Raw genomic sequence first — 1,153,433 nt, forward strand, 5'->3', positions numbered from 1 at the left:
CTGCCGTCTGGGGTCTCACAGAGTCGGACACGACTGAAGCGACTTAGCAGCAGCAGCAGCAGCAGCAGCAGCAGCAGCAGCAGCAGCAGCAGCAGCAGCAGCAGCAGCCATACCCATTATCATACCTCGTGGTTTGAAATACTCCTAGTCAGCCTTTGTCTGTGCAACCAAAATACTCCTAGAGTCTCCCTGTTGATAAAATTGATCTGAAAGTTAAATGTATATACCTTTTAATCCAATTATTTCATAATTTGAGCAGCCCTGACACCTGAAATTCTGTAATAATGGTTATTTGATAAATGTGGAGGAGCTGTCTCTGCTATTTAACGCATGGTGCTGAAGTGTTGATTTGCAAACACCTCTTGGCTGAGTGTTGGAGAAGGGCATGGCAAACCACTCCAGTATTCATGCCTGAAGAATCCCATGGACAGAGGAGCCTGGTGGGTTGCAGTCCATGGGGTCACACAGAGTTGGACACGACTGCAGCGACTCAGCATGCACACGTTTGGCTGAGTGTAAAAATGGTTGACACGATACTAATATGCAAAGGATGGTTTTCTTTACTGTTGTTGTATCAAACAAGGCATCTAAAATTTTCAACCGCCTGACAAATTCAATATGGATCCGTTTATAGTAATGAACATCTTCTCTAAGGAAGGTATTTTCTAAATTCTCTGAAACTGACAGTCATTCATTCATTAAAATGTCACTTAAGATGCAGAAAGTAATAAACTTCTTTTCCTAAATAAACAAATCCTTTACAATGCACAAAGATTAAGAAAATTTTGTTTCTCATTTTGTCTCAGCATAAAACTTGTGGGCTAGATTTTATTAACTCCTCAGTTACACAATCTGGTTAGGCGCCTGGCAGCTTCAGAATTTTGTTTACTACAGTTGTTAGATAGCATCACTGACTCAATGGACATGGATCTGAGCAAACTCTGGGAGATAGTGATGTACAGGGAAGCCTAGTGTTCTTCAGTCCATGGGGTCGCAGAGTCAGACACTACTTAGTAGCTGAACAACAACAATTCTTTCAGTTTTTTCCTATCTAGTGGAGTTGTACCTTATACTTTTGCTTTCAATACCTTGATGACCAATGGAATTGAACACATTTTCATACATTTTATTAATTGATAGAATACCCTTTTTTGTTTGGCCTCTATCATGGCTTTTGCCCATTTGCTCTATTGGTAGTCTGTGTTTTCCTTAATGACTTGTAGGAGTTTTGTTTCGTACATGAGTCCTTTGTCAGCTATATGTATTACAAATACATTTTCTCACTCTCTGACTTACCTGTTCGTTCTCTTAGCAGCCTTCGAATGAAAAGAAATTCCCAATTTTTAAGAATTAAAAATAAATTTACTTTTGGCCATGCCTCATGTGTTGTAGGACCATGGTTTCCCAACCAAGAACTGAACCTAGGCCCTCGGCAGTGAAAGCATGGAGTCCTAACCACTGAACCACTAGGGATTCCCGGAAACTCCTAACTTTAATGTTGTCATTATCAACTTTTTCTTCCATGATTAGGATTTTTGTTTCCTGCTTATTAAACATTTACCATCATATATCCATAAAATGCCTAATACCCATGCCCCAATATAAAATGTTAACTAGGGTGAAGAGGAATCTGAATCCTGCTGGTAAAGTGTGAATGGCTATAATCATTTTGGAAACTATTTTAGAAAACAAATAATAACAAACACACATAATTCCTATGATTAAGCAATCCCATTCATGGTTATTTCTCAAATGAAATGCATACATATATGGACCAAGATGAATCTTCATGGAACATTATTTGTAATAGTAAGAAAGACTACCAATGACCTATACTTTCTTCAATAACAATATAGATATGAAATTATGACTTACTTATGCACTGGAATACTACACAGCAATAAAAATCATCAAATTACCATTACATCCAATAGCATATATGACTCTCCAAAGGCTAATGTAGTGTGAAAGACATCAGTCATTAAAAAATATATATATATATATACATATATATATTTATATATATATATATATGTATATATAGTGGCAGACTTCTGTGGTGGTCTAGTGGTTAAGGTTCCACTATGGGGGGTACAGGTTTGATTCCTAATTGTGGAACTAAGATCCTGCTTGTAGTGACATGTGGCGAAAAAACAAAACATATTGTGTGGTTCCATTTATATAAAGTTCAGACAAAGGTAAGTCAGCATGATGTTAGAGGTAGGTCATGGCAATGGTTACTTTGGTGGAAAATAAGAAGGCCCAAGGAGGGTTTCAGAGATGTAGCGAGATTTTTGACTTGCATGGGGATTAAATGAATATTGTTCTCTTTGTGCAATAAGCTGAAACTTACAACTTGTGAAATTTTCTGCATGTGTTACATTTTAATAAAAGAAGTTTACAAAAAATAAAATTAGCACATAAGACAAAAATCATATTAAAATTCTTTTTGGAAATATTTGTCTCTACATTTTATTCTCTCATCTCATATACAGTGTACATATATCAGTGTAATTTGCTATTTCTTGGGCACAGATCAGTGTTTAGTTTTTAATTCTGAACTCAGATGACCTTCTACTTTAGATTTCTTTAAAAATCTTAGGTACTAGATTCTAGAAACAGAAATAATATGGACCTTAAAAATCACTTTTAAATCCCTTGATAAAGAGTTGAAGTAGAGCAATGAGAATAGAAGTAGATACAGAAATAATTCTTATTTCAGAAGCAAAATTGATAAAAATTGGCAAAGGATGGGAGGAATAATGTGGGACAGATTGTAGCTGATTTTTATTTTTTGGTCAAGCCATTCATCCAAATTTGTTAACAGTAGAGGCATAGAAGGCAGAGCCCACAGAAGGCTCCTGATCCTTGCAGAATATATTTCTCTTATTGCTCCTATAACAAATGACCACAAATTAAGTTACTTAAAGCAACACGAATATTTACTATCTCACATTTCTGGAGGTCAGAGTCTAAAAAGTATCTCCATAGGTTAAAAACTGGGGATGGGCTGAGCTTCATTCCTTTCTAGATTCTCTAGAGGCAAGTCCATTTTCTTGCTTGTTCCAGCCTCTAGAGGTGCTTTCTTTTCCTGCCTTGTGACCCTGCTTCCATCTTCAAAGCCTTAAGTGACCAGTTGAGTATTTCTCCATTGCATCACTCTGACATTCTTTCTCTTCTGCCTCCTTCTTCCACTTATTGAGGACTCTTGTGATTACATTCAGCTCACCCAGATGGTCTAGGATAATCTTCCTATGACACCCCACTCCAGTACTCTTGCCTGGAAAATGCCATGAATGGAGGAGCCTTGTGGGCTGCAGTCCATGGAGTCGCTGAGGGTTGGACACGACTGAGCGACTTCACTTTGACTTTTCACTTTGATGCATTGGAGAAGGAAATGGCAACTCACTCCAGTGTTCTTGCCTGGAGAATCCTAGGGATGGGGGAGCCTGGTGGGCTGCTGTCTATGGGGTCGCGTAGAGTCGGACACGACTGAAGCGACTTAGCAGCAGCAGCAGCAGCAGCAGATTAGCAACATTAATTCTATACAGTACTTATTTTCTCCTCTTGCCGAGTGTTATAGTTGCTCAGTCATGTCATGTAGCATGATAGTCACTCACTCACTTGCCATGTAGCATGATAACTTCACGGGATCCAGACATTAGGACATAAGCTGTTTGGGGAGGGGACATTATTTTGCCTACCACACAACATGATCTTATTTGTTGTGATACAACAAAGATGATGTGAACTTTGAGCTCCAGGGGTCATATGTGGAATTTGACAATAAAGCCACATAAGCAGAATGGAGAGATGAAGGGAATCTGAGTTCTGTCAATGCCATTATTTAAAATTCTGCATCCAACAAACACTACCTCTGTGTTTTTAGATGCATAAGCCAATAACATTCTTTTCCTAAAATAGTTTGAATTGGGTTTTCTGTCACTTGAAATTAAGCTTCCTGACTGACATGGGGCAGGAAGGAAAGGAAAAGTTTATTGTTATTTTAATGGGCAATCCTGAGTGACTAGAAGAGGAGAAAATCTTCAAAAACTGCCAGCTGTATATGAATTTGAATTCATTAATGATAGTGGAATAGAGAAGGCAGGGACCCAGAAGCCTCTTGATGTTTACAGAACACAACATACGGAAAAGCACTACATAAATTCTGTAAATAAATAACTGTACAGGTACATTAATTAAGATAACTCACTACTGTAGAATTTAGAAGAATAGTAAATATGAGGACAATAATAAACAATATCACAGTTCATAAATGCTGTAGATCAGTTAATGAAAGGCAAATATACTTAGAGGGACAACTAGCCATGCAAGTTTCCAAGCTAAATGGGACTACTCACATTAAAAAGGTCATTTGTAATTTAAAAAATTTAAGCAGAAAATTTGTACTAGTTAATTAAAGAGGGAAAGAGGTACCATAGTAATTAATGTTATCATATTAATTAATAAAAAAGTTAGACTACATGAATCTCCCAGGATCATTAAAGATCTGGTCCAAATTTTTACTCTGCATGCAGTTTGCTGAATTGTGTGCATCTGCGGATAAAAGGGAAAGTCACAGCTCTGGGTGGATAATAGTGTGTCTAATGGCTTTCCTGTTAATGAATTAACTTCATAGGACAGAAGTAGACCAGATCCTGCCAGGTAATAATCTCATTTCTAAGGACTGTATCTTAACCCTTTCAGACTATGGTTATTACACAATTTCTTCAAGTCATTAAAAGGCACCTTAGGACCACAAAAAGTGAATAAAGCATCTGCAAATATTCGTATTGTATAAAAATAGATAATATCCACTTAGCAAAATGAGCTGGAAGAGAAAGCATCATCTGAAATTTAAGTCAGCTGAGCTTCATTTCTAAATATGACAATTGGAGATATATATATATATATATATATATATATATATATGTATATATGTCAAAGAATGTTCAGCTACCACACAATCGCATTTATCTCACACACTAGCAAAATAATGCTCAAAATTCTCCAAGCTAGGCTTCAGCGGTATGTGAACCATGAACTTCTAGATGTTCTAGCTGAATTTAGAAAAGGCAGAGGAACCAGACATCAAATTGCCAACATCAGTTGGATCATAGAAAAAGCAATAGAGTTCCAGAAAAAATCTACTTTTGCTTTATTGACTATGCCAGAGCCTTTCACTGTGTGGATCACACCAAACTAGAAAATTCTGAAAGAGATGGGCATACCAAACCACATGACCTGCCTCCTGAGAAATCTGTGTGCAGGTCAAGAAGCAACAGTTAAAACTGGACATGGAACAACAGACTGGTTCCAAATAGGGAACGGAGTACATCAAAGCTCTATATTGTCACCCTGCTTATTTAACTTATATGCAGAGTACATCATGTGAAATGCTGGGCTGGATGAAGCACCAGCTGGAGTCAAGATTGCCAGGAAAAATATCTATAACCTCAGATATGCAGATGACACCACTCTTATGGCAGAAAGTAAAGAAGAACTAAACAGCCTTTAGATGAAAGTGAAAGAGGAGAGTGAAAAAGTTGGCTTAAAATAGAACATTCAGAAAACTAAGATCATGGCATCCAGTTCCATCATTTCATGGCAAATAGAAGGGGAAACAATGGAAACAGTGAGACTTATTTACTTGAGCTCCAAAATCACCGCAGATGGTGACAGCAGCCATGAAATTAAAAGACACTTGCTCCTTGAAAGAAATGATCAACCTAGACAGCATATGAAAAAGCAGAGACATTACTTGACTAACCAAGGTCTGTCTAGTCAAAGCTATGGTTTTTCCAGTGGTCATGTATGGATGTGAGAGTTGGACTATAAAGAAAGCTGAGCGCTGAAGAACTGATGCTTTTGAACAGTGGTGTTGTAGAAGACTCTTGGGAGTCCTTTGGACTGCAAGGAAGTCCAACTAGTCCAACCTAAAGGAAATCAGTCCTGAATATTCACTGGAAGTATTGATGCTGAAACTGAAACTCCAATACTTTGGCTACCTGAGGCAAAGAACAGACTCATTGGAAAGACCTTCATCCTGGGAAAGGTTGAAGGCGGGAGGATAAGGGGATGACAGAGGACAAGATGGTTGAATGGCACCACTGACTCGATGGACATGAGTTTGAGTAGGCTCTGGAAGTTGGTGATGGACAGGGAAGACTGGCATGCTGCAGTCCATGGGGTCGCGAAGAGTCAGAAAATAACTGAGTGACCGAACCAACTGAACTGATATATGTTGTTTTATAACTGAATTCTTTCATTTTTATTAGTATTATTAGTTATCTTACTCTCTTTTAAAAAGAATATTGATTTTTCAACTGCTTGGAATGTCTTTTTCCCGATTGCTAAGATGATGAATGAATGCTTAGAAGGTCATTCCACCAGTTAATACTAAGACAGTCTGACTTTGAGTCTATCAAATGTAAATTTTTGCTAGAAGGCTTTTATCCCTTTAAAGTGTATTTGAAATTTCTTTGTTCATAAACACAAATTTCTATATTTAACACAAATGATATCTAATGTATTAAATGCAAAGCTATTATCTTCATATTACAGATGAGGAAATTGAGGTTCAGTGGTACAGTTAAAGTATCCAAGTTCATGCACTTGGCAAGCACCTGATTTAGGTTCTAATTACGTGTGTAAGATGAAAAATGTTTTTCATATTTGTAGGAAGGTTTGAGAGGTGCGAATGAAAATGGGGAACAAGGACTGTAGGCTGTGTAGTGAGGGGAGCTCAGTATTAGATTTAAATATGGACTTTGCCCTCTTCAATGTATGGTCTTAGGTAAATTGCATTAACCCTTTGAGCCTTGGTTTTTCATCTATGAAATGGGGCTAATAACCTCTAATCTGATTAGATTACTATATGCTTAAATGAGACGTTTTATTTACATTTCAATTTTGGTTTGCTGCTGTTGTTTGGTTGATAGAGTTTTATTTATTTTTTTAATTTAAGTATTTTAATTGGAGGTTAATTACTTTACAATATTGTATTGATTTTGCCATACATCAACATGAATCCGCCACAGGTATACACGTGTTCCCCATCCTGAACCCCCTCTCCCTCCTCCCTCCCCGTACCATCCTTCTGGGTCATCCTAGTGCACCAGCCCCAAGCATCCAGTATCATGCATTGAACCTGGACTGGAGATTTGTTTCATATGATATTATACATGTTTCAGTGCCATTCTCCCAAATCATCCCACCCTCTCCCTCTCCCACAGAGTCCAAGAGACTGTTCTATACATCTGTGTCTATTTTGCTGTCTCGCATATAAGGTTATCATTACCATCTTTCTAAACTCCATATATATGCATTAGTATACTGTATTGGTGTTTTTCTTTCTGGCTTACTTCACTCTGAATAATCGGCTCCAGTTTCATCCACCTCATTAGAACTGATTCAAATGTATTCTTTTTAATGGCTGAGTAATACTCCATTGTGTATATGTACCACAGCTTTCTTATCCATTCATCTGCTGATGGACATCTAGGTTGTTTCCATGTCCTGGCTATTATAAACAGTGCTGAGATGAACATTGGGGTACACGTGTCTCTTTCAATTCTGGTTTCCTCAGTGTGTATGCCCAGCAGGCAGTTCCAGTTCCTGTTTTTTCAGGAATCTCCACACTGTTCTCCATAGTGGCTGTACTAGTTTGCATTCCCACCAACAGTGTAAGAGGGTTTCCTTTTCTCCACACCCTCTCCAGCATTTATTGCTTGTAGACTTTTGGATCGCAGCCATTCTGACTGGCATGAAATGGTACGTCATTGTGGTTTTGATTTGCATTTCTCTGATAATGAGTGATGTTGAGCATCTTTTCATGTGTTTGTTAGCCATCTGTATGTCTTCTTTGGAGAAAGGTCTGTTTAGTTCTCTGGCCCATTATTTGATTGGGTCATTTATTTTTCTGGAATTGAGCTGCAGGAATTGCTTGTATATTTTTGAGACTAGTTGTTTGTCAGTTGCTTCATTTGCTATTATTTTCTCCCATTCTGAAGGCTGTCTTTTCACCTTGCTTAGAGTTTCCTTTGTTGTGCAGAGGCTTTTAATTTTAGGTAGGTCCCATTTGTTTATTTTTGCTTTTATTTCCAATATTGTGGGAGGAGGGTCATAGAGGATCCTGCTGTGATGTATGTCAGAGAGTGTTTTGCCTATGTTTTCCTCTAGGAGTTTTATAGTTTCTGGTCTTACGTTTAGATCTTTAATCCATTTTGAGTTTATTTTTGTGTATGGTGTTAGAAAGTGTTCTAGTTTCATTCTTTTACAGGTGGTTGACCAGTTTTCCCAGCATCACTTGTTAAAGAGATTGTCTTTTCTCCATTGCATATTCTTGCCTCCTTTGTCAAAGATAAGGTGTCCATATGTGTGTGGATTTATCTCTGGGCTTTCTATTTTGTTTCATTGATCTATACGTCTGTCTTTGTGCCAGTCCCATACTGTCTTGATGACTGTGGCTTTGTAGTATAGCCTGAAGTCAGGCAGGTTGATTCCTCCAGTTTCATTCTTCTTTCTCAGAAATACATGCACAAGAAACAAAAGAGACCATAGCAAAAATCAACAAAGCCCAAAACTGGTCCTTTGAAAGGATAAATAAAATTGACCAACCATTATCCAGACTCATCAAGAAACAAAGGGAGAAAAATCAAATCAATAAAATTAGAAATGAAAATGGAGAGATCACAACAGACAACACAGAAATACAAGGGATCAACAATTACATGCCAATAAAATGGACAACGTGAAAGAAATGGACAAATTCTTAGAAAAGTACAACTTTCCAAAACTGAACCAGGAAGAAATAGAAAACCTTAACAGACCCATCACAAGCACGGAAATTGAAACTGTAATCAGAAATCTTCCAGCAAACAAATGCCCAGGTCCAGCTGGCTTCATAGCTGAATTCTACCAAAAATTTAGAGAACAGCTAACACCTATCCTACTCAAACTCTTCCAGAAAATTGCAGAGGAAGGTAAACTTCCAAACTCATTCTATGAGGTCACCATCACCCTAATACCAAAACCTGACAAAGATGCCACAAAAAAAGAAAACTACAGGAAAATATCACTGATGAACATAGATGCAAAAATCCTTAACAGACTTCTAGCAATCAGAATCCAGCAACACATTAGAAAGATCATACATCATGGCCAAGTGGGCTTTATCCCAGGGATGCAAGGATTTTTCAATATCCACAAATCAATCAATGTAATACACCACATTAACAAATTGAAAAATAAAAGCCATATGATTATCTCAATAGATGCAGAGAAAGCCTTTGACAAAATTCAACATCCTTTTATGATAAAAACTCTCCAGAAAGCAGGAGTAGAAGGAACATAACTCAACATAATAAAAGCTATATATGACAAACCCACAGCAAACATTATCCTCAATGGTGAAAAACTGAAAGCATTTCCCCTAAAGTCAGGAATAAGACAAGGGTGTCCACTTTCACCGCTACTATTCAACATAGTTTTGGGAGTTTTGCCCACAGCAATCAGAGCAGAAGAAGAAATAAAAGGAATCCAAATTGGAAAAGAAGAAGTAAAACTCTCACTGTTTGCAGATGATATGATCCTCTACATAGAAAACCTAAAGACTTCACCAGAAAATTACTAGAGCTAATCAATGAATATAGTAAAGTTGCAGGATATAAAATCAACACACAGAAATCCCTTGCATTCCTATACACTAATAATGAGAAAATAGAGAAATTAAGGAAACAATTCCATTCACTATTGCAATGAAAAGAATAAAATACTTAGGAATATATCTACCTAAAGAAACTAAAGACCTATATATAGAAAACTATAAAACACTGGTGAAAGAAATTAAAGAGGACACTAATAGACGAAGAAACATGCCATGTTCATGGATCGGAAGAATCAATATAGTGAAAATGAGTGTACTACCCAAAGCAATCTACAGATTCAATGCAATCCCTATCAGGCTACCAACGATATTTTTCAGAGAGCTATAACAAATAATTTCACAATTTGTATGGAAATACAAAAAACCTCAAATAGCCAAAGCAATCTTGAGGTTGATAGAGTTTCAAAACAATGGTAAAAGAACTTCCTCTGCATTAAATGTGTGGCATATAAAGAATTGTTTAGTCTACTTTCTACTTTTGCTTTCCAATTTCCTATGATGAACAGAACATCTGTTTTTGTTGTTAGTTCTAGCAGGTTTCGTAGGACTTCATAGAACTGATCAACTTCAGCTTCTTTGGCGTTAGTGGTAGGGCATAGACTTGGATTCCTGTAATATTGAATTGTTTGCCTTGGAAACACATTTTGGATTCTTTTGTTGATTATGATAGCTACTCTATTTGTTCTAAGGGATTCTTGCCCACAGTAGTAAATATAATGATCATCTGAATTAAATTCGCCCATTCTCGTCCATGTCCATTTTAGTTCACTGATTCCTACCATGTCAATGGTCAATCTTGCCATCTCCTGCTTGACCACATCCAATTTACCTTGATTCATGGACCTAACATTATAGGTTCCTATGCAATATTTTTCTTTACAGCACTGGAATTTACTTTAACCACCAGATACACCCAGAACTGAGCATTGCTTCCGATTAGGTCTAGCCACTTCATTCTTTCTGGAGCTATTAGTAATTGCTCTCTACTCTTCCCTGTAGCATATTGGACATCTTTTGACCTAGGGGGCTCATCTTCCAGGGTTATATCTTTTTCCTTTTTCATACTGTTTTTTGGATTCTTTTGGCAAGAATATTAGCGTGAATTGCCATTTCCTTCTCCATTTCCTCTTCAGGTTTTGTCAGAATTCTTCACTATGACTCATCTGTTGGGGTGGCTCTGCCTGGCATGGCTCATAGCTTCACTGAATTTTGAAAGCCCCTTCACCACAATAAAGCTGTGATCCATGAAGGGGATGTAAACAATATTTACAGGTGACTTTTTTGTTAATATACAAGTCAACAAGAATTTTTAAGTTATTTTATTGCAATGACAGTCTCTCACATGAGTAATATAAGACAGACCTTTGATGGATCCTCAGACAATATTAAGAAGATCTTACTAACTGTCATTTTATTATTGAAATTATGTATAGATTATAAAGTATAACCTGATTATATGAGCTCCGGAATAAACATATTTTTAGGTGAACAGATGTTAAAAATTTGATGAACTCATTATTGACAAGGGAACCAGTAAGATTTACAACTTGTTCTAGTATAAACATTTTAATTTCAAAATAATAACACATAAGAGAAGAGACAGAAGATGATTTGTATTCAAGACATATCTTTATTTTCTAAATTGTTTCATTATAGGATGCTTTTAGGTAAGTAAAAATAATTGCTTATTCAGTGAATTGTTTAATTAACCTGTAGTATTATTTTTATTATCCTCACAATAACCTTGGGAATTAGAAACTGTTTCAATGCCAGTTTTCAAGATTAGACAGTTGAGGTTGGTTGTCTGAGGTAACAAGCAATTAAGTGACAGACAGATATCAAACTCCAGAAACTGTAGTTATCTTCCAACTTTGGCTAAAGCTCAGTTATGTAAGGGACATATATTTGGAATAGTAGTGGGGGTGTCTTAGCAGGAGATTATTATATTCCATTTTAATGGTGGTGGTTTAGTTGCCAAGTCATGTCTGACTCTTGAGACCCCATGGACTGTGGCCTGCCAAGCTCCTCTGTCCATGGGGTTCTCGAGGCAAGAACACTGGAGTGGGTTGCCATTTCCTTCTCCAGGGGATCTTCCCCACCTAGGGATCAAACCCAGGTCTCCGGGTTGTATGCAGATTCTTTATCAGCTAAGCCACAAGGAAAGCTCAAGAATACTGGAGTGGGTAGCTGATCCTTTCTCCAGCGGATCTTCTTGACCAAGGAATCGAAACTGGATCTCCTGCATTGCAGACAGATTCTTTACCAACTAAGATACAATGAGACTGCATTTAATTTGTTAACACATGAAAGGATCTGGAGGTTTTTATGATGGTGGAGAAATATGATGGGACAATCATGTTCGTAAGTAAAGTAGCATAACACCCGAAAAAGTGAGCAGGGATGTCAGATGACCCATTAGGAAGTTATCACAAGAGCTGGATAATACATGTTAGAGGAATGAACTATGGCAGTTTCTACAATTTAAAGCTGGGGAAAGCCTTGGGGAATGTTTTAGGAGTAAAATTATTGGACATGGTAAAGGACTGGATGAAAACAGGGAAGACAAAAAGTAGGAGAAGTAACTATTTTGACTTTTGAAATTGAGTTTAAAATGCTTAAATACAGCAAGTGGTCAGATACATGGATAGAAGTCCAACTTGGAGGTATAGATGTTAATATCATCTGTACAGAAGGGGTGATCAATCAGCGTAGAGGAGTGGGAAGAAGTCTCAAGGACACCTTCATTAGATCTGAACTAACTTTATTATATGTATTACTGAATGTGAATGGAATTTACAACAGAGTTAACCCCAAACTACTCTACCTCAAAATCTAAAGGGTTGACATAAGATTGTATTTGCAAAAGAGACAGCAAATGACCACGTTATTTAAAATGCTTTATAAAATTTTATTTAATATTATTTGATCATACAGATTTTGTGGTAAATGTGCATTTCTAAAAGTGCATAATCAAACATTTATTTTTTTCTTGATCTGCATTTGTCATAGAAAGGTGCTATGGATGATTACATGAAGATTTACTACTTATGGATTCATATTAAAATATTCCACAAAGAAGAGATAAACAAGTTTATAAGATGCTATTTGCTGATTTTGAAAATAGAGGAATATAAAAATATTATTTGGCAGTAACAGAAAATACCATTTCTTTTTTAATTACTTTCAAATTCAACATGAACATTAAAATAAAGAGTTGGTAAAGTGGTATCACCCATATAATATATATTACCCATACTGTATTTCTCATTCTTGAATAATGAAGCACATGACCCCACTTCTGTATAATCTGTGCTATGTTCAAACATTAATTGCTGGGATCATGAAGGTGACTATATTAGAAGCAGATAGAACAGATCTGTGCATAGCAAAAGAGTGGCTTTAATCAGAGTTCCATCCTAATGTCTTATTTTGTTAGGAACATAGTTTAAATATTTAAAGAAGAATGTCATGTTGATTCATTGGTAGCATTTGGACACCCATCTCAGGCCTGAGTGGTGAATAGCATAGCTTGATACAAATGGTTACTGAACACTCTCACCTTCAGTACCCAGTTACTTCAGTGAAGAGACCTTAACGAAAGTTTCCCAAAACCTCATTGGCTTTCTTTTCCTACCACAGTAAATAATTATTTGACTTCATCTGAGCTTTATGGAGCTAATTGCTTTTGCTTAGAAATACAGTTAAAATTAAATGTAATTTTTAATTATAAAATGTTTCCTTGGAAACATTTGTTGTAAGTTAAATTGTACTTTGTTCTAAAATACTTAATTTCCCTTACAATTAGAAATCAAAGACAGAACTCAGCATAGGGCAATTTGAAAAGTGTAGCATTAATTGCTACAAAAAAGTTAATTTTTTCATAATGGACAACTGATGGTGAACATCCAATTAACTGCTACATAGTTATATTGAACAATTCTGCTCAGAAAAAAAGAATTATTCTATTTTATGACCATTAATTGAATGATCACTGGAAGCAGACATTTTTAAAATTTAGAAATTTCTTTAGAAATAATCTTTTTTTAAATTTAGAAATTATATGTTTGAATTTAGAAAAAGCTGAGCATAATGATCACAATTGAAAAGATCAGCATAAGTAGGTGACCTCGAAGTTCACCGCAACTGTTTCACAAATCACCTTAACACACAGGATTCACAGCCAAGGGCAAGCCTCTCTTTGGTTCGTAAGGTGTTGTCCTGGAAACCATTTTGATGCAGTCGATAATAGGGCAGACGGAGAGACACAGGGTACAGCCTGTACAAGTGTCAGTAATGGTGGGCAGGTGGGTTTCAGGATCAAACTGGATAGCCTGCAAACAGAAATAAAGAGTCTTGCTGTCACTGCCCACAAAGGGCAAGAACGCCCCTATTTTAGCATCAACGTTTTTCTCCACTGCAGGAGAGCTGCACTTGGAGACAGCTACGCCCAGACTGTGGTGCAGCTATAGCAACAGTTGAGCTGCTAGAGAAGAGGGGGGAAAAAAGACAGGAAAAAAAATCTTTTTAAATTAGAAACACGATGTTTAAAATTTCTTAGAGGTATTTTTCTTGCTTTGTGCGAGGAAAATATTTCATAACATAGTAACTCTCTAGTTTCCTGCGCTGTGAGCAGAGTGTGGGTCCTGCCAGTCTGACCATGACCTGGTGGGTCAGCTGTGGGCAGGGTGCTTCCACACCTTTTCACACTCCTGGTTCTTGACAGTGGAGAAGTGTCACTGTCAGATGAGGCAATGAATGCACTTGTTTGGGTTTTATATTATGGGTATAGTGCTTACATAAAGTCAATAGAAAAAAAAATTAGCTTAAGAGCCAGCTTTCAGGTTTGAGGGTTTCCAAGCTGATTCTAGGCATTCCTCCACCACCAAGGGGAAAAGCACTGAAAGACAGGAGCCTGGACACCTGGCTTCTGGTCCTGGCCCGACACTCTTCGGCTTGGAGAACCAGGATAAAGATTTCAGTTCTCAAACTGCTCAGGATTTTGAGAAACTCAATAATTTATTCCTTTCTCCCTGCTTCTCTCTCATCTTTCTCTCCTTCCTTTCTTCTAACATGATTTAATTTATAATATGGTGCAGCAATTGAACAACAACAATCTGTAAAATGCAATGAAAATACCTACTGTGAAATTTACAATTGAGATTTTTATTTAAAGTCATGATGACTGTTTGCCTGTTATGGAAACAACAGACAAGAATTTCCATCTAGGAAAGAATTCAGGGCAGCTACACGGGGGCCAGAGAGGACTTGAGGGCTCATCGAGAAGTCTCTCTTGCAGAACAAGTCAATGTTTTAACTCAGACTGCGTGCTAATCTGGAGGGATGAGTGAGGGGGCTGAGAAAAATTACGAGGGTCAGTAAGCTCCCACCTCACCCCAGATACTCCTGGAGGTCAAAATCTTACATTTTCAAATAACTACTGAGTTCTGATTTTTTTTCCTGTGTCATATACAACATGTTATAAAATCCAATTAAAGTATTTGTTATTTTTAAGAATTTCCCTCCCTCAAATAAGGTTCCTTGCAACTTTTTTTTCTCTTTTATGAACATAACAAATTAAAATGGTCTCAGAGTAAATTATGTCAGAGTGCTTAATATTTTTTAAAAATTCTGAGCTTTAAGGAAACAACCATATATCTGAACAAGTACTGTAGCTATGACAAACCATTAAGAAATTTGGTCTAACCAAATTGCTGCCATGTTTTGTAAAACAACATCTCAGATGACTGTTTAAATGAGTAAAAGCTATTCTCTTCCTTATGTACCCTTTTATAAACAGAAATCCAAGAAACAATTGATGAAAATAAAATAATACTTACAGCTTAGAAATTTTACACTTTGAAATTTTGCAAACATGTAAAACTTCACATTTATTTGAAGATTTTGATTTTCTATTTTTTATCTTTGAGAGACAGAAGAGCCAAAGAAAGGCTTTTAAAAATCTTTTTTGAATGCATACCTGCAATCTCCCCCCTACTAATAAGATTATTTTTGCTGAAGTTTTGCCAAGGCTACAATTCCAAGGTGGGAGTCATGACCTCTAAAATTTAAGATGTTAGAACTCTGGTGCTGTGATTTTAGTGTTAGAACTTCCTGATTTATCTCTGTTTGGTTAATGAGAGGAAAGATGAAATGAAAATGAATATGATATGATTCGTACTTTCAAAATAACTGCTAGAGATGTTTTCAGGTGTAGAAAAAGAGTAAATATGGGTAAATGGGTAAAAATTGGGTATGGAACAGTGTTAAATTAAGGAGGAAGAGGTTTTATAAAAATAAAACTTATGTCTGTCATACCTCTATTAGGTGGTTAGAAGAATACATAAAATCATATCACAAGCAAATAGGACCTTTCTCCAAGCTAAATAAGGTAAATGAAATATAGTTTTTTTTTTTAAACGGCCCATTTTATCTATCTTGAAAATTCATTAATCATCTTAAAGGGATCTTATTTTTACTTTATTATACTTCTTTATAGTGTGAAATATTTAATGAAAACAATATTATTCTGTAGTTCTTAACCTACAGCTGAATGTCCACTTTTTTCTTCATTGTTCCATGGCAGACTCTCAGCTGAGGGCTCAGCAACAGGGAAGAAGCTTTGGGCTCACTTTATGCGGTAGGAATACAACTTGTTCAGCTTTTCCAGCTACAGAAGAATTTCGGGTCCCAACCAGCACAACTAGTTGGTGGTAAAATGCTTTTTCTTTCTAACTGTGGTAAAAGCCCTATCGACACTGAATGGAAGAGCATAGAAGGAAGCCGGTTCTTTCAGGATCATGGAAATAAGTGGTGGTTCTTCTCCCTTCTTTCTCCTTTAAGGTATGATGCTTCCTTATGGCCACAATTGTGTGAATTGTTTGAATTTTTCCTTCCAATTTTATGAGTGATGAAATGACACTAAAACAATACTGTGCATTGAATGGTGGCATCAGTCATATGAGTTATTAGCTTCCTTTAAAAAAAAATCACTAGAAAAATGGTATGGATGAACCTGTTTGCATGGCATGAAGACAGATGCAGATGTAGAAAACACAGGTGCGGACAAGCGGTGAGGGGAAAGAGGAGGTGAATGAACTGGGAGACTGGGATTGACATATCTGTACTACCACGTGTCAAACAGAGAGCTAGGGGGACCCTACTCTACAGTTCAGGGAGTTCAGCTCAGTGCTCTCTGGTGATCTAGATGGTGGGACAGGGGAGGTGTGAGCAAGGTCCATGAGGGAGGGGATATACGTACATATAAACTGATCCACTTTGTTGTAGAACAAAAATTAACCTGACATTGTAAAGCAACTGTTACTCCAATTATAAAGGAAAATCACCACTGTGCTATGAATGCGAGAGGATGGAAAGCTATGTCACTGCTGAGAAGCAACGTTTGGCATGTCTGGTCTGAATCCCACACTTCACAACAAAAAATGCTTTCTGCTACAAAAGCCAGAAGAAACATGCCTCACAGCATCCTAACAACAGCATGATTCTTACCTGGTAGCCAGAGTCATTACAGGTCATGTAGCATTTGCCACAGTTGATACACATCTCTTCATCTATCACAGCCACAACCTGCTCTATGTTGCTCAGTTCACCGTATGTTCCAAGGTACTGCAGAGCTTTTCCAATCACATCCTAAAAGATAGGCACCGGATTACTTACGGGGCTCATTTTAAAACATTACTGTGTTATGACTAATATCGGTCCAAATCTCCCTGTCTTTATAGAATGTTGCATTATCTAACTTAGAAGATTTTAGATACTGTAGCTCTCATGGATATACTTTTTATAATTGTAGCTTACATACTTCTGTCTCCTGAAAGATGGATCCTCTCTATATATCTAGCTCAGAAACACAAGACTTAATTCAACAGGTTTTCCACAAATGATCTAAATCAATGTTTCTGCGGGCAGGAGAAATGACACATTTTCAATGGTTGTGGCTTCCTTTTCCTCAGGTTTGGACTCTGAATGATCCAAGTAATGAGGAGCAACAAAGGGAAATGCATTGATACTAGAAAATGTTAGATTGCTAGGAATGAGAATAAAAACGTGAACACTATGCATTTATAGCATGGCATTTGAAGTCTCAGTTCAGTTCAAAAAAATGCTTTGATGGCATACCCACCTGTCATGTTTTGAAGAGTTATTTCATTATTTAAAAATTCTAATTTATGTTAATTAATTAGGTTAATCTAGTAGCTAAATAAGATGCTTTTTACTATTAAAGAACTAGGATTTTCTTCATTCACTGTTGAAGATTCTTCATGCCATTACACATCTTTGTTCTTCATATTAATTGGAAGTGTGCTTAATATGTGAAGCACAGAAGATGTTTCATCAACAATAAGAAACACTTTGTTTCATAAAACAAAACAAGAGAATGTAACAATGTTTGTCAAATTAGTATGCTGTCAAGATTTTCTGCTTCTGTTTTTAACTTAACAAGACAATCTTTTGTTTGAATTCAAGGTCCATGTTCAAGGAGGTTTCACTCTTATTTAAAGCCATCTTCTGATATTCCCTTTGGTATTTTATTTCTTGCTCTTCTTTTTATGACCTTGGTTACCCTTTTTAACTTTTTTTTTCCTGTTTCCACTCTAAATGACAATATGCTCATGACTTTGAGCTTTCAAACTGAAACAAAGTTTACATTATTATCTACTGTTTATTGGTATAGCTCTCAAGGAATAAGAAGATCAGAAACTTACTGTCTTTTACTATTTTCTTTTCAGGGTGCTGAAGATACAATCTCAACAATCTCACTGTCTGTTTGTAGGGGGCTGCCTGGGGTCCAAATCAATATCTCCGTCCTGAGTTTCTCTCACAAACTTAAGATCTTTATCAGTGGCATGATGAACACCATTCCTAGAATTTGGTACAATAAACTCACCACTCACTGAACTTTTCATCAACATCACAAAATTGGATCTTCTTTCTGATTTCCTTAGTCATAGAAACACTGTTAAGATTTCTTCGATCACCGAGGCTTGAAATTTCAGAGTTGCATTTTACTTCTATTTCTCCCTACTCCAATATCTCAATGGTTGCCAAGTCTTTTGAGTTCTGGATTTGCAAAATCTTTTGAATATTCTTTCCATGTCCACTATAGTCTTTAACCACTATTAATTAATTTCCCATTACTGCTAAGATAGTTACAAGAGCCTACACAGTAAGTTTCATCATTATATTCTTCCTTTCCCATCCTATCTGATGCAGTGTTGTCGTCTTAATCTGTGCTGTATAGCACAAGCTAAATTTCCTACTACCTTACTAAAAAAAAAAAAATAAATCTACTGAATTAAATACAGTTTCACATTTAAGTCTAGCATTTAAGGCGTTCACTGGCATGCCTTTTTTGGTCTGATTTCTCACTTTCAAACACCATGTGCTTTAGCTATACTGGACACATGTCCTGTAGTGAACACACTTATCAATCAACTCTTCTGGAACCTAATTTTATCTTGGGTTCTCTGTCCAGAATACTCTTCCTTCCCTTTTTTATTTTGAAAAATCTTGTCCATCCTTCAAAGACAGCTGACACACCACTACTCCAAGAATATTTCCTCAAGCTTTCCTTCTTTTCTAACCAAGAAAGGTGTGATCTCTCTTTTCCTCTTTCTCTTTTTCTTCGTGTCCTACCTCTTTCCTTCCTACACACCCACAATGGCTCATAGTATTTTATCTATTATGTGGAACTAATGATTATAGATTACTTTGAGTTCCTACCATGTATTGGGCCAGTGCCATAATTTTAAAACATTTTCTCACTTAAATTTCACATATATTATAGAGGATGAGGTGCCTAACATTTAAGGTATAAGAGTAAGTAAATGAAAAAGCAGGCATTCAGACTAGTGCTGCCTAATTTCAAAATCTATGATTGTAAGCACTCTGTTATGCTGACTTATCTGTTACTTCTCTGTTTAGCAAATTCTGCTTCACCGTATACATATTTCTATATTTGCTTCCTATATGCAGTATTTTACTAGGCTTTATTCATCTCTGTGTCACATGTGGTATATCTTGCTCCTGAGATCACTGAAATCTAATGGGTACTTGAATATTTGTTAAAATAAGTGCATCTTTCATTTCTTTATATATTAAATATATGACAAAATATTAGGCTAAAATATTAGTTTTATTACACCTAAAATATTAGTTGTATGGGCCTAAAGCTATTTGTCAATTTATTAATTTTTTTAAAAATATGAGATTCACAAAACGATTTGAGTACTTTTTTAAAATCATTTTTTATGGGAGGATAATTGCTTTACAAGATTGTGTTCAGTTCAGTTGCTCAGTCGTGTCCAGCTCTTTGTAACCCCATGGACTGCAGCAAGCCAGGCTTCCCTGTTCATCACCAACTCCCAGAGCTTACTCAAACTCATGTCCATTGCGTCAGTGATGCCATCCAACCATTTCATCCTCTGCCGTCCCCTTCTCCTCCCGCCTTCAACCTTTCCCAGCATCAGGGTCTTTTCCAATGAGTTAGTTCTTCACATCAGGTGGCCAAAGTATTGGAGTTTTAGCTTCAGCATCAGTCCTTCCAATGAATGTTCAGGACTGGTTTCCTTTAGGATGGACTGGTATGATCTCTTTGCTGTCCAACGGACTCTCAAGAGTCTTCTCCAACACCACAGTTCAAAAGCATCGATTCTTCTGCACTCAGCTTTCTTTATAGTCCAACTCTCACATCCAAACATGACTCTGGAAAAACCATAGCATTGACTAGACAGACCTTTGCTTTTTAATATGCTGTCTAGGTTTGTCATAGATTTTCTTTGAAGGAGCAAGCATTTTTTAAATTTCATGGCTGCTGTCACCATCTGCAGTGATTTTGGAGCCCCCACAAAATAAAGCCTCTCACTGTTTCCATGTCTGTTTGCCATGAAGTGATGGCACCAGAAGCCATGATCTTAGTTTTCTGAATGCTGAGTTTAAGCCAACTTTTTCACTCTTCTCAAGAGGCATACAGATTTCTTAGGAGGCAGGTAAGGTGGTCTGGTATTCCTGTCTCTTGAAGAATTTTCCACAGTTTGTTGTGATCCACATAGTCAAAAGCTTTGGCGTAGTCAATAAATTAGAAGTAGATGTTTTTCTGGAACTCTCACTTTTTTGATGATCCACCTGAACTGCCTCTTGAGAAACCTATATGCAGGTCAGGAAGCAACAGTTAGAACTCCACATAGAACCACAGACTGGTTCCAAATAGGAAAAGGAGTATGTCAAGACTGTATATTGTCACCCTGCTTATTTAACTTATATGCAGAGTACATCATGAGAAATACTGGGCTGGAAGAAGCACAAGCTGGACTCAAGATTGCCAGGAGAAATATCAATAACCTCAGATATGCAGATGATACTACCCTATGGCAGAAAGTGAAGAGGAACTAAAATCCCTCTTGATGAAAGTGAAAGAAGAGCGAAAAAGTTGGCTTAAAGCTCAACATTCAGAAAATGAAGATCATGACATCTGGTCCCATCACTTCATGGGAAATAGATGGGGAAATAGCGGAAACAGTGTCAGACATCATTTTTCTGGGCTCGAAAATCACTGCAGATGGTGACAGCAGCCATGAAATTACTCCTTGGAAGGAAAGTTATGACCAACCTAGATAGCATATTCAAAAGCAGAGACATTACTTTGTCAACAAAGGTCTGTCTAGTGAAGGCTATGGTTTTTCCTGTGGTCATGTATGGATGTGAGAGTTGGACTGTGAAGAAGGCTGAGCGCTGAAGAATTGATGCTTTTGAACTGTGGTGTTGGAGAAGACTCTTGAGAGACCCCTGGACTGCAAGGAGATCCAACCAGTCCATTCTAAAGGAGATTGTTTTCCTGGGTGTTCTTTGGAAGGAATGATGCTAAAGCTGAAACTCCAATACTTTGGCCACCTCATGCAAAGATTTGACTCATTGGAAAAGACTCTGATGCTGGGAGGGATTGAGGGCAGGAGGAGAAGGGGACAACAGAGGATGAGATGGTTGGATGGCATCACCGACTCGATGGACATAAGTCTGAGTGAACTCCAGCAGTTGGTGATGGACAAGGAGGCCTGGCGTGCTGCAATTCATGGGGTCACAAAGAGTCAGACACAATTGAGCAAGTGAACTGAACTGAACTGAAAGGATGTTGGCTATTTGATTAACAATATTATGTTGGTTTCTGTCATACATCAACATGAATCAGCCACAGCTATACATATGTCCCCTCCCTCCTGAAGTCCCCCCCACCGCCGCCCCCGCCACCGCCATTTCCTACTCCATCCCACCCCTCTAGGTTGTCCCAGAACACTGGGCTGAGTTCACTTTGTCACACAGTAAATTCCCACTTGCTATCTATTTTCCATATGATAATGTATATGTTTCCATGCTATCCTTTCAATTTTTCCCACTGTCTCCTTCCCCCACTGTGTCTACAAGTCTGTTCTCTGTTTCTGTGGAGAGGTTAAAGCATCTGCCTTCAATGTGGGAGACCAGGGTTTGATCCCTGGGTCAGGAAGATCCCCTGGAGAAGGAAACAGTAACCCACTCCAGTACTCTCGCCTGGAGAATCCCATGGACGGAGAAGACTGGTAGGCTACAGTCCACGGGGTTGCAAAGAGTCAGACATGACCGAGCAACTTCACTACACTATACTTTACTGCTACCCTGAAAATAGGTTCATCAACATCATCTTTCTAGATTCCATACACATGCATTAATATACAACATTTGTCTTTTGCTTTCTTACTTCTTCACTCTGTATAATGGGGCTGTGTTTACCCACCTCATTAGAACTGACTCAAATGTGTTCTTTTTTATAGCTGAGTCCTTGGAAGAAAAGTTATGACCAACCTAGATAGTATATTCAAAAGCAGAGACATTACTTTGCCGACTAAGGTCCGTCTAGTCAAGGCTATGGTTTTTCCAGTAGTCATGTATGATTGTGAGAGTTGGACTGTGAAGAAGCCTGAGTGCCGAAGAATTGATGCTTTTGAACTGTGGTGTTGGAGAAGACTCTTGAGAGTCCCTTGGACTGCAAGGAGATCCAACTAATCCATTCTGAAGGAGATCAGCCCTGGGATTTCTTTGGAAGGAATGATGCTAATGCTGAAACTCCAGTACTTTGGCCATCTCATGCAAAGAGTTGACTCATTGGAAAAGACTCTGATGCTGTGAGAGATTGGGGGCAAGAGGAGAAGGGGACGACAGAGGATGAGATGGCTGGATGGCATCACTAACTCAATGGACATGAGTCTGAGTGAACTCCGGGAGTTGGTGATGGACAGGAGGCCTGGTGTGCTGCAATTCATGGGGTCACAAAGAGTCAGACACGACTGAGCGACTCAACTGAACTGAACTGAATATTCTATTGTATTGATGTACCGCGATTTCTGTAGCCATTCATCTGTCAATGGACATCTAGGTTGCTTCCATATCCTAGCTGTTGTAAAAAGTGCTGCAACAAACATTGGGGTCCGTATGTCTCTTTCAATTCTGGTTTTCTCAGGGTATTTGCCCAGTAGTGGGATTGGTGGGTCATATGATAGTTTTTTTCCTAGCTTCTTAAGGAATCTTGAATACTTCTTTAAAAACAAAATAATCATAGTCAAAGAATCTGAGTATATTTAATATTTTCTGATACTATTTTAAGTCAGTAAATGGATGAGGTTCTTCTATGACTGTAAAAGATAATATGTGATAGAAAATAAGTTTTTCAGTCTAGTAAACAACCCAGTCAAAATGGTTGCTTCACTGGATTAGAGCATGACTTGACTGAAATAATCAGTAAATATTCAAAAGATGATTAAATAGGAAACTCCCTAGAAAGCAATCCAGCCTATAAGGTTTATTCCAAAGAAACAATGCATATTTCTAAGAAATGTTATGGTAGGAAGAAAATTCACATTCTGTATATATCAAATACGGTTTTTGCACTTTATTGGAGAATTGTTCTTGTCATTTATTAAAACGCCATTTTTTAAATGTGAAACTAAATAAAACAAAGACTTTGGAGCCTCTAAAGTTATTAACACATGGTGTTAAATTGAGTCATTTGCAGTGATCTGATGAACCTCGAGTACATCACACAGAGTGAAGCAAGTCAGAAAGAGAAAGAAAAAGAATGTATATTAATGCATACATATGGAACCCAGGAAAACAGTAACTGATGAAACTATTTGCAGGGCAGAAGCAGAGATGCAGACATAGAGAACCGACATGTGGGCACAGCGGGGGAGGGGAGGGTGGGATGAATTGAGAGGGCAGCTCTGGCATACATACATTTGTGTTCGTGCAGTCACTCAGTCATGTCCAACTCTTTGTGACCCCCTCAACCATAGCCTGCCAAGCTCTTTTGCCCATGGAATTTTCCAGGCATGAATACTGGAGCAGATGGCTATTTCTACTCCAGGGCATCTTCTCAAGCTAGGGATTGAACCCACATCGCCTGTGTCTCCTGCATTTGGCAGGTGGATTTGTTACGACTGAACACCTGGGAAGCCTATATATACACTATCATGTGTAAAATAGATAGTTGGTGGGAAGTTGCTATATAGCAGAGTGAGCTAAGCTCAGTGCTCTGTGACGACCTAAGGGGTAGGATAAGGGAGTGGAGAGGAGGCTCAAGAGGGAGGGCATATATGTATATACTTATGGCTGATTCACAGTGTTGTACAGCAGAAACTAACACAACATTGTAAAGCAATTATTTCCCAATTAAAAAGAAGTCACCTCTCTCTCATCATAGTTCTTAAGAAAATTATATATTATATATCTTTTAATCTAAAAAATGATACAAGAATGACAACTATTTTAAATTATTTTGGAGAGAGCATAAAAGAAAATTAATTATCATTCTATGCAGTGGAAAATGTGGACGTTTGTTTAAACTCAAAGCTTCCATGTAGTACTGTCAGCTTACGAAAACCCTTGAGTCCACATTCTGGAATTTGGAGTTTGCTGAAAGGTTCATATAATCAGTGAAGCACATATGGCTAGTCTAGTCCCTGTTGGGCACACATCTGCGGAGATTAGGGAAACTACATTCATTATTACAAGTAAGGTATGGCTATACAAAGGTCACGTGATATGCTATAGTAATCCCTGATTAGTGGAAAAGTTTGGTAAAACATCTGCTTGCAATGCAGGAGACCAGAGTTTGATACCTAGGTTGGGAAGATCCCCTGGAGAAGGGAATGGCAACCCACTCCAGTACTCTTGCCTGGAAAATCCCATGGACAGAGGAGCCTCGTAGACTACATTCCATGGGGTAGCAAAGAGTCGGACACAACTGAGCGACTTCACTTATGTATGAATGTGTATGTGGGAAAAAGTGATGCTAAACTATAGATGATACATTTGATTTAAATATCTGTTCCCAAAATTAATGTTGGAAAAGAGTACAGAATTCTAGAATCACATCTTTGTCAATTAATTATTTGTTTGGGATAATCAAAAGAATTTTGTAAAAACAGATCAGTCAATATTTCTGTTTAATACAAACTTTAGGATCAAAGAATGAAGAACTAGAGGACCCCCATCTCATCTATCCGAAACAGCCAATATTTAAATTATTTGACATAGGTGTTTAATTACTTTACTATTTCCTTTTCTGTACTGTTACCAATGTCACAAATTCTTATTTTTTATATCAGGTTCACTGCTTGCTTAATTATCCTATCAAAATAGGAAATGAGATAATTTGGTTTGTTTCTACTGAATTTATGCTGATACTTCATAATTTCTCCTTTAACTAATGTTCTCAAATCAAAAGTTCAATGATCCTTAATGAAGCTTTTCTACTTCTATCTTTTCCTCACTCTCCTTGCAACATCCACTTTTTTCTTTTCTAAAAAACCTGGTGTGTTCCTGCTCAGTCGCTCATCATGTCCAACTCTTTGCTATCCAATGGGCTATAGGCCGCCAGGCTCCTCTGTCCATAGAATTTTCCAGGCAAGAATACTGGAGTGGGTTGCTGTTTTCTTCTCCAGTGGATCTTCCCAACCCAAGGATGGAACCCACATCTTCTGCATTGGCAAGTGGATTCTTGACCACTGGGAAGAATGTGGGAAGCCCAAGAGAACCCAGAGCGCCATTTATTTTTCAGCAGTGTGATAGAGCAATATCATACAAAAATACTCTCAAAATATTGCATACAATTTATTTCTGATATATAATGTCCTCTGAGGAAGGAGATAAGGAGGGTGACTGCACAATTAGAGAAAGAGGTCTAAATTCTTTAAATTTAGAGTTTAAATTCAGTTGAACTCTGATAACAGGACTCAGGATGAATAAGGTAAACTGGGAGGGCAGAGACAAAGCATGATTCAGGAAATAAAGAAGTAGGTTAGTGGAGAAGGTGAGAGAAGCAAGAAAACCAAGAGATGGGATAGAAACTAATGGAGTGTTAGTCACTCAGTTGTGTCCAACTGTTTGTAATCCCATGGACTATAGCCTGCCAGGATCCTCTGTCCATGGGATTCTGCAGATAAGAACACTGGAGTGGGTTGCCATTCCCTTTTCCAGGTGATCTTCCTGACCCAGGAATTGATCCCAGGTCTCCTATACTGCAGGCACATTCATTACTGTCTGAGCCACTAGGGAAGCCCCAAAGCTAATGAAGATCTGGGAAATGAAGTGGGTGAGGTGAGAGGGTAGAGTGGGAGATAGACAAATGGGTATGATTTAGGTGTGGTGAAGGTTGGTTCAGTACAGATTTGTGGCCCTGATCACTGTATTCTTTTTATGTGGGTTGGTTCAGGCTTTAAAGTAGCAAGTTCTTGCCAGACACTTTATATTTAAATGCATTTAATGAGGCTAAATATAATGTGTTTTTACTGTATCCTTACCTTATTCAATTCTTGAATATTTTTTCCCTGTTCTTTTCGGTTCTGAGAGCATTCTTTATGGGGATGCTAGACAGATACACTTTCACTTTTCACTTCCGTGCATTGGAGAAAGAAATGGCAGCTCACTCCAGTGTTCTTGCCTGGAGAATCCCAGGGATGGCGGAGCTTGGTGGGCTGCCGTCTATGGGGTCGCACAGAGTTGGACACAACTGAAGCGACTTAGCAGCAGCAGCAGACAGATAATAGGAATTGAACAGTTCTGATTGTAAATTAATTATATACCATCTATTCAAAGTAATAGGTGTTTCCTCTTTCCCTTTTTTAAAAAAAATTTAACAAACTACATTCTACAATGTTCAAGTTAGAGCTCTGACTACAGGATTGTTTTCTATTGTTTCTGAATTTCCTGAAAGTAGATTCACTTAAGGTGGCATACTTGTACATTTTACCTCAGACTTCCTTTATATGGCCTAATGAACTCTAAGATGATATAGAATGGTTACTTTTCTTTAAGATTCTTTTAGCTGCCATTTTCCACAAACAGATTTTTATAAAGAGCCAGAAATAAGCCAGTGCAGTAAGTCCCTCATTTGCTTCTTTCTCTTTTGTGAGATTAAATTTCCAACAAGGCAATTCAATAATTTTTCCGATGTTTTGCCTTTAGTGGAGTGGGACTTTCATCTGAAGTCTATAAAGGCTTACATTGCTGCTCTATCTTGCCCGTCCATATTAACCATCTGGTTACGAGATCTCTGATGTAATCCCAGGATAACACTTCTGCTCTCCTTTCATACTCTCCTGCAGCTGCTTCCTCCATGCTTTACCTTCAGGTATGTGGATTTCCATGCATGTGCACATCTTTTTGACATATATTGCTTCTCCTCTAGCCCTTTGATTAGACCTATTTATTTCAAACAAGATACACCTTTCCATCATCATATTCCAGTCAAGAATCACATTTCAAAATATCCTCACAAGACTTAAGAGATGATTTTTTACCAAAAATTCTTTTCGCGTGTTTTAAAGTTCTGTTTGACAATTTTTCATCTCCTACTTGTCTGTATGCAGACAACTGAGAATGTGAATACCTCCTGCCCATTTCTCTGGTATCTTCTGAAAATTGCTGGGGAAGTCCTCCAGTATTTTTTTTGCTCTGCCATCCCTTTTATGCTTCATAGTATATAATATGGCCTTACAGTTTTCTCTGAGTACTTTTCTCCTTCCCCTCACAACTCAGTTGAAATAATAAACCACTCGATCAGGCTGACTGGTCTCCTGCCCACAGTCTTGCCAGTCTTATGAGATGCAGTCCATCTCTTACTAGAAGCAGCAGGAAGAAGAGATGAAAACATCACTAGTGCCCCTAAACCATTCATTTTCCTTCGCAGAAATTCAAAGACGTTAGAGATACATTCCTGACTTCATAAAGAGAATGAAAATTCATTCTCATATATATCAACAGAAGTGGGAAGCATTCGGGGAACTTTATAAGTCTTGGCAGAATCTCAGATCTCTGTTATACGCTGCCTGGGAATAAAGCATGTTTCTTATTTAGCAGGGCCAAATATGCACACTGTCACTTCAGTTTTCTTCAGCCAAGAGACAAAACTGCCTCCTGTTTGGCTTCTTTTCTCTAGCACAGGGACCCTGTGGAATGTCAGGAGCTTCTTCAGAAGGTCCTGGTTCATCTTTGAGAAGACTTTTTTCTATTGCTGGAGGCCAGCTCTCTTTTGCTTACTTTATCTCATTCTTCCCCTTCAGTCTTCCAATACTGATTTGGATTACCCTCCTCTTCCTCAGAATCCTTTTCTTTCAATTTCTTTCACAAGAGTGAAAGCCACACCATATGGCAATATGTACAATAAAGGCTGTGTCACGGATGAAGTAGAAGCCAAGATGTAGGGTTGGTAAAGAGGAAACTGACTGGATGCTAAGCAGACTCTAGTGAAAGTGAAGTCGCTCAGTCGTGTCCGACTTTTGAGACCCCATGGACTGTAGTCTACCAGGTTCCTCTGTCCATGGGATTTTCCAGGTAAGAGTGCTGGAGTGGGCTGCCATTTCTTTCTCTAGGGGATTGTCCCAATCCAGGGATTGAACCTGGGTCTCCCACACTGCAGACAGGCACTTTACCATCTGAGCCACCAGGGAAGCCCAGCTGACTCTAGGGCCCTAGACTATTCCTTGCTGTAGGACGGACAGTCTCTGAGACCAGTTTTTAGTTTCCAAGGATGCAAGGAGAACCTGGACACCATGTTGGCTAGCAAAGACCTCTAGCTCTTAGGGACCCCTTAGTCACTGTGTACCACTGTGTAACGCCTGGCGCTCCAGCTGAAATTCTTTGAAGTGTAATCAGTACATCCCCTTGCCCTTTCACATTATATTAAGACCAATGGAGAAAACTGGGTTATTTTCCTCATTATTACCTCTTAGTTTGGTCCTTTCTATAAATCTTATTGAACAAAAGAATGAGTTGCATTGGATTTAAGATCTCATGGTTGCAAATTATTCCAAGTATGTATTAATACTATGCTTGGCCAACATACTCTTATGCTTAAAATGCCATCTTCCTTTTTTTTTTCCCCCTCCCTTTCATGAGAGACAGTAGAAGATCGTGATTAAGGGCTCAAATTCTAGAGCCAGATTTTGGAATCAAATCTTAGTTTTGACATCTTCCTAGCTGTGTGACCTTAGATAAGTTATTTAACCTCTCTGTTTATTAATTACTTAATCAGTAAACTAGGGAAAATATGGGTACCTGATAGGGCTATAGCGAGGCTTAAATGAGTTAATTCATAGGCATGCAGAACAGTGCCTGAAACCTCATAAGTACTCAATAAATATTAGCTTTTATTATTAATTCTCTGCTTAATTAACACTAATTTATTAAACTCCATGTTAAATATCACCATCTCTGTGAAGCTTTCCACAATTACCCGAGGCAGAACTAATCCCTTTCACTCCTCTCTGTTCCCAGAGCATTTTGTACACATTTGAATGAACTGTAAATAATTTTTAACATGTGTCTTTCTCCCTTGTTAGATTATGAGCTCCACAAAGATAGATATCTTTCTTTTTAAAATTCATGTTGTATTCCCAGTTTCTAGCACAATTCCTGGATTGCAGTGAGTGCATAATAAATATACGTTGGCACTACGTCTCCTCCGAGATCAGGAAAACTGTGGTGCCTTGGACTGTGTACCTTGTATGTCTCTGGAAATAGACCCAGTCCTTAGCACACTGCCAGTCACATAGCAAATACCCAATAAATATTTACTGAGTGACTGATATTGAAACTGCCTACCTCTGTAGCAGCAGACCATTACTTCTTATCTGAGGTATTTGAAAGAAAAAGAAGAACAAAAGATGAGATCTATTGAGCATGGCTTGCTTAGAAATAATATTGTCACACTCATAACCAGGGAAGATGGGGGTAGATTAGAAACTTGAATGCATGGCTGAAAAACTTGTTCAGACAAGAGGGGCTTAGTTAACTTTGTGGGGCACTGGGGCCCTCTTTATAGCAGATGGGGAATAATATACTGTGCTAGCTGAGAGGATAAACAAAGCATTGTCATGGAGTTTAAACTATTGAACAGAGGAATCTATAAAGAGGCCAGCAGAGGAGAGAACAAACAAGCTAAAATAAACAGATGGGTGGACAGAAAAAATATTAAGCATGAAAACAGATAACCCAGAGCCTCAGGAAAAAGGGAAGAATGAAAAATGGTTATGTCAAGCATGGAAGAAACTGTACAGAAAACATGGAAGTAATGATGAAGCAGCAGAGGGAGGAGCGTAGTGTGCCGGGGTAAGTGTGGTACAGTGAGACAGTAAAAGCACGGGGAAGCGGTGTCTGGTTCACATGCAGAGATAAAATGACTCTTAAAGGGAATGTGACTATTAATTTCAATGTCATCCAGATGGAGTGGGAATTAATGGGGAATGGGCGAGGAGTTTGTATGAAAGGGACAATAACTGTGTCCCCTTACATTTGAATAGAACTATGCTTTAGGCAATGGCACCCCACTCCAGTACTCTTGTCTGGGAAATCCCATGGATGGAAGAGCCTGGTAGGCTACAGTCCATGGGGTCGCGAAGAGTCAGACACGACTGAGCAACTTCACTTTCACTTTTCACTTTCATGCACTGGAGAAGGAAATGGCAACCCACTCCATTATTCTTGCCTGGAGAATCCCAGGGACGGGAGCCTGGTGGGCCGCCGTCTATGGGGTCGCACAGAGTCGGACACGACTGATGTGACTTAGCAGCAGCATGCTCTAGGTGAGGGGGCTTCCCAGGTGGCTCAGTGGTAAAGAATCCACCTGCCAGTGCTGGAGATACAAGAGCTGCAGGTTTGATCCTTTGGTTGGGAAGATGCCGGGGAGAAGGAAATGGCAACCGGTTACGATATTCTTGCCTGGAGAATCCAATGGACAGAGGAACTTCACGGACTACAGCCCATGGGGTTACAAACAGTTGGACACAACTGAGCCGCTGGGCAAACATGCTTAGTACGATACTTTCACACACATCACTTCATTGAGAACAATGGAGTTGTGGCCTTCTGACATCTAGTATGTATTCTCCCTCCTGCCAATGTCTCCCCTATCTTGTTGCAATAGCCTTCTAACTAGTCTCCCTGCTTTTGTCCTTGCCCATCTAGGGTCTTGCTCAACGCTGCAGTCAGATGATCCTTTGAAAAACTGAGTCTGATTACATCATTCATCCTTTAAAAAAGCCTCCATAGTTTCCTGCCAAGGACTTTCCTACTTCAGAGTCTTTGCATTTTCTGTTGCTTCTGAATGGAATGTTGTACCCTCAGGTGCTTATCCGCGTTTATCACTCTCTCTCTGTGAAGTGTCTACTCATGCCATTTAACCAGGCAGGCAACCCCTGACCAACCTCTCCAGCAATTCCTTTTCTCCAAACCCTGCTGAATCTTCTCCACAGCACTGTGACCATCTGATAACAGTATGTATCCACTTGCTCATTTGTTTATTGTCTGTTCTCACTAAAATGTAGGCACCCTCAGAACTGGGCTTTTGTTTTGTTCACTACTGACTTGCTGGTGACTAGATCATTGCTGGAACATAGTGAGTGGATATTAATAGTCATTGGATGAATGACAAAATGGATGTGTGGGTATATAGGACAATTACTGCCAATTGGAAATTGAAATCTCAGTGGTTACATGTGAAAGACACAATAAAACAGTATTGGATACCTTTGCTAAGATGAGTAGCACTTTCTGACCTGTGGTCCGCGTCCTCAGACTTCCTCTTCCCCACCCCCTCCACATCACCATGTCCTTCTGGTTATTCTCTTATTTCTTTGATCACTTGATCCCATTTTCTTCCCCAGAATTTCCTATTCCCTCATAGGCTATTAGGTTAAGCAAGAAATGAAAATATATGAGAAGCTACTGTCTTGTGTCTGGCAACTGGTAGGCGGTCAGTATGTTAGTTCTTTTCTCTTTATATCCTCCAGCACAGGTCCATAATTAGCCTGAGTTCACTAACTTCAGTATGTTCAAATCTATATTTTTCATCCACATCAAAAAACTCATCAAACCTAAAAACACCAAGAAAAAAACCCTGATTCATTATCTTTTATTTTTCTTTATTTTAGTTAGTGGTACTATCAATAATCTAAGCATCTTAATCTCCTTAATTGCAACTCCTTACCATTCCTTATATCCCAGTGTATAAAAGAATCACTACGTTTTAGAAGAATTAACAGGACTTCATCAATTTCGCCTCTGTGTCTGTTTCCATTACCCTATCACTGGGAATATCCCCTTTTCTTCTTAACCTTCTAGTCACTACCCAGTCGACAGTCCTTAAATGCCACTTCCTTAAAGAGGCTTTCCTCATCCCCTTCAATCTAAACTAGGTCATGCTATGAAAAAGACTGCATACATCTTGCATTTTTTCTTTACAGTGTGTACTATGAACATAATTTTATGTTTCTTTCTCTGTTCTATATGTTTCATGAGGATAGAGGCTGTATCTGCTTTATTTTTTGTGCTATAGATGTCCAATTCTTAGCACATTGCTTGTCTCATGGTAAGTATACAATAAAGATTTCCTGAAAAATACATGAACTTCTTCAAAACTTTCAGCTTGGTTGACCTCCAGAGCTTTACACTCTTAAGCTCATTTTATTGGATATAAGGAAATGGAAAGTCACCCTAACCGGTTACCTCCTTCAACTTGTCCATTCCTAACATCATAACTAATAGCAGATAACATTTATTTAGGATATATTTAGGTGTAGACTAAAAAGCTGTAAAAGGAAATGGCAACCCCACTCCAGTATACTTGCCTGGAAAATTCTATGGACAGAGAAACTTGGCGGGCTACAGTTCATGGGGTCACAGAGAGTTGGCCATGACTGAGCACATCAGCACAGACTAAAATGCACTCCACACACTACCTAATTTATAACTCCATGAGGCAGACTCTTTTATTATGCCCATCTTACAGATTAGTTAGCTGAGGCAAGTTCATATAGCTGCTAAATGGCAGTGCCATGAGTTGAACCCAAGCAGGGTGATAGAGGGGTTTCCCAGGTGGTGCAGTGGTAAAAGAACCCACCTGCCAATGCAGGAGATGCAAGAGACACAGGTTCAGTCCCTGGGTCAGAAAGATTCCCTGAAAGAGGAAATGGCAACCCACTCCAGTATTCTTGGCAAGTCAGGGAGGAATGGAGTCCAGATAATACACGAAGTCATCTTGGATAAAACAATGACATATCTTAAGATTGTCTACTTACTGCAATGCCATAAACATTTAATGAAATTGAATTTGGGTGTACCAGTGCCATTTTAGGAAGTAGCCCATGTTTGAAGAAAGTCACTGCAAGGAATTCTTAAGAAGCTGTTTCCTTCATTGAAATACATAGCAAAGTTTGTAAGATTTTAGCAAATTACATTAATGGGAAAATAGTTTTCTGAATTAAGCCTAGAACAACTCTGTCACACAGAGTTGTTGTGTGGTCAGTTGCTCAGTTGTGTCCAGTGCTTTGTGATCCCATGGACGGTAGCCCACAAGGCTCCTCTGTCCATGGGGTTCTCCTGGCAAGAATACTGGAGTGGGTTGCCATTTCTTCCTCCAGGGGATCTTCCTGATTCAGGGGTTGAACCCACATCTCCTGCATCTCCTGCACTGGCAGGTAGATTCTTTATCACTGACCCACCTGGGAAGCCCATATATATACACCTTTATACATAATATATGTTGGAGAAGGAAATGGCAACCCACTCCAGTATTCTTGCCTGGAGAATCCCATGAACAGAAGAGCCTGGAGGGCTTCAGTCCATGGGGTCACAGAGAGTCAGACACAACTGAGTCACTGACACATACGTAATATATACCTATCCCAGGTATTGTGAAGATTAATTAAATTATTGTTCTCTTTTTGTTTTGCTTCTATATTTCCTGAAGGAATTTGTTGTTGTTTAGTTGCTAAATTGTGATCCACTCTTTGCAACCCCATGAAGTGCAGCACAGTAGGCTTCCCTAGTGTTCTTCACTATCTCCCGGAGTTTGCTCAAATTCATGCCCATTGAGTCAGTGATGCCATCCAACTATCTTATTCTCTGTCACCCCCTTCTCCTCCTGCCCTCAATCTTTCCCAGCATCAAGGTCTTTCCCAATGAGTGGGCTCTTTGCATCAGGTGGCCAAAGTATCAGAGCTTCAGCTTCAGTCCCTCCAATGAATATTTAGGGTTGATTTCCTTCAGGATTGACTAGTTTCATCTCCTCACTGTCCAAGAGACTCTCAAGAGTCTTCTCTAGCACCACAATTTGAAAGCATCAGTTCTTCAGTGCTCAGCCTTCTTTATGGTCCAACTCTCACATCTATACATAACTACTGGAAAAACCATAGCTTTGAGTATAAAGACCTTTGTTGGCAAAGTGATGTCTCTGCTTTATAATATGCTATCTAGGTTTGTCATAGCTTTTCTTCCAAGGGGCAAGTGTCTTTAATTTCATGGCTGTAGTCACCATCCACAGTGATGTTAGAGCCAAAGAAAATAAAGTCTGTCATTGTTTCTACTTTCCCCCATTTATTTGCCATGAAGTGATAGGATTGGATGCTATGAAGGAATAGAAGACTGGAAAAAGTTGCAATGCTTTTACATTGCAATTCTTTTATTTCAAATATAAATAATATTTTTCTTTTGATTCTTTTATACATACAGAAAAGATGGAGATCTTATGTTTACTTCAAACTAATTAACTAGAGAAACAGACCCACAATTCCCACTTAACCCCAAATCATATAGTAGTTACAGTCAAACATGGGGGGCAGTTGTGAAGAGCTGAAGGATCCAGCTTCTTCTTTACCATCTGTGTCCACATCATCCTTTCAGTAGCACACAAATAATTTAGAGGAAACAACTCAAGAGACTCTTTGGGGCTATTTCATTATTGAAAGTCCCAAGTATTCACTTTATTTGGAATTATGGCATTGAAGTGCTGGTAGATTTTGTGTTCAGCCACTTCCATATTTCGTTTCAGAACTCTGACTCATTTAACCCTCCCAACATCAAGTCAAAATTCCACTGTTTTTTTTTTTTTTTATAGGGTACACTTTTTCCTCTCTCATAGTTATAAGACATGTTTAAGGGTTCCAATTTGACTACTAAAGAGAGGTAACAGAGGAATTCCAGAAAACTCCTAAGAGCAAGCTTTTCAACTGATGCTTCAACCAGAAAATGGGGATGTAGGAGTAGATAGTCACTGAACAGAGAAGAACAGGTTTCAGTGAATGCAAAGCACATTCAGTGACCGTGATTTCAGAGAAAATATAGGCCTGTAATACCACACCGTTTCCTTTTGTTTTCATTATGATTGCTTTAAAATAATTCTATCTTGAGGGAGGTGGGCAGGAGTGAAGTAGATGCGGCTATAAAGGGGCAAGCTGAGGGATCTTTATGCTGATAGAAATCTTGTATCTGACTGTGGTGCACACAGGACACAAGACCCTACACATGGGGTGAAACTGCATGAACTAAAAACACATGTATGCACACATGCAAATGAGGAGAGTACAACTGAAGAAATCTGAATAAGATCAGTAGGTTGTATCTCTGTCATTTTCCTGGTTGTGTTACTGTACTACAGTTTTACAACATGTTACATTGCCTAGAGCCAGACATCCTGGAATGTGGAGTCAAGTGGGCCTTAGAAAGCATCACTACAAACAAAGCTAGTGGAGGTGATGGAATTCCAGTTGAGCTGTTTCAAATCCTGAAAGATGATGCTGTGAAAGTGCTGCACTCAATATGCCAGCAACTTTGGAAAATTCAGCAGTGGCCACAGGACTGGAATAGGTCAGCTTTCATTCCAATCCCAAAGAAAGGCAATGCCAAAGAATGCTCAAACTACTGCACAATTGCACTCATCTCACATGCTAGTAAAGTAATGCTCAAAATTCTCCAAGCCAGGCTTCAGCAATACGTGAACCGTGAATGTCCAGATGTTCAAGGTGGATTTAGAAAAGGCAGAGGAATCAGAGATCAAATTGCCAACATCTGCTGGATCATCAAAAAAGCAAGAGAGTTCCAGAAAAACATCTATTTCTGCTTTATTGACTGCCAAAGCCTTTGACTGTGTGGATCACAATAAACTGTGGAAAATTCTGAAAGAGATGGGAATACCAGACCACCTGACCTGCTTCTTGAGAAACCTATATGCAGGTTAGGAAGCAACAGTTAGAACTCCACATGGAACCACAGACTGGTTCCAAATAGGAAAAGGAGTACGCCAAGGCTGTATATTGTCACCCTGCTTCTTTAACTTCTATGCAGAGTACATCATGAGAAATGCTGGGCTGGAAGAAACACAAGCTGGAATCAAGATTGCCGGAAGAAATATCAATAACCTCAGATATGCAGATGACACCATCCTTATGGCAGAAAGTGAAGAGGAACTAAAAAGCCTCTTGATGAAAGTGAGAGAGGAGAGTGAAAAATATGGCTTAAAGCTCAACATTCAGAAAACCAAGATCATGGCATCTAGTCCCATCACTTCATGGGAAATAGATGGGGAAATAGTGGAAATAGTGTCAGACTTTATTTTTGGGGGCCCCAAAATCACTGCAGATGGTGACTGCAGCCATGAAATTAAAAGACGCTTACTCCTTGGAAGAAAAGTTATGACCAACCTAGAGAGCATATTCAAAAGCAGAGACATTACTTTGCCAACAAAGGTCCATCTAGTCAAGGCTATGGTTTTTCCAGTGGTCATGTATGCCTGTGAGAGTTGGACTGTGAAGAAAGCTGAGCGCCGAAGAATTGATGTTTTTGAACTGTGGTGTTGCAGAAGACTCTTGAGAGTCCCTTGGACTGCAAGGAGATCCAATCAGTCCATTCTGAAGGAGATCAACCCTGGGATTTCTTTGGAAGGAATGATGCTAAAGCTGAAGCTCCAGTACTTTGGCCACCTCATGCGAAGAGTTGACTCATTGGAAAAGACTCTGATGCTGGGAGGGATTGGGGGCAGGAGGAGAAGGGGACAACCCAGGATGAGATGGCTGGATGGTATCACTGACTTGATGGACGTGAGTCTGAGTGAACCCCGGGAGTTGGTGATGGACAGGGAGGCCTGGCCTGCTGGGATTCATGGGGTCGCAAATAGTCGGGACATGACTGAGCGACTGAACTGAGCTGAACTGAACATTGCAGACACTATGTAAAGGGTACACAAGACCTCTCTGTATTATTTCTTACACTTGTATGTGAATCTACATCTGTTTCAAATGAAAAAGTTGAAGAAAAACAAGAGATATAATGCATATATAATTCCATCTTAATAATAATTTTTGATATTATCCAGAAAATTATTATAAAACCCAAATCTGAACAGACTTTCCCAGGCTAAACCAGAGAAAGGTTTCTACAATATAAAGTATCATGTTGGTATTGATGGTGCATATTGATCATGCAGGGCTCCCCCAGCGGCTCAGTGGTAAAGAATCTGCTTGCAATGCAGAAAACACAGATTCAATCGCCGGGACAGGAAGATCTCCTGGAAGAGGAAATGGCAACCCACTCCAGTATACTTGTCTGGGAAATTTCATGGACAGAGGAGCCTGGTGGGCCACAGTCCATATAATGCAAAAGAGTCAAACACAGCTTAGCAACTGAGCATGCATGCATACAAAATAGGCTATCTTGTCATCAGAGACCAAAATTTTTTAAACTTTCAATATATTTTAAAAACAAAACCAGTGATGTATTTAAGCAGGAAATAAACACAAACTAAACAGTAAAATAGACATATATATAAAAACACACATAGCTTAATCTTTACCTTAACAGAAGGAATAGGTTTTTTGGGGATAAAATGGTTTCTTGCAAGTGGTGGAAAGGTCGCATTTTCTTCTTTCAGTCTAAACTTTTCCTCTGCTATGATTTTCTTGCGCTTCTCAAGATAAGGTCCAAAGCTTGGCAGTTTCTAATAGGAAAACACACAAATAACAAAGCATGTTAGTTCACAGGATAGAAAAAGTGAGAATATAAACACATAAATATATGAACAAACAAAATGTGTGTTTGAAGATTGGTTCAGGTAAACTGCAACAAGGTCTTCATTCTTGGACCATTAGTCTTCTAGGTATTAGATTTCATTAATTATTAAAAAGAACACAATATCACAATACCTTTACCAAATATGTATGTGTTAGATATACAAATGTTAATTTAAAATACATCCCTAAAAACAGAATAAAATTCACAATGGCAAAAGCAGACCATTCACTTAAAACAATAGCTATTAGTCAGACCATTTGTTTAGTTCATATGGACAGAAGGTGAAACCTATTGATGATTTTTTTCCTCTTCATCAGGTTTTTAGCACAGTATAGACACAGCCCAGTCTCTGACAAATGCTTTTGTCAATAGCAAAGATACTTTGCCAAAGTTCTAATCTGTATCTCTATTTTATTGTGTTCAAATTCTTACTACATCTCTTTAAAGATGGTAACTAAGATTATTGATTGCAGTCTACTGGAATAGCTGAAAAACAGAATGGTAAAAATATTGATTTCTCTGTACAGAAAAGGAAAATAAACTTTATTTGCATGAAGGTGGCAAAAATAGAAACAAAAAGCAGAAGAAATATCACATTGCTTAAACTCCATCAGTATTCAAAATCACATTGTGTAGTTTTAAATCTCAAGGTTATTTAATTGTACTTTACAAAGTTCATTTAGAAAGATACCTGGGTGTCATGGAAAAATGCTAAGTGGTTTCAAGTTAACATGAATATGCCCTCCTATTATTCATTATCCTACAATTATTTCCTCTTCACTTTGTCCTTCTCTTCTAGAACCTTTGATCTTCACTTTTACTGACATATACTGCTGAGGATAGGCGCCATTGAATTCCAAATGTTTTGTGTTTGTTTGTAACCTGGAACTGCTAGGTCTCTTTTCTAAGACTGCAAAAATAACCCCCTCCCGCCTCTTCTGCAGAATAAAGCACATTTATCTAGCCGAGGAAGGCTTGGGAAACTACAGCACTCCAAGGTCATACTGATCTCTGACCTAGCAAGTACTCTGGTACAAAATTATAGTTGTTTCAAAACACTGGCCTCTACATGCCAGGTTGCATAATGCCCTAGGAAAGTGAGTTCTCTGGCCCTTTAGAGATGTCAATAGGGTAGGTAAACCAAACTTAAACTATGCTACAATTCAGCCAAACTGCAACTGGAAATTTATATTGGCAGAAAATACTCATGTGTAACTATCTGAGATTGTTACTTCCATTATCAATTTACTGTAATTATGTCAAGTCGAGCAAATAGAAACAATGTTATGAATGCCAATTTAATTTACATACAATTAAACCTGAACTATACACTTCATCTCTGCACCTTAATGCTTTCCTAAATTACTATATTTAATGATTACAGTAATATGTGAAATGATATGATGGAGGGAGAGAATATATGAATATATTGTATCTATTTTATCATAAAATAAGTGATGCTATCCTATTAAAATGCATACAGTATAAAAAAATCCTTAATATTATCACATATTTAAGGCACTTTAATATAGAAAAGATAAGCTTGCTTAGAGTATCCTCTACTGAAATGACTCTTCCCCTGGCACATGAGGTGTTAGGGATTACACTTGGTGCCAGTGCCCCTTAGGGTCCTGATAACACCTCAGAAGGCGGTAAATGCATGTCCACTTGATACAAATCTTGTCAGAATATCACTCTCACCACACTTTTACATTAAGGATACTTGCACCCTAATCTTACATCCTTGAAGATTATCAAGATTTGTTAGTGTGAAACACATGACCTCTGAGGCTAGCAGATCCCTCATGAGGATGGCAAGTTTTATGAAAATCTGACCCATTATCCTCTTCCTTGACAGGTCTTACCTTATTCAACACTGTCTCATTCCACCAAAAATGTTCTATAAAGTTATTCAAAAGAAATCATTCTTGGAACTTGTTAATCTACTTTTAAACATAGACCAGAGGAGATATTTCTTTTCCACTTAAATTATTGCTTATCCAAAGAGAAATAAAGTAGTTACATTTAAACTGTGATGATTTAAGTGTTCCAATAACGATAATAGTAATTAATAATAATAATAGAAAAATCGTTTGATTTAGAATAGAATACAGCTTGCACCAACCCCTTGTTATTTGGTGCATTTTTTTTTTTTTGCAGTGGCTGACAATATTTGCCATATTTAACTAATGCAGCCTTTTCATGACTAATCGTGCTATAATTATAATGTTACTCTTTTATAATTTATCCAAAGGAGAGGTTCTCAATTTAACATAAAGGTTCTTACAGGATTTTCTCTGTGTGTTGAAGAAAACAGTGGAAAAGCAAGAAAACTCTTGTCAAAGTTTTCTTTAAATTGACAGCACATCCACACAGATCACTGACTGCCCCTTCGATGTTCTGCCATTTATCTCCAAATCAATGAGGGTCTATTCGCATGTAGTTTCTCACTGCCATATGGAGACTGAAGTGTTGTAGGAGCAGCTTCCAAAACTTCAAGGTTGCCATACATAGTCATTTTGCTTTCTGCATTAGTATAAGAAATTTCAGTGCTTTTAAAACATCATTACTATGTTGCTCATATTTAAATGCCTCTAAGATAGCCTAGAACTGAACATTTGAAAAGTTAAGTTTTCTGAAAATAAAAAGATCAATTGCCCCTTGCATCTGAGGACCATATATTACACTTAGGCATATGTCTGTGTTTAGATCTTGCCAAGGGGACAAACCAGAGCAAAAAAAAAAAAAAGAGTGAAGGTGAAGGCATAGTGGGCCACTGTATATGTGTGCAATCAGTGATGATTAATAAAGCATTTAGCTCAAATCTCTGCCTGAACATACAGTTAATTGATTTCCTATTGCAGGAGGAGAAGCAGCAGGCCCTGACAGAGCCAGCAGCAGGAGCTTTTCCTCTTCATTCATTATTTTCTTGCAGAAAAAGTTGTAGCCTGCGGTAACTCCAAGTGAGAGGTTTGAGCGTCATGCTATATTTCTTAAACAAAAGAAAAAGTTCTTTAGGACTCTCAAAAGCTGCTTCGTAATTGATGAGCTGAACAAAGCTCAGAAATGGTGTGATTTTTGTTTCAATAGTTTCTCCAGGGATTCATCATTGATGAAATTGTCCTCACCAGAAAAGCTAAATCCTACTCATTTAAAGATAACAGTATCTCACACTAAAACTGTCTCTATCCAGATATTAAAAGCATTACATTGCCGATAGAAAAGTGACAACATAATGAATCAACAAGGATACCTTAAGCCAGCAAAGCTTTAAGGTAAAGAAGTCTATTTGGATTATAATTTATTCATGGATCAATCTAAAGGTAATTGAGCATATTATGAAGTAGAAGAGGATTCTTATTTCTAATAGAAGCAAGCACTAGTATCTCCCAGTTTAAATTGCATATTTTTTATGAGAATGGCAGGAAGTTGGCTAATAGCTTCGGTCTACAGTGCTGTACGGAGAAGGCAATGGCACCCCACTCCAGTACTCTTGCCTGGAAAATCTCATGGGCAGAGGAGCCGGGGGGGGGGGGGCGTCGGACACGACTGAGGGACTTCACTTTCACTTTTCACTTTCCTGCATTGGAGAAGGAAATGGCAACCCACGCCAGTGCTCTTGCCTGGAGAATCCCAGGGACGGGGGAGCATCCATCTATGGGGTCGCACAGAGTCGGGCACAACTGAAGCAACTTAGCAGCAGCAGTAACAGCAGCACAGTGCTGTAAGAGATCAACTCTATTTTTCAATCGTACCCTCTTACCTGATTTGAAACAATGAAGGCAAGAAAGGTAATTTCTTTGATAACCAAATGGTAATAAGTTAAAAGACAAAATGATTTCAAGTTTATACTGAGTGTGATATAAATATATATATTTCATATACTGTTAAAACACACACACACATATATATACACACACTGAGTGCAATATATATGTGTGTGTTACAAATGGCATATATATTTTGCACTCAGTATAAACCTGAAATCCATGTATATATATGTGTGTGTGCATATATATATAAATATAGTGTGTGTGTATACACACTGACAGATTGAAGAATAAATTAAGTGTAAATGATATAGTATGCTTCATGACTAAGAATTAATTTTTTCACAAAAACATGTTCACATACGACTTAGTTACACTATCTTTTGTCATTTATTCAACATATACAATATCAAATGCCTATTCTGCACAAGGAACTGTCCCTTGCTACATTAAAGGTTGAATAATTTCTATACGTAATGTGTGTAATTATCACTGCTAGTAATTCTATAAGTATCTCTTATTCACTAGGGCTAGTGTCACACTGAATTATATATCAAGCATATCTAGTGTTGTTGTTATCTAAAGGAGAGTGAAAAAGTTGGCTTAAAGCTCAACATTCAGAAAATGAAGATCATGGCATCTGGCCCCATCACTTCATGGGAAATAGATTGGGAAACAGTGGAAACAGTATCAGACTTCATTTTGGGGGGCTCCAAAATCACTGCAGATGGTGACTGTAGCCATGAAATTAAAAGACGCTTACTCCTTGGAAGAAAAGTTATGACCAACCTAGATAGTATATTCAAAAGCAGAGACATTACTTTGCCAACTAAGGTCCGTCTAGTCAAGGCTATGGTTTTTCCAGTAGTCGTGTATGGATGTGAGAGTTAGACTGTGAAGAAGGCTGAGTCCGAAGAATTGATGCTTTTGAACTGTGGTGTTGGAGAAGACTCTTGAGAGACCCTTGGACTGCAAGAAGATCCAACCAATCCATTCTGAAGGAGATCAGCCCTGGGATTTCTTTGGAAGGAATGATGCTGAAGCTGAAACTCCAGTACTTTGGCCACCTCATGGGAAGTTGACTCATTGGAAAAGACCCTGATGCTGGGAGGGATTGGGGGCAGGAGGAGAAGGGGACGACAGAGGATGAGATGGCTGGATGGCATCACTGACTTTATGAATGTGAGTCTGAGTGAACTCTGGGAGTTGGTAATGGACAAGGAGGCCTGGCGTGCTGCGATTCATGGGGTCACAGAGTCAGACATGACTGAGCGACTGAACTGAACTGAAATGAACTGAACTGAACTGAAAGGCATTGTATATGAAGATCCTTGGAAAACTATTTATTTAATCTCAATCAAATGATCAACAAAACAAAAAGTAAAGACAATAAACCTTCCAAGACTTAGTCTTTAACAAAATTCAGAAAGGCAATGGAGTACTTTTGGATACTTAAAATAAAAATGTAGGAGCACAATGATTGGGAGCCTGGGTTCTCTTAGTGTGTTCCTAACACACCCTAATTAAATCACTACGTGCTTGGTGTGATGCAAGAAAGTATGGGAAACAGAAATGAAAGGTCTGTTCTGTTCTGTTCTGTCTGAATTCACTAATTTTTCTTCTTCCCTCCCTTCAATTATGATAGCAATTAATTGCTTACATTGGATCCTGCATTTTATTCCATAATCTGCTTTAATGTGGCTTACATTTAGAAACTTGGGTTTTCCCCATGAATAACTGGCTTGTAATACTTTATCACTGATATAATAGTAAGCATTTTTTCAAGATATTATCAAATTTGGACAGTGGAAAACAGTAAGGAGAAAGAGAGAGGACCATCTGTACATTATGTTATCATAATACTACATGGTGCCCAGTATTACAAATTGGGACACTGGGGCTGGACATGCAAAATATATGATATCAGTGAAATGTAACCATTAGTTTAACCTGATAAATTTAAGTGGACAACTTATGATCAAAAATTTGATGTCTGTGGCAGTCAGAAGCAATGATAACTCATGCTTCACAGTGAAAGCAGAAAGGCAACATTTGAATAGTGGTTAGGATACTGATTTAGAAGTCAAATTTGCATTAAAATCACAGTTTTACACCCATTCGCTATTGACTATGTGCCAATTACTTAACCATTCTGCTACTAATTTTCCTTATCAATGAAATGAAAATGATAATATCTAACTCACGATGTTGGTATAAGCATTAAATGGAATAACATTTGTAAAGTTCATCCCTGCCAATTTATTCCCACAAGCTTTAACTGCTTACATTGCACTGTGTACCATGCTCTGTATGACCGTGTTTGCTCATGCTAGGAAGGAGCTCACCCTGTGATTTTAACCTGGGACATGTCCATTTGGTGTTTTGTCTCAGTTCAGTATTCACAGGATCTTAATAATGTCCTCTACTGACTTCCCACTCTCCCCAGTATTAAGAGCCCCTTGAAGCACTCTGGATACTTCTATCCTTGCATTTATGCCACTGTTGTATCATTAGTAGCCTCTGACTTCATCTTCCCCGTTTGCGGTCCCGGCTAGTTTTTGATCTAGCTACTCAATGTATTTTCTTCCCCCTTGTTTTTGGCTTGGTGCTTAGTTTTTTGTTTTTTTGTTTTTTTTTTTTTTCTCAATAAGTTTTTCAAACTTGAAAAATTGCTGAATGAATGCATGCATGAATATCTTGAATGTGAGTTAAAAATCCTGCTGGTTGTTTGAAATGTCAGACAATCCCAAACAATTACTTTCAGAAAGGAATTAACTTACAGAAATCGGTTCTTTTAAAATTAAAAATTATATATACTTACACAACATCTGTGATTCACAAATTAAATAAAAAACAGTGCAAGACACTTACTTTATATATAAAAAACAATCTGTCATCTTAAAGAACCTGTAGTTAATAACAACAGCAGTACGCCAAGACAAAGGCTGTGGCAGAGGTGACCTCAGATGGCAGATGAGCAATGACAATGTGCACCTAACCCAGGCCGAGAGGGTGAAACTTTTCTAGAGGAAATGACATTAGAGCTAAGTTCTGAAGGATAAAGTGAAAGTTGATTGACGAGTAGTGAAGACAGAGATATGAGGGTTAGGAAAGGGAAAGAAAATCTTCCAAGTAAACGAAATACCAGGGGGAGAAGAGTAACATTTTGGAAGAAGCGCTGGGGGGCCAGGAGGCTGCTGACCCTCTGCTCTGTGTTTAATAAGATATAAGAGAGTGTGGAGCTTCTTCAGTGAAGGGCAAGCAGAGCATGTTTTGTTGTGAAGTGATGACACTGGGATGTATGTTAAGAAGAATGTCAATCAAGAGAAGAAAATCTAACATGAATGGAATGCCAGAAAAGGGTAAAGGAGGAAAGACTTGCTTTTGGCTAAAGATTGTGCAGGTGCTGGAGCTGCAAAGACAATGTGGTTCTTTCCAAAGGCAGCTTATGGCCTGTGAGGAAGACTGACTCATATTTGATAAAACTGAGGTAAGATCATTACTGTTTTATACTGACATATTATTTAAATGATGTATAGCAGATTTCTCTAAAGAAACAAACATTGCTTACAGTGATAACTTTTAAAGCAGTATCTTTAGCTTGGAGTTCAGGAGATTAAGTTCTGATGTAGTGATTGAAAAGAAATAAAACCAAAGAGATGTCCAAACCACTATGCCTGAGAAATGCAGAAAAATCTGAAGCAGAGGGTGAAGAAAGGAGAGAAGAGAGGGAAGAGGATAGATCATTAAGAGAAGGAAAAGAGAGACAGAGAGAGAGGGAGCAGAACCTGACTGTGTGATGGCTGGAGGACTTTCATAAAGAGGAAGAGCTAATATTCAACTTTAAGCTGTTTCTATTGCTGCAGCCCAAATCCTCCTCTATGAACCCCTAAAACTTTAATAACATCTCCTGCCCAGCTGCGATTCATGGGATCACAAAGAGTTGGACACAACTGAGCGACTGAACTGACTGACTGACTGACCCACTTACCTGACCTGGAGAAAAATCTGGCAGATAGTCAGGAAAATAGGATTCAGTTTCATGGCTGGATTACAGAATTCCTGAGGGTGGCCTCAAGAATAGAGACTAATGAGAGGTGAGATTTGAGGGAGACTCAGAAATCAGTGGGAGTAAGAACTTATTGCCAAAAGTGATGTAGAGAGCACAACCTCTAGGAATTTTGTAGCAAAATCCAGAGGATGGGACTGGGTGATCTCAGCTGACATCTGGGTCATGTAGATAATTATAAGGAGGAAAGAGATAAGCAGAGGAAGAGGTGCACAGTTTGACATAATCCTGGCCTAATGAGCACTTTATTTCAACTAAGAGCTTCCCAGGCAAGTGCAGTGGTAAAGAATCTGCCTGCTAATACAGGAGACGCAGGAGACATGGGTTCTATCCATGAGTCAGGAAGATCCCCTGGAGCTAGGAAATGGCAACCCGCTCCAGCATTCTTGCCTGGAGAATCCCATGGACAGAGGAGGGCTAAGTCCACGGGGTCACAAAAGAGTCGGACATAACTGAGAAACTGAGCATGCACGTAGCAGGCACGCAAGAGATTAAAGACTTTCTAGTAAAGGAGGAATTCAAGCTGTGAAGAAAGATTATAAAAAGGAGAAAGAGCATGTGGTGCTCAAAAAGGGGAAAAAAGAGAAAGGAATGGTTGAGTAAAGGGATGGAAAGGTAAGAAACTACAGGATGAACTCATTCTTAGACAACCTGCTGCTGCTAAGTCGCTTCAGTCATGTCCGACTCTGTGCGACCCCACCAAGCTCCCCCGTCCCTGGGATTCTCCAGGCAAGAACACTGAAGTGGGTTGCCATTTCCTTCTCCAATGCATGAGAGTGAAAAGTGAAAGTGAAGTCGCTCAGTTGTGTCCGACTCTTAGCAACCTCATGGACTGCAGCCTACCAGGCTCCTCCGTCCATGGGATTTTCCAGGCAAGAGTACTGGAGTGGGGTGCCATTGCCTTCTCCGTTAGACAACCTAAACATAGTAAATACCTGAAGAATAGTAGCAAGTGAAGCCGGGAAATCTATGGAGGGCTCTGAATTTAGGGCAAAGTGGTTTTAATTTTTATTCTTCAGGGTGTAGGGAAACACGTACCCTAATATGCTTTTATGTAATCAGGTCTCTGTGGTGGCAGACAGAAGGATGAATTGTTGGGAGAATGCTTGTGGCATAAAGAGGAGAATGATCCAGAATGTTGGAGATGGTGAGTTCAATAAGTATATTGGATTCCAGAGCACTGGAAAAAATTTAAATAGAAAGAAAAAGAAAAAAAAATGAAAGAAAGAGTGGGGTGGAGTGAGGAAGTAAAGGAAGGAGGCAAGGACAAAAAAGGGAATGAAGAGCAAAATCAATCAAAAAAATGGATTTTTATGCATAGGAAAATATCTTTTAAATATTGTATACTCTGAAAAATAGAGGCCCAATAGTGACTACACATACCAACCCCAAGAATTCACATGGGTCTTCATTCCCTCACAACTCACCAACTTGTGCGCCCCTGCTCTGACAATGACTGCTGCCTGAAACCACATCGCTTTCATCCTTTCTGAGCCAGAACTCCTCTCTGACTAACTTCTGCTTTTACCTTTTTACTGCTTATCTCCCTGCAAATGACCTCTCCTCTCTCACCGTCCCCCACTCAATCAGAGTCTCAAGCGTTTTCAAACTCATGTGGGAACTGTGTTAACGGGTGACTGCACAGAAGAGTTACATCCTCATGAAAATGAACGTAAAACAATGTGGGCAGGGAATCTGGGAGGGACAAAATAGGATTCCATTTCCTTTCCTTGCACACTGGAGAACTGTTAGTGTTTTGTACTGGTGATGAAGTACAGGGAGAAGGCTTGGGAAAATCGGCTTCCTCAACAATAGCTCTAGTGAGAGGTGACTGTAAGTTCTATACAGGAAGCAATTGTACCATCATTGTTTTATCTTCCTCAAAATCAACATATTTATCTAGCATCCGTCACAACAAGCCCTTTGCAAAGTGCAGGAGTACATCAACTCTTCTTCACTGAAAACCCATGAGGTGGGTATTGTTCTTGTCCCCACTTACAGTTGAGAAAACTGAGGTTTGGAAAGGCTGAATAACCTGCTCCAGTTCTTATTTATTAGTCAACAACAGATCCAGCATTCAATTTCCAGCCTGCCAGATGCTAGACTCTGTGCTGTGCTGTCACTGATGCCTCTTTGTAGTCCTTACAAAGCCTATTAAATGAGTATTTACTCCATTTTTTGATTGATGTAAAGACGAATACCACACACATATTCCGTTCCTTGAAATCTATGCTTCTTATTTTTCTTATTCCACAAACTGTGAAGAGAAAAATGCCTCAAAAGAATGCCGAACACATGCAAGGCAAAATATCTGTATTAGTTGAGTCCTTTTTATTACTGGCCTCAAGTTTAATGAGCCCACGTTAATACAGGTGAAAGGCCAGCATGTTACATGCAGTGGTTAATGAAATACCATACAGCTGCTGAGAGAATGATTAGCAGCCAAATATGAATTTAATATCCTTCACTCTCAAGACGCAGCACCCCATGGGAGGCATCTTTTGGGGGAGACTGTGATATATTGCAAACAGTACTTTCTTGAGAGTTAGGAGATATGGCTCCAACTGTAACCTTGCTACCGGCTCTTTTTGTGACCTCTGACAGTGCACTGACTTTCTCGGTTTTCTCATCTATAAAATGAGGAGGTTGGACCAGATGATATATAATATTCCTTCCAGTGTCACATTTTGTTTTGTTTTCAAATTCAGTTAGAAATCCTCAGGCTTTATGCCCAGGTAGCAACACATAGTCTGTGGAGGAAATGTTGGATTGAGTCATAACTTACATAACTCTTTCCCTCTTAGTGATCGAACATTCTGAATCCATTTAAGTAGAAAAATATGGATAGTGTGGCTAATATTTACCAAACTCCTGAGGCTGGATGAGTTCTTACACTGCTTTAGGCTTCATTGGTAAAACCACATATAGCATTGCTATTTTATCTCACTAAGTAATAAAGTCTGTATGGATAATTAAGAGAAAGAAAACATTTTTTACAAAGAAAGCTAGAAATAATCTGTATAAATTGGGAAATTCCTACAGATCACAACTAACACTACACTGTAATTATCTTTACAAAGTTTGACGTTTACTGACAAAGTCACCTGAGACACACTGTCTACAAAATCAACCATGCACATTTAGAAGTAGATATAAATATTGGAGAAGGAAATGGCAACCCACACCAGTATTCTTGCCTGCAGAATCCCAGGGACAGAGGAGTCTACTGGGGTCGCACAGAGTCGGACACGCCTGAAGCGACTTAGCAGCAGCAGCAGCATAAATGATACTGGGCATGAACTTGCCAAGTAAGGAAGAATAAAACGTAGATACACTTGTGACTGCATTTGTGTATACTGGAAGTTTTAGGCTGCTAAAAGAAGATAACAGTGTGTGTGTGTGTGTGTGTGTGTGTGTGTGTGTGCTCAGTTGTGTCTGACTCTTCGCAACCTCATGGACTGTAAGCTGCCAGGCTCCTCTGCCCACGGAATCTTCCAGGCAAGAACATTGCAGTAGGTTGCCATTTCCTACTCCAAGAGATCTTCCTGAACTAGGGATTGAACCTGTGTCTCTTGCTTCTCCTGCATTGGCAGGTGGATTCTTTACTGCTGCACCACATGGGAAGCCCCAAAGAAAACAGAACCTCCTATAACACTAAAACAGTGCAATATACAGAATGGTCACTCATCATGGATGCAGAGACGAAGACACTTAGTCTCTAAGACAAGTCACTTGCCCTCTGTGAGCCTCAGTTATTATCTATGTAAAAAAGAAATAATAATGATCACTCTTACCTCCTCATTCTTCACAATTGTTTGAAATAGGAAGGCACTAATAGATTATTAAAATAGAGCTTTTACTGTTTTATAAACTATAAAGCAGCCTAGAACTCAAGTGTTATTTTAATATATTGAGTATAAATATGATTTGCGCTCAATATAGCAAACAATATAAAGATGAAGTGGGTATGCTGAATTATAAAAATGTCACAAAAAAACTACACATGAAGAAAGACTTCCTGAGCTATAGTTCTTCCAGTGCTTTAGGAGGACTTGGATGCAATAATATGTTTTGAAATCCACCTTCAAAATGCCACTGCTTTCATGGCAAAATATTGCATAGAATGTCAAGGGCAAAAACCAATGAGGGAAAATGGAATAAAAATTATTTCATAAAATGTGATAGAAATAAAGGAAAACAGAAAAGTGGAGTGATGAAGAAAATGGGACTGCTATACATATGCAAAAAGGCACTCAGGTTTCAGGCTATATTTGGAGCCACATTAGAAGATTAATCAATCTTTTTTAGATTTACATACTACAATACCTAATATATTCCTACATGGAAACACCTGGATGACAGCTTTAAAAACCTTCTTACCTCAAAGTGTGGCACAAGATATAAAGTATTACATGTTGATTCAATCAAAAACCCTATTGTGGTTACATTTCAGGATATATTAAAAAAATGATCATCATTTTGAAAGTCAATTTTTAGGGTTTCTATGCTAAGCAGGAGATTTATATTGGAGAGAAAATGAAAGTGCATGCACATTTTTAGTTGAAAGGAAAAGAATTTTGTAACATAATTAATTACCATGAGGGTAGGAAGTATTTAACAGGGGGAAAGAATCTTTTACATGAGTGGCAAAGGGCTCTATAAACAACAGATTCTTCATGCAGGTTAGAATACACTAGCTAACTTCTGTCTGTAACATCAGACTTGCATCCAGACCTGGGTCACTGCTGAAGGCAGTCATTGTCCCATAGATTTGGATTTTCCCCTGTCTCTCCCACACACATCACTTTCTAAACTATAATACCATTATTTGTGCATTTTCTTTTTTTCTGTATAGATCATAAACATTTTGAGAATGTGCTGATTCTTCATCATTCCTCTTAATTCTTTGCATCTAGTTGGCATTAATTAAATATCTGATGAATGAAGGAAGGATTAAAATTGACAGAAAACTATACTGACAAGTAATTTCAGCTAACCTTAAGTGGTCACAGCTTAATGATGACAACACGTGATCTAGTCTGAACACTTTTGTACAAAATATTCAAAAAGATTCCCTCTATGCACAGTGTTTGGCAGGAGTGGGATTGACCTAACACTTAATGACCAGATCCATGCATGATATTTGGCCTGGTCCATAGTATTGCATAAACCAATCCCTGGTAATAACATTTACTTTGAATTGTGAAAACATCCTATAGCTGAATAAGTAATAAGGTATTGTAGGCTGAGAGCTCAATACAAATAATTTCTGTGTATTTTCCAGGTTCTTTGCTTTAAGTTTTTAATAAGAAAATAGTAATGACCCACTATTTCATTCTCTTTGTTAGGCAGTTAGAATAGGGAAAAGGAGTCCAAAATGGCAGTGGTTAAAAGACAAGGAAGAGAAAAGCCCACCAAAATAGAATGGAGGAAGGTCAAAGGAAGATCCGAGGACCTAAGTGAGGACTTCAGGTAGAACAGCACTCCTGACTAAGCTCAATTTACATAGGGCAGGCTGGGGGGAAGGAAAAAACATATAAAAAGAGGAGCCAAAGGGCTCTCTCTCTCCCGCATGCTGGGGTGCTCTTCCCTTCGCGTCTTTGGATCGACGTGCCCTCACACCTCAAAGATGGATTTTCCTGCTATCTTCTAACTAAAATAGAGCTGTAACACTGAGCTATAACACTGATTTGTCTAAGAGCTATAACACGGTCCATTCGAGACCTGAGAGCTATAACATGGTCTGTCCAAGACCTGAGAGCTGTTACACGACAAGGGGGCTTTAATGTCCGTCACTCCAAATCTTTGTTGTGACGAGACAAAAACTGAGGAGCATACACTGGTCTGACGTCTTCTTCATAAAAATATCAAACAACAAAATATTCTACAAATCATAGTTATAAAAATCATTATTTCATTGAAAATATACTTAAAACAATTGTGAACCTAGGCAATTATCACTTTAGGTCAAATACCCCTGAAGGTACAATCCAGTTGATTCTGTGGCCTTTACAAAGGGCAAATGGTTGTGTAGTCCATGCTGTGGTTCTTTTTATCCCCTACCCCAGCCCTTGGGCCTAAAGATGAGCCTAATGCTTGGCATTGACTAATACTACAAAATGAAGACAGCAAAGAAATCACCTATTAGTTACACAATTATCTGAGCTTCACCAGACATCAACCAGTTGTTGAATATCACATGTCCCAAGAAGAATTAGTACCAAATTCTAAAACCAATTAACATGGTTATAGATCTTTAAGTTTTAGAAATGGTTCTTGTGTATGATCTCAATTTCTATCATAACATAATTATTATAATACTGATGAAACTTGAAGCCCACTGATGTGGCGAACACTTAATGCCCAAGGCCACATAACAGTAGGCAGCAGAGCAAACTCAGACCTCAGTCTCCCAACTCCAAGCTTAACCCCATTGCCTTCTACATTGACCATGTTCTTCCCAAGCTTTTTGGCTGCCATTTCACCTAAAACTACTGCAAGGTTTTTGGCATTTTTAGTAGTTTGTAGTAGTTTTTCATGTAATAGGATTAAACGTAAATAAATAATGCTATAAATACATATAACATTCATCACAATTTTCATTGATATATATTTATCTAACCATTTGTTTAAGGTTAAGTTCTAATCCTATCAGACAACAACTTCTAACCTTTGTTGAACTAACCAAGCAAAATCTTTGCCTGTATTTAACCCAAATACCCAATTATTTTATGTTTACACTTGAAAACTATACATGGATAGAGAATATAACTGCTCCTTGTCCCCAGCTGGGCACTCAGTCCTGTCCAATAAGCCTTGGTATGTTACCACTGTCAACCTGGGGCTTTCTCATTACAAAATGACATTTTTATACCTCCTTCTTTCTTCTCAAATCTAAAGTGCCACTCCTCATTGTTAGTTGATAGTCTTAGTTAAAAATCATTACATTATTGGTTAAAATATTCGAAGCAATTTTTCTATCCTGAATCTTATAAATCTACCTCATTTGTACTCTCATCCTCGCATCCTGGTTCTTTTCAACAATTCATCGAGGGCTCTATCTCATCTACACCTGATGATCTGAAGGAATTTGCTTCTGTAATTTTCATCTATGCTCATCCTGTGATTCAATCTCATTTAAAAAAATATTATTTCTATTAACACACAATATGCTTTATTGATTGCACCAAAGTCTTTGACTGCGTAGATGACAACAAACTGTGGAAAATTATTCAAGAGATGTGAATACCAGACCACCTTACCTGCCTCCTGAAAAACTTGTATACAGGTCAAGAAGCAACAATTAGAACCAGACATGGAACAACAGACTGGTTCCAAATAGGGAAAGGAGTATGTCAAGGCTGTATATTGTCACCCTGCTTATTTAACTTATATGCAGAGTTCATCATGAGAAATGCCAGGCTGGATGAAACCCCAGCTGGAATCAAGATTGCTGGGAGAAATATCAATAACCTCAGATATGCAGATGACACCACCTTTATGGCAGAAAGTGAAGAGGAACTGAAGAGCCTCTTGATGAAAGTGAAAAAGGAGAGTGAAAAAGCTGGCTTAAAACTCAACATTCAAAAAACTAAGATCATGGCATCCAGTCCTATAACTTCACGCAAATAGATGGGGAAACAATGGAAAGAGTGAGAGACTTTTATTTTCTTGGGCTCGAAAATCACTGCAGATGGTGACTGCAGCCATGAAATTAAAAGACCCTTGCTCTTTGGAAGAAAAGCTATGACCAACCTAGACAGCATGTTAAAAAGCAGAAACATTACTAACCAAGGTCCGTCTAGTCAAAGCTATGGTTTTACCAGCAGTCATGTATGGATGTGAGAGTCGGACTATAAAGAAAGCTGAGTACTGAAGAATTGATACTTTTGAACTGTGGTGTTGGAGAAGAATCTTGAGAAAGTTCCTTGGACTGCAAGGAGATCCAACCAGTCCATTCTAAAGGAGATCAGTCTTGGGTGTTCTTTGAAAGGACTGATGTTGAAGTTGAAACTCCAATACTTTGGCCACCTGATGCGAAGAGCTGACTCATTGGAAAAGACCCTGATGCTGGGAGGGATTGAAGGCGGGAGGAGAAGGGGACGACAGAGGATGAGATGGTTGGATGGCATCACCGACTCAACGGAGATGAATTTGAGTAAACTCCAGAGGTTGGTGATGGACAGGGGGGCCTGACGTGCTGCAGTTCATGGGGTTGCAGAGAGTCGGACATGGACACGATTGAGCTACTGAACTGAACTGATATTCCTTTCAGGAATCTGTCCTCTTTTCCAAACTAAGGAAATGCTTTGGTAATGAGGTCAAAAAGCACTACATGGCCATTATTTTGTGCTCATTTTACTTTGTGTGCTTTGTCGCTCAGTAGTGTCTGACTCTTTGTGACTTAGAATACTGGAGTGGGTTGCCATTTCCTCCCCTGGGGGATCCTCCCAACCCAGGGATCTCCTTTGTCTACTGCACTGCAGGTGGGCAGATTCTTTACCTTCTGAGCCATAGGGGAAGCCCTTCATTTTACTTTATCTTTCAGTAATATTCAACCTAGGAAAAACCCCTCCTTCTTTCTTAAAATACTACCCTTCTTTTCCTCCTACATCACTTCTGTAACCCTTTTGCTGGTTAAACTTTTCTTTATGAAACCTATAACTTAGAATATCCAAGACTCAGTCCTAGACACTCTTTTTTCCCCCCTCTATCAACATACTCTTTCTAAGTGATTTAATCTTGTCTCATGGCCTTAAATATTATTTCAGCTGTGGCTTTCAAATTTATAGCTCTGATACTGTTCTTTATACTGGGCTTCAGACTCTTAAGTCCAGCACCTCAATTAACATATTTAATTAAATGTTGGGAAGCAATCTCAAAATTAACGTATCTTAAGTAGATTTCTTACTATTTCACTCCAAATAGATTTCTTTCTAATCTTCTCCATCTCAGATAATGGAGTGACTGCTCACCCATTTGCTCAAGTGGAAAACCTAGGGTTATTCTAGGTTCTTTCTTTCCCTTACCATCCTGCTTAGATTATTCCTTCAGCAAAATACCTAGGCTGCACCCTCAACAGACATCCCCAAATTTTCCGCTTCTCACTGTCTTCACTGATAAGGTACTAGTCTGGGTTTCACTGTCTCTCACAGGGAACAGAGCAGTAGCCTCCTAACTCATCTGCCTCCTTTCTTTTTTGACTTGCTATAAAGTATTCTCCACATAGCAACCAGAGCAATTGTCTCCAACAGAAATGAGAACAGGTCACCCCTCTGCTTAAAATTCTCCAATGATTTCCCAGTGTCTTTAAAATAAAATATAGAAGCTTCACGACAACTGCAGATTTATCTGGTCTCTGACTACTTCAGTTCTGTTTTCTTTGTTTTCTTAATTTGCTATACTGCTGCCATACTGGTCTTCTTGCTTTTCTCAAGTCTTATAAATTCCTAGAGCCTTATACTTAATGTAGGCCCTCCAAATCATAATCTGCATATCTCACTTTAAAAAATAATCCTTTAATTAATTAATTAATTAATATTTTTTCTCTATCTTCTCTAGAAGGTATAGACTACCAGGTTAAATTGTTTATCAATTTTGTTCATTGATATTTCCCAAGAACCTTGAACTCTGGCTGGCTTATTGAATATTCTTAGTGAATGAAGGTATCGGGTAGCAGTATATAGTATATGTAGGATAAACAGTGCAGTCCTTGACGTGAACTTAGCTTCCAGTCCTGGTTCCATTATTTACTAGGTTTTTGACCTAGGCAAATTTTGTTTAACCTTCATGTCTCAGTTGCCTAATTCATAATATGGGAATAATTTTTCATAGGGCTGTAGTAAGGATTATATAATTTATACTTAGTATATAAAACAAAGTCAGAGCTTTGTACATATTAGGCACTTAATAAATACTATCTCTTATCTTCAATATCATTATTTTTATAGAAATCCCGGCAGGGTGTTACAGTTTTTACTATTACTATCTTACATGTGCTTTAGCATATTTTGCTATGCGCTTAATATTACCTTAGAATTAATTTTTCCCTCCCTCCAGTAAACTTTTTTCCCCAGTGTTTACAAAGGAAGTCAATGGATTAAGCATGTTTTACATCATGGAAGATTATTTTACATTTAGACTGCATACATTCTATAGAGTAAGAATCGCTCACATACAACTTTAAGCTCTTCATGTTTAAGTAAGTAAAATTAAGGAAATGAAGATTTGATAGTTGAGAAGTAAATATAAACACTAGTGCTTAAAGAATGAAGACAAGCCCATTCTGAAGCCTAAAGTAAATGCTGTCATCTGTGGGGGTGGGGAAGAGCCTCAGATCTGAGCCCATTACCGTGCTACTCCATGAACATCTGGCAGTCTGTCACTTCACAGGCAACAACATCTTCTCCAAACAGAAGAGACTTGAATTCATCAGGGATTCTCATAGTACAGTATATGCTTAACTTAAGTACCTGCTTTCCGTGATTTCCATAGATTATCATATTCATGACACTGTGGAGTGAAAGCATTCTCCTCACTCTCTAACCAGAACATGAAAAAGAAATTAAGACACTGGCAGGCACTTTGTCTCCAGTTTGTTGGACAAGGAAGAAAAGGACTTTCTACCCATTTATGTAAATGAAATTCTGTCAACTCAGAGCATTTTAACAAAGATAACAGCCATCTGTCTATTAATAAATACCAGGCAAGATAACAATTACATTTGGAGTTGACTGTTTTTTCTTTCCATAAATGTAGGTCAGTGGATATTTTTAAAGATGATGTTATAAATAAATTTGCAAACCCCCAATAACTTTTCCCCTTATTTCATCAAACCAGTAAGAAGTTTCAGCATGTACATTTTATGTTTGTTTTCTTAGTAGTGGTTTTGGAACGTACCAGTCAAAGTCATTTTAGGAAATAAACCCTGAATATTCATTGGAAGGACTGATCCTGAAGCTGAAGCTCTAATACTTTGGCCACCTGATGTGAAGAGCCAATGCATTGGAAAAGACCCTGGTTCTGGGAAAGATTGAACGCAAAAGGAGCAGGGGCAGCAGAGGGTGAGATGGTTAGATAGCATCATCGACACAATGGACATGAATTTGAGCAAACTTCTGGAGATAGTGGAGGACAGAGGAGCCTGGTGTGTTACAACCCATAGGGTCACAAAGAGTCAGACATGACTTAGCAACTGAACAACAAGAACAAAATGTAATTAAATAGGTATGTGCTTACACACACACACACACACACACACACACACACACACACACACATATTAGTAAGACATCCATACTCTAATCCAATATTTTGAATTCAACAGAAAGACATAAAGCATAGTAGGTTCCCTGTTGTCCAGGGGTGGTTATCCAGTTAGAAATTATCTGGGTCCTTGTATTTCATTGACTATCAGAAGAGAAGGATAAAGATATGTAACAGAATAATTAATCTGGTTACCCATTAAGCTTTAGGAATATAATTAGGAATAATATATTAATGAACAAATTGAGTTTGGGGGGATTATCTATAGAATCAATTAATCCATCCTGGTCCAGTGTTCTATTAGTTAGATTTCAGAAAGTGACTTTTTAAATGGGTGAGATGAGATTCTGAATTTCCTTTTGTGGGAGATCATTCCAAGAAAATGTGTTTTTCTCTGTCTAGTGAAGTTTGGGACAGAGACTATGTTGCTGTATTAGAATGCCAGTTAAAAGTACTGGATAATTTTGTTTTTATTTATGACAAATTAAAAGCACAGCATTATATTTAATCACATTTAAGATGTTATCATATTTTATGAAGAAAAATAAGCAGAATAAATTGTTTAAAATGTTAATAAAACTTTTTCCCCTTCAGAGTCTGCTAATTTAAAGATACCATCAATTAATTGCAAGGCATCCAGATTCAGAGGTATTAAAATGTGAAAAAAAAATGCCTGTCTTATGGGATATACTATGTTCCCCAAATATTTACTGGCTCAAATATTTCTAAGTTTCTTTCTTATCACTGTTAATAGCTATAACAATGGTATTTCATTATTCCTAGAGCAATGCTAAGTGAAAATTACATCATCATTCCTAAAATTCCACTCATAAATAAGAGTCCAAATTTAGAAGTATAAAACCACAACAAAACCTTATCATCAGAAAAAGGCAGGGAATAAACACTGTTTTATTTCCAGCTTTATCCCCCCAAACAATGTGAGTATCTAAAAGAAAGAGAAGGCAGAGAGAACTCTCTTTGTGACCCCATGGACTGTAGCCTACCAGGCTCCTCCCTCCATGGGATTCTCCAGGCAAGAGTACTGGAGTGGTTTGCCATTTCCTTCTCCAGGGGATCTTCCTAACTCAGGGATCGAACCCAGGTCTCCCACATTCCAGGCAGACGCTTTAACCTCTGAGCCACCAGGGAAGCCCTTTTCCAGGTCTGCACACGTCTGAGACAGGTATCTTTGTTTCCTGAATTCTATATCCCCCCATATCTAATCTAGACATAGGTAATGCCATTTAACAAAAGATTACTGTGAGTTCAAGGAGAAATTATCATAAGCAATAGTGCTCCTTCAAAGAAAATAATATGTGATTATTTTTTTAAGAGCAAAATTCACCTCCTGTATTTCTTATGTATGTCTCTGCATGAGCTAAATACCTGAACAGTTGATGGACTTAGTTATTTCTAGAAGAAATGTCTGTTGATCAGAGTGCAGGGAATAATTCTAGCACTGCCCCTTGGAGATATTTTTTCTAGGACAGAATGAGCCACAGGAGAAAGCTACACCAGACAGTGTCAAAAGATAGAGCATCATTATGCTGTTTATAATGGCTGGTGTGGGTTACATCAGCCAATAGTCCTGGGAAAGTAGGTTATCCCTGAATAAGAATGAATCAAAACGGTAATGTCTTAATTTATAAGAATCAGTAAAGTCATAAGCAAATACTATAGACTCCTGTTAGTCATCGCGTGATGGAACTGTGTATGTGATGGCACTAATGGATTCCTTAAATGCAAATTGCTGCTAAATTCCTAAATAAACCGTCCCTCACTTCAGAGCCATTGTAATCCATCTCTTATGTCAGATGAACTGTGAGACTTATCCCTTTGATCGCACAGGATTTACTGCTTTTCTTCATTCATCTCTCATACTCAGTAACACTTTTACTTCTCCTTTCCAAGTTTATAATATAAAAGCAACCTATTCACCATTGAAAAAAGGACCCTAGTGTAAATAGGATGTCTTCGACTTATGGCCAAAGAAGCCATTACTGGTTATACAATGGTCCAGGTTCTATTACACATAAGACAATGTGGGGAGCTTCACGGCTCGCTCACACTCAGCAATGCTTCCTGTCAACACACAGAATCAAGGTTGGGTACTGACTTTGGGGGTCTATTCCTGCTCCTATTTTTTTTCATATGATCTCACATTTCAAGTTTGAGAGAAAATTCCCAGAGGGCCAGGACTCGCTGCAGTAAGTTCTTTGGTTGGTCATCAAAATGGATTTTGATTTTTTAAAAGTTCCAATACAGTAGGTTGGCTAAACTTGCATTCATTCCTCAAAATCCTTGACAGCCACTAAAAAGAAAAGCACATACAGGAGGAATATAAGAAGTATAAGGAATGCTTACGCAATATATTTTTAAGAGAAATAAAAAGTAGAATTAGATCAGTATATGCAGTATGATACCAAAGTAGTTTGAGAAATTATTGTCTATATCTGTATACACACACCTGCACACACAGTTGGGGTATTTGAGTAGTAAGACTAGCAATGATCTTTTTTATACTCCAAGTATTTTGCTAATTTTCTGCAGTGAGCATATATTACTTTCATAATCAGAAAAATGTTATTAAAACAAGTACTGCCTTAAAAGATATACTAGTAGAAAATATTATAAAACTTTTTAAAATGTATTTTAATTGGAGGCTAATTACTTTACAACATTGTATTGGTTTTGCCATACATCAACATGAATCCGCCACGGGTGTACATGTGCTCCCCATCCTGAACCCCTCACCCATCTCCCTCCCCATACCACCCCTCTGGGTCATCCCAGTGCACCAGCCCCAAGCATATAGTATCATGCATCGAACCTAGACTGGAGATTCGTTTCATATGTGATATTATACATGTTTCAATTCCATTCTCCCAAATCATTCCATCTTCTTCCTCTCCCACAGAGTCCAAGAGACTGTTCTATACATCTGTGTTTCTTTTGCTGTCACACATACAGGGTTATCGTTACCATCTTTTTAAATTCCATATATATGCATTAGTATACTGTATTGGTGTTTTTCTTTCTGGCTTAATTCACTCTGTATAATAGGCTCCAGTTTCATCCACCTCATTAGAACTGATTCAAACGTATTCTTTTTAATGGCTGAGTAATACTCCATTGTGTATATGTACCACAGCTTTCTTATCCATTCATTTGCTGATGGACATCTAGGTGGCTTCCATGTCCTGGCTATTATAAACAGTACTGTGATGAACATTGGGGTACATGTGTCTCTTTCAATTCTGGTTTCCTCGGTGTGTATGCCCAGCAGTGGGATTGCTGGGTCATAAGGCAGTTCTAGTTCCAGTTTTCAAAGGAGTCTCCACACTGTTCTCCATAGTGGCTGTACTAGTTTGCATTCCCACCAACAGTGTAAGAGGGTTCCCTTTTCTCCACACCCTCTTCAGCATTTATTGCTTGTAGACTTTTGGATCGCAGCCATTCTGACTGGCGTGAAATGGTATACGTCATTGTGGTTTTGATTTGCATTTCTCTGATAATGAGTGATGTTGAGCATCTTTTCATGTGTTTGTTAGCCATCTGTATGTCTTCTTTGGAGAAAGGTCTGTTTAGTTCTTTGGCCCATTATTTGATTGGGTCATTTATTTTTCTGGAATTGAGCTGCAGGAGTTGCTTGTATATTTTTGAGACTAGTTGTTTGTCAGTTGCTTCATTTGCTATTATTTTCTCCCATTCCAAAGGCTGTCTTTTCACCTTACTTATAGTTTCCTTTGTAGTGCAGAAGCTTTTAATTTTAGGTAGGTCCCATTTGTTTATTTTTGCTTTTATTTCCAATATTCTGGGAGGTGGGTCATAGAGGATCCTGCTGTGATGTATGTCAGAGAGTGTTTTGCCTATGTTCTCCTCTAGGAGTTTTATAGTTTCTGGTCTTACATTTAGATCTTTAATTCATTTTGAGTTTATTTTTGTGTATGGTGTTAGAAAGTGTTCTAGTTTCATTCTTTTATAGGTGGTTGACCAGTTTTCCCAGCATCATTTGTTAAAGAGATTGTCTTTTCTCCATTGTATATTCTTGCCTCCTTTGTCAAAGATAAGGTGTCCATAGGTGCATGGATTTATCTCTGGGCTTTCTATTTTGTTCCATTGATCTATATTTCTGTCTTTGTGCCAGTCCCATACTGTCTTGATGACTGTGGCTTTGTAGTAGAGCCTGAAGTCAGGCAGGTTGATTCCTCCAGTTCTATTCTTCTTTCTCAAGATTGCTTTTGTGGGATTAAATAACAGTTAAAATTGTGGGGAAAAATTGCTATTCTTTTTTAAAACTACAAGCTTCAAACATAAATTTGGGATGGTAGCTACCAAGTAAATCTAAGTGGGAGAAACCATATGCAATCAGTTTAGTTCAGTAGCTCAGTAGTGTCCAATTCTTTGAGACCCCATGAACTGCAGCATGCCAGGGCTCCATGTCCATCACCAACTGCTGTAGTCTACCCAAACTCATGTCCATTGAGTTGGTGATGCCATCCAACCATCACATCCTCTATCGGTCCCTTCTCCTCCTGCCCTCAATCTTTCCCAGCATCAGGGTCTTTTCCAATGAGTCAGCTCTTCGCATCGGGTGGCCAAAGTATTAGAGTCTCAGCTTCAACATCAGTCCTTCCAATGAACACCTAGGACTGATTTGTTTTAGGATGGACTGGTTGGATCTCCTTGCAATCCAAGGGACTCTCAAGAGTCTTCTCCAACACCATAGTTCAAAAGTATAACTAGACCTAAATATGATAAGCAGATCTCAGGCCAGGTTCTAAAAAAATGGTTAAATACACATTAAATCAGAAATATTCATCCACTCTATCAAGGCACTGAATACAATTTGAGATTACATATGTTTATTTTATAGCTGTGAAAAGAAGGGAAGTGAAAAGCAAAGGAGAAAAGGAAAGATATACTCATTTGAATGCAGAGTTCCAAAGAATAGCAAGGAGAGACAAGAAAGCCTTCCTCAGTGATCAGTGCAAAGAAATAGAGGAAAACAACAGAATGGAAAAGACTAGAGATCTCTTCAAGAAAATTAGAGAGACCAAGGGAAAATCTCATGCAAAGATGGGCTCAATAAAGGACAGAAATGGTATGAACCTAACAGAAGCAGAAAATATTAAGAAGGGGTAGCAAGAAAACACAGAAGAACTGTACAAAAAAAGATATCTGCAACCCAGATAATCATGATGGTGTGATCACTCACCTAAGAGCCAGATGCTTGAAATGAAAAGTCAAGTGGGCCTTAGGAAGCATCACTACAAACAAAGCTAGAGGAGGTGATAGAATTCACCTAGAGGAGGTGATAGAATAGTTGAGCTATTTCAAATGTTGAAAGATGATGCTGTGAAAGTACCACGCTCAATATGCCAGTAAATTTGGAAAACTCAGCAGTGGCCACAGGACTGGAAAAGGTCAGTTTTCATTCCCATCCCTAAAAAAGGCAATGCCAAAGAATGCTCAAACTACTGCACAATTGCACTCATCTCACGGGCTAGTAAAGTAATGCTCAAAATTCTTCAAGCCAGACTTCAATAGTACATGAACCATGAACTTCAAGATGTTCAAATGGATTTAGAAAAGACAGAGGAACCAGAGATCAAATTGCCAACACCCATAGAATTATCGAAAAAGCAAGAGAGTACCAGAAAAACATCTATTTCTGCTTTATTGACAATGCCAAAGCCTTTGGCTGTGTGGATGACAACAATCTGTGGAAAATTCTTCAAGAGATTGGAATACCAGACCACTGGACCTGACTCTGGAGAAATCTGAATGCAGGTCAGGAAGCAACAGTTAGAACTGGACATGGAGGAACAGACTGGTTCGAAATAGGGAAAGGAGTACGTCAAGGCTGTGTATGGTCACCTTGCTTATTTAACTTATATGCAGAGTATGTCATGAGAAACCCTGGGCTGGATGAAGCACAAGCTTGAATCAAGATTGCCAGGAGAAATATCAATAACCTCGGATATGCAGGTGACACCACCTTATGGCAGAAAATGAAGAACTAAAGAGCCTCTTGATGAAAATGAAAGAGAAGAGTGAAAAAATTGGCTTAAAGCTCAACATTCAGAAAACGAAGATCATGGCATCTGGTTCCATCACTTCATGGCAAATAGAGGGGAAACAGTGGCTGACTTTATTTTTTGGAGTCTCCAAACTCCCTGCAGTTGGTGACAGAAGCCATGAAATTAAAAGACACTTACTCCTTGGAAGGAAAGTTATGACCAGCCTAGACAGCGTTTTAAAAAGCAGAGACATTACTTTACCAACAAAGGTCCTTCTAGTCAAAGCTATGGTTTTTCCAGTAGTTGTGGATGGATGTGAGAGTTGGGACTGTGAAGAAAGCTGAGAACCAAAGAATTGATGCTTTTGAACTGTGGTGTTGGATAAGACATTTGAGAGTCCCTTGGACTGCAAGGAGATCCAACTAGTCCATCCTAAAGGAGATCAGTCCTGGGTGTTCACTGGAAGGACTGATGTTGAAACTGAAACTCCAGTACTTTGGCCTCCTGATGCAAAGAGCTGACTTATTTGAAAAGACCGTGATTCTAGGAAAGATTGAAGGCAGGAGGAGAAGGGGACGACAGAGGATGTGATGGTTGGATGGCATCACTGACTCAATGGACACGAGTTTGGGTAAACTCTGGGAGTTGGTGATGGCCAGGGAAGCCTGGTGTACTGCAATCCATGGGGTCACAAAGTCGGACATGACTCAGCGACTTAATTGAAATTGATACTGAATGTTTATTTCTGAATATATAACTAAATATCTGTCCTATGGGGTGGTGGCAAATTAATATGCTTCCAAAGAATTGAACTGTAATGTAAACTTTAAGAATTAAAAAGCTAACTCTAATACTAGCTTTTATTACAGTGATATATTTATTCATTTTATATATCTGAAAGGAGACATACATTTAGACAGATGCAAAATAAAGCACTTATACACATACTGGCTTCTCTGATAGCTCAGGTGGTAAAGAATCTGCCTGCAGTACAGGAGTTCGATCCCTGGGTTGGGAAGTTCCCCTGGTGAAGGGAAGGCTACCCACTCCAGTATTCTGGCCTGGAGAATTCCATGGACTGTATAGTCTATGGGGTCCCAAAGAGTTGGACAGGACTGAGAGATTTTTACTTTCACATTCACACATAATCATATTCAGAATAAAACTTTGTCCCTCCAAAGTTGAGTTTAACAGCTAAACAACTGTAGTTTCCTCAATGTCCCTGAGCCTAAAAATACTGCATCTCTGGAAGAAGTTTTGGTGTAAGTATCATCTGCTGAGAGGAGCTACTCCACGTTCAAGGTCAAGAGGGGTGGCCATGAGGAGATACCTCTCCTCCAAGGTAAGGAGCAGTGGCTGTGCTTTTCTGGAGCAGCCGTGAAGAGATACCCCACGTCCAAGGTAAGAGAAACCCAAGTAAGATGGTAGATGTTGCAAGAGGGCATCAGAGGGCAGACACATTGAAAGCATAATCACAGAAAACTAGTCAATCTAATCATATGGACCACAGCTTTGCCTAACTTAATGAAACTAAGCCATGCCCGTGGGGCCACCGAAGGTGGGCGGGTCATGGTGGAGAGGTCTGACAGAATGTGGTCCACTGGAGAAGGGAATGACAAACCACTTCAGTATTCTTGCCTTGAGAACCCCATGAACAGTATGAAAAGGCAAAATGATAGGACACTGAAAGAGGAACTCCCCAGGTCAGTAGGTGCCCAATATGCTACTGGAGATCAGTGGAGAAATAACTCCAGAAAGAATGAAGGGATGGAGCCAAAGCAAAAACAATACCCAGCTGTGGATGTGACTGGTGATAGAAGCAAGGTCCGATGCTGTAAAGAGCAATATTGCATAGGAACCTGGAATGTCAGGTCCATGAATCAAGGCAAATTGGAAGTGGTCAAACAAGAGATGGCAAGAGTGAACGCTGACATTCTAGGAATCAGCGAACTAAAATGGACTGGAATGGGTGAATTTAACTCAGATGATCATTATATCTACTACTGCAGGCAGGAATCCCTCAGAAGAAATGGAGTAGCCATCATGGTCAACAAAAGAGTCCGAAATGCAGTACTTGGATGCAATCTCAAAAACGACAGAATGATCTCTGTTCATCTCCAAGACAAACCATTCAAGATCACAGTAATCCAAGTTTATGTCCCAACCAGTAACACTGAAGAAACTGAAGTTGAATGGTTTTATGAAGACCTACAAGACTTTTTAGAACTAACCCCCAAAAAGATGTCCTTTTCATTATAGGGGACTGGAATGCAAAAGTAGGAAGTCAAGAAAAACCTGGAGTAACAGGTAAATTTGGCCTTGGAGTATAGAATGAAGCAGGTCAAAGACTAATAGAGTTTTGCCAAGAGAATGCACTAGTCATAGCAAACATCCGCTTCCAACAACACAAGAGAGGACTACTCATGGACATCACCAGATGGTCAACACTGAAATCAGATTGATTATATTCTATGCAGCCAAAGATGGAGAAGCTCTATACAGCCAACAAAAACAAGACCGGGAGCTGACTGTGGCTCAGATCATGAACTCCTTATTGCCAAATTCAGACTTAAATTGAAGAAAGTCGGTAAAACCACTAGACCATTCAAGTACGACCTCAATCAAATCCCTTATGATTATACAGTGGAAGTGAGAAATAGATTTAAGGGTCTAGATCTGATAGATAGAGTGCCTGATGAACTATGGAATGAGATTCGTGATATTGTATAGGAGACAGGGATCAAGACCATCTCCATGGAAAAGAAATGCTAAAAAGCAAAATGGTTGTCTGGGGAGGCCTTACAAATAGCTGTGAAAAGAAGAGAGGAGAAGAGCAAAGGAGAAAAGGAAAGATATAAGCATCTGAATGCAGAGTTCCAAAGAATAGCAAGGAGAGATAAGAAAGCCTTCCTCAGAGATCAATGCAAAGAAATAGAGGAAAACAACAGAATAGGAAAGACTAGAGATTTCAAGAAAATGAGAGATACCAAGGGAACATTTCATGCAAAGATGGGCTCGATAAAGGACAGAAATGGTATGGACCTAACAAAAGCAGAAGTTATTAAGAAGAGGTGGCAAGAATACATGGAAGAACTGTACAAAAAGATCTTCATGACCAAGATAATAAGATAATCACGATGGTGTGATCACTCACCTAGAGCCAGATATCCTGGAATGTGAAGTCAAGTGGGCCTTAGAAAGCATCACTATGAACAAAGCTAGTGGAGGTGATGGAATTCCAGTTGAGCTGTTTCAAATCCTGAAAGATGATGCTGTGAAAGTGCTGCACTCAATATGCCAGCAAGTTTGGAAAACTCAGCAGTGGCCACAGGACTGGAAAAGGTCAGTTTTCATTCCAATCCCAAAGAAAGGCAATGCCAAAGAATGCTCAAACTACTGCACAATTGCACTCATCTCACACGCTAGTAAAGTAATTTTCAAAATTCTCCAAGCCAGGCTTCAGAAGTACATGAAAAGTGAACTTCCTGATGTTCAAGCTGGTTTTAGAAAAGGCAGAGGAACCAGAGGTCAAATTGCCAACATCTGCTGGATCATTGAAAAAGCAAGAGAATTCCAGAAAAACATCTATTTCTGCTTTATTGACTATGCCAAAGCCTTTGACTGTGTGGATCACAATAAACTGTGGAAAATTCTGAAAGAGATGGGACCACCTGACCTGCCTCTTGAGAAATCTGTATGCAGGTCAGGAAGTGACAGTTAGAACTGGACATGGAACAACAGACTGGTTTCAAATAGGAAAAGGAGTACGTCAAGGCTGTATATTGTCACGCTGCTTATTTAACTTATATGCAGAGTACATCATGAGAAATTCTGGGCTGGAAGAAGCACAAGTTGTAATCAAGATTACCGGGAGAAATATCAATAACCTCAGATATGCAGATGACACCACCCTTATGGCAGAAAGTGAAGAGGAGCTAAAAAGCCTCTTGATGAAAGTGAAAGAGGAGAGTGAAAAAGTTGGCTTAAAGCTCAACATTCAGAAAACAAAGATCATGGCATCTGGTCCCATCACTTCATGGGAAATAGATGGGGAAACAGTGGAAACAGTGTCAGACTTTATTCTTTGGGGGCTCCAAAATCACTACAGATGGTGATAGCAGCCATGAAATTAAATTCACTTGCTCCTTGGAAGGAAAGTTATGGCCAACCTAGATAGCATATTCAAAAGCAGAGATATTACTTTGCCTACAAAGGTCCATCTAGTCAAGGCTATTGTTTTCCCAGAAGTCATGTATGGATGTGAGAGTTGGACTGTGAAGAAAGCTGAGTGCTGAAGATGCGTTTGAACTGTGGTGTTGGAGAAGACTCTTGAAAGTCCCTTGGACTGCAAGGAGATCCAACCAATCCATCCTAAAAGAGATCAGCCCTGGGTGTTCTTTGGAAGGACTGATGCTAAAGCTGAAACTCCAGTACTTTTGCCACCTCATGCGAAGAGTTGACTCACTGGAAAAGACTCTGATGCTGGGAGGGATTGGGGGCAGGAGGAGAAGGGGACGACAGAGGATGAGATGACTGGACGGCATCACCAACGTGATGGACATGAGTTTGAGTGAACTCTGGGAGTTGGTGATGACAGGGAGGCCTGGCATGCTGGAATTCATGGGGTCGCAAAGAGTCGGACACGACTGAGCGACTGAACTGAACTGATCATCTGCATTGAACAGAGTTGAGAAGCGCTATCAAGCTAAGTAATACCCTCACACTTAGTTTCAATAGGACTGTTTGTGGATGAAAAAGAACACTTTTTACTGGCTAGTGATGTCTTTTGTAAGAAAGACTTTTATGTAGAAGTCAGTGAGTATGAGAGAAGTTTCACTAGAATAATGAAAAAGTGAAGTCGCTCAGTTGTGTCTGACTCTTTCCGACACTATGGGCTGTAGCCTGCCAGGCTCCTCAATCCATGGGATTTTTCAGGCAAGAATACTGGGGTGGGTTGCCGTTTCTTTCTCTAGGGGATCTTCCCAACCTAGGGATTGAACCCAGGTCTCCCACACTGCAAGCAGACTCTTTACCATCTGAGCTACCAGGGAACCCCATGAATAATAAAACCAGTTTTTTAAAAAATGAAACAATGACTATGTACATAAATTAGAGGCCATAGCAGCAAATACATTGATGCAGAAAAATAAGGTCAACCCACTCCAGTGTTCTTGCCTGGAGAATCCCAGGGACAGGGGAGCCTGGTGGGCTGCGGTCTCTGGGGTCGCACAGAGTCAGACACAACTGAAGTAACTTAGCAGCAGCAGAGAGAGGATTATAAACAATAGCTGATGAGACACAGTGAAGACTGGTACTTTACAAACATCGAAGACCCATTAAGACAATATCTACTTCACAAACATTTAAAAATGGGTATTTGTACTTTACTCAGGCTGCTATACACACATATACAGCATGTATAAACAAAATATATACTATACACACTACACACTATGTATACATACACACAGGTAAGTACACATGGAGAGAAGCCAACTGTAATTTAAACTCCACCTTCCTCTGGAAGCAAAGGACAAATACATAAAGGGGAAATTGGGCATGTGAACATGATCTAAAAAAAGGTAAATGAAGGAAATTATTGAATCAATAAAACATTAATTTCCCATTATACATGATATTGAAGTTCAGGAAAAGTAGCTGTTGAAACTCTGCAAATGCTGAGTCATCTGACATGATTTGAAAGCTGGAGAATCTTCTGTCTGAATAATTCAATTAAGTTACATCAATGTGTATGCAGAGTACATCATGCAAAATGCCAGGCTGGATGAAGCACAAGCTGGAATCAAGATTGCTGGGAGAAATATGAATCACCTGAGATATGCAGATGATACCACCCTTATGGCAGAAAGAGAAGAAGACCTAAAGAGCTTCTTGATGAAGGTAAAAGAGGAGAGTCACAAAGCTCGCTTAAAACTCAACATTCAAAAAGTAAGATTCTGGCATACAGTTCTATCACTTCATTGCAAATAGATGGGGAAACAGTGAGAGACGTTATTTTCTTGGGCTCCAAAATCACTGCAGATGGTGACTTTAGCCATGAAATTAAAAGACGTCATGCTCAGTGGAAGACAAACTACGAGAAACCTAGACAGCATATTGAAAAGCAGAGACATTACTTCGCCTACAAAGGTCCACCTAGTCAAAGCTATGGTTTTTCCATCAGTCATGTATGAATGTGACAGCTGGACCATAAAGAAGGCTGAACACCTAACAACTGAGGCTTTTGAACTGTGGTGTTGGAAAAGACTCTTGAGAATTCCTTGGACTGCAAGGAGATCAAACCAGTCAATCCTAAAGTGAATCAGTCCTGAATATTCTTTGGAAGGACTGCTGCTGAAGTTGAAACTCCAGTACTTTGGCCACCTGATGCAAAGAGCTGACTCGTTAGAAAAGACCATGATGCTGGGAAAGGTTGAAGGGAGGAGGAAAAGGGGATGTCAGAGAAGAAGATGGTTGGATGGCATCACTGACTCAATGGAAATTAGTGTGAGCAAGTTCTGGGAGTTGGTGATGGACAGGGAAGCCTTGCATGATGCAGTCCATGGGGTCACAAAGAGTTGGACATGACTGAGCAACTGAACAACAGCAACAAATGTTTGGGCTTCCCAGGTGGCACAGCGGTAAAGAATTTGCCTGCCAATGCAGGAGACACAAGAAATGCAGGTTCGATCCTTTGGTTGGAAAGATCCCCTGGAGTGGGAAATAGTAACCCACTTCAATACTCTTGCCTGGAAAATTCCATGGACAGAGGAGCATGGCAGGCTACAGTCCATGGGGTCGCAAAAAATCAGACACCACTTAGTAGGCACATGTGCACACCAATGTTTACTGAGAATCCACAGTATTTTAGGCATTGCCTTTTCTCACTGATTCACTGTTCTGCAAGGAGACCCAGGCTAAGTGCATCATCGTGTGCATGGGCATACCTTCTCATGCGTCCGACTCTTTGAGACCTCCTGGATTATAGCCCACCAGGCTCCTTTATCCATGGTGTTTTCCAGACATGAATACTGGAATGGGTTGCCATTTCCTACTCCAGGGGATCTTCCAAACCCAGGGATGGACCCTGAGTTTCTTGCATCTCCTTCAGTGGCAGGTGGGTTCTTTACCATTGTGTCACCTGGGAAGCCATGGACACCTTCTAAAGGTGGCTAAGTTATGTTGCACTGAGACACCAGCTTAGGAGGCCTAGAGACATACAACTGGTATGAAATGACAGTCCTGGGTCTGTTCTCACAAAATTCATTTCTGTACACAATCTCCTTCTTGCAACATTTTGTAGCGACAATTTCCAATTTTGGTTATTGTCCTCTAAAATATATCCCAGCAGTTGCTTGAAGAAAAAACTCACATCTCCGTGGGACAAAAGCATAATGACAGGTTGAATGTACTAATACTACAGGTTTCCCAAATAAAACTTTTATTGATTGAATGCCTTATCATTATCAAAAGTCAATCATTTATCTGACCTTTCAAGTACATGTGAATGTATTGATGAACACAGATTTTTTTTCCTGAACAATCTTCACTAAAAGATCACTTCAGAATTGTAGCCTGAAGCTTTATTATTACCGTATAATTGCACAGGACAGTTAGAGGAAGTTAGGTCAAGCACCGTTACCATCTTTCTCATATACTGATTCAACCTATATACTGGGGTTTATTCACAGTCTAGAAAGTCATACAGAGATTAGAAGAGAAAGATAATCCATTGGAGAGATATGCTGTATAAAACAGGCAGTATCATTAAAACATCAAAGATGAAGTTTTAAACATTATTTGATTTAGAATTTTGCATCATTATTCATAAGTTAAAAATTGTCTATATTTTTTTTATTGTAGTACTATTAGGTCTTAGCAGTAAAGTTCATCAAGTTTCATAAGTTTTGGGGAGTCTGTATCTTTTTATAAGCAGTAATTGTTTAAATAACATAGAAACCGATAAAATTATCAGCTATTCAACTGCAAAACTACTCATGACTAATATGCTTCTCATGGTAAAATTTAAAGTTTGCATTCCAGCTCTATCCATAACTTGTTACATGTTTTCAAAACTTTGGTCATTTATATTTGATTAGAAATTGGCTATTCTCTCTAGATTTTATTGCCAAAGAGTTATACATAACACATTATTATTCCTACTAATTCTCCGATATCTGAGGTTACTTCTGTTTTCATTCTTACAGAATATATTTTGATTCTCTACTTTTAAATTTTTAATAATTTTATGTATTTATTGGCTTTTCTTTTCACGTGACATTTTTTTGTTTTGTACTTTTTTCTTTTCTGTTATTGTTGTCATTTCCCAAACATATCTTTCTGATATCCAGGAGAAGTTGATATTCTTAGATCCAATGTATCTTCCTGGTATAGGTTCACCTTCCCTTCTTTGAGCATTGTGAGCTCTCTTGACGATCTTCAGTCTCTAACATGAGTACACCTTCTTTTCCCTTCTACTTTATCCCTGTCCTTAACCTTCTGTGTAGATGCTCTTTCTTTTTAAGATTAGATTTTTCTTTCTCTCAACATTTCAAGCCAGAAACTTTGGCTTTCAAGGATACAGAGCATGTGCTCATACATGTGTAGAAAGCAATAGATGGTTGTAAAATAGATTCCATGTTCCTTGGCTTCTGCAAAGAAGTAGGGATGGGAAGGGAATAAAAAATCAGGTCCAGGAGTAATGAGTGACATTAGTGAGTTTTCTGTTTATTTAAGTACCAGTAAACAGCAGCATCTGAAACAGTTCTGAAAAGAGTATTGAGTTTAGAATCAGTTGGGAAAATTAAGACTTTAGGTTTTTGCTTAAATTATTTTTTCTGCCAGATTCAAAAATTAAGACTTCTCTAAGGGATCTTAGACTCTTTGCAACCCCATGGGCTGTAGCCCACCAGGCTCCTTTGTCCATGGAATTTTCCAGGTGAGAAACTGGAGTGGGTTGTCATTTCCTCCTCCAGGGGATCTTCCCGACCCAGGGATCAAACTTGTGTCTCCTGAGTTTACTGCATTGCAGGCAGATTCTTTACCATTGAGCCACCAGGGAAGTCTAAGGGATCTTTTACAAAAATCGTTTTATTTACTCAAAAGATTAGAGAAGGACATAAAGTCAAACTGAAAATAAAAACCAAAAAAATTAATTGTTACTTTTATAGTCCCTTGAATCTGTTTCAAAACCTTATAAAAGCTTATTTGCTTGTGTTTAATGATTTATTTTACATTTCAGTGGTCTAGACCAGGTCATCGGAGGATTGAAGTTGAGTGAGAACGTTCCCATGCTAGTTGCAAATGGAAAAGAAATTTCTAAATTTAGGTGCGTGGCTTTGGAGATCTCTGACTCTGGAATGAAGCTATTTGCACGTTGTCCTGGGCAAGGAGCACAGCTCCCACAAGGATGCCTCTTCTGTGTGTAAGACAAATTGTCTACATCATTAAAAAAAATAATGAGATGAAAAGTAATATACTATTATTTAGTAATAAAGGGAAAAAAAAACCTCATTGTTTTTTTCTCTACAGGCTTTGTAGACAAAAGGTTCTTGCCTTCAGGTGCTGGCAATTTTGAACAAAAGGCCTTCAGTATAAAAGCACACTGGATGTGTTATTTATTGTGATTTTTAGTGGTGCTTTAGAGGCCAGAACAGTATTTGAAAAGAATGCCCAATACCATGCATTCTATAACTGGTTCACAAACATTAGGAAGTCAATTTTATGCCCATTGACAACACATCTCATCCCTTCAGCGTGTCCCCAGAAGTCAGGTAAGAGTCCCGTGTAACAGCTCTGCACGAGAAGACTGCTGAAAGGCAGTGACATGGAAATTAGCACACTGCGTGTCCTGCTTTGCAGCCCAGTCCCTTGATTTCCATGATTTGACAGGAAGATGGTATCAAAGGCTGCGGAAAGGTGTTAAGGATAGGTGAGCAGTTAGGATCGTGTGTCACAGGCTGACAGCAGAGGGAGTGTCAGACTACCTGGGGAGTGAAGCCGAGAACACGGGCCCTATCATAGAAAATATGCTTCTTGTTCAAATTCGCAGTATGGTGAGGGAGGGGCAACCTTTCTGGCATGAATGCTCTACTGCTGTGAGGATCCAGTGAAAGGTCTTCTCAGGGTTTGTTTAAAAAGGTCAGCTCAGGAACTACTGACCCCCATGACTTCACCCTGACAGTTGCAGCCCTCTCACAAAATCACTCTTGTCACTTCTAGCCTCCTGTGCTTTTCTGAAAACAAAACCCTCTACCACCTGCCGTCCATTATTCCGTCAGCGAGCAACACACGCTCTCTTCAGCTGATATTTCAATTTATTTGTGGTTAGATGTGCAATAATCCTCTGACCGAAGCGGAGGGAACAGTTTAAAGATTTAAAACAAAACAAAGCCAGTGCTTCAAACATTTCTTCATGCAAAGCTTACCAGACACAAAAATGTGGCTAATTCTCCTTCACACAAAAGCAAAACTAAGACACGCAGATGGTCAGTGCCTGCCCTCTGCAGAGGGAGAAGCGGGGTTGGCTCCAAGTAACAAATAATTATCCAGGTCCTTTGTAACTCAAGTTGTACCACTTCTCCTGTGAGCATCCACAAAGACGGCTGCATATATTTGCTATTAGCTCCTCCTTTGTCTGGGGATTTGGTTAAAGCCCTTTCTTCATATAAGTTTGTGTCGCCTTGTTCTCACATTTGACACCAACTGAAATAGCCTCGCAGAACCTTTGTTTCTATTTTCTTCAAAATGTGTATTCCTCAATGAGGAATTTCATCCTAATCTCTTCTTTTCAAAAGGATATGAATTGAACATGCAGAGAAGCAGCCTAACAGGGCCGATTATCAATTTCCATTTCCTTTCAGCGCTTGTGCCACCCGTGGGCCCCTAGACAGCATTCCTTGAAGACAAAGGGTGTCTGAAATGGACAACTTTATTTTCTACACTGGTCTCTCTTAGTGGGCGACAGAGACTCATCGCCCATAATAAATCCTTCCTCTGACCCTTTTATATAATGCACAGCTGAGCTAAAAAGGAAATCAATGTGGCAATTTTAATTTAGCACTTTCATTCTGTTAATTTAGCTAAAAAATCCTATGCCATGACTTCCCCTTGTCAAAAGAGCCAATTCCCGTCAATGTAAAAATGTGAAAATGCTTTGAGCTTCTTCTCTTTTTAAAAATAGTATGGCTGTGTAAAACATGGGTCACATACTAAGCCCTCTGTGATTTTCTTGTGAATGCAAAGCTCCTATTGAAATCAATGTGAGCACAGCAAGTTGGAGAAATGTAGAAGAGCTCTAGGGAGAAAAAATCTTGGCCTACACTTTGTTAGCTTTGCTAAGGATGCTTGGAAAACGCTGTAAAAATGGGATGCCAAGTGTCTGAAATGTGCACGAGGTAGCGAAGCCCAGTCATTTTTAGTAAACTGGGGCTGTTTAATCATAATTAATCCTTGGGGAGAGTTCTAAGTGAACAACACTGCGTTTTCTGTCCACCATAAAATGACTCATCAGTTTCATTCCTTCTCTCTGTATTTTATAGCAGAATGACTGGCAGACAGAGATTTACTCTTCTTGGAAATTGCACTGTCATAGGGGAAGGACGCCACCTCAAAGCCATATGGCAACCAGTGCCATGGTGGATGAGCAAACCCCACAAGGGAGGTGGTCAACGGGAAGTGAAAGTGAAAGTATTAGTCACTCAGTCTCAGTCCTGTCCGACTCTTTACAACCCCATGGACTGTAGGCTGCCAGGTTCCTCTGTCCATGGAATTCTCCAGGCAAGCACACTGAACTGGGTTGCCATTTCCTTCTCCAGGGGATCTTCCCAACCCAGGTACTGAACCCAGGTCTCCTATACTTCAGGCAGATTCTTTACCATCTCAGCCACTAGGGAAGCCCTTTCAACAGGAATCTCATGTCAAATGAATCGCTTCTTCAAGTCTTTGTTCAAACCTGACCTTCCCTAAGCATCCTTTTAAACTGAAAAGTCTTCCTGCTTTGTGTCATTCCCCAGCTCCACCTATCTGTACAACTTACACGGCTTCTTTTTCTCCTCAACACTTATGACTTTCAACCTCTTTTATAATTTATTTTCACTGTCTATCTCCATTTCAGGTAAAATGTTAAGTACCTTGACTAAATTATCCTCAGAGCATGGCATAGCATTTGGCACACTGTAGGTACCTTGTAATAATTTCCCAAAGACATGCTACAAGGCCATATCTGCGGATTTGTTCTTTGCAGGTAGGAATGGCGGCACTGCACCTCTACTCTCATCCTAGACCAAGGCCTGCTGTAGAGGGTTACTGGAGGCTGACACATTATGGCTGTGTCTATGAAGAAAGGCACCTCTTAATCTGAGAATCCTTAGAAATTCCATAAGAACTGAGACTAGTAGAGGAGAGGAAGCCCAACTCCACACCAGACCAATGAACTAGTCTAAATGTGGGCTTGTGAACAATCGGATCCTGGGACTTGGGAACTGTAGACACAAAACTAGCTGGTTTCAGGTTGACACAGTTCAGTTCAGTTCCGTCGCTCAGTTGTGTCCGACTCTTTGAGACCCCATGAATCGCAGCACGTCAGGCCTTCCTGTCCATCACCAACTCCGGGAGTTCACTCTGATTCACGTCCATCGAGTCAGTGATGCCATCCAGCCATCTCATCCTCTGTTGTCCCCTTCTTCTCCTGCCCCCAATCCCTCCCAGCATCAGAGACTTTTCCAATGAGTCACCTCTTCGCATGAGGTGGCCAAAGTACTGGAGTTTCAGCTTTAGCATCATTCCTTCCAAAGAAATCCCAGGGTTAATCTCACAAGGCTTCAGCTATTGGGCCATTTAATGAGGGTCATTATGGTGTAGGTATGGAGGATCCCCCTGGAGAAGGAAACGGCACCCCATTCCAGTATTCTTGCCTGGAGAATTCCAAGGGTGAAGGAGCCTAGTGGGCTGCAATCTATGGGGCCACAAAGAGTCAGACATGACTGAGAGAATGAGCACATTACTTACATTACCATGTCTGGCACTGGGAAAGAGATGCATCTGGCCTGTGTCTACAAGTAGATTATGATCTATAGCAGTTAGCTTATATATTTTAAGACTGGAGCAGGATATGGAGTTTTACTACCTTGAATCTTGAAGAATGGCAAAGCTCTCAGCAGCAGAGATGAGATGAATGGCATTAAAAGCAATGGGAATGGTGTTCCAAGAAGCAGAATGCATTTGAAGAATAGCAATTAGCTTCACGTAGTCCACTTAACTTGCAGACATGTTTACTGGAGGGATGTTGAAAAGGGAGATAAATCTAGAAAGACAGGTGGCTAATTATATCGGAGATTTGATTTTATATGTGGTTTTATATGTTGTATTATTTTACTGGGGAACCAGCAGTATCTTTTAAGGAGAGAACAGACTCCTTCTAAAGTCTGTGCTTTAGGTAGGATATTTTATTTTATTCTGGTTTTGTGGGGGTAATGGGGTGGTGGTAAACATAATTAGCTAAGCAAATAAATATTTATGAGTGTTAAATCATAAAACTTAAAAACTATGAAATTCATCCAACTTCTAATCTTTAAGTGACAAAAGAATATTCTAGAATAGAGTCACATCTGTTTTTCAGAGGCTTCCTAGATAGGCACTTTGCAACTTTTCTCACTAATCTTTCCAGTACTCTGAACCATTAAGAAATTCTTTCTTATGTTCAAACCAAACCTCTTAACCTTCATTATAGCCAATTTTATCTGATTCCATCCTATATGTATACAGAGAATTACCATATGCCATATAAAAGTTAGCCTCCTAAATGCCTGAAGAGAGTAAGGAAGAACATTTTGTTGAAATAATCTACTGTTCTCGAAAACCTTGTTGCTAGAATTTTTCCTAATGTCACTCATTTTATCCCTTTAGCCAAAAAAAAAAAAAAAAGGCAAAAGTCTTAGGTCTCTTTGCTGTCTTTATATTTCCTTCTGAAGAGTAACAATAAAACTGTATCTTGAAGAGTATGCCTATTGAAGAGACCAGCGGATGACCATTTGGTGGTGGTTTAATGTCACTGATTGACTTTTTAGTCCTCAATTGCATTGCTCTGATTAGCCTAATTAAATATAAGATTGCCTATAACCTCAGACTTTTCTTCTTTCTATACTTAGACCTAGTTAGGTCAGATCATCCTTCGTTACCTTCAGAGTAAACGTTAACTATCACGTGACCAAATAAGAGGGAAATGTAGTCTTGACATATTAATTTAAATTTGAAATGTAGAGCTCTCAGTTTTAAGGCAGTTAAATGTAGACTACAATTTTTAATGCCAACTATAACATTTTAGGTTCTCATTTGAGTTCTGAAAACTGGGAATCAGAAACATATTTACCTTGCATACCAGCCAGGACAAAGATAGACACACCAAGAGTTTACCACAGTTCCTGTAGATAAAATGTATTTTTAAAATAAATTCTGCCTCTAATAATAAGGTTGGCGTTTGACCAGTTCATTGAGACTTGGTCCTTTATTACCCTCTGAAATTGGTACTATGAAATGAATTTAAGAAAACCTTGAAATATGGCACCTTCAATAGCCCAGAGGTCTCTGCTACTTTCTAAATCTGATAAACAAAGTAAATATATGAAGAAAAATACATGTGCTCCTTGACATCACATTTATATACTAGCTTATTTATGAAATTTGTCTTTATTGGTCCTTTGAATGTAAGAAAATAAGAAACCTAAATGCTTTTAAAATGGATGAGAGTATTTATTCACCAAGAAAATATACATGAACGTTTACCAATATTTACTTTTGGTTTTTATTCTTTCATTGTTCCTCAATTTTTCTTTTATTTCCTATCTAATCTTTAACAGCTTAAAAAAATGCTACATTACATCATCCTAAGCATCCTATTTCCTATTTAGCGACTGCTGGGCTCGGGTGGATACCTTTATTGAGTTGTCAGGACGATGCAGGTTCTGAGCCCTCAGCACACAGAAGTCAATATGCAGTAATGAATCTGGGTCCCTGCCAAATATGGCCTGCCATGGCGAAGTTCCATCCCTGTATTTCAAATCATGCTGGAGTTTCTTGTGTTTCATTTTTCCTTGGATTTTGTTTCATTAAACAACTTTGAGAGAAGTAGTTTACACTTTAAACCTCTGCATGAGAGTCGCTGATCAATCAGTGAGTTTACAGTTTAAAATGACACAATGACTGATGTGTAGGAACCAGAAAAAAATTTCAGAATGAACTCCTTTCTAATTTTACTGAAGCCAATGGCTTCCCCTGCCCTGCTCCCAACAGCACATATTTCTGGCATTTTAATATGTCATTAGTGGAACTAGATAGATTTTAATCCCTAATAAAATAATTCTCCCTACACCTGAGCTTATTTATTTCTCTTAATGCTTTGCTATGAGAAAAGGCAAATAGTCATGCTAACTGGGTCACAATGTTTTAATATTTTAACTTTTAGTAACTTTTCTCAGTAATTTTAAAATCACAGAGAGGCACAGTTTCCCAGCAGACAGCCAAGGGAAACCAAAGAACTAAATTTATTCCAAGCACAGATTCAATAGGTCAATGTCCATATGCAAATTTGTGTTTTGCATTTTATATTATTTTCTTCAACTTGTTTCAGTGTCTCCCAAGAATGGAAAATATACTATCCATGGTCCAGTCGGAATTTATTCCTCCATATTTGGACAGATACTAGAGGTAAAATATTTGGTTTCCAAGGATAGAGGCCCACAGAGAAAAATTAGATGTTACTAAAATTTGCCTGCATTTTTGGACATCCTGTATGATCCATCTCTTACTTGCCTCCTGTTCCAAATGTCTATGCATCCACACAGAAAATAGAGTGGTTTTCAGGATCTTTTCTTAGTGAAATGCTGGGCAATCTTTGTTTTATGAATTTAGGAAAGGCATTCTCCTTCTGTCTGTGCACCCTGACTTTTTCTACTTGGTGTGAAAGAAAAACTCTAGTTTCATGCTAAATACCTACATAGGCCTGAGATTTAAAAGCCTTGGACACCTCTGGTGGTCCACTGGTTAAGACTCCACGCTTACAATATAGGGGCTATGGGCTTGATCCCTGTTTAGGGAAATTCTGCATGCCTTATGGCATGGCCCAAAAGAGACATTAAAAAAAAAAAAAAAAAAAAACTTCTCAGGCGGTCCAGTGTGCAGTGGTTAAGAATCTCCCTGTCAGTGCAGGGGATACAGGTTCAGTCCCTGGTTTGGTAAGATCCCACATGCTTCAGGGCAACTGAGCCCACGCACCACAACTACAGAAGCCTGCTCGCCTCAGAGCCTGTGCTCCACGACAAGAGAAGCCATGGCAATGAGTAGCCCATGCACCACAACTAGAGGGTAGACCCCACCTGCTGTGACCAGAGGAAGCTCTCCTGTAGCACCAAAGACCCAGTGTAGCCAAAAATAAATAAATAAAATTCAAAAGAAAATAAAAGCTTTGATTTAATGAATAGGCCAGAACAAACCATGATAAGCAATAAATTATTTTTATATAAATGCTTGGGAATCGTTCATTCTGTTTGTTGTTGTTGGTTAATTGTTAAGTTGTGTCCGACTCTTTGTGAGCCTATGGACTGTAGCCTGCCAGGCTCCTCCGTCCATGGGATTCCTCAGGCAAGAATACTGGAGTGGGTTGCCATGTCCTCCTCCAGGGGATCTTCCCCACCCACGGATTGAGCCCATGTTTCCTGCATTGCAGGTGGATTCTTTACTGCTTAGTGGAGATGTAATTTATATCATTTCTTTCTCCTGATACTACTAATGGCTTATAAATCTATTTGAGATTAATAAAATAAGGATTAACTTTAGCCTTGCTCTTGCCTGATCTGTCACAGATTCTCAATTTGGGGGATAAAAATGAGTGAAATTTACTATATGTGCGAGACTTTTTCCAAAACTGTTCTTTAGCTCTCATTTTAACAGATGTGGTATTAAGTGATGAATAGCTGGAGAAATTGAGAGGCAGTAGCTACTATTTCTCCACGTTTAGTACAAGGTTCCCAAATGATTTAAGTTGGGATATCTTTTCTTTAGATTCTAATATCTAAACATAAATCTGATAAATTTGCTTGAGTAGAACTTCCAAATGTGAATATCTGGCAAACTTGATTCTATCCTAGTAATTTTTATTATCTGTAGATTATGAAGCATTTGTATATAGATGTCTTCTCAAAAGCTCTGGATCTTAACAAAACAAGCACTTGCTTTGACGTGCCTGCCTGGGCCCTTCTTCCAATCATCCGTACTTAAACTGAAACCAAACTCAATTCCTTTCAATCCCCAAAGGCTCCATTATATCTCAGGCCTCTCCATGTATACATATGCTGTTCTCTGGGCCCTAAACATCTTTCTTCTAGTCTTAATCTAGTGAATCCTAGCTCTTTCTTTCTAAGCTGCTTCAGTCATGTCTGACTCTTTGTGACCCCATGGATTGTACCTTGATGGGCTTCTCTGTCCAGGGGATTCTCCAGGCAAGAACACTGTCGCGGGTTGCTACACCCTCAGGGATCGAACCTGCGTCACCACTAGCACCACGCGCTGCTTCCTCTAGGAGGCACTCTTGTCAACACTTATTTATATAACACTTGAGGTTAACCCATTCGTAACATTCACTCCACTCCCCTGAGTACTTTACATTCTCCCTAGGCTAGTTTCTCAAAGAGCAAGGACTGACTATGATAGTATTAATTAAAACCATGCCTGTCACACAGCTGTGCTCAAATATGCGTGTTGAGTAAATATAGGGAGGACTAGATAGTAAACAGAGAAGGCGATGGCATCCCACTCCAGTACTCTTGCCTGGAAAATCCATGGACGGAGGAGCCTGGTAGGCTCCAGTCCATGGGGTCGTGAAGAGTCGGACACGACTGAGCAATCTCACTTTCACTTTCACTTTCCTGCATTGGAGAAGGAAATGGCAACCCACTCCAGTGTTCTTGCCTGGAGAACCCCCGGGACGGTGGAACCTGGTGGGCTGCTGTCTATGCGGTCGCAGAGTCGGACATGACTGAAGCGACTTAGCAGCAGCAGCAGCAGATAGTAAAAGTATCATCTTTTCTTTGATGTGCTGTCTGCACATGACTTCCCCATTTCAGTTCTTTTTAATGCCCTGGAAATAGAAGCTTGAAATTTACTCAAATCCTTTGTTTTCTTTGGGACTTTTCTACCTACTCTGCCTGAACAGTTATTTATTCATTCAATAAATATTTTTGAGTTTTATTTGTGTACAAGTCATCTGTCAAGGTTGTGGGAAAAAACTCCAAGGGAAATCATACTTGAGTATTGCCCTTCAAAAGTTTACAGTCTAATAGAAAAGGAAAGACTGGCATAAAGAACACGATAACTGAAATAGAGTGTCATGCAAGAGAAATGATGTATTTAGTTGGAGAGATAAGGCAGGTCTTCCTAAACATGAACAAGGTCCTGAAGCACGTTCAGGGTCTGGACATTATGGCATACAGAGAAAAGACATTGCAAACGATGAGGCAATGTGTGCAAAGAAGAAAGAGGAAAATAGAGAGCACGTAAACACGGACAACACAGCTTCCCTGGTGCTTCAGATGGTAAAGAATCCACCTGTAGTGCAGGAGACCCAAGTTCAATCCCTGAGTCAGGAAGATCCCCTGGAGAAGGGCATAGCAATCTACTCCAGTACTCCTGCCTGGAGAATTCCATGGACAGAGGAGCCTGGCAGGCTACAGTACATAGGGTTGCAAAGAGTTGGACATGACTGAGTTACTAACACTTAAAGCACGGGCAAAAGCTTAGTTGGGGCTCCAGGTTTATGAATGAGAACAATGTTGTAGTATGCTGAGAGGGAGCCTGGGTTTAGATATTGGAGCTCTTTCAGTGCTAAGCTACAGAGTTAGATTTTTGGTTGACAAAGGGGACAACTGAAGCTTATGAGCAGAGCTATAAATCTCTCATTGTCTGGCTTCATCTTTCTATATAATATTTCTGTAGCTTACTTTTTTCCCTACAAAGCCACACAAATATGTATTTTGTTCCTTTCCTTATTATTTTATGACATAGTCATTGATTCCTCTAAAAGCCCTATTTGAAGGCTGCTGGAAAGGTCATTGTCAAACCATTTCCCCCCATCCCCATTCAGCTTTATTACTCACATCAGGTTAAAACAATTTCAATAATTAGCATCTTTTGCAGTTTCTTACTGGCATCCGTCCAATTCTAATTTGCCTGCTACACATTTTCCTGGTCCTTATGAGAACTCTGACTCCAACTTTGCCATTTCTGGAGTCATTTCCTTGTCTTATATACCTCTGTGTTGCCTGTCTTTCAAAACACTAACTTGTGGCCAAGCTTCCTCGAACATCTTGGATTATGGAAAAAGCATATTAAATGGAAGCTGTTAATCTCACCTGCATGATGCTATATATTGTAGTAATAAACCTTGTCTGTATAGCTGATTTTGGATGAACCAAGCACGTAGTAGTAGGTATTTAATAAGTGCTTAGTGAATAAATGAATGGAATGACTGTTGATTCATGTTGGAATACATGCTTCTTAGGAATAAGAATTAGTTATTCTATTCTAGACCCTCCTACACTCTCACTGGTACAGACAACTCAATAAAAGCTAATTAAACGAATGTAATTAATCCTTTCAGAAAAAGGAAAAGTCCCAAAGAGGTACAAAAGAGAATAAATTTTCTCACCTCCAAATACACAGAGCTTCATATATGGTATTTAAGATAATACAGAAACATACTCTTTAAAAAATATAGCCATTACTGATTTTTTTAAGCCCAACTCAAAGGCTTCATATCTTTGAACTAAACAAGAGTTCTGGGTTTTTATGGATTGCACAAACAAACAGAAGCTGGATGTGGTTAGAGTTATCCGTGCCTAATATTTTAATTCCATTGTTCAATAATTCCCATTCCTTTGCATTACTTTTGCTTTATTATACTCTTATAATACTCTCAAATATATCTATAAAACTTTACAACCCTTTTCCAATGGCATATGGTGTGTGTTCTGAAGAGAAACATGTTTATGAGCTGAAAGATGGGAAGAAAATGTAAAGTGCTCTTACGGGACTTGGGGAGGGAATGCTGCCTGCTTGCATGGCAGGAACATTGCAATATATCAGACTCTCGCAACCTGAATCAGAGCTCGTCTGTTTCTGCAATGAACAGAAGTCTGGGAATGTACTATGCTAACTTTGATGCCTTTACAGTTTCCTTGTTTTGGTTTTATTGTTGTTGTTGTTTTTCTTGCTGGAAATAGAAGTCAATAGTTCCTGGAACAATATTTTAATTTCATAAGCTATAGCATAATATCTATCAGGAAGAGGAGACACTTAGCATGTGGACAGAGGCGTGAAACCAAATACAATTTCACTGTCCTCTCCCACTGGAGCCCATCCAGATTTTGGCAGGCCACAGGTAGTTCCTTGGAGAACCTGTTGTCCTGTAATCATTCTTGTAAGCCTACAGAAGGTTCTGAAAGAGCCTGCTGAGTTCTTGAAATGCTTCACTTGCTGAGCTCTAGATTCAAATTTTTAGCTTCTTCCTAAATGATAAATTGCTTCAGTTGTGTCTGACCTTGTGCGACCCCATGGACTGTAGCCCGCCTGGCTCCTCTCTCCGTGGGATTCTCCTGGCAAGTATACTGGAGTGGGTTGCCATGCCCTTCTCTAGGGGATCTTTGCCACCCAGGGATCTAACCCACCTCTCTTGCGTCTCCATCCTGCATTGGCAGGTGGGTTCTTACCACTAGCACCACCTGGGAAGCCTATATAGAGTTCTTGTCTTCCTCTTCACAATCATGGATCTAATCATGGAGACACAGAGTCTAGAAATCTTAGCACAGTTTCTAACTTCTCACTCTGCTTTCTAGTTGATCAACAAGTACAGCTCATTTATCCTCTCAGTTCTCTCCTATCCACTTCTCCCCTCTATCTTCTTTGCACTTCCCTAGTTTCAGGCCTCGACCTTATCGTGTGTGTGTGTGTGTGTGTGTGTGCGTGCACATGCATGCGTGCACACACGTGCACACTCAGTTGCTCAGTCATGTCCAACTCTTTGCAGTCCCATAGACTGTAGCCTGCCTGGCTCCTCTGTCCCCTGGGATTCTCCAGGCAGGAATACTGGAGCAGGTTGCCATTTCCAACTCCAGGGGATCTTCCCATCCCAGGGATCGAACCTGCATCTCTTGTGTCTCCTGCATTGGCAGGCGGATTCTTTATCACTAACACCACCTGGGAAGCCTTATCTCCCATGGCCTACTTCAATCATATCTTAATCGGTAGGACTCTAGCCTTATCCACTCAAATAACCCTTCAACATGCCACCCATAGGATGACTATTCCTTTAAGAAATCCTTATAACAGCAGCACCGAATGCACTCAGGTTCTGCACATTCTGCTAAACCTTAAACTTGAAACTTGAACTTCTTCATTCTGTGAAATAGGCTCCTCTGTCAAACTGTGGTTCAAAAGATTCTTGTAATATTCCTGGATTTCTCCAATTAGAAATAGTCTCACAGTTAGTTGCTAGGCAGCTTAGAGTCTCAGTCTCTACATTCTTTTATTAGCACACATAAGGCCACTCACAGACCCTTGCCTAATAACTCCATTCTTTTTCCATTTTATTTTCCTCACTTTAATATCCATCTTCTGAGTTTTCCTTAATGTCTATCTAGCTATAAATTGTTTATCACCTACTTATCCAGTTATTACAGATTGAAATCACTGTAATAAGTTTTAAAATATAAATAGAGTTGAGAAAAATATGCTAGTGAGTTTAACTTCATACAAAGTACATAAGATGCCACTTTATACATAGAAGGTACTCAAAGGTTTTGTGATAGAACCCAAAGAATTTTGAAGCATGAAAAAATTCCACAGAAAAAGATTACAAGTAAGATGTAATCGTTCACTAGAAGGAAGACAAACACAGTAATATGGTATTCATCCTTATTGGCTTTCATGTGTTTATAGTGAGGCATACTTCATAATTTTTACATGAAAGGGTGAGGCAAAATATGCAGCATTTTCTCCCTACTATAATCCTCACAAAGAGGATCTGAAAGAGAATGTTACTCTTCACATATGTAATAATACTCAGGCACCACCATATTCACTAACTCTGTTAAACAGCAGTCATTAAAAACAGTCATCAATATCTCTCTTACCTCCACCTGAGAAATGTTAGTGTTATGGGATGTGCACAAAAGAAGGACAAGGAGCATAGATGGCTGGCCCCTGATCTATGTCAGAGCAAGAGAACTGAAAGACACTGAGAAGGTCAAGAGCAGTGGAAGCTGAAGAGAAAACTATTTGTGTTTGTGTGTGTGCGAATGTTCATAGGACCTGAAGAAACTTGAGTTCAAATGCCAGTCATCATGACATGACTGTGTATGACTCAATACAACGGTGAAATCAAGATGTCCCTACTGAGAAGTTCAAAGCATAGTCTCCTAAAGAATGAGGCTACAAGTCGAGATCCAGTCATAACAGGAAGGAAATCCACCTTTCATATTATGCTCAGTTGGACTAGCAATGAAGAAAGATCATTAAAAACTAAATTATTCTAGTTTCTAGGGTTACCTTAATGTATTTTTTCTTATACTACAAAACTTTTCATTCATTTATTTACTTTGGCTTGGTTGCTAAGGTGTCTATAATTTGAAATACATTTGAAAAGATTTCTGTGACCTTACAATTACCACATTATTAAGAGTGAACACAACTAAAATTGGGAGGAACGTGGAGAAAGAAGCCTGGGGTGGGAGGAGGGGAACAAAAAACCTGTTTTTAAAGATATTTTTAAAGATACACACAAATAATGTAATTCTTTCATTATCTTCATCAGACTTTCTTACATCTAAGCATTCTTTAGTTCAATCAGTTAAATCTCTGCTAATGCTTTCATCAAAAGGAACATCATGATTGAGGTTAACACTTCAGCGCAAGAGCTGTTACTACTAATAAAGAAATATAATGCTAAGAACTTTTTCCCTTTAGTGATATAGAAAATGGCCCTACAGATAAACTACTATATCATTTCACTAATATATTTAACATCCATTAACTTGACTATAGAATAGTTTACTGGGATAGAAACTCAATAAGATGCAGGAAATCCTTACAGCAGAAGAAATATGCATAAACCATCTTGTTTCTATATTTTTCAATTATAAAGGTAAAATAATACTATAGAAAAAACTGACATGGAGAAAAGTAAAACACACACACACAAAATTAATGCTCTAAAAATTCTTACCATTCTTATAGGTCCTCCTTTCATCTTTTTCATGTGCAGGTCATCATGATGTAAAACGACTGAGAATATGTTTACTCATTTTGCAGTTTATCATGTGGAGTGTGCCAGAACACTGCTTAGAAACTGAAATATTTTATTCAATGATGCACCATATTTTAATCAATTTTCCATATTGCTTCCAAGTTTTTATAGTTATATTTGATTATGAAATAATGGTGAGGTGAACTTGTGTGCACATTAAAAAAAATGTATTTGGGAATATTTCCTTAGAATTAATTAAAAGGGTTTCTCAGGTGGCGCAATAGCAGAGAATCTGCCTGCCAATGCAGAAGATGCAAGAGATGTAGGTTCAGTCCCTGGGTTGGGAAGATCTCCTGCAGTAGGAAATGGCAACCCACTCTAGTGTTCTTGGCTGGAAAATTCCATAGACAGAGGAGCCTGTCAGAGGCTACAGTTCATGGGGTCACAGAACATCACACACAACTCAGCATGCATACACACACACAGATCATAGGATTTCTTTTCCAAAGAGTTGAAACAATTAATATTTCCAAAGTGATCGATTTTTATGATATCACTAGTTACATACTGATATACTTGATATTATCTTAATATACATAAATATGATTTTTCTGCTGCCTATTTGTTATGTGATATAAAAATGATATCTATTTTCCTTCAATTTTTTTCAAAAACTAGTGGGTTTAAAAATCTTTTATATGTTCTTTATAAGTTGTACGTTTGTTCATGAATTTGATTATAGAGTTATCAAGGTATATTTCTTAAAATTTTAATTTAACCTTAAAAACATTAACTCTGCCATGTTTTTTATACTCTCCCTAAATCTACTGCTGAAGTTTGATAAATATTCAGTTTTCATTTCTACCTATTCATTGGTTTGTTTTTATATCTAATTATTTAGTCCTTTTGGAATTTGCTTTGGTGTTTGGCATAAGACATTTTAGATTTCTTTCCATGTAACTGCTATACATTATCATATAATATATTTTAAGTAAAAATACTTTCCAATTGTATGAAGCTTTCTGTAATACACAGAATTCACAGAACTTATTATACATTCTAGGTTCCATTTTTAATTTAAAATTATATTCTACATAGGTGGAGGCTGGTTTTTAAGGGTTAATTACATCGATAATATAATTATGGGAAGCAATATTATACTGATAATAATTTACTTATCTTCTATTAATAGATAATGACTTTTGACCAAGCCAGAACTTCATAGAATTGGTGCTGGGCTGATCATAAGTTTTCAAGAAATGAGAAGATTATTGCCTCCAATTTTTAAACTAAGTTATGATTCAATCCAAAATGAAAATAACCATTTTCATTAAATTTGAGTATAAATGTTTGTTTTCCTTTGGTAAATGATCTGTTTAAAATAAGACTGCATTTTGTATCACAACATAGTATTGTTAGCATGGATTCTGAAGCCAGACTGGCTGAGTACAATTCTTTGTGTTGCTACTGACAGGCTGGATAGTTTAGGGTAAATTATTTAACCTCTTTGTGTACTATTTTCCTCATATATAAAATGACAACAATAACAGTCATTATCTTCTGGGGTTGTTATAGACTTAATATGTATGTATGTATATATATATATATAACTTTACATAGTTTTGGAGGAAAAGGGGAAACTGTGTTAACAAAGTTTTCCTAGAAAAGGTTATCATTTGGCTAAATCTTAAAATATAAGTAGATGTTCACTACTTAAATTTTTTATTTTGACATTAAGTTTTAGAAGCTGGTGGTTGCTGATTTAGCAGTGAATTTATACTACATACTTTTAGAAAGTTCTGCCCAGTTCTGCTGGGACAAGCTGAATGTTTCTTTTTAAAAGAAGTCCTAGGCCTAATGATGAAGTATGTCAGTACTGCCTTTGACATGTATCTTCTCTCAGGAGAACTAGTATTGAAGAGTAACCCAATGTTGAGAGCATAAATGGTAAAAATCTAACAGAATAATTTACACAAAGGTGAACAGTAGCTAGTGGGTTACTTCTTACAGGCAGGATCTCATGTACATTTTTTTATTTAAAAAGTGTCTCAGAAATAATTGATATTAAAAAAAATCTTCCTAAAGGGCAGCTTTATCCATCATTTTTCTAGGTTTCTCTAAAGCATTAAGTTTGGCCACCATGAAGCAATAATCCTAGAGTTTATTAGCTCAGCTCTGCATATAGATACTTTTACTGAGCTGACTTGGCTAGGGTCAGTGGTAAAGAATCTGCCTGCAGTGCAGGAGATACAGCAGATATAGGTTCAATCCCTGGGTCAGGAAGATCCCATAGAGAAAGGAATGGCAATCCATTTCAGTATTCTTGCCTGGAGAATCCCATGGACAGAGGAGCCTGGAGGATACATTCCATGGGGTCTCAAAGAGTTGGACATGACTGAGTGACTAATACTTTCACTTTAGCTTCTACTAAAAATTGCAGTGATGTAGTTAATCGAAAGACATTTTTGTTTCTTTCACAAAATAGCAGCTGTAGGCATTGTACATTATACTAAAGAATGTTTCTTAAATATGGATCCATGTAACAAAATTTCCCAGTATTAAGTGCCTGCCAAGAACAAAATGTTGTCTCTTAAGACAAACCTAGTCATCCTCTTTTATTAGACAACAAGCACTGCAAAGCCAACTGCTACTATTAACTTCAGAGCTAAACTTGGTATTCTGTTTTAGTCATATAGCTTATCTTTGATTTCTGATACAAGTACTTTTTACTTCCTAAATGCTTCCTGATCACTCTTGACTTTTAAAAAATTGTATTGTCTCAAATAATTTAAATTTGTAAACTGCTTTAAAAACCATGTTGTTGTTGTTGTTGTTTAGTTGCTAAGTCGCGTCTGACTCTTTTGTGACCCTATGGACTACAGCCTGCCAGGCTCCTCTGTCCATGGGATTTTCCAGGCAAGAATACTGTAGGGGGTTGCCATTTCCTTCTCCAGGGGATCTTCCTGACCCAGGGACTGAAACTGAGTCTCCTTCTTGACAGGCAGATTCCTTACCACTGAGCCACCAGATAAGCCCATTTGGGCTTTATTAAATGGAAAAAGAAAATTTTAAAAGACAGTGGTAATTTTTTTCTTTCCAGGTAAATTTCAGGGCCCTACAGCAGGATGTTTTTGTTTTATACCTTCTATACCATTCACTTTTAGGTAGTCAATAAATAACTTGACTGATTGACAGCTGTCTTTTAAAAGCGGATGTCTAGAGAGGATTTTTACCAATGAATTTTCATTTAAAAATGACAGGTTAATAGGAGAAATATTAAACTGAGAGAGGCTTTCTGTTATTTTCAAATTCCTCCACAATGGACTATGGTTATTTTCTATATGTAAGAGAGTATATCCAGGATCACCATTCTTTAAGCTGGAAAGGATTTCGATAGAGTCCAATTCCTTCATTTCAGAGATTAGGAAACCAAGGCCCAAAGAGCTTACATCATTTGCAAAGGTAGCATGCTAAGTCATTAGAAAGCCAAAACTAGAATTGAGGCGTCTCATTTCCAATTGAGTCAGCTGAGGCCAATTCATTTATTTACTTTCTGTGTCTACACAGTAAAAATGAATTGCATTAAGGTTTGAAATCAGGCATGACCCTAATTAGAATCTCTATTCATAACCTCTAAGCTTTGAAAGTGCTAGGAATCATGACATAAATAACAAAATCCGGAGTGCTCATTGTGCCAGACCCTGTGTTAAACATGTTTCATTATTTCCTATAATCTTCACAATAACCTCTGATGTAAGCATTGCCATTATTCCCATTTTACGGACGAGAAAATGAGCAGCAGACCCCATGCTTAGCACCAAGATTTAGCTGAGCTCTCATTTACCCCAAGTACTGCCTCACAAATCCATTACAGTAAATCCATTGCTTTCTTTTTTAGATACACAGAGATTTCACCAGGCCAGATTGAGCTACCTTAATATTCCTCTGATAGAATTCTTACTTCCTATCCACTTAAGCCTTTCCCCTGGAAACTTCCCGCATCAGAACAGAAATTTATACTCAGCACTTGATGACTGAAGTCACAAACCGTGCTGGAACCCAAGAAAACACCAAGTATTTGGACAAGTCAAGCAGGAATAGTCTGAATTCCACCCAAAAGATGTGAAAAGAATGTGCCACAATTAAGGGGGACCTTGGAAGAATGTAGAAATCAAATTTGTAAAGGAAAGGAAGGAATCTAAGCTGAAAGCAACTGGCTCCTTTCTTTGTTTATACCATCTGTATGCAGGTCAGGAAGCAACAGTTAGAACTGGATATGGAACAACAGACTGGTTCCAGATAAGAAAAGGAGTACGTCAAGGCTGTGTATTGTCACCCTGCTTATTTAACTTATATGCAGAGTACATCATGAGAAATTCTGGGCTGGAAGAAGCACAAGTTGGAATCAAGATTGCCGGGAGAAACATCAATAAGCTCAGATATGCAGATGACACCACCCATATGGCAGAAAGTGAAGAGGAACTAAAAAGCCTCTTGATGAAAGTGAAAGAGGAGAGTGAAAAAGTTGGCTTAAAGCTCAACATTCAGAAAACTAAGATCATGGCATCTGGTCCCATCACTTCATGGCAAATAGATGAGGAAACAGTGGAAACAGTGTCAGACTTCATTTTGGGGGGCTCCAAAATCACTGCAGGCGGTGAGTGCAGCCATGAAATTAAAAGGCACTTACTCCTTGGAAGAAAACTTATGACCAACCTAGACAGCATATTGAAAAGCAGAGACATTACTTTGCCAACAAAGCTCCGTCTAGTCAAGGCTATGGTTTTCCAGTGGTCATGTATGGATGTGAGAGTTGGACTGTGAAGAAAGCTGAGGGCCGAGGAATTGATGCTTTTGAACTGTAGTGCTGGAGAAGACTCTTGAGAGTCCCTTGGACTGCAAGGCAATCTAACCAGCCCATTCTGAAGGAGATCAGTCCTGGGTGTTCCTTGGAAGCAATGATGCTAAAGCTGAAACTCCAGTACTTTGGCCACCTCATGCGAAGAGTTGACTCACTGGAAAAGACTCTGATGCTGGGAGGGATTAGGGCCAGGAGGAGAAGGGGACGACAGAGGATGAGATGGCTGGATGGCATCACTGACTCGATGGACATGAGTCTGAGTGAACTCTGGGAGTTGGTGATGGACAGGGAGGCCTGGCGTGCTGTGGTTCATGTGGTCGCAAGGAGTCGGACACGACTGAGCGACTGAACTGAACTGAACTGAACTGAACACCAGAAAAGAGTTCACTAGGTTGTCTCAGAATAGAAAGAATAAAATGGACAATAAGCACTATAATATTTAAAAGTGATGCAAATCAAAGAAAGTCTCAGTTAACAAATCTCTCCGTTCCATAATTATGATATTTTCCAAAGGTGATTTGCCTATTAATTTTTCTCATGAAGCGTAAGGAATCATGTAGCAAATGCAAATGAAACGGTTCACTTTGAAGCATGTTAATTGTTCAGCTGTTGGTACCACAGCACTGTGTAGTGTTTGGAGGTCTTTTGTAGCTGTGGAATAGTGGGTCATTTAAAAATGCTAAGATTATAGTGTCTTCCCAGAGCTGACTATGCTGGATGCCAGCCTCAGTGACACAGGTCCCACCTAATACCATGCTACACAACCCCATAATGTTTTCAGCGGATTTAAACATCTGCCTTGGAGAGAAAGAACATATTACTATTGATTTAGCTTGGTGTTTAATGTGGTTGTTAAATTTTAAATTGCTGTACAATGACAAATACTTTGGGTAGTAATGTAATTCTTCCAGGTTTATCATCTGTCTTGAAGCTTGACTATTCACTACTTTGTGTAGCATTAAATTCCAGACAGAGGAAGAGTTTTTCTTTTTTTTTTTTTTAATACACAAACACCTAATAGAACTTTTCAGTAAGCTTTCTCATTATGGTTTTAAGAGGAAAAGACAATTTCCCTCATTGTGTGCCTCTGAGGACATTCTGCCAGCTCTATATCTCTACCAGTTTTTCCATAATATGCTCTTGGCACACTTACTTTGGTATGGCTGGTTTGAGAGCACTGCTTTTTTTTTTTTAAATTCTTGTCACCAAATGTGATGTTTTCAGCACTGAAGAAACACTGCAAGTGGGGATAAATACTGAGACTAATTAATATTGAGACTACAACAGAGAACACGTAGGATCACCTACCTCTTTATAAAATGAGCCTTTAGGAAATTACTTCATCTTGGGAATATGTCTGGCTATTCTACACAAGTTTTTAAAGGGTTAATAGTTAATGTGCCAAGCAGCACTGCTTTCATTCCCACTGCCTACAAGCAGAGTGGTCTCGGTGGGTATACACCTTAACATAATGTAACGCCTACTTTTGCCTTTCCCACAGGGAGACTGATGGCTTCACTGACTACACATGCCTGATCCAAGATGTTAGTGAACACTCTCAGATCGGCAGCGGAGCTCTCAAAGGACTTTTCCAGTATCCACCAACCACATTCCAGTCTGGATGAAGGATGTTAGCTAGGTATGGGGCTAAGCACAGATACAACCTGGGTATTCAAACTGACCCTACTGGTGGATGTTGGCTGCACACTGAATGTGGCCTGGCTGAAACCTGTTCCTATGTGAAGTGTGGCACGTGGAAAGTGGGACAGATGGTGGGGTCAGTAATAAGGAACTTGTTTGTTGTTGCCGATTGGAGGCCATTTCTTCTGCCAGCATGACTCCACAGATTTATCCTGGCATTGCTGACCAAGGGGAGACAAACAACGTTGTTCAACAAGCATTCTGAAAGATAGCATATGGCCTGGAATAAATCTCTGGAGTATACCAGGATGTGTTGTGTTGTGTTACACTGCGGTAGTATTGCTCCTAAGCAGTAGGGGGCATGATGAGTTTATCCAGTTAGAAGCATAAATAGAAGTGACTGAAAACAGCAGCAAATATAATCTCATGTGCTTGTGAGCTATTGTGCGGTGTGTTGTCTCTAAGATTAATTGCTTAATAAACTGCAATACTTTCATTCTTTCTCATTTACTACCAGAAAATATACATATGGGTTGGGTTTTAGGGTGACAAAGTGTTGAGAATGTTTGTTGATTATATATATATATATATATATGTAAGATATATATATAAAATGTGTGTATATATGTGTGTATATATCTATCTATACATGAACTAATAAGAGGGAAGTATTAATGATGTTAGTCTAGAAGCTTAGTTAATTGGGAGTCTCTAAGGGAGTCACTCAAGTTGGTGTCTGCTAATTAAGGCGATGCATTTTCCAGGGATTTAGAAAACCGAGAGCCCGTCTGACTTTATGACCACTTGTGGGTTATTATGCAGAAGCAGTGACCAGCTTTCACTGATCCTACTCACATGGCTGACTTAGACACATTTTACTTTCACCAAAAAACTTGTGGACAGTAATACAGTAACATTAGTCATAGAATAAAATACCAAGGTCATTCCACTTCAACTTTTTTTAAAGAAATCTGGAAATTCTGTCATTTAGTTTGATCTTTTTGAAAAAAAGAAAGAAAGAAAGAAATCTGCCACAACTGCATACTTCTTCTGAAGCTTTGTGGATTCATGAATCTTGTTTAGCCTGAGATAGTGCCTAATTAGGAATCCTGAAATTCCATTGGTCCCGTTCTGATCCGTGCCAGCTTTGGTTCATTAGTGCTGCGCAAATCCTGGTGCCTCAGATACCTCTTCCTCATTTCTGATGTTACAGCAATCAATTGATTAAGTAAATGGGATTTTTAGAAGACTGCAAAGTACTTTTCATTCTACTGGGAACAAGTTATTAAAATGAAAATAATTATTATTAAAGTGGTTTCATAAGGTGAATCAAAGAAAATTCAAAACATTGTGAAAAACTCAATATCACAACTTCCATATATGCAATAGAACAATAAAATAGCACCAAATCCAAAGACTGAGTTTTATTTGTGGATTTGAAAAATCTTGGACTTCCAGTATTTAAAACTTATCTCCCTAGAATTTGGGTTTAACCTTAACATCTGAGAATGAGTGACCAGAAGAACTCTGGGATCTGCCCAGGGTTTTATCCAAAAGCAAAAAGAGAACCCACTGGGTCTGAGAGAGAATAGAGATTTTCCTGGCTTGTCATGAAAGCGCAGCTCATTCAGTTAACTGTAGTATCAGTTTTTCTAATTCCCAAGTAATTTAGTTTTGTGTTATACTACAAATATGACCATGGGGCTTCCCAGGTGGCTAGGGGCAAAGAATCTGCCTACCAATACAGGAGATGCAAGAGCCACGGATTCAATCTCTGGGTCGTGAAGATCCCTTAGAAGAAATGGCAGCTTGCTCCAGTTGCTCCTGCTGCTGCTGCTAAGTCACTTCAGTAGTGTCCGACCCTGTGCGACCCCATAAACCACAGTCCACCAGGGTCCTCTGTCCCTGGGATTCTCTAGGCAAGAATACTGGAGAGGGTTGTCATTTCCTTCTCCAAGGCATGAGAGTGAAAAGTGAAAGTGAAGTCGCTCAGTCGTGTCTGACTCTTTGTGACCCCATGGACTGTAGCCTACCAGGCTCCTTTGTCTACGGGATTTACCAGGCAAGAGTATTGGAGTGGGGTGTCATTTCCTTCTGCCCTGCTCCAGTATTGCCTGGGAAATCCCATGGACAGAGGAGCCTGGCGGGCTACAATCCATGGTATCGCAAAAGTCAGACGTGACTGAGCAACTACGCATGTGTCCACAAATCTAAACATTGGTGTGAGTCAAGAGTGGGCCTTAAGTCATGTAGGTTTGCAAACACATGGAGGGTAAGGAAGGCTCTCTTCTGAGTACACATGACATATGCAAATCTTATCATTAAAATATCAAACAGGGACGTGCTACTGTGGGGACTTGGCTTCATGGAGGAGGTGCTTGCATTTTCCAGCACAGTTCCTGACAGATAATGGAAGCTGGATAAATGTATGTCAAACTGAACTTGGAAGCTTGAGAGACAACAGGACAGATGGACACAGAAAGTGACTGGTAGGTTCATGAGGGGAAATAAGTTGGGCATAAAGATGGGCACCCTGGCTCTACTCTGCCTTACTTCCCTGACTTTATCTGTTGCTTCTCCCAGTTATTCTACTCCAGCACACTGCTCCTTGCTGTTTCTTCAGGCTCTCACACTGCATGCTCCTTTGGCTTGAAAACCTCTTCACAGGCGTCCACATGGCTTATTCTTCACATCCTTCACAACTGTGCTCAGATGTCGCCTTCTCAATGAACTGCAACCAGTTTCCTCACTCCCATACTTCTGATGACTTTGTCCTACTCTATTCTGTTTACATAGCCCTGTCTTGAAACATACTTTCACTTGTTATTCTTAATGTTCATTTTTATGTCCCCTTTCTTGAATATAAGTTCTAAAAGGATAGGACTTATGTTTATTGATGTGTCCTAATTGTCAAAGATGATGCTGTGAAAGTGCTGCACTCAATATGCCAGCAAATTTGGAAAACTCAGCAGTGGCCACAGGACTGGAAAAGGTCAGTTTTCATTCCAATCCCAAAGAAAGGCAATGCCAAAGAATGTTCAAACTACCACACAATTGCACTCATCTCACACGCTAGCAAAGTAATGCTCAAAATTCTTCAAGCCAGATTTCAACAATATGTGAACCGTGAACTTTCAGATGTTCAGGCTGGATTTAGAAAAGGCAGAGGAACCAGGAATCAAATTGCCAACACCCTTCAGATCATCGCAAAAGCAAGAGAGTTCCAGAAACACATCTGAAGTGAAGTGAAGTGAAAGTGAAGAGAAGTCACTTAGCCGTGTCCGACTCTTTGCGACCCCATGGACTGTAGCCTACCAGGCTTCTCTGTCCATGGGATTCTCCAGGCAAGAATACTGGAGTGGGTTACTATTTCCTTCTGCAGGGGATCTTCCTGACCCAGGGATTGAACTCAGGTCTCCCGCATTGGAGGCAGACTCTTTAACCTCTGACCCGCCAGGGAAGAAACACATCTACTTCTGCTTTATTGACTATGCCAAAGCCTTTGACTGTGTGGATCACAACAAACTGTGGAAAACTCTTCAAGAGATGGGAATACCAGACCATCTGACATGCCTCCTGAGAAACCTGTATGCAGGTCAAGAAGCAACAGCTAGAACTGGACATGGATAACACACTGGTTCCAAATTGGGAAAGCAGTACGTCAAGGCTGTGTATTGTCACCCTGCTTATTTAACTTATATGCAGAGTACATCATGAGAAACGTTGGACTGGATAAAGCACAAGCTGGAATCAAGATTGCCAGCAGAAATATCAATAACCTCAGATATGCAGATGATACCACCCTTATGGCAGAAAGTGAAGAACTAAAGAGTCTCTTGATGAAAGTGAAAGAGGAGAGCAAAAAAGTTGGCTTAAAGCTCAATATTCAGAAAACTAAGATCATGGCATTTGATCCCATCACTTCATGGCAAATAGGGAAACAATGGAAACCATGAGAAACTTTATTTTGGGGGGCTCCAAAATCACTGCAGATGGTGACAGCAGCCATGAAATTAAAAGATGCTTGCTCCTTGGTAGAAAAGCTATAACCAACCTAGACAGCTTATTAAAAAGCAGAGACATTACTTTATCAACAAAGGTCCACCTAGTCAAAGCTATGGTTTTTCCAGTAGTCATGCATGGATGTGAGAGTTGGACTATAAAGAAAGCTGAGCACCAAAGAATTGAGGCTTTGAACTGTGGTGTTAAAGACTCTTGAGAGTCCCTTGGACTGCAAGGAGATACAACCAGTCCATCCTAAAGGAAATCAGTCCTGAATATTCATTGGAAGGACTGATGCTGAAGCTGAAACTACAATACTTTGGCCACCTGATGCAAAGAACTGACTCATTGGAAAAGATCCTGATGCTGGGAAAGACTGAAGGCAGGAAGAGAAGGGGACAACAGAGAATGACATGGTTGGACGGCATCACCAACTCAATGAACATCAGTTGGTGCTGGACAGGGAGGCCTGGTGTGCTGTAGTCCAAGGAGTCACAAAGAGTCGGACATGACTGAGTGACTGAACTGAACTGAACTGAATTGTCTAGGGTGGTGTCTGGCAAATAGTAAGGATTCAATAGCTATCCTAAGCTGATGAAGAATGATTATAGGTGGCCTGAGGTTTCTGTGCCATGTTAACTGAATTCCCTTTGAAATACAACAGAACATATATATACTGTGGGCAACTAAGAAATTACTGATCTCTAAGACAAGTAACTGCAATGTGTATCCATAACCTCCTACCAAAAGCCAGTATCCTGGGTATTTGAAAATCACATTCAAATACTACTCAGGCGCTCTTGAAGAGATACCTGCATTCCTATGTTCCCCGCGGAAGTTTTCAAACACACACACACACATACACACACACACACACACACACACACACACACACACACACAGAGGAATATTATTCAGCAATTAGAAAGAAGGAAATTCTGACACTTGCAACAAAATGGATGAACCTTGAGGGCATTTGACCAGGTAAAATAAGCAAGACAGACAAAGACAAATACTACACATATCAATTATATGTTAACTCTAGATAAAAAGGAAAAAGAAAAATCAAACTGAGAGAAACAGAGTAGAAACGTGCTTGACAGGGGGCTGGGAGGAGGTTGAGGAGGAAATTGAGAGAAGTTGGTGAAAGGCAAACCTAGCGATAAAATGAATAAAGTCTCTCATACAGGGAGGGAGGAGGGAGGGGGTTCAGGATGGGGAACACGTGTATACCTGCGGTGGATTCATGTTGATGTATGGCAAAACCAATACATATTGTAAAGTAATTAACCTCCAATTAAAATGAATAAATTTATATTTTAAAGAATGAATAAAGTCTGAGGAACTAATGTATAAGTGATGACTACAGTTGATAACACTGCATTATATTACTGAAATTTACTAAGAAAGTAAGACTTAAATATCATCACAAAAGTAAAAGAAAATGTAAATATGTGAGGTGATAAGTGTATTAATTAACTCTGCAGTGAGGGAGGGATCCTTTAACAATGTATACAAATATCAAATAATCACATTGTACATTTTAAATATCTTACAGTTTTATCTGTCAAATTACATTTCAATACAGCTGGGAAAAAAAGAATTACTCAGGAGCTTTGAAGTCAAATGGCAGGTGGAAGAACTGCTTTGGACGCCTACTTGGTTGTTTGGAAGTGATTTGAGGTACTCAAGATTTGAGATCTATCCCTATATTATGCGGAGAGAACAGGATTTAGACTACAAAGTTCTTCGAATCAACTTGCATTCAGAGAACATCAAGTGCACCAAAAATAGTAACACATTACATTAAGGAAAAATAAATCTATTTTCAGTAGGATTTCACCAAATATTTCTGGTGTTACCTTGAATAGCTAATGAGAATTCTGGTGAATGCATTTTAAAGAAAACTTCATGTAACATTAGGGAAGGAAAAGACACTAGCATCCATAACTATATATATATATATAGTTCTACAAATATATATATATTTATACAAATAAACTATATATATATATATATAGTTTGTAGAATTATAGATACGTGAGAATCTCTCTTTTTCTCAAAGACCAAAGAAAAAATAAAGATAAAAAAAATAGTTTCTAGGGATTGTTTTTTCAGTCCTTTTCACATAACTTATTCACATAGCTTATTCACATAACTCCTATCAGATTTAGCTTCTTTGTATTGATTTAATTTTCCTTCTTCAGTGGTAGACTTAGAAAACTGTACTCTTAAAAAAAAACTTTACATAATAACATATATATTTTTTAAAGTAGCAATTTTTCTTCAGACTTTCTTTTGTGGCTAAACTAAGTTCAATTTATTCTACAAGCTAAATACTGCCAGTTCTTTACACCCTTCCTGATTGTACTTTCTGCCACTTGAATAGTCTTGATTCTTTTAAATTTGGTTCTTCCAGGACGTTTTAATGAAATATTTGATCAATATTCTTTAGAGACTCCTACAAGACATTCTATAGCTACTACTTTCATTTTTAGACTTTGTCACTATAAAATATTTATGTTCACTATGGGAAATTGAGGAAATACAGAAAAGAAAAAGCAGGAAACCAAAATCTCCCAAAATGTTTGCTCTAAGAAATGCCAGTTAATATATGGGTATCATCATAGCTGTTTCTTTCTATCCCCACATACATGTTTTTTGAACAAAATTGGAATTACATTTAGATATAATTTAGTTTCCTGGGTTTTAACCTAATATGTACATTTCCTAGGTACAGTGTACATTCTTTTTAAATATTGTATTTATTTTAAAAAGGAGTCACTTTCACTCTGCTAAAGTTGTTTATAACAAGATATATTTTTGAAATCCTGCTTGGTAGAACAGTTATATAAGAAGAGGAGTATCTCAGCCTTTGCTTTAAACACACCAAAATAACTAATGGTGAGTATTTGGAACGGAGACTACTTAACCAATTAGAGTAAACTGTTTGAACTGCAAAGGAAATAAACCCAGAAAAGTGACATGATGACCATCACTGATTGAGATATTTGAATCTTTTACCCAAAGAAACCTCAAGGATGCATGGACCTAGACTCTTGAGCAAGACATTTTAGCATCATCCAATGACTGCAGCAATTAGGCAGACCCTTGAATGTAGTGACTCAGTATCAACAACTATAAAAGAGCAAATATATTTTCATCTATATTCTACAAGGATTTTCTTAGAATTTAAGTCTGTCAAGTATTCACAGATTAAAAATTAGTTCTTTTTAATCATAAGAACTTTTTTTTTAACTATAGCATAGTACCAGGAAACAGCTATTCATTACCTTACAGATTTATTTTCTGATATGAGCAAAATTATAAACCAAAAAGCATTCTGAAAATAAAATTTATAACCCAACTTTGTAGAGCCTTTTCTTATATGGTATCTTACAAATTTTTGTTCTACCAGAATTTGGGCAAAGAGACTGCTATTATTTTTTCTTTTATTAAATTATGTATATGCTGGGTTTTCATTGCTACATAGGCTTTTGTCTAGTTCTAACAAGTAGGGGCTCCCCTCTAGTTGCCATGGGCGGGCTTCTCTTATTGCAGAGCTCAGGCTTTAGGCTCATGCGCTTCAGTAGTTGTGGTACATGAGCTCAGTAGCTGCGGTTCCCAGGCTCTAGAGCATAACCTCAATAGTTGTGTTACACAGGCTTAGGTGACCCACAACATGTAGGATTTTCTTACACAGGATCAAACCTGTGTCTTCTGCATTGGCAGGTGGATTCTCTACCACTGAGTCACCAGGAAAGCTCGAGTTACTCTTAGGAAGTATGTATAGGCAGCCTTTCTGTGTCATCAAGATGAGGTATCCCCCAGCCAGCAATGACTGACTCCTTTAGTGTATAACAGTATTCCCAGTTGCAGACCTTTCCTACATGGTAATCTTTATTTCTGATTTGCTTTTCTGGTCATCAAACCCCAATATGTATAACCATGAATCAAATATCCGATAAACGGTCCTTTCAGGATAACCCCAGAGCTGAACTTCTGACTCTCAGATTTTGGAACAATATTCTCTGACTTTACAGCCTTTGACAATAATAATTCAAGTAATTTTTTAAGGCAGAAGGACAAGAAATGCTTGTCATGCATGTTTCCTTCTGCCCGCCAATGCAGGAGATGCAAGAGACTCGGGTTTGATCCCTGGGTGGGGAAGATCCTTGGAGGAGGAAATGGCAACCCACTCCAGTATTCTTGCCTGGAAAATCCCAAGGATAGAGGAGCCTGGAGAGCTAGAGTCCATGGGGTCACAGAGAGTTGAACACAACTGAATGCACCTGCTATATCTACATCCTTAAAGTAGATACTTACACAAGTTCTTGACTTTCTGCTTTACACAAATGCAGTAGAAGAATTTTTTGATTCTGGGCAACCAACCGGAACTTAATTAACTAGCAGATGAAGTAAACTATATGTTCCAGATGTAACAGGGAACAAGTGCACTCAATTAATGGAAGGTAAAGTCACAGCCCCCAAATGAAAAAGAACTAAGAGTCATCAGGTCATTCTACATGAAAAGTCCATTTTGACATTTCCGTTGTATTAACAATCTGTTCCTACTTTGGTGGCCTTGGAAGAATAAACAGCAATAGTCATAATCTCTACTATCGGTTTTATTAATTTTTTTGAAGACCACTGGAAAGGTAGTAACCTAAAACTTCTCACTAAAGTGCTCTCATTTCTGTAACAAATGGATTAAAATCAACAGAGAAAGTTCCAAAGAGTGACAAAATTCTTGGGTTTTCTTGAGATTGTTACGCTTACTTCTTTATATGGAAATTTTCTGAGTCATGGTGAAATATTACCTATTTGGAGTCACGTGCTATGTTGCACGCCTTTGGTAGATCAGAAAGAGAGAAGACTCAACTCCATCACTGCAATTTGATGCAGCAGAATGGAGTGACAACTGAAGTAGCCTTAGACAAGTTATCACTTTTCTCCTACAAATTACATTCTTATTCATTTTACAGATATGCCAAAATAGCATTTGTTCTCTCAGCAAATTTAACAAATAAAATAATATACCTTTCAATGCAGTGGCTAAGATTCAGTCATGTTGAGGGAAGGGTGATGTATAGAGAGATGTTAGCATGGTACAGGGTGTTGGGGTGGGGGCAAGTATGCACCGTTAATAGGAGAAGATGTCAAAAAAAAATGAAGCATAATAATAGTGCAATTTATCCTTGCTAAACGTACTGCAGTGTGCTATAATTAAATATGAAAACCTAAATTTATCTCTATGTTCGGTTGTCATTAATTTAACAGGGAGTGCACATGTTCTAATCTAATGGCTGATTTTTTTTTCTCCATGTGAAGCATATTAAAATGTATATTAGCCTCAAGGTGCATAAACACAAAATAATAGACCAAAGGTTTTGGCCTGTGGAGAAAAAAATCCATGCTCAAAGGCCGTCAAGTAGCTGTGATGCAGGGGAGACACTCACTTAGCCTCATTAAGCCAAAGCTCTCTTTTGCTTGTCTTTTGTTCTGCATGACAGCAGCCTCTTTGTTGTATAATAATTCATTCCAAGTTCGTTCCAAGCTACCGAAACTGGTGAACTGTGGCCATTTTAATGAGAAGTATTGGTGGTATGCATAATCTGGAAGCCACGTGGGCCAGACAATCACAGAGCACTGCAGCCAGCAAAATGAGATATTGTCGAAATCACAAATTTGTCAAGTTGTTTTTGGACAGGGTATTATAATAAGCACTAAAATATGCATCCTATTACTCTGCATCTGCCACTCAAAGATCACAGTAATGAATGCGTGCTGCAGGGTAAAACCAGGCCGCTTTCCTAAGTAAAACAAACCGCAGAGTACAGAAAAGAATCATGTGGTAGTGGTTTTTTGTTGTTGTTGTTGTTGATGTTGTTGTTTTTTCTTGGCATTGCTCAAATTTTTTTTTTTTAATCCTTTTCCACCCGGAATCAGGTTCTCCTGGCATGGTGTCCACTGCAAGCAGTGAATACACAGAGCCTCCTGATGCCAGGGAGTATACGTGAATACATTGCTTTTTAATAGGTGTGCTTACCAATGGAGAATGCAAAATCTCAAATTCAAGGCTTAAATTGAGTCTAATGAAGAATTCCTTGGAGACAAAAGAAAAAAATGAAGGCTAAGAAAATCTCTCCCAATGATATGAAGCTTTATGTTTTATCCTTTTCTACTTCAAATGACTTAACCTTTGGGGCTTGTGTTTTGCTTGCTTGTTTTCCTAGTTGGTTTTTTTTTTTTTTTGTCTGTTGGTGTCTTCTTTTTTATGGGGCTTCCCTGGTAGCTCTTTTCCCTGTGTCTTGCTTTCTTGCTTTTTTTGTCTGTCTGTTGGTTGGTTTGGTTTTTAGACTAACCTGAAGCTTCCATACTAGCCAGTTTAAGAAAACAAATACAAGGTATAAGGTAAATATTTTCACTTGTCATTAAAAATGGTCCTCAAGGAGAGTGACTGTATAATTTCTCATCTAGACTGGAACTCTTCTGAGAATGAAAGAGAGAGGGGTATCAACAACTGGAAACATAAAAGCCAGCTTTGTCACATGCAAACTGGCTTACATGACCCACTTAACCATAAGTTCTTAGATTGGTAAATGTGGAAGAAACTCAACCATGGCCAAAGGCAGTGCAATACATTCCCTTATTTCAGACAGTCTGTATTAAACATGTAGGGGTTTTGTTTGTGCCTTCAACCAATGGATACTCCATAAGTTCTGGCTAGAAGTACAAAGATTGGAAGACAGTGGTAGACTAGAGCAAAACTCCATTGTTACACTACTTTCTAATCACTCATTGAAACAAATCTTTTTGAACCTTTATTTAATGATCAGCAGGCACTATGAGAGACAACAATTTATAAAAAGTATGGTCCTTGTGATGTTTATAAACCGGCCTGAAGGTGGAAAGATGGTTAAAGACAGGTAGCACGATGACTCAAACAAATACACACATAGTAAATGTTAATGTAGGTATAAGCCAGATAGTCCCTTAGTCCAGAGGAGAGAACTATCCTAGCTGGTGAGGAAAAATGAACAAAGCTTCCTAAAGTAGGTGATGACATCAGGATGAGTGGAACTTCATTAGGCAAGGACAATCAAGTCTGGGGAATTAATTGCATGTCAAAAGCCGAGATGTTGTGATTGTGATAAGAAGGGGCAGGGAATGTTTTGGGACCACTTGACTCAGAGGTGATGTGCAGAGGAATAACAAAAGTAAGGTTGGTATAATAAGCTGCACCAAGATCACAAAGAGCCTTGAATGCCAAATGAAAGAATCCCTTTGCCTATTGATCATGCAGTATCATTGAGACTCTGAACAGGAAAATGAGTTTCAGAAAGAATAAGTTGGCAGTGATATGTGAGAGGACTGGAATGGGAAAAGCTGAGAGGAGAAAGCCTCTTAGTTGCAGAGCAGGAGAGTGGTCTTAAAAACCTACACTAGAATATTGATATTTGAGTTGGATAAATGGGCCTGATCCAAGTGTTTCTGTTCTTTTTGAAATATTCCTACTGTGAGGCTTATAACATTTCCCAAGTTGCATTGTAACTTCTCAGTGTCTTCTCTGTCCTCAGCCCACCAGCCTCTCTTGCTTCCATGTCCATCTCTTACTGGAGAGCAGGTCTTGAGCTCTACTTTGAGAATGCTCAAGACCAAGAGGGTGAGTCTATTTATTCTTTTGCTTTAATATTTAAAAGTGTGAGCACTCTGGGGACATAACTACTTTATTTTACAGGTGCAGCTTTGAAAAGGAAGATAAATGCAAGGCAAACCAGAGCTTGTTTTGGGTGGAAGAAGTCAGAAGTTCTGCCCACAGCTGAATCATGGAAGCCTGAAAGTGTAACAAATGTCTTGGGATGTAATGTCTAGAGTCTTAAAGCTGTGATGCATGACAAGTTAAGCTCTTCAGTGCCAGAGGTCTCTGTCTCTGTGGTACTAATATATCCCTCCATTGCCCAAATGTCTTCTGCTTGGTGTGTATCTCTGTAGGGGTGTGTGTGTGTGTGTGTGTGTGTGTGTGTGTGTGTTTTCCTTTGGGACATTTGCTTTGAAGTCTGGTCATCAAACCGGCTGTTCCCTGGGGAGAGCACCATCTTATAGAAAAAACATCTACATCAGCCTGCGGTTAGTGTAACTTGCTAAACTGAAGACCGATAACACTGCATGGCAACTGGAATGCTTTCATCTATCTCTTAATTTCATTAGATTTTTCATCTAATGGTCAAATTTCCAGTTTTCTTTTTTCAACTCTGATGATGAATATTCAGAATTATTTTACTCACAGCTCTATTTCCTTCTGTAGGGAATAAGAAGCATTCTAAATTTTTTTCTTTAAAGACCTCAATAATATTTATCTCCTAAATGGAATCTTCAAATACACCAGGGCTATCTTACAGCTTGCTACATACTGGGACATGTCTACTATGAGATCTCTGGAAATAGCTGGTTTTAATTAAAATGAAATGCCACAATAATATCATTCCATATTCTGATGTCATAACAAAAATCATTTGATAAAACTTCTAATGATTGTTCTACATAAATGGAATCCCCTACAGTGCATTGCTTGTATTTCCTTTATATTCTTCTGGTATATTCTTCCTTGCATTATAGCTATTTAAGTCTTACCTTTCAACTAAATTATAAGTTCTCAATAGATAACATCTGCTGCATTCTAAGTTCACAGCACAGAGCTATTCATGTGCTTTGGGCTCAATAGTTATTAGTGGAATAGAAAGGTAAATCTAAATGTTTCACCCTCCTCCGAGTTCATTTCTATTATAGAAACATAATATGTTGATGTGCTAACACAGGATGACAATAAATAGCAGTCTTTTGAAAACTTTCCCTTCTCCAGGGTATCTTCCCAACCCAGGGATAGAACCAGGTCTCTCAAATTGCAGGGTTGGGAAGATCCCCTGCAGAAGGGAAAAGCTACTCACTCCACTACTCTGGCCTGAAGAATTCCATGGACTGTATAATCCATGACTTGCAAAGAGGTGGACACGACTGAGTGACTTTCACTTTGAAAACTAGCATTTATTAAATGGATATAGGGTATGCATTATCTGAAGATAACATTGCACAAATAAAATGCTCCATGTGGACCAAACTGAAAGCTCATATTGGCGGCAATGATATTGGATTCTAACTGTATTTCACCTGCAAAAGACAGATTACCTTGCTTCATCCCCAGTGCCATCATCCTAGTCTATGGCAACAACTGTCTTGCAACTAAATTTCTGTAACAGCCAGTCCCACCTGCCTCATGCAAAATAAAAATGCAAGCTCAGTTTCAAAAGTATTACAAACTTCAAGATGGAGTTAGTAGGGCAGTAAACAAAGAGCAGAACTCTTTTGAAGAAGGGAGAGCTGTGAGACTGCACAGGTCACACATCCATGGAGCTGGCCCTGATAATAGTCTCCTAATGATTTCTCTGATTTGATTTTGCATATTTTCTGTTTTCCCATAGCGGAACAATGATGTATTTAAAATGAAATTTAGATAATGTCATTGTTTCTGGGCTAAACCATTTGAAAGTTTCCCTTTGCACATTTAATATAATCCAAATTCTTTATCATCACCAATAAAGCTCTATACAATGTGGCCACTGCCAGCCTCTCTAATCCTATGCAGAGTGACTTTTACCCTTTTCCTCTAACTTTGGCCATACAAGTCTTCTTTCAGTCTATTAAACTGAATCACAAATGCTTTTCTCTCCCAGGAAATGCTGTTCTCTGAGTCTTTCTCATCCTTCAGATCTCCTTTCAAATATCACTCTCTCAGAGAACCATTTCCTGATCCCCAAACCAAAGTAGCTACACATTCCACACATTCTCCTAAACACATCTTTCTCTCCTTCATTATAGTATCACAAACTTTAACTTTAAAAAAAATTAAAATTCTCTCCATTATCTGACTATAACCTCCAAGAGGGTCAGAACCCAGTTGATCTTATTCACTACAGTATAACAACATTTGGCACAAAGCCTAGCTTACAACAGGAGCTTAATAAGCATTTGCTGAATGAATGAATGCGTAAATGAATGAATGCAAGGTACATTCAAATGCTCAGTGACTCTTTTCTCATTATTATCATTCTTTTCACGAAGTTAAGATGTAATTTGCTTGGGCATCCAGAAACATAACATCACTTTGGCATTTGGAGGGGGCCGGGTACTTACTAGGCTCTACTGTACCCAGGAAGAAGCTATTTTCTCAGAACAACGAGCATTTATCAATATTTATTTCTGTTATACAAAATAAGACCCCAAACTAAGTATGTTCTCACATCATCTGCGTTCATGACTCCTAGATGGTCTGAGATATAATATCTCTTTCTAGGGCTTTCTCCTCACTTTCTATTCTATTTCAGAACAATGGGCTGCTATTTTTCATAAGCCATCTTGTTTTTCTTTGGCTTCAAATAGAATTAGGACCATTTTTAAGAAACCACACGCAAATAGAATACACTGCTTCTTCCTGGAACTCTAGTACACTATTATGACAAATGTTTTTCATAGCAATATTCACTGTATTATGTTCAACTGTTTTGTTGTTGGCCTGTAAATACTAGAAGTATAATTACTAGCTTTGACAAAGTAATAAAGTCAGTAGAATAAAACTATGCTAGGATTATGGCATCTTGTTATAAGATAGGCAGCAAAATCAGTACACACATGGAAAATTAACATTGATAACAAATCCAGCTATCTTATGGTCAAAATAAAAAATCATTGCATTCTTAAAATATTCTTCTGTGAAATTTATTCCATTTATAACGTGAATGCTAAGAACACATTAAAATAGTTAACATATATATATGGCACCTATTAGGAACTTTTTATTATATATATTTATGTATATTATGCTTATATAAAAATATACTAAATATATAAACATATATATACGTGTGTGTAAAATTTCTTTTGATTCTCTATCATAGTTCTATGAAATCAGCAGGGGAACATTTAACTATCTCCATTCTCTAGATGAGAAAATTGAGGCTCAGAAATACTATCTATGACCACACAGTCAGCCAACAGTAAAGTTAGAATTCAGATCTTCAGAGTCCTATTCTTTCTATTTTACCATTCTACATTTAACAAACACAGCAGACATAAAATGTATTTTAAATTTAAAATGTTCTGATGAACATATTCTACTATTCCATGGAAAACTTAATAGCAAAAAGTTAATTCATGAGGGAATCTTACAATAATTCATGAAGATTTACCATAGTACATGATCTGAATTTGTCTAGTATTATTTACTAAGCCCTCATCAACCTTTCCCCATCAAAACAGAAGTGTATTAAATTAACATTACAGTTATTTAAGAAGTAACTTTTCCTAGCCTGATTTCATATTATCAATAAAGTATTCATTATCTTGATGTCTTCGTTTCCCATCAAAATGCATTTAAATGGTATTTCTAGCAAATCTCTTGTGGTAACTTTGTAAAGCAGTTACTTCATGGGAAACATTTTCAATACTTTCAGTAGAAAAATACACTATGCAATTTTGTCCAAAGTTTCCAGGGATATGAAGGATTTATTTCTTGGACTAAACCATCTCTAAATGAGATTTAAGAGTTTAAAAACTGAGAGTGAATATATGGCTGGATTACATTAAATTCAGATGAATGAGATGTGCAAGGTCATTGTCAGTATCAAATTTAGGTGTAAAATGCAAAGGTAGGAAGTTTGATGTTTTCACTTTGGTACACGATGTCTGTGCATGCTAAGTCGCTTCAGTCGTGTCTGACTCTTTGCAACCCCACGGACTGTAGCCTGCCAGGCTTCTCTGTCCATGGGATTCTCCAGCCAAGAATACTGGAGTGGGTTGCCATTTCCTCCTCCAGGGGGATCTTGCTGACTCAGATATCGAACCAGCATCTCTCTAAGCCTTCTGAGTTGGCTGGAGGGATTTTTACCACTAGCGCCACCTGGGAAGCCATTGTTAGGTGACATCTGACTCACAAATATGTATACGTATATACGGACACATACATATGCAGATTCCCATATTTATATTATTAAATGATGGTGGGATATCACATATACATATATATATACTCATTTAATATTTATGTTATATATAATACATGTTATTATATATGTAGATAGGCACACATATAATAGATATTGACATATACAATAGAAAAGAAATATTAACATACAATATTTTATATATTAATATATGTAACTATCTATATGATGTTAACATTATCAAGTTTTTTTTGTCAAGTTGTTCCTTTCTCAGGTATTGCATAACTAACAAATGGATACTTTTTTAAGCTTATGTCCGATCCCTGGGTCAGGAAGATCCCCTGGAGAAGAAAATGGCAACCCACTCCAGTATTCTGCCTGGAGAATTCCATGGACAGAGGAGCCTGGCGGGCTACAGTCTATGGGGTCGCAAAGAGTCAGACACGACTGAGCGATTTCACTTTCACTTTCACTTTGATAATTTTTGTTGTATTTTCCCACTGATAAAGTAGAATTTTAAATATGACTTGTTTTATTTTTATCTGTCCTCAATTTGAGTGCTTCTTAGTTCATTAAATTTAGAAATCCCTTCTCATTGCCCCTCTGCCATGTACTTAATGATCTGTAAAACACTTAAAAACACAAGAGGAGATCGATTTTTTAAAAAAAATCCTACACAGAAGCCTTCTGAAATGTGAGAAAAATTTTTTGTAATCAGCAATTTATTTATTTGTGTTTTAACTACTGTTGTTCATATAACAGAGGTACTATTTTGCAGGGCAAACCTAAATATGCTCTGTAGCTCAATCTGATGATAGCTGATAAGATCCTGTTTAATTTTTTTTTTTTTTTTGCATTACTATTGTAACAACTAATTTAGAGCCTAATGAGCAGAATTACAATCCAGAGGAATAGGATTTAGGTTCAGCTGGGGGAAAACAGGACAACAGCTACCCTACTTCTGCACTCCCTTTCCACCATTACCATGCTTGTGGACTATTTGTTGACACGGTGTGATAGATGAATTGAAGCCTGGCTGTAGGCTGTGGAATATAGTGAAGACAGTGTTAAGAGCGTGTGTCTAGGCCACCTGCACACTAGGTACCACTGTCCTAGGTAAATTAAATGCGTTTCTACCTGTGTCATCATGAGAGTGGAACAGGCTAGAGCTGTATTAGACTGAACTTTGCTCAAGTGGGGAGTTGGCCTCAACTAGTTATCTTCTGTTTGGAAGAATGCTTACCTGCCTGAATATCTGAGTACACAGACTTGGGCTGGATACTATTAAGTACGTAAGAAGTACATTTGGGACATAGTTTTCTGTTTGATTTCATTACTATACTTCAAATTTCATGCTTCCTAGAATCAAAGGCTTTTCACATTTCATATTTCCATATGCTGTCAGATGTCTGACCTTGGGATCATCATTTAAACTATTCGTAGTTCTTTTCATCTATCAAACTTTATAACCTGTTGTTCTCTGGATCCTGTATGAAGCATGAACCTTTCTGCTTTTGTGGCCAAATATTCTCTTTGAATTTTCACTGGAGTCATTAAAAAACAACCATTATCTGCCTCTTCCATAATTTGTCTCTGGGTAGGAGGCCCCAAATTGCATTAGTTGTTTTTATTATCCTAATACATTGAAAGTTGATTTTACTATAATTTGTTCTTTACTTTCATCCCAGCTCTAGGTCTCCTGATACTACTGTTTTCTAAATTGTATCTATTAAATGTCTTACTGTGTCTATTAAATGTCTTATTTGGCATTATTATTTCACAGATTCATATCTTACATTTAACCAGGTTTCATTTCATTTCTTCTTCCTTATTTGTAACGTCTTCAGATTCATTTGTGTAAGTTAGCTTTTTCTGAAAATTGAAAAGTTTTCAGAAAACTACAAGTTTTATAACCATCTACAAGTTTCCTTACTGTTTTTTGGCCTCATTTTCCAATGAGAGCTCTAAATAAGACCTAGAAAGTGCTTCTTACTTTGAGATTTTACTTTATTGTATTATCTATACCAGCACTCCTTAAATTTTAATGTACATGTCAAACGCCTGGGATTCTTGTTAAACTACAGGTTGTAATTCAGTAGATCTGAGGTTGGACCTGAGATTATGCATTTCAGACAAGCTGCAGGTGACGTGATGTTGCTGGTTCAGATACCAGGCTTTGAGCAGCATTCATCTAGACCATTTTAATTCATGCAAATTACATAAATAACCTAACTGATTTCAAATAAAAATTTAATGAAAATGCTCCTGTTTTTTACACTTGGATTTTAATTTGAAATGGTGTTTATTTGAGATGAATTTATTTGACTTTGGATTAGAGAAAAGTTCTCACTTCAAAATGACCTACAAGGGTGATGAGAATTTGGTTTTCCCTTCTTCAGAATCTAGGGTTCTGCTTTGGGGTAAGAAAATGCTTATGTGGTTCTTTCAAGCTCTTCTTGATGGTAAGCTATATTACCTAACGTTTACTCATGTTCAAACACATGTCACCTTTCTGCCCATTCATTCAATTTTAGAGATCCCTTTCCAAAGTCTTATCCCCCTCTTGTCTTCTGCTTATTGGGGAGAATTATCTACTTATGTGAGATTTTATTCCTCAAATAAGTTAGGTTTCATTACTGACCCCTGAGGAAGACAAATGCCTAGCTATCCCTATTATTAAGGCAGCACTCTGTAGAGGACATCAAAGTTCCTCTCATTACCATGCTGACTGAATGAAAAAGCAATGATTACAAGGAGCCAGCCAGAGCATATGAGACAGAAAAAAAGGGGCCTTGAACTTTCTCAAGACTCAGGAAATGTATATTCCATGGCACAGAATGGAGTATCACTTCTGAAATATTTTACTTTCTGTGAAAACTGCCCACACATCTTGATGGATATATTTTCAAGTTGTACAAGCATTCCCATACCTGTAATATGTGTATAAGCTCTCCTTTATTTTTGACATTTTTATTCACCCTTAATGGTACATGGAGCTAAAAGTGATATATTTTCTAGACATGGCTTGATTTCAGGTGATGTATATCTGCAGCCAGAGAATAAGATTCTTTACAATGAGCAGTGTTGAATAAGTGCTTCCATAATAATCAGGCATCATGTATTTGGACTTGACTGCTCAGGGTAACCATATATATTCTTATTGAAGTGCTGGGTGCTTACAAATGTTTTTCTTCATTCTTCAGTTAACAAAAATGACCCTGAAAAGTACACCGATAGCAAGCAGTATTGCACCAATTATACCCTTCACTGCATTTGATTGTAGGGTTTTCTCGTTATTAGCTTAAAAGTGAGCAATACCAAGTCCAATTCCCCAGTGCCTTTTGTGCTTCTACAAATCATGTCAAGTTGCTCACAACCACTGAATTCATTGCTCTGATTTAGAGATAGCTATACATTGGATGATAATTTAAAAACAACAATAGCAGAAAACATTTTCAAATTGTACAAATCCACAATCTCAGAGAGTTTTATATATAGGTAAATGTTCTTTTTATGAGGATTCTTCATGTTTCTCACTTACTAGGGATGATTTTTGGAGAGTCTACTTCTGCTAATGGCAAAGTACCTTGTGTTGGAGTTCTTCAGCAGGTAACTCACCACAAGCGCACGTGTGCATGCACACACACACACACACACACACAAACACACTCACACACACAGTCATCCAAAGGCAGTGAAGAATGATTAAAAGAAAATGGAAAATGAAGGGAAGTGGGCATTTGGAAGAAGGGGATGATGTCATTCTTTCAGCTTGAGGATGGGTTCAGTGGTATTAATCAGAGAGGTTAAAATACAGAGAGAAATCCACAGTCCTAATTGGGTGAGAAACCAGATTTAGTGCCCTCAAAGCCCCGAGAAACTGGGTGAATTTCTAGGAAAGGGGAAAGTTATAGAGCAGAGGATTCTACATACATACTTGACCGAAATCTCTGACTGACTTCTAAGACATGCACACACTTCGAAGACTTCAAGCAGCCCAACTAAAGCTCAAATAACTAAGAAACATGTTTTGATTTCCACTAAGTGGACAGAAGGACAAGGAAGCCTGGTGTGCTACAGTCCATGGGGTCGCAAAGAGTCGGACATGACCAAACAATAAAAAAGTGGAGATAAAACAGAGTTCCAGATTTGCATTTACATAAGTTAACCGTCTGCTAAAACAAATGAAAATCACCACTCTTAGGTAGCAAATAATAGAGTCCAGAGTCTATACAACACATCATTCATACAATCCAGAAACAATAAAAAAAATTGCAGACACATGACAAAGCATGAAATTGTGTCAGTTCTCAATAGAAAGGGCTGTCAATATAGACCAGTCTTGAGACAATCCAGATATTAGAATTAGAGGTCAAGGTTAAGGCAGCTATTATAATCATATATATAGAAACAAACACAGAAAACTAACCAATCTTAAACACATGGACCACAGCCTTGTCTAACTCAATGAAACTATGAGCCATGCCATGTAGGGCCACCCAAGATGGATGGGTCATGGTGGAGAGTTCTGATAAAACGTGGTCCACTGGAGAAGACAATGGCAAACAACTTCAGAATTCCTGCCTTGAGAATCCCATGAATAGTATGAAAAGGCAAAAAGATAAGACATTGAAAGATGAACACTCCAGGTCAGTAGGTGCCCAGTTGAAATCAGTTTTGAAATAACTGCAGAAAGAATGAAGAGACAGAGCCAAAGCAAAAACAATACCCAGTTGTGGATGTGACTGGTGATAAGTAAAGTCTGATACTGTAAAGAGTAGTATTGCATAGAAACTTGGAATGGTAAGTTCATGAATCAAGGCAAATTGGAAGTGGTCAAACAGGAGATGGCAAGAGTGTACATCAACATTTTAGGAATCAGCAAACTACAATGGACTGGAATGGGTGAATTTAACTAAGATGACCATTATATCTACTACTGTCGCCAAGAATCCCTTAGAAGAAATGGTGTAACCATCATAGTCTACAAAAGAGTCTGAAATGCAGTACCTGGATGCAATCTCAAAAACGACAGAATGATCTCTGTTCTATCCCAAGGCAAATCATTCAGTATCACAGTAATCCAAGTCTATGTCCTTGGATTATGACCATTAATGTTGAAGAAGCTGAAGCTGAATGGTTCTATGAAGACCTACAAGACCTTCTAGAACTAACACTCAAAAAAGATGTCCTTTTCAGTATAGGGACTGGAATGCAAAAGTAGGAAGTCAAGAAATACTTGGAATAACAGGCCAATTTGGCCTTGGAGTACAGAATGAAGAAGGGCAAAGGTTAACAGAGTTTTGCCAAGGGAGTGCACTGGTCATAGCAAACACCCTTTTCCAACAACACAAGAGAAGACTCTACATATGGACATAACTAGATGGTCAATAATGAAATCAGATTAATTATATTCGTTGCAGCAAAAGATGGAGAGGCTCTATACAGTCAGCAAAAACAAGAATGGGAGCTGACTGTGGCTCAGAAAATGAACTCCTTATCACCAAGTTCAGACTTAAATTGAAAAAGTAGGGAAAACCACTAGACCATTCAGGTATGGCCTAAAGCAAATCCCTTACAATTATACAGTGAAAGTGACAAATAGATTCAAGGGATTAGATGTGATAGACAGAGTACCTGAAGAACTATGGAAGGATGTTTGTGATATTGTACAAAAGGGAGTGATCAAGACAATCCCCAAGAAAAAGAAATGCAAAAAAAGGAAAAATGGTTGTCTGAAGAGTCTTACAAATAGCTGTGAAAAGAAGAGAAGCAAAAAGCAAAGGAGAAAAGGAAAGATATACCCATCTGAATGCAGAGTTCCAAAAGAATAGCAAGGAGAGATAAGAAAGACATACCAAGGGAACATTTCATGCAAAGATGGTAACGATAACCCTGTATGAGAGACAGAAAAGAGACACAGATATATGGAACAGTCTTTTGGACTCTGTGGGAGAGGGAAAGGGTGGGATGGTTTGGGAGAATGGCATTGAAACATGTATAATATCATACGTGAAATGAATCGCCAGTCCCGGTTTGATGCATGATACAGGATGCTCGGGGCTGGTGCACTGGGAAGACCCAGAGGGATGGCATGGGGAGGGAGGTGGCAGGGGGGTTCAGGATGGGGAACACGTGTACACCCGTGACAGATTCATGTTGATGTATGGCAAAACCAATACAATATTGTAAAGTAATTAGCCTTCAATTAAAATAAATATATATATATATATAAAAGATGGACACAATAATAAAGGACAGAAATAGTATGGACCTAACAAGCAGACGATATTAAGAAGAGGTGGCAAGAATACACAGAAGAACTGTACAGAAAAGATCTTCATGACCCAGATAATCACAATGGTGTGATCACTCACCTAGAGCCAGACATCCTGGAATGCGAAGTCAAGTGGGCCTTAGGAAGCACCACTACAAACAAAGCTAGTGGAGGGAGGTGATGGAATTCCAGCTGAGCTATTTCAAATACTAAAAGATGATGCTGTGAAAGTACTCCACTCAATACACCACAGCAAAATTGGAAAACTCAGCAGTAGCCACAGGACTGGAAAAGGTCAGTTTTCATTCCAATCCCAAAGAAAGACAATGACAAAGAATGCTCAAACTACCACACAATTGCACTCATCTCACATGCTACCAAAGTAATGCTCAAAATTCTTCAACCACGCTTCAACAGTGTGTGAAACATGAACTTCCAGATGTTTAGGCTGGATTTAGAAAAGGCAGAGGAATTGGAGATCAAATTGCCAACAAATGCTGGATCATTGAAAAAGCAAGAGAGTTCCAGAAACACATCTACTTTTGCTTTATTGACTATGCCAAAGCATTTGACCCTGTGGATCACAACAAACTGTGGAAAATTCTTCACGAGATGGGAATACCAGACCACCTGACATGCCTCCTGAGAAACTTGTATGCAGGTCAGGAAGCAATAGTTAGAATTGGACATGGGACAACAGACTGGTTCCAGATCACGAAAGTAGTACGTAAAGGATGCATATTGTCACCCTGCTTATTTAACTTAAACGCAGAGTACATCATGAGAAATGCTGGACTGGATGAAGCACAAGCTGGAATCAAGATTGCCGGGAGAAATTTCAATATCCTCAGATATGCAGATGACACCATCCTTATGGCAGAAAGTGAAGAGGAACTAAAAAGCCTCTTGATGAAAGTGAAAGAGGAGAGCAAAAAAGTTGGCTTAAAGCTCGGCATTCAGAAAATGAAGATCATGGCATCTGGTCCCATCACTTCATGGGAAATAGATGGGAAACAGTAGAAACAGTGTCAGATTTTAATTTGGGTGGCTCCAAAATCACTGCAGATGGTGACTGCAGCCATGAAATTAAAAGACGCTTACTCCTTGGAAGGAAAGTTATGACCATATCTATAAACCTTGATAGTATATTCAAAAGCAGAAACATTACTTTGCCAATAAGGTCTGTCTAGTCAAGGCTATGGTTTTTCCTGTGGTCACGTATAGATGTGAGAGTTGGACTGTGAAGAAGACTGAGCGCTGAAGAATTGATGCATTTGAACTGTGGTGTTGGAGAAGACTCTTGAGAGTCCCTTGGACTGCAAGGAGATTCAACCAGTCCATTCTGAAGGAGATCAGCCCTGGAATTTCTTTGGAAGGAATGATGCTAAAGCTGAAGCTCCAGTACTTTGGCCATCTCTTGCGAAGAGTTGACTCATTGGAAAAGACTCTGATGCTGGGAGAGATTGGGGGCACAAGGAGAAGGGGACGACCCAGGATGAGATGGCTGGATGGCATCACTGACTCGATGGATGTGAGTCTGAGTGAACTCCGGGAGATGGTGATTGACAGGGAGGCCTGGGGTGCTGCGATCATGGGGTTGTAAAGAGTCGGACATGACTGAGTGACTGAACCAACCAACCAACCATTGTTTCATGTGCGGTTCTAACTGCTGCTTATTGACCTGCATACAGATTTCTCAGGAGGCATGTCAGGTGGTCTAGTATTCCCATCTCTTGAAGAATTTTCCAGTTTGTTGTGATCCACAGAGTCAAACGCTTTGGCATAGTCAATAAAGCAAAAGTAGATGTGTTTCTGGAACTCTCTTGCTTTTTCAATGATCCAGTGGATGTTGGCAAATTGATCTCTGGTTCCTCTGCCTTTTCTAAATCCAGCCTGAATATCTGGAAGGTCACAGTTCACATACTGTTGAAGTGTGGCTTGAAAAATTTTGAGCATTACTTTGGTAGCGTGTGAAATGAGTGCAATTGTGTGGTAGTTTGAGTGCTCTTTGGCATTGCCTTTGTTTGGAACTGGAATGAAAATTGACCTTTTCCAGTCCTGTGACTACTGCTGTGTGCCGGGAGCCAGCATGAGGAATTCCACCCTTGACAAGGTCATGCGGCAAGGCTCTGATGGCAAGGCTAATCAGACCTCAGGTTTTCCCACTGGAATTTCCTGAGCATCCACCCCCCTCAAAAAATAAGAATCTTCCTGCTTTTCCACTCTTCTGACATTCTCTGGAAAAAGTCAAATCAGGGCTTTAGCCTTCTGCATTTGAAAGGGATGTTTCAGTTAAAACCCCTCTGATAGCTCTCTAGCTTGCCTAACAGGTTCCCCAGACCTCTTACAGCTTGTGAATTTGCTTACAACCCCCCAACTGCAAGAAGCACAAAGCTTAAAAGCATCTTAAAGATACAGAGCCTTTTCTAAAGAGTTAAAAATCATATTGGTGATGGGTTTTCACTGTTGACTCAAGGATTGCTGCCAGACCTCCATATACTTTATCTTTTAGGCACCTGGAAGGATGTTACTCAATGTAAGCAGGATGTAGAAAAAGATACATAGTAGTTTTGATGTTAGCAACACTAGACTTTTGAGTTAATTGCTTCTCTTTTGCTGTAAATCACTGTACTCCCTCTACTTGTTATAAGTTGCTGTATCTTTGCTGTGTAAGAATGTAACTTTATTTAGTGCTTTCTGAGAGTGGCACCAGACCTTGGGAAGATCAACACAAATAAGTCTTCTGGTTGACAAACCCTTATCAGAAAAAAAGCTGTAAAATGTTAATTGGCCCTTTTGGCTGGAAGATGATGTAAATTACCTAAGACTTGTGTATACAATTAGGTATGCAGAGAGAAAAGCCTGGTTTTGATAAGAGTCTGGACTGCTAATGTTGCATAACTTTGTGTTACCCATTGATCGCCATGCTTTATCAAAAGTATAAAAGGCCTTCTGAACAATAGAGGACGGAGCTAGTTGCTGGACTGGCTTCCCCCGTGTCTCTCTCTCTTTCCTCTCCTCTTCACTCTAATTTCAGGCTGAATTTCCATCTGGGGCGTGGAGGCTCGCCAAGTCTTCTTACTTGCCCTGGCTGTTAAGACCCGTGCGAAAGGAGCCTAAGGTGAGGCACCCTTAGATATTCAAGCGAGCGCCGGTGGCCCAACATAGATGGTGCAAATTCCTTGTCTGGAATTTTATTGGTCTTCCACGTAATCCAAGTTATTCAGCCCTCTTCTTCCACTTAATTTTCCTACTACACTATTGTTTCTTAATCTAATCTTATATCAATCAATAAATAAGTTTTTCTCACACCAACGCCGTCCACCCTTCAAATTCCCTGGATCCACCGGGGCTGGACCCTGGCAGCTGTGTTTTCTAAATGTGCTGGCATACTGAGTGGAGCACTTTCACAACATCATCTTTTAGGATTTGAAATGGCTCAACTGGAATTCCATTACTTTCACTAGGTTTGATCCTAGTGATGCTTCCTAAGGCCCACTTGACTTTGGACTCCAGGATATCTGGCTCTAGGTGAGTGATCACACCATGGTGGTTATCTGGGTCATGAAGATCTTCTTTTTATAGTTCTGTGTATTCTTGCCACCTCTTCTTGATATCTTCTACTTATTTTAGGTCCATACTGTTTCTGCCCTTTATTGAGCCCATCTTTGCATGAAATGTTCCTTTGGTATCTCTAATTTTCTTGAAGAGATCTCTAGTCTTTTCCATTCTATTGATTCCTTTTTTTTTTTTTTTCATTGTTCACTGAAAAAGGCTTTCTTATCTCTCCCTGCTATTCTATTCTTTTGATAGCTATTTGTAAGGCTTCCTCTGACAGTATTTTGCTTTTCCACATTTCTTTTTCTTGGGGATGGTCTTGATCAGTGCCTCTTGTACAGTGTCATGAACCTCTTTCCATAGTTCTTCAGGCACTCTGTCTATCAGATCTAATCACTTAAATCTATTTCTCACTTCTACTATATAATTATAAGGGGTTTGATACAGGTCATACCTGAATGGTGTAGTGATTTCCCCTACTTTTTCCAATTTAATCTGAACTTGGCAATAAGGAGTTCATGATCTGAGCCACAGTCAGCTCCTGGTCTTGTTTTTGCTGACTGTATAGAGCTTCTCCATCTTTGGCTGTAAAGAATATAATCAACCTGATTTCAGTATTGCTGGTGATGTCCATGTGTAGAGTCTTCTCTTGTGTTGTGGGAAGAGGGTGTTTGCTATGACCAGTGTGTTCTCTTGGATAAATTCTGTTAGGCTTTTCTCTGCTTCATTGTGTACCTCAAGGCCAGACTTCCTTGTTTGGCCAGATATCTCTTTCCCTTATTTCATAAAGCTTGAACATCAGAATTTCAGGGGGAGCACAACAGCTTTACACACAGAATCAGTCAGAGTTTGAGGTGTACCATCCAAATTATTTACTTTGTTTATGATAGACACTACCATTACTGGAATTTAAGAATGTGGTATATGAAGAAAAGCCTTACTTTAATTACTTCTTTTTTTTTTTTCAAAGCCCAGTTCTTAACAAATTCTGGAAACATAAATTTGGACTCAGTCATTGTTTGTTCTCCAGTTAATTCTTCAAATAGCTTCAGGATAGCTTTAGTTAACTTGGCAAAATGCCCTCAAAAGTGAATTAGCATGTTTAACAACCAGGCCAATCCCTCCCTCATCCCCACCCCAAGCAAAGTCTGTATCATTTCAAGCAGGCATTTTAGCATATAGTGGACTAAATTTCATCCTGTGTTCCTATCTTGAATTGGCTGATTTAGAGGCAGGCAGACTTCCTGTATCTCATGCAATTTAGAAACAACAGCAGATTAGTGATTAAATTGGCTCAACAGCTTCTGGCTTGTATCAATTAATTTCTCCAAGGATTTTCCTTAAATAAAGCATCTTTTCTACACAGCTGCAGGGAGTGTCTCAAACAGCCCGATATATAATACACCACTATCTTTGAATACTTTCATTTTTAATGTTACAAGCTCTACCACAGAAAACAGCCTGGAAACTTTATGGGGGTAATCCATCATTATTCAACATGAATACAAGTATAAGAAACAACAGTATCAATGTTCCAATAAATTGAGACTTTGTAAAGAACTCTCACTTTCTGAAAGCATCTGCAATCATGAGGGATATGAGAGTATTTCTAAGCCAATCAAGAAAGAGTTGTATATTTGGTATCTATAGAGATATTCTCCTTCTTAATTTCATATTCAACATGAAACCTAAACCACGCTGTTGTTGTTTAGTCAATAAGTCTTGTTCTACTCTTTTGCGACCCCCTGGACTGTAGCCGCCAAGCTCCCCTGTCCATGCAACTTCCCAGGCAAGAATACTGGAGTGGGTTGCCATTTCCTTCTCAGGGGATCTTCCTGACCCAGGGATCAAACCTGCATCTCTTCCTTGGCAGGTGGATTCTTTACCACTGAGTCACCAGGGAAGCCCAAACCATGTGTAGTTAAAGTGATTTTCCAAGAGGAAAGAAAACAACAAACCTCCCAAGACCACACACTGTGAACAGTAGTAGAAGAATGGATGACCCTTCTTTGGAAACAGGATTGAGAGGGTAAGGCTGTGACCTTCACTTGCTTCTGGTCCCTAGAGTTTGATTCTAGAAAAAAAAAATGTAGAAGGTAAAAAAAGAGCTGTATAGTAAAACAGAGTCTTTACTCAGATGGGGGAAAAAATACTTTCCTCTTGGGGTTTTCTTCAAATGCTTGATGCTTTACCTGTACTGTTCCCTCAGCCTTTGGCAGCTAATCAACTCAGCTATCTACTCCTTCCAAACTTCTCTATTCTCCCAATTCCCAGATACTAGGAATTACCTGTCAGGAGTTATATTTTGTGTTGACAGTTCTCCAAACATAATGAAGAGTGCAGAAATTTGCCAAATGGGTCAGATCTTGTGCTTTCAAGTTAAAAAACAGAATTTAATGCAGAAACAGGAAAATTACCTATGTACCCTACTATCTGAGCATTTTGGAAATTTTCCTTATATTTTATTTTCAGTGCCTTTTATTACCACTAGTGTTTTCAACAACTTCAGAGAGCATATTAGTGGTAAATTAGAAAATAGGAGTGCTTCTGATAGCAAAAGTTTAGATTTATTAAAAAGTGGAAGAAGGGATTTATATATTAATTTTTTTTCTTTTCAGAGGATATTCATGAAAATATTATATTTATCAAAAGTTTTAGTGCTGATGGAAAGTTAAAATTATTCTTGCTATAGGAAAAACATGGTAAATACTTCTGCAGAATGTCCTCCTCATATTCATACACTCCCTGAATTCATTTAGTATTAGATTTAAAAATTAAAAGCCATATCACTCCATTTCCTGTAAGTTGCTACTTCTTGACACCGTACAATTCTTGGACATAATTACTCTGAGTCTCTAGAGTAAGATCAGTAAGCAACTAATGAAAGATTCCTAGTAGAAGGAGATGGAATGAGACAACGACTACATAACTGAGATCAAATTATATCCAAGGGGAATATGGTGCTCTCTATAGTCCATAAAGTCTACAGTAAAAGCTCACTAATTTGGATGAATTGTGTGAAGAGTTCTTTTGAATTGGTGAAAAGTCTGAATTATAGATTACTGAGAAAGAAATACACGTCCACTGGAAAAAATTGCTAACAAATGCTCATTTAAAACAGCACATTCATTGTTGGTTTTCCTAAGAATTTTGATAGCATACTTGAAAGCTGTTAATTATCTTAAGTAGGTTAAACAGTTTCTGGAAATGTGTTTATACTGATAATTTATTTAGCAAGGCAGTATTTTTTATATCAAATAGCATAAAGGTATACTACAGCTGCTGCTGCTGCATAAAGGTATACTACAGCTACTAATGAATAAGCATCCTGCATTTTAGTTATATCTAAACTTTACAACTGTGGTGTTGGAGAAGACTCTTGAGAGTCCCTTGGACAGAAAGGAGATCCAACCAGTCCATCCTAAAGGAAATCAGCCCTGAATATTCATTGGAAGGACTGATGCTAAAGCTGACACTCCAATACTTTGGCCACCTGATGCGAAGAGCTGGCTCATTTGTAAAAGAGCCTGATGCTGGGAAAGACTGAAGGTGGGAGGAGTAGGGGATGACAGGATGAGATGGTTGGATGGCATCACTGACTCAATGGACATGAGTTTGAGTAAGCTCTGGGAGTTGGTGATGGATAAGGAAGTCTGGCATGCTGCAGTCCATGGGGTCACAAAGAGTTGGACACGATTAAGTGACTGAACTGAATTGAACTGAAACTTTACAAGTTTGTAGTTTTCCATGACTAGTCTCTGAAACAATTTGAGGCCTTTCTTTCAGAAGTCCACTACTCTTATTTAATATTCATAAATATATAACTTTAATTAAATATGATCATATTCTGAGTTTGGTTTTCAAATTTGGATGACAGATTTCTATAATGCATGAGAAGCCTAAACTTTTCCTTTCAAAAGTCACAGATTCTAATTGTAAATCTGAAGAACTCTGAGAATATGAAAACATTTTATAAGTCTGGTAATTCTCCAGACAGCAAGTTAAGCTTTTCACAGGGAAATAAGAATATTATGAGGCTTAACTAATATCTATCTTGTTCTGTGATAGTCATCCCCTATAGGGTTCAACAGGCTATCATAGTTAAGTGGCAAATCCATTCTGGGAATCAAAGTACATTTTGCCAGCAGCCATTCTCTTTTGAGAGGGATGTGGAATGGTTTGGGGTTTGTGTTCTGATTTCCTGCTAACTGGGTTCAAATCCCAGCTCAACTATTTACTAGCATTGAGTGTCTTCCCATCTGTAAGACAGGGATGCCAGCAAGACCTATTTCATAGGCTGTTCTGAGGCTTAAATGAGGCACTCAGTCCAGCACATGGTACTTTGTAGGAGCCAGGAGAATGTTAACAATAGTTATCTGTTTGCTAGAGATATATCAAAAAGAAGTTGGGTTCTTTTGGCATGAATTGTTTTTAATAAGTTTTCATTTCTCCCTACCTCTGGGGCTTCCTTGGTGGCTCAGAGAGTAAAAAACCTGCCTGCAATGCCAGAGACCTGAGTTTGATGCCTGAGTTGGGAAGATCCCCTAGAGAAGAAAATGGCAACCCACTCAGTAATTTTGCCTGGAGAAATCCATGGACAGAAAACCCTGGCAGGCTACAGTTCTTGGGGTCACAAAGATCCCAACACAATTGGGCAACTATACAACAAAAACTACCTCTACCCAGGAGCATTGTTTTAGACAAATCCTGCTTCCAAAAGAATAGTCTTTCTTTTCACAATTTATATATATATATAAACCAGTGAGTTCAAGTAGTTTCCAGAAGGCCAAAGTCAACTTTAATATTCAGAAATTTTCGAAATTCACATTTTTCCCCCTTTGGTAAAATCGATGTATCTTCAAAGTTATTTGTGTGTGATTTCTTCCCCTGTGTGTGATAATTTCTTAGAGATGACCAGTACTGTGCTTGATCAGATTTTCAAGCTCACTCAGTTCCTTGGATGCAATTTGTCTGGGGCTGGAAAGTTACATTTAAAGTAGTTCAGTACTACCTGACTGCTGCTGCTGCTGCTGCTAAGTCGCTTCAGTTGTGTCCGACTCTGTGTGACCCTATAGACGGCAGTCCACCAGGCTCCCCCGTCCCTGGGATTCTCCAGGTAAGAACACTGGAGTGGGTTGCCATTTCCTTCTCCAATGCATCAAAGTGAAAAGTGAAAGTGAAGTCGCTCAGTCGTGTCCGACTCTTAGCAACCTCATGGACTGTAGCCCACCAGGCTCCTCCATCCATGGGATTTTCCAGGCAAGAGTACTGGAGTGGGGTGACATTGTCTACACTTGTTCATATTGAAAGAGGGCTTCAGTTTGGATTTAGTGATTTTTGCTCTGCTGTTTCCAGACTGAGATGATCCTTCTTGGTGGAGAAGATGGAAACCAAATAGGAGTTGAGTAGTTCTGTCAATTTTGTATCACCAGTGAACACCTAATTTTATATTTACTTTCCTAAGAAATGATCTGATCACTAGCATTTTCATCTGGTAGCTCTTTGTATATATATTACTGATGAGATGGATACCATCCACATTATTCTTTTCTCTCCAAACTGAAATAACTTCATATCATCACCCTTCTTACAATTTGTCTTAGATGAAGCATCTATTTCTTTCTAAGGAAAAATATTTGGAGGAAATACTCTTAGTATGAATATATGTTTACAAATACTTGTGGTGATGACCAGATTTTCTTCTTTTTTTTTTTTTTGGATGAATTGGGTTAAGTTTTGAAACACTGTCATACTTTGCTCTTTAGATGAACTTATTCTCAGCTTGTAGCAGTTTATCACTACTGAATCAAGTTACATTGTTCTAACCTGAATTCTGTACACATTTAGTATAATATATTAAAAAAGTTAAAAAATACCCTTTGATGCTACTGCTGCTAAGTCCCTTCAGTCGTGTCTGACTCTGTGTGACCCCACAGATGGCAGCCCACCAGGCTCCCCTGTCCCTGGGATTCTCCAGGCAAGAACACTAGAGTGGGTTGCCATTTCCTTCTCCAATGTACCAAAGTGAAAAGTGAAAGTGAAGTCTCTCAGTTGTGTCTGACTCTTCATGACCCCATAGACGGCAGCCTACCAGGCTCCTCCATCCATGGGATTTTCCAGGCAAGAGTAGTGGAGTGGGGTGCCATTGATCAGTGATATAACTCTTGTATGCACAGCTACACCCTGCCTGGGATTATTGCTTGACTTTATATACTCACTACACTGACATCTTCTCAAATGCACCTTTAGAGCTTGCCCCTCCACCCCCAAATCCTGTTGCTGCTTCATCTCACCCCACCCAGCTCTGGCATGTTATACCTTGTAACACCAAATGAAAGTAAAAAATGAATGCAAAACTTTAATTGTTTTCCTGGAATTTTTCTAAGGTTAAAGAGTATAAGGCCAGGTTTCTCTAGGACTTCCAGAAAGAACCTTATAGAAGTAAATACAGGAAGTATACAAGCATTGCAAAACTAGGGCATAGTACCTACATACAGATCTAGGGAGTTTTCAAGTACCACTTGTAGGTTTAATTTTGGTTTGCTGCAGCCCACAATGCTTGAATAAGGACTACAGGAATGGAAGCTTCGTCTGGAATATAATGAAAATGTTTCAGTATTCTTGGAAAGTGTATGGAGGGGTTTGCATACCATTAATAAACCTGTATAAACCTGTCACTGCCTGGTACTCTGGACAGTGGCAGGCATTAGAAGCCCATAGGAGACTGTGTACCCTAGGAGAGTCTCAAGTCCATTCAAATATACAGCTACTGCCTAGATGGCTGATTTTATATGGAATTGAGATGACTTAAGAGAGAAAGACGGCAATGTTCACAGTTTGGCTGGGCATCCAGCCAGACATGCACACAAATCGAGACAGGCACGGCAGCTGCTGGAGAAGAGGCCTGATGCTGGGAGAACAAAGCAGTCTGCTGGAGCCTCTGCAGACTTCGGGGCCTGGCTCCTCCCTGTTGTCTGAAGGCTCTCTCTTCTCCATTACACTCTGGCTCCCTTTATCTTCAACATGATTGAAGACAAAAATGAGCAGACAAGAAGGACTAGATTCATTAAGGCAGTTGGTGGAGAAAATATACGCCTATAAATATGTAAATTCATAACCCAAACTGGATTTGTGGTAGAGGAGCTAAAAGTCAAGAAATCCAAAATAAAGAGACAGAACTGAAGGGAGAGATGAGTTCACAACCTCTGCCAGTAAACAGAGTACACGGAGGATCAGTCCAGTAAGCAAGATGACAATGTGGCTGATAATCTTAGTGCTAGTGGTTAAGGGCCTAGGGAAAGATGTGATGTGTCTGCAAAAGTAATGATTTATCCTGAGTCCACTGAATACAGGTGAGCAAGCAGGTGTCAAGTTATTCCCAGTACAATCCACTACCACAGGTCACTGGAAGGGAGGTGGAAAGTTCACCACATTGCCCACAGATTAATAGAATCCTAGTCTGCTATCTGTCAAACCAGGATCAAATCTAAAGTGTTCAAACCAAGGACTGCCTTAGCACAGGGTGATAAGAGGCAGTGAAGCACAGAAGGCAAGTGTGCAGGTTTTGTGAGCAAATACACCCAGGCCTAAATGTTGCCTTTGCTTTTACACTAGCATGGGAACTTGTATGACTTTCTTCACCCTCCTGACTCTTACTTTTCTCAGTAGAAAGAGAATAATGGTTGAAACTTTGCATGGATTATTATTAGGATTAAAGTAGCTAATATACAGACCCTCAAAACAACACTACATGACACCCAATTGAAAGTGTTTTTATCATATCATCGTAATTACTGGGCAAAGAACCAAGTGTGAAATCATGCACTGACTCTAACAGTTTAGTCTGTGTTATAAGATGAACACATAATCAATGAATGGCAGAAACAGGACTTCACCAGCTACGTATTCAGTGGGTACAGCTGAGGGGCCTTACTGGACCCCAGGAATAATAAGACTGATCCCACTGACAAGACAGGGAATGGTGAGACCAGGGAAAAGGAAGTGCATTGGAACAAATGAACTCTTGGAATGCTAGTATCTGGAGAAGATACAAGAAAATTTTCAAGCTAAGCAACCACTGGGTTTATGATCACGACACAGGAGTTAAGAAATGAGATGAAAGTAGATTCTGTGTCCCATAGAATCCAAAGCAGTACATTGTCACAATCATAGGTGGATGATGCTATCATCATCTTTCTTCATAGCCTTTAGAGACTCTAGAAGTGGGTTGGAGAAGGGGATTCATATTTTATAAACTCCAGAGTTTGTATATTAGTGAGTAAAAACTGCCTTACTCTGGTTAACACTTTTTTTGGACAATCTTCAAGTAGTAAATAAAGTACTTAAAACTTATTGGATTAAGCTCTGATGAGCCTAGAAATGCTAAGAAGGAGAAAGATAGGCATGATCTGATACAGAGTTATAGATCTGATTTCTGTGTGTGAAAATTCATATAAATTTGTTTTGTCGCAATGATTTTGATAACCTGCCATAAAACTTTTGTTAATGCTAAGAGGAAAGACACAGCTAATGCTATAAATTCATGTAGATATCTCTGCCTTACATATTTTGGTAGCAAATTAAATTTATCACTTCATTATCCCTTTCTGGCAGTTGGAAGTTGTAGACTTTAATGGAAGGTGCCAGGGTTGCTAATAGAATCTTCTCGTCACAGATGAAGGAAATGTAAAAGCAAAACTCACAAAGATTTGATGGGATTTAAGCTAAAAGACAATGGCACCCAAAAGCACAAGCTAAGAATGAAGCCTGTACCCTATCAGGGGATGGAATTAATCATCTAACAGATCGGTAACTGTTTCTCTGCTATAAATAAAGACACAGGAATTTTCATGTGATCACTTGGCCACAGCCATTGCCTAGTATAGACTGGAATTAACAAGGACATTTACATAAAGCTTGTACTACTATTTTCATCCCTCAAGACAGTTCATCTGTCCCTTCTCAATTGCTCCTAATTTTCCCAGGTTGAGATGGACACATTACTTTCTGCTTTTATAACTCTGATATCATAAAAGCAGTTATGCTGAAAGAAGGTATAATTAAGTGGTTAAAGGCACAGTTTTTGCAATAAACAAAACATGGGTTTGTATCATGCTTCCACTAGTAACAACTAAACCTCTTTAAGCCTTCAATTCAGGGCAGTTCTGTTGCTCAGCCATGTCCAACTCTTTGAGACTTTAAGCTTTAGCTTTCACCTTTATAAAATAAGGATATAAATATATGTGTGTGTGTATAAGCAAATGCATATATATATATATGTGTGTATATAGTTATGTAAAGCATTTAATGAGTTTATTACTATTGTCGTATTTTTTGCAATTGACCATCCCTTGATGATAAAGTGTTTGTCTTGTTTATCACTCAACCTCAATTATCTACCACAATGCCTGGTATGTAACAGATATTCAATATTTGTTGAATGAACAGATATATATTTAAATGATTAAAAGTCAGACTCGAAGCTTCTGAGCTAGGCAGAGAGACAAAATAAATTCTAGTTAATACTCAAAATGAAAGCTGACAACAAAAGTTATGAGTTCAGAAAAGATATGTGGTATTTGTTTCTAGCCATATGTTTTTAGGAGATGAGACTTAGATGACAAGAAGCACAAAAGCAGAATTTGAAAGAAAAAAACTACCTGCATCAAAACATAGCTTTGAACCATTTATACTTTGCCACAGTAACGCCCCACAAAATGCAGAAAATGTACCTGTATGAATGGAAATTCAAACTCAAGAGTTTTGTCTTTATTTTAGTAAATGTTGTATATAATTTTATTGTCCATTATTAACAGTGCTATTACAAGACAAAATGTCAGTGCGTATATTAAAGCATTAGAAAGGCATTTGGCTTAAATTTCCAGACAGATGTCCCACTGGATTTGTTTGTATAAAGGTGGGTAGGACATTAGGGCAAAAGAGCCCAGCCCTGCATGTAACAATCTACGATCGATTTAAAGTTCTGCTCTGGGAGCTGTGGCCTCGGGCAAGGCCAGCTTTTACTAACAGAGGCTACAGGCTCTGGATGATCCTACAAAGCAAAGCAAGTTGAAGGTCTACCAAAGGACCTAATCAAATTTTCCATCTTGACGAAACAGCTTCTCATTTGCATTGTGATGCCACATCCCTTACCTGTGTCACTCCTCAAGGAGCCAGCTGTTCCCCTTCTTGATTTCTAAGACCTAGCCAGCCTCCCTGATATGCAAGGCCTGAAGTATTCCAATTCCACGCCCAGCTGCTGCAGGGGAGTTGGCAGAGGGAAATACATTTGTTTATGCCCCCAGCCATCCATTTTCTTTAAGCTAGTTTCCAGCCAAGGTTGTTATCTAGGTACCACTTATTATTTTCCAATGGTTAAATTCATAAGGTTTTTATTTCCCAAAAGCTATCTGATTAAAAGGAATTTGGACACAAAAAATGTCTTTAGTATTTCTTGTATAATAGATATATCTTGCTTTGTCCCTATAAATATTACTGAATGTTTCTTCTCTAGTTTCTTTCAGGGCCAGTTGTTTACTTTTTTAAAAGTAATTTAATGTATTTATGTATATTAACACATAGAAAAATACACAGGAACAGTATACAGTTGGAGGAATTTGAATAAATAAATATATCCATGAAACTATAACCCTATCAAGGTATAGGACATTTTTTATCACTCCAGAAAATTCCCTTATGCTTTACTCCAGTAAATTTCTACTTATCACTGTTGTGATTTTGAGACTGAGCAGGACCCTATGGGGTTCCTGGGAATGGAAGACTTTCTATGTCCCCATTTCTTGTTTGTAGGGAATAGGTTCAGCCTCCATGACCTTCTCTGAGTTCCAAAGAGCAGGACCCTATGGGGTTTCTGGGAATGGAAGCCTTTCTGTGTCCCCATTTCTTGTTTGTAGGGAATAGGTTCAGCCTCCATGACCTTCTCTGAGTTCCAAACAGCAGGTTCAAACTGTTGCTAACCAGGGCAGGGAGGGGATGCAGAGACAGTGGAGGAGCAGTCAAGAAACAGTCGTGCAGCCTTGGGACAGGATCCTGGTTCTGCCTCAAGGGATACACCTAACAATATTTTTGAGCTCTTCTGCATAAATAAAGTGAAGTCGCTCAGTCATGTCCCACTCTTTGCGACCCTGTGGACTGTAGCCCACCAGGCTCCTCCGCCCATGTGATTCTCCAGACAAGAATACTGGAGTGGGTTGCCATTTCCTTCTCCATCTGCATAAATAAACCCCCCAACAAACTGAAGATGTTAGCTACTTGGTGAAGCATTCTTCATTCTAAAGAGAAGGTTGGTCACAGTTTGGTAACCTCAAGAACCACAGAAGCACATCAGGAGATTGCCTGAGGTCAGATTAAAGGCGTGTAGGCCCTGAACATCCCTGATCCTTATCAGCAGCCTCACTCTTGAACCACTGCTATCAAATTCTTCACCATATCCCCACCAGTTGGGACACAGAGTTTCGGAGCACCATCCTGCTGTGCCCCAACTTTGCCTCACAAAGCAATAAAGCTATTCTTTGCTGCTTCACCCAAACCACTGAGATTTGATTCAGCATTGGCGCACAGTGGCCGAGGTTTTAGTATCAATTTCTAATAACATAGACTTATTTTTCCCATACTTAAATTTCACGTAAATGGAATTATTTTCTAAGTATGCTTTTGTGTCCGGCTTCTTTCTCTTAACATAATGTTTCTGAAATTTGTCTATCTCAAACTTTAAGGACATATGCTTTTATTTCTCTTGGGCAAATACCCAGGAGAATAGTTTGGTCTTATAAGAAAGTGTTCATCCTTGCATGAAATGTTCCCTTGATATCTCCAATTTTCTGAAAAGATCTCTAGTCTTTCCCATTCTATGATTTTCCTCTATTTCTTTGCATTGTTCACTTAAGACTTTCTTATCTCTCCTTACTATTCTCTGGAACTCTGCATTCAGTTGGGTGGTGTATCTTTCCCTTTTTCCCTTGTCTTTTTCTTCTCTTCCCAGATTTTTGTAAAGCCTGCTCAGACAACCACTTTGCCCTCTTGCATTCTTTTTTCTTTGGGATGGTTTTGGGTACTTCCTCCTGTAAAGTGTTACAAACCTCCATCTATAGTTCTTCAGGCAGTCTGTCTACAAGATCTAATCCCTCAGATCTATTTGTCACCTCCACTGTATTTAGGTTGTACCTGAAAGGCCTAGTGTTTTTCCATATTCTTCTATTTAAGCCTGAATTTTGCAATAAGGAGCTCATGATCTGAGCCACAGTCAGCTTCAGGTCTTGTTTTTGCTGACTGTATAGAGCTTCTCCATCTTCAGCTGCCAAGAATATAATCAATTTGATTTCAGTATTGACCACTTGGTGATGTCTACGTATAGAGTTGTCTTTTGTGTTGCTGGAAGAGGGTATTTGCTATGATCAGTGTGTTCTCTTGATAAAAACTCTGTTATCCTTTGCCCTGCTTCATTTTTGTACTCCAAGGCCAAACTTGCTGTTACTCCCGGTATCTCTTGACATCATACTTTTGCATTCCAATCTCCTATGATGAAAAAGACATCTTTTTTTGGTGTTAGTTCTAGAAGGTCTTGTAAGTCTTCATAGAACCAGTAAACTTTAGCTTCTTCAGCATTAGTGGGTGGGACATAGAGGATTATTGTGATGCTCAATGGTTGGCCTTGGAAACCACCTGATGCGAAGAGCCAACTCATTGGAAAAGCCCTTGATATTGGGAAACAATGAGGGTGGGAGGAGAAGGGTGTGGCAGAGGATGAGATAATTGGATAGCATCACTGACTCATTGGCTTCCCTGATAGCTCATTTGGTAAAGAATCTGTCCGCAATGCAGCAGACCCCAGTTTGACTCCTGGGTCAGGAAGATCCCCTGGAGAAGAGACAGGCTACACACTCCATTATTCTGGCCTGGAGAATTCCATGGACTACATAGTCCATGGGGTCACAAAGAGTCGGACACAACTGAGCGACTTTCATTTTCACTGACTCAATGCACATGAGTTTGAGCAAACTCCGGGAGACAGTGAAGGACAGGGAAGCCTGGTGTGCTGCAATCCATGAGGTCACAGAGTTGGATATGGGTTAGTGAGTAAACAACAACAACATAAGAAAGTGCCAAAGAGTTCTGCAAAGTGGTTATAGCATTTTATATATCCACGGGTCTAGTTGTTCCATATTATTGCCAACATTTGATGTTATCAGTCTTTTTAATTTTAGCCATTACAGTGGGTGTGAAGGGGGTGTGAAGCGGTATCTCATTATAGTAATTTGCTGCAATTTCCAAAGTCACCTAAACATTTTTCTCTTTTTTCTTATCCAGGTTTATCTGTTTTTACCTAGTGCTGTCCTTTACTTAAAAGAATATCATTCCTAATCACCAATCTACCTAAACTCTAGTGATGTGAAAGACCACTGGTGTGATGGAACAGAAGTTTGTGATGACAAAAGATACATCTACCAAAACATTTCCTTAACTCATTCCTGCTAAGCTTCCTTTGAGTTCCCAGGAGGGGCAGAATGAACCACCATCAACATAGCATCACAGATAGGCTTTTCAGGATTTTGGTGAACTAATTAAACAGGTGGTTTAGTTGCTAAGTCATGTCCAACTCTTGCGACCCTGTGGACTGTAGCAGGCCAGGCTCCTCTGTCCAAGGGATTCTCCAGGCAAGAATATTGGTGTGCCATTTTCCTCTCCAGGGGATCTTCCCAACCCAGGAATTAAACCCAGGTCTCTTGCATTGTAGGCAGATCCTCTACCATCTGAGCTACAGTGGAAGCCCCTAATTAAATTAAACAGAGGTCTGCTCAATTGTGAGGTCAAAAGACTAATGAAAAAATAAAGGCAATGGTGTGGGGCTATAGAATAACTGTTATTGAGCTCTCTACCTTGTTTCTTTTATTCAATTGCTTCTTTCTTAGGCCTTGACTTCTACTTAACCAGCTAATGCATTCCTCTTTAGCCCAGGGAAATTATCCTTGAAGCTCATTACAATCAAGTGTATCTCTTATTAATTGATTCAAAGTAGAAAAAAAAAAACTTACCACATTTCATACAATTTAGGCTAAATAAAATTTTTGAATACAGTGCAAATCAACTGAACTGTCCTTTCATGTTGCATCCTTCAACTGCTGAATATTCTATATGGCATTTCACAGAAATATGATTTGATTTGAGAACATCTGCAGCAGTCTGGAACATATTTTCCCCTGTACTTGACTTTTAGCTCATTATAGCTCTCAGATGTTCTCTCAGCAATCCTGTGACATATTGGAGTGTTACTGAACAAACATCAGTGAAGCCTATGTCTTGAGTAGTGTCAATCTCAGTTGAAAATGTTTCAGCTTTCTTAGCATCAACACTGGAAGAATTTAATTAACCCACTGAAACTTTCAAAATGATAGTTAATGCATGTAAGAAACGAGAAATCTGAAATGTAGGAGGAGAGTGGATAAGTGCTTAACCTCCCACAAGCTGATGCCTGCCACCCTCAGTCTGCACTGAGCCAACCCATGAGAAGCCTTGCTCTCTGTACAGCCTCCTAGATTTTGCTACGAAACCTCTGGCTTGCTCTATAGCCCCTCCAGAGATGGAGAAGGTGGAGGTGACAACTACTGCTGTCACATTCCCCTGGTCCCCAAACAAGGTCAGCTTCCAGCCTCTAATCAGCTCCCATCCAGCTGCTCTCCTGTGTTCAGTAGGTGGGGCTGGGATACCAAGGTCAGAAAAGCGCTGTTGGCAGTGACACGGTTTTTTGCCCACTGCTGCTATTACATTAAGGAAGCAGCTGGTGAGATAATGTATGCCAAAGTGCTTTGTAAATTATAAAGTGCTTATATAATTGTCAAAAATAATCACTACTGTTATTTCATTCCTAGGTTGCAGGAAGAGCACTGAACTGGACCATTGGGTGGCAAAGTCCACCATTAAGCTGGCTAGATGGGTGTGTGGGGTCCAGAGAGGGGGGTCTCTGGTGAGAGTACAAATTTGGATGATAACAGCAAGGAGAGCCATGGATAGGCAAATTTTCGTATTTGAGAGCCAGGAAAAGGAGAGGTGTCCTGAAAGATTAAGTTCAGGAAGGTTCTCTTCACACATAGAAATGTCATTTGCCTCCAAGCCTCTGCAGACTTTCTGCCTTAGCCCGGGGTATTCTTCCGATATTTACTAGACCTTCATTTCAAATTACTTTGGGAAACACCCTCAAACTCCTTGATACCTCTGCTATCCTGTGCATATCTCTATATCACTGTCATCATCACACCATATTATACAAATAACTCTTCAATTGCTTGATTTCCATACTAGTCTGTGAACCTTTTAAGGAAGACAACATTATAATGCTTGGCACATACTAGGTGCTAACAATTGTTTGCTTGATAAAAGGAAAGGCAGAAACAAGTAGAAAAGCGTGTTCAAAAATCAAAGAAGACATTTCAAATAGGAAGAAGTGGTTGACTATGGAATGTGACAAGATGTGGTGAAGACAAGACTAGGAAATGACTGGATTTGGTGATCACTGTATCATGCAACCCTCACAAGAGTAGTTTTAGCGATTTTGGGGGGGTTGGGGATAGATAGAAATCTAATTTAAATGCATTGGAGACCGAAAAGCAAGTAAAGAATGAGAGAGTGAGTAGAGGCAATGTTTTCTGGAATCTCAACTCTGAAAGGAAGAAAAAAATTCAGAAAATATTGTTTATTTTTCTCAATAATCCTGTGGAATGCCTACTGTTATCTCAAGTTTTTCGATGAGGAAATGGTGGCTAAGACCAACTACGTAAGTTGCCCAAGGCCTTACTACTAACAAAAAGGCACACATTCTACTCAATTTCCTCAGTTGGATTAGGCCAATGGTTGGATCTCTTCATAACAATTTACTTATAACCAGGTACAGGACAGGAATAATTATCGTTGCTGTGTGGTTTGGAATAAACGTCTCTCTAGTATCTTCGGGCATTTTACTAAGAGATCAGACCCAGGGAGGGTAGGGTGATGTAATGGGAAATTGCATTATGATACCAGCTGCCAGCATGTGGAAAGAGGTGCAGAAAGAAAAGGGAAGGTCACTAAAGAAAAGCTCTTCCGTTTTATAATTTTTCAAAGGGCTACAGAGCTATCAATCCTCTGGCAACAGCTACAGGTTATTTGCAATTCTGTATTAATCCTCACTGGCTGGTAATAATAAACTTGAAATGTCAGTGACTTAATATAATAAAAGCTGATTTCTCACTCATTAAAAAAAAAGTTTGTTGTGTCTCTGGATATCTTCAATGTAGCAACTCAGCAATCTAGGCCAACCATTTTATGTTGCACTTTCTCAACTTGAGTCTTCAGAGTCTGCTATGGCAAAGGACAGGTAATTTAGAGATCTGAGCGCCCTCTGTGAAATGCTTCCCCTCTGAATCACATGCCACATCTCACTCACAGTGCAGCAACAAAAGCATGTCACCTGGTCATACAGAACATCTAAGAGGCAAAGAGGTTTACTTCTCATACAGACCGCTGAAATGCTAGTGAGCACCACCAATGCTGACCACAAACTCTGTAGGCATGAACACAGGAGAAATCAGCTTGCATGCTTGTTATATATCTCAGTGAAGACTGTATACAGTAGTCTTAGAAAAATTCTTAGGAGGCCTGGATTACCACAAGTGCTACATGTTTACTTCCATAACCTTCACTCGAGACCTACATTAAATCTAAAGAGATACTTAGCAACACTGGGTAACATTTAGGCTCTGAAAGGTAACCACCTTGATAGCCCTGAGATGATGGGTGCCATTGTACAGCTCAGATGGAATGGGCACATGCAGAGGATCTAGAGAAGCTTCTCCAGTTTGAGATGAAATAGGATAAAACTGATAAGCAGGAAAGACAAGACAAGTGATTTAAAGAGAAAAGGTAACAGAAGTTCAAGAGGCACAGTCTTGACATGATTATCTAGGAATAATCCACAGCAGATGGGCCAGTATGATGTGAGGCTTCGGGTGCTTCCAGGTCTATGAGACTACTTCACAGACAGAGCCTGAAGCTGTAAATCAAAGGCTCCAAGAATCAAAGGATTCTCAACGTAGCATGAGTCATGTTCTCTGAGCAGGTTGCAGTCACATCTTCTCAAACACATTTTTGGGGTCACTGGTGGCCATGAGGCATGGACTAATACAGGGCATGGATTTCAGACACTAGTAAGACTGCTTTCCAATGTCTATACAACATGAAATGGACGGGAGATTTAGAAATGAAATGGTTAATTAGATCAACATGGGCAACCAAACAAACTTGTCAGGTTTCTGAAGAGAACAGGAAAAGGGATAGATACTTCATATGGATATCTAAATGGATTTAGTTAATTGAAAGATTGATTGCCAATTATTCAGTAGAATTGAAGATATCTTCGCCTCTCCTTCCTGAACTTCCAGGGTTTTAGTAACGCTATTCAATGGCAGTCACAATGCATAAAATTTCGCAGGCAAAAAATACAAAACCAAAATGAAAAATAAAATACAAAAACAAAAGCAAAGTACTATGGTGTGTCTTGTTTGATTTTCTGGGGAGGAGGTAAATCAGATCCCTCTTTTGAATTTCAAAGAGCAGATATTTTATTTCTTTTCTCAAATCTTAGATTAAGACAACTTGGTATAAAGCTGAATATAACTAGAATTTCTGTTTGCTCTTTGCATTATCAAACTGACTCCTTTGACTCCCTTAATATCAGAAAAATGTATCTTTTCTTTAATACTCCCTTTATTTAAGTGGACAGAAGAGCTCAAACAGACATATAACAAATACCTGTTTTTTTTCCTCAGGGAGACTCTCAGGGGCACAGCTCAGAGTTACAGAGATATATTTTGCTTTATTCCATAAAATCAGGATATTCCATAAAGTTAGGAACAAAGCTAACTGGTTTGCAATAAATGTTCACTGATTTTGTAGAGTTCTTAGGAGTGAGTTCAAGGATAGTACTTGAATTCAAATTTTATCTTACATGCTTATAGTAATGGTTCCTTTACAAATCCTCAGTCCCCACCCAGAACAAGAGAAATCCTAGTCTTTTTTCCTGGCTTAAAAGTACCATCAAAATTAATGTGGGTAACTTGTGTTGAAGATGAAAAGCACTTTTGCACAAGTTCTAAGTATATAATTAATATTAATGAGATGCATTCTGATTAAAGTAGTATATTTGATGAAGTATGAGGAATTATACTTAACCACTTACTTTCATGAAAGTGACAAAGAGAATAATTTCATTTGTACTTGGCAATTAGATATCAATTTAATGAGTGAGAAAAAATAGGGAGTCATACTTTTTAAAAGCATGATGGAGTTCTGGCAGCAGTAAAAATGTTATATGGTTTATATTTTATTTCAGGCCTACAATGGCAGACTACAACAAGGTGGGTGCAATGGTTACAAACACAAGAGCTCATGGCTGCCCAAATTCCTAAACCAAGCTCCACATGCTGGGAAGTGAAAAGCCATGTCCTGAAACATCTTGTTCTGTGTCAGTGCCCATGTAGGCATTTCCATTCAATCACATACCTCTGCTGGGCTTAGCTTTGAGTTGGGCTTAGCACTCCTCTACAAAGTGCTCCCGGTAATTTCTACAAAGTGATCAGAGTTCCCTTGTGAAATGAGCCCACCCACCCCAGAGATGGGAGAAAACAAGGGAAGGTTTATAGAGGAAGAGCTATTCTGGTTATAAGCACTGCAATACTATCTTTTCCCATAGAATGAGAAACTTCTACCAGCCCCTCTCCTAATGGTTCACTTCACATTCTGACAGTTACTCTGTCAAAATAGAGGGCAAAAGTGGGCCCTTCTTCCTATTTTAGGACCAATGATGAGCCATTCAAACCAATTTATTGCCCAAACCCCCAATTAACAAATTTATCTCCATTTTGGGCTTCCCTGGTGGCTTAGATGGTAAAGTCTGCCGCGAAGTGGGAGACCTGAGTTTAATTTCTAGGTCGGGAATATCCCCTGGAGAAGGAAATGGAAACCCACTCCAGTATTTTTGCCTGGAGAATCCCATGGACAGGGGAGCCTGGTGGGCTACAGTTCATGGGGTCGCAAAGAATCAGACATGACTGATCAACTAATACTTTCATTCACTTCACTTTCCTTTCCATTTTACCTGCAAAGCAAACACTGATTTGTTCAAGAACTTTTTTATATGGGTATGAAAGGGAGTGCTTCAAAGGACAAAGTTGCCAGCTTTTAACCAGTTCTAATGAACCTAATAAGAGCATGTCATCAATAGAAGGCCAAGAGAATGTATAAAAATAATCTATGAATATCAGCTGGAAAATCTACACAAAATCTAGGAGAAATCAATTCATAAAGCATTCCTCAAATGTTCATATTTACCCTAAGATTATACATATATTATGGATACAAATATATCATATATCCAAATTACCCCCTATCTATCTATCTATCTAGCTATATTAGAATTAATTATAACAATAATTGCCATTGCTGCACATTGAATGCCTGCTATATGCTATACACACCACACATATGATTTCTAGTTCTCACAAAACACAAAGCACATACAAAATCAGTATCATTTTCTAAATATGTCATTTCAGGAAAGGATTCATGTGGCTGGCCCCAGTTCATCCAGCAGTAAGACACTGAACCAGGATTCAAACTCAGACCTGCTGGACTCTAAACACGGTGCTTTTACTACAGTAGTGCACTGACGTCATCGTGGGATCCTTACATGTTCATGAGATGATGAGACCCTCAGGACTACAAGACTATCGAGGACTATCAACACTTACCCAACGGCTTTTGCTTCTAAGGAATAATCACCATTTATAACAGGCGCTTGCCCTATTCTTAAAGGGTACTTGGCAGTACAGCATTCTACCTAAGATACCACTCAGACCATCTGATGATATTTAGAGACTTAAACAAGTTGCCACAATAACCATGAGGTAGACTGATTTACTAATTTGGGAAAGTCTGAATTTCCAGGAACCAATTTTTTTTTTGCCATGTCCTATGAAATGAACTAAAACAATAAAAAATATTTAGCCTCATATAATCAGTCATAGAAAGTGACCTCAGTAATACTGCTTTCTAATTCCATCATTATCCAAGTAACTGAAAGTAAGGTAACAATGCTATTTGGAACTTCTTTAACAATATAACGTAACTCCCCCCTTCCCATACACACACACAAATAATTGCAGGGACAAAGCTGAAATGAGAGAAGAAAACATGGACAAGAAATACAAGGCCATAGATGAACTTGAAAGAAACTGACCTTTATCTCCTTTGCACTCTCTTTTCTTGGTTAGCTCTGCAAGTGATCATTCAAGAAACTAGCAAAAACATGTTATCATCAAGCATAGCCCTGCCCATCAGGACAAGACCCAGTTTCCCCCTCAGTCAGTCTCTCTCATCAGGAAGCTTCCATAAGCCTCTTATCCTTCCCCATCAGAAGGCAGACAGAAAACCACAATCACAGAAAAGTAACCAGTCTTAAATACATGGACCACAGCCTTGTCTAACTCAATGAAACTATGAGCCATGCTGGGTAGGGCCATAAGAGACAGACAGGTCATGGTGGAGAGTTCTGACAAAACATGGCCCACTGGAGAAGGGACTTGGAAACCACCTCAGTATTCTTGCCTTGAGAACCCCATGAACAGTATAAAAAGGCAAAAAGATAGGACACTGAAAGATGAACTCCCCAGGTGGGTAGGTTCCCAACATGCTACTAGAGATCAGTAGAGAAATAACTCCAGAAAGAATGAAGGGATGGAGCCAAAGCAAAAACAACACCTAGTTGTGGACAGGACTGGTGATAGAAGCAAGGTCTGATGATGTAATGAGCAATATTGCATAGGAACCTGGAATGTTAGGTCCATGAATCAAGGCAAATTGGAAGTGGTCAAGCAGGAGATGGCAAGAGTGAACGTCGACATTCTAGGAATCAGTGAACTAAAATGGACTGGAATGGGTAAATTTAACTCAGATGACCATTATATCTACTACTGTGGGCAAGAATCCCTTAGAAGAAATGGAGTAGCCATCATGGTCAACAAAAGAGTCTGAAATGCAGTACCTGGATGCAATCTCAATGACAGAATGACAGAATGATCTAGGTTCATTTCCAAGGCAAACTATGCAATATCACAGTAATCCAAGTTTATACCCCGACTAGTAATGCTGAAGAAGCTGAAGCTCAATGGTGCTATGAAGGCCTACAAGACCTTCTGGAACTAACACTCAAAAAAGATATCCTTTTCATTACAGGGGACTGGAATGCAAAAGTAGGAAGTCAAGAAATACCTGGAGTAATAGATAAATTTGGCCTTGGAGTACAGAATCAAGCAGGGCAAAGGCTAACATTTTTGCCAAGAAATGCACTGGTCATAGCAAACACACTCTTCCAACAACACAAGAGAAGACTCTACACATGGACATAACCAGATGGTCAATACTGAAATCAGATTGATTATATTCTTTGCAGGCAAAGATGAATAAGCTCTATACAGTCAGCAAAAACAAGAACAGGAGCTGACTGTGGCTCAGATCAGGAACCCCTTACTGCCAAATTCAGACTTAAATTGAAGAAAGTAGGGAAAACCACTAGACTAACAGGTATGACCTAAAGCAAATCTCTTACAATTATATAGTGGAAGTGAGAAATAGATTTAAGGGATTAGATCTGATAGAGTGCCTGAAGAACTATGGATGAGGTTCCTGACATTGTACAGGAGAGAGGGATCAAGACCATCCCCAAGAAAAAGAAATGCAAAAAGGCAAAATGGCTGTCTGAGGAGGCCTTACAAATAACTGGAAAGAAGATAAGCAAAAGCAAAGGAGAAAAGGAAAGATATAACCATCTGAATGCAAAGTTACAAAGACTAGCAAGGAGAGATAAGAAAGACTTCCTCAGTGATCAGTGCAAGGAAATAGAGGAAAACAACAGAATGGGAAAGACTAAAGATTTCTTTTAGAAAATTAGCAATACCAAGGGAACATTTCACGCAGAGATGGCCTCGATAAAGGACAGAAATGGTATGGACCTAACAGAAGCAGAAGATATTAAAAAGAAGTGGCAAGAATGCACAGAACTGTATAAAAAAGATCATCATGACCTAGATAATCATGATGGTATAACCACTCACCTAGAGCCAAACATCCTGGAATGCGAAGTGGGCCTTCAGTTCAGTTCATTTCAGTTCAGTTGCTCAGTCATGTCCAACTCTTTATGACCCCATGAATCACAGCACTCCAGGCCTCCCTGTCCATCACCAACACTTGGAGCTCACTCAAACTCATGTCCATCGAGTCAGTGATGCCATCCAGCCATCTCATCCTCTGTTGTCCCCTTCTCCTGCCCCCAATCCCTCCCAGCATCAGGGTCTTTTCCAATGAGTCAACTCTTCGCATGAGGTGGCCAAAGTATTTAAGAAACATCATTACAAACAAAGCTAGTGGAGGTGATGGAATTCCAGTTGAGCTATTTCAAATCCTGAAAGATTATGCTGTGAAAGTGCTGCACTCAATATGCCAGCAAATTGGGAAAACTCAGCAGTGGCCACAGGACTGGAAAAGGTCAGTTTTCCTTCCAGTTCCAAAGAAAGGCAATGCCAAAGAATGCTCAGACTACCACACAATTGCATTAATCTCACACTAGTAAAATAATGTTCAAAATTCTCCAAGCAAGGCTTCAACAATACATAAACCATGAAGTTCCAGATGTTCAAGCTGGTGTTAAAAAAGGCAGAGGAACCAGAGATCAAATTGCCAACATCTGCTGGATCATCGAAAAAGTAAGAGTTCCAGAAAAACATCTATTTCTGCTTTATTGACTATGCCAAAGCCTTTGACTGTGTGGATCACAATAAACTGTGGAAAATTCTTCAAGAGATGGGAATACCAGACCACCTGACCTTCCTTTTGAAAAATCTGAATGCAGGTCAGGAGGCAATAGTTAGAACTGGACGTGGAACAACAAACTGGTTCCAAATAGGAAAATGAGTATGTCAAAGCTGTATATTTTCACCTTGCTTATTTAACCTATATGCAGAGTACCTCAGGAGAAATGCTGGACTGGATGAAGCCCAAGCTGGAATCAAGATTGCCAGGAGAAATAGTAATAACCTCAGATATGCAGATGACATCACCCTTATGGCAGAAAGTGAAGAAGAACTGAAGAGCCTCTTGATGAAAGTGAAAGTAGAGAGAGAAAAAGTTGGCTTAAAGCTCAACATTCAGAAGACTGAGATCATGGCATCTGGTCCCATCACTTTATGGCAAATAGATTGGGGGACAGTGGCAGACTTTAGTTTTTTGAACTCCAAAATCACTGCATATGGTAACTGCGGCCATGAAATTCAAAGACGCTTACTCCTTGGAAGGAAAGTTATGACCAACCTAGATGACATATTGAAAAGCAGAGACATTACTTTACCAACAAAGGTCTGTCTAGTAAAGGCTATGGTTTTTCCCGTAGTCATGTATGAATGTGAGAATTGGACTATAAAGAAAGTTAAGCACCGAAGAATTATTGCTTTTGAATTGTGGTGCTGGAAAAGACTCTTGAGAGTTCCCTTGGACTGCAAGGAGATCCAACCAGTCCATCCTAAAGGAAATCAGTCCTGAATATTCATTGGAAGGACTGATGTTGAAGCTGAAACTCCACCTGATGTGAAGAGCTGACTCATTTAAAAAGACCCTATTGCTTAATGTTCCCTGAATTCAAGAGTTCTCTAATGTTTTCAGGCTTTGGATTTAAGCCTCCTGCTTCTGGTTTTCAGTTTTATTTTTACAGTAGCCTCTAGACTTCTCCATCTATACAGCACCGATGATAAAACATCTAGGTTAAAGATGAAAAGTTTCTCCACATTGAGGGACACTCAGAGAGGTTCACTAGGTTATAAGGAGAAGAGAAGATGGAGGAGGTAGTTAGAGGTAACTGGAATGAGATGCGGTGAGATCAAAAGAGAAGAGAGCAAGCTAGCCAGTAGTCACTTCCTTATGTGCGCTCTATAGTCTGGACCGCTCAGAGGTATTTACAGAGTTATACGGGGAAGAGGAGAGGGAGGAAGTAGACAGAGGTGACCAGGAGGATCAGAGAGAGGAATGAGTAGGAGAGAGACAAATCCTGCCAGTAACCTGTTCCTTAGGTGTTCCCCACCGTCTGGAACACACAGAGATTCACAGAGTTGGATAGAGGAGAGATGGGGGAGAAAAGAGACAGAGGCCACCTGGTGGAGAAAAAGGAGAGTCCAGAGGAGGAGAGAGTGGTCAAGCCAGTAATCTCGCTCTCAGGTAAACTGGGGTAGTGAAGTTTGGGTTTTTAAATGTACAAAATTGGCAACAAAAACCTAAGAGCAAAGATTAAAAATCTAGAGTAGAGGTTGGATTTTCAAAGATACAATATTAAAGAGAAGCAGAAGGAAAAAGGAAGAAAGAAAAGAAAGAAAGAAAGAAAAAGAATTATTAAAAAACAAACAAACAAACAGACAAACAATCAAAAAAAAAAAAAACCATCAACAACCATCCAAAGACTATATATGGTGTTTGCCTTAAAAAAAAAAGTCTTTAAAAAAAATAGTAATAATAGGTTATAGAAATAAAAATTAGAGGAGAAATCGAAGACTTAACATTTAAAAAAAAGTTAGAAAAAAAAAAGCAAAAAAAAAAAAAAAGGAATGATTTTAAAAATATCAAAAATATACTGGCCCTTTCTGCACACCGAGGAAACCAGAATTGAAAGAGACACATGTACCCCAATGTTCATCGCAGCATTGTTTATAATAGCCAGGACATGGAAACAACCTAGATGTCCATCAGCAGATGAATGGATAAGAAAGCTGTGGTACATATACACAATGGAGTATTACTCAGCCATTAAAAATAATTCATTTGAATCAGTTCTGATGAGATGGATGAAACTGGAGCCAATTATACAGAGTGAAGTAAGCCAGAAAGAAAAACACCAATACAGTATACTAACACATATATATGGAATTTAGGAAGATGGCAATGACAACCCTGTATGCAAGACAGGAAAAAAGACACAGATATGTATAACGGACTTTTGGACTCAGAGGGAGAGGGAGAGGGTGGGATAATTTGGGAGAATGGGAATTCTAACATGTATACTATCATGTAAGAATTGAATCGCCAGTCCATGTCTGACGTAGGGTGCAGCATGCTTGGGGCTGGTGCATGGGGATGACCCAGAGAGATGTTGTGGGGAGGGAGGTGGGAGGGGGGGTCATGTTTGGGAACACATGTAAGAATTAAAGATTTTAAAATTTAAAAAATAAAAAAAAAAAAACTATATCATCCAGACATCCAAAAATAAAACAGGAAAAGATTCTGATACCTTTAAATAAAATAAAATAAATAAAAAATAAAAAGACCCTAGTGCTGGGAAATAGTAAAGGCAGGAGGAGAAGGGCACTACAGAGGATGAGACTGTTGGATGCCAACACCGATTCAATGGACTTGAGTTTTCGTAAGCTCCAGGAGCTGGTGATGGACAGGGTGGCCTGTTGTGCTGCAGTCCATGGGATCGCAAAGAGTAGGACACTACTGAGCAACTGAACTGAACTGAATTGATTGATGCAACAGCCCACAGGCAGGTCTCTAACCATGGATTTTTCATTTTAAGTTTCCATATACTTGTTGATAAGATTAAATTATTTCAAATAATTCCAGTTTACTTTAATAAAGTATTATATATATATTCTGGTCACAAGTTCTTTGTGTGATACAAGTATTATGGATAGTTTCTCCAATTCTGTCAATTAAATTTTCATTTCCTTAACTTGCTTTTTGTTGAGCATAAGTTAATTTTGATGAAGTGCAACTATTAATTTTTTTCTAGTATGTTTACTTTTTTTTGTATCTTAAATAAAAAAAATTTCTTATCCCAGAGGATATTTACCTACATTTTCTTTAAAAATTATATAGTATTGTTTTTACTTTTATATCTGTGATATATTTAAAGTTACTTTTGTGTCCTGTGTGAGGATAATACGAAGGTTCATTAAATATCTATATATCTATATCTATATATGGTTATCCCTTCATTCCAGCTCCATTTATCAAAAAGTCTTTCCTTTCTCCATTGTATTGCTTTGGTGTCTTTGTCAAAAATCAATTGAGTGTATATTTGTGGGTTTACTTCTAGATTTTCTATCTGTTCCATTGATCTATTTGTCTGTCCTGACACTAAAACAGACTTGCTTGACTACTCCAGATTTATAGAAAATCTTGAAGGCAGAGAGATCAAATCTTCCAAGTATGTTCTTTTCCAAGATTCTTTTGGCTACTGTTGGACCTTTGAAATCCAATATAAATTTTAGAATCAGTTTGTCAACTTCTACAAAAACATGTTCTGGGATTTTGATTAGGATTGTCATACAGCTACAGATCAATTTGAAGAGAATTGCATCTTAGCATATCTCTCTATTGACATTTCTTCATTAAGTTTTTTAGCAATTCTTTATAGTTTTGCAATTTGTAGTTTTCAGTGGATAGTTACTGCACAAATTTTAATTTGTTCCTAAGTATATTGTCACCCTGCTTATTTAACTTATATGCAGAGCACATCATGAGAAATGCTGGACTGGAAGAAACACAAGCTGGAATCAAGATTGGCGGAGGAAATATCAACAACCTCAGATATGCAAATGACACCACCCTTATGGCAGAAAGTGAAGAGGAACTAAAAAGCCTCTTGATGAAAGTGAAAGAGGAGAGTGAAAAATTTGGCTTAAAGCTCAACATTCAGAAAACGAAGATCATGGCATCTGGTCCCATCACTTCATGGCAAATAGATGGGGAAACAGTAGAAACAGTGTCAGACTTTATTTTTGGGGGCTCCAAAATCACTGCAGATGGTGACTGCAGCCTTGAAATTACTCCTTGGAAGGAAAGTTATGACCAACCTAGATAGCATATTCAAAAGCAGAGACATTACTTTGCTGACTAAGGTCCATCTAGTCAAGGCTATGGTTTTTCCTGTGGTCATGTATGGATGTGAGAGTTGGACTGTGAAGAAGGCTGAGCGCCAAAGAATTGATGCTTTTGAACTGTGGTGCTGGAGAAGGCTCTTGAGAGTCCCTTAGACAGCAAGGAGATCCAAGCAGTCCATTCTGAAGGAGATCAGCCCTGGGATTTCTTTCAAAGGAATGATGCTGAAGCTGAAAATCCAGTACTGTGGCTACCTCATGCGAAGAATTGACTCATTGGAAAAGACTCTGATGCTGGGAGGGATTGGGGGCAGGAGGAGAAGGGGACGACAGAGGATGAGACGGCTGGATGGCACCACTGACTTGATGGACGTGAGTCTGAGTGAACTCCGGGAGTTGGTGATGGACAGGGAGGCCTGGCGTGCTGCGATTCACGGGGTCGCCAAGAGTTGGACACAACCGAGTGACTGGACTGAACTGAAGTATTTAGTAGATTTTGAATGCTATTGTAAGTGGCATTTTAAAATTTAATTTTTGGGTTGTGTATATAAAAATACAACTGACTTTTGTATATTGTCTTTATCTTGTGAAACTCTGCTAAGTTCATTTATTGATTTTCAGTTCCAGAGAACAGAAAGGAGAAACAAGAAGTCCTTCTTAAATGAACAATGCAAAGAAATAGAAGAAAACAATAGAATGGGAAAGACTAGAGATCTCTTCAAAAAAACAAAATATCAAGGTATATTTCATGCAAGGATGGGCATAATAAATGACAAAGAGAGTAAGGACTAAACAGAAGCAGAAGGGATAAAGAGGTGGCAAGAACACACAGAAGAACTATACAAAAAAGGTTTCAATTACTTGGATAACAATGATGGTGTGATCACTTACCTAGATCCAGACACTCTGGAGTGTGAAGTCAAGAGGATATTAAGAGGCACTACAATAAACAAAGCGAGTGGAGGTGATAGAATTCTAGCTGAAAGCTATTAAAAATCCTACACAGTGATGCTGTTAAAGTACTACATTCAATATGTCAGCAAATTTGGAAAACTCAGCAGTGGCCATGGGACTGGAAAAGGTCAGTTTTTTATCCCAAAGAAGGGCAGTGCCAAAAAGTGTTCAAGCTATCGTACAACTGTGCATGTTTCACGCACTAGCAAGGTTATGCTCAAAATCCTTCAAGCTAGACTTCAGCAGTATGTGAATTGAAACTTCCAGATGTAAAGGCTGGGTATGGAAAAGGCAGAGGAACCAGAGACCAAATTGCCAAGATTCCTTGGATCATAGAGAAAGCAAGAGAGTTCCAGACAAACATCTACTTCTTCTTCATTGACTATGCTAAAGCCTTTGACTATGTGGATCAAAACAAACTATGGAAAATTCTTAAAGATATGGGAATACTGCCTCACTCGCCTCCTGAGAAACCTGTGTATGTGGTTTCAAGAAGCAACAGTTGGAACTAGACATGGAACAAAGAACTGGTTCAAAATTGGGAAGGGAGTATGTCAAGGCTATATACTGTCACCCTGCTTATTTAATTTCTATGCAGAGTACATCAGGCGAAATATAGCCTGGATGAATCACAAACTGAAATCAAGACTGCTGGGAGAAATATCAACAATCTCGGATATGCAGATAATATCATTCTAATGGCAGAAAGTGAAGAGGAACTAAAGAACCTCTGGATCAAGGTGAAAGAGGAGAGTGAAAAAGCTGGCTTAAAACTCAACATTCAAAAAACTAAGATCTTGGCATCTGGTCTCATCAGTTTATGGCAAACAGAAGGGGAAAAAGTGGAAGCAGTGACAGATCTTATTTTCTTGGGCTCCAAAATCATTGTGGACAGTGACTGCAGCCATGAAATTAAAAGACTCTTGCTCCTTGGAAAGAAAAACTGACAAACCTAGACAGCATTTTAAACAGCAGAAACATCACTTGGCCAACAAAGGTCCATATAGTCAAAGATAACATTTTTTTCCAGTAATCCTGTATGGATATGAGAGCTGAACCATAAAGATGGCTACATCAGGAAGAATCCTTTTGAATTGTGATGCAGGAGAAGACTCTTGAAGGAGCCTCTTAGACAGAAGGAGTTCCAATAAGTCAGTCTAAAGGAAATCTACCCGGAATATTCATTGAAAAGACTGATGCTGAAGTTTCAATATTTTGGCCACCTATTGCAAAGAGCTGACTCTTTGGAAAAGATTCTGATGGTGGGAAAAACTGACGTCAAAAGGAGAAGGGAGCAGTACAGGATAAGATGGTTAAATAGCATCACTGATTCAAGACATGAATTTGAGCAAACTTTGCAGGATCAGAAAGCCTGGTGTGCTGCAGCCCATAGGATCTTAAAGAGTTGGACACAACTTATTGACTGAACAAGAACAAAATAGTGTTTTTACAGGTGCTTTACAAGTTTTATGTACACAATATTACTACCTGCAAATTAAGACAGTCTTCATAGTCTTTGTTTCCAATTTGGATACCATTTATTTCTTTTTGTGTCCTTATTGCTGTAGTTAGGGCCTCCAGTATAATGTTGGATATAAGTAATGAGTGTAGATATTTATGCCTAGTTCTTGAGCTTAGGGGAAGTTGATTTTTTTCACCATTACATATAGTATGAACTATAGAATTTTTATACATGCTTTATCAGACTGAGGGTTTTCTTCCACTAGATTGCTTAGGTTTTTATGATGAGTAGTTGCTGGATTTTGTCAAATGCTTCTTCTGCCTCTAAGGACTTGTATATAAAACATATATAGAATTCCTAAAATTTAATTTAAAAAATCAACCCAGTTTTTAAGTAGGGGAAAGAACTGAACAGACTCTTCAGAGAAGAAGATATATGGATATGTAAAAAGAACACAAAGAAGTGGTGAACATCATGAATTTTCAGGGCAATGAAAATTACTATCACAGTATGGTACTCCTATACATACACTAAGATGTTTAAAATGGAAAAGAAAAAGAATACTAAATGCTGGCTGGAATGTGGAAAAACCAAAACACCCATCTGCCATTGTAGGAGTGTAAAATGCTGCAATCACTTTGGAGATCTGTTTGTAGGTTTCTTATAAAGCACACACATTACCTTATGATGCAGATATTACACACCTGGATTTTACTCAAGAGATGTAAAAATTTGTAATCACAAAACCTTTTATGCCTGAATGCCTATTTCAGATATATGTATAATATTGGAGAAGTGAACATAGCCCAAATGTTGATTTGAATGAATACTCAAATTGTGGTATATTTATACAATAAAATATTATTTCCCAATAAAAGTGAATTGCTTTACAGCCCCCCAAAACATGGATGAATCCCTGAAACACTGTATTGAGTGAGAATAACCACACACACAAAAAAGCATACATTATGGAATTCTAGTTGTATCATGCTAAAGAATATGAGCAAACTAACTTGCTTTTGAACTGTGGTGTTGGTGAAGACTCTTGAGAGTCCCTTGGACTGCAAGGAGATCCAAGCAGTCCATTCTGAAGGAGATCAGCCCTGGGATTTCTTTGGAAGGAATGATGCTGAAGCTGAAACTCCAGTACTTTGGCCACCTCATGCGAAGAGTTGACTCATTGGAAAAGACTCTGATGCTGGGAGGGATTGGGGACAGGAGGAGAAGGGGACGACAGAGGATGAGATGGCTGGATGGCATCACTGACTCGATGGACCTGAGTCTGAGTGAACTCCGGGAGTTGATGATGGACAAGGAGGCCTGGCGTGCTGCGATTCATGGGGTTGCAAAGAGTTGGACACGACCGAGCGACTGAACTGAACTGAACCTATGTTGATGGCAATTAGTGTTTGCTTCTGGTGGTAGGAAAGGCAGAGAGATAATGACTGGGAAAATGTAGAAGGGAATCCAAGAGGTGTTGGTAATGTTGTGTATCTTGATAGATATAAGGATTTTATTGGTGTTTTGTTGGCCAAAACTCATCAAATGGTTTATTTAAGATCTGTCCATTTTTATGTAAATTAAACTTCAATTTGGAAAAATGAAAAGCACAAAAAAATAAATAGCATGAAGACATAAAACTTGTAAAGTTTTTAGTAAACAGGAGATACCACTGTTATTATGAGGACTTTTGCGATAGTCATGCTTATGACATTATATATTCCTTGTGGATGCTTCTTTGTTTCCTGTATTGAAAAACATACCAGAGACAAGTAAATAGATAGACATCTACATATAAAGCACCACAACTAGATAGCAGTAGTTTTATAAAATCATATTCCTTTTGATTTTAAAAACATGAGAATGATGCATCTGGTCGTATAGATGCACAAATTTTGTTTTTTATCATCAAAATAAAACCTTGTATTATGAATCACTATACAAGCACAAGACAGTGTTTCTGATTTTATCCTAATGAAAGCTTTTTAATGAGTACACATTATGTTCACTTATTAATATCACTGATAGGTATTTCATCATATTTTAATACCTACTGAAAGTAATTTGGCACGTTTACTGTTTTCTTCTAAAATGCTTGCTATTCTTGAAAGGGCCTGGCTGGAATTTTAATTATAAACTGGCTTTCTTTTTTTCTTCTAAAGAAGGACACCACAGATAGTCTGTGCAACTTAATTCTATAAACATGGAGCATTGTGCGAGGTGCTTGAAAATTCAGATATAAATGAGACATGATCTCTGTTTTCAAGAAGCTCATAATGAGCTCAGTGATGGACAAGAAGTAATATAACTAGAAGATCATCTAATAACTGCAATACTCGTTATATGAACAAAAGGCTGAAGGAGAAAAGTGAAAGTCGCTCAGTTGTGTCTCTTTGCTACCCCATGGACTATATAGTCCATGGAATTCTCCAGGCCAGAATACTGGAGTGGGTAGCCCTCCCCTTCTCCAACCCAGGGATCGAACCCAGGCATCCTGCATTTCAGGCAGATTCTTTACCAGCTGAGCCACAAGGGAAGCCCAAGAAAACTGGAGTGGGTACCCTATCCCTTCTCCAGGGAATTTTCCCAACCCAGGAATCAAACCGGGGTCTCTTCCATTGCAGGCAGATTCTTTACCAACTGAGCTATCAAAGAAGCGACTCAATTTTCCTAGAGGGAGAGGAAGACAGTCATAGATGACTTCACAAAGGAAGTGACATTTAAGATAGATAACACATTTAAGATTTTTTTTTAAAAAAAGAGTGATTAATATATCATTCAGCAATTCAGCTACCATGCTGTTGCTCCTACATGATGAACAGTAGGTCAGGCACTGGCACACAGTGTGGTCTAGACCCTCAAGAAGCTTATAGTCTAGGTACGTGTTGCCAATTCTAGAAGGAATCAAGGTCGCTCACTTGCATAGCTCATTCTTTTCACTCTGGCTTCTTTCCATCTCATTTTACTAGACTCATACACTATAAAAGACTTTTAAGTTCAACGTTACTATTTTTCTTTTTTCATTTTTGATGTAATGGGGAAAATGATGGCATAGTAAATATCGACTGTTAGTTCTACCACTTAGCTGTTTTCTTACAACATTTATTTATTCCTTCATTTACTTATTCAAGCATCATTTATTAAGCCCTTACTGAGTATCAGTGGGTACCCAGGAATTGGGATACAAAGGGGAAGACTGTCTGGCAGAAGAATCAGAGATGCAAAAATTCAACTGCTGTGTGATACTGGTTGCAACTCAGATGGAAGAAGGAAAGGAGAAATTAACCCTGGTCAGAGAGGTCAGAGAATAACTCAAAGAGAAGAGGATGTTTTAATTACTCTTTAGTGAACTGGAAAGACTCCAGATGTAAAGAATAGCAGGTGAAAATGCACACAGACCCCAAGCAATCAGCTGTGTTGTCCTGTGTTGTTTTCTCTCAAGGGCTCTTGCTTACGAATTCTGCTTTTATCCTAAGCACAGAAAAGTGCAGTAATTTCCTTCCATGCTTTCTGATTGTAAAATTTTGTTTTTTTTTTTTTTCTTTTAGCATGCAATTTTTTCCATGTTTCTCAAGCAAATAATCGCAACATAATTCTTATTTTCACACCTTAAAATGCCAAATATTAGCATTTTATTTTCTAATGTCACTAAAATATATACTTCGCCTCCAACTCTAAAGAAGAATTTGTGGATAAAGATATAATCGCAGTTACATTTTCATTTAAGTATTCTTCACAACACTTTATCTAAAATACTTAGGGCGAATCGTATTTCAAAATTCAGAAACTTTTTTGGACTTCAGCAAAGAAAAATGGTACATTTACTACATTATACCTAATACCTCCAGCAAGATGCGAAGTGGCAACCTGGACTCAAACACATTAGTCTCTCTGCAGTAAACATGCAAATGTTCACTCTAAGAGGAATAAATAAAGATTATAAATGGCCTCATATCAGTTCAGGCCAGGTTTGCTGCCAAATGAGTTATGTGAAACATTTGGTTACAGAGTTTTTTGGGTTTCAGAATTGTTAATGAGAGAATGCGGACTTGTGGTTATCCTCATTTTATAGTTTAAGACACAGATTTAGAGAGATTAATTAACTCACTGGAGTTGCTTAGCTAGTAAGTGAGGAGGCCTCATAGAAACCCCACAGGCTTACTCTGAACTCTGCCAGTAACCACTGTCCCACATGCAGCAAGCAAACATTTCACTTTTATTGAGCTGCCAGGTTTCTGCCAGGTAAAGAGGGAATTAAGGTAACTGAGTATAAAATAAAAGGGTTTGGCTACAGATGCCCCTCCTTTTTTGATGATACTGTGAATAGTCTCAACTTCCTAATCCTCACAGACATCCTCATTGCTGACTGTCTGCATGGACTCTGGATGTCATGCCTTTGAGAACTGTCTCTGTCCTTACAATTCTTCTTGCTTATGTGTCTTTGATCCAACAGCTGAACTATCTCCCTGGCTCCTCAATGGGCATGTTCAACCACTGGCCATTCAGAACCCAGCGTGTTGCTTCTCTGGATTTCCTCTCCCTATTCTCTATGTCATTTCTCTTCCAGCTCAAAATCATTTCTTACCAGCTTTCTCCCACAAAAGAGGCTTGTATTGTGTCCATCACTATCTTCTCAGTCTCTGACTGTATTCAGTTGCTATTCTCTTCATTCCTCTTGGCAACATGGATCTTTGTGTTCTTCCATCAGAATCAGGATGTTAAAATGCAGATTCCTGGATGCACCTTTGACCAGTTAAATCGGGATCTCTGGGAGTGGAGCCGGGGAATCTACACTGTCAGACGCATGCCACATGGTATTCAAGCACCATGAGTTCGAGATCAACAGCTCTGTGGTGTAGCAGAGCTATGACTGCCCTTCCTGTGGAATCTACTCTCATGCTTGCAGGCACAAACTTATACAACTTGCACCATAAGACCAGAGCAAACTATAAATGCCTGACTTCTTGCTCTTCCAAAATCACATGAAGAAACATTGCTTGGGAAGTTTAATCAATTAATACGTGAGGCATGCATTAGGGAGAATATATTAAATATACTAATTACTTGAAAGATAACATGACTAATTTGGCCAAATCCTTGTTTCCATGGCTCAAGTCTCATTTTCCTCCATCTTCAAACACTGTACTGTAATTGGTTTCTTCTAAATTTCTACTCTAATTTATTCTAGCCTGACCTCTGAGTGAAAGATTAAGTAGAGTAACAATTATACTTTCCAAACAAATTTTTTTCCTGTCTAAAGAAGCCAGCTACTTCTAGCAGGGCTTTTTAAAAGCGTCTACATCTTCTCTTGTTTCCCTATAGCATGAAAACATGGTAAGAAGCAGCATCCTACTCTTTTAGCTAATGAGACTATAATATGAATTACTGTCAAAGATACACACACATACACACACCAGGAAAGAACAGCTAGGAAGCCACCTGTACTGTGGACCCAGAGTGCTTTGATTCACTATTAGGAATATTAACCTAAAGGAGATAGTCACCTATTGTTTGAGTCATGTCAGCCCTCACCGGAGACTCTGGGGCATAGATCTATTTACCAGACCATCTGCTTGTTCTTCAACTTAGTGCTGAGAAATGAATTAGTAATACAATCACATAGGCAAGATCTTCTTCTTCTTTTTTTTTTTTTTAACAAATGATAATACTGGAAATTACACTTACAATTTTGATGAAGGCTGGGCTTACCAAAATAAAGTCTAAACCTAGATTCAAACCATCTGAAAATCAGTTTCCACTTATGTTATTGACACAAGTGTCTCCATCATTCCCTATCTTTTATTTGAATATGTAAGTTTTGAAATGAGTGTGGAAGTCCTTTAGAGACAGAATGGCACAGTGCAATGCAGCCTCTCCCACTTCAGCTCTCACGATGACTGCATACATTTGAGACAATGCTTTGATAGATGGTCATAAACTATCAAAACTATCATGTCAGAAACAATTAACTTGATATATTTACATTGCATGAGCGTAAAGTTATTTATAATTTTTTTTTAGTTATGAACAACCTTGGGATATTGACGGTCATGATAAAGGCATGAACACTCACTGTCTAAATACTTTCAGACTCAGTTTATGATAATATGATTAGTTACACTAATAATACTGCTTAGGCACAGTCTTGCTAATTATAATATTATAAATATTAATGTCACCCAGCCTTTCTGTTTGATTGCCATTCATGGAGTCATTATCACGATATTTTCCTGGAAACCAGCAAGATTTTATTTTCCCCTCCTTTTATTTTTGATCACTGGACTTGCAGTCATTCATACACATTAATCTATAGGAAGCTCTTATTTTTGGCTGTCTGTTCAGAGAAGAATAGTGATATTTCCAATTAAAACTAGCCAAATGTATATCATTATATGATATTTCTCTTATTCTTTCTGAGTCCCTAACCATGCCATCGAAAGCACAGAACCCAGGGTTTTTGTTTTCCATTCTTTTTCATGTGACCTGTTTCAAGTTAAGATTCATTTGAATTATTAAATGCTTCCTTAAAGAATCTTTTTATACTTGCCTCTCTTTTTTTTAAGTTAATTATTGATGTAGTGACAAGCTGAAAAGACTAAGAATTATAATTTTTTCCTCCCCTCATTCAGGACTCAAGAAACGTCTTCTGACAATGGTTGTCTATTTAGAATAATACAAAGGAAATACAAAGGCAAAATACTGAATGTTGTTTCAGAAAAGATTTGCTAAAATCACTGTATTATACAAAATGTAAATGTAGTGTATATTTCTTTGAAAATAGCAGTTAGAGAGAAAGTTGGGACATAACCTTTTGAGCCCAGATTTAACCACACACATAGCAGAAGCAGTTACAAAAGATACTGATTAGATTTTAATTTTAAAAACTTTATCATATTATTCAGGGCTCCAGTGATTTGATTGTCTGAAAATAGAAAGGTAATGTTATAATTTCCAGAGCTGGTTAAAGAATAAAGAAATCTCCAGCCTCCCACTGGAAAGAATGCCAGTCATCACCACAGTAAGCAAGAATTTGGAGACATTTTACACTATAAACTTCAATCTTTCTCCTTTATATGACCTTGTGTTATACAGGTTTCATAAAAATATAGCTCAGAGACCTGTCATATAGTTGTAATCAAGGCTCCTTCAGAATGATTCTACTATGCAATCATATCCAATGGGGCATCTGTGTTTCCCCTGTTAGTAGGGTGGGTGGGAGGGCAAATAAGACCCAAAATGGAAAATGAAAAAGCCAGAGTTCTCAAGGACAACCCTAGAGAGGTGACCACATACCTTTCCCACAAGTTCAGCAATACAAGGAACTGGTTTCCCTTTCTGGTGACTTCTCGTGGCTGGACTCTGCCCATCCCAGTCCTGTAGTTCTTCAATGCTTTTCAGATAAAGCAAGGCTTTGAGGCCAGTGCAGTAGTCTTGGATGACAGTGAAATCCTGATTTTGAATAGCACTGCATACCTAGAAAAGGTAGAGCAACCAACAGAATGTCAGTTCAGTTCAGTTCAGTTCAGTCACTCAGTCCTGTCAGACTCTTTGAAGACCCCATGGACTGCAGCACACCAGGCCTCTCTGTCCATCATCAACTCCCAGAGTTTACTCAAACTCATGTCCATTGAGTTGATGATGCCATCCAACCATCTCATCCTCTGTTGTCCCCTTCTCCTCCCACCTTCAACCTTTCCCAGCATTAAGGTCCTTTCAAATGAGTCAGTTCTTTACATCAGGTGGCCAAAGTATTGGAGTACCAGCTTCAGTCAAACCAAGAGCTAATTCTCCAAACAGACTCACTTTTCAGACAGTCAACACAATTTATTTTATATGCCAGGCACTGGTCTAAGCATGACATGTCAGTCATTGCCTGCAGAGGATGGGAGTGTTAGGGAAGGAAAAACTGCCAAGAGGCACAGGGAAACTTTCAGGGAATATGGGTACTTTCATCAGCTTGATGTGGGGATAGTCTCACAGGTATATGCTTATTTCAAAACATCAGACTGTATACTTTAAATATGTGTAAAGTGTTAGTTGCTCAGTTGTGTCTGACTTTGCAACCCCATGCCTGTAGCCCTCCAGGCTCCTCTGTCCATGAAATTCTCCAGGCAAGAATACTGGATTGGTTTCCATTCCCTTATCCAGGAGATCTTTCCAATCCAGAGATTGAACCCAGGTATCCTGCATTGCAGGCAGATTCTTTACCTTCTAAGCCACCAGGGAAACCCTTAAATATGTGTAGTTTACTGCATGTCATGTATAGTCAGTATGGCTGTAAAAAATTAGGTCCAGTAGGTAGAATTTCCAAGGAGTTAAATTCAGCACAACATAAGAATGAACATTTTAATCTCTCATTTTCTCTCTGTTAAGATGTACTGCTTGGAGGTACATGTCTGGGCTGGTCATGTACCTTGTTTGAAGGTGGTCATGCTGGGCTGGAGTGCTCTCATCAGTTAACTCAGCCCTCAGGTACCAATGCCTACCTCTTCAGCCTCATATGTTGTTGTTCTTCTTTGTACTCACTATGCTCCAATCACCCAGGTCTTTCCTCTTTCCCTCAGATTTGCCACATTCCTTCTTTACCTTGACACCTCGTAAAACCTTGCTGCCTGGAAGGCCTTTGCCTTTTACACATGGCTGACTAACCCCCCAGCTTCAGTCTCATGGGAAATATTGCTTCTTCAAGGAGGCCTCTAGGAGCTCCATATATGGAGCTATAGGTTAAAGCCTCCTTAACTCATACAGTTTTGACTTCTAACTTTTGCAAGATTATTTGATTGACAGCTCCCTTCCCTGATAGTCTGAAGCTTTAGGAGGGAAGAACCTATATTTATTTTGGACAACGTATTATCCCCAGTGACTAGCATAGAGTTTGTCACTTATACGGCTCTTAATAGAGATAAGTTTAATGAATGCATATGCAGGGGAGATGTTTTTGTTTTGCATGACCATTTGTTAGAAAATAGAGATTTAATTCTAGAGTTAAGAAAGGCTGAATCTGAGAAATTAGGATCCTTCTAAAACAACGTATTTGGGAGTCTGTTAGGATTTGAGTTAGAGCTTGAATTTAGTGGATTTAGAGAAACACTTCCAGATTGATTACTTACAAAGATAGTTCTCCAATTTTTATACTACACAAAGACTCCAGAAACTCAGTTACATTTACTCATTGCTGGTAGGATCTCTTCATCCATATGGCCCACCATCACTTAAACAGAAAATTTATCACCTAGAATTCAATGACTCTCTACATCCGTATTTCAAATCAATCCAAAAACACAACCATCCAAACAAAAGTAAGCAAAAAAACACTCATTTCTTGCCTATCTTTCCAGATGTTAGATTCTTAGCATATATCATAGTGCCTGGTGATAGCAGCCAATAAAGAAGCTCCAATGCTTTGGCCACCTGATGCAAAGAGCTGACTCACTGGAAAAGACTCTGATGACAAAAAATTTAGGCCAAGAGGAGAAGGAGGTGATAAGGATGAGATGGTTGGATGGTATCACAGACTCAGTGGACATGAGTTTGAGCAAAGTCAAGGAGATAGTGATGGACAGAGAAGCCTGGCATGCTGCAGTTCACGGGGTTGCAAAGAATCGTACACTACTTAGCAACTGAAAGACAACAACAACGATGAAAACTCATGTCATATGTGAATGTAGATGAGGAAATACCTGAAAATAGAAGGATAAACCATCTTCTATTTCAAGGTCCCTTAAAGCCTTCTGGGTGTTTAATTAATATATTTCATTACAATCCTCATGCCTAGCACACCACCAGATACTTAGCTGTTGCTAGGCTGGTTGAGAAAAGTTACTGAAAACACACTGAGAGCCTCTAGAATAGCGAATGGGAACCAGATAGAAACAGAGAAAGGGCAAGATGTATGTATACCTAGCAGTTCTCAGCAAAGAGTGGTAGTAATTTCACGATGTATATATAAAAAGGCCAAATGTGGGATTCTGGGAATAGAAGCATTTAAAATGAAGGCTTATGGAAGACAATGAAGGACACTCAGAAGAGACCCAAGACAGCATCACCCAAGATGTCAAATGCTGCATGAAGGGTCCATAATCTCAGAAGTGAAAAGGTATCATTAAATTTATCAATCAAAAGACATTAGCATTTATGGTGGATAATTTCTGCAATAGGGCAAAAGCATGTTACGATGAATTGAGGAGTGGATGAGGATTGAGGAACTGAAGATATGAAGATGGAATGATCTGATGAGAAGTTTGGCTCATGTAAGAAAAAGAGTAGAGCTAGTGGTATAAGTAGGAGAATTTTGTATACTATTTTTATAAGGATGAAAATGGCTATGTTTTAAGGGAATGTGGCCATTTTATATTTCAGAATAAAACAGAATGGCTTCTTTATATTAAATTTTTGTCAAACTTGGTTTAATGATGATGTGGTAAGAATAAAACATTGCAATATATAACATGAGGTAGGCTCTTACTATGGGCCACATACTCTGTTCAACACTTTTTAATGTGTTATATCATGAAGTCCTCAAAATAACACTAAGAGGTAGGTTTAATTTTTAGCCCTATTTTACAAATGAGGCAAGTGAGATGCAGAGACATTAACTGACTTGTCCCAGGCAGGCCACATGGTTAGAAAGTGGATTATACGATATAATTCATGACCATGCAGGCTAAGGTGACTTAGATATAGACATCCACAGCAGAAAAACTTTTCATATAATGAAAATTATTTTTTCCATGAACCAAAACCATGCATATATTGTTTAAATGGTCAATTATCTTCAACCCAAATGTAACTATTGTTTTGAAAAACTGATACTAGTAGATAAAAACTGTCAATGTCTTCATGTTTTATTGACTTCTTACTTGTATAGTATGAGTAAGAACAACAAGCCAAAACCAAAAGCAGAAATAAAAACCTTTCATTTCCTTTTGTGAAGGGCTGTATGTTACCACAATGCAGGAAAGAACATTGAATAACTAAATACAGACAAGAATACTTTCTAGGAAGTCCATTTATATCACATAAAAAACCTGTTTCTCAGGAAGAACAATTTAAGCATTAATTAGGCCTGTTATAACTTTCTTAGAGTTGTTTTCTTTTCAAAACAATGATAAAGAACATCATTATAATCTCCTCCACGGGATTTTTTTTTTTAACTGTAAAAGCCAACTGATGCTTTACTTAATCTTCTTTGTTCACTGTGACATTCTATTTTTTTTGTAGTATATGCTAATGGGTACACTTTTACTATAGTCTTAAAACATTTACCCATGTGAACATAGAGATCAGATTTTGAAAATCACATCATGTCATGTAATTTATAGGATGTTCACGATTGCTGTGAAAACCTGCAGTTGAAAGGACTCCGAAAAGGACTCTAGCCACGTTGCAGTGCATGAATAATCGTTTAGTCGTAGTCCTCCCTAACTTTCCTGGTGAGAAGATACAGAAGCCACTACTTCCCTTAATCCACAATTTGTATAGAGTGGACTCAACCAAGTGTTGCCAGAGGGAACGGGGTGACTTGTGTATTTTAACTATGGAAGATCACATGGTACTAAAGACTAAAAAGACCTCCTCTTTTTCCCACCCTCTTGTATGCTCTTTATTCTACTGGGCTTACATAATTGGGAGCTGCATTGAGCATGTGAAGAGAACATAGAACTTGAAGAGGGAGGCGAGACTACCAGCTGTTGACTGAACATGGCTGGGATGGTGTGCTATGCTGGAAACCCTGGACGCCACCATTGGGTCAGAGGGGACCACTTCAGACATTTTTCATCATAAAGCAACTGTCACACTATTAATATACTTTTCTAAAATAATTTAACTTTTTTCCCATAAGATTAAACATTAATTTTCTGAAAGAATTTCTGATAATAGAAACTTTTAGATTGCTATCTCTTTGAAAAATGTGATATATATATATACATACATATACACACATACATACATACACACACATATATTATCAGAGGGTCTTATTAAATTGTAAATTCTGTTTCTGTAGGTTTGGAGTGAGTTCAAGTTCCAAGTTTCTGCCTTTGTGACAAGCTTCCAGGTGGTGCTAAGGTTGCCAACTACACTTAGAATAACAAAGATTTAAGCACCGGAGAAGGCAATGGCACCCCACTCCAGTACTCTTGCCTGGAAAATCCCATGGATGGAGGAGCCTGGTAGGCTGCAGTCCATGGGGTCGCGAAGAGTCAGACATGACTGAGCAACTTCACTTTCACTTTTCACTTTCATGCACTGGAGAGGGAAATGGCAACCCACTCCAGTGTTCTTGCCTGGAGAATCCCAGGGATGGAGAAGCCTGGTGGGCTGTCATCTATGGGGTCGCACAGAGTCGGATACGACTGAAGTGATTTAGCAGCAAGCATTGGTAGGGATGAATTTCTTCTTATCTTAGAAATGCCTTCTGCAAAGTAGATTTCTTCCAGACAAATAATTTCCTGCTTTTTATTATTAGACTGCAATATTTTGGCCCTTTAAAGCTCTACTTATAATAATGTTATATGTGAAAACACAAGAGTAGTTTTCTGATGAAGCAGTAATGAGACTGGAAATAAATCTTAGGATGCAAGCACACCATAGGGAACAGGGCTTTGTCCATGGGATTTGATGCTCAGAAAATGGATTTGCTCAGAAAGGTGCCTTGTTCTTGCCTAACCTGCACTGAGGGCTTTATCTCTATCTCAAAGGTAAATGGTTCCTTTTAAAACTCCAAACATGTAGCTGCTATTCCTAAATGGGTGTATTTTATATGACATCTCTTAATTGTTTGTTTAACAGCTCTGATTAGGACTCTTAATAGCTGTTAACATGTTTGCTCAGTATAATTTGTAAGTTCTTTATGGTGAAGGCTGGTTTATCTTTTTTCGCAGCAGGGCATCAGGTGCCATTATAAGGATCATTGCCACCATTAATTATTTCCATAAGCGTGAATCTCCCTACAGTGAGCTGTTCTAAATAGGGGCCCTTGATTCTCAGCAGGGCCAGCTGTATGCAGAAGCTGAGTATGTGGTGACCCCCTGTGAAGCATGATTTGAGGTGTGCCATAAAGTTCCCATGGCCACCAAACAGTCCCCTCCAGAGGTCTGACACAGTGCCCTGAATTTTCACTTTAGGTGCAGGCACATTTAATTGGAGCCTGTCTATGTAAAAATACCTGGGAGGTGACAGAGGGTTGCTGGGTGCTACTCCTTTCTCATTATTTTTCATTAAATGAGATTACCATATTAGTAGTAAATTACCTATTTACAGTGGTCTATATGTTTAAAATCTCCTTCACATACATTGAGAGAAATTCTCATTACTCAATGCAAAGCTACAAATTAGGCGGGTAAGAGGATAGTATCAATATTTGTGCTTTAACAATGGAAAGAGCTTGAACTTGAAGAACTATTTCTTAAAATCTAATTAAGTGGTTTTTATGCCAGATCAAGTAGTATAGCCTAGGGGTTAAGCGTATGGCTGTAGAAGTTTGGCAGAATTGGGTTTAAACTACATCTTAGCTGCCTAAGTATGTGCAACTTTCTTCACCTAAAAATGGAGATTGAATATTATGCACATAGGAGAGTAAAAGGTAACATATTTATAAGCACATAAACTAGTGAAAGTGAAGTCGCTCAATCGTGTCTGACTCTTTGTGACCCCATGGAAGGTAGCCTACCAGGCTCTTCTCTCCATGGGATTCTCCAGGCAAGAATACTGAAGTGGGTTGCCATTTCCTTCTCCAGGGAGTCTTCCTGGCCCAGGGATCGAACCAGGGTCTCCCGCATTGCAGGCAGATGCTTTAATCTCTGAGCCAGTAGCCAGCACTTTGTAAGCTAGATTGGCCCCCAAAATAAATTTCATAACATGTATAAATCATCATAGCATGAATTAGGCAGAATATAATTTTTTAAATCTGTATTTTTGTGGTCTAATGCAGTAAAAGGTCATGGATATTATTCTTATTTGCATTAAGCAAAAATCTCAGAAAAAACTTAGGTCTTGTTGTCAAAAGACATGTTTGAGACCCAGTTAAGTGCTTCAGTAGCTGTGGGACTGAAACTAGTCTTTGAGCTTTTTGAGTCCTCCTCTCCCACCTTCCAGTTTGAAAACACTAGATGATGATATCTGATTCATCACTGTGAGGATGAAATTACCTCATGAAGGTGGAACTACTGTGGAAATTGTAGTATTATTTAGACAGACTGGTATTAAACTCCACAGTTTTCATCAAGTAATCAAGAAGTTAAAGGGCTTGGTGGAGGTCAAAATGGAAACTTTTGCCTGTAAAGAATAAGCCAAAGTCCTTGAAATGTAAAAGACAATGTACTAGAAAACGAGCAAACAGAATTCAAACTGGCTTAAAAATACTAACCTCAGGCAACTAATTTGGCAAAGAAGAGTTCCAGAGAAGTAGAACTGTGGGGCTGGCATGGGTTTTAGTGTAGCGGAGTAGCACAACTTTCAAATGATATTTTGAAATGCCAAGATTTTTAAAATAGGGATCTTAGAGTATTAGACACAATTCAGATAAACCCATGATCATAATGATCCCTTTTCATTCTTACCACATAGATGGACAAACTACACTCCAGGTCTCAGAAATGTGTGCCACCACACTGCAAAATATACGGTTACAATTTAAGTCCAAAGTAGTCTCAAAGTTTCTGTAACTTCATTAGTAAGAGGAGTATTGGAGAGTAATTACATTTAAGTAAAAATGGAAATTATGCTGCAAGGCTTAACACATACCAAAATAATAAGAGAGTCTTCTGTGGTTGGAGGAAGTTTAAGAATATTCCCATTAAACAAACCATCAGTGAAACAGTGAATAAGAAGGATTATCTACTGAATTCTTAAAAGATTTCCCAAAAAAAGAAGGAGAAAAGTGATCCTATGATTTCCCTTTACCAATCCATTTTGATAAAGGGTTAATCTGTTTAAGCAATGTAAAACACCTGCAGTATTTTCATAGTGCTTTATTGTTTTCAAAGACAAAAGGGAATTTAGATATTTCTTTTTGTCACAGGTTAGGAGTCCAGAAAGGTTAAACTGTCCATAGGAACACACAATTGGAGGCACTGTTGGTCTTCTCACCCAGTCTGAAGTTTTCTAGCTAAGGCACTGACTTTTAATACCAGCACTTAGTCCATGTACCAATTCTAAGAGCAAGACAGAGAAGGTGCTATTAAATGTTTAGTTGAGTGAAGAAATGGAAACTCAACATTGAATGCTATGTTCCAACTCAAAAGATTAGTAGGTGATAGAGTCAATGGTCAGATTCAGGTCTTCAGACCTCTGCCTTTATCTTATTTCTATAAATTCCAAAATTCTAATTGTAATGTCTTCCAGAGTTAAATATGCTCATATTTGTGATTTTCATAAGAAGCACATTATTGAAAAATAATTTCAAATTTATTATTTAATGAATAATGTCAGAAATCCACAGATCTGTATAAGGATCTTAATAATTAGATGACTAGAGCAGGTTTACTATTGAAACTGGAAAACAGATCTCTATTGTTGTTGGCTGAAAATGCAGTTTCCAGCTCCATCTGTCCACACCCACTGATTAAAAACACCAGATTTTCTGAAGGCATGGAATCAAGTAATTCCTCACTGAATTGGGTTCTGACCAGTACTGATAAACATGTATAAAATTACAGTGTACTTTTGAAACTGGGGCACAATACATACTATTGAAGTAATAATTCAGAATAATAATATCCCCCTATGTGGTTTTGGTACTACATAAACATGGCACTGCTTACTGGAATTCATGAATAAAACACCCAAAATTATAATTTTATAAAGCTATAGGTGAAAAGACAGCCCCTGGAGACACACAGTACATAGGGAGCTAGACAGGGATGTATTTGTATATCCACATAAAACCACAAATCTTAGTTGTTCTATCACATTAGTTTCCATTTGTTGGAGCTGTACGACATCAAAGTTGTGATGTCCCTATATATTGCATTTAGCAGTAATGTAACAGACTATGTGAAGAAATCAAAGTGAGAGTTTCTAAGTAGTTTCCTGGCAATTGAGACAGCAGGCTCTTTCATCTGCTCTGTAACTGTAGCAATGCATTGATTTAAACTCCTTCTGAGATTTCAAATGCTTTTATACTCTTAGGTCTCTCAAGCAGCTTTTTTTTTTTTTTTTCAAAGTGATAAAATTCTAGCATTCAACAGAATACCATTTTGTTTCCCCCAAAAGGAGAGGGCTTATTTCAGCTTTGTTACTAACCTGCACAGGATCACTAAGTAAAATAGCTGTCCAAATGCCATCCTATTAAGAAATCTGGCTTTGGGTTCAGTTTTCTACGTTCTGACCGTAGCAAATTGGAAAGGAGGCAAAAAGGACAACAAACAAATAGCCCCACAAAAATTGTTTTTTTCAGTTTCAACTCAGGAAAAGTCTAATGGATAAGAAGCTAAGCTTATTAATTTTTCCAATTAACTTCTACTCATTGATAAATCCTAAAGCTATAAGAGTCACTTTGTTTTGTATATTCATCTATTTCATTGTAGATTACATTATTTATCCTCTTATCTAATCCTTAAAATTATATATTTTCTGAAAAATTCTAAGTGTCTAAATACCTCCTTTTTCCCAGTCAAGAATGAATTTTATGGAGCTTGAAAGGTTATTTTTCAATGTCCATCTGTGGTCATTCTTTTTCTGATGAACTTCTTAACCCACAATTCAGCTGAATACAGACCAAGAGTATGAAGTGTTTCCATGGTATTTTATACTGGGATCCAGACCACCTTTGCCAACCAGAATATATTCATCTATTCTCGAAGTATTTTCTCAAAGGCAGCACAGGTGATGGGTCACCCACTTGACTGTTATTCAGAATAGCACGTGGAACTGATCTTACTCATACTTTGTTGATGACACAACTTAACTGAAGATGGCCTGGGCTGATTAATTCCTCATGTGAGGCCACTTTTTTTTTAAAATGCCATGTCATATGGCATGTGGGATCTTAGTTCCTTGACCAGGGATTGAACCTGTGCCCCTTACAGTGAAAGTGCAGAGTCTATACTGGAGCGCCAGGGAAGTCACCAGCCTCAGCTGATTAGTCAAAGGGATATGCCTTGCAGATGAGATTGCCTCTGTTCCCCTCCTTGTCTCACCCATTACAAAGTCAGTTCCAGGTGAACTTAGATCTCAATTATGACCTGAACCAAGAAATAATAATAAAAAGAACCATACAGAGACACAGCACCTCTATTTGCCTTTTATGAGGGGCTAGAGAAAAAATGAGTGAACCAGGCACAACATGCAGAGCCAAAGAATGGTGACTTCTGTCCTGCCTCTTCAAGACACTACTGTGATGACCCCATGTCCTCACAGACATAAATACAAGGCTAAAAAGACTGGGGTAAGACCTGGAGTTTTCTGTACATCAGGGTCTTATGCAGCCCATTCTTTGGTTAGGTGCTATGGCTGCAGTTTGAGGAAGCTTGGTCACTTTTGCTTCAGAAGCAGTAGATTTTTCTACTAAAAAACTTCTCACCATCCTGGGCTATTGCTGCAGTGCAGCATCAGTTACCACAGTAATTTTCAATTACTCCGCGGCAGCACAGGTGGTGGTACAAGGGTTTCATGTAGCATTGTGCAAGCTCAGCACCTCCCATGATCAAAGTGGGGCAAGAAAAGGAAACTAAATATCTAAACAATAGCTGTCAGATGACTAAAATCCTTAATTTTAGGCAATCTCTCTTTTTAAACAGTCAACACAGCTGTGAAAACTTGACTTACGATATCATTTACTAAAATACCACATGGGGTTTGGATGACAGAAAGAGAATAAGTCATAAAGCCAAGAAAGGAAACGTCTATTGGGCAAATCATCCCATGGAAATTTTTTTCTGAACCTTGAAGATGAACAAAGGTATGTGGATACTCAACAATATAAGCAGACATTCATCATTCTAAGAAAAACGGACTATTTGGCTGCAGCGAGAAAAATGTTAACCTGAAAATTAGCATATTAAATAATACTGTCCCCTTCTGAACTCAAAGGATTCATAATTCAATAGTTGATTTTATGCTTAATTTATTATTGGTAAAAACACAAATTTGTGAGAGTGGTCTGTAACTATTATCAGTGAGTCAAGAATCTTGACTGAGTTGCCTGTGTAGTCTGGCACAGAAAGTTAGACAAAGTTCAGCTGATTAAGAGTAAGTACTTATGAAAGGGAAAGTTTCTCAGCCATGTCCGACTCTTTGTGACCCCACGGAATGTAGTCCATGGAATTCTCCAGGCCAGAATACTGGAGTGGGTAGCCTTTCACTCTCCCAGGGTATCTTCCCATCCCAGGGATCAAAGCCAGGTCTCCTGCATTGCAGGTGGATTCTTTACCAGCTGAGCCACAAAGGAAGCCCAAGAATACTGGAGCCTATCCCTTCTCCAGTGGATCTTTCCGACCCAGGCTGATTCTTTACTGAGTTATCAGGGAAGACCTAAGTACTTAAAAAGTGCTATAGAAAAAAAATCCTACCAATATCCAAGTTAATTTAATGAAAGCACTTGTATGTACTGATGGAAGGTTGGAAAAGCAAAGCAAAAAGGTTTATATTTTTTAAAAGAGGTGTTCTTTTTACACATTAAAGACCTAAAGACAAAGAGCATTAAAGACATTCTTAATTCCTTTACAATACAGCTGGAAAACATGAGGCACACAGAGTTTGTGACTTTGTGGAAAAATCAGGGAAATAAACTGAATGCTTGGGTTTTTAAAAAATTATTATTAATTTAAGGAAGACAAGAACCTAAAGACAAAAGGCCTGGCTTTCAGCTTCCAAAAATGGATCATTGGAATATGGTTACAGATGAATAACTGAAATGATCAAACAAGCAGTTTTATTTCTGCATTTCTCACTAAAAGGGCATATATTTTATGATGTGTGGAGTATGAGAATTAACCTGAGGGAAAATTACCAACACCATGAAAAATTCTAGGCTGAGGGTTTTAGGATACTCCAAGGTGATCATATGATTTACCATCAAAATTGTGACATTTGAGGGTAAATGGGGAAATTAGTAATGAAAACTCCAGGACAATCAGCATAAATTAAAACTGTCCTGGAGAAGTCTAGGTCTATGATTTTCTTCTTAGATGGCTTTCTTCCCTGTGTTTATATTGGAGGGAGATTTTTACTTATCCTCTTAGAACGCATTCTAAAATGTTTTGTTACTTTTGGCTTGGTTAAATATTCTGGTCCTTCAGGTACTTATGCAGACCTCAGAACAAAACACTGGATTGAAGTCACACGGCCTTCAGTGCTTAGGTAGGATTTTGGAATCTTGGATACCTGATCTGATCTAGAGAAGCCGAGGTATAAAGGGGCACTCTTGGCTGCCAAGGGTCTTTTGGCATAAAAAGAACTCAAGAAGTACAGAAACAGTAAGGACTGTCTTAAATCTGAATCTTGTAGGCCAAACAAAACCATCCTTAAGGGTGGAAAAATCTGATGTACTTTGCATATTTAATAGTCTGTTCTATTTTACTATCATTTCCTTACACTTTACCCAAATTCTTTTAGGCTTACTGCACTTTAAAATTCACTTAATAGTTAGTACATTTCAAGTATCGTGCTTAAAAAAGTTCATTTAAATATCACAATAACACCATGAAATAATTTTATTATTTTCTTCAATAGACAGATGGGAAACAGAGAGTCTGATTGGTTCAAAATTGGGAAAGGAGTATGACAAGGTTCTATGTTGTCATCCTGGTTATTTAACATATATGCAGAGTAAATCATGAGAAATGCCAGACTGGATGGATCACAAACTCGAAGAGCTGACTCATTGAAAAAGACCCTGATGATGGATAAGATTGAGGGCAGGAGAGGAAGAGGATGACAGAGAACGAGATGGTTGTATAGCATCACTGACTCAAAAGACATGAATTTGAGCAAACTCCTGGAGACAGTGGAGCATGGAGGAGCCTGGGGTGCTGCAGTCCATGGGGATCACAAAGCATTGGACCATTACTTAGTGACTGAACAACAACAGGGAGTCAGAGAACTAAGGACCTTGATTAAGATCATACAGCTAATAAATAGCAGAACAAAAGTTCAAATCCTGAGTCTATCTGCTTCTAGATCCCTTTCTCAAAATTCCTGTGTACTCTTGCTTTTCTGTTGTAACCACTACAATAACTCATGCAGAAACAGGGATAAATAAGTAACTGTGTGTATGTGCGCTCAGACGGGAAGGAGTCTGCATGCAGCTCAGGAGACCTGGGTTTGATCGCTGGGTCAGGAAGATCCCCTGGAGAAGGGAATGGCAACCTACTCCAGTATTCTTGCCTGGAGAATCCCATAGACAGAGGACTCTGGCAGGGCTACAGCCCGTGGGATCTCAAAGAGTCAGACATGACTGAACTACTGGCACACACATATACATATATTATGAATCTATTTATCTATCTATCTGAAATAGAACTCTTGTGAGGACTGTATCGAATAAAATGGCATGTATCTAGTTCAGTATCTAAAGTACATGCATAGCAGGTATCATTGCCTAGATCTCACCTTCAGCTTCCAGAGACACAGTAAAAAGATAGGTGCTATAGCTGTTTTGTTCATCACTGCACATTCACATAAAGATTTGTGGTTGGCATGTGATTTGTTCATTGAATAAATGAATGAAATAAATAGGATGAAGATATGAGAGTAATAGCAGTCAATGACGGGCATAGTTCTCTTTCATTTTCTGCTAATAACACATTTTCTCTTCCTCTACTTACAGAAATACATCATAATTCAGAATTCACACCAACCCACAATAAGATATTATTTTAATTCCTACTATATTAGAGTCTGTGCTATTCACTGCCCCATTAAACATTAACTTCTTTGTATTATCACTTAACTCTTTTTGGAGGTATCAATGTCTCTCTAGTATGCAAAGAAGCAGCTCTGCTTCTTTAACATTCTTCCTGATAATCAACATACTGTTTGTCACAGCCAAACTTGGCCTGTATATGGATTATTGCTTATGTGGGAGTCCCACTCTAGATACCTGAAACTTGACAGCAGCTGTCATTTAATTTTTCTCTTCTAGTAGTCTCTTATAATAACAACTGGATACATATGTAATTTATATATCATGTCCAACTTATGTAATGTTCTAAAATACTAATTTTCACTTGTATATGTATATATGTTGAAATATTCATATAGGGCAGTCTAGATTTTAGCCATTGGTGAAGAATAGATAAAATAGAGCCAAGAGAAGTTAAGGGAAAGGTTTCTGTGTTTTTCTGTGCCTGGGTTTTTTAATTTAATTTTTTCACTTCTGCAACACACGCATCCAGGTCAGGCCAGTGTCTCTTTGGACCAGGACCAATATTTCCATTTTAAAGAATTCTTTCTCTTTGATTATTTCAAATTTATAGTTAAATTTAAAGTTAAGAACTTAATCAACTTCCTCTAAACAGTTCGAGGTAAATAATCAAATTTACTATTGAACAGATTTGTGGAAATATTGGCATTTAATACATTTTGCCCTCCTTTAATATGTATCCTGCAAAATTGCTGCATCTTCCCAGTAAAGACCTTTTCTATTTGCTTGGGACATAGCCAGGAGTGTTTAATAGATCATTCTGAATTTTGATCATGAGAGAGCAATTTTATGACATCATTTCTTCAAAAAAAGTTTTTCCCTATTACTCAAAAATTACCCACTCACTCATGTATTCTTTCATTCAATGATACTAATTTATGAACCAGTCATCTGGTTTCTTTTCAAATTCTATTATCAAACAAAACTTCTGACTGCAGTCTCCGGAGAGTATGCTGTTTGTTTTATATCTATCACAGTGAGCCTTCCTCAAAAAGATGCTGTCAGGACCAAACGAGATGAAAATTATGAAGTACTATTTACAGGAAGGCTTTCTTGCTATATGTATGACACAGTGGATCTCATTAGAGGTAAGGATAACTATTCAAGTTCTTAATTGTGTATCTTGATGTGAAACTAGTGCCTTTTGAGTTTTGTTCCCATGATGATTAATTTCTAAGACAAGTTACTACATTGAGCCCCAGGACTAAAATGATCATTTCTACATTCTAAGTAAGTGACTGACATATCACACACAGGTGAATATATAAGATAAAATGTGAAGACCAAAAAACGAATGAATTTCAACTGTTATGCTTTGACAACATAAACTAAAATCTGATTGTTATCCCCTCTCCACATATCAATACATTGTAAGTTTTAAATCAATGATTGAATATGAACTAGACTATGTATATGAATTAAAGAAAAGACAAGTTAAATGCAGATAAGTGAATTTTATGTGTTTTACATTTCAGTCTTTCCTATGAAACGTTACACTATAAGTTCACGTATTACTTACATCCTGAAGTTGTTATAAGGAACATTCCCTAATTATGCTCTAAAATGCTATAGGGCTGGCTTATTTTTTTTAACTCTCTTTAGATTATTCACATTTACTTTGTGTGTTTCCAAGACATCAGGTCCTATAAATATGCAACATTATTCTTTATTTAGTAAAACCAGGCATGTGCAATGTCCGTGCTGAATTCACCAGTGATTAAATTGATTTTTAGCTTGCATCACTGTTTTCGAGCCCAATGATGAGTCATGGAATTTTTCTCTCACCTCATATATATTACTGCATCTGGTATCATTAGGATGGAGTTAACATCCAGGATGTAGTGACTGATTTAGGGAGATGATAATGAGATTATGGCTCATGCCCTTAAAGCATGACAACTGAAATCCTATCATTTTCCACATGAGGAAATATGCTAAATATTATAATATCTGACATGTCTATCACCGTAGGATTAAGCCAGCTATCTGAAACAGGTTTGATATTTTGATCCTTAGACATATTATTGTCTTTGTGTTACAAACAAAGCATAATTGATTCGGAGATAATGAGAGTTTACATTTGCAGACCCAAATTTCTAATTTCAAGAAGTTTTCAGGTCCTCTTGGTTCAAGTCTATCAGCTTAAACAAAAAAACAACATCACTATTTTTCTTTCCTCTGATTTCATGGGGTGGAATCAGGGTAAGAGAGGTGTTTAACTAGGGATGTGTATGTTTCAGACCAGAAGAATCTGGTCTGAAAGTCTTCAAAAGATCCACGAGTCATAAAAACATTAAATGTGTGGGTAATTTGACCACTTAAACACAACAGAGAAGCAATATTTCTTGAATGTTTGAAGAAAATGAGTTAAGAAAATGAACTAGTACAGCCACTATGGAGAACAGTGTGGAGATTCCTTAAAAAATTGCAAATAGAACTACCTTATGACCCAGCAATCCCACTGCTGGGCATACACACCGAGGAAACCAGAATTGAAAGAGACACATGTACCCCAATGTTCATCGCAGCACTGTTTATAGTAGCCAGGACATGGAAACAACCTAGATGTCCATCAGCAGATGAATGGATAAGAAAGCTGTGGTACATATACACAATGGAGTATTACTCAGCCGTTAAAAAGAATTCATTTGAATCAGTTCTGATGAGATGGATGAAACTGGAGCCGATTATACAGAGTGAAGTAAGCCAGAAAGAAAAACACCAATACAGTATACTAACACATATATATGGAATTTAGGAAGATGGCAATGACGACCCTGTATGCAAGACAGGGAAAGAGACACAGATGTGTATAACGGACTTTTGGACTCAGAGGGAGAGGGAGAGGGTGGGATGATTTGGGAGAATGACATTCTAACATGTATACTATCATGTGAATTGAATCGCCAGTCTATGTCTGACGCAGGATGCAGCATGCTTGGGGCTGGTGCATGGGGATGACCCAGAAAGATGTTATGGGGAGGGAGGTGGGAGGGGGGTCCATGTTTGGGAATGCATGTAAGAATTAAAGATTTTAAAATTTAAAAAAAAAAAAAAAAGAAAATGAATGAGAATGTTTTTAAACACTGACAAATTTAGTCTTTTCCCCCCCTTTGGACATTTTACCCTTTAGACATTTTATTTATTTTTTTAAAAATATACATTTGCATCACATTTTATTCTTTAAATCATTTCCTCTAACACAATCTTCTGGATCTCACCTTTGGGATATATAAATAACAAGGAGTAACTGAAACTGCCCTCTGAACTATTCAATACTTGATGCTTATTGTCTATTTCTACACATATACTGATATAGACATCTACCCAGTCACTCAATTCTCAGCATCTATCCACAAGCACTTATCCGTGTATCTACTGTGTGCCTAATACTGCCAAGCATTCATAAGAAATGGAAAAATATACATCCCAGTTGAGAGAGAAGACAAACATTTATGGGTTATACATGCATTTGAAGGCTTGGTACATTTCTGCAAAGTAGGATAAAGAAAAGGAGACACACAACTATCTGACTTCTCCACTAAGGTGTCTAGGACTCTGAACTATGGCCAGAAAAACATTCTTAATTTTCCAGCTCCTCACAACCTAATTCTCCAATAGTCCAAACTGAGGAATCATTTCTCATTCCTGTTGATTCCTGCCCACAAAATTCTAATCTCTCAGAAAGTCTTATTGCGCTCCTTTAAATATATTCTATGAATCATTTCATTTCTCTCCATATCTATTGATTTTTGTTATTCAAATCCATCATAATCTCTCATCTGGACTATTAGAATACTCACCTTTCACTGTTGACCATTCTCCAATCAATTATCTACACAACTAGAATAATTATCTTATAATATAAATTAGATCATATTTCAACACTGATTAAAACCAGAAATGTCTTATCTCACTTTCAAAACTGGGAATAGCTGATATAAAACCTGACAAAGCTCCGTATGACTTGGTTCCTGCCTACCTTTCTTTCTCATGCCTGCTATACATGCCTTTTATTTCGTCACTCATGCCTTTAGTTTTGCACTATCTGCCTATTTTACTCTTCTCTGTATTTTCACATAGCTGGGTGGTCTTCTCGTTTAATTCTCCTCTTAAATGTCACCGCTCCAGATCTCCAGTCAAACCAGCCACCCAGTCACTATCACAATTTCTAGTTAAAGAGCACTGCGGAGCACTTATCACTATTTGTGGCATTTTTTTTTATATGTTTGCTTCTTTTTACTATATTTGGTACTATCAGATACTAAATAACTATTCAGAGAATGAATGGGCATTATTTATAACCACTACCTAATACTGCTTGGTCACATGACTTTCATGACTAAAGCTCTCAACAGATGTTACTTATTGATCCCATCAAAGTTAATCTCTCCCTATCTATTTAACTTTTCCTATGTAACATATAGCTTTAAAAATTAAAATACTTGCATCAGACATAAGCATTTATATCAAGTATGATCATGTTTATTTGTAAAAAATAGTCTAATTTTAATACCTTAATGCATAGAATTATTTGTGAAATAATTCTTTTTGTGAACGTGCTTACTTTTAAATTAGGCAGGTTCATAAACATTTAATTTTATTACATTTGAGATAATAATAATAGTATAAATATTAATGGATTCCTTTAAAAGGTACTATGTCTTATTTCCCAGTAAAATTAAAGAAACAGAACTCTTAAGTGTTCTCAATATCCCTCTTGCTTACTTTCCAGGTTTTTCACTGTGAATCACTATTAATCCAAATTTCAAAACTTTATATTTAATAACTCTGTTACATACAGTATTTAACAATCTTAATCTATCTCTTTCTTGCTGTGTTGTTGTTTAGTCCCCAAGTCATGTCCGATTCTTTGAGACCCCATAGACTTTTGCCCACTCGGCTCCTCTGTCCATGGGATTTCCCAAGTAAGAACACTGGAATGGGTTGCCATTTCCTATTCCAGGGGATCTTCCCAACCCAGGGATTGAACCCACTTCTTCTATGCTGGTGGATGGAATCTTTACCACTGAGCTACCTGAGAAGCCCGATAATACATCTCTATATATGTACATTAAAAAAAGTAGTATCATTTAGGTATGGATGTGAGAGTTGGACTATAAAGAAAGCTGAGAGCCAAATAATTGATGCTTTTGAACTGTGGTAGTGGAGAAGACTCTTGAGAGTCCCTTGCACTGAGATCCAACCGGTCTATCCTAAAGGAGATCAATCCTGGGTGTTCGTTGGAAGGATTGATGGTGAAGCTGAATCTCTAATACTTTGGCCACCTGATGCAAAAAGCTGACTCATTTGAAAAGACCCTGATGCTGGGAAAGATTGAGGGCAGCAGGAGAAGGGGACGACAGAAGATGAGATGGGTGGATGGCATCATCGACTCGATGGACCTGGGTTTGGGTGGACTCCAGGAGTTGGTGATGGACAGGGAGGCCTGGCGTGCTGCGGTTCATGGGGTTGCAAAGAGTCAGACATGACTGAGCAACTGAACTGAACTGAATACCATAAAAATTATCTATACAAGTGTGTAAATCAGTGAGTTCTAATAAGCTTACAGAGTTGTAGAGCCATCAGCCAGCCCAATTTAAAGATATTTCTACCACCCAAATGTTCCCATGTACCCTTTTACAGTCTTTTTCCCACTTCCTCCCCAAGCTGCCAGCAGCTACTGATCAGTCTTCTATCTTTGTAGATTTACTCCTTTTGATCATTTTCATATAAATAGAATTAAATAATACAAATAGAACTGTATTTTCTGTCTGCTGGTCTTCGTTTAGCATAAGGTTTAACACACGTTAAACAATCTATGTTGTTATGACATCAGTCCATTTTATTGCTGAATGTTTTGCCATTGGACATACCACATTTTGTTTATCCATTCATCAGCTGATGGGAATTTGAATTTTATCCAATTTGAGGGTGTAAGGAACAATGCTGCCATGACCATATATGTATAACTCTTCTTGTGGATGTATGTTTTTATTTATTTTGGATAGATATGTAGAAGTGAAATTTCTTGATTGTGTGGTAAATTTATGATTAACTTTCTAAGAGCTTCCAAAATGTTTCTGAAAGTAGTTGCACCATTTGACATTCCCACAAGCAATACATGAGGGCTCCAGTTTGTCCACATTCTCACTAGCACTTAATACTGTCTGCCTTTTGAAAATATAGTTATTCTAGTGGGCAAATGCAAAGAGTCGGACACGACAGAGTGAGTGAACTGAACTGAACTGAACTGAGTGGGCAAAATGTCAATAAAGTATAGTGGTTAAAATCAGATATGCTAAGTCAAATTATGTGAGTTTAGATGACAGTTTTGCCACTTATCATCTTATAATTTGATATTTCTGTTTATAGAGTGGGAATGATACCAATAACTATCTCACAAGATTATTGGAGGAGTAAATGAATTAGTATAATATTAGCTTACAAAAGCATCTGACACATAGTAAATTCAATGTAAGCACTAGCCATTATAATAGTTTTGTTATTAGATTTGCAGAGTTAAAATGTATATATATCCTTATTGTGGATTATAGTAAGCCTTTGGTAAACTACTTATGTTCTCTTCATTATCAGTTCCTTATATGATGTTGGCTTAAGATAGTTATCACAATATGCAGTCACTAGAATGTCAAGTGTTACACAGATGGAACTAAATATCTTACATTTAATTAGAATGGGTAAGACCCCAAATGGCCAGAATGACCTACCAGACAACTCTGGCCAAAATTGGGACTTCTACTGATTTAAGCATTTATTCACTGACTCACCATTTATTCATAAAATGTATCTATCCATGAAAAAAATGGAAAGCTACTATAGACAAGTTGTTTTCCTATACAGAGTTGGATTCAGTTCCCAATCAATTGACCTTAAGGACCTTATTCCTTCTTCAGCAATCAATGAAAAAAAAAAAAAAGAGGAAAACAACAGAATGGGAAAGACTAGAGATCTCTTCAAGAAAATTAGAGATACCAAGGGAACAGTTCATCCAAAGATGGGCTCGATAAAGGACAGAAATGCTATGGACCTAACAGAAGCAGAAGATATTAAGAAGAGGTAGCAAGAATTCACAGAAGAACTGTACAAAAAGATCTTCACAACCCGGATAATCACAATGGTGTGATCACTCACCAAGAGCCAGACATCCTGGAATGTGAAGTCAAGTGGGCCTTAGAAAGCATCACTACGAACAAAGCTAGTGGAGGTGATGGAATTCCAGTTGAGCTATTTCAAATCCTGAAAGATATGCTGTGAAACTGCTGCACTCAATATGCCAGCAAATTGGGAAAACTCAGCAGTGGCCACAGGACTGGAAAAGGTCAGTTTTCATTCCAATCCCAAAGAAAGGCAATGCCAAAGAATGCTCAAACTACCGCACATTTGCACTCATCTCACATGCTAGTAAAATAACGCTCAAAATTCTCCAAGCCAGGCTTTAGCAATACGTGAACCGTGAACTTCCTGATGTTCAAGCTGGTTTTAGAATAGGCAGAGGCACCAGAGATCAAATTGCCAACATCTGCTGGATCATGGAAAAAACAAGAGAGTTCCAGAAAAACATCTATTTCTGCTTTATTGACTATGCCAAAGCCTTTAATTGTGTGGATCACAATAAACTGTGGAAAATACTGAGAGAGATGGGAATACTAGACCACCTGACATGCCTCTTGAGAAATCTGTATGCAGGTCAGGAAGCAACAGTTAGAACTGGACATGGAAAAACAGACTGGTTCCAAATAGGAAAAGGAGTACGTCAAGGCTGTATATTGTCACCCTGCTTATTTAACTTCTATGCAGAGTACATCATGAGAAATACTGGACTGGAAGAAACACAAGCTGGAATCAAGATTGCTGGGAGAAATATCAATAACCTCCACATATGCAGATGACACCATCCTTATGGCAGAAAGTGAAGAGGAACTAAAAAGCCTCTTGATGAAAGTGAAAGAGGAGAGTGAAAAAGTTGGCTTAAAGCTCAACATTCAGAAAATGAAGATCATGGCATCCGGTCCCATCACTTCATGGGAAATAGATGGGGAAATAGTGGAAACAGTGTCAGACTTTATTTCTTTGGGCTCCAAAGTCACTGCAGATGGTGATGCAGCCATGAAATTAAAAGACGCTTACTCCTTGGAAGGAAAGTTATGACCAAGCTAGATAATATATTCAAAAGCAGAGACATTACTTTGCCAACAAAGGTCCGTCTAGTCAAGGCTATGGTTTTTCCAGTGGTCATGTGTGGATGTGAGAGTTGGACTGTGAAGAAGGCTGAGCACCAAAGAATTGATGCGTTTGAACTGTGGTGTTGGAGAAGACTCTTGAGAGTCCCTTGGACTGCAGGGAGATCCAACCAGTCCATTCTAAAGGAGATCAGTCCTGGTATTTCTTTGGAAGGACTGATGCTAAAGCTGAAACTCCAGTACTTTGGCCACCTCATGTGAAGAGTTGACTCACTGGAAAAGACTTTTGATGCTGGGAGGATTGGGGGCAGGAGGAGAAGGGCACGACAGAGGATGAGATGGTTGGATGGCATCACCAACTCAATAGACATGGGTTTGGGTGGACTCTGGGAGTTGGTGATGGACAGGGAGGCCTGGTGTGCTGTGATTCATGGGATCATAAAGAGTCGACTGAACTGAACTGAACTGAACTGATCTTATTCCTCCCTTTTCTTTATCTGCGTATTTGTTTCTTTGTTCCCCTTTTCCTTTGACTGTTTGGATGATTAATGAATCATTGCTGCTTCACCCAAAAACTGAATGGAGAAAGAAGCAAGGATGAGAGTCCCCCTTCTTGAATCACTACAATACCTATTTTAGATACTTTTCTAGACAGACACAAGTCCCATGTGCTCTTCAGATATATTTCATTTTTTCAATAAATTTTTTCCCCTTTGGCCACACTGTGCGGCGTGTGTGATCTTAGTTCTCTGACCAGGGATCGAACCTGCATTCTTTGCATTGGAAGCAGAGTTCAACCACTGGCTCAATAGGGAAGTCCCTTTAGACTATGTTTTGAATGCAAGTTACTCAGTTTTAAAATATTACTGAGAGCATTTCAGAGCACTTCCCCTGGGTTTCTAGCTGTTAATAGAAGTGGGATCACTTCTGCATGCTTAGGTCACTGCTGTACTAATTTCCCCAAGTTATAGGGAGTCTTGGGGTACCATTTAATTCTCTCACAGCAAGCCAGTTTTACTTGAGATCACACAATTTCTTAGCTTTCTGTGTCTCATTCTGGGAGTGAAGTGATCTAGTGAAGTCATCATTTATAAGTGATCTTATGCTAAAAATTCACTTACTGACTGACAATACCACTTACATTTATAAAGCAAAGATATGAACAGTATGAATATGATATTTCACTATTACTGTTCACAGGAGTTTTCTTTTTTCTGAAATCCTATGCTTTTTAGAAAAATAACATGAATATATTCTGTCTGAAAAGAAGTAAGGCCAGTGGATGAAAGATACATGGAAGCAAGAATAAGGCATGGAAAGATGAGGCAGAACTTGCTTATAGTTTTAACTGGATACCTTGTAATGTAATACATTATCTGTCACTGTGAATATAGAGGCTTGATAACCAGATGTGCAGAAGAGATTAGAATCCTGGATGAAGTGCCACAATGGGCCACAGTACAGCTCATAGGAGTTTGCTTTTGCAGGGTGATAAAACCCACAAGGATGGGAAAGTTAACTCTCTGGAAGGATGAACTTTAACCAATGGGTAACAGAAGGCTGAAGGAAATGGGAGATAAATTTCTTCTTCATTTTCACTGAAATAGATTGTCCCAAGTCCTAAGGCATGGGTTTTTTTAATTTGTTTTTTTTTTTTTTTTTCATTCTTCTTCTTTTTTTTTTCTTTTTCTTTTCCTTCTGTGCCACCAGCTTGCAGGATCTCATTTCTATGGTGAGGGACTGAATCTGGGCCACCTCAGTGAAACAGCTGAGTCCTAACCACTGGACCACCAGGGAATTCCTTCAAGGCACTGGTTTTTATCTAGAGTGTCTGAAGGCAATCCACATTGCCAACTGCTCTTTGCTTGTCTTTGCATCTTGTGAAGCAGTGGCCAACTCAGTAACGCATTACTTTGTATTCAAATGGCATCTTCTTTCTCACTTCTATTTTCTTTTACTCTTGCTATCCTAGATTTTACCTTCCAACAAAACATCAGCACTTGATCTTTCCCTTAGACTGAACTAAGACTAGCTACCTGCAAGAATTGTTGTTGCTGTTGTTTAGTTGCTAAGTTGCGTCCAACTCTTTTGTGACCCCATGAACTGTAGCCCACAGGCTCCTCTGTCCATGGAATTTCCCAGGCAAGAATACTGGAGTGGGTTGCCATTTCCTTCTCCAGGGAATCTTCTCAACCCAGGGATTCAAACTTGCATCACCTGCACTTATAGGAGGAGTTTTTCATTTTTTAAATGCTGAGCCAGTGGGCAAGCCTACATGCTGGAATAAAGGGCTGTCAACTTTGTTTTAAAATTCTTTGTCAGTGCATACAAATGCTAGTGGGGGCATGATGATGAGGATCATTTCAGCCTAACATTTGTGGGGTATTTTGTTGCAGGTACTATTACAAATGCTTTACATTTGACGGTGTTTACTCTTCACCTCCATCTTACCAAGTAGGTATTGCTATTATTCCCACTTCATAGACAACAAAACTGAAGTGTAAAAAGTTCATAAACCTAATAAAGGCAAGGTCACACAGCTAGTGAGCAGCAAAGCTAGGATTTCACTCTGCAGAATGTATGCATTTTCATTAGTGTTGAGACATCTATCAGCAAGGTGCAGTTTCTAAGGTCTCCCATGCCTAGCTGGCAATTCTGAGGCTGATATCATTGCCTGTGTAGCAGACTCTGGACAAGACCCTTGGGCCCCTGACACATGTTTATGGTTAGAATAAGGTCTCTGAACAGCTGAGATCCACTTCCTTTCAAGAATGTGGTTGTTGGGGCATCAGACTCTACCTCCTGGGCTATCTAGCTCACATGTTCAAAATGAGTGAGTGAGTGAGTGAGTGAGTGAAGTCACTCAGTCGCGTCCGACTCTTTGTGACCCAGTGGACGGTAGCCTACCAGGCTCCTCTGTCCACAGGATTTTCTAGGCAAGAGTGCTGGAGTGGGTTGCCATTTCCTTCTCCAAGAGATCTTCCCAACCCAGGTCTCCCACGTTGTAGGCAGACGCTTTACCATCTGAGCCACCAGGGAAGAGTGAAGCATCGCTAAACACACATTTAGTGGCACCAAAGTTTCTCATATCTTCCTGTGTAGAGGTTTATTATAGGTCTATTTTATTTTATGCTTACTTTGTAGATTCTCCTTGAATCATTTTTGCTCACCATCATCCAGTGCATATTATATCCATTCTACACACAAACAGATATGCCCAGGCTCATTCTTCTCCCTTATGAGACTACTTGGGCTGTACTACAAAGATTCCCACTTTGTGGTGTGTAAGATACTTACGACTCAAAGTGACCTACTTTCACCTACAGAATACTTGCGTTTTGCTCTATTTAAAATAATGACCATAGAATCTCTTTTAACAAAAGGTCATCTGTGTCAATGGACAGAACACAGAGGATCAGATCACCTGCCGTAATTGTAAATTAATGCTCTCCTGGTAATGCATTAACTACACACTATTGATCTATAGTTGAATCATAGAAGAACTACTGAGAAGTGATTTTACTTTCCTATTTTTTGTGCTTTTATTGCTTTTTCCATAATGCATTCTTTCAACTGGAATTTTCTCTAATTGTATCCATTTTTAATTTCCCACAGTGAGATGACTTCTCACTTGTAATTAGAATCTGTAAAACTTCATGTCTCTGTCTTAAAAGCTGTTTCAAAATCTATTGAACTGTAACTTTTATGCCATAAAACACATATATGATGCAAAGATACATATTTTTAGAAAGGCAGGCTTTTGAATGATTTTTTAAAAACTTAGATAAAACCAAAATCCATTTGGTCCTCTATCTGAAATTACAATTCATTGAACAGTCTACAATAAAATATTCAAAAGTTTCCCCTAAAAGCATTTTACGTGGGAGTATTGATGATGTGATTTCCATTCCTTGAGCACACTTTTAACATATAAGTAAACAGTTTCTATCAGATACATTTTTTTTAAGGAGTGTAAGTGCAAGAGGAAGATGCCAAAATCCAGTAAATATTTATAGATATCTGCACAGAATACTTCCGACAAAATCCAGATTTTCTCATGTTCGTGTCCAATTCAATTGATAAAAATTGTTCTACTTAGTGGAACTGACTATAGTCTTGCATCTCAATGCTGAATTTGATCATGCTCCTAGTTTAGACATAGGTCATCTGGCCTTAGCCTGCTTTCTGAATTGTGAATTAGCAATTGCTTGAACCAGAGAGAGACTCTGAAATTTCCTTTACAACTTCTCAAACACCTTAAACTTATCACTGATTTTTAAAATTTCTAAATGGGAGACATAGTTGTGATTACTAAGCAGCAGCAGCAATGCTTTCTAACTCTCTATTCAGTCTGGATTCTGAACCCTAACTTAGTACCAAAATGAGTTTCTAAAATATTAAGGTGGATTTTTAAACAAATACACAATTATGCACATCTAAATTAGGTTGGGTTCTTCAAAATAATCACTTTGGTGGATGTTGGCACTCCTCAGAGTAATTTTGTTACACCCTTTTGGACTTGTTCATTAAAGTCAGTTTATGGACTGAGAGAAAAAGAGACTCGTGATTTTGTATATGTAACTCAGTTCAACAACCAACTTTGTTCACTCAACTTGGCTCTCCTTAGCTTTGTTTATAGGAAATGAGATTCATTCTCAAAGTATGAAGAGTTGTTACTTATGGAATTGAAAATACCTTAGCTCCCAAGTGACTATTTTAAATAGTCATTTGAGTGGATAAGTTATGAAATGATTACTTAAAAATTAGTTACATTCAATCACAATTCATTTCAAATAATAAATTGATAAAATGGAAAGATTCGGAGAAAACCAACATAGAAAACACAATGTTTGAAAAATAATATGAGAAAAAGAATATCTAAAATACTGGGATTTTTTTTAACTGAAGAATAAAAAGGTAAATAGTAGTTTAAAATATTTTGTCAAACATATGAAGATTCTCTGATGAAGAAGTAAAACTAGTAGTTAACCATAGCTCTGCACACAAAGCTAAAAGGAACAAACAACATAAAGGATCTGGCCAGAGTCAGGAAAAAATTTAGTCAAAGAACTTCACACAAGATCAGAAACTTCATATAGCTATATCTGCAAACATCTTAGCTAATTCATGGTTATTTTCTCACATAAAATAGTCATTGTGTGATATAGTTACTTTTACTTATAGTAAAACTATCATTCAAAAAGATTAATTTCAACTAATTTCTTTTGAATGTAGATATTAATCAATCAAGTGGTGAGTGTATAATAATTCAAAAGCCTAGCAGGCTTCCATTTAGTTTCCTCTATTTGCTTATAAACAACATTGCTGCCCTGGAATCAAGATGCTTTTCAAAAACTAAAACCTGTTCCATTAAAGAAACCATTTATTAAAGTAATTTAAAGATAATATAATAATTGACAGTAATTTGAGTTTTGTTGAATGGATACTAAGAGCATATTTTCCTTATACAGTATCCTAAGAATACAGGGTTTCTTTTATTTTTAAATAACTACTTGCATATTGTTCTTAACATTGTAAATGAAACACTCATTAAAGCTAGGAAACAAGAAATTGCATACTGGAAAGAAAACTATTAATATGTGTGTTTTAACTAGCTGTGTGAAATAGTTCTGATGCCATTTAAAATAACTTTGAATGGTATCCACTATTCTACACTACCTTCAGGTATCATATAGCCTGACTTCAAAGTGAATGATGATGAAATAAAAAATACAAAATAATTTAAAAAAATATTTTCCACTTACCCAACAAGAATTTAGAATACAGTAGGCAAAATTTTTATCATCCAAAACCCCCAACTTAAATGGTTGAAGCACTGAAGCCTTCCTGTGCATTATGACCAAGAAAGAATGTTCGCTATGCATCTGCATTCACGTGGAGATAGTGTCATCATGCTGCTTCAATTACTTCCTTTTCTCTAGTTTCAATAAAATAATACATCTCTTGATCACATTAAAAAAATTCCATTTAGCTGGAACTAGCTTCATCAGAGTGGCTGATTATTGTTAAAAATTGATTTGGTTATATAACTCTAGTGAGTGTCTGTCATTTGACCATGACTCACAGCAAATGCCCAGTACACTCTCTGTTTCTGTTGTATTTCAGGATTTTCTATTAATTTCAGTGACAAACCCACACAAAAGAAATGGGTTTTAAAAAAATACCCATACAATCTCAATGAAGGCGCAGGTCATAATTATACATGAATGAACTGATGGCTTCCTATAATTTCTGATGTCCTGAATCAAAGTCCTTAGAAGATTGAATTGTAATGGCAGTATCATTAAATTAAATTATAGAAAATCAAAGTAATTCAGTGGGAAAAAAAGGTAGTATAGTACTTATATCCTCTATATATATACAATAAAGGAGAGTGAACATTTTGTGATGAAACTTATCACTAAAAACAACTGACTCAGTCTCGGTTTTGGTTGTAATAGAAATTCCTAAGTAGCTTTTTATTAACAGAAATTTTAGACTAACACTTAAGTCAGATGAAGGGGATATAGAATTCTGAAGGCTAAGTCTCGGACAAATGATTTAAACTAAAAGTAAAAAAAAAAAAGAAAAAAAAGCCAGGGTTAATTTATTAACATAATCATTTCAAACTATTTTAAAGGGAAATTATTCAAATTGTTTATTTACTATCCCTTTTCTAAATAACTCATGAACATCCAGAAGCAAACCTCTTTTTTTCACAGTAGCCCTTCGAAAGATTTAAGACTGAAAGAGTTTATGAAGAGTTTGAAAGTGTAATTTAGCAAAGGGATATTTATAAATTTCAGCACTCAGTATCTGAAATTTACCAATAATATTCATTTAGAATTTTTATAGATCTAACTTGCATATTAAAACTAATGAGAGCCTATCAAAAAACATGAAAAATGAAATTTCAAGACACTGGGGTTCACAAATGAATTAAGTTAGTTGACTTGACTGACTAATACGAGCAGTTACCCAAGAAAACAGACCCATAATCAGTTTTGAACCTTATTTCTTGGCCAATGTGTTGCATCTTGTTCTGTTGTAATAGTCATTTTTACTCCAAAATTGTTTCAGGGAAATGCTCTGGAATATTGAAATTACTCTCCAGCTAACTGCTTAGTTTTTCTATTCAACATTAACTGAAGAATTTTTAAAGTAGGGTTATCCATAGGGTCACAAACAGTCAGACATGACTTAGCAACTGAACAACAATAAACTGGATATTTTACCACTAAAATGTTAAAATATTTGTCAAAGCATGTTGCAGAATAAGATAACAGAAATAAACAGTGCCAATGAGAAATGGTGAAAGTGAAAGTCACTCAGTCGTGTCCAATTTTTTGCGACCCCGTGGACTGTAGCCTGCAAGGCTCCTCTGTTCATGGAATTCTCCAGGCAAGAATACTGGAGTTGGTTGCCATGCCCTTCTCCAGAGCATCTTCCTGACCCAGGTCTTCTGCATTGCAGGCAGGCTTTTCACCAATGACACATTCTTAAAAATGGTAAAAGACTTTGAAAAGCAAAAAATTGCCTATTACAATGAATTCTGAAACCCTAAAGGACAATTTCCATTTATATAAACTGCAAGGTGGTCTAAAATATTTTGTGATTTTTTAATATTTCAGTTAAACTCTCAATTGGCAAAAATTTAAGCAAGTGATGTTACAACCTAAATATTTTTATTCAATAAAAATTTTCCTGACTCCCCACCTTCAGTTGTTTATACAAATGTTTCCTTTGCAGTGAAGCCTCGTTTTTCACATCATGTATCATCTTACATATCAGATAATATACTTATGTTCCATATTTATCATATCTTTGTCCTCACTAGAATGTAAGCGACATGAGGGAATGAACTTTTGCTTGTTCTACTCACAGAAGTACGTATTCCAAATTCCTAGAATAGGAATGCAGGCATGTAAATTCTCAATAAATATTTATTGAATAAATAAATGAATGATTCTCTGTGATATGTACTGATTAACAAGAAATGCATGTTCTGTCACACTTATCAAACCAAGGAAAAAAATCTTAATTTTTTATTTTTGAAATGTCATTACTTTTTCTAAAGTCACCTAGAAGGTCATGGTTATTGAATGCATTTAAAACTGAATTTGAAATTGCAACTTTGAGTATAATTCTTTATTCCAGCAGTGAATTCACCTATCTATGTAGTTTATATATGTGTATCAAGAATATTAGAATCAAATGTTTAAACATTAAATTTAGTTTAATCACAATTCTGTACCTATTACTTCTCTTTCTATACGCCAATGTATCAGCACCATCATGCTATTTAAATACAAGTCATTTGTATGATGGTGTCTTGTAAAAAATGTGTCTTGTCAGTACACATTTTACATTTGAGTAGAAATAGTTAGAAAAATAGATTTCATAGTAGTTCACCGTAAGATATATAAGTGGATGATCTTTTCAAAGGAAATATTACAGAACCAGAGAAGAGGATGATATAGGCAGTAAGATCCAGGGAAGAAATGGCAACAGAAAATGGGAGGGTGATGATGGAGGGATTTACGGCCTTGAAGTGTACAAAAAATTACCAGAGGGAATTTAATGGCGATTTTTTTTTAAGATGAATAAAAACTGATGCTTACAATCACCCGAGGCCCAGCTGACATTAAGCATTGTGAATTTGGAGAAAATTCAATTGACAGAGTTACCTGAATTTCTCTAATAATATTTAGCAGCCCAGAACCATAGCAAATGAAAGATTAGATTAACCCAGGTCTAAGAAGTAGAACAGGGTAAAATTTAGCTACAATGGAAGAGATATAGAAATATTATACATTTTCCACCCTATTCAAATGCCAGGCCAAAATTGTAAATTCAAGGATTTTCCCACTCATAACTGTCCTAAATATATCTTAATACTGTTTTTCTTCCCTGGTGGCTCAGACGGTAAAGCGTCTGCCTGCAATGTGGGAAACCTGGGTTTGATCCCTGGGTTGGGACGATCTCCTGGAGAAGGAAACGGCAACTCAGTCTAGTACTCTTGCCTGGAGAATCCCACGGATGGAGGAACCTAATAGGCTACAGTCCATGGGGTCGCAAAGAGTCGGACACGCCTGAGCGATTTCACTTTCACTTTTCACTTTCACTTTAGGTAAAATTGGTTTAAAATATTTTCTGGCTGAATAAAAACGTGACTAAAACTAATGACACATCAGTTCAGTTCAGTCGCTCAGTCATGCCTGACTATTTGCAACTCATGGACTGCAGCACTCCAGGCCTCCCTGTCCATCACCAACTCCTGGAGCTTACTCAAACTCGTGTCCATTGAGTTGGTGATGCCATCTAACTAGCTCATCCTCTGTCGTCCCCTTCTCCTCTTGCTTTCAATCTTTCCCAATAACAAGGTCTTTTCAAATGAGTCAGGTCTTTGCATCAGGTGGCCAAAGTGCTGGAGTTTCAGCTTCAGCATCAGTCCTTCCAATGAATATTCAGGACTGATTTCCTTTAGGATGGACTGGTTGAATCTCCGTGCAGTCCAGGGGTCTTTCAAGAGTCTTCTCCAACACCACAGTTCAAAAGCATCAATTCTTCAGTGCTCAGCTTTCTTTATAGTCCAACTCTCACATCCATATATGACCACTGGAAACACCATAGCCTTGACTAGATGGACCTCACTGGCAAAGTAATGTCTCTGCTTTTTAGTATGCTACCTAGGTTGGTTATAACTTTCCTTCCAAGAAGTAAACATCTTTTAATTTCATGACTGCAGACACCATCTGCAGTGATTTTGGAGCCCCCAAAACTAAAGTCTGCCACTGCTTCCACTGTTTCTCCATCTATTTGCCATGAAGTGATGTGACAAGATGCCAAGACCTTATTCTTCTGAATGTTGAACTTTAAGCCAACTTTTTTGCTTTCCTCTTTCACTTTCATCAAGAGGCTCTTTAGTTCTCCTTCATTTTCTGCCATAAGGGTGGTGTCATCTGCATATCTGAGGTTATTGGTATTTCTCCCGGCAATCTTGATTCCAGCTTGTGTTTCTTTCAGTCCAGCGTTTCTCATGATGTACTCTGCATAGAAGTTAAATAAGCAGGGTGACAATATACAGCCTTGTCATACTCCTTTTCCTATTTGGAACCAGTCTGTTGTTCCATGTCCAGTTCTAACTGTTGCTTCCTGACCTGCATATGGGTTTCTCAAGAGGCAGGTCACGTGGTCTGGTATTGCCATCTCTTTCAGAATTTTCCACAGTTTGTTGTGATCCACACAGTCAAAGGCTTTGGCATAGTCAATAAAGCAGAAATAGATGTTTTTCTGGAACTCTCTTGCTTTTTTGATGATCCAGCAGATGTTGGCAATTTGATCTCTGGTTCCTTTGCTTTTTCTAAAACCAGCTTGAACATTTGGAAGTTCACAGTTCACATATTGCTGGAGCCTGGCTTGGAGAATTTTAAGCATTACTTTACTAGCGTGTGAGCAGTGGGTTTTTAATACGCACCACACTAGATAATTCAGATCGAAAGACAACATAATATCTAGAAGGTATAGCAGCATACTATATAAGTAATTTTGAGCATTACTTTGCTAGTGTGTGAGATGAGTGCAATTATGCAGTAGCTTGAGCATTCTTTGACACTGCCTATCTTAGGGATTGGAATGGAAACTGACCTTTTTCAGTCCTGTGGCCACTGCTAAGTTTTCCAAATTAGCTGGCATATTGAGTGCAGCACTTTCACAGCATCATCTTTTAAGATTTGAAATAGGTCAACTGGAATTCCATCACCGCCACTAGCTTTGGCCCACTTGACTTCACATTCCAGGATGTCTGGCTCTAGGTGAGTGATCACATCATAGTGATTATCTGGGTCATGAAGATCTTTTTGTACAGTTCTTCTGTGTGTTCTTGCCACCTCTTCTTAACATCTTCTGCTTCTGTTAGGTCCATACCATTTCTGTCCTTTATTGAGTCTATATTTGAATGAAATGTTCCCTTGGTTTCACTAATTTTCTTGAAGAGATCTCTAGTCTTTCCTCTTCTATTGTTTTCCTCTATTTCTTTGCACTGAGCACCGAGGAAGGCTTTCTTATCTCTCCTTGCTATTCTTTGGAACTCTGCATTCAAATGGGTATATCTTTTCTCCTTTGCTTTTTGCTTCTCTTCTTTTCACAGCTATTTGTAAGGTTTTCTCAGACAGCCATTTTGCTTTTTTGCATTTCTTTTTTTGGGGATGGTCTTGTTCCCTGTCTCCTGTATTATGTTATGAACTTCCGTCCATACTTCACCAGGCACTCTGTCTATCAGATCTAGTCCCTTAATCTATTTCTCACTTCCACTGTATAGTCATTGGGATTTGACTTAGGTCCTACCTGAATGGTCTAGTGGTTTTCCCTACTTTCTTCAATTTAAGTCTGAACTTGCTAATAAGGAGTTCATGATCTGAGCCACAGTCATCTCCCGGTCTTGCTTTTGCTGCCTGTATAGAGCTTCTCCATCTTGGCTGCAAAGAATATAATCAATTTGAGTGATTCTTTCACCACATGTTTTCATGAGGACACATAGCACTTTCTATATTCACATATCTGCATTGTATTTACATATCTGTATATCTGCTCTGTATTCTTTCTTCCTTTCTGATGCCCCAAAGTACCTTCTTTCATAATTTTTCTTTTTCTTTTTTTTACATGTTGATGTATGGCAAAACCAATACAATATTGTAAAGTAATTAACCTCCAATTAAAATAAATAAATTTATATTAAAAATAAATAAATACATAAAAAAAAGAAAAAAGAGTATAACAAAGTGTAGTGAAATTTAGCAAACTTTAAAAAAATTTTTTTTTCTTTTCTTAAGGAACTTCTTCTGTCATTCATTTAGTTATGCTTCCTGGAAATAAATTCTTGGTATTTCTTGAGTTAAGAATGTTTTGTTTTATCTTTCTTTCTTGAAGGAAATAGGATTCTGGGTTGATCTTTTCTTTCAACAACTGAAAACTTTTGTCCCACTTTCTGGATTTCATGGTTTCTGATGAGAAATCTATTGTCATTAGAATTTTTTGTTCCTTATAAGTAAAATGTTTTCTTGTTTTCAAGGGATTGTTTGTCTTTAGTTTTCAGAAGTGTGATGATGATATGTTTTGGTATAGATTTCTTTATGCCTCTCAAATTTGGGATTCATTCAACTTCTTGAATCTTGTAAGTTTATGCCTCTTGCAAAAATTGAGAAGTTTTCAGATGTTATTTCCTTTTCATCCCCTCTTTCCTTGATCTCTCCTCTGGCATTCTGATAACACGAATATTAGGTCTTCTGCTGTACTCCAGCAGTTCTTTGATACTCTGTCCATTTTTTCCCTTTCAGTCTTTTTTCTCTCTCTTTTTCAGATGGGTTAATTTCTACTTCTCTATCTTCCATTTCACTGATAATTTCTCTGTCCTCCCATTCTGCTGTTGAGGCTGTCAACTGACTTTTGTATTTGCTATTGTATTTTTCAGTACTGAAGTTTTCATTTTTTCAGTACTGAAGTACTTTATATCCTCTATTTTTTGAGACCTTTCATATTTTCCATTTGTTTCAGGCATATTTGTAATCGCCATGTTAGAGAAATTTTATGATGACTGATTTCAAAATCTTCATCAGATCACTCTAAATCTCTGTTAGCTTGGTATTGACATCTATTAATTGTCTTTTACCATTCACCTTGAGATCTTCCTGAGTCTTGGTATGGTGAGTGATTTTCAATTGAAACACTGACATTTTGAGTACTATGTTAAGTGATTCTTCATCTTATTTAGAACAGTTTTAGCTGGTCTTTTCTGAATACCATTCTGGCAGGGGAGGGGGAGGTTGCTGCCTCCTTACTGCCCAGGTACCCTACTTGACCTCCATTGACTCTGAAGGACATTCTCCATGTTACTGCCAGGATAGGATAGGAGATCTGGCTCCCCACTAGGCCTCCGCTGACACCAGGGGACTGTGGTGGGAGGGACAGAGTGGCCTTGTTACCACTGGGTGGTGATAAAAGTCCTGATTTCTCATTAGTCTTCCTCTGACAGTGTCCCAAAGGGGAGGAGAAGGGATACCTCATCACTGTCAGTGCGGTGGAAGTCCATGCCTCCAACATGTGAGGAGATCATTACTGCCCACGGGCAATGCTAGTGTCTTGTTACAGCCTCCTGAGACTGGAAGTATAAGACTCATGCTTGTACTTTGTTTGTGTGGACAGGTTTGGCACTGCAGGTTTTAGCTGCAGCATTTGGCTGGAGTAGAGCAGTCATGGTCTAAAAGTTTTGTGTCTGCTAGGCTGCCCTTTCTTGGTTCTCTAGCTACAAAGGGTATGTGTGTATATATATATATATATATATATACTTTTTTGTTTTTTGGTGTGGGGAGGGTCTACCCCTGTTGTTGTTTTCCTGTTGCTGGCTTCTTTGGATCCAAGTCTGGATATATGAGGCAAAAAGAAAACCCAGGAAACTCTCCACTCTGTTGTGCCCTGGGTCCTGAGATTCCTAGCCAGACTGCCTTCTCCTCACATTTCAGAGTCTCTTTATGTTAGTTTTATATATAAAATTCAGAAGCATAGGAAAAATTACATCTACTCCATCTTCTTGGAAGCAGAAGTCTGACTCCATTAACATTTTGATATTTGTTGTTTTCACTTTATATTTCATAATGGGATGTTAACTCCAATTGTCAATTTGGCAACATATTATTTTACACTTCACATTCTTGCCAAAGAATATAAGAGATGCTAAACACTCTGCTCCCCAATTACCATCAATGCTAGGTAGTAAGAAGCCATATTAAAGGAATATGACCTCAGAAGTCACAGCCTACTTGCCATGTGAAAAATTTTACCTCTGGTTCACATCACATCACTGAAACCTGCATATCTAGCCCCTGAGAGTAATGCTTATACTATAAAATGCAGGGGCACTGTACTGCATCTACACTGAACAAGATTATAATGTAAAAAGCAAGTGTATAATTAATAAAAAATAAAGTGATTTCTAAGTTATTTGTAGAGGGTTAATAACAGTATGATGCACTACATCTCAAAGTATCCTTTTATGAAAACAATGAAAGAATCTCCCTCAGCTTTATATCACAAGGAGGTAAATAACCAATTTATTTCTATATTTTGAAAAACTGTGATTTCCTTGCTTTGGCTACCAGGAAGTTCAGAGTCACTTTGGTCAATCCTTACAGTACCATACAGCAGAGATTTTGTATTGGCCTTACCCTCAGCTTCTTTTATTTTTCAGTCAAGATTCTGCTTTTACCCAGGTTTCCTCATGTATTTGGTTTTTATCCAGTAGCACAGTATGCATTTTGGTACCTGATCCCATTTATTTTAGAAACATACAGGTGCACAAATATGTTAAAAAAAAAACAGAGGGTTTATAAGCTCTTAAAAGGATAGGAAATGATAGGAAAAGAACCTCAGGGTTGTTCTCAACTCATAATAGAAACTTAATAAGTGCCACCCATTTTGATCCCATAAGGATTCTTTCTTAAGAGACCCTACAAGAACATATTTGTGGTCACATAATTTACACTTTATTTGTTAGATGGAGCTTTATGAAGGGACAGACAAACACAAGTATTACCTGGAGCACCGAAGCACCACTGTGGAGAAACTGAAGACCACTTTCAGCTGAGTCAATTCCACCAGTGGCCAAAATGGGAAATCCAGGCAAAGCACGAGCAATGGTGGTCACAGCTCTCAAAGCAATAGGTCTGATGGCTATGCCTATGGAAAATAAGGGTGATCAATGGTTAGAATATTGACCACTTGAGCATATTGCCTTATAACACTACTGTGTGATGGTATAACACTACAGTGTTGTACTAGACAAAATTCAGTTTCATCTCTACTTAAGATATATGAGTATGAAAAACAGAAACATTGTCATGTTTCAAAGTATGTTAATTTATTAATGAATATATTCTTATTTTAAGGACGTTGATGCTATTATTGCATGCAGGAATGTTATGCAAGTGGGTAGAGCAGTGCAAACTCCTGCATAAAATACATACATACTACAATTTGATATATAGCACCGTGTAAAAGATTGTATGGAACACTCAAGCATCTGTTTGAGAAAGAACAAGGAATGGCAGATTTTGTAAAAGAAAAACAATCACATACAGTGCAGAAATAGACATACAGCTCTGTTATGTTTCCACGAAGTATAAAGCAGCTGGTGTGAATCGAGATAGTGCAAAACAAGTAAGGTGCTGATGAACTTACAGATTCCATATTGCATTTTACATGTATTTTCCCAAATCTGACGAAACATAGTGAGCCTAGTCTAATTTTTCATATGTTAGAAAATTTTAACCAAGTTAAAGAGAATTTACTAGAATTCAGTAATTAGAGAGTGTATATTTGATTTTTTATACATTATTTAACCAAACATTACCAATACATAATTTGCTAAGTGTAATAAAAGCTGCAGGGATGGACAGAAGACATCATTTTTTAGGTCATATTTCACATGATTACACTTTATAAGGCTGCTTAGACTCTCAAGGGTTAACACAATATGGAGTAAATTAATGTTCTCACAATATAGATATAATTTAATATTTCTGATGTACGCTCATAAGCCAATGGTCCCTTAAAGGCATTTTCTGAAGTAAAAGTAGTTTCTTTTGTGCAAGAATGTGGCATTGCCTCAACCAGACCCCTACAAACAACTAAACAAGTCAAAGGTAAAACAAGTCTTTTGTGGTGAGTACTTTGGCATCCTGTCCACCATTACCAGCATCTTTACCAGTGTTCTCAGTATGTATTTATTGGTGTTCCCATTAAGGAAGCACAAAGAGCTTTCATTAAAGTCAGTGGTTGGGCGTCTTTGGTCGCTCACTGGTAAAGAATCCACCTGCCAATGCAGGAGACATGAGTTCTATCATCGATCCAGGAAGATCCCACATGCCGAGGAGCAACTAAGCTTGTGTTCCAGAACTATTGCGCCTGTGCGCTAGAGCCTAGGAACCACAGCTACTGAGCCCATGGGCTGCAATGAGAAGTCTGCACACCACAGCTACAGAGCAGCCCTTATTCACTGCAACTAGAGACAAGCCCTCACATCAGTGAAGACCCAGCACAGCCAAGAGTAAGTAAACAGAAATAAATTAAAAAAAAAATAAAAATAATTAAAAAAATAAAATCAGTGGTTTTCTTTTCATCTTGTTCATTTCAGATGAAACTGAATTTATGTGTAACTAATGCTTTTGCATTCAACACCAAAATGTTTGTGGAAATGACTACTTGGTGCTCCCAAACCTAAAAATATCTTCCGCTGGATATTAGCATTCGTAGGCAAGAACATTCAATGCTGAAACTTCGAAATTCCATAACTGACATTTAAATACAAGGCAGTAAGTTAGGGCCATTAGAAACTGAGCATCAAAACCCTATTTCTATTTTAAAATACTTAGCAGTGACTTCTTAGTCTGAATGTTTTAATCACTGAAAAAGGCGAACACAGTGGACGGGAGGATGCATGGAAAGAATACACACACACATACTTATAAAAACATATCTTCAGCTATACAAAAAAGAAATTTGAGAGTAAAGGTGAGAGGGAAGCATTTTTAGGGAATTTGTAACTTGAATCTTTTAGACAGACATATAGCCATCTTGGCATAATATAAATGACATGTTTGATATATACTAAGTTGATGGCTCCTTTACACACATGTTACTTTGAAGCAATAAAGAAATATTGGGATTCTTTTTTATTTTTTTTTCTTATTCAGTTGACCCTAGAGAGCAAAGGAAATTTGTGCTAAGCAGATAAATGATTTATTTCTAACTGCACTGTTAGAAGACTATCATTAACACTAAGGGGTGAAGTTTCAGAGTGGTACACAGGGATTTGGCCACATATTCCAATTGATATTAATGGACATCAAATGGCAAAATCCCAGAACACAGCTTTGAAAATTTAACCAGTTCCTTTTAAAGGGCAACATTATTACACAGGCGTTAAAGAACATCAGCAAACCCTCAGTGGCATTTTAAAATGTTCAGTTAGGTCAATAAGATGTTTTCTACTTGATGTTTTCCTTCTTTTTCTAAAGCTTTTCTAATCTACCTAATGAACATGAAAACCTTTCAAACTAATAAAGGTATCTTTTTAAAAATTAAGAGTAATTATGTTCTCTGAGGAAATGTGATCCAAAAATGAAGAAATGGATCCTTCTGTTGCTGAGTAATAGTAAATTCAGTTTTAATTTCCATTATAAATTCTATTTGATTGGTTTGCTTAATTACTTGATTTAAATGAAATATAATCTACCTGTTCTCAGCATTTTTTTATGGGGAATAGGTTTTAAAAATGACTTTTATCTGCCGTGAAAGGTTTTTGGAAGGAAACTGAAGGTACATAAAAAGATCTCTCAAATTGTTATACAGAAATTTTTTAGTTTTAAAATGACAGAAATGAGGAATAATTGATTCAATATAAAAATAAAACTTCTGGTCACATATATCAATACTATGCAAGATTATACATATGTTAATTAAAATGCATAAAGATTTTCAGAATCATGACTATTGAGATAATTTTTTTAAAAATTTTGGCACTGCTATGGTAATTAATGATTTTAGATCAAAAACCAGGGAGGAAGAGTCCAGTTCGAGAAGCTCAAGGAATTAAAAGTAGACTCCATCCTAAAAAAAATTGAAATCCTATTAGCTTAAATTAACTATTAGGCAACGTGCAATTTAAATTAAGTCTTCATCTACATGGGATAACCAGATGGGCCTGATGGGGAATTCAGTTACATCAAGCGTTTCCATCTCAAATGTGTGGGATGCACCAAGGAAAGTTAGCCATCCTGAATCCTCACATTTTGAAAAAGCTGCAGGTTCAAACAAAGAAACAAACAAATGTGAACCAGACCTGTGAGTTCCAACACTGATGCCAAGACATGTACCATTAGGAAAACTTTACATTCATTTAAACATCATATATTTTATAATTACTCCTAGAGAGAAGGGAATTTGAAGATGAACTAGTTACAATATCAAAGAAACAACAGGGTCAACTTCTTAGGTTAAAATTCTAGCTCCACTATTTACAAGCTGTGTAATCTTGTGAAAATTTCTTAACATTTTAATCCATAAAATAATAAAATTTTAATAACTTCACAAAGCTGTTCTGAGGATTATATATATATATATTGCTGCTGCTGTTGCTGCTAAGTCACATCAGTCGTGTCTGACTCTGTGCGACTCCTTAGACGGCAGCCCACCAGGCTCCCCATCCCTGGGATTCTCCAGGCAAGAACACTGGAGTGGGTTGCCATTTCCTTCTCCAATGCATGAAAGTGAAAAGTGAAAGTGAAGTCGCTCAGTCGTGTCCGACTCTTCGCAACCCCACGGACTGTAGCCTACCAGGCTCTTCCGCCCATGGGATTCTCCAGGCAAGAGTACTGGAGTGGGGCGCCATTGCCTTCTCCGATATAAAGGGCTAGCTCATGATAAAGATTATATGTGTGTGCTAAGTCGTGTCAGTTGTGTCTGACTGTTTGCCACCTCATAGACTGTAGCCTGCCAGGTTCCTCTGTCCACAGGATTCTCCAGGCTAGAATACCGAAGTGGGTTGCCATTTCCTCCTCCATGGGATCTTCCTGACCCAGGTGTGGAACCTGGGTTTCTGGTATTGCAGACTGATTGAGTCACCAGGGAGGTGCCAAATATTATACAATGTTTGCTATTATAATCTGTACTACCCTGAAAGGACAATTAATTTCAGAGGGAGCATTTATTTAGTTTACTTCAAGCCTTCTATGTTGTTGCTATGTGCTTAGTAATGCAAATTTTTTTTTTAATTGTAGACAAAAGCATGATGCCTAGGGTGATGAAACTTTATAACCTCTGCTCCCTTAGAAGAACCATCTCCTGCTTCTTTTCGCCATCTCTATTGAGTGACGTCATGATGCTGGTAGGATTAACTGACTCCAAAGCTAAAAATCTCAAACACAGACATCCATATATTACATTTTTTTTTTTTTGAGAATCAAAAGGTCCACGTGCTAAATCAATATGCAAAATTTTTAACGCCATCAGAACTTGAGTTTATTTGTGAGAAGTAAGCATAACTTTACTTAGCATCACTAAATCCTTGAAGAGAAAAGACTTTTTTAATGGGCAAGATAGTGTAGAACATATGCTAATTTTGGATAACTGAAATTTTGAATAATTGAATTTAATTCTGTTTGGTTTTGCCTTAATCATTTGACTTCTAGGACAGCTACTGTTATAGAATTAATTGTTAAAGCTAAGTCCACAATAAACTCCCGGATAATAGCTCTAGCAGGCAATAAAACAGAAATTGGGTTATAATACTCACTCGTGCTCACTGTGTATACAAAAAGAAAATGTAGTTTTAATTTGCTTACATTAATTAAAATATAATGAATTAAGTGGATAACAAATTCCTTAGAAATTAAACTTTGACTACCTAATTGTTAACAGTTTTAACATCACCCAGAAGAAAGAAAATAGTAGCAAATCAAGACTTTCAAGGATTTAGGAGTTGAGAGATTGATTTTTATAAAACACATAAGTCAAGCACCAAAAATTTATATTTTAAAACAACTTTAAAATGTTAATGAACCTAATATACTGATAAATATGTAAAGCACAACTAATTAAAAATACATCTCTACACATGGATTAAAGTCCCCTGAGAAAATTAGCATAATTCAACCAGAAACTGAAGTACTAGAAGGATCAGGGTTATATCAAGAGATGTGAAATCTAAACAGGAGAAATGAGAGAGAGAAAACTAGTTGTTTTACGTTGTTATTTCAGGTTTATTGAAAAACTAAAATTTTTCTTATGAAATGTTTTAATTTTTGTTAAGTATTCCAAGAAAATTTCTCCCAGTCTTTATATCTTTATAACTGTTTATCTGCTTTATAACAGATTCAATATGGTCATAGTCAATTCATATTCAATAATTTGGTACCTAGAATGTTCTAGACATTTTATTTTAAAGCAATAGAATTAATACTATTTACCAAAGAAGGGGACATTTACCTCTGGGTGCTTGCTCATGAAGTGATTTCCAAATTCCCTGATACTTGATAGGGAGACTGGGGCTTCATATATAGCGTGTGTTTTAACCCTTGCAGCACTGTGCAGGTAGATGCTATCATGTATGTGAAGAAAGGGTAGTTCAACCTGAATAAAACTTGTTTGATGTCACAGTTTTTAAAGTTTAAAGAGCAAGTCTCTGTGTGGAGTCTATACTTTTGAACTGAGAGCTGACAGTGCAGCAATTATGATGAGCATCACCTTCAGAAAGCCAGTATCAGTGCTGCCTGTGGTCTAATGCTCAGACAGTTTCGAAAGTCCACCCAAGTAGGTGTAAATCTTGACTCTATTACTTTACACAATTGTGACTTTGAGCAAGCTCCTCGGCTTCCTAGAACATCAGTTTTTGGTATCTGTGAAACAGGAACATCAATAACAATATCATAGCAGCTTGGGGACTATTACATGACACAGTTTGTGGAAAACATTCAGTCCAGTGCCTGGTTTGTAGTGTATAAAGGTTGATATTACTACTGAAGTCACAGAAAATTGATCAGAGAAATAAGCATTCACTGTAAACATGTGGGGTTAAACACTTAATACTTAAGGGATGTTACTTAATATTCTAGATAGTAAATTTGGAGATCCTAAGTCATTTCATTTCCAAAAAATATAGTTTAAGTCCATGACTGCAAATGCATTTATTTGTGTGATGAACTTTTATTAGATTTATAATGCAATTGCAATGTCTAAAGGTATATGTCTTATCCTGAAACCCCATTTTGAGAAAAACAATCCATTAGTGCATAGATACAAAGTAACGTGTACAAAGATGTTTCTTGAAATACTGTTTTATATAACAAAACAGTGAAAAATAACCTAAATAATCACTAGTAGTTATGCTAGAAAATAAATTATAGTTCATTCATGTAGGATGCTGCAGGAAACCTTTAAAATTGACATGGAAATATCTCTAGGATACGTAGTTATGTGTTATATCACAAGTAGTAGAACAATATATAGGGTGTGGTCCCATTTTAGGTAAAGAAAAAATATGATTACACTTAGTATGTGGACATGTAAATGCACAAAATACTGTGTTTTAAACTGCTAATAATTATCTCTGGGGTAACAGGCTGAAGAAGAACTTTTACGTTTGATATCTATGCTTCCATATTATTTGATTCTCTTAGGTAAGAAAGTGTTTATGATTCACTTCTGCAATGAAAAATGACTTTTTTAATATAATGCATCTAAAACAATACAGGAATAGGATTCTATGCTGTGAAACTTTTATGTACAAGATGTGCAGTGCTTCTACTCTCTGTACATTCAGAAGAGCACTTTTGGTTCTATATCTAATATTTTAAGTAAAATATAAACAGAATATATCCAAAACAGGGTGAACAGGATGACTGTGATCTCTGTCCCTGTCTTTCTTTCACAGACACACACACATAATGAGATGGAACGAGAGATAGAAAAAGCACATAAATAGTTTTGTTTGGAATCAAAGGGTAAGCAAAATCAGTAAAGTTAAATTTCAGTAAAGCTAATTGTCAGTTTTATGAAGTAGTTTAGGCTACAGTGATTTAGCAGAACTCAAGAAAGCAAGAAAATGTATCACACTTATACCAATTAAGGATATTGAGTTATATTACTGAAGTATGCAATCTTAATTTTAACAATATCTGTCAAAATAAATTCTATTCCTATAATTTAAAACATGTATATATGTATATACGTACATACATACACATATATTATATGCAAATAGTTTATTATGTAAAGTTAATTCCACTGTTTCGGCTACAATAAAATTAATTTTTAAACAAAAATTTTAAACAATAATATGTATATATGTGGTGTATAAAATGGCTGAAAGTATTAATAATCTAATGGTTGTCTTCAAGTATTTTAAGAGGTAATCATGAAGAAAGATTCCATCTATGTTTTTTCTCAAAAGGTAACTAGAATTGATGGCACACACTTTTGGTTTTATTATTATTTTTTTATCATTAATTAATATCATTGCTAAGTCACTTCATTCGTGTCTGACTCTGTGCGACCCCATAGATGGAAGCCCACCAGGCTTCCCCGCCACTGGGATTCTCCAAGCAAGAACCCTGGAGTGGGTTGCCATTTCATTCTCCAATGCATGAAAATGAAAAATGAAAGTGAAGTCACTCAGTCTTATCTGACTCTTAGCAACCCCATGGACTGCAGCCTCCAGGCTCCTCCATCCATGGGATTTTCCAGGCAAGAGTACTGGAGTGGGGTGCCATTGCCTTCTCCGAATTAATATCATTAAAATTTGCCAATTGTAAATTCAGCGACAGAAATAGCTACATTGGTATGCCCCTATCACTTGAAACTAAATGGGTACTTGGCAGGTAGTGGCCAGTAGAAAAGACCTCTGTACTATAGAAAATAATGGATTATATGATCTCTTCCAATTAAAAATTCCAGGATACTATGAACTTTGTCATGGTATTTTAAGGAGTAATTTTATATGCTCTGTGGTTTCCCAATAGATACCAGTGATGAAGCTCACATATAACAGGATTGATTATAAGTGAAAGTCAAATTTTAACATTCAGTGCATTCAATATGGGCTTCCCTGGTGGCTCAGGTGGTAAAGCGTCCGCCCGCAAAGTGGGAGACCTGGGTTCGATCCCTGGATTGGGAAGATCCCCTGGAGAAGGATAAGTCAAATAAACTTCAATAAATTAAAAAAAATAAGACTAAATTTTGTAACTAATTTTGTAACTAATAAAGAATTGTTGTCCACATATGATAAAAGCAAGAATGCAAGTATAATTGTTGGCTAGGAATTAGATAGAAACAATAGTAATTTATGACCTAGCTTGCCTAGAAGTCCCAGTTTGTCACACCTATATTTATTTGTAATTACATGATGCAATTATAAATACCATCCTCTTTCACTCAAAAAGCACCTAGTTTGGATTACAAATTATAATGAAATTGCATTTAGGGATTATAGCACAAAAATAATTATGGAAGCAAATGAAATCTGATTTAGAAAAAAATCATAATCTATGAAAAAATTAGGAACTGACTGCATGGTCCAAGACTCAAAGGATGGCGTGAAGAGACATATTTCCTTGAATTTATTACTAGAAGGAAAAATATAGGGTATTTATATGTGATATCTGGGCATAATTATTCTATATGTTCTTTCTATTTTCAACCTGTAGGTGGCCACCACAAGCTACACTTATTAAACAACTCATTAGTAGCATTTTCAATACTGTCCTCTTCAGATAATTAGCAATTTATTTAAATAACCAATTTCTGTAGAAATAATTGCCATGAAATGCCCTGAACCTACTTTTTTATAAACTATAATAAAAGTGTTAAGATAATCCCTGACATTTGCAAATGCCATTAGTTCACCTTTCCTTTTGATAGTGCTATGGCATTATGCTTAAACAATTACCCGATAACACAGCGGTTTAATGAAACAGTACAGTAAGCACATTCTTCAATATGGTCAGCAAGGACATTCAGATTTAGAAAGAAATCCAGTATGCAGACATGTTAACATTGAGTAAAGACACACAGACAAAAGAAACAAGATTACTGAAATAAGTACATTGCTGCTATTTCCAACTTGGTTTAGTTTTCATAGTAGATGCTACAATATATGTATTCTCTTTGGAAACAAGAATGGAAAGTTTTGCAAATTGGTTCATGCAATTGGCTGGTGTTAATTAAAATCATGTGAATCTATGAATATGCAAAATATACTCATCATATTATTTGTTCAGCAACCTCTACAAAAGAGAAATAAGTAGAGAATTTTTCTTACTCTCATTTTTAAAATATTTAAGTATGTTTTTACTTACAAAATGATGCAAATTTTCAAAGCAGAGTTATCAAGAAAAACTATAAACTGCTTTTACATCTCAGCTGGTATTTAGCATTTAAAATGGACCAGGGTTTGGATCTCAGCTTCTTCCTTGTTATTCAGCTCCCTATTCTAAGACCTACTGATAAGGGCTCATGGTGTGTTTCTGAGTCACCAGAGATAAAACTCTCTGAGACTGTCACAATTTTAAACTGTAGGCCTTCATATGATAAAACCAGACCAGAATTCAAAACCAATGGCTGTATCATTTTATAGCAAAAAGAAAATATTGCTAAGAGTCTACTGAATACCAGGTGCTCTACTAAGACTAGAGATTTTTTTCAAGAAAATCAGAGATACCAAGCAAACATTTCATGCAAAGATGGGCTCTATAAAGGACAGAAATGGTATGGACCTAACAGAAGCAGAAGAGATTAAGAAGAGGTGACAAGAATGCACAGAAGAACTATACAAAAAAGATCTTCGTGACCCAGATAACCACGATGGTGTGATCACGCACCTAGACTAGATATCTTGGAGTCCAAAGTCAAGTGGGCTTTCGGAAACCACTATGAACAAAGCTAGTGGAGGTGATGGAATTCCAGTTGAGCTATTTCAGATCCTAAAAGATGATGCTGTGAAAGTGCTGCACTCAATATGCCAGCAAATTTGGAAAACTCAGCTGTGGCCACAGGACTGGAAAAGGTCAGTTTTCATTCCAATCCCAAAGAAAGGCAATGCCAAAGAATGCTCAAATTACTACACAGTTGTACTCATCCCACACTCTAGCAAAGTAATGCTCAAAATTCTCTTTTGTTGAAGTGTGAACTGAGAACTTCCAGATGTTCAGGCTGGATTTAGGAAAGCCAGCGGAACTAGAGACCAAATTGCCAACATCCACTGGATCATAGAAAAAGCAAGAGAATTCCAGAAAAAAACATCTACTTCCGCTTTATTGACTATGCCAAAGCCTTTGACTGTGTGGATCACAATAAACTGTGGAAAATTCTGAAAGAGATGGAAATACCAGACCACCTGACCTTCCTCTTGAGAAGTCTGTATGCAGGTCAGGAAGCAACAGTTAGAACTGGACATGGAACAATAGACTGGTTCCAAATTGGGAAAGGAGTATGTCAAGGCTATATATTGTCATCCTGCTTATTTAACTTATATGCAGAGTACATCATGTGAAATGCTGGGCTGGATGAAGCACAAACTGGAATCAAGACTGCTGGGAGAAATATCAATAACCTCAGATATGCAGATGACACCACCCTTATGGCAGAAAGTGAAGAAGAACTAAAGAGCCTCTTGATGAAAGTGAAAGAGGAGAGTGAAAAAGTTGGCTTAAAACTCAACATTCAAAAAACTAAGATCATGGCATCTGGTCCCACCACTTCGTGGCAAATAGATGGGGAAACAATGGAAACAGACACTTTATTTTCTTGGGTTCCAAAATCGCTGCAGATGGTGACTACAACCATGAAATTAGACGATGCTTGCTCCTTGGAAGAAAAACTATGACCAACCTAGACAGCATATTAGAAAGGAAACATTACTGTGCCATCAAAGGTCTGTCTAGTCAAAGCTATGGTTTTTCCAGTAGTCATGTATGGATATGACAGTTGGACTATAAAGAAGGCTGAGCGATTAAGAATTGATATGCTTTTGAACTGTGGTGTTGGAGAAGACTCTTGAGAGTTCCTTGGACTGCAAGGAGATCCAACCAGTCCATTCTAAAGGAAATCAGTCCTGAATATTCATTGGACAGACTGATGCTGAAACTGAAGGTCCAATACGTTGGCCGCCTAATGCAAAGAACTGAATCACTGAAAAAGACCCTGATGCTGGGAAAGACCGAAAGTAGGAGGAGAAGGGGACAACAGAGGATGAAATGGTTGGATGGCATCACGGACTCGACGGACATGAGTTTGAGCAAGCTCTAGGAGTTGGTGATGGACAGGGAAGCCTGGTGTTGTGTAGTCCATGGTGTCACAAAGAGTTGAACGTGACTGAGAGACTGAACTAAGCTGAACTACTAAGTTAGTTCAGATCGTAAAGTATCTGCCTACAATGTAGGAGACCTGGCTTTGATCCCTGGATTGGGAAGATCCACTCGAGAAGGGAATGGCAACTCACTCCAGTATTCTTGACTGGAGAATTCCATGGACAGAAGAGCCTGGCAGGCTACGGTCCATGGGTTTGCAAAGAGTTGTACCTAACTGAGCGACTAACATTTTCACTTTCACTACTAAGTTACTTACACATTATTTCTATCTTCACAACAAGTTGTATATGCATTATTCCCCCTGTACAGATGAAGAAATTCAGAAGAGTTAAATAGCAAATGTACATAAGGAAGACAGGGTCATGTAGTGAAGTAAAACATTATAGCAATAAAACAGTTCACAATGTGACCATAAAATACACTGATAGGTTTGAATTGGAGGGTTTTTTTTATTTCCAGATTGCCATATCCTTCTGTCCCTTTTGTTTAAGTACTTCTGGCAGTGCTATAAACCTATAAATACAACAAATGTACCTATATATATATATATATATGACTATTTAAAAATACACATATTTCCTTGGTGAAGAGATTCGGAACCATGAATTAGCAAATTTGGTGTATAAATATTTCTCATTTGATTTTGCTTAAGAATGCTCAGGACAAATGTTATGAAACCACATAAAAATCTCAAGTCTATGTGTGTTCAAAATGGTTATTTGAAGAAGAGAAAGAGGAAGTTTAAAATGATGGTAATGCTGATAACTAGAAGTAGGCTTTGCTCTTGGAGACCCAGGACAATTAAAAATGAGCCTTTTTCTGAAGACGTAAAAAATAACAAAAAGAGTTCTCACGTTTGTTAGGATCATATCATCCCTTTCTTTGGAATGCCATCTATTTCTTTCCTCTCTGAAATTCTGTCCTCAGTTTACACTGTGGGTGTTTCTATGCTCAGGGTGTCCGTCGTCGCACCTGCTCTACCGCCAAAATTTTCCTTTTATTCTCATTCTTTTTACTTGACAATGAATTACCAGTGTAAATTTCTGTGAACTATGATAAGGCTGTATTTCTCACAGCCTGATGAAACCCAGGTTGTACAGTAAGCACTGAGGTTTTGTTCTCTTCTCTGGGGTGGACACCTCTCAAACATAATAATGGGCTTAAAATTTTTTTCATTGAAGTATAGTTAATTTATAATAATATATTAATTTCAGGTGTACAGCACAATGATTCAGCATTTTCACAGACTATACTCCATGAAATGTTATCACAAGAGCATAGCTTAGTTTCCTGTGCTATACAATTCATCCTTGTTGCTTATCTATTTTATACACAGTAGTTTGTATCTCTTAATCTCATTCTCCTGTTTTGCCCCTTGCCCTTCCCCTCTCTTCATCAGAAACCACTAGCTTGTTTTTTATATTGTGAGTCTGTTTCTTTTTGCATATATTCATTTGTAATATATTTTAGATTCCACATATAAGTGATACACAGTATTCATTTTTCTCTGACTTATTTCAATAAATAAAATGTTCTCTATATCTGCATTGCTGCAAATGGCAGGATTTCACTTTTTATGGCTGAGTAGTAATCCACTGTGTATATCCCACCTTTTTATCCATTAGTCTATTGATGGGCATTTGGGCTGCTTCCATATCTCGGCTATTATAAATAGTACTGCTATAAACACTGGATGCATGTATATTTTTGAATTAGTGTTTACATTTGCTTCAGATGTGTACCCAGGAGTGGAACTGCTGGATCATATGGTAGTCTTGTTTTTTAGTTTTTTGGAAGAAACTCCACACTGTTTTCCATAGTAGCTGTACCAGTTTACATTCCCACCAACAGGTACAAGGGTTCCTTTTTCCTCACATTCTCTCCAACATTTGTTATCCATAAACTTTTTGAGGATAGGTGTTCTGACATGTGTTTAAAAATAATAATGTAGACAAGGTCATCTCCAGCTGGACCCTATCAGAACCCTCTGAGAACCAATGCTCCTGTAAACTGACTAGGCACTTTGCAAAGTAGGAGCTCTACTCACCAATATTTGCTCTACTGACCAGTAATTGCCTCTCAACTAATTGACAGTAAAATTTCTTCCTACATTTCAATAGGGTAAAAAATGAGAAATCATTGTTAGTCAAAATTATTTCTTGTACCTAGTATGATGTCAGTTGCTAAAAGGCAGCAATAAAAGTATTTCCTCTCATTGAGCTTATGAGACTAGGTAGCTATAATGAAGACACGGACAACATATGTTCACATCCTGATTATCTGAAGCAGACTGAAGAACTGCTGAAACTCAGAGAATAGGATGATCCAGGAAGACTGAAGTGGTTCAGAAAGGCTTTATGAGAAATGCAGGATACCAGCTGGGCTCTTGAGAGTCGAGTAGGTAGGTTTGGGGTTCAGAACTAGGATATTTCAAATTCTGGCAAGGGTTGCGGACAAGGTGGGCAAAACTGCAGTTACAGTAATGAATAATTTATGTTTCTGAGACTTTTGTATTAATAACAAAACTAAAGTAGCCCCTTAGGTTGGGGAACTATATACAATGAGTTTGGGTTGCATAAGGGTGTTGCCTGGTGAGCAGAGGGCAACACCCCCACTCCCCCGGATATTGTTATGAATTTCTATATGATAACTTTATTTTAAAAACTGATTTTTAAACTACTGAGTTGGCATGAGAATTTTTGAATTCTTAGGAATTTCAATAGTGTCTGAAAAAAAAGATATAATAAAATGAAAGAAGCCCAGATTTATCTCATTGTTAATAAAAAATATTTCTCCAAGGAAACTAAACAGAATATACAGTCTATGTAGTAGCTCAGATGGTAAAAGGATCTGCCTGCAATGGAGGAGACCCGGGTTTGATCCCTGGTTTGGGAAGACCCCTGGAAAAGGAAATGGCAACCCACTGCAGGATTCTTGCCAGAATTTCATGGACAGAGGAGCCTGTGGGCTACAATCCATGGGGTCACAAAGAGTCAGACATGACTGAGTGACAAACACATACACATGTCCCTGGTTGTAGCCTTTACATAGATCATAAGGATCTTTGTAGTCTGATTTTTAAAATAATAGGATTTTTATCTATCAGAAGGGACAAAAGTTGCAATTAAAATTAAAATAATGTTTCTTCTTTTTACAACTTAGGAAGCTTGTGTAATGGAAGAGTGTACAAGTTCCACTCCATTCAACAACTATTACTAGTATCATACATTTTCATCTTCATAAATGCATTTGTAGTCTTAAAAAACATCATAAATATTGCAGGAATCTGCAGCAAGCATTAAAACAGAGCACATGATCAAGCAATTCGGAAAGGGAAAATAAGTTAACATTACATTTCTTTACAAGATCTTCCAAACTATTACCTAGAGGCACTCTTACACTATGTTAGATCATGGGTATATTCTGGAAACTTCTTTTATTCCAGAGGGCAACTGGGGGCTTAAACTGGTCATCTAGTCTCAACATGTGCTTATCCATGTGTCCCCTGATATTTTAGTGCTTTGAACTATAAGCAAGGATGCTCCTCGGGCAAGTGAGTAGTTAGAAACCAGCAGCTATTTGGACAAGCCATATACTGGGAAGGAACACCTAATGGACATAATTAGAACTATGTAAAAATCAAATAAGATAATCTATGTAAAGCAGGTAGCTCTATGACAAGCACATATGAAGTGCTTAGCAAGCAGTCACAACAGATTTTTAAAACAATATAAATAAAGTAAGGACACTGTGAACAAACTTTAGGCAAAAAATTAAACAACTGCAATGAAATCGACAAATTCCAAGCAAACCACATCTAAGCAAAAATAACAACAAAAACCGGAAAATAAAAATTAAAAAACAACCTCATAACTATCATGAAATTGAATTAGTAATAATAATAATTATTATTATAATAAAACAATTGCAACAAAAAACTGAAGGCCCAGATGCCTTCACTGGTAAATTCTATCAAACTTAAGGGCTTCCCTGGTGGCTCAGAGGTTAAAGCATCTGCCTGCAATGCAAGAGACCCAGGTTTGATCCCTGGGTTGGGAAGATCACCTGGAGAAGGAAATGGCAACCCACTCCAGTATTCTTGCCTGAAGAATCCCATGGATGGAGGGAGGCTGGTGGGCTACAGTCCACGGGGTCCCAAACAGTTGGACACAACTGAGTGATTTCTCTTTTCTTTCTTAAGGAAAAAAGAATATTAATCTTATGGAAACATTTTCAGAAGACAGAACAAGAAGGAACAATTCCCAACTCATTTTATTAGGCCAGCATAATTCTGATACCAAAATATAACAAATATACTAAAAGAAAATAAAATTGTAGGCCAATATTCTTCATTAATATAGACTCAAATGTCTTTAATAAAATTCCAGCAAACTGTCTTTGAAGAAGCTGATAAGTTAATTCTAAAATGTATATAAAAATGCAAACTATCTAGAATAACCAAAACAATTATGAAAAATAAAACACAATTTGAGGATGCTATTTCACTTCAGGACTTGCATAAATATCCAGTATTGTGATAACAGTATAAAAATATATACCAGGATGGAATCCAAAAATAGTCACCACTATAAAGTCAACTGATTTTTGACCAAGTCACTAAGTTAGTTCAGTGGGGGAAAGAAAAACCATTCTAACAAATAGTGCAGAACAACTGGATATTTCTAAGAAAAGGTGATTTAAAAAACCTTAGTTGTTCTCTTACTGCATACAAAAACTTTTAAAGATTCAGAATAAATTAGGAAAACAAACAAACAAAACATAGGAAAGTATCTCCATAACCTAGAGTTAAGCAAGATATTTTTGGAAAGAATATTAAAACAAGTTACTAAATAATACTAAATAATAAAATATTGATATACTAGATTTTATTTAAAAAATCAGTAAAGAAGCCAAAATCTATAAAAATTATATATTCACATACATAAATTAAAAAAGAACTTATATCTAAAGTGTATAAAGAGTTCCTAAAAAACAATAATTACAAGATGAGTTATAACTAAAATAAGCAAAACTTGATCAGACTTTTTTTTTAAAAGACATATAAATGGACAATGAGTACATGGAAAGTTACTCCATGTTAGAGAAATACAAATCAAAACCTACATGAAAGATGTTATGGGGAGGGGAGGTGGGAGGGGGGTTCATGTTTGGGAATGCATGTAAGAATTAAAGATTTTAAAATTTAAAAAATAAAAAACTAAAATTAAAAAAAAAAAAGAAACAAACAAACAAAAAAAAACCTACATGAGCCTCCACTTCACACTTATTAGAAAATAGGTAAAAAGAAGACTGATAACACCAAACATTGACCCAAGTGTGGAACAAGTTGAATTCTCATATATAGCTCACTGGAGTACAAAATGGGAAAATCACTTTGGATAATTGTTTGAAATCTCTTTAAAAATTAAACATGTATCTATCCTATGACTCAGCAATTTCACTCCTAAACTTTTGCCCAGGAGAAATGAAAATAAGACTACAAAAGTGTACATACAAGAATGTTTATAATAGCCCCAAACTGGAAACCACCCAAATGTCCATCAACAAGAGAATGGATAAACAAATTGTGGTCAATTAATTTAGTGAAAATTATCAGCAATAAAAAGGACTTGCTTACTAGCACCTACAACAACATAGATGGATATGAAAAATGTGATAGCTGAATAAATGAACCCAAAAAGTACACACACACACACACACACACACACACACACACACACACACACACAAACACAGAGTAGTAGGGGTGTGAGGAAGAGGGAGACAGAGAGAATGAATACATTATTTCATTTATATGAAGTTTGCTGCTGCTGCTGTTGCTAAGTCAGTCACTTCAGTCGTGTCCGACTCTGTGCGACCCCATAGACGGCAGCACACCAGGCTCCCCCGTCCCTGGGATTCTCCAGGCAAGAACACTGGAGTGGGTTGCCATTTCCTTCTCCAATGCATGAAAGTGAAAAGTGACAGTGAAGTCGCTCAGTTGTGTCCGACTCGTGGCGACCCCATGGACCACAACCTACCAGGCTCCTCCGCCCATGGGATTTTCCAGCCAAGAGTACTAGAGTGGGATGCCATCGCCTTCTCCGTAAATAAATAAATAAATAAATATATATATATATATATATATATATACATATATATATATAGAGAGAGAGAGAGAGATTGGAGGAACTGATTGTTAAGCAGTACCAAGAGAATTTTCAGGTATGAAAGAAATATACTCTATTCTATTTCAAACTGTAGTCATTCCATGCCTGCTCGGTCGCTCAGCAGTGTCTGACGCTTTGTGACCCCATGGACTGTATCCGGCCAAACTTCTCTATCCATGGGATTTTCTAAGGAGGAATACTGAAGTGAGTTGCAATTTCCTCCTCCAGGGGATCTTCCTGACCCAGGGATTGAATATGTGTCTCCTGCACTGGCAGGTGGATTCTTTACCATTGAACCATCTGAGCCTCTGTAGTTACTAAAAATGCGGACAGTAGTCAATGGTAACTTAGCTGAACACAACATTTGTGTACTGTATCCTATATAAAATACTCTTCATACAAAAAATAAAAAATATGTAAATATATGTAAGAGGTAGCAAAAATATCCATCTTTTAAGTAAGCATCTCCCAGCTGGATCCACGTCTAAGAAGTTTTAGGTGGTTAGATCACTCAAAGACTTCATTTTACAAAATATGAGAGCATCCCTCCCATTAGTGGGCAGGAACTACATCTGAGAGAAAATGAATCTTACATTTTAAAACTAAACAGGACTAAAAATCATATCTGCAGTACATCACAGAAGAGAAATACAGAGAACAAGATGACCCATCACAAGTACTTTTTATGATGTTCTTGGCCTCTTCAATGCTTGTAATCTTCATAAAATATTCTTGAAAGCAGTGCTTTTAAAGATGCCATATACATCCTATATAAGCATTTACACAAACAAATACACACCATCAGTGATGTTACTGATTGTTAAGAAGATAGATGAATGGAGTACAAAAGTGATGTAAATATAAAGACAGGTATTATGGCCAGGCTGTAGACCTAAAGCACAGCCCCTGAATTAGCCAGGCATGCTAAGCACTGCTTCATGTAGAAAGAGACAACTCCAGTGAGCTGCAAAGGCTGTTTGGCTTTTTGCTAACTGTTGTACTGAGTAAGACTCCAGAGCCAAATTTCAGAAATGTCATCAACTGATCATAAATATTGCTAACATATAATGAGAGTTTCTGTTTCTGCACTTTATGTCCAAATTGCTATTTGAGTATATCTTTACCTCTCCAAAACAAGAGAGTGAGTGGTCGAGGGTGTTATTCCTATTAAAACCTTGTAATCATAAACTATCTTCCCAGCTGAATCTTTAAAGAATATTTGGCTTAGAGCTTATGTCAAGTCTATGATGGGTTTGAAACGAAAAAACCCTCTCCCTATTTGCTGCTTTTCCAATCTTTTATGTTTTCTGATGAAATTTCAGGCTCTTGTCAAATTGAGGTCATTACTTTGTCGATTGGCATGGCTATTTAGGCTGAATTGGCAAGTGTGCAACCCCGGATGATTCAACTCATTGCCAAATGGCATTTAGCTAACTTCTGCACGCATGAAAAGGAGACAGCCTATTATCAGGACCAACTTGGTAGAAAAGGGATATATAGTCAGTATCTAATACACATATCTAAGCAGAAATGTGATGCATATGTTTTTCCTCATTCATAGATGCTCATTCAGTTTATATTGTTGCCATAAGTGTTTCATCATCCAAATGCTTAAATTGTGCATAATGATTTCAAATAGCATTGGACCACTCAGAATCGGGCATGGGAATCACAGATGTGCTAAATCCAGTTCCAGAGGCATGGCTAGAACACAGTTTCTATGCCTCAAGGGGAGATACTTTTCTAAAGAGACTTTGCCAAAATTGCTATATGTTGATTTTCTCAACAGAGCTCAAAGACTCTGTAATTGTGTAGTAGCTGACTGAAGTCATCTAGGACTATATCAATCTTTCTAACATTTTCAAGGATATCTGCAATGGTTATAACTAGGGCCAGCAGTCACAATATATTTCTCTTTTCCAACACTAATATTTGTTTTACTCTAGGCAATAAGAATTGTAATTGTCATTGCTGTTTAGCTGCTAAGTTATGTGTGACTCTTTTGTGACCCAGTGGACTATAGCCCACCAGGCTCCTCTGTCCATGGGATTTCCTAGGCAAGGACACTGGAGTGGGTTGCCATTTCCTTCTCCAGGGGATATTCCTGACCCAAGGATTGAACCTGCATCTCCTGCATTGCAGGAAGATTCTTGACCACCGGCAAGCCACCAGGGAAGCCCAAAGGCAATAAGAATAAGTGAGAAATAGAATGCTCACAGGCAGTAAGTGGCTTGAAAAAGGTCTGTTTACATTCTAGAAGATTATTTATTTATAAACTCCAAAATACAAATCATAAGATTCCCAGAGTTATTCTTTACTAAAAGCTAAATTGTCACAGAACAGCTCTTAAGATTTGAAATTTTAAAATGGCAAACTTTTAAAAAGTTTCAAGAAAAAATGATATGTGTCCCATATCTAGCACACACTGAACTAGAGAAACATATTTGTGATTGCCAAAAAAAGGGCTAGCACTCTAAAGACTGTAGGCAAACAAAATGCTAACAAGTTTAATTATTCACAATGGCACATTTATGGAGAGTATAATGCCACAATCAATAATTACAAGCCCACACAAACAGCATTGTAATAATTCTACAAGGCATGTTCAGAAGTGAAATAATTTAGAATTTGAAATCAATGGCATTCATAGACATTGGAAAATGTCAAATGGAAAATGAATGTCAGCGTTTGTATTCTTTCTGGAACATTCTCACTATTTAGATTTTAGTCATTTCTTAAAAGATTTCCTAGTATCTAAAAGCAAAGGCAAACATTTGCCTGCTCATGTCTCAGTTAACTCTTCCAACAGATTCAGATTTTTCAGGGAGCTGTTTTATGCACAGCAAAGTGTCAAGTCTTCACGAGAACGCAAGTTAACCCCAATTTTCCTCCTTTAGTCTTTGTTCCTTTTGGCTTCTTTCCCTTATGACCTTCTCAGCCTCCAGTTTCACTTCGTCAGCTTGTCAGAATAAAGGCTTTCACATAAATATTTTCTACCATAAGATATTACTTTGGTAAATTTATAAATTAAAATACTTCTTATAATTAAAAATAAAAGAAATTGTGTGATGGACATATGGAAACTATGTATTATAATGCCAACTTTTCTGTTAATCCAAAATCATTTCAGAAAAAAAAAAAGAGTTTAAAAGAAATCCCTTATACAGCACTTGGATTCTTCCTGCTCGTACAAAAAATATCAGTTGATCTATACTGTTTGGCAGAAATGAAGACACAAATTTGTGAATACTGGAAATAGTTTTTCAAAAACATAACATTTATAACACAAGGAACTCTACTCAATGTCATGTGGTGGTCTGGAAAGGAGGGGAGTTTGGGGGAGAATGGCAACATGTTTATGCATGACTGAGTCCCTTTGCTGTCCATCTGAAACTATCATAACATTGTTGATGGCTATATTCCAATAAAAAATAAAAAGTTTTTAAAAATTAAAAAAATAGCATTTATAGTTGTTTTTATTAATTGCCATTTCCTATTAAGAAATAATAGTAATAATAATAACTATCTTTTATTAAGCTGTCTAGTAGCAGCAATATATATAAAGTTCCATCTAGTCAAGTCTATGGTTTTTCCAGTGGTCATGTATGGATGTGAGAGTTGGATTATAAAGAAAGCTGAGCGCCAAAGAACTGATGCTTTTGAACTGTGGTAGTGGAGAAGACTCTTGAGAGTCCCTTGGACTGCAAGGAGATTCAACTAGTCCATCCTAAAGGAGATCAGTCCTGGGTGTTCATTGGAGGGACTGATGTTGAAGCTGAAACTCCAATACTTTGGTCACCTGATGTAAAGGGCTGACTCATTGGAAAAGACCCTGATGCTGGGAAAGATTGAGGGCAGAAGGAAAAGGGGACGACAGAGGATGAGATGGTTGGATGGCATCACCGACTCAATGGATATGGGTTTGAGTGGACTCCGGGAGTTGGTGATGGACACGGAGGCCTGGCGTGCTGTGGTTCATGGGGATGCAAAGAGTCGGACACGACTGAGCGACTGAACTGAACTAAGTATATATAAAGCACTCTATTAAGGTTTTTACTTAAACAGTATCATTTAATCTTCAGAAAACCCTTAGGAGTTTTTACTTTAGATGTTCAAAGAGGTTAAATATCCCTCCCTTGTAATAATAAGTGAAAGATTTTAGATTCCAATCAAATCTGTTGACTCCTAAATTAGTGCCACTTTCCACATTGCCTCACTTCAAAAAGTTAGCATTTTTCTGTAATTATGCTCATATTAATATGATTCAGGCACCATTCTAGGTTACATATTTGAAAGAGTGCTCAAAAATAACCCTGAAAACAAGCTGCTATTTGTCCTAAAAACAAAAGGAAACACTCTGATATTTTCTAATAAAAGCTGTTCTAGTTATGAAAACATTTCACTATTCTTTGCTGACACTTCTTCAGGTTACTTTAAAAAAAGGACGTATTTAGCCTTTGTTCATTAATAGACTGATGTCCAATCACCTTGTGTATCACCAAATTGCCTATCAAATGAAAAAGAAAAAGCAGAAAATTTAATTTCAGATTACTCCAGAAACTATGGTAACCAGGCTGTTTGGCAGTCAAAGGGTGGAAAAACCAGATTAGATAGATGGATATATTTACATATTCACTTTTACATTAAACAAAGTAGATGACACATCCCTGTATAAAACCTATTATTTAAGCACTTCAAGTGAAAAGTGTTAAAATAAATGGCTCATGACTTATGAAGTGTTAAAATAAACGTTTATTTCAACACTATACATGTCATAAGCCATTTATTTCAACACTTTCTACTTCAGAAGATTTACTCAGACAAAAAGGAAAGATTTCCTTTGCTAAGATATGTCAAGAGGCCAAAACACAGAGGCTAATATCGGAGTTTCAGTGCTAGAGTCCTTGATTTGGAAAGGCTAGATCAGAAGATGTGATGGGAGTTTTGATGCTTCACACCTGGTAAAAGCTTTGAGAATGTGGTACACAGCATCACCTACAGTGGCTTCATTTAGGCATCACATTTATTTAAACCAATTTTGAGACTTCAAGGCCTGCCTGAGCATCAAATTACAAATGAAATGTACCATTTGGTGGTATTTCTACAAAGAAAACATATGTTCTATTTCATGAATCCAGTAATGAGAAGAGTCAGATGTATCCCAAACTCTCCAGGAAACGGAGCTTCCAAGAATAAAGGTAGAGTTTCATAATATATGTGCTTATGTGGCACTTCTTATCTGCTAATCTCCATCCTAAGTGCTGTACAGATATCAACCAATGTAATCCTCCCAACAGTTTGGCAAAATGGGTTCTCTTATTTTAGCCAACTTTTTCCCCACCTGAGAAAATTCTAAGTGGTTAAGTAACCTATCCAAGAGAAACTATTCAGTGGTGGCACCAGAATTTTACCAAAGCAGCTGCACCAGAGTTCTTGCACTTCACCCCTGGTCCGGGCTTCTGCCTTTTGGAAATAGGATAACAGATTATTTTGTGTTATGGTCTAGAAGTTACGTAAGTTTAAGAAGTTATCGAGTTCATGACTTCCTCTTTAGGCAGGGCCAGCCTAAATCAGTGAAAATTATCCTCTGTAAATAAGCTAACAACAGTAAAATCATTAATGATATTTCTATTAATATATTAACATTGACTTATGACTGATGACAGTTATGTATTCTTTCTGTTTTGCCGATATTAAAATTTCATTTTCCTACAAAAGGAAATGTTCACATCTATGAATAAAATAAGAATGTCTGGTAGTGACTAAATTATTTCCCTCTACGATGTTTTTATGGCCTCTAGACAAAAACACTGGCAATTCCGTTTTTAAGCAAAGCCAACAGTAGTAGACTTCATATTCTGAAGCTCTCTCTGGGGTCTCTTTTATAATGTGACTAATCCCATTCACCAGGGTGCCACCCTCTTGACTTAATCAGCTCCCAAAGGCCCTACCTCTTAAATACATTGGGGGTTGGGATTTTAGCATATGGATTTGGGGAGGACACAAACATTCTGTCCATGACACCAACCAATCCCTTTGACAATCTCAAGGCCAAAAATTGGTAAAAAGAAGTCAGAAGACAGAAGGCACTGTTACATATAAAGAAAAACTTTTAACCTATCAACAATGGGGGAAAATTTTCTTAAATCATGATAAGGGTCATTTCAAAAGAGAAAACTGAAGTATAGCAAAATTACAAAATGCATTTCTCAAAAATGATACAGAATTTTTTCCCCAATAATAACTTTGTTAATATTAAAAGCTGAGCACCAAAGAATTGATGCTTTTGAACTGTGGTGTTGGATAAGACTCTTGAGAGTCCCTTGGACTGCAAGGAGATCCAACTAGTCCATTCTGAAGGAGATCAGTCCTGGGTGTTCTTTAGAAGGAGTGATGCTAAAGCTGAAACTCCAATACTTTGGCCACCTCATGCGAAGAGTTGACTCGTTGGAAAAGACTCTGATGCTGGGAGGGATTGGGGGCAGGAGGAGAAGGGGACAACAGAGGATGAGATGGCTGGATAGTATCACTGACTCGATGGACGTGAGTTTGAGTGAACTCCGGGAGTTGGTGATGGACAGGGAGCCTGGCGTGCTGCGATTCATGGAGTCTCGAGAGTTGGACATGACTGAGTGGCTGAACTGAACTGAATATGTAAATGATCTCCATATTTGACATGCTATTATTAGAATATAAGCTATTTCAATAGTATAATTTTGGTAACATTTTATCATATAGTACATACACATACAAAAGATGAATGAGATCCATCTTTTCATAAATGAAAACCTGATATTTAAGCATTATTATTGAGAACAGATTTTTGTTTTTTACTACTGAGACTAAAATAAAGATTATATATACATATATGCAAGGCTTCCCTGATGGCCCAGCTGGTAAAGAATACACCTGTAATGTGGGAGACCGGGGTTCAATACCTGGATTGGAGAGATCCCCTGGAGGACAGCATGGCAACCCATTCCAGTATTCTTGCCTGGAGAATCCCCATTGACAGAGGAGCCTGGCAGGCTACAGTCCACGGGGTCACAAAGAATTAGACACGATTGAGTGACTAAGCACACATATATATATACACATATACCTGAGTTTGAATATCTTAACAACTTTTCCTTAATTTAAGAGGCACTGCAGACCTTCAACTGGAAAACAGTTTGAATTGAAAAAGAACTTTTACACAAATTTAAGACCACCTGACCTGCCTCTAAGAAACCTATATGCAGGTCAGGAAGCAACAGTTAGAACTGGACATGGAAAAACAGACTGGTTCCAAATAGGAAAAGGAGTACGTCAAGGCTGTATATTGTCACCCTGCTTATTTAACTTATGTGCAGAGTACATCATGAGAAATGCTGGGCTGGAAGAAGCACAAGCTAGAATCAAGATTGCTGGGAGAAATATCAATAAGCTCAGATATGCAGATGACACCACACTTATGGCAGAAATTGAAGAGGAACTAAAAAGCCTCTTGATGAAAGTGAAAGAGGAGAGTGAAAAAGTTGGCTTAAAGCTCAACATTCAGAAAACGAAGATCATAGCATCTGGTCCCATCACTTCATGGGAAATAGATGGGGAAACAGTGTCAGATTTTATTTTGGGGAGCTCCAAAATCACTGCAGATGGTGACTGCAGCCATGAAATTAAACGACGCTTACTCCTTGGAAGAAAAGTTATGACAAACCTAGATAGCATATTGAAAAGCAGAGACATTATTTTGCCAACAAAGGTCCATCTAGTCAAGGCTATGGTCTTTCCAGTGGTCATGTATGGATGTGAGAGTTGGACTGTGAAGAAGGCTGAGCACCGAAGAATTGATGCTTTTGAACTGTGGTGTTGGAGAAGACTCTTGAGAGTCCCTTGGACTGCAAGGAGATCCAATCAGTCCATTCTGAAGGAGATCCGCCCTGGGATTTCTTTGGAAGGAATGATGCTAAAGCTGAAACTCCAGTACTTTGGCCACCTCATGCGAAGAGTTGACTCATTGAAAAAGACTTTGATGCTGGGAGGGATTGGGGGCAGGAGGAGAAGGGGATGACCGAGGATGAGATGGCTGGACGGCATCACTGACCCAATGGACGTGAGTCTGAGTGAACTCCAGGAGTTGGTGATGGACAGAGAGGCCTGGCATGCTGTGATTCATGGGGTTGCAAAGAGTCAGACACGACTGAGCGACTGAACTGAACTGAATTTATATATAAGACTTCCCTGGTGGCTCAGTGGTAAAGAAAATGTCAATGCATGAGACATGGGTTTGATCCCTGGGTGGGGAAGATCCCCTGGAGAAGGAAATGGCAACTCACTCCTCCTCTGTTCTCACCTGGGAAATCCCAAGGACAGAGGAGCCTTCCAGGATACAGTCCATGGGTCGCAAAGAGTTGGACATGACTTTAAACACAAAAAAGTATACATGAAAAACTCAAATGTTTTCAGCTACTAAATCACTAGACGTTTCTTGAATGCTAACTATAAGGTAGCTATTGTGTTTGGAGGTGGTGAAATAACTTATTGTAATACACACTACTGGATCCAGAAACAGCTGAGCAAATGGCCGTGACAGCTCAGAGGAAGGTACCGTGTACTCTGTCTGGTCGGGTCATCTTTAAGATAACATGAGCTAAGTCTTAAAGGATAAGTGTCCTTTTAAAAGGCAGAGAAGGCAGGTAAAGAAATTATAGCTAGAAGTGCATGAGCAAAAGTTCAAAGATCTGGATGTAATTGGAACATGAGGTGTGTCACAAGGCCTAGAGTAAGGGTGAATTAGGTGAATTAGGTGAATTAGAAGGGACAGGAAGGGGAAAAGTCTGGAAGGAGAGTGTGGCAGGTATCTCTGGGACCCCCATCTCATCTCCTCAACTACCTCTGATTTCCACTATAGCTAAAGAGTTCCAGGCCAGCTATTACTAACCCAAGAATGCAAAAGCACACTGCACATTCTGCTAAGGCTTCTTTCAACTTTATGCACCAGGGTTGAGGCTGGCACAGTAAAAGCCTATTACATCTGCATAACTGCACCCACAGAAGTTCCAAGCAGTTAAAATTCCCTGGACAACTTTCAAGTAGGGGGTGATGGGTGCCACTGGATAAAAGCTTCAGCTTTCATCCTTCAGGTGGAAAATTCAGCAAGAACCTTTGCCGTCTCTATATTTCTTGGGAGTTTACAGTTATGGTCTCAGAATAATGCTCTTCATTGGCTTTTGCTTCTTCTTTGCCTCGTGTTCCCTCTTCCCAAATGAACTAGCTGCATCCGAGTTCCTGTCACAGGTTTGGTTTTCAGAAGAACTCAAGCTATGGCACTGAGAGTTACAATGGGGCCTGTCTGTGAAGGGTTCTACACTCCACTCAGCATTTTGGATGTTTTTCTCACAGGAGCAGGGAAAACCTCTGAGAATTTTGAGCAGAGTGGTCACCAGATCCAATGGTACTTCAGACTTTATAAATGGTATTGGTGTTAAGGATTATAAGGAGATGAAAGTGAAAGTGAAGAGATTATTAAAAGGTCATTGGATGACCTTTTAATAATAATCTGTTGGAGTAAAAGATGTAAGTCCCCAAGGATACACTATACAGTATCATGCCCTTTGTATAAACTGCAAATCCAAGCAAAATCAGATATCATATTGCTTAGGTATATTACACACACACACAGACAAATATATACAGAAAATAAAATTAAAGAAAAAACAAGAACTTGGTAGTCATAATGATAACGTTTAGAATGGCGGTTATCTCTGAGTGTGAGACAGGAGAATAGGATAGGGAGGAACAGAGAGGCTTGGTTGTGGGCAACTTTTAGTTCTTAAATTGGGTTAGTGGGATCATGGGCTTATAATATTAATGAAATAATGAATGAATAAGTAAATAAAAGAGTAGCACGCATGAACCAATCATGATAGTGTTTTGTGACTAAAGACCCATCTTTGTGAATCTGAGATAAATCCAAACAAATGAACCCCAAATTAGTGAGATAAGAAATAAGTATATTTTTGTAGATTTCTACTTGGCTGTTTGCTGGTGAAAAAAAAAATGTAGAATTGATTATTCTCCTGTTTCACTTGAGCTCTGAAAAACTACCCAGGAAGCTCCTAAAAAACCAGTAACAACTAAAATAGTAACTAGAGTGGAATTAAGTTACTTATGCACACTGATATCTGACTGGATAGTATCTAAAACAGACATGATTAAAGAAAATTTCATCATGTGTAAGTTTATGGGCTTGGACTAAATCAAGGTTATACACACAGAAAATGAGGTAAATGAAATTCTGTCACATTCAGAGATGGATCACATGGGAACCTGTCATTCTTAGATACAGAGTAAGAGGCCAAGAGGCATTGAGAAGACTCAAGAGGTTACCTCTACTAACTAGGATAATTTTTGGTTTGTAGAAGATAATTTGAAATTGAGTGAGTACCTGAGGTTATCTAGGTGGAAAACATCTGAGCTACTTAGGAACATGGAATATAGTCTATTATTTATATTTTGGTTTATCATGCATAATATGCACTGTATAAATTAGGATTCTGTAAATGTCTTCTATAGATATAGTAGCCTAGGCCTGAAAGAAGGTGTGACAGTGTTGACTACTGGAAAGCATTTCCCAAAATGTTGTCCAGTTGAAAAATCATCTTTGGATTTTAGGGTCATGAACTCAGTGTAAATTCTGCTTCCCTCTCGATAGCAACCGTGAACTGGATTTTAATCACTCTAAATATAAAGCTAACAACACCTATCTCATAAGCTTGTTGTGAGAATCAAATGAAATTCTGAAAATGCTTCAAAACAGTTAAAGTGTTACACAAATATCAGTTACCATATCATTTAGAAAGTCTTTGAAAATTGATGGATACTTGGCAGCATGAATTCTGTTTCTGGTGAGGATGATAAAAGCTAAAATTTATTACCTTTACTATATGCTAGCTAGATCTTCAGCTATTTCATGGTTATCCCTTAATGATGATGGCTGATGTCAGAGTGATAAAAACACCAGTGAACCAAGGACCAAAGTGTGCAGTCAAGGTGGGATAGTGACTTAAGGACAGTAGGTGAGAGCAAGCGACATAACTGAGGCAAGGCCAGTGCAAAAATTCAAGTGGTATAAAAAAGGCAAGAACTTCAAAAGATGACAATTGAAGGCAATTACAGCAGTAATTTGGAAGTAGTAAAATAATAAAATAATTATGTGAACATCATTAATTTTTGTTCACATTAAAACTCAACAAGCTTTAATTCTTGCTTTCTATTCTCATCCCTCCCCCATATCTGTTCAAGGCAGTCTAGCCAGACTAAAATAGGGAAAAGATACAGACTGTGCATGTATGGATATATACGAATGTACACATACCTCTACATATATATAAAGTTGCCTTTCACCACTGTCATTCTTGGCAGATAAACACTATAATCATTTTATAGTTGAATGGCATATAATGCAATGAAAGGTCTTCACAGGAAAAAAAATATTGTGTTTTCACCCTTTACTTTCTTTAGCAGTGATTAGTTCCAGAAATATAAGGTATCATCACTTCTCAAAAAGCGCTGTAGGTTATAAGACTGCTCCTCTGAAGTTGGCAACATGTAATAAATGTGCTTTATTTCTGAACATCAATCAGTTTCAAGAATGGCAGTTGCTTGTAGAATGGTAATAATAGAAATAGTCAGCTAATAAGTACTCTAGGCTTTAAAACACGGGATGACAGATGTGAAGCCTTCTTGTTATAAAAGAACACTCTCTTATATAATTATGGTTTTATAACTAGTTACATCAGTTTCTAAATATTTAGTTTTTGAGATTTCTGTATCTTTTTTGTAACGAAATTTATACGGCACTGTTCCATACTGACATAAGAAATAAGATATAGAGATATATTCTAGAACTACTTGAAAATATGCTGGAACAATGCAATGGCATTACATAGTTTAATATGAAGAGTTTTCCATTTTAATAACTACTAAAACATGATTTGAGAGTATTTTAATTTACTGCAAAAGTATGGACTTGAGGTAAGAATGTTTGATATATCTTGAAATTATCTGAAGTTAAAATATTTAAGTAATTTATGAAATAGTTAGATACATATACTTTATTGAATGTGCTCTTTGATAAAAAAAAAAAAGAGATGGTATTTTTTTCAAAAGTAAAACTTCTTTTTGTGTCAAATACAGAGAAAGAAGGTCCCTAACCTAATTTGCTGGAGAGAGGGTTTGCAAAGTGAACATAATTATATAATGTATCATATCTGAATGCCAAAGAAATACTGTGGACAGTTCCAAAGTAGATCAGAGAGCAGGTGAATTCCAAGATGTGCTGGGAAAAGGTGATCAGCAAAGCACAAATGAGATAAATAAACCTTAGGCATTCCAAACTTCAGAAACTGTTTTGAAAGAAGGCATGGAAGTGAGAATGTATAAATGATTTTATAGAACAAGATGATAAGTGTTCAACTTGAGTAGACATTCTGTGAAATGTTCACTGAGATGCAAATTGGGAAGCAGATGCTTGCTAGATTGCAGAGATTTAGTCTAGGATGGCTAAGAAGTTTGACAAATGAAGACACTGGCATAATACAGAGTTACTTCTAAGTAACATTGGTCAGATTTCAAAGGAGATTTTAATATAAAGGCGAAGGCAGAGAAAGGAAAGGTGAACTAACTAGGTGCCTCTATGTGCTGGGCACTGTGACAGACAACTTCGACTTTATGACATCTTTATAATTTACTTTATCACAAATATAGGTATTTGAAATCATATGAATTCAAAATTATTTTAGAAAACCAATCATACAAATATGGGAAAGTTTAGTACTAAATGACACTTGCTTGTAGGGATTAAATTATGTTAACCATCTTTGAGAAAGAGATAAAAGAACCTATTTATAAAGAAATATCAATAACCTCAGATATGTAGATGACACCACCCTTATGGCAGAAAGTGAAGAGGAACTAAAAAGCCTTTTGAAGTCGGTGACAGAGGAGAATGAAAAAGTTGGCTTAAAACTCAACATTCAAAAAACGAAGATCATGGCGTCCGGTCCCATCACTTCATGGCAAATGGATGGGGAGAAAGTAGAAACAGTGAGATACTTTATTTTCTTGGGCTACAAAATCACTTCAGATGGTGACTGCAGCCACAAAATTAAAAGATGCTTGTTCTTTGGAAGAGAGGCTATGACAAATCTAGACAGCATATTAAAAATCAGAGACATTACTTTGTCAACAAAGGTCTGTCTAGTCAAAGCTGTAGTTTTTCCAGTAGTCATGTATGTATGTGAGAGTTGGAACATAAAGAAGGCTGAGCACTGAACGATTGATGCTTTTGAACTGTGATGTTAGAGAAGACTCTTGAGAGTCCCTATGAATGCAAGGAGAGCAAACAAGTTAATCCTAAACGAAATCAATCCTGAATATTCACTGGACAGACTGATGCTGAAGCTGAAGGTCCAATACTTTGGCCACCTGATGCAAAGAGCTGACTCATTGGAAAAGACCCTGATGCTGGGAAATACTGAAGGCAGGAAGGGGATGACAGAGGATGAGATGGTTGGATGGCATCACTAATTCGATAGACATGAGTTTGAGCAAGATCCAGGAGTTGGTGAAGGACAGGGAAGCCTGGCATGCTGCAATCCAAGAGGCTCAAAAAGTTGGACATGCCTGAGTGACTGAACAACAACAACAATATATCAAGAAAGACCCAATTCACATCTCTTTCCTATAGAGGTGGCTTCCCTGGTAGCTCAGCTGGTAAAGAATCTGCCTGCAATGTAGGAGACCCCAGTTCAATTCGTGAATTGGGAAGATTCTCTGGATAAGGGATAGGCTACCCACTCCAGTATTCTTGGGCTTCCCTGGTGGCTTAGCTGGTAAAGAATCTTCCTGTAATGCAGGAGACCTGGGTTCAATCCCTGGGTTGGGAAAATCCCCTGGAGAAGGGAACAGCCACTCACGCCAGTATTCTGGCCCGGAGAATTCCACGGACTGTATACTACATGGGGTAGCAAAGAGTCAGACACGGCTGAGCAACTTTTACTTTCTTACAGGAGGTAGGAAAATTGTGCCAAGTGGCTATTTTATTTTAAAAAATTAATGTCAGAAGTTAGTTCAAAAATTATTTCTGAAGGTTAAGACGAGTGTGATTTTAACTTGAGAAAATGAAGCCGTGATCTCAAAATTGAGAAGTAAGACTAAGCCAGGCATTCAGCATGCATTATCTCATTCATCCCTCATAACAGCTCTGGGAGGTCTGATTTGGGTTATTATCTTCAATTCACAGTGAAGATACAGAGGTTATCAGCTGGTAAGTATGCCTTTGATGTTTAAACTCATTCAGTTCTTTGCATCATTTATGTGGCCTCCACCCAGTGACTCCTGAAACACTGAACTATCAGCAATTTCTTGAAGAGATTGTGTTTATTCCCACCTTTGTGTCAATTCTCTTGTTATTTCCACTGTCTGAAATGTTCTTCACCTTCTTTGCTTATTCTTCCTTTAAGGTCCCTACAGAATGTGATGTCCTTTTGGGGGCCCTCTTGGGTCATCCCCAGTCACCATGTTCCTTCCCTTTGTTCCCTCTAGCACTAGCAGTCATCGCCTTGAATGATAGAAGTACAGGCATGCATGCCTCTTCCTTTGTGGTATGCATTGTGTAAGGGCAGGAGAAGAATCTAGTTACTACCTTGACTGTGAGCATATTCATGGAAAAGAAAATAAGAGTGCCAGAATACTGTAAAGCAATTAGTCTCCAATTAAAATAAATTAATTAATTAAAAAAAGAAAAGTAGGCTTTAGGAAACATTGAGCATGACCAGATAAGTTTCTGAAGCTCTTTTCAGTCTGTTTCTTCAAGGGTTAAACAGGGCCAATGAAAATAACCACTCCATAGAGTTAAGTGGGAAAATGCATGTAAAGTGCTCCATATTGAATCTGTCACACAGTAAGCTGTTAATGAGTGTTAGTTCTTCCCACCACTACCACTACAACCTTATTCCTAGCTATTAATAAAATTCATTACTTAACTCCTGAAAGATTGTAAAGGGTTATGTTTTCCTCTAAAACTTAAAGACAGTTTTAAGTTTTACAAAAATAATCATCATTGGGAGATTGCCATTTGAGTTTGAATAGTCATGATGAAAAATAAATTAACTTTTATTTCTTTTATAATTTATATTTTAATTTTTGATCAAAGCCTTGAAAGAATTAGCAATTTGGGATAGATTAACCTTTACCTGGAAGATACATAAAGGACAATATTATCCTTCTTTTTTCTCTTTCTTTTTTAGGAGGTGGAAATTATAAGACATTTTCTAATAGAAAAGATACCAGACTTAGGCATATAGTTAGTTTTATTCTAGATCCATGCTGGGAGAGAAAACAATGAATGTTCCATTTCATTTATAATTTCCACTGTGAACATGATAAGGACTAGTATATTCTCAAATCAAATTAATCCACATGGTAGCATTTAAGATACAGTGAAAATCCCTAATTCAAGTGTACAGTATCACCTATAAAGCCAAAATAAATGGGGTGAGATAAGAGTTCTCAGTCTTGGGTTATAGTGTCAATGCAAGACTTGAGCTGTGTTAATTCAACAAGCTTGATCTTGATTGCCAAAGCATGCTTGTCAATATTTAGCTCCCAGGGGGCATGTCAGGGGTCTTCACAGAAACTAGCTTAAATACAAAATACTACACCAGGATTTGTGATCCTTTTCCTAAGACTCAGATTAAACCGCTGATTTTTTTTTTCTTTTAGCTTTTTAAACCAGGAACGTGTTTTTCATATTTCTATAGTAACAAGAAGAGGAAAAATTGCAAAGAAGAATTGTAAATGCTATTATTAGGATTTCTTGAAACCCAGATAAAATTCTGTCACATAGAATCACTATAAGGCTTTTATCTGAGGTTTGAAATAACATTTCCCCACCATGATTATAATACAGAAAAATGTTTGGAAAAAATGTTAATCCATACTGAGAAATAAATGTAAAACAGATGAGATTATGGGTAGTCACTCCTACAAACTTAAAAACAGATAGTTTTCAATTTTAATAACTCTATACTTAGAATCTTCTTCTCCAAAGATACTATGAAATTTCTAAGCTTCTGTAGCCATTATTCTTTACATTTAAGAAAATATAGTGAGGATCAATCTTATAATGAAGAAAACCAACACCCTCTATGGTGATTAAGAATAAATCACGATAAGAAAATTAGTATTTTGTCCTAGACTATTACATTTCTGTTTCCCATCCGACTTTTCTGGTTTAATAGATATTGGTTAGTAATCTACACTTCCCTTTTATTGAGCCTGACAAAGCATTTATGAAATTCAGTATGATGAAGATTATAGCAAAAATAAAAACAAAATGATAAACCTATTTCACATAATTGAAAAATTACTCCTTCATTTTGTGAAAAAAATTTCATATGTCAAGTTCCTTACATAATAGAACTGAAAATGGCCTTGATCTCACTTATCTTAGTGTTTTATCCAAATTAATGACTAAAGATGAAATCAGATCAATGCTGCATTAGTAAGAATCAGGCTGAAACCACCAGAGGAACCAGACCATGATCCAGCTATTTTCGGTTAGCTACAGACAGCTGTGATGCACGATTCTTACCTTTAATACAAAAAAGGCAAATTTTTTTCTCAGTCTATAAATTTCTGAATTGAAAACTCAAATGATTGACTGAAACAATACAGTTTTGATTTATCATACTTGTTTTCCTAAGGTATGACAAATATCTGAGCTACATTCTGAAATTCTACTTGAACTTTTATGTAATGATATATCTTCCCACCATTGGTCCCTAACTAGCTTCCTTGTCAGTTGACCCTCATATTTTATAGATGAGAGACTAGGCTTGGATGGCTCAAGTGAGACAAGGTAGCACCAGAAAGTTACAAGTACTTAAACCATGACTTGAACCTGGGTCTGTTGATTACAACCTTGGGGCTCTGTCTTTATCAACATATCAGAGATTACTCTATCAAAGGAAAGCTTGGATACAAACAATGATGAAATGTCTGGATCTAAATATAAATATAAATATATATATATATATATATATATATATATATATGTGTGTGTGTGTGTGTGTGTGTGTATGTATTTTAAGAGAAACATGACTCTCCAGCATGTGTTGAAGATTTCATTAGGGAAACAAAAAACCTAACCATTTCAGTTATACTGTGTGTAGTCTTGGAAAACCACTTCAATTTCCCCCTGATAGATAATGGTGGCAAATCAGTTTTTCTTCACTATCCCTTTTCACCATGGACACTGCCTTATTAGATGCTGGGAATCCTAGATACAAATGACACCATACTGCTTTGCTCTGGTTCACCACATTTCTGTCTCACTAGTATTTACTTTTTCTTAAATTCCTAAACTCATGTAGTATGTCCTTTGCATGTCCTCTTCCCTCTGCTCTAAGAATCCATATGATTGCATGATTGGCACCTTTTACTCACACAAGTCTCAGCTCAAATCTTATTTCTCAGAGATACCTACTCTGAACCCCAAACTAAATTTCCACTCCTTTCTTTCTTTAACAAAATTTTACCACCTAGTTTTTGTATATTCATAACAGTTAGAAGTATCTCAGATTATCTTCTTGCATGTACTTGGTCGCTGAGTTGTCTCCAACTCTTTGCAATCCCATGGAGTGTAGCTCAACCAGGCTCCTCTGTCCATGGGATTATCAAGGCAAGAATACTGGAGTGGGTTGCCATTTCTCACTCCAGGGATCTTACTTCCCAACCCAGGGATCGAACCTGCACTCCTGCGTCTCCTGCATCCACAGGCGATTCTTTACCACTGAGCCACTCTGAGATTATCCTTCCTAATTGTTAATTGTTCCTCTCCCCACCTTCTGCTCCTGGAGAGGAGTGCTCACCTTTGTTTGCTCAGAATCTAGAACAGTACCTAGCATATGATAAGCTCTCTTACAAATATGTTGAAGAATAAAGAATTGAATCAGTCTCTTTAATATCCAGATACAATATATCCCACAAAAATATTTTTAAGAAATAACGTTTGTCATTATCGGCCCCATCTCTGGGAAGCTGTGTCACTATGATGTATAAACAACCTCATTGCCTAGTTTCTATTATGTAATTTATTTTTTAATATAAATACTGACTATAAGATGAATCTGGTAGTTTAATCTTTCCATTATGCTTTCAAACACAGTATTTCCTTAATAATTTCAGGTCTCCCATTAACTAGCTCAATTTCAAACATGTCACCTATCTATTCATAAATCAGAATATTTTAGTATTCTCCACTTAGATGACCAATTTTCTAAGAAAATCCCATTCCTTTATTGTAGTATAAGTTTGATTCTTCCACTCAGAATTTTATAAATTATACATTCTTCATCAGATATATTCTACAACATTTTTATGGAGAAAAGTAACATTTTGCACTTTGAGTAAAAGTGAAAATTACTTTTAAGTCATATGAATTTAGACAAATAGTAGTATGGAATAAAGTTATTACCAATTACCAGACTTTTTTAGATAAAAAGATGGAGCTATCCAAAATAAAGAACTTTAATCTACGTTTCCCCAAAATTAGCTCATAACAATTTTAATAGAATATGAATTTCAGAGAAATACTGTGCTATAAAATCTATATGATTCGTCCCTCTGAGTTTGGAAGGTATTCATAAATGTCCCTAGACAGCTTAGTATGTCAAGGGAGAATACCAGCCAGGGAATAAAAAATAGTGCAGTTGAGCCCAGAATACTCAATTGTCAGGAGAAGAAAGCTCTGCACCATGGTCAGGGTGCACAGGAGGCATCGAGACAGACTCTAGGAAGGCAAACGAATACCTGATTAAATAACATTGCTGTGGCCTACCATTCAGGGTCCTGGAGCTTTGGCCTTCCCATGCAATTCAGTTAGGTATACTTCATTATACCTTGTCAAGTGACCTCTGCTGGATTTGCAATTTTCTTCATCTTTTATTGAATATTTCAAATGAAAGCTATTTAATCATGCTCTACCCTTCCCTTTAGAAGACTAGTTAGAAAGAAAACTTTTATTTAGGTCAGAGTAACTTATCTGACCCTCAGAAGAAAGTTCCTGAAGAGTTCACCATTTTAAATGGTGATTTAAAAAGAGAGATGGAGCTGGGAACATATCTTTTTTTCCTCTCTTAGCTGGGATAAGCCTTCAAGGCAGCCTGAAGTTGTAGGTTGCAAAGGATTATATTCCAGATCATTCTTCAGCTTTGGTGAGGATAAGGAGGATTAAGACCTGATTTCATGACTGTTGGTTTTGAAGAAGTGTGGAGTTAGAACACAACTTCACAAACTCCAGAATCAGGTGTTTGGTTCGTTTTTTTCAGTAGTGTTCTCTCTGCTAAGCCACTGAGGAGAAGTTTTATTGTCAATGAAAGAATATAGTACGTAATAACAAAGTCCTTTAATTCTGATCCCATCATTTAGCATACATGGACAACCAGATTCCCCTTTCAAAATTTTGGTACTCTTGAAGTGTTCACTAAGATTCCTCAGAGGCTTAAGTGAGAGAAAAGCATGGGATCTCTGAGTGTCACACAGAGGCACATTATTTGGCCATTCTGTCAACTTTGTTAGCTGAGCAAGGTTCCCCACTAGCTGTTGGGGGAGCTCAAAGTTTGTGCTCTGCACAAGAATCACACCAAGCAGAAACCTGACTGAGCATCCAGCTTTACTTTGGGAATTGTCACCATTAGTCCCTCAAGAAGAATACACTTGTCAACAGCTTTGGCTGGAACACCACTTGCTCCAAAGACTAGATCTTTGAACTAATAATAACTTTTCAATGTGTTTGCTATTTTTTCTTATATCCTAGACAAGCTAAGAATATTATCAGTTCAGTTCAGTTCAGTTCAGTTCAGTCACTCAGTCGTGTCCGACTCTTCGCGACCCCATGAACCGCAGCATGCCAGGCCTCCCTGTCCATCACCAACTCCCAGAGTCCACTCAGACTTGCATCCATCGAGTAAGTGATGCCATCCAGCCATCTCATCCTCGGTCATCCCCTTCTTCTCCTGCCCCCAATCCCTCCCAGCATCAAAGTCTTTTCCAATGAGTCAACTCTTCGCAACTATTAAAAATGATAATCATGATAATTTTTAATTGCATGACAAAACATGATGATATAATTTTAAGTGAAAAAGAATGAAAATAAAATTGAATATACAGTGGTTTTTAATGATGATAAAATATAAATTTCTTGTGTGCGTATAGACATACATGTATATAAACCAATGTATTCATGCATGCACCTGTATTAATAGTGAAGACAGCATAGAATTACTGAATTATATATTTTTAATATATATTTTTCTTTTATCCGGATAAAAATTTTAATAATAATGTCTTTGTTTTGATAATCATTTGAAGGTGTCAAATTTATTGGATTTAAGATTGCTACAATTTGAAATCATTTGGTATATGGGTATTTGTTATATTACCGGTAGCCTTGTCACTTACTGTTCAAGTCTCTTCCTTTTCCAAGCATCAACTAGGACCAATGCAGGCATGCAATTTTGGCCATCCAAGAATACTATACTTAGGCATAAAGAGGAAGAATGTTTTATATCTCTTCTCCCAGAGCTATTCCATGACAGCTTGCCTTTTACTATTAATACTTGCCTGCTGTAACTGTACTTAACCAGCTTGATTGGGCTGCCATACCAAAACACCATGGACAGAGTAGTTTAAACAGTAGAAATTTATGTCTCTCAGTTCTGGAGTCTGGGAAGTTCAAGATCAAGGTGCCAACTCACTGAGTTCCTTAGGAGGGGAGGGCTCTCTTCTTGGCTTTCAGTCAGCAGTCTTTTAGCTATGTCCTCATGCAGGAGAAAGAGAGCTCTGGGGTCTTTCCCTCTTCTTATAAGGGCACCACCACCCCTGTGACTTTATTTAGCTTTATTACCTTTTCACATGTCCTATCTTCAAATCCATCAGGTACTAGGGCTTCCTAATGAATATGAATTTTGAGGGGACGTAATTCAGTCCACTGCTAAATAATTCACTTAAACTGAGCAAAAGTACTCATATTTTCATAAATATTCAAATGGAAGATAAACTGTAACGCCTCAAATTAATCCCACTGAAAATAAAGTCATCTATATTCAAGCTCTTAAAGTCTTTCAATCATGTTGTACTTTCCCAACAAACTCATTCTGTCAAAGAAACAATATGATATTTTGGAGATTTCAGTATTTATCTGCTAGGATTATTTTAAATATTGAAAGTCGCTCAGTCATGTCCAGCTCTTTATGACCCCATGGACTGTCCAGTCAATGGAATTCTCCAGGGCAGAATACTGGAGTGGGTAGCCTGTCCCTTCTCCAGCGGATCTTCCCAACCCAGGGATTGAACCAAGGTCTCCTGCATTGCAGGTGGATTCTTTACCAGCTGAGCCACAAGGGAAGCCCTATTTTAAATAAGTAGGCAATATTTTTTATCATTATTTAAGTGTTATTCTTGCATAATGGAGAATAACCTCATAACTGAAAAGGCTGGATTTTAGAATCGAATTCAATACAAAATGAAAAGTTGTCAAGATCATGAATGTATCCTTATAGGATAAGGGGGGAAAGGACCAAAATTTAGGTGAACTGGCATTTGTAGCCTGACATAAAATTTTCACTGACAAAATATATATGATTTCAAAAATATTTTATTGAAAGTTTATTAGATATAAGTAAAAATGTCTTTGGGAAAACTGAACTGGTAACTAAAGTGTAGCTTCTTGATGATAAATCACTGTTATTGATGATGTGCTTAAGTCTGAATAAGATTGCTTATGAAGTGAACATGAGAAAGAGTACTTCCAAATTAACATTATTTACATACAATGTACTTTTATGTACATATGAGTAATGAAAGTAAGATATTAAATAATATCATTAAGCATTTGAAAATTTTCTTCACATTCATACAATTTATTTATACAAACTGGCTGAAAGCTCTTTTCTCAATCATCTCACTGGAAAAATGGAGGATTGCATTATAATCCTAGGTACCGAGTATTCGGACAGAAACTGCCTTTATCCAACACTTAATCCACAAAACTTATAGTGTGTTAACTATATACAAAATAGTTTTTAACACTAATTCTGTGGATACTGGGTGGCTCAGATGGTAAGGAATTTGCCTTCAATGTAGGAGACCTGGGTTCAGTCCCTGGGTTGGTAAGATCCCTTGGAGGAGGAAATGTCAACCCACTCCAGCATTCTTGCTGGGAGAATTCCATGGACAGAGGAGCCTGGCAGGTTGTTGTAGGCCAAATGAGTCAGCCACGACTCCGCGACTGAGCACAGACACACACTGTGGATATTACATTAAAACCCTGAAGACAGATGCTCGTCTAGTTGGTAGTTTTCTTCACACCACTTAGCACAATGGCAGTTATCTTCTAAATGTTCAACAGTTATTCCCTTACTAGAGTGATTATAAGCACCTTGAAGGCCTGAGGCCATACAAGTTTCCCTCACTTCATTCCTGCAGACTGCCTGGAATATATATTTATTAAAGGAAGGAAAGAGGGTAGAGAAGAAGGCAAGAAGGCAATGGAATCACTAAACACCTAATAATATCCCATTAGGAGCCTGAATTATTCAACAGTGGGAAAATGAGGTTTGCTTTTCCAAGGATCTATGCTACTGTGACGTTGAAAGGTAGTTTGGTACTGCAGAATGATGCCCACAGACTCTAAATCTCCATCCTTCTCCTTCCCAAAACTGCCTCCTTGCCCTTCTGAACCAAGTACTGTCACTCCCCATATATGAGCTACTCCTTTGGATTACATCACAGGTATCCAGAAGAATCTAATTAAAACAGACAGACATTATGTGTGGAAGTTAATTAGCCAAGCCACTTACGCTATTTCTCATTCACATGGACAGCTATGACGTCTGAGAGGGGATAACACACAGAAGAGGTAAAGTCTGCTGTGAGTGTGTAGGGGGCCAGAACATATTTAGAATATAAACAATCACTACCCCAAGGTGGGGCTTGGGAGACAAAAAACTGGGCTCAAACAAGGAAAGGTAATATGGCACTGGGAAGTTGTCTGCTAAAAGGGGAAGTAAAAGTAAGAGAGACAAAAACTTTTAGTTAGGTTCTCCACGAGCCAGCCCTGGAACTAGTTATATACTTTCACAAACGCTTTTATGTATTTTGAGTAGTTTTAGTAAGGATGACTTCTGTTATTAATATCCATCTCTTGTATTGATTCCCCAAGCAGTTATTGAGTATCCACTACTACTACTACTACATACAAGCAACTTTACTAACAGAAGAGTTTCCTTTAAATGACCAATACAGCATTTCTGTGCTAAAAGATCTTTCAGACTACTGAGAGAGAGATAGAAACAAATAACAACCACACAAAATGATTGATTTCTTTGATAGAGGCACATCAAGAGTACATGGAAGTCACTGAAGGGAACATTTAATTTAGCAAGAGAGTTTGCAGGAAAGATTTGTTTGCACAGTGAAGAAAAACTGGGATTTCCCCAGACAGGGAATAAACAAGAGAAAAGCAAGAAGCATGGGAACCAGGGAACATTATAAGATTCAGAGGGTGACAGCTTAGTCTAGGGAGGTAGACAGGTAGGAAAACAACAGCAACAGAAAAAAAAAAAAAACCTAAGGCTAGAATGATGACTAAGGATAAGTCTGTGCACATTAAGAAACTAGGGTATGGTGTAAAAGAATAGACAGAAGATGGGAGAGAAATCATGGTAGTAAAATCACGTAGGAGTTTACTTTAATATTCCCAATCAAAGATAATCTTGGACGTTAGAAGAAAAAGACAAGCTCAGAAAAACATCAATTAAGTAGGCTTTTTAGGCTTTAGAGACCAATCAGATATGATAATACTTTTCATAGGCTCTTATCATTTAAGAAGGGGTAATATGCATTGAGAGAGCATCCCAGGTTGCACTAGTGGTAAAGATTTCACCTACTGGAATTCCTCAAGCTGGAATCAAGATTGCAGGGAGAAATATCAATAACCTCAGATATTCATTTCATATTTCATGCAGATGACACCACCCTGATGACAGGAAGTGAAGAGGAAGTAAAGATCCTCTTGATGAAGGTGAAAGAGGAGAGTGAAAAAGTTGGCTTAAAACTCAACATTCAGAAAATTAAGAATATGGCATCCTGACCCATTACTTCATGCCGAATAGATGGGGAAACAATGGAAACAGTGACAGACTTCATTTTCTTGGGCTCCGAAATCACTGCGGATTACTAAAGCCATGAAATAAAAAAGATGCTTGCTCTTTGGAAGAAAAACAATGACAAACCTAGATAGTGTATCAAAAAGCAGAGACATCACTGCTGAGAAAAGTCTATATAGTCAAAGCTATGGTTTTTCCGGTAGTTATGTACAGATGTGAGAGTTGGACCATAAAGAAGGCTGAGCACTGAAGAACCGATGCTTTTGAACTGTGGTGTTGGAAAAGACTGTTGAGAGTCCCTTGGTGGCAAGGAGATCAAATCAGTCCATCCTAAAGGAAATCAACCCTGAAGATTCAATGGAAAGACTGATACTGTAACAGAAGCTCCAATACTTTGGCCACCTGATGTGAAGAGCCGACTCATTGGAAAAGACCCTGATGCTGGGAAAGACTCAGTGCAGGAGGAGAAGGGGGCAAGAGAGGATGAAATGGTTGTATGGCATCATAGATTCAATAGGCATGAGTTTGAGCAATCCCCAGGAGACAGAGAAGGACAGGGAAGCCTGGTATGCTACAGTCCATGGGGTCACAAGAGTCAGACACGACTGAGTGACTGAACAACAATAACACAGATGGGGCTTCCCTGGTAGCTCAGTTGGTAAAGAATCTGCCTGCAGTGCAAGAAACCTGGGTTTAATCCCTGGGTCGGAAAGATCCCCTGGAGAAGGGAATGGCTACCCACTCTAGTATTCTTGCCTTGGAAATCTCATGGACAGAGGAGCCTGGTGGGCTACAGTTCACAGGGTCACAAAGAGACAGACACGACTTAGTGAATAACACACACACACAAATATACAGTTCATTTTTTCAATCTAATGCCCACTCACCACTGTTTTCTACTTCACCACATCCCAAAATAATTGTCTGGATTCCTGTTCCCCACTTGGTGAACCACTGAATCACAGTGTTCAAATGGAATCACTTGCACACTTGGAATAATAATAATTGATCTCAAGCATGCTCCCTTGAAAGTGAAAGTATTAGCTGCTCAGTCATGTCCCACTCTTTGAAACCCCATGGACTGACAGGGTCCTCTGTCCATAGGATTCTCCAGGCAAGACTACTGCAGTGGGTTGTCATTTCCTTCTCCAGGGGATCTTCCTGACCCTTCAGGGACTGAACCAGTGTCTCCTGTGTCTCCTGCATTGCAGGGAAATTCTTCACCTGTACCATTAATTATAGTCTCTCTTACCAGTAATTGCAGTTTCCTTTGGCTTTATATCACAGTATTCCATTTTAAGAGGAAGGGATAATTGTGAGCTTTTTGAAAGATGTCTTGTTTTCTGCAGTTTGAACTTGGGACAACAGATTTTGTCAAAGGCAAAGAAGCACGTTTTCACCTTTTAAAACTGAAGTTTGGAACACATCTTTGAAAGGTCTTAATTCCATCTGATACTCTTTGAAGTCCTAGGAAAACCCAACTCACATTCATGTTTATTTCATCTCTACTTTTTCTCCAACTTCCACTACATTTTCAAATTACCTCCTAAATTAGTAAAAGCAAATAAAAAGACAGACGGCAGAGAGCACTGGCATATAAGCTTATTTTATTTGAGCATGCTACATTTAGCTACATTCTGATGCTTCTATTGGAACCTTTATTTACACAATAATTAATCAACTATATATGTCTTTTATCTGAGTAAATGATCAACAACCCTTTCTAAATATGTTAAGGAGTTCATTTCCATCTGAATTCTCCTGACAAATACTAAAATAGATAACCTTAATAAGGCATTAATGAGATCATTATAACTAGTTTTGTCTGTATTTAAAGCACAGATTTAAGATCTTCATTAATGATTAACTACTGGAAAACTTTGTCCAATCCCTTGAGTTATTTTTAAATCTTCATATACTATAATTACATATACTCAATCATAAAACTTTCCACGGTGCTGAGCACAATTGAACTTTGAATAAGAACAAGTACGTTACAAATCTTGGCTGTTTAAAAGGTTAATCTTTAAATAGATTAAAGACGTAGTGATCTTTACTTATTTCGAGCCTTTTTTTTTTTCTTTGACTGAAGAAAAGATACTTTATTACAAGCTATCTCTTTGACTAGATTTATGGGAATAATTTCTCTAGAATATTTACCAACAAACATCTTGAACTTTTTGATTATAAGGTATCCCTGAGGTCAGATAAATTGCATGTAGTGTGATCTTAGATCTTTATTTTCAGTTGTATTAAAATTTTTAAAAATGCACATTTTCTCATTGGTTTTTAAAGGAGTGACAGTTAGTTTTAAAATTATATTTGAGCCAAAATCAAACTGCAAAATTTTAACACTAAAGTTACCTGGCAGAAATGAAAACAAGGGTGTTTTACATATGGTACCACAAAATTAAAAACATAAGAATACTTGAGATTTCCTTTCTTTAAATACAAAATAGTTATTTCAAAAATAACTCATAGGTGACTATATTTTAAATTCATAATGTACAATTTCAGGCTTAAATTCAGTTTCAAGGCAAATTAATGTGCATGTGTGTGTGTGTGTGTGTGTGTTTGATCTCTCTGATTCATGTCTGATTCTTTCAACCCCACAGGCTGTAGCTCACCAGGCTCCTATGTCCGTAGGATTTCCCAGGCAGGAATACCTGAGTGGGTTGCCATTTCCTTCTCCAGGGAATCTTCCTGGATCAGGGATCAAACCTGTGTCTCCTGCATTGGCAGGTGGATTCTTTACCATTGGGCCACCAGGGAAGGCCCAAATTAGCTAAGAGTCTCCAGCAAAGACATGAACTTAAGAAATGTAATTTTCTAACATAATCAAGCCTTTCAAAAGATGATTCGCCATGAGCCTAATAGGGTTAAGGGTAAAACTCAGTATTTTCTGACCCCTGAAATCTTTACAAAAAAATGAATGCAGAAAATCAACACAGAAATTTATAAACTATGCTAATATGCTAATAGGATGACATAGATATTCGTATATACTCTAAACTATTTCCTTTTACAAGAGATCTTTTTTTAATATAGTCTAATTACCTCCACAGAAACTGCAAAATGGAAGTCAAGCCTTAAAAGTGTAAATCTGTGCTTCTGTGTGCTTACTAGCCAGAGTTTTAAAGTGCTGGAGAGGACGAAGGAAGGTGATAAGCTATTTATAAATTGGAAGGTGTTTTGTATTTTCCTGGGAATATATATTGTCAATATGTGATTTAATTATTGCACCACTTTTCCTGGAGGATTTCTGTACGTACTGGTTTTTGTTTTTGTTTTTTTTTTTTTTGGCAAAACACTTATCCCACTCTCTTAATCTTGTCTTCTTTCTTGCATGAATTCACATGTATTAAAATGCAGGGGTCTTGCTTGTCTGATATATGTCATTTGCATTGTTTGAAACCCTGAAGCCCCCAAATTTCTTGCAGTCTGTACAATTCAGGAACAAAATTATTTAGTAATATGATTCAAAGGATAAGATAATGTCTAATGAAACATACATACACAAGCCATTTTTTTTTTAACTTTCCCATCCAACTTTAGGGGCAAAGTTGGAGAAAATATCTCTTTTGAAGGAAGCACAGACTCTATCTAAATTACCATCATAGTCTGTGAATTATTATTTGATGCCCATTTTGCTCAGACTTTATACACCATAAAGTTACAGCAATCTTTACTTCAGAAGGATATACTTCAAAGAATAAAGTGAAATAAAATAAACTTTACTTTAAAGTAGGTACAATAAACCTCAGTTCAGATAATACATCTAAGCACAAGATGTGCTTATAAAATATGGATCTGGAACACTATGAGTATTTACTAAGTATTGCTATACTTGAAGCTCCATGGGGATAAGATGTGATCAGTGTGAGTGACCATTGTACCTTGGTACGTGGGACTAGCATCAGTTACATGCTTGACAAGTCCTTCTCTCCTGAAGTTCACAGTTTAAAGAAGACAGATAAGAAATTAGAAGTAGAATACCATAGAACTTAGTTTGAGAGACGCACAGTATGCATGGACTTAGGAGGAGGGGCTTCTAAATTGTTCGGGGGATGTGTAAGGAAAACACTGGACTTTGTCTGGAACAATACATGAAAGAGTGACTCTTACAGTAGGAATGCCTCTCTATATATAAGGGAGCAGTGTGACTGCAGGTACATCAGCAAGAGAGAGGTTGACATGATGTACAGCATGGTCAGACGTGGCATCCCGCAGCTGTAAGTAATGAAAACGGATGAGGGTGGCTTGGCGGGACGGAATCATGCATGAACTTGGAATGCCATGGTAAGGCAACTTTTATCCTGGAATTCTGTCCATTTTATAAATTCTAGTCCAAAATGGCACCTCTCCCACAAACCTCTGATCTTTCCAGAAAGAAGTAGGCTTTCCATGGAACTCCTCCAGAATGCTTTTTGAGTTGATCTTCTGGCATTCCCTGCATTCTCTGTTGCAATAGGTGGTGGAGTGAAAAGAAGAGGGATGTAGGATTCAGAAGGCAAGGGATCTACCCTCAGTTGTGTCACAAAGCTGTAGTCTACCTGCCTTTGGACAGATATTACTTTATTACTTCTGGGTAACAATACATACATTTACTACACAGAATTATTGTGAGAACATGAAAGTACTCTAGAAATGTTACTTGAGTTATTTGAGTATATATCATGTTATTTCCTATAAGAATGCACACTCCTTTAAAGGGGACTTGATTTAGACTCTAGGAGGGGTGGACAGTAGCTTGCCAATTATTTATAAGCCTAAAACCTTGAAGATCTATCTCAATCATGACTTCTTCCAGGAAACTTTTGCTTTGTCCCTCTCCCTAAGGGTTACTTCCCCTCTCCTCGATTTATAGATATGTGCACAGTTATTACATGGTGCTTGCTGTATTCTGCCTTCTAATCTTTCTTCTCTCACGTTCCTTTGCTGGATCCTCCTACTCTTTTTGAACACAGAAGTTGAGACAGTCTTTGGATCTCTTCTTCTCTTTATTAATATGCATATCTAGTCTAACTCATCAGGTCCCATGATTTTTAAATACTGCACATCCATCATAGTTGGAATGCTCTATGTATGTCTCAAGCTCTTCCTTTCCCCTGAGCTTCATAATCAAATATCCAATCAGTGACTCTAATCTTCACTTGCATTTCTAATAGACATCGTAAATCCAACACATCTGAAATAAACTACTGATCTTCCTCCCCACTCCCATGCCGTAAGACTGGTCTTCTCCAGGGTCCTCTATCACTTTAAGTGGTGCCATTGTTCATTCAGATCCTTGACCCAAACTACTTGGAGTCATCTGTAACATCCCATCCTCTCACTTCCAAAACCCAATCCATCACCCTGATTTACTTATAAAGCCTACTCTGAATGCAATATTCCCACTCTCCATTGTTACCTCACTAGTCTAAATGACCACCATCTTTTGCCTGGATTCCTGCATTAGCCATTAAAATGATCTCCCCATCTCCATTCTACCACAGAAGAGCTATTGTGACACTGGACTTAAAAATGGAAATCAGGTCATACAGGCATCCTAAAAACTAGGCTAAAATCCAAAATACACAGACGGCCTCCCTGATCTCTGTTTATACCTCTAATTGCATCTTCAACCACTTTCCTCCTCATTCACTTGACTTCACACCACACATCCTCACTGATGCTCCTGAGCATTCCACCGTTTCAGGGCCTGTGTGCTGTGCAGGTGGAAATATGGCTTGTACTTCAAGTCTTTTTTTTACCATTATCCTTTATAAAATTGTGATCACATATTTCCTTTGCCCCTTCTCCTGTCTTTTCTTTACAGAACTTGTATCCACATTGCATTAGGAATCTATTTACCTATTTACTTATTCCATGTCTCCCCTATTAAGATGTTAACCTTTGTGATAGCAAAAGAGCTCATCTATCTTAATCAGTCCTATATTCTTGAGCAATTGAAAATAGTAAGATGATATTTATTGGATAAATATTCAATTAATAAATATTTAATAAAACAGATACCATACATAGGTTTGAATAGCTGATTTCAAGTAATGGACCAGTTTAGCATTTGGATGCATTCTGATCAAGATCATGCTCATCTGTCTCCTGACACACCAATCTCTTCTTCATAGCTTAACTGAACATTCATGAGTGAGAGCTTACCTTTTCTGTTTCCTCTATAAGGCACTTTCTTCAAAATGTTTTCTTTGGTGGTACTGATCCATGTATTTAGTTTGCAATTTTTCAGTTCACTTTATGTAACTAACTCTGATTAATATGCCATATAACTATTTACTGTCATTCAACTCATGACTCAGCCTGTTCCAGGAAATGCAAAGATCAAAAAATATTAATTTCTCTTTGATTGTGGCTTAATATTTTTTCATCTTCAGAGATGTATTCCTCTCTAACTTGAACAATTTCTAATGTCAGTGAAAGACTGCCTACTCAGGGACTTCAAAGCCAAAAGTTAGTGTAATAGTCTATAAGAGAGCAATGTGCTTTGAGGTTCCAATTTTCAAAAGTTACATTTACTACTTGACTGCCCCTTTACCACATCATAATTCAGGGCAGGCCAACCAAAACCTCCAGAAAGTGAGTGGATAGGGAAAGAGATATACAATTGCTGTTGATAATATAAGAGCACATGACTAAGCTGAGTTAGTTCAATGTTCCCCAATATTCTTAACTCAATGCCTGGATATAGAAAGTGACAGACCAATGCTCCACTTTTGCTGAATTACCTGATGATATTACCAACCCCCAAGCAGACTTCCTACCGTTGCTCCCCTCTAAAAGTTTCAAAACTGTGTAGAGGAAAATGAGGACAACCAAATCAGGCTAATTTGATGTACATAATTGAAAAGAAGACATCATTTAAGAAAAAAAAAATAATTTCCTGTCATTTGGTTATGCTACAAAAAGCTAGAGAAATCTAAAACCCTGAGTTCTGTGCTGAGACTATTTTCCTTGCACAAGGAAATTTACTAGTTCCCACATCAACTTAAATTATGTGTGCATGTATATACACAAACACATACAATGCAACCACACACACAGGGCGTTTCACAGAAAAAATTTCCATAGCTCTTGGTAGACACCAAACTTGAGCTTAGGAATGGCAAGAATTTACTTTTAATATAATGTGGTGTGTTAGATTCCTAAGTATCAAGGTTCTTACTCTGAGATTTTTCAAATAATTTTTTCTTTATTATTCTGAAATGTAACACACATGTGAATGAACTGCAGATTCACCACATCTACTCAGTCCTTCCTGAAAACACCACCTGGGTGACGGAAAGTAAGTATTAAAGGAAAATAAGCACAGATGTATGAAGACAGGGAGAGTAAGGAAGGTACTTCTGCAGATGAAAAATTCTGGAACTTGGAAAGTGAACTGAAAAGTAGTAACTGACTTAGCAGAAACCTATGAACATTCATAGTGTGGAAATCCCAGGAAGGCTCAGGAGAGTGGGATATAGGGCTCACAGGGGATTGAAAATAGGACTATCGTTTGAAGATTGATACGTAAAATCAATCCCTAGGACCTTAGGTCCCCTCTCCCACTCTTTGCAGTCAAGCTGGTCCCTAGAGACCAGAGATTTATTTTTATGGAGAAAGTGTACTAGAGATACATCAGATATCAAACTAGTAGAAGGCTGTGATTGAGATGATCATGAAAAGTAGGGATATGAAATGAAAGCCTGCATATTGAACACTGAGACTATCGTTCACCCTTCTTTCTTTTTATATCGGGAAGACATGTGCTTTCCCTGTAGGACACTTGAGGATTCTTCTCCTAAGAAACTACTTATTTATAGAGAAAAGACCTCAAGATACTCACATTTGTGAGCCCCAATAAAAAGGAAAGCTTATTTTCCCATCATTTAACATTTAAATTCTATAGCTGATCAAGTTCACACACAAACTCAGAGCTTCCAATCAGCTTTTAATGCCTCATGCTCAAAACGGAATCAAGAAAAAGAGCCCTTCATCCTCAGGCATTTCAGAAAGTCTCCTACATGAACTAGACAAATTAAAAAAACAAAGCATCAAAATAATAAATCCATGAATAATGAGGAGGAAATAGTAAGAATATAAGAACTGAAGGAAAACAGAAAGAAAAAAAATGGAAACCGTTAAAATCCTTAGAAAGAGCAAGATAAAACATTGCATTCAAAAGATCAGGATGCAATTAAAAAAAACCATCAGAAAACAAAGAATTTTAAGAAAATTAAGCTGTAACTACCAATAAAATAATAGGTTAGGAGATTAGAAATTATATAAAAATATTTCCCAAAAGACAGAATAATTAATCTCCCAAAAGAGAGAACACTAAGATTCAGATGGAAGAACAATATTTTTTTAAATTAGACAGGAGAATTACTAAAAGAAATACCGGAAAAAAATGAAGACAAATTATAACAAAATAATACCAGAAAATTTTTTAGATCGAAAAGGTATAAATTTTCAGATACCAAAGCCCTGAAAGTTCAACAGAAAATTAAAAGGAAAATCTTCACTGAGAAAATCAGATCACAAGGGGTAAAGAGATCTGAAAGGAGTAATATATGTATCTTAAAAGGGGACTTCCCAGGTGGCAGATTTGTAAAAAATCCACCTGTAGGAGATACTAGTGACATGGATTCTATCCCTGGGTCGGTAAGATCCCCTGGAGAAGGAAATGGCAACCCACTTCCGAATCTTGCCTGGAAAATTCCATGGACAGAGGAGACTGGTGGGCTACAGTCCATGGGGTCACAAAGGGTCAGACTGTGCAAGCGCATTCACACACACAGTTTTGAAAGAGCAGGCATTCACTTCAATCATATTCCGCAATAACTGGCAGAATAAACTGGAATAATGTCTTAAATGTTAAGCTAAAATTACTTTAATGAGGGAATTTAAGCTCATTATTAAATATGAAGATAGAATAAACACTTTCAAATATGCATGAACTTAAAATTTATGAGAATGTTTAAACTATCTCAGGAAGTTCTCAAGCTGTTTCAGAAAAAAATATAAATAAATACACTAACTTAGCATGAGGAACAGGAGGACCCAGAAATAGAGAATCCAATACAAGTATTAAATTAAGTACTTGTATCATTCCTAAGTGATACCAGATGTACACATAGAGCATAGTTTTCTCTCTTTTTTTTAAAATATACCTCAAATTCTCTTTAATTCTTCCAATAGGCTGTCAAATTCTCTACTTCACTACCATCTTTTGAATCAAATATTCTCTTTAAAATATTTTAGCAATTTGATTCTTAAAAATAGCTCACTGCTACTTTGCATGTTTCTGTAAACTGAGTCAAAAGAGCTTTTTTTATTCTTTATTTTTTTTGCTCAAACAACTTTAAAACTGTACCTCTAGTTTAAGCCAGACCAGCAAAGAACTGCTTCTATTGAATTACACCTGGATACCATGCTAAAAACTGATGGATGTCATTAGAAAGACAACTCATTGGTGATAACATGTTGGCTCTAAAGCCTTTTGTCAACGATAGAGTTACTATATCCTATGGTATTCACTTAGTGAGAAGGCGTGCACCCTAGTTCTGAAACAACTGCAGTATCATCTTACAAACACTTTTTACATTCAGATTTTAATTTTGTTCACGTTTTTAAAAAATAAATATAAAATTCCATGCAAATACATTCAGTGTCTTCACTGTGATAATTTTTCATTTCTTTCATCTTTAGAAAGCTATTCTTTCCCATTTTCAAGTAGGGTAAATAGTCATCTTATTTTTTTTTTTCTTTTTTAAGTAATTTAATCTAGTACAGTACTTCTTTAAGTATTTAATATAAAACTTATTTTGATATATAGTATAAAGAATATACTTAGATTTTTTTCCCAAAGAGCTAATTTATCCATTGATTATATGTTTAATAAAACATCTTTTTCCAATTGACTTGAGAGTCTTCTTTCATAATATGTTATGTTGTTTGGAATACAGAGTTTCAGAATTTTCTGTTATGTTCCTTGGTTTGTCATCAATTGTTATGGTAGGAAACATTTAAAAATCACCATAATTTTGCAATTGGCTTATATAATCAACTGTGTATGTCCTTTTTCAACTTTCTTTCTGGTTAAAAATACTACTCAGTAACTTCTTTTTTCCTATTTGGTCTTTGTTCTGAACTTTAAAATAATGCATGTTTTAGTAAAAAAAAAACATTGTAATTCTATAATTGCATTAAACATACAACATTATTTGAAATATCATATTTACAATAATGAGTTTTTTACTCCAAGAATATACTATATTTTGTTGTTATTTAAGTTGCTAAGTCATAACTGACTCTTTTGCAACCCTATGGACTGCAGCCCACTAGACTCCTCTGTCCATGGTATTTCCCAGGCAAGGATACTGAGTGGATTGTCATTTCCTTCTCCAGGGGGATCGTCCCAACCCAGGGATTGAATCCATGTCTCCTGAATTGGCAGCTGGGTTCTTTACCACTGAACCACCGGGGAAACCCTTCAAATCTGCTTTTCCATGCTCTGCAGTTATATTGTTTCTTCCTTTCAATTCCATATGTTATCTGTTAAGGTTGAAAATTTTATGCTTTTTTCCCCTTACTAGTGTGAATGCTAGTGTATAGGAAAGCAATTCATGCTTGTATACCTGCTGTATGGTGTAGGCACTGCTACCCTAAAAGCATAGGCTTGTGAATCAGTCAGACTTGGCCTCAAATAACAATGACCTGAGTCTACGGCACAATTTTCCTCATTTATGAAATGATTCTTTGCAAAGGCTGCTAAGCTCAGTTCCTGGTACTCACTCAGAGGCCCTTGAATAAGAGGTAGCTGCTATAATATCTTAGTGCCACCACTGTCATTACAATGTCCTAAACTAAGATTTAATAGTTCATTTTGCATTTCCTAGGTATAGAAGCAAAGCACCTATAGGATAAGTAACAGTATTTTCTAAAAATTTATATCCTTTTTTTTCATGTTATGCATAATTTCCAGAAAAATATTAAGTAACAATCTGATGATACTATGTAGTTAATATTCATGAAATCAAGCCACCCTTGCATTCCTGGGACATCATTCTTTGGTTAAGATGGATTATTATAATATAGTATTGAATTCAACTTCTTAGTAATGTACATTTAGATTCACAACTGAAACTGATCTAAAATCTTTATATGGTGCCTTTAAAAAAATCATCTTTTTAGTATGCTGAGTTTCATAATGACTTTTCCATTACAGAAATATTCTGGGACTATTTCTGTAGTATTGGCAAAGAGGAAGCACCTTATAAATGCAACCATTTATTTTATATTATAATTTTGCTTAACCATCACAAAACTGCTTCTGAAATAAGCATTATTCTTATTCCTACTATGCAGATGAGAATATTCAGGCGATAAATATTTCCCAAGGTCTCAAAGTGCATTAATTCAAAAATCTGTGCTTTTGACACTACACTGCTTAACATGACTTTCAAAAATATTATTTTCTAATTATATTACCACACTACCATTCTTTACATCAGATAGTAATTTTGAAGATACATCATTCAGCAGTGTTTAATGAGCACCTACTATATGCCAGCCACCATTGTAGCAAAAGAAGATATATCATTAAGTAACACAGTAAAATATCTCTGCTCTTGGGAAGTTAACATTTTACTGAGTAGTGTCTGCATGCCTGCTCAGTCATGTCTGACTCTGTGACCCAACGGACTGCTAGGCGCCATTATCCATAGAATTTTCCAGACAGGAATACTAGGGTGGGTTCAGTTCAGTTCAGTCACTCAGTCATGTCTGACTCTTTGTGACCCCGTGAACTGCAGCACGCCAGGCCTCCCTGTCCATCACCAACTCCTGGAGTCCACCCAAACCCATGTTTACTGAGTCGGTGATGCCATCCAGCCATCTCATCCCCTGTCATTCCCTTCTCCTCCTGCCCTCACTCTTTCCCAGCATCAGGGTCTTTTCAAATGAGTCAGCACTTCACATCAGATGGTCAAAGTATTGGAGTTTCAGCTTCAGATTCAGTACTTCCAATGAATATTCAGGACTGATCTGCTTTAGAATGGACTGGTTGGATGTCCTTGCAGTCCAAGGGACTCTCAAGAGTCTTCTCCAACACCATGGTTCAAAAGTATCAATTCTTCTGCGCTCAGCTTTCTTTATAGTCCAACTCTTACATCCATACGTGACCACTGGAAAAACCATGGCCTTGACTAGACAGACCTTTGTTGACAAAGTAATGTCTCTGTCTATGCTGTCTAGGTTGGTCATACCTTTCCTTACGAGGAATAAGCGTCTTTTAATTGCATGGCTGCAATTACCATCTGCAGTGATTTTGGAGCCCAGAAAAATAAAGTCAGCCACTGTTTCCACTGTTTCCCCATCTATTTCCCATGAAGTGATGGGACCGGATGCCATGATCTTAGTTTTCTGAATGTTGAGCTTTAAACCAACTTTTTCACTCTCCTCTTTTACTTTCATCAAGAGGAACTTTAGTTCTTCAGTTTATGCGATAAGGGTGGTGTCATCTGCATATCTTTCTCATGATGTACTCTGCATATAAGTTAAATAAGCAGGGTGACAATGTACAGCCTTGACGTACTCCTTTTCCTATTTGGAATCAGTCTGTTCCATGTCCAGTTCTAACTGTTGCTTCCTGACCTGCATATAGGTTTCTCAAGAAGCAGGTCAGGTGATCTGGTATTCCCATATCTTTCAGAATTTTCCACAGTTTATTGTGATCCACACAGTCAAAGGCTTTGGCATAGTCAATAAAGCAGAAATAGATGTTTTCTGGAACTCTCTTGCTTTTTCCATGATCCATTGGCTGTTGGCAATTTGATCTCTGGTTCCTCTGTCTTTTCTAAAACCAGCTTGAACATCTGGAAGTTCACAGTTCACGTATTGCTGGAGCCTGGCTTGGAGAATTTTGAGCATTTCTTTGTTAGAGTGTGAGATGAGTGCAATTGTGTGGTAGTTTGAGCATTCTTTGGCATTGCCTTTCTTTGGGATTGGAATGAAAACTGCCTTTTCCAGTCCTGTGGCCACTGCTGAGTCTTCCACATTTGTTGGCATATTGATTGCAGCACTTTCACAGTGTCATCTTTCAGGATTGGAAACAGCTCTACTGGAATTCCATCAGCTCCACTAGCTTTGTTCATAGGGATGTGCCCTAAGGCCCATTTGACTTCACATTCCAGGATGTCTGGCTCTAGGGTGGGTTACCATTTATTAATTCAGGGGATCTTCCCAATACAGGGATGAAAACTGTGTCTCTTGCATTTCTTTCATTGGTAGTTGTATTCTTTAATACCGGGTCACCTGAAAAGCACTCACTGAGTAGTAGCAGATCATAAACATAATATGCAAGTAAAACTTTCGTGGAATGTGTCTAAATGCCCTTGGTGTTTTGATAGTGGCTGCACTGAATCTGCAGATTACCATGGGTGGTATGGCCATCTTAACAATATTAATTCTTCCAATCCATGAGCATGGTATATCCTTCCATTTTTGTGTTGTCTTCAGTTTCATTTGTGTCTTATAGTTTTCTGAGTACAGATCTTTTACCTCCTTAGATTTATTCCTAGGCATTTTATAGTATACGTCTTTTAAATTTCACTATTTCAAATAATATTTACCCTTAAGTTTTTCAAAGAGTTGTTTAACCTTTTTAAAATTATCGAAGTGAAGCCAAAAAAAAAAAAACAACAACAAAAACCCAAATCTCTAATTTAGGATAAGAAGCTTGAATACTGGAATTTTCACCAACAGCTTTAATTATTTATCATAAATTATACTTTGTTAAAATAATCTGGAATATAGATCTAAATTATTTCCTTTTAAAATTTTGCTAATATCTGTGGCTTCATTTTCAGGATTAAGTTTTGACATAAGCATTTAATTTTAAAACTCAATTTACAACAACTATTTAGAAAGTGAAAAGTGAAAGTGAAGTCGCTCAGTCATGTCCGACCCTCAGCCACCCCATGGACTGCAGCTTTCCAGGCTCCTCCATCCATGGGATTCTCCAGGCAAGAGTACTGGAGTGGGGTGCCATTGCCTTCTCCTTTAGGCCTACATATTTGGTTAATATTTTAAGAGCTTAACATTTATGCAATACCTTTCTAATTCTTAGATTCATAATTTAATTTAATGGTTCTCATACTTTAGTGCCCATCAGAATCACCTGGAGGGCTTGTTAAAACAGACTGCTGGGTGCTACACTTCAGAATTTCTGATTTAGTAAGTCTTGGGGTTTACCCTGAAAAGTCTGTGCTTCTAATAAGTTCCCAGGTGATGTTTGCTGCTGGTCCAGAAACCATAATTTGAAAACCACTGTTGTAATTGATCACTCAGTTATTTAGTACATATATCTTCAAGAATATTTTTAAAGAATGATATATTTTCTAAGCCCTGGAATATATGAGAATCTTTGCACATTAATATCTACTTGGATATTTGATTACCCTTTCTTCTAACATATGCCACTTCATTTTCTTCGGCTATTTCGTGTTGCTGAGACCATATCTGGTATTAGCCTAATTCGATCCATCTACTCTTATAATTCAAAATATTTTGTAGAATGTGCTAGGTAAGTCTCTTTACAGATTTTTCTGGTAATCAGTAAACTCTTTATACTTATTTTTCAATTTAGGAAAGGCTTTTAACAGTTTAAAAATATATGCCTTTCATTATGAAATAACAAATGGAAAGTGCCTATTAAAGAAACTAAAATATAGAAAGTAAGCTTAGAATAGTGATTTGTGTCTTTTCTCTAATTGCCTACTGCCCCACACCCATCTTGCTACCTTCAGCAAGAATTCTGTTTCAGTTGTCCGTATGTCCATCACCTTCTCTTTCATGATTTTGACTTCTTTTTGTAGTCTGTCTACACTGGGAGAGATTCCTAAGGTTACCCTTCACAACATTGATTCGAATTTCCATGGTTTTTATTTTTCTCTGTCATAAAAGCAGTGTGTATTTTGTTTGTGCTATTATATTTTCACTTTTTTACTATTTTTCCATTTCTTAACTATTTCCCTATCCATTCTGCATCTTCTCATCTCAGTCCAACATAAACTGACCCTGCTTTTTCTGTCTGCTTGGTTGGGCAAATCCCTTCTTCTGGACTAAAGGTACATGCATCATTGATGTTCATATTTCAAAGGTAAATTGGTAGGCTCTAGCAGACCATGGGAGTCTGTGAGACTCAAGTAGGAAAGTTTTATCTTTTCTTCCTTGCCTTGATCTCTGACAGTCTTTACAGATGGAATATATGTAAAACTACATAATTCCCAGTGAACAGATACTAGGAGTCTTGGAGTTTCTAATTCTACTTGAAGATCTTAGCTTATGAGGATTAGAGCTCTTAAGCATTAAGCATTGCCTCCAGCTCCTCCTTGCCACCCCTCACAGAGAGAGAGAGATGAAGTTTTCATTCATTCTAGAATCCATCTATGGCACTGACACAACAGCAATTCTGCTTGCCTTAAAGTAGGTATAAAAGTCCTTAGTACTTCTTGGCTCTGTTTTTGTCTACTCCTGGTTTAGAAAAATCTCAAAAAAATTATCAAAAATATTCTCATAAAAACAGCTCTTTTGATACATTCAATCTTATGCATATTCTCAGAAATACCAGGTCAGGAGTCCTATAGGAATGACAAAGAAGAGCCACTAAAGATGTATCCCATCCCCCAGATTTAATACTTATATGTAAAGCTCAACAAACAGAAAATTAGCAAAAATCATTTGACATGTGTGACATCTGGCTAAAAGTTAACTCAATGTTATGTTGCTTCTTTGAATTTTTGTCAGTCTTTATTGTTTCATTCCTGTTTCAGTGAGAATTTTGGAGAATCTATCTGTGGGTCTACTCATTTAAAATCTAAATTATTATTAGAAATATCAATGACTAAACTGAACCATCAAAGATATATTGGTTCATTTCATTTTCCTTAAAACAAACATCTCAAATTTTTATATGAATTATGATAACCTGTAATGGTGACATTAAAATCCCCTCCCAACCCTGCCAAATGAGGACTGAAGATCACAGGTGCTGAATCTCCTAAGATTCTTGTTGAGAAAAGTAAGTATTCCTGACCTCACCTCAGATCTACTGAATGAGATGCTCTCTGCACCCAGGACATGGCAGTCAACAAAGCCCTTAGGTTACAACATCACACTAAACCCTTTGGTGATCCCTGTTATAAACCTATATAAAAATGGTAAAACTAAACAAAAATCTTTTGGAAATGATTTAGAATAATGGACAAGGTATAAACATGCAAGTATACATACAAACACATACACTATTTCTACAAAAAAGTTATCATACCCCCATCAAGTATAAACTTGCTGTTAAAGATTTAGGAAGCTAGAAAAGCTGAAGCAAAAAGATGGTTCAACTACACAAACTGTTATTGTTAGCCCAATTCATTTCTATTATGTTTTATTTTACACTATTTAAGACAGAAATTTATAATTCCATTTTAACACTGGACTAAACACTAAAGTAAAAGAAAAAAATGTTTTAAACTAGTGAATAAAAACCCAGCACAGAAATAATTTGTTGCATTAAACCTTTGGCATCTGCCTTGAAAAGTACATATGTTTCTTTGTGTTATTTCTCAGTATATTAATATGAGAAATGCATGAAGCACAGAGGTTAATAGGAATACTGAGAGGTCTACCAGACCACTTACAGTATAATTGTGACCTGTCATTACTGTGGATTTTTTTTTAAAACAGTGATTAATCTTAGTGGCATATTTATAGGTTAGTTTCAGCCTAATTTGTTTTTTATTGTTAAAGAAAAAGTGGTTTTCTGTGTATTTTTGGCCTACAGTATGTTAAGAACATTACAAAAACATAATAATGTAAATTAATACAGGATGAATTGGAATAAGAAATCTGCTATAACACAGAACAATTTAAGGTTAAATTCATAATACCAAGAGTAGGACAACATAAATCCCAATATGCCTAGGTATCAGCTGTGTGACATTACAGAATTTACTTGGCCTTTCTGCGCCTCGGTTTCCTTTTCAGTAAAACAGGTCACTACCTGTGACCACTTGAGCAGACTGTAGTGATTAAATGATATCACATATGAAAAGCTTTTAGTATCTGGTGCATAGTAAAATAGCCTATTGTCTAGTAGAATTTCTTAGGTACCAAAAGCTCACCAGCAAGTCAAGATGGATGGCAGAGATTAAGAGGCAGTCTAATTCCAAAACTTTCTGCATTATACACAGCTGAAAATTAGGACTCAAAGGGCGTTTCTTTCTTTTTTTTTTTTTTAAAGTGTTTCTTGCAGGTCTAAAGCAAAATGTGTTAGTCACTCAGTGGTGTCCTACTCTTTGTGACCCCATGGACTGCAGACTGCCAGGCTCCTCTGCCCACAGAATTTCCCAGGCAAGAATATTGGAGTGGATTGCCATTTCCTTCTCCAGGGGATCTTCCTGACCCAGGGATCAAACTCGCATCTCCTACATTGCAGGCAGATTCTTTTGCAGGTCTAAAAGCTGCCTCTAACTTTCCTATGTTTGAGTGGAGATGACAAAGAAACAGCAAATGCCCCTGCTTTTAAGAAGTTTATAATCCAATTAGGTCAATCATTAAAGAGCTATGCTAGATGAACAAAGATGTCCAAGACACATTCCTTGGGACTGTTGATTTATGTCTATATACTTCTTTAAAATTAATGAAAAAAGGTTAAAATTTCTCATATCATATCATGCCCAATATATACTAAGAATGTCTCACCTTATTATTTTAATTATATGTTTATCTTCTTTTGTTTTAAACCAGGGGAAGTGAGAAATAATGTAGCTTACTTTTTCCCTTTCAGAAAGGGCTTAGCATTGATTTTTTGGCCCAATTTCTTCCCCACCGCATCATTTTCAAAATGTCCTTTTCTCTCTCCCCATTTAATGAAAAACAAACATCTCTGAATTACTTAGTAGTGCTTTTTGCAAGCTCAGTTGAAATTATGGAGGAGATAGTATTGCTCCTGTAGAAAAAGATGGATCTGTCCAAAACGAAGGTGAGACAGTTGTAGGAATACATGGTCATTTGTAACTGACTGAAGATTACAACGAAGGAATTAGGAAGGACACCCAAAGTTTGTTCTCAGCATCATAGCTGGATAAAACCCTCATACAGTTTATCTAAGTCAGTAACAAATAAGGTTATTTGTAGCTATATTGATGACAGTTTCATTTCAAGCAAATGCTGCATGATTACACTTTAAGAAAATGCCTGAATGCTTCCTGTCTTTTTTGGTGTTGTCGTTCAATTCAAGATTTTTTCCTAATTCACCTATTAGACTCAATTTTCCAATATGGAGATGAAGTGATACAGATAATAAGGGACACAGGTTTGAGAAAGTTCACAGGCTTTCAAATCCAGATAGAATAAATTTTAGATTACTAAGTGACATTTGTACCTTATTAGAATTTAATAAGTATACCATATTTATACTATTCAGATTTATTGTGGCAGATTTTGGATGAAAACATTGATAAAAATGCCTAGCAGTTCATCTTTGGAGACAGATCTTAGTTTGAATCTGACATGTCCTGGCTAAGTAAACTTTGGCAAGTCACTTAACTATCTGAAGTTTGAGCTTCTAAGACTGTAAAATGGGCCTAGTAATAACCACCTCATAGGGTTATTTACATAAGAATGCACTTAGAAGTGTTTAATACAGTGTTGGGCGCATAAAGATCATATTATTAAAAAGCCTTGATATTCCACACAGCTGTTACTAATTTTTTGGATAGCCAGGGCTAAGGAGTGCAGAAATACTGATCAAAATGCTAGTTCAAAGTCCTGGATTTTTGGTAAAAGTATAGCAAAGGAAATTAAGCCGCGAGACCAGATTCCTTTGCCTCCTCTATTTCAGCCTTAACTCTTCCTGTAGCATCACTCCTGTATCATCCTGGCAGTCTACACCTTTAATACATCAGATACTGCCTAGGCCTCCTCCAGGGGTTCACTATGCCCTGTACTTAAGGACCTCTTGGAACTTATCAGGTATTCACATGATACACAGTTGTCTGGGTTGCACACCAGGACACTCCTTCACCCAAGAAGACTGCAGGTAGCTTCCAAGGTTGATGAGCATTATGGCAAACAGGCTATAAACATGGCTGGGAGACTCTCAGCGCACAGTGTAATCCTGAGAACAACAGAGATCTTGTGCACTGGAACAGATCATCTCCACAGCATTGGTGTCCCCTCCCTTTCACTGATAAGAGGATACCATTGTATGGGGATGACAGGAAATAACTAAGTGAAGAGAGAACAGAAGGCTACCAATACTGTTGTCGTCTATATTTTAAGAATCTGAGAAAATAACTAGGTTCATTGATATTTAAGAGCCTGTCCTGGGAGAAAACTGTTATTATTCAATATGTTAGTATCTATACAAAGTCTAAAAGGAAAACATAGTATTTCATAATCATGAGCTTAATTTTACCCTTGTCTACCTCTGACACCTGTTTCCTCTTGAAAGGATTACTAATATCCATAAATGGTCTTTAGTGGCACTCAGAATGGATTCTCTTTGCATAAACAGTGGTTTGCATTCAACATTTAATCTGGAATGGGGTGATATTTTTTCTATAGTGAAACCTCAAATACTGTGTTCTACAAGTTTCCTAGAAATTATTTCTGACCCTATTAACTACAGTTTGTTTCAGATACTTTTGTATCTGTGACATGAGTCTCTAGTTTTATCATGGATTAAAGACTTTTAGGTTATTTTAGAAATAAGTTATTCAAACCAAATGCTCAGTGACACTAATTGTATGTCATCTACTGTTCAATGCATATTCTCTAGCCCAGGATTCATGTACCAGAAATTCAAGAGGAAGCCTCCAGTAAACTGTATTCCAATATGTCCTCCAGGTGCTGGTACACATTGACGTTTGAGAAGCACTGATCTCCTGGAGTCTTACCTCACCAACAGGACTCCATAAGCAAAGATTGGCTACAGTTTAGAAGCTAAATAGAAATATTTCCTTTATCACCATACATGAATCCTGGTACATAAAAGAATCACACATACAAATCTTAAGTCCAACAATTAAGAGTTTATATATTTTCTACTATGTGATCAGGTATTTGCTTCTAGAGGCTTTCAAGATCTTTTACTGAGAACAATTTTGATAGTTCTCTAGATGAAAGGAATAAATGCATTAGCTGTATAGTCAAAGTTTACTGGAGAGTTCAGACCAGTGCTTACGGATTTCAGCCAACGCATGGGTAAAGATGGCGAAGGATCGCATTCTAGTCATGCCCTCCTTTCCTAATTTCCCTTTTCATTGTTTGGTCTTCCACTTTTCCTTAGGGAGCTGGGTGATTGATAGCCTAATCCAATGACTGTATTACAGCTGCCTCAACTAGGACTCTTTTCCTTATCATTAGCAGTTAGCCTATGGTTAAATTCACAGCTCACTGCTTGGTACAGCCCCTGAGATTTAAGGGTCTGGCCTTTAGAAAATATTTAACATAAAACTGAAATCTTGACATACTGAGAACTCAGTTCTCTGCAAGGCTTCTTTAATTAATCCAATGTACTGTACCATTGTTCTGTATGAGACTGTGACATGGTGAACTGTTTCTGAAGCTTACAGAGATGTGTAGCTCTAAATTAAATAGTCACTGACGTGTACCTACACCGATTTTTTAGTACAGTAGATATGCATGAATCTGTGAATATTTAAATTCAAGCTCAAACAGTGACACAATACTCTCTAGTTTTACTTTCATAATAGAACATTTTTTATTAATTTCAAGCTTGAAATCATTATGAAAACACACACGGAGGAAAGAAATTTAATGATTCATTACCACCACTGCAGAGGTAAGTTTTCTTAATATGCTTGTCAGGGTCCTTTAGTTTACAAAGTCTATCAAATATTTTCTTAGGATCTGGTAACAGATATTATTTTACTAATTTTGAACAAAGAAAACATATATACTATCCAGATACCCAAGAATTTGTTGGCTCTTAAACAGTATTCGTTTTTATCATTTCTTTGCAGTTATTTTAAAATACCTAAGGAAATAACGTAGACCTTGATCTATGCTTTAAACCTGCCCTAGCTCCAGTCCGTCCATGAGCTGTAAGCATCTATGAATATGGCAGCTGAGTCCCAGATGAAAAATTATGCATCTCATAAACTGCTATTCTGCTGAAATGTCAAGCCAAGGCAAGGCTGTACCTCAAACTCAGCACTTGGCATTTTCCTTCTGTCTGCTTTGTTGCCATGAAGCAAACATGAACAGTGAGGATTTGTGTAGGGCAGGTAGCAGGCGAGCTCACTGTCAAAAATCTATTATTAAGGCTCTGATCTCCTGCATAGACCAATGATGGCCAAACAGTGAGAAACTCTGGCTTCAGAAAAAGCGATATAATGCAAAAGGAGATTCTTTGTCAACCTGTACATGAATATATTCAAACAAGCATGATTTAAATGAGAAGAGTTCTAATGGTGAGCTTCTCTCAACTAAACTGATAATTTATAAAGAAAATTGTAATTCAGCATCTTTATTTGATATGCCTCCTTTTGACTATCCTCCAAATATACTACTACATTTTTATAACAAATGCTTTAAGAATTTGATCAAACTTGTGAGAGTCTAAGAATGTTTTTAAATATGTGAATAACAGACTAGACTATTTTCCATTATGTTGGTACATACGAAAAAAAGAAAAGAAATAAATGAGTATAAAGTGAAAGGTTCTTCTTTTAATTATTCTCTTTGGCATGATTTATCACTACTTTTTTATCATTTAAATATTATTTTTATCAGGCTATTTTAGACATTTCAGTATTAAAAGCTAAGTTCTTATTGATAAAGATGGTTACAATAGAGAGCTGAGATTCTATGACATAGTAGGCGTGTTTTTCTGAAAGGATTTTGTGCATCAGTAATCATGAGATTGACACAAAATAATCCAGCCCATTAAAAACTACTTCTTATAAAAAAAATACCAGCACTGTATTTTAAGATATAATCCTAACGTATAGTATAAGAACTTCAAGCAATCTTACCAAAATTTTCAGTTGCTTGCACGTATAAAAATAGTTATTCAAAGGAAAATGAAACTGAAACTTTGGAGTTTCCAATCTAGTGTAAGTTTTGCTGTCTTCCCCATTTTACACAATAGTCACTAATAAATACAACAAAATAAGTTTATGATTAGAGCAGGTTACACTGAATTGTATTTACATAGTGCCTGGTAGTAGTGCATACTGCTAGGTCATTGCCCAGTACCAACAATCTTTCAGTAACTATTTTAAAGACAAACATAAAATATGCAGTGTGGAGCCAATGCTTAAGATTCTTTTTTAAGCTACTACATTGATCCCAGCAAGTTTGCTGAACTATACACTTTGTACTCATTTCTAGCACTACATTGGCCCAGAGTTATAAGTTGATGGCACATTTCTAACTTACACCTTCTTTTATTGGTAATTCCTATGCCATGTTGATTTTACAATAAGACACACACACATACATACTTTTAGGCTTGTAAATATAAGAGTTTAGTGTCCAATAGCCCACACTCCAAGATTTCAAATCATACATCATTTATTTGTAGAATGTGAGAGTATTTCTGGAGTATATCATTATCACTTGCTAAGAAATACAAAATTATTTAATCTCTGTAATAATTCTTCATATGACTTGAAAAATCTAGGTTCCTGGAAAGAAATCAAATCTTAAAAGCCATCTTTGATGAATTATTCAGAAATCAGTATAAAGATTGAAAGTATTAGTAGCGAATAATAATAGTGTTCTATTGTTTTAACTGAGTAACTTGATACAGTTTCAATAAATTCAAACATCTAAAATTTGAAATTGAGAACAAGAATTTCTCTTTTTTGACAAATAAAACAAAGTTAGCAAACAAATAAAAGTACAGGTTAATTTTTCAGCCTGTAGAAAGTAAATTTTATCAAACCTTCTGCAGATAACTTTCAGAACTTTTCCCTATATGTGGGTATGTATGTGTATGTGATTACATGTGAAAGAAAGGAAACATGTACTGGGCAACAGAATGACAATAACCTAAGGGGTATGCCCATTCCCCACTGATAAAAAGAACCTTTTAAAACACAATAAGGAACAATAACAAGACTCCTTCAAATGAGTTTACCCCATTCCTTGATTACTATTTCTCCTGATGCAGTTATAAATGAATAAAGGTTATCCTCATAAAGTCAGTTGTAAGAAAGACATAACTTTAGTTATGCCATAAAGGACTCATTTTTAACCATCTCTAAAAGTGTGGTCTTATCCACAGAGATGATTTCATGTGAAAACATCATACCACAGATGTATAAAACCATTTTTATAGGTGATAGTAATCACTGAGTTAGGAGTGGGCTTAAGTATCATTATTATTTGGGGATAAGATCAAGAAAAAAGTCAAAGTTTGAAACTAAATCAAGAAAAAAAAAACCCAACTAAAAGTAAGAAAAATAATGAATAATTCAGCTGAGGACAGAGCTAATAAATAATAATCCTGAAGAGATTAGTGTTTCTTCTGACCAAATAGAAGCAAAGATTTTTCTCCCCTCCCTTCGAATAAAGGAAAATCCAGTAATTTACTCAACTCTGTAGTAATACATAAAGTAACTGCTGTTTGATTTTTTAAAGTGTTTCACGTGGATTCTAGAATAAAGAAAAGTGGGTGGTAGCAACAGGGTATGAGGTCTCTACTGGTCAAAGAAAGGTAGAGAATATTGATCCTTTAGAGCCAATGATTTGGACAGAAGTACTTGTACGGTGGAAAGCTTAATTAGTCATCCTAGTTTCATGAAAATATTCCTTATGAATACTGAACACGATTTCTTTTGATACTATTCTCATTATGAAATCACCATTAGTAGACTCATACTGTTATCATGAATCTTACCAGGTATTTCTCCTATAAGTTAAATATAGGTTTATACATCATTCTTACTATGAATTCGTTCATATGTTTGACCATCTTCCCTACTCCAATTACCTAAAGATGACTTGGCAAATGAAGTTTCTAAAATAGCAAAGCTGAGGATGACACCTTGGGATGAAGTCCTTACTCTCCCTCTTGATATAAATTTTAAACTTCAACAGGTAGAATTTACCGCACTTAATGACGTCTATAGGCAAAATGACATTTCTATTTAACAAAGAAACCTCCCTCTAAAACAGCAGCTTTCCAAAATTTTTGAATTAACCACAGAAAAAAAAATTCATTTTATATCATGACCTGGTACTGAAATATACCTATGTGTGCATTACATGGATAACTAAAAAAGATGTTTAACCACTGCTTATCTCACTCATGAGCAAAGCATTCAGACATTTTTTCCTATCCAATTTCATTTAAAAAAATGATTACAGTTCATTAAGCTTGATTCCATAATACACTCATAAGCTGGGAACCAAAGTTTGAGAAATATTGCTTTAGAATCCTCTAGAATCCAGACTAATCATATTTAAAATAATGAACCTGACATTCCTTAGCTGAGGTTCTATTTCTGAAGCTAGCCCCTTAGCAGCTAACGTGTCTTAAACGAAGGACATTACTGAAATGCCAACATTCTTCTATAGCATGTACACTGCTCCAAGTTCCTCAGCTTTCCCCTGTTGAAACAAAACCAAAACCTCCATCTCAAATAACAGGAATCTTATTCTGAGGAAAAACAAAAACACAAAACAAAAACTGATCAAGAGTTAGAACGTGTTGAAAGAGAAAAATATCCTTTCTCAGCAATAAAAAGTATGTTTTGTATTTCAGGTGGCTATCCAAAACTGAACCCTTTCCAGCTTTCACTTTAAAAAAAGCCCAAAAACAACAACAACAAAAAACCCCTATGATTCCAGCAGTTTTTCTAAAAGTAGATATTCCAGTGTTCTGAGACAAGACTTGAATAAGTATCAGCACTGGAAATGAACTGTGGGAATATTTTTTTTTTAATTTTGTAAAAATACCTAGCATATTTTATGTGGTTTTCTATACCAAAACAGAGTAATTGATAAAACTAGGAACGGTATTTAGCCATTTTGATATTTTCATCATTCCTAAACTTTGAAGCCATTATTATTTAACACATTTTGCTAGGCTAGGTTTCGCTATAACTCATTCTGAAGGTACTTTGTTATAGAACTGACTTCTATCCTAAAATATACTATCATTGCCAGTTTAAACTGTTTTCCAGATTATATTACCTTTAAATTAAAGCAAACATTGCCTTAAAGGAGAAAAAACTATTAATTCTGTCAATATGGAGAGAGTCTATTTTCAAAACAAATGGTTTAATGTTAAAGGACTGAATATAGACCCTATTAGAAATGAGGTACAAAACGTTAAAAATGTTAGGGACATTTTGTTATTTAAAATTAAAGTTCCACACAGGCTTGGCTGAGTTTATAGCCCAAGTGAATATTTATACATGAATTTATAAATCTTAGAAAGAGAGTTTTATGGAAATGTTAACAGGCCCTGAGGTATAGCTGAACTTGTTTGCAGGTACCACTATAATTCCTAGGGTATGTATGCTTTAAAGACTGCGACACAAAAGACTTTTTCTAATGCTGTAATTCCATCATTTTATTAGACTGAGTTATACTATGGGAAAATATTCAGAAACTGCAGCTCAAATGAGAAAACGTGAATGGTGTTACTTATATAAAATACTACTGCAATAGTTCTTTTATTAATTTTTAATGTTCAGTACCCTCTGTGACCTCCTTTATTCTCTTGCTGTCAACATGGCAGGCTGGAAAAATTGAAATGGGCTGACAGAAAACATAGCGCACGTTACAGCCCAACTCTGGAATCTCGCAACTCTTTCTGAGACACAGGCTAACTCGCCCCTCCTTATTCTGCATTACAATAATATTTAAGGCCCTGTTTGATAGCTCCTGATAAAAGGGAGTTCTGTCTGGACCCTGAACAGGTGCTTCTCGTCAGCCTTCCTCTTTCTGACATTGTGGGAATGGCATTCAATTAAAAGCAGAATATACTCTTAAAAAAAAATCATGGCTTATAACCACACTTCACACTCTCAAAACATAATACCTCAGCATGGAGAGAGCTTTATTTGTGTCTATGCAGCCTCTTCCAAAGGCACATTTTGGTCTGATTCAGCAATGCTTTTCTTGAACAGTGGGACGCTGCTATGTTATGTATATTTACCACTGTCTCTATCACCAAGGAGACTAATCCCCATACCAGTACAGTCAAGAACCTCACAGCACCGTCTTTGCATGACCAAGTTCATGTTGTCACAGCAACAGAGTGCACAGAGCAAAGACACTGAACGGGACTTTGGGATTAAAACTTCTCTTTCTGTTTCAAATGCAAGTGTTTTATGATGAGAAAGTGTGCACGAAGGTATGAGGTCTGCAAGTATCTTGTCAGCTGAAGCTATAAATGGGATGTTTTAATGGTTTATTTCACTGTTGTGAAAGTAAGATTTTTGAAGAATGAAGATTTCAAACTTCTAGGAAGAGTGGAAACTAATCCAGACGATGGAAAAAGGTATTAAAATCACTGTGCTTATATTCTTCTTATAAGGCCTTGGTATTAGCTTTTACTAATTAGTAATGAGACAACTGTGACAATGAGAAATCCTGAGTAATAATGCACAGACCACAAGAGAATAGAATGTGTGTGTGAAGCCCTATCTTGGTATTCTCTCTTCTTGTGCCATCAGTCACTTGATGGATCTGTTCCATTTATCATAACTATTAGGAATTTTGACAAGCAGTGAGTTATAATAATTTGGGATCAAAAAAGACACAGCATTCTTGCTGGTAACATGATCTCTTGAGTTTTCACCAATCCTCAAGGAAGCAGAAATGCAAGGAGAGGGTAACACCTACCGGACACTCCGCCGTATGTAGTCCGCTTCCCAAGGCCCACTGCTGGCCAGGGTGTGCCATCAGCTTTTAATCCCATGAGACCTGAGACAGTGTTGGTGGCTGTAACACCATCTGCCCCACCTATGAAAAACATAGCATTCATCTGCAGCTCTTAAAGGGACAATGGTTAAAACCCATTCAAACCCACAAAATCCAGGAAAATGCACACACTACTTTCTCTTGACAGCCTTTCCTCTCCTCAAATGCATTCACTAATTTCATTCCCATAATTATGCTTAAAATGCTAGACATAAGAATTTTTAATTATCACCACTTTATTTTTCCAATTATTATACAGATTTGTGTTTTGTACTCAGGGTTATTTTCCAGGTAATTTACAATATCTTTACAAATCAGGATGCAATTTCCATTGGATAGCATGCAAGCACATATGATTTGTAAAACCATGCACTGATTGTACAATAGTTGTATTCAAGATATTTATTGAGTGTATGTTTAAGGCAGTGTGCTAGCTTCCATCAAATACAAAGGGAGATCATAAGAAATTTCACCTGTGGAAGCAGCTATCTTTTAGAAAAATTTCATTAAAAGTTCAAGTGCTGTTGCTGGACTGTTACATTATGAGGTCATTTATTTTGCAGTGGTCTGCTGTGACTGTGGCTTTGTTTCCTAATTCTTTGTGTGTAAAGCAGGTGCTTATTAGGAAAAATGACAGATATACTTGTATTCCTAGGCCAAAGTTTGAAGTCCACCCACTAGGTTGAGTATAGGTATGGATCTATTACATTTGTGAGATCAAGTGTTCAATTTAATAACTTCCTTAAAGTTTAAACAGAGATGTACACATAAAGTGGTAGGTGAGATACATTTTATTATGGCTACAAAATTTAGGCCCAGAATATAAGGAGGCAACTGACGTGAGTTGGGTTCTTACCTTCCTTTGCAGCTCTGGCTATGCTTACAATATCAGTGACATTTGGGGTCAACTTGGCAAAAAAAGGAATCCGAACAGCTTGCCTAACCCAGCGACAGATGTTCCGCACCAGCTCTGGATCCTGTTCAAATAGGTCAGTTAAATATAGAAAATAATTAAAGAATTGTGATCAAAATGTGTACTGGAACAACAGCAAAGCTGGAGATGTGCAAGACAAATCCAACCTGACAATGAGCTACATGATAAATTTCTCAAATTCTTCCTCAGTATTACACCTAGGCTCATTAGGGAACGAAGGTGAACACACTTCAAGTGAACTGCAAATTCATCACATAAAGGTTAAATTCCTCAAGGGAGCCTTTGGAAAATAAAATTACAAAGAACCAAATGGAAAGTGTTTCCCACTTGCAGTTAAATAATATTAGAAATAAAGCATAGACTTCTGGGGAGGTAAGTTTGAGAAACATCACAGAATTTCTAACGACCTCATTGGTTTAAGCCTATAAAAATATTTGAAGAGCTGACTCCCAGGCGAATGATATGAAATCTGAAGCTTATTGTTTTCATTATTAAAAGACTTAGTCTTGTTGAAGTATATTCAAAAGAAAATATGTGACTTCCTAGTCAATCTAATTATGATATATAGTATATGCTAATATGGGATAATTCAGCCTTAGGTTATACACGAGCTGATCAGTAACTTTAGCTTACTTCTGTAAATGTTACTAAGATCTTTGCAGTACTTTTCAACATTCACCTACTTGAAAGAATTGATCAAAATGACAAAAATGAAACAAAATATCAAACGCTCATTTTTAAAAGCAAGGCATAGACATTTTCCTGAGCCTGTTTCTTGTGATTTTTCAGGCTTCTAGTTTCTCATGGGACAAGTATCATTTAGAGGGCAATCACCTTCCTTTCCATTGAAAATAACTTAGCAGTAGTAATGTTCTTTGATTTCAACACATACAATAGTCCTTTTTTTCATTACTTTTAGTGCAAAATTTATTCTGACAGGTAATGATAATGTGCTTTGATAAATTACATTAAAATATGCAATAGCAATTCATTATTGAACTTGGTAATATTATCCTAGGAAGTTAAAATGCTTTATTTTTTTTTAATTAAAGATCCACCCAGAAAAATACAGACATATATTTAATCCATGGAACATGAGGCAAGTATTTCATTTCATTTGTAATTAATATTTTTATATGTAAGAAAGTTGTTTTTTGCATTTTAACCTTTCAAATTCTTTTAAGACAAGATTTCGAATGTTTTAACCTTTAGAAAGAACCTTTTCACTTAGGTTTAATGTATCTTGATCAGTCATCTTGTATTACTCTAAAAGTTACATATGTGCTAAGACACTGCAATGAGGTAATTTCTGTAGATTGTTATTGTCTCTATTCAACAAACTAATAATTTTAACAAGAAATCTTTGACTTGGCTTGTTCTCTTTTCAGAACAGTAATTTCTTCATTAAACATAAATATTAAAAAAGCACCATATAGAATGCTCTACAGGGCATACTGTGCATTATGAATAGTAAAATCTAGAGACTTAACCATACAAATTCTAACTCATGAAAATGGAGATCTGCCCCTGCCCATGCAATGTTCATGAAATATTTATAACCACTGCATTGGCATTATGAAGGCAGTTGCATCTTTGTGACTTTCATTTTTAAGTTATGAATTTCCATGGGACTTAGCCTAGAAATGACAGTAACTTCTAGATGATACAAATTGCATGTCCTTTGTGAAAGCTCTCTTTAAGGCAGAATTTACCAATAATTTAAAGATTATCGAATCTTTAAATTGCATAAGACAGGGCAGGTAGCCTGATAAGAATTAGTGAAACAAATTTAAAATATTATCTGGTTCAAATACAGGACACACTAATAATCATATATGTTTCTAAGTAGCTTTCAATACTATTGACCACCATGCCTGTATAGTTTACTTTGAACATTTGTCATACTGTCTTTGTTGATTCTCACTAGCTGAATACTTTGAATGAATGCCTTTTATTAATTTCAATTTGAAATTTGTTCAAAATTTTTCAGTTTATTTTTTAAGCTATGGTCCATTGGCCACCTTTATTTACTTGAATTATCTGCCACTATTTTGAGATAGCATAATTTAATCCTCCTATACTTCTAATAGGGCTTCCCTCATAGCTCAGTCGGTAAAGAATTTGCCTTCAGTGAAGGAAACCCAGGTTCAACTCTTGGGTCGGGAAGACTCCTGAATCCTGGGTCTGGAAGAATCCTGGAAAGAATTCCTGGGTTGGAAAGATCCCCTGGAGAAGGAAATGGCAACCCACTCCAGTACTCTTGCCTGGAGAACTCCATGGACAGGGGAGCCTGGCAGGCTACAGCTCATGGGGCAGCAAGGGTTGGACATGACTTAGCAACTAAACCACCATATTTCTATTGGTAAGATTTATGCTGTTAACCTTATGTTAACTTTATGGTGAGTAAGATACATGTTACCTATCCTTATACACAGTTGAGCTAGCTGTTTACTAATCCTCATACAAAGCTGAAACATAATTTGATTATCAGAATTTTACAAACAACTTCTAGCCAACATTATTATAAAACTTAATGACTACTTTGTAAATTGCAAAGTTTTGTTTGACAGGCATAATGGGGAATATTCTAATACTGCTAGAAATGTGGTGAGGCTAATAAATACAAAACAATGAATCTGTATACTTTGGGGAAACTATTCACATACTTCTAAAATCCTCTCACTTTTGCTATGAATGATCAAGATTTAAAAGCAATGAATAGTGCTTCTGCATCTTCTCATTTGCTACAGATAGCATCAGGTGGTGATGCCCTTCCTCAAAGGCCAATTTTCTGAATCTTATTGAGATGAATAAACTTTGGGCAATTTATAATTAACCCCTCTGAAAATTTTTCAGGATAAGAAATATACAAAGGTACTACAGTCTCTCAGACAAATCGAGACTTTAACATTATCCACACCAACAAAAAGTCAATAAAAGAAGACAGTTTTGGACTTCTTTTCCAATTCTAGGCATATAACACTGTAGGCACTCAAAAATTTCTCTTGTGTCAATGGAAGAAGGATAAGTGATAATTTCATAGATTTTCAATTGATTTCTTTATATATACATAAATTTATAGATTATATCTAGGTTTAAGAAAAACAAATACATTTTATGATAGACATTGTCTAAAAGGATGAAATTCATGAAGACTTTTTTACAAATCAGGAAAGATTTTGAAGAAAAATGGTTGATAATCGTGGAAAAATAACAGCCTAAGAAGTGAAAAAGCTGTCTTAAATCTCAGCATTCAAAAAACGAAGATCATGGCATCCAATCCCATCACTTCATGGCAAATAGATGGGCAAACAATGCAAACAGTAGCAAACTTTATTTTCTTGGGCTCTGAAATCACTGCAAATGGGGACTGCAGCCGTGAAATTAAAAGACCCTTGCTCCTTGGAAGAAAAGCTATGATAAACCTAGACAGCATATTAAAAAGCAGAGACATTACTTTGCCAACAAAGGTCTGTCTAGTCAAAGCTATGGTTTTTCCAGTGGTCCTGTATGGAGGTGAGAGTTGGACTGTAAAGAGAGCTGAGCACCGAAGAATTGATGCTTTTGAACTGTGTTATTGGAGAAGACTCTTGAGTCCCTTGGACTGCAAGGTGATCCAACCTGTCAGTCCTAAAAGAGATCAGTCCTGAATACTCATTGGAGGGACTGATGCTGAAGCTGAAACTCCAATACTTTGTCCACCTGATGTGAAGAACTGACTCACTGGAAAAGACCCTGATGTTGGGAAAGATTGAAGGCAGGAGGAGAAGGGAACAACAGAGGATGAGATGGTTGGATGGCATCACCAACTCAATGGATATGAGTTTGAGCAAGCTCTGGAAGTTGGAGATGGACAGGGAAGCCTGATGTCTGCAGTCCATGAGGGTCACAGAGAGTCGGACACGACTGAGCAACTAAATCGAACAAATCTTTTAAGGTGTCTAGTCCACAGAAAGTTCACCTGTATCACCAAGTTTTTATTGGCTTTTCCTACAGATATTCACAATGCCCATCCTTGATTGTGATTTGCAATTTCTCCCCCAGCAACCGCTTGTGTATATGTGTGTGTGCTACTTTAATATCTATTAACCCCTTTGTCATTCATGTGTTCACCAAAGAAAATCGAGAGGCAGCCGAATGGGTTGTCCTGTGTTGGAGGTGTGTGTTATCACAAGCAGGAAAGCAATGAAACCTTCAAGGATTGAATGACAGACCAGGAAAGCACCTGGTGGTCTTGAGGGTACTATGTGACATAAAAGCACCAGATTAAGCTTGTGAGACGCTAAGAAGAGGATAAAAGCGAACTAGAGCTAAATGTGACCTCTGGGACAATTTTAATGAGGAGCAGACCTATGTCTGCAATTAATACACTCTGGAATAGCTTCCTATGAAATATGAAACAACAATGATAATAGCAAAAAGCAAAAAATGTAGTTCTGAGAAGACTGTTGCAGAAATCTCCACTGTCCCAAACTGGCTGTCTTTAAAAGCTTAATTTTCTATCTGGGCCACAAGATAATAATTTTTAATTCCAGTAACTAGTATGTCTCTAGTTACACACGAAGGAGGCTCTACAAATGATGCACCCTGTTGCTTTTGAGGACCCTTAGATGACCTCTCCATTGTAGGACAGATATTTCCACCAATTACCTAGGACATCAAATCTCATTGATTTTGTGCCCTGGTACAAAGGAGTAAGCACTAGAGAATGAGACTCTGAGAATTTCTTGATAAGCTAAATTACAAGTGAAATTTCTGACTTTAAGAAACATTTTTCTCCAATTTCCCTGGTAATTTTCACTCTGTACAATTCTTTTCAAAATGGCTCTCTTAGAAGGTGGCATTTCAATGAATCCACTGAAAAATTTTACCGGTTATGAAATGTTTTCCACTAAGGAACTCCTAAGTCTTAATTCACATGACATGCCAGGAAGTAGCTAGCATTTTTATTATGTCCACTTTTCTGACAGAGAGAACTGGGGCCCAGAAGATCAATCTCAGTACCTATTTCACCTTTTTAATTTTCTTTCCCATTATCATGTCCTAAACCATCATCTTCTTTAGCAAAATTGTCCCCTAAAGTAAAATGCAGCCATCAATTGTAAACGAGAACTATAAAAGGCTTCTACTTCATCTGTAAGACTAGATGCAGGTTCAGAATAACAGGAAGAAGTGATATATTTATCCTTCTATGTTAATAAAGCAAGACAGGTAGAGTTAACTACTCCAGCTAAGCATAGGGATGCAGATGTTTTAATTTAACTTGTATTTTAGCATATGTCCTTCTTGTACCAGTTTTACTGACATAGAAGTTCTAATGATGGCACAGTCACTTTGGAAAATCACTTGGTACTTTCCTATGAAGGTAAATATACACGTACCAATCTAAGAAGCAATTCTATTCTGAGTTATATATCCAAGAGACATGAAAACATATAGGCACACAAAGTCTTGAACACAAAAGTTCATAGCAACTTTTTCAACATAGCTCCAAATTGAAAACAACTCAAATATCCATCAGTAAAATGAATTGGCATGTCTACACAATGGAATACTAATAAGAAATTAAAGAAAAAAAACAACTAAGAAATCATGCAACAGCTTGGACAGAATTAAGAAAATATTATTCTCAGTAAAAAGAGAAGTGATAGTCGCTCAGTTGTGTTCAATTCTTTGCAACCCCATGGAGCCTGCCAGGCTCCTCTGTCCAAGGAATTCTTTAGGCCAGAATCCTGGAGTGGGTTGTCATTCCTCTCTCCAGGGGGTCTTCCTGAGCCAGGGATTAAACCCCATCTCCTGCATTGCAGGCAGATTCTTTACTGTCTGAGCCACCAGGAGTATTTGCTATATGATTACATTTGTATGAAATTCCACAAAGGAAAACTATGCTGATAGAAAGCACAGAGTTGGTTGCTGTGACTGAGGTTTGGGGATGGGAGACAGATTAAATGGGAAAAGGTGTAAGGAAATTTTGTAAATTTTGTAAATTGAAAAGTGCTCTGTATCTTGATTGTGATAGTACTTACATGAGTATAGACATTTGTCAATATGTATCAATGTTTTGATTTGAATGTGTTTTTTCTGTTTTAAGTAAATTATACCACTACAAACTTCATTTAAAATTTTAATGGACTGTACAATCCATGGAATTCTTCAGGCTAGAATATTGGAATGGGTAGCTGTTTTCTTCTTCAGGGGATCTTCCCAACCCAGGGATCGAACTCAGGTCTCCCACATTGCAAGCAGATTCTTTACCAACTGAGCCACCAGGGAAGCCCAAGATAATTTCAAGGGTGTTTAAATATAAATAGGGTTTCCCTGGTGGCTCAGATGGTAAAGCATCTGTCTGCAGTGCGGAAGACCCAGGTTTGAGCCCTGGGTTGGGAAGATCCCCTGGAAAAGAAAATAACAAACCACTCCAGTTCTCTTGCCTGGAAAATCCCATGGACGGAGGAGCCTAGTACGCTACAGCCCATGGGGTTGCAAAGAGTCAGACACGACTTCACAATTTCACTTTCACTTTCTAAACATAAATAGAAAATTAAAGCCAGCGTCATTCTAGGCAATATGGGTTCTATTATTTTAACAAATATTTACTGACCACAAGGCACTGCAATTGGCCTCTGCTGGAGACAAAGATGAGTCAGATGAAGAAGGCAGAGTCTGCTAGGAAGTGCAGTCCAGGCACACACAGAAAAATGTATGGCTCAAGTGGTAAAGAATCCACCTGCAGTGCAGGAGACACAGGAGACAGGAGCTCAATCTTTGGGTCAAGAAGACCCCCTGGAGGAGGAAATGGCAACCCACTCCAGTATTCATTCTTGCCTGGAAAATCCCATGGACAGAGAAGTCTGGCAGGCTACAGTCCATGGAGTTCCAAACAGTCAGACATGACTAAGCATACATGCAATGGATGTTAAGTATGAAAAAGGAGATCCTGATATGCTCTCATTTCAGAACACTTCAGAGCATGCAGCTCAGTGTTTGGCACAAAGCAGGCACTTAAATACTGTTGAATTGATAGAGCTCACATTGCATAAATTAACATTGACTTTCTTATTTGTACTTACTTAGAAGAAAATTGGGAGTATAAAATTATTGGTCCAAGGTAACCTAATAACCATTTCAGGCACTATGAATTATGTCAGACAATGGTGTTAAAAATGTATAATACTCTATCCCCATTCTTGAAAATAAAACAAAATACAACACTTCATAATTGATGGGAGGATATAACAAACATGTAATATGAACATACAATGTTATAAGTGTATATACATGTCATGTATATATGTATAAAATATTTTATAGGTATACTTTTCTTCCTTCATGTCCCCTGTGCCTTAAGTTGAAGAAAGCGCAGAACTAACTGTTTGCGTGTTCTCTCCTCCCCAGGCACGCACAGCCTTCTCCATTCTGAGTCTAGCTTTGGGCCTTTCTCTTCTTCTGCCCAGAATGTCCTTTATCTCTTGTCCTATATATCATACTCCTTTATCCTGATCACTTTATATAAAGTCTGATATACTAAAGATAATGAATACTGTTTTGAACAAAAGAATGAAGAGCTCCTAAATGTGGACCAGTTTTCCACAGTGAGAAAGAAAACAATTGCCCCTTCCCTTCAAAGGAGCCAAAATAAGCTGGAGATATCCATAGCTCTGGTTCCACAAGCCAGTGGGATTTGGAAGCAGTCTTTTGTTGTCCTCTACCAGATAGTGAACTACTTTCAAGACATTGTGCCCTCCTGGGCCCGGCAACACACCAAAATCTCCCTGAGGTTCCATGCTGCCCATGGCCCTTTCTGCCTGAATCTTTAGGATATTGAAGGTTTTCCAGAGTTTATACCCCTAACCTTGCCTCAAGACCCAGTTATTGGTCACTGGGGTTTGGTGAAGAAGTCTACCCACAGTTTTGTCAGTTAAAGGGAACTTGTACTACTTTAAATACCATTCCCTGTGACTAGGGCTTAATGCTATTTTTTCTTCCATTCATACAGCATTTCTCTAGCATATATGATTCCTCTGATGTTTCTAGTGTCATTTTTTCCCCATTCCCACACACTTAGTTTCAGAAGCTTAAACTTTTAACAGATGGATGAAAATTGCCATGGACTATTTATACGTGATTCTTAAGAAATAAGTGTTATTTGAGTCATTATTTTTATCTCATCTGAGGACCCTCTGGTCTACCAGCTCACTTCATTGTTTCAAATGGCAATTGTTAACGGTAGAGGTCAGCTTTGAAAACTGTTCAAATTTTCTCCTCCGTAATTTGTTCCTACGGAAGCAGATTCAGACTTCTTTGATTTATCTTGATCCTATCTTAATCCCAACTATAAATCCGCTGCTTCTACTGACCATGGCAATAAAGCTGAAGAAGTATCTGATCAAAATGGACATCTCCTTCTCACAGTTCCATGTGCTATGCTAGCCAATGAATGTCTTGTGAAACTTCCTTGTAGCACTATTGCTATCTTATTATACAAATACCTTGACCCTCTATTCCAGGAACCCCAAATTATACCAAAACAAACAGAAAAATACAAGCTTAACTCAGATTCTGTAAGCGGATCAACTTTTTGAACTGTTGAAAAACTGTCTAATCTTTCACAAGAACAGATGAGTAGATACACAAGGTGACTTAACTGGGTTCTGAAATGTTCTTGTGAAGACACATGGAAGCTGGCAACTCTGATAAACTGAGTCAGGCACCACCAAGACCCTCCTTCAGGAAAAGACTTGTGTTCACTTGCAACAGTGTGGTGAGCTGACTGCTCACCTTTTCAAGTTACCTTCAGCTTATAAACTGAGGTCAGGGTCCTCTTGGGGAGGCCTCAGGCACTGGACAGCAAAACCATGGTATAAGGACGCAGCCATTCGATCCAATGCAGGATTCCTCTAGTCAGCCATCTCTGCCCTAGAGTTCTCTGTTGGGCTGGTGAAGATTCTTCTCATATCTGTTTCAGGGTCTGACTGGCCCTCTTCTTCAATCCTGAGTCCTCCCTATTTTTTCCATAGTTGTTACTCCTCAAGAACTCTTTTGCACTTCCAACTCCACCTATCTGCCTGATTCCTAGAGGCTTCAATTCCTTACTTGGATTTGAATTCTTTCTGTGATAGGATTAGGGTAAATTCTAAGAAAGTTAAGAAAAAGAAACTCACCCAAATGACCCCAGTGTATCTAACTGAGAGAAACTCAGGCAAACTAAATGGAATCCCAACAAATCTTTTAACCTCAGCTTTCCTGGAAGCTCCTGGAAAAAATCAAGCCACTTCACTCAACAATGGACAATGTATATACTCCTGAGTAAGAAAAGGCCCAATACCAAGAACCAGGACTAATTTTCTCCTGAAAAAGACTGTTTTAAGGGAATAGTAGCAGACAATGGTTGGGTGTCCTCCATTCAGACAGTTCAGAGGCATCACTGGAGAGTGTAGATAGCTACTTCATCTTTGATTTAGAACCTGCTGAAAGAGTCATTGCTGTGATGTGGGACACTGGAAATGACTGTGCGGAAGTCTATGGATAAGTAGATGGTACTTTTGTGTCTGAAAGGCCAAGTCTACCCATCAGGGGACTGCAGCCAGGGGAATCAGAGTATATGCTAGCCCTTACCTCACTGCCATGTCTCTTGTTGATAAAAGAAAGTAATGGCAATTAATAATATCATAAAGAGACCTTTGTAAACTTCCTACAGGTGCATTGGGTCTCTAACATTCTATCCTAAAGTCTGCTTTTGCTTTCATATCCATTCTGCTTGCCTGAACTCTTGCATTTCTGGACTTTATCCTTTGCCCACTCCTTTCTGGATAAGATCTCCTTGAGCCTTGCCTGAATTGACCTGCAGTTGCCCTGTTTGCACCCAGACTTGATCCGTGACCTGTTGGTCAGTTACAGCCAGTCATTCCCTTCTGCTTCACAATGATTTTCCTTGGCCTATGCTGGGTATTTCCATCACTACTTCCTTTGTTTTAGTGTTTATCATCCCTCTCCCCACCCAAATCAAGAATGACACAGGCTCCATGTCTATCTTCATAGGCAAACAAATGCCCTTTGAGAACCATATTCTGGCCATAGTTCAGAGAAATAGAGATGCTTCAAAATCCTCTACATTAAAACATTTTTGAAAATGGCTTATTCTTTTCAGCATTATTTATGCTGAGGCCCTGCAAAGACCTTGATCTTTCCTTATATGCAGGGTGTTATTATTTGTGAATTCAAAGGTTAGTATTGTCCATCACACAAAAAGAGTGTTGTCCATAGTTTGTTAATGAGGTTACTCAGAGTAACCTGAAAAACCTTACTCTATGGAAAAATAGGCTATGCACATATTTTGCTGATATCACCAGTAGGGGTTCAAAACTGTGGGCCAGCTGAGCCAAACTGAAACTCAGCAGGCTTCCCAATCACTGTTCAGAACACACTCAAAAGGCTTCAGTGGGTAATGAAATGCCAGCAGTCACTTGCACTACTGTGTATGGATTCATTTTAGATAAGGGCAAGTGAGTATTTAAGTGTATAACAAGGAGTTTGTATTCTTTGCAGACTTCAGGCAGCTTGACATTTGTTTTCTTAATGCAAAACATTAGTGTAAACAGTGTAACAATTGATATTTTACACATCTGTTGGTCTATTCACTTAGTCCATGTTTCTGAATGCTGGAGTTAAAAACAACCAGAAGCACAAAACCTCAGTATCTTTATAACCCCATATTGGTGTGAATGATTAACAGACACGGAGGAGACTTGTGTAAAACCGCCTTCTGCCCTGGAGCACCCATAATGCTGATACATTTAGGCTGAAGGGAGTCTAGGGAAGTCGTGCTTCTGTTCTGGGAACTTTATGAAATCCAAGCAAGAAGGAATTATTGCTGAGGGAATTTTAAATAACATAGCAGAGAAAACTGCAATCCCTTGGCAATGAATGGTTTCAGCTAAGGGAATGCATCCATAACAAGTTGGTACAGTTCCTTAAGGGATTTCTTCCTACTGCTGCTATGAGAGCTAGAAAGAGGTATCTAGCTAGGTCTTTGTTTGTCTTGCCAGTTTAGTAGACTGATTTCACTCTAGGAGCTGAAAAAGATTTTGAGATAACTAAAAGAAGGGTGACTTTATTGAAAAGTTTTTGTGTAAAAATATGGGATGGGGAAGATATAGAACGTGACCTGCAGGAAGTGTGATTTTTCACAAACTCTTGATAGAAAATTCATGGATTTTAGATTTTTCTCCCAAATTTTGAGCAATCTGAATGCAATTTAATTTTTATAAATGTATCTATTTATACTCATGGTTTATAAGAATATACATCACAAGGGCTGTGTGTGTGTGTGTGCACACGTGCGTGTATGTATGAACTTATGTGTGTAAAAAGAAGATTCTCAATTTTAAAGTCTTTCAAGTGTAAAGGAAAGGAACCATAGTGAGCCTACCCCCTCCCACCCCATTATGGAGGCTTCTTACAAGTATATATGGGGAAGTAAGAAGGTAAGTGAAATATTTTTGACAAAGGAAGAGCCAGGCCTCTGGGGTCTGGGATGTCTTTCGTGTCTGTAGGACAAACAGCAGCTCTGGTGACTCGTTGGTGAAATTAGTGGGAAAGAGCAGCTCTTACTCTCTTGTCTTCCTTTAAGAGTTGGTGTCTATGGTTTTTAGGATTAGAAATTCCGTGATATTAATGAATTGCTCTTATTTTTCAGTATCTATCTTTTCATTTCTACTTCTACTCCCTTTCTATTTTTTTCTATATTGCCTTTTGGTTCTCCAATTCAATTTTTCCATGATCTGCCACAGAATCTATATATTTCAAAACCAAGCCCATACAGAAGATTCACAGATACAAGCAGAATAATTCTTTTTTTTTTTTTTTTTGGCCATCCCTCCTACTTTGCACCCTTCTCATTTATTCTGTTAAATCTTCATTGCATGAAGTTTTGGTGGGACACAGAAAGTATCACCAATATGGAACACACTGAAGAGAGAATTTTTCTGTCCCTATTTTCTGTCAACAAAGAAACAATAATACAGTTTTAGGCATGGCCAACTGCTATTCTGTTCCAGCCAAAATTTCCCATCTCATAATCAGAAAAGCGGCTGAAGTTTCTTTGTGTAGTGTGTGGTGCAACATCTCCTGACAGTACCCAACAAAGGCACTGGTGGCACATATCAGCCCTGGTAGAGGCTGCATTGTGGGGAAAATCCTTGCTGCCTATTTTCCAGATCCATTTGGTTTCTGCCCCTCTTCTAAGCCTGATGTTCTTGCCTTCTCTGGTTCTCTTAGAAATCTTGTATACTTCCAATAAATTTCCTTTTCACTTCTGAGACCAGAATCAGTTTCTGTTTCTTACAATTAAGAGTGCTAAATGATAGCTAGTCAGCACCAGATGTAGAGTACCTTACTGCCCGAGTTATGACACCAGACTCCCTGATAGCCTGCTGATCTCCTTCTTTAGTCTGTATGTGGTCATTTTTTGCTCAGGATACAAAATCTATTCCAATGAATTATGGTCAAGATATCTAGCACACATACTTTTCTGACAGCAAGATATTGTCTTTGATAATTTTCCTTCAGAAAGGAGCTTTGGGTGGGGCAGGTCCTTAGCCGCATGGATTATATAGTATAAATAAATAATATTTTTATTTAATCCCCAATAATTAACCTGAAACTTTCCATGAAATGTGAAATTATTTTTAAAAATAAGGTATTAATTTATCCTCAAGTACAATCAGAATCACTTAGGGCACTAAAAATTGGTCAAAGTCAAGAGAATATATAAATGTCCTTTGGGATTACTATATGTCATTATTTGTCTATAAATCATTTAGCATTTGAATATGTCATGATAAGCAAGATATCATATTATTAAAGAGGCCCTTGCAGAAAGAAGTAATACATATCACCTACGTATAGGGAAGCTTGATTTGAAATGTATTAAGAGTAGCTATGATTTCTTAAAAGATGGATATGTAAACAGAGACTGGTAATACAGCCCATAAGAAAAAATATCTTGAAGCACTGAAATTAAATTAAAATAGGATCTCTCTTTCACTCTGAATACCTGCATGATTACCAATTCGACAAGGATCTTTCATTTATCCCAGCTCAACTTTACTAATGTGCCTGTAGCCTACACTGTTGATAAAACAGCTGATGAAGTTTGCATGAGGGAAAAATCTTCAAGCTGCTTGATGCACAAAATCATATTAGTATTAAAAGAGATAAGTATTTACTTTTGTAATATTCAACAAATGTAAAGTACCCAAAGGACTGCTAAATTTAGATAGTTTCTACTTTGCATTTTTTCACTTAAAAATAAGTGTGGTAAACCTTACTGGATCATACAATTAACATTCACATGCTGCAGCAAATAATTAGCTTTCTAGAATATTGGGCAAAGACAGAATCCAGCATTACAAAAAGACTTTACTCATGCATTTCCTAATATTCCTGCTAATATTCCTAGCTTTTAACATGGGGCAGTTGGAATCACAAATGCAATAGTCTTATTCTTACGTTGTCCTGTCCCTGCTCAATAAAGTGTCTGTGGGAATTCAAAAACTACAGAATCTAAACCTTTCTGAACATTTGCAATCACCCTGCAGCTAACCATGAAGACTTTATGAATGGTCTCATTTTGGAATAAGAAACAGACATAAAAAGAACTCCAAACAATTTTCTTCCCTTTTGAAGTGTGTACAAAAAAGGTGGGACATTAGTGGCAGAGTGATTACTTTTGTTTACTTCTAAAGTGTATGCCTTTGGGGTTGAAGGGAAAGACTGCAGTCTTGAAGGATTCACAATGTGGCAACAACTAGAGTAGGGCCTCTGGAGAAACACATGGATAACGAATACCTAGGAAGCCTCTAAAGCATAGGAATGCATGGTGTGATGGGAAATAGAGAAAAAAAATCATCCAAAATTATTGCTTTTGAAGGGAACAGAGAGGAGATATGTTTAAACTGTTCAACGAGAGTTTAGAGTCAGCTTCCTAAAGAGTCTGTGCCTTATCCTTTAAGCAATCAGAAAATATGAAAAGCCATATGATTAAATCCATGTTTTAGAAATATAATTCCATATATGTCTATGGGTTGGGTAGGATAAGACACAGTGCAAGCAGGGAGATCCTACGGTACAGGAGCGCTAGTGAAAATCAAGAACAGCAAAGTGGGCTGTAATATCATATTACGGAAGAATATTGAAAATTTTAAGGTGAGAACAAACTGTTGAATGAACATCAACAACAATTCTGTGGTTTGTCATTGTAGGCGGATAGCAATTTCATCAACCAAGTGAGGAAAAACTAGAGAAACAGGTTTAGGGGTAAAATGATGAATGAGGTTTAGATAACATTGAGCCTAAGGTCCCTACAGGACAGCTAGCTCAAAGAGTCCAGTTGAGAGTCAACAGGAATCTGGATCACAGGATCACTGGAGCATAGATTTAGGAGTTGTTAGTATGTAGTTCGGAGAAGGCAATGGCACCTCACTCCAGTACTCTTGCCTGGAAAATCCCATGGACGGAGGAGCCTGGTAGGCTGCAGTCCACGGGGTCACTAAGAGTCGGACACAACTGCGTGACTTCACTTTCACTTTTCACTGTCATGCATTGGAGAAGGAAATGGCAACCCACTCCAGTGTTCTTGCCTGGAGAATCCCAGGGATGGTGGAGCCTGATGGGCTGCCATCTATGTGGTTGCAGAGAGTCAGACATGACTGAAGCGACTTAGCAGCAGCAGCATGTAGTTGGCGGTTGAAGTCTTGTGAAACCTTTGTTATTTCAGAGAGAGAAGAGAACAACGAGGAAAAATTCAAGGAAGAAGAGCAACTCCAATAAAGAAAATGTAGATGTGGTTCTTGATATAAAATACACCAGAGAAATCAGGTAGGATGAGGACTGAAATGCAGGCAATAGATTATATCCCTTAGAGTCATTCGTGATTTATGGCACATATAGCTAGACATTATAGAGATGGAAGCAGATTACAATGGGTTAAGTAGTTATATTTATAGATACACATAGCCCGAGAAAACCAACAATAAAATTGGATTTTTCATTTGATGCAAAATAAATGAGAGGCCAACTTGTGTCTGACTCTTTGCAACCCTGTGGACTGTAGCCCACCAAGCTCCTCTGTCCATGGGATTCTCCAGGCAACAGTACTGGAGTAGGTTGCCATTTCCTTCTCCAGGGGATCTTCCTGACCCAGGGATCGAACCCAGGTCTCCCACATCTCGGGCAGACGCTTTAACCTCTGAGCCACCAGGGAAGCTAACTATAACCAAGCAATCAGCCTTTAGCACCCCCACTCCCCTCCAGAATACAGGGCTTCCATGTTTCACTCACAGATGGATCTCCCCTCAGTTAGCAGATGTACAACTTGGTTCCTCTAGAATGTTTAATTTAAGCCAATGTTATTCATAATGGGATTTTCCTGAACCTACATACCACAGAGGTCACTATTAAGAGATAAAATGACATGGCAGCCACAGTCATTTCTAAATAATCAGGAAACAGACAATAACCTATACTATACATATAAACCATAATATGTAGTCAAAATCAATCACTATATAATTTTAGAACAGTCATGTTAGTCCATTTATGTTAAACTACCAGATCAGAATTTATTAATATGTTTTATCCATCCACAATATACTTCCCCATTCATATCACACACATTAGTGTTAACCATTGAGAGAATTAATTTTGTCATTTATTTTTCCTTAGGATCTTATATATATTTGTATTTGGATGGCTCAATATAAATATATTACATAGATGAATGAATTAATATTATGTAACTAGATAATACAATGAAAATCATTTAAAATATCAATCAGTTCAGTTCAGTCACTCAGCCGTGTCTGACTCTTTGTGACCCCATGAATTGCAGCAAGCCAGGCCTCCCTGTCCATCACCAACTCCCGGAGTTCACTCAAACTCACATCCATCAAGTCGGTGATGCCATCCAGCCATCTCATCCTCTGTCATCCCCTTCTCCTCCTGCCCCCAATCCTTCCCAGCATCAGAGTCCTTTTCAATGAGTCAACTCTTCGCATGAGATGGCCAAAGTATTAGAGTTTCACCTTTAGCATCAGTCCTTCCAGTGAACACCCAGGGCTGATCTCCTTCAGAATGGACTGGCTGGATCTCCTTGCAGTCCAAGGGACTTTCAGGAGGCTTCTCCAACACCACAGTTCAAAAGCATCAATTCTCCAGCACTCAGCTTTCTTCACAGTCCAACTCTCACATCCATACATGACCACTGGAAAAACCATAGCCTTGACTAGATGGACCTTTGTTGGCAAAGTAATGTCTCTGCTTTTTAATACGCTATCTAGGTTGGTCGTAACTTCCCTTCCAAGGGGTAAACATCTTTTAATTTCATGGCTGCATCACCGTCTGCAGTGATTTGGGGTTGTACATTTCCAAAGAGATATTAGTTAGAAAAGAGAAAGACTACATACTACTAAGCAAAAAAAAGGTCAGTTCTCCATGTCTAAGGGGAGAAGGGAGAGGGTGAGATGTATGGAGAGAGTAACATGGAAATTAAAAATACCATATGTGAAAATGGGAATTTGCTATATGACTCAGGGAACTCAAACAGGGGCTCTGTGACAATCAACAAGGGTGGGATGGGGAGAGAGATGGGAGGGAGGCTTGGAAAGGTGGGGATATGGGTGTACCTATGGCTGATTCTGGTGATGTATGACAGAAAACCACAAAATTCTGTAAAGCAATTAACCTTCAATTAAAAAAATAGTCACAAAAAAGTCAAACTACATTAAATATAGCATGCTTTCAAAGAGCATCTTTATGTAATCTTTTGCTAATTATCTGAGAGTCATATATTTACTCTCTCACAATTAAATTTCTTTAAAATTTGCCAAAATTTTATTCTGATTATGTTGGAATCAATCTTTATAGAAAAGAGGTATAATTTATAAATGCTTAGGTTAATTTTATTATATCAGTTCTTCATACCCAAGATGCTTTTTAATTTATGCCTTTGTTTTATTTAACATTTAATTAAAGCTAACAATTTATTTAAGTGTGATAAATTAAAGAAAATGTTTCCCAAGTTGAGTAACAGACAACTTTTAAATGTTACTTCTGAGACTTCAGAGCACTATGGCAGGATGAAATTAATAGCCTAAAACAGCTATTAGAGAATAAGGGAAAAGAAGAAGAATAGTTATAAATCTGAATTTTGCTAAAATTGCATAAATATGAATAAGCATTAAAAAATATATGTTTTAGGATACAGAATTGCTACCAAACTGGATACTGCATACATTCAGTTTTATGGTTAAGACATTAACTTTGACTATCCATATTGGAGTTATAAGAGCTGTTTATATTATAAGCAAATTTAAAATCCAGTAAATTTCTCTTTGCCTTGTAACCAGGGAAAATGTACATTTTAAACTTTATTTCCAGTACAGTCCAGTCACTCAGTCGTGTTCGACTCTTTGCAACCCCATGAATTGCAGCCAGGCCTCCCTGTCCATCACCAACTGCCGGAGTCCACCCAAACTCATGTCCATTGAGTCGGTGACACCATCCAACCATCTCATCCTCTGTCGTCCCCTTTTCCTCCTGCCCTCAATCGTTTCCAGCATCAGGGTCTTCTCAAATGAGTCAGCTCTTCGCATCAGGTGACCAAAGTATTGGAGTTTCAGCTTCAACATCAGTCATTCTTTTTTTTTTTTTTTTTTTGGCTTTAAAGCAGAATTAGTTCTGTATATTTTATTTTTAAAATTTATTTATTATTATTTTTTTTAGTTTTTAATTTTTTTAATTTTAAAATCTTTAATTCTTACATGTGTTCCCAAACATGAACCCCCCTCCCACCTCCCATTCTAATGAACACCCAGGACTGATTTCCTTTAGGATGGACTAGTTGGATCTCCTTGCAGTCCAAGGGACTCTCAAGAGTCTCCTCCAACACCACTGTTCAAAATCATCAATTCTTCGGAGCTCATCTTTCTTTATAGTCCAACTCTCACATCCATACAAGACCACTGGAAAAACTATAGCTCTCACTAGATGGACCTTTGCTAACAAAGTAATGTCTCTGCTTTTTAATATGCTGTCTAGGTTGGTAATAACTCTCTTTCCAAGGAGTAAGAGTCTTTTAATTTCATGGCTGCAGTCACTATCTGCAGTGATTTTGAAGCCCCCCAAAATAAAGTCTGACACTGTTTCCACTGTTTCCTCATCTATTTGCCATGAAGTGATGGGACCAGATGCCATGATTTTAGTTTTCTGAATGTTGAGCTTTAAGCCAACTGTTTCACTCTCCTCTTTCACTTTCATCAAGATGCTCTTTAGTTCTTCTTCACTTTCTGCCATAAGGGTGGTATCATCTGCATATCTGAGGTTATTGATATTTCTTCCAGCAATCTTGATTCAAGCTTGTGCTTTCTCCACCCCAGCGTTTCTCATGATGTACTCTGCATATAAGTTAAATAAGCAGGGTGACAATATACAGCCCTGACGTACTCCTTTCCCTATTTGGAACCAGTCTGTTGTTACATGTCCAGTATTTATTAGTTCTAGTATTTAATTTTGAATTAAAGTGATACTTGAGAAGCATTCTGCTGGTTACTAACAGGTAAGGGTAAGAGATACCTTTGAGTCAGTATACATGAATGGACACTAAATAAATATTTTACTCTAGTTTTGAAACATAAATACACTTTCAAATTATCTTATATCATATTTGTGAGTTTGATAACTACAAGCTTCTATGACCTAGTATTATGAATGGAGAAGGCAATGGCACCCCACTCCAGTACTCCTGCGTGGAAAATCCCATGGTTGGAGGAGCCTGGTAGGCTGCAGTCCATGGGGTCGCTGAGGGTTGGACACAACTGAGTGACTTCACTTTCACTTTTCACTTTCATGCATTGGAGAAGGGAATGGAAACCCACTCTAGTGTTCTTGCCTGGAGAATCCCAGGGATGGGGGAGCCTGGTGGGCTGCCATCTATGGGGTCACACAGAGTTGGACACGACTGAAGTGACTTAGCAGCAGCAGCAGTATTATGTATGACAGATTCAAGGGATTAGTTCCGATAGACACAGTGCCTGAAGAACTATGGAAGAGGTTCTCGATATTGCACAAGGCAGTGATCAAACCATCTCCATGAAAAAGAAATGTAAAAAGGCAAATTGGTTGTCTGAAGAGGCCTTACAAATAGCTGCGAAAACAAGAGAAGCGAAAGTCAAAGGAGAAAAGGAAAGATATACCCATTTGAATGCAGAGTTCCAAAGAATAGAAAGGAGAGATAAGAAAGTCTTCCTCAGTGATCAATGCGAAGAAGTAGGGGGAAAAAATAGACTGGGAAAGACTAGAGATGTCTTCAAGAAAATTAGAGATACCAAGGGAACATTTAATGCAAAGATGGGCTCGATAAAGGACAGAAATGGTATGGACCTAACAGAAGCAGAAGATTCTAAGAAGAGGTGGCAAGAATACACAGATGAACTGTACAAAAAGATCTTCACAACCCGGATAATCACGATGGTGTGATCACTCATCTAGAGCCAGACATCCTGGAATGTGAAGTCAAGTGGGCCTTAGAAAGCATCACTACGAACAAAGCTAGTGGAGGTGATGGCATTCCAGTTGAGCTATTTCAAATCCTGAAAGATGATGCTATCAAAATGCTGCCCTCAATATGCCAGCAAATTTGGAAAACTCAGTAGTGGCCACAGGACTGGAAAAGGTCAGTTTTCATTCCAATTCCAAAGAAAGGCAATGCAAAAGAATGCTCAAACTACCGCACAATTGCACTCATCTCACATACTAGCAAAGTAATGCTCAAAATTCTCCAAGCCAGGCTTCAGTACTATGTAAACTGAGAAGTTCCAGATGTTTAAGCTGGATTTAGAAAAGACAGAGGAATTAGAGATCAAATTGCCAACATCCATTGGATCATCAAAAAAGCAAGAGAGTTTCAGAAAAACATCTACTTTTGCTTTATTGACTATGCCAAAGTCTTTGACTGTGTGGATCACAATAAACTGTAGAAAATTCTGAAAGAGATGGGAATACCAGATCATCTGACCTGCCTCTTGAGAAACCTGTATTTAGGTCAAGAAGCAACAGTTAGAACTGCACATGGAACAATGGTTTGGTTCTAAATTGGGAAAGGAGTACATCAAGGCTATATATTGTCACCTGCTTATTTAACTTACATGCAGAGTGCATAAGTACTCTGATTGGCTGGATTGATTGTCTGGATCTCCTTGCAGTCCAAGGGACTCTCAAGAGTCTTCTCCAACACCACAGTTCAAAAGCAGCAACTCTTTGGCACTCAGCTTTCTTTATAGTCTGACTCTCATATCTGTACACGACTACTGGAAAACCCATATCTTTGACTAGACATACCTTATTCAGCAAAGTAATATATCTGCTTTGAAACACTGGGCTGGATGAAGCAGAAGCTGGAATCAATATTGCCAGAAGAAATATCAATAACCTCAAACATGCAGATAACACCACCCTTATGGTAGAAAGCGAAGAAGAACTAAAAAGCCTCTTGATGAAAGTGAAAGAGGAGAGGGAAAAAGTTGGCTTAAAGCTCAACATTCAAAAAACGAAGATGGCATCCAGTCTCATCACTTCATGGCAATTATATGGGAAAACAATGGAAGCAGTGAGAGACTTTTGTTTTCTTGGGCTCTGACATCACTGCAGATAGTGACCGCAGCCATGAAATTAAAAGACACTTGCTCCTTGGTAGAAAAGCTATGACCAATCTAGACAGCATATTAAAAAGCAGAGACATTACTTTGCTGACTAAGATATGTCTAGTCAAAGATATGGGTTTTCAATAGTCATGTAGATATGAGAGTTGGACTATAAAAAAAGCTGAGTGCCAAAGAATTGATGCTTTTGAACTGCGGTGTTGGAAAAGACTCTTGAGAGTCCCTTGGATTGCAAGGAGATCCAGCCAATCAATCCTAAAGAAAATCAGTCCTGAATATTCTTTGGAAGGACTGATGCTGAAGCTGAACGTTCAATACTTTGACCACCTGATGCAAAGAACTGACTCATTGTAAAAGTCCCTGATGCTGGGAAAGACTGAAGGCAGGAGGAGAAGGGGTCGACAAAGGATGAGATTGTTGGATGGCATCACCGACTCGATGGTCATGAGTTTGAGAAAGCTCCAGGAGTTGGGGATGGACAGGAAGCCTGGCGTGCTGCAGTCCGTGGGGTTGTACAGGGTTGGACACAACTGAGCAACTGAACTGAACTGATGTATAACATGATAACAGGAAACTGAGATGCAGATGTTAGCTAGTAAAAAGCTTCTAAAAGTTAGACTAATTTTAGCCAAGTTATTCACTTACACTAACCTTACTGTATGACACAATTTTCTTAGAAAACTATATACTGCTATATTTTGTATGAGATCAGTCATCAGTAGCTAAAACTGCAAATGTTCACACTCATGTTCTAATGGATTATGTTTAGGTATTCTTGCCTGGAGAATCCCCATGGACATAGGAGCCTGGTGGGCTATAGTCTATGGGGTAGCAAAGAGTCAGATGTGATTGAGTGACTAAGCATACACATTGAGATTTAAGGAGGGAAGGAAGAAAGGAAGCAAAGTAGGAAAGTAGGCAGGCAGGTAGGCTAAAGAAGACGAAACCCAAGAAACTGAATTAACTCCTCCAAAGCATCATGACATTTTATTTTTGTTACAAATTAAGTGATAGTGCCATCTGTGTAAGAATAATGGGTAATTTTACTTTTTCAGACATAGATACAGAATGGTATAGCATTAATTGACTATCTGCCTTTATTCAGAAAATAACTTTGGGGAGGAGAACAAGATGGGGGAGGAGTAGGTGGATGTGGAATATATCTCTCCCCACGGATACATCAGGAATACACGTTCAGACACAGAAGTGCATGCAGAACACCAGCTGAGAGCGGACAGGAAGACGTGACCACTGGGAAAGAATATATAGAACCACACAAAACTTGGTAGGCCAAAGGAGCTAGGGGAAAAAACACGAGTATTGGTAGGACTGGACCTGCCCTCGGCAGGTAGGGGAAGTGAAGCAGGGGTCAGATCCTCACAGCTTGGCAACTGTCTGAGTCAGAGTAGAAGCGTTTAAGGCTGAGAGTGAAACAGCTGATATGTGGCAGCCTAAACGGAATAAGAATCAGACAGGCCTCGCTGCAGCCATACATATACTGGGCAGGAACACAGGTCTCCTGGAAGCGCCAGCAGCAGGGAGCTGGAGTTTAGGGATTGTGGAGCAAGGGCTGCAATCTACTGCTGAGAGACAGATCAAGAGGATGTGAGGGAGGAGATCGTGGTGAGAAATGCCTGTGGGGGAAAGCCAGGCAGACAGGAAAGCAAAGCAATACTGTAGAGTTACGTGTAGAGGGTGGAGCCACCACCATAGCCTCTCTCTCTCTCTGCAAGCTAGCATCGCAGCTGAACAATAGAGAGTCCGGCCCATCAAATGCCTGACGCACTGAACTACAGAGTAGGATCCCACCCAGGGTGCCTGATGTGCTGATCTACAGAGAAGCACCCCAGGCAAGGGATCCCTCTAAGTGCCTGAATGGGCGAAGCTACCGAGAAATACTACCCAAAGAGGCCTTCTGATTGCCAGCTACAAGAGGCTCTAAAAAAGACTCTGATAGGGCCATAATTCCTGACGCAGAGTCAGTTTGTGTCCCTGAACACTTGGCACTGCCAGGGTCCCTGGAAGCCAAGCAACTGCACTACCTTCATGCTCAACTCTCACTAGGGCAGACCTGCCACAGCCCAAAATAAAAAGGCACAGTGTCACTTTGGTCCTGACAGACTCTTTGTGACCCTGTAGACTGTGGCCTGCCAGGCTTCTCTGTCAGAGAGGGGGTTCTCTAGGCAAGAGCACTGGAGCATATTGGCCAATACTGGTTGCCATCCCCTTCTAGAGCACTGTATTTCCTGCTGCCCTAGCCGCCAATCCCCCTTGAGTACCTGGTGCTGCCAGAATCCCTGTGACCCAAGCAGCTGTATCACCTCCACACCTGGCCCTCACAGGGGCAAACCCAAGCCCTCCAGGGCAGCCTCAGGAGCTAAACCCCAGTGGATTACCCACATGCAGAGGTGGACAAAAACCACAATTGAAACCCAGGGGCAGTGTAGCTAAGGAAGAAGACCCAAAACCTTCCCACCAGCTGTACATGCTGCAGACTAAATCCACATGATCAACTAAACAGACTCTGTATCTATGGAATATATAAAAGGCCATCGAGAGCTCCCATAAAAGAAAGCACACTAGCTGTGATAGCTGTGGACGCTGGAGGCAAGAACACACAGGAGTAGGACCAGATTAGAATCAGAGTAGCCCCCACAGCTGGAGAAGGCAATGGCAACCCACTCCAGTACTCTTGCCTGGAAAATCCCCATGGATGGAGTAGCCTGGTAGGCTGCAGTCCCTGGGGTCGCTGCAAGTTGGACACAACTGAGCAGCTTCACTTTCACTTTTCACTTTCATGCACTGGAGAAGGAAATGGCAACCCACTCCAGTGTTCTGCCTGGAGAATCCCAGGGACGGGGGAGCCTGGTGGGATGCCGTCTATGGGTCGCACAGAGTTGGACACGACTAAAGTGACAGTAACAGCAGCAGCTGCAGCCCCCACAGCAGGTCCAGAGATCAGTACAGTGTTGGAGGGCATCCTAGGGAGGTAAGGTGGACTGTGATTCCCAGGGCGGCAAAGGACTCTGACAGCAGTGACTCAAGAAAAACATTTATTATTCTTATTTTGTGACGTGTTCTGTAGATTCTTTTTTTTTCTTTTCTTTTTTTTCCCTCTCTTCCCTCCTCTATTGTAGTTGTCAATTTTTTTGGCACTAAGAAATCCAATTAACCTTTTGAACTGTTGTTGTTTTTTTTTCTTTTTCCTCAGTCATATTTTTGACTGTTGTCAGAAACCTCTGCCTCTATGTTGGGCTTTTGCAGTTCTTTGGAGTTTTCCTTTTTTTTTTCTTAGTTATAATTTTTTAAACCTATTATTTATTTTTCTACATTTATTCCCTTGTTTGCTTTTCCTACTGTTCTTTTTCCCTGCAGTTAATCTTTAACATATATAAATCTTTTTTATCTACCTCTATTTAACTCTGAATATCTATTCTATCTTTCTTTCCTTTCTCTCCTTTCCTCTCAACATATTTGCTAGTTTTGTTTCATTGCTTTATTCCCCACTTGGCAGCTTGCTTTAGTTTTGTTTTCCAGTTTGTGCTTTAATTATTTTTGTTCTGGTAGATATAATTTTTGGTTTCCTTTGTTCACCGGGTCAATCTATTGTACTTATTTTTGTTGGACTATTTTATTTTTGCTTATGGGCATATATGTATATATGTATATTCAGTTACACTTTCTATCATTGTTATAAACCTCTGCCTCTACATTGAGCTTTTGCAGTTCTGTGGAGTTTTCCTTTTTTCCCCTTTTTTCTTTCTTCTTCTGTTTTTTTCTCTTTTCTCTTTTTTATAATTTTAATTTTTTAAAACCTATTTTATTGTTTCTATATTTATTCCTTCATTTGCCTTTCCTACTGTTCTATTTGCCTTGCAATTAATCTTTAACATATATAAATCTTCTTCATCTGTCTCTATTTAACTCTGCATATCTATTCTTTCTTTCTTTTCTTTCTTTCCTTTCCTCTCAACATATTTGTCTGTTTTGTGTTCACTGCTTTACTCCACTTTTGGCACCTTGCTTTAGTTTTGTTTTCCAATTTGTGCTTCAGTTAGTTTTGTTCTTCCTTGGTAAATATAATTTTTGATTTTCTTTGTTTGCCAGATCAATCTACTGTACTTTATTTTTGTTGGACTGTTTTCACTTTGCTCATGGGTATATATGTATATGTGTGTATTCCATTATTTTAATTATTACTTGCCTGATTTTGTAACTGCCATTTGTCTGGGGTTCATCTTTGGTTTCTTGATTTTGGATATTTGTTTTATTCTCCCGTAATGCCATAACAAAACACTTGTGGAATCTTCGTTCCTGACCAGAGATCAAACTCTGAGACTTTGGAGTGGAAGCACTGACTCCAAGGCCCTAGACTAGGAGAGAACTCACCCTAGGGAGTATCAAATGGTGAGAACTCACAAAAAGGATATAAGAGAACTCACTTGAACATAAGACCCGGCATCACCCAACCACTGGCAGCACCCAGTGCAGGACGCCTCACCTAAACAACAAACAAAACAAAAATACAAACCCAATCATCAGCAGACAAGAGTACCACCTCACTCACCTTGCCCATCAGAGGAAAGACAATCTAACAAACAAACAAAAATGCAGCACAAATCTCACCTATACGAACTTACACAAACCACCGGACCTACCTTAGGAGATCAGAAACCAAAAGGAAGAAAGCATTTAACCTTCTTCAAGGAAAGAATTCAACTTTCTTTGAAGCCTGGGAAAAAGAGACCTCAAACACAATAACTTAAAATAAAAAATGAAAAGGCAAAGAAATACTGCACAAATGAAGGAACAAACTAGAAACAAAGAAGTCCAAACAATACAAAAAAAGAAAACTACAGGCCAATAACACTGATGAACATAGGTGCAAAAATCTGCAACACAATTTTAGCAAACAGAATTCAGCAACACATCAAAAAGCTCATACACCATGATCAAGTTGGGTTTATTCCAGGGATGCAAGGATTCTTCAAAATATGGAAATCAATCAATGTGATACACCATATTAACAAACTGAAAGATAAAAACCATATGATCATCTCAATAGACGCAGAAGCCTTTGACAAAATTCAGTAATATTTATGATTAAAACTGTTCAAAAAATAGGCATAAAAGGAACCTACTTCAACAACATAAAGGCCATATATGAAAGGCCTACAGCAAACATTATTCTCAATGGTGAAAAACTGAAAGCATCCCCCCTAAGATCAGGAACAAGACAAGGGTGTCCACTTTCACCACTATTATTCAACATAGTTCTGGAAGTCCTAGCTACAACGATCAGAGAAGAAAAAGAAATAAAATGAATGTAGATTGGAAAAGAAGTAAAGCTCTCACTGTTTTCAGATGACATGATACTGTACATAGAAAACCCTAAAGATAGTATCAGAAAATTACTAGAGCTAGTCAGCGAATTTAGCAAAGTTGCAGGATACAAAATCAATACACAGAAATCACTTGCATTTCTATATACTAACAATGAAAAATCAGAAGGAGAAATTAAGGAATCAGTCCCATTCACCATTGAAATAAAAAGAATTAAATATCTAGGAATAAACTTACCTAAGGAGAACAAAAGAACTGTACACAGGAAATTATAAGACTGATGAAAGAAATCAAAGATGACATAAACAGATGGAGAGATATTCCATGTTCCTGGGTAGGAAGAATCAAAATTGTGAAAATGACTATACTACCAAATGCAATTTACAGATTCAATGTGATCCCTATCAAATTGCCAATGGCATTTTTCACAGAACTGGAATAAAAAATTTCACAATTCATATGGAAACATAAAAGACCCCAAATAGGCAAAGCAATATTGAGAAAGAAGAATGGAGATGGAGGAATCAAGCTTCCTGACTTCAGGCTATACCAGAAAGCTACAGTCATCAAGACATTATGGTACTGGCACAAAAACAGAAATATAGACCAATGGAACAAGACAGAAAGCCCAGAAATAAACCCATGCACCTATGGGTACTTTATTTTTGACAAAGGATGCAAGAATATTCACACAGTGGGGCAAAATATATTCATACAATGGGGCAAAGACACCCTCTTCAATAAATGGTGCTGGGAAAACTAGACAGCTACGTGTAAAAGAATGAAATTAGAACACTTCCTAACACCATACACAAAGAGAAACTCATAATAGATTAAAGACCTAAATGTAAGACCAAAAACTATAAAACTCTTAGAGGAAAACATAGGCAGAAAACTCGATGATATAAATCAAAGCAAGATCCTCTATGACCCACCTCCTAGAGTAATGGAAATAAAAACAAAAGTAAACAAGTGGGACCTGATTAAACGTAAAAGCTTCTGCACAGCAAAGGAAACTATAAGCAAGATGAAAAGACAACCCTCAGAATGGGAGAATATAATAGCAAATGAAACAACTAACAAAGGACTAATTTCCAAAATATACAAGCAGCTCATACAACTCGACACCAGAAAAACAAACAACCCAATCAAAAAGTGGGAAAAAGACCTAACCAGACATTTCTCCAAAGAAGACATACAGATGGCTAACAAACATGAAAAGGTGCTCATCATCGCTCATTATTAGAGAAATAAATGCAAATCAAAACCACAAAGATATATCACCTCAAACCAGTCAGAATGGCCCTCATCCAAAAGTCTACAAACAATAAATGCTGGAAAGGGTGTGGAGAAAAGGGAACACTCTTGCACTGTTGGTGGATATAAATTGATAAAGCCACTATGGAATACAGTATGGAGATTCCTTTAAACATTAGGAATAAAACCACCATATGACCCAGCAGTCCCACTCCTAGGCATATACCGTGAGGAAACCAAAATTGAGAGACACATGTGTCCCATTGTTCACTGCAGCACTATTTACAATAGCTAGAACATGGAAGCAACCTAGATGTCCATCAACAGATGAATGGTTAAAGAAGTTGTGGTACATATACACAATGGAATATTACTCAGCCATAAAAAGGAACACATTTTAGTCAGTTCTAATGAGGTGGATGAACCTAGAACCTATTATACAGAGTGTAGTGAGTCCGAAAGAGAAAGATAAATACTGTATTCTAACACATATATATGGAATCTAGAGAAATGGTACTGGAGAATCTATTTACAGGGCAACAATGGAGAAACAGACATAGAGACTTATGGACATGCGGAGAGGGGAGGGGAGGGTGAGTTATATGGAGAGTAACATGGAAACTGACATTAACACAGGTAAAATAGATAGTCAATGGGAATTTGCTGTATGGCTCAGGAAACTTAAACAGGGTCTCTGTAATCAAACTAGAGGGGTGGGATGGGGTGGCAGATGGGAGGGAGGTTCAAAAGGGAGGGGATATATGTATACCTATGGCAGATTCTTATTGAGGTTTGACAGAAAACAGCAAAATTGCGTAAAGCAATTATCCTTCAATAAAAAATAAATTAATTTTAAAAAAGAAAATAACTTTGATTAAATTCCACTTAAAGCTGTATAATACTTATGCTGGAGCAGGCGTTCAGAGAAATAGAACTTCACAGTACTAAGGGAATTTTCTTATACTATTTATTACCTAGGAATCTTTACATTAGAAGAAAGAATGCCTTATTTCTCCCAACTTCAGGTTCTATATTTCCAAGTCCTTCTTATTCCATCTGAAATGTTACTGAGATAATCACTGCTAATTGTTTTCTGATTGTGAACACTGAGAACACTCTTGGTGTTTCTGGGCCCCTCTTACCTTGCTGCACTGTCTTTCTCTCTGTGCTGTACCGTGCTTAGTCGCTGACTCTTTGCGACCCCACAGACTGTCGTCCACCAGGCTCCTCTATCCATGGAGATTCTCCAGGCAAGAATACTGGAGTGGGTTGCCAAGCTCTCCTCCGGGTATCTTCCCAACCCAGGTATCAAATCCAGGTCTCCCACATTGCAGGCAAGTTCTCTACCTTCTGAGTCACCAGGGAAGCCCATGTGGTACTCTGAGATCTGAGCTGTTTGTTTAAATTGATGACACATCCTATCTGCATATGGGGTCTTTGAGCCAGTTTTCCTGTTTCTGTTTTATAACACACACACATACACACACAGGGCTTCCCGGGGGTGCTAGTGGTAAACAATCCACCTACTAATGCAGGAGACGAGAGAGATGCAGGTTTGATCCCTAGGTTGGGAAGATCTCCTGGAGGAGGACATGGTAACCCACTCCAGTAGTCTTTCCTGGAGAATCCCATCGACAGAAGAGCCTGGTGGGCTATAGTCCATAGCATCACAGACAGTTGATCACGACTGAAGAGACTCAGCACACATGCATATATATATTTAGTAAATATATTAATGGTGGCAGTGATATGAAAGTAGGACTAGGACTAGCACTACTATAGGCAAATTTTTGGCAGTTTCTTTGCAGTAAGAAGTCTCTCTCTGAAGACCTGATCATTTTCTTTGGTTCTCTGTCTTAAAGGCATCTTCATTGGCTCCAAGCTGAGTACCCTGTCTTTCAGGCTTTAGCGTGACTGCAATCCAGGATAGTCATCAACAAATAATAGTGCTGTGGTACCATATGATGGAGACTAAATATTTACCATTTATTGGATCCTGGCATACCACAAGCAATAATATAAATCACAAACTCTGGGGAAATCAATTATAAGTGAATAGTCAATAAATGCATAAATTCCATATTATTACTGGTAGACAGTAAAAAACACAAAAGAAGCAAAAACTAAAACTACTCCTTCATACAGTAAGTCTCTGATATTCATAGATTAAATATTTGAAGTCTCAAGTGTTTGTGAATGATCCCATAGAATATATATTCATATATAATTTTTAAAGAAACTTGGATCATGTCATGAGGTTGGTGTGAATGAGGCACTTGGCTAGGAGTAAGCCTAATTTTTAAGAGCTTTTATAGTTAGCACCTACATTGCAGTGCAGCTTGTCATTTTTTTTTTTTTTACATAGAAGTATCAAGTAATTTTTGAATATATCAAAAAACTCATGTAGAGTGACCCCAAAAGAAGCCCACTAGCTAATTATTATGATGGAAATAAGGAAAAAGTGAAACAGTTTGATAAAGCTGATGCATCTTAGGAAATAGAAATTCTGGGTAAATTTGGTGATGACTCAGGCAAAAATGATTACACCATATGCTCTATATGGGAAACAAGAAAAAGTGATGCTTGAAAATGTTTCAGCCAGTGCTCAATTCAGAATTTATGTTAATAGCATTATAAATGACTTTAGTTCTGTTTCTATAGAATCATTAGGGTCTATAGGGATCATTGAAATATTTCAGTTACACTTAACTGCTTACTGCTTTTTATGAGGAAGATTATATATCACAGTGATACTTAGGGATTTGAGGCCATCTTGGGATCTGTCCCTCATTAATACTGAAGTCTCAGCACTTATAGATTTACTTTTCTTCTATAATTTCTTGTTAATTCCTCAATAATTGCTAAAATATGGCTTATTCAGTTTACTATGAAGCTCTTTTTGAAGGTACAGAGTTTTCTTGAAATTTATTTTTAAATTTGACAATACAATGGATAGACACTTAGGACTTAAGATGCCTTAAGAACTCCAATTTCTCCAAATGTCCAGGTGCCAGCATAACCCATGGTTAAAGTTATACGTGCAACTGCTGTTGACTGCTCCTGCTTGGTCATTTTTCGACTCATTTTCGAAAACTGTGGCAGGTTTTGTGGGATTTCTAACAAGTATATACATGGTCTGTGGCCACAAATAGTTTATATTCTAAGAGGGAAGCAAAGCACATCATCAGAGTATAGGCTGCTTTGGGGTGCTGGAAGCAGCATGATGATAGAATGAAGAAAAAAAAAAAAAAGTGGGATTGGAATGAATTAAGCCTTTGTTTTCCTGGCTCTGTCACTTAGCAGCTACATGACATGTTCCAAGCACACACTAGAAGCTCAACAGACAAGATAAGCAACAGAAATTCTGTTGAGTTTAGAGAAGGGAAAAGTCATTTTGGGACAGTGATTGGTAGATATTTTGACTCTGTCCTTGCAGAACAAGCTTGACTGGGCCGACGTTGGAGAAAATCTGTTCTGTGACCTAAACACAAACAAAGGTGTTGCAGGGAACAGGAATGCCACGTTCATAGTGGAAAAAGCAGAGTAAATGCTGTACCATGGAGGTTCTGCGGATGGGTGAGGGGAAATCAGATCAAAACTGTAGATTCCAAAAGAAAGACAGGTTGCTTGTCTCTCTGATAAGCTTCCAGAGAGGGAACTTCCTTTGTTTTTCATCATGCTTTCCTTTGCAACATGCACAGGAAGCTCTGCTGTCAGCTCTTTGTAGAGGCTGCTTCCTAAATTTAATTAGAAGATGCTTCTTAATGCGGAAGCAGAGCCTCCCTTCTTCTTTCCTTTATTGCAGTTTATCTAATCAAACTCAGCTCATCAAATTTCCAGCTTAGTTGTTTTCAACACTGTGCATCAGAATCACTTGTGCACTTAAACAGACACAGACACAGACACAGACACAGACACACACACACACACACACACACACACACACACACACACACACACAGAGGCCTTTGACTCAGCCGTTTGGGAGAATCTAGGGAAGAGAGGCCCATGCATCTTTTGGAAAGAGTTTCATCGGTGATTCTAATCTTCAGAAATGGTTGGGAAGGAACTTTTAGGTCATATCTTTTCTCTTAGCAATTCTTTAAAATGCGGGTCAAAGATACTTACCTGTTCAGATATAACAGTATCCTTGTTTCTCCCTGGAATAACTGTATATTTTCTCCCTAAAATAATGGAATATGTCACCTTGTGAAATTAACTGTAGAGATACCAATACCTGAAAGCTAACTTCATTCACCAGAGCTCTCTCTCTGACCCACTGGGTCCCCACAGTCTTCTGCATTACCTACCATTTGGCCAATTCAACAGATAGAAACAAAGTTAACTCTAAATTTCTTACATTTTAAAACAGCATGTTGGAAAGTACAACAGTGCAGTTGCTTCTCTCCTAAAAGCAATCCACAGACTTTTTTGAGGCAAGGACACAAGGCAGTGCACTTTCTCATTTCCTACAGTCTTCTCCTCCTCTGTCTTCTTCCTAGTGACATGAGGCCACTCAGACCGCCTCCGCACTTTACTCCCAAGGGCTCTGTTCTTGATCCATTTCCTTATGTTCTAACATCTCATTCTCTTTCTTCAAGGTAACTGGTTCCATAAATTTGTCATGAAGTTACCACTAGCTTAATGATTTTACCTTACAAAGAATAGTCACATTTTAAAAGGTAACTCCAGAAAACAACAACAAAATAATGTCTCCACCTCAGAGAATGACTTAGTAATAGTGGATAGTTTAGACACCATGGCACAATAGTAGAAAAGATTCATTTGACCAAGAAGACTTTACAAAGAGCCTCCTCAATTATACCTTGTAGACTATTCAACGCCTGACTAGTAGGTGCTCAATAACTGTTTAGAATGAAGGACTGTGCCAATATATTTAAATGCTAAGGAAAGACAGCTGAACCAGAAGCCAGGAAACCTGAGTTCTAGCTTAGGAACAAGATGAAAATGGACCTGAAAAGGAGGAAAACATGTGCTTAAGGGCATGGAAATGAGCCATAAAAATACAATTTTTAAAAGAAAGGAAATCTCAAAAAGCAATTATAAATAAGGTCAAATTCTGCGCAGGAGATAAGGAAATAGATGATTGTGAAAATGCCATTGGTGTTATTTCTAATAGTAGTTTGGCTAGAGTGAGAGGAAAGTCAGGCAAAAGAAGTTTGGGGGAGTGTAAGCTGTGAAGAAGTGAAGGCAGTTTTCTAGATGACTGGAAATGAAGAAATGAAAAAAAAAAGGACAGGTGTATTGAGACAGTGGTAGGATTGAAACAGGTTTATCTCAGGATGTTGATCACGCATGTTGGAGATGGGGAAGGACCAGGGCAAGGGAGAAATTAAAAATATAAGTATAGGGAAGAAAGTGAGACATTAAGGAAGTAGGCAAGTTTAGGATTGAGCACTTGAGAAGGGAGGTTTGTCTTGTAAAGGAGGAGGGACTCGTCTGATATTCAGCTTACAGGACAATGCGAACTAGAAAGAAATATTCCCAGGAGAGTCAGAGCAATGAGAAGGCAGAATTTCTCAGGACTCTACGAATACCTCCCACTATAGTCTCTGTCTCAGGAAAAGTATTCATTGTACCTTGTTCAGACCACCACACACGGGCTCAAACTCTCCGGTATAATGTACTTAGTTAGGTCTCCCAGGACAGATACCTACCATTTCCTACTGCTCTGAGGCAAAAGACCTTCAAAAGGCATATTAGCAGAGGGGTTCAACTTTTTGTTTTTTGCTCAGAAACTACTAAATTGCAGAATTTTGACTCAGTACATTGTTTTGGAAATTGGTGTCCAGCTAAGAAAGTGCTGCAAATGAAATCAGTATGGGGCTGAGTAGGATTTTGGAGGACTATATCACCAGGAATCTCTAAGTCTAGCAGAATGGCAAGAGGCAGCTTAATGGCTGAACACAACTTAATCACATTACAGGCGTGGCTGAGTTAATACTGGGCAAGAGCTATCTCCCAGCAACAGAACCTGAATCCATGGCAGCCAGACTGGCTAAGTGAAGAACTTGGTTTACTTCATAGGAAGAGAGTTACTAAACCAGCAAGCAGAAGGTGATCCCTGCTTAGCTCCACTGACAACTGTATCTTGACTCCCTTCTTTTCCTTTTCTAAATGAGCGGCTCCTCCATGTCAGTTTATTAAATGTGGCAATTACTCTGTTATAGAATTTTGTAGATGAAGTAACAAGATATCATGGTCTTGTTGTTTTGCCCTGCCATTTTAATCTCAAAAATATTTTGACTGAAATTAGGCTTAGTAGGAAAAAATAAACAAACAAAATAAAGGTGAAAGTGAAAAATCATACACATTAAACCTTCACACTTGATGCCAATATTTAAAACTGTGGAAACAGATTCTGGGAATATAGAAAGTTGCCAGAATAACTCAACACCTAAAGAAGCTCTGAGTTCCCCAGAGAAGACAGCAAGTGTGAGGCTTCATTAACCTTGGGAAGGGGAAAGAAGCAGAAGTCCCAGTAGATCTGAAATTAATACAGCAGATTTTTGTTGCCACTAGAGAGGGCTCAGCCAACATATCCCAGTGATGCTCCTATCTTGCACATCTGTCCTTTGGGAAGGTACCTGATCTGCTAGAGCAGACAGACCTGGAAGGGCTGGAGGCTGGGGATTAGATGGAATAAATTTCTCCAAGCATTCATCTTTTAGGAAGAACTGACTTTCTTCCACTTGTACCTGTAAAGTTTTAGGACCTGATCCTATACCCTTCTCAGAGAAGGGGTTCAGGGGTTTGTGTGATCACTAGCTCCTGAAGCAAAACCTGTGCATCATCCACAACCTTCCACTTGCTCCAGAGAACCTCAAGTCCTGGCCTGTTCCTGAGTGACAAAACCTAGGACATAGGGAAGTCAAAGAAGAATTAATACCTATTCCGTAGACTCTGTAAGTTGTGGGAAGGAGGTCAAGCTGAACAGGTAGCTATTATTAAGGAAGAGCTAATGAATTAGATAGAGAAGGATGTTAATTTACATGTAATGAGTGCTCTCAAGGAGCTGCAATTAGAAAATAAAAATCGCTTGAACTGACAATAATGATTTTCAGAATTCTAAAAACTAACAGAGAAATTGAAAGAGACAGTAGCCATTGCTGAGAACTGAATTAGTTGCCTGGATGATCAAATGAAAGGGAGGGGGAGCAGAAAATTAGCAATAAAATAAGAGACTTAGAGGAAGATCTAGGTGATAGAATATGCAAAGAAGTAGAGTTCCAGATGGGGAAAAATTGAGCATGGAATAGAAGTGATAATCAAAGAAATAATAGAATAAAAATTCCTTGGGTTAAAGAAAGACTTGTGCCTTTTGAATGAATGGGCTCACTAAGACTCAGACAGGATTAATTTTACAAAAAGCCACACACCTAGATATAATCAGGGGAAATGTCTGACCTCCGATGCTAATGAAAAAAAAAATTCTTTCTTCTACCCAGAACAAAAAATAGTTATCTTACAAAGGAAAGATTATCTGACTATGCTATTAAAAGAAAAGGACTGTGATCCAAGAATCTTTCAACCAGCCAATATAATACTCAAATGTTAAGGAAAAAGCACAATGGTTTTCAACATTCAAGGACTCAGAAAATATGCCACCCATGTACTGATATCTTATCTGTAGAAAATACTTGAGGAAGTACTCCCAACCTCATAAAAAATTCAACCAGAAGCAAATCGTTTCATTCTGAGGAAAGAAGAATACAACAATGAAACAATGTTAAGCAACTTGTTTTAATTATATGATGATAACTCCATGATTAAGATTTAGAATAGAAGTTATAATACAGGATTCTCTAAAAACACAGGGTGAGAGCCTCAGGAGTAAAATAAGCCAGTAGGTTGTTCTAGTAGAGTAATCATAATTATTGAACTTGATACACTAATTGAGAAATAGTGCTTTACATATCATTGTGAACTGAAGTTCATATTGGACTAAAAAATATATAAAAAGGAAAACAAGGGGGGGAAAATTCAACAAAGAAAGTAAATAGTAAACACAAAATAATATGAAATATTATATCAATTAGATCAGTTACCACTATATATGTGAGTAGGTGAATTCATTATCAAAATTTTAAAAAGATCCAGATTGGGCTTAAAAAATCAAATCAAATAGCTAAAATAGAAAAAAAAAAAAAAAAGAGAGAGAGAGAGAGAAAGTAGAAATAGTAATTTAATTTTAAGAGTGAAAATCTAGACCAAAAACTTTAGTGAGGATAAGGAGTAATATTATAGAGGGATAACTAACATATTCCCAAAACTATATTCATAAACTATACACCAAGAAAGAGAGTGCATTTAATATAACTTTAAGGCATAAGGTTTATTTAGCATAAGGCTCAGTTGGTAAAGAACCTGCCTGCAATGCAGGTTCAGTCCCCGGATCTGGGTCAGAAAGATTCCCTGGAGAAGGAAATGCAACCCACTTTCAATACTCTTGCCTAGAGAATTCCATGGACAGAAGAGCAGGGCAAGCTACAGTCCATGGGATCCCAAAGAGTCGGACACAACTGTGTGACTAACTTTCTCTTAGATGTTCCCTATTGGTCTAGAGGTTATGATTCTGCACTCTCACCACCGCAGCCTGGGTTTAATTCCCAGTCAGGTCAGGGAAGCCTTTTTTCTTGGGCATCCTTGGTGGTTCAGATGGTAAAGAATCTGCCTGCAATGCAGGAGACCTGGGTTCGATCCCTGGGCTGGGAAGATACCGTGGAGAAGGGAATGGCTACGCATTCAAGTATTCTGGCCTGGAGAATTCATGGACAGAGGAGCCTGGCAGGTTACAGTCTATGGGGTCGCAAAAAGTTGGACATGACTGGGTAACTTTCACTACAATTCTAGGAAACAAATAGGAAAATACTTAAAAAACAATAATGATCAGAGATCTGAATAAATCTTTTAGATATTGACTGAAAACTAAGTAAGGATACAGATCATTTGAATGATACAATTAAAAAGCTTGATAGATAATTGTGGAATTATTTAACATATGAAGCCCATGTATTTTTCTCTGTTAGCAGTGTGAATACCCTGGACTTACAATTGGCCACAAGAGCAATATCTCAGCAGTTTCCCCACCCCACCCCCCAACAGTGATCTTATTTACTGAGTTCTTTGACTAGAAACCAAAGAATTTTAGGCATTAACCACCAGTTAATGACCTACCACAGTCCTGAATCTACTGATGTGATTGTAGGAGAGTAACAACAGAGCTGAGTTACAGAGAGAAACTGATTCAATAGATAGAGAAGGTACTGAGGCATCAAATTCTTGTCTCCACTTTTCCCCAAGTTAGCTGTATTGTCATTCCTGTGGTTTGGCTATAGCCAACATTTCCCTCATTTAGCTTAAGCTTTTATATTTTCATCCAAAAAAGGGCCAACTAACTCAAAGTTCTTTCTCTCTTTTTCTCTCCACACATAAAATGCAAGCATGTATACCAAATTTATATAAACACTTTCATTCACATCAGTAGAATTGCAAAAACCCCAAATTAATGCAGAATGCCTCAGATTTAGGGGTTTCCCTTGTAACTCAGTTGGTAAAGAATCTGCCTGCAATGCTGGAGACCCAGGTTCGATTTCTGGTTTGGGAAGACCCCCCTGGAAAAGGAATTGGCAACCCACTCCAGTATTCTTGCCTGGAGAATCCCATGGACAGAGGATACTGGCAGGCTACAGTCCATGGGGTCATAACCACCACGATCCTCAGATTTATATCCCTATGCATAAGGCTTGACAACTTAGATTTCTCTTATGAACCTTTCTTTTCTTCCACAGCATAGAATAATTTAAGAAAAAATTTTTTGTTGCGTATAGAATATATTTGGGAACCCACGGAATTTTCAAGCTTCTAAATTCTTTCACTCAACAAAGACTACATCACTAAAAATGAACATTTTGAGTTATCTGGCTTAGCATTTTAAAAGGTGAAATTTACCTTAAAGACTTTTTCATTTTACCTACAAAGTTAAGGGTTCTCATTTCTTTTAGCTCAAAGCAGATAAGCATGATGATCTCATAAGGACATCTGGTTTCTTGGTCAGCAGTTTTATCACTCCGTGTTTCTCACCTTGATAACAATTGGCCTGTCTTTTCCTGTTGTCAGCGCTAATAGCAGCTGCAGAACTAAGTCTTTCATAGATGAAGCCTAACTACTCTGTGGGCTGGAGCCAACTCTCTATATTCAGTGACATCAGCTGTTACTTGAAATTGGCCATAGTGGAAGCATTTATATGACAGAAAGCACAAATACTACAAATCAGGGGTTTATTTTCCATAGAGCTAGTCAACAGCAACTACTGATTTTGTTCCAGGTAGTTGATTAGACAAAGTTTGGAATCTCATGCTCTAGTAGGAAGAAATAAAAAGTGGAAAAGGCCTATTAAAGACTGATTATGTTCCACTTGAGTAAATGAATTTATTTCTGAGAAGTATAACTTTTTAAAAAAAAGTCATGGAGTCCTTAAACTAATAATTTTAGGAAATGTTAAGTCTGAAAAATCATCTTATAAAATTACAAGCTAGAAAAGAATTGTACTTTTGCTTAAGGCAAGTTAAAAACATGATCTTTTCTACTTCCCTTTTTAATCTCTTATATTCTTGTACTAGTGAATCTTTTTAGTTTCTACTTCCAAGAACAACTAATTTAATTTTTCAAAGGACAGTTAGAATGGCATTTCAGTGAATAAGAATTTTTCATATTATGCCTTAATAAAACTTGGAGACCTGTTATTACTCTATGGAGAGAAAAAAATTACCAAAGCTTTTTCTTTCTGATAAAGCACTGAAACATTCTTATTACTTCATACAAGTTAACAATGCTAAGCAGAAGTGGACTTATGTTCTTAATAGAATTCATCAACGTCCAGCTGATTATAACCAGTATTAGGTTCAGACTTGGCAAAAATGCAAATCACTGTCATGTATGGGACCATGAACTGAAATCCCTTAATTTTCATCCACAAAATGTCCAGAAAAGTAAGAAAGGTAAATACAAGGTCAAAATCGAGCACAGAAAGTTTAACACTGATGAATGTGCAGAGTCTAAAAGATGGATTTGTGTTGGGAGCTGAAGTCATGATAAGGGGGTTGTCAGGAGGAGGCAGAGCCCTGGCTCTGAGGGGTCTGAGTTGTTTTTATTTAGCAGCCTTTGCAATTTCTGTCCTTGCCAGCTCATGAAGGGGCTTATCATCAGCACCCCTACCACTCACCATCATCACCACTTGAAGAAGGACAATTCAATTTACTTTTATGACAGAGACCAGTTTGAGGTCTGGATTAAGTCAGCAACTTCCTGTAAACAGTTTCAGGTATTTTTAAAACACTGCTAAAACAAAGAAGTAGAACTCCCCCCCAACAACTCCCCCACCAACACACACACATTAAAAAAAAAAACAAAGATAACACCAAACAACATTTAAAAAAAAAACCCACTTATAAAAATATTGAAAATCAGTGCATGTCTTTAACGTTATAAAGGTCTTCTGAGATGTGTGTGTGTGTGTTTAATTGTCTCAGTTATCTTCTATGAACCGAGAAAGACCTTCTTTTGTTTGAATGTGACAGATCAGTTAGAACTGTGGCAACTACCATTTACAGCTATTGATTTCAATGTGACATTAAAGGCCCCAAATTCAACCATTATTCTCTTCAATTGTCACAAACAAAGGTTAATAATAGTTGAGTTTGGACTGAAGGAATCAAGTAAAGATTGCCAACTGAAATTAGCACGTTGTTCCTCTCTGAGTCACAAGTCAGTATTAGGGTCTGTGTTCCACAGATTACATATATATTAACACGATTTTAAAATGTGTTTTTCTCCCCAAAGTAATATTTGAAATCCAGAGAAAGAAAATGTAGTTTCACAAGAAATCAAGCCATTTAAAATAATAAATAATTTACAAATATATTTCTCTTCGCACAGAGTAAAAACATTTTGTTTTGCAGCTTCTATTGCAGCAAAATAATGTTTCTCATAACTGTAAAAAGTGGTATGTAGCATGATTAAACAATATTTCAACCCTTTAGTTCATGCAGAGGTTACCAGCTAGAGGGGAGAAAGGTTTGATTAGGTTTATTTCTTCCATGAGAAATTTTAAAGGAAAGCATACAACTTCTTTAATATATGAGTGCTGAAGCTACAAATGGCATTCTCTTATGGGCAGGTATGAAAGAATAAAGTCCCTTTTCTATAATAAATAGGCAAAAAATAGCTGGTAAGATATTATAAATCTTCACAAAAGCAATGGCAAATTTAAAACGTCTATAAGTCTTTACAGTTTCAACTTGTTCATATTTGTATCATAACTTACTACCTGTTTGCCTATTTATAAATGGTAAATAAAGCTTTATGTGCTCTTTCCACTGTGAATTTTTCTTTAAACAGTATCTTAGTTTTTAAAATTACTCCAATAATTTTAATTATTTTTGACTGATACATTATCATTAAATAGTTATAGAGCATTATCAAATTATAATTCTCATTAGATGGAAACTAGTCATTTTTGGACTATTTCATAGGCAAGAATTCTAGATCAAGTAATGAGTTTAGCATAATTTATTGTAGATCATTATTGAAAATAATGAAACTCTTGCCAAAAGTTAACCTGCGATTATCAGTCCCAAACTCTAAGGAATTTTGAAAGTGAAGCAATATATTTCCAAATAAACCTGGTGCATTCTTTGAACAGGCAGCCCAAAATTGGGCTTGATTTAATGCCATGTAAAATATTTCGTAGCTTAATAACAATAGTGGTAGTGGAATCATTTTAACTACAGGGTCACATCTTGTGCACTCAAACATAATAATATCCTTTTAAAATCTGACATATTTTGAAACACACAAGAATTAACAATTGTTCCTATATAATTGTATAAAAGAAGTTTCCTCCTTCCTAATCCCACAGTTTCTAACCACTATGAGCATTAGTGTGTATTCTTTTCACTTTTTATCCGATATTTATATAGGCGGATATGGGCTTCCCTGGTGGCTCAGAACGGAAAGAATCTGCCTGCAATGAAGGAGCCCCAGGTTCGATCCCTGGTTCAGGAAGATCCCCTGGAGAAGGGAATGGCTGCCCACTTCAGTATTCTTGCCTGGAGAATCGCAAGGACAGAGGAGCCTGGTGGGCTACAGTCCATGGGGTTGCAAAGAGTCAGACATAGCTGAAGCAACTTAGCATGCACCGCATGCATGGGTGGTGCTAGCGGTAAGGAACCCGCCTGCCAGTGCAGGAGACATAAGAGATCCGGCTTCCATTCTGGGGTGGAGAAGATCCCCTGGAGAAGGGCATGGAGCTCACTCCATTATTCTTGCCTAGAAAATCCCCGTGGACATGGGAGCCTGGCGGCTACAGTCCTCAGGGTCGCAAAGAGTCCGACGTGACTGAAGCGATTTACCTACCATGCATGCATCTGTGTATATACTGTGTGGTATGTGTGTGCTCGGACTTCCCTGGTGGCTCAGACGGTAAAGCGTCTGTCTATAATGCAGGAGACCTGGGTTCGATCCCTGGGTCAGGAAGATTCCCTGCAGAAAAAAATGGCAACCCACTCCAGGACTCTTGCCTAAAAAAATCCATGGATGGAGGAGCTTGGTGCAGGCTACTGTCCATAGGGTCGCAAAGAGTCGGGACGACTGAGCGACCTCACTTTCTTCTTTCTTTCTTTCCTGTGTGTGCTCAGTTGTGTCCTACTCTTTGTGACCCTATGGATTGCAGCCCACCAGGCTCCTCTGTCCATGCAATTCTCCAGACAAGAATATTGGAGTGGGTTGCTGTACCCTCCTCCAGGGAATCGTCCCAACCCAGGGATAGAAGAACCTGCATCTCTCATGTCTTCTGCATTGGCAGACAGGTTCTTTACCACTAGCACCACCTGGGAAACCATATAAATACATATATATGTGTTTACATATATGGAAATATATATATATATACACACACACATACCACGTACATACATATATATACACACACACCACATACATTGATATACATGAAATATTCACTTCTTCCCTCTGATTAAGACATACAGACCTACCTCATTGTTTTTGATAATGGCAGAGTATCCTGTTGTATGGATCTGCCATTCCCTTAAACATGAACTTTTAAATTGCTTCTGGTTTTTGTCTTTTTACAAATAGTGTGGCACTGAACTATATTAAACATGTTTATGTACGTTCTAAGATTTTTATAGGATAGCTTCCTACAATTGGATTACTGGGCCTAAAAGTTCATGCCCTGAAATTTAGTTAGATTCAGCAAAGTACTTTCTCAAAGAGTGGTACGATTTACTTCCTCACTAACAAAACAGGAACGTGCCCGCTTCCCCCACGCTCTCAATAGCACAGAAGGCTAGGCTCGTTGCCAATTTAACCGATGAAAAATTTGATATCTGTGTTGGCTTAATTTGCATTTCCATGCTGACCAGCGAGTTGGAGTTGAATATCTTTTCATGTTTACTGGCCATTTGCAATTCTGCTTCTTTGAATTCACAACCCATTCTTTATAGGGTCGTTTGTCTTTTTTTTATTAATTGGCTAGAAATCTTTTCTTCTACGTCTTTTTTTTTCTCTGGCTTATATGGATAATGCATGTTCACTTTAGAAAACTCATATAGGCAAAACAAGATTAAAACTGTCCATATTTCTACCCACACAGAGATAAAATTTTTTTTGGCATATGTCTTGTTAGTAGCATCAATGATGAGATAAACTAATTGTATTTGTTCTGTTTTATCACCTCTCCAATTCACTCAGCACCATAGCCTTGGCATTATTCTATACTTTTACTACTCATCCATAACTCAAAATAAATGGTGAATCAAAGCAGAGCTGCTCAGTCAGCTTCCTCTCATAGATTTCATATCTTATACTGGATCATGATGACTATGGAGATACAAGGACATGGCTTTTTGTTGATAAGTGGAAAACTGCAGGAAGAAAATTGACAGGAACCTTAACTGCAATTACGTATGCAAACAGGCTCTGTTCTTCTAAATATTTACATGTATTATAATCTTCACTGAAATTCCATAGAATGAGTACTATTATTAACCCATTTAATAGAAGAGGAAATGAATGCAGCAATCTAGTCAGAGGATCTTAGTATCTGTTCAGTCTGCCTAACGGAAGTACAAAAGCACCAATGAAATTATTTGCACTTGGGTTGGTGTTTTCTGAATTATTTTTCTCAAGACCATTTCCCCCCAACACATTGCAGGGATTTTAAACAGATACTTTTTTCATTACTTAAATAGAATAAATACAAAAGAATATTTATGATGAGATGGTTGATTGGCATCACTGACTCAATGGACATGAGTTTAAGCAAGCTCCAAGAGATGGTGAGGAACAGGGAATCTTGGCCTGCTGCAGTCGATGGGAGTGAAAAGAGTTGGACACGACTGAGCAACTGAACAACAACTAAGAATTGTCTCAGTACTATTTAGTTATTCACTCAATATTTTCATATTTGTTTGCACATAATTTGGGTTTGTTTTTTTTTCCATGAATTTCCTATTCTGTAACTTTGTTCAACTATCTAAGCCAGTACCAAAATCACTATCTTAGGAGCTATAGCTTTATAACAATTGTTGATAGTGGTTAAGGCCCACTCAATATATATTAAGTGCTTAGAACAATGTTTAAAAGTGAATAAATGTTATATGAATCTTCACTATTATTATTAAAAGTCTTGGCTATTTTTGTGGGTTTGTTTATTTATTTTTTGTTATCCATATAAACTTTAGACTCAGTCAATATGAATAAAATAATTTTGCTGAGATTTTGACTGGATGTTCAATAAACATTGAAACCAATCTGGAAAAAAAGTGAAAATACTTATATGAAAGTCAAAGTGTTAGTTGCTCAGTCATGTCCAACTATTTGCAACCCCATGGACTGTAGCCAGGCTCCTTTGTCCATGCAATTCTCCAGGCAAGAATAGTGGAGTGGGTAGCCATTTCCTTTTCTAGGGGATCTTCCTCACTCAAGGATCAAACTTGGGTCTTCTGCACTCCAAGCGGGTTTGCAGGGAAGCCACAGAGAAGAAACTGATAATTTTCATTTTTTTACATCTTTTTAAAATGTCTTCAATCAAAAGTTTTAAATTTTCTACACAATGATTGTATATATCTTTTGTTAGATTAAATCTATTTATTTATAATTTTAATACTCTAATAGTGTATAGTTTAAAAAAATACATTCATAACATGTAGCTAGTGTATAAAGGCAAATTGATATTTCTATATAGAATTTTTTCCCTAGAAACTTGGTAAAATCCTTTTATTTCTAATAATTTACAGTGGATTAATTTAGAGTTTTATTTATTAGAATATATATTAATAAGTTTTTAAATGCTTATATTTAAACATTTTTACATTTTAGTTTCTTAAAATTCTTAAAAATTCTTAAACAGATGGGAATACTAGACTACCTTACCTGCCTCCTAAGAAATCTAATGTGAATACCAGACCACCTGACCTGCCTCCTGAGAAATCTAACAGTTGGAACCAGACATGGAACAACGGACTGGTTCCAAATTGGGAAAGGAGTACGTCAAGGCTGTATATTGTCACCCTGCTTATTTAACTTATATGCAGAGTACATCATGCCACATTCTGAGATGGATGAAGAACAAGATGGAACCAGCGTTGCCAGCAAAATATCAATAACCTCAGATATGTGGATGACACCACTCTTATGGGAGAAAATGAAGAGAAGCTAAACAGCCTCTTGATGAAAGTAAAAGAGGAGAGTGAAAAGGTTGGCTTAAAACTCAACATTCAAAAACAGAAGATAATGATATCTGGTCCCATCACTTCACAGCAAATAGATGGGGAGAAAATGGAAACATTGAGAGACTATTTTCTTGGGCTCCAAAATCACTGCAGATGATGACAGCAGCCATGAAATAAAAGATGCTTGCTTCTTGAAAGAAAAGCTATAAGAAACTCAGACAGCATATTAAAAAGCAGAGATATTACTTTGCCAACAAAGGTCCATCTAGTCAGAAAGCTATGGTTTTTTTCCAGTAGTCATGTATGGGTGTAAGAGTTGGACTAAAGAAAGCTGATCGCTGAACAAGAATTGATGCCTTTGAACTGTGGTGTTGGAGAAGACTCTTGAGATTCCCTTGGATTGCAAGGAGATCCAACCAGTCCATCCTAAAGGAAATCAGTCCTGAATATTTATTGAACAGACTGATGCTGAAGCTAAAGCTAAAAAACTTTGGCTACCTGACTCAATGATCAACTCATTGGAAAAGACCCTGATTCTGGGAAAGGCTAAAGGCAGGAGGAGAAGGGGACAACAGAGGATGAGGTAGTTTGATGGCATGACTAACTCAATGGACCTGAGTTTGAGCAAGCTCCAGGATTTGGGGATGGACAGAGAAGCCTGGCATGCTGCAGTCCATGGGTCACAAAGCTTCAATGGGTCAGGAAGCTTCCATAAGACTCTTATCCTTCGCCATCAGAGGGCAGACAAATTGAAAACCACAATCACAGAAAACTAATCAATCCAGTTGTGCGGCACTGGAGCAGCCAGTGGTGGCTGCGCGGTGCTGGTAGGCCAAGAAGAGATACCCCACATCCAAGGTCTAGAGCAGCGGCCTAAAGGAGATACCCTAGGTCCAAGGTCAGGAGCAGTGGCTGTGCTTTGCTGGAGCAGCCATGAAGAGATACCCCACATCCAAGGTACGAGAAACCCCACTAAGGGAGTAGTCACTGAGAAAGGGCATTAGAGGGCAGACAAACTGAAACCACAATCACAGAAACTAGCTAATCTGATCACATGGACCATGGCATTGTCTAACTCAATAAAACTAAGTCATGCCCTGTGGGGTCACCCAATAAGGACAGGTCCTGGTGCAGAGTTCTGACAAAATGTGGTTCACTGGAGAAGGGAATGGCAAACCACTTCTTGCCTTGAGAACCCCAAGAACAGTATGAAAAGGCAAAAAGATAGGATACTGAAAGATGAACTCCCTAGGTGGGTAGTTGCCCAACATGCCACTGGAGATCTATGGAGAAATAACTCCAGAAAAAATGAAGGGATGGAGTCAAAGCAAAAACATCACCCAGTTGTGGATGTGACTGATGACAGAAGCAAAGTCTGATGCTGTAAAGAGCAATATTGCATGGGAACTGGAATATTAGGTCCATGAATCAAAGCAAATTGGAAGTGGTCAAACAGGATATGGCAAGAGTGAACGTTGACATTCTAGGAATCAGCGAACTAAAAGGGACTGGAATGGGTGAATTTAACTCAGATGACCATTATATCTACTACTGCGGGCAGGAATCCCTTAGAAGAAATGGAGTAGCCATCACAGCCAACAAAAGAGTCCAAAATGCAGTACTTGGATGCGATCTCAAAAATGACAGAATGATTTCTGTTTGTTTCCAAGGTAAACCATTCAATATCATAGTAATCCAAGTCTATGCCCTGACCAGTAACACTGAAGAAGCTGAAGTTGAAGGTTCTATGAAGACCTAAAAATTCTGTAAGTAGAACTAACACCCAAAAAAGATGCCCTTTTCTTTATAGGGAACTGGAATGCAAAAGTAGGAAGTCAAGAAATACCTTGAATAACAGGCAAGTTTGCCTTGGAGTACAGAATGAAGCAGGGCAAAGGCTAATAGAGTTTTTCCAAGGAACACACTGGTCATAGCAAACACCCTCTTCCCACAACACAAGAAAAGACTCTATACATGGACATCACTAGATGGCCAACACCAAAATCAGATTGATTATGTTCTTTGCAGTCAAAGATGGAGAAGCTCTATACAGTCAGCAAAAACAAGACCGGGCGGTTACTATGGCTCAGATCATGAATGCCTCATTGCCAAATTCAGGCTTAAATTGAAGAAAGTTTGGAAAAGCACTAGACCATTCAGGTATGACCTAAATCAAATCCCTTATGATTATACAGTGGAAGTGACAGATTTAAGGGACTAGATCTGATAGACAGAGTGCCTGGTGAACTATGGACAGAGGTTCATGGCATTGCACAGGAGACAGGGAGCAAGACCATTCCCAAGAAAAAGAAATGCAAAAAAGCAAAATGACTGTCAGAAGAGGCCTTACAAATAGCTGTGAAAGGAAGAGAAGCGAAAAGTAAAGGAGAAAATGAAAGATATTACTGTTTGAATGGAGAGTTCCAAAGAATAGTAAGGAGAAATAAGAAAGTCTTCCTCAGTGATCAGTCCAAAGAAATATAGGAAAATAATAGAAGGGGAAAGACTAGATATGTCTTCAAGAAAATTAGAGATACCAAGGGAACATTTCATGAAAAGATGGGCTCAGTAAAGGACAGAAATGGTATGGACCTGACAGAAGCAGAAGATATCAAGAGGTGGCAAGAATATACAGAAGAACTGTACAAAAAAGATCTTCACAACCCAGATAATCACAATGGTGTGATCACTCATCTAGAGCCAGACATCCTGGGGTCCGAAGTCAAGTGGGCCTTAGGCAGTTTCACTACCAACAAAGCAGAGGAGGTAATGGAATTCCAGTTGAGCTATTTCAAATCCTAAAAGATGATGCTGTGAAAGTGCTGCACTCAATATGCCAGCAAATTTGGAAAACTCAGCTGTGGCCATAGGACTCAAAAATTCAGTTTTCATTCCAATCCCTAAGAAAGGCAATGCCAAAAAATGCTCAAACCACCACACAATTGCACTCATCTCACACGCTAGTAAAGTAATGCTCAAAATTCTCCAAGCCAGGCTCCGGCAATACATGAACCATGAACTTCCAGATTTTCAAGCTGGTTTTAGAAAAGGCAGAGGAACCAGAGATCAAATTTCCAACATCTGCTGGATCATCAAAAAAGCAAGAGAGTTCTAGAAAAACATCTATTTCTGCTTTATTGACTATGGCAAAGCCTTTGACAGTGTGGATCACAATAAACTGTTGAAAATTCTGGAAGAGATGGGAATACCAGACCACCTGACTTTCTTCTTGAGACATCTGTATGCAGGTCAGGAAGCAACAGTTAGAACTGGACACGGAACAACAGACTGGTTCCAAATCAGGAAAGGAGTATGTCAAGGCTGTATAGTGTCACCCTGCTTATTTCACTTATATGCAGAGTACATCCTGACAAATGCTGGGCTGCATGAAGAACAAGCTGGAATCAAGATTGCCAGGAGAAATATCAATAACCTCAGATATGCAGATGACACCACCCTTATGGCATAAAGTGAAGAAGAACTAAAGAGTCTCTTGATGAAAGTGAAAGAGGAGAGTGAAAAAGCTGGCTTAATACTTAACATTCAGGAAACAAAGATCATGGCAACTGGCTCCATCACTTCATGGCATATAGATGGGGAAACAGTGGAAATAGTGGCAGACTTTATTTTTTAGGGCTCCAAAATCATTGCAGATGTTGACTGCAGCCATGAAATTAAAAGATGCTTACTCCTTGGAAGGAAAGTTATGACCAACCTAGACAGCATATTAAAAAGCAGAGACATTACTTTGCCAACAAAGTCCATCTGATCAAGACTATGGTTTTTCCAGTGGTCATGTATAGATGTGAGAGTTGGACTATAAAGAAAACTGAGCGCCGAAGAATTGATGCTTTTGAGCTGTGGTATTGGAGAAGACTCTTGAGAGTCCCTTGGACTGCAAGGAGATCCAACCAGTCCATCCTAAAGGAGATCAGTCCTGGGTGTTCATTGGAAGGACTGATGCTGAAGCTGAAACTCCAATACTTTGGCCACCTGATGCGAAGAACTGACTCATTTAAAAAGACCCTGATGCTGGGAAAGATTGAGCGCAGGAGGAGAAGGGGACGACAGAGGATGAGATGGTTGGATGGCATCACTGACTCAGTGGACATGGGTTTGGGTAAACTCTGGGGGTTGGTGAAGGACAGGGAGTCCTTGTGTGCTGTAGTCCATGGGGTCCCAAAGAGTTGGCCACAACTGACCAACTGAACTGAACTGATATTTTAGTTTGCTTAAAATGAATTTTCTCACTGCATTGACATTTGTTTCTAGTGCAATGTAGAACAGATATTTTAACCAGCAACCATCTTTGTTTCACAGTGGCCTGAAAGAAATGCTTACCTTTAAGTCTGATATATATTGCAGTCATTTTGCACACGTTTGATTACTTTTAAGGAAATTCATTCCTGTTCATAGTTTTCTAGGATGGTTTTAAAATTATAAATAGATTTGAATTTTATCACATATTTTTTTCTGTAGCTATTGAGATAATCATGTGAATTTTCTCCCTTTTAACTGTTTATATGATAATTTACAGTAATTTATATATTTCTGGTTCAATCAAACTTGCTTCATTGAGATAAGCCCCAAGTGTCATTCCATGTTCACCTTTCTTAGGCCTAGTAGGATTCAACACGTTAATATTTTGTTTGGTGCTTTGTATCAGTGCTCATGAATAAGATTAGCCTGTAATTTCTCACACTGGCCTTTTAATATCAAGGTTATGCCTGTCTCATAAAATGAGTTGAGAGGCTGTTCCTTTTTTTGCTATGGTCTATTATATTTTAAGACCTTTTCTCCAAACACTTCCCATTTTTTAAAAGCCACTTTTGGAAGGTCTGCTTTTTTCCTATGCACTGAAGACCAATCTGAATGTAATGTTGGTTAGCAATTCTATAGTTAAAATGGAAATTAGGAGTCTTTTTGACTAATTAGGTTTCAAACAGCTTTTGGTTGCACAGTATATTCATGGATGTTAGGATGGCATTGTCACAATTAAGGTTTTTGAAAAAATCCTTTCCAAGAGGTTGTTTCCCATCAACAAACAGAAGTAAAATTAAATGCCCGATTAACAAACATAATGTCCTCTTTAATAATTCTCAGCACTCTGGTAATTCTGCTAATATTACTGTGCTATCTGCAATTCTTTCCTTTTGTTTCATGTTTTGAATAATTCAATTAAAAGTCTGACAAAGCAATAACAAGGGATTAAATGTTGTCAAATTGTAACTCGAAATAAAAACATAAGCTCTTTGGGAGTATTTATTAAAAATCTACAATGCCTTTTCAAGTGTATGAGGTTCTTGGATTCTCTAAAGTTAACTGCTTAGCCGAGTTATCCCGTTTCCTCTTTTGTGCCCAATTCCAATAAATGAAGAAAATAAAAACGTGTAAAACGGAATGACGTTCTAGCAAATAGACCACTTGGGAAAGACTCTGAAATGTCTCTACCTGGCCTATACTGAAGGAAGGATGATGCCTTCTTTTCCCCTGTATTGTGAAAAGATGGATCAGTTATACGATGAGTCCTGGACAGTAGGGTCTATAATTGTGACCCTTTATCTGGAAGCTATTAAGGTACAAGACAAGGTGGAGGATATAAAAAGGAATGTGATATAGATCTACTCTTTACTAAAGTAAAGTAGTATTTCCTCTAGTTAATGGAGGTAGGACAAGAGTCACTTTCATGCATAAACTAATCTCATCTGGTTGATGGGCCTAAGGCAGCCAGGAGAATACGTCAAGGAGTGTATGGATCAAGATGTCAGCACCACAGGATTCATACCACCTATACAGATACAACTCGGCGCTCATCAGGGTCTTCCCCCATGGCTAAGCAGTAAAGAATCCACCTTCAATGCAGGAGCTGCAGGAGATATAGTTTTGATCCCTGGGCTGGGAAGATCCCCTGGAGGAGGGCATGGCAACCCACTCCAGTATTCTTTTCTGGAGAATCCCATGGACAGAGGAGCCTGGCAGGCAACAGTCCATAGAGTCAAAAAGAGTCAGACACTACTGAAGCGACTTAGCACACACACACGCTGCTCTCATCAGATTTAATGATGAAGAAGGATACAGTGAGGAAATCACTTATTTTTACATCAGGATTAAAAATAAAGTAATACAATCGGGCATGATTTAAAAGCAGGAGCTATGGAGTAGTGGTGAAATGGGCAGGCCTGCAGACAGACACTCTGACTCTGAGGCCTAGCTTGGCTAGTTTTTAGCTGCTGGATTTTGCACAAATTGTTTAACCTTTCTATGCTTCTGTTTCTTTATCTGAAAAAATCAGGAACATGGTAATGCTAGCTCAGAGGGTTGTTTGAAAATTAAATAACATAATCTATGCAAAATGTTAATACATGTCTTGGTATATAATGAAATCTCATAAAAAACAAGATCTATTTGTTACTGCCAATGTATAGCAAACTATAAATTCTTAAAAAAAATCAGTGATGATTTGGGTTTCCCTCACAGTGCAGTGGTTCTAACTGTACTTCCAATACAGGGGGCATAGGTTCAGTCCCTGGTGAGGGAACTAAGATTTTACATGCTATGTGGTGCAGCCAAAAAAAAAAAAGTGATGATTCCACAAGAATAAGAAACCATGAGACACATTCACACAAGAAAAATGCTAAGGACTCAAAAAAAGAAGAAAAATATAATTAAAGAAATAAAAAGAAATTAAATGAACTTGGGCACACTCTGCGAGATGGTGAGGAACAAGGAGGCCTGGCATTCTGCAGTCTACGCGGTCAGGAAGAGTCAGACATAATTTAGCAACTCAACAACAAATCATGAGACTTTTTTTTTTTTTTAATTCTTGTGACATAAAAGTAATCTCAGACCTGGGACTGCCCCCCTTGAGAGCTGGAGAGGAAGGTAAGAATGACAGGAAAGGGTGACTGAAAAAGAAAGGAAGTCATAAGGAAATTACAACTTCCTTTTTAACTAAGGAAATTAAACTTTGTTATAATACTGACTGGGGCACTGGTGGTGAGAAGGAAGAAATTAAATATTCAAATATAAGATTTAGCCCAAAATATGTTACCTAAAAGCTTACTAATACGAAATGTACCCCTGTATAATATTTATAAAGTTATTTTTAAAATAATACTATAGCCCTCTATATTTACCAACTTTCTCTATTTTTATGTTCACAACTTATACCAGAATGTGGGTTGCCCAAGCCAATTTTATTTTTACTCATCTACATATAAGTAGATGATTTTTGTAGGCAACTATTCCACCTGACAAATTCAAAGGTGATCTGAAAGTTTGGGTTCAGGAGTTAGCAAAATAAACTAACTGATAAAATAATAGCTTATTTTTGATGATTTGTTTTAAGACTACAAGCTTTGTAATAAGACTGGCACCAGTCAATAAAGGCTCAGGAAGAACTAAGCTTCAATTATTAGTGATGTTATAAGTCACAAAATAAGGAGAAAATATATGACAATTTTTTGTCATTGTTTTATATGCTGATTTAAAAAATGTTAGCATTTAGTCAACTATTTATATCATGAGTGGAATCTGGTTGGTAAAAATGCAATAGGAGATTCGAAACAGATTGATACTGTCAATTTTTACAAATCAGGGCATCGTGCTATTGACACACAAAACAGAAGCAATGCCCAGCCAAGGCAGAACCATTTAGCAACGAGACGACTAAAACTCTAGAGGGTGAAATGGGTTCACCTAATAAAAAAAGTCAGTTTTGTTTGATGAATCAGTTATAAAAGCCCTGCTTTTTAGGAACAAATCTGTGGGAGGTTTCCTGAACTTCTCCTCTTCTATTTTGTCACCAAAAATATTTTCCTGCGGCATCTGTTAAGGATGCAAGTGTCCTAGTTACCACATTTCCTTATTTACTTTCAGTCTATTATCTCATTTTCACTTTCACAACATCTTCACAGCTCTTTATTTATATATGTTCCTCCCTCCTCTTCTCCCAACTTAGAAGGACAATATTAAAAATACAAGGGTGAAATACGTGAGAAAATAACATGAACATTGTAATGCATCGGGAAGCTGACAGGACAACTGACTTATTCTTGTGGCTACATTGTTGTTTAGTCGCTAAATTGTGTCCTACTTTTTCAGATCCCGTGGACTATGTGCTACACTATATTACAAGTTTGAGAGTTTACACTGAAAACCCAATTAGTAGAAATAAGAGTTGTTCCAATGGCATGTGTAAAATGATATTAATAGGACCAGTGTTTCTTGAAACAAATTATACAGGAAAAAAGTTAAGGGACAGAATTCAGAGTGGCATGAAAAGAAAAGTAAAATAGAATAAAAGAAATATAAATTTGGAGACATGAGGAAGAGTAGGGAGATTAAAAATATACGGGAAATGAATATAGAGATAGAAAAAAATCATTTAAGTGGCAAAAAGCAATATACTTATTTCTGAGCTACTGTTACAATTCTTATTTTAAATAACAAGTACAATTCAAAATAGCAATGACCCTGGAATACAATGAAATAAATAGACAATGGAAATATAAACACACAATAGGGACAGAAACATAAAATCAAAGGTGATTTAGGAGAAACCAAATTAGAATACCATTTACAAAAAAATAAAGAAGTAAAAAAGGGAAAACATTTAAAAGAAACAAGAAGTAAATACTACAAAAGGAAAAGTTTTGTAGATTTTGATTTAATTCATTAATATTTAATAAATATACATATTAGTACATTAAACTCAGCTACAGTAAATATTAAGAAAATCATGATCACAGCAGAGGTGAGAGTATTGTTTATATTTATCTTTAAATGCAACTCAAAAATGAGATTGGAGAATCTGGTATATTCTTGAGTGCTCACTGCCAAGGAAATTTGAGCCTCCTAATTCAATTTAGGAAGAAAATCAGAAGTTCTTTGTAAATAAGTCTGAATAAAAAACAGGAGTGCTAGATCCAAAATGATCAAGGAAGAGAAAATGGAGAAGGTGGAATGACAAATAGCAGTATGTGACCACAGAAAGAGGAAAGAAATTGGGAACACGGGACATAACTAAATTAAAGAACACAAAAATGCAGAAGAAAGCTGATAGTGTCCAGTATCTTCAACACCATCCTCACTCCTGCCTTGTAATAGTTGCTCAGTTAATAACTAATGAACTAATTAAGCAAATGGGTGTTTCAACTACCAAACAATCATTTCAGGCTGTGTTCATCAATGGAAAAAGGATGAAGGAAAAGCAAATCAGTAGATTTGCCAGGAATAGTGTCAAAATGACTGCCACTTTGGAATAATAGACCTATTCTTGGAGAAAGATGAAAACACTGAATAATCTGAAATTAGGAACAAAAACATACAGATTCTTTGTGACTTGATCTACAGGGAAGAAATAGGTCTTCACTGTTCTCAAAGCACTATTCTACTGGTTGCTTCAATTGCTTTTTTTTTGTCACCAACCTTGGCACTCCTCTGGCCATATGTGTGGGATTCTTGGAACGAAAATGAATATTACATACAGTAAAGTACACCTATCCTGAAGGGAAAATGACAACCACATAACACCACGCAAAAGAATGCCAACAAAAAAGAGAATTTGTTTTTGCATTTTATGAGACGATAAGCAGAAAGAGAAAGAAAAGTAAAGCGAACGACTGGGTGACAGAAAAGAGCGAGGCTCACAACACACAAGACCAAGAGAAGGGGGTGGGGAGCCCGCTAAGGCAGAAACAAGATAACAAAGGGACAAAACCAGCAGCAGAAAAGCACTGTCAGACACAAAACCCTCAAAACAATAGATAGGGAAAAAGGAACAAGATGACAGGAACAGAGCAGCACGGAATCTAGTAAGAAAAAGAAACAAAAATTTCAAATAATGGATTTTCTAACACCCCCGCTGTTCCGCCAGTGCACTGTGTCACAGCCTCACGGAACAGTGCATAATTTATTATGGTCACTCGCTGCCAGGCTGTTACAAAGGGCAACAGCTATACGAAAATACTCCCCACCGTTGGATGGCTTAATGATCTACCCTTTGTAGAGGGTAGGGCTGTGGAATGGCAGGCGAGGAGAGAACCACTTACAGGCAGGATGGTGTTATGCATATTTAGTGCTCTCCACCATGTGAAAGAAGGGTGAATTAACTCTGGGGGCACCTCTGTGGCGGGGGGTGTTTCACCCCTCTCCAGCGTCTCCTGGATAATCGCCATCTATCAGGGACAGTTTCTGAATGCCTGGTATCACACACTGCTTCCTTTAGGGGAGGGATGATGTAAAAATTGGAATGATGAAAAAATAGATTTTTAGAATAAAAACAGTCCTTGAAAATTAGCATTAATGACTGTAATACTGCATTATATTTTAGTCACGTCTGGCGATTTAACAAAGAACTGTTAGGGTTCCTCTTTATAATGAATTTGGATTCAGGAAAAATAAATAGGACATAAAAATAAACATCATTAAAATCACTTTTACCATTCATTTTCAGGAACACGGCCTTTTCAGTAGTAGTATTTATATAGAAGAGCTTTCATTACTTTCACAAATAGCACTGTCTTCAAAGACAGATACATCAGTAAGATAGGTATTCATTTCTATGGTCAGTAAAGCCAGGGATTACTTCTTTCAAATTCTTTTTTGAAAGACATTAGTACCCGAGGTTGGGAGCAGAGGTTCATGAATCAGATGCCCAGGATTTAGATCCTGATGCTACCCTTTGTGTGCTGTGTGGCCCTGCCACATTACTCACACTGGGTTCTCCCCTTTGTAAAACAGGAATTAATAATCCATACACCATAGAGTTGCAGTGTGGATTGCATGAGTTAGACCTTGAGTCAGAACATGGCAAACAGCAAGGCAGGTTTCACTGATTGTGTGAAAGTGAAAGAGCAGTTGCTCAGCTGTGTCTGACTCTTTTTTATCCTACAGACTATAGCCCACCAGGCTGCTTGGTCCATGGGATTCTCCAGGCAAGAAAACTGAAGTGGGTTGCTATTCCCTTATCCAGGGGATCTTCCTGACCCAGGGATCAAACCCAGATCCCCTGCATTACAGGCAGATTCTTTACTGTCTGAGCCACTAGGGAAGCCCAATCAGTGATTTGTACCTATTCTCAAATAACGTGGGGGATATTCAGGAAGCATTTGTAATCCAGAACTTTCTATCATTAGGTGGTGGGCATGGAGACAGGAGATAATAATGTCCTTAATCCTTCTGGAGGCCAAGCTGAGGTGGTATACTTTTTATTCCCTTCCCTCTTTCCTGGGTACATACCTTGCTTATACAGGATAGCAAATGTGCAAAAGGAAGTCGCAGTCAGACATTTTGACATTTTTCATCTTTCAAACACCTACAGTGACATGTGGAAATGCTTATTCTTACAAAATGATTAGTGAGTTCCAAAAATGGAATATTTGAAAAGGAGGTAGGTTCCTGCCCAGGGCACAGGGAATTAGGAATAATATGTATGTGTGAGTAGTATGTACTTTTAGACAAACATGTTTAGAATGGATTTGAGACATATTGAAGAAATCATGGCATCTGGTCCCATCACTTTATGGCAAATAGATGGAGAAACAGGGGAAACAGTGGCTGACTTTATTTTGGGGGGCTCAAAAATCACTGCAGATGGTGACTACAGCCATTAAAAGGTGCTTACTCCTTGGAAGGAAAGTTATGACCAACCTAGACAGCATATTGAAAAGCAGAGACATTACTTTGTCAACAAAGGTCCATCTAGTAAAGGCTATGGTTTTCCAGTGGTCATGTATGGATGTGAGAGTTGGACTATAAAGAAAGCTGAGCGCCAAAGAATTGATGCTTTTGACCTGTGGGGTTGGAGAAGACTCTTGAGAGTCCCTTGGGCTGCAAGGAGATCCAACCAGTCCATCCTAAAGGAGATCAGCCCTGGGTATTCATTGGAAGGACTGATGCTGAAGGTGAAACTCCAATACTTTGGCCACCTGATGCAAAGAGCTGACTCATTTGAAAAGCCCGATGCTGGGAAAGATTGAGGGCAGGAGGAGAAGGGGACGACGGAGGATGAGATGGTTGGATGGCATCACCGACTCAATGGACATGAGTTTGGGTAAAGTCCCGCAGTTGGTGATGGACAAGGAAGCATGGCATGCTGCGGTTCATGGGGTTGCAGAGTCAGACACAACTGAACAACTGAACTGTACTGAACTGAACTGAAGAAATCAGGCATATGAAACCTAAAATATTTGTGGTGCAAAGACAACAAAAATCAGAATAAGGAACTGTGATTGGTTTTACAGGCAAGTAAAATGACCTAAAATGTAAGTTCTTAAGCTACAAAAAATCAAGAACTGCTTTACTGAGTCATATTCATAAATCACTCTGCTCCAGACCTTCTTAATCTGAATAGCACAAAAATCCATTTTGCATGAAGGCTTAATTCATCAAATTACTCATTCATTCACTCATTCATTCATATCTTTATTAACCTGTCCAAAATATTTACTGAGCCTATAATGTGTCAGAATGACATTAATCCTGGGTGTTCAGTGTAGAGTAAGTCACTGTAGCCATAGTTCCTTTGTCTGTAATGTAGATGTTTATCTTCCCCCTCAAAGCTGATTGAGGAGTGGATGTGATTCCATGCACAGAAAGACCTAGCACATTGCCTAGAATAATATGGGCACTAAGTAAAATAAACTCAATTTCTACTGTTCATTAAAAAACTTTATGAATTGATTATCTTGGTATACATACACACACACACATACACACACACATACATACATACATACATACATACATACATATTAGTGGTATAAAATCTGCCTACCAGTGCAGGAGAGGTGGTCTTGAACCCTGTCCCCTGGAATAGGAAATAGTAACCTACTCTAGTATTCCTGCCTGGAAAACTCTATGGACAGAGTAACCTAGCAGGCTACAATCCATAGTGTTGTAAAAAGGCAGACATGACTGAGCATGCAACACACACACACACACACACACACACACACACACACACATCTATATATCTAGATATATCATGGTAACTTTATAGCCACCTCAAAAATATAATTCCTTATTTACTATTAGGAAAACTGTACACTTCACTTTACCATGTCTATCCTTTCTATTGAGAGAATAAATATTTGATACATTTTATACATCTTTAAGTTTTTAATTGTTTAAAATAAGCATGGCTCCCTTTAGGGGAAAGCTTTTAATAAGAGTTTAATAATAAGAAATGGAGAAAATACCAGAATCACAGATATCAGTGGATGGACCAGGACTGGAAAGGTAAAGGTCTCCTAAGAGCTGGAATTGCGTCTGCTTATGTGCAGTGTTAAGTCGCTTCAGTCATGTCAAACTCTTTGTGACCCCATGGACAGTAGCCCACCAGGCTCCTCTGTCCATGGGATTCTCCAAGCAAGAATACTGAAGTAGGATTATAAACCATTTATTTGTCTGAGGTGAGGTCATCAGATGAATAAAGAATGCTTATCTGTTCTGTGTAAGAATGCATCATTCACTACATCACGGAGCAAAGGAGAGTGAGGCAGAGAGTGAGAATGCTGAAAATATCTGTTTTCCTGGATCCAGACAATCACAAAGTCAACTTTAACCTTGTATCATCAATTACACGGGGAATATATCTGTCTTAGTTTACAATACCAGAATTTTGGCAAAAGCTAGAAGGCTAAGAACTATCTTTCCACTTGTTTCTTCCTTAGAACCTCCATACAATTTACCTTCAGATGCTGTTCAGTGTGATCCTTATCTTTGGCATATGTATTTCTCTCTCTCTACCACCGTTTTCCTAATCTAAGATACAAAGCACTGATATTTCTTACTTGAACTATTTATTGTAGGAGATTTTAGACTGTCTTCTCAAGTCTATTCCCATGTTCCTCTATTCTGTTCTTTCAAAATGAAAATATATGCTTATCATATCTACCACTATCACCAGTCAACTCACCACTTATTATTTGTGGGGTTATTTATCCAATATATCTCTACTTTACTAAATGGAAAGCTATGGGAGGACAGAGAGCATGTCTATTTTTATCACTGTATTCTTAGCATTTCACACAGTTCTTGGTACATTGTGCTATGCTCAGTCGTGTCTGACTTTCCCCAACCCCATGGACTGTAACCTGCTGGGACCCTCCGTCCACGGAATTTTCTGGCAAGAATACTGGAGCAGGTTGCCATTCCCTACTTCAGGAGATACTCCCAACCCAGCGATGGAACCCACGTCTTTTGTGCCTCCTGCATTGGCAGACAAATTCTTTACCACTGTACCACCTAGGAAGCCCTTGGACATAGTAGATACTCTAAAAATTTATTGAATGAATGAAAGTAGAGAAATAGTTGGTGATTTGGGGAGTGCCAAATAGGCTCTCTAGAATCTACTTCTCCTAAATAAAAAGGCTATTCTCTAAAAGTTTGAGACAGGTGCAGGATACAGAAGAAGAATCAACAGTGAACAAGGAAAGAGGAAGAGAGAACACTAGAAGTGAAGAGAACTGACTGCTCCTTCACACACTAAAGCATAACTATAGGGAAAACAGGAGTGGAATGCATACTATGGTGTTGCCATGCAATTTCTTAAGAAGAGAAAAATCTTGGCAATTGAAAACTGGTAACAGAAATCACAGTTGATAGAGGACTAGAAATTTTACAAAAAAGACAAAAACATCTGTCTGTTCTTTTTTGATGAGTGATTAGCATACAGAAAATGTAACCACATTTGCAACTTGACCTATCAAGACTTTTAAAGCTGGATACACCCAGGAATAACAGAGAGTTGAATAAACACTCAAACCATTAACTCTAGAAAAAGTAAAATAGCAAATATTATGAGAAAAGAACTAAAGATATTCAAGACATCTAAAAGTGGTTAAAATTGACAGTCATCTTAAAGTTGATATCCCTTTAAACAAAACTTTCTTTACAGAGTATATATTCATTAATCACATTGTTACTTGATTAATTAATTTTTTTGATGAAAGAACAAAAGCATCATTAGCTCCAAACATGAGTGTCATTAAGATTTCTGCAACGTAATTGACAACAAAACAGACTTCATGTTTATGTAGCATCCATGATTCCCAGTAAGGACCACTTCATGTGTTTGGGGGTGGGGGGTGCCTAACAGTTCTCTGGGAACGTAGCTGCCAAATGATGGTAACAAAAGCCATAGACGTTTCAATTTTGAATCAGTACTCCTAGGCTGTAAATGTTATGATTTGTTAAATCTATTTTCTTTGACTTTTGTGGGAAGAGGGCAATATTTTCACCTCTAGTCAGACAAACCTATGTACCGCCTTCCTAACATTGCTCCCCTATTCCCAGCTGGAAGACTTAAACTGATTGTACTTTAAAGATTACTTCTACCCCAGTGAGAAATGTGTAAAACCTGTCTCTGAAGTAGAAGTTGCTTTAATTTTACAGTCTTCTTAGAAGTGGTGTCTCTTATACCTTCCCTAGATTCCCCTTATTTATTATTCTCTCTCTTGCTTTATCTTGAACTCTGCTGCCTCTGAGTCTCTTAGCTCCTGAGTTCTTATTAGATTTCTGTCCAATCTTGCTTTTTAACTCCAAATTCAGTGTCCTTTTACCTGGGTCTTTCATCCATTTTAACATCAAATTCAAGCCCTGTTTGCTAGTTCTTCCAAATATTCTAGGCTAGCTGGATCCTATGACTGGACTCTCCATTTCTTTGCCAATATTTCTATTTTAATAATTACGGTTCCCAACTTTGTTTCCATTTCACACTGCTGATACCTATTTACTCAACGACATTATGCTTTACAAATTGTATGATATCACAGACTAAGTTCACAGCCTCTCCCTCACCTTACTCGCACATCCCTCTCTACAGGTCAAAGATTTTTTAGTTCATCTTTGTGCCCAAGTCAACAGACATATAGGAAACTCTCAAATTTACTGTGGTGTGACCATCTGAAAGTGATTCGTAAAAAAATTTAGAAATGCTATTGCTGCTTTATTTCAGCATAAGTATAATAAAAACCATGTTAAGTTTAAAAACACATATTTCGATGTTCTTCCTGCAACTATTCACCAGGTGGTACACCTATTTGCATAACATAATTATTTTTTAAATGACAGATACATGATTGTTATTATAGATAGCAACAATGATATTTCCCGATCTAGAACTAACATCTCAGTTAGTTAGATTTAAAGGATGTTGCTTTCTCCTAAACATTTATAATTTTTAAAAGAAAGCAATCATTTTTATATCATTAGCCAGTATTAATAACTAAAATTGAAAAACTCATAGAGAACCAGCTTAAGGCAAAATATTGGCAGTTGTAGAAATGCCTCTTACAGATCTCCTACAGTTATCTACTTATCCAAGCACCCATGTCTATGCAAATGGCTGAGAATTAAAATCAAATAAAAAGTTAGGCAACATAATATAGTGTAAAGCAAATATTTCTTTTTAATCAGAGATCCTTTTTCTCATAAACAAGTTGATAATCTATTTTAAAGCACTTCCAAAATTGTATCACCAAAAGGAAAATAAAAGAAGGCAGGCTAAGTAAAATGTGTTTGGGTAATATCGGATTTTAGTCGCTTTTGGCAGGAACTTATATCATGCAGCCATTTCTTGCCTCTCTTCCAGGAATGAGGTTATTTTACAGTGCAGCGATTTCCAAACCTATGATGTCTCAGGGATCAATGCACAGAGGCAAACCTAGCCTGGCCCATGTTTAGCCAATCAGCTCACAGACCTCAAGTACAATTTTCCAGCCTGAACTTACATTCATCCATGATGATTAAAGCAAAATTACGCATCACATTCAGGAACAAAGCAGCACTTTGACACCCAAGTTTCTTAGAGGAGGCAAGAGTCAGAAAGGGTGAGAAGAATCAAGAACCTAAAATAGAGGAGGTCTCGTGTGCACACATCTAACCAGTATCAAAAAGGAAATCTAACTCAGCAGTGATCCTCACCTTAGATCCCCCAAGACATACCAGAGAGAGCACTGTGGCTTCAGTTTGTTGTATTTTTACCACTGATGGGGCTCCTATGTTTGTTTCTTCTTTGTTAAGATTTCTCATATTCCCAAGTGCCTTCATTTCACCCTCTGGGGTATATAGAAGTGCCATGACTAGTCAGGTGTTTTGGCTTTAAAAGTAGTATCTTTATACTGTCCTCTCCACAGACATGCCATGGGAACCAGATGGAGGCAGAGCTGTGGTCTTTGTTCCCTAGACCTTGTACAGTATATGAGATAGAAGGACTGTTAGCCCAGCTGCTGGAAAAAGGTTTTATTTCCCAAGGGAAAGGATAGCACATCTGGGGCAATGTGGTCCTCATACTTAGTTTTGGATTCTCTTCCTGGTGACAGACATCTGCTCTCTGGCAAGGGAAAGAGCAATAATCTGTGTTTTTTGAAAGAAATGTTGGCATGTTGTAACAGAAACAAACATTCTTTTCTCTTTTTAAAAAAAAGATACCAAGTTTATGCAAATTAAATTTGGACACAGAACAGATCATGAGGGAAATATCAAAATCTTGCTTTAGGTGATATTAATATAAATCAATACTTATTTAAGATCACTGAACATATAAGATTTACCAATTTAAAATCTGTTTGTTTAAATCCATTTGTTTTGCCTAGCTAAATCATCATAAAAGCAGGACTGTATATGTGTATTTCCTGATGGTAACTGTTAAGATTGAGTTGAATATTCCAGTGTTCAGAAATTCTATGTAGAGAATGTATGTAAACAAATGGCTAGGGTTGTGAGAAAGCAAGACATAGCAAGTGATGAGAGTGGTGCACCATCTTTATTCAGGATTCTGCTCTGACTGTAAAGTTACAGCAGTTTTCCCTCCAATTATACACTATCATTTTGGAATTTTCCATTCAAAGGAATTGTTACTGAACTAGTTGGGCAGTGTTTAGCAATCACACCTATGATGAAGGCCAAATCATGGCTTGCAAATATGGAACAATGAGAATCCCTCAAGGGCCAGATAAACAACATCTTCGTAACTTCTTAGAATTTTCAGGTAAAGAAATCCAAATTCATTGACAGTGATTCTGTCTCTAGGTCACCACAGATTGAAATGAGAGTGTGTATATAGTGTCCATCTTTAACCTGTTCATATATAACATATTATTTTTTCTTTATCATGGACAATTTAATTGATAATATATACCCAACTGTGAAGAGGGCTGAGCGCTGAAAAATTGATGTTTTTGAACTGTGGTGTTGGAGAAGACTCTTGAGAGTCCCTTGGACTGCAAGGAGATCCAACCAGTCCATTCTGAAGGAGATCAGCCCTGGGATTTCTTTGGAAGGAATGATGTTAAAGCTGAAACTCCAGTACTTTGGCCACCTCATGCCAAGAGTTGACTCATTGGAAAAGACTCTGATGCTGGGAGGGATTGGGGGCGGGAGGAGAAGGGGACAACAGAGGATGAGATGGCTGGATGGCATCACTGACTCGATGGACGTGAGTCTGAGTGAACTCCAGGAGTTGGTGATGGACAGGGAGGCCTGGCATGCTGCGATTCATGGGGTCACAAAGAGTCAGACACGACTGAGTGACTGAACTGAACTGAACTGACCCAATTAATGAATTAGAGGCCATCCAACATAGAATTATACAGGTGAATTTTATTTGAATAATTTCAGTTGAAAAGATATGAATTCCAGGTGGAGAGAATAATGGTATTCAAAAAGGTACAGAGTAGGAAGTTTCCAGGGCAACTGACTGACTTGTTCAGTTGACTGGAGATTTGATTACACCACATGACATAGTAGAAAATACTGGCCAGAACACGGGGGGTCAATGACAAGGGCATTACAGGCATTGGCTCCGCTAGTTGGTTAGCTCAGATTAAGGCTATTTAGATCACTTCCCAGTCCCATATTCCTGTCCTCTAAATAAGGAGGTTGAATTGGGAAACCTTCATGGTTCCTTTCAATTCTGAGAGTCTGTGCCACATCATTGACTCAAAGCAAAGAAGAAAACATCTGGTATGAAAAATAAGAAGAAGCTTTAAAAATGTATGCTTTCTGAAGGCAAGGACAAAAAATCATCTTAAGGAGTTATGTAACTAGTATTATAAAGTCCTGTGGAACATGTTGCCTCCTGCTCTTCTTTTTTGCTATGTGGAAGATAAAATAGGAAGGTAGGAAGACAAGGCAACTTATCCCATACTCCACACCCTACTCCCTACTATCTTTCTTTTGGTAGCTGATGGAGGGTCTAAGAAGTAAGAGTACTTCTGGCTGAAGAAGGCAATCTAGAGAATCTTCAATGTCAAGAACCCAGAAAATTAGCAAAAAGCCTGGGAAGGCTTGGTTTCAATATTTTAAGGTTGAATCAGAGAGGTACATTGGAGAAGGCAATGGCACCTCACTCCAGTACTCTTGCCTGGAAAATCCCATGGATGGAGGAGCCTGGTAGGCTGCAGTCCATGGGGTCGCGAAGAGTTGGACACGACTGAGCTACTTCACTTTCGCTCTTCACTTTCATGCATTGGAGGAGGAAATGGCAACCCACTCCAGTGTTCTTGCCTGGAGAATCCCAGGGATGGGGGAGCCTGGTGGGCTGCCGTCTATGGGGTCGCACAGAGTCGGACACGACTTAAGTGACTTAGCAGTAGCAGTAGTGGAGAGGTACATACTGATAAAATCTGTATTGAGTGAGCACTTATCCTTGGTCAAATGTTTGCAGCTGTTTACGTGTACCACATAGAGGGTTAAAGGAGCCTAATGAAGCTCTAGTTCCTTGCTGCCACATGTCAGTATAGGTCAAGTGTGGCCATACCTTCTTCATTTCAAGAGATGAAAGAAGTAGATTTTTTTATTTTTTTTTGTCCAGCCACCTGTTTTTAAAATGTTGGCAATAATTTAAAAAACAAACACAATAACAATAGACAGCTATTCAAGGCCTTTTCAGCTCCTGTGTGAATCTAGGTTAGGAGGTTCTCTGAAGTGGAAGTAAAAATATTCAGCGCAATTCTGAAAGGACAGAAGAAGACTATTTACTTAATGCCCTACAGACACTTAGCATTTTAGAAAAGAAGACTTCAGAGAGGTGCCATTTCATCTGCACTTTATAGAATTTATTATAGTTCAAGTACTTTTATAAAGTAATATGCTGTCACAGAAATTAGTTTACATAGATTGCAGGTAGACAACTTTAAATTTGATTGTCAAGACATCAGCGCTCCCTCATTCCCGAGAGACAGAACACTTACATAGAACGTTCAGGTTTGTTTGGGAGTTTAGAGCTTAATCCTGCTCTTAATTTTAATTTAATAATGATAATATTTACACTAACATTCGAATACTGATTTCTTGGGAACTGCTCTCTGCACCTTCCCTATATTCAGGCTTGCATGCTAACTAAAGCTCAGGCCTCGTAGCCACTGACAGATTCGTGACCTGGGAAACATGGAAGATCAGGTTTTTTGTTTCTTCTTTTTTAATTTGTTAAATGGAATGGAAACTCATCCTACTTCAGAGGATTGTTATGAACTGAAGAAAAGTCGGAAAAAAAATTCATGTTGTAATATAACTCTGACTCTTTGAACTATATGCCACCCAAACTAGAACGTCTTTTTACCTTTGCTCGAGCATCAAGTTCATTGGGTGAAACCACTAACTAAAATGGAAAAAATGTGATAGAAGAGCAGGCTGACATATTAAAAGTACAAGGGTTCTATTTTAACTATGTAAAGTACGAAATGTCTATTAAACCAAAGTGTTTTAAAACAACTGATAGTTAGATATTCATCAAATAAGTAAAATACCAAAAAGTGAGCAGAATTGATTTGTGTAAAAAAAAAAAAAAGACATTAAATAAATAAAACATTGACTTTCATGCAAGCCAAGAAAATGTTAATGCTTTTAAAAAGAATAACATAATATGCAATTTTTATTTCTTTAGTTGTTCTTATTTTACCAATGGTCTTTATGAATAGTTTAAAAATGACATATTAGTTTGCTGCCTATAATGTTAGCATTTAAAGAATATTACAGCTGGATGGGGATTTAGAGACCATCTAATTCAAATTCCATATTAGAGAGATGGAAACTGATGCTTTAGGAGAGTAAGTGGCTTGATCAAGGTGACAAAGATGGTTGATGGAAAGAATAAAGAATGAGATTGCCTTTAAACACTTAGCAAGTGTCCTGCTAAGTGTTTAAGATTTTATATGAAGTTTCACCATGCAGGGAATACACAATTCAAATTCCCAGGTCAGCTTGAGATTTTATTTATTTCTATAAATTCCATAAATATATATGATGACTCTATGTCATAAAGGTTATAGCCTTTTCTATTCCTATACTTCACAACTTTTAGTCACTATGGGAACATATATAGAGTTTAAATTTACATGTGTATGTTTAAATATATACAGCTAATTAAACTCAGGTATAAAAGCAGTGTATTTCACTTAGTTGATATTTGTAAGAAAATATTTGAGATAAAGAAGAAAAAAATGTTTAGAGAGGAAAATGTATTGTATTACTATACTCTGCTTATACTCATCTTAGGGAGCTAAAATCATTATGATTTCTAGAAATACCAGAAATGGTCACAGTACAAGAGAATGTTTCTAATGGAAAAATATTCTAGCCATGGGACTAATGTCAGTTTGATTCATTGATGAAGCAAACGTTTCTCAGGCTCTGGTGATACACATAGCTCTTTACTTAGGACAAAGGGAGCTTTTAGCAAACGGGATGCAGATCATACTATGATGAGGAAGACAAACTGGAATGGCTCCTCGGTCTCCCAACACTGGGTACAAATTCCCTATCCCACCAACTTGCGAGTGTTTAAGACTATAAACCTTAGGGAGGGAGGAAGAAGCAATGGGAACAGGAGGCAGAGAAAAGGAAATAGGAAGTAAAGGAGAAAATGAATAAGCCCCAGATGTCTTCGCGCCCACTCTAAAAATTCAGAGGTATAGTTAAGTTTTTTCCCAGTGTGCTAATATTCTTCCTTCCCGATATCTAAAATATTGAACATGCATGTGTCCCGAGGCACAGTAATCATTTAAATTATGTTGGAGCAAACTAATTAAATTAGCTTTATTTTTCAATTATACAATGTACAAGAGAATATAATTCAAAAGAAAAATTCCAAAGTTGGCTAGTAGAATTGGTTATAGTTTTAGAGATTATAACTAATAAGAGAAATGGAAATGCTTCTAAGTTTCCTTCAGTCTAATACATAATAGTTTTGGGAACATATGTTTTCCATGAGTTTTAGAAATCTTAATGATAACTGACTGAAAAATTTTAGCACTTGCATCCTCATTCAGCCAAAGGCTGTTTTATGCAGCTAAATAACTCTGGGGAGGATCCACCTAAGACATTTAACAGCTGGGTAAGTTTTGAGGTGTTCACAGAGCAGAAGTCCGCTCTAAAAAATAAACTTATAGCTGGGTAACATTTTCAAAATAATTGCCATATTTGTGGCAAGAAATACATATGAAAATACATCTTTCTTTTAAAACTTAGTCAATAGATTCAAATTTTCCATTGTTGTTTTAATCCATGTAACTAAAAGATATTTGGGAAAGGTGTAAAGAGAGAAACTCGACTCCCTCGGGCTCTGCTCCAGGTGTCCTTTAAAGAATGTTCCTTGTTTTAACCGAGTTATCTGTCATGACACACTGACTGCTGCCTAATCACATGACTTATAAAAATTGTGATGTAACATAATGGTGTTTTCCCTCTACAGGTAATTCTGAGGCTTCTTCTGTTACCACACTGAACGATCTTCTGGATAATCTGCTGTGAGCGGAGTAGAGAGTACACTTGAACAACGTTTGACTTCTCCTGCTGCTACAAAAGAATGGTTTCTTCCCAGTCACAAACCTATCCTGAATGTTAATTAAATATTTACAAGGTACTTTAAAATCCTCCCTGAATGCTAATCCGAAAATAGCAACCTACGTTCATTTGAATAAGCAGAAATTTCTGCCTGTCCAAATTAAGTATCTCTGGCCTCTGAGTTTAATTCAGATAATTCTATGACTTGGGGGGGAAAAAAAAAAAGAACTGACTACCTACTATGTATAAAGCTCCATGTCAGATGTGGAAATAAAACTAAACTTTCTAGGACTAGGAAATTTGTCATAAATTACAACAATTTGTATTATTTAATTCACAACAATTCCCTCTGGGCTTAAAAGCTAAATTAGATGCAAAATCCTCACCTTTTTAGCATTAAACTTTTACATTGTTCCTTAACATATAACACTGTATCTAGTTACATAAAGATGCAGTATTTTCTCCATATTAATACAGATTTCCACATTTTATTCATGAAGTTTCTGAAAGAGTTTTAGCGTGAAGGTTCCATTTATTGTATCAAAAAATAAAAATATCATCAAAGTCTTTTTGCAACTCCCAAAACACAGTTAGAGAATAATGATCATATGCTAAAAAATGTAAAATGCAATTTGTGCTGTGCCCCATTTACTACAAAATCACTACGAACAATGCATTTTGTACAGTATATTGCTCCAGGGAAAGTGGATCAGCATCAGGAATGAATAAAGAACATTGCATTTGAAATCAGCTAATTCTGCCTCAGCGCTTTTAAAAACTATTTGTTATGATATTACCTCCTGTCAAGCACATAATGTGATATTTTCCTCAATAAAAACTAAACAGTTGCTGTAATTTCAGCTTCTCTAATTTTCTACTTTTTAAGCACTAAATATTTAAACAATACAGACCTGGAAGTCTCAAGCCAGTCATCTGATCTTCCCATCTTCTTGCCTAAAGTAGAGTATCCGTACAGGGGCCTGCTCTGTCACAGACATACATAACGGCAGCTGTTGAGGTCCTTACCTGCCCACAAGCCAGGCCCATTCCTCTTTCTCCCATGCCATGCGGACACGATAAATTCAACTCCAGGGCATCTGCTCCAGAAGCCTTTAAGATGAGGAAGGAAAATGAAAGAAAACACAAAGTTTTAATTGTGTACTAACAGGTTTTCACCACTGATAATACAATATAGGTCACATTTGACAAATTTTAACTACTGTTTTCTGCACCACGGCTATTTTATGAGGTATATTCTGACTCTCAAATGAGGGTATCTATACAAGGATAATTCAGTTCAGTCACTCAGTTGTGTCCAACGCTTTGTGACCCCATAGACTGAAGCTCGCCAGGCTTCCCTGTCCATCACCAACTCCCAGAGCCTACTCAAACTCATGTCCATCGCATCAGGGGTGCCATCCAACCATCTCATCCTCTGTCGCCCCCTTCTCCTCTCGCCTTCAATCCTTCCCAGCATCAGGGTTTTTTCCAGTGAGTTGGTTCTTTGCATCAGGTGGCCAAAGTATTGGAGCTTCAGCTTTAGCATCAGTCCTTCCAATGAATATTCAGGACTGATTTTCTTTAGGATTCACAGGTTGGATCTCCCTGCAGTCTTCTCCAACACCACAGTTCAAAAGCATCAATTTTTGGAACTCAGCTTTCTTTATAGTCCAACTCTCATATTCATACATAATTACTGGAAAAACCATAGCTTTGACTAGACAGACCTTTGTTGGCAAAGTACTGTCTCTGCTTTTTAATATGCTGTCTAGGTTGGTCGTAGCTTTTCTTCCAAGGAACAGCATCTTTTAATTTCATGGCTGCAATCACCATCTGCAGTGATTTTGGAGGCCCCCAAAATGAAGTCTGACACTGTTTCCATTATTTCCCCATCTCTTTGCCATGAACTGATGGGACCGGATGCCACGATCTTCGTTTTCTGAATGTTGAGCTTTAAGCTAACTTTTTCACTCTCCTCTTTCACTTTCATCAAGAGGCTCTTTAGTTCTTCGCTTTCTGCCATAACAGTGGTGTCATCTGCGTATCTGAGGTTATTGACATTTCTCCTGGCAATCTTGATTCCAGCTTTGTGCTTCATCCAGCCCGGCATTTCTCATGATGTACTCTGCATATAAGTTAAATAAGCAAGGTGATAATATACAGCCTTGATGTACTCCTTTCCCGATTTGGAACAAGTCTGTAGTTCCATGTTCAGTTCTAACTGTTGCTTCTTGACCTGCATACAGGTTTCTCAAGAGGCAGGTCAGGTGGTCTGGTATTCCCATCTCCTTCAGAATTTTCCACAGTTTTATTGTGATCCACACAGCCAAAGGCTTTGGCATAGCCAATAAAGCAAAAGTAGATGTTTTTCTGGAATTCCCTTGCTTTTTCCATGGTCCAGTGGATGCTGGCAATTTGATCTCTGGTTCCTCTGCCTTTTCTAAAACCAGCTTGAACATCTGAAAGTTCACGGTTCACGTACTGTTGAAGCCTGGCTAGGAGAATTTTGAGCATTACTTTACTAGTGAGTGAGATGAGTGCAATACGGGCTTCCCTGGTGGCTCAGAGGTTAAAGCATCTGACTCCAATGCAGGAAACCCGGGTTCAATCCCTGGGTCAGGAAGATCCCCTGGAGAAGGAAATGGCAATCCACTCCAGTATTCTTGCCTGGACAATCTCATGGACAGAGGAGCCTGGTAGGCTACTGTCCACGGGGTCGCAGAGTCGGACACGACTGAGCGACTTCACTTTCACTTTGAGCATTCTTTGGCATTGCCTTTCTTTGGAACTGGAAGGAAAACTGACCTTTTCTAGTCCTGTAGCCACAGCTGAGTTTTCCAAATTTGCTGACATATTGAGTGCAGCACTTTCACAGCATCATCTTTTAGCTCAACTGGAATTCCATCACCTCCACTAGCTTTGTTCCTAGCGATGTTTCCTAAAGCCCATTTGACTTCGCAACCCAGGATATCTGGCTCTAGGTTAGTGACCAGACCATAATGATTATCTGGGTCATAAAGATATTTTTTATATAGTTCTTCTGTGTATTCCTGCCACCTCTTCTTAATATCTTCTTCTTCTGTTAGGTCCATATCATTTCTGTCCTTTATTGAGTCTGTCTTTGAATGAAATGTTCCTTTGGTATCTCTAATTTTTGAAGAGATCATTAGTCTTTCCCATTCTGTTGTTTTCCTCTGTTTCTTTGCACTGATCACTGAGGAAGGCTTTCTTATCTCTCCTTGCTATTCTTTGGAACTCTGCATTCAAATGTATATGTCTTTTTTCTCCTTTGCCTTTAGCTTCTCTGCTTTTCTCAGCCATTTGTAAGGCCTCCTCAGACAGCCATTTTGCTTTTTTGCATTTCTTATTTGGGGGGATGGTCTTGAGCTCCACCTCCTGTACAATGTCACAAACCTCCGTCCATAGTTCTTCATGCACTCCATCAAATATAATCCCTTGAATCTATTTGTCACTTCCACTATATAATCGTAAGGGATTTGATTTAGGTCATACCTGAATGGTCTAGTGCTTTTCCCAACTTTCTTCAATTTAAGCCTGAATTTGGCAATAAGGAGTTCATGATCTGAGCCACAATCAGCTCCTAGTCTTGTTTTTGCTGACAGTATAGAGCTTCTCCACCTTTGACTGCAAAGAATATAATCAATCTGATTTCAGTATTGACCATCTAGTAATGTCCACATGTAGAATCTTCTCTTGTGTTGTTGGAAGAGGGTGTTTGCTATGACCAGTGCATTCTCTTAGCAAAACTCTGTTAGCCTTTGTCCTGCTTCATTCTGTACTCCAAAGCCAAATTTGCCTGTTACCCCAGGTAGCTCTTGACTTCCTACTTTTGCATTCCAGTCCCCTATAATGAAGAGGACATCTTTTTTTGGGTGTTAGTTCTAGAAGGTCTTATAGATCTTCATAGAACCATTCAACTTCAGCTTCTTCAGCGTTACTGGTCGGGGCACAGAACTGGATTACTGTGATATTGAATGGTTTGCCTTAACAAACAGAGATCATTCTGTCATTTTGAGATTGCATCCAGGTGCTGCATTTCAGACTCTTTTGTTGACGATGATGGCTATTCCATTTCTTCTAAGAGATTCTTGCCCACAGCAGTAGATATAATAGTTATCTGAGTTAAATTCACACATTCCAGTCCATTTTAGTTCACTGATTCCTGAAACGTCGATGTTCACTCTTGCCATCTCCTGTTTGACCACTTCTGATTTGCCTTGTTTCACAGACCTAACATTCCAGGTTCCTATACATATTGCTCTTTACAGTATCAGACTTTACTTTCATCACCTGGCATATCCACGACTGGGTGTTGTTTTTGCTTTGGCTTTGTCTCTTCATTCTTTCTGGAGTTGTTTCACCATTCTTCTCCAGTAGCATATCAGGCACCTAAAGACCTGGGGAGTTCATCTCTCATTGTTATACCTTTTTGCCTTTTCACAGTGTTCACAGGGTTCTCAAGGAAAGAATCCTGAAGCAGTTTACCATGCCATTCTCCAGTGGGCCACGTTTTGTCCGAACTCTCCACAATTACCTGTCCATATTGGGAGGCCCTACATGGTATGGCTCATATTTTCATCGAGCTAGACAAGGCTTGCTCCATGTGATCAGTTTGATTAGTTTTCTGTGATTGTGGTTTTCATTCTCTCTGCCTTCTGATGGAGAGGGAAAAGATCCTTATGGAAGTTTACTGATGGAAGAGACTGAAGGCAAAACTGGGTCCCATTTTGATGCACTGGGCCATGTTCAGTAAATCTTTAATCCAATTTTCCACTGATGGGCAGGGCTATGTTCCCTCCCTGTTGCTTGACCTGAGGGCAAACTATGGTGGAGGTGATGAAGATAATGGCAACCTCCTTCAAAAGTTCCCATGCAAGCACTGCTGCACTCAGTGCCTCCAACCCTGAAGCAGGCTACCACCAACCCATGTCTCCACCGGAGACTCCTGGACACTCACGGGCATGTCTGGGTCAGTTTCTTGTGGGGTCACTGCTCCTTTCTCCTGGGTCCTTGTGCACACAAGATTTTGTTTGTGCCCTCCAAGAGGGCTTATGTCATACCCAGGTCTGCTGCCCCCAGAGCCCCTGGAGCAGGCCATTGATGACCTGTACCTCTACAGGAGACATTCAGACACAGTTCTAATAACAAAAGCAAATAAGCATTGAGTTTATGACACTCACTACTCTCTGTGAGTTGCATTTCTTATCTCTAACTCTCATCCTTCTTGGAATAATCAGGTACCAGTTTTACAGATGGGGAGACTGATCCACAAGGGAATTAAATGACCAGTCTGGTTATCAAGTAACACAACAGAGATTTTTAACTCAGGTCTGTTTGATATCATGTTGATTCTGCCCTATACAGCTTCTATTTTTATAGAAACAAATCTTACTAATTCTGGATAATTGGTACTGAAGGTAGCAGGGCAAAGAAAAATGTATCAGGCTAGATGGAATAAATATGAATAAAATTTTAAATGTTCTTTTATCAATTAACTTTTATTATTTATTAATACTGCTTTCAAATGCTTCAGGGCATTCAAGCATCTTAATTACCCAAACTGGGAACACCATTCATTGTGTTCTATGTTGCTTTAAAAAAACTCAGGTGGAAAATAAGATTGTGGTAATAGTTCAAATTAAACCAAAATATATAGAAATATAAATAGTTTTTCTCCTCCTCTTTCAACTTCATACCTCTAAAGCAATCTATGTTAACAATTTAATGTATAATTTTCTACTTTTTTCTATATATTAAAAAAAGAAGCAAAGCATACATATAACACATGTATCAGGCTTATTTTTTCTTCTTGGTTTTGCTCTTTATATTTTCATTTTTTCTTCTAGTTTTATTGAGATACAACTGACATACAACAGTATATAAGTTTTTGGTGTATAGCATAATGATTTAACTTTAATGCACCATGGAATGATTACCACAGTAAGTTTAGAGCACATCCATCATCACATATAGACACAAGATAAAAGAAAAAAGTCCTTGTGATGAGAACTCTCAGGATTTTCTGTTACATACTGCAGTATTAATTATAGTAAGCAAGTTGTACATTACATCCCTAATACATCTTTTTTTATAACCAGAAGTTTAAGCCTTTTGACCGCCTTCACCCAATAACTCTGGTAACTACAAATCTGATCTATTTGTCTGTAAGTTTGTTTATTTTTGAAGTATAATTAACCAATATACTATGTTAATTCCTAGTGCACAACACAGTGATTCAATATTTTTATACATTTGTATACATTACAAATAATCATCATGATAAGCCTAGTCGCCATCTGTCATCATACAGAGATATTACATTACTACTGACTATATCATCCATTTCATACCTATGACTCATTTTTTTTGTAATTGAAAGTTTGTACCTCTTAATTTTCTTCACCTATTTCTCTCATCTTTTTAAACTGAATCAATCTTATTGTATTTTTAAAAAATCCATCCTAAGAAACATGAAGTACAGATAATTTTGTTTTAATTTAATAATTAAGTAGGAATCTTTCTTATTTAACTCATTAATTTATACAAATGGGTCCTATAGAAGTGAACAAAATATTTCACACTAAGCATTCCTAAAATAACTGGAGAACCATAGAATTCTTTCGAAGTCTTCTGCAAAAACTCTAAGAACAATTAAAACACTTTTTTTTTAATTTGAGAAATGGAAGATAAATTAATGATTCTTTAACCTAACTTGTAGAATTCCTTCAATGCCACCATTTCTTTTTGAGTAAGGTAAGCGTGGCTCAATTTCCATAATATTATAACATGTCTATCACATCATGGAAAGACTTTTTTAAAAGTTCATTATTTTCTAAGCATATCAGACCTTTCTTTAGTCCAACAGCTTTTCTTCAAATCTCTCTTTTCTTCCTAATCATTCAAGATTTTTTCCTATTTTATTAATTTTAAATAAGACCTCAACAAACAAGTATTCCATCGAGTTATATCTTTCTTGGTTGACTTTCTTACTCACTTTTACTCATTAGTGAGTCTGCTTTTCCTTCTGCACATTTGTGAAAGTTCATTGAATCATTCAGCCTATTTTCTAACATGGTTTTATGATGGTCTTTGTAAATGCTTCATGTTATTTGAAAATTATTTGAATCACAGTTTGGTGGTGAGTTTAGACAAAACACAACTGGCTAAACTCTGAGTTCTAATCCTAGATCTGCTAAGGCACTTGGGAAAGTAAGTTAACCTTCTTTGTTCCCATCTATTCAAGTGTGAGGGTTTCCCAGATGGCTCAGCAGTAATGAATCCATCTGCCTTGAAATGCAGGAGACTCAGGAGACATGGGTTCCATCCCTGGATCAGGAAAAGCCTCTGGAGGAGGAAACAGCAACCCACTCCAGTATTCTTGCCTGGAAAATCCCATGGACAGAGGAGCCTGGTGGGCTACAGTCCATGGGGCCTCAAAGAGTTGGACACAAGCAACTAAGCACACACACACTCAAGTGTAAACTGGAGACAATAGGACCTATCTCAAAACTGTGTCATGTGAGAATTTGCAGCTTAATTAAAAGATTGTACACTGCAAGTATATATTTTTTCTTATTATGTCTTAGTTATTTCAAATATTTCTTTTAGACTTATTTGCTTTAGACTGCTAGTTGAAATGCAGCAATTAACAGCAAATCAATTCAACAACATTTTGGAATAAGCTTTAGGTGTCATTTGTATTGATATTTACATTATACATATTTTCTAAAATGTAAGTGCAAGCTTACAATTAGATTCATAGTAGACAATAATAACTAACATTTGTCGAACACTTACAATATGTCAGACACTTTACTAGGCTGTTTATAATAGATATATCATTATTCCCATTTTGTAACTGATGGCTTTTTATAATGGATATATCATTATTCCCATTTTGTAACTGATAAAATCAAGGTCCAAAGAGTTCAAGTGACTAATTTATTAGCCTAAAGCTTGTAAATGAGAATAGGATCTTTAAATCAGGCATTTTAAGTACAGAACCCATATTCTTGGTCACTATCATAACTTATTAGAAATCAGGTAATTCATGGCTAGAATTGTTTTAACGTGATAACAAAATGTTACAACTTGACATCTTTCAAGTTTCTAAATATTAAATAGATATTAAAATCTTGAAGACCCCTTATTAAATTTAGTCTTTTCAGTGACTGTTAAAAATTTTCCCAGCACTATACACATATACAAATGCTAACCCACTAAACATACCCATAAAGATCTTTGAAATAAGGATCTAGGCCTCAAAAACAGATAATCCTGCTCAAAATAACACCAAGAGCTGGGGAATATTCATTTGGCCTCTGCTTCAATATTCTTGTCATATGATGTACACCACCTTAAAAGGCAGTTAATTCTATTTCCAAGCAACCACATGCATTCAAAAAGCCTTAATTGCTGAATTACCATGAAATGTTAAATTAACTGAAACTGGGCATGAATTCTGACTCCTGTTAGTCACAAGCTTTTTAGTTTAGTCATTTAGCCCAGAGTTTATTCTGCCTCACCTAAATGATTATACAATAAAATAATCTAGTGAAGGCAGTGACATAGAAAATGTGATGCTTCTAATTTCATACATTATCTATTTATCATCTGTTTATCAGCATGAAGTAGAATGATATGTTAATAGTGTGGACTATAGAGCCAGATTTCATGGGTTTGAATCCCACTTTACCACATACTAGCTGTGTGAACTTGGGCATATTATTTCACAACTTCTGGCCTCAGTCTCCTCATTTCCAAAACATGGAATACAGAAAAGAACCTCACAAGGTTGCGTTTCTAAGTTACAAATAAATTTAATAAAAGTGAATGACTTAGAACAGTGCCTGGACTGCAGTAAATATTATGTAAGTATAAGCAGTTAATCTAATCTAACTACCTGTTTCACTGTCTATCCATCTATCCATCCATCCATCTATCCATTCAGTTACAATCTCCAACTTGCCTTTCCTCAGCTTTGATCTGAAAAAGAATATAAAGTAGCTATACACACTTTGGGGGCTTTACAGGTGGCTCAGTGGTAAAGAATCTGCCTGCCAATGCAGGAGCTCCAGGAGACGAGGGTTCAATCACTAGGTTGGGAAGATCCCCTTGAGTAGAAAATGACAAACCACTCTGGTATTCTCGCTAGTATCCCCTGTCCATGGAGAATTCCATGACTGAGTGACTGAACAACAAAAATCCACATTTGAGGTTGGGGAAAGGGGTAGCAGAAAACTATTCTAAGAAATTCTCAGCATAGTGGTAGAAACGTGATTTCTAAAATTCTCTGACTCATTTTGTAAAACCTCTCGGAGAAATCAGGGAAGCAAAACCACAAACCCTTGTACAATCTATCCAACAAAAGGGGGAACACAGTTCTCTTCCCTCCCCTTTCCTTACCTCTCTCTTCCTTATCGATCTATGCAGTTCTAAAGTCACTGGCTGGGGGACGAGCAAGGTAGGTGACTAGGAGGTTCTGAGGAAGAGCCATGAGGGCGCAGAGGGGGTGGCAGAGCCTGAGCACAGTGAGAACGACAGGCATGTGGAGGTGGCTTGGGGCAGCACATCAGAGCCCCAGTGGGAAGAGAGTCTCCCACGGGTCAAGGGGAACAAGTAAGGACATAGGAGACCAAGCAGGGTAGCAAGACATGAAGCTACCTTTTTTGGTGCCTGCTCAGTCAGTCACTCAATCATGTTCAACTCTTTGTGAACCCATGGGCCATAGCCTGCCAGGCTCCTCTGTCCATGGAATTTTTCAGGCAAGGATACTGGAGTGGGTTGCCATTGCCTACTCCAGGGACACTTCTTGGATTCTCCCTAATTTTCTTCTGTTAAAAGAATACATGAGGCCCACTGCCAACTTTCTACATAGCAACACTGTCAATTAGTCTCAACTATTGGAGAAGGCAATGGCACCCCACTCCAGTCCTCTTGCCTGGAAAATCCCATGGACGGAGGAGCCTGGTAGGCTCCAGTCCATGGGGTCACTAGGAGTTGGACACGACTGAGCGACTTCCCTTTCACTTTTCACTTTCATGTATTGGAGAAGGAAATGGCAACCCACTCCAGTATTCTTGCCTGGAGAATCCCAGGGACAGGGGAGCCTGGTGGGCTGCCATCTACGGGGTCACACAAAGTTGGACACGACTGAAGTGACTTAGCAGCAGCAGCAGCCAAAACTGGGGACCCAAGTTCTCTGGGATCTTAGACCACTTTGAATTGGACCTGGGACAGGTAAACACTGGATTGGCTTGGGCCCCACTGGGCACTAAGTCTGTGACTATCTCTTATCTCCAACTAGACATCTATCTTTCCTGATTCTATTCTTTCCTGCTGACTGTTAGTGTCCAGGAATTTATATCCAACTGGTCCTATGTATTCCTATCATGTACCTCTGTCTGCTTTGTATCTCAGCCTATTTGAGATTTCCTAACTTCAACATCTATTTAATTTTATAAATAGTCCAGATCCTAGTTTAAAAAAGAACCTGGCTTCAAAGTGGTTTATTTGGACACTCTGCTAGGAATAGTATGGTCACCTGGTTTTGACACCTATGCCTCTCAGCTGGACCTTCCTTGTCTCGGCCTACCAGTTATAGTCAGACCCTTGGCAATCGCCCATCAAATCCCTGACCTAAAACCTTCAGCTTTGGATTTCAATCACCTCAAGTTCATTGTGCCAAACCAAATTCATTCTTCCCATTTACTCTGTAATTGCTTCCTTTTGTTTGTCATACGCCTGTATATCAGCTCTGTGCCTTTATTTTGCTTCATTCAACAAACATCTGAGGACTATCCACTGGCCAGCAAAGCCTTGTGTTTGGAACTGGGGGTTAAACAGTGAACCGGGCGAGGTCTCCACCCAGTTTGCTTTGGCATAAGACAGGTGAAAGAGCTGATGACATCACTGTTAATCACCAGTTTTATTAAATTCTGGGGAGGAAAGACACAAGCGGAGGTAGACCCAGATTTGGGGGAGGAGCCTGAAGTTCATACAGTTTTCAGATACTTCTTTAAAAATAAAAATGATTTAAAAATGAAAAAGAGAAAATCAGGTACAGGCCTTGGAAGTAGCTTGTACAAGTAAGGGCTCTGAAGCTTAAGCTTCATTAACTTTACGATAAACTAGCTTCTGAGGATAAGATTTCAGAAGGAGTAGGACAGCGGGTTAGCCTACTAGTCAGGGAGCTCCGAGCGGAGGAAGAGAGAACATTTCAGCCCAGGGTAATGGCAAAGGCTCTGAGGTACAAGTGTGTTGGAGGAGTAAAAGAAGGCCATTGGAGTCTGGAATGTGAAGAACAAACCCAAGGGGACACCAGGGGAATGGCCAGGTACCAGACCATACAGGTCAAGTGAAGAGTTTTACATGGTAAGAAAGCTAGTGGGAAGACTGGGGGTTGATTGAAAGCAAAGAGATTAATGAGGCTTTCAGATTAGGATGGTAGCAACTCATATTGAGGGCTTCCCACGTGGCACTAGTGGTAAAGAACCTGCCCGCCCATGCAGGTTAGATAGAAGAGCAGGTTTGATCCTTGGGTTGGGAAGATCCGCTGGAGGAGGACAAGGCCCCCCACTCCAGAATTCTTGTCTGGAGAATCCCATGGACAGAGGAGCCTGGCAGGCTGCAGTTCATAGGGTCACACAGAGTCAGACATGACTGAAATGACTTAGCATACACAAACGCAATGCATATTGAGCCACACCTAATTTATATGTCTCTTCAAATCTGATGGCCTTACTTGCCACCCAAGCTTTTGCCACTAGCTTAATAAAGAACCTTGGTCCCTGTTGCTGTCCTCAGCTTTCCTGTCATTGCCAGCTCTCATAGCTCCTCAGGAAGAGAGCAGGACTCTCCACTGAATGTGTCAGAGTGGGAGCTCCAGGAGGACCAGTGCTCTCAGCATGCTGTGGGATTTGGCTTCTGAAGCAGTTGCGTAAGGAGGGAAGGACACACAGCCCAAATGTGCAGAAGAAAGCAAGCCTTTGGGGTGTGAAGTGTGAGGAGTGAGAGAGAAGAAACAGAAGGAACCAGTAGATATGTCCTTCACTCATCTTCTTCTCTAAACTGTTGTGAGGCAGGATGATCCCACACAGCCCTCCCATCCCACACGGCTGAGCAATTGGCTCCATCTCCTTGCGAAGTGGCAGCCAGCTCTGGAACGCACCACGCTCCATCTGCTTTCCCTTCTTCCCATTGCCTTCACTCCCCTCACACCCCCCTTTAATCTTATTGCTTTGGAATTGAATCCTTCAGTGAAGCATCTTCACATTAACTTTGACTCAGGCTCTGTTTTCTAAGCTAACACACATTAAGAAAGAAATGGATTCCAAATCTATTCAAATGAGTTCAAGATCTATTTAAGATCTACTATGGGGTATGGTTCAATTTGGTATACACATTTAAACTGTTCTACCTAGCTGAGGCTATACCTTATTCACCTTTGTTCTGGATGGCCAGGTACTCTGCAAATAGTAAGTGCTTCAGAGATCTTGCCTCCACGGAACTGGAGTAGTTTATCAATGTCCCAGAAAATTAGGATAGCATGTGATCAGATACCTGAACCAAAGAAATTGAGCAGAGCCTAACAATGCTACTGATTTGACACCAAGCTGTAAAAACTTTTCTGGAGGCTGCTTCTGTTTTATGATGCTCAAAAAACAAGACAAATTAAAACCAGGTTGAGGAATAAGACATTAAAAGTACGTGTATTCTAGAGAGTTAGAGTGAAAAGGAAAGTTTGGTTCGACATGGTTCTATTTCCAAGAATATGCATGTGAAAAAAATGGTATACTGCATGCACACTGACTTTTAAAAACAGCATCTGGTAGATTTTACCATATTTTAAGAATGTACTAGGTTTCTGGTTTTTTTATAACTCCCCCCCACCAACATGGCCTTAAATGTTTATTCAAAATAATACAACAAAATGTTAGTTTCCAATGAAATAAATAATAATGATTCCTTCTTGTCCAAATTTTCATTCTGATATAGAGTTTCTCTCTCAATCTCTGTTCTTTCATGTTCTTGTACAACTGGATCTGCTCTGCTATTACCACATGCATTTCTGTTTTCAGATATAACAGTAAAGAGCTGATAGCAAGATTTTCTGAATTCCCTGTTGTGCAATTCAAGAATTAATCTACTCTATGGAGAGGAACTTCATGAATTTAAAGTATATCCATCATCATATTAAGTGATTTGCTGAACTTAAAAGCAATGGCTTGTAGAACAGCTGGTATGTTCTCTCAGATTCCTACCCTTCATTATCACCACCCCCAAACAAATGTACATTGTCAGTAGTACAGTAACTTTGGCTTGAACACTTTTGTTTTTGTTGATTTGTTTTAATGTGGGCTCTTCCATTGTAAGAAAATCTGTTTTAATCTGTTGTGAAGCATGTGTTCACAGAAACAAAACCAAATACTCACTCTACAAAGCTTTATTGGGTGTCTACCATATGAGCTATCATGGAATCATGCTGCCTATTGCTTCCCTCCAGGGAAATATGAAGACCTGGGGATAGTTCCTTCATGTGTTATGCCCTGAGCTGGTCCATATTTCAAAGATTAGAGGGAACTTTTTTTAATCAACACTATAGATCGAACTCCTTGATATGCAAATTGCTCTTCTGTTGAGAGACCTAACAGACTATTTTGACTGAGTGGAAGGCATATTTTTTTCCTTTTCTTTCTTTCAAACATATTTTCCTTTTTTTCTTCCTTCCCCTTTTACTTTGATTGATTGGTAATGAGAAGCTAGAAAATAATATTGAATAAAACTACAGTTAAAGAATTAGATGTGGAATGTATCTTTAAGCTGTATCTTTATACATATATAAAAGCTTTTGACTTTTTAAAAGTAAAATTGGCTTACCTAAAAATTAACACTTAATATTGACCAAAATACTTTCAGTATTTTATTTTACAGAAGGCAGAGGAGCAAGCAGTGTGATAAAGCCATTCATCATAGTCAGCTTTAAATTGGCAAAACTCATGCCAAACCTGGGCTCAGTGGAAAATTTCACGGTCAATTAGGTAAATACATGTGTAAAATGGACCCAGCAACAAAGATCACAAAGCCAATTACTGATCATATTTAATTTCATCTCTCTAAGTCCCAGAAAATATTTTTGCCCTCACAGATCTAAGATATCCAAATAAACTGTAAAATCACAATTTTTCAATGCTATACAAAGCTTTATAACATTTTATAAGGCAGACCTGTTAGTTCATAATTAGTGCTAGGTTTAGTCTTCACTTCTTAGAGGTTTTCAAGAAACCCCAGCTACAGTGTTTTTTGCGATAGGACGATGGACATAAGTACACAATTTTAAGTATGTATTTTTCTATTTGAAATAGAAATTTGAGGCACATGGTTAGTTGTTTGCATTTGTGCAAGATTCAATTTATATTATAGAAAGCTCGCTGACTAGTGTTCCATTCAGGAGCATTCTGTCCTACCATTTTATGCATGTCTGTATTCAAACTAGAATAGTATTAAATGAACCTTTTATATTTTAAATATTCAAGAGCTTTATATTCAAAATTTCTTTTCTTGCTGTCAAACTAGCTTGCCTAAAGGCAAGGTAAGATCAAGTTAGACTCTCAAAGGTAGAATTAAATTTTATCATGGCATCCATCATAATATACAGTTTGCTTAATATGCAAATAAAGAGTATATGGAGTCAAAGAATAAAGGATTTTTAGGCAGCGTGTGAAATCCAAGGGACTACTTTTATAGAATAGATTCCTTTTAAATTTACATTTCCATCATTTTAATGAAAACACAGGGTAAACAAATTGTAATATAAATGTTTTAAGTTACCATTTTTCACTCAATTTTTCTTCTACTGGGTTATTTTTCATGACAGCTCTTTATTTAAAACTAATAAAAATAGAAGGGAAGAAAGAAAATAAATATAAAGAAATAATTACCTCAGCCTTTCTGGAGAGTTCCATCCAGTCATTTCTGTTGTAACTGCACATGATGCTAGCAATCACAATCTTTAAAAAGAGAAAGGAAAGGAAATTAGTTCAAATAGTTATGTCTTGATACATAGGGGTCTATAATATTTACATACATATGTTTATAATGGAAAATTATATCATAAAAATTAGTTTTCCATCTGCTGAAAGAAATCAGTGCAGTACAGCATGGTATTATAGTGAAGCAAAGGATAAGATCTGGGGCTTCAGACTTAGGTTACAGACTTTCTCATTTACTGTCTTTGAATGCTTGAGCAAGTTACTTAATTTTCCAATCTTCAGCATTCTCATTTTTAAAATGGAGATAATAATACTGACTTTGCCGACCTCAAAAAGTGATAGTGAGAATTACGTGAATTTGCATATGCAAAGAGTTGTTTAAGTAATACAATGATGCAGTGCGTGCGTACTCAGTCATGTCCAACTCTTTGCGACCCCAGTAGGCTCCTTTGTCCATGGGATTTTTCAGGCAGGAATACTGGAGCAGGTTGTCATTTCCTACTCCAGGAGATCTTCCCGACTCAGGGAATGAACCCTGGTCTTCTGCATCTCCTGAAGTGGTAGGCAGATTCTTTACCACTGAGCCACCTCGGAAGCCCATAATGATGTGGAAATATTTATTAATGTAATTACTGGTATAGCTAAAAGCTTTCAAGGTATGGAAAGGAAATAAATTAGTGTCTTCTTCAATCATATCTTATTATAGTATGGATAATTACACCTTACATATTCAGAGTGAATTATAGTTTTAAAGTTTGTTAAATGTTGATTATTTAACTACAGTATTACAGTATTTTATAATGGAGGCTTCATAGCGTAGTAGTTACTAGTATCTGCTCTGAAGCCAGAATGTCTAGATTAGAGTTCAGACTCTATCACTAACTGTGTGGTCCTGGACAAGACATTCAATTTCTCATTGGTTAAATGTGGATAGCATTACTATCTACTCGCTGCTGTTGTGTCTGACTCTTTTGCAACCCCTGAGCTATAGCCCACCAGGCTCCTCTGTTCGTGGCATTTCTTGGGCAAGAATACTTGAGTGGTTGCCACTTCTTTCACCAGGGGATCTTCCTGACTTAGGGATAGAACCCATGTCTCCTGCACTGGCAGGTCCTTTACCATTGAGCCACCAGGGAAACCCACTATCTACTTAGAAGAGTGATAATCAAATTGCTAAGAGTTTATGACTCTAATAATGTACTAGGTAATGTTTTAATAGATTTTTTTCCTATTAACTCACTAAATCATTCTCAAATTATTCTCCCTGTTTTACAGATGAAGATGCTGAGGTACTGAGACATAAGATTACAGAGCTAATAAAGAGCAGAGCCAGGATCAGACCCAGAAATTTAACTGAGAATCTGTGTTTTTAACCATTAGTTTTTGCTGGCCTAATGTAAATATTCAGTATATGTCAGTAATTACTTTCTATTACTATCATTTAAAGACTATGAGATCATGACACAAAGTCTGTGCCAAATCTAAAGCCACAGAGTCTAGTGGAAGAGTCCACTAAAAGCCACTGGGCTCTCACCACATACAGCTTTTTTTTTTTTTTAATATGTCTAAAAAAAAACAAAACAAAGATGTGACGAACAAGTCAGATGAATGCTTTTATCAATAAAAGAAAGAGAATAAGCTATAATCCTACAGGAGAGAGTTCTGAATACCAGAGCTCTAAATACTGAATAAGCCTGTCCTTAACGTTGGGTCAATTTTTTCTTGATAGACTATAATCCTCCATGGGTGCCTGGACCGCTCTGCACCATTCATCATTTTATCTACAATAACCAGCATGATGTTTGGCACATAGCAGAATTGATTGAATAAATGTACGAGGTCACTAAAGGTTTAGGAATACAGAGTTGCATTTTCAGTTTATCCTTTTAAGATTAAGCAGAAATGAACACCATGAGTTAGAGAAGGGAAAAAATAAACAATGGTGAAAACTTTTGGCAAATGATTATTGTATTTTTCAGAGAGAAGAGTGAGCAGAACAGTTGTGAATGCTGATCTTGGTGACAGAGAAAGGGTCAGATGTCAAAATACACAGAAATTGTGTATATTAAGATTGAAAAAGAAGAATCAGGAGATCTGAGAGGCTGATTGTGAGTGACTGAGAAAATCTTACAACTTTAGTCAGACAAAAGTAAGATGATGCTGAGAAAAAAGGAAGCCAGGAGAAACAGTGTATTCAAACAGATTCCTGTGTAGAGAGAGGAACAAAGAGAGAAAAGTAAAAGTAGGTGAAGAATAGAGGAGGAAAATTAAGAATGCATGATTGTTTTTTATTGAGTTTAGGATTCCACTTTGGTGTAGCTTTTAAGAACTGGGGAGGAAAAAAAAAAATGTAAGAATGACCCTTGGCCTTTTCTATTGGGGCTGATCAAAAGTGAAAAGTCAACTTCCAAACTTGCCCATCTGCAAGCAAGAAAGGGTCACCAGCATAATTATGTATCTTCAATACACTCTTTCTGCCATTTTCACATGCTATAAAATCTTGATGTTATTCTGCCCCACCCTCCAGTTAGAAAACAGACCAGGGAAGAATTCCCCAGAGAGGTAACCAGATCTTCAGGGACTATACTATTACCTCCTCTTGAGTATTCCTTGCATGGGGGACTTCATTTGAAATGAAAACCAATTGGGATGAAGGCTGGGGGCAGGTGGACAGATTCTACTGTCCTCAGTGGCCTTGAGGTCAAGTCAAAAAATACACCTTTTTTTAATTTTTAAATTTTATTTATTTTAATTGGAGGCTAATTACTTTACAATATTGTAGTGGTTTTTGCCATACATTGACATGAATCAGCCATGGGTGTACATGTATTCCTCATCCTGAACCCCTCTCCCCACTCCCTCCCATCCCATCCCTCTGGGTCATCCCAGTGCACCAGCCTGAGCACCCTGTCTCATGCATCAAACCTGGACGGGCGATCTGTTTCACATATGATAATATACATGTTTCAATGCTATTCTCTCAGATCATCCCACCCTCGCCTTCTCCCACAGAGTCCAAAAGACTGTTCTATAAAGAAAGGTTAATCTAAGGATTTAGGGAAGGAGCAGACTTCCCAAGCTTGCTGGTAAAATGTCAACAGCAAGGTTAGATCCAAAGATTTAGACTGAAAAAATGACTTTTGCATTAGATACTGATTCTGTGGTAAAAGAGACAAACAGTAGACCTAGGTTTTTAGGGAGTTCTATTATTCAAAACCAAGAAAAGATAGGCAAAAAACAAAACCAAAACTTGCTTCCAGTTATGATAAAGTAACCCTCAAGTTTATCCTCCCATACAAATATGAAGTGACTGCTAAATCAGGATGGCATCCTCCTCCCGTGCCCCTTTCAGGTGCCACAGAGGGCAATGGGGAAGATCCTTCTAGCGGGCAGGATCCAGGTAGGCAGATGGGCTGACCAAGAAAGCCACTTCCAGGAAAGCAAGGTTTACTGGCCCTGACAAGTGGGCATGATATATGTTCTCAAGTAGGGACTAGCATAGTTCCTCTTTACTAAATGGTGATTTTTATTTTGACAAAGCTGTTTTTTCTTCGAATATATATAGATTGCGCCTGGATTGGTTAGAATCATCATTTACCTTTTAAGTCCCCAGGATTATGAGGAGCACATTTGGGCTTGATAGAGAAAAGTAAATAACACCCAGAGAACTGTCCTGAGGATTGAGAACATTGGTGCCACCAAATGCCTAGGAACACAATGACTGGGTATGATTTGGGGCACGCTGTCACTGGGGAGGGGTGGCCACAGGTGGGAGTGATAGATTATCCTGAGCAGACAGAAGTTTTGTGTGCTCTGAACAGCTAAGCACTACCCTGTTCTTCGTTTCTCATCTTCAAAAAACAGGCTCTACCTTCTTACCCGAAAAGCTGGGAAAATATCTCCAACCGGGTTAATCATAGTAATCAGCTACTCTACTCTCATTAAAGTCCTTCACTTGAACTGGGGAGATAGACTTTTTTCCTCTTTGGTCCCTAAGCTGGAATGAAGTGTGTTCATAGCAGCTAGCAATCACTGACTGATTCCTTACTTACCCCAGCCCACCCTCCCACTCCCACTCAAAGCTAGCTGTGCTAGGATGAAGAAAAGCGGAGGCAGAGGAAAGCAGAGATGCAAGATGGAGACACGGTTCTGTCACGTTTAAGTCTGGTGTACCACTAACATGCCTGTCCGAGTGAACCAACAAATATCACTTTTGACTTAAGAAAACTCAAGTTATATTCTGGTTTCTATCACTGACAGTCTTGACAATTACTACATGCAAAACTAAAATTGTCACTTTTAAAATAACTTCCTAAGCATTTTTTTCTGTCAAGTAAATTTAAAGGAAAAATAACTTTATACCTTATTTTTAAATGCTAAATTATCTAAGAAGTCTAAATATCTTTATCTAAAATCAAGGGATGGTTCATGAAAATATATGTTGACATTCTATTTCAGAGGAATAAAGATGACCCAAAATCATTTTATTCTTGATTAAAAGATATAAGGATTTCTCAAAAAGCCAAGCTAAAACACATCAAGAGTAAAAGAACACTGAACAGAATTTAATCTTTCTGTGAGGATTAGAAAGCCTTCCGTGTTTTGCAGTGCTTGGTTTTTAATCAAACAAAGGAAGACAGGTTACTTTTTTCCTATGGAAAAAAACTGTTAATGTATATTTCATATTGTGAAACATCATGAAAAGTTACTAGAAATGAATACCCAATGAAACATTTTTAAAAAAGAACAACATTTCCCTATATTTCATTTAATTTATGCCATTTTTAATGCTCCATTTTTATGGCTCATATTTTAAAACATTATTGGATGAGTTTATACATAAAAGCCAAATACTATATAGTGTTTTAACTAATCCTACACTTTATGAACATTTTAAGAGTCAAGTGAGAGATTCAAACAATATTAGTTAATCACTTAATATAGAAACTGAGTATCTACTGTCGTAGGCACTAAATGACATATAGAGAAGCTGAAGACACTGATTCAGAGTCTTTGATTATTCAACAATCAGTATTTCTTGGAGACCTATGTGCCAGTAACTGTAACTCTGAAGTGATGAAGGAAACAGGGAAAGTCCCTATATTTTTAAGAGGGGGAAGAAAAAGGCATTAACGAATACAGTATTTGGACTATTTTCGGGTCAAGATTTAAAAACAATACAGGCGAGCAAGATGGAGAATCATAGGGATGCATAAAGCCACATTAGATGATTTGGGTAAAAGTTGGCATTCCAGGTAGAGCAAACTGTAAGCAGGAACTCGGGAGGAGGAGTGATCATGATACACTTAAAAACAGAAGGCCTTTGTCATTGGTGCTTCATGACAGGGCAAGAAGAGTGCAAAAGGAAATGAGAGGAGAAGGAAGCAGTCACTTCTCTGGGAGCTGAAACCTGTGGGAGTTTGGTTTTTTTTATAGGGGTAATGGGGCTTCCCTGGCAGCTCAGTGGTAAAGAATTCACCTGCCATGCAAGAGACCCAGTTCCATCCCTGGGTGGGGAAGATCCCTTGGAGAAGGGCATGGCTACCCACTGCAGTATTCTTGCCCAGAGAATCCCACGTAGCCTGGCGGACTACAGTCCATGAGGTTGCAGAGTAGGACACAACTGGAATGACTGAGCAGACATGCATGCGTGCCTATGGGAGGTTCCAGGGCCACTGAAAAGCCTAAGGGACAGTAAGAAATGATCTGGTTTACCTTTTTAAAAGATGCTGGCTACTTTATAGGGAACAGAATGAGGGGGCTGCAGGGTAAAAGCAAAGAGTCCAGTTTAGTTGAAATAAGGTGACTTGTGTAATATTCATGGAAATGGCCAGACGTGGAAATCTGACCTAGATGCGTCAATGGTTATACTCAGGAGGTGAGAAAAAATAAGAAATTAAGGATGATCCCTAGACTATTGGCTTGAGCCACTGAATGGAACATAGATGTGTCACTGAGATGGGACAAAGCCTAGTGCAATTATAAGTCAGGAACTGTTAAGATGTTCGACCTTAATACATTACATATAAAGTGTTTGGAAAACTATCAGCAATGACATCAATTGTGACACTGGATACATGCGTATAGAATTCACTAAAGAAGTTAGTTAAGGCTATGGTTTTTCCAGTGGTCATGTATGGATGTGAGAGTTGGACTATAAAGAAAGATGAGTACCGAAGAATTGATGCTTTTGAACTATGGTGTTGAAGAAGACTCTTGAGAGTCCCTTGGACTGCAAGGAGATCCAACCAGTCCATCCTAAAGGAGATCAGTCCTGGGTGTTCATTGGTAGGACTGATTTTGAAGCTGAAACTCCAATACTTTGGCCACCTGATGCAAAGAGCTGACTCATTTGAAAAGACCCTGACACTGGGAAAGATTGAGGGCAGGAGGAGAAGGGGACGACAGAGGATGAGATGGTTGGATGGCATCACCAACTCAATGGACATGGGTTTGGGTGGACTCCGGGAGTTGGTGATGGACAGGGAGACCTGGTGTGCTGTGGTTCACGGGGTCACAAAGCATTGGACACGACTGAGCGACTGAACTGAACTGAACTGAACTGAAAGAAGTTAGGGTTGAAAGTGAATATTTCAGAGACTTCAACATTAATGGTGTTTAAAAGTCACTTGGCTTAGTGACTTTCCAAACAGAATAGAATAAAACAAGACAAAATGAAAGAGATGAAGATTGACTTAGAGTCACACTAAAATGTGGTGTCACAAACGGCAAGAGAGGCAAATGTTCCATAAAGAAAGGAGAAATTTATGGGGATGGATGCTTCTGAGAGCTGATGTAAGAAAACAGAAACCTGTGCACAGGATTTGGCAATACAGATGCCACTGGTAACTTTTACAAGAGAAGCGTCAGTGAAGCAGGGAGGACAGATGGTCAGACTAGAGTAGACTGAATAAAGAGGACATGAAGGAGTTAGGGAAGTGGTACACAAAGCCTTCTAATAGTTTCGGTGGGCTTGCTGAAAGAGAAATGAGGCAGTAAATGACGGGCTGTGGGAGGGCAGGTGAGAGTTTGTTCTTTTTTTTTTTTTAATGGGCTATATATTACATATGTTTTTATACTGGTGGAAGTGATATGGAAAAGAGGAGGAAACTGTTGAAAAGCCAAGAGGTGATGACAAATCTACCACATAAGCAGAGAACGTAAACTGTGCAAGGAGCAGAGGCATTGTTTCCAGTCTAACAAGGTGGAAAGGCAGAGCAGACAGAAAACAGGAATGGATGTGGTTGAGTTTACAGATTTGGTGTGGAAACGGTGAAATTATCTTCCATGGTGTTTAGATTTTCTTTACCATATAACAGATGAGGTCTCCTACTGACAGTTAAGAGAAGGAGAGACAGAGGTTTAGAAGGATGAGAGGGGGATGAAGGTATTGACCTAGACATCTAAGAAAACGGGAACAAAAATTTACCAAGGGGTTATGGTAAGATTACTAGGCTAGAAAGGCAAAAATATTTAATCAGGATATGTTTTTGTAAAATGAAATTAGTAAAAGGACAGTATAATTTTGAAAATTAGAACAAAGAAGAGAGCTGACCATAAAACAGGTTTTATAGATTACTTCAAAGTTGAAACTCATATTATCAAGATTTTTTTTGTTGCTTTGGTCACTAAACTTCGATGCATTCCATAAAAGGGCATTCTTATATCTAATTGTGTTGTTGAGAGAACACTTTTAAATTGCAGTTTTACATAGTTTTGACATTCATTTTGACTAATGCATGTAGCTTAAAATTACAATGTGTAAACATTCAATTTCTATTAAACATTAATGTTCTAAAGCATATAAAATGCCAACTATAATAATTTATGAATCAGATTTTGTGTTGTTTCTCCCTGAAAAAGACTTCATAAGTTAAAAAAAAAACAGGACATTTACTCTACAGAAAGAAAAAAAATTGTGCTAAATGGCTTCACCTGTCATCCTTCAAAGCTTTTAAATTAAAGAATCACAATTTCGGTCAAATTATTTTTTATATAATTCATTTCCTTATGGAATAAATAAAATGATTTTATTAAGCATTTTTTTCAAGCTGAATGACAAGGAAGTCTGCACTTCAAAAATTAAGGTGAAGAACAATATAAAACTTCCAAGTTTCATCTTTTGCTGTCTCATCAAATTTCCAAACATGTGCAGTCTATGCTTACATCACAGGCTGGAAATACTGTTTTGGTATTCTGTAATCATACTGTGAACTACAATGGAAATTTAGTCAACAGCCCAGTTTCAAGACAACCTAAAGTTTTTAGTAGGGAAAAACTGGCAAAGTGCAAAGTGACAAAGGGTAACAGTGTAAATTACAAGCAGTCAAGTTAGGTTTTCTCAAACAGTTTAGCAAAATCTTTCCTAACACTATGAGGATTATACTACATTGAGGAGGAAAAATAACATGGGACATGTGATTTTCAAAGGCATTTAAACTAAAAAAAATGTTCATTAAATATTAATTAATCGTACAATATTCAAATTGTAAATGTTCTTTATGCCATTATATGAATATAGTGAAAATGAGATTGGTACAACTTTCCTGAAATGTACACATTGAGAGAAGAACATTAAGAGTAAAACTCACAAGCTCTTCAAAATTTTATATAGTTATTGCTAACTTAATGGTTGCAAATGAGAATAGTACTCTTAAAATTCTCCTTTATATTGTTTTAAAATTTAGTGTTTTCTTTCTTTGCTTATTTTAGGATATACACATATCTCACTTATACAACTATTTCTAATATGGAAAAGCCATGTTCAAAGTTACAAAATGTGCACATAGTTTTCATAGATACTCATGTACCCCAGTGTTCATCGCAGCACAGTTTATAATAGCCAGGACATGGAAGCAACCTAGATGTCCATCAGCAGACGAATGGATAAGAAAGCTGTGGTACATATACACAATGGAGTATTACTCAGCCATTAAAAAGAATACATTTGAATCAGTGCTAATGAGGTGGATGAAACTGGAGTCTATTATACAGAGTGAAGTAAGCCAGAAAGAAAAGCACCAGTAGAGTATACTAATGCATATATATGGAATTTAGAAAGATGGTAACCCTATATGTGAGATTGCAAAAGAGACACAGATGTATAGAACAGTCTTTTGGACTCTGTGGGAGAAGACGAGGGTGGGATGATCTGAGAGAATAGCATTGAAACATATATATTATCATATGTGAAACAGAGAGCCAGTCCAGGTTCCATGCATGAGACAGGGTGCTCAGGGCTGGTGCACTGGGATGACCCTGAGGGATGGGATGGGAAGGGAAGAAGAAGGGGTGTTCACATGTAAACCCATGGCTGATTCATGTCAATGTATGGCAAAAACCACTACAATATTTTAATCAGCCTCCAATTAAAATAAAGCAATATGAGCAAAAAAAAAGATAGAAGAAAAAAAAAAAAGAAAATCAGAGATGTTTTCCACTAGAACAAGTAATAAACCACCACTGTAGACTACTCAGGAACTACAGTAACTGCTGTTTTTTCCCTCTTCTTTTGATCACTTCTTACTAGTTTTTGGGCTTCTCTTGTGGCTCAGCTGGTAAAGAACCCACCTGCAATGCAGGAGACCTAGGTTCGATCCCTGGGTTGGGAAGATCCCCTGGAGAAGGGAAAGGCAACCCATTCTAGTATTCTGGCCTGGAGAATTACACAGACTGTACAGTACAAGGGGTCGCAAACAGTCGGACATGTCTGACTGACTTTCACTTTCACTTTTGTAGTTTTTAATCTAATTTCCATCCCCTTTGTATCTAGAAACTGATCTACCGTTGGTCACCAGTTACAAAAATATTAGATACTTTTCAGCCCAAACCTTTACCAGAACTCTTTGCAGCACTGAGATGGTTAACCACCTCCAGCTTCCTGACTGAAACCCTCCTCATGTGGGCTCTTGAGATACAACCTTTTATCCTTATTGTTCCTATTTTTGCTATTCCTTCTCAGGCTCTTCTGCCCCAAGCGTCCTTTACATGTTAACATCCCCAGGTTGTACTCATGGTCCTCTTTTAGCATTGTTTCATGCACATCCCTTAGACATCATATTCATAATGATTTCAGATAATACCTATATGTAGAGACTTCAGAAACGCCTCCAATCAGTGTTTTTCTCCTGAGTATAAGAACAGCATATCCAACTACCTTAAAGAACCTGCATTCAACTTGCCCAAAATCAAACTTAAACTTCTCCACCCGGAATTTGCATTCTCTCTCCATTAAATATGCTTATACTCTATGCTTTTGTCCCAAGTTAGAAAACGAGATTTTCTTTCTACATTTCTCTCACTGCTTACATCCAACTATTTCCAAATACGCTCTAGTCCACAGGTTTTCAAATTTGCCTGAGCACTGAAATCATCTGGAGAGTTAGAAACATAACTCCTACATTTGTATGTAGTTAGGCCCAGACATTAGTGTTTCCTCAAGGATCTCCAGGTAATTCTCAACTGCAGGAAAGTTTGAGAAGTATTGCTCTAATTTACTCCTCAAATATCTCTTCTAGGTGTCTCTGACTCTTTCATCATAACTGTTTTAGTTAAGATGTTCATGCTTGCTCCCCTGGATTACTGAAATAGATTCGTATTAGTCTTCCCATCTCTAATATCAGCCTAAGCCATCTGCCAGATCTATCTAAAGAGACAAACCTAATCGTATCACACTTCTGCTTCAAATCTGACTTCAAGATAAAAATCCAACTCTTTAATATGCTATACAAGACCACAATGCAACATTTGCTCCAACCACAAAGAATTAAATACTTTGTTTCCTGAATATCACATGTATTCTGCATTCTCTTGACCATATGTCTACTCTTTTTGTCTGAATGAATAAGGAATGGTCCCTGTGCTCTAGGAGCATATGGTATAATAAAGCAGACATATGTAAATTGATACAAAAATAATTATAGTATATGAAACAGTGTACAGTGAGAGCAGAAAGGCAAGTGTGATTATTTGTACCTGTGTGAATCAGGGAAGGTCTCATGGAACAGTAACTCTTAATTGATTCTGAAATCATACGTGAGTATTTATTGGAAACCGATTAGAATAAAACAGTCAAGAGTACTCAGTGGTACTAAGCAGCAGAAACAAAGGCAAGGGGTGTTGCCTTTAAGAAATATGCTCTGTTTGGCAACCCACTCCAGTACTCTTGCCTGGAAAATCCCATGGGGGGAGGAGCCTGGTAGGCTGCAGTCCATGGAGTCGCGAAGAATCAGACACAACTGAGTGACTTCCCTTTCATTTTTCACTTTCATGCGTTGGAAAAGGAAATGGCAACCCACTCCAGTGTCCTTGCCTGGAGAATCCCAGGGATGGGGGAGCCTGGTGGGCTGCCGTCTATGGGGTCGCACAGAGTCGGACATGACTGAAGCGACTTAGCAGCAGCAGCAGCAAGTAATCTCGAGGAGTGCAGTTAGCTTTGGGGGAAATGAATGGCTTCACTTCATGGGCAATGGAGCTGCATACATAGGTAGAAATCAGGTTTATTCAAGCAAGGGGCTAAAACAATGGTTTCTAACCAGGTGATTATTTGGCTTTGAATTTTAGATTATTCAGCCTAGCAAATCCCTGCTCTTCTTTTGGACATTACCTCTCCTAGGAAGGCTTACCTGTTCACCCTTCCATCTCTTTGTCAAGCACCCCTCTTCTGACATCCCACAGCATCCTTTGCATTTCTTTATCATAACATTTGTTATATTGTATTAAATTGGTGTTTCTATGTTTTTCATAAGATGACCAAAGTTTAGTGGGTGAGAGCCCATATTTTTCATCACTGTATTGCTAGCATCTAGTTGCTGTTGTTTTTCAGTCAGTAAGCCATGTCCAACTTTTTGCAAACCCACGGACTACAGTACACCAGATTCCTCTGTCCTTCACTATCTCCCAGAGCTTGCTCAAATTTATCTCCATCGAGTTGGTGATGCTGTCCAATAATCTCATCCTTTGCCACCTCGTTCTCCTTTGCCTTCAACCTTTTGCAGCATCGGGGTCTTTTCCAGTGAAAATACTAGCATCTAGTATTGTACCTTATATTCCATTTGGATTAAAAAAATATTTGCCTCAAAGGAATACTGAAATAGGTGACTGAGAAAAGAGATTGAAAGTAACACACTTTGCAACTAATCCAAGTAGTTAAATAATGCATTGCATTACATTTACAACATATAAATATAGGTAAATTTTTATAGTCTACAGAGACAATAAGAACAGATAGATGGTTCAAAGTAAGAGTATTCAAGAACCTCTCATATTTAATAAAATATACTTTATATCAAAGAATAAAAATCATTTATTTATATTTTACACTTAATACACATTTTCACATCTATTATCTAATTTCTTTAACATAATAATTTTGAATGTAGAAAACCTTATATTGAGAATAATGAGCACAGATAATTTATTTTACCAGGGTCAAATAAATCAATAGGAGAGGCAGGGATTAAGCTCTGGTCTTTTGACTTGAAGTTCCTCTTGACTACATCAAGACAATATCATATTGATTTCCCATCCTTTCAATTTACATTAGAGATTCTAGTTGATTTTGTGTTCTCAGTTCTCTTGCAGTAAATCATTTGAACAAAGGTGTCCCTTCTCTGCATTCATACCCCTCTGCAATGTAGTGTGTTAGTTGCTCAGTCATGTCTGACTCTTTGGGACCCCATGGACTGTAGCCAGGCAGGCTCCTCTATCCATGGAATTCCCCAGGCAAGCATACTAGAGTGGGTTGCCATTGCCTTCTCCAGGGGATCTTCCCAACCCAGGGATGGAACCCAGTTCTCCCACATTGCAGGCAGATTCGTTACCAGCTGAGCCACCAGGGAAGCCACTGCAATGTAAATATGCAGCTACTCTTTAAGTGGGGGATTTATTTACATGCCTTTTGAATCCTGGCTTTGTAACTTGTTTCAATCAACAGAATTTGACAGAAGTGAGGTTGTGCCAGTATCAAGCCACAACTTGAAAGAGGCCTGTCCTTTTCTGTTTACCCTCTTGAAATCCTGCCTAGTCATATTATCAAGTTAGCATGACCTGCTGAAGGATCGGAGACCATACGGAACAGGGATAAGCCATCCAGCTGAGACTACTTGGGACCAGTCAGCCCATAGCCCACCTGGAAGTTGACTATAGATGGAGTAAGACAAGCTGAGACCAGAAGAACCACAGTTTACCTCAACCCAAATCACTCACATGCATGCAGAATTGTGAATTAAGTTAATAGTTGTTTCAAGCAACTAAGTCTGGGGTGTTCTGTTATGTAGCCAAAGTTAACTGATACCATTTTTATTAAGTGTAACAATAACAACAATAGCACTTGCTGTGTACTTGCATGTGCCAAGCACATGCATTACCGCTAATCATGATGAAGTGAGACTTGTCAGTCCCGATTTGCATGTAGGAAAGAAAAAATGTATTCAAAGAAGTTAAGTAACGCTCATGATTGTATAGCCAACAAGAGTAACTATAAATCTTGAACTCTCTACCTACAATATTTTTTTCTCTGAATCATTTTTTGTATTCCTTAAATACACATTTATAGAAAAACTTGTGGGTTTATTTTATACCCAGTAGATTTTATTCAATGTGTGTCAATTTTTATTACTTTCATTCTCAGAGACTAACATTATTACTGTGTTCTTGCTCAAAGTATTAGTTCACTGTAACTCTATAAATACCATCTAAGCTAGGATAGCCAGGTAGAACTCCCTAGGAAATCATGAAATCAAAGGAAGATCTAGTGAGAAAGACCCAGTGAGATGATTCGCTGTTTCCTAACCACCTAAAAGCATTAAAGAATGAAAATAGGGTAGTACTGGCCCCTTATAATCTGGCTCCAACTCATCTTGCTGTCCCTTATCTTGACCCACCAAACTGAGTTCACTATATATACTGGCCACCAGATTGTTTTCAGGCTTCCATTCTCTTCTGTGTGTGGATTCTTCTTGTTATAGTCCTCTCCATTCCTCTGACCATATATCTTCTATTCACTCTTCAAGTTTCTAACACAGAGCACTTCTATTCTACTGCACTCAATGAGCTCAGAGACAGAACTACTGTCTTTACTGATATCTCAGTGATGAATTTACTTCTCTACTCCAGTTCCTGTCACAGTATATCACAAATGTGTGCTTATTGATATCACTGTCTTCCCTTACTCCACTCAATGGAAAAACATGTTACCTTTTATTCACCTTTATTTTCTTATCTTTTGTTTCAGCATTGCATAGCATCTAATGAATTTAACAAATGTCTGTGGAAGGAAGGATGTCCTCTTGTTACTTATTATTAATTTTAAAAAAATTCTAGTTTATTCCTATAAAGATGATAGTACTTGCTGCAATAACGGAGAAAAAGTGCGTATATAAAACTACCAAGACTACTATATATTTTTATACCTATAAGCCATTTACTACCTTCATAGCATGATTTTGACACTGGCTTTGATCTATGATGTCCAACTGGATTTAGGTTGTTCTATCACTGTTGACCCTTCACTGAAGTTGCAGTAAGTCAGCTGAAGTCATAAAATTTGAATTCCATGTACACAAAAATGTTACCTACATAAAACCTGTGTATGAGATTTGATTTTTCTTCTATTTAAAAGGTCAAGATATGTTGCTGTATTGATGTAGTTCACTCAAGGACTTAGCCTTTCGAAGGCACATAAAGGAGTTGATTTGAAATAGAAAGTTTCTATATTTCAGTTGAAAACTCTTTCTATTTAGAGGAAATAAATATTCACTTAATTAAATACCTTCATACATTAATAAGGTTAATTAATACAGTGTTAAAATGTGACATAGGAATTTGAAGGTAAAAAAGAAATTAAAAATAAAATAGTAATAAAGACACTCTCAAGAAAATTACTTGGAATGATGCACTACACGAGACAGTTTGGGCACTTCCAAACATGTAGCACTTGGGTATTACAAAGATTACTTTCTGTTAAAGACTTTAAATCTCAAATGAAAATTTTATGTAAATACTAAACATTATTGTAATTATTTTATGAGATGTAGCTCTTTTGCTCTCATTAACTATGATTGCATGTTTAATGCAAGTTCAATTAGATAATCCTGTTGTGTAAGACAGTGGTATTGTGTCTTAAGAACGGGATGGTAAGCTTCTGGAGGATGTAGGTTGTATCTTCCATCTCAGCATATATCCCTTGTGGGCTGGGACTGCTTGTTCTGTTTACTAATGTACCTGACACATATTAGGAACGCAAAAGTATTTGTTGAATACAGAGATAAGTAGAATAGTTGAAATGTAGTAAGTGAATGCTTTTAGGAAGTCAGGGACTTCTAAAAACACACAGGTTACTCTTTCCCAACTATGTGCTATTACCTCAGAGAAATGCTGTCAGTTCAGTTCAGTTCAGTCGCTCAGTCATGTCTGACTCTTTGCGACCCCATGGACTTCAGTACGCCAGGCTTTCCTGTCCATCTCCCTGAGCTTACTCAAACTCATGTCCATCGAGTTGGTGATGCCATCCAACCATCTCATCCTCTGTCCCTTCTCTTCCTGCCTTCAATCTTTCCCAGCAACAGGGTCTTTTCAAATGAGTCAGTTCTTCACATCAGGTAGCCAAAGTATTGGAGTTTCAGCTTCAGCATCAGGCCTTGCAAAGAATATTCAGGATTGATTTCCTTTAGGATTGACTGGTTGGATCTCCTTGCAGTCCAAGGGACTCTCAAGAATCTTCTTCAACAGCATCAATTCTTCAGTGCTCAGCTATAGGAATGTTTAAATCCCACTTACTATGGGATAAGCTGCCCACCCTTGGGAGACTCTGACTCTGCCTCAACCTTCCATATTCTTCTCCAGATACCCACAGGCACTCTCCCATACTTCCTTCCTGTCTCTGTTCAAATGTCATTGCCTCAGTGACACTTTAAGAATGCAAACCATCCCCTCCCAGCTCTATTTTCTTTCCCATGGCATTATATCATTTTATTTAAAATAGTTAATGTCTTTCTCACCTCAGTGGGAATGCACACTCCACTGGAGGAAGAGTTTGGATACAGAACAGTGAGGGCATATAGTGATTCTACTTACTTGTTAAATGAATAATCAAATACTAACACATTATTTAAATATCTTTTTGCATCTGCTACCTGATCTATAAAATGGGAATAATTTGATTTACCACTCTTATTTCATAGGGATTATTCCAAGAATAACATAGTATTATAGATTTGACATTAAATACTTTTCAATGAAATTCAATTATTTTTATGACTAAAAGAATAATGTCTTATTCAGATTTGCCATTTTCTACAATTTAGTTAGAGAGCAAACTATGACATTTTGAAATAGCTCAACACTTTGGTTTTAAACATCCACAGGTAAGACTTAAAAACATGCCATTGGAAAGGGTAGAAAGCATCATCTTATGCATTCCTTTGATCTTTCAGTAGTATCATATTGTGGCCATATTTGTAGATTAACGTAGTTTAAAAAAAGGGGGCAGATCCACAGAATCAAATTGTATAGATCAATTCACATTTTGTAGATATTTAAAAATTATTTAGATTTCACTAAAATACTAGGAAATCAACTAATAGCTAGGATACCATTTATTAAATTTTATATTTTTTTGGCTTAAATTGCTTTATCAGAATTGAGATTACAATCTTTTTCCTACTCAGAAACAATTCTAAGGACTTAGATCTTCAGACATGTATATTTTCTTATTTGGAATACCCAAAGAGGACCAATACTGTAAACAAATTCCATGTTAAAGATAGAGCAGCACGCTGCAATCAGTTGTGATGTTGGATGAAGGAAGTCTGAAGAGTGGGAGAGGACTTAGGAACTATGCCCTTTCCCTGAGAAATCTAAGGAACATGCGCTCTAGACCACAAAGCTGGAAGCATTTCTTCTGACCCATGCTCTGCAGGAGAAACATGCACCTCCATTGCTCCTGTCTTTCCCCTATGCACTTCTGTAGGTACTCATTCATTCCCTTTCTCTCCATGAGACCACCTCTCTTCAGCTCCTGCTTTGAAACAGGCACAGAAGAGGAGCTGAGTGAAAACCAGATGACTAAATTAATGAAGGAGCCCGTGCGCCCTCCTTTCACACAAATCATTCCATCTTTGCTTTTGTTCCTTTCCTTCCTCCTCTTCATCAGACCCCAACCCCACCACAATTTCCCTCACCTTATCTGACCTTTCTTTACAAGAAGCTTTTCCCATGTTTGAACCCATATGCGTCCTCCTCCTCCACTTGGAGCTGCCACATCTGCCAACAATGGGCACCTTGGTTAACAGCAGCAGGACCAAACCCTCTAACGCGCTTCTCTTTTCAGGATAATGATGAATGATACTCAGCTAATAAAATTCTTTGTATCATTGAATAAATAATTCCCTTGCCTTCATATGCTGTTGATACTTGGGAATCAAATCAAAGATATTTCCACATTTTGTAAACATCTTAGGGTTTCATCTACATTCCAAATTTCAGTTTGAAATGTTCCTTCTCAGAAGCTTGGCATAGGGATTTACAACATAAATAATGACAGGATCTTTTTCAAAGTGATTGGAACCTTTCCGGTATAAACTTTATACAGCATAATGAATGTGTTGGCATTTTGAACTTATTTGCATACTATAAAAATACAACAGAGAGCACAGCAAAGTCCCTGTTAAATTCACATTACCTGTGAAATGAAGATACCAAAAGGCAGTGTAGCCTAATTAGAATCATGAAATGGTATTCAAGCCATACTTCTAAGAAAACACATATGCACGAATAGTTACAATGCATGAAATGGGTTTATCTCTCATTAAGCAAATGAGAAAATCCTCAAGTTTCTTTGCTTTCATCATTTCATAAGATATTTCTAATAGCAGTAGTGCTTATTTCAACTACTGAGCTAAAGTCACATTTGTCAATTATTAGTGTGCTAGGACTTCCAATGCAAAGCAAACTCTGAAGGACCTTTTCAGAGTTTAAAATTCGATGTTTTCAACAATAAAGTTTAAAAATTAGACATTTTCTTTCAAATATTCTTTTTCCTGATTGTTCATACTTTCCAGCTTCCTCATGATTGCACAGATGTGATAACAATGCTGTTTTTAAGTAACAAAAGGTGTTTGTTTTATAATCTTTACTCTCTTATATTCCACATATAATTATGTGATCTCTGAAACTTTCCAAACAAATAAGAGAACAGTAGCTTTTCAAAATAAACTGATTGTAAGGCTGGAGTTTGCAGTCCTCTAAATTAAGGGAAGATTATACATATTCCCTACTATGTAAGATTTGCCAACTTGAAAGTTTGTTTGAAAAATGAATTTATAAGCATAGCATGTCATGGGAATTATTATATAAAAGTATACACAATTAAGAGTTGGGAAAAGTCATAAGACTAAAATTTGGTCATTGAGCATTTTCTGTTTTGATAATTACCACTGTATTTCAAAAACATTATAAAACTATAGCACTGATTATTTTAATTACTTGAATATTGCAAAGAACAGCCTCTAGAATGATTTGATTTAAAAAACAAATTCCTGTTAAGATTTTTTCAATTATTTACAACAACTCCAACTGTTCTACCATTTGAGGAAGGAATGGAGAGTTGTCCTTATCTCCCCCATCAAACAAGTTATCATAGTAGATAACATAAAAGCGTGTGATCAGGATTTTAGTCTCAGATGCAGCCCATGTCCCCATATGTCTCATAAATTCTTCTAATGCATTTTCACATGCATGATCGTGAATACCTATTCAGTGAAAAGGTTTACCATATGCTACATTTTTCAACTACCAAGAACAAAGGGTGAATGGTTCCTGGACTTATATATGGAACAAAAAAGCATAAAAGCAAAACAAAAACCTCTTACATTTTTACTAAATAAAGGAAGGAATGAAGAATTGTAAAGACTGAGTGGAATCCTCTTTGGGCACCATGCTGTTCTTTTCTTGAGACAAAAGTGTTCAATGAGGGACACGGAGGAAAGGAGAAACAAATGTAGACCTCTCGTGTATGTCACCCAATCCATCTTCTCCTTAGTAAAGACCTATTTGCTACAGTATAGTATTAAATGCTTCCTTCAGCATATTTTCAGTAACATGAATTTTTATTCTTTCTTAAGGAACAATTCACAATAGGAAGTTACTGTCAAGAGTTTGTGTGTGTGTGTGTGTGTGTGTGTGTGTGTGTGTTTTCCTTTCCCTTTTCAAGATACTCTTGTGTACACCACCTATTGAATCAGGGTAAGCAATCCCTTTCCTCTTTTAAAATATTTTAATGACTTGGAGTATTATTTCTCAGTAGATATTATTCAGCCAAGCTAGAGATATTTATTGCACTGGTTAAATGTATAATATATTCCCCTGAATTATTTATGTAAGTAATACATATTATGATGCATCGAGGGCTTCCTAGGTGGCTTTAGAGGCAAAGAACCCACCTGCCGACGCAGGAGACATGAGACTGGGGTTCAATCCCTAGGTCGGGAAGATCCCCTGGAGGAGGGCATGGCAACTCACTCCAGACTCATGCCTGGAGAATCCCATGGACAGAGGAGCCTGGCGAGCTATGGTCCATGGGGTTGTGTAGAGTTGGACACAAAACAGCACACACACATGATGCACAGAAATCATATAGAGATTATATGCATACATATAGACATATACTTTCCCTCAGTCAACTACCCCAATTACGCTACAGTGAGTCAGCCACTTATGAGCCTTTATTACTCACACACACACACACACACACACACACACACACCATTCTCAGAACTGAAAGGAAAAAATCCTTGTATACAAATTTAACCTTAAGTTTTTGTCCTATCTAGGCAAAGTCCTTCTTTTTGAATTGTAATTTATTACACTAAGTCTTTTTATCAATTTAAGGTTATCACTCTTGATTGAATGCACAAGCAATTTCTGGTAAAGTACTCATTGTATCAAAATACCACAGCCAATAAGCTAGGTGCTGTGAAGCTCATTATATGGGGTATCATTTCTATCTTACACACATGGTCTTAGAACTGCCAGAATAAATTCACTCAAAGCAAATTAGCGGCTACATTTCATCTGTTAAAGGACATGTGTGGTTTTGCTCTGGTGTCAGTTTCATGGTGTCATTTTTTCAGTGTGCATCAGAAGGGACCCGTAGTGGAAAATTAACTTGGGCTTTTTAACTGTCAGAGCAAGATGCTCATCTCCTCAAAATACTTATGCCTTAATGGCAGTTTTTCTCCTCATGTAGAATTACTCTGCCCCACTCCTTTTCTTACTGCCTTCTTATTTATTTGCAGTAGAGCTATCGCTCTCCATTGAATATGCTGTAGCTATAAAATTACAAAGAGTCAAGTCTCTATAGGTGCAAAGTATTTTAGTTCACAACCTGTACCTCTTTGTGCATGCTAACAGCAAGCTATACTGAAGCATTTCTCTTGCCTGACTTGGCCTCTGGTCTGGTTTAAAGTGTCAGCTTCTTCCTCTGTTCATTTTATCTTAAATAACTGTGTTGATGAAAATTTTTTAGGCCACCCTAAAGAATCCTTATTAACTTAGGTATGTCAGTCTTGTTAAATAAACTCATCAACATTCCTTACTTTTCATTCAATTTTCCTTTATCAGACTAAAACTTCTTTGCCACTAGCATGGCTGTTTTTATTTCATATGAAACCACCCTCCCTAAAGCTATGAAGAAGGAAAAAAAAATTTAAGAAAAAGAAATTAAAAAACTCTAGGAGACTTTTAGAATGAAAATATGGGGAAATAACTATCAATCTATGTATTTTTCAAGGACTTCCTTTTTAAGCTAGTGTTATAGCAGTCATCAATCCTAATAAACTAATCAAATAATCTTTTCCATAGTCTCCATCTTTGATGAAACAAAACTTCATTTACAATAATAAAAACCACTATGCTTCCTGAGTCGTCCATATTTCAATGAGATACTAAACAGCAATACGGCATCTTCCATGACTTATTACTAATAAAGTTTTTCCTGACGCCTCTATGGCATCAGCCCTTTTCTGTGATAGAGATATCCTAGTAGGGTGTATGTGTGTGTGTGTGTGCATGTGTGTGTGTGTTTACTCTTGTAGCATTTATAGCCGGTAAAGATATGAATTTTACAAAATAGTCTCTTTAAAATAAATTATCTTGAATGTGTTTGACTTGTCTTCCCAAGTGTATACCCTTTTGATGGCAGGGATTCTTATATATGTGTTTTCCCATGTATAGTATCTTACATACATTAACTATTCCCCTGATTAGCAGATATAAAAACTATTCAATGTCACCTAGCTTACTATAAAAAGATGGAGGAAATGATTACTATGGTGAGAGAAATCCAGTTAAGGACTGTTAACGTTTTCAGTTCTCATTTAGTCAGAATTTGCTATTAAATTACTTTTTGTTGAGAACTTGAAGAATATGGTAGGATATAGGCTTCTTTATTGCTGCTCTCTAGGTTTGGATATATCTACTGTAATTAGAATTGTTGGCAGGATGAAATTTAATTTGTGTCAAAAATATTAAAAATGCCCTTTTTGGAAGGACTAAAGAAAGCATGTTATTTGCACTTAAACCACATTATAGATGTAAAAGCATAGGACACATATTTTGTATTTAAAACTAGAAGAAGGCAATCAAATTTCTTATAGTTTTGAAAAGATTTCAAAGCGTGTCATCCCATCCACCTGCAAGGACTAAATTCACATGAATTAGCCTCTCATGCAATGTGGTGCAGAAACTGATTGTCTTGTCAGTGGCTTATGTAGAGCTGTAATTTGGAACAGGCAAAGGAAATGCATCCAGTCACTGCGCACGGTGCTAGATTCTTCCAGAATCATTGAGCAAAAGCTTTACTCTCTGATTTGCCTTATCCATAAGCATCCAAATTTGGATCTACTTCATTTTTAACTTTGAAGATGCTATTTTATTTTAGCTTCTAGGTATATAGCCACATTTTTTCCATCAGAAATGGATTCTAGAATACTTTGAAGCAACTGACATAACACTTTTCTCACAGTACTTTTTGTGGTAATTAGCAGTTGCCAAAATGTCACATTATTCTTGGCGAAATAGAAAAACGCTCTATCTGGAAATCATTAGAGGTCCATGTCCTATAAAACTTTGCAAACTCAACACAGTTTTAAACAAATGTGAACAAACGTGAAAGTGCTGCTCCATTCATCACTGGGATGACAGAATTAATCCAAACCCTCTAGGATATCTTTAACTGAGAGGTGCTTCCTGAATTCCCTTTTAATTAGGTCCTGGTTTCATCTCCAACCCAAAGGATTTCTTATTGATTCATATCTTCCTACCATTCATTCTCAACATTTACCCTCTACTATTGTCACTAAGGTTAATTAATTTAATATTTTCTAGGGTATGAGAGACCTTTGACTACTGGCTCCATTGCTTGCTGTTTGAACACTGACAGGAAACATACTTCCCTAAAGTCTACAAAGGAGGTCACATGAAGTAGTGAAAAGAGCTTGGGCTTCCACCTTTATTAGCTGTGGAGTTTAGGTAAATTTCATAGTTCCTTGGTTACTAATCTCTGTGAGCCTCAGTTTCCTTATCTGTAACATGGGATTAATAATAACTGCCTTGGTGAATTCTTGAGCTGTTTTTTACAAAGCATTTATATTTATTTGTCTATTTCTCTATCTATTTGCTATCTCTAATCCTATCTCCATCTCTGCTTCTATACTTGTATTGCTAAATGATAAACATAAAACACCCCCAAAGTATTAGCTAGCTCCTTTGCCTCTGTAATTATGTAAAATTAGCATATATTTCTTATATATAAATATTAAATCAAATATGTAAATTTCAATGTCAACAAATAACCCATTATAACACATGCCTTTAAGCAGGAGAATGGCATTAGCAGAATGATTGAAGGTGATATAAAAAATGCATTTCTTTTAAACAAAGCTACATTAGTAAGAAGACCATTCTTTAAATATACATTCTATTGCCTGATATATCTGATTTTTATTTTATTTTACTGTGTTGTTTTGACTTTAATTTTTTTCAGTATTGAAATACAAATATGCTTCTTATTAAAAACTACCTAGAATATCAAATCCCATGCAATAAGAGTGTTAACCATTGTAAACCCTGTCATGTCTCTGAGAAGCAAAGGAATTATCTTGTTATCAATTTAATAATAGAACATAGAAGTAAATGACGCCATCCACTGACACCAGTAACACTGCCTCTCTGGGGAAATTCATGTCTGTGAGAACTGTCAATCTAGATGGATACGGACATATTAAACATACTTCCTGCAATCCATAATGCTACTCTTTCTGGGATGCCTTAATAAAAAGATTCCTTATTTTGGTAAAGACAAGCTGTGCAGAATATCTTGACATTACTGATCTATAATCCTTTTATTTGAAAAAATATTTTGTGGACGGGTTAGTAAATCATTTACCAAATGTTCTCCTCCTTCCTTTGTTTCCTATAGCATAATCTGCATGTAAAACATGTTTCTGAGGTTTTAGATGGTTGAAGTCCTACAATTACATAAGAGATATAAAAAGCAGATATAGGGTTATTGATTCAGCTATTTGCTTTAGCAAGCTTTCTGCAAAACACAGTTTACCTTTGTTGTGTTGCATTAAAATTGCCTCTAGTTCTAATTCAGAGGGATATAAGATGAAATAATGTGTCATACATTTTTCCATGAGAATATATGACAAGAAAAGTAAAAATCATAAGTATAAATATATCAGTCACATATACAGTACTAGAAAAGACTGAAAATCTTCTTGGTGTAAAAATACATTGAAAGAAGTAGAAAGCAAGAAATCAGTTCAGTTGTACTGTAAATTTACCAAGATGTTTTGGTATCTTAGATTGCTGATGCAGGTTAAACTGCATTAACAGACACTGACAGGTTTTGGCTGAAACGTAGAAGTAATGACATTATCAATGCCTAAGGACTGCAAAAGGAAGATCACACACTATAAGGGGCAAAAAAAGTTCAAGGAAGTAGGGATTCTGGAAAAGTTTCTTGAAATTTCCAGTTGGTTTTGAACTCTTACTCCTACTGTCTCGACCCCAGATGATGATATACCAGGATGAAAAGAGGGTCAGCTTGCCATGATATCATTCTACCTGCTCTTGTTCAAATGCCTTTGTAGGTAACCCAACCACATATCCTACAGGCAGCAGAGACACTCTGTACCCAAAGCCAAACTTACCATTTCTCTGCCCAGATCTGTATCTCTTACTATATTCTATCTTCAGTGAATAGAGCCATCAAATATAGTTAAGAGAACTAAGAATCATTCTATTATACTTTATTTCCCTTATGCAATAAACTCTACACTAGTTGAGTAGTACTTGAATAGTCACTATCTCTGGCAATTCTAATTCTTAGAGTTTCTAAAATTTATCACCTCTTCCATGTCCACTACTGCTGTCCAGTATCCCCATTTATTAACTACATGAGGTCCTTCTATAGATCTGGTACCTAATAGCTACTTAAGATATATTATGGCGTTAATCTCACAACAATGTTATGACATAGGTACAAATATTCCCATTTTAAAGGTTTTTTTGATAAATTAAAATTCATGTGTATTAAGGTTTAGATAATTAACAGTTTAGAAAAATGCAATATGAAGAGTAAAAACTTACCTCTAACTCTATTCTCTGCCACTAGAACCTTTTCCCACAAATATGAACATTATTATTATTAAAAACATATATTTTTACACCAAAGAGTTCATATCATGAAGATGGTTCTGCAACTTGAACTTAATCCCAAAATTTATCTTTAATATTTATTAAGTCAGCCTCTGTCTATATATTTTTCTTAGTTTTTTAAAAAATCATTAAATAATACCAAAAAATATTTTTGTACACATATGTTGGAGATTATATCCATTGAGTAAAACCTTAATGAAGAGATTTCTGGGTCAAAGGGCCCATGCATTCAAAATTTATTGCTATGGTCACACTGCTCTGTAGAAATAGTGTATAAAAAATACATACACTATTCATACACTATCAGTGTATGAAAATGCCCATTTTCTTATAATCTATTATATTAATCAGAGTCTTGGAAGAAACAGATGGTATACTTCATTTGGGTAATTTGAGTAAAGTTTCATAAAAGGGCCATTTACAAAGGTATAGACTTGTGTAGAAAAACCACAAGGGACCATGGGGGATACTAGAGAAGCCAGTAGGGAGCTATTGGCATCCCAAGACCTGAAAGCTGGTGAAGAAGGCCATCAGACGAGCTGACATTTAGTGGCATTCACAGTGACCCTTTAGGGAAGGATCTCCCCAACCTTTTCACAGTCTCTCTGGTCCCACTGACTGAGCCCAGCTGGAGGCCAGAGGACAAGGGGACCCATTGACACAGGTCAGCTTTCCAAATACAGATACTGTGTGAAAGGGGAGAGCAGATTTGAGCAGCACACTGAAGATGTTGACCATATCTTGTCATTTCACAGAGCTGAAGATTAGAAGGAGTTTGTGCATAATGCTGAGGCACGAGAGTATTTCTGTTCTGCCATGTTGCATTCTGAACCACTAAATACTCCTTTGCTAACTGGTTTTGGTGTCTCTGCTCTTGCTCTTTTTCCATTAAGTTTCTGCAGAGCTACTTAGGGATCGTTCCCAAATGCAAGTGGGGTTGTACAATTTCTGTGCATAAAATATCTCAGTAGTTCTCATTTTCCCAGATAAAGTTGAAATTCTTAGGCAAGAATAAATGTCTTTCATAATTGGGCCCCTGTGGTCTGGAGCCACCTCTCTAGCCATCATGCCTGCTGCCAAAAAACACCCATTTGTACTCAGCTCTCATGCAGTAAATGGGCTTGCCAGGCAAAGTGGTAAAGAATCTGCCGGCCAATGCAGTTTTTGCAAGAGACGCAGGTTTGAGCCCTGGGTCAGGAAAATCCCTTGGAGAAGGAAATGGCAACCCACTCCATTATTCTTGCCTGAGAAATCCCATGGAGGGAGGAAACTGGCAGGCTACAGTCCATGGGATTGCAAAACACTGAACACAACTGAGCGACTGAGCATATACACAGTCAAGCAGGATTGAGCCATTTGCAGTTCTCAGTTGTGAACCATTTTCTCACACTTGTATGTGACTGCATTTGGTCAGTAAAACCAGTTTCTCCTTTGCACACATGGCCAACTCTTATTCATTTTTCAAGATGGCACTCCAGAAGCTCTGCCTCTGGAAGGGTCATCCCAACCAACTCTCTTTTGGCAAAGATAGACACTCAGTACTCTCGATCTCTATGTGACACTGTACATTTCTGCTCATAGCTTTCTGAACCTGTTTGTTTGTTTATCTTCCCTTTATGCTGTGAACAACTTGAGAGAATGGCTTCTCGCTTGCTCACTTTATTCATCTCCCTCTTTGGTGCGCAGCAGAGATTCTAATGTCTGATGAGCATGAATCCTGAAGCCTTCGCTAATTTGCTGTGTGTACATGGTAAAGCTCCCTCTTTTCTCCAAGTTCTTTAGCTGCAAAATGGGTGTAATATAGTGCTTTGCTCTTACCATTGTTGTGAGAGTTAAGAGTTTTAACTGTGCCAAACCTTTACCACTATATCTGGTATAGAAGCACTCAATTAATTGTTAGTCATTAATCTTGTCTATGGACTTACCACGTGGCACTAGGGGTAAAGAACCTGCCAAGGCAGGAGACATACGAGACAATAAGACAAGATACATAAGACATAAGATTCAATCCCCAGGGATTGAATCCTTCCTCCCTCCCTGGAGAAGGAAACGGCAACCCCTCCAATATTTCTGGCTGGAAAAACACATGGACAGAGGAGCCTGGTGGGCTAGAGTCCATAGAGTTGGACACGACTGAAGTGACTTAGCACACACACAATCTTGCTTGCTCCAAATGTTTATGTATCATATCAAACGACCAAGGATTCCATTTCCAAGAGTTTTGGAGTAACTACTGCATGAAAACCCACTAGATTTCCCTGGTGTAATGTGAAAAGGTTTGGGACCTGACATTAAAACTCCTGAAGGCATCAAATTCTGGACAGACAAAAGAAACAGGTGGCTGCCTAAATCTCTGGGTACCTGTAGACTTTTTCTGGTCAGTTACTGTTCAATGTGTAATCCATAGCATACAAGTGTGTCTAGCATACAACAGGGGATAATAATATTTAATGGAAGAATGTATATACCTTAATTGGGACACAAATTGCATATCACATAAAGTGACACTCATGCCCTTTGTCTGAGTGACTGGGAAATTACTGCAACTCCTCAGGAGGGTGGAAACACTATTCAAAAAGCATGGCACCAATGTAGGGTCTTAAAAACTGTTATCTCTGGTGGGAAGTCTTCCTTAGCTTTGAAGACCTGATGGAAGAATCAATAGGAGGAGTGCTTCCAAGAGCAGAAGCAGGAAGAAGTTCTGTAAGAGATGAGGTTCTGAAAGGCAATGTATTTGCCTCTGAGGACAGAGGCAAGGAGATACATAACATAGGAACAACAGTGATTGAAATTCTCTCTATTCACACTGAGTGCTGCTACTGAGTTAAATGTTCCTGAATTCTGATTCATTCCTACTCCTTGTTTTATCTTTGTGAAAAGGCAGAGATATAGAAGAATTATCCTCACCATTAAGTCTAAGTGGTGTTCTGAAAAAAACAGAAAAAAAAAATTCCAAGTTTCAAATTATAATATTACAATATTAAAGAAAAGTACCAGTGTTTGGATAAAGAATTGTTTGCAGTTTAGAAAATGCACATCTTTTTAAAAAATAATATATTCATTAGGGAGGATTTTACAATTAAAGAAGGCTATCACAAGTTGCTTAGTCCTTATCAATGTACCATGAAAATGAGTAGATAGAGCTTCAAAGGGCAAATGACAGTAAGTGAACAGACTGAGGTCACATTTGCAGACTTCCTCTGATAACATGTCCACTGCTGTGCAGGGACTGTGGTAGGCAGGCTGACCTAGGAAAAGACTATGAAGTCAGCAAACCAAGGAGGAATAAAACACAATAAACTTTACTTTTCTCATTAGGGTCTACAACATCTCACTTCCTACTTCCTTGGTGCTGTTAGGTCAGTGGCATTGTCTCAAATCTTACAGGTCAGACTAGACTCTGAGCACAAGACAGGGTGGTGGGCTCTGGTGCTTCATTCACTGAGTACCTACTATCTGCCAGGAGTTGTGCTAGATTCTAGGTATACAGCAGTCATGAAAATATGTGATACCAGCATACACACTCAAGATTATGGTCCAGTAAGGAAAAGAAACACTCACATTCCTACAAACTGTGATGAATGCAAGTAAGTTGTTACGGTATCCAAACAAAGATATACAACAAGAACTTAATATGGGAACTTAATATGGTCTAACCAGTCCATCCTAAAGGAGATTAGTCCTGGGTGTTCATTGGAAGGATTGATGCTAAAGCTGAAACTCCAATACTTTGGTCACCTCATGTGAAGAGTTGACTCGTTGGAAAAACCCTGATGCTGGGAGGGATTGGGGGCAGGAGGAGAAGGGGAGGACAGAGGATGAGATGGCTGGATGGCATCACCGACTTGATGGATGTGAGTTTGAGTGAACTCCGGGAGTTGGTGAGTTGGGAGGCCTTGAGTTCTGTGATTCATGGGGTCGCAAAGAGTCGGACACGACTGAGCGACTGAACTGAACTGAACTGAACTGGATATAGATAATCCTTTTGGGTAATGTCTACCCGTAGAAGTGACTTGCAAGTGAAAGATCTATCAGATAAGTAGAATTTGGGGGGTGAAAAATGGCTGAATTCAACTAAGTGGACTATCATACATCAAGACCCAGATGCAGTGAGAAGACTAGTGTTACTGGATGGTACCCACAGGAGGAAATGGTATTAGATGCTGTCATGTAAGCAAATAGGAACCATAGTAAAATGTTGGTTTCAGCAAATGAAACCACATCATGATGATTTTACTAGGAATGAGCTAGAAAACTCTCGAGCTCTCCCATGCTGCCCATATGCCTATTTTCTTCAACTCGAGGGTAGAGTTGAACATCACTGAATTCGTGATTTCATTCAACTCTATAGGTAACCACACATTCATACTGTAAGCTCTTTTTCTTGTCTAGTTCATCATCTGGCCTAGTGGGAGGAGGGGTATGATTATGGCTCAGTGGGGTGGGTGAAAGGAAAGAAGCAACTTCTTTTGTTCCTTTCCTTTCAGACCTGATATTATCCTGAAGAAGAAAGTACAAAATGACATTGCAGCCCTCCTGCTGGGGAGAGTGCAGAATTGGTCATGGGCAATTGTGAGCACTGAGCTGACACAGTACCCTGGTGACCCGAGTGAGTTAATGTATTGTCCAGAAGCTCTAATTTACAACCAGGAAGAATTTGGGGTATTGAGAGGCAGATTGAATAGGTCCATTTTGGCCCATTGTGATTTCAGTGACAGGTCCAGTTTGCTCTAGTCTAAACCGACTCACCAAATCATGCATTCAGACAATTAAATCACCAGCCCTTTGACATACTGTATGATTTTTGCAATGTGACACAGCCCTGTCACTTCAGGTTCCAGCTTAATGTGCCCTTTACTTTCCAGTCCTTTTCTCTTTCCAGGCATTTTGCACTGAAAATCTTCTTTGACACTGATTTTAAAACCAGATATGCATAGTGTTGCTTATCATTCTATTAGCCTATGAATACAAAATCTTGCCTATAAGTCTGTAATAAAACCAGATACACAACCAGAAATACAGCTAGTCATCTTGATTCTAAGATTTGTGGCTTTTTAATTAATGAACACTATATCATATCTGTTTGGTCTTTTTGTGTGAAACTTTCTTAGTATATAATAAATATTACATTTAATTTTATCTACTGATGATAAGAGATAATTCCAAAAAAATATACAGTCAAAGAGAGTTTAAAAAATACTTCCAGAGTGGTTCATAAAACTAATAAGAATCATATCTGGGAAATATTTAATATTTTTTAATCAAAATACCTGTGGAAAAATAGTCCCTATAATAAAGGGTATTCAGTGGTTACATGGGAACACTTCAGAACTTTTGCTAGGGTGGTTTATTCAGAAGCAGCCATTGCATTGCTGGAAGGAGACAGGATGGAAATATGTCTTTCATCACTTGGGTAGAAAAAAACAACTGAGAGTGTTAGTCAGAATACTATTGGCAAAGAAAACACAGACATGTGGCTCAGAGAAGAAAGAAAACTGTCATGTGGAAATAAGACCAGCTAGATTTGTGAAAGAAAGATCCTTTGGCCCTACTGGTTAAACTATATCACCAGAACTACAGTAAGGGGTAAATGAACATTGATTACGAAATTATGTATCAATTATTATTTGTTATGCAAATACTTACAGTGAAATTCTTCATAACAAGCATTACAGAGTTTAGGCTCAGTAATTCTTCCAAGATCCTTCTGTCACTTTCATAAGATCAATTTCAAAAGAGTCTTCCTCTTCTCCTGACACTGATATTAGTATATGATCTAGTGTGCCCTTGAGTATTATACATCTCATGCCACAGTGAATAAAAACCTTTTCCACATGCTGTTTTAATTAAGGTTAAACTTTTCTTACAGTTTTCTAAAATACACAAACCAAGCAAGTAAGAGTTCTTAGTTGGCCATTCCCAGTTTCCCAACTCTTTATTCTAATATGTTCCAAATGCATTTACTAACTGATTCAGTTCTTCAGATTTAAAATTTTTCTTGTATTAAAAAATGTATAAAGTTATAAAAATAGAATCACATTTATTGAATATAGATTCAGATTTAAGGCAGATGAGTCTGCCTTAAAATTTTTAGGGCATATCATGACCATGCTTAGAGTAGTATATTATAAAAAAAAAATGGTAAAATTAATTTGAAATCCCTAGATGATAAATACATGTACATTTGGCATACATAATTAATTCTTTTATTAAGTGTATATTAAAATCAGCAGGATAACTAGATGTTACCAAAATATTTCAGTTCAAGAAAAACAAACTATCTCTTTCCTCTTTGTAACAATACAATAGATCATTAAGCTGGTATTTTAATAAACTGATGATTTGCCTCTTTAGTACATTTTGGTAGAACACAATTAGGCAAATCAAGATATTTTAGTATGGCAACAAGTTTTATCAAAGTAAATAGTATAATTATCATATTGTCTTATTAGTTAAATATTAGTTGGGAATATTCTGTTACTAAAAATAACACTATAGAGCTATCAGAAGAAAACAAAAAATCAGAAAAATCTATTCTTTTATGACTACAACTTTCTGAAAATCCCAATCTCCTATAATGATTCAGTTCTTCGTTACTCAAGAGGAAAGTTTAGAAGGGACATTTTACAGAAACAAATGTCTATGATTAGTAAGGTTTCATACATGATTATGCTCCTAGATAACAGAAAAACGTCAATGGAAATAAAAGTATATTTGACATTTTATAAAAGCAGGCTTCATCCAAACATGCTATGGCTTCTCCCATACATAGGTGACAGGCGTCACCTATCCCCCAATTCTGATCAAATCCTCTTACATTTGATTCTAAAAACATTCTTACTTGAATCGTTGACAGTATTCTTTTAATGATTCCCCTTTTCACAGCTTCCACTGCGTGCATGCATTTTAACTGTATCAGTTCAGTTCAGTCGCTCAGTTGTGTCCGACTCTTTGCGACCCCATGAATTGCAGCACGCCAGGCCTCCCTGTCCATCACCATCTCCCGGAGTTCACCCAGACTCACGTCCATCAAGTCCATGATGTCATCCAGTCATCTCATCCTGGGTTATCCCCTTCTTCTCCTGTCCCCAGTCTCTCCCAGCATCAGAGTTTTTTCCAATGAGTCAACTCTTCGCATGAGGTGTCCAAAGTACTGGAGCTTCATCTTTAGCATCATTCCTTCCAAAGAAATCCCAGGGTTGATCTCCTTCAGAATGGACTGGTTGGATCTCCTTGCAGTCCAAGGGACCTTCAAGAGTCTTCTCCAACACCACAATTCAAATGCATCAATTCTTCGGTGCTCAGCCTTCTTCACAGACCAACTCTCACATCCATACATGACCACTGGAAAAAACCATAGCCTTGACTAGGCGGATCTTAGTCAGCAAAGTAATGTCTCTGCTTTTGAATATACTATCTAGGTTGGTCATAACTTTTCTTCCAAGGAGTAAGCGTCTTTTAATTTCATGGCTGCAGTCAACATCTGCAGCGATTTTGGAGCCCCAAAAAATAAAGTCCGACACTGTTTCTACTGTTTCCCCATCTATTTCCCATGAAGTGATGGGACCAGATGCCATGATCTTCGTTTTCTGAATGTTGAGCTTTAAGCCAACTTTTTCACTCTCCTCTTTCACTTTCATCAAGAGGCTTTTTAGGTCCTCTTCACTTTCTGCCATAAGGGTGGTGTCATCTGCATATCTGAGGTTACTGATATTTCTCCCAGCAATCTTGATTCCAGCTTGTGTTTCTTCCAGTCCAGCGTTTCTCATGATGTACTCTGCATATAAGTTAAATAAGCAGGGTGACAATATACAGCCTTGACATACTCCTTTCCTGATTTGGAACCAGTCTGTTGTTCCATGTCCAGTTCTAACTGTTGCTTCCTGACCTGCATACAGGTTTTTCAAGAGGCATGTCAGGTGGTCTGGTATTCCCATCTCTTTCAGAATTTTCCACAGTTTATTGTGATCCACACAGTCAAAGGCTTCGGCATAGTCAATAAAGCAGAAATAGATGTTTTTCTGGAACTCTCTTGCTTTTTCCATGATCCAGCAGATGTTGGCAATTTGATTTCTGGTTCCTCTGCCTTTTCTAAAACCAGCTTGAACATCAGGGAGTTTACGGTTCACGTATTGCTGAAGCCTGGCTTGAGAATTTTGAGCATTACTTTACTAGCGTGTGAGATGAGTACAATTGTGCAGTAGTTTGAACATTCTTTGGCATTGCCTTTCTTTGGAATTGGAATGAAAACTGACCTTTTCCAGTCCTGTGGCCACTGCTGAGTTGTCCAAACTTGCTGGCATATTGAGTGCAGCACTTTCACAGCATCATCTTTCAGGATTTGAAACAGCTCAACTGGAATTCCATCACCTCTACTAGCTTTGTTTGTAGTGATGCTTTCTAAGGCCCACTTGGCTTCACATTCCAAGATGTCTGGCTCTAGATTAGTGATCACATCATCATGATTATCTGGGTCATGAAGATCTTTTTTGTACAGTTCTTCCATGTATTCTTGCCACCTCTTCTTAATATCTTCTGCTTCTGTTAGGTCCAGACCTTTATCGAGCCCATCTTTGCATGAAATGTTCCCTTGGTATCTCTAATTTTCTTGAAGAGATCTCTAGTCTTTCCCATTCTGTTGTTTTCCTCTATTTCTCTGCATTGATCACTGAAGAAGGCTTTCTTATCTCTTGCTATTCTTTGGAACTCTGCAACAGATGCTTATATCTTTCCTTTTCTCCTTTGCTTTTCACCTCTCTTCTTTTCACAGCTATTTGTAAGGCCTTCTCAGACAGCCATTTTGCTTTTTTTGCATTTCTTTTCCATGGGGATGATCTTGATCCCTGTCTCCTGTACAATGTCACAAACCTCATTCCATAGTTCATCAGGCACTCTATCTATCAGATCTAGACCCTTAAATCTATTTCTCACTTCCACTGTATAATCATAAGGGATTTGATTTAGGTCATACCTGAATGATCTAGCGGTTTTCTCTACTTTCTTCAATTTAAGTCTGAATTTGGCAATAAGGAGTTCATGATCTGAGCCACAGTCACCTCCCGGTCTTGTTTTTGTTGACTGTATAGAGCTTCTCCATCTTTGGCTGCAAAGAATATAATCAATCTGATTTCAGTGTTGACCATCTGGTGATGTCCATGTGTAGAGTCTTCTCTTGTGTTGTTGGAAGAGGGTTTTTGCTGTATACTTTCATAGATATTATATCTATTGGCTTCAGCTTACTGAAAAATAAACCTGTCTTCTTTACAGCTTTAATAAAAAACTCTAGTAAAATAAGTAGGAAAAAATCTTAGCATTGTTAGTCATGAGTAGTGCATACAAAGATGTTTGTTACATTATTTTCTATAATTTTCATTATTTTTCATTTTTAAAAAATACTAAAATAAAAGCACAAATTGAAATATGCTTATTGAATACACTACAGAAAAGGAGAACTACAGAACCCAGAGTGGGCTGAGAGGTGAAGAGAATGGAATGGAATTAAGAGGCAAGAAGTCATGGAGATATCCTCTCACATGTGGAGGGGGTTTAGAAGGAAAGGGCTTTTGTTCAGAAACAGGATCTCAGCCTTCAAGATGGTAGAGGCCACATAGTTCTTTGGGAAACAAAACCAGGTGCTGTCCATGGAAAAAAGCTAGTGAGACATGATAGCAAAATTATCCAGAGGATAAAAAGTTAAGACAAAGTAACAATGCTGAAAAAGTTGCCTAGAATGATAGCAGATGAAAGTTAAAAGCCATACACTAAAGGTCTCACGAATATTTGAAGATGAGGGAGAAGAAAAGGGAATACAGAGAAAGGGTCCACAAGGCTATAGGCTAGGAAGAGTGTGGCTTAATTTCATGGAATATGGTTCATTGATAAGGCACAGTTGAGTAGACAGCTAAAAAAGGGTAGTGGGAAGCTAGAATAATGCTGAATGCAACTACCGGCCTAAGAGTAGAGACATGACTGTGTAGGGGGTATGGCAAAGAGTAGGCAGGAAGAAAGGGGAAAGGTGACCTCTATTTGAGAGAGACTTAAAGAATGCTCCACTTTCTGAGGGGAAGGAGATATTTTTGTCAAGGCAAAGTGGTAGATGCAAGACTCTAGGAAAATATTAACGTTATCAGAAGATAGTAGAACATGGGTTTCACAGGGCAGAGCAAATTAGAAGGAAGGTACTCTGAGAAAGAATAAAGTTAAGTCCTACAGAGTAATAACTAATCGGAGAGATTTCACCTTCAGCAACAATGCAGGACTCAGGATAAAGTAAGAGGAGGAGTTCAGTCACTATTAGTAACACTAATAGACATCACTCTTCAGGCCATTTTGACCACTTAGGATTTTGTTTAATATGATGTTCGTGTTCCTGCAGTTCCCATGGCACGAGAGAGTTCAGATTCAGAGCTGGCAGTAGAACTTCATCATTTATGCAGCATTTAATATATGAACTAAGTTGTTTTAATTCTGCACTATTTCATATTTAATCTTCAAATACATAATTTGAGAAATTTTCTATCAATACCCACTGACTTGGGATACTCTGAGGCCAAAGGAAAGGCATATAGCCAAGGCTTTGTCCTTTGTTTTTTGAAATAATTATCTATTTGTTCATAAATACATTCAAAATATAAGCTTTCTGATTTGGGAAATCTTGAAAATTAGACAAAAACGACCTCCTTTATTTTTATTTTTTCTTTTACTGGTTATTATCTCAAGAGCCAACATAAACTTATTTCTGTTTGGGCTTGGTCAAATGATTGACATTTTTGAGTTCCCAAAGACTTATACCTTCATCACATACAAGCTGTAATACAAAACTCCTGTTTGTCTATTCTAGGAAATTACTAAGAAAACATAACCCCAATCCTTCACTCTACACTAGGTACCAAAATAATTTCACAGCTGATTTAAAACTCTTACCCTCATCTTCATGCCCCAAGTGCAATGTGACCTGTCTAGCCAGGAAACTAACAGAGCATTTTCTCCTTTCCTCTCTCTGCAGTGTGTTCCCCAGCTCCCAGCAGTGGTCCGTTCCCATAGTTAACCTCACAGACAAGATAAAGCTTTCTTGCCCAATGAAGCAAGAAGAAAAAAAAAAATCTCTCTCTGAAAATGTACCTCCATCTCAAATTTTTTCCAGAAATAGATATTAATCCTGCCCCTTTGCCCACTCAGCCAATAGTCAAAAAACCTCCGAATATAAAAATTCTCAGTAATTTTCTATGTCGCTCCCATCAAACTATTTCATTACACATGACTAAAATGGAGAGGAAATAGGAAAGAGTATGTATTCACCTCTGGAATGATCTCATATATTTTCTGAGCATGAGATCCCATTGGCTTCTCTTATGTGCAATTCAAAGATGCCTAAAAAATGACTAAGGGTTTATGGTTCAGTTAAAATGTAAAAGTGCTTTCTTCTACTGTTCAATACCCACTGCAACAAATACTACTGCTATCTACGCTACATGATACAATAAGACTTCTCAGCCTCAGTGAGAGATCTTTTTAATCAAATCAATGTCAGAAGTGCAGTATTATTAGGGTGGTGATAACATCGCTCAAGCTCTTTGTTTATGGATGAGACTGTGACTTGCCCAAGTTCATATGGTTGCCAACAGAGCTGCAAAAGACTGCAGTTCCCAGCTCATTTATTTCCTAAACTCCACTACTGTCCCCCAAACTCATCCTCCTCCCCTCCCCATCCCCCTCACAAAGTTGCAGACTCCCTAATCTCAGTTTCAATCAGTTCCTTGAAATTATTTTAGAAAGACAAGTACTTCTTCAAATGTGAAACCTGAAAAAGACACAAATTTGAAAAGTTAACAGCCAATAAATACTTGAGTGTTACCATGTGCCAGATACTGTAGAACAAAATTAATGAGCTAGAATCTTAGAGGTAGAAAGGGAGTAGGCTTTGTTCACATGAGGAAGTTTTACAGTTTGAGCTCATTACTTAAAATAGGTGGATCATGTGCTAGGAGACAGCCAAGACAGACATCCTATCAACCAACCAAGGAACTAGAACTAAAAGCAAACCAACCCGCAGTCCTGAAAAAAATACTTGACATCATCTACACTAATAAGTGATTCATACAATTTGAAATTTAACATGTTCAAAATCCATCATGCCCTTAAGTGTTTTTGAGTATGTTTGGATGTTTTTAAGTTTGTTCATGTGAGTACCAGTAAGAAAGGTTTCTTTTCAAAGTGTGCACATGGTTATGTGCAGTAATCATGCAGTATGAATTTGCAGTACAAACTGCAGTATTAATTTTAATTGAGAAAATGGCTTATTTTGTTAAACAGAATATTGGGTAACTAGAGTATCAACATTGTAAAGCATTTAGAAAATTTTACAAGAATGGAAATGACATCACAATATCAGTTCAGGAAAATTTAGGAGCGTAAGTAGCAAAACAGCATGTGTCTTTAAAAGTGGACATTAGACATAACTTGGATTTTGGTAGAATTAATACAAACTATTATGCATACTTTGTAACTATATAGAGAAATCTGTTAAATATTTAGCTCAAACTGTTAATAGTATAAAATGATATACATCTTTGTAAATTTGAGTTAATGAGGACTGTACATTTTGTACTATGTGTATGATGGTAAGGGCTTCCCTGGTGGCTCAGAGGTTAAAGCATCTGCCTGCAATGCAGGAGACCTGGGTTTGATCCCTGGGTTGGGAAGATCCCCTGGAGAAGGAAATGGCAACCCACTCCAGTATTCTTGCCCGGAAAATCCCATGGACAAAGGAGCCTGGTGGGTTATAGTCCACAGGGTAGCAAAGAGTCGGACATGACTGAGTGACTTCACTTTCTTATGATTGTAAAGATTGGTATGTTTTATAGCTTACTTTATTTCACATATTTGATTTTACATGCTAATTAACTTGTATGCTTTTTATATTTCAGTAATTCAATAATAACATTGGTGAAAATATTTTATATAAGAAATAAATCCAGCATATTTTCTTTAAGTGTGAAACTGTTAGTCACTCATTTGTGTCCAACTCTTTGTGACCCCATATTTTGTTTGCCTTAAACCTAAATATGCAAAAATATCTATCATTGTGGTCGGCAATTTCTTCCTTTATATTTTCTTTCCTTTCCTTTTTCTTCTTTTAGTATTGGTTTGTCTTGTTTTTGGATGAAGAATGACTAGGTAGATATTGTTACAGGTAACTGCTGTATATTGGAGAGACTGAAAACTTTAAAGTTCAATTCTTGGCTTTGCTATGTTCTATCACTTTTTTCTTAGGTATTAATAGTTTACTTCTCGTTTTTTAGGATTAGTTTCCACATTTGCAAAGCAGGGAAAATAATACTTTCTCTTTAAAACTATGATGGGCACTAGTGATCAAGTAGGTCTACTACTCAGCATAGCAACTGGCAAAATAATATGTAGTTATTACTAATACTAATAAATTTACTTATCATTAATTATGATACTCTTGCTAACAGATACTGGCAAAAAGTAAGTCTAAAGGACATGCACCTGAGTTTTAATACTATCCTCTTCAGTTTAGTTCAGTTCAGTCGCTCACTCATGTCTGACTCTTTGCAACCCCATGAACCACACCACAGCAGGCCTCCCTGTCCATCACCAACTCCTGGAGTCCACACAGAACCATGTCCATTGAGTCAGTGTTGCCATCCAACCATCTCATCCTCTGTCATCCCCTTCGCCTCCTGCCTTCCATTTTTCCCAGCATCAGGGTCTTTTCAAATGAGTCAGCTCTTTGCATCAGATGGCCAAAGTATTGGAGTTTCAGCTTCAACATCAGTCCTTCCAATGAACACCCAGGACTGATCTCCTTTAAGACGGACTGGTTGGATTTCCTTGCAGTCCAAGGGACTCTCAACAGTCTTCTCCAACACCATGGTTCAAAGCATCAATTCTTCAGTGCTCAGCTTTCTTTACAGTTCAATTCTCACATCCATACATGACCACTGGAAAAAACCATAGCCTTGACTAGATGGACCTTTGCTGATAAAGTAATGTTTCTGCTTTTTAATAAGCAGTGTAAGTTGGTCATAACTTTCCTTCCAAGGAGTGTCTTTTAATTTCATGGCTGCAATCACCATCTGCAGTGATTTTGGAGCCCAGAAAAATAAAGTCAGCCACTGTTTCCACTATTTCCCCATCTATTTGCCATGAAGTGATGGGACCAGATGCCATGATCTTCATTTTCTGAGTGTTGAGCTTTAAGCCAACTTTTTCACTCTCCTCTTTCACTTTCATCAAGAGGCTTTTAGCTCCTCTTCACTTTCTGCCATAAGGGTGGTGTCATCTGCATATCTGAGGTGATTGATATTTATCCCGGCAACCTTGATTCCAGCTTGTGCTTCCTCCAGCCCAGCGTTTCTCATGATGTACTCTGCATATAAGTTAAATAAGCAGGGTGACAATATACAGCCTTGACGTACTCCTTTTCCTATTTGGAACCAGTCTGTTGTTCCATGTCCAGTTCTAACTGTTGCTTCCTGACCTGCATACAGGTTTTTCAAGAGGCATGTCAGGTGGTCTGGTATTCCCATCTCTTTCAGAATTTTCCACAGTTTATTGTGATCCACACAGTCAAAGGCTTTGGCATAGTCAATAAAGCAGAAATAGATGTTTTTCTGGAACTCTCTTGCTTTTTCCATGATCCAGCAGATGTTGGCAATTTGATTTCTGGTTCCTCTGCCTTTTCTAAAACCAGCCTGAACATCTGGAAGTTCATGGTTCATGTATCGCTGAGGCCTGGCTTGGAGAATTTTAAGCATCACTTTACTAGCGTGTGAGATGAGCACAAATGTGCAGTAGTTTGAGCATTCTTTGGCATCGCCTTTCTTTGGGATTAGAATGAAAACTGACCTTTTCCAGTCCTGTGGCCACTGCTGAGTTTTCCAAACTTGCTGGCATATTGAGTGCAGTGCTTTCACAGCATCATCATTTAGGATTTGAAATAGCTCCACTGGAATTCCATCACCTCCACTAGCTTTGTTCATAGTGATGCTTCCTAAGGCCCACTTGATTTCACATTCCAGGATGTCTGGCTCTAGATTAGCGATCACACCATCATGATTATCTGGGTTATGAGATCTTTCCTGTACAGTTCTTCTTGGGCATGTCTTATGTTTGCCGGGGAAATGAGGGGTGGGAAGGGAACGTTAGTAACAACCAAAAATATGTATTTAGGAAAAGAGGCATGAGGTACTTAACAAATGTGGACAAACTGAACACTAGTTTGTATGACATTGGGATCAGTCTCCAATCTGCATTTTTCTCCTTAGTAAACAGACTGAGCCAGATGATGCTTGACAATTAATCATACAAAGATTATCTGGCATTCAACAACTCTATGGCTAACAATTCAATTACATTCATTGAGAATGCTAAAGAATGGCAACTCCAATTTTTTCTACCATCATCAGCTTTCCCTCTAAGATCAGAAGCCCGCTTCAGTGATAACTGGAAGCAAATCTTAACACAAATCAGACAATCACAGGAGATGGACAGAAGTTCCTTAGTTATATCTATGACAAAGGAATATTATTCTTGGAAAAGTCAAGTGTATGATTTGATATGTGCTATATATCAATTGGGCTTCCCAGGTGACAGTAGTGGTAAAGAACCCACCTGCCAATGCAGGAGATGTAAGAGATGCAGGTTCAATCCTTGGGTCAGGAAGATCCCCTGGAGGAGGGCGTGGTGACCCACTCCAGTACTGTGTCTGGAGACTCCCATGCATAGAGGATACTGGTGAGCTACAGTCCATGGGGTCTCAAAGACTCAGACACGACTGAAGCAACTTGATACACACTCATGTAATCAATTACTAATAGATTTTGACAGATTTAATCATCCGTTTTGTTAGACTCAGTCAACATGGTTAGGGACATGGATTCTTAAATAAGTAATAATTTAAACTAAGTATTTGATAGTTGTTTTTTTTAAAAACCAACACAAACAAAACAAAACAAAAAAGCTTTCATGGCATGTGTCATTTAATTATGTGTCTGATTTTTATAAATTATTGAAAATATTACGAAATATTCACTTCTATATGAAAATAACATATTATGATACATATGACAGAAAAACAATTAAACTGGGCTGGGCATGTGGTGTGGCCCTAGAAATATCGAGGGACCATTATCTAGAGGGAACAGAGACATATATGCAAATAATTACAAAGAAGAGTGATATATGCACAGACAGAAGTATGATTATCCTTCTCCCATAACTAGTTCCTCTTGTAAAAATTCTAGTTTACATTGACATACTTTTATATCTAAAAATTGGCTATGTGTGAATCAATCCTTTTGAGAATGTAAAAGTAGAGCCTGGAGGTTAGAAAGAACAAAGAAAGAGAAATGAAATATAATAGAACAAGCTAAAGTATTTTTGTCAATCTCTGGCCAAACAGTATAAAATAGGGCCTTAGAAATGACCCTTAGAAATATTCATTTATTCATTATTCTTGAGACATGTTAAATGAGTTCCTCCTGTACACAAGCTACTGTTCTATAAGACTGAGATTCAAGAGCAAAAAATAAAAAATAAAAAAGGTCCTTAACCTCATGAAATTTACACTCTAGAGAAGAAATAAATTTTATGAGAAAAGGGAGTAGGTGAATACTATGTTCTAAAATAGTTTCTGGCATGCAGTATATATTCAATAGCATTGGTAAAATTTTGTTTCTCTGGGTCTTTTTCTTGTCTTGTGTTTCTCATCTAGAAGAAGTTCCCTTAGCTGGTTTGGCGGTGCTGAATTCTCTTAGCTTTTACTTTTCTGTAAAGATTTTGTGTGGTGTAGTACAGGAAGCTCAGTTTAATGCTCTGTGATGACTTAGAGAGGTGGAATAGGGGTAGGGGTGGGAGGGAGGCTCAAGAAGAAAGGGCCATATGTATACATATGCTGACTTACTTCATTGTACAGCAGAAACTAACACAAGATTGTAAAATAATTATACTCCAATTTAAAAAAATACTGATAGAATAAACAAAAAAGAAACAATTTCAACAATAATGAGTGCTGCTGGAGTTTGTGATGGGGAATGCTCTCTACAGGATGGTCAAGGAAAACTATTATAAAATGGTATGATTCAAATTAATAACTTGTGCTTGAATTTCTCATTTCTTGATAAGATGCAATTACATGAATGTTAAGGGATGTGATATTGTCCTACAGACAATATCACTGTTGCTGACACTGTAACATATTTTTGTTTTTTAGTTTGAGTAATTTCTATTACCCTGTCTTCAACTTCACTGACTCTTTTCTCTGCTATACCCAGTCTCCCTCAAGTCTATATCATGAATCATTGATTTCTGAAATAGTATTCTTCATAAATTTCCATTTGGATCTTTTTCATATTTTATAACCATCTGATAAAATTCTAGTTATCTTTCCATGACTGTATTTCCCCTACCACCGCCCTCCTCCCCCACCACCTTTCACATTTATTATGATAATTCTAGAGTCTCTATCTGATCATTACAATTCTATTTCTGGATTTGCTTCTACAGACAACTCACAAGAAAACTCTCTTGACCTGGGTCACATTTTTTAACCTTATACTTTTAAATTGTATGCCAGATAGTTTATATAAAAGAACAGTAGAGACAAATAAAATGTTGTGGGGAGGGAGGTAGGAGGGGGTTCATGTTTGGGAACGCATGTAAGAATTATTAAAAAAAAAAAAAAGATCTCAGAAAAGGGTGCATCCCCTTCTGTTACCAGACTGCTAATGTAGGAGCATGAATCTGAGCAAACTCCAGGAGACAGTGAAGGACAGGGAAGTCTGGCATGCTGAAGTCCATGGGTTCTCAAAGAGTCAGACACGACTGAGTAACTGAACAATGACAACATAGGAGACGGAATTGCTCAAATCTGTAGTTGAACTATGCACTCCAATATATCTGCCCAGAGAATTCAATGGACAGAGGAAGTGGTGGGCTAGAGTCCACAAAGTTACAAACAGTTGGACATGACAGTGACTAACACTTCACTTTCACTTTTTGTGTTGGTTTTACCAGATCTAGTTCACTAGCTTCAAATATTGTGAGGGTTGGATCAAAGCTTTCTGTTCAGTACAACCTGGGAACTGGGCCACAGAAAGACTCCAGTGTCTCTTTATTATGATTAGTATAGCCTCCAACATTTCAAACCATGGGATAGCTCTAGCTGCTTGCAGGCCAGCTGGGAGCTTTTTCTGTTGCTGGGGAGTTCTCTTTGCTCTCTAGTTCTACAGTGCTTTTCTGTGCTTCAGAGTATCTTTCTGTTGAGCCTGCCTTCCTCAAACCTTCAAAGAGCTACTGCAGTATAATCAGTGAAGGCCTAGAATGCCTTGGAGAATACCTCACAGGACTCTCCCTACCCCAGAATTCAGCAGGCCTCTGCTTTGTAACTGGGAAAGGTCCTGCTTCCCTTTGGGATAAAGTCTCTGGGATCTCCTACCTCGGCTCTACATCTGGTAAGTAGCTCAGTGAAGTTGATAGAGATAGAATCAGATCGTTATACAGGTAGAAGTCCCAGTAAAGGACTAAAAATAGAGAAACCTAGGAAATTCTGGGAGACCACTGTAAGTTAATGATCATTCATGAAAGTTATTGGAATGTTGTGGAATGAAGCAGCCTTGCTTCATTCTATAAAACCATAAATAAAAGCACAAGATATGCCCCAGGCCATTAGGTGAAAGAAAAATGTCACTACCCTTCTCTACCGTTTTGAATAAGTGCTATGATAATCCTGGGCTTCCCTGGTGGCTCAGAGGTTAAAGGATCTGCCTGCCTCTGCCTGCAATGCAGGAGAGCTGGGTTCGATCCCTGGGTTGAGAAGATCACCTGGAGAAGGAAATGGCAACCCACTCCATTACTCCTGCCTGGAGAAGCCCATGGAAGGAGGAGCATGGTGGGCTACAGTCCACAGGGTCACAAGGAGTAGGACACAACTGAGCGACTTCACTTTAACTTCATTTATGATAATCCTAGTTCTGTATCATAGGGTCAGACACCCTCCTGCCCAATAAGAAAGGAAGAGCTAATGATGTAAGCCTGTTGTTCAGTCACTAACTCATGTCCAACTCTTTTTGACCCCATGGACCGAAGCAAGCTAGGCTCCCCTGTTCTCTATCTCCTAGAGTTTGCTCAGATTCTTATTCATTGAATTGGTGATGGTTTCTAACCATCTCATCATCTGCCACCCCCTTCTCCTTTTGCCTTCAGTCCTTCCCAGCATCAGGATCTTTTCCAAAGAGTCGGCTCTTCCCATCAAGTGGCCAAAGTACTGGAGCTCCAGCTTCAACATCAGTCCTTCCAATTCAGGGCTGATCTCCTTTAGGATTGACTGGTTTGATCTCCCTGCAGTCCAAGGGACTCTCAAGAGTCTTCTCCAGCACCACAATTTGAAAGCATCAGTTCTTCAGTGCTCAGCCTTCTTTATAGTCCTATTCTGACATCAGTACATGACTACTAGGAAAACCATAGCTTTGACAATATGGACCTTTGTCAGCAAAGTCATGTCTCTGCTTTTTAATACGCTGTCTAGGTTTGTCATAGCTTACCTTCCAAGACACATGATCTTTTAATATTAGGTTGCAGTCACCATCCCCAGTTATTTTGGAACCCAAGAATATCAAGTAGGTCATTGCTTCCACTTTTCTCCCTTCAATTTGCCATGAAGTGATGGGACTGGATGCCATGATCTTAGTTTTTGAATGTTGAGTTTTAAGCCAGCTTTTTTTACTTTCCTCTTTCACTTTCATCAAGAGACTTTTTAGTTCCTCTTCACTTTCTGCCATTACAGTGGTATCACCTGCATATGTGAGGTTATTGCTATTTCTCTTAACAATCTTGATTCCAGCTTGTGATTCATCTAGCCCAGCATTCTGCATGATGTACTCTTCATACATGTTAAATAATCAAGGTGACAATATACAGCCTTGTCACTTTGCCTGTCACTGAATTTCTTCTGCATTGATAGACAAAAAACCTGAGCTTCATTAAGTCCTAAAACCAGGTGTGTTATCTTAGACCACGAGTTTGGGGCAGGTTTGAGTTTGGTACATGGGTTCAAGTTCCAATCTGAGGTGAACGGTATCAAAACGACATGGCAAAGATTTGGTTGCTAACAGCTGACAAGTTCTCTGCCTGGGCTCTTTGAGATTCTCAAACATCATACCACTCCAGACACATCCACTAAATATTCTTTAAGTCTTTATTGGTTTCTCTATTGTGATTTCCTCCCCCTCCCACCATTCCTCTAAGAAGAAAGGCAGTCAAGAGTCTCTTCTCTCCCCAAAAGAGCTTATTGCTTTCTGGAATTTAGTTCATTGGGGTTAATCTGGATGGGTTAAAAAAAAAAAATCCAATTTTGGTGATTATCTGATTTGTTCTGGTTTTAGGGTGGGAGTGTAATCTCTTCTGGCTTTCCATCTCCTAACTAGAAGCAGAAGGCCTGCCTGAAATTCAGAGTCACAATCTAACCATATTGTATTTATCCTGGCTGAGTTTGAATTGGGAAAGTCTTGGAAGGTGTTAAGCAGAGATAAGGCAACAATTCTGAGTCATAAAACATGATACAAAACCCTGCAGTTGAACAGTAAGTACAAAAGTATATTAAATTTAAAGTATTTGAGGTATGATTATAGTAACAATGACAATTATTGTTATATACCATTTTATGTTGATTTCTAAGCTGTTTAATAATTCATCTAAACACTTATTGCACACATAGTTTTTCCAATATATAAATGTGTTCATTTCTTATATTAAGACATTTCCTCTCAACCTAACAATCCAAGAGCCATAACTAAATATATAATTTTAACTAAATCAACCACAAAACAGTTACTGATCATTTTAATATTGGAGATTTTAAAGGACATATTATGAAAAAATTAAAATGCAAAAAGCAGCACAAAGTTAAATTAAATTATTTAGTATGGAAAGATTAGTCAATCTAGTTACTTCACTAAATTTTTCATGAATAAAATATTATACAAAATTTCCTTTTGAGTGATCAGTACATAGATCAGAAACGCCTGAAAGAAGCTGTGTTAATAGTTAACTCATTCCTTATTAATATTCTAGGCATTATAACAACATGCGAAGTGAAGTATCTATCTAAAAAATGACTTTAATGATAAGTTATTTCTTTACTTCAAGTATATAATGGATAATTAGTTTAGGAAAAATCTCAAAGGGAGAAAAATACCCAACTGTGAAATCTCCAAATACTTTCCTTGGATTGGGTGAAAATGCTATTCAGGCCAATACCAGGGATGCATAAATTCTTTCTATCCTATTTACAATCCCATCTTGATTAGTTAGAAGCTCATTTTCCAGTTTGCAAATTATCTAGGTCTTTGATTCTTCTCTTCCCTCTGGCTGATTACCTTTCCCATTTCTCTGCTCATTAGCACCTCCACAAGAAAGGGAAGAAAAGCCAGGTGAGAAGAAAAAAAAGTAACTCAGACATGGGACAATTTTAGGTACTGTGAAGCTTGATTTTTAAAAATATATGCAGATATATTTATTCTATTGTGAGTGTATGTATATCAGACTTCTGTTATCAATTTGAAATTATACCTCTCACAGTCTGAGAAGTATCCTTGGGAAATTATCTTCATCTGGGTATCAGACTCTAACATGGATTAGGGATGATATTATCATGCATTCCCTACAAGGTTATTGTGATATCAACTCAGAGAAACGCAAATTTGTTTATTGTAAATGGCTATACAAAATTAATAAGTTGTTAGGTTTTGAATCCATAAAGCCTCTTTGTCAATTCTTGCTTCCTTTTCTTCTATTAAGATTCAAGGCTTGCCTTGGGAAAAGGTTCCTTGACAAAAAATGTGTTTTTGTTTTCTTCCTGCCTTGTTTTTTTGAGATCTCTTTTCTCTTAAAATGGTTATGAATTGTACTCTTGATAGAAAACCAGAAGTGACTGGTAAAAATACCATATGTTTACGAATGTATTTCACTCACCAATTCTTCTCTATCTTCTATTAAAATGGAAAGTCTCAAGTTGCCTGTATTAATATAGTCTTACCAAAATAGACCTCATTTTAAAATATATTTTCATGACTTTGATTGTTAAAATGAAGACACAAATTTTACGTAAATTAGAGGGTTCAATATCCGTATATTTATTCTATTAAGTTTGCCTCATTTGTGATAAAGAATTCCCCTGCCAAGGAAGGAGACACAAGGTGCAAGAAATACGGGTTCAATCCCTGGGTCAGGAAGATCCCCTGGAGAAGGAAATGGCAACCCACTCCAGTATTCTTGCCTAGAAAATTCCATGGACAGAGGAGCCTGGTGGGCTGCAGTCCATGGGATAACAAAGAGTCAGACATGACTGAGTACACACACACACACAAGGATGAAGTATCAAATTTTACTGGTGATTAAATTAGTCCAGTACCTCTGTGACCATTTCCCTTTAGATTATTTACAATTAATTAGATCACATTTGCTCATCACAGATATAGTTTTAAATTCTAATCAAATTGAATCAATTACTCAACCATAAATAATGGTTGAAATAAAAGACAGTTATTATAGCACAGTATATTAATCTTTAAAATAGTACTACGTATTTAGTTTTTAGAAAACTGTCTTAACGAATAAAGAGAATACTTTTAAGTAAATACCTCAGAAGACCTAAGGGGAAAAATATGAAATTTGTTCCTTGTGAAAAATAAATCTCTGGAATATTCCCTCTAGGAATGTTCTCTGTAAGGTACAGTATAAAAGAATAAAATAACTAGTGGCAAAAAAAGGAAAGTAAAATAGAATGAGTAGTTTGTAACAAAGTTAATGCAACACATATAACTATAGTGCAAGTGTCTAAGTCACTTCAGTTGTGTCCAACTCTTCACGAGCCCATGGGCTGTAGCCCACCAGGCTCCTCTGTCCATGGGATTCTCCAGGCAATAATACTAGAGTGGGTTGCCATTTCCTTCTCCAGAGGATCTTCCCAACCCAGGGATCGAACCTGGTCTCCTGCATTGCAGACAAATTCTTTACCGTCTGAACCACCAGGGAAGCCTCTGTCCATACCTTATGTTCAATAACAACCTCTATTTGACAACTTCTTACTTCTAGCCTCTCATAAAAATCTTGGTTCTTTTTAAAGAATTAATGCAGTAAATGGGCCATTTAAGATTGAAAAAAAAAAAGGAAAGAAAATGCATTTTGGGGACTTACAGGTTCAGGGACAGTAAGAGGTTTTATTTTATTCTTTCTCCTAGTTTCCCTAATATTTTAAGAGAAGAATGCATTAGAGTTGACTTCTCCACAAAAAGAGAACACTGACTGATGTGAAATATTACCAAAGTGATATTAATTAAATTGAGTCCACTGAACAAACCTCTGCAGTTATTTCAGTATGGACTTTGTTTGTATTTTATGACACGGTCTTATTATGTTGTAAACATATATAATTTACAAACAGTCTCCACTGTCCCTCTCATGAACTAAAGCTTATACCAATAGAGTCTAAATTCAATGGAACATCGCCATCCCCAGGGTCTCTTTCCACAGAGCTAACTGTGTGGGATGCTGTACTTCCAAACCGAGGAGGCAATGTGCATGTGGGTGCGTGCTCAGTAGTATCCAACTCTTTGCCACCCCATGGGCAGATATTGTTACCCAAAAGGCAGCCTGACAAATTACAAAGTAGAGGAGAATTTGAGAAAAAGTATGTTGTAGGCAGTTAATGCTTGTATACACAAAGTGATTGAAAAGCTTTGATGGATTTTCTTAAGATTTTTCCTTTACTGAATGAGACAAAGCACTAGCATTTTAATCTCCTACAAAGCAGAAACTTAAAAAAGCACACATTTCTTTTCCTTCTTAACACTGCATAAGGTCATCTTTAACCTTATGTTAATTCCCGTGTCCCCATATCAAAGTGAATATGATCAAAACACTAGAAAATTTCATGAAAGTAATAATTGACTGGTGGCTTAGGCAGTGGGTAGGTATTGAACAATTGGGCGATAGAGGTTTGGCCATTTAATCCAACATGGGATTAACTGACAGTACACATCCCATGAAAAGCACTTTTGTAATTTAAAGTTTAACCTACTGAGTCTGTTAAAATAGATTTACTGAAATATAATTGTATATGTTACATGAAGTATAACATACAATATTATGCACATATTTAGAACTTATATTTTTTTGAGTTTTGACATGTGTATATGCTTTGAAACTATTATCAGAATCAAGATAATGAATGTGTCTATCATGCCCCTGAATTTCCTTCTGACTCGTTATAATTCCTTCCTCCAACTCCTCGCCTGTCTATCAGGTAATCATTAACTTATTTTGTGTCCTTATAGATTAGTTAACTATTCCTACAATTTTATTATAAAATGTATACTTTTTGAAGGGAGGGAGGCTGGCTTTTTTCCCTCAGTGTAATTTTTGAGATTAATTCAAGCGGTATGTATCAATAGCTCATTCTTCTTACTGCTGAGTAGTATTTTATTGTATACATACACCAAATTTGTTGACCTACCCAGGTGGACATTTGAATCATTCAGAGTATTATGATTGCATTTATAGCATCTGTGAACAGTCCTGTACAAGTCCTTGCATGGACACATATTTTGGTACAAGAATTTGTAGTACATATGCAGAATGGAATATTATTTAGCCATAAAAAAGAACAAATTTGAGTCAGCTGACCTGAGATGGATGAATCTAGAGCCTGTTACATGAAGTGAAGTAAGCCAGAAAGAGAGAAACATAAATTGTGTATTAATGAATATATATGGAATCTAGAAAAATGGTACTGATGAACCTATTTTCAGGGCAAGAATAGAGACACTGGAGAAGGAAATGGCAACCCCACTCCAGTATTCTTGCCTGGAGAATTCCATGGACAGAGGTGCCTGGTGGGCTGCAGTTCATGGGATCACAAAGAGTCGAACACGACTTCGTAACTGAGGATAGAGACACAGATGTAAAGAATGGACTTGTGGACATAGTAGGGGGAAGTATAAGGAGGGACGAATTGAGAGAGTAACATTGAATTATATACTCTACCTGGTGGCTCAGATGGTAAAGCGTCTGTCTACAATGCGGGAGACCTGGGTTTGATCCCTGGGTTGGGAAGTTCCCTGGAGAAGGAAAAGGCAACCCACTCCAGTACTCTTACCTAGAAAATCCCATGGACGGAGGAGCCTGGTGTCCATGGGGTCGCAAAGAGTCAGACACGACTGAGCGACTTCACTCACTCACCATGTGTAAAATACCTACATGGGAGTTGCTGTACAACACAGGGTGCTGTACATCACAGCTTAGTGCTCTGTGATGACCTAGAGGGGTTAGATGGAGGGGTGGTGGGAGGAAGAGTCAAGAGGGAGGGGACATATGTACACTTATAGCTGATTCACATTGCTTTATGGCAGAAACCAACACAATATTGTAAAGCAATTATCCTTCAATTAAAATATATATTTTTTAATTGGATTATCTGGGTCATTTGGTAGCTGTGTGTTTAACTATTTAAGAAACTATTAAACTTTTTTCAAAAGTGGTTTTACCACTAACAATGTATGAGAGTTCTTGTAATTCCACATCCTTGCTAATATTTTAAAGTTTAGACACTCTAATAGATGCATATCTCACCATGGCTTTAATTTGGATTTCTACAATGACTAATGATATTGAACATCTTTTCATGTACTTATTTGTCTTTTATGGTCTTCTTTGGTTAAGTGTCTCTTTATATATTTTGCTCAAAGTGGGAAGAGTTGTTTGCTTCCTTATTACTGGGTTTTGAAGGTCCTTTAAACATTTTTGGATACAAGTCCTTTACCAGATATGATGTGCAAGTATTTTTTCCAGTGTGTAGTTTGTACTTTCATTTTCTTAGCAACAGGTTTGAAGAGCAAAAGTTTTAGCTTAGAAGAAATCACATTTATCATCTTTCTCTTTCACGGATTATACTTTTGGTATGCATCCAAGAAATATTTGCCTAACTTAAAGGTCATGAGACATTTTCCCTTCTTTATTTTTTTAAAGAAGTTTTATAATTTTAGGTTTGTCATATAGATCAATTGACTATTTTGAGTTAATTTTTATGTATTGTGTCGGATATGAGTGATTTATTTTTTTGCATGCGTGCATGCTCAGTCCCTTCAGTCTTGTCTGACTCTTTGTGACCCCATGGACCATAGCCAACCACGCTCCTTTGTCCCCAGGATTTTCTAGGAAAGAATTTTACCAGCATCGTATGTTGAAAAGACTATATGTTGTCCACTGGATTTCCTTTAAGTATCTCTGTCAAAAATTATTTGTTCATAAAACTAATTTGTATGTTGCTTTCTAGACTTGTTATTTTTCTCCAATAATCTAACTTTACACCAATACTATACTATTCTAATTACTGTAAGTCCTGAAGTCAGAAAGTTTTAAATTTCCAACTTGGTTCTTTTCCAGTTATTCTGGCTATGGTAAGCCCTTTGTACTTTCATATGAATTTCAGAATCAATTTGTCAAATTATGCAAAAAATCACGCTAATATTTTGATTGTAATTTCATTTTACCTTTAAATCAATATGAAGTTACTTGACACCTTAACAGTAGTGACTTTTTTGATAAGTGAACACAGCATGTTCAGAATGCTCATTTTCTAAGTTATGTCTGACTCTTTTGCGACCCCATGCACACCAGGATCCTCTTTCTATGGGATTTGCCAAGCAAGAGTACTGAAGGGGGTTGCCATTTCCTTCTCTAGGAGATCTTCCCAACCCAGACATCAAACCTGCATCTCCTGCAATACAGGTAGATTTTTTACCACTGAGCCAAGAGGGAAGTCCTCCCATGTATTTCATTCTTCTTTAATTTCTACCAGTAACATATGGTAGTTTTCAGGGTTCATATATTTCACACTTTATGTCAAATTTATCCCTGTTTCATTTTTTTGCTATATAGATGTGATATACTTATTTCAGCTTCTAATTGTTAATTACTAGTATATAAAAAGTAAGATTGATGTTTAAAAGTTGATCTTGTATCTTGCAGTCTTGCTAACCTCATTTATTATCTAAAGTTGCATTTTGGCAGGACAAGGCCAGATTGAGGCAAGTTAGGCATTTGCCTGGAGTGCAGAATTTAACAGAGTGCAAGAAAAGTCAATAATGAAAATAAACAGTATTTCAATGTATTTTTTAAGTCAAATGTGAAAACAAGAGCTTGTAAGCTAGCTACCTACTTTTGTAAATAAAATGGTTTTTATTGGTATATTTAGTCAGATTTTCTATATAAACAATTATGTCATCTGTGAATAAAGGCAGTTTTTCTTCTTCCTCTGCAATCTGGATATCTTATTTCTTTATCTTTCCTTAGTAAACAGTGTAGGAGCTCTAGTACAGTGTGTCCTAGAAATGACAAAAGCAAATATTGTTGTTTTACTTTTCTTAGGAAGAAAACATTCGGTTTTCTACCATTAACTTAGATGTTAGGTGTAGTGATTTAAAAAAATACAATTTATAATTTTTATAATGCATTAATTAAGTGTATTTAATTTAAGAAATTATTTTTCTATTCTTTATTTGCTGAAATTTCTTAAGACATTAGGAATACATTTTTGGATTTCTTGAAATGTTTTTGTTCTGTTTGTGTTTTTGGTGTTATTATTTAGTTTGCAATTTTTGTGAACAGCATTATTTTCAAATGTCAAACTTACTAGAATTCCTGGAATAAAACTTATTTGCTCACAATCTATTATATTCTTTATATATTATTGGTTAATATTTGTAAATTTGTTTAGATTTTTTGCATCTGTGCTGATGAGTGACATTGGTCCATACTTTTCTTGTTCTGCCTTTGTCTAGTTATGATATCAAAGTATTGACGTTATTTTAGTTAGGAAGTACTTCCTCTGCTTTTCTTTTCTGAAAAAGTATGTGTAGAATTAGCATTATTCTTTCTTAAAAGGTTGGTAGAATTCAATCATGAGGCCATCTGGGCCAGTAGTTGTAACCATGCAAGTATTTTGACAGAAATTCAACTTCCTTAATGCTATCCATTGCTTCCCTACTGCATTTTGAAAGCCTGCATCTTTAAAGGAATTTGTCCAGTTCACCTATGTTGACAGGTTTATTTCTATAAAATTGTTCATAATATCCTGTAATTTTCCTTTTACTATCTGTAAAGTCTGCAGTGGTGGTACCTCTCTCATCCCTTATATTGTTTTATGTTTCTTCTCCCTTTTTTCCCCAGGTCAGTCTGGTTAAAGTTTATCACTTTTATGTCTTCTTAACAAATCAGATTTATCTTCCTTGATATTTTCTACTACATTTCTGTTCTTTAATTCATCAGTTTCTTTCTCTGATCTTGATTATGTCCATTATGTTATTTATTTTGGGCTTAATGTTCTCTTGCCATAGTTTTTGAAAGTGGAAGCTGTGGTCATTTATTTGAGGTATTTGAGGCCTTTCTCAATTTCTGATACATGAATTTGATGCGATAGAATTTCCCTCAAGTAATGTTTTTATGATATACCATGAATTTTGATATTTCATGTTTTAAATTTCATTCAGTTAAAAATACTTCTTAATTTTCCTTATGATTTCCTCTTTCATCTAAGTGTTTTTGAGGTATATTATTTACTTTTTAAATATTTGAGGATTTTCCAAATACTTTCCCATTTTTTGATACAAATTTAATTCTACTTTGAGAAGAGTATATATCTTGGTTGACTTAAGTTTTTTTTAATTACCGAGACATCTTTTATGACCCAGAATATGGCCTATTTTAGTAAATGTTGAAATGACTGTGTATTCTGCCTCCTTTGGATGGCTAGTCCTACAAATGTCAACTAAATAAGGCAACTGTATTTTTCAAATCTGCAATAGCCTCATGGTATTGTTTAATTAATTACTGACAAGCATGTATGAAAATCTCCATTTATAATTTCTTCCCACTGCTCTTTGAAGTTGTTTCATTTTTTTGTATTCAGGTATCCTGAAGCTCTGCTATTGAGTGAGTGAAACAATTAGGACTGCTATCAACTCAGAGAAGGCAATGGCAACCCACTCCAGTACTCTTGCCTGGAAAATCCCATGGACGGAGGAGCCTGGTAGGCTGCAGTCCATGGGGTCGTGAAGTCGGACACGACTGAGTGACTTCACTTTCACTTTTCACTTTCACTTTTCACTTTCATGCACTAGAGAAGGAAATGGCAACCCACTCCAGTGTTCTTGCCTGGAGAATCCCAGGGACGGGGAACCCTGGTGGGCTGCCGTCTATGGGGTTGCACAGAGTTGGACATGACTGCAGCGACTTAGCAGCAGCAGCAGCAGCAGCAGCAACTCTAGATGAATTTATTTCTTAATCATTATAAAAAGATCATTTTTGTCCCTGATAATATTCTTTGCTTTTGTAACTACTTTATCTGCTATCAATATTACAAGATCTTATTTGAATAGAATTAGCATGACATATCTCCTTCCATTGCTTCAGTCTTCTCTTTGTATCCCCATATTTAAAATCATTTTTTTTCTAATTGGCAGCATATAGTTGAATGCCACTTTTTATCAAATATGGGCATCTCTCCTTTTTAATTCAGATGTTTAGACCATTTACATTTAATGCAATTATTGACATCAGTTCAATTCAGTTCAGTTCTGTCGCTCAGCCGTGTCTGACTCTTGGCGACCTGATGGACTGCAGCATGCCAGGCTTCTCTCTCCATCACCAACTCCTGGAGGGTGCTCAAACTCATGTCCATTGAGTCGGTGATGCCATCCAACCATTTCATTCTCGGTCATCCCCTTCTCCTCGTGCCTTCAATCTTTTCTTATGAGTCAGCTCTTTGCATCAGGTGGCCAAAGTACTAGAGCTTCAGCTTCAGCATCAGTCCTACCAATGAATATTCAGGACTGATTTCCTTTAGGATGGACTGGTTTGATCTCCCTGCAGTCCAAGGAAATCTCGAGTCTTCTCCAGCACCATGGTTCAAAAGTATCAGTTCTTTGGCTCAGCTTTCTTTATGGTCCTACTCTCACTTCCATACATGACTAATGGAAAAACAATAGTTTGGACTAGATTGATTTGGTTAGGTTTAACTCTTCTTTCTTTTGGTTTGAGTAACTGACTCTATTTCATACTTTATTGTTTATGATTTATCTGTAACTCAGTCACATAATTTGAATTATTTTTAGAGCTTTTAGTGTATATACCTTTAAATTATCATAGTCTGTCTTCAAGGGTTATAAAACTTTATATATGGTTTTAGACACTTATAGCAGTATACTTCCATTTCTTCCTCACAACTTTTGCATTATTGTTGTCATGCATTTTCCTTTCAGGTATGTTATATACCCTCATGCTATCTTATGCTTTTGTTTAAACAACAAATTCTTTTCTAAAGTAAGTTAAATGATTTTTAAAAAACCTATATTATCCATGTAGTTACAAATCCTAGTGCTCTTTACTCCTTTGTATAGATCAATATTTCAACCTGGCATCATTTTCCTTAACAAAAAACATTTTTTAACATTTCCTGTAGTGCAGATTTCCTGGTGATTTCTTACACTCTTTTTATGTTTGAAAAGTACTTACTTCACCTGCACTTTGAAAGACATGTTACTGAATTTTGAAATCTAGATTAACAGCTTTTGTTTGCTTGTTTTTTTTAACTTTCAGCACTTTAAAGATGACATTAGTTTGCATTGCTTCTGGTGATAAATTACAGCAGATTATTATGTTTTTCTTACATTATGTTTCTCTGTATGGAACATGCTTTCTGTCCCTAGCTGCTTTGAAGGGTTTATTTTTTTTTTTTTCTCCTTTACCACTGGTTTAATTAATCTGATTATGATGTACCACCTTGCTCTAATTTTCTTCCTGTTTCTTATACTTGGAGTTCATCAAGCTTCTTTTTTATTGTTTTTGTTTGTTTTTGCATTGTTTGTGGAGTGGGGAAGGCTTGTTGTTTTAAGAGAAATTGAGAAAGTTTGGTCCATTATTTCTTCAAATTTCAGGAATTCCAGTACATATAAGTTGTCCCCAGCTCACAAGGTATATGTTTAATTTCTTCTCTCTCTCTGTGTGCTTCATTTAGGATAGTTTTCATTGCTGCATCTTCAAGTTATTAACAGTTTCTTCTGCATTTTCTAACATGCTCCTAATAAATTTTATTGCATTCTTTACCCTTTGAAATGTAGTTTGCAGGCCTGTAATTTTGATATAGGTCTTTTATCTATCTTCCATAGTTTAACTTGGATTTTTGAAAGTATGGAATATAGACGTAAAAACAGCTTTAATGTATTTGTCTGCTAATTTTAACATAACACGGTTTTAACTGATTTTTTCTTTCTTATTTTGGGTTTATGTTCTGATTTCTTTATAGGCTAGGTAATTTTTTAATTAGATGTCAAAAATTGAATTTTATATTTTTTGGTAATAGATAGTTTGTATTCCTACAAATATTCTTGAGCATTCTTTCTCAGTTGCAGTTATACTCAGTTCAGTTCAGTTTCTCATTCATGTTCAACTCTTTGCAACCAACCCCTGGGCTGCAGCACCCCAGGCTTTGATATGGAAGCTTGATCAAACTCACATCCATCAAGTTGATGATGCCATCCAACCATCTCATCCTCTGCCATCCCCTTCTCCTCCTACCTTCAATCTTTCCCAGCATCAGGATCTTTTCTAATGAGTCAGCTCTTTGCATCAGGTGGCCAAAGTATTGGAGCTTCAGCTTCAGCATCAGTCCTACCAAGGAATATTGAGGACTGATTTCCTTTAGGATGGACTGGTTGGATCTCCTTGCAGTCCAAGAGTCTTCTCCAAGACCACAGTTCAAAAGCACCAATTCTTCAGTGTTCACCTTTCTTTATGGTCTGACTCTCACATCCATTCATGACTACTGGAAAAACCACAGCTTTGACTACATGGATCTTCATCGGCAAAGAAATGTCTCTGATGTTTAATACGCTGTCTAGGTTTGTCATAACTTTTCTTCCAAGGAGCAAGAATCTTTTTAATTCCATGGCGGCAGTCACCATCTGCAGTGGTTTTGGAGCCCAAGATAATAAAGTCTGCCACTGTTTCCATTGTTTCCCCACCTATTTGCCATGAAGCATGGCAACCCACTTCAGTATTCTTGCCTGGAGAATCCCATGGACGGAGAAGCCTGGTAGGCTACAGGCCATGGGGTCGCAAAGAGTCGGACATGACTGAGCGACTTCACTTTCCCTTTCAATGGGACTGGATGTCATGATCTTTGTTTTTTGAATGTTGAGTTTTAAGCCAGCTTTTTCACTCTCCTCTTTAACTTTAACCAAGAGCCTCTTCAGTTCCTCTTTGCTTTCTGCTGTAAGTGTGGTATCATCTACATACCTGAGATTATTGATATTTCTCCCAGGGATTTTGATTCCAGCTTGTGCTTCATTCAGCCAGGTATTTCACATGATGTACTCTGCATATAAATTGAATAAGCAGGGTGACAATATAAAGCATTGACCCACTCCTTTCCCAATTTTGAACCAGTCTGTTGCTCCATGTCTGGTTCTAACTGTTGCTTCCTGACCTGCATACATATTTCTCAGGAAGCAGGTAAGGTGGTCTGGTATTCCCATCTCTTTCAGAATTTTCCACAGTTTGTTGTGATCCACACAGTCAAAGGCAATAGTCCAAAGGCACAGTCAAAAGGTGTATTCAATAAAGCAGAAGTAGATATTTTTCTGGAATTCTCTTGGTTTTTCTATGATTCAATGGATGTTGGCAATTTGATCTCTGGTTCCTCTGCCTTTTCTAAATCCAGCGTGTACATCCGGAAGTTCTCAGTTCATGTACTGTTGAAGCCTAGCTTGATGAATTTTGAGCATTACTTTGCTAGCGTGTGAGATGAGTACAATTGTGCCATAGTTTGAACATTCTTTAACATTGCCTTTCTTTGGGATTGGAATGAAAACTGACCTTTTCCAGTCCTGTGGCCACTGCTGAGTTTTCCAAATTTGCTGGCATATTGAGTGCAGCACTTTGACCGCATCATCTTTTAGGACTTGAAATAGCTCAGCTGGAATACCATCACCTCCACTAGCTTTGTTCGTAGTGATGCTTTTAAGGCCCACTTGACTTTGCATTCCCGGATGTCTGGCTCTAGGTGAGTGATCACACCATTGTGGATATCTGGGTAATTAAGATCTTTTTTTGTATAGTTCTTCTGTGCATTCTTGTCACCTCTTCTTAGTATCTTCTGCTTCTGTTAGGTCCATACCATATCTGTCCTTTATTATGCCCATCCTTGTGTGAAATATTCCCTTGGGATCTCTCATTTTGTTGAAGAGATCTCTAGTCATTTTCATTCTATTGTTTTCCTCTATTTCTTTGCACTGATCAATAGGAAGGCTTTCTTATCTCTCCTCGCTATTCTTTGGAACTCTGTATTCAGTTGGGTATATCTTTCCTTTTTGTTTCCCTTCTCTTCTTTTCTCAGCTATTTGTAAGGCCTCCTCAGACACCATTTTGCCTTTCTTCATTTCTTTTTTGGGGATTGTTTTGATCACCACTTCCTGTACAATGTCATGAACCTCTCTCCATAGTTCTTTAGGCACTCTGTCTATCAGACCTAATCCCTTGAATCTATTTGTCACTTACACTGTATAATCATAAGGGATTTGATTTAGGTAATACCTGAGGGTCTAGTGGTTTCCCTATTTTCTTCAACTTAATCTTATTTTGCAATAAGTTCATGATCTGAGCCACAGTCAGCTCCTGGTCTTGTTTTCGCCTGCTGTATAGAGCTTCTCCATCTTTGGCTGCAAAGAATATAATCAATCTGATTTTGGTATTGACCATCTGGTAATGTCCACATGTAGAGACCTCTCTTGTGTTGCTTGAACAGGGTGTTTGCTATGACCAGTGCGTTCTCTTGGCAAAACTCTGTTAGTCTTTGCCCTGCTTCATTTTGTACTCCAAGGCTAAACTTGCCTGTTACTCCGGGTATCTCTTGACTTCCTACTTTTGCATTCCAGTCCCCTATGATAAAAAGGATGTCTTTTTTTGTACTGGTTCCTGAAGGTCTTGTAGGGCTTCATAGAACCACTCAACTTCAGCTTCTTCATCTTTGGTGTTTGGGGCATAGACTTGGATCACTGTGATATTGCATGGTTTGCCTTGAAATCAAACTGAGTTCATTCTGACATTTTTGAGACTACACCAAGTACTGCATTTAGGACTCTTCTGTTGACTATAAGAGCTACTCTGTTTCTTCTAAGGGATTCTTAGAAGTAGTAGTAGTAGATAATAGTCGTCTGAATTAAATTCTCCCATTCTGGTTCATTTTGGTTCACAGATTCCTAAAATGTTGATGTTCATGCTTTCCATCTCCTGTTTGACCACTTCAAAATTAGTTTGATTCATGGACCTAACATTCCAGGTTCCTATGTAATATTGTTCTTACAGCATTGGACTTTACTTCCATCACCCGGTCACATCCACAACTGGGTGTTGTTTTTCCTTCAGCTCCATCTCTTCATTCTTTGTGGAGTTATTTCTCCACTGTTCTCCAGTAGCATATTGGGCACCTATTGACCTGGGGAGTTCATCTTTAGTGTCATATCTTTTTGCCTTTTCATACTGTTCATGGGGTTCTCAAGGCAAGAATACTGAAGTGGTGTGCTACTCCCTTCTCCAGCAGACCAAGTTTTGTCAGAACTCTCCACCATGACCCATCTGTCCTGGGTAGCCCTGCATGGCATAGCTCATAGTTTCATTGAGTTAGACAAGGCTATGATCCATGTCATCAGTTTGGCTGGTTTTATGTGACTATGGTTTTCAAGTTGTCTGCCCTCTGATGGATAAAGATAAGAGGCTTATGGAAACTTCCTGATGGGAGGGGCTGGCTGTGGAGGAATCTGGGTCTTGTTTCGATGGGTGGCTCTATGTTCAGTAAATATTTAATCCAATTTTTTTGATGGGCTGTGTTCCCTTCCTTTGTTCTCTCTCTTCAAAAGGACTTATGCCAGCACTATTGTATTCAGTGCCGCTGACCCCATGGCAGGCCACTGTTGACTCACACTTCTGCCAGAAACTCCTGGACACTCACAGGTAGGTCTGGTCAGTCTCTTGTGGGATCACTGCTCCTTTCTTCTGGGTCTTGGTGTGCACAAGGTTTTTTTTTTGTGTGTGTGCTTTCCAAGAGTCTGTTTCCCAGTCCTGTGGAAGTTCTGTAATCAAATCCCACTGGCCTCCAAATCAAATTCCCTGGGGGTTCTCAGTCTCTTTGTCAGATCCCCAGGTTTGGGAAATCTGTTGTGGGTCCAAGAACTTGCATAACAGTGTGAGAACTTCTTTGGTATAATTGTTTTCCAGTTTGTGGGTTGTCTGCTGGGTGGCTCCGTGGTAGGTCTTATGGCGACCTCCTCCAAGAGGACTTAAGCCACACACCTTGCCTCCCAGATCTGCTGCAGCCAGAGCCCCTGTCCCCATGGCAAGCCACTGCTGACCTGTGCATCTGCAGGAGATGCTCAAACACTCAAAGGCAGCTCTGGCTCAGTCTCTGCACGGTCTCTGGGTCCTGGTGCACACAAGTTTTTACTTGAGCCCTCGAGTGTATCTGGCGGGCATGGAATTTGATTCTAAATGAGATTTCGCTCCTCCTGCTGTTGTGTAGGGGGTTCTCCTTCACCCTTGGATGTGGGGTATCTGTTTTTGGTAGGATCCAACATTCTCCTGTTGGTTGTTCAGCAGCAAATCGCAATTTTGAAGTTCTCACAGGAGAGAATGAACACATGTCCTTCTACTCCATTCTTAGCAGTTACATTACTTAGACATATTTTTATCCTTTCAGGTCTGGCTTTTAGGTTTGCTGGGCATACCTAAATAAGTGCTTGGCCTATGGCTAATTGTGATACATAAGGTTTTTCACTCTGGCTGTCAAGAAGAGTCATAATTTCCAGATATATGTGAAAATTGAATAATAGCCCCTCAAATCCATTCTGAAAGTTCTTTTTGTAGTCTGATTTACTAACAGGCACGAGCTGATCTGTACTCTGTTAAATACTCAAGGGATCTTTTGCAAATCTCCAAAGGTCTTTCTGTATACAGCTCTCTACTTTCTGATACTTTATTTTGTGAATGCTAGTCGCCCTTGTTCTCTCTGGACTCTCAGTTCTGCTTTTCTGATTTCTGACTGGGTTTTGCTGCCTGCCCTGTAGCCTGGAAATTTTCTTGGGCAATGGCAGAGTTCATTTCCTTTGCTTTCCATCTCTCAGTGACCACTGTCTTTACTGACTGATGTTCTCCTCTTAAGAATTGTTGTTTCATATATAAGTTTTTGGATGCTACTATTTCAATTGAGAGTAAATCCAATCCCATTGCTTCATCTAGGATGCTGCTGATGTTTTCTTTTAAGGAACTAGAAATGACTTATCTTAAGAAAATGCTTGGCTACATGGAGCCAGAAACAAATCATGTAACTATGAGCTATATTATGTTTTCTTATTAATTTTGGCTGCTCTTGTTTTGTGGAATTAAATATAGCTTAATTTTTCTTTGTTTCTATGCTGAAACCAAGAAAATAACTGTCATTATTCTAGTTTTATTTTAATCAGAAGCTAAGTCAAGTGAATGAATGATATTAAGGCAAAGAAGCACAATGAATGAAACATTGAGGAAAGAATCAGAAGACCTTACGTTCTACGTAACATATAATTAACTCAAATTCAGAATAATCACTAAAAATATATTTATTAACTTAGTATTTAATTTTTAATTGGTAATTATTTCTGAAATAGTGTCTTTTATATGAACTGTTTATAAATGTTTTGAAAATCAATTGGGCAATATGATTCAAGAGCTATACAAATGATGTTTCCTTTTATTTGCTAAATCTATCCCTCAGAATATTTCATGAAAACCAATTATTATTTTTAGTAGAAATAAAATCTAAATGCATAGTTATTCTATGAAGTGTTTCCCAGGTGGCTCAGTGGTAAAGAATCTGTCTGCCAATGTAGGAGATGTGAGAGCTATGGGTTTGATCCCTGGGTTGGGAAGATCCCTTGGAGAAGGAAATGGCAACCCACTCCAGTATACTTGCTGGGAGAATCCCAGGGACAAAGGAGCCTGGCCAGCTATAGTCCATGAGGTCTCAAAAGAGATACAACTGAGTGACTAAGGACACATTCTCTGCAGTATAATTTAAAATCACAAATACTTGCAATATGTCAAGCTCATTACCTATAATATCTCATTTAATTTTTACAACAAACTCTGAGAGATGGTATTATCATCATACTGATGAGAATGAGGCTAAGTATCAATAAAGTAACAAGTCAGAGGAGCTGCTGAGATTTAAATCCATTCTGATTCTAAACCCTACGCCTTCATCCCTGGACTCCATATACTCTAGAAAAGTGAAAACAGATACTTATTAAGATAACTGGACATGAACTGTTTTGCCCCATCCACTTTAATATTTTAAATTTCCATTTTATATTTTATTGTTTAGACTATGATGTATTTAAATATGATTTATTTTTATTTATACACACTAAATAGATCTTTTTTAAAAAAAATAATAATGTCACTGGAAAATTGTTTGAGATTTTAGCAAAAAAAAAGGAAGTTGGGAAATATCTGTCTTCTGGAATTCACAGTGTTACAAAATCACTACTTAAATGATGGTGTGAAAAAGGGAAGGGCTTCCTAGAGGATTTACTAGGCTTCCCTTCAATGCCTGATCCAGTAATTTTCTAACAAAGAGAAAAAAACAAAAACAAAAACCAGTTTTATTTAAAATAAACCAGCATGGGAACATGTAGAAATTTACAGAAATGTGAAAAATAAGCTCAAATAATTCTGGATAGAGCAAATGAATGAATGATATTAAGGAAAAGAAGTACAATGAATAAAACATTGAGGAAGAAATCAGAAGACCTTAGAGTCTACATAAAGTATAAGTAACTCAAATTCAGAAGAATCACTAAAAATACGAGATTCGTACATCTCTGTTGGTGAAACCCTTTTCTTGGGATACGAGGAGAGAAGAGCTAGGGTGCTATTTGTACTTCATAAACTCTGTGATAGGAAAGCAAAAGTAATGAGCGTGTACTGATCACTGCTGGCTAATAATATATTTATTGTAGTTTTATTTGTTACTAAATTTTATTTCTCTGACCAGATTGCATGAGTAACAGCTCCCCCCCCCCCAATTTCTAATTAGTTAGACTTAGTTACACATATGCCAAAGAAAAGAAAGCCCACTTCTTCTGAGTCAGCCTCCAGGACCCCTGTAAGAAGACTGTACGGGAATGATGGGGTGATGCACATCTGCCGAATAAACAGAGAGCATCCTCCTGTTTGGAAGATACCTAGATCTGACTCTCAACTTCCTATTTTCAAATACAGAACTTAAAAGGAGGCTGGGTAAACAGTTCAAATCAGTCCACACCAAGTTGCTGGTATTATTTTCTATAGATACACCTCCATCTCTGCAAAGCCAAAAGAGCTGAGCCATAAAATATTCTTCACTGGAATTAATGACAGAACTTTCTTTGTCAAGTGAAAAGATTTGGGGTTTTTAATTGTTTTTGGGAGTCTGCAGTTGAGAAAGCTCAATCTATTTGGCCCATATCAGCAAGGGAGGATTGTAACACATATGTTCTTAATTCCTCAGGTTCTTTATAGTCAAATGGAACCCGCTGCATGGTATAATGGGATGGTTTCCAGTTTCAATGCAGTAACTTACTAACTCTGTGATCCGGACAGTTAAAGCAATATCGCTAATGTCAGTTCCCTCATCTGTAAAATGGAGGAAATCTTTGTTTCACAGATACATAAAGCCCTTAGTACAGTTCCTGGCACAAATAAACAGCTCCCAATAAATAGTTCTGGTTTAGGAGTTTTATAAATATTTAATGATGTATGCAAAGTTCATGAGTGATATTGATTATATATATAGTACAATTAATTGAACTTTAAACACACATAAATATGTATCTATACACATACATACATATACATACACATAGATATATATTCACTTTATCCATGCCAGAATTACTGAAATGATTGAACTAGTATAGGGCCTAACTCTCCCAGAGATTCTTTTAAAAAAAAAAAAACAAAACAAAACACTGAATCATTTTTGTTTCATTTCCTTCTTACTTTCCAACATGGATCATCTGCAAAGCACAGAAATATTTTCAAAATTAACAAGTTAATGTACAAAATACATCTGAAAAAGATACAAACTTTGACATAGTGTTGAAACCTTGAGTCTTTGGTCCTAGAGCAGGTCATAAAGAGTAAAATAAGTCTGACAGAGAGAAACAATATCATATATTAATGCTGAGGCTAGTCTTAAAGACTGAACTTATGACTTAAGATGATAAAACGACGTGACCATTTTATTAATATATAGATATAATTTCCTAGAAGCCCAACACATCAGGTGTGTGCTAAGAGCCAGAAAAACACCTGACTTAGTAGTCCTCCTTTGCTGGGAGGCAGACATTGATAGACAGCACAAATGTCGACAGACCACCGTGATCAGTGTCATGAGGACTGAAAACCTTCTGACCACAGCAGAGGACCTGGCCAAACCCCAGAGGAAACAGGGAGGGCTCTCTTGACATGGAATCTGAGAAGGGGCTGCAAAGAGCATGAAAGTGAGGGAGGCATGGGGAACTGCATACCCATTAGATCATTGACATGATCTATCAACAAAGCGGGTACAGTTTAAACCCTTCATTCTTTTCAGACACTTGCAAGGGGCTCTGGATGTAGGGACAGGCTGATTTCTATGGCTCAGTTGTGAGAGGCTCTCCAAAACTCTCTCTGCAAACACCAGGCCAGAGGGTCTTCTGTTTGAAACCTATAGCATCCTTCTGAGTTGAGGGTGAACACTGTCTAGGGGGGCAGCAAGCAACCCTTCTAACAACTTGCTAAAGTAGTCTAAAACAAGGCAGTGTGGTGTGGCTTTACTTTTAAGTCTGTAATGCTAAATATTTCTCTAGTGACTTTCTTTTTCCTAAGAGGCTGGACTTAATTTCTTGGTGAAGTTAAGTTCACCCACAATGAAACTGGTAACTGAGTCATCATTTGGTCACATCATCATTTTGGTCACATCATCTCAGTCAAGCTAAGACTTGGTGCTGAACTTTTATTTCTTTTTTTAATTTAATATCTGGAGTATTTTTAATATTGAGAATTTTTATCACTGTCTTTCCCCTTTGATAGTATCTTGTTGCCTGGATGCCTAAAGAATTCTTTAATTTTTCCTTACAAGTATATCAGCTTAACTAGGACACATCTCAGATTCATGTTCTGATTATAAATTTCCTAGAACATACTGCGCTTTTTAACTTATCTTTTAATAGGAGGATAATTGCTTTACAATATTGTGTTGATTTCCTGTACAAAACCACAAATCAGCCATAATTATATATTTATATATATACACACACACACACAGTCCTACTCTCTCCCATGTCCCCAACCCAACTCACTCCAGTATTCTTGCCTGGAAAATCCCTGTGGACAGATGAGCCTAGCTGGCCAGAGTCCAAAAGGTCGCAAAGAGTTGAACATGACTGAGCGACTAAGCAGAGCACAGCACAGTGTATATACGTGAATGCTACTTTCTAAGTTCATCCTTCCCTCTCCTTTCCCCACTGTGTCCACAAGTCCATTCTCTGTGTCTATATTTCCATTTCTTTCCTGCAAATAGGTCCATCACTGCTAACATTCTAGTTTCCATAAATATGAATTAATATGCAATATTTGTTTTTCTCTTTCTGGCTGACTTCACCCTGCATAACAGGCTCCAGGTTCATCCACCTGACTACAACAGACTCAAACTCATTCTTTTTTAGGGCTGAGTAATATTCCATGGTAAATATGTACTATATTGTCTTTATCCATTCATCTGTTGATGGACACTTAGGTTGCTTCCATGTACTGGTTGTTGTAAACAGTGCTGCAATGAACACTGTCTCCTGGAGATCCTAATAGGCAACTAGAATTAGGAAATGCAAGACAGACATTCTTAATCTGAAGTTCTTAGAACTCTTGATAGAAAATAGTAAATTCATGAACTTGGATGGAAAAAAATTTACATCTTTATTTTCCTGAGACTCGCATTCAAATGTATCATTTCCTCTATCATGAAGCAACAAACCAGTGTAACACTATCAATACCTGTGACTTTGCACCAAAGGAAACCACGTAGAATCCTGTTGAGTTGTAGAGTTGCTGCAGATAGCTCAAGGTGTCACTTGAAGTCACCATTACATCGAGACTGCAGTAGGTATTAGATCTGCCATTAGACTGTATTTTTAGTCTCTTATTAAAGAGTACTATATATTACTAATATTTTTTAAAATAATTCAAGAATTTCATTTTAATATAATGGGAATATTTTATTACCTTGCAAATTTTGTTTTATGCACTCAAAATTGTATTCTGAAATGGGCTTTTAGGTTTCACCAGGGTACCTACAGAGGTCATGGCATCCACACAAACTTAAGAACTCTGTATTTAGAGGCTACTAATCAGGAATGCATCTTCAGAATGCTGACAAATGGCAACCTGAGTCATTTTGAACATAGTGTGTGCAGTGCTGGTCTTTCAGTCATAAACTGAGAAAGGGCTTCAGTAGAAATGACATATCTTATAACAGAAGTATTACATACCATTGTTCTTCCTTTGCTAATTTCTCTAACCAAGCCATCATTCCCTTTTCTACCTTCACTAGCCGACTCAGTGATAAATCCTTACCTTTTGCCTAACTCTCACTCTAACTGCCACAAATGATAGAAAATGTCAGTCTTTGCTTCCTAATTCAGTGCCTTCAGACAAAATGCAGCAGGTATTTGTTGGTAAAATTTTTTGTAAGCCTAAAATATATGATTTCTAAGGTTTTCGTAGTAAGAATGAAAGGATTCACTTAAAATTGATTTCTGCAAGCCTTAATTATACATTTCATAATAAGCATTGCAAAAAATCTCAGCTTAGGGAAAAAAAAACCCTTTGTAATAGATTGATTGATACAATTATCAGTGTGCCAAATTTAACTCACAGATAAATAAAAGGAAACCCTGAAAGCCAAGAAGTCTAGTATGTACGTGTGTATGTGTATGTGTGGGTGTGTGTGGGTGTGTTTGTGGGTGTGGGTGATCATTCGCTCAGTCATGCCTAACTCTTTGTGACCTCATGGACTACAGCCTGCCAGGCTCCCCTGTCCATGGAATTTTCCAGGAAAGAATACCAGAGTGGGTTGCCATTTCCTATTACAGGGGATCTTTTTGACCCAGGGATCAAACCCATGTCTCTTGCATTTCCTGCATTGGCAGGTGGGTTCTTTACCACTGTGCCACTGGGGAAGCCCATATAAGTGTAGGCTTTGGTATAATTCTGTGACAGTTAAGAAACAAGCCCCCTTACAAGACATTTCATCTTTATATTGAAGATGTTCTTCCTGCTGTCTCCTCTAGTCCATGGTCAACTGGTGCCTACTGTCTTTGGAAATAGAGATGCTGGTTACAGGTGTTAGCTGACCTATAAGCCCCCCAACACAATTTCTTTTTCAAAAAAGTTAGCCCTTGGTTAGAAGCTGCCACAATGGGTTGAATTATCCAATCCCTGTCATTAAAGGTGGCAGCCACGCACTTGAGAATGATGTGGGAAAACTCCAGTGAGAGTGATAATTAAACTTGGAAAATGAAGGGTCACCTTCTTTCATGCAGCTCATTGGGTTTGGCATCAGAGTAATTCTAAAACAGTGGGGGATATTCTACTCTCAGCATGGCAATATCTAGGTGCACACGCATTATTTCTATGAGTTCAAATGGGAATGCCATTTTAATTGTATTTAAAATGTTAACTTTAATATGGGGAGTAAAAATGTTAGAAATTAGTTCTAAGAATACAGAAAAAGAATAATGAGTGAAATCTAAATGGTGAAAGAATTAGAAACAAGAAAAGCATGTATTGTTTTCTCAGAAGAAGCAGCATTATAGGAGAAGAAAATTGTTTCCAGGGAAATTGAAAAGAACATTTAAATGCGTTCAAGTCTTTCTACTTGACTGTAGAATCACAAAGCAAGGAAGGGTTTTGTCTTAACTTTCTTAGAGGCCATTATTATAACATCTTATCCCTGCTCAAGAGAGGGTAGAAAGTATCAGATGAGCTTTAAGACAAGTTATTAATAGGAGTTATTGTCCAGAAAAAGGTTTTTTTAAAATTATATTGACTCATCTAAATACTATTGAAGGAATATTTCATACTATTCTTATTTTGCAGTAAATAAGTAATACTGAGCTTTTAAGAGGACCTGAAATGATATTGCATATAAGCAAGTATACTATGGAACACTATTACTAGAAAGGGCATGGATGCTAAAGTCAAATTTCAAGCTCAAATTTTGGCATCACCATATAACAGCTGTGAGCCTTAAGCATGCTACCTAATGCCACATGCCTCAGTTTCCTCATCTGTGAAATGGGAGGAATAGTACTACCTATCTTATAAAGGTATTAGAAAATCAAATGAGTATTAAAATATATAAAGTATTTATAACCATATCTAGTACAGAGTGATTATCATGTAAGTGCTCATTCTTACATAGGGTCATAGTGTCACAAAGAGTCAAACATGACTGAACCAACTAAGCATGCACACACACTTACTTATTACCATTATTATTTTATTTTATAAAACTGTAGACTATGTTTTAAAATATATTAATAATTATTTTTATGGTTGACCACTTTTGTCCTTGGCAGTATGAGAAGAGGTTTCCAAATCATATGGATTCTTTAAAATACATATAGTCCAACAAAATTGTTACTAGAGTTGATTGTATAATGCTCAAACTGATAATTGTAACATCAAGCTCCAAAATTAAAAAATTCCTAATAAGCAGAAGCTGTTGATTTCAGGTGGCCTTTATTTAGTTTCTTTCATATCTGAAGGGTTGAACTGAAGAAGCTAAATTGTATCTTACGTGATTATGTTTTAAGATAAGAGAGAATTTGGAAACAATTAGAGCTTTCTAAAATAGAAAAATAAACCTGATGAGCTAGGCAAATGTGTGATAGCTGAAGTCCCTTTGTAAAATTTTCTGATTTATCAATTTGTGGGCAAACATCCACATATTTCATTGGATTTTAAATTATTTATTATTATTATTATTAGAATATTTGAAGTCTTCTCATTTATCTCTAAAAGATCATCGCAGAAAAATCTTTTTACAATGCAAACATTGCCCCAAACCTCAACATCAATTCACCAGCAGCTCATTGAGAGAGAAACAGGGAGAAATGTGTGAGGGGGTGCGCGTGTGTGCACAGTGAAAGGGGCGAGGGGACAAGGAGGAGAATGAATGAATGACATTAAGGACAATCCTAACCAATATTGAAGAGAAAAATACTGTGGACTAAAAAAAAACACAGGCAATATATAAAAATCCACAAAGAAGCAAAATACTATCTGTAAGCCTGATTTGACTGTAATATTTGTATATAGTACTTTAGAAGGAAAAAAAGGTTTTATAAAAACTAGTTTGCTCATTCAGAATAAAGGTGTTAAAATATTTGGTAAGTTATTTCCCACTGAAAAATATAAACTACATAAGAAATTCTGCATCTGCTTCAGCTTTATATTTAAAATGATTTACAGTCTGCAATTTCTTCCTAAGGTCATCACCTTCATAAATACTAGCCACATACAGTGAAAACCAACTCAATAAAATGAGTATTTCATTTCTCTTCCTCCTGCTTATATAGATACTTCTTTCATCTACATGGCACCCATTTATAACAAAGCCTTACATTGTGTGGATTTTTATGAGTTCTTTAGCATTTCTTTCTTTTTTATCTTTCTATGCATCAGCAAAGCAACTGGCAGATTCTTTAATAAAATATATTATACACATTAATATTTATAAGCCTACGAATTGGATGTTTAAATAAACATTCACCAACTTATGCCAATTCTTTTGTTTTAGGCGTTAAATCACACTTACATTGTCTGGAAAGTCGGCTTTTAGTTCAGTGACACTTTGACACCAATATGCAGCCGTTTTTTCACTGATGAGCTCAATATTCAGGAAAGAGCTTTGTCCAGGGCCGTACATGGGGCCAGAGGTGGTCCCCCGGATGATTCTGGGTGAAACATTTGTCACTATATCCTGTTGAAAGAGTAAAGATATTGGGTCTCGTTTCTGCAAAGAAAAACTGTTATCTTCATTCTATGCTCATTTCCATATGACAGCATTCTACCAAGTCCTGTCTCACATTTTTAATATATTTTAAATTACAGCTGAACATAAACTACTTAATGAAAAAGTAAAATATAATATTTGTTAGCTTTATTTAAATTACTTCCTATAATTGAAAGGTTAGGATGGTGGAAAAAATACATAAATTCATTTACACTGGTTTGTGGCATATACATTTTAATTTGTTTGCAATTAAATAATAAATAAAAACACATCAAGTAAAATGTCAAAATATTATTTCAGTCTATTTAATCTAAATATCATTAGTGAGATTTTAACTCAAATAAGAGTTAATGTTTGCAAAGAAATTTCTTTTTTCTAAAAAGTAATTTCAATATAAATCAGCTAGAGTATATATTAGCACCACTGACTCATCACACCTTAAAACACATTCTAACAAACTAGGTTGACTTACCTATATGATTCTAACTATAAATTTACATTCAATAAGAACCAATTTTTCCCAAAACTGAAATGAGGATATCAATAACTTCCTGATAACTATAAACAGTAAACAGTCAAATTAACTTGCTTGTTAAGTGTAATTAACAATACATAACTGCTTCTAAAGCTGTATTAACAAAGAAGAGGAACATTCTTACATTACAAAAAACCAAAATGAAACAAAGAAGAAAAATGTTTCTTTAGCCAACTTCCAATTAAAATTAATTTTGAGTAAAGGTCATTTAGTTAAGGATTTATCAGAATTAGTCATTTAAGTACCCCTCCTCACCATCTTGTCACTTTTAGTGAGATAACATGAACCCCCATTAGTATATAGCAATTAAGGTCAATTTACATATTTTAATTAAGAACCACCCCATATAAAACAATTAGCGTAATAGGCATACTAACTGGATTTCATAACATTTGGACGTTTTTCCAACTAGATAGACAGGAAACCTTAATTAGCATTAATTAGTGCTGATCTGCATATGTTTGATAAGGCATACCCTTGCCACAAAAGATTATTTATTCCTGAATCTGCCAAATGCTACAGTTGCAGAGGATAAAAGGACTTTTCTACACATTGCATGTTAATTTCTGGCAATTTACATTCACTTTTACATTCGAATTAGTATATTATAAAATAAATGGTATAAATGTTACAATAAGCTGCCTTAAATATGTACGTTTTTACTTATAGGAATCCTGCCAGTTAATGTTTTACTAATTAAGCTATTTCACTTCTATTGTAACTGTAGGAACGTCAGCAGCCTTACTTTGATTTGCTGTTGTGAAACCATGTTACACAATCTTAACGGGTAAAATGACATGTACAGTCACTCCAGGAAGCTCATGCCTAGTGAGTCCAATTTCTTTCTTGGCAAATGCTTAAATGTGTGGAGTGTGTCTCTGCAGGTACCTTCTGTGCAGCTCATGGAGGTAGGGACTCTCAGGCTGTTATGGTCTGAGAGGACAATTCTAGAAATGTTTCATTCAAATCAGGCTGATTTTCTCTCATATTTCAATTTTCAAGAGCCATAATTTTAAGCTTTGAGCTCCTCCTTTCCTCTGCTATCTCCTCTACTCTAATTTTTCATCGCCTTGATAAGGCCAATCTAGGTCACAGGCTGTGCTCAGCACAGGAGAATTTGACCAAGGAAGCAAATATATTCAGGACAAGAATTCATATTCAGTTCATCAAGTCATGTGCCCTAGCACTGGGTAGTTCCACAAATGAAAGGCCACACGTTTTAAATGACTGTCTTATAATGTATTGGTTTGTGTTAAGGAGGAAAAAGGTTTCCTCTATGCTTCTAGATTTTTCAGACTAGTCTAAGAATTAAATTGACATGAGATAGACTAACAGGAGAAAATGAAATTCACTTCATATGTGCAGGAATTCCACATACGTGACAGTGTCAGAGTCGCCACATACATGAGAGGTTCAGAGACAGAAAAGTTAAATGAAATATACATGCCATTCAGAGTTAAGGAAAGGAATGGGGGTACAGGGCTTCCAAGAACAGAAGGGTCATTATAGGTCAATAAGAAAAGTAAATATTTGGTAAGCAGATGCTTGCCTTGTTGTATAGATGGGATCACTTTAGGTAAGTAACTTTTTTCTGGGAAAAATTCCCAATTTAAATTCTTCTATGTAGTTAAGGGAGGGCAATGGTTTTTCTTGAAGCTGAAGCATCTTGACTTCTTTTAGCTCAAAATAACCTTTATGCAAAAGTGACACATTTTGGGGAGGTTAATTCTGAACCCCTGCATCTGGAAGCGGCACTTTCTGCTTATTCAACAAAACTGACTCATGCGTTAGACTTGATGCTCCTGCCCATTCTTTAGGACTTAGCTTAGACTTCAGTCTATTTAGGAATCCCTTCTGATCTCTCCAACTCCATCAGGTCTTATTCACACCATCATCACAGTACATAACTTTCCCAATTGGTACTCTTAATACTCTATATTTTTTATTGTCTATATTCTTGTCAGTACATTCCAGTAGAGTGTAAATTTTGAAAGGAAGGAACTATATCCTGTTTACTATTACATAACCAGCTTCTAGCCTAGCTTTTAATGTGTTCAAATAATTTTTTTCAATTGAAGTACATCTGATTTATAATGCTGTGTTAGCTTTATGTGTAGAGCAAAATGATTCTTTCATATGTATGTGTGTGTGTGTGTGTGTGTGTGTGTGTGTGTGCGCGCGCGCGTGACCTTCCCAGGTGGTGCAATGGTAAAGAATCCTCCTGCCAATGTAGAAGTCACAGGAAACATGGGTTTTATCCCTGGGTAGTGAAGAGTCCCCTCAAGTAGGAAAAGGCAACCTACTCCAGTATTATTGCTTGGAAAGTTCCGTGAACAACAGAGCCTGGCATGGTCCATGGGGTTGTAAAGAGTTGGACACAAATGAGCATGATGCACAGTGTGTGTATTTTTTTCAGATTTTTTTCCATTATAGGTTATTATAAGACAGTTGCTATGCAGTAGATCCTTGTTGTTTCAAATAATGTTTTAAGAAGGAACCTAGACTAAAATCCTAGGTACTAGAATAGGGCTTGTCCTGAGGTATGGGAACTATAAGGTATTCGTTGTTGGCCTTATTCTGTTGGTGAACAAATGGGCTTGGACTTACATTCAGGGACTCATTCATTTGTGGCTTAAACAGGAAGATTCCCTGGAGGAGGGAATGGCAATCCACTCTAATATTCTTGCCTGGAGAATCCCATAGACAGAAGAGCCTGGCGGGTTACAGTCCACAATATCGCAGAGTCAGACACTACTGAAGTGACATAGCCTGCACACACACACACTAGTCCATTTACTTGCTTACCCTGATCCCTCAGAGACACTTTCTCTGAAAACAGTCCCCTAACCGACACTATAGCTACCTCCTGATGCCTGCAGGCAGTGATGTAATTTGCTTAATACTCCACTTCTCCCCATCCTAGCCTACTGCAGAGCTTCAGTGACACAAAGCGTAATTGAACTTGATCATCTTGTAACTTCTAAGACCTTCTTGACCATTGACCCTAAATTGCTGGAATTATCAGATCTCTAAGATCCAAACAGAATAACCTCATTCATATATAAACTAACTCATGCTTTTCCAGTTCAAGTGCATAAGAATTCCTAAGAGATTTCTTTGGGTAAGGTCCTGATAAGAAGATGATTTCTTCCTATCAAGACCTAAACCAATTATAGTTGCCTCTTCTATTTATTTGTTCCTAGGTTATGCTCACATCTTCACAGACTGTGCAGAGATTTTTTTATATAATAAAATAAAAAGACATGAATAGAAGAATAACAGCTGTACTGAGAAACGAAAAATTCAATAGTCCAGAAATTTTAAGCCATATGCTATTTTACAGGATTCTTCCTAATGATAATTTGGCCAGGAACTCATAACAGCCGAAAGGGACAATAAGCTGTGGCATTTAATCGAAGGCAAGTTAAGCAAATGCTTCTTCCTTCAAATGTCCTGCCTCAGTGATACCTTAAAACCTCAAATTCTTCCATTAGAGAATTTGTGTACTATGGGTCGAACTTATTGTTAATGTTGGAGGTGTTTCATTTTCCTCTTCTATAAACCAATGTTAAACTGTAATATACCATTTGAGGATTATCGATGATTTCCTTAACCAAGAATCAACAGGAAGTACAAGGCAAATCAAGAGAAATTTTGTCTACTTCATGACACGTATCGTTTATTCCTTTATGTTGATTTATGACTTAACAGCTTTCCCGGTGGCGCTAGTAGTAAAGAACTCGCGTGTCAGTGCAGGAGATATAACAGACATGGGTTCAATGCCTGGGTTGGGAAAATTTCCCTGGAGAGGGGAATGACAACCCACTCCAATATTCTTTCCTGGAGAATGCTATGGACAGAGGAGCCCGGATGGCTACAGTCCATAGGGGTCCAAAGAGTCAGACACGACTGAAGCAAGATAGCACACACACAAGTATGACTTAGTGACTGGACAACAATAGTGCTCCTCTAAATGGATCAGTTTTCTCTTTCCTTAACTCAAGCATAGAAGATCCTGAATAACTGCCCCAGTTACAGCCACCTATTGTGTAGAACTCAAATATCCATGAGTCAATTGTTACCATCACAGCAATTTAAAAATTCAGCATATGAATATTTCAAATTCATCTAAAGTGCCAAAATTCCAATATGGACACTCAGTGATAAATCAGTAACATAAACTTTATTTTAGATTTTGGTTTGCAAATTCAGTCATATATGCCACTGCTTTGTCAAAAAACCTTCTACACTGACTGGAGATTCAGACTTTTTTAATTAAATGAAAGATGAATGAAAACTTGGATACAATCAATAATCTTTAGTTATCTGATTAGAGTTAGAGCTTCAATAATTGGGCAATAACTTGCTAAAGCATTTGACCTGGGAATACTAGAATGTATTATTGAATAAGATAATATTTTGCTTTAATATTTAATAGATAAATCATATTAGCATTGCAAGGGAGTTAACAAAACAAAACAAACATATTAAAAAATCACTTCAGTTCAGTACAGCCGCTCAGGCGTGTCCGACTCTTTGCAACCCCATGGACCACAGCACGCCAGACCTCCCTATTCATCACCAACTCCCGCAGATTACTCAAACTCATGTATATTGAGTCAGTGATGCCATTCAACCATCTCATCCTCTGTTGTCCCCTTCTCCTCTCACCTTCAATCTTTCCCAGCATCAGGGTCTTTTCAAATGAGTCAGCTCTTCGCATCAGGTGGCCAACATATTAGAGTTTCAGCTTCAACATCAGTCCTTCCAATGAACATTCAGGACTGATTTCCTTTAGGATGGACTGGTTAGATCTCCTTGCAGTCCAAAGGACTCTCAAGACTCTTCTTCAACATCACAGTTCAAAAGCATCAATTCCTCGGTGCTCAGCTTTTTTTATGTCCAACTCTTACATCTGCACATGACTACTAGAAAAACCAAAGCCTTGACTAGATGGACCTTTGTTGGAAAGTAATGTCTCTGCTTTTCAAAATGCTACCTAGGTTGGTAATAACTTTCCTTCTAAGGAGCAAGCATCTTTTAATCTCATGGCTCCAGTCACCATCTGCAGTGATCTTGGAGCCCAAAAAAATAAAGTCTGACACTGTTTCTATTGTTTTGCCATCTATTTGCCATGAAGTGATGGGACCAGATGCCACGATCTTCATTTTCTGAATGTTGAGCTTTAAGCCAACTTTTTCACTCTCCTCTTTCACTTTCATCAAGAGGCTCTTTAGTTCTTCTTCAATTTCTGCCATAAGGGTGGAGTCATCTGCATATATGAGGTTATTGATATTTTTCCCGGCAATTTTGATTCCTTGGATCAGTTTCTGCTTCATCCAGCCCAGCGTTTCTCATGATGAGCTCTGCATATAAATTAAATAAGCACAGGGACAATACACAGCCTTGACATACTCCTTTTCCTATTTGGAACGAGTCTGTTTTTCCATGTCCAATCGTAACTGTTGCTTCCTGATCTGCATACTGATTTCTCAAGAGGTAGGTCAGGTGGTTTGGTATTTCCATCTCTTTCAGAATTTTCCACAATTTATTGTGATCCATACAGTCAGAGGTTTTGGCATAGTAAATAAAGCAGAAATATATATATATTTTTTCTGGAACTCCCTTGCTCTTTTGATGATCCAATGGATGTTGGCAATTTGATCTCTGGTTCCTCTGCCTTTTCTAAATCCAGCTTGAACATCTGGAAGTTCACGGTTCCCATACTGTTGAAGCCTGGCTTGGAGAATTTTGAGCATTACTTTGCTAGTGTGTGAGATGAGTGCAATTGCGCAGTAGTTTCAGCATTCTTTGGCATTGCCTTTTAGGAACTAGAGTGAAAACTGACCTTTCCCAGATCTATGGCCACTGCTGAGTTTTCCAAATTAGCTGGCATATTGAGTGCAGCACTTTCACAGTATCATCTTTTAGGATCTGGAATAGCTCAGCTGGAATTCCATCACCTCTAATACCTTTGTTCATAGTGATGCTTCCTAAGGCCCACTTGACTTCACATTCCAGGATGTCTGGCTCTAAGTGAGTGATCACACCATCGTGATTATTTGAGTCGTGAAGATCTTTTTTGTACAGTTCTTCTGTGTATTCTTAACACCTCTTGTTAATATTTTCTGCTTCTGTTAGGTCTATACCATTTCTGTCCTTTATTAAGCCTGTCTTTGCATGAAATGTTCCCTTGGTATCTCTAATTTTATTGAAGAGATCATTAGTCTTTCCCATTCTATTGTTTTCCTCGATTTCTTTGCATTGATCACTGAGGAAGGCTTTCTTATCTCTCCCTGCTCTTCTTTGGAACTCTGCATTCAAATGGGTATATCTTTCCTTTTCTCCTTTGTTTCTGGCTTCTCTTCTTTTCACAGCTATTTGTAAGTCCTCCTCAGACAGCCATTTTGCTTTTTTGCATTTGTTTTTCTTGTGGATGGTGTTGCTCCCTGTCTCCTGTACAATGTCATGAACCTCCATCGATAGTTCATCAGGCACTCTGTCTATCAGATCTAGTCCCTTAAATCTATTTCTCACTTCCACTGTATAATCATTAGGGATTTGATTTAGGTCATACCTGAATGGTCTAGTGGTTTTGCCTACTTTCTTCAACTTTAGTTTGAATTTGGCAATAAGGAGATCATGATCTAAGCCACAGTCAGCTCCCAGTCTTGTTTTTGCTGACTGTATAGAGCTTCTCCATCTTTGACTAAAAAGAATATAAGCAATCTGATTTCGGTGTTGACCATCTGGTGACATCCGTGTGTAGAGTCTTCTCTTGCATTGTTGGAAGAGGGTATTTGCTATGACCAGCGCATTTTCTTGGCAGAACTCTATTGGCTTTTCCCCTGCTTCATTCTGTACTCCAAGGCCAAATTTGCCTGTTAGGTCAGGTAGCTCTTGACTTCTTACCTTTGCATTCCAGTCCCCTATAATGAAGAGGACATCTCTTTTGAGTGTTAGTTCTCGAGGTCTTGTAGGTCTTCATAGAATCATTCAACTTCAGCTTCTTCAGCATTACTGGTCGGGGCATAGGCTTGGATTACCGTGATATTGAATGGTTTGTCTTGGAAACAAACACAGATCATTCTGTTGTTTTTGAGATTGCATCCAAGTACTGCATTTTGGCCTCTTTTGTTGACTATGATGGCTACTCCATTTCTTCTAAGGGATTCTTGCCCACAAAAGTAGATATAATGATCATCTGAGTTAAATTCACCCATTCCAGTCCATTTTAGTTCACTGATTCCTAAAATGTTGATGTTCACTCTTGCCATCTCCTTTGACCACTTCCAATTTGCCTTGATTCATGGACCTAACATTCCAGGTTCCTATGCAATATTGCTCTTTGCAGCATCAGACCTTACTTCTATTACCAGTCACATGCACAACTGGATGATATTTTTGCTTTGACTCTGTCTCTTCATTCTTTCTGGAGTTATTTCTCCACTGATCTCCAGTACCATATTGGGCACCTAAAAACCTGCGGAGTTCATCTTTCAGTGTCCTATCTCTTTGCCTTTTCATACTGTTCATGGGGTTCTTAATGCAGGAATACTGAAGTGGTTTGCCATTCCCTTCTCCAGTAGACCACATTTTGTCAGAACTCTCCACCATGACCCATTTGTCTTGGGTGGCCCTACATGGCATGGGTCATACTTTCAATGAGTTAGACAAAGTTGTGGTCCATGTGATTATATTGGTTGGTTTTCTGTGATTGTGGCTTTCAGTCTGTCTGCCCTCTGATGGAGAAGGATAGGAGGCTTATGAAAGCTTCCTGATGGGATAGACTGACTGAGGGGGATACGGAGTCTTGTTTTGATGAGCAGGGCCATGCTCAGTAAATACTGAATCCAATTTTCTGTTGATGGGTGGAGCTGTGTTCCCTCCCTGCTATTGACCTGGGGCCAAACTATAGTGGAGGTAATGAAGATAATGGTGACCTTCCTCAAAGGATCCCATGCATGTACTGCTACAGTCCTTGCCCCCAACCCTGCAGCAGGCTACCACTGACCCACGCCTTCCCTGGAGACTCCTGAACACCCACAGGCAAGTCTCCTGTGGGGTCACTGTGCCTTTCTCCTGATTCCTGGTGCACAAGGTTCTGTTGTGCCCCCCAAGAGTCCTTTCCCCAGCCCTATGTAAATTCTAGCACCTCTATGGCGGGGTTAATGGCGACCTCCTCCAAGAGGACTTATGCCACACCCACAGCCAGAGCCCCTGTCTCTGCGGCAGACCACTGCTGACCTGTACCTCCACAGGAAATGCTCAAACACAGTTCTGTCTCAGTGTCTGTGGGGTCCCTGGGTCCCAGTGTGCACAAGGCTTGTTTGAGCCCTCTGAGCATTTCTGGTGGGAATGGGGTGTGATTCTAAACATGAATTTGTCCCTCCGATCGTCTTTCTGGGGCTTCTCCTTTGCTCTTGGACATGAGGTATCTCCCCACAGCTGCTCCAGTGCCTACCATCTTATTGGGGTTTCTCTGACCTTGGCTGGTCCAGCGAAGCACTTACAACTTCCCCAGTGGCTGAGTAGGTAAAGCGACTGCCTACAACATGGGAGACCCAGGTTCAATCCCTGGGTTAGGAAGATCCCCTGGAGAAGGAAATGGCAACCTACTCCAGTACTCTTGCCTGGAGAATCTCATGGATGGAGGAGCCTAGTGGGCTACAGTCCATGGGGTTTCAAAGAGTTGGACACAACTGAGTGACTTCACTTTCTTTTCACTTTATTCAAAAATAGAACAGATAAAATTTATTTTCTATAAAAAAGAAGATGAATTACCATAGTTCTTGTGTTTGGTGCATTATAAATATTCAATTTTTAAATTTGATATTTATTGATATGAAAGCATTAGGTGATATCTCTGTTTCATCTGATACTGTAATTACCATTACAAAATGGAGTGCTAGTGACCTCTTAATATTCAGAGTGATGATAGTGATTTTTCAGTACTAGTAAAGAGATTTAAATGGTAAACTGGCTGATTATACTTGTTTGTTTAAGAACATTTACTTGACCTTTTTTATGCTTAAAAAAAACAACTATTCTGTTTCCATGGTTACTGCTGGAGTAAGATAATCACAATGCACTCAATGAAAAGGAAAAGGAAACTTTTCAGAGATGATTTGGTAAAAACTAGAAGAACTGGCATCCAAAAATGGTAGATGAAAATGAAAAACAAAATTTGCCAAGTGAACTGTAGCTACCATACTACAACAAAGAATTTTAAAAATATGTTAAGTGAAAAGAGCAAGATATAAAATATATATATATATATATATATATACTATGATACCTAAAACATGCTTCTGTGATGAAATATAAAAAATAATTCAGAGAATAACTTAAAACACCTACCACTGTTACTTTTTGGAGTAAGTTGGGGGAGAAATTAGGGGGTGGAGGAGCAACAGAGGTTTTCTACAGGCATTCATAATATGTAATTTTAAAGATTTATTCTAGAACTGCAGAAACACATGGTAGAATAAGAAATTTCCTTAATGAATTTTGTGACAGCATAGTGAATATTGTTATAAGCGATTGATAAAATTTTTTGGTTTACCTAGAAACCTGTAACATAAATCTTAGGTGTATTTATTCTTTTTTAATTTCCAAGATTCTGCTGTGAACTGGTTGTTTTCTATCCAAAAAAAGTCTTTTATTTGGTTGTAATAGTTAGAATTTCCAAAATGCCATGCACTACAGGAAAAAAAATGTCCTTTCAAGTATATCACCTTCTATACAAGTGGGATTTAACTATACATTATTCCATAAAGCATAGACTCACTTTATAGATAAACCTAATGACAAACATCCTGTTACATAATATGATTCCATCATTATAAATCTGGCATACTGCTACCCTGGGAATAGCAAAAAGTAAAATAAAATTCAACAGCGGCCCAGTTTCCAGTGCAACTCCACTATTATGCAAGAACTCTCTAACATTTTATTTTCTTCATGAACTTAGTTTATTAATATTTGATTAGTCCCTGAAATAAACTTTATAATGGTCAGAATAATTTCCATTTTGTTGTTTTGGATGAGTGACATGGGTAGTATGAGAATTTGTTGTTAATACATCAATTTTCCATCCTAGTATCTTGCACAAAGCACTCAAAATCTGAATTAGTGGTATTTACCCATTTGTCATCAGGAACTTTGAATCTGTCTATATCACTTTGCCAACAAAGGTCCGTATAGCCAAGGCTATGGTTCTTCCAGTGGTCATGTATGGATGTGAGAGTTGGACTGTAAAGAAAGCTGAGCACTGAAGAATTGATGCTTTTGAACTGTGGTGTTGGAGAAGACCCTTGAGAGTCCCTTGGACTGCAAGGAGATCCAACCGGTCCACTCTGAAGGAGATTAGCCCTGGGATTTCTTTGGAGGGAATGATGCTAAAGCTGAAACTCCAGTACTTTGGCCACCTCATGCAAAGAATTGACTCACTGGAAAAGACTCTGATGCTGGGAGGGATTGGGGGCAGGAGAAGGACACGACAGAGGATGAGATGGCTAGATGGCATCACTGACTTGATGGAGGTGAGTCTGAATGAACTCCAGGAGTTGGTGATGGACAGGGAGGCCTGGCGTGCTGCGAATCATTGGGTCACAAAGAGTCAGACACGACTGAGTGACTGAACTGAACTGAACTGATCCACATGGTTAAACACAGTAAACAAGATCAACAATGTTATCCTAAAAACACAAAACAATTTATCAGAGAAATAGTGGTGTTGAAAATGCAGAAACAATAATAATTTAGACTTTTATAGCACAGATATTTCACTTAGACCATTTATTTGATCTTTGCAACTCTATCACCGTGCAGTTAATGCTACAATCAGGGCTTAGAGAAATTAATGATTTGCCCACTGTTGCACAGTTCTAGTGAGCATTAGAAATGAGACTAGAATCTAGCTGTATTTATGTTATATGAGTAATAAAATTATTAGTGATTTAATGTTTATGTATATGATAATGATTAGGACTGACTTTAGTTGCAAGAAATATAAATTGACTTAACTTATATTTTAAAAGTGGGATGTGGCATGCGTGCTTTAAAGAATATATCACATAATGCCAGAAAGGATATTCAGTTAAGAATTAACTCTCTGTCTCTTCTCTGCTTCAATTTGTATATCTATTCATTCTTTTTCTTTCCTACAGATGGCTTCCTCTATCTCAGTGCTAATGACAGAACACAAGTCTGTGACAGGTCTCAGATTATAAATTGTGCGTATAGTCTCTCCCCAAAACTGATAAACTCAGGTTCTCCAACCATGGTGGCAGAGACTCTGATGTGTTTAACTTGGGTCTGAGAGTCCCTGTTTGTATAGTTAACTTTATCCAGTAAGATGGAGGGCTCCCCAGGAGGTGCTAGTCATAAAGAACCCACCTTCCAGTGCAGGAGATATAAGAGACTCAGGTTTGATCCCTGGGTCAGGAAGATTCCCTGGATGAGGTCATGGCAATCCACTTCAGTATTCTTGCCTGGAGGATCCCATGGACAGAGGAGCCTGGCAGGCTACAGTAAACACAGTCACGAAGAGCTGGACATAACTGAAGCGACTTACACACATAGCACAGTAGAGTTAATTAAGATTCACATAGATGCTCAGGGCTTCTCTTGTAGCTCAGCCAGTAAAGAATCTGCCTGCAGTGCGGGACACCCAGGTTTGATCCCTGGGTTGCGAGGATCCCCCGGAGAAGGAAACGGTGACCCACTCCAGTATCCTTGCCTGGAAAGACTTATGGACACAGGAGCCTGCTGGGCTGGAATCCATGGAGTCGCAAAGTCGGGCACAACTAAGTGACTAACACTTACTTACTTCAGTTCAGTTCAGTTCAGTTCACTCGCTCAGTCATGTTCGACTCTTTGCGAACCCATGGACTGCAGCACGCCAGGCCTCCCTGTCCATCAACAACTCCCAGAGTTTACTCAAACTCATGGTCATTGAGTCAGTGATGCCATCCAGGCTTCTCATCCTCTGTCATCCCCTTCTCCTCCTGCCTTCAGTCTTTCCCAGCATCAGCGTCCTTTCAAATGAGTCAGCTCTTCGCATCAGGTGGCCAAAGTATTTGACTTTAAGCTTCAACATCAGTCCTTCCAATGAATATTCAGGACTGATTTCCTTTAGGATTGACTGGTTGGGTCTCCTTGAAGTTCAAGGGACTCTCAAAAGTCTTCTCATCCATACATGACTACTGGAAAACCATAGCCTTGACTAAATGGAACTTTGTAGGCAAAGTAATGTCTCTGCTTTTTAATATGCTATCCAGGTTGGTCATAATTTTTCTTCCAAGTAGTAAACTTCTTTTAATTTCATGGCTGCAGTCACCATCTGCAGTGATTTTGGAGCCCCCCCAAAATAAAGTCTGCCACTGTTTCCACTGTTTCTCCATCTATTTGCCATAAATTGATGGATTTGGATGCCATGATCTTTGTTTTCTGAATGTTGAGCTTTAAGCCAACTTTTTTACTCTCCTCTTTCACTTTCATCAAGAGGCTCTTTAGTTCTTCTTCAATTTTTGCCATAAGGGAGGAGTCATCTGCATATCTGAGGTTACTGATATTTCTCCCAGAGATTTTGATTCCAGCTTTTGCTTCATCCAGCCCAGCGTTTCTCATGATGTACTCTGCATATAAGTTAAATAAGCAGGGTGACAATACACAGCTTTGACGTACTCCTTTTCCTATTTGGAACCAGTCTGTTGTTCCATGTCCAGTTGTAACTGTTGCTTCCTGACCTGCATATATGTTTCTCAAGAGGCAGGTCAGGTGGTCTGGTATTCCCATCTCTTGAAGAATTTCCCTCAGTTTACTGTGATCCACACAGTGAAAGGCTTTGGCATAGTCAATAAAGCAGAAATAGATGTTTTTCTGGAACTCTCTTGCTTTTTCCATGATCCAGCGGATGTTGGCAATTTGATCTCTGGTTCCTCTGTCTTTTCTAAATCCAGCTTGAACATCTGGAAGTTCATGGTTCCTGTACTGTTGAAGCCTGGCTTGGAGAAGTTTAAGTATCACTTTACTAGTGTGTGAGATGAGTGCAATTGTGTTGTAGTTTGAGCATTCTTTGGCATTGCCTTTCTTTGGGATTGGAATGAAAACTGACCTTTTCCAGTCCTGTGGTCACTGCTGAGTTTTCCCAATTTGCTGGCATATTGAGTGCAACACTTTCACAGCATCATCTTTTAGGATTTAAAATAGTTCAACTGGAATTCCATCACCTCCACTAGCTTTGTTCATAGTGATGCTTTCTAAGGCCCACTTGACTTCACATTCCAGGATGTCTGGCTCTAGGTGAGTGATCACATCATTGTGATTATCTGGGTCATGAAGATCTTTTTTTATACAGTTCTTCTGTGTATTCTTGCCACCTCTTGTTAATATCTTCTGCTTCTATTAGATCCATACCATTTCTGTTCTTTATTGAGCCCATCTTTGCATGAAATGTTCCCTTGGTATGTCTAATTTTCTTGAAGAGATCTCTAGTCTTTCCCATTCTATTGTTTCCCTCAATTTCTTTGCATTGATTACTGAGGAAGGCTTTCTTATCTCTCCTTGATATTCTTTGAAACTCTGCATTCAAATGGGTATATCTTCCCTTTTCCCCATTGCTTTTTTCACTTCTCTTCTTTTCACAGCTATTTGTAAGGCCTCCTCAGACCGCCATTTCACTTCTTTGCATTTCTTTTTCTTGTGCATGGTGTTGCTCCTTGTCTCCTGTACAATGCCATGAACCTCCGTCCATAGTTCATCAGATACTCTGTCTATCTTACTTACTTACTTACACATAGATGCTCATGTAACCAAACATGGAGTAACTGAGAGTTGAACAAGTAATCTTAAACAAGTGTTTTACAGTACGACTAGTTCACGTTAGAAAGAAGTTACAATATGGGCATTGATAAAGCCTCATTAAATAGGAAAAAGACAAATTTATTATCATTTAGTGAACTTAAACTTTCCAAAGTCTTGAGTCAATTATGATAATCCGTTTCTTATTCCTGTGGCCCCAAATGTTGCAAGTACAAAATTCTAAGAACCTTGAAACCCTCTCATGTTTTAGACCACACTGATAATTCTGTATTTTCAGTGACATATGTGCTGAAGACTGCCAACAAAAAATGGCCTAGAGTGCATTTAATCTCAGTCTTGGGTTGGACCGAACTGACTGAATGACTACTCTATGTAAGGAGGGTAAGAGAGTGGAAGGAGCAAGAAGAAAAACAAACAAACAGCAATAGTGCATTGTGCAGTAGAATAATTAGGGAGACAATTTAGAGCCTTATCAGGCTTTAAAAAGGGGCGGCACAGCGGTAAAAGTATCCATCTGCTAAAAGAATTCACCTGCCAGTGCAGGAGGCACAAGAGATGAGGTTTCGATTCCTGGGTCAGGAAGATCCCCCAGCGTAGGAAATGGCAACCTACTCAAGTATTCTTGCCTGGAATATTCCATAGACAGAGGAGCCTGGAAGGCTATAGTCCATGGGGTCAAAGAGTCAGATAAAACTGAGCGACTGCACAGGTGAGCAAGCTTAAAAAAGGGAAATGATAAATGGAAACTAAATATTCTGAATGTATATGTCTAGGAATGTATATGTCTATATGCTCTATAGGGCATACCTGGGCCAAATGTCTTTCACCTCCTGAATAGTGTCAGACATCTAGAGGATTTTGTTTCTCACACTACACAAGCATGATGGTTCAATTTTTAACTTAGCCATGTTTGATAGGTAAAATTCTAGGTCCCAGACTTGTGTAGCCTTTTGTCTTTCTTCTTGCCCCTTTTCAAGGAGTTTATAACTTTGCCAACAGGACATTGAAAAATAATTTGGTCTGCTCTTTGAATTTTTCATCTATCAAAATAGCTTCACGATATCACAGATAGGTTGTAAGATATTATATGGAATGATAGAGCACATGCCTGCTATGTGGTATCTGATAATATTTATTCATTCATCAATTTACCAACTTTGGAGACTAACTAGAAATTGTGACAGTTCAGGCAATTGGCCTTAACTAGTGCACAAGCTTGGAGAAGGCAATGGCAACCCACTCCAGTACTCTTGCCTGGAAAATCCCATGGACAGAGGAGCCTGCTAGGCTGCAGTCCATGGGGTCACGACTGAGCGACTTCACTTTCACTTTTCACATTCTTGCATTGGAGAAGGAAATGGCAACCCACTCCAGTGTTCTTGCCTGGAGAATCCCAGGGATGGCAGAGCCTGGTGGGCTGCCATCTATGGGGTCACACAGAGTCGGACACGACTGAAGTGACTTAGCAGCAGCAGCAGTGCACAAGCTGAAGCTGGGGATGAAACAGGAAATGAGGATATAGGAAGACTGCATAGAGTTGAGTCAGCTTAGTCGTGAATGACTGTTGTAGAGCCTAAAATTCTTCATACAGGCTTTGAGAATCTTTTGTGTTTTGTCTCCTATTCAAGTTAGCAATACCAATAGCTCATAGCAGCTGTGCATTCACAGAGGTAAGTTTTACAAAAAACAGATGAAGAGCTTTTTCAGTGCTGATATCAGATGGATTAGAACATGATTAATCAACACACAGACTGATTAAATTATTGGGTTCACTGTTCAGATAAGAGGTTTTGGATACACTCAGCCAAACTGTAATTAACTTAGAAATTTCTGCTGGCCTGCTCATAAGATGATCATGTGATATGCTTTGAAGAAATCTTTTAGAGCCCCAAACAGCAGCTGTGAAGGTGTAAGCATGAGTCAGTTCTAATAATTGTTAAACATCTTCAAGTATTAGAGCAGAATTTTCACTGAAAATGATAAACATTAAAAAAGCTTTACTTTTTGTAAAACTTGTATAAATATTGTGGCCTTACTCTAGAAGCCACTGTAAATGAAATGACTATTACTTAAGGAAGGGGGCATCCAAAAGAATTAGGCAGCAGTTCTCCATTTTTGCATTATAATTAACAAGATACTGAGAGAAAACCCTCACAACACAGGACATTTAAAAAGACTGGACATGGTACGAAAAAACAACAACCAAAGATGCACAACCATCCCTGTGTCAAAACATGGAAGTTTCTCAAGGATCAGAAATGACAACCCAGCAGAGATCCACATGGCAAACCAGTTGTAGGGTGATATTTGCCCTCAAGGTGTCTGCCAGTCCCAAGTGGCCTAGAGCATAAGTTCTGATGGCTTAGAAACGTCTGAGAGAGCTGGGAAAGTCAGGGCCCAAGTGCTGTAGCTGGGTGACAAGCCTCCACATATAGGTAGGACCAACAAAAAGCGATGCTCTCATCTCATTTTGTGAGCTAAAGAATTACTATAGGGCAATGATGGGATGTGTCCATTTGAGTCCTGATTTTGTGTGAGAAAGAAAATATCTCTTCTAAGACTACAAATTTGGCTGGGCCCCAAACAACAGATGGAAAATTTGGTTTAAAAGTAGTTCTTGCTCACAGTGTCTTCAGGTAACTAGTGTCCACATCACTCTGGAGAAATTTTTACCTCAGGGATGTGAGTTCACAATAGAATTCTACCAATCAAATGAGGGCAAAAAGCCTCATAAGTGAAAGTCAGTAGGAAGAAAATGCTAAAATGTCAGATCTACCAAAAAAAAAAAAAAAAAAGAACAAATACACAGATATTGAGATTTTCACATATGGAATCTAAAATTTAACATTCAAAGCTTACCATAATGGAACAAAATAGAAAGCCCAGAGATAAATCCACACACATATGGACACCTTATCTTTGACAAAGGAGGCAAGAATATACAATGGAGTAAGACAATCTCTTTAACAAGTGGTGCTGGGAAAACTGGTCAACCACTTGTAAAAGAATGAAACTAGATCACTTTCTAACACCGTACACAAAAATAAACTCAAAATGGATTAAAGATCTAAATGTAAGATCAGAAACTATAAAACTCCTAGAGGAGAATATAGGCAAAACACTCTCAGAAATAAATCACAGCAGGATCCTCTATGATCCACCTCCCAGAATTCTGGAAATAAAAGCAAAAATAAACAAATGGGATCTAATTAAAATTAAAAGCTTCTGCACAACAAAGGAAACTATAAGCAAGGTGAAAAGACAGCCTTCTGAATGGGAGAAAATAATAGCAAATGAAGCAACTGACAAACAACTAATCTCAAAAATATACAAGCAACTTCTGCAGCTCAACTCCAGAAAAATAAACGACCCAATCAAAAAATGGGCCAAAGAACTAAATAGACATTTCTCCAAAGAAGACATACGGATGGCTAACAAACACATGAAAAGATGTTCAACATCACTCATTATTAGAGAAATGCAAATCAAAACCACAATGAGGTACCACTTCACACCAGTCAGAATGGCTGCGATCCAAAAATCTGCAAGCAATAAATGCTGGAGAGGGTGTGGAGAAAAGGGAACCCTCCCACACTGTTGGTGGGAATGCAAACTAGTACAGCCACTATGGAGAACAGTGTGGAGATTCCTTAAAAAATTGCAAATAGAACTACCTTATGACCCAGCAATCCTTCTGCTGGGCATACACACCGAGGAAACCAGAATTGAAAGAGACACATGTACCCCAATGTTCATCGCAGCACTGTTTATAATAGCCAGGACATGGAAACAACCTAGATGTCCATCAGCAGATGAATGGATAAGAAAGCTGTGGTACATATACACAATGGAGTATTACTCAGCTGTTAAAAAGAATTCATTTGAATCAGTTCTGATGAGATGGATGAAACTGGAGCCAATTATACAGAGTGAAGTAAGCCAGAAAGAAAAACACCAATACAGTATGCTAACACATATATATGGAATTTAGGAAGATGGCAATGACGACCCTGTATGCAAGACAGGAAAAAAGACACAGATGTGTATAACGGACTTTTGGACTCAGAGGGAGAGGGAGAGGGTGGGATGACTTGGGAGAATGGGAATTCTAACATGTATACTATCATGTAAGAATTGAATCGCCAGTCCATGTCTGACGTAGGGTGCAGCTTGCTTGGGGCTGGTGCACGGGGATGACCCAGAGAGATGTTGTGGGGAGGGAGGTGGGAGGGGGGGTCATGTTTGGGAACGCATGTAAGAATTAAAGATTTTAAAATTAAAAAAATAAATAAATAAAAAATAAAATTAAATTAAAAAAAATAAAAATTTTAAAAAAATGAAAAAAAAATTTAAATATCAGAAAAATAATTTTTAGAAATAAAAAGCAGTAATTGGGAAAAAAAGAATCTTAATAGTTTATGGTAATTAAGAGACCAGACATAGTTGAAGAGAAGTAGTCAACTTGACTGTATATCTACGAAAATTACTTGAAAGGTAGCACAGACATAGGAGATGAAAGTAAAGAGAAATGAAAAATGGGGAATTAAATGAGAAATCTGACTGAAGTTCACAAGAAGATAATTGGAAGAATCAGGAAATGAAGTATCTCAGTATATATTGTCATAGAAATAATACAATTAAAGAAAGATGTTAATCTTCAGATCTAGGGACCTCAACAAACTCAAGGAAAGTCCATTGGATCAATGGAAAAGAATAGAGAGCCCAAAAATAAACCTATACTTATCTGGTCAATTAATCTACAACAAAGAAGGCAAGAATATACATGGGGAAAAGGTAGTCCCTTCAATAAATGATGTTGTGAAAACTTACCAACTACATGCAAAAGACTGAAACTAGACCTACTATATTACACCATATACAAAAATACACTCAAATTGTATTAAAGACTTAAATACAAGACCTGAAACCATTAAACTTCTAGAAGAAAATACAGACAGTAAGCTCTTTTACACTGGTATTAGCAATATTTTTGTGACTGTGTCTCCCTCAGGGAAGGCCAACTAAAGAAAAACATAAATAGGACTACATAAAACTAAAAACCTTTTGCATAGTGAAAGAAACCATCAACAAAATGAAAAGGCAGCCTATTGATTGGGAGAAGATATTTGCAAAAATATGTCCAATAAAGGATTAATATCCAAAATGTATAAAGAACTCATACGACAGTAACAAAAAACAACTTGAGGGGCTACGCTGGTGGCTCAGTCATAAAGAATTGGCCTGCCAACTCGGGAGACACTGGTTCAATCGCTGGTCTGGGAAGATCCTGCGTGCTGCAGAGCAGACTAATTCCATATACAACTATTGCCTGTGCTCTAGCGCCTGGGAGCCACAACTACTGAGCGCAGGTGTTGTAACCTCGGAAGCCCACGTGCCCTAGAGCCCACGCTCTGCAACAAGAGAGGTCACCACAATAAGTAGTCTGGGCACTGCAACTAGAGAGTAGCTCCCAATTGCCACAACTAAGGAAAAGCCACCACAGCAACTAAGACTCAGCACAGCCAAAAAGAAATAAATAAAATTATGTTTTAAAAAACTTTATTAAGAAATAGGCTGAGGACAGGAATAGACATGTTTCCACATAAGATGTATGGACGGCCAACAGACACACATGTAAAGATGCTCAAGATCACTAAACATCAGGGAAATGAAAATCAAACTCACTATGAGATATCATCCCATGCCTGTCAGAATGGCTGTTATCAAAAAGACAATAATGACAAGTGTTAGTGAAGACGTGGAGAAAAAGCAACCCTCGTGCACTGTTTGCGGGAATGTAGAACGGCACAACCAAAATGGGAAAAAAATATGTAAGTTTCTCATCAAATTAAAAACAGAAGTATCATATGACCCAGAATTTTCACTTTGGGGCATTAACTAAAGAAAAATAAAACATCCATTCAGAAACCTATTGCCCCCACCCAATGTTCACTGCAGCTTTATTTACACTAGCAAAGATATGGAAGCAGCCTATGTAGTCACTGATGAAGGAATGGATAAAGAAAATATGGCCTGTGTATACAATGGAATATGTTGTCGTTCAGTAAAGTCGTGTCTGGCTCTTTGCAACCTCATGAACTGCAGCATGCCAGGCTCCTCTCTTCTTCACTATCTCCCAGAATTTGCTCAAATTCATGTCCATCAAGTCAGTGATGCTATCTAACCATCTTATCCTCTGACATCCTCTTCTCCTGTTGCCTTCAGTCTTTCCCAAATCAGTATCTTTTCCAGTGAATTGGCTCTTCACATCAGGTGGCCAAAGGATTGGAGCTTCAGCTTCAGCATCAGTCCTTCCAATGAATATCCAGGGTTGCTTTCCTTTAGGATTGACTGGTTTGATCTCCTTGCTGTCCAAGGACTCTCAAGAGTCTTCTCCAGGACCACAATTCGAAAGCATCAATTCTTTGGCACTCAGCCATGTTTATGGTCCAACTCTCACATCCATACATGACTAATGGAAAAAATATACTTTTAACTATATGGACCTTTGCTGGTAAAGTGATGTCTCTGCTTTTTAATATACTGTAAAGGCTTGTCATAGCTTTCATTTCAAAGAGCAACTGTCTGTTAATTTTGTGGCTGTAGTCACTGTCTGCAGTGATTTTGAAACTCAATATAATAAAATCTGTCACTGTTTCCAATTCTTCCCCATCTATTTGTGATGCAATGATAGGATTGGAGGCCATATCTTAGTGTTTTGAATGCTGAATTTCAAGCCAACTTTTTCACTCTTTTCTTTCACCCTCATCAAGAGGCTTACTGTGATGCTGAACAGTTTTGCTTGGAAACAAACCAAGATCATTCTATTATTTTTGAGATTGTACCCAAGTACTGCATTTTAGACTCTTGTTGACTATGAGGGCAACTCGATTTCTTCTAAGGGATTCTTGCCCACAGTAGTAGATATAATGGTCATCTGAATTAAATTCCTCCATCCAGTCTATTTTAATTCACTGATTCCTAAGATGTTGATGTTCAATCTTGCCATCTTCTGCTTGTCTATGTCCAGTTTACCTTGATTCATGGACCTAACATTCCAGGTTCCTATGTAATATTATTATCAATAGTGCTGGACTTTATTCCCACCAAGAGACACATCCACAACTGACTGTAATCTCTGCTTTGGCCCAGTCACTTCATTCTTTCCAGAGCTATTAGTAATTGCCCTTGCTCTTTCCCAGTAGCATACTGGATACCTTTTGACCTAGGGGCTCATCTTCTGGTCTCATCTTTCTGCGTTTTCACACTGCCCATGGGGTTTTCACAGCAGGAATACTGGAGTGGTTTGCCATTCCCTCCTCCAGTTGACCACGATTGGTCAGAACCCTTCACTCTGACCCATCTGTCTTGCGTGGCATTGCATGGCATTGCTCATAACTTCATTGAGTTATACAAGCCCCTTTGCCACAACAAGGCTGTGATCCATGAAGGGGAATGGAATATTACCCAGACATAAAAAAGAACGAATTCTGCTGTTTGTGTCAAGATAGTTGCACCTAGAAGGTACTACGCCAAATGAAATAAATCACACAGAAAAAGAGAAGCACCATATGGTTTTATTTATTTGTTAAATATAAAAAGCAACAAACCTAACAAGAAAGAAACAGCCTCATAGAGACAGAGAATAAACTGGTGGTTGCCAGAAGTGTGGGGTATGTGGAGATGGGCGAAATAGTGGAGGGGGATTGGGTGGTAAAAAATCTAGTTATAAATAAGACACAGACATGCAACATACAGCATAAGGGATATAGTCAATAATACTATAGCACCTCTGTATGGTGACAGATGGTAACAAGATTAATCAAGATGAACATTCCATAATGTATAAAACTACTGAATCACTATGTGGTACCCCTGAAACTAATATAATATTGTAGATAAATTTTATTCAAAAATAAATAAGTAAATGTAGTTCCTTGTAGCAAAAATAAAGAGATTTAAAAAGAAACCAAAGATTAAAAAGACTACCTACAAGAAAAAGCAGATTGATAGTGAACTTCCTAGCATGCCAGTGGAAGTCAGAAAAGAGTAAATTATTTTCTTTAAAGAAGAAACGTTGACTGAGAATAACTGCATACCTTCAAAATTATAACTCAAGAATAAGAGTAAAATAAAGATGTTTTCAAATAAAAAAATGATGAGCAAATGAATGAACAGGGAAAATGAATGAACTAATGTGACTTCAACTGCAATAAATGTGAAAAACTAAAGATTGAACACTAAGAAGTGAAAAGCAAGTTGCATAAAATATAAATTGATTATGCTTACATAAAATATTAATATAGGCAAAACTAAACAACACACTATTTAGGGAGGCATATGTGGCAAAACATAAACAAAAGCAAGAAAATGATTATCACAGAATTCAATTCATTACCTCTAGAGGGAAGAATGGGACTTCCCTGGTGGCTTAGATGGTAAAGAATCTGCCTGTAATGCAGGAGACCCAGTTCCAATGTTGGGAAGATCCTCTGGAGAAGGGAATGGCAACCCACTCCAGTATTCTTATCTGTAGAACTCCATGGACTGAGGAGCTACAGTCTGCGGGGTCACAGAGACTGGACACGACTGAGTGACTAACACTTTCACTTTCACTTTTCAGATGGACGGACACACTGAGGAGGGGTACAGAGACTCAAAGGTACAGAAATGTCCTGCTCTGCATCTTAACTTGTGAAATGAAAGATATTCATTTTATTATTTCTTAAACTATATATCTAAATTAGACATGCCTTTTGGTATATTTTATGGTTTTAAAAAGAGTAAACAAAGAAAGCATAATGTATTCAGCAGGAAACAAAGGATAGGATGCAGACCCTATGGTGGAAGTTGTGGTGGCTTCTTTTATTGTAGAGCACGGATTTACATTCTAGTGTAAGCCATCTTGGAGAAGGCAATGGCGCCCCACTCCAGTACTCTTGCCTGGAAAATCCCATGGACAGAGGAGCCTGGTAGGCTGCAGTCCATGGGGTCACTAAGAGTCGGACACAACTGAGCGACTTCACTTTCACTTTTCACTTTCATGTATTGGAGAAAAAAATGGCAACCCACTCCAGTGTTCTTGCCTGGAGAATCCCAGGGACAGAGGGGCCTGGTAGGAGGCTGTCTATGGGGTCGCACAGAGTCGGACACGACTGAAGCAACTTAGCAGCAGCAGAAGCAGTAAGCCATCTAAGACTGAGATTGGCATGTTCGCCCTCAACCTTAACCACCTCTGTTGATATGGCCCTGAATGATGTTTTAGAGAACACTGATTCTACTGTTCCTCTAACAAAATAGTGACGTTGTATGACATGATTTTTCCCATCATTTTCAGTCATCACTGATTAGAATAACAAAAAGTCATTGATCTATAAAACTAAAACACATTCAACATATAAATATTTCTATCTGAATATTTTCAATTCATGATGCAAATTTATGATTTGGGGGTACTGTCAGACTCATATTAAAATCACTTTAGGACTTCCCTAGTAGCTCAGTGGTAAAGATACACCTGCCAATGTAGGAGACACTGCTTCAATACCTGGTCCAAGAAGATCCAACACACTGTGGAGCAAGTAAGCCCGTGTGTCACAACTCTTAAGCCTGTGCTCTAGAGCCCAGGAATCGCAATGGCTGAGACCAACTGCAGCAGCTCCTGAAACCTGCATACCCTAGAGTCCGTGCTCCCCAATAAAAGAAGCCACCACAAGGAGAAGCCTGGGCACCACAGCTAGAAAGTAGACTCTGCTCTCTGCAACTAGAGAAAAGCCTGCACAGCAGGGAAGACCCAGCACAGCCATAAATAAATACATTGAATTATTAGAAAAAAACACTTTACGTTACATACACACATGCTTTGGCTATCTTAGGGAATCCTCCCCACCAATATTCTACTGACTAAAATAAGAAGGCACAGTATGAGAGAGAGAAAAGAAGTTTATTACTGCCAAGAATCTGTGAAACCAATCAGCTAACCAAAAATCATTTATCTGAGCAAATATACAAAATCAGACTTCCCTAAATGTAAGTTAAGCAGCCATAAGATTTAATAATTGAAATAATGAAGTTTAAAGTCTATTTTCTCATAATTGTAACACCCCTCCTCAATAACATTCTTTCACATATTAGGCCATAAAGATGGTTATATTATAATTACAAAATGCCATTTAAAAAATGTATTCTGTCCTACAGCACTTAGCCTTGACAAACAATTACTGGATATCACATTCAACTGAATACAAAAAGCAATCTTTATCACAGGTTAAAATTAGCCACGGAACAATAAAAGCTTTCAAAGCTATTCTAAACTCTGAACCGCTTTGCAGCAGTCTCATTTGAGGAAATGCAAACAAGAAAACTGAAGGACATTTGAAAAACTTCCTGTCTGTGTCTTCTAGTTTTTCAAGTTGGTTTTTTTTTTCAGTTTCATAAGAGATAATCTTGTTGCAGTTATACTCTTAGAAGATGATCTATACAGCTTTATAGGGGAAGGCTTTACAAATCAGAACCAAAATAAAAGAAGAAAAACCGAGCAAAGAAACTGAGAATTCTGGACTTCAGAATGTGTTCACTTTTTAGGCATTATTGTAAAAAGGAAAATTAAATGGCAAAATCTTTGCTTTTGTCAGGTTCAGAACATGCTAACCCAAAATATGGCACCTTGGCATATTAAGTAACTCAAGCTGAAGAATCTGTTTAAAAAGGCAGAAGCAGAAAGGTCATATGGACCTCTTTCCCTTCACCCTCTTCCCCTGAAACATGTTATACAACTCTCTGCAAAAAGTACCCTTCCTGTACCTGGGGAATGGGAGGGCCAAGAAAACTGTACAAACAGACCTTGTTCAACTCATCCATATCTTCCTAGATATGCCTTCACCACTTATTACCCTAGCCCAAACCACTTTGTCTTGTCTGTTCTTCAAAAATACAGTGTTTCTTTGTCTGAAAGGTATTAATGCTTCCTGCTGTGGTCACTTCTTTAAGTCTTCATTCTCTTTTGAAGAATTCCATGTATACGTAAAAACTCAACAAAATGTGGATACTTTTCTCCTCTTAATCTGTCTTGTCAGTTTAATTTTCAGAACCCAGCCTGGAACCCTATGAGGTTTCAGGAAAACTTTTCTTCCCCTACAAATGGATTTGTGAGTTAGTTCAATCACAGTGTTCTGAGATATACTTTCTTGTTTACTTATTCTTCAGAAGACAGCACGAAATGGAGAATTTCACCGCTTAAATTGTTTAATGAATTACTTTAGTTATAATAGTTACTAATTCTGAAAATGGTATAATCAAAATCATAATAAAACAGTGGTGGGCAGATGAGAATGCTAGAGGTAACCATAAAATAAACATTCTTATATGCCGACCTAAAAATCAATTAGTTTCAGGTAGAGATGTGATAATCAAAATCTTCTAATCACTTTGATTAAAATGCTAATTTGAGACTCTACCACTAGCTTGCTGAAGTAGTGTTAGAGATCATTGGATGGTTAGAAGGAACAATCCAGTGATCAGTTTTTCTTTGGATAGTAATCACAATCTGACTTTAAGTCTATTCAAAATTAATGACAATAATAATGATAATGAATATATTTTAAGTAGCAATGAATTCAGTCACTTAAATGCTTGTCCAGATGCCAAGATTGGCAAAAGCCCCTCCAAATGATAGCTCATATTTGAATGGCGGTCTACAATATTATCTGTACTTTCACAGGTACAATAAAATTCAATGTACTTAAACATCCTCTGAAACATTTTTCCGAAGCTACTTGCTAGAATATTTGGGTATTATGGAAAGTTCTGTGGCTAGACTATCTTGGGATAACATCAAGTGATACCTCTTCTTGGTGATTCACAATACACTCTAACCATATGAAAGGTCTTAAGATATCCAGTACTAAACTTATCTGTCAACCTTTCTATAATTCATTATCTCACAAACCCATCAGACTCTGAAGCTTTTTCTCGTATATTGCCAAATAATATCCTGTATGCCTTTAATATTTTATAGAAAATAGATTATGGCATACAAATAGGGCAGTGGTCTTTAAAATTTTTTTATCTCATACCCATCATTATGAGCAAACATTTGACCATCCATCTCCAAATAAATCATTTACAAAAATAAAATATTCTCATGCTTTCTCATTATATCTCAATGCTCTAGAGACCTTTGAACTCACAATGGACAGGAGGGCACTGAAAAAGATCTCTCTGGAGTACAAAAAGAAGAGAAGTCTGTCCAGAGAGAAAGCTTCAAATCTTACAAAGGACAGGAAGATTGTCTAGAGCAGAGGTCAATGAACTTCTATTGTAAAGAGTCAGGTAATACTTAGTTGAGGCTCTGCAGGCAATACTATCTCTGTCACAACTACTCAATTCTGCCATTGTCACATGAAAGCAGCCACAGACAAAATATAACGACAGAGCAATCTGTGTTCCAATGAAAATGTATTTATGGACACTAAAATGTGAATTTCATGCTAAGTACTGGCCAACTATTTATTTCTTACTGCTACTTACATAAATTTCATGTAATTTTCACAAGTTACACATGTTATTTTTCCTTTGTTTCCCCCCAACATTTAAAAATGTAAAAATCATTCTCAGTTTACAGGCTGTATAAAAACAGACTGATCAGATTTAGCCAGTCAGCCACTGTACCCAGACCTCTTGTTCAAAGTGTAAAGGGGCAGATTAAAGAACAAACAAAGGATGACTTCAGAGGATGAGGGAAAGCACCATTCTGATTTTCCTGCAAAGCTTTAAAAGGCGAAATACAAATAATTAGTTAAAGATGATCCTGTTTCTTAAGTTTCAGGAAGGCTTAAGACATATAAGCTGTTTGACAGTAAGCAATAATACAAAGTACAGCTAGTCACTATAAAACAATCGATTCCAAAACATAAATGTATAGAGAAATACTGTCCAAAATATTTTTTTAAATGATGACAGTTTTGACAAGTTTTCAGGAAAGTCCAAGATCAGTCAGAGCTGGATCCGTGGTCCTTATGGCTCTCTGTGGACAGTCAGCACTGATGTTTATTAGCTGGAATGGTCCTCGCAAAAATGATGTAAAGGAATTGCCTTTTAATATATCAACCTCATTAGGAACAAAATGCTGTGCTAACATCTGTAATGTTTCATAGCACTACATATAATTATTTCCACGTTTAGGTGAGGGTTACATAAACATCATAGATCTCCAGAAGCCTTTTATCTGATATACGTAAATGTAATAAAAACCCATGGTTCTGATAACCAAAGGCTAAAGAATGAGTAATTTTTACACTGCAGGCCTGCAGATGTACAATTTGTGTGATAAAATAGCCCTAAGGGGAAGCTCTGATTGCAAAGACAAAGGACACAAATAAAATGCCATTATTTCCTCACAAACTTTTTTGGTTATGGTTGATTTTTTTTTAAATAGTATTTTTATTGCTGATTTTCTGGTAGCAAAAAATAAAACAATACTTACAGGCAACACTGCTTAATACTTAACAAACAAGAGCATGTTGAAATTCATTCATTAGCATATTGATAAGTTTCTGTTTCTATAACAAAATTAAGCTATACTAATGGTTCACAACTTAGACTGTAGATACTAACCATAGCACCATATAATGATCCTATAATTGGATTGCAATGTCTTGGATCAATTTTGTAATAGGCTAATTTCAAAATAATCTTATTTCTTTTTGAAATGGTTACAAATCTAATATATAGAGAAACGTGGAAGATCCCAAGTACCTAAATCACAGCAAGTAAGGTATCTGATTTTCCCCTTAGATAAAACGGAGGAGATGAACTAAGAAAAAAAGCAAACTTAAATTATTGCTATTCACATGAAAAAAGGATTTCTAATATTAAACAAAAGGGCTCCAAGTCATCTTTGTAATTGTTATAAATAACTGATGGATATTAAAGGACCTAACAGAGATACAGAGGCCATATTTATTAAATGTGCTGACTGGATTGAGAGGGATTAGAAGAAAATGCTTCAAAGGTGTAAGAGATCAGATTAAGAGACACAGGTCCATACTGATTACATTAATCCGACTGTGTACATTTGTCCTGCATTTTCAAAGACTTTTCTTTTTAATACCAGGAAACACTACGGTGTATTGGTTAAAAAAATAAAGTCAAATTACCTGAGTTCACACTCCAATTCTCTCATCATACTAACTGTGGCACCTAGACAAGCTACAACCTCCTTCCACTTCACTTTCCTCATTGGTAACATGAAGACAAAAATAAAAATTTTAAAAGCTATCTTGGGGGAAAAAAAACCACACCTTATCTTGGATAAGGTAGAACAAGGTACATGCAGACTTTAGAATAGTATGTGATACAGTACAAATATTTATTATAGTTCAATGGGCTTTTGTGCATTAACATGCTTTACATTTCTATAGTTTCAATATATCTGATTTAATATTGACATCTATCTTATTTTGGTGAATTGATACTGTGTATTAGGGATGTTGTGCATGGTTCTAAGTAGTACAATTGCACAAAGATACTGGAGAACTCTGGTCTTTAGGAGGGCTTCTGAGAATTTACTGAAGCTGCACGTGTTAGTTGACACAACTGTACCCACAAAAGGATTTTAAGATTTCTGAATGAGTTTCCTAATAACACGCCACACTGCTTGTTCTGGTAAAGGGAAAGAATTTAAGCTAGAGACTGTGAGTGCTACAATGCAGAAAAGATCTAGACCGTACATATCCTTTTAGGAAAACTTTGTACAAAGCTTGAGGTGCCCACTTCATTGATGCAAATCTGTACAGTGAGATCAATAAAGTTTCCCCAATAGTTACAAATTACACCGTCTCTACTTTCAATATGTTTTAAGGGAGATCACAAAGACTAACGTGGATTGTCCCAAGACAGGACAACAAGAAAAGAAACAAAGACTAGAATCAGAAAGGGAGACCAGTATGTTGGACACAGAATCAAATCCCAAGGAGATGCTGATGGGCCAGAATGATAGATTTAATTTATTAAAATAGCATGTGATGAGTAATTGTATTTTGGATCTAACACTCCAAATGCACAAGTGCAAGGCAGAATGGGAACAGTTCATCAACTGAAAATAATAAAATATCATGGCGCTTTTATTTCTGTATGGCTATAAAAAAGGAGGCCACACACAGAAACAGTGAATATATTTACAGTAAATTTGTATTAGAAAGGGGATGTGATCGTCCACCTCTTGTTATAGCTGTTAAGAGTACTGTTATCAATTTGGGGCAACAGTGCACTTTCATTAAAAAACAGTAAAAATGGTTAAGAGACTTAAAATGATATCACATGAGGAACAGTTCAAAGAAGTATCTTACAGAAGGGAAACCAAATGATATATAATAGTGTTAATCATTTATATGAAGGACAGTCATACACAGGAAGTTTAGACTATTTTTCAAATAATCCTAAGAAGGAATAACTTGCCCAATAACTAGGAACTACTCAAAATGATTTCAACTCTACTTTTAATATCCAAAGCTATTTAAAGAGGCCATACTTTGTACAGAGTTCCTCTTAGAAGAGTTCCAATTTTTCCACATCTTCACCAACCGTTGTTTCATAGTTTTTTGTGTTTTTTTTTTTTTTAAGGCAACCTAACAAGTGTGAGGTAATATCACTTGTGATTTTAGGTCCAAATCTCTCTGATTATTAGTGATGGGTATAAAGTTTCTCTTATGCAAGATGAGTTTTGGAGATCTGCTTTACAAAATTGTACCTATAGTTATAACAATGCGATATTGTGCACTTTAGAATATGTTGAGGATAAACCTCATATTAAGTGTTCCTATCAAAATATAAAAATATACACACACAAAAAAAGGATATTTCTAGAGATGATGAATATGCTGTTTCTTGGCACGTAGGGTGGTCTGGTATTCCCATCTCTTTCAGAACTTTCCATAGTTTATTGTTATACACACAGTCGAAGGCTTTAGTATAGTCAATGAAGCAGAAGTAGATGTTTTCTGAAATTCTCTTGCTTTATCAATGATCCAGTGAATGTTGGCAATTTGATCTCTGGTTCTCTGCCTTTTCTAAATCCAGCTTGAACATCTGAACTTCACGGTTCACATACTGTTGAAGCCTAGCTTGGCGTATTTTGAGCATTCCTTTGCTAGCATGTGAGATGAGTGTAATTGTGCGGTAGTTTGGACATTCTTTGGCAATGCCTTTCTTTGGGATTGGAATGAAAACTGACCTTTTCCAGTCCAGTGGCCACTGCTGACTATTCCAAATTTGATGGCATATTGAATGCAGCATTTTCACAGCATCATCTTTTAGGATTTTAAACAGCTGAGCTGGAATTCCATCACCTCCACTAGCTTTATTTGTAGTGATGCTTCCTAAGGCCCACTTCACTTTTTACTCCAGGATGTCTGGCTCTAGGTGAGTGATCACATCATCATGGTTATCTGGGTCATTAAGACCTTTTTTGGGTAGATCTTCTGTGTATTCAAATCACCTTTTCAGGAATACAGAATATAATGTTTCATGGTGGTATATAATGTAGAAAATGCATACAGATATGTAGTTTTGTCATTTTGAACATCTTTCCTAAAATTTTATTTAGCCTGAATGAAACATATAATTATAACGAAAATTGGACATCACTTTTTTTCTACAGAACTCAATAAATTGTGAATAAAATGCAATTTGAATATAAATTCTTTTGACTTTTGAAATTACATTAAAAAATGATTCCAAATTTTACCTATAAAAATAAAGCAGTGATAATAGCTAAAGAAGTGTAAAAAATAAGAAAAGTACAATGATGTATATTAGTAAAATTAACAGAAGAATAAAAATCAGTAATTTTATCAGCATGGTTTTATCACAAGAGGAGATTGAACAATGGAGCAAAATAGAAAGCCAGTGTATGTGGGCATGTTTGTGAATATGGTGGATGAAAGTGAAAGTGAAAGTGAAAGTGAAAGTGAAGTCACTCAGTTGTGTCTGACTCTTTACGACCCGCGGAGTGTAGCCCACCAGGCTCCTCTGTCCATGGGATTCTCCAGGCAAGAATACTGGAGTGGGTTGCCATTTCCTTCTCCAGGGGATCTTCTCGACTCAGGGATCAAACCCAAGTCTCTCGCATTGAAGGCAGACGCTTTAACCTCTGAGCCTCCAGGGATGCCCTGAGTATGGTGGATAGTTAGACCCTAATGTCCAATTTAAGGGAAATATTTATGAAATAGTCATCAATTGTACTAGGACAATTGACACATCATTTAGAGAAAAATAAATTAAAAATGGGCTTGCTTGGTGCAGGAGACACAGGAGATGCAGGTTCGATCCCTGGGTTGGGAAGATCCCGTAGAGGAGGAAATGGCAACCCACTCTAGTATTCTTGCCAGGAAAATTCCCTGGACAGAAGATCCTGATGGGCTACAGTCCATAGGGGAGCAAAGAGTCAGGCACAACTGAGAATGCGTGCACTTATGCATAAGCTAAAAATAATGATGATTGTCTATACACCAGAAAAGATATTAAATTTTATAAAGTAAAATAAGTAAACAAATAAGAGGAAATAGAAGAAATATATGTTAATATAAGTCTCAATTTTACACGTTGGTAAATTTTCTAAGTATAACAACAATGAAAGCAAACAAATAGGACAATCTAGACAATAAAAATTTTATTTTTTTTTTATTTTTTTTTATTTACTTATTTTTAGTTTTTTATTTTTAAATTTTAAAATCTTTAATTCTTACATGCAATCCCAAACATGAACCCCTCCCACCTCCCTCCCCACAACATCCCTCTGGGTCATCCCCATGCACCAGCCCCAAGCATGCTGCATCCTGCGTCAGACATAGACTGGCGATTCAATTCACATGATAGTATACATGTTAGAATGTCATTCTCCCAAATCATCACACCTCTCCCTCTCCCTCTGAGTCCAAAAGTCCGTTATACACATCTGTGTCTCTTTCCTGTCTTGCATACCATCTTCCTAAATTCCATATATATGTGTTAGTATACTGTATTGGTGTTTTTCTTTCTGGCTTACTTCACTCTGTATAATCGGCTCCAGTTTCATCCATCTCATCAGAACTGATTCAAATGAATTCTTTTTAACGTCTGAGTAATACTCCATTGTGTATATGTACCACAGCTTTCTTATCCATTCATCTGCTGATGGACATCTAGGTTGTTTCCATGTCCTGGCTGGGAAGGCAGTTCTATTTGCAATTTTAAGGAATCTCCACACTGTTCTCCATAGTGGCTGTACTAGTTTGCATTCCCACCAACAGTGTAGGAGGGTTCCTTTTCTCCACACCCTCCAGCATTTATTGCTTGCAGATTTTTGGATCGCAGCCATTCTGACTGGTGTGAAGTGGTACCTCATTGTGGTTTTGATTTGCATTTCTCTAATAGTGAGCATCTTTTCATGTGTTTGTTAGCCATCCGTATGTCTTCTTTGGAGAAATGTCTATTTAGTTCTTTATACTTTCATACCATCTAATTATAAAAATATAAATGAAAACCTGGGATAATATTTGCAGCATGGCTAACTTGGATTAATACTCTTGCTCAATTGGAAGGGAAGGATTAACAGCTGAGTTGCGGCCTCTCTTCTAGCTCCAGTATCAGCAAAATTTTTCTGTAAAGAGCTATTTAGTTAATATTTCAGTCTTTGTGATTCAACCAGTCTCTGTCATAACTATTCTGCAATTGTACCATGAAAGCTACCACAGACAAAATAAACTAATGGATGTGGCTGTGTTCCAATAAGACTTTATTCACAAAACTAAGCAAGGGGCCAGATTTGGCCCATGGGCCTGACTTTGCTGACCTTTGTTCTAGCTTCAGAGATGCTCAAAAACTTATCTTTGACCAAATTCTCCTTACAACAATAATTCAAAGAACGTATATCCCATCTACTTTAAACAAGAGTCCTGCTGAGATTATGCTCTACTCATTGGACAGTTGCCCCTTGTTAATGAGTTTGGTCATTAATTAATTGATGAGATGCAGCTACATCAAAGAATGGGAGCCACATACCTACCACTGAGAGAACCATAAACTAGCAAGGTAAAAAAGACTAAATGGATCCCAAAGAGGTGATGGTCACTCTGAATTGGGAGTCTTCACCCAGGTAGCCTCTTTTCTAGCGACCACGCAAATCCACAGTACAGAATGATTTGTGGATGTTGGAAACAGTGCCAGAGATTCGTGTCACTTCCACTCTGCTGCCACTCTGGATGCTGAACAGACCTGTCCCAGGTCTTCTTCAAATCTAAGTAAAGCTGATACTGAGTTTCTGAGCTAGACTACTAATTCAAATCCAAAGACAACTGCTGCTGATAAGAATAAATATAAGTGCAATTATAAAAGGTTTTAAATCAGTAAGAAAAAGATAAAACTTCTAAGAGAAAAATGACCAGTAAATATGAATAAGTAGCTGGTAAAATAAAAATTGATATGAAAAATGAAAAGAGCAACAATTAAAAAGTGTTATCTCATTAGTAATCAAAGAAGTTTAAAAGCTACCCCATTATTCATTATATGCCCATCAATACAGAATTTATTTTAATGATAATACTTGGTGAATACTGGTGAAACTTGAGGGAATAGGAAACTTCATGGGCTATCATTAGAGTTTACACTGGAAGACTTGAAGGAATTTAGCAACAGAGGTGCAATAAAATGTACTTTTTGAACAACAGTCTCACTTCTGGGATTTTATTTCAAATGTAAGTCATATAAAATATAAATTTATATGCATACATATAGTATGTATAGCATTATTTGTAACAGCAAACAAACTAAATACAGCTTTAAATATGAAATAGTAAATTATTAACCTTAAAATTATAATGAAACCAAATTCATCAGACATTGTTCACTGCCTATTTAGTGTTCACGTCTACTTTTGTTCTTACTCACAGATTCCAGATATCATTTAGGGAACAATGTGCCCAATTTAAGACTTGCCTCCCGATATTCCCTTGCACCTAAGGGAAGCCATCTGATATAGATCTGGCCAGTGAAAAGTAATCTGAGAATTTCTGAAAAAGCTTTGCTTCCTGATATAGACATTGCACGTCCCTGCTTTTCCTTTATTTCTGCCTAAAAAACTTATTTCTCAAGAGCATCATTTAAATTCTAGAAAGCAAGAAGAAATGCCTCAAATTTTTGAAGAGGCGTAACTTTTAAGCTAGAAATCTTAAATCAGGGAGAATTCTAAAAATGTTCCTGCTATACATCCTTTCTGAGGAGCTTTCTGGAGGACTGGTTTTAGGAAAATAAGAGATCTAACCAAGAAAGGAAGAAATGGGATTCAGGAAACATGCACAGTAGCATAAAGTAATTTGAAGATTCAGAAACAAGAGTCTAGATTAGAACAGAAGTGGGTGGTCTCCATAAGTCAGAACAAGCTGACTGAATCTTTGGAACTTTTTGTGGAAAATGGCTTATGCATATCTAAGAAATCAGGTAAAATACACAGGAAAAAGAATGAGAGTTATATAAAAAATAAAACATTTTTAAAAGGTGCAATTATTAAATCTATATAATACAAATATTTGTAAGTCAAAGGAAACAATCATTGCACACAACTTGAGTCAACAATGAACGATATTTACACAGACAAAGTAAGGTAAACATTAATAAGAGAATGAAATTCTTAGAAACTGTAATAGGAAGCCAATAGGAAATGTCCAACTAAAAAATGCAATGTAAGTATATTATTTAGAATCACAATGTTTTAAAAATCTCAAAAAAAAATGGTAAGAATTGAAAGAATTGCTCTGCAATAGCAAGAAAAGAAAGTGCTAAAAAGTGGGGCAGGGTACAGTTGAATTTCATAGAAATATTTTCAGTATTATTTGAGGTTTAACTCTGGGTACATACTTTGCTAACAACAAACTTTTGTTTTAAAATAGTTATAGAAAGTAGGTTTAAATGTGGTACAGAATCTACTATGTTAAAGATTACTATTCTCTGTGTCTAAAAATACCCCTCAATTGTTAGAGACAAATGACTCAACAGAAAAGAAGTCAATATTTGTCCTTAGTCTTTATTAAAGTTTTGCGGGAGAAAGGAAAAAACAAAAAAGCATAGTTAAAGGATGTGCACAGTCCTTTCACAGAGGAAGGAGAGCAAATAAAGATAACAGTATAAAAAGATGCTCAACTTTGCCAGTCCTCAGGAAAATGCACATGAATCAGGAGACATCATTTTTCAACCATAGGATTTTTGCAATACAGTGTGTGAAAACAAATAAAGGAAACCTCTTTTTAAATGAAGTGGCCAAGCCCTGAAGTGGGATCTCTCTTGCACCAGCACTCTCAAGATTTTCTCCTTGCCCAGCCAATAGCCCAACCAGTGAAAACCAGTGATGCTCAATCAATAAGAAGCTGCCACTATGCTGAACTCTTGCTTTCCTCCAGCGAAGTTTCAAACAGGCCCTCTCAACCCCATACTTTCCAAAAGATTGTTCCTCTACTTTGTTCTTCAGATATACTTGTGGTTCAGTAATAGTTGGCATGTCCTAAACTGCAATTCCTCTGCTGTTCTCAAATAAACACGCCTGTTGGGCTAAACTGCTTTCCTTTATCTTTTAAAGATTGAAAGCAAAAAAAAAAAAGGAAAGATTGATATAACATTCAATGGTAGAATTCATGGTGAATATGGATACTCTTACATCACCAGCTGTGTGAACTGCTAGGACATTTTTGAAAATTTAATCTTCAGTGTTTCTCAAAATTAAATAATACAGATATTTTTGAATCAACATTCCCCTTTAGGAATCTAGTTTAGAGAAATAATAGTCCAGGACATGAAATGTGAACATTATTAATGACAAAAATTTATAAAATCCAAATGTCCAGCAAGAAAAATGTAGTTGAATAAATCATGCTACATCTAATCCAAACAATGAGAATTGGGATGTCATTTTTTGAAAATGAGTGAATAATACCAATGAGGTGCTTACTTAGTACCTCATTGTACTAAGGCAGACTGCAAAAAGATAAATAAAACCACATGCATTAATATAACTATCTTGTTAGAACCTTAAAATCTTGATAAAGTTAAAGCTATGTTTTAAGTAAAAAAGCCATGGTTCTTTTGGCTGTTTCATTTAACTAATTGATACCTGCATTGGCATGTATTTTTATCCAACAAATATTTTAAATTACTAGTTCCTCTTAGAAAACTTTGTGAGCTCCACTTTCTCCCTCTCTCTTTGTATAGGTATGATCATTTACACACATAGATTCATCTAAACACACACACACATACACATTCCTAGAGAAATTTAAAGTACTGATAGTGGATTATAAATCACTATTGCATTGAAAGTATTTTTTTCCATATTGCTTCTATTAAAGCCAATGCATTACCTTCTCCTATTGGGGGTGACAGGGGTGAGGGGAGAAGGAAAGGTATATCACATTGAAAGTTATGAAAGTGATACTAGATGTCAACTTGACAACAATTGAAGAAAATAGCGCTGTTGTTGAGATAATGGTCTAGGGATACATACATATATAATCTAAGTATAAAGATTTACTGTCATTCAGTGAACTATACAGTTATTTAATATGTGGATGTATCCAGTTCATCCCATTGCATTAAACTGTCTTATTTCTCCTTTAAAGTGGTATTATCCACCTGAAAACATACTCAATTACACTTTCCACTAAGGATAAACTGTTAAAAATCAATGCACACATCATAGATACCTATATTTTCCCTTCCCCATTAGAGTTTAAGATTGCTACAATTCTGTAAGTATTGATTGACATCATTAGGTTATTTATGGTGAAGAACTTGAGGCAAAGATAGTTTCCACATGAGTTCTCTAATAGAAAATATACACTTAAATTCCACTGTTCCCCGCCCCACCCCCCCTCAGGTGAAGGCTGAACCAGATTCAGGTAAAACTGGTTTGGATAAATGAAGGCTATGGGCAGGCCAGTTTCATTAGTGATAATAAGAAAGAATTTTTAATGTTTTATTGGGAATCAAAGACAGCAAATTTAGTTCTCCTACTAGGAGTAGTTACTAAAAGTCTGTATTTATAGGTACTGAGTAGACCTTTTTTGCACAAAAAAAGTCCTCCACCTGCCTCTGCTTTCACCTGTAATTTCCTATTATGGAAGCTAAGATTTTAGTTCTTTTTACATTACCTGTCATGTAAATCCATCCTCCTCCAACCTCCCAACATAACAGATTTTCAGTTAAATCTCCAATCCACATTTTTATGTTTGGAGTCAGGTAAAGATTGGGAAAGAGAGAGAATGGGGGAAAGAACACAAATACAAGCTTGACTTCTTTGACTATATCTTGCATACATTTGTCTCTGGACCATATTTTGTATAATTGAATACCAGCTAGTGGAATAACCACACAGAGAGGTGCTATACAATACAGCTACTTTAAAACACTGTGATTTGTGTATCTCCTGTGGGATAAACATAATGTAAAGCAAAACAAAATAAAATATATGTCAACATTTTTTCAGTATTAAATTTGTTGGGATAATGGGATTGCTGTGTATAGTACAGAAGAAAGAAAGTATAAATGTAACATTGACAATGTTAACTAAAAATCATGCAGTTTTGAATTTGCATTGGAAATAATTTGTATTATTATTTATTTTATTCTAAAACAGTTAATATTCAGATGGCTGCCTTTTTAAAGCCTAGAGACAATGACCAACCTAGCATCAGTGGGTGGCCCTAAGATCCAGATTATGGTCTCTAAATACTACTTTTTTAATTAAAATTGCTTAGAGAAATGACTAATTCTATTTCAAGGCAGAAAGAAAGCAAAGTGAGCCTAAAATGTTTTATCCTATCAAAAAGCAAGGAAGCTGCCAAAAAATACAAGAGCACTAGTAGGGTCATGGGAAAACTTATAAATAAGTGGAAAAACTAAAGCATTTATCTTGCTTATCCATATGAACTCTAGCTCCAGGGTCATCAAATAATTCATGGTAGGAAATTACTCTTTACAGAATTCTAGTTAACATCTGAAGATGTAAGATAGAAATAAATTATTATGTTTATGCAATGCCAAACAAATTAACAGACCCATAACCAACAGAGTAATATGACAAAATTTGTTTTGCAAGTCAGGGTACTACTGAGACGTTAGAAAAAAACATGTAACCTGGGGCTTTTTGGGGTTTATAACCTCTTGAGATGACCACTAGCTACTTACAAGCATCATCAATACAGAAAAGTGGCTATTTTGTATACCCTGAGAAATGAGTATAGATAACTATTAGATATTCTTGCCAAAACAACACCACAAATACTATCAATTCTCTAGATCTAACCATATATTACATATATTACAATATATCTAAGAATCTACAGATAATTTAAAAAAAAAGATCAAGGAGACAACAAACAAAATTTTAAAAAAAAACTCTAAAGAACAGATTAGTTGGCTTCTCTAACAAAAATTTCAATTAAAAATTTTAAAGAGGTGGAAAATTTGTAAGAGATATAGAGAAACATCAAACAACTGCTATCTAGGGATCTTATTTGGATATACTAATTCAAATAAACAAACAAAATTTAAAACAAACAAAAAACTAGTTATTAAAAGCAAGAGAGTTCCAGAAAAACATCTATTTCTGCTTTATGGACTATGCCAAAGCCTTTGACTGTGTGGATCACAATAAACTGTGGAAAATTCTCAAAGAGATGGGAATACCAGAGCACCTGACCTGCCTCTTGAGAAATCTGTATGCAGGTCAGGAAGCAACAGTTAGAACTGGACCTGGAACAACAGACTGGTTCCAAATAGGAAAAGGAGTACATCAAGGCTGTATATTGTCACCCTGCTTATTTAACTTATATGCAAACAAAAAAAAAAAAAAAAGAAGAAAAACCTTATATGCAGACTACATCATGAGAAACACTAGGCTGAAGAAGCACAAGCTGGAATCAAGATTTCTGGGAGAAATATCAGTAACCTCAGATATGCAGATGACACCACCCTTATGGCAGAAAGTGAAGAGGAACTAAAAGCCTCTTGATGAAAGTGAAAGTGGAGAGTGAAAAAGCTGGCTTAAAGATCAACATTCAGAAAATGAAGATCATGGCATCTGGTCCCATCACTTCATGGGAAATAGATGGGGAAACAGTGTAAACAGTGTCAGACTATTTTTTTTGTACTCCAAAATCACTGCAGATGGTGACTGCAGCCATGAAATTAAAAGACGCTTACTTCTTGAAAGGAAAGTTATGACCAACCTAGATAGCACATTGAAAAGCAGACACATTACTTTGCCTACAAAGGTCCGTCTAGTCAAGGCTATGGTTTTTCCAGTGGTCATGTATGGATGTGAGAGTTGGACTGTGAAGAAAGCTGAGCACCGAATAATTGATGCTTTTGAACTGTGGTGTTGGAGAAGACTCCTGAGAGTCCCTTGGACTGCAAGGAGATCCAACCAGTCCATTCTGAAGGAGATCAGCCCTGGGATTTCTTTGGAGAGAATGATGCTAAAGCTGAAACTCTAGTACTTTGGCCATCTCATGCGATGAGTTGACTCATTGGAAAAGACTCTGATGCTGGGAGGGATTGGGGGCAGGAGGAGAAGGGGACGACTGAAGATGAGATGGCTGGATGGCATCACTGACTCGATGGACATGAGTCTGAGTGAACTCCAGGAGTTGGTGATGGACAGGGAGTCCTGGCGTGCTGGGATTCATGGGGTTGCAAAGAGTCGGACATGACTGAGCGACTGAACTGAACTGAAGGAATTTTTAAATTATTTTTAGCTATTATTCTAGTATCATTTTAATTTTAAAAGTGTTTTTGGACATATATTGACATATTTACCAATTAAATCATAAAACAACTGATATTTACTTCAACCCAGAATAGAAAAGGTGATGAGGTAAAAATGGATAAAAGTTGGCTATAAAGTTATAATTACTGCAGCTTAGGGGTGGGCATGTTTTCTGCATTTTGAAATTTTCTGTAAGTAAAAGTTTTTAATATGACATGAATACTAAGTTCCATTGTCCCTTTTCAGACATTCAGAAGAGGTCCCATAATAATCTGTATCTAATATTTCAATTTATGTCCCATATTTTATAATTTATATATATATATATATCAAAAGAATATTTGTGCCTATTATAAATTTAATCTCTAAATCATAAGCTAACCACAAACTGACATGACTTACAGGTGTAATGTCTGAAAAATGGGGAAGATGACAGGATAACACCACAATATGAGCACATAAAACTTGGTTGAAAAGACAAACCATAGCTTCATAAACTATTTACACTTGCTGATATCAGGAACCTTATTTTTAGGAGAAATTATTATAATGAAAAATGTATTTTTAAGGAACTAATGAGTTTGGGTCATGTGTCACCCTAAAGGGTTAATATCAGAAATATATAAACAGCTCATACAATTCAGTATCAAAACCCAAACAACCCAATGAAAAAATGGGGAGAATACCTGAATAGACATTTTTCAAAAAAAGATAGTCAACAGTTATAGGAAAAAATGCTGAATATTGCTAATTATTAGACAAAAGCAAATCAAAACCAGATGAGATAGCGTCTCATACTTATCAATGGCTGTCATCCAAAAATACCACAAATGACAAATGTTTACGAGGATATGGGGAAAAGGGAGGCCTTTTATACTGTTGGTGGTAATTTAGTATAGCCACTGTGGAAAATAGTATGGAGGTCCCTATAAAACTAAGTATACAACTACGATATGATTCAGCAATTCCACTTCTGGTTTTATCTGAAGTAAAAGAAAGCACTAATTTGAAAAGATACATGCACCCCAATGTTCAAAGCAGCATTATTTACAGTAGCCAAGATATGTAAGCAACCTAAGTGTCCATCAAGAGATGAAGGGATAAAGAAGATGTGGTGTATGTCTGTATGTATGTATGTATGTGTGTGAGTGTATACTAACAGCGAAATACTATCCACCTATGAATAAATAATGAAATTTTGGCACTAGCGCCAACATGAATGGACCTGGAAGGTACTATGCTTAGTGAAATAAATCAGACAGGGCAAGACAATATCAAAATGTCTGATATCGCTAATAAGTAGAATCCAAAAATCAACAAATGAATATAATGAAACAGAAGGGAAAAAAAAAAAAGGTTTGGAACCATGTTCTTACCTTGTCATCAAGGCAAAAGCCCAGTTCTAAAATCTGGGTGAATTTAGTACAGTAAAAGGCAAAGAATCCAGACTCAGAAATTCTCAGATTGTCCCTGTTGAGTCTATTTCCACCACAACTACATGTGCCAGAACTACTCGATGATATTATCACAGACTTGACCTGAGGTTACTAACCTGGTTAATCCTTCCCTACTATCACAAAGATGACAAAATGTATCACTAATGATAGTTACCGTTTGTTGAGCACTTGCTATGTTATAAACACTGTATAAGGTTTTACTTCTATTATTTGCTAGGAGTGTACTTGACCCATGGGTGAACTCAGTAACTTGTAGTTATTACTACTTCATTATAACACGTGTAGAAATAAGAAACTGAAACTTAGAGCTGAAATATCTTGGACAAAGTCCCCTAGCAAATTGGGACATGAAAGGGAAACTTGCTACTGAATACCTGAGATATAAGCATAAGTCGTCCCGTTGATGTTTAAATCAGCTTAAAAATTCATTCCCATTGTGTATATGTACCACAGCTTTCTTATCCATTCATCTGCTGATGGACATCTAGGTTGTTTCCATGTCCTGGCTATTATAAACAGTGCTGCGATGAACATTGGGGTACATGTGTCTCTTTCAATTCTGGTTTCCTCGGTGTGTATGCCCAGAAGTGGGATTGCTGGGTCATAAGGCAGGTCTATCTGCAATTTTTTAAGGAATCTCCACACTGTTTTCCATAGTGGTTGTACTAGTTTGCATTCCCACCAACAGCGTAAGAGGGTTCCCTTTTCTCCACACCCTCTCCAGGATTTATTGCTTGCAGATTTTTGGATCGCAGCCATTCTGACTGGTGTGAAGCGGTACCTCATTGTGGTTTTGATTTGCATTTCTATAATAATGAGTGATGTTGAGCATCTCATGTACACCTGTGGTGGATTCATGTCAATGTATGGCAAAACCAATACAGTATTATAAAGTAAAATAAAGTAAAAATAAAAAGTTAAAAAATAAATTCATTCCCCATGGCAGTGCTAGATGAAAAGTTGCTTGGTGAATCAGAAAAAAGAACAACAGTGCTTTATTCATTAATTCAAAATTGAACAAAATTTTGATTCATGCTCTAAATATGTACCTAGTACTGTTACCCTTAATATTTGGGGGGCAATTACTAGATGCCAAGAAATGTATTGAGTCCTTTCATCACTATGCCAGATCAACCACTGCATGATACTGGTTGGGCAGGTCACTAACTTTTCTATGAGTCCTTTCTATAAAGTATTAATTCCCTTTCTATAAAGTATTTACAATTACAGTATCTTTATATAGTGAGTGAAGTAGTACTTTATCATCATCATCACTATCATTAACTCAGTGCCTACTCACAGCAATTCCTTATGGTGTATACTCTCATCTGCTCTACCACTTACTAATAGCTTCTCTGAAAGCAAGCATTCTGTGTCTCATCCTCGTCTGCTGTATGGGACTAATGTTAATACATAGGCTTCATAGGCTTGCTGTGGATACTTAGTGAGGCAGTTAACCCACAGTTCCTGGAATATAAACGAATAAGAATTCCTTTCAATTGGGTAAACATTTAATGAATTGGAGAATGGAGCAGATATGCATGACTTTACCCCTGAAACCAAAAAGAATTAAACATTATATATACTGCACAATTATGAGGGCTCACTGATCTTTTGTGTCATTGTATTTTTTTAGAGTTTCTTTTGATACCATTTTTAGAGTAACATGATTAAAGAATAAGGGAAGATATTTTATAGTAGAAAAACAATTTATTTTGGAGTTAGATAAACGTGAGTAAGAATTCTGGCTTCATCATTTAATAGATATGTGACCCTGAATAGTTTACTTACTTCTCTGGGATTCTGATTCCCCATTATAGGATTATGAAATAATGTGAGAAGATACTGCATTCCCGTTTCTAAGGTCTATCATGATGATTAAATCAGATGATCAATGTCAATTATTTCAGTCATATTTTCCTCTGTATAATGTTTTTAGAGGAAGGTAGGAGATTTGATCCTAGAATTTTGCACCCTCAGATTAAATATTTTTCTTTCAAAGCTGCAACATCAGCAGATTATCCACCCAACTATCATAGTAGCACTGCCATTGAGAATGCATTTTCAAACTGGTTGAAACAACAGGACTTATTATGGATACATGATTATGGATACAGCTCCTGCATTCGGTATTCAGTAGCAGCTTTCCCTTTTATGTCCCAATGCCTCAAAAAGAGCGCTTCTGATATGGTGTTTTTAATTCATTTCCACTTATCAAGAAGGGAATATCAGGTTTTATTTCAAATTTGTGTCATCCCATTGCTGTGCGATACTTGACATCACAAAATATGATGCAACTCTTCACATATTAAGCTCAATACAGTCATAAATTTGCACTCGAAGCCCTCATTGACTTCAATAGAGCTTCGACTTGTAGAATGATTGCAGATCAAGGCATTTTGATATAATGTAATTTTTAAGTAGCTTTTCTCCATAAGTAGAAACATGCTGAGAATAGCAAACTACCTGCGCAGCATACACACAGCAGTCAGTAATCTCACTCCTTGTCAAAACATTTTCTGTTCATATGGGAGTGTTGACTGTGGTGAGAGACTTAAAAAGATTTTAAGGAAAATCTCTGTAGCCACACTCTACTCCCTATGAGCATAACACAAATTTGAGGAGCTTCAGTAAAATCCATCCTTACGGAACCATACCTTGGATGCTTTATTACAATAAACTAGCTATCATTCGACTGTTGACCTTCTATGTATGCCAATCACAATATGTTTCCCTTCATTTTAAATCAGGTTTTGTTTCCAAATGAAGATTTATTTTTCCAGTTGATCATAGTATGAACATACAGCATAAATCACAAAGAACACAGCCTGCAAAGATATGTTTCAAGTTCAAGCAGCAATGATCTGCTACTTATAATCCTGAAGACAATAAACAGTTTTATCCAATCAACCAGAGTCTAAAGAAATTCAAAGAATGAAAAGTCTTTGAAATATACAGGCTTTTGGATATCAAATTACCTTTGAAACCCCCACCCAGAAGTATCTCTAACAAAATCCATTTGAAATACTGCTTCAATATTCTAAAAAATCAATAATTTAAACCACAGGTTGAACATTTTTACTGCTTCTACTGCAGACTGTCATTTTTTGAAATGAAAATGCTAATGATACCGAAGGGGAAAGCACTAAGCAGAAGAGATGCATGAATGAAACCTTGGATTGTCTAGACTTGCTGGTTTGATCTCTTTCTCTCTCACTCATCTGTGACAAAATGTCTTTTAAAATCAACAACTTTCATTTTGCTGTTTCTAAAAAAATGCACTTTTCTGTTGTACATTATATTCTTCTCTATAAGAAGTTAAGGAATGTGCTATAGCAATACATTTTTTAGTAAATATGAATACAGAATGTAATACCAAGTAGGCTCTATTATTTCAGCATAATCTATAATGTCAGGACACCTTTAAAATATTGCACAGAGCACCAGGGAGAAGATAATCCCCTAGTACTAACGGTTTTCATATTCATACCACTGTACTAAAACATCAGCAGTGAAGAAAGCCATGGAAATCCAAGGCTCAGGGGAGTTCAATTCGAAAGAAACTTTTTCATTGCCTCTGAAATTATTTGCAGTACTTAAAAACGTTAAGAAATAAAGGAGTGATTCCAGGGTCATCGCCTTCCCTGTGGGGGCACTGGATTTAAATGAGCTCCACTTAACACAAAACCTCACTGGTAAAATGGGTGAATGTTGGAGGTGAGTCATTTTTGTCCAAGAACTGGGAATTCATAGTATATAAAACAACTTACTGGAACAAGGGCCAGAGAGATAAAACCAACAAAACATGGATGACTCACGAATAGTCAAACGTGATCCCAGGAACAATGGAATTTAAGAGGGAGTAATCTTGTCCCATAAAATAAGATGGCTTAAAAGGAGCCAATAGTAAATCTTTTAATAAATTTCTCACTTCTTTTCTAAAAACTTATAGCAACTTAAATTCAAACTATAGCTAAATCAGGACAAATGTGTTATTGACCAGTTTGTATCAAATGATAAATTACATCATGTTGCCACCGGAGAGAATTAAAAAAGTCCTAACTTGAAATAGAAGAGAACAGAGGAGAGGACTATGGTCTTTGCTGAGTGGTGACTGTGTCCGTGGCATTGAAATAAGACAGCAGAAGACACAACAAGGGAACTCAGAAACTAGTAAGCTAACATATACACACTGCTATATATAAATGAGATAAACAACAAGAACCTACTGAATAGCATAGGGATCTATATTCAGTAACTTGTAATAACATAAAATGGAAAATAATCTGAAAGAGAATATATATACATATATAACTGAATCACTTTGCTATACACTTGAAACTAATAATATACAATATTAGTTTCTCAGAGAGACATAAATCTGGTACTCAGGTAACTCTAAAAAGATTTTAAATGTTCTAATTAAACATTCAGCATGGTAGAGGAGAAAAGAGCTGGATAATAGTTCACTCACTACATTTTACAAGGCTACACAGTGTGTTGAAATTTCATTGCAATTTTTGTCTTTTTTTCCTATTAAAACAGGTAGTTCTAGAGTTCCAGTGGTTTATGGGAACACAATATTAAAGGAGTTAAGTTTTAAGGGACCTTAAGGCTAAGTTAAGTTTCTAGTAGGGGATAAAATGGGGAGGGCTCTTCAGGCGGGACCTGGCTGCATGAACAAGTGCTGGGGAAACATGAGGGTGCCCTTAGGCAGGTGTGGCTACAGCAGTGAGTAGTCTGTAAATCTTGTGCGCAAGCACAGTTTGGAGACTGGATAATAAAAAGGACACACGGGGTTTCAGAAATTGTATAATGCTACAAAGGGAACACTACTATTTTAAAAAATCTTAGGCTTTCTGTTACTAAACCTCCTTTTGTGAAACGGTGTAGTGGACATCTCAAGGCAAAGAAAAAGCTGGGTTAAGATGATAGAGGACTTTGTACAACATGCTAAGGAGTATGAACTTGCTCCTACAGGTAGACAAGAATAGTGACATCCAAAATCTACTTTAGGTGGGTAAATTCGGTTGAAAATAAGTATATTAATTTCTGTTGGGAAACACCAATGAAATTAGACCTTTTAAGGGGTTCATGAAGTGATCAAAGTGAAGACAAATGTGCCTTGAACAAGGAAAGCTAGTGCACAGATGTAAGATACATGTGTATGGAGTATTCTGGATTTGGAAGATGATTCTATGGGAATAGTCAATACTCCATTTGAGAAAGAAGGAGAGAAAGAAGGAAAGAGAGGGAGAGGAAAAGGGACACACAGAGAGAGACTGATCAGTTCCCCCACCTCAATAAACTGTGGAAATGTTTTTCTTGCCTTCTCTGTGTTCTCTCTCTCTCTCATAGAAAGTTAAGAGTCAAAATGTAAATATGGACTTAAATTGAGGAAGAGTTCTGTTGGTGGTACTTCATTCACTTGTGAACCCAAAGTTTTAACAAATTTCCCTTCCTAAGCTGCATCCAAGTGATTTGTTCCATTGTTGATTTTATTGACTATACTATTATTACCTTAGTATTTGAATCTGTCAAGTGCTGTAAGACAGTTTGTTAACAATTTGTCATGACACCTCTGCTGGGTGGGAGGATGACACACATCATTATCATTATTATTAAGATTTACTTTTACAGCTGGTGCCATGATAAATGATTTACAGATAAACATAGCAATACTCAAGTTATTTATATCAAGTTAATTAATCATATCGATTTAAAATCCTGATCTGTTATTTAACTTTTCCCTGTACATGTTAGTTTTAGATCTAATTTTGGAACAATTATATTGAGTTCAAACTTTCAAACCCTACATTAATACCTATATTTCATCTGAAAAATTATTAACATTTTCAGTTCAATTTTAATAACTGCAGTTCTTCTAGTAGGGTGACCTTTTCTTTCCAAATATTTGAAGTAATTAAGTTGGAGAATGAAAGTACCCATTGACAATTTTCTTTTGCTATTGAAAAATCCTACTTCAGTGACTGGCACAGAACAGAGAAACCAGGTTTTTCTCTTCGCTTCCTTTGTAAATGGCACAAACATAAACAGCTGCAGCCAGAGATCCAGGAGTTGTTCTTACCTTGTCCCTCCCCATCACTGGCTTCATGCTATCAATCACCAAGGCTGCTACTGTAGTTTCCTTTATATACACTAAATAAGTTGACATTACTCAGTCTACAGCCATGGGCCAATACCATTTCTTCCCTAACAGAATGTTCCTATATATTACATGCAGTCTGGAAGCTCCTTGTCATGTTCCTCCCTATTCTATCTTCAGTGCTCAAGTACAGTGCTTGGAAATAGAGTATTTGTTATAAGCATTTGTGGAGTGAATATATTGATCCTCCCACTCTTAAATGGCTATTTTCTAAAAACTGTCTGCCTAATACTAGAGAAATCTTTCCCCAAAAGACACATCTGATCTTGTCATTTTCACATGAAGTCCATCCATTACCCTTTAAGGAAAAAAAATTATAAAATCTTCCCCAATGAACAAATAAGGCCCTTTGTTACCTGATTCTAATTTAACTCGGCCTACACTGCAGATGGTGACTGCAGCCATGAAATTAAAAGACGCTTACTCCTTGGAAAAAAAGTTATGACCAACCTAGACAGTATATTGAAAAGCAGAGACATTACTTTGCCGACTAAGGTCCATCTAGTCAAGGCTATGGTTTTTCCTGTGGTCATGTATGGATGTGAGAGTTGGACTGTGAAGAAGGCTGAGCGCCGAAGAATTGATGCTTTTGAACTGTGGTGTTGGAGAAGACTCCTGAGAGTCCCTTGGACTGCAAGGAGAGCCAACCAGTCCATTCTGAAAGAGATCCACCCTGGGATTTCTTTGGAAGGAATGAAGCTGAAGCTGAAACTCCAGTACTTTGGCCACCTCATGCCAAGAGTTGACTCATTGGAAAAGACTCTGATGCTGGGAGGGATTGGGGGCAGGAGGAGAAAGGGACGAGCAAGGATGAGATGGCTGGATGGCATCACGGACTCAATGGATGTGATCTGAGTGAACTCCAGGAGATGGTGATGGACAGGGAGGCCTGGCGTGCTGCGATTCATGGGGTCACAAGGAGTCGGACACGACTGAGCGACTGAACTGAACTGAACCGATTCTCACTATATCATCCCTGTGAGGAAGCTCAGCCCTACTGGGCTTTCTCTCTCTACTTGACTTTGCACATGGTACTCATGCACCACGTGTTCCCTTTTCTTCTGACAGTTACTATTCAGAACTGCTCTTAAATATCATCTTTTTTTCTAATGACATCCCTTTCTTCCAATCTTGGTCTAGTATTTTTCTAGTTCCGTTTCTGCCTCTGTAAGCACGCTTTACAAAGTGTGTGCATTGGATACTGGTGTATCTCACCACCAGATGTCAACTTCTCTAAGAGCAAGGGTAGTGTAATAGTTCAACAATTTGTAATCCTTAAAAAATGAACAAAGAACTACAGAGATAATATAATTCTATTAAAAATACAGTGCTAAACAGGGAAATCTACTCAATGCTCTGTGGTGACCTAAATGGGAAGGAAATATAAAAAAGAGGGGATACAGGTATACACATAACTAATTCACTTTGCTGTACAGCAGAAATCAACACAACATTGTAAAGCAACTAATACCAATTAAAAAATTTTTAAATACAGTGCTAAGAGTACCAAATACATGGTTTGAGATTGCCCTATACCATCTACATAAACTTGAACAAAGCTGGTAACTAATTAATTTGAGACTAATTCTTCTTATCTATAAATGGGAGCTCTTAGACTAGAGTTATAGCTAAGGTTAAGTTTTTGTATTTTTTTAACTCTCATGATCTGTGCTATTGTAAACAGACTGAGAAAATTACCAAGTAGGGCAGCAAAAGCAGGGGAAAACATTTGATCCAGACTCCTAGAGCAATATTCTTTAATCTTGCTCTCAAGAGTGCATTTAAATGTTTCTCCTAAGGTGTCTAATTTTGTAAGTTAGGCTCATAATTTAGCTTGGAATATTTATTCATTCCCTTGAACTATATAAATGACCAAATAATAAGAGACTACTCTTTGAGTATATGACTTCCTATAATAATATCTCCCACAGGCCAGGGGTCCATATGAACTGGCTATTTTTTATAGGTTGCCTTCCACCCTCCACCCTAAACTCTTATTTTTCAGACCTGCTCTCACTTTATGTCTTCAATGGAAGTGCATCAACCTTTCCTAATGACCATACTTTGAAGATCAAGAGAGAAGAATGAAAAATGGCAGCTATGTTAACAGCTAGTATTAGCTGTCATGATGACATGTTATTAAGAATATTAATGCAATTATAAGGCCTTCATACTTTTACTATTTTAGTTACCAATTATCTTAGGAGTCAATATCGCAATGAGAGAAAACTTCAAATTCATTCTGATGGCTGTAATAAAAAAAGACAATCAACAATGCTGATTAGTGTGTGAAGATATTAGAGCCTTCACATACTGCTGGAGGTACTGCAAATTGGTGAAGCTATTTTGGAGAAAAGTTTGGTGATTCAGTGAAACTTAAACAGAGTCACCATATTACTCAGCAATTCTACTCCTAGATAAATTCACAAGAAAATTGAATATCCACTTAAAAACTTATACATGAGTGTTCAAGAAAACAGTACTTGTAATAGGCAAACAAATAGAAAAAAGATTCTATATATTTATGAACCAATGAATGGATAACAAGATGTTAATATAGCCACAGAAAAGAATGTAGTTTAGATACATGCTACAACATGAATGATATCTTGAAAATATTATGCTAGATAAAAGCAACTAGACACAAAAGGTACCATATTGTTTGATTCCATTTATATAAAATGCTCAAAATAGGCAAATCCATGGAGAGACAATGCATATTACTGTCCTCTAGGGACTGAGGGGTAAGGGAGGATAGGGAGCAATTGCTAACAGGTATAAAGTTTCTTTTCTGGAGTGATGGAAATGCTCTGAAATTAATTAGACAGTGGTGATGGTTATGCAATTCTGTGAGTACACTAAAAACTAAGGAAATCCATATTTTTAAAGAGTAAACTTTATGATGTATAAATTGTAACAGAAAAAATCTATAATGAAGTTGATAGCTAAGATTCCTAAATACTATATTTTTTACACTGATATTTTAATTGCAAAGAGAAAAAACTGTGATTACATAACACACACAAATATCTAGGCATGTAAAATATACACAAATATTTTATATACTATATACATGCTAAAGTAAAATATTATAAGTTCTCAGCAGATAATTACATGATATCAGGATATGTATAATTTATTCCTGTATTCAGTTCAGTTCAGTCAGTTGCTCAGTCGTGTCCAACTCTTTGCAACCCCATGAATTGCAGCACGCCAGGCCTCCCTGTCCATTACCAACTCCAGGAGTTCACTCAAATTCAAGTCCATCGAGTCGGTGATGCCATCCAGCCATCTCATCCTGTGTCATCCTCTTTTTCTCCTGCCCCCAATCCCTCCCAGTATCAGAGTCTTTTCCAATGAGTCAACTCTTCACATGAGGTGGCCAAAGTACTGGAGCTTCAGCTTTAGCATCATGCCCTCCAAAGAACACCCAGGGCTGATCTCCTTCAGAATGGAATGGTTGGATCTCCTTGCAGTCCAACGGACTCTCAGGAGTCTTCTCCAGCACCACAGTTCAAAAGCATCAATTCTTCGGTGCTCAGCTTTCTTCACAGTCCGACTCTCACATCCATACATGACCACTGCAAAAACCATAGCCTTGACTAGACGGATCTTTGTTGGCAAAGTAATGTCTCTGCTTTTCAATGTGCTATCTAGGTTGGTCATAACTTTCCTTCCAAGGAGTAAGCGTCTTTTAATTTCATGGCTGCAGTCACCATCTGCAGTGATTTTGGAGCCCCCCCAAAATAAAGTCTGACACTGTTTCCACTGTTTCCCCATCTGTTTGCCATGAAGTGATGGGACCAGATGCCATGATCTTTGTTTTCTGAATGTTGAGCTTTAAGCCAACATTTTCACTCTCATCTTTCACTTTCATCAAGAGACTTTTTAGTTCCTCTTCACTTTCTGCCATAAGGGTGGTGTCATCTGCATATCTGAGGTTATTGATATATCTCCCAGAAATCTTGATTCCAGCTTGTGCTTCTTCCAGCCCAGCTAGCTATATATAAATATAAACTATCTAGCTTTTGAAATAATAGACAAAACATTGAAATTTATATATAAACATAAACGAGGAATTTATTTTGAAGCTTGCGCTTTGTAAAAAGCGTTTTTTAAAACTTTACCTAGAATGATAGATATACTTGATTTCTTTTTATGCAAACTTATCTCACTAACAATAAATAAATTTTTCATATTACTCTCTAAGGAATAAAATGGAAAACTGAGTAAATCAAAAAGTAGAATGGTTGGCGTTTGAAACACTGACCTCTATATGATTTTTCTCCCTAAGGAGATCTAGTTTTAAATAAGCAATTTCAGTGTTTAGCCTTGTATTCCTTTGGTAAATTCACTTTTCTTCTATCTTGCATAATATCTTTAAAAAGACTTCATAACCTAAGACTCCATATGGAATGAATATGATTTTTCTTTACCCTTGAAATAAAGAATATTTTTATGTATCTGTGACTTAATATTTTAAGGTATCAGTTCAAAATATCTTGAAAAACATCTTATTTGTTAAAGTAGCAAAAAGTATCATTTGTCATGCAGTTCAGGTCAGTCGCTCCATAGTGTCTGACTCTCTGCAAACCTATGGACTGCAGCACCCCAGGCTTCCCTGTCCATCACCAACACCCGGAGCTTACTCAAACTCATATCCATCGAGTCAGTGATGGCATCCAACCACTTCATCCTCTGTTGTCCCCTTTTCCTTGTGCTTTCAATATTTCCCAGCATCAGGGTCTTTTCCAATGAGTCCATTCTCTGCATCAGGTGGCCAAAGTATTGGAGTTTCACCTTCAGCATCAGATCTTCCAGCGTATACTCAGGACTGATTTCCATTAGGATGGACTGGTTGTATCTCCTTGCAGTCCAAAGGACTCCCAAGAGTCTTCTCCAACACTACAGTTCAAAAGAATCAATTCTTCAGCTCTCAGCTTTCTTTACAGTCCAACTCTCACATCCATACATGACTACTGGAAAACCCATAGCTTCGACTGGACGGACTTTGGTGGCAAAGTAATGTCTCTGCTTTCGAATATGCTGTCTAGGTTGTCATAGCTTTTCTTCCAAAGAGCAAGGGTCTTTTAATTTCATGGCTGCAGTCACCATCTGCTGTGATTTTGGAGTACAGAAAAATAAAGTCTCTCACTGTTTCCATTGTTTCCCCATCTATTTGCCATGAAGTGACTGGACCGGATGCCTTGATCTTAGTTTTCTGAATGTTGAGTTTTAAGCCAACTTTTTTACTCTCTTTTTTCATTTTCATCAAAAGGCTCTTTAGTTCTTCTTCATTTTCTACCATAATGGGGTGTCATCTGCATATTTGAGGTTACTGATATTTCTCCCGGGAATCTTGATTCCAGCTTCTGCTTCATCCAGCCCGGCATTTCGTATGACATACTCTGCATATGACATACTCTGACATAACCTGCAATAAGCAGGTTGACAATATACGTACTCCTTTCCTGATTTGGAACCAGTCTGTTGTTCCATGTCCAGTCCTAACTGTTGCTTCCTGACCTGCATACAGGTTTCTCAAGAAGCAGGTCAGGTGGTCTGGTATTTCCATCTCTTTGAGAATTGTCCACAGTTTATTGTGATCCACACAGTCAAAGGCTTTGGCATAGTCAATAAAGCAGAAATAGATGTTTTTCTGGAACTCTATTGCTTTTTTGATGATCCAGCAGATGTTGGCAATTTGTTCTCTGGTTCCTCTGCCTTTTCTAAAGCCAGCTTGAACATCTGGAAGTTCACAGTTCACGTAATGCTGAAGCCTGGCTTGGAGAATTTTGAGCATTCCTTTGCTAGTGTGTGAGATAAATATAACTGTGTGGTAGTCTGATCATTATTTGGCATTGCCTTTCTTTGAGATTAGAATGAAAATTGACCTTTTCCAATTGTGGCCACTGCTGAGTTTTCCATATTTGTTGGCATGTTGAGTGCAGCACTTTCACAGCATCTTGTTTTCAGATTTGAAATAGCTCAACTGGAATTCCATCACCTCCACTAGCTTTGTTTATAGTGATACTTCTAATGCATTTGTGATGCATGCAACTTCAAAGTTAATATTAATTCAAAGATATTTTTCAGAGTATATAAGGTATATTTCTTTCTTTCTATTTAAAAACATATAGCATAAACACAACTTCAAATCTTCCATGGAAAACAGCGAGAATAAAAACATACACATTCATTTAATCAGAGGCATTAAAGTGAAAATGAAGTCACTCAGTTGTGTCTGACTCTTTGTGACCCCATGGATTGTAGTCTACCATGCTCCTCCGTCCATTGGATTTTCCAGGCAAGAGCACTGGAGTGGGTTGCCATTTCCTTCTCCAGAGGATCTTCCTGACCCAGGGATTGAACCCAAGTCTCCTGCATTGTAGGCAAATGCTTTACCATCTGAGCCACCAGAATCAGATGCATACATGTGGTTTATTTGCTAATAAATCAGAAAAAGAAACGTTGACACTATAATTTAATCAAGCGCTTCTTATCTTTCAAAAATCTAGTTTTGAAACACTTAAAATTTTATCTTTATTAACATAAAAGTATAAATACAAGATTTATATGCATCTATGACCTTTTGCTTCAAATGCAACCTAATGTTATATTCAAAATCTTATTTCAAAATCCTCAAAGATGTTGGAATCTGGAGGCAAATGGCAGAAACAATCATTTACTTCAGGTCTCTTAAAGGTGAGATGTATATGTATACCTCACTTCATTTATAAAGGGCCTATATTTTTCAAAGCATTAGTTTAATTTACTTACAGGAGAATTTTCATGTTTATTATTTCAACCATAGATAACTTTCTGAAATGAAAAGTTATATTTCCTTAGCTATAAAGAACAACAATAGCAACAAAACACATTTCTAGATCTTTTATTTTTAAAGTACTAAAATATTTTATAACTCCTCCAGCACTACTCACATGCATTTAGAAATGAAATACATATAATTTGATGTTAGACTACTCTGTTCTTACATTTTACTAAATTTAAGCAAAATCCATTTGCATGGTAAAATTGCATAAATAATAAAACTGAAATTCTCCCATTACAAATAATACTTTTTATTTCTTTAAAGCATTATTCAAACTTGTTTCTGTAGTATGTCTACTATTTTATGGTTCTTGGTGATGCATAAATGAAATATTAAATAATTCACCCAAGATTCAATTCCAAATCTTCCATCAGTCATATTTGCTATTTTTTATGTTATCATAAAGAGGCATTTTTTTCCTTAGATATGTGAGATATTTTTGGCACATGATACCAAATAACATATGTTAAAAGGAGGAACTGTAAAAACACAATGTGTACATTAATATAATGTGATAGAGTGTATCAGAGTTGATAACTTCCAGGCAAGCAGCATATTTAGATGTTAAAGCACATTTTAAGCCTTCCTTTACTCACATAATTTAGGTTTCAAATGTATTTCGCAATTGCTCACTGTAGAATAGCTGCAGAACTGAAACAAAACTTTCATATAAAACTGAAAGCCCTTTTGTTTCCACAAAACCCTTATTCTGTCATCCACTGGCAGTGAGTTTTCCAGTCATGTTCTCTGCCAGTCCTTACCAGTTTGCCAATTACACAAGCTGCTTCCCAGACATCAGACACAAATTCCACAAGACTGCTGTGCAAGCGTACCCTAATTAACCATCAGCTTAATTAGACAATTTACTGTGTAATTAGCAGGCAATTAGTCAACACCTCTCAGATCTTATTGACTGCTGTGACAGCCTTTCCGTCTCTCCACATTCCAATACACAACAGCAACCATGTTTCTAGCACTCTTCAACTCACTACAACATGGTTTTGGATGGAGAAGTGGGTAATATTATATAACAAAGGAAAAAAATCAATGTGTAGTCTGTCCAATTATTGAATTGTTTATAAACTTGTCTTTTATTTAATACTGGAAGTTCAATATTAAAGATATTTAAGTATCCACTCCAAAAATGGTGTTAGAGCAAACTTCTTACATCTTATTTCATGTTTTAATGTAAAACTGTAAATTACATGTGCTATGAATTATGCTCCATGATTGACTATGCCTGTAATAATTTGAGTGAATTTTCTGCTCTGTGTGTAAGAGAACTACTCGATTAGATCCTATTAATGTTAATAACAGTTACAGAACCAAACCCCACACATACTAACCGAATGTATTCTAGAGCTGGGAAGCATTTCCTAGTTCTCCGTGAATTATGAACAGGTTCAGAAATCAGAAAGGAATCATACATTGATGTTTTAACATTTACATTAACACATTAATTTTTACATGAAAAAGCATTTTTTAAAATGTTTTTCTCTGAGCCTATGTGTATATCACATAACATCCACTGCTCTTTGTAGGGCAATTTCTGATCCTTCTAAAAGACTTTCCCTTTTCTGGGGATTTTATGGTTAGAAACTAGTGGGATTCCAACAGCCATAAGAAACAATTCTTTACCTTTTTTCTTTTCAGAAATATTAAAGATGAAGTTTTAGGGATGATTTAAAAGTCACAAAATCCAGTGAGCCAACTTCATTCTCACCTATGGCTTTTCACTAATTGTTCTTCTTGCCTAGAACTTTTGGGCCCTTACATTAAAAAAAAAAAAAAAGAAAGAAAGGAAGAGAAAACCATTGCTAATAGGAAAATGTAAATAATATAGAAAAAATTGTCATAATAAATACATTAGCTTAATTGGTAAAAGTAGAATGAGATGAGTTCTGAGAGACAGGCAGAACCTATATGATAAAGTGATCTGTATAAGAATTTTGGAGCTTAGTTAAGAGCTATGAAAGCCATTAGACTATTTGAAGCAAAGGAGTGGCATGATGTGACTTAGGTCGTAAGAAACCAGTTAGACTACAGTAAGGAGGATGCCCTTTAGCCTATGGTATGCAGGTTCCCATGCAGGAAAGGCAGGAGCAGAAGCAGACAGGCTCTTGTAGGAAACTGGAATAGTATTTCTGTGAGAACTGATGGCGGCCCAGAGGTGGGTAATACTTACTAGTGGAGATAACTCCTTCAAGGAGATGGGCAAAATTATAGTGATTTTCTATGCTTTAATAAATGATTACATAACTATTAATGTTTTAGTTTGGCTTGAAGATGGTAATAATAATCATAACTCTTACTGACATGGTGTTTCACATGTTACAAATCATTTTTTACATCTACTATTTTTTTTAATTCAAACTGAGCTTCATTAGAAAACCATAAAAAAGGGAAAACAAAGGCTTTGCTGAAAACTGACTAACTGCAAGTTACTCTCGAATGCTTCCACTCACCCTTCCTTCCTCTCCTCCACTTGGGCCCAGTTTTACATTGCTGTCTTACAGCTCTCCCAGTCTTCTCTACCTTCATTCATATTTTTTCTCACAGGTATTTCACCTAATAACTTTCTAACACATTTAATCCCATCTCAGCAACTTTTTTGTGGAAGATCTGGACTAAAACAATTCTGATGCTATGTTAAACAGAAATAATCAATTAAGTGACAACCACAGCATCTAGAAAAATTTCTCAATATGAAAGAAATTTAAGAAATTTTTGTAATTTATTTTCACATAATTAATATCATAAAATGTCACAAAATTTTCACATAATTTAAATTTGGCACAGACTTTAGTAATGCGACTGTGTTAAAATAGAAATTTTGGTTGAGATTTTAAGGGGAATTGAAATAAATTATAAAAATAAATTCCCATTGAGTAAATTTCCAAATAGGTGACAAAAATATGCAAGTTTTCCTTATACCCTTCACCTTCAACAGAATACAAAAGCATTCTGGAAATTATAAAATTATTTCTTTGGAGGACATTAATGGTGTGTTTTGAGTCTCATTGCCATACCAAACTCCAAGAGAGTAGTTAAAAAGAGACTCTCACAACACTTGATATGTGTTCCCTGCAATTTTATTTCCCTCTTGAAGGGTAAAAGCACAATGCATGGTGCCTGACTCTGTTTGATATGTCTGAAGGGTAAAGCCTGAGCTGCCTGCTACAGAAAGATGAGCTATACGAGATGCAACTGTACCTTGACCAGTCCGTACTTCTAGGATTTGTCAGGGCAAAGGCACTATGGACAGTTTAGGAACCCTATAAAATAAGGCAGTGTGAGGCCACTTAAGCCCTATCCAATAGGGACACCTAGAGAGGCAATGAGGTCTCAGCAGAGGAAAGTTAATGAACCCAATGGGCTCCCAGGAGTTGTGCAGGGAGTAAGCAATAACCAAAGACGCAAAGAACCATTGCTGTGCTTAGTCATGCAGTCATGTCTGACTCTCTGTGACCCCATGGACTGGGGCCTGCCAAGCTCCTCTGTCCATGAGGATTCTCCAGGCAAGAATACTGGAGTGGGTTGCCATGCCCTCCTCCAGGGGGTCTTCCTAACCCAGGGATCAAACCCAGGTCTCCCACACTGCAGCAAATTCTTTACCGTCTGAGCCACCAGGGAAGCCCCAAAAGAACCATGGGGGAGAGTATTCCCTAATGACTAGAGGAATTTTTGTAGAACCCATGTGAGCCTAAAAAAGTATGGGTCCTAAAGAAGAAGAATATAGATGTAAAAATTCTATTTATCCAAGAAAATAAAATCACTCATCATGAACTGAGAGTGAAAAGTGAAAGTCAAAATCGCTCAGCCATGTCCAACTCTTTGTGACTCCATGGACTGTATAGTCCAGGCCAGAATGCTGGAGTGGGCAGCCTTTCCCTTCTCCAGGGGACCTTCCCAACCCTGGGATTGAACCCACGTCTCCCGCATTGCAGGCGGATTCTTCACCAGCTGAGCCACAAGGGAAGCCCATCGTGAAGTAGTGACATTTAAAAATTTATTCTTCACAATAATGCTTAATGCTATGTTAAATTCTAAAACATATTAGACTAGGGAAATAGTCAATAAGTAGGTACTTTCCAACTCCTTCATTTGGAGCTGCCTTCCAGAGGCTCACGTTTAAGAAAGGAAAAAAGGAACAAAAAAGAATCCATTCTATCTTATTTAATAAATCAATTTTATCAATTAAGTAAAATTTTATAAATGCTTAAAGAATGTAGAGAAGATAACCATTGGTCAACACAGTGACAGAGGACTTGCATCATCACTGGTCTTTAAATATTAGAATAGGAGAAGAAGCCTTTGTAAGCAGAAACGGTAAAATTAAAGTGTCGATAATGGAAACATAAACCCCATGACTAGAATGGATTAATTAGAAAAGAGAGACTTTGTCTGTTTGGGAGGGGAAGTGGAAGTAATCACTGAAATGGTGAATGGAAGCTACATCATGATTAATAGTGACTTCCAAACTGAATTACACAATTTCTCTGCTAAAAACTCCTTCAGGTCCCTGTTATCTATACAATCACATTTAAATTCACAGCACAACAGGCCTTTTCCATAGTCACCACAGCTACTTATACCACCTTGCAAAACATGCTGAATCTCACTTAAGATTCAGCTGCTGAAACTTAAATATGCTTGGCACACTCAAGACCATGGATGACCATGTGCTATTCCTTCTGCCTAGAATAAAGATACAGCTCAAATGTGAAGTCATTTTTCTTTTTAAAAAAGTAAAATACTTATTTGGAAGTCACATTTTTAGTCTAAGAATCTCTGCTGTCTTGTGTCAACATTTAGTCCTGCATCTTCGGTGCGTATTCTGAACGAGCTTAAATTTTCTAGAGCAAAACCATTTACACACACACATATACTCAGAGAGGCACACTATATGAATGGCCAGTGCCTAACAAATGTATGCTGAGTGAATAAGATTAAAAAAAAAAAAGTGTATATAAAGACAATTAACAGCAGCTCTCAGAATACATCTAGTCTAGTCCATATACCTAAAAGTGACACTTTTAGATAAATTTTAACTTTAATAGAGGGTGAATTTGGCAGAAACTAATGATAAATTGTTCCAAACATATGGGATATTGTGCGAAAACGTGCAAATGAATAAGCAGAGCAGGATAAAAAGGCCAGTGGACTTAGCTGAAATGAAAGAAGCAGATGGGGAAGTCGGGTAAGTAAAGGTAACTGATATATAAAGAGAAAGTGTTACTGAATGTTTCTCTAAAAAACTAGCTACTTCCTTCAGCATGTAGTGACACCTTATTTCAGAAACAGTGGTGAATATGAAGCAGTGAATACTGAATATAAGGCCCATTACAAATCATCTAAGAAAAAGAAGCATAAATACAACTACAATTTAAAACTGAACAAATTCTTATAAAATAACAAAATAGCCAATGCAGGCATGTTTTTAATAAAAATCTGAAAGTGAGGTAACCACTTGGCTTTTATATTTAAAGTTTTATTTTAAATGAAGGATTCTTTACTGGAAAATTACATGGATGGAGGAGCCTGGCTGGCTACAGTCCATGGGTTCGCAAAGAGCTGGACATGACTAAACAACTACCATACTTAAATGAAGGATAAAGAGTATCCTTATGCAGTATGACAAGCCTCTTGTGAAAAATCAAGACAGAAAATACAAATCCAAGGAGGGTATTATGGAATTCAAGTTATTTTAACTTTAACCAAGATTGTATCATTCAAATACACCTAGAATATGAATATTTTTCAGCTAGATAAATTTAAAATCTGCAATTGCAACTGAGACAGGATGAACGTGAAATCAGTTTCCCAACAGCAGGATTATACTTTGAGGAAATTTCCATTAGCCATAATTATGAAAATTTTCCATTAACCTTGATGCCATTTGCTTAAAAAAAAGGAACTGAATAAGAGGTATTTTCCACTACGTTAGGTTCTGCTACCAGCTAACTCAGATCAAAATTGTACACGTCAATTTATATTATTAAAAAACCTATTTGAGTCTCACTTTACCCATTCTACCAAAATGATTAACTAATTAACAAGTGTAAAATCACAGTCTGAAATGGAAAAAAGGTGGAAAAAAGACATAATTATATTGGAAAATTGATTGGTCTCCATAGTCAGCTAGCCCAAATGGTGAAATAGAAAGTAAAAAAACAAAAATTGAGAACACCTTAAATAACTTTAATAATGCACCAGGTTAAAAATACTACTTAGGTTATAATTGAAAGATTTATGCTTAATATTAGATGTGTGTTAATCTGTTTAGAAACATCACAATCTATATATTTTCTTGAATAAGCCTGGCATACATGACACGCTTGAAAATCATTCTTTTAGAACTTTGGTCTAACTTGCAAGATTTAGCTTCATCATTGCAAGTATAAACAATAATGGGCATGCAATATTCTTTTGTTGTTGGAGAAATCAAGGTTACATCAAAGGAGAGCTTGCTAAATTGTCTTGAAGTGAACACTTGGATGAAAATCTCTCATAGGACTACTACATGTGGACTGCAGCCTTTAATAAAATGCATTCTTTATAATCCGAGGATGCATCAATTTTACAAATTGTAAATTCAGTCAAATTTATGAATATAATTCATCTAAATAACAAAGGGCTTCCCTCATAGCTCCATCCATGGGATTTTCCAGGCAAGGCTACTGGAGTGGGTTGCCATTTCCTTCTCCAATGGGGTCACAAAGAGTCAGACAAGACTGAGTGACTTCACTTCAATTCCCTCATACCTCAGTTGGTAAAGAAACTGCCTGTAATGCAGGAGACCCTGGTTCGATTCCTGGGTCAGGAAGATCTGCTGGAGAAGGGATAGGCTAGCCACTCCAGTGTTCTTGGGCTTCCCTTTTGGCTCAGCTGGTAAAGAATCCACCTGCAATGAGGGAGGCCTGGGTTCGATTCCTGGGTTGACTAACCATATGAAAATCAAACTGTTACAACACAGAAATCATTGATGGTTTTATCATGCTAAAAGTTTCCGAGATGAAAAGTTTATATTGAATGTGTTTAAATAATTTTAAGTCCTTACTTACTGTATAGATCTATATTAGGAAAGCAATATCATACAGTAAAAACAAATTACTTATGTACTAAATTTAAAGCCAGAACTATAGCAGTGAAAATAATGCAGTGAACCATTGTTCATTTATTGTTTCACAGATTTTCATGATAAGATAATTTAGAAATGCAATAATAAAAAAATATTGGTTTTGATATAATCTTTTACAAACACGGATCTTCATTGCTCATAAGACTTTCCAAAAGGAGTTATGAGTAAATGTGATTTTCTATATTGTAATCCAAAGAGAATTAGCTAGGCACTAAAATATTATTGTGTAACTTATTTGTGAAATTCCCCTTAACAATGTTAAAGATTATTTTCAGTATTTATAGTCCTGACAGTGTTAGTCCTAATTTTTGTCTGGTTGATAGGTGCTAGCAATTTGTGCAAATGCAGGCAACTTCCTCTCAATTAAGATAATGTGGATTGAAACAAGATTCTGGAAATCCACATGGGAGAACAGACAACCGACATGGTAAAAAGTGTGCAAACCTTATTATGGGAAGGAAAACAGGACTATTTAGAAAGAAAAAAGACAAGACTTGTGGATAGGACATGAGAGCTGTCTCCAAGTAACTGAAGAGCTGTCATGTGGAATTGTGGTTTAAATTAGAAGCCTATAATTATTCATTCATCTAACAAGTATGGATTGCGTCCTTCTTATCTGCCAGACATGGTTCTTGGCACTGGGCATACAGTAGCGAGCAAGAAAGATAACATCTCTCTTCTTATGAAGCTTACTTCAAATGGCTAAAACAGAAAGTAGACACATAAATACATGAGTAAGAACACGGTAATTTCATATGGTGACAAGCACAGTGAAGAAAGAACAACCAAGGAAATGTGGGACAGACAGAATGAGATTTGAGTGGTCAGCAAAGAATTCCCTGAGGAAATGTTTCATGTGAAAACGGAAAGAGAAGCAGGAGCAGTTGTATAAAGAGGTGAAGGCAGAGCAAACACAAGTAAGCGGCCCTCAGAAAGGGAGGAGCTGCCCATGTCAGAGGGCAGGGACGGAGGACAGCATGGTTGGAGAAGGATGCTGCAGGACGACTGGCTCTTCATGAAAATGGATTCCCAGAGGTTTTTCATCAATCCATCTCTCCCCCGCCAGCCCTGCCTCTCAAGAACCAAAATAGACATAAACTCCTAAGTGCCACTTTGCGTGAAGCAAGGGGTTGGGAGACCCTTGGTGCACCTGTTCAAATGAACTCCAAATGCTGATGGAGACAAACTGCCTTCATTTTTAGACATGAATGTATCCAGAGAGGATATATAGATAAAAGAGTCTGGATTTGTATCAAATAGATGGTGGTTCAGAACAAGGCATAGCAGATTTAAACCACTGAGTGAGAGAAGCCACACCTACGCTCCTGGGTCCTGTTTGAGGACCCAAGAACATGAATGAAGCTCTCAGGGACCAGTCAGCCACCAAGAAGGCTGTCAAACAACAGACGCACTGGTGAGAACAAGTAACATATCACATGGGGCAAAAAGAAGCTTACCCAACTGAGCCTTGACCAGATTACCAAATTATAGGATCAAAAGAAGATTATTTATTGTTTTAAACCACTAAATTATGGGACAGTTTGATGTACAGCAATAAATAAGTGAGACAGAAATGCTTGCTAAAACATGTGGCAACAGATTTCAGATTGAGAGGCAGGCAGAAGCCTCTCTTGAAAACTCAAGAATAGTCTGCTAGTAACGTCTGGGAGAATGCTAGCGGAAGCTGGGAATGCAGTGTGAAAACTGTTATTGGCGACTGGGAAAAGAGTGGACTGTATTATGTAGTGACAGAACAATTGGCAAGAATGTCACTGGTGATAATTCAAAAGACAGAAAATGTACATAATGCATTTGTGGATCCGACTAAAGATATCTCTAGACAGAATGCTTTAAGTGTTGGTTGAGTGTTTCTTCCCAAGTATAATAAGGTACTGTAATAGAGAAAAAGAGCCAAAAAGGATATATTTGATTGCCAGAGTAAAGCAAATGAGACTAGCATTTGCTGGGTTGGAAAAAAAAAAAAGCTATTATTTATACTTTATCTCTCCTGGAAGGAGATTTTCAAACTAAGAAATGACCACAGGGTAAGGATGGCATCAAGGGCTTTGCTAGATGATACTTTGTTAGAACCTTACAAAGATTTTGCAGGAGTCCTAGTGGATTCTTTCACGTAGACAATATCGATTCTAAGCATCTCTAGGATGCTGTCATAGCAGCAACACATATTCAAAATGGAGAGAAGTCTGTCTCAAGGAATTATGGATGTGGCTCTGGGGCATGATTCAAAAGGTTTTTAAGAGAGTTTTTCGTGACATCACTATGATCTAGGATTAAAATGGATAATTCAAAATAAAGGAAAGAATAAGAATTCCTAACTTTCTATGGGCAGAAACATTCTGAAAAGGCTACTCAACTGCCAACATGGGCCATGATTGGTCCTTTCTAAATAAAAGAAAACAAAACTCAGAAGGCAGAATCAACAGCCCAGAAGGTAGGGCCAGTAATGGAGAGGAACAATGGATTAGGGAACCACTACTTGGGAGTCGAATGGGCTTCCCCGGTGGTGCTAGTGCTAAAGAATCTGCCTGCAATGCAGGAGACCTGGATTCGATCCCTGGGTCGGGAAGATCCCCTGGAGAAGGGAATGGCAACCCACTCCAGTATTCTTGCCTGGAGAATCCCATGGACATAGGATCCTGGCGGGCTACAGTCCATAGTGTTGCAAAGAATCGGACACAACTGAAGCGGCTTAGCATGCATGCATTTGAGAAATAGGTAAATACCATCTGCTCAATGGTGGGAAAAACAGCAAAATCAAATCACAAAGGGGCATACATGCAGCATGGAAGGATTATTGCAACTGTCTTTATAAACACACCACCTACAGCATGTATATTGCATCTTGTAACTTGTTTTGTCCCAAAATGTACAGTGGAAGTGACAGTGTGTGACTGGGGTCTCTGTCTCAATGGACCTTGAAGCTTCCACTCTTGCCTTCTTAGAACACCAAGAGGAAAGAGATATTATGAAGAGATGGATGGGGGCCAGCCATCTCAGCAATTATAGCAACTTCAACTAGACACATGAGTGGAGGCATCATGCCAGTCCCCAGGCATCCCTCCAATTGACTGCAAAGGCATGAATGAGCCCAGCAGACATCATGTGATGCAGAAGAACTTCCCATATGAGCTCAGCCAAACTGTGTGTGTAAGTGTGTGCGCTCAGTCATGTCTGACTTTTTGCAACCCCTTGGACTGTAGCTCACCACGCTCCTCTGTCCATGGAATTTCCCAAGCAAGAACGCTGGAATGGGTTGCCATTTCCTACTCCAGGGATCAAATCTGTGTCTCCTGCATCCCCTGCACTGGCAGGCAGATTCTTTACCACTGGGCCACCTGGGAAGCTCCTTCAACCAAACTACCAGTGTATATAACTGAGTGAAAAAGCAATTGTTCCAAGGCCTTGGCACCTTATTTAACTTTCTCAGACTATTATAGTTGATCCTTGAACAATGCAAATTTGAACTACACAGTCCACTTCTTTGCAGATTTTTTTTTTCAATACTTAAGTACTATAGTACTATATGGGCCCATCGTTGGTCCAATCTGTAGATGTGGAACCACAAATACAGAGAGTTGAACTATAAAGTTATAAGCAGATTTTCAACTTTGTAGGGGGTCAGTGCTCCTACCACCCATGGTGTTCAAGGGTCCAACTGTATTTCATCTAAAACACTTTACTATCTATCTTATAGAGATATTATGAAGATTCAATGAATAACTTATGAACAGTATTTGCCAATGTCCACGTCCATGCATTCTAAGCACTCAATAAATGGTAGTTAGTAATATGTATAAAAATAATAATCATAACAACGACCTCCAATTTCAAACAATAAGTTTAAGACGGTGATACAGAAGCAACCTTGAACAGAGACTGGAATTGCCCAGGTCAAATTTCTCTTCCCTAGATGGCACTACATGTCCATACTTGTTAGCCTTTCTCTGGGGTATTGATTTACTTGGAAGAAAAAAAAAAAAAAAACACCATATTTTAAAATCAACAATTCATTTATGTTAATAAGTTAGACTAATTTATGTCATGATGTCTCCGAAGGCAGAACTATAAAACATGGATGCAACTTGTGAGAAGGCTGATTTGGGGACAATAAATGGAATATATTTCTAAACTAGATCTTTCTATAGCTATAGCCGGCTGCATTGCCTTAAAGATCTAGCATGTTCTGTCACTAAAAGGATTCAAGAACAGGCTACATTTTTTTTTTTTTTTCGGTCAGGGCTCTTGACACATGAGCTTAGATAATTCAGCCAGGTAATCTTTATTTCCCTTGCTGATACCGTGTGATACTTACACTGTTTTCTAAAAAATTCTCTGTATTTTTAAAGGCTTAGTCAACAACCTAAAACTTAATATGCAGTCTATGCACTTAGAAATTCCACTGACATTTTCATTTTTAGACATATAAACATAAACTACAAAAGCAAACCTAGGATATGGAAATTTTAAATTGGCCTTTTCTCCCTTGATTGAGATCAATACTCAGAACAATCAATTTTTTTGTGTTAATTATCTGTTCATATGGCTAGAAAAAAAAAGCTCAATATGCTGTTGCCAAGAAATCTATGTATTCATTTACTAATTCATTTATCCAAAGAATATTTATGAAATATTTATCAAACTCTTCCTATACACTAAGCATTGTGCTGGGTGGTATAAGACTATTTTATGGCAACAGTTACAATCAATACTTTGATGCCAAAGAAATCATGAACAACCTTAAATATTTCTCAGATTTTAGTTTTCAGTATTTTATGTTGAGAGAAACTCATTATTTGTATATCTATTTACCTAATTATTTGATACTTAAAAATAAAATATATGCATTCAAGACATTAAAAAATCAATCACAAGTGTACTGTAATATATATATATAGAGAGAGGTATGTGTGTGTGTGTGTGTGTGTGTGTGTATATGAATAGCTTATAAATGAACAGAACTTCTGCTTAGGTTTGAATTTGATTTAAGATAGTGGTAAACTCTTCTGAGTTTATCTGTATAGTAAAGATATATACACCCTGCAGTTAGATATTATTATTTGAAGTATATATGTTGCTACCTAAGAGAAATAAATAAAATACAATTAACAAAGCCAAAACGTTATCTATTTTCTATCAGTATAATGCAAACACAGGTAAGGAGGTTATTTTATATGAAATATTAAGAATATCTAATATTCCCAGTTAAACAGAGCATTACATCAGTTTGTAAATATCATTTTATAGTGATATTTCCAATATTGTCTTTATAAACAGGACTTCAAGAAAAGCAATCTAGGTATTTTGGGAAACTAAGCAACTCTTATTTGGGAAGAAAGAATATAGTTAATAAAAGCCAATTTTTATATTATTTAACACAAAAGCAAACACAGGTCTTTGTTATATTTAACATTAAAAGACTGATCATTTGCCTCTCTAAAGAAAGCACATACAGCTTCTATATAGACTGCACAGTAAAGAATAATATATTTCTGTTTACTGAGATATCAACTGGCATTTCACTGTAAGTCAATGGTCTATCATTGCTATAGCATATTAGACCTCAATCTCTCATCTATAAATGTCAAGAGTATATATATGTGTGTGTGTATATATATATATATATATATATGATGAAAATCAAAGCATGCTCCAAATGCTCCAAAAATTAAAAAAAAAAAAAACAAGGGAAACAAAGTTCCCCTAAACATGCTTGCTGCAGAAATCAGTGTAATATTCAGCTGTCAATCTAGAAAAACAAAGAGGGACCCACACTGTCAGTAGGACAGGATAATAAAATTTCCAGCAGATGTTCAGACAGGGCTCTAATTTTTACTGAACTCCCTTGGTAAGCATTTAATTTCTTTATCATATGCAAGCTTGGCAAATTGTACTTCATCAAAACTGCATTGTGAAATATTAATATTTCATATGATAACAAAACTCCATAGAATAACCTTTGTCATATTAAAAGCATCCAAATTTCAAATGTCAGGACTCTGAATTTTAATACATTTTAAGTAGACTCTTGAAATTGCATACTAATTATAATGAGGATAATCTAAATTGGTATGCTATAATGTCACACAAATGTGTAGTACATACAGTACTTGAATAGATGTCTTTAGTAGGAGGCTGTGAAAAACACAAGTTGTATACTACAACATTTCACCAATAAGAAAGCACAAAAATCATAGGACAATAATATATTTGAAACATATCTAATCATTAAATAGAGACAATATAAAAAAACAAAACAAAAAGTAGATCTTCATGATACAAACTGACTATGTTGCAAAATCATATATGGGAAGTAATCATTTTTTAAAATAGACTTACAGAAGCCCAAGGTGGCATCCTTATTTATGTCACTACAATCTGCATGAGTGCATTTAAAATAGTTTTTGCACAAATATTTTGTTGTACCCATCATCAAAGTAAGTAAAATAAAGCTTCCTAAAACCCCCTATCATTATGTTTTATGTGCCAAATTTAATTTGCATTTGTCCATAACTCTCCTTTTGAAACATCATCACGGACTTCTGAATTGATAGATTAAATTCAAATTGGAGGTCTAGAAGGAAGTTAGCTTCCACATTCATTTCTGCTGGTGATCTTAATGAAGGCAACTGCTCTCAGGTTACTGAGAGAGACAGCTTCACAAATCAAACGCGTGTCACCAACGGAGTAAAGACAAATGTCTCTGATTAATCAGAATTCAATTTTTGTAAGCAAAGAAACCAGCATATTCGAAGCAGACATCCTTTTGCCTACAATTCTTCACTTATTCCTCATTAGCCACCCATTTTTGTTTACATATAAAATTTTTTCAGTAGCACAACTAGTCATTAAATGGTATCAGCGATTCAATTTTTCTCAATGGATTAAACATCGGATTAGAGCTTCTGAGTAATTCTTAAAGGAAGAATTGCAATACAAACAAATATAATGTCAATATTCTACAAAGCTGTAAACAACTGATTAAGGGTATTCTGAAGCTAAATTCAGTATGTTGTTTATTTTTACACTTTATTTAACCAAAGAATTTCTGAGAATTCAGCCAATTTATTAAAAAAAATCCTTTAGCTATTTAAATATAAAAATATTTAGGTACTTTTTTTTCATGCACTAGGTTTCTAACTTTTGAGGATTTCTAGATAATCGTGATCACATTTATACGTAGCATCTTGTGAAGCTGTCAGAATGAGACAGCCAAGATGTTTTAGCCATAATAATGCCAGCTATTGATCCTAGTAAGAGGAGAAAGAAGAGAATGTGCTTAATGGGGCATTTTGTTCTCTATTATTTTCTTTGCCTAAGGATAAGGCTGATTTAAATAATAATAGTCTTTTCTCAGTCACTAGATTCACACATTCTTATACATTAATTATTACTAACTACCAGTAAGTATTAAATAAACCAATAGGTGTATCATCTAAAATTTTATCAATAAAAGGTAGAAAAATGTTAAATTTTGCTGATCTTTTCTAATTCAAAGTCATATGAGGATGCAACCCTCTATTGCATAAATTATCCTACTTTTAAAATGTTCACTTATATACTTTCTATATTTTAAAGACTCAATCTTAACTTTAATATGTAATTAATTTTCTACTAAGTATGTCCACTTGCAATGTGAGTACACAGTCATAATGTCAAATTAAACTCAGGTCAATGCATTTGGGGAAACATTTCTCTATTTAAAAATTCAAGAAAAATCTTTTCCAGGCACCAATTAAGTTATACTGAGTGATTCATTTTTACATGAATTGGTTTCCAGGATTATGTACAAATCAAATTCATTGTCTTGAGTTGAGGCACATGTTCTCATTCACGCACATTCAGAAATCACAAAACAATTAATAATGCCAAAATAAGAGTTAGTCTGTGATTATTAAATGAAATAGACATTCTGTAGTATTTACATTTTTGATACTTCCTAGACAAAATACAGTGATTCCCTGTTGGTTCAGGATAAAGAGTCTGCCTACAATGCAAGAGACTGGGGTTTGATCCCTGGGTCGGGAAAATCCGTTAGAGAAGGGAATGGCTACCCACTCCAGCATCTTGCCTGGAGAATTCCATGGGACAGAGGAGCCTGGCAGGCTACAGTCCACGCGTCCTAAAGAGTCAGACATGACTGATTGACTAACACACACACAGACAAATGAGAAATAGAAATCTAACCCATTCCTCATCCTGAGACAGAAGAAATGTAATGAAATTAGCCCATTTGTAATAATAGGTCTTACCCAATAGTTTAATAACTGTTATATCTTGGTGAACCTTTGCATTATAATACTTATACCCTAATTAAAATAAATGATAAATATTTCAAAACAAATTCAAAAATAATTTCTTACCTTATCAAGAGAGAAAGTTTTGGTCAGAGCAAAGGCCCATCCAGCTTCAAAAGCTCTTCGAATCATTGATGAACTGGTAGTTGGAGTTGCACTGGCAAGACCAAAAGGATTTGCAAACTTCAATCCAGCCATTTCCACACTAATGTCCACCAGATCAATGGGAGTATAAAACAGGGGGAGTTCGGGCTTAGCAGAAACTGAAGCTCCATATTGTGACTGCAAAAAAAGACACATAGCCAATAATTATTCTTGAATCACATCTGATTTCTCCATATAATCTTTTACAAAAATCACTTCAGCACAGCATTAATATTAATATAGATTACACTGGTCTGTTTGGAATGATTAAGACTGGCCAATAAAGTCAGTTAGCAGAGAATAAAATTCATATATCATTTTTTTCTTATTTCAAAAGCAGTACAGAGTATATTAACAGAAATAATATCAATTAAATAAACAAAAAACTATACTTAAAATATACTGAGATTCAAACACAAAAAAGAATAATTTCAAAATTTATCTCCCTGAACCTATTAACCTAGCCTTTTTGTACTTAATTTGTAGAAGTGTCTGTAGTGCTCAGAAATATGTTAAAAAAAAAAAAACAAACCAGCAAGTCAGGAGACCTAAATTCAATTTCCAGTAACTTCATTCTATTTATGAGATTTTAGGAAAGCCACCTAATACATTCTTGCTTTTTCTCCTTTACTGTTTTCAGTACAGCAGCACAAATTCTGGCTGCCTAATTTCCTACCTCCTAGAGATACTGGAAATGCAGGAAATCATAAGCAATAGGGAGACATCTAATTTGGAAAGTGGATACTGTACTCATGTATACAGGGAGGCTTTCTTCAGCAAAAACAGGTACCAAACAGTTAATGTCGAAACCGTCCATTGGCTCTCAAACTGTAAAATTATATTTGTTAAATGGATATAGTATAAAGCTACCTTGAATTATTGGAAAAAAATCAATAAAAAATCCTTTACAAAGTGCATGGCCCACTGCAACATAGTAGGTGCTTGCCAAATGCCGTCTCTCTGCAGAGATTATTAAAGCTTTCATTGGGTTCTTTATAAAATGTCTGTTTCTCTCTTTTCCTCCCTCCCTTACTCTCTTTCTCTCTGTTTATCTTTGAAAGACAAATAATACTGGCAAATATAAAGAAGATGAATTTTCTTAGCCAAAGAAGTTACTGAATAGACCAGTCTAGTTAATTCTAAAGTAAGAACTCTTTTCTCTTGTGAATAATCACTCAAAAGTTGTTTGAGCAGAACTTTAATTTTACAGGAGTGTGTCTTGTGTAGATAAAGATTGCCATGACTTGCATAAAAATTATTTCTGGACCTCCACCATTTATAATGCAAAGTAAAGTTCACTTAATATGTAAAAAGGCATCAAACTTGTCAACTGAAAGACTAATGTGTCTCTGGTGCCTGCAAAGTGGTGCCTGATGGCATCTACACTTCTGCTGTGGCATGCATCTTCTGCCAAGAATGTTCTGGGTTTCAAGGTACATTTCTGAATATTGTGCAGTTCTATATCGTGTGGATAATTCTTCCAGTTCTCACGTGGATTGCAATATTATTAAAAGGATTATTAACAAAAACAAAGTTATAGTATATAATATAACAAAATGTGGGACAACCTGAGGCGTGTTAATTTGAGGCATGTGTGTCTGTGTGAGTGCGTGCAGGAATAGGTGAGGAAATAAACAGCTTCCATTAGATTTTCTCAGCTCTGTGTCTGCGTGCTCAGTCACTTCAGTTGTATCCAACACTTTGCAACTCTATGGACTGTAGCCCACCAGGCTCCTCTGTCCCTGGGATTCTCCAGGCAAGAACACTGGAGTGCTTTGCCATTTCCTCCTCCAGGGACTCTTTCCAACCCAGGAACTGAACCCGCATCTCCTGCGTCTCCTGCACTGCAGGCAGATTCTTTACCCACTGAGCCAACTGAGAAGCCCTTTCTTAACTCTAAATAATTCACACTGAATCAAGGATCAGATGAAGGAAGAATTTGCTGACACCACAGTTTGGTTAACACCAGAGAAATTTTACAAAACAATTTCCTTCCATGTCTGAGGAACCTAGAAACTTTGGGGAACCTTTCATCTGATGATAATGATAGAAATACTTCCAGTTCCATGTTCGCTGAAGTGATACAGTCTCTCATCTTTTTGTGGCTTTATACTGAAATAACTAACCTCTTGAATCTCACAGGTGAATTTTAGTTTGTCAAAAATTATAGTTATACAGCTTTGGGCAGTAGACCAAGGAGGTAGACATATATGTGTAGTTCAACTTGCATTTCTTAATTTATGTAGTTTTAAATACACAAAGCATTGCTTTGAAATTCTTAAACATGTTGGTACCTCAATATTTAGAAAGGAAATAATGTGGGCAAACGTTGCAATATTTTTCTTAAGTTTCAAAACAAAAATGAAAAGCAAACAACAAAACACATAACAAAAAAAAATCAATACACACAAAACTTTTTCAAATGAGAGGTATAACTTTTCATAAAATGTATATTTTATTTTATCAACAAAAATACTACTAATGTATAGGCAGATAAGATACAACCTTTAGCTGTAATTTGTTATTGTTAGTTTGGTCACTAAGTTGTGTCCAACTCTTTGCAACCCCAGGAACTGCAGCATACCAGGCTTCTCTGTCCATCATAATCTCCCTGAGTTAGCTCAAACTCATATCCATTGAGTCAGTGATGCCATCCAACCATCTCATCCTCTGAAATCCCCTTCTCCTCCCGCCTTCAATTTTTCACAGCATCAGGGTCTTTTCCAAGTGTCAGCTCTTCACATCAGGTGGCCAAAGTATTGGAGCTTCAGCTTCAATATCAGTCCATCCAAAGGCTTCCCTGGTAGCTCAGACAGTAAAGCGTCTGGCTGCAATTCAGGAGATCTGGGTTCGATCGCTGGGTGGGAAAATCCCCTGGAGAAGGAAATGGCAACCCACTCCAGTACCCTTGCCTGGAAAATTCCATGGATGGAAGAGCCAGGTAGGCTACAGTCCATGGGATCGCAAAGAGTCGGACACGACTGAGCACCTTCACTTTCAATGAATATTCACATTTGATTTCTTTAGGATTGACTGATTTGATCTCCTTACTGTCCAAGGGACCTCAGGACTCTTCTCCAACAGTTCAAAAGCATCAATTCTTCAATTCTCAGCCTTCTTTATGATCCAACTCTCACATACATACATGACTACTGGAAAAACCAGAGCTTTGATCACACAGACCTTTGTCGGCAAAGTGATGTCTCTGCTTTTTAATACACGTTTCCAGGTTTGTCATAGCTATTCTTCCAAGGAGCAAGTATCTTTTCATTTTGTGGCTGCAGTCACTGTCCACATTGATTTTGGAGGCCAGAAAAATGAAATCTGACACTGTTCCCTCATTATCCCCATCTATTTGCCATGAAGTGACTATTTTTCCAGTCATCCAGTGAAGTGAAGTGAAGTCGCTCAGTTGTGTCCAACTCTTTGTGACCCCATGGACTGTAGCCTATCAGGCTCCTTGGTCCATGGAATTTTCCAAGCAAGAGTACTGGAGTGGGTTGCCATTTTCTTCTCCAGGGGATCTTCCCAACCCAGGGATCGAACCCGGGTCTCCTAAACTACAAGCAGATGCTTTACTGTCTGAGCCACCGAACAAATGTAAGAAACAACCTAGATGTTGAATGATGAGGATTAGTTCCCCAGTGACACTACTGTACAAAGGATGTTATACTGGCATCAGGAACAACACAAAGAAAAAGAAAATATTGACACAGAAGACAGTCTATCCTATAATAAGTAAAAAATAGTGGTGAATAAAACAGATAAAAGTCTCTGAAGATTACATGTAGAAAAACATAAAGAAAGCTACCAACCAATCAAGTGAACACAAAATTTAAATCACAGATCATTCACCACACTATCCTTTACCTCATGCATTATCTGATGTATTCCCATTAGCTTGAAATATAATCTAACACATTCTTCACCCATCAGGCTCTTAGTGATTCTTTGAAACTCAACTCATGCGAGCATATGCTTCCTGGGGCATTTCCTTAATGGATTCTATACACTTGTCTAATGTAGCTGACTCTTTTCTTAGATGTTTTATGATTTAAAATATGGCTCCACCTCAATAGTCATCACACTCGGCTGCGCATGTTGATTTTTCTCTGCAAACAGAACGTATACTCCTTGAAGGCAGTGACTGTAGCATATTCAAATTAATATCTCCATTAGAATCAAAAATAATTGCAAAATATGTTTATATTATGTCATATTTTATATAAAACACTTATTCTTAAAGGCAGCTCTGCCCTTTGCAGAAAAAAAAGATAAATAAAATCACTTTTCCTCAAGGTAATCCTCATTATTTATTTGCTCATTTTTATTTTTAACATATAATGTTTTTCAAAAATCTCACTGTACTTTGTTAGATGGCTCATTTACCTTTTGTGCTCTAAAATGGCTGAACCAGCTAACATACTTAAATGGGCTAAATACAGAAACCTGAATTTAAAATTTCCCTCCTCCTTTCCCTTCTCTAATGAAGGAATCATCTTATAATCTGGACATCACCACAATCTCACTAGTTGTTCAAAATGCACTTTAAAAAGATTAAGGACTATTGTCATAATGGATGAATTCATTCATTAATGAGTTCAGTTAAGCATTTGTGCAATGCTTATTATATGCCAGGTACTAGTATAGTCACTGGGGATTTAGCACAGAGTAAGTCCAACGAGGTGCCCACTGTCATACAGTCTGTTTTTTATAGAGAAGCTCGGAGGGTTGATGGGAGTCAGACACCTAGAAACTAAAGGAAAACTACAGAATCAAAAAAAAGGTGAAGTAATAAAGAACTGAGATCAGGATGGAGGGCAAGAGTAAACCCAAAGACAAAGGAGAGACTAAATGTTCAGCAGAATTTTTGACAGCAAAGTAACACTTCTTTTATAAAACCCATTGTTAGACATGAGACACTGAGAATGAGAGCGATGTCTAAAGATGACTTTTACAAGTTTGCTTTTTCCACTTCAGAATTTTTTGTGGGAGATTGAGAAAAGATTTTAGTTACTTACAATTCAATCTAAAAAAAATAACTCTCCAGAAAGCAGGAATAGAAGGAACATACCTCAGCATAATAAAAGCCATCTACAATAAACCCACAGCAAACATTATCCTCAATGGCAAAAAAATTGAAAGCATTTCCTCTAAGTCAGGAACAAGACAAGCATGCCACTACTATTCAACATAGTTTTGGAAGTTTTAGCCACAGCAATCAGAGAAGAATAAGAAATAAAAGGGATCCAGATAGTAAAAGAAATAAAACTCTCACTGTTTCCAGATAACAGATCCTCTATATAGAAAACCCTAAAGACACCACCAGAAAATTACTAGTCGATGAATATAGTAAAGTTGCAAGATATAAAATTAATACACAGAAATCCCTTGCATTCCTTTACAGTAACAATGAGAAAACAGAAAGAGAAATTAAGGAAACAATCCCATTCACCATTGTGATGAACAGAATAAAATACTTAGGAATAAATTTACCTAAAGAAACAAAAGACCTATATATAGAAAACTATAAAACACTGATGAAAGAAATCAAAGAGGACACTAATAGATGGAGAAATATACCATGTTCATGGATCAGAAGAATCAATATGGTGAAAATGAGTATACCATCCAAAGCAATCTATAGATTCAATGCAATCCTTATCAAGCTACCAACAGTATTTTTCACAGAACTAGAACAAATAATTTCACATTTTTTATGGAAATACAAAAAACCTTGAATAGCCAATACAATCTTGAGAAAGAAGAATGGAACTGGAGGAATCAACTTGCCTAACTTCAGGCTATACTACAAAGCTACTATCATCAAGACAGTATGGCACTTGTATAAAGACAGAAATATAGATCAATGGAACAAAATAGAAAGCCCAGAGATGAATCCACACACCTATGAACACCTTATCTTTGACAAAGGAGGAAAAAATATGCAATGGAGGAAAGATAATCTCTTTAACAAGTGGTCCTGGAAAACTGGTCAATCACCTGTAAAAGAATGAAACTAGAACACTTGCTAACACCATACACAAAAATAACCTCAAAATGGATTAAAGATCTAAATATAAGACCAGTTCTTTGGCCCATTTTTAGACATTTCTCCAAAGAAGACATACGGATGGCTAACAAACACATGAAAAGATGTTCAACGTCACTCATTATCAGAGAAATGCAAATCAAACCACAATGAGGTACCATCTCATGCCAGTCAGAATGGCTGCCATCAAAAAGTCTACAAGCAATAAATGCTGGAGAGGGTGTGGAGAAAAGGGAACCCTCTTACACCGTTGGTGGGAATGCAAACTAGTACAGCCACTATGGAGAACAGTGTGGAGATTCCTTAAAAAATTGCAAATAGAACTGCCTTATGACCCAGCAATCCCACTTCTGGGCATACACACCGAGGAAACCAGAATGGAAAGAGACACATGTACCTTGCAGCACTGTTCATTGCAGCACTGTTTATAAGAGCCAGGACATGGAAACAACCTAGATGTCCATCAGCAGATGAATGGATAAGAAAGCTGTGGTACATATACACAATGGAGTATTACTCAGCCATTAAAAAGAATTCATTTGAATCAGTTCTGATGAGATGGATGAAACTGGAGCCGATTATACAGAGTGAAGTAAGCCAGAAAGAAAAACACCAATACAGTATACTAACACATATATATGGAATGTAGGAAGATGGCAATGACGACCCTGTATGCAAGACAGGAAAAAAGACACAGATGTGTATAACGGACTTTTGGACTCAGAGGGAGAGGGAGAGGGTGGGATGATTTGGGAGAATGGCATTCTAACATGTATACTATCATGTAAGAATTGAATCGCCAGTCTATGTCTGACGCAGGATACAGCATGCTTGGGGCTGGTGCATGGGGATGACCCAGAGAGATGTTATGGGGAGGGAGGTGGGAGGGGGTTCATGTTTGGGAACGCATGTAAGAATTAAAGATTTTAAAATTTAAAAAATAAATAAATAAATCAGCAACCTAAGAAGAAATGTACAAGCAAAGATGGAGCAAAAGTAAATTGCTTGATATCTGTTACTTCATGTATATCAAGTGCAGCAGTAAAACAAAACAAAAAAAAACCCATGTATTTTTTAAAAATAAATAAATAAGTAAATAAATAAATATAAGACCAGAAACTATAAAACTCCTAAATAGGAAGAACACTACTGACATAAATCATAGCAAGATCCTCTATAAACCACCTCCCAGACTAATAGAAATAAAAGCAAAAATAAACAAATGGGACCTAATTAAACTTAAAAGCTTTTGCACAACAAAGGAAATTATAAGCAAAGTGAAAAGACAGCCTTCAGAATGGGAGAAAATAATGGCAAATGAAACAACTGACAAAGAATTAAATCTCCAAAACATACAAGCAGCTCATGCAGCTCAATACCAGAAAAATAAATGACCCAATCAAATAATGGGCCAAGGAACTAAACAGATATTTCTCCAAAGAAGACATACAGATGGCTAACAAACACATGAAAAGATGTTCAACGTCACTCATTATCAGAGAAATGCAAATCAAACCACAATGAGGTACCATCTCATACCAGTCAGAATGGCTGCCATCAAAAAGTCTACAAGCAATAAATGCTGGAGAGGGTGTGGAGAAAAGGGAACCCTCTTACACTGTTGGTGGGAATGCAAACTAGTACAGCCACTATGGAGAACAGTGTGGAGATTCCTTTAAAAACTGAAAATAGAACTGCCATACAAACCAGCAATCCCACTGCTGGACATACACACCAAGGAAAACAGAACTGAAAGAGACACATGTACCCCAATGTTCACTGCAGCACTGTTTACAATAGCTAAGACATGAAAGGAACCTAGATGTCCAATGGCAGACAAATGGATAAAAAAACTGTGGTACATATACACAATGGAGTATTACTCAGCCATTAAAAAGAATGCATTTGAATCAGTTCTACTGAGGTGGATGAAACTGGAGCCTATTATACAGAGTGAAGTAAATCAAAAAGAAAAACACCAATACAGTATATTAACCCATACATATGGAATTTAGAAAGATGGTGACGACAACCCTATGTGCAGGACAGCAAAAGAGACACAGATATAAAGAACAGACTTTTGGACCCTGTGGGAGAAGGCGGGGGTGAGATGATTTGATAGAATAGCATTGAAATACGCATATTACCATATGTGAAATAGATCGCCAGCACAAATTCAATCCATGAAACAGGGCACTCAAAGCCAGTGCACTGGGATGATACAGATGGATGGGATGGGGACGAAGGTAGGAGGGGGGTTTGTGATGGAGGGACAAATGTACACCCATGGCTGATTCATGCCAATGTATGGCAAAACCCACCACAATATTATAATGCAATTAGCCTCCAATTAAAATAAACTAATAAAGAAAAAAATAACTCCATGACAATCATAGACCACGCTGCTGCTGCTGCTGCTGCTAAGTTGTTCCAGTCGTGTCCAACTCTGTGCGACCCCATAGACAGCAGCCCACCAGGCTCCCCTATCCCTGGGATTCTCCAGGCAAGAACACTGGAGTGGGTTGCCATTTCCTTCTCCAATGCATGAAAGTGAACAGTGAAAGTGAAGTCGCTCAGTCGTGTCTGACTCTTCACAGCCCCATGGACCGCAGCCTACCAGGCTCCTCCGTCCATGGGATTTCCCAAGCAAGAGTACTGGAGTGAGGTGCCATTGCCTTCTCTGATCATAGACCATGAGAGGTCCCAAATTTATAAAGGTTATACTTAAAATTTCTCATTTCATTTCCTCCAAAATCCTCCAAGGAGCTTCAATGCTTGCAGAATACAGAATACAGCATAATCTCTTTATTATTATATAATCTCAGTTGTGATCTGGGTTTTTCCCTTTCCTTACTTGTTCTAATCACATGTTTCAGCCCTTCTAATCTCACCTACTACCATTCCCTCACATCTGATACTTCAGTTTATTGAACCACTTATAATTTCTCATAAAAATCAGTACCACTAATGCATCTATGCATTATGATTTTTTTGCTACAATGTTTTTTCCTGCCTGGTTTTCCTGCTCTGAAAATTCCAACTAATCTTCTAAGAGTCAGTCTTATCTCCACCAGGACATTTCTGCAGCTATCCACAAGCACAGTTGTTTCTGAATCATACTTGTTTCTTGGTTGCTTACATGTATTGTGTCCCATCTAATTTACTTTCAGCACCTAGCATAAGACTTGGCAGAAAAATGATTACAATATTTGTCGAATGCATCATCCTAGTACTTACCTTTTTTATATCAGTTTCCATAAGATGATGATGATCAGTTTACATGAAATAATCATTAGCTATATTTCAGATATTTAAAAAATGTCCAATATTCTATTATTCTAATGTACAGTATATGTATCAATGTGAGAGTTGGACCATAGAATTAATGCACTCAAGAACTGATGCTTTCAAATTGTGGTGATGGAGAAGACTCTTGACAGTCCCTTGAACTGCAAGGAGATTAAATAAGTCAATACTAAAGGAAATCAACCCTGAATATTCATTGGAAGGACTGATGCTGAAGCTGAAACCTCAATACTCATATACTCAATATATACTCATATACTCAATACTCAATACCTCATGCAAAGAACTGACTCATCAGAAAAGACCCTGATGCTGGGAAAGATTAAAGGCAGGAGGAGAAGGGGATGACAGAAGACAAGATGGTTGGATGGCATTACCGACTCAAACTCATGAGTTTGTTCAAACTCATGTCCATCACTTGGTGATGCCATCCATCGGTCGAAGGGGGTGACAAATGGATGGCATCACCGAGAATGATGGACATGAGTTTGAGCAAACTCCAGCAGACACTGAAACTCGGGGAAGCCTGGTGTGCTGCAGTCCATGAGGTCGCAAAGAGTTGGATACAGCTTAGCAAGTGAACAAGAGTAACATTCAACTCTTACCTCTGGAAGACTATATAATTTAGCAAAGGCTCTCAAAAGAGCTACCTAGTAGAAATGATAAATAACTTTCTGGGCAATGTAAATATAGGTATTCTTTAATTCAGTCACAATAACTGACATAAAATTGACCTTACAATTTTGCCAGGATCCAGTTTAAAATAAGGCTTTGCTGGTAGCTCAGCTGGTTAAGAATTCACCTGCAATGCAGGAGACCCTGGTTTGATTCTTGGGTAGGGAAATTCCCCTGGAGAAGGGATAGGCCACTGACTCCAGTATCCTTGGGATTCCCTGGTGGCTCAAACAGTAAAGAATCTACATGCAGTGCAGGATACCTGGGTTTGATCCCTGGGTTGGGAAGATCCCCTGGAGAAGGGAACAGCTACCCACCCCAGGATTTTGGCCTAGAGAATTCCATGGACAGAGGAGCCTGGCAGGCTATAGTCCATAGGGGTCACATTTCTGCCTGCCATGATTTTGAACTTTCAGATTCAAATGGACTCCTTTGGTTCCAAGTAATAACTAGGTTCAGAAGGTTACTGTGATGGAATAGAAGTATCTCACGTAACTCAGAGGGAATGCATCATGTGTCCAGGAAATGCTGGGACTCCACTTGAAAAGCCATATGATTTATCTCTTCCTTTCTCCTCCTCTCTGTTTATCTAGAATTATTCTGTCTCTGCAAATTGACTTCCCTTGCTTCCTTATCCAGAATGGTTGATATTTTATAGGTCTAGCCCAGACATTTTTAAATCTACATGTTAAAATTTTGGAGAGGTTTTTGCTTTTTTTTTAAAATTCCAATGTCTTGGCAAGAGAGACTCCGTACCAATTACATCAGAATCACTCTGAGTAGGACTCAAACACTGTAATTTAAAAAAAATGTCTCCAAGAGATTGCACTGTGAACCCAAGCCTGAAAATCATTTCTTTAGCCATTGTAAAGCTTCTCCTAATTCTTATTCTCAAGTGAGACATTCAAGTTTAGCCACCATCATCTAAAATGCCTGCCTTATTCAAATAAGCTGGGCACATACTCTTAAAAAGTGTTCATATGGGGACATTTATCTGCTTAAAACGCATCAGTTCTGACAATCATCAATACATTTTCAAAATGTTAAGGCACACTGTAAAAATAGGTCACTTACTTTATAATCAAAATGAACAAGATACTTGAATGAATAAGCAAATAATACTTATTAGGAAACTGACCTAAAAATTATTCATGATAGTTTGATTAAACACACACATATAGCATATGTACACATGCATTGAAAACTATCATCAAATGTGAAAAGTACATACCATTCAGATATTAATGAGATAATCAATCATAATGCTTTTCATTTGAGAATAGAAATAAAAATAAGTACAATCCTGTAATACAATGACCAATTATTTTATTATTATATTATTACTCTTTATCACTAGTATTCTATTAACCTGGCTGGGTCATGCATTCATAGACAGAAAAACATGCATACATAACAGTTATGTCTCTGGGAGGAAAGCAAATTACATAATAATTATGTACCCCAATTGCATTTTTCCCTAATTTGCCTTAATAGAATGATTTTTTTAAAAAACACTGTTAAAAGCAAGTCTATTGCTAGTGTTATGTTGGACTAAAGAAGAGATAATAACTATTACTATGTTTCTTGCAATTTAAAATCATCAAATAGCTTTCACTCATGCATTTCACTTATATTTCGTTATGATATATCTACATTGCTTCCTGTCTTGGGGTACAACAGCTCTTGAAGCATCCATTCTGAGATTATTTTAAGGCAAAAAAAAAAATAACATTGTGTAGCTACTTATAGCTAGATTAATTCATAGGTTGGATTAATGCATTAACTCTAGCTCACTTACTTTGCTCTTTGAAGAAATATCTGGGGGAGGGGGGTGGAACTTGCAAAGCAGAAATTATTTGGATTAGCTGCTTCCTTGATGGAAAGGCCTAGGTATAGGATTATAACATAAAATCAGATTTCATTTCTCCATTTTGAGAAATGTTTATTTCTAATGAAAATTTTAGACAGATATGAGACTATGAAAAAGTTTTGAGGGGAGAACAAGATGGCAGAGGAGTAGGTGGACGTGGAGTACATCTTTCTACATGGATACCTCAGGAATACACCTTCAGGCACAGAAGTGCATGCAAGAACACCAACATCAAGAGTGGACAGGAGGACCTGACCAGAGGAAAAGAATATATAGAACCACGCTAAACTCAGTAGGATAAAGGAACTAGGGAGAAAAACAGGAGTGTTAGTAGGACTGGACATGGCCTCAGCAGGTGGGGGAACTGAAGCAGGGGTCTGATCCCCACAGCAGGGCAATTGTGTGAGTCAGAAGAGAAACACTAAAGGCTGAGAGCGAAACAGCTGATCTGTGGCAGCCTACATGGAATGAGAATAAGATAGCCCTTGCTGCTGCCATACATACTATGGACAGGGAAGCAGGTCCCCTGGAAGATGCAGCGGCTGAGAGCTGGAGTTTAGGGACTGTGGAGCAATCCCACCGTGAAGGCTGATATTGACTGAGGAAAGACGGATCAAAGGGATGTGAGGGAGGAGACTGTGGTGGGAAACGCCTGTGGAGGAAATCCGGGCAGCCATGAAAGCAAGGAGATACTGCTGAGTCATGTTTACGCATGGAGTGAAGCCATCAGGATAGCCTCTCTCTCCCCACACTCTCTCCCCACCAGCATTGGCAGCTGAACAATAGACAGGCTGGCTCATCAAACTCCTGATGCACTAAACTACAGAGTAGGACCCCACCCAGGGTGCCACTTTAAGTTCCCGGCACACAGATCTACAGAGTAGGACCCCAGCCAGAGGGCCCCTTTATGTGCTGGATACACCGAACAACAGAGAAGGACACCAGGCAAGGGAGTCTTCTAAGTGCCTGAACAGGAGGAGCTACAGGGAAAGACTGGCCAAAGAGGCCCTCTGATTGCCAGCTAAGAGGCTCAAAAAGACTCTGATAGGGCCATAACTCCTGCAGTGGAGGCAGTTTGTGTCCCAAACACTTGACATCACCAGGGTCCCTGCAAGGCAAGCAACTGCACCACCTTTATGCTCAACTGGTGTAGAGCTGCCACAGGCAAAAAAAAAGAAAAGTTTTGTGTTTATGCTCACAGAGTCACTTCGGTCCTGACAGACTCTTTGTGACCCTGTAGACTATGGCGTGCCAGGCTTCTCTGTCAGGGAGGGGGTCCTCCAGGCAAGAATAATGGGAAAGTATTGGCCAATACTGGTTGCCATACCTTTCCAGAGCACTATATTTCCTGCTGCCCTAGCCTCCAACCCCCCCACGCCCCGAGTACCTGGTTCTGCCAGAACCCCTGCGACACAAGAAGCTGCACCACCTCCACACCTGGTCCTCTTAGGGGCAGACCCAAGCCCTCCAGGGCAGCCCCAGGAGCACACCCCAGTGGACAACCCACATGCAGAGGTGGAAATAAAACCACAATTGAAACCCAGAGGCAGTGTGGCTAAGGAAGAAGACCCAAAACCTTCCCACCAGCTATATAAGCTGCAGATTAAATCCACATGATCAACTAGCCAGACTCTGTGTCTATGGAATATATAAAAGGTCATGGAGAGCTCCTACAAAAGAAAACACACTAGCTCTGATAACTGTGGACATTGGAAGCAAGAACACACAGGAGTAGGGCCAGATTAGAATCTGAGCAGCCCTCACAGCAGGTCCAGAGATCAGCACAGTGTTGGAGGGCATCCTAGGGAGGTGAGGTGGACTGTGATTCCCAGGGAGGGAAAGGACACTGACAGCAGGGACTCAAGAAAAACATTTATTATTCTTTACGTTGACTTGCTCTGTGGATTCTCTTGGATTTTTTCTTTTCTTATTTTTTTTCACGCTGTTTTAGTTGTTGATTTTTTTGGCACTATGAAATCTAATTAAGCTTGTGAAATTTTTTTATTTTGCTCAGTCACATTTTTTTTTATTGTTGTTATAAACCTCTTCCTCAATGTTGGGCTTTTGCAGTTTTGTGAAGTTTCCCTGTTTTTTTTTTTTTTCTCTCTTTTCTCTTTTTCTATTTTAATTTTTAATGTTTTAAACCTATTTTTTTCTACATTTATTCTTTTGTTTGCTTTTCCTACTGTTCTTTACCCCTTGCAGATAATCTTTATGCATATAAATCTTCTTTATCTACCTTTATCTACCTCTATTTAACACTGCATATCAACAAACAGTAAAGCTCTCACTGTTTGCAAATGACAGATACTGTACATAGAAAACCATAAAGATAGTATCAAAAAATTACTAGAATTAATCAGTGAATTTAGCAAAGTTGCAGGATATAAAATCAACATACAGAAATCACTTGTATTTATATATACTAACAACCAAAAATCAGAAAGAGAAATTAAGGAGTCAATCCTATTCACCATTGCAACAAAAAGAATTAAATATCAAGGAATAAACTTCCCTAAGGAGATTAAAGAACTGTACACAGAAAATTATAAGACACTGATGGAAGAAATCAAAGACAACATAAACTGATGGAGAGATATTCCATGTTCCTAGGTAGGAAGAATCAACATTGTGAAAATGACTATATTACCAAACACAATCTACAGATTCAATGTGATCCCTTATCAAATTACCGATGGTATTTTTCATAGAACTAGCACAAAAAATTTCACAATTCATATGGAAACACAAAAGACCCCGAATAGCCAAAGCAGTCTTGAGAAAGAAGAATGAAGCCAGAGGAATCAACCTTCCTAACTTCAGATTATACTACAAAGCTACAGTCATTAAGACAGTATGGTATTGGCACAAAAACAGAAATGTATACCAGTGGAACAAGATTGAAAGCCCAGAAATAAACCCATGAACCTATGGTTATCTTATTTTTGACAGAGGAGACAAGAATATACAATGGAGCAAAGACTGCCTCTTCAATAAGTGGTGCTGGAAAATTAGACAGCTACTTGTAAAAGAATGAATTTAGAACACTTCCTAACACCATACAAAAAAAGAAACTCAAAATGGATTAAAGACTTAAATGTAAGTTGAGAAACTATAAAACTCTTAGAGGAAAACATAGGCAGAACACTTGATGATATAAATCAAAGCAAGATCATCTATGACCCACCTCCTAGAGTAAGGAAATAAAAACAGAAGCAAACAAGTGGGACCTGATTAAACTTAAAAGCTTTTGCACAGCAAAGGAACCTATAAGCAAGATGAAGAGACAACCCTCAGCATGGGAGAAAATAATAGCAAATGAAACAACTGACAAAGGATTAATTTCCAAAATATACAAACAGCTCCTACAACTCAATGCCAGAAAAAGAAACAACTCAATCAAAAAGTGGGAAAAAGACCTAAACAGACATTTCTCCAAACAAGACATACAAATAGCTAACAAATACATGAAAAGATGCCACAAATCACTCATTATTCAGTTCAGTTCAGTTCAGTCACTCAGTCGTCTGACTCTTTGCGACCCATGAATTGCAGCACGCCAGGCCTCCCTGACCATCACCAACTTCCAGAGTTTACTCAGACTCATGCCCATCGAGTCGGTGATGCCATCCAGCCATCTCATCCTCAGTCATCCCCTTCTCCTCCTGCCCCCAATCCCTCCCAGCATCACAGTCTTTTTCAATGAGTCAACTCTTCGCATGAGGTGGCCAAAGTACTACAGTTTCAGCTTCAGCATCATTTCCTCCAAAGAAATCCCTGGGCTGATCTCCTTCAGAATGGACTGGTTGGATCTCCTTGCAGTCCAAGGGACTCTCAAGAGTCTTCCCCAACACCACAGTTCAAAAGCATCAATTCTTCAGTGCTCAGCCTTCTTCACAGTCCAACTCTCACATCCAAACATGACCACTGGAAAAATCATAGCCTTGACTAGATGGACCTTTGTTGACAAAGTAATGTCTCTGCTTTTGAATATGCTATCTAGGCTGGTCATAACTTGCAAGGAGTAAGCGTCTTTTAATTTCATGGGTGCAGTCACCATCTGCAGTGATTTTAGAGCCCCCCAAAATAAAGTCTGACACTGTTTACACTGTTTCCCCATCTATTTCCCATGAAGTGATGGGACGAGATGCCATGATCTTCGTTTTCCGAATGTTGAGCTTTAGGCCAACTTTTTCTCTCTCCTCTTTCACTTTCATCAAGAGACTTTGTACTTCCTCTTCACTTTCTATCATAAGGGTGGTGTCATCTGCATATCTGAGGTTATTGATATTTCTCCCGGCAATCTTGATTCCAGCTTGTGCTTCTTCCAGTCCAGCGTTTCTCATGATGTACTCTGCATATAAGTTAAATAAGCAGGGTGACAATATACAGCTTTGACATACTCCTTTTCCTGTTTGGAACCAGTGTGTTGTTCCATGTCCCATTCTAACTGTTGCTTCCTTACCTGCATATAGGTTTCTCAAGAGGCAGGTCAGGTGCTCTGGTATTCCCATCTCTTTCAGAATTTTCCACAGTTTATTGTGATCCACACAGTGAAAGGCTTTGGCATAGTCAATAAAGCAGAAATAGATGTTTTTCTGGAACTCTCTTGCTTTTTCGAACTTATTTACAATACAGAAAGAGACTCACAGATATAGAACCCAAACTTATGGTTTCCAAAGAGGAAGTGGGAGTGACAATGATAAATCAGGAGTTTCAGATTAGCAGATATAAATTAATATAAAACTGATAAACAATGATGCCATACTGTATACCACAGGGAACTATATTCAGTATCTTATAAAAAATTACCATGGAAAAGAATTTTAAAAAAGAATATATGTATATAGATATAGATATATAAACTAAATCACTTTGCTATACAACAGAAACTAAATAATACTATAAATCAACTATACCTCAATAAACTTAATTATTTTTAAAATTAATCAATTAGTTTATAAAAAAGAAAAGAGTATGTGGTATGTAGAACCTCTACTTTATACAACCATAGGGTTGGTTAAAAGAATAAAATAGTACTTTAAGAAAGGGCTTCTAAAGTAGTGAAGGATCCCTTGCCCCCGCCCTCTGTAAATAGTAACTAACATGTTGACAAATTTTCAAAAATGTCAGTCAAGAAGGTAACAATCGCCACATTCACAGGCCTGGGGCAAAGGTGTCAACACTGCTGACAAGATGTCAATGACTAGTATAAGAAAAGCCTGGTGACCAGCACAGGGTGGTGCCTGACAGCAAATCCATGTAGCACAAAGAAGTCAGTATGATCAAGGCGAGAGGGATGAAGGCAAATGAAAGAAGCTGACATTTAAGAAAGGTGGCAGCAGCAATGTTAAATATTAAGACTTGGAATAAAAAGCTCAATATTGTAAGTCAACAACCTACCAGGCTTTTGTGTTAACCTATTAACTCTTGTATTTCTGAGAGGAGAAGACTCTGATGTAAGTTAAGGTGGGGGTAGGAAGCAGGGAGAAAACTCATATGGTTTCTCAGAGGTCACATTGCCAATTCAACAGGTCAGTTAGGCTGCTTTGAAACTCATCTGTCTCATCTTTAAACCAGTAATTGTGAAGCATAATTGTGGGAATCAAATGAGAAAAATTATAGCACCCTTCAGTTTCCACATTAACTGTACCCCACCACCTGTTTTAGCAGGTGAAAGTAGTATTTATCACCAGTGATCTGACTGAATTTGTAAAAATCTATTTCCTAAACCTTATGTGCCCTGTAATCCTAAGCATATTCAATTTTTTAAACACAGTTATCAAGTGCGTACCACATGGTTGGCATTTGTTTGCCAACCACCTACTATGAGATAAGAGCTTTTCTAGGCATTAAGGAATCATAAAGAACAAACTGACAAAAACATATTGAAGGCTACATTCCCATGGGCCATTTTTCTTTTTATGGCAGATCTTATTGCTATTTTTGTCTCTTTGATTTTCTAAGTATTTATTGTAAAACCCTTTCAGAAGATAGTTCTATGATTCAATTGTTCTATTACTTGAATTTACTCTTTCAAAGTCTGTTCCTCACTTCCTGCCCTGTGTGTTAAGGGGTTGAATCAAATGACACCTGTATCCCTCTCAACCAACTTCAGCATTCAGTTCAGTTCATTTGCTCAGTCATGTCTGACTCCTTGTGACCCAATGGACAGCAGCACGCCAGGCTTCCTTGTCCATCATCAACTCCCAGAGTCTACTCAAACTCACGTCCATTGGGTCAGTGATACCATCCAACCATCTCATCTTCTGTCATCCCCTTCTCCTCCTGCCTTCAATCTTTCCCAGCATCAGGGTCATTTCAAATGAGTCAGTTGTTCACATTAGGTAGCCAAAGTATTGCAGTTTCAGCTTCACCATCAGTCTTTCCAAAGAACACCCAGGACTGATCTCCTTTAGGAATGATTGTTTGGATCTCCTTGCAGTCCAGAGGACTCTCAAGAGTGTTCTCCAACACCACAGTTCAAAAGCATCAATTATTTGGCTCTCAGCTTTCTTTATAGTCCAACTCTCACATCCATACATGACTACTGGAAAAACCATTGCTTTGATTAGACGGACCTTTGTTGGCAAAGTAATGTCTCTGCTTTTTAATATGCTGTCTATGTTGGTCATAACATTCTTCCAAGGAGCACATATCTTTTAATTTTATGGCTGCAGTCACCATCTGCAGTGATTTTGGAGCCCAAAAATAAAATCTGACACTGTTTCCACTGTTTCCCCATCTATTTGCCATGAAGTGATGGGACCAGATGCCATGATCTTCGTTTTCTGAATGTTGAGTTTTAAGCCAACTTTTTCACTTTCCTCTTTCACTTTCATCAAGAGGTTTTTTAGTTCTTCTTTGCTTTCTGCCATAAGGATAGTGTCATCTGCATATCTGAGGTTATTGATATTTCTCCCGGCAATCTTGATTCCAGCTTGTGCTTCTTCCAGCCCAGTGTTTCTCATGATGTACTCTGTACAGAAGTTAAATAAGCAGGGTGACAATATACAGCCTTGAAGTACTCCTTTTCCTATTTGGAACAAGTCTGTTGTTCCATGTCCAGTTCTAACTGTTGCTTCCTGACCTGCCTACAGATGTCTCAAGAGGCAGCTCAGGTAGTCTGGTATTCCATCTCTTTCAGAATTTTCCACAGTTTGTTGTGATCCATACAGTCAAAGGCTTTGGCATAGTCCATAAAGCAGAACTAGATATTTTCTGGAACTCTCTTGCTTTTTCAATGATCCAACGGATGTTGGCAATTTCATCTCTGGTTCCTCTGCCTTTTCTAAATCCAGCTTGAACATCTGGAATTTCACGGTTCACGTACTGTTGAAGCCTGGCTTGGAGAATTTTGAGCATTACTTTACTAGCATGTGAGATGAGAGCATAGGTTTTCCAATTTGTAAAATGGGGGAAACTGTTTACTCCCGAGGCAGTTTTTGAGTATAACATTAATGCTAAGCTTTTATAAAGGTATTCAATAAATTAGATTATTTGAAACATGTATTATTTGGGTTTCCAAACCATAAAGAATTTAATTTTGTCCTTTTTATGGATGAAAATAGTAAGGCCAAGATAACATATTGGAGACTTTATTGAACCAGGAATTTCACATCTATAAATATTAACACACTGTGCTGCCTCAAAGCCATTAATGAGATGATCAAAAGGCAACATGACATTCCCAAAGGTCTGAAGGCAGAATTCATGAGTAATTAAGTCAGAGCTTGAACCCAGGTATCCTGAATTTTAGCCTTCCATTACATCACTTTATCCAGATTTTTTTTCTTAATTTTTATTTTATATAGGAGTACATTTGATTAACAATATTGTGCTAGTTTCAGGTATGCAACAAACTGATTCAGCTTTACATATGCATGTATCTATTCTTTTTCAAATTCTTTTCCCTTTAGGTTGTTACAGAATATTGAAAAGAGTTCCCTGTGCTATACAGGAGGTCTCCGTTGGTTTTTTATTTTAAATATAGTATTGTGCACATGTCAATCCCAAACTCTAATGCTTTACAACTTGTTAAAGATTCAACTTTAATAAATCATTGAATGCAGAGAGCAAAATTCTAGGTAAAAATTTCAATTGAGTTTTTTGCAGGTGAATTTTCCCCAGGAAGCTAAAGATTTTTTAGGGCTCTGTTCTACTGTGATACTGTCCTTAGCACCATACAGCACCAGGCATCAAGGTGTTAGAGATTTGGTCTGGAATTCTTAACACATATATAGTGCATTTGAACCAAGTGACACTGAAGGGGCTAAGTTCTTTTATAAAACAGAAGCATACACTGAGATCAGGTTCTATATGGCATGGATCAGATTTTTCAGAGTTATTTTTCTACCCCTTCTAGAGTTAGCTGCCTGAAGTAGCAATCTACTGCTAGATTGGTAAGGGAATATTCTGCCTTTATGGAGACAATTTCATTTTAAATTACTTCTCAGGTCAAGTGCTGCCATTTAATAAGGCTTGGAACCTTATACAAAGTCAATAAATGGCATTAAAATTACTTATTAGTCATGGCATTTTCTTCTATCACCAACTGCATAGTTTTGTTTTGATAGCTCCATTAGATATAGATTCATTCCTCATTTTTTTCTTTGATATACTTTTACAACATACAGATGATATAAAAAATAAATCCCTCATCATACACAAAAACTATACATTATTAAAATTGAATTTTTAATAAAAAGTGTCATTTCTGATAATTAATAATTACTTTAAATATTAGCTAGGGAATACACCAAAAATTAACAGGAATATACCACCAAAAGGTGTCATTTCTCAATGACAGTAAGCCAATTTAACTTTTCTACTTCCCACTGAAAGGGATAAAAATGAGATCACAAGCACTTCTGATTCTTGTTCAGCCTAAAGGTCCAGTCTCCCAATGAGAAACTGAGCTGAAGTCATCACAATACTGTGATTCTGATCAAGTGGAAAAACTTGGCATGGAAACAGGATTTAGCCATGACATACTTCAATATTATTTTTCGGAGGCTATCACTATCTCAAACTAAATCCATTATGATTTAAAACTGTCTTTTTATTGATATTCATTGTTTTCCAACCTGACAGTGGCCAATGATTTATATCAATTTTCTCTTAACACAGAAATTAAAGAGTCTGAAATATATCTTAAACTAAAGAATGCTTTTTCAATAGGTCTCAAGATTTTAATACAGCTGTCATTTGTAAAGCCTTACCTCCTCTCAAGGGTAGAGGAAGGTTTAGGAGAAGAAGCCAGCTCCCTTGATAAGATCATTTTTATATGAAGCAGTGGAGGATTAAAAAAATTAGTATGACATATTGATGATGCTTTTTTATAAGGCATTTTTATTCTCTAAGTAGAAAGAACACTGCAGTTGGCTGTCAATCATTAAACCACAAATGAAGTCCTTTGCCTGGGTAGGAGATTTGCAACTATACCAATGCTGGTAAACTAACCACCAAATTATAGCCCTTTTCCTGCCTCACCCAGATTTCACAGGGGCTGCACACCCAAATAAATGCCTCTTGGCTACCCATTCATCTAACAGCTGGAAAGATGACACTTGACATTTGGAAACTTTCCTGTGAAGATTGCTGCAAGGCTTTCCCATTAGCTTCCTGGTGAGACTGTAAGGTCGAATAAGCTGCCTCAAAACCTGCAAAGGGTAACGGAAATACTCTAATATTAAGCCTGTGCAATTTAAATTTCTAATTCTCAAATCATAGTTCTCAGATATTGTAGAAACCACTGGTATATTTCAGGGCAAAATAATTTCTTTGAAGATGTGGAATTAAAGTGATATTTTAAGCAATGATGATGGTAAGTCCCTTTTATTTAAAGTTGGCACCAAAGGCCTTCTAAGCAAAAGAGACTTGGACATAGATAAGTTCTTCCAAGTTTGTTTTCTAAAATCCCAGACTGTCATATTTTTGGCAACCGTTCATTTTTGTCCAGAGTAGAAATCTTAAACATAAGGCCCCTGTTGTTACCATTCTTTAGGTTTTATTTTCACATCATAGAATAGCTATTAGCAATAGCTTTAAAATTCTAACAGTCTAACAATACTGGTTTGTTTCAAAAACCATTGACCTAAATATAAAATGAAACTGTAAATACCACAGTATTAAGAAAATGCTGTGATCTTATAAATCTTTCAAGTGTAAAGACAGGACTTTTTTTCTCTTTAGAAAGGGAACATTTAAAGAGATCCCCAAATCAAAAGTTTTAATAACCTGACTGTTCACTAAAGATATTAGAAAGACAAAATCCCTCACATAATCTCAAATCCTAAAAATGGCAGAAGGTGAAAGATTTCATTTATTGATATGAATATACATAATTCAATTAGCTTTATGACAATGATCCTTCCACATTGTGCTCAATTTTGAATTCCCCATCTACAAAATGCCCTTACAATTTTCTACTCTTGCTTGTTAACTCAGTATTTCCCATGTGAAAGATTGACAAGACTGAATAGGCCTCTCTAAATGTTCAGTCATATGTTCAAATGCAGATAAAATTAATAATATGATGAAAGAGGAAAATGAAACATTTAAAAATATATGCAGAAAGACACTGAAGAAACAGGAGACATGAAAGATATTTGAATCTTGAACTAATCACCATCTGAGGCTAAAATCACTTTTTAAAAGTTAATTTAGTGATGCTGAATTTTACCCAATTAGCAACAATCCCCATTGACAGATGGGGATTCCTCAGGATGGACATCTCATGGCCCCAAATCACAAACCAACACAAACACAAACCTAGCTTTCTCAAAACATTCCATCAACAAATCCACCAAAAAGGCTCTCAGCTCACAGAGAAAACTAAATACTTAGCAATGACTGGGAAGACGTCTTTCTCTTCAAACTAAAATCACAACTATCATGTTGTACTCACTCACTCTATGGTGGGACTATGACATGACTCTCTCTCCACTAGGTACTGAAATCACAAATTTGCTTCACATAGACTACTGAACTGCCAAGAGATGGTAATAACTTTCTGTCACTCTTGACCTGAGGCAGATCTGAACTAGTGACCAAGAGGTTAAAGGCTCTGTATCTCATTACCAAGCCCATGAGATATCTAGTTTCTTCAACAACTAGTGATTCCTTTGTGTCTCAATCAAACCAAAACAAAATACACAAAAACCTCACGTAATAGAGAAGCAGGTCATCAGTGAAAGGGATTTATGATAGTTGTGAAGGATATTACCGATCCATATACTATATACAACTGAGTAGGATCACATTAACTGTGGGAGAACTTCATTAAAACTTCACTAAAATATCATATAAATGTCACAGAAGGCACACAACACTGTAGAAAGTTGAGCTGAAAAACACTGTGGAAAGCTAAAACTTAAAAGACAACTGTGTTCTGTGATCTTACAGGATTAGGAAAGGCATTTTAGATCTAATATGATGCCAGAACATTCATGTGTGTATTTTGTACATATGTTCTAAGAAAATTTTGCCAAAAGAATTAGTTTCAGAAGGGATTGACAAATTAGAAAGAATGACATAAGAAATAATCATAAATAAAATAACACAACAGTATCAGGCACCAGGCTCCTCTGTCCAAGGGATTCTCCAGACAAGAATACTGGAGTGGGTTGCCATTTCCTTCTCTAGGGGAATCTTCCCAACCCAAGGATCGAATCCGGGTCGCCCCCATTGCGGGCAGATGCTTTACCATCTGAGCCACGAGGGAAGCCATTATAGGAATTCAGCATACCTAATTAAGGGTAAAATTTGAGAAAGAGAAAGAATAAAACATATTATTTGCAAACACGCATGTAGACAAACTCATGTGTATAGAAGGAACATCAAAACGAAACTAATAATAACATTAACTTTTTGTTGTTGAGAATTGACCTCAAGTGCTTATTCCCAATAAACAATATTCCGTAACTATTCAACTTTACTATCCTGTAACTTATTATTTAGTGACCCCTAAATCACTTGTAAACTCAGTAACCAAAACTTGTTTTTTAATTTAATCTTTAATGACCCAATGCCTCCTTCCTTATCCTTTGTAGTTTCTCAGGAATTCTACCTGGAAGAAACCAGGAATTATCTTTTCCATTCCTTGCCTATAGTTCAAGAAGCTCTACACAAATTCTCTCCCTTATTTGAATTTCTATACATTCCATATTTATCTTTCTACTAGTAACTCTTGTCTTCTGTTGTTCAGTATTTATCTTTGTACCACTATAACTGCTTTCATAGCAGCAACATATAAATTTAGTGAAACCCTTCCAGTGCAAGTAATAAATATTGTGCTTTTTTAAATATTCCATGTAAGAGAGAAAGGAGACGGAAATGGCAACCCACTCCAGTATTCTTGCATGAGAAATCCAATGAACAGAGGAACCTGGAGGGCTATAGTGCATGCGGTCGCAAAAAGTCAGACATGACTAAGCAACTAAGCACACACAGACACACAGAAGAGACAGTGAATTTAAAATAGAATTCTGAGTCACAGAATGACATGACAAGGGGATGTCATCATTACTCTAATTATGTAATAAAACTGTGAGTTTTGAGATTATAGCTTCCATATGTTTAGACTGCTTTATTTAATATAATGTCTCATGTCTATAGGGCTTCTCTTATGGCTCAGAGGTAAAGAATCCACCTGCAAACCAGGAGACATGGCTTCAGTCCCTGTGACTGGAAGATCACCTGGAGGAGAAAATGGCTACCAACTCCAGTATTCTTGCTGAAAATCTCATGGATAGAGGAGTCTGGCCTGCTACAGACCAAGAGGTCACACAGTCAGACACAACTAAACACGCACACACACAGCTCATATTTACAAGATCGTTTTCTAGGAACTCCCATGAATGCTGCTGCTGCTACTAAGTCGCTTCAGTCGTGTCCAACTCTGTGCGACCCCATAGACAGCAGCCCACCAGGCTCCCCCATCCCTGGGATTCTCCAGGCAAGAACACTGGAGTGGGTTGCCATTTCCTTCTCCAATGCATGAAAGTGAAAAGTGAAAGTCAAGTCGCTCAGTCGTGTCCAACTCTTCGCGACCCCATGGACTACAGCCTACCAGGCTCCTCCGTCCATGGGATTTTCCAGGCAAGAGTACTGGAGTGGGGTGCCATCGCCTTCTCCGAACTCCCATGAATACTTTAGGGAAAATGATCTTCTGATCTAGGATTAGATTTAGAAGAATCTGGCTTGTATTCTATGTCCAGTTTCTCAGAGGAGAACATAGCACATGATGAGATATCGTATAGCCTTTTCCCTCCTCTACTTTTTGTGGCTACATTTTTGTTTGTACGTTAATAGTAGAAGAAAGTAAGTGCTGAATCTTCTGAACGATTGCCTTTTGTAAATAAAGTTTGGTAGTAACGCCTCTCTCTGGTAAAGTAGGATCTTAAGCACCTTTTACACCGTCTTTATCAAGTTGGTTTTGCCAAACAGATTAACTGAACTAGTTTCTTCTCTCCTTTTCCTCTCTGAGACATACAAAGGAAGGCCAAGGAGTCCTACATTTTTGTAATGGGAGGGGTACCCCTATATGCCTATGAACCTTCTACTCTATCCACTGAGTTGTGTGCTTTATTAAGAGTGAGTTGTATGTTTCTTATCCCATTTGTGTTGGCTCTAAGTCTAAATAAAAATTACATAAATTGATGAGCTGTATGAATGTGAAAAGAAAGCGGGTTGATTCTATAAAAACTAAGTTGAATATTTTCAAAGGTATAATAAAAAGGTGAGATACTACAAAACAGTAGCTGTCAAATTAGGTGTGAGAGAAATAACTGAAATGACTTCAAGGCAATTATAGACATTCAGAAAATTACTCTGTATGTTCCTTGAAAATGTTGCTCCATTAAAAAAAAAAAAAAGGAAGTTGTAGACAATATATTATAGATAGGTTTAGAGAAGAAATATATTAGAACTCCAGAGACTAGATTGAAAAGATCCTGGCCTTGCTTATTTCTTTTAATAGAAATGAAAATGAGACAATCTCTAAATGCTTTAAAATCAAATGATATGCTTAAAGTATATGTATATTTTTCTTATATATTCCCATTTTAACTTTTTTGGATTAAGCAACAAATTGGTGATTATTGTTTCATAGGACAAGACAATATTTTTGTACTCTTGTGTTTTTAAATAAATGTTCTGGATTTAACCAATTTACCATTAATAAATTTTCCAAATTTACCTATATAATTGTTTAATTTTTACCCCAATTAATAATTAAATGGTCTTTAATCATACTAATTAATTGTCCCCTTATTTTCTTTCTCTGGAAAGTTCAAATTCCTAGAATTTTCCATCGAGTTAATCATTCCGGTTAAGGAATATTTTTAATAAGAATTAAGTTATACAAAGACTATAGCCTTCAATCACAATCTTCTAATTTCAACTACAGAGGAACTCTCAGGAGAAGTTCTATTGCATTATTTGATTTTTAAATTTTAACACATACAAGGGGAAGATGTTAATATCAAGGACTGCTGCTAATTGGCAAGAAAACTAACATTTCAGAGTTGAAAAGTATCAGGGAAGTAGTTTGGTATAAGGGAACAGGCACTTGTGTGTTCAAATTCTACCTTCATTTCTAACAAGACACTGACCTTGAAGATTTACCATTTAAGACTTTATTTTTACCAACTATGAAACACAGATAATGATGCCTGTTTAACAGGGTCATTTAATCCAAAAATGCACAATTTATGACAGACGCTAAACAACTGTGTGCTAGGTTGCTTCAGTCGTGTCCAACTCTTTCCAACACTATGGGCTGTATAGCCTGCTAGACTCCTCTGTCCATAAGATTTTCCAGGCAATAATTCTGGAATGGGTTGCCATGCCCTCCTACAGGGGATCTTCCTGGCCCGGGGATCAAATCCCCATATCTTATGTCTTCTGCACTGACAGTCAGGTTCTTCACCAGTGGCACCACCTGGGAAGCCCAGATACTAAAGAATTAGCTGTCGTTATTTCAACATTTGACAAGTGAATAAAACAGGCATGTTTCAAAGAGGATAAAAATCAGGGACTACTTTGGGGAGTCTTCTCGCCAAAGTCTAGCCAATATTGACTTGACTACATTAGCATTTACTAGTTGCAGTAAATTTAGCTATCTATTATGCCATACATAGTTTTCTCTAATTATTTCGCATGGATAAAATAACTAAATTCAAACAGTATCATAAGCTCCTTTAGAGAAGAAAGGCTGATGGGTTAATGTGGTCAATTTTCTTTTTCCCTAGTACAGAACTTTTTATCTATCTGTCTGTTAACAAACATGCACACATGCATACTGACACAAACATACACATATACACATTAAATAAATAAATACATTAGAAAGATATATTGTAGAAGTATAAATTTTAAATTTCATAGACTTTGTTTACCTGCAGTCATTCTTTCAGTTACATACTCTTTCTTTCGGTACATTGTCAAAATTATCTTAGTCAGTATTCTTACTTAAGTATAAGAAGAAAACTTATACTGGACTCCACTAACATAGTATTTCAAACAAGTAAGGTGAAGTCACATTGGATCACATTAGTATACAACCAAAGAAGAGTACGTTTAATATTTTAAAATAATGACTTACAAGGGGGGAGAAATGTTGACAAAATGAAAAATATTCCTCTCCTTGTTAATTCTACATCTGACATAAGCATTTTTTTATTCAAACAATTCTTACCACATTTCTGCCCCATTGCATACATCAAATTAAATTCCCAAGCTGGGTATTCTCATCGTTTTCTAACCCCAGTATTATAACAGATCCTTTCTCCTATTTTTTCTATATATTCTCCATGTTCACGGTCTCCACTAGCCCAGAAAGCCTTTCGGTGAAATAAAACGAAGCTGCTGCACAGGTGCAAAGTTTACGGAGCAGGCAGAAAACACCTTTGTGATAATCCAAGGAAGACACTCTTGCTCTGCATAGAAGCAGCACAACAAAAGGTACCACTGTTCAGTGAGTGCAGCTCGGTCTGGATTTCAGCCAACTGGTACCCTTGTTTGGGTACCCCTTACCCAGTAAGCAAGCTATGCAATCTTATCCAGCAGTGTTCTTTAAGTTCCAGCAATTCAAATCACTCAATATTCTTCCAGCTTTTCTTACCTTCCCTCTTTACTCGTATCTTGATTTTTATGAAGTCTGCTGACTCCATATCCTGATATCTACGGCCAGACAGAATCATCATCTCTTCCACACTTCCTTGTGCCTTTACACTTAATCTTACTGCAGTTGCTATTTTGTATTACATGTATGTTTACATAACTATTCTTAAAGCACCATTTAAAAAAATATTGTTTATTGGATGAATGAATGAATCCATGCAAGAATGACTACATGGAGAGACAGATTGATGTAAATGGATAAATAAGTGAATTATTAGATAAAATACTCTTATCATTATCTGAAATAGTCTCTTTCACTCTTCATCTATTAAAATACTATACTTTCACATTCTATTCAAATCTCCAATTTTATAACTTTTCTTGATACCATTTTAATTGTTCACAGGGAACAATCTCTAATAATTTACAAATAAATATTTATTATTTTACTAAGAGCTTTCCATAAATTCTCTTCTGTATTTTTCCCTGAAATCCAATAGAGTAGCAACTTTATCATTTCTCCTTTATTAATGACCATTAATAACTTGATATTGATATTAATAATTATTAATATTAATTCATTAATAATTCATTTATTTTCTTCTAAGAACTCCACGTCTTGGAATAATCATGTGATTTTACCAAAGTCATACAGTTTGAAACTGCTAGAATGGGATTTGAAATCTGGTCTGTTCAATCCACAACCCAAAAATCTAATGACTCTTTATACTTCCTTTAATTTATTCACTTTGGTACCCTCCCAAAGTCAAGAGTTGGACCAAGAGCTGGTACTCAATAAGTGGTAATTGATTAAATTAACTAATAAAATATAAGTAAAGATCACTTCAAGGGCTTCCCTGGTGGCTCAGAGGTTAAAGTGTCTGCCTCCAATGGAGAAGACTCAGGTTCGATCCCTGGGTCGGGAAGATCCCCTGGAGAAGGAAATGGTAACCCACTCCAAGTATTCTTGCCTGGGGAATCCCATGGATGGAGAAACCTGGTAGGCTACAGTCAGATAACTATGAGAATACTGAAATCTCAACTTGGGTGTCTTTAATAACCACATTTATCTAAAAAATATATTACAAAGAAAGTCTATCCAATTGCAATGACTGCATGCATGAAATAAGACTATAACATCCATGCACAATCTTTTTTTAAAAACCCATTATCCAGTGTTACATTTTTCCCTAAACAAAGCATAATATAAGACAAGGTATTATAAGCTTTCATTCATAAATATATTTCAGGTATTATAAAAAGTTTTCTAAATGAATACTACAGTTCTTACATTCATAAGAAAACACTACAGTGCTAATTAATTATATAACAAATTTTTAGTTCTCTTAACTCTTCTTTAAATTCCTTTAAAATCAATTATCACTATATATTTTTTCTATTTAATAAATAAATATATTTTTTATTTTGAGGATATATTAGTAAACAGCACACCACTGGCTAGTGCAGTATCAGACCAGTAAGAAGACCAATCGGGGAAAAACAGGATGCTAAAGAACACACCAGGAGGAATGTATTCCTGGAAGAGGAGGAGAAGGCAAAACCTGAAGGGCGAGAGGGATGCAGACTTGTGAAATGACTGGAGTTGGGAAAGGACCAGATGTAGGAGAAATCTTGATGTGTTAGGGGAAATTCAAATTGGCTTCACGAGCTAAGGAGTATAAAGGGGAGTATGGGCTTCCCAGGTGGCTCAGTGGTAAAGAACCCACTGGCTAATTTGAGAGACACAGAAGACATGAGTTTGATCCCTGGATTGGGAAGATCCCCGGGAGGAGGGGATGGCAACCCACTCCAGTATTCTTCCCTGGGAAATCCTATGGACAAAGGAACCTGGTGGGCTACAGTCCATGGGGTCCACAAAGAACCTGACATTACTGAGTGATTGAACACACAAAGAGGAGTATACTTCACTTGAATACAAAGAGGAACCTCTGAAGGGTTTTAAAAGAAGAACTTGTATTCTAGAAAGAAAACTCTGGCTTCAGAACAGGGGCCTTGAATTTGACAGGAGGAAATTGGAGACAATTTTAAGAGGTCACAGAGGCCAGAACTAAGATACTGACAGTACAGAAAGAAAAATCCTACTTCGTCTGTATATTCCTTTTTAGTCTCATAATTGCTTAGCACTTTGTATCTAGCACCCTCGCAGAAAGGTGGAAGTGTTAACTTTACCTGAGAGAGATTTTACCTACCTTCCATTTTAACTCTGTTTTAAAGTGCCAGTCAATACTTTGTTTGACTGATCTGAATCCTACAGTCAAATCCAAAATGCTTACTGGTCACTAATTTTTAATTCTCACATATTAAAAACTATCATCCCTAGAAATCATATACATATATATATATATATATCATATGCATTTTTTTCATCATACTTAAGAGTCTATATCTTTTATGAGTAAGTGGAAACTAAGTAAAATGACTGCTCATTTCTATCAGTTCACATTTATCAGATTTAGGGAAGTAGAAAGATAACAATGAATTTAAAAATACTCTTAAGATATAATGAAAATTGTGAAGAACCACAAAACCACCACCTCCATAAAGTATAGTAAATATTTCCTATGTCTTTATCTTCAAAGCTATAAATGGATTTAAATATATAGAAAACAATAACACAAACCGTTCTCCACTTGCCTGCGTTCAATTTTACCTTTTCAAATCTCTTTAGCATTGCTGCCTTCCCATCATTTTCACTTCTGCAAACTGAATTCACATCTTCAATAGGTTTTTGGCTGGCCTAGCACAAAAGCCTTTTCTCCTGAGTCCACTCTCATTTCTTCAAGGAGCTAACAGACTAGTCAGTGACATGTCTGGTCAACCAAAAATTGTATTTCACATAAAAAATAAGGAAATTAAAATAAGTTTATGAAAGTCTTTATAGGGATCGAATTGACCAGGTCTATATGAGAGAGGGAAGAAAAGAAAATTTAAACAAGTAGCTCATAAAAAAGAGTGTACACAATTGTGCTGTTTTATGAGAAAAAAATATATGTATAAGCACACTAGTGTAACTCTTTCAACTATGTATTCTTAAGAAATAACTCTATCCTGAGACTATGCTATTTCCTACTTTTCTCATGAAGTAGCCTATTAATAAATGAAAGTAAATATTATAATTTCATGTGTTTGGATGTCTATTTTAATGCCGTTATTCAGCAAAATAAGAAGCCATTGACCATATTTTGGTTTCCAAATTGACTTTGAAAGTTTTATTAGCCTGAGGAATCCAGAGTTTCTTTGCTTTCTGTCAAAAAGTGAAAGAAAATGGCAGAAAGCCCAGAAGAACTAAAGAGCCTCTAGATGAAAGTGAAAGAGGAGAGTGAAAATGCTGGTTTAAAACCCAACATTAAAAAAACTAAAATGATGGCATCCGGTCCCATCACTTACATCTGCCAATCCATGGCAAATGTTTCCCCGTGTTTCATGGGGAAACAATGGAGACAGTGACAGACTTTATTTTCTTGGGCTCCAAAATCACTATAGATGGTGACTACAGCCATGAAATTTAAAGATGCATGCTCCTTGGAAGAAAAGCTATGGCAAACCTAGATAGGATATTAAAAAGCAGAGACACTACTTTACTGACAAAGGTCTGTATAGTCAAAGCTATGTTTTTCCCAGTAATCATATATTGATATGAGAGTTGAACCATTAAGAAAGCTGAGCTTCTAAGAATTGATGCTTTTGAACTGTGCTGTTGGAGAAGACTCTTGAGAGTCCCATGGGCAGCAAGGAGATCCAACAAGTCAAGCCTAAAGGAAATCAGTCCTGAATATGGACTGACACTGAAGCTGGAACTCCAATACTTTTGCTACCTGATGAGGAGAACTGACTCAATGGGAAAGACCCTAATGCTGGGAAAGATTGAAGGCAGGAGAAGAAGGAGACAACAGAAGATGAGATGGTTGTATGGCATCACTGACTCAACGGATGTGAGTTTGAGCATGCTCTGGGACTTGGTGATGGACAGGGAAAGCAGGCATGCTGCAGTCTATTGGGTCGCGAAGAGTCAGATATGACTGAGTGACTGATCTGAACTGAATCCAGAGTTTGAGGACCACTGATGTAGAGGATTTGACTCTAGGAATCAGAAATTTTAAATACGGGAAGTAAAACAAGTTTAGGAGGTTGTGCTTGGTTTTAAAAGCAGTGAGTTTGAAGTGTAGGTAAAATATATATACAAGTGGAGTAGTGAATTTGAAATGTAGTTTAGACAAGTGAAGATGTTTAGCAGCCAGTGAGACCGACAGAATTTCCTACTGGAGATACACAGTAGGAAGTCGAGCACGTGGGTGCCCTGGGAGAATACTATGAATCTAAGAAGAGAAGAATGAGGAAATACAAAAAAGGGTGATAGGTTTGAGGACAGAAAAAGCAAAAAGAGCCAAAGCAAGAGTCCATCCTCGGTAGTTGTCATGAACTGCTCCTGCTGTGTTTCTGAGGTCGTGGGGACACTCCAAACTGCAGATGCTGCAAAGCCTGCAGTTGAAACCACCACCAATGCATCTCCCCAAACACTGAACAGCTTCCCCAGTGGCTCAGTGTAAAGAATCTGCCAGCAATGCCGGAGACATAAGAAACACAGGTCCTACCCCTGGGTTGGGAAGATCGCCTGGAGGAAAGCATGGCAATTCACGCCAGTATTCCTGCCTAGAGAATCACATAGACAGAGGAACCTGGCAGGCTATAGTCCATAAGATCTCAAAGAGTCAGACATGACTGAAGTGACTTAGCATGCATGCATGCAAAAACACTGCTTCCTAAATCACACTTTTGTCTCAGTGCACAGCCAGTAGGGTTTACAACCGTAACTGCTGCTGCTGCTGCTGCTGCTGCTGCTGCTGCTGCGTTGCTTCAGTCGTGTCCAACTATGTGCGACCCGATAGACGGCAGACCACCAGGCTCCCCTGTCCCTGGGATTCTCCAGGCAAGAACACTGGAGTGGGTTGCCATTTCCTTCTCCAATGCATGAAAGTGAAAAGTGAAAGTGAAGTCGCTCAGTCATGTCTGATTCTTCCCGACCCCATGGACTGCAGCCTACCAGGCTCCTCCGTCCATGGGATTTTACAGGCAAGAGTACAGGAATGGGGTGCCATTGCCCTCTCCATACAACCATAACTAGACCTTTATATTTCTGGGACACCACACTCTAGTCCACATCCTGGTATCTCAAGCTCCATTACTCAGAGACGCCAAAGTGAGGTGACAGTGAAAGTGACAGTCGCTCAGTCATGTCCAGCTCTTTGTGATCCCATGGACTGTACAGTCGATGGAGTTCTCCAGGCCAGCGTACAGGAATAGGTGGCCGCTCCCTTCTCTGGGGGATCTTCCCAACCCAAGAATGGAACCCAGGTCTCCCACATTGCAGGTGGATTGTTTTACCAGCTGAGCCACAAGGGAGGTGCAAGTAAGTTAACTAAACATAAAAATATGATGTAATCAGTACCAAGTCCAAGCCCTACTTAGGAAGTAAGTAGTCACGGATGAATTACAGAAAGAGTAGGAGAACAATCAGAACAGACTAAATAGTCAGGACAAAGAGGAAGAAAAACATTCAAGGAAACATTAAAGACAAAGTAAATCCTGTTAGAAAGAAAATATAAGAAACCAAAAATACCAAAAGGAGGCAGGCAGGAATTATATTTTGAATTTAGAGTTTTTCCTGAATAGCAAAGAAAAATAAGAATTTTACTTACAAAAACAAACTTTTCCAGATACATTTTATGTAAATTAGGTCACTGTGTCTACATTTAGTTAAAACATAGAGCAAGAGAATAGAGCATTTCATCAAAAAGGAAGACAACTGAAACCTAGTAGCTATGGCTTTTTATCCCCTAGACTACAAAGTTACTGTAGCAGAGTAGTTATTTTACATTTTATCATTTTTATGTTCTGCTTACGTATCACAAAACTCAATAGTGAAAAATATTAGAATGTATATTGATAAAATACTTGTTTTCTTTTCAATTAGGTGCATATAATTTAGGAAGTAAATAGGAGTTCACCTGTTCAAATGGACAGACAATATAATTTTCTGGATTGATAAATCTTTAGGAATATAGATTTTATTTCATACTGTATATCATCCAGATTTGATAAATATATTATCTATGTCCTAAAACATTGATGACTCCTTTAAACACAGAGGATAAATAACTTCATAGTATTTCACTGGTAGAAACGCACAATGAATTTTCAATCACCTAAACAGGTCTGCTATCCAGTCCACATTTAAAAACTTTTATCCAAGAAAATATATATGTGACATATATCACAGATATAGTTACTATACACCTTATAGAAATGCTCATACGAACAAGAAGCAAAGATAAATGAAGTACTAATCCACTGAAAAAAAATGAACTGAATTTGATGGTAAACGCCTACCTGTATATATCTGTGAATGTACCAAGAGGCTTGCTTTCCATCATTCACGGATTCCACTGTAGTGTTGGCTATACCAACAACATCACCACCTGCAAACACCCATGGTTCACTGGTTTGCATAGTTTCTGGATCTACTTCTGGGAGATCCCATCTGTTAAATTTTATAGGGCTCAAGGCTTCTTTTACTGCAAAAAGTGAAAGAAAGCAAGCAATGACTAATTTGTGCAACACATAACAATAATTTGAAAATTAAGAAAAATTATTATTTAATTATGATTCTAGGGACTCAAAAAACTGTTTTTAATGAACCATAAAAATGGAATGTTAATGAAATATCTGAGTTAACAATACCTTCAAAGTGTACTGACTTAATCAACTTAAAATAAAACTCACATGTACAGATACAGGCAATATTTCAGATCTGGTATTTTTGTCTAAGAAGTATGGAAGATTAGAGTCCTTTAAATATTCTAAATGTTATAAAAAGCATTTTCTAAAACTTTGTCCATAACCATTATTTTCACAAATGTATTACTTATATGACCCCAAATTTATTCCTGTGTAACACCAGTGTAAGTTATATTATGAATTTGAGTCAATTGCCAATATCTTCCATTTGCAGAAAGTCTTATAAACAAGAAAAAATCTTATACATTTTCATCAAGTTTTTTACACTTAATGTTAGGTGATTTAACAAATCCAGAATACAGTTAAAATTAGCCAGCAAAAATCAACAAATGCAAACATTAACATTAGTTCTTTGGGGAAATTTCTCTGTAAAAGAGATTTAAATTTTCTGCTAAATATGTTGTGTCCCAATGAATTTAAACATGTCAGAAAAAGGGAGAAATTGAATCCCATTAAGAAAATATTTCTAAAGAAGTTGACTAGACACATGATCTGGATATTAGGAAGAGATAAAAGAAAGTAAGTTAGGTAAAAAGTTGATCTAGAGAAGAAATGAAGAAAGGTAGATAGTACCATATATGATGGAGAAAATTGAGCCAATGTTTAGGATAAAATGTTCCTTTCAGATATTCATGTGATAAATTTTAAGCGAGCTTCTCGTGTGTCTGTGTATGTGCTAAGTCACCTTAGTCATGTCCAACTCTTTGCCACCAGAGTGTAGCCCACCAGGATCCTCTGTCCATGGGATTCTTAAGAATACTGGAGTGGGTTGCCATGCCCTTCTCTAGGTGATCTTCCCAACCCAGGGACTGAACTCACATCTCTTATGTCTCCTGCATTGACAGGTGGGTTCTTTACCACTAGCGCCACCTGGAAAACCCTACAGGTTCTCATGATATACTAGAGGGAGCTATTCTGTACTATAAATGAAAAGAAAATATAACTATGTAAACTAAGGGAGAAGACAATAGAAGTTCTTGGAGCACAAAAGTTAGTTGTTGAATAGATTGACAATTTAAGTTCAAAATTAAATAGCCAAGTGTAAAAACAAAAAAAAAAGTTATTTTAATTTTTTTTTTCTGAACAATCATAGAAAAAATATTAAAATAAATTTTGGTACATGTTTGTAGTTTTCTGCTTGAAACAAATTAGAATTCTAGAAAACCATTAAGGGACTATTGTTGATTGTGCTTTCTCCACAAGACTGTAGGTTCCATGAGAACAAGAATATATCCATGCTGTGGTGCTTACCACTGTGTCACTAAGCCTAGCATATCACTTAAAACATGGAAGACACTCAATTCAATGGATAGATGAATGGATGGATGGATGGATGGATGGATGGATGGATGAATAAAATAGTAGATGGGTCAATGCCATCATGCTCAGGTTTCTATTTAAAAATCTTCTACTGTTTTTATCTCTGATGCAATTTCACCTTTCAGTGAGAGCAAAATTTAATATTCATATAATTGTTTTCAATGCAGAATGGCATTATGAGAAGATTTTTCTAATGTTTTTAAAGGTCACATGGAAAGAAACCTTAACATTTGTTCCCTACTGCATAACAGATCATCACTACCATCTGTTGACAGTTATCTGAGTTGCAAAACTTTGATAGTGAGCATGACTCATCTGTTCAACTCATTATAATAATGGTAACTGTTAACACATCATCATTGAATGGTACAGCCTCAAGGGAAGCCCAAGAATACTGGAGTGGGTAGCCGATCTCTTCTCCAGGGGATCTTCCTGACCCAGGAATCAAACTGGGATCTCCTGCACTGCAGGCAGATTCTCTACCAACTGAGCTATCAGGGAAGCCCCATAGATAAGCATAAACATATGCAAGAGATAAAAAATAATTCTCCTGTATAAGAAATGACCTTATTTGTCCAAGACTTTGATAAAACCTTGTCCTGTATAGAGATTTGAAATAAAGATGATTTTTAAATGAGGAGGCATTCGAAACTATTTCACTAGGAGATCAAAGCCTTTTTATACATTTTTCTCATTTTTTATAGGAATACTCTTGAAGGTTAGCACAGATTTCACTTTAAGCTTGAGCAAGGCAGGGATTATGCCTTAGTTATCTTTGATTTCCCACAGCAGCTATTAGTCAAAGACATATATACTGTGAAGTTATTGAAGATTAAGCTCCAGGGTCCCTCACTTGCATGGGCCTCTTTCAAGACCTAAATTTGAATTTGCAATTTTTTTCTTTTTTATAAAAAGCCCTCAAATTATATAGGATTCAGGTCTCACAAAATCTGAATCTATTCAAGCTCAGTGAATCATAAATAGTAGGTGTCGAATAAATGCTTGAATTACAGTGAAATTCATGAGTAATGTGTTTTACAATTTTTTATGATTTAATGAACATGGTATGATTCACTTTAATATTAGAGTACCATCACTGATTCAGTCAATAAATAGTCAGGAGATGTTATTAGAAGTTTAATAAGTAATTATTGCATTTCTTAAAATATTTAGCACCAACACTATAAACCAGCCTAGGAATACGCATTTGTGAATTCAAAAGCACTAATTCTATTCACAGGTATTTCTGTTAGATACACCTTGTATTATTTTGTCTCTAGACATTTACATATACTCTTGTTTACTTTTTAAATTATGCTCTTTTTCCTTAATATTTGATTCAATTATAACTTGAAGTCTTAGATCTGACTACAAACTGTTTTAATTATATTCTATCATTTGTAACATCCAACTAACCTCATAAATAACCAAATTATTTCCTGATACTCTATTCCAAAAGAGAATTTATGTCTCATATTAAAAATTATCTCAGCTCTCTTTTAAAAATCATCTATTTAATTCCCCCCTACTCTTTTTTAGAGGCCTTCAAGTTTAAAATGTTCATAGCTTCATTTTAATAAATAAATAGAACACATTGAGAGACCAAGCATTTGATTATGCTGTTATGAAATAGTACAACAAAGCTTACATCAATCAAAATAAAAATCATTTCTTTTCATATTAATATCTAATAGTTCAACTTGTCCTTTATCATTTAGACAAACATTATCATTGAAAAAGTAGAACATGGACAGCTTGTAAGAATATAAGTGACCCTTAAGTGAGTCAGAAATGTTTTCTATCAGTGGCACTAAGCAGCTAACACAGGAATGACTGTTCATTACAACTAGAACAGCAAATGATTAGGATCATCTCCCTATAAGCACAACAGACTCGATATTTAAGCATGAGAGGTAGAGAGAAAGAAAGAGACAGAGAGAAAGAGGAGGGATCATTAATTTTCTGAAATTTTGTTGATTCTGACTGTGGATCCAAGTAATACTTTTCACACTTTCAATGACTCTTTTGAAAGACAGAAGTTATTTCCATCATTTAATCATACTTTAAAAGCTCCAAAGTATTTAAGTTAGAATGCAAATTAAAGATTCAGTGAAAAAAATACATGTGCTTTTATTCATAATTTGTCAGAAAGGAGTTCATTTATTTAGCTGCTTCTTACGAGGGAGACTTTCATCCTCGTCATTATAACCATCCTTCTATGAACTCCTCACAGCTCTCTTACATCTCTGCTGATACGTCTAACTTGGGATACAATAAAAATAAGTCTCAGAAGGATATCTTCTGTTCTGCCTTTATCTGGCTTGGAAAGAGTGAAAGCATAAGTGGATGAAAAATGTATATTTACATTTGCAAACCAAATAACTGCTTGTCATTTCCTGTGAAGTGTTAAATGAATATTAATAGAAGGATTGTATTATTTTCTTTCTTGTTTATAAAATAATGGGGGTGGGTAGAGTGGGATTTTCTGTTATGATCATACACAGTTTCCCCACAGATTTTCGTGAGATTGCATCTTGCTGGAGACTGCAGCATATGCCCTGGTAGCTCCATAGATGAACAGAAAAAGAACTTGAAAAAGAATCCCAAAATGTGCTTATTCACAGCCTATATTATTCTGCAAATGGGAGAGAAATGTGTTAAATGATATGGTGCCTGGAATTTTATGCAGTCTTTAAAAGGAACAAAAACATCCTTTATTCATACCAAACATTCAAGATTTATGTTAATTTTCGGCTTTAATTACTACTATGTTCCAATGAGCTGATTTAAAAAACAAAGACACTCTGAGGTAGCTTTAAAACAAGAAACGGTTTTGAAATAGGAACTTTTAGTCAACTTAATGTTATGCATGAAATGATTTTTTTATATAGACTTAATTGTATTGTGACACACAAGTTCTTCAATAAGCCACAGCTTAAAATTGCAGAAACCCTCCCTGAGGGACACATCACTAGCAGATGCAGATTGCCAAGGTCAATTAAACTGATGTAGCTGTGCTGTCATATATGTAGAAGAGAAACCCACGAGCATATGACAAGTATATTTCTCAGTATTTATAAAAAGATGTCAAAGATGTTATATTTTAGTATATAAATATAAATTAATTCTCCATAAACAATAAAACAATACAACAGAAATTGTAATGAAGAAGGATTATTAGTATTCTTCAGTGAATTTGAGATGCTATAAAACAATAGAGGGAATCAAAAAATTCCAACATTTATAAGAAAATGATATCTTGAAAACAGATGAATTCATCTGTGTGCTTGTTGCTTAATTGTACATAACCTATTAGCCAATAGGACCAAAGCACAATGAAACAAAAAGACAAGCGGAGACAATAATCTCAGTAAATCAGAGCTGAAAACAAAATATCAGCAAGAGCAAATAAATTCTAATTACAGGGCCAGGATATCAGAGCTGTTTAAATAGAATAACCTGGGGTGGGGAGGGGACAGAACCACAGAATGCCTAAGAATATCAAGTCCTGAAGGCATGAGCTCTGTCCTCACATCTCCCTCTTCCTCTAAGTATTCGAATCAATATGCAGTCCATTCCCAAACACAACGAAGAGAACAATGAAGATTCATCAACTTCTTTCTGTAAACCCCTTAAAAGTCAACCTTGATACTGTACCTTCCTCCCCCTTTTGGGCCTCAAGTAACTCTGGTTCTTTTTAGAATATCATCTTTCTCTTATTCTCCTCTTTCACCTCCTACATTGAATGAAAGCAAAAGCTGCTCAGTAGTGTCCGACTCTTTGCGACCCCATGAACCATACAGTCCATGAAATTCTCCAGGTCAGGGTACTGGCATGGGTAGCTTTTCCCTTCTCCAAGGGATCTTCCCAGCCCAGGGATCAAACCCAGGTCTCCCATATTGCAAGCGGACTCTTTACCAGCTGAGCCACAAGAGAAGCTCAAGAATACTGGAAAGGGTAGCCTACCCCTTCTCCAGTGGATCTTTCCGACCTAGGAATCGAACTGGGGTCTCCTGCATTGCAGGTGGATTCTTTACCAACTGAGCTATCAGGGAAGCCCTAGGTTGAATAACTGGTTTTAACCTGAGTCTCTCTTCTCATTGCAATTCTTATATCTTCTATCTAATTTCTTAATTGACACTGACTTCCTACCTTTTTCACCACCCAATTATTCCTTTCAGTTTATCCCTCTTATGAAAATATGGTGTTTATTGTCACCAAGTTCCATGACCTCAGTCCTCCTCGCTTTTGCCTTTCTATAGCACCCATTAGCTGAATCATGTTAATTTTGATCTCTTTCTCTGATTTGCAGAATGATACTCTATCTGGGCTCTCATTCTTTTTAAACTGCCCATGGACTCCATCTGGCTTCGCCTCATCTCATCCTCCTCCTCTTTCCAGCTCTCAAACATCGTCTGTTACACTTCACTGGGTCAGAAATTATAGTCATCTTCTGTCTTTAAGCTTCATCTCTCTGGAAGTGACCTCAATTGCTACCTTCCCCTTTTTTATTCTGACACTCCCACCTGCCTGTTAGAGATTCCAATGTGGATATTCTACTGTCCCTCCTAAATCATCACATCTAAAACCCAGTTCAACAGCTTCCTCTGGGCCTTTCACATTTGGCAAGTGATTATTAGCAAGCTTGGTTGTTCATGTCTCCTACTCATTGTGACCACCGGCGAAGCTTCACTGAAACTCTCTTCACTATGACGATCCAGAGGGCCACATCCAGAGACTCTTGCAGTGATCACCCCAGTTCAGGACCAGGACGAGGGTGAGGCGGGGTGAGGCACCCAAATAGTAAGGTTTAAGAAGGTCTTTAGGCACAAGATCATGCAAAGGCAGTTCAGTGCCTCAACTGTCTCAACCTAAGCATGGCACTGCCTTCCTTGACTTCTCAGGAGCTCTCAACAGATAACCACTTCCTCCTCATAAAAGTCCCTTATCTCGGCTTCAATGACACCACACTTTCTGCTTTTCCATGTGCCTCCATAATCACATTTTAACCTTTACTGCTGTTTTTTTCTACTCTCCTTTCCCAAAAAGCAAAAACCTGGAAATAGATCTTAATTTTGGTGTAATTTTTCAATCTTTTCTCTCCAGTCATCTCATCATGTGGCCAATTACCATATTCTAACAACTCAACAGAAAGAAATCCTCTCCTAGTTACTTCCTACATCTCGTTCACATCATCCTCACCTAATGTAGAATGTTAAGAAAAGCAATTAGCATTTATTGATCCCTTGTGTACGGCAGACATGATTCTGGATATTTCCATACAGTAATCTCATTTATACCACAACACAATTCTTTAAGACAGATATTATTAATACCATCCTAAATACAGCTAAGAGATGGCAAAGTCAGTATATCAGTTTAGTCACTTAGTCGTGTCCGACTCTTTGTGACCCCATGTACTGCAGCATGCCAGGCTTGCCTGTCCAAGACCAGCTCCTATGAAACCAGTTATTTCTCACTTCCAAGCTCTTTTTGCCACTGACCCTTGGTGTGAGGGAAAAAAAAAAAAAAAGCCAGGGATAGGCCAAAAACAGTCTCTCTACTGGGAACAATGGGAATAACTAAAATGAAGCAGGTTGGAGTTGAAGAGACAGTGATTATTTTTCTTGTAGGTCTTATTTCCACAATTTAAGAGTCAGTTCATTGTAAAGAAGAAGCCCAAATATTTCCCTTTAAAAATAAAGCTTCTAAAGAAAGTCTCTGGGCTTCTCAAGTGGCTCAGTGGTAAGGAATCTGCCTGCTAAGCAGGAGATACATGTTTGATCTCTGCATTGGGAAGATCCTCTGCAGAAGGAAATGGCAACCCACTACAGTATTCTTGCCTGGAAAATCCCATGTACAGAGGAGCCTGGCAGGTTACAGTTCGTGGGGTCTCAAAGAGTTGGACAGGACTTAGCAACCAACTAAACAGCAACAAAGAAAGTCTCTATGTGACAATTACGCTGACGAGTAGAATCGGCATCTGGCTAATACCTTTTGATTGATTTAACTATTTGAATTATCCACTGCTATATTAAAAAAAAATGTTCATTTGGATGTGCTTGTAGAACTCAGACAATGTAAAGTACAGATTTAATTTTCGTTCCCTCCTTGCCCAGAACAAGCTTAGGCTCCCCAAGTTAAATACAAAAGATAGATGTCAATAATAGCCGGTAGCAACTCCTTCTGTTTTACTTGTATTCTACAGGGAGTCTCCTTCTCATTTCCTAAACTGACCAACTAATCAATTCAGAATTAAAATTGCCTAAGCACTTCACCTTGATTTGCTTATTTCTCTGCAATAATTCCATCTATTTAAAACACTAAACTCCTTGAAGATTTGATTTCATTTTCTCTGGAAGAGATCTCTCAAGGAGGTCAGTGTCCTTGAAGAAAATATATGGGGATTGTTTTCAAATTCTCTGTTGGATTCCCAAATGCTACACTTTGATTTGCTTATTTATATTCAATGATACCATCTACTTAAGACTACAAACTCCTTGAAGGAATAGACCATCCTTTAATCTGATTTGGACTATAATCATCATAATTCTATGCACATTTGGGTGCTTAATACCTCTTGATAATTAGGACACAGTGAAAAAAAGTGGAAAGGCTGCTGAAATATTTTATATAACTTCTCCGTGAAAGAACATTTTAAAATGTTGAGTGATATCATCAAGTGTTAGAAATAATTACAGAAAGGGGTTAAAAATGTTTAATATAAAATCCTCATTTGCTGCATTTAAAGCATAAATAAAAACAAATAGAAAGCCAGAAGTAAATTATACTACTTGTGAAAACAATATTATTAAAATATAAGTGAATACTGAAAAATATTTTAATTAACAAAATAAATCAAATGGAAAAGATTCCCTAAATAGAGCTTTAAAAGTAAGTCTGTGTGTTTGACTGCCATGACTAATTATGTATCCATGTAATGTGTGTTCAATTTGGGCTTATTTAAATAGCAGAAATGCTCATTAGCTGCAGTATATCTGTGAAGCTTCAGTAAACAGTTTAATGGTTTTTATGTTTAACCAATTTCATAAGTTCCTGTAATTTTAGCTTTAGCAGCTCATTAATGTTATTTTTTGATATCCATCTTATGACTTTTTTTCCTTGTCAATCGGCTGCAGGCAGATTTCAGTGCAAATTTAAAACATACAATAGAATTTATTTTAAACAATTTTAGCATGTAAATAAATGCAAAAGTCAAAAATATAGGTTCTATATAGAGTATTGATTGTATTACTATGTAGTCAATAAATATCTTTGGTACTGACAAAGGCTATATATTAAGTAGAATTTGTGATGATAATAATGACAAACAACTTGAGTGGCCCCATGAACATGTAGCTGGTTCTGGACGAGTCAAGTCATGTTATCTCTTTGTATTTTCACAGAAGAGGTATTATTTTAATTTTATAGTTGAGGAAACTGAGACTAAGTTACACAGATTACTATCTCATAATTTGAACCTAACTACAAGCCACTATCGCTGTTCTAAGTGGGAATACCTGGAGTTTATGGGCATTTGGAGATAAACAACTAAACCTTAGGAGAGGGCCCTACAACTTAAGATTAGATATAGTCATAGGATGGAAGAAGTTCTTAGAGAAAGAGCACAAGTCTGAGTAAAAATAGAATGAACCATTTATTTTTAAAGTGGTAGCAGTCACTACCTGAGCTAAAGCCAGAAGAGGAATCATCAGAGTTTCATGAAGATCAAGGTATTTCTTTGCCACACGAGCCAAGAGGTGGTAATTTTAAGAAATGTCAAATACAAGAGAAATGTAAGGTAGATAACTAGATTTGAGGATCTGGAGGTCAATGAGCAGTAAAAAGAGGACATTTGTAGATAAATGATGAAGGCAAAAATCAGAATAAAAGGGGTTAAGGAGAAAAGGTCTGGCAAAGACAGCAAGGCAATGCATACAGGATATTCTTCTGGGAGTTTAATAATGATTGCACAGGGAAAAAAATTAAGGCAGTAGTTTGCATTCATTCATTCTATTAGCAAATTTATTTATTTATTTATTGTCTACTGTGTAGTAAATCCAGCTGTAGGCACTGTAGTAAAGCACAGATAAGGGGCATGTCCTTCTATGATGTACATTTCAGTTGGTAGAAGATAAAATATATAAAAGTAAATAAGTGAACCAAATGATGGTGAAAATGGCTATGAAGAGAATGACATGAATGAGAGTGTTATGTGGTGAGGGGTCTGAGAAGCAGAAGAGGTGCTGTAGAGCACGGTGGGGATGGAGGGGCACGGACGATTCTTTGATGAGATGCCATCTGAGCTAATACATAAAGGATAAGACAGGGATGGCATGTGAGGACCTTGAGGCAGATCATTCCAGGCAGAGGGAACCCTTACAGAGGAGTTAGAATGAACTGAAGTTGATGCATTTGGAGAGCTGAAGGGAGACTTTATGTGGGTAGAAGGAAGCAAGCAAGAAGAGAGGAGGCCGAGAGACAGGCAGAGGCTGATCGAAGAGGGCTTCAGAAGCTGGGAAGGATTTTATTCTAAATAAAGTAGAACAAAATAGAATTGATTTATGTATTTCATTCTAAAGAAACTAGGAAATCACTGGAAGGTTTGGAACAGGGGGATGAAATGATGTAATTTCTGTTTATAAAGCTGATTTTGATAGGATTATAAGGAAGAAAGAGTAAACGCAGGGTGACCAGTGAGAAGGTTACTAGTTTCTATGCAAGTGACAGTGTCCAGCATCTAACCATTGCCTCAGCAGAAGGAGGACTGCTTGTCTTCATGTGACACTTTACATAAACATTACTTTCAAATGCTCTTGTCTTTACCTTGAATTTTCTGTAGGGGCATTTAGAAAATAGCAATCATTTCATTCTGTTCATCCCAACATTTATCCATCTCTTCATTCATCCATTTATCCATTCATTCAGTGATCCCTTGAGACTGCTGGGTACTTTGGATTAAAATATGAATAAATTATCCTGCAGTCCTACTGTCAACATAATTAGAATATATAAAGTGTATGGATTGAAACAAGAGAAGACCAGGAGCCAATTAATTATATGTGGTGAGGGGAACATGTTTCCTCGACATGGCCCCTTAGATTTCAGGCACCCACCAACTTTAGAATAAAATTCAAATACTTTAGTCTTACACTAAAACATTTTGTGAATGAGCAATGATATATTTCTCCACCTTTACTTTTTCTTGTTGGATGCCTTATGATCTAGCCAAAGGAATTACCTCTTGTATTATCCACCCTGTTCACTCTGACAAAATGTGTTTTCCCCTTGTCTCTAGTCTCTTAATTCCAACCCAGTTCCCATCTCTATTACAAATACCCCTGCCTCCGTAAAACCTTCTTTGATGATTACAGCTGGAAGTCATCTCTCCATCCTGTGTGTTATGCAGGATATAACAGTGTATCTATTTCTCCTTGAGTCTACCTAATGGCATTTTAATGTGCATTTTCCCTCTCTTTTAGACTGCAAGCTCCTGTAGACAGGGTCAATGTATTCACTTTTTGTGAACTCAGGAGAACTTAACACAGAATCTAATAAAGCAAGAATGAAAGCATAGGAAATAAAGTCCCACAAGTATGTAGGAGGGCAGACTAGAAGGGTGTCAGAATTAAACAGAAGCATTTGGTTTCAATCCCACCATCAGGGGAGAATAACTTTAGATTCTAAAGCATGAGAGTAATGCAATGATACTGATGATCTGGTAGCTCATTTGGCATCAGTGTTCCAAACACTGAGCCATATTAAACCAAGTGAATCATCACTATGCTTTTCGGAGGACTTGGAAAATCATTGGATGTTTGCTGAATATAATATGCTTAGTACTCTTTCGTGCACTTGTATGGAAAAAGTGGTCATGTAATTGAAGGTTCCTTGAAAACATTTTAAAGAGCTTCATAATTACAAAATATTATAAGAATGGTTGGAATGGAAACAAGGTGAGCATGAGATAGCATTAGAACATACAAAGCTTGAGTGAGACCTCTGAATACATGTTCAAATACGAGCTGGCTTTCTACTCCAGCAATACCAGCATGTTGGGGAAATCTAATAAATTATATGAACATATTATACTTGCATTAGGTAGCTTCCATATTTGGGGGCTATATATTAAATATGCTTCCCCAGCAGCTATTTGGTAAATAATCCATCTGCATTTCATGAGACTCAAAAGACATGGGTTCAAACCCTGGGTCAGGAAGATCACCTGAAACCCACTCCAGTATTCCTGCCCACTCCCACTCCAGTATTCTTGCCTGGAGAAACCCATGGAGAGAGGAGCCTGGCTGGCTGCAGTTCACTGGGCTGCAAAGAGTCGGACACGATTGAAGCGAGTCAGCACATATTAAATATGATTCAATGTAATTTCCTAACTCATAAAATTACAACTTATAGGTCAATATCTAATTTATCTGTCTAAAATAGGTATATTGTTATTTTTATTTTGTGCTTTCAGCCAAGAACACAGATGCAAAGTAATTAACAATAATCTGTAATATGAAATATATACTACTAAGAGCATTAGGATAAAATCTATATCATTACTAAATTTATAATTTGACTAAATTTTGTATCTTGATTTTACATCATGGCAGCTTACTATAATTTAACACTTCACAAGAATATCAGGTTTCAGAATAAACTTTTAGTGTACCATGACTAACTAGTATTTAAAAGACAAATATAATAGGCTATGTCAATAAAGCTCTTGACATGTATTACAGTTACTGTATGCTGAATACCATTTTCCTACATTTGAAGATTTCTGTTCTCTGAAAAATTATGTTATTTTTCCATTTTCTACCTTCTTTTCCCAGCAAAACTTGTTACATGCCACTGCTCTACTTCTTGCATGTAATCTTTGATTTGATGGAAAAGTACTGATTTATCCACTGTCTCCCTGTAAGAATGCATATGATATCAACCACTAGTGAAACCTGGAAAATAAAGATAAGGGAAGGCTCTGAACAGAGCTATTCACTGGGGAAACAAACCTATTCCTATGCAGTTATTAGAGGGAAGTAAAATAATTACAGAAATATCATGTTATGCTTCAAATGGATGTCTAAGGCAGTTGTAAGTGATGTGATGTTGATTCCAAATCACTTTCAACACTGTTATCAGTTTGACCTCCTTCCTCATCACCTCCACCCCTTTACAGTAATTCCAAAGAAAAACTGTGCAAAGATTCCATTATTTTGGATGGTTATTCTGCAGAAATGCCAGTACTTGCTTTAAATTTTACCACTTTATCCTCACTCTGCACAGTATATTCTATAATAAAAAGATAATAAATTTTTCAGTGAGAAAAAAATCTGATAATTAGGGCAACTTTTAAGAAAATATGTACAGTTTTACTATTGGTTTTCTGAGAATGCTACTCTTCTAAAACGGGGCTAAAAGCAAGACAATGTACAGGGACTAAAAAAGGATTCATTCCATCACTGGGCCAACAATACAAAGGATATAACAATGTTTTATTTCTCAGGATAATGGACAGGTAGCATCAGGAACGACATGCATTAGTAAAACTGGGGGAGGTGCAGAATCACAGACTAAAACTGTCTTGATGCCCATGTCCTCCTAAAATATTTACCATCTAAAGATCAGCATAATTTTCCTGTTCACAATATGATAGATTCTTCTTGATTGCCAGAAGAAATGCCACATGTCCTCTTTATTCATACTTTTAAGAAACTGTCATCTAAACTATACGTTATAATAGTCTTTATTCATTAATTCAACCAATGAATAACCACTATTCTAGACACTAGGTTATGACAGTGAAAAGATAAATGATATATAATGATACCTACTGAAATGATATGGATCTAACAGAAGCAGAAGATATTAGGAAGAGGTGGCAAGAATACACAGAAGAACTGTACAAAAAAGATCTTCACGACCCAGATAATCACGATGGTGTGATCACTCACCTAGAGCCAGACATCCTGGAATGTGAAGTCAAGTGGGCCTTAGAAAGCATCACTACAAACAAAGCTAGTGGAGGTGATGGAATTCCAGTTGAGCTATTTCAAGTCCTGAAAGATGATGCTGTGAAAGTGCTGCACTCAATATGCCAGCAAATTTGGAAAACTCAGCAGTGGCCACAGGACTGGAAAAGGTCAGTTTTCATTCCAATCCCAAAGAAAGGCAATGCTCAAACTACCGCACTATTGCACTCATCTCACATGCTAGTAAAGTAATGCTCAAAATTCTCCAAGCCAGGCTTCAGCAATACATGAACTTCCTGATGTTCAAACTGGTTTTAGAGAAGGCAGAGGAACCAGAGATCAAATTGCCAGTATCTGCTGGATCATGGAAAAAGCAAGAGAGAGTTCCAGAAAAACACCTATTTCTGCTTTATTGACTATGCCAAAGCCTTTGACTGTGTGGATCACAATAAACTGAGGGAAATTCTGAGAGAGATGGGAATACCAGACCACCAGACCTGCCTCTTGAGACATCTGTATGCAGGTCAGGAAGCAACAGTTAGAACTAGACATGAAACAACAGACTGGTTCCAAATAGGAAAAGAAGTACATCAAGGCTGTATATTGTCACCCTGCTTATTTAACTTCTATGCAGAGTACATCATGAGAAATGCTGGACTGGAAGAAACAGAAGCTGGAATGAAGATTGCTGGGAGAAATCTCAATAACCACAGATGACACCACCCTTATGGCAGAAATTAAAGAGGAGCTAAAAAGCCTCTTGATGAAAGTAAAAGAGGAGAGTGAAAAAGTTGGCTTAAAGCTCAACATTCAGAAAATGAAGATCATGGCATTCGGTCCCATCACTCCATGGGAAATAGATCACTAAAGGAGTAAGTCGGCTTACTTTGCCGACTAAGATCATGGCATTCGGTCCCATCACTCCATGGGAAATAGATGGGGCTCCATTATTTTTCTGGGCTCCAAAATCACTGCAGATGGTGACTGCAGACATGAAATTAAAAGATGCTTATTCCTTGGAAGAAAAGTTATGACCAACCTAGACAACATATTCAAAAGCAGAGACATTACTTTGCCGACTAACGTCCGTCTAGTCAAGGCTATGGTTTTTCCTGTGGTCCTGTATGGATGTGAGAGTTGGACTGTGAAGAAGGCTGAGTGCTGAAGAATTGATGCTTTTGAACTGTGGTGTTGGAGAAGACTCTTGAGAGTCCCTTGGACTGCATGGAGATCCTACCAGTCCATTCTGAAGGAGATCAGCCCTGGGATTTCTTTGGAAGGAATGATGCTAAAGCTGAAACTCCAGTACTTTGGCCACCTCATGTGAAGAGTTGACTCATTGAAAAAGATTCTGATGCTGGGAGGGATTGGGGCCAGGATGAGAAGGGGACGACCGAGGATGAGATGGATGGATGGCATCACTGACTCGATGGACGTGAGTCTGAATGAACTCCTGGAGTTGGTGATGGACAGGGAGGCCTGACGTGCTGCGATTCATGGGGTCGCAAAGAGTCCGACACGACTGAGCGACTGAACTGAACTGAACTGAACTGTCTCTTTTGAATCTGAAACTTCTTAGTTGTAGTCCTATTTCCAGCTGTTGAATGGATTAGCAAATCCAAATGAAACCCATCACCACTTCCCTCAGATCTATTTGTTCTATCTGCTGCACTCATGAGTTCTTCGGGCACTATATGGACATATCTGACTATATCTAATCAGATCCCATGCTAGATTCTCCATATTCCACCTCTATCAAGCAGACGGCCAAATCATTAATGTCTGTGTAAAAACTACATCTGGATTCTGAATGGTCTTCAATAGTACTATGTCCTTTAACTTAACTTAAGCCTTAAGCAGTAACCATGCAAATTGACAGTTTTTAAACTGGTTTCATCAATACTATTCTGTCTTAATCCAAGGCCACCTTTATCACTATCACTGCCACCTTGGAGAAGCATGTTTATTTCACACTCCTGATGCTCCTTTCATGTACAGAGACAAATATTGGTATAAATCTTGTGATGTCACTCTGTATCTTACCTATCTTTAAAAAGCTGAAATCAGTAATTATAATTAGCAGATATGAAAGAAGAAATTAGGCATTTGTGGCATCACCAATGCAACGTACATGAACATGGGCAAACTCCAGGAGATGGTGAGGAAGAGGAAGGCATGGCACACTCCAATCCATGGGGCCACAAAGAGCAACTGGGCATCTGAACACCAGCACACCCTTGCCAAGAGTATAGCTTGACAGCTGCCCAGTTGAGGGTGCCTCCCTTCTTTAATACTAAAAGTCTTCCTGCTTCAGCTTCCCAACAGGGAACCTGCATTGTTGGATCACACCTGTGACTGGTGAGTAACTTACCTACTTCAGGCATCTAATAGCAGGAAACACATTTGCCTTCTGATAGGAAGCACCTCAAGTGTGACTTCATGGTTTCCCAACTATTTGAGGAATATTATAAATGGTTCAAACCCAAGCAGAGGGAAGGAAGATCCACCACCTACCAGAATTGCTACATTAACATAAAGATCTCTCCAATATTTAAGCCTCCTCATTTATCAGTTGGGTGTGTATAGGACAAAATTCACAACCCCTTGATTAGCATGTAAGTCTCCTATTTTCACCTAAATCTGTAGACAAATTTCCTCCAATCTTACCGCTATCCACTTCCCACCTTATTTTAACAGGCAGCATGTGCTCCAGCTACACAGAATTTCTCACTAGGGTCTGGTCACCTGAGGTCGTTTATCAGCTTGCACCTTGAGTATGATATTCCGTCTAAAAGAGAAAATCCTTGTTGTTCAGTCACTAAGTCGTTTCCAACTCTTTGTAACCCCATGGACTGATGCACACCAGGCTATCCTGTCCTTCACCATCTCCTGGAGCTTGCTCAAACTCATGTCCATTGAGCCGGTGATGCTCTCCAACCACCTCGTCCTCTGTTGTCCCCTTCTCCTTCTGCCTTCGATCTTTCCCAGCATCAGGGTCTTTTCTAATGAGTCAACTCTTTGCATCAGGTGGCCAAAGTATTAGAGCTTCAGCTTCAGCATCAGTCCTTCCAATGACTATTCCGGGTTTATTTCCTTTAAGATTGACTAGTTTGATACCCTTGCTGTCTAAGGAACTCTCAAGAGTCTTCTCCTACACCACAGTTCAAAAAGCATCAATTGTTTGACGATCAACCTTCTTTATGGCCCAAAGCTCACATTCATACATGACTACTGGAAAAAATATAGCTTTGACTAAATGGACCTTTGTTGACAAAGTGATGTCTCTACTTTCTAATACACTGTCTAGGTTTGTCATGGCTTTTCTTCCAAGGAGCAAGCATCTTTTAATTTCACGGCTGCAGTTAGCATGTGCAGTGATTTTGGAGCCCAAGAAAATAATGTCTGTCACTCTTTCCATTGTCTCCCCATCTATTTGCCATGAAGTGATAGGACTAGATGCCATGATCTTTGTTTTTCTGAATGTTGAGTTTTAAGGCAGCTTTTTACTCTCCTCTTTCACTTTCATCAAGAGGCTCTTTAGTTCCTCTTTGCTTTCTGCCATAGGGTGGTATCATAGCATATCTGAGGTTATTGATATTTCTTCCAGCAATCTTGATTCCAGTTTGTGCTTCATCCAGCCCGCCATTTTGCATGATGTACTCTGCATATAAGTTAAATAAGCAGGGTGACAATATACAGCCTTGATGTACTCCTTTCCCAATTTAGAACCAGTCTGTTGTTCCATGTCCAATTCTAACTTGTGCTTCTTAACCTGCATACAGGTTTCTCAGGAGGCAGATAAGGTGGTCTGGTATTCCCACCTCTTGAAGAATTTTCCACCATTTCTTTTGATTCACAGAGTCAAAGGCTTTAGTATAGTCAATGAAGCACTCAATGAGTAGAAGTCAATAGTCAATGAGGCAGAAGTAGAAATTTTTCTGGAATTCTCTTGCTTTTTCTATAATCTAACAGATGTTGGGAATTTGAACACTGGTTCCTCTGCCTTTTCTAAATCCAGCTTGAACATCTGCAAGTTCTTGGTTCATGATGAAGCCTATCTTGGAGAATTTTGAGCACTACTTTGCTAGCATGTGAGATGAGTGCAATTGTGTGGTAGTTTGAACATTCTTTGGTGTTGTCTTTCTTTGGGATTGAAATGAAAACTGACCTTTTCCAGTCCTGAGGCCATTGCTGAATTTTCCGAATTTGCTGACATATTGAGTGCAGCGCATTCACAGCATCATCTTTTCAGGCTTGAGCTTGAGAGACTCCTCCTCAAGCCCTACAACCCAGAACAAATATCACTTCAGATGACCACATTATGCTACAGTACGTGTATTATTTACTTGCCTGTTTATCTCATTAGCCTATATGAATCCCTGAAAGGCAAAGACTCCCTTTTACTCATATTCGTATTCTTAGTGCCTGGACAGTCCCTATAACATATTTGGGTATTAAGAAGTTATTCACTGAATGAAAAATAATGAGAGAATAAATAATAGAAATCATAAAATAAAAAGTTTGGGACATAAAAATGAAATATTCAGACCTCCATGTATAATGATGAGAAAGAACATGCATGAAATAAGTAGGATGATAACTTTCTAAAAACATGCTATTTTTTTAATATAGCTTTTAAAAATGACTGCAAAATGACTACTTAATCTAACAATGTGGTGCTGAGCAAGTTGCATAATCTCCCCCTGGCTCTCTCCCTTCCACCCCCATTCCACCTGGAAACTCCTACACATCACTCAGCCTTCAATTTACAACCCACTTCCTCCAGGAAGCTTCTCTGAACCTTCAGATTGTTCTCTCTCTGCTTCCCAGGGACTCTAAACTTCTCTCAGCACAATTTATTATGAATGTGAGTCTTGCCTGGTTAAACTGCTTTCCTAGATGCCAAGTTTGCATCTTCCTGTTCTCCACTTTATCCCGAGAACACACTCAGTGTCTGGAACAGCAGGCCATCAGAAACTATTGGCTAAACAGATAAACTTGTGAAATTAGGAGTCTGGAGTATATCTCTTAAGTCCCTTCTAGCAGTCTTCCTGGTGGCTCAATGGTAAAGAATCTGCCTGCAATCCATCTCTGGCTTGAGAAGACCCCCTAGAAAAGGAAAGGGCAACTCACTCCATTATTCTTGCCTGGAAAATCCCATGGACAGAGGAGCTCTGTGGGGTTGCAAAAGAGTCAGACAAGACTTAGACACTAAACAAAAACAGTAAGTCCCTTCCACAACATTTGTGAATGTAAGTAAGGAAAACAACAGTGCTAGTAGCTATATTGTCATGTATGCCTACTACTTTATTTTTCAATTCTATTTATCCATTCCTAGTCATATTAATCATTAGTGAGGCCCTTCCTCTAACATTTCTGCCATCAGTCAAAAAGTTCTCCTAGCTAGCATTAAAGTACAATATTCCTTAATCTGTAATTTGAAACTATATTGTAAACATTTCTGTTTATAAAAATGTATACACTAGGGAAAATTTGATCAACTATGACACATTCTCAACTTGGTATTTCATTCCATCCCTCTCCTCTTTATTTTTGGTAAGGCAGAAAAGGAATTCTGAAAGTTAAAAGCCATAAAAAGTAGACAGTTATTCAAAGAAAAGTTTGATGAATTTCTAAGTGCCATCAGTGGCTTCTGAAGGAGCTGTTTTATTGTTTGAAAGATGAAACATGCTTGTTAAAAAGGGTGCGTTATTAAAATGCCCTAGTGTTCCCACTTCCATTAGCGAAGTAGCATATAAATAACATTTTAATAAGAAAAAAAGCAAATTAAACATACTGATGCCATGTCTTTTCAAGCACAGATAACTATGACTATTGGGCACTTGACTCATGTACTACTCAATTTAAAATATTTTTCTAGGTTTTTCCCAACACCTAAAATAATGGAGGGAAATGGGCCCTTTTGAAAAAATTCCTGAATATCTGCATTGTCATGGATTCATGCACACTATTTCTTAAATACCTAGCCTTTCCAAGCTCTGGCTGAGGCCAGAATAAGGCAAATTAACCTATGGACTGCTGCTTTCTTCAGAGTGACAGCAAGTGAATCAAACTATACTTGAAGCTACAACTGGCAGAATCTTTTATTTACTTTTCATGAGGTTTTGAAAACACTTTCTGAGGGCCTTCTAATAAGAGGAGCTGGTAAGTCATTTTATAGCCTCCCCACCATCCTGCCAGCCCCTCCCCACAACCTACCTCCTCAAAAAAATAACACTTCCTTATGGAACTAATTGCTATTAATGCTATGAAGGCAGCTGTTTTCTGAGGGGTGCATTAAAGGTTCAGAAAGTGCTGGGCTTTGTATTTCCTTGTTGTCCCTAGTGAGATGAGCAGGAAGAAAATGTAGCCTCTGGGTGAAGTACACAAACTCCTTTCCTAGAAGCACTACACACTCATGCTATGCCGGAGAGCTCAGTCACCTCGTCACTTGCAAGCTTGAGCCGGCTGTGCAGCGTTTTCCTGAGTGGGTATTACTGCCGCCATTCATCCTATCTTTTTCTGAAAACAAAGGTTTTTAATCTCAATTATCTAATTCCATAATTTTTGAGTGCTTAAAGGCTCCAGTTTAGCAGCATCAACAGTGCTTCTCTCTTTCCTTTTTCACATAAAAATGAGCAATCATACAAAACAAAAATTTGCCCCAGACTTTACCTTGAATGTTCAAGAGGAGAAAACAAAGACTTTAAACATATCCTCTGCTCTTTAAATATCTGATTTATGGAAAACCCAAAATACAGATTTCTACCTACTAAAATTTGTTGAAAGAAAATTCCTCTCAATGGTATAAAAATCATCAGAATTGATAATAAAACATTTTGAAAACATATGATACAGTTACAAACTGTGTAATTTTTTTCTGCAAAGTAAAAATAATGAAATAAAGAAAACATTTTCTCATTTAAAAATTCATAATTTGTAAGGGCATTTGTTTTACTCACTTACAAAGAAATGTGGACAGAGCCTGCAAGGCCCCAGATGAAGTCCTAATTCTCAATGCTTTTATTCCTAGATAAGATTCATACCATCATAAGGGTGTACTATAACTCAACTATAACTCAATTTAATTATCAAAGTGTGATTTTGTTACACAAGGATAGTAACATCTACAATGTAAGAGATGCTCACTATGTGCTAGACATGTATCTAAGTGCCTTACATATATTATTAATTTATCTATTCTTAACACCAGAAGGTAGATACTATACTTTTCCTTCTTAAAAGATCAAGACCATGAAGTACAAAGAGACTAAGGGAGCCAGATTTCCAGCTGGGCAGCCTGGCTCCAGAGCCCCTGCTCTAAGCTGCTACACCAGACGGACTCTAATTAGTGTCATATTTATTGGATTATAAAGAATTCAACAGTTTATGCCAAAACAAGGGAAAAATCAATAGCGAAGAAAAAACAGAATTACTTTTCTAACACTTATGTTTTCTAAGAAAAATAAACCCCACAGCAGGAAAAAATATAACAACTAGGTATAATGAAACTGGAAAAGACTCTGAGGCTGGGAAAGATTGAAGGCAAAAGGAGAAGAGCGTGGCAGAGAATGAAGTGGTTAGATAGCATCACCGACTCAATGGACATGAAACTGAGCAAACTCTAGGAGACAGTGAAGGACAGAGGAGCTGGGCATGCGGCAGCCCATGAGATTGCAAAGAGTTGGACACAACAGAGTCACAAGTGACTGAGCAACAACAAATAAAGTAAAATTTTAACAAGGATCAAGTCAAATCAAACACACAAATATAATCTAAGCACCTATCATGGCTATTATTGGGATTACAATATACTGTAAAGATACATTCTCTGTCCTTTGGGGGTTTACAATCTAACTCGAAAATAAATTGTGACAGGTTCTGAAACATCAAAGCATATGGGTCTTTTCAAAGTAGATATTTCAAAGGAATGAGAGGATGACTTGGTGCAGTGTGTGAAAGAGGCACCGAGGTCATGGCATAGTTGCAAGCGCCTTCCTTCAGTTGTCGAAAAGCAGACAAAATATCATCTATACCTCCTAGGAATGTGCAAACAAGGACATATGTTATCATCTCCCCTGAAAAAATGAAACTGTGAGGTCAGTAAAAATGGTAACAGATTCTCCTTATCAATTCCAAACTAACAGTAGAGATTTGTACATTTTTTTCATAACTGGTAGTTTGGTTTAAAGCAGAAAGAAAAGGGAATAAAATAAGGAAAAAAGTATCTTAAACTTGACACTGTCCTAACAAAAAGAGGGAAAATTCAACTCCAAACACTGATGTTGGTGTTTAACAGAAGAAAAGACTTCTTACATTATGAAACATATGCTTTTACAATAAATAAATACATGTTTTAAAATTTCCAGTGAAGAGCAATATTTGTGGAGTAGAAATGCTACTTAGAGGTAGCCTGTGCTTAATTTACTGACAGCCTTTAAAATCAGACTTTAATACTAAAACTCAAATTAAATATGATTTGGGATCTCACATTCTTAGAGGAAATGGATGAGGATTTTGAAAAGGTGGAACCACCTTGAGTTTTTCATAGGAAAGATATTAAATAAGGCTAAGAATTTATCATCCCAATCAAATTAGAAATTGGACACCAAACTACCTTTAGAATTTGTAATAGTAGTTAATGAAGGATTCAATTAAATTGTGCTTATAATAAGCACACATAAATTTCATGCACAGGGATGTGGAATGTGTAGTCTTTTGTGCTTATTTTCTACTCACTGCTATAATCCAAAAAAACAAAAAAAAAAAGAGAGAGAGAGAGAAATAAAACAGAATTAAGTAAAATAATGATGATTACTTATAATTGTCATAAGCCTTGGAAAGAATGAAATAATTAGCATCTGTAATCTAAGGATATTATACAAATTTGTTTTATAAATTTGATACATTTTTCTTTTCCATAAGCTATTGAGGCAGTTACTATTTTTATGACATGAAATAAATATTAGAGATACATTGGGTGCTTAATACTAAAGCTATTTTACATTTTCCATTGTGAAACACAGAAATTAAGGGACTTACAAACTGATGTTGTATATAAGAAAAATTAGACAAATAATTTCCTTCAAATTTCCCAATTTAGTTTACCTTTACCAACACCTATTATTGATTTAATTGAGACACTACAATTTCATTTCATTATTTTCACTTAAAATATTATTGTAATCAGATAATGTGGAGAGAATAAATTATCACTGTACTGTCAAGTTTATTTCATTCCTTTAATTCTTCAGCATATATTTACATAATACATTCACCAAGGACTTTCCAAATTAACCACTATGGAATCCACCCTGTACTAGATACTAGGAGGAACAGTTCAATAGGGAATACTGGAAAGTAAAGCTAGGCACATAGTACATAAAATCATTTGCTGAAGTTCTCAGCCAGTCAGAAGGAGTTTCATCCTCTTGTATAGGGTAACACTGGTGACTTTAATGAAAAGCAAAATTGGAATTAGATATCTGAATCTGGGATATCATTTTTGAACTTTAGTGAGAAGAGAACTATTGTACCATTTCCAATAATAGCAAACTTGAAAGGCAATCAGTCTTAGGGCAATCTGACGAGGTGATCCTTATTTTGTGCATATCTCTCTAAATGTATTCTAAACTTTATAAAACAAACTTTTTGTTTGAAGGTCTGCCTCCAGCCCCAGTCTGTGAAATTTTTAAGTTCAAGAAATGCCTCATTCATCTTTGTACCCTCCAGAATACATTTCGGTACCTGGCACTCACTAGAAACTCACTAAATGCTTGTTACATGCATGAGCATAAACAGAGGATGAAATATGTTCTGAGAAATGAAGAGCAGAGAAAGAGACTTTAGAGTCATTTTATACAGAAGTGCAATAGTGCTTATTGTAAGTCTGGCTACCACTTGCCACATAGAAGTTGTCTGTTAAATATTCTTAAAAGGAATTAATGTATGTATGGATAAATGAATGAATGAGTTCACTGAAGAAATAAATATATTAAGAAAAGAGACAATGGGAAAAGTCTGAACTTTTTAGAGGAAGAAAACAATCAGTGACAGTGGAAAATGAACAGTTAAAAGAAAAAGCAAAAAAAAAATGGAGTGTCATAAACAATAATAATATGTTACAGTTTCAATTCCAAAGCACTTTCACATTACTTCATTTTAATTCTGATAACCATCCTGAGAGGTAGAAAGAGTATGTATTATTATCCATGTTTTGTTACAGAGGAAGAAGCTGAGGCTCAGAAAGGTTAAGTGACGTGGAAGAGTTTTTCAAACAGAAAGAAATATTTGACACTGTCAAATGCAGAAAATAGAATAAGGAGTGGAAAGATTACACTGAGTTTTGTGTGCAGTTCACTGGAGTTTGTGCAAAGAGAGCTTGCGAAGGAGCGAAGAAGGAGGGTAGAAAAGCAGATTGATGATTTAAGAAAGATGTTATATATATTGAAATATACACCACATATGCGATAATCACAAAAATATCACACATAAATCACATCACAGGAGTACTGAGATAGGATAAGATTCAGGGCAGAAGAGACATGAACAACTTCTCTTCTTACCCAAACTGACTTCCTACAGTTTGATTTTCACTCTATCTGATAACATGTGCACATGAAAGTTTTCTTTGAAATTATTGTTTCAAGATTTTAAATACCACTTGGGTAAGATCTTCTTGATCAACTTTTCACAAATGATGTTTCTCTATACCATTTTTTAAATGTTTTCCATTCAAAAAACAATATTAAATATATTTAGAAAGCAGTAGAGATGTGAAGGCTATTTAATATTGCAGCTCTTCCAGCTCCCCTCTAACTGGAAAGTAGCTCTCATTAATGTCAACGTTGAAGGTCCTCGTAAAGCAAGTAGTTCTATTTGAGGAAAATTTTCTCAAGCAGTTTGTTTTTCAAGTCAGGAGGAGGGGAAAAAAAGGGGAAAGGGAAGGTCTAATTATTTTTCCTTGATTTCTCTAATGTGTATGGGGTGAAACATATAAAGCACTGGAAGAAACATACACAAGTAAATTTTGGAACAAAATTCACAAATTTTTAAATGATTTAGTCAAATAAACACAAGTAAATCAGATTTTCTTTTCTTCTACTCAACATTTTAAATACTAAGTTAAATCTTTCACTCTTTACACACATACCAACATAAGCTTTAGGAAGCTGTATTCTGTGATTTTCTGAGTCACATCTACTTAAGTTTGCTAGGGAAAAGATATATTTTTCTTAATATTAGAGTTGTCAGTAATGGAACATAAATTTAAGTGGTAAGATAAATTGTTTTTTGATTGACAAAAATCAACAGAATTGCAAGTTAAGTGATTCAAATTTTTACTCAGTTTTCAGTCACATACAGAGCAGTAAGAACATTATGATCTTTTTTTAGATAACAGAATACAGTTTATATGTTGCTCTCTTTTTCCTTCCTGAACTCATCAATGAATAACAAAGCACACTGTGACTATATCTGCATATCACATAAATGTCTAGATGAAAAGTGACAAATTCAGGCCATCATCCAACTATTTGAAAACATTTATCTTGATGACATTAAACATCTGGATGTTTCCAAATACCAAGATGTTTGATGTCCTGCAGATAAAATATCCTGATGAGTGGTTAAACATTTTACTTATCTATTGAATAAAAATGCACATTTGCAAGCATTATCTTTTTCTGTTTCAGACACAAAATGTAATTTTAGCATGGATATAGTAGGAAGCTATAGGAATCATCAGGTTTACCTACTGTTTTTCCTAATGAATCTTGAAATTAGAGAAACATCTTTATTTTCTTTTTAGTTAATAAAATAGATGCCATTTTGACGGTGTGCAGTAAAAAGTAAAAGATTTGCAAACTGAAGGGTACAGAGGAACCTAAGCCTTTACGTAAAGTTGCCCACAGAAACACTGTGTGCGAGGAAAACAATGCAAACTAGTCTTAGTTGATTGACTTCTTATTCAGTTGGAATGTTATATATTTCTTCATCTCATATCTTGTTCAAAGCATTTTGTTCTTAGCATGTCCATTTATGCCACTTAGATGAAATGACAGAAGTTCAGACTTCCTAATTTGACAATTTTGCTATTTCTAGTGATAATTCAGTATGTAAATAATAGTAAACTTGAATTCTATTTTTGACTATTCATTAGATCTTACTTTGCTTGAATCACTGAAGATTGGCTATTACAAGTTCTCTGTCACAATTTCCTACTCTAGGTCTAATTGAAGAAAAAGCTGATTTTTATAGAGGAAACAAAGCAAACATTGTTACAAAGCAGGATATGTATTTTGACTATAAGCTTAAAAGAAAGATTAATGTTGTTTTCAATTCCCAGTACTTTAAAAATAATTTTGTATAAGTATTAAATACCATTTTTTAAGTCTTACAAATCAAGATTTCTTGCATTCCATACTAGAAGAAGGAAATGAATGTTCAAGTGAAAAACAATTCCCTGAAAGCTGGAAACCATTATGGCAGTAAAATAACAGACAATTGCATAACACATTTCAGCTCCCAAGCACTCTACCTTTAGGATCACTCAGAACTGAGCCAAAGGCACTGATGACCACATCGGCTTTCAGACAGACTATCTGATCTTCATCTTCATTCCATTTTCCAGTTTCATCTTGCTCTGTCCGAATAAATTGCATGGCAACAATTCTCCCACCTTTTACTATAACCTTCCGTGGAGACAAGAAAGGCAAAAATTCACATTTTTCTTCTCTAGCAAGCTCCATCTAAAATGAAACAGAACAGAGAAAAACTTGAAAATGTTTCTTCTTGATTTAATATTGATTTTTAATTCAATTATTCATGCTAAAGCTTATAATGTTTAAATCAACATGAAGTTTTTTCTTTCACCAGAGCTGAGATTCAGTTATCAGCTGTTCATATTTTGTAAATCACTGACACAGGAAGTCTTGGATTGAAGCTGTCATGTGGAATTTTATAGATCATGGTGAGCGTGCGTGCATGCTAAGTCACTTCAGTCATGTCTGACTCTGTGCTACGCTATGGACTTTTGCTCTCCAGGTTCCTCTGTCCATGAGATTCTCTAGGTAAGAATAATGGAGTGAGTTGCCATGCCCTCCTCCAGGAGATCTGCCAGACCCAGAGATTGAACCTGGGTCTCTTGTCTCCTGAACTGGCAGGTGAGTTCTTTACCACTAGCGCCATCTGGGAAGTCCAGATCATGACATCACAAGCTGTTTCTGAAGTTTTAGGTAGTACATGCCCTGTGGCCGGCAGTGTGTGAGGTTTCTCGCTATAATAGCGTGGTCTCCTTATGCTTTATATTTCTGTAGGTTAAGTTCTCTTTTTAATCATCCCTTTTATGAAAATAAATTCTGATTATTACCAGGTTGCATATATCTAAACTAGAAAAAAAGTCCATAAAGTGGGTGAGCAAGTCTCTGGAAGTAACTGATTGGAGTGGTAGGAAAGAGAAAAGATTAGAGAAATTCTGTAGAACAAAGAAATAAGCAATATTTATTTTTACTTTTGGAAAAAAAAATGAAGATTTCAAGAAAGAGAAACAAACATGTTCCTCTTGACAAATTCCCAGTTATTCCACCTATCTGACATAATTTATTCTGCCATAAAATTGGACACCCTAGTTTTTGTTTTTGTGCCCATAATGGGATATCTATTAATATAGAATATTAAAGATTTATTTATTCACTTCTTTTCCCACTTACTGTTTTGGGGGCCAGGCCTTTGTTAATGTGATCCTAACCAGTATGTTGACTAGTCTTTTCAGGAAATGTAAAAACATCCCACAGAAGAGGTTGTGAGTGTGTCTAGTCTCATTCTTTCCCTACCGGATGGAAGAAAGGTAGATTCTCAGTTGACAAGTGAGGTTGAGAAAGTTGAATGTGTAAGGCTTCTAACCAGGAATTATCTGGTCTACAACAAAATGAAAACACTGAGACAGAAAGTAGCTTTCTCACTGTTACGATGAAGCCATGGACCCATCTCTCAGCACTCCATCCACAAGTGGTGGTTCCATCTTTGCAGTACATCAGAATCACCTTAGAGGACCTGATAAAACCCTGCACAGGCTTACCCCCAGTTCTGTAGGACTGAATGAGGCCTGAGGATTTGCATTTCTAACAAATTGCTAGGTGATGCTTTGCTGCTGTTCCATAAGTGACACTTTGTGAACCACGTCATTTTAGACTATTGATCTATGCCATGAATTGTCAGTGAGATTAGTATCACCCATAAGGGAGTGAATTTTTTTTCCTCAGAGAAGAAAAATTCTTACATAACATAATAGCATAGAGTCGTGGCATATAAACAGATATACAGAATATTTATGATATGAAAATTACAATGTCATAAAAATCTAAAATTATCTAAAGCAACTCCTTCAAGGGATGATGTTTTTTTTTTTTGAAAAACACATTATCATATATTGGAATGAAGTTATTTCAGTCTATGTCTTAATTAAGATATTTTTTGAAAACTGGTTTTGAAGTCTTAGAAACAGCTCCAAAAACTATTGTCACACAATAGTTTTCCTTTTCATTATAAAATTAAGAGACTAACAATAGCAAAAATAATACATAAGTGGGTATTGTGGGTGGTAAATATACAAGCCAGGGCTCTCAAATTGCTCATGGTTTAGAAGGGAGAGAGAAGTGGAGTTGAATCAGTTTGAAATCTACTTCCACTGCTTATTTGGGATAGTTGCTGAATCGCTTTGACCTTACATATAAAAAGGGGATAACAATACCTAGCTACATTAATTGGAATGTGGTGTTGCTTAAGGCAATTCAGAAATGTAAAATACCTGAAGCAAACTTAACTTGTAGAAGGTGAAATAAATGCGATTTATTTGAAGTTGTCTTTTTCTGAATTCACTTTTCCTCCAAATCATTCTTCAACCTATTCAGTAACACTTAGCAGTAACATAAAGGTAACTCAACAGTAAAGGTAAGGAATTAAAAAAAAAAAAAGGAAAAGCTGAAAAAACTTATACTCCTCTTTAACTTTCTATAAAACAAAAATGTGTGATGTCTGGAAAGCAAAATATTCCTTAAATACTTCAAATTACAAAATAACTATAGTTCCATATAATGCTACGCTTTCTGTATCACTTTAGTCACCTTTGCACAAGAGAGTGTCTTATAGCTCACCAATATAAACCAGTTTATTGTGTTTCAAAAAATGTCAAGTGATGCTAATTTTAATGATAATGGCTAACTTGACTGGAGAACAGTGCCAAATCTTTATGGTTTGAGTAAGTCAATACATGATGTGTATTTATAATAGTACTCTTTTCTGTGGAGGGCAAAAATAAAATCCACATATTGGGAGCAGGTCTCAGACTCGTTTAGGGTGTGTTTCACTCCTTTCTAGTGTTCTCTATGAATACTTAAATAGTATAAATTATTATATGTAGATAATCTTATATACTTTTTACCAAATTTGGCATATAACTTATTGAACATTGCAAACAAATCAAAACTTTTAAGAATTTACAATAAGATTAAGGTTGAATAAGATTTAGTGGTACTCTTGCATGGCTTTTGAGTAAAACTTATAGTCTTAAAACTATGTAGAATTATGCACAAGAAAAAACTGTATTTTAATATGTCTTCAACTCACATAATAACTTTTCAAATGCACCAGGGTTTATAACTTGTATTCAAATATTCAGTATTTGTGCCAGCTATCTGACTGTGCACAGAAGTCAGAAGGTATACACACTGTCCGCCAAACAGACTATTCCAAAATTCTGCTTTTGAAACTTACAATGTCATTTAGTCTCTCAAACATTTAAGAGTTGAGCAGCAGACATAAATCTCACTCTGTCCTGCTATTTTGATATTCAGTTCAGTCGCTCAGTCGTGTCTGTCTTTGTGACCCCCATGAACCACAGCATGCCAGGCCTCCTTGTCCATCACCAACTCCTGGAGTCCACCCAAACCCATGTCCATTGAGTCGGTGATGCCATCCAACCATCTCATCCTCTGTCGTCCCCTTCTCCTCCTGCCCTCAATCTTTCCCAGCATCAGGGTCTTTTCCAATGAGTCTGCTCTTCGCATCAGGTGGCCAAAGTATTGGAGTTTCACCTTCAGCATCAGTCCTTCCAATGAACACCTAGGACTGATCTCCTTTAGGATGGACTGGTTGGATCTCCTTGCAGTCCAAGGGACTCTCAAGAGTCTTCTCCAACACCATCAGTTCAAAAGCATCAATTCATCTGTGCTCAGCTTTCTTTATAGTCCAACTTTCACATTACATGACTACGGGAAAAACCATAGCCTTGACTAGACAGACCTATTAGATACCTAGATTTTCCATTTTACATAAAAGAGAATAACTTTTAAAGAAAAGATAGGAAGACATGACTTGAACATATATAATTATTTGGAAAGTATTGATATTATATTGAAAAAAGAACTGAGATAATAAGGTTTACTGTAGTCAATAGGGAAATATTAGGAAAATGAGAAATTCAAAGTAAGTGAAGCCATATGTTAAGTGAAATATCCTATGACTTATTTGTGGAAAACAAAGGAATTTACTTCCATTACTATGAAATCTATCTGAAAATACAAAAGTAATAATAATAAATACTTATATTTATTTTTAAGTTCTTATGACATAATTCATTTTTTAAGTGCTTAACCCATAATTCATTTTAATTTTCACAAAGGAGATATAACATCTATGTATTAGTTGCTTATTTTAAGTATTTAGCTTCAAAATTTTCTCTCTGTTGCAGCTCAAAAAGCCAAAAACACAGTGGGTACCATCATGATTTACAGATTGATCACACAGCCTCAGTGATTCTCCTGCTTGCTGTCCTCACAAACAAACAATTGTGGGAAGAAATATTATTTCCTTCCTACAGAAGAGAAACTGATGCTCAGAGAAACGAAAGGAATGTTAAGAAATGACAAAGTTTATCTAAAAATTATGCTATGGCTAAATCAAAGCCCTGTGGTATTCAATTTTATTCAAAGACAGAAATTCTAGTATATTTGAAAGAATGAGACTTTGTATAGCTACAGTTGTTGAATTTCAAAACAAGGCTAATTGGAACAGGAAAGAAAGGATCAAGCCAAAGGCAAATTAAAGGTAAGGGTTTGGTTGGATAAAGGCTGTCCCCAGTGGAAAGAGGAAATCCAAGCTTCCTGGTCTAAGTAAGTTTAGAGGTGTAATCACAAAATACAGGAACCAGGTGATGGACTTATGAACTCAATGTTGTAGATTAGTTAATGGAGACTCCTTGAATACAAAGGAAGGGTAAGTTTAGAACAAAGAAGTACTACTTCATAAAGCAAACAGTAGAGACATAGAACACACTATCTAAAGATATAAAGATAGAAAAATAAAATAGGATTTAAATGTATTTCTTTGTTAGACAATAAACTGACACAAAGAGAATATCTTTCTTAACTTTCTATCTCCAATATCCAGCTGTGACATTCGAATATTTAAGAAATGATGAGTATAAGAAAATGAACATTTGGACAGATGCCTGGCAAATCAGGATATATTCTAGCCAATATGCCACATGAAAGGTTATCAGGTGAATTTCAGCCCTATCAGTATCTAATAAAATGGCTGGCACACAGTTGACACTGAATAACATTTTGTTTACCACAATGAATGACTAATATGAAAACCCCGAAGATATTCAAGCTAACCACATTACAACTGACTAGCAGTAAATGGAGTCGACAGTTACCAAACATTCATCTTAAAGCAAGGAACACTTAACATTTAGAAGACATGCTACCTGACCAGAACATCCTATACTGTGAGTTTGAAATTAAAAAGCAAATGGTACTCCTTGTCAGTCGTCAGTTTCAGTGCCATATGTTTACGATGGACCAGAGTGACCAATGGTCTAACTTCATGAAGTAGGTCTTAACATTTTGTTGTTCAAATGAATCAGGCTCCTGTGCTAATAACTGGTTCACAGATGTCAGTGTTAGTGCCTTTTAATACCTAATGTTTGCTTATGATCACTGTGTGTGTGCTCCATCACTCAGTCATGTCTGACTTCACAACCCTGTGGACTGTAGCCACCAGGCTCCTCATCCATGGAATTTTTCAGGCAAGCATACTGGAGTGGGTTGCCATTTCCTCCTCTAGGGGATCTTCCTGACCCGGGGATCGAAACTGTATCTCCTGCATCTCTTGCATTGCAGGTGGATTCTTTATCACTGAGCCATCAGGGAAGCCCCAATGATCATTAATAATCAACAATTCAGTGAGTTGAGTATATGGACATTTCTGTTCATGACACACATATTATTTATTTACTTGTCTGATAAGCCTATTTTCATGAGGAACAACTGGTACACCAAGCAAATATACACATGTCTCTTGTCTTTTTCCCCACCAATAAATATTCGAGGGAATTAGATACAAAACATCCATAAGTTTCCATTTTTGAAGTTCAACAAATCACTACTTTCTTTTCATACTGTATGAGGGAAAAAAAGGAAAAACACTTCTTGGCTTTGATTTTTACTTCCATATTCGGGGAAAATATGTGGTTGATGCAGAGTGAAATAAAAATAGAGTGCTATAGCATGCAATAAAGATTATCATTTTAATGATTAACTTTATGTAATGTGATGATTTGGTCTGATTAATATTACAGGCATCATACTGTGGAAATTATGAAACAACATAATTTACTATAATTAAAAGCATGATGTCAACTCATTTTTAGATTGCATATAGACAAAGTAAGCATAGGTTATAAACCATAATGAGCAGAACTCAAAACCAGCATACATTAAATTCTAATTGCCAAAGTTGGAGAAATTACGTGAAGAAACAATATTCTTTGTAAAGATTATCCTCTAACAGCTAGACGTTCAACAAGTGATCAGTTCTATCAATATATGAACATGAGGACCTCAGAGATGTTATTTCAAATCAAAATTGTTTGATAGTCTGTACTGGCCAGTGATAATCTTGGAAAATATTATCTTTTATTTCATCACTATTAAATTATTCAAACTATATAATAAGAATACTATCAATGTATTAACTTGCCAACATTTATTAAGTCCTTATTATGTACAAAAATGGTGCTGGGTGCTGTAGTTAATAAAATAATTCCTACTTTCAAAAATCTCAGAAAAAGAAACAAATATGCAACTATATTTTGTGATAACATATAAACACATTCTGTTTTAATGGCACATAAAAGGGTTATTGTAAACAGCAGTTGTGCAGGTCACAAAAGGGCTGCCTGAAAAATGTAAAATATAAACTAATCTTGAAAGATGAGCAGGAATTAGTTAGAAATTCTGGTATGAAACAGATTATCTTCCTTCCGTGAGAGAAGATGTAGGATGGCAAAAGTTTATCTCAAGAAAGAAAGCGACCTGGTCAAATCCCCTTGTAAGCATGCTAATGGAAACAAGCTATCAATCAGCATTTGCAAGTGGGAGAGCAGTTATCCTTGCAATGCTTTTGCCAAGGTATATTTGCTAGTCTAGGACTGCTAAGGTAAACAAAACCTGGGATTTATGCAGCATAGCTCTCTCTAAACAGTCATGTAAACTATGTGACTATCTGCATATAAACTGGAGATGTTTTATAGTTTAAAGCAACTTCCTTCTGTGTAAGTGATAGAGCTACTAATGTTACTTAGAGACTACGTTATTCTGGATAAAAGCATACCCTGATGCAACAAGATGGCAGTCTCGTACCTTTTCTTGTTTACCGCACACTTCATGTTTACTTGTATCCCTGAAATTATTAATAAAGCTGGATACAAGTTACAACTCTAATTCATGTGAGTTTGACTTCACAATCCAATCTTCTGGTTGTTTTGGTTACCAAGGAGACAAAGGAAGACACAGAAAGATACAGTAAACTCTGAAAATCTACTCCTTTTCACATCTCCTTTAATTTATTAAAAACAGCTTAATATAGTTTGTACTTTTTGACTTATACAGACTCACAGTCTGTGGTGGAATGCAGAGCAACTGATGTGCTTACCAGTCTCTGGAATATACAAGCTAACTCTGCAGTTATTCTTTTCTAGGCAAAAGTTTGCTGAAACCACAAGTTGAGGTTACTTTTTTAGTACTTCCTATAGTGTTACAAGTATTTGGCATCTTTTAACTGTAAGATTTTAAAACTGAAGAATCTTGAACAGAAAGAAACATTTCTCCACATGAGAGTTGTACTACACATTGGATACAGTTGCCCCTTAACTATGCTGCCTCATGATTAAGCTACAAAAACCAGAGATGCAATTTAGAGGCTTAAAATGCCTTTGCACGGGTATTATAAAATACATCATTTTTAAAAGGAGAGAGTATTTTTAAACATTACTCATTTATGACTGACAAAATGTTCTTAAATCTGATGAACTTTTATTCATCTTCATCTTAGATTTTGCTACAATCAAGCTATTAGTGGGATATCTCACAAGATATTTGTTAGAGTATTTGTTGGAATACAGTCAAGCTATTGTTGGAATCTCACTAGATTATCTTCTGTATTATCTTGGTGCCTTTGTAATACCTTCTTCAACCTTGAAATGCCTCTTCATACAAATTCTGTACAAATTAGGATCTTATGTCTTGTGCAACTTGCTAATCGTCTCTGATTCTACATTTTTACTGATTTTTAATTTTGATTTCATATATTGCTTGGTTGAATGTCTTTTTTTCTTTCTTTTTTCTAAATTCACAGCTATCTTTTAAGAGTTTGAAGGCCAAGGAAAATTGACATTTTCAATCTACTTGCAATGCTAGGTTGATATTGTAATAAAATAAACTTTAAAATTTAGATTAATATATATTGACAAATAATTGAATGAACTATTTATTCAAAAGCTCTCAGAAGTAATTTTGAAGTATATATATGTATAAAATATAAATTGTATATTTTAATAACTTAATATTTACTTAAAGTCTTTCTATAAGGTTTTCAATGCCCCTAAAGTACTGTATTCAACATGCTTCACTGATCTGTTGACTTGGATCAAGCACTATTCTATACTTTCAGTCAAACTCAAGTTGAATGAGCCAAACCATTTGAAGGAGACTTCACTTTGTGTGATGAGTATAAAGTAATAACTACTCTATAAGTGTCATAATATAGGAAGCATAAAGAACTGTAAGGTCTCACAGGAGGGAGAGGCTAATTAAGATGGAGCTAAGGAAGCCTTCAAAGAGAAAATGACATTTAGAACAGACCTTGAAGGATGAGTTTATCTTTTTTAAGAGGAAAAAAAAATCACTTTTAAAAAGAATGATAATTTTTTTTGGTTTTGTATTAACTCATATGTGCTTTTCATTTATTTTTATCTTTTAAACTGCATGTATGACACATATGTTTTTTAAAATTACACAAATTAGTTTTTAATATTTTCAATTTATAAAAAAGGGAAGAAGATATTGGGAAGCTGAGATGAATATTATTAATGGAAGAGGATCTTCTAAAATTCACATAAAATTTAACAGAGTAATAACAACATAAAGTTTAATAGAGTAGTAACAAAATGCCATTGTTTAGTACAGTTTGATAGTGAATTGACACCAGTTTAAAATGTGCACTGTTAATGAATCTGTGTGTATGTATGTGTGTATAATATATATTATATATAAAACTCCAGGAGATAGTGATGGACAGGGAAGCCTGGCATGCTGCAGTCCATGGGATCACAAACAGTTGGACATGACTTACCAACTGAACAACCACGGCATCAATACATACATGGGAAAGCTGGTAAACCTTTTTAAGAGGCACATTGTTTTTAGCTCTAGAGATATTCCTAAATAAACACGATGTAGCCATCTCTTGGGATTTTTGAAAATAAGTAAGCATTTAGAATATATATAATCTTGAATGGGCACGAGCGTTTTTTGGCTTCTGGCCTATTTGCAGTCCTTGTTTTTCACTTACCATCTAAATTATCACATGTAGTGTAGAATTCTGACAATCTCACCTGTCAGCTTCTTCAATATCCATGTCTTGATTGCAGCAGATTTTACCTCACCAACTGACTGGGGACACATTAATTGCAACTTGTTTCAAGTGTAGTATTTATAGATATTGCCAAAATTTTCAATACAGACTTCCTGTCACTTCATGAAGAGATAAAGCCTTCCTGTCCACATTCTGTATCATTCACATAACTTTCCTAAATGTTCAAAATACACAACTTGGGGAATAGAAGAAATTTTAGAAGCATATAGTTATAACACTGATTTTATAGATGGGCATATCAGACTAAAATATATAACCTAGACCCAAGTACTTCAACTTTGGGTTAATTCCTTTTGTGACTATTCCATTCTCTGAAATTTCAGTCTTTTCAAAAAGATAAACACATACAGATCCTTGGAATGTCATTCCCACATCATCATAAATTATTAAAGACATATTTAATATCTTAGTAGCAGGAAAGTCCTAACGACCATTAATTGACTTTGTGTGCCTGGGGACAATTGGGCATGTTTGTTTGTTTGCAGGCATCTTCATATCACTAACCTAGCTAGTGGGTCTCTGATTACTTTCCATGGAGACCACCAGCTCAAATGGTGTGCAGGTGCCAACTATTGAAGAGCTGCTGTAAGCATCACCCTTAACTAAGTAAAATTAATTTTGCCAGCTTATAAAGGTTATTTTCTAAAAATAGTCCCAGAGTCATATTTCTTAAAACTAAATAGAAACTAGAACGCATTAGCTACTGGTAAGAAAAGGTATATTTAGCTAGTAATATTTAGATGATGAAAGAAAATATGGATGTAGCTTCAACATGATCATTTGACCTTAAAAATACTTCAGAGGAGACCTGCAGGTCATGCCACATTAATGATCTAAAATGGGGAATGCTATGTGGTACCAGAAGGATTCAATTAAAAGATATATATTTTTCACATAAAATGCATTTTTTTCAGAGTTGTAGTAACAGATGAAGACATTTTTGACAAACAGACCAGTCAATCTGCTTCTGTTATTTTACTATTAAAAATAATAAAGCAGCATTATCAAAATAGCTGACCTTCTGTATAGCTAAAATACATGAAAACAGGCATTGTCAAAGTTAAATCAGTTATTATTCTGGCAAATGAACAGGTGGAATAAAATAGTGAGCCCAAATAAAACATAACAGAGGTAATGTATCTTGGGAATCTGCCGCATGATGCAGGGAACCCAAAGCTGGTGCTCTATGCAACATAAAGGGGTGGGAGGGGAAGGCAGGGGGGAGGGAGGTTTAAGAGCAAGTGGGCATGGGTATGCCTATGGACGATTCGTATTGATATTGGCAGAAGCCATCACAAAACTGCAAAATTATACTCCAATGAAAAATAATATAAAATATTTTTTAAAATCACGGAGGACTTCACTGGGGGACCACTCGTAAAGAATCCTCCTGCCAATGCATGGGACACAAGTTCAATCCCTGGTCCAGAAAGATCCCACATGTGCAGGATACTAAACCCATGCACAACAACTACTGAGCCCCCCACTCCCTAGAGTCCATGCTTCACAACAAGAGGAGCCACCACGACGGGAAGCCCATGCACCGCACCAAGAGAGTTGGCCCAGCTTGCCAGGACGAGAGAAAGCCCACATACAGCTACAAAACTCAGTGCAGCCAAAAATTAAAGCAACAGAATTAAAGATCTATCGTGTTTTTCTGCTATTGGGACACTGAGTATGTTTCTTGGTATGTTCCCTGTGTGTGGGACTGTGCTATTAAAATAATTTTGTACTGCATTCTTCTCAGTAATAATTAATAAGAACTACAAAGTCCTTCCTCAACCTTATCCATTAAATTTATCAACTCAAGTGGGTCTGTTGAGTCCTGACCTTCATGCCTCCTTTTAGGGATTCCCAACAGCCTAAAGCATTTCTGCAGTTCTATCTGATCTGTCAACAGCTTTTAATACCAGCATTTTGGGGGATTCTGTTATCCTGTGAAATTTAATCTCACCTATTTAAGCTTGCAGAAAGTTCTGGAGGGAATTATTAACAGATTTTCCCTCATCTTCTTAGAGGGTAGTGCTGAATGATTGGCTGGTTTCCCTAAGGACCCTTGGCTGCGAAGTGCTAGTTTTTCAGTAGCATCCTATTTAGCATGTGTGTGAGGCCACAGGGGAGACTGAAAGACATTTGGAATCAGAATTACATCAATATGCTGATGATGCCTCCACATCTTCGTTTCATCAAACCTTATATTCTGTAGCATTAATGCTTCCTTAACTAAGATGGAAAATGCCCCAAAACAGCACACTGCTTATGGCTCTAATTAGACAGCGGGAAACTAGATCGATGATACATTAGAGCAGTGGACCAGCAGCCTCAGCGTCACTAGGGAACTTGCCAAAAATGCAAATTCTCAGGCCCACCCCACACCTACCAAATCAGAAACTGGGACAGGAACCCAGTAAGCTGTGTTGAATAAGCCCCTCCAGGTTATTTTGATGCATACTAAAGTATGAAAACCTCTGATTAGTTAAGTGGGATGCGCTTGTCACTACAGCATCTATTGGGTAGTGATTCTTAACTTAGTAGATTAAAACATTTCTGGATCTAATTATATGGTTCTTTGTTATTAACCATGTAAAAATTCCTTGTTAAATCTAACTGGTCTATGTAGTCATTTATATTTGCCACTAAATGGTCAGAAAACTTTATATTATTCTCTAGTTCCCTCCTCTTTTTAAAATCACTTGAGGATTAGACCACAGCTTTAGATATATACACGCTGACATGCCTGACAGTGAGGCCTTTTACCAACAGACAAATTATGTTATTTTCAAATTCCATCCAAGAGTCAAAGCCCAATAAACAATATACATATTTGAGAAAAGCTCTAAATGTCAATCTTCATTGACTTCAGAGAAACCAAGTGTGAGTGCAATTTGTGTATATTTGGGGTAGAAAGCATATGAGAAATAGAAGAAATACAAAGAAATTAGATTTGGTATTACATTCTTCATATAGGTTAAAAATTTGTCTCAGGATATTCTCTCAAAATCTGTTATCTTAAAGTAGATACATGATATTGACTTAGCAGCTTCATAAGCATTATCACTACCATGTCCTGGGCCTCTTTGATGTATGCCAAATTAAATAATGGTCAAGAGATATTAACTCACCATCTCTACAAATACTGAAAGTCCTCAGTCTGAAAAATGCATATTCACGGGCCAGTGACCCAACCCTAAAATCCATGCAACTTCTGTTGCTGTGTTATTCCTTCTCTAACACTGAAAACTTTTGCCCAGAATTCGCAAAAGAAACTTCAAATGCCTTCTGCTGTTACAACTAAGCTAACTTGGTAAGTGTTAGCCTTTTTAATGCTAGAAGCCCTGGATGCTTATTTTCTCCTGAAAACATTCATTCCACAATTATTTATTGAACATTTTTAATGTGACATTCATTGCGCTAGGCAGGGGAAGAAAAAAATGATGACATAGCATCATTCTCATAGAGCTCACAGCCCAGGGGTTTTAAGACAGTGTAAATGTCTTAATTTCTTGTAAACTAATAATAAACATCTAAACATTTGTTCTTCTAGTTTTAATTAAGCCCTAGATCTGGTTGAGTCTACTAAGTTCTACTGCAGGCAATAAAACAAGTTATTCCACCAACCCATTGCTTCCTCCCAATACTTTTGTTACGGGAAGCACACTGATTGAAACCGCCCACCCTGGCCAGGTACCATAGTAACCATTTGCATGAGTTGTTTTATAACAGGAGATCCTGATAAGGAATATGGAACTAATAAGCCACCACCAACCGGAAGAATTTGGGAAAAGTCTAAAGGAGACACTGCGTGTCCGTCCATTTCCCAGAATCCCTCTCGCTAGCATCCATCTTGGCTGAGTGATGTGAGCGCCACCGGGGAAGACTGAATTAGAATGATTGGCCAAAGACCACCCAGAAACTAATCGTATCACCATAAAACCCGACGTTGGGAGCCACACGGCAGAGCAGTTCTCCTGGGTTTCCTTACCCTACTGCTCTCCACCCGGCTGCTCTTTCTCAATAAAATCTCTTGTTCTGTCAGCACGTGTGTCTCCTCGGACAATTTATTTCTGAGTGTTAGACAAGCGCCCAGTTTCAGGCCTTGGAAGGGGTCTGCCTTCCTGCAACACTTTGATGACCATAGTTCATCCCACCACAGCTTGACCTTCTGACTGAGCAATGCCTGCAGTTTGATCCTTTCCTTCCTATAAACCAGTCACATCAACTAATAGTCACTAAATTGTGCCTGACTCTTTCGTGACTTCATGGACTGTCCCCACCAGGCTCCTCTGTCCATGGCATTTCCTAGGCAAGAATATGAAGTGGGTGCCATTTCCTTCTTCAGGGAACCTTCCTGACCCTGGGATCATACCTGCATATCCTGCATTGCAGGCAGAGTCTTTACCACTGAGACACCTGGGAAGAATCTAACAGCCTACTCTCACAATTAGCCCCTGAGTAGCCTCCCTGCATCTAACTCAATACCCTCTTAGTCAATTATCAATAGAGCCATCCTTTTCAAATTTAACTCAGATCCTGATGTTTGTCTGCTCAAACCAGTTCAAGGGTTTTCTCTTTCCTCAGTAAATACTGGCCTTTGGAACACTTATAAGACCTCATCACATATAGGCACATATTATCCTCTCATACTCAGTTCCAATCACACTGACTTTTTTTTTTTTTTTTTCTATTTCTAGAAGTCCAGAAACTTCCTCAATCAAGGGTGAATGCATTTGCCTTGATCTGGAACATTTTTCTCCCAGATGTCTACATTTCCTCAATGTCTTCATTTCTATGCTCAAAAGTCATAGTAATAGAAAGGCTTTCCTGGGTCACCCTGTTTAAAATGGAAATCTCACCTTCTCTTTCACCATAACCTCTCCCCAAATTCACACTTCTTATAGTCCTGTTTAAATTTTTGTTCTGCATTGCATTAACCACTGTTCAACATACACTTGTGTGACAATCTACTTGCTTGATTATCTTTTCGTACCAGGTATGAGCTCCATGAGGACAAGATAATCTATCTGATATGTTCACTGCTGTATTCAAATTGCCTAAAACAGTGCTTGATACACAAAGGATGCTCAATAAACTTTAAGCTGATTAAACAAATAAGCAAACAAAACTTATACCCTCTCAAGTAATTAATTATCTGGTCTCATTGTGTTTGTGTGTGTGAATGTTTTCTACTTATGTATAAGAAACAGCCACCACTCATTTCTAGAGACCCTTGCCAATGGAAGATGACTATAATACAAAGTATGAAGTAAACTGACATTGCCATTCAGGGGTGTCTTCCCTTCCAAATTTCAAGGTGCTTTAGATTTAGAAAAATAAGATGTAAAGTACTTAGTTCAAAATTGTTCAAGTACTTATTACTTGCTGAGGTCCTATGCTATACATGTGGATATAAAGATGAATAACATTAGCTCCTGTCTTCTCTCATCTTAAGCAAGTCACTTTATTCCAGTATGACTATTTCCCCTGTATTTGTACCAATGTAAGATTGCACTTTTTATTTTCTTTTTTGCTCAGTCGTGTCCGACTCTCTGTGACCCCGTGGACTATACAGTCCATGGAATTCTCCAGGCCAGAATACTACAGTGGGTAGCCTTTCCCTTCTTCAGGGGATCTTCCCAACACAAGGATTGAACCCAGGTCTCCCTCATTGCACTAATTCATGCCTAAAATAGTGCTCCAGAAAAAACTCCTAGGATTACAAGACTATCTCCACCTTAGATTTGGGGGGAAAGTCTGAAAAAGAGTGGATTGAGAAAAGCCCTGGAGAATAAAGTTGACATTTTAAACTCAGTCATGAACCAATGGTGACTCTGATATTTCAGTGAGATTAATCTGTAATGTAGTTAGCCTACATGTGACAAATTACCTATTGACTACAGTTATAATTCTTGCCCAGTATAAAGACTCCAAATATGTTCAGGAATTCTAAAGCAAATCAAATTCACAACACTGATTTGTATAAAAGGAGTAATTTATCTCTCTATAAATACATTTGGTTCCTGTTCTCAGAACTAATATCCTTTATAAGGTATTATCTTTCTTAACATTAAAATTTGAGAACTCTATGGTCCATGTACCCAGCTGATGTCTCAATCAAGTTTAGTCACCAGTCACCTGTAAGAATGATATGATTTTAAATCTGTCATTTTTAGTAGTTAACTAATTATTAATTCTAAATAATGCTTACATTAGAGTTCTTTTAAAAAATAAACAGCAATCCCCTTGTTCTATTGGCTTCATAGCATAATGAATTGACTATGACATATATATATATGTGTGTATATATATATATTTGAATGTAGGCTGTAAATTTGGTTTACAGAAAATTTTGAATGTCTCTAATTACCACATTCTCCTAATATCCATGCATTTTGGGAAGAGTATCTATTGTTAGTATATGGAAGACTTAGCACATTCCACTGTTACTAGTTAAATACAACATCTTTCAATGATATTAACACAGAATAAGAAGCAAAGATAAATTGAAATGACAAAGATAAATTCATTTTATACAAATCAGTGTTATAAAATAATTTTTTTTCCTTTAAATGCCTGTACTAAAAAATAGCAACTATGGGTAACTCAGAAATTTTAAAATTTGCACTTCACAATCTGAAGAACATTCTAGTGATTTAAACTAAGAGCCTGCACATTAACAGTTATATCTTCTAAAATCTGTTGCATTACAACTCCATATTTTCTGACTTTTTTTTTTTTTTTTTTTTTACCTCCTCAGGGACAGCTCTTATATTAACAAAGCCTTTTCTGAAGACGATGAACACTCGGCGGGCTCCACAACGTAAAGCGGATGTTGCACAGTCGAAAGCTGTGTCTCCAGCTCCGAGTACAATCACGGCTCCCCGTATCGACAGCAATGGAGAGTGACAGGCACACATTCCTGAATGATGAAAGGAAAACCCCATTTTCAAGTAGAGAAACCATTTCTGCATGACAGCTCAAAAGATACTTGTACTCAAAGCAGTGTAAAATTGCATCTTGCAGTTTTCCAGGATGGAGTGTCACTATCAAATTATTCTGCTTCATTGAAAGACAGTTTTATTCCCACTTTAAAAATATGCTCATATATGTAATTTCATAGTCAATACCTTTAACTTCTTTTTTTTTTCTTTCTAGAAGGATATCTATAACACATTTTGAAGAGTTTGAGTCTTAAGAAGCTGGAATCAACCAATTAAAACTCTCTTTGTCAAAGTTGTGATGTGTATTTTTAACTTAATGCCATTAAGGTTTTTTTTTTTAGAAGGAAAACAGTGATCCTTGTGATCTGGGTTAATAATCTGCAGTATTTCATTACAACATTTTATTTAGATATCATAAGATTTCTAATGTGTAGCCCTGCTGTATATTATATTTGGTAAATTTTGAAAATTAACATGCTGAGTATGTTCCCTTTATGTAACTGAAGAATTTCTAAGAATTATTTTCTTCAAATAGTTAAAACAAACCTTTTTCCCTTTGTTTTTTAAATTTTGTTGCTTTTCCCTGGTTTTGTTTGTAAAATTGAACAATAAAAAATATTAATCTCCAAGTAAGCATTTTTCAACAGCATTTATATAAAGATTCAATGTCCACATGAAGATTCTTTTAAAAAAGTGAAAGACAGGTGTTTGCTACATATTAGTAGCATTGTATTATTGGATTAAATAAAATTGCTGACAAGATAAATTACTATAATTTTTGAAATGGTACCACAGATAACTTAGTGTTATCATTTTGCTTGAAAGTTTCTGTTTGGGGTTACATAATTAGCCCTCTGTAACTCTCAAATACGTACTATGTGTGCTAAGATATTTTTGCTTCCCTAGCAAGCATCATGTTCTCTAGGAAGAAAAAGATGAAGATGTACACAACTTTAGCTGTAAAATTCTGCAGATTGATCTAAGCGAGGCAGTTTCTTATATTTTTCAATTTTAGGAGCATAAATGTAAGTTCTTATGTTTTCGGTAGGTAATTATATGTTAGAACAGCTTAAAGTTCAGAATTCTTTAAAAGTATATATTTAAGGAGTTTGGCTATTGGTTTTTAGGGAATACCCTGTAGTTTCTTTCTCACTAAGATGATGACTCCAGCCCAGTCACAGCAGAAGAGAAGCATAGCTTCCAGTTCGTCTTCCTGTGGTATGTGAAGTGATAGCTCACAGAGACTAGGTATTAGGGTATTAATCAAAATGTTTTACTCTAATTTCATAAAACTGCGGTTTAAGGAGGGACTGAATCTTTCTGCTTGTGTGGATACAAATAAAACAAGACATGATCACTTGCCCCATTTTAAAACAAACAAACAAAAATAGTTCCCAAAGTGAAGTTGCTGCAGTTTCTTGTAAGAACACCTTCTGATGTTTGTTAAGACACTCTTATTTTGAAGCAACTTTTCATAATGCAATTTAGACCTGTATATAATACAATGAAAAATCCTTCTGATGATGTTTGATTAGGAGGATGGACAATTATGTGATTCTGGCTAACAATCATATCAGATTTTTTTTATTTTTCTTACCTTGCTATTATGAAAAGATGAACAGGAGATCTGGAAATTTTCCCACTGAGCCTGGATTTAACATAATTGTATAATACATATAACAACATAGACAATATTAGGAACAGAAGACAATTGGTGATACCTGGTTTACTGCTTTTGGCTACAAGAGGCAGAAAGTCTTTGGAAGTGTAAAACCCCTGGTCCTGTGTCAGGCCTTGGAATATGTGATCCTTCTTGGGTTCTGGCAAACCTAAGTAATACAAATTTATAAAATATTATTAGCAAGAGGAGTCACTTTTCTTACAGACCATTAGAAAGAAAGTAGAAAGCTACAGTCATTAAGATGATGTGGTTCTATAAGAAAAAAAATGTAGGCAAATTAACATAAAAGTGTACATACCACAATGTAACAGACCTCAGAGTGTACGTTTGATATATAATTTTTGTACTTGATAAATAACTTGTACTTTTGATGTATATGTAAAGCATACATCATAAATCACAGATTTATACACACATAAAAACGTGGATGCCCACATATAGTGTTAAGAGGGAAATCAGCTTATATTCTTTCCTCATAACATAAATAAAAATAATATTTCTAAGTATTAAAGTGCTAAGTATAAAAAATTCTTCACAAAAACTAAATGAAAATATGGATTTGTATTTATCTAGTTCCTGAATATAGAAGCTAACTATAAGAGGAAAAAAAGACTAAAAGACTTCAAAGGAAAACAGAGTTTTACCACAAAAATTCAACTACTTCTACATTTCAAAATATACACAAATTAAATAGTAAATGATTAACTAGAAGACTATTTTGACAAATGTCTTTTCTATATAAAGACATTTCTCAATTTTAATAAGAAACATATTCTCAATAGAAGAATAAACAAACAATAATAAAAATAGGATAAAAAAATACAGCTTATAAGCACCAAAAATCTTAAACCCTTTAGTAATATAAGAACTGTCAGTTAAAACAATAAGATATGATTTTTCTTCTATTAAAAAGTAAAAGATTTAAGAAAACTACACCATACAGCAAGGTTAAAAATGGGATTTGTTATGCCCCTTTGATAGAAATTTAGTAGAAACTGGTGCTCAACTTCTAAAAAAAGTTTTGAATCTATCATAAGAAAACACTAAGACATGCAAATAAAGGTTTAATGTACAAAAATGGTAATTGCAAAAAAAAAAAAAAAGCAAAGAGAGAGACAAAGAAAGGATAGTGGAATACAAAAATGTCAACCGAATGAATAATACAATTTTATTTTAAGAAAAGAAAAAGATTATAGAACAAAATGTAGTTATTAAAACAAACATTTGAAAAATGAGGTAACAGATTGCAGTAAAAAAAAAAAAATTAAATAAACCAGCAGGACACAAAGCATTGTATATTCAAGTTTTGTAACCTGAATAGTGATCATTTCTGGGAGTGGGATTAAAGATATTCCATTGTGGTTTTTTTTTCCTTATTTGCCAAATGGTCTGTAATATTCATGTATCAACAAATTAGGAAATAATTGCCAACAGTCTGAAAAGAATATGAATAGGCAGCTAAAATGTTTTCAAACTACGATTAAAACAAATCTGATAGCTTTCACTCCACTACAGGAAAGCTTTTCATCTCAATTCTATAAGGGAGAAATTTAAGTTTAATGTTATTTACTATCTAAAATTCAGTCAACCAATAGGCCATTCCAGAGAAGCAGGAGTTTATTTCAGACTTAAATGAAGGGCAATGGTAGTTGTTGGTGGACACAAAGAGCAAAAAGCATGGTGTAAGGGATGAGTTTTGTTGTGTGAGATAAGGTAGATACTATATTTGACCTGAAAACTGAATGGGCCTTGTGGATTGAGTTTGTAGCCAGCAATAAACCACTCCTGTCCCTTCAAATTAAATCAAACATTTTTTCTTCCCTGTCCATCACCTCCTCCATTTACTCCCTGAAAACATTTGCCTTTTGTATTTAGATTATTCTAAAAGCATTATTTTAAGTCATTTTAATTATTTAAGAAAGTTAGACAAATCATTTGACTTGCCTTTGTCTTACTTCTCTATAAATGAAAGGAGGATAAGTTTATTTCTTCATTTGCTGACATTGATGAATATACTTTAGTCTATTTGTAACATGGCAACTATTACATAGATGTGTGGTTATTAATGTAATTATTTTAGAAAGATTGAGATGGGATGGATACAGTTACATAAATAAGAGGTGACTAAGTACTTGAAGATCCTAATAACAAAATAATTTTTCTCAAAAGTTAAGATGATTGTAGTTTAAGCTACATCTGATTAGTCAAAGGAACATAAATCATTTAATATACATCTATATAAACAGACATATATATTTAAATAATGACCTGTCACCCCTCTTATATTACTATACCACAGAGATTGTGTATGTTCTATGATACTCATTTTCTCATTTTCCTGTTAAAAACCAATAAACAATAAGGAAAATAATGTGAAGTGTTTTGCAGTTTCAAGGTGATATGATAAGGAAAAATGCTTGAGGCAGATCAAAAACAAAGCACAGAGAATGTAAGTGGTGGATAAGAATTCCACAGTTTCTGGTAACAAAGTCTAAGATCATTCCTTTACTAATTCCTAATCTGATCTTTTTCACTATTTGCTAGGACTAAGGCAAAATGGAGATTTACATCTGTGCTTAATTTCTACAGACCCACTGCTGAAATAACTGTTCTATAAAGAAATGCAAGGCATTCTTATTAAGTGCACTAGCTGACCCACAGAAATGATGACTTTTTTTTCTCTCCACAAAAATTATTTCATGAGAAAAAAAGCTTTGGTAAAATTTAAATTTCTCTTTTTCACTTGAATCGGACACTGACAAAAATGACTGTGTTTCCTGTTTTCACCCCACTCTGCATTTATCACTGTAATGAATTTAACATTTACTAGCTCAGATTCTCCCTGTAAATGTTCAGGAGGGCACTAGTTACATATCCTGACCTATAGATATCGGCTTGAGGAGAGGAAAAATGAGTCAGTAACTAGACAGGGTCATTATGACTGGGTTATCTCTGCAGCCTATTTAGCCACAGCCCAGTTCATGCACACTTTCAGATTCCCAAGGTCCATGGAGCCCTTCTCTCCCACCTGGGTGGCAGGTCATCCAATAGGACCATGTATCTGAACCTCTTCTCACAGACTCTCAGGTAGTCCAGCCCAGCTGGCAGAAGTACCCTAATCCTCTGCTAACCATGATGGCCGTTGGGTGATTAGAAACAGGGTTTTGTCATCAGACTTTGACTGAATTCGTCCTCTCCCATATTTCCTGATTGTAATTTTCTATAAGTTTCTACGCTAGTTTTATGTATACCTAGCTAAGTATGCCTGTCAAAGTATCAACCAAACACTAATCTAGGTATAACTGTGAAGGCTATAGATATAGCTAATATTTATAATCACTTGATTTTAAGTAAAGGAGATTTCTTCAATAACCTGGGTAGGCCTCATCCAATAAGTTCAAGGTCTTAAGAACAAAAATGTTGTTTTTGTTGACAGAAGAAGAAGTTCTGTCTGTCTGCTGACCTGACCTGTACCTTTCAGATTTGTCAGCTTCCACAACTGCATAAGCCGAATTTTTCAAATAAATCATACCACTCTTTCTATCTTATATTTCCTAAAGTTTTTATCATTTGAGAGAGCCCTGAAATAATTCATTACTCTCTATGATCTTCTACCTCTGCATTTCTAAAACAGGAATAGTAATTATATTATCCCATATATGTGAGATTTAAAGGAATATCTACCTATCTATAACCTAGTACATAGTGAATGCTCAATAAATATTAGCTATTAAGATAGGGTTAGCTGTGAAAAGGGAGAAGGCAATGGCATCCCACTCCAGTACTCTTGCCTGGAAAATTCCATGGACGGAGAAGCCTGGCAGGCTGCAGTCCATGGGGTCGCTAGGAGTCAGACACAACTGAGCAACTCTACTTTCGCTTTTCACTTTCATGCATTGGAGAAGGAATTGGCAACCCACTCTAGTGTTCTTGCCTGGAGAATCCCAGGGACGGGGGAGCCTGGTGGGCTACCGTCTCTGGGGTCGCACAGAGTCGGACATGGCTGAAGCGACTTAGCAGCAGCAGCAGCAGCAGCAGCTGTGAAAAGAAGGGAAGAGAAAAGTAAAGGAGAAAAGGAAAGATATACCCGTTTGAATGCAGAGTTCCAAAGAATAGCAAGGAGAGATAAGAAAGCCTTCCTCAGCGATCAATGCAAAGAAATAGAGGAAAAGAATAGAATGGGAAAGACTAGAGATCTCTTCAAAAAAATTAGAGATACCGGGGGAACATTTCATGCAAAGATGGGCTCAATAAAGGACAGAAATGGTATGGACCCAACAGAAGCAGAGTTGGACTATAAAGAAAGCTGAGTGCAGAAGAATTGATGCTTTTGAACTGTGGTCTTGGAGAATGCTCTTGAGAGTCCCTTGGACTGTAAGGAGATCCACCCAGTACATCCTAGAGGAGATCAGTCCTGGGTGTTGAGGCTGAAACTCCAATACTTTGGCAACCTGATGCAAAGAGCTGACTCATTGGAAAAGACCCTGATGCTGGGAAAGATTGAGGGCAGGAGGAGAAGGGGACAGGAGAAGAGGATGAGATGGTTGGATGGCATCACCGACTTGATGGACATGGGTTTGGATGAATTCCAGGAGTTGGCGATGGACAGGGAGGCCTGGAGTGCTGCGGTTCATGGGGATGCAAGGAGTCAGGTATGATTGAGAGACTGAACTGATTATTTGGTACTTTCTTTTTTTTTTTTTTTTCAAATTCCACATCTTGTGGAAAGGAAGGAATAAAGCTTAAATCAAAGTAAAGTATTAAACTTTAGCAAATTTAAACAAAGTGCTACAAAAGAAGAAAAATGAAGCAACCTTAAGTGAAATATGAAAGATAATGAAACTTGCAAATACCCATCTATCAAAGGAAGATTTCCCTGAGAGTAGGAGGCATATTAATAAATAAAGTACATGTCTATACTAAGATGATTTCAAAATGGCACTGAAATGACTTTTTAATTCATTTTTCAGTGGGAAGAAGGAGGTTCATGGATAAAGAGAAATTGACAAAGATTTGACAAACAAAACAGCTCAGTAATAATATATGTATAGTGTTCTTTGTCTTTCAATAAGGCCAGATAGTTTCCTTGTTCCCCTAGAATAGTTACAGAAGTTTTTGGTTTTTCAGCATGTATTTATACAAAGGAACACCTTCTTAAGAAACACTGAAAGACTATCATTTTCAATTCTCCAAAAAGAGAAAAGACAGAAAATTTTGCTTACATTACAGAAAATCTGACTTAACATGTATTGATTATTTACATGCACTGTTTTAAGTGTCCGACTTTTGGCAGGTGATTTTTACATACAAACTCATTTAATTTTCCAAACAACTCTGTAAGACAACTCTTTATTATCTGCATTGCAGATATGAGAATTCTCATGAACATAAAGATTAAGTAACTCTGTGGAAGGTCATAGAAGAAGGAAGTGGCAATGCCAGTTTTTAACCTGGACGATCTGACTATAGAGTGTGTATGCTTGAACTTGAAAATGCTGCCTTTGCCATATACAAGGTTATAAATTAGGCCGTGTTATAATGCGTTGCTACATAACAAGTGATACCTAAATTAATCATTCAACTTTTGTGTTAAGATTCACCACAGAATGTTCCTCTCTAGTGGGAGAGAAAAGATTGGCTGCTTCTCTAGACTGTCTTTGTTTTGTGGTTACTTTCTCTAGCATAATTCCTTTCCAAAATGTTTTCCTCCTTTAGTGTATTCCTCTTGGCTGTCTACTGGTTATTTTTCAATGATTTGATATTCTTTGAAATCTGTATCTCTGCTTTGTTTCTGAAGCATCTCCCTCTGGAACAACTACGGGATAAACAACAGCAGGGTATACAGTAAATTATTTTTGCTCCATATTAAGTTCTACACAAATTCAATGAACATTAACATGATATTAAATATTCTGCTTCATGTTACCATCTAGTAGGTAATAGAGGAGGAATAAGTTTCAAAGGATGAGTCTTCATAGCTATTGTAGGATGTGCATGTTTATGAATTTCTCAGATTTTATATGCAATATCTGCGTGTGTTACTGGGTCCCTTATTCAGTGTTAATTGATTTGTGCAAGCATTAGTGTGATGCCTCTCATTCGAATGACAGCTAAGCTGTAATAGGAAAGATGGTGACCAGATAGACCTGTCACTGGAGACAGCCTCACACATCCCACAGAAGTGGAGAAGACAGCACAGAACACTGTGAGACTGCCTCAGGTACCTGGCAAAAGTGGTTTACGAGAAGAGGCAATACTCTAGGATACTGAACTGTCTCGGCAGGTTCTTCAAGTCTTGTTATTTCACACAAGTGCTTTGTTAATAAGATTTTAGTAGACACATAAAATCCCACTGACTATGTCCTCCTCTCAAGTTTACTGGCTGCACACAGCAAAATGTAGCTGATGGTGAACGTCCTAAGTGTTTGACTTTACCAAGTACTTCTGTATCTGAGACCTTGTTTTCTTCTCATAGAAGAAAGCATGTTGTGTGATCTCAGTCCTCACCGCTAAGCCTGGTTCGGGGAATGGTGCTGCATTAGGAAGAACAATAACATGTGAAGATTAAACATGGATTCATTAAACAAACTCTAAGGGACACTAAGCTATCTACCACAGCTATGCACCTGTGCCTCTGTAAGAACTGCTCCTGTGTAACCACTGGTTTTATTTCTGTTTATTAAATCTTTTTAAAGTATCTTAACGTCAACTTACTTATTTCTAGCATTTGTAAACACAGCATACCGAATAAGAGTGAAACTTCTAAGTCATTTCTGCATTAAAATTCTAGTTTTAGCACTTACTGGCAATTATGACCTTGGGCAAGCAAATTATTCTTTCTGGGCAGCTGCAGCCTCATCTTAGGTTTGTTAGGAGAATAAATGAAAACAATATATGTAAAGCTCTTTGCATAGATGTGAAATTCATGTTTCCTTCTATTTATATTCTTTCCCTGAAAGCCTTTGTTTAATATAATCAAATGATACATTTGGCTAGATATAAATTAAATGCTCATCTCATCCATGATATACACAGTTAACACTCCTGCACATTTAAACTGTCAGTACTGGACAGATTGGTTAGAATTATTAGGTAAGAAAATAGTCATGAGCAACGAGGGGTGGCCTAGCCCAAAAAGGTGCAAATTGATCTCTTCATCCCAACCCAGACAGGCCTAGGAGAGCGCAGAGATATGCTACAAAATAACCACAGAGACTTTTCCAGTTCCGGAACATGATCTAGGCACACAATGAATATCAAACTAACCACAGGGGCTTCCTCAAGTAACCTTCAGTTCAGTTCAGTTCAGTCCAGTCGCTCAGTCGTGTCCAGCTCTTTGCAACCCCATGAATCACAGCACTCCAGGCCTCTCTGTCCATCACCAACTCCCGGAGTTTACCCAAACTCTTGTCCATCAAGTTGCTGATGCCATCCAGCCATCTCATCCTCAGTCATCCCCTTCTCTTCCTTCCCCCAATCCCTTCCAGAACCTTAGGCAGCTAGAAGATCCTTCAGTTCAGTTTTCAGTTCAGTCATTCAGTCCTGTCTAACTCTTTGAGACCCCATAGACTGCAACATGCCACGCTTTCCTGTCCATCACCAACTCCTGGAACTTAATCAAACTCACGTCAATTGAGTGGGTGATGCCATTCAACCATCTCATCCTCTGTCATCCCCTTCTCCCGCCTTCAATCCTTCCTAACATCAGGTCTTTTCCAATGAGTCAGTTCTTTGCATCAGGTGACCAAAGCACTGGAGCTTCAACTTCAGCATCAGTCCTTCCAATGAATATTCAGGACTGATTTCCTTTAGGATTAACTGATTTGACCTCCTTGCAGTCCAACGGACTCTCAAGACTCTTCTCCAACACCACAGTTCAAAAGCATCAATTCTTTGGCACTCAGCTTTCTTTATGGTCCAACAATCTTACATACATAACTACTGGAAAAACCATAGCTTTGATTATATAGACCTTTGTTGGCAAAATAATGTCTCTGCTTTTTAATATGCTGTCTATGTTGGCCATAGCTTTTCTTCCAAGGAGCAAGCATCTTTTAATTTCATGGCTGAAGTCACCATCTGAAGTGGTTTTGGAGCCCAAGAAAATAAAGTCTGTCACTGTTTCCATTATTTTTCCATCTATTTGACATAAAGTGATGGGACCAGATGCTATGATCTTAAGTTTTTTGAATGTTGAGTTTTAAGACAGGCTTTCACTATCCTCTTTCATCAAGAGGCTCTTTAGTTCTCTTCTCTTCCTGCCATAAGGGTGGTATCATCTGCATATCTGAGGTTATTGATGTTTCTCCTGCAATCTTGATTCCAGCTTGTGTTTCATCCAGCCTGGCATTTCACATAATATAGTCTCCATATAAGTTAAATGAGCAGAGTGACAATATACAGCCTATATGGCTCTCAAATTAATTTCTTTAATGTATCTATGTTTTATTAAGCCATAATTGAAGCATATTAGTTTTAGGTGTACAACGTGATTCAATATTTGTATATACTGCAAAATGATTACCACAGTAAGTCAAGTTAACTGCCTTGCTTTTAGAATGAAGATATTCCTGACTTACTTACGTATGGGATTGTTCTGAAAATGAGGTAGAAAATTATGCATAAAAGCACTTTGGAAGGTTTTTTTCTAAAAAGCACTCTGACTAAATCTAAAATAACATTCACGTGAAAGCTATTATTACACGTCCGATAAAATTCAAAAGGGCTTCCCTGATAGCTCAGCTGGTAAACAATCTGCCTACAATGCGTGAGATCTGGGTCCAGTCCCTGGGTTGGGAAGATCCCCCGGAGATAGGTAAGGGTACCCACTCCAGTATTCTGACCTGGAGAATTCCAAGGACTGTATAGTCCAGGGGTATCAAAGAGTCAGACATGACTGAGTCACTTTCACTTTCACTTTCAAAATACAAAAACAGTGGATAATAAAGACTCATATTATAATAGATTCATAGTACACACTTTCACAAACAGAAAATATTGTAGTTAATTATAAGAAGGTATTTAAATGGCTGTACATAGATATGTAAATGTAGGAATGAGTCATAAATTCGTATATTTGTGGACATACATGTTTATATAATTATAATTTCTAATTATATAATTAGAAAAAGGAAACTATTTCCATATCAAGCCTGAACAGTTGAGATTACAATATGGAAGTAAAATATTCTTTTCAAGGGCCTAAGCATTTTACAATTCCACAATGGATTATAAAGGTCTTCATCTCACTTAAAAATCATTTATATGGCTCAAAGGATTTATATCTTATTTCCAAGGGAAAACAGTGCCATAAGGGTTATCATTCTAGGATCTATATATTGACTGGAAAGAGAACAGATCAATGATGCCCTATTGTGATTCTTTTCTCAATAAAACTCCCCTTCTTTTTTCCACAATCCCACTGTAAATATGTTTAGCTCTGAGTGTTCAGACTGAATTCAGAAAGAATGGAGTGATTCTATATAATACATATGAAATCAGATCACCATGCATCACAATAGTATTCATTTCACTGATTTTTAAATTCCCATTAAACATCTGTTCTGTATAACCACAGTCTAGTCCTTCTCTATGTGACCGACCACAAGCATTAATTGTATGGATCACATAATTTATTAGAGCATAGCAAGATGAAGACTTTCAAAAAATATTATGAATGAAATCATCTCATATTTTTTCCCATTTCACAAGGTCTTTTTCTGTACAAAAACATATAACAATAATGACATCCAGAACTAAGAGAAGTAATGAACCTTCATATAATTTTGGATAGAGGCTAAACTAAGATCTTTTTACTGGGGGGGGGGGGGGGGAGCATTGGAGAAGAGAATAAAGTAAACAAACATAATAATTCCTACAACATTACAAATGCATTTCACTTTGGTTTTATGATTTCATGTAGAAACTATCTACAAGTTCTATTATACCAATGATAGCAGTACATAAAACTTCATATTAAAACTTAAAATAAAGCTCCAATGTAGAGTTCATATGGGTGACAAACAATACATAAAATAAAGCATTGTATTCACAAGATCAACACATATGAAGTAAACTACTTGAATCCAAGGAGTTAAAATTCTTCTAGAAGATTTTTTAACCTGTTATAAAATATCATAAAATATCTAGCAATTTCATACAACACAACGAGAATACTGCTCACTATGCATTTCATTTGCACTCTCATAATTTTTACTTCTTTTATATATCTGGATAAAATGGAGAGAGAGAGGAAGACTTTATTTCATTAATACAATAATGTCTAAGAATTCAAAGATGGATAAAATATCCTTGAGTGTATTTTACTTTCCTGATAAATAATACTTATACTTAGGATTGTTAGGTAGTTAGAATAGGAAAAAGGAGTCCAGAATGGCAGTGGCTAAAAGACAAAGAAGGGAAAAGCCCACAGAAATAGAACAAAGGAAGGTCTGAGGACCAGAGTGAGGACCTCAGGTGAAGCAAACATCCTCCTCGTTAGCCCAGTTTACATAGTGCAGGCTCAGGGGGAGGAGAAAAAAACATAAAAAGAGGAGCCAAAATTGAGCCTCTGGCTCTCTTCTCTTTGCATCTTTTGGGTCAGCCCGCCCTCACGCCTCAAGGATTTTCCTTTGTTTTCCAAATAAAACTGAGCTGTAACACTGGGTCTGGCTATTGCTTCTAATTTTTGGTATGCTGAGACAGAACCAAGGAAACTACACACTCCCCAGACATCTGTGGTGCCGTTTCTCGTATTTAACCTGGCTGAAACAACCTTGGCCGCGTGAGGCAGAGGCCAAGCACAGCAGAAGCCCAACTCAGCAAAAGCTCCCTCAGTGGAAGCTGAACATGAAGAAAACCCAGCACAGAGGAGGTAACAAGAAGCCCAGCATGCTGGAAACTGGGACAGCAAAAACAAACTCGGCAGAACGTTCATGCAGCTCAGTCTCAGATTCCAGAAGACCTCCAGTTGGGGTAGGAAGTCCTTGCCCCTATGGCTGGAAAGACATGTGGCTAACAAAATTTTAATTCCTTTACAATCTCGCATTTCTTGTTTCCTCGAACCACCCGCACATGGGCAAGCAGCAGTGGGTGCAACTGAGGGACTCTGGAGAGGCTACTCCCCAGTGTGCCCTAAAGGCTCCACTATCCTCTGCATTCTAGTAGCTGTTACCCAAGTGGGTGGGGGTTCTTCTGTCTTTAATTTTCTTTGTGCCAAGGATCAAGCCAATGAAAACTGTGAGCATAGGTCAGGTATTTGGCAGGTTTTCCAGCAAGTTATGAAGAGGATTCCTTGGCATGTTTTTCCCACTGCTTTTTCCTCCCATCCTTCAGTTCTTTTCCAGGACTTGAGTCCAGCCAAAACCCAAGGTGCCTGGTTTTAGAACTTAATGAGGCTCAGGTTCTTGATGTCTCGTTGCAAAAAAAAATTCAGTGAGAGACACAGTGATAGGTGAGAGGCGGATTTGTTCAGATTTAGAGAGAAGCACACTCCACAGGTTGTGGGCCACTGCAGAGGGCCAGTGTGGCCGCCATGGAATGTGGTGTGGAGTCCAAAATGTCAGTGGCTAAAAGACAAAGAAGGGAAAAGCCCACAAAAATAGAAGAAAGGAAGGTCTGAGGACCAGAGTGAGGACCTCAGGTGAAGCAAACAGCCTCCTGGTTAGCCTAACTTACATAGGGTAAGCTCAGGGGGAGGAGGAAAAAAAAAAAGCGGAGCCAAAATCGAGCCTCTGGCTCTCTTCTCTTTGCATCTTTTAGGACAGCCTGCCCTCATGCCTCGAGGATGTGTTTTCATTTTCTTCCCAAATAAAACTGAACTGTAACACTGGGTCCATCCATCACGTCAAATTTTTGCTGCGGCGAGACAGAACCGAGGAAATTACACACTCACCTGACAGGATCTACCATATCTATTGTTCTCTATATAAAAGGACACATGAAGGAACCAAAAAAACAAACCAAAATCTTGGACAAAAAAAAAAAAGATGAAATATTTTTCTTTATATTTTCGTAATCTAACTTTCTTATAATTAGAAAAAATTATTTTACTAATTAAAATTTAATTTTAATATAAACATAAGAGCTCATTAAAAGCTCTCTTCCAGAAAAGATATATTAATGTAATTTTCTATTTCTATCACAAAAGTATACCTAGCCCTTTGATTCTTGGTATTATTTATTAAAGTGTGCTTTATCTCTTGGGCCTTTTCTATTTATTTTCCTCTCTTCTCTCTTCTCTGTTTCTCATTTTCATTTGGCTTTTGCTCTAAAACAATTTCCTTAAATTTTAATCCTCTCATCATGAAGTAAGGGTAAGCAAAAAAATTCAAAGAACATGCCTCAGGCAAAGGTTTTTTCCTTAATGACTGGAATTCTTAGACGGTGTTAGAAAATTACTATTTAGGACTATGTAGTATACTATAGTCCAAAGTAAAGAAATCATTAATAATAAAATACTAAAAGGAACAGTTATATTACAAAATAAATCTACCAGGCTTACAAAGAAAACAAATTTGCAACAGCCACCTGCTGTGGAGATGAGGCAGTAATCTCAACAGCAGGAAATAAAAGAGAAGAGAGGAGAAAAATACAAAAGCACAGACATTAAAAAAGTAATTAAAACACTTATCTCCATCGACATACATAACGAAAAAAACCCTCAACCAGCCACCTAAAAACATACTCTATTGAACTGCACAGCAGGAAATAGCATTAAAGCTGCCACCATAAACACACATTCTGTAGAAGGGAGAAGACCCCTTTAAAAACGTAATCTCAAAAGTATTACTAATGTGTTAATCACCAGTAAATGTACCTCACATTCATTGCATTGTATTAGTTACCTTCTCAAAGATATTTTTAATTTCATTTCTACACTTTTTATTCAAATAAATTCTTAACTATAGGTCCCGGTAACCTTTTTATTTGTAATCTTTCTAATGAATTTTACAACTATATTGTGAGGCTAAAGTATTCTGCATTATCAAAAACTTTATGCAAAACATTTTAATATAACATGCATTTAGATAATGCAGTAAAACTATGTCCTTTAAAGCCAAAATCATCTTTGCTATAGTACTGAAATAAAGAGTGAAACACAATGCAAGAGTTGAGGTCATGGATTATGGATTAAAACTGAAATGAAAGCCAAAAGTCATTCTGAATTACTCAAGTATGCCCTGGCCTTCAAAGCTCTGCAAAGTGAAACAATACAAGTTTAAGCAAACAAGTGGCAGACTTTAAAATAAAGACCATGCACTAAATGTGCCTGGTGACTCTCTCAGCTGCTGAAAGTTGTTTCTTCATCTATGTAATTCTCCACAGGCATGTCTGTGAAACAATAGAGAGCTGCCTGATTCAGACTCAAAAGACTTCTAATGGACTTCTGACCTTTACTTTTAAGCTATTAGCTATAAGCTCATGCCCAAATCATTAAATTTTAAACCTCAGTTTTCTCATCTTTGAAATCAAAACAATCACAAAAGTGCATTTCCTTACAGAAATTTCCTGCTACATGGACAAGTAAGCATAATGCAGCTCTATACTGCTGAAACAACTTAATTTTACATGTAGAAAAGCAATTCATAATTATAAATATTGGTTTTGCTATCATATAATTAATCTTTTAATTATGCATTTTGTTCTTTACTCAAATGATATATTTCTGAGGAAATTTATTTATCTTCCTCTAAATCACTACTGTGGTTTTATAAATCTTACAAGAAACACTTACCTCAGATTTTTTTTTTAAGAAATGTATATGATATAAGAAAAACATTAAATTATTTCCAAGATTAAATACACTTGGAATGCGTTTAGTACTACTGGTATATTGCTGAGCTAAGAGTCTTGAAATCAGAATACCTGTCTAGGAATTCAGAAAATTCCACAAAGTAATAATTTTCCAAGGACATTCTTTACGGATAGACATGGTCAACCATTTCAGAAACACATGGTTGACTTTGAACCTCAATTTGTTCATCCACAAAATATGCAGATTATCTAGAAACCAAGTTTTGAAACTTGCTTGTGTTTCTCAAAGAATCCAAGACTATGAAATGTATCTTTGTACATATGTGCATTTATCATATATGTGTGCAGAGGGTTCATACCTTTCATTACATACCCAAAGGAGCCTGCAACTCAAAAATGCTTGAAGAATCATATTCACCAAGATTAATTCAACTATATCATACCATTTGGGGCTTCCCTGGTGGCTCAAATGGTAAAGAACCTGCCTGCAATGCAGAAGACCCGGGTTTGATCCCTGGTTTGGGAAGATCCCCTGGAAAAGGGAATGGCAACCCACTCAGTATTCTTGCCTGGAAAATCCCATGGACAGAGGAGCCTGGTGGGCTACCATCCAGAGGGTCACAAAGAGTCAGACATGACTGATAGTCTAAACACACATACTGTATCATTTATCCAACTGCCATTCCAAGCACATGAAGTGCAGTCTCAAATGCCAAAATCTAATGTAATTATCCACACCTAACAACTGCTACACACCATGAATGAATACCAGTTTCTCTAAGAATGTGTAAATATACTAAGGCCTGATAAAATTAAGTAACAGTTTTGACATCAGACATAACTTTGTTCATGTTACTACTCCACTATATATTGACCATATAACTTACATCATGACAGCAACTTAAATTTCAATTCTCAGTTTCCTTATCTATGAAATCAGGTAGATTAACAGAGATAATATATCTTGATAATATGATAAGTGCTTACAATAGTGACTGGCATGTGGTAACACTAATCAAAGAACTGGCTTTTATATATTTTACCTTTCAAAATCCTATTACTTGCAATAGCTGAATAATAATTCCATTCTATCATATAAATCAGCCACTAAAAGGAACAAAATAGGATCATTTGTAGAGACATGGATGGACCTGCTACTGCTGCTGCTAAGTCGCTTCAGCCATGTCTGACTCTGTGCAACCCCAGAGACGGCAGCCCACCAGGCTTCCCTGTCCCTGGGATTCTCCAGGCAAGAACACTGGAGTGGGTTGCCATTTCCTTCTCCAATGCATGAAAGTGAAAAGTGAAAGTGAAGTCACTCAGTCGTGTCCAATTCTTCACGACCCCATGGACTGCAGCCTAGCAGGCTCCTCTGTCCATAGGATTTTCCAGGTAAGAGTACTGGAGTGGGGTGCCATCATGCTCCATGGATGGACCTAGAGACTGTCATATAGAGTGAAGTCAGAAAAACAAATACGATATATCAATGCATGTATATGGAATCCAGAACATGGCACAGGTGACCTTATTTCTAAGGCAGGAATAGAGGCACAGACATAAAGAACAGACATGCGGACGTGGGGGGAAGGGGAGGGTGGGACAAGCTGGGAGATTAAGATTGACACATATATACAACCATGTGTAAAATAGAGAGCTAATGGGAACCTGTTATAAAACACAGGAACCTTAGTTAGCTTAGTGCTCTGTGATGACCTAGAGGGGTGGGATGGAGTAGGATGGTGGGAGGGAGATCCAGGAGGAAGGGATATACATATACATATAGCTCACACACTTAACTGTACGGCAGAAACTAACACAACATTAGAAAGCAATTATATTCCAAATTTAAAAACCCTACTACTTTCAACTTGTACCTTCCTTGATATTTTTCTTTAATATTTAACATAATTTAAATCTAAAACACCACAACTACCAAAACTACGATAATTTATAACTTAAGTGTCAATCAACAATTCCTTAGGCATGGTAATTAACCATATAAAACTCAGCACATTAAATGTATATTCACTGTATAGCTAGTTCTAAAATTTTTCTTACATAAAAAAGTCAAGCAAAACTACAGTCTATCATGATCAACATTCAAATTTGGATACTAGTTGTGATTTTTAATTGTATTTAAGATCAGATGGAAATAGAAATCTTAGATGTTTCATTTATCTAAACACTTATTCATTAATATATATTGAGTGCCTACCATATGCCAGCTGACGCATAAGGTACTAGAGATACAAAGATAAATAGCCTCCAATCTAGTGGGAAAAGGACATATAATCAACAACGTCATAAAGCAAGGTAAGTACTACGACAAACAGACGCAAAGTAAGTGCACAGGAGCCCTTACAAAACACACTTCACCTGACCTGGTGACACTGGTAATTATGTTAAGTATTCAAAGTATTCTGGTAGTCACATATGGATGTGAGAGTTAGATCATAAAGAAGTTTGAGTGCCAAATAACTAATGCTTTCAAACTGTGGTTTTGAAGAAGACTCTTGAGGGTCCCCTGGAATACAAGGAGATCAAACCAGTCACTCCTAAAGGAAATAAACCCTGACTATTCATTGCAAGGACTGATGCTGAAGCTGAGGCTCCAATACTTTGGCCACCAGATGCAACGAGTTGACTCATTAGAAAACCGACCCTGATGGTGGGAAAGATTAAAGGCAAGAGGAGAAGGGGACGATAGAGGATGAGATGTTTGGATGGATCACTGACTCAATGGACATGAGTTTGAGCAAGTTCTGGGAGATGGTGAAATGCAGCCTGGTGTGCTGCAGTCCATGGGGTTGACAAGAGTTGGACACGGCTGATCAACTGAACAACAATTCTAAGATGAATGTTTCCTGTGGTAGAAAAACAAAGAGGAATAACAAGCAGCATATACAAAGATGCGAATGGGACAAGCATTAAATCTGACTGAAATGAGGGTATGGTAGGGGACCAGATAAGAGGGGAGCTGCTGATGTTGTTCAGTCGCTAAGTCTTGTCCAACACTTTGCAACCCCATAAACTGCAGCACTCCAGGCTCCTCTATCCTTCACTGTCTCGAGGAGTTTGCTCAGATTCATTTCTGTTGAGTCAGTAATGTTATCTAATCATCTCTAATCCTCTGCATCCTCTTCTTTTGCTTTCAATCTTTCCAGCATAAGAGTCTTTTACAGTAAGTCGGCTCTTTGTATCAGGTGGTCAAAGTATTGGAGCTTCAGCTTTAGCAACAGGGGAGAGGGTATAGCAAAATTTGAAATTTGACAGATAGGGTCCAGACTATAAAAGGCTATGCAAGCCACACTAAGGAGTTTGTATTTCATCTGGAGGAAACACTGCAGGGAAATAATATAGTCAGCTTTGTATATTAACAAGGACAAATTGGTAGCAGTGTGTAGAACTGATTTGCAGGTGGTGAGAATGAAGGAACTAGATAATGTAAGGGGATGCTGCATAAATCCAGATAAGAACGGAACACTAACCTTATACTTCTTAACCTGGATTATTAGTCATCTCTACTAACAAGGCATGGCAGGGAGTGTCCACAGCCTCAGTGCAAACACAGTCTACCTTCCTGGGGCAACAATTTCAATCAAAGATAGGTAATGTAAATTAGGGTGTTTATATTAAGACAAAAATGGAGATGCTGATGAATGAAATGCAAATTATGAAGAAAATTTTAATACTTCAAAGAAATTCTGTATGTGGGATTTGAAAATGTGCCTCAGGATTCCCTAGAGGTATGTTTTCTCTTTCTTCTCCTATTACAGTAACTTTAATGGAGAAAAAAAAGGGGGGGGGGAGTGTGGATACACATTAAGACACTGACAGTGGGGATACAGGAGAATAAAACCATATCCTAAAAGTCTTTAGGGGTTAATTTCAATGGATTTGGCACCTAGTGGATGAGAGGTGTAGAGCGAATAATGGGGCCAAAGCTGTGCTTCAACTTCCTGTTCTGGTGGCTTTCTCAACAGTAGGGTGCCTGACCACAGGCCAGGACAGCAAAGGAAGAGCAGATCCTAGGCAACAATATTATCCCATTTGGAACGTATTGAATGGAGTACAGGCAACCAGTAAAGTTATCCTACAGATAACAGACAAGTAAAAATTCAAGTCTGAATCTCATGAAAGAAATCTGGTCTGGACCAAGAGATCTGAAAAGTATCAGCCAACAGAATGTACTGGAAGCCCTGAATGCTAATGAGCTAATCCTGAGCTAAAGAAATCCCAGGGTGGAGCCCTACATAACATATCAATAGCACATTTAAAGGAAGAAAGAGGAGGAGGAGCCCAAATGGAAATTGAAGAGGGATCAGTCAGGAGGGGCAAGAGAAAGCAGTATGCTGAAAGCCAAGAGAAGAGAGGTGTGAGTCCATACCTTCTTGTCTGTAGAAGAAATATACAACATTAACAAAATACATATGTGTGTGTGTGTGTGTGTGCATCCAGTGTATAGAAATGTACCAAGAGACAGGTGTTTAAAGAGTACTTTTGATTTTAGAACTCAACCTACTTGAATTTTAAGTATAGTACAAGGTCATTATACTAGTATAATAGTATTAATTAATCATTTTGAGAAATAATATAATGAAAGTATATTTTCAAAAAAGAGACAAAACAGGACAGAAACAACAAAATTGAAACAGATTTACTGTAACTATAAAAATGAGGCAAATCAGAAGAGGCAGAAGGAACAGGATAAACCTTATGCTGACACCCACACTACAAGGTGTTCCAGAGGCAATGCCCACCAAAGTATGACAATATTTTGCTAGAAGAGGAATATACCACATGCCTTCCTAGGAATCAGTATCAATTGAGAATATATTTACACTAAAGTACTTTCTTAAGAAGAAAGAATTAGTTAACAATGGCAACTCTACATTAATGAAATTCTGAACGAATTTCTCAGGTAATGGATATAACAGCTTGCAAAATATTTGTCGATTAAGGACAGTCTTTAGGATGGTTCATAAAGAATTTCTCTCAAATAATTTTGTCAAAACTGAAGCTTTGAATTAGGGAGCTGTGTTCCACCTCCAGTAGGTTTGGAAATCCAACAAAAGTGGCTATTGATGTGTGATTCACTCTGCAACAAATTTTCTGACCTCTGAAAGCAAAAACCAAATTACGACTCCCAGACAGGTGAAAAACATGGCCAACCAAGGTAGTGACAGTTTGCTGTCAGTTCCTCCACCTACTGGCATGTGATATGCAGCATACTAGCCTATTTCTCTGTACCATAGCCTTTTCTTCTATAAACTGAAGCTTTTAAGCAACCCCTTCCCTGAGATTTTCCAAGAACTTCAATCATGAAGCATTATACAAATAAAAGAAATGTAATTAATAATCACTGAAAATACTTTCATTATAATGGACTCTATTACACAAAGGGTCTCATCTCTTTTACTACTATGAGATGAACAAACTACAGTAACTGGATGCTGGATTAATCAGGGAGATCAAGTTGAAATTCTGGGTTGCTCTTTAGAAATTATTTAAAATTACCTATGAACTATTAACACACATACAATCAAAAATTAAATTATACGCAAAAGCACCTGAACCACTCTAATCATAGTATATAGAACATATATCTTGACATTGTCAATAAAAAATTACACTTGTTAAAGTCATATAAAATAATAAATTCTATCCCAAATGCCTTTGGTTTAATGAACTGAGCAATCAATGTTTTGATCTTTTCTTTTTTTATCCAGTTTCTGAACAGGTCATATCTACTCTGAAATATGATTTTAGGGCCATTTCTTATCATTGTAAATACTTTCAGATATTTTTTTAAAGTCATATTCTAATGCTAAGCTGTTTGAGTTGTGCTGCTTAGAGCACGGTTCATGTAAAACCAATATTAGCGATCTAATCTAATTTAATAGTTTTACATTCTAGCCACAGTTAACTCTAACTTGCTGTCTGTATTCTGTAGATTACAAAGACAAGCAGATAGGATGTAGTTCAGAAGCTCTCTTCCCCACAACTGTCTTAAATACAGACTCAACTTCATACAAGCTCAGTAGTAATAAATATTTTAAGAGTTTACATTTGTAGAGTGTTTTACTACCTAAAAAAAAAATTTCTTGTATATTTGAGGTCCACAACAACTTTATCAGCTAGACATCTTTATGACTATTTAAAAAATGAGCAAACTGAGGTTCAAGGCAGTGAAAGAAGCTTTCTAAAATCTCATAGCTAATAAGTGCTAAAGCCAGATTTAATCCAGCAAAAGCTCTTAAATACAGTGTTTCTTCCACTATTACATAAAATATATATTTAGGGTAGCATATAGTCTTTATTATTAGGGGGAAAAAGGGAATGATAAGTTAGTCTTTATAAATTCAGCATTCAGCGATCTGTAGCACCTTAAATCTTCTGAATGTTAATACAGTAGTTTTATTCATAAGAAAGATAAAAACAGGCTTTAAAGATTAGTAGGTGATTATTCATGTATCATCCCACCTACACTACAGTTTTAAAGATTTTAGTAAAACTATGCCTACTTAATTTTAAATGATGTCTTGTAAAAGGATTTTCTAAGCATTATTCATTTGTTTAAAGCTCAGACCTACAACGACAAACCCATCATCAATTCATTTTGATGAAAGGGTAATAATGAAAGCATTATTTTCCTTTTTTCACTGCAAGTCATTTGACCTATGTTAGGTCAACTCTCAAATTTTCATTCATTATTTCTACATGAAGGATTTTGCCAGCTCAAAAAAGTATAAATCTTCATTTGTCAAATTTAAACTCTCCCTGTCCCAGTTGCTATCAGGGCCAATAGCTCTTATCCTTTAAAAACAGCAAAATATTGTCAAGTCATACAACCTCCCAACAGCCTCAGATGACCCCTGGAATCAATAATATTTGTAACTTGTAAGTGCACGGTTAAGGAGAACAGAAGGCAAGCGCTGTCCTCGTTAACCACATTGAGCTGTGATACTACAGCCAACTCCCTTGTGTGGTCTGTGATCAATTTTAATCTCTGGACCAAGAATAAAAGAACGCAGACTCCTGATTCTGGATTCATCTTAAAAGGAGGTTATAGATTTGTACTTCTGCAGTGGGAATGAAAGATTTAATTCAACTGGCATTTCAGGAAAAAATACATCTAAACTATCATTCCTCCTCATTACCCTCACTGCTTCCAGGGTTCTCTATCGACAGAGTTAAATACTGAAAAATGTATACACAATGGGTTAAAAAGGCAAAGCTGTCTTTGTGGACATGTGATCAACTGACTACAGAAACAGACTTTATAGTGATTTGTTTCACTACTATATCATTTAGAGTGGAATCACTTTTTATATCTCAAATTTCATCATAATTTTGCACCATACTTCTTTGAGTGAAAATCTTTATGTTTAAGCAATTAAGACTGTATCATTTACTAAAATCAGCATTTGAAAAAATGATTATTAATTGTTTCCAAATGCATATGTTCAGGTACACTGTAACATTTTTGGGAACTTTAAATGCAAACTGATATGAATAAGAAAGGTATCACCAGTTTATTAGTTTTATATCTTTATATCCATGTCTCTCTCTATATATTAGCATAAATATATATGATAATGCATTTACACACAAATGCAGAAACATTCTTATTTCTCTATAAAGATAATAAACTACATATTTTATTGTTAAACATAGAGCAAATACAAAGTGTTCTAGAAGTTTTGGGGAACAGTCAAGGTAACTATATTTGAAAATTCCCTAGTTACTATAGAATAGAATTTTCACTACATCAAATAAAAATTCCTGTTCCACATCATCATCACCATCGTTGCAACAGTTTGTGAGCATTAACAATCCATCATATATTGTGCTAGACAAAAAAAAAACAAAAAAAAAAACCAGAAAGGTGTTAGAGGCAGAGCCTAAGTTTTAATTTCCAACTGTGCTACCTTCCAGTTGTCTGATATTGAGTATATCAATTTGCCATCTTTGCCACAGATCCCTCATCTGTAAAGCAAGTATGTGGTCATTAATAGCAATGAATTTAGTAAGGCTTTTATAATGAGAAAATGAGAGAATGTAGGAAAATATGGAAGTATAGGTTGTACTTTATGGGCATAAAATAGTTGCTAGATATAATAAAATACATTCTAGTTCACTCATTCTTTCATTAATAAGCATCCAGTAAGAGCTCATTATGTAACAAGGACTGTGTTAGGAAACAAGATGAGCAGAAGACTCAACAACTTGATGTTTGCAAGTTGCTTAACTTTGGATATCAGCCTCCTTATTTACAAAATTAAGATAATATTTGTCTTGAAAGACTGCTGTGGGGATCAAATGAAATTAATTATGCAATGTGTCAATCATAACACCAGCTACATGGAGGAGATAGTCAATAAATACTTATTGAATGAAGGAATAAAGAACTGGACAAATGCGTGAATGGATAGACATATGTTATGCTTTAGGCAGAGAAGAAATAAGAGTGAATCAGTCAGGCATCAGCTCAGAGCACACATTTATAAGTGAATTTAAAATATTTCTAACAAGGCTTTTACATGAAGTCTTGGCAAAAAGCACATTTGCTCTGTTTCCTCCCATAGACAAATCAGCATTCAGTAAAAATGTAAAGGATAGATACAGATTCCTTTCATAGGAGCTGCCTTTTCTCTATTTATTGTGTTTGGGTTCACAGTTCAAAAGGCCCAAATTGGCAGTGGTAGGTGGTGCTACTGGTAAAGGACATGCCTGCCAACCCAGGAGACTAAAAGATGTGCTTTTGGAAGATCTTCTGGAGGAGGGCATGGCAACTGCCTCCACTATTCCTGCCTGGAGAATCCCATGGACAGAGGAGCTACAGTCCACAGTGTCACAAGGAGTCGAACACAACTAAGCAACTTAGCACACACGCACACAGTCGATACTCTAAAACCAATAAAGCAGGGTGTGGTGCTGGTTAACAGGGAGGAGTGATTTATTTTATCATTTGATTTAAAAATATTTAATGAAATCCGTGACATTTTGAACAGCTAGAAAACTCTGAAAAGAAAACAGAAATAGGAATGACTTTGACATTTTTATTTTAAGAAAAATGACGCCACATCAGCCAACAGAAGTGAATTTTCTATGTGAAATTTAGTAGCGGAAAATTATATTTATTCTTCTACTTAAAATAAATATTAATCTTAGTTAAAACATATATTGATCTGAAAAGGATAGCAACATTTTACCCTATCCAGTGAGGTTATCACTATCTATCAGTCCAGTTCTGTTCCATGTATGCTCAAATCTGATCAGTTTCAATGAGCTGTTCTCTGAAAGTAATATTCTCCCTAGGTAAAGCTATGCTATATTAAAGGTATAAAGAGAAAGAATCCAGGTATGGACCAGCACCTTATATGGTAATTAAGTTGGTAGATAACACACCCAGTCAAGTGGTAAATAGAATGATAAACATAACTGCAGTTTGTTCAAATAAAAGACACCCAGATTCGGGTTGAAGGGCATGAGACTCAGAGTTCAGATCTGGGAGTGATTGGCAAAGGGCAGAAAAGAGGGTGAGACACTGATATTCAATGAAAAATAAAGTACCACTTCTTGAACACTGGTTCAGGAAAACTTTGTGGAACTAAAAACATTATTTTAGATATCTTAAGAGTAATGGAATAGATGAATTTAACTCAGATGACCATTATATCTACTAATGTGGGCAGGAATCCCTTAGAAGAAATGGAGCAGCCATCATAGTCAGCAAAAGAGTCCGAAATGCAGTACTTGGATGCAATCTCAAAAACAACAGAATGATCTCTGTACATTTCCAAGGCAAACCATTCAATATCACGGTAATGCAAGTCTATGCCTGGCCAGTAATGCTGAAGAAGCTGAAGTTGAACTGTTCTATGAAGACCTACAAGACCTTTTAGAACTAACACAAAAAAAAGGATGTCTTTTTCTTAAAGGGAACTGCAATGCAAAAGTAGGAAGTCAAGAAACACCTGGAGTAACAGGCAAATTTGGCCTTTGAGTACAGAATGAACAGGGCAAAGGCTAATAGAGCTTTGCCAAGAGAATGCACTGGTTATAGCAAACACCCTCTTCCAATAACACACGAGAAGACTCTACACATGGACATCACCAGATGGTCAGTCTGATTGAAATCAGATTGATTATATCCTTTGCAGCCAAAGATGGAGAAGCTTGATACAGTCAGCAAAAACAAGACCAGGAGCTGACTGTGGCTCAGATCATGAACTCCTTATTAATAAATTCAGACTTAAATTGAAGAAAGTGGGGAAAAGCACTAGACCATTCAGGTATGACCTAACCTAATCAAATACAGTGGAAGTGAGAAATAGATTTAAGGGACTAGATTTGATATATAGAGTACCTGATGAACTAGTGATGGAGGTTCATGACATTGTACAGGAGACAGGGAGCAAAATCATCCCCAAGAAAAAGAAATGCAAAAAAGCAAAATGGCTGTCTGAGGAGGCCTTGCAAATAGCTGTGAAAAGAAGAGAAGCAAAAAGCAAAGGAGAAAAGGAAAGATATACCCATTTGAATGTAGAGTTCGAAAGAATAGCAAGTAGAGATAAGAAAGCCTTCTTCAGCAATCAGTGCAAAGAAATAGAGGGAAAAAAAGGGATACAAAAGACTAGAGATCTCTTCATGAAAAATTAGAGATAACAAGGGAACATTTCATGCAAAGACGGGATCAATAAAGGAGAGAAACAGTATGGACCTAACAGAAGCAGAAGATATTAAGAAGAGGTGGCAAGAATACACAGAAGAACTGTACAAAAAAGATCTTCACGACCCAGATAATCACGATGGTGTAATCACTCATCTAGAGCCAGACATCCTGGAATGTGAAGTCAGGTGGACCTTAGGAAGCATTACTATGAACAGAGCTAGTGGAGGTGATGGAATTCCAGTTAAGCTATTTCAAATTCTGAAAGATGATGCTGTGAAAGTGCTGCACTCAATATGCCAGCAAATTTGGAAAACTCAGCAGTGGCCACAGGACTGGAAAAGGTCAGTTTTCATTCCAAGCCCAAACAAAGGCAATGCCAAAGAATGCTCAAACTACTGCACAATTGTACTCATCTCACATGCTAGTAAAGTAATGATCAAAATTCTCAAAGCCAGGCTTCAGCAATACATGAACTGTGAACTTCAAGCTGGTTTTAGAAAAGGCAGAGGAACCAGAGATTAAATTGCCAACATTCACTGGATCATCAAAAAGCAAGAGAGTTCCAGGAAAACATCTATTTCTGCTTTATTGACTATGCCAAAGCCTTTGACTGTGTGGATCACAATAAACTTTGGAAAATTCTTCAAGAGGTGGGAATACCAGACCACCTGACCTGCCTCTTCAGAAACCTATATGCAGGTCAGGAAACAACAGTTAGAATTGGACATGGAACAACAGACTGGTTCCAAATAGGAAAAGGAGTACATCAAGGCTGTATGTTGTCACCCTGCTTATATGACTTATATGCATAGTACATCATGAGAAACACTGGGCTGGAAGAAACACAAGCTGGAATCAGCATTGTCAGCAAAATATCAATAACCTCAGATATGCATATGACACCATCCTTATGGCAGAAAGTGAAGAGGAACTAAAGAGCCTCTTGATGAAAGTGAAAGAGGAGAGTGAAAACGTTGGTTTAAAGCTCAACATTCAGAAAATGAAGATCATGGCATCTGGTCCCATCACTTCATGGGAAATAAATGGGGAAACAGTGAAAACAGTGTCAGACTTTATTTTTCTGGGCTCCAAAATCACTGCAGATGGTGACTGCTGCCATGAAATTAAAAGACGCTTACTCCTTGGAAGGAAAGTTATGACCAACCTAGACAGCATATTAAAAAGCAGAGACATTACTTTGCCAACAAAGGTCTGTCTAGTCAACGCTATGGTTTTTCCAGTAGTCATGTATGGATATGAGAGTTGGAGTATAAAGAAATCTGAGCGCAGAAGAATTGATGCTTTTGAACTGTGGTGTTGGAGAAAACTCTTGAGAGTCCCTTGGACTGCAAGGAGATCCAACCAGCCCACCATAAAGGAAATCAGTCCTGGATATTCATTGGAAAGAAAATGTTGAAGCTGAAACTCCAATATCTTGGCCACCTGATGCAAAGAGCTGACTCATTTGAAAATACCCTGATGCTGGGAAAGATTGAAGGCAGGAGGAGAAGAGAACGACAGAGGATGAGATGGTTGGATGACATCACCTACTCAATGGACATGAGTTTGGGTAAACTCTGGGAGTTGGTAATGGACAATGACACCTGGCATGCTGCGGTTCATGGGGTCACTAAGATTTGGACATAACTGAGCAACTGAACTGAACTGAACTGAATTGAGCTAACAGTAATATACTATCTGAAAAAAACTGCTATAAATTGATTACTGTAAATACCATCTTATGTACAGAATTTTGAGCCCAACTCACATTAACGGAAGACAGATTTTGCATATGAGTCTATATGTGTATATAAAACATATTAGTATCATATATGTATGCAAACATTCACAACTATAAATACACAGGTAACTCCATATCTACTTATCCAGCTGTATATGTATGTTTTAGAAGTATTAGTTAATAACACACATAGTATAGCTCTATCAAAAAGTAACACAGTTAATTAGCTTACCTGGTCCCCTCTAATGGTTTTGAAAATCATTCACAAGATTAAGCAGGTTTAGATGCTTTGGGTAGAATAGCCTCTCTTCTTCCCTACTTTTATCTCTTAACCTTTCTATAGGATAGACATCACCAAGAATCCATTGATTCACACTATCCAAGGTGGTTTAAGACACTCAGACCAATCAGGTATAAGGCGTCCACCAGACCAGGTTAATTTTTAGCCAAACAACCATGCCATCCATCATGAAGCCCTTCATAGACTATGCACCTCCTGATTGGTCATGCTCTGCTGGTTAATTAATATAAATAAATGTCACTCCTGGAATCTAGCCAAATTAAAGTGAGCATGAGGATGAGAGGCCAGGAAATATTTTCTGTGCTAACACGGCAACAGAGTAGAATGAGATGTGGTCGGGGTTGGACAACAAAGAAATGAGGAGACACAGAAATATTGTCCTTTTCCTCTTTCAAAATCTTGGAGTACATCTATTTTTCACTGACTTCTTAATCCCTCCTTCTATCAAACAAAAGTAAATATTCCCAGAGATGTATTGTTAAGATGGCTTTCAAGCATTAATTTACAACTAGAAAAAGCACCATGCCAAATATTTAGAGTATATCCTATTTCCACAGATCTCTCCTTAAAACCTGCAATAATAATATAGTAAATGACATTAAAAGTAGAAAGTGTTAAGAGACTAACAATTCTATGTTGCATTTTTTAAATTCAGCATATTAATGCAATATGATATTGTCTCTGTGGAGTTCCATTTCACATGATAACAGAAACAAGAAGCATCTGATCAATAAACAGAAAATCAAGTTACATATTCCCACTAGGTTGCTCTAACAAGGATTAATCTCAGAAATGTTGGTGCATGCCTAATGTTGTGGCTTTTAATCCTCTCACACCAGTGGGTCTAAAATACTTGCTATTAGCACTAATGTAAAAAGAATTAATACTTTACATATGGCTATCCACTCCACTCAAATGAAGGGGTTAATGGTAAAAATAAGCCTTTAAAGATGTAAATGATTCCTCCCATGTGGCTGGAAAATAGCTCAAGTGTTTTTCATTTAAAATTATTAACATATAGAAACATTATTATCTCTGCAGTTAATATGCACCTCACTTAAAATCTCATGGTCTGCAAAAATTAAGGAAGGTAGCATCCTTAATGAAGTTATAAAACATATATCATTTATTAAGCACAAATTATATCTTTAATTTTCACTTTAAAATATCTTTAAGTTTTAATGATTACATGTAAAATGCCTTCCACAGCCCCAGGACAAACTATGTCATGGCGACAGGGTTTGTTTCTTCTACCCCCCACCTTCTGCCCACCCCCGGGGCTAAACAAGGTTGTAATTTACCTCAAGCTTCCTTTTTATGAGTAGGCACTTCTTGAAATACTGAGAAAAATCAAGGTCAAGACAACAATGTATGAATGTTTTTTCATTAAGAGTCTAATTGTATCTAATTTTGACATTTCCTTACTGATTAACATAGACTATTAAATAACCCAGTGAATGTTATGAATCAAATTATCATTGGTGCCTTAAAATGTGATAAAGGTTAAAGTTGAATTAGGCAGGTATTTTTCTTCCCCCTCTCCTTCTCTCCCTACTTTCTTCCTCCCCTTCCCTATATTCCCTCATTCCTTCAGTAAATATTTATTAAGTGGCCTTGATATGAGAAGCGATGTTCTCTTCTGAGAAGTTATATAAATTTGCTTTAAATTTAGTGTAAAGTCTACTTGCACAATCAAAGCATAATTGCAGCTGTCAATAGCTGATAAAGTTTAAGTGTGCAAACTCTCTTTCAAAGGAAACAATTTTATGTCTTGATAATCCAAGGGGACAAACTCACTGTTCACTGCGCTCACAAAAATCAATCATACTTCTCTGGAAAAAACTAAGAAAGAATAAGCATGTCATTGAAATCTTTAATAATTTTATTATTGTTCATCCTCTAACACAATGCTCATCACCTGTTTTACATAAATGGTTAGGTCGTATCAATCACAAAATGTTAGCATTCTGATACTATATCTAGGAGTTTTGATTTCTCATTGAATAACCTAGCAAGAATGTTTTTCACTGTGAAGCCCGTCAAGGTGAAGGATGAGTCAACCGAAGGAGGAGAGATGAAGTGATCCTGAAGGAAGCAGGGAAAAAGGAGAAGGCAGAGGAAAGAGCACACTGATAGGTATTGGTGAAACTTCCAAAACTCCTGCTACCAACACTGACTTGCCAATATGTATCAAAATCTGTTCACTTATTAAATACGCATTCACAAATTAAAATTACAATTTAAAAACGCAGGCTATGAATATAAACATATGCAACAAATAAACTCTAATTTATAAATGTTTAGGCCAAATGACAAAACGTGTGTGTCTGTATGTGTGTGTGTTTGTGTCATCGGTCCTGTCCAACTCTTTGTGGCCCAATGCACCATAGCACATAAGGTTCCTCTGTGTGTGGGATTTTCCAGGCAAGAATACTGGAGTGGGTAGTCATTTCCCTACAACAGGGAATCTTCCTGACTCAGGGATCAAACCTGCATCTTATGTGTCTCCTACATTGGAAGGCAGGTTCTTTATCACTAGCGCCACCAGATATAGCATATGGTATTTACAACACAGCAAGGTGATTTCCTTCATGAGATTGACAGAGTAAAATCAAACATAAAAGCTTTTATAAGACCAGATAAAATTGATTTAAGGGTACTTCAAGGATGATTTTCTCTCAGAAGGGGCTTGACTTGCTCAAAATGCACAGTCAAATAAGTAACCAAGCTGGGGCCTGAAACCAATTACTTAAATCTCAAACCACTATATGTTCATTAACAATGAAAGCATCATGGTTACGCACCAAAATAAATCACACGAACATCTTCCCCACTCACCAAAACACACACTTTTCAATGAAGTTCTAAATCATGCTGAAGTATGAAAATACATAATTACTTAATGTAACAGGTTGCAGAGACCCCAGATATCATCAGGTCTCCTGTATCATTTAATAAATCAGTTCAGTTCAGTCAGTCACTCAGTCGTGTCCAACTCTCTGCGACCCCATGAACCACAGAAGCTGAAGTTGAATGATTCTATGAGACCTACAAGACCTTCCAGGACAAACACCCAAAAAAGATGTCCTTTTCATTATAGGGGACAAGAATGTAAAAGTAGGAAGTCAAGAAACACCTAGAGTAACAGGCAAGTTTGGCCTTGGAGTATAGAATGAAGAAGGGCAGAAACTAACAGAGTCCTGCCAGGAACGCACTGTTCATAGCAAACACCCTCTTCCAACAACACAAGAGAAGACTCTACACATGGACATCACCAGATGGTCAACACTGAAATCAGATTGATTATATCACTTGCAGCCAAAGATGGAGAAGCTCTATACAGTCAGCAAAACAAGACTGGGAGCAGACTATGGCTCAGATCATGAACTCCTTATTTCCAAATTCAGACTTAAATTGAAGAAAGTGGGCAAAACCACTAGACCATTCAGGTATGACCTAAATCAAATCCCTTATGACTATACAGCGGAAATGAGAAATACAGTTAAGGGACTAGATATGATAGACAGAGTGCCTGATGAACTATGGAGAAGGTTCGTGACATTGTACAGGAGACAGAGAGCAAGACCATCTCCAAGAAAAAGAAATGCAAAAAAGCAAAACGACTGTCTAAGGAGGCCTTGCAAATACCTGTGAAATGAAGACAAGCTAAAGACAAAGGAGAAAAGGAAAGATATACCTATTTGAATGCAGAGTTCCAAAGAATAGCAAGGAGAGATAAGAAAGCCTTCCTCAGAGATCAATGCAAAGAAATGGATGAAAACAATAGAATGGGAAAGACTAATGATCTCTTCAAGAAAATTAGAGATACTGAGGGAACATTTCAATGCAAAGACGGGCTCATTAAAGGACAGAAATGGTATGGACGTAACAGAAGCAGAAGATATTAAGAAGAGGTGGCAAGAATACACAGAAGAACTATACAAAAAAGATCTTCAAGACGCAGATCATCATGAAGGTGTGATCACTTACCCTTACCTAGAGCCGAACATCCCGGAATGTGAAGTCAGGTGGGGCTTAGGAAGCATCACTAAGAACAAAGTTAGAGGAGGTGATGGAATTCCAGTTGAGCTATTTCAAATCCTGGAAGATGATGCTGTGAAAGTGCTGCACTCAATATGCCAGCAAATTTGGAAACTCAGGAGTGGCCACAGGACTGGAAATGGTCAGTTTTCATTCCAATCCCAAAGAAAGACAATGCCAAAGAATGCTCAAACTACCGCACAATTGCACTCATCTCACAGGATAGTAAAGTAATGCTTAAAATTCTCCAAGCCAGGCTTCAGCAGTACGTGAACCGTGAACTTCCAGATGTTCAAGGTGGTTTTAGAAAAGGTGGAGGAACCATAGATCAAATTGCCAACATCCGCTGTATCATCAAAAACTCAAGAGAGTTCCAGAAAAACATCTACTTCTGCTTTATTAACTATGCCAAAGCCTTTGACTATGTAGATCACAATAAATTGTAAAAAATTCTGATAGAGATGGGAATACCATACCACCTGACTTGCCTCTTGAGAAACCTGTATACAGGTCAGGAATTAACAGTTAGAACTGGACATGGAACAATAGACTGCTTCCAAATATGAAAAGGAGTACGTCAAGGCTGTATATTGTTACCCTGCTTATTTAATTTATATGTAGAGTACATCATGGGAAACGCTGAGCTGGAAGAAGCACATGCTGGAATCAAGATTGCTGGGAGAAATATCAATAACCTCAGATATGCAGATGACACCACCCTTATGGCAGAAAGTGAAGAGGAACTAAGGAGCCTCTTGATGAAAGTGAAAGTGGAGAGTGAAACAGTTGGCTTAAAGCTCAACATTCAGAAAACTAAGATCATGGCATTCGGTCCCATCACTTCATGGGAAATAGATGGGGAAACAGTGGAAACAGTGTCAGACTTTATTTTCCTGGGCTCCAAAATCACTGCAGATGGTGATTGCAGCCATGAAATTAAAAGATGCTTGCTCCTTGGAAGGAAAGTTATGAACAATTGAGACAGCACATTAAAAAGCAGAGACATTACTTTGCCAACAAGGGTCCATAAAGTCAAAGCTATGGTTTTCCAGTAGTCATGTATGGAGTGAGAGTTGAAACATAAAGAAGGCTGAGCACCAAAGAATTGATGCTTTTGAACAATGGTATTGGTGAAAAGTCTTGAGAGTCCGTTGGACTGCAAGGAGATCAAAGCAATCAATTCTAAAGGAAATCAATCCTGAGTATTCATTGGAAGGACTGACGCTGAAGCTCCAATACTTGGAACATGTGATGCAAAGGGCGACTCACTAGAAAAGACCCTGATGTTGGGTAAGATTGAAGGAAGGAAGATAAGGGGAAGACAGAAGATGAGATATTTGGAATGGCATCACAGACTCAATGGACCTGAATTTGAGCAAGCTCAGGGAGATGGTGAAGGAGAGGGAAGCCTGGTGTGCTGCAGTCCATGGGGTCACAAAGAGTCTGACACGACTGAGCAACTGACTAACAACAACAAAGGTATTATTACTGTTTTTCAGACACTAAGTCATGTCCTCCTCTTTGGAATCCCATGGACGGTAGCATCTGCCCATGCAGGGGACATGGGTTCAGTCCCTAGGTCAGAAAGATTCCCTGAAGAAATGTCAACCCAATCCAGTATTCTTGCCTGGGTAAATCCCAAGGACAGAGGAGTTAGTGGGCTACAGTCCATGGGGTCACAAAGAATCAGACATGACTTAGCAACTATACAACAAGCTGTGTTCAAATATTTAAGCTGTATAATTGGCTCAGAGGGTAAAGTATTTGCCTGCAATGCAGGAGACCCAAGTTTAATCCCTGGGTCAGGAAGATCCCTTGGAGAAGGGAATAGCTACCCTCTCCAGTATTCTTGCATGGAATATTCCATGGAAAGAGGAGACTGGCAGGCTAGAGATCATGGAGTTGCAAACCAGACATAACTGAGCAACTAACACTTTCACTTTCAATGTGATGATTTAATGTACATACGGAATGAAACAATTATCATTACAAAATTAACACATCTCTCATCTCACATAGTTTGTGTGTGGGCGGGGGAGTACTTGAGATGCACTCTCTCAGCAAATTTCAAGTATACAGTACAGAATTGATGACTATAGTCACTGTGCTCTATATTAGAAATCCAGAACTTATTTAATTTATACTGAAAGCATGTACCTTTGACAAATATTTCCCCATATTCCCTACTCCTCAGTCTGTGGCATTCACCATTCTCCTCTCAGGTGCTCTGAGTCAGACCGATTTAGGGTTTCATATATAAGAATCACCCAGTATTTGTCTTTCTTGACTGACTTAACTTCACATCGTATGATGTCCTTCATATTATTGTTGTTCTCACACATAGAAGAATTGTTTTCTTCTTTTTCACTACTGAATGCTATTTCATTGTGTATTTGTAATAGTTTATTTATATACGTACATATTCAGCACTGGCCACAGGACTGGAAAAGGTCAGTTTTCATTCCCATCCCAAAGAAAGGCAATGCCAAAGAAAGCTCAAACTACTGCACAATTGCACTCATCTCACACGTTAGTAAGGTAATGCTCAAAATTCTCCAAGCCAGGCTTCAGCAATATGTGAACCGTGAACTTCCAGATGTTCAAGTTAGTTTTAGAAAAGGCAGACGAAACAGAGACCAAATTGCCAACATCCGTTGGATCATGGAAAAAGCAAGAGAGTTCCAGGAAAACATCTATCTGTGCTTTATTAACTATGCCAAAGCCTTTGACTGTGTGGATCACAATAAACTGTAGAAAATTCTGAAAGAGATAGGAATACAGACCACCTGACCTGCCTCTTGAAAAATTTGCATGCAGGTCAGGAAGCAACAGTTAGAACTCGACATGGAACAACAGACTGGTTCCAAATAGGAAAAGAAGTACATCAAGGCTATATATTGTTACCCTGCTTATTTAACTTATATGCAGAGTACATCATGAGAAATGCTGAGCTGGAGGAAGCATAAGCTGGAATCAAGATTGCCGGGAGAAATATCAATAACCTCAGATAGGTAAATGACACCACCCTTATGGCACAAAGTGAAGAGGAACTAAAAGCCTCTTGATGAAAGTGAAAGAGGAGAGTGAAAAAGCTGGCTTAAAGCTCAACATTCAGAAAATGAAGGTCATGGCATCCGGTCCCATCACTTCATGGGAAATAGATGGGGAAACAGTGGAAACAGTGTCAGACTTTGGGGCTCCAGAATCACTGCAGATGGTGATTGCAGCCATGAAATTAAAAGACGCATACTGCTTGGAAAAAAAGCTATGACCAACATAGTTAGCATATTGAAAAGCAGAGACATTACTTTGCCAAAAAGACGGACATTACTTTGTCCGTCTAGTCAAGGCTATGGTTTTTCCAGTGGTCATGTATGGATGTGAGAGTTGGACTGTTAAGAAAGCTGAGCGCCGAAGAATTGATGCTTTTGAACTGTGGTGTTGGAGAGGACTCTTGGGAGTCCCTTGGACTGCATGGAGATCCAACCAGTCCATTCTAAAGGAGATTAGTCATGGGTGTTCTTTGGAAGGACTGATGCTAAAGCTGAAACTCCAGTACTTTGGCCACCTCATGCGAAGAGTTGACTCATTGGAAAAGACTCTGATGCTGGGAAGGATTGAGGGCAGGAGGAGAAGGGGACGACAGAGGATGAGATGGCTGGATGGCATCACCGACTCGATGGACTTGAGTTTGAGTGAACTCTGGGAGTTGGTGATGGACAGAGAGGCCTGGCGTGCTGCGATTCATGGGGTCACAAAGAGTCAGACACGACTGAGCGACTGAACTGAAATGAGGGAAACAGACACTTGGAGGGCACAAACAAAACCTTGTGTACACCAGGACCCACGAGAAAGGATCAGTGACCCCACAAGACACTGACCCAGACTTGCTGGAGAGTGTCCAGGAGCCTTGGGCAAAGGCGTGGGTCAGCAGTGGCCTGCTGCAGGGTTGAAAGACACTGGATCTTTTGAAGGAGGTTGCCATTATCTTAATTACCTCCACCAAAGTTTGGCCTCAGGTCAAACAACAGGGAGGGAAGACAGCCCCAGCCTTCAAAAGAAAATTGGATTAAAGATTTACTGAGCATGGCCCCACTCATCAGAACAAGACAGAGTTTCCCCCTCAGTCAAGTCTCTCCCATAAGCTTCTTATCCTTATCCTAAAGAGGGCAGAGGGACTGAAAACCACAATCACAGAAAACTAACCAATCTGATCACAGGACCACAGCCTTGTGTAACTCAATGAAACTATGAGCCATACCTAATAGGGCCACCCAAGACGAACAGGTCATGGTTGAGAGTTCTGACAAAATGCTGTCCACTGGAGAAGGGAAAGGCAAGTTACTTCAGTATTCTTGCCTTGAGAACCCCATGAACAGTACGAAAAGGCAAAAAGATAGGACACTGAAAGATGAACTCCCCAGGTCAGTAGCTCAACATGATACTGGAGATCAGTGGAGAATAACTCCAGAAGAAATGAACAAAAGCAGCCAAAGCAAAAACAACACCCAGTTGTAGATGTGACTGGTGATGGAAGCAAGGTCTGATAATGAAAAGAGGACTATTGCATAGGATCCTGGAATGTGAAGTCCATGAATCAAGGCAAACTGGAAGTGGTCAAACAGGAGATGGCAAGAGTGAACATTGAAATTTTAGGAATCAGTGAACTGAAATGGACTGGAATAGGTGAATTTAACTCAGATGACCACTGTATCTACTACTGTGGGCAAGAATCCCTTAGAAAAAATGGAGTTTCCATCATAGTCAAAAAGAGTCTGAAATGCAGTACTTGGATGCAATCTCAAAAACGACAGAAGGATCGCTGTTCATTTCCAAGGCAAACCATTCAATATCACAGTAATCCAAGTCTATGCCCCGACCAGTAATGCTGAAGAACCTGAAGTTGAACAGGTTTACACAGAACCTTCATAAAACTGTAGAAGACCTTCTAGAACACCAAGAAAAAAGATGTCCTTTTCATTATAGAGTACTGGAATACAAAAGTAGGAAGTCAAGATATACCTAGAGTAAGAGACAAAGTTGGCCTTGAAGTTCAAAATGAATCATATCAAAGGCTAATAGAGTTTTGCCAAGGTAACACACTGGTCATAGCAAACACACTCTTCCAACAACACAAGAGAAGACTCTACACATGAACATCACCAGATTGTCAATACCAAAATCAGACTGACTGCGTTCTTTGCAGCCAAAGATGGAGAAGCTCTATACAGCCAGCGAAAAAAAAAAAAAAAAAAAAAGACCGGGAGCTGACTGTGGCTCAGATCATGAAATTCTTATTGCCAAATTCAGACTTAAATCAAAGAAAGTAAGGAAAACCACTAGACCATTCAGGTGTGACCTAAATCAAACCCCTTACACTTATACATTGGAAGTGACAGATTCAAGGGATTAGATCTGACAGACTGCCTGAAGAACTAAAGAGCCTCATGATGAAAGTGACAGAGAAGAGTGAAAAAGTTGGCTTAAAACTCAACATTCAGAAAACTAAGATCATGGCATCTGGTTCCATCACTTCATGGCAAATAGATAGCAAAACACTGGAAACAGTGAGAGACTGAATTTCCTTGGGCTCCAAAATCACTGCAGATGGTGATTGCAGCCATGAAATTAAAAGACGCTTGCTCTTTGGAAGAAAAACGGTGACAAATCTAGACAGCATATTTAAAAGCAGAGAGATTACATTGCCGACAAAGTCCGGCTAGTCAAAGCTATGGTTTTTCCAATAGGCATGTATGGATGTGAGAGTTGGACTATAAAGAAAGCTGAGCACAGAAGTATTGACCATTTTGAACTGTGGTATTGGAGAAGACTCTTGAGAGTCCCTTGGACTGTGAGGAGATCCAACTGGTTCATCCTAAAGCAGTTCAGTCCTGAATGTTCATTGAGAGCACTGATGCTGAAGCTGAGACTCCAATACCCTGGCCACCTGATGCCAAGAACTGACTCATTGGAAAAGACCCTGATGCTGGGAAAGATTGAAGGCAAGAGGAGAAGGGGATGACAGAGGATGAGATGGACGGATGGCATCACCAATTTGATGGACATGAATTCGTGTAAGCCCAGGGAGTCCACCCAAACCCATGTTCATTGAGTCAGTGATGCCATCCAACCATCTTTTCCTCTGCCATCTCCTTCTCCTCCTGCCTTCAATCTTTCCCAGCATCAGGGTCTTTTCAAATGAGTCAGCTCTTCACATCAGGAGGCCAAAGTATTGGAGTCTCAGCTTCAACATCAGTCCTTCCAATGAACACCCAGGACTGATCTCCTTTAGGATGGACTGGTTGGATCTCCTTGCAGTCCAAGGGACTCTCAAGAGTTTTCTCCAACACCACAGTTCAAAAGCATCAATTCTTCTGCGCTCAGATTTCTTTATACTCCAACTCTCACATCATACATGACCACTGGAAAAACCATAGCCTTGGCTAGACAGACCTTTGTTGGCAAAGTAATGTCTCTGCTTTTTAATATGCTGTCAAGGTTGGTCATAACTTTCCTTCCAAGGAGCAAGCATCTTTTAATTTCATGGCTGCAATCACCATCTGCAGTGATTTTGGAATCCCCAAAAATAAAGTCAGCCACTGTTTCAGTTTCCCCTTCTATTTGCCATGAAGTGATGGGACCAGATGCCATGATCTTCATTTTCTGAATGTTGAGCTTTAAGCCAACGTTCTCACTCTCCTCTTTCACTTTCATCAAGAGGCTCTTTAGTTCTTTTTCACTTTCTGCCATAAGGGTAGTGTCATCTGCATATCTGAGGTTATTGATATTTCTCCCAGCAATCTTGATTCCAGCTTGTGCTTCCTCCAGCCCAGAGTTTCTCATGATGTACTCTGCAGATAAGTTAAATAAGTAGGGTGACAATAACAGCCTTGACATAATCCTTTTCCTATTTGGAACCAGTCAGTTTTTTCATGTCCAGTTCTAAGTTTTGCTTTCTGAACTGGATACAGATTTCAGGCTTCTACAAATCTAAAACCATTTCAGATATTTCATATGTACTTAAAAGAACCATTTGGAGGAGGAAATGGCAACACACTCCAGCATTCTTGCTGGGAAAATCCCATGGATAGATGAGACTGGTAGGCTGCAGCCTATGCGGTCACAAATGGTTGGACATGACTGAGCAGCTAAGCTCACAAAGAACGATTAATAGCTTAGGCTGCTAAACTCTGAAATATTCCTTGAATATTGTTGGCAAGTATGATTCAAGTTAACACACATTTAAAAAGCTATATAAACAGTTTTCCGGTGAATGAAAAAATGTGATTAAGACACAATTCTTGTTTAAAAATATCATACATCCATTTACCCAACTACTTACTGAACATTTTCCACTGCTTGGCCTAATATCACATCAAATTCATTATGTGCACAATTTGACCCATCATTTTCCTCCTAAAATATAATATTGATCCTACCTTTCCTTTTACGAACGGTAAGGTTAGCATTCATTCAAAATGTATTTACACAGCACCTACTATGAGACAGTGTGCTGAGAACTCATGCTGACCAATATTGATTTGATGCATGGCTTCATGTAAAAAACCAAAAGATACTGCAAGGTTCACACCAACTACCCAGCTCAGCAGCTATGCAAAAAAGTAGGAATCATTCACCTAAACATCTCCTTCTTCATCAAACCTCATTTTATGTATTAAATCACAAAATCCTACTTGTTTTGACTTAATTTCTCAAGTTAACCTCAATTTCACTACCATAGTACAGGCTCTGTTTCCTGGCTGACAAAAATAATCTCCCAAACTGATCTTCCTGCTTGTAGCTCATCTTAGTGGAATCATTCAATACTGGCAGAGAGAAATGGAAAGTTTGTCACTGATCAGGGACTCCCCTCATTTAACTCCTTAGCATGGAATAGAAAACCCTTACTCAAGTTGTTTGAATTTTAGTCTCACATCTCCCAATCTTTTAATAACTACACTTCACTTCCTATAGACCAATTTGACTTTCATTGTGTAGTCTCCTGAATACAATATCCGTTTTCATTTCTCCACATATTATTTTGATTCTCTCTGATTGAATGTCTTGCCCTCCCTTTTTGTCTAGTTACTTCTTATCTTTTCTTTAAGAAGCAAATGATAAACCAATATCTTTGAGAAGATTTATAGATCAGTGTCAACACCTACCTCAAAGTGAGATATGAAATTCCCCCTCCGTATCCCCCCTCTTCATTATTATTACATAACTACTGTTTCAGTCTATTTTACCAATTTTTACACTCTAATTATTTTTTTATTTTTGTCTTTGAATTCCTTAAGGAGAAGTCCCTGCTTTGTTATTGTCTGTATACTTTCTGCTTAGTACACAGTAGGTACTCAATAAATTTTAGTCTAATGAAGGAATGGTAAATTCAGTTATTTCTTCATTTTTCATTTACTTTCACACTTTTTCTTAGCATCATAAAAGAAAAGCTCCCTACATATGTGAATGATTCATCCTTTTTTATTTTAATATTCAAGTATACGAATGTAATTTTAGGATAATAAGATTCAAAATTATTCTAAGAAAAGAATACTTCTTCAAAATATTATCTTTCTGAGACAAAATGGGATTACTATTCAGAGACCAGAGGGACAATACAGAGACTCTGGATAGTTACCTATTGTTCACTTAATTATTTATAAAAATAATTTGGATGTTGTGCTAGAACCCAAATTTCTAAGCATGGCAATATTATAAATCTAAGAATAAGAAATATTAATAAATGTCACTCCTCACATATCAGCTCAAATTACTTTGTGATGACACAATAAGGAGAAAACTGATTCATACAAAGTATATATCTGTATTATTTATATGTGTGTGTGTGTGTGTATACATATATATATCCCCGGGGAATGATTGGCACAATTTTCAACATTTAAATTTTTCATTTCAATGTTAATGCTATTGACAAAAGGAAAGCTCAAAGAATGAATATCCTGCTCTTGTATTAAAATTCCTAAGTTAATGAGACCAGAGATTTGTTCTAAAATAAAGTTATGAAATTTTTTTTCTTTCTTTTTTCCTCTTTCTCTCTCTCCCTTCGTCCTTCCATCTTTTCTCCTTTCCTTCCTCCCTCCCACCATTCCTTCTTGCCTTTCATAATTCATAAATGATCCAAAGACTCAATTCCTACACACTAAGATGAGGCTAAACCTCGAAGAAACACACACAAACACAATGTGCACACTTACAGCTCTCATACTTCTTCTTCACTAAAACCTCAAGCCCACGACTCCAAAGAACTAAGTTTTGAAAAGTGAAAGTGAAGTCTCTCTGTCGTTTCCGACTCTTTGCGACCCCTACCTGGCTCCTCCGTCCATGGGATTCTCCAGGCAAGAATACTGGAGTGGGTTGCTATTTCCTTCTCCAGGAGATCCTCCCAACCCAGGGATCGAACCCGGGTCTCCCGCATTGCAGGCAGACACTTCACCCTCTGGTGAGCCACCAGAGAATCTCACCCTGAGATTGAGTGTCTCATGCTCTACCGACTGAGCTAGCCGGGCTGCTTCAGTTTTGAAAACACCTACACAAGAACAGTAAACCAGGCCACAATAAAATGAAGTTCACTGACAATGGGCGATTGATTTCAGGCACAATTATAAGGCTTTTCCAAGCTTCTAGATCCGTAAGATATGGTGACTAAAACAGACCTGTCCTATCCATATCTGTAAGTTAGCATAAAAACAAAAAACAAGCTTTAATAAAGTCACATTTACACTAGAATTTCTAGACCCTTAGCTTTGCCAGATCTTTGACTTTTGGTAGTGTACATGTCCAGTGAAGAATACCATTACTGAGGATGACCAGGCTGACTGAGGATGAAATTGTTTTATGACCTAGGGATGGTTACAGAAAATTTCCAGGAGGTTCTTTCTCTGAGTAGAGTGTCTTCTGACAAACACTTAGGAGGAAAGGTGTACCAGAGAAACAACCCTCGTTAAATCCTTGCTTCTCTAAGCAAGGTCTGCAAATCTGAAGTATTTGCATCACATAAGGGCTTGAGAGAAATTCCAATCTCCACCCTAGCCCCTCAGCTGGAAGCAGATAAGAGGTAACTCATATTTACATTAAGCTTCCCTGGTGGCTCAGTTGGTAAAGAATCTGCCTGCAGTGTTGGAGACCTGGGTTCAATCCCTGAGTTGGGAAGATCCCCGGGAGGAGGGCATGGCAACCCACTCCAGTATTCTTGCCTGGAGAATCCTGAATGGAGTCGCAAAGACTTGGACACAACTGAGCAACTAAGCACAGCATTAAACCATTAGTTCTCACCCTGAAGTAAGAATAAATTTTTATAAAAAAAAGAAGTCTCAACCTACCTTCTCTTGAAAGACTCTTGGTTTGCCCCTTGTTCCCACCCAAACATAGGTCATACCATGGCCAGATCTGTTGTCGTTCTAATAACTGCATAAGAAACCAAATAGAGAAGTATACAGAGAAAGAATTTGGGGGTGCTACAGTAGACCCTTTTGTATGTTGTCACCTAAATTGTGTGAAAATCATTCCCCTGGTTTGCTTTTGTCTCATTTCACTGATGAGAAAATTGAAGCATCACTAGTGCCATTCTAGATCAGCGTTTCTCAAACTCTCTGCAGTGAGGGGGCAGTCTTTAATTCAAATCCACTTCAAAGAATAACTTTGGTAAAACAATATAAAAATAAATTACTAGAAATTGAAAAAACAGCAAGCATACAAATATATGCACTGATATTTTATTATTTGATTCATCAGACATGAACATAAACACCAGTTTATCATTGGTCGGTAACAACTACTTTAGAGTCTGGCACCAGTCAATGGTTACACTGTCAGTGGCACTGCTACAGACAACACAGAACTTGAACCCAGGTGGTCATACACTTCAGAAATAAATAGATTTCAATTCACATCGTCAGGCTTCAGAAGCACCATCTCAATCATGGTACTATAATCACTGACCCCTGAAAGGCACAGCTCGCCTGCAGCACAGGGTTCCTTGCTTATAGACCAGTACTTAGTTTTTGTCAGTGAACCAAATCAAGTCATAGGCTGTGCAGCACGGATGAAATCATAATGGACCAGAAACATCAGGTGGTTTTTGTTGCTAAGTCATGTCCGACTCTTGTGACCCCATGGACTGCAGCCCACCAGGCTCCTATGTCCATGGGATTCTCCAGGCAAGAATACTGGAGTGGGTTGCCATTTCCTTCATCAGGGTTTCTTCCTGACGCAGGAATTGAACACGGGTCTCCTGCATTGCAGGCAGATGATTTACTGACTGAGCTATGAGGGAAGCCCAGAAACATCAGAGGATGTAATTTTATGTCTCAGCTTTACAACTAGTATGTAGTTCAATGAAGATGTTTTTATTCATCTTCATATATACTCCAGTCTATAACAGACTAATATATCACATCACTGGGTTGTTATACGGATTCTTTGACAAAGTGTTAGTACTTTGTTTTATACATATTGTTAATTTACAAAATCTAATCTTATATAGAAACATAACCAATTAATTGTTTGATTCCCAATCAAAATTAAATAGTCAAAACATATTTGCATTTCTCTTAGAATTGCTAGAGATGCTTAATAAAATTATTCCTAGACAATTGATAACAAATTATATTCAAGAATCTTATTTATATCAAGCTGACAACTATCAGTTTATAATCAAAATGGATATGCTGGCTGTCATGATAAAATACAGTATTCTGTTGATTCACTTGCCTACACATTTAGAAATATGTAAAGATAACAAATTAACTACTTTCCATTATATTGGAATTAAGTCTGCTTTTGTGGTACTTTTGTACTTAATTGTTGAGTGTCACATGAGAACTCTGAAAAAACAATTTACTTCTCTTTCAAATATATTACATATATTCAATCTATATCCATGTTTTAATCAATGCAAGAGAAACTAACTAAAGATAGTGTTAGAACCATTGGTTCTACTTTTACAATATTGACCAATATTAACAATTCAGCAGCTGTGTTTCTTATTCCTTTAAAAAGTTTTTGTTTCCTTCCTTAATCTTGGTATTTTTTCAATTTTTTTTAACATATATGTGTGTGCACGTATGCATGTATACTCAGCTGTGTCCGACTCTTTGTGACCCCATGGCTCCTGGTGTGTCCACCAGGATCCTCTGCCCATGGAATTTTTCAGACTAGAATACTAGAGCGGGTTGCCATTTCCTTCTCTAGGGATCCTCCAGACCGAGGGACTGAATCTGAGTCTCTTGTGTCTCCTATACTAGCAGGCAGATTCTTTACCACTAGCACCACCTAAGAAGCACTTACATATATACAAAGTCTCATTTCACTCAGTTTCCAGGAAATTTGGAAGCAATTTTTATCCATTAAAAATGGATATTTTAAATATGTCAACATTCATTTCTAGACTTAGAGCATTTTTAAGTTTATATACTGTTTGACAGCTTTTTCTCATGTTGAAAAATAGATCTCGGTAAGTTAAATCAAAATCAAACATCTGTGATTGCCATAATTAATTCTAAACACAAAATAGCTGAACACTATGAGAACTGATTTAGTCACTGTTTTTTATTGAACTTTATAGTTAGGCAAAATTCCCCAGCATAAGTAAAAAAAATATACAGGAACTCTGGAATTATTACTATGAATCAAACTCAGGTTCCAGGGCTATTTGACAACATCACTATCTCAAGATATCTATAGGATATTAATCTTAAAGTTTTTATGTACTGGCGTTCTCAGATCCGTTTGAATATATTCAGATTTCCACTAGTAACATCTCATGGTTTATAAGAACATTTCCATATCATCTTCTTAAAAACAGGTAAATAAAATTGGCCAAAACATTTCACTTAAACTTCAAATAGCTTACACTATCACACATCAGACCAGAAATCCATATTTATTTTTTATATTATTCACAATTATATGACTTTTATTAGCATACACTTTAATTCTTTAGTCTCCAAACACATGGAGATTCAAGCTTTCGGCTTCCTGAATATTTTTGCCTTTATCTAATCATTTTAATTACACCTTTATGGTTCAGTTTTTACTATAATTTTTAAATAAAAAATCAGCCTCCCACTTGCAAAAGTATTATAGTTTTATATGAAATTGGATAATTAGAAGTTTTCATCCCATTAAGAGACATACCATATTTACTTCAAATTCAATTATCTAATAATTGGCAAATTTGTACATCTACAGTATAAGAGTACCTAAATTCATAATGATGGTCATGCCAGCATTGCAAGAAGCTGAATGTCTCTGGATAGCAAAGAATTCTGAGTATTAAACATATTAACTATTTCCAGCATAAACGTTGAGAACTTACTATAAATGTATCACTCTTCTGGGTAAACTTCGAGTAATACAGAAATATGATAGGTTCCTGGTGTGTGCACGTGCACGTGTGTGCTTGGTCGTGTCTGACTCTTGGCAGCCCTACAGACTGTAACCCACCAGATTCCTCTGTCCATGGGATTTGCCAGCCAAGAATACTGGAATGGGCTGCCATTTCCTACTCCAGGCGATTTTCACAACTCAGGGATATAACCCGTGTCTTCTGTGGCTCCTATGTTAGCAGGTAGTTTCTTTACCACTGAGCTACCTGGGAAATCACATGTACATGGTACTTACAAATTATTTTATATTAATGAGTTACGATAGGGATATAGTTAATTTGAAGACTACTATACATGTACACTGGGGCTTCCCAGGTGGTACTAGTGGTAAAGAACTCACCTGCCAGTGAAGGAGATGTAAGAAACAGGGGTCTGGGATGATCCTTGGGTCTGGAATGATCCCCTGGAGGAGGGCATGTCAATCCACTCCAGCATTCTCGCCTGGAGAATCATATGGACAGAGAAGCCTGGTGAGCTACTGTCCAGAGAGCCGCAAAGAGTAGGACATGACTGAAGCGACTTAGCACACATACATGTACACTGGAACTGAACAATTAGGCAAATCAATGTCAGATGATGGGAGTCAGCTTTCTCACATAGGAGGTATAGGAAGATACGGGCAAATAAAGGGAAGATGCTAAAATGACTGAGTGGCACTGAATTAGAGAGGGAGACAAGAATATATATTCATGTTCAAATTAGTATGAAAGTGAAAGTGTTAGTCACTCAGTCATGTTCGACTCTTTGTGACCCACAGTGGGGAGCCAACCAGGCTCCTCTGTCCATGGAATTCTCCAGGCAAGAATACTGGAGTGGGTAGCCATTTCCTTCTCCAGGGGATCTTCCTGACTCAGGGATCGAACCCAGGTCTCTTGCATTGCAGGCAGATTCTTTACCATTTGAGCCATCAGGAAAGTGCTTACAGATACAGATGATTATATATTTATAGGTATATGTATGTACACAGGTAAGCATACACATGTATCTTATTTTGTTCTGTCAGTTAAGAGGTCCTAGAAGCAGCAGGATTGCAATAGCAATTTGCATGCTTAGCTCTGAGATCTTGGTTTTAGTAAAAGGACCTTGGCAAAATGGCTGATTCCAGGACTAGGGTAAAAATCACACAAGAAATGCCTATAGTCTCTTGCAGTGCTAGAAGTTAAATGATAAAAACACAAATACACACACTCATACACACACTCCCCAGATAATGGGGATGTATCAAAGAAACACTGGAACCAACTTAAAGAACTTCTAATGGCCACAGATGGAAAAATTACAAAATAAATATATTCTATATAATATACCTAATATTAGATTATATCCCAGAGCACAAAATAAGTATCCACGAGTCCACCCTTATATAAATAAATGATTATATAAATAAATAAACAGGCAGAATAGGCAAATCTTCACACAGACTAATTCTAAATAATTTATGCAGATATTCTATTCTCAAAAAGGGAAAGGTAACTCCTCAGCTTTTAAGTATGGCCTGCTTACAGTGACTTCCTTCCAAAGAGTATGAAAAGAGAGAAAAAGAGTAACTTAATAGTAAGGAAACCTATCATACACTACTTTAGCCAAACAGACCAAAACAAGTTCGAAGGTGGAATATCAGAAAGTAAAAAGAATGACCAATCTAGAGTAGAGACGATTCAGTACAGAATAATTAGAAATAAAATTGTTACCATAGAGTGTTCAGTTGTTACCAAGACCCCAGAAAGTCAGCCCTGGGCAACAGAAGCATTTTAATGAGGGGGGTTTTGATAAGGGACACAATATAATTAAAAGAACTATTAAGGAAGGTAATTTTAGTTGAATGAACAAAATAAAAGAAGAAATTGTGATATAGAGAAGCTGTCATTAAGAGAAAATATTAACATGTATAAACATCTGGATTAGAGCAATAGCAGATAAACAGAAGAAAAAAAGGATATAGAATTATGATAGTTTAATTGTAGATGATATCCAGGATAGTAATGATAATGACCTGAATTTTGTGCTGCAAAAGTCATGTGTTGAAGTCTCAAACTTCAATAGCCAAAATCCCACTGTGTTTGGAGATAGGGTCTTCAAAGAGGTAGCTAAGCTAAAATGAATTTAAGGTCATGAGATAGGTCTTAATACATCATGTCTGGTATCCTTATTAGAAAAGGAAATTAAAACAATAAAAATGCACAGAGAAGAGAGCATGGGAAGACTGACACCGGGAGAGGATAGCCATCCACAAGCTATGGAGCCAGGACTCAGGAAACCAACCATACTGACATTTAGATCTGACTTCTAGCTCCCAAAATTGTGGGAAAACACACTGTGCTGTTTAGGCCACCCAGTTTGTGGTACTCTGTTACCACACTAACTTTGGAAAGCTAATATAATGATAAAATAATAATTTACACAATAATTTTCAATTCTGAAGTTTTGCAAACTTGTACAATAACCCTGACATCTCAAAAGTTACTGGGAAAATGGAGGAGGGACCTCATGCAGGCTGTAGCAGAAGATAAATCCCTCAACAGATAAATCATTGCCCTCTTGAGGTCATTTAAGAAATCAATGATAAAAAAAAAAAAAAAAACTTATCCTCTTGTCTGTGCACCTACTAGCCTGAGGGTAAAGTGAAATCTGAGGCCACTTCCTTCTTTTTTTTCACTCTCTGTGATCCTGAAATATAGCAAGAAATATACTAATATTGTTGAGTGAATAAGTTTATATTTCCCACAGTGCCAAGCCCAGAGTCTCCTGCATTTGTCAGTGCTTCATTAATGTTTGTTGAAACAAATCAATAGGAAAAAATGTTTTAAGCTCTAGTCAAAGTTGTAATTATTTTTAAATGTCAATGACACCAACATATCTTAAATGAGAAAACAATTATTAAAGTAATGGGAAAAATATCATGCAAATATCCAGCTACTTCAGGCACTTTAGTTTAAGATGATTTTAATCTTGATTTAATTTGGGAGTGAATACTTTCAATGCCTACCACTGGTTACTACAAATGACAAGGGAAAAAAAAAAAAAAGGAATGGCTTCTAAGCCCCTCCAAAAACCCTTGCCTAACTGAAAATAGGTTTGTGTTCTCTCTCACATTTCTATTTCAGTCTATAGTTTCTAAATATGATGTCTATATTTCCAACATCCACAAAAGTCTTCTAAAACAATGTTAAATTGGTATCAGTTGTTAATATTTGCCTGGTTTGCAGAGGTGAGAGGGATCAAGTGTTATCATGCTTCCTTTCTGTATTAGCTTGACAATTGTCAAAATGAAAAGACACAGACAGGGGAGAGATTGGAGGAGAACTAAATATAGTTCTTGAGATACATATTATGTGCCAGGTATTTTCTGTGTGCTCAGTGGCTCAGCTGTGTCCAACTCTGCAACCTCATAGACTGTGGCCTGCAAGGCTCTTCTGTCCATGGGATTTCCCAAGCAAGAATATAGGAGCAGGTGGCCATTTCCTTCTCCAAGGGATATTCCCAACCTAGGGTTCAAACCTGCACCCCCTGCACTGGTAGGTGGATTCTTTATGATTGTACCATCTGGGAAGACCTAGGTATTTCCGAGACGACATATATTCAGTTTCCGCAGAATCGGTGCTATGTTTAGTTGCTTAGTCATGTCCAACTCTTTGTGATCCCATGAACTTCAGTCCACCAGGCTGAATCCATGGGGATTCTCCAAGCAAGAATACTGGTGTGGGTTGCCATGCTCTCCTCCAGGGGATCTTCCCAACCCAGGGATCAAACCCAAGCCCCCTGCATTGCAGGCTGATTCTTTACTGTATGAACCACCAGGGAAGCCCATGAATACTGGAGTGGATAGCCTATCCCTTCTCCAGGAGATTTCCTGACCTAGGAATTGCACCAGGATCTCCTTCATTGCAGGCAGATTCTCTTCCAGCTGAGCTACCAGGGAAGCCACATTAGAAGCCATAGCATCTAATGAAATATTAATATGTTGTTTCTAGTTTATTTAAGGAAAAATCAGAGCTTAAATTAGTTGAAATAACTTCCCAAGTTAAAATATTCACTAAGCGGCAGATCCAGGATTTGGATCCAAAGCCTACATCCTTTAATTTACAACACACTGCCTTTCAGGATTAATGAAACTCTATGTCTAAATATTAACAACAATAATTTATTAGCTATAATCATTTCAATTGTCTCTTCCAGGTTAGTAAGCTGGGGTTACCCACCTAATCACTCCTTGCTGTATTATAAACTGACAGCATGCGGAGCCAGCTGGTGGCAACTCACATTGTTTCAGATATCCTTCCAGATCACCCTCCTGATTTTCGATTTCTCAGGTTTCTTGGTACCAATGCTGTTCAGGTGCTCAGACGTGTCCGACTCTTTGTGACCTCATGGACTGCAGCACATCGATGTCCCTGTCCTTCACCATCTCCCAGAGCTTGCTCAAACTCACGACCTTTTTCAGTCCTGTGGTCACTGATGAGTTCAAACTCCCGCACAATTGTAGTCATTCCAATGCTAGCAAAGTAATGCTCAAAATCCTCCAAGCTAAGCTTCACCAGTACATGAACTGAGGACTTCCAGACGTATAAGCTGGATTTAGAAAAGGCAGAGGAACCAGAGATCAAATTGTAACATCTGTTGGGTCACAGAAAAAGCAAGAGAATTTCGAAAAGCATCTACTTCTGATTCATTGACTACGCTAAAGCCTTTAGCTGTGTGGATCTCAACAAACTGTGGAAAATTCTTAAAGAGATGGGAATACCAGATTACCTTACCTGCCTCTTGAGAAACCTGTATGCAGGTCAAGAAGCAACAGTTAGAACTGGACATGGAACAATGGACTGGCTCCAAATCAGGAAAACTGGAATCAAATTTGCCGGGAGAAATGTCAATAACCTCAGATAGGCAGGTGACACCACCCTTATGGCAGAAAGCAAAGAGGAGCTAAGGTGTGTGTTAGTCACTAAGTCATGTCCAACTCTTTTGTGACCCCATGGACTGTAGCTGTCCAGGCCCCTCTGTCCATGGGATTTCCCAGACAAGAATACTGGAATGGGCTGTCATTTCCTTCTCCAGGGGAGTCTTCCCAACCCAGTGATCAAACTCGGGACTCCTGCATTAAAGGCGGATTCTTTATCATCTGAGTCCAGGAATCTACTTCCATAGCCTGCTAAAGGTCACTCCCAATGAATACTCATTATTCTTCTATGAATCTTGATGCATATTCCATCCCTAGTTATCACCCAGTATGCACAGTAATTCTTTTACTGTGTAAGCCAAAGAGTAAAAAAAAAAAAACAAAACCAAAACTCAGACATTAATGGTTAAATTGTCATTTGAAAATCAGCTAGTAATATGGAAAAATGTGTTTGGCATCCTGTGTTTTGCCTGCTGCTGTAGGTCCTGCAATCAAGCACATAGCAATATTCTCAAACAATTGTATCAAATAACAGTTAATTATAGGAAATCTAGTACCACTTAGGAAGCTTGCCAATAATAACAATAATGATAATAAATAATACCTCTTTACAATTTTTAGGAGATGAGAACAGCGATGATTTGGGAGGTGGTAGCCAAACACTACTTAGATTTTCAAAATGACTTATATATGCAAAAATATGGTTAGAAGAAGAAAAATTCTTGACTCTCATTTCATTGTATGCAAACAGAACTAGTAAATACTAACGTGTGACTGTGCTGTTTTATGGCCCATATATTACATGCAAAAGAGCATAGTGGTTACGTAGTTAGGCTTTAAAACTAGACACCTGTGTTCAAATCTTAGCCTCTACATACTAAGGAAATAACCTGCGATGGATTTTCAACTAGGAATCACAATCATGAGGAGATAAGTATAATTCATTTGAATTAACACATAAAACAGAATTAGAAGAGTGCCTAGCAATTAGCAAACTCTCATATATACTAGATATTATTACTGCTTTTTTTAAGTTAATAGCTATCTTTTTTGTAAAAAAAAAAAAAAATGCAAATCACTGACTTATTTGTTTTTCCATTTTCCTACCACTCCATAACTTTTCTAGTAGTAAAAGCTATCAGTCCATCTCTAAGTCACATGCTAGATCTAGCATCTTTTTACCACTTAGGTTGCTACCAGTTGGTTTAGGTTTTCCCAGAAACAAAGCCTGAGACAAGAAATCAATTGCATGTACTTTACTTGGGAGATGATTATATCCTTGGGGGTTGAGGACAGGAGTTGGGAAAGGGAAGAACAAAAACAAGAGGTGTTTTCCAAAAAGTTAACCCGTGAGTAATGAGCTCAGACCTGCTAGCGATTCTGAGAGGCAGTGTTGGATACTTGCCTCAGAGCTATTCTATCCCAGGGGTCTGGTAACTGGAGCATTCAGGGAGCATCCGTCATAGTTTGAAGGCTGCTTGTAGAGGCATTATTTCTTTCAGTGCATCCTGCGCCTCTCCACTGTCATCTCATCCTAGCTCCTTATTTTAGATTGATACAGCTATATTTTATCAAATGCAATAAGATCAGCATGACTGACATCCTCACATAATTCAATTACGCAAATGACTCTCCTCAGAGATGCCATTTCTGATCATTCTATTTTAAAATAGCACCCCACTCCCCTTAAAAGTCAAAAATTTATTTCAAACATTAGCAATCTTTTGTCCAAGATCAATATACACAGCAGATTCTATGAATGGATTTTAAAAACTAGGATCTAGATGACATTATGATTTATATAAATCTTATGATAAGTTTTAAGTCTTAATATGTCACCAAGAAAATGGGGATCATGAAATCTATTCCTAGGGTGTGAGAATTGAATGAAATAATATAAATATGCTATAAAGCACTATATAAATGTACTACAAAAACATTATTCTTATACTTTATTTCATTTCCATTTGCCTTCCTGAACCACTTACTTTTGTCTATTTTGTTTGGTTTGTTTCTTAAATCCCTTAGAATACTCTGTATGCCCCAACATCTCTTCCTGTGTCAATCTGACGCTGCCCTATTTCTCCATGACTTCTCAGTCACTCTATTTCTAGCTCCCTTCACATCCTCCTCCTGGGGGCCTTGTTCCATCCTCTGAGCATTCTGCCAGTATTGTCTCTCCTGCCGCTCGAAGCTAACAAGACCCTGAACTGCTGCTTCTCTAGGACCTTAGAGCTTAGTGTTTTGTCAGCTTCAAGCTGTTTTGGAGAAAGTGTTGGCTTATTTCTCAGCTGTAGCATTGACTTAGCAAGTCTTTCTTCTAAACCTGTAAATAATTCATTTCAGGTCAAGTTTTTGCTACTAGAAACTTTTCCCAGTAAATAACAAGTTTCTTTATCTCTAGTAAGACAGTAAGGCTTGGTGGTATAGTAGTAGGCAACTTATTAATGAAAGATAAGTTCTGTAATAGGAAGGGATAAGCCTTCCACTTTGGTACAGCACTACTTGCTACGATTTTTTTGATGGGGAGCAAAGCAAAGAATCACAGTGGTAATACAGCTTCCTGCTCCTTAGAAAGCCTGTTCAATAGGCAGTATCATCAAAAGCTTCAAGAGCTAAGCCAAACCTCAATGGGACTATAATACTCCTGTTGTCTCAATATGTTTCATTCTAGGTTCCATAATAAATAATTGAAGAAATGAAAGTAGCCGAAACTACAACAAAAAGGTAAGTACATAACAGGCTTCTGAGAGCAGCTCACCAATTCTCATTTTGCTGATATCACACCTAGTGTGGCTTACAGGTATCCCAGGGATTGGCTTAGAGGGATCCCAGAAAGACTTGCCATTCCTCAGACTGTCATTGTCTCAGCTACCCCAGTGATGGGACTGGGATCAAGAGTACTGGGTGTTCTGCTAGTCACTCCACACTCAAAGGACCACAAGTCAAAAAAAGGCACAAGCTTCTTCTGATCGGCAAAATTGAAAGCCCAGTCAGCCACTCTCAAGCCAGCTCAGAGCATAGTTTATTTTCTCTTGTCAATCTAGCAAACCCTGTTTGTTGCTGGCATTTCAACAAGCAAGATTTATTAAGGGTGAAATGTCAATCTTGGGCCTTGCTCCACCTTGTCCCAGGTCAGTAGGCAATGAAAGTGGTCACTCTACCAAGTGGCATTTTGCAATCACAAGCACTTACGTGCAACCAATCTGAGAAATGATTTATGTTGACAAAGAGTAAGAGATCAAATGCATAACACAATAAAGAGATGGACAAAAAAAATGTGCTTCTAAGAAATGCATTATTCAGAACTAAGTTGAAGGAATTTCATATATAAAAGAGGATATGAATTAATAACTTTTCTATGTTTTATTCAGAAAAAGGACACATATGCAAACTACTAAAGCATAAAAATAAATGACAGTGGAATATTACTGAACATAATTTGCAATTTTGGATAAATGTTTGTTCTTTAAAGTTAAGGGAATAGGAAAAAATTTGTGGAGATCTTTATAATACAGTACAGGAGTAAAAGAGTTAGAGAAACCATAACCATTAGAAGATGCAAAATAAGAATATTTGATCATTTTATGGATAACACAGCCATAGTTTTTAAAAATGACTTTCAAAGACCCCTTTGAAATTGAGATTTGAATTATACATAAATATAGCCATGGGATTGGACATCTAAAATTCCATACCACCACTCAATTGTAACCTAAAACTAATGCCAAGGGTACACAAGCGCAAGACCATGTAACTCCCTCCACAGTAAAAATAAATAATATAACAGGGAGTGAAGTGAAAAGAGCTGGCAATGCATTTACCCCCCAGCATATCAAGCAGGTTTTCATAAGGAAGCTGTGGTCATCAATCACTACCTCATTACCAGCCCGTCATCTGGGCTTAGGCTAAATGTATTCTGGCTGGCTGCCATACTAAATGTTCAATGAAACATCCTTAAGGCTCTCTACAAGTTCAGCTGAAGTCGCACATGCTATACATCAAAGAGGAACATTAGCGTTATCATAGCTTAATAAATAGTGCCATCCTGGCAATGTAATCTTGTGTTCTAGAGCTATCTACCATCTCCAGTATTTTACTGCTTAAGTAAACAATCTTGCTATCTCCTGTGAGCTTTATTTAATAATAAATGCATATAGAGATAATGAGTCAGGTGACTACAGATAACTTACTCAAAAGCTGGACATAAATGAGATTAACAAAATATTTTAATACACACATATGTAAAAAAAAAAAACTCTTTTGGAATATAAGTCATATGTGCCCATTGCTTTTCATCACGTTTGACTCTCACCAGAAAATTTTTAAGCCAAATAATGGCCCCAATCTTGCTGGTGACTTTCATAGTTTCAACTCATGCAGATTGGGTGGTATGTGCTTCATTGAAATGGTTGCTCATTATCATTAGTCTTATAATGATAGTCCCAGAATTTTTAATATAAATACAGCTATCATTACTTTCACTTGTGTAAACTATATTACTAGGTTTGAGGATGCATTATTATATTTTTTTAGGTGAAATGTTCAAAATGGTTTCACAGAAGTCAACATTTTTGCAGTCTGTGGTTATTCTTAGTTTGGTCTTTAAAGCCTAAGGATATAGGCAACATGCACATTACTAAGAAAAAATGTTCCTGGCTTCTTTCCAAGGTTCAAAAATGTAAGTAATCCTAAAACAAAACTGTAAGACATGCTTTTTTAACACCAACAAATTTACTGAAGCCACACTACCTTCTTTGGTTCTATTGCTAACTACATGCTTTTGATTAAAGTTTCAAAAAAAAAAAAAAGTGATTAAGAGGTCTGAAAGCTAAATCTAAAATGTGAGGTCAAACATATTAATGAGAATTTTGAATCATGATGCCAACAAGTAAATTTTTAAAAAGAAAACACTCAGTGTCAAATAAAAGATGAAAATCATCTTCGACCAGAAAATGAATAGAAATATAAAACAGCAAGCAAAATTAAGGCCCTAGTAAAGGGTACTGACAATGAGATGAAGATCTGGATCCAGCTTTCCCCTGAAAGTCTAGGCCTGAGGTTGGGCTAACCTCCCAGGAAAAAGTGGCCAAAACCATTGCCAACCCGCTGACCAGAAGTATGCCATTTTAAAATGTGGGCTAGAGAGGATAGTTGGGCATAGATACAGCCTCTTCACATTTATCAAACCAGGATGCCAATCACTTCAGACATTAGATCACTGGGCAAGAAGCTCCCAAACACCTTATTAAGATATTAAGAAGGAAAATACTTTGTTCTATCCTCTTAGATTCAGTATCTGGATCTTATGAATTCAGTCAATAAAAGATTAACAGAGAAATATGTATGATTTTTACTAATATTTACATAAACAGTTACATTAATATTAACATTCACAGAAAATAAGCAAAACTCAAAGAGGCAATTAGACTTGGAGGCTTATATACTCTTTTAACAATGGAAAAGAGGTTTGAACGACAAAGGAAGATAAATTATGAGGAAACAATTGAGAAATATATGGGGGAAATAAAGATAAGGGTTATTCTAGTAAAGTCTGCTTATGCAAACTCATGGTAAGTGTTGAAACCAATCTTTGGTTTGCAGTTCCTCTTCTCTCCTTTCCTGGTGGGCATGTTGGGGGGTATGACTAGAGTAGGGTATGACTTCATGAAGAGAAATTTATGTCCTGTCTTTAGGGAGAAAGGGAAGAGGAGAGTACTTTTCCTGTATCTGTGATTCTTAATTGCTTTCAACTGAAAATAATCCTTATACCTAAGTGGCATATTTGGTGATGGCATTTTCTGATTCTCTCAAAAGATCTGATTCAAGACTAAAATCCTAGAGAACAGATAAGGAAATTGCAAGACCACTGGATAGGGAAGAGAGCGTACAAATGAAGAGAAAGAGAAAAGTAAACCAACACAAAAACTTTTAATTCTATTAAAAATAAATCTGCAAAAACAACCCTAAGCGTTATAAAGAATTCTAATGCTAAAATAGAAAATGATCCAAGTCAATATGCAAAACAGGAATTACAAAAAAATAAACTAATTTTATGGAACAATCTGACAAAAACATTACAATAAGTATGTCCAGGATGCTCAGAATAGAATATTACATATTGGTTTTCCTTAACAAAGTATTAACTTTCCAATACAAAAAGAGGAATATTCAATATGAAACAACGGATTTGAAAAAAAATTCATATGAAATACTAGAAATAAAATACAATTAATAACATAACAATAAATGACAAAAAAACACACCTCTTGCTCTGAAGATGTCAAAAAGATAATTAGTAGTCATTTTGAAAAATTCATCCACAAAGCAGAAGAGAAAATAACGAATAAGCAGGTAGAAGATATGAAAGATACCAACAGATATCTTTAAAGTTCCAAGAATAAAATAGAAAAACAGAGAAGTATGACTCAAAAAAATAGTAGGTGAGTTATTTCACAGTATTTAACACTGGTGGGCAAAGCAGGCACATATGTTTCCACGGGGCTTATAGAACAGTGTCAGAACAAAACCTATTCATGTCTAGTGTAGTGCAACTGACAAGAGTAGGATTTTTAGGGACAAAGAAAAGCCCCTCAGGACCAAATCTAATCTCCTCCATCTAGTTGCAATTGCCTGAAATTCCTTTAACTGGAGACAAAGCCTTTCAATCTATAGCTAGAGATAAAAGGCTTAAAATGCAAATAACCAGAAAGAATGAATGTGTTCAGTCTATGCTCTGTTTACTTAGATGGAGTGTTAAAGTGAAGAGGCACAAAGCACCATGAGAGATCTGTTGAGAGTGATATGTTTCTGAAGAGAGAGTCTGGAACAGAACTGCCTTCAGGCCCAGGCTATCTGGGCCCCTGACTCTGGATCACAGAAGGCACTGCTCTAGTCATTTTTGGCTGTATTCCAAGAGATGAGGTGCTGTGGACCTTAAGCTAAGTGCCCACTCATCAGTCTGGAATTTCGTTCACCAAAAACCTGGGATTGCTTCCTGGGTCTGCAGCCTCTTTTCCGGTTATTATACCACCCTTAGTCTGCAAAGCTATTGCTCTCCCCATTTATAAGAGGAGAATGAGACTGTCTATTCTAGAATTGCCACAATGATTTAAGAAGTCATTATACATGATTGATATATGTAAACATTCAATCAATGTTCATTCCTTACCCTTTATTGATAACACTATTATCATAATATAAATGTATGTGTACTGAATTTAAGAATAACGTTCTATAATCTTCTGTTATCTGCTGTCCCATGGCTCAGACACCAAATAAAACTGCTGTAGTTAACATTAGCTGTTGTTTTGGGTATATATATTTGGCTGTTTCTTCCCATCCTATCTGTTCTTTTCCTACTATATACATTTTGGAAATAAGAAATTACAAGCGCCATGCATTTTAAAAAGTATAACTAAGAAACAGCTGATTGTTCTGAAGGTTTAAAAAATTTCCTTTCCTGATGATCATTAAAGTGATATGCAATATCAAATAATCAATGGTCTCATTAAAAACAAGACAGCGGTCTTACAAATAGTCTATGAAGCTGAGTCCTTGAGTTTCAGTGGTATATGTCTGTGTATTTAATTTCATATAATTGGTAGGTAAACAAAGAAATAAGATTTTCAGCTATGACATTGATTCCAATTATCTCATTGTTAATTTAAGGAGCCCCCTGGAGGCTTAAGTTCCATTAACAAAATATAACCAAATTAGATCCTCAAACACATGTACGCATCACGAGATGATGCTTCACATTCCTATGCGAGCTGCTGTGATTTCTGAGTGACACTGATAAGGTCAAGAGTCATGTGAAAGCTGGTTCTTATTCTACTTAACTTAATTGAACTATGGGGACAGAACTGTATTTTTATAGTATGATAAATAAGGAGTTACCTATCAAAACAGAAGAATCCAAGGGCAATCAGTCATCAGAGAATCTCTTTATCTAGACTGCATGTATAACTGACAACTCATCAAAATATTTAAATATATATGAATGAAGTCAGGTTACACAGTGACTTGCAGAATTTAAAGAGTACAAATTCACTGATTTGTTTTTAAAAAGAAATTCCTAAGGAGGAAAAAAAAAGGCATTCTTCAATTTTTTTGGCACATTTAAGGTTGTTTTTAGTGTTGTGTTCAGCCTCTGGCAGAGGTATGTTTATTTACATGTTTATTTTGTTAAAAGATTCTGTGTGTCTGTAATGGTACTGGCTGCATAACAACATCAAGGCCTAACCAGTGCAAGTGGCTCCCTGGTATCTGTAGAGAAGTTAGGACAGACTCTCCATCTGCAACAGTGGTCATTGCCTTGAGGCTCCTGACCTTTCACGGCAGCCATGTATCGTGGAAATTTTCCCTTGGTGAATAAAATGGTCATTTTTATAGAAAAGGCACAGAGGCCAATAGAGTAATAGCCAAAAAGGGTGACTCATACTTTACTCTGGTGCTCTAGCTCTGAGGTCTGAAAGTAAGTTTAAATAGCTTGTTTATTCTTGCCTGCTATGACTTTAAGAGGTCAAACCCCTTAAAGAGATCGATCCCAGCAGCTGGTCTTCTAGCATAAAATGCTTATTTATGAAGTCAATGCTTCACTTTTCCTCTTCAGTTTGAAAAGTGAGTTTTAGCCTCTCTGTCTTTCTTAGATGAAGATTAAGACTGTCTAGCTGACACATGCATGAAATATAAAAGACCTATGGCACTACTTAGCCTGTCCCAAGTCTTGCACCGGGAATAAACCAAATGATCCTCCTTTGGACACAACTGGTTAGATGGGGGATGATGAATGCTTAATCCAGGTCCTAACCTCTGACCAGTCCATCCAAATACTGTATGCAGTCTGTAGTGGGGAATTTGGCATTTGTAATGTACTAATAGAAGGTTAAAGACTTCTTTTGGAGACAAGTACAATAAGCCCAGGTAAGAGTTGTATAGAAAAGTAAAGGATGAAGATATCAGAAACAAAAAGAGAGATCAGACACAAGAGTATTTGGCCACCAAGAAATGAAGAGCTTTATTTCTATCCCTGATTCTTTCCACTTCCCATAAAGCCTGGCACTATTTCACGTCCTATATTTACTACGAATCACTCTTTACTTGAGCTAGCTGCAGTGGCTTTCTGCAAAGAAGACTACCTGTGAGAATAACACAAACAAACATTTGCTATTATTGATTGCAATGTCTATAAAATTTGAACTACAACTTTCAAGCTCCTTCATCTCTAAGATATAAGAAACAGAACTGTAACTTTGTATAACCACCAAAGAGTAATGTTAAAATATCATCCCACTGCTTTCTATCCTGGTTATCAGGGCTATGCATGCCTGTTTAGTTGCTCAGTCGTGTTTGACTCTGCTACCCCATGGACTGTAGTCCACCCTGCTCCACTGTCCATGGGATTCCCCAAGCAAGAATACTCGAGTGGATAGCTATTCCCCTCTCTAGGGGATCTTCCCGACCCAGGGATGGAATTCAGGTTTCCTGCATTTCAGGCAGATTCTTTATTGTCTGAGCCACCAGAGATGTTCTATCAGGTCTATACATGTTGCAAATATCTGTATATATATCAGATGATAATGCACTAGAGAGTGAAACTTATCACATGTTTTTAAAAGAAAATATTTTAAAGTTACATTTTGATATATGCGAGACATTCACTTAGTTCAAAGATAAGATACAAAATGGTACATTGTGAAAAGTTACCTTTCCATGTTGTCTTTTTAAAGTTTATTTTTGGGTAGCATTTAAAACATGGAATTTTCATCAGTACACAAGTAAATATTCTTATTGCTTTACTTGTTTTTGCACAAATGACAGCATATGCTGTTTTACATCAACTTTTTTTCACATTACTGATCCATCTCAGAGATATTTCCCAATTGATATATAAAGCTTTTCTTCATATTTTTAATGCTTCCTAATATTGTATAAATACACCATAATTTTTTTGTAGATTATTAGCTAGTTTCTCCCAATGGACACTTAGGTTGATTCCATTTCTTCACTACTCTAAAAAATATTGCAGTTAATAAACTAGTAGACACAACATTTCTTATGCATAAAGTAATTTCTCAGAAGTGGAATTGATGGTTTTACATAAGCATTGTATAAGAGTGTCTATTTTCTCACAGCCTCATCAAAAATCTGCCATTCTAAGAGATAAAATGGTAAGTCAGTGGAGTGTTAATTTGCATTTCTTTTATTATGAGTGATGTTCAGTATTTTTTCAAACTGTGTAAGGGTCATTTTTTATTTCTTTTTCTGTGAAAGATGCTATTCTTAGTGTAGGATGTGAAACACATATCCAACTTTATTGTAGAGGATACCCCAGTTATACCAAAACCATATAATGAATAATTTGGTTTTCCACCCTAATTTGGAATACTACCTTGTACATATACTAAATTCCTGTGTGCATCTGTGTCTGTCTCTGGATTTTCCTCGTCTATTCTATTGATCTGTCTTTTCATGCACTAAAACCATATTATTTTAATTGATGCAACAGTGATGTTTTAGGTTTCTCACAATATATTTTAAGTTCTCTTATAATAACATTCTTTCTAGTATATTAATTTTGAACTCCAATTTTACTGAAATTTGTTTGTAGAAGTTTATCAGTTGATTTTTCATTGATACTCATCTAGAATCAGTTTTTCTCAACCAACACAATTCTTGTATCTCTATCTCCTTTCTTTTCCCTCAATGTTCTGACAGTTATTCCAATATAGGTTAAATAATGATGATGATGGACACCATCACCTTGGTCCTGACTTTACTGAGAATGAGGATACTCTTTCTGCATCAGAGAAATGCTCCGTTAGATTTGCATTAGGATAGACATATGTTTGTATTAAGAATATATCCATATCATCCTACTTAACAGTGCATTTCTTTGAAAGTCAATAATGACTTTTGAACTCTGTTAAATGACCTCCTGATTTTGATAGAAATTATCATATTTTCCTTAGACATGTTAACATGTTATATCACTACTTTTCCTAATGTCAAACAAAAACTCATATTCTCTAATACACTTCCCTTTTTTCTAGTGTGTTATTCTTTAATTTTGTTAGTGGAGTCTGCTTGCAAAATTTTATTTAGCATTTTACAATAAAATTTATAAGTGAGACTGGTTAAGACTGGTACATAGCTTTTTTGGTTTTTCTTTTTTTCTTTTTGGGAGAATTGGAGAATTTGTTAGGTTTGTTACTGCTTTATTTCAGTAATTATGTTTTGTTTTCATTTTTGGTGTGGTTTTTTTTTTGGTCATCTTTCTTATATTCTGTCAACTCATCTTCTAGCTCCTCCTATTTTTCTGTGTTGTTCTGGCACTTAGGTTTTATAGCTTTTACTCATAGAACTAATGCTACAATAAGTTTTCTTCTTTTAAATAAACAGCAAAATATTAATCATTATTTGGGGGGCTTCCCAGATGACGCAGTGGTTAAGAATCTAACTGCCAATGCAGGAGACACAGGTTCGATCTCTGGGTCAGGAAGATCTCCTAGAGAAGGAAATGGCAACTCACTCCAGTATTCTTCTGTAGGAAATCCCATGGACAGAGGAGTCTGGTGGGCTATAGTCCATGGGATCACAAAAAGTCAGACACAATTTACCAGTTAAAGAACAAAAACGACGTCATTGTTTTTATTATAGAGCTTTCCCAGTGGCTCAGCGGTAAAGAATCTGCCTGCAACGCAGGAGCAACAGGAGATGCGGGTTCAATCCCTGAGTTGGGAAGATCCCCTGGAGAAGGAAATGGCAACCCACTACAGTATTCTTGCCTGGAGAATTCCCATGGACAGAGGAGCCTGGCAGGCTACTGTCCAAAGGGTCTCAAAGAGTTGGACAGGACTGAAGCAACTTAGTATGCACATTTTTCTTATATGTTTCTGCAGAGTGTGATTCATATATTGGTAAATACATTTGCTTTTTTCCACAATTTCTTATAGTGTTTTTGTTTTAATGCCACAATAGTATCTTACTAATTACCTAACATTTAATATTCATTTAGACTGATTATTTAGAGGATGATTTTGCAGAGGTTGGAGAAGGAAATGGCAACCCACTCTAGTACTCTTGCCTGGATAATCCATGTATGGAGGAGCCTGGTAGGCTGCAGTCCATGGGGTTGCTGAGAGTTGGAGGCGACTGAGTGACTTCACTTTCACTCTTCACTTTCACGCATTGGAGATGGAAATGGCAACCCACTCCAGTGCTCTTGCCTGGAGAATCCCAGGGACAGGGAAGCCTGGTGGGCTGCCATCTCTGGGGTCACACAGAGTCAGACACGACTGAAATGACCTAGCAGCAGCAGCAGCAGCAGCCTGCAGAGGTGGTTAGGCAGTGAAAGAAAGGAACCTTCCAAGATTATTAACCGTAAAATACTTTGGAGCATACATTATATTTACATTTTGATGTACTGAAAAAAATGTGTTTCGATGTTTTTGGTATTATTGATGTTGACTTTCAGAAGAAATGTGAATTTACTATAAAATATAAGTTTAAATATTTTAGTCTCCTTTTCTCAAATAAAGAAAAATTAAAGTAATATATATTATTCTTAACTTTTAACATGTTTATATATTTTATTCTAAGGAAATCTTATATTGATAGCCCATGCAATGAGAAGTCCAGAGCCCAATTATTTACCTGATTAGAAATGGAAGAGAAATTCCTAGAGGTGAGATATACTATGTACAGAACTATGATAACAAAAGAGTATAATATATAGGTTTTCTGCTAACATATACCTATATAGTATGTGTTTCTTACTAAAAGCAGGAAAATTAAATCCAAGATCAGACATGTTAAAAAGGGAGAAGTTTGCTCCCTTGTGTAATAAATGTGTAATAAACCATCGAGCATAACTTTATTCAACAGTGCTACATCTTTATACTTTCTCTGAATAAGCCAAAGAAACTTATCTCTGAATAAGCCAAAGGTACTTATCTTAAAGTATAATTATATACTTTGTATAATTATATAACTTCTGAAAATAAAGATATGTAAATTTACTATATATTTGTTTTCCTAATAAAATATTAAAATTATTACACTGCTAAGTACTATATCATAACCAAAACCATGTCCAATAGGCTTACTGAAATGAAAGTCTCCTCAGAATCTCTTCTACTTGTTGTCCAATTCATATATTTGATATTTTGCCAATTATTGATGAGTCAACTGTGCCCTTTCTGTTTCATTCCTCGTCTTATTCTCATTTCTGCTGCGACTACCAAATCAAATTATCATTATCTTTCACTTTGATGATAGCTTCATAGAAACATGAAAAGTTATCGTTAAAAGGAACTTTTCAATCATAACTAAGCTACCAAATGTCAGGTCTGGATTTAATTATGGGTGTTACTAGGTGATGGTTTGAGAATATTAATAAAGTTTTTGTCTAACAGAAATAGTTGTAAGGAATCATCTAGGTAATGAGATGCATCCTGGATTTCAATCAAGTAGCAGCTGTTATCCAGAAAAGCCAACCTTTCATAGAACTGTGGAGATCAATCTGGTGTTTAGAGAGAATGTCTAAGGCATTATAGGCAAACTAATCTAAAATCAAGGTAAAAGTGCGTCAGGTGCTGTGGACTGTGTTAACGTAATAGGAAATGGAATTAGCGAGCTGAGCTTTAAAAGCAGTTTAATGTCTGTAGATCATCTCACTAGGTATTATGTCTTATGCTTATTAGGAACACAGACACTTAGGGAATAAACTTTATTTCTGTTATATGATTATCGTTAAAATTAGTATTTTGAGAATAAAGTTTAGAACATAATTACTGAAAGTAGCTATACAAATAAAAAGTAAGAGAAAACAGGTAGAAACATAATCAAAACTAGAGTCCATTTGTTTATATCATAAGCACATATAGTTTTATTCACTGTAGAGAGCTGACATTAAGATATAACAATAGTTAACACGTTAAGCATTTATTTTATTCCAGATACTATTCTAAACATTCTATCTTTAACAAATATTTAATCCTATTATCCTATGTGTAAATTATATTATTTTTCAGATTTAAAAAGACTGAAACAAGGAGCCATTGAGTAACTTGTTCAAAAAAAAACAAACAAAACGAATTTTAGATCCAAGCACTACAGTTCTGAAACCTTCTATCATAATCATTCGGAATACAAGATTCTTTGAAACTACGCATAAGCATATGACCCCTGCTATCTTATTTCAGTCACACAAGATCCTCCATAGAACATTTTAATGTAGGAAGACTATGCTAAAAGAGAAACCACCTGGAAAAATTTCTACTATTTTTCTTGACATAACATGCTATCTGGATGGTAGATTGTTTGCACTGAAGGCCATAATAACTTCTTCCACCCTGGCATGCATGCCCTACTACAGATTACTTTGCCATTACTCCCCTTACAATCTTAGGGGAGTCTATGACCCTGTTCTTACATTTGGATTATTTTGCGACAAAGATAGTCTTTGGTCTGTTTTGACCGAAATAATAGAGTAAGAGCAACACTGTGTGTTACTTCAGCTTCAGCTTCTCTCTTCAAACCTCAAAATCATTTAGTCCAAATTATTGTGATATGATAACTTTATATGTGTGTATATGTAGGAAGGAATGGAGAGAGACTATTTAAATAGCTATTTAATACAGTTACTTAATATCCACTGCTACAATCACTTTCTGAACTATCTCCCCAAAGCACATAGGTATCCTTCTGAATATATACATTTCTTTTATACTTTTATTACAAAATAACATAAACTATGCTATTTCCTTGGATTCTTTCCTAGAACAAAAACCCTACTGAAAGTGTAAACTCTCAAATTTTCATCCATCATGAAAAATCTCTCAATATTGACAATTAGCTTTTAGTTGTTTAAATCACCAAGTGCTACCTTCTGCCCTCAAAGTCAGCCTAAAAAAAATGTCCCACAGTGTTAAGTTGAAGATACAAAACTTTACAAAAAATAATCTTAATGTAGGATTGGTTGCTGTTCAAATTTTCTTATGAAAGACCCATGTAAGGACATAGAGTTTGCTTATCCTACTCATATGAGCCTGAACCCGTGCTAGTTTTATAGGAGATGAAAAGTGGGAATCACTGTCAGCACCAACACTTAAAATTTATAAGGATTATAGACTGATGCATAATTATCAAGTTTGTACATGTGTCATTTCTTTTCATCATATCAACCCTGCATTTGGGACTGGGGAAGGATGTGACTTGTCCAAGGTTGCAGTTTAAAGATACAAAGAACCAGAAACCTGTATTTATTCTGAATTCTTATTAGATTCATACTAAGTATGCCCTGGATCTTAATTTTGTTTTACATATGTTATATCTACATAATTAGGAAGAAGAACATATCTCTATATATTCTTTGATGTTAAGGATGTTAGGCTATATTAATATTTGACATCTTAGCAAGGAGTTCTAAGAAAACTCTTAAATCTAGAAGGTTTATATTTTTACATGTTTGCCTACATATTTCAGTTTAATTGAGGAAGCAATTTTTAGTCTTTAATTAATTGGAACTGTAATTATTCAGCCTGGAGAAGTCAATTTAATGAAAATTTTCAGCTACATAAGGAGTTCTCAAGATGATCGTGCCTATTTTCACTTAAAAACTGATTCATAAGAAAAAAAAGATGAAAATATTCCTGACAGTGAAGGTTAGCAAATTTTAGAAAACATAAAAGTTATAGAAATTTGTTCTGTGAATGTTATTACATCTTCATATTTCTTATTCGAGTTATAATTTTGTCTGCACATGAATAAGTTACTTAAAATATGTTTCTTTTGCAGTTTTGAATGATTCTGTAGTTGTGTATAGCAATGTATTTAAATATGGTCACAATGCACTTAATCATGTATTATTACTTTGTAATTGAAAGATGGTATTACATTTTTTGACATTTCAGTGGAGTCGACTTTTTGAAAATTAGCAAAAAATACAAGAAAATTCTTCTGGGACTGTCTTATTGCCAGACAAGTGCTCCTGTGTTTAATTTAAATGGTAATTAAGATTTCATTAATAATTCTAAGTTAAATATAGGAAGTAGGAGTTGGGAGGTACCAAAAAGTAACGGTGAAAACCCCCTTATTTTCAGGCCATGAGCACTCCCAGAGAACAGAGAAAATGAGAGAAGAGGTTGAGAGACCTTAATAGGTAAACATCTCTGTTCCTGAAAAGAGTAGAATCAATGTCGTCATCTTGTGTTCCTATTACTAAAGCCTCTTAAATTCCCACTTTCACTCCTCCCACTCCATAGCTGCCAAAGTAATGCCTTTAAAATGGAAATCGAATCCTTTCACTTGCCAACTCAGCTACCTCACCTCTCAGGCCACCAGTCTCCTTTCTTTCCTTCCTGCACACTCAGCTAGCATGATCTTTTCTTATCGCCCTCTCAGTATAGGTGTCCTTGGAATGCAGTCACACAGTCTGCTGTGTGTGTATGTGTATTCAGTTGTGTCCAATTCTTTGAGACCCCATGGACTGTAGCCCACCAGGTGCCTCTGTCTATGGAATTTCCCAGATAAAAATACTGGAGTGGGTTGCCATTTCCTACTCTAGAGGATCTTCCTGACTCAGGGATCAAACCCACATCTCTTGTGTTTCCTGCACTGGCAGGTGGATTCTTTACCACTTGAGCCAACTGGGAAGCCCGCAGAGTTCTTTACACTTCATTATATCACTTTTCAACTTATTTCACAGTGTGATATGTATTGTATTTAATATCTATCTCCCACCAGTCTAAGAGCTCCTTAAGAGCAGGAATTATGTGTGTTCTCTTTATCTTGATTTTTCCAGAACCAGCTCAATGCTTGGCATGAAGCAGTTTCTCCAGTACACTACTAAATGAATACATAAATTTGCAATGAATATATTTTCTTTACTAAAGACCCTGATGCTGGGAAAGATTGAGGGCAGGAGGAGAAAGGGACAACAGAGGATGAGATGGTTGGATGGCATCACCGACTCAATGGACATGAATTTGGGTAAACTCCAGGAGTTAGTTGTGGACAGGGAGGCGTGGAGTGCTGCGGTCCATGAGGTCGCAAAGAGTCGGACACGACTGAGCGATTGAACTGAACTGAATCCCTTCATGTATTCAATCATTCAGTAAAATATTTAATAAGGATTTAGTTTATGCTCAGTCCAAAAGCTACCATGGGCAAAACGGATGCATAAACCTTGCCCCATTTCAGTTTCTAATTCATTAAGAATAACGCATGTAGTAAGTTCTATAAATCTAAACATTTTTATTTGACAGAATTTAGTTTGCTTATGATGGTGACTACATGTTTTAAAATCCTGTTGATCTGAAAAATATGTTCCTTATTGTGACAATACCCAACTTTGCAAAAGTATCTTTAGGTGGTGAGTTAAACAAGCAGACACATTTCACATATTACACAATAAAAAGGATTAAGAGTCCTGAAGGTGCAATTGTCCCATTGTTCCAAGTTTATTTGCACATTATTTCTCAGTGGATTTAACCCACTATCACTATTATCAGGTTACTAGTAACTTGGAAGAATTCTAAATTTTATTTCCTGAAATAACGATCTAGTACAGATGAAATATAAGGTAATAACATTTATAGAAAAGGTATAATTTTTACCTAAGTAACAGGGAATAATTCAAGGTGTGTACACAAAAACATACTCACACGCTCACATACACAATACACACACATACACACACATTAGAGCTTCAACAACAGTGCTTAAAATAGTACCATTCCATTCATTGCACTCTATTATTTATCATGAAACATGTCACCTAACTAAAAACTGTTCAATCATAAAATGATAGATTATTCCAATGTCTAGCTATAATAGTTTCAGTGAAATCCTTAACTCTGAGTATCTGATGAGTGTTCAATTAAGACCTCAAGACTTCACATCTTGTTTCTGTTTGGGGACTGTTGTTTTAAGTATCTACAAATTATTCATCTTTATACATAAAACATATGTGCAATTTTAACAGTGGTATATGATGCAAAATTTGAACATTTAAGGGATGTTACACCACATTAAGTTTAACCCTCATTTATGTCTTGGATGATAGATGCAAGAATTCCAACTGAGGCGATTTTATGAACCAGTTAAATGATTTGTATTCAGAGCAGCATTAAAAGTCCCCATGACAAAGTGTACTTGAACAAAAATACCCTGCTTGTGACACATCCTTTACAAGTAATGTGTTTTCATTTTTCACATGTTGCATCTCATTTATTTTACTCAGGCACACATACTTAAATCTGCAAGATACTGCAAGCTTCCAATACCTTTGAAATAATAAATCACTTCTCACAGATGTTTTCACCCGCTGTAAGGCTGCCGTTCATTAATCAAACATTATCAGTTTCTATCACTGCCCAGTGCTAAACAGAAAAGGCACTTCATTCTGAGTTCTGACTTTCATTCACTGGTTAGTCCCTGACCCCACAGTACTCACTGCTTGCATTTTAGAAATGTGAAACCTCCTACGGTGTAATAGATTTTCCAGCTAAAATGCTATGTGGTATTATATATTTGGATTCTATATTGCTTTATCCTGAGTGAAATCATACTACATATCTAAAATGGCAAATAAATGCAGTCATAATGTCCATTCAGAATTAGGTACACAAAAATAATAAATTTATAATGTAAGCTCTGGTTCTATGAATATATCTAACACATCACATTTCTAGAACACAGATGTAGGGATGCACTTTCTTAAAAATTTTTGCTTAAGCTATTTAAATCATTTCAAGAAACAATGAAAGGCAATTTGTCTACCCACAATAATTTTTAAGCCTCCAAAAGAAACTGGAGCAAAGTTAGAGACAACTGTAAAATTTTTCTCAATTTTTTCCTAAGGAAACACATTATGGAAAATGGATCGACTTGTAATACAAGATATTACAGATGATCTTATGGATCATGAGTCACTAGAGACACGCCATAACATCCTTATGACCTAAAGAACATATAACTGATGCAAACTGCATTTCTTTACTGCCTTAAAAATAGCTCAGCTATACAGAGAGTGCAAAGAGGAATTTCAGCAATCACTTTCATTTTCTTTTCAAAAGCATGGTCTCAAGTTATTTATTCTCTTTGATTAGTAAGTCTTGAACAATAAGAACTCAAAACCAATTCAAAGATCAAAATTGACTTACAATGAATTAATGAACTGGAGACTGCCATGCAATTAAACATAAAGGAAATCTTTCATAAATATTTCATTTCATCATTATGAATCAATATCATTACTAATTATTCATAAATTCTCTCTCATTAAGGTATGGTGCAAAAAGTCATACTTTCTTATATGGTCCTTTTTCAGTAAATTTGTAATAAAAATTATGTGAAATTTTGCAAGATCTTTTTTCAGATCAGATCTGAGGGATTCAAAATCAGTAAGAAAAGTGACATGAAAAGCATGTTACCATGATTTCAGTCAAGTCTCAGCTGACCGTATAGAATGTTAACTTGAGGGAAGAGGAAAGAGTGACACTACTATGGCATTTGTGCACGTGTGTGTGCATGGCAACACTCCTAAGCATCAGTTCAGTTCAGCCCAGTTGCTCAGTCTTGCCCAACTCTTTGCGACCCCATGGACTGCTGCAGGCCAGGCTTCCCTGTCCATCACCAACTCCCAGAGCTTGCTCAAACTCATGTCCATCGAGTCGGTGATGTCATCCAACCATCTCATCTGTCGTCCCCTTCTAATCCCCTTTTCAAGCTTTCCCAGCATCAGGGTCTTTTCGAATGAGTCAGTTCTTTGCATCAGATGGGCAAAGTATTGGAGTTTCATTTTAGCTTCAGCATCAGTCCTTTCAATGAATATTCAAGATCGATCTCTTTTAGGATGGACTGGTTGGATCTCCTTGTAATCCAAGGGACTTTCAAGAGTCTTCTCTAATACCACAGTTCAAAAGCATCAATTCTTCGGTGCTCAACTTTATTTATAGTCCAAATTTCAAATCCATACATGACTACTGGAAAAACCATAGCTTTGACTAGCTGGACCTTTGTTGGCAAAGTAACGTCTCTGCTTTTTAATATGCTGTCTAGGTTGGTCATAACTTTTCTTCCAAGGAGCAAGCGTCTTTTAATTTCATGGCTGCAGTCTCCATCTGCAGTAATTTTGGAGTCCCAAATATAAAGTCTCTGTTTCTATTGTTTCCCCATGGAGGCTCCAATAATATCAGTCCAGAAATCCAAATGCTTCCCACTGCCCCAGGGATAAATCCAAACTCCACAGACTTCTTAACTTCATATATGACCCATGACAATTTATTCATGCCCTACTCTCATGCCCTATCCACTCTACCCTTCAGCATGAACCCTGGAACACATCACTCAATACGTGTCATGATTTCCACTCAGTTCCTTCAAGTCTTGTCTTGTGGGGGACACTATCTTCTCTGCCAGTAGTGGAGTTACTTCACCTTTTCTGTCTAAAAAACTCCCACCCTACCAAGTTAAAGTCTCACCCTAGATAGTCATTCAATATCTTCTCTGTTCTCCCTTGTATGGATATTTTAGTACAGTATTTTTCCCCCCTTAAAGATTTACGAGTTTAGCTATGAAGAGAGTATATCTAAATAATCACAGAATTGCTAATGGCTAGTAGAGTACCTTGAACAATAACACTTGTTAAAAATGACAAATAATTGAATAAAATAATGAGTAAAAATAGTCTTTAGCAGTCAGAATTTGAATTTCTTACTTATGCCTTGATAATTTTTTTGTCTTTACATTTTTATAAGACCAAACTTTCCCCTCCTTTTCTTTCTCTACCCATTCTATATTCTTTTTTTAATTTCCTGCAAGAAAAGGATCTGAAATATTTTAGGTTTAAAATAAGTGATAATGCTAAAATTTTATTCTTCCAAGACAGATATATATTTAACAAGGATAGCATACAATGTTGTCCTTATGCTAAATAATAAGCCTTTAGTTGTGAAATTGTACATTTCGGTTTAGAAGAGTTTGAGGAAAGAAATCAGAATCAGATCTCTTTTAAAGCTGAACTTGATGTCTAGCTGATCATTATTGTGCATGTGCTCTCCATATGTATGTGCAATAACTTATCCAGAAGTCCTCTATAGTTTATAACCCCTATCTTATCTCAACTAACCCAATAATATCAAAAATTAATGGTGATAAATAGAGATGCCATTCACAAATTTGCATATGGCCAAACAGGTTGCAAACATGTAGCTATATTTTCTCCTGGTTTCATACTGTATTTGACATAATATAATATTTGAGATAATTACACTGATTGAATACTCCATTAACTCTGAGTTTCCTGGCAATGGAGTAAAAATGAAATGATTATAAACTACATAGATATCAATATCTAATGCAAGAAAATTTACCAGTGCATCAGGAGAGACTATTTTTAGCAAGAAATTTTGTTTTACCAGTCAATAGATAAAATTTACTGACCAATGTAACAGTATTCAATAGTAACTTTACAAAAGGAATAGAATGTATTTGGCTTTTTAATATTCAGAGAAGTGTAGGGAATTGTATAATAAAATGTCTATATACAGAGTGCCATATGATTTTCTAAATTTGTGAGATATCTTATTGTAATCTTTGTAAGAATATAATATCATATCCCTGTAACATTTCTACATAGAATCACTAACATATATTATCTGATTAGAGCAGCAAATACATATCTTTAAAAAAGGAATTTTTTGACTATATTATCCTATTTATTAGAAATATCTTTTATAAAAATTAGCAAAATATTAAATAGCAAACAATAATATAAAACTTAAAAACTAATGAATCAAAAAATGGGCTACCATAAAAGGGATATATTTCTATCTGTTGTGTCCTACTTGAATATATACAAATATGATTAAACACTTGCATTTCCTAAGAAAAATATCTTTACAATTAATTTTGAAATGAGGCATCTTGAAAATAAAATCCTACATGATTCCATAATGAAGTGTCATGGATTTGATTTTTCAAATTACTACATTACTTTCTTACAAATGAGTATGTATTTATTTTTCCTTAGAGGCTGAAACATGGTCAGAGTGAGACACATTTGTAACCGCTGTTTCAGCTCTCAGATGTTTTTTGTGAGTTTCTTCCCATGTTGCCTGCTGCAATAGATCTAGCCATCCCAGCTCCACAGTGAAAGCGGTCATCTCTTATGGAGTGTCATGGTTTATTTTCATTTAAACAAGTTGATTCTTAAAACTCAGCCAGAGCAAGGGAAATAAAACCTTCAGAACTCAATAATGAAAGTTAAAATATTTTAAAATAGTCTTTTTATAGAAGAAACAATCAAATGACTATAACACACACAAGTACACAAAGCACAGGCATCTCCTGCCACTCAAGGAAACAAAAACTTAAAAACTGTACACATTTGGGATAAATACAAATGGACTTGTGTTGTAAAGCAATTAATAAAAATATTGACTTTTAAGTGTTTTTTTGAGTCACCTAGCTTTCACTGTTTTAGATGAAATAAGGCTGAAAGTGGGATAACACGCCTAGGAAACTCAAAATAAAGACATTTTCCTCTTTAACTTAATGAAAAATAATTGATTAAGAATATCATTATTTTTTTTTAATAAGAATGAGGGCTTAGAAGATTGAAAGGACTTTTCAAAATAGCTACATCTCCTGAAGCTCTGACTTTATTGTATTCCATTTCTCTTATAAATTTAATGTACCATTTTCCATTAGCTACCAATCTCTTCACAAGTCATAACAACACAACTTGCAAGACAGACAACCACGCTGGACTGTCATATTCTACCTACAAAGCGGCTGCTCTGAAAGCCCAGTGAGAAGAGGGATAATAAGAATCATAACTTATAGAAAAATTCACTCACTCATAATGTAGAAATTCGCTTAATCCTCCTTTTTTTCTCACTAGAGTATACTTCTTTTCTTAATTTTTATTGCAGTATAGTTACTTTATAATGTTGTATTAGTTTCTGCTGTACAACAAAGTGAATCAGTTGCAGGTATATATATATAGATAGATAGATAGATAGATTCCCTCATTTTTGGATTTCCTTTCCATTTAGGTCACCACAGAGCATTGAGTAGAGTTCCTTGTGCTATACACTATGTCATTAGTTATCTCCTTTATACATAATATGGTGTATATAGGCTTTTTTTCACTAGAGTACATTTGTGTCTTGTGTCCTCCAGTCTAGGCACAGAGTTTACTGAACTAAACAGATACAGTTCTTGAGCTATTCAAGGTAGATGAGGGAATCAAGAGATTTAGCTACTTTTTAACAGACTTTTGGCAAAGTTCCTTCATTCCGACACCTACAGCTACACGGTATTATTAATATTGAAACACTAAGTGGATCCAGTGATGCACATCATGATATTCCTTGTCTGTCCAGTTCCGGACTCAGTTTCCTGGGGCCTGCTTATTCTGATCTCATATAGCCAGTGATTTTCAGCTTCTAAAATTTTATCATTGCTTCCTCTCCAACTCTTTTTTGGTGGGGTGGGCAGAACTTATGGCATTTGAAAAATTCTGTAGCTTTTATTTTAGCAGCAATTCAGTGTAGGATAGAAGGATATGCTTGTATTCAACCTGACATTTTCAAATGGAAGTCTCACTAAACTAATTATAAAAATAAGAACTTCTGTACTATATCTTACTTTGTGTTAATACTTGGAAACTTTTCTATTTTCTTTTAAATAACTTGAATAGAACTAGAAAATTTATTCGTAGGTGTAGCTTTTCTCTCTTTGGTCTATATTCCCAGACTTAACTTGAACTTTCAAGTTCAAATGTAATTTCTAAAATCATTGCATTAACTGTATTCTTTAGCACCTTCACTGTACAATTATCCAATAAGTATGAAAGACATAAGGCAAAAAAAAAAAAAATCAGCTGTGGCTTTCTATAAATATTTATTTACTAAAAATTCCAGAAAGTATTAGTATTTGTATATTTACATTTCTAAATTCAAAATACAGTCTTGCCCATGAGTTGGTTCATGCTTCTGACTTTTAAAGAAAGCTGTCAATATTTTATATGACTTAATAAAATATAAAATCAAATTTTTTTGACAGTGCTGGGGTTTTTGTCAATCAATGATATTACATCCTATTGACATTATAGATTAAACAGCCAGTTTTATTTTAAATACATTGAATATAAATGAAAAACTATCCATTTTCTTATAGTTACAGGTACATCTGATAAAAGATCATTCTCTAACAAAGGAATATGAGTTGTCCAGAAAATTAAGTTTATACTGCATTTTTCTTCTAACAATGGTATCAGAAAACTAATAAACATTGATAACATATTCCAAACAGAAATATATTTATTATATGACTAATGAGGGATATTGAAGATGATTGCTTACTCAGTTCTTCTCAGAGACCATTCTCTAGATGATATGACTATAAAAATTTCTAATTAGAATTATTCCTGAAGACTTTTAAAACCAGATACTCTTCAAATGCTGTTGAATTTCATATGAGAATTTAAACATTTTAAGGTCAATTAATGGTTCAAATATACCTACAGGACCACACTTAGAGAAATTAACTTAGAGAAATTCAGTTGCTTATTTCCATTCAAAATTTCTATTAGCTCTTATTCTATAGATAGTACCTGCAGTTTTTATCGAACCATAAGAACATCAAGAAAATACTTTGTTCAGTTATAGTAGAATTTAATTTTTGTTGATGCTCTATTAAGCATTTCAATTAGTTGCTATGTTTACATTTTAACTTTACAAATTAATTTTCTTGAATATCTAAATATACATTTCCTAATGAGCTTTAATATTCCAAGAGATAAATATGAAAAAGTGTTTTGAAACCAATTATAAGAATAATTTTACATAATCTGAAAATGCTGATCAAAGTATATCATTTCAATAATGTCAATGCCAGGGTAATATAGCTTCATTTGGTGAAAATAATGATTTTCACTTTTATGATAATGTTAGATTTTATGCTATGTACATAGAGATTAATACTACATTGAAAAGCCGAAGCTACAGGAACTTAAGAGCAAGACTGCAGATATAAGTCTAATAGCTGCTAAGTAGTCATTTGTTTTCCCAACTTCTCGTTAAGATTCCTAATTTTAAATTAAAAAAGACCTAAACCTTTAGACCTAAATATTGATTACATAACTCATCTTTGGCCCAAGTTTGATTTCTAATCATTTCTTATCTAGATTGTATAACAATTGACCACTTGTCTCCATATGCCCAGTCTTGTTACTCTCAAATGCATATCCTATTTGTATAGACTACGCTGCTTAAAACCTTTCAATCCTCTTTTGTATTCAACAGAATAAAGTGCAACTTCCTTAGCTTCCTAAGCAGTCTTTTAATATCTGCTTCTTGCCTAACTCTTCAAGCCAAACATTCAACAATAAGAGATTCACACACTTCAACAACATTAAAAGTACTCAGGATTTTCTATGCTAGTTCACTGAAAACTTGCTCTCTTGAGCCTTCTGGCAGAAATAACCTCTCCCTCCATCTTCTCTTTTCCTGCTACCTCTTAATCATTCTTTCATCTCAGTAAAGCTGCCATTCTCTCTAGGAAGTATCCATGACTCCCTTCCCCTACCCGAAAAAAAACACTCTTACACTTATATTCATCAGGGTCATGGATAATGTCAGGCAACCCCACTGTGCTCCCACAAAACTGGGCATCTTTCAGTCACTACATACAATATCAAGATGTTTTGAAACTGTTACTTTACACACAATGAGTCTTTAGTCTTCCTGAAGACAAGTACAATGTTTTCTCGGTTACTGAATGCTTAACAAGCAGTACCTACAATTTCTTTTGTTCAATACGTCAAGATTCAGCCATGTTGTTTCACGTATCACTAATACATTCTTTTTTCTTGTTCAGGATTATTTCATTGGTGAATATGCCAGAATTTGTTTAATCCATTTATCTACTAATAGATATTTGTGAAGAATTTATCTCCATTTTTGGCTAATATGAGTATTCATCTAGCAGTCTTTGTTGTGTTCATATTCTTATTTCTCCTGGTGAAATATCTGGCACTGGCATCACTGGGTAGGTATACGTTTAACCATATCAAAATTTACTAAACTGCTTTCCAAAGTACATTTTACACTCCAACCAGTAATGTACGAAAGTTCCAGTTGCGTTATACTCTTGGCAATTTTGGTATTATTAGTCTTTTTACCTTAGTCATGCCAGTGAGTGTGAAGTGGTTTTCCTGTGTAGTTTTCATTTCCATTTATCTAACGACTAATGATGTTTAGCGTCTTTTTCATATACATATTGGCTAGCCCTATGTATTTATTTGTCTGTTTAAAGCTTTTGCTTCTTTTTAAGCTGGATTGTTTTTCTTGTATAACATAAATAATTTCTAGCATATTCTAGAAATATATAAACACTATGTTGCTGTTCAATCACTAACTCATGTCCAACTCTTTGTGACCCCATTAACCGCAGCACACCAAGCTTCCCTGTCCTTCATTACCTCCCGGAGTTTGTTCAAACTCATGTCAATTATGTTGCTGATGTCATCCAACCATCTCATACTCTGCCCCCCGCCCCCTTCTCCTCCTGCCCTCAATCTTTCACAGCATCAGGGTCTTCTCCAGTGAGTTGGGTCTTCACATCAGGTGGCCAAAATATTGGAGCTTCAGCTTCAGCATGAGTCATTCCAATGAATATTCAGGATTGATTTCCTTTAGGATTGACTGTTTTGATCTCCTTGCTCTCTAAGGGTCTTCTCCAGGACCCACAATTTGAATCCATCAATTCTTCGGCGCTCAGCTTTCTTTATGGTCCAACTCTCATATACATACATGCCTACTGTATAATGGAAATGGCAACCCACTCCAGTACTCTTGCCTGGAAAATCCCGTGGACAGAAGAGCCTGGTAGGCTACAGTCCATGGGGTCGCAAAGAGTCGGACATGACTGAGTGACTTTCTTCTTCTTTCTTCTTTCTTTCTACTGTATAAACCATAGCTTTGACTATACCGAACTTTGTCAGCAAAGTGATATCTTTGCTTTTTAATACACTGTCTAGGTTTAAATATATATACAGATGCTTAAGTCACTTTTTCGTGTCTGACTCTTTGCAATGCTGTAGCCTGCTATGTTCCTCTGTCCATGAGATTCTCCAGGTAAGAATACTGGAGCGGGTTGCATGCTCTCCTCCAGGGGAATCTTCCCAACCCAGGGATCAAATCCACACCTCTTGTATCTCCTGCATTGGCAGGTGGGTTATTTACGACTAGCAGGAGATGCAAGAGACACGGGTTCAATCCCTGGGTCAGTAAGCTCCCCAGGAGGAGGAAATGGCAACCTGCTCCAGTATTCTGCCTGGAAAACCCATGGACAGAGAAGACTGGCAGGCTACATTCCATGGGGTTGCAAAGAGTTGGATGCAACTGAGCACACATATAATATATATTTCATGAAATATATATACATGTATGTATGAAATATTTTCTCTCAATCTGTGATTTGCTATTTCATTTAAAGGGCAGTTTTAAATTCTGATGAAGTACAATTTATTTATCAAATTTTAATGTTTCATTTTTAAAATTTCTTTCTCACAAGTGTTTTTTTCACCTATCTTATAATCACAAGGATTTTAAGGGAAATCCATAACTTCAATGAAAATTATACTAACAACCATTGAGCTCTTGGTACTAAGAACTGTATTAAATTAACATAATCATCAGAGTAAGACGCATGAGACAAATTACTATCTCCACTTAAAAGATGAGGAAACCTAAACAATGAGAAGGTAAAGAATTTATTCAAAGCGGGGACTTCTCTGGTAGCCCAATGGTTAAGACTCTGAGGTTCTCAATGCAGGGGGCCCAGGTTCAATCCCTGGTCAGGGAACTAGATCCCTTGTGTGGCAAGTAAGACTCAGCAAAGCCAAATAAATTTTGGGCTTCCCTGGTGGATCAACTGGTAAAGAATCTGCCTGCAATGTGAGAGACCTGAGTTTGGGTTATTCCCTGGGTTGGGAATATCCCGTGAAGAATGGAACTCCAGTATTCTGGCCTGGAGAATTCCATGGAATTTATAGTCCATGGGGTCACAAAGAGTCTGACATGGTTGAGCAACTTTCACTTCACACAGCTAATATTTAACAGTGAAGTGAAAGTCGCTCAGTCATGTATGACTGTGACCCCATGGACTCTATAGTCCATGGAGTTCTCCAGGCCAGAATACTGGAATGGGTAGCCTTTCCCTTCTCTAGGGGATCTTCCCAACCCAGGGATCGAACCCAGGTCTTCTGCATTGCAGGAGGATTCTTTACCAGTTGAGCCACATGGGAAGGCCAAGAATACTGGAATGGGTAGACTATGCCTTCTCCAGCAGATCTTCCTGACCCAGGAATCGAACCAGGAATATTTAACACAATTGGGATTATATTCATGTCTGTTTAACCTTGAATTCCCTGCTCCTATCCTTTACTGCTTTACTGCCTCTATAATTTTAAGCCCAGGTGATAATCTGACTATGCATTTTAAAAATCTAGAAGGTTCTTATTGCTATAGGAGATCATGGGAAATATCTGTAGGATGAATATATAATTTTGATATAATTAGATAAGTCCAAATAGGCCGCTTGTAAATTGGCACTGTGGAGATTCAGGAGAAATATTCCAATGATCACTTTTATATCACAGAATACAGCTTGTGCACCAGTACATGGGTAGTATCTGATCTACATATTCAATAATGGAAATTCTTTGGTTATCTGCAGTGTTCCAAATAGGTATAGTTTAAAAAGATCAATCTATAATGAGACATATTTTCCATACTACATATGTTGAACTATTGTCCTTTAACATATGGCTAATTAAGCCTTTGGCATAACCCACTCTTTTCTTTTGACTAAAGGTTTGGCCTAAAGGCTTAGCTCAAAACGAATTACCTCATTTTTCAAGTCAGCAAATAAGGCTGTTTTAACTTGTTATTTTTTTCACTCAAGCTCTATAGTTGACCTAGATTATTTAAAAGTGAAATGTATACACAGAGTGTAAGAACTCAAGTTTTTACATTAATGCTCAATTAGATCATTCTTCATTGAATTTCAAATACGTTTATTTTGCTCTCTCATCTCTCCTCATACTTTAACTTCTTCCTTTTCCACCTCATACATGAATATTGTACATTCATAGTCATCTGCTTTTCACATAAGCCCAGCCTACAAAGCTCCAGTAACACAGCATGATATGCTTAAGGATGAATTTATCTTTAATTTTTAACTTACAAAATGTCCTACATTTTCCTAATAGAAATATTCTCTAATGGCAAGGTATATTTCATCACTGTACCCAAGCAAAACACAAATTGTTGCTAAAGGCTAATAATACTGTATTTTTGAGGGTAATATATTTGTCATAATAATTTACTGTCGGGGTTATTCAGTGACCTGATAGAATTAACTCCTTTTCAAAGCAATAAATTACTTATAGCTGAGTATAACTTCTAGATAGACAAACGGGCTCAAATCAGCTTTTTGTGCTTTTGGCTTTATATATATATATATCTGCTTGAAGGGATAATAATTTTGTAGGTCTCTTACAATCCCATTGAAAAATAATAACTTATTTCACTGTAATAAATTCAAGAGATATTACTTTTGTTCTAAATACAAATAAAAAATGAAATTAATATTCAATAAAGGTATCAACGCAATGTGTTTCCTCTTTTACAATAAAGGGTTTTCTTTCCTTTTCTTCCTTTCATCCCATAAAAATAAACTGGTTAAGACTCCCGTAAATGTAAAAGTACTTCAGTAACACTTTAATGTTCTATGTCTATGTATCTCTATTTTGCTGAGCAGTTTCTTTTCTTTTACCTTCTTGAGACAAGGTTCTCTCTCCCCTCTCCCCACTACCTCACCCCCTCACTTGGCTATCATGTTCTACCGCAGAATTTTTCCCATCTTCACCAAACTGTCAGTGAGGAAAAACATCCTTATGACTTTCAAAAACTAACACATCTGCCTATGCTGTTCTTTCCTAGTCTCTTCTTACTCTTCCCCACCTTCTCCTCCTTAAATATCATCATTTCAAACTTTTGTTTTCCATTTTCTTCTTTGCCTTGCCATAAAATGTATTCAGATTTCTCTACTAAAACAGTAACTATAACTTTTTCACCTCTCCTCTTCCCTTAAGCCATTATACACCACTTTTAAGTTACTTCCCCATGATTACTCTATGGGATATAGTGGAATGGTAAGAAAACCATAAAGCTCGGATGTATGCCTCAGTTCTTGAGAATCTAGGTGATCTTAGGCAAGCAACTTTTCTACCCTAGACATGTTTTCTCAGCATTAAAACTGATGTAACAAACACCTACTCCATGGAAATACAGTGCAGTTTACATGAGATCCAATGAGATCATGGGTACAATAAGCCTCTAACACATAGTAAGCGTTCAAGAAGATGTTAGCAAAGCTCTTAGGCATTGATGATTCGTGCCAAATTTGACATTTATGATTCAACAGATGAGATTTATTTGCATTAGATAAGAAAACCTTTCAAAAACACCAAATGAACTTTCTAGAATGGTTTTTCTCAAGTTTATCAAGTTACTGATAGAACTTTTAAAGGTTGTTTTTTTTTTTTTTTTTTTTTCAAAATACTCAACAAAGACAATTCCCACAACTCAGATTCAGGACCCACCAGAGAAAGCTGCATTTCAAAACAGTCCTCACAAAGTAATCATGAAACATTCTCTAGACTGATTAATAGACATTTAAAACCTTCTAAATGACTTGGCTGAGGATTTTAGTTCATTTTCATTATAACTATTTGAGGAGCGCTGACATCTGTGATCAACAAGCTTGTGTTTAACTATTCAGTATCCTGGCACTCATCTACAATGGTTGGGATGATCAGGAACATGTTAAGAATTCCTACAGGATCCCAGAATCCTTTCAGCATCCTACTATAAATAAAAGGGAACTGTCCATTGCAACCAATTTGATAAGAAAAATATACAACACGTTTCAACTGAATGGTAGGTGATTTTAATGTCAAATTTAAGCATTTTTGGACAATTAGTTCTTTTTGAATAGAAATAAAACCAGTATAATTTTAAAAATTGAATAAAAATGAATGAATAATTTTACATATTGTTATCAGTATTCTAAAAAGTTATAATGTTGAGGAGAAAATAATTTAACACAACAACAATTACCAATGTTTAAAAGATCTGTTTAGTAAATTTAACAAAAATTATCTGTAGTAATAAGTATTGGGTAGAGTTTAGTGCAACTCATTACTACAAATTCATTTTGTTAAGAGGGTAAACATAAGCTCTGAGATAAGACTTGCCTAAGATATTCCTCCTTCCCTCTATTTTCTATACTAATCAACCTGCAGTGGTTTGTGAAGAGCATATGTTCAGTTATTCTGCATTGTGAAAACATATAGAATCTGTGAAGACTGATTTTACATTTCCATAATACATAATGCATATTTTACAGACATTAGGAGAATACAATACTAAACCCTAATGATGGCAAAAGATAATTTTAGAGCTGTATCTATCTAATAGTTGTGTAATTAAGAGAATTTCTAAATGTATTAAGCATATAGTAGTACTATATTTAGGTAAACTACAAAATACAGAAAGCCAGTAACAATGCTCTAGGGAAGAAGCAAAGTTAAAAATAAATTATGGAAAACTGAATTTTTTTTGCAAAATAATTTTATTGGTTATTGAAAATGTGTGGAAAACTCACATCTTACTTTATGTGATGAACATGTCTTTATGAAAAAAAATCAATAACCTTTGTAACTATATCTCATGTTAACCCTTGTTAACCATGTCCTTTGTAAGGACTCCAAGATTATTTTTTAAGTAAAAAATTGCTTTCCCAATTTCTTCTCTAAATATATATGTATTATACAAAATTTTGTTTTCAAAGGTATATTTTCAATATTATTTAGTATCCCAAGCTTACTTTTGACAGATATCTAACATTTCTAACTCCTTAGCAAATAATATCCAGGTTTGGGGATATTGGTTCTGTACATCAACAGCTAATACCAACATCCTATTAAAGAAATTCAGCTTCTTTATGTGAGCTAACATCACTTTTTCTTAAAAACCACAAAACTTTCCTCTTAGCAAAGATTTACCTAATTTATGCTGGGACAAAATAATGGGACAGAACAAAAGTAAAAATAACTATGAATAAGTCATGTTGAAATAATATTCATAGATAGAGAATTAGAATAAAGTCATTGCAATGTGTCTGAGTATCACACTCTTAATTGTGGGCAGTTATACAGTTTCACTGGGCCTTAGTTTCTCAGCCATATAGGGCAGTTATAAGAAACAAATACATAATCTCACTGATGCCAAGACTTCATATAATACATATAAGCTGATAAGAGTAAAGACTGCCATTTTTTAATTCCTTACCATATGCCAGTTTCACTGAAAAAACAACTTGCATTAGTTCTATTACTCCCAATAATTATGAATTGTGGGATATTGACGGAATATAACCAGCTTTAAGGCTTATCTATTTATTCATTTATTTTTGCTAAGGCACACAGCAAGTAATACCAAATTCAGCTCTCCTGCCCACACTTCACATTTGATTTACAGACATAATCAGCTACAGATGAGGGTTTATTGCATCTTTCCACCAGGATATCACAAGGAATCCCAAATGGAAGAGGTCAGATCAGAAATCATAATCTTCTCCTTTCTTATTCCATTGGTAAACTGATATCACCATCCAATTGGTCAAAAGAATTGTTGAAGCCATCCATGACTTATAGCTCTTCCTTCAATTCTGCACCTGCCTTGTTGATCCTTGCTCCTTTTCTCCATTGATCATATCTAATCAGGTGTTAACACCTACTCATTGCACTTCTTCATGTTTGTTCCCTGCTTTCAGCTCTCACAGCCCTACTTCAGGCCTTCAATTTTATTTTACCTGAATTAGGCACAATGTAAAAATCTCCGAGTGTCCGATCTGGACCTTCCACAATCCATTTCCACAGTGCCACCAAACTGTCTTTCATATCTCTTACCTCTCACATTACATTCTTTCATCTTCCACAGTACAAAAGGAATAAACTAACCAACTAAACTAAACTCATGTGCAAACCATGTAACATCTGCAGAATCTGACTATTTGTTTGAACCTGTCTTCCAGAACATACTCCTAGCAGTAAAAGCTACAGCAACAATAAGGAGCTGTTACATATGATATTCCCTATATCTGGGTGTCCTTCTCATCTCTTGCCCCTTACATAATCTTTGATTTGTCTTTTTCCTATAGAGGTTAATAGCCTAGGATGAATTAAATAGAAGCACATAAAAGTTAGAAAATACAATTTTTAGATGCTGTGCCACCATGTTACATATCATAGGAAAGAAAGAAACAGATACCTGGGGAATAATCAGGAAATGTTTGTATGTCTGTATTCCCTCAAAGCTGCAAGCTTCTTGATAGCAAGGCCATATTAATCACCTATTAAGAATTCAATATTTCCTGAATGAAACAACTAAATGAGGTGATATAAGCAATAACAGGAGTTAAAGATTTAGCATTATAAAAATTATAGAATGACTGTTGTTTAGTTGCTAAGTCATGTCCAGCTCTTTGCAATTCCATGTACTATAGCATACCTGGCTTCCCTGTGCTTCGCTGTCACCCTGAGTTTGCTCAAAATCACGTCCATTGAGTTGGCTATCCATCCATCTCATCCTCTGTTGCACCCTTCTCCTTCTGCCCTCATTCTTTCCCAACATCAGGGTCTTTTGCAGTGAATCAGCTCTTCCCATCAGAGCTGACCAAAGTACTGGATCTTCAGCTTCAGCATCAGTCCTTCCAATGAATATTCAGGGTTCATTTCCTTTAGGATTGACTGGCTTGATCTCCTTGCTGTCCAGGGACTCTCAAGAGTCTTCTCCAGAACCACAATTCAAAAGCATCAATTCTCCAGTGCTCAGCCTTCTTTATGGTCCATACATCCTATACCTGACTACTGGAAAAACCACAGCTCTGATTATGCAAACCTTTTTCAGCAAAGGCATGTCTCTGCTTTTTATTATGATGTCTAGATTTGAGAATGAAAGTCATTTATTATTGATAATACTTTAAGTATGTCTGTTGCTATTTTTCAGTGATGTCAGAGTTGGATTCGAAGAATAACACAAAAATACTAGATTTTTCAAATAACAGTTTCAGACAATATGGACACAGTTAGGTAAAAAATATAGCTACATATATTAAACTATTCAAAACTAATTTTTAATATAATACTGTGTCAAAGCATTTTTAAACTGTACCTTATTTTGTTCTTAGAGGTCCTGATACATAGAAAACTTCTAAACTCTACAAGTGAGGTTTGCTTCTCCTAGTTTCCCTAGGCTGCTTTCTGAATCTCATTCAACAGAAAAAAGGGGGTGACAGAAGAGAAATAACTTTAAGATTATGTTGCCTTCACAAAATTACTCTTTCCTCATATCCTCCTCAAGCTTCTATTTTTCAGAAAGTTGACTTTAAATTGCAAAAATATGGTAGTTCAGAATTAAAATGAAACAAACAACTCCACTCCAAAACACATGCCCAGAACCGAGGTGTTTTCATAACGAGTGTGTGTGTCTATAGCATGTGTATACCTGTATCCACAAACACATATATGTAGAAGGAAAAAGAACATATTTAAATATGATGAAAAATAGTCACAAGGAAACCTGACAGCTTCAGAGTCAAATCTATACCTAACAGGAAACTTCACTGTTGAACCAATTATTACAGACTTAGTCTTTTCTAGTCCTTATTTGATCCATGCTATAATAACCCAGAATTTTGCCCCTAGAAATTCTAGTCAATCACTACCAAAAATTTATTATAAGGGTGAACAAAAGATATACATAACAATGATTCAACTGTCTCTAGAGTCCCCCATTAATAAAGCATCTCTACAGTCAATAGCAGAGGAAAACATAGATATGGCCACACAACTTTAATAATTCATTTATTGACTGTATCAGAGTTCTCTTCCTTAGGAAGTAAATTTATATACAAAAATTTTTAATTTTATAATAACAACTGATTATACCTTTCCAAAATGACAATAGGATTTTTTCATTACTAATTATGATCAACATTTGGGTTTTAGTTTTTACTTTTCTTGGGGGAGGGTATTTTTCTAGGTAGCATAAAGGCAAACCTAAATCCAATTTAAGTCAAGTTTAAGAAAAAAACAAAAATTGAATAAATTAGTCTTGAATTCAATATATTTTTACAGTTGGTCAAACAGATACTGAACTAAAATAAAACGTGTTTTATTCCACTGAGTAGCACAGGAGAATGCATTTCTATTTTATCTTATTACCTTTAAAGCTAAGAAAAATCACAAATTCAATAGCCACATTTTTCATATTCAGTATTTAGTTTAATTTTATCCTCTTCATTTACCACTTATACTTTTCCTACAATCTTTAATAAACTTTGCTATATAACAAACACCTTACCTGTCTGTTGTAATAAAATGACGGATGCAGCTGCATAAAAACATAAGGGTATGTTTCGAATAATGACCAGCTTACTTCCCTGAGTACCGAAAATAAAAGAAACTATGGTCTGAATGGCTCTTTGCTACTTCCACGTTGAATCAGTAGGGGCTAACTCTTAGAAATTATAATGGAGAGTTGAGAGAAAAAACAAAATAAAATAGAAGTTACATAGATTTTATAAATCATATCCTAACCTAAAGCAAAGAAGATTTCTATTTCATATGCTCCTTTTTACCCTATCAAAAATCAATGAGAAAACATAAAACTAACCATGAATCACAATTTATAAGATTACACCTTTATAATCATCAGTCACTTCAAAAACACTGAGTAATTTCAATCTCAATCCTGATGTGATTTTAAATCTTGGCTGTGGTTTTATTTTTTTCTTTGGTTTGAAACCAAGCATATATTCATTTACCAAAGATTACTTTTAAAGAATGAAATTATAAACCTGAGAAAAACAGCAAGTTTACCCATGGTAATAATGCTTTTAAAAAACTAATTCAGGCGTGGCATCAGGAGGAAAATTATTTCTGGATACACTTTTCAGATAATCTATTTGCTAAAATAGTAACCAAGAAGCGAGGAAGTCAGGTGCATTAATGAACAAGAAAATGTGGGGACCCACTTAAGGTAGCCTATTTCAAAGAGCATTAAAAGAATAAACAGGCTTCCCTGGTGGCTTAGTGGTAAAGAATCCACCTGCCAATGCAGGAGATGCAGGTTCAGTCCCTGATCCTGATCCAGGAAGATCCTCTGGAGAAGGAAATGGCAACCCATTCCTGTATTCTTGCCTAAAGAACCCCAGGAAAAAGTAATCTGGCAGGCTACACGCTATGGGGTTGTAAAGAGTCAGACATGACTGAGCGACTGACCAATAACAACAGCAAACAAAATATACAGTGATAGATACATCTTCTGCTTCAAAGACAGGTTTTATATTGCTGTTCTTAGAAGTATTCTACAAACAGGTATACATTCTCAAAACAAGTTAGGTGGTTTGAGATAACTTGATAAAAATCAAGTTACTAAAAAGTTAACTTGATTTTTATTATATGTAGACTTCCATGTAAAACTTTCTCTTGTCTCAAAACTATGAGAAAATAAAGCAATTAATATTCTTAAGTAATTCCTTATTCTACGGTCTGCTGGCCAAATCTGGTCTTCTATCTACAATACAGTTTTACTGACACACAGCCATCTGTGTTCATGCGTTTACATATATTCTATTCTATGCCTGCTTTTTCACTATAAAGGCAGAGAGTTTGGTAGTTGGGACAGACACTATATGGCCTACAAAACCTAAAAGTAAATACTGATTTCTGTTTTTTAGAGAAAAATTTCGATGACTTCTCATTTGACTTTTTTTTTTTTACCAGTTAGAATCTCAAATAGATATTAATATTTAAGTTCTGTCTTTTAATATTCCCTGCCCCTTTTAAACTGAACTTCTTGCTGAATTTTGCACTCTCTTCCCATTTTGTCAGCTTATAATCTGAGGTCCTCATGAATTCAAAAAAGTAATTTTATTTTACTCAGAGAGGTTCTTCTAATTCATTCTCTGGATTAATTCTGCATTAACCTATATCTTTAACATTTATTACATCTAATACTATCACTGCAAGTTTCTGTTGGTGATAGTTAGGATGCAAATAAAAGTATTAAAAGTCCTTATATACCACCTCACACCCATTACTTTGGCTGCTAACAAAAAATCAAGTGTTGGCAAGAATGTGGAGAAATTGTAATCTTTGTGCATTGCTGGTGCAAATATAAAATAATGCAGTCATTATAGAAAACATTATGGAATTTCCTTGAAAAATTAAACATAGGATCACTGCATGATCCAGCAATTCCACTTCTGGGTATATACAAAAATCAGGTGAAGGCAGAGACTTGAAGAGATTATATGTATACCCATGTTCATAGCAGTATTATGCACAACAGCCAAAAGATGGAAATAACCCAAGGGTCCACTGACAGATGAAAAGATAAACAAATGTGGTAATACATAAAATAGAAAGTTGTTTAGCCTTAAAAATAACAGGAATTCCTGACACGTGCTAAAGCACAGATGAAGCTTAAAGCATGTGTCTGTGTGTGTGGCCAGCCACTCAGTTGTGCCTGTTTACGACTCCTCTGTCCACGGAATTTTCCAGGCAAGAATACTGGAGTTGGTTGAGATTTCCTCCCCCAGAGGATCTTCCCTAACCAGGAATCAAACTTGTGTCTCTTGTGTCTCCTACACTGGCAGGCAGTTTCTTTACTACTGGGACACCTGGGAAGCCCAAACCTTGAAGACATTATACTAAGTGAAATAAGTCAGCACAAAAGAACAAATACTGTATGATTCCACCTATACGAAGTACCTAGTATAGTTGAATTTATAGATATGGAAAGTAGAAGAGTAGTTACCAGAGAACAGGGGAAGGGAGAATAAGGCATTGTTAAATGGGTATACAGCCTCAGTTTCGCGTGTTGAAAGAGTTCTGTAGAGGAATGGTAGTGAGTGATCGTAGTGCAACAAGGTAACAGTACATAATGCCACTGAACAGCACACGTAAAAAATAGTTAAAATAATAAATTTCATGTTATGAGAACTTCACCACAATTTGTAAATGAATTTTAAAATTTAAATCATTATATATGACCAATACCATCTCACTGTATTGGTTAACGGTAAAACTTTGGTTTCAGATGGACCTGCATTCAAATCTTCTAGTAAAGACTAAATTACTTAATTTCTTTCAGACACAATTTATGTATGCATGAAATGAAAGAATCAAAAATATCTAAAATTACTTCAAGATAATTAAAACAATTCATATTAAAAACAAGTCAGTACTTCAAGAAATTTAGCTGCTATGTGTGTTATATTTATATGTGTTGCTCAGTCACCCAGTCGTATCCAACTCTTTGTGACCCCATGGACTGCAGCACACCAGGCCTCCCTGTCCCTCACCAACACCCAAAGTTTGTCCAAGTTCATGTCCATTGCATCAGTGGTGCCATCCAGCCATCTCATCCTCCTGACACCCTCTTCTCCTTATGCCCTCAATCTTTCCCAGCATCAGGGACTTTTCAAGGAGTTGGCTGTTTGCATCAAGTGACCAAAATACTGGAGCTTCAGCTTCAGCATCAATCCTTCCAATGATGCTGGAAGTCCTTCAATATATTCACATGTACACAATTCTTATTTATGAATAGCATTAAAGTAGACATTATTTTCTGGAGAAGGCAATGGCACCCCACTCCAGCACTCTTGCCTAGAAAATCCCATGGACGGAGGAGCCTGGTGGGCTGTAGTCTATGGGGTCGCTAAGAGTCCGACACGACTGAGCAACTTCACTTTCACTTCTCACTTTCATGCACTGGAGAAGGAAATGGCCACCCACTTCGGTGTTCTTGCCTGGAGAATCCCAGGGACGGGGGAGCCTGGTGGGCTGCCGTCTATGGGGTCGCACAGAGTCGGACACAACTGAAGCAACTTAGCAGCAGCAGCAGCAGCAGACATTATTTTCTAAATCAATCAAAACCCCTATATTTATTTTGCAATCTATAATCCTTAGCAGCTACGGTAGAAGTTTAATAACATACTTCGAAATATGATTAGCTGATGATAAGATTAAAAGAATAAGAACAGTGGCAATGCACCTGAATATTATATGGTCTTTATAAAATACAAAAGAAGACTATTTTCTTTCAGTAAAAGGAAAACAGTCATAGAGATATCAATTGCAGTAAATTTTAAAATAAATTATCCCAGCACTGATACATTTATCAGTAAAATATAAATATTAAGACTTAAAAAACAAAGCCATCAGGTACATAAGAAAGAAGTACAAAATAGGAACTTAAACAGCCAAGGTAGCAATTTTTCATTTAACATTACTTGTTTCCACTAAACTGGATGTACTGACATAATCTTTGACTAATTAACTCAATATCAACATCTTCTCCAAATTTAACTTACGAATTAAGAGTTGGATGCACAATTTATCTCCGTAACACAAGCAAAGTGAACATCTGTTAATTTCCTGTCATGGAAGTTTGTGTTTGGGGAGGGGGGGGTGTGAACAGAGCCTCTGATGTGCAATGTTCTTCCCATCTGCACACCAGGTGGCACTGCATGGCTAATCAGAAGATAACACACATCAAGTTTCTCACAATTTTGAGATAAAAAAAGTAAATAAATCAAAATTTTGTTTTGAAACTTGTTTCTTCAATGTCTATGGCAAATATGCTTTAAAGTGTTCTCTAAAGATTCATGTTGTTTTGAGTTAATAAAATAAATTAATCATGATTGTAGTACTGTTTTCTTCATATATTAACTCCTTATATAACTTAAATAATATTATGAATATGAGTTTAAAAAATCAAGAAAGAATAATGTAAGCAATCTAAGTCCTTCCCCACTGACTTCTATTTATTCACTGAAATAAATTTATGTCATACAAAAGAGCCTTGAGGAATTCAGAGAATGATTTTGCTTGAGGCCTCCTAAACCATTCAAAGATAGGATCTGAAGAAAAAACAATTTGATACCAATTTCAATTGAATTGTTTCTAAAATAAATGTATTACTTAAAATACAATATCTTAATGAAGTCTCTTCAAAGCACGTGTCCTTCTTTAGAACACACTGCTTGCTTTTAAGCATTTATGTCAAAGGTGTTCAAAAGCCCATGGAAAAGAGTATTTGTTCATCTGATCTAGTGCTTCTAGCCAAAGACTGTATAATCTAACCTGTATAAATAGTAAATAAGCGATAAATGAGACACAGATTAGCTTGCAAATTTTCTTATTTCTATTCTTTGGGAAAATTTACTTCTACTGATAGAACGCTAGAGCATATGTAGAAATATACCTAGTTTCCTCTAATTTACATCAACTCTGCCATTTCCATATCATTTCTCATGCCTCTTTTATATCTTTCAGTGTTTAATGGGCTCCTTTATCAAATTTTAAATACAGTGATTTACAAAAGGGTAAGATATACAGAGTTGTGTAGTTTGTAATGTGAATAAAGCTGTCTTTACCCCAATAGTATGCCTCAACTCTAATTGGAAATCACTGATGTTTTATACATGTGTGTTTGATACAGTCGTGAATTTTAGATACAAATTCATTGAACAGGGGGTTTGGAAATGGAGGTTGTGTACTGTGGCATTTCTTAATACTTCTATGATAATATCCACTATCTAAATGATTTCTAATTCTGTTAATTATTTCAAAGTTTATCCTCCAATATTAACATTCTACCTATAGAGGATAACCCATACCTACAGGATGATTACTATATTTAAGAAAATCCATCCTAACTTCCATAGTGAAAGTTCAATAATATCCCATTCCCAGATCAGATGATGATTTTCACCCACCAAAAAGATGTAATCATCAGTCATAAGCCAGTGTGTGCATGTGTGCTCAGTGGCTTTGTCGTGTCTGACTCTTTGTGACCCTTTGAACTGTATCCCATCATGCTGCCCTGTCCTTGAGATTTTCCCAGCAAGAACACTGGAGTGGATTTCCATGCCCTTCTCCAGGGCATCTTCCCGAGCCAGGGATGGAACCCATGACTGTTGCATGTCATGCATCACAGGTGCTTTAACAATGGGCTCCTGTTACATCAGCAACTACTGTGAGTGAAATATATTTTCATTCTATAAAAAATTTATAGAGAACTAAAATAGAAATGTCTCCATGTCTTTATCCAAAGAAATCCAAGGATGCATTCAATATTTAAAATATAATTACATTTCTTCATAAAATTTTAAATAAAAAGAACATGAGCTACAGAATACTCTAAAATAATCCTCTTGCTAAATAAATTACTTCCTTTTTGACTACTATATGGAAGTAGTAAATATGCTTAAAATCAATGGTTAGTTCAATAAATATTTATCGAGCACCTATAATATTCCAGGAATTCTACCAGCAGAAAAATCTATTTTTAGAAAAGATTTTCTTGTATCATCATCTTCACCATAAAATACGTATTAAACACCCTCAAGCAAATAGCTTTGCTTTTACTAAAAATGTTCAAAAATACCTAATATTCAATACAGCATTATAATATTTGGTATAATCATTTGGCATAAATGTAAAAATGTTATTAACTAAACCAGTTAGAATTAGAAACTTACTGCCCTGAATAGGTCTTCACAGGTGGCACTAGTGGTAAAGAATCTATCTGCCAATGCAAGATATAAGAATTGGGGTTCAGTCCCCGGGTTGGGAAGATACCCTGGAGGAGGGCATAGGAGCCTACTCCAGTGTTCTGGCCTGGAGAATCCCATAGACAGAGGAGCCTGAAGGGCTACAGTTCACAAGGTCACAAAGAGTCGGACACAACGGAAGCAACTTAGTATGCATGCACGCCTTTGAGCAGGTAATCAAAATCATGAACATATCTTTGTATTTTGTCAAAAATAAGATACCTGAAAAGTACATAAATTTTAAAAAAAGTTAATTGATCAAGTATAGTTTCAAACTTAAGAAGTCATTATGCCATTTTTCAACTTTTTCCTTTGTTTCTCTTTTCACTTTTTCAATTTATTGTTGTTCAGTCATTCAGTCATGTCCAATTCTTTGTGATCACACATACTGGAGCACACCAGGCTTCCCTGTTCTTCACTATTTCCCAGAGTTTGCTCATACTCAAGTCCACTGAGTCAATGATGCCATCCAACCATCTCATCCTCTGTCACCTGCTTCTCTTGCCCTCAAATTTTTCCAGCATCAGAGTCTTTTCCAATGAGTTGGCTCTTAGCATCAGGTGGTCAAAGAATTGCAGCTTAACTTCAGCATCAGTCCTTTCAAAAAACATTTAGGGTTCATTTCCTTTAGGATTGACTGGATTGATCTCCTTGCTGTCCAAGGGACTCTCAAGAGTCTTCTCCAGCACCACAGTTCTAAAGCATCAATTCTTTGGCACTCAGCCTTCTTCATGGTCCAACCCTCACATCCAAACATGACTACTGGAAAAACCATAGCTTTGACAATATGGACCTTTGTTGGTAAAGTGATGTCTCTCCTTTTTAATACGCTGTCTATGTTTGTCATAGCTTTTCTTTCAAGGAGTAAGCGTTTTTTAGTTTCATGGTTACAGTCCCTTTCCACAGTGATTTTGATCATTAAATTTCAAAAACTCATATTGACATACTAAATGTCTCAAGAAACATGCTAAAACTGTAGAATACACTTAAAAAACTAATCTCAGCTCTCACAGGTTTTTAATATTGTGTATTCATGCATGGGGTGTAGGAGTGAATATATGCACACAACAAAATTAAGAAAAATAAATTCAGCCCTATAAATAACAAATAAAACATTTTGCTATGTGTGAACATAGAGCAAACATTTATTTCAGCAGGATCAGTATGAGAGTTTCATGCAGGAAATATAATTTGAAGTTAATATTATAAGTATTCATTTTACCATATGGAGACAGACCAAAGTTTTTCTCAGAGTATAGCCAAGGTATAATGGTGGGAGACTATAGGTTACCCATGAGGAATGGCTAGAAATGTGGTAGTGGCAAGGTTAAAAAGGGGTATATTTTGGACAGCTATGATAGTCAGTTGAAAGTCATACTAAGAAAATATGACTTATTCTGAATGTACTGACAGTCAAAAAAAGTATCGAGACATACATAGCTTATTTTTATGTAGTGTTACCATAGGTGGAAAGTTCTTCATATCAGAGTATCATATAACAGCAAAGGATGAGATGGTTAGATAGCATCACCAACTCAGTGGACATGAATCTGAGCAAACTCTGGAGGGGAGAGAAGGACAAGGGAAGCCTGACATGCCGCAGTCCTTAGGGTTGCAAAGAGTCAGACATGACTTAGTGACTGAACAACAAAAAAGATTACTCAGAGAAGCAGTGATCCGCATCCTAGGGACCAGATTGACTCCTGCTGCCGTGATTAGAATGGTCTAATATAACTGAACTGTTTAGGAATCAGTGTCAGCTTGGTAAACTTAGAACAAGGAAGTGTAGAGGAGAATGGACTTAATATATATCTTCATGATAGGGGATCAAATAACTCCAGGTTCATTGACTTAGATGCCTTTAAAAAGACACCGCCAATTTCCTCAGATTCTTCCCCCCAACCCCCGCCGCCTTTTCTATGATTGGAAAGTTGACCAGCCCCTGTTAACTGCTTCTGCAGATTAAGATGCACTTTCTATAGATATGTTAATATGATCAAAGACTAATTGTCCTACATCTATTTTATCTCCTTCTGGGGGCTTTGCTTGAACCCATTAAGCGATGATTTAATGAACTCTCAGCTGGAATTCTATTTCCCTCATTTCTGAATTCTTGGGAGCCATCTCACAATTATACCGGAGTACTTACAAATGACACTAGAGTAGACATTACTGCAAATTAAAAAATGTGGATTGGCAAAATATCCATGCCCTTTCTTTCACTTACAATTAAGTCAGGTTTATTATTTTAAAATAATCTATTCAGAATTGTGCATAATTCTTAAACAACTTCAGTTTTTCAGAAATGGGTGGTCTAAAAACCCCATTTCATTTTCTTCTAAATAAATGGAAGTATATGTGATTGTGTACAATTTAGAAACTCCTGATTAAGAAGCTAATTAAGAATAACTTTTACAGAGAAGAATTCTGGCTCTAAGAAGGCACAAGAGATTTAACTAAAGGCCGCACAAGCAAATTTAATACCGAGGTCTCTCAATGGATTTCCTTAATTGTAATTATCTCTTCTTCAGCTGTTACAATATTTGGGCATCATCACATTAAAAAAATATTCTTTTCTGATAGCAATGGAAGAAACTCAATGGTGGTAACAATAAGAAAAGTAAGGCTAAGAATAAAGCCTAATTCTTTCAGATTACGAAGTTCCTTGTTCAAGATCATTAAGTAGAACTCCTCAATATAAACAGCTGTCGTCAACTAACATGTTGATTTTCAGTCATTGTGTCCGCCATAGTTTTTTTTCCTTTTTTAAATTTCTATTCTTTCTTTCTGTTTTTCGGCTATGCTGGGTCTTTGCTGCTGTGAAGGCTTTTCTCCAGTTGCAGTGGGCAGGGCGTACTCTCAAGTTGCGGTGCAAGGGCTTCTCATTGTGATGGTTTCTGTTGTTGCAAAGTATGGGATCTAGGGAACCCAGGCTTCAGTAGTAGCAGTTCTCGGACTCTAGAGGCTCAAGAGCTGTGGTGCTTGGGCTAGTTTTTCAGTGGCACGTGGGATCTCCTGGACCAGGGATCAAACTGGCATCTCCTGCATTAGCCACTAGGGAAGCGCTGCAACAGCTTTTTACGCCAAAGTCTTCCCAGGTGGCAAAGAACCTGCCTGCCAATACAGGAGATGTAAGACACTCGGATTTGATTCCAAGTCAGGTTTACTCTATGCTAAGTCACCAGTGGGGTCTCAAAGAGTTGCACATGACTGAAGCAACTTCACACACAGAGATGTTTGCATTTATTACACTTTTTCCACATTCTGTATAAAATTCTCTTTCCATGTTTTGATTGCTATTTACTAGTTTTCTTTAACATTGCCTAGCCTTAATTTTTTATCCATAGAGTTTATAATATGTACTTCAAAGGTCATCATAAAATTGAATGGCATAAATTATATTAAAGATTGAGAATAGAATATTTGAGCTAATACTGCTAGTACTATCATTATCACTACCACTAATATCACTGTCCCTACTTTTCATTTCATTTATATAATAACACTACCCTAAAACTAATGTAGTAGCTATTTCTCCTTGTGTTTGATTAATATTGTAATACCCTAAAACTCCAACATATTTTAACATCCTACTAACTTATTTTGGCAAATAGTCAAAACAGCTGCATTAATATCAATAATTTAAAAATACTTATAGAGTTCCTACTGTGTGCCAGGAACTGTGCTAGACATTGAAGATTTATCAATGAGTAAGGCACACAGACTCTTCAGACTACAAGAGTTTTAACATCTGGTGGTGGAAACAAATACATAACCAGTCTACTATGATACATGGAAATAAATGCTAGTATCGGATCTGGACATTCAGAGAGGGAACAGAAACATAATGGTGTGATGACTGATGATGGTGAAGCAGCTTTATTTGTCCACGGTAGCGGACAGATCATTACAAGCAAAGAGAATTACATGAAGTAGAAAAAAGGACATGGAAGAACACAAATATGAAAATAGTGGCAGTTCTGGGTTCAAGCAACACCCAGGTCCAAAAATTGATTTTAAAAAATTGAGATGAGGTAAAACTGAAAACATTTCAAATGTCTGCAACTCCTAATGTAATAAGTCACTAAAGACATAAGTTGTTAATAAATTACGAAAAGCCTCGACAGTCTATTTTAAGGGATTTTTCCTGTATTTTGAAGAAAACAGGGAGCTATTGAATGGGGGGATGGGGGAATCTAAATGAGAGAATGATGTGATGAGATCTAATTTTAGAAAGATCACTATTTCTGTTGTTTGGCTAATAGTGACCAAGGAGATTGGTTAGGAGGCTAAGGAGTAGCCTAGGAACATGAAAGGAGGAGAACAGTGACAGTCTCACGAGAAATCTTTGGAGTCGACACAAGTAAAGCATAGGGTGGTGATATTCAGCTTTTTAATTTCCTCCTGCAGTCTCTGCTCCCTTTGTATCTATTGTGATTATAATTATGCATTTTACTGCTATTTGCCCCATAATTCTTTCTCTCCCCAAGTATTAAAAACAAAAATTCAAGAAAGAAAACTACTTTGTCAAAAGAATATATAAAGCATTACACCTTCTCTGAGAGTGTCTTAGTGGATGTTCCTTCCCTTACATGCTTGTTTAGTTTTTTCATCACTGCCATGCTTTATGAGAATATAAGATGTAAATTACCATAAAATGGACGATCAGAAATGGGAAGAGAGGGACTTCCCTGGCAATCCAGTGGTTAAGAATCCACCTTCCAATGCAGAGGATGCAAGTGCGATCCCTGGTCAGGGAACTAAGATTCTACATGCCACGGGGCAAGTAAGCCTGTGCAACAAAACTAGAGAGCGCTCATGCCCCCAAAAGACCTAGTGTAGCCAAATTAAAAAAAAGGGGGGGGTAGGGGAGGGAAATAGGCTACTTTGAATCAAACCTTAAGGGTTTGATTCTTCAGTCACCTAGAACAGTGATACTCAGATTGGCTCTAGAATATAATCACCCAAAAGAACTAAAACAAAAAGAAACAAATACTTAGAATACTGTAATCATGCAAAACCTATTTAATTCACTCAGCAGCTGCTTATTGAGAGGGCTGTCGTGCTACGGGGAAAAGGCAATTAGTACTTTAGGTCCTTTACAATGTACAACAGTGGGTTTTGAGCACTGACTAATAAAACCATTTTAAAAACACATTTTCCATATAATGCAATATGCATGTGCAAGCACAGACACCAAAAACAAATACACATATGATGGAAAAACATTTTTCTCAAAATAATACTCACCCTAACGATGTGCAACACACTGATATTTTCTATTATTTTGTGCTCATTTTTAATAACAAAAAAATGATGATTGTCATCCATTATATTGATTTTAATACCAACCAAAGAAAGCCATCCAATACTTTGAAAAAACTTGTACAGAAGATGTTCTAACATTATTTCTAAACACTGACAGTAACACCCTGTGCCAGTGCTTTTATTTCAATAAAAATACCAAAAACTTAAAGTCTTTGAAATAAATACCAATTATCTCAAAGATAACTCAATCCAGTTTGAATAAGGCACAGAGCTTTATCTCACTTATTTTTATTTCACTTAGAAAAAACTAAACCTTTCATGGGTAAAGAGACATACTCTTTCAGTCTCACAGTGATGTATGTACAATGAGACAATTTCCTTAATGGATTCTGTTAGAACTTGGAAAAAACCTAAAAGTGAGCAAAGTTTCACCAGCAATAGCACAAACAATATTACAAATCAGTACTAACTTCAGAATCTGAGATGGACTGACATGCTATGGACTTATGCACAGATTTACAAAGCTATCCTTCATAAGTTATATTTAATTAAAATATAAGTTTTTATTTTTCTTTGAGACTAACAGAGAATGAGACATAGTTACAAACATAGGTCTAAAATATGATATTCGCAATGACAGAAAGAGAAAGTACTCCATTATCGTTATAACCAACAGGTTAAGTGCTAAGTTCTGAGTTTCTTTCTTGGTTATTACCTGCTCACCGATTTCTCTCAATAAGGATTTTATGTGTCAAATACAAATAATGATGCACATCAAGGGCAAGACTTCTATTTTTCACTCTCTATCTATCTATCATCCTCCTTCTATATAAAAATAGAAGTTTAATGAAGCACTATGTCCACTCAGCTAAAGGCTATATTTCCCAGCAACCTGTGCTGCCAGGTATGTTTATATTACTAGGATGTACACAATAAGATAAAAACAGAAGTAACATGTGCAGTTTCTGGGTCATAAATTTAAGAAGAAAGGAACTCCCTTTCTTATTTCCAATTTTTATTAGTAGGAATGTGGAAAGACTGGCCACCTAAGAACCAAAGATGGAAGACACGTGTTGAGGATGGTTCACACTGTTAAACTGAGAGAGGACTAAACATATATCTTGTTTAAGTCTTTATTATTTTCCTTTCTTAAAGTGGCCAAACCTATACCCTAAGTAATAGAGAATTCCTATTCCAAAATTTACTTCTCTATCCTGAGTAGGAAAAGGTAGGTAAACAAAGTGAGTGAAATCCAATTACAATATAGAAGCATGGTGAATGAACACAAGCATGGAAAGATGTGAGGCTGTCTAAGTAATAAGCTGTCAGATGGTAACAGAAAGGTCATAAATTCCCAACTTGGCAATCAAGAGTATCAAGGAAGTACTTCCTGGAGAGCAAGGCTACTTGTCTCCTATACACAGAACACCACTCTCCATTTTTTTTTTTTTTTGACAAGATGAAACTTTCTTGTACATATTTCATACAGAATACTCAAAGAGAACATAACTGCATTCTACACATCACTACACTAAAATGTCAAAAGATTCACTTCTCAGCATGAAAATGCACAGAAACATAAATATGAAAGGACTTCACATTTTAAGTGCTTTATTCACACCTCAATGCAGTCAAATGGAGTTTTGTGAATGGGATGTAGCACTATCAAATAACATATGGAAGGGGACTTAATGGAATAAAAGAAAACTCTGAAACATTCCTGATTCTTGCGATGGAAGATATCACTTTATAATTGAAACCACTCAGACTGATAAAACATTCAATTCTTCCCAATTTTGATATAATTTGCTTCTTGAGCAGTTAATTTGGAGATGTTTCAACGTATTGGCTGTTCATTTGGCCCGTATCTCTTTAGTACAGAGATTCTTTGTGGACAAAGTTCACAGAGATACATGAAACTGCATTAGCATATACAATTCCATGTCTTTTACATACAAATGCTATAGGAAACTCGGAGAAGGCAATGGCACCCCACTCCAGTACTCTTGCCTGGAAAATCCCATGGACAGAGGAGCCTGGAAGGCTGCAGTCCATGGGGTCGCGAAGAGTCAGACATGACTGAGCTACTTCACTGTCACTTTTCACTTTCATGCATTGGAGAAGGAAATGGCAACCCACTCCAGTGTTCTTGCCTGGAGAATCCCAGGGATGGGGGAGCCTGGTGGGCTGCTATATCTGGGGTCACATAGAGTCGGACACGACTGAAGCGACTTAGCAGCAGCAGCTATAGGAAACTACAATGGTGAATTTCAAATAGCTATCTGAAAACATTGCTAATGTTTCAGACCTATTGCTTGACTAAATTTTCATTTATTATTAACTAAACACACTTTCCCTGGAAAAGGAAATGCCAACCCACTCCAGTATTCTTGCCTGGGAAATCCCATGGACAGAGGAGCCTAGTAGGGGTACAGTCCACCATGTCACAAAGAGTTGCACACGACTTAGCAACTAAAGAACAACAAAACATATTTTAATATGCATTTGATGAAAGTAAAAGCAACTTAATGATTTAATTTTGCTGGTATTGGTATGTGAAAAAAATACTTTCCCTATTTCTTTATGTAGAATTCTCAGTACAAATGTAATGTTGAAAAATAAAGCCAAAGTCAGGGGTAATGCTGCTAAAAATGGAACCTAGGCAATATATTCCTATGTATTTTCTCTTTCCTGTTTTTATCTCACATAATTATACTTAAATAACCTACAGAAATATTGATGACAATGGCAATCAAGTTTATGAAAGAAAGGAGCTTGAATAAAGACATTTAGGAGCTAGAAGGCAGTGGAAATTTGTCTGCCTCTTCCTAATTTTTCACCTAAGTAAAGGGAGTGACAAGATGGTTTTAAGACTTTCTATCAACTAAGCAGCAAGAGAACACATACCATCTTGATAAAAATTTAGTAGGCGAAAAAGCATTCCTGATGATTTTACTCTAGAAACATATGAAAAATGACAGCCCCCAAACAAATGTTATCTGGCATGTGATTACTTAAAGAGATGGAACAGTTTTGACCTCTGTGTAGGTTTTCTAGACATTTATATTCAAAGAAAGTGAACTAGAGAGGAGACAGACAAACTAAAAGACCTGAGGATGTACTTCGTTTATAGGCCACTCACTGTTCAGACTATGATCATATAAGGGAATAAGTACAAAGTTCACAAGACAAAGAGTAAATTATATCAACAGTGTGTTCTCTTTGGTCTCGGTACAGAGTAAGAGAAAGGGGAACGTGTTAGAAAACTCAATCTTCCTGGGATACTTAGGCAAAATATGGAACCATAGGGCACATTGATTGCCTTAGCAGTTATACACTATGTGACATTCAGAACTGTGATCAAACATCTTTATAATTCATAAATTCATAATTTATAATTTATAAATCTTTAGAAAATATAAAAAGAAAGAAAATGAGCCAATTCTATCTCTTAATATCAATTTAACTAATTTGTTTTATCATAAAGAGAAAGCTATAGCATCTAGATATTTCTAAGCCGAGTTCTGAGCTTCTGTGGCATGACCTGAAAACACTTTGCATCTTAGATGTTTACTGGTGATGAGAAAATGGTGAGAGAATGGGAAGGTAAAGACTGTCTCGTCCAAGTCAATCTATAATGAGGTGAGGCAGCACAACTCATTATTAAACAGAAAATTTTCTTTGGCCATTCATTTCTATGTGCTCTTTTCTGAACAGAAACAACTTCTACCATAAAAATGTCTGAAGGTATTTATTCTTCTGAATACTGTCAGGAATTGAAAAAAAAAATTACAAAGAAAAATATTTGAAAATAAGCTACTCACCTATCCCAATGAAAGCAGCTTTATACCCTTCTTCTTTCAAAGTACTAAGAGTAATGTCATTCACTGAAACGCTTTTACCACAAATTATCTGTAAAGAAAGATTTTAGTAATTAGATTTTGGCATTTGAGTAATTAAAATCTTAATCTTTAACATCAAAAATAATTAGCTTAGTACACACATATATAATTCCATATATATGAAAATATTTTGTCTTTTAGTATATAGGCTTACATATACAAAATAGTATATAAATAGAACACTAACATATTCTTCTTAATGGATAAATGTATTTTTGCCTTTTAATTAAGTGGCAGAGGAAAAGTTAGCAATTTAAAATCAAGTCATTAAATTTTCACAGCTTTCTTAGTATGTTCAAGGCACTATGTGGGGTATTTTAAAGAATAAAATGATAAATGAGAGTTTTAACCTAATGTACAGTCAAGATCTGTGCAGAAGATGTGTACCCCAATGTTCATCGCAGCACTGTTTATAATAGCCAGGACATGGAAACAACCTAGATGTCCATTTGAATCAGTTCTGTTGAGATGGATAGGAGGGGGTTCATGTTTTGGGGAATGCATGTAAGAATTAAAGATTTTAAAATTTAAAAAAAATAAAAAAATAAATGCAGATTAGGGCATATTAATTATTAAAGTGAATAATATAAAAAAAAAAGAAATAAGTATAACAAACAACAGAGTGTGATCAGCATTATGTCTACAAGAATTCAGGTTCATGGCTGATCATACACATAGTATTTCAATAAAGCCTTTTTTTAAACTGAAGTATAGTTGATTTATAATATTTTGTTTGTTTCAGGTGTACAGCAAAGTGATTTGGATAAACATATATGTGTGCATATCTACATTCTTTTAAAAATTATTTTCCATTATATTTTAAGATACTGAATATAGTTCCCAGGCAATAAATCCCTTTTAAAAATCAATAGGATTTTGATTGTGGGCACTGTCCAGGGAAGATGAATAAAGTCAGGAGTCAGAGGGTGGACACTCCTATTAAAAGTCACAATACTTTGCTCAGTTCCCAGACATGAGCCAATTTTCAGATCCTGAACTTACTGACTGAAGAGGTGGTCAGGTCATATAGAAAGAAATACCCTGCAACATCCTGGCAAGTAAATACTATAAAGATTCCTCTGCTTCTTCAAAGGGAATTATGGCCATTTACCAATGTAACTGTATGCAACTGGGGAAGGGGGGAAATCACACATTTTCAAGGACACTGGAAAGGCTCTTCATTGACTTGATATCTGAGGAGTGGGACCTACAGAGACAGGGTGAAAAACAGGCCTAGATAAAGTTCACAGTGGGCCTAAGTGAAGCACAGCTCCAGGTGTTACAGCAGGTAAATAACCAGGTATGGGCAGAGAAATGGGGGCAAGGGCCTAAACCACCCAACCTATAAGCAGCAGGAGTCCATAGACAGACAAAGTAAAGTAGGAGCCTTCAGACTGATAGGAAACCATACATTTAGGGTGGTAAGAGTCCAAGTAGCAGACAAAGAAAGGCAGGGAAAAGGGTGAATCTCCTGAATCCAAAGGCAACCTTTTGCTCCTTGTGCCCTCATTACCATAAGATTAGTCTAACAGAAGCAATCATTGTATAAGGACGCCATGAGGCCATGACACTTTTAACTCAAGCTATGTGGCGACAAAAATCCCTCCTTCCCCAGTGAATATTCCACCCCTTCATTTGTAGGCCCCTCATAAGTGGCTTGGAGAAGGCACTGGAGACCCACTCCAGTACTCTGGCCTGGAAAATCCCATGGACGGAGGAGCCTGGTAGGCTGCAGTCTATGGGGGTCACTAAGAGTCAGACACGACTGAGCGACTTCACTTTTACTTTTCACTTTCACGCATTGGGGAAGGAAATGGCAACCCACTCCAGTGTTCTTGCCTGGAGATTCCCATGGAGGAAGGAGCCTGGTAGGCTACAGTCCATGGGGTCACAAAGAGTCGGACACGACTGAGCGACTTCACTTTCACTTTCTTAACCTCTTTGCCTCATCTCTGAATTCTTCTGCGATGAAGAAAGAACCTCAAATTCATTGGCAACCCAGGTAGTGGTTATAGCCAACCCTCTAGGTGTATAACCAAAATGTTAAATGTGTCAGTAGAAGTAACCCTCACAATGGGTCCCTGGTCTGCGAAGTAAGAGTTATTATAGCTACAAAAGTTGGGAAGGCCAGAAAACTTCTGAAACCCTGGTCAAGAGACTAAATCAAACACACTATCGTAGTCTGGAGTGGGTAGAATAGCGAGAGATGGCGGTAGTCTGTCTATCTTCTACTTCTGTTTCATTTCCCAGTCTGGCCCTGCTGAGACTAGTTGATTCCTGGAGAACAGAAACTACTGCAGATTTGACCAAAGTGCAGTCCGGACTGTGGTGTCTATGGCAAATGTGGTATTATTGCAGCCTACAGGTACACTGCACACGGCCATTGATTTGGTGAATGTGTACTTTTCATCCTGTTGCTGTGGAAAAGGGATCGGAAACAGCTCACATTCATGGGAGAAAAATACAAATATTCAGTTACTGGTTTGCCTCAAGAATATGAGAGTTATCTTTTGTAATAATATACATAATCTGAAACAATCTGGCCATACCATAGCATCTCATAATGATCCCTTACACTGAACACATCATGCAGACTGGACAACTTAAGCAAGGAGTAGCTGGTATGCTGGAGATTTTAAGAAGCGTACCTTCCACAGGGCAAAAGATCAATCTCATGAAGATCAGGGACTAGCCACTTTAAGGAGGTCTACTTTTCAGGTATCTGCCAGTATATACTTTAAAAATAAAAGAATTTACTGCAATTTTACACTCATTTACCATTATTAAATAAGGAAGCAAAATGTCTGGTAGGTTGCTTTGAGTTTTGAAGGCAATATGTTTCTAAAACAAAAGTCTCTAAATTGATTCATAGTGAAGAACAAAGCTTATCCATTAAAAATAATTGCACCTAAACTGCACAGAGTACTTAAATAAGTGCAAAACTCTCTTCTAAGCACTGCAAAGAGGACTTTTTTCATCCTCACAGTAGTGTTATGAAGTGGGATCATCTTTGAAAATGGATGGGAATGGGTGGATTTAAGATGATCACTGTATCTACTACTGCAGGCAAGAATCCCTTAGAAAAAATGGAGTGGCCCTCATAGTCAACAAAAGAGTCTGAAGTGCAGTATTTGGGTGCAATCTCAAAAATGACAGAATGATCTTCATTTTACAAATGATGATACTAAGGGACAAAAAAGCTTTGACAACCTTTACCAAAGTCAAATATGTACTTTTATTGCAGAAGCAACACATATAACAGCTACACGCTTACGTCTATTGAGGTTAAAAGGAGAACGAAGGCAGAGCAAGAACTATCCTCAGAGGCACAGAACAACATATTGCATGTGGAGAACTACTGAAAATGCAGTGTTTCTGGAGTGTAAAGCACAAAGCAAAGAATAGAAAGAGAAAGTAAGGGGATTTGGAATATAACATGGAGAGTACTTTTTTTTTTTTTTTTACTAAAATACTAGTTCTAATTTTATTATCAGATAGAGTAGCCATTTGAAAGTTTACAAGCAGGGGACAACCAAGATAAGATTAGTAACTGATAATTCAGAACTCTGGAATACATCAAATACCAAGAAATAAGCTGGACAATTAAACACATATTATTAAAAGTATATAATACTAAGTATCTAATAGTGGGTATTACTATTACAGTTAGTGGAATTAGATGCTATTAAAAGTGTTGAATAATGAATCTTTAGAATTGTAATTTACTTTGCCAAGAGTAGATGTTTTATTAAAATATTTCTGATCAGAAAGAATGATAAAAGTTCTAGTGCTTATTTTTTCTAATGATCTCAATCCCAATATATAATGAAGGCTAGACATAAAAGAAAACTACAGGTACAAACATTCTAAATAAAATTTTATTAATCTGAGTAAGCATATAGTTTCTAAAGCTGAGCAGTGGAATGCCCTATCAACGGGTTTATCAGTAGAATTGTTGCTCATAATACTTGACTTTAGGTTTGGTTTATTAATTGTCTCAGCAAAAAAAATTCAAGAAAGACCCCGCCGCCCTGAGGTGGTATTTGTGTGCCTGTGTGTGTTTGTGTGCATGGGTGTGTGTAGTTTCATAGGGATGTTATGTGATTTATCAAAGGGGAATGAAAATATCCCAAATTTTCCACCCCGATAGTGTAAACATGCCCCTGAATATGTAACATACAAGAAGGATGCACAAACATTTTGCATTTCTCAGTCTGTTTCCACCCTAGCAAGTAATAGTGTGAGACTGAGGAAGCAAAAGTAGGAATGCAAAGTAGGAAGTCAAGAAACACCTGGAGTAACAGGCAAATTTGGCCTTGGAATGTGGAATGAAGCAGGGCAAAGACTAATAGAGTTTTGCCAAGAAAATGCACTGGTCATAGCAAACACCCTCTTCCAACAACACAAGAGAACTATGGATGGAGATTCAGGACATTGTACAGGAGACAGGCATCAGGACCATCTCCATGGAAAAGACATGTAAAAAAGCAAAATGGCTGTCTGGGGAGGCCTTACAAATAGCTGTGAAAAGAAGAGAAGCGAAAAGGAAAGGAGAAAAAGAAAGATATAAGCATCTGAATGCAGAGTTCCAAAGAATAGCAAGAAGAGATAAGAAAGCCTTCTTCAGCGATCAATGCAAAGAAATAGAGGAAAACAACAGAATGGGAAAGACTAGAGATCTCTTCAAAAAAATTAGAGATACCAAGGGAACATTTCATGCATAGATGGGCTCGATAAAGGACAGAAACGGTATGGACCTAACAGAAGCAGAAGATATTAAGAAGAGGTGGCAAAAATACACAGAAGAACTGTACAAAAAGGATCTTCACGACCAAGATAATCATGATGGTGTGATCACTCACCTAGAGCCAGACATTCTGGAATGTGAAGTCAAGTGGGCCTTAGAAAACATCGCTGCGAACAAAGCTAGTAGACGTGATGGAATTCCAGTTGAGCTATTTCAAATCCTAAAAGATGATGCTGTGAAAGTGCTGCACTCAATATGCCAGCAAATTTGGAAAACTCAGCAGTGGCCACAGGACTGGAAAAAATCAGTTTTCATTCCAATCCCAAAGAAAGGCATTGACAAAGAATGCTCAGACTACCACACAATTCCACTCATCTCACATGCTAGTAAAGTAATGCTCAAACTTCTCCAAGCCAGGCTTCAGCAATACTTGAACCATGAATTTCCTGATGTTCAAGCTGGTTTTAGAAAAGGCAGAGGAACCAGAGATCAAATTACCAACATCTGCTGGATCATGGAAATCGCAAGAGAGTTCCAGGAAAACATCTATTTCTGCTTTCTTGACTATGCCAAAGCCTTTGACTGTGTGGATCAAAATAAACTGTGGAAAATTCTGAAAGAGATGGGAATACCAGACCACCTGACCTGCCTCTTGAGAAACCTGTATGCAGGTCAGGAAGAACAGTTAGAACTGGACATGGAACAACAGACTGGTTCCAAATAGGAAAAGGAGTATATCAAGGCTGTATATTGTCACCCTGCTTATTTAACTTCTATGCAGAGTACATAATGAGAAACACTGGGCTGGAAGAGGCACAAGCTGGAATCAAGATTGCCAGGAGAAATATGAATAACCTCAGATATGCAGATGACACCACCTTTATGGCAGAAAGTGAAGAGGAACTAAAAAGCCTCTTGATGAAAGTGAAAGAGGAGAGTGAAAAAGTTGGCTAAAAGCTCAACATTCAGAAAACGAAGATCATGGCATCTGGTCCCATCATTTCATGGCAAATAGATGGGGAAACAGTGTCAGACTTTTTTTGGGGGGGGGGCTCCAAAATCACTGCAGATGGTGACTGCAGCCATGAAATCAAAAGACACTTACTCCTTGGAAGGAAAATTATGACCAACCTAGATAGCATATTGAAAAGCAGAGACATTGCCAACAAAGTTCTGTCTAGTCAAGGCTATATTTTTCCAGTGGTCATGTATGGATGTGAGAGTTGGACTGTGAAGATAGCTGAGTGCTGAAGAATTGATGCTTTTGAACTGTGGTGTTGGAGAAGACTCCTAAGAGTCCCTTGGACTGCAAGGAGATCCAACCAGTCCATCCTAAAGGAGACCAGTCCTGGGTGTTCACTGGAAGGACTGATGCTAAAGCTGAAACTCCAGTACTTTGGCCACCTCCTGCAAAGAGTTGACTCATTGGAAAAGACCCTGATGCTAGGAGTGACTGTGGGTAGGAGAAGAGGATTAGATGGCTGGATGGCATCACCAACTCAATGGACGTGAGTTTGGGTAAACTCGGGAGTTGGTGATGGACAGGGAGGCCTGGAGTGCTGTGATTCATGGGGTCGCAAAGAGTGGGAACTGAACTGAACTGAGGACCATTAAGTCTTTACTTACTGTGGATAGACATGGAAAAGGGGGTGGGGGATAACCATCACTGTGAAGTAAGTAGCCCCATTGTACAAATGAGAACAAAGCGATAATAATTAGTGGCATGACAGGCACAAGGACTCTTCCCTGTCTATGCTGGGGAATATGGTCAAATTTCCCTTCTCTAAAAGCCTCAAACCCTCAAATATTTGTCATTAAATCGATAACTTATTCTCAGGAAGAGCAAGGAGACACATTCTCTGACAAAAAGTTAAAATTTTGCTTGTATTATATCTTGGGAAATTGGATCAAGATGTGCAATACTTAACTGAGATTATTATTATACGACAACTACAGAGATCAAAACCACTCTCTGGCTGATATAACTGTGAAGTCCTAACATTACTTGTTAAATACATGTATATGATGTTAGGTAAGTCGCATTAGGGGCATTTTGTCTGTGTTTTTGCTCCTTTACTCCCATATTTAACATTTTTTCATCATGATTTTCCTAGATATATATATAATAGAACATATTATACCTTCCTCTAATGGCTTTAGCATTATATGCCTGAGTACTCAAACATCCCAGCTAAATTCAGATAAAATTCACTTCACATCAATCTTAGTGTAAGTTGTTGGTTTGTTGTTCAGTCGTAAAGTTGTGTCCAACTCTGTGACCCCATTGACTGCAGCATGTTACGCCCTTTTTTTTCCATTATCTCCCAGAGTTTGTTCAGTTTCAAGTCCATTGAGTCAGTGATGCTACCTAACCATCTCATCCTCTGTCTCCCTTTTGCTTTCAATCTTTCCCGTCATCAGAGTCTTTTCTAATGAGTCTTCTTTTCGCATCAAGTGGCCAAAAGTGAAAAAGCTCCAATAATGAGCTTCAGCTTCAGCATCAGTCCTCCCAATGAATATTCAGGGTTGATTTGTTGGGGAGTGACTGGTTTGATCTCCTTTAAGTCCAAGGAACTCTCGAGAATCTTCTCCAGCACCATAACTAGTATTAATTCCTTGGTGCTCAGCCTACTTTGTGGTTCAACTCTTACATCAGTATATGGCTACTGGAAAAACGATGTCTTTGCTTTTTAATACACTGTCTAGGTTTGTCATAACTTTTCTTCCAAGGAACAAGTGTCTTTTAACTTAATGGCTACAGTCACCATCTGCAGTGATTTTGGAGCCAAAGAAAATAAAATCTGTCACTGCTTCCACTTTTTCCTTCTATTTGCCATGGGAATGGGACTGGATGCAATGATCTTAGTTTTTTAATACTGAGTTTCAAGCCAGCTTAAGTATAAGAATTAACACTATTTGACTAGAGGATTGAATATAATAAGCCCTGAGCCAAAGTTCCACCTAATATTCTGAGACCTGAAAATATTTTCTTTATAAAACTATATAGTATGTCCTCATATGTATAATGTTTTTAATGTAGGATTAAGGTTTACAACATATTTGGTGTGGAATTCTTTTTTGAAATGAACTATGTGATACCTGTTATTTAAAAAAAAATACAGATAACAATGTACATGCTCTTCACATTTTTCTGATATAAAATTGGCTAAATAGACCAAGTATTTCCAGAATCTCTAACATATAAAATAAGATAAAATAATTTAAAACATAAATTCAGCTCTCTTTGGAAACAAAATTATTGTGTTGGCTATTAATGCATATGGTCCTCAGCTTCCAGTAGAGATAAGACATGACTTTATATTAGCTGTCAGTAACAAGCTATAATGATGGAAATGTTTGCTTCAATTAAATACAATGACAAATATGATGATGTAGAGAATTTATCAAGAGGTATATTAGACATTTTTACTCAAATTATGAAGACAACTTCTTACAAATTTAGTTTAATCAAAATAGAATTCTATGAAAATATTGAGAAATGACAAATATACATATTTTACACATATTAAGAAAAATTAAAATCTTTATGCAGATTTACATTTTTAGCACTTACAAAATCATTAGAAATATTATAAAGACTATGAAAGGAGAATATTTCTATCTACCTAAATTCTGAATGGCAAGACAAACAGAAAAAGAGCATTCAATCACAAAGATTAGTAACATTTTCACACACATTTACAACAGAAGACTTTGCTAAAGTCCACCTAGGGTGAAATAACTGACAGTGTTTTATAAGGACCTTTTATTTTAAAATAAAGAGTTTTGTAAAAATGTAACAGCTTAGATGCTATTTCTTCCAAAGAATATTTCTTTATTGCACTAGGAATGATCTTTTGATGTGTAATCAGTTGAGAGTATACTTGACAAGTTAAACATCCTATAATCTGCTGATAGTAAAGTATAAAAAAAAAAAAGTGAATTCTATCACAAGAATATGGAAGCACATAAAAATATTATCCTAAAAACTGTTTTAAAGAGGAAAAACAAAACTGAAATAATAATGCCAAAGAAAACAGGTGAATGCTGAAAAGAGTTTATTCAAGGGAAATTATCAACTTTTAATGGTTTACTTATTCAACCTAGAAAGATAAAAATTAAATAGGAATGTAATTAAAAAGGTTAAGAAAGAATAACAAATAAGAGTAAGGATAGCAGGGGGAAAAAATAAAGACAGAGTCAGCAATTTGTGAAGAAGGAAACATTAAAAACCTGAGACTTGTTTTTTTCAAAGAATACATTAACTAGAGGAACCACTATCTAGTCATATCAAAAAAAGTTAACACACAATATATAAGTATTAAAATGTGAAAGTAAACACCATCACAGGTACAGATGAAGTATTGTACTGTATATTGAAATAGTATGGTAAATCTATGCTAATTAATTCAAAAGTCTCAATGAAACAGATTTTATCTAGAAAAATATATATTGACCAAATTAGCATGAGAATAAAATAGGTGGAAAGACTATGAAAAAAGTTTTTCAAAAGTCAATTTTTTCTTTCTTACCAAAACACTTTGAGATATCATAAGGATAAAAATTTCAAATTTAGTAAAAACATTAGAATCAAGACAATATTCTTACCAATAATAAAATAATGAAATGCTTAGAAGTTAATTTTTATAAAGTTAGCATAACTCTATAACCTAAATTGATAAAATAACCCATAATCACAAATATAACAAAAAATTAAACAAAATGAAGACTTTCAGTAGCTCTGAAACTGTACAAAGAAAGCAACAGAATCTGACTATTCTCTGTTGTATTACCAGTTTTAATATTCAGTGCATAAATACATGAATGCAAAAGAAATTTTTTTAAACTCATAAAACAAATCTAATTCTAGATGTACAGATATAATAAAACAGATGCAAAATTTATATTTAAGTAATGCAAAACTGAATATAACTCAATTTAAATTGGCAGTTAAAAATTTTAATACCCTTTCTTCATTGAAACAAAAAATAACTACAGAAATGTTACTATTATACTAATAAATCTAGAAAAAAATTTATTCAGTATGATAAAAATGTTATTTCATAGTTCTGAAAAGATGCCATGTATTATCACATTTACAACATACTAGAGATTCCAGACAATGAAACAGTGGAAGAAAAAAAAAATATATATATATGTATGTATGTATATATATATATGGATGTATATATATGTATATATATATAATATATGTACATATATACATACAGTGTACAAATAAAGTTTTATTGTAACATAATCTTTGATTGGAAAAATTCAGTTTAAAATAAATAATAACTAATCTATCAGCTATTAGATATGAAATAAGTTGAAATTACTCAATAAGAAATTTAGAAGAACATAGTTGGGAGGGAAGATAATTACGCTAAGTTTAGATATGATGAATGTATGTTATTTGGATGATAAATATGCTCATTAAACTACTAAGAATACAGGAGTTCAAAAGAAAGATGGTACTAGAAGAATCCTTAGTACATAACTTGGCCAAAGTAAATTCTTAATAATTTTATCAAATAATTGAAACAAATCTAATAGAGAAAAAAAACAGGTAATATCCAAGATTATGCTAGATCACAAAAGCTAAAAATACACATATACATATATAGATACATGCACATACATGCACAGTTACATACATACATATGAGAATACATCACATGCTGCCTAGGAGCCAAAGAAAATAAATCCAGAGAAAAACCCACTTCATTGCCAGTAAATTATTGTTGACTTTAAAATATACAGTGTTAGCTGAGAGGTAAAAACACGAGGCAGGTTATAAGAAGAATGTCGTGATGAGGAAAAAGTGGTAACAAGAGTAGACCATTTTTTAAAAGATATATCCTTTCATGGGTAAGTTTGATACGTCATAAAAGATGAAAGTACTTCATCAATGGATGCCAGTACTCAAAGCTGAAAACGAATCTTATTACTGTCTCTCTTCAGAATTGTACATAGAATTTACTGTTTACAAAGCCAGTTTGAATACTTCATTTCCTTCACATTTTAAAACAACCTGAGTGATGGACAAGATAGTATTAAGCCCCTCAATTCAGGTCCTAATTATTTCTTGATAATATAATAAATTCATAGGGTTTAAACTTCAAATGTACAAAATGATGATAAATGACTTCCTACATCTTCCCAAAGGCAGTCTACCCTACTGGATTATTACACATGTCCACAGCACATATATTTTCAGGCATATATAAGCAGATATGTTTATAAAAGTGGTAATAGCATACTTTTCCCTTTGAACAAATACTGACCAAGGTGAAGGACATTAATTGACTTCATCAAGGTTATCTGACTATAAAATTAGTAAGGGACAAAACTGTAGCTGAAATGTACATTTTCTGGCACTCAGTGCACTGACTACTACTATGTCACTGTGTCTTGATGAGTTTCCTAGTAAGAGTAATGGGTATGCCCTACTTTATGCAACATATCCAGTATGGTAGAAATTGAATGCAATTTTATAGTTATTCATAAGATGAATTTAGATGTGTCTTAAATTAATTTTTGATTTATCTTCAATTTCAAGTATCACCTAATATATTACTTTGAGGTCTCAAAATCATTTCCTTACTTAATGAGATTTAGGTAAGAACTTGCATTCAAAATGAAAGACATTTAAAGAACTTTTCAGGGTATATTTATATGAAGCAAGTAATCACCCTTAAATCTATTTCGAACATTATTTTGAACAGTTTTCATAAAGGTGTGCACATTTCTATTTCATATTTGCTAGAAGATTTTTTATTTGGTGATTATATATACATTTCATCACCTAACCACTGCCAAATAAAATTAATTATAAGTACAAAAACAAAATACTGCTAGAGTGTTTTTCTTTTTATTGGTTATTTTAATTTGTATTTCTAAATGCAAGAATCATGAATAGTTTGCTAACCACTTTTCAAAGCAGTTTTTATATGTACTTATAATAATTTATTGTGTAATTTACAATATTCCATTAATCTATTATTTTATATCTGTCATGGAAAGGTAAAAGTTTTGAAAAAAATAGTAATAAATTTAGGTGAACAGCCAGAATATATTCTTAAATATAATACAAAAGAATGGAAATTTCTAAAGCTATATCTAAAAGTAAAATGTATTGAGTTTTGATCATCTTTAAAAGAACAGCACAATATTTATTTCACAAAACAATTAAAAATACAGAATTGTTGCTTTCTACCTTGCTGAATTGCTGTTTATATTGAAAAACGATTATCACGTTAACATTATTGACATTATGCATACAGAAAATAAAATAAACCTCTGTAAGAAATGTTGTCCAAATTGTGTAATACAAATGTTTCAGAGTTCACATAACTTCCACAAAAAAAAAAAAAAATGTGATTAAAGAAACCAAATCCTTCTATTAGCTGCACTGAAACCCTAAAGCAATTTAGGAATTTGTTTCTTACAGACAATTAATCACATGCAGGCGTGCCAGATGAGAACTATTGATTGCCCTTTTCCAGGCTAGTGGCATTCAGACAGTAGACAGACAAATGCCCTAAGCAAGGAGAAGCATCTTTCTGCTTCTGCCTGGTGTAGCTTTTAATTGTTCTTTCCTAAAGTGTGTGACATTTTGCTGTTAATCTTCAATATGGAGCTTACTCCTTTCTTTTAAAGCAATACATAAATGTTATATTTTTCACTTACCTTTACACCAAGGTCCTTCATAAGCTCAATCTCAAAATTTACTACATCATATGGTAGCCGGAACTGAGGGATTTCAGAAGTACTAAAAAAAAAAAAGAGAGAAACATTTGTGGAAAAATCAGCAGTTTAAAAATGCAACACGTGTTACTGATCAGTATTAAAGGAATAAGTATTTCTTCTAAGGGTATTTTCATAATGTATAAGATGCGTGTGAGGAAATACACATTTTTATGTGCATGACAAAATATGAATGGGTTATACAGAAACAGTAAAAATTGATGTAAAAATAAAAACAATGAAAAACAAATACTGAGCAGATAATTCATCAAAAGTAATTCCTACACATTTAAGTTTATCACAATAGTTATTTGATCTATTTACTAGCAATTCCATAAATGTCTTAGGGAAGAAAATCTTAAAAATTATTTGAAAGTATACAGTTTTTTATATGTACATCATACATACATACGTATTCAATAACTATATAGAAAAGTAGATATATTTTCTATATAATTATAGAACATGTACGTATGTGTGTGTGATAATGCATACTAAAAACTGTATACTTTTACATAGGAAAAACTATATAGAAAAGCAAAAGAGTTCCAGAAAAACATATACTTCTGCTTCATCCATTAAGCTAAAGTCTTTGACTGTATGGGTCTCAAAACAAACTGTGGAAAATTCTTAAAGAGATGGGAATACCAGACCACCTGACTTGCCTCCTGAGAAAACTGCATGCAGGTCAAGAAGTTAACAGAAACAGATATGGAACAATGAACTGGTTCAAAATTGAGAAAGGGGTATGTCAAAGCTATATATTGCCACCCTGCTTATTTAACATATATGCAGAGTATATCATGTGAAATGCTGGGCTGGATGAAGCTCAAGCTGGGATCAAGATTGCCAGGAGAAATATCAATAACCTCAGATATGCAGATGACATCACCCTCATGGCAGAAAGCAAAGAAGAACCTGATGAAGAATTCTCATCAAAGAGCCTCTTGATGAAGGTGAAAGAGGAGAGTGAAAAAGCTGGCTTAAAAACAACTTTCAAAAAACTAAGATCATGGCATCTGGTCCCATCATTCATGGCAAATAGATGGGGAAACAATGGAAACAGTGACAAACTTTATTTTCTTGGGCTCTAAAATCATTGCAGATGGTGATTGCAGCCATGAAATTAAAAGACACTCCTTGGAAGAAAAGCTACGACTAACCTAGACAGCATATTGAAAAGCAGAGACATTACTTTGCCAACAAAGGTCCATCTAGTTAAGGCTATGGTTTTTCCAGTGGTCATGTGTGGATGCGAGAGTTGGACTGTGAAGAAAGCTGAGTGCCGAAGAATTGATGCTTTTGAACTGTGGTGTTGGAGAAGACTCTTGAGAGTCCCTTGGACTGCAAGGAGATCCAACCAGTCCATTCTGAAGGAGATCAGCCCTGGGATTTCTTTGGAAGGAATGATTGCTGAAGCTGAAACTTCAGTACTTTGGCCACCTGATGTGAAGAGTTGACTCACTGGAAAAGACTCTGATGCTGGGAGGGATTGGGGGCAGGAGGAAAAGGGGATGACAGAGGATGAGATGGCTGGATGGCATCACTGACTCAATGGAGGTGAGTTTGAGTGAACTTTGGGAGATGGTGATAGACAGGGAGGCCTGGCGTGCTGCGATTCATGGGGTCGCAAAGAGTCGGACACGACTGAGCGACTGAACTGAACTGAACTGATTCTGCATAAAAAATAGAGATGCTAACAACTACAAAAATCTTTTACCAAATTTGTCAACACAGTAATTCACAAACAGGGATTGTTTCTTTTCAAGCTGCTTGTGCAAATGCAAGTGTAAAAAGATTATGTCTAGTCTATAAGCAAAGCAAAGTCGCTCAGTTGTGTCCGACTCTGCGACCCCATGGACTGTAGCCCACCAGACTCCTCCATCCATGGAATTTTTTAGGCAAGAGTACTGGAGTGGGTTGCCATTTCTAGTCTATACAGCTACCCAATAATTAAGTTCATATTTTTTAAACTAGCTCACATATTTGTTGATGTGTATATCTGAAAAAACGTACAGTGTTTATATATATGTTGCTAATAGATTATGTTTTTCCTAATTAATGAAGCTGTGGTAAAATGCCATTAAAAATAAAAGCCTAAATAATTCCAGAAAAATAATATGTTAGGTATTTTACTCTCCAGCAGAAAAATTTACAAAGTATGTGTGATACCTTAAAACTCAAAGTAGTGAAACATCAATACAGAAAAATAATTACTTCTGGGCTATCAGGATATTTATTCTTCAGTTTAAGCTTCATATCCTCTCTAAAGGGTCTTCATACTATGTGATATTTTTGCTTGATGATTTAGTTTAATAGTTTTATATTAATAATAGCTTAGTTGGAGTTTAGCATATTGTCATTGTACCAATGTTGATATTTATATACCTATTAATACATATTTACAGGTGCCATATGATGTAAAAACAACATATATTTTAGTTGCAACTTAATTTATTCTGATTATTAAATATGACAAATCTGTTGCTTAAAAATAGTTCAGTAGCCATCAAAATTTAAATGCTAAGTAAAGCAACAGATATGCCAACTGAATATATTTTTATAATCAATGAGTTTCTTCTGCAAAATGACACACTTAGGGGAAAAAAATAAACTGAGTAATATTATCAAATTATCATGGAAATTCTTGCTCATTTTTATATCAAATGTTTTAAGGAATATCCAGTCCCTGCTTAAAATAAACTTCATTTTTTATGATCCTAAATAAAATACATGTTACTATAAAATTCCATTTAGTTTATAATTTTTAGGATTTTTTTTCCATTATAGGATATTACATGATATTGAAATAAGTTCTCTGTGCTACACAGTAAATCATTGTTGCTTATCTATTTGTAGAGCAGTTTGTATCTGTTAACCCCAAGCTCCTAATTTATCTCTCTCACCCTCCTTTTCCCCTCTGGTAACCATAAGTTTGTTTTCTATGTGAGTCTTGGTTTGTAAATAAGTTTATTTAAATTATTTTTAGGTTTCACATATAAGTGATATCAATATTTGTCTTTTTCTGTCTCACTTCACTTAGTGTGATAATCTTTACTGTAACTTCACTTAGTGTGATAATCTTTACTGCGAATGCCAATATTTCAATCTTTTTATGGCTGAGTAATATTACATTGTATACATATTTACCACAGCTCCTTTATCCATTCATCTGTCAATGAACACAGGTTGCTTCCATATCTTGGCTACTGTAAAGAGTGCTGCTATGAACACTGAGATGCATGCATTTTTGTCATATTAGAGTTTTCATATTTTGTGGCTATCTGTCCAGGGATGGAATTGAAGGATCATATGGCAGCTCTATTTTTAGTTTTCTAAGAAACCTCTATACTGTTTTCCATAGTGGCTCTACCAAATTACATTCCAAACAAGAGTGCAGACCAGTTCTCTTTTCTTCACTACTCCTCCAGCATTTGTTATTTGTAGACTTTTGAAGGATGACCATTCTGACCAGTGTGAGATGATACCTCACTGTCGTTTTGATTTGCATTTCTCTAATGATTATCAATGCTGAGCATCTTTACATGCGCCTGTTCCTTTCTGTATGTCTTTCTTAGAGAAATGTTTACTTAGGTCTTCTGCTCATTTTTTAATTGAGTTATTTATTTTATTTTGACATAGAGTTGTATGAGCTGTTTTGAAATTAAACTCTGTTGGTCATATTGTTTGCAAATATTTTCTCCCACTCCACAGATTGTATTTTTGTTTTGTGGATGGTTTCCTTTGCTATGCAAAAGCTTTCAAGCTTGATTAGGTTATATTTACTTATTTTTGTTGTTATTTATTTTACCTTGGGAGACTGATCTAAGAAAATATTCGTAAGATTTATACCAGATAGAGAATGCTTTGCTTATGTTTTCTTGTAGGAGTTTTATGGTGTCATGTCTTTTATTTACGTCTTTAAGCCATTTTGAGTTTATTTTTATATATATAGTGTGAGGAAGTGTTCTAAGTTTAATGATTTACATATAGTTGTCCAACTTGCCTAACATCACTCATTGAAAAGACTGCCTTTTTTCCACTATATATTCTACAGAGTCCATTTATCTTAAATAAAGTAAACTCCATTCATTGTCCAACCCGATATGAATATCTGAAAATCACTTATACACAGTGAATATTTTCCATACTAGTGTGTGGAACTTCAAGGGAATAAATGTTTATGTGATGAATCCTGGTTTACAACAATGATGTTGCTTAATAGCAAATAGTAATATGGTAGTTATGAGATAAAACACTGCATAAATGTACATTAAAATGGAACATTTTTAGTAGTCTCTAACTTAATTGTAATCAAACGCAAGATGTAAAGAGATTGGAGAATGAAAATACATGACCAAGACAACACATCTACATACACACTGAAATGAATCATCCAATATTCTGTGGAGGTAGGTTTCCCCATCTCTAATTTGCAAAACTCACATATATCTCCATTAAGGGAAAGATTCACAGGGATGAAATAAGCTTTCATATGATTGTTTCCTCTATTCATAAAATATTTTGCTGTGATTTTTCTTAAATTCACAGAACTAGAGAGAGAAATTTTAAAATAAATATTACTTAAAGCCAACTGCAAATTTAAAGTGAATGATGAAATCAAAATTTGAGCATTTGGAAAAAAGAAAAGTTAAAATACCATCTGTGAACCTGAAGTTCCTATATGATTACAAACCAACAATATTCATAATTGTTTTACCCCATTATTTTTAACACTATGAACATGAAATAAATGTAGGAATTACCTTAAACCACCAACGTATTCCTGTTTTTCAAATATGGTGATGTCATTGTAGCCTAATCGAGCCAAGAAGGAAGCACAACTTATACTTGCAGGCCCAGCACCCAAAAGAGCAATCTTTGCAGAATAGGCTTCAGGCATTTTTTCTGGGGGAGGCAGAGAAGGATTCCTGATTTGAGGGATATTCATTGCTTTGAATACCTACGGAGAAATCAATTGGCATGGTTAAAATTTTTAAGATAGCGTTTACATTCTCAAATGTATTTTTAATGTTTCAAATTCACTTATGGTTTTAATAGAAATAAACATATTTTAAGTACTAACATAGGATATTTAGAAGTCATATTGGGTGCAGTTGATGACAATTTATGCTCGACTAACTCTCTGTCAATCTTTGAAATTTCTGCCTAAGGTCACACTTCAGGGAAGCATTCCTGACTCACTCTTCCTACTCCACTCTCTGGGCCAACTTAAGCATTCCTCCTCTGAGCTCCTGAATCACATTTTGTACACTACTAAGAAAATCATCTACCATATGTGTCCATGTTAGTCAGCAGAACATTAGTTCTTGAGTCAGAGAATAGGTCAGATATAAAAATGTACACATATAACTTATTAACTGTTTTAAATATTTTAGACACATGTTACCATGTATAACCAGCAGTGAGCACTATCCTGGCAAGTAGACATTCAGAAAATAATTTATGGCATCTGTTTCTGGTTGTAACAGACTAGTTTTTTAAGGATAACTTTTCAAAAATATGTTGGAAGCACTGGATAACCTCTGAAGTAACCCTGACTAGAGGAGCCATGATCTCAGGAAAAAAGAGAACATCAGAGAAGTGAGATGATAGTATAGGAGTTAACTTTTATCCCGAGGGAATCGCTGACTTTTTAGCAAAATGAGGAATCTTGTAGATAGAAGACCAAGGCTCAGAAGAAAGAGCAAGAGAGATCTTAGGTAATCTAGGACTAGAGTGACACAGGGTTTGGGGAATGTAAGAGGCTAGAAACCAGAAGCAGAAAGTATAGAAAAGATTAATTCTTACATTTCATAAGAAAAAGACTAAGAATATAAATAACAATTCAAAAGGAAAGTCTCTATAAAGCAGAAGGGGGACTTCCCAGGTGGCTCAGAGGTAAAGAATCCACCTGCCAGTGCAGAATGCCCTGGAGACATGGGTTCGAGCTCTGGGTCGGGAAGATCCCAAGGAGGGCAAGGCAGTCCACTCCAGTATCTTTGCCTGGAGAATCCCATGGACAGAGGAACCTGCAGGGCTACAGCCTACGCGGTCACAAAGAGTCAGACACGACTAAAGCAACTTGGCATGCATGCAAACCAGAAGGGAGCCTTCTGCACTCTGATGGACCAAATGAAACAACTAGAGTACAGGAGTAGCTAAAGAAGAGAAAGTCCTAGTCAACATCTTAGCAGACAGATGAAACTTATGGAGGGTTATACTCTGCAAGTAGAGCAGACTAGAGGTAGACATGCAACCCAGCCTGAGTCAGCTCAGCTCCTGATTTAGATAAGGGTGATATGGTCTCACTCCTGTCTACCTACCAAATGAAATGGGGAACCTTGTGTGGTAAATAAGTCAACCACAATGTCTACAAATTTTCATATACAAGGCTTGGCTTCTGATCAAAAATCCCAGGTCTGCCATTAACTAAGAACTGCCAATAACTCAGAAAATAGATAGATATGAATACATAATTCAGTACATGTTATCACAAATGGACTTTATACAGAAAATCTACAATGAATTTATAAGAATGTGACTTCACCAGGAAACTTGAATTTGTGTAAAAAAGAGAAATTTTTAAAAAGAAGAAATTCAAAATTAAAATCAAAACCAAAATAAATGTCCTTTACAGTAGTTTGAACAGCTGAGCAAAAATGGACTCATAAATGGAAGATGGGTCAGTATTTTGTTATTTTTCCACTTGTTATTGCAACTGATTCCTCCCCTTCCCTTAGTTTGATAGCAGTAGTTTTTTCTGATGAAGTGAGAATTTAAATAAAACTTTGTAAACTTTATCTCAGAGGGCAATATATTTAGAGGACTGGCTTTAAAATTACACTCTCGGGGTTGAGTCTTGACCTCTATCATTCTCATGGTAAAGTCCTTGAATAAAGACTTTAATATCTCCATTCATGAGACTCCTCAAACTGTAGACTGGATCAGCAATAATGAAGGGATGGAGCCAAAGCAAAAACAATACCCAGTTGTGGATGTGACTGGTGATAGAAGCAAGGTCCGATGCTGTAAAGAGCAATATTGCATAGGAACCTGGAATGTCAGGTCCATGAATCAAGGCAAATCGGAAGTGGTCAAACAACAGATGGCAAGGGTGAATGTCGACATTCTAGGAATCAGTGAACTAAAATGGACTGGAATGGGTGAATTTAACTCAGATGACCATTATATCTACTACTGCGGGCAGGAATCCCTCAGAAGAAATGGAGTAGCCATCATGGTCAACAAAAGAGTCCGAAATGCAGTACTTGGATGCAATCTCAAAAACGACAGAATGATCTCTGTTCGTCTCCAAGGCAAACCATTCAATATCACAGTTATCCAAGTCTATGCCCCAACGAGTAACGCTGAAGAAACTGAAGTTGAACGGTTTTATGAAGACCTACAAGACCTTTTAGAACTAACACCCAAAAAAGATGTCCTTTTCATTATAGGGGACTGGAATGCAAAAGTAGGAAGTCAAGAAACACCTGGAGTAACAGGCAAATTTGGCCTTGGAATGCGGAATGAAGCAGGGCAAAGACTAATAGAGTTTTGCCAAGAAAATGCATTGGTCATAGCAAACACCCTCTTTCAACAACACAAGAGAAGACTCTACACATGGACATCACCAGATGGTCAACACTGAAATCAGATTGATTATATTCTTTGCAGCCAAAGATGGACAAGCTCTATACAGTCAGCAAAAACAAGACAAGGAGCTGACTGCGGCTCAGATCATGAACTACGTATTGCCAAATTCAGACTCAAATTGAAGAAAGTAGGGAAAACCACTAGACCATTCAGGTATGACCTAAACCAAATCCCTTATGATTATACAGTAGAAGTGAGAAATAGTTTTAAGGGACTAGATCTGATAGATAGAGTGCCTGATGAACTATGGACAGCGGTTCATGACACTGTACAGGAGATAGGGATCAAGACCATCCCCATGGAAAAGAAATGCAAAAAAGCAAAATGGCTGTCTGTGGAGGCCTTACAAATAGCTGTGAAAAGAAGAGAAGTAAAAAGCGAAGGAGAAAAGGAAAGATATAAGTATCTGAATGCAGAGTTCCAAAGAATAGCCAAGAAGAGATAAGAAAGCCTTCTTCAGCGATCAATGCAAAGAAATAGAGGAAAACAAAAGAATGGGAAAGACTAGAGATCTCGACAAGAAAATTAGAGATACCAAGGGAACATTTCATGCAAACAAGGGCTCGATAAAGGACAGAAATGGTATAGATCTAACAGAAGCAGAAGATATTAAGAAGAGGTGGCAAGAATACACAGAACTGTACAAAAAACATCTTCATGACCCAGATAATCATGATGATGTCATCACTAATCTAAAGCCAGAAATCTTGGAATGTGAAGTCAAGTAGGCCTTAGAAAGCATCACCATGAACAAAGCTAGTGGAGGTGATGGAGTTCCAGTTGAGCTGTTTCAAATCCTGAAAGATGATGCTGTGAAAGCACTGTACTCAATATGCCAGCACATTTGGAAAACTCAGCAGTGGCCACAGGACTGGAAAAGGTCAGTTTTCATTCCAATTCCAAACAAAGGCAATGCCAAAGAATGATCAAACTACCGCACAATTGCACTCATCTCACATGCTAGTAAAGTATTGCTCAAAATTCTCCAAGCCAGGCCTCAGAAATATGTGAACCATAAACTCCCTGATGTTCAAGCTGGTTTTAGAGTAGGCAGAGGAACCAGAGATCAAATTGCCAACATCCGCTGGATCATGGAAAAAGCAAGAGAGTTCCAGAAAAACATCTATTTCTGCTTTCTTGACTATGCCAAAGCCTTTGACTGAGTGGATCACAATAAACTGTGGAAAATTCTGAAAGAGATGGGAATACCAGACCACCTAACCTGCCTCTTGAGAAATCTGTATGCAGGTCAGGAAGCAACAGTTAAAATGGGACATGGAACAACAGACTGGTTCCAAATAGGAAAAGGAGTACATCAAGGCTGTATATTGTCACCCTGCTTATTTAACTTCTATGCAGAGTACATCATGAGAAACGCTGGGCTGGAAGGAGCACAAGTTGGAATCAAGATTGCTGGGAGAAATATCAATAACCTCAGATATGCAGATGACACCACCCTTATGGCAGAAACTGAAGAGGAGCTAAAAAGCCTCTTGATGAAAGTGAAAGAGGAGAGAGAAAAAGTTGGCCTAAAGCTCAACATTCAGAAAACGAAGATCATGGCATCTGGTCCCATCACTTCATGGGAAATAGATGGGAAACAGTAGAAACAGTGTCAGACTTTATTTTGGGGGGCTCCAAAATCACTGCAGATGATGACTGCAGCCATGAAATTAAAAGGCGCTTACTCCTTGGAAGAAAAGTTATGACAACCTAGATAGCATATTCAAAAGCAGAGACATTACTTTGCCAAATAAGGTCCGTCTAGTCAAGGCTATGGTTTTTCCTGTGGTCATGTATGGATATGAGAGTTGGACTGTGAAGAAGGCTGAGCGCCGAAGAATTGATGCTTTTGAACTGTGGTGTTGGAGAAGACTCTTGAGAGTCCCTTGGACTGCAAGGAGATCCAACCAGTCCATTCTGAAGGAGATCAGCCCTAGGATTTCTTTGGAAGGAATGATGCTAAAGCTGAAGCTCCAGTATTTTGGCCACCTGATGCAAAGAGCTGACTCATTGGAAAAGACTCTGATGCTGGGAGGGATTCGGGGCAGGAGGAGAAGGGGACGACCGAGGATGATATGACTGGATGGCATCACGGATTCGATGGACGTGAGTCTGAGTGAGGTCCGGGAGATGGTGATGGACAGGGAAGCCTGGCGTGCTGCGATTCATGGGGTCGCAAAGGGTCGGACACGACTGAGCGACTGAACTGAACTGAACTGAACTGAACTGAACTGAACTGAAGGCTGCTATGAGGATTGAATGAGTTAATACGTGCAAAGCTAATCTGAGTGTTTTTCCTCCCATCTGTAGTGAATGTCAGGGCATGGTGGAGTTATAACACATAGTAGGCATCCAACATGATTTTGATTAATTTCAAAATTCCTGTTTCTGAATTCCAGTGATAGGCCTCAATAAATGAGTACTACACATAGTTCTTTTTCAGTGATATAAAAGGATGGTTACCTATGTGTTATTTGTAAGGGACTAATCTTCTTGAGGAGTATTTAAAATAGATCTCCTTGCATAATAGTCCTGTGATTTCTAAACTTTCACCCATCTGGAAAGGGCATTGCTTTCATCACTCCATATTGACTTTATTATTATTTCCTCTATAATTTTCACATTTTGAGGCAAGGGAGAAATTATCCTGATTTTAAAGACTGAGACAGAGAGATGCCAGTATTTCACAAGGGGGTGATTTTTCCCCCAAGCCTCCTCACATTAAGGAGACAGAAAGAGTATAATTTCTAATAATTATATAGTCCTCTCTAAACGGAAAAGAACATAATATGGTAAATGCAAAGACATTTACCAACTCTAATCTGAGGGTAAGTTTTTCCTCATTTTAATCTTTCTTACTTTCTAAAATGATACACAGTGAAAACAGACAGAAATATTTGGTAGCTATAATTCTTCCCCAATTGCTCTACTTGTTGTTATTAACCAAGAAATACCACATGTAAACCACAGGGAAATCATGACAAATAAAATATTTTTGGAAATTCCAGAATATTTCCACCATTTGAAGGATACATGGTAAAAGGTTAGCTGTAGCCTACACATCCCATAAGAGTGTTATATTTTTGCAAGTATTTTAACTTGATTTTATTATAGAATAAAACATAATTTCTGGTCATTTCAAAAAGGATATTATTTCATCAGCGTAGGTCTAAGAGAAATCTTAACACAAAAATATTCTGGTTTTCACTTCACTGGTTTCAATTTCTTTGAGTTATTTAATTAGCAATATGCCAGTCTGGCTACCTTTTGAATGCCTGAATGGAGAGAGATTGTTATTTGTGCATCCAAAAGTACGTTACCTCAAATTACATGGCTTCTAGGAGACACTTCTATGTAATTTTCCTGATAACATGCTTCCTTTTGTGAAAGAAGTCAAAAGAAACATTGAGTACATAGTATGCCCTGCATTCATCCCTTGAAAAGAAATATTCTCGGGCTACCTGACAGTTTTTCCACAACAATTAAACAAGGGACACTAAAAGTGGGAAGTATATTTTAAACATATCTGAAATAAGGAAAACTTCATACAATGGTACATTTTTAGTTAACTGTCAATTCATTTAGTGATTTTTAAAATGTTGTTTCATTATTATCTTATTTTTAAAAGAGTCATTGTTGTAATACATATCTGGCATGCTAAAAATATTATATGATGCAAAATCAGAATGTTCTGTTCTATTCAATTTCCACCTTAATTTAGTAAATATCTTTATGTGCCCTCTAGACACAAGTATGAGTAAGACAAACATAGACCTTCCAGTAAGTAGTTCCCTGGGTAACAGAAGAATCATATGTCTTAAACACAGAAAAATTATTACAATGTAATCTGCCAATGTGTAGGGTTCATTTTTATACACGGTGCTCTTGGAACCAGTGAGAAAGAAAACTTATCCGAGAAGGGAGGAAAAATAACACCTTAACTAAATCTTTAAAAAAAAATGACACATGTTATTGTGGAGAAGATTTTACCTCTCTAAATGTCAGCTCTAAAATTCAGAGAGTAATAATTATTTCAATAATTTATTGTGAAGACTGAGTAAATCAATGATGATAACCTCCAGAGGTTAACACTTTCTCTTTATAAGGCACTCTCTTGAGTGCTTAACCCTTTATATCTTCAGCCTCCCAAACTCTTCAAAGTTAGGTACAATTGTTCATTTTATGCATAGCAGAACTGATTCCTAAATTATTGTTATTGCATTATAGTTCATATTTTTATTATGATTAGGCTATGTGTTCTATTCATGCTTTAAGGCTACAGTTGAAATAAATGGTTGACAAAAAACAATTCAAAGCATAGGTGTGTATACTTTGGTTGTGAGCAACGTTACTGATCCAAAATCATATGCAGGTTCAAACTAATCAGTACAAACACTTATGTGTCTTCAGGGATTTGCTCATGCTGTTCTCTGTGACTTGAATTCTCACCTATTCCTCACTCTACTGGACATGATGTATACCTTTCAGGACTCAGTTTAAATTTCACTTTCTCAACTCAGCTTACCCTCCCTGATAGGTTAGGGAATCTGTTAGGTTTCCTAGCTACTGGCTCCCACAGTACTGTCTGACTGCTCCCCTCAGCACTTCATTATAATTTGCCTAATAGTCTGTCTTTCTCAGTAAGCAATAAGCTACCTGAGGGTTAGCATCATTCTTATCTTGTTCATCACTGTGTCCTTAGCACCCAGACACTGCAAGCATCTAGTTAGTCACTCAAATATATTTTCAATGCTGGGTTTGGAAAATAAAGCTGTTGGGGGCCAAACAATCCATCTTACAGCTTGCTGGGGATGAAAGGAGAGCAGGCAGGCAACAGAGAGTGACGGAGACATGGTAGATTAGAGAGATCTTCCCCCATTCAGCTCCTATTGCTTGCTAACATGATTTTTCTAGAAAAATGATTAACTACTTAAGTACGATTAACTGCTCATAAGCAGTTCAATAAAATAATAAAAGAGCAGTAATTAGAAGGCAGCTGTAACTGAAATATACAGGTTACTATATGATATGGCCAGATAATCATTTACTAATCTATTTTCAGAGTCAGGTTTTCTTTGTAGGCCATCATCATTTTTGCTTTCATTTGTATTATTTGCATTATCTTTCTTCCATTTTCTTTTTCATAATTTACCACCCCACCACCACTAAAACATCCCTTCCCAACCTGTTTCCTCTCTCTCTAGCATCTTGAAATGAAACCCGCTTATCTTTATCTTTTTTGTTATAAACATGTAAAATCACAAATTTTCATTTAAAAATAACTGGCTACATTTTATGGTTGTCAATGGAAATTGTGTTATTCAGTCTAAATATTTTATTTAGACTGAACACAATTTCTATTGTGACAACCTCTTCAACAAATGCGCTTTAAATCTGTTGTTATTGCCTTCATTTTGATAATATTTTGATACTTTAAGTTCAATTCAGTTCAGTCACTCAGTCATGCCCGACTCTTTGTGACCCATGGACTGCAGCATGCCAGGCTTCCCTGTCCATCACCAATTCCTGGAGCTTGTTCAAACTCATGTCCATAAAGTTGGTGATGCCATCCACCCATCTCATCCTCTGTGATCCCCTTCTCCTCCTGTCTTTGATATTTTATATCTAGTTTAGTTGTGTTGTAGAAAAAAATGTAGTCCGTATGTATTTAACTTAAAACTATACATACACACACACACATATATATATATTTCTGAAAGTACATGGTCAATTTGGATAAATGTTCTTTCCACAGGTGCCTGAAAAGGTCACACTCACTCTGTTAGTTGGATACAGAAACTTTTATACATTTATTAAATCAATCTAATAAATTTAATTCAAATAATTCTTAAAAATTTTAAGTAAGGCCATGTTGTAATGTAATTTTAAGAATGTTTATTCTTCTTTTCACTATTTATTTTTCTCTTTATTTTTATTAATATATTTTCTCTGAAAGTCCACTTTTGTTACATATAAATACCACTACATTAACTTTTTTTTTTTTTTAGTTAACCATCTTTTATTCAGTGTTGTTAAATGAAGAGTACTTTCATACAGGTTTAACAAAAGGCACTGAAACTTCATTTAACAGCTGTGGCAAACTATCATGGTTAGTATTTGCATACTATTTCTTTTTTCAACACATTATTTTCAAGTTTGCTACAATAATGGCTTTCTCTTCTAAACATCTTATAGTTGTTTGAAGTATTCATTTTTAATCCGTAATAGAACCTCTTATGTTTTAATAGGTAAACTTGATAAAAGTAAGTTTTGTGGTTAATAATATATTTGCATTTATTTCTTCTATCTGCCTTGTGTTTCCTGTTTCCTGTGCTTTGTATTTGCTCCTCATGCTCCTGATTTTTATTTTCCCTTTTTTGTCTCTCACTGGATTAAGTTTTCTACCATCTCAGCCATCTTTGTTTCTATGACTGCTTACAAATAACAAATTGTATTTCTAGATTTTATGTGATTACCTTTTTTAATTTTTAACACAGATATTTCAATGTTTTAAAAAACATATTCCCGTTATCAAGTATTTCTCTTCTCTCAAAGGGCCCTTAGCACCCCTGACTACCTGACCCCTGACTCCCACCTCAAACACCTTCCTTGTCAATTTTATGTAAAATTTTTATCTCTATCTTTATTTTTCACCCCCCAAAATGAGTTGTCATTCTTTTCTAGTCAATAGTTAATTTTATTTATGACTATATTTTTTCTGGTTTCCTTGCATCATCATTTCTTACATCCCTCTTTCATTCCAAGTTTGTCTCAATTATGCTGAAGAATAATTTTCTTAAGAATTCTTATAATAAGGTGAGTGACAAACCACCTTAGATTTTAAATGCTTACAATATCTTTATTTATGTTTGTATTGTTGAGGGAGAAATACAGTCCTTTAAAGGACTAGAAATACTAGTCCTTTAAAACACTGTGTTCTTGGCTTCTAACATCTATGGATACTAATGAGAAGTCTGAGGGCAGATTGTTGATTTTAGAATAATCTTTTCTTTTTCCCCCAGAAGCTGATTCTTTCAAGAAACTTGGCATTTCACAATATTACAATTGTGTTCTAAATGAGGAACTTATATCTTTCCTCTCTTTTGGAAAACCATCTACAACTGCCTTAAGACTGCTTTAAGACTGCTCTACATCAATTTCTAACCTGGTTCTAAATTTAAAGTTTTACTTGTATTTTTATTTCAGTGAATATTTCTAATCAACTATTTCATATCAAATTCAGTTTTATTAATAATTTTACCTTATTTATGTGGATATGGTTTTCTATTTATTTTAAAAGGCCTGAACATGATATTATTTGGTTTCATTAGGATAAAATCATCTGTAGTTTGAGTCTTTTGATTATCACTGGTTAAGTAGTTTTTTAAACTGGTTGAACTAGTTTTTCTAACGTTGTTTTGAACTTTAGGTTTTAGAGTTACACTGAGAGAAAAATTTTCTGTTTTTGCACTTACCCTCCTGCTTCTTACATCAAGTACACAATAGCTTCCACCCAGTATCACTCCTCTCCCTCTCCACCACTGCAGAAACCAAGTTTCTTATTGGAGGCCCAGAGCTCCAGTCTCCAGGTAATATTTACAGACAATATAGAAGCAAGTTACTGGGCCACTAGGCACACACCTAAAACACTGAGACAGAGCCCTCTGCACCTTCATACCAGCCCAAGCCCTATTCTTTTTATTTTTTTTTTTTTAAACTTTCTCCCTGGGGTAGTTGAATCCAGTTCTCTACCATGCATAAAGCTTTTGGTATCTACTACCCCATAGCAATCAAACTCCCAAGCAGCCCCTGATGGTTTGCTTATGTAGAGACTAGTAGGCAGTGGTCCAAGTCCCCTATCTACTGTTGAATGTTTCCATATCAGGGCTTTCCTAGTGGCTAAGTGGTAAAGAAACCACCTGCCAAAGCAGCAGATGCAGAGTCTATCCCTGAGTTAGGAAGATCTCCTGGAAAAGGAAATGGCAACCCACTACACAATTTTTGCCTGAGATAATCCTGTGGACGAAGGAGCCTGGAGGCCTACAGTCCACAGGGTCGCAAAAGAGTTGGACATGACTTAAGTGACTAACCAGCAATAACAACAACATTTCTATACCATTTCTGGCCCCAAAAGGTATTTATCTACATTTTTATACTTCAGCTATTCATTTCCTTGTGTGCTTATCATGTGTCATTTATCATTACCATTTGGAGCAAATGGGTATTTAAATTTTAACTCACAGCATCATGGTTCATGCTGATACATTACTACTGCTTTATTCATCAAATATATTTATGAAAAACTACATATTTTAAGTTCTTAAGATTCAAATCAGTGAAAGTCCAGCCATCTACACAGTAAGGTGCCCCCAAGAGTATATATATTTGAACGTATAAAGAGCAAATTCAAAAACTTTAATAGCAAATAACCTTAAGAACCATGCGGTTTTGGTAAATTCAAATATTATTGCACCAAATCACTGAAACTTATTTTTTATGTGTTAAAATTCTAGATACTAATGTATAGCTTTAAGTCAAACTAAAATTTTGTGATAAAAATCATCTAGCAATCTGTCCAGTCATGCAGTCTTATTATCCATCACTGTGCCAGCACTGAAGATATTTAATAGATTTCCAAAGATTTTTGGAAAACAATGTCAAATATTTAAATCTATCAAGACATTATTCCTCCATATTAATCATTTCATTAAGACTGAAAGGGGAGACACAAATGAGGCCTGAACAAATTTTACTTGTGTTTGCATCTCCAAGAGCCACGCTCTTGATTTTATTGATATGAACTATTGATTTTATTAATGTTTAAAGTATATTCATGTACATCTTTATTTCTTTTAGAAACACTTTTTTTTCTTTCATGTGAACAGTACTCATAAACTATAACACTTTTAAGATAAGAGTAGTATTGAGAAATTTTATCAAAGACGATATAAGTTTGGGACAATAAAGAAAGTGTGAGGTATCAATCTAATAACTATTACTAATCCATATTCCATTTATAGGTGAACTGCAAAAATATTAGCCATAAGTACCATTACCCACAAAAATTGTTATTTCCCATTATCGTGATAATGTATCTTAACAGGCACGTGAACTGGCAGATCTTACTGATCACTTTGCCAAACTGTGACATAAATGTGACTGACACATTCTCAAATTTACTTACAAACCCGTTATCACAAAATCAAGCTTAGGTTTTGCTAATGAACATAAACTTAAGTCCTAAGGAACTTAAAAGCTTAAACTTCAGAACTCTCAATAGCATAGGCCTCTTCCAAGGCCCTGCATTGATATAGATAGTACTATTCTGTGTAATTCTTCAAAGAAGGGACTCAGAGTTTATCATCTCATACCCCACAAAACGTGAATACTGCCTGTATAATAATCCTTCAATGGCAAGGAAAAAAGAAAAAAAAAAAAAAAAGCTTTTTGGTAACATGTACAAATAAAGAAAATTACTAAGCCATGTATATTTATCTTACACAACCTAGTTTAATAGTTGATTCTTATATAACAGAAAATGATGTAGCGACCTCATTTTGGCTTCCCTGGTGGCTCAGCAGTAAAGAATCCTCTGCAACATAGAAGAGCCTGGGTCCAACTGCTGGGTTGGGAAGAACTCTTGGAGAAGAAATGTCAACCCACTCTAGTATTCTTGCGTGGGAAATCCCATGGGCAGAGGATCCTGGAGAGCTATAGTCAGTGGTGTCATGAAAGAGTCAGACATGACCACACGACTAACGACAGCAACAAGGCACAGTAACTGAGGTATTTGTGGTTGAGACAACAAGGTGTTAACACTGGCAGCTTGCAGCCAGAAAATTCAAGTTTACTTTGACTTTGTAATAATGACCTAATATTAGGTGGGGCAAGTGAGGATTTGTGAAATAAAAGGAATTTGAGGCTTTTTACTCTATATCTGCCCTTTATTACATGTGAATTTGTGTGAGCCTCTTGTTACTCATACATATAATGAGGATGATAACATTTATCTAGAGGGTTATTTTGAGTATCATCAAGTTCTAAGTACAGTACCTAACACTGTCCAGGGCTAAAGGAGTTTGTCTAATTAATCATCAGTTTAGAAGCATTTTGATCCTTCATTTCCTAAAGCCCAAAATGGGGAAAATATTAGCAAGTTTACATGTCTTAATGGTTATCAATATTTTTAAATGAGATATTACAAAAAAGCATTGAGGTGCTATGCAAGTATACAGTATTATGACTACATTTTCCCCCATCTGATCCTGTTTTTTTGTACTAAGATCTACTCACCTCTGGAACCAACAAGGAATATTAATGGAGATTGGATTATTAGTCTACAGATGCTAATGTAAATGCATATGCCTTATCAAGTCACTATGGAATTTCAGGACATGTAGTATGTAGAAGCAGCCTACAACAATGCTTAATTCTAATCAATGCTCAATCAGTGTTTGTTTGATGAATTAAGTCCTCACCTACCGGGAGTATAATACACTTGGTGTTCATATAAGCCAGTTTTCTTGGGATAGTGCTGGTTTGCTTCTGCTGCACTGCATTAATTGCTAACAGTGTTCTCATTCATTTTCCAGTCTTTTGCATGATTAACTTATAAAGCAACTGACATAAGACATAGAGTATACCTAATCTCACAGTTCAGTTTATGTGCTTTTTTGCAATAATTGATTTTAATATGAGGACTACACCTAATTTTTTCTTCTTCTATACTTATCTATTTAATAGATGGGAAGATGCATCACAAAAATACATTATTTGAAAAAAGACATAACATTCAATTATTTATTAGTGTACATGTGTCTCTATATCCTCCGCCAATATAACTGCGGACATCAGAAGTTTAAAGCTTCTAGCGACTCCATGTTCAAGTTGAAGATACCGTAGGAATATTTATCCTATTAAAATAATCACTAATTCAAGTAATCATGTTCCTTCTTCACTCACAATTCTTTAAACTATTGACTGCAGCATTTAACAAAACATGCTGATGTCATTCAAATAATTTTACTAGTTTACTTAATGTAGCCTCTTAATGTAGCCTCATAATATCTGATTGAATTATATCAGTGTATTTTTTATTATTTGACCAGTGCTTACTGTAAGCACTGGTCAATTTGATTTGAACTACGTCTATGCAATAAAATATAGAAATAAATACAAATAGCAAATGATAGTGTATAAATAGCATATGATGATGGGAAAAAATAGGGTATTTCAAATGAGAGCTGATAAAAGACCTGAAAAATACAGTTAAAGAAAAATCTAAAGAATAACTCAGTTCTGTTCTTAACTAAAAGTATAAAAAGTAAACTCAAAGTACAGTGCTAGGAGTATATGCCATGCAAAACAGTACGTTTAATGGGTATTAATATAATCCCATAGAACATTTACTGTGAAAAACAAGTACTGTTTTCCAATACCAATTTCATAATCTAATGTATTCCTAAAAATTCATAATTGAGGCAGCAACCTTAAGTACTAATCCTCTGAGCCTCATTCAAGATTTAAAGTCAAACTTTAGAACCTCGGAATTATAATTTTTCTAAATTGTTCCTAAAACTCTTTAACATCAGTGGAAAGGAAGTGATTTGACATGCAGTTAATTCTCTACTTACAGTTATTTTTCAAACTTTGGGAAATTAGTAGAAAGATGCATTCTTCATTATCCTTTTGTAGCAATTCATTAGTTAAATTTGAGAGGCAATGAGAGTCTAGCTAGTTACTTAAATGTGATAAATATATGATTTCTTAAGAAGTCAACTAAATGATCAAAGACATGTCATAATAAAAATTTCAAGTATTATATCTATGTAGAGAAATTTTAAGACCCTGATGAAATTGATAAGAAAATCCACAGCAAGCTATTATTTCCAAATTACTTATTTGAAGCACTACTGTTACACATAACTGAACTAAGAAAAAACTGCCCCCTAGAGAGATCTAGAATCATTCTGTAGCCTGTCTGTCTCACATGTACGCAAAAGTGTATGAAGCAAAGTCACTACAGATGTGGGCACAGCATAGGATTGACAATACAGGACAAAACAAAAGTAGTTAAAGTAGCTGGTCTCCTGATCCTCCTCATGCTATCCTTTATGTGGTTTATTCCTTTCCTACTACATACTACATACATTTCTGTTACATGTCCTAAATCATATGCCCATGTTTAAATGGAAAGGTATCATCTAAGGTATGGATTTAAATAATAGAGGTAGACTATGGAGTTGATATTTCAGAAATCACACATATAGGAATATATACACGTATAAACTATAGGAAAAACGTTTTTGAAAAATACCATACTATTTTACTCTGCTCTCCTAATCTTTGCTTAATTTGGTTGAAAAATAGATTTATAATCATTTAAAAGTCAAAAATCAATCATTATTTTATCAAACAAACAAGTTATTTGCATCATGTTCAGCTTTTACTTAAGTACTCCTATCAATAGTTTAGTAGTTTGAAAGCGTAATGGTATTTGCATACTATTATTTATAACATTTAATATTTTTATTTTAGAATTATTTTTTAAAGTCATACTGTTTATAGTGGCAGTCAATTAATTCACTGCATTATGCTTATTATTTTCATTGAGTTGATTTAGTGTTAGTTTCAGGTTATGTGTGTGTATACGTGCTCAGTCATGTCCAACTCTTTTGGAACCCACTGGCTGAAGCCCTCCAGGCTCCTCTGTCCATGGGATTTCCCAGACAAGAATTCTGGAATGGGTTGCCATTTCTTCCTCCAGGGAATCTTCCAGACCCAGGGATCAAACAAGCATCTCTTCCGTCTCCTGCATTGGCAGGCAGATTCTTTACCACTGCGTCATCTAGGAAGCCCTAGTTTCAGGATACAGCATAGTGATTCAGTATTTTTGCAGATTATACTCTACTTTAGGTCATTATAAAATAATAATTTCCTGTGCTATATAGTATATCCTTGTTGTTTATCTATTTTATACATAGTAGTTTGTATCTGCTAATCCCATATCCCCAATTTGTTACCCCCATTCCCTCTCCCTTTTGGTAACCACAAGTTTGTTTCCTATATCTGTGAATCCATTACTGCTTACCTTCACAACAACTTTGACTGTTGGGTAAATTTAAGTAAACAACCCTTTAAAGGAACTCTCTAAAATAAATTGCCCTAAGTGGTCAACTTAAAAAAAAAAAAAGAAAAAGAAAAGAAAAGCCTTCCTATGTAGTTCCACTAGGAGATTTTTATTTATAATTTGATAGATATATTTGAAGCCACAGTAATAAGAAGCATAAATGGAATGTAATAAGAAGATACATTCCTATCTAAATTCCATGAGTCTCTTAAAATGCATCTAATACCATCCTAATCTATGCTATGTCTGAAATAAGTAGACTTTGCTTTGGAAAGCAGTGGTACAACCTCATTAACACAAACAGAGTTCTCAGAGGAATGGTGTTTCCCTTACTCGCCACTCTCCCCACCCACCTTCACTGTTTCCTTTCTCTCTTTTCCCCTTCTTCCCTCTTCCTCCCGCCCTCTCTAGTCCAAACCACAGACAAATAACATTATTTTAACTGATTTTGCTTCGAAATGCAGTGTTAGTTTATATAGATACTGTGTGACCTTTTACTTACTACATCCTTGCAAGCCTGCCCCGCTTTAATGAAGAAACAATGAGTCCCCAAAGAAAAATGTGGAAGAATTCAAGTGAATCTTCTCCATCAACTAGGGATTGTCTCAGGTTGTAAAGATCATACCTTGCACTGGTCAGGTAAACTAATGCAATTTTGAATTTGGTAGGAAAAGAAATTAAATCCAAGAATTTATTGCAACAACTCACAACCTCAAATTGTTTCTCTTTTCTCACTCCCAGGAGCCCTTCCTTAGAATTAACCTGTCAGAAAGCAGGAAGGGAATAAAAACCTGATTTATTACTAAAAGCAAAGTAAGATTTAAGCTTGAGGGATATTATGAGAAGGGTCCTAAAAAGAAAGAATACGTTGTGTTTGAGTTGACAACATCAGACAGATAAGTCATTAATTAAAAATCTAGTGCTGACAGGTTATTTAATTCGGTCTTCTAGCCAAACAGACCCCAAGGATTACAAAATTCTACTGTATCCTCCATATAAGCTGATCATTTAAATGATACACAGGAATTGATCTGGTAGTTGACTCCAAAAAGGAGACCCCAGAGAGAATAAGATGTCTCCGAGCTTCAAAGTCATTTAAAAAGGATTCATTAAAAAAGAAAGACATGGCTCAAACTTATAAGAAAAATAGGGACAAAATGTTTTCATATTATTCCATTATAAATTTGCATACAATAAACACACCTGCTTTCAATCCATAGGTTCACAAATATAATGTTAAAAAATATTATTCAGTTTGAGGGTTTTTGATAATTCTATAACCTCTATTTCTCAAAAAATATTACAGAAGAATGCTGATGTATTCTTTCAAGCTGTGAAGATTAAAGATGGTTTCAGGAAAAAAAAACAGTTAAGATAGTTTGTTTCTTTTTTTCCATAATGGGACCCCCTAGCCACACTACAACGTAAAGTTAATGAATAAATTCTATTTTCAGATACTCCAATTTATATAACTTTCAGTGAAAGTATTTTAATAACCTTCTGGGATTACAATTAATTTGACATATGGTTTTAGAAATTTCATTTTTGAAGCCAAGTTGTTGAATAAAAACATCATTTATGGCACAAAATACTTAAACTGTAGCTGTATTTCACACTAAAAATGTTGGATATCAACAAAGCTCCAAAGATTAAAGTTATTTTAAGATTTTTGTGCTTCAGGGATAGAAAAAACAATTGTACATCTTACATACCTCAGTAGCATATTGCTGCAATCCACCAATATTAATTGGTCCCTCTTCAGTGGCATACAAATTACATCCACCTACACAAAGATCAGAGGTGGGGCATACCATTCCACAGGTCAGACCAAGTGGGTTGTCAGAAAAAATCATCTTAGCAGCTCCATAATAGTTCTGCAAAAATAAAATGTTCTTATGTAACAACGTACCTCTTAACATTCAAATTATGATGGCTTTTTTCTATTAGATCAGTGTATAAGATGCAGAGGTTATAATAGTCTTTAGCATCAGAAGCTATCAAGTTAGCATAGTAAAATATACACGTATCCAATACATATATATTAATAATGAATAATGAAATTTGGTAAATTGAAATTTAAAATAAACCATCTAATTCTATCCTGCTACAAATATTTCTTTTCAGTTTTATCAAAAGTTAGTTAAGTAGATTGCTTGAACAGGCTTAAAACCTAAACCTTAAAAGTAAAGAAAAAAATTACGCTCAGGTAATTCAGGATATACTCCATGTAACTATATTAAGCGTGGCCAGGGCTCTCTTTCCATTCAATTCATCTGGTTTGTCCATGGATACTATGTATTGTGACATTCTTGGGTTGAGTATCATCCTTCAATAACAACCTATTAACCAACTATGCAGATGAAACTCATTATACAAGACTAGACTGTAAAGCTCATCCCTCATCACTCCCTTCCACACATTTGACTATTATAGACTAGTTTAGAATCTTCTGCATTTCATTAAGAATTTTTAGAATCCTACTTGTTCATAAATTATACAAATACATCATTTTTTACTGAATAGTGAACAATACATTGAACATTTCAGAAATATGTTTTCCTTTCATGAAAACTTAAAATTGAATCTGACTAGTATTTTTCAAAGCTGTTAAGTATTTTGTCAAAAAAAAAGGATAATTTTGAGAAACTGTAACAGTCAAAAGATCCCCATGGAGATGTAACATCTAAATGCAATCTGTTATTTTAGAGAGGATCCTGGATCAGAAAAACGACATGAAGTAAAAACGAAGGAAACCTGAAGAAAATATAAACTTTAGTTAATAATAATAACATATTAGGCTTCCTTCAGAGCTCAGTCGGTCAAGAATCTGCCTGCACTGCAGACCTGGGTTCGACTCCTGGGTCGGGAAGATCCCCTAGAGAAGGAAATGTCAACCCACTCCAATATTCTTGCCTGGAAAATCCTATGGACAGAGGAGCTTGGCAGGCTACAGACCATGGGATCGAAAGAGTTGGACATGACTTAGCGACTAAACCACCACCAATAACACATTAATAATGTTTCATTAGTTGTAACAAATGTGCTATACAATGTTATATGTTAATAATAGGTGAAGCTGTAATAAAATTCTTTGTCCATTTTCACATATAAAAATACTCTAAAATACATTTTAAAAGAAGATAAGGAAAAATGTACCTAACAATATGAAACAGATGCATTTATTTCTTTCAGCTTTTATTTAAAGTACATTTGAAAGTCTTTGAAAACATACATTATTTCCACGACTAACTTCAATCATAAATACAAATTCCTAGATAAAATATTGAGGATAATAAAGAATAGCAATAATCTTTACTATTTATTAACTCTGTACTACATTTCTGACACTTTACCAGGTCTTTATCTAAGTTTTTAACATCAATCATCTTATTTAATATATCTAGCACTCAAGAAAAAATTTCTAGGCATGAGAAAAAATAGAATTAAATCTTTGATAACCAGATAAAAAATAAATTAATGAAGCACACCCACAGATGATGTGGAAAGTAATGCTAGCAGATAAACCTTTAATTTAATTTTAATAAAAATTCAGGCAAAAAGACACACAAAATACATGAAACAATAAAAATGCAATTGTAATATTATAATTACTTAAAAAAGAATCAAACTGATATTGAATAACTGAATGAAACATTTAAAAATGTAGGGCAAAACCAATACAGTATTGTAAAGTAAAATAAAGTAAAAAAAAAAAAGGAACAGAAATAAATAAATAAATAAATAGTCAAGTGCAAAAAAAAAAAGTGATAGCTAGCAAGAGAAAAAAATTTAAAAAAATTGCAACACACACACACAAAAATATAGATCTAAATGCATGATTTTAACAGCATCCATGGTGGATTAACAATATTTCTCTTATTCAGTGTCTACTTAGCAACCAACAGTCACATCTAACATATGTAAATGCCTCTTCAATACACATTTTCTGAATACCTAGTAGAAATGTGTTATGAGATTCAAGTTATAAATAAGGAAAGTGAAGTATAAAGGGTAAATAATTTGCCAAGGGATCATATAGTATATAAGTGGCAGAGTCAGAATCCAAAGCCATATTGTGGCTATATGTTCTTAGGTACCAAGGTATATTTTTATATGAAAGCCTACTGTTTATTACTCAATAGATTATAAAATTTTGTATGATATTATTATTCAGTTATAGCACATACCACAATGTAAAAGAAACACAAAGCTCTTTTCATTATAATTACGAAGGTAAACAGCAAGCCCATTAGATTATTCTTTATACTTCATCAGATGATTTTTGTTTATATAGTTTCTTTAGTTTTGATCCTTTCATTAGTCCATTTTAAAATTGTGAGATATGTCTTTTACTCTTAATTCAAAAGATTAAGATCTGCTTCTTTCTCTAAATTTGGTCACATTTACCAATATCTTTGTGACGGTATGCTAGTATCACTAATAAGGACCAATAATAAAGCATTTAAATGACAAAGTCTAATTTTCAAAAATTAACATTGGTCTCTCTTAAACATATAGAAAGAGCATATACAAAAAATAAGCCAAAGATATTATATCATACATTAATAAATAAAAACTCATTAAATAGCAAAGTTGATTAATAAAGCATTTGAAGATGATTTGGTTTTAATGATGAATTCTATAAAATATTCAAATATGTATATCAATTCTTAACAATTACCTCCAAAGTACACATATCTAATTTAACCAAGAAATGCAAGATTGGTTTATTATGCCAAATACACTGTATCAATAGGATAAAGAATAAAAATCACACAATCATCTCAAAAGATGCAGAAAAGCATTTGACAAACTCCAACAAAACTTATGGTAAAAACTTACAACAAACCACAAACACAAATCAACTTATTCTCTGATAAAGAACCTCTATGTAAATCCAACAGCTAACATCTTATTTTATGCTGAAAACTGAATGCTTCCTCCCAAAGATCAGGAACAAAGGATGTGTTTCTTATTAGCACAGTACAGAAAATCTTATCAGATAATTTGACAAGCAAGAGAAGTAAGTGCTATTCAGATTGCAAAGGAAGAAGTAAAATTATTTCCACTTCTGATGAATGCAAAATGCAACATGCCAGGCTGGATGGAGCATAAGCTAGGATCAAGATTGCTGGAAGAGATATCAGTAACCTCAGATATACAAATGAAATCACCCTTATGGCAGAAAGTGAAGAGGAACTAAAGAGCCTCTTGATGAAAGTGAAAAGAGGAGAGTGAAAAAGCTGCCTTAAAACTCAACATTCAAAAAACAAAGATTATGGCACCTGGTCCCATCACTTCACGGTAATTAGATGGGGAAACAATGGAAACAATGACAGACTTTATTTTCTTGGGATCTAAAATCACTGCAGATGGTGACTGCAGCCATGAAATTAAAACACACTTGCTCCTTGGAAGAAGAGCTATGACCAACCTAGATAGTGTATTAAGAAGCAGAGACATTACTTTGCCAACAAAGGTCTGTCTGGCCAAAGCTATGGTTTTTCCGGTAGCCATGTATGGATGTGAGTGTTGGACCATAAAGAAGGTTGAACACTGAAGAAGTGATGATTTTGAACTGTGGTGTTGGAGAAGACTCTTGAGAGTCCCTCGGACTGCAAGGAGATCAAACCAGTCAATCCTAACAGAAATCAATCCTAAATATTCATTACAAGGATTGATGCTGAAGCTGAAGTTTCAATATTTTCACCACCTAATGCAATGCAAAGAACTGACTCATTAGAAAAGACCCTGATGCTGGGAAAGATTGAAGGCAGGAGAACAAGAGGACGACAGAGGACAAGATGGTTGGGTGGCATCACTGACTCAATGGACATGAGTTTGAGCAGGCTCTGGGAGCTGGTGAAGGATAGCAAAGCCTGGCATGCTGTAGTCCATAAGGTCACAAAGAGTCAGACATGACTGAGCGAATCAACAACAACAAATGATAGAATAATATTTCACATAGAAAACTTAATAAAGTTAATTTAAAAATTATTAGCACTGTTATCTTTAATTTTATGAATCAATTGGTGCCTTGGGATGCTTAGATTGAGCATTACTTTGAGGCGTGGATATGAAGGTGTTTCTATATGAAATTAGTTTGAATTGGTGGATTCAGAGAAGTAGATTGCTCTCCTCAATGTGGGTAGGTAACATACAATCCATTGAGGACTTGAATAGCATAAAAATGGTAGAGAAAGGATAAACTTGTCTCTTTGGTTGAGCTAGGATATTAACGATATATACACTGATTTTATATGTATATCTATCTATCTATATATGATATATTCTGCTTCTCTGGAGAATACTAATAAGCTTCCTTGGTGTCCCAGATGGTAAAAGGCTGCCTAGAACGTGGGAGACATGGGTTTAATCCTTGGGTCAGGAAGATCCCCTGGAGAAAGGAATGGCAACCCACTCCAGTATTCTTGCCTAGAGAATTCCATGAACAGAGGAGTTCGGCAGGCTACAGTCCATGGGGTTGCAAAGAGTTGGACACAACTCAGCAACTAACACTTTTAACACACACACAAGAAACACAGCAACCGTAAATATATTACATAAATGCATAAAAATTAACTGTTATTTCTATATATTAGCAATTAACAAATCAAAAATAAAATCAAAAGAAAATGTTTATATTTAGAAGAGCATCAAAAATACTTAGAATTATATTAAGTAAAAAAGCGTAAAACATATATTCTGTAGACAACAAAACACTGATGAAAAAAACTAAGACTTAAAAATGGAAAATACATCCATGGTAATAAATTGGAAAGTTTCTTGTCAGGATAGTAATACACTCAAAGTAATCCCTCTAAATATCCTAGTTGGTTTGTACTTTGCTAAAATGATCATGCTGACCCTAAAATTCATGTGAATATCCAAGGGAATCAGAATAGCCAAAAGAACCTTGAAAAATAAGAACAGACTTAGAAGAATCACATTTTTCTGATTTCATAACTTATCACACAGCTATGGTAATCAAAATAAAGTCACAATGGCAAAATTATAAAAATATACCTCAACGGAATGAACTGAGAATCCAGTAAGACCTTTATATTTATGTTCAATTGATTTTTAAAAGGATTCCTAGAATTCCAGAGGTAAAGAACATTCTCTTCAACAAGTGATGCAGTAATAGCCAAATTTCACATAGAAAGGAATGAAGCTGAATCTCCACCTCATACCATTGATAAAAGTTAATTAAAAATAGATCAAATAGGTCAATCCTAAAGGAAATCAGTCCTGAATATTCATTGGAAGGACTGATTCTGAAGCTGAAACACCAATACTTTGGCCACCTGATGGGAACTGACTCACTGGAAAAGACCCTGATGCTGGGAAATATTGAAGGCAGGAGGAGAAGGGGATGACAGAGGATGAGGTGGTTGGATGGCATCACTGACTCAATGGACATGAGTTTGAGCAGGATCCAGGAATTGGTGATGGAAAGGGAAGCCTGGTGTGCTGCAGTCAATGGGGTCGCAAAGAGTCAGACACGACGAGCAACTGAACTGAACTGAACTGAAAAATAGGTCATAGATCTAAATTTTAGAGCTAAACCTATAAAACTCTTAGAAGACAACACACAAGTAAATCTTCATGACTAGGTTATGCAATGGTTTTTATATAAGACAACAAAGCACAAGCAACAGCAAAAAAAGATAAACTGGATTTCATCAAAATTAAAAGAATACCATCAGAAAAGTTAAAGGACAACCCAGGAGGAAACCAGTTAAGAAATCTCCGACTTGATTATATAAAGAAAATCTACAACTCACTAATAAAAAGCAAGTTTAAAAACTAATAAAAAATAAATACCCAATTAAAGTGAGCAAAGTATTAGTATAAATAGTCTTTCAAAAATATACAAATGATCAACAAGCATAAGAAATGATGCTCAATATTATCAGAGAAATGCAAGTCAAAATGACAAAGACATATCATTTCTCACGTACTTGAATGGCTATAATCAAGAAGACATACAGTAAAAGCTATTGGCAAGGATATGAAGAAATTGGAACCCTCATCTACTACTGATGGGATTGGAAAATGATGTAGCTGCTTTGAAAATTAGTTTGGCAGCTCTTAAGTTTTAAGAGTGAAGTTACCATGAGATTCAGGAATTTCACTCTTTGGTGTGCACTCAAGAACATTTACAAAATTTATCTATGCAAAACTTTGTACACTAATGCTCATAGCAGTGTTATTTCTAAGGCTAAAACAAAATACAACTCAATTATCCATCAACTGATATAAGGCTAAAAAACATATATCCATATAATCTATATTATTATGTTATTTGGCCATAAAAAGCAATGAAGTAATGATAAATCCTACAACATGGATGAACCTTAAAAATACTATGCTAAGTCAAAGAAGTTACTCATAAAAGACTACATATTCTGTGTTTCCGTTTATATAAAATATCTAGGATAGGCAAAAATAAAGAGACAGAAGACAGATTGATAATGGTCTCTGACTGGGACTCTGAGAAGAAATGGAAACAGCTGCTAATAGGTATACGATTTCATTTGGGGATGATAAAAATATGCTCAATTTGATTGCAGTAATGAGTATAACTGCAAATATATTTCCTATCACTGAACTATGCACTGTATACTGGCAAATTGTATGGAAAATGAATTATATCTCAAAAAAGCTGTTATATTTTTTGAAAGTATACATACAGGACTGGAAATTATATAGGCACTGTGGAAGGCAATAACAATAATTCTTGTAGAAAATTTAAAACTTTTAGCAAAGGGATATTTGAATAAGATTGCTAAACTAGATGCAAAACTGGACAATATCCTGTGGTTTAGTCTCTAAGTCATTTCCTACTCTTGCAACTCCATGGACTGTAGCCTGCCAGGCTCCTCTGTCCATGGAATTTCCAAGAGAGTTGCCTTTTCCTTCTCCAGGGGATTTCCCTGACCCAGGGATCAAACCCGGGTCTCCTACATTGCAGGACGTCTCTTACATTGCAGGACGTCTCCTGCATTGCAGGCAGATTCTTTATCAGTTGAGCCATCAGTATCCTGGAAGGGAATAAAATAAAATTTTTGGAATATTTTTTTCTACTAAAAAAAGATAAATTGCATCTCTACTGTACACAAATCTAAAAGAAAATATGTAAATTTACAGTTTAATATTTTAATTAATAAGTTCATATTTATTTTCCTAAAAATTAAGTAATACTTAGAAATCACCTTATATTTACTTACAAAATGCTTCAGTATAGCATCAAACAGATACAGACTTATTTCATTGTACTTAGTTATGGTTTTGGATAATTTTACCTAATAATGGCAAACATTAAACTGTTCTTACCAAACAGGTATTAACTTAAAATTAATCTTCTATTCCTAAGCAAACTTCCTTAGTTCCTACTTAAACCCCCTGATCCTCTAACTCACCACCTACAATTAAACTAGCAGTTAAATCACTGCTAGAGAAAAATCTCAAAGTCATTTTAAGTATTCTTTCCTCATCTTACTTGTCACCTCAGGAACATTTGACATGATTGATTAACAAATATGTATTGACTGACTCACTGAGTAAAATATCTTATTGCATAATTAGAAGTTTTTATAATATAAAAATAGTGTCATGGGAAAAAATGTCAATTGCAGATAACTTGTCAGGATATTTGAGGAAAAAAATGTAGAAAGAACATAATCTAATTAAACACTGAAGGATTTTTCCACAAGGGTGTTGGTTGTTTTAAGAGCCCCAAATTCATTTTAAGCACAAAAAATTAATGACAGAAGGAGAGAAATACATATATATATATATATATATCACAACAAATAAAATATAATGAAACAAAACATTTTAAATTACACTTATGGCTCACAATTTGCCACAGCTGTCAAACTACTAGGACCTGATCTATCACAGCCTATCATTGACAATAAAACTGTCTAGTAACTCATCAACAACCTCACAGCTTCAAGTGTAACCCTTATACCAAAATAAAATTATAGGATGCTTTAATTAATTTTTATTGGAATATAGTTGCCTTATAATATTGTGTTAGTTTCTGCTGTATAACAAAGTAAATCAGTTATACATATACACATATCCTCTTTTTGGGATTTCCTTCCCATTTAGGTTATCATATAGCACTGAGTAGGGTTCTTTGTGTTATATAGTATGTTCTCATTAATTATCTATTTTATACATAATATATATATAGATCAACTCAATCTCCCAATTTATCCCACCCCTCTTTCCTTCCGTGGTATCCATACATCCATTCTCTATTTCTATGTTTCTATGTCTGCTTTGCTAATAAGTTCATCTGTATCATTTTTCTAGATTCCATATATGTGATATTATATGATCTTTGTTTTTTCATTCTGATTTACTTCAATCTGTACCAGTCTCTATGTCCATCCACACCTCTGCAAATTGCACAATTGTGTTCCTTTTTATGGCTCAGTAATATTCCACTGCATATAGGTACCACATCTTCTTAATCTATTCATCTGTCAATGGATATCTAGGTTGCTTCCATGTCCTGGCTATTGCAAATGGTGCCACAATGAACACTGGGATATATGTATCTTTTGTAATTATGGTTTTATCTAGGAATCACCCAGGAGGGGGATTGTTGGGGCATATGGTAATCACATTTTTAGTTTTTTAAGAAACCTCCATACTGTTCTCCACAATGGCTGTATCAATTTACATTCCCACCAACAGTGCAAGGCAGTTGCCTTTTACCCACATGCTCTCCAGCATTTGTTATTGGTATATTTTTTGATGATGGTCATTCTGACCTCTGTTGGGTGATACATCATTGTAGTTCTGCTTTGCATTTCTCTGATAATTAGCAGTGTTGAACATTTTGTCATGTGTCTGTTGTCCGTCTGTCTGTCTTTTTGGAGAATGTCTATTTAGGTATTCCATCCATTTTCTTGATTGGGTTATTTGTTTTTGTTTTTTATATTGAGTTGCATAAGCTGTTTGTATATTTTGGGGATTAATCCCTTGTCAGTTGCTTCATTTGCAAATATTTGCTTCCATTCTGAGGCTGTCTTTTCATTTAATTTATGGTTTCTTTTGCTGTGCAAAAGCTTTTAAGTTATATTAGGTCTCATTTGTTTATTTTTGTTTTTATTTTCATTATTCTAACAGGTAGGTTACAAAAAATTTTGCTGTGATTCATGTCAAAGAGCATTCTGCCTATGGCTTCCTCTAAGAGTTTTATAGTGCCCAGCCTTACATTTAAGTTTTTAATCCATTTTGAGTTTATTTTTGTGTATGGTATTATAGAGGGTTTTAGTTTCATTCTTTCATATGCAGCTGTTCAGTTTTCCCAGTACCGCTTATTAAAGAAAATGTCTTTTCTCCATTATATATTCTTGTCTCCTCCTAGGTGACCATAGGCACATGGATTTCTCTTTGGGCTTTCTGTCCTGACCCATCGATCTATATTTCTATTTTTGTTCCATTACCATACTGTCTTGATTACTGTAGTTTTGTAGTTCAGTCTATGAACTTCCCAGGTGGTGCAGCAGTAAAGAATCTAACTGACCATCCAAGAAACACAGAGGCATAGGTTCGATCCCTGGCTCGACAAGATCCTCTGAGGAAATAGCAACCCATTTCAGTATTCTTGCCTGGAAATCCCAAGCACAGAGGAGCCTGGCAGGCTACAGTCCATGGAGAGCAGAGAGTCAGACACAACTGAGCAACTGACACAGCAGTTTATACTCTGAAGTCAGGGAGCTTGATTCTTCCAGCTTTGTTTTTCTTTCTTAAGATTGTTTTGGCTATCTGAGTTCTTTTGTATTTCCACACAAATTGTAATTTTTTTTTACTGTAATTCTGTGAGAAATATCCTTTGTAATTTGATAGACACTGCACTGAATCTGTAGATTGCTTTGGGTAGTAGAGTCATTTTCACAATATTGATTCTTCTAATCCAAGAACATAGTATATCTCTCCACCTGTTTGTGTTGTCCTTGATTTCTTTTGTCAATATCTTACAGTTTCTGAGTTCATGTCTTTTGACTCCTTAGGTAGGCTTATTACTAGATATTCTTTTTGTTGCAGTGGCAAATTGTATTATTTCCTTAATTTCTTTCTGATCTTTTGTGGTTAGTGTATAGAAAAGCAAGAGATTTCTGTGTATTAGTTTTGTGTACTGCAACATTACTAAATTCATTGATGAGCTCTAGTAGTTTTCTGGTAGCATCTTTAGGGTTTAGAGTTTTCTATGTATAGTATCACTCTATTATTTACAAACAGTGACAGTTTTACCTATTTTTTACTTTGCATTCTTTTAATTCTTTCTCTTCTATAACTGCCATGGCTAGGATTTCCAAAACTATCTTGAATAAAAGAGGTGAGAGTGGAAATCCTTCCCTTGTTCCTGATCTTACAGGAAATGCTTTCAATTTTTCACCGTTGAGAATGCTGTTTGCTATGGCATTATCATAGATGGCTTTTATTTTGTTGAGGTAAGTTCCCTCTATGTGCAATGTCTGGAGAGTTTAAATTATAAATGGATGTTGACTTTTGTCAAAAGCTTTTTCTGCATTGATTTATACAATCATATGGTTTTTATTCTTCAGTTTGTTATACGATGTATCACATTGATTTGTGTAGAATGAAAATTTCCTGCATCTCTGGGATAAATCCTACTTGATCAAGGTGTATGATCCTTTAAATGTGTTGCTGAATTCTTTTTGCTAGCATTCTATTGAGGATATTTTGTGTCTATGTTCATCAGTGATATTGGTCTATAATTATCATTTTTTGTGTGATATCTTTGGTTTTGGTATCAGGGTGATAGTAGCCTCACAGAATGAGCTTGGGAGTATACATGTAGGAGCCTATAAAATTCTTAAAAAATAATAAGTATTATTGAACATTTCTTAAATAAAAAAATCACCAAGACAATTTTTTTAAGGTGAATATTCACTCTCTGAAATCAAAATGGTTTGCTATCAGTATAAGAGGTCATTTCAGGCTAAGGTTTAGACTTAGTTTTAAAACTGGTGGCATTCAAATGACTCAAGTTGACAGAACTAAGAGATGAGAGGGAATGACATACAAGTTGTTGTGGACTGAAAAGAGTAAATAATCAAAATTAGGTGTAATGACTTGGCAGCTTGGCTAAGAGTTCATTCGTTCAGGAAATGATGATTAGGAGATATATTTGGAAAATATACTTTAACTATATTATGGAGAACCTTCACTGCCAGGGTAAGAATTTGGTACTTAGTTGAAGCTTTTTAATATTCATAGAAGGGTACTGGTACTAAGGGACTACCTGGGAAGATTTATGTATAGATTATGTGGAAATTCTCAAAAAGGGAGCGGAAATACTGAGAATGTGAAGAAGACACAGTTAAACCTAAAAAAATAAAGTATTGGCATATATCAGAGAACATAGAAACATGGTTTTGAAAATGGGCTGAAACAAAATTAGGCAATGATTCAGAAGTCATCTTTGCAATTCACCTCTTAGAAATAACTTTGAAGAAATGGCAGATAACTCTGTGGGTAGAGATCTGGTATTTAGAGTCAAAGACATTCAGGAATATATTACAAAGAGAACACTTCCTCAACTCTTCCCATCAGAACTTCACGATCAATATCAATTATTTCTCTCATAGTAAGTGGGAAGATTTTTTGAGCCCTCCTTCTAAATAAGAGTTCTGACTCTTATTCTGTGAGCTCTTAAACCTTTCTAATAGCAAAGGCTATAAAATTTAAATTTAGAAGGGTACTTTAAAGACACCCCAGCAGTCCCCTTGAAAATACACAACCACTTCACTAGTTTCTTCATGTTATTCAATCAGTCACATGTACATTAGTCTTCTATTGTGTGAAAGAAAAAAATGTACAAGGAAGGCTATATTAGGGGGGATACAAAATAAATATATAATCTTTTGTGCACAGATTTATTTTATACATATTGGATGTCAGCTTTTACCCTTCTTTAACTAAAATCTAGAGACAAAATGATGCTTGATATATTTGCTGCTTTTATAGCAACACAAAAGAATAGACATTGAATGCTGTCCAGTCCATTAGCTTACCCAGGATCTTGCTGGTACTGAATTTTCTATTACTCATTGAGATTTTTAAAGCAGAATTTAAGGTACACCATGTGCCATTTATGTGAGTTAATTTTAAGAAAACTTTAAGTTTTATTCTTTTTTATTTTAAAATTATAGCTTGAAACCTCATTAGTGTCATCCCTCTACAATTTAATGATTTTTAAAGTCAGTATCAAGAAACACAAAAAAACCCACAAGCTAGCTATTCTCTCATATGGTATAACTATTTTAACAAATAGTTCTATCATATTCAGGCCTTCATGTCACTACACCATTATCAATACAGCTGGTGGATTTATTTTAAAGTGTTCTTCCTTCTTCCAATGAGTGTTTTCACAGATGGAAGCACCCTTCCAAGATAAACTCCAATCTGTTGCATTTAAAAAATACTTGGGCTAAACTTCAGTAAGTTTGCATGTGTGAGAAGGGTGAATTAACATTGCTTGTATTTCTGGATGGAGCTATATAACGGTGATTGTAATGATGTACATTAGTTGAATAGAAAATATATCTAGTAGTACATACAAAAAGAAAGGGAAAAGGACATCTCTGCCAGTCACGATCCCTCAATAAATAATCTATGGATCTTCATGTATTTGGTAAAGGAGAGGTGGGAATAAATTATGAACAGAATACACAAAACCTCTTGCCCCTCTATTACTCACATTCTTGTGAAGACAAATGAGGATGGAAGAATAGATTTGGCTGCTTTTTTTCCAAAAATCCTTCGTTGTAATAAATATGCTAAGTTTTATAAGATTTTTTATAAGAGTAGACCAGAACTATGAATTTATTTTGGTCTCACTTAAGGAATTTTTTTTTTTAAACTTCTTATAGGAAATAAAGTTTTTATCTGACCTTGAGATGGTAAACTAGAAAACACATACTCAGGTACACACACACATACACACACACACACACACACATTTCAGAGCCATATGCTCCTGAATTTGAATCATATTTAAGCCATACGACTTGAGGAAAATGTATTATCTCTTAGCACAGGTTTTATCACTTAAGAAATACAGATCAAAATTCCTTTTTAATTAGTCATATTTATGTTAAATATTTTTAAAATGCTTGACAGATAAGATGCCTAGTACATTATGAAGCACAGGATAGATTTAATAAATTTAAGTCCCCACCCCTTCCCCTAGGCTTTTTCTCCTAAAAAGCTTTCCTAAAATATTAATTCTAACAGTTTAAGATTTTAACATCTATTAAAGAAACCTCATGTTAGGAAGTAGATTAAGAAAGACAGCAAATCAGAGCAAAAAGTACGGAAAGAAAAACTACCACAATCTACTAAGTCATGAAAAAGAAATGGCAGAGAAACATGCAAGTAAAGGCATAATAATTTATGTACATTGTAGAAATGCAAAAATCTCATTTCTAGATCTCCAGTTTTCTGCACCGTCCGCACCGATCTCTGTTTAACTGACTTGAGAATGTATACTTTTCCCTGAGTTAATTAATATGACTTAGTGCGCATGTGTGCATGTACTCAGTTCACCAGTCACCAAGTATTTATGAGCGCTACTCTGTGAGAGGCCCTTTGGTGAGCACTAGATATGCATGAAGAAGCAATGCTTTTGCCTGTAGATTGTTCTGGTTAAAAGGAATACAATTTTCATCCGTACCAATATCCATCCTGCTCATACCGTATAAGTTCAGTTCGTCGCTCAGTCGTGTCCGACTCTTTGCGACCCCATGAATCGCAGCATGCCAGGCCTCCCTGTTCATCACCAACTCCTGGAGTTCACTCAGACTCATGTCCATCAAGTTCGTGATGCCATCCAGCCATCTCATCCTCGGTCGTCCCCTTCTCCTCCTACCCCCAATCCCTCCCAGCATCAGAGTCTTTTCCAATGAGTCAATTCTTCGCATGAGGTGACCAAAGTACTGGAGTTTCAGCTTCAGCATCATTCCTTCCAAAGAAATCCCATGGTTGATCTCCTTCAGAATGGACTGGTTGGATCTCCTTGCAGTCCAAGGGACTCTCAAGAGTCTTCTCCAACACCACAGTTCAAAAGCATCAATTCTTTGGCGCTCAGCCTTCTTCACAGTCCAACTCTCACATCCATAAGTGACCACAGGAAAAACCATAGCCTTGACTAGGCGGACCTTAGTCGGCAAAGTAATGTCTCTGCTTTTGAATATGCTATCTAGGTTGGTCATAACTTTTTTCCAAGGAGTAAGCGTCTTTTAATTTCATGGCTGCAGTCACCATCTGCAGTGATTCTGGAGCCCAAAAAAATAAAGCCAGACACTGTTTCCACTCTTTCCCCATCTATTTCCCATGAAATGATGGGACCAGATGCCATGATCTTCGTTTTCTGAATGTTGAACTTTAAGCCAACTTTTTCACTCTCCTCTTTCACTTTCATCAAGAGGCTTTTTAGCTCCTCTTCACTTTCTGCCATAAGGGTGGTGTCATCTGCATACCTGAGGTTATTGATATTTCTTCCGGCAATCTTGATTCCAGCTTCTGCTTCTTCCAGCCTAGCGTTTCTCATGATGTACTCTGCATATAAGTTAAATAAGCAGGGTGACAATATACAGCCTTGATGGACTCCTTTTCCTATTTGGAACCAGTCTGTTGTTCCGTGTCCAGTTTTAACTGTTGCTTTCTGACCTGCATACAGATTTCTCAAGAGGCAGGTTAGGTGGTCTGGTATTCCCATCTCTTTCAGAATTTTCCACAGTTTATTGTGATCCACACAGTCAAAGGCTTTACCATTGCTCAAATAACATTTCCTTTAAAAAACTATGTTTTTCACCATTTTCCAACTAGAAACATAATGCCACAATATGCTCTGTTTGTACTATACTTTTTTGATCATTGATTTTTTTAATATAAATTTATGATAACAGTATATTTTTCTGATGTGTCTTTATTAGCTTTTTAAATTTTCTGAAGTTCAGAGACCATATCTAATCTATATTCTTTAAGCAAGTAGTAGAATTACTACTAGAAACTTAATTGATTAGCATTTATCTTTTAATATCAAAAACAAACACTCTTATAAAATTCAAATCATTAGCATCACCAACTCAAAGGGCATGAATTTGAGTGAACTTCAGGAGACAGTGGAAGGCAGAGGAGACTGGAGTGCTGCAGTCCATGGGGTCGCAAAGAGTCCAACACGACTCAGTGAATGAACAATAACAACAAAAAAAGTAATGTGATGATCTGTTGTGAATAATAAAATGCCCATTTTATCCACAGAAAATCATGAAATTTGCAATAGATTTTCTAAGAAATTTACAGAAGTATAATTTTTTATTCTTAGAGAGATATCACAAAACACAGAAATAAAGAACCAAATACAAGGTTATTTCATTTAGAGTGCCAGATTTCACATATATGAAATGAAAAATGATGCTCAGAGAAGATAGGTGATTTTCCTAAGGTCACACAGCCGACAGGTGAATTGAAAGACACTCAGTCATGTCCAACTCTTTGCAATCCCATGGACTGTAGCCCACCAGGCTCCACAGTCCATGAAATTTTCCAGGCCAGAACATTAGAGTGGTTGCCACTTCCTGCTCTAGGGGATCTTCCCAACCCAGGGGACGAATCCACTTCTCTTGCATCTCCTACACTGGTAGTCAGATTCTTAACCAGTAGTACCACCTGGGAAGACTCCCTTATAAGTTACAATAATTCATGATATACTGTCTTCAAGGAGATAGAATGCCTTTCTACATAGAAACTTCTAGGCCAACATAGAAATATATATGGTAGAGTCAAGATCATAATGTTAGAATGATCATTAAAGCTAAGAAAAATACACAAAAGTTGAAATCTAGAAGTTATCATTTATAAATACTACATAACTTGCAAGCAAAAAAAAGTTAATTTCATAAATTATTGAAGGAGAAGTAAAATTAATATTGATAGAATCACCTATTCGGTTACTATATAAAATGTTAAAAGATTTTCTCTAATCTGATATTATAAATTTCATCATTCACTGAGAATGTTTTTTCTTTATAACCCAACTAAACTGTACATCCTTTTAAAGGTAACCAGAAATATAGATTAAATCAGATTATTTTTACTGGAACAAAAATATAACACAAATTCTATATTAAAAGGGCATTTGTTGCCCAACATCAGAAATAGAAAATTAGTATCTGGATGTATTAGTGCACTTCATATATCTCCCTCTTCTGAAAGACGTTATACTAAAAACAAAACTATATCACATGTGCTGCTGCCTACTCGGTAAACTATTGAGAATTATTTCACATTTGATATAATTTAAATATACTGGTAATATTTGGCTACAAAGAGAAAACTGGAAATTCTGTTGTGTCTTTGTCCTTTAAAAATCATTTGTTATTAAGAAGGGCAAAAAATACAAGTCAATCAAATGATTGGCCAAGTTTTAAAAATAAGTTTATATTTTCAATAACAAGTATAAGTAATGGCAAAATTAAGAAAAAAAAACTGAAAGGTACAAAAGAGATCAAATTACCTCACTCCAAATAATCTTACCTTAAACAAGATTTAAAAAAACAAATTCAGAAATTATTGCTGGACATCATTGTATATATGTATATATAAAATAACTTAAGACAGAATTATTCCTTATGATAGTAGAGCTAGACTACAATTTAGCACTCCTATTATCTTTTATCCAGACAAAATAAAGTAAGACTATTTTATGAAGGTTTGCTCTTCACAGACAGAAATAAGATTTCTTAATCAACTGGGTGTTTTGCTGTCTAACATAGTGTGTTATTATATATTGCTCATAAAACCACCAGTCAGCTACAATCTGCACAGAGGATACAAACACAGTTTTCAGAAAGTCTCCATTCAAAGCGCATTAATTTAAGCCCATACAAATTTCAAAATTATAATTAGTTTTGTTTACAATTAGGGCTTCCATGATAGCTCAGTTGGTAAAGAATCCAGATGCAAAGCAGGAGACACTGGTTCAATTCCCAGGTCAGGAGATTTGCTGAAGAAGAGATAGCCTACCCACTCCACTATTCCTGGGCTTCCCTTGTGACTCACTGGTAAAGAATCCACCTGCAATGCAGGAGACCTGGGTTCGATTTCTGGGTTGGGAAGATCCCCTGGTGAAGGGAAAGGCAACCCACTCTAGTATTCTGGCCTGGAGAATTCCATGGGCTGTATAGCCCACGGGGTGGCAAAGAGTTGGACACGACTGAGCAACTTTCACTTGTTTACAATTATTTACTTAAAATTCTTCAATTTATCAAATAGTTGTCTAAAGATGAAACTCAAATTTCCTTAAGATAAAGTTTATTGTATTATATATTCTGCAACTATTTAAGATTTAATAGTACTTAAAATGGGAAACAATAGAATGGGAAAGACTAGAGATCTCCTCAAGAAAATTAGAGATACCAAGGGAACATTTCATGCAAAAAATGGGTTCAATAAAGGACAGAAATGGTAAGGACCTAAGAGAAACAGAAGATATTAAGAAGAGGTGGCAAGAATACACAGAAGAACTGTACAAAAAAGATCTTCATGACCCAGATAACCACGATGGTGTGATCACTCACCTAGAGCCAGACATCCTGGGAAGTGAAGTGGGTCTTAGAAAGCATCATTAAGAACAAAGCTAGTGGAGGTGATGGAATTCCAGTTGAGCTGTTTCAAATCCTGAAAGATGATGCTGTGAAAGTGCTGTACTCAATATGCCAGCAAATTTGGAAAACTCAGCAGTGGCCACAGGACTGGAAAAGGTCAGTTTTCATTCCAAGCCCAAACAAAGGCAATGCCAAAGAATGCTCATACTACTGCACAATTGTACTCATCTCACACGCTAGTAAAGTAATGATCAAAATTCTTGAAGCCAGGCTTCAGCAATGCATGAATTGTGAACTTCAAGCTGGTTTTAGAAAAGGCAGAGGAACCAGAGATTAAATTGCCAACATTCGCTGGATCATCAAAAAGCAAGAGAGTTCCAGAAAAACATCTATTTCTGCTTTCTTGACTATGCCAAAGCCTTTGACTGTGTGGATCACAATAAACTGTAGAAAATTCTGAAAGAGGTGGGAATACCAGACAACCTGACCTGCCTCTTGAGAAACCTATACGCAGGTCAGGAAGCAACAGTTAGAACTGGACATGGAACAACAGACTGGTTCCAAATAGGAAAAGGAGTACATCAAGGCTGTATATTGTCACCCTGCTTATTTAACTTCTATGCAGAGTACATCATGAGAACGCTGGGCTGGAAGAAGCACAAGGTGGAATCAAGATTGCCGGGAGAAATATCAATAACCTCAGATATGCAGATGACACCACCCTTATGGCAGAAAGTGAAGAGGAGCTAAAAAGCCTCTTGATGAAAGTGAAAGAGGAGAGTGAAAAAGTTGGCTTAAAGTTCAACATTCAGAAAACTAACATCATGGCATCCAGTCCCATCACTTCATGGGGAATAGATGGGGAAACAGTGGAAACAGTGGCTGATTTTATTTTTTCTGGGCTCCAAAATCACTGCAGATGGTAACTGCAGTCATGAAATTAAAAGATGCTTACTCCTTGGAAAGAAAGTTATGACCAACCTAGACAGCATATTAAGAAGCAGAGATATTACTTTGTCAACAAAGGTCCATCTAGTCAAGGCTATGGTTTTTCCAGTAGTTATGTATGGATGTGAGAGTTGGACTGTGAAGAAAGCTGAGTGCTGAAGAATTGATGCTTTTGAACTGTGGTGTTGGAGAAGACTCTTGTTAGTCCCTTGGACTGCAAGGAGATCCAACCAGTCCATCCTAAAGGAGATCAGTCCTGGGTTTTCATTGGAAGGACTGATGTTGAAGCTGAAACTCTAATAGTTCGGCCACCTGATGCGAAGAGCTAACTCATTGAAAAGACCCTGATATTGGCAAAGATTGAAGGCAGGAGGAGAAGGGGACTACAGAGGATGAGATGGTTGAATGGCATCACCAACTCAATGGACATGAGTTTGGGTGAACTCCGGGAATTGGTGATGGACAGGGAGGCCTGGCGTGCTGTGGTTCACAGGGTTGTAAAGAGTCAGACACAACTGAGAGACTGAACTGAACTTAACTGGGTACTTAGAAAAGTGTCATGATAGAAAATATGTTACTTATTTAGCAGTTCATATTTTAATAGTGACTTTTACATACTTTTTTCATATAAATAGTGCAGTATGATGCAAAGGAAAGTACATTGGACAAGAATTCAGGAAAATACTGTAACACTATCGAGTGGTTATGTGATCTGGGATAAACCATTTAACCTTTTTGGATTTCATATTTATCCACATAATGAGATGGTTAGTCAGATTAAAATTCCATTTGTATAGGTCAAGAATGTACCTCCAATGTTGGAGACCTTGGTTCAATCCCTGGGTAGGGCAGATCCCCTGGAGAAACAAATGGGCAACCCACTCCAGTATTCTTGCCTGGAGAATCCCCATGGACAGAGGACCTTGGCGGCCTACAGTCCATGGGGTGGCAAAGAGTCTGACACAACTGAGAGACTAAGCACAGCACGAACAATGTAATATCCATCTCTCTTTTCCGCCAGCACATTAGAAAAGAGGGGACATTTTGAAAATATTACAGCCATTGGTAATTTTAGCACTTAGTAAATTTACAATTTGCTGGTCTCAAAACTGAGAAGTTACATATTAAAATTCAAGGCTGAATTCTAGAAAATTGAGTTAATGTTACCAGCTGATAAGTGTATGAGGTAACATAAGCATAAATTTGCATTACTAAATTTAAATTAATACGTTACCACAATCTAGACACAGGGTTTCCTAGGTGGAGCTAGTTGTAAAGAACCTGCCTGATGATGCAGGAAATCACCTGCTGAGGCAAGAAACGTGGATTCAACCCCTGTGTGGGGAAGATCCCCTGCAGGAGGGCATAGCAACCCACTCCAGTATTCCTACCTGGAGAATTCCATGGACAGAGGAGGCTAGCAGGCTATAGTCCATGGGGTCACAAAGAGTCGGACACAACAGAAGCGACTTAACATGCATGCATAGTCCAGACACAGCATTCAATAATTACTCTGTAGAGCTTCTTTTCATTTCATGAAACTAGTTTTACATGTTGAGAAAAGTCGGATATTCTGAAAATAAATATACTTTCGGGGAATAGCCTTTATCAATGGTAAGATATATTACACAGCATAGTATAAAATATCTTGGTTCTGTCAAAGATATACAGATTGACAGGACAAATAAAGAGTGTGAAATAGACCTACATAAATATAGAATTAAGTATATGATAGATGTGGTATTTCAGAATAGAGGGAAAACATATTTTTCAATAAACAGATTTGGAACTATTAGTCATTTAGGGAAAAAAAAGCTGAATATTTTTCTCATTTTTTTGTACCAAAATAAAAACTAAGAGTAAGGTCTATACATGTTATTCTGTAACCCATTAGCTTTACTTATTTTACTATAGAATTTTAATCTATTATTTTTATTAAAAGTATACATCCTTACTGAGGATGTAAAATAATATGGCCATTTTTAGCAAAAATGTTAATAACCGCTTTACTCAACCTCAATCAACTGAGGAATCTAAAGTTTAAGTCCTTCTATGCCATGTTTAGCTTATATATAAATTAGAATTTTTTAAAGATAGTATTATGCTATTTATACTGCAACTCACTTTCTTCATTTAATAGGAATATCCTTTTAGATTAACAAATATAATAATAATGCAGAGCCACGTAACATTCCATAATATAAAAACAGGTTAACAGCTTGAACACTTTTCTTAAGGTTGGGCATTATTGTTGTCTCAAGTTTTTGCTACTTCAAACCATGCTATGATTGCTGTAATAAATACTACTGTACATATACCATTATATGGTTGTACTTTTATTTCTCTAGGAAGAACAGGTATCAAAGCATTGCTGCTGCTGCTGCTGCTAAGTCGCTTCAGCCATGTCCGACTCTGTGCGACCCCAGAGACAGCAGCCCACCAGGCTCCCCTGCCCCTGGGATTCTCCAGGCAAGAACACTGGAGTGGGTTGCCATTTCCTTCTCCAATGCATGAAAGTGAAAAGTGAAAGTGAAGTCGTTCAGTCATGTCTGACTCTTTGTGACCCCATGGACTGCAGCCTACCAGGCTCCTCTGCCCATGGGATTTTCCAGGCAAAAATACTGGAGTGGGGTGCCATTGCATTGCTAGTACAACTGTATAAATATTTGAAATTTTCAAATATATTACTACTGTATGAGATTTCTTGCTACCTTTCTGTTAGATAGCAAAGGAGGCTTTTAACTTTTTAACTTTAAAAATATGATGAGAGAAAACTGGCATCACCCTTTTATTTACATATTTCTGGCTAATATGGAAGTACGACATCTCTAGTATGGCCATTAATCATTTGCGTGACCTCTTTTTTAATGCTTATGAGAACACTGCCTATGCAAGGTTGGGTTATTTTTCTCATTTAAATTTTTAGGAACTCTGATTTAACAGAAGTTACCACTTAGCCTAAACATGCAGAACAACAACAACAACAAAAATGTTCACTCGGTTTCAAGTTTGGTTTGATTTTATTTTAAAATACATTTTTAAATGTGTGTAGTAAATTTTTTTCTCACATAGCTCACAGATTGAAAATTACCCTTAAACCTTTTCCTTTTTATATTTAAAAGTTCAGTACACCTAAAATGTATCTTAGATGGCCTGATGAAGTGTTCTAAAGGTAAACACAAAATTATGCCAGGACCACTGTTCAAAGAAGTCATCATTTTCCACTGAATTAAAATATTCTCTTCATTATATATTGTGTTCTCTTATTTACTTGGTTTCATTTACAGACTTTCATGTGTTTCAGAAATGTGTGTTCCTGTACCAATTCTATACTGACTACAGTGGATGTGCAGTGAGTTTCAGTATCTGACATGGCAAATCTTTTCGCCTTATTTTTCAACAGTCTATTTCTTCGATATGCCTTCTTGATTACCATCCCAGAATTTACCAATAAAAATGTAGGTTTCAATCATTCTAGACTACCCATTAGATCTTAAATATTTATAGGCACTTTTTCACATGTATTGAGAAGTAGTTACCTACTATGACTCTTCTAATTTATAAAGTTTAAATTATAGGTAAAATATATTTTTTAAGTATTGTGAATGCATCCATGAACTTTCATGTTCAGGGACAGAAAATGATAAGATGTAAGCAAAGAAATAAGTGGAACAACCTTAAAGCCATTTGCTAAACCAGGTTTAAAAAAGCCTTTAATTTTCAGGGTCTTTGACAACACAGCAAATATAGATTCCTTTTCTAAATAAACATCTTTATTACAGGATTTATTTTTTAAACTATGGTTGCTCATTTTCTTTGAGGCTTTATCTGTGAAAATTTTACAAGGACTGCAATAAAGACAAGCATTGAAATATGTATATTACCATGTGTAAAATAGATGACCAGTGCAAGTTCCATGCATGAAGCAGGGCACTCAAAGCTGGTGCTCTGGGACAAGCCAGACAGATGGGGTGGGGAGGGAGGTGGAGGGGGATTCAGAATGGGAGGACACATGTACACCCATGGCTGATTCATGTCGATGTATGGCAAAAACCATCACAATACTATAAAGTAATTAGCCTCCAAAAGGAAAAAAATAATAATAATAATTTAAAAAATTAAAAACAAACCTAAACAAAACACTATGTCTGGACCCACTAGACATCATAAGCAATATAATCATGTGCACAAATATTTTGGACATGGGATTCTCAAGAATATAAAAATAAGTAATTTCATCTGCTTTAAGAAATTATAGGTAGACTTGAAAAGTAAATAAAAAGCTAATAGGCTTTTTAAATGTGAAAAAGAACTCCTAGAAATGAAAGAGAAAATTGTAACTCAAAACTTAGCAGACAATTTTAAGAACATATTTGAAACTGGTGAAGAAGGTTTTAGTAAATTAGAAAGTAGAATTTAAGGAAATGATTTAAAATATAACCTCCAAAAAACAAAGAAATGAAAATTCAAAGAATAAGTTGAGTCATAGACAATAAAATAAGAATATTTAACATATATCTAATGAGAACTCCAGAAAATGAAGCAAAGACAATGAAACAGGCCCCCAAATGATGAAAAATATCAATCCACAGATTTGAGTCATAATGAAAACAAAGCAAAATAAATAAAAGAAATCCATATTGATATAAATAACTGTAACACTGTTGAACACTAAAGGTTAAAAGGTCTTTAAATCAGCCACTCTCCAGACATTATTCTGAAGTGAGCAATAACTAGAATGCTGGTGACATTCAAATAGCATGCATGACATCAGACACTAAAGTGATACTCTCTGAGAGGTGTAAAAAATAACTGCAAATCCTCTACTCTATGCACAAAGTATTTTATGAGAGTTAAGAAATGTATGAACATTTTCAGAAACAAAAAGTTGGTTAACAGCATATCCTTACCAAAAAGGATTTAAAGAACTGATATTTATTCTAAGCACAAATAAACTGCTTTTTCATGGAAATCTCAACAAGGGGGAAAAATACTGAAGAAAACTGCCAACAATTTGAATAAAACTATTCCAGAACTCTATTAATAAGTAATATAGTAATTAAGATACAATAATAAAGCATATAATTTTATTGATCAAGTTTTAAAAAGAAAGTATTTTTTTATAGTCCAATTGTTTTTATTTTTTTAATTTTTATTTTTACTTTATTTTACTTTACAATACTGTATTGGTTTTAGCATACATTGACATGAATCCGCCATGGGTGTACAAGAGTTCCCAAACGTGAACCCCCTCCCACCTCCCACCCCACATCATCCCTCCGGATCATCTCTGTGTACCAGCCGCAAGCATCCTGCATCCTGCATCATACGTAGACTGGCGATTTGTTTCTTACATGATAGTATACATGTTTCAATGCCATTTTCCCAAATCATCCCACCCTCTCCCTCTCCCTCACAGTCCAAAAGTCCGCTCTACACATCTGTGTCTCTTTTGCTGTCTTGCATACAGGGTCATCATTACCATCTTTCTAGATTCCATATATATGTGTTAGTATACTGTATTGGTGTTTTTCTTTCTGGCTTACTTCCCTCTGTATAATTGGCTCCAGTTTCATCCATCTCATTAGAACTGATTCAAATGTATTCTTTTTAATAGCTGAGTAATACTCCATTGTGTATATGTACCACAGATTTCTTATCCATTTATCTGCTGATGGACATCTAGGTTGTTTCCATGTCCTGGCTATTATAAACAGTGCTGCGATGAACATTGGGGTACATGTGTCTCTTTCCATTCTGGTTTCCTCCGTGTGTATGCCCAGCGGTGGGATTGCTGGGTCATAAGGCAGTTCTATTTGCAATTTTTTAAGGAATCTCCACACTGTTTTCCATAGTGGCTGTACTAGTTTGCATTCCCACCAACAGTGTAGGAGGGTTCCCTTTTCTCCACACCCTCTCCAGCATTTATTGCTTGCAGACATTTGGGTCGCAGCCATTCTGACTGGTGTGAAATGGTACCTCATTGTGGTCTTGATTTGCATTTCTCTAATAATGAGTGATGTTGAGCATCTTTTCATGTGTTTGTTAGCCATCCGTATGTCTTCTCTGGAGAAATGCCTATTTAGTTCTTTGGCCCATTTTTTGATTGGGTCGTTTATTTTTCTGGAATTGAGCTGCAGAAGTTGCTTGTATATTTTTGAGATTAGTTGTTTGTCAGTTGCTTCATTTGCTATTATTTTCTCCCATTCAGAAGGCTGTCTTTTCACCTTGCTTATAGTTTCCTTTGTTGTGCAGAAGCTTTTAATTTTAATTAGATCCCATTTGTTTATTTTTGCTTTTATTTCCAGAATTCTGGGAGGTGGATCATAGAGGATCCTGCTGTGATTTATGTCTGAGAGTGTTTTGCCTATGTTCTCCTCTAGGAGTTTTATAGTTTCTGGTCTTACATTTAGATCTTTAATCCATTTTGAGTTTATTTTTGTGTGTGGTGTTAGAAAGTGATCCAGTTTCAGTCTTTTACAAGTGGTTGACCAGTTTTCCCAGCACCACTTGTTAAAGAGATTGTCTTTACTCCATTGTATATTCTTGCCTCCTTTGTCAAAGATAAGGTGTCCATATGTGTGTGGATTTATCTCTGGGCTTTCTATTTTGTTCCATTGATCTATATTTCTGTCTTTGTGCCAGTACCATACTGTCTTGATGACTGTGGCTTTGTAGTAGAGCCTAAAGTCAATGTTAATTAGACAAGGAAGAGCTCATTAGAATTGCAGTACCTTAGTCTATGCCACAAGACCCACTCAGATTGGGCCCTGGAATGACACAGACCCATAATATTTAGCTGTTGTAAAATTTAGGAAAAATTACATATTTTACATTATTTAAAAATTGGCATCATGACTGTAAGGGGAACTGACACACAAGTTCAGAACTATTTATGTAAACCAAATGGCAGATTGAACTCTGAAGGATAATGACTTGTTAGTTCTCTAGGAGCATTACCTAAAGTTTTTAAAAGCTGTTCCCTTGAACACCATCTTACAGCAGGTAGGTAAGTTTCTGTCAGTCTTCTTGGGGTGCACAGAGGTGCTCCAAGTACCATCTGACAATAAAAGTGTGGGAACTAGCCTTGGGTATCAATGGAAACCTGAAATCTCAATTATCAAATTTTGTTTTACATATCTAAAATATTCATTTTTTAAAATTACTGATTAGTAAATTATGGACTTCCTAATACTTTTTTCATTTACTTACTTCTCTGTCATAAAAACGAGGGGTACCTAATTGGCTTTACTGTATAGGCAATGGCAAGCCACTGAAGCTTTTTGAACAAGGGTACAGTATAATTAAAGCTATGATTTTAGAAAATTATTCTGAAAATGATCAGTATTTTATTTGATAATGGCATAAACCACGTGGCCGTTGAAACTGAAAAGCAAACCCTAAAGTAGGATGGACTAAATCTGTTGATTGCAATTCTGCTTTATAATATCTGTGCACGCATGTGCATATATACACACATATATCAAGAAAACATTTTTAATAAAACTATTGTCATCAATAATATTTATCAATAAATAATGCTGGTTAAATTGTGCTGCTTCTCTGATTTCTAGTTACTTTCAATAGGAATCTATGATAAGAGCCTTTTATGTGACACTGAGTCAGTTTTTTTTCTAATGTATATAATTAAATGTATTTATCTAGCTATAAAAGCCACTAAATCTATATAGAGTCTGTAAAATCTATACAGATTGTATACAAAATGTATACAGATTCTGTAAAATATACAAGTCTGTGGAGAAGCCATTGCTTTACAACTTAATGTAAAATTTTGAAAAAGAAAATTAATATTTTTTATTAGAAAAGAAAGGATTGTGTAACTAAGGAAAAAATATTTTAAGTCAGTTTTTCACTACCTTTATAGGCTGACCTTATGAATTCTTACATAATGTAGTGGGGTTTTTTTTTCCAAAAGAAAACTATCCAAAAATATAACCCTTGTTTACAGTTTGATGAATCTGAAATGCGTGCTTTCCATTGAGAGATACAATTGCAAAGAACAACCTGCATGAAACAGAGAAAAACTGACCAAGGAGGTACAATAGAACTGAGTGTACCTTTAGAAACTAGAGCTGTAATCCAGTTTGTAAAAAAATAAAGAATGGAAGTATTGGTCTAAACTCCACTGAATCACAGAAACCTAACACAATACAATCCAAGTGACATGATTTTCTCAAAAAGGCTCAAGGCTCATTGAGTCTGATGATTCAATTACCCTCTCAACCTGGAAAGAACCCCCCTCCTGAGTTGAGGTCCACTGGTAGAGCAATGTGGGACAGCCTACATCGTACACCTGGTAAATATCTTAAAAGCTGCAGGCTTTAAAGTACAAGAATCTCGTACCTTTTATGATTGCTACAATGATTCTTCAACAAAATACTACTTACAATAGAGTTCCTTAAATGTCTGGCATAAGATTACATTTTCAATTAAATACCCCCAAATATCTTCTCTTCATATGGAAATTTATTTAAATAAATACCAAAGTGCAATGCTTCATCAGGTAGTAAGAAATATGAACAAACTAATGAAACAACATGATCCTAAAATAGAGATGATTCTGATCTTACTTAGACATTTTATAAGTTTTTCAAAGAATACCATTATTCTCATTTTCTTTTTTCATATAAAATTTTGTATAGCCTGAATGATTATGCTATACACTAATTAGAACAAAAAGCGCTACTAAATTATAGATTCTCTAGGGAAAATTTAGCTAGCATGGATCACAATTCTATTGCCTGATGCTTAAAGCCAGGAGTGCAACCTAAGATATAATTTTAGCCAAAACTCTTTCTACTTCAAATCTTGAACATTTTATTTTATTCTTTTTCTCATGAGATTTCATATACATGCTTCACATAAATTATTTATTTTCATATATAAGTCAGAGATTCTGTGATGATAAATGTTTATGATATTTCATTTAATAAATGAGATCTCTTTTCAGATTTTATCTTCTTAATTACAAAACAAATACAGAGCGTTAGTGATTTCCTACTATATACAGAATTGTCTCAAATATTGAGCATAGAATTCAAACATTTTCACAACTTAAAATCAATCTAAGAATAAATAAATAAATAAAATCAATCTAACTGCCTTGTCTCTTTCCCATCACTCTTCTTTATGTAATCAAGGCTCCATTCTAGCCACACTGAATTTATTATATTTCCCTACACATGCCATGTATAGCCCACATTCTTGCTTTTTCATATGCTGAATAATCTTCTTAAACTGAATGGTTTCAGCACTAATCACATTGAATTATCAGTAGGTTTTTGTGTTTGTTTTTTTTTTAATGTGTATGGTTTTGCTCAGAGTTATAATTTTCAGAAGGCAAGGTCATAGCAGGGATCCTTTTCACCCAGTATCTGTCACTGAGTTTGGTAGATAGTAGATGCTCAATAAGTAATACCAGAAACAAAAATAGTAATCACTTGTATAGTATCTAACATATCGAATGAATAGAAAAAATAATAATAATTCCACATCAATAAAATATTTGTTGAATAATTGCCATATCAGAGATTTTCACATGAAAATATTATTCAGTTCACAGCACCATCCTGTAAGACAGATGCTATTCTTCTTTCATAAATGAAAGTGAAGAGATAAGTCATTTTCCTTGGGTTCACAGAGGTTCAATGCAAAAATTCAACCTGGACTTCATATCTGACCATGTAGATTAATACCACATCCTATATCTAAGTAATAACCTCTAATTCTTTTGAAATCATAAACCTAACTTTTTTTTAATATTTTCTGTATTTTGTTTTTTGTTTCTTTTGTTTGTTTTTATTTTTTTATTTTTACTTTATTTTACTTTACATTTTTAAATCACTGACATACTGAGAAATAATCTTTATATGTAAAACGGTACCAGTTAGTTAAAGGGGCACTCACTGGATTTTAGCAGCATTTTAGCAAATAAGTACTAAATCCTGTGAAAAGAAGCAATCTCTACATCCTTACGGGAAGATGCCTTCAGTTTTTGATCAGTAGTTAAAGGATAGGATCCTTGGCTAAGAGTTCATAATGCTTCTTTCACAAATAAAAGATACTATTCATCATTTAATCAATCAACCATTCTCTTGTTTACTAAAAACTGGGCTTAGCCTTACATTGATTTAAAAAACAACATAAAGATCAAAATTCCTCTTTTTCTACTAATGCCCATAAAAGTCTGTTTTCTATTTTTTAGTTGTTGTAGGGGTTTTGGTTAAAATGCTATCAGTCTCTATGAATTATTCCAAGTCTTAGACAACTTCCTTTGATTTGTTTCAGGGCCCCAGAGTTAATATTAAAGTACATTTTAAAACAAAGATATCAAACTTGAAATGTGTTTTGATAGTCAAAGACAGTTCCTATCTGTAAGCATTTAGCATGCTTAAGCTAGAATCAATCTATTCAGTGAATGCTTTGTATTAAAAAATGATTCAATTCACCACAAACTAATTTTTAAGATAATAAACAATGAATACGGATTTCACAATAATCATTATCACAACTAGGATGAGACTAATTAATAAAATGTGCCACATTCTCACATGCCTACAGAAATCATACTTTTAATACTTTAACTTAATTTATTAAGACAAGCTTTATGCTTTAATCATGGTAATAATAGAGAACAAGATCAAAGGCTGCTATTAATTTTCATTTGCAGAGCTAAATCCAAATTTACCTTGTTTGAGATACTCGTGATGAACGATTTGATATCTAGATTTGTTGGACAGCTCTTCTGACAGGGGGCATCTGCACATTTCAGGCATCTAGGGAATAAAATAACTGAATTAAAGAAACTGTCAAGTAACATTCTATATATTCTCTACCATAAACACATTCAAAGTTAGTATCTGGTAAGAACAAATAAAACTATATTATTTTTAGGAACAAAAAGTGTTTAAGCAATAAACAAAGAGTACTTGTGTTTCACTTTTTGCACACATCCTAAGGTGTATAATATAGCACCATTCAGGTAAATAGCTACCCTTTCCCTTGGTGTTCCTCCTAGAGTTTAAGAAGATCATATTTACTTAAGATACATGATTCATCCGTTTACTAAATCAGTATTTTCTGGATCTCTCATTGCACTGATAATGCTTAGAGAATAGAGTCTTTTTATAGTTGCTCTTTGTTTATTTACATACTGCAGGATCTTAGTTCCCTGATCTGGGGTCTAACCTGTGTCCCATACTGTGGGAGCACATTGTTTTGACTACTGGACCACCAGGGAGGTCCTGAGAATAGAATCTTTTATGATGACAGTTTTGTATGTCTTTTAGACAGTAGTTATTACACAAATGGAAAGAAAAAGATCTCCTTTTACCACTTGTAAATTCCTTTCTTCCTCTCTTTATCCCTTCCACTTATCCTCCCACCTCTCTTCCCTGACTCCTTCTTCCTCTCTGATCATCCTACCCTTTCTCCATTTTTTTTTCTTTAACATACACACTATATACACAGCAATTGGGCTTTGTAGTAGATACTGCAATGCATAGACCAGATTCCCTGCCTTCCAGACTGAAACATTTATTCTCCCAGCTGCTGCGCTCTCAGGTAAAGAAAACAGGCTGAACCAAGGTCATGCCACCTTCCCAGGAGCAGCGAGTTTCCAATAACAGGTCACTGGTAGTAAGTAAAGACCCATTCTCCTTGCCCCTACTTGGGGAACAAGCCTTCAGGGATGCACTGCAGCCTTTACTGTGGCTATGTTTGTCCAATCTTGATTACATCACTCTTATACAGATATATGGACTTCCCTGGTGGCTCAGATGGTAAAGCGACTGTCTACAATGCGGGAGACCTGGGTTCGAGCCCTGGGTTGGGAAGATCCCCTGGAGAAGGAAATGGCAATCCACTCCAGTACTATTGCCTGGAAAATCCCATGGACAGAGGAGCCTGGTAGGCTACAGTCTCTGGGGTTGCAAAGAGTCAGACAATGTATATCTTCTAATAAACTTTCCATATATTAATTTCATCTGGAGAAGGCAATGGCACCCCACTCCAGTACTCTTGCCTGGAAAATCCCATGGATGGAGGAGCCTGGTGGGCTACAGTCCGTGGGGTCGCTAAGTCGGACATGACTGAGTGACTTCACTTTCACCTTTCGCTTTAATGCACTGGAGAAGGAAATGGTAACCTACTCCAGTGTTCTTGCCTGGAGAATCCCAGGAATGGGGGAGCCTGGTGGGCTGCCATCTATAGGGTCGCACAGAGTCGAACATGACTGAAGTGACTTAGCAATAGTAATACTAATTTCATATCAGAATTTGCTTCCTGGAGAAACAACCAGAGACATATTCAGACTTTAATGTGCCTAAGAACCACTTGGGAAGCCTGATAAATGTCATAATTTCCACAGAGAAGCCCCTCTTGAGTTTGAGCTATTGGCCCTCGTTATTTAGTCGCTCAGTTGTTTCTGACTCTTTGCAACCCCATGGACTGTAGCCTGCCAGGCTCCTATGTCCACAGGGTTCTCTAGACAAGAATACTGGAGTGGGTTGCCATTTCCTTCTCCAGGGGATCTTCCTAGTTCAGAGATTGATTCCACGTCTCCTACATTGGCAGGCGGATTCTAGTTAATGTCCTGGGAATCTGCATTTTGCTGCCACTTGAAATGACTGCCCTTTGTGGTGATTCTGATAAACATGATTGGAGCCACACAGTGAGAATCACAATTCTATAATTACTACTTTAGGACTGCAACCACTGGCTAGGATAGTCTTTAATTTCTACATTCTTATACTTTTTGTGTATTCATTTGATAAATATTTAATGAACTCTTGTTACATGTTAGAACCTGGGATATGAGGTTATAAAAATGATGAAAAGGACAACCATGGCCCTGCTCTCACGGACCATGCAGTTTGGAGGAAGTTCAAACATATAAAAGGCATTTGTAGTGTCAATGTGGTCAGTGTGAATTTGGGTAGAAACAGCAAGCTAATAGACCATAGAAGAGGAACAGCAGTCCAGGAGGGAGAGGTCAGGCAAAGCTTATTGGGAGAAATAATACATAAAGGGATGCTTGAAGAATGAAAGGGCATTAGGCGAGTGAAGGAGGGTGGGACTTTGAGCAGAAGATCACTCGAGAAAATGACCAAAACATAAAAACAGTATGTGCCAAGGACTAGAGAGAAAAGAACATGACAGGGCAGGTAGACTAATGCAGTCAGGTCTGGCATAAAGTGAGAGTAAGAATAGAGAGGAATTAGGCTGGTAACCTAAAATTTAAGATACATCATTGTCACATTTGTCAGAAGACGAGAGTTCTCTGAGAATCTCCCTCAGAATGAGTCCCACGTTGCTCAGTGACAAAGGTGACGAGCGAGCTCATTTTCTATCCACTTCCACGTGTAAAGACGTTGGTTCATTTCCTTTGAGAAAACAATACCAGTCTCCTTGTCATTCTTTTGTCAATCAGAGAGTCCTCTTCATTGTCGGGACCAATTTCTCAGTGCCTAATTAATATCTTGTTTTTAAATCTGATCTCTTTTCTCTGGTTTGTGCCCTTAGCCTTCTCTCTAAATTAAATTTTACACAATGAGGACCGAAAGCTTTTCATAATCAATTGTCCTCTCTGAAATGGAGTCATTAAACCTCTCCCCTATCATTTCTCTAAATGCCATTGTTAGACTCACAGCTATCATTCAGTTGAATTCTTATCTTCTAATACTTAAGATTTTTTTTTTTCCCTAAAACATTGTCACTGAGTTTAAAAAGAATTTCTTGGAAATTCTTGCTATGATCAGTAGCACAACAATCTAAAAAGAAGTTAAAAAAAGAAAAAGGTTTATTTGGTCCTCGATTCTGAAATATAACATATAGGTTAGCTTCACATGGATAAACATGTTGTAGATTAATAGTGTTTGAAAGGATATCCTATTATGAGGCAAAATAAAGTAGCTAAGCTAAAATAAAAAGCTATAAAATAATATGCAATAATAAATATCTTCTGACTTGTAAAAGTCATTTTGACAGTTTTTTAAATATCTGGAATTCCACAAGAACAAAACAACAAAAATACTTATGATAAAGATATAGACAGACAGACAGACAGATAGAGGATTCTGGCTTTCCCTAATAAGGCACAAGTTTTTGGCTTTTCTTTTTTCTAACACCCAACTTAAATAAAAGGCAATTAAAAAATAAAGTTATAATGTCAGCAGGTATGAATGAGCCAAATTAATGCAAAGTGTATTTTTCTGTTCTTCCAGATAAATCTTAAATTTAACATAAACAGATTCACTTAACAGCACTGACAACGTAAGGATTTTTAGTTGTGGTTATTAAGCCTCTTTACCAAATAACTCTCCTTTTATTATTGAGCTAGTTCACAAATAACAGCTGTTGGAAATGTCAGATGTTAATGAGGCAGGGCAACGCAAACCTGAATTGTAGCATTCTTTTTTTCTTTGGTGCCATGAATATGCCAGAATGGGCAGACTCTGATAATAATACCATCTTGCAATTCTCTAAGCGCTCTGCAGACTAAAGTGCATCAGGCTGCCATTAATCCCACTTATCACTCTGACAGCTCAGTAATTACACTACTGCTATAGCCAGGTAGTCCTAATAAAATATCAACCACTGCAGTGGAATGCATACTGGTGAGATGTTTTATTAAACTTGGGGGGGTTGATCATCAAGTGACATTAGTGTTGACCTATTTTTCTATTTGACAATAAATTATCCTTTGACCAAGCCATAATAGATATTACAGAGTGCATTTACTGTACCAAATCAGAAAGGTACTGCATTCCACTGATGTAGGCAAATGGTGTAAATAAAATAGCAGAAATGCATGGCAGAATGGTATTACCTAAATTGCTTTAAATGATTGATACCATGAAAAACCACAGACACAGTACTTAGGGGAATATGTCAACAATTATTGTAAACCACATTTCTACATAAATTTTTTGTTAGAAGTTAACATTTAAATTATGCTTGTTTTTATCTTCAGTCATTTAATTCCCCTTTTATGTTTCAAAGTTATCCTTTTATAGTGCCGTTTATTTTGAAATGCATTGTAAGAGGCAAAAGTTAATTCAGATAAACATTCATGTAATATTTTTAATCCCCAAATAATTACATTTATAAGGAGTATATTAAGTTATTTTAAAGCAATAAAACATCTTAGATTTTTTCCTAGTGATGAACTTCTTTCATTTTCATATTTAATAGAGAACATGACAATAGATTTCATTAAAAAGCAAAATATAGAATCTTTAATAACGTTAATCCTTCATGATTCAACATCACCATAAAAAATGTATGAAAAATTTAGTACCACTATTTAGGGGACAAAACTATTAAAGATATATTTATCCAGTATCTTTCTCTAGGGAAAGAGAGCTATGATTCCTCTCCCCAAATATCAGTGAGGCTGGAGAGTTTTATTCTATATTATGACACCAGAAACATTATAGTGAGTAACAGAAGCAGCAGCATTTCATCTTTCACACATTTAAGAATAGACACCTGCTTCTTTTATTGTTAAGCATCCATAACAGTTGGAATAGTAACCTAGGCTTGCTAAAGAATTTTCTAATCTTTGAGTCTAAATAATTTCTTTGCCAGTAAAAAAAAAAAATCACACAAATATATTTGAAAGACTTTAACCTCACATTGCACTGTCTTTGGGTTTTATTTGCTATACTTTGGTTCAATCAAGCCAGCATTGTTTCATCAGATTATGTATAATCTATATTAATTGATATAAATCTAACAAGGAAGTTAGCATTTACATTAAAAATTATTTTAATATTGATGTTGGTTTTCCACAGATCTTTGACGTGCAGCAGCTTTATCTGGAAGGTCTAACTAATTCAAATGCAGCAATGGGTACACGATGTAACTTCTCTACCCTATAAAACCAGTGTAGGCAAATCTATAGTCTAATATCCTTCCCCAGCTTCACAATAATTTCTACTGAAACCAAGCAGAATGGAGTATCAGATTGAATGGAAGGAGTGTGAGTCAAGAAATGAAGGTTAAATGTGTCATACCTATGTCTGAGTTTCCCAGCTTACCCAGTGATATATCTGGAACCCAGATATGGTCATAATAAAAGGACCCCAAAAAGGATGGTTGGCATCTTTAAAACATGATATCAATCCAACGTTCTGACACATCAAACACTCAAGGGCTATTCTCAGATCAAAGTAATTCTTTCTGCTTTCTCAGTATTCCATTAACAGCCATTCTTATACTTCTCTGTTTCTCTGATTACACCACAAATTCTTATTAACTCATGCATATTTGAAACTAACTTTTAATACCCCTAATATGCTTCCCAGGTGGCACTAGTGGTAAAGAAGCCACCTGCTAATACAGGAGATATAAGAGACTCAGGTTAGATTCCTGGGTCAGGAAGATTCCCTGGAGGAGGATATGACAACCCACTCCAGGATTCTTGCCTAGGAAATCCCATGACAGAGGAGGGTGGTGGGTTACAGTCCATAGGGTCTCAAAGAGTTAGACAAAAGTGAAGCAACTTAGCAATTAGCAATATGCATCTTGGCCCAGTTTCTACACTCCACTGGGTTGGAAAGCTATGGCAAAACTACTTACAGTAACTGAAATTTTCATCCTGTGCACCATTCTGCCTTTTTAACCACACCAATGATATTCATGATTTAAGGCTTTTAATATATATCTGATTGTATAGGCTAACAACAAAAATATTTTTAAGTAAAGCTATTTATCCACTAGAAATCTCCATTCACATGTTGGTGTTTCAAGACAGTTCAAAAGAAGCAAAATTTAGAATAATACACAATTCACACAATTGATGCTCAAAACATTTTGTTGGATGATCATGAATATATAAATAGAATATAGATATAAATTTTTCTATAATCTTCCTATAGCCTGACAGAAAATTATTGGTTTTCTAATAGTAATGGCTAAAAACAGTATATTTCACATTTTCTGTATAATTTGAATTACATGAAGGAACTTAAAGTAAAAAAATTAATATTCATTTTTACCCTTTTTATGTAACTGATTCTTAAATATTAATGATTACTTTTATTTCTGCTTCATCGATGAAAAAATTGACGTTCCAGAAATCTCCCAGAGACATAATGATACAAGTGGCTAAAGCATTTGAAGGAAATACTAGAACATATTTACCATCTTATACTCAGGATTATTCATGTATGAAGGCGGGTTAAAATTTTAAAAGATGATGTTTTACTGACCTTATACCTTGGCATCATCAATGCCTCTTTGCCACAGTAATTTGAAGACTGAGAAAAAAAGCAGTTAAGAAGTCTCAGCTAGAGACTCTCCTGGAGTCCAATTTTAGTTTAAGGAAAAAAATAAAAGAAAAAAGCAGAAGGTAGTTTTAACCTTACTCTCAAGAGACTTCTCAAGTCAAGATGAAAACATTAGAGTTTTATGATATTACACAATTTTGAAGGCTAATTCTATTACAACTTTAAACATATTTGATACAGACATACCTACTGAAAAGATAGTTTTCTAAAAAGCTTTGTATGCTACAAAAACCTCAACAGCATAAGAAGCCATTAATTTGCATGCATCTTATCCTGTAAGCAAATAAGACACTTCTATAAGAACTTAGCACATAGTACCACCTGGAAAATTTTAAACATATTGTTGTATTTTACTACACAAAGAGACCATCATCATGAGTATCTCAGAATATTGTTCTTAAACTTGGATTTTTCTTTCTTACAAGGGCAAATCAGACTTTAGGTTTCTGTTTTTGCTGTACAGAAGTGGAATAAGAAGAATGTGGTGGAATCAATGTACATTATAAGCTGCAGGAAAAGTCACTGTAAGGAAATAAACACACATCATGCATATATACATAAGACAGCACTAATTAGGTATGAAAAGAGAACTAAGCATGATTAAAGGAAGTGGAGTCAGTCCTTAAAGTTTTCAGAATCTACTGGGGCTTAAAGACACTAGAGATTGAAGTATTAAATAACAAGTCAAGATTTAAATACCAATACCAAAATCTAAGGATGTGGCAGGAATGGTAAAGAACCTGCCTGCCAATGCAGGAGGCAAAAGAGATGCAGGTTTGCTCCCTGGATTGGGAAGATCCCCTGGAGGAGGACATGGCAACCCACTCCAACACTCTCACCAGGAGAAGCACATGAACAGAGGAGCCTGGAAGGCTATAGTCCATAGGGTCACAAAGAGCTGGACACAACTGAACTGCCTTAGCACATACACTTGAAAATCTAAAGAAAATATGTGTATTTGCCAAATGCAGGTTATAGCAGTGAAGGGACAATGACCCCCTTTCTAATTTTTCTCTGCTACAAAGTTATTCAAAGAGTACAAAGTCATAACTTACAAAATGAATTGTTGAAATGGAATAAAGAATGCTATAATGTGACAAATACTAAAAAGTAATATTACGCATTCACGAGTTTTTAAAAATATGTCAGTAACACAGAAGCACTTAAGTAAATGAATACAGAACAAATCAGAGTATTTATTAAATGTTTCTCTTCCCAGTAGATAGCTAGGCCCTAAAATCTATGATATAATTTGATCCTTGCCACTTGAAGCTATAATAGAGGTATACTTTGATTAAAAAAACAGAGAATATTATAGATAAAAGTCCTTCTTCATGTCCTGGATGGATGGTGTCCTTGGAAAAACTCTCTTCGAAACCATTCTTTATTCAACTTAAAGATGGTAGGGATTGAAAGTATTCAAAGTGATTGAAGAAGATGGCCAGATTAAAGAAGATAGAGAGCTTCCTCCACCTTGCAGTAATGAGATAATCGTAAGTCATGTACCTGAATAGGGTTCAGTTGAGTTCAGTCACTCAGTCGTGTCCGACTCTTTGAGACCCCATGGACTGCAGCACACCAGGCCTCCCTGTCCATCACCATCTCCCGGAGTTCACTCAGACTCACGTCCATCGAGTCCGTGATGCCATCCAGCCATCTCATCCTCTGTAGTCCCCTTATCCTCCTGTCCTCAATCTTCCCCAGCATCAGGGTATTTTCAAATGAGTCACCTCTTCTCATCAGGTGGTCAAAGTATTGGAGTTTCAGCTTCAACATCAGTCCTTCCAAAAGAACACCCAGGGCTGATCTTCCTTAGAATGGACTGATTGGATCTCCTTGCAGACCAAGGGACTCTCAAGAGTCTTCTCCAACGCCACATTTCAAAAGCATCAGTTCTTTGGTGCTCAGCTTTCTTTATAGTCCAACACTCACATCCATACATGACTACTAGAAAAACCATAGCCTTGACTAGATGGACCTTTGTTGACAAAGTAATGTCTCTGCTTTTTAATATGCTGTCTACGTTGGTCATAACTTTCTTTCCAAGGAGTAAGCGTCTTTTAATTTCTTGGCTGCAATCACCATCTGCAGTGGTTTTGGAGCCCAGAAAAATAAAGTCAGCCACTGTTTCCACTGTTTCCCCATCTATCTGCCATGAAGTGATGGGACCAGATGCCATGATCTTCGTTTTCTGAATGTTGAGCTTTAAGCCAACTTTTTCACTCTCCTCTTTCACTTTCATCAAGAGGCCTTTAGTTCTTCAGTTTCTGCCATAAGGGTTGTATCATCTGCATATCTGAGGTTATTGATACTTCCCCCGGCAATCTAGATTCCAGCTTGTGCTTCTTCCAGCCCTGTGTTTCTCATGATGTACCCTGGATAGAAGTTAAATAAGCAGGGTGACAATATACAGCCTTGATGTACTCCTTTTCCTATTTGGAACCAGTCTGTTGTTCCATGTCCAGTTCTAACTGTTGCTTCCTGACCTGCATATAGGTTTCTCGAGGCAGGTCAGATGGCCTGGGTTACTTTATTTATAGGAAATAGCTAGCATGAACAAGTCAGATAATACAAAGCATATATGTATGACACAGAGTGTGTGTGCACACACCTAGACTTACATGTACCCAAATATTAATTACTAAGTGATCAAATGTGCTTGTTTGTACAAAGCCTTTAAATATATTAACCCAGAAAGCACAGCATAGAGTAAGAGAACAAGTTCTGGGTTTTGATGTCCACATTTAATTCCTGACTTAGCTTTACCTGTGTTATGATGTTAGGCAAATGACCTAACCTCTCTGAGGATCCGTTTTCTCATATGCAAATGGAGATAATAACTTGTACTTCAGAGGTTTGTTGTGAGAATGTTAAAATATTACACACTTACACCAAATAGTATGTACTCCTTTAGTATTTAATAGTCATTCTCTATAATTCTCAAAATGCTCTGAAAAGTTACGTATTGCTTTCTCTCCTTTAATGTGAAAGGGGTCAGTGAAGAATCACAGTATAGTGTTTTATAGTTATCTACATGTATTAAACACAGTGGATTTCTGATCAATATAAACATATGCTTTAAATCTTCATTTTCTCCTTATGAGATTTCAGAAGAAGCAAAGAGTATTTACATTTCAGGAAAATCAGAGAGCCTTCTCAAACAGATACTTATACTGGAGACGGCAGAATAAGTAGGATTTTACCACAGACCAAGGAGTCTACCAGAGCTTAATACTGAGACCAAGTTTTGGATACATATGTGGTTCTCCATATTCCACATGCTGCTGCTGCTGCTGCTGCTGCTGCTGCTGCTAAGTCGCTTCAGTTGTGTCCGACTCTGTGCGACCCCACAGATGGCAGCCCACCAGGCTCCGGCTGTCCCTGGGATTCTCCAGGCAAGAACACTGGAGTGGGTTGCCATTTCCTTCTCCAGTACATGAAAGTGGAAAGTGAAAGTGAAGTTGCTCAGTAAGTGTCCGACTCTTTGTGACCCCATGGGCTACAGCCTACCAGGCTCCTCCGTCCATGGGATTTTCCAGGCAAGAGTACTGGAGTGGGTTGCCAGTGCCTTCTCCCCATATTCCACATAGCAGCTACTATACAATGGGCATTTTACCTGCCCAGTAATATGGCAGGAATGATTGAGAGGAATGAGGGGATGGAATGAGGGGGAAATAACATCTACTGCCTAATATCACTCATTTAAAAAAAAACAACAACAGAGTATGGGTTCAACCAGGGCAGAGAGAATAACCCAACATTGGTTCTCCATACCTATGCTTGTAGCTGGCACATGTACAGTTGCTCACAGATGCTTATGGAAAATTCCTGTTACTGCATTTCTTCAGGGATCAAACTGCTAAAATGCATGTCAATCTCATCAGTGATCCAGTGTTATTTATACAGAATCCTTTCCTCTTGAGGCTTCTTGTTGTTTCTTTATGCTAATAGTATGAGGCAAACATATTCTCCTCCCCAAAATAAGTTAAATTAAAGATGATAGGTTGGGCAATTCAATATACTGTGAGGTTTGAGCTTTTAAAAAATGGATATATCCTAACTAAAAGTTTAACTGATCTTGTTATGAATGTATACTTGAGAAAGTAATGAAAGCAATGAGTAAATATGAGAATTCTTGTGAAAGAGACTTTCCTTTCTTGCTGAACCACATATTACCTACCAGTACTTCTATATTTCCAATGCCTGTGTAAGGCATATTTCTCCCTTTCCCTTTTCCACTGATACCACCTGAAGAGATGGTGACAGAGTATTTCTTACCCTCCAGGGTAGAGTAGCACTTTGCCCTAACAAAATACGCTATCTATGAACAAATAAAATATTTCCTTAGATAAACTGTTTACAATTAAGAAAATATCTATGATTTATATACCATTTAAATTTGAATAAGGTGATGGACAGGGAAGCCTGGCGTGCTGCAGTCCATGGGGTCATAAAGAGTCAGACATGACTGAGAGACTGAACTGAACTGAACTGATTGAATACACATGCGATCACATACACTCATAATAAAGATCAATCACATGCTTAGTCTGGAGAAGGAAGTGGCAACCCACTGCAGTATTCTAGCCTGGAAAATTCCATGGATGGAGGAGTCTGACAGGCTGTGGTCCATGGGTCGCAAAGAGTCGAACATGAGTGACCAGCTAACAAGAACAACAACATGTTTAGTTAAGCATGCGGTCATTTTGAAAAATCCAAGATTTGCAATACATCTACAGTCTAACCTGCTAGTTTTAACTACAACAAGCCATATGTAATTATTTTTCAAACCAGCATATTGTTGCTGAGCACAATTGTGGTTCCCCTCACATTCTAGACAGCTGTTACATGATGCTCAATACACTTTTGATCCTTTACAGACCTTAGAGAGAACTGGGTGACAGTACTGACAGTTTTTATTATAGCTTTCCTACTACTCAATAATCTTATTTCACCTGGACTATTTCCCCAGTAGTGTCATAAACTCCTTGATTTATATTGAGACTCCTTCCAGGATTCTTAGAAAGAAGACATTCTTTTTCATAACATATCCATATGATGTGCAAATTATATTTTCAAACTTTGAAACACCTGTTATATGTTTATCTTAATGTCAATGAAGCCCCCTTAGGAAGGCCAACCAAAAAAAAGTAATTTATATTAGTCATAGATGCTTTTAAAGCAAAATTTTAAGCAAATTTCAAAACTGAGAAAGCTTTATAATTTGTGAATTTGCAGGTAATTTCAGAAAAAATATAAGAATAATAGTAATGTTGGCAGATTTTTTATCTGATTTCTAATAAACATGTAAAAGAGAAACAAAGTCAAACAGTATGATCTATAAATAAAATACAGTTCCCAGATATGTGGGATATATTGATCATGAAAAAAGAACATTTGTGTAAAAATGTATGGAAGATATTCATTTAAAAATATACCAGACTTACTTCATGTGAAAGATAATTTTGTCCAGTATTTTTGTCTTTGTAAGTGCAACAGTTATTGCAATATTTGAAGTGATAAAAGAACAAATATGGAGAGCAATCACCATCCTTGAATTTTCCACCTATTGGTACTAGTATTCAGTTTCATCTGTGGAGCCCATAAAAATTGGTCTAAAAGCTTTGCTTTATAAAAAATAATGTCACCCCTCCTTATTTAAAAGTAAAAGCTTTAAAGCATACTTTAAATTTAAATATTCATTCCTTTTACATAGTTAAATCTATGTTGATTACCCTAAGTAAAAGAAAACTGCATTCAGCACAAAAAAATTTTAAGTAAAAGAAAACTGCATTCAGCACACAAAAAAATTTAAGTATTATACACAATCCAGCTGATCTTTTTAAAACCCATAACTGATTATGACATTCTCTTGCTTAAAAGGAGAACTGGCATACAGTACAATGGCCTTTGAACTTGGCCCCTGCCTACTGCATTCCTCTAGCTCCAGCTGCAACAACTGACCGACCGACTCTAGAACTCTGTAGTTCTGTGACCAGGTCATCATTTTTCAACCTCTGTGTATTCCAACATGATCTTCCCTTGCCTGAAGAGCTGCAGAATTCATCTCCAATGTCTCTCATGGCGCCCCCTGGTTCTTACCATTTTCATCTTCCAGAGCACCCTGTGGATTATTTTATGAAAGTAATGAGCACACTAGATAATAACAGTTGATTTTCTGGTCTCTCTGAATCCTTCTCCACTGAGAAAATGATTGGGTTCCTTGTCTTTGTGGTAGGTCTGCTTGGAAATAAATTAATTTTAAATTGGCTGAAAAGGCCAACCAGAATTTTGGAAATGCACCAGGCATTTCTTTTAATGTTTCGGAAAACAATTTTAATAACTTCCTTTCAGACTTACGTAAATAATGTATGCTTACAGTAAAAGATATTTATATTTGTTTTTATTTATTTGGCATGAGTTGCTATATGCCAGTTGTGTTCTATGTGTTTTATAAATACTAACCCATTTAATTTTCATAACCACTCAGTGAGGAAGACTTAAATATTAATTCACTATGGCTTGATGAGAATCTGATGTGGTAGAAACTTTTTATTCTCCTTTTAAAGATAGTAAGGCACAAAATTTTCTTCTCTGATTTAAGTGTAAAATATTTTATTGTCTATTTCTGTGATCCTGGTGATCATTAAGCTAACAGACATAAAAGGAATGAAACTAGGTCATTTGTAGAGATGTCGATGGACCAAGAGTCTCTCTACAGTGTGAAGTAAATCATACAGAGAAAAACAAATATCATATATTCATGCATACATATGGAATCTAGAAAAATGGTACAGAGGAACCTATTTGCAGGGAGGAACAGACACACAGATTTACAGAATGGACATATGGACACGGGCTGGGGAAAGGGAACTGAGATGAACTGGGAGATCGGGATTGACATACACACCCTACCAGCGTGTAAGACAGACAGCTAGTGGGGCCCTGCTATACAGCACAGAGAGCTCAGCTCCGCACTTTGGGGTGACCCAGAAGGCTGAGATGGGGGAAAGGGAGGTCCGAGAGACAGGATATATGTATACATATAGCTAATTCACTTTGTTGTACAGCAGAAACTAACATAATATTGTAAGGAAACTATACGCCAATTTTAAACAAAGTTAACAGACATTTCTCAAAGGCCTATGAGTCCCAATTTTCTCTTCTAAAATCATAATAGTGTCTGGTGAAGTCAGGGCTTGCCTCCAGGTTGTGGAATGGAAAGCCAGACTGAGGACTCTTATCTCGGTCTGATGTTCTCCAAAGTCAAGACTGTGGGTATCATAATTTCATTTCTGCAGTAGTTTCCATAGTGATAGTCACAGTGAGAATGTGAGAAAGTTTCTGATACAATATAAAAAACAATATATATTGTAGACCTTCTTATACAACATATGCCACACATGGCTGGTTTCAAATGCAATCTAACAAAACTCCTTATCTGCTTCACAACGTACCCGGCAATAATACTTACAGAGCATGTAATCCTTTACAAAGCATTTTTTATACTAAATTACCTACAGAGATCGCTAAGATTAATCTTCTCAACAAAAATACCAGATAAACAAAGAAAAACAATTAGAAACAACCTAAAGATATCAAAAATATGAGTCAAAATAGGTAAAATGTATTCAACATCTATAATCATTACCAGTCTAAAATAATTCTGTCACTATATAGCATTTGCAACATTATATGTTAGACAAAGAGACTCCAGGTAAGACCTAAATTGCTCCATTAAAGATGCGGTCCAGTCCACTATTACTTCCCACTAGGTTTTGAATGGAGTGACATACACTATTTCAGTCCTTGGGAGTTTAATGTCTAAGAGTCAATGATGACATCTCACATGAAGAATATGGAGAGATTTTAGGAAATTAATGAATATGAGAGAAAAACAGATAAGAATATAAATGTTTAATCTTCTTAATTTAATTCATATCTTAAGGTGGACCAGGGTTTCAGACAATAGTACTGCCTGGAAATGAACTGATGTGATGATAGTCTGATCATTATTAGAATATTTTGAAAAAAATTAGCCTAGAAGCCAAAGGATACAATCAAGTGAAGTCGCTCAGTCGTGCCCGACTCTTTGCAACCCCATGGATGGTGGCCTGCACCAAGCTCCGCCGTCCATGGGATTTTCCAGGGAAGAGTACTGGAGTGGGTTGCCATTTCCTTCTCCAGGGAATCTTCCCGACCCAGGGATCAAACCTAGGTCTCCCTCATTGTAGACAGACGGTTTACCGTCTGAGCCACCAGGGAATGTTCCGATATAAAACCTTGAACACAGTCATGAAAATTAGCTGCCTACAGCATATTATTTAAACTCTAAAAGCAGGAAAATAAAAAACTAAAGATAAATCATATATATTTGTGTAAACACAGAAAATTCCATTGACTACACTTCTAATCAAATTCCTTATGATTATATAGTGAAATTGACAAATAGATTCAAGGGATGAGCTCTGATAGACAGAGTGCCTGAAGAACTATGGACAGAGGTAACTGACATTGTACAGGAGGCAGTGATCAAGACCATCCCCAGGAAAAAGAAATGTAAAAAGTCAAAATGGTTGTCTGAGGAGGAATTACAAACAGATGAGAAAAGAAGAAATGTTAAAGACAAAGGAGAAAAGGAAAGATATACCCATCTGAATTCAGAGTCCAAATACTAGCAGGGAGAGATAAGGAAGCCTTCCTAAGTGATCAAAGCAAAGAAATCGCGGAAAACAATAGAATGGGAAAGACTAGAGATCTCCTCAAAAAAATTAGAGATACCAAGGGAACATTTCATGCAAAGATGGGCACAATAAAGGACAGAAATGGTATGGATGTAACAGAAGCAGAAGATACTAAGTAGAGGTGGCAAAATTACACAGAAGAATTATATTTAAAAAAAATCTTCATGACCCAGATAACCATGGTGATGTGATCACTCACCTAGAACCAGACATCCTGGAGTCTGAAGTCAAGTGGGTCTTAGGAAGCATCCCTATGAACAAAGCTAGTGGAGGTGATGGAATTCCAGTTGAGCTATTTCAAATCATAAAACATGATACTGCTAAGGTGCTACACTCAATCTGCCAGCAAATTTGGAAAACTCAGCAATAGCTACAGGACAGGAAAAGGTCAGTTTTCATTCCAATCCGAAAGAAAGGCAATGCCAAATAATGTTCAAACTACCACACAATTGCAGTCATCTTACATGCTAGCAAAGTAATGCTCAAAATTCTCCAAGCCAGACTTCAGCAATACATGAAACAAGAACTTCCAGATGTTCAAGCTAGATTTAGAAAATGCAGAAGAACCAGAGATCAAATTGCCAACATCCACTGGATCATCGAAAGAGCAAGAGAGTTCCAGAAAAACATCTATTTCTGCTTTATTGACAATGCCAAACCCTTTTACTGTGTGGATAGCAATAAACTGTGGAAAATTCTGAAAGAGATGGGAATACCAGATCACTTGAACTGCTTCCTAAGAAATGTGCATGCAGGTCAAGAAGCAACAGTTAGAACCAGACATGGAACAACAGGCTGGCTCCAAATTAGGAAAGGAATACATTGAAGCTATATATTGTCACCCTGCTTATTTAACTCTCATGCAGAGTATATCATGAGAAATGCCAGGACAGATGAAGCACAAGCTGGAATCAAGTCTGTCAGGAGAAATATCAATAACCTCAGATATGCAGATGACACCACTGTATGGAAGAAAGCGAAAAGGAACTGAAGAGCCCCTTGATGAAACTGAAAGAGGACAGTCAAAAAGCTGACTTAAAACTCAAAATTCAGTGCTCGCGTTGGGAGCACATACACTAAAACTGGAACAATTCAGAGATTAGCATGGCCCCTGAACAAGGATGACATGCAAATTCGTGAAGCGGTCCATATATTTTGGACACCTTATCTTTGACAAAGGAGGCGAGAATATACAATGGAGAAAAGGCAATCTCTTTAACAAGTGGTGCTGGGAAAACTGGTCAACCACTTGCAAAAGAATGAAACTAAAACACTTTCTAACACCATACACAAAAATAAACTTAAAATAGAATAAAGATCTAAATGTAAGATCAGAAACCATAAAACTCCTAGAGGAAAACATAGGTAAAACACTCTCTGACATAAATCACAGCAGGATCCTCTATCACCTCCCACAGTAATGGAAATAAAAGCAGAAATAAACAAATGAGACCTAATTAAACTTAAAAGCTTTTGCATAATGAAGGAAACTATAAGCAAGGTGAAAAGACAGCCTTCTGAATGGGGAGAAAATAATAGCAAAGAAAGCAACTGACAAAGAATTAATCTCAAAAATATACAAGTAACTCATGCAGTTCAATTCCAGAAAAATAAATGACCCAATCAAAAATGGGCCAAAGAACTAAATAGATAAGTTCTCCAAAGAAGACACACAGATGGCTAACAAACACATGAAAAGAAGTTCAACATCACTCATTATCAGAGAAATGCAAATCAAAACCACAATGAGGTACCATTTCACACCAGTCAGAATGGCTGCTATCCAAAAGTCTACCAGCAATAAATGCTGGAAAGGGTGTGGAGAAAAGGGAAACCTCTTACACTGCTGGTGGAAATGCAAACTAATACAGCCACTATGGAGAACAGTGTGGAGATTCCTTTAAAATCTGGAAATATAACTGCCATATGGCCCCACCAATCCCACTGCTGGGAATACACACCAAGGAAACCAGAATTGAAAGAGACACGTGTACCCCAATGTTTATCACAGCACTGTTTACAATAGCTAGGACATAGAACCAATGTAGATATCCATTGGCAGATGAATGGATAAGAAATCTGTGGTACATATACACAATGGAGTATTACTCAGCTATTAAAAAGAATGCCCTTGAATCAGTTCTAATGAGATGGATAAAACTGGAGCCTATTATACAGAATGAAGTAAGTCAGAAAGAAAAAAACCAATATAGTATATTAATACATATATATGGAATTTAGAAAGATGGTAACAATGACCTTATATGTGAGACAGCAAAAGAGACACAGATATAAAGAACAGACTTTTGGACTCTGTGGGAGAAGGCAAGGTGGGATGATTTGAGGGAATAGCATTGATATTTGTATATTACCATATGTGAAATAGGTCACCCATCCAGGTTTGATGCATGAGACAGGTGCTCAGGGCTGGTGCACTGGGATGATGCTGAGGGATGAGAAAGGGAGGGATGAGGGAGGGGGATTAGGGATAGGGGACACATGTACACCCATGGCTGATTCATGTCAATGTATGGCACAAACCACTAAAATATTGTCAACTAATTAGCCTCCAATTAAAATAAGTTAATTAACTGAATCATGGCAATACTGCCATCACTTCATGGCAAATAGAAGGGGAAAAAATGGAAACAGGGAGAGACTTTATTTTCCTGGGTTCCAAAATCACTGCAGATGGTGACAGCAGCCATGAAATTAAAAGACGCTTGTTTCTTGGAAGAAAAGCTGTGCCAAATCTAGACAGCATATTAAAAAGCAGAGACATTACTTTGCCAACAAAGTCCGGCTAGTCATGTATGGATGTGAGAGTTGGACCATAAAGAAAGCTGAGCACCAAAGAACTGATGCTTTTGAAGTATGGTGTTGGAGAAGACTCTTGAGAGTCCCTTGGACTGCAAGGAGATCCAACACGTCCATTCTAAAGGAAATCAGTCCTGAATATTCTTTGAAGGACTGATGCTGAAGCTGATACTCCAATGGAAAAGACCCTGATGCTGGGAAAGACTGAAAGCAGGAGAAGGGGATGACAGAGGATGAGATGGTTGGATGGCATCACCCACTTGATGGACATGAGTTTGAGCAAGTTTTGTGAGTTGGTGATGGACAGGGAGGCCTAGTTTGTTGCAGTCCATGGGGTTACAAAGAGTCAGAAATGACTGAGTGACTGAGCTAACGATTTTAATGAAGACTGTGATAACACTGCCAAGTGCTGTCATACTTTGTCACAAGCACCATTAAATTTAAGAAATTTAAATAAAGAATTTGAATGAAAGTAATAGAACTTAATGTTTGTGGTCTATGGCATCTTAACACATTATTGTTCTTGTTTTTTTCATTCATTTTCTTCCTTCCCTTTTTTTTAGTCAACAAATATCTATAGAGCACTTGTTATTTGTTGAGGATTTCCAGTTTGCTGGGTCCGGGAGTAAGCATGATAAGTAAGACTTGGGTTCTGCCCTCAGAAAGGTCACAGTGGAGATTCAGGCAAATGAGCACACATTATCAGATGAGGAGAAGGTATGATAATGGAGAGGTGAGGGATGTATATAGTTGCCTCACTGTTCACTCCTCTAGCTTCAGTTCCCAGTAGAATACTAAGGACACAATGAACAGATTTGTTTCTCTAGGATAGGTGTGTGTCTGTGTGTCTGTGTGTACTGAATAGTCAAAGCTATGATTTTTCCAGTAGTCATGTATGTATATGCAAGTTGGACCATAGAGAAGGCTGAGTGCAGAAGAATTGATGCTGTCAAACTGTGGTGCTGGAGAAGACTCTTGGGAGTCCCTTGGACAGCAAGGAGATCAAACCAGTCAATCCTAAAGTAAATCAACCCTGAATATTCATTTGAAGGACCAATGCTAAAGCTGAAACTCCTATACACTGGCCACCTAATGAGAAGAGCATTGGAAAAGACCCTGGTGCTTGGAAACATTGATGGCAGGAGGAGAAGGGGGTGACAGACGATGAGATGGTTGGATGGCATCATCAACTCACTGGACATGAGTTCGAGCAAACTCCAGAGAAAGTGAAGGACAGGAAAGCATGGTGTGCTGTGGTCCATGGCACCACAAATAGTCGGACACAACTTAGCAACTAAACAACAAATACGCCAAGTAATACAGGGCTTATATAAAATAAAAGAAAGGAAAGTATTTGCTACTTAGTATCTGGGCTTCCCCAGGAAGATAACAAGAGTGACCATCAACATTCTAGGAACCAGCAAACTAAGATGGACTTGAATGGATGAATTTAACTCAGATGACCATTATATCTACTACTGTGGGCAGGAATCCCTTAGAAGAAATGGAGTAGCCATCATAGTCAACAAGAGTCTGAAATGCAGTACTTGGATGCAATCTCAAAAACGACAGAATGATCTCTGTTCATTTCCAAGGCAAACCATTCAATATTATGGTAATTCAAGTTTATGCCTCGACCAGTAACACTGAAGAAGCTGAAGTTGAACAGTTCTATGAAGACCTACAAGACCTTCTAGAACTAACACCCAAAAAAGATGTCCTTTTTGTTATATGGGACTGAAACGCTAAAGTAGGAAGTCAAGAAACACCTGGCGTAAAGGGAAATTTGGACTTAGAGTAGAGAATGAAGCAGGAAAAGGCTCATAGAGTTCTGCCGAGAGATCGCACTGGTCATAGCAAACACCCTCTTCCAACAACACAAGAGAAGACACATGGACATCACCAGATGGTCGACACCGAAATCAGAGTGATTATATTTTTTGCAGCCAAAGATGGAGAAGCTCTATACAGTCAGCAAACCAAGACCGGGAGCGGACAGCAGTTCGGATCATGAAATCCTTATTGCCAAATTCAGACTTAAACCGAAGAAAGTGGAGAAAACCACTAGACCATTCAGATATGACCTAAATCAAATCCCTTATGATTATACAGTGGAAGTAGAAATAGATTTAAGGGAATAAATCTGATAGACACAGTGTCTGATGAACTATGCATGGAGGTTCGTGACATTGTACAGGAGACAGAAATCAAGACCATCCCCAAGAAAAACAGATGCAAAAAAGCAAAATGGCTGTCTAAGAAGGCCTTACAAAGAGCTGTGAAAAGAAGAGAAGCGAAAAGCAAAGGAGAAAAGGAAAGATATAAGCATCTGAATGCAGAGTTCCAAAGAATAGCAAGGAGAGTTAAAAAAGCCTTCCTCAGCAATCAGTGCAAAGAAATAGAGGAGAACAACAGAATGGGAAAGACTAGAGATCTCTTCAAGAAATTAGAGATACCAAGGGAATATTTCATGCAAAGATGGGCTCGATAAAGAACAGAAATGGTATGGACCTAACAGAAGCAGAAGATATTAAGAAGAGGTGGCAAGAATACACAGAAGAACTGTACAAAAAAGATCTTCATGACCCAGATAATCATGATGGTGTGATCACTCACCTAGAGCCAGACATCCTGGAATGTGAAGTATAAGTGGGCAATAGGAAACATCACTATGAACAAAGCTAGTGGAGGTGATGGAATTCCAGTTGAGCTGTTTCAAATCCTGAAAGATGATGCTGTGAAAGTGCTGCACTCAATATATAATCAAATTTGGAAAACTCAGGTGGCCACAGGACTGGAAAAGGTCAGTTTTCATTCAGATCCCAAAGAAAGGCAATGCCAAAGAATGTTCAAACTACTGCACAATTGCACTCATATCACATGCTAGTAAAGTAATGCTTAAAATTTTCCAAGCCAGACTTCAGAAATACGCAATCCCTGAACTTCCAGATGTTCAAGCTGGTTTCAGAAAAGGCAGAGGAACCAGAGATCAAGTTGCCAACATCCGCTGGATCACTGAAAAAGCAAGAGAGTTCCAGAAAAACATCTATTTCTGCTTTATTGACTATGCCAAAGCCTTTGATTGTGTGGATCACAATAATCTGTGGAAAATTCTGAAAGAGATGGGAATACCAGACCACCTGACCTGCCTCTTGAGAAACCTGTATGCAGGCCAGGAAGCAACAGTTAGAACTGGACACGAAACAACAGACTGGCTCCAAATAGGAAAAGGAGTACTTCAAGGCTGTATATTGTCACCCTGATTATTTAACTTATATGCAGAATACATCAAAAGAAACGCTGGGCTGGAGGAAGCATAAGCTGGAATCTAGATTGCCAGGAGCAATACCAATAACCTCAGATATGCAGACGTCATCGCCCTTATGGCAGAAAGTGAAGAAGAACTAAAGAGCTTCTTCATGAAAGTGAAATAGGGGAGTGAAAATGTTGGCTCAACATTCAGAAAGCTAAAGTCATGGCATCCGGTCCACCACTTCATGGCAGATAGATGGGGAAACAGTGCAAACAGTGTCAGACTTCATTTTCCTGGGCTCCAAAATCACTGCAGATGGTGACTGCAGCAATGAAATTAAAAGATGCTTACTCCTTGGAAAGAAAGTTATGACCAACCTAGACAGTATATTAAAAAACAGAGACATTACTTTGCCAACAAAGGCTTGACTAGTCAAGACTACGGTTTTGCCAGTGGTCATGTATGGATGTGAGTGTTGGAGTATAAAGGAAGCTGAGGAATCACTTTCTTCACACCATCGCCAAAGAACTGATGCTTTGAACTGTTGGAGAAGACTCTTGAGAGTCCCTTGGACTGCAAGGAGATCCAACCAGTCTATTCTGAAGGAAATAAGTTCTGGGTGTTCATTGGAAGGACTGATGTTGAAGCTGAAAGTCCAATACTTTGGCTACCTGATGCAAAGAGCTGACTCATTGTAAAAGACCCTAAGGCTGGGAAATATTGAGGGCAAGGGGAGAAGGGGATTACAGAACATGAGATGGCTGGATGGCATCATCAACTCAATGGACGTAGGTTTGGGTAAACTCCAGCAGTTGCTGATGGACAGGGAGGCCTGGCGTGCTGCGCTTCATGGGGTCGCAAAGAGTCAGAAACAACTGAGTGACTGAACTAAACTGATCTGGGCTTCCACAGTGCTCACTGGTAAAGAACCTGTCTGCAGCGCAGGAGATGGGGGCAGGTAATAGCAAGGAGATCCAACCAGTCCATTCTAAAGGAGATCAGCCCTGGGTGTTCTTTGGAAGGAATGATGCTGAAGCTGTAACTCCAGTACTTGGCCACCTCATGCAAAGAGTTGACTCACTGGAAAAGACTCTGATGCTGGGAGGGATTGGGGGCAGGAGGAGAAGGGGACGACAGAGGATGAGATGGCTGGATGGCACCACTGACTCAATGGACATGAGTCTGAGTGAACTTCGGGAGTTGGTGATGGACAGGGAGGCCTGGCGTGCTGCAATTCATGGGGTCGCAAAGAGTCGGACACGACTGAGCGACTGAACTGAACTGAACTGAATGAGTATTTGATCCCTGTGTCAGGAAGATCCCTTGGAGTAGCACAATGGCAACCCACTCCAGTATTCTTGCCTGGAAGATCCCAAATCCCTGTGGTGACAAGAGTCAGACACAACTAGGCAACTAAATAAAAACACCAAATGAAAGCAGCATAGAGCCCTCTGTCCAATTACTTTTAGGTTCATCTCAGTCACAAACAGATCACCTCTTTCATCTGATCTCTCTTCTTTTAACCACATACCAGCCAGCAGGTAGTCATCACAAGACAATACAATACCATAAAAGATAATATACTTTGAAGGATTCTGGACTTAAATCTGGACTCTATCACTCACTAGCTTTGTGATCTTAGAAGAATTATTTAAATAGTCTGTGCCCTCCGCTTCCTCATCCAACTTGCTAATTATAAGCTAGACACTGTACCATTATAGGGAGGACTGCTTAAGTTAATATATGTAAAATATTTAGGGCCTGCCACTCAATAAAGGCTCAGTGATACAAATCACTGTTGTAAGTCATTACTGTCTAGGGACAATAGAGAATGCAATGGAATAAATGAGTACTTCTTTTCCACAGCTACTGAAAAGCACAGTGTTATGATGTAACTGTAAGATATAGTAATGTCTACTACACAGGTTACTGCAAAAACAAAATAAGACTATTAAGAAGAGGACCAGCGACAATGTCATGTTCGTAAAAGTTACCTGATAAATGATAACTTAAGAACGTTTTTAAAAGTATGAATATCTTCCAAACCAATTCAAGAAGATTCTGTGGAATACAGAAGTGAACTGATATCACTCTGAATAGAAACAGAATGTGTAACTATGAGATTATATGAAATCAAATATGTAAGATGTAATTGTTATGCATATCCACAAGTCTGATCATGAGAACAGCAGTCACATAACAAAGCCAAACCTAAACTGATCTCTACAGATATGCTAGTAGCATGATGGGACAAACTCAGCCATGATTTGGCAGTCCGTACCTCATTTGTCCAAACGATCTCTTCTTTAGTTCATTATAAATACTTTTAGTGAGACAGTTAGTAACCAATTCTCTATTTGTGTAGTGAGTGTAGACAAATTTATATGTTTACAAAGAAAAAAGGCTTTGGAACCTAGGGTGGTTAGACTGGGAAGGGAGGCAAATGAATCTTGCTTTTTCAAAGGAAGCACCCCTGATAGAGGTATAACTTTTTGCTTCTATTATTTCCTACATCTAAAACGGATACTTTTTCAATACATGAATGCATTTCATATGATGGGATATCTGAATTTTCTACTTTAAGTAAACAGAAAACTCATTTTAAATATTTTAATAGAATAATTTTTCTTATGTACTACCTTTTTATTAAAGCTGTGAAATGTCCCACCTGCTCCTTTCTTGATATTTTTTAAGGTAAATTTTTCAGAACAATCTCATGGAGAGGAAATTGCTTCACAAGCCAAGAAGATATGACTCTGTTCTTTCAGAATAGTGAGAGTATAAATCCTTTTTATTGAAGAGGTGTTGTTAAAGTTCTATATGTAAGATGACAGTACAGTATTGATTTTGGCCACACTGATACAAAAGCAGTATCTTTGGGTAAACATGCCATATTCTTCCTATTTTTCTGCCTTTGCTACTATGTTCCCTTCAATATAAAATGCAGGACTCCTCATTCATGTTCCTCTTCTGGCAAATTCTTGGGCATTCTTCAGGATGGAGCTTAGGTATCTCTCCTCTTGAGAAGCCTCCCTCAACTACCTCATTTTCCCCTGTTAAAGGTAATTCATTTACTTCATATACCCACATTTTCATCTTTTACTAGATTTTTTCAACTTCATCCCCAAACAGCTGATATGTCTCAGAAGCCAAATTTTATTCATTCAAAAAACACTGAGCATCTGTAAGTCATGAGAAACTGATGGCTAGAGAAACAGACATAGATACTTCCTTAGGGTTAAACACAGATACCCACATCTTAGGGTTAAACAAACATTTCACTCTAAAGATGAAGCATAGAGCAATGGGATCGGGGGATCAGGGAATTCTTCCTGCCATCACAGGGATGAGTAGGAGTTACCCCCAAGCAAGGAGAAGAAGGGAGGAGGCAAAGGAAACAGATGTACAAATGCTAGGAGATGGCAGGAGGCGCAGAGGTTGAAGGCTTTGAAGGACGCTGGTGCCTGGAGCAGGAACTGATGGGGAGGGTGGCTGACAAGGACTGAGAGACTACAGATTTAGCCTGGGACTTCCAGCAGCTAGCCATACCAGGTGCTCAAAAATGTTTGCTGAATAAATAAATGAATAATAATAACAATAAATACTATGCACTTGCTTGCTTTCTGAGGGTTTATGTCATTTGTATCTTGGGAAAATTAAAAATTTTACAAGGTAATTTACTTCACATTACTATAAACAGGAATATTTTTGCCTTGTTAAGACCTTCCCCTTTTCGTATATTTAAAAGTAATTTAGAGAACTATAATTCAGATTTAAATATAGTATATTAAGTATTTATGATGCAGCTAACTTGAAAAACACACATCTTAACGTACATCTGCTTCCAGAGGAAATATTTATAATATTTACCAAGTTTCTCTGTGGATTCCAAGAAGACGTAAATTGTACAATCTCTTTAGGAGAAAAATGATCCTCATTTTCCACATAGTCTTACCAAATGAATGCCCCAAAAGACAGCCTGGCACTAACCATTTCTTTTGTCTGCACTACTGAATTCCCAAGAAAAAGGAACACCTCTCCCTGATTGATGAAATCATTATAGACATTTCCCATCACACAATGATTCAGTCATGAGGCAAAGACACCTAAAAATAAACTCACAGAGAAGACAAATTCAAGAATTAAGAAGGAATTTCAATGTTCCTCTGCACTGAAAGAGCACTGGACAAAGAGGCCTTTCCAGTTCCTATCATGTTAGGAACAAATTATGCAATCCCTACCCCATCATTTAAGCAGATTGGGTCTCTGTTTTCTTATGTTAAAGGCAAGGTTATGTGATCGAGCGGTCTCTAAAGCGCTTTCTAACATAAAAGGGCCATGGGCCAGTGTCCTCCTCACACGTTTCTCAAATATTATGAGATTATCAAAGGAAACTTCTTAAGAAAAATTATAATGCCACATTCAGTTTCAGGAGTTGATAAAGAATCACCAAAATTTTAAACAATAAAGATTTTTTTTTTAATGAGAAAAGTGAATCTTTCAATAAATGAAACAGAGTCTGAACCCAATAGTGAGACCTCTCCTAAAATTTCATTAGTAACATGGAAGCCCTTATTTTAATGTGAAGAACCTGAAAGAAATCAAACTCACAGTAATAAAAATGGTAAAATATTTGACAACCTTCATGTGGTCCAAGATGTCCAGCTACATTAAGTGATGAGGATATAGAATGTTTCCAATTCCTTCACGCTGTATTTCTTGGCAATCTGACTTAATTTTGAACTAAAAAGTCATTAAGAAAGCTATTTAACTCCAATTTTAAATGTTACAAACTGACCTCCTCTACCTACGCCTCAGCCGGAAATTCCCATTTACTTCTATCCTTATCATGCCATTTTAGAATCCTGCACAGAAAACAGCAAGCTCCTTTTTGAAAGTGTACTGGAATAAAACAGGGGCCAGAAAAGATGGCCTATATCCTGTCACTGTTACTTGAAGGCTGTGGGTTTGGGAAATCCACCTAATCCATCTATGTCTACCTTTCTTTCATCCAGAAAATGAGATAATATTTACCTTAGAATCGTGAGAATTGAATAATGTCTATGAAGAGTTGAAGCCCAAATATCTATTCAAAACAGGCCTATGCATTCATCTACACATTCTGCTTGCTGGTGTTCCTACTCAAACCAACACCTCCTTACCTGGTGCGTGCCTCTTGGGGATTAAGTATTTTGGCTTGTATTTTGTTTATTGCTACCCAAGCTATAAGCCAGAATTACTGAATCATACAGATATTCACTTTTTGCTAAGTTAGTATTCAGAAATATCTCACTAACTTTCCTAAGGCCCTAGAACTCCAAAGATCTACTGACTACTCTTTAGGTCAGATTTTTTATTTCTGTCATCCTGTATCTCTCTGCCTCTAGAATCTAGATCCCTTCTCCATCAGTATCCCTATCTTCATTCTTTCATTCAAATACCCAGCATAGAACCTTACTATTACTTACTGTCCAGAGTATAATTTTATTTTCAATATGACTGGATATCTCAAATCATACTATTATATTTCAGTCATACTATTTTCCAACAAGAGTCAAATGAAGTGCAGACTCTTGAAAATAATAATAGAAATAATACTATCTTAAAAGTCAAAAAGATCTGGGTTCAAATCCTGCCTCTTCCATTTACTAATGTGACAAGTCACAACTGTTGTGAACCTCACCTCCAGAATCTATACAAGTGGATTTATAATGTTATTAGGAGGACCAGAAGAGATTAAATATTTACAGAGTCTACCTAAGTATTTGTAAAGTAGTAACTGCTTAACAAATGTTACTTCCCCATCTCCTTTAATACCTAACAACAACAGCATTCTCTAACATTCTTTATTAACCAATAAAGAGAAGATCAGTGTCCTCATGGTGACTATCTTTCTCTGTTTTTTATTTGGTTAAACTTATATACACAGCTGTCTCCCCCTGTGAGTCTGTAAAACTTTCCGATTAGTGCCCACCTTTATTCCTCTCTGCATCCTTCTAATACCTAGCACGGTGCCCAGCAAGTAGCAGAGGCTTAATATTAAACATTAGATACATAAATTAATGTCATTACCATCTCATTTATCTCCCACTCATGACCCAATGTGCACTCGCATGCAACCAATGATTTCTAAAACTTCACAGTATCAACTTCTTAAGGGTAATATCCAATAACATATTCTGTTCCGTAGGCTACCTCTCACACATGGTATGAGCTCCAACTTGTTAATCTGACTTAAGTAATCTTGCCAATAAATTAAAAGTATTTTTCACAGCAGTGACCTGCCATGCTAAGTTGCTTCAATCATGTCCAACTCTTTGCAACCAGATGGACTGCAGACCACCAGACTCCTCTCTCCATGGAATTCTCCAGGCAAGAATACTGGAGTGGGTTGCCATGCCCTCCTCCAGGGGATCTTCCCAACCAAGGAATCGGACCTGCATCTCTTATGTCTCCTGCATTGGCAGGCATGTTCTTTACCACTAGCACTACCTAGGAAGCCATTTCTCAGTAGTAGAGTGCATCATTAAAATAATGCATTTTTTAAATTAGTATAATTTATTAACTTGATTATTTTGATTTATGCCAGAGAACTTGAAATGAGGTTTTAAAATGTATATAGATATTAAGATTCTCAATATTCATTCAAACATTTATTATGAATCTTCTCTCTAAAAGTCAAGCTTCATACCACCTAATTAGCATGCACTTATTGTGTGTGAAAACATCCTCAAGTATTTTTTTTCCAATCAGTTCATAATTGCTTGTACTAATAGCTACTACATATTTTATTAATTTAGAATTGACATAATCTATCATTAAATTTCAAAAATAAGAGAACATTACTGACAATCTGTTGAGGTAAGAAGGAAAGCATGAGAAAGAAGGGAAAAAAGGAGAATAGGAAACTGAAAGAAAGAGGTGACAGTATTGAGAAAAAAAGGGGATAAAAGAACAGAAAAAAAAGGGAAAAATTGACGGGGGTGAAAAAGGTAACAATGAAATGAGGAGGAGGAGTACAGAAATGAAAACGCGAAAAACAAGAAAACAGAACAAAGAGCATAGAAAGGGAAAACTTCTTAGATGCATAAGATATTTATTCTATCCATATGTATAAAATTCTAGCATTATGAAATTAGACAAGAGTATAAGATAAAATGACTCAGCTGTCTCAAAATGTCTTTTAACTATTTAGCACATTTCCAGCCCAGAAATTGTTGTGCAATTCCAAAACACTTAAATATGAGATCTGGATTTAGATCACAGTCATCTGTTTTGGTTTAGCACAAAGGTGACATTACATATACATTACATGTTCACATTAATAAAGCGCATACTTTCTACCACTTGTCACATAGCTTCAAGAAAATAATAAACTTAATTGTATGTCTTTATACAAAATTATCTATCAATTTGTATTTTCATATATTAGGATAAAAGAAATAAACCAGTTTCTATTCATAATTAACCTACACTTTATAATAATTATAAAACTCTACAAATAAGATTGGTTTCCCTAAGAATAAATATTTATAGTACTTTATTGTCACCTACAATGCTGACTTCTGAGTAGCTTCCCATATTTTGTGTATACGATTTATTTTATAATTCTCTCCTTCTTGAAAATGAAATTAATTCTAATTCATGTTGCAGCTCTCATGCTTTGCACAATGCCCAACAATTTATATACATTCAACAAGTGTTTGTTGAATTAATTAATTAATATACCAATGAAATGTTATGGCTTACATATAATTTAATTCCTGTGTCAACTAATCTTTTCATGTTTGACACAATATATCGAATCACTTCCTTCATTCTCAGTACTCAGTTCAGTCGCTCAGTCATGTCCAACTCTTTGTGACCCCATGAATTGCAGTATGCCAGGCCTCCCAGAGTTCACTCAGACTCACGTCCATCGAGTCAGTGATACCATCCAGTCATCTCATCCTCTGTCATCCCCTTTTCCTCCTGCCCTCAATCCCTCCCAGCATCAGAGTCTTTTCCAATGAGTCAACTCTTTGCATGAGGTGGCCAAAGTACTGGAGTTTCAGCTTTAGCATCAGTCCTTCCAAGGAACGCCCAGGGCTGATCTCCATTAGAATGGACTGGTTGGATCTCTTTGCAGTCCAAGGGACTCTCAAGAGTCTTCTCCTACACCACAGTTCAAAAGCATCAATTCTTCGGTGCTCAGCTTTCTTCACAGTCCAACTCTCACATCCATACATGACCACAGGAAAAACCATAGGCCTGACTAGACAGACCTTTGTTGGCAAAGTAATGTCTCTGCTTTTCAATATGCTATCTAAATTATCTATTATACCAAGCTAATCTTTTTTTATTTTTTAATATTATTGATTTTTTTATGCCATGCAGCATGCAGGATATTATATCCCTAACCAGCAATCAAACCTGTGGCCCCTGCGATGGAAGCATGGAGTCCTAATACTGGACCATCAGGAATTCCTTAATCTTCTTTAAGTATTTACTTCATGATGATATTCTCCTGCCTCAAAAGATTAAAAAGTCTCATCCCTTCTGAGGCTTAAAAGTTTAAATGCCTTGAGCTTTCTATCATTCAATGATAGATTTAAATGTTAGCTTTCACTCTCATGAGATTCTTAGCTTTTTGTTTCAAGTATGTAACACTACCATAAACTTTTTGAGGGAGATCTTTATAGAGTTTGAGGGGAGGAAATGTTTTTGCAGTTTATGCTTCAAATTGAATATTTAACATGTATCAGCAAAATGTCTGCAGAATTTTTTGTTTTTTTTTTTTTTTTACATTTTACGGGCCATGGCTATAGACAGGCTATTAGACCATCTCAAGATCACTGTACTCAACAGTCATTACACGATTAGGAAGGACATCTGAGAAACTCAGGTGCAAGCTCACAGGACACAGAATCAGCTGTGGAAGACAAGCACCTGTGGCAGGTAATACCACATAACCACTCAAGAACTTTCAAGTTCCATCTCCAGTCAACAGTTCACACCTCTCAGACAGGCTTAGAATACAAGCAGGGGCGTAGCTGGTAGCCTTACTCTTAAGGAGACAGTAACAACTGGTGAAAAAGATGGCAGATCAATCAAACCTACTACAAATCTACAGGACCCTCCACCTAAACCATAGTCTAGGAAGCAATAACATGCATATGTTCTAAACCAATGAGCTGGGGGTGGCTTTTTATGTGACAATAGCTAATTGACATGAAAACCGTACCTAGAAGTTCAGTAATCATTATAACAGAAACCTAAAATATATGGTACTCGATCTACAATGAGGTGGTAGTCAGAGGCTGAAAGTTCTTACAAAAGATAGACAAATGCAAGAGAATTATTACTAAAAATGAAAAAGTGCTGAAACTATCATGGATGCTGGGGAAAAAATGGTGATGTGTTTTGTAGCAATAAATGTAAAACTTTGGCCTACAGTAAATTTAAAGTGAGATAATAAATACCTAATGAATTTATAGACCTTGGCAAGATGACTTTTCAGATGATATAGTCACAATGCCCATTGGTCTTACTACATATGATAAGGCACGTTAATAAAGATAGAATCAAGAAAGTACTTGTCCATTTGCAAGTCATATTAGAGCGAATATAGAGACACCTAGGGTAACTACATTGGAAAATAAAATTGTTTCTCATCTCTAGCCTTTCCAGCTGGCAAAAGATTTGCAAAGTGAAATGATGCCCAAGGACTACAATCAAGCCAAGGCTGTGATTGCAAGGTCCTTTCTTAAGAACTAAAAAAAATTATGTGGAGTCTAGTGGGGAGAGAAGCAATGAGGACAGGGGCTTCTAGAAATATTTAAGTTGTGGTCTTACAGATGCCAAATCAGAAAAAAAAAAAAACTGGAAAATAAAGTGTATAAAGAGAAGCATTTCTGGAAAACAACTGTGGTTTGGGTTTTGTAGTAGAAAGTAAACTATACCAGACACAGAGAAAGCCCACAAAAGTTTATAGTAAGTTTCATAGGTAAAAGAGCCACCAGCCAGTAATAAAAGAGATTTAAATTGTTCAAACTGCAAAACACCTCTGGGGCTCCAACTTTCTATGAGCAGGAATAAGTCTAAGAAAACTTCAAAGTGTGGCTTCAAAAGTAGCCAAGAAAAGCAACAGATTAGGAAGGACATTACCACAGGCAGATCAAAAACCACAGAGCAGGCCATGGGGAGCAATGACCTGGAAAGTTACTGTCAGAGGAAAAGTCAGGACCTAATCAAGGAACATTTCCTCTGTTTTTGGAGTTGGGGGACAGGATAATATTTTTCCAGCATGGTTTCAGAATTACTATGGACCAGTGACTGCTTGGTACCTTTCCTTTTCCCCCTTTTTTGAACTACATTCGAGGAAACACATCAGAAATTTATGCAGTTTACAAGACCCTGGAATTAACACGATGCTAAAACCGGATGAGATTTCTGAAGGTGCTGAGTTGGAATGAAAAAATTTTGCCTTGGGGAGAGATATGTGCAACTGAAGCCAGGAGTGGTCTATAAAAGACCGGTGAAAAACGGGCCCATTTCTACACCCCTTCCCATATCTATACACTCTGCAACGTGACTTTGCAGCTCCTCTCACCAAAAAGTAGAGTCTATTTCCATACTCCTTGATTTTAAGCTGATACTGATAAATTGGCCAAAAGAATGTGGCAAACGGTGTACCAGTTCTGAACCTAGGCCTCAAGAGATCCTCTTATGTTTAAGAGTTCTAGATTCTGTAATGCCATGAGACATATGATATACAGTTTTTATTTTTAAGTGCTGTGTGTCTATCTGTGTGTCAAACATCATTAATTTAAAATTTCACTATAATGTAGCTATAGGATTGGGAAGCATAAAACATACTTTTACCCTGAGTGTGCTCTTATAAGCATTTATTTAAATGTTAGCTGATTCTAAATGCTTTTCATATATACTTTGGTGGTTCAATCAGGAAAGAATCTGCCTGCAAGGCAGGAGTCCCAGTTCAGTCCCTAGGTGGGAAAGGTCCCGTAGAGAAGGGAATGGCAAACCCTTGCCAGGAAAACTCCATGGACAGAGGAGCTTGGTGGGCTACAGTCCATGTGGTTGCAAACGGTGATACAACTGAGCAACTAACACTTCATGCAAGCATTGCCAAACATAACTCTATAGGCAAGAACTTCTCCGCAAATCATAGATTGAAAGTAAAAGAAACTCACTCATCCTTTTTATTGTCATTTTAGAAGACACATTAAGATCTGTGATGATAACATAAAAATTTCAACTATCTTTTCACATTCTAAATTTAGTCATTTCTTTGTAGTTTAATTGACCGGTTATTTCATAGTAATGTGAAAACGAGAATATTTCAATTACAGAAACTAAATTCCTACCACAAGATGGATAAATGTTCAACATTTTTGGCTGTTAGTAAAACTAACTTTTATGCCTGTAGGATTCCCCAAATCACAAATGTTTGTTTTAAAATTCATCTTTTTCTAAAAAGAAAAAGTCCGTATCAGTTTGCCACTTATCAAAGATTAAATAAGGGCTGTTTCCAAATTTCTTCAAAGAAATTTCACAAAATACAATCTATTTTAGCAAGATATATTTATCCAGATATGATAAATATTAATATTTATCATACTAGAGTACTTAAAAGCTAAGAAATAAAATACTTATATTAACCATGATATATCACATAATTTTGCTAAATAAAAAATAAAGAGCATTAGATCTGAAACATGAAAACTCTATTCAGTTTTTCATAGAAAATTACAAAAAGACAGCATTTACTAGGTTGTAACTAACAAGAATTTCTGTATCCATTCATCTTTCTCTAGACAGAATGTCCCAGATTCTTACAAATTAAGTAGAAATTACTGGTCTTGCCTTGATTTCCATTTACTAGCACTATTCTGCAGGAGGAAAAGGATTTTTTGGAAAAATGAAGCACTCTCTATAAAATTTTCAAGCTCAAAGAATATGAAAGCTGGACTCAATTATACAAATTTTTCTAAAGCAATAGAACATCACATTTCAAACAAGTAATCATAGAGGTTTTTTTCCAACCTTAAAAAAAAAACAACTCAACTTTCACCAACATTCTTCAAAGATAAGAATAATCTCTAAAAGGAGTACATCAAGGCTGTATATTGTCACCCTGCTTATTTAACTTATATGCAGAGTACATCACGAGAAATGCTGGGCTGGAGAAAGCACAAGCTGGAATCAAGAATGCTGGAATCAAGAATGCCAGGAGAAATATCAATAACCTCAGCTATACAGATGACACCGCCCTATGGCAGAAAGTGAAGAACTAAAGAGCCTCTTGATCAAAGTGAAAGAGGAGAGTGAAAAAGTTGGCTTAAAACTCAACATTCAGAAAACTAAGATCATGGCATCTGGTCCCATCACTTCATGGCAAATAGATGAGGAAACAGTGGAAACTGGCTGACTTTATTTTTCTGGGCTCCAAAATCACTGCAGATGGTGATTGCAGCCAAGAAATTAAAAGATGCTTACTCCTTGGAAGGAAAGTTATGACCAACCTAGACAGCATATTAAAAAGCAGAGACATTACTTTGCCAACAAAGTTCCATTTAGTCAAGGCTATGGTTTTTCCAGTGGTCATGCATGGATGTGAGAGTTGGACTATAAAGAAATTTGAGCGCCAAAGAATTGTTGGCAAAGACTCTTGAGAGTCCCTTGGACTGCAGGGAGATCCAACCAGTCCATCCTAAATGAGATTAATCCTGGATGTTCATTGGAAGGACTGATGTTGAAGCTGAAATTCTAATACTTTGGCCACCTGATGCCCAGGAACTGACTCATTTGAAAAGACCCTGTTGCTGGGAAAGATTGAGAACAGGAGGAGAAGGGGACGACAGAGGATGAGACAGTTGGATGGCATCACCGACTCAATGGACATGGGTTTGGGTGGACTCTGGGAGTTGGTGATGGACAGGGAAGCCTGGTGTGCTGCGGTTCATGGGGTTGCAACGAGTCGGACATGACTGAGTGATTGCACCGAACTGAACTGAAAGGAGACTCACTTGGACAATAAAAGTTCTCCTGAGAAAACAGAATATCAATCACCTAATTAACTAGCTAAGAATTTAAAATTGGTTTAAATTAACTCCTTAAATTCCTGAAGAAGATACCTAAAGGTTCTTTTCTATCTCTAACCGTAGCCCTAGAAAATGCACTGAGTTTTTATCATGTGCCATGTACCCTGCTATGCTCTTTACTATAGCATCTTTTGTGTCTTAAACCAATCCTGGAAGGCTAACACCATTTTTAACTCAGGTAACATATGGGGCAACAAGCCAGCAAGTGATGGAACTTGAATCCAGAATTTATTACTTTAATCATTAACAGGTACTTCCTCTGAGCTTATTTTTATAAGACACATTAGGAAATAAACAATACACACAGAGTACAAAAAGAGTTGGGTCAACAAAATAGTACAAATAGAGTATAGATTAACAAAAATGATGCCATAATTTTTAATCATATGTTATTATATTGTATGGCTTTACTAAAATTTTATTTAAACAATTCCCTACTGTTGGACAAATGAAATATTTATCTTTTTTATTTCATTATTAGGAACAAAGAGCTAAGAGATCACTTCATATGAATAACTGCTCATGTTCACACTATGGCATTCCAAGTTTCATTTTTATGATTTTATAATACATAAAATGGTTTCCCTGGTGGCTCAGCAGTAAAGAATCCTCTTGCCAATGCAGGAGACACAGGTATGATTCTTGCATCAGTAAGATCCCGTGGAGAAGGAGATTGCAGCCCACTGCAACACTTTTGCCTGGGAAATCCCATGGACAGAGGAGCCTGGCAGGCCACAGTCCGTGCAGATGCAAAGCTTAGCACCTAAAACAGGTATTTAATAATCCCCATATCTTTGAGTCTGTTTCATTGAACGCTCCTTTTAGAGCTCTACTGTTAATTTTTCTTTTTAATTTCTAAATCATTTTACTATTTTTAAGGCTAATCTAACTCACACTTGGTAGCTTTATTTTTCAAATATTTGACTAAAATTAAATTGCATAATTGAGAATTTCTACAAGTTGTTTAACCTCTATGTATCTGATTTATGGACTAGCAAAATGGGAGATAATAATGGTATCTACCTCATAGGATTGTTGAGAATATTAAATGAGTTAATATATGCTGAGACTTACAATAGGATCTGGCAAATAGCAATGAATTATATATATATATGTTTGCATAGTATATATAGTTATCTGTGTATTTTTATGTATATATCCTACATTTATCTAGTTATATGTTTATAGCTATATAACTAGCTATCTATACATGTACATAATAATTTTTATTATTTAAGATTGTTAAAGCTCACCTGTATTTGTGTAGCAACTCTGCTTGCTTTTAGATCTTTTTCCTTTCTTTCTGTAAAGTTCTTTTTTCCTCTCTTCATTACTCTTCCATTGTTACATGCTACTAACACTTTCTAACTTACTAACATCATGTAATCCATGGACATTTTCTAATTCATTAATACTTTCCTGAAACCCTGTTTAGGTGAGGTTTCAAATTTTGAGTAGTCTAGAGTCTATAAAGCAATAACTAGTAATTTTTCTGCACCTCCTTCCTCATTCCTAATATTCTAAATTTATGTTTCATATTACTGATTTTTATCCATTTGGTTTGTTTTATATAAACAATGAATTTGTATTTTTTAAAACCAGCTCAGATTTCATTATAAGTTTTTTCATTTTTTATTTGATACCTTCATTAATTTTTACTGACTTCCCAACTGCTATCGTGTATCTTCACTGGGCTTCTATAGAGCACCCTAATTCTAATAGTTTTCTCATTATAAATAGTACAATAGTTTTATTTGTTTGTCTCCCCAGTGTTTTACAAGGCACATAATGTGCTTTGATTTTCTTTAGTTTTTGTGTTTCATTTAATAGCATAAATGAACCTATTTCTCTCCTGGTCAGTTAAAAGTAAACCATATATTTTAATTTCTTCCATTTCCCTACTCCATAATTAAACAGTCTCCATTATTGCCACCTGGGATTTCACATACAGATTATCATAATTATATTGACGTGTTTACATTATAATCCATTCTTTCAAGAATATTTGTCTTTTACATTCACTTGTACACAGCTATTTTAAATTCTATTCTTGATTTCTCAACTTTTTTCATTCAGTTGGATAAATTTTCCAGCAGTTTTTCCTAATAGGTTGTGCTGTGCTGTGCTTAGTCGCTTAGTTGTGTCCCACCCTTTGTGACCCCATGGACTGTACCCCGCCAGGCTCCTCTGTCCATGGGGATTCTCCAGGTAAGAATACTGGAGTGGGTTGCGATGCCCTCCTCAAGGCGATCTTCTCAACCCAAGGATTGAACCCTGGTCTCCCGCATTGCAGGCAGTTTCTTTACCATCTGAACCACCAGGGAAGCCCAAGAATACTGAATTGGGTATCCTATCTCTTCTCCCAGGGAACTTCCCAACCCAGGAATCAAACCAGGGTCTCCTGTATTCCAGGCAGATTCTTTACAGCTGAGCTATCCAGGAAGCCCCTAATAGATTAAATGATGCATATTCTGAATATTTTTCTAACACTACCACAGATGAACATCCTGACTGTTTATAAAACTATCACACCACCAATCTATTTTTTCCTTAAAATTCTGTAGATAGAATTTCTCCATTGTCTCTGACATGTGGAATCGAAAATAAGATGGGTGAAGCCGACTGACATTTCCCCCTCTATGTAATCTATTTGTTTCTTTGGCCTAGATGATAGAACTTTTATTAATTATTATAGCATAATAATAATTTTGACAATAACAAAAAAGGAAAGAAATTACTGAAAGCTGCATATTTAGGTAAATAAAATATTCTACTGTGGCTACGATTATTGTCTCATTTCCATATTTTGTACTTTCTCTTTGGAACACATTTATTTCTGCCCCCCCCTACTCTCTATTCCATCTCTACTCTGCTTTTTTTCTTCAGAGTGTTTATCATTCCCAATGTATTATATATTTCCCTATCCCAACGTCTATTATCTGTCATCCCTACATAGGATGTCAGCTCTGTGAGAGCAGATACAGTGTCTGCTTTGTTCATTGCTTCATCCCTAGAGAATTGAAGGAGATCTAGACTAGCTAGAATGTAAAATATGTTCTGAGTGAATCACTGAAATCACATACATTAGGTCATCATTTTAGTTTAAATATAATTGATTTTGTCTCACATTATTTTAAACATTATCATTTTCATCTGAATTATTAAAAGCTGCTCAAATGTCTACTTTTAATCACAGATTTTATTTTATTTTTATTTCATCCCTAGTTCTACTCATTACAGTCTCCAGGGTAGGATTTACTTGATTTAGGTTCTTAGCAGTTCTGTCTTACCTCTTTCCCTTGCCTATCTCTTCCCTTTTCTACTCTTTTTTCACAGAAGTCATGCCTTCTGGACTGTGTTGAGGTCCTACAATTCTGCCAAGATATGTGCATTTCAATGTACTTGTCTTTAGACAAAAGGTAGTGGGTAACAGATACAGACATTGTTACTGGGTTCATCGGCGTCATTCGATGAAGTCCTGTGACTATCTTGGGACTGCCTTTCATGGAAGACCCTATGACTTGATCAGACTTTACAGACTTCCTATCCAGTTTCTCTAGTCCTTTCATGGTCTTCCTATGCGTAGAAAGAGGAAGGAGGCAGGTATGGGACAGGAGCGAGAGTTTCTTTTGTTCCACAGAAGTTCCAGAAGGATACAAAGGAACAGACACCTGTCTTCCTCATAATCACATGTGTAAACTCTCCAGGTCAGAAGTTAGAGCAATGATGCCTCCCTCAGTCTCAGGCATCTTTATGATACACATTTTAAGCACAATAAAAATATAAAAGCTGGCCAAGTTCTCTTAGGGGAATTCCTTTTGATGTATATGCAGTATGTAATTTTTTAAGATTATTAGATTGTCCATAGGAGTTAGTTGTCAGTGTTTTGTAAAGTTTTAGTATATCTCTTTAAGAGTTCATAAAATCTGGAAAAGGCTACATTATATACATTTTAATTAAAACAGCACTCCAGTTTGTTGACAGACATTATATCCTTCTACCAAAATTATCTAAAATACCACATGAAATGTGGATACTATTTGCGATGATTAAACTACTAACTACAATTAATAATTATTTATTTATATGTCTTTCTTCCCTGGGTACTCATTATTTGTCACCTAAAAGCTGATAGTGAAAATCCATAATGATTAATTTTTAAATCAAATTATTTAAAATATTAACATCTTAAAATTTATATATGTCAGGCTTTCTTATATTATGTATCTCTGATTCTTCACTTGCAATATAGAAAATGATTTAGTAATGAAAATGACTTTCCCTTTGCTTATGAGTAACTATAAATCTGTTCCTTGGAAATAGTGTCAGAGATACTCCAAACACCCAAGCTCACATTAATTTCTCCTCTCTTGAATATCTATTGCACATTCACTCACTAACATGCAATTTAGTGCTTAATTATTTGCAGATTCATAGTATGAAATGTTCTTGAGAAAGAAGTGCCAGAAGGGACCTTACAGATTATCGAGTTCAATTTACAAATGAGAGAACAGAACCACAGAGACATATTCAAGATTGCAAAGCTAGCTAATGGCAGAACTGAGGCTAGAACACAGGTCTTACAATTTCTTTTCCAGTTTTCATTTTCTAGCCAGATGGGAAGGTATTTAAGGACAGAGATCGTGTCCTCTATGTCCCAGTAACCTCTTTCATATTCATACAATGGGTATGAGTGAAAAATGCTGAAGTGCTCATAAATGATGGATGATAAGCAAGACGTGCTTTTGTTCTGTTGTCGTTTCAGCTGGACCGCGTGGTTTAAGTAACAATTACGTACCATATCATAATCTGACAACTGAATAGTGTGAAAAACCTCAAACTTTTTCTCAAAGTAAGGTCACATCAGAAAGCGTCACATCAGAAAGTACTTAGAAATAAAAAATATTTTCTTTGACTATAATAATTTTAAAAATATCTCAAAGTCTAGTGAGTATATCAATAATATCATCTCATTCAATCTTTCAATGGCTTTATTTAGTAAGCATTACTATTATCTCCAAACTACTAATAAGAAGAAAAATCTCAGCGCCAAAGTAACTGGCTCAATGTCTCAAAGCTAAGGAGTAGGAAGGCAGGAAATTAAACTTAGTTTACTTCATTAAAAAGCTTAAATTCGTTCTATCACTTCTCCACAGACAAATGCTGTTTATTAAACCATGTCCAAAAACTCCTATATTCGATACCACCAAAATGAAAATTATAATTACTACACTCAACATTCAAAATTACTAAAATATATTTCTTAAAACATGTAAACTTAGTTACCACTTCTAACTAAAATGTAACAATGACATAATAGAATACATTCCCTTTCACTGCTACATCATTATATATGGGCAAAGACAAGGTGAAGAGAATACTTAAATCTAACCATCTTTGGAATTAGCAACAGTAAAACTCAAAACAGTAGACATCTTTGATAATTTTCCACATGTTCCCTAAGAAATAGCTGCTCAATTTTCTTCAAAGGGGGGAAAAAAAGAAGCTACAGTGAATTTTAATGTACAGCACAACAGTGGCTAAGGAACCACTTGGTGGAACAAGCTCTCTTTCTATACTGATGGTTATCATTGAAACATACTGCCACCTTATGACAACTCTTTTTATATCTTAATTTTCAGAACATTCTGTTTTAAAAATAAATTTTTTGCCAGGAGTATGACCATGAGGTACAGAAATTATCTAAAATTTAAAATAAATAAATAAAATAAAATCCCTAGCTCAACTGAAAATAGACCAAGAGAAAAATGCTATACTTAAAAGACTATTTTTAGATTTTGATAACAGTGATTTTGATGACATGATGTAAACATTTTTAAATTCAAGAGATCAAGATATAACTGATTGCATGTTAGCAATGGACTTAAATTTTGAGTCTACTTTCCAATTATAGCTTCAGAAGTTATATACAAAGCATTAGTCCCTTACTGTATCTATCATACTGCAAACACACACTCAAAAGATATAAAAATTGCAGTGGTTCTGATTGGAATATAGGGGAAAGAAACACTAAAATTAAGAAAGATTGTAAAGCTGAATAAAGTCCTTATTGTGTGAAATTGACAATAAGACAAAATAAGTATTATTACTACTACAAATTAAAGCACCTATTTACATAGAATCCTGTTTCCATTGTAAAATTCCTATCGTACTGGAAAATGTAGAGCTTTTTCCCAGCAGGTGGCTTATTTTTCTCTATGGATCCATGGATCATGTTTGTATTGGGTTTTGTTTCCTTTTTTGCATTAGCTCTTAAGGTACTTATAGACAAATACATGATTCATAGTTATCAAGTATGTAAGAAGCCATTGTATGCATTTTATACTCTACTAATACTCCTGATTACACCTCATTTTTCTGCCTTATTTTTACTTTTGCCTGATGGTATCATTTACTTTCATTTTTATGTATATACTTGGTACTGTGAAAGGAATATGGATTTTAGAAGCTGAAAACCTAGAGCCAGTTCTAACTTTTACTAGCTGTAGGATCCTGATTAATTACTCCATCTCTAGGGCAAACTATAGATTTGTCATTTATAACTTAAGGTTAAAATACCTTCTTTGCACAATTATCATAATCATTAGAGACAATGATAAGAGATACCTAATATTTGTTGGATGCTTAATATGGAATGGTTACTCATATAACAATGTCTACATTTTTATTTCAATAAAGCTTCTGAAACCATTATATTTTATCACTGCAATTAATATAGTAGTGTTCTCTCAAAAAAGATATTTTTAAACCAGCAATGTCCCAGAATTTAGGAAAAGCAGTTATTGCTGTTTATTTTTATAATCACCCTTATACTATTTTTGAACTAAGCAGAATTATTAACAAGAATATTTCAATCAACTGCTCAGCTGAAGTTAAATCATAAATGAAGAATAAATAAACAGATGTACTAAAGACTCTGGCATTATAGTTTTAAGGGGAAAAAGTTGACAATTCACTCAACTTTTCCATTTCTGCTGAAAATGTTAAGCAAAGGATCAAAACTTTAAAAAAGAAATTGTGCACAGTAACACATTGCTTAGTTTAATTACTGATTTGCTGTTTGCCCCAAAGTTTTAATCAAGAGAGCTCTTACATGTGGATAACAGTGGAGACATCTGTAAAAGTTAGTGCCACGTTTAACTCCTCTAGGCACGGCAGCACCTGGTGACGCCACAGGGAAGAAATCATGGATACTTCTTAAACATACTGCAACAGCTGTCAACTCAGAAGGAGGTATATTCTAAGTTCTACCAAGCAAGTAGTATTCCATGAAACCTCATTCTGTCCCTTCTTTTAACTGAAAAGAAGCCAGATGGAAATATGCAACTTGTCAAATTGCAAATAAAGAATTTGTATAAATCGTACTTCACGTCACTTTTTATGTTCAGCTTTAAATACTTTGTCACTCAATTTCAGAATAATTTCACTGACATTTTAAAATGAAAACAAAGATGTTGGATGCTTTTCCAGATAAAGACTATACCACATCTCTAAGCGAGTAAGATAAAGGTAAAGACAATGGAAATATGATTGTATCTTTAACATAATAACAGAATGAAGAAACAAAAGACATCATTCTAGATGCTTAATAATGTCCAGAATGACTGTGACTGTGAGCCGTTTCTCACAACAGTTAATGGTGCAATCTGCTTGGAGCACACAGCCACAGAAAACCAGAAAACAAGCTATATTGTTTATAATATAGCAATCCTAGTTGTGTTAGAATGGCTAAACCTCTACTTGCATCTCCAGTACAGTCCATTATACAAAATTATCATGATAATTTTAAATATAATGTGGCCAGATTTAATTGTGAATGTATGCAAAGATCAGAAACTAATACTTTTGTGATATATTATTGCCACCAAAAATTACTTATAATTTTAAGATCATGAGATGCTTTTCATAAAACTGGACAATAGTTAGAGTTCAAGCTTCACTATTTCTGAAGTGCCACTGGGAATGAGTTAATTTGTCCATCATTCTCATATGCCTACATAAAAACATTAGTTGAGTACTTACTATATAACGTATACTATGCACTTATATTTACATGGAGCCATTCCTTCAATATCACTAAGCATTTCTTTCATAGCTGGAATCTAGTTTAGGGTGGGAAAAATATTCTACAAAATCTGAAAGAGAATATATCAAGAATATGGATCACATCATAGTCTCCATTGGGTATGATGTCTTAATAATGGTATGATAGCAATCACTGAATCGCTATAAACACTCATAACATTTCTCACTAAACTCTATAGTATAAGCAATTTGCTAACAGCCTCCTAATGAAACAAATTGTTTGCTTCTCTTCCACATAAAGCCTAAGAATTACATAAATGATTTTAGCAAGTCAACTCTCATTTTTTATACCAGTAATAACACACCTTAATGTGGGTAATCAACACGAAATTATATTTTATTAACAATATTATCCACTTTTCAAATGCTTATAATTTTACATTATTTGCATACAACCACCACATCATCCATGAGAACAAGGCATCTTTATACCCAACACTACAGATGAGAAAGCTGAGATGCACAAAGGTTCAGAGAGTTGCCTAAGATCATGCAGAAAGAGAGAGTACTGGGGTTCTGAGTAATTGATTCATATTTGTGTCCAGCCCATGTTTGTGACACAGCCCATGTGTCCTTCCAGTCCCTTACTTCCTGACAAAGTATTCAGGTATAAATACTAGACTGTGTTTTTTAGTATATATTGTAAAGTAACTTTAAAGGACAGAAAGATGGCACTCAGATTGTTGAGGCAGGAAACCGAGTCACTATTTTCTGCTTCTTCTCTTCTTCATCCTCTCCCACTAATGGATGAAAAATTAAACCACTGCAAACAAAGCATTTGTATGTAGGAGGTATAGTTCATAATTCCTGGTGTCTGTGAGTTACATAACTCACTGGACAAGATATACTCATAACCCTACTACTTCTGCAGTCTTCACTTCTTTACAAGTCATTTTACTTCACGTTTCCTTTCAGTTAACAACACAATGGATGGCAGTCACTGCAGCCTAGCTTGGCACATGCTCTATGGAAGATCCTCTCCTGGCAACTACCTGTTCTGTGAAGAGGGGAAGCCTACCATGGAGACCTCTTGATTATTTGCAGGTAAAATGTCTGCACTGCTCCCGACACTGCCATGCACACTCACTCTTTTCTCCCCACCCTGTGATGGTTTAGTCTCTAAGTCCTGTCCAACTCTTTTGTGACCCCAGGCACAAGAATACAGGAGTAGATTACTATTTCTTTCTCCCGGAACAGGGATTGAACCCCCATCTCCTATACTGCAGGCAGATTCTTTATGGCTGAGCCACCAGGGTGGCCCTCTTCCCACCCTACTAAGCTGCAGTCCGATTTCATTCAGTTGCCTATTTACATTTAAAGCTACCAACAAAAATATGGAACATCAAAATGTTACAAAGGCAAAGGGCAGGTAGGGAAGATCCTTTTCCTCTCAGAAAAGGATCACAAAAATCATACTACTATTGTATATACCCACTCTAACACTCCCTTCCCTTTCAAGCTTCCCTTGTGTCTCAGCTGGTAAAAAATCTGCCTGCAATGTGGGAGACCTGGCTTGGGAATATCCCCTGGAGAAGGGAAAGGATACCCACTCCAGTATTCTGGCTTGGAGAATTCCATGGACCGTATAGTCCATGAGGTTGCAAAGAGCTGGACACAACTAACTGACTTTCACTTCACTCTAGCATTAACAGGTTTCATCAATTGCCTTAAGTCATTCATAAAAAGTAAACTATTTTCCTTGGCTACATTTGGAAAAGAGAACAGACAACTAAATTCTTTTTCGGCATTTGTCCGTATGAATCAAGCCTTAGAATATATTCTCTGAATGTCAGCTGGTACTATCATAAGGGTGTTGCTATGGTTCTTTGTGACTAAAAAACACAAAATGTGAATCAACATGATGAAGGCACAATCCTAGAAAAATGTGCAATGATGTGATAGGCACTCAAGAACTCTTGAAGTGTAGAAGACGGCTGGGTTGGGGAGAAGCACATAATGTTACCATTTATAGTTCCTGTGTTACCCAACTCTCAAACATTCCATTTCTAGTTCTTACAGAATCCAGACAATTGAACAAAACAACAACAAAAAAGAACAAAAAACTTCCATCTTGACAAAATAATTTTTGAATAATTATGACTAGAAAAGGTTTGCTTCTTCTACGATACAAAGAACTCCATGGTCCAATTTTATAGAGACATATAGTGATCATCCTGTTAAAAAATGCAAAAAAAAAGTTTTTATATAAATGGATGCAGACCATAGGAAATGAGATGTGCTTTCATACTTAGGTTTAGGTTGAAGGGGTTGTCATCCTCGCATGACGTTGATAAACAAGGAAAGAATCTACACTATTTTACTTTCAGGCAAGAATAAGAAGGCATCGTTTCTTGGAAATCATAAAGCTAGCGAAAGAGAGAACCAGATGACAACTTCTTCAGTGAAAGGCCATACTTCTCTTAAGATCAGCACTTTGTCCTAAATCCCAAACTTGTCCTCATGTCAGTAATAGAAAGCATCAGCTTTCCTACACAATCCCTCATACTTCTAATAAAATCATGCTTCTCATAGCAGCAGATGGTATCTTAGGAGAGGCAAGTGTAGAGTAAAAATAAGAAAAATAATTGTGGTTTAAGAAACAGGACTGATACTATACTGACATTATCTTCTTATGTTTTGTTAGGAATATTAGAAATCATTTACACAAATGTGAGTCACATTATAATATATCCAATCTGATGTGCAATATTTGATCTCATTTGAATTTCTATTCCCAAGATATTAAAAATGTTCAAAATAAAAGGAATCATAAATAAAAACAAAATGAAGGACATCTCAATTCCCAGTGATCATTCTCTCTCCAAGCAATAATGGTTCCCTAAGTATTAACTATGCTTTTCCTTTAAAAAAATTACTCTTACAGTGAAAATAAAAACATTTTTTCAGCTATTCACATCAACATTTGAAAGTACAGATATCTATTTAGTAAGCAAGTCTCCCTGGTTAAAAGCTCCTGGGAATACATGAAGGAGCTCGTTAGAGGAAAAGGACATACAGAACAAGAGAATACACTTTAGTGTCTAAGTGTGTTACAGAAAATGTGAAAGTGTTAGTGGGTCAGTCATGTCTGACTGTGTGATGCCATGGACTGTAGCCTACCAGGCTCCTCTATCCAATGTAAATATACACAATCTTACAAGACTAAACCACTGTCCTCAAGAAATGGAGCACTCAGTCTTCTGCGGGGGGAGGGGGTGGCGGTTCTCATTTACTGCAGTAGGCTATGAATCAACCAGATTAAATTTCCTCTTACTCAAAAGAGCACTAGGGAAGCACTGCCTCTCGCAGATGGCCTATGTTCGAATATATGGTCCCTCTCCAGTCCCAGATCAGAATGTCCTTTCTAACTACTTCTAGGAAAACATCAGAGATTTCATATTATCTGAGTAACTAGGCTAACACATGTTATCCAAAGTGCCAATGTTGAGACTGTGATTTTGATGGTTATATATATCAACTTCTTAATGTCTCCATTTTTTACAGTGCTAAGTACATGAGGGCAAAGTTATCCAATGCATAAAAATGTATGTCCAGAGGAATTTTAACATCAATAGAAGATGGGAAAGTAATTCCTGGGTTTGTAACTTTGGCATTAGGAAATAATGTATGACTATCATTTACATGGTGCTCTGACTTTAGTAAACACAACATTTTTGTTGTATAATGGGAATTAGATTTACATTTTGCTATTTACTAAAACCATTAAATCAGAATATAGCTAACTCAGACTTTGTAGAAGGGAAAAAACAAAGCAGCATATAAACATATACTGGCCTTTCCAACAAGCTTCAAACACCGTGAAGTCAACTAAACACTGAATTTCATTAACATGCCTATATGTAATTGTGACAACATTTACCACATTTTAATATGCTTTGGGGGCTTCCCAGGTGGTTCAGTGGTAAAGAATCCTCCTACCAATGCAGGAGATGCATGTATGATCCCTGGGGTGGGGGGGAAGATCCCCTGGAGAAGAAATGGCAACCCACTCCAGTATTCTTGCCTGGAAAATCCCATGGACAGAGGAGTCTGGCGGGCTACAGTCAATTGGATGGCAAAGAGTTGGATACGATTTAGCAACTAAACAGCAGCGGCAGAAATATGCTTTTACTGAATATAAGACACATCAAAAATGTATCTTTCAGAGTATGTACCAGAAATAGGATCCCCCCCACCCCACCCATTTCCTCGGCTAGTATCACATAAACCAGTTTGGGCCTTCATTTTACACTATGCATATTATTCAATTTGAATATATATTTAGAGTAGCATTTTACAAATGAAAGAAGACAACTACACACACACACACACACACACACACACACACACACACACACACACACCTGTGATTCAAAAGTTTCATTTAGACAATGACACCCACCCATCAATAGTCGTTCACACCATATGTTTTTATAGCGGTTCTCTAAACACAAAGGGAACCTAAATATTCAGTGGGCATCAAACACATCAGACACCTCCTTGTTTATTAATAGATCTCCATATGAGTTGAAAGAGAAAGATGACCTTTCCTTATAGATCACTACCTCCTGACTGAAATAACGTGTGACCAATTTGGCCTTTAAATCTTAGGTCAATGATATGCCTCAACAGAATTAAAAAACAAACAAAACGGAGGCTCAGTATTTCTCCAAAAATTCTCAAGACGATCTTATAGATGAATGACATTTAAATCTTATTACGTTGAAAAGAACAAAGACAATTTTTCTAAAATGCATTCCCTTCTCTTTTCATAACATGTTTATTAGTAACCATTACTTTACCAAGCCTATCAAATACGATGGTTGCTGCCTCAAAAACTTTGATCTTATTTCTAGGAAATCCATGCCGTCTCTTCACATAAAAATGAAAAAATAGGGTGATACTTAAAAATATTCACATGTGTGACTTGTAATTAGCCTTCATTTCTACACGAAAGACATTGACATTGCAAATATTTTTTTTATAAAGCGGAAAGATCAAATGTGCCCAATCCACTCTGAATTATTATAATGTTCTCATTTAAAACCGCCATCTGTCAGAGATTAACTTACTTTATACCAAGGGAACATCCATTAAATATTCCTCCTCCTCATTGTGGAAAAATGCTCATACAAGATTAGGGCCCTACCTGAGGAGGTGTGCGTATTAGTCGTTTTATTCTCTCGTCTCTGAATGAAACTTAGAATAGACAACTGAGAAGTTTACACCTAAAGAATAGCATTCTTTTTAGGTTAAAGAGTGTGATTCCTGAGGGCTGCTATTAATTTACACATTCTGAGGCCAATGAGTTAATTTACACTATCTTGGCAACATGCAGTTATCACTTATTTTGTTTGGTTTAAAAATAGCAAAAATTTACAAAGGTAAAGTTTGTTAAAATACAGCGTTTACCTGCAAGAATCTGGGTGGAAATGAAAAGCTAATGTTGGCATAACTGCTGAGGGGTAAAATTGGCGAAATAATTCTCTTTTTGCATGGAAGTCCCTAACTTCTAGACTACTTAATCACAGCTTCATATTTTATGCTTTATTTCTCTGGCTTTGGGGAAAAAAATACACAGGTCACTGTGAACTAAGAGAAGTTCTTAAAATACTCATGCCACCTTCTATTCTTCGTACAATAGTAATGAGAAAATTGAACTTTTTGTTCAATTACAGAAAAGACTACTAAAAATTTCAAGTTATATATGCATACAGGTAATATGTAAATTCATGAAAATAAAGCTCCTTTTCTCATTTCACAGATTTCCCAGTAGGATACTTCATAAAGGCAGGAAAAATATTTGAAAGCAAAACTTAATAAGCCATAATTGCATCTATATCTAAATTAAAATAGAAAAAACGTGAGACTTTCATTTTAAACAGTGAAATAGGTCATAATGACACTTTGGAAAGAAAGAAGTTTCTAGACGCTATGTCATAACTGCTGGCTTAAATTGTCAACCTGCATTTCTAGTATCCATTTAGAACAGTGGCAGTCCTCCATGGCAAGGTTCTCCTGGTACTTCGCAATACATGAAGAAGAAGAAAGAGGTCTATTTACATGATTCAACTTACCCTTAGGCAGAGAAGCAGCAAACACTTTAAAGAATGGTTCTTGGCAAAGGTTAGAAGTCTGATACAAAATTCAAAATAATGATTCCCCTGCAATTTTTATGATATCCTTTACTTAAAAAAAAAAAAAAAGCTAAAGTCTTTTGGGAAATTCCGAACAAACAGCAGTTCAACTGAGTAAAATTATAGTAATAAAAGTACTTTTTAAATTAGAGGTAATGACTCTCAGAATGTTCTTTTCTGAAAAGAGAAGATATTTATATGTTAAGTGCTAAGATGTAATTGTGCATTAACACTGATATTATCATTATCAATCCATCTGCACAGAGTTCACTTTGCCATTGACTGTTACTGCTCACCTAGTGTACACATTTGAGAGACAAAGTTTAATAATACATCTTCCCCTAAAAAATTATACCACAGTGGGGAAATAGGTATGGCTAAGTTGAAATAACAATGTAACAACTACTTCATATGTGATAGATTTTCTTGAGAGGGTACCAACAATCCCTTCCGCCTATGTATGTGCATGCCCCTTCTCCCTTTAAGAGACGGAAACTATTCCTCCTTGAAACTAGACCACATTCTATTAGGACTTCCAGGGATCAATCAAATTGTGGCAGAAGTACTGTTGTACCAGTACCAGTTCTGAACCAAGGCTTTAAGAGGCCTAGAAGCTTTCACTTTTGCTCTCTTAGAATGCAACTTTAATGCTATATGACGCTAATTTAGCCCACTTGAAGATGAGTACCCTGCGGTTCCTCCTGCAAGTGAAAGCATCCTGGCATTGCAGCACCTGCTGAGCGTCTACAGGACTGCAAGAACACAAGTGAGTCCAGGCAAGACCAGTACAACTACCCAGCTGAGTCCAGCCAAAGGAACTGTAAGAAACAGTAAACTGTTGTTGTTTTAGGCCACTGAGTTTGGGGATGGTATTATGCAACAATAGATAAATGTCGTTAAATAAGGAATTTTCCTTATAATCTATAAAATCTAATTTTCCCTAAGAATAATCAGCTAATAAAGAGAAAAAAGCCAATTCCCCTGAATTCCCACCCAGAATGAAAGTATAGTGCAAAGGCAAAAATACAAGTGCAAAGGCAAAAATTCTAGTCTCAAGTGGAACACAACATCTTGTGACCGAATGTGAATCCCATTACCCAGGCCAAGAGATGACCTACATCAGTGAGACACAACACCCTCATTCAATAATAAACTCATAGTGATTCAGAATCTTATAAAGGTTCATGCACCAGCTCCAATTAAAAATAGTACCATTAATTTGCTATTCGGTATTAAAATTTTGAAAGTGATAAAGCCACATTTCAGAAACCAATATAATAGGACCATATAAGCTGAACCTCCCTCAAACATTCTTTATCTGAGGTATGATTTAATGATGGTTTCTGACTGTACTGGGAGCATCAATCATTGAACAGCAGCATCATTTCTTTTGTAAAACTGAATAACCTATTACTCACATACTTACTATTGATCACCAGGATACAAAAATCTGTGTGGTAAATTCAAGTAGCTTAATTTCTGGGAAAATAGTCTGTGGAATGAATTTTAGGCTTTTCTTCCCAGAAAATAAATCACAGTTTTTATTATAGATATTAAGCAAAAACTTAAATAGCGCTATTTCTTTTATTTTTTTTTTTTCTGCTTTTCTCTCACCTCCCACCCTTTTTTCTCAGCCCATGGGATCTCATGCTAGCCTGAGTTCCTTTTGCTGTTCCACAATTTTCTCCAGTGCTCAAAAAAGCAATATTTAAACAATAAAATTAAGTATAACATAAATATGTCTTTTTAGATACATTTCCCAAAGGACTCCATGTCCTCAAATCACTCAACTCTTTTCCCCAAGTCAACACATTCAGCCTCTGAGTACAGCTGGTATCTGCTAGTTATTAGCAAAAAGCTTTAACACATTACTAACAAAAATACCACTTTAACTTTCTGACAGACTTAGAGATGGATGCTTTTGAAAAATCAAGGAGGGAGGTCTTCTACAGGACAAAGTAGAAAATCAAGTCAAAGCATAGAGAAGCACACTGGCAGCACCTAAGGATGCCTGAGAGAGGGAAGGTGCACGTCTAGGAAAGCCACAGGCCACTGAGGATCCACATTAACAAGAATTTGAGACAGGTGTGTGCTGTAAATCACCTCCTTCAGAAAATCTGCAGTAATTTCTCCGCTGCTTACTATAACAATTTCTAAGAACTCTTTCTGATGATGGAAAAAAGTGATCACTTCTGTCTCAAAGTTAGTCTGGGCTCAATAGAGACACTACTCACAGATCCAACTAACTTCAAGCCTATGCTCTTTTTAAGCAGAGAAGGTGATTTTGGAAGAGGCCACTCCTCTTGCATAAGAGGGGAGCAACGATATTAGCATTTTAGTCACTAAAAGTTCTTTCTTACACATATTAAAAAGGATAGTACAACGCCTGGAGGGATTCCACATCAGGTCCCAGAAGAGAAAAGAATTTCTACAGCATCTATGCATTTCAAACAAAAGTACCATGTTTCCACAGAGGGCACAGAATATTCTGCAACAATGGAATTTATGATTATCTTACTTTTTTGACATTTGTTTCAGAGAAGTTGCCTGAATATATTTTTTTTTGCAAAATGTGGATAATAACAGATGTTGGAAAAGTAAAAAGTGATTTTATCTGTTCTCCTATTATTTGAATACTATTTGTTACTCTCTCTATCTCTTCTTTACCCTTCTTTGAAATTTTTGACAATGTAGGTTTATGTATAATCATTTATATTTGGAAAAGTACAGTTACTACAGAATTCAAACTACTTAATTAGAAAAAAGTTGATATGTCATTTAATTATATTTATAGGCATGATTAAAGATTATCTACAATTATCACATGGTAAGGAGCCTTCTTTGCTTTAGTATAAACTGCAGTCAGAAGGTTTCCAACTATCTAGTATCATAAAATATTTTATAAATAGATAAGTTACTCTACTGAGTTTGTAACTTCTTTATTGATATACATTCAGTCAGGAAATGGGCAGTTGGTTCATCCAAAGTGTCTAACTAAGAATTAGACATATATTACAAATAAATACCCATTATGACAAATTAGTTATACCCACAGTCTCTCAAGAGGCATCATTCATATTTTGTAAGGAACAACTCTTCTTTCTTTATTATTATTTTTTTTTATACAGGGGATGTCTGAGATCTGTGATGTTCCTCCTATTACATGCCAAAGCACCCACCCATCATTGTAACAACTAAAAATGCCTACCCACATTTTCAAATGCCTCCTGAGGGGTACCCACTCTTCCAGTTAAGAATAATTAATAGATTCACTTTAGAATTCAGAAGGGAATAGAAGTTTTTTACAAAATTGAAACCAATGAAACATCTACTTAACTTGGAAACCATAATAATCTGTTTTTGCAACTGTAGCATTAGCAGTACTATAACAAGTTTTATGGTCTAGTATGTATTTATAGTATAGCTGTGCTAAACATTTTTGAAAGAGTGGGGAATTTGCACTTTCAGTACTGCAGAAAGCTTACAGGGAAACCATGTTTAAGCCTAGCAACTATATCATGGTCTGATCATGAATCAGTTGGCCCCAGGTACAGTCTTTTTATTTCTTTAAAATTCCCTTTCTTTGAGAAAAAGAACACTTACACAATAAACTAAACTAATTCATTCTAAAAATGTCGCACATTTGTGGACAAAAGGAAAACAAATATTTTGTTGACTTATCTAAAACTCAGAGGCGATGGCACCCCATTCCAGTACTCTTGCCTGGAAAATCCCAAAGAGGGAGGAGCCTGGTAGGCTGCAGTCCATGGGGTCGCTGAGGGTTGAATACGACTGAGCGACTTCACTGTCACGTTTCACTTTCATGCATTGGAGAAGGAAATGGCAACCCACTCCAGTGTTCTTAACTGGAGAATCCCAGGGATGGGGGAGCCTGGTGGGCTGCCGTCTATGGGGTCGCACAGAGTCAGACACGACTAAAGTGACTTAGCATATAGCATCGCATCTAAAACTACTGTGATCACTGAAATTTGTTCAGTTAAATTTGAACATCAATGTTTTATTAGATGCTTAAATTAAACATTTATTAATGTTGTGTTAAATTGTGAAGAAATATAATAGGTATATAGAGAAAGAGTTTGTAATGAGAAAGAAAAAATCTTTTTGATTCCTAATTGCTCTAGGAAGCCCAGTGTTTACAATATTTTGAATTAACAAAGTGACTTCAAAAATTATAAGTATTTTAAAAATGAGGAAATATATTGAAGCTTCTTAATAGCATTTGAACAGAAGCTTCCTCTGTTAACCCTTTTATGCAGTCATAATGCAATACAGGGTAATGATACTTCAATTAATAATTGTTCATATAATATGATACAAAGAAGGCCCATTAGATACAAAAAAGGATATATTCTCAGAAGACCTTAATCAGGAACACTTCCCTGACACCAATTTAGTTATAGGACTTTGCCCATCTCCCAGAGGAAAAAAGGGAAAGATACTGCTACTGACTCTTTAGTCTACAACAGACCTTCCTTGTGCTAAATACTATATATATTTTTAACTAAGTCCCACACCATTTTAGCAGTATTTCCATTTAATCAGTGATGAAACTAAGTCTAAATTATGTCATACCACCCTTAAGTGTCATTGAATTAATATAAGAACACTAATAATATAACCAGAAACTTCAGTTAAAGTCATGCTCCTTTATGTAAGTTAGTCAGTCTTGGACAACTTCAAAAGGTCTAGCAGAAGAATACAGGAGAGAAAAAAGTTTCTATTTGTAACTTTTTACCCTATCTTAAAAAAGATTTAGCAAGTGGAGGCAGCTTACCATATACTCATCACCATTCATTCATTCATTCAATAAATGTATCTACCTATAAAAAATATGATCAAATTATTTTATTCCATCATTTATCAACTTTCTAAATGCTACTGCTGCTGCTGCTGCTGCTAAGTCGCTTCAGTCGTGTCCGACTCTGTGCGACCCCATAGACCGCAGCCTACCAGGCTCCGCCGCCGCTGGGATTCTCCAGGCAAGAACACTGGAGTGGGTTGCCATTTCCTTCTCACATGCAGGAAAGTGAAACGTGAAAGTGAAGTCGCTCAGTCGTGTCCGACTCTTCGCGACCCCATGGACGGCAGCCCACCAGGCTCCTCCATCCATGGGATTTGCCAGGCAAGAGTACTGGAGTCGGGTGCCATTGCCTTCTCCGTTCTAAATGCTAGGGATATGCTAGGGGTATGCAAATTTAAATTTTGGAATAATAAATAACTGTGCAATCAACTATTGAATATTTAGTTTAAAAATTATAAGTTATGCTGGTTCTACTAATAGAATATAGAAAATATATTTTAAAAGTAAACTAAAGTAGAATGAAGAATAGTTTACATTATAACAAATAATAAGAACAAGGATTTCTACATAAATTTGACTATGATTTACATACTTTTAACAATTTCACATTTTGATATATTTATTTGATATAATAAAATTTCACATTCATCATTGTAGTTTTTTAACAAAAAACGTAGCATACACACTCCTTATGCATAGATGTATTTAACTTTAATATATGTACATGTTCAATAAAGATAGTATAAAATACAAATTTCATTCTCTGAGGGATTTACAGTTACAATGATGATTACATGTCTCATTTTGCTGTATCCAGATATACTGAAATACTATTTCTTATTCTTATAAAATGTAATAAAAATTATCTTTCCCTGTGTTACTATTATTATTTTAAAGTCACCCTATAAATCTTCTATCAACAAAAACAGTGCTTCATCAAGAGACGCCCTCATTAACAACATAGTAATGAAGGTGATATCTTAAAACTTTCAGTGTACTGTATAGTTTAAAATTCATTTTCTCTTTTAATCTACATATCAGTTCTGTTAGGGAGATATTATTGTTAATTCCTTGTTTTATAGACAGAAATATTGAGGCTTAAGGAAGTTATTTTCTTGTGTCAAATTACATACCTAATTAAGGAAGTTAGGTAACATTCATGTTTCTTCAGTGATTTTAATCACATTAAGTGGATTCCTCTATTCAACATATGGATTTAATTTTTTTATGAAAAGAAGATTGCACTTTCTCATTCCATACAAACACAAGTTTAAAATATCCTTTCAATGTAACAGAGCACAGTGAGTAGTACATCATTACTGCACACCCGTTTACTAGACAACAGGTCCTGCTCAGACATTGGGCAGTGCCTCAGTGGGCCCCACCCAAAAGCAACCAACTGTCATTGAGCTACCATTAGCGGTCCTGCTCAGCCATTGGGTGGTGCCTCAGTTAGCCCCGCCCACAAGCAACCAATGGTCAAGAAAGGACTGTTAGTGAAGGGATTCTAGGTAACAGTGGAGTGGTGGCTGTGAGGTGGAGAGTGAGGTAAGAGGTGGATCCCAGCCTTCTCCCTGAGGCCCTCCAGCTCACCTAGCTTGGGCCAGCAGGTGAGTGGGGCCCCAGAGAATGGGCTTGGGGCTGTGTCCTGCAGAGCTCTGAGCCCTCATCAAGATCACCCACTGGCCTTGGCCCAGGCCTTTAGGCAACAGTGAACCTCTTCCCCCATCCTTGCCTCTGTGACCTAACAGCAGTGACAGTGTGCCTGGGTTACATTCTGTGGGACCTGGTCTCCCCTCTGAGTGGCGTGAGGAGCCTGAGGGCCAACTGGGTTGGGCACCTGGCTCCTTCAGTGATGACAGCTGGGCAGGGTGTGGGGGCCTAACGCTGAAGGAGCTGCCAACTGAGACCTGCCTCCTCTTAGCTAGGATGGGGACCTTGGGGGGTGAAAGCTGTGCCTTAGGACCTTGCTTTTCTTGTCAGGACAGAGAATAAAAATTCACTTGGTAGGGACTTACAGGAAAATTGTTATCTGACCATGACCTGACCTCAAGAACAAAGGATTTGACACCAAAAAATTCACAGCAACTAGCCACCTCCCTCCTCATCAATTTCTTTAAAAAGGCTTTGATGAAAGCTTTCAGTAACTTTGGAGATCTTAAGGCATGAGCCATCCATCTCCTTGCATGGTCCTGTAATATACCTTTCTCTGTTTCAAGCTCCAATGCTTTAATATTGTTTAGACACTCGAACATGCATTTTTAGTAACATTAATACACCAGTAAAATCTATGTTTTAGTCCTTATATATTTTTGATGTAAGTAAACATTGTAATTATGCACATGACATACATAAATAAGCTTTCACTCCAATTTACTATAACTCTTAATGTCAGTATAAAAATTACTCTATATTGTTATTTGTGCAAAAGGTGTCAGGGAAAATCTGAATCAACACCAAGGAGGAAAGTACAGGAAGGGAAGAGGAAAGAGAGATAAGACAGGAGAGACAGAGAAACAGAAGAAAGAACAACTATCTAGCAGTAGCGATATGAATTATTTGCTTAGTTACCACAAAAGTAATAATTACACTGTAACTCCATGGGAACAATGGTAATTTCACAGTAGCTCATGTTACTGTTATCATCCTACATCCTGATAACTGTGAAATTAATTTGTGGCACTACTGTAAAGGTTGTCTATAAGCTGTTCCCTTGGTAACAGTATTATGCTATGATAGAGAAGGAATGGGCAGGAGTAAATTGGGCAGCAGCAAGCTGATTATACAGGGGAATGTGTCTAGCTAAATACACATAGCATAGCAATCACCCTTGGAAAAACTACCTGGTTTTCCAAAAGGGTTCCCTCCCATTCACTGTTCAGTATTTGTTGACTGTAGTTAGTTCAAATGAATAGCAGGTAATAATAAAATTACCAGTTTATACTAAGTAACAGAGTCTTATCTTTAAAAACCTGCAAGAAAGTAAAAGATGTAGCACATTTATCTTGCTCTATTTTTGTCTTTCCTCCCCTGAAATTATTACATGTTATTAGAAGCTATACCAAAAGGATACACACACACATATACATACTTAAGAAAAGCATGCATACTGCAGACAGCTAGGCAACCCTTAGCTACAAACAGAATACCAGGCATTTTTTAAAAAACAATTTTGCTTAAAGATATTCATTGAAAAAAGAAGATCCATTACATCTGCCACCTACTATCTTCAAAGTCATAGAAGGAGATTGGCCAAAAGAATAGTAGCTTGCATTTCTCTTTTTATTTTTCTACATGAAATATTGAAGAGAGCATACACTCAGGTGGAAAAGCATAACTGTATGATACCATAAGAAATTCTGAATTAGAGCTGTGTATTTTAAAATCTCAGAGAAGGCAATGGCAACCCACTCCAGTACTCTTGCCTGGGAAATCCCATGGACGGAGAAGCCTGGTAAGCTGCAGTCCATGGGGTCGCAAAGAGTTGGACAGGACTGAGTAACTTCACTTTCACTTTTCACTTTCATGCACTGGAGAAGGAAATGGCAACCTACTCCAGTATGCTTGCCTGGAGAATCCCAGGGACGGGAGCCTGGTAGGCCGCCATCTATGGGGCCACACAGAGTTGGACATGACTGATGTGACTTAGCAGAAGCATTTTATTTTTTATTTTTTTTTTTAGTTTTTTATTTTTTAAATTTTAAAATCTTTAATTCTTACATGCATTCCCAAACATGAACCCCCCTCCCACCTCCCTCCCCATAACATCTTTCTGGGTCATCCCCATGCACCAGCCCCAAGCATGCTGCATCCTGAGTCAGACATAGACTGGCGATTCAATTCACATGATAGTATACATGTTAGAATGTCATTCTCCCAAATCATCCCACCCTCTCCCTCTCCCTCTGAGTCCAAAAGTCCGTTATACACATCTGTGTCTCTTTCCCTGTCTTGCATACAGGGTCGTCATTGCCATCTTCCTAAATTCCATATATCTGTGTTAGTATACTGTATTGGTGTTTTTCTTTCTGGCTTACTTCACTCTGTATAATCGGCTCCAGTTTCATCCATCTCATCAGAACTGATTCAAATGAATTCTTTTTAACCGCTGAGTAATACTCCATTGTGTATATGTACCACAGCTTTCTTATCCATTCATCTGCTGATGGACATCTAGGTTGTTTCCATGTCCTGGCTATTATAAACAGTGCTGCGATGAACATTGGGGTACATGTGTCTCTTTCAATTCTGGTTTCCTCGGTGTGTATGCCCAGAAGTGGGATTGCTGGGTCATAAGGTAGTTCTATTTGCAATTTTTAAGGAATCTCCACACTGTTCTCCATAGTGGCTGTACTAGTTTGCATTCCCACCAACAGTGTAGGAGGGTTCCTTTTCTCCACACCCTCTCCAGCATTTATTGCTTGCAGATTTTTGGATCGCAGCCATTCTGACTGGTGTGAAGTGGTACCTCATTGTGGTTTTGACTTGCATTTCTCTAATAATGAGTGATGTTGAGCATCTTTTCATGTGTTTGTCAGCCATCCGTATGTCTTCTTTGGAGAAATGTCTATTTAGTTCTTTGGCCCATTTTTTGATAGGGTCGTTTATTTTTCTGGAGTTGAGCTGCAGAAGTTGCTTGTATATTTTTGAGATTAGTTGTTTGTCAGTTGCTTCATTTGCTATTATTTTCTCCCATTCAGAAGGCTGTCTTTTCACCTTGCTTATATTTTCCTTTGTTGTGCAGAAGCTTTTAATTTTAATTAGATCCCATTTGTTTATTTTTGCTTTTATTTCCAGCATTCTGGGAGGCAGAAGCATTTTAAAATCTATACATCCCAAGCTTTGGATGGCTTAGCAGCCCAGAGGTAGAGGCTAGATTCTCCGGCTCATCCTTCTTTCATAACACTAAACAGGCTGAATACCATTCTGGGATGGTAACAAATTGGCTGAGTGCACTGCTGAGATTAGCTAACATCTATGTGCCTGTGCTAAACTAAGTATCATGAGATTGGCACTATTTTGTCATTTTTCAGATAGAAAATTCAGATACGAATTCTTCAGAGTTCAGTAAGTCTATTTTAAAATCTATTTTTGCTTTCAAAATGATCAAACTGTACCTAGAGATATAATTGCATCTTAAGATTTATGATAAGCTTTTGCTGAGTAATATTTTCCCTGTATATGCAATGCAAGGTCAATAGTTACTAGAAAGTCTTTTGTTTGGCATGTCATAGATTCCTGTCAGCCTAACTTCAGAGACTACTACATTCTGACAATGTAGAATGTAGTTATGAAGAAAAGCTAAAATCACAGACATAAATGTTCTAATCTTAGTTGGCTCCTACCCACCAAACTTCTTTTTCCCAAAGTATTTGGCACATAATAGGTTTACAATTTTTGCTGAATAACTGAATAAATATTCTCAAAATCCTTATTTGGCCATATTCCCAATAATGACCTTGTCCTAACCAACATTTAGAGTCATCTTCTCTGACACCTACTTCTCTAGAGTTAGTCTCCTAATTTTTAGGTCTCTGAATATTCTTTCCACAATATCTTAGAAAAGATCAGTGTGAGTGGGAACTATGGTATTTTATTTTACTTTATTTTTATAAGAACTAATCACAAAGGCTACAAACTACAGTAATAAATCGCCCCAATAAATACAGCAATGGTTTTTACTATTATAAATTTACCACCATTCTGTGTATGACCATAGGCAAGTTTATTGACCTACTTGAATCTCAGCATCTTCATACTTAAAATGGGCATAATAATAGTACCTATCTCATGTAATTATCATTAGAAAGAAACAAGATAAAAGATAATCCACGTATTTAGCATAGTATTGAAAAACAGAAAGATTATAATAAGCATCTATGTTATAGCTGTAATTTATTAAACATACCTAAAATACTTAAGATATATTCACTTCAGTGATTAAATTTTTATCTACCATGTCACATAGCTGAAACATGTTCCAAAAACTTTTCTGAGTAATCTTCTGTGTACCAAGAATGAAAGGTGGCACTGGAAACAAACTTTGGTATCAAGCAGACAAGACTATAAGTCGTAGTTCTGCCACCTAAGAGAGTTCCCATCTGCAAATTACTGAAGCTTTTTGAATCTGAATTATCTATTAAAAAGGGTAGAGATTGTAAGTTTCCACTTGCTTATGGTTTTTTTTTTTTTCTTATTAAAATAAAACTCATACTCCTTCCCATAGCCAATGGGTCATATATTGCCCTAGAACTCATCTTTCTGTTCCAAATTCCAAGCACACTTTTATCCTCAGAGTCCTCAAGCATGCCAAGGTTGACATCAAATTGGGCTGGAACCCCATGTACCACACCTCCACTCACCCATAGAAAGCAACATGGAAGCATGGAGGATTTATACAATGATTAGGCATATTATGTCAACTGAAATAAAGTTTCTAGGAAGTTTGTACATTTGAGTAACTTCAATATTTCTTAGGGATCACCAACGATTATCCTAGCTTTACAAGAAAATGTGACCCTGACTTGTGTGATTAATAAGTAGATGTTCATGGAAATCATTGACTATATGACAGTGCCTTCTAGAGGCAAATTTATACCTGCATTAATATGCTCTCATCCTGGAAAAAGAAAAAATACCTTCTGAAAGTCCATACTAGATATCTGAAATGACAAAGGTGAAGTACAAACTATGTGATTCATCATAATGTGAAATAAACATATATTGCTACTCTGTGATTTTAGGCTTTATCTCTGTCTGACCCATTTCTTGAGATTATTGCCTCAAGATGCTCTCCCATGGAGTTTTCACTGAGAATACTTTAATCCAATTTCTTAAAAATCCATAAAAAATTACTAGGGTCTCAATGATTTGCCGACACTCCCATGTTTCAAAAATGATACATAAAAAACATAATCTTCAGCAAGTGTGACTCAAGTATTTTACACCTGCAGTGTTGAATTGTTCCATTAGAGGAAAGCAGGAAAAAATACAAGTACGCACACCAGAACTAGAACCTTGTTGTCACTTAGTGTATTCCTGCTGAACTAATTCAAACATCCCACAGTTCCAACATGGATCTCTTAGCCCCCATTTTTACTTAATTTCTCAATTAGTACAGGTCTTTACGTTCTTCAAGGTTTCTGCTATACTCTATGTTGCAAAATGGTTAAAATGAAGACATCCAGAACTTGATTATCAAATGGTTCAAGTCTCTGATTTCCTCTTTATTATCTGTGAAGCCTTAGGCATGGTTTTCTTGACTGTAAAATTAATGTAAGAATACCTTGAATTTAAGTAATAATAATATCCACCTCATAGGATTGTCACAAGAATTAAGTGAGTAATCACATATAAAGTATACAGAGTTCTTGGCATATAAGTAAGCAAAAAATTACATCCATTATCACTGAGTCCTTCAACTTTCTATATCTATTTTGGTTGATCCCCTTTTTAAATTTGAACTCAATTTTAAGGATTTTTAAAACCCTTCTATAAAGATGGCTATCCCCTTGTTATTCAGTTCTTCCCTATGCCACTCTTAAAAAATTCATATTCTGAATGAAAACTTTCATGTCCACATAGAAAATCATATATACATGCAGAAAATCAGCATCATAATAAGCCAATGTCATCAATAAACTGAGCTCTCAAGACTCCATAGAAAGGGCACCTATTTCTTTGGTCAATTTCTCATTCTTCCATTCTCCAACTACTTAAAACTTTCATCTTTCCTCCTGACTTCCAAGCCATTTTTGTTCGATTCCTTTATCTTCAGCATGATAATCTCTCTTTGTATTTTTGTGACAAAAGTCTTAAGTTGATGCTCTGAAACAGAGATGCCAACAATTCTCTAAACCTGCTTTTTTTGTTGTTGTTCTGTCCCTTATCACAATGGTGTTTCTTGCCCTCTTCCTATCAAACACGAATCCTTACAAATGTAATTGGATTTCATCTCCTACTAGCTCTAAAGTCACATGCCTTTAAGTTTCATCTCCTCTTCTTTCATCTCCTGGAACCTCCATTTTCACATCTAATTATTTTTAGTCACTGCAATGTGATAACATTCTTCCCCAAATTCTACATCTCATTCCTCCCTATCTGTAGCCAAAAAGTCAAAGAAATTTGTTGTCTATATTGACCATCTCCACTTTCTTCCTGCCCACTTATTAATGTTTATTCATTCATTCCATAGTCTATTCCAGTCTAGCTTCGGCTCTTACTTCTCCATGGATGATATTCATGTTACTCAGTATGTCTATGCCACTCATTCCACAGAATACTTTTTAAGATCACCTTTTATTTGATCTTTTGGAAGGATTCAATAAAGTTGGCTGCTCTCTCCATCTAAAGCATTCTCTTTCTTTCACTCTAAAAACTCTATGCTTTCCCCCATTTTTTAATCATTCTCCAGTCTCCTTTGTTTTCATTTGTGTTTTTCCATCTTTTCCTAAATAATTGTTAACATTGGAGTTCTTCAAGATTCTACTCTGCTCTTTTGTCTCATTTCACATTCATTTCCATGGCTTCAGTTATATCTCTCCACTTATCATCTATATGCCCTTCATTCTCAGATTGCCACCCTACAGCCCATCTCTGTCCTTACCTTTGGGCATGTATGTCAAATATAATTATTGAATCTAGTCATTCATTGAAATTCAACAAATATGTGCTAAGCATTTGCTATGCCCCAGGAACAGTTCTAAATAGTAAAGATATATAGTGAACAAACACAGAAAACTTTGCCTTCACAGAACTTCATTCTACCAAGGGAGATACACTAAATATAAACAAGTAATATAGACAGTAGGTTAGATAGCTGTGAGTTCTCGGGAGAAAAATAAATTAGGGAAGGTTGATAAGAACTGTTGATATAACTTGGGTAACGTTTATATAGCAGCCAAGGAAGATGTCTCTAAGAAGGTAACATTTCACAATTCAGTAAGACTAGATGTCAATTACAGGAGAAAAACTATTAAAAATTCCAACATATGGAGGCTGAACAACACACTGCTGAATAACCAACAAATCACAGAAGAAATCAAAATATGCATAGAAATGAATGAAAATGAAAACACAACAACCCAAAACCTATGGGACACTGTAAAAGCAGTGCTAAGGGGAAGGTTCATAGCAATACAGGCTCACCTCAAGAAACAAGAAAAAAGTCAAATAAATAACCTAACTCTACACCTAAAGCAACTAGAAAAGGAAGAAATGAAGAACCCCAGGTTAGTAGAAGGAAAGAAATCACAAAAATTAGGGCAGAGATAAATGCAAAAGAAACAAAAGATACCATAGCAAAAATCAACAAAGCCAAAAGCTGGTTCTTTGAGAAGATAAATAAAATTGACAAACCATTAGCCAGACTCATAAAGAAACAAAGGGAGAAAAATCAAATCAACAAAATTAGACATGAAAATGGAGAGATCACAAAAGACAACTCAGTTCTTCAGAGAAGAGAACTAAAGACTGAGAGGAAGCAGAGGGCAGAGAATGGAATACGCAGAAGGTGATTCTTCTCTCTTCTCTTCCTTTTTCCCTGCGTTCTGTGAAACTTTTTATGGTTTGCCTCGTATCTTTCTAATCGAATTTTCAGCCATGTATAATAACTATCCAAGGATTTTTTTTAAATTTCTTATGCCTTTCCTGTTTCCTTTCCTTTCCAGTAAGTGATAAATAGTATTATTTTTTGACTAGTTTTGTCTTATCTTCATGCAAACAGATTTTCTTCTAATTTATAAGTAAGCAGGATATAAATATTAAATAAAATAAATCAAATTCAAATAATCAGTACATCAACTGAGCTTTTACTTTGTAAAGAAAGAGCATTATGCCTAATAGAAAAGGGATGTAAAGAAGCCAGATTGTTGTGGATAGAGGTATGACTGAGAGGTAAAGACATGGAGTCACACTGTTCAGATTACATATTCCAAAAGGTTGGCAGTGAAACACCTTCAAATAAATTTGTCGTTGGATACAGCACACTTCTGACAGGTGGCGCTTAGTGAATTCTTTCAGGTTTTTAAAAATATTTGATTATGAACATAAGTCTTAATTAAGATAACTCTTTCTTCCGCCTTAATAAGAAACTGCTAAAATGTCAGAGGGCAAGACTAAAAGTTTCTGTCTAAACTCATTGTACAGTCTCCACATTTAAATACATGTCATGCTAGCAGGAACCACTAAGCACATTCTCACACAGGCTCAAGGCTATCCAGGCTCCAGTAAGAATTATGGACTTGAGGAAATATAGAAGGAACCACTGAGTCATAAGCAATTTCCCCTATCAAAGGGTCATTCGTTGTCCTTTAGGTGTCCCGATATATTCTTCAGATACATCTGTTACAAAGACTCCCACCCAGCTTTTTCTTTGAAAGACTCACTATCTGAGATCCTGTCTTTGGGGATATTATTCTCTTTAGTGCAGGATGTCAGAGCTTGCTTACTTATCCTCTATGCTTTGGCTGATCGTTCTGAAATCTAAAACTTTCACCATTTAAAAGTTGTTTTAAATGTCTACAGTTCTTCAAAATGTACATATTTTTCCCTCTCAGGCTACAGTATAAAGTCTGGCCCTGAAATGGTTACAGGCTTGGTCTTCATACGTTCTACTGGATCCTATATCCGTTTGTTTGCTTGTTTTTTCTTTCATATGGTTGTTTAATTTACACCACCAGTAACATTTTTTTTTTTCTCAGACTAAACTGAACTGGCTCATCAAGATATAGTCAGGTAGAAAGACACCTGCAAGAAACTTGATACAGGCAAAAGCAACATTTAAATGATTCAAAGTTTTGTTCTTACATGTCAACATACTAGTTTATTATTCTTCTCAAATAAACACATTATTTTCTCAAACTGAAGGTATGAAATTATTACAATAAAGCAAATTAAATATATTAAATGCTGTGTAATTATCTCATTTATATGACTCAGGTTATTAGCTTATATATGTCTTTCAAATAATTCCCATTTGCAGTTACATTTCAAACTGCAGATTTGATGCACCAGCCAGGAGGAATGCCACAATACCTGCTGTGCTAAACTTACTGAAACAAATAGAAAAAAAACACTTTACTGTGTTTTGTTCCTGTTTTACTATTTTGTAATTGGACTACCCTACAGGAAATACTCTTCTTTATAATATATCACTGAGTTAGTATAATAATCTTGTTTCATGCTCTTCCTTATATACAACATAAGGATTTCTCAATTATTATTTTATTTTTAGGGATAAAAATAATATGACACAAAAATTTAAAGATATTAATCAAAAGTTGTGTTAGGACTACTTGTAATGGCAAATGCTCCTAATAACATGACTGAATGTATTTTTTGACAGTGAAAACACAGGCACACATATGTTTGTATCCAAATAGCTCTAAAATGAGACTATACAGATTGAGAGATAAGCATCCTAGAAAAAAAAATATATGTCTTCTTCAAATATTTTAAATGATTAATAGCATATATCTTACTATTCAAAGATTACAAAGTTGTTTTTTCCTTTTAATTTTCAAATAAAATATGGCTAAAAAGCAAAGTCTCCTTGTATGCAAAGCAGTCTTAAAATTTACATCTGGAGATTATGGTTTAGGGTTATATTCAACGAATCTTATTACATATTATACAGTTTTTTCATGGCTAATTTTCTCAAACTAAATAACTTTTATGGAAGTGTTAGTATCTTTATAGAAAAATTATAAATAATGCTTAGAAAATGCTTGATAACTCCACTTTATCTCTCCCTGGGTTCCTCATATTAACAACACCTTTAAGGTGAATTTTGTCACTGAAATAAAAAATTCACTAGAAAGATGTTTAAGCTGGAGTAGCTTTATGAATTGTGCTAATAGCAGTAAAATATTATTTCTAGTGAATAGTAAAAAGTCTTATCACATTCCATTTAGAAAAAAAAAACTTGGTAGTATATTAAATGTCTTTTTAACCCTAATTCATATTTAATGCAGAAATAATTGAGAAGAAATAAAGGAGTTCGTATAATGGGATATAACATCTAATTTATATAAATACCACCTGTTCCTTAAGTACTGTCAGCATTTACTGAGGATCAGAATAAAAAGATACCAAAAAACCTTGTTTTACATAAAAGAACACATAGAATTTCTTCAGGAGCAGATACTTGTGAATATAATTTAAATAAAAAAGGAGCTAAACATAATTTTGAAAATGACATCGTATGGTATGATGTTCTAAAACTCTGTCCTAAAACTATTTCTGAGGATTTTACCATGTTACACAAGTTCATTAAGGAAAATAAGTAAATGCATTTATTTCAAAAAACTTTAATTAGACACATCCTCCTACAATGTGTCTTTGAATCTATCCCTACAGATTCTCACTGATATTTATCTTCCTATACCAAAGACTAAGACATTTGATTGTGTTCACCCACGTGCAGCATACCCAATGATACAGAACTCCCTCCTGAGTAAAGAGGGAATTAAAGAAATTAGACGCTAACAGGTTGCATATTATAGTTGTAAAAACAGTCACTTTAGGAAAAGTAAGTGCGTAAGTGGTCATATAAAAAGCCCAATTAAAACTAATTAACCTTTGTCTCTTAGGATTTGTAAATGTACACTATTTAGCACTGAACTGATGACAGGACCAGTTTATAACTTATTCTTATCAAAGCAGTGAGTTACTTCATTTTCATGTAGGGTAACCTGAACATATATTACTTTGATTTTGAAAAAACAAACACTAACTTGACACTTACTAAAATATTTTGTTAAAGAAGCAATGATCTGGCTCTATTCTGATTCATGTAAATGAAATATAAATGAAAATGTTTTGAAAAATATGGCTCATAGAGGTTAAAGGGCTTACTAAAAATTACAATCAGTCCTAGGGACAGAGTCAAAACTAGAACTCTGGAAAGGTAGGAGATCTTGACAGGTAAAGCAAATTAAATTTGGTTTTAAACAGTTGAGTTTGCATGACAAACACGCAAATGTCAAATAAATATATAGAGCTTTGGGTCTGGGGTTCAAGAGGATGATGTGCCAGATAATACACATTTTGTTGTTGTTCAGTTTGTAGCACACTCGGCCTCTCTGCCCCTCACCATCTCCTGAAGTTTGCCCAAGTTCACATCCATTGCATTGGTGATGCCACTCAGCCATTTCATCCTCTGATGCCCTTTTCTCTTCTCACCTCAATCTTTTCCAGCATCAGAGACTTTTCCAATGAGTCAGCTGTTCGCATCAGATGACCAAAATACTGGAGTTTCACCTTCAGCATGAGTCCTTGCAACCAGTATTCAGGGTTGATTTCCCCTAAGATTGACTGCTTTGATCTCCTTGCTGTTCAAGGGACTCTCATGAGTCTTCTCCAGCATCATAGTTCAAGGGCATCAATTTTTCAATGCTCTGTCTTCTTTACAGTTCAGCTCTCAAAACCATATGTGACCACTGGGAAGGCCATAGGCTTGACTATACAGACCTTTGACAGCACAGTAATGTCTCTGCTTTTCAGCACACTGTCTAGATTTGTCACGCCCTTCATGGATCATGACTGTGTGGTGGCAAAGGGGCTTACATAACTCAATGAAGCTATGAGCCACACTGTGTAAGGACACCCAAGACAGATGGGACAAAGCGGAGAGTTCTGACAAAACGTGATCCACTGGAGGAGGGAATGGCAAACCACCCCAGTATATTTGCCATGAGAATCTCATAAACTGCATAAAAAGACAAAAGGATATGACACCAAAAGATGATACCCCCAGGTCTGAAGGTGTCCAATATGTTACTCAAGAACAGTGGAGGAGAACTACTAATAGCCCCAAGGAGAATAAAATGTCTGGGCTAAAGTGGAAAGGACTCTCAGTTGTGGATGTGTCTGGTGATGAAAGTAAAATCTGGTGCTGCAAAGAACAATATTGTATAGGAATCTGGAATGTTAGGTCCATGAATCAAGGTAAATTGGGCATGGTCAAGCAGGAGATGGTAAGAATAAACATTGACATCATAGTAATCAGTGAACTAAAATGGATGGGAATGGGCAAATTTAATTCAGATGACCATTATATATACTACTGTGGGCAAGAAACATATAGAAGAAATGGCGTAGCCCTCATAATCAACAACAAAGTCTGAAATGAAGTACTTGACTGCAACCTCAAAAATGACAAAATGATCTTAGTTCGTTTCCAAGTCAAGCCATTCAACATCACAGTAACCCAAGTCTATGCCCCTACTAACAAGGTCGAAGAAGCTAAAGTTGATCAGTTCTATGAAGACCTAGAAGACCTCCTAGAAGTACCACCAAAAAAAAAAAAAAAATTCATCACTGGGGACTGGAATGCAAAAGTAGGAAGTCAAGAGATACCTGGAGTAAACAGGCAAGTTTGGCCTTACAGAACAAAATGAAGCAGGACAAAGGCTAACTGAATTCTGCCAAGAGAATGCATTGGTCATAGCAAATACCTTTTTCCAACAACACAAGAGATGACTTTACACATGGACATCATCAAATGGCAATACCGATTGATTATTCTTTGTAGCCAAAGATAGAGAAGCTGTATACACTCAGCAAAAATAATACCTGGAGCTGACTGTGGCTCAGATCATTAGCCTCTCATAGCAAAATTCAGGTTTTAACTAAAGAAAGTGGGGAAAACCACTAGGCCAGCCAGGTACAACTTAAATCATATCCCCTATGAATATGCAGTGGAGGTAACGAAAAGATCCAAGGGATTAGAACTTGTAAACAGTGTGCCTGAAGAACTGTGGACAAAGGTCTGTAATACTGCAGAGGAAACAGTGAACAAAACCATCCCAAAGAAAAAGAAAAGCAAGAAGGCAAAGTGGTTACCTAAGGAGGCCTTACAAATAGATAAAGAAGAGAAGTGAAAAACAAGGGAGAAAGGGAAAGGTCAGTTCAGTTCAGTTCAGTTGCTCAGTCACGTCTGACTCTTTGCAACCCCATGAATTGCAGCACGCCAGGCCTCCCTGTCCATCACCAACTCCCAGAGTTTACCCAAACTCACGTCCATTGAGTCGGTGATGCCATCTTGATGAGGGTGAAGGAGGAGTGTGAAAGAGTCAGCTTAAAAATAAATATTAAAAAATATTTATATTTATTAAAAATAAATATTAAAAAAACAACTGAGATCATGGCATCCAGTCGTATCACTTCATGGCAAATAGATGAGGAAACAAAAGAAACAGTAACAGACTTTATTTACTTGGGCTCCAAAATCACTGCAGATGTTGACTGCAGCCATAAAATTAAAGATGCCTGCTCCTTGGAAGAAAAGCTATGACCAACCTAGATAGCATATTAAAAAGCAGAGACATTACTTTGCCAACAAAAGTCCAGCTAGTCAAAGCTATGGTTTTTCCAGTAGTCATGTATGGATGTGAGAGCTGGACCATAAAGAAAGCTGAGTGCCGAAGAATTGATGCTTTTGAACTGTGGTGTTGGAGAAGACTTTTGACAGTCCCTTGACTGCAAGGAGATCCAACCAGTCCATCCTAAAGGAGATCAGTCCTGAATATTCATTGGAAGGACTGATGCTGAAACTGAAGCTCCAATACTTCAGCCACTTGATGTGAAGAACTGACTCATTTGTAAAGACCCTGAGGCTGGGAAAGATTGAAGGCAGGAGAAGGGGGCGACAGAGGATGAGATGGTTGTATGGCATCACTGATTTGATGGACATGAGTTCAAGCAAGCTCCAGGAGCTGGCGATAGACAGGGAATCCTGGCATGCTGCAGTCCACTCTCTGGAATGCAAAGAATCAGACAGGACTGAGCAACTGAACTTAACTGAACTGAAGATCATGGTATGTGGTCCCATTACTTCATGGCAAAAAGAGGAGAAACAGGTGGAAGCACTGACCGATTTCCTCTTTTGGGGCTCTAAAATCACTGAGAATGGTGACTGCAGCCATGAAATCATAAGACATTTGCTTCTTGGCAAGAAAGCTATGAAAAACTAGACAATACAGATTTAGGAAACAGTAACTAATATACAGACTATGAATAGAGGCAAAATAAGTAGGTGAGATCACTAAAGGTCTGAATGCATAGTAAGAAAATGACCCAAGACGAAAGCTTCTTATATCCCAATTTTTAGAATGGGTGGGGGAGTGGATTAAATATTCTGCTTGAAATGAGTAAAACAAGAAAAAGATTTGCTTTTCTCTAAAGTTATAATTACATGTAATTGCTTATATTCCACCAGTGCATAAGCTTAATAACCAATACAGTGCACTAAGGTAGGCAGAGCGGGACTTCATCTTCTAGACAGAATGTAGTAGGACACAGTTGGTGCCTATTTAATGCCTGAATTGTCGAAAACTAGAAAAAGTCAATAAACCACAAATATATTTTCAGAAACATAAATTAAGGAAACAATCTCATTTACCATTATATCAAAAAAATAAAATAAAATACCTAGAAATAAACCTCCCTAAGGAGGCAAAATACTTGCACTCCTAAAACTATTAGACACTGATGAAAGAAATCAAAGAAGACAAAAATAGAAAGATATACAATGGAAGAATCATTATTGTCAAAATGATAATACTATCCAAGGCAATCTACAAATTCAATGCAATCCCTGTTAAATTACGAGTGGCATTTTTCACAGAACTAGAACAATTTTTTTGTTTTTGCATTTGTATGAAAACACAAAAGAACCTCAAATAGGCAAAGCAATCTTGAGAAGGAAAAACAATTGCTCCAAAACTTCAGACTATACTACAAAGCTACAGTCATCAAAACAGCACAAAACCATATCAATATGATCAATGAAAGAGGATAGAAAGCCCATAAATAGACCACTAATCTATGGTCAATCAATCTTTCTTTCAAACAAAGCAAAAATGATAAGGGTAGTTTATTTTTAAAATAAACTGTGAAGCTTTCTTTCAGAGTGGCTGTAAGCTTTCCTCTAAATTGTTTTAATTGCATCTGACATTTTGATGTTTTATTTCCACTATTATTCAGTTCATTTTTTTTTTAATTTCACCTGTGATTACTCCTCTGAAACATGGTTGTTTTTAAATTTGCTGTTTAATTTCTAAATAGTTAGTTCACCCTGGTTGGACATAAGTAAGAGAGAAACTGAGTCACAAAATAGCAGGATAGTCAAGAAGGTAGTCCATCTTATGGGAAAAACCCAAACAACCTTTTTGGAGGACCCAATATAAGGTCAGAGAGGCAATTAAGAGAATGTTAAATATAAGGGTTATTGTAGGAATTTTCCCTTTTAATTTAGGTGAGGTAAGAATCCAAAGGGGTTTTGAGCAGAGGAGAAATATGATCTGACAAATTAATAAGGTCATTCTAACTGCTGCATAGAAAACATACTTTATGGAGACCAAATGGGAAGTATAGTCCCCAACCTTTGCTGCATTCAGGAATTACCTGAGATGCTTTAAAAATACTAAAGCTTACTAAAAGCTTCCCCCACCTTCCCCTTCCCCCCCCCCCAACACTTTTCTCATTTAATTGGCCTGGAGTTTGGCTTAAGAACTGGAAAATGTTAAACTTTCCATGTCCCCATGGTGATTCCAATCTGCATCCAAGGTTCAGAACTACTGTGTTTGAATACTCTGGATAAATTTTTTAAGTCAATATTTTCTTTTACAAGTGGTTGACCAGTTTTCCCAACACCACTTGTCAACCACTTGTAAAAGAATGAAACTAGATCACTTTCTAACACCGCACACAAAAATAAACTCGAAATGGATTAAAGATCTAAATGTAAGATCAGAAACTATAAAACTCCTAGAGGAGAACATAGGCAAAACACTCTCAGACATAAATCACAGCAGGATCCTCTATGATCCACCTCCCAGAATTCTGGAAATAAAAGCAAAAATAAACAAATGGGATCTAATTAAAATTAAAAGCTTCTGCACAACAAAGGAAACTATAAGCAAGGTGAAAAGACAGCCTTCTGAATGGGAGAAAATAATAGCAAATGAAGCAACTGACAAACAACTAATCTCAAAAATATACAAGCAACTTCTGCAGCTCAATTCCAGAAAAATAAACGACCCAATCAAAAAATGGGCCGAAGAACTAAATAGACATTTCTCCAAAGAAGACATACGGATGGCTAACAAACACATGAAAAGATGCTCAACATCACTCATTATTAGAGAAATGCAAGTCAAAACCACAATGAGGTACCACTTCACACCAGTCAGAATGGCTGCGATCCAAAAATCTGCAAGCAATAAATGCTGGAGAGGGTGTGGAGAAAAGGGAACCCTCCTACACTGTTGGTGGGAATGCAAACTAGTACAGCCACTATGGAGAACAGTGTGGAGATTCCTTAAAAAATTGCAAATAGAACTACCTTATGACCCAGCAATCCCACTGCTGGGCATACACACCGAGGAAACCAGAATTGAAAGAGACACATGTACCCCAATGCTCATCGCAGCACTGTTTATAATAGCCAGGACATGGAAACAACCTAGATGTCCATCAGCAGATGAATGGATAAGAAAGCTGTGGTACATATACACAATGGAGTATTACTCAGCCATTAAAAAGAATTCATTTGAATCAGTTCTGATGAGATGGATGAAACTGGAGCCAATTATACAGAGTGAAGTAAGCCAGAAAGAAAAACACCAATACAGTATACTAACACATATATATGGAATTTAGGAAGATGGCAATGACGACCCTGTATGCAAGACAGGGAAAGAGACACAGATGTGTATAACGGACTTTTGGACTCAGAGGGAGAGGGAGAGGGTGGGATGATTTGGGAGAATGACATTCTAACATGTATACTATCATGTAAGAATTGAATCGCCAGTCTATGTCTGACGCAGGATGCAGCATGCTTGGGGCTGGTGCATGGGGATGACCCAGAGAGATGTTATGGGGAGGGAGGTGGGAGGGGGTTCATGTTTGGGAATGCATGTAAGAATTAAAGATATTAAAATTTAAAAAAAAATTTCTGATGGATTCTAATGGAATGTAGATTTTGAGGGAAAAAAAAGAATAAAAACAGTTCAAGAACGACTCAACTGTTAGACTAGGTTGTCTTCTAGTAAACTACAAAGTGAATTAGTGGTAATGGAGAGTTATAGGTTGGCTGCAGTTCATTCATATACCATGTTCCCAAAGAACTATCTCCCACAAAGATTTTCCATTTATGTCTTCACCTCTTCTCTTAGCTCAGATGGTAAAGAATCTGCCTGCAATGCAGGAGACATGGGTTCAAGCCCTGGATTGGGAAGATTCCCCTGGAGAAAGGAATGGCTATCAACTCTAGCATTCTTGCTTGGAGAATTCCATGGATAGAGGATCCTGGTGAGCTACAAACTGTGGTATCGCAAAGAGTTGGACACTACTGAGCAACTAACACACACTTTTCTTAGCCTATGTCCTCCCAGCCCTCCTTCAGATCTCAACTCAATGAACTCCCTTGGGGAATCTTCCCTGTCAAAACATCCTATAATTTACACTCTTACCAATAAAACTCTTCTTTGCAGAATTATCTTAGTTATAATTTAATATATGTTTATGTGGTTATTTGATAAATGCCTACCTCCTCTCTCACTAAACTATAGTTGTAAAGCCATGAAAATTTACTTAAGATTGTAACTCTTGTTTCTACTTGCCCTTTGCACATGTAATAACTTAATAAATATTTAAATCATACCTAAGAGAAGCTATCTCCACAAACTTTCATTGTGTTTTCAGTGGCCTCTATTACACTTAGAGACACCCTTTTAGATAAGTGCTATTAGAGTCCACAAATACAGACATTGCTCAAAATAATAAAAAAGATTAGTGTAATAACAAAGCCCTCTTCCTTATTCAAATCTTCTAAAACATCATAGATGAGATTTGAGAATTTTGTATGCAAAATATAACTTTATGTTTTTAAATAAGTCTTAAATTATGATTTTTAAAATGCCAAAAGAAATCTATTGAGTGAAGTATATCAAAAATACATTTTTTTAAAAATTACTTTTACTGGACTAGAGCTGTTTTACAATGTTCCATTACTTTCTACTGTACAGCAAAGTGAATCAGTTACACACACACACACACACATATATATATATATCTGTGTGTGTGTGTGTGTACACACATGTATCTACCCTTCTTTAGATTCTGTTCCCATATAGGTTATCACAGAGAATTAAATACCGTACCATGTTGTTCATAGTAGGTGGAGGACAGAGGATCCTGGCATACTGCAGTCCAGGGGGGTCACAAAGAGTCACACATGACTTAGCAACCAAAAGACAGCAGCAACAAGTGTATGTATGTCAATCCCAATCTCCCAAGGTATCCCTCTCCACTTGCCTTCTTGGTAATCATAATTTTGTTTTCTACAACTGTGACTCTATTTCTTTCTTGTGAACAGGTTCATTTGTATCATTTTTAAGATTCCACATATAAACCACAGCATAATATCTTCCTCTGTCTGACTTTCTTCACTCACTATGACAATAACAAGGTGAATTTAAGTCACTGCAAATGACATTATTGTGTTGTTGTTTATGGCTGAGCAATATTCCATTATGTATATGTACCACATCGTTTTTATCCTAAATTCATCCTTAAAATTCAACAAATTATACTATCAATCACTATATTTAATTATACCCCAATATACTCACAGGGGCTTCCCAGATGATGCTAGTGGTAAAGCACCTGTCTGCCAGTGAGACACAAGCTAAATCCCTGGATCCGGAAGATCCCTTGGATGAGGGCATGACAATTCAGTATTCTACTAAGGAGACTCCTATGGACATAAACATATCCTAAATTATAATCTCAAATTATAAATAGAAATTCAAAGTTTTAGTTCAGTTCAGTTGCTCAGAAGTATCGGACTCTTTGTGAACCCATGGACTGCAGAATGCTAAGCTTCCCTGTCCATCACCAACTCCCAGAGTCTACTCAAAATCATGTGCATTGAATTGGTGATGCCATTCCACCATCTCATCCACAGTCGTCCCCTTCTCCTCCTGCCCCCAACCCCTCCTAGCATCAGGGTCTTTTCCAATTAGTCAGTTCTTCATATGAGGTGGCCAAAGTACTGGAGTGGCAGCTTCAGCATCAGTCTTCCAATGAACACACAGGACAGATTTCCTTTAGGGTGGACTGGCTGGATCTCCTTGCGTTCAGGGGACTCTAAGGAGTCTTCTCCAACACGACAGTTCAAAAGCATCAATTCTTCAGCACTCAGCTTTCTTCATAGTCCAACTCTCACATATATACAGGACTACTGGAAAACCCATAGCTTTGAATAGACGAATCTTTGTTGGCAAAGTAATGTCTCTGCTTCTTAGCATGCTGTCTAGGTTAGTCATAACTTTCCTTCCAAGGAGCAAGCATCTTTTAATTTCATGGCTGCAGTCACCATCTGCAGTGATTGTGGAGCCCCAAAATATAAAGTCTCTCACTGTTTTCACTGTTTCCCCATCTATTTGCCATAAAGTAATGGGAGAAAAATGGCTTTCTAAGAAGGCCTTACAAAGAGCTGTGAAAAGAGCAGAAGCGAAAAGCAAAGGAGAAAAGGAAAGATATAAGCATCTGAATGCAGAGTTCCAAAGAATAGCAAGGAGAGATAGCAAAGCCTTCCTCAGCGATGAATGCAAAGAAATAGAGGGAAAAAAACAGAATGGAAAGACTAGAGGTCTCTTCAAGAAACTTAGAGATACCAAGGGAACATTTTATGCAAAGATAGGCTCAAAAAAGGACAGAAATGGTATGGACCTAACAGAAGCAGAAGATATTAAGAAGAAGTGGCAAGAATACACAGAAGAACTGTACAAAAAAGATCTTCGTGACCCAGATAATCACGATGGTGTAATCACTCACCTAGAGCCAGATGTCCTGGAATGTGAAGTCAAGTGGGCCTTAGAAAGCATCACTATGAACAAAGCTAGTGGAGGTGATGGAATTCCAGTTGAGCTATTTCAAATCCTAAAAGATGATGCTGTGAAAGTGCTGCACTCAGTATGCCAGCAAATTTGGAAACCTCAGCAGTGGCCACAGGACAGGAAAAGGTCAATTTTCATTCCAATATCAAAGAAAGACAATGCCAAAGAATGCTCATACTACTGCACAACTGCAGTCATCTCACACACTTGTAAAGTAATGCTCAAAATTCTCCAAGCCAGGCTTCAGTAGTATGTGAACCGCGAACTTCCATAGGTTCAAGCTGGATTTAGAAAAGACAGAGAAATGAGAGATCAAAATGGCAACATGAGCTGGATCATTGAAAAAGCAAGAGAGTTCCAGAAAAACATCTATTTCAGCTTTATTGAAAAGCCTTTGACTGTGTGGATCACAATAAACTGTGGAAAATTCTGAAAGAGATGGGAATATCAGACCACTTGCTCTTGAGAAATCTATATGCAGGTCAGGAAGCAACAGTTAGAAGTGGAACAACAGACTGCTTCCAAATAGGAAAAGGAGTATGTCAAGGCTGTATATTGTGACCCTGCTTATTTAACTTATATGAAGAATACATCATGAGACATGCTGGGCTGGGAGAAGCACAAGCTGGAATCGAAATTTCCAGGAGAAATATCAATAAGCTCATATATGCAGATGACACCACCCTTATGGCAGAAAGTGAAGAGGAACTAAAGAGCCTCTTGAGGAAAGTGAAAGAGGAGAGTGAAAAAGCTGACTTGAATTTCAACATTCAGAAAACTAAGATCATGGCAACTGGTCCCATCACTTCATGGGAAATAGATGGGAAACAGTGGAAACAGTGGCTGAATTTATTTTGGGGGGGGGCTCCAAAATCACTGCAGATGGTTATTGCAGCCATGAAATTAAAAGATGTTTACTCCTTGGATGGAAAGTTATGACCAACCTAGATAGTATATTGAAAACCAGAGATATTACTTTGCCAACAAAGGTCTGTCTAGTCAAGGCTATGGTTTTTCCAGTGGTCATGTATGGATGTGAGAATTGGACTGTGAAGAAAGCTGAGCACTGGAGAATTGATGATTTTGAACTGTGGTGTTAAAGAAGACTCTTGAGAGTCCCCTTGACTGCAAGGAGATCCAACCAGTCCATCCTAAAGGAGATCAGTCCTGGGTGTTCACTGGAAGGCCTGATACTGAAGCTGAAACTCCAGTACTTGGCCACCTCATGCGAAGAGTTGACTCACTGGAAAAGACCCTGATGCTGGGAGGGATTGGGGGCAGGAGAAGAATGGGACGACAGAGGATGAGATGGCTGGATGGCATCACTGACTTGATGGACACAAGTTTGAGTGAACTCCGGGAGATGGTGATGGACAGGGAGGCCTGGTGTGCTGTGATTCATGGGGTCGCAAAGAGTCGGACACAACTGAGCGACTGAACCTAACTGAACTGAATGGGACCGGATACCATGATCTCAGTATTCTGAATGTTGAGTTTTAAGCCACCTTTTTCACTCTCCTTTTTCACTTTTACCAAGAGACTCTGTGGTTCTTCTTCGCTTTCTGCCATAAGGGTTGTGTCATCTGCCTATCTGAGGTTATTGATATTTCTCCCAGAAATCTTGAATCCAGTTGTGCTTCATCCAGTCCAGCATTTCTCATGATGTACTATGCATATAAGTTAAATAAACACAGTGACAAAATACAGCCTTGACGTACTCCTTTTCTGATTTGAAACCAGTCTGTCGTTCCATGACCAGTTCTAACTATTGCTTCCTGACCTGCATACAAGTTTCTCAAGAGGCAGTTCAGGTGGTCTGGTATTCCCATTTCTTTAAGAATTTCCCACAGTTTATTGTGATTCACACAGTCAAAGCCTTTGGCATACTCAAGAAAGCAGAAATAGATGTTTTTTTGGAACTCTCTTGCTTTTTTGATGATCCAAGGGATGTTTGCAATTTGATCTCTGGTTCCTCTGCCTTTTCTAAAACCAGCTTGAACATCTGGAAGTTCAATGTTCATGAACTGTTGAAGCCTCCCTTAGAGAATTTGAGCGTTACTTTGCTAGCATGTGAAATGAGTTCAATTTTGAGGTAGTTTGAATATTCTTTGGCATTGTCTTTCTTTGAGACTGAAATGAAAACTGACCATTTCCAGTCCTGTGGCCACTGCTGAGGTTTCCAAATTTGCTGGCATACTGAGTGCAGCACTTTCACAGCATCATCTTTTAGGATTTGAAATAGCTCAACTGGAATTCCATCACCTCCACTAGCTTTGTTCATAGAAATGCTCCTTAAGGCCCACGTGACTTGATATTCCATAGTTCTTCAAGCACTCTATTAGAACTAATCCCTTGAATCTATTTCTCACTTCCACCGTATAATTGTAAGGGATTTGATTTAGGTCATACCTGAATGGTCTAGTGGTTTTCCCTACTTTCTTCAGTTTAAGTCTGAATTTGGCAATAAGGAGTTCATGGTCTGAACCACAGTCAGCTCCTGGTCTCGTTTTTGCTGACTGTATAGAGTTTCTCCATCTTTGGCTGCAAATAACATACTCAACCTGATTTCGGTATTGACTATCTGGTGATGTCCATGTGTAGAGCCTTCTCTGGTATAGTTGGAAGAGGGTGTTTGCTATGACCAGTGCATTCTCTTGGAAAAACTCTATTAGCCTTTGCCCTACTTCATTCTGTACTCCAAGGCCAAATTTGCCTGTTATTCCAGGTGTTTCTCGACTTCCTCCTTTTGCATTCCAATCCCCTATAATGAAAAGGACATCTATTTGGGGTGTTTGTTCTAGAAGGTCTTGTAGGTCTTCATAGAACCATTCAACTTCAGTTTCTTCAGCATCACTGGTTGGCACATAGACTTGGATTACTGTGATATGGAATGGTTTGCCTTGGTAACGAACAGATATCATTCTGTCATTTTTGAGATTGCATCCAAGCACTGCATTTCAGACTCTTTTGTTGACTATGACAGCTACTCCATTTCTTCTAAGGGATTCCTGCCCACTAAAGTAGAGATAATGGTCATCTGAGTTAAATTGACCTGAATTAAATTGACCTATTCCAGTCCATTTTACTTCACTGATTCCTAAACTGTTGATGTTCACTCTTGCCATCTCCTGTTTGACCACTTCTAATTTGCCTTGATTCATGGACCTAAGGTTCCAGGTTCCTATGCAATAGTGCTCTTTACAGCACTGGACTTGAATTTCATCACCAGTCACATCCAAAACTGGGTGTTGTTTTTGCTTTGGCTCCAGCTGTTCATTCTTTCTGTAGTTATTTCTCAACTGATCTCCAGTAGCATACTGGGCACCTACCGACCTGGAGAATTTATCTTTCAGTCCTATCTTTTTGCCTTTTCATACTGTCATGGGGTTCTCAAGGTAAGAATACTGAAGTGGTTTTCCCTTCCCTTCTCCAGTGGACCACATTTTGTTAAGTTTATGTTAAGGCTCACTATAATTCTAAGTATAGATAGTCCTCATAAATCCTAATACCATTTAATTTCTAATCAAATATAAAGAGCTTGTGGTTACTAACTTAAATATATTAATTTAAATAACAAATAAATACATGATACACTATATTTCAAGAATAGCAGTCAAAAATCAGAAAATCATTGAGTATATAAACTGAAAGTTCGTAAACCAAGGAAATCATCTCTTGCTAATGGTAACTTGTTTTCTTATCAACAACCTGGTACTGTGACTATTTCTAGGTTTTTAGCTGCATCTCTTGCTCCTCATTGGGAAAAGATAATGGCAACCCACTCCAGTATTCTTGCCTAGAGAATCCTGTGGACAGAGGAGCCTGGTGAGCTGCCACCTATGGGGTCGCACAGAGTTGGACACAACTGAAGTGACTTAGCATGCATGCATGCATGGACATGACACTGAGCGATTTCACTTTCACTTTTCACTTTCATGCATTGGAGAAGGAAATGGCAACCCACTCCAGTGTTCTTACCTGGAGAATCCCAGGGACGGAGGAGCCTGGTGGGCTGCCGTCTATAGAGTCACACAGAGTCAGACATGACTGAAGTGACTTAGCAGCAGCAGTATCTTGCTCCTCATCACTTAATCTTCTCTTATGATTTTAAAATTAATAAATACATGCTAATGATTTATGAAATTTTTATGTATATCACTGGATTCTATGTAAGCACTTTATAAAAGCACCTCTTTTACCAGGAGACCTATCCCCAGGCACTGTCCTCTGAAAGCAGAGATTGAGTGTTGTTCTCCCCTCAACTCTGGCACTCAGCCTACACTGGTTATTTGGCAGGCCCCATTATTAAATTAATTTGAATAGCAAAGAACAGAAAAAGGTTGTTTTACTTTTGTTTTTAAACATACATGATAACTACTAGCACTTTTGAGCACAACATAAACCTATAATGTGATAAGACTTTCAGAGATATTCAATTTGAATAATGCTACAAGGAACAGGTGAGTGCGGCTCTGTGTGTGTGTGTGTGTGTGTGTGATGTGTATATATACACATATTGTGTGTGTATTTAACATTTATATGTTGTCAAATTTTGAGGGTTTCTTTCCAAAGTCCATTTTAAAACATGAGTACTCTAACATTAACAGATCATCCTGGATTGAGTCAAATCCAAATAATCTACCATGTTACATACTTATGAAAATATAAAATATAAAACTTAGCTTAAGGAATTTATTCATAGCCTAAGTAGACTGTTTAGAAATGTGTGTAAGTATACTATTCCTTGTATTTGTTATTATATATAAGCAGACAAAAAATAATCAGAGGCACTGAATAATTTAGTATGTATAGATAAACTTAGTTTGCTCATTTAGCTATAAATTAGAAATAGTATGTATATTTATATAGTAAAAATATCTTTTGGAATAACTATATCATCTGTAGAAATATATGTGACAAAAATACTTATCATAACCCTTAAAAGCAAACAAATATTTTGGTGGAGTACTGAAAGAACAATCAATACTCTAAAATTTTAAATTAGCAAAATAACTCTAAAGAAATATAAATTGCAGAACAAGTTTTGAATGACTACCAAATAAAATAGACTTTCATTTTAGTAGAATGACCCACTCTAAGGAATGATTCTCAGGTTTCAATTAATGGTTCTAACTGGTTCAAACTTGTTAACCAATGCTTTTTAAATTATTTAATATACTCTGTTCATATGAAATCATTTCATTATAATCACATGTCAAAACTAATAATTTATTTCTTTACAATGAAAAATTTTCTTATCCTTGTTTCAATCTCAAAAAGAAGAAATCCAATTCCTCAAAAAGCTTTTTCATCCAAACTGTTTAAATTTCAGCACAATTCTTAGCCCTGGGTGAGAAATGTCTGAAGCAATATTTCCTCACAGAATATGAAATTATAAACAACATCTAAGGGAATGAAGGAAGAAATGAAATATAGAGGAAAAATGTGACAATGACAAATATAATACCAGTAAGTAATTTAACCTTATTGTAAATCATTTTTCTTACCCATCTAAAAAAAAAAAAGATTATTCTAAACTCTCCTCAAAGATAGAGGGAGATACTGGCAAGATAATTGGTTTGTAAACACAGCACTGATATCAACTTTTATCACCTCTGTGGTCCAATGACTAACATCCATTTCCACTAAAACTTGATGGAAGGTGATGTTAGAGAAGACTTCTAAATAAAAGGATTACTACTATTTTTTCTATTTGCTAGTCAAAGTAATGGCCCTTAAAATGGGAGAGAACTATAGGGCTAAAAGTTAGGATGTATACTAAATTAACTAAATTTCCTAGGAGGTTTCTTGAAACATATTAGAAAGATTGAACTTTAAACATCAGGAGCATTAAAAAAAAAAAAAAAACAGTTCAGAAATCCCATATGGCATCTCACTGAATCTTTGTGCATGAGAAGAAAAATATTCATTCATTATTTATTCATTATTTACCAATTTATTAAATAAATATTGATATTAAATTTTGAAATAGAGGCAGTTCCTCAGATAGTCCCATGGGTAGAAAACTTTATAAAGGAGTTAAATAGACCAAAAACACATCAAAATGAATACTTTCCAATAAATATCAAATATCATGTATGAACTTTAGTAGATGCCACGATTTATAAGAATTTATAAGTTCTTAAATCACCCATTGATAAGAATAACTGATAAGTAAACTATCACAATGTTCATTGGTACCACGCTGTGGTTAACTAGCATCAAACTGGAAAGTAACATTATTCTGTTTTATAATGTACATGGTTCTTCAACCACAAACATAACAAATGATGCTAACTGATTCCGTGGCATTGATACCAACACCTCCTGTTGACTGCGTATTGGTGATTTTATAATTGCGGTTGGCAATTTAATTCTTAATCATGCTTGTTTACTTGCAAGAGTAATCAGGAAATGTAATTTATTCAATTTCAAGGAACAGTTCAGAAATTGGGAAATATGACACCTCAGTAAATGTTCTAAGTAGTGCTTATTAATAAAACTGGAAGAGCTTCATAGTGCTTTTAGCAATAGTCTACCAGAGAAAATCACAAATTCATCACATATATACCAAACAATTCTTTGATATTAATTTAATTGATCTATGTCAAGTTTGCTTTTAACCAGGGTTTGGTAAACTATGAATCATGGGACAGATCCAGCTGGCTGCCAATTTCTGTAAATAAAATTCCATTAGACCACAGCCACAACAATGTAGCCACACCCATCAGCTGACATATTGTCTATGTGGCTGCAAATGCAATATATCAGCATAACTGAGTGGTTCTGACAGAGACCATTTGACCTAGAAATGCTGAAGGTATTTACTATCTGGACTTCTACATAAACTGTTTGCTCACTTCTGCTTTAGGCTATCAAATATCATGTTCTGTTAACTGAAGAAACCAATTCAGAAAAGTATATCTAACTTACTAGCTATCTTCACTAACTGTCAAAATGGGATACTTCCTTGCCCCCTTAAAAAATAAAATCAACATAAACACTCCTAATGGATGGAATTTAGTACATATCATAATAATCTAGGGCTTCCCTGGTGGCTCAGATGGTAAAAGAATATGCCTGCAATGCAGGAGATCCAGGTTCAATCCCTTGGTTTAGAAGTTCCCCTGGAGAATGGAATGGCAACCCACTCCAGTATTCTTGCCTGGAGAATTCGGACATAGAAGCCTGGCAGGCTACAGTCCATGGGATCACAAAGAGTCAGACACAATAGCAACTAACACACACACATAATAATAATATGATTATATAATTAATCATATAATAATAATAATCTAGAGAAATAATAATCTAGAGAAATAGATAATCTAGAGAATAATAATCTAGAGAAATAATAGATAAGGCAGAAAATTTCTTTTAAATGTAATGTGCTAAAAAATGAGAAATAATAAGCAGAAAAACTGAATGCAATGTATGTCTTCTAGAAGAGAAGACTGATACAGAAAAAATATAGAATCAGGTACTGTGTTATATATGGAATGAACCCAAATTAATTAGAAATAGCAGTAACAAAATAAACCAATGTACTTATAAACAATAATGAATTATCTATAAACCCATTCTATTACTCTTCTTAAATTGTAGAAAATGCCAACTATAATTACAAAATATGTATTCAAAACATGTAAACCACTAATTTTCCCCTTGTAAAAGCCTGATTCAAAAAGCAATTTACTTTATGGTTTACTTAAGCTTTGCAACTACATTAAAATATGATAGTATAGACACAACAGCTTGTTAACAAGATTATCATAACATTAAAATCATAATGTGGCACTTCAATTACGGATACTTAAAGCTAATCCTCACAGCACCAATTTTTATCTCCTAAATAATTTTAGCTATTAACTGCTAATTCAAAGTCTGGATCTAAAATGGTATACATTCTAGAGTAAGACTTGGCTCTCTACTTTTCTTTGGCAGCAAAATAAAAACTATATCCTTTCTTTCCAATCTTTAACACATAATCTTTTACTACTAACGGAAAAATGCAATTTTTTTGTTACCTTAGTTTAGTACTATTTATTTATCTTGTTGCTAAAGTTGTTATAAATAGTAACACTGAATATACTAATAATATATATTTCGTTTGGGTCTTATTATTCTAAATGTATCCAGTTGTCATAAAATAGCAGTTAAAATACTAATTTTATTTTTTTATACATATTCCTTTAACGAACCATTGTCTAGTACACCGTAGGCACTAGGTTGAAAGAACCAGTGCTCAGACTAACATTATAATGCATTTTATAAATATACAATTGTATTAATCCATTCCTGATTTATTTGTGCTGCTGTTTCACAAAATTCATAATTGATAAGTACATAATCAGTATTTCTCACATTCAAGTTCTAAGTTCAAAGTAGAGAAAAATATTGTAAATCAACATAGTTCCTAATTCATATATCCCAATTGCTACCAAATCCAGAAATAATCTACAGTATTAATATTAAGCATATATTTGATTTATTAAACATTAGTGAAAATTAATATAGAACATTCCTATTTCCCAAGAATGGCGAAAAAATTAAATTATCTGGCTCATCTAAAAGTGAATGACAACTCTTGCTTTTACTCATCCCTGGAGAGAATGAAAGTAACCTTCTTAAGTTATACAGTAAATAGATAATATCAAATGTATGTGTGAGTGTGCATGCACATGTGCACATTTGCACACATATGTGTGTGTATACATTTATATTCATCACACAAATTAACTTAATTACATTGAATATATAATAAAATTCAATTAACTACATATTCTTATGCAATTAATCATTTTTGTAATGCCTAACTTACATTTTTTAAGCTGCATTTCAATAATGTTTCTCAAAGTAGTTGCATCACCATTATCTAGAAAAAATGATGGTGTGCTTTTGTCTTTATATTGTATAAAATCTACTATGTGCATATTAGAGTGTGTGCCTCTCTCTAACAGAAATGATAATTAGACAAGATATTCTCCTCTGCATGGAAGAAAAGAAGATACTCTTGTGACCTGATCATTGTGGGTAGGTGGGAGAGCTTTCCAAATATCACTGCTGATCCATTCAGTGGAAAAAAACTTAGACAACTATAATTACCATAGGATCAAGAAATAGGATTAAAATAGAAAGTTTACACACTGCCTCTGCATCCAGTTTCACAGGTCAAACTTTGCATATAGTTAAAACACACATACATACAAGGGCTTTAATGATATGTTTATTTTTGAAAACTTAATTACGATTTTTTGAAAACAAAATTACATTACTGATACTAAATCAATATGCAGCCACTGATATCATGATATAATGTATTCAGGATTTTAAACAATTTGTGTTTACTTTTCATGCCATTAAACAATCTGTTGATTGCATGAGAAGTATTTTAATAATTATTTCTCATTTTATTTTATATTTTTCTTCAATGCCACTTCAAATTTTCTCATGCCTGATTTTTGTTTTCTAAACTGCTCATTCAATTCACTATTCATAAGTGTTTAGGCTGCCTGCTCTTCCCCCATTCCTCTTTTCTTGTTACCATCATAGAAGAATTTCATTGAAACTTGCTGTGCATACAACTGTAATTATAATAGATATATCTGAAAAGCAAAGGAATCTCCAAATTTCAAATGCAATCATACCACAAGGTTTTCTTGACTGAGACAGGAAGATTTGGAAAGAGAACAATTGAAATTAATGGAAATAAGAGTACATATACATGAACATATATATATATAAACAAACACACATTTACACATATACAATATATATACACATACACCCACGACAACTTATCTGCAAGTGTAAGGTTAAGTTATTGTTATTCAGTCACTAAATCGTGTCCAACTTTTTGTGATCCCATGGACTGCAGCACTCCAGGCTTCCCTGTCCTTCACTATCTCCCAGCATGGCTTAGTCATTCAGTCCTGTCTGACTCTTTGTGACCCCATGGACTGTAACCACCAGACTCTTGTCCATGGGAATTTTCCAGGCAAAAATACTGGAGAGGGTTGCCATGCCCTCCTCCAGAGGATCTTCCCAACACAGGGATTGAACCCAGGTCTTCCACACTGCAGGCACAGTCCTTACTGTACTGTCTCCCAGAGTTTGCTCAAAATAATGTCCTTAGTCTGTGGTGCCATCCAATCATCTCATCCTCTACCGCCCCCCTTCTCCTCTTTCCCTCAGTCTTTCCCAGCATCAGGGGCTTTTCCAATGAGTCAGCTCTTTGCTTCAGGTAGCCAAAATATTTCAGCTTCAGCTTCAACATCAGTCTTTCCAATGAATATTACAGTTGATTTCCTCTAGGATTGACTGGTTTGGTCTCCTTTTAATATGATCTCCAAATCTTATTCAGATGGATAAAATTACTCCAGTAACTAGATGGTCCAATTCATTTAGAAATACCAGTTAAAGAAATAGTGTAGCTTGACCATTATGCTTAGCAAGGAGTGTAAAATTAATGTAAATAAAACAATAAGAAACTAAAACAATATTGAAGTACCAGGAGTAACACAACCCTTTGACCAGATGGCAAACAGCCTCAGTACCACTAAATATTAGCCAGGGGATTAAATTAAAATTGTTCTTTATAAACTAATACATCTAGAAGGGAAAAACTGAAAAATATCTCTTTTTAATGTCTTTGAATCTCTCTTCAGATCTCACTCTTACAATGAAAAGTTTAGATTGCTATCTATATTCCTTCTAACTCTCAAAGTCTATGAGTCTAAAGTAAAGCAATAGCTTTAAAGGATTTTTACCTTTCGACTTAAATGATGTTTAGAATGTATCTCTTAAAATTATTCTCCTAATTTATACAGTTATACTTTCAGTTTTAACTCTGGATACATAAGTATACCTACAATTACTATTACAGACACCAGAAAAAAAGGCAAGAACATAAACTGTGCAACTCAACATCACCATCTAGTGACAGAATTCCTAACACGTGACAAAGCTAAGCAAAAAGGAATAGATCTCAGAGATATAATGCCCTGTTAGTCCATCTCTGTAATAATGATCCAAATATAATAGCTCTCACTGAATATGTTTGTCCAGCAAATAAAATACTAACCCCTAATTGGCAATGTCTGTACTCTAAAATGTAATTTATATTCTCACCATAGAGGTATAGCCATAGATCTCACCAATCTATATTTTTGTGTATGAAGTCATTGTCAGAAAGCTTCATACACTTTTTAACACTTTTTCTTAATGAGCTATATTCTATATGTACCTTTTCTTTAAGATTTTGACACTCCATTTTCTCAGGTTATTCAACTTCAAATGCTTTCCAATTTCTTATTTCTACTATGCATGCCCACTACTGCCTCAGGAAGTAAAAAAGAGGACAAAGAGATATTGTTTTTAAAAAACTCCCACTTTTCCCCTTCATATTTAGATTTTTTTACAGGAGCTAAGACAGGTGTAAAATATTATAATATAGAAATCAAATCATTTTGGCATGATAAGAGAGTTGATTGACCAAGATAAGGGAAAAAATGATGAAAAAAATTGAGAATTTCACCTCTAAATCAACTATTATCATACTATAGAGATTTCACTTAGAGATGATACATTTTTTCTATTGTTAAAAAATTTTTATGTCATCATTTTTAAAAATCGTGTACAATATTTCCACAGAGCCATGGAACTACAATGGACTCGATAAGTTAGACAAAAATTATCCCCTCTGGTAGTATTCTACATTCTATGGGCTTCCCAGGCGGAGCTGTCTTCTGCACTGACTCTCCTGTCAATGCAGGAGACAGAGGAGATGAGGGTTCAATCCCTGGGCTGGGAAATCCCCTGCAGGAGAGCATGGCAACTCCCTCCAGTATTCTTTCTTGGAGAATCCCATGGACAGACGAGCCTGGCAAGCTATGGTTCATAGGGTCACAAAGAGTCGGACACAACTGAAGCAACTTACTTAGCACAGTATTCTATGTTATAAAACCACACTGAAGTTTTCCAGTCAATTCCATTATGTACAACATATACTTTCTTTGAAATAAGCACTATCTACCATTAAATGGAAATGATATATACAAACATTACAGTACTTTGTATCTTCATTTTCTAAATGTTTCATAAATTAAAAAGCATTCTCTTCTACATTATTATTTTCTTCATATCACTTCTATTTTAATCTTACCTTACAAAAAAGTAAGATTTAAAACATGCCTTTATCTAAAATCAAGTTTTGGAGTCTAAAATCTGATTTTGCCTCTTATTCTAGTATTTGCATCTTATTTTATTCTTTTAATTTTTCATTATTTTTCTAAATCATTCATAATATGCTCTGATTATAGAAAACTCAGAACAGAAAGCCACACACCTGAAAAAAATGCAAGTCCACCACCCAGACACAGTAGCCATTTTACTATGTTTACTCCTACTTTTTCTCTTCATTTTTTAAATATTCAATGAAGATCATGTGCTACACCCAGTTTTGTTTCCTGGCATTTTTCACGAAACATTATAACATGAGGGTTCTTGGGTCACTAAAAATCACTCTGCTAAAGATCATTTTAATATCCAGGTATAACTAAATATGCCACAATGTACCACTATGTATATAATTTATAATATATCCTATATATGAATATATTCTAGAAACCTCATTTTCTGCATTTTCTTATTTATTTCCTTAATAGTAGACCATCAGGTTTGGCTAATTGTTTTGATTTGTTTAGTTATAGTTTGAGGAATAGTTTCAGATTGCCCATAATGTCTACGTCTTGTGCATAACATATTTCACAAAGTTAAATTTATGTGAAAAGGGGGATGCTTGTTTCAAGGTTCTTATTACTTATTGGTACACTCCTTTCCTTCAATCCACAAGTAATCTCAGCTCTTTCTGAGCTCTGAGAATGGGACAATGACTCTTATCACTCCATCTCCAGCACTCAAAATCTCATCTGTAACTGAAATGCAGTAATGTCAATAGCCAAGAAATTAGTACTTTTAAATGTAATTTATATTTTGCTTGCCATTACAGTTGATTATTTTAAGGGTTTCTTAATCATACTCTGCCAATTAAGCACTGATCTCCTAAACCTTTTTGAATCTCTTACACACTTGGCAATACAGAACACTGATGTCTTTAAATTTTTGTATTTTTCCATCTACAGAAGCTCTTTTAATGTAATCAAAGCTCGGTTATTTCCCAACTTTTTAGATTATTATTTCTTTTCCCATCCAAACCTCTGAGATAGTCTCTCACGTAGTTTATTGGACTTTGGCTATCTCATTTATTTCCTTTAGCTCTTTAATATACATGAAACTTCCTTTAACAGCTAGCTGTGAGGTGAAAATATAAGGTGATTTATTTTTCTAAACAACCAAATAACTGCCTCTTAGACCATCTGCTGAGTGATTCAACATGTCCTGGATGATTGGGGTGGTCTAATATAACTACCTCATACGATCTTCATAGAATAGGTAATACACAGAAAAACGTCACAAATTTCCATCTTTATCTTAAAACTGACCACCTTACTAAATTCTTTTATGAATTTCTAGAGTGTTTTTGTTGTTAATTCTATAGAGATGTCTCAGTTCAGTTCAGTTCAGTTCAGTTGCTCAGTCGTGTTCGACTCTGTGACCCCATGAATCGCAGCACGCCAGGCCTCTCTGTCCATCACCAACTCCCAGAGTTCACCCAAACTCATGTCCATCGAGTCGGTGATGCCATCCAGCCATCTCATCCTCTGTCGTCCCCTTCTCCTCCTGCCCCCAATCCCTCCCAGCAACAGAGTCTTTTCCAATGAGTCAACTCTTCGCATGAGGTAGTCAGATGCAGACAAAAACATTTGACAAAGTTCAACATCCATATATGATAATAAAAATGAGAAAAATAAAATAGATAAGAATGGAAATTGTCTCAACATAACTAAGACGAACTATGAAGTTGTTTTTCAGTAGCTAAGTCATGTCCAACTCTTTGTGACCCCATGAACTGCAGCACGCCAGCCTTCGCTGTCCTTAACTATGTCCCAGAGCTTGTTCAAACTCATATCTGTTGAGCCAGTGATGCCATCCTACCCTCTCATCCTCATAACATATAAATCATGCCTTCAGAGAATAACAGTCACCTTGTCTCCTCCTTATCTTATTTGTTAATTTGGGTTTTATATCCATTATTATGTTCTGGATCTACTTTTACTCTTCATTTTTTGAGAGAGAGTGTGTGTGATGTGTATGTGTGATATGTGTGAACATGGTTTAGCCTTTCCCTAGACTTTCCTTTGGTGAGAATTCCATCAGTGAGAGGAAGATGGATGTCATGTTAGCAACACAAAAACATTCTTCCAGGACAATGCTGTCCAAACCAGAGCCACTAACCACATGCAACAATTTACATTTAAATTAATAGAAATTAAAATAAATTGAATTTTCAGTTCTTCAGTTACACTGGCCACAGTTCAAGTGCTCAGTAACCCCACACGGCCAGTGGGGGTCATAATGAACAGTCGAGAAAGTTCTACTGAGTGGCACTGCTCTAGATGAATCCATGAGCTACAGAACATGGGGCAAGAAAGCCACCATCCTTTGTGTCTCAGGCACATCACACTATAGGAGAAGGTTATTTAAAATTTTTAAATCTGAAAATACACTTCTCTCTGAAACATTTTCCTAAACCAAGTATTTCATTAGGCATCTGGTTAGACTTGCCTCCTTTCTGATTCCGTGCCTATTGTTGGAAATCAGATGCTTTCCTATGGCTACAAATATCAAAATATTTAACAAATCCCAGTCTTCAATCTCTAGTCTTTTTCCTGAGTTACAGAGTTGTCTATTCTCTTGCCTACTGCACATGTACACATGGGTTTGCCACAGCTATCTCAAATTCATCTGGAAAACAAAATCGTCTTACTTTATCCTTCTTTTCTCTCCCCCATCTCAATTAATGTATATCCAAATACTCTAATAAAACATTTGAGTTTAAACATATACAGTTCTACATGTAAAGTATAACTCAATAAAACTGGAAGGGAAAAGAAAACAGGTGAATACAAACTCAAAAAACTTTTTTCAACTTGTCCTTGATAAATATCCTTATTCTTACTTTTAATCTTTATAAAAAATTCAACAAAAAATTTTTAAGTACCTACTATATACTAATACTATGGTAAGGCTAAGAATAAAAAGGAGGGCAAAATAGCAATTCTCCTACCCTCATGGGCTCTACTATCTAGCAGGATATGAAGTAACTTAGACTTTATTCTGCAAGCATAAGAAAACTTTAAAAGGTGATAAACAGAGCAACACTAATTAGAGCAAGTTTATGGTTGTTGTGGCTATTAAATTACAAAGTTTCATCAGATCTACCTTCTAAATATTTTAAATTTCTCAAAGGCACTCCCCCTCTGTTCCCTGCTGCCCCCTTCTACCTTTATATTAGTGGTGTCACTGACTGCTCTCTCTTACCCTCTTCACTGTACCCTCTACTATGCTGCCAAAACAAGCTTTTAAATTATTTTTTTCCATTCTGAGTATGAGTTAAAACCTAATCTAAAACCTAGGCTGTAACCTGTTATACTTTTTAAATAGTCCACGATAGGTCCTTACACCCAGGATTCGATCTTCACATCTGGAACCAGGAAGAAGTCCAGGAGCGGACCTCAAAAATTGCTCAGCTGGGACACTGATGAAAGAACAGGTTCAAGATCGCATGGCAAAGACTGGCCACAGAGAGGACTGGATGAGGTGACAGAGTATTGACAGAGGCAGAGACCTCTCTTTTTTGTTCTGAGCTCATAAGTAGCAGAACCTTAAACCCGGGGCTATTCAATAATACCTGAACACAGCAGCTACAAGATGTCAGACTTCACATACAGTCCAGTTTTGTTCCGCATCTCCAGGCTAGACACACTCAGAAGGAGGGTACCATTGTAGGTGCCCAGAGCCCACCAAGGGCTGCTGCAGAGGTGAAGTTAGTGAGAAAAACAGAACGCTCCACTGCCAAGCTATGCCATACCAATGGGCCAAGAGGGAAACTGCCACGGGATTTTGGCTACAGGGAAACAACTCAAGTATTGGGGCTCCAAGTCTTCACATCAAGCATTTGATTTTTGTGTCTGTCTCCTCCACTAGGCCATTAGTTCCTTGAGGGCAGAGACTCTCTAATTTATATCTGTAACCCCATTATCTGGTATATTACTAAAACCCAATAAATGTTAATTAAATAATGAATAACTGACTCTATCCCCACATTGTATTTTCTTATCCTATTCAAATTCTGAAAAGCTGTGAAATAATCTTCATACTTTTTATTCTTTTCACCACCTTTGTTAAAAACCCCAATCTGCTGCTGCTATGTGTGTGCTGTCGTGTCTGACTCTTTGCAACCACATGAACTGTAGGCTACCAGGCTCCTCTGTCCATATGATTTCCCAGGCAAGAACACTGGAGTGGGTTACCATTTTCTCCTCTAAGGGATATTCCCAACCCAGGGATCAGACCAATGTCTCCTGAGTCTCCTGCTCTGGCATGCAGATACTTTACCACTGAGCTACCTGCTGCTGCTGCTGCTGCTAAGTTGCTTCAGTTGTGTCCAACTCTATGCGACCCCATAGACGGCAGCCCACCAGGCTCCCCCGTCCCGGGGATTCTCTAGGCAAGAACACTAGAGTGGGTTGCCATTTCCTTCTCCAATGCATAAAAGTCAAAAGTGACAGTGAAGTTCCTCAGTCATCTCCAACTCTTCGTGACCCCATGGACCGCAGCCTACCAGGCTCCTTCGTCCATGGGATTTTCCAGGCAAGAGTACTGGAGTGGGGTGCCATTGCCTTCTCCTCGGTTCAGCTCAGTTCAGTTGCTCAGTCATGTCTGACTCTTTGTGACCCCATGAATCACAGCACGCCAGGCCTCCCTGTCCATCACCAACTCCCAGAGTTTACCCAAACTAATGTCCATTGAGTCAGTGATGCTATCCAGCCATCTCATCCTCTGTCGTCCCCTTCTCCTCCTGCCCCCTATCCCTCCCAGCATCAGAGTCTTTTTCAATGAGTCAACTCTTCGCATAAGGTGGCCAAAGTATAGGAGTTTCAGCTTCAGCATCAGTCCTTCCAATGAACACCCAGGACTGATCTCTTTTAGGATGGATTGGTTGGATCTAGGAAGCCCCCAAACCACAATTTTGCCCTTAAGTAATTTAAACCATCTATCCTGGCAAGATGTAGTGTTGGAGAAGATTCTTGAGAGTCCCTTGGACTGTAAGGAGATCCAAGGACGACAGAGGATGAGATGGCTGGATGGCATCACTGACTAGATGGACATGAGTTTGAGTGAACTCCGGGAGTTGGTGACGGACAGGAAGGCCTGGCATGCTGCTATTCATGGGGTCGCAGAGAGTCGGACATGACTTAACGACTGAACTGAACTAAACTGATCTTGGCAGTTCAGACTCTATGTTACTGACCTCTAAAGTGACAGTGAAGTCACTCAGCCCTGTCTGACTCGTTGCGGCCCCATGGACTGTAGCCTACCAGGCTCTTCTGTCCATGGGATTTCCCAGCCAAGAGTACTGGAGTATGCTGCCATTTCCTTCTCCAGGGGATCTTCCCAACCCAGGGATCAAACCAGGGTCTCCTGCATTGCAGACAGACACTTTACCTTCTGAGCCACCAGGGAAGCCTGACTTCCAGGATATGGTATTAAACACATTTTCAACCAGAGTCCTGAGGCCAGCCCCTGAGGTAACTGAAATTTTTGCCAAATTACTCATACTTGTTTCCCAGTGCCCCCCGCCCCCGACTCACACTCTGAGATTCTAAATCGTTCCCATCAATCCTGCCAAACTTGTAACTGCTTTATTTATATCCAAGGATTCTTGACATATAAGGAGAGACATTACTGACCAAATACTGCTGCCTATATGAGTTTTGCAGGAAAATATATTCAAAAAAGCTGAAAAAAATTTTGCTTTACATCAGACCACCTTTACTGTTCTTGAAATACATCTTACACCGGCAGCTCAGTGCCTCTGCTCAATACTTTTCCCTCTAGCTACAAACTCGGCCATCTTCAAGGCCTAGATCAAGTTTCTTACCTTTTCCATGGTTTTGTTTGATTTGACATCCTTCGTGTAAGACAAAAAGTGATTACAGATGACAGAACAATTAATTTTTTGCCCCAGATGCATTCTCCTCATATTCTATTTGTCACATAACATTATAACTTTTTGTTTATAGGCTTCCATAATCTTCCCATTTAAAGAATGAGCTCCTGCTGGATTTTCTAAAGGCAAAACCCCAGAATTTTTGAAAAGTGCTAGGTCCACAGTATGCTATATTATTGAATGTTTTTGGTAACTCAATTATTTAATTTCGCTTAGCGAATCTAAACATGAGCGTGTGTGTGTGTGTGTGTGTGTGTGTGTGTGCAAAATATGCTGCCTATGTAAATAAAGTACATTACACAACCATATATTAAATACTGATTCATCTAGACTATTGCTTTATCTCATAGCGTGGGTGGTTGAGAGGTTACTCCAATCAGGTAATACTTGTTTTTCTCATTAGTTCATCTCTACTGTTTAAAAAGCAGAAAAACCTAGTATTTCCTAAAATGACAAGTATTACAAAATCTGGCAGAATTTAATCATCTCTTCAAATGCAGTTCTCCCATAATTCATTCTGGTTTTTTTTTCCCCTGATGACAAATTTTCTGTACTAATTACATGTCCTTTCCTTGTTCATCGTATTTCCCTCACTCACATCCATTTTTCATTCACATTGCCCCTTTGCAATCTTTTCTATGTTTTTGGCCTTTTATTCAAAGCTTCAGAATTGGCATTCTCTTTGTCTTCCTGTGGGTCTGTGTGCTTACTTCAAATTGAACAGAAATAAAAACACATAGAGTAACTGTAATGTTCTAAATAAATACTGATGTTATGTTTATTATATTCAAAGATATTACAATAAATATTTATAAAAATGATGTTTTCAATGTATACCTGAGGTAGTTTTAGATAGAGGATAAAGAATATACTGAAAAACAGCAGTTCAGTCACAACTCCTGTCTTGGCCTTTTCCACATGTATTTTACTCTTTATTTTTAAATTACTATTCTCAATAACTTTAACTTTCTTAGAATGTCCAACTACATTCTATATACATACAAATTCTCTATTGTGAATTCAGTTTTATTTTCCCCCCCTTTTTTATTAGTAAAGATATTAACAATAAAATAGGCTCACTTGCTCCAGCTGGTAATTTCTCAGTACTAGTAATATATTATTCCTCTTTTTGTGACATCATAATCATCTATATAGAAGTACCATGTATCTTTGTGTAGAAGCTACTGTTTCCATTAAATTTAATTACCTCCCCCTGTGGTTTTAAATAGAAGTGGCTTCAAAATGAGGGCAGCTTCTATTAAATTTAATTACTTTCCCCTGCTGCTTGCGTGGTAAAAGGGAGGTCACTAAATGAGAGCAGCTTCTAGACTAAAGTATATGGTAACTGTGCACCAGCAATAACAAAATTCACCCAAACTACCATTCTAGGGAGTTCCATAGCTTTTATCCCTTCTGCTATTTAAAATATTTTCTTTTGCCTTGAGTTAAGCCCCTAATATAATGAGCATTGATAGGAGGAGATATATTTTAAAAATCAATTTTAGTCTCACAGGCTAATTCAAGGTAAATATATGATTTCTATACAAATATATAGAAATCTTTCAGTGGAAATTATTCCACTCCAAGATTCAAGCTCAGAACTTTTAAGATTAACATCATTTGCTGTCGTTTCTCCGGCTGTAAGGATGCTAAGTTTCATTCTTCACACATTTTCAATGTCTAGTAAAAGCCTTCATTGATTCTGATCAGATGGATTTAAAGACTGCTTCCTAAAAGTTATTAAAAAGGTATTAAGTTTGGGGAGATTTCATAAAAACATTCAGAAATAGGAATGTTAAAAAGAAAAAAAAAGCAGGTTCATTACAGACTGTTGTATTTGAAAAAAAGTTAATCTGTATGCTTTATAACAGTATAAAATTATACATTGGTTTAAAAATACTATGGTATAATCCTATAAAATCTAATAGAATATGAAATTTTAAGTACCTCTTTTTTAATTAAATATTAATTAGAAGAAAATTCTACTCAGTTAAAACACCATTGTACTATTTATTTTTTTATACAAGCAGAATGCAGATGAACAATATTTCAATTCAATCACACAGTTTAGTATAAATATAAAACAAGACACCCCTTAAGCATTTTAAGTAACAAATTAAACATTTACATTTTTTACTGTGCACTGAGGCTTAACATTTATGCTGCTTCAAAACCAAAGTAGAGCCTCAAGGGAAGTCTCTCCACTGACAAATTAATACCTTAGAGAACAGAGCTGAATGGTGGCAATGAACTCATTTGTTCCCCCAATAATGAAGAATGACTTTTTCTTTACCACATCTGTGACTGTTGCTATGGTGACTCAGACTTACCTCATTGCTTCTCGGAGGGCTCCTCGCTCACCAAGAGTCGTGTGCTTGATGTCATCAAAATTATTCTCCAGCTTCTCGCAATTCTGTAACATATTAGAAAAATGCATTAATCCTCCAACATCCTGAGATAAAATTATATCTATGCAATTATGTAAAAATATAATTGATTATATTGATTATGGACTCAAAAAATATGTACACCACTTTAATTGGGTAGGATTCATTAAAATTGACAGTGTGAATTCAACAGTAACAAAATAAAAACGTCTTATGATACAGCTGTCACAGAATTCGTCTTATCAATTTTTGAAAATTGGCTAAATAGGAGAAATGAATATTATATAAACATAGTACAACTTCTAGAGTTTTGAAGTTAAAAAATTAGTTCTCTAAAATAATCTGAGTATATCAAAACCAACTGGAATTCAAAAGAAAGCCAATAAAGTTTGAAATCATATTAAACTGGATATGATAAATACTCAGATTTTAAAAAATTAGTATTTACTGCAAACAGAAAGATAAAGCCCAAGCATAATATAAAGCTCAAACATTTTGAAATTGATCTTTAAATAACACATATACAAACTGTTCACAAATATACATATGCATATATATTTGAAAATAAATAAGTCCAATCATTAAAATCAAGTGACACAGTATCAGGCTCTTAGCAATACTGGACTGAATTTTTTAACAGATTTTTAAACATTTTAATAATATTTGTATATGTAAAACTAACTTAATCTTACACGATCCTAATAAGTCATGAGAACATAACGTACAAGATTAAATTCTAGCCTAAAAAGTGTATCCATATGAATCTTTTGGCACATTATATTTCATATATAATTTAGTAGTACTTAGGTAATAAAATAATTGGACTTACATTTTAGTTAATTTAACAAAGAAAAACTAATATAATTTTAAACATTAGTGTGCTCTGTTTAAATTGTAAATAAATATGCTGGATTTTACAAAAACATAGAATTTGGATTAAAAATATTCAGTGTGTAAGTATTTATTAATTGAAAACCCATTAATATATATATATCAATATGATCGTGCTTTGATTTTTTTCGATTGGCCAAATTAAGGCAAACATTCTTTTTAACACAGAGGCATGTTTTATAATGAAAGTCTTGAAAAATCACAAAATTGTACCTAAAATAACTTGACTTGTGATAAAAGTCCTTTTATGGATATGTAAGTAGCAAATATCTCCTGCTCTGTGTCTTCTCTTTTCACTTTTTAACAGTATCTTTTCATAAAGAGAATTTCTTAGTTTTAAAGAGGCCCAATTTCTTCTTAGATACATACGCCATTTAAAAGTAGACATTTAATTTTCAAATACATGGGATTTTTATATATCTTTGATATTAATTTCTCATTTAAATGCTTTCTTTTCTGCAATCATGCTCTGTGTTTTTTCAGTCTTCAAACTTTATTGAGGCTTTCAATGGCTAAGCCAAATATCTCTCTTGGTAAATGTCACATTGCACTCAAAAGTATGTGGGTTATTTCCAAATATCTTTTATATTGATTTCTAACATAATTCCCTGGTGATAAGAGAACAGACTATGTGTGATTTCAGTACCTTCATACCATGAAATTTTTGCACCTTGTCCTTCTTTTATGTCCCTGAATATGTTCCAGCATCTATATTTAATCTATGGGAACCTGAATAGAATTTGTATCCTACTGTTGTGCCAAAATTATATAAAACTTAATGATCTCGAATTGGTTCATGGTGCTTTTTAAGTCTACTATATCCTTTTATGGAGAAGGAAATGGCAACCCACTCCAATATTCTTGCCTGGAAAATCCCATAGACAAAAGGCCTGGCAGGCTATAGGCCATGGGGTCCCAAGAGTCGAACACGACTGAGCAACTAAACCACCACATACCCTTTTACTTTTCTGTATATTGATTCTATTCATGTTTGAGAGTTTTATATTGACACTCCAATTAAAAATCTTAAATTATCTACTTAAAAATTAGTTACAATATATAGTGGAACTATACGCAATATTGTTCTGTATTTTCCAAGCCTCCTGTAAATGTGTTATCATACATTCATAATTTTAAAAAGGCCCAATTTATTATTGCTTAGGTTTATGATTAGTGCTATTTTTGTCCTATTTAAGAAATCTTTGATTTTCCTCAAGGTTATAAATATATTTCATTATATTTTTTCCACAAAGCTCTATTATTTTCATTTTACATTTAGATGAATAGTTCATCTGGAATTGATACTTGTATATAATATGTAACAAAATCACACCATATAGGTCAGTGATTAGATCAGTACTATTGATTGAAAAGACCACCATTTCCCATCTTTCCCATAAAGTAAGATACAGTATACATGGGATCTATTTCTGGAGTCCATAATGGTCAACTGTTTAATTTACTATTCTTGTGCCAGTATCACACTGCTTTAATGACTTATATCTATAATAAATAAAGAATGCCTTCATGAAAAAAAGATAATTCAGTGTAAAATGGGCAAAAGATTTACACAGACTCTATATAACAGAGACACTATATACATAGACACTATATAACAAATAACTAATCTTTTTAAAAAATGCTCAACAGTATTAGTTATGAGAAAGATGCAAATTTTAAAAATGAGATATCACACACATTTTGGAAGAATCTAAAATGAAAAAGATAGATGATACAAAAGTGCTTTTGTAGTTTAAAAACTAAACTGCAAATTGTTATAACCACTTTGTAAAGCTTTTTGGTTGCATTTTCAAAAGCTGAACATTCATGTCTGGGAATACACTCAGAACAAATATATATTATAATATGTTCACCTAAAGTCATATACAAGAATGTTAATTGTAGCACTACCAAATTTTCCAAAACTGTAAAAAAAAAAAAGTCAAATGCACATAAATATGGAACATACAAATCAATTGTGCTATATTAACACAGCCGAAAATACACAGCAATGAGAATGAACAAACTATGACTATGTGGAGTAACATGAATGTATTTCACAAGCATTAAATTAAATGACATACAAAACAGCACACAGGAAAATTATTCCACTTACATGAAGTTCAAAAATAAACAAAGCTATAGTGAATATTCCAAAAATAAGAAAACAATTCCATTTATAACAACATAAAAAGAATAAAATATTTCTGAATGTTTAACAACAACAAAAAAAATCCTAAGACTTGGGTACTGAGAAGTACGAACATCATGAAAAAATTAAAGGCTAAAATCAATGGAAAGACATCCTATGTTCATGGATTAGAAGACTTACTATTGTTAAGGTGTACTACCTCCTAAATTACTCTAAAGATTTAATGCAATTCCTATCAAAATCCCTGCTGACTTTTTTTTTTGCAGACTTTGATAAGCTATCGTAAAATTCCTATCAGAATATTAAGAACATAGAATAGACAAAATCTTCCTAAAAACAGAAGAGCAAAGTTGAAGGACTAATACTTTCTAATTTCAAAAATCACTATAAATCTACAATAATCAAGACATATATCCATACACACACACACATACAAATGTTCACGCCAGCATTACTCACAACGGAAGACAAAAAGTAAAAAAAAATGCAAGTCAATAGAATGATAAATGGATAAAAAATATGGTATGCCAATATAATGATATTTCTATTCAGATGTAAAGTTCTGGTACATGATGACCTTTAATAACATTATGCTAAGTGAAAAGGCCAGACATAAAAGGCCACATTGCATCAATTCATTTATATAAAATGTCAGTACAGGAATATCCATAGAGACAGAAAGGAGATTAGTGGTTGCCAGTGGCTGCTGAGAGGGAAGGAATTACTGCTAATGGTAATGAGGTTTCTTTTTGGTGATATGAAAGTTCTGATATCAGTGACAATCAGTGTGCAACACTTTGAATATACTAAAAACCACCCATTTATATACACTTTAAAAGAGTGAACCTTATGGTATATACATATATCAATACAGCTGTTATTTTAAAAATAGGCAATAATGTATGGCAAAACCAATACAATATTGTAAGTAATTAGCCTCCAATTAAAATAAATAAATTTATATTTTTAAAAAAAATAAATAAATAAAAATAGGAAAGACTAATCAGTTGGAAAGCAGTGTGTAGTGACTACAAGAGGCAGAAGAGTCTTCTAGGGCACTGTTTAATTCATTTTGTGAAAATTCATGGACCTGAATACTTAGGATCTGTTTACTTTTCCATATGTGATACTGCAATAAGACACTTTTAAAAGATAGTTTGAATTCTGGTGAAGGAATCACAATGCAACAGTATTATCACTACTGTGTAAAAAAAAGGCAGATAAGAAGCTCAAAGTATCTGACATAGTAAATGTTAGCTATCAGCTAATAATGAAATAACATTTTATTATTTACCAAAATTCTGTAATAAAGATCAAATTCATGTAACTTACCCTGATAAACTTTTGCTACCTCCTTAACTAAATTATAGATGTTTTCTCTATACAGTGATAGTCTTAAAGAATGACACTTATATGACTATAATTACAAAGATAAATAACCTAATTATTGAAATAGCTTGGCTTTGAAGAACACTCCCAATACTTCTGAGATAAAATTTATAGTCTGGTCCTCTAAGTTAGAAATCAGACTTTTCCAATCTTTTGCCTAATACTGGATATCAAGGGAGAAAAGCAGGAGGGGGTGTAAAGTTTAAACTGTACAGATCATAGTGCCATTTCAAATATTCTATGGGAACAATAATATTTTTAAGAAGTTTTACATTTATAGGTGTTCAATGCAGCATTTTTATGACAGTAAAATATCGGGGAGGATTCTAAATTTTCAATAATGAAAGAATGGTTAAATAAAGCACTTTAAATTTAAAGGATATTATGCATTAATTACAAATGCTGTTTAGGTGGACATAGTTAATTATATTTAATAGTTAATAATATTTAATAGTTAATAATATTGAGTACTTTTTTTAAAAAGACACTATTGAACTGAATATATTATATGATACAATCACAATTATGGAAAACAAACAAGCAAAGCCAAAAAAGACTAGCAATGAAACATTAACTCAGATTTTCTAAAAATGTTAAATAAACAAGGACATCATTTTACTTACAGTTTTCAATATTTCCCAAGGTTTTTGTAATATGTTTACTTTTTTTACTTCGAGATAAAAAAAAATGAAGAGATTTTTTTTTAAGTTTTGGAAGTATTTGTATATTCTATATTGAATGTGCTTCGTAAAGTAGAATACAACAAAATAATAGATAGCAACAAAAGAAATTTAAGACAGAACTTTACTTTTCCAATATTTGTTTTTTACATTAAATATGACCTTGACAAAATAAGATTTCTGCCTCCTCTGTTTGCCAATGAGTCATGAAAGTTCCATTATTTCAAATTGTCCAAAAAAAAGTTTCCAATCAGTTTTATTTTTTAAACCTTGCACTCCCCAAAGAGGTATTAGGATGTATAGAAAGCAGTAAAAGAAAATAGTCATGTAATAAAATCAGTTACATATAGTTGCTATATTTAACCTACTGTGTACAATTGCTACTCAAATAATGCCACTTGAATGCTACTTAAGCGAATACATAAAAAGACCCAAACATAATTACTTGTGATATAATATTTGCAATGTACTTTTTGAAGTTTCAAATATTCAAACTTAATAACAGATGACTAGCATCTATTTATGATTTTAAACAGACTTCATGATACAATTTTTAGAGTTGCATAATATTCCACTGCATCCGTGTGCTATTACTTATTTAGCTAATTCCTTTTTGGTTTGATTTGTTTCTTTCTAATGCTATTACAAACATAAAACAGGAATAGATGGATGAAAATGAAATACAAGCTTAAAAGTATTAAGAAAAACATAAATATTCATTAACTTGGATTATTCCTTCCAAATAATTTTCCATCCAACTCAAAGTGGTTTTATGTTAAATATATTGAAAATGCATGACTATGGTAAAGTTAATACTCAAATTCAGGATGACTGATTCTAAATCTCATTCTTGTTGTTTCCCAGTTCAACCACTGATGGAAAACAATGTGCATTTTCTTGGTGGTCATATGATTATACTTATTTTTTTCCAGGTTTTCCATAAACCCAACACCATCAATTTAAATGAATCACTGCTAAAAGTCTCACATTTAAATCTTATATTGAAAACGTTTTCATAATCTCTTTCAATCAAACTTTACCAAATCAATACGGAAAACTGTATCTGTTGCTTCCTCACAGGTGGCTTATAAATCAGATGTGGAAATAGACACTTCTATTTAGTAGTTAGGGGCATATTTTTAATAAACCAACTACTTTGAATATATATATACATAAACACAAAGACATACATACAAATATGTTTGCTAAATGGAGTCATTTAACAGAAATAAATCTGTACTTTGACAAGGTATTTTTGTTTTGCATGGCTGGTTTTCAAGACTATCTTAGAAACTTTGATTTCACCAACAGGGATTAATGAAATCAAATAAAATTATATCTGAATCCTTTTATTTAAAAATAATTGTCTTCAGTTAGGTTACTGTCTTTAAGACACGCTATCTATAGGACATCTGAGATTTACTCATTAAATCTAATGGAAAAGCTAGAAAGTCACACTACTGTAATTAAGAGAGAATTTTAAGATCTCAATATACCATTTAAAGTAACTCCCTAGACCAGAGCAATAATGTCCAGGGCAAAACAAGTCATAGATAACAAATATTTTAAGGCAGCCTGCCACAACCATGTGACACAGCAGCTTAGACTCAAAAGCAAACAGACATAGTTCACAAAAATCTCTCATCACCTCAATACCCATTTCTCAGTCCCTTGGAAAAAACCGTACAATAAAATGTCAAAAATAAAAATAAAAAATAAGCTTTTATCATTTCTCATCATTTAAAATCATTCCAAAAGAGTAAATGTTAATCTGATCAATTTTTGGAAAAGGTCAATTCACAGTAAGATCTATGTATAGACAACTATTCATAAACAGAATTATTGTGGAAATTTTACTTTTTCAGATTTATATTTAAGAAAATTATATAGATAGCTTCAGAATCTCCAATGAGTCTAGATGTTAGTACAAAAAAAAAATTTGCCTCCTTTCTATGTGGTAAGTTAAGAGCATGAAGAAAAAATACTGTTTTGTCTGTTTTTCTTTTGGACCTGACATCCTTCATCACCTTCCTCCTCTTTGCAATCTTCACTGTAATTTTAAACTTTATTTTGGCCACCACTGCTGCAGAGAAACAAGTTCATGAAGAACTTTTAAAAAGAAACTAATAAAATTACTAGATTTTGAGATCTTAAAGGCCTATTCCTAGCATAAACAATACAGTGGAAAAAGTACTTGACTGTTTAATTTTACCAGCCACAGAGATAGGAGATAACACTCTGCTGAAGACAGAGAGAGAGAATTGGACACAAAAGCCTAAAGTAGCACCACTGAGCTCATTGTGGCTCCAGGAATTGAGGACAGCCAAAGACCTCAGAGCTGACTGAGAAAGTGTTCCAGAGCATCTGAAGGGATTTCTTCAGAAGCCTCAAAGTTAGATTTTATCTGAAAGTGGTTAAACTGACATATTTTGCCATGAAGTGCAAAGAGAACCCAAAGTGAGTGGCAAACATCAGAAATGCAAAGGCGGCGCTGTTTCACAATCCCTGAGTCTGTACAAAGCTTACTGTGCCCAACAGAATGAAAAAAAAAAAAAAGAGGAAATAAGTGAGTGCTGTAAACATTTAAACAGTCTAAGTGTTACCTTCACCAAAAGTACCTCTAAGTCCTGAGGAAATCAAATCCAAGGCTTTTTTTTTTTTTTTTCCCAAGAACAATATATGAAAGTACAAAAGAAGAGATACAAGGGTTAAATCTAATTTAGACAAATGTCAGTCTTTTTCCAGAATCAAGTTAATATCTCAAGAAACTAGCATCTTTATATATTCATCCTCTCCATTAGTAAATTAAGCATCAGAGCCACTAGACAAGGGGCAAAGAGATTCACCGTCATGTCCACTATCAGTAACATTTTCATAAAATTAGGGACAACTGTAAGTAAAACGGAGCCAACATCCTCCTATCAAAATCTATTCTCAGCCCGGTGCACACAAGCATGTACCTAAGAAAAATTACAAACCTATTTTTAAGTAACAAATAACTTAATATTTTGTTTACTCCAGGATAAAATCCTGTAACTCAGATCAGTACTTGAACCCCCACAGTCTTTTAAATGAGATCACACACTTGGTCTCAAGATTTAATAAAACTCAGGTTCTTAATATCTCATTGCAGAAAGAATTCAGTGAAAGACAATGTGATAGATAAGAAGCAGATTTATTTAGAGAAAAATACACTCCACAGACAGTATGGGCAATCTCAGAAGGCGAGAAGCCCCCCAAATATAGCATGGTTAGTTCTTATAGGCTTAATAATTTCATGAGCTAATGAGTGGGAGGATTATTCCAAACACTTTGAAGAAAAGGCAGGGATTTGCCGGAACTGAGCCACTGCCCACTTTCTGACCTTTTTTGGCTGGTCTCAGAACTGTCATGGCAGTGATGGATGTGTCATTTAGCATGCTAATGTATTACAATGAGCATATAATGAGGCTCAAGCTACACTGGAAGCCAAATCTCCACCATCTCAGTCTTAGTTGGCTTTAACCAGTTTTTGTCATGTCCTATGGCCATGCCATTCTTTTAAATGTTGTACCCTGCCCTCTTCCCTCCTGTTTCAAGGGAATTTTATATGTAAGTGTAGGCTCAGGCGGTAAAGCGTCTGTCTACAATGTGGGAGACCCAGGTTCAAGCCCTGGGTTGGGAAGATCCCCTAGAGAAGGAAATGGCAGTCTACTCCAGTACTATTGCCTGGAAAATCCCATGGACAGAGGAGCCTGGTAGGCTACAGTCTACGGGGTCACAAAGAGTCGGACACAACTGAGCGACTTCACTTATCCCAGAACACAATTTCAGGCATAAGTAAGGCATAAGGGACTTTCCAGGATGTAAAAACTTTCAAACAGTTCTAAAAATTACCTTGCCCATGGTTGATGACTGATACTTCCTATTTTTCAAGGGCCTCATAATTTCCTTTGACCAAGACAATTGCATAAGAAAGCTGCATCCATCACAGCAGAGGAAAGATGGACCATCAATTTTGTAGGAAACAAGGAAGGGAAAGGCAAAAGTATATTAAAAGGAAAAGGGGACACACAGAGAAAATGAACAAACTACTCTTCACATTAGAAAGCACAAGAACAAGAAAAATCAGTGATTAGTAATAAAACACTGGGACAAAAAACAGGCCTATTAGCCTAAACACCATTGAGCAAGTAAGTGGGAACACACAGGAATAATGGAAGGACATGAAAGTATTGCATTTAGTGCTGACCAGACATCCCATTTGCTACAGTAGGCAAAGGTTATCTCTACTTAATTAGTAGGAAACTGGAAATCCATACCATCAACCAGGATAAATGTTACAGTTTTTTGGCATATAGGGATGTATTATCGTAAAGTAGTAAACATGAAGGGCTTACTCTGTGTTATACACTTTTCTAGGAACTTTACCCTTTTAATCTGCACAAAAATCATTGAGCTGTATATATTACAAATGAGGAAAAAGGTATAGGGAGATTAAGGTAAATTGCCTACGGTCATATAGCTAGTAAGTGATAAAACAGGGATTTGAACCCAGGGAGTCTGTCCTCAAAGCTAGACTCAAACCCCTCAGACTGCTTCAAAAGAGTAAACTGAATAAAGTGACTATAATAAAGTTCTGAATAGGTCCTCCTCTAGTTTTCCATTGTTAAATTTAGATGCTGCACTGGATAGTAAAGTGGGGCATAAGTCCATACACAATACTGACTGACTTCTTTCTAGATGTGCTATACTTTATAATGTAGGGAAAAAAAAGGAATCCAGTATACATGTTTAGGCCAAATTAATATCCATAAATATTGTGCATGCAACAGTCTGTATTTGGGTCTGTGACACCACTGTGACAAATATAATGAGCAATTAAATTCCCAAGTGCTCAGATTTTGGCAGCAATTAAAGTGGAAACTAGAAACTAAGCATCTAAAAGAACTGGTTCTGGTGGCCTCCTGCCAAATGAATCCCCACGGGTTGAGAGAAGGTCTAAAGTTTCAACTGTGATAAATTTTACAGTGTTTTATATCTCATCTGTTTTAAGGATTGTATAAAATATAACAAAACAAATGAGCAGAATATCAACAGCAACCTTGGGGCAAAGTAATACACAAGAATACCTCTCAATGCTGACAAATTTAAACAAGATCATTGAATTATCTTTACTTAAACTAAACCAAGAAATAATAAATTCAACCAAATATCTACTAAATCACAGGCTGGATAGGACAGAAAAGAAGCAAAAAAGTTAGCAAATTACATTATTGAATAAAATAATTGATGGTATTACCATATAATTTAGTTTCTATAAGGACTACATTTCCTTTATGAAATAATCACAATAACCAGAACTAAATAAATTGAATCTAAAATGTATATATTAACTTAAATTTTTTAAATTAGTAAATTAATTTTAATAAATGAGGAAACAGTTATATATTGTTAAGGTCACAGAGAGTTAATGGCACAGCTACTAGAACTTTAGTGTCATACTTACTAAATAACAAAAGCTGAAATTAATCAATTAAATTTCAATTTAAAAAAAAGAAATTTGAAAATCTACAATTTTTTTAGGCATCATACTAAGCATCAGGGATATAAAGTTGAATAAGAAAAGACCCTCATATTGATCACAATCCAATGATAATATACAGAAGGGAGAGGAATTAATTCTCCTAGAGTAGAGATATCTAGGTTCATGACTTCTAAACATGTCTTTGAAGCGATTCAAAATTTTCCAGATTAAGAGGGCTTCCCTGGTGGCTCAGAGGTTAAAGCATCTGCCTCCAATGCGGGAGACCTGGGTTGATCCCTGGGTTGGGAAGATCCCCTGGAGAAGGAAATGGCAATCCACTCCAGTATTCTTGCCTGGAGAATCCCATGGATGGAGAAGCCTAGTAGGTTACGGTCCACGGGGTCACGAAGAGTCGGACACGCCTGAGCAACTTCACGATCACGTTCACGTTCAAGAGGGCTAAGGAGGGGCGAGAGGGAAAGGTAGCAGAGTTGGCCCTAGCCCCGGACCTTGGCATCATTGTCTACTGGTTATATGTCCTTAGGCAGGGCACTTAGTTTATCCTGAGCAAAATACACTTGAACCTCCTAGAGCTGTCAGCCTAATTAGATGAGGTAATGTATGTAAACCACTTAGTACACTGAACAAATAGAAGGTTTTTAATAAACAGAGGAAGCGAAGGAAAAAAATAAAGAGGAGGAAGAGTATCTATGAACCCCACCATAATACTAATGGATCAGATGTTATGGAGTGAGGTAGAAGAGAGTGCACTTTTCATGTTGTCCAAGTGATAGTAATGAGTAATAAAGCAAAATAAATACAGTCTTTATGGGAAAAAAAAAAACAAGACTTTTAACTTTTTGATCATAAGATCCCTATGAGAATATAATGAAAAATCAAGATCCTTTTCTCCTAAGAAAATGGTTACTGTTTAGTTACTAAGTAGTGTCCAACTCTTTTGCGGCCACATGTGACTGTAGCCTGCCAGGCTCCTCTGTCCATGTGATTTCCCAGGCAAGAATACTAGAGTGGGTTGCCATTTCCTTTTCCAGGTGCTCTTTCCTGACCCAGGGATTGAAGCCAAGTCTCCTGCATTGGCAGGCGGATTCTTTACCACTGATCCACCAGGGAAGTCCCTTAAAAACTTAAATATTCACAAAGCAGTCAATGCAGAAGGTGTAAGATAAATGGGTTCAATCCCTGGGTCAGGAAGTTCCCCTGTAGGGAGATATGGCAACTCACTCCAGTATTCTTGCCTGGAGAACATGGACAGAGGAGCCTTGCAGGCTACTGTTCATAGGGTCGCAGAGTCCAACACAACTGAAGCAACCTAGCACCAGCACAATATGCTATGTATACAATTTCAATGACCAATGGATCTCCTGAAGCCCATCTTTGGTCCTATGTCTATGTGTATCAAATTTTAACATCAGGAAGCATGATTTTGCAATGGACTTCAGTTCAGTTCAGTTCAGTCGCTCAGTTGTGTCCAACTCTTTGCGACCCCATGAACTGCAGCACGCCATGCTTCCTTGTCCATCACCAGCTCCCGGAGCCCAACCAAACCCATGTCCATTGAGTCAGTGATGCCATCCAACCATCTCATCCTCTGTTGTCCCCTTCTCCTACCCTCAATCTTTCCCAGCATCAGAGTCTTTTCAAATGAGTCAGCTCTTTGCTTCAGGTGGCCAAAGTATGGGAGTTTCAGCTTCAACATCAGTCCTTCCAACGAACACCCAGGACTGATCTCCTTTAGGATGGACTGGTTGGATCTCCTTGCAGTCCAAGGGACTCTCAAGCATCTAAGCAATGGACTTAGATAACATAAAATGAAAGCTACTATGTTGTCCAAGTAAACTGAGAAGCAAGGGGTCCAATAGCTGGCAAGTTTCTATTGTTTGATAATAATGCTCAGTTCAAGCATTCAAATTATTAATAAAAAATATGATGCAAAAGTCAATCTTGTTCCCAAGCTAATAACAAAAGCAAGTCATTCACTCATTCAAAGTTTATTTAGATTCTAATACATGCCAGATATGTAATAGTCACTGGTCACTAAGGATACAAAGGCTTTTTAAAAAACAAAAACCTCTTCATTTAAAAAAACACAGAATCAATCCAATAAGGAAACTGTTATCAGGCAAGTATGTCCCACATCCAGTGGAAGAATCCTTGCCATACATTAATCACATATTACTGCGATCGTTACAAATCTCAGATGACTGGAAGCCAGCAGGACACCATATTTTGAAGGACTCACAGGGGATTATTATCAATGAGGCTGCAAGTTTTATGCAGGCAATGATAAATTTATATTTCAAAATCTGAACAAGATAAGTAAAACAGCACGCTCTGAGTTATACCGCTACAACTCTAAGGTGATTTAACATTGATTAATTTAATTATTTTCTTTAGGCAGTAAGGTAAATAGGGAAAAGGTAATACCAGTGCCTAATTTTTTCATGTAGTTAGAAATTCCTATGGTCTAAGTTTTTACAAAAAAATGAGTCAATTAGATGAGCTTACTCTTCCAGTAAAATGTTGCTTTAAATCTTGGCACTCATCAAAAAGCCTCAAAACTAACCTCACTGAAGTTCTTTACAGAAGTAAAAAAGTAATAACTATATTCAGATTTTTTAAATTCCAGATGAATATTCTAATACCAATATGTGATTTCCAGTTCTAATCAAGAGATTCATATTTCAATAGATAATTGCTTTTCCCTTTGGTACATCTTAACTAGTCTAATCCTTTCAGTGAACATTAAGACATAATCATATTTAGCTAATGTCATTTCACTAACGGTGGCCAGCTTACAATCGGGGCCTGTTGAGGAGAATTTCATATGAGTAACAGTGAAATGGAATATAATATAGTAGGCGACGGAGAAGCTGTGGAAACAGGAAATATGTTTTTAAGTTTCAGCTTTGCAACTATACTGTTTATATGTTCTTAGGAAAATGTTTAACTTCTCAATCTGCAAATATTCCCTCATGAAACAAAGACATTAATGAAAGTGATAAAAGTAATGATAATTAAAAGTGTTGTGAGGATAACTTAAATGAGATCATGTATGTGAAAAGATAAACAAGAAAGTACTGTTCAAATAGTGCTATACATTTTTTAATGGACAGACTAAATCTCATTTCCAGGCTCATACACTAAATCACAATGTATTTTCACCACATTTACCTTAAAGTATTTAAGATTTTAACTCTTATCCATGGTAAGAATTAAGTAATATTTTAGTACTCTCCCAAAGGAAGCAAAAGTTAAAATAAAACAGTTCTGCAAATCCTACCTGTTAAGCATCAATTCCTATATCTAAAGGAAGTCAACAAAATTCAAGACTGAGTCTTTATTTTTTAATCTTAATTTCTTATTCAAATTACCGTGCAGTTCTTTACATAATGTATGGTTACATTTTGAATGAATCTCACATGGTTTACAGGATGACCAAATGATAAAGAGCATCATTATTTCAACAAATATTGTGGAGTACCAGGTGCCAGGCACTGCCAATCTCAAATTGCTATACAGACCTTAATACTTGCTTTCTAGAAGCCATTGTTATTTACTTATTCACTTAATCTTGATCAGAGGAAGGCTTTCAAACAGCAGTTGAAATTCTGCAATCTATCATTTCAACCAGGCCTGTTTGCTCACCTTCCAGTTCTGTATGACAGGACCCATCTCATTTGCTACCAGGCTATGTCATTTGCCACTCAGTTTGCTCCGATCACAGCGCCTCCCTGCTGTTCTAGACAAAAGCACACTGTCTCCTCAGGTCCTTTGCACATGCTGTTCCCTCTGTCTGAAGTGTCCTGCCAGATAGTCATAGAGTTTACATTCTCATCTCATTCAGGTCTCTGTTTAAACAGCACTTCTTTAGAAACATCTATCCTAACCATTGTCCCTAAAACTGAATCTCTCTCCACTTTCTCTACCTCTTTCCCTACTTTCTATTCTTCTTCATGGCATTTATTATACCTAATATTATATTACATGTTACAGTATTTTTAAAAGGCTGACTGTATTCATAAAGGCAAGGGATTATTTTTATTTATAAATATTTACTGTAGTTATGAAGGAAAGAGGCATTTTTTATTAATTTGTTTACTACTGTATTGCCACACAGTAGTTAATCATTAAAAGGCTTGTTGCGTGGATGGTCTAGGAACTTTCACATACATGAATCAGACACTAGCTTCAATTAAAAGTGCTAAATGATGTCAGTGAAGGCAGGTAGCTATCTTTCCTCCAAGAGACTTTCCACTGTAGCCTTATCTTGACAAATACATCACGATCCAAATTTGGTTATTCAGTCTTGGCAAACTAACTGTTAATTTTGTCAGTCCTGACAATGAGTTTGCCTTTCTTATTCTATCTCACATTAGCCAAGTTAATAGAAACAGAGATACAAAATTAGAGTGCAAATGCACTCATTTATTACATGAAACTGTTACATGAATGAGACTATTATGAGAACATGAGGAGTAAAATTTAACTCTCAGGAAATTCAATCTGGAATGGCATATAAAAATCAATGTTCGTTAGTGAGCGCAGATTCTAATGAAAAGAAACCAGAATTGAAAGAGACACATGTACCCCAATGTTCATCGCAGCACTGTTTATAATAGCCAGGACATGGAAACAACCTAGATGTCCATCAGCAGATGAATGGATAAGAAAGCTGTGGTACATATACACAATGGAGTATTACTCAGCCGTTAAAAAGAATTCATTTGAATCAGTTCTGATGAGATGGATGAAACTGGAGCCGATTATACAGAGTGAAGTAAGCCAGAAAGAAAAACACCAATACAGTATACTAACACATATATATGGAATTTAGGAAGATGGCAATGACGACCCTGTATGCAAGACAGGGAAAGAGACACAGATGTGTATAATGGACTTTTGGACTCAGAGGGAGAGGGAGAGGGTGGGATGATTTGGGAGAATGACATTCTAACATGTATACTATCATGTGAATTGAATCGCCAGTCTATGTCTGACGCAGGATGCAGCATGCTTGGGGCTGGTGCATGGGGATGACCCAGAAAGATGTTATGGGGAGGGAGGTGGGAGGGGGGTTCATGTTTGGGAATGCATGTAAGAATTAAAGATTTTAAAATTTAAAAAATAAAAAACTAAAAAAAAAAAAAAAAAAAAAAGAAATCAGACTTTCAAAAGTATTATTTATTTCAAAACAGATGGCATAGAGCATTCTTGCATTCCCCAAAGAGATCATACCAGTGATGTTATTTGACATGAATAGACACTGCCCTTGTTGAGCTTTGCACCTTATCTTATCCTATGATTATACTAATGGACATGTAAGTAGGGTTAACCCAAACAACTCTTCATCTGCCAGATGAATCTTGGAATTCTGTAAGATAACTTTTTAATATACATGCTCCTAAGTCACAACAAAATGCTCTGTGTGGTGCCAAAACATAAATCAAAAAGAAAACTATCTGCAAATCACTATAGTAAGAAAACAAGGACTTCTAATTAGGTGCATAATAACTTGCTAAAAAAGTGGCGGGGTGGGGAGATGGATGAGAAAGCGAAAAAAAAAGATGAGAAAAAAACTGAAAGTACCAGAAACTGATGGTGTTTATAGAATCTGTCTGCTAAGAATAAGATAAATGGGGGAAAAGTTGAATTATAAATTATAATCTACATTTGTATCATTTTCTCAAAACACTACTTCAATCCTAGTTCATTTCCAGCACTCTCAGCCAGTTCAGACTTATGATACTTACTAAATAGCATGGCTATATAATTTTTTTTTTTGATGAATGGCAAAAACTCCTTGGCCAAACTGACCTTCCTGTCTTCAGTGATACAGTGGAAGATAGAATGCTACAGAGGAATAGAAGCTATGATTACCATATTTGTCTCCTAAGCCAGAGTGTGTGCACTCATATTTAAAAACCTCTTTAGCACTGGAGTGCATGCAGACCACGGCTCACCGTGAATTAGCTCCTTTTTGGCAGTTTCTTGCTGTGATCTTCAAATGAATAACAGAACCTTATATACCTTCAAATACCCTTCTGGAGGATATTTTGAACCCTGATATGCTTCATGAAGCCAACAGGAAAAACCTAATTCCAAGAAGATCAGAAATGTCCCAAAGTTCTATAAGTGTTACATATTTATGGGTTAATTTTAATAAAAAAGTATTTCTACCAAATGACAAAATTAAATTCATTATCTTAATACTAATAAATTCATAGTACCCAGCATTTCATATACTAGTAAGTTCAGAGTACCAAGCACTTTATATACTGACTGATTTGTTATCGAAGAGAAGGATAGCCTAAGGTCTCTGCATTAAAATAACCATCAACCACATGATCAAACAGCTATTTACCTTTGTCATGTTGAAGCTTAAAAATAAACTATTTAACAGTTTTACTAACATTGGTATGCCTCCACTAAAGTAAGTACCACCACTAGAAAGGCACAGACACACAGTTGTTCTATGCAGGATACTGTGTGTGCATGCACTCTTCATGATCCCATGGACTGTAGCCTACCAGGTTCCTCTGTCCATGGAATTTTCAAAGCAAGAATTCTAGAGTAGGCTGCCATTTCCTACTCTAGGGGATCTTCCCAACCCAGGAATCAAACTCTCCTCTCTTGTGTCTCCTGCATTGGCAGGCGATTCTTTACCACTGAGCCAGAGGGAAGCCCATATACAATAATGGCTTATGGTTTCGTCACTAAGCTGTGTCCGCGCTGCAATGCCATGGACTGGAGCCTGCCAGGCTCCTCTGTCCATGGGATTCTCCAGGCAAGAATACTGAAGTGGGCTGTCATTTCCTTTAGGGGTATACAATAATAATCTTATTCAAAATTAAACATTTGATGTAGTCTGGAGGCTTTAAAATTAAATAATCCCTTCTCCTTGTGAAGTTTATCTCTGAAGCAGTGAGTGATCTTCTGTCTATGAACACAATAAAATAGGTGTATCTGGGTAGATGAAGAAAACTCTGAGGTCAGGGTTGATGGCACTGGGGGAGTGGATTAACTCCATTGTTACTACTCTGGCATCAGTGGTGATTTTCTACATATCAAAGACAATTTTAGATAGTTAAGCTTTTCACATGGAGGATTATTTTTAGAAATAACGTCTACTTTAAAAAATCGTAAATGATGCTCTCATTTACTGAATCCAATATGCTTATTCATGTACTAATTAATTACATAGAAAACATATGATTCTCAGTGTTTAGCATTTAATCTTTAATATGTTTAATTTGGTCAAAATCTATAGAAGTCTATAAAAATCTATAGACCATATGGTTGTGTAAGGCAATGCATGATGTATTATAACAGTACCATATGGGGAATTCAAAATGTAAAGTTAGACATCAGGTGAACTCAAGTGATGTAAACATACTCTTTTCTCCAGTGCTGACAAGGACCAGTTACTTTAAAATTCTATTAACAATAATTAAAAGCTGCCTATGTATCATTTTAAACTATCTCAATTCTCTTGTTTGGAATAAAACCCCTTGAGGTCAGAGCAAAATAAGTCAGTTTAAACAGGAAGGAGAAATTTAGTAGATGGAAGTGCTGGAACTGAACAACCTTCAGTGCATCAAAATTTTTAAATGAACATTACAAAAAAAAATATTCAATCCAATTCTACATAAGTCTCCATAAACAGTACCCAAATTTATAAACTGAGTTTTGCTTAGAAAAATATATAGCTAAGATTTCTCTATGAACACAAAATGCCTAGTGCTAGATAGATATCAAAAAAACAAACAGAAGACCCTAAGACATTATTTCTAATCATTTATCCTTAAAAGCACATGTGCATCTTAAATATGTAAGAAAAGATTAATAGAATCATTTAAGTTCTTGCATTAAGTTAAAATTCAGAAAAGCAGTCATTTTTAAGTCACAAAGATAAAACCTTCTAACATCCTTTTGGTTTTGAAGAAATAAAGGCTTTTACTTGACAGTTACTTACATAAATTTGTATCAAAAAGAGAAGTTGGCAGAGACTTTTAAATTCATAACAATTGTCTATTAGTCTGTTTTTAATAATTTTTCGTTGGCATGTAATCCTCTTTAATTAGATTCCACTCTCTGTTGTTTCAAGACTCCATAAACTGGTGTCTTATATACCAGCTGCTAAAGCAGGAGTTACTGTCTAAATGATATTCACAATGAGTATTTAGAAGGTTTACAATTATACCCTTGCTAATAAATTGTGCTATTTTCCCCAACAATTTTAAGTGCTAATCTTCAGAAGGCATTTTAAAATTAGCTAAAATTCTGTCAAGAGATTTACAAAAATTGTTAGCATGAAGATAATTATGTCACAGTCCTTGGACTCCATCTCTGATTGTGTGCATAAATCAGAAAATGTCAGCTGTGTTTTCCCTTAATAATTATCCTTGCAGCAATATATTATAGTCTAAATTCCTATTATAATCTTTGTTTCTGGTTTATAAAACATCAGACAATTATTTCAAAAGTTTGGAACTGATTAAATAATTTATATTCCCCAGAAAATAAGTGATTACCAGTCCTAAAATTTTAAGTATCAGTAAAAGTAGATCAATATGGAAAGCATAAATTCAGTGCTCATGAACATTCCATCCTCAGGAACTAAGCACTTGAATGTGATAACTTTTTTTTTTTTTTAATACTGATTAGGTAAAATTCTAACACAGCAGATAACAGGCACACAGAGGTATAAAGTTGCATTGAAATTCTAAGACATATATCCTTTTTTATTTCAACACCAGAGACATATGAAAGACAGTAATTGTGTATCTGAAATATGTATCAAGTTTCTATCATCTGTCAATATATGATTTTTCTATTTTTTTGTAAAAAATATAACCTTCATTTTCAGAAGGTACAAAATGAAAAATAAATTCTCTCCTTTTCTTCCAATAATTATAAATTACACGTTTTAACTTTTTAGTAAATAAATTGGACTAAAAGATGAAGTTTTGATATAAGCCTAGCTAGTAACCATAACAGAAACCAAAGTCTTAGATAGTTATCATCACACTTAATTAATAGCTAATACCAGAGAGTAGTTTTAGTGCATTTCTCACCATATCAAGCATTTCAGAATTAGAAACATACAAATTAAAGTTCTCTGAATACATCAATGCTATAACTTACCAAAATGACTGGCTGTAATAGTAGTTAAAGGCATGGGCTGAAAGTTGTGAGAATTCAACAACTACTGAAAAAGGGATATCTTTTCCTGGAACATAAATTATACGAATGATATCTTAGGAAAATGTTTGGAAATTCTGCCAATCAAACTAGAACCAACAGTGTCACATTTTCCATTTTATTCAATATTATGTCCTTTCCATGAAATCTCAGAGTGGAAAAAATGTTAAGTAATTGATAAATAATGGGAATTGAGTATTATTACTGAATTTAAATTTATAAACCCTGCAGCCACATCAGATTAACAGGAACATTGCTAGCCCAAAGAATGTAGAAGCTTGAACCAGTGATTTCAGCAGATTCTCATGATTCAATTTCCTAAAAAGTAAATTTATAACTTTAGATACCAGGCTTTTTTCTCCATCAATTAAACCAATCAACAGATAAAACTCTTAACCACAAAATACATCAACATCTTCCTTAAAAATGTTTAGTAATACACATTATTAAGATAGAGAAAAGGAGGAGGGCAGGAAGAGAACGGGGCGACAGACGATGGTTGGGTGTCATCATCAACTCAATGGACATGAGTTTGAGCAAATTCTTGGGAATGATGAGGGACAGGGAAGCCTGATGTGGGGTAGTCCATGGACTCAGAAAGAGTTGGACATGACTGAGCTAATGAACAAAAACAATTATCATGCCTCAGTCCTTACTCAGGATGCTCCTCAATAAAAAAACATGCCGCAGATAAGTGAATTTGCATCTTTAAGTTGAATATTTCTTTACTTTCAAATGTTAATAATTAGATGTTCAATTGAAAAAGTTATATATGCTTCTTGTAAAATTTTTAAAAATAGTTATAAAAAAATTCATAATCTCCAACCCTATACTAACATCTATTGTAATTCTCTGTACTAGCCATTTTAAGCACAATTACTATCCTTCTACAGAGTTTTTCATGCTCACAAAAACATATACTTGATGCTGTAGTTTTTGTTTTTGTTTTTTTTTGATGCTGTAGTTTTTGTGTGTGTGTGTGTGGAGAGTATTTTTCAGAGGCCACTTTTTTAGAAAGTCAGCAATTTTTTTTCACATAATATGAATATGCAGATCTCCTACCAGATCAATAAACATGCTTCTAAAATTCCAAAAACTACATCAAATTTCATAATTTTAATAATTTTATTAATGAGAGAAATGCAGTTTCTATCCTAGTATCTTATTGCTACAAACAAATACCACTGTAAAAGAGTGATGATGATAATTTTTCTTATTATGGGATAAATATCTTTATAATGGAAATGTTAGGACTTATTTTCATTTTAATATACATAACTAGATGTTTCACCAAAAGTTTGTACCAATTCACAACTCACTGGCAGTATATGAAAGTGTTTCGTTACCTGAAACTTTGTTAATGCTGGATATTATTAATCTCATATATGTTTCCCAACTTAAGACTGGAAATCATTTCACATTCACCTGACACTTAATGACTCTGAGCATCTTTTCATGTGTTTACTTGTTGTTTATATTTTCTCTTGTAGATATTACCTATTCATATCCTTTGACGTTTTTCCTAATCACTTATGTTATAAACATATACCCAGATAATTGCTTATCTTTGGCTTGTTTAGGATACATTTTTCCATACAATCATTCTCTGTTATTTGTTGCTTGTCTTTAAAGTATATTAAAAATATTGACCAAAAAATGACCAAATCTATAAGATTAAGCTAAAATGGATTCTTAGGGAAAATTTTATAGCATTAAAGAAATAACATAGGAAACAATCATAAACATTGACAATTGTAAAGTATTCAGAACAATTCATAACAGAGAAAAAGAAAAGAGAATCCCTCCCCACTTGTCTGATGAAATGGGTAAATTTTTGAAGCCCAGCACTGCAATATTTTGGCTGGATCTGCTTTGGGTCAGAAGGAAGCACTGAAGAAGAAAATAGGCTTATTATTTATGTTTAAACTATAACATTTATATATTCAAATAACATCTGAATAACTAGTTGAGAATAGAGATGAACAAAATACTGTATTTTTCTTGAATGAAAGCATGAACATTACTAATTCCCTTATTTTTCCATGTTTATCACTTCTCCCTTTTATTTATAATGATGTGTTCATTTTCCAAACATTAAAGATAAAATAATCAGTTAAGAAATTTTCAGTTGACTATTTGAATTTTCTCCCTTTATTTATTATTATTATTTTTTAATATTGTATTAATTAGAAAAAATAAACGGAGTTGTGTGTACAATGATGCCAAATCCATGAAAGGTAAGAAGATTCATATGCATCTGGGCTATGCCACTTTGAATGCTCCAGGAGTTATAGCCTCATTCTCAATTTATACTTTGTCTCCAAAAATTTGCTTCTTTTTCTTGACTGGCTTAAGCAGTAAAACTGTTATTAATAGTTTTAGCTATTTAAAAGTTTGAAGGAGCAATAGCGTATTTTTTGATAATTTTTAATAAAATAGATAAGAATGTGTATAGCTGGCTTTCTCTGGTGAGACAAGTGTTGGTTCACGAATTTTTCTTCATGAAGGAAAAATGCTGCTCCATCAGAGGTTAAAAACTGAAATAAGGTAAATTCACTTGAATTCACTGCTCACTCTAACATGGAGACTTGCAAATTTGGCTTATTTAAACATTTTTACAAGTTTGGGGATGATTCATTTAAAAAATTATAAGGAAAACAATATATATTTATGGTACATAACCAAAGTACTGCAATGAAAATGAAATTTGAAAACTGAATGAAGAGTGTTGATTATGTAGATTGCAAGGCTCAGATAATTTACATGTGATGAAAATTACAGTATCAGTTTTCAAATTAATGGCATTATCAATCATCACATTTCCCTGAATCAGTCCTTTTATGAGATTATCACAGAGACAAGAGAAGATGGACCAAAAGATTAGTGACCCTTTTATCCCTTTCATCTCATCACAAGCCACAAGTGGCTTAACTTGTCATCAGAAAATACACTTATCAAAATTTCCATCAGCACAGTCTGAAAATATTGCACTGCAAGGCCTCTTTGACTTGATTCTGGATCTGTCTTATTAGTGATTATCTGGATGTACCTAGCAAGCAATGAAGAAAAGAAAGTGATGGCATCTCTCCCCTACATAACTGTGAAATTGCCAATGCTGAGAAGGTTAAAAAAGAATAATAATCACACTGCTGAAATGAATGTGTGATATAAGTACTTCTTAAATACACTAACTTCCCAACGCTGATAGGATCACTGAAACAGCATTCTACTGGTTACCCAAAAGGAATAGCTGGGGAAAAAAAATATTGTTCCTTGGAATAAGCAATTCAAATATTTTAATGTCAAAATGAACAAATCTTAAAGCAACCTGATATACTACATATTTTACTTTTTATTTGCTTGCTGTTACTTTTATTAAAACAAGAATGTAATTTCCACAAGAGAAGGAATTTTCCTATATTTTGTTCTCTGCTGTGTTCCTAGGGCATTAAACAGTACCTCACCATAACAGGCACTCAATGAATGAATAAAAATCACATTATATGTAGAACTTTAGATTTGCATAAGTATCAAAATTAAACAAAAGAAGGACTTCATAGATATTTTTCCTGGGCTAAAGGGCCAGACCTTTTCTACTATGCAGTAGCTCATTTGATAAGCACTACTTTACTGATACAGTTCTTAAAAACTGGGGAAGATGATAAGCATATCTTAATTTCATTTTTAATGACTATTAGTAATACATAATATAGTACATTATTTATTTTATTATAAACTAATATTTCTCTTATTGCAGGCTTCTCTGGCGGCTCAGATAGCAAAGAATCTGCCTGCAATGAGGGAGACCTGAGTTTGATCCCTGAGTTGGGAAGATCCCCTGGAGAAGGGCATGGTAATCCACTCCAGTATTCTTGCCTGGAGAATCCCCATGGACAGAGAGCCTGGTGGGCTACAGTCAGTGGGGTCACAAAGAGTCAGAAACAACTGAGTAACTAAGTATTAGTTTGAGGGACTAATATTTCTATTAAAGAATATTTAATATTTAAACTTGATAAATTGAGTAGCTTCCCAGTAGCTGATGCCATCCTTGTTAGAATAATTAAGTACTGGCTGCTATTAGGCAGCTCCACAGCACAGGAGTAACAGAGAGGCGAGAGGAGATACCCTACTTTGAAGGTCAGGAGCAGTGGCTGAGAGGAAATACCCCAGGTCTACGGTCAGGAGCAGCAGCTGCACTGTGCTGGAGCAGCCATGATGAGATATCCCACGTCCAAGGTAAGAGAAACCCTAGTAAGATGGTAGGCGCATAAAAAGGGCATAAGAGGTCAGACAAACTGAAACCACAATCACAGAAAACAAGTCAGTCTGATCACATGGACCACAGCCTTGTCTAGCTCAATGAAATTAAACCATGCCATGTATGGCTACCCAAAATGGACAGGTCATGGTGGAGAGGTCTGACAGAATGTGGTCCACTTGAGAAGGGAATGGCAAACCACTTCCGTATTCTTGCCTTGAGAACCCCATGAACAGTATGAAAAGGTAAAAAGATAGGACACTGAAAGGGGAACTCCCTGGGTTGGTTGGTGCCCAATATGCTACTGGAGATCAGCGGAGAAATAACTCCAGAAAGAATGAAGGGATGGCACCAAAGCAAAAACAACACCCAGTTGTGGATGTGACTGGAGATTTAAGCAAGGTCTGATGCTGTAAAGAACAATATTGCATAGGAACCTGGAATGTTAAGTCCATGAATCAAGGCAAATTGGAAGTGGTCAAACAGGATATGGGAAGAGTGAACATCAAAATTCTAAAAATCAGCGAAATAAACTGGACTGGAATGGGTCAATTTAACTCAGAAGACCATTATATCTACTACTGTAGGCAGGAATCCCTTAGAAGAAATGAAGTAGCCATCATGGTCAACAAAAGAGTCTGAAATGCAGTACTTGGATGCAGTCTCAAAAATGACAGAATGATCGATGTTTGTTTCCAAGGCAAACCATTCAATATCACGGTGATCCAAGTCTATGTCCTGACCAGTAATGCTGAAAGAGATAAAGTTGAACAGTTCTATGAAGACCTACAAGACCTTCTAGAACTAATACCCCCCAAAAATGTTCTTTTTATTAGAGGGGACTAGAATGCAAAAGTAGGAAGTCAAGAAATACCTGGAGTAACAGGCAAATTTGGCCTTGGAGTACAGAATGAAGCAGGGCAAACGCTAATAGAGTTTTGCCAGGAGAAAGCACTGGACATAGCAAATACCCTCTTTCAACAACACAAGAAAAGACTCCACATGGATATCACAAAATGGCCAACATCGAAATCAGATTGATTATATTCTTTGCTGCCAAAGATGAAGAAGCTCTATACAGTCAGCAAAAACAAGACTGGGAGTTGACTGTGGCTCAGATCATGAACTCCTTATTGCCAAATTCAGACTTAAATTGAAGTAGGGAAAACCACTAGACCATTCAGGTATGACCTAAATCAAATCCCTTATGACTATACAGTGGAAGTGAGAAATAGATTCAAGGGATTAGATCTGATAGAGTGCCTGATGAACTATGAACGGAGGTTCATGACATTGTACAGGAGACAGGGACCAAGACCATTCCCCAGAAAAAGAAATGCAAAAAAGGAAAATGGTTATCTGAGGAGGCCTTACAAATAGCTGTGAAAAGAAGCAAAAAGCAAAGGAGAACAGGAAAGATATATCCATTTGAATGCTGAGTTCCACAGAATAGCAAGGAGAGAAAAGAAAACCTTTCTCAGTGATCAATGTAAAGAAATAGTGGAAACAATAGAATGAGAAAGACTAGAGATCTCTTCAAGAAAATTAGAGATACCAAGGGAACATTTCATGCAAAGATAGGCTCGATAAAGGACAAACATGGTAGGGACCTAACAGAACCAGAAGGTATTAAAAAGAGGTGGCAAGAATACACAGAAGAACTGTACAAAAAAGATCTTCATGACCCAGATAATCACAATGGTGTGATCTCTCACCTAGAGCCAGACATCCTGGAATGTGAAGTCAAGTGGGCCTTAGAAAGCACTATGAACAAAGCTAGTGGAGGTGATGGAATTCCACTGAGTTATTTCAAATCCTGAAAGATGATGCTGTGAAAGTGCTGCACACAATATGTCAGCAAATTTAGAAAACTCAGCAGTTGCCACAGAAATGGAAAAGGTCAGTTTTCATTCCAATCCCAAAGAAAGGCAATGCCAAAGAATGCTCAGACTAGGACACAAATGCACTCATCTCACACGCTAGTAAAGTAATGCTCAAAATTCTTCAAGCCAGGCTTCAACAATACACGTACCGTGAACTTCCAGATGTTCAAGCTGGTTTTAGAAAAGGCAGAGAAATGAGAGATCAAATTGGCAACATTTGCTGGATCATTGGAAAAGCAAGAGAGTTCCAGAAAAACATCTATTTCTGCTTTATCGACTATGCCGAAGCCTTTGACTGTGTGGATCACAATAAACTGTGGAAAAGTCTGAAAGAGATGGGAAAACCAGACCACCTGACCTGCCTCTTGAGAAACCTGTATGCAGGTCTGGAAGCAACAGTTAGAACTGGACATGGAACAACAGACTGGTTCCAAATAGGAAAAGGAGTACATCAAGGCTGTATGTTGTCACCCTGCTTATTTAACTTCTATGAAGAATACATCATGAGAAACACAGGGCTGGAAGAAGCACAAGCTGGAATCAAGATTGCTGGGAGAAATATCAGTAACCTCAGATATGCAGATGACACCACCCATATGGCAGAAAGTAAAGAGGAACTGAAGAGCCTCTTGATGAAAGTGAAAGAAGAGAGTGAAAATGTTGGCTTAAAGCTCAATATTCAGAAAACGAAGATCATGTCGTCCAGTCCCATCACTTCATGGCAAATGGATGGGTAAACAGTCAAAACAGTGGTTGACTTTATTTTCCTGGGCTCCAAAATCACTGCAGATGGTGACTGCAGCCATGAAATTAAAAGACACTTACTCCTTGGAAGGAAAGTTATGACCAACCTAGACAGCATATTAAAAAGCAGAGACATTACTTGGTCAACAAAGGTCTGTCTAGTCAAGGTTAGTTTTTCCAGTGGTCATGTATGGATGTGAGAGTTGGACTGTGAAGAAAGCTGAGCACCGAAGAATTGATGCTTTTTAAATGTGGTGTTGGAGAAGACACTTGAGAGTCCCTTGGACTGCAAGGAGATCCAATCAGTCTATCCTAGACGAGATCAGTCCTGGGTTGCACATTGGAAGGACTGATGTTGAAGCTGAAACTCTAATTCTTTGGCCGCCTGATACGAAGAGCTGACTCATTTGAAAAGACCCTGATGCTGGGAAACATTGAGGGCAAGAAGAGGAGGGGATGACAGAGGACAAGATGCTTGGATGGCATCACCAACTCAATGGATATGAGTTTGGGTGAACTCTGGGAGCTGGTGATGGACAGGGAGGCCTGGCATGCTGTGGTTCATGTGGTCGCAAAGAGTTGGACACAACTGAGCTGAACTGAACTAAAATAATAGAATAAGAAGTATAATAATATTATCAGTGATGATGTTAAAATTGCAAAAAATGAAAAATTTAGTTAGAGCTTAATTCTCAAATGGAAATTTTTAAGGAAAACCATATTATGCTGAAACTCAAATGATTTCCTCTCTATTATTTATTTCTATTCGAAGACATCTATGTATTTAAATTGTCAAATTATCTTAATTCTTCAGTTAAGCATTATACACATATTACATGCACATATATTACATACATACACCTATACATATCCTACAATTCATATAGGAAATTACTTGGTATAATTCTCCACTAAATGATACCATTAATACCTTTTACTTATTTTATGGAACTATTATTATCATAATTTTCATGATGGTGGTTAGTACTGTCTTAAGTAGGTTATATGTTACTAACTCTACAAAGATCTGCCCAATATTCTATTAATATTCATTGACAGACTGCTGCTGAAACTACTAAACTGGAGAGGTCCTTGAAAATGCAATAAATGTTTGCTGAATTGAAACTACTGACTATTGGTAGTTATAAAGTAAAAATCTATATTGTTTAAAAGATTTCCCCCCCCCAAAAAAAAAAAAAACTCACAACCTCTCAAGGAATTAAAATCTTCACTCTTAGGATATTCTTTAGTTCTAATCTGAAGCCCTTATAGTTCCCATCCTCTTGTTCTGTCCTCAATGGAAACGTTCAATAAATATTTGCTAAACTCTGTCCTCTTGTTCTGCACTCACTAAGATGGAAAACAGTTAGTCATCTTTCTTTTGTAAGAACCCTTCATGCTCAAAGACTGTTATTAACTCCCTACTCTTACAGTCTCAAGTTTGAACAATCCAATTCTTTAGCCTTGCTTCATCATTCTGATTTGTTTTCAACTCTCAATTTATACACGTGCTTATCTCAGGAATCCACTTCAGTTCTCAACTTTCCGTCTTAGCAGTGGGGCTCAAAACTGGACAACCTGTTCTATGCATTTAACCAATTTCGAACATAATCAACAAAATATTGCTTTAGAGCTTCTTACTACAGCAATAACTCCCTCTCAAACAGGCTGATCTAGATACTCTTAGGAACTAAAATGATACTTTGACCCACTAGAACTTACAGACTTAGTGGCAGAAGCTATTTTCCCTCATAGTAAGTAATGTGTTTTTCTTCAGTATATTCTATGGAGTTGTATCACAATTTTCCTCAGCACAAGCTGATTACATGTAAACTAAATACAATTTTAAGACAACAAAACAAAGTAAAAAGTGACACTTATGTGCCATTACATGGTGGATTTGAATAATTCCATCCTCTTCCCCAAATTCATTACTCATGGAAGTTTCTGACAATCCCCAGTGAACAATACATCTGCTGCATGAGAACTTTTATTTCCTCAGCTAAGTGGAACTGGAAACTTGATTTTTTAAACACTTATCATAGCATATAATCAGGCTTACCTTGCTTAGTTTATTAATTAGATTAAATTATATCCACATTTCTCTCCTTAAAAAGTCAAATGTTCACTACTGAGTGAGCAATACTCTGAAACAGACACATCATAACATTTGCATACATAAGTGATTTATATGTATTTTACTGGTATAGATCTATTAGAAATAAATTGATAATATTTTTAGAGTTTATCCTATATGTTCTAGCTCTCTGGCTTTGTAAAAATTACATTTTAATAGAGAAATGAAATAAATATATACTCAAAATGTCTATTTAAAATATGGTAAATTACACACTTCAAATGTCAATACTGTTAGCCTCATATACTGTTAATCTCTTTAGGGAAAGACACGATGGCAATGTGATAGCGAGGGAAATATGGACTGAGGAAAAATAGAATAGCCAGGGACAGCCTAATTTGTAAGGTCCTGACACAGGAAAAAGGAATTGCAAAAATTCTGAGATGGCTATGAACTTGACTAGCTCTAAGTAAAAGAAAGTGTTCTTTTAAGTTTGATATTGTGCTTAACGGTAGAGGTTACAACAGGTGAGGCAGACAGACCTCAGATCATAAAGAATCTTGCTAAACTATGGTAAGGAGTTTGTAATTTACTGGAACTACAACATGAACACGGGGAAACACTTAATCCAGCACCACTGTTTAAAAAGCATAAGAAAATCATCATACAATACTTTGTTCTCTTTAATTATTTTTCTTTACTAATTTTTTTAACTTCTTAAAATATCAATTCATCATGTGCTTCTAGAATACACATATTCATCAGGAAATACAGATTTCTAAAATACTGCACAAGAGATAAATGACCTTTTAGCTTGTAAAATTAAATAAGGTGAATAAATAGGGAGGGATGAATGAATATCCTAGTCATCACTTTTAGTTAGCCACCCTGAGATCTAACTTGTACCACTCATATATCACTAAGAATCAGTGCTATATTTCCAACTTATCAATAGAAATTCAGAGCTGGGCTGATTCATACAACCAAAATGGTGGAGTACAAGGAAGTGCACTCATATTCTCCTGTGAGAACACCAAAATCACAACTAGTTGCTGAAGAGACACCTACAGGAGGACCTTAGAACCTATCAAACAAAGATACTCCCCATACAAAAACAAAGAAGAAGCCACAATGAGATGACACAAGGAGCACAATCGAGTTAAAATAAAATCCCATACCCACCAGGGGGGCGACCTACAAACTGGAGAACAATAATACCAAAGATTTCCTCTCACTATTGTAAGGTCCTGGCCCCAAAACAGCAGGATGAGAAAGACTAGAGATCTCTTCAAGAAAACTAGAGATACCAAGGGAACATTTCATGCAAAGATGGACACAATAAAGGACAGGAACGGTATGGACCTAACAGAAGCAGAAGATATTAGGAAGAGGTCACAAGGATACACAGAAGAACTATGCAGAAAAGACCTTAATGACCCAGGTAACTATGGGCCTTAGGAGGCATCATTATGAACAAAGCTAGAGGAGGTGATGGAATTCCAGTTGAGCTATTTCAAATCCAAAAAGACGAGGCTGTGAAAGTGCTGCACTCAATATACCTAATTACGTATTCTCAATAGACTTGCTACGAGTGTAATTACATATATCTAATTACTCACACTTTAGAATTTTTAAGACAGTCCTTCGGATCCTGTACATGTGAATTTTGATGTAATGACTGCTAATCGAAGTATATTGAAACAGCAAAAAAAAAAAAAAAATGCTCTTTGAGGAAGATGCTGTCGCCGCTGCTCTGAGCTCCCTGAGGCCCACTCCTGCTCCTGACTCACCGCTGTTCATTCTCGTGGAGGAACACGCCAGTCAGGAAGCTGCACTGCAGCCACGGCCTTTAAAAACACTGGCAAGACTCCCATGGAGCCCGCATGGCCATTCACCGGATTAGGATCACCCTCACCAGCCGCAGTGTGAAGTCTCTGGAGAAGGTGTGTGCTGACCTGATCAGAGGAGTGAAGGAAAAGAATCTCCTAGTGAAAGGACAAGCTCGGATGCCTACCAAGACTCTGAGAATAACTACAAGGAAAACTCCTAGTGGTGAAGGTTCTAAGACTTGGGCTCGATTCCAAATGAGGATCCACAAGTGACTAATTGACCTGCACAGCCCTTCTGAAATTGTCAAGATCACTTCCTTCAGCACTGAGACAGGGGTCAAGGTGGGAGTCACCACTGCCGATGCCTAAATCAACCTTTTTAATAAATTGATAATCAGTTGTTAAAAAAATTACATAAGTGCGCACTGAATAGGAAATCTGGAAAACTCAGCAGTGGCCATAGGACTGAAAAAGGTCGGTTTTCATCCCAATCCCAAAGAGAGGCAATACCAAAGAATGCTCAAACTACCACTAAACTGCACTCATCTCACACCCTAGTAAAGTAATGCTCAAAATTCTCAAAGCCAGGCTTCAACAGTAAGTGAACTGAGAACTTCCAGATGTTCAAGCTGGATTTAGAAAAGGCAGAGGAACAGGAGATCAAATTGCTAACATCCGTTGGGTCATTGAAAAAGCAAGAGAATTCCAGAAAAACATCTACTTCTGCTTTATTAACTACGCCAAATCCTTTGACTGTGTGGATCACAATAAACGGTGGAAAATTCTGAAAGAGATGGGAATACCAGACCACTCAACCTGCCTCCTGAGAAATCTGTATGCAGGTCAAGAAGCAACAGTTAGAACTGGACACGGAACAACAGACTGATTCCAAATTAGGAAAGGAGTACATCAAAGTTGTACACTGTCACCCTGCTTATTTAACTTATATGCGGAGTACATCATGTGAAATGCCAGGCTGGATGAGGCACAAGCTGGAATCAAGATTGCTGGGAGAAATAATAACCTCAGATATGAATATAACACCATGCTTATGGCTAAAAGTGAAGAGGGACTAAAGAGTCTCTTGATGAAAATGAAAGAGAAGAATGAAAAAGTTGGCTTCAAACTCACCAATCAGAAAACAAAAATCATGGCATCCAGGCCCATCACTTCATGGCAAATAGATGGAGAAACAATGGAAACAGTGAGAGACTTCATTTTCCTGGGTTCCAAAATCACTGCAGATGGTGACTGCAGCCATGAAGTTAAAAGACACTTGCTCCTTGAAAGAAAAGTTATGACCAACCTAGACAGTATATTAAAAAGCAGAGAAATTACCTTGATGACAAAGGTCCACCTAGTCAAAGCTATAGTTTTTCCACTAATCGTGTATGGATGTGAGAGTTGGACTATAAAGAAGGCTGAGTGCCTAAGAATTGATGCTTTTGAGCTGTGATGTTGGAGAAAACTCTTGAGTCCCTTGGACTGCAAGGAGATCAAACCAGTCAGTCCTAAAGTAAATCAGTCCTGAGTATTCATTGGAACGATTGATGCTGAAGCTGAATCTCCAATACTTTGGCCACCTGATGCAAAGAGCCGACCCATTAAAGAAGATCCTGATGCTGCAAAAGACTGAAGGCAGGAGAAGGGGATGACAGAGAATGAGATGGTTGCATGGCATCACTGACTAAATACATATGATTTTGAGCAAGCTCCAGGGGATGGTAAAGGAAGTAAAGCCTGGTGCAGAGTAGTTCATGAGGTCCATGAGGTCGCAAAGAGTTGGACATGACTGAGCGACTGAAAAACAAATAATCCCATATTTCGTAAAAATCTAGAAGTATAACACGACTTCACGATAACTAAGACTGGAATAACACACCAAAATATTTATGAACTTATTTCTGAGGGGTAGGATTTCAAGTGATCCCATTTTTCTGTGTTCTATGTATTTCCTAAAATTCTCTACATTATCAAAAATTATTTAATAGCTAACTCTTACTGAGTTTTTGTTTGGTACCAGATATTGTTCTAAGTTCTTTTATGGCTTAATTTTTTAAAACCCTATCATCTCCCTTTAAAAAAAGCCATTACTAAATTTGTTTTTTCAGATTGGGGAAGTGTTGTAAAGGAGTTAAATAACTTGCCTAAAGTTTCCTAGGTAGAAACTGACAGCACTCAGATCTGAACCTTACAAGTATGGTATCAAATCCTGAGCTATACACTAAGCATTCCACAAATAAGAACAGAATTATCTTCTATAATTCTCAAGGCATTATAATAGCTATATTAAAAATTAAAAGGAACAAACTTGATGAATATAAAGACTGCCATGCTTGCATTTATCACCAAGCTCAGTTCTATCTCCATGCATATTTACAGGAAAAAAAAAAGGACAAATATTCTGTAGAAATGTTTGAATAAAGCTTTTCTTAAAGACAGGAGTCTCCTCCAAACTTTTAATTTTGTGACTTTCCTTTAACAACAACAAAAAATCACGTGTTCTCGTTGTCCTCAGGAGCACTAAGAAATTTCCTGCCTGAGAAGTAAATGACTGAGGGGAAAAATTACAGACCATTATGGCATGCTAATAATCCAAATTAGATAAACAAACACAAGCAATGGAAAGGAAGAAAGAGCAAATGCATTCAGCAGAGAATGGTGATAAAGTGTAATGGACAGCTCATTCTCCACAGCTAAAATTGCACAAGCTGAGCTATCTAAGGGAAATGAGTCATCTGATTTTCAAGTTATAAGGGAATCTTACAGAATATTTTGAGTTTGAAAAGCTAACACTGCAGGCAATTGAAGTAGACCTCCAAATATCTGATTAATGTCACACGTGATTACAACTGATACAGAATATTTTCTTCTCTTACAAATGGTAAAATGCATGGTAAATTTCCAGTTTTCTCTGTTATTTAAATTGCAAAGTAGGTATTCATTAACAAAGTAAGTTAAGGTTAATTAAAATTTTAGTTATGAAAATGAAGTTTAAAACTATCTATTAGGACATTATTCAGTTCTACAGTGCTTCTTCTCCACGTCAGGCTTCAGTAGTACCTGAACCGTGAACTTCCAGATGTTCAAGCTGGTTTTTTAAAAGGCGGAGGAACCAGAGATCAAATTGCCAACATCCGCTGGATCACTGAAAAAGCAATAGAGTTCCAGAAAAACATCTATTTCTGCTTTATTGACTATGCCAAAGCCTTTGACTGTGTGGATCACAATAAACTGTGGAAAGTTCTGAAAGAGATGAGAATACCAGACCACTTGAACTGCCTCTCGAGAAACCTGTATGCAGGTTAGGAAGCAACAGTTAGAACTGGACATATATATATACATATATTTACACTATTTTACAGAAAGTTTCTGAGACTAAATCAAAATTAGATATTCAACTCTAGTCCACAAAACTCTGCAAATATCAAACCAGACCATACCTACTTTTATAAATTTCACAGTGGTTAATGGTATCAGCAGCAAGGAAAAAAAATATAACTGGGGGACAAACACATGAATATGAAAGCTTTCTATAATTTTAACTGTCTGTAGCTAAGAATTGTATGTCTATATGTGTGTGTGTTTGTGCTTAATTCAGGTACACTAGAACTGCATATTGGAAAGAAACTGAGTTGTTAAAGTTTGCATATCTGAATCAGTCAGGAAGTACTACTGAAGGAAAAATGGAAGAATGGAGAAATTAAGAGGAAATTGGGCCAGTTTTAACAAACATTCAAGGATCAAAATTAGGAACTAAACTATCTGCTAGCTTCTTAAAATTAGCAATTCTCACATTAAAAACTAATGCTCTACTTTCATTTTCTTTCTGTTTTCTCTTAGTTATAATAATACTCACTAAGTATTATTATGACTTACATGGTGCTTTCTATGTGCAATAGGGTGTCACATTTGCTAACAATATTATTATTATATGCTATTAGTATTATCAATATTAGTGTAAATTAACATCATCTTCATTTTATAGAAAAAGAAACTGAGCACCAGACAGTGGAAATAACGTCCCTAATATCAGGGAGCTAGCAATTTTCTTTTTATTTTTTACAGAGCTGCTACTTCTGCTGCTAAGTCACTTCAGTCATGTCTGACTCTGTGCCACCCCACAGACGGCAGCCCACCAGGCTCCCCTGTCCCTCGGATTCTCCAGACAAGAACATTGGAGTGGGTTGCCATTTCCTTCTCCAATGCATGAAAGTGAAAAGTGAAAGTGAAGTCGCTCAGTCGTGTCTGACTCTTAGCGACCCCATGGACTGCAGCCCACCAGGCTCCTCCACCCATGGGATTCTCCAGGCAAGAGCACTGGAGTGGGGTGCCATTGCCTAATCCTTTACAGAGCTAGTAATTTTCTAAACTGAGTTTCCCCATCTTTAAAATAGAACACAATATACTAAATGCAATGCATTATAATAATTCTTATTCTTTATTAATGATAATGTTATCCAAATTGTAAAAGCAGAGTTATAGCCAATGAGCACTGAGCATCTGCATTTTCTAAAAGGTAATCTTTTAGAAAAAGATTGTGAAACTGCTACACAGAACAACAACTTTTTATTCATCTTACTGAAATTCAATGGACCTGATGCTCACGCAGCAACCTTCTGATTATTATGTGACTTTCAACGGAGTTCCTTTCTCACTGGTGATGACATCTCAAATTAAATCAAGAACATAATTCTGATGATGACTTAATAGCCCATGTAGCTCAAACACAGGCAGAACATAACCCAGGCAGTTACTTTCCTCATTATAAATTAATAAACTGGTACACAGAAAGTTAGCAAGGGCCAGTCCCATATATTTCCCTCAGAAATAACCCACATCCCACAGTGCATTCTTTGTATCTTGACATCACCTACAGGCATATGTCTCCCTAAAACCCATTAATCCCATTCTGGATTAATGATTCCATAGAAGCACCTTCTAGCACTTGAGCATCTGTCTGTCATGTTATTTCCCTTATATTACAGTTCTTTATTAATGGGTTTCTCTTTCTCACTTGACTAAGCATTCCTCTGTGTTTAAAAGTTCATGTATAACCCAGTGTTTGGTCAATAGTAGGTGCTCAATATCCACTTACTGGATTAATTAATGATTGATTTATATTTAATTCAACTCTTCAGGAACTTCCATGCTATTAGTTCAGTCCTGTGAAGTCTTCACAACTTTAGACTCAATAAAATCCTTGGGTATTGTCATACTTAAGTTTCTGAACTAGGTGAATCACTCTGAAAAGAATAATTAAGATTCTCCTGCCAAATGTGAGCACATCTGATGAGCAGTAACCTTTATAAAATTTCTGAGTACAATTTCAAGGCTCATTTTTTTCCTATCCAAGTATATGACATACTATACCACACCTAGCCTAGAATCTAAATAAGAATACTATCTGAGTAAAAATGCTTAATAAATGTACTAAACTGTATAAATAAATTAACAGCCATCATTTATTTAACATTTAATTTTTCTTTCAAAATATATTATACACAGTCTTCAATTATTTTCAGAATACACTTTTATTAGAAGGTGAACAAAAAGGATGTCATCAGATACAAAGAAAGCATCAGAAAATATGTGAGTCACATGACTCATCTAAAATTGAGTAATTAGCAAGAACAGTCTATTTCCATTTTCCAGCAATGATTTGCTTTATGAAACTGTCTTCAAAACCCAAGTTATAAGAACAAACCAGGCCACATGGAATCAAATGTCTTATCCTCACACACACACAAAAATTGTAAGCATAAAAGAATAGCAGGAAATAATAAAGTTGAGAAAACATTCTTAATCACAATGTTTGTTTCTGGGAAAACATTCCAGAGGAAAGAACAAATTTATGAGAAAATTAATCTGACTCAAGAAATTTGGAGGACTAGAATCAATTTTAAGAGAAATCAGATATAAGAACAAATCATTAAAAATATGTACACTTAAAAATATTTAATAAACAGCTGGAAAGTTCCTTTTAGAAAAGACAGAAGAAAACTCTAAGTGTAAAATATGTTAAGCTGAAGTTCCAAGATAGTTTCAGTCTTTAGAAGACATATTAAAACATAGTCAATTTCATGTAGCTGCAATCAAACAGCCTTCAAAATACATCAGAAGAATTAAGAACTTCAGATAACAGTAAACAGTGCATTAGATAAAAATTTCAATCTTCAGGGAAGCACAAAACTGCTTTCACAAGAAGCCAGAGAATGGAAAGGGAAAGGGAACAAACTTATTAAACAAAATAAAACATTAGAAAACTCTAAAGGGTGGATGAAACAATTTTTAAAAGATAAAGAAAGTTCAAGTCTTGGGTTGATCTAGATAAAAATAAGGGCTTGGGCTTCTGCTCTTGGAGAAGATAACATAGATAGGAACTGAATATAAAGAATGCATTAGATCCTAAGTGTCCATGAACAGATGAATGGATAAATAAGATGTGATATACACATACATACAAACACACACACACGGAGGACTAATACTCAACCATAAAAAGGCGGAAATTTTGCTAATTTTGACAACATGGATGGCCCTGAAGGATATTATGCTTAGTGAAGTAAGTCAGACAGCAGAGGACAAATTATGTGTGTTTTCATTTAAATGTGGAGTCTAAAAAATTTAAAAAAAGAACAAATAAAACAGAAACAAATTCACAGACACAGAAAAAACTAGTGGTTTCTGAGTGGATAGGGATTCAGGTGTACAGCACAGGAGATATAGTCAATATTTTCAATAACTTTCTATAGAGTATAACCTATAAAAATATCAAATTACTATGTTGTACATTTGAAAATAACACAAAAATTTTGGAGAAGGCAATGGCACCCCACTCCAGTACTCTTGCCTGGAAAACCCCATGGACAGAGGAGCCTGGTAGGCTGCAGTCCATGGGGTCACTAAGGGTCGGGCATGACTTGAGCGACTTCACTTTCACTTTTGACTTTCATGCCTTGGAGAAGGAAATGGCAACCCACTCCAGTATTCTTGGTGGAGAATCCCAGGGACAGAGAAGCCTGGTGGGCTGCCAACTATGGGGTCACACAGAATAGGACATGAGTGAAGCGACTTAGCAGCAGCAGCAGCAAGCTAACTGAAGGAGATTAGAAAATTTATGTTCTTAAATGTTATATCAAAACTTTCCAAATCGGCAAAGTTTCATTTCAGTCAGAAAAACACACATATACACAGTGAAAAGGAGACGGAAGCTTCAAGTTTCTCCTGAACTGAAGTTTTAAAAATGCATTTTCACAAAGTATCCAGTTTAGAGTGAATTTATTCCGTAAAGATGGAGGACAATCTTCCCAACAGAGATGGAAAGATCAGCCACACATTTAAAGAGACAGACATCTATAAAATTTCTGCCAGAGTCTTTTGAAATAAAATTTCAAAAAAATCATTGGCTACTATATAAGGCAACTTATTTTCTACCACAAAAGCTCAGATAAAAGATCTACTAGCTGAGGAAAAGTGCTGCACTGAAGCAAATCTGGAAAACTCAGCAGTGGCCAGAGAACTGGAAAAGGTCAGTTTTCATTCCAATCACAAAGAAAGGAAATGCCAAAGAATGCTCAAACTACCGCACAATTGCACTCATCTCACATGCTAGTAAAGTAATGCTCAAAATTCTCCAAGCCAGGCTTCAGCAATACGTGAACCGTGAACTTCCTGATGTTCAAGCTGGTTTTAGAAAAGGCAGAGGAACCAGAGATCAAATTGCCAACATCCGCTGGATCATCAAAAAAGCAAGAGAGTTCCAGAAAACATCTATTTCTGCTTTATTGACTATGCCGAAGCCTTTGACTGTGTGGATCACAATAAACTGTGGAAAATTCTGAAAGAGATGGGAATACAGACCACCTGACCTGCCTCTTGAGAAATCTGTATGCAGGTCAGGAAGCAACAGTTAGAACTGGACATGGAACAACAGACTGGTTCCAAATAGGAAAAGGAGTACATCAAGGCTGTATATTGTCACCCTGCTTATTTAATTTCTATGCAGAGTACATCATGAGAAACATTGGACTGGAAGAAGCACAAGCTGGAATCAAGATTGCTGGGAGAAATATCAATAACCTCAGACATGCAGATGACACCGCCCTTATGGCAGAAAATGAAGAGGAACTAAAAGCCTCTTGATGAAAGTGAAAGAGGAGAGTGAAAAAGTTGGCTTAAAGCTCAACATTCAAAAAACTAAGTTTACGGCATCTGGTCCTATCACTTAATGGCAAATAGATGGGGAAACAGTGGAAACAGTGTCAGACTTTATTTTGGGGGGCTCCAAAATCACTGCAGATGGTGACTTCAGCCATAAAATTAAAAGACGCTTACTCCTTGGAAGGAAAGTTATGGCCAACCTAGATAGCATATTCAAAAGCAGAGTCATTACTTTGCCAACAAAGGTCCGTCTAGTCAAGGCTATGGTTTTTCCAGTAGTCATGTATGGATTTGAGAGTTGGACTGTGAAGAAAGCTGAGCAAAGAAGAATTGATGCTTTTGAAATGTGGTGTTGGAGAAGACTCTTGAGAGTCCCTTGGACTGCAAGGAGATCCAACCAGTCCATTCTGAAGGAGATCAGCCCTGGGATTTCTTTGGAAGGAATGATGCTAAAGCTGAAACTCCAGTACTTTGGCCACGTCATACGAAGAGTTGACTCTTTGGAAAAGACTCTGGTGCTGGGAGGGATTGGGGGCAGGAGGAGAAGGGGATGACCGAGGATGAGATGGCTGGATGGCATCACCAACTTGATGGACGTGAGTTTGAGTGAACTCGGGATTAGTGATGGACAGGGAGGCCTGGCGTGCTGCATTTCACGGGGTCACAAAGAATCGGACACAACTTAGCAACTGAACTGAACTGAGCTGAGGAAAAGCCCTGATAACATAAGAAAACAAAATCCCTACACACTGGAAAAATTATTAAGAAATCAAATATTCTGAAAGTATACTGTTGTTCAGTTGCTCAGTCATGTCCAACTCTTTGCAACCACAAGGACTGTACCACACCAGGCTTTCTGGTCTTTCCCTATCTCCCAGTGTTTGCACAAACTCATGTTCATTGAGTCGATTACGCCATCAAACCATTGCATCCTCTGCCACTCCATTCTCCTGCTATCCTCAATCTTTCCCAGCATCGTGGTCTCTTCCAACGAATAAACTGTTCGTGTGAGATGGCCAAAGTAATGGAGCTTCAGTTTCAGCATCAGTCCTTCCGATGAATATGCAGAGTTGATTTCCTTTAGGATTGTCCGGTTGGATCTCCTTATAGACCAAGGGATACTCAAGACTCTTCTCCAGAACCATGAATTCAAAGCACCAATTCTTTGGCACTCAGCCTTCTACGATCCAACTCTCACATCCATACAAGCTTACTGGAAAAACAATAGCTTTGACTATACTAACATCCTCAATACTCCAAATGGGGCACTTAACAGAGACCAAAGAGGACTACCTGGAAGTGCTCTAGAGAAACAGATCTCTGAGGAAGGAGGAGATCAAGTTGTGATGTTGTGCAGATGCAGTTTCAACTCCAGAACAGACCAGATACCACCTGCCCCAGCCCAGGATTAAAGCCACATGAGCAGTCCTTCCATCAAGCCAACTCCCTTCTGACAGAGCAGGTCCTGAATAAGTGAAACTGACCTTGCACTCATAGGATGTTTGGACCCTCTTTAGGCTCAACTCTCCCATTTGACTTGGAGTTGCTAGTCTAGACTCCAGGGGTCTATTTGTCAAAGGTCAGATGTTACAAAGGGGTTCTCAGGGACAGGATTAAGAAGAGGAACTCTTGATCTTCCTCCAGTTCTGTAAAGTGAAAATGAACTTCCTGAAGCATCCAATCCCCTGAAGAAATTCCCTCACTCAGTACCTCCTCCCCTGACAACAAAAATGGTCTCTATGCCAAGCACTGAATTTTGTCTTCTAATCACATAGCTTGAAAATAGATGTGAATCAATTTCCTAGTTTATCTGATGTTCCCACGAGCTCTTTCTGAAGATCCAGAAGATGGCAAGATGGTTTTCTTCTCCCTCTACTAAAGGAATTTTGATTTTTTTCTTTCAAATTTTTACAATTAAAAGATATGACTCAAATGAAAGTTTCATAGGATCATGCTGCTGCTGCTGCTGCTAAGTCGCTTCAGTCATGTCCGACTCTGTATGACCCCATAGACGGCAGCCCACCAGGCTCCCCCGTCCCTGGGATTCTCCAGGCAAGAACATTGGAATGGGTTGCCATTTCCTTCTCCAATGCATGAAAGTGAAAACTGAAAGTAAAGTCGCTCAGTCGTGTCTGACTCTTAGCGACCCCATGGACTGCAGCCTACCAGGCTCCTTCATCCATGGGATTTCCCAGGCAAGAGTACTGGGGTAGGGTGCCATTGCCTTCTCCGTCACAGGATTATAATCCATAGGAAAATGTTCTGTAACTGTGTATAATTTAAATGTGAATAAGTAAATTGATTTCTTTTTATTCAACTTGTAGGTACTGTAATTACAGTATTTTTGTGTTTTTTTTGTTTTGTTTTTTATTTTTTAAATTTTAAAATCTTTAATTCTTACATGCATTCCCAAACATGAACCCCCCTCCCACCTCCCCTCCCCATAACATCTTTCTGGGTCATCCCCATGCACCAGCCCCAAGCATGCTGCATCCTGCGTCAGACATAGACTGGCGATTCAATTCACATGATAGTATACATGTTAGAATGTCATTCTCCCAAATCATCCCACCCTCTCCCTCTCCCTCTGAGTCCAAAAGTCCGTTATACACATCTGTGTCTCTTTCCCTGTCTTGCATAGTAAGCCAGAAAGAAAAACACCAATACAGTATTTTTGTTTTTAAACCCACTGAAACAATCCAGAAACACAGCAAGTATTTTTGTCTTTGTTCAATAATAATTGGGATTTGTCCCTTTTTTATGGCTATCACTTAAGCGATTATGGAAACCTTATAGAATTACAATTCTTAGGATAAGGTTTTATATACAAAGTATATTGAAAAGTGAATGTCATGGATACATTGCTTGTTTTCTTCTGTTTCTAGGTGGTATAAAGGCAGTATTTCTGTTTTGCTGTTTTACAAGTGTTCCCTAACTTAACTGTAGTAAGAGTTTTACCAGGAATACCCTGTGATAGAAACATTTGAAACTCAAACTTAAATCTATAACCAGCTATTAAATTTAATGTATTGGTGAAACTAGCAAGTTTATTAAAATAAACCTGGTTTAAAAAATCTAAACTACCAAAAATCTAGGCTTTAGGAAAGAAAAATAGGCATTGCCGTCTAGTACTTCAATTAAGAATTATCAAATCTAAACTACGGTCAGCACAATTTTAATACTAGTCATAATATATGCTTAATGAATATATACATGAAATCTTTAATGCCAAATGCAGAATGTATGTGACAAATATTATGTGACAGCAGTTCTTAATTTTGAATCAAGATATATGCTGCATGTTCTACAAATGTATAATGATCTATAGTTAGTTTGAAATTATTTCTGTTTTTTAATTTTTACTGGACTTTTTTCGCTTATAAACATATTACCACAGTGTAATTTTTAATCATTGTCCCCCTTCTGGATGATTTATTTCTTTGATTTTGAAAATATCAAACAATTTATTTTTGTTATCTGTATTTTATTCTTCACCTTGAAATCTGCTTGCCTATTACCCAGAGGACACTACGCATTACTCTTTCTAAATGAAAAAATTAAAGGTTAAAAGAAAATGTTCTCTATTGGAATTCTGTATGGTCTAGCAACATTATCCACTGCCCTTTTAAACACAGAGCAGTAACAAGGATTCCTTCCCTTTCTATCTCCTTAGCAATCTATGGAAAACCTTTCTTTCACTATATATTGACTCACTGGTAAACAGAAAGATAGAAATGACAAAGATTTCTTCCACTATTAATACAAATATTTATAAAAATCTTTTTTTTTCAATCTTTCTCTGGTAGGTTAAATAAGATACCTTAGATTCTCATAGTTATAAAAGACAATAGAAATTCTAAATATTTTTATGAGATCACATTTTAAAATATTTATAGCTAGAAAACAATTACAGGTTCTAGCATCCTTGTCTGCTAAGTCGCTTCAGTTATGTCTGACTTTTGGCAACCCAGTAGACTGTAGCCTGCCAGGTTCCTCTGTCCATGGGCTTCTCCAGGTAAGAATACTAGAGTGGGCACCATGCCATCCTCTGGGAAATCTTCCCCACCCAGGGACTGAACCTGCATCTCCTGCACTGCAGACAGATTCTTTACCACTGAGCCACTGGGGAAGCTCTCTAGCATACCTACTACTAGTCAATTATTGACTTTTAAAATTAGAACAGTGTCAGTATAGATACAGTTTTTAAAGTACCCTTTTTTCCCAATAAATGTTTATTTCCTACCCAAATATTACAGAAGACAGAGGTAAATATAGCTTAGCATCTGCATTAAAAGGCAGAAAACAGTTAAAAGATTCTCAAACCACAGCATAGAAGGCGTTTAACAAATTTATCATCTATAATCATTTGTATTCACCAATAACAGACAAAGTTTTTTGACCTTGAATTATAATTAAATCCAAACATACTATTTAGGAGAAACCAAAACCAAACATGCCAGAAAAAAAAAAAAAAGAAAACTTTTTAAAGATAAAAGCATGGACAAAAATATATTAAGTAAGCAAACGAAAATAAAACAGCTACAATGATATACTAACAATCATACTAACAGAGTAAAATGCAAAAGTAAAACTTTTAAATTGAGTTTCAACACATGATAAAATATATGGCTGCCTAATTTAAATGCTACCCCTTCAGAGGTCATCCAACCTAAATTCCCTGTCACTTTAGTCATTTCCTCTCATTTCCAATGTCATTTCAGTCATTTTGATAGTTTACAGTGAACAGTGTCGGATTCTTGATCTCTGAAGATGATTCAGCTTCAGGACCAGGGACCAGGCTTGCTCACTTAAGAGCTTTTGTATAGCAGACTTTTATTAAAGTGTGAAAAGGGACAGAGAAAGCCTCTGACACAGATATGAGAAGAGGGACAGAGAATGATCCCTCGCTAGTCTAAATATAGGAGTCACATACTTTTTAAATTAGTTATTGCAATAAATCAATAGAATGTCTCAGAGTTGTAAAAATTTTACCAGACTCACATCCACAATTTACATTTCAAGGTAACAGGATTAGAATTTAACAATAGAAAGATCTTACCAGACCCATTCCCATAATATACATTCTAAACTATCAGGATTAGTCAGAATGTTTTCAGGAAGGAGGAACAGTCCTCAAGTGGGATACACTGTTGTGATATAATCCCTAGTAAAGAGTTTAAACTGAGTTATTTGTTGTGTAATCATCAGTTCCAGGCTTAAAATAAAAAACATTTTATGTAACTAAGACTAAGGAATATAGAGGGAAAAGAGATGATGTCCTTTACTCCACCTTGAGAATTGCAGATCCCTATCTCCTCCTTGGAAATGGTCAGTTTTCATCCCAATCCCAAAAAAAGGCAATGACAAAGAATGCTCAAACTACCCCACAGTTGCACGCATCTCACATGCTAGTAAAGTGATGCCCAAAATTCTCCAAGCAAGGTTTCAACAATACATGAACCGTGAACCTCCAGATGTTCAAGCTGGATTTAGAAAAGGCAGAGGAACCAGAGATCAAATTGCCAACATATGCTAGATCATTGACAAAGCAACAGAGTTTCAGAAAACATCTATTTCTGCTTTACTGACTATGCCAGAGCCTTTGACTGTGTGGATCACAATAAACTATGGAAAATTCTGAAAGAGATGGGAATACCAGACCACCTGACCTGCCTCCTGAGAAATCTGTATGCAGGTCAGGAAGCAACAGTTAGAACTGGACATGGAACAACAGACTGGTTCCAAATAGGAAAAGGAGTACATCAAGGCTGTATATTGTCACCATGCTTATTTAACTTATGTGCAGAGTAAATCATGAGAAATGCTGGGCTGGAAGAAACACAAGCTGGAATCAAGATTGCTGGGAGAAATATCAATAATCTCAGCTATGCAGATGCTGCTGCTGCTGCTGAGTCCCGTCAGTCGTGTCTGATTCTGTGTGACCCCATAGAGAGCAGCCCACCAGGCTCCCCCACCCCTGGGATTCTCTAGGCAAGAACACTGGAGTGGGTTGCCATTTCCTTCTCCAATGCATGAAAGGGAAAAGTGAAAGTGAAGTCACTCAGTCATGTCCAACTCTTAGCGACCCCATGGACTGCAGCCTACCAGGCTCCTCCATCCATGGGATTTTCCAGGCAAGAGTACAGATTGGGTTGTCAGTGTCTTCTCCTGATATGCAGATGACACCACCGTTATGGCAGAAAGTGAAGAAGAACTAAAGAGCCTCTTGATGAAAGTGAAAGAGGAGAGTGAAAAAGTTGGCCTAAAGCTCAACATTCAGAAAACTAAGATCATGGCATGTGGTCCCATCACTTCATGGCAAATAGATGGGGAAACAGGGGCTGACTTTATTTTGGGGGGCTCCAGAATCACTGCAGATGGTGACTGCAGTCATGAAATTAAAAGACACTTACTCCTTGGAAGGAAAGTTATGACCAACCTAGACAGCATATTAAAATGCAGAGACATTACTTTAGCAACAAAGGTCCGTCTAGTCTAACCTATGGTTTTTCAGTAGTCAGGTGTGGATGTGAGAGTTGGACTATAAAGAAAGCTGAGCACCAAAGAATTGATGCTTTTTAAATGTGGTGTTGGAGAAGACACTTGAGAGTCCCTTGGACTGCAAGGAGATCCAATCAGTCCATCCTAGAGGAGATCAGTCCTGGGTTGTGCATTGGAAGGACTGATGTTGAAGCTGAAACTCTAATACTCTGGCCACCTAATGCGAAGAGTTGACTCATTGGAAAAGACCGTGATGCTGGGAAAGATTGAAGGCAGCAGGAAAAGGGGATGACAGAGGATGAGATGGTTGGATGGCATCACCGACTCAATGGGGATGAATTTGAGTAAACTCCGGGAGCTGGTGATGGACATGGAGGCCTGGCGTGCTGCAGTACATAGGGTCACAAACAATTGGACACCACTGAGTCTCTGAAATGAACTGACCTCCTTGAGAGCCCCAGATCCCTTTCTCCTCCTCTGGGATCCCGAACTTTTTATCAACCTGCCTAGGAATTGACTCTCTCAATTTCCTCTCATTTCTATTTATATTCACCACAATGTATCTATAATAGCCAAAATTTTGATCAGTTTAATTATTGTTGACCTTTCCTAACTAGATTGTACACACCATATGATCAGTCTCATTTAAACAGAAACCTGATGGTGTTGTTTAAACAACATAACCAACAAGTTTAAATTAATAAATATATATCAAATTTCACATGATAGCCCATAATAAGGGGACATAATTTACTTTCAATTATTCTTAGGACATTAAAAGTAACCTAACATCTATTTCTGCTTTATTGACTATGCCAAAGCCTTTGACTGTGTGGATCACAATAAACTGCGGAAAATTCTGAAAGAGATGGGAATACAGACCACCTGACCTGCCTCTTGAGAAATCTGTATGCAGGTCAGGAAGCAACAGTTAGAACTGGACATGGAACAACAGACTGGTTCCAAATAGGAAAAGGAGTACATCAAGGCTGTATATTGTCGCCCTGCTATTTAACTTCTTTGCAGAGTACATTATGAGAATCGCTGGACTGGAAGAAGCACAAGCTGGAATCAAAATTGCTGGGAGAAATATCAATAACCTCAGATATGCAGATGACACCACGCTTATGGCAGAAAGTGAAGAGGAACTAAAAAGCCTCTTGATGAAAGTGAAAGAGAAGAGTGAAAAAGTTGGCTTAAAGCTCAACATTCAGAAAATGAAGATCATGGCATCTGGTCCCAATCACTGCATAGGAAATATATGGGGAAACAATGGAAACAGTGTCAGACTTTATTTTTGGGGGGCTCCAAAATCACTGCAGATGGTGGCTGCTGCCATGAAATTAAAAGACACTTACTCCTTGGAAGAAAAGTTATGACCAACCTAGATAGCATATTGAAAAGCAGAGACATTACTTTGCCAACAAAGGTCCGTTTAGTCAAGGTATGGTTTTTCCAGTGATCATGTATGGATGTGAGAGTTGGACTGTGAAGAAAGCTGAGCAACGAAGAATTGATGCTTTGGAACCGTGGTGTTGGAGAAGACTCTTGAGAGTCCCTTGGACTACAAGGAGATCCAACCAGTCCATTCTGAAGGAGATCAGTCCCGGGATTTCTTTGGAAGGAATGATGCTAAAGCTGAAACTCCAGTACTTTGGCCACGTCATGCGAAGAGTTGACTCTTTGGAAAAGACTCTGATGCTGGGAGGGATTGGGGGCAGGAGGAAAAGGGACAACAGAAGATGAGATGGCTGGATGGCATCACCAACTCGATTGACGTGAGTTTGAGTGAACTCCGGGAGATGGTGATAGAAAGGGAGGTGTGGCGAGCTGTGATTCATGGGGTCGCAAATAGTTGGACAGGACTGAGCAACTGAACTGAACTGAACTGCATATTATACAAATTTAAAAATATATTTTACAGTCAATTCTAAAAACAAATTTTTATATAGGCTTTTTTACTATTATGAAGCATAAACCGAAAATGATAACAAAACAAGAAAACTATGATCGTTTCAAAAATGCATGAACCATTCATTCTCTCAACATATATTAGGTAAAAATATAAAAGAAAAAAAAACTTGTTCTAAATATGTAAAACTAAAAAACTCCATACTAAAGATCTGTCCAAGTTATAATTATTATTTTTTAGCCTTAATGATATATTTAACCGAAGAAGTTAAGAAACAGGAATAACAGTTAAAAGTAAAATATAATAGCAATGGTATTATAATTAGGATGAAATGTGATGTAGCATGCTATAAGGGCATACAGCAGAGACAGAAGACCTACACCACAGATTAAAGGGCAAACTCCCCTTCCCTTCATAAGGAAATGCTATATGATCACCAGAAGATGCAGAAATAAAACACACATATACACACCACATACACACACACAGAGATGAAAGATTTGTAAAGAAGAAAGGGAAACAGCATCTATACTTCAGGGGGAGTCAGTTCATTCAGTTCAGTCTCTCAGTCATGTCCGACTCTTTGCGACCCCAGGAACCACAGCATGCCAGGCCTCCTTGTCCATCACCAATTCCCGGAGTCCACACAAACCCATGTTCATTGAGTCGGTGATGCCATCCAACTATCTCATCCTCTGTCATCCCCTTCTTCTCCTGCCCTCAATCCTTCCCAGCATCAGGGTCTTTTCCAATGAGTCAGCTCTTCGCATCAGGTGGCCAAAGTATTGGAGTTTCAGCTTCAACATCAGACCTTCCAATGAACACCCAGGACTGATCTCCTTTAGGATGGACTGGTTGGATCTCCTTGCAGTCCAAAGGACCCTTAGGGGAAGTATAAACTGGTAAACCCTTTATAAAGGAAAACTTTTCATCATTCATTGTTAGAACCAGCAATTTCACTTCTAGGACTCTACACTATAGAAACATGTAGATATACATAAAGAAGGTAGACAGAGGAGTTTCACTACAGCATGGCTTGTAATGGTATCCAACTGGGAAGTGGTATAAGTCTTTAAAAAAAAGATGATTAAATACGCAATTACATGTGTATGTAATAGAATATTATGTAGCCAATACTTTCACCTGATGCAAAGAACTGACTCATTTGAAAAGACCCTGATGCTGGGAACGATTGAAGGTGGGAGGAGAAGTGGACGACAGAGGATGAGATGGTTGGATGGCATCACCGACTCAACAGACATGAGTTTGAGTCAACTCCAGGAGTTGGTGATGGACAGGGAGGCCTAGCATGCTGCAGTCCATGGGGTTGCAAAGAGTCGGACACGACTGAGCAACTAAACTGAACTGATTATGTAGACATTAAAATTAATGAAATAGATCAATGTGTACTACCCAGGAATCAGGAAAATCTGTTTTTATATGTAGCAACTAACTCTCCTAAAAGTCTATAATCCTATAATCAATCCAATATGACAGTTTAAGTTACAAGAGTACATACAATAGTAAGTTTCTAGAAAGCAATCAATAAACACATAAACACCCAAACTGGAATAAAAGGGAAATAATAATGCATGTAACATAGTAGTATAGATCTGCTCAAAGAGAACTTCTTCTCTTTAGGGTCCTAGCAAAGCATGAAAGTGGCATTGAAATTGACAGTGAAAGTTAAGTCTCTCAGTCATGTCCAGCTCTTTGCGACCCCATGGACTGTAGCCCACCAGGCACCTCCATCCATGGGATTCTCCAGGCAAGAATACTGCAGTGGGTCGCCATTTCCTTCTCCAAGGGATCTTCCCGACCCAGGGATAGAACCCAGGTCTCCCGCGTTAGAGGCAGACGCTTTAACCTCTTAGCCACCAGGGAAGGTTGAAAGTGGCATTACTCTAAAGTTAATTTATATTAATATAAGACCCTGGAATACAGTAAGGAAGGCTAGGCTAATTGAGTTGGGAAACAAACTCACCAATTAGTGGGAAAGGCAGATTTTAGAGTCAATAAAAATTGGAAGTATCTAATAAGATGCTGGACACTTAGTAGGTTTAAGAACTTATAGTATCATTGGAAAGAGTGACAAGTAAACAAGCAATGCAAATAAAATGTAAGTAATTTCTAAATAGTATAATATAATTTACTTATTTGTAAGCTTTTATTGTCTATCTCCCATGACTAGAATAAGAGTGCCCTGAAGAAAACATTTTTGTCTAGTTGTATTCCAAATGCTTACAGTGGTGCCAGGGAATTAATAAATTCTCAACAGATTAGTTAATTGAATAAAACAAGGGAGAGAAAGTAAGGCAAAATAGAAAGGAGGGAGGTTGGGCCACACTGGAGGTAGATTCAGGATACTGAGTAGGGACTAATCAGATAAAGTTTCTGAGAAGATATAAAACCTCAGACCTAAAAACAAGGTTGAATTTAATGAACATATCTGAATGGTGTGATGTTATCTTTGGTCCTTGACCAAGGAAATAGAAGACTTCTTACAAATAAGTGGAACTGATTTTTGTGAAAATATTGTTTTATTTTGCAACTAATGTTCCTGTTTGATATCCCAGGTTAAGATGTTAGATAGATAGATAGAATTTGATACATATATCAAATTATACAGAGAGCTCTAGTAAGAAAAAAATGATTGGAAATATGTTCACTGGACTTAGCAACACAGAGGCCACTTGTAACCATGATGAGAGCGATTTCATTATGGGGAGGAAGTAGAAACTAAATTGTGGAGGCTTTAGGAATAACAGAAAAATGAGTGTTTGGCTTTTCCAGAGAATGGGTTAGTGATTTTGAGGTCTGGATGAGAAAAGGAACTTTATCTGATTACATCTGTGAATACCTCTAGTTACAATATATGCTTCAACAAATTTTTTTAAAGTGACAAGCTTAGACTTTGTGTTTGTATGTGGAAGAGGAAATATTGCTGCAGAGGCAGAGGAAGAAAAACGTGCACTGTACTCAAAACATTAGCTTCTTGCATAGGCTTTTGGACATGCTGACCAGGAACTTTGAGAATTCAACAGTATAAGATTATTTATTGACATTGGTTGGTTGGGAGAAAGATTTGCCTATTATTTGAATGTGAAAAGAAAAATTAACATCTTTAACAGGTAAAGTAAGCGTGTTGACTGAACTACATGAAATGCATTTAGTTTTTCTCCTCAGGAGAAAAACTTATATATCTGTGTGCTTATATATCTCTGTGCTTTTGGTGTTCTAGGATAGTATTTGTGAAAATATCAAAATACTTCTGCAGATATCTAAAAATGATTTATTGCAAATAATATAAAATAACTGAGACCTAAAATTCATTACTTATTGATTACTGGAAAGTCATTCATTTATAGTATGAAAAATTACCATAGAATTTTCATCATCACCATTCTCTCATTTTATTTTTTTCTGTTTCTTTCTTGCCATCCTCACTCACTCTTTGATTATTTACATTGTTCCATTCTCTCCACAGTTAATTGTCAGGAAATATTTGCTGAAAGTTAATAATAAATTTTTGTAGCATATTATAGCGTTATGAGATAGACTTCAGAAAAGCATGAGTCAATAACATTGCATTTATTTTGTTTTACTTAAATTTGTGGCAAAAGTAGCCCAGAAATTCACCTATATGACACCAATATAAGTACATTGCTTTTCCTTTTAAAATCAGTTACAAAATTATTAAATACTTGACCATATTATGGAGAAGGCAATGGCACCCCACTCCAGTACTCTTGCATGGGAAATCCCATGGATGGAGGAGCCTGGTAGGCTACAGTCCATGGGGTCTCTCAGAGTCAGACACAACTGAACGACTTCACTTTCACTTTTCACTTTCATGCACTGGAGAAGGAAATGGCAACCCACTCCAGTGTTCTTGCCTGCAGAATCCCAGGGGCGGGGGAGCCTGGTGGGCTGCCGTCTCTGGGGTCGCACAGAGTCGGACATGGCTGACGTGACTTAGAAGAAGAAGACCATATTATAATGTAACAATTGGCAATTGTTTTTTTTTTTAATATAAGTGACAATATTTGGGAATGTGATTACTGCATTTTAAAATTCTTCATTATTGCGCTATAAGCGGTTACACACACATAGAAGAACCAAAGACGACTACGACACAAGACCCATCACTGAGAGGCTTGAGTCATCTCCAGTGTTGTAACAGGAGTCATGGGAATATGCACAGCTACATGGCCACAGATAAAATCTTCCTTCCTTAAAACTCAGATGAAACTTCAAGAAGTATTTCCAAAAGGATATATAAAATAACCTTTATTTTCCACTTACTTTCCAAATCACCTTGCCAACTTTGAATGATTCAATCAAAAGATGCCACAGGAGGGTAAATGCAGAGTAATCACACAGGCTACTGGCACTCAGTATGTCTTCCATAGGGAGATTCTTAACCGGCCTCTGAGAGTGGCTTAGAAGTGTGGCAAGACATATTGATGGATATAAAGTGATAGCATTTTTATATGATAAAAACTGAGTCATCTGTATGCATTCAGAATTTACCACATCTGAAAACATATTTGAACACTATATAGGTCCGTCTGTTACCTTTCTGATCTTAATACATTTCAAAAATACCAATATTAAAAACCTTTGAGAGGTTTTTAATAAATTATAAACATTTAATATCTTCTTTCTGTACTTGATTTTTACTACATTCTACTGTTTACATACATATTTATGTTTTATATATAATGACATACTTATGTTATATGTTGTATTTACCTATACACAAAACTTTTATTTACATAAATTAACATATATCCAGAAATGCAATTAACTCATTTAGCAAGCCCCATTTATACATCTCCAAATACTCCCTGATACTGCATTGTGGGATGTATATATTTCTATGCGTGCCATGGTGTTCTAAAACAGAAGAAAAATAAAGAAAAAGGTTGGAAAGTGCTGTACTAAATGATTACTCAATTTGTGATGATGGAAAAAGTGGCCTATCTTTACAGTAGTGGTGCTCTCTTCAGCTAGATTATTCTGTTTGTGAAATTTTAACCTATAAACAATATTACAAAGTATGCCTCAAAGGATCTCACAATTTCATAAGATGTCCAGATCTTAAGTGCATCAGAGTAAGAACCATTATTACTGATTTCATTTGGGCAACTCAGAAAAAGCATAAAATGCTCCTCCTCAATCCTTTTAGAGAATAATTCCAGACAAAAATAAAAACTTATCATCATAATAATCCAAAGATATAAGTTATCTGACATTTCTCTTCTTATGACCTAAAATAGTTTTTTCAGTTAAAAGCCAGGATGATAGCATTCTTATAGAACTTGAGAATCATATTGCTCACTAAAAATATTGTCAGAGATGGTTAGAGATAATTGGGCATTCTACTACAGACCTTTTTATCGAGTACACTTGGGGCTAAATATTTCTAACTCTGATCCATTAAAATGTATACAGATGAAAATACTGGTGTCCAAAGGCAAATGAATTTGGAAAACCAAATTTTAAATTTGAACTTCAATTTTGATACATGTGAGACTATTTAAGTTTTGTTAATTAGATCTGATATAGTAACACGGTCTAGTTTCTGGAATTTTTCTTTCATTAATTTGTGCATGTACTCTTGCCAAGTATTTGTCTCAGCCCTGAGGACATAGTTGTGAACAAAACTGATTAAGCCACTGCCTTCAAGAAACTTGTATTCTAGAGAAGGAAAAAGTCAACAAACAAATATCAGCAAATATATAGGTGATAACAAATGCTATAGAGAAAAATTAAGTGTAAATAGAGATAATAAGAAATAGAAAGACAGATAGAACAACAGAGGAAAAAAGAAATGCTGGAATGGGAGACACTGCTATTATGACTTTCAGTCTCAAGTAAGATCTTGCCAGTTAGATCATATCTGAGCAGATATATGAAGGAAGTTAGAGAGTATGCTATGCAGATATATGGGAAGCAGTATCTCAGATTGGAGAAGGAAATGGTAACCCACTCCAGTGTTCTTGCCTGGAGAATCCCAGGGACGGGGGAGCCTGGTGGGCTGCCGTCTCTGGGGTCGCACAGAGTCGGACACGACTGAAGCGACTTAGCAGCGGCAGCAGCAGCAGCAGCAGCAGCAGCATCTCAGATTAATGCCATGAAGCAGGAAGCTATATGAGGTTTCACAAAAAATTAAGGAGGCATATTTCCAGTTTCTGGTTCTGCAAGTAAAGAGATTGGAAGTCACCACTGCAACTTAACAAAAAGTAAAAAGCTGAACAAGCTGAAAAATCAACAGCTTTTCTTGGACTTGGAAAAGAGCAGAGGACCCAGAGCAATGCATTTTCCCAAGATGGGAGAGGCAGGTGCACACAGGGAGTCAGAGTATACCAGCATAAAGACTAAGGAGAGGAAATTGCCACGGGAAGCAGTACCAGAGTAGGAAAAGATAAACTGTAATTGATAAATTGTTGGGGGCTCAATGTGAACAAGTCTGACAGTGAAAAACTCCAGGAAACCCAATAATAGGGAAGCCTCCAAAATACTGTCAGATTCGCCACCCAGAGTAGATACATTAACTTGAGAGAGAGCAGACTTCAAAGCAATGAAAATTATCACGGGAAAACAAGCCACATGCAAAGGAATGAAACTTGATCCCTATCTTACACCATACATAAAAATCAACTTCAAATTGATTAAAAACTTAAACAAAAGGCTTTAAAATGCAAAACTCCTAGAAGAAAACAAAGGAGAAAAGCTCCTTGACATTGGTCTTAGAAAAAATTTTTGGACTTGACACCAAAAACGAAAGCAAAAATAAATAAGTGGGCCAACATCAAACTGAAAAGCTTCTGCAAAGCAAAGGAAACCATCAACAAAATAAAAAGGCAGCCTATGAAATAGGAGAAAAGATTCACAAACCACATATCTGATAAGGGGTTAATATCTGAAATATACAAGGGACACATACAACTCAATAGTAAAAATAACCAAATTGAAAAATAGGCAAAGGACTTACACATTTTTTCAAAGGCATACAAATGGCCAAGATGTACATGAAAAGGTAAACATCACTAATTGTCAGGGAAATGCAAACCACCTCACATGTCAACATCTATTATCAAAAAGAAAATATAATGAATGCTGGAGAAGACATGAGAGAAGGGAACTCCTCGCACACTGTTGGTGGAAATGTAAACTGATAGTGCCATATTGAGAACACATGGAGGCTCCTCAAGGTATTTAAACTAGAACGATCTGGTTGCTGTTTAGTTGATAAGTTGTGTCCAACTCTTTTGCAATCCCATGGACTGTAGTCTACCATGCTCATCTGTCCATGGGGATTTCCCAGCTAAAAATACTGGAGTGGGTAGCCATTTCCTTCTCCAGGGGATCTTCCTAACCCAGGGATCGAACCCACATCTCCTGGACTGGCAGGCAGATTCTTCACCACTGAGCTACCAGGTAAGCCCCAGAACTACTATGTGACGCGGCAATCCCACAGAGTTACGTCATGGGGAGAACAGCAAAACTTGGGACAAGAAGGGCAGTGTTGCAAGTTTTACAATACTGCATTTTATCTTGAGTGTGATGGGAAGGCAGTGAGAAGACATGCTGGATTTTATGTTTCAAGATAAAAATAATTTGGGGTTTGGGGTTTTTTTTAATGGCTGAGGACAAGAGGAAAACAAGCAGATCATCGAGGAGAATACATTAAGTTCAATGTTGCCTTAGATCAGGGCAAGAGATGGTCACTTTGGTGAATCTCTGTATTTCAAACATAAACACCCATAATAAACTTACTGAAGAACAAATGGCTGCTTCTGTCATTCTGAAACTGATATTAGGAGCAGAAACAGGTCTAACCTCTCTCCTAATTCTATACATCCATTATCATAATCAACCATTCAGACTTCAGAGAACATTTCTCTACATCTTCCATCCCAGCTCCTTCAAAAAGAGAGGACAACATGAACAAGCTTGAGTTATGCCATTACTGACATATGAGACAAAACTGCTTTGTAATGAAAGGAAGAAGTGAGTCACAGAAGCCTCTAATTAATAAACAACATAAAATTAATGTCCTTCCCTATAGATAGCATATATGCAATACTTCATGTATCATTTACTAGTAGTACAAGGAAGTGCTGTGTGGTAAAGGGAACTCAGCAGGGCCTGGAGAGGAATGTGTTTCTCCTTCCCACCCCCATCCCCCCCAACCCCCATCTACATAATCCTTACAAAAATCTGCTTCCGGTAGCCAAAGAATAACTTGCAATATTAAATAATCCATATTACTCTTAAATTTGTATGCCTATATAGATCTAGATAGAATATGTGAAACATAATTCTTTATAGTACCATATACATGAAAGCTAAAGTTGATATTCAAATTAATTTATTTTTATCAAAATACTAATATTTGATAATATTCACAAAAAAGTTGAATATAAATTCCAACTTCATTTAAATATCTGCATTTTAAATTTGAGACATTAAAAATTATAAAGTATATTACTTCATTTTTGTTTGTATTATTTTATTATGCCATTCTCATAATTTGAATATTTTAGAAAAATAAATTTTAAATATATGCAAATAGTCTGTAAATGTTTAAATAGTTTAAAAACTTTCATTTACATTTTAATGAATTATATTTAAATTGTACATTTTGACTAAATTGCATTTATAGTTTAATTCTTTAAAACATTATTGTCACTAGAATACAAATTATATGACATCCTCAGTTATCACAACAGTTTGTAGAATTCTGCTGAAACAAAGGCAAGAAAAAATAAATTTCATAATATAAATATAATAATTTTTAAACAATACATATGTTTATTACTCATCTAAGCCTCAGCAGCCCACCAACAGAACAGACATGAATAAAAGACATATTTTTCAACATTGTCACTATGAATATGTATTTGTTAAAGTTGGATGCTAGAACATAATTTTTTAACACTTTTTGGTCTTGCATTATAGCCTATAAATATTCAGACAGAAGGGCTGTGGGCCTCTATTTGTATTCTTGCCTGAGCCAAACAAATGTCCAAGCAAGTGTAACAACTAGAAGACCAGATATGATTGTGCAGCTGTACACAAAATTCTAGGAGAAACCATTCACACGATCACAATTTAAATGAAGCTCTCATGAGGCAGAGAAGGTAAGAAGTTGCCTTTTCTGTATGTATTTTGAAGGTAGAGCTAATTTCTTAACAGACTAGAAACAATGTGTGAAGAAAATGAGAAATAAAGAATTCAACATTTTTGGCCAGAGGAATTAAGTGGATGAAGTTATCGTTCACCGAGACTTAGTTGGCTTTTAAACAGAAAAAAGTTTAGGTAACTGTTAAAAAACCTCCTGACACTTTCTATGTATTTTCTCTTGAGAGGAATGACAGGACAATAATACCTACCACAGAAATACTTCACCATGGAAATAAGATAAATGTCAAGTGTTTTGACTTCCTTGGAGGAAAACATTCTAAAAATGCAAACTGAAATTGCTATCTTGATATTACATTCATGATAGATTTTAAATGATTTCTTAAATGTATATATTCTGTCTAGATTCTTTCCTGATGACAACATTGTGTTAACTGCCAATGTAAGACCCAAATACAATGCAAACCTCAAAACACTTTTTTTCTTTCACCAAAATCACTAATTTCAGCACTGTTTTCAATATTACTGAATTTTACTGATCTCTCACATGTAATTTTCTAGATGTTTATTCCCATTATTAAAATATGTTTCTACTTTCTAATTCATAATAAAGTGTTTTTATTTCTCTTTCCGTTACTGCTTTTATGACAGTACAATAACATTATTGCTTTGAGACAATTTTCTGTCAGGTATATCAAGCCTTTGAGTAGACTTGGATCACTCTTTTGAAATGAGATTTTTTAGTTAAATTTTATTTGAATTTTGGGAAAACCCAGTAAAACTTGCATAATGAAAAACTGGTAACAAAAACAACTTTAAAAGGTAGATAAATGTAATAGCTATTCCTGTCTTTTTTCAGTTTAGTACAAAAATATTCCAACCATTTAATTTTTTCCTGTAAAAATATATATTTTTATATATTCTGAAGTGTGCTAGGATTTAAAGGTGTCAATTTCATTTCTAGATGCTAAATATTTTACTTACTAGCTATGTGACTTGGACAAGGAACTTAACATCTCTAATTTTCTGTTCCTTGTCTTTAAATAGGGACAACTCTAGTACTTAACATCACTGAATTATTGTGAAAATTAAGTGAGTGCTATTTAATTTCTTCTTCTAAAAGGGTGGACAGTAACATACAGTTGAAGCCCTTCATAGGCTGGTCTTTATTATCTGTCTATTCTAGTAATAGTACAGTTATCTGCAGTTCATTGAAAATATGTCACTGTTCCATAAATCTGTGAGGCTACACATGACATTTGTTTGCTTATATTGTTTCCTTTCCTCCTTCTCTTTCCTGCTTGCTTAAAGGCCTGCTACATCTTCAAGATTCAAATGATCCATCATGTTCTCCAATTATTCACTGCACTCCCTCCTGGCAAAGGTAAATGTTCTGTAATTATCCAGTTATTTATTTCACAAATATTGATAGAATGCCCAGCATTACCCAATGTTCTAGAATCTTTCTATGTTTTAGAATTTATCTATTCAAGATTTATCTTAAAAATATAATTGTTTCTATTTTGACCTTCTCTGTTCATTTCTTTTTCACCATCAGTCCAAACCCAGTTTGTTTAATGAATGAAAAGAAGACTGAAATGCCACCATTTCCATTTATTTCTGTCTTTGAGGGATTAAGGGCTTCCCTGGTGGCTCAGAGGGTAAAGCGTCTGCCCACAACGTGGGAGACCTGGGTTCGATCCCTGTGTCAGGAAGGTCCCCTGAAGAAGGGCATGGCAACCCACTCCAGTATTCTTCCCTGGAAAATCCCATGGACGGAGAAGCCTGGTAGGCTATAGTACATAGGGTCGCAAAGAGTCAGGCAGGACTGAGTGACTTCACTTTCACTTTCACTTTGAGGGATTAAATATTTATTCAATTGAGAGACTACCTGCAATGCAGAAGATGCGGATTCAGTCCCTGGGTCAGGAAGATTCCCTGGAGAAGAAAATGGCAACCCACTCCAGTATTCCTCCCTGGGAAATCCCATGGACAGAGGAGCCTGGCAGGCTACAGTTCAAGGGATTGCAAAGAGTCGGACACAACTCAGTGACTAAATCATATTTATCTTTTTACCATCAGTCCAAACTCAGTTTGTTGAATGAAAAGACTGAAATGCCACCATTTCCATTTATTTCTGTCTTTGAGGGATTAAACATTTATTCAATTGATTCATAATATTTCCCATTCAAAAGATTAAAACCAGATTACTATGATGACATTCATCACAAGGAAAGCAATGTTTCAATGCTAGACAAAATGTACTGTGAACATTTCCAAGAGGGTATAAGATGAAGTAAAAAGGAATAATGCTTTTTATAGGGAAGATAAGTAAGACTCTTCAAAAGAACACTTTCAGTGAAAAAATTACAAGTAAGTGATATTCAATGTAATAAAGCTTAGAACATCTGATAAAGCCTAAAATTTGCCTTGCAGATAACCTGTCTAATATATACCCAAAAGTTTGAGGCTTGATAAGTTCTATCAGCCTTTCTCTGGATTGGAGGGAAGTTATCTTCTCTTCCACTCGCTCTTTTTTTTCATCTCTGCCTAGAGGCAACTGTGGTACAGCCAGAACCACAGAAGGTATAATATCACCAGTAATCAGAAAAAAGTGATTTTACCACTGAATGTCTGTAATAACAACAATAAGAAGAAAATATCAGCAGCAATGATATCAAAATCTATCAAGAACAAAAATAACAGCTAGCAGTCATTGAGTGTGCCCACTATACGCCAGGCACTATGCCAGTCAATGGGCCAAAGCAGCTGGTACTTCTCATCATACATCAGTGCTACATTCCACTCCTGTCTGTTTCTCCCTAATAAAAAATATGGGTACCTTCTTATACCCCTACTATGAAGAATCTGCCTGAAATGCAGGAGACCCAGGTTCAATTCCTGGGTTGGGAAGATCCCCTGGAAAAGGAAATAGCAACCCATTCCAATATTCTAGCCTGGAGAATCCCATGGACAGAGGAGACAGGCAGGGTACAGTCTATGGGGTTGCAAGAGCTGGACATGACTTAGCAACTAAACCACCACCATCGTACTCAGTATATATTTATTGAATGATAAATGGCATCTTATTTAACTTTTTCATCCCTTTCCAATGTAGAGAGCTGCTCATTCCTTCTAATTAATCTTCACAATATCTGAAGAATCTTTAATCCCATTCTCTCTATTCCCGTAACTCCCACCTTTATTGATGCTCGTAACTAAAAAGTTGCAAATTAATATTCTAAAGATTACTCATTAATTTTAAAACATTACTTTTATGATGGTCATATTGTAGTCAAAATCATGAGCTTATTACCCTAAGGGAAACATCCAAATCCCTAAAGTATACTTAATTGTTTTCACAAGCTCAATACAGTTTTCCTTTCTAGACATTTCCATCTTCACGCTTCCTTCTTCTATTGCTCTCAGACATGAATCCCTTTTCAAGTTTGAATTATCTATTGGATTTTTGTCTCCCAAATATACATGTATATTCCACATTCAAACCTCTGTTCTCCTTGCTGGACCTCCTGGCTCTCTTCCTTTTATTCACTCTTTTAAATCTTGTCCTACTAAAACAAAAGATGGCAAGAGCCCAGGGATAATATAAAAGCTATTCCAAATATGTGCAAGAAAAACAACCACACTGTCAAACTACTTTAGGCAGTGCTGTGGGGAAAAGATTTGGGTAGATTATTGTTGGTTTGTAATTTAAAAAGCTACTAGCTTTAAAGCCAGAAAGTATAACTTTTAAAAGAAGGCATATAGATAGAGATAAAGAGAGATACATTCATATAGAGGTATAGATACAGATCCCAATTCTCAAAACACACGAGTGGCAATTTAAAAGCATATGGATAGGATGAACCAATAGATAATAAGAGCAAAGTCATACCATAAATACTACCTGTATTCTTATTGGAAGGAAAAAATGCAAGTAATCCAAAATAACCAACTACAATTACTTCATGTAACATGGAAACAAACTAAAAATACTACATCTGGGTATGTTTTGTCTTTTACAAAATAAAGAACACTGAGTTTATGATAGAAGGTCTATTTAGTCATAAAAATCTGGTTATATTAACCTGGATTTGTTAACCAAATGTCCAAATGGATGAAGGGAGTCAATTGTATAGTGATGAACGGTAACTAGACCTTTGGTGGTAATCACATTGTATACAGATGTCGAATTACAATGTTTTATACCTGAAACTTATATAATGTTACATACCAATTTTACCTCATTTTTTTTTTAAAAAAAGCGTGTGACATTTGAAAAAAAAGTCACACAAGATAAATGTACTATCGCTTTTCTCAATATTTAATATCTATAAATTATGACTGAAGAACTGATGCTTTTGAACTGTGGTGCTGGAGAAGACTCTTCAGAGTCCCTTGGATTGTAAGGAGATCAATCCTGAAGGAAATCAACTCTGAATATTCATTGGAACAACTGATGCTGAAGCTGAAGCGCCAATACTTTAGCCACCTGATTCAAAGTGCCGACTCACTGGAAAAGCCCCCATTGCTGAGAAAGATCGAGAGCACAAGTATAAGGTGACAATGCAGGATGAGATGGTTGGATGGCATCATTGACTGCAGGGACTTGAGTCTGAGCAAAGTCCAGGAGACAGTGAAGGACAGAGAAGACTGGCGTGCTATATATAGCAGATGGGTCACAAAGAGTCAGACACAACGTAGGGACAGAACAACCACCAAGACTGAAGACATACAATTCCTCAAAGAAACACTAGATAAGGGTCTTACCATCTGAGCCTGAGATACCCCCCATATGCACATAAAAATAAAATAACATTGTTTAGTGAGCATTTACCAGGTGCTAAGCTTATATTGGGCTTCCACGGTGGCTCAGTGGTAAAGAATCTGACTGAAATGCAGACGACACAAATGACGTGGATTTGATCCCTGGATCAGGAAGATCCACCTGAGAAGGACATGGCAACCCACTCTAGTATTCTTGCCTAGAGAATCCCATGGACGGAAGAGCCTGGAGGGCTATAGACCTTGGGGTCACAAAGAGTCAGACATGACTGAAGAGACTTGGTGTGCATGCACGCAAGTTTTGTATTATACCATTTTAAATTTATTAGTTCACTTAATTCTCAAAATAATTTAGTTAGATTACTCTAATTATTAGTATTTTCCTTTTTTATTGAAGGAAATTGGAGTTGGCTGATAGAAGTGAAGAATTGTATCCAAGATCAAGTCAGTAAATGCAGAGAAACGATTTTCACCTAAGCAACCTACTCCAGTATTCTTGTCTGGAGAATCCCATGCACAGAGGAGCCTGATGGGCTATGGTTCACAGCATTTCAAAGAGTCGGACATGACTGAAGCAACTTAGCACACGCACAGTCTGTCTCTGAGCAGGAGTTGATTACATTACACTCTACTGTTTCACTCAACATGTAAAATTTTACTACTACTTACTCTGTTTTTCTTTTCCTACTTTAACTATAAGTTTAGTATATTCCCTAAAAATTAAACATCTTTTTCTAAGTCATCAGAATTTGACATATGAGAAATTGTCATATTGTACACCTTAGGATTTTTTGGTTGTCTATACTTAAAACCTACTTTGCTGCTGCTACTGCTAAGTCACTTCAGTCGTGTCTGACTTTGTGCAACCCCGTGGACTGCAGCCTACCAGGCTCCTGCGTCCATGGGATTTTCCAGGCAAGAGTGCTGGAGTGGATTGCCATCGCCTTTAAGCCAAAATAAGATGACTATATTTGGGTACAAGAATATATTACAAAACACAAAACTGCAAAACTCTCCTGATGAAAAGCCATGAGTAACCCAGGCAGCTTTTTTATCTACATCTGCCTCAATCTTCTCTCTCTTCAGACTGGCTTCTTCTTCTTTTAATATAATTGTCAGGTGGAAAATGGCCACCCCACAACATCCAGGTTTCATATTTTTTCTGCCCAAACAGCCTAGAATGAAATACCATCTCTTGTCCCAGATTTCTAAGAGAGAATCTGCTTTTCCTGGGTTGGATCAGTTTTCTCAATCAGATTCAGAATTTGACTCTAGAATGAGCTCAGAGTCAGATGGTGCATGAACAAATTCAAGGGCCCATACTATGTGTCTGTAAACTGGGGGCAGATATCCTCAAAAGTGTATACCACAATTATATTTATTGCAGAATTTATGATACATATTTGTCTCTTGTAGAAAAAGAATCCTATAACTAAGGAATATAAAAAAAAATACAGCAAGTTCAATCCTAAGAGGCTGCACATGAAGGCAGAGTATGCTACCCCAAAATATACTACTTCAGCAGAAAGATTATTTTGAGCTGAAGGCAATTAAGACAAAGCAAATTCACAAAGAGCTCTCTGCCCTCTGCTATCTGTCTAAAAGCAGGACATAAATTTCCCCTTGTGAAAGTGTTTCTCCCCCCTTCTCCCGTACCAGGAGAACAATCCTTATCACTGAAGACAGAAAGTTGACACCAAGATGAACAAACAAACCTTACTAAAATAAATCTTCTCATCCATTAGTTTCCCCCATATACTCACCTTCCCACAATTAACCACACCTAGAAGTCAAACTCCTTTTCTTTTGTCTGGTCACTTTTCCACAATACACCACTCTCTGTTAAAATGCTATATAAGCCCATGAGTCTACCTGCTTCTTTGAGTCTTCACTTTTTTTCTATGAAGGCTTTATGGACATAAAAATAAAGTATTAACATCAAATAAAATGTGCATGCTTTTTATTCTATTAATGTGTTTTGTCTGTTTAATTCATAGTCCTCATACACTGAACATAAAATAATAGAAAAGGTTTTTCAACATAAATTATAAATACGGATAGACATAGAAATATATAGATATTTAAAGCCACATCTTCAAATATTGGTGCTGAAACATTAACCACTGATCCAATCTGCAAATTTTGAATAGATACTAATGTTTTCAGGATCAATCATATGTAATGTTCTAGAGAATTGGTTAGTAAAATCTAAATAGATATTAGAAATTCTGAGAGAGTAAAAATAGAAACATTTCATTCTATCTTATTAAAGATATAACCATGCATAGAATATAACACAATACTTGTTTTTGTTGTCATTAAAGCAACTCAAGAGAGGTAACAATAAAATACCCTGGTCTACAGAAAAAAAAAAAAATGTAATGCAGTTAGGATGTTCTGATCTTGACTGAGTTAGATAAAAATTCAAAGAAACTTCCATAATGGAGAACTACGATAGGAGAGTTCCACATTCAGATTCAATTTTAAGTGCGTGACTACAGAAGGACCTTTTTCAAGCTATGTCTCTACGGTGCTTGACACCCAGAGTACATGCAATATTAATGTTCTAGTTTTGTGAGTATACAGCATACAGCAAATCCTCACTGAAAGAAAAACTCCTCAATTCCTAATCATTTCAATAGGCTCTAATGTAATATTTCCTACACTGGAAATCACTGCACTTTATTTAAGGAAATCAGTCTGGCCAAGTGAGCTCTGTGGAGTGCAGCCTGCACAGACGCCAGTTCAAAGGATCAGATGTCAAAGTGCTCCCTCTAATGTCCCTTAATCATCACTCCGATTAGTGCTTGAATAGGACTGTGATTAAAAACGCTGCTGCCATTGTCTACCTATTCAGGCGGCTAGCATTCTACGTGGGTTCCACCGATTAGTGTTTGAATAGGGGAGCGATTAGAAAGACAGCTGCCATTGTATGTCCATTCGGGAAAACAGCAAACCTCGCATATTTATTTGTTATGAGCACCAAATAAATGTTTTGCAAAGGTAAAATATACCATTAAGCTCTAAAGACAATTCAGCTGATTTCTTTTGTTGAGAGCATTCTATTTTCCCATATGCAAAGATATTTCTTATTTGTAAATACAGTAATATGCTTCATTAATATCTTTTAAAATATACATATTCTGTTTTCACAGACATAGTCTTAACACATCTGCTTTATTATATAGTACTTATTGACCTACAATGCATCATATAATTCCAGTTTAGTATTTATGACTATGCAAAGAATTTCTGTATAAACAAATCAAATCAGTTTGGTTTCAGATTTTTAGGATTCCTTTTTCAATATTCTTGGATTAATATGTAATCTATATGAACAAATTCTCCGAAGAGAAACTTCCCTGTCAAATGTTTAGAGGAAATGTTTCACTCTCTCTTGGCCCTTTTAAGGGAGGGAAACATTTCAGGTTAACACTTAGTACCCTGCAGGGACTCACACAACAGAGTGTCCACCATGGTGAAGTCCCCATGACAACGAAGAGCTATAGACTAATGAAACTGGGCAGGACCAAGATGTCATACTGAAGCTTTTTGGAGAGGCCAAAGCATGGCAAAAAAAAAAAAATTCTCAGGAAGATAATTCATTCCAACTCCATGCATACATTAGGCAGAGCTTAAAAATCTGGTACCTCTGTTTCCCTGTTTCTCTCTCTTTTTCTCTCTTTCTCTCTCTCTCTCTCTCATACATACACACACAGAGGCCACACACATGCAATTTTCTGCTAAGAAATTTCTGAGCAATGCAGGAAATGTCTGTTCTGTTTTTCATTACCATCCTTAATATTTTCCTGTCTCTTTCCACATTCTTTCCATATTTAGTTACTCTGTTCTGTACCCACTGTCATTACGGACCTACATATGTAGTAACAGAAACAGACCTGGGAACATCAATCCATCAGTGCAAACCAATGACAGTTACAGAGGATTTATATACATTTGCACCAGGAACTGTTTTAAGAATAGTATGCAAATTGATTCATTTAATCCCAACAACAACTATATCAAGTAGATGCTATTATTATCCTTAATTTACAAAAGAGGAAATGGAGGTAGGAAGAGATAAAGGAATTTACTCAAGGTCACACAGTTAGTAAATTGCAGAACCAATAACGGAACCCAATTAGTTTATCTCTGTAACTCATTCTTATACCAGCCTTTCTGCTGATATGTCATCCTTCAGGTTTCACAGTCTTCTTTCATAAAAACCTAACCTCAAAGAAAAGAAAGCTAGCTTTAAATAGAAAGATTTCTTTCTTTTGCTCATAAAGCTAGCTGAAACCCACCTGACTTAGAGGAAGTTTTTTCCAGTTCAATTTGAACCCTGACTAGACAAGTACACTGCATTCTAATCAACAGTAAAGTCGGTTAAAAAAAAAAAAAAAAAAAAAAAGCAGAACCACCACTTAACCATTCTAAAATTTCAGACTAAAGAAGAACAAAATAAAAGCAACAGGGCTAATGGCTGACAATTACAAATGAGTTTAATTTGTATGTCACATGGATGTGAAGAAAGTTGTGATCAGTCTGAAATAAATAATTAAAGCAAAGCTTTCTTGTAACAGCCTCAGGAAATCAAGAGTTAACACTTTTCTTCTCTTTAGCCAATTAACATTTTATTACATATTTTGCCTGGAGAATAAATTTCTGATAATACTATTCTATGAGTGGAATAAAGCACCAAGAAAATACATACTTTCAAAGACAGAACTTGATATATTGCAAAATTCTAAATTATAGCAGGTAGCTCAGTGTGCTTTCTTAATGAGATGGCATGAATGTCTCTTAATGAAAGCATCAAAAAATAGAACTTTTCAATAAACATAATTATTACTATTGTCACTGTTATTGTTACTTGTACTACTCTTCTCTGACCTCTTCTATTTCATCACTTGGTACTTCCACCAATATTCTACACTTCAGGCATGCAGCACTAACGTTGCTGAAGTACCTTTAGTTCAATATCCTTCCCCGTCTTAAGTGTTTGCAATATATAGTCTGTACTCTGGTGGGATCCTTCTTCATCTTCTTTCCTTCCTTCATCTATATTTTCAATTTAAATTCTGTTTCCTCAGGGAAGTTCAACCCTAAATCCTGAAACTAGGTTACCTACTTCAGCTATAACGCCCCTGCTTGGCTATATGCGTAACACTTGGTCGTGAATGAGTTTAATGCTTGTTCCAATGACTGTAAGCAGTCAGGGCAAGAAAAGCACCTATCCTTTTCCCCACTTTTCATATTGGTAGACACATATTAAGCCTTCCATTAGTATATGATAATTAATTAAACTGTACAACTCAGATTTCAAGCACATATACTATAAATATTTAGTAAAATAATCTATCTGTAACAGTGTTTTATAAATATGGGAAAGCACAATGCAATATATTATCTAAAAGAGTTCACTGCCATAGAAAATATTTCCAGTCATTGGATTAATGCCCCAAAATTTTCAGGAGATGTTCTTTGCAACTCACATTTCATATGTAGACAGTGGAAAGCAACCAATGCTTTCCTATTTTAATTACAAATTCAGGGTATATTTTGTATTCTTAAAGAAATTGAGATTTCCCAAAATTCTCCTTTTGAAATTCTTACCTAGACTTCTACCAAAATGCCTTTCCCATAAGCAGTATGCTTCTATATTAAAGTAAATATCGGTTATGTGTCAGAATTCATATAGCAGAAGACTTCATCCCAATTTCAAAATAACAAGGCCTAAATATGTCCAAATGACCATGCAGCAAGAGTTTGGGCCCAGAATCCCTGTTGTTCTTAAAGTTGTATATCCGGACAATTTTCATATCCTGTATATATGTATATCCTGACAATTTTCATATCCTGTATATATGTATATCCTGACAGAATTTTTAGGTAGTCACATTTCACCGTATATTTTAACTGCAAATTTTTGCCTCTGCTGACCTTTTAAATTTGCATTTTCTTTGAAGGATCACTTAGTTTTTTCTAGTTAATATCTATCTTAACACAAACATAAAATCAAGTACTAAACTTATACAGTACTAATTTCTAAACTTTGTTAGAAGTATGCAAGAGACTGTCCAATAAAGATCAGTTAAAATATACCATTCAAAAACAAATCTATTTTTCTAATTCATTACAATGTTCTCAACACAGTAATTCATCAGGAGAAATGTTCTTAAAATATATTTATATTAAACTATAGCAGATTAATAATTTCAAAAAAAAAAAAAAAACAAACCCACAATGCATACTATATACAGTAGCATTACTGGGAAATTAATTTTAATAACCAGGGAAGCCACTCAGTGAGCCAGCCAGGAGTTCTGGGTGCACTTGTGCCATCCAAATCCATCTGAGTCCCTGCTGCAGGTTGGCAGTTGTTACCCAAGTTTAAACACTCATGAGAACATTCCTGTGTCCCAGGCTGGCTAGTACCTCTAGGACTGTGGAAGCCCTTTGGTTGGCAGCTCTTTTCAGGGCCAGTGCTATGGTGACGTAAGTGAGGGGTCTATGTCACAAGATTTAAGGAGACACTCACTCTCACAGTCCTGCAAGTGCCATCTCAGCTTCCCAACAGAGAGTTCTGAAAGGCTTTCCCTGGCCTCTTTCTTAGTCTCTTAGTCTTAGTTAGTCTAACCCAAAGTAAAGGTCAGGCTAAGATCCCTTATTTCATAGTCTCTCTGACCCAGAGTAGAAACTTACCCTACCCTATCTTCCCACACCAACAGATCTCATTTGAGACTCTGCTGGATGAAGGATGGGAGATAATCATCAATTCTGTTCAATCTAAATTCAAAATCAGACTCTGTGGGATAAGCAATGTTTTATTGTAACTTTGTTTCCTTCCTTCTAAAGTTGATACATGTTCGGCAACTAGGCCACTGATTTTCATTTCTTAAAGGGAAGAATACAAGTGCAGAAAGCACTGGCACAAAGAGATTTACTACGAGATTTCAAATTTCAGAAGTCAAGTTTTCAAGGAAACTGAAAGAACTTGGGTGATTGACAGTGTGGGTTTAGGAGGATACCTGTGATGAGTTAAAAGCAAACTTTATCCTCCACTGCTACCTTTGCATCTAAGCTATGTAAGTATTTTAAGAATGGAGAAACAAAATGAGGATCAAAAGGAAAGAGATGAGTCCAGAAATATTGTTAGATCCAGAGAAAGAAGATCAGTTCCTCAGGCTGGACAGGGGGAATGACAAACTCTAGCAAGGTGTATATAAATCACGAGCTTGAGAACCTGTTACTCACTAGATGAAGCCCTGGGAAGAGGCAACTGAACCATGAAGTTCTCCAAGCCCCAATGTTGAGAAGAACTTAAGAATGACTGTCACGTGTTCAAGAGTGACATCAAAGTCGAAGAGAGGTAAGGGACAGGAAAGGACTTGATAAATGGGAGTATAGGATGATTCCACGTTCCCCATGATCATTATTAGCAGAAAGATGTTATGAAGCATAAGCTTGGCTCAGATCACCTACTACACTTGCCACCAAATACTCAGAAACTCAGGTATTAGCTCAGAGAAATGGGGGAAGGGGGGAGGGCTATGAACACAGAAAAAAGAATTCTAAGAGTGACAGTGACTAAACTTTCACTCTGAGAGAAGTGAAAACTTCTAAAACAAAAATTTTAGAACACTCTAAAAACACTCTAAAACAAAAATTGTTTAGTTACAGAAAAATAAAGGAGGTTTTATTTCTTGCATGCCTGAGTTTCTAGTCTGATGTTTGTACTCTCCACACAAACAATGTATTTTTCACCTACTGAAGAAGGCATTAAGTCACAAAGAATCTTAGTTTCAGTTACTCCTTTATTCCAGAAACTCCTTCAGGCACTGAGTCTATTTGGGGAAGAAAGCTATTGTCAGCAATCAGAAAAGCAAGCTCAAGCTTGAGAAGTTGTTTCAAACTATGGTTTAAGAAGAGGCCAGGGCAGAATCAGATTGCTTTCTCACTATGAATCATGAACTCATTAAATTTTGGAGATTAAAAATAAAAATTCGTATTGTGAATTTGATATGTACCAATATAGGGACCTAGGGCTTCTCAGGTGACTCAGTGGTAAAGAACCTACCTGGCAGTGCAGGAGACACAAATTCAATCCCTGGGTCAGGAAGATCCCCTGCAGGAGGAAATGGCAACCCGTTCCCATATTCTTGTCTGGAGAATCCCATGGACAGAGGAACCTAGCAGGCGATACAGTCCATGGGGTCACAAAAGAGTAGGACACGACTTAGTGAGTAAATAAAAACAACAATAGCAATATTGGGACCTGCACGCCATGTCGTTTAACAGAGCGGGGGATTCAAGCTTCCACCTTCACTTTCTGAAAGCGATTAGCTAACAAATAACTTTATTAACTACTTGGATTTCATCTCTTAACAGTCACATAAAATTGAGATGGAAAAATGGACTCAGCAGATAAGGTAAACTAGAAGGATAATTTTCGAAGTACAAAAAAATAACCACATGGACTAATCAGGGATTACAGGAAAAGCACATTGAGCCCTGCTTCCTGTAAGAACACTCTCTCGCCAAGCTCTGTGTCCCTCACCTCGCCCATTACAGTGCTTCTTGGCTAGATCCTCATCTGCCTGCCCTTGTCTGGCTATCAGTGCCAAGCTGAGCCACTCTGGAGACTGAGGCAAAAGGAAAGAAATGTGCTTCCATAGGGCGTCTCAGGTGGCACTAGCAGTAAAGCAGCTGCCTGCCAACGCAGGAGATGTAAGAAACGCGGGTTTGATCCCTGGATCTGGAAGATCCTCTGGAGGAGGGCATGGCAAACCACTCCAGTATTCTTACCTGGAGAGTCCCATGGAGAGAGAAGACTGGCAGGCTATAATCCACAGGGTCGCAAAGAGTTGCACAAGACTGAAGCAACTTAGCATGCATGCATGTGCTTCCACATATGTGTTTTATACATCCTTGCATCATTTATACATTTTGTATGATTTATATGTTTGTATTATTTACCTTGATTACTGAGTCTTTTGGTGCCTCTTTTACATTTTTCACCTGAGGCCAATGCCTAACTCGCCTCTCCCGTGCGAAATCCCCAAAGTCTAACCTCCACACTCTTTCCATTCTACATACTCGTCCTGGGTATCTCTACCTACAGGCTCTTAATTACCCACTTGTATTCTGATTATTGAAAACTCTTCATCTGTATTCCTGACCCCTTTACTTAGCTACAAGCTTTAAACTAAACAGGATGTCCCACAGGTACAAGAAACTCAAAAGATCTCAAACTGAATTCAAGATTTCTCTCAATTTATCCTATACAGAACAAAATGTCCACATAAAGTCAACTCCCAAATCATATTTATGTCATGTTATGGACTAAATATTTGTGTTCCCTCAAAATTTCCATACTGAAAAACCTAAACCTCAGTGTGATGGTGTTAGAAGGTGCGGCCTTTGGGAGGTGTTAGATCATAAGGGTGGAACCCTCATCGAGGGGATTAGTGACTTTGTAAAAGAGGCTTCAGAGAGCTTTCTCATCCCTTCTGCCATGAGAATACACAGCAAAAATCCATCTATGAATGAGGAAGCAGGCCCTCAGCAGATATTAAATCTTCCAGTGCCTTGACCTTAAACTTCCCAGCCTCCAGAAGTATGAGAAATAAATGTTTATCGTTTAAGCCACCTAGTCTGTGATATTTCTGTTATAGCAGCCCAAACAGACTAGGACACCTCCTAACTATATTCAAGCTTGTCCTCTCTTCTACATACCCACTGTCCCTGGTCTTCATGATTTTGTCTTCCAGCCTTCCACCTTATTCTCAGAGACCCTGCTTCACCCCTTCTGCACTGAACCCAGCTTCCACACTGAAAGTTATAGACTGATACATCTCACGGCAAATACGACCAACTCACACTGATAATTAAAGTTCCTTCATGGTTCATCCTTTGAAAGAGTACTACATATTAATTGGCTGTCTTCTTCCAAAAAACATGAAACCTTCTTGGAAGGGCCCGTATCATGTTCATCTTCATTCCAGAGTTCTGAATGGCACCATGCCTGGCCCATTGTAAATAGGCAATAAATGAAGAAACAAAGCAGTGACTAAGACTGTGAAGGGGAAAAACAAGTGGTTATTAAAACTTATCTATCACTTAAGTTACTTCCTAGAAGTAAAAGGGCAATGATTTATTTTTATCTAATTATTCTTAAAAGTCTGCTTAAAGAGCTCTGGTACCATACTGCATAAGTTCAGCCTCTTAGTTGTGGACTCTTAAGTTTCTTAAGCTTCCTTCATCTATGAATGAAGATAAAATATAGTACGGGTGGTTCTGAGGCTTAAATGGGTTACTTCACAAAAAGCACTTTGAAATATAACTACTTAGTAATTCTTAATATCTATAACAGTTTATTCTTATTTTTATTATTTCATTTTGAGCACACCTACTACATGCCATGAATTTTAAATAAATTAGCTAAAATTTCCAAAATCATGTCAAATAATTGACTGTCTTTAATTGCCTTTCCTTTTTATTTTCACCCAGGATAAATCTTTTGATTTGTAACATTTTCTGGTCTTTAAAAATTGCTAATGGAAAAGGAGTACAAAATATTTATGTAATTAGGACAGTTCAACACTTTAAAAAAACAGCAAAAATAAACAGCAGTATTGAACACCTGCTTAACAGATACTGGAAATAACTGCTTTGTGCTTCATTAACCAGTAAAAACACATTTGCCAGTTTAAATTCCCTACTGAATTCAGAATTTCTAATTATCACTAGAATCATATTAGCTTGGCAAGGAAAGAAATTCCTGGGCAAAAAATTTCAGAATTTCTATAAAGCCTAAAAACAAATATTTGTTTACTAAAACTAAATGTGATTTAATAGACAATTTTAAACTAATTATTTTGCATATTTTATTTACCTTTGAGTGGCATTACTACAGTGCCTCACATATGGTTATTTCAAGGGCCACAGAGGAAAGAAAGAAAGAGAACTCTAATCAAATAAAGCCAAACTATGACCCCGATGTAGATTTGCTAAGAATGATAAGTCAGTGATTATCTGAGTCAAATTAAAATAGAAAATTGTAAAGTTAATGCAAAATAATTAGAAAATAAAACAAAATAAACACAAACATGTCAAGCTTTTACATTCGATAGTCAGGGAGTTGGCTCAAAGTGACCTCTTTAGCTGCCTTCATAAATGCTATATGATTCCTTCAATGCAATGGCAATAACCATTACAATCTGCATTTTCCTTAACTTTGAAGTATCTATTTTCTAATAATCTTATTCATGTTTTCTAAGGAGGCAAAACACTAGAAAAGGCACACAAGATTCAGATGACCAGAATTCTAGATAGGGCTACAAAACTAAGTAATTTTAATGAGTTTAGAGTAAATAATTTAATATTTTTAGCATAGTCAGTAAAATGAAGAAACAAATCTGGGTTGTTCCTTTAAATCATGATTAAAATCAAACACAATATGCAGCAGTAGTCTGGAAACTGTATACCAAAAAAATATATGATCCTTACATCTAGCATGTGAAGACTATGTAAAAGAAGGGTTAAATTCTTTCAACACATCTTTAGTGAGTACCAAGGGTTCATGATGCTGGGGACACAACTTATGAAACAAAATATACAATGAACAAAACATAGTAATCCATGCCCACCTGGATTTCATATGCTAGTGGGAAAAATGGAGAAGGCAATAGCAACCCACTCCAGTACTCTTGCCTGGAAAATCCCATGGAAGGAGGAGCCTGGTAGGCTGCAATCCATGCGGTCACTAAGAGTCGGGCATCACTGAGTGACTTCACTTTCACTTTTCACTTTCATGCATTGGAGAAGGAAATGGCAACCCACTCCAGTGTTCTTGCCTGGAGAATCCCAGGGACGGCAGAGCCTGGTGGGCTTCTGTCTATGGAGTCACACAGAGTAGGACATGGCTACAGCGACTTAGCAGTGGGAAAAAAACTGACAATAAATCAGTGAATAAGAAAAATATATCACTGATATAATATATCAGTGATGGGTGCAAAGTCTAAGAAGAGCTTAGTACGGTGGCAGGCTAGAGTTTTAAACAGAGTGGCCAGAGAAAGCCTTGCTGAGGTGGACAAAGGAAACTCTGCAAACTCCCAAGCAAGCTGGAAAAATCACTGAAAGTTTCTGAGCACAGGAATATTAAAGGATTTCTAAGATGTATTATTATAAAGATATTCTACCAGGAAAGGGCATAAGCATGGCAACCATTACAAACCAACTAAAATAATCCGGATGAAAAATAATGATGATGGTTTAGAAAGGCAGGAAGTGGTGGAAGTGATGAGAAATAATCAGATTCTAGCTAATAGAACTGAAGGTATATCCAACGGATCTTCTAATTAAGTATGGAAGGAGAGACAAATAAAATTGAAAACTCAATATTTTGCTCTCAGAAAGTGATGGATAGAGATGACTCCAGGAACAACAGATCTTGGATGTTAAGATCGTAATTTGGATTCTTGACATGTGAACACTGAAATGCCTGTTAGGGATTTAAGTGAAGGTATTCACTAGACCCTGGGGCTGGTAAGATCCCCTGGAGAAGGAAATGACAACCCATTCCAGTATTCTTGCCTGGGAAATCCCATGGACAGAGGAGTCTATAGGCTGCAGTCCATGGAGTTGCAAAGAGTCAGACATGACTGAGCAACTAAGTGCAAATACACATTCATTAGGCACTTGGTTACAAAAGTCTAGAATTAAAGAAAGTAGCCCAGGCAAGAGAGATAAAGGCAGGAACCATCAGTCTATATAGATGGTATTTAAAATGAGGAGAGAGAATGTGATCAACAACTTACTGAGTCTTTAAAGAAAGACAGAAATATCTGAACCCTGGGCGCTCTAATATTTAGGAGTGAGAAGGTGAGGAAGAGCCAACAAAGAAGCTGAGAAGAAGACGCCAATGAGCAAAGAAGAAAAAAGGAGTTTGAGGTCCTGGAAGGGAAGTGAAAACAAAAATTGCAGGAAGGAGAAAGTGACTGCTTATGTTAAGTGCTGCTGCTACTTAACAGCAAGGTTTGGTTCTTCAGTTAGCAAAGGCTTCCCTGGTAGCTCAGTTGATAAAGAATCTGCCTGCGATGCAGGAGACCCCAGTTTGATTCCTGGGTTGAGAAGATCCCTTGGAGAAGGGATAGGCTACCTACTCTAGAATTTTTGGGCTTCCCTGGTGGCTCAGCTGGTAAAGAGTCCACCTGCAATGTGGGAGACCTGGGTTCGGACCCTGGGTTGGGAAGATCCCCTGGAGAAGGGAAAGGCTACCCACTCCAGTATTCTGGGCTGGAGAATTCCATGGACTGTATAGTCCACGGGGTCTCTAAGAGTCTGACACGACTGAGCAACTTTCACTTTCCACTTTTTCCTAAAAGCAGAATTTGAAACGTGATTTATGGAGTGAGTGCTCTTCAGGAAATAACAATACAGGAGGGATGAAGCAGGGTAGAAAAGGAAATACTGATCAAGGATGGGCCAGTGATAGTGTCTAGTCTTAGAGCCATAGGGCAACGGTCTGGAGCACAACTGCCCATAGGAGCTGCCCTCGCCTTAAGGGAAACAGGCTGGCTTCTTTCAAGATACTGTTTTTATATTTAGTTCTCAGAAATTTAATTATGATATGTCTTGATATGGATTCCCTAGTGTTTCACAGAGGTTTTTGAATTTGTAGATTTGTGTCTCTTGCTAAATTTAGGACATTTTTTACCTGTTATATCCCTTTGGGGTATTTTTTTCGGCCTCAGCCTGTTTCTTCTCTTCTTGATAAAGGTAGAAATTCAGTGATCTGGGATGTGGGCTGCCTTGGTTACCAAGTAGCTAGTGAGCATGAAAGTCCTGACTCCCTTCCTTTCACCAAGCAGAGGAGCTGGAGCATCTCATCATCTCATCACAGGACTGAAGTCCAGGCTCCCTGCTCAGCATTTGTGAATACATTGGGATGAGGTCACCTTTTTGTTGTTTACTGTATTCAGCTAGAGTATAGCTGTTACTATCTAAACGTCTTTAGTCTTACTATGAACAGAAAAGAAACTGTTCATTTCTTCGTATTTTGGCTAGAAAGAGCAGACTTTTGTTGAGGGGTATGTGTGTGTGTGTCTGTATCAGCTAACATTTCTGGTTTTCTAACTTCTTCGCTCCAAGGCTCCAAGATATATGCAGAAAAGAAGAAAACCCAGGGAATTCATCACTCTGTCATGTTTCAGGTTCCATATTCCTAGTTAATTAGCCTTCTCTACACCTTAGAGAATCTTCTCATATTTGTTTTACGCATGTTTTTAATTTAGATGAGTAATTATAAAACTCAAGTATGAAAATTTATAAATTAAAAAATAAATCATATCGTGTGGTAATGCTTTTATTCAATTCTTCATGGAAGCACAAAGAGAATAATAATGAAAAGGAGAAGAACAGCATTCTTTAATGACAGTAAGGATAACTTTCAACTCTAGTTCCATATTCCCTCTTTGGAAACATGTTTCACTGTTCTTTGTTAATACAGTATATACAGTTAATACATAGAGTTTTCAAGTATATATCCAGAGCAATAAATCTGATCTTATAATTGAGACAATACTAACATATCTTTAAAACTTTCATTTTTCCTCTAACACTTGCTATTATAGCAAATCTAAAATATACAAAAGTGCTAAGAAAACAAATACAATTACTATTAACATTTCATTTTTTTCTGTGTGAATAGGTGTATAGGTATGGTTCTGTAAAACTATATACAACCATTCTGAAATATAGTGTTGTTCTGTACCTTGTCCATAAATTACTAATATAAATTATAAGTCTTTTTCAGATTATTAATTACTTCAAAAGTAATTTTATTTAAAAATATTTAATGGCTGCACCATTTACTACCAAATAGATTCTGCCCTGAGTTACTTAGCTATAACCCACATTTTCCCACCAATATTTTTCTCTACAAATAAACAGTATTGGGATAATCTTTCTATTTAATTATTTATCTACATTCCTTATTTGCTCCTTAAGATAGTTTACTGAAGATGAATTACTAGGTTTAAGTGTTTGATAATTTAAAGGTATTCTTATGGACTGAATCCCCTCAAATTCATTTATCAAAGGCCTAAACCCCAGTATCTCAGAATGTATATGTATTTGGAGTCAGTCTTAAAAGAGGTAAATAAATTAAAATGAGGTCATCAGAATGCCTCTTATCTGATATATTGGTGTCATTATAAGAAGATATTTGGACACGCACAGGGGGAAGACCATGAGAAGAGAGTGAAAAGGCAGCCACCTATCATCAAGAGAGATGCCTCAGAAGAAATCAACCAAGCTGACACCTTGATCTCAGATTCCTAGCCTCCAGAATATGGAGAAAATAAACTGTTCTTCAGGCCACCCAGTCTGCGGTATTTTTTTATAACAGTCCTAGAAAACTAACACATGTATTAACAAATATTGTCAAAGATACTGACAAAGACACTGTCAAACTGCTTTCCTAGAAATCTGTGCCAATATGTATTTAATGCAGAAAACCTATTTTACTGTATCCTGGTCAATTACAAAAAAAAAAAAAAGAAAATATGAGACACTCAATTTATAGCTAACATTATGGAATGAAAATACTAATTTTTCATAAAATAAGAATAATAAAAACACAGCAATAATAATGGTGAACGTCTCCCCTTCTAAATAAACAGTCTCAGTACAGTTCAGTCGCTCAGTCATGTCCGACTCTTTGCAACCCCATGAACCGCAGTATGGTAGGCCTCCCTGTCCATCACAAACTCCCGGAGTCCACCCAAACCCATGTCCATTGAGGTGATGATGTCATCCAACCAGCTCACCCTCTATCATCCCCTTCTCCTCCTGCCCTCAAACTTTCCCAGAATCAGTATCTTTTCAAATGAGTCAGCTCTTCACATGAGGTGGCCAAAGTTTTGGAGTTTCAGCTTCAACATCAGTCCTTCCAATGAACACTCGGGACTGATCTCCTTTAGGATGGACTGGTTGGATCTCCTCGCAGTCCAATGGACTCTCAAGAGTCTTCTCCAACACCACAGTTCAAAAGCATCAATTCTTTGGTGCTCAGCTTTCTTTATAGTTCAACTCTCACATCCATTCATGACCACTGGAAAAACCATAGGCTTGACTACTCTGTTGGCAAAGTAATGTCTCTGCTTTTGAATATGCTATCTAGGTTGGTCATAACTTTCCTTCCAAGGAGTAAGCATCTTTTAATTTCATGGCTGCAATCACCATCTGCAGTGATTTTGGAGCCCCCCAAAAATAAAGTCTGACACTGTTTCCACTATTTCCCCATCTATTTGCCATGAAGTGATAGGACCGCATGCCATGATCTTAGTTTTCTGAATGTTGAGATTTAAGACAACTTTTTCACTCTTCTCTTTCACTTTCATCACGAGGCTTTTTTGTTCCTCTTCACTTTCTGCCATAAGGGTGGTGTCATCTGCATATCTGAGGTTATTGATATCTCTCCCAGCAATCTTGATTCCAGCTTGTGCTTCCGCCAGCCCAGCGTTTCTCATGATGTACTCTGCATAGAAGTTAAATAAGCAGGGTGACAATATACAGCCTTGACGGACTCCTTTTCCTATTTGGAACAAGTCTGTTGTTCCATGTCCAGTTCCAACTGTTGCTTCCTAGCCTGCATACAGATTTCTCAAGGGGCAGGCCAGGTGGTCTGGTATTCCCATCTCTTTCAGAATTTTCCACAGTTTATTGTGATCCACACAGTCAAAGGCTTTGGTATAGTCAATAAAGCAGAAATAGATGTTTTTCAGGAACTCTCTTGCTTTTTCAATGATCCAGTGGATGTTGGCAATTTGATCTCTGGTTCCTCTGCCTTTTATAAAACCAGCTTGAACATCTGGAAGTTCACGGTTCACGTATTGCTGAAGCCTGGCTTGGAGAATTTTAAGCATCACTTTACTAGCATGTGAGATGAGTGCAATTGTGCAGTAGTTTGAGCACTCTTTGGCATTGCCTTTGGGATTGCAATGAAAACTGACCTTTTCCAGTCCTGTGGCCACTGCTGAATTTTCCAAATTTGCTGGCATATTGAGTGCAGCACTTTCACAGCATCATCTTTCAGAATTTGAAATAGCTCAACAGGAATTCCATCACCTCCACTAGCTTTCTTCGTAGTGATGCTTCCTAAGGCCCACTTGACTTCACATTCCAGGATGTCTGGCTCTAGGTGAGTGATCACACCATTGTGATTATCCAGGTCATGAAGATCTTTTTTGTCCAGTTCTTCTGTACATTCTTGCCACGTCTCCTTAATATCTTCTGCTTCGATTAGGTCCCTACCATGTCGGTCCTTTATTGAGCTCATCTTTGCATAAAATTTTCCCTTGGTATCTCTATAATAATCTATAAAGGGGAAACCCTAGAGAGTTTAATTTATCTGGATCATAATTCTCACACATTTCAAATGAGAGAGACTTGATAATCAGTAAAGGATTTCTAAGTTTGAAAATTACATGATTCTTTTTTCAATGTCCTTCAACTGTTTATATCATTATACAGGATCACAACTGATAGCTGATTCATTCCTTGATCTAATTTGGACCACACTAGTGTCCTTCCAGAGACCTCTACGAGAGATGTCATGGTAGAATGCAAAGCTCACAGAAGTGGAGCAAGGAAAACTGAATTACAAATCCAAATCTTCTAGTTAAGTGGCTGTGTTATCATTGCAAATCATGTTGTTTCCCTGTATTTCTATCTCTCTTTTTTAATCCAAAAAACTTTGCTGGTTGGCCAGTGACAGAAAAATTAAAAATCAGATAAAATACAAATGTACATGTACAAATACCCCCTACTCTAAAAGAGCTTATATGTAGCTAAGAAGTACATAAAAATGAACTAAAAATCATTGTTTTAAAAAGAACATATACACAAAGTATCAAAAGAGCTAATGTTAAATAAGTTTATACTTATTAAATGGCTCACTCACTAATCACTTGGAGAAAATTAATGTTGGAGAAATTAATTTTCCTCCAACTCTTTGCAACCCCATGGATTGTAGCACACCAGGCTCATTTGTCCATGGGATTCTCCAGGCAAGAATACTGGAGTGGGTTGCCATTTCCTTCTCCAGAGGATCTTCTCAACCCAGGGATTAACTCAGGTCTCCTGCATTGCAGGTGGACTCTTTTACCATCTGAGCCACCAGAGGAGTCCTTGGAGAAATTAATTTCAGGAAATCAGGTGAAAAGGAAGTTGTTCTCCCAACAAATATTTATACCTCATACAATGGCATATTAAATATTGCCTTCAAAGTTGTACTTACTTAATCCCCATTTATAGCCTAATAAAATAACATTCTAGCAGTCAGTAATCACAGATTTTTCCATCTGCACCTCATCTGGAAATATAAGATGTTCATATTGAACACTTAATGTTTATATGTTCCCCAAAAGAATATTTAACAACAGTTTGTGTATACTAGGATACCCTTCTTCAGTTGAATTATGTCTGAAATTTGGAAACTCTTCTATATCATTGTATTATAAAATTATTTTAAGAGGTTTTTATTCATTTTCAAAAAATAAAATTTGGCACAAACTAAACATATGATTTTAATCTATTTTAAAAGATTTTTTAAGAAGGAAAATTAATCACATTTTTTAGAAGATTCAAATATAAAATATTTAAATATAAAAAAACTACTGCTATATTTTACATATATTTAATTATATTTCTAAGTATATATAAAATCAGGTCTTACAGTGTAGAATGAGATAATTTTCAGCATGAAACCATGTATCAGTGGTACTTACAAAGCAGTTCTTATCAGGATTTCTTTTCCAATGTTTCTTGTCTAATTTCTTGGCCAAAGTGGAACGCAGAGTTGCATGAGACTGTGTTCGAGGATTTAAAGCCAGGATACTCTGAAGATAACATAGACAAAATATAAGCATAAATATGCTGGACTTTAAAAAATAAAATTTTATGATTTCACACACATACTCCAAAGATGTATATTAAAAATGTTGTTTTCCCCTTCTACTACTGTAATTCCACAACAAACTTATCTAAAGAAATAATTTCCTAGGTGATATCCCAGTTCACTTTATACAAATATTTATTTATGATAACATGAAGGAGTTCAAAAACATGTAAAATATAACAATTGAATTTAAGATAAATTTTATAAATAGTATTCTTAAATAAGAATGAAAAGAGAGGCAGACACTTCATTACAGACGTGATTTAAACTAGTAATAATAATCTCCACTAAGTTTTTAGAGCTTTACCAATTGCTTTCACGTGTATTTATTTAATGTACAAATAGCTACTGTTATCTCAAAATTTTGGATGTGGAAATAAATTCAGGGTGGTTAAGTAACCTGTTCAAGATCTAATAATTAACATGCGGAAGGGATTGAATCAGAATTCAGTTCTTGAGTGTTGGACTTACATGTGAATTTATCCAAAGATGGAGTCTACATTTTATTGTGACTTTTTGAGGTATAAAATAGAATAGAAAACGTTTTAAACACATGTGTAAAGCAGCACCTGAATAACTAAAGAAATAATTAATTCAAAAGGCCTGTCTTAAGCAAGGCTTTAAAACATGACCACTGGGACTCATCCAGAAAGAATGAATGAGGACCTCTGCAGATCAACTCCCTAATAGAACAATATAACTGATAAAAATTAGTAAAAATAAGAATCCTTGAAGTCTCCAGAAATTCTTATAGTCAAAGAGCAAATGAAGAAATTGTTATTGAAAAAAACCTACTAAAACTTGGTAAGAATGGCGAGGGTCTGTGGCATTGGAAGTGCAGGCCTGTATCCCTCCTCCAGGCTCCCAGTTCAGCATGCAGGAATTCTACCTCAGGTGAATACAGCCAAGAACAGAGGGCTGACCCTCCCCCCACCCTCTAGGTGACACTGAGGTATCTCCCAAAGAAAGGCAGGGTATTAGTATACCTAACCCCCTCTCCCCAGTCTACCAGCTATGTAGCAAGTAAAGACCAGAAAGTGTAGCTGAGAAGTCAGGAGCTCCTTGCTTTTCCCATACCCACTCACAGAAGAAAGGCTCTGTCTCAGGAGCAACAGGCCTATAACAGGATCCTGATCACCATTATATCAGCTTGCCCATGGCTTAGAGTTAGCAAACCAGGAGAAGCAAACTGAGATCAGAGGTTACTGCCTATACCAGGGCCCTGCTCATAAAGCAGGAGTGTGGCTCCCAGAAATGCAGGCCACTGTAACTACCCCTAGATCTGGAGCTGTGGCAGAGGTTTTTTTCCCAGAGAAAGAGGCCAGACAAACAGAAGAACTGACTTCATTTAAATTAATACATGGGAAGTTCAAGGCTAAGGGTACTCTCAAAAACAATAAAGATTTCAATGCCAGGCAATTAAGAGGAAGGAGGTAGCTTCAGGAGAGCAATAAACTAAATCACAAGGCAGACAGTTTACCAGAAAGAATACCTAATGGCTCCTGTATGGCCACAAGAAATCTCAAAGACTCACCTAAAAACTACTCTTGCAAAGGGGCCCAAATTTGACTGAATCACACTGTGAAGTAATTTATTAATACATCCCAAGGCATTGCCAAAAACAACAGAGCAATCAACTAGAAATCAAAGAGACAAAGAACTGGGTGTAATACCCACAGAGGTGGACCATTAAACAATGAAATCCAAAGAGAAGGCACAGAGAGTCCCACTAAAAGCACTGTCATACCACAGTTACTGAAGCCCATGGCCTCACCCTATGTGAGTGCTATCAAAAATCAGGGAAACAGACATATCTAAAGCAGTCCGCCAAATCACTAAATAAACAGGCTAACAACAACCAGCCCCCAACTCTGGGATGGGGTAGAGGGAAATTAGTATCCAGAATCGCTATATCATCTGAAATGTTCCATTTTCCATTAAAACAAAATTAAAAGACATTCAAAGAAACAGGATTATATGGTCCATGCAAGAACAAAAGCAGGTAACAGATATTGCCATTCAGAGGTTTCAGGTGTAACATTTAATAAAAACTTCAAAGCAGCCATTATAAGGAAGGTATGATAACAATATTTCACCAGAGAATACTCATAAAGACATAAAAATTATTTTTAAAATTCTGGAGATAATAAACTATAGTAACTGAAATAAAAAATTTACTAGAAGGGCTCAATAGTATATCTTAATTTGCAGAAGAAAGAATCAGCAAACTTTAAGAGAACTCAAGAGATATTATGCAGTCCAAAAGACAAAGACAAAAAATATTTTTCAAAAAATTAACACAGCCTTAAGGATATATGGTACACAATTTGTTGTTGTTGAGTCACTCAGTCATGTCTGTCTCTTTACAATTCTACACTGCAGCACCCCAGGCTTCCCTGTCCTCCTTAACCATCTCCCAGAGTTTGTTCAAACTCATGTCCATTAAGTCAGGGATGCCATGCAACCATCTCGTCCTCTGTCATCCCCTTTTCCTCTTGCCTTCAGTCTTTCCCAGCATCAGGGTCTTTTGTAATGAGTTGGCTCTTTGCATCAGGTGGCCAAAGTATTGGAGCTTCAGCTTCAGCATCAGTCCTTCCAATGAACACCCAGGACTGATCTCCTTTAGGATTGACTGGTTTGATGTCCTTGCAGTACAAGGGACTCTCAAGAGTCTTCTCCAACACAGTTAAGTGCTCCAAGATATTGTAGCAAGATTTCAGAAAGGAAGGCAAGAACGGAGGTGAAAAATATAATAATGGGACTGAAAATTTGATTTTTTTTTAAAAAAGAAAAAAACATTAAACTATATATTCAGTAAGATGAATAAATTTAAGTAGGATAAATGCAAAAAGATCCACACACAGACACACTGGCAAAAGAGCTAAAAGTCAACACCAAAGAGAAAATCTTGAAAGTGGCAAGAGAAAAATACTCAAATGTACAACTCCAATAGTTTAACGGTTGACTTCTCATCAGGAACAATAGATGTCTAAGAGTAGCAGGATAAGATTTTCAATGAACTAAAAGAAAAAAAATTGTCAACCAAGAATACTATATTCAAGACAGAAGAACAAAAAGGAAATGGATTTGAATATTGTAAACCAACTAAACCTAATAAATAATAGCTACATTTCATCAAATTGCAGAATGCATATTCTTCTCAGTTCAGTTCAGCTGCTCAGTCATGTCCAACTTTTTGCAACTTCATGGACTGCTGGATGCCAGGTTTCCTTGTCCATCATCAACTCCCGGAGCTTGCTCAAACTCATGTCCATCGAGTCGGTGATGCTATCCAACTATCTCATCCTCTGTCGTCCCCTTCTCCTCCTGCTTTCAGTCTTTCCCAGCATCAGGGTCTTTTCCAATGAGTCAGTTCTTTGCATCAGGTGGCCAAACTATTGGAGATTCAGCTTCAGCATCAGTCCTTCCAATGCATATTCAGGGCTGATTTCCTTTAGGATGGACTGGTAGGATCTTCTTTCAGAGGGACTCTCAAGATTCTTCTCCAACACCACAGCATCAATTCTTCAGCACTCAGCTTTCTTTATGGTCCAACTCCCACATCCATACATGACTACTGGAAAAACCATAGCTTTGACTAGACGGAACTTTGTTGGCAAAGTAATGTCTCTGCTTTTTAATATGCTGCCTAGGTTGGTTATAGCTTTTTTTTGCAAGGAGCAGGCATCTTTTAATTTCATGTCTCAAGTATCCACAAAACATTCTCTGTGACAAACCAGATGCTAGGCCATAAGACAAACCTTAATAAATTTAAAAAGGTTAAAATCATACAAAGCAGCTATCCAACCATAATGGAATGAATACAGATGTCAGTAACAGAAGGAAATTTGGGAAATTTAGAAACAAGAAACATGCACATAGTAAACATTGTGCTGAGAGGAGTCAGTTACAAAATCCCACATCCTGTATTACTCCACTTATATAAAATGTCCAAAATAGAGAAGTCTATAGAGACAGAAAGTAGATGTGGTTGCCAGGGACTGGGGGATTAGGGGCAAAGGCAGCATGAATGCTGAAGGGTATATGATTTCTTTGGGTAGATGAAAATTGATCACGGTCTTAGTAGCAAACTATGAATACAATAAAAGTCTTTGAATTCTACACTCTATATTTGTGAACTGTACAGTATGTGAATTATATCTCAATAAAGCTGTTACTAAATAATAGTATTAATAATACACAGTAAATTCTACATTCAGTGAATTTCACTGAATACTACATTCATTCTAATAAACATTATTGGGGCTTATTGTATTAGCCTAACATAAATGAAGATTACTTTGAGTAATTGCTATATATGTTAGACATGATATGTCTTCAGTTGATCAACTTAGATATCTGTGTTCTGGACAACAAATGTACAATAAATCTATGAGGTTTAAACAATATATTCCTCATGATTAAATAATTCCAAAGCAACCTAGTAATAAGAGCCAACGATAGAAAACTAAGTAATCCTATTTATATACAAAAAAAATAGAAAACTTTTTTATCATGAAACAGAAGCAATTTTGTTTAGTTATCCTATTTGAACCATTAGTCATCTCACACATTAATTCAAGCTGATAAGTAAGAAGATGATGTTTTTTAAAGTAGTTATTGTGGCCAACATTTAAAGGAAAAAAAAAAAGAACTAGATAATATGCGAGAAAGATAGCTGTATTTCATTTAGTTTTTACTTCCACAATTCATATTGTGATAAATGATTATGTTTATCTATGTTGGCACAGTAATGTAACTTTTAAGAATAAACATTCTGAATGCAATTTATTGGCTGCTTATCACAGTAACTTTTCTTTTGCACAGCATAAGTAGAAAGTATAACACAACATGAAATATTGGGTTAACCTTTTGCAAAAAGGCAGTGAGTTGAATTCAATGGATCTTGGGTAAAAATAAATTGGATTGTGGAGAATGGTTACCAAGGATTTGACTTAATAATATCCCAAATGAAAAGTGATATAAAATAAAAATACAAGACATGAGTGGTTGAGAGCTGTTAAAAACAATTTTCCAAAGCAAGACTTTTTGAAACTAAAAGTCAATATCATCAATAACTAAGCAGCTGGCAGAACAATATAGGAGAGTTCTAAATTGCATTCTTCCTAAGAAATGACCAAAGCCAGGTCCTAACAGGGTCACAGGGTCCCCTCTCTGGATAAATTGAGCAGTTTAAGAGACCCATTAACCCTTTCAGAAATAAGGCATATTACTTATAAAGGAAGATTTTTCTCCCATGCAAAGAATTTGGCCTTTGGCTTCCCCAATCACTTCAATAAAAATGTACTGGTGATTCTAGAGGGGAAAAAAACAGAATTGAGAGAATTTCACTGCACTAATTTAATTTAGGTTAAGAAATGACAGAATATGATCAGAAGACAGATTCACACACGACATCAAATCAGAGGCATGTGTTTTCCCTGTGCTGTCTGTCAGTTCTTCTCTGGGAAGCAGATAGAAGGCCACAACACACAAACTAGAATCCTGCATCTGAGAAGTGGCCTTCTGTACTACTACCATAGAGAACACAAAAAGGAGCTCTTATTGACTACAATCACAGGGCCTCAGTTCACAAATAAAAGCATTAAGTCTTAGCCCCCAAATACTGGAACTGAGTGCTGAGAGCTTGAATTCCAACTGCAGAAAGTCATTTGGCCAATATATTCTCTTTCTAAAAGCATAGCTTTGCTTTACATCTCAGTATCAATTATTCAAACCTAATGCACCATTAAGCTCTCTCCAGGATTTCCTGGTAGCTCAGCTGGTAAAGAATCCACCTACAATGAAGGACATCTTGGTTTGATTCCTGGATCAGGAAGATCCGCTAGAGAAGAGATACACTACCCACTCCAGTATTCTTAGGCTCCCCTGGTGGCTCAGATGGTCAAGAATAGGCCCTCAATGCGGGAGACCTGGGTTTGAGCCCTGGGTTGGGAATATTCCCTGAAGGAGGGCTAGCAACTCACTTCAGTATTCTTGCCTGGAGATTCTCCCATGGACAGAGGAGCCTGGTGGGCTACAGTCCATGGGGTCACAAAGAGTCAGACGCGGCTGAGAGACTAAACACAGCACAGCACAGCAAGCTCCCTCCATCCTTTGCATTTTAAATTATAAGCAAATGTTTCCTCTTCAGTACTGGTCATTACTTACTTTAATTCTGAGCCATTATACATATATACAACATAATACACATATACCAACATTTTCAATTTACAAGCTGAACTTATTAATTCGTTAAATTTTGTCTTATTTAAATTATGCTTAAATTTTTCTCTGATGATGTATCCTAAGTGCTTTGTAAATGTCTCCTACTTTTCCTGGTTCAAAATAAATAATAAGTAAATAAAATTTAAAACTTGTTTCTCTCATTTTTTCATAATTTGGTATAACTATGTTAATTTCAATAAAATATATTGTGGCAGCATTTTTTCTTCAATAAATACTCCTGGTTAACGGAAAAATAAATAGCTGTTGCTTAATCCTTTTGTTAAGTATCTCTTGCTTCATCCAGGTAACAATCTAACAAACGTTTAGCAGTTGAGAACTGAACTTTTCATTTGCTTAACCGTCTCTTGCTTATAAACCCCAATCTCAGCCAATTACCCCACCCTCTGCCATGTCTATCACTGATCATAGTGTAAGGACAGTTTAAGTCAGTAACTTAAGAATTTACAAATGTGCCTTTGGTTCTTGGATAAGCTCAGAACTCCAGCTGGTTTGGGAGTAGAAGAGAGAACACAGCCTCAATTTTGCACCTTACACCCACACTTAAGAGATCAATATAAATAACCTTGAAGTCTGAAAACCTTGAAAAGTCATGGCAATCAGTCCTAGTCAAGAACTCTCAGATTTTCCTATATTTAAAAGTTGGCTTAAAGCTCAACATTCAGAAAATGAAGATCATGGCATCCGGTCCCATCACTCCATGGGAAATAGATGGGGAAACAGTAGAAACAGTGTCAGACTTTATTTTGTTGGGCTCCAAAATCACTGCAGATGGTGATTGCAGCCATGAAATTAAAAGACGCTTACTCCTTGGTAGGAAAGTTATGAGTAACCTAGATAGCATATTCAAAAGCAGAGACATTACTTTGCCGACTAAGGTCTGTCTAGTCAAGGCTATGGTTTTTCCAGTAGTCATGTATGGATGTGAGAGTTGGACTGTGAAGAAGGCTGAGCGCTAAAGAATTGATGCTTTTGAACTGTGGTGTTGGAGAAGACTCTTGAGAATCCCTTGGACTGCAGGAAATACAACCAGTTCATTCTAAAGGAGATCAACCCGGGAATTTCTTTGGAAGGAATGATGCTAAAGCTGAAACTCCAGTACTTTGGCCATCCCATGTGAAGAGTTGACTCATTGGAGAAGACTTTGATGCTGGGAGGGATTGGGGGCAGGAGGAGAAGGGGATGACCCAGGATGAGATGGCTGGATTGCATCACTGACTCAATGGACGTGAGTCTGAGTGAACTCTGGGAGGTGGTGATGGACAGGGAGGCCTGGCGTGCTGTGATTCATGGGGTCGCAAAGAGTCGGACACGACTGAGTGACTGAACTGAATGCACTTTCATTCTTTGTATAAGCTTAGATTTCTTTTCCTTTAGATTGTACTACCTGTCCAAATAACTTATCTTCCACATTTTTCATTTGATTAACTCTATTCAAAGAATATTTTCTCCTTTATGCACAATGACTAATTCATTATTGTTAATACATAATTGATGAAGGATGGAGTCTCTAACAGTCTTAAGTTTTACAACTTTAATTGTGCTAAGTACTTATAAACAATATGCACAGTGTTAGAGGTTAAATGGGCTTAGATTTTAGCTCTATTACTTTTTGCTGGTTATTTAAACTCTCTATCCCTCTACTTCTTCAACTATAAGCTGTTGATTAGTCATAGTACCTACCACATAAGATCATTTTGAGGATGACATATAAAACTTAGAACTGTCCATGCAGAAAGTGCTTAACACATGGTATCAATTAGTATGTGATGGATCTAGATTTTAGACTCTACTGAACCAATCTGCATTCATATTCTTGTATTGTTCATTTTGAATACATATATATATATGAATCATTTTTTTAAGTATAAATATAGAAAAAGATGAAGAAAACAAGCAAAAGTGAAAGTCACTCGGTCCTCTGACTCTTTGCAAACCCATGGGCCTTCCAGGCTCCTCTGTCCACAGAATTCTCCAAGCAAGAATACGGAGTGGGTAGCCTTTCCCTTCTCCAGAGATCTTCCCAACCCAGGAATCAAATCCAGGTCTCCCACATTGCAGGCAGATTCTTTACCATCGGAACCACCAGGGAAGCCCAAAGTACAGGAATATAGAAAAAGATGAAGAAAACAGGTGAAAAGGTAACTGTAAAGAGATGGTAAGTAGAGATGTTTCTCAGATGAAACCAAATCATTGGTTCCTGAAGTTATTTTTGCCCTAAGCCTCCAATTTCAAAGGCACTTTGTCTGAAAATGAAATATGCTCTACACAAATTAAAATGGCAGTGTGGAAGGGTCATGAAATTCAAATATAGATTTTTAAAATCCAGTACATGTATAGCAATGTAGATATCATTTTATAACACATATAACTATATATAACTTATGGACCTTTGGTCCCAACACGTTTAGGTTAACTGACATTACAATTCCTTCCTAAGAAAGACAAGTAAAAAGTTACAAATTTTTAAAAAATGAAAAAAAAATCATCAACTAGAAATGAATGAACCCCTTCACACGCTAGTTATATTGCATGGGAAATTTGACTTATTTCTACTGAAGCCATAGGTAACACAAATAAAACAGTTTATATATCTTAAAAAACTTCATCATGGCACTCTCCTACTCAGCAAGCAAAGATCTTCTACGTGAAGCTGCTGTCTGTATTTGCAAGGTCCACTGTGTACTCTCCTTCACTTACAGAACACACATCACATACTAGGTACTTAAGTGCTCCCTAATTGAAAAATGACTTTTAATGTTTTTCAGAAAAGATTAAGAATTCAAACACAGGAACCCTAACTTATACATCTGATATTACTCTAGTAATTCTTAACACAGAACGGAGCATCCCAAAGGTGGTGATTGACTCTGACTTAGACTCTGTATTGGTCAACTTGGGCTGCTATTAAGGAATCTCAGAGACATTTCTTTCTCACAGTTCTGAGAAGGCCTCATCTCCAATTACTATCACATTGAGAGTCAGCACTTCACCACACAAAATTTAAGAGGGACAAACATTCAGTCCATAACAGCCATGGAAAGGATTCTATTGTCTGTGAAATTATGCAAATGCTGTAAATCCAGGGCATTACTTTAAAAGATACTTTTCTCTTTAGATTGCAAATGGTACTATATTGAGTCTATATTTCTATTTTATCAAGACAAAAAGAAATTTTAAAATAAATAAAAGAGATATTACATGGTATGCTTAAATTTTAAAAAATAAAAACAATATTAACAAAGAAATTAATATTAAACATTAATTATATATCTTTATTCCTTAAACCATTTGTATAGCATATGTACCAACTTACATAGTGATATATTTTTACAAGAATTGAGAAAAAGAAGTATCACATGCAAACTCTTATTGAGAGGTATCAAAAATATTTTAAAAGATGAGAACCTGTATTATAGCCATTTTATTAAACAATTTCATTACTTTATAAACTATTTTCCATTTAATATATTATTGCAAAGCATCTGTGCTTTATATATTCAAATAACCCGTATTTATTTGAAAAAGGAATAACTATGAAAACTCATGTTAAAAAATATCTGATGTTTGCAAGAGCTGAAATATATATGTATATATATATGAGTGCATAGACAGAAACCAAAGATAAAATTATGAATGAAAAGAATTAAAGAGAATTATTACATTTCCAAAAATATATTCATCAGTTCACTGATAACTAAGAAAATTCATACTCTAGAATCTATACTTTTTTTAGAGTCGAGTAAAATTAGTAACTTTATCTCAAAACTTGCTTTCCAGTAATTTTTTGGCCTCAAAGTAAAATCAGCTTTTCAGACTCTTGAAGAAATACGAAAACTATTACAATTTATCTTTAACCTATTAACTATTGAATAAAAGACACACTGTCCCCTAAAAGAGCTGTGTTTACAAGATCAAGGGTCATTTTAGCTCAAGAGAGGCTAAGTGTCCACCAGCATGCTAAAAATAAAGCCATACTGATGAGCAAATGAGAAAGGGAAAGAAAGGAGGAGAACTTTAGTTAGTTAATTGAGGTTAGATTTTTTTTTAATTAACTAAATTAAGCAAGCAGCATGATTTTCAGGTTCACAATAGCATAATAAATCAAGGATTGACTAGTTGTTCTTCATTTACATGGTTAACAGCTAAAAGAAAACATGTGGGATAGCAAGTGATTTATATCAGAAATGACCTATTAATTTCCTGATTTTATTAATACCTGTGCAGAGACTAACCTTTTTTGCCAACCACCACAGCTGTAGTTGTTAAATATAAACTAAGGTTAAACTGTTGAACCAGCCTGAACCAGAAAGGGATAAAATGGCAACACACAGCCCTGAACTGGCTCCAGCCAGACCACGACAGCAGCACCTCCATAGATAAGACCCGAAGTGTGAGAAAGTTGCCTTTGCCTCATTATCACGCTAAGATCTCCACCGAAAGAGGGGACCCGCACGTGGCAAGACACAATGTGCTTAAAAGGGCCCAAGGGACTACTCATGCTCTGGTTATTTCTGGAAATTTCCACCCCTTTCTCAAATTGATGACGTACTCACCTGTAACCCCTTGACATTTTCTTGCCTGCCTCCCCCAGAAAGAAGGGATGGTTAGAGCATGGAGCTTTCCCTTCCTCACTCTTTAATCAATAAATAAAATTTCCTGCTCTGCTTGGCAGGAACTTGCTTTTCTTCAACTGGTGGAAGCAACAGCAGGCATGGAAAGGACTCAACTGGAGTCCAACGATCCAAGTGGGGTCTGGTAACAACTGAGAAGGATAGGAGTGGGGCAAGGATATGGCCAATTGGGAAGATGAACTATTTAAAATCAAGAAAATGAAACTTTTGAAAACATTTTTTATTATTATGCTATGTTTTAGTTTGCTTCTCAACTCTCTATGGGTTTTCTACAGTGTTTAGTACTGTTGTTTGGCTCTTCTATCCAGAAACATATCCTCTTTGATTTCCCTGACATCAGTGCTTTGAGCCCTCCCTTTGTATTGACTATTTTTACTTTTGTGACTTCTATTTCCCTCTTGATCACAAATAAGAGTCCTTGGACCTTTCCTGCATGCCCCTCTACTAATGATTACTTTTCTGCAACTGAGTCTTACCTATATTCTAAACCCTGAGTTCTCTGTCTTGATTTATAGTGATCTACTTCAATGAATGCCAAATAACCCACTTGCATGTTCCATCTTTATCTCAGTTTCTTCACATCAAAAAACAATGCATTCTCTCCCCCCCCCCATTTTTAACTCCATTTGACTTCTGTCAATAATACCACCACTTTTCTAGTAAATTGAACTTCACATGTGGTCAATCTACAACTACTATTTTTTGTTCCTTAAAGTCACACAATGCCAGTCAATGTTACTCACATCTGGCCTGTCCTTTTGTATTTCTTGCATCTACAAAGTATTGCAGATCCTATCACAGTTCACTGGGATCATGATATCATAGTGTGTGCATGCAGGCTTAATCGTTTCAGTCCTGTCCAACTCTTTGCTACCCCACAGACCACAGCCCACCAGGCTCCTCTTTCCATGAGATTTTCCTGACAAGAATACTGGAGTGGGTAGCCATGCCCTACTCCAGGGGAATCTTCTCCACCCGGGGTTCCAACTTGTGTCTCCTGCATTGCAGGATTCTTTACCGCTGAGCCACCAGGGAAGCCTGATATAATGGTACTCTCCAAATTAAACTATTCACCTCAATTCTGTACTTTCTTTCTTTCCTATATAACAAACATCTTCCATACACACATATAAATGCTTGTGCACATACACATATACAGACGACAAAGCTTGCATGTCTGTTTTATACTTAATGCCAATAAAAACTACCACTTAATTGTTCAATGTGGTACAACCTACCACTCCAGACTACTTCCACTCCCGCCTTATGTGTTGTTTATAGAGTCCATGTACAATCCTACATCTACACCTCTGCTCACATAACTTTTCTAAGATGGAACTTCTTTATGTTAGTTTAAATGCTAGTTTTCGTTTACAATCTAAGATCCATTTCTCCAAAAATTAAGAAAAATTGTCCCTTCCTCTATATAGCTCATACCCGTGAACTTCAAGATATCCTACTGACACTATCATTGGACATATCAAATAAGAAATCAAGTAATTATTAATATATATGTTTTCTATTGTCAAATTGCTCTGTAAAACCCTCAAAAGCAATGTCATTTATATATTTTCCTATCCTCAAAACCAAGCATAATTTTTCATTAGTAAAATTATGCAAAACAAAAAATTGCTAATAAGAAAAGTACTTTTTCTGGCTGAGTAATGTTCCATTGTATATATGTACCGTATTGTCTTTATCCATTCATCTGTCAGTGGACACTTAGGTTATTACCATGTCCTGGCTATTGTAAATAGTCCTACAATGAACACTGGGGTACATGTGTCTTTTTGAAATAGTTTTACCAGGGTATATGCCCAGTAGTAGGATTGCTGGCTCATATGGTAGTTTTATTTTCAGATTTTTAGGAACCTTGATGAAAGTGAAAGAGGAGAGTGAAAAAGTTGGCTTAAAGCTCAACATTCAGAAAACGAAGATCATGGCATCTGGTCCCATCACTTCATGGGAAATAGATGGGGAAACAGTGGAAACAGTGTCAGACTTTATTTTTGGGGGCTCCAAAATCACTGCAGATGGTGATTGCAGCCATGAAATTAAAAGACGTTTACTCCTTGGAAGGAAAGTTATGACCAACCTAGATAGCATGTTAAAAAGCAGAGATATTACTTTGCCAACAAAGATCCATCTAGTCAGGGCTATGGTTTTTCCAGTGGTCATGTATGGATGTGAGAGTTGGACTGTGAAGAAAGCTGAGCATTGAAGAATTGATGCTTTTGAACTATGGTGCTGGAGAAGACTCTTGAGAGTCCCCCAGACTGCAAGGAGATCCAAACAGTCCATCCTAAAGGAGACCAGTCCTAGGTGTTAATTGGAAGGAATGATGCTGAAGCTGAAACCAATACTTTGGACACCTCATGCGAAGAGTTGACTCATTGGAAAAGACCCTGATGCTGGAAGGGATTGGGGGCAGGAGGAGAAGGGGACGACAGAGGATGAGATGGCTGGATGGCATCACTGACTCAATGCACATGAGTTTGGGTGAACTCCGGGAAATGGTGATGGACAGGGAGGTCTGGCATGCCGTGATTCATAGGGTTGCAAAGAGTCAGATACAACTGAGCGACACTTAGTTTACACATCAGTAACTCATGATGTGTAAAATAGCTGGAACCTGCTATAAAGTACAGGAAGCTGAGCTCAGTGTTCTGTGATGACCTAGATGGGTGGGATGGAGAGATCCAAGAGGGAGGGGATACATAGAGCTGATTTACGTTGTTGTACAGCAAAAACTAACACAACACTGTAAAGCAATTATCCTCCAATTAGAAATATATATATATAATTAAATATATATATATAATTCTTTAGAAGAACAGTCAGAAAAAGCAGCAAGAAACTTCCACTGGAGAATGGACTTTAATACCGGCAAAACAAACAGAATTTTGTTTCCTTATTAGTGTTCATTCTATTGCAGAAGACAAAGAACACCATTCAGTACTTGTCAGCACTCACAAAGATTTTTAAGCCATATAATCATTAACTACTCAGAAATGGGAGGTCAGTGTTTTCAGACTTTCATTGGAAGGATTAATCATGCAACTCACTAGCTGAAACAGCAATGAAACACTTTGAACTGAACCTTACAATCTGTGGTAATATAACATCAGCAACAATTTCTGACAAGAAAACAAATGAATTACTTGTTATCCACTCAAAATGTTCTAGGGTCAAAACTTCAGATTTAATTACACAATACAGACATATCAAACATACGAAAAACGTAGTATCTACTTGACCTAAACTGGTTTCCTTTCAGGAATAAATAAAATGAACTCTCTGCATCTTCTCAAGGTATCTAGAATTTAGTACATTAGAGTTGGAATGGACTTTAGATATTAATATTTCCCATCCCAATTCAGAAATCCTATTCCAAAAACTTCAGTTCAGTTCAGTCGCTCAGTCGTGTCCGACTCTTTGCGACCCCATGAATCGCAGCACGCCAGGCCTCTCTGTCCATCACCATCTCCCGGAGTTCACTCAGACTCACGTCCATTGAGTCTGTGATGTCATCCAGCCATCTCATCCTTGGTCGTCCCCTTCTCTTCCTGCCCCCAATCCCTCCCAGCATCAGAGTCTTTTTCAATGAGTCAACCCTTCACATGAGATGTCCGAAGTACTGGAGTTTCAGCTTTAGCATCATTCCTTCCAAAAGAAATCCCAGGGTTGATCTCCTTCAGAATGGACTGGTTGGATCTCCTTGCAGTCCAAGAGACTCTCAAGAGTCTTCTCCAACACCACAGTTCAAAAGCATCAATTCTTCGGCGCTCAGCCTTCTTCACAGTCCAACTCTCACATCCATACATGACCACAGGAAAAACCATAGCCTTGACTAGACGGACCTTAGTCAGCAAAGTAATGTCTCTGCTTTTGAATACGCTATCTAGGTTGGTCATAACTTTTCTACCAAGGAGTAAGTGTCTTTTAATTTCATGGCTGCAGTCACCATCTGCAGTGATTTTGGAGCCCAAAGAAATAAAGTCTGACACTGTTTCTACTGTTTCCTCATCTATTTCCCACGAAGTGATGGGAATGGATGCCATGATCTTCATTTTCTGAATGTTGAGCAGTAAGCCAAATTTTCCACTCTCCTCTTTCACTTTCATCAAGAGGCTTTTTAGCTCCTCTTCATTTTCTGCCATAAGGGTGGTGTCATCTGCATATCTGAGGTTATTGATATTTCTCCTGGCAATCTTGATTCCAGCTTTTGTTTCTTCCAGTCCAGCGTTTCTCATGATGTACTCTGCATAGAAGTTAAATAAGCAGGGTGACAATATACAGCCTTGACGTACTCCTTTTCCTATTTGGAACAAGTCTGTTGTTCCATGTCCAGTTCTAACTGTTGCTTCCTGACCTGCATACAGATTTCTCAGGAGGCAGGTCAGGTGGTCTGGTATTCCCATCTCTTTCAGAATTTTCCACAGTTTATTGTGATCCACACAGTCAAAGGCTTTGGCATAGTCAATAAAGCAGAAATAGATGTTTTTCTGGAACTTTCTTGCCTTTTCCATGATCCAGCAGATGTTGGCAATTTGATCTCTGGTTCCTCTGCCTTTTCTAAAACCAGCTTGAACATCAGGAAGTTCACAGTTCACGTATTGCTGAAGTCTGGCTTGGAGAATTTTGAGCACTACTTTACTAGCATGTGAGATGAGTGCAATTGTGCGGTAGTTTGAGCATTCTTTGGCATTGCCTTTCTTTGGAATTGAAATGAAAACTGACCTTTTCCAGTCCTGTGGCCACTGCTGAGTTTTTCAAATTTGCTGGCATTTGAACGATATCAAATTTATCAAAGAAATATGACAAAGGGTTACTCTGTAACATATATAAAGCTCAAACGAATTTAAAATAAAAGGAAATGCCGAAAGATAAAATACAAAACAGACATAAACACTTCACAGAGGAATGCATATATATTTTCAGTTTAACAGATATGTTCAGCCACTCCCTGGGTTTCCATTTCAAATAAGTTTCTGTTCCTATCACTATTAGAAAAACTCTTTCAAGTCTCTGATAATGAAGAATTTGCCCATTCTCTTTGTGCTGTTGTCACATTTTATTTTTTCATATTTTGTCCCTTTTTAAAACTTTCAAGTAACCTTTATAATAGCTTTATTGAGATATAATTCACTTACCACATAATTTACCCATTTAAAGTATACAATTTGATGCTTTTAGTATATTCACCAGAGAAGGCAATGGCAACCCACCCCAGTACTCTTGCCTGGAGAATCCCATGGATGGAGGAGCCTGGTGGGCTGCAGTCCATGGGGTCGTGCAGAGTTGGACACGACTGAAGTGACTTAGCAAGCAAGCAAGTATATTCACAGAGTTGTACAATCATCATCAAAATCAATTTTAGAACACTGCATCAATTTCCTGCCCCCCAAAAATTCCATACCCATTAGCAGTCACTTCACATTTCCCCCAAATTCCCAGCATCAAGCAATGATTAATCTACTTTCTGACTACAGATTTGTCTGTTCTTTTTTCCAGTTTCATTGCAGCATAACTGACAAATATTATATATATGTGTATATATATAGAACTTTATTTAAGGTGTACAATGTGATTCTGATATATATATACATCATAAAATGTTACCACAATTAAAATACCTATCACCTTACAGTAACCTTTTGTTTGTGGGGGAGGGGTAGGAATATTTTCAGTCTACTCGCAGACAATGTCAAGAAATACAAAATTATGTTAACTATCGTCCCCATGCTGTACATATCAGATCTCCAGAACAGGTCCATTCTACGTAACAGATACTTTGTACCCTTTGACTATCATCTCTACATTTCCCCCACCTTCCAGCCCCTAGCTAGTCTTTTTATGCCCAGTTTACTTCACTTTTAGCATAATGTCCTCTGAGTTCATCCATGTCTTTGAAAATGAGACAATTTCCTTCTTTTTTTATGGCTGAATATTCCGTTGTGCCTGTGTGTGTGTGTGTACTACATTTTTGGTATTCATTCATCATTTGGGCTGTTTCTGTATCTTACCCATTGTGCATAGCGCTGCAATGAATACGGAGGTGCAGATGGCTTCTCTTCAGATACTGATCTTTTTCACCTTAGTTTTTGAATGCTGATTTCACTGGGTATAGAATTCTAGCTTGAGAGTTGTATGCTTTTTCCCCAGTGCTTTAAATTTGTTGTTCTTCTGTCTTTTCATCTGCATTGTTTCCAAGAAGAAATCTGTTTTGTTCTTATCTTTGTTATCTTTATTCTTATCTGTACATAATTTGCCTTTTTGTTTTTTTCCCTAGCTGCTCTGAAGATTTTCTCCTTATAATTGGTTTTGATCAGTTTCATTATCCGTCTTACTGTGGTTTTCTTTGTATTTTTTCTGCTTGGCTTCATTGGGCTTTTTGGACCTATGAATTTATTTTCACAATTTTTGTTTTCTGATTTCTCATCCCACCTCCACTCCTGTCTTTAGGGGATTCCATGTACATGCATATTAGGTCACTTGAAGTTGTCCCACAACTTGTAGCTCATTTTTTTTCTCTCTGTGCTTCATTTTCGATATTTACCACTACTATGTCCTCAATTACACTATCTTTTCTTCTGCACTATCTAATCAGTGTTTCATCCTATCCAGTGTATCTTTCACCTTAATATAGTAGGCACAATTTCTATAGTTCAATTTATGCTTCTGTCTTATCTTCTGTGCTTCTACTTAACTTGTTGAACACATAGAATATGTTATCACTATTTTAATGTCCTCCGCTAATTCCAACATCTGTGTCAGTTCTGAGTTTGTTTCAATTCATTCATTTTGCCTTCGTGATGAGTTGCATTTTCCTACTTAAGAATGCCTGATAGTTTAATTGGATGCCAAGCACTGTGGACACACTTTGTTGGGATATTCCTGTGTTCCTATATATATTCTTGCTGCTGCTGCTGCTAAGTCACGTCAGTCGTGTCCAACTCTGTGCAACCCCATAGACGGCAGCCCACCAGGCTCCCCTGTCCCTGGGATTCTCCAGGCAAGAACACCGGAGTGGGTTGCCATTTCCTTCTCCAATGCATGAAAGTGAAAAGCGAAAGTTACGTCACTCAGTCGTGTCCAACTCTTAGTGACCCCAAGGACTGCAGCCTACCAGGCTCCTTGGTCCATGGGATTTTCCAGGCAAGAGTACTGGAGTGGGTCCCCAGTGCCTTCTCTGATATATATTCTTGAGTTTTGTTCTAAAACATAGTTGAGTTATGTGGAAACAGTTTGATCCTCTTGATCCTTGCTTCTAAGCTTTGAGAGGTGGTATCAGAGCAATATTGAGTCCAGGGTTGTTTCTCACTATTGAGGCAGGTACCTAATGCTCTATGACATGAAGTGGTCCAGTCCTGCTGGTTGGGAGCAGGCACTCTTCCCAGACCAGAGTGAATGTCAGAACTCCTTCTAGTTCTCTCAGATTGTTCTTTACCCAGCTTTGGGTAATTTTTCTCACATTCATGTGCTGATCATTCCTCTGTGGAAGATTCAGGGGGAAGCCCCTGCAGGGCTCTGATTTTCCTTCTGAGAAGCTTTCTCCTCTCTGTTACTCTGTTCTACAAAGCCCAGTGTCCTGGGATCCCCAGAGTCCACCAGGCTCTGGGTGGGTTCCAATTTCCTAAGCTAAAGCTTAAAAACTCTTTCAAGAGAGTAAGCTGGGGAAATTTGGGGGGTTCTCCTCCTTTGTTTTCTGTCTCTCAGATATCACATCTTTTGTTGCCTGATAGCTAGTTTCTTTAAAAACATTGTTTCATATGCTTCATTTATTTTTACTGTCAGGTGGGAATACTTGCAGGAATGGATTCATTCAGTAGGCCTAAGTTGCTCAAATCCAGCACAGTCCCAGAAAAGGACTATTTTCAGAAGTGGCCCTTGACCCACTCCTGGGAACCAAGCTGAGAATGCTCTGACCAGAGCATTTCTGTATGCCTAAGGCCTTGGGCCATGCTACGCTAAACTGACTAGATAATTTAAGCTCACCATGTGATTAATAATGAACATCTGCTTTTTCTCTGGTGGTCTGGAGCTTGAATAAGTGAAGTCAGCCATGCAGCACCATATGCCCCCGTGACTAATGCCCAATAAAAACTCTGGACACTAAGGCTTGGGTCAGCCTCCCTGGCGAGCAACACTACACACATGTTGCTACACATTGTAACGGGGGGAATTAGGCATATCTCACATAGCTCCACTGAGAGAGGACACCTCAAAGCTTCTGCCTGGTTTCCTCTGAATTTGACTTATGTTCCTTTTCTCTTTGTTGATCCTAATATATCTTTCAAATAATAAACTGTAATCATGAATATAGTAACTTCAGAGTTCTGTGAATACTTCTAGTAAATTAATGAGCCAGAGTGGTTGTGGGGACCTCTGACACAAAAGGTAAACTCACACCCTTGTATTAATACTCCACCTTGAGCAGAAGTGGAATTACAGACCAGACACCATATTTTAATGACCACTCTCTCCCTGATAGCTGAGTTGGTAAAGAATCCGCCTGCAATGCAGGAGACCCTGGTTTGATTCCTGGGTTAGGAAGATCTGCTGGGAAAGGGATAGGCTACCCACTCCAGTATTCTTGGGCTTCCCTTGTGGTTCAGCTGGTAAAGAGGAGACCTGGGTTGGATACCTGGGTTCAGTCCCAGGGTTGGGAAGATTCCCTGGAGAAGGGAAAGGCTACCCACTCCAGTATTCTGGCCTGGAGAATTCACTCCATGGGGTCACAAAGTGTCGGGCACAACTGAGCGACTTTCACTTTCACTTCCCTTTGTCTCCCATATCACTTAACTTCCTAAATCATCTTGACGAAAACCACAAGAAAAAAACAAAGAAAAATTCTCAAAATGGCAATAAAGTTATTTCTCCACTTACATATTCAACTAATTGTCAGCCAGTAAGACGTATTTAGAAATGTGACTCTTTTAAGAAGTCTCAATAAAAGGACGAGTGCACCTTTATTTTTCCCTTTCTCCCTCCTTTGGAATCTTGAACTTCCAGACTGAACAATGAGGTGGACATGAGGATATCAGAGTATAAAGACAGAGACCTGTTGACGAGAAAATGGCACTGCACACCCTGCACAATGTACCTCTGGCTTCTTCACATGGGGAAGAAATAAAACACTGTCTTGTTTAAGCCACTTTTATTCATTTTTTCTATAATATGCCTCATAAATTGGTTCTTGCAGTGCCCACAGTAATTCTGCTGGCCAACCAGGTATGGGAAGCACTGATAGTCCCATCAACAAGCAAAATATCCAGAGTCAGAATATTTATAAACATGAAAATGAAAGCATTTGGCTTATGTACTTAAAAGAAAAATGGGAAATCACATCAGCATAAGTTATTATTTTTCTTGACATCCATCACAGTGTCAAAAATCCTAAACCAAAAATTACTCACTTCAAGAAGTGATCAATGGAAATTTTGTTGCACCAACACAGAAAAAAAAAAAAAAGATTCATTTTAATCTACATTGACTGACTGTTAATAGGTTTCTCCATTTTAAACTGACATAAATTTTTTACAGCATGGCATGATCTTGTGAATAAAAATTTACCCAATGTTCCTTTAGAAACTATTTTCTGGAAACCTTCCATAATCATCATTTGTACGCTCTCTGCCTTCAATATACACTCCCAACCAAGATGTGTTAAACCCAACTTACCAGACTGTAGCAGATTACACACTTCGGTGCTCCAAGATACACTATCTCTATCAATATTTTCTGATTTAATTTCAAGATTTATTCTCAGCCTAATATATATTTCAAACAAGAAGTCAGTTTAACTCATTAATAACGTTTCTTATTTGAAGAAATACTTAAATTCATTTTCCCAGTGTTCCTGCACTGGATGACTGTTTGTAATAGCTAATTCTAAATGGGAGTTTCCAGTTTGTGAGGCACTTTTCTAAGTGTTTTTAAAGTTGATCATCACAACAATCCTATGACGCCCTTACTAATATTATTGTCAGTTCAAAGGTGAGGAAACAAACCTGTGAATAGGTTGAAAAACTTGCCCAGAAAGTGACAGATTCTACATGTGTTTTGTCTTTAGGCTCTATGCTGTTAATCACTAGTCTGTACTTCCTCCATGGGCACCAGTAATATTAGTTTCATATTTCTTTTTAATGTATACAACTCAAAGATTGCTGCATATTCATCATAAATAATAAAATGAACTTTGCCTTAGGACATATAACAATGTAAACAAGACATGAAATAAGTCAGACTTTATAGAAAAACCTATCATCTATCTGTTAGCCACAGCATCTACCAAAATATCTGGTTACCTGTTTGGGGGTTAAATGATGACAAAGAGGCAAATCTTAGAAATATTGTTAAGGAAGCTCTGGAAGGAGCTGATGACAATGAATGAATACTGTCAAGAGAATGGAAAAATATGTCTATTTCCCTTGACAACAATTTGTGATTAAAAGGGCAAGGATAACCACAGAAAATAAAAGTTAGGATACAGAACTGGCTTAGGAAAAAGTGCTCAATTTATTTTGGCACATCACTTGAGTTTTGGTGTCATCTTACAAATGACACATAAGCTAAAAAAAAAAAAAAATTGACAGTGAAATACAGCATGTTACCAGTGCCTTTCAATTGTTAAATTTGAATTAAGTCCAGACATCTTATCTGAAAAGCTGCTTCCTTAATTGTGAAGAAATCACAGATGCTCTGGTACCAAAAATACAGTTTACAACTTAGAAATGCCAAATAACACTACTCCCATTATAATAGAAATTACATGCTTAACACTTTCAGTTTATAAAAAAAATTTTACATGTATTATTAGATCATGTGTTCCAATGATCCACACTGTAAAATCCACACTGTAAAATCCGCACTGTAAAAAATGGTCTACTTATGTGCCTGTCTGCCCATAATGAATATAATGACTGGCTGTGAGTCATCTCAGTGTCTTCAAGACCTTGTGTAAATATAATATAAAGGAGGTTTACAATGAATTGAATTGCACCTCCTTAGAATATTAGAGCTGTAAGGCTCCTCCACTTACAGATGAACCTAGGAAGGTGAAAGGACACCCCAAGTGAAAGGTAGTCAAGATTAGGACCAAGTCTCCTGATTCCATTACATTACCATATTCATATAGGAATATATTACAAATTATAATAATATTATAACCAAATATTTTGAGTTATGCACTATTTCATATTGCCTCTGACCCAGTCACTTCTGTCTGACTAGAAGCCATATAAAAAGGCAGAAATGGAGCAAGAATCAACCAAGTGTATAAATAATAAGACCAGACAGAGGCATACTAGGTCAGAAGTTCAGTGTTTCATAATTTTTGGGTAAAACTAGATTCCTTTTGTTTCCACAGGAAAGAGTACACGATCCCTATATTTAAACAATTCTTTAAGCATTAAAAGTTTTCCATTGCCACTGGAATAATAACTCTTCATGTCAGGATGAGTAAATTATCACCATCACTTTCAATACAAAGCTTCTTACACTTCAGCTGTCATATTACAGATTCATACTGAAAATAAATTTTAAGCAGAGTTAGATTGCTGTGTAATGAGTAATAATTTTATCAAATTAGTAGCATTCAGCTTCTAGTGAGATTTATTATTTTATTCATAGAATATTTTGCAAAAAGAGCAAACTAAACAGAACCATTTAACTTTTAAGACTTTTCTAAAATGGGGCATACCACTAGGAAACAATCAGCTACTGTTCTCTATTTCAACCTAAAAATCTATAATAACTTCCAGGTACTTGATAAAAGGCACTTCCCATCACTGTATAGGTCCACATACATTCTATAAGCCTTCCTGGCATTTAAATTCATTCAAAGGTATAAACATTTTCCTCAAAAATGATGGATATTAACTTGTAATTAAGGTTATTATTTTGGCATAGAGAAGAATTTGACTTAAAGGAAGACTGTGATGGAAATTATCAAGGTTGTTACATAATTAAATGACAGAATTGATTGTGAGCAACAGTCAAGGTATTTACACACTTGTTAAGATTTAAGGAACCAAGGTTAGATGATTAATACATCTCTTGTAGTATTTACTATGAAGTGAAATAAAAACTTAAAAGACTAGAAACAAGTTATTTAACATTATCACAGATAATGAGATCTCAGATTCCTTTGCCTTTTTTTTTCCCACACTGAACATAACAATTTTTATCAGGAAAGTAAAAATTTTCATTAAAATGAAATTGAACCCTCCTAGTAAATTATTCAGAGAAGGAAATGGCAGCGCACTCCAGTATTCTTGCCTGGAGAATCCTGTGGACAGAGGAGCCTAGTGGGCTGCTGTCTGTGGGATCGCACAGAATCGGACACGACTGAAGCGACTGAGCACGTACGCATGCACTGGAGAAGGAAATGGCAATCCACTCCACTATTCTTGCCTGGAGAATCCCAGGGACAGAGGAGCCTGGTGGGCTGCCATCTATGGGATCGCACAGAGTCAGACATGACTGAAGCGATTTAGCAGCAGCAGCAGCAGTAAATTATTTGGTAACTTTTAAAAATATATATATGGTGTTTCTCATAATTCATGAATCAGTTCTAAAGTAGAGCTTCTGCCATAACCAGAATCTTGAAATAGACAAAACATTCTACTCTAGCAAATCAATCAATACTTAACATGAGCAAGGCTGTAGAAATTTCCTATGGTTATTAAATTAATCCTATTATTAACCTGGAAATATATTTAGGACCAATAGCTTTTAAAAATTATTCCTTAGAAAACTTTCCTTGAAACTATCTTACAATTCATTGTTTTCTACCTTCTAGCCCATTATTTGGTAGTTTCAACTCTATTAGAGGAACCCAGAGACTCAAATATTTAATGTTTTAAAATCTTAATTTAACTATTAGGCGGCCTTTTAAAATATTGTACTTTTCTAAAACTGCTAGGTAAATAGCCAAAGAAAAAGTGAAAAGTGTCCCAAAATGTGACAGATGAATAGAAACTGGACTCAGTGGGTGAATTAAAAACAGAAACAGCTCAAAGTGCTGCCTCTAGGAAAAGAATGGAGAGATGAGAGGACGGCTGAGAAGTCAGTGCTGTGCTGGACTCAGCTCCAGTGGGTACTGGAGAGCCTACAGTTAACATTTCTTTTTTCCCAACTTCATGTATTTAGGGTTTAAAGTCTGCCACAGAGAATGTGCCTATGACCTAGTAATCAGCCAACACTGCAAATCATGGCTTCCCTGCTCCCATCCCCCTCACCCCACTCCCACTCAGTTGTTTGCCAATCCCCCGTCACTGGGAGGAATAGTAAAGAGAACCACTGACTTCATTAAAAGCTTTCCTTATTTTTTATCTTTATATTGTGCATTTGTTACACTAATAAAAATTATATTTAAAGATGCCTTTATTAAAACAATGGGATAATTCAGAGCTTATTCCATAGGATTCACTGGGCAGCAAGGTAATCATAACATTTCAGCAACAATACCTTAATAATAATGGAAAGAACTCAAAGGTCCATTCTAATCCAAAGTATTTCCCATGGGTATTAAAAGGCACTGGCGAGCTTGAGTAATAGCATGAGAATTTGCATAACTAGTCAATGTAATTTAATATCCCCAGAAAAGTTGACTCAAAGAATAAAGGTTATCAAACCCAAAGGTTATATTTTTAAACCAAAGGTTCTTATGGAGGCATATTATTTTAAAATTGAGAAATGAAATAATTACATAGATTCCTGATTTATTTCATTTTCAGATTAACTGAGAACTAGACAAATTGCCTTGTTTTGAACATTGTAGAGCAAATTATAATTACACAATATGGACCTCTAAGCATTTGCCATTGTAGCATAATTAAATCAAAATTGTATTGGTACTAAAGACACAAAAGAGGCAATGGTTAGGCTAATATAAATTAATCACAGCTCACACCCTTGTAATGCATTTTTTTTCTAATTCTCAAATATGAAGTGATTGTCTTCACAGTGGCATCATTACTGTTATAAAGTAGAACTGCAAAAGAATAATGTCCTCCGTCAAGGGGTCCAGTGAATCAGTTTTATAACATATGTCTAAATACATAGAAACTAAAGAAAAAAACATATATATCATATATATTTAGAATCAAAACCAATTCCAGTTTTCTTGTCCATTTTGCCGATTTTTCTTAATTTCTCCAACAAATAAGGACTGTGTCCTGTCAGAGGTCAAAGAAGCCTGGCAAAGGGCAAAACTGGTCAGTTGACACCATGTTGAGAAGTGATTGATGAAGCCTCATCAGCTCCCTCCACTGCAACCATCTGGTCTGTGGATTAGAAGCCATTCACACTTTGCTTCATTTACACATGTGAAGGACTCCTTGAAGAACTGAATATAAAGCATCTTATTGAGAAATTTTGTGAATGCATACAGTGGGAAAAAATGAGGTAACATCTGAAGGACTCCTCACTCCTATACTACTTTGATTCCTCATTTTCATGTCATGTTTTTTAATGTCTAAATAAAGAGCAATATAAAATTGGCTCATATTCATAGATTTTAGTCTCCAGCTCACCACTGCCTATAGTCATACCATTTAACCTTTCTATGCCCTTGGCTTCATCACTTCTGAAACTAATGTATCTTTGAAAGGTTGGAAACACGCTTTTAAGTAAGGTGGGGGGAAAAAAGTGCTGTGAGTACACAGACCCACATTTCACCCTCTTACCACTAACTCTACCAGCTCCTGCACTAACACCTGTCTTACATTTGACCTGATTCAGTCAGGACAGTCCTCCTCTACCTATCCCTAGAAACAGACACCTAACTCATTTTTTGGCCCTTGAATTATAAGAGATTGTAGTGAATGTGGGAGAAGATTATATCAAAGCTTACACGAATCTATTATCATTTATTCAATAAAATGAAAATAGCAGTGTGAAACTAAATCATCAAGCTGTATGAAAGTGGATTTATAATATGCATACTTTAATTCTAACACATAATTCTGAACCATCATACCCAAGCACTTTTCACCTATCTTGATTTATACTTATTTGTGAATTTGCTTCAAATTGCATTCTGATGTCATAAGCTCATTTAGGAAAGACACATTAATCTTTTTAGCCAGCCCCCACATCTTATTAATACTTAATGCAGTGCTTAGGATATAGCGGATACTTCACAATTACTTATAAAATTGAATGAAGATACATATTTTGTTGATAACTTTAGCTTTGAAAAAAATGTTTAATTTTCTGTGTAGATTTTAGAATTTATCTACTTGGTTCTTTATCATATTTGATAATAACATACTTTTCCCTCAGACAAGTACTGTACATATCTGTAAGTCAAATGACTTCATGATAATCCAGCTTACAGATGCATTTGTTCTTAATTCATTTGTTCCAATCAATTATAGTGTGAGGTAGACAGGAAAAGGATCATGATCTCCATTTTATGAACAGAAATTAGCCTAATTTGACAAAGCCATACAGTGGCAGAACCAGGACTTTAATAGCATATTTAGGGCTCTTTAAAATATATTATGACATTTGACCTTAATTACTTCCTTAAGCTATGAATGTGAATTTATAAAGCTCTCTCCTGTTACAAACTTTAGCTTAACCCTAGCCTCACTATCTCTATTTCCAAACTTTCACCCTCCTTCTCTTCCTTCCTTCCACAAATATCCCTGCTTTTCTGCAATTCATATTAAAATCTGTATTCATTTGCTCGGGTTGTCATTAAAAAATTATGCCACAAACTGAGTGGTATAAAACCACAGGCTCACAGTTCTGGGGCCTGTAAGTCTGACATTAAAGTGTCAACTGCCCTGTCTCCTCTGGAACTGTGTCTTGTGGAGTCTCTGGTGTTTGCAGGCAATCCTCTGCACTACGTGGCATGTAGACACTTCACTCCATCTCAGCCTGCATAGTCATAAGGCAATCTTTTCTCATGCATCTTCACATCATCTTTCCTCTGTATTCTACTCCTTGTAACTCTATGTTCCTCTCAGCGTACCAACCCCTTGATTACCACACTGCCCTCTGCCCAAACTCAGTGAAAATTTAACTTCAAGGTTTCTTTCCCTCCCCTCCATTCCATATTTTCAAAGGGATAAAAACCCCCTTAGAATAAAAGCAATAATTGGTAGCCATTAAATATGTAGTGCCTCCCTCAACCATACAACAATCCTATGGTATGTTACTATTACTGCCCACATTTTTCAGTTAGGTGTGTTCAGTCACTTCAATCATGCCCAACTCTTTGAAACCCCGTGGACTGTACCCCCCAGGCTCCTGTGTCCATGGGATTCTCCAGACAAGAATACTGAAGTGGGTTGCCACGCCCTCCTCCAGGGGATCTTCCCGACCCAGGAATCAAACCATTTGATGTTTTTATCATTTTTTTTATTTAAAAATTTAATAAAAATTAAAAATCATTCTTAACCTTAAAAGGGTATCATTTTTTACACATTCAAACACACTGGTAATAGCCATATAAAACTCTACTACAGTTTTCAAGTATTTCGAATCCTTACAATAGGTTACCTACAGTTAGCATCCTTTCAACATGATCTTAAACTCGTATAAAAATATTTTAAAGTTTTGTTTACTACTATCTAGCTTGGGGATGAAGAGGGGATGGACAGTAATTTTCATGAACCGTCTAAGAATTTTCTATGAATGCTTTATCTCTTTCAAAAAACATACAGGCTTAAGAATACCAATCTTCAGAGTTCAGGTTGCAAGTAAATTTCACCTTTAAAGTGAAGCATGAATCAAAAGTTATTTTGGAACTTTCCTGGTGGTACAGTGGTTAAGACTCCATGCTTCCAATGTAGGGGGTGTGGGTTTGATTTCTGGTTGGGAAAATAAGATTCCACATGCTGGGATGCATTGTCAAAAGATAAAAAATTTAAAAATTAAAAAAAGACAAGAAATGTTCTTTTAAAAGTTATTTTGGTTAAAACACCTAGGACAGAAGAAAAATGTTTTGCTTTATTACATTTGTCATTGTGACACAACTGTGTTGAGGCAAAAGTAGTTACACTAATTGCCCCTTTCATCTTGAGTACTATAAGAAAAAGAAAAAGGGAAAAAGTGCAAGCATGCATGTGTTTGTGTATACATACACATGCCCACACACACACATACACACATATTATTCATTCTTTTGATGTAAAGCCTTAAGGGGAAAGAATCCTTTGAGAATCTGGACTGGTAGAGTGATTTTGGTAGTAGGACTTCCATATAAGAGTTTCTATCCTTAGTCACAAACTGGGACATCTGGTATTATATTCATTCGAGATGACAATCTGAGATTTATCCATTCAAAATAACAATTTGAGACACCCCCCCCTTACTTATCTTGTTATCCCAGGGCAGAAAAAATAAAGAACCACCATTGGGCAATAAAGCCACAAACTAAAAATAAGCATCAGTCAGGACCGAGTCCAAATCAAACCATATTCACATCAAATGAAATGACCTCCAGATGCCTGATGTCATTTCATAGCCTTGTATTGGTGGTATGAGGATTAAGCAAATGAGTAATTGGTTCCAATTCCATTTTGTCCCTTCTGTCTTTGCACTCAATAATGAGCCCCTTTTCCATTTTAAATATAACTTTTAAAGTTGCTTAATTCAGTTGAATCATTGTAAGTTAGAAAGGTGTAACTGAAATGTGCTATAAACCATTACAGCCTCCCTCTCAAGAATATTTACAGTATTTTAAGAAAAAAAGAATTTGCTGAAGCAGTATTTTTCATAACTAGGCTAAAAACAAAATAAATGTCTGATAATAAAGTTTTAGCTCAGTCACTCAGTCATGTCCGACTGTTTGTGACCCCATGAATTGCAGCACACCAGGCCTCCCTGTCCATCACCAACTGCCGGAGTCCACCCAAACTCATGTCCATTGAGTCGGTGATGCCATCCATCCTCTGTCGTCCCCTTATCCTCCCACCTTCAATCTTTCCCAGCATCAGGGTCTTTTCAAACGAGTCAATTCTTCACATCAGATGACCAAATATTGGACCTTCAGCTTCAGCATCAGTCCTTTCAATGAATATTCAGTACTGATTTCCTTTAGGATTGATTGGTTGGATCTCCTTGAACCCCAAGGGACTCTCAAGAATGTTCTCCAACACCACAGATCAAAAGCATGAATGACAAGATAATGAAGTTTATCTTCAATAAATTGTGTTATCTCCACTCCCAGAGAATCATGCTGCTATTTAAAACTATTTAAAAAGTTAGTTAAGAATGTAGGGAAATGCTTCTGACAGAATTAAAAGGCCAATGTAAGATTGCATTCCTTCTTTTTTTTGTGTGGTATATATTATAGATTTTGGGTCTGAGGTTAATATTGAGTATGAGGTCTATACATAACTACATATGTATGTATATACATACATACATGTATGTGATTCTTAAGTTGCTCATTTAGTTTCAAACACATTTTAACAACCCTGCAGTTTTACTAGCTTTGTATGAGGTGGATTTACTACCTTTAGTGTGTATCTGCTTTTACCAATGAGCTTTTCCTTTTGTAATTTATATATGTTTCTAGTTCTGGCCTTTTCTTATTTGCTTAGGAAAGCCTCTTTAATGTTTCTTGTAAAGCTAGTTTGGTGGTGCTGAACTCTTTTTCCTTTTGCTTGTCTAGAAAAACTTTTGATTTCTCCATCAAATCTGAATGAAAGTCTTGCTGGGTTGAGTATTCTTGGTTGTAGGTTTTCCCTTTCATCACTTTAAGTCCACCATGGCTATAGAGTTTCTGCAGAAAAGTTAGTTGATAGCCTTATGGGAGCTCCATTCTACATAACTCATCACTCTTTCCTTGCTGCTTTTAATATTCTCTCTCTCTTTAATTTTTTCCATTTCAATTACAATACATCTTGGTATTATCTTTTTGGGGTTGATCCCGCTTGGGCCTCTGTGTGGCTCCTGGACCTAGATGTCTGTGTACTTTCACAGACTGGGAAAGTTTTCACCTGTGATACCCTCAAACTTGTTCTCTTACTTTTCTCTCTTCTTCTGGGACAACTATAATGCAGATATTGCTATGTTTTTATGAGATACTTTTTACTATGTTTTCCTAGAGATTTCTTAAATTGTCCTCATGTTTTTCATTCTTTTTTTCTGTTCAGAATCAGTGATTTCCACTACTCTTCTAGCTCACTGATCCATTCCTCTCTATCATTTCATTTACTGTTGATTCCTTATAGTGTATTTTTCAACCACTGTATTCTTCATCTCTAGTTGGTTTCTCTTTATATTTTGTTTGTTATAAACCTCTAACTTCTCACTTTGTTCATCCATTTTTCTCCCACGTTCTTTGATCATCTTCACAATCATTACTTTAAACAATTTATCTGGTAGATTGTCTATCTCTTCTTTACTTAGTTTTCCTTCTGGGGGTTTACCTTGACCCTTTAGAACATGTTCCTCTGTCGCCTCATTGTGTCTAAATTGCTGTTTTTATTTCTCCATATCTGGCAGGTTGGTTGCATTTCCTGACCTGAGAAATGCAGCCTTCTGTGGGAGATGCCCTATGCATCCCAGCAGTATAGTCCCTTCTGATCACTAGAGCTATATGCTTCAGTGGTGCACCTATGAAGGCTGCATGGGTACGTCTGTTGCAGCAGGCTGACTACAGTGGGTGGTTTGGTAGATGTGGCTGCTTCTTCGTCCAGTTGGGTTCCAGGTCTTGCCTTATGCAGAGGCTGCCAGCTACTGGTTAGCAGCACCAGGTCACAAGGCAGCTGGCTGGAGAAACCCAGGAGGTCCCAGGACTTGTGCTGGCTAACTGGTAGGCAGAGCTGGTTCTGGAGTGGGTGGGTGAAGGGTTAAGATTCCTGGATCTAGTGTCTGTCTGCCTGTAGATAATGCCTATTCCTGCCATGGCAGGCTATGAGTTTCTGGGTGTCCCAAACTTGGTGCTGATAAGTGAAGCCGGAAGTCAGGGCAACTGGCTGAGGAGTCCATGATATCTCAGAACTGATACTGGCCTGCTGGTGGGTCGGGCCAGGGTTGGTTGAGTCTGACGCTGGTGCTGGACACTGGTGGGCTCCATGGGACACCGGGGCCAGGGTCCATGGGATCCCAGACTTAGTGCCAGCTCACTGTTGGGCAGAGCCAGTTCCCAGGGTCTCTGGCTGCATGGCCCCAGGGCATCTAAAGGCTTATGTTAACTCACTGCTGAGTCAGAACCTGGGGCAGCTGGCCAAGGTTTCTCAGAGTGGTGTCGGCCTGCTGATAAGTAAGGTGAACCCTGCCATGGCAGGCCACCAAGCTGTAACGGAACTGGCACCGGTGTCCACTCACTAGCACATGGGGCTGGAACTCACCGGGTTCTGGGATTACTGCCTGCCCACTTGAGGGAAGACCTGGGTTCTGGAGTCTCTGGTTGAAGGGCCCTAGGGATATGAATTCTAGTGCCTGCTCCCTGATGCATGGGATCAAGTCCCAGGCCCACTGGTGGACAGGCCATATGTAGCAGAGGCTGTGTGTTCAAGGGATCTTAAGGCAGCCTGCTTGCTGGTGGATGGGGCCGTGTGTGTGTGTGTGTGTGTGTGTACATACACGGAATACTACTCAGTCAAAACAGAGAATGAAATTTGTGTGTGTGTGTGTGTGTGTGTGTGTGTGTACATACACGGAATACTACTCAGTCAAAACAGAGAATGAAATTTGTGTGTGTGTGTGTGTGTGTGTGTGTGTGTGTGTGTGTGTGTGTACATACACGGAATACTACTCAGTCAAAACAGAGAATGAAATTTGTGTGTGTGTGTGTGTGTGTGTGTGTGTGTGTGTGTGTGTGTGTGTGTACATACACGGAATACTACTCAGTCAAAACAGAGAATGAAATTTTGTCATTCGCAACAAAATGGATGGACCTGGAGGGTATTATGCTTAGTGAAGTAAGTCAGATGGAGAAAAACAAACACTACATGTTAACACCTATATGTGGAATCAAAAAATAAATTAAACAAATGAATGAAAATATCTAAAAGAAACATAATCACAGATACAGAGAACAAACCAGTGGTTACCAGTGGGGAGAAGAAAGGAAAAAAGGGCAAGATATGGGTAGTGGATTAAGATATACAAAATACTATGTATAAATGAATAAGCTACAAGGTTATATTGTATAGCACAGGAAATATAGTTAATATTTTATAACTTGAAATGGAGTATAATATACAAAAATTTTGAATCATAATATTGTACACCTGAAACTAATATTGTAAATTAACTACACCTCAATAAATACATAAATATTGTATATGCTTAAAATATTTAGGGGAAAAAAACCTCATGTATAGGATAGTACTAAATTACTATTAGCATATGACTGTTTTATGTGGTGTGACTGTATGTTTGGGGTCTTCTTTTCACCCTTTTTTGTATCTTTTAAATCTTCTATAATGATCACTAAAAATAATTTTTAAATTAAGTTAGAGAAATGAAAAAAATGTTTTAATTAAAATTAACCCCTCAAAAAGAATATTTTGCTGTGAAAGTTGTCATGATTTATTCCCAGGGATCTGTGAAGGGGAACTGAATAACTTCCTCTTTGAATTACTGAGCAGCTTTTACACCAGCATTCCCCAAAATCTGTCATGGAAGAATATTTAGCAGAAGATCCCCAAAATTTTGAAGACACTGTGGTGCAGAGTCCAAGAAAAGTAACTTGTATTTCTGTGGGCCTGGGGACCCAGCTATTTGTACTCTAATTTCCACTGACAGTTATCAATCAAAATGATTCCTTTTTGGAATCTCTGTTCTTAATCCCTAAAGACAGCATCGTCCTACAGACATACAAAATAGGAATCTATGAATTCCAGATCACCTTCACAGAACTCCAGCCATATATAGAAAAATCAGACTTCTTCTGCATGCTCAGGGGAGATTTAGACTTATTTGATTAAAAAAGAAAAGGAAGCAGGCAAGCATGAAAAAAGTAAAAATCAGATGTATATCAAATCCACACAGCTGGTATAAATGGTGCACTTAATCCTACATAGCATGTAAAATACACTAGCTTTGACACCACCACCTTGCATTTCCTTAATATGATCACCCAGCAGGTCATGTTTCCAAACAATTTCACCAATCCCATATTTTATTACAAACCATCATTGAAAGACTGATCAATAACAAACTTGTTGAGGAATCAGCAGGCTATTCTCAGAGGTTGAGTGACTTCCACAAGGTCAGACGCAAAGGATCTGACTTGTGGAGCAAAAATATGCCCAACCTTGGCCCCTATCCCAGGATGCTTATTTTCATTAATATATAGTAAATACACATTATCTTCTATTGTTTCGCTGAAGATCTTCACTTGGCCTTTAATTAAATATACTTAGATTTTTAAAGCTTTAACATGCTACTATGGTCAATTTTTAATATCATTCAAAGGATTTCACAAGGACTAAAGAAATGGATCTACTTACGGGAGTCAATCTTGAGTAGGTAAAGACAAGGTGAAAACTGGAGGCTGAGGCTTGGGGAGAGAAGTGAAAGTGTGAAGGGGCATGGGGAGGATGAGCAGAGAGTGGGAGGTAATAAAATATTGGGGGGGCGAGAAGTGCAGTCAGGCTCCATCCTTGAGCACCATCTGTATAAATCAGGCCTGGAGTTGACATGTAATTTTGTGTTGGTCCCCTGAGAAGTGGCCCTCGGGGCTTCATTATTGATGAAGAGATTTTTCTTCAAAGTGGCCTAGTCAGGATTGCCTCAAGGGGACATTCATAAGCACTCATAATATCAATTTCCAAGCACCTGGGAGGTAGGAACACAGATTGTCTCTTTAATTATTATGATAGAGGTAGAGGATAGTGAGAATGCTATTACACAACCAAGCTGAAATCCTCAAAGAAATTAAATTATTATAATGTAATGCAAAAAGTTTATTATCTGAGTCATCCTTTAGAAAAGGCACACTTTACCTTTTCCTGGTGCAAAATAGGTTGATCTCCAATTCCCTCCTCCCTTGGATATAAAACAGTTACAAAATGTATAATATTATATATATATTGCATAGTATATAATACAGTAATATACAGTATATAATATATATTAAACATATATATTAAATATATAATATATAAATATATAATATAGTATAAAATACTATACAAATATAGTGTATGTAAGGATGCTTAGAAGCCCAGAAAAAACTTTCTTTGAAGCTAATATTATGGCTTAAAGAAACTGTAAGTTTAGTCCAGTTAAACACAAGAGATATGGAGCTGGACACTTTTTCTTAAAATAATGATACATAAGGATCTCTTTTCACAGAAGAATAACAATAATTCCTTCTGAATATCATTGAGAATGCCAAGAAGTAAATTTCACCAACGGTTTGACCTGAACTAGTCATAAAAACATTCAGAAAAACACCAACAATTCAATCCACGTGTACAAAGGCAGCGAAACAGCAAGGGTTAGGAGCAGAAAGACTCCTACCTTTGACTCTCTGCCACAGTGTATTAGATGTGGACAATCCTACATAGAAAACGCCTTCACCACATACTTCCTCTAAATCTTTTACAGCTTACACTTTAGGGCTTGCTATTCAGTGGGTACTAAAAACATTTTTAAATAGAAATAAAAAGCAAAATGAAGACAGTCCTTTTAATTTGACCTGAATTTGAAAAGCTCCCCCATCGCATTGTTAATACTGACAAAAATAATTCAGGAATTTACTCATAAGTCATGTCTTCAACATATTTTAATCTATAATAAGCCTCTCTCATAATTCTTCTAACTTCATTAACTCTATCTTTCCTCACATATTTTAACAGCTTTTGATAACACTAGTTAATTCTTGGAGTTGGACAATATTCTAACAAAATGACATTTATATAACACATATGTATAACATACATTCAATTGATAATATATAAAACAACTACTACTATTCAAGAGATATATATTTCAAGTGACCGATGCTGAGTCATTGTATGTACATGACTCCAATTAATCCTTATATCTAGCACATGAAATAAATTAAGATTAAATCCAACGGACCAAGAAAGAAATGACAGTTTAGGAAACAACTTGACCACAATTTTACAAATAAAAATATATATATTGGTGGCAGGATGTGAACACAGACCTGTTTTAACACAGTGTGTTTGTTTTTTAAACTAACCATGAAATGAAGCTTAATTTTGTGAAGTACAAAATCAAAAATTTTATATAAATATAATGAGTTCCTAACATCAATATATAGATAACTATGGTGAAGAGTCTGAAAGAAAAGTTATATGCTGAATTAAATACAGATGTTTCATATCTACTAGTATAACATTTTAATTAAAAGCAATGGATGCAGTAATAATTATAAACCACAGGAAAGACATAATCCTATTAAGAGTTATCAGTAGTATAACTGGCTCCAGGATATCTGTGAACACCCACATTATTGATGTTTGAGGCCAAAAAACACCTTCTGTCTTAATATGGAGGATTAAGAGGAAATGAAGTCCAGAAGGCAAGCATGTCACATTTGAAAATCAAAATCCTGATTATAGATAAACTCACAATCTTAGAATGCTTTATTAAGTATTTTTTAATTAAGGTAGGATAATAAATGACACAGAATTTTCTTTACAGTTTTAAGGACTATTTATCATTGTGTCCATTTAGCTAAGAAGCAGAAAAGCAAATTGACCAGTTCTAATTTTCAATCTCTTTAGCCACACTGAGGCCTAGACTATCTCAAATGTCTTATGGCTTCTTTGTCACATTATTTCATGACATGAAATATTTTTCAGTCTCATTGTCTTTTTTAGTATTTCTAATACTGTGACTTAACATTATGCTAATTATTTGAATTCTCCCACAAGTGACCACACCTGTTTATCCTATAGGAAGGTCTATTTTTCAGCTCTTGTGTTGCCAGTTCATATACAGAGTATGGTAAAATATTGTATTCAAATAGTTAAGGAAAGATATGATTGCTTAATGATCATCCAATTATCTCAGCATTTTGATTAGAGGTTTTCATAGTATTCTTACTAATTCCTCAGTGCAAAGGTGGAGCTTTCCAAAACTGGATATTCCTTCTACAATGTAAGAAAGGAGGCTATTGAATTTTAGCACATTTTTACAATTAAGCAATCAGTCAACACTATCTGCTATGATTAAGATTAAGCAGATCCAATCTAAAAATCTCCCTAGTGATAGATTCATCATTAGTCATTAATCTCAGTTTTTAATTAAATCACTGAAAGCGAGTCATCTGAATTCATGTGCAGGAGGCAGAATTTAGAAGAAAAACTATAATGAAATATATATATATATATATATATATATATATATATATGACCATTCTTAACTATAGAAATGTGTATAGTACCTTAAAGCTACAAGGAGCTTCCACTGAAATAACTCCAAATTTGGAGTTACTTTCCAAATCATGTAATCAGGCATTTTCCCACTGCCCTGCTAAATTCCTTAGAAAGGAGAAATACTTTAAAATTAAGTATTGTCCACAGGACAGCTTAAAGAGGGAGAACAAGGATATTTTTAACAATGCAAACTCACAAAACAAATTAAAAATGAAATTTTAGTTTTAATGCTTTAAAAGCCTTAGCAAATCAAGATAGCATTCCCAGAGATTTGTGGCACCCAATCAATAGAATCAAGGAAACAAAACTGGACTTAAAAAAAAAATTAGGTTTATATAAATAAATAATGCATACCTTCTGCAAAGCTGAGTCCATATTTTCTTCTTGGGATCTACCTCCTCCCTCCCCAGGGACAAAAGCAGATATAATAAAGGGCATTCTTGCAATATCTTTTACCACCTCTACCAACTAACTAGCCTCTTTTCAAAATTCTCCTAAAAATTTAATTTCTCCAAGTTGTTACCATTATACTCCCATTTCCCAAAGCCATCACTTTATTATCTTATTTTCTTAATTAACAAACACAAAATTCTCAACTGTCTTCTCAAATGAATGAAAGTTATAGGATCAGTTATTCAAAAACCATTTCTATTTAACTCTAAAAGTATTATGATTTTGTGGATACTGGACTGAAATCTTTTTTTAATTCATAATAAGTTTGAAATGAGTTTATAACTACCAAAGAGTCATTAACTGATAATTCTAAGAATAAATCTTGACTTGGGGTTGTGGAAACAGTAGAGTGGTATATAGAAATTCAGTTCAGTTATAAATACTTACCAGAATTATTAATATCCAAAGAGTTAATTAAAAGCTCACTGTACCTGCACACATTTTTCTTCAGCTATACTTTTATAGTAAATTCTCAATTATCCATGTCAGTGGAGAGGAACAAGACACTGAACAAAAGTGAACTCTTCCAAAATCCTTCTTAGTTGCTTTTAAAAGTACAGATACTGACATTAGACCAGTTGTCGATTCAAACTAAGTGAATTATTGAGAAGGTATTGCTGAGGTCAGGGAAAGTGATCGATGTCTGATAGTCACCTTTTTTGAAACCTTCCCCAAAGAATTCGTATTCAAAAGTCATTCTTGATAAAATTCAGTTGTATCCTAAAAGTAAGCCCACAAAGTAAAATATCTTTTAAAAGTCTATAGCTACCATTAATGAACTTTAAAATAACAGTTATTTCATAGGCAGTGATTTTCCTTAGTTGTTCACAATTTTTAATTTTATCATATTTCGTTCTTCTCTTGAGAAGATGTGGTGTGACATGTTATCTTGTCTGATTATTCTCCTTACTTAGCAAATCATGCAAATGTGACACAGAGAAGTTAGGTATTTGAACAAAGTCACCTGTCTAAAAAGGCATAGAAATAGACCCCAACCATAGGCAATTTGCCCCCGATTCCAAAGCAATGTGGTCCTGAACCACGTTAACTTATCTGGAAAAATGTCTGATTTCTCATACATCTTCTATAATGACAATAATTTTTGAGCCTGTGAGCTAGGTTCTATTGCCGAGTACCTATTATCTACCACTGTGTCCTTGCTATCCCTATCTTCCTACCCAAGGATATTTTAGTTTTGGAGTCTGGTGACCTTCTGACTGGTTTTTATGCTCTCAGCCCTTCAAACCCAGATGCAATATTGGATTGAGGTTAGAAATATGGAGTGAGCACACAAAATAACTCTGTAAACCTCAATAACTTTTTGCCCCAGAAATAAAATATTTCTTGGCTGCTTCACTGAAACTTGAGGTTCTATAGGTAGCTTAAGGGGAAAAATTAAATCACTGTTATAGTGGGTTGTCACTATCACCTTCTGTTCTTTTCACATTTATCAGTTGAACATGTACTCTGTTTTACACTGATAATTTTTTTTAAAGATGGTGTGCTCCACATATTTGAGACTAAGGCAATGGTCACAAGCAGATAAATTTCTAGACAATGGTTTTAATGAATTCATTCAAAAAAACTAAATCCAATGTATGCATTCAAGTTTGATAGAAAACTGAGCCTTCATAATTCATTCCAAAAAATGAACTTTGGTGAATCAATAGGATCACTTGAGACATCTACACTTGAATGTATTCCTCTAGACTTAATGTATTTTTCCACATCGCATTATATTTTAATGATGAATTTCATGCTCTTGCATGGTACTCTAGCTCAGGAATCCTGGATATTACTTTGAGGGAAAAGAAAATAACTACGTGTGATGAAAGATGTTATTGATTAAAGTGTGTTGCATGTGTGAACTACATAAAAGCTGAAAAAACTTAAATACCACTGTTCCATATTACAAGTAATATCAGGCTGACTAAGGTTAGATTGAGGTGAGTAAATGTAAGAGTCTCACTTTCTTAAATAGTATTAGCTGAAACAATTCGTGAAATTAAACTGGTCATTAATGTGTCAGTGGCACCTTTTCCTTAGTGTAATGTGGTTAAGAACTGATTTCACGGACAAATGCAAAACAGCTACCAATAAAGAAATTCAAACTCCAAAAGCCGCCAGCCCTCTGACATTCTTAACTCAGAAATCAGTACATCAGTACTACGTGAATGCTGTCAGAAGGTTACTATTTGAGTTAGCTTAAAGGGGCTGGGGCGGGGGGGGGGGGGGCAGGGGGGCGGGAGGTGGTTAAGTCAAAGTAACAAGGACCAAAAAGGACAACATTAATCCATCATCTTTTACTTTGTGTATGAATAAATATTGGGTTAAATATATCACACTGATCAATATGAAAAAGTAAACTATCCACAAGAGAAACCACAAGTAAAATTAAGTAGACATGTACACACAGCTTGTGCGTGTGTGCTCAGTCATAATTTGGCTCTAATTACTACGATGGATTTTTCAAACCAAGTATGGAGTCTGGAGAAAACAATACTACCATCCCCCAAACAGAACACAAAGTTCCTACAATCAATGTTAGAGGCAACGCAGTGGCCAAAGCAGCTCTTTTGCAAACAGGTGGTTTTTAAAGTTTTACTTAAGCCACAGACTGAAAGGATGGAAGAAAGGAAAATGTCATTTGTTAAGAAAACACAGGCATGCACAAAAAAGCCCCAAGCAAAACACAAAAGAAAACTAAAAAGCAGTTTATTTTAGCTCAGAACTATGAACACTGGATTAGTATGTCTAAAATCACGGCTTGTAATTATATTTCTCTCGTCGCATACAAAAGGTCCTAGGGAGAAATTGAAGGAAACGGTCATGTTACTTCAGGGTGGGCTTTATTCACAGGAAGAAAGATGACATTTTTACAGAAACAGAGTGCAAGAGAAAATTTAAAAAAAAAAACTGTTGAGAAGAGGAATACAAAGTTTATTTTGTATTTCTGAAGGCACTGTATTTTTCATGTTCTCAATATCCTATCTCGTTCTTCCCTGTGTTACTTTCATAAGCAATACTAAGGCTAGCAGTGGCTGCTGTAGCTTACATATAGATTTCCATTATTTCTATCCTCCACCTTTGCAAATGGGCAAAATTCAGCGACTGGAGGTGGGGGTAGCAGACAGGTATCCCGAAACGCTTACAGGGCAAAAGAGGAGGTGCGGGATAGACTGCGAAATGAACGCCCTTATTGTAAAGTCCATCTCCCTCGAACTCTTCTAGTGCTTCAGTCACGGCCACCCAGAAACTTCGGACCCCGACTCCGAAGTAAACAGCCAGGTCCCAACGCGAAGGACACCCCTGCAGCCGAGGACTCCCACTCTTCTCCCCGCCAGCCCACGCGGGGCGCTGGCTCCTCTGCTGCTCCTCCTCCTCGTCCGCAGACCTCCCGCGGAGGCAAAGTTTCCCGAGTCTCCCGCTCTTTTCCCGGCCCGGCGGTGGCCGCAGCGGCCTTTCGGGCACCCACCAGCTGCGCTCCCCGCCCTCCCCTCGCCAGCCCGCGCGCAGTCGGTACCTCGATATCCGCCACGTCCTTGCTTAGCACAGGGGCCATGGCGATGCCCAGAGCCCGGAGCTTCCTCGCCACGAACCCTTCCGCGTCCTCAGGCTTCAGCCAGAGACGAAAGTGACAGCTTGCCCGAGCGCCCCTAGAAATAGAAAGCGGAGGGCCGGAGGCGCGGAGGCGGGGCGGGCGCCGGGCGGTGACGCCCCCGGGGCGGGGCTGCGCGCGGGGCCCTGCGGCTCCTCTAGCCCCGCACAGCGGGCAGAGCTGCGGACTGGAGCCCGGCCCCGGCTCCCGCCTCCGCCTCTCCACCTAGCAGCTTGTTTTCCTGCTACTCGCAGCCGGAAGGGAGGGAGAGAGCGCACTGGCGTTCGGGACTGGCCTTTGCTCTATAACTGTTCGAGGCAGTAGGTGGGGGCTAAACGTGAGAGAGCCGCAGGATTAAAGGTAAAAACAATCGGCGCCCTAAGTAACAAATTATTCCTTTTCTTTCCTTCCGCAGGAGCCCTGCGAGGTGCAGAAACATTGTCTTTTGGCAACTGCATCTTCAGAATTCCTCAGGGATAAGGTAGTAAATGTTCCCCCGTGCATTCAGCAAATAGGCGGGAACTGGCAAGGGCAAGAGTTTTCTGAAAATGGACGGTCCCTAGGGGCGGAGGCGAGGCGGGTCGAGGAGAAGAGGGGCCAGGAATAGAGGTGAGCAAAAATTTCTACAATCAGAAGCTGCAAGCAGTAAGTCCTGTAGGTGGTACAGAATCAAGGTTGTATATTTGCAGGACAATCCATTCTAATAGCCTTAAAAAAAAAAAATCTAAAACGTGAAGCTTTTGTCAAGAGTTGTTCTTTAAGTTTTGTTTTAGAGCTTGCTGGGGAGGGAGCTATTTCATTTGGAGATGGTTTCAATCCAGAAAATATTCTCCTCACCTCTGAGTATATCTGTATTCCCGATGTCTCCCTCAGTCGTCTTCTCTTCTCCTGAAACACGTCTTGCTTACTTCTGTTAAGGATTTTATCACACTTCTTAGTTCTCTTAGCTAGACAGTGACCACCTTGGGTGCTAGTATTTCCTCTTCATCATTATTCTTTCATTAGTTCATCATTTCATTCAATAAATATTTATTGAACATTTTCATTACCAAACACTATGTTAGGTGCTCTGGCTATAGTCTTCAAGAAGAAACATCACTATCATGGGAAGTTACTCAGAGTAAGGAAATGAGCAAACTAATAGGAGACTGAGATGCCTGCCTGGAAGGTAAAAGAAGGATTAGGGCAGAATTAATGGTGTCTGAGTGCTCACTGTCATGAGTGAGTGGGAAGATTTCTTTAAACAAACCATCAGATTACCTTCCAGAACCTGGAATTTACTAGGAGATGGGTACATTTTTCTTAAATAGTGTATTAAGAGAAGGTAGAAAGTTACACAGAAACCTTGAAATCTTTCTTGACTCCCCTTTTCTCCCATATTTAATGAGCATCCCCAAGCTCTCAGAATTCAACCTGTTAAATACATCTTGGAACATTTCTTCATTTCTCCGTGTTCACTGAACCCACCAAGAGCCACCAACTTCTATTCTTACTCCTTTTCACTGCAGATTAAGCTTTTAAAAGTACTAATTGGCTCATAAAACACACACACAGAATAAATCTTTCAGTGACTCTCACTACACTCAGAAGAAAATACAAACTTAATAGTGACCTCTGAATAACCAGCCCTTCCCCTCTTCTGCCGCTTCACCCTAGGGCTTCTCTTGCCAAGAGTCACTGTGTTCCAGTTACAAAGTAATCTTAGGTTCTTCTACCAGTTTTCTCCCTTTGTACATATCCTCCATCCCACTGGTACTTTAGATCTCAAAGAAACCTTCCCTGACCCATTCCCACCGCCAACCAAATTAGACCCACCCTGTCTCTGCTATCCTTTCACGGTACCCTATTTTTTTCTCCATAAGTAAGTAAGTAAGTGTTAGTTGCCCAGTCATGCCTGACTCTTTATGACCCCATGGACTGCAGCCCACCAGACTCTTCTGTCCATGAGATTTTCCAGGCAAGGATACTGGAGTAGGTTGCCATTTCCTTCTCCAGGGGATCTTCCCGACCCAGGGATCGAACCCAGGTCTCCTGCACTGCAGCAGATTCTTTACCGACTGAGCTACAAAGGAAGCCCCATAGCCCTGTCAGATTTTATTTGCCTATTTATTTGAGTGTGATTTAATATATGGGGCATCTATTTATGAATGTAAGCACCAGGAAGTGAGGGTCCATATCTGGCTTGGTCGCTTACTGAATATTCAGTTTCTAGGCCAGGACTGAAACATACGAGAGAAATACTGAGTGACTGAATGAACTCAGTAGATCCTGAAGTAGATTTACACACTAAGCAGTTTGTTTCAGAAACTGTAGTTTCACTTTACCATGTATTCTTCTCAATGTTCTACTTATTCCTGGGAAGTAAAATCATAGTACTTATCAATGACTTTCTAGTTAAAATGTGTCAAACTGCTTTCTTTTTCCTGGAGTAATTTTCCAAAGTCAGGTTTCTTTCATCTTCCTACAATCATACTCTACTTACCACCAGATCATCTATATCCTCTTTCTTGGAGATTTTTTTTAACGTATACATGCATATGGATAGTAGTGGTGCAAGTTCAGTCATGTCCAACTCTTTGCAACCCTACAAACTGTAGCCCACCAGGCTCCTCTGTCCATGGGATTCTCCAGGCAAGAATACTGGAGTGGGTTGCCATTTACTTCTCCAGGGGATCTTCCCAACACAGGGATCGAAACTGCATCACCGGCATCTTCTGCGTTGGTGCAGATTCTTTACCACTGAGCCCATACATACATATATTGTACATATATTTAGAAAGAGAGAAAGAGGATTTACACACGTGTGCATATATACACATATGACATATATATAATTGTAATACATATGATTCCTTCTCCAGGTTAACCAGAAAGTTTCAATAGTCAATTTCCTGACCACAGAGATATAGATTTAAGTGTTCTTTTAGGTTGCACACTAATACAGATCTTATCAATTAGCAATCCATACTTCTTTTTTGGTTGTTTTACAGGTATAAGTGTCCAAGTTATCCGTAAGAGTTAGAACTGTATTTCCATTTTTATTTTATGTGACTATTATTCTCCTAAACCACTATACAGGATAAGCCCCAAATATGCTATCTTTCCAAAGATGAGAGATTCTTCAGTGATACTCAATAATCAAATATAAAATTTAAATGTTATTTTACCATTTCCTCAACCTTACCAAACAGATGTATTCTATTCTGAGATATTTAATTAAGGCATATAATCACATTGCTCATATGCCACACCTATACTCCATGATCAGTGATTGAATCTAATAATATTTTAAATCCATTGAAATTCCACATTAAACACAGTTGTACCTGTAAATAATCCAAGCTGTTTGAAGCTTACTGCAAATGCATTCACAGTACACTTTTTTAAAGTTGTAAATTATGATGGCATTTGTCAAGCTGTCCCTCCATCTGGAAACACAGTCAAATATCAGGTGTTCCACAGTAATTTTTTTGTAGGCTTTGGTGAGACAGCTCATCTAATAAGGTGCAAATTTACCAAAATGCATCTCAGCCTAACAATTTACATTACATAATTTAATATTACTATTATTACTATAGACGGAAGGCTTATGAGTCATCTTTCATTTCTGGAAAGTTATTCAGTACCACAAACTTAGAAACACAATAAACATGTAGATTTCCACGTGCTTTTATGTCCCTGCTTTACTCAAAAATTAAGCAATTTTTAAAACATTCTTTGGGGGGACGGTCCCAAGATGGCAGAGAAATAGGACGGGGAGACCACTTTCTCCCCCACAAATTCATCAAAAGATCATTTGAACGCCGAGCAAATACCACAAAACAACTGAACACGGGGAGGACACCAGGCACCCAGAAAGGCAGCCCATTGTCTTCAAAAGGAGGTAAGACAAAATATAGAAGATAAAAAGAGAGACAGAAGAGTTAGGGATGGAGACACGTCCCAGGGAGGGAGTCTTAAAAGAGAAGTTTCCAAACACCAGGAAACCCTCTCACCAGTGGGTCTGTGGGGAATTTTGGAATCTCAGAGGGCAACATAACTAAGAGGAAAAAATAAATAAAACCCACAGATTTTATGCCTAACTGCAACTCCCAGCGGAGAAGTAGCCCAGACGCTTGTGTCTGCCACCAGCAAGTGGGGGCTGAACAGGGAGGTGCTGGCTGCATTGCTTAGGGTAAGGACTGGGCCTGAATCCCTGAGGGCAATCTGAGGGAGCTAACATGAGATAGCAACCCAAACTGTGGGATAGCCAGAGAGGAAAAAGAGAGAGAGAACTTTCCCATGGAAAGCTCTAACCTAAGACACTGCTGCGCTCACAGAACAAAGAACTGAGCCAATACCAAAGGAGAGTCAGCTGGCTGCAGACCGGCCCATCCCCCGCCAGAGGCAGGGAGGCAGGTGGGCGACAGCCAAAGCCGAAAGGAAAGGGGTGAACTTGGCCCCAGAGACAGCATCCCCTACCAAACTGTGAGGCTCCCAGTTGCCAACCAAGTCTTGCTGAGATCCTGAACGGTTGACATCCATCAGGAGGGTCGCAGCTGGAGATCAGCACCCCAGAAGAGACACACGGCACACCTGAGACAGTGCTCCCGCTGCACAGCCAGGAAACGAAGAGGCTGGGACCAGGGAGGTGATAAGACGCACCATCCAGCTGGGAAGAGTGCGCTTGCCAAGCACCTGGCTGCCTGAGCTGCTCGGACCTGGGAAGGGCACAAAACTCAGGCCCAGCTGAAGTCTGTGCCTTTGTGGAGTACCTGAGAACCTGAAAATGAATGGTGTAGATCTAGAAGTGCACGCAACCCAGGGCCCACCTTAGACAGTTCCGCTGCAGAGCAACCTGGAGCCTGAGCAGTGTAGACTGGGAAAGCACACATGCCGTGAGCGGGAGCAAACCCAGTGTGGCCCAGACACTGTGAGCACTCCCCACACACACCAATGATATTTGTTTGCAGTGTTCCTCCCTCCCTGCAGCACAATAGAACAAGTGAGCCTAAATAAATGACCACCTTCACCCCCTTGTGTCAGGGCAGAAGTTAGATACTGAAGTGACTTGCAAACAGAGGAAGCCAAAATAAACAAAGAGGGAACGGCTTTGGAAGTGACAGGGGCAACAGAGTAAAACCCTGAAGTTAGCACTGGCTACATTGAAAGGGACCTATAGACCTTGAGAAGAAGTAAAACCTGAAACTGAACTGACCACACACTGCCCTCAACAGTGCCAGAGAAATTCCTAGATATATTTGACTATTATCATTTTTTAATTTTTAAAAATTCTTTTTATTTTTAAGTTATTTATTACTCCTTTAATTTTCATTTTTAAAACCTACTTTACCTTGGAAAAAAAGACCCTATTTTTAAAGCAAATTTCATTTTTTTATATAACTATTGCGATTTTTTTTTAATATTGTATTTTTGAGAGTCTAACCTCTACTCTAGATTTTTAATCTTTGCTTTTTGGTATTTGTTATCAAGTCTGTACCTTTAACAATCCAATCTTCAGTACCCATTTTCACTTAGGAGTGTGATTATTGGCTTGATTGCTCTCTCCCTTTTTGACTCTCGTTTTTCCCCCCCAGGTCACCTCTATCTCTTCCCTCTCCCTTCTCTTCTCTACTTAACTCTGTGAATCTCTTTGGAAGTTCTGGGCTGTGGAGAAAACTTAGGGAACTGATCAGAGGCTAGTTTGTCTCTCTTCTTTTGACTCCGCCTCTTCTCCTCCTGTTCACCTCTATCTCCCTCCTCCCTCTTCTCTTCTCTATGGAACTCCGTGAACCTCTCTGAGTGTTCCAGACTGTGGAGAGCAAATAGGGAATTGATTACTGGCTAGACTTCTCTCTCCCCTTTTGATTCCCCCTCTTCTCCTCCTGGTCACCTCTATCTCCTTCCTCCCTCTTCTCTTCTCTGTGGAACTCCATGAACCTCTCTGAGTGTTCCAGACTGTGGAGAGCAAATAGGGAATTGATTACTGGCTAGACTTCTCTCTCCCCTTTTGATTCTCTCTCTTCTCCTCCTGGTCACCTCTATCTCCTTCCTCCCTCTTCTCTTCTCTGTGTAACTCTGTGAACCTCTCTGGGTGTCCCTCACTGTAGAGAATCTTTTCACCATTAACCTAGATGTTTTATCATCAGAGCTGTATGGATGGAGAAGTCTTGAGGCTACTATAAGAATAAGACTGAAAGTCAGAGGCAGAAGGCCTTAATCCAAAACTTGAGAACACCAGAAAACTCCTGACTCCAGGGAACATTAATCAACAAAAGCTCATCCAAAAGCCTCCATACCTACATTGAAACCAAGCTCCACCCAAGAGCCAACAAGTTTCAGAGCAAGATATACCAAGCTAATTCTCCAACAACACAGGAACATAACCCTGAGCACAAAAATACTGGCAGCCAAAAGTCACACCAAACCCATAGACACCTTAAAACTCACTACTGGACACTTCATTGCACTCCAGAGAGAGAAGAGATCCAGCTCCACCCACCAGAACACCGACGCAGGCTTTCCTAACCAGGAAACCTTGACAAGCCACTCATCCAACCCCACTCACAGTGAGGAAACTCCACACAAACTTCCAGCATACAGAAAGGCCACCCCAAACACAGCAACCTAAACAAGATGAAAAGGCAGAGAAATATTCAGCAGGTAAAGGAACATGATAAAAGCCCACCAAACCAAACAAAAAAGGAAGAGATAGGGAGTCTAAACGAAAAAGAATTCAAAATAAAGATAGTAAAAATGATGCAAAATTTTGAAAACAAAATGGAGTTACAGATAAATAATAGGGAGACAAGGATTGAGAAGATGCAAGAAGAGTTTAACAAGGACCTAGAAGAAATAAAAAAGAGTCAGTCAATAATGAACAATGCAATAAATGAGATCAAAGGCTCTCTAGAGGGAACCAACAGTAGAATAAATGAGGCAGAAGATAGGATAAGTGAGGTGGAAGATAGAATGGTGGAAATAAATTAAGCAGAGAGGAAAAAAAAAGAAAAGAAAAGAAATGAGGACAACTTCAGAGACCTCTGGGACAATGTTAAATGCCCCAACATTTGAATCATAGGAGTTCCAGAAAAAGAAGACAAAAAAAAAAAAGCCATGAGGAAATACTTGATCAGATAATAGTTGAAAACTTCCCTAAAATGGGGAAGGAAATAATCACCCAAGTCCAAGAAACCCAGAGAGTTCCAAACAGGATAAACCCAAGGTGAAACACCCAAGACACATATTAATCAAATTAACAAAGATCAAACACAAAGAACAAATATTAAAAGCAGCAAGGGAAAAACAACAAATAACACACAAGGGGATTCCCATAAAGATAACAGCTGATCTTTCAATAGAAATTCTTCAGGCCAGGAGGGAATGGCAAGATATACTTAAAGTGATGAAAGAAAATAAGCTACAGCCCAGATTACTGTACCCAGCAAAGATCTCATTCAAACATGAAGGAGAAATAAAAAACTTTACAGAAGCAAAAGCTGAGAGAATTCAGTACCACCAAACCAGCTCTTTAACAAATGCTAAAGGATCTTCTCTAGACAGGAAACACAAAAAGGTTTATAAACACAAACACAAAACAACAAAGTAAATGGCAACGGGATCATACTTATCAATAATTACTTTAAATGTAAATGGGTTGAATGCCCCAACCAAAAGACAAAGACTGGCTGAATGGATACAAAAACAAGACCTCTATATATTCTGGCTACAAGAGACCCACCTCAAACCTAGGGACACATACTGACTGAAAGCGGAGGACTGGAAAAAGATATTTCACACAAATGAGACCAGAAGAAAGCAGGAGTAGCAATACTCATATCAGATAAAATAGACTTTGGAATAAAGAACATGAAAAGAGACAAAGAAGGACACTACATAATGATCAAAGGATCAATCCAAGAAGAAGATATAACTTATAAATATATATGCACCCAACATAGGAGCACTGCAATATGTAAGGCAAAGGCTAACAAGTATGAAAGGGAAAATTAACAGTAACACAACAATAGTGGGAGACTTTCATACCCCACTCACACCTATGGATAGATTAACTAAACTGAAAATTAGCAAGAAAACACAAATTTAAATGATACAATGGACCAATTAGACCTAATTGATCTCTATAGGACATTTCACCCCAAAACAATGAATTTCACCTTTTTTCTCAAGTGCACACTCCTAGAGGAAAACATAGGCAAAACACTCTGTGACATGAATCATAACAGGATTTTCTATGACCCACCTCCCAGAGTAATGGAAATAAAAGCAAAAATAAACAAATGGGACCTAATTAAACTTAAAAGCTTTTGCACAACGAAGGAAACTATAAGCAAAATGAAAAGACAGCCTTCAGAATGGGGAGAAAATAATAGCAAATGAAGCAACGGACAAGGAATTAATCTCAAAAATATACAAGCAACTCCTGCAGCTCAATTCCAGAAAAATAAACGACCCAATCAAAAAATGAGCCAAAGAGCTAAACAGACATTTCTCCAAAGAAGACATACAAATGGCTAACAAACACTTGAAAAGATGCTCAACATCACTCATTATCAGAGAAATGCAGATCAAAACCACAATGAGGTACCATCTCACGCCAGTCAGAATGGCTGCTATCAAAAAGTCTACAAACAATAAATGCTGGAGAGGTTGTGGAGGAAAGGGAACCCTCTTACACTGCTGGTGGGAATGCAAACTAGTACAGCCACTATGGAGAACAGTGTGGAGATTCCTTAAAAAAAAACTGGAAATAGAACTGCCATACAACCCAGCAATCCCACTGCTGGGCATACACACAGAGGAAACCAGAATTGAAAGAGACACGTGTACCCCAATGTTCATCACAGTACTGTTTATAATAGCCAGGACATGGAATCAACCTAGATGTCCATCAGCAGACGAATGGATAAGAAAGCTGTGGTACATATACACAATGGAATATCACTCAGCTATTAAAAATAATGCATTTGAATTAGTTCTAATGAGGTGGATGAAACTGGAGGCTATTATACAGAGTGAAGTAAGTCAGAAAGAAAAGCACTGTATTGTATATTAATGCATATATATGGAATTTAGAAAGATGGTAACAATGACCCTATATGCAAGAGAGCAAAAGAGACCCAGATGTAAAAGACAGACTTTTGGACTCTGTGGGAGAAGGCAAGGATGGGATGATTTGCAAAAATAGCATTGAAACATGTATATTATCATATGTCATCATATGAAATAGATTGCCAGTCCAGGTTCTATGCATGAGGAAGTGTGCTCAGGGCTGGTGCACTGGGATGACCCTGAGGGATGGGATGGGGAGTGAGGTGGGAAGGAGGGTCAGGATGGGGAACACATGTACACCCAAGGCTGACTCATATGAATGTATCGCAAAAAAACCCCACAATATTATAAAGTAATTAGCCTCCAATTTAAAAAAAAATTCTTTGGAGAGTGATTTTCTCCCAAACGTTAGAGACTTTGATTTATCATAAAACTTTTCTTCCCCTTCTGATTTTCTAAAGCCAGATTAACTCTTATCCAAATTTACCAAGAGAATAACAACTGAAAATCAGTGGATTCAAATATTTCTAATATACCTGCTCAAAAAATGTAATTATGTATCTAAATACATATGTATGTGTGTGTGTGCTTATTAGTTGCTCAGTCTTGTCCAACTCTTGTGACCCCATAGACTGTAGCCTGCCAGCTTCTTCTGTCCATGGGATTCTCCAGGCAAGGATACTGGAGTGAATATCAGCCCTATTTTATGGAATAAACATGGTATAATTTATTCAACTACATGTATCATGTATTCTATACAAAACTGCTTGTGCATACACATACATGCGGGTGCTACATATATACATATATATCATGTAATGGCATAAAAAATCACAGATAACAGAGAAAACATAAATCCCTGTCAGAAATTTATTCAGTGATTACTTATCGAATGCTACTGTTTCAGACACTGAGGTCGGCATTAGTGACACCTCAGTGTATAATAAAGACAATTTTGTTGTCATCACAAAAATTAAGCCACTGGTTCAGAAACTCATACTGTCACACAATGATTTTGAGTAAGTGTTTTAAATGAATGGGGTTATTACGAGAGTTAAATGACAATGTATATGATAGTATTTTGTAAATTGCAAAATGCCATGCAATGTTACACATTAAGTATTTAAAGATATGTTCTCCAATGCTCATGTTCTGGAAATACACCATTGGAGTATGATTGACTATGAATGATTTAGGGTAAAATGCAGTGTGAGTAGGAGGTTTATAGACTTAGCTGACTTAAAGTAGGGAAAAAATATCCTCTAGAATGAATAGTCCCTGAATTTCTCTCATTACTGCAAAGCCTTTTCTTCTTGCTTGTTGCTTCTCTCTCACAATCAAAATTTACCATAATTCCAGCAGCTGGCAGTTAAAAAGCTGTCTCTTGGTTTTCTTGCTGAGAGTTTACTCTTTTGTAGTTTTAAGTATGTTTATATTTGGGATTGAGACAGAACCTTGCTGAAATTATTCACTGTTATTTTGGTTGCCTGCAATGGACATCTCATGTGCCTCATAGGTTCCCACCCTTCCCTGCAAGTTAAGACTAAGGTATTCATTCTGGGCTTACTGGTGGTTGACAGCTCTGTGCTGAGTCACTCTGGAAACTGCCCCTGGCTAAAGAGACTAATTCACCTGAGAATCCTACCTCTTTCTCTGGTTCAGTTCAGTTCATTTCAGTCGCTCAGTCATGTCCGACTCTTTGTGACCCCATGGACTGCAGCATGCCAGGCCTCCCTGACCATCACCAACTCCTGGAGTTTACCCAAACTCATCTCCATTGACTCAGTGATGCCATCCAACCATCTCATCCTCTGTTGTCCCCTTCTCCCCCTGCCTTCAATCTTTCCCAGCACCAGGGTCTTTTCCAATGGTAATACACATCCAATAACTGATGTAGGGCCATAAAGGTTTGGCACTTGCCTCAGTTCAAGATATCTTTGGCCATCCCAACTGCAGAGGTCCCTGATGGGATAATCTGAGACACGTGTTGGAATTACCAAGAATTCAGCTTCCTCTGTCCATCCTGCTTCATTCTCCACTCCAGCAGGTCCTTATCCAGGTAACACTTCCCAACAAATAAACTTCCTATGTATACATTTCTGTTAGGTTCACTTCCAGGGGACCTAAGCAGCATTATCACTGCTGTACATTATTTCACTGATGAAACAAATTGTATTTAAATGTACTTAGTTATCCACACGTCCGGACATAAAAAACTGACTCACATAATAAAGTCTCATAATTTTTCCATATACTGAGATATTCCTATATTTGTTTATATATTTATTCATATCACATATAACTATATGCCTAATATATACTAGGTATAGTGAAAAAATAGAGATATGATGAGCAAAAAAGAAATGAATTTTCTGCTCATGCAGTTTGCAGATAAGTTAGAGAAATGAACATTTGTCAAGTAGTCACACAAAAATATAATATTTACTATGAATAACAATATCAAAAAATGTAGAGAATTGTTACATCCGAAGTACTGGGAAATCAGTGAAGGATAGCTTGAGTAAATGACCTTGCTGCTAATTTCTGAAGGACAACAGGAGTTAAGAAAGCAAAAAGTATTGAAAGTGAAAGCACTGGTTGCTCTGTCATGTCCAACTCTCTGCGACCCATGAACTGTAGCCCACCAGGCTCCTCTGTCCATGGAACTCTCCAGGCAAGAATATTGAAGTGGGTTGCCATGCCCTTCTCTAGGGGATCATCCTGACCCAGGGATCAAATCTGGGGCTCCTGCATTGCAGACAGATTCTGCTCCATCTGAGCCACCAGGGGAGCCCCTAAGAAGGCAAAAAAGAGGAGATCAAAGGCATTCCAGGTGAGAAAGTAATCTCTGCAAAGACTCCAACAGCAGTGTTATCCTATTGCAAGGGAAAGAAGACTCTGATATCTGGAGATCAAGAAGCTGTGGGGGTGGGGGGTGGGGTGGGGAAGTATCCCAGAGGGAAGCAGTAGAAATAAGAATGGCCTGCACTGTTTTAGTTTTGGTTTAGGATTTTGAATTATATCCTATAAGAAATGAGAAATCATGGAAGTTTTTTAAAGCAATGGAATGACACGATCAAATGTATGTATTTTGAAGTATCACTCTGATTGCAGTATATGTGTAATTGCATATTCATATACTCACTTGGGTGAATGTGTGAAAATCAACAAAGGCCAGTGATTTCTGGGCTCAGTCATTTCCTCCACATGCTAGCCTGGCTGATAGTCACCATTGTCATGGAAACCAAAACAGTGAGTTTTCTACCATGTATCAATATCATTGTCACTTTTTATTTTCTAACAATTAAAAAACAGATCTCTATTTTTTTTTCCCCATGGACATGTAGTGAAGTTATAATATTAGTTACAGATTTATTTTCTAACAATTAAAAAGCAGATCTCTATTTTTTTTTCCCATGGACATGTAGTGAAGTTATAATATTAGTTACAGATGTATGCCATAGTGATTCATAGTACATAGTACTATGTACTTCTTAATCTTCTACCTCTATTTGCCCCTCCCCCTTTCCTTTCCCCACTGATAACTACTAGTTTGTTCTCTATATCTGTGAGTCTTTTTCTGTTTGTTATATTCATTCTGTCCCAGGATCCATCCCTATTCGTCAGCAGGCAGGCACCAAATTTGGAATACTATAGAACCCATAACTAGCCATGTCAGGAACTTACCCCACCCACCAGCAGGCCAACACTACCTTTGGGAACTCTGATCTTCCAACCACTCACCCTAGAACCTGGCTCTTCCAGCCAGCAAAACAGCACTAACCCTGGGACCCCCTGTCCCAGGATTCCACAGTCAGCTTCTCATGACTTGAACCCACCAAAGGGTGGCCAGGAGCTTCTACACAAAGCAGGGCCTAGCAATGCTTTGGTCTGACTGAGAGCAGACTGACAGCAGCCACCCACAACCCACCACCACAGAAGTACTCATGCAGCAAGCAGAAGCAATACCTCTGGAAATGCAGTTCTAGTGACCAGAGAGAGGGGAGGGCTTGCTGGGAATCAGAGAACATCTTCTATAAAAGGCCACTTTTCCCAGGTCAGGAAGCATAAACAACTTATCAGATACACAGAGATCAAAACAACAACTTAGGCAAAACGAAGCAACAGAGGAGCAAGCTTAAACTCCATAAGAACTAAGTGAAGTGCAGATAGGCAGTCTACCTGATAAAGAGTTCAAAGTAATGATCGTGAAAATGAACAAAGAACTCAGGAGAAGAATGGATGGAGTGAGAAGTCAGAGGTTTTTAGCAAAGTTAGAAAATGTAAAGAACTAACCAGAGGTGAAAAATACAATAATTGAAATGAAAAATACACTAGAAGGAATCAAAAGTAAATGATAGAGGAACAAATTAGTGAGCTGGAAGATAGAGGAGTGGAAATCACTGCAGCTAAAAAGAAAAAAGAATGAAAAGAAACAACTGTTTAAGAGATCTCTAGAACAACATAAAACATAGTAACATTCTCATTATACCGGCCCCATAAGAAGAGAGAGAGAAATAAAGGGGCAAAGAAGATATGTAAAAAATAATAGCTGAAAACTTCCTAGCCTGGGAAAGTAAACAGGCATCCAGGTCCAGGAAGCACAGAGAGTCCCAGACAGGATCAACTCAAAGAGGACCCACCAAGACACATTGTAATTAGAATGGAAAAGCAAGACTTAAGAAGAGGCTAGATTTTTAAAAACAGCAAGGGTATAACAACAAGGTTTGTACTGGGAAACTCCCAGAAGGCTATCAACCAACTTTTCAGAAGAAACTCTGCAAGCCAGAATGAAGTGGTCTAATATATTTACAGTGATCAAGGGGGGAAATCTACAACCAAGAATAGTCTACCTGGCAAGGCTTCCTTTCAGATTTGATGAAGAAATCAAAAGTGTTACAGACAACAAAAAACGAAAAAGAGTTTAGTACCACCAAACCAGTTTTATAAGAAATGTTGAAAGAGACTTCTCCAAGGGAAAAAGAAAAAAACAAACCGAGAAACATGAAAATCATGAAGGCAAATATACAGTCAAGATAGTAAATCCACCATGTATAAAGCTAGTAAGAAGACTGAAAGGTAAAAGTAATAAAATCATCTATGTCTGCAATAAGAGCTTAAGAACACAAAACAAAAAGTTCTAAAAGATGATGTTAAATACAGTAGTAGTGAGGGGGTGGGGAGTAAAAATGCAGGGTTGTCAAAATACTTGAAATTAAAAGATGGGCAACTGAAAAAAACTATATGTATGTATTATATATCTAGATAGATGGATAAATATCTCATGTTAACCACAGACCAAAAATCTATCATACACACTCAAGAAAGAGAAAAGAATCCACAAACAACGTTAAAGACAGTGATCAAGACACAAGATAAAAGAAGAAAATAAGAACAAAGGAACAATAAAGAGCTATAAACAACCCCCAAACAATTAGGAAAATGGTAATACATATATACTTATCAGTAATTATTTTAAATGTAAATAAACTAGAATGCTCCAAAGGCATAGAAGGGCTGAATGAACACATATAGATTGCCAACAGGCACATAAAAAGATTCTCAACATCACTAATCATCAAAGAAATTAAAATCAAAATCCCAATGAGATATCACTTCACACCTCTCAGAATGGTTATCTTCAAAAAGACCACAAATAACGTGTGTTGGTGAGGACATGGAGAAAAGGAAAGCGTGTACAGTGTTGGTAGGTGTGTAACTTATTACAGCCAATATGGAGTGCAGTGTGGAGGTTCCTCAAAAACTTAGAACTAGACTACCATGTCGTCCAGAAATTCCACTCCTGAGTACATATCTGAAGAAAATGAAAAGACAAATTCAAAAAGTATAAGTATCCTAATGTTCATAGAAGCCTGATTTACAATAGCCAAATATGGTAGTGGCTTAAGTGTCCATCATCAGATGAATGAATAAATGTGAAGTATATATGTATATATAGAATAGAATACTATTCAGCCATGAGTAGCCAGGGAGCTACCAGGCCACTCTGGTAGCTCATGTGGTTGAGAATCTGCCTGCAATGCAGGAGACCCAAGTTCAATCGTTGGGTTGGGAAGATCCCTTGGATAAGAGAATGGCAACCCACTCCAATATTCTTGCCTGGAGAATTCCATAAACAGAGAAGCCTGGCAGACTACAGTCCATGGAGTCGCAGAGTCAGACATGACTGCGTGACTATCACTTTCAGCCATAAAAAAGTGTGAAAGTTTGCCATTTGCAACAACATAAATGGACTTGAAGGACATTGTGCTACATGAAATGTCAGACATAGAAAAAACAAATATTGTATGTTATTGCTTATATGTGGAGGGAAAAAAAAAATCTCTATGATTTTAATCAAAGTCTGGAAAGAAAAGCTCAAACCCTTCTCAATCAGTGACTCTCTTTCTGCTTTCCAATATGAAACTGTAAAGATCCATTTTAATCTTCTGAATAATGAATGACAGGCTATTCTTGTTCTTTGGTTTGTTTTCATGATCACCATTTCCTCTATAGTGTGAAGTCCTTGTTAGTTTTGAGTGTGTTTTAGCCTATCATCCTCCATGCCTAAAAGAGTACCTAGTAATAGTACATACAAATATGTTCAAATTAGTATTAATTATGGCAAAGCGTCTGCCTGCAATGCAGAAGACCCAGGTTCGATCCCTGGGTCAGGAAGGTCCCCTGGAGAAGGAAATGGCAACCCCCTGCAGTATTCTTGCCTGGAAAATCCCATGGATGGAGGAGCCTGGTAGGCTACAGTTCATGGGGTTGCAAAGAGTCGGACACGACTGAGCGACTTCACTTCATTACTTTCTAAATGTGACAGAGGAAACAGAAAACCTGAGAGGAAAAGATTTCTAGTAATAAGTGTATAAATAAAGGGTAATAATGGGCAATTCACACACACACACACACAAGAATACAAGTGGATGATAAAGAAAAGTGAAACTATATCAACCAAACTAGTAGTCAAAGAAATTCCATTTAAATGATAATGAGATATGATTTGTCACCCATTAGACTGGCAAAGAGAATATAAGGAGTGGTCAAGGTGTTGGAAAGTTAACGGATCCATAAGACTCTATAATTACTAAAATTTTGCATGGTATATAGTTAGAGCCGTTTAGCAAAACACACCCAGATTTTAGGGCCTCCCAGGTGGCTCAGAGGGTAAGGAATATGCCTGTGATGCAGGAGGTTCCCTGACCCTCCTCCAGGGCCAGGAAGATCCCCTGGAGGAGGGCGTGGTGACCCACTTCAGTATTCTTGCCTGGAGAGCTCCATGGTCAGAGGAGCCTGGTGGGCTACAGTCCACAGGTTTGCAAAGAGCCAATCAGGACTGAAGTGAATGAACATGCCCTCATCAAAATTTTAAACATGTGTATTATCTTTGTTCCAACTTGATTTTGGATATATTTGTGCATTTAAAAAAGTTATACTTCTATGCACAATATACATAAAGTATGGCTCATTCCAAAGTTGTTTATGCAAAAGCAAAAACATAACATCATAAATGTCCTACAAAAGATGACTGATCAATAACTGTATTGAATGGATACAGTTAAATTTTACCAACAGTGAAGGGCACTGACAGTATATTAAAGAACATATGAGATTATATGGCCTAAATATACTTGGATAAGTAGCAAGCACAATTAGTTAAATATAGGAAAAAGTAAAATATATTTTAAAAACTCTGTTGCATTATAAGCACATATACCTTTTATAAATTTGTGTGTGTGCATGAAAGAAAGACCTTCCTTACTTCTACCATGGTGCGTGGCACATGTTAGGCTCACTGTAATTTTCATATTTTACATTAAAAAAAAAAAAAACCTGACTGCCAATGCAAGAGACAGAAGAGATATAAGTCTGATCCCTGGGTTGGGAAGATCCCTGGAGGAGGGCATGGCAACCCACTCCAGGATTCTTTCCTGGAGATTCCCACAGACAGAGGAGCCTGGTGGGCTACAGTCCATAAGGTTGCAGAGTCAGTCATGACTGAAGCAACTTAGCACACATGCAAAAGTATCTATAATGTTCTACAGTCCATTCTATGAAAATAACTATTCATATCATAGTCCTGAATTAAAATTTTGTACTAGTTATAGAAACTGGCAAATAGATTTATAATATCATGGTCCTGGCTACAATTTTCAAGTTGTATCATTCTATCAGTTCAGTTGCTCAGTCATGTTCGACTTTGCAGCCCCATAGATTGCAGCACACCAAGCCTCCCTATCCTTCACCATCTCCCAGAGCTTGCTCAGACTCATCCATTCAATCAGTGATGCCATCCAAGCATCTTGACCTCTGTCGTCCCCTTCCTCTCTTGCCTTCGATCTTTCCCAGCTTCAGGGTCTTTTGCAATGAGTCAGCTTTTCTCATCAGGTGGCCAAAGTATTGGAGCTTCAGCTTCAGCATCAGTCCTTCCAGTGAATATTCAGCGTTGATTTCCTTTAGGATTGACAGGTTTCATCTCTTGGCAGTACGATTTGTAGAAACTGACAAACAGTGAACGCTACTTAAAGTGAAAGTGAAAAGGAAAGTGAAGTCGCTCAGTCGTGTCCGACTCTTTGCGACCCTATGGACTCTAGCCTACCAGGCTCCTCCGTCCATGGGATTTTCCAGGCAAGAATACTGGAGTGGGTTGCCATTCCCTTCTTCAGGAGATCTTCCCGACTCAGGGACTGAACCCAGGTCTCTCGCACCACTGTAGGCAGACGCTTTACCATCTGAGCCACCAGGGAAGTCTCATCTAACAAGACAAAATAATTTGAATATTTGAATGATATCCTATTACAACATAATTAATTGAATGCATTGATTTATTTGAATTTTAAAGTGATACTTGGTCAGACTTTTGCTCCAAAACCTTTATAGCTTCCCAGTTTACTCAGTAAAGTTCATAGTGCCCTGTAAGGCATCAGGGATCTAGCTCATTTATTCCTCTTCCCCGACTTCCTGATGTTCTTATTCACTCCAGCTCTTCTACTCGCTGTTCCCTGTGCCTGTAGTGATATTCTACCAGCAGTTTTAACAGCTAGCCTCTTATCAGCTTCAAGCTTTTACGTAAAGTTCACCTTTTTGGTAAGATCTATTCTGACTACCACATTTAAATTGCAGCTCTCATTTGTCCCATTCACTATACCTCTTTTCTTACTTTATTGCAAACTGGTATTCTATTTATTTTAATTATGTGTCCATTCATCATCTACCTTAAGTTCTATAAGGTTGTTTTGTTTACTGATGTTCCCCCATTGTCTGGACTAACTGCCCAGCACAGTGTATATGCTCCACAAATATTTCATGTGAATGGAGGATACAACTAGTGTCTTATGGTCTCTTTTCATTCTTTTCCTATTTTGTATTAGCATTTAATGTTGATATTGTGCATCTATTTTTCTATCTTACCCATCAGAGAGAATTATTCAAGGGCAGATACTATGTCTTGTTAACCACTGAATCCTTAGCTTGTATAACGTGTCTAGAAATAAGTAGATGCACCCAGATATGTGTTGATCAAATGCATAAATGGGTTGAAAATCAGCATGTTTGTGTATTTTTCCAGTAGCACTTGCCCCATTACTTCGTTAAACATTTAAAAGTTGAAATTTATCATGCATGGCAATCACAGAAAATTCAGGCTAGTAGCTTACTCTGAAACATGTTTCCTGTTCTCATTTTTGCCTTAGCAACTTACTTGGGAATATTTGATAAATATAGTCAATGTATAAAGTACCTAGAGTAGTCTTTTCAGTACATTTGAAAATATTGTTCATTTTCTTATTTCATGTCTTAACAATTCAAAAAGTTTCATTAGTTTTTTTTTTTTGGGGGGGGGTATCCTGAATAGTTTCTTCTCCATCTATTGAAAATGTTATCAGATTATACTTTTTAAAAAATTGCATCCAATTTGCAGAATGCAAGAGAACAATTATTTGGTAGTGTTGGAGAGCAGAATTTGCCACCCCAAAATATGTCTCTTTGGCATATTATTTTAAATTGGTTATTTTCTGAGAAACAGCAGACATGAAAAGGGCTTGAAGACCAGGTAGGTGCCCTTTTGTAAGAAACATATTTATAAGAGGAATGTCCCATTTTAAGGGTGCCTATTTCTGTGCCTGGAAGAGGATAACCAACTATTTTATCAGTGGAGAAAGCAATGACTTAAATCTGCATCACAATCACTTTTCTTACTAAGCTTTTCCTGGTAACCTCCTAAAACTGACGCCCTTACCCTCAACATCCTCCTTTGTCCTTAGTTGAAGATGCAGCTTAAGTTGAGGGCTTTAGCCATTTGGGAGAGTTATTCAGTTTCTCTGGGTCTCTCCCATGTATACATGTTACAAAATTTTTGTTTGGTTTTCTCTTATTAATCTGTCTCATATCAGTTTAATTCTTAAGGCATCCAGAAGAACCTAGGAGGAGAGGGGAAAATTTCTTCCTACCTAACAGCAGTTTGTGTCATAGGCAGAATTATTACTCCTTACGTGTTTTAACTCCCTTTTAGAAGCACTAGTTATTACATGTTTGTGCCATTGTATGTGACATGTGTCTGTGCGTATATAGATGTATTTTATCAGTCAGTATATGTTTTAGATTAGTTGTTTAAGGTTAGTCATTGGTGAACTCATAAACTTAGCTATCTTGTTTTAGACTTCAGTTAAAAGATTTTCTTTTAAATATTGTCCTATTATTTTCTTTTTTTTTTTTTTTTTGATATGAGAGATGGAAGTTGAGGGAGACTGATCAGCATGACTCTTCCAAGTAGCACAAATACATTTCACAATGTGATCTTTGATAAGTGTCCAAATGGATTTTAAAACTAAGTAAATTAAACTGCTTTTTATTGAGTCCCATAATTTATTCCAACCATCTGTGTCATACACACAAAAAAGTTTGTTTCCTAAGGGCTTTAGATTATTTTTTTGTCACCCTCAGCCCCATCATTAGGATATAACAATATTAACATATTTCAGGATTGACTTTGGCTCCCTAATGAATATGATATATCTTTCAGTCAAGAAACATTTTTCAACACCACTGTTTGTAATTTGGAGATTAAAAAATATGGAACCAAAAGCATTCTTTTGGCATCATACTTTCTATTTAAAGGCCACCAAATGTTTCTTTTTGAGAGATTGTATTGAACGGTTAGAATCTTGGCATCCACTGTTGTTCAAAGGAAAGATTTTCCTGGCCCACACTTGTTGTTGCTGGACAATGAATGACTAGAATGTGTGGACAGAGCCACCTTCCCGTCTGTGCTAGTCAACTATCATCGATTGCTGTGTGGTGTCCTCTGTTGAACCATGCATGCTTAGTCATGAATTTTACTTAGAGCTAATAAAAATACCTGCCTTTATTCATCATCTACTGTATACCTTGGACATTGCATATAATTTCTGATGTAATCATCACAACAATCAGAATTTATGGAGAAACTGATGCTTATGTATTTTATTGGTATTTCTGTTAATTAGTTTTTTTGATAGAAGATATTAAAGCAATGTTAGAAATTTGTGGATTTTGTTATAAATGCATTATAATTTATAAAGTGCATTTTTAGTCTTGTTCAAGGAAAATGATACCTACTTTTAAAGTGCTTCTTTATATAATTATCTTTATATTAATTATCACAGTGAAAAGAGTCTTTGTAAGGGTAAGACTGAATCTAGGTATATCCTGGGTTCTTGTCCAAGACTCGTTCATTCAATACATCTTTCATCTTGAAATAGAGTTATAGTAACCTACATCCCCCTGGTTAGCTGCTACTAAGTCGCTTCAGACGTGTCCAACTCTGTGCGACCCCATAGAGGGCAGCCCACCAGGCTCTGCCGTCCCTGGGATTCTCCAGGCAAGAACACTGGAGTGACATCCCCCTGCAGCTGCTGCTGCTGCTGCTGCTAAGCCACTTCAATCGTGTCCGACTCTGTGCGACCCCATAGACGGCAGCTCACCAGGCTCCCCCATCCCTGCGATTCTCCAGGCAAGAACACTGGAGTGGGTTGCCATTTCCCTCTCCAGTGCATGAAAGTGAAAGTGAAGGTGCTCAGTCGTGTCCGACTCCTAGCAACCCCATGGACTGCAGCCTACCAGGCTCCTCCATCCATGGGATTTTCCAGGCAAGAGTACTGGAGTGGCATCCCCCTGCAGATTCTACCTATTTTCCTAATTATATATCTATTCTATTCTATTCAGTTCTATTTGGTTCTATTCTAGTCTATCTGTAACCTATAATAATGCTGATGTTTGGGGAATTATATTATCTAAATGGTGGCTTTTCTGTGCTACAACAAGAAATAAATATATAAGATAGATACATGTGTCAACCACGTCCCCTGTAAATATATGTATTTGCAGTTGATATATATATAATAAATCTATGCTTATGTGATGAGCTCTGTCACAAATTTTCACAGAAACATAATATATTAAATACTATATCATCTTTCTCACATCATTTGCACAAAGTTAGATTGCTACACATGTAACACAAATTTCAAAACAACTCATATGATGCGATGATACAAAAAGTAATTCATATTTTAAAGTAGATTGTTCTGAGACTAGCAAAAAAATGGCTAAGGCAACAAAAAACAGAGAAAGATAAATGAATTTGGGATCATTTAGCCTAGAGAAGGTAAAGCTTGCTACATTTGAATAAACAATTGTATTAAATGTTTTTTTTATAAGAATAGTGAACAGTTTTCTATTGTGACATCAGATCAAGAACTGAATTTAACAAACTACTGAAGAGTTTAATTGGCTTCAAGGAAAATAAATTTTATGCCAAAGTAATGAAATGTCAGAATGAACAACTAAGGAGGATGTGAAGTCTTTATTCTTGGAAATCTGCACAAAGAACATAAACAACTATCCTGACCCTCAAAGCAAGCTTGCTGCTTTTGTTTAGTTGTTTAGTTGCGTCTGATTCTTTTTGCGACCCCATGGACTGTAGCCTGTCAGGTTCCTCTCTGTCCATGAGATTTCCCAGGAAGAATACTGGAGTGGGTTGCCATTTCATTCTCTAGGGGATCTTCCTGACCTAGGGATCAAACCCGTGTTCTCTGCATTGGCAGACAGATTCTTTACCACTGCGCCACCAGGGAAGCCCAGAAGCAAGCTACTGGACAACAAGATCTCAAGCGGCCTTTTCAAAACTTTTGTTTTATAAACATCATAACTCATTCCCTTACTTTTCTTCTATCTCTCCCTGCCATTCATAACAATATCCTAAGCAGTAACAATTTCTGGCTTTTCTTTTTAAACACATCTGATTATAAGACTGTTAACTGCCATTTCTCTTTTACATTCCATTGTCAAGAAGTGAAAGCAGTTTCATAAAGTGAACCAGTTTTTTAGGAAAAATACAGATTTCAAGGGGATCTATGTATGTACTTAAGAATTCTTTCCATATGCGTAGAAAATAGATTAATGATTGAAAAATATTGTTAAATCGTAACAATACGTAACAATACGCTCCACTGATCAAAACCTATCAATGGCTTCTCATTAAAACTAAAGTAAAATCCACATTTTGTAGAATGGACTACAAGGCTTTTCAGGATCTGAAGTTCTATTTCTCTGATTTTACCTCTTCTCATTCTTCTCCAGCTCACACCACTTCACCCACTCTGTACTTATCCAGCGCACCAACTTCTTAGCTCTGCTTAGCCTTTGTCTTTGGGTTAATACCAAAATGATACTGAGCCGGTAATCACTCAACAATGTTGGATCAGGGCATTTCACACTCGGGGAACAGTCAGTAAGAAGCCCTGACTGCTCCGTTTCTGTCATTTTCCCCTGTACTTGCACAAACAGACATACACAGCAACGTCCGTCTTTTTCCTGAACTTTCTTTGCTCTATGCCCACTGATGTTATATCTGTTTGTATACCTGTTTAGTGTCAGTTTCTCCTTTATCATGAGTACTATAGTTCAAGACAGCTTTCTTTAGAGATAGGTCTAAAGGTGAACTGGGAAGTATAATTTGCAGAAATTGTATCATTTATTCCCCCTAAAATGAATCAAGGCTTATTGTCTTTGGGTAAAAATGTATTGTTAAAAAAAAAATTACAGTGAACTTTTCTCCATGTTAGAAAACATTTGCTATTTAAAAAATGTGATTCTCTCTCTAGATGTGAGAGGAATTTATTCCATTCCCTATTTGAGAATTTCATTGCCATTTGCATGTTGCCTGGAATACAAATTGTACTTAGTAATCAATCAGTGTTTAATTGCCGCTCAAGTAAACCCTTGTAATCAGACTTGCTATAAAAATGTTAAGGTGTGCAAAAAGCATAAGGTGGCATTTTCCCCTCCTTCTTATTATGCCTGTGTAACTTCCATTAATACTAATAGGAGGCACAGCTGGTCGTCAACAGGAGATTACAGGTTGCTGCTTAAATCATATTTTATTTTTATACCTTGGCAAGATTTATGTATTGAAATCAGTTGGCCAGATTTTTGCTGTTGTTAAGAAAGCTTTTACCCTGAAAGAATGAGATTGGGGGAGGGAAATGGAGTCTCATATTTTTTATTTTAGGAATATAAAGACTTAAAATCCAAGCAGCAGCTAGTCCTTATACAGCAAGTCTGTCTTACGCGTTAGCACCAGCTGGAGTCCCATTTCTAATTTGCTGTGAAGAATTAAGTGATTTGAGACCCATACCCTGGAGTATTTGACCTCCAATGTCAACCAGCTAGCTTGCAATTCCCTTGGCTGGAAAGTTTCTCCAGAATTGATTTGAACTAACATCAGTTAAAATACTCTGCAATATAGTGGTAAATATTGCAAATCTGAGGATGGCTTTATAGCCATAAAAATAAACACACTGTAGAATATTAAGGAAAGGAGTTTAAGAAACATGGAAAGCTTGGTGATCAGAAATGTTGTGATAATAGAACCTTTCACCCCAAGGTCATCTGTTTGAGTCCAGCACAGTTGGGTAGTGTCACTGACCGAAGGTGATTGTTTGTGGCATATGTAAACTGTGTCAATACTCTCAAGTTCATTTCTTTGTGGTCAAGTCTATTTGTTATAAAACAGCTAGTCCTGTTATTCTCAATTGCCACAGTGTTGACAATTCTAGAGGAGATTGCTGCTGCTAAGTCACTTCAGTCGTGTCCGACTCTGTGTGACCCCATAGATGGCAGCCCACCAGGCTCCCCCATCCCTGGGATTCTCCAGGCAAGAACACTGGAGTGGGTTGCCATTTCCTTCTCCAATGCATGAAAGTGAAAAGTGAAAGTGGAGTCGCTCAATCGTGTCCGACTCTTAGCGACCCCGTGGACTGCAGCCTACCAGGCTCCTCTGTCCATGGGATTCTCCAGGCAAGAGTACTGGAGTGGGGTGCCATTGCCTTCTCCATAGAGGAGACTAGAAGGAATAATAAGGACTAATAAGTGTCCTCATTATCCCAGTGTAGACCAGTCTCCTTTCATCTCAGTCTTCCTTTTCTCGTGTGTTGCCCTCTTCTGAATTGTCCATTTTTTCACTGTACCTAATCTAGTCATTCAGCTCATTCCTTCTCCCTCTCCATAATACTTCTCCCAATAATCCTAGGGTTATTATTTTCATTTTCTCATTCTTAACCTTCCTTGGTATCCATTACCTGATGAGAAATATACCAGTATAAATAACACTGTTATAGGTGGACGAATACATGCCATCATTCCCATAATTCTTCTTGAACTTCTCTGTCCCTCTATTTTCTCCTCCTCCAGCTTCCACTATGCTTAATCAGCCATATCCCATGGAGCCATAGCCTGTTTCTCACTCTAAAATCTTACCTGGCTCCTCACTCAGGTTCTGGGGCCCCTAGTTTGCCTTGCCTATCCTAACTTGCTGTACTATCTGCTCTAAGCCATGAAAGGTACAATAAAAGTTTATAACCAGGCCTGTCCCCATCCCTTTGACATGATAAAGTAGATGAAGGAGAAAGTAGGCGGAAAGTGTCAATCATGAGGTGAGATCAAAAGGTGTAGGTACCTTCTGAACATCTCTGGTTGGAAAATTACATACTGATTACCGTTCATAGTCTATTTTCTTATATTTACTAGAGTCATATGTTTGTTGGAGTTTTTAGTGCATTTAATATTACATTTCAAGTACAGTATGTGTTCATATGGCCTTATGCTGTTATCCCCCAATTCTTTAACTTCTGTATTTATTACCAGAGTAAAACCACATAGTGGGACTGAGTAATAAAGGTAACCATCTTTTGTTGAGAAATTACTCTGTGTTAGACAGTGCTTTGAGTCCATTATGTATATTATCTCATTCAATACTTAAGTCTATCTCAAGAAATATTATTATGCTTATTTTATAGTAAAGGAAATTGGGCCTTCAGGAGTTGAAGTACCTGACCAAAGTCAAATTGCCAGAAATATCAAAGTTTTAGACTGAACACAGGTACTTCCAAATTCACAGACCATTTCTTTCATTAGTATTGCCCATAATGTCTTCAAATTCTAATATGTTGTGATTTGATCCATCTATATAAGCATCTAAAGTCCAGAGTGATATTTACCACAATATATCAAGTTTGCTTCAAGGAAATACTAAGCATATGCATTTAACTCAGTGCTTTATTTAAGATATGTGGTGAAATCAAAGAGAGTTATGTTTATGAGCCATTGTGAACCAATTCTTGGTTGTTTAAGTCTTTACTCCATAGATGTTGAGTATAATAATCCAGTAAGTGACATATATTTCCTTTTTGTCTTAGAAAACACATAAAACATTATTGGGCACTGAATAAGTATTCACCAAGTGCTTATAGCTGATATTCAAGTAAAACGAATAAACGTACAAAATTTAGAAGTTTGTAACCTGCAAAGTTTGATTTTTTTTTAATTTTTAGTTTTACTTTACCATACTGTATTGGTTTTGCCATACATTGACATGAATCCGCCACAGGTGTACATGAATTCCCAATCCTGAAACCCCCTGCCACCTCCCACCCCATATCATCTCTCTGGATCATCCCTGTGTACCAGCCCCAAGCATCCTGTATCCTGTATTGAACATAGACTGGCGATTCATTCCTTACATGATAGTATACATGTTTCAATGCCATTCTCCCAAATCATCCCACCCTCTCCCTCTCCCTCACAGCCCAAAAGTCCATTCTATACATCTGTATCTCTTTTGCTGTCTCGCATACAGGGTTATCATTACCATCTTTCTAAATTCCATATATATGTGTTAGTATACTGTATTGGTGTTTTTCTTTCTGGCTTACTTCACTCTGTATAATCGGCTCCAGTTTCATCCATCTCATTAGAACTGATTCAAATGTATTCTTTTTAATGGCTGAGTAATACTCCATTGTGTATATGTACCACAGCTTTCTTATCCATTCATCTGCTGATGGACATCTAGGTTGTTTCCATGTCCTAGCTATTATAAACAGTGCTGCAATGAGCATTGGGGTACACGTGTCTCTTTCTATTCTGGTTTCCTCGGTGTGTATGCCCAGCAATGGGATTGCTGGGTGATATGGCAGTTCTATTTGCAATTTTTTATTTGAAAGAAAAATGTATCCTACTTCCTACTTAGGTTCCAAAGACAGTATCCAGTCTACTAGTGATGTTTTAAGGGATATGTGATCATTTTTTATTCCTAATTTATTTTTTTCTGAATATGTAATAAGAAAAAAGTAAAAAAAAATAAGGGAGAAAATATGTAACACATAATTCCATCATCAATGCTTTAATCTATGTCAATTTATACAATTGTTTTACACAATTGTAATTGTTTTAATGACTTTGGTTTGTGACCTGATTTTTTTTTCACTTAATACAAAATATGATATTTAGTAGATTCATGTAATTCTGTGTTTTGAATGTTCTATAATACACTAGTAAGCATAGGTTAGGTTATGCTGTGATAACAAATTATGCGTGAAATTTCAGAGGCTTAAAACCACAGAGGTTTATGTCTTATTCATGCTACATTTCCCACATGCAGGGAACCTCTGCTCCATACAGTCACGCTGAGACCTAGTTGTCAGAGATTTTGCTTTCTTTTGGTTGACTCTTCTGGACTATGTGACCTCCTCAGTCATGCAGCACTTTAAAAAGACACAGGAAGTTTTCATCTAAGCAATTAAATACCTAAACCAGAAATAAGACATCAGTTTCTACTCATAGTTCGATAGCCAAAAGAGTTTATTTTACTCTTCTAATTGCAAGGGGGCTGAAAAGTGTAAGGAAACATATATTTATGTTCATATATTTTATATATTTTTATATGACTAATCCTCCTCACTTTTTTCCTTTAATATAATTCCTTCAGTTTTGTATTTAACAAAGATTTCTCAAAGTTATGATTATCAAAAAAGGCCTTCTTCTCTTTTTTCAAACATTGATAAAAATGTAGTAGGTACTAACCTTTGACTTCACACTTAGTTGGGCTCACCAAAAATATAACTCAATTTATTCTCTAATAGAACTGTTTTTATTCTGATTTCTTAATCAGTCAATGGCAAAACCAAAATCTCACTCACTGTAAAATTTCTTTTCCCGTTCAAATAGAGTTGCTTCTAAATTCTAGGCAGTTGACAAAGGGCCAGCAGCCTAGTAAGGAGTGTGGGCATCTGGTCCACAGTCATTTTTATGTTTCTCTGTGACAAGTAATGAGATGACCATCATCTATTCTGTTCACTGTCCATACATGGAAGTACAGTTTCCTTCTCTTTCCTGAAGACAAGGCCTCCAAAGCATCTGCTCTCTCTCAGGTACTGCTGTACTCCTATCAAACAGAAGGACCACATTATTCTGCTTCTATAGCCACACTGGGAATGTGTCAGGGATGAGATGAGGGGAGGGTGGGTGCAGAAGAGGTAGAGCTCAGGTTCTTTTCTCAGATACCCACAAGTGACTCTTGTTTTCATTCTTGATAGGAAAGATAAGGAATATAGAAATTGATCACATATTCTTCCCAGATATTATGATGTAGCATAACCTTGTTCCTGGATCTCAGGTTTTAAAAGAAAAAGATAAAATTTGACTCGTTTTACTCATCAGACATGACTGAGCGACTTCACTTTCAATTTTCACATTCATGCATTGGAGAAGGAAATGGCAACCCACTCCAGTGTTCTTGCCTGGAGAATGCCAGGGTTGGGGGATCCTGATGGGCTGCCGTCTATGGGGTCACACAGAGTCGGACAGGACTGAAGTGACTTAGCAGCAGTAGCAGCAGCACTCATCTTTTACAATCCTTATTTGAGGCTATAATCCAACCAAGTAAATGGAGGAAAGGCAAAAAAAAAGAGGAAAGTAAAAAGAAAAATACCTACCAAATTAACAAAATATTATATTGTTATCTGCTGATCAAGTACACATAGCTGGTTTCTTCCAAGTAAGGTGGCCATGTTCTGCACCTGCAGCTATGTTATCTAATAAATTCTGACTGTCCAGTGTTTATTTGGGATCCTAGAGCCAAAATTCTCCTGCAATATCTTGTGGCTCAATCATATTCTCAACATTAGAATTTTACTTAGAGTCTCAAGTGTTCCCAGGAATAAATTTTATTATATATCTTTAGAAGTGGCAGTAGTGAAATGAGGGATAGTTGCTGTTTGTTCATTTGATGGTTGATTGTTGCTTTAGAAGGAATATTTTGTCTATCACTGTGGGTGGGAGATCCATTAGTTGTGGATGTGAATCTATTAATCGTAAGTTAGTTGTGAATTCCCTCTCTTGCTTCATCTGGCTCATGGGAAGGAAGCTCTGTCTTGTTTCTAAGGAATTATTCTTCAGTCCCCCTGCCCATCAACCAAAGTTAGATAAATAGATGATGTTGTCATTCTGGTAGAGAGATTTTTGGCTGAACAGGCCCTTTTCGAGATATGAATTCATATGTTAAGAAAGAAGAGGCGAGGGATAGTAAAGGCCTCATGTTTTGGGAGTGGTGTGAGAATGAGAATTACCCTTCAGTCCTGAGTAGAAATAGGAAAGTGTGTTAAAAAAAAGAAAAGAGAGTGCAGCTTCCATAGAGCAGCGGCCCTCTGAATAGGCAGGATTTTAACTTGAAGTTCCCATGAGTTCCTGGAAAGACTGAGCACTCAATTTCAAGGTTTTTAGGATCCTGGCAAATGTCCTCCACAGCTAAGCCAGATAAAGTAGAGGCTGACCTTTTGTGGAGCTACAGTCATCAAAGGCACTATGCTGTCTACGCAGGAATTCTGATAAAAATGACACAGCATATAGTGAAACGTCAAAGTGTATTATTAGGTGACATTACATGAACTCTAAACAGCTTCTTTATTTTTTTAATAAGTCTTTTGTTTTAGAAAAATTTTAGATTCACAGAAACGTTGCAAAGGTAGTACAGAGAGTTCTCAAGTATCTCATGTCTAGTTTTCATTATTATTTACATGCTAAATTAGTCTGGTACATGTATCAAATTAATGAACCAATATTGGTCCACTATTACTAATTAAAGTTCAGACTTTATTCAACTTCTCTTAGTTTTTACATGATTTTTTAACTTTTGTCAGACCCCATCCACTATATCATGTTCATATTTAGTTGACATGTCTCCTGGGATTCTTATTGGCTCTGATAGTTTCTCAGAAATCCTTGTTTTTTTATTATTTTAACAGAGATCACAGTGATAAAGTGCCATTCTCATTACATAGTATCAAGAGTATAGGTTATTAATCTGACATCACTTTTGATAGTAAACTTGATCATTTGATTGAAATAGTATTTGTCAAGTTTCTCCATTGTGAAGTTACATTTTTTCTCTCTTTTTCTGTACTGTATTTGGTGGTGGGGGGCCAGCATGGAGTGATGAAGTCACTATAAAAGTCCATACTTGATATTTAGAAAATAGATCAGTGGTCGATGGGTAAGAATGAATAAGTAGAGATGTATCGGAAGAGACTGAGTGTGATCTATGCTTTGAAACAGAGCTTGGTTTGGATAGGCAGGAGGAACAGAAGATGAGGAGTTATGCTCCCTCCTCCTTGAGGGCTAAGGATCTGTTTAAATACCTGGAATTCTTCTGCATCATGTTCAGTCGCTCAGTTGTGTCCGACTGTTTGTGACCCCATGGACTGCAGCACACCAGGCTTCCCTATCCTTCACCATTTCCCAGAGCCTGCTTAAACTCATGTCCATTGAGTCAGTGCTGCCATCCGAGCATCTCATCCTCTGTCGTCCTCTTCTCCTCCTGCCCTCAATCTTTCCCAGCATCAGGGTCTTTTTCAATAAGTCAGCTCTTTGCATAAGGTGGCCAAAGTATTGGCACTTCAGCTTCAGCATTAATTCTTCCAATGAATATTCAGGATTTATTTCCTTTAGGATTGACTGGATTGATCTCCTTGCAGTCCAAGGGATTCTCAAGTCTTCTCCAGCACCATGGTTCAAAGGCATCAGTTCTTTGGTACTGTTTTATTGTCTGTTTTATTGTCCCATTTTATTGTTTTATTGCCTGTTTTATTGTCCAGCTCTCACATCCATACATGACTACTGGGAAATCCATAGCTTTGCAAGGGAGCTTTTAAAAGTTTTTTTTACCAAGTATTTACTTATTCAATAATTTATTTATATTCCTATGGACTCATGGATATTTATTTAATACTTTAGACTATAATCCAATACAACTTTATTTTGTTGCTCAAATTATTCCAACTTTAAACATTGGGAGCTCTTTCAATTGGTTTATGTGTTGCTTTGAAATTCCATTTGTGTGTGTGTGTGTGTGTGTGTGTGTGCACACGCACGTGCGTGCGTATTAGTCGAATCAGGCTGCTATAACAGAATACTGTAGACTCAGTGGTATAAACAACAGGAATTCATTTCTCCAGTTCTGAAGTCCAAGTTGCAAGTCCAAGAACAAGATGCTGACTCATTCAGTTCCTCTGTAAGGGCCCTCTTCCTGGTTTGCAAATGACTGCCTTCTTATTGTATGCTCACATGGTGGGGAGTGAGAGAGAGAGAGAAATAGAAAATGAGAGGGAAAGAGAGAGCAAGCTCTGATTAATCCTGTTATGTGGGCTCCGCCTTCATCTAAACCTAATTATCTCAAAGCCTCCATCTCCAAACTGGGTTTCAGGGCTTCAACATATCAATTGGAGGAGATACGTTCAGTTCCTAACAGTGTGTGTGTGTGTCTTAGCACTTCCTTTCTGGCACTACACATGCTGCAAGCTCATCGTGTTTATTTCCTGCACAGTCTGAAAGCAACCATTTCTCCAAGGAGCCCTGCTTCACTTCATTGGAGAACGATATTAACCAAGATCTGGGCAGTAGATGTGCTTACTGCTACTGGAGTACCATTGCTTCTAGGCCTTCTCAGCAGAAAGAGCAAGAAAACATGTGTATGTATACCAACTCTCATGTAGATAAGTATCCAAAAATACTTCCTGTGTATCCATCTGTGACTGTATGAAACTAAATATCAGTTCATATTGAAATCTTCAACTATAATCCATTACTAAATTGATCATCTAAACTTCTCCCCTTACTTCTCTGTAACCTCTTGTTCCAATAGTAAGAGACATAGCTTCCACCATCCACCATCAAGTTACTTAATTGTTCAATTTCAGTGTACATTTATAGCAGTGCGAGAACTGCTAACCCACAATTCAGTGAGAAGCAACTCTAATGCAAACTGTTGCGGTCACTTTTGCCTAGTTTTGCAGACTCTGCTAATTTCCAAAGTTGCTTTGGTAAGCACCTATTCCCCCATTTCCTTCGGTGAGGTTATTTTGTGCTTTGGAATACAGTTACATTTCCTTGTCACAATCCGCATTCTATCTTGGGACCTCTTGATTTCCTAAATAATTTCTTTTTAATTTGCATACATTAAGGTTTACTATTTGTGTTGGAAAGTTCAAATGTTATTAGTATCATGCAGAATAGCTTAATTGTCTTAAAATATCTATTTATTTCATCTATTCAAACCTTTCCTCTTCTGCAACCCTTGGCAACTACTGGTGTGTTTACCCATTCTAGAGTTTTACATTTTCCAGAATTTCATATAGTTGGACTTACACAGTATGTAGCCTTTTCAGACTGACATTTTTCCTTTAGTAATGCACATTTAAGACTCATGCATATTTTTCTATGTCTTGCTAGCTCATTCCTTTTATCATTGAATAGAATTCCGTTATTTGGATATACTACAGTTTCTTGAACCTTTCACCTACTGAAAGACGTCTTCATTGCTTCCAATTTTTAGTGATTATGAGTAAAGTTTCTAGAAACATTTATATGTAATATTGACTTTTAGCTTTATCTTACTTTAAAAAATTTTGACCTAATCCACACACCACAAAATGCATGTATATTTAAGTATTTTTAGTACATTTACAGTGTTGTGTAACCATCACTACTACCTAATTACAGAATAATTTCCCCACCCCAAAATGAAAACTTGTCCCGGAAGCTACTCCACAGTTTCCATTGCCCCTAGTCTCTGGCAACCACTAATCTAATTTGTGTCTCCATGGCTTTGTCTATTCTAGTTGGTATTTTGAATAAACAGAATCATGCAATATGTTGCCTTTTGTTCCTGACCTCGTTAACTTATTGTAATGTTTCAAAGTTCATCCCTGTTGTACCAGGGATCAATACGAATTGCTCTTTTATGTCTGAACGATGGTTCATTATATGTATATATCCATATGTTCATTATATCCATTTGTGTATGCTGCTGCTGCTGCTAAGTCGCTTCAGTCGTGTCCAACTGTGTGCGATCCCGTAGACCGCAGCCCACCAGGCTCCCCCGTCCCTGGGATTCTCCAGGCAAGAACACTGGAGTGGGTTGCCATTTCCTTCTCCAATGCATGAAAGTGAAAAGTGAAAGTCAAGTTGCTCAGTCGTGTCCGACTCTTAGCGACCCCATGGACTGCAGCCTACCAGGCTCCTCCACCCATGGGATTTTCCAGGCAAGAGTACTGGAGTGGGGCGCCATTGCCTTCTCCACCATATGTATATATCCACATATATATACATATGTTCATTACACGGATATAGCATATTTGTTTATCATTTCTTCAGGTGATGGATGTTTAGGTTGTTTCTACTTTTGGGCTATTAAGAATGGTTTTGCTTGAAATATTTATGCACAATTTTTATATGAATATATGTCTTCATTTCTTTCAGGTCTATTCCTAGGAATGGAATTGCTGAGTCATATGCTAACTCTATATTTTTCTCTTTGTGGAACTGCCAAACTGTTTTCCAAAGTAGTCATACCATTTTAAATTCCCCCTACCAATGTATGACAGTTTCAGTTTCTTTCTATCCTCACCAGTACTTGTCGTTATCCAATATTTTTATTATAACCATCTAAGGGGTATGGCGGAGAAGGCAATGGCAACCCACTCCAGTGTTCTTGCCTGGAGAATCCCAGGGACAGGGAAGCCTGGTGGGCTGCCGTCTATGGGGTCGCACAGAGTTGGACACGACTGAAGCGACTTAGTATCAGCAGCAGCAAGGGGTATGGGGTAGCATCTTACTGGAGTTTTGATTTCCCTTTCTCTAATGACTGATGATGTTGAGCATATTTTACTGTGCTTCATTGTGCATATTTTTGTATAAGCATAGTTTTCAAATTAATTTGGCAGATACCTAGAGGCATTATTGCTGGATTTTGTGTTAAGACTATAGCGTATTTATTTTTATTCAACCAAATAGATATGAATTGCAATGGATATTTGTGGAAAAACTCCTACCTGTTATAGACTATGGCAGCTAGCCATTTGTTAGCTAGAGGGGAGAGAAAAAATACCTATTACCCTGTGTTGTTCTTTGCTGAGTGTGGGAAGGAGATATTTCACCTGCTGCAGAGCTTGGCAGACTGTTGGGGTACTTTCCTTTAACGATGACCAGTATGTGCTGCGGGCATTTGTCTGAGGCTCAATCAATGTAGCGCAGTGTGTGAAAGAGCATTACACAGTTAAGAAATACCCCATCTCAGATATCACTGAACATCTCAAATGAAAACACAGCCAGCCATATGAGTCAGCAGAAACCAGATGGCTGAGAAAAGTGAGAAGTAGAGCTCAAAATTTGCAACTGATGGGAAGAAAATAGTGGTTAAAGACAACTTTCTGGGACTGAGAGGTGATATGATCTTCTTCGTAGAGATGCCTTGAGTCATGTCATCTCTGAGGACAAGTAGTCCCCATTTGATGACCCCAAGGCCACTTTGAGATTCTTGTTTGTTTTTTTTTAAATTTATATTTTATGTCTTCATCTTGACCACCTAAGATTATGTAGATTACATAAGTGTGTGTCTGGTTTTGCAATCAGGAGTTGCTAACTAACATACCATTTTTTCTTCTCCATAAAGATGTGAAAAGGATTGGAATTTGAAGAATGAGGTCCGCTTTACTCTGAAGTTATCCATTACAAGCTGTTAGGACTAATATTTGCATGTGGTTAAAACATTACAAGTAATTGTGATATCTTTAAATATTAATATGGCAAATTCATTATTTGGGTTACTTTGATTACTTATATTTTTTTCTATGTGATTCTACGAAATTGGTTTCTGAGAAGACTCAAAATTATGAAATGGAAGCCAGTCTCATCAAATATTTGGGAAGGAGAAAAAAAGCCAGTACTCTGCAAGCTTACTCACACTGTGTGGCATGTTATTTTAGAAAGTTTAATATTTCAGTAATGTATTCAACATTATAAATCATGAATCAACATAGAAAAAAGTGAAAACCCTATTTAATTGCCATTGGTAGGAATTATGGAGAAGGAATTGGCAACCCACTCCAGTACTGTTGCCTGGAGAATCCCATGGACAGAGGAGCCTGGTAGGTTACAGTCCATGGAGTCACAGAGTTGGACATGACTGAGCGACTTCACTTTTCTTTTCTTTTTTTTTTTTTTTTTGGAAATTATAGCTTAAGTTGTGGTTAAAGTAGAACTTTGTCAGAAGAATAATTCTGTACACACTAAAGAATTTAATTTCCACATATTTAAATTTTGCATATTACCAAATGGGGAAGTCATTTTCCTCCTAGTGATTAGAGCTTGGAATACATTGTTTTATATCTCTAGCAGCCATTGCAATAAGTAGTGATTAAGCCATGTGGTAGTCTATCCTGTTGGTGGCCCCTGATAATCAGTCTGCTGGTATTGTCCCCTTATACAATTCTCTCCCTGTGAATATGGGCTGGACTAATAATGTGCTTGGCTTCCCAGGTGGCTCAGTGGTAAAGAATCTACTTGCCAGTGCAGAAGATATGTGTTTGATCCTTGGGTCAGGAAGATCCTCTGGAGAAGGAAATAGCAACCCACTTCAATATTCTTGCCTGGAAAATCTCATGGACGGAGGAGCCTGGTGGGCTACAGACCATGGGATCACAAAGAGTAGGTCATGAGTTAGAGACTACACAACAAAAAAAATAATATGCTTAACTAAAAGAATAGGTCTGAGGTGACTGTGCCAGTTCCAATTTATGCCTTAAAAAGTCGGGCAGCTTCCACTTTTGCAGTCAAGGGAACTTTGAGCCTCTGGACAAGAAATTCAGCTATGCTTTAAGAAAGGCCATGGGAAGAAGCATCAGGGAAAGTGAGAGGCCCTGAGGCTAGATGGGAGAGAGAGATGCCTAGCCTTCTCAACCTTTCTACTGCCCACAGCTGACTTGCCTGCTGAATTCATCCACTAAAGTACCAGCAATAGAACTATCGGGAGAATTGGAAGTTGAGCCCAGCCCAGACCACACACTTGTAAGCAAACGAAATAGTTGTTTCAAGCCAGTAAGTTTTGAGATGCTTAGTTTCGAAGCAACGAATAACCAGAAAAACACCTACTAAATATCTGACATTGCATAGGTTGCTGAGGATGTACATGAATAGATCATGGAGTGATGCAAGTTTGGCTTCCAGGTTTATTTTATTTTATTTAAATTTTATTTTATTGAAGTAAGAACACTTAACCTGAGATGTACTCTCTTAACAGTTTTTAAGTGTAGAATATGGCATTGTTGACTATAGGTACAGTGTTCTATAGCAGATCTCTGGAACTTGTTCATATTGCCTAACTATGCCTACTGATTAGTAACTCCTGAGTGTGTGTGTGTGTGTGTGTGTGTGTGTGTGCATGCTAAGTTTCTCACTCATGTCTGACTCTTTGCAACACTATGGACTGTAGCCCACCAGGCTCCCCTGGGTTTCTCCAGGCAAGAATACTGGAATGGGTTGCCATGCCCTCCTCCAGGGATCTTCCCAACCCAGGGATCAAACCCATGTCTCTTATTTCTGCTGCGCTGGCAGGTGGGTTCTTTATCATTAGTGCCACCTGGGAAGCCCTAGTCTTGAGTATAGTATCCATCTTTTCACTGAAATTTTTAGAAATTACACTTTTTGTCGGTAATGTATTTGAGCTACATTTTAGGTTTTCCAACATAGAGCACAGAATATCAATTATATTTAGGATTTTTGTGGGTGAATAAGTCTTCATCTTCTAATAAGTAGCTTATAAATGAAGTTTTGGAATGCATTAATTTACTAGGTATTATCCCAGAGATGGGGGAGCCTGGTGGGCTGCCGTCTATGGGGTTGCACAGAGTTGGACACAACTGAAGCAACTTAGCAGCATCCGTATTATCACATACAGTACTTCTAGGTAAAATTTTCAGCTATTGCAGTAATGCAGGAAAGAGAGAAATTTGGATCTGCCTGAGCAGTTCAAGAAAGATGCAAGCCACTTAGGTACCCAGAACTGATAGGAAGGAAACAGTTGGAGTGAGACAGGTGTAGAAGAACAAGACAAACATTCTAACTGAGGTCTGACATGCTCAGAGACACAGCAGTATGGGCGAAGATGTGTCTCAGAACGTACATAAGGACTTGGTTTAGAATCATACCGGATGGGTTAGGAGAATTTCTAAGAAGTTACTCAAAGGTAACAGCAAGGAAATTACATGATGATGCCATGTTTTAGACTTAGGAATTCAGCAGCAGTTCTGAAGAGTACTAGAGGGAGGTGTCTGACAAAATCATGAAAATTCTTACTGACATCTAGTATTTTCATAAACTTTCTCTAGTATTCGAGTTTTTTTAACAGAAATATAAAATAATTGCAAGAAATAGTAATAAGTACTTTTGTACTTTACTCAAATACTTTCATACAATGTCTGAGTAACAACAAATTAGAAAGACAGTCATATATTCTTGGTCAAAGAGTTAATTCTTTGGTCATACGAATTAATGATCACCCTGGGCTGTCGCATAATACTATAAATAAAGAGATGTATAGTTTTTGCAGGGCTTTCCAGGTGGCTCAGTGGTAAAGAATCTAATTGAAATGCAGGAGACAAGGGTTCAATCCCTAATCCAAGAAGATCCCCTGAAGAAGGAAATGGCAACCCACTCTAATATTCTTGTCTGGATCACCCCACAGACAGAGGAGCCGTATGGGCTACAGTCCAAGGGGTCACAAAAGAGTCAGACGTAACTTAGTGACTAAACAACAATGGCAACAATAGTTTTTGCAACCATGAACATTGTCATCCTGGTGCAACTTTGTTTATATTGACTTTCCTTAAAAACTTCATACATATTTTTCTTTTGGTCTCTTTTTCTGGACATGATTTTTCATATTTTGTCAGAACATTAAATAGCAGAACATTTTCTTACACATTTAAATGTCACTAAATAAGTGTGAATGTATCTTCTTGTAATGAGGAAAGATGTTCAAGACAAAGAAATTCAGCTGGGTTCTGAAGGAGTAATTGAGGCAGGATGAAAAATAAAATGAAAAATTGTTCTCCTTAGCTCTCAATTTAGTCCAAAATATCTCTTAGAATATCTTAGATTATCCTATCCAATATATAACTGTATTTCACATTTTTATTTCTGATTGTATAGGGAGTATCACAAGAACTGAGACAGACATCTTGTTGGAATTTATTACCCTTATAAAATTTGTAGCCAAATAATTTATTTATGCAAAAATAATCTTCAAAGGGGGCTTTCCAGTGGTAAAAGAATCTGCCTGCCAGGAGACACAGGAGACATGAGTTCAATCCGTGGGTGCAGGAGATTCCCTTGGAGGAGGAAATGGCACCCCACTCCAGTATTCCTGCATGGAAAAATTCCTTGAGCAGAGCAGCCTGGCAGTCTACACTCCGTGGGGTCACAAGAGTCAGGTGTGACTGAGCATGCACGCAAACACTTTTTAAAGGACACGCTTTGTGGTTAATATTCAGTTAGGGCTAGAACTCGTGCTAGAAAGGCAGGTCTGTAAGGTCTGTCCAATTTATATTCCTAAAAGGATAAGCTATGTTAGAGTTTTTTCTAACACACAACCTAAATGTTCTATTCTGTACAACTTCGTAGAATTTGATGGAAGCCTTTCCAAAGTATGTAAAGCTTTTTAGAGGGCTTAGTATTAAATATTTAGTTAAATTTCCTGGATTGGTCTCAGAGCCAATTTAAGCTTTAGTGACATGTAATAATAAACTTGAGACATTTCCTTGGCCATAAATGATGTGATATGTACTTCTTTGATTTAAACTGTTATTTTGTATCACTAGATTCCAGATAATCCATTTCCCATTGAAATGTGTAGCCACAAACTATAACTGATTGAAGAATGAGTTGAATAAGAAGCATAGCAAATGTTGCTAAAATGCATATATTTTTAGCTACATATATTTTTGTTGTTGAGCCTGCATATATTTTTAGAGTTGTCTATATTAGAACCTATACTGTAAAATATGGAAATTCTTTTAAAATCTAGAAATACTGCATGCTTTTGGAAAGTATTACTCTAAGTGGATCTAATTTAGGTTTTAATATTGTTTGTGATAAAATATTAAAGGTAGCTTTTGATTTGAGATATTTAAATTAGAGATGCCTGTATATTAACTTCAAAGATTAAAACTCATAATCAGTTGTTAATTCTAATTCTTTTTACTGTCATATAAGTGTAAAATTGTATTTTTATCTCTAAGGTAACATAATGAACCATGAATCTAAGATTTGAAAAGCTGTATACTAATGAACTTATAATTCCCTTGTGCATACATTGGGAGGCTTTTTTTCAAAGCATATCTGAAAGTATAAAGAATCTCTTTTTAGTGTTTGATTAGCAGTAAAATTAGTGAGTTAGAAACATTATTCATTGTACAATAGAGACGTAGGAAAGTTGGAAACCCTCCAATTGGGTATTTGGAAACAGGGACAACTTAATTGTTCTGAGGTTGAGACAAACTATTGATTACATTTTCCCACTAAAGTATTCTCTTTAAAATTACCCTGAAATTGTTGGTATCTTTTGCTAAGAAAACACTCATCCTCTACTTCAAAATGCTTGGCAAATGGTAGGTACTCAATAAATATTTTTTAAATTAATGCTAAATGCAAATATGTCCACTAATTATGAATCTTTTGAGCATGACATTATTAGAATTTAATTAAAACTTCAGTTCATTTTTCTGTTTTATAAATTAGACACAATAAACAGATATAAATGTTGATGCCTTGTTTGGTGATTTTATGAAGCAAATTTGTGTCTTGGAAGCATTCTGAGTCAATATTTATATTTCCAGTATACAAATATCTGATTCCTAGAAAGTATTAAAGGCATTTTTGTGTGCATATCAAATGCTTTGATCTCTTCAGTAGAGCCTCTTGAACATGTGTTTTTAAAATACACAACTGAAAAAATAAATAAATAAAATAAAATGTACAACTGAGCAATAAAAGGAAAAGTGCAAATATCTAAATATTAAATAAAATGTTTAGAGGAGTATCTCTTAAGCTGCTGCTGCTGCTAAGTCGCTTCAGCCGTGTCTGACTCTGTGTGACCCCATAGACGGCAGCCTACCAGGCTCCCCGTCCCTGGGATTTTCCAGGCAAGAACACTGGAGTGGGTTGCCATTTCCTTCTCCAATGCATGAAAGTGAAAAGTGAAACTGAAGTCGCTCAGTTGTGTCCAACTCCTAGTGACCCCCATGGACTGCAGCCTTCCAGGCTCCTCAGTCCATGGGATTTTCCAGGCAAGAGTACTGGAGTGGGGTGCCATATATCTACTCAAACTAAAGTTAAGAATTTTCTAGGCCGCATAAAGATTATGCTAAAATGAGTTGCTCCTGTGTATATGAATAGGTATGTATATGTGTTAGTTTTCTGTATATTTTACAATAAATTGAAAAATAAATTATAATTCTTGTGGCTGAAAGAGAATTTTTAGTGTCCCAAGTTGTATTTGAATTAGATGGGGAAAAAGTCCTTAAATACTCCAAATCAATAGTATGATTATATACATTAAAGAAGTTCTTTCACTAAATAGGAGAAGCAATGCCCCCAGCAAGCTTGGAGTTGAGTGAGGAAAAAAATGGTCAAAGATGAACAAGGATAGAAGTAAGAATAGCTAGGAGCTAACCGAAAGTGTGAAAATACTTTTATTATTCATTGGACAAGAAAATTACAGAATCAAGAAGCAGAAAATCCACACATTTTGACATGTGTGATTTAGTTTTAGTTTAAAAGATGCTGCTAAACAGAAAAGAAACAAATTCAAATATTTCCAAACGAGGCTTGCATCTGGAAGAAGGGGCAGGCATTTCAGGCTTTACTCTGTAATATGCCACGAAATGTGTCTGATACCATCATTAAGTACATACTAATAATCTAATAGTTATGTATGTACAATATTAGGTTAGATGATGAGAAGACAGAGAATCATTAGACATAAGTTAAGAACCTTAAGTTTTCCAATCTTATTAGAAATCCAGGAAATACCTATAGGATGAAAATAAGATCTGATATCATCTGCTGTGCTGGAGAAGACCCTTGAGAGTCCCTTGGGCTGCAAGGAGATCCAACCAGTCTACCCTAAAGGAAATCAATGCTGAGTATTCATTGGAAGGACTGATGCTGAAGCTGAAACTCCAATACTTTGGCCACCTGATGGGAAGAACTGACTCATTGGAAAAGACCCTGATGCTGAGAAAGATTGAAGGCAGGAGAAGGGGACAATAGGGGATGAGATGGTTGGATGGTATCACTGACTCTATGGACTTGAGTTTGAGTAAGATCTGGGAGGTGGTGATGGACAAGGAAGTCTTGTGTGCTGCAGTCCATAGGGTCATAAAGAGTCAGACATGACTGAGCAAATGAATTGAACTGATCATCTGCTGTGTTCCAGATATGTGTAACAAGTAGTAAGTGCTATATTCAGGTATGATAGAAGGAGGAATCTGCTGAGTGTTAAAACCAAGTATCATGGGAGCATGATAGGTGAAGAGATTAAAACTGGAGAAAAGGAAATAGGATTTTAATAGACTAAGCTTCCAAGTAGAGAGAACAGTATAGCAAAGGTACTAACGTAAGAAAGATGAGGAAGATTGTGGAGCTGACTAACTGATCGCACTGCCTGTATCATGGTAGTGATGGTGGTGGTGGTGGTTTAGTTGCTAAGTTATGTCTGACTCTGGCAAACCCACCAGACTCCTCTGTCCATGGGATTTCCCAGGCAAGAATACTGGAGTGGGTAGCCATTCCCTTCTTCAAGGGATTTTCCTCACCCACGGATCCAACCCAGGTCTCCTGCACTGCAGGCAGATTTTTTTACATTGAACCACCAGGGAAGCCATGTAGATAGTGGTATAAAAGTCTTAAAAAATTAGTTGCCTGTAGTAATGGAGAATTTCAAATGTTGAGATAAGAGGTATTAAATGTATTAAATAAATCTGTAAAACTATTTTAACTCTTTCAATCCTCAAATCCTGATGTAACATGATAAGATAGTGTTTAGGAAGAAAATTCTGATAGAGAGTAATGAAAAGAATAAAGTAAAAGTGTAGAGACAGGTAAGAAAGTTACTCTTATAAACCAGGTGATACATCTTAAGGATCTGAACTAGGACAATAATAGAATGCATGGTAGGTCATGTTGCAGGGCTTGAAATATATGCTGTGTAATCAAATAAATATTAGGACAGAGAAAATAAAGATGTCAGTAATTAATGTTTGTTACACATTTTTAGATTCATATTTATGAGGTCTACGTCTAAATTCTTACGATGTTATTGTTTGGTATGTGTGGCAGAGCAATGCCAACCTAATAAACTGAGTTACTTCAATTATACTTTATGTAAAGATATTTGCATTATTTTAAAGTATCAGACCATTAATTGTGGATATAGAAAAGTTCTCTCAAATGAAGGAGGAATAATAGGCAAAATCTAATAGAAATTATGAAATGTATGAGATGTATGGGCTTCCCTGGTGGCTCAGATGGTAAAGACTCTGCCTGCAGTGCAGGAGACCTGAGTTTGATCCCTGGATCAGGAAGATCCCTTGGAGAAGGGAATGGCTACCACACCAGTATTCTTGTTTGAAGAGTTCCATGGACATAGGAGCCTGGCAGGCTACAGTCCGTGGGGTCACAAAATCAGACATGACTGAGCAGCTAAGGTACACATAACACAGTATCTATCTATCTATCTATATATCTATATATGCTGTGCTCAGTCATGGGCTTTCCCAGGAGGGTCAGTGAGCAAAGAATATATACTCTTTATATATATATTCTTTCTATATATAGTTTTATATAAATTACATATATAACTCCCCATTAGCTTTACATCTTAAAAGATTATTCAAAATCACTGTTGGAAAATGTGCTGGAATAAGAAAGTTTACTATCTAAACTGATGCATTTGAAGTGAGATTAGATATTATCTGTTTAATAATACAGAAAATAAAAGCCAAAGCTGAACATATGAAATAACAATACAAGACAATGGAGAAGAAGTATCATCTGGATGACATGGTGAAAGGGCCTTGTTTCTGAATATGATTTGTTCAGGAACCAGAATGAAATATTAGAAGACAATCAGGATTTGAAAAGTGTGCAGGAAATCATTGTCTCTTACAAAACAATAGAAGTCATTTAAAATGACAATGTTCAGGTGAAATGGTAAAGGAATCACTTAAGAAAGAATTGCAAAGAAATTAGAAATTTTAAATTATATTAAAAAAATAAAAATCCATTGCTATCTCAAAAAACTTAATGATGATAAACTTGAATCAAACAAGAAATAGAAGAAGAATAAAACAGTAGAAAATTACTTGCTACTTTAGTGTCTAGTGTTTTAATTGAACAATATGCATGTGGAGAAATTTGAGAATAAGATAAATTCCATGGATTTTTCCCGCCAGAAACATGTACACATTCATATACCCCTAAAACTCATCAATTTAAAGACCTCCCAAACTGCATTCACATACCTTACATTAAGGTGAAGGTTTCCCCTTAGGCAGTGCATCTGAATAATCTAGTTCATGAAAGTGTTAGTTGCTCAGTCCTGTCTGACTCTTTGTGACCCCAGGGACTGTAGTGCACCAGGCTTCTCTGTCCATGGAATTCTCCAGGCAAGAACACTGGAATACCATTCTCCTAAATCATCCCACCTTCTCCCTCTCCCACAGAGTCCAAAAACCCGTGGCGGATTCATGTTGATGTATGGCAAAACCAATACAATATTGTAAAGTAATTAGCCTCCAATTAAAATAAATACATTTAAAATTTTTAAAAAAAGAATACTGGAATAGGTTGCCATTGTCTTCTCCAGGGGATCTTCCCTACTCAAGGATACAACTTGCGTCTCTTACATTGCAAGGAGCTTCTTTACCACTGAACTCCCAGGGAAGCCCAATGTTTCAATATCGAACTATTTTTTAAAATGCTTACTCTGCCAGACGCTGTCCTAAATATTCAATATATTCATCTTACAATCCTCGTAGCAATCCAATAAGTACTGTACTGTTATTTTTCCTGTTTTACTAACATGGAAAGGGAGGAAAGGTGAGATTAAATAACTTGAGTAAATTCACACAGCCTAGGGGACTTAGGATTCAAACAATCTAGTTCAGAGTCTATATTATTAACCGCTACAATAAAGACAGGAAACATGGCATATAGGGGCCATTAAACATTTTATTTTAAGGTGAACCCATTAATATTCCACAGAGGTGGTATTCTATAGAGCATAATGTGGAAAGCGGTAATATGATTAAGTAGTTGATTGATACATCAATATAAAGCAAAACTTATACACATACAGTTACATAGCTTTGAAGACTAAAAAAATACAGAAAATGTTTACAAAACTTGATCACTTATTTATTAGGCAACCGAAAATATTTCAACATATTCTGGGCAGAAATTATACTTTCTACATTTCTTATTACCAATGCAAAGAAACTAAAAATTATTAATTGTATTGGTTATGATATAACTATAGCTGCTGATGCGGAGCCTCAAAACAACAGCTCTTAAATGAATTATAAGTTTATTTTTGTCCCATAAACAATTCTGTTTACCAGAATCACCCAGCAAGGTAGATAGGCAGTTCCTGTTTTCAGGGACCCAGGCATCTTCTACTTGCTTATCCTATACACCTTGACCTTTCGCTTCCACAACGTGGTCCGAGTTAACTGCTCCAGCTCCTCTCTCCTTCATGTGTAGATTTCAGGCATTGAGAAAATGAAGGCACACACTTTCATTTTCAGAGGGAGAGTTTAAATCACTTCATCATTCCATCACATTCACTCACATCTCCGTGTGGAACTGCTACATGGTGACACTTCACTTCAATAGCAATTAGGAAATAGTAGTCTTCACTGGTGGCTCAGATGGGAAAGAATCTACCTGCAGTGCAGGAGAACCCAGGTCTGATCCATGGCTTGGGAAGATCCCCTGGAGAAGGAAATGGCAATGAACTCCAGTATTCTTACCTGGAGAACCCCATGGACAGAGGAGCCTGGCGGTCTACATCCCACGGACCTGCAAAGAGTCTGATATAACTGAGCGACTAACTTTTTCACTTTTCAGGAAGTGCTATTAGGATTTTGCTTGTTTGGTTATTTGTTGTGTAGTCACTAGGTTGTGTCCAACTCTTTTGCAACCCCATGGACTGTAGGCCTCTGGGCTCCTCTGCCCATGATATTTCAGGTAAGAATACTTGAGTGAGTTGCCATTATCCTCCTCCAGGAGATCTTCCCAACATAGGGATTGAACCCATGTCTCCTGCACAGGTCACCTGCATTGCAGACAGATTCTTTACTGCTGAGCCATCAGAGAAGCCCATTAGAATGTTCAGGCAATCAATAGCTTTGGTCAATCTAAAAGAAAATATTTTCTTTACTCAGATGAAAGATGAAATCAAAACTATAATTATAGTATGTTTAAAACTGATGGGATGCTGCTAAACCTATGCTCAGAGGAAAATTTAATGCTTAAATGATCTTGTATTAAACAAGGAAAATGAAAATAATGAATTAATCATTCAAGTGAAGAAGCTAGAAATAATTCTTTAAAATGAGTATAAGTAAAGCAGGGGAAAATAATAAAGATAAAAATTGTAGGTTAATAATTTATAAATGAGAAAAAACAGTAGAATGATAAATAAATGTAAATGCTGGCACTGCAAAAGACCATTAAAAGTGACAAATTGCAGAAAATGCAAGTCAATAAAAAAGGAAGATGCAAGCCCTTTACATTATGTATGAAAGAGAGAGTATAATCACAGATACAAGGAAGATTTATAATTATAAGCGTGTATAATCACCTAGCACAGGGCCTAGCAAAGCACCTGACACAGGTATCAGGACCTTAGTTTTCATTAGTTAATAGCCCCTAGTCGGAGAAGGCAATGGCACCCCACTCCAGCACTCTTGCCTGGAAAATCCCATGGGTGGAGGAGCCTGGTGGGCTGCAGTCCATGGGATCCGAAGAGTCAGACACGACTGAGTGAATTCACTCTCACTTTTCACTTTCATGCATTGGAGAAGGAAATGGCAACCCACTCCAGTTCTTGTCTGGAAAATCCCAGGGATGGGGGAGCCTCGTGGGCTGCCATCTATGGGGTCGCACAGAGTCAAACACGACTGAAGTGACTTAGCAGCAGCAGCAGCAGCTTACAAAAAGCTCTTCTTTGTAAAGTAATTAACGTATCAATCTATTATAATAATAAAATTAAGATGTTAGAAATATGAAGTAGAAAAGAAGGAAATCGATATTTTCATAGGGCATTCCATAATCCAGATACTTTACATTGTTTTTCTCATTTAGTTAAGCTTCACTACTTTATAAGGAAGGCTACCTACTCCAATATTCTTTGGCTTCCCTGGTAAAGAATCTGCCTGCAATGCAGGAGACCTCGGTTCAATCTTTGCATTAGGAAGATTCCCTGGAGAAGGGAATGGCTATCCACTCCAGTATTCTGGCCTGAAGAACTCCATGGACAGAGAAGCCTGGCGGGCTACAGTCCATGGGGTCACAGAGTTGGATATGACTGAGCAACCTATGGGTTCTTCCCTGGTGGCTCAGATGGTAAAGCATCTGTCTACAATGTGGGAGACCTGGGTTCTATCCCTGGGTTGGGAAGATCTCCTGGAGAAGGAAATGGCAACCCACTCCAGTACTCTTGCCTGGAAAATCCTATGGAAAGAGGAACCTGGTAGGCTACCGTCCATTGGGTCAGAGTTGGATATGACACTTTCACCCTTCAAGGAAGGATTACTATTATAGCAACCCACTTATGAATAATATACTATAGCTGTTGGGCCAGGAACTACATAGGCAAGAAACATGCTGCTTGTTGGTGACTCTAGATGACTGCTGAGTAGGACATGTAGGGAGCCAGCAGAAAGGAGCCATGATCGTTTGTGATGTCTGCGGTTGGTTTTAGAGGGGTAAAGTGCGAGTATGCATGCCATGAAATTATATCAAGCCTGAATTATTTGGGCTTCCCAGGTGGCTCACTGGTAAAGAATTCACCTGCAATGCAGGAGATGTGGGTTTGAACCCTGGGTTGGGAAGATCCCCTGGGGAAAGAAATGGTAGCACATTCTGGTATGCTTGCCTGGGAAATCCCATGGCCAGAGGACCTTGGTGAGCTGCCGTCCCTAGAGTTGAAAAGACTCGGACACGACTGAGCAAATAAACACCAACAATAGGAGTTTGTTCAGTCACACAACCTAAATGACTGAAATGGTATCTGTACAGGTTAGTCTACTTAACCTGAAAAATTCTATTCCTTCCACTGCTTTGCACCTTTGTTGATTCTAAGACTTCTCTTTGCCAGGAAAATCTCACCAAGTTCCTTATATCTAATCAGTCCCATTTAATCTAGTTTATTATTTCAAATAGCAGGGATTTGTATAAAACTTCTTTTGAAAAAGCAGTTTACTGATATAAAAGATTTTTTTTTTTTTATTATTGCATCTAGGTAAGAGGGAAGGTACCTAAGGCAGAAGCTTCTTTCAGATCTCAGAACAAATCATATTGTTTCCAATCAACTGGTTTGCTTTTTATCTTTCAGACACTGGTCTCAGAATTGACTGTTCTCTTCTTTTTGGCCTGTTGTTCAGTCGCTAAGTCATGACTCTTGTGACCCCATGACTGTAGCACACCAGGCTCCTCTCTTCTCCACTATCTCCCAGAGTTTGCTCAAATTTGTGTCTGTGATCCTTCCCAACCATCTCACCCTCTGCTGCCCCCTTCTCTTTTTGCCTTAACTCTTCCCCAGTATCAGGATTTTTTTCCAATGAGTTTGCTCATCACATCAGGCAGCCAAAGTTTTGGCTTTATAGGAAACTCAAAAAGCAGAGTCCAGTTTTTTTCTAAAACCCTGTAAAATTAAAGCTTTTTTTTGGTAGTAAATTTATCTCTGATTTTATTTTTTCTAAATGTTTTTGCTTGACTTTTCTGTTTATTTTATAATGGAGAATAGTTGACTAACAATATTGTGTTAGTTTCAGCAAAGTGATTCAGTTATACATATATGTATCTATTCTTTTCAAATTCTTTTCCCATTTAAGCTTGTTATATATTATTGAGGGGAGTTCCCTGTGCTTTACAATAGGTCCTTGTAGGTTATTCATCTTAAATCTAGTAGTGTGTACATCCCTAACTCCCTAACTATCCCTTCCCCTCCACTCTTTCCCCTTCGTTCCATAGGTAGTTTTTGTTTGATTTAATGTTTATTAAACCCCTGATGTTTCAAATTTTTGTAAGCCATTTAGAATAGTGTATGTACTAACGTGTTGATTGTATAAAAATATATAAGGTGATAATTTCTCTAACTATTCTCTTATTTTTTAACATTTAGTAGCTTTCATTATAAGCCTTCCCTGGTGGCTCAGACTGTAAAGAATCCACCTGCACTGTGGGAGACCTGGGTTTGATCCCTGGGTTGGGAAGATCCCCTGGAGAAGGGAATGGCTACCCACTCCAGTATTCTGGCCTGGAGAATTCCATGGACTGTATAGTCCATGCAGTTGCAGAGTCAGACTTGACTGAGTAACTTTCACTTTCACTTTCAATATAGCCTAATAGCTTGCTTGACACTAATGATGTTTGAAATTGGGATTTTTACCTCCTCCTCTTAAATGGTGGATATTGTTGTAACCTATATGTACTTTAATCATAGGAATAATAGGACTTTGGTATAGAAAGGGAAGAAAGTCATGAATGGGGAGGAAGAGCATAAGGGAATTCATTTGATTACTGGGTGGGCCCTAAGGAGAGTAGTGAGGAAACCAAATCATAGTTGAAGAGGATATGTCATGTCAGGCTCACTTGATTTGTTCTGATAATAGTATCTAAATATAAGCTGGTGGATTGGAGCAGAGCAGCAGGGATTTCAGGATGGTGGTATTCCTGTAGTCAGGTCCACAGAAGCACCAGGATTTGAAGACAGCATTTTCCAGTTTAAAGCAAAATCCACCTAACATCTAGCGTTAAGGGTCAGGATCCAATTCCTGCAAAGTCATATGTACCAGTTATTAAGATAGATTTTTTAAAATGTTTTCTGATGTAGACCATTTTTTCAGGCCTTTATTGAATCTGTTACACTGTTACTTCTGTTTTATGTTTTGTTTTGTTTTGTTTTTGACACAAGTCATGTAGGATCTTAGCTCCCCAATCAGGGATCAAACCCACACCCTCTACATTGGAAGGCAAAATCTTACTCACTGAACTGCCAGAAAAGCCCCCAAAACTGATTTAATGGACAAAAAATATTTATTTTAATTTTGATAAATTAATCAGTTTATATTTTTATTCTTTATAGGTTTTATTTTTATTTTCTGATTAACTTGAAAATTCACACATCAAAACTAGGCAATGTTCTAAGACTTAAATATTCTTTTGTTAAAATTTTTTTTCTTTTAATTTTACTTTACAATACTGTATTGGTTTTGCCATACATTGACATGAATCCACCACGGGTATATGAAATTAAGCATTAATCTGTTAAATCTAGCTTCTCATTAAAACTTTTATAAATTTTATCCAGCTAATTATTGAGGTATTATTCCAGTTACCAACTATGAGCTTTTTGTAAAATGTAGTCAGCCTTTTTATATTTGCTGAAAATATTTTCCCAGTATTTTATTTAAATATATAAGAATATTATTTACAACATGGAGAAGTTGTACAACATGGATATTAAGTTAATGCTTCTTTTTAAACATACTGATCCCTTCAAGAAGTGTTGGTTTTGAGGTACATGCACTTGTTGGTATGATAGAGTATCTTGCAGTGGACCAGCATTCCTGTTGAGAAAAATCGAAAGAGCTATTCAAAATGCATATGACTTCTGCATATTTTCTATTCAATTTTCCTGTAAACCTAAAAATTTCCTAAAAATAAAGTCTGTTACTTTAAAAATATATATTTGTGTTTAGAAGTACTGGTGAAGTGCAGGCGTAAACAGGACTAGGGAGACACAAGGTTTTGGACAGAGGGAAAGTTAAGACTAGCAAGCTGGTTAAAAGATGAAATTTGGGACTTATGGGGCTAGGAGCCTAGTGAGAAAGGAGGGGTAGAAAACTTGCACATTATATGGCAAGTTTTCCCTGCAGGATATTGGCCTATTTCTGAAGCTACACCAGTGTGAACTGGGAAGATAAGTAGTTTCTAAAAAACTGACTGGTAGTTTTGGCACACTTGTCAAAATGAGTAGATGAACATAATATTTCAGGATCTACCAGGAAAAGCAATCCAAATGAATAAACTAACTTCTAGTTTGGAAATAGTAGATAGATAATACAGAAGATAAACAAACCAGAAGTAGGAAAAAATAATACTAAAGTTACAACTAATATTGACTTAGTCCAGTCCCCGATTAAATTAAATGTTCTTTTTTTTTTTTTTCCTGCCTGGCAAAAGAAAATATGAACACTCTCTGCAGGAAGATAATATCATATGGTGATGCTACAGTATCAAAAATGTAGGAATGACATTCAATTATAAATTACTATACATACAGGAAGACAAAGAAAACAGGAATAAAAACTAAAAAAAAAAAACAAACTAAAAAAACAATAGATTTAAAAATATATTAGAAATTACCAGGCTAGAATGTTTAAGTATAAATATGATTCAAACTAAATGGAAGAAAATGTGGAGAAAATAGTAAGAATTTTAATGAATTATAACATGTAAAAATAAATAGAAATTTTAGAACTAAAGATAAAATAATGAATCAAGAACTTTAAAGAGGGCTCAATGATAGATTAGACACAGAACCAGAGAGGATAATGAACTGCAAAGTGAGTTCATGAAATCATGCATACTGAAGCTCAGAAAAAATGAAAACCCAGAAAAACATAAGGGAAAGGATGATATAATAGAAATGTCTAATATAGATATTTGTTCTCATAAGGAGAGGAGAGAGAGAAGAGGGAAGCAGAAATAATTGAATTCAAAATGGTCACTGCTGCTGGTGCTGCTGCTGCTACTGCTGCTACTGCTGCTGCTAAGTCGCTTCAGTCGTGTCCGACTCTGTGCGACCCCATAGACTGCAGCCCACCAGGCTCCCCCGTCCCTGGGATTCTCCAGGCAACAACACTGGAGTGGGTTGCCATTTCCTTCTCCAACGCATGAAAGTGAAAAGTGAAAGTGAAGTCGCTCAGTCGTGTCTGACCCTCAGCGACCCCATGGACTGCAGCCTACCAGACTCCTCCATCCATGGGATTTTCCAGGCAAGAGTACTGGAGTGGGGTGCCATTGCCTTCTCCAAAATGATCACATGAAGGTGAAGATGAAGTCGCTCAGTTGTGTCCGACTCTTTGCGACCCCGTGGACTGTAACCTACTAGGCTTCTCCGTCCATGGGATTCTCCAGGCAAAAATACTGGAGTGGATTGCCATTTCCTTCTCCAGGGGATCTTCCCAACCCAGGGATCGAACCCGGGTCTCCCTCATCGGAGGCAGACGCTTTAACCTCTGAGCCACCTTTTCTAAAAATAATGGGCGATATCCTATCTGCCATACAGTTCAGAAGTTTTTCCAAATCTGGGGAAGCTATATGCCAAAAACACACATAAGGACACCACAGTAAAACTGCTTAAATCTACAGACAGAAATAAAATTATGAAAACAATCAAGATAATAAACACAAAGCCTTCAAAGAGCAACAAGATTGACAGCAGATTCTTTGAAGAACAAAACCAGAAAACAACAAAATGGTTTCCCAAGTATTGGGAGGGAATCTTATTTCCAGAGAAAATTCTTCTAAAACTAAGATGAAATAAAGTTTTTCAGACAAATCAGTACTGATACAATTTGTTCCTAGCAGAGTTAAACTCATAAAAACAAAAGGAAAAAAAATGAAATAGAAGTCGACAGACAGAAGGAAAATAATCTCATAAGGAAAGAATAATTAAGAAAAAGTAAGTGTATGAGTAAATATAAATGAATATTAAGTAATCATAGTACTGTCTTGAGGGCTTTACAATGTATATATAAGTGCCTCATAACAGTAACAGAAAAATTAGCTCAATGGGGATAATCTCTTCATAATACATACATAAATCATAACACTACACACTTTAAATACCTTATAATTTTATTTATACCACAATTTTGCCTAAAAAGGTAAAGTGGAATAAATTGAGGAAAATCATTTCAAGATCCTTGAATCATCTCGGCAGTGAAAAAGCAATCATTTATCCTCAAGGATCATATTTTAGTTAACTATGGCAATCACAGAAGAAAAAAATAGCGAACTAACAAATAGTGGGGACTAGAATAGTAAAATATAACTAATCCTAAAGAAGTTAAGAGATAATATAAAATATAAAACATGTGGGTTATATAGGAAAGAAATAATATAATACCTATCAACCCTCTATCAGTAACAATATTAAATATAAAGGGATTAAATATTGACCAAAAAGATTGAAAAAATAAAACAACCATATTACTTATTAGAGGTTCATCTTAAATATAAAGACACAAAAAGAGTGACTATGAAAGGATATGAAAAGATGTATCATAAGGATATATTCAAAAGGAAGCTGAGTATTATATTAATATGATAGACTAAAATGTAAGGCTAGAAGAATTCATACAGAAAAAGAAAATATTTCATACTTATAGGTCAAATTAACAACAGTGTGTACAACAGTAAATTTGTATACCCCAAATAACATAGCATATATAGGTTATGATAGAAGATATTTGTTGTGTTTAGTCGCTCAGTCATGTCTGACTCTTTTGTGAGCCCATGCAACCCCCCAGCTTCTCTGCCCGTTTCCCAGGAAGAATACTGGAGTGAGCTGCCATTTCCTTCTCCGGGGGCTGGGTTGGTGGGGGGAGGGTCTTCCCAACCCAGGGATCAAACCTAAGTCTCCTGCGCTGCAGGCAAACTCATTGCTGTTGAACTAGACAGATGATCAGTCACCCAGTCATGTTAGACTCCTTGTGATCCTGCCAGGCTCCTCTGTCCTTGGGATTTCCCAGGCAAGAATACTGGAGTGGGTTGCCATTTCCTCCTCCAGGAGATTCCCAACCCAAGGGTTGAACCCCGGATGGTCTGAGTCTTCTGTATTGCAGGCACATTCCTTATCTTTGAGCCAACGGGGAAGCCCAGACAGACAGATAGATAGAAGTGAAAGTTGATACAGTAAAGAGATAATGAAACAAATACAAAGTATATGAGTTTAACTCACTACTATTCATAGCTGATAGAAAAACAGACAAAAAATTTTAAGAATATAGATTTGGACAGCACAACAAATGACTTATCGGCATAAATTGAACACTGCATACTATAATGATAGAATGTACATTATCTTTAAATGCATATTGAATATATTCCAAAACCTAAATTTAGCAAATTCCATAAAAATAATTTTTAAGTTGTTTCAAAAACTTGAATAATACAAAATATAGGCTTCTGGTCACTGCTAAATTAAGCAGTAAAATAATAACCAATAACTAGAACATTTGGAAGTTAAGGAATATCGTATGCATGATTAAAAGACAAAAACCACAACAGCAATCAGAAAGCCTTAGGAAGTAAATAAAGCATATGAAAACTTAGTTACAGCGATATTCTCTAGAGACAATTTATAGCTCTAACCTCTTATATTGGATAAGACAGGGCTAATAATCAGTATCAAAGTTTCCATCTCAAGAAGGTAGAAAAAGGAACAACATATTAAAAACAGAAAAATAGTTTGAATGAAATAATAAAAATAAAAGTAGAAATATGTGAAGTGGAAAGCAAATGCAGAATGGAAAAAAACAAAGTGAAAAGTTGTCTTAAGTAATAAAATTGATAACCACAAATGGGCCTGATTAAGTTGAAAAAAAGAGAGAAAGAGAGGGACACACAGAGATGGAGACCAAGATAACCAATTTGTCAAAATTAGGAACAAACACAACACTGTTGTAGGTCGTATCAATATCAGAAAGGTAATGACTTGACACAAATGTTTGACAGTTTAGATGAAAGGAATAGACACCTTTAAAAACAAAATTTGCTAAAGATGTTGCTGCTGGTAAATCGCTTCAGTTGTGACCAACTCTGTGCGACCCCATAGACTGCAGCCCACCAGGCTCTGCTGTCCCTGGGATTCTCCAGGCAAGAACACTGGAGTGGGTTGCCATTTCCTTCTCCAAGGCATGAAAGTGAAAAGTGAAAGTGAAGTCGCTCAGTCATGTCCAACTCTTCGAGACCCCATGGACTGCAGCCCACCAGGCTCTTCTGTCCATGGGATTTTCCAGGCAAGAGTACTGGAGTGGGGTGCCATTGCCTTCTCCAGCTAAAGATGTTAGGAAGAGAAATAGAAAATTAATTCTGTGTCTATTTTAATAATTGAACCCATTCAAAATTCCCCCCCCCAAAAAAAATTTTGTCAAGTTAATTTCACTAGTGAATGCCTCAAAATGTTTATGAAGAAACAACAAGAATTCTACACAAACACTTCCAAAGACTTAAAAAAGCACAAGAAACACTTCCCATTCTTTTTATGAGGCCTGCATAATTCCAGAAAATCTGGAAATATTATAAAAAATTTAAATGAGATAAAATTTTTTACATGAACACAGATGTCAAAAATCCTACACCAAACAGTACAGAATGTTAAGATGAGGCAGCTTTATTCAATGAGTTGTAATGGTGTTTCAGCAATCAAAAATAAGTCAATGTAATTGGATTAATGGAAGAAAAGGAGAAAGCACATACAATCTTATCAGTAGGTAAAGAAAAATAAAATATACTTCATGAAAAGAAAATTTTTTTAAGTTGGAAACAGATGGGATCTTCTGTTTTATTGAAAACATTTTTCAGAGTTTGGGAAGGGGAGAAGATTGTTTGGAAGTTTCAGTCTCAAAAAATATCTGAAAGAAGAAATGAAAGTCATCAAGATATTACAGGAAGAAATAAAACTGTCCTTAATTATAAACAATATAATTACATATATTGTAAATAAAAAAAATGTGGAGAAGTTACTAAAATTTATAAGTGAATTCAGCTAGATAACTAAAAATGAGGTCAATATACCAATGACCAACTACAGAAAATATAAAATGAAAAATGTTAAAGATAACTTTTACAGTGGGGTTTCCCAGGTGGCACTAGCAGTAAAGAGTGAGTGAATGAGTGAAAGTTGTTGGGTCGTGTCCAACTCTTTGTGACTCCATGCACTGTGTAGAGTCCATGGAATTCTCTGGGCCAGAATACAGGAGTGGGTTCAGTTCAGGTCAGTCGCTCAGTCATGTCCAACTCTTTATGACCCCATGAATCGCAACACGCCAGGCGTCCCTGTCCATCACCAACTCCCGGAGTTCACTCAACTCACGTCCATCGAGTCAGTGATGCCATCCAGCCATCTCATCCTCTGTCGTCTCCTTCTCCTCCTGCCCCCAATCCCTCCCAGCATCAAAGTCTTTTCCAATGAGTCAACTCTTCGCATGAGGTGGCCAAAGTACTGGAGTTTCAGCTTCAGCGTCATTCCTTCCAAAGAAATCCCAGAGCTGATCTCCTTCAGAATGGACTGGTTGGATCTCCTTGCAGTCCAAGGGACTCTCAAGAGTCTTCTCCAACACCACAGTTCAAAAGCATCAATTCTTTGGTGCTCAGCCTTCTTCACAGTCCAGTTCTCACATCCATACATAACCACAGGAAAAACCATAGCCTTGACTAGACGGACTTTAGTTGGCACAGTAATGTCTCTGCTTTTGAATATGCTATCTAGGTTGCTCATAACTTTTCTTCTAAGGAGTAAACGTCTTTTAAATTCATGGCTGCAATCACCATCTGCAGTGATTTTGGAGCCCCAAAAAATAAAGTCTGACACTGTTTCCACTAGTTCCCCATCTATTTGCCATGAAGTGATGGGACCAGATGCCATGATCTTCGTTTTCTGAATGTTGAGTTTTAAGCCAACTTTTTCACTCTTCTCTTTCACTTTCATCAAGAGGCTTTTAGTTCCTCTTCACTTTCTGCCATAAGGGTGGTGTCATCTGCATATCTGAGGTTATTGATATTTCTCCTGGCAATCTTTATTCCAGCTTGTGTTTCTTCCAGCCCAGCGTTTCTCATGATGTACTCTGCATATAAGTTAAATAAGCAGGGTGACAATATACAGCCTTGACGTACTCCTTTTCCTATTTGGAACCAGTCTGTTGTTCCATGTCCAGTTCTTACTGTTGCTTCCTGGCTTGCATACAGATTTCTCAAGAGGCAGGTCAGGTACTCTGGTACTCCTATCTCTTTCAGAATTTTCCACAGTTTATTGTGATCCACACAATCAAAGGCTTTGGCATAGTCAATAAAGCGGAAATGCCTTTCCCTTTTCCAGGGGATCTTCCTAACCCAGGGATCAAACCTAGGTCTTCTGCATTGCAGGCGGATTCTTTACCAGCTGAGCCACAAGGGAAGCCCAAGTGAGTGGTAAGATCATGCCTGAAAATGCAGGAGACATAAGAGATTCGATCCCTAGGTCAGGAAGATACCCTGGAGAAGGGAATGGCAATCCATTCCAGAATTCTTGTCTGGAGAATTCCATGGACAGAGGAGCCTGCTGAACTACAATCCATGAGATCACAGAGTCAGACACAGCTTAGGGACTAACACTTCACTTCAAAACATAAAGTATCTAGAAATAAATCTATTTCTAGAATAGATTGCCATATGTGAAAATTCTGTATCCTGGGAATGACAAAACATTGTTGAAATTAAAGACTTAAATGAAAGGATACAGTATACTCATGAATTGGAAGATACAGTCATGTATAAGCTAACTATTCTCTTCCTTATAAGTGATCTATAGATTCAACGTATTCCAACTTAAAATCCCAGAAGAGTTTTTTTTTTTCTTGTTGAAAATTGATTAGCTTATTCTAAAATTTGTATCAAAATATAAAGGCCCAAGAATAGCCAAGATTCTTTTAGAAGAATAAAGTGGAAGAACTTACTTCTAGTGCCAGTTATCATGTCTTATTGTCAAGCTGCAGGAATGAAGACCACATGGTACTGGCAAAATAAAGGAAAAAGAAATGGATTGGGAAACAAACCCACACTCACTTGATTCTCTTATGTATAACAAAGATGACACTGCAGGGCAGTGAGTGTAAGGGGTACAGCTTCCGTTGAATATCCATATGAAAAACTGATGCTTTTCTCCCCAGCTTCATTAAAATATACTTGACACAGAACGCTGTGTAAATTTAAGGTGTACAGTATGGTGATTTGTTGTTTTTGTTTAGTCACACAGTTGTGTCTGACTCTTTGTGACTCCATGGACTATGGCCCACCAGGCTCCTCCATTCATGGAATTCTCTAGGCAAGAGTACTGGAGTGGATTTCCATTTCCTTCTTCAAATTTAATGTGTACAGTGTGGTGATTCGATATATATTGCAAAGTGATTACCATGATAGTGTTAGCTAACACTTCCATCATGCACCATAATTGTCATTTCTTTTTTATGATGAGAACATTTACAATCTACTCTCCCAGCAACTTTCAAATGTATAATACAGTATTATTAACTATAATCGCAGTGCTGCACCTTAGGCTCCCCAGAACTTATTCATCTTATTTTAAAAGTCAGCTTTTTAAGAGTCCACATATAACTGATGGCATACAGTGCCTTCCTTGTATGACTCATCTCACTTATCATAAGGCCTTCAAGGTCCATCCGTGTTGTCACAAATGGCAATATAATCTTTTTCTCATGGCTGAATGATGTTCCATTATATATATGACATATCTTATATATCGCATATCTTCACTTATCATTAACATTTATTGTTTCCATATCTTGGCTATTATGAATAATACTGTGATGAACATGGGAGTGCAGATATCAATAATCTGTTTTTGTATTTTCATATCCTTTAGATATATACTCAGAAGTGGGATTGCTGGATCACATGCTGGCTCTGTTTTTAATTTTTTAAAGAACATCCATATGCTTTTCCCTAGTGGCTATACCAACTGACATTCCCATCAGTAGTGTACAAGAGTTCCAATTTCTCCATATCCTTGACAATACTTGTTAACTCTTGTCTTCTTGATAAAAGCCATTCTAACATGTATGTAGTGATGTCTCTTGTGTTTTGACTTGCATTTCTCTGATGATTAATGATTTGTAGTACTTTTTCACATGCCTGTTGGTCTTTTGTATGTCTTCTTTTCAAAAATGAATATTTAGTTCTGCTACCCACTTTTTAATTGATATTGTTGCTATTGTGTGAGTTTTTTTATATAGTTTGAATATAACTCATTGGGTATATACTTTGCAAATATTTTCTCCCATTCCAAGGGTTGTCTCTTCACTTTGTTGATCATTTTTTGTTGTTGTTGTTGTGCAGAAGCTGTTTAGTTTGCAGTAGTCTGATTAATTTTTTGCTTTCATTGATGTGCTTTTGATGTCATATCTATAAAATCATTACTAAGACTAATGTCATGGAGTTTTTCCCTATGCTTTCTTCTAGTAGCTTTACACTTTCAGGTCTTATGTTTAAATCTTAACCATTTTAAATTAATTTTGTGAGTGGTGTAAGATAGGGGTCTGATGTCATTTTTTTTGCATAATGTTATCCAGTTTTCCCAGAACCATTTATTCAAGAGACTATCCTTTCCCACTGAGTATTCCTTGTTCCCTTATGAAATATAGTTGAACAAACATGAAAATGTTTGTCTCTGGGCTCTTGATTTTGTTCCATTGGTCTATGTGTTTATTTTTGATGCCAGTACCATACTGTATTGATTATTATAGCTTTGTAGTATAGCTTAATATCAGGTAGTATGATACCTCTACCTTTGTTCTTTCTTAGGACTGCTTTAGATATTTGGGATCTTTTGTGGGTCCATACAAATTTTAGAGTTTCTAGCTATAATTGCAAAAATGCCACTGGAAGTTTGATAGGAACCGCACTGAATCTATAGATGGCTTGGGGAAGTACAAATACTTTAAAGATATCAATTCGTAATCCATGAATATAGGTATCTTCCTGTTTTTTCTTCTTTTTCAATTTCCTTCATCCATGTTTTGTAGTTTTAGTGTATGGATCTTTCACCTCCATGGTTAAATTTATTCATAAGTATTTTATTGTTTTTGATGCTACTGTGAATGGAATACTTTTATTTATTTCATTTTTAGATGTTTCATTGTTACTATATATAAATGCAATGACTACCTCATGACATATAGAAAAGTAGATTTCAGAAGAATTGTAGATCCAATTATTAAAGTTAAAACAACAAAGATTAAGAGAAGGTATAATGGAGTCTTCTGGTTGTTTTTAGAAAAGGCAAAGATTTCTTCATCAAAACACAGAATTAAGATTACACAAAGGGAAGAATGATTAATTGGATAATATTTAAGTATGTAATGTTCTGCATAGAATTAAGAATGTCCACATATCAAAAACACTACTAATAGAATCAAAACCAAAACACAATAGTAAAAGTTATAGATAGGTGATGGATAGATAGATACCTGACAAAAGACTTTTACCTAGAATATACTAAGATTATCTTCAAATCAATAAGAAAAAAGCATATAGTCCAAGAGAAACACAGACAAATGTTTTGAATAGACGATTCTCATAGGAGGACATCCAAATGGCCAATGAATACGATAAAACATGCTTAATTTCATAGATTGTCAAGTTTGTGCAAATTAAGACCAGGCAGAGACACCATTACTCACCCATCAGAATAAATAAAATGAAAACTACAGATATTGCTAGTGTTGGTAAGATTATGATACAACGGAAACTCCATACAGTGCTAGTGTGAATGTAAACTAGTACAACTATTTTCAATAATGGTTGGAAGATATCTACTAAAGCTACATATAAGTACTACCAGCAATTCTACTTTTAGACATACAAACAATAGAACAGAGTATATATATTCACCAAATCACTGGAATGACTTATTTTGCAATAAGAGAAGAGAAAAAGAATAAAATCCAAAAATGAATCTAATTTAAATTGATTGATGTTTGAAGCAGCTACTATATGTAGAGCTAAGTGAACTTCTCCCAGCTCAGTGACTCTAGAAGTGCTCTCAAAAATCTCTTTAGCTGGGACACAGTTTCCTGGTCTGTAGACTTGGTCTCAGTCTCGACATCTCAGTTCATCTTCCTCAGATGAAGAGTATGGTATTTTGCTTGATCCCAGGCTTGCCCTTGGATCTTGACTTTTCCAATGTTTCTCTAGTCCATATTCTACAATCTATAAAGATATTTCACCCTAGTCCTGTGGATCAGGCCTGTCTCACACAACTTCAACACAGGAATTGCCCTCAGAGTTTGTTTTTAGCTGGGAAAGGAAACTATGAGCAGTCAGTGATACACGCAGAAACTAGCAAATAGAGAAGAATCATGTTTATTACACGGTCATGATTTTTCTAATTGTCCTATCACTTTGGTATCACCAATTGGTTTTTCTATGTTTTAGGAAAATTAATAACAGAAATTCTAATTCATTGCTTTTCTGGCATCCTTCTAGGTATACATTTATTATCGATATAAGTAACATGTTTTCAGATACTTTGCTTTGGGAGAGAGTTCAGGTAGTTAGCTCAGTTGGTAAAGAATCCACCTGTAAAGAAGGAGACCCCATTTCAATTCCTGGGTCAGGAAGATCCCCTGGGGAAGGGAATAGCTATCCACTCCAGTATTCTGGCCTGGAGAATTCCATAGACTATACTGTCAGACATGACAGAGGGACTTTCATTTTCACTTTTCAGGTAGTTAGATGAAGTTTTTCTTTAACAAACCCTGTGCCTTGCTTTTATGTAATGTTTATCAAGAGAGTGTCAAGAGAAATCTTTTTTTTTATTCAATTATTTTTTAAATTGAAGTATAGTTGTACAACACTAGATAAGTTACAGATGTACAATGTAATGATTCATGATTTTAAAATTTATACTCCATTTATATGTAGTTATCTACTTCTGCTTCACTGACTACACTAAAGCCTTGGACTGTGTGGATCACAACAAACTGTGGAAAATTCTTAAAGAAATGTAAATATCAGACCACCTTATCTGCCTCCTGAGAAATCTGTATGCAGGTAAAGAAGCAGCAGTTAGAACCAGGCATGGAAAAACAGACTGGTTCAAAGTTGGGAAAGGAGTAAGTCAAGGTTGTATATTGTCACCCTGCTTATTTAACTTATATGCAGAATACCTCATATTCCAGGCTGGATGAAGCACAAGCTGGAATCAAGATTGTCAGGAGAAATATCAATAATCTCAGATATGCAGAGGACACCACCCTCATGCCAAAAAGCAAAGAGGGTCTTGAAGCTGAAAGAGTGGAGTGAAAAAGCTGGTTTAAAACTCAACATTCAAAAAACTAAAATTTTGGCATCTGGTCCCATCATTCCATGGCAAATAGATGGGTGAACAAAGGAAACAGTGACAGACTTTATTTTGGGGGCTACAAAATCACTGCAGACAGTGACCACAGCCATGAAATTAAAAGATGTTTGCTTCTTGGAAGAAAAGCAATGACAAACCTAGACAGCATATTAAAAACTAGAGACATTACTTTGCTGACGAATTTCAGTAGAGCCAAAGCCGTGGCTTTTCTGGTGGTCACTCATGGATGTGAGAGCTGGACCATAAAGAGAGCTGAGCGCTGAAGAACTGATGCTTTGGAACAGTGGTGTTGGAGAAGACTTGAGAGTCCCTTGGACTGCAAGGAGATAAAACCAGTCAATCTTAAAGGAAATCAGTCCAGAATATTCATTGGAAGGACTAATGCTGAAGCTGAGGCTCCAATACTTTTGCAAAGAGCTGACTCATTGGAAAATACCCAGATACCAGGAAAGACTGACGGCAGGCGGAGAAGGGGACGACAGAGGATGAGATGGTTGGATGGCATCATGGACTCAATGGATATGAGTTTGCACAAACTCTTGGAGATGTTGAAGGGCAGGGAAGCCTGGCCTGCTGCATTCCGTGGGGTCACAAAGAGTCAGACTCAACTACGCGACAGCAACAACAGTAGCTATTATAAGATATTTGTTATATTCTCCCAATGTTGTACAATATATTCTTCTTGCTTATTTTATACCTAATAGTTCATACCACTTACTTCTTTACCCCTGAATTGCCCCTTCTCCCTTTCCCCTCCCCACTGGTAACTGCTGGTTTTTTCTCTTTATCTGTGATTCAGGTTCTTTTTTGTTATATTCACGGGTTTGTTGTATTTTTTAAATTCCACATACAAGTAACATCATGCAGTATTTGTCTTTTTCTGTCTGACTTATTTCACTTTGCATAATGCCCTCTAAGTCTTTCCATGTTGCTTCCAATGGCAAAATTTCATTCACTTTTATGGCTAAGTAGTATTTGTGTCTGCGTGTGTGTATCACATCTTCTTTATCCATTTATCTGCCAATGGTCACAAAAGTTGCTTCCATATCTGGGCTGGGGTGCATGTATTTTGTCAAATTCGTGTTTTGTTTTTTATATATATGCAGGTGGAGAATTCTTTACAAAATTCTCCAAAGGTTTTACTTCTTTTGTCTCTTTCCCTTGTTTCCTGATTCCTCTGTTCTTTCCAAAATTTGGAGATTTCCACATATGTATGGAGTATCTTTTTGCCATAAAATGTTATGCCCTACCCTCACAAAATCACTGCAGATGTTGATTGCAGCCATGAAATTAAAAGACACTTACTCCTTGGATGGAAAGTTATGACCAATCTAGATAGCATATTAAAAAACAGAGACAATACTTTGCCAACAAAGGTCCAGGCTTTAGTCAAGGCTATGGTTTTTCCAGTGGTCATGTATGGATGTGAGAGTTGGACTGTGAAGAAAGCTGAGCACCGAAGAATTGATGCTTTTGAACTGTGGTGTTGGAGAAGACTCTTGAGAGTCCCTTGGACTGCAAGGAGATCCAACCAGTCCATTCTAAAGTAGATCAGTCCTGGGTATTCTTTGGAAGGACTGATGCTAAAGCTGAAACTCCAATACTTTGGCCACCTCATGCGAAGAGTTGACTCATTGGAGAAGACTCTGATTCTGGGAGGGATTGGTGGCAGGAGGAGAAGGGGACGACAGAGGATGAGATGGCTAGATGGCATCACCGACTCAAAGGACATGAGTTTGAGTGAACTCTGGGAGTTGGTGATGGACAGGGAGGCCTGGTGGCATGCTGCGATTCATAGGGTCACAAAGAGTCGGACACAACTGAGAGACTGAACTGAACTGAATCCCTTCTAATAAACTTTAAAATATATATTTATCCTTCTCTCTATCCCAATATTGAGTTGCATCACATCAAGTCATACCCAGGAAACTTTTTAGTTAACTTTCAAAAAATTTTTGCATTAAATACATACTCTTGGGTATAGAACAATCTGTTCTTTTCTACATTTTGTATGGTGGCTTAGCTTCATAATCCCATTCAGAGAATCAAGTTTAGAAATTACACAACAAATCCATTCTCATTTCATTTAGAAGTTTAAAAATGCATTTTTTTATTCTAGAAGTATTCACTAAAAGGTAAATGTTAAGATCAATTCCATAATAAGTGAAAAATATTTTATTTCATTTATTTATTTATTTATTTGATTCTTTTTTTTAATTTTTATTTTTACTTTATTTTACTTTACAATACTGTATTGGTTTCACCATACATTGACATGAATCCACCACGGGTGTATAGGCGTTCCCAAACATGTATCCCCCTCCCACCTCCCTCCCCATAACATCTCTCTGGGTCATCGCCGTGCACCAGCCCCAAGCATGCTGCATCCTGCATCGGACATAGACTGGCGATTTGATTCTTACATGACAGTATACATGTTTCAATGCCATTCTCCCAAATCATCCCACCCTCTCCCTCTCCCTCTGAGTCCAAAAGTCCATTATACACATCTGTGTCTTTTTTGCTGTCTTGCATACAGGGTCGTCATTGCCATCTTTCTAAATTCCATATATATGTGTTAGTATACTGTATTGGTGTTTTTCTTTCTGGCTTACTTCACTCTGTATAATCGGCTCCAGTTTCATCCATCTCATCAGAACTGATTCAAATGAATTCTTTTTAACGGCTGAGTAATACTCCATTGTGTATATGTACCACAGCTTTCTTATCCATTCATCTGCTGATGGACATCTAGGTTGTTTCCATGTCCTGGCTATTATAAACAGTGCTGCGATGAACATTGGGGTACATGTGTCTCTTTCAATTCTGGTTTCCTTGGTGTGTACGCCCAGCAGTGGGATTGCTGGGTCATAAGGCAGTTCTATTTGCAATTTTTAAGGGAATCTCCACACTGTTCTCCATAGTGGCTGTACTAGTTTGCATTCCCACCAACAGTGTAGGAGGGTTCCCTTTTCTCCACACTCTCTCCAGCATTTATTGCTTGCAGATTTTTGGATCGCAGCCATTCTGACTGATGTGAAGTGGTACCTCATTGTGGTTTTGATTTGCATTTCTCTAATAATGAGTGATGTTGAGCATCTTTTCATGTGTTTGTTAGCCGTCTGTATGTCTTCTTTGGAGAAATGTCTTTGGATCATAAGAGACTACTATCAGCAATTATATGTCAATAAAATGGACAACGTGGAAGAAATGGACAAATTCTTAGAAAAGTACAATTTTCCAAAACTGAACCAGGAAGAAATAGAAAATCTTAACAGACCCATCACAAGCACGGAAATTAAAACTGTAATCAGAAATCTTCCAGCAAACAAAAGCCCAGGTCCAGACGGCTTCACAGCTGAATTCTACCAAAAATTTCGAGAAGAGCTAACACCTATCCTACTCAAACTCTTCCAGAAAATTGCAGAGGAAGGTAAACTTCCAAACTCATCCTATGAGGCCACCATCACCCTAATACCAAAACCTGACAAAGATACTACAAAAGAAACAAAACTACAGGCCAATATGACTGATGAACATAGATGCAAAAATCCTCAACAAAATTCTAGCAATCAGAATCCAACAACACGTTAAAAAGATCATACACCATGACCAAGTGGGCTTTATCCCAGGGATGCAAGGATTCTTCAATATCCGCAAATCAATGTAATTCACCACATTAACAAATTGAAAAAAGCCATATGATTATCTCAATAGATGCAAAGAAGGCCTTTGACAAAATTCAACATCCATTTATGATAAAAACTCTCCAGAAAGCAGGAATAGAAGGAACATACCTCAACATAATAAAAGCTATATATGACAAACCCACAGCAAACATTATCCTCAATGGTGAAAAATTGAAAGCATTTCCCCTAAAGTCAGGAACAAGACAAGGGTGCCCACTTTCACCGCTACTATTCAACATAGTTCTGGAAGTTTTGGCCACAGCAATCAGAGCAGAAAAAGAAATAAAAGGAATCCAAATTGGAAAAGAAGAAGCAAAACTCTCACTGTTTGCAGATGACATGATCCTCTACATAGAAAACCCTAAAGACTCCACCAGAAAATTACTAGAGCTAATCAATGAATATAGTAAAGTTGCAGGATATAAAATCAACACTCAGAAATCCCTTGCATTACTATACACCAATAATGAGAAAGTAGAAAAAGAAATTAAGGAAGCAATTCCATTCACCATTGCAACGAAAAGAATAAAATACTTAGGACTATATCTACCTAAAGAAACTAAAGACCTATATATAGAAAACTATAAAACACTGATGAAAGAAATCAAAGAGGACACTAATAGATGGAGAAATATACCATGTTCATGGATCGGAAGAATCAATATAGTGAAATGAGTATACTACCCAAAGCAATTTACAAATTCAATGCAGTCCCTATCAAGCTACCAGCGATATTTTTCACAGAACTAGAACAAATAATTTCAAGAAAAATGTTTTATATCTAGCAAGTGGGAGGGGCATGAAAATAAGAAAAACTAGGGATATTAACTCTGAATCCTTACAAGTTTTGAATATTTTAAACCTAGCATAATGCCATCTTCTGTCTCTCTACATTTCTATTACTCACTGCACCTTTTATTCCTTTGTAAAGTCGCTCAGTCGTGCCCAACTCTTTACGACCCCATGGACAGTAGCCTGCACCAAGCTCCTCCATCCATGGGATTTTCCAGGCAAGAGTACTGGAGTGGATTGCCATTTCCTTCTCCAGGGAATCTTCCCGAGCCAGGGATCAAACCCAGGTCTCCTGCATTGTAGGCAGACGCTTTACCATCTGAGCCACCAGGGAATTCCTTAAATTCTCTAATTATAGCCCTGGACCAGATGCAGCAGTGAGGACCATAACTATGATTTGCTAAAAGTCTGTAAGAATTTTTTCATTTTCCTACAATTCACTACCTCCTAAACAGATTGGACTTGCACTTTGTCAGCTTTCAGAGAAAGTATGGGCACTTACACTCAAACGAGATTGACTGCAAGCTGATCCAAGCAATGCCATGGATGAATGGTACGGAGCTCAGGTTTTGATGTACCTGAGAGCTTTTTGAAACCATCCACATCTCCAGACCTCAGCTACTTCCTTCTCTAGTTTTGGGGTAGAGAGAGAGAGGTTCTAGCAAACACTCACACCTTTTTTGGTTATGAAGCCCTGGACACTGCCACTGCCACCTTCATTGCCACAAATTTAGAAACAATTACGTGTTGTACCAACTGACAAAGACATTACATCGTGGGCTGTATTGGATGTCTGGAGGCTTTGGCTTCCCCAGCATATACCTGGGTCAACGACCCAGAAACTAGGGCATTATTACTGCATGGGGCATACAGAAAACAGAAGGATCCTACAAATCAACTGTTTGCTTTGCCTTCTCTGCACTGGACTGTTTCAAGTTACAGTAGTTACATATACCTCTTCTGGGATATAATGCAACAGTTAACAAACAACTGTGATGCAAAAGCTGTGACCAACTCAGAAACACACTCTTTATTAGACTAAACTTTTCCTTCACTCCTGCTTCTCTGGGATTGCATCCCAAGGAAAGTCATACCACATAAGCTTTTACCTCAAGGTGCATTTTCTAGGGAAGTTTATTTAAGACATGAACTAAACATCAACTAGCAAGGCACTTTTAGAGTCTCTCTTCTAAGTGGTCACCAGTAAAACATAAGGACATGAAAAAGTTGAAAAAATATAGAAAAATATGTAACAGGCAAATATTAATTTAAAAAATGTACTGTAGTTTTATCAAAGACTTAAAAAATATACTTTAATGGATAAAACAGCATGATTAGGAATAAAGGGCCCAAATACATGACAAAAAATACCAGAAATATTAAATAATTAAATTGTGTACACATAGTAAAGCATCTTTAAAACGTCTACAACAAAAATGGTTGAAACAAGAGCAAAGGGATAAATCATCAGTCATAGAGAGAGACTTGCAGTCATCCTTTCAATTATTGATACAGTAAGAGGAAATAAATTTAAAAATAGAAAAAGTTTGAACACACAACATGTTTTTAATAGCAATTTTAAAGGCTAGAAAAAAATAAAAATATGCCTTCTTAAGTGACTGGATTTTTTAAAAAACTGCTATATAGGCACTTAGTGAAAAATCATGTAGTCTTGAAGATGAACAAACTACAGCTACATGCAGCACAATGAATCTAAGAAACATAACCTTGAATGAGAAAAGCAAGTTGCAAACCATGAAGATAATAAAATCATGTTACACACTTCAAAGAGCTTCCCTGGTAGCTCAGCTGTTAAAGAATCCACCTGCAATGCAGGAGACCTGGGTTCGTTCCCTGGGTCAGGAAGATCCCCTGGAGGAGGGCATAGCAACCCACTCCAGTATTCTTGCCTGGAGAATCCCCATGGACAGAAGAGCCTGGTGGGCTACAGTCCATGGGATCGCAAAGAGTCAGACATGATTAAGCAATTAAGCACACCACAGCACAGGACATACATTTCAAAATCTAGAAATAGATATATTTATGACAGAAACTACTTGAAAAGTAAAATAAGCATAAAACCAACATTCAAGATATTGGTTACCTTTGGGGATTGGGAGGGGGATAGAATTTGAAGGAAAGTGCACACACAGCCTGCATGACATGGGTAATATACTACTTCCAGAGCTGGCTGGAAGGTTCATGACTGTTTTGTTTTCATATGTCATAATTTTTATACCTCAAATATTCTATCGATAAATATTAATTTTATATATCACATATTCTGTAATAAAATAATATATAAAATTTAAAAGTTAAAGATCACATCTATTGAGTAGAGCAAAATGTATCATTATTTAGTGATAAAATTATTTAAGAAAATGAATTTTAACAATTTAGTTACTAAATTTTAGTCACTGGAAACCTTGAATTGTGGTCTACTCAGGAAAAAGTCATACTTTATATTGTGAGTCTCCTAGATTCTCAAAGTCAATAAAAGAGTAATTGTTAAAATGATAAACTTTGATTCAACTTAATGGTCTGCTTTCCAATTCACTCTGATATTTTTTCAGTATAGAAGATGCATAAGAGGATGACCAGGGAAATTCAGCATGTTTTTCTAATTTTGTTCAGTGGTGTGTAACTTTGAAATTATCGCTGAACATATAAAATTTTCTTAATATAGAGAAATAGTGTTGCTGTGTGCACGTTGTATGCTCAGTTGTTCAGTCGTGTCCTACTCTGCGACCCCATGGACTGTAGCCCACAAGTCTCCTCTGTCCGTGGGATTATCCCAGCAAAAGTACAGGAGTGAGTTGCCTTATCCTTTTCTGGGGGATCTTCCCAACCCAGGGATCGAACCCACGTTGTGTCTCCTGCACTGGCAGGCAGATTCTTTACCACTGAGCCACCTGGGAAATCCATCAGTAATATTAAATGTCATTTAAATATTCTTCCTTGAATTACATATTTTCTATACATAAAGTCTGACACTGTTTCCCCTGTTTCCCCATCTATTTCCATGAAGTGATGGGACCAGATGCTATGATCGTCATTTTCTGAATGTTGAGCTTCAAGCCAACACTTCACTCTCCTCTTTCACTTTCATCGAGAGGCTTTTAGTTCCTCTTCACTTTCTGCCATAAGGGTGATGTCATCTGCATATCTGAGGAAACTGAGATTTCTCCCAGCAATCTTGATTCCAGCTTGTGTTTCTTCCAGTCCAGCGTTTCTCATGAGGTACTCTGCATATAAGTTAAATAAGCAGGGTGACAATATACAGCCTTGACATACTCCTTTTCCTATTTGGAACCATTCTGTTGTTCCATGTCCTCTTCTAACTGTTGCTTCCTGACCTGCATACAGATTTCTCAAAAGGCAGGTCAGGTGGTCTACTATTCCTATTTCTTTCAGACTTTTCCACAGTGTATTGTGATCCACACAGTCAAAGGCTTTAGCATAGTCAATAAAGCAGAAATGGATGTTTTTCTGGAACTCTCATGCTTTTTTCCATGATCCAGCGGATGTTGGCAATTTGATCTCTGGTTTCTCTGTCTTTTCTAAAACTAGCTTGAAGTTCACAGTCCACATATTGCTGAAGCCTGGCTTGGAGAATTTTGAGCATTACTTTACTAGTGCGTGAGATGAGTGCAATTGTGAGGTAGTCTGAGCATTCTTGGTATTGCCTTTCTTTGTGATTGGAATGAGAACTGACCTTTTCCAGTCCTGTGGTCACTGCTGAGTTTTCCCAAGTTGCTGGCATATTGAGTGCAGCACTTTCACAGCATCATCTTTCAGGATTTGAAAGAGATCAACTGGAATTCCATCACCTCCACTAGCTTTGTTCTGTAAGATCATGTTTATACTTATGGAGATTGAAAATAAAGGAATGAATGTATCAGTTTTGGATACAATATACAGAAGACCCAACTAAAAGTATCTTAAACAATAAGGAAAATTTATAATAAATTTTCACCTATCAAGAATTCTTTATAGATGTAGGGTGGTCCTATATGGTTGTTTTAGAATCTCTCTCTTCTGCCATCCTCAAGTATGTCAGTTTACTCTCTCCAGCCTTACAAGAAGGCAACTGCAGCTTCTGATAGCTTCTCAAAATACTATTCAAAGATTGAATGAAAAGGCATCTCTTTCATTTATGTGAAAAGTATTAAAAATAGTGTTCCAAGATGATGTTGTCTTGTGTCTCATTGGCCATAACAGTCTCCCATATCCTTAGAAGAAGTGGGGATGCGAGCTGTGAAGGTAGGTAGTGACAGTATTTGTAACACTGAGGATGGAAAGGAGGTGTTGGAAGGAGCACTGAGAAGGTTAATCAATCAACTAATATTCACTGTACAATATCTAGTATAGAGGATTCTTTTATAAATATTTGGGGAAAGTTAAAAAAAGATAGCAGTATATCATAAGAAGAAAAACAAGTAATACTTCTTTATTTAAAAAAGCAAAAGTACTACTAAGGACATCGATTCAATTAAAATAAGAAAAGTTTATAGAATTATAAAATAGAATTATCACATTATTTGTGTATAAACAAATGTCCTTATCTATCTATCTCTTTTTTATCCTTAGTAATACTTCCCTCAAGAGAAACAGGGCTTACTGGGTGGAGCTAGTGGTAAAGAACCTTCCTGCAATGCAGGAGACGTAAAGAGTCATGGGTTTGATCCCTGGGTTGGGAAGATCCCCTGAAGGAGGACATGGCAACCCACTGTGGTATTTTTGCCTGGAGAAACCCATGGACAGAGAAACCTGGCAGGCTGCAGTCCATAGGGTCACAAAGCATGACTGAAGTAACTTAGCACATAGGCAAGAGAGTAAACACTCATTTTATTTCCAGTATTAGCATACCACATGGTTTGGAGAAGTTCCTTTTATTTTTTTTAGTACCTGGACACTAACATTTTAAAAAATAAATGAGGAAACTCTAGAAAAGTTATGCAATTTGTAACTCAAGAGGAAAATTATAATGATAAACAAAGCACTTAACATGTATATATAATATTGTGCTTAGATTCTAGGGCTTATTGACAAATGATAAGCATAAAAACACTTACGCAAACAAGAAAGTTTATCATACTTTAGTTGAAAGTCATCACAGAAACTAGAAAGTTCCTTTGTGCACGTTTTTGAATTTTGAAAATATTGATGATTTATACATACATATTGAATCAAAATGGTGATCAAGAGAGTAACCAGTAAATATTTAATGATTTGTGAACATTAGGCCTATTATTTCTAACTTATTTCCATTATAGATAAAAGGAATATTGAAAAAAATTCTCAGTGCTATTTTTTTGCTGAGGGCACCAAGTTTTTAAAGGCTCTGAACTCATAAAAATTTTAAAGCTAATAGCAACCTTATAAATTATTTCATTCCTTCTCCTAATTTTGCTAATGAGATTCAGGTAGAGAAGAGGTTAAGTGACTATTCCCATTTCATACAGCTGGCCAGCTGCTTGCTGAGATTGGCTTGCACTCTTTTCAGTCTGCAATTGTATCTTTTTGGCAAGCTCTTTCTTTTTCTTCTCTCAAGTATTTGTGTCTTTTTTTTTTCTGTCATGCTTGGAATATACAGAAAGTGAAAACTTGAATTTTAAAGCAGGCAAATAATATATTTTCCTTAAATTTACATAATTCTCTCAAAGCATAATCTGGAGAGATGGATTATGTTTCAAGTCAGTTGTGGTTCCTTCCCCTTGGATAAGATTTAGGTTTAGTGAGATAGAAATAACAAAACAAAATTATATACATTTAAGGTGTAAGGTGGGGAAACAATGGAAACAGTGAGAGACTATTTTCTTGGGCTCCAAAATCACTGCAGATGGTGACTGCAGCCATGAAATGAAAAGACACTTACTCCTTGGCAGGAAAGCTATGACCAACTTGAAAAGCAGAGACATTACTTTGCCAACAAACGTCCACATAGTCAAAGCTATGGTTTTTCCAGTGGTCATGTATGGATGTGAGAGTTGGACTGTGAAGAAAGCTGAGCGCCAAAGAATTGATGCTTTTGAACTGTGGTGTTGGAGAAGACTCTTGAGAGTCCCTTGGACTGCAAGGAGATCCAACCAGTCAATCTTAAAGGAGATCAGTCCTGAATATTCATTGCAAGGACTGATGTTGAAGCTGAAACTCCAATACTTTGGCCACCTGATGCGAGGAACTGACATTTGAAAAGACCTTGATGCTGGGAAAGATTGAAGGCAGGAGAAAGGGACTATAGAGGATGAGATGGTTGACTGGCATCACCACAGCAATGAACATGAGTTTGAATAGGTTCCAGGAGTTGATGATGGACAGAGAAGCCCGGCATGCTGCAGTCTATGGGGCCGCAAAGAGTCGGACATGACTGAGTGACTGAGCTGACTAACTGACTGAAGGTGTAAGATGTACTGATTTGATATATATTGTGAAATGATTACCACAATCAAGCTAATTAACACATCTATTGTCTAAAATAGTTTTTGTTTTTTTTTTTTTTTGTAGTAAGAACACTTAAAATCTACTCTATTAGCAGACTTCAGGTATACAAGAGCAGTATTATTAACTATAGTCACCATGCTGTACAACAGATACCTCAAGATTTATTCAACTTACATTGTACCCTTTGGCCAACAGTACTCATTTTCCCCACCACCCAGCCTCTGGCAACCACCATTCCACTCTGTTTCTATGAGTCTGAATTTTTCAGAATGCACAGTTCAGTTGTGCATTTCTTTGCTAAAGTTTGTATTCTAATATCTGAGATGATTACTTCTCTGATTAGCTGTGGTGTCTAACCAACAGTTCCATTCCTTACAAGCATACCATCCTCAGCATGACTCAAAAGGGTATTTAATCACATAGAAAAATAACCACAGTAATTATTGAATAACAGAATAGAAAATCAAAGTGATTCAGTCTATACCCCAAAACTATGTGTCATTTTTACAGGGAGGTTGCTCTTATGAATAAGGATTTTTATCTCCAGTGCTTGAACCTGCACTAAAATCTATTCCCTTCTCCAAGCTAGAATGTCCTCAACATGACATGGCTCAACATTATCTTCCGAATATACCTCTGCTGTGTCTATACTGCTTAAGTAGGTATCTATTTAATATAAGCATACCCTTTAGGCAATTTCCACCTTGTCTCATTATAGTTCATGTCCATTTCCTATGTTGGTAAAATCAACCCGCTATTTTCTATACAGAGATTCATTCCTTTAATAAATATTGGTTAGGTGCTTGGAATATTCCTGGCATCCTGATAAGTCTGGGGATACTTTGGTGACCAAGGAAGGGACAATTTTTTTTCCCTTAAGGAGCATTTAGTCCACTGGGGAAGACATAAGCTAGACAACTAAACCCAATGCAATTCTTGCTCTGATCCAGAAATGATGGAGTGTGATGAAGGCACGTGACAGAGACAGCTAATATGAGTTCCATTTGCTAGTCACTTGGTTGTGCCCAATTATTTGTGACCCCCATGGACTGTAGCCCATCAGTCGCCTCTGTCCATGGGATTCTCCAGTCAAGAATACTGGAGTCAGTTGCCATTCCCTTCTCCAGGGGATCTTCCTGACCCAGGGATTGAACTTGGATCTTCTGCAATGCAGGGAGATTCTTTACGATCTGAGCCATCAGGGAAGCCCAGTGTAACTTCCAAAGGTGGTTACTTTCAAACCGTACATTGAACATTGAGTAGGAAACTCACAGGCAATGTGAGGCAATTTCATTTTTATACTTGTGTTTGGTAATTCTTCCCCATTAGTTGTTGTTGTTGTTTTTTTAACAAAATCATTCATAAAAGAATATTTGACAACTAGATCTTTTTTTTTTTGAAAACTGTAACTCATCTTCTCTAGAACTTACTTGCCACATCTAGCTTTCTACACTTCCTGGAACTGAATCTTAGTACATAAATACATGAATTTAATTTCTGCTATGGCTGTAGTTTCCTAAAGGGCCACAGACCTCCTATCTTAGAATTACTTAACGGTAGTATTTAAATATGGAGATTATAAGCAAGCTTCCTAGTGCTACTGAAATATAACCTCTGGGAGATTGAGGAGAGGAGGAGAGTATTAAAATATGTTTGCTTAACAATCCCCCTCACACACAGCAAAGTTTGAGACTTTGGGGCTACCATCATTGAATGTATATTCAGAAGGTAACTAAAATCCTCTTTCCCAGTTTTCTTCTAATTTCAATACCTCGAAATGGAGTATATTTGTGTTTTCAAGGAGAACTATCCCTAGCTGTCCAAGTGCCAAAAGCTCACCTTGATTATTTCCCATTATGTTACCTAAGGCACTTTGTTGGTATATAAGCATTTCCTGGGAATAAAATGACACATGCCAAGGGCAATCGCCAGTTACTGCGGCCCTCTTACTTGGTAGAAATAGGAATTAGTAAGGTCAGTTTTCAAAATTCCTGCTTAGCCTATCTGGAATTATACATTGTTATCTAGGGAGACAAAATTACAGTTCCTGTAAGTGACTGACTAGCCTCTGGCCAATTCCAAAAATTGGGGCAAAGTTTATCAAAGCCCCCTAGATTTTTTGACCCAATATCCAATGTTCTACCAACTAAATCATTTTTGGTAGCAAAATATATTGCACAAAACTATTCTATTAGTTAAAATAAGTTTAATCTGCTGCATTAGTCTGCATGGTAAATCAGATTTCTGTAGGATCCAGTTGGGAAAATGGAAGAGGAAGGGAAAATAAGAGCATGGAGAAAGCTCAGTAAATACATACATCATTTTCATTCATAGTTCAGAAATGAAAACGTCATCCTCTGGTCACACACAACTGAGAATCTGGCTCGTGGATGTAATCTCTGACAGAGTGTCTTTAAGCCTGACACCAAATGTATTACTATGGAAAAAAAGGGAAAAAGAAATATTGATGTACAGCTAGCAGTGCCCATAATTGTACTTTAGAAATACAAACTGAAATGGTATTGTTTTTGCCGTAAAAGAGATTATTGACCCTGAAAAAACGCATGCATTTTTTGACTGACCCCTGGCTTCATACAACAACTATTCTATTTTGCTTCTGATTCTGTGCAATGATAAGTTGATTATCCAGTTAGCAGAGAGGTCATCGAAGGCTACATAATATAGAATGGCCTTGCACATTTTTCCTGCTCTTTAGAAGTTGGTGAGTCTAGAGAACCTTAGCTGGCATGGCTCATCTCTATCCTCCTGTGGTCTCTCATCCTCCAGGACGCTAGCTCAAGCTTCTTCATATGTCAGTCGTAGGACAGCAAAACAGTAAGCCTAGATGTACAAGTGCTTGTCAAATTTCTATGTTCATCTTGTTTTCTAACGTCTTATTGGCCAAGGCAAGCCACTTGACAAAGCCTGGATTGAAGGGGTAGAGAAACTTTAGCTCTTGATGAAAGAAATAGCAAAATCATAGCACAAAATGTGTGTGCAGACAGGGATGGGAAAGATTATTTTAGTCATCTTTGTAAGCAATTTACCATGAAGTCTTTGAAATACTAAAGGACATTACAATTCAACTTAATAATTTTAACAGGAAAATGATCTTCATACTTTGTAGGCTATAGTGGAAACAGGGTAGATATAACTTATATTAAAACATTATGAAGAATTATATTCCAAGGCCGAAGATATGAAGCAAAGATCTTAAGAATAAATCCATATTGAAGAATACCAAGATGAGAGAGTTGTTAAGTAGGCAACTAAGCAGGGTTATCTCTAGGCTGTTTAATCTTTTCTTAAATTCCTTATTCCTGCAGTGCCTACCTTCAAAGTTTCAAGGTATACATACTGCCTGTCATCTTGATAGACATAGTGGCCTGTGGCTCAGAATTTTCTGTTTGAGCTTTCCAAACAGTGGGGTATACAACCAACATCAGTCTTTATATTACCTTATCAACAAATTTTGAAGAGCTAAAGCCATGAATTTAATCTGATTTAGGGGATGGTGGGCTAAAACCCCAAAGGACGCCCTTCAGATATAAGTCACTGTAGGAAACAGAAGTAACTTTTTAAAACTTATCATACAGAAGAAATTTTACTAAGTAACTATTAGCAATTGTCTTCTTTACAAAATCTAAAAACATATAGAATAAATCCTTCCATCTGTAAAGTCAGTAGAATAATTTTTATAAATACTTCTCTTCTGGAATTTTGATGAACTAATTGAAATGCTTTCCAGTGTGTTAGAAAGGCAAAATGGCTCAGTGTTTTGTGTAATAGGCTGAATTAAATTACTAGAGTGCTACCATTATTGATGTTTATACTAGTTACCAGGCATCATGTGAAATATATCACCCATGGAAAGGTCTGCAGAATATTGTGAGGACTTGCCATATTTATTTTTTCTTCTCAGATGAAAAAACTAAAGCTCAGAAGGATTAGGGAATTGCCCAAGGTCCAGGGGTGTGCTGATAAGCTGGAACATTGAGGGGAAAAGCCCTGATTTTTATGGTTTGCCAGTTTTTGCAATGTAACTAATCTCAACTTGGCTGATTTCAAATTACCAGTGTGATGTCAGTGAACATGATGTTGGGAAGAGGTGCACATAATCAGCTATCATGAGCCAGTAGGAGGTGGCTCTGATACTTCATTGCCAAGATCATAAGCATAATAGGAAGTTGGAGAGCCAGGATTTGAGCTCTTGGCTGTCTCCAAAGTCCATTCTTTAAACCATCATACAATAATGCCTTCTGACATAATAAACTATTCACCTGACAAATCACAAAAAATCATGAAGGTCCACAATATTTTTAATTCCAGAAACACAGATCCTTCTTTATTCTCTATTCTATTGAAATGAATACAGGCAATATTCTATCAGAATTATTCAATAATCATCTTAGAGGCAAAGAAAAACTGTATGCTTCCTCCATCACCATTTCCATTATTCATCTCTTTCCATTATCTTAGTTTTTACACATTTTGCCAGTGTTGCTCCTTATCCATATTTCATTGCCACTTTTCATCGTAATATCCCTATGCTTGGCCCCCAAGTTCTTTTGCTGTTTCAGACTGTTGGATGCTTTTTTTTTTAAATTTTCATAGTTTATTACATTTTTTCTTACCTTATGGTGTAACTTTCACACTTATGTTCTTCAGTTCTTCAACATTCTGGCATTCCTTGTTTGAATAAGTAGATGGATAGAAATCTAATTACTAAAATGTGATGGATTCACATTTAAAGAATTTTTTTATACCAGAGTATCCCCATCTGTAAATGGGGATAATAACAGACCTTGTGATGCATGAGTGGTTGATCATTTAAAAAACAAACCAACAAGGAACTATAGGAGGAACAAAAACGGAGGGTAGAGAGAGGGGTAGGATGATGCTTTGAGAATGGATGAGATCCAACATCATTTTATGCTGATGTTTGATGTTTAGTGGGAACACATTTCAAAGACTGTAAACAAAAAACCTTTTGAAAGCAATAGTATTTTTTTTTCATAATATAAAACAAAAGTGCACTTGGGTATAACAGATTTTATACTAAGAAATTACATCCTTGTTAAAATAATTAAGGCCCACGTGAATACTATTTATTATTACCATGGGTTGAAAGAATGACAGATAAAAAAATGAATTTTTCCCCAAATAATCTTATATGTGTTAAGCTTTATGAAAAATGGAGAAAACAATGTTGCAAATTGGTATTAATTTGTATCTGATGGGTAAGAGGAAATTTATGAAATCATACCTGTGATGATAGACCAAATAAATCTTTATACCATGCTGGAGAAAATGAGAATTTTAAAACATCAGAATTTTCATAATTTATTCAAATAAATGAATTGAAGTGAATGGACACCCAGCAATTTTTTTTCATATACTTCTGTAGAAAAATAAAGGTGATTTTTCTTTTTAAAAAATGACCTCCATTATATATTTTTTCTTATATAAAGATAGAACATATGCTGCAAAAGAACGAACTTAAAATGGATAATTCTCACTGTCTAGTAGTAAAACAAAAATCTTACCTTCTGTTTGATGTATTTTTCTTGCTACTCCATAGCAAAATTCAGTGATATCACGATTTTCTGTTGAAATTATTATTTTATCATGTAGCATACCCTAGAGTTTTGAAGAGGTGTACAGAATGGTAAATAAGAACTTTTTGACCTGATGCATTTTCAAGTACATCCAGGCAAATGAAAAAAATGGATAGGAAACAGAGCTTATTAAGACTGAGGTTCAAAAAAATAAAAATAAAACAGGCAATAGGAACAACACTGAATCAGGAAATGAAGCCATGAGTGAATTCAATTTTAAGTACTGGTTAACTACAATTAAACTTCAAACATAACTTATAAATCATGTATCAGAACGTTAAGTGGAAAATATAAAAAGCTTGTGTTTATATCTTTTAATTTACTTTTCCTCCCTCAACCCCTACTCTAACATTGCTGTCATACTATGGAAAGCCAAGTTTCATAGAAAGTAGTTTAATAATGCAATAATGTCAAGGACTAGAAGAGAATTTTGGAGAGAAAAATCATTGACTCAAAATTTAACCAATATCCTTCTTATAAATGAAAAGTACTCGTGAGGGCAAAAATGCTGCATCGACATGAAGAAAATAAATCTAGTGAATATAATATCTCTGTTCTTTCCAAAGCCAAATGATTCTCTTCACTATTCCAATGGCTTTACTTGTTAAATTTCATCGCTTAGCAGACATAATGTGCAACTTGGCAGTAATATAGTAATATTGGCATGTTTTCCTTCTACAGTTAAATAACTTGAATTTTCCCTCTATGTATAGCATATTATACTATAGACTTACATGTTATTTCTCTTCAAATTTTGATATTACCATAAGGTGTGAGCTTCATTTATTTAAGTAAGATAATTGAGAAATTTATTTAGAGGAAAATCTGGGGGGTCAGTTTTTGCATAATACTTTGAACTGTAGTAAGTCTCATTTTTCTCAGAATCATGGGTTAGATTTTTGTTGACTAGTAAAATAGCATGACATTTAAAATATTTATGATAAATTATTTTATATGTAAAAGTGTATCACTGATGAATATTGAATCTAAACATATCTTGTTTAAACAGATTGCAAAGCAGAAGTAGTGAGAAAGCTAAATAAATAATAAGTTAAAGAGGAGTCAGGATTAGTCACAAAGTGAAAACGAAAGCTCTAATAATGACAAGGTTGTGAACAAAACATTTAAAGGAAATGCAAGACATATCTTGCAATGCAAGACATATCTAAATTTCTATTTCCTCATGGTTTTTCTGAGCTTCATTTTACTATTAGATTATGAAATCTAGCCTAATGGAATAATAACTATGCAGAATTTACAAAGAATACTACTGAAATTATCTTGCAACATAAACATGGATCTTGTATTATCCTAAATACAAACACTGTATTGTCAAGATGTTATATCTAACATGCTGTACATACATCCATATTTGAAATGGATAACCAACAAAGCCTACTACTGTATAGCACAGGGAATTCTGCTCGATATTATGCAACAACCTAAATGGGAAAAAATTTTGAAAAACAATGGATTCATATATATGTATAATGGAATCACTTCGTCGACAATCTGAAACTAACACATTATTAATCAACTATACCCAAGTATTAAAAAGAGATGTTATATGTACGGGTTTTTATCCTTCAGTGTGTACTACTATAATTCATCAAACCTTTATTTATATAAACAAGGCATTTTACTATTTGACTTCGCTTTTTGTTTTGAATGTTTTATTTTTTTTAATTAATTTGAACTTCTAGAGAACAGTAGAGATTGTTTAAATCGACCATTTTTATGGAGTACATGATTTGTCATGAGCAATATAAATAAATACATTAATTGCCTTATCATACTTCTATCTGACAGATGGGTCCCCAGGCACAGAGCCTAACCTTTTATTTTGACACCTGCCACATTTTGCCAGCCCTGACCCTTTTTCTTTGCCAGAGTGTCGCTGTGCTATTCACCATGGTTGCACTAATCTCCAGCTTTTAAAAGGCATAATATTGGAACCCTTCTGAGAATCGCTGCTATCAATCAGCTGATACCACAACAGAAAGCATTTTACAGATCTATCCAACATGCTTTCTCTCCTGTGATTCAAACACATTTTCTCTTATTTCTGTGTCCTACTGGCTCGATAAGATTACATGGAGTTTGTTTTAATATAATACCCCATAGTTACCTTCTGATATAAGGCATTACGTTTAGCAGCAATTTAAAATTTAGAATTTATTGGAGAATAATAAAAGAAGATATGTCTCCATTTTTAAGCTAAAAGGTACTTCTTTACTATAAAGCAAGTATGCTGTTTTAATGTAGCTAAGGAGTTAAAAATAATCTGAACACATTAATTTGAAAAACAACAGCAACAAGCACCACAGCAATAAAACATGTTTTGAGAATCACTGTGCACTCAATCTCAAACCCACAGCTTTGATTTCTGGGATGATTCCAAAAACCGCTAGCACGTGATAAGTGGCTACTGCTGCTGCTGCGTCTCTTCAGTTGTGTCCGACTCTGTGTGACCCCACAGACGGCAGCCCACCAGGCTCCTCTGTCCCTGGGATTTTCCAGGCAAGAATACTGGAGTGGGTTGCTATTTCCTTTTCCAAATGATATGTGTCTGGATTCATACAAACTAAAAGCACGTGCCTGGTCTGTTAGACAGAGGTCTGGTTCTGAGAGCTCTGCAAATCAGAGGGCCTACAGAAGACAAGTAAGCTATGGAGGCTCTTCTATTACTAAAATAGTTTAATATTAACTTTAAAGGATTCCCTCCTTGAGAAAAATCAGACTATAATTAACTATGGAAAATGTTGTAAGCAATCTTCTGAAGGGAATATGTTGGAAACAAAGAATTTGAAAAGTATGTAGGTAGGAGATAGATATTAGAGAGCAAACATAAAAGCTTCATCAGACCAATCCAGTTTGGTTTACAATCTCATTGCAGACTGAAAGCCAGTTAGAGACATGTACACTAACAACCTGTCTTCCAAATATGGCATCTATTGTTTTTGAAACGAGTTTATTTGAAATAAAGGAAACTACCTTCGACTTGTCTTTGATAAGCTAAGTTTCCTGTATAATTTAGACCCATTTATGCCAGCTAGATTATATATGTAAATCACAAAAAGTATGGGATCTGAATCTTAGGACAGTCAAGAGAAAATGCTGTTTCATGCCTGGGGCTGAGGGATATTAGAGTTAAAGGTAATTCTAGAGTTATGGCAATTTTGTGTACCTTGGCATCAGTGGTTTTTGAACGTTTAGTGAGCTGCTATTAATATGACTCAGCTGTATTTGACTTCTTCCTCTTTCTTCTCTACCCTAATTCAATTTTTACAGTTTACTAACAGTTTCTAGTAGCTCATAGTTTGTGTGTGCATGCTAAGTGGCTTCAGTCATGTTCGACTCTGTGCAACCCTATGGACTGTAACCTGCTGGCTCCTCTGTCCATGGAGTTCTCCAGGCAACCATACTGGAATGGGTTGCCATTGCCTCCTCTAGGGGATCTTCCCTACCCAGGGACTGAGCCTGCCTCTCTTACAAGCATGTACAAAACCACGGACTATCATAGAACATCCTTTTTTTCACTTATTAGATATAATCCAGAGAGAGAAAAAAAAAAAGGTCCAGCTCATCTTTTCAAGCCGGGCCACTGTTCATAGATTGCTGGCCAGTCTAGCCTTTGGTCCCAAGTCAATCATCTGTAAATGATGGGAAACAGAGATCACTTGTGAGTAAACATCTTCACTTAGGTGGCAGATGTTCTGGATGAAAATGATTCTCTTAGAAGGAATATATCATGACTGACACAGACAGTAATCAAAGCGTGGTCCAGAGACGGGGCTAGTTCTTGTGATATTTGTTTCTCCAATGACAAGCACATTGAGGATAACCATGTTAGAACTTTTATAGCTATTTCCCAAAGTTGTTTGATGGCTGTTGAATCCGATAATAAAAAATTTAGATTTGTGTATACATTTTGTTTGTTTTTCCAATAATTCACTTATATTATTAAAAAATAATGTGACAGATTGAGAGTGGGTGATAAATTCACGTATCACTGCAGATATTTTGAAAGGCACTGGATTAGAAGACTCCTAGGTTCTAAATATGGCTTTCCCCTCACTGAGTAATAATGATCAAATCTTTGCAGTCATATTATAGTCATCCAAATATAAGCCTTCTCTGTAAGGAAACTGACCTTCCTGACACTTAAGGTAATACGTGAAAATAAATTTGAAAAGTTCCAATAGATTAATCAGAATTGTTATTATACTTTATTGTTATTAAAGTTTCTACATACATCTCTCTCTCTCTCTCTCTCTATATATATATATATATAGTAACTTTCCCATATAAGTATAAAATATGGAAACAGTGGAGATTTCATTGCTTGTTTATCTTGTATTTGCTAGTTTTTGAAGAAAGCAATCAGAGATCAAATTGGTAAAGATTTACAGGAAACATCCTGTTCTCAATAATTGTACAATTTAGTGAATTATAAATAAAAAGCAAAAATATTTAAGCAGTGTAACATTTTAAGAACTATGAGAGAGTGGTACATATTTAACAAATTAGTGGAATAAATATTAAAGACTAACGATATTCAAAGGGAGAAGAGAGGATTTTATGCTATTGTGATTAAGGAAAATGTATAGAGCAGACAGGATTTGTACAGTATCTTAAAGAATAATGAGATGTGAAAACCTGGGAAGGGCAAACTAGATTATTCTAGCTATAACAAAACTTTCAAGCAGAACTATAGAGCCAGAACATTTATGCATATGTATGTAAATATGTATGGGTGTTCCAGTGGGTAAATAGATTGATAAATGTCAGAAAATAAGTGAAATTTGAAACAGAAAATAAATAAAACTCAAAACTCTAAACATTAAATTGCAAAGGCAATCTTAATTTTTTGTAGTTTTCCCCACATGAAACATGATACTAAATTATGAAAATGGGAATGCTTGAATAGAATTGCTTTTACATTCATGTCATTTATAACATGTTAAATGCAAACATTAAAAATGCAAAATAATTTAACAATCTTCAAGTGAAACAGAATACTTTAAATAATTTTTTAAAACCCATAACCATGCAAAGAATACAAAACTTATTAAAATATTAGTAAAATTTCCTGTGGACATCTCGCATCAGTCTAAAATAAAGAACAAAAAAACTGAATGGCAGAATTGCTTCCCCTAATAAGCAACTTTATTACCTTAGCAGTTGTATTACTTTACAATAGGGTCATGATAATTAAGTTACAGAATATTACAGAGCATCATGTAAATTTGAACCACTGAACATATAGTGTCTCACTTACAAAATCCATCAAGTATTAATATCAGTATTTTAAAACATAAGAACTAACGTATTATTGGCAATGTAGTGATTCCAATACAGGCTTTTGGTATTTCACATTCAACTGTATGACACCAATTTGAAGTACCAAGATAACAGTAACTTCATTTGTATAATATTGTTTTATTTTTACTCTGAAATTTTTACATTATAAGATTAAAGTGAACAATTTGTTTGTTAAATTTATACAAAAATGACAAACTGAAAAGTAATCTGCAGTCCTAAAGTGATCACAGCATAATACAATGAGCAAAAACATCAAGCTGCTGCAAACATGTATTGTAAGCATTATCCTGCTCTGGTGGCATATAAGACACTATTGAAAGCGAGAGAGAAACTCTGTGTAGGAATTTCCGAGTACATAAAATAAAATTATAGATGGTAAAGACAAACTGAAAATGTTTAAACAAAAGAAAATGAAACTACAGTTCTATCTTTATTTTAAAACTGCTGTTCCTGGAAAGAAAGAAAGGTAATTTTAAAAGATCTTAAACTTATCAAATAATAGATAGAATTATTTGAAAATGAAAAATTAGAGGAAATAGTTTATAACTTCTTCTGCAGCATTCCCCAGACCCCACAAATAAGGCAAGAGATTATTAATCAGTTAGAAAAATACAAAATGGGTAGAATAAGATCACAAATTTATAAAGCCAAAGAATTTTATTTGCTTTCAATTTGTCTTAAATTTTCTTCATTTTTAAGTGTTTTAATAATGTTTTTACTAAGTGACTGAAAATTTATATTACAATTATGTTTACTATCCATGTGTTAAAAATTAACAATATTTTCTTCTTGATTTTGCTTTGTAATGTATTTGTAAATGTTTATCTTTGAATTGTATGAACTACTTACGCCTTTTTATTACTTTTTAAAGTGAAAGTGAAGTTGCTCAGTCGTGTCCGACTCTTTGTGACCCCATGGACTGTAGCCTACCAGGCTCCTCCTTCCGGGGATTTTCCAGGCAAGAATACTGGAGTGGGTTGCTATTTCCTTCTCCAGAGGATCTTCCCCTCCCAGGGATCGAACCCAGGTCTCTGGCATTGTAGGCAGACGCTCTACCCTCTGAGCCACCATGAACTACTTACTTGCGCTTTTTTATTACTTTTTAACAATGTTCAAATAAATTATCCAGCATCAGCCTTATCACTTTGTCTTACTATTAATTGCCTGCCCAACTGAAGTGAAAATGTTAGTTGCTCAGTGTCCGACTCTTTTTGACCGCATGGACTTTAGCCCACCCGGCTCCTCTGACTATGGGATTCTCCAGGGAAGAATACTGGAGTGGGTAGCCATTCTCTTCTCCAGGGGATCATCCTTATCCAGGAACTGAACCCAGGTCTTCTGCAGTGCAGGCAGATTCTTTACCGTCTGAGCCATCAGGGAAGCCCGATTGAAGTTCAGTATTAATTAAGCCTCACCTGAGGCCCCTTCTAAGGAAAAGATGTAGTGAGATCATGGTTGTCGAATGATTTTGAGTCAGTCAGCTAATGTCTTTTATTTTCTTTCCATTTATTCTAATTTCTCCTTTCCATAAACTTCTCTTCAAAGAAGCAATTAGACTTACTCTTATAATTTAAAAATATTATATTCATATAACATATAATATAAAAATTTACCTTTGTCTTTAAAAATTATGATTCAGAGAATGGCCAGTGCTCACTGTTATGATTTTCACCACATATTTTGCATCACACTTTTCAGCTTGGCATCCTGTATCCCAACTTTTCTGTTAAAGACAGCAAGACTCCTTTCCTCAGAACTAATTATGAATCACCTTTGGCTTTTTTATATTATTGATCACTCTTATCTTAAAATGTATTTCTCTTGGCTTCCTTGACTTCTTTTAACGCTAGCAATTTACCTTTCTCTGGTTTTTGTTTTGTTTTGTTTTGTTTTTGTCCTGGAATGCAAGTTTTTCCTAAAGATAGACTTTTTTCCCCTTTACTTTTCTAATCTGTGGACTGTAGCTCTTGTCTCTCCTTACTTTAATCTTTGTGAGGCTTTTTGTATCACCAGCACCTCAAACCCAAAAACATCTCTCTCCTCTCTCCACACACTTTCCTATTTCTTGGGTAGCAGGACCATAACCTTAGAAAACCAGACAGGAATATTGCGCTCAGGTCTGGTTCCCCACCCCATTATCCTCACCAAATGTCTTAAGTTTAGAAATTGTGTAGATTTTGCCTTCACAATATTCCTAACATTTGCTTCCCCCTCAGGACTTTCATTTTTGCTATTAGTCTCTCATCTAACTTTGATCTAAAATATTAATTATATAACTAGACTTTCTATGTTCACTTCCTTCTTGTAAAACATAACTCAGATCATGTTCAGAAACCTCCAGTGATTTTTACGAGAATTCTAAACTGCTTGTTTTTAAATTTCAGTAACTTCGACTATTTGGCCAAATATGCTTGCCTAGCTTTTTTTGAAAATTCTGTATCTTTTAAGATGATACTTTTCCTTTGTTTTTTTTTTTTTTTTTTTTTTCCATTGCAATAGACTGTTTCTTCAGAATTAGGGCTTGGTTATTTGTTATTTGACTATATGTCCCCTAAACCTTCAAACAATATTGTATTCTAGGATCTCAATATACATTGTGAATGAATAAATGAATGAAGTAGCTTTTATCTTCCACCTCTTCATCATGGAAATTCTAACATTCTAGATGAGCAATAGAATTCTCTTAAGATCAAACCTAATAAAAAGGCCAGAGTGGTGTGTCACAGCCCTGGATATACCCTGTAATCACTGGGAAGATGTAAGAAACAGTAATGCTCTACCTCCAGACACTCATTTAATCGTCCTGGATGGGATTCAGTAATATGGTATTTTTTAAACATTCCCCAGGCAATCTGAAGTATGCTCAGAGATGAAAACCGTTGAGTTTGAGAGTAAGTGTAGGCTGGGGAAACTGGAATTTTAAATTTAGTTTAAGGTTAATTTTCACATACTATATTTACCCCGACAATAAAATCCACCCAAATGAATCCTTTCACTGTCTTTGATACTTAATAAATCTACAGCTAATGGAAAATATACATAGAAAAAGGAATTCATTTTAATAGAAAATTAGACTTTTAAAATCTATAGGTAATTACCTGAGATTAAACTATTCATAAAGAGTATGTTACAAGACCTGAAAGTAAACCGTCATAATTTATGCCTGGGCCTTTTCTTCTATTCATGTAGTGATCTATTTATTCAACCAACATTAAAATTCAGCTGTTTTGGTTGTTTATAATTGCAATTTTCATTTGCACAGAAGTAATTTCATATCAGACTATTTTAAATTCTAGAGTTTATTGATCCTTAATACATCATTAAAAGAGGAGAGAAAATGTTAGTTGCTCACTAATGTCTGACAATTTGCGACCTCATGGACTGTAGCCCGCCAGGCTCCTCTGTCCGTGGAATTCTCCAGGCAAGAATACTGGAGGGGGTAATCATTCCCTCCTCCAGGGGGTTGTCCCATTCCAGGGGTTGAACCTGGGTCTCCTGAATTGCAGGCAGATTCTTTACCACCCGAACAATGAGGGAAGCCTAATATCATATGTAATCAATAACAGTATTGATTCTCTTTAGAGTTACTGGGACCCAGGTAAGATCTTCAAGCTCATTGGGTGTTTTGAATCCTTTAAGCTTTAAAGAGGACAAAAGTGTGTACTCATTTCTGAGTTATTATTCCCTTATTTTGCCTTGCTCTCTTTAAATACAGATATAACACATATTTGGCACTATGTTTTACATTTTAGATACCACCAAGCAGCTAAGCAGTATTGTTTATCTAACCTTTATTGTTTTAGAAATTAGTTGTTTTTAACACCACCATTGATGACTCAGTAATTCACTAACTAGTTCTAAAATGCTAGCCAATTTTTTCCTTAATAATTTTCTCCTGTGTCATTTTTCTCCCTTCTCTACCCTAACTCTGCTCCAAAACTGTTACTATTTCAGAATAATATAGAGGTAAATGCATACGAATAGTTTGGTTTTCTTTTATTTTGAAATTGATTACAAAGAAATCAAAGCCTTTGGAGGAGGTATGGAGAGGACTCAGAATATAGGTACATATTTGAAAGGGAAATTCCTTGAAAACTAAAATTGTGCCCCCTACCCACTTCCAGGCTTGTTTGGCATGAAGGAAGGGGAGGAGAAATGACATAAAGAGATTTTCTCTCATTAGACGTTTAGGAAAGATGAAATTCAGTGGGCCGCCTGAAACAGTGCAGCAGACAAGAATAAGGAGTGTGAAATAACGTGGACTTGAGCCAGACTGCCTGTACTCAGGTCCCAGCTCCACTCATTGACTGTGTGACCCCCCAGGCTAGATATTGATGATTGTGTTGCCTAATTTACTGAGCTATAAAAAATGGGGATAAAGTACCTACCTCATAAAAATGTGGCTAGAATTAACTGAGTTGGAGAGGTTGTGGTCTTGCTCTAACCTCCCAGCTCCCCACCTGTTTATGTCACATCTTTTCCCTCCCTTGGCTCTGTGAGGCTGCTTCATCCTCATTCCTTCCTACCATCTTGACTGTTCTCTCAAAACTCGGCTCATGTGACACCACTGTGTTTAAGAGCTCTCTTCTGACCAACACTTCAGGTCACAGGCCTCCTAGAAAGATTCTGCCACCTACTTAAGACACTACCTCCTACCTTCTAACCTGATCTCTTTAGCTTTCTTTGCTCAGTCCCTTTACATGGAGCGTACTCTTGGATGGCATAGCAGGGTTTTAATTTGGCATCCTCCTGTTTCATCTTCTCAGTACCTAACAGTGCTTCTAATGAGTGGAGCGCGCACACTGCCGCTGCACTGGACCGGGTTTCTGAGATTCTCCCCTGGCTCCCGGTCCAGAAGCTTCATATTTCTTCTTGGAATGATCACACAGCTTCCACAGTAGACTTCTATCTATCCAACAACACCTTAAAGGATCAAGGACCCTCTCCTTTGCTCATTCCCCACATCAACCCAGTCTCTCCTTCTGTGTTTCCAACATTCATTGACAAGCTAATGAAAATAATTGAGTGCTACCAGACATGGGCTGACCACGTGGCGCAGTGGTAAAGAATCTGCCTGCCAATACAGGAGATGCAGGAGACGCAGGTCCCTGGAGGAGGAAATGGCAACCCACTCCAGTATTCTTTCCTGGAAATTCCATGGACAAGGGCTGTGACGGGCTACAATCCATGGAGTCACAAAGGGTGAGCGACTGAGTACACACCACACACACACACACACACACACACACACACTATGCCAGACACTGTTTGGAGATGGAAGTTTTACCTTCATTTTGCAAAAAAAAAAAAAAGACTGAGGCACAGAATGAGTAGACAGCATTATTAAGGTTGCATAGCCAGTAGGTGGGAAAGGAAAAGCTGGAAATCTGAATCTCCACCCCAGATTTGTATTGAGTGTGGTTTTTAGAACCACACTACCTGGGCTGAATCCTACTTGGCTGGGAGTTGTGTGACCCATGGTAAACCATTTAATAGGTCTGTGCCTCAGGTTCCAATTTATAAAACTGGGATAGTTATGCCTGTCTCCCAGGGTTTATGTGAATATTGAAGTGGGATAACATATGTAAGGCATTTAGAACAATACCAGCTCTAAGTGCTTTTTAATGGTTACTTATTGTTATTACCAAGCTAGCTATCAAGACCCAGTTTCCTCCTCAGTCAGTCTCTCCCATCAGGAAGCTTCCATAAGCCTCTTATCCTTCTCCATCGGAGGGCAGACAGACTGAAAACCACAATCACAGAAAATGAACCAATCTGATCACACGGACCATAGCTTTGTCTACCACAATGAAACTATGGACCATGCCATGTAGGGCCACCCAAGACAGAGGGGTCATGGTGGAGAGGTCTGACAGAATGTGGTCCACTGGAGAAGAGAATGGCAAACCACTTCAGCATTCTTGCCTTGAGAACCCCATGAACAGTATGAAAAGGCAAACAGATAGGACACTGAAAGATGAACTCCCCAGGTCAGTAGGTGCCCAATATGCTACTGGAGATCAGTAGAGAAATAACTCCAGAAAGAATGAAGGGATGGAGCCAAAGCAAAACAACACCCAGTTTTGGATGTGACTGGTAATGGAAGTGAAGTCCAATGCTGTAAAGAGCAATATTGCATAGGAACCTGGAATGTTAGGTCCATGATTTAAGGCAAATTGGAAGTGGTCAAACAAGAGATGGCAAGAGTGAACATTGACATTTTAGGAATCAGTGAACTAAAATGGACTGAAATGGGTAAATTTAACTCAGATGACCATTATTACATCTGCTACTCTGGGCAAGAACCCCTTAGAAGGAATGGAGTAGCCATCAGAGTCAACAAGAGTCCAAAATGCAGTACTTGGATGCAGTCACAAAAACGACAGAATGATCTCTGTTTCTTTCCAAGGCAAACCAGTCAGTATCACAGTAATCCAAGTCTATGCCCCAGCCAGTAATACTGAAGAAGCTGAAGCTGAATTGTTCTATGAAGATCTACAAGACCTTCTAGAACTAAAACCCCCAAAAGATGTCCTTTTCATTATAGGGGACTGGAATGCAAAAGTAGGAAGTCAAGAAACACCTGGAGTAACAGGCAGATTTGGCCTTGGAGTACAAAAATGAAGCAGGGCAAAGGCTAACAGAGTTTTTGCTTAGGGAATGAACTGGTCATATCAAACACCCTCTTCCAACAACACAAGAGAAGACTCTACACTTGGACATCACCAGATGGTCAATACCAAAGTCAGATTGATTGTATTCTTTTGTGCCAAAGATGGAGAAGCTCTATACAGTCAGCAAAAATAAGATCAGGAGCTGACTGTGGCTCAGATCATGAACTCCTTATTGCCAAATTCAGACTTAAATTGAAGAAAGTAGGGAAAACCACTAGACCATTAAGATGTAACCTAAATCAAATTCCTTATGATTATACAGTAGAAGTGACAAATAGATTCAAGGGATTAGATCTGATGGTCAGAGAGCCTGAAGAACTATGGATGGAGGCTCGTGACATTGTACAGGAGGCAGTGATCAAGACCATCCCCAAGAAAAATAAATGTAAAAAGGTAAAATGGTTGTCTGAGGAGGGCTTACAAATAGTGGTGAAAAGAAGAGAAGCAAAAGGCAAGGGAGAAAAGGAAAGATATAGACATCTGAATGCAGAGTTCCAAAGAATAGCAAGGAAGGAAAAGAAAGCCTTCCTCAGTGATCAATGCAAAGAAATAGAGGGAAACAATAGAATGGGAAAGACTGGAGATCTCTTCAAGAAAATTAGAGATACCAAGGGAATATTTCATGCAAAGATGAGCTCAATAAAGGACAGAAACTGTAGGGACCTAACAGAAGCAGAAGATAATTAGAAGAGGTGGCAAAAATACACAGAAGGACTATATAAAAAAGATCTTCATGACCTAGATAATCATGATGGTGTGATTACTCACCTAGAGCCAGACATCCTGGAATGCGAAGTCAGGTGGGCCTTAGGAAGCATCACTATGAACAAAGCTAGTGGAGGTGATGGAATTCCAATTGAGCTATTTCAAATCCTAAAAGACGATGCTGTGAAAGTGCTGCACTCAATATGTCAGCAAATTTGGAAAACTCAGCAAAGGCCACAGGACTGGAAAAGGTCCGTTTTCATTCCACTTCCAAAGAAAGGCAATGCAAAAAAATGCTCAAATACTGCACAGTTGTACTCATTTCACACTAGCAAAGTGATGTTCAAAATTCTCCATGCCAGGCTTCAACAGTACGTGAATCGTGAACTTCCAGATGTTCAAGAAAAGGCATGGATTCAGAAAAGGCAGAGGAACCAAAGATCAAATTGCCAACATCCATTGGATCATCAAAAATGCAAGAAAGTTCCAGAAAAACATCTACTTCTGCCTTATTGACTACACCAAAGCCTTTGACTGTGTGGATCACAACAAACTGTGGAAAATTCTTCAAAATATGGGAATACCAGACCACCTGACCTGCCTCCTGAGAAATCTGTATGCAGGCCAAGAGGCAACAGTTAGAACTGGAAATGAAACGACAGACTGGTTCTAAATCAGGAAAGGATTATGTCAAGGCTGTCTATTGTCACCCTGCTTATTTAACTTATATGCAGAGTACATCATGAGTAATGCCCAGGATGGGTGAAACACAAGCTGGAATCAAGATTACTGGGGGAAATATCAATCACTTCAGATATGCAAGATAACACCACCCTTATGGCAGAAAGCGAAGAACTAAAGAGCCTCTTGATGAAAGATGAGAGTGAAAAAACTGGCTTAAAGCTCAACATTCAGAAAACTAAGATCATGGCATCTGGTCCCACCACTTCATGGGAAATAGATGGGGAAACAGTGGATATAGTGCCTAACTTTATATTTTGGGGCTCCCAAATCACTGCAGATGGTGACCGCAGCCATGAAGTTAAAAGACACTTGCTCCTTGGAAGAAAAGTTATGCCCAACCTAGACAACATGTTAAAAAGCAGAGACATTACTTTACCAACAAAGGTCTGTCTAGTCAAAGCTATGGTTCTTCCAGGAGTCATGTATGGATGTGAGAGTTGGACTGTGAAGAAGGCTGAGCGCCAAAGAATTAATGCTTTTGAACTGTGGTGTTGAAGACTGTTGAGAGTCCCTTGGACTGCAAGGAGTTCCAACCAGTCCATCCTAAAGAAATCGGTCCTGAATATTCATTGAAAGGACTAATGTTGAGGCTGAAACTCCAATACTTTGGCCACCTGATGGGTAGAACTAAGTCTTTGGAAAAGACCCTGATGCTGGGAAAGATTGAAGGCAGGAGGAAAAAGGGACGACAGAGGATGAGATGGTTGGATGGCATCACTGATTCAGTGGACATCAGTTTCAGTAAACTCCTGGTTGGTGATGGACAAGGAGGTCTGGTGTGCTGCAGTCCATGAGGTTGCAAAAGAGTCGGACATGATTAGTGACTGAACTGAACTGATTGTTATTACTCTTTATTGCCTCTTCATGATGCCTAAATCTGTCTTTGTTCCCAATATTTTGAGCACTGACACAGGTATCTATTAGATACATCTAGTAGATGCCTGGATGTTCTGTAGATATCTCAGCTCATTATTATCTCCCCAACTTATTATTCTAATGTTGCTTATCTGAGCAAATGTTATCTTCATGTGAAATATAGGAGTCATCCTGGGCTTCTCGTTTTTAATCAGTTAATCCCCAAAATTAATATCCCCCTATTTTGACAGACTTTAAGTTTTTTCATCTTCCCTCCTCTGACTCCTACCTGTAGGAGAGTCATTTCTAGTAATAGTGAAATACTTAATGATAGGGACTTCCCTCATAGTCCAGCGGTTAAAACTCCACACTTCCGACGCAGGGGCCATGAGTTCAGTCCCTGTTTAGGGAACTAAAATGCCACATGCCACATGTGTGGGCAAAAAAAAAAGAAATACTTAAGGATCAGTTCAGTTCAGTTCAGTTCAGTCCCTCGGTTGTGTCCGACTCTTTGCAACCCCATGAATCACAGCACGCCAGGCCTCCCTGTCCATCACCAAGGAGAGTTCACTATTAAACAAACAAACAGGAATCCTGCTACGTGCCAGGCAGTCAATGACAATCATAAATTGAATAGTATCTAATCTCTTCCCTCAAGGATCTCACAGTCTAATTAGGAAAAGAGCATACTAATAATTTAACACCAAGTGGTGCGTGCTCTACAAGAAATGTGTTAGATATTAAGGGAAGGCAGAAATGGGACTATGGATGGTGTGGTGAAGGAGGCAATAGCAAAGGTCAGTCCCATTCAACAGCCACTGACACCTGGCGATGTGCCAGCTATTGGGGGCATTTTTTCTGACCTGCAGAATACCATACTCCATGGAAGAAGCTATAAATATTTATTTCAATGAAAATAGCAAATGCTAAGACCGAGGGAGACACAGTGATTTCTGGAAGCATAATCGAGGTCTGCAGTATAAGAATAAGACATTTTAGAAATGTCAGGATCTTTAATGATTGTTCACAGCACTGCCTCTGCTTTATCTGACACCTCTTGTCTTATCTTACTGAAAAAACTTATTGTTAAGGCTCACTTCAGGTGTTGTCTTCAGTTTGAGGCTGATCGTGGCTTCCTTCCAAGTGAGTTTGGTCCACAGTGTCCACTTCGCCCCACTCTCCTCACTATACCCTCAATCCTTTACCTCTCCTTGACCATTCCTCTGTGAGAGCAAATGTAATTTATTTTGCATAGTAGTCTTTCTCCCAACTTATTATTGAGTGAGGCATCTCAATAGATGGGGAGTTTGCCACCATAAAAACTTCATTTTCTTATTATAATCCATTCGATTATCAAATGCTCTACCCAGCTAATAGCAAACTGTACGAGGTGACTTAAGAAATTTACCACGATGGAAAATGAGAGTTAAGGATAGTTTACATTTATCCAATGTGTTCATTAATACAAATAGTATAAATGGGTGTAAATATCTTCAAGCTTTAATTTTATCATTATAGCAGTCAGATTACACTTAAAATGTGTTTACATTCAGTGGATTTACTTATTTATATAAATATTAGTCACAATGTCATACCTACATATTATATAAAATACTATTAAGAACTCAGTCAAGTTTATTGTGGTTAAAGCCTTGTATGCAAATTATCTTTATTAATAGCCAAGATACAGAAACAACCTAAGTATCTATCAACAGATGAATGGATAAAGAAGAGGTTGTGCATAAATATATATACAAGGGAATGTTAGCAATAAAAGGGATGAAATTTTGCCATTTGCAACAGTATACACGGACCTGGAGGTATTATGCTTAGTGAAATACATCAAACAGAGAAAGATAAATACTGCATGTTTTCAGTTATATGTGGCATCTAAAAATAGAGCAAGCTGGTGAACACTGTAAAACAGAAACAGACTCCAAGGTAAGAGAACAAGCTAGTGGTTACTACTGGGGGAACAGGTGAGGTAGGGGAATGGGATTAAGAGACACAAGCTACAAACTACTAGGTATAAAATAAATAAGATATAAGGATGCAATGTACAGCACGGGAATATAACAAATCCTTTATAATAACTTTAAATGGAATATAGTCTACAAAAATATCAAATCACTATGCTGTACTCCTGAAACTAACATGTCAACTATACTTCAATAAATTAACAAATTATCTTTGTCATATGAGTACTTTCCCAGTGTTTCCTGTGTGCCGAGCATTAAGCAATCTAACAGGGCTGACAATCACTAATTCATACAGCATTATTGTACAGTTTGAAAAAGACATTCTTACTCAAAACACTTTGTGTCCATTTTAAAAAGCCATCATACTGCCATCTGCAGAAAAATTTTGCAATAAATACTTAAACCTGCAAAGCGTACAATGTCAATGGCTCCTTTAGGGTTGTACAGTGGGCAACCTGCACAGCCATTCACTGTGGTCCAGTTTAGTCTATCCTTGTCCTCAAAAAAGAATTTTATGTTTGATGAGAAAAATAAATGCTTTAATAATACACTAAATCAGAAGTTTTATATGTCAACAATTTATTACAAAATTATTGCAATGAAAGATCATCTTAATATGTAATGAGTTTCACATATGGTTTCAATTTGACAAAATGCTATGCTTACTGTGAAAATGAAATCATACTATAAACGGTGATGAATTTTTGACTGTGATCATTACTTAGAAAACTGGTTTTTTGTTTTTTTTTTAGTAAAAAGCAGTTGAAAATCTGTCAAATGCACAATTATTGGGTTTAAATTAACTTAAATAAGTCCACATGTTTAAAATTCTGTTTCCAGGAGAAAAAAAATCCTTAAATCACCTAAAATAAATATCTATTATTTTATAAACAACTAACAATACATGTTATGAGAAAACTTCCCTATAGTGCTTAAAATTTAATCTCTTTTCTCATGTTCTCTAGATATGAGCATAAATGATACAACAAATAGTTACTACCTAGATATGGTAGGTACTATGTAGGTGATAAAATCCTTCTTATTAATGCACTATTCAGGTTTCCTATACTATGGCAAGTTACAATATTATCTTCCTGTAAGCAAATATAAATGAATAACAAGCTAGTTGATTATATTTCTGAAATTTTCTTTATACAATATGGATTTGGCAGTGTGTGATCTTAGGCTCATATTAGAACATATGCTCACATAAAATTTAACCAGAAGATGCTAACAGTGTAAACATTATTTCACATTTGAAGAAAATAGCTTTTTAAGATTTATACCAAACACAGGTTTTTAAAAATTGGGAGTGCTCTGGTTTGATAAATTGAGATAATGTGTAACTAACTAAATAAACAAAACTGAGCGATGCCTTTTCATCACTGTGGAGTCCCTTTACTTGTTCTTTTTCCTATTTCCTCACGTTCTCTGACTTTTCCCAGCACTTCTCAATTCTTTTTCCATTCAGCTTCTTACTTCCATGTAAAATGATATAGCATGTTCAAATTTCCCACAATTTCTTTTCTTTCTTTCCTTAGATGCTTGAAATCACAGATTACTGTAGATACATTATAATACTTAATATGTTTGGATTACTGCAAGAAGGGCTGCATATGACCCCCAAAGCTATACTGACCTGTTTTCTTCCGTTTTATGCAGCCCAACTAATAGCAGCTTTTTGGGGATTCTTTGGAGAATTTTATGTGTAGAATGTTTGTATTTTCCATGGTAGTTTTTCTGCTAATTGTGTTCATGCTTTTCATGTATTTCTAGCCTTTTAATTGTAGAGAAAAAATCCCCCAGAGCTGCAGCATGAGAAATAAAAGGGACACTTCTCTCTTCGAGCTTCATAATTACAACCTGCAGTCAGGAATGGAAGTCGTGGTGGCGCAACTGGAGGGCTGCTTATCAGGGACATAAGATTAAGGAGTCTCAAAGAAGAACGCACCCATTAATTGTGGAGAGAGAAATAAATGGATCATTTTCTTAATTACATGGAAATGTAGTAGGAAGAAAACCTAAGAAAAAAAGACTGAAAATTGTATTTCTGTAACAATTAGTAGAGGAAAGAAAACTTTAATCAATGTATTTTCACACTCTCTACACAAAAAATTCAAAAAGCATTATCCACACCAAAATGATGCCGTTAATTTTTTCAGTGAATTGAATAACTAATTTTTTCCTGATTGAGTGAACCAACAACGTTTGATAACTTTTAGTGGACATAGACAGTGTATTGATGTCAGTCATGCCCACAATTTTTGTGATTAAATCCTGAACTGAGACTCTCTTTTGAATTTTTCATTAAATATGAAAGTTCATATTATTTCCTTCTTGTACTCTTGAAAAAACTCTTACAGACATCTCTTAGAGAGAAAAAAAGAAACTTACCTCCTTGACTTTACCAAGAACTGTTACTAAAAATTTGTTGTTGTGGTGGTTAATTCTCATAAAAACACTATATTAAGAGTGAAAAAATAAAAGAACAAATGATTTAAAAAAATATAGCTACTATATAAATGAGAGTTATTGATACGCAGTACATTCCAACTCCACAAGAAATCTTCTGCATTATGTAAGTTGCTCTTTTCCCACCACATAGGCCACTTCTTTTTGTTGGTGTGCTGCTGTGCTGTTCTTAGTCACTTCGATCGTACCCGATTCTTTAACTGCAGCCTGCCAGGCTCCTCTTTCCATGAGACTTGCCAGGTAAGAATATCGGAGTGCGTTGCCATGCTCTCCTTTCAGGGATCTTCCTGACTCAAGGATTGAACCCACGTCTCCTGTGTCTTCTGTACTGTAGGCAGATTCTTTACCACTGAGCCACCAGGGAATCCTCTTTTTGTTGATAAAATTTACTCTAAATAGTAAATTATTAGATATTAGCTAATAATATCTATGAGTTGAAAAACCAGACTGTCTCTGATAAGTAGAACAGTTTTTAAGACAAGAGTCTTCATTCTTTGCAAGGAGCTGATCATTCAGCAATTACATGTGTAACATATTTTACATGTTCAAAACTAGGTAACAGAACTGATTGTTGCTTAAGCCAAAACAAGCCTTTCCTTTAACTAGTAGAAACAAAATCTATTTTGAAATCCATAGAGTTGAAGTTGCTCTGGAATTGATGCTTTAAAGGAAAATAAACTGATTTTTGATTACACATTTAATGTTAATTCAAGTGCTTCATGATGTCACTTTAAGCTATACGACTGCCTATTGAAATCTATTTTTATAAATCCCTTGTTAAGAAAGATTTGCATTATCCATCAGTTAGTTTCAGTTTTTATTTAAAGAATAAAATTTAGTGTTTGTAATTTTATTGTCATTTCTACCTAAAATGTAGACTTAACAATATGCTTTACCCACTTATTTGCACAGTGGCTCCCTAAATCTTTATGGATTTGTTTGTTAATGACATATGTTCTTTATTTAGTATTTCTTTGCACTGACACACTTTGTGTGTCATTGTATGCTTTTAACCTTTTTCATTCTACTCTGCCTTGAAAATGTTAGCTTTACTTTGCATATTATTTCCTCAGCACTTTGAAGATATTACCCCATCCTCTTCTAGCCTTTAATGATGATGAAGTCTGCTATCAATCTGTTTATACCTTTCTAAACAAAGAACTTATTTCTCCTTTATCTCTATTTGATTCCAAGATTTTTCTCGTTGTCCCTGATGTTCTACAATCCCCTACAAACTAAGTAAGTATATTTTTATCTACCTTTGGATATGAGGACTCATCTCTGTCTTGAATTCAAAGTATTTTTTCAACCAACATTTCAACTATTTCCCCATCCCTATGAACACTATTATTTCTTACTGAAATTATTATTAGACATATGTCAGAGCTTCTTGATTGTTTTTTGTCTCCATTTCTTTTAATTCTCTTTAGTGTCTTTTTTTCTTTCTATCTCTCTCTGTGCTGTATTTTGCATACTTCAATCTTCCTATTCACTCATTTTCTCTCCATCTATGACTAGTCTACTTTACATACTTTCTATTATTTTTTTATTCCAATGACTTTGTTTTACTTGATTTAAATGTTTTTTGGTTTGTACTTGTGGAAGCTGAGAACTCTGAATTTTATACTTTACTTCTCAAATAAATAAATGTCAAGATATTGAGATAGTAATTCCAGAGAGGAAAATCTTAGGATTAAGCTACAAGATGCATGAGAGAAAGGATATATCTTTATTTTAGTAGCCCTAGTATCTAATAAACAGCCTGACAAAGTGGATATAATTGATAAATGTTTACAGTGTAGGTTAAATGTAGCTAAGTGTTAAACTGCTTATTTAACTTATATGCAGAGTACATCATGAGAAACGCTAGGCTGGAAGAAGCACAAGCTGGAATCAAGACTGCCTGGAGAAATATCAATAACCTCAGATGCAGATGACACCACTCTTGTGGCAGAAAGTGAAAAGGAACTAGAAAGCCTCTTGATGAAAGTGAAAGAGGAGAGTGAAAAAGTTGGCTTAAAGCTCAACATTCAGAAAACGATCATGGCATCTGGTCCCCTCACTTCATGGCAAATAGATGGGGAAACAGTGGAAACAGTGTCAGACTTTATTTTGGGGGGCTCCAAAACCACTGCAGATGGTGACTGCAGCCATGAAATTAAAAGACACTTACTCCTTGGAAGAAAAGTTATGACCAAACTAAATAGCATATTCAAAGGCAAAGACATTACTTTGCCAACAAAGGTCCATCTAGTCAAGGCTATGATTTTTCCAGTGGTCATGTATGGATGTGAGAGCTGGACTGTGAAGAAAGCTGAGCATCAAAGAATTGATGCTTTTGAACTGTGGTGTTGGAGAAGACTCTTGAGAGTCCCTTGGACTGCAAGGAGATCCAACCAGTCCATCCTAAAGGAAATCAGTCCTGGGTGTTCATTGAAAGGACTGATGCTGAGGCTGAAACTTTGATACTTTGGCCACCTCATGCAAAGAGTTGACTCACTTGAAAAAACCCTGATGCTGGAAGGGATTGGCAGGAGGAGAAGGGGACGACAGAGGATGAGATGGTTGGATGGCATCACCGACTTGAGGGACATGAGTTTGGGTAAATCTGGGAGTTGGTGATGGACAGGGAGCCCTGGTGTGCTGCACTTCATGGGGTCGCAGAGTCGGACACAACTGAGCGAATGAACTGAACTGAACAGAAGTGTTAATTGAGCTCAGCAATAACGTATTCTAGCACTGATAGGTTCTCTTTTCTAATTATTCCTGGTTCAAGTACATGCATGCATGTTAAGTCACTTCATGCATGTCCAACTCTCTGTGAACCTGTGGACCATAACTCATCAGGCTCCTCTGTCCATGGAAGTCTCCAGGCAAGAATACTGGACTGGGTAGCCATTCTCTTCTCCTGGGGATCTTCCCCATCGAGGGATCCAAACTGAGTCTCTTGCATCTCCTGCACTGGCAGGCAGGATCTTTACTACTAGCACCACTTGGGAAACCTGGTTCAAGTACAATGATTCTCAAACCAGAGATACATATATGTATATTTAAATACCTTGGGGAAAATTAAAATGCAGATTTACAGGCCTCTCAACAGAGTTTCTGAATCGGTAGGTTTGGAAAATATCTAAAAGTCTGTATTTTCACATATTTAATTTTGATTCTGGGAATACAGAAAGTATTTAGAGACATATTACCTGGGTGCAATTAGATTTAGATATGGTGGTATAGGTTCAGATTCAGTTTAGTTGCTCATTTGTGTCCAAATCTTTGCGACCCCATGGAGTGCAGCATGCCAGGCCTCCCTGTCCATTGCCAGTGTTAACTTACCCAAACTCATGTCCATTGAGTTGGTGATGCCATCCAACCATCTCACCCTCATCCCCTTCTCCTCCTGCCTTCAATCTTTCCCAGCATCAGGGTCTTTTCAAATGAGTCAGTTCTTCCCATCAGATGGCTAAAATATTGGAGTTTCAGCTTCAGTATCAGTCCTTCTAGTGAATATTCAGGACTGATTTCCTTTAGGATGGACTGGTTGGATCTCCTTGCAGCCCAAGGGACTCTCAAGAGTCTTCTCCAACACCACAGTTCAAAAGCATCAATTATTCGATGTTCAGCTTTCTTTATAGTCCAAGTCTCACATCCATACATGACTACTAGAAAAATCATAGCTTTGACTAGACCAAAGATTCCTGTACATGAATTAGTTAGCAGAAAGGACAGTGGAGAGAAGACTTTTGCAATAAAGCCGAATAACAGAAGAAAAATTTGAGAATGGTTGATCCCACCCTCATCAAATATTATACCAAAGCTCCATCCATTAAAAAAATACATAAATAATAAATGTTTGATCATTTGCTCTAGTAAAATGTGGGCATTTTACAGCATACATTTAAAAATATTCTTTACATGGATTCCTTCATTAATTAAAACCATTTGCAAATAGGTAAAAAAGGTTAATATTGAGTCTTTTTTCTTGAGGATTTATTTTCTGAAAAAGCTTTGCAGTGAATTTTGTAGCATCATAGAATGATAATGTAATGTAATTTAGCTTAATATCTATTTTGTGTTAGATGACAGTTTTATTAACCAGAACCAATAATCATCATTATTCAGAGTCATAACGACCCATTATAAATGGCCTCATTTTCCCTAATTTTAATTTTACCTCTTAGAGTATGCTTTTTAGAATTGTTAAAATGGTTACACTTGGCTTCTTTTACAAATATAATTTTAACAATCACTATAGAAACATAAGTCATCTAGTAGTTAATACCACTATCCTATATATTTAATAAAAACTATTTAGTGACTTGGTTTGTCTTAATTATACTTTCAGACAAGTACATTTCAGGAAATTAAATTACCATCCTTTATGTATTGGAGCCTTAAATTGAGATGAATAGCCTTTCTTTCTAGGATGTCACCTTTCTGACCCCTGTATGTCTTAGGGTAGGGATTAACAATCAGATTAGACCGAAGTGGCACTTGTCCCCAGCAGTCTCTAGGATAACTGGATTCAGTCTCCTATTTAATAATCAACAAGCTGGGGTGGTTTTATGTTTATCAGGTATCTAGGTTAAAGTGAATAAATTTAGACAGCAATCAGATTGCTTTTGTCCCAGGAATTGCACTGGTAGATGAGAATTTGGAGAGAGGAGAGAATGAAGTTATTTAGGTCATAGATACTTCAGAGCAGAGTGGACATCAAAAATTCTCCTGTTTTAAGTTTATTTTAAGTAATATTAAATGTCTACTCAATGTCATATAATTCACAGAGTATTCTTACTTGCATCCTCTCATAAGGCCCAAACCTTTTCTCCATGATAACATCATTATTATTCTAAATTTACACTAAGGGGACTAAGGGTCAGAGACATTAACTCACACCCAAGCTGGTTACTTAGTTTGAGTAGAGGCAGAGCTTATGTTCTTTCCCCAACATCAGAATCTTGACAGTCAGAGCACATCCCAAGACTCTGGATGCCTGGGAACAGAGGTAAAAGGTCAAAGAAGTTCAAACAATGCAGGGTGAAGGTCACCTCAGATACAAACTTTACCAGCTTTATGCTATTGTCCAGGGACCAGCATGCAACAATTGCTTAGAATTCAAGGAAAGTCAACTCCTTTCAGTTTCTGTCACGGGCACTATAGGTGGCTTCTGTTGCTTTTGAGTAATAATTCTATTTCATCTATACATGATTAAATATAACTTTCTTCTATAAAATTTGTGGCTGGGTGAACTAAAGACATATTCCCAAGCATTCAAGAAGAAATCAGATCTTTCCATAGATGCAAATATGGATTAACCTATGTTGCCATTATGTAACTTGATGTTTTACTTTATATTATGCATTTATTTATTCAATAAGTAAATACTGAATACCAGAACTGCATTATACATTGTGATCCTAGAAAAAAAGACACAGTCTCTGACCTTACAAAGATCATACTCTGGTTATGAAGAATGGCACGGACAGTACAGCATGTTCAGTAACATAGCAGAATTCATAGGCGGTCCTGGAAATGCAGAGGGAGAGCTTTTAAGCCAACCTTCTAATTAGTTTTGAAATTATTGTTTTGCTGTGATTCACTTACATACATGCATATCAATTATTTGAAAGTTTGCACATTATGTATATACATATACAGTATATAACTTTACTTTTTCTCAGTTGCTACCTAACCTATAAATAAAATAATGATCCTAGTATGTTCAAACAGAAACACTTCATAGAGAATGGTAAATTAAAATTGCTTTGATTAGACTTGGAACATGTGGTTAATACAATAAATATTGGGCTATCTATATTTATAGGGGTCTTGATAAGCCATGCTGATAGTAGCATTTTAAAAAGTCTTGGATAAATTAACAAAAGAAATGCTTTTATTTTTAGCCTAACAGATGTTTAGTTTCTGGCTTATAACCATCTCTTAAAACATTACAATCACTGGAATGCTGAAACTACCCAGGAATTCTGCCAATCTAGCAAAGTCTTTAAGATAAAGCTAGAATAACTGAGAAAATAGGATATTTCTTTCAATATGTCTTGTAGGCAGAAAACCCTTGGCCACAAATTATAGTTATTAAAAATCCATGTTCTCCACTTGGATTTTTAGGTCAAATAGTCATATTCATTGGTTAGTGTAAATAATACAAATTATCTGAATTCTATCAAGTTTATGGTTATATTTATATTATTTTTATTTTAAATAAAATGATCGTGGTATTTTGAAGTTTTTTGTGGCCAAATTCTGAAACTTTCACTATCTTTGACTCTGGACAAGTTTTTTTACTCTAAGATTTAGTTTCTTACTTAGAAAATGAAGTTGATACTTATCACATAAGTCTAGTCTCAGGATCATGTACAATTCAAGGGAACTGTATAGCACATGGCATAGGGTAATTTCTGGGTCAGTGATAGATTTTTTTGTTTGCTTAGCTATAAAACCTGTGCTGGATAATACTTATATCACTTAAACACACCTTCTTACATTATTCTAATGAAAACAGTTAGTCCAATAATGTAATTATCCCTATTCATTTATTTTGTGGGGACATCAAACTCACCTGTCAGTGATTGGCCCAGCCTGTAGGAACCGACCACTCAAAATATTTCTTGGGTTGTTTCACCACCAAAAATGTTGAGACATACAAAGCATTTCTTTTTTGCTTTCTTATAGTGTTGATTGTTGCTGACATTCTATTTTGAATGCACAGGCTGAAGCCCATACAATAAAAAGGAACTGGGGATGCTTTTTGAAATGCATCAGGGTATACCAATATCAGTTTATTTTTAAAACTGGACTAACTGTATCTGTATTATTTGACTCCATACGGATATTCAAGCTTAGTTGGTCAGAATTTGGTCCTAGTATGTCAGGTTAGGGTAGTCAATCTCCCTTATGTACTAATTACAATCTGATTGATTTTTCACTCACTGGTTCTAGACTCTCCAGCTGCAGCTGTAACTTCAACTTGCCAATGAACACCATTGCTCACAGAGGACCAGAGAAGAGAGTGTGAATGAATTTATTGACAATCCTTTCCTAGTCCCGAAAAAAAGCAATTCTCTAGATTTTATTGATGTGCCATAGCACTGTCCTCATATATAAACAACAATATTTCATATAGCATTATTTTCAGCGCAAATAATAACAGGGATCATGGAGAGACAGTACAAATTAGCTTAGACTATCGTCTTATTTATAGATTAAAGTACAGTTATATTTTCCACTGATTTACATTCTGAATTCTTAGTTTATTAGTTATTTGCTTAGTTATTTGCTTTTTTAGGCTTGTTCTCCACTTAGATCTGCAATGACTATTCTTTTCTTTACCATTCTTTCTTTTGTTGGATTGTTTATTTTCTCTGAGCAGAATACCTTTATTATTATTATTATGAGACTGCTAAGTATTCACCTAATTACCCCCCAAAGAACACTGGAAGACAATACAGTTGAACAAATAGATGAATACTGGAAAGGGATGATTAATTATATGGTTTCTGGAAGTCAACAATGGTTTTCTCTTACCTTCACATATTTTTATTCTAGGTTACATTTTTATGATAGTTTTTCAAGCTTTATATCTGGCAATTTTTATCTTCCCATTTGAAAAAATATTCCAGGAGTGTGCAAGTATTCAAATAAATATTATCTATTAAACATTCATGAAATTCAGAATGATTAATACATGTGTTCATTTTCAGAATGAAAAAATAATATAGTACTTATTTTTATATCATGGCTTTCAGCAGACATATATGTTTAAAGAATTTAAAATTAAATTTTATGCCAATCTAAAAACTAAATAAATAATATAAATGGAAGAGCATAAGCCCAGTGCAAATTGTTAGAGAAGAATCTCATTAGTTCATTTTTTAGGTAGTCAGTCAGTCATCCATTTATACAGTATGGACAGCATAAACTTGTGCCAAGAATTTTTGTAGATACATAGTTGAATAAATACAGTAATTCTCCAAAATCACATTCTCCATTATGAAAGAAAGTCTCCTCCAAAATACATCTATACGTGGATGTGGAAACAGATAAACACCAATACAGAGCAGTCAGATCTATCATAGAAATACATAGAGTCATTGAGACACGACCTAGCCCAGTCGATAATGCAGTCTGGCAGACAATGTATGTAATTTCTGCTTCAATTTCGAATGCATTCTGATTGTTGCCAAGCAAGTTTGTTTTATTAACTTTTGTGTTGGATTGGCTAATCTTTCGGTTGTTTTAATTCCTTACACACATATTATCTAGTAGTAAGACAAATGATAGAATGTGATGAATGATATGATAAAGAGTCACATGGGATTAAACATTAGTAAACAGTAATTTAAGAAGTGGAATCCACTCCTGAAATGGAGAAGTGATTGCAAAATTAGGGACATGTTCGTGGAAATTCAATAGCATAAGCTTGGCATTGACAATCTGATTCATGGTTCTCTTCCTATCTCTTCACATTGTTCCTTTAGGGGAAATTTGACAATGATGTCTCACAAATGTGTTGCCACTTTCAAAGTTTCTTGCTAGCATTTTAGCAAAGCGGAAAGCAGTTCTAGCATTTTAAATAAATGTTCTCCAAATCTTCGCTGCCAGACATCTCATTAAGTAGGAAGCCTCAGCAGAGTAATATGGAAAAGCAATTTTAAGTAGAAGTTTGATCCAAAACATGGTGATTTTTGTAAATAATATTCTGGGAAGTCTTCTGTGCTTTTTATGGATTTAATTTTACTGGTGCAGTTCTGTACCTCTCCCTGTTTATTGTGACCAGAAATATTACTTGATCACCCACCATTCTTTTTCAGAGAATGGATTGTAAATAAATCTATGAAAATTCCCATAATTTACAGAAGACTATTAATGACAGTTTCTGAGGAATAAATTTATTCACTATGTCCTACATAAATATTCTCTAAGATATTAAATGCACTCCCTTCTTTAATGTGATGGTACTTTTAAATGATAACATTATAGCTGTTGTATTAAATACTGTATTGTAATAACTGTGGTTCTCTTGCCGAAAGTGGACCCTAAGGTTTGTGTCTGTCATATGCATTGCATGCAGCTTTGTATCTCTGACCTGACCAAAAGCATGTTAGTACTTGATTCATGTTTCTGAAGCAGTGACTACAGGCATAACTTATCAATGGTACATACTTGCTAATATCTACTTATTTCCTTTATAAACATGACTTTGAAAGTGATTGATGATCTGGGTCTAATATTCTCATTTTCTGAAATTGGATAGAATTTGAAACTGTGCCGTCCTCCTATCTAAAATGCTTCATTCCAATGTATGTTCTCGTCCTCTCCTGGTTGGATTACAGAAATTATCTTCTTACTGCTTCCTTGACATAAGTCAATACCGCCACCCACTCTATGTCTGACTTCACTCCCAGAGCGATATTTCCAACACTCAAACCTGATTATGTCACATGCAAGCTCAGAACTCTTCAATCCTTGCCCTTTACTCCACAGTGAATCTAGATTTCAGGGCTATTTTATGTAGACTTAGTTCCAGGAGTATATGAAAAGACCTGTCTTTTCATTTTCCCCCCCGAAGTGCTCCACATATGATGTTCATTATATATAGCTGAATAAACCCTGCATGAATGAATAAATGAAAATGGCTCATATAGTCCACTTGTGCCAAAATTTAGGCAGGCAAGTTTGTTCATAGAAGTTTCTTAATAGAGCTATTTGAAACTGTAGATGTATGCTTTAGGAAAGTAAAAAAATAAAATTATTTCAGGTGTGTTTAAAAAACTTTTTTTTATTTTATATTGGAATATTTGGGCTTCTCAGGTGGTAAAGGACCCACCTGCCAATTCAGGTTAAACATAAGAGACATGGGTTCAATCCCTGGGTCAGGCAGATTCCCTGGAAGAGAGCGTGGCAACACACTCCAGGATTCTTGCCTGGAGAATCCTGTGGACCCCAGAAGCTGGCGGGCTACAGTCTCTGGGGTCACATGGAGTCACACACGACTCAAGTGACTTAGTACACACGCACATAATTGATTTACAGTGCTGTGTTAGTTCAGGAATACAGAAAAAAGATTCAGTTATACATATGTGAGTATTGAATCAAGTTATCACCCACAACTTTTCACACTATGAAACCTGTTTATATCTTGACTGAAGAGTTTATTCTAGGTCTAGCCCTGTCTCTGACTACTAAGTGCCCTATAATCTTAAGCAAAAATACACCATATTTCTTATTTTATCTTTGAAGCTGGCATTTTTCTGCTCACTTTGAAATCCTATAAATATTTCAAGCTCTAGAGGCAGGATGGAAGTGGGGAGACTAGTACTTACCTCACAGGCTGTGAAATGAGTTATAGAGTATTATACTGATTAGCAATTAATAGCTATACATTACAATTACTATGTAATTTATCTGCATTTTACAAGATGTTAGGAAACCAAAGTTTGAGGTGCCTAAGATGATTTGTAAATATTTATTTATGATAGTAAAAGTGTCTTTAAACAATGTGAACTTTTAAGTATACATAATGTATCTATGAAATATGGTAAGTTAAAATGATGGCCTTGAGACAGTGCTCTCTACCTTACTATTTATTAAAATCCTGTGTGGTAGTCAAGGATTAGATTTCTTGGTACTTCATTTCTCTGTGGTAACATTACAATTAAAGTGTATCATTTTCACAAGGAAATTCTAAAGACAAGGTTTGCTGAATTAGATCTACAGACAATAAAAGACCATATTGAGATAAGTTCAATTTAAAAATACAACTGCAAATACAAAAACTGAAAACAAAATAATAAGCATAGGGGTTTGGGTTTTTGTTTCTAATCAAAACAATTTTATAGGTGTAGGTGCTTTGAAAAATGGAAGAATTTTCAACAAGAGTCAATAATGGTATGGTGATTTCTGTGAGTGTATTTTAAAAGACCAGAAGTAATATATTGGCCACTAATTGGGAACTAAGAAACATGGGCTCTTACACAGATAATACACCTGCCAAAAAAGCAAAAAGAACTACCTTACTTTTAGAATTTCCCTAAAATTCCATTTGTAGTTGCAAAAATAAAACATGGAGAAATAGTCTGTATTAGCAGTGATCTTGAAGTCTCTGGAATACTGCAACTGACTTTTTGTTTATTAGATTGAGGGATAAATATAAGAAAGTCAAAGCATTTAATAGTTTATTTTACTGTTCACATTTCCCTAGGACCTTTTGAAGATGATGGTATCAAACACAAATCACTTTAAAAACTAGGAGATTAAAAAGAGAAGCTACCTCTTTTCCTTCCAGGGGTTTTCTAAGCCCACATTTATGCATTTATCATTGTAATTAGGATAATTCCCAACACTACCACTGACATTACCATGTACCATGTATGTTATACAGCAGAGTTTCTTATTTTTTTCCACATCATAACACTCATTGAAAGTAGCATTTGTATAGCACACTGAAGTTAAAAAAAAAAAAAGAAGAAGAAGAAGAAAAAGAAGAAGGCTTCTTCCAGTAGAGCCTAAAAACTAGGGAAGGTATGGGCCTCAGGCCCAACCCAGAAGCCCTGCGGGCTGCAGGCATCATTATTTGGCACAATTGCAGCCCTTTTGCACACATCAGGGTAGATTGGCATACCTGTTGGGGAGCTCTGTATTTGGTTTGAAAGAAATGGTAATATTAAAAAGACCACGTGTTCTTTTTTTTTCTGTTTTCTTGAGCCTAAATTTTAGCAAGGAATATTTCTCTATTCTCTCTGCTGGACTAGATTGCTTCCAATATTCAAAATGATGAAGATGATGATAAGTAAGAACTTGAGTTTTGTCTCAAATAAATGCAATTAGCAAATGTGAATCTGTAGTGACTTGGGTTTTTATTTTCTCCTGAAATTTTCAATCAAAAGTTGGGGTTCAAAGTAGCAAATTGATTGCTAAGCAACTTTTTTTCTGATGTAATTATTAATGGTTTTAAAGAAAAGACTAAGGTGGCATATCCATGTAACTTGACTTATTTTCTTTTATCTTTTGTTTAAAATACAAGGTTTTTCACTTAAATTGTATATAACAATGATAATCTCTAAAAAAAATTAAGCATGTTAGCCAGCTTAATCTCAGAAAGAAATGTCTTTAACGCAGTTAAATAGATGAGAGTAAGAGAAAGTGAGGGGAGAGAGACTGATTCATCAGTTTCTTTTTGTGTGTTCAAAATTTAACAGTTCTTTCTGTCTAGAAATTGTTATATGTAGCTTTAATCTCTTCTACTACAGTGTAACTTCATTTTCTCTTTTTATGTCTTGGAGAGCAGAAGACCCCAAGAGTGCAAGAGAATTTAAAGAAATACCAGCTCTACAACTGTGATCGGGTAACTGTGACACAACTATAAAATGAAAGCTATTCCACTTGCTCTAAAGACCTAAAACTTTGGAAATAGTGTCCAATAGTGGAAAATTAAAGAAAAAATCTGCCTTCTTGTCCTAGGGAAAAGAATCATGAGTCCATACCCATGATTGATTACATCAATTGTATTTCTTTCAAAAGCTTTTAAAACCATAAGTGAAGTCTAAAAGAAGTTGTATGTCACTATGATGATGTCAGTAGCCTGTGACACTTAAGCAATTGATTCCTATGTTCATTTTGATTTATTAATAATCATTTGTATATTTCCCAACACATTATCCTGCTCATACTTCCATAATAATCTCTTCCATTTTGAAGACAGTCTCATTGTAGCATGTACTCATGAGAGCTGTCTCATCTTCTGGAGATTGAGATAATGTACCAGGAATACCTTTTGAGCTTTTGTGACCTTAAAACCAGTGTGAAATTGGATCACAATTACAGAAAAATACCATCTGTAACTATTTGTCTCAGACATCTTAATGGCAGTTCTTGTACTTGAAATAACTTAAGAATCCTATTCAATATAAAATCTTTTCTGAGGAACTTACTAAAGTACATTTGAACTTTGTCATACTTCTAGAAAGTTCTGGAGAAACTGTTGGTTTCAATATATGTGTCCCTTGGCAGTGCCTTTTGTTTTGTGCTTCAAATGGATAACACTGGACTTTTCCCCATCTTTAGCAAGCACAATGGATCCATTTTTTCGACATTTTGAAATGCAAAGGACACAAAACTATGTATCAACTATCTCTAATGCATTTATAACGTTTCTGATGAGCTTCAATAATTGCACATATAATGTATTAAATTTACCCAGTATGTTAACTATTCATTAGAGTTTTATTGGAAGCATTTGAATTTACACACAGTAAAAATGTCCCAACATTATTAAATGCATAGGGAATACACACTATTGTTATTCTATAGTATTTAGACAAAAAGATAAAAGTGAGTTGGTGTTATCTCGCTTATTATCTAGAAATTGTTCTTACTCTTATATTTTTCCAATTTGATAATTAAATCCTGAACACCAATAGATTGGGGCAGGGAGTCTTTTTATGTATGTGTAACCTCTGGAGTTCTGGTTAGAGAAACAGTTTCCAGATGCCCACACAAAAAAATGTTTCACTCATGAATACATTTATGTGACCATTAAATTTACTTCCAGAACATTTTAAACTAATGTTTCCTATTAAACCATTTTATAATTTTGAGTTGATATAAATTATACCATTTCTGAGTTATGATTCTTCTATAACAGTTTCTTACCAAGTACTAACTGAACATATTTCCTAACTCCTTCAAACAGACTTTGCTATTTTTTGTAGATTCTTGATTTGAACTATCAGCTATTAATAATTATAATACTATTTTTTATATGAACTTGGTAGTTTTCTCTATAATTCAATAACCAATTTAATTTATTTTTGCAATATATGAATAAGTCTAAATTATCTTTTGTGAGTTCTGTTTAGATAATAAAATTTAATTTCAGAAATGTAGTTCCATTCACCCATTTTATTAACTAATGCCCATAGCCAGCTATACGGACTAATAAATAAAATGTTATTCATAAGTATAAAAGTCAAAATTTTCCTTATTTTTTATCTGATTGCTAATGATACTATTATGTGCTTTTTACAGCTTCTATAGTTAAAACTGTATAAAGCAAAGTAGAGTTACAGGTGAAGCTTTGTGTTTTGAAAGACATTCACAAGAGTTTCTTTCCAAATGATTCAACAACTTTTTAGAAAACTGCTATTTTGAATACCTCATTTTGCAAGGGTAATTATTACTCTTACATCTAAAATTATTACTACAACATAAATAGAAAGGTTATGTCTTTGGTTGTCTACCAAAGAATCTCCTTCACCCATAAATTTATGAGTATATTTCAATATGAAGACAATATGAAGACAAAAGGGGATTGGGTGTTCTTTACTTTCTACCCCCAAAGAGGGCATTTGTTTGGAGGTCAAGTCCAACACATGTGTAAAATTCCCAGAGTTGTCTACCCCTGAGCGTCACCTGGAAGTGTAGTTACATGTTTATTCTTGAGAAATTCTAGCTAGGTCAGATCACCAGTGGGACCCCACCGTCTCCCATGAGCCTGTGTCTTTAGTGCAGTCTGGCTGGCCTCCTCTTCAGCTGGTGGAGGATACATATTTAAGGAACATGTGATACCATTTCCTGGCTATCAATAGAGAAACAGTTTATTGAATTTGGAACATACAAATAATATAAGTATAGTGGGATCAACATTTTAAAACAGGAAGAGTGGGAATGAATTGATAATCCTTCCAAAAATCAATTTGGCTAAAAATACATCCAGAACCTTAAAATATTTGTATCATTTGAATACTGACTAAAAGTTGTATTGAAGGGTTTTTATGATAGTGACATTTGTGATATTGAACTATGGGAATAACTTATACATCCACACAATGTTACTGGGTAAGTAAATTACTGGTAAGTATGGATAAGTAAATTATAATACATTCATATAGGAAAAAGAGAGTATAAATAACTAAAATTATTTATAATATTGTTCATAATTTTGGAAATGCTTTAAAATAAATAAAAATGACAATTGAAAAAAACTGTTAAAAAAAGGATTACGTAAATGCATGAGGAATTGTATCTGAATGTACGTGCCTATCTGTATTTTGTACCTATTTCTGCATTTTTCTCTCTTAACCTTATTTAAAATGGACATCCCGAGTGGTGCAGTGGTAAAGAATCCACCTGCCACTGTAGGAGACCCCAGGCTCAATCCCTGGGTTGGGAAGATTCCCTGGAGAAGGAAATGGTAACTCACTCCAGATTCTTGCCTGGGAAATTGCATAGACAGAGGAGCCTGGCTGTCTATAATCCATGGGGTCACAAAGAGTCAGATATGATTTTGACAGACAAAAATAACAACTATTTAAAATGCATAATGAAATCTCCTTAAGGAGATAATGAAACATTCTGTGTATCTTTTAAAATTTCTTTACACTTTTGCACATTTTCAAAATTGTATAAAATTAGATACTATTTTTATAATCACAAAATTATTATTTTAAAAAATAGACAACCCCTAATAATGGAGAAAAAATGCACTTCATCAACTGCTGTGTCCCTGACAGCACACAAAGATACTATCAGATCGTCCCCATATGCTAAAACATCCCTTCACTTACTCATGGGTGACAAACTGGGATATACTTGATAACTCAGTTTGTATAATTATTACTAATAATTGAGGCACGTGCCTTCATGTATAGTAGAATTTCTAATTCTTCCCCGTTTCAAGTGTAAGACAACAAGGGTGAATTGAGAGTTCTAAAACTCTAAAGAAAGTGCAAAAATAATAACAGAAAACATTTAGAAATCATATAGAACAAGACTTTTATAACTCACCAAATATACCGTAAAATTAATTTTTTACTAAGGAGATGATCTCAATGTATACTTTAAGTGTCTTTTGACTAGAGAACTTGAGTCTGTAATGTTTACAAACTAATAGGAGTTTATTTTATCTTGATTATTTCAAAACCAAGTCTTAGAGTTGTTAAAGGATCTTTGTCATAATACTAACGATTACTATATTTTGTTATATTGCCACCAAGCTGGTAACTACAGATATGGAAGAATGGTCATAGGACAAAAATAAATTGGAAATAGGCACAATAGCTTAACTTTGTCCTGGTAACAGAAGTCTGAGGAAGAATAATGGTGCTATGAGATGATTTTTGTTCATGATAAATAGCACAGCTAACACCCCTAATTTCAGCACTGTTTCACCAAATAAATACAGGCAGGGGGAAATGTTTATGAATGAACTGCACCAAGTTAACATGTATGAAGTTTACTCTGCACCAGGCATGCTGTGGCACACCATTTTGTACACAATAGAAACAAGCTGAAAAGAACCTAGAATGAATGAATAAATGATAGGCATTTAATGAACCCTGAACTCCTCCGTCATCACTGTTTCTTCCTTAACTGATAGGTGAGTCAAAAATTCAAGTCTGCAGTGTGGCATGGAAGATTTCATTTATATTGCTAAAAACAATATAAAACAAACAAAAATGTACTTATCAGTGTACAACCCAGTGATATTAAATTTATTTTATTAAGAAAATTTTTAAATCTCCAGAGTAAATTTGAAGAGTGAATAAAATGCTATGGTTTTTAGTTACAATCTCTGGAAAGTAGAAATCTTTATATATGCCTAAATAATAACCCTGTATAGCTTCATGATTACAATAAAATTATTGATAGGCTCCTACAGTTGTACTGCTGAGAGCTGCATATCAGGATGAATTTGCATGAAGAATGTAAATTTCATTTTTTGTCATAGTGATCTGACTTTCATCAATGTGGGCTATTACATTTTTAATGGATGCTTAGCAACTGAATCTAAAGCTTTTGTTTGTTAATGTGTGTTTTAGGGAAGGAAATCAATTCAATAGGAGTTAGAAAAAATTCTGGTTTTTATATTGATTGATACACACTGTTTACCAAAATATTTAAGCATCCCCCAACTTCATCTTCTGAATAAATCATTTGCAAAAACATAGGGAAAGAAAGCATAATTGATGGGAGCAGCATTCAGCAAACGCCTTGTGATTTGAGTTTTACGTATATTTTATTATATATGTGGTTTTACAGATAGCAGAAACTGAATAATATATTTATCTTTGGGTAGAATTTTTCCCAGTAAGCTAAGAAACTGCTTAAAACTTTGATATCTCTGCTTGGGCTAATTTGAAGATGAAGATGTATTTGAAAATAATTTTAAAGTATTGAATTACCCAGTAATACTAAATATGAGTTTTATTGAAACTACAATGCAAAACAATTGAAACACTGATCATTGGGGGAAAAAAAGGAGTGGGGGTAAACGAAGTAAATAAGAAATGGCTTTATTTCTCAATCAACATATCATTGTAGATAAAAGAAATATATGAAATTTCATTGTATGAGACAAAGGAGTATGATATCAAAGTGTCCTGTTGGTAGCAAACTAGCTATGTAAACCACAAAATAGAGCTGCATTAAAAATACAATACGCTGAAACAGTAATTTTTCAATACTATGTAAATACTGTGGACATTTGAATTTCAAAGATAAGCAGAATCAGCAGATAGTGACAGATTTAAATTTGCTAAAAATCAATAGAAGAGCAGTAAAATGCAATTTTCCTAAACCAGGCTGTGACTTCGAGTGAGCTGAGCCATTCCTGATTCAATTGAGAGATTTTTTAATAGGACTTAAGAAAGTGGATTTAACATTGTTTCATTTTATTAGTGCTTGAGCAACATAAATGTGAAATGCTTTGAAGTAATCTACATTATATTTTTATTAGCTTCAGAGCTTCTATATACATATTTTATATTCTTTTCAGAAGCTTAAATAGTATGACATTCTAATTATTATTTGCAGACGGTATTTGTTATTCTCATAATGACCAGTCAGAAATCAGTACTCTGGGTTCATGAAAAAGAATCATTTCATGTTGAGTAGCAGTTACTCAGTATGCATTCTAGCTCTTCCTCTCAGAGGGAAAGATTTAAATAATGTATGGCGGGTTCCTTTGTAATGAGGTGCTCTTTTTTTTATGTTTTGTTGTGATTTTGTCACTTTGGAGGAAATGTTGTTAGTTAAAGGGTCGCACATCACATCAAGGATTTCATTGATGCCATATAATTGATCTATATATCTTTTAATGGATGGATGAATGTCATTCAAGGCTCTTGGGCATTTAATTTAAATACTAAATTTAAGAACCATGAGTGTATTGATGAGTTAGGAAAAGATACAGAATTGTATGCATAACATAAGACCTGGGTGAACATCTTTTTTTCCCCCTCCCTTTCTTTCTCATTAAAGATTGATCTAAAGATTTTTTGAGGGAGACTTATTTGATAGACATAGTCACTTTTTTGGTTCCCAGAGTGGTAAGAAAAAAAAAATCGCTCAATAAAACACCATTTCCCTTTTCTCTTGTGTCCGGTACTCCCTTCTTCAAATGCAGCTGTTTTCTTAAGAATTCTTTCAACAATGAATGCCATGGGAAAAAAAAAAAAAAAGACAGTTGAGCCAAGTAGCTTCTTAAGGCATGGAATTGAAGTGTTGCTTCTAAGCGTTGTGTGGCTTCTAAAATAGGCTATCTTGAAATAATAAAACTAAAACTGACAAATCTCAGCAAATTTTAACAAAAGAGTAGGCTTTCTAAAGATACCTTGCATTATTGTGTCATCTCTTTTCTTAAATGTTTTCTGCATATGAAATCCCTAGTGCACATGATTTGTTCAGGTCATTTTGTATATTGCCTATACCTTTTGCTATTAGGCCATGTCAGGCCCTTTGTCAACTGACTGTATGTGTAGCCTTGTGTTGGGGATACATGTCTAGGAGGTACAATAAGTAGCCGCAACACAGAAAACACAAATCAGCAACCTTCTATGCCAGAGAAAATAAGTTTTTTATAATCAAAATTTTATAATATTCTTTTAACTTAAAACACTAGCATATTAATTGTACCTATTTTCCAAAGAGCAGGTCATTATTATTGACATGCTACTGGCTTTATGGTCCCAAGATGCATGAATTATTAGGGTTGCTTGACATTTTTAAATGCCTAACTCTATAGCCTATAGCTATACTTCCCATTAGCTATTACACGCTTTAAGAGGGCATGCTAGTTCTTGATCAATGATTGTTCAGTAATTCAGAGGTGTCAGATTCTCTTGTCAGTTAAAAAAAATCTTAGTTGTTATTTTTAGACTTTATAAAACATTGCCTAAATAAAATTGTATCTGATGCTCAGAGGATACCTACTCCAATTTTTGTAAAGAAACTATACTTATTTTTCTATGATTATTTTTTAACACTAAAACAATATTGTGCTTATTTGCTCATTCATGTCCGACTCTTTGCGATCCCACAGACAGTAGCCCTCCAGCCTCCTCTGTCCATGGGATTCTCCAGGCAAGAAACTTGAGTGAGTTGCCATGTCCTCCTCCAGGAGATCTTCCCAAGCCAGGGATCGAACCCAGGTCTCTCACATTGCAGGCAGATTCTTTACTGTCTGAGTCACCAGGGAAGCCCCCAAACTATTGAAATACAATGATTATTAATATTTCAGTGCCTTTCTTCCAGAGCATTCCAATGAAATATTATAATAGCACTATATCATACATAATTGAATATGTCTGTATACTTATTATCCAAAAAGTGCACCAGATTAGGAGGAATACTGAAAATATTTGAGTTACAGGAAGGTAGAGCATACTTATGAGTCTTTAATTTTCTCTAAACAACATACTGATTCTTATTAGGCTGAATTGTTAAATAGCTGTTTGCTTGTCACGGAAAGATACAAGCACTGGAAGCATGATACATAAAAACAGCAATTCAAAGCCATCTGATTTTTCTCAAAGAATTGTGATACTTTTATTCTTGCATTCTTAGTTTTAACAACTTTTCACAATTTTTCATTGTGAGAAGTTGTTAACTGACTCAAATTTTTTGAAATCTTTAGGCAAATCGATGCATTCTCAAACAGTATGAATGTGTTTGGGGGTTTTAATTATTAAAGAATTACAATGGAAATACATTTTGTTTCATTTTTCCTTTAATATAGGCTTAGCTTGTGCTATCAGCAGGAAGAATTTTAAATTAGGACACCTGTAATGAAAATCAGCACAATTAATTGCCTGTTAGTCTCTTACACTATCTGTACTACTAGTTATGTTGCTAAATTGTGAGTTTGGAAATCTTTATACACATCGACTCCCAAGGCTTCAAAGGATGTATTCCAAAATCCGAGTGAAATATTATATAGTTCTAGCAATCAGTTGGAATAGGAAACACATTTTTTAGTGTTCTCTCATTGTCATATTTAATGGCTGATTTTAAGTCTTTGTCCCAACTCATGTCTCTGAAGCATTTCAATCTGTGGGACAGATGTTTGTATCTTGAAATACTCTTTTCCTTTGGTTTCCGTCCTCCTTCTCTTCTCATTCCATCACTAACCAGGCTTTCTCCATTTCCTTTCCGGGTCCCTTTCCTTTTCCCATTCCTCAGATTCTCTTTCTCTATGCTCTTCTCCTTTATTCAAAGAACATTTGTGAAGCATTTACTATGTATACTTCAGTGTGAAATCTCTGAGGTATTCAGAAGTACCTACAATGAAGGCACTATCCTAAAGGCCATGGCCAATAATAGTGAAGAAAGTGTGTAAACATATCTTTCTAACTGAATTATGTCAATATTCGCTTCTCTGCATACTCTACCCAAATAATCTCACTGATCCACAAGACCTCAGCTGTAGTGTGTGCTGCTCATCCCTGACACTTACCTAATAGCTGTGTATCCAACTCCTTACTAGACCTCTCTCTTTGATATCCTCTGGATGCTTAAAACTCAATGCATCACAAATTAAATTTTCTCTGAACCGATGATACTTTAGTTACCAGGAAAAAAGTCATTGTTCGTCTACTAGATTCTTGGTCTTGAATGTTGCCACCTGTGTCAATTCTTCACCAGTCTCATAACCTTTACACACTACTGACTAGTGCTTTCCATTTCCCTTTTTACACTGAATCTTTTTTTTTAAGTCTGCTTATTTTCCTCAGAAATGGTTTCTGAATATTGATTCCTCATTGCCACTTTATTTTAGTCCTACAACACCTCTCATCTGGATGAATGGCAATAATTTCATATCTCATTTCTCTGCCATGTAGACTGGTGGAAACATAAGGGGCTTTGGAATCTTTCAAAAAGATTAAAAGCACAGCTGCACCACTGACTATTTATGTGATCTTGGATAGCAAACTACTTACTCCAAGCTTCAGTCTCTCATGTATGATATAAAATAATTATATGAACATTTCAAATTTGTTGAGAAAATTATTATATAACACAATTCCTGGCATATATTAAACACATACAAATATTTTTTACACACTCACTTCAATGTATCCCAGAAATACCATTAGAATTATCTTCTTTTAAATTCTGATCAAATTCTCCTATTGAAAATCTTCATATTGCTTAAAAACTAAACTCACATGGATATTTTAACTGCAGTCAACTTCTCTAATCTCCTTTCCTGCCTGTCCACTCCTGGTTTATATTTTTCTAGTTGTACTGACCTTTTCACCATTTGCCAAGCTCTCCAATTGCCATGAATACTCTATGTCTATTCAAACTCTTCCTGCCCTCTCGTTGGAAATGTCTTCTCCCACCTCTTCTCTTGGTAAATTCCTATTCATCTTTAAGACTGAGATCAAAAGGCACATCTTCTGAAAGTAAACACTGACTTATCCAGGAGAAATAGTCATTCTGCCTTTTGTGCTTCAGCATCACTTTGTTTACAAATATGATAATGTTAATTTCTTATGACCCTTCCTATATGAGTTTCAGTTTGCTAAATAATAATAACAAGGAGAACAAAAGTAATAACGTTTATGGAGTTCTTCCTATATGTAAAGCATTGTACTGGGCCTTTTATGTTGCTTATTTCATTTGGACCTCATTGCAACACAATAAGGTAGATGCTATTTTAGTCCCAGTTTATTGATGAAAAAACTGAGGGTTAAAAATTTGCAATTAGTCCTAGATGAACCACTTGTGTGTGTGTGTCCAGACAAAAATACTGGAGTGGGTCACCATGCCCTCCTCCAGGGATCTTCCCAACCCAGGGATCAAACCTGTGTCTCCTGTGACTCCTGCATTGCAGGCAGATTCCCTACCGCTGAGCCACTGGGGAAGCCCAGATGAACCACTTACATAGGTCTAATTTCAGAGTCCATGCTTTCAAACACACATAATTATTTATGCTAAATATCATATGTTGTTGGCTCACAGATTCCTATAAGAATGTGATAAAAGCCATTTTTAAAGTACAATTTGCAAGTCCATTTCCATATCATGTAGCTCATCGATCATCTGAATCCATTGATCTGAAGATAAAACACCTTTCCTTACAAATAGATTTTTAATTCTTGATCAGATCAGATCAGTCACTCAGTCATGTCTGACTCTTTGCAACCCCATGAATCGCAGCATGCCAGGCCTCTCTGTCCATCACCATCTCCCAGCAAACTCACGTCCATTGAGTTGGTGATGCCATCCAGCCATCTCATCCTCTGTCGTCCCCTTTTCCTCCTGTCCCCAATCCCTCCCAGCATCAGAATCTTTTCCAATGAGTCAACTTTTCACATGAGGTGCCCAAAGTACTGGAGTTTCAGCTTTAGCATCATTCCTTCCAAAGAACACCCAGGGCCGAATCTCCTTTAGAATGGACTGGTTGGATCTCCTTGCAGTCCAAAGGGACTCTCAAGAGTCTTCTCCAACACCACAGTTCAAAAGCATCAGTTCTTGATATGTAAGTGTTATTCACTCAGTCGTTGCAACCGACTCTTTGCAACCCCGTGGACTGTAGCTCACCAGGCTCCTCCATCCGTGCAATTCTTCAGGTAAGAATACTGGAGTGGGGAGCCATTTCCTTTTCCAGGGGACCTTCCCAAACAAGGGATAAAACTCAGGTCTCCTGCACTGCAGACAGAATCTTTACTATCTGAGCCATCAGGGAGCACCCCTTTAATTCTATAATGTGATAAACAAATATTAGCAACTTTTCATTTTTAAGTAAAATCTTCATTTAAAATGATAACCTACAGAGTCTTCATGATGCAATTTCTAAGGAAACTGAGGTCCTTTATGTTTCATGAAACAATGTTTGAAAAAAACTGGGTTACCCTACCAGGCCTGGTAGTGTATGCCATGTAGTTCCTGTATAGTTTCAGGAAACCACAATTGAAAAAGACACATGTATCCCGATGTTCATAGGAGCATTATTTAAAATAGTTAGGACATGAAAGTAACTTAGACGTCCATCTACAAATGAATGGAAAAAGAAGTTGTGGTACATATACACAATGGAATATTACTCAGTTATAAAAAGGAATGCATTTGAGTCGGTTCTAATGAGGTAGATGAACCTAGAGCCTGTTCTATGGAGTGAAATAAGTCAGACAGACAAAAATCGTATATTAATACGTATATATGAAATCTAGAAAATTGGTGCTAATGGTCCTATTTTCAGGACAGTAACGGAGACGCAGATGTAAGGAACAGACTTTTGGTCACAGTTGGGGAGGGAGACAGTGGGACAATTTGAGAGAGTAGTATTGAAACATGCATTACCATATGTAAAATAGATAACCAGTGGGAATTTGCCGTATAATGCAGGGAACCCAAAGGTGATGCTCTGTGACAACCTAGAGGGGTGACATGGGGAGGAGAGTGGGAGGGAGGTTAAGAGGAAGGGGCATATGTATGCCTTTGGTTGATCCATGCTGATGTATGGCAGAAACCATCACAATACTGGATAGTAATTATCCTCCAACTAAAAATAGAATAAAGTTAATAAAATCACTGGGTTAAGGTAGTGACATGTTTCTTAGAAAATATTTACTTCTCTTCGTATTGGAGAGTGAGCTTGTTATGAACTATACAAAACTTATCCTAGCATCCTATCATGAGTTTCTTAAAGCATTATTTACTCAAACAAGCTTTTATCTGAATAGTTCAGTAAGCTTAGGATTTAAAAGAAAAGTAAAACATATCTCCACAACCAAGGTGAGTAGAGCAAATTACTTTTTATCATGAAAACTGAGCAGCATTGGCAAATAGGTGACATGAATGGAAATGTGTAGATCCAGATTATTGAGATCACTCCTAGACATACTTGGATCGATGCTCAAACATGTGAATTATAAATTTGTCAGTGGAAAAAATGAAAAATGTGCTTCTCTATGAATAGCAGAGATTGCAAATTTGCTGCTCATGGACTGCATTTGACCCAGAAATAATGTTGTTTGCTCTGCATGATATTTTTTAAAAATTTAAAACAGCATTTAAACACCAGGGTATTTATTTTTTACATGAATTTCTGGGTTTACAGCTTCTCTTGAAATTTGGAGGCTCTGACAACACTGGGCCCATATCCGCATGTGGAAACAATTGGCTAGACCTGAACAGCAGCTGCTCCCTCTACATAGGACTTCTACTATCCAGTTTAGCATAGCCCCCAGCAGACCCATCTCACCCATTTACCATACCTGCCTGTCCCCTGTTGGTAGTTGTAACCTCAGAAGACTGGCGTGAAGATTTTCAAAGTTTATAGGAAACTGTTACTTTTAATGATGCATCATGTGTTACAATGCAAAATGAAATCACCCCTTCTAAAGTGTCTGTTAGAGATATACACTTTTAGATAGCCACTGAGGCTTCTGTGACTCCAAAAATTATATACATAGAAAAATCCATGTTTAAGTGTCTGGACGCAAATACTTTTGACCATAGAGAAGCAAAAGACTTGAATTCTAGCCTGTTGGTCAAAGGAAAATTACTTCTGCAGGTAGTAACTAAGCAGCATGGAATTCAAGTACCCTACACTGAGTATGAAAGCAAATCCTGAAGCCCTATAGTATTTCAGTGAATAAGGCACCCACAATTAAATGCAATTTTAATCTTGATTATAAGAAAGAAGGCAGGAGGGAGTTGGAATGAAGATTAATTTCCTTTTTATTTTCATTATTTTGGTATCATTAAATTTGTATATCATCTTGTAATTAGAAACAACAATATAAACAAGCAAAACATAAATGAACAAACATAGTTCATCATATTTTACAATTCTTTGTTTTCTAGTCTTTTCAATCTGGTAATGATGATGCTAGTATTATTAAAGTGGTTTAGTAGGTTATGGTATTCCAGTTATTCTAAATCCTTATAGTCCTATAGGACCTTGAAGGAAGTTTCAACATGAGAAAAAAATTAACTATATTATGGTTTAATTGTTTGTGTTAGCTAATCAACGTAACACTTTTCCTAGTGCTTTGTTGAATCTTAGACCAGAGGATGTATTATTACAGGACTGACTTGATTTAGAAGGACCTTAAGTCCCTTAAATTATATGAAAAGCCAGCTCAAATTTCTTTGATGTGTCACTCATCTTTCAGCAGGCTTGGCAATTTCAGAGCACTTCATTTTTTTTTCCCCCAAAGCACCTTCACATACTGCAAACTTACCTTTAGGTATTGCAATTAAGTTAATTTAAGATATTTAGCTTAATGGAAGTATGAACAAGAGTAGCTCAAAAAATAGGGTGACTGATTGAGAACTTTTCTTTCTGGTTCAGCAGTCTTTAAGACTGAGAGATTAAATAATTCTGATAAATAGGTAACAAGAGAACCAATACTTAGGAAGACTGAAAATGTGAACGTTGTCATTATTATGAGTCTAGCCATTTATCGATTCACCATTTGAAATTTGTATTTTCACAAACTGCACCAAAAGTTTGACATTTAAAAAACTGATCATTTTTCCAAATCTGAAAATTTGAATTATTTTCTTTTCAGTTCTAGTAATTTGAAGAAAATCACTTATCTAGTATGAACCTCGTTAAGCACTGGCCATCAATGCTGTCTGTTGTTCTCAATCTCTCCACACAAAGCATCTCACTTAGGATGGTTAAAAAAAAAAAAAAAAAAGCACAACTATTTATTTGTGGAAAGAAACAGGTCTTCAAAAGAGAAGAGGAGTTAGTAAAAAACAAAAGTGATTAACTTCTGGTGAAAGGGTTTCTGAAATAAAATAATCCAAAACTGAAAGCAGTATCCCTGTTTGTAAATTTGGAAACCTCAGATTTCAAAAATCAAAGATATCAGGAGTCTACCACCATTTCGGTATACCCTTTAATACCAATTCTCTTAGTTTCAACAGTGTACACATTTGAGTTTGCTAAAAGGTCAATTTAATCTTCATTCAGTCAAATAAACAAATACTCCCTGCGTGCCTATTTATGCAGATTATGGGATTAACAAATTAAAATAAAGCATTGTTACAAACAGGTTTCCTTCCAAAGATATTCCTATCCTTCTGGATTTCTATTTCTATTTCTGGTCATATAGTGAATGTGTGAAAGTGTTAGTGGCTCAGTCTTGTCTTTGCGACCCCATGGACTGTAGCCAGCCAGGCCCCTCTGTCCATAGAATTTTCCAGGCAGGAATACTGGAGTGGGTTGCTATTTCCTTCTCCATCTGGTCGTATGGTCTTCTGATTATTCACTTTCCTTTTCATTCTGCTGTGTCTCAGCCTATGCCTTTTATTTGCCCTTAAATGATCTCTATACTTAAGTGCTATATTTGTTCCAGACTCAGCCAGGTGATAATTTCTCCATGAAACATTGCAGAGGAGAGCTGAGTATCTTTTCTTGAGCCTACCCAGCACCCTATACAGATTTCTCAGGACATTTCCCATTGTAATGAGATTGTCCATTTATGGGCTTGTGTCTATGCTGGTATCTCCATCACTAGGACTTCAACTTATTAGGGGGTCAGATCGTGGGTTTTTTTTTTTCAATTAGTGGGTGTCCCTAGTACACATCAAAGGGCCTAGGAAAGTAAATATTCACTTAATTTCTGATAAAGTTAGGAGAACCAGATGGAGAAAAAAAGCCCATCTGGAAGAATGGGATGAAGAGGTAAGGTGATACAGTTCTGGAAGGAAGAAAAAGCTGAGAGGCAGCAGTATTCAGTATACACAGAGCATCAATGTGCGGTTAATTGGGAGCTGACAGTACACTGCCAAATGAGAAAAGAGCAACTACACGGGAGAATAAACTTGCATCAAGTCCAAGAAATACAGTAGCCATTTGTTCAATGACCATATGATTGGGTTTGATTCTGAGCCTACCAGGCAGTACTTTGTCAAAATGATTCAACCAGATGTGCTTCATATCCAGAGGAAATAAAACATTTAGGATAATGCAATAATGTTCTAAACTTAAAAATTGCAAATAAAATATCTTCTTGAGATATTCATAAATTATAAAACTCAACCATATATGTGATTTATGTGTCTATGCATTCAAAAATATAATTATAACTATATGCCTGTAATTTATCTTTTAATGGTCTTCATGGTCTTACATGCTTTCTTAGTATACTATTAAATAATATAGATACCAGATGTGGACAATTCTTTTTAGTTTGAAAAGTATTCTAATTATTAAATTCTGATGAAGCAAGAATTCAATCTGGAATATCTCTCTTCGAGTCTCATTTAAATAATTTACATTTATTCTATTTAGTGTGATTTCTGTCTCCTGACACAAAATGGTCTTTAACATGCTGTTTTATTCACAAAGAATTACTTAATTTTGTCTAACCTCCTTTCAGAATTTTTACAAAGATGATTCCAGAAAAACGCTGATTTTTACAATTAGGAATCTTTTATAATGACAACATATCCAAAAAGCAGGCCTATTTATTCACTTTTACCTGAAGATATGACTTAAATCAAGGTTTTCCTTAAGGAAAGGAAAAACAGGTTGTATAAAATAACTTTATGACCAAACATTATCTTTTTTCATCTAAGGCTGTGACATCTGAGCACAGTACTAGGCCCCGGAACAAGCAAAATTACTTGGAAAAATCTCCTGCTTTTGAACATTTAATAATCAAGTGGAGAAGAAACACACAGGAACAGAAAATGCCAGTATTTGAAAAAGAACTATGATGGCACCCACTCCAGTACTCTTGCCTGGAAAATCCCATGGATGGAGGAGCCTGGTGGGCTGCAGTCCATGGGGTCATTGAGAGTCGGACACCGCTCAGTGACTTCACTTTCACTTTTCACTTTCATGCATTGGAGAAGGAAATGGCAACCCACTCCAGTGTTTCTGCCTGGAGAATCCCAGGGAAGGCGGAGCCTGCTGGGCTGCCGTCTATGGGGTGGCACAGAATCGGACACGACTGAAGCAACTTAGCAGCAGCAGCAGCAGAGCTTTATGCAAGCACTATGAAAGCAGAGAAGGGAGGGCATTTGTATCAGTTTGAAGCCTTGATAAAAATGTAGTGGCGATGATGCTGAGATTCAAGGGTAAATAAAAGGAGAAGGGAATGGCAACCCACTGCAGTATTCTTGCCCAGAGAATTCCATGGACAGAGGAGCCTAGCAGGTTACAGTCCATGGGGTCACAGTGAGTTCGACACAACTGAGTGACTAACACTTTCACTCTTCAGTTTCAAAAGGAAGTGAAGGGAATTCTAGGCAAGAGAGACAGTAGGTACTAAGACATGGGACTGAACAATTAAGTATTAACAGCAAATGAGTATAACCGAGATTCAACTTTGCCTCTGTAACTATTTCCATACATCAAATGACTCAGGGCAGAAAATGTTAAACCACACTGAACATGAAGTTGAAAGTATGAATCAGGGAGAGGAAAAAAGTTCTATATACTCCATTCCTGTTCCTAAAACTGCTATATCAGACTCTTAAATCTTTTCTGAATAATCCAAAAGTTTCAAACATTTGTAGGAGCAAGAGTTAATCTCACATATTAAAGTAAAATTTCAACTGCAAACTAAGTGATATTAGATCACCTAGATCAACATACTTTTCAAGGAGCTTATGCCATTAATTGGGGCTTCCCTGGTGGCTCAGAGGATGACAGAGAATGAGATGGTTGGATGGCATCACTGACTCGATGGACATGAGTTTGACCAAGCTTCAGGAGTTGGAGATGGACAGGGTAGCCTGGCGAGCTGCAGTCCATGGGGTTGCAAAGAGTCAGACACCACTGAGCGGCTGAACTGAACTGGTGGCTCAGACATTAAAGAATCCGCCTGCAATGCAGGAGACCTGGGTTTGATTCCTGAGTCAGGAAAATCCCCTGGAGAAGGGAATGGCAACCAACTCCAGTATTCTTCCATGGAGAATTACATGGACAGAAAAAGCCTGGCAAGCTATAGTCCATGGGGTTGCATAGAGTCGGATATGACTGAGCAACTAACACACACACACACACACACACACACTCTCTCTCTCTCTCTCTCACCCCTCATTAATTATTCTTGCAATAGAGTCATGACTATAATCTGAAGATTTTTCTGGCCTAGAAGTTGTACTCCCAGGATTTCTCAGTTCCCTAAGAAATGAAAATATAAACCTTATTGTTATGAAACAATACTTTCATAACTTTTACTTTGGTGCAGTTCTGCTTGAAATTCTCAAGAAATGCATCTTTCCAAATTTATAATTATATTGTGTAATTTTTATTTTCATATTACCTAAATGCTCTACATATGCTGAATACAGAATGTATGAAAATATTTGAATTATATTAATAGAAAAAGTGATCAAGTGGTTGTAAATAGGCCCAGCTAATTGTTAATCACATATCATACATCTTACACTTGAAGTTAATTACTTCACGTTAATAAAAAAAAAAGGAGCGATTTTATTTGATTATAGGGTAAGTTTAAAGACCTGTTTTTCTAATCCTTGTAATAGAGGTCATGTTTTAAAATATTTGAGAACATAATTTGATTATATATCACTTTACATGCTTGCCAAACTCTAAGCATAAACACAGCATTAATGCTCTATAACTACAGGTAAAATCACATTTAAAAATATATGGGAGAAGACAATGGTACCCCATTATGTAAATTAGGAATATATATGTTTATATATATATGTTCAGAATATACATATACAGTTTGATGTACTTCCACTTGTATATTTTTGTTGCCTGTACTTTTTGTGGCATATCAAAGAAATCATTGCTAAGATCAATGTCATGAAGATTTTGCTGTTTTCTTGTAGGAAGTTTTACAGTTTCAGGTCTTACATTTAAGTCTTTAGGCCCATTTTGAGATGATTTCTTTTTTTTTTGCATGGTGTAAGATAAGGGTCCAATTTCATTCCTGTGAATATAGATATTCAGTTTTCCTAACACCGTTATTGAAGAGACTATCCCATGCCTAGTATGCATATGTAGTACCTTTGTGGAATATCAGTTGACTATAAACACGTGGATTCATTTCTTTCTTTCTTTCCTTTTGGATCTCTAATATGTTTTTTATTTATTTATTTTTAATTGGTATGTAATTATTTTAGGATTTCCCTAGTAGCTCACTGGTAAAAAATCTGCCTGCCAATGCAGGAGACTCAGGTTCGATCCTTGGGTGGAGAAGATCCACTGGAGAAAGAAATGGCAACTCACTCCAGTATTCTTGCCTGGGAAACCCCATGGACAGAGGAGCCTGGTGGGCTACAGTCCATGGGATGGCAAAAGAGTCAGACATGACTTAGTGACTAAACAACAACAATGATTACTTCACAGTGTTGCGTTAGTTTCTGCTGTACAACAATGTGAATCAGCCATATGCATACATATATCCCCCCATCTTCAGCCTCCCTGCTATCCCCTACCCTACCCCACTCCTCTACGTCACTACAGAGTACCCAGTTGAACTCCCTGCGCTATACAGCGGCTTCTCATTAGGTATCTGCTTTACACTGACATGCTGAGCACACATTCATCGATACACTACCATGTGGATTCATTTCTGAGCTCTCTGTTCTGTTCCTTTGGTTGATACACTGGTCTTTATGCCAGTACCATACTGTAGTTTTATAATATACTTTGAAATCAGGAAATGTGATGCCTCCAGCTTTGTTAATCTTTTCAAGATTGTTTTGGCTCTTGTAGACCCTTTGAGATTCCATGTAAATTTTAGAGTTGCTTTTTTCTTTTTTCTATTTCTAAAAAAAAAAAAATTGCCATTGGGATTTTGATTGTGATTGTGTTGAATCTGAATAGTATGGACGTTTTAAAAATATTAAATCTTCTACTCCATTAACACAGAATATTTCCTCGTTTGTTTGTGACTTCATCCCTTAATTTCTTTCATCAATGTTTTGTAGTTTTTAGTGTACTTCTTTAATCTCCTCAGTTAAGTTTATTTCTAGGTATTTTCTACTTTCCCAATTTCCTTTTCAGATAGTTTATTGTTAGTGTATAGAAATGCAACTGAGTTTTATGTTCATTTTGTATCCTACAACTTTAGTAAAGTTGTTCTTAGTTTAACAGGTTTGTGTGTGTGTGTATTTATGGAACAAAAATAACACAAGCAACTATGGAATGGGAGTAAATATTTACAAAATATGTATCTGGTAAGGAGTTAATTTCCAAAATACATAAGAAATTCCTATAACACCATAGCAAAAAAAGTCTAATAATGAAATTTTGTTAAAAGGGGTTAATGACCTGAATAGACATTTTTCCAAAGAAGATACGCAAATGGCCAACAGGTATATTAAAATATACACAGGTAATCATCTGGAAAATGAAGAAGAAAACCATGATGAGATATCACCTAACATCTGTTAGAATGGTTATTATTAAAAAAAACACAATGTTGCTGAAGATTGTGGAGAAAGTGAAACCCTTATTCACTGTTGGTGGGAATGTAAAAAGGTACAGCTGCTATGGAAAACTGTAGGCAGTTCCTCAAAAAGTTAAAAATAGAACTATAACATGATCCAGCGTTCTACTCCTGGGTATTTATCCAGCAGAACTGAAATCAGGCTCTTGTCTCAAACAATTACTAGCACTTTCATGTTCATTACATGTGTAAACAACCTAAATGTCCATTTAAAAATGAATGTTTAAAGTAAATAAAGTGTACATATGCAATGGAATATTATTCAGGCTTTAAAAGGAAGGAAATTCTGCAACATGTCACAACATAAAAAACCCTATACCAAGAGAAATAAGTCAGTTACAGAAGGACAAGTATTACATGATTCTACACATATAAGGTATCTAAAATAGCCAAACCCACAGCAGCCAAGAGTAGGATGGTCATTGCCAGGGAATGGGAACAGGGAGAAAGGAAGAGTTGCTAACCCATGGGTATAAATTTCCAGCAAGTAAAACAAATAAATTACAGCAATCTGCTGGACAACATATATCTATAGTTAACAATACTGTATTGTAAAGTTGTGTTAAGAGGGTAGAACTCATGTCAAGTTTTCTTATCACAATTTTGAAAAAGAATGTATATATATATATATATATATATATATATATACATACATACAAAATTTAAAAATCTGTGGGTTGTTTAAAATATTCAAATGCTTTTTTTGTTTTGAAAAAATAAGCTCCATTACAGAAGTAATTGATCATTTATTTTAAAATCAACATTATAGTGGAATGGGAGGAAGGCTTTTTTTAAACCAGTCATCTGGAATAGTTATTGAACTTGAATTACTGTAACTGTGAAATACATAATTATGAAAATTTGAAAAACCTTCAAAATGTGAATATATACTTCAGAGTTTTTCAAAGTGTGTCTACAAGAGGCAGCAGATGTTGGTTATATGTATTCATATTCTTCGTAAATGGTGTAAACAGCATTATTTACCATGTGTATACCACCTGACAGAGCAGCCAAGCATCGCAACGACATTTATCTGTTAATCATGAAAGGAAATAGGTGTCAAGAATAATTTAGAGTATATTATTTACGTCTCCAACAGGCTACTTTTATAAACCTTACAACCAGAAGTGGAAGGGGAAAAGCTACAAAGAAAAGCAGTCTTCTGATTTTCATAGGTTAGGAAAATTGGACTGTTACATAGAACATGTAAGAATTTCCTCCCCTATGTGATCCTGGGGAGATCCATGTATAATAGAAACTCGAGGGAGGGAGATAAAGGCCCTAAACACATCCATTATGTAACTTTACATGCTGAGGATGAATTGGCTGTGAGGATATGAGACAGCAATCAGGTTTAACACTTGTGCCCTCCTTGTTTTCATGAACGACAATTGCAGATATGCACACAGGCACAAGTAGAGAAGTAGAGTATATTAGACCTATGACACTTCCATGTAAAATATTTAGATACGAAACAAGGGATTACCAGGAGAATTAAAACTTAGAGAACAATTTATGGGAAGGATGAGGGGAAAGACAGGGACAACTTTGGGATGGACATATACACACTGTTATATAATTTAAACAGATAACCAACAAGGACCTACTGTTTAGCACATGGAATTCTGGTCAGTGTTTTGTGGCAGCCTGGATGGGAGGGCAGTTTGGGGGAGAATGGATACACGTATATGCAAGGCTGAGTCCCTTCATTGTTCACCTGAAACTATGACATTGTTAATCTGCTATACCCCAATACAAAATAAAAAGTTTTTAAAAAAAAAAACACAGTGGTTTTCAGTTTTTCAACCTAAGCTAGATTCCATAAATTTAAAAAAGTATACTACTTCATAGCTGTAGCTTATAAATTTATTTTTCATCAGTGTAATAATATCTCAGCATAAAAATAATAATTTTACTACATCCAATCTATGTATGCCTTTCTCATTCATAGCTGAGACTTAGCTCTCCAGGTGAAAAGGGTGATTTAATATTTGAATAAGTGATTTCATCCATTTGAACGTAGAGCAGATAAGAATTAAACACCTACATACTCATGATTGCCAATATTTTGATTAATTTTCAGAATTTCAACTGACACTGATACTTGAAACAGGTTTTTCTGATTTTCAAAATGAGTTATTCATACAGGCTAAGGCATTATCAATACTTCTCCTACAAAGAAAGGCTAAATGTGAAGTGTAAAATATCTTAGAAATGTATTGATCAGTTTATAAACAAAAGTAACATTAATTTTCACTGAACTGATAAAATGATTTACATTAATCAAGAATTCTTAGCCTATTAATTTTTACCAAAGCCTTTAGGGAAAAAACAGCTATATCAAAAGTCATTTGAAGCAACTAAATCTTGATGTTAGCTATCAGAGAACTCCTTTTAAATGTTGTGAGTTTTCTTCATTTCTTAAAATAAGAAGTACCAGAATGTTTCAGGTAGATTATTCTAAGAGAAGCAGCAAAGCATGGTAATAAATTTCAGAAAGGGCTCTTCAGTCGGATTGCTTTTTTTAAAGCCCGTTTCTGACATTGCTAATGTTTTCTCTTGGACAAATGGCTTAACCTCTCTGTGCCCGTTTTCTATCCATAAGATGGAAAAATAATGCCTATCTCACAGGGTGGCTATGAGAACTAAATAAAAGAATTCATTTCAACTAAGCACTGTGCCTGACACATAGAAAATGCCCCATACCTTTTCAGTATTATAGCAATGCTGTTAAAATTGAGGTAGTCTCGGTTTAAAAATAAATTGGTCGGTAAATTTTAAGACTCTGGAGTTTGACATTTTCACTTACAATTTGTTTGTGGAGTGTTGGTTTTAAGAAATGTAGACAATGTTAAGGACAGAAAATGTTTCGGACTTCCCTGCAAACTTAAATATGGAATTTCAGTTGTTTGCCTTGCACTTGAACAACCACTTATACATGTTTCTAAGATACTATTTCTAAAATTATGTCTAGAAGTCTCTTCTGTTTCCTGTAGCTTGTATTCTACACCAGTGTAGAGGAGACAGGAGACAGATATAGCACTGCATGCTATAATATTCTGCAAAAGTCAGCATGGATTTAAACAGTTGCATTGATTCAATTATCATCGGAGTTATCTCTATCTATGTATCATTTATATTACTATATATTCCAAGCAGGGGCTTCCCAGTTAGCACTAGTGGTAAAGAGTCCACTTCCCAACACAGGAGATGCAAAAGATGTGGGTTCCATCCCTGGGTCAGGAAGATCCCCTGGAGTAGGTAATGAAAATCCACTCCAGTATTCTTGCCTGCAAAGTTCCATGGACAGAGGAGCCTGGCAGGCTATTCTTAGCATGGCAAAAAGTCAGATGCAACTAAGCACCACCACCACCACCACCACCAAGCAGCTTCATAATAAAATGTTGAGTAGCTAACATAGCTAAGGAAAAATCAAAACCTGCCCTAATATTTTTTCTTTACGTATACATTTACTTTGTACTTCTGTTGTTTTGGCTGAGCTTTCCAATATTTGTACTGGGTGCACAATTAGTAAACTTGGCATTGACATGTTTCTGAGGTCTAAACCATGCAAGAATATAATACCTTGCTTTGTCTGAAATTGGCTAGGACTTTTTGTGATAATAGCAAATAAATCACCTGCTATATTTTGCACACACATACACACATACTCACAAAAGCTCTCTATAGACTTCTATGAGATTAAAATTTTTCTCAATGATAGAAGCAGGTGTATGTGACCTAATATTTAAATAAGTTCTAAATGTTATGTTTTTAAAAAAATTTTTAGTTTTCTCTCTTCTACTGAAATTTTAAAAAGCAACTGTGACCTCAGTATAAAATTGTAGGATTTACACCATAAAGAAATACTAGATAATACCTGGAGTGTGTTTGCATTTTTATTAACTTTGACCTGAAAAAAGAATAAATGCAGTTGAAATCAATTCAATGTATTTCAACATATTCTATAGACTATTTTTATTTGATTACCTCATTCACTTTATGAGGTTATGGGACATTGTTATAGTTATAATATCCCAAAGTAAATTATTTTAGATAACAGAGAACTTAGTAAAATTTAAGCGCAACTTCCTATCAGTTAACACAGTAGCTTTTAGTATCCTAATTTATCTTCTTTCATTTTCTTTAAAGAAATAGGTGTTCCTCGGATGTCTGCATCTCTCTTTCCATGTCCATATGGATTTGGAAAAGTGGTGAAATTATTCACTATTTGCTGTGTACCAACTTGTACTGTTTAGTTGGAACACCATTTGGTATGGTTCTCTTCCCATTTTCCTCATTTTGGTTACTTCCTCAGTCTGGAATACAGTAGCTCAATCATTCAGCAGGTCTTCAAATGGCTGCTGGATCAATTGTGTAAAGTACACATCAACAGTATTTGATAAGTTATTTAAAGTTTAGCCAAGATGTTTGTAAGTTAATTATTTGATTATAAACTATAAGTTTTATCTGGAGAAATATCATAATTTTAGATTTTAGGAATGCAATCTTATGAATTATTTTAAAGAAAGAAACAGGAAAACACATATCTTTGTGAGAAACAGATGGCTACTCTTACTGTTGGTTATCCAAAATCGTTTCTATTTTTACCCTTCTATACTGGCTAAGATGACATTTTAGTGGAAACAGCATCCTTACATACATCCCATCTTTATTCCTTGAAGGACAATGATTAAAATAAGAAACATATGAGACGAAGTTTCTGTACAACAATGAGACAGACCCACAGAACTACAAGGATCAATCAACAGAAATGGAATCAGATCATAATGACACCATTATGTTGTGATATGAAGCAAGAGTGTAAATATGTGTGGAAATTATATGTATATTTTATGTGAATACAAATGTGCCTAAGGGAGATCCTGGTTTGTCAACCCCCTTTTCTGTCTCCCTACCAAAACATTCAAAATCTTTGAGGCATTTCGAAACATCAAAAAATTATAGTTTCTGAATTTATTCTTCAACATTTTCCATTTCTCCATCGTTTTGTAAACAGGATTGAGATAAAAAGATTGTTTTTACCTCTCTCTAACCAACTTCTATTTTATGCTTAGCTGATTTTTTTTTAATAAACCTTAGATTTTTTCCCCAAATTTATTTTGTAACAGTTTCTTTAAAAATTCATTTATTTTTAAATGTTACTTTTGGCTTTACTAGGAAGGCAATGGCACCCCACTCCAGTACTCTTCCCTGGAAAATCCCATGGATGGAAGAGCCTGGTAGGCTGCAATCCATGGGGTTGCTAAGAGTCAGACACGACTGAGCAACTTCACTTTCACTTTTCACTTTCATGCATTGGAGAAGGACATGGCAACCCACTCCGGTATTCTTGCCTGGAGAATCCCAGGGACGGGGGAGCCTGGTGGGCTGCCGTCTATGGGGTTGCACAGAGTTGGACATGACTGAAGCGACTTAGCAGCAGCAGCAGCAGGTCTCATTTATGGCTCCTGGGATCTTCATTGCAGCACACAGGATTCTCACTAGTTGTAGTAGCTGTGGTGCTTGGACTCTCTAGTTTTGGTGTGGCATGTGAGATCTTTGGCATTGTCTTTCTTTGGGACCTGAATGAAAATAGACCTTTTCAGTCATGTGGCTACTGCTGAGTTTTTCAAATTTGCTGGCATACTGAGTGCAGCACTTTCACAGCATCATCTTTTAGGATTTGAAATCGCACAATTGGAATTCCATCACTTCCACAAACTTTATTTGTAGTGATGCTTCCGTAAGGCCCACTTGACTTCACATTCCAGGATGTCTGGCTCTAGGTGAGTGATCACACCATTATGGTTATCTGGGTCATGAAGATCTTTTTTGTAGAGTTCTTCCGTATATTGTTGCCACCTCTTCCTAAATATATTTTGCTTCTGTTAGGTCCATATTATTTCTTTCCTTTATTGTGCCCATATTTGCATGCAATGTTCTCTTGGTAACTTTAAGTTTCTTGAAGAGATCTCTAGTCTTTCCCATTCTATTGTTTTCCTCTATTTCTTTGCACTGATACCTGAGGAAGGCTTTCTTATCTCTCCTTGCTATTCTTTGGAACTCTGCATTCAAATAAGTATATCTTTCCTGTTCTTCTTTGCCTTTAGCTACTCACATGCTAGCAAAGTAATGCTCAAAATTCTCCAAGCCAGGCTTCAACAGTACATGAACTATGAACTTCCAGATGTTGAAGCTGGATTTAGAAAAGGTAGAGGAACCAAAGATCAAATTGCCAACATCCACTGGATCAATGAAAAAGCAAGAGAGTTCTGGAAAAAATATCTACTTCTGCTTTATCACCTCAGATATGCAGATGACAGAAAGTGAAGAAGAACTACAGAGCCTCTCGATGAAAGTGAAAGAGGAGAGTGAAAATGTTGTCTTAAAACTCAACATTCAGAAAACTAAGATCATAGCATCCGGTCCCTTCACTTCATGGCAAATAGATGGGGAAACAGTGGAAACAGTGAGAGATTTTATCTCTTTGGGCTCTAAAATCACTGCAGATGGTGACTGTAGCCATGAAATTAAAAGATGGTTGCTCCTTGAAAGAAAAGCTATGACCAACCTAGACTGCATATTAAAAAGCAGAGACATTATTTTGCCAACAAAGGTCCATCTAGTCAAGGCTATGGTTTTTCCAGTGGTCACATATGGATGTGAGAGTTGGACTGTAAAGAAGGCTGAGCACCAAAGAATTGATGCTTTTGAACTGTGCTGTTGGAGAAGACTCTTGAGAGTCCCTTGGACTGCAAGGAGATCCAACCAGTCCATTCTGAAGGAGATCAGTCCTGAATATTCATTGGAAGGACTGATGCTGAAGCTGAAACTCCAATACTTTGGCCACCTGATGTGAAGAACTGACTCATTGGAAAAGACCCTGATGCTGGGAAAGATTGATGGCAGAAGGAGAAGGGGTTGGCAGAGGATGAGATGGTTGGATGGCATCACCGACTCGATGGACATGAGTTTGAGTGAACTCCGGGAGTTGGTGATGGACAGGGAAGCCTGGCATGCTGCAGACCATGGGGTTGCAGAGTCGGACACAACTGAGCAACTGAACTGATGTGGGATTTTAGTTCTCTGACCAGGGATCAAACCCACGTCCCCTGCATTGGAAGGCAATTTCTTAACCACTAGACCATCCAGGGAAGTCCCTTAGCTGATTTTAATTTCATCTTGGTTACATTTGTCATTCTCTCGCCTCATTCATTCATTTATCCTTTCCTTTTACATTTACTGAATACCTACCGAAGATTCAGGAAAGATAACAGATGATTTAGAGAAAATCACTCAGGGAGTTCTTAGTGAGGAGGGAAAAAATGGTATGTGAACCAGTAATTACAATAAAGAATGATGAGTACCAGAAGGTGAAATGTGAAACCACAGAAATCCCCTTAATTGTTATTATAGTTGGATTCCAGATTAACATATCTTCATGTTTTCCTGAATCACTATCTGTGCATAAGTATTTGCTTTATTTTATCTTTCACACAATATTTACTGGAGCATGTTCAATGACATCATTTGTTGTATGAATGGAAGTAATTGCAGTGGGCTTAAAACCTTAACAAGCAAACTGCAATTGAAATTGAAACATACTTTCCAAAGTTTCTGCCTCATGTCTGTAATACATGTGTAAAATATTTCTGAATTAATCATTCCCTCTTTCTTTTCCATGTTCATTTTTTTTTTCCATGTTCATGCACCCAGTGTCTACTCATTCTTCTGGTAAAGTTTTATATTATAATGGGACAAGAATTTAACTTCGACTTTCAAGCTTTTGCCTCTAGTTAAGATTTTCACGTCATATTTTATGAGCTTTTCTGAGAAATTCTTGGTATCTTTGACTTTCACAAAAGGCTTGCTCTAGAATTTACCTTCTTCAAACCTGGATACTGTTCTTTAATATCAGAAAAGATGTGTTAGTCCCTATTAAGTTTTAATTTTAAAATTGATTGAATAATAAAATTTAACTGATATCTATGTTTTACAATTAATTTAAGTGAGAATTATCAGAAATAATCTGAAGATTGAATGATGCTTACTTCAACTACTAGGCTAAAGATTTACATACCAGTTTTAATTTATTTTAAATAAATGGCATTATCATTTGATAGAGAAATATAAAATTAGTGAACTAATTCAATTTTTAATTTAATTACTGTCACTTTGTACTAGTCAATCAGGAACATTTGGACCTACACAAATTTCAGAATGATCACGAAAAAGGGAAGTCTTTATATTTTGTACACAAAACCAGTTTAATTGATTTTTCTGCTACTTTGTATCAAATTATCTTGGCATTGAGTAGATATGTTATTATCATCATGAATGTATGTGTAAAATTGATTAAAATTCATTTTCATAAAAACATCTATACCTACTTTATTGAATGTATTTAATTAATTTTTTGGTGGTGCCATGTATTTCAAAATAAAGTAAAACACTCTCTGGCAGCTATGTATGTGTATAATATGACAGGATAGTGTAGTAAACCAATCTTTGAGATAGTTCATGTATTTTTTCTGAAACAACGAGTACACATGAAAATATTTTTAGATGTTTTTCACAAAAACCTTTTGCTTTTTCTGTCTTCCCCAAATATGGCATGTATTTGGGACTCAAATATATTCATTGTAAATAAGAAGTAACAAATAAGAACAGCTACTCCTCTAGGGCCAGAAAATCATCAGAATAAGTTTTGTGTTTTGTAAAAGCACATTAATCTATCTTATTGTCATTGTTTAGTCGCTAACTTGTATCTGACTCTTCTGTGATCCCATGAGCTGTAGCTCACCAGGATCCTCTGTCCATGGAATTTTCCAGGCAAGAAAACTGGAGTGTACTGCAATTTCCTACTCCAGGGATCCTCTTAACTCAGGAATCGAACCTGTGTCCCTTGAACTTCCTGGATTGGTGGGTGGATTCTTTTAACGTCACATCACCTGGAAAGACCCAAATCTTTCATATAGATTATTGTTAGCAGAAAGTTCAAGCAGAGATCATTGCTCTGGGATATGTTTCTTAAAGCTATAACATCTAATAAGTAATAATATTTTAGGTATTCAGTACTTCATCCACCCACTTAAAGCTGTTTTTTAGGAGTAATTTCATTTTTCTAAATTACTACAACTTTTAAAAAACATCTCCCTTTAGCAAAACTTTCTGCAGAGAGCTGGAATTTTCCTGAGAATCATAGTAATTAATGAAAGTGAAGGACAAAGCAGAAAATGTATCCCTAAAATATTTTGATAGGTCTTAGTGTCTTTGCACTTGATCCTGCCTTGGCTTAGAACACTCTTCATCAAGCATTGGTTTCATTCCTGGCTTTCATGATCTCAGAAATTCACCTTATCTCAGTTGACTTCCTACAGTTAATCTCTGTCTCCTCAAGGTTTTAATTTCCTCAGTGTAAGTTTTCACAATTTGTAATTACTTTTCTCTCTATTGGTTTATGGGCACAATAAAGGACAGAAATGGTATGGACCTAACAGAATCAGAAGATATTAAGAAGAGGTGGCAAGAATACATAGAACTGTACAAAAAAAGACCTTCATGACCCAGATAATCACGATGGGGTGATCACTCACCTAGAACCAGACATCCTGGAATGCGAAGTCAAATGGGTCTTAGGAAGCATCACTAGGAACAAAGCTAGTGGAGGTGATGGAATTCCAGTGGAGCTATTTCAAATCCTAAAAGATGATGCTGTGAAAGTGCTGCACTCAATATCCCAGCAAATTTGGAAAGCTCGGCAGTGGCTACAGGACAGGAAAAGGTCAGTTTTCATTCCAATCCCAAAGAAAGGCAATGCCAAAGAATAACCAAACTACCTCACAATTGCACTCATCTCACACGCTAGTAAAGTAATGCTTAAATTCTCCAAGCCAGGCTTCAGCAATATGTGAACCATGAAATTCCAGATGTTCAAGCTGGTTTTAGAAAAGGCAGAGGAACCAAAGACCAAATTGCCAACATCCGGTGGATCATTGAAAAAGCAAGAGAGTTTCATAAAAACATGTATTTCTGCTTTATTGACTATGCTGAAGCCTTTGACTGTGTGGATCATGATAAACTGAGGAAAATTCTTCAAAAGATGGGAATACCAGACCACCTGACCTGCTTCTTGAGAAACCTGTATGCAGGTCAGGAAGCAACAGTTAGGACTGGACATGGAACAACAGACTGGTTCCAAATAGGAAAGGAGTACATCAAGGCTGTATATTGTCACCCTGCTTATTTAACTTCTATGCAGAGTACATCATGAGAAACGCTGGGCTGGAGGAAGCACAAGCTGGAATCAAGATTGCAGGGAGAAATATCAATATCCTCAGATATGCAGATGACACCACCCTCATTGCAGAAAGTGAAGAACTAAAGAGCCTCTTGATGAAAGTGAAAGAGGAGAGTGAAAAAGTTGGCTTAAAACTCAACATTCAGAAAACTAAGATCATGGCATTTGGTCCCATCACTTCATGGCAAATAGATGGGGATACAGTGGAAACAGTGTCAGACTATTTTTGGGGGCTCCAAGATCACTGCAGATGGTGATTGCATCCATGAAATTAAAAGACGCTTCTTCCTTGGAAGGAAAGTTATGACCAACCTAGACAGCATATTAAAAAGCAGAGACATTACTTTGTCAGCAAAGGTCCATCTAGTCAAGGCTATGGCTTTTCCAGTAGTCATGTATGGGTGTGAGAGTTGGACTGTAAAGAAAGCTGAGCACCAAAGAATTAATGCTTTTGAACTATGGTGTTGGAGAAGACTCTTGAGAGTCCCTTTGACTGGAAGGAGATCCAACCAGTCCGTCCTACAGGAGATTGGAAAGACTGATGCTGAAGCTGAAACTCCAATACTTTGGCCACCTGATGCGAAGAGCTGACTCATTGGAAAAGACTCTGATTCTGGGAAAGATTCAGGGCAAGAGGAGAAGGGGATGACAGAGGATGAGATGGCTGGATGTCATCACTTACTCAATGGACATGAGTTTGGGTAAACTCCAGGAATTGCTGATGGACAGGGAGGCCTGGCACACTGCAGTTCATGGTGTTGCAAAGAGTCAGACACGACTGAGAGACAGAACTGAACTATTGGTTTAACTGTTTATTGGTCTCTCTTATTGTACTGGGAGATTTGGGTAAGCATCAGCTCTATGTTTTTAGCAAAAAACCTCCTACCACCAGTGCCTGGCACATAGTAGGAGTTCAAATAAATACATGTTAAATAAATAAATGAGTGATACCAACTTAACCACACTTTTTGTTTGGTCAAAATGTCTACTAACTCAAAATAGCCTAAAGTGACAAATTTTTGTGTGTGTGAAAATCATACATTCCAAGAAGTTGTTCTAGTTGCTTACAACTTCTTGTAACAATTATTTTTTACAAACAATTATTTGTTCTAAATTCTTGTAGCAAATTATTGGAACAATTATTTATTGTTATTTGTAATACAAAATTGTGGCATTCTGTCTATATTTACACAATACCAATATGAGGGCACAGAGTAATAACTGCTGAAAGAAATGATAATTCTTTTCACTTTGCCATCATTTACATTTTTATCAACTTCAGAAAAGCATAAAATGGTGAGAAAAATCTGTAAATAGTTTACATACAAAAGAATATTTCAAGGAAGGAAAATATGTCAGCTAACTATACCATATTTTGTTCTTTCAAAATATTACAAAATTGACATGGGACATAATGATGTTTGATGTTCTTAGAAAAATACAATATGTTTAGGTAATTGTATGTGTGATATGGATGCATCATTATGAGAAACACATAAGGAACTGTTAACATTTCAAGAGCACAGATTTTCAAAGTGGTATGTATATGTGTCTAAAATTGCTGATGTGCTATAGTTAATTTTTATTCACTTATCTTTGAAAAACAATTTCTGTAGCTTATCATGAATCCCTAGAGGTGCTATGATTAAGTCAATATATGTACTTAAATAGTATGTAAATGTATTTAAGTATAGTGTTCTTGATATAGCCTAAGGTGTTTCACATGAATATATCCAACATTTTGCTTTTGGAGGGAGATAAATGTATTTTTATGCTTCATCACACATACTGTAAATATTCTTTATGCTTGTGTTAAATTCCCACCTTGCTTCATATCATCCATTCAATTTTTTATATATGCTGCATAGTAAGTGCATGAAGCTAAATTCAAACTTTGTAAGAGTCTAACCCATGATAAGTCGATTCCATGTCTTCCTCTGTGCTTCACTGATCTGGTCAGAACATGGACTTTTTATATGAAAAAAACTGTTCTGTGATTGAAGCCATGAGGTCAGATGAGAAACTGGAATTACCAGAGAAATATTGTTCAATGGCATTACTATTGTGAATGATTTTTTTTCCAATTTTCTTTCTCAAAACAAACAAACAAAAAATAATAAAATTTCTCTGAGATTACTTAAAATCACAGAAGGCTAAAGCTAGTTCTATCACTTAAATCTACAAATGAAGGAAATGAGAAAGTGCTGGTTTAAGGTCACCTTTCAGCTAGTGGCTGAAGCAGGAACAGAGCTCAGTTCTACTAATTTCCAAATTGATGCTCTTCTCAGGCATCATTTATCTTCACTGGTTGTTTTAAGAAAACATGGAAATGGTAGTGAAGCATCAATATAAAATAGCCTTAGGCTCTTGAACTTATTAGCTCTGTGGCTTTGGGTATGTGACAATACCTATGAAACTCAACTTTCCTGTTTATAAAGTGTCAATAATAATACCTGCCACGTTTTCAGAAGTAAATGAAATGAGATAATAGGTACTTTATATGATGCTTGCCATGTGGTAGTCATTCAAATAAATTGTACTATTATGATTATTTGCAATTAGCATTATTTTAAAAGTGAAGCATTACTATGAGCATGAGTAATCTTAAAGCATTCAGTATGAGACAATCACTGGGTGGGCAGAGCTCTCCTGATATTGGAAGAATCCAGCATTGCTTTGGCAGACCGTGGCTGCACCCAGTTTAGAAGTAATTAGTCCTACTCAACCAAGGTAATCGGGAAATTGGCTCTCAGACCATATTTGCAATTTTATGTGGAGAGAAATGATTCAATATTCAGTAATGGTTAGGTACTTTCGATGTTCAACCTTGAGGTCCTTGTGTAAATAGGATTGTTGTTGAAATGGAATGGAAGTTTTGACAGCAGGAACAGCCCCTTAATCAGATTTACACAGAAAAGGAGGGGATGTTCCATCATGGGAATGCCAATGAGAAGATGTGCTGAATGTGAAAATCAGTTATTTTTAATGTTAATGTAAATATTGAGAGTAATAACCAAACATCAGTTGTCTTTCTAGTCTCTCTGTTTCATAAAGAGAAGAGAATCCCATGTTCATTTGTCATGATATGTTTGAAACAGTATTTTCACTTCAAATAAAGGCATAGAAATAGCTTATAAACTAAATAAGTTTCAGAAAAGTACTCAGTGATTGAGTAAAGAATGGAACAATCAGGATAAACTATGTGAGGAAGCAGTTTTTTATAATAATAATAGAGATGATCATAGAAATATTGGCAGGTTTGATTGGGTTTTGGTGTTTTGTGCAATGCTGCGAGGTGAAACCAGAGGCTGACACTCAAACACTTCAATTAGCTTTAGCAGGGGAGAAATGGAGGAACCACAGAACATTAAGGATGAATTCAGGAAGACCCAAGACCGTGGAGAACTTGCCAGCTCTTTACACTACTTTCCAAGGAGAGGCTGCTATGCTCACAGACTATGGAGCCTTTATCAAAATCCCAGGCTGTTGGAAGCAAGGTCTAGTCCATCAAACTAGACTTACCCTGTCACGTGGATAAGCCCTCTGAGATAGGAGATGTTGGAGCCAAAGTGTGGGTGAAGCTTATTGGCCAAAAGATGGAAAATGATAGGATTAAAGTATCCCTCTCCCTGAAGGTTGTCAACCAAGGCACTGGGAAGGACCTTGATCCCAACAAGGTTATCAATGAGAAAGAAGAGAGGCAGAGGCTGTCCTTCCAGGATTACACTGGACAGATCACCCTTGAGTCTGTCCTGAACACTACCTGCAAGAAGTGTGGCTGTAAAGGCCACTTTGCAAGGGATTGTTTCATGCAACCACGTGGGACCCAGTACTCTCTGATACCCAATGAGGAAGAGGAGAAGGAAGAGGCAAAATCAGCAGAGTTTGAAAAGCCTGACCCCACAAGAAATTCTTTTAGAAAAGGAAAGAAGTAAAAGAAACATAGAGACAGGAAGTCATCTGATCCTGACGGCTCAGACTCTGAGAGTGATGCAGGAGAGAGGGCAAGGCACATGTCAAAGGACAGCAAGGCAGCAAAGAAGAAGAAAAAGAAGCACAAGAAGCACAAGGAGTGAGAGTGGAGAGTAGAAAGAGTGGTGGAGAGAAGGAGCCAGGAGCCTGTGCTTTGAAGCCCTGGCTCCTAGAAAGGCTCAGTATTAAGAATAAGGCCTCCCGCACTCGCACTCTTCTCTCCCATGGGAGATGGCATCCCTCATGCCACAGGCAAGTTTGGGAGTCAGGTATTAGAAGCATATGCCTGAATTGAGTTGTTTCCTTATCACTCTTGGTTCCTTTGCAAGTGACTCTGCAGCTCATCCATTCATTCACCCAGCTTCATTCAGCAGGAGGTCCTATTACCCTCTCCAGCTGCCACTGCCAGATTCCCATACAGGAGTCCAGGCTAGAGCCGCAGGAACTGCTGTGGGGGTGAATCCGGCTGTAGCTGAACATAGCGATTGGTCCCTCCCTGTTGGCCTACCCTCCCTGGTCTGATTGGCGGATGGTCTCTGCTACATCCAGCACAGGGGCAGAGGGAGACTGGCAGTATGAGGCAGAACGTGGTAAGAAGTGGTGCTCACTTCTTCCATTCCCCCAAGACGATTCTGCTATGTTAGGAGTAACAGCCAGTGGTCACAGCCAGAAAACCAGTGTTTGCAATGTCTTAGCTAGAGAATCCCAGGGATGGGGGAGCCTGGTGGGCTGCCGTCTATGGGGTCGCAGAGAGTCGGACATGACTGAAGCGACTTAGCAGCAGCAGCTTGTTTGTGACATTCTGTCAGACCACTGAACCAGACAGCTCAAGCCGAAATCATTGCTTTACTTTGTAGTTATTTCACTGTGAGTCAATTGGTTCCATTTCAGGTTTCTGATTAAATTCCTGATACTAAAAAATATACATATGTAGGCAGGTTTGACCCCACAGACTGTAGCATGCCAGGCTTCCCTGTCCACAGAATTCTCCAGGCAAAAATACTGGAGTGGGTAGCCATTTCCCTTCTCCAGGGGATATTCCCAACCCAGATATCAGACATAAGTCTCCAGCACTGCAGGCAGACTCTTTACCATCTGAGCCACCAGGGATCAGAGCCCAGGTTAAACCACATATGTGTTGATTAGACTTGATCCATGACTTTGGAGTTGTTACTATCGGCAGGACTTTTCTTGGAGAAAACAGTATTAAAATGGGAAGTTGTAATTTCTCTAAAGCTCATTTTCTCCTCTTTAAAATGAGTGATTATACAAAATGACCATTTAAGTCTCTTTCAGCTCTAAACAGTGAAAACTATTCTATCATTAATTCAAAGATAGAGTCTTTCATCCTGTACATGTACCCAGAACCCATCAGGACCGAGGCTTGAGGGGACATGTTCCACCCTGTGAGGTTCCTCTTATCAATCAAATCAATGTCCAAGATTATCAGAGGATTTAGGACTGAGCCCAGAGATACTGCTTCCATAATCACAACCTAGTTTGTTCCTGACCCTTCAAGACAACATAAACCTAGTTTTCACTTCAGCAGGAAATCCCAGTTTCAAGGCCAGAAGCAGAACTGCACAGTTCTCCAGAACTGGGGAGTAAGTTGCAGCGTACTAACTAACCCATTCCCTCAGTGGCTGTGATATAAGCGAAATCACAAAATCAGCTCCCTGCTTTTCCTCACATATTTTGACACTTATAGCTTGTTACATCTTGTCTGGAACATCTTGTCCATGTTGTTTGGCGCATGGCTGAAAGTATTCAGTGGTCTTCAAGCCTCAGGATTCCGATTCTACAAAATTTTAAGAGAGACATCCATTCCAAACTTCCTTTGTTTAACGTACTCTAGAAATCGAAGTGCCTTTAAGTATAAATGACAGGATAATAGAACTCTAAGTCTTCTTTGCAGTGAATATTATACTTTCACTTTGCACCACAGAGCTCAAAATGCCTCACTTTATGCTGATGGTGGGTCTTTTATTACAGTTTTTTGTTCTCCTTCAGTTAAAGCATGCGACAAAGTGGTCACTTGCAGAAAGAGATGAAGGGGATAAGAGAGCATGAAATTCACAGAAATTAAGACCACATTAAACACGAAGTAGATGTACTTCCATCTACCTCTATTTGTAGTTTAAATTTGCTATACCAAGAAATTCACAATGACAAATCACTTTTCTGGTTAAAATTAGATATCTTAGGGGAAAATAAAATAATACAGTAAAGACAAATTGGAAACACAGTAATCTTCAAAAATTAATGTAAATCAAATATATAGATATGTATGTATAACATTTAATTACTCATAGTTATTAAAAATATACTACTAAAGGAACCTAAAATGTTAGAATTTAACATGTTTTTTCAAAATAATTAATTTCTGTAGCCATATGGATCTACTACAGGAAGGAAATAATGTATATTGCAAAATGAAAATAAAGGAAATGCCTGTCCTGAATGTAAAACACCAAACCCATATAAATATCCATCCTACTAAAAAGTGGAGAGAAATTGCATGAAGCTAATTCTTTTAAAACAAGTTTTTGTAAATGTATTTTTACCGTAAGTGTCCTTTCTGCTGATAAACAACATGTAAAGTTAAAGAGAGGAAGATGAAAACAGTAATCACCATTCTCCAAATATCATTTTGGGAAATCATTTCAGAATCTTTTAAGTCAAATTTGATTTTTATCTCTTGATTGAAAATAAGTAGTGTCTTCCTCAACACAATAGCCTAGTTTTTTCAAATAAATGAATATGACTAACAAGTGAGGATTATTAAAATATTATTTTACATTTTTAAATGTATCTACATAAATTTAACTAATGGATACGATATATCTGTGAGTTATATAGGACTCCTTTCTAAAGACTAAGAAACCAAGATTAATTAGGATAAAAATTAATAAATCAGAACATAATTTTATATTTGATATAAAGATTTTTAAGAAAAATAAAGCACAATTTTAAGAGGATATAAATGATAACTTTATATATTACAATTGTTCCTACAGTAGACTAAGATACTGAATCATATTAAAGACTGGACATTTGGTAAGTGGTAAGAGATGTAAAAGCAATTTTATCATTCGATGGTCTTTTATAATGGCCTAGCTTTGATTAGCAACAATTCTTATTAATTTAGTCACCAAAATATTTTGGCTTATATTTATAGATTTTTAAGAAGCATTATATATAGTGAGAGAAAGGAATTTAAACTATTTGAATACTTTGCTTTATCATCATCCAGAAGTACTTTGCAATTAGTTTTCCTGCTTTATTAGCATTCTGTGGCAATCTTTGCACTAAAATGTCAGCCTTGTAGTTTCATGAATCATTACAAAAACATCATCGAGTATGATTTATAATCCACAACAATTCATTTTGATCCAAGAAAATAGACCATGTTGCAGTAAGTCATTCTCGGACTCTATCTTCAAGTATTTGAGGGAAACGCTAAAATTGTGATCTGGTTGGCTTCTTGTGAGTGATCCAGTCATGGCATTAAAATCAATATATATCAAAAAGAAAGAACAGAAAGCATGGGTAATTGAAATAACTCAATTTAACACACATATTATACCTAATAGTTCCTATTTTAATATGTTACTTTTAATACCTGGACTTAATACATGTCCAAAGTGTACTTTCATTTTTATTTCCTTAGTATCTTTTCCTGTATGGCTAAAAACATCACATTATCTTCTTTAAAGGAAAATCTTTGTTACATAAACATTTGAGTATTTTAGGAGAAAAAACATTATTCATGTCAGAAAGACTGTGAACTCTTATTCTAGAAACCAGTGTCTAAAAATTAAAATTAGTTTTAAGACAGTCTTAATAATTACTTTATCAGTGTGCAGTCACCACATAATTTTAATTGCAATAGTTTCCTGTTATAAATAAAAATCCTAGTAACAGTTCTTAATGGAATTCATCGTTCACTTTTGAATGGTAACATATTAAATATTTAGGTTTTTATAAATGTAAAATTGTATTTACTACAAACTTTAAAACATACGTTATCTGGCTCCTTCGTCCATGGGATTTTCCAGGCAAGAGTACTGGAGTGGGGTGCCACTGCCTTCTCCATATTTAAAAATTAGAGTTCAAAAACTAAACATATTTTCAGGTAGATAATTGTTTAAATTTTTCTCCAGAGACCTACTTTTGTAAGCATATTGAAAACCTTTCTAAGTAGCATCAGAGAGCAGTTTGCAATGAAATGGTCAAGAGATATGACTAAGTCAGTTTTACAGAAGGATTCAAGCATTTTAGAATAGAGATGTTAAACCGCCAGTTTCCAGCTATCAATGTATTAATTTATACCAAGAATAAATCCACAGTGGTAAGATTACCAGCGGCGTAGGCCCACAATAAATCATATGAGATGTAGGCTAAAAAATAAATCTGTATACTCATTTGAGAAAGATTGTTATGGGCTTTATAATTTTAACAAAATTTTCAAACTGATTTTTCCTTTAAAATATTTAGATTTGCTACCTAAAAAATGAATGAGTGAAACATCAACAATGTAAAAATTGAACACCTATGAATATACCCCATAACTTAAGAACTAGAGCCAACAATAAGCTGAGACATTTAATAAAAATACAAGAGAAAAATAAACTGTTTTTGACATTTCTGTATTGTCAGTATCATTTCTGCCTACATGTAGGCTACTTGGTACTTATTCTGCATCCTTTTTACAGTAAAACTTCTTTGAGGACTAAAGTACTAACCTTTAAATTAGTGCCTATTTAATTTAATAACTAAATCCATCAAACTTCAGACTCACTAAAATGATTTCATTTTCCTTTCTAGTTAGTCTGAAGTGCTTTATCTTAAAATGTTAACTGTCAAAATAATGGATTTTTTTCCTCCATAAGAATAACTTGGATTTCTAACATATCTCGTCAATCATTCTATTTAAACTGGGTGTGCATAAATTGTTCCACCACTAAGATTCTCTTAACTCCAGTGTGTAAGTCTGGACAGGGTTGCTCATCTCTACCGTGAAAAAGAAACAAGATCATGTTCTGAAATGATTTTATAGTCTTTTGCTTATAGTCAGAATGTACTTTTAGAGACAGAAAGTTCTATTATTTTATCAAGTAATGGAACAACTGTAGAAATTATTTTGAGAAAATAGGATACTATAGAACACATTACTGCATTAAAATTATAAAGTAAAATACAATGTTATACATATTCTCGACTAGGTGATTTTTTTTTGATATTAACTATCACCTTCTCTCTTTATATATATTAGTAATAGTTGTATTTCTACTAAGAAATATTATCATCAGTTCTTCATCATATATTCTGGTATCCTATAATGTATATGATTAAGTTTATACTTTGTCATTAGCCAGTACACTGTCTTATTAATAGAAGGAAGATGTTAAACTGAGACAAATTCAAGTTTTATTACCAGCCAGTTAATATTAACCCAAAGGTGGTTTGAAATTATTTTTTGTGTTAAATGCAAAAGCCGACTTTTATGTATCAGAGAACTATTCCAGGTCTTACAATCCAGAGTGATACAGTTTAATCGTTGTCCTTTTAATTTGAATTTAAAGTATAAACAGAAAAAACTCCTTGCACTTTAGAGCAGAATTATTTTAGCCTTTAAATTTCTAGTATTTCCATGAAAGCTTGATTAAAAAGCTGTGGTCTGACAAGCTAAAAACATATTGTAGTTTTATGAAAGTCTCCAATTGGCATAATGAGAACTGATACAATCTAATTGCTTAATCAGTAACATTCTTTTTACTATTATATAATAATCTATATTCTAAGTAAATTTGTAAACAAATGCAGTTATAATAAATATACTTAGGAAATTTATTTTATACTATTTTATTACTTACTGGAACGTTTTGTGAATGCTCAAAGAATTTGATCAGGCAGTTCACTTACATGAAAATTCTTTGTGTCATTGGTGAATGAGAAAATGTTAGCAATGATCCATGGGACAATAACACACACAAACAGCATTTAAAGGTCTTATTTGGTGCTTTATGTCTTTTACAAAATGAAGCTGATTCTCCTTGCTTCGGGACTGGGACACAATTTAATACCAGCAGAAAATTTAGGCAGCTACTGGAATTACTACAATGCTAATAACATATCAAAAGAAAGGTTTAAATTTTGGGGAAACTCGATTCAATATGTATTATCATAATTATAAATCTATTAGCAATAAGAGTACTATTAAGAGAATTATATAGTACTAATACGAGTACTATGTATGCTCTATATAAATGGATCTCCAAATAAAGTGGAATATTTGGAAACCTAAAATATTTCCCAAATGTTACAGAATTTTCCAGTGGGGTGAAGTCTGCATTTTGAATTTAAATATCTGCTACAATCAGTAATTAATATTAAATCATTACTATAAATCTAAAACACAGCCTAAATTATTTGAGTCAGTGTTGCATAGAACCTGACTTCAATTGTGAATTATTTTTAAGGGATAGGAAGCAGTAGTTCTCAAGCTCTAGCAGGCATCAGAATCATGCTTGTTGAAACAGAGACTAGCACGCCCTCACCTCCAGATTTTTGGATTCAGTGGGCCTGTGATGCCATCTGGGAATCTGTGCTTCTAACAAGTTCCCAAGTGATGCTGAGATTACCTACCAAGAGACCACATTTTGAGAACCACTGATCTGAACGCAGCAGAGCACTTTTAGCACCTTCTTTGAGAAAGCCTATCATCACAGTCTCAAAAGACATTTATTGACTGTGAAGCTTAAGATTATTAATGGATTTGGGAATTGCTTGTATTCAATATTATTCTAATAGTTACTAAAATAAATTTTCTGATAATCATAGATACACTAACAATTTTTCCTAGGACAATATAGTTATGTAGTTATAAATGGTATTATCATAACTTAGAAATGGTAATAGAGTAACTATTGCTTTGAGGTTAAAAAATGTGTACTTAATTTTTTTCTTATCAGGTGCTTCCTTGGTCTCTTTGGTTCTAAAAAGTAGTCTATAAGCTAAGGGAATAAAATCCTTTTAGAAAGGATGATGATTATTATTATATTAGTATCTGTGATGGGTAAGTGTCTTCTGGTGAATAGATACAATGGTAACGACTTAGTGCAACATTCACCTTTGCACAATGTAATATTCATTATGTCAACCACAATCTTTTAACTTCTTGAAAAGTAAGATATTACTTTACTTTCTTTTGAATCCCCACAGGGACCTTAAGACCCTGAACTGTGAGATGTTCCATAAGAAATGATTGATTTAAGGACAACGTAACTTCAGCATTTAGAAGAATGCCAGGTAATAAGTAGATGCTTAATAAATGCTGATAGACCTGAAGACTCATGAAGTACATGCAAGATAGATTATTTACCAATTTATTTGGACAGGCATCCTACTCTTTTGACTATACAAGCTGCTTCATCTCAGTGTGTTTGTCAGAAGTTGTAAAATGAATCGTGGGATGGTTTAAATATCCTTGCATTAAGGCAGATGACTTAATAAATGTCAAATTAGCTTTCAGTTACTAATTTTGCCCATGTCTACGCTATCAGCATTACAATAAAACCTGTTTCTACATTTAAAAAGTTCTCATTTTAACACTGCATCTATGACTCTGGACAAGCAAAATAAATATATCCAAAATAAACATATTATCATTGTTACTTGTAGTACCTGTGTACATGTGCTCAATCGTGTCTGACTCTTTGCAGCCCTCTGGACTGCCAGGCTCATCTGTCCATGGGATTTTGCAGGCAAGAATACTGGAGCAGGCTGCCATTTCCTACTCCTTGGGAACTTCTTAGCCAGGGATCAAACCCTTACATCTCTTGCATTGGCAAGTGGATTCTTTACCATTGCGCCACCTGGGAAGCCTGCTAGTGGTATAAGCTACAGTTTTAATGAGACTAGAATGGTGGAAACCAGATTTTGTGGCTGTGAAAAAGAGTTTTATAACCTAGAATTAGGACTTCTGAGGCTTAAATAGACCTGTATATATCCCCTGAAATGTTAATATAATTTTTGCTTTTAAAGTGTAATTATTGTAACACAGATATTATCTTTGTTTTTTCATCAGTTCTGAGAATTGTACCCCAACATATGCAAGGGGATTTAACTGAATACACCGAATGACAATTACATCATTGTGAAGAAAAGATGAGCATGAAACCCAAAGACTAGAGAGTTATGAAGGAGTTCTGTTCTCCTCTCGCTGACTAGTAACCAAAAAGCCCAGGAAAAACAATTATAGTGTATAGGATGGGTGGTAGGGGAGAAATTGTAATAACATCTGATAAACCCAAATGCCTGAATAAGGTTGAGCTAATTTTTTCTAACACATTATGAGAAACCACTGAAGACAAAACACTTTCATAACAGAGGTCATTTTAAGGCTTTTTCTCTCTTTAAAGGAAGAAAGAAATAAAAGAAATAAAAGGAAAAGTCCTACTGTTCTGCTTCTATTTTTTAAAACTGACACTCAACACACCAGTCCCCGGACACAGTACTGAGGCCTGCTGGCTGCGACACTCCCTCTGACTCTCTGAGGAGACACGGGCCCCCGCGCACACGCCAGGGCTGCTTCTGGGAAACTCCCTCTACCACCTTCGAAGCGGGGAAAGGACTGTAATGTTGCTTAACACGACAGACTCTGCTTCTTTCTCCCTTTCCTCACAAACTGAACGAACTGTTGCTGTAAGACAACACACTGCTAAGTTAAAGTAACTTAAAAATTTATAGCAGGTTCTCTGCCAGGAGGTATAAGACGGGGCCACCTGTAGGCATCTAATTCCACTGAAAATAATAAATAATTGTGAAAAATTTCTGTGAGTCTAGAGGAAAGTGGCTAAGAACTGCGTTGCTGGTTGACTCCAATACGGATTCTGTCTTGGAGGATTAGAGAATTGTACTCTCTCCAACAAATATGAGTAATCCTTCTCTCTACAAAAGATCTGTTAAATGTAACGCCAGACACCTGGGTGCCAGATAGACACAGCCATTCCTTGGGCCCTTTTGATAATCCACCTGCAGAAACTGCCACATGGCAATTGCTTAATATAGCACATCGATCCATTTGAGACTTCTTTTTTTACAGTATAGAAAGCTATTTTGTTGTTTCTCTATATCCTGTTTACCTCTCTGAAGTCTCCTCCTATTTTGGCAAAGGTAGAAAGTGACAATGAAAATATCCCTGAAATGATTCCAAGCATTGTTTTGGGTGAAATTAAAAAGTATATTTTAGCAATGCTCAGCAACCTTGACCTTTTTCAACTGGAAGGTAAAATTAATACACTGCAGAGTTGCTTTAAAGAAAAAGTAAAAGTGTTTGTTATTATGCTTTTGTCACAAGATAGGTAGGTAGATAGCTTTATTACTTATTCTGTGGCTACTCAGAATATGTATGTTACTTGTATGGGCTTCCCCGGTGGCTCAGCTGGTAAAGAATCTGCCTCCAATGTGGGAGACCTGGGTTTGATCCCTGGTTTGGGAAGATCCCCTGGAGAAGGGAACAGCTACCTACTCCAGCATTCTGGCCTGGAGAATTTCATGGACTGTATAGTCCATGGTGTCGCAAAGAGTCGGACACGACTGAGTGACTTTCAGTTTCACTTTTCAAATCCTATTCTGCTGTATGATTAGTGAAATTTTACACACACACACAAACTTTTATCAAGTAGGTTCTAAAAGCTAGTCTAATCTTTGTTCATTTGGGTTATAAATTACCCATAAATTTTATTAATGTAGCTTTTAGTCTCAGAGCCCTTGCAAACAGCCCTTGTTTGGATATTTAAATCTCTGACAACCTTTCTCCACAACAACCCTGTGGCTATGAACTAAGAAAACTACATTTAAATTATCATTTTCGTACTGAAGATTGAATTCTTGGTGGTATTAAGGTTGACATTTCCTTCTGTTTGTACTACATGAAGGGTTAATAAGGTTTGCATAAGTTTATTCTTTGACTGCTTTACATCAGAGTATTACAGGATTGCTGCCAAAACAGATTTTAACCCTTTTAATCATACTGCTAATAACCACATTTTGCAGAGCATAGCCTATACTGTGCATTAGGCAATGTAGCTCTGAAAACAATTTTGACCTGATATCCAATCAAGGAAATGTTCCTAGAGATACTTGCCATTTTGGTTGCTATGGTGAGTTTCATATTTTGTGGAAACCACTGCTAGATGTCTTAAAATAGACCTTTGCCAAGAAAAACATTGGTCCAGTGGCATATGCTGGCAGAGCATTGCAAGGTTGCTCAAATTCCCTTCCTTTGTTTTTCCCTCTCCCCCCTGGGGCAACTGCTCCAAGCATCAGCCCACTAGTCTGGCAGGCTGAGAATCCAGAAACTTGCTGCTAATTACAATGTTGACAATTCCCAACCTGTTTACTGGCGCCAGCAATCAAACTGCATCCTCTCGAGTGAACCAAAAAGCACTTGCTGGCTTTAGCTTCCTTAGGTTCCAAGCTGGCTATATTAATTACTGTTAACTTAAAACTGTATGTTGTACAGAGGAAGCTTAATTAGCTACTTTGAGGATTAAAATCTATCCTTTACAAATTTTAAAGCCTTCTGTTCTTGACCAAATTATGTGAATCTATAAGACATCTTTCCTTGGACAAAATGCTGATTATTTTCGGTGTGGTTTCTCAGAGTCAATTTTGCCACTCTATTTATTACCTTGAATTACGCACCAAAATAGATCAGAAGAAAATCTCGCTCTCTTTTTCTCTTTCCCCTCCTCCCTCTTCTCCCTTCCTCTCCTCCTTCTCCCACTCTCCCTCTTTAACTTTCCTTCCTCCATGTTTCAACTCTTTATTTTCTTAGAGTTATTTCTACATTTTGTTTTTTAAAAATTGAGGAAAATAATGAGCACAATTATTTACAGTTACTGTTTATGGTTAATGAAAAAGGAAAACCTTCTGATCAGGACATAATGGTCAACAGATATGTTTCTGTAAGGGTAAACTGTAAGACCGTAATAGTTACTTATACCATTTTTCAAGTGAACTCTCAGTGCTGTGTGTGAGGTCTGATTTGGGAGCAGTCATCCTTCAAGTGTAAGAAGTATATTTCCTTGACTGATAAGCTGGGTGACTACACGGTGAGAAATCACCCTCTCGGGGTCCTAAATGGCTAGTATTACACACAATTTTCATAAAAAGCATAACAGCAGTGGACAAGGGTTTAGTAAACTCGAGACTTTGACTTTGACTTTATTCTAATTCAAGAGTCATTCTGTCTTTCTTTATTCAAGATAGCTTTGAATACTTAAAAGCTGAAATAAAAGAAAGTAAATACAATTTTAATTTGTATTAAATATACTAAAGATGTGATTTGATTTCTGTTCTTTGGTGTGTGAAAATCACTCACTCAGTAATATTTACTAATCTTATTTAAAATTTTCCATTGAATGTACTATGTGACAAATATTTGTCATTCCAATCTTTTAGCCAATATTTTCATCTGGGAGCTTATTAAATTGACCTGACTTAATTGAGATTAAATTTTTCCTTGTTTTACTGAAACTCTGCAACTTGGGCAAAAGCTCAAGCTATTACTTTAATTATGATTTATGTTTGTCTCTGCATTAACATTAATTTGGCCTATAAAATCTTCCTAATTTTTTAGAAAAATCTATGTATAAGTACACTACAGACCTTTAGGATTTATTTTCACATTCATGTCTATATTTACAATATTTGAGCTTGAAAAATTTTAAATCACATGAATCATTGAATTCATATGATAAGAATAATATAAGTATTGTCAGATACCAGGAAGAGTAAAATTATAAGCAAAATTGAAATATGAAAGTTTTACTGGATGTGTTAGAAAGAAAATATCCTGAGGACTTAGAAAATGGGTTCTAAATATTATCTGGGTGTCTATGGGGAATTTACTTAGATTCTCTATGTTGTAAGGATTTCATGTATAAAATGTGGAATTATGACCATACACCAAATAATGGATCTGAAATAGAAGATTATCATGACACCTATATATCGTTAAGAATTTACTGTAAGCTTATCCAAGACTCATAAAATTTTGTATTCTGTATGGATATGTACTGGAAAATAATTACATCAAGAGAAAACCAATGATCAAATGGGAACGTCTTTGGACACTAAGAGCCAAACCAGACAATAACAAGTGTGTCAATCTTCTATAACTTTACCATCATTAATTAACAAACAGTCCTCCTCCCTAATAGCTAAACTGCAGTAAAGAGGAAAAGCCAGACTCTTAGACACCAGTGTCTGTATTTTATATTGACAAACACTGCTAATACAGTTTTAAACAAATCCCCTTAGGTAACTTTATTTCTAAAGCAGGAATTCAAATATAATATGCCTTTTCCAATAGAAAACTGGATTAAAAAGGCATTTTAAAGCCATGTTCCCCTTAGGCTTAATTGTCCACAAGTCTGTCTTTCCAGATTGATGCTCTTTCTTTTGACCTCTGAAACATCCAGATTTCATGCCTTTCTCAGTTTTCTACCTATAAGTTAGGACCATTCTACTCAGACACTATTTCTATTTTAATTGATTCTATACCAGTTCCAAACTAGAGCATGATTTTCTATTGAAATAAAAGCAAGAACTTTTGAGTACTAGGAAAGAAATCCTATAATATACTACACTACATAAAATCAGTATTGTCAACTTCCCATATATTGGGAAAAAGACACTATATAAACAAGATTTCTTGTAAAGTTTCCTAAAAATTGGTATTTGTTCAATGTGTATTGGTACTAGCTATTAGATCTGCCAATAAACAGCCACAAATAAGTTTATTATTGTTTCTTTAACACATCACCCAGAACGGCACAATCTTCTCCACAGTCCACATTCTTAATATGGTTACTTGCTATCACTGTCCCGTGTCTCTTGTCAAATCCAATTGCTATCTGCACAAATCACTGGATCTAAATGTTAAACTGTCTAAAAAATTTAACATCAACAAAGATTCTTAATGTAGCAGCCACAACTAATGAAAATCTGTTTGTTTGGGGTCAAGAGTCCTCATATTTTGACACTGTTCTAATATACAATATTAAACAATCACAGAGCTACTTTGGACAACCACATCCAGCAAAAGAGAGGAATATGAGAAATTTTAATTGAAGTGTAAAATATATGGCTTCTGAACTTCACACTCTTATCACCAGAAATCACTGCTTTTGAAAGCTTTATAGAACTTTTATTAAACCTATTCTCAAAGTTTTAAATGGACATGATGTGTCATGCCGATCATTAAACTGTGAATGAAACATTATGTAAGTTATCTAGTTAAAACAATAGCTGACAAGTCATATTTTAATTTTAAGAGGATGGGTGTATCCTTTTGTGATTTTATATTTATTATACGTGGACCATCCAGGAGAGTCACACCTTTCAAATAAAAGTATAAAGTTTGCTTGTGGTCTAAATTTTCTTTGCTAGTAAATAATGAAAAAAATACATTACACAGATCCTGACCTTAAATAAACATATCTATCACAATAATTATTATATTGAAAAAAGTGAGTTCCCATATATTATTTGTTTAAATTTTTTAAGATTTTTTTTAGGTATTTATAGATCTAATATTACATAAAATATATTAACATTTTCTGCATCAAAATTCACATGAACTTAAATGAGTCTAGATTAAATAGTTATTTGCAGTTCTAAAAAGAATACCAAGTTAAATGTTCTCATAGATTTTTTAATTATTTAGGGGTTACACCTGAGAATCAGAGAAAATGAATTTTTATCTTTGCAAAGAACAAAAGAGCACTATTAACACAATGTTGTAAATCAACTATACTTGAATTTAAACAATTTAAAATAGAATAAATTACTATTAAACAAATTTGAGAATTAGAGTTTACATTAACAGTAAATTAAATTTAAATACATGCAGTTCAACAGCTAGTTTTGAAAATGACATTAATTACAGAAAAATGTAAAATTCTGCCTTAATATGTCCTGAAAGAATATAGTGGCTTTCACTAAATTAATAAATATTTTTAAGCCAGTCCACGTGCCAGGCACTGGACTAGGTATTTTAAAAGGTACTTTGCTATGCTATTTTAGGATTAAATATCCAGACAAGTATTAGTTCTTTTCTTTTTCACAGAATGAAAAGTAGTAACTTCCCCTTTCCTCTAAAAATTGTAATTAAATTTAATAGCATAAACATTTACACACAGGATAAACATTTTAAAAGGTCCAGTGTTTTATTCTTTACCTACAATTATCATATACACTGACTTTGAAAAGAGTTGTCTGTGACTTGTTCTTAAGTTGAAATATTTCTAAGATGTGTCCAGGGTTTGAGAGCCTCACGTATATATGGAGACATACACATGCATGCATTCCCACAAAAACACATTAAGATGAATTGGTAAGTCATTTTGGTGGTGCTTTTCTTTCCTACTAAAACTTAAAATAAAAATCAAAGGGTAAAGAAGTGACAAAAATATTTCCATGTGCTTGTTTTAAGAATGTAAAAGCTTGAAGACCAATTCTTGTTTCATATCAAGGTAAAACACATTGGTGAATACCTTTGGAAGACTCCTGTATTTTTTAAAAGCTGCTTTCTTAGTTGTGGTATCAATTTTCTCACGATCTACACATTAAAATAAAGAGTAGAACTCAGGCCAAAACAAAAAGGTTATTTTGGAAATGGAATTCCTAAGAGGTAGGAAGGCCTTGAGAGAATGTAAATCCAGGCTTCCTTGTTGTAAATGAGACACTGAGTGCCAGCCAAGCCCTGTGGCTAGTCACAATTCACAACAGAACCTGTACTCAAAATAAGATTTTCTAGCCTTTATTGCAAAGATTTTTTCTACCATATGATGTACTCTCTTCCATTAAGTATCATATAATTGAGGAAAGCAGGTGATTCAGAATTTTTCCATATAACTGCCTCAATTCTAATTTGCTTTGTCTTTGTAAACAGTGAAAGCATATTTTAAAAAATGTTTATGGAAACAAACTGTGCATGAAACTCGACCCATAAAATAACCATTCTTAAATGTAATTCCCTAGCATTTATGCATAAAATTTCCTAGAATATTTGTTGTTTTACCCTAAAATGTTGTTATTATCAAAGATATTTTTGCATGTATGCTTCTGATAGAATATTAGGCATGACACTCACTCATCCATTCATTCTTCTAGAGGTCCAAAAAATGAATGGAATATTTGCCAGATATGTGGAAACAATCTTAAATAACTAACTATAGTTTATCTTGGGCCTTTTTGAAGCAATTCTTAAAATTGGCCACATTTGCTCACTGAGATAAAAATAGACCTCAAACAATTTCTACTTGTGTTTTGGATATAAATTTCTTTAAGTTACAACAAATATCAGTTTTCCAGTTAAATTATATCAATGTTACAAAAAGAAATTTTTAGAAACAGTGTCTCTTAAGACATTTGAAGTTTAAAAAACAGACACTAATTTCAAAGTATGCAATTATGCTACTATTGTAACACAACTGTCAACTTGAAAAAAGTGTGATGTGTGCTGTGCAAAGCCGCTTCAGTCGTGTCTGTTTGCAACCCCATGGACCATAGCCTGCCAGGCTCCTCTGTCCAAGGAATTCTCCAGGCAAGAATATTAGAGTGGGTAGCCATTCCCTTCTCCAGGGGATCTTCCTGACTCAGGGATCGAACCCAGGTCTCCTGCTCTGCAGGCAGATTCTTTACTGTCTGAGTCACCAGGGGAACAAGTGTACTATGATATAAACTGTAGTTTAACCAGAAACATAGTATGAGTAAATAGACTACAGCAATATAAATTTTTTTCTAGTTTGAAATTTAATTGAGATTCAGTATTGTTTTGAAGCTAATAAAATGTATAAGAAAACTTATTTAAAATCATTTCAGTATTTTAAAATTCATAGTTTATTCTTAGCTTTTGAAACTTTTAGTTCCAGCTATAGGTAACATGTGAATAAATTTTCAGATACTGTGGATTGTTACTAAACCTCAAAGTGCATTTCCACAAACACAGCAAATGAAAATGTGTTTACACTTGTATACATGGTATAATACTTTTCATTGATTTTTAGAGATCTCTTTGTCTTATTTAGCTCTCATTATTAACCAGACTATAACAGAATTCAGAATGCAAAAGATTTAGCTGGTCACATATTTGTAATTTGGGACAACAATACAAATATTAGGGGCATACTGGTTCTACCATCAAGCTATACTCAGCAAACTCAATCATACTAAACATATTTCAAGAAACTTAAAATGTCATCATATCTCTTTGGCTTACATTTTTTGGATGAACTGTAAAGTCTTCTCAAATATAAAGCTTATAATAAATATTCACAGGAAATGCTTTGTAAATTTAAATTTAAACATTCTACATCATGATTTAAAGTACAGGTGCCAGAGGAAAAAAAATCTCAAAACATTAGAAAAACAAGTTGTACTACAAAACTCATTTAAAACATATTGAGCATTTATGTTTATGGGTGTATAACTACCAGTAACTAAATGTAATAGCTAAATATAATAACAAAAGTCTTTAAGTATTCTGTCATTAATATGTTTTGTTTCTATTGAGAATATTTATCATCAAATAAATTTACTTTCAAATAGTAAATCTAAAATGCAGATTACACTACTGTCTAAGAGCAAGAACGTCATCCTGTCATTTCTGTGATTCAGTGACAGCTGACACTGTACAGTATTGAAAAGTTGGTGGATAATCATGATCATCTTATATTGCCTTCTGTGTTTTAGCCCTTCTCTGTCCTACATAAAAGCACAAAATACTCCCAAATATGCCTGTCATCTGCACCCTGACAAAAAATTGTCTATTTCTATACTTGAAAATTTACCAGTACTGATGTGGAATCTAATAAAAAATGATAATATGACTTATGGAATTTTCTACCCATCAAAATGCTACTCCATTGCCTGGACATTCATTGACAATTCTAGTTCTAGACTGGCACTGCTGGGACACCAAGAACCACGTCATTCTAGGGCTAACAGTGGATGTGGAGAGAGATAATGGCTCCAGGACATGATTATTAATTTAAAAATGTACTCGGTCAGAATCATCTATACAGTAATATTTTTTTGTATTTATACAGAGGTTTTCATGATACTCAATGGATGTTTAACCGTGAAAACTGCCATTCCCTACAGTTCTAGTTGAGCAAAAATATCAGAATGTGATTCATAAACAAAAAATAAAATCAGAAAAGTCTTTGTAAAATTCAGTTTCTGTCAATCTCCTTACCTGAGACTCAGTAGTAAACCATCAACCAAGATGATATTTCTTACACCTATTAATGAATATCACATTATAATATAAATTTGAGTGTTCGCAGACATATAAATTTCAATGAGAAAACAAAAATTTTCTAATAAAAGCCATAAATTGTGTTCATAAAATTTTGAATACTTAGGCAGAATTAACTAAGGTAAAAATAGCAGACAAAGGCAATTTTCACAAGTTTTCTCCTTTCTCTTCCATTGTGCCTCAAGTATTACTGTCAAATATCCATATGCTTTTCTCAGGAAAAAAATTCTGTCACTTTTGTAAAGCAAACCAAATTTTAGAAAAAGGATGCATACGCTTCTAATATTTGGACATCAATTGAAAAACAATCCAAATATTATTATTACTTACAATCATTTGTACCTAGCATGAAAAAAATACACTATCACTTCCTACTTCTTTAATCTTGTCTGTATGGATGATACCAACATGGCAAAAGTGAGAACTTTTGAACTAGGCAAAAGCTAGTTCTGATGTAATTTAAAATTCTGTTTTCTGAGGGGGAAAAAAAGCTGCCTTATAACAGTAACAATTAACTACAGTAATTTCAATTTAATAATTTGGGAATTTTCCTCCTTATCTAAAAAGATAAAGTATGATAAAACCCATAATTTTTTTTGTTTGTTTTCTAAATTTAAATAGGAGCCAGCTCAGTCAGACTGACACCTAATGGAAACTTTTATAAGAGATAATTCTGCAAAGGAAAGAAAGCAATGAGATAAGTATGTAAGTCACTCGAACCAAGAACGCCAACTACTTCTGCTGGCCATGAGATGAGTAGAGGTTTCCTCTAGATTTCAACACTAGCATTTAAAGTTATTCCACTGTAAAAATTATTATTCACTTATGAAGCGGTCATAATGATAAACTAAAGTACCAGTGGTAAAGAACTAAATGAAATAGCTTATTTTTCAGAAGTTTTCCTCATTCTCTCAACAAATGCCAGGGTATTACATCCTTCATTTCTTGCAAACTCTCACTGGGTTCTCAGTTGCTTTTCTGCCTTTAAAATCTCATACACTTATTTAGCCAAACAGCATGAGTCCAACTTTTCAAAGCTCACCAAATTACTAGATTATGTAGCTTCTCCCTACTTTGCCAATTTCCAGATGAAACCAGGGAACCAGCAGACATATTGAATTTTGTTAAATACATTAATAAAGGCAATCTTTAAAGGCCCTTAAACACCAAATAGTGACTACCTAGAGAAAGGGAAACAATGAAGGAAAGAACAGTGGTTCAAAATTCTTTTGCTAGTGATAGAATTCCGAGTGCAAAGACAGCATCTGTGTTTCCTTTTCTACTTAGACTCATTCTTAAAACGGGTTTGTCAGCCCTGGGAGCTTCTGAGAAGGGCCCCCACTCACTTGCCTTGCAAACCACCTTCCCTGAGCTCAAAAGCCGTGAGTACTGATACCCTGAAAGTAACTGTGGGATCAGATGCGGCGTGGTAGGAATAGGGGCAGGTATAGGAGTGGCACAGTGTACCCATCACTAGGAATCCAAAGTACTGGAAGAAAGGCGAGATTCTACACTGGAAGTGTGAGGATGTGCCTGCCTCCTACGGGGCACTTTGCTCTTAACGTCTCTAGGGCTCAGAGCTGCTCTCCTGGGCAAGAAGTCAACGGGGTACATGCACCGTAGTCGCGCCCAGGAAAGGCCCATCCTCTAAAGGGAAAAGGTGTCTGGGGCGTCGCTCGGCTTAAAGCCGGTTTGGAAGCGCTGCGAGGTAGACGCTTTGTAGGCTTCTTACTCCCCCCATCCCCCTACCCCCGCAGCTTGGACTTCTCAGGAATGTAGTCTTCGCAGCCCGTGCACAATCAACAGCCACCATGCAGGGAGGAAACTTGGTCTTAGGGTCCCAGGAGGTTTTTGGTGAGCCTCGTGGAACCTTCTGGGTGCCTGGTAAGTTCTAGTCCCCAGCATTTTCTCCTTCTACCTTTGAAGCGCCGCCACTGGGCGGGTCCTGGCGCCTCCCCGGAGGGAAAGGAGAGTTGCAGAGCCGCGTCTTAAGCTCACAAGAGCTGAGAGTGGAGCCTCCTTGGCCCGCACCTTCTCCGCTGGATCATCTTTTCCAGAATCATCTTGGGCATCTCAATCCCTGACACACCCGGTGGTCCTCAGGATGCCCGGTGTGCTGGAGGGGGTCGGTGAGTGGCGGAATGCTCTTCGCCAGGATCCTTTCTATCTTAGACAAATCCGTAGGGCTTTATCTTCCATTAATATTTGAAGCAAGCAAACAAAACAACAACTGGACGTAGAAGGAGGGAAAGGCTCGCTCTTCCTTTAGTCCCATCGCGGCAGACCTGAGAGAGGGAACGTGCCTTGGGTTTGTTGATGTTTGATACTCGTCCTAACGGCAGAGGCAGGGAGGACAGCGCTGAAGAGATGTCCCAAAGAAACTGGACGACTGAACAGTCCCTGCCTGCCCCACCACTTTCAGGAAGGTTCCAGTTCTGTGCCACACGGCAACCAATCCAGTTCCCATCCTGATTCTCCACCCCTTCGCGGAGAATCCGAAAAGAAAATATAGGGCCCTGAGAGACCCGCCACACTTCCAGTCTGGAAGTTCCGGGGGACCCAGGCCCGGGCCTCACGCCCGCTCCACACCCGGCAGCCAGGTCTGGCAGCCGAGTGGTACTGCTGGGGGTGGGGCTCCGGCACCGCCCCAGCCCGGGATTCGCGAAGTCACAAGCTTCCGCAGCTTGCTTGCGGGGGCACCTTCGCCCACGGACACGCCCTTTCTGCGCAGGCAGCCCCCAGCGACCCTCTGCTGAGCGCCAGTTCCTCACTCGCAGCGCTGCCAAACTGCTCAAGGCCTTTCAATCACTCCCAACTTTCGAGATTCGCCCAGTCCATGTCGTTCCCTGCAGCCGGAGCCCACGGGGGAAAGGAGACGAGAAGACTAGAAGGCCAGGGACCCCGAAACTCCCCGCAGGCTTCTTGGAACAGAACCCCATCCTTTCCCCGCCCCTCCCCTCCGCCTCGACTGCAGCCCTCCGACACGCACCCATTCTACAGCCAGGGTCACCAGAGGCGCGGCGCGCACTGCCTTTCTGGTGGGATGTGTCTTGTAATCACCTAACACGCGACCCGGAGCGAAAACACCGAGGAAAGGAAAAGATCAAAAAAGTGCTACCTTGGCAACCACAGGCGTTTACAGGCCAGCTGGTGGGCTGGGAGGGGCGGCCGCTGCCCGCCTGCCGCTGGTACTCTCCTCGACTACGCGTATTCTTAAGCAATAACAACGTAATCCGTATTATCCACCCAAGAATACCCGTCACCGAAGAGAGTCAGAGGACCAAGCTGCTGCTGCCGCTGCTACCGCTGCCGCCGCTACTGCCGCCGCCGCCGCCACCAGAACTCTTGCTGCTGAGCCCGCCCCTGGCTGGGGCTGGGCTGAGCTTGACCGGGACCATAAATCCATAACTCGATTTCCCTAAAGAAGGATCCAAAGCTGTGCACGGCTGCTTCCTGCCCAAATCCAAATGGCTGCTCTATTTCCAGTTCTGAAAGACAAATCACAAAACCAAGCACTTAACACAGAAGAGTGCTCTCTTCCCAGTGAGGAAGGAGGATGTGGGAAGGCTCTTAGGGCACAGGGTGGGCGTGACAAGTAACCTTTAGTTTACCTGGTGTTCTCCCAGTGCTTTTCTCTGTCCTTGCTCTGCTTGGTACCCCCTCTGGTATCGGCCAGCCCACTCTAGGTGCTTTGATTGAGTGTCATGGCAGCGAGAGAGCCCTGTAAGAGACATGCATAGTTAAGCACACAAATATTACAGATGTATTTGCCTAGACGGCTTTAAGAAGAAGTGAGGCTCAAATAAAGATAGGGTCATGCATGGGTGAAATTTTCAGCAGTGTGTTTTGGAAATGCATTTTCTCAAGCCCAAGATCACAGAAAATAAACACTCTTTCAATTTACTACTTGAAATCAAATACTTATAGATCTACAAAAATAGGCACCTCTCCTTTGAAGGCCTTAGAGCTATATAGCATAATGATTTTTAAAGGAAAAAAAAAAGCTTCAAAGCACAAAATAATTAAACTCATTTTCCACAGTATCAGAACTCACTGAGCTGACAAGCTGGTAGAGTTTCTATGATTTAGGCATCGTTTTGTAGTACCACAATGTGTAATTCCATAGCCCACCTTTCAAATACACAGTATAGATGCATTGCTGTGCAGTTGTTGTGAACACTTCTACAGAAATACCTTTGAAGCTCTGTCTTCATAAAAATTATTTTAAGAAAAAAAAAACACAATAAAAACTCATTTGCAAAGTGACTGTAATTTTGGCTTCCAGAAAGAGAACCTCTGTGATTCTTTGATGATCAATATGGCTCTTATTGGAAAAGCTTTGTCTTAAGATCCTGCAGTGAATATTCTGATAATAGGGGTTTATTGTTCACTAAATAAAATGAACAAGTGCAACGTCACTACCCAAGACATTTTGCAGCTCCATTAGAAAGTTCTCAATTTCCTTTCCCTGTTACTCTCAAATACATGGAAGTACATCCATGTGAGTGGAATAGGGAGGGGATATGGAAACATGGCAATAGACATTATGATTCCTCAAATTATGTAAGTGCAAATAGCTCTTCATCAAGCGGTAATTATATAACAGAATCTCTCCCACTACCACAACTCATCTCTAAGTGACCTGGTTGCAATTTAAGGCATTTAGGTCATGCTTTCTCCTATTACTAATATTTTTAAAAAAATATATTATTTCTTCAGACACACCAACTCATCATTTTCCTGACATGTTACTTACAAATAGAAAAATCAACATGAATTCTAGGTTTTAGGAACAACTGTTTAATATATAATGTCTGATGCCTAAAATAACTCAAAAGAAAAGCAGCATTGCCCAATTAGTAGCCTATTTTACAGTATTTTCAGATGATTTTTAAGTGCACCTTTCACAAAAAGACAGATGCCAATTAACAAATTAATAAGTGCTATTTTCTGCCATTACCTAACATTGCTATAGAGTGAAGCTTTTCTCTGGGGGTGCTACAACCAAGCACACACACACACACACACACACACACACACACACACACAGAGGAAGCTGACAGGTTCTCTTCAGCTTGAACTCCTAGAAACAAAAGCCCTTAGGGAAAGTAATGCAATAGTCTATGAGCAAAGTGTACATTTGTTCCTGAACTCTTCCATTTAAAATCAACTAACATTAAAAGGAAAATAAGAAACACGGTATACAGACAGATTTTGATTTGGTAACTAGAGCTTTCTTTTTGAATTAAAGGATTTTCAAGGCATATACATATATACACAACACACACAAACACACACATACATATATACATATACATACATACACATGTACATACACAACAATACCTGGCATATCAGAATCACAGCATAAATACCTACACAGCTTTTCAGTGCTTTCCTAGTAAGCTTAGTTTTGCTTCCTCACAGTTGAAATAATACATACACAGACACACTGACCCACAGACTTACACGCTTTAAGAAACTACAACAACGCAGTCAATATGCTTTCTTTTTATCCAAGTAGCCAGTGCCAGCCCTTTCCTACCTACCCAAATGTTCTGCCAGTTTCAGCACCTGGACGAGTGGACAGCTCAGCTCGGGCCGATTGCCGGCAGCACTCGTAGCAGAGCTGACTCTGAGCTCTAACCAAAGCTCTCTCGTGCTTCAGCGGGGCAGCCTGACTTACGAGAACACCATTTCCTACGAGACCACTGCCGCTGGGTGCATATTCAATTCAAACCTCCTTAAGCTGTCGGATTTCCCCCACCCATCCACCCTCCCCCCCTTCTCCACCCTCTACACAAAAACGGAAAAGGGGAGAGAGAGAGAGAGAGAGAGAGAGAGAGAGAGAGAGAGAGAGAGAGAGAGAGAGAGAGAGGGAGAGGGAGAGGGAGAGGGAGAGAGAAAAGCCCAATACCACCAGGGCGTTTGTTGATCAACTTACACTTTGCTTTTGAATATTTAGATACTGCTAGCGGAGCAATATCAACGGAGGCTTAGGTCTGCATTAAGTACCTTTGTTCATCGACTCCTGCAAGCCATATTTATTAGAATCTACATTTCCCTAGCTCCCCAATAACTAGAGGTGTGTTTTGAGGGCAAGGGCTTTCAGCACCTTTTGATCTCTCAAGGCCACCGCGACTGATGGCAGTCCCCACTACTTTCCCACCCTATCCCCCACACTCCAACACCCATCCCAGGCAAACGCTTGGTAATTTGCAACCAAATATACATAAAGAAACGCGACAAAGCAATCGGTTTGAGGAAATAAGCCAATTAAGCTAAAGCAGAAATGCTTCTCTCTCCCCTCCTCCCCCTTTCCTCCCTCCCTCACCCTCTCTCTTTCCTTCTGAAGTAGAAAGGGGGAAACACGGAGGAGAGGGAGAAAATCGGGAGGAGTGTGATCATCGACTCTTAGAATCAATGGAAAAACACTATACACATCTTTACTGAATAATACTCTCGTTCTCAGACAAAAAGAAACACATTTATCGATGTAAACATAGTCTCCCTGTTCCACACACCCTACATCCTTTACCGATTGCTGAGATTTGTCTTGCGGTATAGCAAAGTAACTGTCACAAATCCATCTCGATTGAAGTGCTTACCCTCTAAATCCAGGTTTCAAGCGGAACTCCAACTGTGTGTAGAAGCCAGAGTCATCTGATGAGCAGTGAGGTAGCTCTGGGCAGTGGGAGCTGCTTCCCTCGGACTGCCGGGTTACAGTGTTAACAAGCCCTGGGAAGGGACCTCGGTGCCTTGCGCTGGCTGTGCCCCAGTGCCTTCGCGTGGTGGCGGCTTGCTCACGCTTCCGAGGAGTCCCAGGCGGTAGCCTTCAGCTGATGCGAGCTTCCAGAAAGGAGTGGGGAAGGGGAAAAAAAAATCATCTAATGCAATCAAATCGATCTGATCTACACCATCTGTCGCCTGCCACTATACACAAACGTTAAAATAGGAAAACGGAAAACACTGACAACCCGAGAGGGTTGGTCTGCAAAGAGTTCATTTTTAGCAGAGCATAATTGGGTATGGTCGGCGTACAGTTACAAAAGCTGCTGTTAGCCATCCAGTAGTGGATCCCAAACATGCTAATGGTGGATTAATTGAGGAAGATCTGACGTGCAAGCTTCATAGTCTCTTATTCATGACTTCCCAATGGGAAAGGACCAATGCCTTGTGGGACTATGGTAACATACAGTCAAAAAAGCTGCTAAGAAAATGGCTGTGTGTTCACAGCACCTCTCTCTGATAACAAACATATGTCGACTAAAACGGTTTAGTAAAATGGGGGGGTGGGTGTTGGAGAATAAAATTTTCTTTCTCAGTATAAGTAACCTGATCTTCTTTCCTTAAAGAAATGCAAAAATAGATACCATATCTTTACCACAGTGGAAGAAAAAGGATGTTTTGAAAGATTTTTATCAAGAGTAAATTCTGTCTTATAAAAGAAACGGAACACTTCTGTGCAGCAATTCTAAAAAAAAAAAAATCTATTATCATATTTTTTTCCTTACTGCAATTAGAGTAGATCCATAGCATGTGCAGCATATAGAAACTCAGCCCAGTTAATCCAACCAGGATTGACTGGATGTTGTTTAATGCCACGTACCCTTTTGACTTCCTGAAAGCAGGATGCCTCTTGGGCAAGACATTTTGCATCATTGAAAATTGACATAATGAACGTTAAGTGTGATTGCAGTGAGGAGATAGGGAGAGTTTTCTTTTTTAATTCTACAATTATTCCCTCTGGCTGCAACTCCTTTTGGTCGGTTTCCAGTCTTTCCTGATCAGCTGATGGGGGAGGTATAGGGAAGGGGAGGGAGTGGAGATATGGGGTCAGAGTGTGGGAAGGGAGGAGGAAGACTGTGGATTATCAATAACCAGTAAATTCAGTTTTATCTGTAATAAAAAACTATGGCAATAAAAGAGGTCACTTACTAATTGCTTACCATGATATTTAAATATAAACCAGTTTTCAAAATTAATCTCTTATGTGTGGAAAGAAAATAGTGCAAACAATAGTGATTATCCCTTATCCATTTATATTTTAAAATTAAAAAAGAATCTAGAGTTTATTATCTATCTATGTGACATTCTTTTATTATCTATATCCAAATAATCTATGTTTCCTTTAATTTTGTCATCATTTGAATATTGAAAGCTGTGTTTATTTTGATTTGGCTGCCTTTGAGAACATAAATTACATATATTCATAGTAAACAATTAGTGTTTAGGATAATTCTTGAGATAGCTGAATGTCTTCTGAAACTTTGATAATCTCTTTAAGGAAAAAAAAAGAAACCCTAACAGTTATGAATTAGATTAGTCTAAAAATATAGCTTGAAGACAAATCAAACAATTTACCTGATCTTTTGTTTCAATATACATTAATTAAGCACTCTTTCCAACCTACACAACATTCCAGGGTCACAGTCAGAAATCCAAGTCTAATAGCTTAGCAGCCTTTGTTCTTATTCGTGTCAAGCTATTGCCCCCTGCAGGTTAGGCTGAAAGTGCAGGCAGAATTTGGCCAAGTCTGGTAAATTTATGGTAGTCATGTTACTCATTCTCTCCCATTACTTAACTAGAGTCCACTTATTAACTTTAAGTTTGTTGATACCATAGTTTAAACTGTTTAGAAATAGCTAGTAAACTGAGAAAAACTGAAATGATATTTGTAGACAGATGATTTGGGTTTTCTGAGAAGTGCTGGGTGGAGCAGATTATCTATTTTGTTGTCACACAGGAAGGAAGTACCCTGATGAACTCAATACAGTTTCTTTCTCTTTCCCTATCCTTTTCCCACAGGCTCCAGCAAAACTTAAAAACAAATGTAACAGAATTGGAATTATGGTTTCTCAACAATAAAGAAATGATCCTGGGTAGTTTACTACTTGATATCAGTGTGCTCTTGGTACACTCAATGAAGTGCCTTTGAATCAAACCCTTTCAGAGTCTTCCTACTACCGATGTGATGGGGCATTACACTGTTTTTCTTGGATATAAAATGGAAAGTTATTTCAGTGTTCATGCTCCTGCCACCTTATCCTCCTTTTCTTACAATCAACTTTTTCCAAACAAGGCACCTCTCCAAGATGAAATAAACTTAATGTCAGCAGAATAGAAATTAAGTTAAATCAACTTTTCCACAGTGTTAGAAAGTGGAGCGGGTTTATGAGAGTGATTTCAGAAGGTTTATGGGAGGATTCTTTTATGTTTTCGAAGTCATGATATAGCTACTTACACTGAGTTGTAAAGAACCCTGCAATGGTATTTCCCTATTATTTAAATACATGTCTTATTGAATAATGACATATCATTATGCAAAATATCATTAATTTTAATGCCAAATTAGCAATAATTAGAATTATACCTAGTCAAATGTTAGAAGTATTATTTCCACATTTTGTCAAAGTAGTCAGAAATATGAAATGCATTCTGCTATCCTAGAACTATTCTGAAATTCACACAAAAGATTTAGATGAGGATAGTGGCAAGACTCAGGGCTTTTTTTGGGAATTTTTTACCCTACTCACTGGTACTTTTTTCAGACCCTATGGAATAAAAACATGGGATAGGAACCAGTGATGACTATGTTATATCTTAAACAAATCTAAAAGCAAAACCAACTAATCAAGCAAGCAACCAACCAATCAACCAAAAACACAAAAAGCCTGAAAACGTATCCATGTTTTATCACATTTTTAAAGCTTGTTAAATTTCAAAAGGACACTACATCTTTAATTAAGGTCTTTCCCTCTATAGTTTATTAATACTCTTGAAGCAAAGAGAGGATTTGGGCTAGACTGTTTGACTATTATTGCATAACTTGTAGTCGAAATAGTGACTTGTTGCTTACAGCTGACACATCTAGCTGTATTTGAGTGGATATTTGTAAAGAAAATTCACCTTTCCTTAAAAATTACATTTCATATATTTGATATGATTACACATGATTTTATATGTAGACACGTTGCTATTGAGTCAAACAATTTTTAACTATTTTGAGTCAAATGTCTATCAAATTTCTATGGATGGAGATGCTTTTAATTATCCTCCTGTGAAGAGAGATGGTGCCATTTGACCTGTGGGTCTGAATCAAGGGCAATAATTTTTAGTTCTCCCCATACGATGCAGCAGATGGCCTGCAAGTGTCCTGAAAAACACAACTCTTTTCCTCTTACTTTCACCACTATTATTCTAATTGTTTCTAAAGGATCCGAACAGGGTTCTAGAAACCTTGTTATGTTCTGTTATTGCCGGAATCTTGGGTTATTGGTCATTGTTTTCCTCAGAAGCGAAAGGCCAGGCAACCTGACTTATTTGCATCCTATGACTCAACTCAGTTTTCACTTGGCGGGCTGGAGTGTGTGTGTGTGTGTGTGTGTGTGTGTGTGTGTGTGTGTGTGTGTGTGTGTGTGTGTGTGTGTGTGTGTGTGTGTGTTCATCCTGAAAGGGCTTGTTTCCAGAGGTTTTCAAATGCAAATAGAGTGGGAGTGGTGGGAGCGGTGGTGGAGCGCGGTGTGTGGGTTGAGGGGATTTGGGGAGAGGGTGTCTCAGGCAGTAACTTTATACAAATTCAAGGCCATCACTTCTGCTGCAGATCAAAACAAGGTAGATCTGAGAGACCCTTTAGAAAGATACAGTATCTTCCTCCTCTAGACCGAGGCCAGCTACTCGCGCCGTTTGTAGAGAGGGTCCGGAAGACCTCCGGAGGCCAGTTCCCGCGGGCGGCCGGGGGCTCAACTCTCGTGTAGTGAAGGGCAGAGCGCTGGTCGGCAGGCTCGGTGCTCCATCGCCGAGGGAGGCCAGCCGCCCGGGGCCGGGCTCGGCTCTCTTTCCCCGACGCCCCGGAGTGGGACGAGGGCATCGTTTTAGCAGCCTCCACTCTAGTTTCAGCAGCTGCGGCCCTGCATCGTTGGCTCGGACCCGGGCCTGCTGGGGGACGGTAAGGGAACGAAAACTCCACCTCCACTCTGGCTCTCAGATCCAGGAAAGGAAGCCAAACCAAGGTGTGGCTACACTGGACAACGATACACAGACCGGTGCCTCTTGGGTCGAGTCGGCCTGCAATTTGTAGCCCCAGGAGCGCCAGGTGCGATCCGCGCGGGGACGAGGGTGGAGGGAATCGCCGCCCTCGCCGCCTTCCCACCGCTCTCCGGGGCCTCCCGCGCCCCGTCCGGCTACGTCGGCTCGCCCGCTCACACCCCAGCCGGGAAGGCTGCCCCGGGCCGAAGGCGACCTGGGCAGGAGGCCGGCGCGAGACGGCGCCGCGGCGCTCGGGAGCCGGAGTAAGGCGGAGGCGCGGACCCCGTTCCTGAAAATGCTCGGCTTCTCCAGAATTTGTCAAGTGTCAAGAAGCTCCAAGAAGGCGAGCTTTCGGGGAAAGCCACTATGTGGCTCACCCCGTTTGGTCTCTGTCAAGCCCTCGCCTTCCTCCTCTCCCCCGATCCTCTGCGCTCCCGGGGTCCCCGGCCGCGCGGGATGAGAGCCGGCGACGGTAGAGCGGTTTTAGGCAGAGCGAAGGGGCCCCCTGCTGGCCGGACGCGGCAGCGCGGCGACCCGCTCCCGGTTCCCGCCGCCCCGCCGCGCCCCGCCCCGCTGCGACCCTCTGCGCCCCCAGCGCTGGGGCGCGTTAAAAGAAACAGAAAACAAAACAAAACAAACACGGCGCCAAAATCCACTCTCACCTCGTCTACTGCTTGAAGGTAAGTGTGAGTCCAGCCTCTCCCACGCCCCTCTCTGACCCTCCCTCTGGTCCTCCGGGCTGAGATCTGGGGGAGACAAAGGGGCGACTTTCCCCCCAACACACACACATACCGCCCCCCCCCCAAAGATCATGGCTGCTTTTGAAAGCACGTTTTGCAAGCATCAATATTAAACAAGCTACAACACATGCATACACATACAGACACACACACAGATACAGACACACACACACATACACACCCTCGACCAAACCCACACTTACCAGTCTGGAAGAGGGCTACTGATGTGCATGTTTCTGGAAACACTTCATTAGCTGTTGAAGGAAACGTTTACTGATTCTTTAGGTTGTAGGCAACACCAGTAATTCTATAGATTGGAAAGAGGAGGGAAGGAGAAGAAAGATTCCCCTTAGTTTAATCCTACCTGGACGTGAGTACTATTCTCAGTCCCAAGTCCTCGCGTGGGCAGGAAAGTTTTCATCCTTCTACTGAGGAGGAAGAGAGAGATTCAGCCATTTCTGGGAGGGTTGGAGGGGGGGAGGTTCCTGTGTCCTGCTCCCATTCCTCACCAGAGAACGGGGGAGTGTGCGTTTTGTGTATCTAGACAATTCATGACTTAGTTCTGTATGGTGTTTTGAAATTAGTTTAACCTTGAAATAGGCTCTATGCTTTGAGTGGCAGATTTTTCTGTGCTTAGGTACAGGTTATTAGAAATCATAATGTTTCTCTCTATTCAGGCAGCCTTGACTTAGAGATGGGCTTAATGTCTTATTCTATGACTTTCAGTAATGTCTGTTGCCTCTGGATGTCTAGTGTCTTTGGAGAAGGAGCAGAGTTTAAAAAACTTGTTATATAAGTTTAAGCAAATAATAGTTATAAATCCAGTGAAAGATCGGTTTGCTTCTTTCTTCACACAGTCTTTGGAGGAGAGAGTTAAGGATTTTGACTATCTCTGGAGACTAGTTTATAGTAGGCAAGATCTAGGAAAGTATCTTTTGAAATGGTACATGTTTTTTAGTTTTCATATTTTCAGATGGATGACAGAATGTTTGATCTGCTAATAGGAAAGGGAATAAGGCTGATTTGAACTGGGATCTGGTACCTCTTTTATAGCCAACAATACAGAAGATCTGAGCAGGTCATAGTGGACTAGAATTCTGGAAGATAACAATGACAATTAAAAGAATAACTAACATGTGTTGAGTGTTTACTTACTACCAGGTGCTAAGTTGCAGCCTTTACCTTCATTATCTCATTTAATTCTCACTACAGCCTTATGGATAAGGTCCAGTTACAGTTTCTCATTTTATAGAACAGGAAAGTAAAGCTTGGAAAGTTTTATTTGACTAAGGAGACAACAAGTGGTCATCAGAAGAACAGGGATCTGAAAAGTAGGCAGTAGGAGAGATAGCTTGAGAAATGATGCTTGTTGTGTTGAGTTCAAGCTGGTAATATACTAATATTTTTAGTCTACATTTTAGTCTTTCATAAAAAAGATAATCTTTTCTGGAAAGAAAACATTAGATAAAATGGGAGTACTTGTTAAAAAATTCTGGTCATCAATCCCCTATCCCTATCTCAGATGAGACAACTGAGAGAATGAATCAACTTATTTACCCCGGCAAGGTGCAGAGCCAGGCCTGGAAACCAGATTTTCTGATTCCAGCCCCTCAAAATGCTGAACAGTATTTTCTGATTCCAGCATTTCTCAAAATGCTGAACAGTAAATCATAGACAGCTCAGAGTCTATATATCTTAGTGAGTAAGCTTTCTTTCACTTTAATTGTGAATACCTTTTTAGACTTGAAATGATACAAGTGTAGAAATTGTGCTATTCTCAGTGGTGAATTAAATGAGATAAAAACTACATCAGCTTTACTTGAAAGGCAGTTAAAATGCTATCGGAAAGACCTGAGTACAATTTTAGTCTTCTCCACCCCCCAAGACATATCTTACTACCCCACTTAAGTCATTCCACGTTACATTTCTGCTAGCTTCTGTTCATGAAGGAATTTAACACGCACAAGGTTTTGGTGCTTTTCATCTCCATTCATATATTTTTTCTTTGTTCTGTGAATGGTTACAGTAAAAATGTCAAAACAGATCTCTAGGGTGGCCACTTTAATGACAAACATATATAAAATTAATTCACAAGAGATTTTAGATTGGCATCCACATTTTAAGGCACACTTACAATGCACTGAAGTATATTGTGTAGAACTGATTTACTCTGTGTTGTAAAGTTAACTCAAGTACCGAATGTGCTTCATAAAATGGTCTTAGGGTTCCTTCATTTTCAGTAGGGCTCAACGTATCAGAAGAAGCCAGATGAACTGCCTTAAGTCACTGACTGGACTGCAGCCCATATGTCTCATCTTTCTCAGTCATTTGTGTGCAAATTACTTGGCCGTGTGGCCTCCTGTCAAATCGGGAATCTGTGATTTTTTCCAAAGGTTTAATTTAGTTGAATATGATTGTTAATGTCAAGTTGGGAATTTTTTTCTCTCCTACCTCTCATTAAAACCATTACTCTCAATATCAGTTTGGAACTATTATATTATATAATAAAACTAGCCTGTCTGTGTGAATTTGTACCATAAACACTTTCACAGATTTTTAGACTTGAAAGGCTTTTTGAAATTATCTAGTCTAATCATTTTATTTTACTGATGGATAAATTGATGTCCTGAGAGGCAATTCAGAATTTGCTAGGTCAACTCTCTAGTTAAGGGAAGTATGAGAAATGGAACCCAGGTTTTCTGCATTCAGCCTCTAAGGCAAGTGCATTCCCACATTCCCATGTTCCTTCTTTATTTGATTGTCAGAGATTCAGTCACTCATTCAACAACTAGTTATTGCCATGAATTTGGCAGCTTTCCTAGGCATTAGAAATTCAACAAAAGAAAAAATAAGACAATCCAGAAAAAAGGCTTAAATTTGTTGAAATTTATATTTTAATGGTGGGTAGAATCAAATGCCAATCTTAATTATGGAAAGACATTTTTCTTAAAGTTACCTTTAATGTGTTATAATGTGTATGGCAGCAAAAGTGTGCTGATATTCTTACACATTTCCTGTATAAGAAATTTGGGGGTGCCCTTTGTGCCAAATAATTAATGGACTAGAAATTGGCGAGTGGACAAAGCACACTGTAACCAAGTAGGCACTGCCCTTTCAGGTGATCCATTCACTGGTAAAGTGTAAACTTTTCCAGAGTCTTCTTGTGATTTGGGATTCCTTGCCTGTGAGATAGCATGGACTTGTGCTCCTGCTGCTGGTGACAAGTCGCTTCAGTTGTGTCCAACTCTGTGCGACCCCATAGATGGCAGCCCACCAGGCTCCGCTGTCCCTGGGATTCTCCAGGCAAGAACACTGGAGTGGGCTGCTATTTCCTTCTCCAATGGACTTGTGCAGGAGCTGGGAGAAAGAAATAATAAAGAGATTAACGAGGAAATTATTCAGAAGATGTTTTAAAAATGACACATTTTTGGATGTATATTAGATGCCCAGCAGATAGGCCAAAGGGCCAGGAAGGTGCTATCTTGAGAGTTTAAGGCAGAAGCCTCAGGTTGGTTTTTGTGATAAACTCAACTTTCCTCTTTAGAATATGATATATAGTAGCCCCTTCAAACCTACCATGGAATAACTGGGGAGGGAAAGGTATAAAAGGTTCAACCCTGTAAAATTCTCGATCTCATTGTGAGATTCATCAAAAATATTTTTCAGAAAACAGAACAGACCATTACAAACAAAACATACACTGGATGTTGAAATGAAAATTTACCGACTGATGAGGATACAGCAGCTTCCTAAAATCCCTTCCCAGCTGCTTCCCCTGAAAGAATTTTGCTTGTCAGGGTTTAAACACTGAGGACCGATGGCCAACTGTCTCATGTCCACATTCATTTACCACTAGTGAGGGGAAGATTTTTCTTCCCCCCCCACCCCCCCGCAACAGGGTTTTACTGTATTTTGCTTAGTAATGAAATGAAGGTGGTTTTTTTTTTTTTTGGCAGGTATGCAGAGTTGAGCTTTCAGTAATTGGAGGGAGTGAGGATGGGGTAGGAAAAGAGTCTGATAAAACAAGGGGAAAAAGTACATTTATCCACTAAAATTCTTTTGTGCCCTTCCCTGCCAATTTAATTTGTATTTGTTCTCAGTTCCAATAAAACAATAATGTAACACATTAGTTGTAATGTAGTTAATAATATAGTGTAATATATTAGTAATAGGGTAATTTGGCTATTTAACATTTTGGCAATCAATGTATGTGTTAGTCATGTGGTAGGCAAGACTGGCTAAAATGAACTATTGGATGACTATTTCATAGTTAGGGTTGTGCATGCATGCTAAGTTGCTTCAGTTGTGTCTGACTCTTTGTGACCCTCTGGGCTGTAGCCTGCCTGGCTCCTCTGTCCATGGGATTTTTCCAGGCAAGAATATTGGAGTGGGTTGCCATGCCCTCCTCAAGAGATCTTCCCAGTTCAGGGATTGAACTTGCATCTCTCATGTCTCTGGCATTGGCAGGCGGTTCTTTACCACCAGCACCACCTGGGAAGCCCTATAGTTAGGGTCACCGAAATCTAATTCAGTGTATTGTGAACTGTCGAGGAACTCTTGGAGAATTTCTCTTTCTTGTTGCCTGGGTGCCACGTGTTGGTATCAACCAAGGAAATGATTACATTATATCCTCCAGAGAGTCGCTGATCTATTTCCTGCCTCCAAGTGTAACCAAGATTACGCTACAACTACATGAAATGTTGTGTTGGAGATAAATGGTTGAATTTTTATCTCTACTACCTCTATCACCGAGATTAGAAGTTAGAACTAAAGAGCTCTGAACCTCTGACTTTTTCTGCCCACAGACCTGAAGAAGCAATAGCATCCTCCTCTTCTAGGATCACTGAAAAAGTAGCAAATCTTAAATAAAGGAAAACATGAGACCTCAGACCTTTTTTATCTGCTTTGAGATCCCAGTAAGCTTATGGAACAGTTATGTTGGCACTCCCAAGTGATGTGACTGAGGTTATCTTTCTGGAGGGGTGAAAAGGTCTTTGTGAAACACTCAACTTTTGGAGCCTCCTCTCTGTAGAAAGAAAGACAGGAAGGAAGAAAGGTAGAGGGAGGAGAGAAGAAGGAAGGAAGTAATGGAGAGATGAAGGGAAAAGGGAAGATAAAGGAAGGAAAAAGAAAAAGGGAGGAAGGGGGAAAATGCTTTGACTTGGGGTTGAGTGACAAGAGAAACTCTGAGACTTCAGGTTTATTTTCTCTGCACTGTGTATATAATAATATAGTTTTTATATCTTTTAATCCATACTTAGCTAGGCGTTAAACACTAGGAATAATCTGTTTATAGAAAATAAAGCCATTTCTATTTGAAAACAAATGGAAAAAATAATTATTTTTCCTCAAATGTGTACCCTTTTAATTGATCAGATGCATCCAAGAAATTCTGCCGGCAATTTGAACACTCTGTAGGTGTTGTTGCTGCTCTAGATTTGTCTGCAAGAGGAATTGCAAATGGTATTTACCTTTTAATTAAACAAAGCATCTTGCAAATTAAACACATGTTCTTGCACATCAAAATTTAGTTAACATCCTTTTCATTGTTCATCCTGCTGACACTCTGACAGCATCATGAGTCCACACACAATATAGAATCACTCTGCTCCCCCATCCTCTGCACTTTGCATTCCTCAGAGTAGATGATATCACATGCTAGAGTACACTCTGTAACTGACTTCTAATAACTGAGCAGCTTTCCTATTTAATGTACTTAATATTTTGTAAAATATGGGACTGCATTGGTGTGTCCAGAACCTGGAAAGCTTTGGACATTGATCTGACGTATGTCTTATAATCTTACACTGGAAATACGACAGTGAATGACAGAACACCTTAGAGGAATATAAGAAGCTGATAAAGGCGGAAGCACTGCACGTGAATGTAGAGTCTGGTTTCTAATAGCTACATACTTTTTTACATGCATACCAGTAATTTGACATTTATAATTCACTGTGGAGCTGAATTTCTGTCATTTTCTTACTGTCAAGTCTTCCACATTTTGAAATAAATGTCCCTTCTAATTATTATATGAATTTGAACTCCAACATTCAATTTTTTCCCCTGTCCCTTATAATGGAGTACTACATTTAGCTGAAGTCTGATGTGTAAGACCATTTAGGAAATGTGATCATTTCATATGTATTCCCACAGAACTGTACATGGGAACCCCTTTCTTGATTGTACTCTGCCTTACTTGTGAGAGTATGATTTAAAACTCCTCCATCAGTACTGTTTCCAAGAAAATAAAGTTATTAATGGCAGAATGAAACTGAGATAATTAGGATAGAGCCTTAATGGAGCAAAATTCAGAGTTTTTTCAGTAAAGCAAAACTGTAGTTAACGACTGTCACTCAGTTGTACTGGTGCTCATCAATCTCTTTTATCTCTGTTTATTTATGGTTTATATAACTGAAATAAAGTCATTTCCTTAGAATATTGCCAAAGGAGAAGTGCTTTCTACTGTGAAAAGCATCATCTCAGAATAAAGTTAAATAAAATCCAGGGTGAGATGAGGTCTTCCCTTATCGTTATGACACTGTGAAGATTTTTTTTTAATGTTGAGAGATTATTTTTACTATCAGTGTTTAGTTTTAAGGTTTAGGTAAAGAGTGTGTTGAAGAGATGCTACTCATGTAAGAAATCGCTTTGAGGCACAGCAATGATTGGTATGGATAGGGTGGAGGAAAGGGTGAGCAGCCCTTGGTGTCATCATGAAAAGCTTCAGCTTAAAGGAATCAGCTACACACAATCTTGCTCTGCCATAACCAAGCTTTAAAAAATAGAAGTAAATAAACGTACAATGTGCAAATACAGAATTTTATGTTTTAAATTGATACTTATAAAAATATTGGTAGTGTGATGCATGTTTGTTGATGAAAATGTCTTCACACATAAGGATAAAATATCCTTACTTGATTTCTAGGAAATGAATAGAATGTGAATACTGAATGCATGCAGATAGTACTTATAATAACCAAATTCATTTCCCTAAATTCAGGTAAGAACAAAGATGATGAATTTTGGCTAGTGACAGAGTTTTAAAATGTTATTATTTGCTTTTATATCGGCGCAACTTCTGTCCCCTTGTTTAAACATTTCACAATTTTCCAACTATAAAGAAAATCTATGCTAGCCAACAAGTTGCAGGAATATTGATTGGAACCTTCACTGATGTGTAAAATGTGCCTGAACTATAGTTGTAGATTTTCCGTCTGAAAAAAAATTTTTTTTAAGTTTCATATTGATCCTTGTGCCATTTGGTTTTCACTAGGCTTATGAAAGATACAGCCTTCATTTAACTCTTCATAGAGCCATCCAATATGTTAATAATTTTTAAAGCGTATAAATAATTTTTAAAGTGTATAAGGCTTCCTTCTTTTAGAATAATTTTATAGCATATTTAATAATGTGCTATTAATTTATATATCAATTTACAAAAAGATAAATGAAAATTAAAAAAAGAAAGCAGCATCTTTATGAATCCTGACGAGATGGGCCACTGCTTCTTTGGTTTTTGCTAAGTACCAGGCACTGTGCTAGAAATGTGACATAGCCCATTGTGTCTTACAGCAGCCCCACGTGGAGGTGCTCTGAGGGGACCAAGACAAGACTGAATGCCTTGTTCAAGCCCACCCATCTGTAAAGAGTGAGAATTGGTTTCAAACCAAGTTCTGCCGTGGGAGGCAAGGCTCTTATGTACATTGCTGTGTGTATACTCACAGTCTCATTTACCACGTGCCAGACTGTCCTTAGTAATTTACAGGGTGTGAAACGTATCCTCTTTAGCACCAAACCTAAATCATAGACGGAAGACAAGAATTTTGACTCAAAAGGTACTTCTGCATTTAGGCTGAGTGGGGGAGTATGTAGGTAGGGTCACCTAAAGCAAATATGCTATTAATAAGTGGGCCAAGTGTGTTTTTAGTGGCTTTTCATTCTTACTTTCATCCCTCCCCCAAGTATGTTTCCTGTTTCCAAAGAACAAATTATCAGGAGAAGTTACTCCTGCCAAAAATGTGAATTTAAGTAGAGAAGTCTAGAAAATGGAATGGAAGTCAGACTCTGAGGAAATAGACTGCATTCATTTACCCATTCATTCATTTGTTTTAAAGTATGAAAGAGACGTGAGGACCAGACAATGTCCTAGAGATCATATAGTTCAAGGGTAGGAAACAAGAGGCCCTCCAAATAGGGCCCGCAGTGTGGTTTTTCCCCATTACATTTTATTTTGAAAAATGGGATTTGAATGCCTATAGGTGGGGCATAGATTGCCTAGAACACCGTTGACCCTCACCACCAATTCCTCCATACTCTCATCTTTTTTCCACACACTCCCTACTTAGCTCCTCAGATCATTTTAAGATTATCACTTCAGATAGTCACACACAGAAAAATTTTAACTGGCTCCGAATAAGTTAGGTTCTTTCCCCAAAGTCAGTACTATACCATCTTGTTCTATTCAACACCTAGGACAGTGTTTTGTACATAGGAAGCTCAATACATATTTATTGAATGAATGAGTGAATGAGTTAAAATGACAGACTTAAGATTGCAACCCAAGTGTCCTTGATCCAATCCAGTGTTTGTTGTACCTTGTCACTTAATCCTTAGGAAGAACCGGGCAACAGCTCTACTTCTGTGCACAGAAAATTTGGCTCTATGTTTCTGTACATGATTTTTCTTTTACTGCCTAAATCAAATGAGGCCTAAACTAAAAGCAGTTCAGCTCGAGAAGATTCATTCAAAGGTTGGTTTCAAATTGAAATCATGTAAACACAGCCACCAAATATATAGTACTTTTCAGAAGACCCAGAAATCACGTTTACTTCCAATAAAGTCATGATTATTGACGTAGTACACTGTCTTCATTCCTGAGAATGAAAGGGACAAAGAAATATGAGACAAAGTGAATATCTTTGCCAGGCTTATCCAGAATGTTTTAGCAGCCTGGAGAAGGCTTTGGCCCTGAGCACATTCTAAAGCCAAACATACAGAAAAAGAAAGAATAACTGAGCCATTTCTCTATCACTGTCATTAATTGACTCTATACTAACAGATGGCTATTTAGAAGACAGTTGATTCCTTTATCAGCATTCATTTGTATATTTTAATAGCTTTTATCTGATTGGAATGTCCTTTAGGGATAATTGTATAAAGTAGGGAAAGTTATGACTTTGATTGAAAATGAGTGTTTAAGGCAGTAGCTATGTTGCCACAGGTGTGAGAGATACTCTAGTTGGGCATATCAAGTATACAAAGTCAAGGCAGGGTTTGACATTTGATGTTGAACTGAGACCAGGTCCTCATCTGCCATGTAACCTCTGCATGACCATCACATTACCATTACAAGCTGTTTCAAAGCCTTCGATAGTCCTGATTTTCTAAGGACAAGTTTCAGGGTCCTGAGCATGTCAATCAATGCTCACCATGTCGGATTCTCAATAAATATTTTTTCAATAACTTTATGTTTGTTTGCTGCCACATATTTGTCTTTGCATCCACCCACTAATTCTCAAAGACCTCTGACCCTTGTTTTTTTTTTTTTTTCTATTTTGACTTTTTCTGTAATTCCCTGGGAAAGCCCCCCTTCTCTCACCTCAGGCTTGTCTCCAGCCTTACCTCATTTATGAAGCTATTTCTGTCGCTGTTCTTGAGCCCTCTGAAAAGTTTCAAGCATTCACTCTCTCCCCTTTTTTATACTGCACAGTGCTTTCTTGGTTGCTTTTATGCGTATATCACACTTTACCTATTTTATAACTGTTACATACATGCCTGTATTACCTGTATTATAGATGTTAGGTACATGCCTATGTTTCCTATATTACATTATATATATATTGCTTCCCTGGTGGCTCAGCGGTTAAAGCATCTGCCTGGAATGCTGGAAACCCGGGTTCGATCCCTGGGTCGGGAAGATCCCCTGGAGAAGGAAATGGCACCCCACTCCAGTACTCTTGCCTGGAGAATCCCATGGAGGGAGGAGTCTGGTAGGCTACAGTCCATGGGGTCACCAAGAGTCGGACACGACTGAGCGACTTCACTTCACTTCATACATATATATATATATTTGTCTCCTAAAAAAATGTAAGCTGAGAGGAAGTAGTGATATCGTTTCAGATATATCCATTATTCTATCTTTTTTTTTGCTTTTTTGTGACTATAAAGTGATGTTTTCTCTTTCCTAACTTTTTTGTTCTTTTCTTACTTAAACATTTAAAAAACTATGAAATTTGCACAGCAAATATAATTTTATCTCTCAAAATGATCATATTTATCTTGTTCATGCTGACATCATTAAAACACATTTTAGGATCATCTCCTCTGGAATTGTTTTATTTTATTTATTTATTTTTTTGCTCTTTATTTTTTGTTTTTTACTTTACAATACTGTATTGGTTTTGCCATACATTGACATGAATCCGCCACGGGTGTACATGAGTTCCCAATCTTGAACCCCCTCCCGCCACCCTCCCCATATCATCTCTCTGGGTCATCCCAGTGCACCAGCCCCAAGCATCCTGTATCCTGTATCGCACCTAGACTGGCGATTCGTTTCTTACATGATACATGTTTCAATGCCGTTCTCCCAAATCATCCCACCCTCTCCCTCTCCCACAGAGTCCAAAAGTCTGTTCTATACATCTGTGTCTCTTTTGCTGTCTCGCATACAAAAGTCATTCTCATTACTTTCTGCTAGTCTTTACTTTTTGGTCTCTTTTTAGTTTGTTAAAAAATTTTAACTGATGTTCAAAATTTGAAGATTCGCAGCAATTGAAAAAAATCCTAAATGCCAAACAAAGGTTATTGGTTTATAAAAAGCAGTGTAATAATCCTTATAAAATATTATGCAGCCATTAAAATAATGATATTATGTAGGAAATTAGGAAATTACTTGTATAAAAACTATTCATTGTCTTTTTTCTGTTACTAGTGATGGTTTCTCTTTCTCTTTTTTTAAGTCAAACGTAAAGAGAATTTGGGACTTCCCTGGTGGCTCAGACGGTAAAGCGTCTGTCTACAATGTGGGAGACCTGGGTTCGATCCCTGGGTCAGGAAGATCCCCTGGAGAAGGAAATGGCAATCCACTCCAGTACTATTGCCTGAAAAATCCCATGGACGGAGGAGGCTGGTAGGCTACAGTCCATGGGGTCGCAAAGAGTCGGACACAACTGAGCCACTTCACTTTCAAAGAGAATTTGAAAGAATAATTCAGTGGACACTCTTATATTTTTGTTCTTGGTTCATTGATTATTAACATTTTGTAAACATCTTCTTGTTTTTAATATTTATTTATTTATTTGGCTGTGTCAGATCTTAATTGTAGCATGTGGGATCTAGTTCCCTGACCAGGGATTGAACTCAAGCATTGGGAGTTCAGAGTCTTAGCCAATGGATCACCAGGGATATTCCATGTAATGTTTTGTTTATTTACTTTTCTGTTTCTATTTAGATTGATGGAGAGATAGGTGTGTGTGGGGGGGAGCTGGGTGGGTGAGTGGGTGTTATATGTGTGTGTTTCTTAGGCCCAGAGGAGTTTTCTTCACCTTTAGAGTATAAAGTCTAAAAAATACTAGTTTTATTAGAGTTTATCTGGGTCAGTTTTCCCAGTTACAATGGGTCCTTTTAATATGAGAGTCAGATCTTTTTTTATTACCAGAATTTCTTCCTTTGATTGTCACTTTATATATTATATTTCATTATTTTTTAAAATGCTCTGGATATCAGATTATTTCTATATTAAATATTTTATATATCATTACATTTTCTCCATTTTTCTGATTTCTTTTGTTTTCATTGATATGGCTTTATGTTTGCATTTCTTTAATATCATTTATGATTATTATTATTGTTTTGTCCATTCTCCCTATGAACCTTGTAATTTATTTTTTATTTATAAGATGATTTTTGTAATTTTGAAAGTATCATTTCTTTGAGTTTGTCAGTTTTTACTTCATGCTTTTTTTTGTCTGTTTTAAAGTTTATAAACTATGATTTAAATTTTTAAAAATTTTGTAAATTTGTTTAAGGTTATTTAATTCAGTTTCTTTCTGCTTTATTGTAGTTTCATTAAGCAGAATGTAAATTGAATTACTTTGATTTGAACTTTCCATTTTCCTTGTATCATACAGTAGTTTTATATGAATGTTGTTGGACATCATCAAATATGTTTGATTTTCTTAGACCAGAGGTAAGTTTTATGCAGACAAAGGAGATAGATAACCTATTAGTTCAAGAGTACTTCCTTCTTCTGATATGATAACATTAATTTTCTTTCATTGGTTTCATTTTTTTTCTCTTGAAGAGGTAGATGATTTGTCTTCTGATTTTGTAACTTTGTTCAGGCCCTTTAACTTCCATCTCTTGCTTGCTTCTTTTGCAACACCCTCAAGCTCCAGGGGGATCTCTTTACTTCCAAAAGTGGTACTTTCCCAAGACTACTGTTACTGGTCTTATGCACTTTATCTCTTTCCTTTTGATTTTGTGTGTCTGGATGAAGCAGGTCCTGTTTGAGCAATAAAGGGTGTATATCACAACCATTTGCAATAATCAATGACCTTCTTCTTTTTCTAAGCATTTTCAATCAAAGAAAAGGAAATGTTTATGGAAGAAAGGAAATAAAATTCATTGAAGGTAGATAGCTTTATATTGCAAAATATTTGCACAACAATGACTACAAACACATTTAGAAAGTTTGGATAATTACTCCAAATGTGTCACAAGAATTATGACATTGTTCTCCCTCAAAAGAGCATGATGAAAGTAAATTGAAAGTAAATAAAAAAGGGGATATCCTTCAGGTGCTATCAGTCTTGATTTGCTGGTATTTTAAGAGTTCTGAGCTTTCTTAGAGTTCCAGAGAATTAAAGTGAAACAAAATTAGCAAATTCACAATTAAATTAAACTGCTGACCATTAGAAAATTTGATAATGTAAGACTATAAATTTATATTATTGAGAATTTTTGTTCATCTCATTTCAGAGCTACATATTTCTCCTTAAATGGAAGAGCCTAGTGTTTTATTCTTAAGTATGAGCTTTCTGATAACATGATGAAAATCAATCTTTTCCCACCCTTTTTCTCTCTGTTATTCAGACTTACCAGTGCTGTGTACCAAGCATCTCTTGCTCTGCTTGGGCACATGGAGTAGTTGTGACCATGATATCTATGTTGGTCAAGGAAACGTGAGCAAAAGTGCTGTGTGTCCTTCTCCATGGAAATATTAAGAGTCAGAGTACAATGCACCCCACTCTTTGCCTGAGAAACTTCTCTCTTCACCTAGGTCTTGGAGTGAGGAAGAGATGAAGAGCAAGGCCCTCAGCTCCCTCCAATACCATCTCTCACACATATACATGACAGGTAGAGTGAGAAGTTAACTCTGAGATTTTGTTTGTAACTACAGTAACCTATCCTGTAAGCCTATAGGCGAGGAAAGTTACATTCTTCATGCAAGTTTAGCATTTTGGAGTTGGTGGAAAATTTGCACCAGAGGTCAAACATTTCGTATTATATGATGTATATTATGTATACATAGATAGCCATATAGGGGCTTTCCTGGTGGCCCAATCTTAAAGAATCCACCTACTAGTGCAGGAGACACAGGAGACACAAGTTCGATCCTTTGCTCGGAAAGATTCCCAAGAGTAGATAATGGCAACCCACTCCAGTATTCTTGCCTGAGAAATTCCATGGATGGCAGAGCCTGGAGGGCTACAGTTGTGGGGTCACAAAAGAGTTGAACATGGCTGAGCACGGTAACAACAACAATAACCATACCTGTTTTTATAATTTAATAACATAGCATTTTATTTCTTCAAACCCTTCAAGCTAACTCATTCTTGAGAATCCATAAGGTCAATTCCCTTTGCAGGATTTCCTCCCATATCTGTATTGCTGGCTGCTACCCATCCTTCAGGTCTTCATTAGGCTAACGTCTCATCTCCCCAGAGGCTCTTTCCCGGTCACCCTGTCTAAGTAGATCCTGACCTGTTACCTTTTATCACAGTATCCTGTCTGCATTTTCTGAGCTTGCAAGTAGATACTTATTCACCTGTTACATGTTTATCATCTCACCATCTAGCTTGTCAGCTCCATGAATCTGTATCTGTCTTTTTCACCACTGTATAACCTGTACAGGGCAAAATGACAGGTTCAAAATAAATAATCAATGCATAATGAGTGATTAGACAAATGACAGTTATTCGAATAAATGTACATAGAATAGTTGTAACTCTAGTTATACAATATTTTATATAATCATGAATTATAACATTTTCCCCCTAAAACATCAGTTCTTTTAAGCTGGTGATAGAATTATGGGAATAGAAATAGTACGGAGGTTTTGTTTCTTATTCAAAAGAAATTGGTCATCATCATCATTATTATTGTTATTATTATTTACTCTTTGGGGCACCTGTCAATTTTTAACAGGAAAATACCAATCGAGTATATTATTAGCATGATGTAAGTATTAATTAAGAAGTCTGCCTATAATTGTGCTAAGATAGCCATTACATTTTCAATTTAGATTGACGGTATAAATGACCTAGGCACGACAAATGTCTGTTTAATAAGAATGCTGCTAAATCACTTCAGTCGTGTCCGACTCTGTGCGACCCCATAGACGGCAGCCCACCAGGCTCCCCCGTCCCTGGGATTCTCCAGGCAAGAACACTGGAGCGGGTTGCCATTTCCTTCTCCAGTGCATGAAAGTGAAAAGTGAAAGGGAAGTTGCTCAGTCGTGTCCGACTCTTTGCGACCCCATGGACTGCAGCCCACCAGGCTCCTCCGTCCATGGGATTTTCCAGGCAAGAGTACTAAATTTTATTATAAAACCATGCACATATAATATCTAAACATATGATTGGAAAGGTTTCTGGATGATTGTTATTAAAATTATCATTTTAATAAAAAATAAAATTATTTATAGAGTGTTCAATTTATTTGACTTCACTGGACCAATGCCAGACCCAGTCTTTGGAGTTTACAGTTAGTGTTAATGCTTTTTGTTAAGGACTTTCAAAGTGTAAAGCATATAGCTACATGTTTTTGGAGTGTAGTTAATGTTGTGAATATAAATATTTTATGTTACAACATTTTCTGTGAAGTTAGACTTTCAGTAATTCCATATTATCAAAATAGTGGTTTAAGACTACAGTATGGTTAAAGAATAATTTCAGAAACAATGACGACATTAAATTTGTAGTTAACATACTTAGAATGAGCCTTTTGTATGTAATCAAAATAATGATAAATGCCAAGAGTTTATGGATTAGGCTTCAAAAGTGTTTTAAGAAATCCTTAATCCAATAATTCATAAATAACTCTACACACACACACACGTGCCATTTTAGCTAGTTTAAGCAGGAAATACTTTACTAGAGAACATAGAAAGACCTTCCTGGTGGAGAATCTGCCTGCAATGCACAAGACATGAGTTCAGTCCCTGGATCTGGAAGATGCCCTGGAGGAGGAAATGACAACCCACTCCATTCTTGCCTGGAGAATCCTGTGGACAGAGGAGCCTGACAGGCTACAGTCCATGGGGTGACAAAGAGTCAGACACACTTTCACGTTTCGTATAGGAGGATCACACAATTTTTGGAAGGCTAAAAAAAAGCCTCTAGTCTAAGCTTTCAGAAGTGGCTTGAAACCAGAGGCGAACCAAGAGAACTGCTGTATGTGTCAAGCTCAGGAAACTACACACTAAGGAAGCTTTCCTCCTGGCTGCTGGCTCTGCCATCTCCCTGCTACTACCTTGGTGCACACCTGCAGCCAGAATGGGTGCCTCACACCCTACCTCTCCCCTGACTTCATAACTCCCTTTCAAGTGAAAGAGAAACCAAGCTGCAAGAAGGTACAGAGCAGGTCATTTTTAGGTTTTGAACTTCTATCACTGAAGGGAGTGGGCACTGAGAAAGCCTATTCAACCCTTATTAATATCAAACAAAATTAGAATTACACTATATAGACAACTTTGTATTTTATTAAGTCTTGTATTTCTTTTGTCTTGTATTTTTTTGAGTTTAAACTTTATCACATTCATTTCTCACATCTTAAGTACATTATAAAATCACATTTTTGGATGACATTCAATTATTGAAACATTTTTATCATCTTGATTAATAAATATAATCTTGAAAATTATTAGAAAAATATAGTACAGAGCACATATGAAGTACTCAATATATATTTGTTGAAGGAATGAGTATCATCTGAGGATCCAGGCTGTTAACAACGATACCATCTTAAATGCATGATATCTGAGGTCATTGTCATTCCTACCCATAGGATGGAGGGAAGAACTTAGAGGGCTGGTTTAGGGAACTTCAAGGATGAAGCTTGGAAGTAGCATATCTTATTCACAGCAATAACTTCATTTAAAGGCAAGGGAGAAGAAGGATAAAATGGAGTCACTAGGGTAGAAATTTTTAAGGACAGCCTTCAACACAGCATGAGAAGGAATTAAAACTAATTTTTCTACCTTATCTGTAAGGCCCTTCATACGCTGATTTTTCATTTGTTAACTTTATTTTGAAACCATTGATTGTTTATAATTTATATTATTGCTATCTAATTTAACCTTAACCAACACATTTTTTTTCTAAAAGGAGGGAATAAACATTAAATGGAGACATGATGCATTTGAAATATTTTTTTTATCAGAACAGTTGACTATACAGTATAGCCAAACATAATTCTTTTCAGCCATCATGATAAATGGTTTATAGCCAATGCCTAACTCTGTTGAGACTGAACTGAGTTGTCTGAATTGAAATAGTTCTGTAAGCATCCAGACATTTCCCATGCCCTTTGCTGTATCTATATCTATCTATCTATCTATCTATCTATCTATCTATATATATATATATATAGAGAGAGAGAGAGGGAACAACTTTATTTTCTAAATTTCCTATAAGGAGTCTACCAAAATACAACCAATTGGTTTATGGTCCTGTTGTTTTACTGACCTTACAATCGGATCTGAACTGTATCACCAACTGCTAGGAGTGCACCCTGCCACAGGATCACTTTTCCAGTTCTTCATGAGATACGGACAATGCTCCTTCCCCCTTTTATTCACAGCCTGCATCTTCTGTCATTAAGAAGATCATAAGTCCTGTTTAGTACATCACTAACTACATTATTGCTCAGCAAATTACTTCTATTTCTATGCCTCTGAAATACACACAGAAAATAAGACAAGGTAGGTCAGCTTGACAAATGTTGACTTTGACTAGAGAGAATTTATGTCTACTGCATTGGCTGAGATAAATTAGACTTAATCACACTTACCATCATCATTAATTTTCTCCCTAAATTTCTAAATGATAACAAATCAGTTAAAATGTATACCTATTCTAGAGTAAGCAACTCAGCCTTGAAGTTATTATACAACAAAAGAGATAAACTTCAAATTATTTATTTTTTGTGAATAAAGAACACATTATAGAGAGATAAAATGTGTATGGTATCCAAACAAATAGCAAATATGATGTTCATCTTAGCAAACTATCATCCAATTTGGATAATCAGGTATAATTTTTTGATTTAACAAAGTAAATTGATCAGATAATCTAATGGATTAATTTGTTGTCAATCTGCTATGGACTATAGTCTTTTCAAAGATTAGGTTATTATTTATGTTAGAATCTTTTGTTAGTGATTTATCTAACCAAAATTAGTTTCTTTGTCATAAAAAGGATAAGGAAGATCTTCATTATTTCCAATATCTTTAGCTTTAGGAAGACTATTTTAAGGCATTTTGAGGAAAAAAAAACAAAGAATAAGTATAGTAGTGGGTATCCCAGGTGGTGCTTGTGGTAAAGAACCTGCCTGCCAATGTAGGAGACACAAGGGACATGCGTTCAATCCCTGGGTCAGGAAGATCCCCTGGAGAAGGACATGGCAACCCACTCCACCATTCTTGCCTGGGGAATCCCATGGACAGAGGAGCTTGGAGGGCTACAGTCCCTAGTGCCAAAGATCATGCTCAACACGCATTCAGCAAATATTTTCTGAGGGTCTGACAGGTACTGAGCACACAGTAGTGAAGAAAGAACTGCAAGTCTCTGGAGTTTACATCTCAGAGGGTGGAGATGGACACTGCGTATGATTTTAGAGCATGTTTCAATTTGGTAAGTCCTAGATCAGCCCTGGGATTTCTTTGGAAGGACTGATGCTAAAGCTGAAACTCCAGTACTTTGGCCACCTCATGCGAAGAGTTGACTCATTCGAAAAGACTGATGCTGGGAGGGATTGGGGGCAGCAGGAGAAGGGGACGACAGAGGATGAGATGGCTGGATGGCATCACGGACTCGATGGACGTGAATCTGAGTGAACTCCGGGAGTTGGTGATGGACAGGGAGGCCTGGTGTGCTGCGATTCATGGGGTTGCAAAGAGTCGGACATGACTGAGTGACTGAACTGAACTGATGAAGAAAACAAGAAAGTAAGGGGAAACAGGATTGTTAAATAGGGGATGAAATTTTTACACTGAATGGTCATGATGGTGTTGAACATGGAGGTGAGGTAAGATGAGGGCAATTACAGATGTACAGACTCTCTCTGTGCTGGGTTCTCCTTTCCCTTGCTAGCCAGAGTTCTAAATCACTGACCTGTGTTTACAGTTTGCTCTTACCTCTTACCTTCTAGTTTGACTCTGACGCCCCTCAGAGTGAGCAGGACCTTTCCTGCTCCTTAGGGGTGAGCAGGACCTTTCCTTCCCAGCAACAGTGTTACTTTTTCAGCTCAAATTGTAGGCATTCTTCTCAAAGCCAACTAAGTCCTAGCTCCACCAGGGTCTGTGGAGAGAAATTCCCTTCCAGTTTTTTTCTAGAAAGGCTCAACTCTTAGTTTCTCTTTAACACTGTAAATTTTCTCAAGTCTATACAATTTTAAAAGGAAATGTGGATTAAGAAAACAACTTTCATTGACATATTATGTCATAAATTATGATGGCTGCTTTACGTTATATTTATGCATGTAACAATACAAGGAAATAGATATTACTCTTCCATATATAGTTGAGGGAAATGAGGCTTGGTGAGGTTTGACCTGGAGCTCAAACCCATGCCAGAATTTTTTTAAAAAGGACAGAGTTGCTTTTATACAATCTCTATACCCAATCCCACCATCCCAACTCTTCAGACGTCAGTTATATGTTTGCCGCTTTTTGAGAAAATGCAGAAATCCAATGTTTGTAGGGTTTGTATTATTTGAAACTGTTCATTTCAGGATTAGATATGATTTTTATAACAAAATATACCTGAATATGAAATTGTAATTTCAAAAGAACAGCAGAGAATGTTCATCATACTGGCATTTTCAGATTTTACCTTCCCAAGAATCCAATAATGTTTGTATTATTATTGTTTCCATTTTATAGGGAAGCAAAATGAGGTTTGAAATGGCCACATAAAAGGCCCAAGGTGACATTTCTAGAAGTGTTAGTACTTAGATGATAAAAACGAATAATAGTTCAGTTAATTACTTTTAACAAAATTGTTAACTAAAACACCTCCCCAAATTGACTAGAGAGAAAAATGTTACTGCTTACATTTTGAAAAGATAATTATTAAGATTGAATAAAAGTGTTAGTTGCTCAGTTGTGTCCAACTCCATGGCCCCATGGGCCAGGCTCCTCTGTCCATGGAATTCTCCAGGCCAGAATACTGGAGTGGGTAGCCATTCCCTTCTCCAGGGGATCTTTCCAACCCAGAGATTGAACCCAGGCCTCCTGCATTGTGGGCAGATTCTTTACCATCTGAGCCACCAGGGAAGCCCAAGAATACTAGAGCAGATAGCCTATCCCCTCTCTAGCAGATCTTCCCGACCCAAGATTTGAAGCGGGGTCTCCTGCATTCCAGGCCGATTCTTTACCAGCTCAGCTACCAGGGAAGCCTGAAGGGTGGTATGGTCATGTCAGAGATTGGTAGGTGACAGGGGCAGAGGAAGAAGAAAGGTGTGACGGAGAATCAAACCCAGGCCGCAGAGATGAGAGCGCTGAATCTTAAACACTAGACCACCAGGTACTGGCGAAAATTTAAATAAAAATCAAATAGGAAATCCACATATGACATTAAAAAATTTGGAACACTGTTACGCTTTTACTGTTTCAAATGAAGTGGAATTTTTAAAAGTTAATGATATTATAATAACCTGTGTTAACGTGCCCCTGATATTCATGTTTTCCCCTTTACACTTAAAAGGCATTATTGGTGCTCACACAAACACACACACACACAACAAAAAAGAAACAGCTTTTAATTTAAAATAAAATCAAAATGTGTTGTTATATAATGAAAAATGAAGTGATATTTTAAAAGCTGTTCTTTTAAAATTTTAAAATGTGGAGCTTGAGCATGAATGTTGCTTTAAGTAAGGTAGTCATATTATTACAAAAATAGAACTTATGCTTGTGATGTTGCAGTTGCCATGGTTACTACAAATTTGTTACTTAATAGCAGAGCAAATAGATTCATAAACATGCTAATTATATCAGATACATTTTTCAGACTGTTTTGTATGAATATGCATATAGCTTGCATAAAAATGAATGCCCCATCCAATAATTTTGCAAGTTTGGGAGGATTTTGCTGTATTCTCTGTGATGTAGTGTGTGACCATCTCAACACAGGAGAAAAGAGAAAAGAAAATTTTCAAGCAAATGATTTTATAATTCACAGAGTAAACAACTGCTGTGTTAAATAATATAAAAATACTAAATTCTAAAGAATGTAGTAAACTATACAGTGGTTCTTGGAAAGGTTAAAGTTTGGTATTTATAATAAATCTCTTCTTATTCTGCCATTTCAGTTAGAGAAATATTAAGAAGCTAGTATGACTAATGAATAAATATAGTATTGAGTTTTGACACAAATCAGCATGCTACAAAATTTACACATGAAGATGAACAAAGATTTTACAAATGTGGTGTTTTCCTTTCTGTAGTTTAAGTATTTGATAACACTGAATGCACACTGAGCGTTGCAAAAACTCAAGGACCCTGCATTATTTTTTTCTAAAAAAGCAAAGCTACCAACAAACATAATGAGAAGGGAGGAATAGTCTTTTACAGTTACGAAACCACAAGGAAGGGGAAAAGTTGGCCCAGATTACCCATTGCATGAGCACATGATATAACTCAAAATAGATGCAGGAAAGAGGCTGTGACCCTTCTTGAGAAAGAGGATTTACTTGGGAGATTTGTGACTTCAGCCAGGGCCTTGTATAGCTCTCTGATGAAACAGTGGGAATATATGTGTCTCCAGAGAGTTACACCAGGAGGAGTCTTTGCCCTAATCTTGTGATTGAAGATGTTACCACTCTTACGTCTCCATTTAAAACAATGCTCCACTTTCTCTTATTGACACTGACTTTTCTCTCCTTTGATGAAATTCTAGGTAAAAATACCAGTTAAGTGCTTAGAAACCAAGTGGTATTGAGCAACATATAGGATATTTACAATCAGGCACTTGTTTGTTTATGCTCCATTTTTCGCTTTCACAACCAAAGCACATGGAAGTTGGTTGCTGTATTTTAGATGTTTGAGCATGTCAGGGATATTGACTGAAAACTCTGCTCTGCGGCTCACTGTCACCTAGTGATTGATATCAGCTGTAACAAGATAAAATGTTATGGCATCATAATTCTGTTTGATGCAAGGTAATCTCTGATCTTTTACTATCAACAGAAGATTATAATATATACTTAGTGTGATAAATAATACCCTTTCACTGATGTCAGAGAAAGAGCAAGTTAAATTGATATGGTTCCAACAGCTAGTTTTATTTGCAATTTTTTGAAAGATTAAACACCTTATAAACAGAAAGACTAGATTCCTAGAATGCATTATTATTTAATTATGACTTCTGTTTGTTAATAATTAATCATCACTTATGTTCTTTTTTGCATTGAACTAAAGGATGCATTTTAAAAACTACTAAATGCATCTTAGCCTTGAGGTAGCTTTTTATTGGAGGGCTTTATGGTGCTGAGGTGCCAATTAGAGGCATTAATTTGCCAAAATATTATGTAAATAAAAATTCAGGAATTGAATATTTGATGTGTGAAATACTCTAAACAGTATGAACAGTTATCTTCCCTTTCCTTTATAATATAGAGTCCAAACTCCTTCCTTAGTATGTAACAAATGCTTGATAAATGCTAGCTCTCCAAATTACTTTTTTAATCATAATTAATTTCAGCTCTTAGCATATGTTATGATATTATGATTTACCTCAAATGTCCCTTGTCTGCCTAGAAAAATTCTCATCTTTCAAGATATGGCTCAAATACCACTTCCCTTGAGAGTATCCTTTCTATTCTTTCTGTCCAGAGTGTCCTTTCTCTACACCTCAGAAAGGATACCTGTTCTTCCTCTGTGCTCTCTTAGTGTTTAGGCCATGTATTTGTTATTACAGTTTTTAGTGCCTTGAGATGAGTTGTTTGTATGACATTCCATTTGAATGTCAGCTTCTCGGAATTAGGGGTCGAATCTTGACCATCTTTGCCTTCCATGTTCCCTAGGAGCTCAGTAAATGTTTGTTGATTGAGTTACTGAATGCTAGTGAGAAGGCCACATCGTATGAGAAGCAAAAGGGCAGAAAATGAAAATGGGAAAAAAAAAATCAACTGACAAAAGAAAATGATCGTAAAAAAGAAAACACAGAGCCTCCTTCTGGTGTTAATCATTTCTATCCAAAACCTTACAGTTTTGTGTACACACAGCAGACCTCAGGCATCGCACTGAATTGAGAATTGCCTAGGCCTCTTACTTTTCCTTTCCTCTGGGTATTAGCCATGGAGCATTTTGAAAAACCTTTTCATTGAAGCTTCTGATTTGGTTCTCACAATATCTTTATGAAATGGTCAATTTGGGTGTATCATCATTGCTTTTGTATAGATCAAGAAACTATACCTCAGAGAAGTTAGTGGTTTGTCCAGGGTTATACAACTAAGGGACAGATTGTGGACTGGACTGTGACTATCTGGCTCCAGATTAAGGGCACGCTTTTACTGATACTGTAGCCTTTCCTGAGGCTAATCACAAATATTTTGTCTATTTGAGAAATGTTTACACTTAAAACACTAGATTCATGTTTAGCTGGCTATGAATAAGTAGATTCAATGATGTCTATCTACAGTGGAATTGAATTTTGGATAGTACAAAATTTTCATTTTTGATTCTTGCTACATAAATGATATGAGAACGTTAAGAAATGAGAACTCTGAAAATTTGGTGCAGCATTTTCAGTCAAATATTTCTGTATTTCTGAAGATTCCTCTGGCTAAGATTTATTGCTGTGGCTAAGGATTTTTAGAAAAAACTTTGCTTTGAAATAGGAAAAATTTACAAAGTTCTGTAAGTTCACATTTCATGTTAGGTTTGTAGATACAGGTGAGTACTATTCACCTGATCGTACTACATTTATTCAACTCGTAAAAGAAAATTATCATCTCCCCAAATAGAAAATTCTCTTAGATTTTTGGCAGAATCATTGCTTTCAGAGAGATAACAGATGTCACCTTCCTTTAGCAGGTGAGAATCTGGGCTCTCTAGTCAGTTATGAGCAGTATTCTGAAACCAAAGCTTCCGTTAATTTGTAATTGCTGAATTGTAGAAATGCTGTCAGCTATAGTAATTCAGAAGCATAAACTTTATGGCTGAGGTGACTTAAAAGATAAATCTAATGAAATCTGTTTGCACAAGAAGACCCTGTGGTCTGGAGAGGTTAAGAGGCTCATCCAGTTTTACACAGTTAATCCATGGTGCCACCAGGACTTGAAGACAGAGTGCTGTCTTTCTATTTAACATTCTTTCTCTGAAATCTGGTGACTCCATCTTGGTGGATTAATATCAGTTGTCTCTTGCTGTATAACACATCACCCAATATGATGGTGGCTTGGGGAAGCTGTGCCCATTGTTGTAGGCTAAGTCAGTGATTCTGTCACAATGATAAGTTTGCATACCAATGGAAAAAAACTTTTTCAATTTGTGTAAAGACTTCTTTTCTAGTTATCTGCCTGGTCTCTAAGTCACTAGGCGACACATGAATTTTAACAAACTCGGGGAGATAGTGAAGGACAGGAGAGCCTGGTATGCTGCCGTTCATGGGGTCACAAAGAGTCAGGCATGACTTAGGGACTGAACAACAGCAAATAAGTAAAATGTATGATTGGTAAGTTTCAATTTCTGTTTCACCAAGGAAATGATTCAACATTAATTAGCTGGAACTACATATCAAATATGCTTATTCAAACATAAAACACCCTGAACCCTACCAATTTGAAGTTATTAAAACCAGTTTTAGAGAGAAGGACCGTATGTTTCCCCACACCAGCTGTGGCATTTTATTCCTCTCTGGTAAAGCAGATATTTAGCATTAGAGGAATCAGAAATATTTTCTTTAGTTCATATTTGATTGCTTTCACAAATGAAAGTAAAGATATAGACTGGAATTGAAAGAAACCAGATATTTAGGCAACAGTTTGGGGCTTCTTTTGTCTTTTATGAAGAAGACTCTTCTGAAATACGATCAGAAAAAACAGGACAAAATAAGACATGAAGTTATGACCACAGTAAGGAATTGTTAGAAACTAGAGTATGGCCAACTCTGTAAGAAGAGGGAGAAGTACCTCTAGAAAATTTGAAGAAGGCATTGTATACCTGAAATGCCAAAGTCCTTTGCTAGTTACCCTTGTCCAATCATTACTCAGAAATATAGAATTTAAGACATGCCCCAGCAGAAGTAGAAGATGTGCAGCTAATTATGGATGATGAATCAGAGGATGCTAACTCATTTTCATACAGCCTGGCTTTCCTTGTGTCTAAAAGTTATAATTGCTCGTAATGTATATTAAACTTGTATTATTAATCTTTGGGAGAATTTTTTGAGAATCATTAAAATATGCCACTTTTTTCCAGAGAAACTTAGAGCAAAAACCTTACTAGCCTGAAATAATCATTTTATTTGCTCCTCATTGTCTTGTTCAGAAATTTTAGCTGGGATCAGCTGGGTGGCTTTTCTGTGGGTCTCACTTGAGGTCATTCTTGTGAATGAAGTAATATGGAGGCTTAATAGAAGAAATGACCTAAGATGGTCTTACAGCTGGCTGCTGATACGAATCCCTCCACTCGTCTCTTCGTAGCCTGTAAATGTCAAGAAGTCTAGCTCAGGCTTCTTTTTATGGTGGTTGGTTTGCAAAGAGGTGACAATGGAAGCTGTTAAGTGTTCCTGAGGCATAGACTTGGAACTCTCCATAACATAAAGCTCATCACATTTTTCTGATCAAGATGAGTCACAAGGCCCATAAGCAGGGAGAGAAATTGACCCTACCTTTTGCTGGAAGGAACAGCAAAGTGATACTGCATGTGCATAGAAACAAGAGGCATTTATGCACCGTTCCTGGTTTGTTTTTTTTTTTTTTCAACTTGTGTTACTGGGCTCCTCTGGTGGCTCAGATGGTAAAAAATCTGCCTGCAATGATGGAGACCTGGGTTTGATCACTGGGTTGGGAAGATCCCCTTGGGAAGGAAATGGCTACCTGCTCCAGTATTCTTGCTTAGAGAATTCCATGGACAGAGGAGCCTGGTGGGGCTATAGTCCGTGGGTTACTGTATATGCCAAAAGTTCTTAGGAATATCTTTCACATATTTTGCATGAAATAATACTTTACTGTGCAGAGAATCTAATTTCTATTTATTTTTGTTTTACTGAGAACTTGTATGGTTACATAGGGTAAAGACAACCTTTTTCTGACTCAAAATAATGACAATATTGGAATTTTAAAGATATTTTTTCCCTTACTACAAGTTAGTGGGGTAGATTGACATTCTTATAAATACATATACATATTTCTTAGTTTTCTCAGGAAGAGGTTGAGGGCAAAATTGATTCTCTAGTGAGTGTCTGTGTTTTGGTTTCTGTTAAATGATGATCTATAATTGATTTGTGTGCCAACTGCAACTGCCTCAGACTGTTTTCAGCTATTTTGTTCTCAATTCAATATGTAGCTTATTCACAAAGAGCATAACCAGCCCTTTCCCAGATAATCAATCATAAACTAAAGAGAATAAGGCTATTTTTAATGGAATATTGAAAAAAGAGGAAGTGACTAAATTGTGTGGGGCTAGGGAGGAAGAAGGGGAGAGTAATCTTAGTAATTGTAGAGCTGTTTTGTAATGGGCCCAACTTTCTAAGCATTCCTTTGTTATTTAACCTTCTGCTGTTAGAGATGCCAGAGCAGAAAGCAATGTAGATAGATAGGGACAAATATTCAAGACTAATGTGTTTAGATGTTTAATAAATAAAAATGTTATTTAATCCTTACAGCAATTCTATTAAACAGTACTATTATACCCATTTTGCAAATTAGAAAACTGAGAGTTTGAGGTTAGTAATTTATCCAAATTTGTACAGACATAAAATAACAAAAGATAAGAATACAGAGAAGCTTGAATTCAAATCCTTATTTTGTTCTATTACACACAGTATTTTGATTTGCGGAATACTAACATCATTATCCCTAATTTTCCTGCAGTGTTGTAAGGGTCATAATAACCAGGCGTAACAAGCTACAGTTATTTAATAAAAACAAAGAATGCAGTGCGCATTGTAACTGGTAATTTTTCTACTAAAAATATTTATCAATAAGTATTGTCTAAAGAAACCATGAAAATATCTTTTCAGAGAATACAATTTGGTCAATTTATATCACTGTTTCAGAATAACTTCTGAGAGGAATGTGGATTGGTAATGAACATTAATGGGCTATAATTTTGTTATACTAAATTTTTACTCTGGCCTTAAAAATATTAATTTAGAATTCTTAGGTTCCATTGTGAAAAGGAACAAACTAACTCAAGAATGAAATCCAAGGTGTGTATTTTTTTCACATGACATCTCTGAAATCAGAAGTTGTCTTACAGCTAGTAAGAAAGCATTTTATCATGTTTTAACTGTTTAATGGTCCTTGACGCAAAATGATAAAGATGGAAACAGGCTCAAGCAGGTGGCTCAGTATTTTTCTCTTTTATGGGTGATGTAACTGAAACACAGAAGTTTAACTAGCTTTTCCAGTGCCACCAAGGTAGACCCAGAATTTCAACCAAGGAAGCGTGAGCAGCAGGAATGTCTGGGATTAGCAAATCAAGCCTGACTTTTGGAGTGTAGAATGTAGGAAGTGTAGAAATTTGGAGAATGGAAAACTCATCATGTTTAATATGTTATTGAAGAAAAATTTCCATACCTATTCTTTATTCTAACCTTTATCTTTACAACTAATTCACTCAGTGACATCACTGGCCCTCTCCTTTCTTGCTTTCTACTAATCCTGATTTTAACTGTACACCCTCCTCCATTCAGCTTACTTTCCCTAGTGATAAAACTTCAGCCAGTCTCTAGTCAAGTTCTATACTCCATTTCCCTGTTCCTTTTTTTCTGACTAGCAAAAACAGCAATGGAAACCTTATCTATGCACTTTCTCAAATACAGTGAAAACCACACAACTAGGCAGATTCATGGTCACCAACTTGAAATGGACCCTCAATGTTGTTGAGAAATACACTCTTTTGCTTTTGAACACCCTCTCCCTTTGTTCACATCCGTGCTTTCAAATACCCTCTACTTCCTTTATGTCTTTATTCTCATTTTTTCTTTACCTACATTTACTCTAAAATTTCTAATTTTGTCTTGTTATAATCACACAAAATGTTATAACCTTACTATAATAACAATGTTAAAAGATATAATATATATTTATTTTAATAGAATCAAGAATAAAAGTTGGAGGCAATGTAACATAGCAAATCGCAGAGGAGCCAGGCTTACAGCAAAACTTTCCTTGTTGTCAAAAGTTATTTCCATTTCCTTACTATCTCAAATACACATACACAGACACATGTACAAATATGTACAAGCGCATATATATTTGACATTTTTGTTATTTTATGTGAATAGATGATACATTGACATAGTTTCAAGTAAAAATCAAAACTCCTTCCTCATCTGCCCCGTTCCCTCCTACTCACTGTAGGTAGACATTTTTCCAGGGTTTCTTTATGCAGTAATATGTGAATAAAAGCAAATATTTTGTCTCCTTTTCTTATACAAAGAATTAACATTATATATATCTGTATATATCTATGTTTGTATATATATATATATGTACGTGTATATATATGTTTGCATATACCTATATGTAATATTTTTGGAGAGAAAGAGGAGTCTCCTGGAAGATACATATGCATATACATATACATATGTTTTTCTGCATATTGAGTTTTTACTCAAAATACGTTTCGGCTTTCTCTTCATGTCTCTCTACAGAAATTTTCATCCTTTTGGTTTGCTTATTTGCTTTTTCAGTAGTTGCTTAGCATGCTGTTGAATGTATGTACCATAGTTTATGTTGACAGTTCTTTACTGAAGGACTTTTGTCTGAATCCACCTTTATGTTACTACAAGCAATGCTGCAGTGATATCTTAGTGTGTTGCCCATTTTGTTCATGTGAAAGGGTATCTGAGTCAGTTCTATAAGTGGGTTAAAGAGTAAAGCATTAGTAATTTTGATGGGTGTTGTTAAATTACCCTCCAGAGGCATGTACCATTTTATATTCCTATCAGCAGTATATGAGAATTATGCCTGTTTTCCTGTAGCTTTGACAACAGAGTATATCATCATACTTCAGCATTTTTGTTAACACGATAGGTAGGAAATGATAGGTAAGAAAATTTGATATGCTTAACAACTGTTTCTGTTCCTGTTACTGAGGTCTGTCTTTTCACACCATTTGCCTAATTTTTATAGTGTTACTGGTATTTTTCTTCTCTGTGTCTTAAAGCCATTTACTTATTAATGGATTAATTATTTGTTTCTAATGTCAGTTAACATTTTTGCTCCCATTTTATCCTTTTTTGTGTGCTTTTATTTATGGTGCCTTTTAAAAAATGAAATATAGCATATTAATTTTTTCTTGGTTTCTGGATTTTTTGCGTCAGAATTGTAGAGAATTTACTCCTCCAAGCTTATAAAGAAATTTGTTCATATTTTCTTCTAATAATTTTATGATCTTACTTTTACATTTACATCTTTAATCAATTTAGAGATTATCTGGTAGGGGTCTAAGTTGTCTTTTGATACCTATTCATTTGTTTTAGTATCACTTGTTAGAAATTTCATTCTTCCTCACTGATTTGAGATAACTGTTAATAGTACGGCAATGTGACATTTCTTCTTTGGGTCTATATTTGTGCTTTTTGTGGTTGTTTTTATTTCATCTGTCTGTTAATTCATGTGCCAATACTTTAATGTTTTACTTTTTCCTTGGAGCTGTGCTATCCAGTAGGATAGCCACTAACCACATGTGACCAGCAGTCAAAATTGGGTCAGTATAAAATGAGTTGTGCTATAATTGAAGAATGGTGAGGGAAAGGGAGGCCTGGCATGCTGCAGTCCGTGGGGTTGCAAAGAGTAGGATGCGGCTGGACGACTGAACAACAACAACAACAAAATAATTGAGGAATGCACACTGGATTTTAAAAAGTTAAACAAGGAACTTAAAATATCCCTTTAATAATTTTACACTGATTATACTTTGAAATAATATTTTGAATATATTGGTTTAAGTAAAATAGACTTTCAAGTTAATTTTACATGATTCTTTTTGCTTTTTAAATTGTAGATACTAAATGTTTTTAAATTTTATATGTGATTGTCATTATGCTTCTGTTAGACAGCACTGCTTTTAAGTATGTTTAGACTTGTTGAGTTTAATGTGGTGAAAGGACAGCTAAGTGGAATCTTAGGGAAAATTGAAAAGGTTTAAGTTTGTGTAAGAAATCTGCTTTGCTTATGGAGAATTAAGAATTTTCTTATCTGTGTGTTGCTTCTGCGCTCTGAAATGCCCTTACGTTATTTATTATATACTAGATATATCATATGTTTGTGTGCATGTATGTATGTGTACCTTTAAACATTTGACTATTTCTTACTGACTTATGACTCAGGTATCCCAGTATCTCCTCTGCTAGACTCACTGTCCTACCTGTGCCTGTTTTTGGTTTTTTTTTTTTCCTGTCTTTTCCCCAACTCAGTTCTAAACTCCTCGAGTTCAAGAACATTGCCTTAGACATACTTGTGAACCCATTGCCTAGAACAGCACATGAATAGAGTAAGCACTCTAGTGTTCACAGAATGAATTGGTAGTGAGAATCTTTGAGACTGGATGAGTTTTCCACAAGAGAAAATGCTTAGGGGAAAAGAGTGATAAATTTTTGGAGGCATCTGCCCATAGATAGAGCTGGAAAAAGAGTAATGAAAGTAATCTTGAACTAGAACTCCAAAAAAATTAAAAAAAAAAAAAGGGAAGACAGCCAGGAGAACATTCTTTTTATAAAAGAAAGTGAAGTGTATTTAATGATGTGTGTGTATGTGGGCCTGCGAAATCACTTCAGTCCTGTCTGACTCTTTGCAGCTCCACAGACTATAGCCTGCCACACTCCTCTGTCCGCGGGATTCTCCAGGCAAGAATATTAGACTGGTTCTCATTCTCTCCTCCAGGGGATCTTCTTAACCCAGGGATGGAACCCACATCTCTTGTGTCTCCTGCACTGGCAGGTGGATTCTTTACCAGTAGCACCACCTGGGAAGCCCATTGAAGAGATGAGGCATGAACAAACAATTTTTAGTTAGAATGGAAACTTAGAGATAAGAAGCCTTGAGGACTGATGCATTGTTTAAAGAAGCCAGTAAGGAAGGGGAGGTGTTGTAGGCTACTGCACTCCTTTAATGAATATAAAAATTGCAATATCTTGCCCAGTGTTAAATATATTAATTAAAAGACGAAATGTTGCTTAATCTCACCAGTGTTTTTCATTCAGAATAGAATGCAAGTGATTTATGTGAAAATTTGTGGAAGGGTTTGTTAATAGTTTAAAAGAGTTAAAAAGGTTGAGTGAAATTAATTTTGTTTTCCGAGTGAGGCAGATGCATGCACGTTTGGAAACATGGAGGAGGAGCCCATAGAGAAGGAAAGATCCAACATGCAAGATAAAGAGAGGATGAACATTCTTCAAGATCTCTCAGGAAGTGAGGGGAGAGTATTTTGAGCCTAGATAATGGGATCGCTTTTAAGATGTAGAAAAACATCAGTTTCTTTAGGGCCTCATTTACACTGGGTGTTTCATGAAGCAATTATGCTCAGATAGTCTTTACCTTAGTTATTAAGCTCTTTCTATGTTCTAGTACCATAGTCTTTTCCATTATTATTTAAGACACAAAATAAGGAAGAGAAGTTTGGTGATATTTGGCCAGAGTCAATTTTTGTCTAAGTTTTTGTGTTTGTTGCCTTTATGTGTCATTCAAAAGCCAAGTTCTGGAAAAGTGGCATTCTCCTCAGTTTTACTGGATTCATTTTGGAACATATAAACATACTGATTTCAAACTTGTTTAAATATTTGAATTTTTTGATTCTCTACTGGAGATTAATAACTCTAAAAACATTTGCTGATTGGATTAAAATCTCTGTAGTTTATTCCTCTATTTCATAGAATACAGTGTGAGATAGCACATTTGTCAGACAAATATATATATGTCAGATAATATCAGTTTTGTTATCACCATCTGCACTCTGCTATATTTTAACAACAATATGAACAGAGATATACATATAAAATTGTGGATTTACAACAGATATCATCACTAATTTCTAAATAGCTAGATGTTTTTTGCTAGTTTAGAAAACTTTAGAGTTTTAAGTTAAATAACAACTGAAGCTCTATTTTATGTTCTTGGAAATATAGCACTTTATGGAGAATTCTATTAAAGGATGAAGAAAATGATGCCAAATTAAAGCTAGTTTAAATGAAACCATGAAGGCAAAATATCTGTTTTTGATAGCAAAGGAAATTATTACGTAACATTGTGATTATTCATTAAAAATTTTTCTAGGATGTGACCTACAATTTAAGGTTGTTAATTGTCACGTAACTCTAAGCCAATATCTGCTAAACATTTAACAATATATGCAATGACATGTTTTGTTTATATTTTGATTTCAACCTTTATTCTTTCCTTTAAAATTAAAGATTTTTATAAGACTATAATTATTCAGAAGACTATCTTATCTTAATATGAATATATTTATATCAGACTTAAAGGTTTTGCTATTTTCTTAATATATGTCTAGAAGCATCACTTTATAATCACTGAAATCAAATATAAAGGAGAAATTCACTGTTGATCTTACTCACCAAAAAAATACTATTTTAATTACATAATCATTCATAATCATAATATAGATACAAAATTTAACAGTATATCAGAATTGTCCATATTGCCATATAGACTTATGATGCTCATTTCAATGAATCCATTAGTCAGTCAAGTTCATATTTGCTTATTTAAACATTTCCTCATGTTAGATGTTAACAGTTTTGCTCATCATAGATATCGTTGAAATACCTTTCTTTGTAACTATCACTTTTTCCACTTTTCTTTTTTTTTTTTAGCTTTGGATTCATCAGGCAGGCCTAGGTTCATACTCAGACACTCTCATTTACAGTGGATTTTGGCAAATTATTTAACTTTACTAAGTTTCAGCATATTCATCTATAGAATGGTATCACTGTTCATTACTTTGCAAGGTTTCTTGGGGATCGAATTCTAAAAATACTGTACTGATTCCACACATATTTAATGGGCACACATTTTATGGTAGGAACTGTTCTAGATTTTATGTACACTGTATTGGAGAAAATAAAATCCCCTGCTATTCTATTATACTGCTTACATAGGGAAAACATACAATATTATGTATATAGTAATGATAGATACTAAGGAGAAAAATGAAGTAATATAAAGGGTAGAATGTGCTGAGGGTGGGAGTAACTATTTCTATTGAGTGCTGTCTCAGAATGTCAGATAAGATAACACTTGGGCAGAGAATTGTGGAAAGTAATGGAACAAGTGATCTGACCATTTGGGTGGGTAGAGATGGGAGTGAAGGAGAATATTGAAAACAGAGAAAATAGCAAGTTAAAAGGTCCTGAGATTGCATTTGTGAAAATAGAACTGCCTTATGACCCAACAATCCCACTGCTGGGCATACACACTGAGGAAACCAGAGTTGAAAGAGACACGTGTACCCCAATGTTCATCGCAGCACTGTTTATAATAGCCAGGGCATGGAAACAACCTAGATGTCCATCAGCAGATGAATGGATAAGAAAGCTGTAGTACATATACACAATGGAGTATTACTCAGCCATTAAAAAAGAATACATTTGAATCAGTTCTAATGAGGTGGATGAAATTGGAGCCCATTATACAAAGTCAAGTAAGTCAGAAAGAAAAACACCAGTACAGTATACTAACACATATATATGGAATTTAGAAAGATGATAATGATAACCCTGTATGCGAGATAGCAAAAGAGACACAGATGTATAAAACAGTCTTTTGGACTCTGTGGGAGAGGGAGAGGGAGAGGGTGGGATGATTTGGGAGAATTGCATTGAAACATGTATAATATCATATATGAAACAAATCGCCAGTCCAGGTTCGATGCAGGATACAGGATGCTTGGGGCTGGTGCACTGGGATGACCCAGAGGGATGGTACAGGGAGGGAGGTGGGAGGGGGGTTCAGGATGGGGAACACGTGTACACCCGTGGCTGATTCATGTTGATGTATGGCAAAACCAATATTGTAATTAGCCTCCAATTAAAATAAATAAATTTATATTAAAAAGAAAATACGATTCTGAGATTGCAGGAAAAAAAATGGCCAGTGGAGCAGAAGCAACTAAGTAAGAAGGAGTAGGAGACATGGTCCGAGATGAATAAGAAAGCGGGTGGGAATTCTTATGGTTTAGTGCCTCATAGACCATGGGAAGGATTTGGCTGCTCAGAATGTGATGGGAATTTTTGCATGGATTTGGGCAGAGAGGAGACACACTCAATTTATTTTGGCTGCTATGCTGAAAATATATTCCAGGTTGGCAATGGTGGAAGGAGAAAGACCATTCAAGAGGCTACTGTAAAAATCAGGCTAGAAATGGTAGTAACTTAATGTAAAGTTATACACAGAAGTGAAGAGAAGTGGTTGCATTCTGGATTTATTTTTAAAATATGTCCGAAAGGATTTGATGACAGTTTGTAGGATATTTGAGAGACAGAGAATTTGAGGGTGATCTCAATAGTTTTTCCCCTAAGCAATTGAAAGGATGTCATTTTCATTTCATGATATGTGAAAAGTTTGGGTGTGGAAGGGAAATCAGAAGTTGATTTGAGGCACATTATATTTGAATTATATATTATACTATTCTGAGGTATTCAGTAGACATTTGGATGCATGAGTCTAGAATTTAAGAGAAAGGTCCTAGCTAGATTATTTAAACTTGAAAGTGGACAATATATAGATAGTTTTCTAATCTATAAACCTGAATGCTCAGCTAGAGATTAGTAAGGTTAGGAAGAAAAATGATTTGGCAGGCTGAGCCAGTAAGCAATGCCAACATTTAGAGGATGGGCCTTAGTAGAAAGAGAATCATTAGCCAGTGACTGAAGAAGAGAACCAGGAGAGAACTGTCCCCTGAAAGCCTAGTGAAGACTGTTTTTCAATAAGAATGAAGTGACTTATAATAACAGCAATGCAAAATAAGACTACTGTTTCTCATCCATTGTATTGGATGGCAACTTAGCCATATCTGTAAAAATTATAGATGCATTTATCTTTTAGCACAGTACTCCCATTTTTAGGAACTTAAACTTTGTATAACACAATTATGTATGAGTAATTATGTATGAATACTGAGTATTCAATGAAACATTTTATGTTATAGCAAAAGATCCATCTAAAGTAGGCTGACTGTGTAACTTATAGTACATCTACATGATGGAATATTATGCAGTTCTGGAAAATAATGAGGAAATTCTCTATGTATAAACTAGTAAGAAAAGATTCCATGTTGTACTATTAAATGAAAGTATATATAGTACACTGTTTTATCTATAATAGGTCAAATTTAGGCAAACTCTGGGTGATAGTGAGGGACAGGGAGGCTTGGTGTGCCGCAGTCCATGGGGTCTCAAAGAATCAGACATAGCTTAGCAACTGAACAACAAAAGCTTATCTTTATTAAAGGGAAGAAACAAGAAAACCTACAGTAGTGTATACATCATAAGCATTGGAAATATATACAAGAAAATAGTAAAAGTGTTTTTGGTGGGCAGATATGGAAGCAGATGGCTAGGAATGGAGATAGGAGTGAGTTTTAAATATATACTAAATAAAAATCTCTTTGATATTTGAATCTTATTTTTTTAAAGGGAAGAGGGAGAGAGGGATGAGTTTTTTTCAAATACTAATGGATTCCTAAGATACGCTCTGAAATAAATTGATCATCATATTTGGTAAAGGAGACATTTCAACAAAGAAAATACCTTCTAAAAGTTGTGTTGAAAAGGGCAGGAGAGGTATGGAATGAAAACTAGGAGGGGATATGAGGAAAGAATGTTATTAGGTTTATCTAGTGATGAGAGTAATAGATCAGAAAGGAAAATATTGATGATGTCGAGAGAGAGAGAGAGAAATTACTGGCATGGGTCAACGACCTACTAGTGATGGCATTCCTTTTGAATTTTCTTCTTCATGCTTCAGACCAATACAAGCTATTCCGTCAACAGAAATGTTTAACGCCTTCCTTCATTTCCTTACGTCTCCGCCCCTTTAGACTGTTTCCTTATTTGCCGCTGCAGAAGAACAAATAGATTAGATTAGAATTTTTAGAGATCTAAAATACTCACCTTATGTGGATATCTGCTTTAACCCTCAGAACCATCCTGTGAGCTTCATGGTGCTATTCCCATTTTACAAATAAGGAAATTGGTACTCAGGTGGACTTGTCCATGCTTTACAGTAGATAGTATAGCATCCTAGATCCAAATGTCAGCTCTTATGAATCTGGAGGGTTTTTTTTTTTTTTTCTTGATTGTTTTTTCATGTTGTAATGACTTCCATGGGTATTCTGAAAAGGCTTCAAAGAACTAGCGTGTTACTTCAGGCAATAATACAATTTTCTTCTATTTGTTCATTCAGCAGATAGTTGTTGAGCACATACCTTACATTAAACGCTGATCTAGGTATGGAAGTAAAGAAACGAATGAGACAGATATAAATTCTGGCCTTCTGATGCCTGTAATCTTTTGAAGAAAAGAGATCATTCTGATTATATGAGGTGTTACAATAGGTAAAATGCTGTCTGTGAGTAGAAACAATGTTCTATACTGAGGGAATGAGCTATGGGCTATAAATAAAATACTAGGATAAACTTTTATTTTTATTCATTCATATAAGCTTTTGGTCATTGTAATTATGAATAATGTTAGTAAGCCATTAATTGAAAAGAATTTGTCAAGAATCAAAGAATAAAATATCCTTTAAGTATTATATATCAGGACTTAAAAGTTATGACCAACCTAGATAGCATATTGAAAAGCAGAGAGATTACTTTGCCGACTAAGGTCCGTCTAGTCAAGGCTATGGTTTTTCCTGTGGTCATGTATGGATGTAAGAGTTGGACTGTGAAGAAGGCTGAGTGCCGAAGAATTGATGCTTTTGAACTGTGTTGTTGGAGAAGACTCTTGAGTGTCCCTTGGACTGCAAGGAGATCCAACCAGTCCATTCTGAAGGAGATCAGCCCTGGGATTTCTTTGGAAGGAATGATGCTAAAGCTGAAACTCCAGTACTTTGGCCACCTCATGGGAAGAGTTGACTCCTTGGAAAAGACTCTGATGCTAGGAGGGATTGGGGGCAGGAGGAGAAGGGGATGACAGAGGGTGAGATGGCTGGATGGCATCACGGACTCGATGGACATGAGTCTGAGTGAACTCCGGGAGATGGTGATGGACAGGGAGGCCTGGCGTGCTGCGATTCATGGGGTCGCAGAGAGTTGGACATGACTGAGTGACTGAATGGAACTGAAAAAATCAATTTTATTTTATGATACTAAATATGTAGTAAAAATAGCTTACCTTTTTATTAATTTAACCCATTCTTAAATAAACTCATTCACAGTTTTAGAAAACTTAAAAATAAAACTCAAACACTTGTAAGTTTTTCTTTGGTGACCTCTTCAAAGTTTCGTGAAAGAATTATAAATATTATCTTTCATTTTTAAAACCATGTTCTTTGGCCCTCTAGAGGAAACAGTGTGAGAATAAATAATACGTTTGTAAACCCAGGATGGAATATAATCTTGACTTCATTGGTAAGAACTGACATAACACAAAACAGCTAATAAAGTACAAATCACAGTGTCAACATGCAGGAGGTATGATGAGAGATGTACAACAGAAACCCAGTGAAAAAGAGAAGCATATGACATAAGTCCCTCAATATTTTAAGACAGATTATCGTCACATGCAGAAAGTTTTCAGCATTTTTATGTTTCTGATTCTGTGCTTTGTTTCAAAGTCATAAGAACTATAAAGAGTAGCACAGTGTTTACCTTTTATGAATTTGTTCTTCTAAAGATATGATGCACAGTAACCAAATTTTCTTCTTCTACATTTTTGTAAAAAACTGGAAGAATATTTTTTGAGTTATCCTTGAGATAGATGCCATTGCATAATTTCACTAAAATATCCAGATACTTTGATAATGTGCACATCTGAGAGTTCAGGAAGAGCAAGAGAAAGCCTTGGGCATTGTCTAGGTATCAAAAGTGGTTGTACTTTTCCTCATTCACTGTCTTTTCTCCTTCCAGTCTGGCATCTGGTAGCTTGAACATTCTTCAGTGGTTTCCTTTCCTTTACTGGGTAGAGGATCCACCCATGATAATGTACAATGGATGTCATTTCATCTTACTCCTGCCATCTCCCAAACTTACTTCTCTCCTGTCCTCATTACTTTCTAAACGCTCTCTCATTCCCAGAAAACCCATGCTGTTTCTCAGTGTTTTCCTCTCCTGCAGTGCTTAAAATGCCACCCTGCCTGCTCTGGCTGAACCCTTGCTTGCTGAGACTCAGGTCAAATGTCACCTCTTTTGAGATGGCTTCCCTCACCTCTCCAAGTGGAGTTAATCACCTCTGCTTCTCTGCTCCCATCATGTATTTCTTTGGTCTTTGTTAGTGATTTACTTGTTTAAATATATAGCTCCATTCCCAAATTGATAGTTCTGGGGATGCAGGTTCTAATCATCTTAGTATCACTGCCCAGAGCCTGGTTTATACTTGTTATTTAAAACATATATGTTTAGTAAGTCTTTTGAGGGTACAGTGGGTAGAGGCAAATATCAGAGAATAAAAAGTAGGCTCCTGGGGTGGCTAGCTTTGAATCTGTCTCATGGGGATTTGTGACTATTGGTGATGGGTAGAAAGAATCAGATCATGCAGATAAGCTGGGGGAAAAAGTGTCAACCAGAGTTGGAGGAATTTTGAAAGAATTGCAGTTTGTATATTTCCAGCATGTATTTCTAAAGGGCACTGCTTCAAGAGTGTTTCATTGGAGTATGGTTTTAATAAAGTCTAGAGCCATTTGCTTGTTCTCAAGATGTTCCTTGTAACTCTAAGGCTATATCTAAATTAAAGCTAATGGCCAAGCAGAGATTTTTTTCCCCCTCTGTTAATGGCTAGCAGGAAAGAACCATTAGCAAATTTGTGAATTAGAGTCTGTTTATAAGTTATTGAGAAGAATCATCATGTATTCCCTTAAGCAATTCCCTCTGCCTTAAAAGTAAGTACAACTGATATATTCAATGAGCAACACTCATGGGATGTAATCAAAAGCAACTTTATTTTGTCTCCCACTATTCTAATAAAATTTATTCAGCAGGGAGAAGTTCCTCCTCTGACCCCAGATAAAAACTCTTGCAGTCCAAAGA

At 36.9% G+C, this 1,153,433-nt stretch overlaps 1 protein-coding gene, 1 long non-coding RNA gene, 1 other non-coding gene and 2 pseudogenes across 8 annotated transcripts; 4 read left to right on the plus strand and 1 right to left on the minus strand.

The window, feature by feature from the left end:
- Positions 1 to 12,554: 12,554 nt before the first annotated feature.
- On the minus strand, positions 12,555 to 943,011 carry DPYD (dihydropyrimidine dehydrogenase). 6 transcript variants are annotated; one of them, XM_004002217.5, is made up of 23 exons: positions 942,899 to 943,011; positions 902,539 to 902,649; positions 822,543 to 822,625; positions 726,586 to 726,673; positions 696,981 to 697,142; positions 679,247 to 679,443; positions 674,424 to 674,505; positions 661,907 to 661,994; positions 562,264 to 562,371; positions 560,351 to 560,520; positions 544,147 to 544,357; positions 517,909 to 518,093; positions 483,395 to 483,610; positions 413,069 to 413,233; positions 343,288 to 343,356; positions 329,354 to 329,437; positions 261,373 to 261,493; positions 260,439 to 260,558; positions 191,839 to 191,981; positions 155,475 to 155,654; positions 37,833 to 37,976; positions 17,174 to 17,314; positions 12,555 to 13,998 (listed from the first exon to the last, which is right to left on the minus strand). In XM_004002217.5, the coding sequence occupies exons 1-23, from the start codon at positions 942,935 to 942,937 to the stop codon at positions 13,828 to 13,830; spliced, it is 3,078 nt and encodes a 1,025-aa protein (XP_004002266.3). In that variant the 5' UTR covers positions 942,938 to 943,011; the 3' UTR covers positions 12,555 to 13,827. The 6 variants fall into 6 exon arrangements, 4 of the variants coding, with proteins under 4 accessions (XP_004002266.3, XP_060267970.1, XP_060267974.1 ...); XM_060411987.1 differs by lacking the exons at positions 12,555 to 13,998; positions 17,174 to 17,314; positions 37,833 to 37,976; ... (5 more) ...; positions 343,288 to 343,356; positions 413,069 to 413,233 and adding an exon at positions 420,150 to 474,776; XR_009599787.1 differs by lacking the exons at positions 12,555 to 13,998; positions 17,174 to 17,314; positions 37,833 to 37,976; ... (10 more) ...; positions 560,351 to 560,520; positions 562,264 to 562,371 and adding exons at positions 562,372 to 566,261; positions 610,388 to 610,714.
- Positions 742,986 to 743,089, plus strand: LOC114111147 (U6 spliceosomal RNA). Its single transcript, XR_003587251.1, has one exon. It is a non-coding gene; the product is annotated as a U6 spliceosomal RNA (small nuclear RNA).
- On the plus strand, positions 853,076 to 853,599 carry LOC105611650 (small ribosomal subunit protein uS10-like; annotated as a pseudogene).
- A 121-nt stretch (positions 943,012 to 943,132) lies between the features above and the next one.
- LOC121819822 (uncharacterized) lies at positions 943,133 to 952,759 on the plus strand. Its single transcript, XR_006060138.2, has 2 exons — positions 943,133 to 943,297; positions 943,389 to 952,759. It is a non-coding gene; the product is annotated as an uncharacterized LOC121819822 (long non-coding RNA).
- A 128,586-nt stretch (positions 952,760 to 1,081,345) lies between these two features.
- Positions 1,081,346 to 1,085,544, plus strand: LOC114113101 (zinc finger CCHC domain-containing protein 17-like; annotated as a pseudogene).
- The last annotated feature ends 67,889 nt before the right edge of the window (positions 1,085,545 to 1,153,433 follow it).

This window comes from Ovis aries, chromosome 1 (assembly GCF_016772045.2).
Source record: "Ovis aries strain OAR_USU_Benz2616 breed Rambouillet chromosome 1, ARS-UI_Ramb_v3.0, whole genome shotgun sequence".
NCBI classification, from domain to species: Eukaryota; Metazoa; Chordata; class Mammalia; order Artiodactyla; family Bovidae; genus Ovis; species Ovis aries.

Coding starts and splice junctions, on each gene's coding strand:
- DPYD (XM_004002217.5), bottom strand. CDS start 942,937: ATGGCCCCTGTGCTAAGCAAGGACGTGGCGGATATCGAG. Junction 902,650..942,898: donor AGGACGTGGCGGATATCGAG/GTACCGACTGCG, acceptor TGTTATCTTCAG/AGTATCCTGGCTTTAAATCC. Junction 562,372..661,906: donor AGCTGCTTTCATTGGGATAG/GTGAGTAGCTTA, acceptor TGTATTACTTAG/GTTTGCCAGAACCCAAGAAG.